Source organism: Balaenoptera borealis (assembly GCF_965194805.1).
Source record: "Balaenoptera borealis genome assembly, chromosome: 1".
NCBI lineage: Eukaryota > Metazoa > Chordata > Mammalia > Artiodactyla > Balaenopteridae > Balaenoptera > Balaenoptera borealis.
In genome coordinates, this window is record NC_138860.1 from 110,304,118 (window position 1) to 111,457,550 (window position 1,153,433).

Consider the following 1,153,433-nt stretch of genomic DNA (forward strand, 5'->3'; position numbering starts at 1 on the left):
TTTTCCTGCTAATATTTAGGAAGAGGAAGGAAGAATTGTACACATTGCTTTGCAAACAAATGTGCTAATTGTCACCCTGCAGTGTAAGATCCTGGAGGACAGAAACTGTATTTTGTTCACTCTGTACTCCACACAAAGCTCCTGGTTCATTGGAGATGCCCAATAATTTTTTTTATAAATACAAGTAAATCCTATGTCCCCAAGAATAAATTTATAAATACATTCGTCTTCAAACTCGGAGCTTTGGGACATGTATAGGATAAAACCTAAGAATTAAGAAAAAAGTTTCTGAAAGAAATGGGTCTTGAGATAAAAAGTGAAACAACATTCATTGGATGCACAGATCAGAATAGGTTAGCTATGAATGAGCAGACTTTTTCAAGTTTTCTGTTTGCCAGGGGTTTCTTCCAAGAGCACATATAGAGAAGAGTAGAGGAGGATGAGGGGGTGGGAGTGATGGGGAGGGTGAGCAGTCTCATTTTCACACTGGAATATACAAAGCAGGAAGTGAAAAGGGTACCAGAATTGATGGACAGCAGAGGCTGTCCCCAGACATCACGATATCCCTATCCTTTGGATTTAACCATCATGTTTTGTAGAATCATATTTCCCCCCTAAATGATTTCCTCTAACTCCTCCATATATGTTAAATCCTCTAGCAATGTGGCATTCAAGAGGTTAAGTAGCCTTGGTTCCTCCCACGAGGGTATCCTGGCATTGCTCAGCTAATGTTCTACATTCTGCTAATGCGAATGACAACTGCAGAATTTCCCAATGCCCAAGAAGGAAAAGAATATCATCAAACATTCCAACATCTCCCAATTCTCCCTCCCGGCTCACTGTCTATATCCCTGTATAAATGGCCTCATTTTTAACAGAAGTATGACAAATACAACAATAGCATCATTTTACAGCAGCACTAAAGCACATTTTTAAAATGCATTTCATTTCAAAGCCACTCTAATTTAAGCCTTTTGGAGTCTTTATTCTCCTTCTTTCCAGAAGCAGCCTCTGTTTCTGAACGCCATCGGGAGAGCTGAGGAATGTGGATAGCATCTGCCAGGGACGAGATCCTGCCTCCCAAGTCTTTAGTGATTCATAGGTTGTAAATGTACTTGATTGTGCTCTGTGCATTTACACCAGGAATTCATAAATGGGCATTTGCAACTTTCAAATGGTTAGCAGTTAATATCACCCCATTTCTAATACAGTCACAAATGCCAACAGCACATTCTCTACCATATCAATTCTGTTAGGCACAATTCAGATTTCTTTTCTTAATGCTTCGTTTTATCTAGAATACAAGAAGTAAACACCGTTTTCCCTACTTTTACTGTTCCCAAAATCAGTTTTAAATAAATCCTTCAGTTACAAATGCATATTTTAAGACTATTTAAAATTACCCTGAAACACTTCTCATCTAATGGATATATTTACTTTGCACAGCATTCAGCTTTATATCAATTTTGTATGTGATGTGGTCAAGCTGACAGCTCTGAGCAAAATGCTACACAGGAGTTGCTTACAATTGTCCCTATGACCAAATATCTACTACTCACAGCCTCAAGTATCATAAGGATTATAGCTCTAACTGCCAGTTTCTGTTTTTAAAATATCTCAGGGCAGAAGGACAAGCTGACCTAATCAGGAGGTCATTTGAATAGACTTTACAGTGCAAGGCACAGCTTATGCCTGGTTGACATTCTAACCCAGAGAATTTTTTTCATCTGTGATTAATGGACTTGACATCCATTTTCCCACTGCTTTTGCTAAACATGTAGTTCAGGATTTATCGTTAAATACCACTGAGCTCATAGGAAACTAGACTCTCATGTCTGTGAAAATATTTTGCCAGAGGCCAGAGGTTCTCCAAAGAGTTTGGATTATACTTAGAAGTATAAAATGGTTCATGGTCTTGGTCCATTGGATATCACAATTTCTCCAATGTGAGATGCCTTTTGAATGGATAATGGATTGCATGAGTTAGTAACATGATACACCCACAGTTAGGTGATGAGATTTTAAATTAATCTTGAGTAGCAGAACAAGGAGGAAATAAGATGGAGGAAGAAGATATCCCTCTAGTTTCATAAATGGTTGACTTTTCTGTTTGCTCGGCTTCTACATGGCATCCCATAGTCAAAAATGATAACAGTGTGAAAACCCGAAGCATCCTTCTATCATTTCGCTGATTTAAATGATCTAGAATTTTGTTAGTATAGACATGAGACATACCCTCCTAGTTAATCTGCCACTATCAGAACATAATGTTAGACCCTTAAAAGGTTCCCTACTCCTTTTAATTATTAAACAGTCTTCTGGTGCACAGGCTAAGAGCATCTGTCATTCATTTCTCTAAAGAGGACATATGATACAGCAACCAAGCCTTCATGGTTAAACTATCTGGGTGTGAAATCCTGCTCTATGTGACCTAAGGCAAGTTATTGTACCTAATCTCAGATTCCCACATGTAAAACTGGGATAATGATAATACTTTATCCATAGGGTTGTTGAAAATATTAAAAAGAACAATGAATGAAAGGGTCTAATACCTCTCAAGATATTAGCTAATATTTGTTATTAGCTAATAATAACAAATATTAGCTATTATTTTTAGCAGGTAAGTGAAATAGTTAATCGCTTTTTAAAAGTGAGAAACATATTTCTGTTCACAAGCCACATGAACTAAATATGATTTACCAAATCTGTCCCCTAATATAAACAACAAATGACTGTGTGACATGCATATAAAAACAAATTCCCAGTGAGTTGAGAAAAATGGCAATCTTCACAACCTTGGTAAGAGGAAAGTGACAATTTCAACAGTTTTTGCTCATTTGCTATATTGTATAATTGGAGTCGATGTCCTGGGTGAAGCCTAAATACTGGTTCACAGTGACAGCAAGGAAGAACAATGGAACAATCCATGAAGCTGAGTTCAGGTGATCATTTTATTATGAAAGGAAATCAACTGTTACTAAATTAAACCACCATGTGTGAGTTACAGGTGTCACCACATGAATGTGTTGACTGACTGGGGCTCTGCTGTGAAATGAAACATGCAAAATTTAAGCATACTTTTGGAACAATATACACATTTTCATTTACTTGTGAATTTTAATGCTTTTGTGAAAGCATAACATCTTACTTCGAGCATGTAAATGATTAGTTTCAAAATGAGACATGTATACGCAATGTGGGTTCATTCATCGTTCATCATTCCTGCCTGCTGCAAACATTAGTCCTGTGACCAGGTTCTGGCTGCAGCATCCATAACATGCACACCACATCTGTCCTTCCCTCGTCTCCTGTCCTGGGCTAAGAGAGTCCAGAATGGGCATGTTAGCAATTCCTAATGGAGGCTCTAATTCCTACTTAGAAGCAAACAGTAAGAAATTAAATCAATTCAATCTAAAAACATACAGTGGCAATGCCATTTCACTTGGGATGCTGTTTAAACAGTTAACTCTGAGTGAACTCTTCCTGTTCTTTGATTGGGAAGCGTTTCAGACCTTAATTACTGTGTTCTGTGAGTCTGTGACAGACCGTCCCTTTTTCACAGGCTGCTTGCCAGGATAAAGCAGCCTTTTTTTTTTTTTCTTTTAAGAAGACTACACTTAATTAGAGCTAGAGTAATTAACTCTTTGTGGGTTTGATCTCGTTTCACCATTAAATTTTGATTCTGGCTGGAATCCTCTGCTTCTATTGTCTTTATAGAAATTCTTAAAATGTAAACAACTTGGAGCAAAATGTATCACAGGTAAAAGTTTAAGATTTTTTTTTGAGTGTAGTAAACAAAATTGTAAAATTTTTAAAAAGCAAATGGGAACAATTCCACAGCAGTAATAGAAACAGAGAAGAGGTCAGAGTGGAGCACAAGCATTCCCTGACAGCCTCGTGACCAGAGGCAATTCATCCGCCTTCCCCAAGTTTGTTTCTCCATGTATACAAAGAAATTGGTAACACCTAACTCACAGGATTGCTGTGACTGTGCCTGGCATATATCAGGCGCTCAATAATTGTGAACCAATTTTTCCTGTCCTCCCCATGTTCAATAATAAAACAGAGCACTCTGCATTTTAATTCTTTGACTCTACTGTAGTACACAGTAGAATGGCTGTCATTCTGACGAGCTTTCAAACCAGAAGCACCCCACCGCCATCCTGTTCCTCAGAGAGTGTCCTTTTGGGTGACACTGTCTGTTCATAGATCTAAGAAGAAGAGATGACAGACCTGACTTAAAACAGGGAAGTCTGGGATATGAAAGGTTATACTGAATGATAGAGAATGCTGGGAGTTGCAGAGGAAAAGAATTTCACTCTTCATTAGTGATACCCAAATAAAAATTGATCACATTAGGCTCACCATGACAAAGAATAATTCAATCAGTAGCATCTTTTAAGATAAAATGTAAAGTTCTTTCTAAAAAGTAATTTAGAAAAAGGTGAGAAAAATTTATCTAACTAAAGATGGCTCTATTGCTGTCTCTATTATTTTTAGAAAAATAACTTTATGGATTTTGTAAAAAAAAATGATGCATGTTCATTATAAGAAAAGGAAAAGTCAAGCAATAAGGAAAAGAACAATGAAAAAGTGGAACACAATTATCAGAAGCCTACCACCCCCAAAAGCCATGGTTAACAACTAGAGATCACTGTTTCAGGCATTTCTTTCCTCATACATAGAGTAAATTTGATTACACTTGAATTAACTGAATAAGAAGTCAAAAAAAATCTCACAAGCTAATTAAAAGCATTATGAAAAATGCTGGAAGGTCAGAGTTACTATATATAATAAACTAAATGTTTTAATTTTAGGTAGAATCTATTTATTGATTCCCTGCTATAACAAAGCATGAAATTGACATACTTAGACTTTCTCCCCCTTCTGATTATTTTATTTGTATACTGTTAAGGTTTATATCATTTATATTTCATTAACTGTGTCAGATTTCAAATTTTATTTATATATTTAGATGGATTAGATGCTCATCACTCATATTTTTATTGTATTTTCAACATTTCAATTTTTTTTATTTTGATTTATGTCTAGGTGGGCTGGATTATGCCATCCAGTTAAATTTAGATTATTTGTTTTGTAAATTCTGTATTCCTAAAGTTCTTGAACACAGACATGTTTGCTTGTTAGGTTTCAGGGACAACTTGCCTATGTGAAAATTACTGGGGTACATATTCCCCAAGAATGCAACAGATACTGTTTTCTAGGATTGAGGCATAGGGAGGAATCTAATATCATCGACCTGATATTTCCCCTTGGTACATGCTTTGAGTTTTGTCTTGATGTCCATTTATTTTTTTAAAACATTCAGGTTCAGTAACTTCACTAGGATATATACTGGTATTGATTACCCTAATAATGTTTTCCTGGTATATGAGACCAGTTGACATGCTGATCTAAATCTTTATATTACGAAGAATTTTAAAATTTTATTTCTGTATAATTATTTCTGGAATCAAAATTAATGCTGTAATCACATGTGAGGCCAAGAGAATGTGAGACAGTGCACAAGGGGTGCCCGATATACCATGCAAATGCTAGCCAAAGAAAGCTAACATAGTGAAGCTAACACCAGCCAAAGTAGGTTTAAAGTAAGAAGGATTATTAAGGATAAAGAGGGACATGTTACATGTTAAAAAAGGTCAACCCCCAAGGAAAATAATATAATTCTATAGTTGTACGTATTTAATAACATAGTCTCAAAAAGCCAAACAAAATCTAACAGAATGAAAAGACATAGGTAGATCCATAATCAGGGTACATTTTAACAAAACTCTTTCAATATTTGATTGAACAAGTAGATATTAACATATCATAGAGACACAGAAGATTTGAACAACATGACTAACAAATTAAACCTATTTGACATACATAGAACACTGCTCACAATAACTAAAAAATGAACATCTTCTTAATGCAAAATGAACATTTTCCAAAATTGACAATATGCTTGGCTATAAAGCACATCTCAACACATCTCAAAGGACTGAAATCAAAGAGAATATATACCCTGACTACAGTGGAATTAATCTAGAAATAAGAAAAATATAACTAGAAAATTCTCAAATACTTGGAAATTAAGCAACGTACTTCTAAATGACCCATGGGTGAAAGAAGAAGTTAGAAAGGAAATTAGAGAATATTTTTAACTGAGTGAGACAAATACATCAAAATGTGTGATTTGTAGCCCAAGCAGTGCTTAGACAGATATGTTAGTGTTAAAATGCATATATATCAGAGAATAAATAAAGGCTAAAATACTATGTGATTAAGTATTGCTTTTCAAAAACCAGCAAGTTAAATGCAGAGAAATTAGAAGAAAGGAAATATTAAAGACAAGAACAAGAAAAATAATGAAATCAGAAAATTCACACATAATAGAGTAAATCAACAAAGTGAAATTTTTATCCTCTAAAAAAAGTTAAAATTAATAAATTTCTAGCAAGATGCATCAAGATAAAAAAGAGAGACAGAAGGCAAACACTACCAAATTCAGGGTTGAAAAGGGGGCATCACTACAGATAATACGAAAATTTTAAAAAGAAAATATTATAAGCAAACTTATGCAAATAAATTTGAAAATTTAGAAGAGATTTTTCTTGAAAAGTCAAAATAAGAAAAAATAGAAAATTTGAACAATCTTATATCTACTAAGAAAATTAAATTCTTTATTAAAGAAATCTTATCAGAAAGAAAACTCCAGGCCCATATGGCTTCACTGGTAAATTCCACCATTTAATAAACAAATAACAGTAATCTATATCTGCTTTAGGAGAGAATGAAAAAAGAGGGACCACATCTCAAAGTGATTTTAATTTGGTCAGCAAAACCTTGTTACCAAAACTGACAAGGACCTTGCAAGAAAGGAAAATTATGTGAACTTCTATTAAGAACATAGATGCAAAATTGTAAACGAACTCAACAAAACACTCATATCCATAATATATCAGTAACCTCTACAAATCAAAAATACAGACCCAACAGAAATATGGGCAAAGGACTGGAAGGCACATGTATCAATTTCCTACTGCAGTTGTAACAAATTACCACAAAGTTAGTGGATAAAAACAATATAAATTTATTATCTATAGTTTAGAAGTGGAGATGGGTCTTACTGTGCTACAATCAAGGTATTAGCAGGGCTGCACCCTTTCTGGAGGTTCTAGGACAAAATCTGTTTCCTTACCTTTTCCAGCTTCTAAAGGCTGCCAGCATTCCTTGGCCCATGGTCCCATTCTTCCATCTTCAAAGCCAGCAACACTGAGCGAGTCTTTCTCACACTGCCATCTCTGGTTCTCTCTTCCAATTCCCTCTTCCACTCTTAAGGACTCTTGTGATTACACCGGGTTTACCTAGGTAATCTAGGATAATCTCCTTGTTTTAAGGTCAGCTGATTAGCAACCTTAATTCTATCTGCTGCTTTAATTCTCCTTTGCCATGTAACCTAACATATTCACAGGTTCTAGGAATTAGGACATAGATATCTTTGGAGAGACATTTTTCTACCTACTATAAAACACATCACAAAAGAGGATGTAGAAGTAGCCAATAAAAATATGAAAAAAATATACAACCTCATTGATCACTAGGGAAATGTAAACTAAGATCACAGAGATATACCACTATACCCCTCCAGAATGGTTAACATTAAAAAGTCTGGTAAGATTGTAGAACAATCGGAATTCTCATATACTGCTGGTGAGATTTTTTAATTAGTGCAACTGTTACTGCACTCAGGTCCAGCTACTCACCACATGACGGGCCGATAAGTCAAGTGACAAGGTGCTGAGGCAAGGAAAGCCAGCTGACCAAGAAGATGGTGGACTAGTGTCCTTAAAAACCATCTTAACATCTCAGGTCAGGCAAAGGGCTTTCTTAAAGGCAGTGTAAGGGAGGGGGCTACAGGGGGCATGAGAAGCTTGTGCACAGTTCTCAGATTGGTGGGCATCAAGGTGAAGTGTCGAGCATCACTAATCTTCTGGTTTCAACCGCTCTGGGATCTACATGCTTGCAGTCAGTTTTCATCTAGTGGGGGTCTGTTTCCTATAAAAACAACTTAGGAACGTGTGTCAGAGCTTTATCTATATCTTTCAGGGAACTGGGAGTTAGGTGACTCTGCAACATGGCTGGTTAATAGTCTAAATTGTTACCAGTCCCCTGGCCCAACAGCCATTCTTTGTTCCTACATCTTCATGTTTCCTAATCATCAACCCTTGAGCCAATCTTTTGAGACTCAGGGGAGACCTGGGAGACTAAAGCAGAAGCCTTTTACTTCAAAGGACAGGGACACAGGGGCTTGTATGTGGTTTCACAACCACTATGGAAAACTAGCAGTATCTACTCAAGCGTAAAATTTTAATATTCTAACACCCAGCAATTTCATCACTAGGTCTATAGCCATGAGAAGTGTATACATACATGCATCAAATGATGTATACACAAATATTCAAAGCAGCAGTAATTTTAACAGCCACAAACTAGAAAATACTGAAATGCCTACGTAAAGTGGAATGAATAAGAAATAAATTGTGGCATATTCATACAATGGAGCATTACACAGCCTTAAAGATGGATGACCTTCTACTACATGGAACAATATGCATGAATCTCATAAACATAATGTTGAGTGAATGAAGCCAGACACAAAAAGGTACATATTATAGGATGCTATTGCCATTTATATAAAGTTCAAAAGCAGACAAGACTAATTTCTTATAATAGAAATCAGAATAGTGGTTACCTTCGGGCATAGCACACTTGAGAGACAGCAAGAATAAGGCTTTTGGGAGTACTCATTATGGCCTATTTTGTGAAAATATACTTCTAGTTTTTACAATTTTCTGTTTATGTTATATTTCAATTAAAATTTCAATTAAGCTATTGAAATAGTATATGTACTTTGTGTCACAAAATTTGGGACCTTATTTAGCTTTCACGAATATATGAAAACACTCCCGGTTAAGGCAGGCTACAGTATGAAAACAAACCTCACAGTAGACAAATGCTTCCTGTCAGAAGAGCCAAATACCAAAAGGCAAGAGGTTAAAATAAATTAAAATTTATCCATTCTTGAATCAAATGAAAATGTTACAGACCTCAGAGACTAGTCTTTCTTATATTTAGACTTTTTAAGTGACCTAAAAGTAGCCTTTTGAAAATAGTTAAGTAACATTATATTCATCCTTTTAAAATGAGAGTTTTTGCCTTTTTATGAGAAATTGGCATTTTCATCATCAAGAAGGCACACAACCTCCTTGACACAGTGATTCTCCAACAAAAACATTTCAATTTTCTTTTTTTTAAATAATGTGCGTACCAAAAGCCCAGCCATGATCTGAAGACAGAAAAAGAACAGCAGCAATGTGTGCCCACAGGGGAAAAAGAGAATGGAAATTTCAAACTGTAAAACCAGGAATCTAAAGCATTTTAATGAGAATCCCCATAGTAACATGACTAAACCCATTTCCTGTTTGGGTTTTGGTTTTTATCTGTTTTTACAGCATCACACATGGATATAGATAACAATAATAGTAAATAATATTTCTTTTTATATGGTGCTTTATGTTTGTAAAGAACTTCCATATTCACAGGCTCTACTGGAAAATCAGGGTCATTTGAATGAGATCCACCATGGTTCAAATCCCAGTTAGGCCCTGTAGAAGTTATCTAACTTTGGACAAGTTTCTTAGTTGAGCTTCAGCTATCTCACGTGTACAGGGGAGTAAGAACTACCTGAAGTTTAAGTGAGGACAACAGGTAATGTATGTAAGTCCCTGGCTCACGGTATAACAGAGATAATGTGAAGTCTGTGGTACATAGTAGGCACTTGATAAATGGTAGCACTTGCTATGATTGTCTCATTTGACTTTTTTTTTTTTAATTTTATTTATTTATTTTATTTATTTTATTTTTGGCTGCATTGGGTCTTTGTTGCTGCGCGCGGGCTTTTCTCTAGTTGCGGCGAGCGGGGGCTACTCTTCGCTGCAGTGCGTGGGCTTCTCATTGCAGAGCCCGGGCTCTAAGCGCGCGGGCCTCAGCAGTTGTGGCTTGCGGGCTCTAGAGTGCAGGCTCAGCAGCTATGGCGCACGGGCTTAGTCGCTCCGCGGCACATGGGATCCTCCTGGACCAGGGCTCGAACCCGTGTTCCCTGCATTGGCAGGCAGATTCCCAACCACTGCGCCACCATGGAAGCCCTCATTTGACTTTTATGACAACCTATGAAGGTGGAGACTGTGAGTGTTTGTTTACCTACCAAAATACCTACCCCATATTAGGCATTCAGCAAGAGTAATGAATTTATAAGTGAACAAAGAAAAGAAAGGAAGGAAGAATCCATTGTCCTAATTTTGTATGAGAAAATCAAGGCTCAGGTTTATCTGCCGTCCCACTGCTACTAATTAGAAAAGTTGGGTTGCAAACCCAGTTTTTCTTACCACAAGCCCAATGTTCATTCCTCTCTTCCAGCAGTGCTCATAACAATATTTACTTGCCTTGCTCTGGATGTTGGCATTTTATCTTCATTTTGTATGTGTGATTTGTTCTAAGTTAAGGAGTGTCTGGACTCGGCTCAGGAAGAAATTCAGTAAACAAGTTTCATGCTTATGCTGATAGCATGTGATATTTTAAATATCCCTAAACCATGATAAAATGTGGAAGCACTGAATTTATATAGTACGTATGTTTAATACAAAATAAAAATATCACCACAGAAAGCACTGAGCAAATAAATCCTCCCTGGGTTTTTTTCTTGAATCTATTGCCTTCGAAAATTAAACATAGCCAGATAAATGTCTTTCCTAAAGGCATTATAGTAATTCCAAAGTAGCATGTTAGGTCATTTAACTAAGGTTTAGAGAGCATCTTAAACCAGTTCACATCTGGGCCGTCTACGCCCCTTGCCTTTACTGATAGAAATGTGTTTATTGCGGCCAGCATGCTGGGAAAATTACGTGCATGTCCATAGAATCATAAAATGGCATTTTAAAATGTCAATATGTTATCCAATATAGTATGTGCAGAATGGAAACGATCCAGAAGCACTGGGAAGCAAATGAGCTTTTGAGTGGGGAGAACTTTAAAAAGCAAGAATGAGGACAGGCAGAAAAAGAAAACTCTGGAAATAAAGCCAGTGAGATTAAGGACAGGGGCATCAGGACAGAACCCAGACTCAGGAAGCCACTGCCCTTCTCCAGGCACCGAGGTTTGAAGGCCCCAGCCCAAGGAGCCCCATGCAGACTGCACGTCCCCAGGCTGCCTACAGGCAGGAACAGAGCTAAATGCTTGTCCCCCTACTCTAACTGGAGCAAAAGTGGACTGAGAAGCCTAGTAGGGGAGAAGACATTTCAATAGAGATAGGAATTGCACAGTGAAGATTCCACAACAGTACAGTGCCCTGAAGAGCACCGAACTAGGAGATGTCGGTTCCACAGAGGGCCTCAGAGCAGAGGATTTGGCGCCAGTCATAGCACTTCCTGTGGATTTGCCATTACTAGCAATATTATTGTTGATGTCTTTTGTTCACAATTATATTTTAAATGATTATTGCTAGGATATATAGGAAATCCACTGATTTCTTTATACTTATATCCAGTAATTTTACTGAATACTCTTAAGTGTTTCTTCCCAGTGCTCTTAGGATGTATCCAAACTCCTTAACGTGGTTTCAAAACTTTTACAGGCATTCCTCAAAAATATTGCAGGCTCAGTTCCAGACCACCTCAACAAAGCAAATATCCCAATTAAGCGAGTCACATAAAGTTTTGGTTTCCCAGTGCATGTAAAAGTTATGTTTACACTATAGTGTAGTCTACTAAGTGTGCAACAGCATTATGTCTAAAAAAAACAATGTACATATCTTAATTTAAAAATACTGTATTGCTAAAACTGCTAAGCATCATCTGACAATTCAGGGTTGCCACAAACCTTCACTTTGTAAAAAACTAAATAAATGAAATACAGTATTTGTGAAGCACAATAAAACAAGGTATGCCTGTATTCTTTTGCCATACAGAAATGTTTTCATGTCTTCAGATGAGGCACGTTCTTTCTTGCTTCTCGCTCTTTGCATGTCCTCTTTCCTATGCTTAGAATACTGCTACCTCTATCTTTTTTCCTAATTCCTAATAATGCTTTAGGTTTTACGTTAAATGTCATTTCTTCTGGAACATCTTTCTTATGTCCCCAGCCACCACCATCACCACTATCTCCAGAGACAAAATCTGAGTAAGTGCCTCTATTGAGTGTTTGTGTGGCAACCAAGTGTTAGCATAGCTGCCCTATCATAGGACTTCTCACGCTTTATTGAAACTGCTTTTTCCTTTTTCTCTCTGGATAGACTATAGGGTTCTTTATTTGTAGAAGACATGTCTTTCTTTACGTTTTGTGCCAAGCACCTAGCTTATGGGTCCCCTAGGATTAGCTAAAAACTGTGTTTAATGGATGAATAAATGAATGAATGAGTTAAATCTAAATTTCTCAATATGACTTATAAGGACCTGAATCCTGCTTACCTCTGTCATCTCTTATCTTGCCACTTAACACATAACCATCTACCCACCAGCCATTCTGAATTTATTTCAGATCCTTAAAAACACCATGCCTTCCTTGTCCACAGGAATCTATGTATGCTATTCTCTTGCCTAGAATACTCTCCCCAAATACTCCTCCCGAACAACTCCTACTCATCCTTGAAGGCTCAATTTAGTTGGCTTTTTTCCCCCCTGATCTTTCCCCTTTGCATCCTTTGCATCCCACCTAGGTTGGGTACTCCTCCAAGGTACTTCCCCAGGACTCTCACTTCCTCTATAATGACAATTCGAATTTTTCTGGAGTTTTCTGGTCACTAATTAGTATCTTCTTCTAAACTATAAGCTCCCAGGGGCATGGACAATATCTAATCCAGTGTATCATTTTATCCTGGCACATAATGAACACAATAGCTGTTGAACGCCTGAACAAACTAAATAGTTAAATTTTCTTTAAAAATGTAAACAAAATGTGCAGGTATTGTTCAGGCATTGCCTTCCTATCTCTTCCCACTAGGGAACTACTCAATCTGTAAGGAAAATGTGGATGCTCTGATTCTGTCTGGATCCTTTTTCTTTCATCATTTTTTAAAATCATCCACAGATTCTCTTCTGCATCCTACATTACCAAAAATTGAAATTCCTGTTTTCTTTCATCTGAGCTTTTATTTCAACTATAAGGATTTCTCAGCCCCTCCGTTAGCAACTGCTCTAAGTTTACACTTGAAGTGTCAAGTGTTTGATAACTGTATCTCTATAGCTTTTGCACATCCTGTTCCTACCAGCTATTGTTCAGACCCACACAAGTGTTGAAACATGAGAACTCCTCTTCTTCTATCTTCAGAATGACCATTGCCTTTTTAACGACACATGGATTTTGCCCATTTTCACTGAGCCACACCCCTCTGTTGAGTCTATCTGGTCTGTGTCTCAGAGGAATGAATACACCTGCTAGTCAGTGGACACTTCAGTTCCCATATTGCTGGAATGAAGAGAGCATTATTTAGACTGAGCATAATACTTGGTGTCTCACAGTTTTAAGCATCATACCTTGGCTACAGCCACCTGGGCTTAAACTATTTAATTATTTCATGCCCATAATGGATGGATTACATTGCACCTTTACAAAAGAAGGAGTGAGGAAGGAGTAATGAGTGCAAGTCAGCCACCATTCTGGAGATGCTATCCAAGATGCAAGATGATGAAAGGCCAGCTACCTCACCTCTGATGCCAAAACGATCATATATCTTCATGCATCAAACAACATCTACACTGATTCCCATTGTCTCAGTCATTTGTTCTTGTATTTTCTTAAATAAATTCACCACCTTTGTCATGCTCTGCTCTGAATTACAGCAAACCATATTTCCCAGACTCCTTGGATAATGTCAGGGACCAAGTCTTCTCTGTGACTCCAGAAAAGCTAGGTGCTACTAGAGAGTTCTTTTTTCTACTGTGGTTCCATCACCCACCAGACAGCCCAGCTTCTAGATTCTGATAGCACCAACTTCTCTCGTTATTCCAGCACCAGGAACAGTAGTGTCTTCATGTTCTTATTACCATCTGGGATGCTGTATCATCCCCTATGTGGCTTTTGGACCCTTCCATCACCTGTGGAAGCAATTTTCAATATTAAATTCTCTCTGTTGAAACACCTAGAGAGAATGATTTTTCCCTGACTGGACCCTAACTGACACATCCACAAAAAATCCAAAATGTTTAACCAATAAATCTTTTAGAGTAAATAATATTTTAAACACCTTAAGTCTTTGGTGAAAAGTAACTATGAATCATTGATGATATTTATCTTCTACCTCCTCCCAACCTGTAGTATGTATTTGGAGTTTCATTTCTGTACATTTTTTTCAGTTAAAAATGAGAAAGAAAAGTAGTTCTAGTTCATATTTTTTCTTAATTCCACTAAAAATTGAAAGCTTACAATGGAAGTTACAGGATTAATGGGAAGGCAAATTTGAGGGTAAACTGGAAAGCCCAGCCTTAAGACTCTATTACTTCTTTCATCAGAGACAGTAAAACATTATTTCAAGTAGAAAGTGATTAGACATTGTCCAAATGGTCCTGAGCAATTTTCAGATACCTTGGATTCAGCCAATTATTTTCCCCAAAAAAACTTTTCTGAATAGTTAAGACTTCAGATGATTTAAAGAAAATGCTGTATACCTCAAACTTTTATGTTAAAAAATTAATCTAAATATATATAAATATTGAATCATTATGTTGTACACCTGAACTAATATAATGTTGTATGTCAATTATATACCAATTTAAAAATTTAATCTCTTCTGTAGAGAACTTGAGATTTTAAGTTCCTTAACAAATTTTAAAGCATCATCATTTAAAAGGAAGTTACATTCCCTAGTACTAAAAACACAAAGAAAACTGCTGATGACATTAAGCCTACAGCCCCATAGCTTACAGTCTAAAGTACTGTACCAGAGTACTAAAATTAGCAAAACGTTGTTCTTAAAACTTCAGCAATGCCACCACTCTTTTTTTTCACATCAAATACAAACACTCAAAAGTCATCAAAGGTAGAGTCATCTTGAAGCCCATATAAGAGGACCATTATTGGAAGCTCCCTCAAACACTGTCAGAGCAAAGCTAATGCATAGGAATTCACAATGCATGCAAGCATTGGAAATTATTCAGTCACTCTCAAACTTTCTCTCTCAACCTTCCTAGAGTAACCACTCACTTTGCCAGGGGCTTTCTGGGCTGTGGGGCTAAATGACCACACCCTTCTTGGAGACTTCCTCTCTGAAAGTCCTCACTAGCCCTCTAACAGAAGAGGGAATCCTAGGGATAGAACTGAAGAAGTCAGGGGGCCATGGGGACAAAGTGGAAGTAAGACATCCCAGATTCCCTAGTCCTCTGTTCTCCAGTGCCTTCTAGAACAGCCAAGACAAGAGGGATACAAAATATGATTCTAAAAGGAGCATTACTCCTGGTTTCCCCACTCTGGAAGCAGGTTCTAGTCTGCACTTGAGTCTACCAACTTCGTATATTTACCTTGAAAACGATCAGGAAGTGTTTCTTTTAATTCCAGCATTTTTTATTAAAAGAATTTTAGGTGAGAATTACCAAACTTTTAATATGGTTTATTAAATAATAGAAATCTACATTGTACAGAAATTCCCTTTATTATATCACAGAAAGATAATGATCCAGCCTTGTTTTCAGTGCCTCCAGTGATGTGGAGCTCACTCACCCCCAAGGCAGCCCATTTCCTTGCTAGACAGAGTTAATATCTGAAAACACTTTCTTAGGCTGAACTGAATTCTCTACCTTATTTTTAACAGTTGCCATTTATATAGCCATCATGTTTGCCAGTGATCATTACTTCATACAACACTTCTAACTAAATGTCACAAAAAACCTACAAGGTAGACATTATCCCACTTTCTAGTTGAGGAAAATAAAGCTCAGAAAGTTTAATTTACCTGCCTAAGATCACAGCAAAACTAGCATTTGCACTCACTGTGGCTTTCCCTAGTATGCCATACCGCTTTCCACAACAAAGAAATTAAATTATTGGAAATCAAAACATTAACAATTAAATAAAGTGTCATCATTCAAAGTGTCATACCTTTGGGATATTTACATATGTCCTCTCTCCAAACAGCTGCAACAGCTGCTGTTAGGCAACAGAACAATGATATATATATATTTTTGTCTCCCAGTTTGGAAGAAATAGACAAGTGCCTGGGTATTAAAATCTGTCCGAATGAAAGTATACATGAATATGAACGAATCCACCATGTGTCCCTCTTCTCATCTATGTACGAACATGCACACACACACACACACACACACACAAAACACATGAATCAGGAAGACCTGATTTGTCATCCCCATATAAATGACTGAGATTTCTCCCACACACTTCCCATGGGACAGAGCCAGAGTAAACTCCAATAAGGGTGATAGGTGGGAGAAGATGGAAAAGAGGGGAAAGTGAGAGAAAGAACTGCAAATGTGTGCTTGAGTTTGCTTTTATATACCAGTACTACTGCCAAATGAGTAGGCAGCCTCCAAAAAGCCAAAAGACTGCCCCACCCCACAAAGTCACAAGGCCTGGGGCAGAATGTAAGGCTGAGTAAGGCCAGATCCTTGCCCCCAAGGAAGTCATGAGCTAGTGGGAATATACCAATAAATAATTCCACTAACAGTGAGCACACTACAGTTAATATCTTTAATCTCTGTTAACCACAGCAGAGTGGTTAGAAGCAAGGAGGTTGGGTGTGACCATTGGCTCTACCAGTGGAGCTGTCTAGTCCTGCGTGGAAGAATACTGCTGACCCTACTCTGTTAAAAATCTGTGGTTCCTAGGCCAGATCCACTGATACTAAATGTGGTTAGTGAGTCTGAATGGAACTTAATAAGATCACCAAGTGGGTGATTTCTAATCTATATGACTATCATTTTCATATTATTATTTTTAGCAAAATCATGAAATGTATCACAGTCTTTCTCAATCTTCAAACCCATGTAACTTCCAGAAGTTCAGCACTCACCTGAAACCCACGGTATAAAGGTCAAAGACCTACTATCTCAAGTGCCGAGTCTAGGGTGGCCAACTGTCTCTCTTTGCCTGGGACTGAGGGGTTTCCCAGGATGTGGGAACTTCAGTGCTGAAACTGGAAGTCTTGGGCAAAACAAAACAGCTGGTCAACCTATCCAGGCCATTTCTTGATTGAGAAGCAGACTCCTTCTGTGTGCACTGATCCGCACCTCCCACTCGATAGGTTTATGAAAGAGGACCAGGCGACCCACTCAGGTACACTAAGAAATAAACCAGCTGATCAAATAGGGGGGAAATGGAAGAGGAGGGTAATATCAGTGCAAGGGGACACGTCGGAGGGAACATTCACTGCCAGTGCCCTCCCACACACAGAAGAGAGAGCCCTGTCATGGGACCTTATTGATGTGGTGACATTCCCTTAGCTTCAACATACAGAAGCAATACATTTTTACAAAGCTTCAACCTTCTTCTCTAAAATTAAAATACAATAATAAATTACTGAAAAAGTTAAGCATATATATCATTTTAGAGCTCTGTTTTGTGTCCAGAGAACACTGCAAAGGCAAATTAAATAACTGTCAAAAATGAATATATACATATTCATTCCTTCAGCAAAATGTCTACTGAGGGCCTACTGCACACCGGGCTCTGCAAGGGGCTCTGGGGACCCACAGAGATGTGAAGGACTCCGTTCTTTTCTGTTAGGCATCTTATTTAAATCCTCCACTGTGTTCATAGTATCCACTTCCTAATTTGGGGCTATTCTAGCTTATATAGACTTGTTCTCCAGGGCTTGGGCCTTGCACAGAAAACATTCAGTAATTCAATTCCCTCTTTTACCATTGTTCCCTTAAGAAGAAACCAAGGCGGATGAATTTTTAACAGGTTCAGCTTATATTTTCTTCCTTGGGAGCCTATTTCTGTCCACCATCATAGTGTAGCATCAGGTAGCACAGACACATTAAAGACAAATGAAGGTAGAAACCCCAGCAGGAGAAAAATTATTGTTTTAGCCATTACCTACCACTTCTTGTCTTGAAATCCGTACTGAAACCATTTTCCCCCTCCTAATTCATTATCATTACCTTAGTTCTAAAGTCTTTATGGCTCTATCCTGCACCTGGAGTAGCACCCACCCTCTCATAATTCATACCAGAAAACACAAGAGGACCCAACCCCGCTGATCAAAATAACACATTCCTATCTGTTATCTGACATAGCCCTCTCTTCTGCTAAACTCAAACACCACTCCATTGTTTTAGCGGATGATGCCTGACAGGGGAGATGACTGATTCAAGCGACAGACAGGGTTTCAATAGACAGAGAACTCTGTTTAAGCTCGGGCCTGTCTGCTCCAGTAAATCTCCAGTTTTATCAGATGGGTGCCACTGGCTCATTTCGCCTAGATCAGTGGCAGTCCATCTTTCTACAGCCCCTTGTCAGGGATGGGCTTCAGGTGCCTCGGCATGCCAGGTCTGATATGAGTCAAACCCAGTGCGAACAAGGATTAACCTATAAGATTGCCTGAGACTCCCTTTAAATGTATTCCAGGCAGAGACCAGAGAAACTATAAACTCGATTAAACAAGGTAAACTTTCCTGCATTCCTGGGCAGCGTGCATCTCATTTGCATTCCTTCAGCAGTGTGAATAAACATAACCATTGACCTGGGCAGCTCGAGCTGAGAGAGCCTGCAGCCCGCACCGTGCAGCGAGAGGAGAAATATTTGAATGTCGTCCTGGCAAAACTGGACAGCCTGTCAGAAACATGAAAACGGCTTTTGAAATCTACATGTCTGTGTGAAGGTATAAAATATTCATACCTCAGATTAAAATATTTTATTGAATATTGATTTATGATTAATTTTTAAATAGATTCATATTTCATGAGGCACTCACAATGAACTTACCAATTGGGCCTCAGTGAGTGAAACCAATAACACAAATCGTTAAGGAAGCAACCAAGAAAGCAACTCTCAACGTCTGGGGAGAGACAAAAAGAATGAAAATCTGCCTTTATGATGAAATAAACAAGAGAGGTATATAGCGACAAAAAAGATACCTCCTCGCCCTGCTTGCTTTGATACAGCCTTTTCTTTTCAATGTATGCCAGTGGGGCATCCCCCTATCAATTTTTTTAAGAAAAATATCTATGTTTGCCCTCATGTTTGAAAACCTCACTGAAGTGACTTTTTTTTTCAAAATTGCAATTAATTCTCCCATTCCAAGAGGAAACTGTAATAGTAATAGCTACCAAAAAGTGAAGCTTCCTTAAGAGTTCCTCTCTCCAGTACTGGGCAAAGCCTTTTAGAAAAGTGCTGACAGCTGAAAACAAAAGACATTGATTTCTGTGCTCAATTAGCATCTTCAGACACAAAACAATGGCGGGTAAGATGAGGGCTCCCAAGTGCTTTCGAACATGTTCTATTTCAATCTAAGTCCAGAAAATTAACTTTTCACCCCTCAGCTCTCCTATCATGCTTTCCATAATCATACCTGTATTTTTGTCTGAAAACTCCTATCCCATCATTTCATTGAGTTCCCTTTTGGAAAGAAACTGTCTTCTAATTTATACAAGATAATTTTACAGCCTAAGCAACAGGCCCGTTTCATCTTTATTCATTCTTCTTTTTTTTTTATATCTCATTCATGTTTTCCTTTTCTTATTTAACCATGCTAAATTGGGCCACCCTTGCTCTGTTTATTACAGTCAGTCCTTTTTTTGCACAAAACACCAGTATGTAAAGTTACAGGACAAAATAAGGATATTCTTCACTTTGTGATGAAGAGTTTTAATGTGAGCAAGAAGATTTTAAAAGCCATGGGAAATCTGTAGGAGATGCTAGACTGGGCAGAATAGCCACATGGGGCTAAGATGATGCCCAGGGTCTCCTAATTAGATAAAGCCATTGTTTAGATTCAGACAATACCTGTTTACAGTTCAATAAACAACTTGTCACAGTTGCTTGCTCAAAGCAGACCTAGATGTCAATGCAAACAGTTAGTACAGAGGTAGTGAAATAAATTGGTCTCCTGAGTAAATAAATTGAGCAGCAATGTGAAACTGCCTCATCAGTACCAAGGAAGATAATCATTTATAAAGGTTTAAAATGGTGTTTCATAAGTATTGACATTTAGAGAAATGTCTTTCCCTGTCTAAATGACTACCTCCACCTTTTCCTATTTTCACCAGCCACTAAAAATGAAAAATAATAAAACAAAAAGAGAGAATAAAGTATTTCTGGAGTTATTTCCTCAAAGTTTTATAATGTGTCACATATAATATTTAACAAATATCCAAAAGATGCCTCGTCTTGAAGATAAATTACGGATAAGTATGGCACCTGCCTTCAAGGATTTGCCATTCTGTCATCATAGAATGGAACCAGACAAAAAGATACGACAATAGAAAGGTCATTTGGCCAAACACCCAGATTTTGTTTTTGTTGTTGTTTCTTGATGAGTGACTGAATGGGAAAGGGAAAACCAATGAAAGAACAGAGCTGAGGTGTGTGCTTAGAAACTGTAGTCAGGGAGATGAAGCAAGGAGGCAGGAAGGAGAAATGAGGTGACACCGTTTGGTGACTTCTTTTATGGGGATAATGACTGCACATAGTGGCATTCCCTTTCCCACAGATCTTTGAAAGAAAGTGTCTGTGCTAGGAGATGTAACTAAACAGCTGAATGCAAGGTTTTTGCAACAAATTGCTATGCATATACATAGAGAAATCAGAGACCCTGTCAGAGACCCCCATGCACATGTAAACACCAAGAAACAGAGCTGCAAATTCCAATTCTTTAGGTGTTGTAAGAAGAGAAGGCATCAACATTTGCTCGCTGCCATCTTTAAGCTCCAGATATAATATACAGTGTACGCCAGCCCATTATAGGGCCAGAAGGGAATAATCCAAAGGCATTCAATCAGCATTACCTGGTGGGGGGGAGAGGGGGAGAAGGTGGGAAAGCTAAAGTTCTATATGTTTAATAGAGAGCAGAAGTCTTATTCTCACTACATTCTTTCATTCTTTCCTCCTTTTTTTTAACCTGACCTTTATGCACCCCCCCACAGAGCCTAAGGAAATGAGCTTTTGCCCTGAAAATGGTAGAGGGGACATCCCCTATTAGACTAATTTAACCATCGCAGCACTTACTTTCTAAGAATCCGCTTTACCTGCCTGTTATTGAAAGCATACTGAATTCTGCCACATTGAATAACATCTATTTCCCCTAAATACGGAATTTTGAAAAGTTGCACTTGGAGTCTGCAGCAACAGAAGGCTTTTTTTTTTTGAACCTAGAAAATAAAACTAGAGTGCAGTCAATACTATTATAAACCCCAATGATCCTTTCCTGAGATGAATATTTAACATCTACCCTTGTAACTTACACTCCCTGTATTCCTACCTCTTTACAACCACACCTGCATTTTCAACTGGAGTTCACAAACTGACTGTAAGATTTCTTTCACTGGCATTTATGTTGTGGTCACAGGCCTGAGAGCACATAATGCCAGGATTACTGCTGACCTGCCCTTTGTGGAAATCTGAGCTCAGTGGTGTCTTTATAAAATGTTAGTTTTCAAGGCTACTCTAGACAAAATTGGCAGTGGATGTAGTTTTTCACCTCTATTCCCAGCTTCCATGTTCTGAGACAAAATCTCATTTACTCCATACTTCTCTGGAGGGCCCAGTGCTCTTAGTCTTCTCCCCTTTTAAAGCCTCTTCTTGGGAAGGCTCAGCAATGCAGAGAGAAAAGAGAGGGAATTAGGATGAAGAAGCCCAGGTTCAAGTGCCATCTCTTCATGGCTGTGTAACCTGCTCAAGCCACTTCACCTCATCAGCTTGCATTGCTCATGTGTAAAATAGGGATAATAAAATCACCTGCTTCCCAGAGAGGGGAAATTACAGCTAGAAAACAAACAGATTAAAGGCCAATCAGATGCTATTTCCATAAATGATTATTCATTCACTCAAAAATTTAACTGAACATCTACTGTTTGATGCTGGGTACAGTGATGGAGACTATGATGTTTCTGTCCTTAGAGACAGTCTAATAGAGAGTGTCATGGAAAAAACAGTATTAATAGCATTTGATTAGCACCGAAATAGAGGTATTAATCGAGTGCTATGGGGCCACAGATATGGAAGCAATCAAATATTTTGGAGGCAAGTCATGGAAACTGTTATTATTAAAGTATATATATATATATATATATATATATATATATATATGTAATTTTATATACATTATATATGTTACATATAAAATAGGCAAATTTCAAGCCTTACCTCTTAGCAAGGGAGAATAGATTTCAACTCTGCTAAACAGAGTTCTAATGCTTCCATTTTAGGTTTTAACCAGCAATGAGGGGAAGTGGAAAAGGACCATCAGGCCCCGATCAGCTCCTGTCCAGTGCCTCCAAGTCAGATGTAAATGGTCACTTCAGTTAAGGCAGATTCTCCCTGCTTTTAACTATGGAACTAATGGTTAGAACCATCTTAAGTCATTTTACACCATTCTCCTTCAGCTACATTTTTGGGATCTTGATTCAAATATGTTAACTGAAAAACAAGCCACTTCAGATGATGAACCCATTTATGGTTTAGAGGTTGTGGAGTCCTGCAGGGAAGGTATTTACACAGACTCTTCCTCAGCTTACCCTCATATGCTTGTGATCCCCAAACTCATCTCATCTACAAACACCTTCTGAGTGAGTTTACCACTTCCTACTGGTGGGTGCTATGTATGGATCTCTAGCCAGAGCACACAATCAACTCCAAAACCAGACTTACCTCCAAGACTAAGAACCTGCTCTCGTCCTGAGTTTCTTGTCTCCAAGAAGACACCACTACTTACTCCTTTAACTCAAGCAAGAAAGCAGGAATTCCTTCTTTACTCTTCCCTTTATCTTATCTCTCTCTGTCTCCCAGCTCCACTGACCAAGCCTTGTCAATTCCATGAACTTAACATTTTTTATACCTATGGCCTTCTCTCCTTCTTTCTTTGATTGCCAGAGTTCAGCCAGCATCATCCTTTATATCAAATCAGAAATACCCCCTAACTCCCTGTCTCTAATCTCACTTCCTGTAATTCATTCTCCAAATGCTACCAAAGTAATAGTGACCTTTAAAAGCCAAGAAAGATCATGTAACCCTCCTTCTTAAAATCCTTCAAAGGCTCTCCACAGTTTACAGAACAAAAAGCAAAATTCTTAAAGTGACATAGAAGACCCTAAATTATCTGTGTCTTGACTTCAAAAATTTTATAACTCCCTGACTCTTCCATGCTCTTTCATAACACCTTGCATTTGCTCTTACTGAATCCCTTTGCCTGCAAAGCCTGCCTCCCACCCCCAACCTCCTGTCCTAACAAACACCTACTTTTGCCAAGACTCATTCCAGACACCCCCTTCTCTAGGAATTCTTTGTTTATCTTACCAGAACTCTGAGGTAGAATTAACCACCTCTTCCTTTGTGCCCTCCGCCTGCACCTTGACCAGATATCTAAAACATGTCTCCCTTCTCCTGGAAGGAAAGCTTCCCAATGACAAGGTCCATACCAACTTATTTTGTATATCCAGAACCTAGCACAGTACTTAGCACAGGTTTGGCACTCAATCAATGTTGAGTGAATAAATTAACAAAATATGCAACCCATTACAGGAAAAGGAGTTTCACATATCACATATGCCTGGAAAAGCGGCTGGCGTATAGTAAGCACTCAATAAAAATTTCTTGAATGAATGAATGAACAAGTAAATGAATGAATCATTTTATACTTTGCCAGTGAACCGGAAATCTGGTCACAGTTTTCCAAGTAATCCTTCTCCATATATTATTTTCTGTAACGTAACGATGCCCATTATGCCACTGTCAAATTCTGACACCGATTGGATATGGCCTTGCTGGCTAATTATTTCATTACTGATAGCTCCTTGGGGGCTTCCTTCTTAGTGTCAACCTTCTCAGATATACTCCTAAGAACTCAAAACTAAAAACTGCTTTGTTTTTCCACTCAACTGCTGAACAACAAATAAACCAAGCCAGGGAAAATTCTACTAACCCAGGGAGAAAACATAAACACAAATTTTATTCCTACTATGTTTAGATCTCTGAGATTTACATAAAAATTCAGGGTTAACCTTGTGAGTATACAGAATAGACACTTTGTAGAGGTGAGATGAACTGTCAAATATTTCCTACTACTGGCACACTAAAATGCTGAGATTTCTATCACAAAATGATAACCTTTGGCTTCTCAGTCTTCAAGAGAATCCTTTTAAAATTCAGATAGTCCTAGGTAGAAGCAGTGTTGGTATCTAGCCTATAAGCACAGTCAATAAGGCCAGGGTGGTTGTTTATGGCTGGCAACAATTTTGATGATTCAGTGCTAGTCTATTACCAAATGTTAAATGTATAGCTTAGTACTGAAGCCCAGAAGGAACCTCAGCCTGAGTCTCTTTCCTAGATTTAGGAATGGAAGTACTTTATAAATCATCCAGTACTCCCTACATTACATTTAAGAGATTTATTTTTTCATGCATATATTCATACATTCATTCATTCAACCAACATTTGCTGAAGGCCTACTCTGTGCCAAGCACTCCTCTAGGAACTCAGGACACAAGAATGAACAAAACAGACAAAAACCCAAGCCTTCATATGGCTTACATTATACTAGGGAGAGACAGATGATCAACAATACGTAAGTAAAATGTATTTTTTACTTGGCTGCTTGGGTTAGCCCAATGGTGATTATTGTTATGAATAAAGATAAAACAGGGAAGAGAGATAGAACATGCCAGGCAGTAAGTCGAGGTGGCTTCAATTTTAAATTCAATTATCAGGGAAGTTCTCACTGAGAAGGTGGCATTTGAGAGAAGACTTGAAAGAGGGGAAGGAGCAAACAATGCAAATATCTGAGCAAGAAGGCTATTGTAGGCAGAGGGAAAAGCTAATCCAAAAATCATGAGGGGGCTTCCCTGGTGGCGCAGTGGTTGAGAATCTGCCTGCTAATGCAAGGGACACGGGTTCGAGCCCTGGTCTGGGAAGATCCCACATGCCGCAGAGCAACTAGGCCCGTGAGCCACAACTGCTGAGCCTGCGCGTCTGGAGCCTGTGCTCCGCAACAAGAGAGGCCACGATAGTGAGAGGCCCGCGCACTGCGATGAAGAGTGGCCCCCGCTTGCCGCAACTAGAGAAAGCCCTAGCACAGAAACGAAGACCCGACATAGCAATCAATCAATCAATCAATCAATCAATAAATAAATCTTAAAAAAAAAAATCATGAGGGAGGAATTTGTATGATTTGCTAAAAGAAAAACTAAAAGACGAGAGCGTGGAGGGGACAAAGGGAAAAGAAGTAGAAGATGAGGTTCAGAGGATGAGTGAGGGGCCTAATCATCAAAGATCCTTTGTAAATATTTTAGACTTAGGTTTTTGCTCTGAGTGAGGTGGGAAGCATTTGGAGGGTTTTGAGCAGAAGAACCGCATGCTCCAACTTTCATTCTTAAAGGATCATGCTGTGATGAGACAGAAGTGGGGCAAGGATAGAAGCAGATAAATCAGGTGGGAGGTTATTCCTTTGATCAAGGTGAGAGATGACAGTGGTGTGGACTAGGATGGCAGTGGCAGTAGATGGTGAGAAGTGGGCAGATTCTGACAGTAGAGCCAATGAGATTTGCTAAGAGATTAATGGAGAAGAATAAGGGAAAGAAAAGGACAAGAATAACTCTGAGGGGTTTTGGCCTGAGCAACTAGAAGGATGGTGTTTTCATCAACTGAAATGAAAAGACTGAGGAAACTAAAAGCTTGGGGGAGTTGGGCAAGTTGTAATAATCAGAAGCTTAGTTTGGGGCATATTACGTGTGAAGTATAACTTAGACATCCAAAGAGATGGATGATGGAGAAAATGGACACACAGAGAAGTTGTGAATTATATCATGTCATCCAATCACAAAGGCACCATCAGAGCAGGACACAAGATAGCACCTGGGTGAGAAGAAAAGGAGATCCCTAAAAGGAAAAGCAAGACAGAGACAAAGATAGGTTCAGCCCTCCTCACTGTTTGGCCAGGAAGTGGGCAGCCAAGCCAGATAAAACCTCATCAACTAGAAGAGGAACTGGAAAATATTATCCAATTGATAGTTTCTAATGTTCATTTTTCCATTAAATTCTTAATTGTATCTACTAAATTTGTTTTAGCATTAAGCATCCCTTAAAGGGTGTGCAATGAGAATGTAAACAGAGAATGGGTGTGGGCTAAAATGGCAGAAATCTATTTGAGCTGCTCTACCCACACGGGCTGCAGACACTCCCTGGATACCAAATACCAGAGCAACTTAGAGCTCCTGGTGACAGGTCCCAGAGTTTAGATTGGCAACAAAACCTGGCCAAGAATTGCAAAGCAGCTGGGATTGGATGAGTGCTTGGCAGAGGGAGTGGGAAGAATTTGACCACTGGGTTCCTTGTTCAAAGACTACCTGGGAAAGGGGAAGGCTCCAGACTACTCATGAAATGACAATATTCTTTGGCAGAGACTCAAAAGAGTGCCCAATTCACAGCCTTCTCCAAAGCTGCAAACCTTCAGGAGGTCATTTGGTCCAGCTCTGGCCAGAGCAAGCCTTACAGAACAACTATAAACTGGGGCACAGTTAATCAGATTTTCCAAAACAACATGGCAGAGGAGAAGGAAGAGAGAGTGAACCATTACTGGTTGGCCTGACAGAGACTTCCAGGTATCCAACCTCTGTACAGCCTCCATGTCCACATAGCCAACTGGTCACTGGGGGTCTAAAATCGATGCTGACCCCAAATTACTTCAACTTTCCAAGGCTTCATCCCATTAAAATCCATCTATCATAAATCTGCTTATCTTGAGTACTTTTCAAATACAGAGTATCCAATTCATACTAAGCACCAGCCACTTACCATGTAGAGGTAACAGGGATCTGGACCAGATATGATGGCCTTCACAGTTCAACAAAAAGAATTAACCAGTAGGATTTGAGAAGTAGTACCTGCAAGAAAAACACAAACCAAAATCAAGCTGTGCCAGTTAGTTACCTATGTTTCTCAGTGCCAAATAACCCATCCATACTCTGCTTCTTTGCACTCTATTTTGAATATTCTCTTGCCAGGTGGACCCTTGTTTAGTTTCTGTCAGTGAAAGAGACTGGTATGAAACTGAAAGACAGGAGAAGGGAAGAACGAACTCTCTTTCTGTTTATGGTTCCTGTAAGTTTTCCTCCAGCAGCATAAAACAGCCAACATACCAACAATGCCACACCCCCTCAAAGTCACAACCACCAGCTGGCTGTGCCCCTTCAGTGACGGAGTACCAGAGATACCACGCACTTCTCAGAGAGCACCAGCCTCATTGCATCTCTCCCTCAGGAAGCTGAACAGTGGCCAAGTGGTAGCCTCCTTAGAGATCCACACAACAGCCACAGGATATCCATCACTCAGAGTCAGTGAGCTGGCCACACAGACCAGTACACTTTTGTTCCTTCAGCCCCAAGAGTAGCAGCAGCTTTCTACAGTACTAATATTGGACTTACCGTGGTATTCCCTTTCTGTTCTTTCAGTCTTCTAATGCCAGTGTATGATGGTTTTAAAATATGTCACAGATTCTTCAACATTGTTCTCTCCAAAAGGTGGACCCTAATTCGTCTTCCCTTGATTGTGGGCTGGACTTAGTGACTTGCTTCAGATGAATAGAATATGACAGAAATGATGGTGTGTGGTTAGGTCATGAAAGGTATCATGGCCTCCTCCTGCTCTCTCTCTCTTAGGTCACTCTCTCTGAGGGAAGCCAACTGCTATGTCATGAGGACCCTCAAGCAGCCTTGAGGGGAGGTCCATGCAATGAGGAACTGAGGCCTTTTGCCAACTGCCAGTGAGAAGTTGAGGCCTCCTGCAAGTAGTTATGAAAGTAAGCCATCTTGGAAGCAGATCCTCCACCCCCAGCCGAGCCTTCAGATAACTAACATCGCATTCGACCGTTTGACTAAAACCTCACGAGAGACCCTAAGCTGCTCCTGGATTCCTGAAGCTCAGAAACTGTGTGAGATAATAAATGCTCATTGCTTCAAGCCATTGAATTTTGAGGTAACTGGTTATGCCACAACAGGTAACTAATACACCAAGTAACCAATTCCTTATATTAATGCCCTCCTTTTGAAATATCTATCATGGTTTATTTCTGGACCTTGATTGATAGAGTACTTGGTAACATAAGTGGACTCCAGAAACTGACCCTCAAAGATAGAATTCTGTAATTGAGTTACTTACTGCTTTAACTTTGAACAAAGTGATAATCTGCTTGCCAATGGCAAATGGGAGACTGGTAATCTGTATCAGGCAGTAGTATCAAGAAGACAAATTATTACCTGTGGCTGCTTAGGATGAATTTTCTACTGAAGGCAAGGCTTTGAGTGACAAAACTGCTCAGGAATTTGACAGTTACATTAATAATTGTAACTTTAAGAGCTAGGAATGAGCTTTCTCTGACATCAAGTCATAGAGGACCAGATATTGTCTTTGGTGGCCATAAAAGAACCTCATTTCTTGGAGTCATGAGGCAGATATAACTAATCAAAATATAACTTCATGAGTTGCAGAATTACAACGTAAGATGAATTAGAGACAAAGTTTTTATGTGAAAGTTTAGGAATTCTTTGGAAGGAATGGATGCCTGACATTTGGAAGGAAGAAATTTTGTTCAACTTAGACAGGTTAAGTATTTTTAATCTAATATCCCTGAGCCTCTCTTGCCAGCAGAAGCCATTTCCCACATTTTGAGGAGGGTAGCTTTATCATACTTGAAGACTCTATGATAACCTCCTCTATGGCTGATGCCTTCAAAAAGGATATCTGTTCTCCTCATCACCTCTCACTGCCTCAAGACTAGAGTCAGCTCTCACACAGTCACAGAGTCTTCTCCAGGAAGGCAAGTGCCAAGTCTTGTTTGGGAGAAGAGAGTTCATATTCTAAATGAAGAGCAAGATTTTGCAAATACACATTGGTAGAAACTTGGAGAATCAATAGGGGAATAGATTCTACGGTTATTAACCCATGACGATGAAATATAATGTTGGATCAAATCAAATATATTATGATGGTTTAACTTAACAGAGAATTAAGTAAATGTGAGGGCTTCCAATAGTTTGCTTGAATGATTACTGAAATATGAACTCCAAGGTGACCTAATTCAATCAGGATGAGATGCCAGAACCTATCTGGCATAAAATAAAAGAAAGGACTGAAAGGCTTAGAAAGATAGGAACACTGGAGTGAACGGAATACCCACAATACTATGTTCCTTGAGAGAGTCCAGAGAATACTCCCTTCACTAAAGCACTGAGAAAGGCATTAATGAGGGACCACCATCCTCCTGGAAGAGCTCTGAGTGGCTGTCTTTTGCATGCTAGGGATGACAGTGAGAAATGCCACCACTGAAAAGGGCTTCCTGATTTTAAAGTGAATAGTGGAATCCTGGAACATTAGGAGCCAAGTAGTATCACTTAACCACCAAAGATAAGGTAGGCATAATTACCATAAAAAGCAATCCTGTCTGACCTGTAGGTATCTTCAGTAGTGGCTGATTGATCACAGTGTTTCAATAAAACAAATAGGACACCACTAAATAATTATATATGTAATATAATTATAATCAGAAAAATTCTAGGTCAACTGAGCAGGAATCTGACCTGGATCACCACAATGATGAAGTACATCTTCTCACCCAGTGCAAGTTCATAGGCTCAGAGTTCTTGGACCCTTTGCAGAAGGTTCACTCAACACTGCCATAACTATATTCCGGAATACTCTTCTAAGCCTTCCACAAGGATGCTCATATACGGTGATCACACTCTGGGAAAAGAAAAGCATTCAGGCCTATCTCGAGTTTACTAGTTTCTAGCTCTGTTGATGCTAACCCATAATGCCACTGTGGCCCCCTAGTCAATGTGGGGAGATTATGGAGGTCAAGTGATAAAAATGAAGTTTTGGACCTCCAATTACATCCCCACATCCTGGATACATAATTGGAAAAGTCATTCTTGTGAGGCAAACTCACAAAATCGCCATATGAGCTCTCTTACCTGCAAAGGTAGAGCTATTATGGTATACTGGTGAGGTAGCAGCATCTGAAACTTCCTCTGCCAACAAAGTAGTAAACCGCAACTAATCCCTGATGGAATTACAGAGATCATTGCTTTCATCACAAATTTGAAAGATGAAAAGATAATTATTCTTATAACATTCCAATGTGATTCTCTCTGTTTAGCCTATATAGAAGGCAGATGGATCATGGGTTATTGTAAAGTTATTGATGATTCTAATTTCAGCAGCTACTCCTCATGTAGTATCTTTAAAGGGGCAAATCAGTACAACCTCTGTATCCTGGTATGTAGCTATTAACCCAGCAAATGCCTTTTTATCTATAACAAATTGCAAGTCCCACCACAATCAATTTGTTCTCACCTACCAGGGACAGCAGTGTATCTTCACCTTCTTGCTTCAACTCTTCCATTGTCTGACATAACCTAGCACACAGAGAACTTGATCACCCTGACATTTCACAGAATATCAATTCACAGAACTACATTGATGGCATCAAGTTTATTGGGCATTATGAACAGGAACTGGCAGAAGCTTTAAATGCCTTAGCAACATGTATTCCAGAAAGTGGGAAATAAGCCCCACAAATTTTCAGGGACCTGCAACTTCAATGAGTCTTTTAGATATCCAGTCTGCCTGTTGATACCATTGACCAAGCCAATCCATAAAGCAGAAGGCCTGAAATAGAAGATCCCGAGTGATTTCAACTATTCAAGGCTTCATCCCATTAAAATCCATGTATCACAAATCTGCATATCTTGGGTACCCTCTATATACAGTAACCAGTTCCTTCCAAGTATCAAACATTTGCTGAGATACGGTAGCTCAAGAACCTTGATTGAGCATGATTTGCCCTCGTGTTGCAATTTATGGGATTAAGGACGGTGATTTGGATGGTAGGTTGAGGGGCGGGGCTTTTCACCATCCATGGGAGTCAACAGTACAGTGAGGTCCTGCTACAACCACTATTTCCTCCCACTCTCTCACTACAGATTAATCCCCACACTCTCTCCTCCTGAACCTGGACTCAGTCTCAGAATCCTTCCAAACACAGTGTACCAAATAACCTCCACCAATCCACTGTGAGAAATAAAACTATCTCTCAAAATAGAGTGAATCCAGGTATAAGGCCATCGGATGAAAATCACAAAAACTGACTGAGAGGAAGAGGGAGCAAAGTGAAGGGTGAGAAGTGAAAACTCAATATATCTGAATAAAAAAGAGAAGATCCACAGTATCTCGAGTTATCAGGAAGAAAACTATCACAGATACCTATTAGCTCTGACAGTGAATGCAAAAAGTTCCTTCCGAAGAAAGTTTATTTGCTTAATGTTACACTACCTCTGGTATAGAAGAACCACGTTCTGAAGTTACATGGGAGCTATGCTTCAGTCTGCCCACTGCTGCAGGTACAAAGTGGCTGTCTACAAGCATCCACTCCAAGACAGAGTACAGTCAGGGGTGCACAGGCATCTAAGGACAAACACTGGAAATCTCTCTACTATTTTGCAAAAATTGAGAATAGTATTAATATCTACTACTTCACAGAGGCATAGTAAGTTTCTTTATTAAGAAATCAGCTTGCAAGCAAGTTAAGCAAGACCCTGAGAGCAAAGTAATGAATAAATGGAACAGTATTATTAGGACAGATTATTAGACTCTTTTGTTAAAGATCCCTGGAATTGAGAAAGTTGTAGTCCACGGGTTTTTTGCTCATCATATCTCCAAAAGGAGCCAGCAGCAAACATTTTACATTAGAGAATCTCAATAAATGTCTGGTGAATTAAATTGGAGTTGGCAAAATATCAATTCTAAAATTTTATTTTTTCTGTTTTGCTTTTTAAATTTGTAGATATTTCAATTAATTTAAACAAGACATTACAGCTTTTCATTTCCCAAAATCCTTTCTTCGATCAAAGCCAAGGAATAGACTGATTGATTAATTAAATTCTAATTCATGTCAGAAACAACACATCTTTTAGAAGTGAAAACTAAGTAAGCAACGCCAATGATGATAAGGATGTAAAGCAACAGGAACTCTCATACATTGCTGGTGGAAATATAAAATGATACAGTAACTTTGGAAGAAAGTTTGGTGGTTTCCTAGAAAACTAAACATTTTCTTATCATATCGTCCAGCAATCACCTTTCTTGGTGTTTACCCAAAGGAATTGAAAATTTATGTTCACACAAAAAACTACACAGGATATTTATAGCAACTTTGTACATAACTGCCAAAACTTGGAAGCAACCAAAACATCCTTCAGGAAGTGAATGGATAAATAAACTGTGGTACATCCAAATAATGGAACAGTATTCAGCTTTAAAAAGAAATGAGCTATCAAGCCATGAAAAGACATGAAGGAAACTTAAGTGCATGTTACTAAGTGAAAGAAGTCAACCTGAAAAGACTACATGTTGTAGGATTCCACCTATATGACATTCTGGAAAAGGCAAAACTATGGAGACAATAAAAAAGGTCAGTATTTGCAGAGGGGAGGGGAAGGGATGAATAAATGGAGTACAGAGGAATTTTAGGGCACTGAAAATATTATGAAATTGTAATGATGGATATATGTCATTATACATATGTCCACACTCATAGAATGTACACCAAGAGTGAATATGGAATTTGAGTAATTATGATGTGTAAATATGGAATTTGAGTAATTATGGTGTGTCAATGTACATTCTTCCTTGGTAAAAAGAAAAAAAAATGTATGTTCTGGTGAGTGATGCTGATAATAGCGGAAGATATGCATGTGTGGAGATAGAGGGTATGTGGGAAATCTCCCTACCTCGCTCTCGATTTTGTTGTAAACCTAAAACTGCTCCCTCCAAAATAAAGTCTTTAAAAATAAATATAGAAAAAGTAAATAAGCACTGTCCTGAGCTAATATAGCTTGAATTGTTTTCATTTGGGCTAGGTCTGGAACCCCTAAGGAATGGTAGGCAAACATTACATTAGACTACATATATTTCTACATTCATATAGGCAGAGGAAGATCAATGGATTCATTGACTCAATCACTCCATCCCAGTCACACTGGCATCCTTATGTTCCTTCATACACCAAACACGTTCCTACCTAAGATTTTTACACTTACTGTTTCCTCAGCCTCGAACATTCTTTCCCCAGGTAACCACATGGCTTGCTCTCTTATTCCTTTAAATCTTTAAGTCGCTTTCTCATTGAAGCCCTTCCTGGTCATCCTATTTAAAAGTTCAACCACCTTTCTTGCTTTATTTGTTTTGCCTCAGTACATGTTGCTATCTAACATATCACGTGCATTGCCTTTTTATTCCATTGCATATCTGCTGGACCATCAACTGCATGAGGAACAGAATATTTTTTTCATTACTATATCTTCAGCCTTTAGAGTGGTGTCTGGCACATAACAGATCAATAAATATCTGCTCAATGAATAAATGGACGTGCAGACATGTTAGAAAAAAAATGACATGAAGAGTGGCAGGGAGAAGTGGTATATAGCCTTCAAATCTTCTCTTTTTTCCTAAACCCAGCTAACCTTGTACCTGAGTGAAATACACTCTACTTTATAATTTTATTCCCAAAATACCAAGCTGTATTGGGAAAAGACAGATAGCACTGATAAATTATGAATGCCCTAGGAAATTTCAAAAATTCTATTCCCTGAATTGTTCATAATACATTATACTTTGACATTTATAAAAATGAAAAACAAATAGAAATTAATCTCATCTTTAAAATATGAATCTTATAAACGTTATTGGATTATATTTATATCACACATTTTAAAAGTTCATATAATATTTAGCTTTAAAATCCATTACTACTTCACAATTTAGAAGTTTTGTATCAATAGATATTTTTAATAGTCATTAATATTTCTGCAACCAGTACATTTGCTAATACAATAATACTCTTTTTAGTCTTTGCCTGCGCTATAAAAAAATTTTAATACCCAATTTTTAACCTTTCTTCAAGGGCTACTTTCTGAAAGTAGGCTACATACTCCAGGAAATGGAAACAAGCTGTTGGGAGGGTAGGATTAGAGAAGCTGGAGGATATTTAAGCAATTTAAATGATCAAAAATATATGATTCCAGGAAACATAGCTGCTGAACCAAAAGTTTTACCTGCAAGCCCACTGGCTACATGCCTATTAAGAGGCCCTTATGGACAAAGGTCCTGAGAAGAGATTGAGATTAAATTGCCGCAAAGAAGTCCACTTATGTGCCCCAGTTGGAGTGGATTCTTGGAAAAGAGGATGGTGAAAGGACTATTTTAAGATTTCAGACTTAGGGTTTGAGGAGAGAATGGGGAGGGGGACACAGAAAGCAGTAACTGAAAGGAACATACCCCAAGCAAACCAAGGTGCAAACATTCTCTCCTGATGATGTGTGGATTACAGTCATGAATGAAATTTCCACTTTAGCCGTTTTCAAGGATACATCAAATCAACTTCTGTGGCTCATGATAAAGCACAGATAATTCAGATCAAGTTAAAAGAAGACTATACTCATTGTTTGCTAATTACTCCACACTGAAGCAAATAAAATAATATTCTTTCCCTTTCAACCCACATAGTTCTTCATTGTTTTAAAACAGATCATAGAATCTATATCGAAACTGAAGATATGGGAAATGTCTTATATAAAATTTTGAGGACCTAATACTTACATTTTACCTAAACTGCTGAGTTCCTTTTCTCCTTCAGATTTGAAGTTCTTGCTTTACATATGGCTACTTAGCATATAATATATTCTATTTATTAAATTGTTCTTGTCTGTCAACCCCCCAAAAAACATAGGCTCAAAAAGGTCAGGGATGGAAGGGCAAAATGGGTGAAGAAGATCAAAATGTACAAATTTCCAGCTATAAAATAAATAAGTCATGGGGATGTAATGTACAGTATGATGACTATAGTCACTAATAGTCTATTGCATATTTGAAAGTCGCTAAGAGAGTAGATTTTAACAGTACTCATCACAAAAAAAAAGAAAAAGTTTTTTTGAATTTTATTTTATTTATACAGCAGGTTCTTATTAGTTATCAATTTTATACATATTAGTGTATATATGTCAATCCCAATCTCCCAATTCATCCCACCACTATCAACGCCTCCCCCCCCCACCGCTTTCCCCCCTTGGTGGCCGTACGTTTGTTCTCTACATCTGTATCTCTATTTCTGCCTTGCAAACTCGTTCATCTGTACCATTGATTCCACATATATGCGTTATTATAAGATATTTTTTCTCTTTCTGACTTCCTTCACTCTGTATGACAATCTCCAGGTCCATCCACATCTCAACAAATGACCCAATTTGGTTCCTTTTTATGGCTGAGTAATATTCCATTGTATATATGTACCACTTCTTCTTTATCCATTTGTCTGTCAATGGGCATTTAGGTTGCTTCCATGACCTGGCTATTGTAAATAGTGTTGCAATGAACATTGTGGTGCATGTGTCTTTTCGAATTATGGTTTTCTCAGAGTATATGCCCAGTAGTGGGATTGCTGGGTCATATGGTAGTTCTATTTTTAGTTTTTTGAGGAACCTCCATACTGTTCTCCATAGTGGCTGCATCAATTTACATTCCCACCAACAGTGCAAGAGGGTTCCCTTTTCTCCTCACCCTCTCCAGCATCTGTTGTTTGTAGATTTTCTGATGATGCCCATTCTAACCAGTGTGAGGTGATACCTCATTGTAGTTTTGATTTCCATTCCTCTAATAATTAGTATGTTGAGCAGCTTTTCATGTGCCTCTTAGTCAGCTGTATGTCTTCTTTGGAGAAATGTCTATTTAGGTCTTCTTCTCCATTTGTTTATTTTTGTTTTTATTTCCATTACTCTAGGAGGTGGGTCAAAAAAGATCTTGCTGTGGTTTATGTCAAAGAGTGTTCTTCCTATGTTTTCCTCTGAGAGTTTTATAGTGTCTCACCTTACATTTAGGTCTTTAATCCATTTTGAGTATATTTTTGTGTATGGTGTTAGGAGGTGTTGTAATTTCATTCTTTACATATAGCTGTCCAGTTTTCCCAGCACCACTTATTGAAAAAACTGTCTTTTCTCCATTGTATATCCTTGCCTCCTTTGTCAAAGATTAGTTGACTATAGGTGCGTGGGTTTATCTCTGGGCTTTCTATCCTGTTCCATTGATCTATATTTCTGTTTTTGTGCCAGAATCATATTGTCTTGATTACTGTAGCTTTGTAGTATAGTCTGAAGTCAGGGAGTCTGATTGCTCCAGCTCTGTTGTTGGTGTTTTTTTGTTGTTTTTTTATTTATTTATTTATTTTTGGCTGTGTTGGGTCTTCGTTTCTGTGCAAGGGCTTTCTCTAGTTGAGGCAAGTGGGGGCCACTCTTCATCGCGGTGCATGGGCCTCTCACTATTGTGGCCTCTCTTGTTGCAGAGCACAGGCTCCAGACGCACAGGCTCAGTAGTTGTGGCTCACGGGCCCAGCTGCTCCGTGGCATGTGGGATCTTCCCAGACCAGGGCTCGAACCCATGTCCCCTGCATTAGTAGGCAGAGTCTCAACCACTGTGCCACCAGGGAAGCCCTCCAGCTCTGTTTTTTTCCCTCAAGACTGCTTTGGCTATTCAGGGTCTTTTGTGTCTCCATACAAATTTTAAGACTTTTTGTTCTAGTTCTGTAAAAAATGCCATTGGTAATTTGATAGGGATTGGATTGAATCTGTAGATTGCTTTGGGTAGTATAGTCATTTTCACAATATTGATTCTTCCAATCCAAGAATATGGTATATCTCTCCATCTGTTTCTGTCATCTTTGATTTCTTTCATCAGTGTCTTATAGTCTTCTGCATACAGGTCTTTTGTCTCCTTAGGTAGGTTTATTCCTAGGTATTTTATTCTTTCTGTTGCAATGGTGAATGGGATTGTTTCCTTCATTTCTCTTTCTGATCATTCATTGTTAGTGTATAGGAATGCAAGAGATTACTGTGCATTAATTTTGTATCCTGCGACTTTACCAGATTCATTGGTTAGCTCTAGCAGTTTTCTGGTGGCATCTTTAGGATACTCTATGTACAGTATCATGTCATCTGCAAACAGTGACAGTTTTACTTCTTCTTTTCCAATTTGGACTCCTTTTATTTCTTTTTCTACTCTGATTGCCGTGGCTGGGTCTTCCAAAACTATGTTGAATAACAGTTGCGAGAGTGGACATCCTTGTCTTGTTCCTGATCTTAGAGGAAATGCTTTCAGTTTTTCACCATTGAGAATGCTGTTGGCTGTGGCTTTGTCGTACATGGCCTTTGTTATGTTGAGGTAGGTTCCCTCTATGCCCACTTTCTGCAGAGTTTTTATCATAAATCGGTGTTGAATTTTGTCAAAAGCTTTTTCTGCATGTATTGAGATGATCATATGGTTTTCATTCTTCAATTTGTTAATATGGTGTTAACACATTGATTGATTTGCGTATATTGAAGAATCCTTGCATTCCTGGCATAAATCCCACTTAATCATGGTATATGATCCTTTTAATGTGTTGTTGGATTCTGTTTGCTAGTATTTTGTTGAGCATTTTTGCATCTATATTCATCAGTGATATTGGTCTGTAATTTTCTTTGTTTGAAGTATCTTTGTCTGGTGTTGGTATCAGAATGATGGTGGCCTCATAGAATGAGTTTGCGAGTGTTCTTTCCTCTGCAATTTTTTGGAAGTTTGAGAAGGATGGGTGTTAGCTCTTCTCTAAATGTTTGATAGAATTCACCTGTGAAGCCATCTGGTCCTGGACTTTTGTTTGTTGGAAGATTTTTCATCACAGTTTCAATTTCATTACTTGTGATTGGTCTGTTCATATTTTCTATTTCTTCCTGGTTCAGTCTTGGAAGGATATACCTTTCTAAGAATTTGTCCATTTCTTCCAGGTTGTCCATTGTATTGGCATAGAGTTGCTTGTAGTAGTCTCTTATGATGCCTTGTATTTCTGCGGTGTCCATTGTAACTTCTCCTTTTTCATTCTTAACTTTCTTGATTTGAGTCCTCTCTTTCTTTTTCTTGATGAATCTGGCTAAAGGTTTATCAATTATGTTTATCTTCTCAAAGAACCAGCTTTTAGTTTTATGGATCTTTGCTATTGTTTTGTTTCTATTTCATTTATTTCTGCTCTGATCTTTATGATTTCTTTCCTTCTACTAACTTTGGGTTTTGTTTGTTCTTTCTTTCGCTCCTTTAGGTGTAAGGTTAGATTGTTTATTTGAGATATTTCTTGTTTCTTGAGGTAGGATTGTATTTACTATAAACTTCCCTCTTAGAGCTGTTTTTGCTGCCTCCCATAGGTTTTGGATTATCGTGTTTTCATTGTCATTTGTCTCTACGTATTTTTTGATTTCCTCTTTGATTTCTTCAATGATCTCTCGGTTATTTAGTAATGTATTATTTGGCCCACATGTGTTTGTGTTTTTTACGTTTTTTTCCCCTGTAATTTATTTCTAATCTCATAGCGTTGTGGTCAGAAAAGATGCTTGATATGATTTCAGTTTTTTTAAGTTTACTAAGGCTTGATTTGTGACCCAACATGTGATCTCTCTTGGAGAATGTTCCGTGTGCACTTGAGAAGAAAGTGTAACCTGCTGTTTTTGGATGGAATGTCCTATAAATATCAATTAAATCTATCTGGTCTATTGTGTCATTTAAAGCTTCTGTTTCCTTATTTATTTTCATTTTGGATGATCTGTCCATTGGTGTAAGTGAGGTGTTAAAGTCCCCCACTATTATTGTGTTACTGTCAATTTCCTCTTTTATAGCTGTTAGCAGTTGCCTTATGTATTGAGGTGCTCCTATGTTGGGTGCATATATATTTATAATTGTTATATCTTCTTCTTGAATTGATCCCTTGATCATTATGTAATGTCCTTACTTGTCTCTTGTAATATTCTTTATTTTAAAGCCTATTTTATCTGATATGAATATTGCTACTCCAGTTTTCTTTTGATTTCTATTTGCATGGAATAACTTTTTCTGTCCCCTCACTTTCAGTCTGTGTGTGTCCCTAGTTCTGAAATGGGTCTCTTGTAGACAGCATATAGATGGGTCTTGTTTTTGTATCCATTCAGCAAGCCTGTGTCTTTTGGTTGGAGCATTTAATCCATTCACATTTAAGGTAATTATCGATATGTATGTTCCTATTACCATTTTCTTCATTGTTTTGGTTTGTTTTTGTAGGTCCTTTTCTTCTCTTGTGTTTCCCACTTAGAGAAATTCCTTTAGCATTTGTTGTAGAGCTGGTTTGATGGTGCTGAATTCTCTTAGCTTTTGTTTGTGTGTAAAGCTTTTGATTTCTCCATCGAATCTAAATGAGATCCTTGCCGGGTAATCTTGGTTGTAGGTTCTTCCCTTTCATCACTTTAAATATATTGTGCCACTCGATTCTGGCTTGTAGAGTTTCTGCTGAGAAATCAGCTGTTAACTTTATGGGAGCTCCCTTGTATGTTATTTGTCATTTTTCCCTTTTTGCTTTTAATAATTTTTCTTTGTCTTTAATTTTTGTCAATTTGATTACTATGTGTCTCGGCGTGTTTCTCCTTGGGTTTATTCTGCCTGGGACTCTCTGCACTTCCTGGACTTGGGTGGCTATTTCCTTTCCCATGTTAGGGACGTTTTTGACTATAATCACTTCAAATATTTTCTCAAGTCCTTTCTCTCTCTCTTCTCCTTCTGGGACCCCTATAATGCGAATGTTGGTGCATTTAATGTTGTCTCAGAGGTCTCTTAGGCTGTCTTCCTTCTTTCATTCTTTTCTCTGTATTCTGTTCCATGGCAGTGAATTCCATCATTCTGTCTTCCAGGTCACTTACCTGTTCTTCTGCCTCAATTATTCTGCTACTGATTGCTTCTAGTGTATTTTTAATTTCATTTATCGTATTGTTCATCTCTGTTTGTTTGTTCTTTAATTCTTCTAGGTGTTTGTTATTTAATTCTTCTAGGTCTTTGTTAAACATTTCTTGCATCTTCTCAATCTTTGCCTCAATCCTTTTTCCAAGGTCCTGGATCATCTTCACTATCATTATTCTGAATTCTTTTTCTGGAAGGTTGCCTATCTCCACTTCATTTAGTTGTTTTTCTGGGGTTTTATCTTATTCCTTCATCTGGTACATAGTCCTCTGCCTTTTCATTTTGTCTGTCTTTCTGTGAATGTGGTTTTCGTTCCACAGGCTGCAGGATTGTAGTTCTTCTTGCTTCTGCTATCTGCCCTCTGGTGGATGAGGTTATCTAAGAGGCTTGTGCAAGTTTCCTGATGGGAGGGACTGGTGGTGGGTAGGGCTGGGTGTCGCTCTGGTGGTCAGAGCTCAGTAAAACTTTAATCCACTTGTCTGCTGATGGGTGGGGCTGAGTTCCCTCCCTATTGGTTGTTTGGCCTGAGGTGACCCAGCACTGGAGGATACAGGCTCTTTGGTGGGGCTAATGGGGGACTCCAGGAGGGCTCATGCCAAGGAGTACGTCCCAGAACTTCTGCTGCCAGTGTCCTTGTCCCTGTGGTGAGCCACAGCCACCGCTTGCCTCTGCAGAAGACCCTCCAACACCAGTAGGTAGGTCTGGTTCAGTTTCCTATGGGGTCACTGCTCCCTCCCCCTGGGTCCTGATGTGCACACTACTTTGTGTGTGCCCTCCACGAGTGGAGTCTCAGTTTCCCCCAGTCCTGTCGAAGTCCTGCAATCAAATCCCACTAGCCTTCAAAGTCTGATCTCTGGGAATTCCTCCTCCCGTTGCCTGACCCCCAGGTTGGAAAGCTTGACGTAGGGCTCAGAACCTCCATTCCATTGGGTGGACTTCTGTGGTATAATTGTTCTCCAGTTTGTGAGTCACCCACCCAGCAGTTATGGGATTTGATTTTATTGTGATTGCACCCCTCCTACCATCTCATTGCAGCTTCTCCTTTGTCTTTGGATGTGGGGAATCTTTTTTGGTGAGTTCCAGTGTCTTCCTGTAGATGACTGTTCAGCAGTTAGTTGTGATTCCAGTGCTCTTGCAAGAGGGAGTGAGCTGAAAAAAATTTTTTAACTGTGTATGGTGACAATTGATTTATTGTGGTCATCATTTTGTAACGCACACAAATGTCAAATATTATTTTGTACCCTTGAAACTAGTATAATGTTATATGGCAATTATACCTCAATTAAAAAAGTAAAATATTTTAAAGGTCAGAGATTTTTGTTTTTATTGTTATTTTATTCACTTATGTATCCTCAGCACCTATAGCAGTGCCTGGCACATGGAAGGCACTCAAAAAATATTTATGGAATGAATAAGTAAATAACTGATGCTGTTAAAGTAGGCACCTACATGTGTAGATACACCTAGAAAGACAATTCCATTATCTTTATATATCTACATAAAACCAAGCATTATAAAATTTTTCTTAAATGCTTAATCTAGACTCTTCTGAGCTTATATAAAAAGGGATCCTAGCTTTGAGGAGCTTATAAGTCTGTTAGGGAGAAAACACTCTACCATGAAATAATTAGAAAATAAAGAAATATAAAACAAACCATGAAACTGTTACTTAGACCATCTACACAAATTTCACAGCAAGAACAACAGCAAAGTGATCTTTACAGAAATCTTCAAGGTGAAAATGATTTGAATCAGGCCCTAAAGAACAAGTATAACTTCAGGATGGAGGAATAAAAGCAAAGGGCATATGCAAGTTTCAAAATCATGACTCATGGTAAGATACAATAAAAATATAAGCTTGAAGGCATCCAAGGATTCACACTAGAGAAATTAAGGGACACCAAATTTTGACACATTCTGACTGTCAGGTTGAGAATTCATGAATTCACTGTTTCATCAGAAAATATTTATGTAGTGTTTACCATGTGGTAGAGGCTCTGCCAGGTTCTGGGGATCATAATGTGAACAAAATAAAGTCCCTGCCCTCAAGAAACTTACATTCTGGTGGGACAGATAAGAAACAAGTGAACAAATAAGACCATTTGGAGAATTACAAGTGTTTTGAGAGACATAAATCATGTCAACCCTGGGAAAATTTAATATTGAACATGGTAGTCAGAGAAGGCCATTTGAGGAGTCCTTCATGAGCATGAGAAAGGAACAATTAATAGACAATAGATTTCAATTAATTCCTGCATATGACTATGTAATGAGTATGGAGAAGTGATCATTGAGAAAAAGGGGCCAAGAAAGGCACATCACAGAATGTGCACAGAGGAGGTTACAGGTGGACAAAGGGCTGCCCTGCCCTGAAGAGGTCTAGAGAGGCCTAACACACAGACATGAAGAAGGTCAAGTATAAAACGTGGATAAAAACCATGGGGATTAACTGAAATATGGGAGACAGTATAATCAATTCTAACAACCCCAAATAAAAATAATGGATAAAAATTTTCTAAACTTGTTGAAAACTGTAAATCCACAGATCCAAGAAGCTCAACAAAAGCAGTGCAGAAGAAACATGAAGAAAACCACACAAGGACACATCATAATCAAGTTGCTGAAAATTAGTGTTAAAGAGAAAGTCATAAGAGCAGCCAGAGGAAAAAAAGATACATCTTGTACAATGAAGCAAAGATAAATAACAGCTCACTTCTCACCAGGAATTCTGCAAGCTAAAAGATAGTGGAAAGTTCTTTCATGGTACTAAAAAGAGAAAAAACAAACAAACAAAACCGAAAACCTGTCAACCTAAATTCTCTACTCAGTCAATTATCTTCCAAAAATAATGGCAAAATAAATACTTTTTCAGACAAATGTAAGCAAAAAAATTTATCATCTTAGATGAAATGGGTAAAAGGCCCAATATACCAAATTCCCCCAAGAAAAAGTAGATTATCTGAATAGCTTTATATGCATTTTAAAGTGTTATACTTAAAACCCTTCCCACAAAGACATATCAGGGCCCAGATGTCTTCCCTGGTGAATTCTACCAATTATTTGTGGAAGAAATAATCAGTCTACACAAACTCTTCTAGAAAAATAGAAAAGAATACTACCCAATTCATTTTATGATAAAGCCAGTATTACCCCAATACCAAAACCAGAAAAACACATTTTAAGAAGACTGCAGAACAATATATCTCATGTACGTAGATACAAAAATCCTTAACATAATTTTAACAAATTAAATTTAGCAATATATGAAAAGATAATACACCATAACCAAGAGGGTTTCATTCCAAGAATGCAAGATTGTTTTAATGTTCAAAAATTCAGTTAAAGTAATTTACTATACTAACCAACCAAAAAAGAATAACAACATAATCATCTCAATAAATGCAACAAAAGCATCTGACAAAATCCTACACACATTTATGATAAAGATTCTCAGCATTCTACAAAGAGAAGGGAACTCCTGCCCTCCTGCATCTATTTAAAAAAAAAAAAACCTACAGGTAGCATTATGCTTAATGGTGAAAGATTAAATTACTTCCCCTCATAATCAGGAATAAGAGAAGTATGTCCATTCTCAATAATTATAGTCTTATAAGTACTATTATACTTATATTGCACTCAAGGCTCTAGATACTAGTGTATTAAAGCAAGAAAAAGTGAGAACATTTTGAAAAAAAAAACAAACTGCAATTTTATGCAAATGACATGATAATCCCCATAGAAAGTCCTAAGGAAATAGAATGAAAGGGATGAATTTAGTAAGTTCTCAGGGTATAAAATTAATATACAATTAATTGCATTTATATATTCTAGCATAAAATAATTTGAAATTTAAATTTTAAGAAACACCATCATTTACAGTAGCTTTAAAAATATGATGTATTTGGGGATACATTAAAAAATACATATAAGAGATGTTCACTGAAAACTATAAAACTTTGCTGAGATAAATTAAAATAACTTAAATTAATAGAGAGTGATACCATATTTATGGATCAGAAAACTCAATATCATTAAGATGTCAATTCTCCCCAAATTGATCTACAGATTCAAAACAATAACAATCAAAATTCCAGTTGGCTTTTTGTGGAAATTGACAAGCTTTTTCTAAAACTTAGGTGAAAATCCAAGGACTTAGAACTGCCAAACAAATTTTGAAAAGAAGAACAAAGTTGCAGGAATCACACTACCTCACTTCAACATTTAATTTAAAACCACAATAATCAAAAGAGGATAGTAGTGGTAGAGACAGACATACAGACTGAAGAAACCAAATAGAGTGCCCAGAAATAGACCTACACATATATGGTCAACTGATTTTTGAGAAAGGTGATAAAGTAACTCAATGGGGAAAGGGCTGTCTTCTTAACAAATTATCTGCTAAAACAATTTGGTATCTATTTGAAAGAAAAATAAATAAATAAACCTTGACGTATACTTCACATCATATAAGAAAAATTTAACTAGAAATGGGTCATAGACCTTAGTGTAAAAATTAAAACTATAAAATTTCTAAATGACAAACTTAAGAAAAAAAATTTATAACCATGAGTTAGGGGGCACAATTCTTACAAAGGACCAAAAAAGCATGCACCATAAGAAAGAATTGATATATGGCACTTCATCAAAATGAAAAACATTTGGCCTTCAAAAGGCACCGTCAAGAAAGTAAAAAGTCAAGTCATGCAGTAGGAGAAAATATTTGTAAAACATATATCTGATAAACAACTTTTAACCAGAATATGTAAAGAACTCTTACAACTCAATAACAAAAAGAGACACAACCTCACTTAAAAAAAAAAAAAAAAAAGAGTGAAAGATTTGAAAGGACATTTCCACAAAGAAGACATTGAATGGCAAATAAGCACATAAAAAAAATAGTCAATATAATTAGGCACCAGGAAAATGTAATGTAAAATAATAATGAGTAACAATACACATCCATTAAATGTGACAGTATCAAATGTTGGTAAGAGTAAGAATCCTCTGGAATTCTCATATATTGATGGTGAAAATGTAAAGTGTTATTACAATTTTTATTTTTAAAAAGTGGTTTGGCAATTTCTTATAAAGTTAAACACTTATCCAAATTTTCAGAAATTATCACTCCTAGGTATTTACCCCCCAAAACTGAAAACATATGTTCACACAAAGACCCAAATGTGAATGTTGTTAACGGCTTTATTTATAAGAGCTCAAAACTGGAAACAACCCTAACGTCTATCACCTGATGAATGGATAAACAAATTTTGGTGCATCCATTCAAGTAATACTGCTCTTCGATGAACGACCAAAAAAAACTAACGATATTTGCAATAAAATTGATGAATCGCAAAAGAATTGGGGTGGCCAAAAAGTTCGTTCGGGTATTTTTGTAACATGAAAACCCGAATGAATTTTTTGGCCAACCCAATATTATGCTAAGTGTAATAAGCCAGGCACAGAAGACTATGTACTATATTGTTCCATCTACATGAAATTCTAGAAAAAACAAAACTATCATGACAAAAATTTGAACAGTGATTGCATGGGTGGATGGGGGGGGGACTGACTATGAAGAGGAACAAGGAAGCTTTTGGAAGGATGGAAATGTGACCAATAGTGTGACTGCAGTGATGTTTACACAACTGTATACATTTGTCAACTTATATTGTACACTTGTAATTGGTGAATTTTATCTTATGGAGATTATACCTCAAAAAACACAAAAAATATAATTTGTATATCTTCTGTACAACACTATGGACCCCTTAATTACCGGGACTATGAATCACTAATGCCTGTCACAGTCCCCAAAACATAATAGAAATTTAATAAATGAAGAAATAAGTGAATGAAAAAAATGAGCAATTGGTACAGAACTCAATATCCTATTAAAAAAGAAACATAAAGGAATGCTTTACAGACCTTCTGTTTGCCTTAAATCCTGAAAATACTTCTATACTAGAGTTATTGAGATTCTTGGAAGACATTTGGGACTTCTTGGTACCAGGCTTGCTTTCCTGTCTTTAGCAGTTAATTTTTTTTTTTTTTTAAATTTATATATTTATGGCTGTGTTGGGTCTTCGTTTCTGTGCGAGGGCTTCCTCTAGTTGCGGCAAGCGGGGGCCCCTCTTCATCGCGGTGCGCAGGCCTCTCATTATCGTGGCCTCTCTTGTTGCGGAGCACAGGCTCCAGACGCGCAGGCTCAGTAGTTGTGGCTCACGGGCCTAGTTGCTCCGCGGCATGTGGGATCTTCCCAGACCAGGGCTCGAACCCGTGTCCCCTGCACTGGCAGGCAGACTCTCAACCACTGCACCACCAGGGAAGCCCGCTTTCCTGTCTTTAGAAGTGCTCCCTGGTAGCAGGCTTCTTTCTTAGCTTTGGCTTCTGTCCAGTAAAAATTCCTAGCAAGATTTTACACACCTAGAGTATATTGATATCTTTATTACTGCTCTAAACTCCTAAAATTTTATTTTATTTATTGGTCAGTTTTCAAATGACACTCTCCAAGAACTTGTTTCATTGTGTTTCTTTGGCAACTTTAGATAGTTGTTTGGATGACCGGGAATAAAGTTTGATCCCAAGGTGAATCACTTCATATATAATTCAATCTTTAATAATCACAAATAGAGCCCTTTAGCTACTTTCTCCTCAAAAAACTAATTTTACTTGTCAACAAAGTCTGGGTCAGCAACATAGATTGAGAATGCAGACTTTACTTTGTTTTTTATTTCAAAAAAAAAGAAAACTTTTAAGGTTATTTCTTCACCAGAACAGTATATATATTGTCAAATATAAATCAGAGTTCCAAGTAAGCATCTTGCTTTGATCTACTACACTCCACCTTCCGAGAGTGAGACACATCACATGAGGCACTGGGGCTCACCCAGCCATTTACACCACAGCAATTATTAATGAAGAACTAAGCTGCTAGTAGAAGAACAAGCATTAGCAGTCATCATATCTACATCCATGCTTACTGTCTCCCCACAGGCTGTGGCTGAGTACGATCCATCTCAAAACTGTGGGGAAATAAGGCTGTGATTCCTCGGGTTACCCCTTGGTGGATGAATCACTACCATGCTGAAGTGTCAGTTATATGATAAATTATATTGACAGAAATATTGGGGATTAGAAAAGTGCTCTTTTATTTAAAAGAGTAGAAAGTCTGACACAGATGTAGAAGGCCCACTCTGGTATAAACTCTTACAATAGTTGTCACAAACAATGCTTTGTGGACCCCCAGAGACTTAAAATGTTCTACCAAATGCCTGAGATCTTGGATTTACACCGGAAAACATGCATATAGATACAGTGCAGTATGATACACTCAGATGTAAATATTAGGAGGTAGTGATACTGGCTCAGCAAAAACATATATATAATAGAATGGTTATGAAAGACAGAAGATAAAGAGAAGGAAATCTCCCAGAATATTAAGCAAAAAGACAAAATGGGAAAATATGACAAAAAATAAGTCAAGAAATATGGACAAGCCCAGAAAATCCAAGAACTATTTAAAAGCAGTTACAAAAAGAGAAAACCAAAGCAATAAATAAATAGGGAGGAGAAAGGTATTGAAATAAGATAAGACAATTTCCCTGAGCCTAAGCGCGCGCACGCACACACGCACACACATACACACCCACACACACTTAAGTTTTCATACAGAAAAAGCCATCTGAGTGCCAGGCACAAAGAGTAAAGATGCACACTTAGAAATACTCTGATAAAGTTTCAGAACTTCAAACACAAAGAGAAAATCTAAAACTTGTGAATTTGGGAGGGGGGCAGGTTTCTTTACATACAAACTCTGAATGCTTTAAAAGAATGTCACAATTCCTCTGAGATTCCTAGGGAAAATTATTTTGAACCTATATTTCTATAACCAGTTAATTATCAATCAACTGTAAGGACAAAATCAAGACATTTTATGACATGCAGAAAATTAAAAAGCTTGCCTCCCACATATACTCTTTAAAAAAAATTACTTGCATATGTATTTCTGTAAAAATATGCCACGATGAAAGCATATGTCTCTTCTGTCAATAACCAAAAAAAAAGGAGAACAGTTAGGAACTCAGAAAAGGAAACAAAATGCTTTATCAAAAAGTCATTCAAGTATGAATAAAATTATAATGTAGCATGATTTTGAGTTATTGCCTAAGTCTAAGAAAAGAGATGCCACTTTTCCCTGATATTTGGAACATTTGCCATTAAATGTCACATGTTTAATGACATAGGATTACATTTTCCTCTTTCAGAGTAAAATCAAACTACTTAGCTCTTCAGTGAATAACATGTATCTAATAATAAAATTGTGAATACTGTTTGAGGGTAATTATCTTCTCAAATCGACTTATATACAGCACATAGAAAAATTAATTATAGTTATAGGCCAGAGGGTAAATGTTTTAAAATCTTAATAGTATACAAGTAATACAGAAGTCCAGAGATCAGAATTGTGAAACAGAGTCAGCTGGGGCCTGGCAATGACATTTATTTAATTAAGTTCCACCCTCCCCGGCAATGAATAAGGACAGTCTAGAGTAGATCCAAGACACCAGGGAGCCCTATCAATGGGCATTTGAACATATAACAATGTCATTACAGAATAATTTACTACACCTGTAATGCTTCCATCCACTCCCAAGACCTTCCATGACCTCACTCCCTTTTCCTTTTTCTCATAGTCTCTAGTAAACAGTAGAAAATAATTTGTGATTCCTAGATTTCATGGCAGTCTCCCATTATACAACCAAGTCCATATTTAGCTTCCATAACGATGCATCTCAAATATATTATGAGCTTCATTTTCACACAAAACGAAAGTACACTCTTGACTCTAATGAACAGGATTGCTTTTTAAGTTCATTTGTACATTAGTTATTGTGACTCTAGAATTCATAACAGATAAACCTTGTAATCTTGTGGGCCTAACACATAGATTTATTTTTTGTCCAGCAGGGAGTGACAGCATAGACAGTTTGGCTTCATTCAGGGACCTAAACGAACAGAGGCTCTGCTGTATTCAATACATGACTTTCAGACAGCTTCAGGTGTAGACACCCAGCCAGCAAATAGTATAAGAGAGAGAATAAAGGGTTGTATGGCCATTTCATGGGACAGAATTAAAAAGCGGGATTCATCACTTCTGTCTACATTCCATTGGCCAGGACATAGTCATATGTCCACACCTGCTTGCAAGGGATTCTGGAAAATACAATCTAGCTAACTGTCAAGGAGGGTGGGGGACGTTAGTCTGGTAAACAGCTAGCCAGTCTGCCACAATTAGAGTGCTATTTAAAGTTTTAAGGACAGAAATCTGAAATGCTTGCAGTGTGGTTAACCATTGGCTCAGCCCTGTCTCTTCATTTAGTTCGCAAGTAGCTCTAGAACAGGAAACACAGATTAAACATCTTTGCTTTCTTAGCACCTTCACTTGCACAAGAGGTTTTGAGAAAATCTTGAAGGAATTAATTTACTTAATTATGTTCTAGTAGCAAAGGCAAATTAATGCAGAGTGAAAAATAACCTCCTTCCTCAATGAAAAGATCAAGCCAAGTATTTGTGAACCAATTATATTTTTATTAAAATAACTACAATACAATGAGCCCATAATTGGTTATTCCAAAAAGAGCTGAGTTTGTGAATTTCAATATTTGTTTTATTATTGAATGCAAAAGCAATGGTAAAGACTGAATGCAAAATATAAGCATTCTCTCATTTTTCTTAAGAGAACAAAAACATGCAGGAAATGTTTAATGATACAATGAATTGGTAATGTCCTAATTTGCTACAAAAGAAGAAGCATTTATCAGGTGATGTTTACACGTGTATGCTGCAACAAACCATTAAAGTAATAGACCCAAATCCCATAAATCAACCAAATAAACCCTCAACTATAGCAACTGTTATAAGGGTACGTCAATCTCTAATTCACAGAGTTCAGTGAATGAATGAAAGAGGGACAGTAAATGATAGAGGTCAAACTTCAAATATAGGGATAAGAAATTCTGTAAAACAAGGGGCATAGTTTGTGACTCAGCAAACAAATGGGGATTGGAGTAGAACTGGAGAGAGAGATGCAAAAGAGATCCCAAAAGACATTCATCATTTTCCGCAGTTTAATTATGAGCCATTATCATATCTGTTAAAAATAACCAAAGAAGAGCATGAGAAAAAGTTTGATTATGTGAAGAAGTATGTGAGTACAAAAAATTATGTTTGATAGATCTGTAAAACAAATACCCTTTATCCAACTGAGATTATTTAAACATGAATATCATGAAGCAGATATCAATAGTATGGGTCAAGGAGTGGGCTGTTTAAAACTGAGATTGTGGAACTTTGCTATCAGAGTAGATCTCAAGTGTTCTCACCACACATACACACACACACACACACACACAAGGTAACTATGTGAGGTGATGGATGTATTAACTTGATTGTAGTAATCTTTTCACAATGTATACTTATATCAAAACATCACGGTACGATTTAAATATATACAACTTCTATTTGTCAACTGTACCTCAGAAAAGCTGGGGGGAAATCTGTAGTGGCAGAGGGTCACAGTTACTTGTAAAGATAAGGTCTAGGATGTGATCACAGAGTGAGTGGCTGAGAGGACAGTTAGGACCGGATAATCGGGGGAGAACAGACCAGGAACTAAGAGGCCAGTTGACTGAAGGCTTACATATGCAAATAAATCATTTGCCAAGAAGGATGACAGGAGTGGTGCTGAGAGACTGACAGGGAGTCAGGAGCTAAAACTTGCAAAACGCAGGGACCCAGAGCTCAGTAGATAACCACAACATGGGGAGGCAGGGTGTGGGTAGCAGAATGCAATGACATGAGATGCAAAGCTTGGTTTTCTTTTTATGGAGGGGTCAGAATGGTTTGTAAACAGCAATGAAAATACAAGGAGGTAGGAAAGGTGTGTGAGAGAAACAGACACCAAATAATAGAGCTGCAAGTGAAGCAGTCTCTTCAGGGAAAAGCCAGGAATATACAGCAGACTTCGCTAATGATGGTCTATTGTGTTTCCTCCATGTGAAGAGCCTTCCATGCGTTGGCCCAATGCCTTCACTAAATGGTGCCTCACGATGCTTTCCTTGACTGATCGGTGCACTCAAAAGTGCTAGAAGACAGAAAAACCAGTTTGAGGCTCCTGTTCTCATGAGCTTCATACTCTGAGGAAGAGAAGCCATGGAAAATTTGAAGCCTGAACATCCAGCCTTGTAAGCCAAGAGAAAGACCACTGCACTTCAGAGGCCAATTGTAACACACCACTTCTTAATTTCATTTGCTTTTGTTTTATATTTGGGAAGTGCTTAGCTTGTTAAAATGGAAGTTTGGGGTTCCAGTAGTGCTTAGGCCATCCAGTAATGAAAGCTGAATAGATCAGCACACTGGCTGTACTGCTAGGCCAAGGGTTGAAATCTTAAGGCAGATTTCATTAGGATTTCAGAATGACACTCACATTCTTACATTTGAAATGTGCTATAGTCGGAATGGTTATAAAGGAAACCTCACTGGATTTGGGGATATGAAAGGGGACAGGAAGAAAATTCCTCAACCCATTATTTTCTTTTACCCCAGAAACCCCATGAAACAATTTGTCATAATTTTTAGTACTTTATACCTATACATAACAAATGTGGTTTATAAGAACATTTTTAGAAAATTATCCTCAAGAGAAATTCAGGCATACCTTGGGGTATGGGGTCTTCGATAAACAGAGACCCATGTACATTTATTTAGAATTAATACTTTCAGGCTTTATGGCCACATCCAAGAGTTAGAATTGAATTTTGAATTTTAACCCAGTATAAATACACATTAACAAAGGCATATACTACACACATGAAATAAACTTTTCATGAAAAAATATTTGTTCTTGAACATCAAATGCACTCTCATGTTTCTATTCTATTTCCTATTTTAAATGCTGATCATGATTTAAACTAATTTTATGACCTACTAACTGATCACAAATGACAGTTTGAAAAACACTGATTTTTGAGTGGCAAAATAGGAATTGTTTTATTCTTTTTTTTCCTATCAAAGGTAGAATGTTTATTTCTTCGGTCTCTGAAATAGAACAAATACCACTATCTTTAAAAAAAATCAAACACAAATAACCAGCATAAGAAGAAAATTGTACAATAATCATAACAGCTGACATTTAATGAATTCTGGGCATAGAGCTAAATTCTTTGCATTCATTATCTTTTTAAATCATCACAGCAACCCTGTGAGGTAGCTACTTTTTCCAAGGTATAATCTCTGTTTTACAAATGATGGAATTGAGGGTTTTAACTCTACAATACACTATATTGCCCACACTACCCTGTTTCTCTCATCAAAATTCACTGGCTACTAATAGACACAAGAGGGAACAAGACACAACAGACACCTTTGGGTATTTCTATTCACACTATGGTTATCCTCCCACATGAAGCACAATTAAAAGGCTATACAATATATATCACTTTTCCCATGTTCATTATCTTTACAACTCAACTTCTTAAGGTTGTACAGCTTGAACTTCAGAAAACTCACAAACAGCTTTCAGGATTCTGATGCTTTTCTCTGTTTCTATTTTCTATTCTCTGGTATCAGATGGCTTCCATCTCCTCAAAATGCTGCTGTTAGTTATCTAATTTAACATTGTTAGTGGCAGCCAGAGAAACTCTGAGATATAGCCATTTCATCAATTATCTCCAGCTGGAAGGATTTAGTGCTTTTTAAATAGGGCCACAATATCAAGTTCATCTACACTATTAGTGAGGTCTTTATCACTGCCAAGTTCAGAAAGTGCTAAAGCACTTTAAATGATTTTTGCCTTTGTATTTTGGGTGCAGTTCATTTTCTTGCCTTTTCAGAACTTGGGTTTCATCTCCAAGAGAACCGCCATTCAAAATCAAGTCAAGGCAGAATGGTGGAATAGCTTAGGTCAAGCAAAGAGTTAACCAGCATTTACTGATTCCTCCTATGTTCAAAGCTCTGTACTAGAATCTATACAAACCTCCAAATGGAATAGATGCCTTACATGATCATTAGTGCTGTCCATCAAAGACCTCCACTCTTTGCAAGTGTACAATAACGTTGCATTTCTCCACCCCTTAGAATCAGGTGTGGTAAAATGACTTGCTTCACAGATGAGCAGTGTCACTTCCAGGTAAAGTTTTAAGAGCCAGTGTGTAAATTTTCTGTGATCTCTTTCCCTCTGCTATGCTGATCAGCAACAATCCAAATAGTAGATGCTTTATCAGCTTGGGTCCCAAATTAAAACAAAGTTGAAAAAAGTCCAAAATGACCCACAACGGATATATGGAATGAATGATTTTTTTTAAAGAAGTCTTTTGCGGAAGTAGTTCAGAGCTGCTAGATCAAAAGTCATGCCTCCAGTATTGTTAATCTGCAGATCTCAGCACCAGTTAACTTGAGGTCTTCAGATAGCCTGTTGGCACCAGCCATCACATTTGCATTTCATCATTTCATCCAGTAGAAGAAGCATATCCATTCCCTTTTTTTAAAAAAGCTATTGAGATGTAATTCACATACCTTACAATTCACCCATTTAAAGTGTACAACTCAATTTTTTTTAGTATATTCACAGGATTGTGCAGTCATCACAATTTGATTTTAGAACATTTTTATCTCTAAAAGAAACCCCATTAATAGTCTTTCTCCACCCTCAGTTCTAGACAGCCACAAGTCTACATTCTTTCTATAGGTTTATTTATTTGGACATTTCATGTAAATGGAATCATACAATATGTGGTCTTTTGTGACCAGCTTTTTTCACAACATAATGTTTTCAAGGTTCACCCATGTCGTTTTTATTGCTGAATAATAGTCCATTGTATGAATATTCCTAACATCCTAAATAGCCATTAGTTGATGGACATTCGGGTTGTTTCCACTTTTTAGCTATTAAAAATAGTGCTGCTATGAAAAAAAAAAAAAAAAAAAAAAGAAGTCTTTTGCTTTAAGCCACTGAATTTTGGGAATTGCATCTTGACTTACACAGCTTTGTCTGAGCCTTGGCAAACTTAAAGTCACTGAGGAGATTTTAAAACACCTTTAAAAACACACCAAGAGGAAGAGGTTCAAGATGAAGGCATAGGAAGATCCTAAGCTCACCTCCTCCCCCCGATGCGCAGTAGCTACAACTACGTATAGAACAATTCTCTCTGAAAAGGACATGAAGACCAGCAAAACAGCTCTTCCTCAACAAATGACAAAGAAAAAAAGCCACGTCGAGATGGGTAGGAGGAACAGAGACGTGGTCTTGCCAGGACCCTCACCCACAGTGTTGTGACCCACAAGCAAGAGGGACATCACAGACACAGAGCTCCTCCCTGAGGAGCAAGGGGTCTGAGTGCCACATCAGGCCCTTGGGATCTGCACCAGAAAGACAAGCTCCCAAAACATCTGACTTTGAAAACCAGTGGAGCTTACATCCAGGAGAACCAAAGGGCTATAGGAAACTGAGATTCTACTCTCAAAGGGCTCCTGCACATACTCATTTGCTCTGAGTCCCAGCATAGAAGCAGCAGTTTGAAAAGAGCCTGGGCCATTTGTGAAGGAGATTAATCTTGGGGCATATACCAGAGGGACAGAGGCCTGTTGGAATGCTCTCTAGGGATGGAGGCGCTGGTGAGCACCATTTTCTTTTCTTCTTCTTCTGCTTTCCTAGCCTAGAGTTTGTGTGCACCATTTTTGGCACTCCCTATCTGCCTCACTGAAGCCACTTGCCCCACCCTGGCATTCTCCTGAAGCCCCTAACCGAGCAGGCTGGCTCCAAGTGGCACTCATTCACAGTGACCCTCGGCCTGGCATTCATCCACCATGGCTCCTATGTCACTGGTCGCAGTGGGAGGGCTCACCCTGACCTAGCTCTTATCCACCCCACAGTTCCTGCCTTGCCAGACCCAGAGGGTGCACTCACTCCACACAGAACACCTGGCACTGGTGGCCAGGGGGGCTTATATTTCTGGGCCCCATAGTACTTAAACAATCAAAGATACAGTTCTTGGCAGACTATCATCTCCAGGGCACTGCACAGACAGCAGACTGAGACACACCCTCTCCCAATGACCACTCCTTCACGACTGGGATAGAAAGCTGTTTTGCCTAGTACAAAGAAGAAAACACAGAGAGTCAAGCAAAATGAGGAAACAGAGAGAAATATGTTCCAAATGAGAGGACAAAATAAGACCCCAGGAAGAAAAGCCTTAATGAAACAGAGATAAGTAATATACCTGATAAAGAGTTCAAAGTAATGGCCATAAAGACGCTCACCAACCTTGGGAAAAGAATAGGTGAACACAGAGAGAACTTCAACAAAGGGAAGTACCAAAGGGAAGTCACAGAAGTGAAGAATACAGTAACTGAATTGAAAACTATACTAGAGGGGTTCAACAGCAGACTAGATGAAGCATAAGAATCAGTGACCTGGAAGCCAGGGCAGTGGAACTCACACAAACACAGCAACAAAAAGAAAAAAGAAGTTAAAAAAGTAAAAAATAGCTTAAGGAATGTATGGAAAAACATCAAGTGGAATGTATTTGCATTAAAAGGGGTCCCAGAAGGAGAAGAGAGAGAGAAAAGGACAGAAAACTTATTTGAAGAAATAATGGCTGAAAAGTTCCCTAACCTGAATCCAGGAGGCACAGAGAGTTCCAAATAAGATGAACCCAAAGAGATCCACACCAAGATACATTACAGTCAAAGTGTTAAGAGTTAAAGGAAACGAGAGAATCTAAAAAGCAGCAAGAGAAAAACAACTTGTTACATATAAGGGAACCCCCATAAGACCATCCACGGATTTTTTTTCAGCAGAAACTTTGCAGGCCACAAAGGAGTGGCATGATATATTCAAAGTGCCAAAAAGCAAAAAACTTCCAACCAAGAACACTTTACCTGGCAAAGCTCTCATTCAGAATTGAAGGAGAGATAAAGAGTTTTCAAGACAAGCAAAAATTAAGGAACTTCACCACCACTAAACTGGACCTACAGGAAATGTTGAAGGGATTTCTCTAAGCTTAAAAAGGGGCACTAATTAGTAACAAGAAAACAAAAGAAAGGAAAAATCTCAATGGTAAAGGTAAATATATAGTAAAGGTAGCAGACTAATCAATCACAAAGCTAATATGAAGGTTAAAAGATAAAAGTAGTAAAAACAATTAAAACTACAACAATTAGTAAAGGGATACACCAAATACAAAGATATAAAATGATGTCAAAGATAAACAATGTGGGAAGGGGGAGTAATAATGTGGATTTTTAGAATGTGTTCAAACTTAACTTGCTATCAACTTAAAATAGACTGGTATATACATAGACTGATATACGTGAGCCTCATGGTAACCACAAAGCAAAAACCCATAGTATCAAAAGAAACACAAAATATAACTAGAATAGAATCTAAACATAACACTAAAGAAAGTCATCAAACCACACAGGGAGAGAGCAAGAAAAGAAGAAAGGAACACAGAGTAACAATAAAATAGCCAGAAAACAATTAGCAAAATGACAGTAAGTACATACCTATCTATAATTACTTTAAATGTAAATGGACTAAATTCTCCAATCAAAAAACTTAGTTGCTGAATGGATTAAAAAAAATAAGACTTATCTATTTGCTGCCTACAAGAGACCCACCTCAGATCTAAAGATATACACAGACTAAAAGTGAAGGAATGGAAGAAGATGTTTTATGTAAATGGAAACCAAAAGGAAGTTGGAGTAGTATCAGATAAAATAAACCTTAAAACAAAGACTATAATAAATGACATAGATCAGCATTACATGATGAAGGGGTCAATTTAACGAGGAGCTATAACATTTATAAATATGCATGTACCCAACATAGGAGCACCTAAATATATAAAGCAAATATTAACAGACCTAAAGGGGAAATAAACAGGAATGAGATAATAATAGGGGACTTTAATACCCCACTTACATCAATGGACAGATCATCCAGAAAGAAAATCAAAAAGGAAATACATCTGCCTTAAATAATACATTAGATCAGATACACTTAATAGATACATACAAAACATTCCATCCAAATGCAGCAGAATACACTGCAAAAGCACTTATAAGAGGGAAGTTCATAGCAATACAGGCTTACTTCAAGAAACAAGAATGCAACGAAGAGCAGTGCCCACTCACTGCAACTAGAGAAAGCCTAAGCACAGCATCTAAGACCCATCACAGCCAAAAATAAATAAATAAAATTTTAAAAGTAATAATAATAATAATCAATGGTGAAAAGCTGAAAGCTTTTCTTCTAAGATCAGAAAAAAAGACAAATGATGTCCACCTTCACTACTTTTATTCAGCACAGTATTGGGGTTCCTAGCCACAGCAATAAGGCAAGAAAAAGAAATAAAAGGCATTCAAATCAGAAAAGGAGAAGTAAAACTGTCACTGTTTGCAGATGACATACTATTTTTAGAAAACCCTAAAGTTTCCACCAACAAAAATCTTAGAACTAAAAAATACATTCAGTAAAGCTCTGTGATGCAAAATCAACATACAAAAATCTTTGATGTTTCTACACACTAATAAGGAACTATCAGAAAACAGATATTAAGAAAACAATCCCATTTACAATGCATCAAAAAGAACAAAATACCTAGGAATAAATTTAACCAAGAAGGTGAAAGACGTGTACACTGAAAACTATAAGACATTGATGAAAGGAACTGAAGAAGACACAAATAAATGGAAAGATTTTCCATGCTCATAGATTGGAAGAATTAACATTGTTAAAATGTTCATAGTACAAAAAGCAATCTACAGATTCAATGCAATTCCTATCAAAATGCCAATAGCACATTTCACAGAACTAGAACAAATAATTTTAAAATTTGTATGGAACCACAAAAGACCCTGAATAGCCAAAGCAATCTTGAGAAAGAGGAGCAAAGCTGGAGGCGTCACAATCCCTGATTTCAAACTATACTACAAAGCTATAGTACTCAAAACAGTATGGTATTGGTATAAAAAGAGACATACAGATTAATGGAATAGAATAGAGAGCCCAGAAATAAACCCACACATATATGGACATGTAATTTATGACCAATGTACCAAGAACATACACTGGGGAAAGGCCTCTCCAATAAATGTTCTTGGGAAAACTGGACAGCTGTATGCAAAAGAATGAAACTAGAACACTATCTTACATCATAATTAACTGGAAATGTATTAAAGACTTAAATACAAAATCTGAAACCATAAAAGTCCTAGATGAAAACATAGACAGTAACCTTTTTACATTGGTCTCAGTGATGTTTTTTTCCAATCTGGCTCCAAAGGTAAGGGAAACAAAAGCAAAAATAAACAAATGGGACTATATTAAACTAAAAAGCTTCTGCACAGTGAAGAATACCATCAACAAAACAAAAGGAAACCTACTGAATGGGATAAGATATTTGCAAATCATATATATGATAAGGTGTTAATATCCAAAAATATGTAAAAAACCTACACAATTCAACAACAACAAAAATAGGCAGATGATCTGAATAGACATTTTTCCAAAGAAGACATACAAATAGCCAACAGACACATGAAAAAAGCACTAATTATCAAGGAAATGAAAATCAAAATCACAGTGAGATATCACCTCATACCTGTTAGAATGGTTATTATCAAAAAAACAAGAAAATATAAGTGTTAGGGAGGATGTGGATAAAAGGGAACCTTCATACACTGTTGGTAAGAATGTAAATTGGTGCAGCCACTATGGAAAACAGTATAGAGAGTCCTCAAAAAATTAAGAATAAAGCTGCCATTGATCTAGCTATTCCACTTCTGGGTATTTATGCCAAGAAAATGAAAACACTAATTTGAAAAGACACATGCATACCTATGTTTATTGCAGCATTATTTATAATAGCCCAAATATGGAAACAAACTAAGTTGTCCATCAATTGATGAATGGATAAAGAAGACCTGAGATATATATGGAAATGGAATACTATGCAGCCATAAAAAAAGAAACAAATCTTGCCATTTGCAACAACATGAATGGATCTTGAGGGTATTATGCTGAGTGAAATAAGTCAGAAAAATAAAGAAACACTGCTTTCTTCACTTATTTGTGGTATCTAAAACACAAACGAACAAACAAAACAAACTCATAATTACAGAGAACAGTCTGGTGGTAATTAGAGGAGAAGGGGGTTAGGGAGATGGCAAATGGATGAGAGGGATCAACTGTATGGTGATGGATGGTAGCTAGACTCATGGTGGTGATCCCTTTGTAGTACATACAAATATTGATTTATAATGTAGAATACCTGAAATTTATATAATGTTATATACCAATCTTACCTCATTTTTTTACAAAGAACCAAAAAAAGTAAAGAAGTACTAAGTATAAATGGAAAATCTTAATTTTGTAAACAGAAGACAAAAGAGCAAGGAAATCACTAAATAAATGCATAACCATAATAGAGGTCAAATACTGGCAGGAATTTCAACTTGGGCTGTGCAGGAGGCATGGGGAATGGGAGAGGTGGGTAAAATGATGTGTGTAAAGGTGTAGGAGAGAAAATGAACAAGTCACGTGAGCAAAGCCACGTTTGATTTGTTGTTGGAGTAAAGAATTAAGAACTGAGATGCTCAAGACGGGGAAGAAAAGACAATGGGAAGGGACCTATGAAGACCAAAGGAATGTAGGCACTGATATTAATTCACTAGTTTTTCACTCATTCATTCATGTGTTCAGTAAATATTATGAGCTAGGTACTCTAGTTGCCAAAGATAAATGAGTTATGATCACTTGGAAACCAAAGATAAATGAGTTATGATCACTAATCTTAGATCTCATTGTTTTTTAGTGTTCACATAAACACCCCAATACATTATAGTTTTTAACAGATGTTTATGCTACCAGGAATGCAAAACCAGGAAGGAGTTAATCTGCATGTAGAGAAGGGTATAAATGAGGAGAAGATGAAGGGATCTGGCAAGACTTTAAAACAAAACATGACTTCTGATCAGATTCTTCAAGGATTTTGTTTTTTTTTAACCACACAGGCAAAGGAAGGAAAGACATTTCAGTCAAGGAGAAGAATATTGATTCACTATTCATTGGTTCAACATCTGCTTTGTGTAGGCGTTTTCGTAAAGTACTCTGTGTTTGTCTCACTACAAGCCTAATAAGTGTATATTTATCAAGTATGTGCTAGCTACCAGGCACTATGCTAGACTTGGATTATACAATAGACAAGATATCCCCCCTTACCTCACTTTATAGCTGGGGAAACATGAGAGGTTTAATTAAACAAGTAATTACAGTCAATTATGATCAGTGTTCTAATAGGGGAAAGCAGGCTGCTATGTCAGAACATAGAGAGGGCACCTAATATAACCAAGGGATGAGAAGGAATCCTGCCCAGAGGAATTTACATTTAGTTGAGATCTAAAAGCTAAATAAGAGTTAGCCAAGTGAAGAGGAAAGGGAGAATGATTCCAGGGAGAAGGTCTAACGTGTACAAAGACTTGGAAGTAAGAGAATATATGATGTTAAAGAAAAGGGAAAAAGTTCAGTATGGCTAAAGCATAGAAGGGAGAAGGTCAGAAGGAAAGTAGAGGAACATGCAGCTGGGGAAAAGGCAGGAGCCAATTTCAGTTTAGTTTTTATCCTAAAATCTGTGGAGAGCCTTTGAAATGCTTTTAAAAGGAGGGCCTGACAAACTGTACATTCTAGAAGATAGATCATGTGACAAACAGAAGGATGGAAAAGAAGTAGGCTCCGAGACAGGGAGATGAGGTCAGAAACTCTTATAGGAATCCAGGAGAAAGACAATGGTAGTTTACTAGGTTCATAACAGTAGAGATAGAAAGTCTTGGGCATATATAAGAAACATCTAGGGTAATGATGTAATCTGGTTTGGGGCTGTGTATGAAAAACGAAGAGTTGAAGATTCCGGTGAGGTTTTTGGTTTCCAGTTCCGGCAAATGGACAAAGAGCAGTGCCCTTCTGTGACAGAGGGGACACAGGCTTTGCAAAATCATTGTGAATTAAAAAGAATCACATAGGTAGGGAACCAGACTCACTTAGCATAGTAAGAAATGGAGCTTTACCTGGAGCTCTGATATTTGGTTTAACTTGAGACTGCACAGGCCTTTCAATATCAATGCGAAAGCAGCAGATTGAAAGTCAGAATCTGCCACATTCTGAGCAGGGCTTGAAATGATCTTGATCTCATATAGAAAGATAACCCTGGAGACAGTGTGAATGGAGGACTGAAAGAGAAAATGGCCAAAAATGAAGTAGGAGATTCTTCAATTGTGCAGGCAAGCAATAATAAGGTCATAAACTAAGCCTGCCATGGCGGGAATCCAGAGGAAGGAACAAAGAGATTTAGAGGAAAGAATTAATAGATTTTGATGATAATTACATATGAGGGGGTAAGGGAAAGAGAGGTGCTGAAGACCAACAGATATTCTCGTTTGGGAGACTATAGGAGTAACAATTCTATTGATGGAGGTCTCGATGCTCTTTGAGAAGGGGAGGAGTTCTAGAGAAAAAAAATAACAGGTTGGGTTAGGACATGTTAAGTCTGACATACCCGTGGGACACAGAAAGCACTCAAAAATGTTTTTGTAATCATAAGATATGTCTGGAGTTTAAGAGGGAGGTGGGGAATGGGAGACATGGTCCTGAGAGTCATCAGCATCTATTTCAGCCAAGGGAATGGATGGTAATTGCCCAGGGAAGTCTGACACCTAGGGTGTTGTGGGTGGAGGTAAATGATTGAAATGGCAGCCACTCTAGCCTCTGAAGCTGGAGACCCTCTGAAAGACAAAAAGATTTCATGACGCTTGACATGTGTCTATGTGTTAGAAGAACTGAAAACTGACAAGCTGGTGAAAGGGAGACCAATTCGAAAACTCTAAGAGCAGACCAGCCCCAATATACGGTCAATTTCAACTCCATCATAAATAACACTTAATGAGGACATAAATGATGATAGGTCTTTGACCATGATGAATAATAAATATGTCAATTTTTGGTTTCTTTCTTCACACAATTATTTTTCCCATAAGTTGGACTGTTTTTTATTGAATAAAAAATACTAGATAAAAAGTGACTGTTCAGTCACTAGTAGAGTCAAGAATAACAGTAACTATTATTAGTTGGGCAAATGGGCCAGAAAGAATAGAAAAAGAACTTATAGTAAATTTGGCTGTTTGACTACTCAACTGAGAACCTGTCATAGGTCATCAATTTAAGGGTGCCTGCAGCAGTGTTCAGCTCCAAACAAGGTCAGTAAAAAATGGCAAGTGCACAGGCAAAGAGGCTCCACCTATTCATGCATAATACTCATTCCATAGGTATTTGGCTAGCATGTGTATGACATGATGACATGTCAGTGCATACGAAGTGTCACTGTAAAATACTAGTTTTGAATTTAAACAGGCATCTCATTAAAATGAAAAATATACTGTAAACTTTCTAAAGAACATAAGCCTCTGTCTGATTTCTCATATCTTAGGAAAAGCCATAAACATAAAGATATTTGTCTATATCCATGGCCAGGTATCCAAATAAGTACGGTATAATGGAGTGAGTCATTTCCCTGTAAGCAATGATTTTAAATATACTGTAATTACCATACTGCCCATGTCACAAGGAGAAAACGAAACATCTGAGTAACATTACTGTACCTTACAAACTGTCAAACGTTCATCAATAATTTCATCGCACACTGGTAATGACCATTTAGCACTTTTACTATTACAGACCTGCCAGCTTGATCTGAACAGAAGAGAAAACTTAGTAAGCTTAAGTGGTGGGTTCATAACTAGCTTTATCCCTAAAATCCAGGCAAAACCCAGAAGCCTATATTTTAATTGGGTTGTTAATGTATTTGAAAACAATATTTCTAATGAGATTATTTTTTCCAAACTCAGAAATAATGAGAGGGAAAAAAACAGTTATATTTCAAAATATATTACTACTTAGTATTGGGGGGTTAGAAAACAATTACCTATTTAGTGTAAGTCAACTTAACATTCTCCTAAAACTAAGATTTTCTTCAGTGAAAAAGTACTTGGAGGAAATGGCAGAAGGAGCTGGATTAACTAACTAGAATAGAATAAATGGTTATTTTAATTTGTTAGGGCTGCCATAACAAAATGCCACAAACAAGGGGCTTAAATGACAAATTTATTGTCTCATGGTTAATGGAGGCTAATAATCCAAAATCAAGGTGCCAGCAGGGTTGGTTCCTTCTGAGGCCTATAAGGGAAGGATCTGCTCCAGGCACCTCTCCTTGGTTTGTAGATGCATCTCTCCCTATGTTTCTTCACATCATCTTCCCTCTATGAATGTATCTGTGTCCAAATTTCCTCTTTTTATAAAGACACCAGTCATACTGAATTAAGGCCCACCCTAATGACTCATGTTAACTTGATTACCTCTATAAAGACCTATCTCCAAAAAAGGTCATATATTAAGGTACTGGAGGTCAGGACTCCAACATTTTTTGGGGGGTAGAAACAATGCAATCCTTAACAATGGTTAAATAATGCTTTTTGGGAGAGTAAATGAATGGCTTTAAGTCCATCCATTTACCTATTATTTGCTGTCAGCTATCCCCAGGTAATAAGATAAAACAGAGACAAATTAGAGATACATTACCAGAGAGCTCAGTTGCTGAGAGAAGCAGATTGGTATGCCAGTCCAGTTCCTTCTGTACAAAAATATTAACAGGAAATTTTTTGTAGACCCACCCCATTACTGCCTCAGTAAAGCTGACTAGGAAAAATATCATCTACATGCTTAGCCATCCTATATCACTTATGACCATTACAATCACCAAATTTTTAAGTTCTAGTAATATGGAACCATTGAATTCTACATTTAAATTTCTCTATCAATGACATTCTTAGGCACTCTAAGAAAGTACCACCTCTAGAAAAATATCTTCCTCTCTAAAGCTGAACAACAGACTGATACTCCAACGCATCAAATTAAGATGAATTTGGCTTTGCATCTGAGAAATTCTAAAGAGACTTGGACTCTTTCACCCACTGACCTAGGCTCACAAAGAGGTTTATTCTGAGGAAAGACAATAACCTTACTACAATGTTGCCATCACAGAGGCCTGATTGCTATTTCCTGCTCCACTGCATCTTCCTGACAAACACAGAAAATGAACTCTCTTCCAAAGAAATAACTCAGTACATGTAAAAAGATGTCCATTTGAGAATTATTTCTAGTAGCAGAACTTTAAAGGCAACTCAATATCAATCAGTAGCTCAATATCAGTCATTATTACATTATATTGACTCTATGAAGGATTATTCAATTATCAAAAGTAGTGAACATAAAAATTATATAGTAGTCTGACCACCTGATACTACAGTGAAACACACAGGTGGCAGTTCCATTCATGCCCACAGAGTTTTCAATCAACTTTTGAGTGTCCTTAAGGAGACAACCAGGGATCACCAGATGACAGAAAATTTTCTAACATAAAATGCATAGCTCACAAAAAGAGGGAGAAAAAACTACTTGAAGGAAAGAGACTCTGGAAGAAGAAAACCTCAAATAAAAGCTATCATTTATATCCTTAGTGAGATATGGAAAGATAATAGCAACCACAAAATACGAATAAATATTACTGTAAAAATTTAAAGGAAAAAATGCATTCGAAGATCTTGAAATTAAATTTTAAGGTCAAAGAAACAACAAACTCAATAGAATAGTTGGAAAAATAAGAAAATCTCCAAAAAGTAAAGCAAAAAGACAGAGGTGGGGAAAAAATGAGAAAACATTAAGAAAGTTAGAGGTTAGTTCAGGAGGTCCAACATCAGATAATAAGAGTTCCAGATAGAGATGACAGATAAAATGAGGGAGAAATATTATTTAAAAAATCAGAAAAATATCCCAGATTTGAAGGGTAGGAGTTTCACAAATTGAAAGAGTTTGTCCAATGCCCACCACAATAAAGAAAATGGATTTACAGTACAGCACATTATTATGAAATTTTGGAACACTAGAGACAAAAAGAAAGACCTAAAAGTTCCAGAGAGAAAAAAAATCAAGTTACGTGCAAAATATCAGGAATCAGAATGGCATTAAATTTTTCAAAAACAATAGAAGCTGAAATATAATGGAGCAATAACTTCAAATTTCAGAAGATGACTTCCAACCTAGAATTCTATATCTAGCTAAAGTAGCCATAAATATGGGGGTCAACTCTAAAGATCTTTTCAGGCATGCAAGATATCTCTGATTTGGGTTCCCTCCTAAACAATCCCTGAGATGAGGGTTTTAGTGCAAACAGTTTATTTGCAGGTGATCCCAGGGAGCACTAGCAGGGGAATGGAGAATTCAGACAAGGAAGAGAGGGGAGCAAAAAAAGCATATTTTATTGAATAGATCCCCTCTATGAACAACCGGGACTCAACCCTCCTGAGAAACAGCAGGAGACAGGTAGAACAGGCATCTTAACCATCCTTGCCAAGGGGTGAAAAAGCTGATCCATCATTGCCCGAGAGCCTCTCCTGTGTATGAACAAAGAGAAACCCTTAGATGGAGAGCCAGAAGTGCTTATAGTCATATCCAGCAACAGATATGGAATTTTGAATATCAAAACAATCTGGAGAGGGCACCAACAATATCCGCTAAAGGTTGCAAAACACTTACTATCTCATGAAGTTATAGAAGGAGGTGCTTTTGTCAAAATGATGCAGTACACCAGAAAAGGGAAAGGGCATTGCATGTAGGAAACAGAAGATGCAACTCAGGAGAAGGGTGAAGGGTTCTGCTTGGGATGATGGTAAATGGAAATCAAGATGAGAACTAGACAGCAAGCAGCTGAGAGTTGAGATCAGTAAACTCCAGGACAGATGTCCCCAAGGACATGAAATTGATATAATATCTGATGTGTTTCATCAGAGGAGATTAAGAAAATTTAGGGAAACATTAAAGGTAAATAAGGGATAAGTACATAGAAAACTAAGAAAACAAAATAGCAAGATAATTATTAACCTAAGTGAAAAGCAAAAAGTTATGCAAGAAAAAAATAATTATAGCATATTACATGAATGAGGTACTGTTCTACATTTTTTTCTCTTGACAACTTCTCATATCTGTATTGACCACATTTTGTACAGCCATATATCCTTCATAAGAATGCATTGCAATTCATGTAACACACCCTAATGATCATTATTTCAGTTATCTCTGTTTTCTCTATTACAAATAATGTTGGAATGAACATCTTTTAACTTTTCTATAGGATAATTGAAATTTTCTGTATGATATATTACTAAGGCGAAATTTCTGGGTCAAACGGTATACACATTTAAAGTTTTGATGGTGTTTTTTGCCAAATTCTTCTCCAAAAATTTCTTTTCAATTTATACTCCCACCAACAGTGCACAGTCCTTTTTTCCATATCTTCTCTTACAGTAGATATTATCAATCTTTTTGTGTTTTTTTCCTTTTTGACAATTAAAATTAAAAGAATAAGAGAGGGGAATTTGTCTTTTTTTCTTAATTTTACCCATGTATTATTTTAATTTTGTTTCAATGCACTATTTTTAAATTAACACAAATATGCTAACACAATTGATTCATTTAATTGAATCTTCAGACTATACAGGCAAATTTTTCAAAATAGTGTTCTAAAGACAGGAGTTGTCCTTAATGCTGAATTATTTTACTCTGTAAAAATTCACAGTCTATTCTGTAATCTATAAGACAGCTGCCAAATAGCCAATATAGTTATCAAGAGATTATCTTTGATATTTTAAAGGATCCATATATCTTACACTGTTCATTAATCTCTAAGTACCCAACGTTGTAAATCCCAGATCCGTCAACCAAGAAGGGTGTGGATGTAATAAGGAAAAGAGAAAGATATAATTCACCTTTCTCAAATGAAATATAGGACTATTAATGAAAATTAGTGACAGTAAACGGGGAATCATATTAAATTGTGTAGATTGATGATCATTCCTTAATCTGTTCAGCCTCTTAGTTCTGTACTAAAGATTCTGTCATCCACAGGTGTAGACCCAGCTTAAGGCATAGGATTTTATACACTGTCTCCTAAATTTCTAAGAATCGCCACTCAACTTTCTCTGGTATTAAAAACCTGTATAATTAAAACAGGTAGCTATTTGTTTGAATTGGGCATTTTTCTGAAAGGACGTGAAGCTAATTATTTTGTCCTAGGTGTACAAAGATGGATCTAGTGTTTTATCACTTTCACAAAACCATGGACCATCCTCCACCAAAAAAACCAAAAACCTTAACAGAGTAACTTAATAGCAGAATGTCATTAAACTTTAGTCTTTTTAAATAACTATTGGCTATCAAACTAAGTAATTTAAGCAAAAATAAATCACATGTATTCGGCCATTTTTTTTCCAAATTAACTATTTCAAATTTTAAAATCTCAAAAATCCTAACAGAGACTCTGAATTCATGAGCATTCCAATTGTGACTTTAGAATAGTTGTGGTTCTAATCATTGTTTTGAAATGTGTTCTGCTGATAACCTCTTCAACAAGATTCAAAATATAATCTGGCACTGTTTGCATTTGGTATATGTAGGGAATAAAGGAGCAGAGCAACTTCTCTGCCCATGCAGTAAACCTTGCATCATTTCATTATTAAAGGGATGCTGTTGAATAAAAATGCATGGACACAGAAGACAGAGGCATGGGAAGAATATAAACTGGAAACCTGGATACTGCAAAGAATCACAAAGCACATGAGGGTCGGGAAGTGCTTTCCCATTCTCAATGGCCAGACCTGTATCGGAATATTCATTCCATCCTGGACTCCACAGGAACATAGAGATGTTGGAGAAAGCTAGGAGATGAGCCCTCACAATGATTAAGGGGTTGGACTAAGAAAGAAATGAACAGATTGCTAAACTTGGAAAAGGTGGGAGCTCTATTTAAAAATGGCTTCCATGTAATGGGACCAATTAATAGACAAAAATAGAAACTCGGCTGCTTTTCATTCCCACTGTGAGCAGAATAAGAGAAAACAGGTGGAACTAAAAATGAGGGTTAAGGCTGCCAACAGTTTAGCAAGTCAGGAGCAGCAGTGTGTATAGCAACCAGTTATGATATTTCATTCCACACAATCTGTAAAGTAGGGCAATGATGGAGGTAAATGTGTCATCACCACCAGAAGCTAAAACAATGAGTGTTTGGAAGGAGGGAGGAAATATTCCTCAAGTCACCAAGCCTAAATCCCCATTCCAGACCATCACAATAACTTAAGTGGCAATCCTAATGGATAAATTAAAATAGGCCTGGGGCTAAGCTACCTGGGTTTGGCTTTTCCATACTAGCTTTGTGTCCTTAGACAAGGTGCTTTATCTATCTGTTCTTCCATTTCCTTATCTGTAAAAAGGGGGAATTCATCGTGTTTACCTTATGGAATTGTTGAGAAGATTGATGGGTTTAATGGTGGGGTGGGGGAGAGGAGAATACTCTTGTATTTGTTACTATTACTAATCCTCAATCAGAAGGCATGCAAGTTGGAGGAATATATTTTGGGTGAGGATTAATTGATTTAGCTTCACATTCTAATATTCATAACTCTCTCTTCACCAGCATTGGCAGGAAGTATGCTAATTGTAGATATTTATTTTGCTGATGATGACTGAGGCAGACACCATGAGACTCTCAGGTATGAATCATGCAAAATACATTCACATATATCGAATACTTAGAATTTAGTTGTCTAATTCTTTACGACTGGTGACCTTTGTTTATTTTATACAATAATTCTTTATTTATAAGATATTATATTAACTAGGACATTAATTTCTAGTCATAATATATAATAAAGATCACTTAATACATAATATATATCATTTAATCAAAGGCTGACTACAGACCCAGAGTAGTTAGGCCTGGCCCTCGGCCAACTACCCTGTATATTCCCCTTTGCTGCTTTGTGACTGATGCCAAAGCAGTTTCTTCTTTCAGTAGAGAAAATACCTACCCACAATTTTGACCAGGTTGCCTAATGCAAAAATCGGTTAAGGAAAACAACACCCAATGTAAAAGGGCTTTATTGATTTGGGGAAACTAACTCTTTTGATGTATTTATTAAAAAACTATGGATAGGCATGGCTTAGGAAAAAAAAAAAAAAAACCTCCAGCAATTTTGTGACACACCTCTAAAAGACCGTAACCTAATGCAAAATGGTAGGACTGTGTTGGGTAATTAAAACTACTTTAAGACTCTTGATATTTAGGTCATTAAGAACAGAAAAATAATGTAACCTACATTCCTTTTGTCTGTCAGTTTGCTGTGTGATTATGTCCATTGTTCAATCCAGATTTAAAGTAAATAAATCCTATTCTATTGCACACCTACTCTGCACACAGAAATGGCGTATTCATACCTTTATGGTAATGACTTAAAAACTGTTCTGCTCACATGCACAAAGACACAAACACTTTTTCCTTTTCACAATTATATGAAAAAATAAGTTTAAGAGAAGTGTCTTATGATTAGGCAAAAATGTTACATAATTCGAAGTAATTTCGGTAGACTGAAGATCTGAATGAGAGCTAATGAATCCAGCATCTTTATTTTTAAGCAAAAACAGTCCTTGGCTTCTGTTAGTTAACCAAAGTGGTGGAGATGAGCCATACCAGTAACAGACAACCCCTCCTGGATGAAGAGAACTGAGCCCAGATCTGTCCCTGAATACCACACAGCAATAGAGAAACCTGGGTGGTGCTCTATCTATTTACACACCTAAATTATGTAACTCTGAAGATAAGCATTTTAAATATATTTATAGAGATGAACATAACTTTCAATAATACTTTCACCCAACTCTCTCAGTCCAGTGAGACTGAGATTTATTTCTACATTTAGAAATACTCCTTCAGAGAGTTTAACATATACTTTTCTTTAATGTAGTAAATGATATCGTGAATCAGGCCAAGAGACAAAAGTTGATGGAAAATATTTTCAACACATATGACGGACAAAAGATTAGTATCCTTGATATACTCAGAGCTTCTATACATATGATAAGTAACATAATAAAAAAATTGGCAAATGATGTAAAGTGATATTTAATATAAGAATAAACATGTATAACCAATAATAAAGTCATGAAAGATACTCAATCTCACTAGCTGTCACTGAAATGCAAACTGAAACAATGAGATGCCATTTTTCAAACATCAGATCAATAAAAAAAAATTGTGTTATAATAACCAGTGCAGGTGACAATACAGAAAACCTAACACTCTCAAGAACTGCTGATGAGACCAACTATGATCAATTATAACATACTTTTTGGAAAGTACTCCAGCAATATTTACTGAAAATTTTAAAGTACAAATCTGCAACCCAGCAAAGCACTTTGGGAAATCTGTGCTTGGAGTGGGTATTTGTCATCTCAAGTTCCTGGTATTCATTCCCTTTTGTCAATAACTTCACCCCAATTATCCTGTGGATAACCACACTTTCTTCATTTTCAATCCATGTTTTTTGGTAAGGCTAGTAGCCTCACACTCAGGTCCAGAGGGGAGCATGTGGCCTATGCGCGGCCATAGAATACTGGCTCCTGACCACAGTGACTGGTTCAGGGATGAGCCACCGGGCCAATGAAAGTCCTACCAAGGATTTCTAATAAAACTACTGGGGGAAAAAAAAACTCTCTTAGCCCCATTGAATGAGATTTAAGACTGGAACTGATGACAGCTATTTTGTCAGTACAAGAGGAAAGACTGCCTGAGAAGTAAGCTTACAGAAAAGAAAGCTGCAACAAGAACCAGTGGGAGACAGAAACCTGAAGACATCATTTCAGTCCCTGGATCTAACAGCACCTGAAGCCCATAGTCATCTGGACTTTTCAACTACCTAAGCCTCTTGAGCTGAATTGATATTGAGTATCCTTTCTATGGAATATTATGCAACTTTGTAAAAACAAGGCAATAGAGCTACACATATTAAAAAAAGTTGGCAAATGTTTTCTTTATAGAGCTAGATAGTAAATATTTTTGGCTCTGCTGACAAAAGGGGTCTGTCACAACTACTTAGCTCTGCCTTTGGAGTGCAAGATAATCACAGACAATGCACTTAGCATGGCCAGATTTGGCCTGTGAACCATAGCTTGCCTACCCTTAGCCTAGGAGAATGTCCATGATAAATCATTACAAGAAAAATGATGTCATTTTAATCAAAGAATTTATTTAAAGAACAACCTGTATATAAGTATATATTAAAAGTATGGTGAAAATAATGGAATAATATATATCAATCTGTTATCTCTGATTACCTCAGGTGGGGTAGGAGGCGTGGTTTCAGAGGATTTGAGAGAGATTTAAATTTGAATCCTTTTCTTTCTACGTCTCTATATTATTTGACTTGTTAAAATGAGAATACATTACTTTTTTTATTTAAAAACATCTAATGACATCAAAGAAGAAGGAAGGTATCAAACAGCTTTAAAGAAATGTAGTCCCTAAATATTAACAATCAATTTAGCATCATAATTAGGCTAGAATTAGGGAAACTCCTGAATATCCAACCTGCCAGCACCTTTTAACACAGGGCACCCAGTCTCAGTTTAACAGGCCCATTTTATAGATAAGGCCTGAAGAGGTAGTGTGCCTTGCTGAAGTCACAGAGCTAATTAGCGGCAGAGCCTCATCTAGAAATGAAGCCTTCCAACTACCAGCCGGATTCTTCTTTCTTCCCATATTACAGGTCCATAGATGCTGTTACCCTTTCTCATCTGACGTTAATGCATAGAAAATAGATGCCTCTCTGAATATAACATCATGAATATGTTGCTAGCATCCAGCTCCAAGCAGCTCTGCCTTCAAAGATTTCTGCACCACAGTCAGGATTTCTCTTCTGTAAATTGTTAGCACTATTTTTAGGAGCCCTTTTCTCTGGCAGATTCAGGCGCTCTCGCATTTGAGCCTGTCATCTCTTCAGTGTGTATTTAGTAGTTTCAGCGCTCTGCTCACTGTTTGCATATCATGACACCCGGGCAGAGTTCAGCAATACAGAGCGTCTTATCCATTTCCTCTTAATCCATTTTAAATTCATCCTGAGCCCATCAGAGCAGAAGATGGAATGAGAGTTTTATAATTACCTTTTGCAAACAGAACATTAAATTATTATACAGTGGAATCCTCTAGTTTCTTGGACATAAGATGGCCTTCTCTTGCTAGTGAATGAATGTGCCTGTCTCTATAAGTACACATATGTACTTTGGAAATCAACCCTGTTAGCTTGAAGTTATTGATCAATTTGGGTAGATTACTGTAATAGATTCTTAAAGTGCTTTAAGATTAAGAGATGTGCTTGGCTTTCTTCTGTCAGGTATCTCAAAGGAAAACCATGAGACGAGACACACAATGAAAAACAGCAGGTAATACCATATGAGACTCCTTATTAAAAACATAAAGTGCCTTTCACTCCTGCTTTTATTAAGTCTACTTTTCAAGCTAAATGGGGGTTAGGTGAGGCGATTATAACACAAGTCACATCTGACTATTTCATTATCCATGTCCTACAGCAAGATAGCCCCCAGAATACCTTTGAAAGCTCCAGAGTGATGGCAGCAGGTTGAATATAATGAACAATGTTACAAATGCGGACATGAGAAGGCAGGACTGGTGGGGATGGAATCTCCTATAAATTGCGAGGCTGTAATTACTGAACACTGGCTAGGTCTCAGGTGACTTTGAACACTGGAAACCATCTTTAGCAGATTATATTTTTCTCAGCTAGTTAAAATGAAGCTAGTCAGAAGGACTGAAATTTATAAGGCATAATAGTGTATGTCTTACCAAGCAAAGGTATGGTCGGCTTTTATTACTCTAATTTTTGTCTAGTTTCTAAGACCATTCCACTGGGCATCGTGCAACTGAATTAAAATTGGATTGAGAAATATTTTTATATTCTTCTATCCTAGGGTTAAATTGCTATAAGTTTTATTTTCAAAGAAGTGAGCAGTCTAATTTTTGGTAGAGGGGACTACAGCTTTATGAGTCAGCACTTTTTCTAAATATCTTATTTGAAAAGATCACTAAATTAAAGATGGAAGGAAGGGAAATGCATGAAGAGAGAGGCAAGGAATGAGTGGGAAAGGGGAAAAAGTAGAAATGATAGTTACGATGAAACGTTGTGATGGAAACCGGCCTAATCAGATCCATTTCCTTGATTCACCTTATCCATTTAACCCAAAACAACAAGAAAAATGAACGCTGCTGACAATGCCCACTTTAATCTATTTTGATCCCTAGTCCAAATTTTAGAAGGCAGGGGAGTTAGTACAGAGTTATTAATGAGCTTGAATTAACTCTGTTAGCTGGCCTCATGCATGGATAAACCAGAATCCAGGTGAGCATAAACCTGTTTTCTTGCCCTGGATCTTACCTGGATAAAATTCAATTCATTTCAATTCAGAGAACACAGCTCAGGCAAGACCACACCCAGCAGGACAAACGCAGGCCTGCTGTAAATCACAAAACAGCCTCTACCCTTATTGCCCATCCTTTGGTAATATGGGAATCTGCTTAAAGAGAACACCATAGCATGGAGAGCAATGTCACAAAAAGCACAACCTAAGGGGGACGTGTGGAAGAGGGTGCTGTTACCAGGGAGTTAGTCCCAGGCCACCAAGCCGTCACTGGTCCCTGTGAGCAGCATGGAAAGGCAAATCACCATCTCCATTCATTGCCTTTGCTTTGGCATCCCCTGATGCTTTCATCTCAATTTCTCCTCCCACCTTCTGTTCCCTCAGTCACTGCCCCTGGCCCAGAGCCTGAGGTCCCAGGCATGGGCCCAGCTGACCACAGCCCAGTGGTGCATCCCCACTTCTGTTAGCTGCTAAGGTGACAGTGCCCAGCCACACACTGACGCAAAGAAGCAGTAGGCAAGTGAGCATAGGCGTGCCAGCTGCTGGGGGTTCTCCCTCATGTGGTCTTACAAATGGTGTCAGTGTCCAGGTGACTTCTCCCCATCCCAGAGGTGCTCTGTGACAGTCCCCACACAGGCTTACGCCTTCCTGCATCTCTACCGGTGGCAGCAGGTTCTCTGGCTGAGGAGCAAACTTAGTCTGGGCTCAGAGCAGGCCATGAGGTTCAGGAGTGACCCTCAAGATGGGGGGTAGGAGTCAGAGGATAACCACACCAGTTTCCTCAGCCCTCAGAGCTCTAAAGGATGCTCTGCAGTCTCTCATGGGGTCCCCAGTGGGGGCCCACAGCAATGACATTCTCAGCTTTTCTGTCTTGCCTCATAATGTCCTAGGATCACTTCCTAAATAAACTACTTAACTTGAACCGCTGTCTCCAGGTCTGCTTTAAATGGAACACCATCGAAGAGCCTTGGCATTGCAGCTACATCCCACCCAAACTAGAGCTGCTCCTGACCCCAAAGAACCATCTCTGATCTCCCAAGGAAGCAAAAGATGCCCTTTGTTGATCAAATTGCTACTTCTACCAGGACAAAGCCAATTGTTCCACCAGACCGGATACGGGGGAAACCGCAGCCAGCTGGGGCAGAGTCGGCTCCTCCAAATTATCCTCTTAAGAGAGTGGTGCCTTTGGGCCCTTGCGCTAGTGCTGGCATTTCACTCCTGAGTGATGTAATCCAAAATTCACTGCACTCAGAGGGGAACAATAGATGCTGTTGAGTGACTTACAGTGTGCTGCCCTAGATTTCACTGCATTGTGAAATTTGGAAAAAGATTCGCTTTAAGCCTGAATATAAGATATGAATAATGTAACTGCACTTTACCACAATACTGTTACTGTACCACCGTAACAATCAAAAAAATAGAACCCAGTGCACCTTGCCACCCCCAGTGGCCTCCAGCAATCCAGTTTCCCATTCAGGTCCTTGTTTCTTTATTAGTAAAGTCCAAATGTAATGTTTTGCAGAATAAACATGCTATATGTGCTGAATTGAATAGATGGCCATGGGTCTTTCTCTGACTATGGTGTGTGGTGAAATGGTCTATGGTGATAGACGCTGGTGGGATGTTTCTGGGTCCTGTCCATGAGGCTGAACCACTGGCTAGAAGTTCTGCCTGCAGGAAACATAAGAGTCCAAGGGGATGTGTGACAGGAGCAGAAGCACTGGGGTGAGCAGCCATAGGCTGAGATGCACAACTGGGTTAGAGGAGTCAGCTCAGGAACTAGACCCAGGCCAGTGCAAAGACCCTCTCCCCTTGGGATCTGAGCAGGCTTAAGGGAGGGCTGCACTACCTGTTAATCAGGCTAAGAGGGGAGGGGCCCTCTTGCCAGCTTCATCTTCTCTGTTTCAGTAAGAAGAAAGATCCCCCGCCCCCTGCCGTATCACAAACCCCTGATGGAATGAAGGATCAAACACTGGATTAAGGAATTAGCAGAACCACTACCATTCTGAGGCTGCCATTACTGAGGATCCCTGCGAATCTGGGAAGTGGGCCAGTTTCATCCTCAGCTTCCTCAACTACTCTTCTTTAAGGCCCCCTCCTCAAGCCTTGGCATACTCAGTGCCCCTCTACCTCATCCCTACCCCCAAGCTCCTGGATCAGGATCACAGAATTTCAGAGTTACTCACTGAGCAGCTACTAAGCTCTGTGTCAATAAGAATACACAGTCCCTGACTTCATAGAAATTCTGTCTACGGGGAAGACAACATTAATCAAAGGCTCACACTAATAAATGCTACATGGCATGCGTGGAAGAGGTTGTGAAGAGTCTGCTGTCGTAAGAAGTACAATGAGGAAACTGCTTAACAGAAAAGTCAGAGAGAACTGAGCAGGTGATGGCTGAACCGAATTCTCAAAGAAAATTAGGTATTAAGAAGTGAAGGAGGACTTCCCTGGTGGCACAGTGGTTAAGAATGGGTCTGCCAATGCAGGGGACATGGGTTCAAGCCCTGGTCTGGGAAGATCCCATATGCCTCGGAGCAACTAAGGCCGCGTGCCACAACTACTGAAGCCCATGCGCCTAGAGCCCGTGCTCCGGAACAAGAGAAGCCACAGCAATGAGAAGCCCGCGCACCACAATGAAGAGTAGCCCCCGCTCGCTGCAACTACAGAAAGCCCACACTCAGCAACGAAGACCCAATGCAGCCAAACAATAACTAAATAAATGAATAAAAATTAAAAAAAAAAAAAAAAGAAGTGAAGGGCCAGGAGCAGGATGTGGCATGGGGATGAAGAAGAGCATTCCAGGCAGAGGTAACTGCATGTGCAAAGGTCCTGAGGCTAAAGCAGTGGGAAGTCACTGAAGTGTTAAGAAGTGGCCAGAGGAGAGAGTTGGGTGGAGAAAGAACCTACTCAGACTTGTGTTAATAAGACTACATTGGCTGATGTATGAAAAATGCCTGGAAAGAGCAAGCAGGGATGCACACAAAGCAATGGGCAGGCTACTGCAGTGGCCTGGAAGAGGGGTTAGTGGCATGATGTAGGGGAGTGGCAATAGGGTTAGAGCCAAAAAAAAACATTTTTGAGATAAGTTAAGGAGGTAAATAATTGGGACTTGGTGATGGATCAGAAATGAGGACTGAAAAAGAGGCAGTAGAAAGGGTTCAGGCTTGCATAACTGGGTGGATGGTGGGGCCACCCACTGGAACAGAGAACTAGAGAAGATCAAGTTTGAAGGGGAAATTCATGAGTTTGATGTGGATATGATGAGTCTGAGGTGCCTTCTGGACATCTAAGTAGAGATGACAACTTGACAGTGAACTAATGAATCTGGAAATCATCTACTACAAGTCTTCTGAATGTAAGAGTCTCTTCTACTACACTCCCTGTGGATGATTGCCTAACCTCATCTTGTACACTCATTCCCATAAGGCATCTCAGTCCAGTGCTAGATGGTTCTTACAGAAGGAGAGCATTTTTTATGCTACTTCCAAATCTACAAATCCCACTCTTGCCCTGATTCCACCCTTCTCAGACACCCAAAGTAAAAACAGCCTAGCTTCTCTTCCATAGGATATGTAAAGGTGGTTAGCATGGATCTCCTCCCCTAGGCAAAGTCTTACGGCCTGTAGATGTTCTCTGTTCTTTCATGTTTATCCTGCCCCATAATTTCTGACCCTCCACCATCTTAGCTGCTATTCTCTGACTGGATTCCATTTGGTTGACCTGTTTCATAAATGTTCTGTCCCTTCCCCCCCTGACTTTGCTCCCCAGTAAGTCTGTCCCCCTAAGGCTCTGTTCTTGACAGTCATGATTTCAGCACAAGTCTAAGAGGGCACAACTATACACAAAGGCCCAGATGTTACCTTTTTTTCCAGATGAATCACAAATATCCACAAAGAATTTGTTATAATCATCTGTAAGGAATCCTAGGGACAGGATCCCCTAAATTTTCCAAACAGCCATTAGAATGTACCTGCTCAGTTGAGTCCCTTGAATTAGAGGTTCTAATTCTTTGAGGAGCCTTGAACTCCTTTGAGAATCTGATGAAAGCTGTGCACCCACCCACAAAACGCATGTATGCACATCCATAAAGAATTCCACGTGAGATGCGGGGGTTCAGTGTTCTTCTGAAGTCTGTCGCTGGAGCCAGGCTTAGAGTCCCATATTTCCATTTAAGTTCCTCCTACAGCATCCTCTCCCCCAACCCACTAGCATATTTACTCCATTTCTCTCAAGCTAAGGCTCCAGGCACAAAACTAAATCCATGACTATCATACAATTGGAACTCAGAGAGACAATTGCATTAGCTCTAAGAAAACATTCTGCCTTGTTGAGCACGGTGTCACTGAAGCCCAAATCTTCTTCATGGAAAATACTAAGCAAAATCAGCTTTTTGTTTCTCACCATGCAACAAGAACCCACATATCTAAAATATCTTGCTACATTAAGTGACCTTCCCCCAGCACCTTCAAAGTGTTTGAATTTCCTTGAGAACTTTTCAAAGTTCTAGTTGGAATAGAGGAGGTTTTAATTACTGAGAATTGGGTAAACATGCCTTCAGAAAAAGCTGTCTCTCTGGATAGAATCATTCAACTGGAATGAAAGCTTATTAAGACTGTGGCTACAGCTCCATTTCTTTTACGGCATGAAAAAACCAGCTGATTTCAATCTCCAGTGCCTCAATCAGATAGTCAAATAAGTTAAGTGACAAAGGAGGTTGAAAACATCTTGGAACTCTGTGAAGCATGTGTGCTAAGCATGATTACATAATGTTTCAGCAACCTACATTCACAGTTGCTTATTCACTCAGGCTGGAGGAGATTGAGAAGCTATGATTAGGGGTAATGCCTTGTCTTTTTTGTTGTTGGTTTTTACAGAACATTGTACAAGCACATGTGTATGTGCATGTTCTCTTTTTTTAACATTTATTGAAGGTCTACTGTGGGCAATGTGAGGTACTCAAAGATGAATTAGATGTCATTAATGATAATCTTTTATATTCTGGTTGGGGAGATAAGACTCAAATGCAGTACAATTGTTTCAAATCAAATGCTATAGGTATTCAGAAAAGGAGAAGAGTTCTTTCACAGAAGATTTACCTTGTTTGAAAATTAGATATTCTTGGGACTTCCCTGGTGGTCCAGTGGTAAAGAATCTGCCTTCCAATGCAGGGGACGCTGGTTCAATCCCTGGTCAGGGAACTAAGATCCCACCAAGCTGCGGGGCAACTAAGCCCGGGCACCACAACTACTGAGTTCGCATGCCTCAATGAGAGAACCCACGTGCCACAAACTACAGAGCCCACGCTCCCTGGAGCCTGCGCGCCACAACTAGAGAGAGAAAAAACCCTCATGCCACAACTAGAGAGAAGCCCACATGCCACAACGAAGAAAATAAAGAAAGAAAAAAGAAATTTAGATATTCTTTCATCTGTGATTAGCAAATGAATTGCCCCAATTCCTTTTTTTTTAATCAATCAAAAGCCTCGGGAGGGAGGGGAGGAGGAACAAAACAAAAAATTTAGTAAAATACCATCTGTATGTCCTAATGAAGTTGATATCCCTCAGCTAAATAAATAAACCAAAAATGAAAATAAGTAGTATCTACATATTTAGTAGTCACCTACAGGCATGAGCTGAAATTATATGGGAACTAAAATCTAGAACTACTCATGTTAATAGAGGGCACAGTTTTTGCCGAATTCATTCCTAACGATATTTCACTGAAAATAACAAAATTGCAGCAAAACCCCACACCAACAGGCCCCGCAATAAATATACGGTGTAATTGACTCCTTCCCTCCACCCAACCCTGTTCTCAGATCTGGTGGGCTACAGTTCTTCTATGAGGAGGGAAGGAATGGAGTGGAATGAGAAGGGGAACGTGGTTTCCTGGAAGTGGCAGGCAGCCTCTTCCTGGGAGGTAGGGAGGAGGTGAGTGGTTCCCTGGATCCCCAGGGTTCTCCTGGCTCAGTCTTCCCAGATGAGGCCAATGAAATGGGCACAAGTTAACCAGGGGATTTCCTGGAATTGCTGCTGCTGTCAGAGAACTCATAGCCTTTCATAGGACGCTGGATCACAGCCAGTGATACAGCTTAAGTCAGAGAGGACAACCATCACTAGGTGGCATCACGCTGCAACTGGGATGCAGACAGATTTGGATCCCTCAGCTAAATCCCACAAACTCTGTGGCAGCTAGATGAACAAGCTCTCCACCCTCACTTTATTCAGCTCATGATATCTTGAAACTTCACTCTATAGAACTGGATATTTTGGACCCCACTTAGGTTTGGGCAGGGTTTTACTTGGTGAAATATCTTCTAGGTCATCATTTTTATCCAAAAACAAATTTATGAAAAGGTCAGCTATAGCTTGTAGGAATGATGAACAACTCAAACAGAAACTGAAATCTGCAATATTTTATGAAGGAGATTTGGAGGCAAGAAACAATATTGAATAAGAAGCGTACAAATATGAAAGTTTCATTTTATTCAGGTTTTTAAACCATATCTAGGCACTTCAAAAGTCTGCCATTATAAGCTCTAAAACATTCAAAAGCAACCATTATCTAAAAACACAGCTTAAGAAATGAAAACATTAAAATCATGGGGCAAATTTTAATTCTGTAAAACCAAGATCCCAGATATCCTAAAGAGATTGTGCCCAGGGGATACATACACACACACACACACATACACACACACACACACACACCCTCAAGCCAGATTTCATGTGATCATGAAGTGTAGTTTCCTAATCTTTGAAATTTCAAGGTGTATATTTTACCTTAGTGGTAGAATTAGTTAATTCAATAACTATTTAGGTAGCACCAACCAAACCATTTAAACATTGTAACCAGAAATTTTTATATAAAGATTTTAAAAATTGAATGAAAACAAAAGATCATCATCCATGTCGATCCTACTTTGCCTACTGACTGCACTGCAGTTTATCTACAGATTTGCTTCTCCTTCTCACCCCTGTTCCCCCAACACACACAACAGCAACGCAGCTTAGTGCTATAGGCAAAGCAACAAAGTAATAGCTCAGAGCAGGTAAGAAATGTGATTAGAGTTATTTATAAAGTATTACCCCTGGTTTATTTTTTAAGAAACCTCTTTTCATAGAGCACAGACTTGTGGTTGCCAAGGGGAAAAGAGGGAGGGAGAGGGATGGATTGGGAGTTTGGGATTAGTAGATGCAAACTATTATACGTAGAATGGATAAACAACAAGGTCCTACTGTATAGCACGGGGAACTATATTCAATATCCTATGATAAACCATGATGGAAAAGAATATGAAAAAGAATATATATATATATTATATATATATACCTGAATCACTTTGCTGTATGGCAGAAATTAACACAACATTGGAAATCAACTATACTTCAATTAAAAAAAACCTCTCCTGTTATCAAACAATGAGGCATCAGAGGTATAAAGAAGGGTTCTGCTAGCATACCATGAAGGATTCTGTTAATGTACTGATGAGAACTTTGACATAGCTAACGAAGACATCAACATTTGAAGGAATAGAAACATTTCTTATTAGTGCTTAAGATGAGCATTTTTGGTGACTGAAAAACTTGAACCTCCTCACTAGCTTCCGTGGCTCTTGTGGCTACATCACTCAGTCAGGAGCACTGCAAGAACTACGTGGCCAGCCTTTTTGCACCATCTGGTACACTGCAGTTCTGAGAAAGGGGAGTTAATTGGCTATATCTGAGCAGTCACAAGATTTATAGGTTTGATTATCCAAAAGAGATGCTTTTACCCTGATATATATGGCATTTTCATTGTGGTATTAATAATAATAAAAGCATGCCAAATGAATGAAAAAGCATCATTATAAAAGAGATTTGTGTGTGCAGTGAAACAGTATGGGTGGCTTGTGGTTCCCACAATGAAGATGTAACTATTTTCATATACAAGTTATTAGCTCAAGTTGTTCTTTATTATACCATAACTCTGCTCCTATAGCAACATAGTCGTAGAAGAAAAATAGTTATGCCTGGGTGTGACATGCCAGATGTTTTTAAAGCAAAGGTGGCAGTTTAATTCTAAGCCAGTTTAAATGGTTAGATAAAAGCAGTCCCAGAAAAGAAAAAAAAAAATTTCTTCTAGACCAGCACTATCCAATAGAAATACATGCAAGCACATATCTAATTTTAAATTTTCTGGTAGCCACATTTTTCAAAAGTAAAAAGAAACAAGGGAGCTTGATTTTAATAGTATGTCTTAACCCAATGTATCTAAAATATTGTTTGAATGCGAAATTAGTATAAGAATTTATTAATGATATATTTTATATTCTTTTTTCCTATTAAGTTTTCTAAATCTGATGTGTATTTTACACTTACAGCACATCTCAGTTCAGACTAGCTGAATTCCAAGTGCTCCATAGCCACATATAGCTAGTTGCTACCATAATGAACAGCACAGTTCTAGACTTTTCCCTTGCTTACATTTAGGACTATAGTTAATCCCTTCCATGCATTTTATAAAAATATTCAGAGAAGATGACTCTGGCAAGGCTCTCCACAATTCGTTAATCACTCGGAAATATCTGCGTGTGTCCTCTTCACAGAGGGCAGCTGAGTACTTTCATTCAATCAAGACGATCACAGTTCTAAGTTCAACCCAGAAAACATATTTTCAAAAAAACTTTAAAAATCCTGGAGTCCAGTAACTATGCCTTGGTTACTTTGTCTATCTATAGGAAGGAGGAAAACCCAGAGATCAGAGGAGGCAAAGCTCTACGTGGCGTGTTCCACATCCTCACCTAGCTGTGGGAGGGAGAAGCATGTTGCATGCAGTTGTAGTGAAAATTAAAGGGAATAATGTGTGAAACGCATCAGGGCCCTCAAATGTTGGCCTAGTCGGGAATTACCAAAGGAAGAGAAGGCTCTGTCCCTGCCCTCAAGCTCTAGATCTAACTGGATCCAGGATAACAGGACAGAAACCATGACACTGGAAGAACCTAAACAGAGCCCAAGGAAGCGGAAGGCTGGGTTAAGCCATAGAATGTTTCTAGGTGTGGATATATGTGGTGTTGTCTGCCACTAACCCCTAACTCCTAATCTGCCCATGGAACACTTACTTGTGGATGAACTTAAATGGGTTTTTGTTCATGTGTTTGTTTTCAAGTAAGCATCAGCCTTGAATGAGCAAATCATAAAAGAGCAACTTGCAGCCTGAGATGGAAAGGAGAAGAGGTCTGGAAGAGGGAAGAACTGTCCCATTTTTTTTTGACTAGGAGATGGTACTAAGTTCACCAAATGCTTGGGTGTGTTTTTTCTTTGTGCTTTACCTGAAAGACATCTCTTACTCCCTGTCTACTACCTGTTGCCAGCATATAGAACTCAGGCCTGGGGAAATGGCCCAGCTTTGCATGCCCTGAAGACCTCTCTGCTGGTGAGGCAACGCAGAATAAAGGGAATTCATAAATTCTGCATGTTTGCCAATGTGAATGGTACAAATTCAGCTGAGTTAATAATAAAAGGCTATGAGAGAGATGAGTCAGATAGGGCTGGAAAGAAGAATTGGGATAAGGCTCATGCCCTGTTGAGTCATAACATTATTTCTCCCAGCTACCTGTGTTCTGGAGTTAGCTCACAACCAAGACCTTTTATGCTCTCCCCATGAGACGGAGCTCATGGAAGAAATAATTCAACCAATTCCAACTAGAAACACAGCAAGTGGGGTGCTATCAGTGTCTTCGTCAGTTCAGACTGCTATAACAGAAGTATCATAGACTGGGTGGCTCAAAGAACAGACATTTATTTCTCACTGTTCTGGAAGCAGGAAATCCTAGATCAAGTCACCAGTAGATTCAGTGTCTGGTGAGAGCTTGCTTCTTCTTTGCAGCCAACTTCTCACTGTGTCCTCATGGCAGAAAGAGGGCTAGAGAGTTCTCTTGGTTCTCTTTTATGAGGGCACTAATCCCATTTATGGAGACTCCACCCTCATGACCTAATTACCTCCCAAAGGCCCCACCTCTTAACACCATCACATTGGGGGTTTGGATTTCAACATATGAATTTTGGGAGGACACAAATGTTCAGTCCATAATAATCAGTAATCCCCAAGGATATAAGCTCCCTGAAGACAGAGCTTTTGTTTGTCTTGATAACCAGTGCCTAGGCTTAAAAGACACTTTAAAGGTGCTTAATAGTAAGTGCTTAAATATTAATTGAATAAAGGAAGAAAGGGAGACCAACAACTGTGGGTTTGGAGTATCAAGGCTGGCTAACATTGTAATGTCCCCAGAGGCAAGACAAAGGACAAATCAAAACCTACCAAGGCCAAAGCCAAGGCCAAGAATGAGAGCAGATGGGAGAGAGGTCCATGTAGGCACTACAGAAAGAAATGCAGACTAGAAGAAATTTGGGAGCTATCATTCCCAGCTTTTAAATACAAGTAAATTCATCTCATTTGTGGATCAATTTTTTTCCACTTTTCCTCTATTGATTTATCACTTTTGTTAAGAATCTACCCTGAAATCTAATCACCTTACTTTCAGAAAGCTAATCTTAAATTCAGCCCAGAGGTCATTTTTAGTTACTCTTAATCATACTATCTTCTAACAAGCTAAATAAGTTCTCTCCATCTTTGTTGTTTATGGTGTTCAAATATTTGTAGACCATTATGACATCTCCCACTAGTTGCTGCTGAGTGAGGCTTTAAGGATTAGACACATTTAGATCCTTTAAACCTGGAAAATGCCTCAAATCAATGCTCCCATTACTCTAACCATTTCTGACGCTCTTCTTGAGAGTGTCTTCAGGGTCACTGTACATCTCTACACCACTAAATCTGCAGCTCAATTTGATGTTCCAAAGTCATATAATGACATAGTTTTCTTGGATCATCTGCATCAAAATACCCCAAGGGTAATTATTTAAAATCAGATTCTTGGATCATACAACCAAACCTAATGAATCAGAATTTCTGGGAGGTGGGTCCAGAAATTCAAAATGTTAACAAGACACAGATTTTTTTGTACACACTGAACCTTGAGAGTCATCTACAAAAAGTCATTACTGAGAAATCCTTAACATAAAATATGAATACCTTTCCTATATAGGTGCCTGGTATTTGTGACCATCCCACAAGTTAAGGCAATAGGGAGAAAGCAGAAAGGATCTCAGACATTCAAGACAGGAGACAAGCAGCTTTGGCTATATTACTTGTAGTATTTTTCTCCATTACAACTTTCAGCTACTCTTTTGTTTATTTCAAGTTTGTGGAATTGGATTAATCATATTCTGGCTTTTTTATGACATACTTTCATCATTGGTTCCTGTGGCTCTTATTTATTTGTTTGTTTGCTTGTTAGCTTGCTTATTTAAAATATAATAAACACCAGTGATCCCACAGCCTAACATAGAAATTAGAACATTTACAATAACTTACATCCTCTTGTGTGATCTTTTATCTCTTGTCTCTCTGTCCCAGCTCTCCTTACTATCATAGTCTACAAGTGCAAATTCAGGGGCTGGCAGGGTTTATGCTGGGATAATTTATAAGGTTCTTTCTTCCCACTGAAAAAACTTTTTTGAAAAAGAAAAATGAAGCACATAAATTACTGAATTTGGATAGAACATAGAGGCTTTAAAGGGAGAGGAAGCCTGAAAAATAGTCTAAAGTCAGATTATTCAAGAACTTATGCTATACTAATGAATTTGGACTGTCATTTTAATAGTGTGAAGTCACTGTGTATTTTATTGTTCTTCAGGAAGATTCACTAATCAGTAGTACATAGGCGTGGAAATGAAGAGAAACAATAAGCAGGAACAATGGCTAATAAGCTGTGTATTCAATAAATGAGCATTAAGTGTCTACTGTGTGCCAGGTGCAGCGCTAGGCTCCAGGGAAACAAAGATGGTTTCTGCCCTCAAAGATCTCACAGTCAATTGGAGAGACAAATAAATTCACCCAAGTGCCTTAGATGAAATGAGAGAAATCTATACAATGGAGAAGTGAGACCCGAAGGATGGAGATTCAATTCCATTAGAGAAATGAGGAATATCAGGAAAAGTTTTCACAGAGAAGGTTATATTGGAGCTGAGTCTTGAAAGATGATTTTGAAAGAACTCTAAATAACACAAAAACTTGAGTCTCAGAAATAGGATTGGAAAAGGACTAGTGTCAGTGCCTTTTAATCCAAATTCTACCTAATGTTCACTTGGTTTCTAGAACTTCACTATTATACGTGTAAGCATGTTGAAGCCAGGAGTCACGTGATTCAGTCTCAACAGTGCACAGTCAATGAACCACTGTTCAGCAACCAGAGTATGTTCAAAATCACTCAACCTCTTTGGACTGCATGTGAAGAGGAAATATAATCCACAGTTATATGTTTTTTTAAAACTTTAATTTCTTCTCCCATTTATTTTCCTCATACTTTGGAGCACTTTTCATGCCACTCTCCTAGAAACTCCCTAAAAATATATCCTCCTCCACACCTAGTCTGAGCACTCTGGTTGTTCTACCCTTCACACTATCATTCTCATTTTGCATCACAAACCCAAAAATTCTGTCCTGGTAATAGCAGAACACTCCTCAGGCAGCAAGAAAGGTAAAGAAACTGCAGACAAAGCCAAAACTCTTTTTTTGCAGATTAGGGGATGGGAAAGGCTGAGAATACTCTTAGACTATTTAAGGAAAGATAGTTATTAGGCCACTGACAGTTCATTATTATCTTAGTGTTAGGCATAACTACATATTTAAGGATATGATTATTGTTTCTTCTCCTAAGAACCTGAGTTTATCACTCACTACAAAGAAGGGCTGGATTGTAAAGTGACCCTTGTTTTCTTAGCTTCCAAAGCCATTTTCTGCTCAACACCCATTTTACCTGGAATACCCTTTTATCCTTACAAGTCAAGCAACCAGACTCCCTTTCATCAAAGGCAACCTAAAAACCCATTCTCTCCACATTCTAAGTGAATAACTGGCATGTACAGATGCTGAATTCTTTCCTTTGCTCTTATTGTTTCCATTAATTTCAAGACATCAAACCTTCCTTTTCATGACATCTCCTCCATTGACTCAAATGTAAATTATCCTAATTTTGTTGTTGCAATTTTGAGAAATACCACCTTGATCGCTGGCAGTAAAAAAAAAAAAACCTTTTCTTCTTTCTTTTTTTTTAAAAGTCATTCCAAACTTAATACCATATGTAGCTTAGCCCCTAATATATAAGATTGCCTGTTTTCAAAATACAAAGGTAGAATTATTAAATTTTCTTTTTTTTTTTTTAATTGTTCCATTTCCTTGTCAGCAGTTAACATCATCAGCTTTTTGGTATTTGTTTTATTTTTCTGCCATTCTAATGGGTATGAAGTAGTATCTCATCATTTTAATTTGCATTTCCCTGTTGACTAATGATGCGAAGCATCTTTTCATTTGTTCCTTGGTCAAACATCTTCGTTTGTGATTTGTTCATTTAAGTCTTTTGGTCTTTTTTTTTTTTTAATTTTTGAATTTTATTTTATTTATTTTTTTATACAGCAGGTTCTTATTAGTCATCAATTTTATACACATCAGTGTATACATGTCAATCCCAATCACCCAATTCAGCCCAATTCAACTTAAGTTTCAAGTATAAGTCGAACCAATTATCTTGAATGAATTATAATTTAATCATTGGCATCAGTCTCTCTCTTCTGAATAGGCTGAAGATGCTCACTTCACTTCTGCATGTGTTCTAGAGACAGACTTCAGTTCTGTATGTGTTCTAGACGTGTACATCATTTCTGCATGCACTTTAGATTCTTTTTTTCTTAAAGACCTCTTTATTTTATTTTACTTTATTTTTTGGTCGTGCCATGCAGCATGTGGGATCTTTGTTCACTGACCATGGATCAAACCCGTGCCCTCTGCATTGGGAGCACAGAGTCTTAACCAGTGGACCGCCAGGGAAGTCTCATGTACTATAGATTCTTATTGTTACAAATTACATATTTATATATTTTGTGCCCATTAACATAGATTTATAATTAATATATTATGCATTTGTCTTTTAAATCATATAGGAAACCAAAAAAAAAAAAATTAACAAACCAAAAATGCAATAATACTGGCTTTTACATTTACCTATGTCATTACCCTTACCAAAGTTCTTTATTTCTTTGTATGGCTTCAAATCACTGTCCTTTCATATCAGCTTGAAGGACTCCTTTTAGCATTTCTTATAGGGAAGGTCCACTAGCAATGAAATCTTTCAGCTTTTGTTTATTACGGAACATCTTAATTTCTTTTTTCATTTTTGAAGTATAGTTTTGACACATATAGAATTCTTGGTTGGCATAATTTTTGCTACCAGCACTTTAAACATGTCACCCACTGCTTTCTGCCCTCCATACTTTCTTATGTGAAGACAGCTGTTAATCTTATTAAGGATCAGGTGTATGTAACGAATTGCTTTTATCTTGCTCTCTCAGGATTGTCCCTTTGTGTTTAGCTTTTGATAGTTTAGTAATAGATGTCTCAGCATGGATCTCTTTGGAGTTTATCCTACTTGAAGTTTGTTGAGCTTCTTGGATGTGGAGATTCATGTCTTTCATCTAATTGAGGGAATTTTCAGCCATTATTTCTTCAAATGTTACTTCTTCCCCTTTCTCTCTCTCTTCTCCTTCTGTAATTCCCATAATGTGTATGTTGAAATACTTGATGAAGTCCCACAAATCCTTAGGATGTGTTCCTTTTTCTTCATTCTTTTTTCTCTTTCTGCTCCTCAGACTGTTTAATTTCAATTGTCCTATCCTCAAGTTTGCTGTTCTTTCTTCCACCTACTCAAATCTGCTGTTGAATCCCTCTAAGTGAATTTTTCATTCAACTGTACTTTTCAGCTCCAGAGTTTCTATTTGGTTCTTTTTTTTTTTTTTTTTGATGTCAATGTTTTATTGATATTCTTTATTTGTTCATACATTGTCCTCCCCATTTTTTTTTTGGTGTTGTTGCTGTTGTTGTTTTTTAGTTCTTTATCCATAGTTTCATTTAGATCTTTGATTTAAAGTCTTTGTCTAATAAATCCAATGTCTGATCTGGCTCAAGGATGTTTTCTGTCAATTTGTTTCCTGTGAATAAGTCATACTTTCCTGTGTGTTTGCATATCTTGTAATTTTTGTTAAAATTTTCAGTGACGTTTTGAACATTATAATGTGATAACTCTGGAAATCAGATTCTCTCCTTCTCCAGGGTTTGCTGTTATTGTTTATTGAGGGTTTCAGTCATCCATTGTAAAGCGATTTTTCTAAACTATTTTGGCAAAGACTGTATTTTTTGTCATGTGCTATCCCTCAAGTCTGTTTTGTTCTCAGCAGAGAGTCAGTGATCTGACAGAGATTTCCTTAATGCTGAAATTTAGCAATTTCTTTTTCATTAAGCTCTCTCCCAGTTGTTGCAAGTTTTTTATTAGATTCTAGAGTTCTAGAAAACATGATTCTGTCAGCTTTTACCAGCTTAATGGCTGCTTCAGTGGAGGGACCAATTCTTAGAGCTCCCTACTTCACCATTTCTGTGACATCACTCATGCACCTCACTTCTGTATATGCTCTAGATGCACACATCACTTCTGAATGTGCTCTAAACACATGCTTCTATGTGCCTACTTAGATTTGAATTTGTCTCCTATCATGGAATCTCACAAGGGGCTATAAGTAAGAAGACTGACTTTTCTTAGCTTGCTTATCACTCATTCTGTGGAAAAGAGCAATTCCTTTTATATCTACATATGTTTTTTTCCTTTCCATTTGTTTCTCAGAATAGGCCTTAACAATTGCTCTTTACCAATTTTCCTCTAGACCTACGGACTAAAATTTGTAATGTAGGCCAAAAAGCAATATGATTCCTTTTTGTTCCAGTCTTTCAGTAATTCCCTATAAGGAATAATGATTTATTTAATGCTTGTAAACCCCTCTGAAGTATGAGGATATTACATATTACTGGGAAGAGGCAAGAGCCGTATGTTAAAAGTTAATTGGAGGAAACCACTTGCAGATTGTAATAATGAAACATCCCAAGTTCCAAGGGCACTGGGGACTTCAAGTAAACAAGCCCTCATTAATTTGGCTAATTAGTCACTTGCTGTATTTGCTGGTTTATAAGCGGCACCCTCTTAAGCAGAAAATTGAGCTGTAAAGTGCTAAGAGCCATATGTGTGGTAAAGATGGCATCAGTATCCTACATCTAGGATTTCAAAGCACATCTCATACATTCAAAAATGTATTTAGGAAATGTGCGTATTTCAGACTTATCCACATAATCTGAATGGACAGAGGGAAGACAAGAAAACATGTCCTATTCTAATAGATGGCAGAAAAGAGGAAAGGTTAGAAAGAAACTGATGGAAATCACTGTTAAATTTTTTTCCATAAAGGAGGCCAACGGGCTCTTTTAGACTAGACCTCACACACATGGGTAGTACCTTGTGACTGGTCAATATAGAGGAAAGTTTGATCCCTGTGACTGGCAGAGGCACAACCCCATATACTCCAACTACTGGAAATCTTGTCTCATAATGAGAGGGAGGAAATTAGATATCTCACATAAACTGTGGCAAACCTAGTGAACTATTCTGCCACCCAAACAGAGCCTCAGTTTATTGAGTTGAATGCTTGTGTCTACCAGATGCAGTGTCTTGCTTTCTCTGACTGAGCTAAAAGATATTGGGAAAGTCTTACTTTCCATTTCCTGTTTATAACAACTTACAATAACACCTTCCCTTCCCTGGTTTCCTGATTAGCAGCTGGAGACTCTCTGGTTCCAATAACATTACATTTATAAGCCAGCTCCCAGGCTGAGTCAGACCTACATTTGGCTAATACAATCCATCATGTATTCAATCTTATTCGTTTCAATCACTGAAAAATTTTCTTGATCTTGTCCTTAAACTCTAGTGATCTATTAATTCAAATTCAATTTTAAAAAGTACTAAACACATACTATATACAAAAGCACTAACACAGAGAGTACAAAGATGAATAAGATTTTTCCTGTCTTAAAGGGTTTAAAATTTGCGTCTGCAATGACTGTCATCTGCAGGACAAAGAGCGTGTTACTGGTAGTAGAATACAATGGCTAACTTCCTGTCATCTAGGAAACTGAAATAGCTTCCAAATTCCAGACTCACTTAGAAATCCATGATTCCAAATGCATTCATTTAAATGACTCTCATGTAGCACTTGCACTTTTCACCACTGAGTCTGTCCCAGAACGGCTCTCTACTTGCTTTCCAAACACAGTCCAGGTGGACCAGGGCGGCAGGGAAACTGTAGGAATAAACAGGGCTTATTTAGTTGGTGCAAAGAGCAAATGTAAATATCCTTATTAGCAGGCAAAGAGCTAGAATATATTTTTGAGTGTTGTTAATGAGTGGAAGAAGCAAGCTGCTTTTATCATGCAGTGGTGCAAATTAGATATTTATGGGTTTCCTGTGGTGTTCAAGGTGTTGCTCCTTTCCAGTATTTTAGGAAGAAAAGCTTTGTGTTCTAAGAATAGCTTCATTGATGATTCTCCCTTGGGCACAAAGCTATTCTGATCTGGACTAGTAAATTTTATCTGAAGAGCCTGAAACTCTGAGGGAGTCTGAAGTGTACCCTTAGGCTTTGGGGGGTTTTAGTGTTTTTCTTTAACAGCTTTATAGAGATGTGATTCACATACCATACATTTCAAGTGTACAATCCAGTGGTTTGGGGGTATATTTACAGATATGTACAACCATCTCCACATTCAATTTTAGAATATTTTTATCACCTTGCAAAGAAACCCTGTACCCTTTAACTATCACTCCTGTATCTTCTTATTCCCCCAACCTCTAAACCACCACTAATCTACTTTCTGTCTCTATAGATTTCCTTGTTCTAGAAATTTAATATGAATAGAATCCTATAACATGTGGTCCTTTGACTGCCTTATTTCATTTAGCATAACGTTTTTAAGGTTCATCCATGTCATAGCATGTATCAGTACTTCATTTTATGGCCAAATAAAATTCCATTGTATGAATATACCATATTTTGTTTATTCATTTGTCAGTTGATGGACATATGGGTTGTTTCTACCTTTTGGTATTATGAATAATATCACTATAAACATTCGTGTATAAGTTTTCGTGTGGACATATGCTTTAATTTCTCTTGGATATATACATAGGAATAGAATTGCTGGGACATACAGTAACTCTATGTTTAATCATTTGAGGAACTGCCAGACTGTTTTCTAAGGTGGCTGAATCATTTAACATTCCCATTTACAGTCCCAGAAGTGTACAAGGATTTTGATTTCTCCACATCCTTGTCAACACTTGTTATTATTTGACTTCTTATTCTAGTCATTCTACGTACTGTATGAAGGGGTATCTCATGATTTTGATTGGCATTTCTCTGACGACTAATAATGCTAAGCATCTTTTCCTTTGTTTTTTTTGGCTATTTGTATGTTTTCCTTGGAGAAATGTCTATTCAGATCCTTTGCCTATTTTTTAATTGGGTTATTTGCCTTTTTATTATTGAGTTGTAAGAGTTCTTTATATATTACGGTTATAAATCCCTTATTGGATATATGATTTGTCAACATTTTTTCCCATCCTGTGGGTTGTCTTTTCACTTTCTTGATGGTGTCCTAACATTTTTTGTGGTAATGAAGTTTTGGAGAACCTTTGTAGCAGGGTGTGGCTTTGCAGCATGACCCCAGCAGCATGGGTCAGCTTTTGACATTGCCTAACTCCTTCACCTCCTTCTCTGACATGACCACCTCTGAACCCTCCCACTCATCTCCATACCCCTTCTCTCTTCTTGCCCATTCAGTTCGAGTCATACTCTCCTTCTTTCTATCATTTAGACACATCTAACTTTTTCCTACATTTGAATCCTGACATTCAGATATCAATTCAAATGTCCTTTCCTCAAAGAGTCCCCCCACTACTACCGATCTGTATCACCCCTATCTAGTCATTATCATATCCCCTATTTAATTTTCCTCATAACACATGTCTTGGTCGTTTATTTACTTGTGTAAATACTAAACTATTCCACCAGAATATAAGCTCTATTAGTGTAGGAACTTATCTGTTTTGTTCATTGCTGTATCCTAAGTTCCTAGAATAGTGTCTGCCATATAGCAAGTGCTCAATAAATATTTGTTGAATGAATGAATGAATGAATCCTCTGGCCCAGACATTGTGCTAGGGACTAGGGGTAAAAAAGTAAGTGAGACAAATCCCCAAACAGGGGCAGTGTTTCTATAGAAATAAGTCTTGTAGTCAGTGTGTTTGGGGGAGGTATATCAGGGGTCCCCAACCCACAGGCCATGGACCGGTACCAGTCCAAGGCCTGTTAGGAACCAGGCCACACAGCAGGAGGTGAGTGGCAGGCGAGCAAGCGAAGCTTCATCTGCTGCTCCCCATGGCTCGCGTTGCCACCTGAACCATCCCCCAACCCCCCGCCGTCCGTGGAAAACTTGTCTTCCACGAAACTGGTCCCTGGTGCCAAAAAGGTTGGGGAGCACTGCCCTAGAGCATTCTTCTTGCAGCCTTTCTGATGCTTCTCTCTGCCCATACTGCTCACCTCCTCTGCCATCTGCAGAGGAGTGAATATATTCACTCCTTGCTTCAGAGTTTGTATCAGAAGTTGACAGTCTTGCTTATGCATGATCAAACCATGTACAGTTGTGCAGAGCCTGCACTGCCAAGGAGCACCCAGTTTGGCAGCAGCAAGGCAGAGGGAGAAGAGTAGGGGCTGAAATCCAGCCTATTCTCTGCTAGCCATACCAGGAGGAGGAGGTGTCTTTTTGTAATCTGTCCACCCAGAGGTAGTGACATTTGGCAATTCATAGTATATAAGCTAGCAACAGCTCTCTTTCCAAATAACAAGTGAAGATTCAGTCTTTGTCAATTAATTTCTACAGAAGACTGAGCCCCTCCAAAACCCTGGATAAAGGAGCCAGCTCCAGGATGCTGGCTTTGCCTCTCTCTAACCTCAGTGTGTTTGGCCCAGGGCCCAGGGTCTCTGCGTGATGTGTGCTCTCTCCTCCTAATCAGTGTTCACCATCCTGAAAGAGGAAGCATTTTTAAAAGCTTTTGGTGATTCACTTCTTGATTAGGGTCTGAAATGAGAACTAGTCATTCTCCAGAATAACACTTCTTCTGTTTCAGGAGTCACTCACCCCAGTGGTAGAGACTCAGGTTGATGGCAGTTAACTTATGTAATGCTCAATATCCTGTGGGTTACACATGCATGACAGCTGAAATCCAGCATCTAGTGAGAAAGGCCACTTGATCTATGATTTCTGCCCCTATTTCCCTTTCTCAGAAATGTTTATGGTACATTTCACAATACTGGGGTGAGGAGTAAAATAACTATAAAATATTGGACTGAATACCAAAGAGGAATGAAACCACTTGCAATATTTTTTCAATATTCCTCTAAGACCTTAATGAAATTTTAAGTTTAAAGGAGCCCCACACAATTTAAATACATATGATGTTCTATAAGAAAATTGTCATAGAAGCCCAAACCTCCATTATCATTAAAATAAATATGTTGTCATTAAAAGAAGTGGGCTTCTTTTAAATGCACTAAAATGTAAAAATATTACTTCAAACTTAAGTCCAACACACCACAAAAGGAGAAGAAAGCTGTTGAAAGGATTAATAATGAGAAATGACAGAACTGTATCTCTCTTTGTGTTTTCCCCTTTCTCCTTAAAAGCAGATACTATAACAAATAAAAGTTTAATAAGTAAAAAATACATTTTAAATGAAAAACCATGATTAACTTATTAAGAACCATTAAGTATATAATTACAAGGATTCTATTACATTAAGATACCAATTTCTTTAAAGCCAGAAATAATACCTCCTGAAACTTTAATTATTTAAATGAGAAGAGAAAGAGGCATGTTATCTTCCCTGACAAAGATTAAAATCAATTTAATTGCTTCTCTGCTGCCTTGACATGATTCTTGCTGTGAGTCAAGCAACCAAAAAGGGAAATTAATACCGCAGCTGTTAATCAAGTGATACCCGTGCACTGCATTTGATTACATCAGGGAGAGAACTGTTGCTGCTTGGCTGACTTCTGTGTCCACAACCACTCTGTGTTGTTGTTGGAACTGGGTGAGCTAAGAGAGGTGCCGAGGCTGGACTTAATTTTTAGAGCCTGTGATAGCGCGAGGTGAGGTACTGCCTTGGGAAATTGCAGGTTGCTGCGTTTGAGCTTGAGTAAAGGCAGTTCTATCAAGACAGAGGTCTGTTCCAAATTAAATTCACCCTTTGGTGCCTGATTCTACTGTCCACAGTGTGAAGTACAAAGAAACACAAGGGCATCGTCAGGGCTGGAGAACATGAAAGAATATGAGAATGTGGCTAAGATGGATGCTTTTTTGCCCGTAGAGCAGAACAATATATTTTTCAAGGTAGGCAGTAGCAGTTTCTAGAGGTCAAACACCAACTTTCTCACCCGAATTAGAACGTGCATTTGAAAGCAAGGTACAGTGGCAAGCAAGGTGCACCTCAAGGCCCCGTATCTTCTGATTTAAAAGCAGGGCTTTTGTTAAACACCAGCACTGGGTGAACATCCAGTGGCATCCACACTTGGCAAACTAATGTATCTGATTGTAAGAAAATGGTATTGTGAAATATTGATGAGTCTGGAAATACAGACCAGTACCCAACCTCATCATGTCTTATCAGCCCTTGTTAACTTTACAGATGACGAGAGACATGGGAGTAACTGAGGTTGTCAAAACTAATGGATCTCAGGCACTTTGCACCCACAGAGTTCAGATTCATCAAGGGCCCTTTTTTCAGGAACTTTAACCCTCCCCTGCCTGTTTGCCTTCTCTTGTCAGAGACAGAGGAGAATAATATAACAAGTCTCAAGCATATACATTCCAGACGAAAACATTCTTCTGAGAACCTTATATTTTCCCTAGATAGGAGAAAACCTCCAGGTAAGAATTGAGAAATTCGGTTCATAAGAAAAGTTTTGTAGTTGGGCTTTTTAACATTCCTACCAGTGATGTGAAAGGATCATGGGGGAAAGCTCCCAGCCAGACGAGTTGGAGGAAAAGCTTATATTTAGCAGGATACACAGAAAGGCAAAAAACAAAAACAGAAACAAAAAAAATCATACTGCCCTCAAAAGATAACTCAACATTTTTTTTTTACATTTCAAAAAAATAATCACTGGCTCAAGTCAGCCCATGGGATAAGTTAAGATGCCCATCAGCTCTTATTTTATCTGAGCCCAGTTCACCTGTCCTCAGGATCTATAGATGACTTTGTCTGGCTCTTTTTCATCAAATACAACCCATCCTACTATATTGGATCACCTTGCTGTTAGCCTGGCACTGTCCCTCCCCATTTCAATTTGACCAAATTGAAACAGATGCCCAGAGGCCGTGGAGATCAAGACTGGTATAACAAAATTTGGAGCCAGTTTCCAAGCTTAAATCAATATTTAACGGTAAGCCTGCTTTTATTTATTTATTTTTTGGCAGGCTTTTACTGGCAAATATCACTTTAAACTGAAAGCCAGAAGGCTTACTTATAAAGGATGCTGTTCAGGCTATATTTTGAAAAACAATAACTCATTTGACAAGACAACCTGGTGGTTTAAGGCGTTGCACTCCCCCAGAATCAGGCAAAAAGGAGAGTGCTATTGTTTTCTATATCCTTCAAGGATGTATTTAATTACCTCATCTTCAAGCATGCAGAGACAATACAAATAAAGGAGAGGGAGAGGGAGACGGGGTGTGAGAGCCATTCAGTGTCTCAGTCTAACCAAGCAGAAGCCCCAGGCCCACCCACGGACATCAGAGGCACAACAGTCCAAGCCGGTGCAGGAGCGGGAGCCGTGGAAAGAGTGCAGTGGAAAACATTTACCAAGGTGGGGAAGATCACCCACAGAACTTATACAAATGGACCTCTGGTTAGCATGAGGACTAGTATGGGTGCTCTTCGATAGCAACCTCTATTTCACCTCACTGCTCTCCAACATGTGTGGCAAATATCTTGATGAGTCCACAAAAACGATAACTAGTGAAGAAGTAACGTTAGGTCAGAAACGTAAGCCCACTGGTCTTGCTGAGCCTAGCAAGCCTGGACCAGAAATTTTATTTTATTTCTTTAGTGTAATTTTTAGAATGAATTGGAGATGCCGAAATTCTCTTTTCACCTTACCTACTTTGAACAGCGATAAAACAAAATAAAAACAGATGATCCACATAAGTTATTATGAAAGATTTTTAAAAATCAATGCACACACAAGGTATAAAAAATGAATCCACGCCCAACTTAGCAAGCACCATTCCGCAGCTAATAATTATTTACTAATCTCAAGGAATCTATTTCAAAGTGTAAGGTCAAAAATTAGCAAGCAATAGCTTATGTTCTACACATGCAGACTCTACAAGCCTATGTTGTAATGCTGCCATTTACTTCAAGAGTATTTTGAGATTTTCTAAAGAAGGAAGTTGTCATCCACTTGGAATTAGTGTGTGGGTTTCGGGGAGAGACTATAATACAGCTCACCAAGAAACAGGAGGGACTCAAAGCAATCACGTAAGGGAGAAAAGAAACCAGTCCCCATGTGGGCACCAAGCCTGTTTCTCCCCTGCCTGCCAGAACATTAACTCAGGAATGGTAGTCTTTCTATATGTTGTTATGTTGTTTTATAAGTGCAGACCAGCCTCCAGGTACAGTTCTCTTTCTTCTGGAAGGTAAAAAAAATCCCCCAAATCTTCTCCCTGATGAAACACCCCTACCCCCAGCCACCCAGGCCTTCCAAGAGACTTAACACTTGCCTTTTGCTTCTCCTCCAGCTTCTGGGCAAAACGACTTCCCCAGGATCTCTTCCAGACATTCCTACAGGTTCTCACGCCCACCTCTGCGAGCAAGCCGAGGGAGGGGGGACCCCCATCTACACCGACACAAACACAGTTGTAGGGCTTTCATTTTATTCTGTCGACTTCCCTTTGCAGCGTGTCTGTCTCTCCCATGTCTGCCAGCCGCAGCAGGAGATTAAAAGAACAGAGGCGGTAGGAGCTCTTGTGAGAACCACGGGAATTTGGCAGAACCTTTGCAGGAATCATATGGCAGCAACTTTGCAGTTATACGAAACACTTCTAAGGGAGAAGATATTATTCCCAAGGAATTTTCCTCATCCTTTTCAAATGGATTGAACACTCCTGCTAACGGATGGCAATAATATTTTCTGGAGAGACTGTAAGAATACAGATTATATCTGACCATATGTATTTAGTAGGAACGGGTCATCATTATACTCCATAATATATTTCACTCATCCCAAAACAGGGAAAGACAATATGTGGTATTTCTGATATTCCTTCACTATTAAAACCTGCTTATAGCACATTTTACTCATGTGTGTAATGAAGGGACTGAACAAGATAAATGGTTTTCAATTTTTTAACTTTATAGCAGACTCCTTTTTTCAATGAAAATCTTATTCAGAACTTCAGAACATAAAAAAGATAATGACAGAGCAGATCTGGTTGAAGCAAGTGTGGAAGGTCTGGGCCCACTTTCTCAGCCTCCTCACTTTTTCTTTTCTTTTTTTTTTTTCTCCTTTGTTTTTTGAATGGGTCTTCCCCAGACTATTACTCTTTGTTAATTTTAAACAGGTAGAACAAGGAAAGACACCCAACCCCTCCAGTTCTACCAGAGCCAAATGTGCTTCACTTTCTGGTTAAGAAACACAAGCCATGAGTTACACTGCCTTCAGTGGGTCTGTGACTGCAACCAGCCCCGCAGTCCACATGGATTTCACATGGATTTCCAGGGGCAGGACCCAGCTAACAACCAAGACCAGCACACCTAGAGGAGGTCCCAGGACACTGCCTCTGGACCGCGCACCCATGGAGTCTGTTGTGAATGAGACGCAGCCAAGGAGAGATGCGAGACCGATTGAAGAAGGGCATCACAACCCCCAAACCACTCCTGATTTAAAGCTTCAAGAATGCTCTGGTGAGAGTGGATCGGAACTTTCACACCACAGAGATACCTGTATGTGGTTTGAATTTTTTTAACATTAAACTCAAGTTCACTTTTGATCTAATATGTATGGTTTATTTCCTAGGTCATCTTGACTTCCTCCCCCCTCAACTTTTTAGGAACTTATAAAGTCTTAAGCCAAAGAACTCCTCGGATATTTTAATGGCAATGCTCGTGAACCAAGGGAAGCCAGCCTAACTCTTGGCTAGCTGGAGGCATGATGGCGGTGCCCTACTAAGAAAGAATATTAAAGTACCCTTTAAGTGTGGTCACTAAAGATACATGTTGTTAGTATCATTCATTAAGATTGTGTTCTAGAACAAGAGGCAGTACTAATATGTTCACTTTCTCTGGACGTAAGTTATTATGTGTTTAAGAAATAAGCATTCTTAACATACTAGGAAGAAATGCAGAGGTAGCATTTGACAGAAAACATGTAAGACTTGTTCCAGTTCTCTATGACTATTGTTAGAGTTTTGGAATAGTATTTGTTTCCCTTTCAAGGTGTCCTTCCATGGAAGGATCTTGATGTAGTTTTAGAAGCCATCACTTTTTCCTGGATGAATGACCTTGAGTATTTCACTTAGCCTTTCAGAGCTCCTCATCTGGGATGATGATGATGACGGTGATATCTACAACCAGTCTAAACCTACTTCACCAGAGTAGGAAAGGGCTGGTACTCGATTACTAGTCAAGGAGCCTATTTCTAGCATCAAGGTACTGAGACTGGTGGGATCAGTGTCAGACTAAGACATATTGGTGACCTAGCAAGCTAACAATTTGGTGGTCCTTAATCAGGTGTTTTTTTGTTTTGTTTTGTTTTAATATCTGCATTATCCATAGCAGATGTTGAGGGCTAAGATGAGAAAGAGCAGCTTGGGCTACTGGCCACCACATTTTATCTCCTCTGCTTTTTCTTGTCCTTTTAGCTCTTGCCAACTATTGCTACCCAAGAATTTACCTTGGGTGTCTTATCACCCTCCCCTCCAAAGCAGCTTATCTGTGTTTTTCTCGTAATTTATACAGTACTCTACCTGAGAGGAGTTCTAGAAATATCATTTTTCTCCATCATATTTCCAAGGATAGTTTCAACCCCACAGGTATTTGAGTATTCTGAATTATGGACATTCTAGGAAATGACCCGGCTAGCCTCCCAATTCAAGCTGAGTCTGGGTAGGGTTTCCTCTCTGACAACTTCACAGCTGAGCTGACCTTCCAATTTAATTTGGTTCTGAGTGGGCTGTCCTACCAGATCAGCCAAATAACATCAGAGTGAATGACAACCAAAGTCTTTGGTGCTGTGGGTCCAGCTGGGACAAACAATAGCAGTTAACAAATCAAAAAGACAAAAACAGGGTGAAAGTGAAAGAGGATATCCTTTGGAGTTGGGACTAGGGAATTGGAACCAAGCAGAAGTAGGTCAGGAATGAAGGAGTCATTCCTGCTCCCTGAGTCTTGGACAATCTCAGTAGATGACTTTGCAGTGCCCTGATACCTACCAGGGACAACAAGTTGTGTCACTTGGTTAGGGTGACTCAACCATGGTTGAGGTTGAGGAAGACACGCTCCAGACTTATGAGAACTAAGTAAGATAAGGCATTGTAAAGCCTCTTGTAATTAGTAAGCCACTACTATGTAATTAGTAAGCAAATGCTGTGATTACTATCTCTACTATGCTAATTACCAATGTCTCTCAAACACAATTTGCTCAATATTCTTAGTCATCTCAGAGAATATAATTAACTCTAGAGAAAGACATTAATAAGGATCATGAGATTTGGATTCAGATAGAGTTGAGTTCAAATTCCAACTCCATCACTCATCAGCTGTATGAGCTTAATCAACTCACTTAAACCTGAGCCTCAATTTTCTATTCTTCAAAATGGGGAAAATAATAATAGCTTGAAGGGATATTAGGGAATTGAAGGCAGCATTCATAAAGGGTCTGGCCCATGGTAAGTAGTCAATAAATGGCATTTGTTATTATTTTTTTTATTTATTAAGTTGAACTGTCAGGCTGGGGCTCTTTGAAAGAAAGGACTTCCTAGGAATCACTTTTTCCTCTTCTAAAAGGAAGACAATTCCTCAGGGCACTCCAGCCAGAGGAGGAGGCCCTCAATTTAAACCCTATTAACACATGCATTTTAAAATATTCACATGACCGCAAGAAAGCTCCAGGGTCACCACAAAGTAGCTTCCGTTTACTCTTTCGGCATGTGGGGTAGGATGGGTGGGTAGAAAAGGGGGAGGAGGCTCAAATGTTCAGAGAATTCAATTAATGGATATTTTTAGTTGAAGAAAAACTTTTCTATTGACTTGAGTTTTTGGATTTTAAAGTTCTAAATTGACTATCAGTGTCTCCAAAGATTAGAGAAGAATCTTTGAACTTCCCAGATTGTGTGAAAAATTGTAGGAGTATTTCACATTTCCGTGGAATGGGGGAAAAAAAAAAAAAATCTCAGCAAAGACTCACTCCTGAGAGACTGACTGAAACATGCTGAAAAGTCTGGTTGAAATCAACAGATCTGAGGCAGTCCAGAGTCACAGACAGCTTCCTGGAGAAGCGCTAGGACAGCAGGTTTTAAGTCGCTTTTCTCCTGGATGGAAGCGGTGTGCTCTGGGGAGAGGCTGAAGTATACGTGAGCCAAAGCCTTGGAAAATTCACATACGAGCTCGCACCTCAACAGGTCTTGAGCACACACAGATCCAGCCTCCAGGAAGGGTGAGACTGGAAAGGTTGGTGCAGAGCACACAGCACCTATGCTGGTGGGTGTGGTTTCCTGTTGCGCACGCCCACCCCAGTCCTCTGCGCCCTCTGCCCCAGCTGTTGTCAGCTGCCTTCCCACCCTCTCACTACTGATTCCACACCTCTCCATTCGGTGTCTGTGAGCCGCACAGCTGCATGCCTCCCCTCATGCTCCTCTCTCAGAAAGAATAAACATTTGAAAAAAATTATGTATGATTTCCCTGCCCCAGGCGGCCCTGTGTGCTTCATCTGCAATAACTTGAAAAACACGATTCTCAAAGATTTCACTTCTTGAGAGAAGAGAGCACATTGTGATAAAGAAGGTAACTGAGGTCTCCCAGGAGCACCTCATCATGTTCCTAGCACACGGGAAACTGAGTTTACTATTCAATCCTCTACTTGCAGCAGAGAACAGATGTCTCCCCAGCCCCCTCTGCTAAAAACCTAGAGCGCCGTATCCCAGGAACAGATTAAAGTAGTAGCTGGAAGCACACCCAAGCTGAGGATTTACAGATGTTCAATAAAACCTGCAAACAGCCCACCAAAATCCCTGAACAGAGCTGGAAAGGGCACACATCCAGCTCAGTTGGAAATGGGTCCACAGTGAGGGAAAGAAACAAGAATCATAGCTGTTCCAGAGATGCATGTCACAAAGGATGCTGAGGAGCTCAAGTGCATCTTTCAAGAATAGCAACTTTTCAAACCATCACAGTCTGTTTTCGAACTTCAGAATTCTCACTTCGCCATTAAAAATGTTCAGTTTAGTCAGAGGGTATAACAGATATCTCCCTGCCAAGAAATGGTAAGATGCACAGGCTGAGCTGGGCTTGATGTGAGGCCGAGAACACAAATACCCTGAGAAGCCGCTGAATAGCTGACTGGAGGGCTTGGCACCAAACAGGCATCCACATCTTATCCTTCTCTTGATTGCCCTATTTGTACACATTTGTAAAAAGCATTGCTTACCCCGCCCTTTATTCCCCAAATACGGCAGATGGCTCCAGTGCAATATTTCAAATCAGATGTTAGGCAGAGACCAAGCTGGAGCCCAGAGCATCTGGGTTTTCAAGACGCAGAACACGGAACATGTGAGAGGACCCAGAGAGACAGAGGGGAGAGACTGTTCAGGGTATTTACCAGGCCATTTTTAGCCAGAAGGAAAATAACCCCCAAAATCGTGTGATTTTTCTTTCTTTAACCTTAGCGGGAAGAAAAGGCTCACAGTGCACAGTAAATGGATTAGCTTATTTCAGGAGGTAGAAATTTTAGGTAAATTCCTTTCTTCAATACATACACATACACATACACACACACACAATGCTATCACAATTTTTCTATCTAAATTTTTTAAGTACAATATTGAAAAGAGATATAAATGAGGATTAAAACACAAAAAAAGGTAATTCACCTCCATGCAATATTCATGTTTTTCAAAAACCTAAGTGGGTTGGGTTCATAATACACAAAAGATATAATTCCATGTTTCTGAAAATTATACATTGTATTTTTAAAGGATCATCAGGTACAGAGTAAGTTAAATTGTGAGGCAAACACAAGCTGCAGAAATTACTTGTTTTGCCAATACCTGAAAAAACATTGAGGAACTGGAGTGAATTCAAGGTGTTCAGTTGGATATTCATCAGCCTTGTCATGTGGCCAGCTTGTTAGTAACAATAACTACTATGAGATCTTAGCAAACTATCTAATCTTTTCCACGGCTCCCATTTGCTCTTTTATAAAATGAGGGGGTTGGACCACATTAGCTCCAAGACTCCATCTTGTCACTAATATTCTACAGGTATATGAAATTCCACCTAATTAAATACTACATGTAAAGTCCTTAATACAATGTCTTGCACATAAGTGCTAAGTGATGGTTATTATGATTAATAACAATATAAACTTCTCATATCCATCACTGTTGTTCTGTCAATTATCCTTTGAACACTGGCTGCTTTAACTTAAGGAAAAAGTAACACTGCATAGCTCAGACCTAGAACGTGACCCCAATCGGGTCCATGGAGAAACAGGGAAAGCAGGTGCTCACATCCTTACCTTACTTTTAAAAAGTTCAGTGAGTGACTCATTTTTCTACCATCTTCTGGTAGCATTTTCTGATTTCATCAGGGGTTTCTCTTAGGGATTATTTGGAAAAGGGCCCCTAAACATTTACTTCTTCCCATTTCTGAAAACTTTTTCTAATCTACCTAAAGATACATTCTTCTTGGCCCTTAAAGTTTTTTAAAAAAATAATATACATTTGTTTTTTCCACATTCTGAGAGGCAATGGCTTGTTGAAAAGGTCTAGAAATAAACCAATGGAAATTATAACATAAAGCTTGAACACATAGAGCTACCTCCTGCTTCTCTTTCTGTATTTCCCTTAGTGAATTGTATCCATTTCACCGAGTGTCTGTGCAAGTCAGAAAACTGAGAATTACCCTAGACTTCTCTTTTCCAACTTCTGCCTTCTCCTTCCTTCTTTCCTCCCTCATACTTTATTCAATAGTTATGCAGTGCCTGCCCATTATACATATTTGATGAATATTTGTTGAGTCAATACCGTTAATAACTAAAAGTCATACAGTGTTTACTTTGTGACAGGTACTCTTCTGAACACATATGTATTCACTCATGTGGTTTTTGCAACAACTCCAGCACCTCCATTTAACAGATGAGGAAACTGAGTCAGAGAGAGATTAAGTGGTTTGCTCAGAGTCACGTGGCTAGTAAATGGCTGGACTGCTTCTCAAATCCAATCAGTTTAGCTTCAGAGTCCATGTGTTTACCCCTATTCTTTACTGTCCCTCTCTATCATGAGACATTTAGATTTGATCCTGCCTGCCGAGTCAAGGCATATTCAGTCCAAGTTGAATTAAATAGGCAGTATATTGCTTGTGCTTAGCTGTTGTTTTTCCTTAGTTGGTTCTACAGATAATATTTTTTAAATTTGTCTCACCTTCCCAATTGACTAGGCGTGTCCTGAAGCTCTAGAGTGACACAGACACCACTCTAGAGATGTAGAAAGTAACTCCCTGGTCCCTCTCTGGCAGCCCAAAGGCAGCCAGTTTCTTGCATGCACACAAATCAGCAGGACAGGGAGTAGCAGGAGAGAAGACTCAACGGGTAAACTGAGAGCATCGTGAGAAGGGGAAGGAATACAGACTTGATTCAGTAATGACTGTGAAGAATTGCAAGTCCGTAAGCGGGGTGTGAGGCAATCCATGCTGTGTTTTAGGAAGGCCAATTTGGCAGGGACAGAGTGGTGCAGGGCAGGCTGGAAGCAGGGGTATCAATTTGTCAACTCATCCTCCAGCCAGCTCTGCTGAGCCATGGTGAGGGCTTCAAGCTGAGCAGTGGGAATGGGAATGTTGAGATTGAGTTGAGAGACATTTTAGAGGTAGAACTGGCCTCTGTGCCTAGTTAGATGAAGACAGTGAGGGAGAGAGGAGACTAAGGCATCCTCAGAGACCAGGAGAATGGTAATATCACTGGATTATAATGGTGAACAAGAAAGACATGGGCCTTGCCTTCCTGCAGCTTGTAGTCTAGTAGAGACACACGATAATTAAGTAAGCTAGTTAAACATGTCAAGTTCTACAAAAGAAACCAATAGATAGAATATGAGGTAGAGAGGAAGAAAGGAGATCTACAGAGAGGTAGGAAAATGAGCAGTGAAGTCTTGTGGTACAGAAACCAAGGAAGCAGCAAATCTCAATAAGGGACAGTAAACAATACCAGACACTAGGATGTTATGTGATTTAGTATCAGATGGCCATTCATGGCTTTGGAGAGCAGAATCTGTAGAGTGATGAAATTGTGGTTTATCGGTTCAAGAGTGACTGAGGCATGAGGAAGCAGTGAAAGTCAACCCACGCCACCCTTTGTGAAAGTTTGGCAGTGAAGGAGAGAAATAGGAGGTTAGCATGAAAAGGGAGCAGGTTGGAGAGGACTTTTCTAAGATAAGGGAAAGTGTAACTTCTTTGTGGACCAAGGGAGAGGTTAAAGATTCAGAAAAGGAAGGGCACAGTTGCAGGAGAAAGCCCAGAGGAAGGAGAAGGGAGATTTAACAGCAGAGATGCAGGAGTGAGCCTTGGAAGAAAGAAGTAAGACTGCTTCATCCAGAAGAGAGTGTACGTCATTTGGGGTTAGAAAAGTAAGATAACCAGGTGCCCTTTTCTAAATGTTGAATGAGGTCAGGAAGCAGCTTATGAAATGTTTCCCCATCCAGGTAGGCTGCATCTGAGAGGCACCACCACCATTTTACAAGGAGAGAGCTGTATACTAGGAGAGGATCCTGAAACAGTCTGTTATATTACAAATTCAATACACAAACTGTATTTGCAAAGTCACACCAGCATTTATCTCAAGAAATCAATAAAAAGTATTAAGTGGCTCTGATTTTCCTTTTACCATCAGAAACTGGAAAAATCTAGTAAGCTGTTGGATAGACATCACTTAAATCAATTACCTACAAAGAATTGAATTTATTTTCAAGTACAACAAAATAGGAAAATCATTTCAATTGCCTCTTTTTTTTTTTTTTTTCAATATCCTCTTTTAAATGGATGTGTTTCCACAGTGGGCAATGAAGAAGCAAAAAGGAAAAAAAAAAAAAAAAGAGGCAATAATGTTTACTGAGTACCTACTAGGTGCCAAGTGTCTTGGATTAGGTATAAGATGCCTTTCCTCACTTAATACTAATACCCTATCAGGTAGACATTGTCACCTTTTTATAGATGAAACCGAGACTCAAACAAGTTAAACAGCTGTTCTCCTGAATGTTCATCCCTTGATATAACTACCGTACAATGTTTATGTCTGGAGGCTGGCTTGGCACCAACCTCTAGAGCACTGTGTTTGGCACTCCTGCCACCATGGTAGCCCTGGGCACTAAACAATCCCATTCTCAGGATTTACAATCAGAGAGGCCTTGGTAACTCATCATTTCATCATAATATTTGGAGCAGACATGGTCTCAGATGCCTTTCTGGCCCACAGTCCTCTCTCTGATAATTGCCCGGCCCTTAGCCTCTGCTAAAGGGGCAGGCCCAGGTGGTTTTACGTGACCCTTCTGCCTTTTGATCACAGCTAGTGGATGTCCCAGGGTGGCACATCTCATCCAATGTCAAGGGCAGGCCAGCTATTCTCTATCAAGAATCCAACTAAGACACCGAGAATGCATCACTTTGTGATAGGCTCGGGAACTAAGAACCACATAGGTTTGAGCTTGGAGTTGGTGCCAAACCAAAGAGATGAGTAAGTTGTAGTTTGGGCCATGAGAGCAGAATGCATGAACAGAGAGAAGGAGCTGGTCTGAGAAGAAGAAAATGGAACAGAAACACAGAGAATCAGGAGTAAGAAACCACATGGCCCTGGCAAAAGAGAGATTGTCTCCATTCCTGACTCCTGTCTCTTTGAGGCCCACCTGTACTTAATCTCGGGCCCTCTTTGCCCGTGACATTGTCTAATGTAGCCTTATAATAAACCCTAATTTTTGAGAGGCTGTGTGCTGCTTGCAAATAAAGTTGTTGACTAAAAAATCACTCATTTAAGACAAAACATGGCATTCACAATGTATTAGCATTCACTAACATTTAGTGATGTACATTCCATGTGTTGTGCACTCATTTACTCATTTGATCTATACCACAAGGTATTAATTCTATTCTCATTTTACAGGTAAAGGAATAGTGATGCAGAAAAATTAACTCCACTGTAAATTCATTCCCTAGGACAAGTGGGACGCTACTCCCACGCCCGAATAAACCCTGTGTTTCAACTCAGAGTTAACTCAGGTCTTAAATCTACGAGGGTTTTCTAACCAGCTTAATTGGTAGGATGGGAGTAATTCATTTCTTTTTTCAACTGTAGAAACAAGTTGAAAATAGCTACTGAAAACAAAATTTATTCCTGAACCAAAAATTAAAACTTAATAATGTGCAAGCAAATTGCATTGAGCTTTTATCACATTTTGCCCTTGCTGAACATTTTTGGCTTCAGCAGCTGCTCAATGAAATGTAAGCGTCACTACAGTGAATAAATAAGCAACTATTGCTATGATACAGCTGCCCCTTATAACAGCATTAGGGTAAAGGCTTTAGTGGAACTGCAGGCCGGAAGAGAGCTGCATTCTTGCTGAATACAGATGGGATTTCATACATTTTATAGCAACTCCCTGAGATTCCAGTGTATGTAGAAGGGCAAATGAGCTTCAGAGTGGACATCTACTATTTGGCCTGCCCAGCAGACTTTCTTCTTCTGGGAATTCTTCCAAACCTAACTCTACTCTAACTATGTGATTCCCATGGGAGAATTGCCATCTTTCTCCTTGACCCTGCTTACCTGGCCACAGCTAATAGTTCTAAGCCAGACCAACCAGAGCCTTCCCTCGGGATTTTGCACACTGGAACCAAGAAAGGGAATAAGAGTCTAGGACTGGAAGATTTAAAATGCAAAACTCAGGAGCTATCAGCAAGCCATGTTTTCTACCACTTCTACCACACAGAGGAAGGAAGCCTGCAGAGAAAGAATGAAGACAACACTCAGAGACAAAAGAAGAATTCTAACAGCCTTGAAACCTTGGTTACAGAAGCTCCTGGGCTCAGCTGTATCACTGTCCTCCCCACATTGCCTTGCTCAGTCCTTTCTTAGATTACATAGGTCATTAAACTCCCCTGTTGTCTAAGTTGGCTTGATTTAAGTTTCTGTCACTTTATATGAGTCCTAGTACAGTCTTGTCATTTATTCTCAATTTCTTGGCCATCTGTAAGGGAGGACCACTTTCTCTTTTACACAGAAATGTGAATAGCCACCATATGTTTCTTTTCTTCCCATTGTCTTTCCTCTGACCAACATTCCCCTACTATCTGGATTGGCCTCCCAATTCCATGATTTTTGCAAGTGTCTTAGAATCAGAAAAACACTACAGAACCTCAGGAGTGCCATTTACAAATGTGAATCACATTCCCTGGAGTTGTGCAATACATGGTCATATTCAGCAGCCCTGCTGATAACCATCAAGGAATTTTTCATGTGAAGAGAGCACGACTGGCTTGTTCACTTAGCAATGTTAGCATTCAGTTTCTGGAGTGCAAAATAGCGGGTGTGGTCTCCAGAAAAACCAGGGTACTGTATAAGAACAGAAAGTTATGTTCCGTGACCATAGACTCACCAGCATGGTAGCATGGGTCAGCCATCTCAAGTGTGGGGTGCCAGCAGCAAAACAGTGCTGTCAAGGCCTATGGGAGGATGAAGGGCATTGAAGGCTAGACACAGTCATAGCAGAGAGGGTTTAATGTGTCATTCAGGTTCTCATTCCCGGGGTCAGCAATAGAGATGAGAAGAGAATCTTAGTTTTCACTCTATGATTCTGCTTATTAGCAGTAGTCTATTCAACCTTCCGGTCATATCCCAAAACTGGGGGCCCTCGAGTCACACTGGACATACCACCCCAGCAGGTCTGTCAGGTTGGAAGGGAGATGGACACCAGAACTTCCACTACCACTGGTATCTTATGAAGAAGTCTTTTATATTTTGCAAGCCTCAGATTACATCTCAATAAAACAACATTGTGGATGTCCATCATGCCAGGGGTCATGGCCGGGCCTTCCCAGGAAGGGCTTGGAAGAGGCTGCTACTACAGCCCTTGCCTCTGTTGGAACTTGCTCAGGAATCAGGGTAGAATAATGTGGAAGTGATGAATAGACTAAACTTTATGAAGCAGAAGAAAGAGGGGCAGGGCCAGAGTTCTACATACAAGGTGCCCCACAAAGAAGAATGCACATTCTCTTTCTAAAGGATTTTTTTAAAGGAAAGTCTTCTTTCTATTGTCAGTGCCCCATTCTAGGTCAGTTCAGTGGTTCTCACATTCAGAGAGTAAAAAATCTCTACAGCCTCGTTGTTCAAGGTGTGGCCACACACAGTTGCTTACTGCCACCTGAGAGCTGATTAGAAATGCAGAATCTCACCTCCACTCCAACCCCATTGAATCAGCATCTGCATTGATCTGAATTGCAACATGATGCCCGCATGATACACATGCGCATCACAGTTTAAAAGCAGACTTGGGATATTTGTTTAAAATGCAGATTCCCAGGCATCGCCTCTAAAGATTCTGATTCTGCAGGTCTAAGGATGAGGCAGAAATCTACACTTCTACCAAGTATATCTGGTGATTTTTCTTCTGGAGTTTCCTGGATTACACTTTCCAAAACCTGGTTTAGTTGATGCCCTCAAACGCAAAATTTCCCTAACACTGGTTAAAGCAACAACTTATTCTTTCAGCATCTTTGAAGGAGTAAGAGAAGGAAACATAGAAAACGATAGTTTCATCCTTTTATGGGAAGCTGATGGTCAGGGAAAAACTGTCAACTTCTAATTCTGCCTCTCCACCATGGAATATGTTCTCCTTCTGAGCTAGAACAAGCAGCAGAAAGAGCAGGAGGGAAGACCAAAAAATAGGGAGCCAGATATATGGGAAAAATGGTACAGAAAAGGGACAATGAAGTGGAGAACACATGGGAGGCAGAAGGGAAGCAAAACAGATCATTGCCACAAGCTCCATGTTATGACTGTCATTAAGAATTATAATTCAAGTAATATGAAATAAGCAGGAACTGTTAGAAGGAACCTTAAAAACCTCCTGGGAGACTTAAAAGAAAATCTGAATAAATAAAAAGTATACATTATTCTTGGATAGAAAGAGAATATTATAAACATATCAGTTCTCCTTAAATTAATATAGAAAAATGTTTTCCAAGTTCAAAAAATGATACATAAGCTCATCTACAAAAATAAACATGTGAGAACAGTTGGAGGAAAACTGGGGGAGCTATAGCTTTTTCAGATATGAAAATATATTATAAAGCTATACTAATTAGAAACTTTCCCACTGACACTTGTATAATCAGACCCTAATAAACATAGATGCTTGGTATATTATAAGGTAAATAATAGATAATGAACTTAATAGTATATTTATCAAACAAACTGAATAAATATTGTAAAAAGTATTTAATAGTGTTGAACCAGTTGAAAAGTCATTTGCAAAAATAAGTTGCTGCTTATACAAAAATAAATTGTAGATGGAGCAAAAATTCAAATATATAAATATGAAAGTCCAAAGGTACTAAAACAGTACTTAGGTGGATGGGAAAAGTAATTCTAAACATGAAATAAAACCCAATAGCCATGAAGGGATTGCTAAATTTGAATATGTAAAACCTAAAAAATTCTTTTTGACAAAAGTCAAAATAAAAAAAAAAATTTTTTTTTTTTTTGGCGGTGTCATGCGGCTCGTGGGATCTTAGTTCCTCAACCAGGGATTGAACCCAGGCCCTCTGCAGTAAGTGTGCAGAGTCCTAACCACTGGATCCCCAGGGAATTCCCCAAAATACAAATTTTAAAACTGGGAAAAAATTTGCAATACATATAACAGACTAATAATATGAAAAAGAGAATAATTCAACAGCAAAATAGGGGAAAGAATAAGCCAGCAATTTATATTAAAAGAGACATAAATGGCCAGTAAATATTTATATGAAAAGATATTCAATATCACTCATAATTAATAAGTGCAAATTTTAAAGTGGGATACCATATTTTACAGATTAGTAATGGTTTTAATAGTTTCATAATACTTAATCTTGAATCTCATGCATTGCTGGCAAGATAACAAATTAGTACAAACTTTTGGGGGGCCAACTTGGCAATATTCATCCAAGTTAGAAATGTTATATATACTCTTTGACCAATGATTTCCACCTACAGGGATTTATTTTACAAAATATTTGGATACCTGAGTAAAGGTATCTGTAGAAGAATATTTGTAATAGTAAAAAAGTGAAGACAATCTTCGATAGTGAATTAGGTAAGTGCATTACAGCACATCTATACCATAGACTCTTATGCAACCTGAGAAAGAACGAGGTGGATCTACATGTATTTCTATAGAAGGATGACTAAGAAATACTAAATGGTAAGGGACTGCGCATTTCAGAGCAAGTTAGATAGTATAATCCTTAATTAAAAGCAAGACATCTGAAAATAGACAGCCCCATTTTGCAACCAGGTCTCCTAGTAATGACCTCCATGACTTTAAATCAAATACTTAAACTCTCTGTGCCTTGCTTTAAAATGGGAATAATAACAGTATGTACTGCATAGGGTTGCTGTGAAGACTACATGGAATAGTCATGTAAAGTGTTTAGCACAGCACTTGACACATAGTTAGCACTGTACACAAGAAACCATTCACGTGGTGATGTCTGGGAAGTGGGGCTGGGCGTGGAGCATGCATGGGGCTTTGATTTTATACTTTTCTATATTGTGTTATTTTCTTCAATCAAACATATCACTGCTTTTCAATAAAAAATTCTCAATTTAAATTTCAAATTAGAGAATCATATCAGAAATTGATTTTAAAAGACTATATCATGAGTACTTCAATATCTGTCATATTCTCAAATTAAATTCCCTTCAAAATAAATGTCTACCTTCTTTCCTCAAATAATAAAACTAAACAGCAGCTCTCTAGCATCCGTAAATCTCACACTAGCCATGCAGACAGGAGGGCTGCATTTGCTTGGTGAAGAATAACAGTGGTGAGTGGCCAGGCTTTAGTTGACTTATTTGTTGTTATAATAAACCATGATTCATTCATTCCCCAAAGTATATAAGACAGACTGACCTTGGCAGCATTCTTTAGGAGTGAGAAGTCTATAAGCCAAATATCTAATCATCAGAATCAAAATCTGATTTCTGGATCATCAGAAAAATCGGCCTCTTCTGCTGCCAAATGATCCTCCTGCTGACCACATCTTCAGTCAATCAGAATATAATCCTATCATGGGCAGTGAGCGAGCATGAGGATTGCATTTTGTTTCATAGCTGGTCTAAACATGATTACTGCTTTCATCACACAGCCATATCATCAAGTCAATAAGGATTTTCTATACTGACTTTTCATGTTGCACAGACTGTATAGAGGAACTTGGATAATTCAAATTTGCTACACAAACCCCAGCTCTGCAGAGAATAGATTAGTACCTGTTCACCTTGGCTTGTCCAAGATAAACCATGGTATCACTCAACAGTCCATTAGTACATTTCTCTTATGCCAAATATATGAAAAACTCATCAACCCTAGTTCCACTTAAAAATAGACTTTTAAGACACTTCTATTACTCAAGTCATGGATGCTGTGAAAAATCACATTATCACATTTCCTTCTTTGCACATCCCTACATTTTTTTAAATCATATGACAGTCTTCCCTTTCAAAGCCTAGAGTTACTGGACACAGTAACTACTAGTGAAATAGGGTTTTATGGACAGAAACCAGCAACATTCAACTGCTAAAATATTCTTCCAGCCTCAAACTTAAGTTCAGTCCCAAAAGGACATGGAATCATATCTTTCCACTCAGGGCTGCATGGCCCCAAAGCTGGCTACAAAGAGATGATCCAATATTGCAGGAAAATATTTCCTTGAAAAGTCTTGTAGCTTGTCATGAGAGGTAGGAAACATCTTAAGGATTTCTAGAAAGAGGAGAAGAGGCATATGTCATAGTTATTTTTATAAAATAGGTAACTACTTATACAAGAGAAAAAACATCTGGAAAAGGAAAATAAATAGATCAGGAGCCAGCTCAATAACTTTTCTCCTACCACCAATATCTCCCTCCCTCCAAGAAACATATAAATTTCACCAGAAAGAATGCAACTCTTCCATACTGAATAACGAATCGAGGGGTGGTCTGGCCCTAAACGTTTAAGGAGCCCTTAGAAGGCTCCTGCTGGGTCCCTGTACTGCAGAAGCCAGGCAAGAATCCACAAAGAATATGTGGCTCCAGCGTAACTCTTTCTATTTGGGGGGCCAAAAGAAATGATTTGAAGGTGGAAGAAGAGAAATAGGGAGATAAGTTAAATTGCTGCAGTATTGCATAAAAAAGTAAGGATGCCATTGTGAGAGCACCATAATGCAGACACCTGGGGCAGGAGCAAGAGTGCCTCTTGCTATGACTGTCAACTGCACCGTCTCTGTCCTTGGGAAGTGTGTGTGTGTGTGTGTGTGTGTGCGTGTGTGCGCACGCGCATGCACGCATATGTGTGCGTCTGTCTGCCTGCATGTTTCAACAGTTTAAATTTTGAGAAAAATAAAGAAGTATGTTTACATCTCACACCTATGGGACAACCTCATAGGTGACCAGACTTGGTGTTCAGGCCGACTCTAGATTATCTACACAGGCTCAGAATTCTGTGGGTATGGAGCTAGGAGTACGGGCTGAGGGGGTCTGTTAGTCCAGACAGAGGAACTCATATTTAAAAACTCAGCATGGGGACTAAGATCTACCTCTGTGAACAGAAGATTCATAGAGAGTCACATGGTGGAGGTTTAGAAGAAAGACACACTCTTGCTGAAAGGGCTCACTTAGAAGGGAGAACAGAATTAACAAGTAGGGCATCTGCAAGGGGATTCCCTTTTAAAGTTTACCTCCTCAGATGGGTTTGCCATGGAATATGGGGAAAGTCCTATTTAGAGCACAGTTTAAACATCCCCCCACCCGAAAATTCCTTTTAGTTAATAATATACCGAATGTACAACCCTGTGGAATGGTACTGTGGGAACAAGAGATGAACCAGCAAAGAAAGTGTGATTGGCCACATTCTTCGCTGGCTTCGTGGAGGGAGCTGCATCCCAGGCAGGTATCGTGGAGAGAGACCCTGAGCGGGAATTGCAGGCAGGGCAGCTCAGGGCGGGTATGGGGCCTGGGAGGGAAGGGGGGAGCGCATGATGATGGGGTGGACAATTTGGGAGCAGGTGGGAAACAACCCCTCTTCTTTCCTATGTCTTCAGAAGAAGGGAAACTTATAGGAGAAGGAAAAGTGGACACTTGAGTAATCCAACCCCCTGCTCATATTTGAAACATAAAACTTTACTTGCCATCTACTTTGGCCCCTCAGGCCAGGGTGGCTATTCCTTTGGTATATAGTTCTCGGGTAAGAAGCCAAATATTTAAGCCCACTGCTTCCCAGGGAGAAAAGCTGTGCTCGGGCCTCCAGCGTTGGCCACTGCGTGGAGGAGCCCACCCAGGGGAGAGCAGCAAGGCGGCCTGAGGAAGCTTTGCTCTCCAAATGCACCTTCCGTTGTATCCAGGCAGGAAGAAGGCCGGTAACTTACGGCTTTCCCTTCTACAGTATGTTTGTGCGTGTGAGGGCTTTTCTTCCGTGGTTTAGTCCTCTCCTGTTAAGAACGTAACGGACTCAGGCCAGGGGCTTTTGAGGGTGGCTGTGCTGACCCTGTGGTTGTCGCTAATGTACACACACCTCATTATTTGCCAGTGGTGCAGTGACCACTGCTGCGACTCACAAGTCCCTGATACCTAGGAGTGGGCCCACCTCCCACAAAAATATAGTAACAATGGAAAAGTAACCATTCACAGAGCCTATCAGCAACATGTGAATAACCTGGAAGCTGAGCAAACTGAGACTTCTATATATTAGTATTATTCTTTTTTCTACAAAGGATTCATACTTACGTTCTGACATCTTGAAGATTCATTCTCAGCTTCCCTGTTTCAAATCAAACCCTGCCACATCCTACCTAGAGCCTTACACTCAGCCTTCAGGGCCTGTGCGTCCTCGTGGGTCCCCTGTAGTGCCAAGTGCTCTGGTGGCATTCAGCGAAAAACATCACAGCCTTAACAGTGGTGCCTTAACAGTGGCTAGGTTTTAATTTCATTCCTTTGGACTTTAACCTGCCCTCTAATTAGGCAATGAACAGAAGAAGATCTAATTACTTTTCCAATATTCCTTCATGTGGCATTCTTGATTATTGCCATGTCACATGTGAAAAACTCACAGAAGCTCCCTGAATGTGGAAAACAATCATCCCTTTCTAAACAAAAGCTGAAGTACTGCCCTTAATCAAAGAGCAGAAGGGTTTTTGTTTTTGTTTTATCTTTTTTTTTTTTTCATTATTAGAATGGGCTATGTAGGTCTCAACCCTACCATGAGATTAGTCAAGTTTAGGCTACTCAAGGAGCCAAAGGCATTTGAAACGTGCTACGGTTGGTCTCAGTCTTGTAACAATTCTCTTTTGTTTTACAAGACAGACATACGACCTTTCCTGAATTCAGCCAGGAACAAGTGGGTAAATGGATTACTTGATTGACTGGGTATGACACTGCTGTTGAGAAATGTACTTTAAACATATTTGGCAAGTTGAAAGTGTTGTGGCCCATTAGGATACTATTATGTTAATTTGGGCTGCCACCTGCATAGGGAAGTAGTTCTGCTATAATGGTGCATTGTAAAGAACTGCCTGAGTCCTTCGAGTGGAAATGGGCTTATCATGATGAGGCCAGCTAGATGATGTGGAACCAGAAACAACATAATGCGCTATGCTACTTACTCATTTCCCATGACCGCCTTTATGAGGAAGGCAAGAAAAGAGACCAGGGCCCCCTCCTGTTGCTTGATTGACTACCACTGGCCTTATGGATATGGACAAATGAGAGAAACAAGGAAATCAATAGCCTAGGTCTAAGCTCTTACTCTCTGCCTCACCAGTTAAGTCTCCCCTACTCAAACTCACCACTGTGACCACAACCATTGGAATGAAAACTAAGGTCCTTGTGCTTCTTTGCATCAGATTTCTGGAACAGATTTCATAAGGAGCCAAAGAAACAGTAACAATTACAATACTATGGAAGGCAAACACTATTAGCCCCAACCAGAAATTTTAATGGCAACTAGGGGAGCAAAACAACAAAAAGAACAAAATTTCTCACCAAATGTTTACAGACATTTCACAGCCCCAAGACTTCATTTGTATTAAATGATTTAATGTATTGGATTTACTTTCAGAGTGTCAGATATGAAATACCATGCATTTGAAGTCTGTGATGCTCCAACAAACAGAGACTGTAGCAAGAGGTTTTTCTTGTGCAGAACAGGAAAAATGCTGAGCGAGAGATGCTATACTACCTGGCGATTCAAAGATCCTTCCCCTTCTCTTTTCCTGAGATGCAAGGTGACTCTTCTGCTTTTGAGGAGGTCAAAACACAGAAAGGAAACAAGTCCAGAGGAAGGATTATCTTGGATACAGACTCTTTTCCTGGGATACTAGATAATCCAAAGTGCAAGCTGGTGCAAGACAGCTAAACATTAGTCCCTCTCCTCTTTGTGTCTGTAAATGTAGCTCCATGTTAGTGGCATGAAAGAATTAAACCACAAAATCCCAGCAAGACAAAGTGCAGACAATTTACAACGCAGATACTGCAGTGAGGCAGAGATCTCTGATAGTCTTACCTAAGAAGCAATTACAAATAAAAAAGCTTCTCGGTGGTGGAGAATTTCTTCAGGAGGCACTCAGGAAGTTTTTCACCAAAAAGCAGAGAGATCTATAAGACCTCTTCTTTCACCATGGCATTGATGGCTGAAGCAGGCCTATTTGCAAAACTAGGGGAAAGCACATTTCCAGAATTCACAAGGATCTGTGCAATGAGAACAAATAGATAGAGCTAAAAATACATGGTTGATGAGGTCTCTGTCTCTTTGAGGTCCTTTACCAGAGGACAGCTTAGTGAGCGCAAAGACTATTGGTTTCAAAGCCAGGTGAATAAGAATTCAAAATGGGGTTCCACCATTTACTATCTACAGGATTTGGGGCAAGGTTTTTAACTTCTGCGAATCTCTGCTTCCTCAGTTCAATAAAGAGGATAGTAGCACCTGCACCCCAGAATTATTAGGAGCCAGTGCATAACAGATGCTCAACAGTTATCTTGTCCCTGATCCTTTTTTGCACAATTATAGACTAAAAATAGGAATAGCAAAATTTCCCATTTTCTATAGAAGCCAGTTCACGATAAAAATCAAGAAGAGAGAACGTAACGTCGTTGAAAAGACAACGTCTTGGGAAGCGAAACACCTGAATTCAACTCCCGGCTCTGTCCATTTCTACCTCTGTGACTCTGCTCTTCCCTCTCTCTGGGCCTCCAATTTCTCATCTGAAAACAGATCTTATTTGACTAGTTAATCGCTACAGTTTCTTCCAATTTTGAAATTCTTTGGTTTCACTAATGGTTGTTATTGTTGGTAACGTCTAAGTCACTGAAGAGATCGTTATTTAAAGTCCAACACTTTTGTATTAGAAGCAGCAATATGTAATAGCAACATGTGAGGGCTCTAAAGTGGTACTGCTTTGGGTTTCAGTTCCAGATTTGCCACTGACTGCTTCAGAGACCTGGGAAATTTAACCTCTCTGTTTCCTTGTCTGCAAAATGGGGAAAGTAACAGTTAGTACATCACACACTGGTTGTAAAGATTTAGAGAGTCAGTCCATGGAAAGTGCTGAACAGTTATCTGACACAGAGTAAGCACTCAATAAATGACAGCTGCTCTCTTTATTGTTGTTATTATTGCATTATTATTGTTATTATTATCTATTAAGGGGAGCTGCAATAAGCACTAAATACAGTGGTTTTACCCACCATGGATTTAAAATGTCATGGTTGAGTCTTAGCATGAATAAATTTGCAATTATCTTTTTATGTGCTCTGGTGCATTCAGTCTGCACTTGCTTCACTATAAACACCCAGAGCAATGACTGCCCGTACTTCTGTAGCCCAACAGGCAGATCCAGGAAGTGGCTCTGAGTGCAACAGAGATCTCTATATACAGAGAAGACCAAGTGCAGAAAAATGTACCGAAGTACCGCCATAATTTGTGAAAAGGTCAGGCAGTTATGTAAGCATTTTGCTGAGACCTGAGAAAACCAAGCAAAGGAATATACAAATGAAAAAGACATATGATTTCAAAGCAAGGGACACTTTGAAAACTTTTTAAAGAATCACTTTCTGAATACTATGACAATTGAGAAAAATATGCATCAGCATTTATAGTAGGGCAATATTATTTCCCAAACTGATGATTGATTGAAAGCAGATTTTTATGCCAACTAACCTAATTTAGATTAGTAGCAGATGCCTACTAGAGGTTTTATTTACTTTTAAAATACACTTAATGGCATTTTAATTGCTTACTCTGTGAAACTTTGACCTCACCAACCATCATCAGCCACAGAACAATTCAGTAAGGTGAACACCAGGGATTACTACTGCATTGGACACAGTCTCTGCCCTCAAGGGACTTACAGTCTAATGTATGAGCAATTATAACCTGGCCCACGATGTAGTCAAGAGCTACCCTGTGTGATTCAGACATTAAGAAATCAATAAGAGCTTGACTAGATAGAAAGGATAGCATTCTTTGTGAATGTGCTTCAAGTGCTTACACATTGACAATGTTTTTCCCTTTAGTTTCACCTAAACTTGCCCTCTAATTCTACTTTTATTTGGCTCAGCTAATTCTCCCAGCCTTAGCTGGCTCAACGTCCACATATAAAGGCAGTTTGCTACTGATTCAGAGAAATCCCTTCAACTCTCTCACACATTTTCATTGACTTTTATCACTCTGTATTTTATTTTCTTAATTTTAATTATTTAGAATATTATCTTTTAAAATAATTTCCTAATGTAACCTTTCCCTATCTCCTGATAAAATATTCTTGAAGTTAACAGAGGAAATCCAAACAGAAACTCAAGAATATCTAGAAAATAACTATAATGAAAACACAGGACATGAGATCCTATGGAAAATAGGCAAAACAAAACTCAGAGGGAAAATAGTAGCCTCTATACTTCTCTGAAGAGAGAGAGAGAGAGAGAGAAGTGTTAAAATTGGGCATCCACCTTAAAAAATACAATATAAGCCTTTAAAAAAAAGCAGAACAATGGAATTAATAAGAAGGAAAATGAATGAATTAGAAAATGAATGAATTAGAAAAAAGAATAAAGCTTAAAAATAAATTTTAAAACTGGTTAAAAACACCAAAAAATAGAAAATAAAGAAAACAGAGTAAAAGCACATAAACATACAAAATAAGAAAAAAGGGAAAATATCTCAGATTCAAAGACAATTTGAAGAATCATAAAAGACTCTTTTTTCTAATTTCACATAATGGATAATTTTCTAGGAAAAAATAACCTACAAAGGCTTACCAACAGAGTACTCCTGAAGGCCTGAAAAAAATTAGAAAGGTGTTTCATTTTTCTCCCACTATCTTCTACCCTCAAGCTCAGAAATGGATGGTCTGTATCAACATGAAAGCTAAGCCATGGATTTTCTAAGCATGGGTGCTCCTATAGCATGCCAAGTGGCCAGAGCAGTATCTCTCTTTCTATATCCATGTGGAGTCTACAACTCCAAACAAACAATGTATTAAGTCTAAGGTACTGAAAAGGGGAAAAAGGTAGCAGTGGTTCACTGCATTCTACTGAGCAAAGCCCTTTAGGTGGTGTAGGAACAAACAAATGAAGAATAACCCTGGCAAAAGTACGTGTTTAGATTTTTGTTTTTACACATTCCGTCATTTCAGAGTATAAGAAAACCAGGAAGATCAGGTACAAAAGGATTCCATCCTTAGCTCTGCAGTGACACATTATTCACAGGATCAAGGAGTTAGAGTACATGAAATTTCCCACTTCCCAAAAATCTGAGAAGTTGCCATCAGCACTTAGAAGAAGATCGAAGTGGGCCAAGGATACTCCAACATTGTACTGACAAACATCAGATATGCATGTCAACCTCAGAAAGCCTCTGAGCTCAACATCCATAGATCCTACACTAGGATCAGGGCTGAGATGAAGGAGATCAATTGAAGTTCTGCTTCCTAAGCAAGAGAACCCAGAGCAGAGACTGCACTTACCTCTAGAAACTCTAAATGCTAAAATGTTCCAAATATTCATATCTCTCCTCATTATAGCCCCCTAAATTTTATTTACTGATTACTGAAATAAAAAAAAGTCACTAGTAATTTTTATTTGTGTCTGGAAAGATGCCACTCCTACTTCTGTCACATGTTTCACCAGGTTAAGTAACTATATTTGTTCCACTTCAGGACGTGGGTCCTAAACTCCAACTAGTTTCACCCTGCTATACTCATACTCCAGGTGATCTCTGTGACATATTAATAAAGTGTAGCATCAGATTCGCCCAAAGCTAGATGGCCCTTTAATGCATTTCTATCTCCAGTACACAAGCAAAAAGCAGCTTCTGGTGTCAAGCCTTCTCAAAATATATGGAAGCCGCAGGTAAGCTTCAAACAATGCAGACCTATTGTGCTGAATACTTTCCATTTGCCCTGCCAGGTTACCTCTCTGCCATTCTTCACCCTAGTCTCTGTCCTGGGAGCTGGTCTATGTACACCATATCAACTGGTTCCCATGCTCTCTGGCTTTCACCTGGGTTGAGCCAATGTGGAGCACTTGTAAAGATGGAAGGGAGCAGAGTGGTGACTCTTTCCCTACAAGGTCACTGACAAAACTTCCCTGCCTTGATAACTTTGGGTCTCAGCATGGTGACAGCTCAGTTGCCACCAAGACACTGAGTTACTGCACCATTTCTTATGGTTTCCTTATACCCACATCGTTGTAAACAGTTCTTTCGTAAGTAAACCTCCTCTAAATATTTTATACTGAGGGTGCCCTCTGTTTCCCATGAAGATGGACATATACACAGTCTTGATTAGGGAACTTCTAAAACCATACTCAAGACAAATTTCATCCATCAAAATGCAAGTTATCACCTGCCTGGCCAAGGAAGAATGTAGGCAGAGTGTGTTTACTCCTAGATCAAAACAGATCTTCTCTAAAGAAACTGAACAGAAGGGAAGAGCAAATTTTACAGCATGTTCTCTGGTGTCCCTGAGAAAAGACCTTATTCTGGCATTTGGGAGCCCACAGCCTGTGAGCTGCTTCCCCCACCTCATCATAAAGTAAATACATACTGACAAGCTCTGCCCTGCCTCACCCACCCCACACAAAGCTCCCCTTAAAATTCCCAGAGAAGAGACCTCAAGGAAACACTCCTACCTCTACAATGGAGAAGAAATCCACCCCAATAGCCAATCCTACTTTCTTAGATACAAAGAAATAACCATTGATGACCAGCAACACGAGGAAAACGAGAAGTATGAAGGCAAAATTTTTAAATTTACATTAAAAAAGTCAGAGAAAAGATAATTTTTTAATGTCTAATCAATGTAAATAGAAAGAGTAAAACGTCTACCACGTTCATAAAACAAAATCAGGGTGCTGTGAGAAAGTAATAATTAGTGAAAATTACAAATTAAGATATTAGAAATTTTAAATTATTCTTGAAAATAAAATTCATAGAAGAAAACTAGAAAATTAAGTCAAAGAAATTTTCTAAAATTGAAGCAAATGAATTAAAGACATGAAAAAAATTTCAGAAGGTATCAGCATGGAATTAATAAGTGTTCCATAAAGAGAAAACCAAAAACTAAAAGGGAGGAAATTACTAAAGAAATAATACAAGAAAATTCCCCAGTGCTAAAGAAAGTCATGTGTCTTCAGATTAAAAGTACAAACAAAATGCCTCGTGTGATGAATTAAAAAAAAAAAAACAAAAACACCCATACCTAAACACATCATTGTGAAATGTCAAAACCCCAATAAAACAGGAAACCCAAAAGACCAACAAATATATAAAGAGCTATTTTTTAAATCAGTAAACAGAGACATTCAAGTTAAGACGTCAAGGAGATATCATTTTATATCTATTAGACTGGCAAAAATTATAAAGTTAGTAAGAGCATAGATTGATGCAGACATTCTGGAGAACAATCTTGCAATCAAAATGATTATATACATGACTCAGCAATTTCACCTCTGCATCTTAATCCCAGAGTAATTCTCACAGGTCCTTAGGAGTATGAATGAGAAGGCTGATTTCATGTTTTCTGTAGAGGGGGAACTGGAGGCAATCTGGGTGTCTATCACTGAGAGAGGTTATGTTAAATGTGGCAGAGGTACACCATGGAATACCATACAGCAGCTAGAAGCAGTGGATTTGACGTGCACATAGCAACATGGATGGATCTAACAAATAGAATGCCTAGTAGGAGGAAAAAAAAGTAAGAAACAAAATGAAACATATAATTATGTCAGGAAGGATCCTTCCAAGAAAGCAGAACTTATTCCAGGTAGTTAAATAGAGGGAATTTAATAGGGAAAATTAATTTAAAACGTTAGAAGAGCTGAAAGAGAAAACAGGGGAACATAATGCAATGCAGAAATCAACAACTGTTGCAGTACTTCTTAACATTTTTTCCTTATCATTCCTCTGAGAAGACTTTTTAGATATATTTTTCCTAATCATCCCCCTATGATACACTGTATATCTGTTTATGCACTGTGTGTATATCTGTGCTTTCTACATTAAAGGTAAGACTCCCTTCCCCCAAGAACCATTTTAGCTCCCTTGGGGGCAATATTTCCTCCATTGAAATGCATGTGCTAGAGGAATAAAGAGGAAAGGTGTTAAGGGGATGTTAACTTGGAGCCTAGAAGCCAGGGTCACCTGGTTGGTGTTGGAAGCACAGTGGTAGCCACTGTCAAAGTCACCACCAGAGGCAAAGGCTGGAGTGGGCAGAATACACTGACTTTTCCCTTCCTCCTTTCCTATGCCTCCCACCAATTTCACACCAACGTCTCCCATTGGCCAAACCTAACCAAAAGCCAGGCAAGTTGGGGAAAGGCACTCTGCAGGGATAATCCCCTTGCGTATGATATAGAACAGAGCAAGAAAAATTCAAGGGATGGATCTGAGAGGAAATAGGCAAATAACCAACACAGTAATACAATGCTATTTACTTAAATGAAAAAAAAATTGTATGCAAACAAAAGAATACACATATTGCAAGAACATATACATGCAAAAAGATGCACATTAAGCACATTAAAATGATTGCCTGTGTGAGGAAAGGGACTAGAATGGGAATAGAGAATAAAGATTAAAGGGATTTGAAAAACAAGAGAAAGGTTACATTTGGGGGAATTTTCTTAAGGAGATACTCCAACAAAACAAGGATATAAACAAAAAAAGAGGATGACATAGGAACCATAAAATAGTGGTACAACCTAGGAGAGCAATAATGAGGGATTCCAGGACAACAACTATGCAGCAAACTTAAGAAAAGACGAGTCCAGATTACAGTAGGAGAACAGAGAGTTGTAGAAGGAAGGATTCCAGAAAAATTAAAATGAGCCCTCAATAGGACTGAAGGCAACATTAAGAATTTTAAAAAGAAATTGAAGCTATCTTAAAAGAAAGTAGTGCAAGAACAACAGAAAGTCAATGGAAATCCAGGAAAACAACAAAAAAGTACACATGGAAGTGAGGCTCCAAATATAAAGTAAAATGCATCACATTTCAAGTAATTAGTGGAATGGAAGAAGGGGGGGATACATTTGCCTTTGATCTTAGTGCTAAGAATAGTCCGCATTGAGTGGCTTAGACTTGTAACACAGAGATCAAAGTGTTATCCTAGCACACTGTGACCTAACATTGACTAATACTGACTAGTGCTGACTTGTACTCATAGTACAAGATGTAAACCTTAAACACCTTGACAAATTAAACATAAAAGGACAGCAGCTAACAAAGACAGATGGAGGAAAGCTGGGAGGAAAGTTGGAAGAAAATATAAGGGAAAGGTATCCAGTCTATAAAGTGGTAAGACAAGAGATACTATCAAATTTGACTGAACAAGAGCCAGAGATATAAGTATGCTATTAAAAGTTATGACAGTAATTAATAAAGTAATAAAGTAATTAAGAAGAAATAAAATAATCACAGCATTGAGAATAACCAAACTCTGAGAGCAGAAGAGAAGGAGTGAAGGACAAAAAGCAAATTAAATCATTATCTTTTACCTCTACGTATTACCTAAGAGTGATCAAACAAGAAATATTGATAAAAGCTGAACATCTTGTCTGGAATATGAAGAAAACCACATGAAAGAGAAAGAAGAGAGGAGGAGGAGGAGGAAGAGCTTGCCTGTGGAGAGTGAGACCTCATCTGGGTGGGCAGGAGTAGAATTGCAGACTTGTTTTCATAATAAAATTATCAATTACAGTTTACATGTTACCATGTGCACTTAACAGTTTCACAAAACAAATAAGAATTTTTAAAATATTCAGTGAAATTCAGCTTTGCTCAATAAACTTTTACTGAGAGTCTACTCCTGACAATGAAGAATAAGTTTCCTGTTGCAGCAAAAGGCCCAAACTCTATCTTGGTATAAAAGGTTCTGCATGAGCTGACCTGGAAGAACCTACCCCACATTATCTCTCTTCTCAGGGCCTCTTCTCCAGCCAAAGTACTTGCAAGTTTCCAAAGCCAAGAAGGAAACTTGTAGGTTTCCTTCCTGCTTTCCTTTGTCCATGTTGCTCCCTCTGCTTTAAATGGCCTCCTGCCCATGTCTTCTTGGCCACTCTAAGATCCCAGCTAGTGTTTCCTCCCCTCTGAAGCCTTCACACTGCAGGGAGGGATGATCCCACTCCTCCAGCCCATCTGCTATAGGACTTACCACACAGCCTATCACAATTTACTTTAACCTTTTCTAAACGTTGAGCTTTTATTCATCTTTGCATCCACAGCAGCAATTATAGTGCTTGACACATAAGAGATGCTCAATAAATGCTTATTTAGTGACCACTTTCATAAATGAATGAATGAAAACACTGAAATATTTTAGATGTGGTAGTTCTATGATTATATTGATTTTGTATTACATGTCTATTACTATGCATGAATACTCCCCAAATAAAAATCTCATGGTATATATTTATTTAGCATATTCATGTTTATTTATAGCCGTCCTCTTTCTGAAAGAAGGATTTGTAAGAAGTCAAACTATAAAAATAATCTTTATATCGTGCTCATTTTAAATCAATTTAACATTTAATCAATTCAAGCATTTATCCATTTAGCTGGATGATTTCAGATTAATATCTTCCTTATCAAGAAAACCCCTCATTTCCAGGTTTTGACTTGTTTCAGAAGATTTTTTTTTTAGTTTGAAGTAATGAAGTCTCCTTTTTGCTAATTCTTTTAGGACAAAGGTCTAAATGGGGGCCAGGACATTGGAAAGCTCCATCTGCCCTCTGGCTGGGCCAGGAAGGGACACCTTCTTTTCTGGGCTCTAATTCTCTCTCTGAGTGGCACATCTTTTTAACAGCACTGAACAGCTGGAATGCTGGCTTCAGGAGGGGGATGGGGAACAGATGTCATTCATTGACTCTGGGTAATGAGATTTCATATTCCGTTGAAATCCTGAATAGGACAGGAGAGGCCTCATTAGTGGTTTCACGAATGAACAGGTGTAGAGGTCCCATGCGCACAGCAAGCTGAGAGAGGCCATTTCAGTTCCATGTGTGGATGTATCTACGAAATTGGAGAGAGGGAAAAAGTGCTCTACCACAACTGCCACCTCAGGAAAACTGCAGCTTTTAGGAGCCAGAACAATATTAATTCTGACCACTGGTACAGATCTCATCCAGGGGCCAGAAAAATGGCTGAAGGCAGGAGATGGGTGATATTCAGAACTAATGATACCATACAAAGGAGGTCACGTCCTTATTTCTTTAGTTCCATATGGCATGTCATAAAATTTCAGTGCTCTATAGCCAACAACATAATAACCCTCTTAAGGCCACCAGTCAAAAAATGGGACTGCAGGGTAGAATGAAATCCTGTCTCCAAAACTAATGGCAGAAACCTCTTTAGAAGACAGGTTACATTGGAAGCAGTGTGTGAATAAAATGTTCCAGAGGATAGATAAGCTTGGCTAGCAATTTGGCAGCCGTCTCCTGGACGAGTGCCCTTCACTGGAGGTAACAATCAAAAAACCGACCCCGCTGCCTGTTTGCTGAAAGACATCCACACCTTCCAAGATCCAGGTGATTCAGAGGTTGCATCCCAGCTAGGACTGCTACCTGGTACCTAAGACATTGACATAGAGCTCAGCATGTTTAAATGGGGAATATACTTACCTGAGGAGTCTTCTGAGGCCTTCAAAATGTGACAGGTATTTAAGACCTTCCTACCTTAATTCCCCAGGTCTTTCTAAGTAGCCCCACACCATGGAATAGCTTCCACATCTCAGAATCCCCTGGTTAATTCTTCCTCAATCAACTTCATTAAATTCAACTCCATAGTAATCTCAGTTGTTTAGAATAACTTAAGGGCAGGACACTGCAACTATAATATGTATATTTAAAAAAACATTTTGTTACGTTTCCCATTGGCTAAGACTTGGCAGTCTTGCTCTATAAACAAAGACTGGATTCTCCAACCTTTTAAACAGGGGGTCATATATTTACGATGAAACCACCACATACCAGTCACCGGGCTAGGCACTTGATATCCATCCTCACGTCAACATTACAAAGTGCTGAGGATCTGAAAGGTGAAGTCATGTGATCAAGGTCACAGGCTAGTGTGTGGTTAAGGCACAGTGGAAATGCCAGTCTCCGGCACCAAAGCCCAGGCTCTTTTCATGGCATGCTGCTGCCTCTTACAGTCACAGGGAAGCAGCTCAAAAAATGTTGAATCAAGGCCAAATACTGTCAAGTAATGCTCTCATTGGACCTGTCTTAATAAATAACTGGGAACCATTTATAATAATTAGCACATTGTAGCCATTTAAGTGCTTGATGCTAAAGTAGATTGGGAAATATTGGAAAACGATTCACTGCCTTAACTAGACTAAGTATGTCCTCCATAAACTGATTTTCACTCTTCAGTACTACCTTTTACCTGAAGTAGTATAGAAGGTAAGTTTCAATCGAACCCACGTTCACATGATCTCAAAATCTGTATTTCTGAAGTAGTAAATGTGCCTTTTATTGGGTATTACTTTCTATTTATTAATGTATCATTATTCAGGAAATAAATTCTCCAGTCAGTTGATATATGTGGTCTGATTTCCTAACTAGACTTGGGATTCTGAGAGCCTGGTCTATGCACTTTTGCTTTAGTACCTACTTACCCTCCCCACACCCACTACTGACCCAGGCTACATGGAGCCCTGAACAAACCAGGTTCTCTCAACATACTGTCAACTAAATATGAGCCCTGTTTGGAGTTAGTATATTACAAGAGCAAGCAAAAATATAAGCTATTGAAACAAATGTATTGTGCATGTGTGGGGACACAGGGAACATGGGGATTCTTTGTACATTCTGCTCAGTGTTTTCTGTGAACAGCTCTAAAAAATAAAGTTTACATATATACACATATATATATAACCTTATTATACTAAAAGAATATACAGAGAAATCAAGGGAGTCTGCCCCCATATCATTTACAGACAATTTCTGAGCAGAGTGTTTCCAACTCATTGCCCCCCATCCATGCTAGGGGGAGCCAGAGCCTTAGCCCCATTGGAGGAACCAGTTTATGCATCATAAGGCAAGTGTATACGGACTGGACGTCAGGAGGAGCAGCCATCTTTGAGGATCCTGTCGTAAACTCTGCCCTGTGGGGCTTTCCATTGTTTAATGTACTTAAACCATGCAACCCGAGGGGTTGGTCTATGCAGAGATAAACAGGCCATTCTGTTCAAAGATGGTCATGAATGGTGGGGTGAGTGAGGCAGGTAAGAGTTCAAGCTCTACAGGATACAGAGAAACATGCACAATCTAGTATATATAAATGATACAGTTTGTGTTTTTAAAAATGAGGTAATATATACTCATATTTATCCATATGTGCATTTAAAAATGCCAAGTGATTATAAAGAAACTAGTAAGAGGGCTTAACCAGTTTGGAGGGGTTGGGAGTGGCAAATGAGGTGGGGACGGAAAGATCTTTACATTTAGGTTTTTGAGTCAGTGAACGTAGTACTAACCATTTAAAAGTTTCTATACACTCAATACACAAAATACCTCAAGGCCTGGATTCAATCTATCCAGAGTCTTATCCCCACTTAAAAACTGTGTGACTGTGAACAATCATTTAACTTCTCCACGTCACTTAGTCTCTAAAATGAAGATAATATATACCTTACATAGAGTCACCTTGAAGATTTAATTATATAATCCCTGTAACACACATAGCACATAGTAAGTACTCAATAAATGTTAGTTATTAACATTATCATTGTTATTGATAGTTAGTATTTAAGAAACTTACTGCACATCACAGACTTCAGGAAAACTGATACATCAGAGAACTTCCTTTCATACTCAGTTATTGATATATCCTTCGAGTAACCTTCCACTATTAAGTCAATAAGTGAGTGTTTACTCTTGTCTCCAAAACTTAACCAGAGGGACAGAAAAGTCCCTTCACAAAAGTCATAATATTATCCATTCTAGTAGGAGTGTTAATAATACAAATTTCTTAAATATCTATAGAATTTCCAAGATCTCATCTTACACCCATGAAAAACATCTATTTCATTTTTATTTTCCTTAGATAAAAATTGGTAAATAATGACAAAGGGAACGAAACAAAACGTGTGGTTTTTGAAAGGTAGGGGAAACCTGTCAGATCTTACCAAGAGAGAATTGAAGCAATAGAAAATCTATCTCTGAATTAGTTAGATTATAGGGGACTTTATCTGAAATAAAAGGTTTGTTCACAAGAACAACTAAGCAAACAACAACAACAACAAACTGATATGGAAGAGGATAAGCAAAACTGGCTAAGTCCGTGAAATCCCATAAGGAAATTAAACATAACATATAAGATTAAGTGCTCAATATACTATTCAGTAGTTAGGTTTCTTCATTATTTTTGTAAAGCTTCCATATAGCATTCTTTATTTATTTAAGAACATGTAATATGTATTTAAATGCCCCCAAGTCAGTCATATTTTGTGAAAACAAAAAGTAGATTCCCAATCATGTCATCTTGGCATGGAGTTGTCCAGTCTACGTGACTGAGGCAACCAAACCTTCTGGCTAGCAGTCCTTCCACATTTTCTCAGCTGGTCAGGCCAGACCAACATGAGGCAAATTTCCTAGGAAACAATTTCAAAACCTCAGTAATGAATGCTCCCAATGCCATTTCCCCTCAACACACTCTAGAAAAATGGGATCAGCTCTACCTTACAATCTGACATACAGTAGAAATAAAAGAAGAAAAGAAATGGATGATCTGGTTAGCCAAATAATAGCAGATGGATGATTCGATTTTGCACAATAGAGTATATTCTGGAAAACCTTTCTGGAGTGATCTAGTTTGTCTCACCTAACTCAGCAAGCCACTAAAAATAAATAAGGCATGTACATACAAATAAGTGAATGAATTAAATCATTTTATGAGTCAGAACAATGGTGGTTATATTTAGGTTTTATTTTACTAAATATCACAAGAAAATTTTCAATCCATGACAACAATAAATACGTATCCACTGTTTTATTACAGACATTGGAGCTACAAGAGGTCAGTCCAAGGAACCATTAGGAAGATTTTCACCTGCTCTCAGTTCCCTGGAGGCACACTTTGGGAACAATCTTTGACTGGCTGTTTTCCAATTCGTTTATAAGATTAGTCTTATTATTTGATGGCAATTTTTTCTAACCACCTGATTGGCACTCTAATAATCTTTTTTTAGAACAATCAAATTTTGTAATTTTTTTAATATAAAATGATTTAATTCCAGAGGTTCTGATTAAGTTATACAGAATCCTAATTAACTAGTAATCAAATTGTACAACAGGTGATGTTGAAGTTACAATATGAAATATTAGTAACACTTGGTAATAATAGCCCCTCTCTAAGGACTTAGAAGCCTTGTTGGGATTGCTTAAAGGTCTTAAAGGGAAGGGTCTTAAAGGTTTCAGGACTAACTAAAAAGAAACTGAGGCACTAGTCTGGGTAAAGGATGTGGCAAATAAGGCTAAAGTTGAATATTATTTGCTTAAGTATAGGTAGAAATTTTATAGGGGGAAAAAAATGTGAAGCTAAGAAATGAGACTGTTCATTCCTCCTGGGCTTGTCCTCACCTCCATGCTTGCCTAAAACACTGAAAAGTAAAACACTTCATTCACAGTCAGAAGTTAAAATAATTTGAGGTCATGCCTCATTCTCTCTGTAAATCCAATTCAATTCAGGTCAGCTAAATGCATTGAATACCATGTAATTGCAAGGCACTGAAAAAATAGTATAAATAAATAACTAAGTAGGTGACCTTTGGGCACTGATTCATTCAAAAACTGTCCAAGGGCCCACTTCCCAGTCCTCTCTCTTCCATAGCCCCCTCCTAGGCTCTATTTCATTAAGACCTTGCTGTGACACAGCTAACATCACCCATACCTCACTGTTCAGATTTATGCTCTCGCTAGGCTTAAAATGAAGGTTAAACTTTTTTAAAGGTTGGTGGAAATTTATGATGAAATATCTAGTTTCTCAGCACAGGAAAAATGTTGTAATTCATCGAAATCCTTACAAATCAAATGAAGTCATCACAAATGACCCTGATCTTCCTCAGATGCTGCCACATTAGCAGTAACTAGCACATAATTTTTGATAAATCTAATCTCACAGCTAATCTTTCACCAGAACTGTAACCAGTGAAAATCATCCTGTGTTCTTACAATAATGGTCAGAATTAAACCTAACTCTGGTGGCACCCTAGGCACACTTTATACAGTATGAAGACATCTGCCCTCCCACACTGACAGAACTCAACACTACAGTGTCTCAACTTTTCACTCTCTGGGATTAAGGGAGAGTTTTCTACAGCATTCCTACTTTTAAGGAGCCTGCAATGCCCTTCCAAAGTCTGCTCAAATTTGACCTCACTTATGAAACCACACTGTGGGTGACAGCTGCACTCCTCGGTGGCAGTTCAACTCCTGTCATCAAAAAGAAAAAAAAAAAATCCCACACATCTCTTCTTCCAAAGAGTAAACAAATAATACACCAAATGATCCTTTAACCTTATACTCATGGTAGAAAACACAGGAAAAAAATAAAATCTCAAACTCAGAGACCCACAGCTGTAAACCTCCTTGCAACTCTCATCGGTGCAAAATGACAAATGGTGAAGAACTCAGAAACGAGCAGCACTTCACAGGAGCATATTGATTTTCAATAAAGCCATTTACACCTTTTTGCTTGGACTACAAGTAGCACGCTGCTTTCCCAAAGCCTCTGCCACTGAATTAAAAAGTGTGGACAGTGTCCTCACTCACTACACAGAGGTGTCTTTGGAAATACTCTTGATGAGAAGAACGTTCCAACCTTGATCGCAGAGGAAAAAGGAAACAAAAATGAGCAAAATGACATTTGATATTTTTCCCTGACTGGCTTAATTACTTGGAAAAGAAAGAAACACAGTCCTGCAGAACAAAAAGGCATTTGGTTGAAATATAGCATAGCTCATATTGGCTTTGCACTGGTGAGCCTTCCAACAGACAGAACACAGGAAATTAAGAAGAGACTGCCTTGGGAAAGTATTTTACATCCTAGGTGAATGGTGATTTTTTTTATTGCAGTCCTCCACAGTAACACTTTAGTGTCCATTGAAAAATGAGAGATTTTTTTATGAGGAAATTAAACTGAAGACAGAGCTAATATGATTCACTCTGTTGCTGACCTTCCTTCTGTCTTACTACAGTTTTAATGCCACAAGCCATTGACCCTCCAATATGAAAAAAAAAACAAAACCATAATGACTGGGAAGGAGGAAAATATGATAATTTAAAGGTAGAAGGAAGAAAGAAGAAACTTTCTGTGACATGATATTGATCTGATGGTGGTTGACCACTAGTACCCACTTTGGCCCTCTTTTTGCGTGAGTCAGTACTTTAGTTGGAGGAACTGACACCAAGATGGGCCAGGGTTATTATAAGCCAATCATGACAAAGCCATCCCCCTTGACAATGATTGGTTTACAAACCAGGGCCAGTCCATCAACTGACAGAAGGATAAATAAAATGTGACATATCCATAACTCTGGAATATTATTCAGCAATAAAAGTATGGAGTACTGATACATGCTACAACATAGAAGAAACCTGAAAACATCCTAGTGAAGAAGGCAGTCACAAAGGACCACATATTGTATGATTCCGTTTATATGAAATGTCCAGAATAGGTAAATCTATAGAGACAAAAAGTAGATTAGTGGCTTCTTAGGGCTGAGGGTAATGTAGGACTTGGGGGGTAATGGATAATGGGTGGGGAGCTTTTGGCAGGTAATGAAAATGTTCTAAAAGTGATTGTGGTAATGGATTCATAGCTCTGTAAATATACTAAAAGCCAGTGAATTGTACACTTCAAGTGTGAATTGTATGGTATATGAATTTCATTTCAGTAAAGCTGTTTTTAAAAAAAAGGCTAAAGCCAAGAGTCCCATGAAATCCTCCTGGCCACTTTCATTCATTTATTCAATCAATAAATATGTATTAGAGGACTTCTAAGTCAAGTACTGTTCTAGACACAAAACAGACAAAATCTCTGCACCAAGATTATGAACAATAAGCAAACAAAGGAAAAGCTAAGAAAAATAGATGGCTATTGAGATGACGGTAAGTGAACTAAAGAGAAACAAAGCTGCAAAGTTGGGGTTGGGATTTTAGACAAAACGGTCAGGAAGGCCTTACTAAGAAGATGCATTTGAACAAAGGCCAGAGCGAATTATTAGTTTAGACATGGACATGTGACCCAGTTTGGTCCAATCTGATGAAAAGGAAAGAGCCTTTTGTTAAATCACTGGGGGAGAGGGACTTTCTTTCTCTTTCTCTCTCTTTCACACACACACACACACACACACACACACACACCCCAGAAGTGAAAGACAAAGTATGTAGCCCCAAAACTACCAGCTACAACCACAAGGAGCTCCTGTCCCAGTGTGAAGCCAGCACAGGACTACAGAGCAGAGACATAGAAAGAACCTGGATTTTTATCACATCATCAATTACTAACACTGAAACTTTTCCCCTACCTCTCCATGTCCAAGTGTGTGACCCAATAAATTTTATTATTGTTTGGATCACACTAAATGTAGCATATCTTCAACAAGAAAACTACCAAGATTCCCTTTGAAGATATTTCTCACTCTTTTGCTAACGGCCCCTTATGGAAAAATTGCTGTCGGACTGCACACAAGCATTGGCGGCAAGGCGGGAGCAGAGCACTGTTGGTGAACTCCCCACATCCACTAAACACCAGCGACTATGAGGGAAGAGAGCAGTCACAGGAGAAAAACGTACACAGTGTTTGAACATGCACAACGCCTCTCCTCTTTTATTCATTTAGTAAATCAAAAATTATTATCTTCCCTTGCAAAGCACTTCACTAAATGCCAGGATACAGCAGTTTAAACCCTCAGGAAAGGTGGAGCCCAGAAGAGACAGACAAGCAAGTAAGCAAATAATTAAATAAAATAACTACTACCTGTCTCGCAAGTGGCATGAAGGAAAGAAATTGGGAGGTGAGAAACAGAATAGGAAGGAAAACTACTGGAGGTGCCATAGCAGCTCTGTCAGCATCCCCACTCCCCAGGGATTCCTGTCCCCATGAGACAAGATGAACATTATCCAAGTGGGAAAAATGAGAGGGAGATGCAGTGTTTCAACAATATACCTCCAGGCTCTTTTTAAGAATATATCACAGAGAATCAAATTCTCCTTTTCAGAATGTTTTAAGTTAGTTCTAGGCCTGCTGAAGAGACAAATATCCCATCGCAAAAGCCGGCCAATTTTTGACAAGATACCTTGCCAAATGTTAGGGACCAGGTAGGAATAACACAGGGTGGGAGGCTGGCTTAAGACAATAAGGAGGATGGAGACTGTGCAGTTCACTTAAAGACATAAAAATTCAAATAATTTAAAAATGCTCTGTGGGCCAAATAAAATATGTCTGTGACTCAATTGCCTCAGGAGACTCTTTTACCTCCTCTTCTGAGTTCAATTCAACACCTGAGGGCATGTTATACCTTTGGAAGACATTAAAAATAATAAAAAAGATGCAGAGCAATACCAATGAAAATATTGTGAGAATAAGTCAGAAGAGTAAAGTTTTTGCCAGAAGTTGTGAAGGAAAAAATAATAATAATTCCATTTTCCTTTATTAAAAAATATTACTTCAACGGAGAATGATGGGGTGGGACAATAGAGACAAAAAGGACCAGGTGTCATAATTGAGACAGGGGCCCCAGCAGGGGTGGTAATAGTGATGCTTTGCAATGTCTAAGTTCATTCTTAAGGAGAAAGAGCCCAGCAGGTGGCAACGGGCAGTTACTCATGCTCACTCATCCCCCGTGGAGTACACTGGCCTCCATATTATCTCCCCTGCTGTTCAACATTTAGGAGACAGAGGCTGAGAACATCCTGGCCTGGACAGAGAAGGCAGAACTACTTCTCAGGAGCTACATGCCCATTTTAAATTTTTACTGTGCTATCAATGTCAGCATTCTTTTTTACCATTTCAATGAAAAATGTTGGAGTTTTAAGCACAAGAGAAGAATGACACAGGACGATGGGGTGCAAGATAGGAAATATCTGATGGTAGATTTAATTCACGCAAGGCACCCTTAGCTCATATTGTTTGATGAACTCTAAACCAATAATTAAATAGTCATGGATTGTTAAAGCTACTAATGACTTAAACAGCCCAGTTGACTCTTTTGGGGCTCTTTCTGAGTTTGCCTTTCAGAGGAGCCACCTAAGGCTCAAATTGTAGCAGTAGGAGTCCAGGGACCCTAAGAACAGAGACCAAAGTTGTTAACCAGGACTATAATTTTACATGTCACATTAGCAACTATTTCTATGAACCTCCTATTCTTTGCCCCTGCAAAATCCAGGAAAAAGCTCTAGGAAAAAGAACTAGGGAGAGAGTAAGGAAAGGAAGAGAATATGATAACCCAAAAATACTGTATGATCTGTGCCATAAGCAATTAGTAATGTTGTGAAGAATATAAAACTAAGATGCATGAAATTCTTAAAGGTAAACAACAATAAATAATTAAGTGCCTCAACCTTATTAGAATATCATAACCCGTCTCCTCTTCTTCCCTTTACCACATGTATCAAAAATAAACAGGTTCTTTCATGAGCTGAAGCGAAATTCCAGTCACCTCAGTTCTGAAGCTGGGTGTCGATGATTCAGGATTACTAGTGCCCCAACCCCTAAAAGAAATAAGTGCAAATGTTCACTGGAAGAGGATAATATCAGCCTGGGACTTAATTGTTTTTATATTTGTTCTGAACAATGTTCAACACTCAGTCAAAAAACACTGAGAGACATAAGGAGACCAGACAAAATTAACAAAAACCAAGAATGACAGTCAAGAGGAAGAGACATACAGGGGCTATCTGATATAGAGTTATCAGACAAAGACTTTAGTTTTGCTTAGTATGTTTCAAGAGATAAAATACAAGTTTGAGAATTTTAGCAGAGAACTGGGACCTATAAAAAAAGAACAAAATGGAAATTCTATACCTGAAAAAAACAGTAACCAAAAGTAGGAACTCAATACATGAGCCAAAAATAGCTGAAAAGAAGAACAGTGACCAGGAAGATGGATCAGAAGAAAATACTTAGGATGAAACACAGAGAAAAATAAGAAGGAAAATAGAACAAAACAAAAATAATTGCCAACCTAGAATTCTAGACTTATCGAAATAAAGATATTTTCAGATGAATTAAAAATAGGAAAAATCATCAACAGCAGGTCCCATGAATGTAAATATTAAAGGCAATTCTCCACACTGAAGGGAAATGATCCCTAATGGATGGGAAGAGATGCAGGAATTAGTGAAAAGCAATGAAAATGGTAAATATGTGGGTAAATCTAAATGCATAAACTAATAACCTAATAATAATAATGTTTATGAGTTTTGGTATATATAAAATTAAAATATACAGCATTAATGGCATATAAATCGGGATAGTATTAATATTTATGTAATTAGTTTTCTAAGGCAGTACTTCACAAATTTTAATGTGCATATGAAACACCCAAGGATCTTGTTAAAATGCAGATTCTGTAAGTCACATAGCCTGATAGTCTGCATTTACAACAAACTCCTAGGTAGTGCCAGTGATGCTAGTCCTTGGGCCACACTTTCAATAGCAAGATTCTAAGAATCTTGTACTTTGGGGGGAAAAGCAAAAGTGCTAAGACATAGTAGAATTTGATGAGTCAGTGATGTTGCAGTCTCTAGGACAACCAGTAAAAGAATAAGAAAAGAGTGAATTAATTTTATTATTAAGTGAGTAGAGGGGAAAATAGAATACTAAAAATAATAAATCCAAAAGAAGATAAAAAAGGAAAAATATATATAGAACAGGAAGACAAAAAATTTTTAATTATTGATTTAAATTCAGTATATTAGACATTACATCATATGTTAAGGAACTAAATGTTCCAATTAAAGCACAAAGGTGGTCAGGCTAAATTTTTTTTTAAGTATATGCTGTTTATAAGAGGTATGTAAAACACTCAATATAATTAACCAGGTAAACATAATAAAGGAGAAAATCATAAGATTAGTTGATAAATGCAGAAAAAATATTTGATAAAATTCAACACCCATTCACAATTTTTTAAAAAAAGCTCTTAGACAAACTAGGACTAGAACTCTTCCCTAATCTTATAAAAGCACACACTGAAAATATAGCAAGTGTGACATATAAATATTAAATGTTGAAAACTTTCCCTCTGATAATAAGGAATAAGACATGAAAACCTCTAACATTACTTCTATTCAATATTGATTGGGGGCCTAGACAGTACCTTAAGGTAAGAAAAAGAAACAAAATATACCAAGATTGGAAAGAAAAAAAAAATTCTCATTGTTTTGCAGATGATACGATTTTTTGTGTTAAAAACCAGAATGTATAAATAATTAGAATTAATGAATGTATCAGGTTTTCTGGATAAAGTTCAATATTTTAACATCAATTTTATTTACATGTATTAGTCACAAATAGCTTGAAAATGGCATATTAAAAAGATACCATTTATAATACCATCAAAATATAATCAATATGAATAACAAAAGATCTGCAAAACTACTACACAGAAAACTATAAAACATTACTGAGAAAAATTAAAGAAAACCTAAACAAATGGGGCTTCCCTGGTGGCACAGTGGTTAAGAATCCGCCTGCCAATGCAGGGGACACGGGTTCGAGCCCTGGTCCGGGAAGAGCCCACATGCCGTGGAGCAACTAAGCCCGTGCACCACAACTACTGAAGCCCACGCATCTAGAGCCCGTGCTCCACAACAAGACCGCAATGAGAAGCCCGCGCACCAGAACAAAGTGTAGTCCCCACTCGCCACAACTAAAGAAAGCCCGCGCGAAGCAATGAAGACCCAACACAGCCAAAAACAAATAAATAAATAAATTTATTTAAAAAAACACAAAAAACCTAAACAAATGGAACCATTTATCACATTAATGAATTAGAAAGCCCAACACTGTGAAGATAATTCTCCTCAAACTTATATATGGATTTAATGCAAATTCAGTCAAATTCCCAAAAGATATATTTTGTGGAAGTCGACAAGAGAATTCCAACTTTTATTTGGAAATGCAATGGATGAAGATTAGCAAAGATATAGTAGAAGAAGAAAAAAAGTACGAGTACTTGCTCTCCCAGATACCAAGACTTATTCTTAAGGCTACACTAACACAGTGTGGTATTAGTGCAAAAATAGAAAAACAAACAAAAGAACAGCATAGAGATTCCAGAAACATAACCACACATACAGGATCACCTAATTTACAATCAAGTTTGGCACTGCCGCACAGTAGGATAGGTATGATTTTTTTCATAAATGACACTGAGTCAACTAGATATCCACTTTAAAAAATCTTAACCCTGGGGCTTCCCTGGTGGCGCAGTGGTTGAGAATCTGCCTGCTAATGCAGGGGACACGGGTTCGAGCCCTGGTCTGGGAAGATTCCACATGCCACGGAGCAGCTGGGCCCGTGAGCCACAACTACTGAGCCTGCGCGTCTGGAGCCTGTGCCCCGCAACGGGAGGGGCCGCGATAGTGAAAGGCCCGCGCACCGCGATGAAGAGCGGTCCCCGCACTGAGATGAAGAGTGGCCCCCACTTGCCGTAACTAGAGAAAGCCCTCGCACGAACCGAAGACCCAACACAGCGAAAAATAAATAAATAAATAAATAAAGTAGCTATTAAAAAAAAAAAAAAATCTTAACCCTTATTTTATACCATACACACACAAAATAATTCTAAATTTATCACAGATTTAAGTTTGAAACGGCAAAATAATAAACCTTCTAGAAGTAAAAAATAAAGAATTATCACCATGAGCTTCAGGTAAGATAAACATTCTTTAAGCAGGATACAAAAGGCATTAACCATTTTTTTTAAAAGTTAATAAATTTGACATTAAAATTAAGAACTCTATCAAAGTACACAATCACAAAAGTGAATAGGCAAGTAACAAATAAGAAAAGATTTTTGCAACACATGTACCCAATAAAAGGTTTATATTCACAGTAATTAAAGAGACCCTACAAATCATTTTTTTTAATAAGACAGACAACATCAAAGAGATTAACCCCTATGTTTTCTTCTAGGAGTTCTATTGTTTCAGGTCTTACACTCAAGTCTTTATTCCATCTTAAGTTGATTTCTGTGTATAGTGTAAGAATGTGGTCCAGTTTTATTCTTTTGCATGTGACTGTCCATTCTTCCCAACATTATTTATTGAAGAGACTATACTATCCATTCCCCATTGTACCTTCTTGGCTCCTTGATCATAAATTAATTGACCATATAGGTGTGGGTTTATTTCTGGCTCTCTATTCTCTTCCCTTGATCTATGTGTCTGTCTGTTTTTATATCAGTGCCATACTGTTTTGATTACTACAACTTTCTTCTACCGTTTGAAATCAGGAAATGTGATGCCTCCAGCTTCATTCTTCTTTCTCAAATTGATTTAGCTATTTAGCTACCCAGGGTATTTTGTGGTTGTATACAGATTTTAGGATTGCTTGTTCTATTTCTGTGAAAAATGTTATTGGAATTTTGATAGGGATTGCATTGAATCTGCAGATTGCTTTGAGTAGTATGGGCATTTTAACAATATTAATTCTTCCAATCCATGAGCACAAAATATCTTTCCATTTATTTCTGTCTTCAGTTTCTTTCATCAATGTCTTATAGTACAGCATACAGGTCTTTCACCTCCTTGGTTAAATTTACTTCTAGGTATTTTATTTTTTAACCCAATTGTATATGGGATTGTTTTCTTAATTTCTCTTTCTGATCATTTGTTACCAGTGTATAGAAATGCAACTGATTTTTGCATATTGATTTTATATCCTGAAACTTTACTGAATTTGTTTATTAGTTTTAATGGTTTTTTGGTGGAGTCTTTAGGGTTTTCTATATCATGTCATCTGTAAATGGAGACAGTTTTACTTCTTTCTTTCAATTTGAATACCTCCTATTTCTTTTTCTTACCTAATTGCTCTGACTAGGACTTCCAATACTATGGTGAATGTGGTATGGTGAGAGTGGGCATCCTTGTCTAATTTCTTATCTTAAAGGAAAAGCTTTCAATTTTTCACTGTTGAGTATGATGTTAACTGTGGGTTTGTCATATATGGCCTTTATTATGTTGATGCATGTTCCCTCTATACCCATTTTGTTGAGAGTTTTTAATCATAAAGGATGTTGAATTTTGTCCAATGCTTTTTCTGCATCTACTGAGATGATCAGGTGATTTTTATCCTTCATTTTGTTAAGGTAGTGTATCACATTGGTTGATTTGAGAATGTTGAACCATCTTTGCATCCCTGGAATAAATACCTTTTGATCATGTTGTATTATTCTTTTAATGTATTGTTGAATTCAGTTTGCTAATAAGGATTTTTGCACCTATATTTATCAGGAATATTGGTCTATAGTTTTCTTGTAGTGTTTTTGTCTGGTTTTGATATCAGGGTAATGCTGGCCTTATAAAACGAGTTTGGAAGTGTTCCCTCCTCTTGTACTTTTCCGAAGAGTTTGAGAAGTGTTTATATTAATTCTTCTTTAAATATCTGGTAGAATTCACCAGTGAAGCCATCTGATCCTGGACTTTATTTTGTTGGGGTGTTTTTGATTACTGATTCAATCTCCTTACTAGTAATTGGTCTATTCAGATTTTCTAGTTCTTCATGATTCTGTCTTGGCAGGTTACATGTTTCTAGGAACTTATTTCTTCTAGGTTGTCCAATTTGTTTGTGTATAATTGTTCATAGTAATCTCTTACGATCCCTTGTATTTCTGTGGTATTCATTTCTGATTTAATTTGTTTGAGTTATTTCCATCAGTTATTTCTAGAAGTTGCTAGTTATTCTATAAAACACAACTGCCCCTTCTAGGAACCACTTGAGGTAGTAGTCTTGGTAATTTACTCAAGAGTACAAGCCTGTTTCCCAGATTATTTCATGTAAAAATCCCTAAACAAGAGATTTAACAGAGGAGATGACAGAGGACTTTTTGGGAATGCCCTAAGTTACATACACAGCTATGTGAACAGAAATGTTATGTGAGACTCAGTGAGGCAATATATGCAAATGTGCTTTGAAAAGTGTAGCCTACTGCATTAAATATAAGAATTTGTTAATTAAAATAACCTAGAAATCGACTGATAGAAATATTAATAAGACAAGAAGCTGGATACTGTTTCTCAAATAACATTCAACTTATAGTTAGCAAGTCAATATGCTATAGCACAGCATGATTTAGGAAAAATTAAATTTAAGGTATTCTGCTTAATACAAGTGAAAGGTTCATATTACTCACCCCTGTTTGCCCTAGGCCCCAGGACCACCTCTCTGCTAATGACTGGGCAGTGACTCAGAGAAAGAAAACGGAAATAGGAGCCTTCTGGGGTACTGAAACACATCTGAGACTGTCCCAAGAACAAGCAATCAAGACCTTAGGAGCCTTCTGGGGTACTGAAACACATCTGAGACTGTCCCAAGAACAAGCAATCAAGACCTAAGTCCATCAACAACTCCACACAAAGGTTAGAGAACCACCCTGCCTCCTTGGATCACTAGTTTATATCTCTTTCCTCTAGGTCTATCCTTGATAAATCCGTTGGTATACAAAGATTTGGAGACTAAAGGGAACTATAAGATTCATAGACATCTAATTCACCTGAATATATTTAATTGAAAGAAAGAAAGAAAGAATAATACCACTTTCACAAAAACAAATCTTCTATCTCCACAATCCATGGCATTTGTCATGGCTTGCTGCATTGATTTAAATAATAGCACTCATAACAATGAAGCAGTGTCCACATGTAGATTACTGTGGAAGTTAGGTATCTGGCTTTTAGTTTTATCTATCTTGAGATAAATAACGTAATTGTTCAGTGCTTCAGTTTACCCCACCCCACTGCGAAAGAAGTTACTTTGTTTATCCTCTATATCCCTCACAGTAAAGACCACTGTTGACCAAAACCTTTAACTATGGAGGAAAACAACACATTTATTCAAAACGGTATTGACCCATCTATAGCATACGCAGCATTGAATGCTAAAAGAACCAGCCCATGAGAACAGTCTGTGATAACCACATGTGACATCTGTTTCTCCCACCAATTGCCAAGGTCAATTCTCTCACACTGGCCAACTAGGTAGGCGCCCCTTTCATCTCCTAAATTCCTAGAGCTATAAGCTAGAACCAAGAAGACTTTAACCAAAGAAGCATGAGTGCCTCTCCACTAAATATTTGAGAGTAGCTTCATTTTCCTTGTCCAAGAGAAGAAAGTCAATAATATACAAATACTGTGTTACAAATATATACTAACTCACACTAAAGTGAATTAAAATAAAGTAAAAAAAGGGTCAAACAGATTTCTTCCATTTTTACTGAAAATAAATTTAGATTCACTCCCTGACTCTATCCAAGACTCTTACCTCTTACTCTTCATCTTCTCTCAAAATGGAAAAATTTGTCAAAAGAGAAAAATTAATTGCAAAAGTTCCATTCCAAAACATTCTTTTTGTTCTCAGGGCTGATTTTCTAAGACACACCAAGGGAGGGACTCAAACAGTATTTGGTGAATTAACTGAATCCTATCCCTCTACTGGAAGCAATGATGAGGCAGGGTAGAACTGGCAAAAAGAAAGAAAATAGTGTTTGCTAAATGGCGATCTACACAATGACATTAAGTACCAACATAAGCAAAAGTACCAACATTAAACAGTTATATATGCTATTTCTAGATCTGAGAGAAGCGTCAACTGGCCAACTCACGAGCTAATAACACTATTTATTGAACACTTAACTCTGTGCCATTTACATATACTATCTCACTTAGTACCTAGGTAGATACTAATATTATTATTCCCATTTTGCCATGAGAAAACTGTGCGGTTGACCCTTGAACAACAGGTTTTGACTGCATGGGTCCACTTATACGCAGATATTTTTTAATAGTAAATACTGCAGTACTACACAATCCATGGCTGGTTGGATCCAAGGATGTGGAGGAACTGCAGATATGGAGGGCTGACTATAAATTATACTGCAATTAACCCCCGTATTGTTCAAGGGTCAACTGTGTTAGTTATCTATTAATGCATAACAAATTATCCCCAAAACTTAGCAACTTACAACAGCAAACATATTATTTCACACAGTGTCTGAGGGTCAGAAATCCAAGAGCAGCTTAGCTAGGTAGTTATAATCTGGGATCTTGTGATGTTGCAGTCGAGATGTTGACTGCGGCTGCAGTCAGGTGAAGATTTGACTGGGGCTGGAGGATCTGCTACCAAGCTCACTCACGTGGCTCTTGGCAGGAGGCCTCAGGTCTTTGCCACGTGGGTCTCCCTGTAAGCTTTCCTGGATTCCCCCAGAATAAGTGATCTAAAAGTATGAGGACCACCAAGATGGAAGTCTCCAGTATTCTATAACCTAACCTCAGAAGTGACATACCATCATTTCTTCATATTTTATTGGTCACACAAGCCAACTGGTAAATATAAAAGGTGATGACACAAGGGTGTCAATACCAGAAGGTGGGGATCATTGGGGGCACTCTTGGAAGCTGGCTGCCACAAAAATTGATGCACAAAGAGTAAAGTTAGCACTGGAGAAATGAAGATTTATACCCAGATTTTTATTATTTGGAGCCCTAGTCCTTTAGAATGACTAAGCTATTATGGAGCCAATATGGAGAAAAACATATAGACTTAGTGGACCACCCTTCTTGTTTGAAAGCCTACACCAGAAAGTTTCTGCTCCTTCTGACTCCATCATGTCTGGAACACTTATGAGGACACTGGTGTACTTTAGTGCAGGACACTCAGCCTGTTTGATTATTCTTCTTCCTTCTACCATTGTCAAGGAATTCTGTCCAAATCCAAGTCTTTGTCCAAAAACAAAGATGTGGGGTGGAGCACAGGATAAAACTCAGAGGTTGAACTCACTTTGCAGATTTAAACAGTAAAACAGAATATTGTTTTCTTAAGGTTTCTTGCAATTCCCCCCCTTAAAAACAAATTCACATGCTCACTTCAGCTAAACACAAAGGGAAGAAATAAGTTTTCAGTGACTTTTTAAAAGATTAGTAGCCATATTTCTTTAACAGACATTCATTTCCTGGATTAGACACTAAGGAATTTATGTTATCATTCTATTTTATTTATTCTATGCATCTGTGGATTATAGAGTAGATTGTGTTAAGTATAACACTTTGAAAGGACCCTTCAGAGAAAGAACTAAATGAGTTTTCCCATTTATTCTTAATATTCCCCTTACTGAATGCAGACAGCAACAGGAAAATTCAAAGCTATTATTTTTAATGTCAAATGCCTTACTAGTCCAATAAAAGAGGGAAAGATATTAAACTTTTTATACACCAAGAACCAGATAGCACATATCTTCAAGAAACACATCTTAATCAAATTGAACATAGGAAATTAAAAAGAGGATGGATGAGTGAAGGTATCCATCCTCATTTAATTAAAAAAAAAAAAAAGCACTGGCAATCGTTATGAACAAGAGAGCATGTATTTTTCCCCTTTGTTCCTTTCAAAGGAAAAGTGTGGATTAATTTTGGTTCAGAAGGTCCTGAAAGGAACACCTGAGAAATTGCTGTACTCATAGTCCTCAGATGTAAAGGAAATACCCCTTCTTTGAGGCAAGCCCATCTTACATTGGGAAGAAACACCAATAAGGAGAAGGAGATGTGACTTGAAACCCACCTCTGTAGCCTTGTCCAAGGGGATAAAATGCCTTCCTGATGACCTGACAGAGTGGCTATAAACTTCAGATGAGATGGCTCATTTAAAGCTACTGAGAAACAAAAAGCTCTGTACAAGTAGCAGGTAGGAAATGTAGTAGTGTATTTGTTCAAGTTATCTACATAAAATACTCCAAAACTAAGCTTTAAATGAATTCATCCAAGCCAGCATACCCCAAGGAAGATCTAGGACGGCAAGTGTTTGGGGAGCACTCACTATCAGCAAGGCACTGTGCATTCGTATATTTAATCTTCACAAACCTGAATGCTACGTTTAGTCCCACCAACAGGTTCCAAAAAGTTAAGCAACTTCCCCAAGATCACACAGCTCTACAGAGCCAGCATCTAAGTTTGAACACAAGTACGTCTGGTTCCCAGCCACGGTGTTAGCCTGTACCATGCTGCCTACATAAGTCTACAGGAGCTTTGTTCTCAAGACCTAAGAATTACTCTGCTCATCTTCAGAGCATGCAGCACAAAAGAAGCCTCACTGTGCTAACACATACACAAACACACATACCACACCCTCACACACATGCAGAGATTTGACATTATATTCTTCAAGTCAGAAATACTCTTCGACACAAAATGTAGTTTAATCATTACACAGCTAAGCCAGGTTTGAAAATATATGGAGACATACATCCTTTTTTCACATCACACTTGAGCAATCAGGAAAGAAGAATTCAAATTAAAATGGTACTGGTTTGACATGTGTTCAAGCTGCTATAATAAGAATACCACAAACTGGGTGGCTTATAAACAACAGACATTTATTTCTCACAGTTCTGGAGGCTGGGAAGTCCAAGATCAAGGCACTAGCAGATTCAGTGTCTGGTGAGAGCCCACTTCCTGGTTCATAGACAGCCAGCCATCTTCTCCCTGGGTCCTCACATGGCAGAGAGGGTGAGGGAGCTCTGAGATCTCTTTCCTAAGAATGGGTCTTGCCTAGAGACCAGCTTTAGCCTGGTCCCACATGGAGCTCAGGCCCACTCACTGCACCACAGCACTAGAGGTCCCCCTTGGGGCAAGGGGGTGATCAGTCACTCCGGTTTGCCTGGGATTGAGGGGTTCCAACGACACAGGACATTCATCACTAAAACTGGGACAGTCCTAAGCAAACCAGGATTTTGATCACTTAATAAGACAATCGGTTTTGGCCCCAACCTGGGGATGAGGGATAGACTTCATAGTAAGTCAGAGACCACTTCTCTTGAGAGGGGAAAGCTGTAAGCATAAGAAGCCAACATTCTCACAAGTGGGGAATGAGCTCACCAGAGGGCAAAGGGGATCTAGGCAGGACACCTAAGCACCACTATAGACCCCAACTGACATGGTTTCCTCCAATTCCACATCCTGGCTGTTGAATGTGAATATTCATCCACTATGTTTACAGCTCAAAAGTTATAGCCAGTTTCCTCATTAAACTAAAAGATTAAATTATCATCAATAATTCATCTCTGTTCTTTTTGTTGTTGCTGTTAATTACCTATTTTCATTCCCTTTGTATAAGACAGAAAGAAGAGGGACTGTAAAGAGTGGAAGTTAAATTTGATGTTTTGCAATATCTCTAAGTTTCTAGGTAACCTAAACTCTCCAAACAAAATCTCAGACAACATGTGTCAGCCCCACAAGCAGTGGCTTTTTAGCCAGTGGGAGACGCAGGCTTTGGGGTCAGTGGAGGTGGACTCCAATTCTTTTGCTTAGTCTTTCCAAGCCATAGTTTCTTCTTCTGAAAATGGGGCACAAATCCTGACCTCACAGGATAGTTGAGAGCTTTAATCACAAAGTAAATGTTCCACAAGTGGTGGCTTTTACTGATAACTGTTGAACACAAACTGAAAGCTTGATTTCTAAACCAATCATCATTGTAAAGTACATGAGAGACTTTCACTAATTAAAATCTAGGTGGTGGCCAGAACAGAGTTCCCCATCTGCAAAAAATGTGGACATTCCTATTTGTCCTAGAGTGCACTTGAACAGCCACTCAAAAACATTTATATCTTGGACTTTTATGAAATGATTCTAAAATATTAACTAGAGTAATTACTTTAGAGACAGTCAAAGGTCATTAAAAATTTTTTTAAACTAAAGCAAATGCTGAATTATGTGACTTTATTGTTCGCACGTGTTTGTATACGTGGGTGAGGCTATTTAAATAAAGCTACAGTATATAATTCAATTCGGGAGCAGGAATGAGGGGGCTAAAATTATTCCAGCTGCATCTCAACCAGGCTTTTTTACACCATGAACATGGTTCAGTAACTGCACTTACACACAAATGGGTTTATCCTTGTAATTCAAATAATTGCCTTAATATTTTCAGCACCAACCATGTATGAAAGCTCTGTGTAAAAGCTGTAGAAAATTCCCAGGGGGAAGGAAAGTATCTATAGATTGGCATATGAAACTGTATACCCTCCCCACTTTCTTCGCCTTGTATAAAAGGGAAAAAAATAGATATGCTAAACAATACCCATTTCATGGTTTACTAGAATAAAACAAGATCGTTATGTCAAAACCTTTGGTAAACTATAAAGGCTCTTATAAATGAAGGTTTTACTATCCTAAGTATTATGAAATTCAATACCATTACACACACACACACACACACAGTTGCAGCCAAATGTGCAAACCATAGGAGTGGGAGGGGGAGGCTGGTTCTTCTCAGCTTTCTGACAAGAAGGCAAATTTTCTTCCCTAAAATAAATTTAGTTTGAGATAGAACTGAAAATATTTGGCAAATGCAAATATCCACTAGTAACTAGAAGTGAATTATAAACAATACCTTCTCAGGGTTATAAGCATTAATGGGGTTAAGTGGAATTTCACACTTGAGGAATTTCATATGCTCAGTCCTGACCCAACTTCAGAAAATATGTGGCTTTACTGTAAAATACCCTAGAGACTCCAGAGACACGCTGTTAGTTTGTGGGCAACAAGCAGCAGAATTTAAATCAGAACGGAAAATTAAACACATGGCACTCTCCCCTGGCCTTCTGTTTCTCTCTGGGTGGGAAAGGATCTCACATGACTCCTCCTTCCTCCTAACTCTCACTTCTAGCAAGTCGCCAGCCTGATCCAACCTCAGAGCATTTCCTCTGACCACTCCCTCCTCTCTACCCAATGCCACTGCCTCATGGCTCAACACCTGGACATTCCACTGCCCTCCTTCCTTCCAGACTCAGGTCCTGGAGAATTTCCCCAGCTACAGTCTTTTCCTAAATCAACTCATCTTCTTGTCTGTCACCAGTTCAATCCTCTTAAAACAGAGGTTCCAAAGAATAAGGGGTCCACCAAACACTCCTGGAAAATCAGAAGTTCAATGGTCAAATCATTGTGAGAAGTGCCACTTATCACATCTCCTTCCTGGAGGATCACTTCAGAAAATTAAAGGTCCTGAGAAGACTTACAGTAAAGATCCCTACTAAATTTTATTTTCTCCAGGTTCTTCAAACTGAATAATTATAGCTATAGGTAAGTACTATTATTATTGCCATTTTACAGATGAGGAAACTGAGGCCATGCAAGGTTAGATAACCCACGAAGGTCACACAGTTATTGAATGGTAGAGCTGAGGTTCAAACCAGTGAGGCTGACTCCAAATTTAAACACTTTTGATATCCTACAGAACTATAAATTGAGAAACACTCTCTTGAAGTTTATATTATCTTAGGCTTCTGATCAAAGATGTCCACCAAGTCTCTCTACATACCATTTATATTCTTTGACTAGAGAGCCTTGCTACTCAGAGGAAGGAAAGAAAAGAGGGCTATTTTCCAGGTATTTTAGGCAATCAGGAATGAGTTCTATTTTCCATCAAACTCCTTGAAACTGTACTGTCAGACAACAAAAACTGTTAGCTAACTTTGTTTGGTATCATCTGTCCACATGTAATGATACAAACAGGCAAGACTTTAGTGAGGTCAAGATCTTCAGATATCTCCTGATTCTATGAGTAAGAATATTATTATTCAACCATCTCTTGACTCCCATCTTAATGTTAATTAGGAAGAAAAGCAGCACCAGATGGTGATGGTCAAAATTGCAGTCTTATTCTTTTTGAATGCATGGTAAATGGGATTGTTTCCTTTATTTCTCTTTCTGATATTTCTGATAGTTTGTTGTTAGTGTATAGAAATGTAACAGATTTCTGTGTACTACATGTGTATCCTGCAACTTTACTGAATTCATTGATGAGCTCTAGTAGTTTTCTGGTAGCATCTTTAGGATTTTCTATGTATAGTATCATGTCATCTGCAAACAGTGACAGTTTTACTTCTTTTCCAATTTGGATTCTTTTTGTTTCTTTTTCTTCTCTGATTGCCAAGGCTAGGACTTCCAAAACTATGTTGAATAAAAGTGACAAGAGTGGATGTCCTTGTCTTGTTCCTGATCTTAGAGGAAATGCTTTCAGCTTTTCACCATTGAAAACGATGTTTGCTGTGGGTTTGTCATAGATGGTCTTTATTATGTTGAGGTATGTTCCCTCTATGCTCACACTTTCTGGAGAGTTTTTATCATAAATCGATGTTGAATTTTATCAAAAGCTTTTTCTGCATCTATTGAGATGATCATATGGTTTTTATTCTTCAGTTTGTTAATGTGTTGTATCACATTGATTTGTGGATATTGAAGAATCCTTGCAACCCTGGGATAAAGCCCATTTTATCAAGGTGTATGATCCTTTTAATGCATTGTTGGATTCAGTTTGCTAGTATTTTGCTGAGGATTTTTGAATCTATGTTCATCAGTGATACTGGCCTCTAATTTTCTTTTTTTGTGATATCTTTGTCTGGTTTTGGTATCAGAGTGAGGGTGGCCTCATAGAATGAGTTCAGAACTATCCCTTCCCCTACAATTTTTTTGGAATTAAATTTTAAATTACTAAAAATATATTTAGAGAATATGTTACAAGTGTGTACATACATACATACACAACACAAAAACATTTGCTAAGATAAAACAATATTACTAAGTCTGTATAAAACATTCTATTTTTTTCTTTGCAATGTGAATTCAGTCTTCCATTCCAGCGAAAAGAGACGTCTCATCTTTGTATGATTTACCTTTCATTTCAGCCCAGCTCACTTTGAGGGGCCTTGGGGCCAACCCACAGTCACTTGATAGATGGCACTGGGGACTACAGCAAGGATACAGAGCAACAAATAACCCACAGACCTCATTCTATCCTTCCTTCCCCAGTCTCCCTAAGAGCTGCAATTGGAGGTTGAACCCATGACCAATACTGACATCCACCCTATGGTGAGGTGTAAGTAAACGGAGAAACCCCAAAAAGCAACCTCAGCAGTAGAGAGAGGAGGTCAGTCAAAGGCTTATCCATTCATCAGAAACAGAAATCTTGATGAGCCAGCTGGTCAAGTTTGCCAAATTGAAATGTACCCTCCTCTCGCTGAGAACACATCTTGCTGAATGTTCTCTTTCCAGATTTTTTGCCTAAGGTCAGTGCCATAAATGTATCTTAAAACCTTTGAAGAGTATTTACTGGTTAATTAAAGATAGGTACAGCCACTTTTCTGCTATGGTTTAATGATGTTGTCATGGTCACTTACTGCTAAAGTTCTGACACGCCAAGGGCCACATGTTATTTGGGTATGTCTACCTTTCCATATCTAGCAGAAAAGTACTAGTCTCAAAGGTAAAACAGGGTCTGTTAATTTCTTCATCTGCAAAATGGGATAATTCAGTACAACCACATTATTTCAAATGGAACTGTGAAATATTTCCCCAAAATACAGTTTTGATATGGTTCAAAATGTAGTCTCATAAACTAGATTAACAAAAAATTGGTAAGTACAGGCCTTTTAGGGACTAACTTTAATGAATAATTAAGCGTGACTGTCAACAAGCAGTATATAGCAATTATTTGAATGTCAACAGATAGTTCCTACCTGAAAGCAATTTCTTATCCTGAAAGCAATTTCTTATTTTAAGTAGGCTAAACATTCCCTTTGGATTTTGGTATACGTGATCACTTTTCTCTCCTAACAAAGTGTTCTACCAAGTGGGCTGCCCAGTCAACCTAAGTGGACACATCTACAAGCAGGAATGAAGGGATAGGGTTGGTACCACCTGCCACCAATGGCTTCACTCTGCTCCTGTCTCCCACCCACTGACGCAATCACCTCCCCCAACCACCTTCTTCAGCGAGCAAATGTGTTTGCCTCATTACACAGAAACTTTCTTAAGGGTGATTTTCCATCACTTAATTAGTAAAAAAGGGAATCCATTTGTATCACAAAGCAGAAGCTCCTGTACCTGATCACAGGTTAGCGCTGAAAGGCTATTCCTAAACCTATTTATTCATAAACACAAAGAAAACACTCTACTGCCCTTTGTTGTAATGCCCACATGTGACCACTAAAGTTGTCTGGCTGGAAAAGCTGGAACATCTTTCTTCTGAGACAAATTTTGATCTCATTTCTCTGAAAATTCCTAAAATTCTCTATAAGTTATAAGTAGAGGAGTTTCTGAACTCAAAGTCCTGTTTTATTAAATTTTCTTGCTTCCAATATTTTGGCAGATAGGACTTTCCATTATTTCCACATGCGTGTTCTAACAAGTGGTCTCTCCTAACGGCTACTCATTCTCTGTTGCATTTGATGCTTTGCCTCTGCTCTGTCTACATCCTCTGCCTTTAGGCTGATCATCCCCTTCGGGCCCACAAAGTGCCAGAAAACAGGATCTGAAGAACCAAAGAGTAACATGTCCTGAGGAATGCTTTATACATTTAAGAAGCAAGGTGTGCTGACTCTGTTCCAGGGGAACGTCTGAGTTTTTCATGTTGTTGTTTTGTTTTCTGTAGAGCTTCAGGTTAAGTGTATGACAAACAGACGAATATCTCACAGATATTCTGCATTTATTTTAGAATTAAATTGAGCATTTTGCTAGAAAATAACATCTGTCCTTTAGATATAATGATACTTAAAACAGTAGCCATTATTTGTGAGTGCTTACTATTTACCAGGCACTGCGCCAAGTGCTTTTCTGACACATTGTATTTAATCCTCAAAACTACCACATAAGATAGGTATTATAATTCCCACTTTCAGATTAAAAAAATTGAGACTTAAAGAAATGAAGTAACTTGCCAAGATGACAAGTGTAAGTGATAAAATTAAAACCAGATCTGTCTGACTCCATCATATATGCTCTCTTTTTTTTAATTTTTTTTATTGAAATGGAGTTGATTTACAATGTTGTGTTAGTTTCAGGTGTACAGCAAAGTGATTCAGATATACATACATATATATCTATTTTTTGATTCTTTTCCTTTATAGGTTATTACAAAATATTGAGTATAGGTCCCTGTGGTATACAGTAGGTCTCTGTTGTTTATCTCTTTTATATATAGTAGTATATATATGCTAACATGTACCCATCATACATGCTCTTAATGAATATACTATACTCTCTCAGGGCCTTTGGAAGGTTTTTGTTGATCAACAAATGTATTATTTACCTTCTACTGTGTGCTACTGCAATAGTCTACGAACAAATCTTGTTGGCTCTAAACTCTTCCCTCTCTAGTCCCTTATCCATCCAGCCATCAAAACAGTGTCTCCCAAGGAGTGATTCCAAAACCACCTGCATCTGAATCACCTGGATGCCGGTTAAGACTACTGCTCCCAGACCCATCTCAGAGAAACTGATCTGAATCACTTGCAACACTCCAGTTGACCTTCAGAACCACTATGTCAATACAGTATCTGTTCACAGTCTTCAAATGGTTTCCCCAAACTGTAATAATACTGCTTGTGGTAGGCTAAATAATGACCTCCCAAAGATGTCCACATACTAATCTCTGAAATCTGTGAATATGTAACTTTATAAGGCAAAAGGGACTCTGCAGATATGATTAAGTTAGGGATCTTAATGGGGAGATTACTATCTGGAATTATCCAGGTGGGCCCAATGTAATCACAAAAGTCATTATAAGTGAGAAGTAGAAGGGTCAGAGTCAGAGAAAGTAAGTAACAACAGAATGATGGGGGTGGGGGGCACAGAGCACAAGCCAAGGAAGGCAGGTGTCCTCTAGATGCTGGAAAAGGCAAGGAAACAGATTCCTCACCAGAGCCTCCAGAAGAAACACAAACCTGCAGATCCATTTTAGACTTTTTACCTTCAGACTGTAAGAGAATACATTTGTGGCTTTAAGCCACTACATTTGTGGTAATTCGTTACAGCAACAAAGGAAGCAATACAGTGTTCAAAGTCCTCCGTAGGTCCTCCATGAGCCAACTCCTACTTAGCTCACCCCTTCATCCTTCTCATCACTCCACCTTGAACTTATGCTCCAGTAATGCTGAACCACATCCAATGCTCCAAATATGTCAAGCCCCTTAATACCACACTTGCACATTTTCTTCCCCCAAACTTGTCAGCTTGAGGAACACCAATTTATTCCTAGAAAGAAGCCCATGTGATGTCACTCCTTAATAGCTATAGATGAAACAAATCATTTTCTCCTCTGCAGTGGAACTTGGAAAAAAACACTATATATCTATACACATACATACACACACTGCTGTTTGCCTTATATTCTGCTATAAATATCTGAATCCAACAACTACAACCCATTCATCTTTATATCCCCAGGCCCATTCACAGTGCCCGGTCCAGGGTAAATGCCCCATGAAAGTTAGTTGAATTGAACTAAACCATAGTATTTGCCTGGAAAGTTATAGATATACTCCCAAACGCTGCCTTTAACAAAAGCATTTAAGAAAGTCCTGTTTTATAACCTCCCTCAGATCCTATATCACTGCTCTTTTCCCACATATCCTCAGTGGTAACAAATTCCTATCCTTTTTAAAGGTTTGGATTTGGGAGGTAAAAAACACATACTATACAAAGATACCTACTAACCAAGGAGGATAATCAAGCTGTAAAGTATTATTTTAGATCAAAATGAATCAGACCTATCAAACGCACATGGCTCATAAACTAGTTCTGATGACTCTGTGGGCACACAAGTTCTGGTATTTTAGTTTTTTAAAGCCTATGAAGAATTTATGATTATATTATCAAAGTATACTGTTCCCCTAAAATATCCAAAAACATGACTCTTATACAAAATAAAATGAACCCATGTGAAAGAATGTATTGTGCTCATAAATTAACAAAGAAAACAGTAAGATGGTAAACTAACTTAAAGAGCACCAGTAGAAATTTTATAAAGAAATGATAAAGAATATTAAAATAAGATTGTTAAATTAGATACAAACTGGTTGAGTCCTATAAGGCACTAAATCAAAACTTTTGGGTTACCTTACCTGCTGAACAAAAATAATTTCCATCAAAACTAGATACAAATGTATGAGTCAACATATAACTTCACATGGTTCAAGCCCTTAATTAATAGTAGATAATGTAGGGGCTTCCCTGGTGGTGCAGTGGTTAAGAATCCGCCTGCCAATGCAGGGGACACGGGTTCAAGCCCTGGTCCGGGAAGTCCCACATGCCGCAGAGCAACTGAGCCCATGCACCACAACTACTGAGCCTGTGCTCTAGAGCCCATGAGCCACAACTACTGAGCCCGCGTGCCACAACAACTGAAGCCCACGTGCTTAGAGCCCGTGCTCCGCAACAAGAGAAGCCACTGCAATGAGAAGCCCATGCACCACAACGAAGAGTAGCCCCCACTCGCCACAACTAGAGAAAGCCCGTGCACAGCAATGAAGACCCAACGCAACCAAAAATAAAATAAATAAATTTTTAAAAAATAGTAGTGTATAAAATTAATAAACAGAAACCTCAATTAAACTGAGTCAGGAGACCAGAAGGGGAGCTCTCATACCCTGCGACAATAGCAGAGCCCAGCAGGAAGAAGAAAGACTCTTCTTTTTTCCTTGCAAGGATTCAGCCAATGAAAAGCCATGGACTCTGTTTACTGTAGCCCTCCCAACTTCCTTTTCCCCTCTATAAGAGAGTTCTCTTTCCCTTGCAGTGGGGGACTTGCACATGGCTTGCCATGATTGCAGACTCTGAATTGCAATTCTCTGCTGATCCCAAAGAAACCCATTTTTGCTGGAGAAATATCTGGCAGTCTATCTGTTTCAGGCCCTCAATAATAAATCAATGAATGATACATTATCTCAGAAAAGTAAATAAACCTAGAATGGATATGTAATTGTCCTCTTAAGTCTAATTTACAGATTTTCAATAATTTTTCTTAATATTAAAAAAAATTACAAAGATGGCATCTAACTGGTACCACAAAACTTCAAGGGAAATATAGATCACTAGGGAAATTTGGAACTGGACCCTGAAAGAGGAAAAGGAGAAGCAGACACCAGTAGACTTTAAGTTTTATTTTCTAATACATTAGGACCAAATTTCTCTCCAAACACATGACTCTAATATTTTTCATAAAAAAAAAATTAAAAGAGATTTAGAAATTCACTTTACTTTTGCAGAACATGCCTATTTTGAAAATTAACGTGTGATTGTACAATAGTTCCTGTTCCCGTACTGTGAATCCAGAATTTTCTTCTGCGTTCAGTCCAGCTCCCTTGGGTCTTCATCACCTGTACTATCCCCTATATACCTCCCACCCTTTTCTCCCCACACTGCCCCTGTACTTCAACCGCACCAAACAACTTTTCACTGTCCACGCATGACATGGCCTCTCTTTACCATTGTGCAAGTTAGTGTGTGTGTGTGTGTGTGTGTGTGTGTGTGTGTGTGCGCACGCACGCACATGTGCACAGGGTCTGGCTATGAGAAACTCTAGAAGAAATGCTACTTGAACAGTAGAGAAGTGATCAAGTAGACTGCAACACTGAAATGAAGCTCCAGGGAAGTGAAGATAGAAGAAACAAAAGAATGATTGAAATGAGGTGTAGGAGGAAGTAAAATACTGGAGGGTAATAACTCAAATAGATGTATAGGATGTAAATAATGATAATCGTCAGGCTGTTATCCACACGGAGGAACTCAGAGTAGGAAAACAGGGTTGCTCAGCAGTGAACTTGTATGCTCGCCTCATACTCTACATGCTCTTTGTTCTATCTCTAATCTTCTGCGATCTATCTCTAACTTTGTTAATTATGATAAGATAGTCTTCTATTTGGTTGCCTTTTCAGTAACCACAAAATCACAGGGATAGCCTTTTGACGGTATTTGCTTATAGCTTTTGAAAAACTATATGAGTGTGGACAACTATTCATTGCCCTCTTATGGATTCATTCAAATTAGATTCATTAAGTATGAACTCTGAGGAAATAATGTTAATTGTGTTTATAATTAACTATGTAAATAAATAAAGTGCATTAATATTTTATTAAGGACTATTACGATCTGCTAAACTGGTAGAAACTATACTTCATTTAGCTTAGAATATTACAGTTTTCTGCATTCATGTTTGCTGTCTCTCCCACTCAGTTATAATCTAGTTATATAAGTTTGAGGATAACAAAATTTCTTATTTTTGTATTCCCACTGTGGACTTCAATGTCTGAGGACATAGTAGGAACATGCAGGAATTGACAGTTGAAGGAATGCTACAAAAATGGGGTAAGTAGGAGATTCTAGGAGAGCCACACCTATATATTATAGAGTCAATATAAATATTGATAGGAACATGTTAATTAAGGGCACTAGAACATGCCACTCCAAAATATGCCACTTTGGTATATGAATTATTTTGAGTTAAAGGCAACTGAGAACCAGCAAATGTAGGTAAAGCTGTTTAGCTTCCCCTAACTGCCTAAAAATAAAGTATAAATTTCCTTTTTTGTAAACAAAATTTACATTTATAAAGAAAACTTCCATTTGTAAAATGTCTAGGAAGAGAGCTATTGCTGGAGATAATTCTTATCACCTGAGAGACTCTTTTCTGCATAAAAAGGTAAACCCTTATTTACCATATACTTCCTCCTCTCACCTTTCCTTAACTCACTTCGCCTGCCCAGAAGCCCAAAACTCACTTCTTTGTTTAGCCTAAGATGGTATATAAACATCAATCATCTGGTCACCTCCTGGAGCCATATTTGTCTTTGTGAATTCCTGTGCATATGTATGTAATTAAAACTGGTTTCCTCTTGTGAATCTGTCTTTCATCAGTTTGATTCGTGAGCCCCAGCCACTGAACCTAGGAATAGAGAGGGGAAAACTATTTCTTCCCCTACACTGTAGCTGGGAAAGAGTAGGGGATAAGAGAAGAGGAAGCAAAGTTGGAACAGGAAAAGGAAAATTTATATCAGTACAAGTCAAGAGTAATAGCATATAATACAATGTCACAATGATGATGAGTAAGAGAACTGACAAAAACAAAAATTACGTAGAAGTACCAAAGAATACAAGGAAATTTCCTAATCGAAGTCCAAATACCTAGAAGGAAAATGAAACATTCGATTTTCCACATATGTATTAAGCATATCCTATATCCTAAAAGAAATTTGCTGGATGCTGAAGGTGAAAAAAGAATTAGCATTGTTGAGCACCCACATGCTAGAATTTATTTGGGTTATCTCTTATTTGATATTTCATTTAAAGATAAACAAGACCCTGTCTCTGGATTTAAGAACTCAACAGCTAGTGTAAGAAACAGACCTGGTCACAGATAGAAGGTAGAAACAGTTAAGTGTAGCATAGGGAGCACAAGAAGAAAAGAAATCAATTGCAACTTGAAAGTTAGGAAAAGATTTCATGGAAGAGAGTACATTTGAGCAGAAATTGAAGATAGAACAAGTGCAGTGGCCATTTGCCCAAACAAAGAGCCAGCAACACAGATATGAGTTAACACAAACCTGAGGATACAGGAGACCAGGAGAAGTGCACAGAACCTCAGCAGAGGAGGGGCCTCAGCTGCCTTCCCAGTTCTACTGTGCTCAGAGCCAGTTCTGGAAGAATCTGCACTGGAGTCTTGGGGGTAACCATAAACTACAGGCTGAGGGATGGACAGGGAAGGGGAGAAAAAATTGCCACCCCAAAATGTGTCTCTTTGGCACGAGGACTCATTTAGGTTGATTATTTTAAAGCCCAAAAGACTCAGGAAAAATCTCTGTGACCTTCACCCTAACTACCTAAAGAATGTTGATAGAGGATCTATTCCGGGAAGGGAGTCATCAGCATAGATAAATATAGTGCGAACTAAGCATAGACAGGAAGAAACCTAGCAAAGTCTGTTTGTTAAAATTCCACTATGTGTCCCATTGTCTCTGCATGACCCAGCAAACATTTGTTTAACAAACGTTTACTCTTCCATCTCCATGTCAATCGCCTTCTTCCTTTTTGAAGTCCCAAGCCACTACCCCAACACCATCTTTTGTCTTTAGCTGAAGATGGTAGTTAAGGTGAGGGTTTCAGCCATTTTGGGTGAGTTACTCAGTTTTCCTGGGTCTCTCCCATGTATGCATGTTTTTAAACTTCTTTTGTGTGAATTTCTCCTGTTAATCTGTCTCACGCCAATTTAATTCTTAGACCAGCCAGAAGAACCTTAGTAGGGTAGAGGAAAATTTCTTCCTCCCTGACAACAGTAAATGATGTTCTTTGATTTTCAAAATTTTTTGGAAAATAGAACTGCTTTAAAAACATATTCAAAATCCCAACACATAGAAGAGACAAAAGTGGAGTGGCTCTGAGAGAAGCAGAACAATAGTGCAGGCAATCTTCAATCTCTTCCCATTTTCTCCACCTCCCACCAACTTGGCTCAGCAAAAAAAAAAACAAAACCTCTGAAGCCTTTTCATACTTTTTTTTTCCTACTTCCATAACAGATTTTAACAAAGTAAAGCAAGACTGTATATCATCTCAAATTTTGTTTGCCAGGTCTATGATCTCTCATGAAAACGTGTCAGAAGTTGTCAATCACTTTGGAAGTGAAAAGTTCAACCAGATAACATATTGCTGGGTTCTTTTTCTTTTTCCTTTTTTTTTTTTTTAATTCATTGGAATGCTCTAAAAGTCATTCTTCTATTTCACAGGCATCTGTGATGGAGCAAAAGTAGTGAGTTCTGTCAAGTTCACATGAAACGGAAATTCACAGAAGTCAACACTTCCAACCAATGCAAATGATCTTGATGGAGAAATTGACAAGATTTACTGAGGGCTGCATCCTGACGTCTACTCTCATCAAGCCATAGAAGCCTGAAGCCTGAAGCCCTGCTGTCTGTCATTAAACTAATTGGGAAACTTGGGAAGGGGTACAGGGGCAAGAGCAGGAGCAGAAGTAAGAAAAAAAAAGTAAGACAGGATAAAAGATCAATTTTAAAGTCATTACTTCTTAACAAGGAACACAGCTATTACTCTGAACCCCAAATCACAGATGTGATAGTCAAAAAGACAAAAGAATAGCAGGGTAAATTGTTGAAACAAATCTCTCTGTAGTCGATAGTAAAAATCTCATTGCAATTCAACAGATAAATGGCAATTAAGTAGTTTCTGTTAAATGTTTATTGTTCACCTTTTATGTGGGTGGCCTTTTAAGTGATTTTCTTTTTAAAGGAAAGGGAAAGTTTGTTCTCTTCAGCATTTGAACTAAACATGATGCAAATGCATGCAACCATCAATTTTAAAATAATAATCATCTTGATTTTCTAAGCGGATAAACCAACTGCTATACACCACTTCCTTTTCAGGCTATTGTTTGCTTGGCTTATCACAGTTAACTATCGCACTGTGACTCTGCATGAAGACGGTAATGTAATTAAATCCTATTAACACATCAGGAATAAAGCCCTTTAATGGGCACACAAGACTTTGAGAGGCGGCTCATTCCTGAGCAGATTTAATATCCTTAAATTAAGCAAGTGTGAATGGGAAGATGAATCTTATTAAAAACTTAAATCTGATTATATTTGAAAATTATTGGTTTCTTAATGTAATAAATTATCCAATACAGACTAGAACAAATAATATGTCCTAGCTTCACATAACTCCACTCTACAACAAGTGACAAAAGAAATTATGTGTGACGGTGGGGCAAAAAGAAAGGTCTTTTTATAAAAGTCATTTTGCATAATGAAATACCTAAATCATTTTAATAAACATTTGGGGGGAAAAACGTGCAAATGACACAGTTGGAGAGGGAATCATTTACCCTATTCAGAAAGGGAATGTGGAAATAGTGATGCTAATGTTTTTTTTTAAATTGCCATTCTGGCCAATTTGTTGTAAATTCTGAAAAGAAAAGCTGCGGCTTATGTTGTTGGTAGCGAATTCCTTCTCCAGAAGGCGAGTGCAAATGCAAGCCATCTGCCAGACATTCTGCTGAGAAAGCTGGAGTCTCCAACAATGGGGCAACAGGCTCTGCATACTAACACACACTCTCACTCCGCAGGCAGAAAAGTTTGCATTTTCCCCAAAGGTATACTTTGCGTTGCCTCCTTTCCCATCATCATGGGGACCACCAGGCACCCACCCGCTCTCCCCCAATCCAACTGGCACCAGTCAGGCTTCCACATGATTAGTCTGATGATGTGCGCAAGGAGAACCCCCCAGAGAAGCGTTTTCTGTTGAAACTGAAGCAGGAACGCAAGAACTGTTAAATTATTTAACCAGACAAATGCTTCACAGTGTGCGTTTCTTAACTTAATCCTATTTTAGCAAAACCTGGCGTTGCCCATTGCACTACACATTGGAACACTGTGTGGGTTTTATCCTTTTATAACTGGACCCTTTGGGAGGGCTGCGGAACACTGTCCTCGGCTCATCTGAAAGCTGCCGTCTCACCAGCAGATGGGTGTACTCAACAGAACGCACCGGGCAGGCAGGCACTGTGGGAGCCATCATGTTGGAAACCAGGGTCTGCTCCCATACTTGCAAGTAATTCTTCCCGCTCCACTGGAATGCTCAGTTATTTGGTAAGTGTGCCCAAATGGCTCATTCAACAACATGATGAAACATTTTAAATATTGTTTGGTATGCGGTGATGGGGCAGAGGGAGAGGTGCTCTCCAGTGAAAAGCCATCATAGGAACTCCAACTTCACTTCACCCCGGATCTGGCCCCTGCCAGCTTTCATATCCAATCTCTTCTTGCTGATTACCATGTTCCCTCGGGCCTCTTGCTGGAGGTTCCTCAGACTTGCCAGACTGTATCTTATTTTCCTGCCTGTGTACAGCTGCTATCACTACCTAGAAAGCCTTCTCCAAAACTCCTCTGCTCACACATCATCTCGGCAGGGGTCTCCTGTATGCTCCAGAGTCAGACTTCCCGGGTTCAAATCCCAGCTTCCTCACCTACTAGTTGTGTGACTGTGGATAAGTTGCTTAACTTCTCCAGGCCTCAGTTGATTCATTTGTAAGATGAGCATAGTAATAATATAACCTACACCAAAGACTAACTAGGATAAGACTATGCTTTTAACATAGTATGTAGGATAACATGTGTTCAACAGATGTTAATTACGATTATCATCTCTTTTGTAGAACCTCAAGGCTCTTGTTTGCCACTCCCTCTCTCTCACCGTCTAATATTATTCTTTTTTTGTATGACCATGTGCTTCTGCACAGGTACATGCTTATGCTGTTGCATTCATCACACACTTTAACTAGGTGCTTGTATCTGCCTTTTCTACTAGACTATAAGTTCCTTAAGAACTTGTTCTTATCTTTGTATGTACAAGGCTTAATATCGTACCAGGCACATAATAATTGCTTAATAAATATTTATTAACTAAATACAAGAATTAATGAATAAATGAGTTTAGTAAGAGCTGGATTAAGCATATAATCAAAGATAGGGAGGAGGTAAATGTTTCCCACCATAACTAGAGCAAGATGGCTAGAGAAGGCTAGAAAAAGGACTTTCAGGTGTTGAGGAACTAGAACTTTTAGTACATTGCTGGGAGAAGGTAAATTGCCTCAATTTATACTCAAATTAATACTCAATTTAGCAGTATCTAATAAAGCTAAATATATGCCTACCCTATGGGCCAGCAATGCCACTATTTAATATGTAACCATCAGAAATGAATGAATATATTCACAAAAAGACATGTAGAATGCTGTTCACAGCAACTTGATTCACAGTAGCCTCAAATTTGAAATAACACAAATACCCATCAGCAGGGGAATGGATTAAAAATGTCTATGGCACATTTATACAATGAAATAAATACTATTCTCAAATTTAAAAAAAAGGAATAGTGATATAGGCAACAATAAGAATGAATCCCCAAAATATTATGTTGAGCAAAAAAAGCCAGACATATGAAAGTATGCATTACATGATTCCATTTATATGAAGTTCAAGAACAAAGGTAATCCATGGCAGCAAAAGTCAGAATAGTGGTTACCTCAAGGGGGAGCTTTCTGGGTGACGGATATGTTCTACATCTTGATCTGAATGGTGGTTACACAGGTACACACATTTGTAAAAATTAATTGAGCAATACACGTCAGGTTTGTGCACTTTAGTATGTATAAATTATACCTGCAAAAAAATTGCAGTAATTGGTACAACCTTTCTGGAGTGCTGTCTGGCAATGTATGTCAAAAGCATCCCAAAACCACTGACTCAGAAATCACACTTCTAGGAATTTATCCAAATAATTAAACAAATGCACAAAGATACTTGTATGAGGATATCTATCAACTTAATAATTATAATAGCATAACTTAGAATAATATAAGCATTTAATGGTACGAAAAATCACACAAAAGTTTAATGACATATATACATGGGAGAGACCCAGGAAAACTCAGTAACTCACCCAAAAGGCTGAAACCCTCACCTTAACTACCATCTTCAGCTAAAGACAAAAGAGGAAGTTGGGAGTTATTGTTTGGAAGTTCAAAGGGGAGGAAGGCAATTAACATAGAGATGGAAAAGCAAATGTTTGCAGGGGCCATGCAGAGACTATGGGACACAGGAGTTTTAACAGACAGACTTTGCTAGGTTCTTCCCTGTCTACACATCTAGTTCACACAGTTACCTATGGTGATGGCTCCTTTCTGGAACAGGCGTTCTATCTACACTCTTTAGCAGCTAGGGGGAAGGTCAAAGTTTCTTCCTGAGTCTTTTGAGTCTTGAATTGTTTTCAGCTCAAAACAATCAGTATACCAAAGAGACATTTTGGAGTGGCAAATTTTGTTCCCCTACAAAACAGTAGGCAGACATTAAAAAAGAAGATGTAGGTCTACAATTACTGCCTACAAAATACTAGGCAGACATTAAAAAAGAAGATGTAGGTCTACAATTACTGTCGAGCGAGGATAACCACAAAATATTATTCAGTGAAAAAAAGCAGATTACAGAGTAATATTTTGGTATGATCTTACTTTGGTAACACACACACACATATATATGTATATATGTATGTATATATTTGCCCAGGAAAACATAGTATACACAAGAAAGTGTATACAAGAAACTCCAAGTATACACAACAAAGTAACACAGTGGTTCTTTCTGGATGGGATTTCAAATAATTTGTTGTTTTGTTTTTGTCTCTTGCTTTTTCATTTTTTTTCTTTTTTATTTTACTATGGCCATTTGCCAGTTGTGAAATGTAAATAAACACATATATACATGATAGCTGGATACATACAAATGTGTGTGTGCAGACATCCATTCAGTAGAAATGAGTCAATGAGACCTAAGGCCATATATGATAAAAGAAGACTGCATTCTCTTTAAATACAAAGTTCCCCTTCATAAGGAAAAGAGACTACAGGTCCCCCCTCTGTAAGACAAAAGTTAAGTCCTGCTTGCCTGACAAAAACAGGAACAATCCTTGATAGACATCATTTTAAAAGACTTGCTATTCTGAAAAGGCTCAAATAGGAGACTGTCTCTATCTGGGCCCGCTTAGGTACCATGTTTAAGTACCCCATGACCTGCTAGAATCCAAAAAGAAGAGTATCCACTTAGACCCCTAAATTTTACTCAGATAATCAGTCAGATCTCCCCAATTCAAGAATGCGGTTTTTATATACATACTAAAGAACTTTTTTTAATTGATATAGTTGATTTAACAGTATTATGTTAGTTTCAGGTGTACAGCAAAGTGATTCAGTTATATACTTATATATATATTCTTTTTCTATACTTTTTCATAGGTTGTTACAAGATACTGAATATAGCTCCTGTGCTGTACAGTAAATCTTTATTGTTCATCTATTTTATATATGGTAATATGTACCTGTTAATCCCAGACTCCTTATTTATCCCTCCCCCACTCCCTTCCCTTTCAGTAACCATGTTTGTTTTCAATATCTGTGAGTTTGTTTCTGTTTTGTAAATAAGCTCATTTGTACTATTGTTTTATATTCCTCATATAAGGGATATCATATAATATTTGTCTTTCTCTGTCTGACTTCACTTAGTATGATAATCTCTAGGTCCATCCATGTTTCTGCAAGTGACATTTTTTCATTCTTTCTTTTATGGCTGAGTAATATTCCATTTTATATATATATATATATATATATATATATACACACACACACACCTACATACCTACATACTACATCTTCTTTATCCATTCGTCAATGTACACCTAGGTTGTTTCCATGTTTTGGCTATTGTGAATAGTGCTGCTATGAACACTAGGGTGCATGTATCTTTTTGAATTAGAGTTTTCATCTTTTCCAGATATATGCCCAGGAGTGGGATTGGTGGCTCATGTGGTAACTCTATTTTTAGTTTTTTAAGGAACCTCCATACTGTTCTCCATAGTGGCTGCACCAATTTACATTCCCACCAAGTGTAGGAGGGTTCCCTTTTCTTCACACTCTCTAAATCATTTATTATTTGTAGACTATTTAATTATGGCCATTCTGATCAGTGTGAGGTGATACTTCATTGTACTTTTGATTTGCATTTCTCTAATAATTAGCGATGTGGAGCATCTTTTCATGTGTCTGTTGGCCATCTGCATATCTTCTTTGGAGAAATGTCTATTTAGGTCTTCTGCCCATTTTTTGATAGGGTTTGTTTGTTTTTATTTTTATATTGAGCTGTATGAGCTGTTTGTATATTTTAGAAATTAAGCCCTTGTCAGTCACATCGCTTGCAAGTATTTTCTCCCAGTGTGTAGGTTGTCTTTTCATTTTGTTTACAGTTTCCTTTGCTGTGCAAAAACTTCTAAGTTTGATTAGGCCCCATTTGTTTATTTCTGCTTTCATTTCTTTTGCCTTGGGAGATTAATCTAAGAAAATATTGCTACAATTTATGTCAGAGAATGTTTTGCCTATGTTCTCTTCTAGGAGTTTTATGGTGTCAGGTCTTATTTAAGTCTTTAAGCCATTTTGAGTTTATTTTTGTGTACGGTGTGAGGGTGTGTTCTAATTTCATTGATTTACATGTGGCTGTCCAGCTTTCCCAACACGACTTGCTGAAGAGACTGTCTTTTCTTCATTGTAAATTCTTGCCTCGTTTGTTAAAGATTAACTGACAGTAGGTGTGTGGATTTACTTCTGGGCTCTCTATTCTGTTCTATTGATCCATATGTCTATTTTTGTGCTAATAGCTATTGTTTTGGTGGTAAGTTAGGCTGTTTATTTGGGATTTTTCCTGTTTTTTGAGGAAGGCCTGAATTGCTATGAACTTTCCTCTTAGAACTGCTTTTGCTGCATCCCATAGATTTTGTATGGTTGTGCTATTGTCATATGTCTTGAGGATTTTTTAATTTCCTCTTTGATTTCATCACTGACCCACTGGTTTTTAGTAGCATGTTGTTTAGTCTTCATGAAATCATTTTTTCTCATTTCTCTTTCTGTGGTTGATTTGTAGTTTCATGCCGTGTGGTCAGAAAAGAGGCTTGAAATGATTTCTATCCTCTTAGATTTTTTGAGGCTTGTTTTGTATCCTTGTATGTGGCCTATCCTAGAGAACATTCTGTGTGCACTTGAAAAAAACGTGTATTCTGGGTTTGGGTTTTTTTTTTCGACGTAGTGCCCTGTAGATATCAATTGTCTAACTGTTATATTGTGTCATTTAGGATCTCTGTTGCCTTATTGATTTTCTGCCTGAAAGATCTGTCCATTGATGTCACTGGGGTGTTAAAGTCTTCTACTATTATTGTATTCCCATCAATTTCTCCCTTTATGCCTGTTAGTATTTGCTTTATGTATTTAGGTGCTCCTATATCGGGTGCATATATTAACAAGTTGATATCTTCTTCTTGTATTGATCCTTTTATCATTATACAGTGTCCTTCTTTATCTTTCTGTATGGCTTTTGTTTTGAAGTCTATTTTGTCTGATATGAGTATTGCTACCCCCACTTTCTTGTCATTTCCATTTGCATGAAATATCTTTTTCCATCCCCTCACTTTCAAACTGTAAGTGTTTTTCACCCTAAAGTGGGTCTCCTTTAGGCAGCATATTGTAGGTTCTTGTTTTATTATCCAATCTCCCAGTCTATGTCTTTTGATTACAGCATTTAGTCCACTGACATTAAAGTAATTATCTACAAGTATGTACTTATTGCCTTTTGAAATCTATTTTCCAGTTGATTCTGTATTTCTTCTTTGTTCCTTTCTTTTCTTTTTCCTTTTGTGGTTTGATGGTTTTCTTTTGTATTATGCTTGAGTTCCTTTCTTTCTGGTTTTATGAATCTATTGTATGTTTTTGATTTGTGGTTACCCTGATTTTCAAGTATGTTAACCCATAACTATATCTACTTCCTTTACACTGGTAGTCATATAAGCTCAAACACATTCTAAAAGATCTACAATTTCTTAGTCCTCTTCCCCACATTTTGTGATTTTTTTTTCAATTGTTGGCATATTACTTCTTTTTTAGAAATTGTAAATGAGAAATTATTTCAACACCTGAAGACCAAGATACAACAGAAGACTCTATAGGCTCAAGATTTTGAGACATCCTAGAAAGAGTTTTCTGTAAAGTATATCCTTTCTGTGGCATGGCAACATCATTCTTCTTTAAGAAGGTTACTGGACAGACATCATTTCTGCCATCACCTATGTAAACAATTTGTGTATAATTCACTCCTCGTTGTAACTGTTTACCTACAAATTCTACCAAAACTACATTTTTGCAATGACTTTGGGGGCACCTAGTGCAAGAATGAGCATGATAATTTTCCACAGTGAGATGACCATTGCTATAAAAAGCTGCTGGATTTGTAAAGACTTTATCAAGCATGTCATGAAAATTGGTAGCTTCTAAAACCTAATCTATGAAGACTGAATTTGAATCTGAAATAATGATCCAGTCAAATTTATCCTTGTACTTTCTTATAAAGTTTAAAAGTTCCACCACCCCTGGAGTGAAAGGCATTGATATCATTGTTCTTTTCATTTCATCTTCTCTTACACCTTCATCTCCCAAATACTTAAAGACTCTGCCCATAAATTCTGTCCACAATCCTTTTTCATAAGAATCTTGTAGTTCAATAGGAAGCTTTTTCTCTGGAGCACATTGTACAATCCAGGTGTCACTATTATCATCTATGATTATACTGCCAAGTCAAAAACCAACAAAATTTTCATGGCTCCAGAAACAGATTTGGGTTACCCCAATTTAGTATTTCCAAGACAATTAATCTTACTTCAGCATGGAGCTTCAGTTTAACAGTCATGACTATCTTCAGTTTTAAACACCAGCCAGTTCCTAACCAACATTACTCCTACTCTATACGCAGGGGGAAAAGTTTTCTGGTTCCAAGCAAATGAATGGAGACTTCTTAACTCCAGCATTATTACAGTGGATCATCTGATAGAAAACCTGCTGGGTACATCCCGGAACCAGAGGCAGGGACCTGGTCGGTTGTCGTTCCCAGGGAGGCGCACGTTGGATACTGACGGGAGCACCAGGCTGGACCCGGCCGGGTCCCCAGGGCTCGTCACTGACCCAGGCCAGAGATCCGCAGCCGTTCTGGCCTCGGTGCCGCTCCCAAGGACTCTGTCCTCCGGCTTCCTCCAGGTGCCTGCAGGTGAGGGCCACCCCACTCACATGCTGGGCCACATTTTGTGATTTTGATATCCAATTTTACATCTTCATGTTTATCCTTTTGCTGTTCATTGTAGTTATAATCACTTTCACAGAATTTTTTTGATTATTTTTTAACCTGTGTACTGACCTATTTAGTGATCTTCGATCCTTTTATATATTTGCCTTTCCTATTGTAATTTTCCCTTTCCTATAGATTCTTGCATCTTTTCTATTTAGAGAAGACCTTCCAATATTTCTTTTAGGGTAGGTCTAGCATTGCTGTATTCCTTTAGTTTTCACTTGTCTGAGACATTCTTTCTCTCTCCTTCTATTCTAAATGATAATCTTGCTGGGTAGAGTACTCCAGGTTGCAGGTTTTTCCCTTTCAGAACTTTGAATATATCTTGCCACTCCCTTCCGGCCTGCAAAGTTTCTGTAAAGAAATCAACTGATAACCTAAAGGAGATACCCTTGTAACTGACTCATTGTTTTTCTCTTGCTGCCTTTAGAATCCTCTCTTTATCTTCAACTTTTGCCATTTTAATTATGATATGTCTTGGAGTAGGTCCGTTTAGGTTCATCTTGTTTGGGACCCTCTATGCTTCCTATACTTGAATATCTGTTTCCTTCTTTAGGTTTGGGAAGTTTTCAGCCATAATTTCTTCAAATACATTTTTGATCCCCATTTCTCTTTCTTCTCCTTCTGGGATTCCATTATGTGTAGATTGGCACACTTTATATTATCCCATAGATCTTGTATGTTGCTTTCATTTTTTTTTTATTTGTCTTTCTGTCTGCTGGTCTGATTGGGTGATTTCCATTATTCTATCTTCCAGATCATTTATTTGTTCTTCTGCATTATTCAGTTTGATATTTATGGTCTTTAGCTTGATTTTCATCTCAGCAGTTGAGTTGTTGAATTTTGACTGGCTTCTCTTTATAGTTTCTAGTTCCTTGTTACAGTAATCTGCATTTCTATCAATAGTCTTTCTTGATTCCTTCAGCATTTTTATTACCTCCTTTTTAAACTTGGGGTCTTGTAGACTGGAGAGGTCTGCTTCATTGTTTGTTCTTCACAGGACTTCTCTTGTTCTTTTAATTGGGAGTAGTTATTCTGCTTTTTTCATTTTACTTATATTTCTTTGACTCTATGAATTTAGGAGAAAGTTATAAACTGTGGTCTTAAAGGGCTGTTTTTATATGGTAGTGTCCCTGTGTAGCCTGCATGAGTCCAATATTTTTGGTGTGAGGACTGTTTTTGGTATGGATGCCTGCCACATCTTTCCTCAGGGTGTGCTGGCTGTTATCGCCTTGATAGGGGGTGGGATTGGTGTTGTGGTGACCACAGCCTGCACTAGATGTTGGGCGGGGCCTCCTCTTTGCTCCGTGGTTGTCTCAGCCCTGTCAGGGGCAGCGTCTGCTCCCCAATTGTTGGAGTAGAAGCCACCAGATCTGGTTCTAAGCTGTGTTATGAGGTAGCTGGGACTGGAGCTTACCCGCTGGGAAAGAAGCAACTGCATGTTCTTCCCCAGGAGCTGTCCACTGGGACATGTGACTCTGTGATGTTGTCTGCCACCTGGTGTGCACGCCCACAAAGTTTGCTGCTGCTTGTGCCTGGACCCACCTCTGCTATGGGAGCATCAATAATCAGCTCAGGCATTCCTCAGGCAAGCATGCACACTCATAAAGCTACAGACACGAAGACCTGCCACAGCCATGCCCCCACACTCACTGTGGGAGCACTAGTAATCAGCTCAGATTTCAGCCCACCTCTGCATGTGCATCCACAAAGTTCGCAAGACCTGCGGCAGCCATATCCACGCCCCGGTGTGAGCACACTGATGATGTGGCTATGGTGGACCCACACCCCTCCCTTCTCATGTTGACAATGGGGATCCTATGGAGGACCCACACTCAGTCCTGCATGCACTCCCAGTTACAGCCCGGGCCACAATCCAGGCACTTCGGACTGTCTCCATGCAGCCAAACTGAGTCCTCTCCCTAGGCCTGTCCACTGAAGCCCAAGTGTCAGCACTTAGTTGCTGCACACACCAGCAGGCACACATCTCAGGCTGGGAAGTGTGGCAACATGGCCGGGGACAGATGTGCTGGTCTCACGGAGATCTTTCTTGCAACTTCGGTTGTATGAGATCTTCTGCAAGCTTTCAGTATGTATTCTGTGAGAATTGTTCCACATGTAGATGTATTTTTGATATATCTGTGGGAGGAGGTGAGCAGCTCCATATCCCTCTACTCCACCATCTTGATCTCTCCCTCAAGATTTTTTTTAACATCAGATTTTAGAAAACAAGAAAAAGTTGGAGAGAGGGAATATAGAGATAGACACAGACAGATAGGGATAGAGACAGAGAGGAGACAGAGATAGAGATGTCCATTTCTAGTCATTGCCAGTGAGAAGTAGTCTCATTTCTCACATTTTCATGTGATCATGCTTTGTACTGATTTATTTCTTTTTCTTTCTCTTTGAGTTTAGGTTGATTCTCAATGGTTGGATATAGAGTCACTAAGATTCTTTCTACATTTTTCTCAGTGTGTAATTATTACAACTCGAGGACTTGGAATCTGTCCAAGATTCCAACCCATTTAAGCAGCCTTGCCCCATCTACATGCCCCACACTATACACCAATCTCTTCTACTCTCTTTTCAGACCTAGATGTCCTGATCCAAAGCACAGATTATATTTTTTATATAATTATTTTCCATTTCGGAAAAAAGAAACCCTGAAACTTACAGAAGAATTGAAAATACAAAGAACCTTTTCTTTGAATGATTTTAGAGTAAGTTGCTGACCTGATGCTCTTTCACCCCAGAAAACTTTTATACATGTTTCCTACCAACACGTTCTCTCACATAACCATAATCAGGACATTAACATTGATACATTACTACTATCTAATCCTCAGAACCCCCTTCAAGTTCCACCAGTTGTCCCAATAATGTCCTTTAGATCAGAAAGATACAGTTCAGAATCATACATGGCATTTAGTTTTCATGTCTCACCTATCTCCTTCAGTCTGGAATAGCTATTCAGTCTTTCTTTCACACTTATGACCTCAACATTTGTGACGATCACAGGCCAGTTATTTAGCAAATGTCCCTCCATTTGGTTTTTTCTGTTGCTTTTCATGAAGCAGGTTATGCATCTTTCACAGGAATATCGCAGAAGTGATGTTGTGTTCTTCTCATTGCATCTTATCAGGTAGAACACAATTTTGATTTGTCTCATTAATGATGTTTACTTTGATTACTTGATTGAGTTGGTATCTGCTAAGATTCTCCACTGAAGTTACTCTTTCTCCCTTTGTAATTAATAAATTGCTAAATACACTGATATTGAAAAGCAGTCAAAGGAAGAAAAAAAAGGAAAGAGATTAATCAGTAGTAAGTAGGTGAATTAGAACAGTACCCTGAAATCCAAAGCAAAAGATATTTTGAAACTAAGAATACAATCAATCATGTGAAATGTTACAAAATAAAAGACCTAAAGAATAGCTACTGCGTTTTGCAACTATAAGATCAGTAGTAACAATGGCCAGCCAGTTTCAGTAGAGTGGATGTAGTAGCTTGAGGAGTGAGAGGGAGCAGATCAAGAGGACATGGGGTAGGGTGACCTTAGTCTCTAGCCCAAGTCAAGAGGAAAGATGAGGATGGATGGAGTTAGAACAAAGAAACTATGGGAGTTTATACTTGATGGCTTCTATTTTCTCCATGAAGATGTGTCAACTGTTGATGGAAATAGGGCAGGGATGAGGTAGAGGTTTTGGAAAGATAATCAAGGTGTCAAAAGCCAACCATGGAGGCTGATAGAGGGAGCTTCCTAGGAAACTAGGCTGCACGTTTGCTCTAAAAAGAACTTTTAATTTTGGTCATTCGCCTTAGGTCTCCAAGCCCTCTAAGCAAAGTTTCCCAATTGGAATTTTATTGCCTATTGCTGAATTCTCAGCATTCTATATCTTGAACCTCAGATGAAAAGATGGAGGAAAGAAATGAATTACAACCACAGCCACTGGGAAGATGGTGAGGAGAGAATCATGTAAGAGGTAATTTACTTTAAATAGGCCCTCTAGTATTAAACCAACTTCTAGCTTTAGGAAGCACCATGTTAGCCGCATCTCCACTGATCACAGATGCTTTAGGGCCTTACTGACTTCTCTGGTTATTCTTGCCCCTTTGTCACTGTCCAAACTCACCTCAGGCCAGAGCTGACCTCAGACAGATAGCTGAACCAGGAGTTTGCACTCTCTTCAAGTTCCCATGTGCTGTACATCTCTGGGCGCTGATTTCTCAGCTGTTGATCTTACCCCCGTTGTGCAAGAAGGAACTGTGCCCCTGGAGACTCTATAGTGTTTCCTGTATTCAACTTTAAATATCTCTTCTTTTTGGTTGAATCATAATCTGATGTCAACACATAATGAAAAGCTATAAACTATTGGTAGCCAGAGAAAATCCTCACAAACTTTAAATCCACTAACATTTCTTCCTCCCACCCTACTTCCGTATTTACATACAACATACATAACTGCATACATACATACATACATATGTGCGTGTATGCATGTTGCATCATTTCTCCCAGAACTGGTAATGGATTTGTGCTGTTTCTGTCATACTGAACAATCTGATTACCAACCTTGTATATTTGTAAGCAGTTAACTAACCAGGAATTAGAGCAGGATTAACTAGTGTAATTAATAATTAATATATTATATAGTCTTAAACTAGCTACTCCTGTGCTCTAAACATCTGAGTTTCTGGCCATAGTATCTGAGCACATTCAGCCCTATTAAGGCCAAATTCCCTTGTGGTCTTCAAGTGGTGTCTGAAAATGCTTATTAAACCTTGTCCTGATAGAAATATTTCTATATTCAGTGTCATGATGGGAACTTCTTGGTACATATTTGCATACATTGGACACCTTTGGCCACCCATAGATTCTGGGACATGGCTATCACTCCCAGCAACACTGGACATTGTGTGAGCCAAAGATCCTTTATTTGTGGCAGAAACCAAAAACCTCTACAGGACAACAACAGGCCAGAAAATGAGCTTTGGAACATAGCAATTTATACATATATCATCAGAGCAGGCCACAGACATAATCTATGGGAACCTTCAGGTCTCCAGCCTTTAATAAGACAAGCAACAAGTCAAGTTTTACATGAGAAATATTCAGTTTTAAAATGTTGATAGGAGACGCTATTCTGAATACTGAGCACCCCACAGAAATACTATGTGCAGAGGTACCCACAGTTTGCCAGCCAGCAGGGCTCTGTCTGAAAGTTTTCTCTTAGCTGTGTAGCACTCTGGGAATTAAAGTCCATTGGCCATAAAACTTGCTCCTGTCACAGGCAACCGCAACTGTCACTAATTAGTTATGGTTTGTAGCTTCCAGACACAAGTATCCAAATACACAATCAGCCCAGTTTCCCCATCTGGTTCTGGAAAATGCAATACTATGACCTTCTATGGTGATAAGAGAAGGCAATCGCACATACATACACACGCACAAACACACACACACACACTTCCTTTGAAGGAGGAAGACACATTTTTCCACATCAGTAAAATCTACTGAAGACTTTACTCCAGTTTTATGACAATCAAACCCTAAGAAAATATTAGCTAAAGCAGAAATTTCAGAAGAATAGAGAAAAGCTACTATTCTCATTATAAACACCAGTACATTCTAGCTTTGGCCATCTCAGTGAGTCTAGATCATGATGTCATATAGAGGAGTCATTTAGAGAAATTTAAAGAAAGAGAGAATATCTGCTCCCAATATGTATTTCTTAACCACACTTATCTCCTCCAAGACCACACCCCTACACTTCTCATATACCCCATTTCACCTTCTTACATTCACTGCCCTACACAGAGCTATCACTGGGAGCTAGTATACTGGCATGGTTCCCCAGGTCCTGCATTTTGGAAGGATTCATAGCCACAACAGAAAGAGGTAGAAATGAAGAACTAGTGTCTGGTGGCTAAGATCTCAGCATGCAAAAATAACCCCTCTATGTCCTTCAACCTTATGAAGACCTATTCCTGGACCCTCTGGCACCTACCAAATGCTTTCCTTGATCCTCTTGTACTTGTTGATCAAGAATGACCTTTGTGGGACTTCCCTGGGTGGCACAGTGGTTAAGAATCTGCCTGCCAATGCAGGGGACATGGATTCAATCCCTGGTCCGGGAAGATCCCACATGACGCAGAGCAACTAAGCCCATGTGCCGCAACTACTGAGCCTGCGCTCTAGAGCCCGCAAGCCACAACTACTGAGCCTGCGTGCCACAACTACTGAAGCCCGTGCATCTAGAGCCCACACTCCCCAACAAGAGAAGCCACCACAATGAGAATTCCGTGCACCACAACAAAGAGTAGCCCCCACTCGCCGTAACTAAAGAAAGCCCGCGCGCAGCAACAAAGACCCAAAGCAGCCAAAAATAAATAAATAAATTTTAAAAAGAAAGAAAGAAAGGAGGGAGGGAAGGAGGAAAGGTAGGAAGGAAGGAGGAAAGAAGAAAGAAAGAAAAAGGAAGGAAGGAAGGAAGGAAGGAAGGAAGGAAGGAAGGAAGGAAGGAAGAAAAAGAAAGAAAGAATGATCTTTGTGTTTATTTTAACCAAATTTTATCTGCATGAAAATATGAGGGTAATGGGAACAAATTTTGCTTTGTCCCAGGCTCCACACCTCCTAAACATGCACATCCTTCTCTTCCCTGTGTCCTTCCAACCTCCCCTTTGTAGCACTGACAGCTGGGCTCTCTCAAACGTGCCTCCAACACAGTACCTTCTTCCACATTTTTGTTCTATTCAGGCTCTCAAAAGATTGGATGATACCACTCACACTGGGAAGGGCAACCTGCTTTACTGAGTCCACCAAGCCAAATGCTAATCTCATCTGGAACACCCGCACAGACATACCTAGAAATAATGTTCCATCAGATCTCTGAGCATCCCCTGATCCAGTCAAGTCAACACATAAAACTAGCTATCATATCATACAATGAAATACTACTCAGCAACAAAATAAACTATTGATACACTCAAAAACATGAATGGATCAAAATTATTTTGCTGAATGAAAGAAGCCAGACAAAAAGAGTATGTATTGTATAATTCTATTTATATAGAACTGTAGAAAATGCAAAGTATTCTATAGTGACAGAGAGCACAGCAATAGTTGCTGAGAGATGGTGGGGATGGGGGAGTGAGAGAGATGAATAAGTTCTAGGAATATAATGTGACTATAGGTAGCAATACTGTATTGTATATTTGAAGTTGCTAAAATTTTTTAAGTTCTCACCAAAGAAAATATTATACTCAAGTGATGGATATGTTAACTAACCTCATTGTGGTAATCATTTCACAATATATGTATATATGTATATCAAAGCATCACATTGTGTATCTTAAACTTGCACAGCGTTATATGTCAATTATATCTCCATAAAGCTGGGGAAAAAAGTATTGAGAGACAATAACTGTCAATTTAGAAGATTTCTATCCAGCTAAATTATTATTAAAAATGAAGGTCAAGGGAATTCCCTGGCACGCCAGTGGTTCAGACTTGGTGCTTCCACTGCAGGGGGCACGGATGCGATCCCTGGTCGGGGAACTAAGATCCCGCATGCTGTGCAGCGCGGTCAGAAAAAAAAAAAGAAAAATGAAGATCAAATAAAATGTTTTAGACTAAGATTAAGAAAAAGATTTTGGTGAAAGAACGACTAAAGTGTGTCCTTCAATAGAAGGAAATCAAACTCGAGGGAAATGAATGTGTTGCAAGAAACAATGGTGAGCAAAGAAACTGGCAAATGCATCAGTAATTCTAAATAAGCGTTGATTGAAATAGAGTAAAAATTCAAAACAATGACTAATATTGGACTGTTTACAAATGATAGAATTAAAATACTAGGTAACAATAACATGGAAACTAGGAAGGCAAAGGCCATTAGTACACCATTCTAAATTCCATATACTATTCAGGAGGATCACAAGATGTTGATTAATTTTAGACGTTGTTAAGTTAAGCATATTAAAATTTAAAGACAACTACCAAAGGAATAAGCAGGCAGAAGCAAAGTCAGTTTTGCACAGAAGCAAAACAAAGAAAGCGTTTGCTAAAAAGGTTAAATAGTTATTATCTGTATTTCACATAGCATACCTATATGCTCTTAATATAATGTTATATCTATTATTGAGCTTCATAACTACAAGAATTCTCTCCAGAAACAGAACCACTAGAACATGTAACGGATTCCACAGTCTTAAGACTAAATCCATTAGAGGCAATGAGGCAGTATAAGTGCAAAATTAGGAGCTGGACCTCCTGAGTATAAATTCCAGCTCTGTCATTGATTAACTGAATGATCTTGAGCCAGTTAGTTAATCTCTGATTGTCTCAGTTGCCTTACCTATAATGCTATTATACTTTAAGTGTTGCAATCAATTATTGATCTATTTCATAAGTGAAGTGCTCAATAAGGTATCTGGTACATAGTAAGCATTCAATAAATGGTGGTTTCTATTATTTCTGCATCTCTGTCTTTCTCAGAATATGTTGATAACTTATGAAAACAAGCCTGGATCAGCTGGTGAGTGGTTAAGTGTTGGCTTGCCCAAGACCGATCCCCCGCTTATTCTGGCCTCCTAGAAGAAATCTAGCTCCTGCCATTCCATGGATGCTAGCTATGGCCTACTGTTTAAGACAATCAGTCCTGGTCAACCCCAACCTTGGACCCCACACACAATATGCCAAGGGAAAGGCTGGCATCAAAGAAGCAGATGTGGTGAATCCTTCCCCTAGTTTGCCCTGGTATATAGATCCAACTGCAAGATGTGGAACTCGTCTTCCTGACTCCACAGGGAGAGCCTGGCTCTCCCTCCACTACTAACACTGAGCTGGCAAGATAAGGTTGGAGCCAGGGTTCTGCCATGTCATAGTACTATTGTATCCACACCACTGACTTTGTCAAAGGAGGGGCCAGTGCTTCCCTGTCCAAGCAGTTTTTAAGGCTGGCCCTGCTGGATCTCGATGTGCCACCCTGGAATGCAATGGACAGTGGCGGACCTGCACAGAACTGCTGCTCCAGCTCGGAAAGTTTTCCCCAGTAACACTGCTCCAGCAAGCTTTTTGTGCATACTGCTTGGCCATCTGTCCTTGTCTACATGACAATCAGCTAATCAGACGTAAGATACAGCAACAGGTATTGAACTTCAGTTGACCCTTGAACAACACGGGTTTGTACAGCATAGGTCCACTTGTACACGGATTTTTTTCAATAGTAAATATTACGATCTGTTGGGTGAATCCTAGGATGGAGAAGCGTGTATACAGAGGAAACACAGACACGGAAGGCCCACTATAAATTATACTAGGATTTTTGACTGTTCAGAGGGTCGGTGTCCCTAACCCCCACGTTGTTCGAGGCCCAACTGTACATGGATCCTATTCTACTGGCTCTACCTGACCTCTCCTTACACACTCCTGATCCACAGCCCTTGTGATCTCTTCAGGGATCAGCCCTGATGTCTTCTTTGTTCTACCTTCTCTTAAGCATGAAGTCTTTAACCACTTTTCCCTCATCTATTCTGCAGCTGCCTAGTCTATCCTACATCTACTGCTTCCTTTCCCTGGCCAATTTCACTGGGTAACTTTACACCACAATTGAGATTAAGGTCTCATTTAGTATTGAGCAACGAAACTGTGCTCCTGCTTTCTTGTTGGGGAGATTAGGATGCAGTGGTCAAGGTGGGTAAAGAGACTGAAGTCCCTAGAAGGACTTCCTAACAACGCTGACCTTGGATTGGTTACTGTGTGATCCTTACACAGCTGTTTAATAGGTAAAGCATCATGGAAAGCAGGGAAAGATCTATCAACTTCAACCTGCCAGTCTCTAAGTACCCACTATGTCTAGATGGTAAACTAATTACTGAGAGATCAATAAATACAAAGTGGTAATTGGAAACAATGAAATGGGAAATTGTTAGAAATGCAAGACTCATGTCTGCAACAACCTGTATGATTTAAATAACAGGCTAATCAACCTTTTTTTTAAAACCTTGGATGGCAAAGATTTATTTTTTTAATCAAGAGATCAAATGTATATAGCAGATTGGGGCCTTTTTCTAATGCAGATCAAAGAAATATCAGCAATCATTGCACAGATGTGGGTTTCACTCCTCTGCTTTCCACCTCCATCTTTCATTCATTCAACAAATACGTGTCAGGCACTAGACTGAGTTACTCATATACAGGGTGGAAACTCTGGGATACTGTTTGAATCTCTGTGTGCTTCCATATAAGAAACAGCAAACAATATCTGTATCACTGCAAGAGAACCTTGGTCTGGAAATAGTGACTTCAGAGAAGGATTCAGCATAAGGCATGTCTAAGGGGGTTTCATTAGTGAGGTAGCAGAAGATGCCAAGGTGCAGTGGTCTCAGCCTGAGGCCGCTCAGGGCTGTGGACCCAAAGGCAGAGTTACAGCAGGGCTCTGCTACAGAACTGCCTGGAAGGTCACCTCTCTTCCCACTCGAACCTGAGGGCAAAGAAACCTAGTGGCTATTTCTTCAACTTAAACAAACCTTTGACCTGAAGGCGAGGGGGGCTCTCTTCACGCCCAAACAAAATCTGTCTGTCAGCTTTCAGGGAAACAAATACAAAAACCAAACATGCTTTTAAAAATCAACTAACTCATATCCCGAGAAAGATCTCACCTTGATTCCTTTGAGGTCTCATCTATTTAACTCCCCGACCCACTCTATGCTCCTTATTAATTATCAAAACTTACTTATGCACTAGCTATTTAGATAGTCTGCTAAGTTCTTATGGAAACAAGCAAACGCATTTTTTTTAATTTGCCAAAATCTGTTGTTCCCTTTCCCTCAGAAGCATGGAGAGTAAGTTCTTGTGGTTTCTTAGATGGATGACAGATTTTGATCTAATTAATCCAGAGCCCTGTGTGTAGAAATGACTGTAAAGCAAACATGTCTATTAACAAAAAGCAGTGATTACTGGTTGGCACTGGGCCAGTAACTCTACATAAGCAATGAATGGATGCCTACAACTGTCTCTCTGCCATATGGGTTCTGCTGTAGCAATGAATTTGATCCAATGCAAGGTTAAGAGATGTCAAATTTAACTGGGGTTTAATTGATACTGGTAAGCGGTTCTAAATAAAGAAACAGTGTGTGCACTATCAGAAACAGGCAAGATGGCAGGTTCTAGCCTCCCAGTTTGCTGGCAACTCAGTTACAGCCAGACATTCAAATTACTTTTCAAACTCAACTTTTTCAAATGTAACTTTTTTTTGGAAGTTGGGTTAATGGTTTATTAGCAGTTTACTGAAGCAGAACACTCTATCATTAATCAGGCTGTGGTTACTTCTCTCTTCACCACCAAGTTATTGAGTATACAAACCATGTAGAAAACTCAAATTCAACATGTCCAACATGAGCTCATTATCTTCCCTAAACTCACTCTTGCATCTGCATTTCCTGTTCAGATAATGGCCCCTCTGATTACCAAAGTGAAAGATCTCAAAGTCATCTTGACTCCTCCAACTTTCTCATCCCCAACATCCAATAAGCCACCGAGTTCCATCAATTCAACTTCTAAGTGGCTCTCACATGTATTTACTTCTCTCCCACAGCCAGCTGCTAAGCCCTCCTCGTCCCTCACCTGCTTTACAACAGCCTCCCAGCTAGAATGCCTGCCTCTTTCCTCCCAACTGCTGGACACCTTCCTGCTAAAAACCCCCTGATAGCTTGTTTTCTGTATCTCCCAAGACAGAATTCAGACTTTGCTCCAGCCACACTTATCCTTCCCCAGGCACATGCATGCATCTTTGTCTGCACTGTTCCCTCTGCTTAAAATACCCTCACCTTCTGCCCTAAATTTTTACCTGAAAATTAAGAGGGAAAAGCTCAAATCTTACTTTTCTGAGCTTTTCCCATCCTCAAGCAGAACTCATCTCCTCTTTCTCTGCTCCCACAGATCTTTGTTCATAACTTTATTATAGCACTGAACTGATGCATTAGAGCTGTGTTTATGTCTATCTGTCCACCTCAGTTATGAGTCCCTATGATTCCTACCCATCTCAGTTATGGAAAATCATGCCATTTATCTTGATACAGGCGTAACACAGTGTTGGGCCTGACTCTCTGGGGAGAGTGAAGAACACACAGAAGAGCATATTCAAGCCACGTGGATAGTCTTACTGAACCCACATTAACAACAACAGTACCCATCATCTCACCCATAGTGTGACAGGAGATAGCTCTTCTGCCGCAGATGGACTCAAGTTCAACTAGGTGTGTCTCTTACCAATTAGCAATGACAACAACGAATGTTTATTGAACACTACATTTTGCAAAACACTTTACAATCATTGTTTCATTTATTATTCAGAATAGTCCTATAGGGTAAGGATTTTTCTCTGCTTTTTTTCTCTTGGATTTGGCACTTATTGAATAAACCATAAATTGTCAATGAATGAATAACAAACTCACTATATTATTACACTGATTTTCTGATAAAGTAACCGAGAAGTAGAGAAGTTAAATAACTTATCCAGCTTTATAGAATGAATTATGTCCCTCTAAAATCCATATATTGAAGCCCTAACATCCACTATGACTGAATTTGGAGATAGGGCTTTTAATAGGTTAATTAAGGTAAATGACATCATAAGAGTCCTGTAGGATTGGTGGCCTTAAAAGAAGAGGAAGAGAGAGATCTCTCCCCCTCTCTCTCCATGCACATGTACAAGGAAGGGCCATGTGAGGACATAGCAATAAGGCAGCTGTCTACAAGCCAGGAGGAGGATCCTCACCAAAACCCAACCATTGTTGGCACCCTGATCTCAGATTTCCATCCTCCAGAATGGTGAGAAAATAAATTTCTGCTGCTTAAGCCATCCAGTTCATGGTATTTTGTTATGAAAGTTCAAACTGACTAACATATCAAGTTACTTAGGGCAATTAGAACATGGAAGAATCAAGATCTGAACCTAGATTAACAGATCCAGAACCTTTCCTCGGCTGCCTTGTAGTACTTACCAAACTATGTGTTGTGATCCTTTAGTGGGTCCTGAATTCAATCTAATGGTTCACAATCAGCATTTTTTTAGGAAATTGAATGGGCAAGTATAGACTAGAATAGAACTGAATAGAGACTACCAGAGTATATCACATGTAGAAAGGATGCTTTATTTTATAAAGCATTTGTTCCAAGAGAGTGTGGGGAAGTGTGCAGGGGTATAAGAACTGCAATGTAAAACATAATTCTTACTGTGAGTTATAGTCAAAAACATTTTTAAAAACATTGTGGGTTTCTTCTACTCTGCCTCACAAATAGCTCATTCATCCTACCTCTAGTCAGTCCTTTTCTGATGTAAGTAAAGGCCAGCACCACAGGTGAACCCCAATATTCATTTTCTTTATACAGTTTCTTAGTCACAGCTCATCCCAGCATGACACGGTTTGTCACTTAAGCTCTACAAATCACGTATGTGTGCGGCCCTACTCATTTTGTGCCATGATTTTTCCTTACAACAGAGCATGGAAGTGGGACCACAAGCTTGACTGTTCATCCTTACTCCCTGTTTCCTATGACCCTTACCTCACTCATCTCAGGGATAATCCATTATACGCACACACTAAATGTACATAAAATAAATTCAATTAATTGCTCCAATCAAGTATGTGATATCCACTGGAGAGTTTTCATGGTAGGCATCAGTGACCCACCTGTGAAAGCCAGGAGATTACTGGCAGGAAATTCAGTCCCTAAAAAGTCCAGACTCAGTTACAGGGACATAAAGCAGGCACTAGCTCTGTTTCTGGAAAATTTGGGTCTTCAAGCCTAGAATCACACCATCAATGGATTTTTTTTAATGCTGAGACAGTGTAAACATTCATAATTTTCTTTCTGGCTCTCTCTTGATTTCGGCATGGTAGTCAGGCCCCTTCACTGTAATGGGAGGAGGGTCTGGGATGTTCACCCTAGTGGGACAGGCTTGGTAGTGCAGGTTATAGTCAACTCAGGGACCATATCTGAGTATGGGCCAAATGGGTAGCTATCACCACAAAATGATCTGTGTGGATCCTGAGCATCGAGGCCAGACATGCTCCAGAAGGACAGGTATAGCATGTGCAGTCCATTGGTCAGCACCATGCACTGCTCTAAAGTGCACCTGTCTGACTGTGGAATAGCAGGAAGCCCTGTGTTCTGGGGTCGGCCCCAGCACGCTTGGCTTATTGCCTCTCCAATGTGCAGCTGACTCCATAAAGGGAGCCTCACACTGCGAGTATGTGTCCCAGTGGCAGAGGCCAAGCAGTTCTCCACCAAGGAGTCCCCTCTACCAATTTCTGGAGATAGTGCTTCTTCCTCTGGGTGGATATGGATGGGTCCCTCATGTGGGGGTGGGGAGTAGAAAAGGTGGGTTCAGCTCTCCCCCGACCCCTTGTTTCAGCAGCATCCTTTTCCAAGTTCCTATACCTTCTATGACCCAGCTCAGAACCTAACACAGGTTGGAGTTAGGGAAGAGAGCCTCTGGTCTATCTTATTATAATGTAAAATGCATTTGTTGCTTTTTTTTCTGACTGCCCAGCATCTACTCCATCATAATTTAGTAACAGATCCCAATTTCTGACAATCTACTCTCCTCTTGTGGTATATTATGTCTATTAACCAAGCAGCCCCATCATCCCCAGCCAAGGGGACAGACATGGGACCCTAACTGGCCAATCAGATACTTCCTTCCTAGAATTTGAATTGTGAGAATAACAGTGAAACAGTTAAAATTCCATTATTACTGAGGTAGCCCTTCATTCTGATAAGGCAGTTGGGTAGTTGTTTCTATCCAGAAATACTGGAGCTGCATGTTTCCTGTCTGATCCAAACCTGGTTCTCTGATCTCATGCGCAACTTGCACATCTTTCTATAAATATTTCTTTTGCTTCAATTAGCTAGCATCAGTTTCTATTGCTTATAACCAAAAATTCCTAACAGTTTCATGTACTAAGGACAAAGATTAGGCTTGGGGTTTGGGGGTTGGGAGATGGAGGGTGGGGAGAGTAATAAACCTACAAGTGGCAGAGAACCAAGCCCAATCAAGAGACTAGGAGCCAAGACTCCATAGGATTTATTTCTAAATCCTTACATACCTTAGTACCTGCTTTATACATAGGTGTACTCAAAACATACCTATTGAATTGCATTGTAGATAACATTTACAATAAAGTGGGTATAGCTAGGAGAGAGGGATACATGGTGGTGAACCTTTATTGTGAATAGTATAAATTTTGAAGGAAAGAAATTGCTCTCAAAAAAAGTTACCGTTACCGCCTAGCCTCTCTCACTCTCCTTCTATCTCTCTCCTACTCACATTCCCCCCACTTTCAACCACAAATAAAAATTTCAAAGCCTCATCTTGGCCCTCTCATTTGTTAGGGCAGAAAATGCAGTGTCTGTTACACCATGGAGTAAAGCATTGAAGCAATGTAAAATAAAACCAATGTAAAATAAAGACTTTTCAAAGAATTCCTAAATTCTGATCCTTTCTGATATTCCCCTGACTCCAGTTAATAAAAATAGCTACAGTTAATAAAACATTCTATCCACTCCTTTTCAACGCTGCCTATTATTCTCGAATGCTCAAAAGCCCCAGGCTCCCAGCCAGGTCAAAAGGTTTCACAAAACATCCACGAATTATTTCGAAGCAGTGAGACTCCCACAGCATGTCTCCCCGGAAGCTGTAAGGCAAGAAAATCCATCCTCTCTTTCTGATCGAAAGTCAGAATTCACTGGAGGAGATATAAAGAAACCACCAGATAAAGGTTTATTCTCATTTTTCACCTTCAACCTGTAATCCCGGGTGTGCTCCTCACCTAAGTATAGGAGCATTCTCTACCAGGAGAAGAACCCCAACATACCTTCTATGACAAGGTATTTTCAGCTTCTTTTTATAACAACTACAAATTTGGTTTAAAAAAAAAAACAACAACAATTCCATTCTCCAGTATGCTGGAGAGCACTAGTAGTTTTCTCTCCCAAGCACTGAAGGGAGAAAATGCTCCCACCTTAGCCCTTTCGTCTATTCTCTTTCAATCAGACTTTAGCAGGTTCAAGTTGAGCCTGCTGAATAGGAGCCTCTGTTCACTCCCCTGTCAAACCAAACCTGTGTGTACAACCCTTTGGCTTTGCTGGATGCTGTCATAATAGTGTGGTCCCTACAATCAACACAGCATGTACAGCGTGAGCCAGCCACCTTTGATTCCTTATCCAAAACCCTGCTTCTTCAGGTGTGGATTGTGACTTTAGAGTGAGACCCCCTAAACCCCAAACTCCTGGAGCTGCTCATTTATATAATTCCACCCTTGTTTGGTCCCAACCCTTATTTGGTCAGCATTACATTCCCTGCTGACATTGCCAACAGCAAAAAGGCTTTGAAAGTCAAAAGGTAATAGGTTCCAGGGAAGGCCAACAGGGACATGCAAATAACTCTGCTTTAATATTCACATTTTTTAAATCAAATCAAACTTTTTGGTAAACAGACTCTACACTCTCCCAATAATTCAAAACCCTAAATTACTAGTTTATCTCCTCCTTTTACTAGGCTGCCTTCAACAAGTGTGTGATAGTTTTGTCAGAATCAAGTGTCCAGAATCTATTTGCTTTGTGGATTCTTCAAATTATTCTTCATCCTGGTCTGGAGAATCTCAAAAGTTGGAGGAGATAGTGGGGTATTTTTTTTTGCTTTGTTTCTACTGCATAATCCTAGTATATGACAATAAAAAAACAATTTTAAGCCAATTGCATATTATAAGTACCACTTCCTGAGCCCATAACATTTCACATTCATTCATTAAGAGACGTTCCTTGAGCACCTATTTTCTGCCAGGCTTTGTACTAGGCACAACACAGGAAACAGTAAAGTGGATGATGGATTTTTACATTTTAGCACTTTGAATGTGCCACTGGCCATCTTCACCTTGTGAAACAATCTCCTTAATTAGCATAAAGTCTTTTTTGTAGAGATTGCTTTGCTGTCCTATTTCTAGGTAAAATTAGAACTTCCGTTAGAGCCTGCATTTCCACTTAGGCTTCTATCAGACTTGGGCTTTTAAAAATTATGATATTTTATTGCAGCAAATTGAGTCCTCAGGCCAGATCCTTCTACAGCAATTACAATTACAACAAAAAGTCTATTACAACAGAAAATATTCCAAAGTCCTGTTGATGGCATATAGAGGGAGTGCTCAGTTGACTTCTAAATGTCTTCCCACTGGCAGTGACTAGGAGCCACATTAGCTGGTGGATCTCTGTGGCAGATTCTGTCGCTATTGTCCCCTCTCCTCACCATTGCAATGTGCAGGGTTCTCTTCCTGGAGAGATTTTTACTGTAACTAACATCCTCTATAACCCCTGTCCAATTTCTTCTTCAGGGTGATCTAAGACATCAGGGAGCTAAAAATTAACCAAAAATAAAGGAGGAAAATAGTTCTCAACTCTTCAAATACAGCCTAGTCTCCTTCACTGGGTGATCAGAATGCTGCTAAGTCAGGCCCTAACCCAACTTTCCCATCTCATCTTCCTTAATGGAGAATTCTGGTCAACTGCTCAGCTCAGTACCATCCAAAAGGGCCCTATGCTTTCTCATCATGAGTCCTTCGCTCAAAACATCCTCACCACATAGAATATCCTTCAAAATTCTAACTATTCTTTAATACTTAATTCAAAAACCACCCCCTTAAAAAAGCCCTCCCTTAACTTCCCCAGACTGACATCATCATACTCACCTTTTCACAAATTACAGTAATTACACAGCTGAAAGACATTGAGGGTCTGAGTTAGAACAATGGTAGCAGGAATGCACAAAAGAGAATAGATTCAAAATCCATAATGGTGATCAAATGATCAGGGCTAGATGGCTGATGGTGGATGTAATTATGGCTGCTTCTTGCCAGAAATCTGTTTGGGAATGAGGCTGAGGCCATGGACAGAACCTGAAGCTTTTTCCTTACAATTCCTACTAAGGTACAATATTTAGAATCTGAGGCAGAAATGACAACTGTTCTGACCTAATGGGAAAATTCTCAAGATTTTGTATTTTCCCAAAGGAAGTAGGAAGTAAAGAAACATCTTCATAGCACAGAGATCTGCTGCTGTCTCTAATTACAATAATCTCTCATTCTGAAATTACTTTTTTTCCTCCTCACTGGTTCTTTTATCACAGACACCCAATTTGAAATCAAAGATAACTGACGTCACCTCTGCCTTTTTCATTACTTGAAGTATGGGAAAGGGAGGATATACCTTTCATGGCCCTTGAGCCATACACGTGCATGTCTCAGTCTGTCTTGACTGAAATAAATTTGCTACAATCACTGTTTTTACAATATGCTAAAGATATATTACCAAAATAAGCTTGCTCCTCCACAGAGAAAGTGAGCCGAAGGCATTGTATTCCATCTTTACGGTGAAATGCAGATTTCTCATTGAAAGACTAATCTTCAGTTTCAAAAGACTGAACAAAATGGTGCTTAAGAAGAATTATAGTTGGTTAAATATAAGCTGCTAAAAACATCAAGGACGAGAATATTCTTTAAGTATCCAAGCGTATTCATCTGCTTATGATTTAAACAAAATTTTTTCCAGCAGATCTTGTCCCAGTATTTTCTTCTGAGATCAGCAAACAAAAATCAGTTAAGTATGCTGACCCAGAGCCTTCTTTACCTAAATGGCCTTATTTCTCCATAACTGTATCTATAAGAGATTGCTTCATAGTGGCAAGATTGGCCCCTCCCTTGGCCTTGACATCTCACTAGCAGAATTGAAGGGCCACTGGTAAAAACTCCCCTCCCCTGGCCTGGACCCACTTACAGCAGAACTGAAGGGAGTCCTGGTGTGACATTCATGCTCACATTCACTCAACATCTCCTCTCAGACCATTGCTCACGGACAGAGACCAGTTTAAAGAGACTCTGCTTAAAACTAATTATCCATCCCTTCCTTAGAATACTTAGGGACCAATTTCAATGCCTTTCATCCCTGTCACCTACCCAGCCTCATATAGTTTTCTCTATCCCCCAATCTATCCCATCTCCTTTCCCTTCACCACCCTCCAAACCCTTTCCCTGGGTCCTCTGGAACTCATGGTCTGTCAAGAGTAAAAACAGCTTCTACTCAACTTCTCTGAATATACTAAGTTCTCAATCCAACTGAAATCTCAAGTAGATCTTCAAGGCACTGCTTCTGCTGCAGCTCTCCCAAGTGGTGGATGTTTGTTCTCTGATACCATTTGTCCTGAAGGAGGTGGTCAGTCTCTTCATTTCTCATTGCCACTTCCAGACCAGTATTCTGATTCTGCCCTACAAACTTCAGCTATACCACCCATACTTCTCCTTGCAATGATCTACTTTCCTCTCTGCCAACTACTCTCATTAAATGAAAGGATTTGTCTCTTACTCACTGTCTTTCTCTCCACTTCTATTTCCATAATAATTTTTGGTGGATTCAATGGCCACACAGATCTGTCGGATCCTTGATCTTTTCACCTGCCATTGACATTATCCTGTACCCCACCTCAGCTACTTGCTTCCATAATCAAACCCTCTCTCTTTTCATCACCAATAATTTCACTCCTTCAAATTTTCAGTTTCAAGTATTCCTCTAATTATAAACCATGATCTTTTCAGCTTTTCTTTTACCTCAACTCCAACAATGCTTTGGCTCCCCCAGAATATCCAAATCATTGGTCTTACCACTCTTGTACTGCCTGTCCATCAGATTCTCACTTCCCCCCTTCCCCAGCTTAAATTCCACTTCTAAAATCACTCCCTCATATACACTCTCAACTCTCCTGCTCATCTCTCCCACCATGTACTCAGCTGATAAAACTGCAGTCCTGGTTAAATTCAGCTACTCTGTGCCTACACCCAAACCAAGACTAAATGCTAGAGAAAAACACTCAATCCTTCTGACTAATCCCATTTTAAAATCATGACCACAAACTTCAGCTACGTCCTCAACAGTAACCAGGAATTCCAACATATTGTCCTGGCCAATTCATCCTCCTGCCCTCTAAGACAAGTATATCTCACACACTCTTTGCTCAGAACTCCAACATTTCCAATACATTCCTCTCTCAAGTGATAACATCATTTCTTATTTTATAAATTAAAAAGGAACAGGCAGAAGAGAACTTTCTCATCCTGCAACCAAATCTGGCATCCTATCTGCTGCTGTGCCCACACTTTGGTTGTCCTCCTATCATGGTGACCGAGCTGTGTGTCCTTTCTGAGGCCACCCCCTCCTCTTAGGAGGTTGACCAATCTCCCCTTGCCTGCTCAAGGACTTTGGCACAGCAACAATCTCGTCTCCTGAATAAGCATTTTGAGTTTACTACCAGATCACACGTATCAGCGAACAAAATTGTAATATTCTCCTTTTGAAAAAAAAAAGCCTTCCGTTGACCCTGCATCTTCCTCCTCTTCCTGTTAACTCTCCTCTCCACTTCTTGGCTCCCATTCACAACAAAACTATTCAAGTGTCCATGCTCTCTGTATCCAATTTCTCACTCCCATTCTTTCTTGAACCCCTTCCATTCAGGTTAAGTCCCCTGAATGTTAAGCATCTTACTAAAACTGCTCCTTTCAGGGTCTCTAAAGACCTTCTGAATTGCCAAATTTAAGTCTTTTCTTAGTCATCATCTAATTTGGCTTTTCAGCATCATTTAATAACTTCTCTCTCCCTCTTTCTTGGAACACTTTGTTTTCTTGGACTTGGAATATCAGATGTTTCTGGTTTTCTTCTTACCTCACAGTTACTTCCAATCTCATTTACTGGATTCTTCACTCCATCCAAGACTCAGTCCTCAGACCTCTTCTCTCTCAACTCTCATATCTTAATCCTTCCATTGTTTTTGATACTGCCTATGTGTTGATGGCCCCAAATTCATATCTCTGTCCCTTAACTTCTCCCATAAACTTCATATACGTATATCCAACTCCCTACATGACATTTCCACTTGGATGTCCAACAGGAATCTCTGCAGATATACTGCAAAACAATCAAAGATTGTTGGGTCACAGGGTAGTTCTATTTTTACTTTTTTAAGGAAGCTCCGTACTGTTCTCCATAGCAGCTGTACCAATTTACAGTCCCACCAGCAGTGTAGGAGGGTTCCTTTTTCTCCACACCCTCTCCAGCATTTATTGTTTGTAGATTTTTTGATGATGGCCATTCTGACTGGTGTGAGGTGATACCTTGATTTGCATTTCTCTAATAATTAATGGTGTTGAGCATCTTTTCATGTGCGTTTTGGCCATCTGTATGTCTTCTTTGGAACAATGTCTGTTTAGATCTTCGGCCCATTTTTTTGATTGGATTATTTGTTTTTTTGGAAATTGAGCTGCATGAGCTGTCTGTATATTTTGGAGATTAATCCCTTGTCAGTTGCTTCGTTTGCAAAGATTTTCTCACATTCTGAGGGTTATCTTTTTGTTTTGTTTATGGTTTCCTTTGCTGTGCAAAAGCTTTTAATTAGATCCCATTTATTTTTGTTTTTATTTTCATTACTCTAGGAGGTGGATCAAAAAAGATCTTGCTGCAATTTATGTCAGAGTGTTCTGCCTATGTTTCCTCTAAGAGTTTTATAGTGTCCCAGCAATCCCATTCCTGGGCATATACCCAGAGAAAACCATAATTCGAAAAGATACATGCACCCCAATGTTCACTGCAGCACTATGTACAATAGCCAGGACATGGAAGCAACCTAAATGTCCATCAACAGAGAAATGGATAAAGAAGATGTGGTACATATATACAATGGAATATTACTCAGCCATAAAAAAGAACAAAACAATGCCATCTGCAGCAACATGGATGGACCTAGAGATTGCCATACTGAGTGAAGTAAGTCAGACACAGAAAGACAAATATCATATTATACCGCTCATATGTGGAATCTAAAAAAAAAAGGCAGGGGATACAAATGAACTTATTTACAAAACAGAAGTAGAGTCACAGATGCAGAAAACAAACTTATGGTTACCAGGGGATAAGTGGGGAGAAGGGATAAATTGGGAGATTGGGATTGACAAATACACACTACTAAAATAGATAACTAATAGGATCCTTAACAGGATCCTGCTGTATAGCACAGGGAACTCTACTCAATACTCTGTAATGGCCTATATGTGAAAAGAATCTTAAACAAAAAGAGTGGATAAAAGTATATGTAAAACTGAATCACTTTGCTGTACACCTGAAACTAACACAACATTGTAAATCAACTACTCCAATAAAAATTAAAAAAAAAAAAAATCAAAGAATCCCCTGCCATCAATGACCAATAACCATGAGAAGGTGGTTAACTTCACTAGTAATCAGGTTGTGGCAAACACAAAGCACAATGCATTTTTCCTATCACATCATTATTACCAGTTGGTTGTGCTGCTATGAATATTCATGTGCATGTCATCAGTGCACGTGCACACACACTTCTATTGGGAACTGTGGGGTCATAGGGCCCGCAGAAGTTCACCTTGAGAAAATGCCAAACATTTCCAAAGCCTTTATATATTCTCAGCAGTGTTTACAATTCCCTATTTTTAACATCCTTGTCACCACTACCAGTCATATTAATTTTCATCATTTTGCTGTGTGTTTAGTGTTATGATGTCATGTTTTTGATTTGCATTTTCTTGATTAGTGATGAGGTTGAAAACTTTTACCATTATTGGTCATGCAAACTAAACTATAATATTTAGGGATGCAAGCTTAGCTAAGTAGTTAAATTATAAAGAAAACCAATGAAAGGATTACCATAAAAAATTACCATAAAAATTGAGGGAAATGGAAGATAAAATACTAGGAGACATGCAGAAGGTAAGGGGCTTTCTGAATGCTGGCAATACTGTCTTTTTGCTCTGCGCAGTAGTTTACACAATGTTCACTCTGTGATAAGACATTGGGCTATAAAGTCTTGTTTTGTATACTTCTCTATATTTATTTTATCTTATAGTAAACATTTCAAATGGAAGGTTAAGTAAACAAAATGAGTATTATCTGAATACCAAGTGCTAGGCTGTATGACAAATACCGGGAATTCAAAGATTAATGAGGAAGGTTCTTTGCCTCAGGTTACTGTGAATCACACAATGAATTGGTGGCGGCATGAGTTGTTCCTGGAGTACTGAGAACCTGTGAAAGATGCCAAGGAGAGGGGGGGACTTGTGATGGGCCTTGAAATGTAAGTGGGACTGAATAAGCAAAGAAAAGGAAGAGGCACCGTGGACACCTTTTGATTTGTAACTAGGGCCACCTCCCAGTCAATGCACACACTGACACTCAGATGCCCACAGTCACACACACACACTCTCTGTATTAGTTGCCTAGGGCTGCCATAACAGAGTACCACAGATGGGGTGGTATTGTCTCACAGTTCTGGAAGCTAGAACTCTGAAATCAAGGTGTCACAGGGTTGTTTCTTTCTGAGGTCTGTGAGGGAAGGATCTGCTCTAGGCCTCCTTAGTTTGTAGATGGCCAGCTTCTTCCTGTGTCTCTTCACATGGTCTCCCTTATATGAGTGTGTCTGTCAAAATTTTCCCTTTTGATAAGGACACCAGTCATATTCGATGGGGGTCTACCCTGATGACCTCATTTTAACTTGATTACCTCTGTAAAGACCCTATCTCCAAATAAGGTCATATTCTGAGGTACTGGGAGTTAGGACTTCAAAATATGAATTTGAGGGGGGACACGATTCCACCCGTAACACTCACATGTACACACTTACAAATTCATACATACATGTACTCCCATGCATATACACAATCACACATACACACACACATTCACACACAGACTCACTACACATACTCTCACCCACATCCATATATATACACAAACACTCCCACACACTCACACTCATACACACACTCACATATTCTTGAAATACACTTAGATACTTGCACCCTTGCACATCCAGATTACCTTTCTTACACACGTCTCACATTTGTAGGGGATCTGTCCTTTCTCCCACTCTGCCTCCCAAGGACCCTGTCACCTTAGGCAGGAATGTGACCTGAGCCAAGGAAAGCAGAGCCTTCACCGAGGATGAGTCAAACTGGAACTAAGGAAAGATCCCCTTACTCTCCGGTGGCAAATTTGGGAAGATGCATACCAGGCCACTGTGAGAAACCCTGTCCCAGGTCACCTGTGGGAAAAGCCTGACTGCCTGAGGAAAATGAAGGAGACCCACATGACAGAAGAAGAAAGTGAGCCTCAGTGACCCTCACTCCCAGGTTCCAGCCACCCATGGGGTCAGCTGCACCCTGACTGGCTCACAGTTCAGTAGTCCCCTTTCCTGACCACATTAGGTGGGTTGGTTTTCTGTCACTTGTAATTTATAGAAGTCAGATTCCTTAAAAGGGTTTTTTCTAAAGGAAGCCTAGGAGGCCTGAAAGATACTGTGATGACAGAAGTTACTGACCAAGAGGGAACTTGTCACCATGCCTGGGTTTTCTTTTCTTTTTGTTCCTTCTTCTTTTAATTGAAGTATAGTTGATGTACATTATTGGCTTCAGATGAACACCACAGTGATTCAACATTGAAATACATTACGAAATAACGGATCACCAAGATAAGTCTAGAAACCATCTGTCGCCACGCAAAGCTTTGTTCCATTTTATTATTCCAGTGCCTGTAACCGCACTGCTTTCTTTCAGCACTTCACCAATCTTGTTTCCCCGTGAAAACTTTGCAGTCCTCCCGTCCCCTTAACACGGAAGGTCTCTATTTGCATGCCAATCTCTTCAAAAGCATATAATGCCCACCCTATGAAAAGTAGTTTACCATCATTTTATCCCCTAACTCAGAACTTTGATTGTTTTTCTCATAGCACATTATCACAATTTAGAATGATTTTATTTGTGTGCGTTTACTTAGGTTTATCTCTCTTTCCTACTAGCCTATAAGGCCTGTAGGACAAAAACTGGTTGTCTATTGTTCCCCATTTTATCCCTGGAACCCAGCACCTTGGATCAGTGTGGTGATCCAAGAAGATCAGTGGAAGAGAAGAGAGAGAAAGGAGGGAGAAGGATGGATTCTCCATTCCTGCATTAACTTGCCAGCTGTGCCCCCAAATCCAGGCCTTCTGCTAAGACTGTTTTCAGTTGGCAATTTCACCGTTGCTACCTATGCCTCTTGCTCACTGAAGGCTGTGCTGCGTCCAGCTCCTCCATGACTCTTCCCCTTAGTCTCCCAGGCTGCTCCCCAGGAACGGCCCTGCTGTGTGACCTGCTTGCTTTAAGGGCATGGTGGCTGGGCCCTTAGTCTTAGCACAGTCACAGGTGGGTCGCTTACCAGGCATTACCTTGTTCTGGTTTGGGCCAAGGAGAAAACAGGCTGAAAACTTTCAAGCTACTGAACAAGTTTTAATCACCCCACCCCTCCATTTTTGCGATTTCTTAACCCTTAAGGCCACAGGCAATGATGGATTTGAGACAGAGCAGTGAAGAGCAATATCTTGCTCATTCAATATCTTGCACGTGAAACATGCACAGTGACCAGTAACAGCCTGGACAGCCTCTTTGGGGCTGAGGACAGAGGACTGCTTTAACGTCCCTATTCACAAAATCCTGCTGGGGGAGATGGGGGCTGTTTTTCAAAGTAACACATGTGGGAAAATTACTGTGGTTTGTTAACATTCCAGAGTCTTCGATACCAAAGCTCTCATTTACCACAAGGAGTCCTCCAGGGGGAAAAAATAGTTGGCTGTGGTGTTTCTAACGCACCTGCAAACCACATTCCCTCCTCCCTTTCCTTTCAGATACTCAATCTCTGGAAAACCAAACTGGCAAGTTACCGGCAATTCAGTACCATGCAGTATCGCGTGTCAGAAATTAGTATGGAATGTTACACTCACTTTGCCCGTAACTTTTTATAGCCTTTAAATTGCCATCTCTCTAACTACACTTCTTCAAACAATATTGCCATTTGAGTGGTATCAATCAGACAGGGTTGCCCTTTGATGTCAAAATTCTCAGAGTCAGCCCATGTGAATAAATTCTGATTACTTCTGTATTCCAAAGAGAAAATGTATTTTTTTTAGATCATGGTCATGAGCTGTGAGTGGCATTTAATAAAAGATAATATTGACTTCTCATTTGTAGGTGTCTGGTGCTAAAATTAGTGTATTTTGCTAACAGAACCAGCCCAAGCCTAGCTCCTTCTTAGCCGTGGCCTTAACACTCTATTGTTTTGCCTAATTCCTAATTCTAAGCAACTCTCATGACCTAGTTTGTTTTGCTGATTAAAAAAATGCACCGGTTTAAACTTCACATTTCAGGTCTGATCGTTGTGGGACAAAGTGGCTCATAAATCTTCGCTAGGCTACTAGTAACTAGGGAGAAGTCGCTTTCTTCAGTAAACATCCCCTGCTTCTCAGTAATAGGGTGCCTTCCATCACCCAGAGGTTTTTTCCTTTTAATTGAGTGTTTGTTGAAGCATGACTCTGAGATAGGAGGCCTATTCAGGAATAGAAATTGCAACCCAAAGTGCCCATTACTTACCTGAGACAGGGCCTGAGACCAACTGTGCTTTCCAGAGCCTGGACACCCTGGCAGGTGGATTCAGACTGCGGGGCTGGCTGGCGACATTGCCGAAAATCATGGGGATACAGGAGGATGAGGGGAGCCTAGGTCTGGCTAATCTCTCCACCCCGCTGGAAAAGCTGAGGGGAAAAAATAATGCAGCCACTCTGTCTTTGCTCTCTACCTTAAAAAAAAAAAAGAAAAAAAATTCAACTTCTCTGCACACCAGAACAACACATCTGTGGTTTTCTAACCCATTTTTCCTCTCTAGGAGTCAGGAGTCCATTTTCAAAGCTTCCCATGCTTGTTGAAAAGAGAACTAATAGTTTTTTGAATCTCCATTTTGAGCCTGGCATTATATTAGCTGCTTTCAGTATATCGTCTTAATTCTTTCAACAGGGCAATTTGCTTGATCCACATGTTATGAACAACTATGAGAAGGACCTTTACTCTGTCTTAGCTCTCCTTGTCCTGACCTCCTGGGCCCCATTTTTCCTAGCCCACAGCTCTTCTTACACATCAACATGGATGAGGTTTTACTTTGAATTGTTCATCCTTCCAGGAATGACAGATGTCGGATTAAACTGCAAAATCCCTCAACTTTATATTCACTGCCTTCACCTCCAATCAATAACCGCGTTCTGGTGCTTCTCAGCAGGAGGACTCCTCATTACCGCCCTCCTCAGCAATGCTCTCCTCCCGGCCCCTCAGAGCTTACACTGTTTTGCACATACACTTCTCACCCCTGATGTGAAGCAGTATAGTGTCTTCAAATGTGATTTATTTGAATTCTAGCAGAAACATCTGAGGTGCATCTGGGTGGTCCCCTGTCCAGAGCTGAATCTTGCCAGTGCTATAGAAATGGGTTATTACTGATCCCTAGAATAGTTAACAGCTTGTCTCTTGGCTGGGATGATTTACGATGACCTCTCTGTGGTATCCAGCATGTTGTGAGCCCTCTGCCTTCAGACAAAATGGCTCCAATGTCACAAATCTCTGCCCACACAAATACTTGAAGGTTGTTCTTCCCTCTATGCTCCAACACAGCAAAACCTCTGCTTTGATCCGTGTCCTCACTGCCCTATCCCTATGCCCACCCCTTCTCTGTCACTGGGCTCCTGAAAGTCCCTGTCCTTCTCACTATCACCTATACACTCTTCAATAACAGCTAAAAACCCTCCTGAGAAGGGCATGGCTGCTGAGCTAGGTTTTCAGAGGATGGGAACACCCGGTGCACCACCCTCAGGAGAAACATGGGTCCAGGAAGGAAACGTGCCTGTCGACATCCTGATCAGGAAGTGTTTCTCGATATGAAGCAGACCCCAACTCTAAGAAGCTCTAGTGAAAAGGAAGCTTATTATTAGTATTTAAGGGAATAGTACAGAAACCAATTTCGGGCAGTAATGCCAGAAACTAGTGCCACACTAACTCTCATCTCCAACCCAAATATCTGCCCCATTCTCCTCTCTCGTAATCAGCTCCCTCTGCCTGCTGTTTTATGCCTATTCTCATAATTTTGACAATATGAGCCCATGGGTTGGGCTACCTGGAAGAATTAGCCTTAATTTCACAGGGCTTAAATCTTCAACACCTCACTGTATTGTCAAACTGTATATAGAAAAGTAATCTGATTGGTTCCGCTTGGGTCAGGTGATCACCCCTGGTCCAATCAGCTGTGGCTGGTGCATTCCACTATGGGTGTGGCTACTGAAGTCTACTTCTGCAGCAGCAACTAAGGGTGGAAGGCACCTCCAAACAGAGGAAGTAGGCAAATCAATTGTGCCTAGAACGGGAAACTCTCAGTAGCTCAGTATTCTGGAAGCTTAAAGAACAAGGAAGAGAATGCTGCAAAAGAAGTCTGGTTTCTTGCTGGCTAATTAGTATTCCTAGACATGGCTCTATAAATTGTTGTCTGGTGTTAAATCATTTTAAAATATTTTTATACTTTCAACCTTTTTAAAATTTTACTAAAATTTCCCCCCATTATTTAAAAACATTATCAACTGATTGGTGTCTCAGGTGGGGGGAAAGAAAGAAATACTCCAATCAAGCCTTTCTTCTCAAGCATTTCCCAATGACTCTATCAGGACCTCTCTCCCTACTCAAGGTAGTTATTTTTGTCAGTATTCTCTACACCAAATGTCTAACAATTTCATGTAGTCTTTTTCTACTTATCTGTACCATGGAGTCTGCCATAGGTTTACAAATTGTGTACTTAATTCCCAAACTAGTTTGCAAGCTTTTAAATGTCAAAACCTGCTGTTTTTATTTTCTTGCTTCTGTATTTCCTTGACTGTCATATTAGGTATTTAAATAGTTATCAGAGATTGATTTTTTGGGCATCTATTACAATGGACTTCAACATTTTATTACAATTCAGTAAATAACCTCCGATGACATGTATTATCTACTACTCTTTTAGTTACAAATTGTAGAAATCAGCTCAAACTAGCTTAAGCAAAAAATGAGAATTTCTTGGAAAGATGTTAGAGAATGTCGCATCTAAAACATGGAAAGGGCAGAGATATAAGATGGGTAAAAGGTCAAGAGAACTCAGAGACTCAGAGTCTTTCTCTCCATCTCCCCCTCTCCCCTCTCTCCTTCTCCCCCTCTCTCTGACTTTCTCAGTCTTGGTTTTCTCTCACCTTTACTCCCGACGGTTCCTGAGTTTAACATCTACATCTTCTACTGCTGGAGCAGACCTGAGTGACTTTCTTGGTTTGAGTTTTAAAATGCAGGGATAGGACACTAGTTGGCTCAGTTTGAGTCAGGTGGCCACCCTTGAATCAGTAAAGTGTATCTGGGGATCTGGATGAGCTGTGGGCTTTAAGAACATGGCTTTGCCTACATGGACGGAGGAGAACAGCAGGTCCCAAAATAAAAGGTGTTTAAGTTAGGGTAACACTAACTACTGGAAATTGATAAGCCCCTAAACCTCTGTGGTTTAACATGATAAAAGTTTATTTCTCACTCATACACAGTTCTGGTCAGATGACCACAGGGCGCCCAGGAGGAACAGGGAGCATGTTTCAGTGGACGTATACAGTCTCTATCACAAGAGGCATAATGTTTCCTAGGGAAGGGGATGGAGGAAAGGGCATTCTTGGTCTCCCAAACAAGAGGTGTTCATTACACTGGACATGATAACGTCAGTCCATAACACAATTGTCAGGGAATAATTATCTATGAAAAAATCTACAAACAGGCAAAAAAGATATAGATACACAAAACTGAACATGAAATTATGAAAAAACTCAAGGAAAACAGGAAAAATGGGGGTTTCAAGAAAATGTTACAAACATTCACATGGACCATCCTGAGAAATGTTCTTGTTTGATGATCTATGATGTTACAGAGTTACAAAGTAGCAGGTTGTTTTCCTCCTCCACTGTTCCAGAAAATGATAAAATCACTTTATTTGTATACATATTCACTCCAGAAATCTTAATTGGTGCCAGAGGTTGTAATGAACTAACACAGTAAGAGGCTGGAATCAAGACCTTTTCTTCTTCCAATTCTTTGATCCCAGGCTTAATTATGATTCCTCTTAGGATCTTATTTGCCAAAAAGAGACTGCAGCTGGTTCCAGCCCAGACCTCATCATTTCAATTAAGCAGCCTCTTTGAACAAAACATACCACAACCTTTATCAGTCTCTCTTAGTTACCTCCAGGTCAAAGGGCTGACTCTCACCTGCAGGTTTCTATGATGCCTCTGTGCCTTGCTCCCCTTCATCTTCCTCTTCCCCTCCTGCTGATGGAAGACCAACCAGCTCTACCATTTCACTGTGTTACTGATGAGAATCCATTCCATACCCCATCCAGCCAGTGCCGCTGGTTGCTTTTTTTTTTTTTTTTTTTTTTATTTATTTATTTGTGGCTGTGCTGGTCTTCGTTTCTGTGTGAGGGCTTTCTCTAGTTGCAGCAAGTGGGGGCCACTCTTCATCGCAGTGCGCGGGCCTCTCACTATCGCGGCCTCTCTTGTTGCGGAGCACAGGCTCCAGACGCGCAGGCTCAGTAATTGTGGGTCATGGGCCTAGTTGGTCCGCGGCATGTGGGATCTTCCCAGACCAGGGCTCGAACCCGTGTCCCCTGCATTGGCAGGCAGACTCTCAACCACTGCGCCACCAGGGAAGCCCCCCACTGGTTGCTTTTTATCACCTTTTTTTCTTATACCCTACATCAAAGTAATTGTTGGGCCAGTCCTTGGAGAGGGTGGTAAGAGAGTCAGAACAATCACAGAGGAAGCAAAAAACTGCAGGAGAGAAAGAAAATCTACCCATGTACAATGACAACTCCAAGGAAGCTTTCAAGACTGATGAATGGGTACAAACATGTGTAATTTAGGGAGAATCCCAAGTTAAACCTTTAAACTCACAAAAGCATCCCAAATCACTGCCTCTAAGTCACAGTTCATCATCAGGACTCTTAGAACTTGAGCCCAAGCTGAAACAGGGCACAGCAAGCAAGCATCACACAGCATTCCTCCTATAATCATCTACATTCCCAAAATGCCTTTATGAAAGTATCTGCCAGATATATCATCCACTTGCCTCTCCGTGACTGGAAACACTGAAGCACAGTAAAAGGTGGAGCGAACCACCCTCCACGTGACAGAGTAGCAGAGAGAGTCCGGGGAATAAAACTCAGGATTACATCCCTGGTGTCTGCCTTACCATGCAGCCATTCTGCTGCACATGTTTTTCATAATGTACCTCAGGGCGTTGAATTATTGCTGGGTTTTGCTTTTTTAGGTGGATAGGGAAAACTCAAGTGGAGAACACTAGTAAAATGCAAGAAGTTAAAGCATTATTGGTATAACAAATAGAGAATGTTTTGTTCCAGTTGAAAGAGCTCCAATATTTCATCCCAAAGTCATCTTCTGGGAAAACCGAAATGTAAGGAGTCTGACACACACTGAATAAGATTCAGTAGACACATTTCCAGGGTATGCACAGAGCTTGTGTTTTGCTGATTTTATACTTCCTCTTTAACCACAGGTCTACCTGGTTAAGTATCTACAGTGACTCATTTGAGCAAACTTTCAGGACAATGTAGTCAATAGAACACAACATTTCCATTATATATTAGTTTCTCTTTTCAGATGCTTGTAATCATAGTCAGCTTTCTCCTTTAAAATTAAATTATGCAAAAACAGTTTCAAAGGTATTTTTCCCCATGAGAAAAAAGACTGAAAGAAAAAATACCCAGATGTTAATAATGATTCCTAGATGAAGGTATTATTATGTGTGATTTTTTTTCTACTTCTGTTTTCTATTCTCTCTGAAATCTCTGCCATGAGTTCAGATTACTTTTTTAATCAGAAATGAAAAATTAAGTTAAAACCGAGGCAGGAAATAGACAGTTCTATGTGTGTCTGTGTCACCTCTAGACGGCAGGTCAAAGCCCTGGAGTGGCAGGTGGGAAGCAGCATCCTGAGGCTGCAGCAAAGAAGCGGTGTGGTGAAATGGCCAACCTGAGCACCTACCTGGGTTTAAACCCAGGACAGCTCCGCACTGGTTATTTGACCTTGAACTGGATGCTTCATGCCTCAGTGCTTCAGATTTCTCATTTCTCACCTTTAAATTGCGGCAAATGATCCTAATACCTACTCAGAGTTGAATGAGTTGTAAGGACTAAGTGAAGTAAAATTTTAAAAATTGAGATCAATGTCTGGTACATGTTAATAACTTACTAAACACGAGGTACTGCATCAGCCAAGATCCAATTAGAAACAAGAAACTACTCTAGGTATTTCAACTGAAGGACATATAATACAGGGAATTGATTACATGGAAGATGATAGAAAAGATGAGGAGTCAGAGAGGGACAGAGAGGCAATTCAGAGATAAGCCACAAGAAGCTGCTACCACCTCTAATTTGAAGGGAAGAGACAGGACAACATGGCAGAAGGTAGAACCACGGTGGGTGTGCTGAGTGGGAACCCGAGCCACGGAGGAGACCCAGCTGCCACCAGAGAAGCTGCCCAAAGCAGAAAGGGGAAAAATACTGGCTTCTCTCTCTCCCTGCCCTCCAGTCTTCTGCTTGTGTCTCCCATTGGCCAAACCTCTTCTCAAGCTAAAAGACACAGGAGCCTGGAAAATGTAGGTCAGGGTTTGGAAGGGCAGGAAATGAAGTTGACGGTAAATGGGCAAAAGATTAGCATAGTCATTATCCTTATTTCCCAAGAAATAGCTCTTTAAAAGAGCTTCATATTTGCTTAAAACCATGTTAGGTGGTATTCCATATTATCACCTTTTTTAGCTTCCTCCCAAGCAAATTGTGGGAATATACCAGCCCAAGGATCAGGTGCAGTGACTATCCCCAAACAAAGAATGTCATCTTCCATCCCCACACCAAGATTCAAGCCTCTTACTCCCTTGAAGTGTCGCAAAGTACAATGACTCTCTCCTGGAAGGGTATTCATAACAAGTTGCTAATTTCTCCATGTGGCCTTCAAGGCACGCATAACACGGATATTCTTATGCATACTAAGACCACCTGTATTTCCGTTTCTATATCTGGGTAATGGAATGCTATTACCTACCATACCCTGAAGCCCAAATTTTGCTAAGGTACATTACAAACTGTGAAGCACTTCACACAAATGACTTGTCATTACCTTTTGATTCCTGCTTTTTTGCCACTCCACGCCACTCCTCTTACCAAGGACGACTTGGTCATTCTGACGTGTTGAAAGACATCATGAACGTGTCCAAAAAAAGCAGACACCAAGTAGAATAGCTTCTGCTAAATTTCCATGTGGTCCCAAACTAAATCATCCTTAAGGCATGCTGAAATAGAAAATAAATTTGATCACATATTAGAGTTCTCAGCCAGGCCCGACCACACAAACGCAGTCATATTGGGAGTCAAATTCTAAAATATGACAACTGATGTGTCTAAAAGCATGCTTTTGTTATTTTAGAAGCATATGTAAGCACATTTTAAAACCCAAGGTATTGAGCAAACAAAAAATCTAGTCAACCCTAAAACAGAATCACAAAACCGTTTCCCCTTATGGAATATCTGCTCTGTGGTAGGCACAGTACAAGACATCATCTCATTTTGCCCTCACAGCATCCTGCAAGATGAGTGTTATCACCCCCATTTTACGGATAGGAAAATTGAGGTTCAGCAATCCAAAGTATCTTTCTCAAGGCCAAGCAGCCAGTTAACAGCAGAGCTAAAAACCGGATCAGTAGTAAAGCACTGACGTTCTTTCCACCAAGCCCACACTAACCCTAATTCTACATGGTAGAATGTGTACGTCTTCAGAGATCTGTGTTTTTCCCTTCATCCTCCTTTGGCTACTCCAGACACCACTGTAACCCTAGCAGCTCCACTCCCCACTATGTGGCCCACACCCAGAAAGAGCTCCAAGTGGGCTCCCCTGACTATAGGAACCACCATGGCCTGACCATGCACCCCTCAGATCTCTGCTGACAAGGTGCATGCCTGAGCGACAGCCCCGATAGCCACTCTCTGAACTTCCTCACCACGTTCACACAGAGGCCACACTCCCTACCGCCTACTCCCCCATACAAGGATGGACCACAGCAGGGACACTAAGACGGGGCCACTCCTGGAAAACAGGGGACTGACAGGCACCCTTGGCTCCTTATCAACCTAAAACTCTTCCACCCAACTTTCCTTCCTTCTTTCTCTCATTCACTCGGGTCAGACCTGCATCGTGATCTCACAGGTCTCCCAGCTCCCTCCTTGTGTTCTCTCACAGGCGTTTCTTCTAATAAATCTCTAGTTTGTCTAATCCAGCCTGGCATACGCTTCTCAGAGGACCCAGCCTAGACAGCATCCTAGCTCTTGTTCTTTCTCTCACCTTACACCTCCCGAGCTCATGTTGCAGACCTCAGGGTCCCAGTACCGAACTTTACCATCAATGCACATAACCAATCAACTTATTCCACCCGCACTCCTACTCCCAGGCCCAAAACAGGGGTGGGACTAAATGCTTCCCCCATTTGCAACACCCCCACTGCAAGCATCAATTCAACCCCCCTGTGCTGCCTGAAAGGCCCCTCTCATCAGGGAATAAAAAGAAAGTTATAAATCTACTGCCTCTAAGGTGTAAATATTAACAGCTTAATATGCTATCTCTCCAGGCAGTCTGCATTTTAAAGAGGCCAAATCGAGAGGGCAATCACTTAACCCAAAGAAATGAACAAATCTACAGATATTTCTTGAGTATCCAAGTCAGAGAGCTCGAGAGAAGCTGGATTCAAATTTAAAGATTATAGCTCTTGGGTGGAATTTGAATAGTCTGCCCCTTGGGTGGGAGATCTTATTCTCATCAGAGCAACTTCCCCTGCTCCACAACACTTTGAAGGCAATCCTGGCTAAAACCTTCTCTCCCCCAAACATTACATTCTTTTTCAAAGGGTGACCAGACATGCTCTTGTTCATGCAGGGGATAGAGGGGTTTCAGTTCAGCCTGAAGCCACCCAAACTCCAGCAGGTTGGTGGGAGTATCTGGATAATTCTCTACCCTGTCTTCCCTGGCTTCCTTCAAGTTACAGTCTTTTAGGTACAACAAGCCGGAGAACTCTCATGTGGCATATTCTATCACAGAGGGTACTCCATCCTGGGTCTTACAAAGCACTGGCCAGTCCCCTCCCTGAGCCCCTTGGGCAAGTTGTTTCCTTTACCTGGGGCTTGCTCCCCTATACATAAGAAAATAAGCAACAGCACGATGGGGATACTCCTTTATCTTCCTAAACACTGAGAGGGGAGAATAAGTTAATACCTTCAGAATACTTTGATACATGACAGTAAATAATTTCCGATTGTTGGCTGGAAGATGTCATGGATGTTCGATATTAAAACAAAATAACAACTTCAAAGCACTTAATAGACAGAGTAATTATGGAGTCATTCAAATGAATGCGCTCAGTGTGAAACCCCCAAGTCAAGCATATTACACACATGCAGATTTCTTTTTTCACTCAAAAAAAGAAAAACCCTCACACATACACACACATGCACACACACATACAAAAGTAACAAGAAGATTAACCGTGTAATGCAAAGTTAATGCATCATTACTTTCCTACATTTTAAACACAAAAGTCTAGAAATGTGCAATTACTGTAAATCAAGGTCTTTGGTTCCATGCTAGCTAGCACAGTCTGGCAGACAGTGCCCCCCAAGTTAATAATCTGAAGGTCCACTTCCACTTTGGTCATCAACTTAGCAAGTGACACTAACAAAGGCATTTAGGTGTAACTCCATTTTCATCTATTAAAGCAAAACAATGCATTCAAATAATTTCAAGTTCCCCCATAGTTTCACAGGAAGGTTGCAAATATTCATGAGAGGTAACTCAAAACTCTTCCTCACCCTCAGAACAAAAATCCCACTGCAATCCCCACACCAGAGGGATTCCATGTCCCCTGAGATAACTCACCCACCTGAGTCAGACTGCTGAAGAACCAGTTAAATATTGGTTTAACTCTTGGTTGACTAGAAAAGGACATCCCAACCAAGAAAGAAGGAACTAAGCCAAGAAAGGGCTAAGTCTGGTGACTATGTCCCTCCTGGGTGATGGGACCCAGGGGCTGCTGTAGCCTGGGCTGCTCACAAGGGTCTTCAACAGTTTTTTGTTTGTTTGTTTTTGTTTTTGTTTTGGCCGGGCTGCACGGCATGTGGGATCTTAGTGCCCCAATCGAACCCTCGGCCCTACAGTGGAATTAACTATAGTTCTCTCCGAAGAGCTATGCCAAGGATCCAGCAAACTGCTTCTTCAGTTTTCAGAGCATCAGAATAGAGAATTCCTGTCCCCAACCACAGAGTCCCATGTCCCTTCCCAGAGCCATGGGGCTATATCAGCTGATTCTCTGAGTTTGCTCCAAGAAAATAACTTCTGGGAGATAGTAATAACTGTTCTGCAAGAAGAGGCAAGGGAAAGAGGCCCTGTGATTAAAATATGTTAGGAAATTTTTTATTAAACAAAATTAAGGGAGGAATATTTTGTTTGTTTTTTTTTTTCACTGCAACACTTTTCAGGGCCTAGATTATACTGTCATAGTGACTCTCCAGTGTTGTATAATATGCAGGATTTCCAGAACTTATTTGATATTAATTATGAGAATTTCTGAGAAATTCTTTACTGTAGTGGTCTCCAAACTTCCAAGTACTGTGGACTCTTAATCTGAACATGGATATGATAAAAGCTTCAAAGGACAGTTGTGAGAACTAAAAAAAATAATCCACAGCAGCACATTGAACAGTACCTGACACATGGTCAACACTCAGTAAATGTTGGCTATTGTCCATGTCCAAAAAATAGAGTTTTACCACAAATTTAATGTAATACCTTATAGTTATGTTTATCACTCTTGTACTCCCATCGACCTAGGAAAATGTCATAAAATGCCAGAATAAACAGGGTTCATCTTCTTTGAAGTATCAATTTTGCTTTAAGATTTTGGAATCAAAAAATGAAGTAGTTTAACTTAAAAGTAAATTTAAATATATGTATTTTAAAGAAATTATTTCGGGGGCTTCCCTGACGGTCCAGCGGTTAAGACTCCACACTTCCACTGCAGGGGGCACGGGTTCAATCCCTGGCTGGGGAACGAAGATCCCACATGCTGCACAGCCAAAAAAAAAAGAAAAAAGAAAATATTTCAGAATAAAATGCAAACTCTTGTGAAATTCAGAAAACACAAACATTCAAAATATTTCCTGCCTGCAGGAGGCAGCTTTGAGCAAAGCCCCAGGGCCCTTGAGCCATCCTTCCCCTTCCTCTGACATGAGGGGTCCTTTGACAGAACCTCTGAGAGGCACAGCTCAGGACTGAGCCCTACGCATAAACTAAGCAAGGAGAAAAGAACATGTGCTATCAAATATGATTCAGGATTCAAATATATTTTAATATCTTATTCTTTTCATACTCTGAGAAACCATCTGATAATGTGATTGTTTTGTAAAAGAATAAAACTCTTCAGATAATATAAGCTATTGCACTAAAGCTATTATAGCTATTGCACAGATTTAGTAAGCAAAAGACTTGCTAGCATGAACTAGGTTCAACCCAAACCACTGTACAACTTAATTCAACACAATATTCCTCTGTTTAAAGTGCGTGTAATTGCCAATTTATGTAGTCACCAAGACCAAAGATTTGCTAAATAGAGTTCTGCAAACAAACATAGTACGGAAAGCTTTATCCCCAAGTACCATACACCAAGAATGAATGAAACTAATCACTAATCAATCATGTATCTAATTCATTCCAAGAGCTTCTTTCAACTGTACAATTATTCAGTGAGTAAAATCAAATCCACTTCTGTTACTATTTCTCTAGATTTTATCACTATGAAGTTTTAAAAAATCCTTACAAACTCAAAAGAATGTGTAAAATGAAATTGACATTATCTTAAACAGTATTAGATCGTTATTCCCTCCTCTTTTATAAAGATTTCCTTTATGGAGAGTTATTCTTAAATATCACCGATTTTTCTGAAACTTTCCCCAAGTGCTCTTTTCTACTTAAAGAAGTCTTTACTTAATGGATGAACAATATATAGCACTGCCCTCTGGGGGTGTGTTTCAGTTAAAGACATTGTACTGTAAAAATTCATTCTGCAACCTTTTCTCAAGGTGAGATTTTTAAGATGCACATTGCTACATAGAGATAGATCTATTTCCACTGACCAAAAGAAAACGTTCATGATAGAGGTTGTTTCTGGGAAGCTGGGAAGAGGACTAAGATAGGGCGTGGCAGACAAAAGGCATGTGAGCTTTGTTTGTAGTGGTTTATTTATTGCACTAAGTACTGAAGTAAATCTGACAAAATGGCAACAGTTGTTCATTGTGGATGGTGATTTCCTTGTGCTTTTCTGCAATTTTTAAATTTCTCAAATTTAAGTAAATATATTAAAGATTTTAAAATATATTCTTCTTTTCTTACCTAATAAAGACAAATTTTCCCCTTTTTATAAGAAAATCTGGGTTTACAAGATGGCAGAGCCCTTGATTCAGCTCCCTCCTTCCCTCCTTTCCTTCAACAACTATTTTTTGAGTCTGCTCTATGGTTGGCACTGTCCTACGTGCTGGCAAATACAGGAGTGAAAAGGTGGAGATCCATCCTCAGTTTACACTCCAGAGTGGGTAGACTGACAATGAACAAATTAAATAAGTAATTACCTGGTATATGAAAAGGTGATAAATACTACTATAGAAAGTAATAGAGACAGAGCGCTAGGGGTGGGGGTGGTCAAGAAGACATCACTGCAAAGGTAACATCTGAGAGGCTGAGAAAGAGAAGGTGTGAGCCATGTGGTTACCTACGAATAAAAACATTCCAGGCAGAAGGGAAAGCACATGCAAAGGCCCTGAGGTGGGAGTGGGCACGGAGTGCTCAAAAAAACAGCAAGGAGTCCAGTGTGGCTGGAGTGGAATAAGCAAGGGGTGTGTAGCAGGAAATGATGTCAGATGCGTAATATGAGGGATGGGGCAGGTGGCTAGAGGGAAGCCCAACTGCATAGGAAATTCAATGCAAATTTGAGCAGTAAAGTCCACTCGAACCTCTACGTCAGTGCTACTCAACACGTAGCCAGCAGACCAGCAGTGTCAGCATCACCTGGAGCTTGTCAGAAATACACAGTCTTAGATGTCACCCCACACCTACTGAGTCATAACGTCTGAGGGTATCTGAACTCTTAATGCGATTCTCATTCATGCTACAGTTTGAGAAACACTCTTTGTAATAAATAGAAGAACCCGTCAGGGACTTCCCTGGTGGTCCAGTGATTAAGAATCTGCCTTCCAATGCAAGGGACATGGGTTTTATCCCTGGTCGGGAAATTAAGATCCCACACGTTGCGGGGCAACCAAGCCCGCACGCCACAACTAGAAAGCCACACACTCTGGAGCCCGCATGCCACAACTAGAGAACTTGCGCACTGCAACTACTGAGCCCACGCACTCTGGAGCCCACGCGCTGCAACTAGAGAAGCCCACACGCCGCAACGAAGCGAAGACCCAGCGCAGCCAAAAAAATTTTTTAATTAAAAATTTTTTTAAATAAAAAAAAAGAACCCATCAATCTTAGCTTGAAAACTCCTGAGCTAAAAATTCAGTTCTGTTCCTTACGAATAGTCTAACATTAAACTAATTGCACAATCTGTCCAGTCCTCAGCTTTTCTCGTCTGTAAAGCAGATAAATTCATGTCTGTCACCTTTTTAACAAGAGACTTCCTTTTGAAATGTTTTAAATCAAATTTGATGGTAAATGTTAAAGAAATGTGGTGACTGTGAATCTCTTGACAAATGTGAGTTTTTGGTATCATGAACCTGAGCCTCCAAGTCCTTCCACCCTCAGGGGTCTGCTCTTTTCCTTGGGACCCCCCAGTGAGGTTGGGTAAGTTAAGACTTGCACATGAAAGGCTTACAGTGAGTCTGGTCTGGTTTTGTTAAACCTGGCACGGAACCTCAGCACTTGAGACTGCAGCTGGTGTGGTGCTGTAACAAAATATATGGTACCTGTCCTCACTTTGGCAGGCAAGACCCTCTCATCCAAGCATTTCAGACTAGGATAATGGGACAACAGAGATGCTGTGGGATACTTAGCCCAGAACATTCCATCACTCTTTCTACCCCAAAGTATTTGCTAGGTTTTATGCAAACAACATTCGTTTGCTGCGACTTGGTATAGGTTGTGGGGAGGACATTGAATTTGGAGTCAAAAGAGAAGGGCTCAAGCCCCCAGGTTTACAACTTATAAGCTAGGTGACCCAGAGAGCTCACATCACCATGCCAGCCTGCCTTCCCTGTCTGCCCCCCAAGTTGGTGGGAGGTTAAGCAAGATGATGTACATGAAAGCTCTCTGAAAAAAATAAACCAGCATAAAAGAGAATAGGACATTGCTATCATATCCAGTCCCTCAGTCAGTCAGTCAATAAACATTCAACAAATATGTACAAAGTCCACAACATACCTGGCTCTCTGCTAGGCCCTGGGGCACAGCAATGAATGACAGACTAAAATCACACCCCATGTGGCACTTATATTCTAGTATGAGAAGAGCGAAAACAAAGGGCAACATAAACAAAAATATAGTTTTTCAAACGGTGATAAGCACATTAAAGAAAAATAAAGAAGAAAAAGGGGAAGAGGAAATGTTGCGGGGGAAGGGGTTACGAAGTCAGAAACCGTGGTCTCCTCACTGAGAAGGCAAATTTGACCAAAGACCTGAGGGGATGGAGTCCACTTTGGAAAAAAAGCACGTTCAGACCTATTCTAGACTTACTTGGTCTTTATACATCTGTGATTCATTCAGAATACTTGCAGAGTTTTCCTTATTTGTTAATATCTCTTTTTCTTCCTGTATCATTTGTAGTTAGCTATTATCTGTGCCATGAGTAACTCACACAAAGGCACAAACTCAAGCCAGGTGAACAGTTTATTTGAGAACTTATTTGTTTACTGAGGTGTCTGGGACAGTGCCTGATTGTTAAGTGAACCCCTCTTTGCAAACCCCAGAAACCAGCAACTTTCCCTCAGTGTAAGAATGGGAGCCACATACTCTATAGATCAGAGACAAACTCCATGTCTGCCTTGTTTTTATTGTTAATATGATTGTTTTCATTCTATAATTAGCTCCCAATTTGCTGAACACCTATTATAGATTTAGTATTTTGCACTCATAACAAGAAGAGGAACAATTATTGTTTTATAAAAGAACTTACTATAGCACTTTTACACAGTAGGGGAGGGACAGAATTTATGTCGGGATAGATAGATTCCTAAGTGCATTTTTAGATTCAACAAAGGTGGACTCCAGAACCTAGTGTGAAATGGAAGTGTTAAATGCACAACATAATCAATTAAGAGAATGTTTCTGTTTCTAGTGGCAGATGTGCAGACTGGGGTACGGGGACCAGGAAACATGAGGATCTGAGAGAAGATGGAAGAGACTGTGGGAGTGAATGATCTGAGGGGCTGCCAGAGTTGAAGAAGCAAGACAGCAAATGAGAATCCCCTGGGGCCAGAATGGGCAGGGAATTTAAGAACAGTAAAAATAAATATTTCATTTTAAATGTTTTTTAATTCCATGTTATAGCTCTTCTCCATTGTCTGAGTCTGCAGTAAAAGCAACCTTCTGATATTGCCTTTAAAGACTGAAAAATGAGGGGCTACATCTGCAACAGCATCTATGGAAAACAAGATGGCAAACAAGGTCTTAGCAGAAACCAGAGTTGAAAGCAAGAGACAACCAGGCAAATGAGAGTCCCCTCCACCACACCCTCAGAGAATCCTTGGAAATTTGAGAAAGGTATGGGTCTTGCATCAATCCAAGGGATTGTAGCTCAAGTTGTTTTACATTTACCTTAAAGTTGAGGTAGGTCTCAGATTATTGGAGGGGGTAGCGACCAGACTGTCTCATTGCACAACTCCAGGGGCCACCATTCACATAACCATATCTATGAGATGGCAGCCTTGTTGGGAACACTCAAGTTACACATACATCACCTCATTTAATCTTCAAAACACTCCTGGAAGAAAGGTATTATTATCCCTGCCTTTCAGATGAGGAAACCGAGACTCTGAGAGACAGTCATTTGTCCAAGTTATCATGAGTATAGGTGAAATCAATATTGAGATTCAGTTCATCCCAACCACAGAATCCATTCTAATTCCATACATCATCTAGTTCCATGAAGTGGTGAATGGAAGCAGGTCCTCCACACACAGTGCTTTGTTGCCACTTTAGAACTACACTCCTCCACCTAAAGCAAGAACCTACAGAAACTCAAATGGACCCAAAAAATCCACTAATTTTGAATCATAGCACCCCAGTTAATACAAACTTATGCAAACCTGTACACATCACGTCCGAAAAAAAAAGGGCAAAGGTAATAGGCAGAAGTGTAGAGAGTTAATAAGTGAAGGGAAATCATGGCATATGGAACACCCCACTTGCTTCTGCCTTATTTCCAAATCTAAACATCATTCCACTTTAAATATATAGTGCAGTTTCCTAAGGCAACTCCAAAGAATCAAGTGTGCTCTCCTGTTTCTCTTTCCCCTAAGAAAGCCGCAAATGCAGTTCATTTTAAACATCACCAAGGTTTTAGACTGACTGTAGCCAATCAACTCTCAGCACCAAAGGAGTTCTGAAAGCAAGTCAAGTCTTATTTCCCTGGAGCTTTTCCACCTTCTCCATTATCTTCTCACCAATAACATCCCTGATATCTTCCATTTCACCTCACAGTCAGTGCGTCTGGCTCTGTACACCACGAAACCAAGCCTTCTCTGCATTTCCATTTCTTGTTTATATCTTCATTTTCATCCAGTCTTTAGACCCTCTCTATGTGACTCAACCTTCAATCAGACAAACTTTGCTCTGCTTCTTTGATGCTGTGAGTCTAGTGAAAATCAAGTGGCTACAGACAAGGGTTCTATTGTCTGTCACTCTAGCTAACCAGCAAAGAATTTAGGCTTGTGACAAATTGATTCCTTAGAATAAATGACATCATGCCATGTTGCAGAGCACTCACTCTAATGGACTCCATGACCCTGGTTCCAGGGAAGCTTGTCCAGACTTTAGTCATGATCTGGGAGATTTTATCAAGGAAAGACAGGAGGCACTATTAGTGATAACTGAAAAGGGGCAACCTTTTTTCCAGGCTGGTTCTCAGTTATTCCTAGCCCCCCGAAATGAAAGTACCAGATCTTACAGTAACTCTGATGCCTTCTGTTTGGTGGGAGAAATCTGTTCCGAGAGTTTGTTTCCCCAGTTAATATCTGCAACATAAAAAAATGGAAGGAAGTGGGAAGAAGAGCAAAAGGATGTTTTTCTTTTCTTTCACACAGCTGTTGTTGACAACCTAGGTTTTCCTCTGCTGTAATAATCCAAGCTGTGAAGCTCCTCCCACACTATGGGGACATTTCTGCAGGGGCTCTCACCTTGACCACCCGCACAGATCTTTCCTATTTTAGTTCAAGTTGACAGAGACGTCATTATATCCCTTTTCTAACTATTCTCCACTAGAGCCGGCTAGTGAAAACTACAAGAAGCACTTTGGAGGCTGAGAGTGTCCCTGTCTCCGCAATTTACTGGCCCTCTATTCTGTGGCGTGCAGTGAGCCTGGAGCTAGTCAGAACTCGGTGCTGGGTACATCTGTTAGAAACCAAACTGCTCAAGGCAAAAAGGAAATGTATTGGTTTGTGTCAGTGAAAAGCCTGGGGTAGCTCTGGACTGGCAAGGCTGGATTCAGGTGCTTACCTCTCTCTACCCCCATCTCCCCACTGCATGGCAAGAAGGCTGCCAGCAGCTCCATGTCCATTTCTGTTATCTCATAAGACCTACTGGAAAGAGAGTCTCTTCCCAAAAATTTCAAAGAAAATCTTAGGACTGTATTTCATTGCCATGACCTGAGGGGGTAAAATGTCTAGACCATGTGCCCACCCAGGAGCTGACAGTGAGGTTATAGACTGAACCACATAAACTGTGAATCATGGAGAAATGCTCCGAAATGAAATCAAGTTGTTGTTACCAGAAAAAGAGTGAGCAGGTACTGGACATACAAAGACAATAAACCACTACAGGGAGATGAATGAAGGTGAACAATCAACCCACCAACAAGCATTTGCTCATTTCCAGCTGACCCTAGAAGTTGTCAAGAGCCCCATACTCAGGGTTTTGGACGATGCGCAGAACCAGACGGTAACGAGGGGAAGGGAACAACGTTAGAAGAGAAAGAACATTCTTTGTTGAGGAGCACAATCACCTTTCGGGTAGGCCCGAAGCCTACCACCTTTCCTAGAAAACCAACTGGAATGACTACTCTCCCTCTTCCAGCCACCTTGCTCATCCTGAGACTGCAGAACACAGCTTTTTTATTGCTACTTTCTTTTCCCTTCCAAGTTGTCCTTGACGATTATCTAACATTCTTTTAAAGTAAATCCCCTCTTTATTGATGGCGGGTCAATCAACAAGACCACAGGCAAGTTCAGCTATACCAATAACTAACAGAATTTTAAAGTCAGAACTATAGAATAAACACCTGAAACCAGTCATGTCAAAACAAAGTCAGCAGCACCAGAGCAAAGATCAAAAATCAACTGATAATCCAGATTCCTCACTGTATAAAATTGAAGGAGGCAGAAACAAACACTGCAATTTGCCCCAGATGTTACATCTCCTTAAAGATGACTTTAGGTCCCACACACTCGGTGGGGGATGGCTCCCATGTCCACAACTGTATTGGATAAAAAAGAACCGAAAGATATGGTTCCAATCATATACGTGTTGAATGGTTATTAAGAGATCCAAAACCTAAATTGATAGAAAAATAGAGTTGACAATTATGGTGACTATTCTAGGAACCTTAGGCAGTCGATGAAGGAAGAGTTATTTTAGGGATCCTCAAAGTGATCCAGGAAGGTCTGTCACACAATACGGGATGAGTGTCAGTGTCATTAGTTACATCTGATAGGATTCTTTCATTATAAGCTATTGAAATTTGCTCTGGCTTGCTTAACCAGAAAGAGATTTATAGAAAAGCAGCTCACAGAATTGAAAGAGTAGCTAAAAAATGGATGCAGAAGGGGCAAGAATAAAGGTTGCTCCAGGGATCAAGGCAGCAGCAGCAAATTGATAGCCTGACAGGGCACAGCTTGGGTGAATCATCTCCAGCTGCTTTTCAATCCAGGTGCTCTTCTGCTCAAGTTTAGTGTCTCAAGAGAAAAACTGATTGGCCCTGATTGGGTCACATGTCACTACCCGGCTACAGGGGGGTGGTAGTATGGCGGGGGGAGGGGTGGAAGACCTCCAGATTAGCTTTCCCACCAAGGCTGCACCCAATGTGGAAAAGATAATTCCAGAATGCCATCAGAGAACTATTAGCTGAAGAAAAGGGCAGTGGTGCTCAGCAGAAAAAGAGAGAGAAAAGGAAGGTAGAGAGGGAAGGAAGGAAGGAGGGAAGAAGGGAGGGAGGGAGGGAGAGGATGGGAGGGGGGGAAAAGCCCTGCAGCATATGTAGTCCTTTATTCCTACCCCATAACCTCTGTAACACAGAGATAATCATACTACCTCTGTTTACTTTTTCCACCTCTGTAACACAGAGATAATCATACTACCAACCTCCCAAAGTACTGCAGAATTAAACGAGATAATATCTTGTATGTAGTAAGAATTCCATAAATTTCAGCTTCTTTTTAATTGTTGCTATTATCATTATCGCTATTCATTAATCACATGAAGTTCAATTCACAAGTGAGCAACGCCTTGGAGGAGGAAGGGGACTTTGGGGAGGCAAGTGGAAGGGAGGCATTCCGGAGAGTGTGGAAAATCAGGAGGGTGGTGATCTGGCTGCAGGGAAGGGGCGGCCAGGGGACCAAAATCCTTTGCCCTTCAGGGTTCTCTGATGGCTGCTGTTGAACACAGCTGCCTCCACATGAACCCTCCAGGTGATCTTAGGGAACTCCAGAGCCATCAGGCTGTGGATGATGAAAACACTAACTGAATCAGCTTTTGTCTAGAATGGCTACCATCACATCACAGTCAACAGCATGGGCTTGGAAGTCAAACCTCAGCTTGAACCCCAGCTCCAGCTCTAAATGGCTGTGTGTCCTTGGGGAAATTACCAAATCTCTTTAAACTGTAGTTTCCTCAGTAGTCAAATGTAAAAACAAGAGCACCTTTCCCATGGGTTATCGTGAGAATTCAATGAGATAATGCAGATGTTGTATTAGCCAAATGATTAGTATTATTAATAGACTATCTGTTGTTATGAAGAAGGTAGGAAACCCCAACCAACCCTTAGAATGGAGCATGGATAGAAGAATAACAGACATATCTAACACCCAAGTCTGGGGACTCCAAGTTCTGCTGAATTTGCTATGCTTTCGTTTGCCCTGGCATATTCTTATTCTTTAGTTTAATCTGCCTTTGGGTGAGTTCAACACACATATATTACCTTCTATAAGGCGCACGCGGCCCTGGGCACTGGGGATACAAGGATGAGCACCACACACTCCTTGCTCTCAGGTAGCTCGTGGTCTTTCAGGGTGGCATACAAATGAAAAATTATAAAGGCATGCTAAATATTCAGACAGGGGCCAAGGGAAGTCCAGTGGAGGGGCAAAAATTGGGTCCAAGCAGACAATTTGAGAAGTTCTACCACAGGAAATGACCCCTGAGCTGAGTCTCAAAGAAGGAATAAAAGTTGGCCAGGTACCAAAGTTGGGAAAGGATGTTCCAGGCAGGAGAAGCAAAGGCCCAGGCACAGAGGAGTGACACTGCATGGGGTCTGGGGAATCACAAGCAGTTAAGCATCGTGTCAAGTGCAAAGCACCACATATGGAGGCAGGAGAGATGGGACACTTTCATGTCCTTCCTGAAGATACTTGTATGCCACAAAGCCCTGTGTGATTTGCTCCCACTCATCCCCCGGCTCTCGGCTCTCGTCACTTCCCCTCTACTCTGCACACTGGCACGGTGACCTGCTTTGTGGTCTTTGAACACAGCACACATATCCCCACTCATGGCCTCTGCCTTTGCAGTTAGCTCTTTCTTCCCACAAAATTTCCGTGTCTGGCTCCTTCTTATTAAGGTCCAAGTTCAAATACCATCTCCTGAGAGAGACCTTCTCTAACCACCCGACCTACTCTTTCTGTTTCCCACCAGTCACTAAAGTACCTGATCCTGGTTCTTTATACTTTCTTATTCCTATTTAAAACCTTTTTTTTTTTTTTTTTTGCTTGTTTGATGATGTCTGACCTCTTCCATATCACTAGAATGAAGGTTCCATGAGATACTTTACCTATTTTAGCTATAACTCTAACACTTAAATCAGAATCTAGTACATTGGAAGCATTTGAAAAATATTTGTTGTGCCTGATAAGTGCCAAGCCAAGGAACATCGAGTAGAGGGTAAGAACTCAGACTCCAGGATCGAAATGCTTGGATTTAAATCCCTCTCTACCACCGGCAGCTGGGGGACCTTAGACAGGTCACTTAGCCTCTCTATACTTTAGTTTCCCTTCAATAAAATGGAGATCATTATTGCATCTACTTCATAGGAGTGTCATGAGGACCATGTAAAGTGCTTAGCACAGTACCTGAAATATAGTAAATGCTCACTATATTTTAGGTATTCATCCTATATGGAAAGTCACTTAAGGAACTATTATCAAGAAGAAATAGAAAAACATCTGCTTTTCTGAGGTAATTGCTAAATTCTCTGTTTGTATGGACTTAACTTACTTAAAATAATCAAACAATCAATTATCCAAGATAAACGGTGGATCAATGGAAAGAGACATATAATGCAGAGTGTCCCCAAAATGGAAACCTTCAGGAATGCCAAGGCATGTAAGGAACATAAGTTGACAGGATGCTGTCGAACTATGAACATGCAGTAGTTATTCATAAGGTCTGAAGCTGAGTTTTCAGCAAGGATTTTAACACAGTTGTGAATGCTTAGCCCAGGTGAAGGTCCCAGATGACTGACACCCCATCCCAGATACACTCGATGAATAGGTGCACATTTCATCACCATATCTTCTCTGCACTGCCCACTAACATGCTTTCTCTTGGAATTCCCTGGTGGCGCAGTGGTTAAGAATCCGCCTGCCAATGCAGGGGACACGGGTTTGATCCCTGGTCCGGGAAGATCTCACATGCCACAGAGCAACTAAGCCCATGCGCCACAACTACTGAACCCTCATGCCACAACTACTGAAGCCCAGGCACCTAAAGCCCGTGTTCTGCAATGAAGACAAGCCACCGCAATGAGAAGGCCGCACACCGCAACGAAGAGTAGCCCCCACTCGCTGCAACTAGAGGAAGCCCATGCGCAGCAACGAAGACCCAACGCAGCCAAAAATTAATTAATTAATTAATTAATAAAGAAAAAAAAAAAAAAACATGCTTTCTCTCAGCTATGCCAGCACAAGTTTCCCAGGTCTGTCACACTTGGCTTCTGCCTAAGTCTGCTCGGAATGATGACAATCAAGGTTCCACACTGCCCAGCAATCCCTTCCACACAGCCGAGCTAAAGGAAACCCCCAGCAGAGTAGGGGTGTTATCAGAGTCAAACCAGCCCTCGATTTGCTCTGTTCTTAGATGTCAATTACTCACAACCCAGAGTCAATTTTGACCGGGGGGAAGGAGAGATATTTCAGGTAAGAATGCTAAAATAAATATACCCACTAAGGAAGCAAGCTGTCATTCTAGGAACTGTGTTCCCATGCTGGTACATAAGCGACACAGACTGTCGACTAGCCAGTCTATTCTACACACAAACATATGCATGTACACAATAGCAGTGAGTTTCTGATGGGCATTTCTCAGCGAGCAAGTGTATTACTGAAAAAATAGAGATTTGGGTTGAGATGAAATGGGAAAGGGGGAGGCATCCCCATGAGCCTGCTATGTTTTCATCACTAGTATCAGCTGCTCTGTTCCATCCTAAAGGGGAACTACTCTCTTCCCCATCATCATGTCATTTTTATTATGCCAACAAATGATAAGGCAAAAACCCATCACCACAAACCAGCCTGTGAAAAACCAATTAACAACATGAAGTTGAAAATGAAGAAGAAAGTCTTGCATTTCCTTTCACCTGTAGGGGAAAAACTGATGAAACCCAAGGCAAGCCCCCATCACCATTCAGCAGGCCATCTTACTTTAAAATATAGAGCACACAGACTGAACAGGAAGATTTCTGCTATGCGTGGCAATTGTTCCATTTTCTGTATTTCATAACCTGCCATTTTGAAGCCATGCTTGGTACACATGCTTGTAAAATGGTCATATCAGATAAAAGCAGAGGGATGCTAAACTATTGGAAAATAAATCAAATTCTCAGCAAGCAGTTATATCCATCATGTTGCAGCAAGCACACATATAGTTTAAGCTCTGCGCACACGGTCTATCCATTGTAATGATTTGGGGTCAGGATCCTGCCACATGCATTTAGCATTCACTAAGAAGTAAGCCCAAGAGTGCAGCAGGGAAGAGTGCAAAGTTGTAACTCGTGGTCCTGGAAGTTGCCCTCAATGCATTTCTTTGAGTACAGCCATTGTTTCTAAGTACAAGGCAGAGAAGAATTAACACATGCATAGAACCTGACCGTTTACAAGGTGCTTACAGGAGCATTATCTCACTTGATCCTTAAAGGAACCTCAGGAGATAAATGGAGAAAAGCATTCCTGTGTTACAGCAGCAAAAGGACATTTGGAAACATCTGTAAAATGTTGAGAAAAAGTCTGAACACCCATCCACATCCACTCCCTTTCAAAATTAGAGTGGAGTTGTGGGAGGGATGTGTTTCAGCAACATCTTGCCCTAAATCCAACATATTTGCATTTGACCACAATAAATATTCCCTGTCTTTGACTTTTTTTTCTTTTAATACAAATAGGCTAGTTTATTAAATTAATTAAGCTAGTTTATTAGATGATTGCACAAGACTCTGTGATGCACCAAACATGAAAATTATTCAGAGAGAGGAACCAAAGCTTGTAAATACCATGAAACCAAAGAACAGTATCCAATTATGAGGTCTTAAAAAATATTTCATAATGTTCTAATGTAAAAAATAAAGAAATTGAAAATCCTTGGGTATTACTTAGGAAAAAAAACCACATAAAGGAAAAAAAACCACATAAAGCTTCAAATTCCAAATCTGAATATCACAGTAAAGCCACATTTACTCACAATGCTACACAATAACAGCCTTAACCTGCTCAATACTGTGCTCTCCCAGACATGAACATCCAATAACCAGCCTCCAGTTCTCTCAAAACTCCACGCCCTCCCACGACGAGCTCTTCTTGACTCTTTCCCTCCCCCGTAGCTTGGACTCCAAATTTGATATCTAAATCATTGTCTCTCTCCTGCCTTCAACTTCATAGTACACTTGTCCTTCCCTTTTACCATATGATGAAAACTCAACCGTGGAGCCAGGCTACAATCCATATTTTTCACCTGTGAAAAAGATCACAGAAATCCGTAAATTGGCCCCTGTATTAGTCTTCTCATGCTGCTGTAACAAAACAGCACAGATTGAGTGGCTTACACAACAGACATTTATTTCTCACAGATCTGGAAGCTGGGAAGTCCAAGGTCAAGGTGCTGGACAATTCAGTTTCAGGTGAGGGTCCTCTTCCTGGTTTTCAGATAGCTCCCTTCTCACTTTGTCCTCACATGGAGTAGACAGCTCTGGAGTCGCTTCATCTTCTTATAATGGCACTAATCCCATCATGAGGGCCCCAGCCTCATGACCTCATCTAAATCTAATTATCTCCAAAAGGTCCCATCTCTAAATACCATCACATTGGAGGTTGGGGCTTCAACATACGAATTTGGAGGGGGGTGCACAATTGAGTCCATAGCAGCCCCATTTCTAACATTTGATGTATATCCTCAGCAGTGCTCAACAGCAATTCTTTCACTCAGTCTTGTCATACCCCCTATCTTAAACTTATATATAAAGCCAAAGAATTGCCCTGGTAATAGCTGAGATCATATATATAAGAATAATGTTACCATACACCTGTATAAAAGAATAGAAAGACAAAATCTGATGTATTAAAGAACCCATATAACAAACCCTTTTAATGATCCTGAACACCCCTTCAAGTGTTCCCCTAAAGTTTTAAAAATTCTCTGCTAATTAAAATTGTTTTTCCCAACATCTAGCAATTAATATATTATAAATAAATATTGGTTTCTTTTTCAGTCTTCACATATTTAGTCTTATTTGCTATTTTAGCAATTTTTTTTCTCTTTACTTTTCAATATAAATACACAACATTTCAGGTGCATTATGGATGAAAAGAGTTGTGTGGGAAACTAACCATTTCATAATATGTCTTTGGGAAAAGTGCTTTATGAGTTCCAAATAAGCAATTTTTTTGAAAAATAAACTTACAGGGAAGAAATTGCCTGTAAGTTGGGGACTATCCTGTAAAAGACATCACATTTACCAACATAATATTTAAGATTTGAGGCAATATAATTAAATTTAGAAATTTTTACAAAGGGAGAGAGAGAGATACACAAGGGTCAGATGACAGCAAGTACCAATGTATAATTATTGGATTCTACATGAAAGTGGAAAACTTCATAGTAATGCCAGGGTTTCCAAATAGGAATTGAATAACTCTATCCAACTTCTTAGAAAAGTTGACACTCATTCAAAACAACTTTTTAAAAAATATATTCTAGGAACCAACTATTTCTGTAACATTTAGAACCAAGGACAACCAACCAAAAGGAAAGATACAAGAAAGCACCACAGAGATATAGAGATGACTTTCCCCTAAAGAGAAGATGTGTTCTGCTCAAAAACCGCCAGTTCTTAATCTGAAACGATAAGGCAATTCCAAGGACTCCTGCAGTCCTAGAGCAGACCTTCCCCTGCCCAGAGCTAGCCAAGATATGTCACGAACCACCTGTCACACTAGAAAACTAAAGGACACATCAGGTCCTGCTGAAGAGGATGTTCAAATAAATCTATTACTGTTTATTACCCTACTCCTTCCAACCCCACTTTCAAGTTCTTAAAAACTACTAGCATATCTAAAGACATCTTTGGAGGAAGTGTCCAGCCCTGATCAACAAATGATACATGATCGCTACTCACCATGCTTTCTATTCCTGCAAATTTCAACTCCAACATCTAGAGAGAAGCAGAACCAGGGTATGGGCACGACGAACTGAATCTTTCCAGGATCCTGACGAATTATCATAACCCATTTTGAAATCATCTTTCCCAAAAGCCTCATAAATAAATCAAACAAGGTCACTGAACTGGGAAGAAAACAAATCAAAAGAAAAAGCCTGTGATGCAGGACAAGCAGGAGACGCCCAAACCCTTTCAGTTACTCCATCATTTGTAAGCCCTTGCCCCACTGGACTAGCTGCATTGCCACCTTCCTGGAGCTTTTGATCCATTACTCAAGACGGTGAGAATCACTTATCACTGCCCTTTTAAAAAACGACATCAGGGGCTTCCCTGGTGGCGCAGTGGTTGAGAATCTGCCTGCCAATGCAGGGCACACGGGTTCGAGCCCTGGTCTGGGAAGGTCCCACATGCCGCGGAGCAACTAGGCCCGTGAGCCACAACTACTGAGCCTGCGCGTCTGGAGCCTGTGCTCCACAACAAGAGAGGCCGCGATAGTGAGAGGCCCGTGCACCGCGATGAAGAGTGGCCCCCACTTGCCGCAACTAGAGAAAGCCCTCGCACAGAAACGAAGACCCAACACAGCCAAAAATTAATTAATTAAAAAAAAAAAAAAACCGACATCAGGGGGTGGTCATGGTAATAACAATAAGAAGTTCATCTATATAGCCACTTTAGTCCAACGAGCTCCAGGATCATACTACAAGTCACTGGATTTTAGAGTTTGGGGATTATTGATTTTATCCCTTTGTGTGGGGGGGGGGGGTTGTTTTTTACAAAAACTGTGGGGCATTTTTAATGTTATGCTGAGCAAAGCATTAACTCCTGCCCTCTCAGCCCCAATACACCATAATTATACTGTGACACGACAACTGCCAAGCGTTCTCAGACTGTTACTTCAAGCCGCACACCCTGTGGCACGGGGGAAGGAGGAAGAGGGAGTTCCCCAGGTGGATCTCAGAAGGGCCTGCTTCTGGAGCCCGGAGAGGACGCCCCGGCCCAAAGCCCACGCCCCTGGGACAACCCCCCTCCACACCCCTCCGGCCCGCAAGCCTCCCTCCACCCACCCGCTCACCCGGCTGGGCCGCCACCCACCGCCCCCTCCGAGCCAATCCGCTCCCTTAGGAGCCCGGTGCCGCCCGCGTACCCGGGCCCGCCGCTTCCACCGCCAGCCATGCCCGTACCCAGGAGCCTCCGCGCGACCGATTCTCCAGCCCGCAGCGCCCCCTGGGAGCGGAAGTCCAGAAGTGCGATCCGGCGGTGCCCCGCCACAAGGTGCCCGCCAGGGGGCGCGCGTCTGCGCCCGCCGCCCGCCTGCCCTGACGCTCCTGCAGCGCCGGCTTTGTGGAGGGGGGTTTGTTTGTTTTTAATTCAGTGTGAAGCATTACGCCTACAGACTTAAAAATATGCCATATAAATTATGTTACAACTTAAAGTAAATATATGTACCGGAAGGAAGAATCCGTTCTCAAAGAAACAAGTGCCTGAAACTTAGGAGGGACTGAATAAATACATTTCAAATGAATGAATGAAGTGTTATTTAGAGAGCGTTAATTAGCGCCAAACCCAATGATGTGCCCATGCGCATTATCGCATCAGTTTGGAGTCGTTCTTACTTTATGAATGAGAAAAGAGTTACTTGCCCAAGGACGCAAAGCTGATAGTGACACTGGAACTCAGGAAGACACTGGATGTGGTTGCGAAGTCAACCGACTGGTGTCTAGACTGGTGTCTGGGAAGCTAGGTTCTAGCCCTGGCCATGCCACTAAAGTTCAATGACCTTGACTACGATTCTTAATTCTTTTGGTCCTTGGTTTCCTCGTATAAGGTTCCCTTCTCTAAAATCCTACAATTCTACAAATGCATGTCATCCCGCACCTGCATTTCAATTAAACATTCTTTCAAACAAGTGGCTGGATGAAAATCTCCCAGATGTGATGTAAAACCACACAGTTCTAACGTGCAGCACTCTCGTATTAGTCATGCCTTGAGTGCACTACCTCGATCTTCTAATCCATGCAAGTGCTTAATTTGTTGTATGTAATTTGTTCCCTTTCAAGTTAATATCCCTGTATTATAAAAATCAATAAACACACATTGAAAATAATTACAAAGATATAAATCTCTTACTTTGCAAAAATACGTGGTAATGCATGCATTTTTGTACCCAGCAACATTTACTATGTGTTAAAATGATGTTCTATGCAATCTTAGGCAGAAGAAAATGTTTCCTAGGGAAATTTCAAACATCTACACAAGAAAAGAGAATACACATAATCAACATAACGATCTCAAGAATGGAATCAACAGAAATAAAATTGCCTCTTTTGGTTCTTCTGGGAGAATAGCTAGTTAAAGATAAAAATCAATGCTAGCAAGAGGGGTTGTTTTGTTAGCAAGGATCAACTTATTGCTGTTCAGTGGGTGCATTTGTTTATGGTTTTGCTACTAAAACATTGCAGGATCAATGAAGTTGCCCTAGATTTCTTACCCTGTACAGCTACTAGTACCAGCCCCATGTGGGCTGATGAGGTAGACAGCATGGAAACGCAGGCCCTCATGGCAGGAACTTGTTTCCTGGGCTCTGACCACTGCTTCCAAGGAGACCTTAAGACCAGAGTTCAGTGGATTCAGGCATTAGGATTCAGGCATTTTCCAAAGTGTGCTTTATGAGATACTCATTCAGGTCAATTAAATTTTAGAAATATTGCATCTTTATCCCCTTTTTGAAGAGTCACAAGGCATATTAGCATATTAAAGTCTCTAAGAAGTCTTTTGTAAAGATATATGCTTAAACTGGTTTAAGTCATAATCTCCAGATTTATTTGCCCAGAGGACCCTCCCCATATCTATTAACACCTCACAAAGCATTCTAGGGAACACACTCTCTTTAGCCATTTCTAGGGCTACTGATTCTCTGACATGAAGGTTAAACAAGAGAGAGGGAAGAGGGACTCCATTCATGGATCACCTGCTGTGGGCCTAGCTTTGCTCTCTGTGCTTTCATGTACAATTTCATTTAATCTTCATAACAATCCTGTGAAATAATATCTTGTTATCCTCATCTAACAGATAAGGGAACTGAAAAATATATGTAAAATTGACTGAGAAAGAAGCTCACAAATAAGTGAAAAAAATCAGATTATAAATATATATATTTATAAATATATGCATATATTTATATATATAGTCTAGAATAAAGATTGTTAACTAGCAGGCTATAGGTTTTTTTAATTTAAAAAAAAAGCTTTAGTTGTCAGTATTTAAAACCCAGGAGATTTCAAATTAAAGAAAAAAAAAACAAAAACCAGAAGCTTTAGCAATGAGAGGCCACTTCCTTTGGGTAATGTCCTACTGAGGCTAAGTAGCAGCTGCCCCCTTATTAAGGCCTGCAATCTCGACTTCCCCAGATCTCAGCTGGCTGGCTTGACTCACCTATGTGAGCTGTCTGGTTCGTACAAACATTCAGGTGCGTGATGTCTGGTCTAAAAAGGCATACCGAAATGCTCTTTTTTAAAAAGTACTGTGAATGGTCCTAGGTTACAACCAGTCAGAACAGTTCCTGCCCTCTCAGAGCTCATACTGTAGCAGGAAAGACAAACAATTATATAAGAAATTTCATAACTGCTTAGAAAGTACTAAGTTGGAAATATTAAAATGAGAAAACAAAGGGATACCTTGGGCGTTCAGGATAGGAGCACACAAGGGAAGTGATTTTTAAGCAGAGAACTGAAAGATTAATAGAAGATGTCCAGGAAAACCGAAAGGGTAAAGTGTATTATAGGCAGACTCCATCAATAAATATTTATTGAGCAACCACTACAAGCTTATAATCATTTGGGAAGACAAGACAACAGGCCATCAGTAAGAGCACACGCGATGTTGACTGGTATCAGGGTTAATCATGTGAACTGGGTACTGAGGCAAGGCGGTGCTCTTCCATAACAAAGTCACTCAGACCGGCAAGAAGAAGGCTGAGAAACAATATAATATGATAATAAGAGCAGACTGCTCCCAAACGCACTACAAATTCTGTTCCCATCATGCACAGGATCCCCGTGTCCAAGCCTCACACCCATAGGGAGCTTGCGTAGAAAGAATGTTCCAGGTGAGGCTGTGGTGGGGAGGTCACAGGGCCATGGGGACAGATAGGCCAGGGAGCTTTGATACATCAGTGAATGATGTATCCGTTCCACCACAGCTCCTGAAAAGTTAGAGCCTCTGATCTTTCAGTTATGCCAGGTCTTATCTTCCCAACCAAAAACATAAAAATAAATACAAATATATATATATAGAGAGAGAGCCTATATAAAAATATAAATTAATTTTAGATTAATATTCAATCCAATTATTTTCAATCTCATTATTCAATTACAAAATAGGAAATTAGGTAGGAATTAGTATCCCACTTTACAGAAGAGGCAACAGACCTGGTGATTACACATCTTACTGAATGTTACATAGCAGTAGTAGGTGGAGGAGCCAGAACTAAACGTAGGCATTCCAACCCCAAAGCTCACACCCTAAGTTACGGTTCTGCAAACTGTAGGTTAAGACCCATTATTGAATCATAACATCCAATTAGTGGCTTATAATAATTACTTTTAAGTGAAATAAGATTAAATAGAATAAACGATCATCCTTCACCTACAGTAACACTAAATATTATTTCATGAGGTTTTCCTAATTTATGTGTCTACTGGGTCCCAGTGTAAAGTTATTTCTTACTATATATCATGGATGAAGAGTTTTAAAGCCATTGTTCTGAGATCTTATAAAGGTATATAAAAAAGCAAATCACATTTAGTTTTACATCCAGTAACTCACCCTTTTTTAAACAATAAAATTACCCCAAATCAGTGCTGTCCTGAAAATTTAGTGTTTTTATGATCACTATGTAGAGGAGAAGGCAAGAGATAAAGTTTTAGGAATTATATCAGTTAGAATAGCAGGCGATGGTGTGGTAACAAACACCTAGCCTAAAATCACAAAGGTTTATTTCTCAAAACCGTGCAAGTTCAGGTGTTCTGTGTCATACTCACTAGGGCCCCTGGCTCTGCCTGGAAAAGTACTTTCACAATCACTATGACACTGAGGAGGGAACATGGAACATATTTTATTGTCTCTTAAGCTGCCACATTGAAGTTACACATGTCATTTCCCATGTTTCATTAGCAAAGCAAACCGTGTGGTCACATCTAACTTCAAAAATGCAGCAAGGACAATCCTATGATGTGGCTGGGAAGCAGAATCCAAAGTATTGGTTGAACAGCACTAATGACGGCCATAGGAATCACAGTCATGAAGACAATAGTTAAAGCCAAGAAGATGGATGAGGTCTTATTCTATTCTCAATGAGGAAAAAATGCCAAGACACCTTTTAATATTGGGCTGGCCAAAAAGTTCGTTCGGGTTTCCTGTACAATGTTAACCAAAAACCCAAATGAACTTTTTGGCCAACCCAATAATATGGTCCCTATACTCACATTTCCAAACATCCTATTAGTAGCTTAAACTCAAAATGTCCCAAATCAAACTCATTACCCTCCCTACAACATGAGTTCCTTTTACTACATCCTTCATTTTGATTAATATCATCCCCATTCACTCAGTTGCCCAAGTGAGTCACCTTGGAGTCATCTTCAACTCCTTCCCGGCCTTCATTGACCTAGCCAATGAATCACAGCCCCACCTCCAATAAATATCTCACAAATCCATCCTTACTTCACTATTCCCATACTCACTGCATTGGTGACAATCCACATCATCTCAACCAAGGCTAGCTATCCTAAGTAAGACTATATTTCTTTCATATAATTGTCAAATTTGGAAATCTATCTTTTTAAAATTAACTGTTCTTGTGCCATATAAAGTTTCTACAATTTTTTTTTCTGTTTCTTATTGGAATTTTTCAAATATCTTTTCTTGAAAATGCCTCCTATAGTGGAAAAACCCAGGTATAGGTATGATTAAAGAAGAAGAAAACATTTAGAGAATCCTTAAGAGAAGTAAAACAGGAAAAGAGGAGCCAGAAGAGTCAGGCATACGTATATGGCTACTCTATCTTTTAAAGTTCTTCTTTCTGCCTCTAACTTGGAGGGTTTATAGTTTTATATTAATGAGAGAGGCTGATTCCTTGTAGAGAATCTTCTACTGTTCCAGGAGTTGAGACTATAAGACAATAAAATCTCCAAAGAAGAAAATGACAAAAAAAGAATAGAAAAGTGAAGATTTAAATAGACATTGCTCAAAAAAAAAAAAAAAAAAAGACTAGTCCACATTAATAAGCAAAATTTCTACCTGATACTTTTGGTAAGGTTCCAAACTTTGCCCTCCACACCCCAAATAAAAACTCCACCCTTTTATCAAGATATATTTTGAAATAATAATAATATTAGCTAACATTTATTTCATTCTTATCATGGGTCAAAACCCTTGCTAATTATTAACACCAACTTAATGAGGTAGGTGTTACTATGCTCATGGATGAAAAAAATGAGATCAGAGCAGTTAAGCGATTTGCTGGGTCACATTTACTTCACTATCTAAGTGTTCTTATCCACTATAGTGTAATGACTAAGTTAGCAATTTATTATCATATGTAAAAGCTACTAACAACTTCGGAATTTTGCTGGCTTCAAAAATACTATAAAATCAAAAAGAAGGTACAGAGGGTTTTTTCCTCTTTTGTCAGCCATCGAGATGAGAATCAAGTAGAAGTTACAGAATTTGTGTGCTTTCCTACTATCTCTCAAATAACATTAAATAGTATCAGCGATAATGCACATCTTTACCATTTTCCTGTCTCTAAAAGGAATGCCTGTACTGTTTGCCATTCAATTTAATTCGGCTTTTCCACTGAGCCTGATATATCTAATCATGTTAAGGAAATATTCATCTATTCCTATTGAGTACAGAGATATCAATAACTGCTTTTTTAGACTATAATTTGGATCCTTTAACACTGTGGCATATTAAAAACACGTCCATAAATTCTTCTACTCCCTTTCCCTAAAGAAGTGAGGTCTCTGCCTCCTTCTAGGATCAGGGTGGATAGCAGAAATGATACTGCGACTCCAAGGCTAGCTCATAATAGGCCAGGTAGCTCTCTCCTTGCTCCCTGGGAACATCTGCCCTTGGATTGCCATTGTAAGAAGTCTGATGATCCTGAAACCACCATGCTGTGAGGAAGCCCAGGCAGCATGGAGAAATCATACATAAGGGCTCTGGTTAACAGTCCAGCTGAACCCAGCCTTCAGTCATTCCATTCCATGCACCAGCCATGTGAATGAAGAATCTTCCAAATGGTTCTCATCCTCAGCCATTTAGATGAGGTCCCAGATAGTTTGAAGCAGAGACAAGCCACTTCTGCTACGCTCTGTCTAAATTCTCACAGAATCTGAGAATTTGATAAAATGGTTATTTTATATCACTGTTTGGTACAGTTAGTTATGAAGCAATAGATAACCAGAACAAATGTAAATACCTTTCTTTGTCTCATTTTACACTTTCTGTCCTGAATTCATCTTTGTCTGATATTTAGATTGTAACCCTTAATTTCTTTTGTTTGAATTTGCTTCTTTTGCTTATCATGTTATTTTCAACCTTTCTGAATCATTTTATTTTGTCTCTTTTAAATACAGCAGAGTGTTAGGTTTTTCTTTATACTCCAATCTAAAAATCTTTCTCAGTTGATAGTTGAGCCAAACTCATTTATAATTTTAATATGACAGATATGTTGGATTTCAGTTCAGTTGTATTATTTTATATTATTTTTTATTTTCTCTGTTTAAGTTTAGTGTAGTTTTTCACCATGTGGTCAACTTTGAGAGAGAGAAAGAAAGATGGTGTGTGTTTATGTGTGCGTAGTTATTCTGCTCTTCAGAAAAGTTTGTTTTTATTCCATGAGTTACATCTATAATTATAACTTTATAAAATACTCTCAGTCTTCTGTTTTTAAATAGTAGCTATTAGTTTCTTCCTCCTTCTCTCTCACCTCTTCTTCCTCCTCTTCATACCACTCTTTCTCTCTCTCTCCTCTGCCATCCAGTGGTATATTATTATCTTTCTAATTTTTATCTCTGTAGTGCTAAATAAGCATTTCACTTTTATTACTTCATTTGGCAGCTTTATATGAAATCGTTTGTCAGTCACGACCAATGAGGATTCAGCAAACTTATTCCACCTCTTACCTTCTTTGCCCCCTTCTTTTCTGCACTGTAGTTAGTTGTGTCACTCCTGCATAGTCATGCATATAATACTTGCATTCTGTTCTCTCATCCTAATTTCCACAATTGTCTTAGTCTTGGCTCCATTGTAATTTTTAAAATTTTTTTTATTACAAATAATTTTTATTGTGCTTGCACTGTTCCATATTTTTCAAATTCACTGCAAGAATGAGTAATGAAAAAGTGAAACAATGAAGACCTATGTGGGAACTTCATTCATTTATTGGTAATAGTGAGGAACTTCTTTGCTAATTTAATAATAAATTTCAAATACTGGAAGAATATTTCCTCCATTTATTTGTGCTATTCATGATGTAAGGGCTACAGACATGATACAGTTTTAAATTTAATCTGCTTTATTAACATTTTCTTCAGCACATTCTTAAATCTGTACAGTTATCAAAATAATAAACCACACCCTGATTTGTAGACTTTGCTGATGTCCTTGGTGAAAATATTCCCATTGGTTTTCAAGCTACTACCGCAATAATACCAAACTTGTAATTAGGAAAAGGTACACACGTATAGATACGATAGACGTAAATAACCTTCAGGGTATAGATAATAGTGAATTGCAGTCAAATTCTTATAAAATGATGAGTTTTGAGTACTTACCATCATATTTAATTTGAAGTGCATATACTCAATGTTGAATAATAGCTAACAATTACAAAAAAAAAAAATAACTGACTCTCACAACTTGGTACGAGCTAGCTCCAGCACACTATTATCCAGGAGAAAAAAAATATATAAGCATAGGAGACAGAAATTAGGCAAATTTTGCAACTAGTCTGCACTTTAGTTTCCTTGGTTATATGAATGTTGTGAAAACCAGAGATATTCAAACAATTAGTATATATACATATGGTAGAAGATAACCTAAGTACATTAATCTATCACCAACTCTGAACTCTGCTCATATAAAATTCAAACACACATAAATATAATGTATGTTTGTGTGTATATACGTATACACACAGACCTTTATACATATACAGGTAAGTATGTATGTTTAAATACATTTAAACTCACTACCACAAAAGAATGAAGTAGGACCCTTACATTGTACCACATACAAAAATTAACTCAAAATGAATCAAGACCTAAATGTAAAAGCTAAAACTATAAAACTCTTAAAAGGAAACATAGGGGACAAGCTTAGCAACACTGGGTTTGGCAATAATTTATTGTATTGGATACAACAGATAAATTGGACTATATCAAAATTTAAAACAATGCATCAAAGACATAATAATGTAAAAAGACAACCACTGGAATAAGAGAAAATATTTGCACATCACATATATGATAAGGAGTTGATATCCAGATATATAGAGAACTCCTAAACAACAACAACTAAATAACTAAACGACAACAAAAGCTCAATTTTAAAATGGGCAGGGAATTTAGATAGACATTCTCCAAAAAGACATACAGATGGTCAGTTTTCAAGATACACATGAAAAGATGCTCAACATTACTAATCACTAAGGAAATGCAAATCAAAACCACATGAGATACCACCTCACACACATTAGGATGGCTACTATCAAAAAACAGAAAATAGCAAGTGCTGGTGAGAATGCAGAGAATTTGGAACCCTTGTTGCACTGTTGGTGGGAATGTAAAATGGTGAAGCCACTGTGGAAAACAGTGTGGCTGGTCCCCCCAAAATTAAAAAGATAACTACCACATGATCCAGCAATTGCTCTTCTGGGTATATCCCCAAAGAATTGAAAGCCACATCTCTTAGAGATATTTGTATATCCACGTTCATAGCAGCTTTATTCACAATAGCCAAAAGGTGGACGTAACCCAAATGCTCATCAATGGATGAATGGGTAAACAAAATGTGGCATACACATACAATGAAATACAGACATACCTCGGAGACGTTGCAGGTTCGGTTCTAGACCACTGCAATGAAATGAATATCATCACAGTAAGCGAGGCACAAGAAATTTTTGTTTCCCAGTGTATATAAAGTTATGTTTACACCATAATGTAATCTACGAAGTATGCAATAACATACGTCTAAAAAATAATGTACTTACCTTAATTTAAAAATACTTTATTGCTAAAAAATGCCAAAACAATTATAATAAGTAATATCAAAAATCACTGATCACAGATCACCATAACAAATATAATAATAATGATGAAAAGTCACACAAAGACATGAAGCGAGCAAATGCTGTTGGGAAAATGGCTCCCATAGGCTCGCTCAGCGCACGGTTGCCACAAACCTTCAACCTGTAAGAAATGCAGTATCTGCGAAGCAGAATAAGACAAGGTATGCCTTTATTATTCAGACTTAAAAAGGAAGGAAATTCTGACACATACTATGACATGGATGAACCTTTGCACAGGTGCAGTCTATGGTCCACGCCTGCGCTATGCTAGGCCAGCTCGTTTTTTTTTGTTCCCCGCCCTTAATCAGGCACCTTGTTGCTGCACGGGGTTCTTCCCCTGGACGTGAAAGCCCTAGGCAAGGAGTATGTGAAGGATGAATTTAGGAGACATAAGACCTTTGGTTCTGACAAGACTCAGTGTTTCTTGCAGGAAAAGGAGGTATATGCCACAGTGCTATGGCAACAAGCTAAAGAAAACACAAAATTCAACTGAAAAAGCATGTTTTGGAACCATCCTCCCAGAAGAAAAACATAATGACTTTGGTGCTGAACAAATTGGACAGTTGCAGGAGCTGATGCAAGAAGCCACTAAACCCAATAGCCAATTTAGTATCACTGACTCTATGAAACCAAAAATTTAGTCTATTACAATAAAGCTTAACAAAGCATTTAAAGTTCAAAAAAATTACTATGCTCAGTGAAATAAGCCAGTCACAAAAAGACAAATACTGTACAATTCCACTTAAACAGGATACCTAGAATAGTCAAATTCATACAAAGTAGAACGGTAGTTGCCAAGGGATGAGGGAAAAAGAAATGGGGAGCTGTTTAATGGGTATAGAGTTTTAGTTCTGCAAGATGAAAAGAGTTTGAGATTGGTTGTACAACGATGTGAACACACTTAACACTAGTGAACTGTACACTTAAAAAATTGGTTAAGATTGTACATTTTATGTTATGTGTATTTTACTGCAATTAAAAATAAAAGTTTTGAAAATAGAGGAAAAAAACATGTATATGAAAAGGATCTCAAAGACATATCAACTGCAATGTATAACCCCTATTTGGAGCTCAATTTGAACAAATCAACTATTTTTAAAATTTATTTTAAAAAATCTATGAGATAATCACAAAATATGAACACTAGATATTTGATGGCATTAAAGAATTACTGTCATTTATTTTTTGGTGTGATAATGGTACTGGGGTTGTATTTTTTAAATATTCCTTACATCTCTTTTGTTTTAGAGATACTACTAAAATTTTTATGGATGAAATGACATAATGGATTATTTCCCAATTGGAGGATAGGGAGAAAATGATTAGGGGTATAGATGAGACAAGATTGGCCACGATAACTGTTGAAGCTGGGTAGTGGGTACATGAGAGTTCATTATACTATTCTCTCTACTTTTGTTTACTTTGAAATTTTTCCTAATAAAAAACTTCAGTTTCAGAAAGAAAAAAAATAGTTCACTGCCAGTACTTTTTCCCCAGACATGCCAGCCATCGCGTGATTGGCAGAACTTCTCCCATGAGTAGTTTATTCAATAAAGGCTCGTGGCAACAGTCATCCCTGAGATTTTCCGCACGCTGTTGAGGTGGATATAACATCCTTGCTTCACACTTTCTTTCCCTGAGAATCTGAGAGGTACTGCCCCTCCGGCTCCTGGTGTTGAATGTGGCTGTGGATATGAGTATGAAGTCAGCCTGATATTTTTCCCTCTCTAAGTCATTGTACTTCAGCCTTTTACTGCCGGAAGTATTCTTCCTTCATTTTTAGAGTTCAGTCTCACCAGGATATTTCTGGTGAGATTTCTGGTCATGATGAGCTGGGTCAATATTCCCTGATACACACAGTTTTTTCAGTTTGTAGAGTCACATTTTATTATCAGTGAGTTTCCCTGAATTGCATCTTTAAATGTTTGGGTTTTCTTTCATTCTTTATGTTTTTCTCCTAGAAGTCAATTGTATGTATCCAGGATGTCCTTTTCTTGTCTTTTATGTCCATTATTTCCATCACTGTTTTTATTGTGGCTCTTTTCCTCACGTTTCTTCCAATTGTGTCTTCATTCTGTGATTATTCCCTGCATTTCAGCTCATCTTTTATATTTTCCATTTACCCCCCCACTTCTCCTGTGTTCTTCAATTTTTTCTTTGTGGTCTTCATTCATCAAGGTAATTGCTTCGTCGAGTATACTTTTATTTTAATTCATAGCAAATTGTCAGGATGAGATTTTCATCTGCTTGGGAGTGTTCTCCATCTGCTGGGTAGCTTTGCTTCTCCTTCCCACATTTTTTTCCAATAGGATCTTTCTATCAATGCCTTCTTTTTTCAACTTGTCATCATTAGATGAGTTGCACTTTCCCAAACCAGCTATTTTCAAGTAGTTCTCTGCCTGGGGAGTGGCCAGGGTGGCCTTCCAGGCTGTATTCTCCTCTGCTGCCCCACGAATTCGATTGTTCCCTGCAAATATAGCTCATCTTCGGATTCTTGGTTCAGCTGGTTACTGTACTTCTTGGCGCCAAACCAGGAAAGGCACAGTCCTGCACCAGCCCTGCTAACCTGAATTCCTAGGCAACTGTGTTCACTTTAGCACTTCAAGTGCACCCTTCCCCTTCAGGATGGTATTTTCACGGGCACTTGCTGTGATCTACCATCCCTGACTCTTTGCACTCTCTGTGCTACTTCTTTTTGTTTCCTCCTCTGCAGCTGCTACACAGGTTCAGCTTCTCTTGGCAGTTCTTACAGGTGTTACAGAGTCTGTGGTTTATATTTGTCTGCTGGTTTTTCTGAAAATGGCAGAGATTCTTCCTTTTCTTTTTTTCCTTTTGTATGATCCCTAGGACATGAAGAGGGCAAATGCTGTCATGCACAGCCTCATGCAGATCAGAAGTCTGACGACATTATTAGGGAGACACTCTTGAGAAGCTTTATGCCTCCCATTTTATCGTGGTTGACTTTGGTTTTGTTACTCTGATTTTAATGAATTTACCCTCTATAAAAACAGTTCGCTTTCTTCTCATTCAGTGTGTGTATAAAATGTGCTTAGTTTTATACACACACTGAGGCTTTCTGAGCAAGAGTAAACCATCTCATCTGGGAAAGCATAAAAATAATGTAAAGGGAATGATAAGCCCAGTTGCAACAGAATTCTTCCACTCAGTCAATCCTGAAATGGAAGCAGGATTATTGCAAACCAATTTATGATGCCTTACCAGCTGCTGAACTGGATCCCACTTTAACTCTGCAAGATGACAGAATGAACTTATTTTCTTTCATGTAATGAAACCAGGATCTTTCATGGTCAGTCAGAGTGAGGAAGCATCTGGATTCATTGACTGCAACAGACCTTAATAGTGTGTAACTCGCTGGGGGAAAATTGTGTGTATCGTATTGTCATTTTGCATCTGTTACTCTGATTAGGATCATTGTAATACATTCAGATTCATTAATGATGGCTACTTTGGATCCCTAAATATTTAATGGAATCATAGGTGTCTCCCTCAGCAACAAACTGCTGGCACTGTGTATTAGGCAGTACTGTGAGCTCTGAATAAAAAGCTCTGACACAGCTCCATCTGTTTTTGCCAGGCACCTCCTCTTGCACCAGCTTTCTTAGCCAAGCCCGGAAAAATAGGCAGAGCCAAGAGTAGAAACCAAAGCAGACTCCATGCATCGCGATGGTTTTAAATGCAAGATGCCAGGCTCCAACTCATCTAGTGAATCAGAATCCCTGGATGGTGGTACCTGGGAATTAGCATTTTGATAGGCATCCCAATGTTTCCTATGTGCCCTAAAGACCGAGAAGCTCTGGATGGAGACCTCTTGCCCAGAAAAAAGTCAGCAAGATGGGAAAATATTATATTGTGAAGCCTAGTCCACTAGAACTCTATCACTTTGTGTGTGGATTTTCCTTACCTCACATGCCCAATATGGTTCCAAGGCTTGAAGGAAAGAATTTCTCCTACTTCTAAATTAAAAAACAAATCTCATCCTCCTCCACGTAATTTTGCTGATTTTGTTGCTCTGCCCAGTTCAGAGTACACTCTGAGGATGCGCAGTTGACCACATGTGAAGCAAAAATGTTAATATTCTGAGATTTTTCTGAGAGCCAATCTAAAGGAATAAAAAAGAAATGCCAATTTATTAGGCTATGATTAAAAACACACACACAATTAACCGTGGAAGTGCTTGTTTCCCGATATCCCGAGGACAATGATTCTTGGTAGATTTTTCAATTTATCTGCATTTCATCAAAGTAGAAGACTATACAAATAAATGGCAGTGGCATATCCTGAGGCATTGCAGAGGTCATGAAGAGATCTATAATCCACACAAATTGCAAACATTAATAAAGATAATGCCCTAGTCAGGAACTGTGGAGTTAATGTATATTTGTAAATGTCTCAAGACTAAATGGAAAGAGGAGGTAGGGAGGGAAACATGAAAGTAGATAATGAAGGTGGGGGGAGGGGACCAGGAGAAAATACCAAGGAACTCTGACGCAATTTACATCCCAGAAACCATTCTGCTGCAGTGGAGGGAAGCCAGCCTGGCCTGGCTTTCTCCCAGGCTGCACCTCAGGACGTCCTCCAGAAAGTTTCCACAGATGAGCTCAGTAGCCCTACCCATGGTTACCACTAGAAAATCAAACAATTAGCAGCATATCAAAGTAATCACAGGGAGCCAGAAGATTCTTGCAAACTCCAGATGTCTAAATTACTGCTCAAAATGTCATGGGCACACCGGGCTAATACATGGCAGACAAGAGGCATCACTTGCAAATGGAAACGGGTATTGAGAGAAGAGCAAATTTTAGCAAAGTGTTACTAAAGTAGCGCAAAAGTAGCCACCATGTGCCAGGCCTTATTGTCAAGCATTTATTTATTTAAATTTAATCCTCACTGCAAACTTTCCAGATGACACTCATTTTACTGATGAGGAAACTAAATATGTAATAAGGACACTCATCTAGGGAGTAGTGGAGCCAGGCAGGATACGAACCATACACATCTAACTCCAAAGTCCATGCTTTAAACCACAATCCTACTATGGAAGATGCTGGATCCCTTTAGTGGTATAGGCTTGAAAGCTGCCATTCTGGTAAGATACACAGGAGGAAGAGTCTGCATCTGTGAATCTACACTCAATTTGGCTAAATGAGAGACGCTGCGAGATCTAAGGAAACTAACATGGCTTTGGACATGCCAACACAGTTGACTTTCTGGATGAGGGATGAGATCAGAAGTCAAGAATTCCTGGGACTTCCATGGTGGTGCAGTGGTTAAGAATCCGCCTGTCAATGCAGGGGACATGTGTTCGAGCCCTGGTCTGAGAAGATTCCACATGCCGCAGAGCAACTAAGTCCATGTACCACAACTACTGAAGCCTGCGTGCTTAGAGCCCATGCTCCTCAACAAAAGAAGCCACCGCAATGAGAAGCCTGCGCACTGCAACGAAGAGTAGCCCCCGCTCGCTGCAACTAGAGAAAGCCCGTGCGCAGCAACAAGACCCAACGCAGCCAATAAATTAAAAAAAAATAAATTTATTAAAAAAAGAATTCCTGGTTCCATCAGACTTATACGTAGACAATGGATATTCATTCAATTAATTATTTAATTTTGACTTTGTCAATCTGTATTCCCAGTGTTAAATGCAGTACTGCCTGGCATATGGTAAGTGCCCAGTAAATGCCTGATGAATGAGTAAATAAATATATGAACTGGTGAATGGATGAATCAATGTTCAAAGAACTACGCATCCCCATATTCACCTGTAGAAAATCATTGCACACAGACCAGCAAACCAACCCCACCATCATCAATCCTTTTTGCCAGACATTGGTCCCCAAGCTTCTGTACAAGTAAAGAGGGTATAGTCATAGTCACAGCTGCTTATGTAACAGACTGTGGCAAGAGCAGTAAATAAATGAGGCTCAGGCCATGAGCATTCCCAGGCTGATGACTCACCCAGCACCAGGGTTTCTGTCCAGGGCCATTATTTTTTAGCATTTCTTTGCACTGCCCTTTTACTACATGAATCAATCTGAACTTCTAATCATTTGCTCTTTGACCTAAAGTATATGGATTTACAGCACACTTTTCAGGGCTATGGGATCTTTGTCTTGGATTTTCCATTGTTTAAAGTTTAATCTTAACTAATTGGAGCTAATTTGAGATCAACAAAACCTTCCAATCTCTATCCAGGGGCCAGGAAAGTATTAAAAAAAATCCATACAATTTTCCAGCTGAGTTGAAGTTCATTTCATGGGCAAGCATAGGAAGGACCCACGTTTAATAAACAGATTCTTTCTATTTATTGCAGCTCTCAATCGACAGATGCCTTCATGATGGAAAAAACAAAAAGGACAAGAAGTTACACCTCCTAGGTTTGAAACATGTTTTCACCACTATTAGATGTGTGAACTTGAGTAAATCACTGTCACACTGGATCTGTTTGTCCCATTGAAAAATGAAGTGTTGAACTCTCTGCTAGATCTATAAACACACACATGACATTTATTATAGTCCATCTTATTCCATAAGTTCACCTTGTTTATCATTGAGGTTGTGAGTTACTTGAGGATGTGTCATAAACTTTCTTCTTTCATCTCTTCCATTGCTTCCAGACACTGTTAAACACAAAAAGCTAATCAGCAGTCAACTGGATTGAAGTAAATCAAGGTTCCCCACATTTGCCTTCCAAAAACTATCAACATGAAAACCTTTCCAAATTTATGTAAAGAAACACTTCAATAATCAAAACAACATGCTGTATTTGGTGTTTTTTCCTTCTCTTTTATTTCTCACATATGTGTGCTCCCTTGTGTGTGTGTATGTGTGTGTGTGTATTTAAAATAATCCATGCTTCTTTCACTCTTGATTAAAAATTGTAATGGTTTTGTACATGATTTCCCCAAGTGAAATTTTTACTGAAAATGGAAAATACTCAATTTCTGTTTTCACTAAGTGGTTTAAAACACATGACAATTAACAAATGAGTCACAGGCAGCCTCTTCCTGTAACTAATGCACTGCAAGCTGGATTCATCAATTACAGCTAGGATAGAATATCCACTTTACCAAACACCCAGGTTTCCTAGACTTTGTGCCTTTTTTGTTTGTTTGCATTTCTCTTTTCTTTCTACCTGTTTTATTCATCAATTGTCTCCAGCAAATTATAGCAAAGGTGTCTCCCTTCTCTATTGCCACTCTGCGATCTATACTTAACTGCAGAGTAACAGCAATAGAAGCCATAACTAACAGCCCCAGCCTTCTAAATCTGCAAGCTTGGGAAGAATCTCGTATCAGGGCATTACGTGCTAGATTTAATGTGGATGTTGTAGTCTGAAGCGAAAATTATTTGTACAGCTGGAATATAACATTTGCATAAGTTACAATTAAAAGAGAAAATATAATTACAAATTTTCAACTTAATTTGAATGGTTTTTAAAATACTCATTTAGCATAGGCAACAGCTTGCAGGGAAACAGAACACGCTCTCGGAGTTGCATCCCTTTGTCTGAGCATCAGTAGTGAACTCATTTTGAATGGTTTGCTTTAACCCCTGAATCCCAACACTAACCAGCATTGAGAATCTAAGGTACAAGGCACTGTTTGTTTTGAATAGGATTACAACATACACAGCAATTCATAAATATTTGCATCTTTTAATTGTTTCTAAAAATGAAGTGGCAAGTGACATCCAACAGTAATGTTATTTCTCCCATGGAGCGAATGAGCAGTGGAATTTTAACTAGTTTCATTCCCTTTCAGCTCTCAGATCTGAGATCTTTGGTCACATCTCCTGTATAATGTTTTCCTCATATCACAGTCTCTTTAATGGCTCCAGCTTCTGATTTTTTTTTCCCTCCTTAATTACATGTCTTTTTCTTGTAGCGACTTCATGCTGAAGGCATGTCATTCTTCTCAGACACAGGCTCGGCTAGGTGTCCATGCACCAAGTCCATTTGTTCATTTGTTTTCAGGATTTCTTTTCTAAGAAACAAAGGAATCCTTTTATTATCCTCAAACATGAGAATCAAAATTTTCATAAAATATTTTGTACAGCATGTTTACTTGAAACCCTGCTTCCCAAAAGTCGTGATAAATGTGATTATTATGTAACATGCATTGTGTGGCATCAATGAGTTTTGAAAAAGAGACAAAAAAGAGAAAATTATTCCATTCAATCTTTCTCAGAAAAAAAAAATGGATCGAAAAAGACACATAAATGGAAAAAATTGCTATTATTTTGAATTACACAATTAACTATGCCTTTCTATTTTCCTGATCCTTCTTTTCACGGCTATCTCCAAATAATGAGACATCAGAACATACTCTTGGAAAAAAAATGAATTATAAAAACTGATCCTTTGTTCTATTTGCCCTGGAATCTGAAAAGGAAATTCTATGGGAAACAGAAAAATATAAAGTAATAATATAACCTTATTTCACCTTTTTCCTGAGAAACCACAAAGGTGGTCATTTGATTGAGAGTGTTATTACGTAGCATCATTTTTTTAAATCACAGAAACCCTGTTTATTTATGGAATAAAAATACAGGACAATGAGGGCAGCACCACACCACCTTCAGGAAAATGCACTGCTGCTTAGAATGACTCGCTGAAACTAACAAGGAAACTACCTAAGTGATGGCCCTGTGGATAGTCATCTTTTGTGCAACAAGCCTACAATAACTTCATCATTCAAAACTGGGATATAAATTGAATACATATATATGATAAATACATATACATTTTATTTTTATTGAAAAACTTCCAAGATTTTAATAAGCTTTATCCTGGGGCCTATAGGCACCTGTCAACCTCCTGGCCCACCAGCGTTCTCATTTCTTTTCTCTTTGATGCACTGTGGATAACTGTATCAGACCCTAAGTTTACATTCAGAGTCATAAGCCAGAAGCAGACCATTGCCTAGAATAAATAGTATTTCCCAAACGGTGGAACATTTTTACCACTGGTGAGATAATTTTAGTTTCCATATTCCAAATATTTTCATTGCTATCTATTTATTTTAAAAAATATAATATTACATCAAACTTGTGATCTCACCAATTTTATTACTTAGAATTATATTGAGGAAAAATATCACAGATGGTATATGCAGGCATAGCAAAGTCATGAAAGAGGTACAGAAATGACTAAAGTTTAGGAAACAGTATCCTAAAAAAATCACTTCTCTATATTAACATATCCTCACAGTAGCGGTGTGAGATTTTTTTTTTTTAATGTTTATTGGAGTATAGTTGCTCTACAATGTTGTGTTAGTTTCTGCTGTACAGCAAAGTGAATCAGTTACACATATACATATGTATAGCTCTTTTTTAGATTTCCTTCCCATTTAGGTCACCACAGAGCACTGAGTAGAGTTCCCTGCGCTATACAATACGTTCTCATTAGTTATCTACTTTATACATAGTAATGTACATATGTCAATCCCAATCTCCCAGTTCATCCCACTCCCCTTCCCCCCTTGGTATCCATAAGTTTGTTCTCTACATCTGTGACTCTATTTCAGCTTTGCAAATAAGTTCATCTGTACCATTTTTCTAGATTCCACATATAAGCAATATTATACGATATTTGTTTTTCTCTTTCTGACTTACTTCACCCTGCATGACAGTCTCTAGGTCTATCCATGTCTCTGCAAATGGCACTATTTCATTCCTTTTTATGGCTGAGTAATATTCCATTGTATATATGTACCACATCTTCTTTTTCCATTCATCTGTTGATGGACATTTAGGTTGCTTCTATGTCCTGGCTATTGTAAATAGTGCTGCAATGAACACTGGGGTGCATGTATCTTTTTGAATTATGGTTTTCTCTGGGTATATATGCCCAGGAGTGGGATTGCTGGGTCATATGGTAGTTCTATTTTTAGTTTTTTGAGGAACCTCCATACTGTTCTCCATAGTGGCTGTATCAATTTACATTCCCACCAACAGTGCAAGAGGGTTCCCTTTTCTCCACACCCTCTCCAGCATTTATTGTTTGTAGATTTTTTGATGATTGCCATTCTGACTGGTGTGAGGTAATACCTCATTGTAGTTAATATAGGTAAAACATTTAGACAGGTGTCTAACACTTAGTAAGTACTATACAAATGTTTCCTATTATATGATCACTGTAGATCGGAACAAGTGTGACTGGAAATCATGAATAATTTAGTTCCTTCAATTATGAAGTTATTTTAAATGTCAATATTACTTTAATGCCTTAGATATCTTACCAACTAAACAGGATAGTAACTAAAGAGGTTCAAAAACTGGTAGGGATGATATAAACAAAGATCAAAATAAACATGAAATAATATATTATCATCTGTCTCATTCCTTATATTGGTGTTTAAACATATTTTAGGTATTGAAGTAAAAATCTTAAGAAACAAGTTTTTCTACTCTTTGCGACTACAGTTGTTAACCGTTTGCCGTAGAGAATAACACTCCTTGGCTCATATTTTCAGTTACAGAACCACTAAACCTTTGAACTGGAAAGACCTTTAAGATGAAAGGCCAATCCTATCATGGCTTACATAAGTAAACAGGTGGATTTGTAATGGGCTTTTAGGGTCTTAATGAGCAACTCTGTGGAGGATGGGAATTGTAAGCAGTGAGAACAACTGGTTCAAAAGTACTAAAGCAGGGGCTCATGACTTAGTCTAGGTGTCCAAGGTATGTAGTAGAAACCAGTATTAGGAAATAACACTGGAAAATGCTTTTTAATCATCCAACCTTTAAGGTCAGTAATTTCTGAAGTCGGTACAAGTAACCTGACCTGTAACTTTGAAGTGAGACAGATCTAGGTATGACTCCCCATTTGTTATATAAGCAAAGTTTTTGAGCCTCAGATTATGCAACAGGGTTATTATAGTGATTAAGTCATTGTACATAGAACTCATAGCTGAGATGCCTGGCTGATTGAAAATATACTCAAATGTTTGTCTTTCTGACCCCTGTCATCACATGAATAAAAATCTGGAAAAAAAAAAATCACCTCTCCATCAGGGACTGAGTTCTTAATTTTTTAAGAAAAAAAAAGAATTTCTCAAAAAAATTTTTGGAAGGACATTAAAACCCCAAGGAAGAGCGAATTATTTTTAACTTTTACTCTTCTCCTTGATTTATGGAACACATTTCTCAAAAAGAGTAAAAACACCCCAGCACAGTGGCTTTCCTTGAATGCAGAGAGTAAATTCAGAACAGGCACTCTCAGGAAAATATGGGAATTTTCCCGAAGGGACCTCACCACAAACCAAGACCTGACGGGATAAAGAAGAGCCTATGCCGAGCTGCGGACATGGTGCGGGTTGCTCCTCGAGGCTCAGGCCACATCAGGGCAGGAACGCAGTGATGCTCACCATCAGGTAAGGGCTGCCCCAGAAAGAGACCCTGAACGGAGCTCCCAGAGGTGGAGGCAAACACTGGAGACGCGGAGCCCCCCTTCCCTCCCCAGCTCTGGCCGCTCCACATCTCTTGCTCTCCCCTCCCTTCCCCCCGCACCTTCCCTGCCCTTCTTTCTTCCTCTTCTCTCTTTCACCAACTGAACTAACTATAACAGCATGGAAATCTGTTTTTTCATTACTGAATGTCTTTATATACACCTTTTTGTTTTCTCTTGAGTTTTAAATGTGTGTGATTTCAAAGTTTTATATTTCCAGTTCCCCAAAAAGGCTAGAATCAGCCTTAAAAAAATAGCCCTAGGTTGGTTTTCACTTGTATGTGGTTCTAAGATAGATAGTTTGTATGATTCAGTGCCCACTCCCACCACCAAGATTGAAAGTAGAGCGATAATCAGAGCTGAAGCAAAGGGACCAATTTTCCCCTCTTGGTAGGAAGAGTAATACATGTAACATAAGAATAACTAATGGAGTGGAAGAACCATTGTGTTTTGTTGCTCTTTGTAGTATCCTGAAGAAGTCATGCCATTTTGAACAGTAATCAAGGGAAGTCTAGTGTAATTCACTATTAAGAGAAAATAGATCATGCTTTAAAAATGTTTCTTTATACCCTTTTTCATGTAAACTCTACCTCCTAGAGCAAATGTCAGAATGAATAAGTGGGATAGAGCAGGGGTTTTCACACTAAATTCCTCAGAGCCCTGCAGCGGCTGGGGTGCAGGGTGAGGAGCCGAGGGGGAAGGGGAGGAGTATTATGTGGAAAGTTCTCCAGGCTCCTCCACCCCCTTCACCTACAGCAACTCTGCTGTTACCTGTTTTATATATGGGAATCATTGAAGATTTCACCTAAAAAAAACATAAAAAGGATTCCACTGTTCTTAAAATTTGGAAAGTCATGGGAATAAAAAAATTCATGTGCCTGCATTGACCCTGGGAAAATGGAAAAGGGTATAAAGATGGTGAATGCTTCTTCAGACTAACAGTTTCTTTTTAATTCTTCAAAAGACTCATTAAGTTATATCCTGCTCTTCTGTGACCTTGGAAAGTACTCCCTACTCCTCCTACGTCCTACTCCTTGCGGTGGGGAGGGAGTCACAAAGATCAGATTGATTGGGTTACTCTCCCTCTACGGTTTTATGTAAATTTGTCAAATAACTAAGATCTCTGTCCTGACAAGAGCCAGGCAAGTCTAAACACTTCTTAAGACAGAGCTGACAAAATTCAAAAGTAGTTTGGGTAAAAGAGACTCATTAATTTCAAACGGGCGTTTGACTCCCAAAGGGAAGACATACATCATCAGTCGGAGCACTGTGATGTCACAGAGGAACTTCATTAGTCTGCCAATTAGAAAGGAGTCATGAGAGTTAAGTAAAATGAAATGTAAATAACTGCTTAATTAGGTGTCCATGAAAACTGGAGAGTCTCCAAAGTTGTTAGATAAGACCATGCTTGGCTGGCAGCTTCTTAGACTGAGGGTTAGTGCTGTCATAACCTTCCATAACAGCTGGAAGGTGGCTGGGAGACTCCACATAGGTCCCCAGAAGACAGGTTGACCTGGATGAAGCATTCAAGACAATTAGGTGTAACTTCGTCCACATGGTTGGGGTCCTCTAGAGCAGTAGTTCCAGAACTTCTTGGGGCCACTCCAGTAGAACAAAATATTTAGGAATCACCTCTACTTCTGCTGAGGCAAGGGGTGGGAGCAGGCATAGAGAGAGAAAACTTTATCAGGAGTGAGGAAACTGGACAGCTACATATACAACAATGAGATTAGAACATTCCCTCACACCATATACCAAAATAAACTCAGAGTGGATTAAAGACCTAAATGTAAGACCTGAAACCATAAAAGTAGAAGAGAACATAGGCAGAACACTCTTTGACATAAATCGCAGCAATATTTTTTGGATCTGTCTCCAAAGGCAAAAGAAATAAAAGCAAAAATAAACACATGGAATTTAATTAAACTTTAAAGCTTTTGCACAGCAAAAGAAACCATCACTGAAACAAAAAGGCAACCTACAGAATGAGAGAAAACACTATGACCTACAAGGTCATATATATAAACATCTCATACAACCCAATATCAAAAAAACCCGAATAACCCAATCAAAAAATGGGCAGAAGACCTGAACAGATGTTTTTCCAAAGAAGACATACAGATAGCTAAGAAGCACATGAAAAGATGCTCAACATCGTTAATTACTAAAGAAATGCAAACCAAAACAATGAAATACCTCCTCACACCTGTCAGAGTGGCTATCATCCAAAAGTCTGCAAATAACAAATGTTGAAGAGGATGTGGAGAAAATGGACCCTTCCTATACTGTTGGTGGGAATGTAAATTGGCCCAGCCACTATGAAAAACAGTATGGAGGTTCCCCAAAAAACTAAAAATAGATCTCCATATGACCTAGCAATTCCACTTCTAGGGATATATCCCAAGAAAAACCCCACTAATTCAAAAAGATACATGCACCCCAATGTTCATAGCAGCACTATTTACAATAGCCAAGACATGGAAGCAACCCAAGTGTAATATATATATATGTAAAATGGGATGTTACTCAGCTATAAGAAGGAATGAAATTCTGCCATTTGCAGCAATGTGGATGGACCTAGAGAATATTATGCTTATTGTAAAATGTCAGACTGAGAAAAACGAATACTGTATGATATCACTTATATGTGGAATCTAAAAAATAATACAAATGAATGTATATACAACACAGAAACAGGCTCACAGATGTATAAAACAAGCTACTGGTTACTGAAGGGGGAGGGGCAAATTAGGTGTATGGGATTAAGAGATACAAACTACTATGTATAAAATAGATACGCAACAAAGATACATTGTATAGCAGAGGGAATTATAGCCATTATCTTGTAATAACTTTCAATAGAGTATCTGTAAAAATACTGGATCACTATGCTATATATCTGAAACTAATATTGTAAATCAACTATACTTCAATTTCAAAAAAAGGAATGAGGAAAATGAAACATTTTAATATAGGGCATTGTAAGTATTTAGTTCATATTAGAACCATGAAGACAGAGTCCTGTCCCCATCAATATTATAAGAAGTTAGTCAGCAAAATACCCAGAGGCTAAGCAGACATCAAGTAGACTTTGAACCACAGGTTGAAAATCTCCACTTGACAGGAATATTAGAATGCTCTTTGCTGTCTAGCACTCACACGTTCAAGCTGCTGCTAGTTCCCCCAACACTTTCACCCCTACCCTTGCCTACAAAAAACATCCAAATTCCTTAACACGCATCAAGGCCCTTCAAGATCCAACCCATTCTCCTTTCCCAGCCTTACCTCTCACCACAACTTAGCCTGTTCCCTGTCTTACAGGCCAGTCTGTACTGGCCCTCTGGTTTAGGCATGTCCTTTTTTCCAAAATCTCTGAATGGCAAAATCATATTCATCTTTCAGAATCCAGTTCAAATTTCACCTCCTTCCCTGAAGAATTCATGACTCCTCCTATGTGTTACAGACACTGTTCAAGCATCTACTTTAGCATCTTGCTTGGGGAAGGATGTGGGCAAAGCAGTTCTCCCCTGAGTCTGAGGTCAGACATATCTGCACAGATCTAGAAAACCAACGGTGTGCATCCAGGAATCTCTGCACACAGGGCACTGAGGGGGTAGCTGATTGGGTAACAAGCCCCACGATGACAGGGGAAGGGAGATTTGGAGTACCATGTGGTATTGGTCTCTTGCATTTGTCCCCAGTCTAACCCCATGGACACATGTCCAGATGTTTATAGACTGTTGATTAAGAGCATGAATTCTAACGTTCAGTGCCTGGATTCAAATCTCAGTTCTGTCACTTACTAGTTGCCTCGAACGAGTTAGTTAACCTCTCCAGCCTCAGTGAAGATGATAATAACAGAGTTCCTACCTCATGTGTCTATCATAGGGATTATACAAGTAAGTGTATATAAAGCTCCCCAGCAGTACCTGTCACACAATAAAGCATCATATAACAAGCGTCAGCTATTATACTTAGGAAGAGAGATGGCAATTAAGTAAAAAATGGAAATGCTGTAAGGCCTTGGGGCACATGCAGCACTAATTCAGAACCTCTGGGTTGAGAGAAAACAAAAAGAGGGTGTTCTTCCCAGCTCCACCATGGACCAGAGGCAGTGTGGTGGCATCTAGTGGGACTAGAAGCAACTGTGGCCCCAGCAGAAGGCTTGGGTGCTTGACTGAGGCAGCAGCACTCAGAGAGGTCCATCCTCTGCAGAGACGGCAGCAGGGCCAGGCAGGAGCGATGGCTGTCGCCGTGTGGTCGCTGTGGTACCCAGAAGTGGTGTTGCAAGACATCCAAGGTGTCTAGAGGGTGCAGAGCAATGCAGTAGATGTGGCAGAGGAGCCTGACTGAAGTGAGGACATCCAGTGGACACGGTAACAGTGTCAGCACAGGCAGTGATGACAGCATAAGAGGAGTCATATTCAGTGGACGCCTCGGGCTGATGTCTGTGGAACACATTCCCTGAGGTTGACCAGGAATATGGGGGCGGAGGGGTGATTTGCCAGGGTGCAGAGACCCTCTAGGAGTCCAATGTGATGAGTCAAATTGTCATTGGCATGACCACTTTTCTTCGGAAGGGGAATACCGAGATAACATGAAAAGCACAAGCTTTGGTTTCAGACAGGCTTTTGCTCCATTCAACTGAAGATGTTTACTGAGCACCTATTTGTGCCTCAGGCTCTGCTCTCGTTGGTGGAAATACCACAGTGAGCAAGGCCAAAAAACTCCTCCTCACACAGAGCCTACCTTATAGAGGGAATGCAGACAATAAACAAGTAAGAAATCAAGTTAATGAGATCTTTCCTGTTTGAGAGCTGTGAAGGCAGTGAAACAGGTGATCTGGCGTACAGGTGGGGTAGAGGGAGCTCCTTAAATATGGCAGTCAAGTAAAACCTCTCATTCAGAGTGAGGGCTGATGGCAGTTCAGGGCAGATATGGAGACAGAGAGTGGGACCCTAAGGTTTGGAGACTTGGCATATTGGAGAAAGAAGAAGTAGCAGAGTAAGTCCCAAACGGGGGTCAGCGAACTCTGGTCTGTGGGCCAAATCCAGCCTGCTGCCTGTTTATATAAATAAAGTTTTATCGGAACATTTGTTCATCTATTATCTGCAGCTGTGTTCGTGCTGTAATAGCAGAGCTGAGTAGTTACAACACAAACTGTATGGCCTGAAAAACCTATAATATTTACTACCTGGCCCTTTCCAGAAACAGTGTGCTGATCACCGGTCTACAGCCTAGCCAATGAGCTTGAGTGAGAGCAGTGGGAACTGAAGTTTAAGGGGTGCTGAGGGGCAGCAAACTGTAGGACACCATAAACCATGGCAAAGAACTCGGGTTATATTCGACGTGTAATGGAAAGCCATTATCCAAGCAAGGGAGACATGCGATCTGATTTATATTCTCCACTCTGGGAGCTGTGTGCAGATGGACCGTAGGGTTGACGTGGCAGCAGGGAAACCAACTAGACAGATGCCGTAGAGCCCAGGGAGACAGGAAGGTGCCGTGGCTGAGGATGGCAGCGGTGCAGATGGGGACGAGTAGTCAAGATGTATTATCTCAGGTATAACAGGTTCAAGGATCCCAACTCAGCTGTATAACCTTAGGCAAGTTACTACTCAAATTCTTTAAGCCTCAGTTCCTTGTGAGTAAAACCCTCAGAGCGCTATTGTGTGGATTAAATTACAAAATGCACCCGAGGTGCCTGTCAGAAAATGTGTTCAATAAATGTTGGCTGTTATTGTTGCTGTTGTTGGTTGTTGTTGACAGGTGAGGCCCACGGAGAAGTAGGTCACAGCACATAACCCCACTGGGTCAGTGGTGCCCTTCTCTCTCTGACCAGATTGGCGCATTCCCTGGAGACAGGGAAGTATTTATTCATCTTTACACCCCCAAAACTGTGCCTGGCACACGGTAGATGTTTAATAAATTTGTATTGATTTAACTATTAAGGTTTTTTTGAAGAAAGGAAGGGTATTATTTATTCTGCTATTTTTCACCAGAAGTGTTCTGTTTTTAGGATTGATATGGAACATTTTTATGACACATTATTCTGAAGATACAGAGGTAGTTGTATCTAAGGAGAGCTAGTACCCTGCATCCTGTCTGTTGCAAAGGAAAACTCAGATGCTGCTCCCCAGGAAACCTCTAACCTGATAAAATATGTCAGTGATTGCAATTATATATTAAATCTAGACTAAAAAGTCACCACGCACAAGAAATTCAATCATGTCAGATGCTTCTACATATAAAAAAATCTCTGGATTGTTTGAAAGTGTTAAGTTGTTTTTAGACATTTATTTCAAACTAGTTGGACATTCTGATCCCTTGTCCTGCCATGCTGAAGGGTACCCTATTTTTTATTATTACCTTGTTTCTTTTATTGATTCACTATTCTACCTATAATTGAGATTTCAGAATTTTTTGCAACTTTCTTATTCTTCGACACTAACACTTAACAAGACTGGAAACCTCCCCTTCATAAAGGAGTTCAATTTTCTCATCATAAAATGATCAATACTGTCTAAACAATTATTTCAAATGAAATTAAATATGACATGCAAATTTTCAAATGAAATATGACATCCATAAATAGGTACATATTTTGTAACATTTTTGTTTTTTTAAAAGAGATTAAATACCATAATGGTTTTGCAATACAAAATTATAAAACCCTAAATGGCCCAACTCAAACAAAATGTTACATTACCTGTTGTATTCACAGTAGCTACATGTGTCTTTAATATGCACTTGTTGCTATATCTAAAAAATTAACCAGAATTTCATTAAAATTAAAATAAGACTAGATGAGAAAATATCTCAGTGGTGGTCACCAAATCATAGCAGTACTCTGCAAACTTATCAATTTAGCTGACAAACTCTAAAAGTATGGGAAACTGAAAATAACAAAAATATTTAAAATAACAGGACAGGAAAGAAGAGAATCCCTTGTAATGGTAAAGAAAAGGTAGAAACCCCTGAAACATCAGAGAGCAGCCATGAGGAGGGAGATTTTTTTTTTTTTTGCAACACGAAGCCTGGCATCTCACAAATAACGTATGTTCCATATTATGTGGAGTTGCTATGGTAACAACCTTTATTTTCTGAAACAGTACACAGATGTGTACAACATACTAACTTGCTGGTTATAAATTACAGCTTTTCCCATAGTTCAGTAACTTAGGAATTCTACATTTTCGAAATCTCCGAAGTTCTGTTGTTATTAAATTTCTTTTATGAGATAATTTTCCTTGTACTTTCAAAATGAGAGTGTTCCCAAACAGGCCAAGAGAACGGAGGCATGAGAAAACGGGGCATATCAGAAAGTAGCAGCAGACTGAGTACAATTTTCTACAAAGAGTCTGGATGAAACCCACTGAAAGGAGGAGAAAATTATTTGAATTAATTAGGCGTCATGTACAACAGCAATGAGAAATAAGTCACTAGCAAAATGATGCTACAAATAAAGTTATGAACTGATTCCTTATTACAAGGTGCCATATTTGCAGTTTTAAAATAAATGAAGATTATTTCTTAGAAATGTAACAAGCATTAATATAATTTTACAAGCTACAATGGTGTGGGAAGTGAATTCACCTGGTTACTTGACTTCAAATGAAGTTTTCTGAATCTCGAAAAGGCCTGAGTCTGGGAGTAATTTTATACTGCTATATTTAACAAGGAATTAGCATCCCTTTGTCAGGTTACAAAACAAAAGACATACTGACTGGAATTTTTTCTCTTTAAATTTTAACCTTAATCAACAAGTATTTATCAAGTGCCTTCCACGGGCAAGGAGCTGACTGTCCATATTAGGTGCGTACAGGTATACACCTAAACAGAAATCATAGAAAAACTGAGTTCTGTAGATGATTTTTTTCTACTCTGAGAGCTTATGTAATGTTTTCTATATGCTGGATCTATTTTCTTTGAATAGACCGTTCACTTTGCAGATTCTTAAACCTTATCAAAAAGAGTCATCTCTGCAGCATTTATCAGGCTAAAGTTTATTACCTGAGAAACACATTTGAAAACAAGGTTATATGTTTAGCGTTTACAGTTAAAAATCCATCTATCTAAAACAAGAAAAATATTTCTAATTATAAGAAAAGATGTAAGCACCCTTATATAAAAGGTAACAAAGCACCCCTAATTTAGAAAGTCCAGAAATTACTCTGCTAAAGGATTTTCCTAACAAACATAAAACACTTGGAAATGCTATTTCAAGTCACGATAGCATTACGTTCAATGCAAAATTGTCTTATAGCAGCAAAGACAGAATGAGAAACAACTGAACACCGTGCAGATAAGAACAAATCATTTTGAAAAGCTTGCACCATTAAGTGGTTGTTAAAATTTTTTCTAACGCTTTCCACACACGCTCTTTTCTGTATCTTCCCAAGATATATTAAAAACAGGACCATGACTAATCCATTCCAATTCTTACGTTATCAGAGAGAGTTAAGTTGTCACCTAATGGGGCCTCAGAGGCTAGAACTCGGAACCAGTAGAAAAAGAGTACTTCATTGCTAGTTGCATTTTAAAAGTATTACTTAAATTACATTTAAGTCATCTGATAACTGTGAACTTTCTTCTCTCTTATATTTATATGGCATATTTATTGAATTGCACAGTATGCTTTTACAATAAAGTGCTTTTTACGTTGCCGTCTTTGTTCATCCAAAATAAAATTGACAGTTATCCTTTTATAAGCTATTCCGAGAACATTTTCTCTTCTTTGAAGCTGATTGATGCACTACTTTAAATGTTCCTACAAATATCTTTTCAATTCAAGTTTTTGCATAATGTAATAAGAAGATAAAAGAATTCCATACTTCAACAAGAGACATTACAATGCAAGTAGAGACATTATCAAGAGCATTAACATGCTCCTAATAGCAATAAAACCTTTTAACTGTCTGATGTAGAACATGCTCCCACCAAACCACCACATATTATGGTAATTGGCTCCAATTTCTGACTCTTACATTGTAAAGTTACAAAGAGTTAGGTAGAACTAAAAAACAAATCTAGAATACTCATTTTGTTAGCATTCCCATTATCAAATGTTTGCTTTCTACCTCGAAAGAGGACTGGTCTGGTCTGTTGCATGGCTCTTCCCTGCCCTATCATATTTTTGCATCCTGTCTCATTTTATTCCTACTGACTGATATGAATATATATTTTTTCCCAAATAACCCTTTTCTAACTCCAAAACATCAACAGTAACACAAATAGCATTTTCCTCAGAATTTCAGTGTAACAAATGTGTCCTCCGTGCATGCCTGTGTCACATCTCATTCACTTTATGTGTTCTCTCGTCACAGGAGATACAATGGGGGAAAACATTCCATGAGGACGCTTTGATTTTTCTTTACAACACACTACTAAATTACATGAGTAGCCTTTCCATCCTGGCTGAAAATATAATTTCAAACTAAAGTTGAGCCCAGATTCTGTTAAATTAAATAGCAAAGAAAAAATAGTTCTTGGCTTTATTCCTCTTAGATGGGGAGCAGGGCAATGGGGAATTGACACAAGTTGGTCCTTAGTGATTAACCTGCAGTTTATGGTTGTGTTTCCAGGTGAAGTGCCCATCATGCAGGAATCTTCTCGGAGGCTGTTGAGAGCAGCCTGTCTGCCTTGAGAAGTGCAGATCTATCAGGATCCAGAATCGGGCTCTGAAAAAGCTGTCATTTCATGTCTCTAAAACAGCCTCTGATTTAATGTACAAGATGTCAAGAAGTAAAGGACAATAAAATAAAAGCCAAAAAGGAGAACTATTTCAATTAAGAAGCATTTCTATAACAATTCTTGGACATCAAGTAAAATAAAAGCTGTCAGAATCAATCTGTGTTTAAAGGTTGATTTTTGTGGTGCTTAAATGCAACTTGCAAGGCAGGAAAAAAATACAGATTATTAACAGAACAATTGAACCTTAAAAATTCCTTTCTCACTAGATAGATATTTGGTTATTAAATGTTCCTAATGGATCTAGGAAAAGCATTTATCTGGTAGATGCTGGGATTTGGAGAGAGAAGGCAAGAAACACATCCAAATACATAAAAAAAAAAGTCACAAATGTAAGCTCCAGTCCTATAAGGAGTTTCATGCATTTCCAAGAATTTAACATTTTGATTGCCAATAATTAAAAGCCTTATATAAGACTCTAGGAATTTACCTTTTATTGCCATGATTTCCAATGGTGTTTGAATGTCCTTTCCAGAGAAAGATAAATATTTCTTCAAGAACTGCCCTATCACCCCAGTAATCAAATATCTTAAAGGTGAATTGAGAAAAAAAAATGTTATGAAATTTGAGGTAACCTTTAATCTGAGTATAATAATATTAAATAAAGATATACATATCACCAAAAATAAATAAAAATTTTCCCAACATGACTTCTTATTATGGAAGACATAACTTTCATTTCCATTTGTTTAAAAAATATGCTGTTTAAGAAACATGCATCATAACTTAATCTTACTCCTATCCTTAGAATTTTTATGATGGTATGCTTTTTATTCCACATTTTCTATTAAGAGGAATGTTGGACAAGGAAAGAAGAGATTTATTCACTTGCTGTCCCCATCTGATTTGTATATTTCAGGGATATGCCCTTTCAATGGTCTATTTCTGGTTCCTTTATATAAAAAAGAAATTAAGTTTCTCTGACGGGAATACTTTAAAGAAGAAAATTCACTCCTCATCATCAAACTGAGAAGTTTTCTTAAAGTAAGTCTTCCACACGCAATAAGAGAAACAGCCTAAGTACTGCCTCCAATCAAAAGAAGAAAAATTACAAAATCAGCTCACTCGTGATTTCCTTAATATACTTAAAAGAGATAAAATCCCACTGATGCCTCTAAAAATAAAAATGAAGGAAAGGGCAACTTTATTGATTCCCTACAAACCAATGTACATGTAGCTTATTGATAACACTAAACCTTTAGTGATTTTTCAACTGAAAGTCTACCTCTGAATGAAGGTTTAAATCATCATATTAATATAGTAGGGGGAAATTATCATGGGACACACTGGAAATTAATTAAAAACCCTGCACTCAGTTTGTTTGTGAGAGAAGATAAATATCACTCATGGGAAAAGATGCCTGACAACCGCCATAGTTTTCAGATCCAAAATTAGACCCTGACAGCTATGTCTTTGTATGACTCTCCTTGGGGTATCATATGCAGAGATTTAGAATATGAAGATTTCTGAGAGAAGTATTTATTACTGACACTTCCGAAACATTCCATGTGTGGCATCAGCAAAGCATGCTCCACCTCAGACAGAAATGTCAGGTTTTCTTCCAAGATTTTTTTTTTTTTCCTATTCCTCTTCCCCCATTCCCATCCCTCCCTCCCCATCCACTACCACCCCCCTTCTCCTCCAAAATATGGGTTTTTTTTAGAAGTTCAACAGCAGCCCCTGGTGGAGCTCAGCAGTTGTTTCAGCCTGAGCATGGTTGTTAAAGAAACTCCATCCATTCTGTCAATAAAAAGAAAAGTATATCCATGTGTATATTACCACATCTGCATGCTGTTCCCACGGGTCAGAGATCAGAAAAGACCCTGAATGTACAAATGCTGTGTTTTATGATGGTAATTTAGGCCAATTTCAGTAGCTGGAGTTTTGAAAAATATATATATGTCACAAACAATAAACATCTGTCTCAAATGTCACATTCATTTTATGCAAGAAGACCAATAATTAACTGCTCGTGAATAATGCTTACCACAGAGTGCGTGCGTGAAACGAAGAGGCTCCACACACACAAGCCGGCGATCACCATTTTGTTTGGCTCCTGTTGTGACCGATTCAGCCTTGTCACTTAGCAAAATGAGCTATACAAAGTGACAATTGTATGCAAAGGAAGGAGTTCTCTTGGTAGGAGCTCATAAAGCCACTGTCTGGCCCCATCAAAATGCAAGCTGGACTTAACAAGAAAGCCCAGAAAATGCCCTTCAGAGAGACCATGATACTCCTTTTCCTGCTTAGTTGGCAGTCACAGATTATCACTTGGGGGCCAAGGGGAGCCAAGTGGCTCCTTGCATAGGCAGGGTAAGTCTTTGCTTCACAAAGGTGCCTGGTAGAGGGGCTCAAATCCGGCTCCCCTTCCTGTGGGGCCCTCTGCCTAGAACACAGTCACCTTTTCTTAGCGCAAAGGCATGGCTCTGTTGCTAAAGCCCTGTGCCTTTGGGGCTGCATCACTGCAGAGAGGTTGCTTTTTCCTAATTCACACAAAGATGCCTTAACGGCTCCAGGTGGCCCTGGTGCTAGGCAAGCAGAGGGAAAACAATATCCTGAAAAAGTTTGCATTCCTGGCTGAGATTCTCAAGTGTGCCAGTGCTGGGGGACCTGGTGAGCATTCATCCTTCATGAGGCTCATGTTAGGACAAAGGAACAATTGGAAATTAACTCAAAAGACCCAAAAGTTTACTTGAGTAAATTTAGCAAACATCTGTCACTTATGTATTTTGACTTTTCTTAAATGATGCAGTTTATTAAAAGGAAAAGCAAATACTATTATTAAAGCTTAAAATAGCTCTATGATAAATACTGGAATAGATAAATATGAATTTATATGAAAAAGTGGTTTTTAAATATTGAAAGTATTGTACTTCACAGTAGCCTGTCACTTGTCCCTGAGGTCACTTGGATCTCTTGGCTGATCTCAGGTGAAACTGAATGAGTAAGCTAATGTGTTAAGACCATAGATCATCCCATGTAGGTCACTTAATGACTACCTAATGGACTCCAAGCACTGTATTTGACACTGGGGAATAAGAGGTATAAGAAGAAATAATACTTGGTCTCCAATGAGTTACAATCTAGTGAAGGACATAGATCTACCTGGATAATTTTAATATATTGTGGTAGCAGCATGCAGAGTCCTAAAAGACACAGTGGGGCACTTAGCTGGCTTTCTATAGGAGTCACCCTTGCATGAAATCTTACCGAAATATTAGAAATTAGCTATAGAAAAGAGTGTTAGAGGACAATGTTGGAGGAGAACCACTGACCCAAGGGTGAAAGTGTAAAACTCCGAGGTGTATTCAAAGAACTACGGGCAGCTTAGTATTGCCAGAGCATAAAGTACAAGGTGGTGAATGACAGAGTAGAGGCTGGAGAGGAGGGTAAGGACAGCCATGGAGAGCCTTGTCTGCCCTCCTAAGGAGATTGGAATGGTCCTATAGGCCACGGGGAACAATGAAAAGACTTATTTAAGGACTGACATAGCTGGGGGAAGAATGAGACTGGTCAGGGATTTGTTGTGATTGTCCAAGAGAAAGAGGATAAGGACCTGAATCCTGGTGGTAGAAATGGAGTTGAAGAAGAAAGGGTCAGAAATAGTCAGAGGCACCAACAGAGAGCAATTAGTGACTTATTGGATATGGGCAGTGAGGGGGAGGCCTTGCATCACTCCCAGGGTTCAGATGTAGGAGACAACGTAGACTGAGGCCACCAAGTGAGTTACAGACACCGGGGCCAGGATAGGTTTGAGGGTCGAAGATGACACGCTAAAGAAGTACTTCTCAAAATATATCCTCTAATACCCTCCACTAGCCTCCAGACACTATTTGTAACACTGATTATTAACACCACCCACAAATGTCCCAGCTGGAGAGGACAGGTCGTTAAGCCCAATCGCTTTCAAACTGTGTGTGGTGGGGGTCTTGGTGGGATGGGGGGCAGAGCAGGCAGGCCTCCAGGCTGCCTTCCCTGATTCAACCCAAGAGGGTCTGCTTTTACCTACTGTGTATATTAGAATTCTTCAGAAGACGTAATTTGAAAAAAGAAAACCACAGGTTGAAAACCACAGACAACCTCTTCCTTTTACAGAGAGGAAAATGAAACCCATGGAGGTGAAATAACTTGTCTACAGACACACGTCTGTAGCAGAGGCTGAGCTAATCTATGACACTTGGTTCCAGTCCACATGTTCTCTACACTGCGGTTTCCTACACGAGTATTTGTCTACTTTTTGCTGTGCTTTACAGAGTTAGCATCACAAACCTTGTCCCCAGCACGCAGTTATCAGTTTCTTCAGTTTTATTCTGTCAGTAAATATTTATTGACCATCTTCCGCATGCCAAGACTTCTTTTACTGAGATCACCTGTGCAGTTTTATTTGGATCCCTAGTTATAGCTTTTGATTCTTTAGTAGAGTTCGAATGGTGTCCCCAATTGGTATTCAACTGTGACTGGATGTCTTATGACCCAAGAAGTAGATAGGTATACTAGGGTTTATTTTAGTCCCAAGTAAACAGTATTATCAGAGGCATGAGTTTCCTAATTTACCGGAGGTTATAGCTAATTTACATTTTTAATCCAATATTTAAAAATCCACTTTTTAAAATCCATGAAGCTCCTGAAGTACGGTAAGGTGCTAGTCATAATTTTTAAAGAATTAGTTTTCAGATGTACACTAATTTTTCCATACACATTCCAGTGCTCACTGGAAATAATGATGCAAAAAACTCACTGATATATGAAATAATTACAGGATAGATTGCTTTCAAAAAGTGAGAATTCAAGCCAATAAACTCAATAACCCCTCCTCCCTGTCATACTAACTCGGGACCAATAGGGTAATCCGTAAAATAAAGAAAAGAAAATCTTTGTTTTACCTAGAGGAATAAATAAATAGAGGCAAATGTTAGCTGAGGGGTTACAGCAGCCTACTGTTCCCTTTCTCAAAGATCATCCCATCTTAAAAATTTTGTCCCAGGCCTCCTAGAAGAGAGCAGTGGGCGGGCCCCTTTGTCAAGTGTGTGAGTACAAGTGGGGAACAGGAACCAGCTGTGGAACGCCCTCCCGCTCAAGGGCTGCCAGAGATGAGATGTACACAGGCCTTTCCAGAAACATTATGTAAGATCCTGGAGGCAGAAAGGAAACCATTGCTCTGTCTCTCCTGTTGGGGAATCTATTCTTCACTTTATTAAACTCCTTAAAATAAGGGAACAGGGAATCAGTCTTTCTGCAACTGCCCCTTTATACTTCACCACCTCACCCAAATCAATCTCTCATTTTCTTTCTCTACTCCTTCCATTTGCAGATAATTTTAAAATCGGAAACTCTGTATACACCAACATACACAAAACCCAGTTAGTGGAGGTGGGTTGCAAGCAAGAGAAAAGGGGAAAGAAAGGAGAAAATCCAAGATTATAGCTCAAAAAGATTTCAAGGCTCACCTGTTACAACCCCATTTCTTTCCAAGTGAAAAATCCAAGTCAAGTGACTTGTCTAAGATTATGCCACGTCACTGTTCCCATATAGTGGTATTACTGGGTATAGGACAAACAAAAAAGTTTTAAGGATCAAACAAAAGCCTAATTGGCTCTACAGGCACCTATTTATACCAGCCTCTTTCATGTTGTAAAGTATGCTAGTGGGTGTACACACTGAATCCAGACAGAGCAAACATTTGGTTATCGCTTATCCCCTTTGACCTCCCACTTCTCATTTGCACAAGTAAATTCAGAGTTAATGGTCTTCTGAGATAATCGTGTTTATTGTATTTTGGTCTAGTGTCCTAAAACGTCTCCCTTCATAGCAATTGCTTTCATTCACTCAACAAAAGTATTGGAAGCTCACTGTGCACCAGCCCTAGAGAGTACTAAGAAAGAGCATTCTTTTGCTCTCTTGCTTATCTGCTTACCACTTTGTCACTGTGCAGTCATGATGCAGGAACCATATTTCTTTCTCAAATCCAATAAATTCGCCTATCAGCTTTTTCATACAAAGAGGTTTAAATATCCCTTTAAGCCCATCCTCTCTGGTAAATTAACAATACTGGTTTAGTACCCCTCTATGTTCCTCTATGTTTGGGTGTTCTAGCTTCTTTCTGGGAATTCCTCTGACTGCCCTCTGGACTGGCCCTGTCTGAATGGCATGACATTGAGTTCCAAATTAATGGAATTCTACATAGCACACGAAGGCTCACTGGGAACATTTAACAAAATGAAGTGTCTTGATGAGCTCTTCAGATTCCTCAGAGTCCAATGACTGAAGATGTTCTGGAATGGAGAACTGAATGTGGCTTAGAAACACAAGGTAGATGCTAATATGACTATGAAAATTAGCATAGGCCCACATACCCAGGACTGAAAGAGATTAAGCTGGGCCTAAAATATAGCTGGTCACTTTATGAGAAAGCAAACTGTTGAATAAAAAATGGAAAATGTGAACGAGCTTTAAAAGGTAATATTTCCAGTGGTTAAGATATGGCTCATCTAAATAGTCAATAAGTAATAGCTGTTATTACTATTTCTCTTCTGAACATTTCAACTTACTGCTTATTAGTGTGATTAAAAATATTATACAATGCCTCTAATAAGTCTGTAAAAATTTGCTTTAATTACCATGTTAGATATAATTTTACTTTTAGAAATAATAATGAATTTTATGTTAAAAAAATTTTTTTAAATCTATTCTTGCCTCCCCTGCTTCTCAGACCTTATATTAAATTTAGTTAGGATAGGATCAAAAACCAAAGCAAACATCCTGTTAGCTAGTCGCATTCTACTGACACTAGGAAAGTCCTACTGTTATGAGACGTCAACTACAAGTCGATCAGCCTAAAGATTGCGTGAAACAATCCATCTTTTTCAAAATCATCAGAATGCTCTGGAATACCTGAGAAGTATTCCTCTAAGAAATATAAATCAGTAGATTTAATCACACATTCAATGAACATTAATTTTGCACAAAATATCATGCATGTTGCTCTGAGAGAAGTTAGGAAGTACCATGCGGGTCCCTGTCCTCATGGAGCTTGCTGTCATAAAGAGTTCACTTCTTTAGAAGGTTTTGATTACACACTTCTTCCAGACTATTCTGAATAAAGATGAGGAGAGCCAATTTTTTTTTTTTCTAAACTGTAAGAAACCTTTGGTTGAATCACTGTCTTGTACCGCAGCTTAAAGAATATATTTTCCTTCGTGCATTTTGATATTTGAGAATAATGAATTCAAAAATTATTGGGAAAAGTAGGTCTGTAATTGACCACCTAGGGAAACTATGCAAAATCCCTTCAAAATTCCCACCAGGAGCAGAAGAGAAGTGGATTCAGATACAGCACTCTGAAACCTTCCCAAGCTTTCTCCACTGGAATTCTAATTAGTAAGACCCCTTTAAGCAGTTTTAAAGTTGCTTAATTTAAATATAGGAAGTGTTTCCTTGGGCTCTATAATAACTTTGGCAGAGCTGATCCTATTTCCTGAGATTAAACAGAAGAAGATTCTTTCCTCAGGAAATTGAACCACACACAATAAGATCATTCATTAGAATGTTCATATAAATTCAAAATATGCCACAGGAAGAGTGTCTTCTTCATAAAAAGTAACACCCTAGAAATGCTAAGGAGAGCCATGACTGGTTTTTAGTCTTGAGTTTTGGCCTTTGTGTGTACAAGTTCTCCAGGAAGAATTACTGAGGTGATAACTCATTTTGACAATGAAATCAAGTGCAGGATAACTAAAAAAAATGAAATCCTTTTTCCTAAATAAAAAATATCTTTCAGTATTATTTGCTTCCTCAAAGTTTTGCTTCTATTCATGAAATAAAGCTGTACCTTCTGTAACCTAATTTACTCCACTTTGTACCACTTAAGACTTAGCAAAAGGAAAATCTCAGAAACTTTGTACCAAAACCTGCTACTCAAAAGTCCGACTGGTAAGGGGACTGGGGAGGCTATGCTTCTAAAACTTTTTTATTGTCCAAGAGCACAAAGGGGAACACTCTTCAGTTTCTTGCCACCCTTCTGTAAATTTACGTCACCTCACTAAATTTGAGAGCTAACTAGTGTTCTGACAGTGTTGTTGAGACTTGTGTGTCAGACTTAGAAATGTTATTGTGGAGGCTTACTTGGATGGTGAGATTTGAGAAGCCTATTTCCCTGCTAAACACATGTATTATAGAGTGATGGATAACAGAGATTCAAAGGATTGCAATGAGAGATCAAGGAGTTCACCTGTAACATCTATCGCATTGACAGCCGACTTTATTGAAGTTTCACCATATTAACTGCCTCTCTGGACTGGCTTAGCCGGCTAGGTGATTATCAATTTATCGCCAGTCAAAACACAGATTGCTTCAGGTACAGTGTCTGTGGCATAATCATGTACCTTGAATCCGATCAAACTGGAATGATCCTACTAGGACGATTCTTGTAAGAGTGAGGACGAAACATCAGTTAGGAACTTCTCTGATGAAATTGTGTCTAGTTTGTGGTTTGATAGAACATTTTTCCTAGATCCTAGATCAAGAATGCACCACTCCAAAAGGAAATGAAGTCAAAGCCTGAGAGGTAGAATGGGGAGAATATTAGAGGAATATTATATATATATATATCCCTCTTCCTGAGCTTTGCTGACTCTAACCACCCCTGAAGTCCACTCCAGAGAAGACAGTAAGTAAAAAACTGACCAGTTCCTGAAATAGACTTGCACCTTGAAACTTCACATAGCACTGTGGGAATTGACTGAATTACATGTAGGAAATGATCTGAGCTAACCATAGACCATCACTGAGATGCTAACATTACCTCTTTGACTCTGTTTTCAATATAGCAAGAGCTTTTAATTCTACCCTATTTCCTGATCCTATCCTCTAACAAGGTCTAATCTTCCTCCACATATTGAGTTCTACCAGTAGCCACTCCAATTAATATTTGTTAAATGCAGTAACAGAAGGAGATGATTTTGGCCTTAGGCAAAAATTAATACCTACACTAGCAAACACTTAATGGACACTTTCTATGTGTTGGGTACTAGTTTAAGTACTTTTTATATATTAACTCATTTAATCTTCTTAACTATGCCATGAGGAAAGTATTATTATTTTCCCTGGGCTATCAATGAGAAAATTGATGAACAGAAATATTATAAAACTTGCCCAAGATTATCCAGCCTGCAAGTTGAACCCAGGCAGATGACTCTAGAACCTTAAAAATTCTGAAACCCAGACTTTTCAGTCATATACTGATTGGACTGAGTTGTTCTGTTCCTATTCTAGCTGCCTACCATTTTATAAAATGTATTTTTCTCTAGAGAAAAATAGCATCATCCAGAGTCTCTACAATTTTGCATGCAAAATGTCTGGCATTCAATAAAAAAATTACCAGATATACCAAGAAATCAGATCAAAAAAAAGAAAGAAAGAAAGTAAAAATAGGCCATAGATGATCCAGAAACATGGATTAAAATGTTTTTTAAAAATAGATGAGGGCTTCCCTGGTGGCGCAGTGGTTGAGAATCTGCCTGCTAATGCAGGGGACACAGGTTCGAGCCCTGGTCTGGGAAGATCCCACATGCCGCGGAGCAACTAGGCCCGTGAGCCACAACTACTGAGCCTGCGTGTCTGGAGCCTGTGCTCCGCAACAAGAGAGGCTACGATAGTGAGAGGCTCGCGCACCGCGATGAAGAGTGGCCCCCACTTGCCGCAGCTAGAGGAAGCCCTCGCACAGAAACGAAGACCCAACACAGCCAAATAAATAAATAAATAAATAATAATTAAAAAAAAAATAGATGAAAAGATACCCTTACCAGAGAAACAGAATCCATAAGAAGAGAATCAAGTGGAAATTCTAAAACTGAAAAATACAGTAATTAAAACTAAGAGCTCAACAGATGAGCTTACTAGCAGATTAAACACAAATAAGAACAGAATTAGTACTGTAAGATACTAAATACTAGTATTCTCTGTCGGCAGAGAATATTCAGACCAAAGGACCAAAAAAAAAAAAATGGAAATATAGAAAAAAGTGAGAGACACATGGGAGATGGCAAAGTTCTAAGTGTAACTGGAGCTCCAGAAGTACAGAAATAGATTAGAGGAGAAATGGAGGCAAAAGCATTGTTCGAATAGGTAATGTCTGAGAAATTTGCAAAACAGATGAACAATATCAAATCCCAAGAAGGATACAGACATTACTAGTCTCATCATAGTAAAACTGCCAAATGACAAAGACAAAGAATAAGCCATAAGAACAGCCAGACAAAAAAGCATAGTACCTTCAAAGAAACTACAACAATGATAACTAAGTTCTCAACAGAAACCATAGAAGCCAGAAGAAAACAGAATGATATCTTGAAGTGCTGGAAGAAATTACTGATGACTGAGAAGTCTATACACAGTGAAAATATCCTTCAAACATAAAGGCATCAAAAGAAGTTTGTTGTCAGCAGATCCATATTAAAAGAAATGCTGAAGGAGTTTAGACAAGAGGAAAATGATCCCAGATGGAAAGACAGAAATTCAGGAAAGAATGAAGAGCAACAGGAGTTAAATATATAAATGACAATAATAACATGTGGTGAAGTTTACATACATATAAAATTAAAATAAATGTATGACAGCAGTAAATCGAACAGCAGAAAGGGATAAATGGATTTAATGTGTTCTTAAATCCTAGCATTGTCTGGGAAGTGGTAAAACTATTAATTTACATTAGACTTTATTAGGTTAAGGTTGTTGTTATATCCAGTAAATATAATTCCAAATATATCAGTAATTATATTAAATGTACATGGACTAAATACTTCGACTGAAAGACAAAGTTTGTCCAACTAGATGAAAAAATAAAAATTTAATTATATGTTGCCTAAATAAGGACATCTTAAATATAAGGATACAGAAAGGTTGACAGTAAAAGAATGGAGATATATCATGTAAATACCATGATTAAACATAAAAAAGGACATTTAAAACTGATGCTTAAAAGTTAATCTACTAGATATGGAAATGAAAACTGGTAAAACTAAACAATAATTTAGGGATGCTTACATTAATGAAAAAGTTTTTAAAAGCAAGGGCGAGTAACAAAAAATTCAGGATAGAAGTATGAGAGTGGACTAGGTAGCAACACAAATGAGGAGATTAAGGGGCTTCTGTATCTTTAAGTTGTTCTTTTTTTTATTATTATTGTTGAAGCTGAGTAATAGTATGGGCTTTATTATACTATTTTCTATACTTTTGTAGATGTTTGAAATTAAAAATAATTTTTTAAAAATAATTCAATTACAAAATAAATGACACAAGGAAAGATATATTGTTAAAACATGGCAACATGGACAAAAACAAAGCTTTAAAATATATAAAGCAAAATGGATAAAAATGCAAGGAGAAATTGACAAATTCATAATCAGGAGAACATTTTACAATTTATCAGCAATCGAAGGTCAAGTAGGACAGAAATAGTAAAGATATTGATGATCTAATTATACAATTAGCAAGCTAAACACTTATTCACACTCACACACATTCACATGTATTTGCACCTGACAGGCTACATATTCTTTTCAAACACTTGAACATCCCCCAAATTGGTCACATATTAGGTTACTCTATATGCTCAATTATTGTTTTTTGTTGACTTTTTTACAATTAGAACATATTTACGTGACACCTGTATTCAATACAATCAAAAATATGTTTAAAAAAATGAAAAGAAGCATTTATATTTTACTCAGTTGTGGCAGGCCTTTTAAACATATTATCTTGTTTCACCTCACACAAAACAATGAGGCTGGTATGAAAGCAGGAGGGAGGTTCAGCCACTGGCCTCAGGCCACTGAGATGATGAGTGGCGGTCAGGACTTGCACTCAGTTCTGCTGGATGCTAGAGCCTGGTCATGTGCCTTACTGCACTGCCTCACACAATGCCAATTCGTATTTTCAGCATGCCACGGAATAACTCCGGGTTATCGGAGATGATCCAGCCAATATGAATGACCGGTTCTTGCTGAATGACCGCCTCCCTCTCATCATGGGTATTACACTTGTAATAGATGATGTTCTTAATCACTCTTGGAGACAAAGGATTAGAGATAACCTCTTCTTCATGTCCAAAGGCACCCAGAGTTACCTGTTGGCCCTGCACTAAAGCATTAGTAATGGATGGGGCCAGGCTGTCCACTAGTTTACTTAAAAGGCTTGCTGTATGGCGCACCACCGACCGACATTTTTTGCTGCCAGCTCTTCTGTAGACTCTCTCAATGTGATCAGAAACAATACCTTCCTTTGTGATAAAGTTGGGTCCTTCTCTTTTGAGCAGTATACCCAGCAGGATGGCTTGGCTAGCCAGACAACTACAGTCATTCAGTTTTTGAAGAATTTCATGGGTGGGTTTGTTTTTCCATTTAGTAGTGGTAACATCTGGCTGCTGTTCTTGTTCAGGAGCATTGGAGGAGCTGCTTTGTCGTTTGACTTTTGAATGTTTGGGAACTTCTAGTTCCTCAAAACTCTTAAATTCTGGAAGCTCTTCTGTGTCATTGATTCGTAAGAAGTCAAGTTGTTCTACCACAGCTCCAGATATTAGTGTCTGTAGACGATCAACGTGAACTTTGACTCCTCCGACCACTCCTTTCTTAAAAGCTGCCAGCATATCTAATACGGGATTGAATTGGCTACCTCTTATACTGTCTTCCTGGATGAGAATAAGGAAAAGTGCATGTCCATGCATTTTCCAGTATTGTTTAATAAACTGTACTGCATTCTTTATGTCATCTATCAGCAGTAAAACATCTTGAGACATTTAGAAATCACTTAGGTCAAAGATGATAGGGTAACAAACCACAGTCTTTCTTAGAATGCAATAAATCTTTGATGTATGGAGGCAGCCAATGGGCCTATCTAGCCTTCCACAGAGTCCTAATTTTTCATTGATCCCAAGATGGAAATAAGCTTTCACAAGCTCCTGCTGGGCCCAGATCTGAATGGGTTCTACCTGTTGAGGAGTTAGAGTCTGAATACCATATGTGTTGAAGAAAATTTGAAGGCATTGGCTTTCTGCTATAAGCGTTATATAAACAACCAAATCATTTTCCAGTGGGCCCTGATTGGAAAACCTTATGCTCACATTACATTGATTCTGTAGTGGGACATAACACTGAACAGGATCAATGTCTTTAGGACTAATTAATTCATCAGCCAGGAGTTTTGCAATGACATAAAGGGCTTGTCCCCAAAGTAATAGTTTTCCATCACAGCCATAGTTGCTAGGAAATCACTTCTAACTACCAGGGTTTCTTTTTTCATATTCTACAAAATCAGCTGGAACATAGTAGTACTTTGGTATGACAGGATAACCTTCTGTGGTCTGATGAATACTGGAGTCAGAAGATCCTGATATTCTTTTACTTGCTTGGGATTGCCTCTAAAAACACCATCAATCATCATGCAAAGGAAAAATATGGGAAATTCACATTCAATGCCATCAAACAGCTTAATTTCAGCTGGTCTACAGTAGCATCTATTAGGATCTTCCAAAGATGTTCTATACCCATCTCTCAAGAAACGCTTAAATCCATATTTTCCTTTTAATTTTCTAACCACTTTATCGAGTGTCTGGCTAAACAGAACTTCATCATCCAAGGCAAATATAGGATAACTGATGCAGGGGAGCAGGGCAACATCTGTGTTATGAGATCTTGATTCTCTGGGTAACGGTGAGCACAAAGTTTGCTAGTTGCGATTGTGGGCATCGAGATCCACAAATATAACCGACCAAGAACAGCCCTGGTTGCCAAAGAGGTTGAATCCATTAATTGCTTCTACAGCTGCTTTTGCTAAGCCAACAGAGCTCGAATGCAACTCTGTGCTGCCATTATTATATTTGCTTCCTCTTTCCCAGACACCAAAGTCAGGCACACAGTAAACTCTTTCCACACAAAATACAAGGTTCTGAATAAAAGAGACCTCATCAGTGTTATAGATAATCTGGAGTCCTGAGGAAATCATTTCCACAAGGTAAAGGAGATAGAGTGACACTGCATTTAGCTGAAGATGACCATAATCCTCATAGGAGAGAATCTCATCCCTGTATGTACATTGAAAACAGAGTGAAGACATGTTGTCGGGCATGGATCCTGCTTAAACTGCTGGACCTTATAGGCCTGACGCATATAGCAGTAGACAATTCCCCTCATACATTTTATAGCTGAGTGCTTCAGCTCATGGGTCCTTCCCTTGTCATCATCAATGCACCTGTATACAAGGGCCAAAGCCCAGGGCACAGCAGTGCAGTATAGACTGTCATGGATCTTGGCCTTCTGATCATCACCACATGTTTTTGTGCGAAAGAGACCTGCGGTTAGACTTCGATACAGCAGCAGTGTTGACTTGACAATTCTATAATAGTGATCCAATTTATCCCACAGTTTCATTATCAGGTCTTGGAAGATTAATGCTTTTAAGAGGTTCATAAACTGAGCCACACCTTAAGAAAGCTGGTGGAGAAGAGACAACTGTATCAGGTGAGCTGGCCATTTCAAACTGTTGACTCTAATCATAAGCATCGCAGGCTAAACTATAGCAATTTGTCCGGGCTCTTCACTCCAAGCCCTTCCAGCTCACTTTGGCCATGCAACCTGCCATTGCACTCGGGCCAATGCCTTGGCCTCCCCGGGGCCGCCTGTCAGCTCCTCCCGGCCGGCTGCTATTATTCTTTAAACTGTACACATATGTGATACATTATCTCTCTTTTGCGTATATGCTTTATTTTATAATAAAATCACTTTTTAAATAGTAAAAAAAACAAGCCTCTTAGGTAGCCTCATCCACCAGAGGGCAGACAGCAGAAGCAAGAAGAACTACAATCATCCAGCCTGTGGAACAAAAACCACATTCACAGAAAGATAGACAAGATGAAAAGGTAGAGGGCTATGTAGCAGATAAAGGAACGAGATAAAACCCAAGAAAAACAACTAAATGAAGTGGACATAGGCAAACTTCCAGAAAAAGAATTCAGAATAATGATAGTGAAGATGATACAGGCCCTTGGAAAAAGAATGGAGGCAAAGATCGAGAAGATGCAAGAAACATTTAACAAAGACCTAGAAGAATTAAAGAACAAACAAACATAGATGAACAATAAAATAACTGAAATGAAAACTACACTAGAAGGAATAAATAGCAGAATAACTGAGGCAGAAGAATGGATAAGTGACCTGGAAGACAGAATGGTGGAATTCACTGCTGCGGAACAGACTAAAGAAAAAAGAATGAAAAGAAATGAAGACAGCCTAAGAGACCTCTGGGACAACATTAAACGCAACAACATTCTCATTATAGGGGTCCAGAAGGAGAAGAGAGAGAGAAAGGACCCGAGAAAATATTTGAACAGACTATAGTAGAAAACTTCCCTAACATGGGAAAGGAAATAGCCACCCAAGTCCAGGAAGCACAGTGAATCCCACACAGGATAAACCCAAGGAGAAACACACCGAGACACATAGTAATCAAATTGGCAACAATTAAAGACAAAGAAAAGTTATTGAAAGCAGCAAGGGAAAAACAACAAATAACATACAAGGGAACTCCCATAAGGTTAACAGCTGATTTCTCAGCAGAAACTCTACAAGCCAGAAGGGAGTGGCATGATATACGTAAAGTGATGAAAGGTAAGAACCTACAAACAAGATTACTCTACCCAGCAAGGATCTCGTTCAGATTCAATGGAGAAATGAAAAGCTTTACAGACAAGCAAAAGCTAAGAGAATTCAGCACCACCAAACCAGCTCTACAGCAAATGCTAAAGGAACTTCGCTGAGTGGGAAACACAAAAGAAGAAAAGGACCTACAAAAACAAACCCAAAACAATTAAGAAAATGGTCATAGGAACATACATATCGATAATTACCTTAAACAGGAATGGATTAAATGCTCCAACCAAAAGACACAGGCTTGCTGAATGGATACAAAAACAAGACCAATATATACGCTGTCTACAAAAGACCAACTTCAGACCTAGGGACACATACAGACTGAAAGTGAGGGGTTGGAAAAACATATTCCATGCAAATGGAAATCAAAAGAAAGCTGGAGTAGCAATACTCATATCAGATAAAATAGACATTAAAATAAAGAATGCTACAAGAGACAAGGAAGGACACTACATAATGACCAAGGGATCAATCCAAGAAGAAGATATAACAATTATAAATATATATGCACCCAACATAGGAGCATCTCAATACATAAGGCAACTGCTAACAGCTATAAAAGAGGAAATCGACAGTAACACAATAACAGTGGGGGACTTTAACACCTCACTTACAGCAATGGACAGATCATCCAAAATGAAAATAAAGAAAGAAACAGAAGCTTTAAATGACACAATAGACCAGAGATTTAACTGATATTTATAGGACATTCCATCCAAAAACAGCAGATTACACTTTTGTCTCAAGTGCGCACGGAACATTCTCCAGGATAGATCACATCTTGGGTCACAAATCGAGCCTCAGTAAATTTAAGAAAATTGAAATCGTATCAAGCATCTTTTCTGACCATGACGCTATGAGATTACAAATGAATTACAGGGAAAAAAACGTAAAAAACACAAACACATGGAGGCTAAACAATACGTTACTAAATAACCAAGAGATCACTGAAGAAATCAAAGAGGAAATCAAAAAATACCTAGAGACAAATGACAATGAAAACACGACGATCCAAAACCTATGGGATGCAGCAAAAGCAGTTCTAAGAGGGAAGTTTATAGCTATACAAGCCTACCTCAAGAAACAAGAAAAATCTCAAATAAACAATCTAACCTTACACCTAAAGGAACTAGAGAAAGAAGAACAAACAAAACTCAAAGTTAGCAGAAGGAAAGAAATCATAAAGATCAGAGCAGAAATAAATGAAATAGGAACAAAGAAAACAATAGCAAAGATCAATAAAACTAAAAGCTGGTTCTCTGAGAAGATAAACATAATTGATAAACCATTAGCCAGACTCATCAAGAAAAAGAGGGAGAGGACTCAAATCAATAAAATTAGAAATGAAAAAGGAGAAGTTACAACAGACACCACAGAAATACAAAGCATTCTAAGAGACTACTACAAGCAACTCTATGCCAACAAAATGGACAACCTGGAAGAAATGGACTAATTCTTAGAACGGTATAACCTTCCAAGACTGAACCAGGAAGAAATAGAAAATATGAACAGACCAATCACAAGTAATGAAATTGAAACCTGTGATTAAAAATCTTCCAACAAACAAAAGTCCAGGACCAGATGGCTTCACAGGTGAATTCTATCAAACATTTAGAGAAGAGCTAACCCCCATCCTTCTCAAACTCTTCCAAAAAATTGCAGAGGAAGGAACACTCCCAAGCTCATTCTATGAGGCCACCATCACCCTGATACCAAAACCAGACAAAGATACTACAAAAAAAGAAAATTACAGACCAATATCACTGATGAATATAGATGCAAAAATCCTCAACAAAATACTAGCAAACAGAATCCAACAACACATTAAAAGGATCATACACCATGATCAAGTGAGATTTATCCCAGAGATGCAAGGATTCTTCAATATACGCAAATCAATCAATGTGATACACCATATTAACAAATTGAAGAATAAAAACCATATGATCATCTCAATAGATGCAGAAAAAGCTTTTGACAAAATTCAACACCCATTTATGATAAAAACTCTCCAGAAAGTGGGCATAGGGGAACCTACCTCAACATAATAAAGGCCATGTACAACAAACCCACAGCAAACATTATTCTCAATGGTGAAAAACTGAAAGCATTTCCTCTAAGATCAGGAACAAGACAAGGATGTCCACTCTCACCACTATTATTCAACATAGTTTTGGAAGTCCTAGCCACAGCAATCAGAGAAGAAAAAGAAATAAAAGGACTCCAAATTGGAAAAGAAGAAGTAAAAGTGTCACTGTTTGCAGATGACATGATACTATACATAGAGAATCCTAAAGATGCCACCAGAAAACTACTAGAGCTAATCAATGAGTTTGGTAAAGTTGCAGGATACAAAATTAAAGCACAGAAATCTCTTGCATTCCTATACAGTAATGATGAAAAATCTGAAAGAGAAATTAAGGACACACTCCCATTTACCACTGCAACAAAAAGAATAAAATACCTAGGAATAAACCTACCTAGGGAGACAAAAGACCTGTATGCAGAAAACGATAAGACACTGATGAAAGAAATTAAAGATGATACCAACAGATGGAGAGATATACCATGTTCTTGGATTGGAAGAATCAATATTGTGAAAACGACTATACTACCCAAAGCAATCTACAGATTCAACGCAATCCCTATCAAATTACCAATGGCATTTTTTACAGAACTAGAACAAAGCATCTTAAAATTTGTATGGAGACACAAAAGACCCCGAATAGCCAAAGCAGTCTTGTGGGAAAAAAACGGAGCTGAAGGAATCAGACTCCCTGACTTCAGACTATACTACAAAGCTACAGTAATCAAGACAATATGGCACTGGCACAAAAACAGAAACATAGATCAACGGAACAAGATAGAAAGTCCAGAGATAAACCCACGCACCTATGGTCAACTAACCTATGACAAAGGAGGCAAGGATATACAATGGAGAAAAGACAGTCTCTTCAATAAGTGGTGCTGGGAAAACTGGACAGCTACATGTAAAAGAATGAAATTAGAACACTCCCTATCACCATATACAAAAATAAACTCAAAATGGATTAGAGACCTAAATGTAGGACCAGACACTATAAAACTGTTAGAGGAAAACATAGGAAGAACACTCTTTGACATAAATCACAGAAAGATCTTTTTTGATCCACCTCCTAGAGTAATGGAAATAAAAACAAAAATAAACAAATGGGAACAAATGAAACTTCAAAGCTTTTGCACAGCAAAGGAAACCATAAACAAGATGAAAAGACAACCCTCAGAATGGGAGAAAATATTTGCAAATGAATCAATGGACAAAGGATTAATCTCCAAAATATATAAACAGCTCATGCAGCTCAATATGAAAAAAACAAACAACCCAATCTAAAAATGGGCAGAAGACCTAAATAGACATTTCTAGAAAGAAGACATACAGATGGCCCAGAAGCACATGAAAAGCTGCTCAACATCACTAATTATTAGAGAAATGCAAATCAAAACTACAATGAGGTATCACCTCACACCAGTTAGAATGGGCATCATCAGAAAATCTACAAACAACAAATGCTGGAGAGGGTGTGGAGAAAAGGGGACCCTCTTGCACTGTTGGTGGGAATGTAAATTGATACAGCCACTATGGAGAACAGTATGGAGGTTCCTTAAAGAACTAAAAATAGAATTACCATATGACCCAGCAACCCCACTACTGGGCATATACCCAGAGAAAACCATAATTCAAAAAGACACATGCACCCCAATGTTCATTGCAGCACTATTTACAATAGCCAGGTCATGGAAGCAACCTAAATGCCCATTGACAGACGAATGGATAAAGAAGATGTGGTACATATATACAATGGAATATTACTCAGCCATAAAAAGGAACGAAATTGGGTCATTTGTTGAGACATGGATGCATCTAGAGACTGTCATACAGAGTGAAGTAAGTCAGAAAGAGAAAAACAAATATCGTATATTAACGCATGTATGTGGAATCTAGAAAAATGGTACAGATGAACCGGTTTGCAGGGCAGAAGTTGAGACACAGATGTAGAGAACAAACGTATGGACACCAAGGGGGGAAAGCGGCAGGGGGTGGGGGTGGTGGTGTGATGAATTGGGCGATTGGGATTGACATGTATACACTGATGTGTATAAAATGGATGACTAATAAGAACCTGCTGTGTAACAAAATAAAATGAAATTCAAAAATTACAAAAAAATAGTAAAAAAAATTTAATTTACCAGAAAGATATGACTATTTTAAATTCATATTCTCTCATTAAGTAAAGCAAAAATTGACCTAACTAAAAGCACAGTAAGTCCAAGATGATAGTAGGAGACTTTAATAAACTTTTCTCAATTACTCACTGAATAATCATACTAAATGATATATTAATAAACTTCCCTTAATTGACATATATATAATTCTGCCACTAATGTATTAAAGGGACATAAGACATTTACCAAAACTGACTATATGCTGGGCCATAAAACAAGTCCCCAAGTTCCCCAAAATTTCAAAATATTGAAACCATTAATGTATTCTCTGACCCCAGTGTAATTAAGCTAGAAATCAGTAACGAAATAACTAGAACATCCACCAAATATTTGGAAACTGGTTAAAGAAGAAATCAAAATGGAAATTAGAAAATATTTTGAACTAAATAATAATGAAAATATGACCTATCAAAACTTGTGAATACAGGTTCAGCGGTGCTTAGTGGGAAAACTCAATGACAGTGGTTACACTGAGAATGAGGGGAAATGACTGAGAAGCAGAATAGGAGGGGCCTCTTGGGGGCTGGTAATGTTCTAGGTCTTACTGGAAAAGGTGACTACTTGAGTCTTGTCCCTCTGTGAAAAATTCACTAAGCTGTACATTTATGATTTGGGCATTTTTCTACATGCCTGTTATATTGTAAAAAAATTTTACTTAAAAAATAAACAGAAATTATTCCTGGCTCCTCTTTTTCTCACACCTCACATCTAGATCATCAGCATTTCCTGTTGGCTTGAATTCAAAATTAATACAAAATCTGGCCATATCTCACTACCTCCCAGCTGCTAATCTTGTGTAAACCAACAGCATCTCTTTCTTGATTTATTTCAGAGTTTTATATCAGTCTTCCTGCTTCTGCCCTTGCTCCCTATAGTCTATCGTCAATTCAGTCACCACAGTGAACTGTTCAAGCTGAATCAGATCATGTTACTACTCCACAAAATTGTCCAACTGCCTTCTCATTTCATTCACAATAAAAGCCAAATAATTGTCATGACCTTCATCTCTGAATGATCTGGACTACCATCCCCTTACTCCACCTTCTACCCACCCCCACCCTACCCCTGATTCACTCTACTCCAGTCTTAACTGCCTCTTTACTCTTCACAGAACACACCAGGGACATTCCTGCCCCATGACATTTGCACTCGCTGTGTCCTCTGCCTGGATGTTTCTCCCCCTAGATTCACACAGCTCATTCACTCAGGTCTCTGCATAAAAATCACCTTTGTCCCTGACCATTATCATTGCAATTCCCTCCACCAACAACTTCCAATTCCTCTTCACCAAACATGTATCCAGTGTCAACATGAACAGGTACTGGTCTAGTGCCCAGGACAAATTAGTAAACAAAATAGGCAATGATTCCTGCCTTCATGGGACTTACATTCTAGCAGGAGGAGACAATAACAGATTGAATGAGGAGTGTAAGAGAAAGAGGAAGAATGACTTCCAGGGTTTTGATCCAAACAACTAGAAGAACGGAGTTGCCATCTGCTAGGATAAGAGAGACTGAACATACAGCAAGTTCAAAGAGGAAAAAAAAAATCAGTTCCGCATTAGGCATGTTACATCCCCTTTTCTGCTTAATTTTCCTCCATAGCTCTTATCAACATTGACATCCTATACATTTTACATATTTACTTGTTTATTATCTATGTTCACCCACTGGACTGTAACCTCCAAGAGGGCAAAGACTTGTTTATTTTGTTCACCGCTATATCGCAGGTATCTAGAATAAATTTATCTGTTCCATAAGCATTTATGGAGTGCCTTCTAGATGACTGGAACTGTGCTAGGCTAGACCCTATATGTTTTCTACCTGTAAGGAGCTTAGAGTATAATGGGATATATAGACAAATAAACAGTCTGCATACAATAACTCTAGGAATCCAGGACACCATGGGAATGTGCAGGAGGGGTATCACTCATAGACTCTGAAGGGGAATTCGAGAAGCTTCCTGAAAGAAGTGATATTGTAATATTGTAACCAAGAGTCAAGTTATCTACTTGAAAAGGAGAAGAGCATTTCAGGAAGATGGAACAGCATGAGTCAAGCTTGGAGGCCAGAGGGACCATGGACTACCCAGGAAGTTGCAAATTCACCTGGTATCTTAGCTGTACCCTAGAGAACATATCTGCGTAAGATGGGAATTGAAAGAGTTATGTCACCAAAAAACACACTTGGCTGAGCAATAACTCCACCAGAGATCCCAGCCAAGGCCAGCAAACACAGGCACCTGCAGCCAGCAGCAAGAGCAGCGATGGCCACCATCTTCCCCACCCACCAGACAGCTGGGGTGGTGGCAACAGCAGAGGGTTCTGAGATTCACTACCCACCAATAGCACTTGGTCAGGCTTGACCATCAAGACCAAGGGCAAAATGGAGGCCAGTTCCTCTACAGTTCATCCTTGAAGGTAGTGTCTGTGTTCCCAGTTCGCCTGCAGGCAGAAACAGGAAGACGGGACAAAGACTGATTTCATAAAAACAGGTAAACACTCCTGAGGAGTTTGAGGAGGGAAGAAACTGCATAGAAAAGACTGGAATTTCTGTTCGCGGAATGGGAGGCTGGTGTCATGTGTAACTTTGTTTGAACCCACAGAACACAGGGAGAGTCTGGTGACATTCAAGTTCTACGAGAGCGTGCATTCTCTACAGGGGTGATCTCACCCCCAGGGAGGTGAAATTGGTTCTTGGGGTGAAAATATCTTAGATATTATAATGGTTTGTTGCCCTCCAAAGGCTGCAATACATAAACAGATGTGTAGTCTATCTATGGTACTAAAAGTACACCAGAGGATGGGGAGTGGGCACGGGGAAGACCCAGGAGAGTTTTTAAAGTGTCTAAAAAGGCTACTTAGGAAGGTTGGAATTTTTTTTTTTTTTAAGGATAAGAACTGAACTAGAACGAAGCTCTACTTGAGAGATGGAGACCAGGAAGGTTTAAAAGATGTGTTCTTCTGAAATACAAAAGAGTAGGGGGCAGGGATAGAAAGGAGCAAAAAGGAAAGCATTCTGGGTGGTGGAAACAGCATACGCACAGGCTTCGAGTAAAAGGAAAAGGTGAGCTACACAAAATGCAATAGAGTGGCCGAGTAAGATAAGGTCCAGGCAGGCTTTATTGGATTTAGCAATTAGGAGGTCACTGATCATTTAACCTCTTTGCACTTCAGTTTCAATACTTGTTAAATTAAATTGAAAAATAATCTCCAAGGCAACTTACCGCTCTAAAGACTCTCTCACCTGGGCTGGGTCTGTTTACACACAGAGACACACATAAAACATATCCATACACTTCTACATACTCCCAACACACATGTTAATCTATTTCTATAATCTAATTTTCCTGTCTCTCTGCAGCTATATTCGCCTTTGGAGATTAACAGTTCTCTTTGTTTAATTATAACAATCCTTTTAAAAATCAGCTACAAGAGTGTACAGTTCCCTGATAAGCTGAGCTACTGGACAATAAACTGGTCAATATCAGTTCCTATAAACATTCCTAATGCCTTGTAAATACCTTTTATAATGCAATAAACTCTTTAGAATGTGGATACCAGATTTTATTTCATGTAAAAAAAAAAAGATGTTAAAACCCAGATTCATTCAAATGGGCAAAAAGTTATCTCCTTTTGAACTATCATTCGTTCATTAGACAGTTACTAAGTGCCTACTGTGTGTCAAACAGTACCACATGTGCTTGGGAAATTATCAGTGAATAAGACAAACAGTTCACAGTTTCCAGGAGTCTAGGGTAGAAAAGCAGGGGAGTAACTGAGAAGTTGATAATGTTAGCACACCTCAGTCACTGCTAGCATCTGGCCATGTGGGTAACATGTTTGAACCTTAGACCTATTCCTGACAACAGAGTCTGAGGAATAGAAGAAGGATCGACTTACCAGGGGGAAAGATGGCAGCACAGACACAGTCACTCAAAAAGGGGGGTTTTCTTAACCGTCTGGGGGCCATAGACCCCTTCTCAGAATCATGTGTAAAATAAGATTATAAATGAAACCAATTATATTAAAATACAGTTATCAATTTTAAAATTTGTGATATAGTAATATATGTGTGCTTCTTTACTAACACAGTAAATAACCAGATGGAGTGGCTGTCGTAATAATGACTGGTTAACTCTGAAGCAGTGAGGAGCATAAATGACGTGTTGAGGTACTTACAACCTTATAACGTGTTATGAAAATACCTGTGGTTTCTATGGATGACAAAGTCACAGCTACTATTAATAATACTGTGGTCTGTTGCCTATGTTCATAATTGAACAGAATGTTAAATCTCAGTAGAGGTTAATGAAAGTACAGAATTTTTTTACTATCTAAATTCACAGACTCCCCTGAAGCCCATCCAGAAACGCCTTGCAGACTGCAGCCCCCTGTTCTGGAACGTAAAGCTAAATCAGGATTTCTGCTTTCAATCACATGGCTCCACAGTCACTTCTAGAGCTACAGCTCCATCACTGGGATTTCCCAAAGAAGTAGCTCGTCCATTATTTGGAGCACACTGCCATCCCATGGCTCCTCCTGAAGAGTTTAGCGTTAATAACATCCACAACAAAGCAGTCTTTTAGGGCATTAGACCAAACCTGCAAATTAATGCACTGGCTCATCACAATTCATTAATCAAACTCAGACTGGATTTAACAACAGATTATTAAAGATCAAAATTATACCCACAGAAAAAAAAAGGCAGCTCCCAGAGGGTCAAATGTAATGTGAATGGTTTTGCATAAAACCATAAACCTGCTATTAAATTAAAAACAGGAAAAATTATGTCCACTGCTTATCTTCAGTCATTCTTTTTTTTTAAAGGAATGTTACGCTAATTTATTTCTTTGCTGTTCCTGGTTACACGGTAAAAGACTAAAAGGTTAAAATGCAATGGTTCTTTTGATGTTTGGTTGAGCAGCTTACACTAACATCTACTGACTGAGGTAAAGAAATTAATGAAATTACTCCCATAATTCATTACTAATGGAACACTGTCAATGCTTTCAACTGACGGTTCACACAAATCCGCCTCAGACACCGAGACACCTCATGGTGACTGACAGTAGGGATCCCTTCTCCTGATAATGCTCCGCAAAGCAGAACTCAGCTGCCTTGTCCTACAATTTCCTGATCCCTCACCTCTGTGCTCTTGCTTTTCATGAGCAGGTCCGTTCTCTCTGTGAACAAAAGCAGGAAGGGGGAAACAAGGATTTGAATTTTTCTCTCTCTTCAGGGAATTTAGGCAGACCTGCTGGGGATTCCCAAAGACATAAACATTCAGAATGCTCTAATTTGGCAGATCACAGTGCTACAACCAACTGTGCAATGAATTTTTTTTAAAGGTTAATATTTTAGAGCAGCAAACATAGATGAGAGCATAACAATAATAAGAAGGATGGGGAAAATTCATTTAAAGAACTGTATGATTTTGTGACATCTTTTCTCGTTCCCCATTAGGACTGAACCATTAGTTCTTTCTGTTTTTGCAGAAACAGAAGCAAAAATTACTAGCACACATGCTGATTAAGGTAGGTAAGTAACATTTCTGCAAATACAAAATGTTTTATTCAATGTAGGTACCCGTTTGATATTTATAGGGTGTTTTGGTCTTAGTAGTGTCTATTTTAAACTGTAAATTCCTAAAGGGAAGGGACTACGTCTTTGTTGTATATCTGAAGATAGTTAATAACTTCTCTTTGAAGTTATACCAAGATGGTATAGAATGATGTTATGGGTGAGACAAAATATACCAAATGATCATATATGTATAATACATTATTATATGCATATATAAAAGTCCAAAAGAGTCAACATATTCAAAACACTTTATAAATACAGGGAGTGTCTAACGCAGCGACTCAAGTGTGGATTTTGCTTGTGTTGTTGTAGTTAGTTACGTCCTAAGCAGCAAGTACACGGTCCAATTTTGTCATCCCCCTCTCTCAATCCCTGGCAATCTTTTCTGCCAGCTCAAGATCACAATTCATCTTAACACAGCATTACAAACGGCCTCCATCAATCACTCAGTGATCACTTAAAATGAAATCTATTCCCTCTACCCAGGTACAGTACCTGGCACATAGTAAGTACTCTGTAAGTATTTGCTGAAATGAAAAAATGAAACTCCCTCTCCTCTTTCCAAATGAAAACATACTATGTTAGGACTGTTTTTCCAGAATCAATTTAACCACCACTAATTCCCACAAAGTGTTATCATAGAGATTAACTACAAATAAGTGCCTTATAAAAATATTTTTTATTTTTGCAGTGAGCCTCCAATGTCATGCAGATGCTTATTACTCTCTCACGTGGGAAAATGGATACACCTGCAGAGAAAGCGATATTTATTTGAAAACACAATTGTAAAACCCATATCATAGAAACTAGGGACATTGTAGGCCACCAAGATTAACAAAAATGGAGCAGAGTTTAACTTCTGAGTGGAAGCACTTTGGGCAGAAGAGTTCTGCTGAGATACCATACTTCTCTAAGGTGAAATAAGTGGGAAAATTGTAATAATAACTACAGTGTAGAAAGCCTGTGCTCTGGAACAGGCATCTGTTTTGTGGGTGGCATGAAACAACAATCCCATCATGTAGACATTAGCATCACCACTTTACTGAGCAGGAAATTCAAAGCGCTTCAGCAGCTCACCTGAGGTCACGCCAGGGAGTCGCTGAGCCAACGCGAAAAATCATGTCTGACTCCAAAGCCCCTGGGACATGACTATGCTCTGTGCTGCCGCTCTTCTCTCAGACCCTTTCCCTTGTGTGCCCTCCACTAGCACTGCCTCAAACCTAAAAATTAATCATTGAAGAAAAGATCTGAGTCCCACACATATCCTTGTACCAATTCTCCTTAGACAGGCCACAAAATATAAGTGGCAGAATAGCAAAGAAGTTAACAGTGTAGGCCATGGCATTAATGGCTTAGATTAGCTTCCCTGTTCTATACCCTCCTTGCACGGGCAATTTTCTTACCTTCTTTGTGCCTTGGTTTTCTTCTAAATAAAATGGAAGTGGTAATAATGCCAATATTGTGAGGTTATAGTGATAATTAAATGAGTTAATACATGTGAAGTGTTTGGTGCCTGGCACACATAAAGTGCTGAATAAAGTTGGCTGTTATTTTTAGTTCTTTTGGCCGTAATGCAATGGACATTTGGACATTGCATATCCACAGTTCAGCAAGTGAGTTGACCAGCTTTCAAACACCAGGTTTTATTGAGCATCTAATACATTGCAACCTAAACAACAAAACAGCCTGAAAGTCGTTCTCATCCAAGACATTAGGCTGTAAATTCTTTGACATAATGGACAATTTGGCAAGCCCTCCCTAAGTCCCTGTGGTATAACTCTGTGCTCCATCCCACACAGATGAGCAAGTGGTAGTGAAAACAGAATAAGAGGGAATAGTTGTCATAAATTTTGTCTATAAAATCACTAAAGCTTTCAAATTAATCTATTCTTTTAACATTGAGGAAATAGGGACCTCATACTTAACCTTGCAACCCAGATCACCCAGGCAGTAATTACAATTTTGAGATTTGAACCCACAACAGATGTCTGCTATTTCTATAGCTTTAACCTGCCCTTCTAATAAAAGAAGAATTCAAACATCCTCTTTCATTGCTATTATTTCTTAGATACAACTCGTTTTAACACATTATAACTATTTGACTCTTTTAGCCGATTATATAATAATAATAAAAAATATTGATAGCATAGAAATATCTAAATTTTGAGAATAGCTTGAAACGCCACCTTCCATATGGGCTCCAATACGATAAAACTAAGTACCCAAGTATTTTATAGTTTTTATTAGAACTGATGCAATGCTGAATTAAAAATCATGAGTCGTTCAGTGCCCACACCCACATAACCTGAATTAGTCCTTTGAAACATGATATTCATTGAATGAATGTTGAATAAACACTTGCATTCCCTGCCAAGGGGAAACTTTAAAATTACTACAAGCTAGAGGAACCCATGAACTCTGTAGATACTGCTGGCGATCACTCTCTTGGTTCTTTCCTCTTGGTTGGAAAAAGCAAGGGGACTTAGTTTATGGAAGAAGATAATAAGGATACACAGCAATCTAACGTAAACTGAATAAAGTATACATTCATTCTTTTCTGAGGAGCCCAGCTCTTCATATCCTAAGTCACCCACAGGTGAAAATGTCTAAGTGACACTCTGACCACAAGTCAAAAATCCATATGACCACAGGTGAACTGGGCTTGTTGAGCCTTATCCTAAGCTATATTTCATAAAAATACTCTCTCTGGATCAATAAAATGCAAATGCTAAAATTATCTTGTAGTACCATCAAAATAAAAAGAAACTTGAGAATTAAGTTGTCATTCTTCATTAAAATGAGCTTTTTAATTTCTTTACTCTAAATAACTAAAGTAGATATTAATACTATAAACACTTAACTGACTAAAGAAAGATTCTACCCACAGCCCCAGTTAGAGAACACTTAATTTATATATGAGGCAGCTTATAAGTATTTAGCAGTGTGGCTGGGGTTAGCTCTTTGGTCTACTTTTTAAATGATTAAATACTCTCCATCCAAGTGAATAGATGACTTTGGAGTTGCATTTTGCATGCTAAAACCTTCTTTAAACACATAAGCCTTGCTCAAGATTTAAGAGGAAAAAAAAATCTTAGTGACAGTACATTCATTATGTCTTTATTAAAGATGGACTTTTCCATAGGGTTATGTGCAGCTGAAAATGAGGCTCAGTTTAATAATAAAGCAAGCTTTCCTAGTACTACAAAAATTATACAATTTTAATGTTTGATGTGTTCCTTAATTATAGAAAACTCTGCAAAGAATAACATCCTTGAAATTTACTATGCAAATGCTCTTAATTTATAACAAATTGCTCCTTAAAACACAAGTATTAAATCTCTATTAGATTTGTTGAAGTAATGTACTAATATGCATCACTAAGATCTTAAATTTCTAAGTAGCAATGCTGTTTGTTAGATGCAAATAAGGATTTCGTTAATTAAAATACACTATCCCCAGCCTCTCAGCAGATTTCGCTCAGTCTTTATATAGGACAGGTTCATTATCTACCTCAAGTTAATAGAAGTATGACCTACTGTGGTTATTTCCTTTAAAATTTAATTTTAATTACTATTTTGTTAATGGAAATAAAGCACTAAAGAATTGTGAAGATGATCCAAAAGCAATTTTGAAAACTTAATTAAAATAACTCTTGAAATCTTCAAAAGGAATTTAGCACTTAGATGGTTTGATAACTGATGGCCTTACAAATATAGCATTAGATAACCAACTCTATAAAAAAAAAAATCTTTGGATGAAGCATACTTTACAACTGTAGTGCTTCCTTAGTCTGCATCTTGAACTAATGGTCCAACTAAATAGGTATAAACGTAAAACTTGTAATTCAAAATTTTAACATTAGGCAAGGGTTCTTAACAAAGAAATGAAATGAATAACCATTACACGATGCCTTCACAATACATAAACCTTAAATGCATTCAGAGTTTTTGCATAAAACCATCATGGTTTAATCCAGATAATTGCAGATGTGTTCAGTTTGTCTTTTGGTCCTTTGGGACCTGAATATAAAATTAAAAGGCTGGTAAGATGTTGTATAAAATTCAGTAGCAGAGTTTTATTAGGCGGCTTCCTCTCCAATCTAAATTTCAAAGGTTTACACATATATTATTGATCTTATCTGTGAAAATATTGGTTCAGTGAGTAGCCTTTAAACATAACACAATCCATAGATTTTATTGAGATTCACTACTTCTCATGAAAAAGATAAGAATATGAGATGCAGAGTATAACAAAGAGCAAGCTCCAGGCAAGAAACACAGCCTTTGTGATGTTCAAAATATATTTAGCAGCTCTTATATTACAAACCTTGCAATGTTATGGTTCATAATGCAATGTGCATTTTTGTACCAGACTACTTGACTACTTCCAGTAAGTAAAATCCCTGAATTCATTAGCAGTAATGACTTTTTTTCCTTATAGATCTATTTAACGGAAAAGGCATTTTGCCAGACACCACCCCCTACCCTGTCAAAACAAAAAACAAAAAACAAAAAAACAAAAACCAGTATGCCATTCCATTAGCATAAAATCATGGATCTATTCTCTTAAACACTGGAATTCCAACTTCATAAATTAAATAAATTTTATTAAAAATGAAAAATAAACGTATGACTAAAATGATGGGAGAGCAATTAAGTTGAAGTACCACTGAATTTCTCTAATTCTGTATTAACCTGGAAATGTGATTTAGATTCACACCCCCAAAATTTGACCTTACTGATCTAACAAAAGAAATTCTGTAAAAATAGGAGAGTCCATCTTTTGGTTTTGTTTCTTTTTTTTTTTTTAATTCACCACACAGGAATTGCCAATTTATAAGTGAGTTATTTTCTAAGGCTTTATTTACATGTCAGTTTTTTTAAAACTAAGGATGACTATTACCCTAAAAGCAATAAATAGGGATTAGGTTTATCCTAAAAAAATCTATAAAAGCTTAATTTAGCCTTATAGCATAGCTGAAAGACTTAACAATGAAATATAGCAGGAAGCAAAACTGTTTCAATGCTAGTAATTAAAGAAAATGGAAAGTTAAATTGAATAAAAGATAGTTTATTATTCTTAAATGCTCTGATAATAACAGATTTAATTCGAAGAGAAAGCAAATGTAGATGAGACATCTATCAGAATTCTGAAGGCGACTTCTGAGCTTTTTCAAGGTCTTTGGAGGTTGTTGTCATCAATTCTGTCTCAGAGCTTAATTTCATGTGAACACGTAACAACACGTATTACTTGGGCAGTTAAGATAAGTTTAATAACGAGTGACTTTCCCTTCTCTTGTTGCAGGTATTCTTTAATATTAACTTGATTTTCATCAACAACAGTAAGAGTAATTTTTAATTAATAATCAGAATGGAAAAAGAGCAATGATGGAGAAAGATTTTTCTGGAGATAACTAAACATGCATTGGAAGAAAGGAAAGGAGGGAGTAAGGAACAATGAAAAAGTATTGGAGAGAAGGGGTAGGGGGCCAATAAAGAAGCATGGACATTGTAAGAAAATAGTAACTTGAGGTCTGTTGGTTCTTGGAATTTTTTATTTGTTTGGTTGTTTGTGTATATGTGTATGTGTGTATAAAACACATACCCAGAGAAGAAAGACAGGGAGAGAGAACAGTATGATTTCCTGATATCCGTCCTTCCATTTAAGTTAGCTTTTAAAATCTCAATTGTTTCTTTTGAGAGCAAAACATGCCAAAGTGGAGGATGAGTCATATGATCCCTTAAATACAAAATATAGTGGCTTACGTATCTACACTAATAAGCACTGAGCCTTAGAATAATTCAGAATTTTTACATAAAACCACAGCGGTTTAACTATATTGTTACAAAATTTTTTGTTTGTGTTTTGGCTCTCCAGGACCTGTGCAAATTATTGAGCTGATAATGAACTGCATAACATTCAGTACCAGAGCTAATATTAAGCAAGAACCAAAAACAAAAAGACGCAGAGCCCTTAACACACTCACATGCACTGGGACTCTCTAAGAGCGTACAATGCTTCCCGCATGAGTCTGAACTTTCCTCAAGGGGTATCCGTCAGTGTTAGAGTTCTGTGAAACACACTCTGGGTTAGAGTCAGGAATCAGACAAAGATTCGCACCACCGCCACTATTGTTCAATAGTGATTTGGAGGACCTAGCCAATGTAGTAAAACAGGGTAAAGAAATGAGGCATAAATCAGAAAGGAAGATATGGCATTATTATTCTTTGCAAATGATATTGGAAAATCCAAGAGAATCAGCTAAAATCTGTTAAAACAAAAGAGTTCAGAGGAATGGCAAAATACGAAAGCAATAATTTTCACTTATACTAACAACAATCAGTTGGAAAATATAATAGAAAAAATATTCCACTCAAAATAAGAATTTAAAAGGGAGGGGGGAGATCACCCAAAAGAAAAATGGGCAAAGAATGTTAACAAGCAATTAAGAGAAATATGCAAATAGCCAATTAACATGTGAACAGATGTTCAAACTCAATAATAATCAAAAATATATAAATTAAAACAAGATACCATTTTCCCCTTATGAGGACTGAAATGATTAAAAACATGGGTAATACCCTATCTTGACATGAAATGTGGAAGGAAGAGCCACTCTTATACAAGTAGTATTACCCAGAATCCACACAGGAAATAAACAGCACGCTCAAATTAGGAAATTTGAAGAGCATTTAATAAAAGGATTATTCATAAGGGTGTGGGCAGGGTGGAGGGAACCCAAAAGGGATAAGGCAGTCCCCAAGGCTGGAGCAACAAAGTTGAGCAGAGAGGCTCACCTACCAGAACTCTGACCTTGGGTCTAGGGAGGCAGCCATCCCTCAGCAACCCCACAGGGAGGACCAGGAGAAGCAGTACCTCAGCTGAATTCTCCTTCCCTCTCACCTCCTGCCAGGGCCCCACCCTGCAACACTTCCATCAGTCGACCCAACCCTACCAAAAGCCAGAAGCCAAGGGACCCGTACTCCCAGGTCAGCCTCCCAGAGCACACAACAAGGGAGAGAAAGGTAGACTGTGCACTCGAAGGGGCAACAGAAGATATCTAGCATATAAGTGTTCAGAGAAATATAAATTAGTGAAGCCAAACTGGATGATAACTTGACAGCACATATCACACATTTAAATACTCACACATACAACAAAGGAAGCAAGAATCTACAATGAAGAAAAGACAGTCTCTTCAATAAGTGGTGCTGGGAAAACTGGACAGCTATATGTAAAAGAATGAAATTAGAACATTCTCTAACACCATATACAAAAATAAATTCGTAGTGGATTAAAGACCTAAACGTAAGACTGGAAACCATAAAACTGCCAGAGGAAAACATAGAACACTCTTTGACATAAATCATAGCAATATTTTTTTTGGATCTGTCTCCCAAAGCAAAGGAAATAAAAGCAAAAATAAACAAATTGGACCTAATTAAACTTAAAAGCTTTTGCACAGCAAAGGAAAACATCGACAAAACCAACAGACAACCTACTGAATGGGAGAAAATATTTGCAAATAATATGACCGATAAGGGGTTAATATCCAAAATACATAAACAGCTCGTACAACTTAACATCAAAAAAAAAAAAACCTGATTAAAAAATGGGCAGAAGACCTAAATAGACATTTGTCCCAAGAGGACATGCAGATGACCAACAGGCACATAAAAAGACTCAACATTGCTAATCACCAGGGAAATACAAATCAAAACCACAATGAGATATCACCTTACACCTCTCAGAATAGCTATCATCAAAAAGAACACAAATAACAAATTTTGGTGAGGATGTGGAGAAAAGGGAATCCTCGTACTCTTGGTGGGAATGTAAATTGGTGCAGCCACTGTGGAAAACCAGTATGGAGGTTTCTCAAAAAACTAAAAATGGAACCACCACATGACCCAGCAATTCTACTCCTGGGGATATATCCGAAAAAAACAAAAACACTAATGCACCCCAATGTTCATAGTAGCTTTATTTACAATTGCCAAGATAGGGAAGCAACCTAAGTGTTTATCCAACAGATGAATGGATAACGAATATGTGGTATATATATACAATGGAATATTACTCAGCCATTACAAAGAATGAAATTTTGCCATTTGCAACAACATGGATGGACTTGAAGGGTATTATGCTAAGTGAAATAAGTCAGACAGAGAAAGGCAAACACTGTACAGTATCACTTATATGTGGAATCTAAAAAATACAACAAACTAGTGAATATAACAAAAAAGAAACAGACTCACAGACAGAGAGAACAAAACTAGTGGTTACCAGTGGGGGGTGAGGGGGAGCAAGATAGGGGTAGGGGATTAAGAGGTACAAACTGTTACATATAAAATAAGCTACATGGATATATTGTACAACACAGGGAATATACCTAATATTTTATAATACCTAAAAATGAGGTAAAACCTTTAAAAATTGTGATTCACTATATTGTACACCTGTAACATATAATATTGTACATTCACCACACTTCATTTAAAAAATATATATATATATAAATATTCACATATACTATAATATTGGTTTAGTCGTTTAAAAAAGAAAAGAAGTTGGTAAGAAAAATTCAAACTATTAGCTGTGTTTCTCTATGAGGAGGATTGGGAAGAAAGCTCAGGGCTCCAGGGTCAGCCAGGTCTGGGTTTGTATCCCATTGACTTGCTCAGTCAGTGTTCTTTTGACTGCAAAAAACAGAGAGAAAATCAAACTGACCTGAGAAAAAAGTTTTGGTAAAGACTCACACCACCAAACCATGAGGAAGCCTTCAGAAACACCTGGATCCAGAGAATGGAACGTCATCAGGTTCTTTCTTTCTCTTCCCGCCACCTACTGACTGTCCCCTCCCAGAGTCTACCAGCTCTGCTCCTTATAGTTGGTTTCATTCTCTCAGGCCCTCTGTTCCCACAAGTTCAATCCATGGCCACTGGCAATACTAAAAATATATTCTCCAAGCTTCATGGCCAGAGAGAAAAGAGCTTCCTGGTGCTTCAATTGAAACTGTCTCAGGAAATGGCACTGGTCAGACAAGCCTGGATCACATGGCCAACCAAGAATGAATCATCAGGGCTTCCCTGGTGGCGCAGTGGTTGAGAATCCGCCTGCCAATGCAGGGGACACGGGTTTGAGCCCTGGTCCGGGAAGATCCCACATGCCACGGAGCAGCTAAGCCTGTGCGCCACAACTACTGAGCCTGCGCTCTAGAGCCCGTGAGCCACAACTACTGAGCAAGCATTCCGCAACTACTGAAGCCCACACGCCTAGAGCCCATGCTCCACAACGAGGGAAGCCACTGCAATGAGAAGCCCATGCACCGCAATGAAGAGTAGCCCCCACTCCCCGCAACTAGAGAAAGCCCGCGCGCAGCAACGAAGACCCAATGCAGCCAAGAATAAATAAATTAAATAAATAAATTAAAAAAAAAAAAAGAATGAATCATATGGCAAGCCAGGGCAACAGGGCGTGACGACTGGCCCTGTCTGGCACAAATGTCCACTCTGTGGCCAAAGGACAGAAGCATTCTGTTTGGCCCTCACCACAACTACAGGTATCAGATAGAGGAAACACGATCTCCCCAAAAGAGAAATATTCTTCTGGACAATAAAAAGGTAAGTAAACACTACATATATAGTAACCTTGGACAAATTACTTAACATCTCTGAACCTCAGTTTCCTCATATGTATGGATAAAATGAAGGAGGTGATGGTACCTATATCATAGGTTTGTTGTGGGATTAACATTGTGGGTTAATTTTATTCTTATTACTTTATCATTCTCTTTATCTTTGTATTTCCATATTATTTTATTTTTTAAAAGAACATGTAGTACTTTTATTTACGAATAAGAAAGCTATTTCCATTTTGAGAAGAGAGTTCAACAATATAATTAAGGAAAAGCCAACAGGCAAGTTAATCATTAATTATTTAAAATTTGCCTAAGTTTTATATCTACCATTTACAATGTAACTGTCATTAACAGTTACCACATTGTGTGTTTTACATTATCAAGTTTAATTCTCACAATCACTCCATGAAGTAGGTACAATTCCCATTTTAGTGACCAAACTGAAACTCAAAGAAGTAACTTACCCAAGTGTTGGGCTGTACCCCACAGGCCTACAAGGCTTGTACTTGCCCAGCTTCAAGATGGAAGAAAGAATGGGGAGTCAGCGACAGAGACATCAGTGGTTTAAAGGATGGGGGAGCTTACACGTCTGAAGCAAGGTCCTGGAGTGACACCCCATTGTGTGCTGCAGACTGTTGTCAGGATATGGTGGCAGTCTTCAGGGAAGGGGAGGTTACCAGTTATAGGGGGAATTGATGTCAGGTTGGCTCATCAGTTACCAGGGAAACCAGCAGAGGGGCACGCCCCTCACCCCAACTTTGATAAGAACAATCACTCACTGGGGCCTGGGGCAAGTACTCAGGAAGGTCAGTCAGGTGCATAGGGTGTAGGCGCAGCAGGCACTGTTCAGGCAGGGGACGTACAGAAAGCAAGAGGACTGCCATCTTGAGTGGCCTGACCATACACCAAGGACACAGACCAGTAATTAACAGAGCTGCTGTGTAAACTCAGGATTGTCTAAAGGGGTCTGCAAACTACAACCTGTGGGCCAAATCCCACGTGCCACCTGTTTTTCTATGGCCCATGAACTGAGAATGGCTTTTCCACTTTTTAACTGTCGAAACAAATGAAATAAATACTTTGTGACATATGAAAATTAAATGAACTTCAAATTTCAGTGTCCGTAAGTAATGTTTTGATGGAACACAGTCATACCCATTTGTTTTCATCTCTCTATGGCTGCTCTAGTGCTGCAGTAGCAGAAGGAAGTAGCTGGGACAGAGATCACGTGGCCCACAAAGCCTAAAATATTTACTATCTGGTCCTTTATAGAAAAAGCGTGCCAACCCTGGTCGAAATCCAAAATCCACTGTCTTTCAAGTACATCTCACTGCCTCTCCTTGATAGTGCCTAAAAATTATCTGTTGGATGCTGTCATTAGGAATCTCTGGTGGCCCAAACAAGAGAATTTCAGCGCAAGAAAACAGAAGAGCATGAGCAATTCATCTTGGGGGGAATGCAGAGAGATAAAGGAGGCAAAAAAGTGTCTGCAGCCATACCACCCTAAATGCGCCAGTTCTCAAAAGCTAAGCAAGGGGGGCCTCCCTGGTGGCGCAGTGGTTAAGAATCTGCCTGCCAATGCAGGGGACACAGGTTCGATCCCTGGTCCGGGAAGATCCCACACACCACGGAGCAACTAAGCGCATGCGACACAACTACTGAGCCCGCGTGCTGCAACTACCGAAGCCCGCATGCCTAGAGCTCATGCTCCACAACAAGAGAAGCCACCACAATGAGAAGCCTGCACACCACAATGAAGAGTAGCCCCCGCTCGCTGCAAGTAGAGGAAGCCCGTATGCAGGAACAAAGACCCAATGCAGCAATAAATAAATAAGGAACAAAGACCCAATGCAGCCATAAATTAATTAATTAATTAGTTAATTAATTAATTAAAATTAAAAAAAAAAACTAAGCAAGGTCGGGGCCTGTTAGTACTTGGATGGGAGATAAAAACTGCACCAAATGATGACATCTGCTCAGGACAGAGTAGGGGAAGGAAACAAGGTTATCGGTTCCCACATGGAGTGACCATCCACTGACAGCACGCTGTCAAGATCAATGCCTGAACTAAATATCACATATTATTCACAACACCTAGTGGGGTAGGAAACTTTTTATAATAAAAAATTTAGACGTAAACCCTGCACTATTATAAATTTACACCACACAAAAGCAACAAAAATAAAAGGGGTGGGGGTAAGAAGTGATCTATTAAAATTCTTATAATCAAAACTAAAAAACTTTGAATCAGTTTGTAAATATCAGAAGATAGTCTGCTTTTCACTATACATAAAAAATATGGACTTCCAGATTCAAAGCGATCCTAGGGGGTTTTCTAATATATTCCCTGCTTCATTATACCAGTGCTACATTTACACCATCCTTGGAAAATAATTATCTACTATATTCTCAAAAATCTCTTAAGGCTGTACAACCACATGTGTTCACACAATCTTTTCTCATAACCTTTATACATAAGCGATGTTTCTGATATAATCAAAACATCACCATTGAGAATAATTTTTAATCAGAGCGATGGGATAGTAAATCCATGACTTTCTTTTACTTCTTCACTGATCTACCGTGTAGCTTAGATATATATGACTCTTACCCAGGCTCTAAGTTCTTTACTTATGAATCTAAGCTAATATGGAGTATTTAAAGACTTAGGCTTACAAATTTTATGAATTCCCTTACAGTTTCTGACAATAGCTGTCAAGTAAGTACAAGGCATTCTCATCATGGTATCACTAGACTCTATTTCTCAAGGTTAAAAATCTGAGTTCCCCTAAAAGAACTAAGGAGCCACTGAGCCACCAGAGAAGGAGGACTAGACTGAAGACACAATGAGAGGGCTGACCACCACTTGTTAGCTGCATGATCTTAAGCAAATTACTTAATCTCTTAGCCTCCACTTTCTTTACTGTTGAGTGGTTGTGTGTATTAATGTCTTTTAAAGCCCTCTGTACACTACTAAGTGCTGTAAGAAATGTGAGTTTGTATTATTGTCCTAAATAATTGTCCCTAGGATCTCAAAGACTACTGATTTAGAAACACAGTACATTTCATACATAGAGCCAGATCATTTTTAAGCTTCTGAGGACGGCTTAGGGTTAAGAAAGCATAGCATATATTCCATGAGCAGCATTACAGGTAGGAATTAAATAGGAAAAGGTTGATGGTTTGAGAGAAATAGAGAACATTTGGTTCTAACTCACTCATATTTTCTTTGTCTCATTGGGCTTCATAAAGCTACAGTGACGTCTTGATTGGAGATTGCATATTACCTGGCAGGTTAACCTTTCTCTTCTACAGGATTTGGGTTCAAAAGATGATGACAAAACCACCATGTGTCTAAAAACTGATCTTTTCAGTTCTACTGTGTAAGCAGGTTGAGACTGCTGTGCCTGTTAATTAACCCCTGAATCCCCTCAAGGTAATTGAAGCATAAATTTAAGATTTATACGGTAGATAAAGAATCCAGAGCATGCTTCTCCGACCCTTTGCCCCTTCCTATCTCAGTGTGACAAAAAGCAGATTCCACAGCCTGAGCCCAGATCCACTGAGAGGAGTGAGGTGTGCACTTTGAAATAAAATAAAGCATAACACTTCACACAATATTGTCAAATGTATATTTTATAAATGTCTGGTCTTACAGAATTTTCCTGTTCTCCTTATGTATACTTTTGTGTAGAGAAAGGATAAACAGATCCCGTTGTCTTTTCTCATTTTGTTAAACGTTGTAGTATTAGGCCAATTCTAACATATCAACTACTTTAACTTAGAAATTATTTTAGTTACAGACAGTGATCTGTTTGGCTTTGTTCAAAATCAGCTCCAGGATGATCCTTCTTATATTTCCATTAACTATGAAATTAAATAGAGGAGGCAGTTTTTAAAAGACAAATATTACTTTTAGCCTGAAACCCTAAGTGTTGAGTTTTGCCTGCGGTGGGTTTTTTTCAATTAAATTATAAACCATGGGTAATAGAGATTTATAATGGGAGTGCTGATACAATCTTAACTATAGGGAAACCATCCTACGTGCTCTATGCAGTATATGGATGGATTATTTGCATTAAATTATCTTTAGGAAATGCAAACAAAACAAAGAAAAATGTAAAGCTTGTTGCATTATTAGCATAAAATTAAAGTCCTTGAATGCATAATTGTTCCATACCCAAAGCACTGACGGATTTTATTCTTAGAGTTCAAAGACCTCCTGATTAATATGCAAAATGGCCTCATTTCATAAGCAGGGGTTTTTTTTCCCCTCTCAGAAAACAGACAGTTCTTTCCTGGAGAAAAATACTATGAAGTTTAGAAAACACTAACTAATACTGATGTAAAAGCCCACACGTCTGTATAGCCAAAAACAATAACAACTAGGTGCTATTAGAATATTTATATTTCTTCAGTCTGCGAATGACTATAAATTGTATGTTTAACCAAATAATATCTAGCTTAGGAAGATTAAGTTTACAAAATAAAAAGGGAAAACACTGTCTTTCTCTAGAAAGGTTTACCTATTTGTATAGTAACTTTTTAAAACTATTTAAAAGAAAGAAAATCCAATAGAAAGAGAAATTCTGGATCTAGTAGTATAAATTTAAATTATCTGACTCCAAAACTAATTTTACAAAGCAGGCTCCCTCTGATTTACATGGCCCCAGTCACCAAAGACTTGTAACAAGAAAAGAATAATAAAGCTTAAATAAAGTTAAAAAGTATGTCAACAAATAAATGATTCTCCAGAATTCTAATTTTTTCTTATTTTTCTCTAAATAAATATCAGAATACTTTAATCCTTGGAAGTGATTTACTGGGTTATTTTCTTTAATAAATTTCTTTCCAGTGTGGACAGTACAGAACAACTGATTTTTATTCTGAATATTTAAATAATTTTAAATAATTTATGTTCTTTAGAGTATCTGACCCATGTTGCAAATCAAACTATAACCACCACAACACATTGTCAAGTTCGAGAAAATGTAGTAATTTCTCTCGACCAAGAAATGTTTCTTAAAAAGAGATATGAGGTCTTGAAATTCAGTGCAGTCCCAAATGTGTCTCATTCATTTGAACAATGGCACGTCAGTCTATGCAACTCAACCTCCAGCTGTTAACACCAGGTTCACTACCTGATTAGGAGTAATACTCTCTTAATATGCAGTATTCATATGGCAAGTACTGATTAAGAATCTAGTATGTGCCAGGGAGTGTGTTGGGCTTCCCAGCATTACCATTATCCCATTTGGGCCTCATATTTATATTTCACATTCATATTCACCAACTATAACCTGATACAGCTAGTTTTGAGATTATTCTATCTAGCAGTGTGTTAAATTCTTAGTCAGAATGTTCAGAGTATAAACTCATGCCAAACACACTAGGTAAAAAGTTACTCTTTTCAAAAACTCTTCTAGAGTTAGTGAAGAAAGAAGGATAAACAATTCATCAATGTCTTTTTCAAGTCCTTAACATGTAATTGATACTCAATAAGCAACTGAGAATAAATGGTTAGATGACAATGTTAAACCATATTCCCATTCTACTCAAAATTCATAAAATTCAGAAATGTTTAAAAGTATACTTTGAAATGGAAGGAATACAGATTACATATTTAAAACTCTACTTTGAATGTGAAAATGGTTTTACTTATTAAGTTGTCTTGTCAATAGGAGACTCTGCTATTGCCTCATTAAAAAGTATGTACAGACATTTATTATATGATAAAATGTCATTACATTTATCATATGAGTCAACAAAAAGCATGTTCCAAAAATGACTAGATGATTTAAAAATCGTTCAACTCAGAAAGGGCCCAGTACTCCAACATAATGGCTGAGATTAAAACTGTTTTTATATTTTTGCCACAAGGAAAAAACATCAGCCTTTTTGCTCACTCTACTAATTTTGCTAACCTAAATGTTGAAATCAGCATTGTTACTGGCAAGAAAAAAAAACATACATTCATTATTTTTTATATTTTTAAAGTTTTTTAATAGAATATAACAAAGTATTTCATTTATAAAGTACTTTACAGTCTACCAAGTGTTTTCATACAAGCCACCTTCTTTTAAGGGATTTAAAAGAGGCTTCCCTGAGAAATTACTACCCACAGATCACTACCTGTGACAGTTCTATTGTATTTCTAGCTGGTTAAACCACATCTGTAATATAGAATTCAATTGTAGGTGCCACATTTTCAGAGGGACCTTGACCAATTAGAGTGTAATGAAAAGCAAATGTCCAGGGGCATCCCTCGTGGCTCAGTGGTTAAGAATCCACCTGCCAATGCAGGGGAGACGGGTTCGAGCCCTGGTCTTGGAAGATCCCACATACCGCGGAGCAACTAATCCCGTGCACCACAACTACTGAGCCTGCGCTCTAGAGCCCGCGAGCCACAACTACTGAGCCCTCACACCACAACTACTGAAACCCATGCACCTAGAGCCTGTGCTCCACAACAAGGGAAGCCACCGTAATGAGAAACCCGCACACCGCAACGAAGAGTGGCCCCCACTCGCTGCAACTAGAGAAAGCCCGCGCGCAGCAACGAAGACCCAACGCGGTCAAAAATAAATAAAATAAATAAATTTTTTTAGAAAAAGCAAATGTCCAGGTGAATAGGAGAAGCTATAATTTTTGATAAATTATTCAAGCAACTTGGGAAGTGAAGAATAAGGAAAGGCATAATATCAGCTTTCAAATATTCAAAGGGCTGTCATGGAGAGATGAGTATACTAATTCTGTGTTGCTCCAGAGGCTAGAATTAGGATAAAAAGCTGGAAGTAAAGGAAGGCAGATTCTGACTGAATGCAAGAAAGAACTTTGAATCTGCTTGTGCTGTCCAATAACAATAACACCTGCCTCATGAGGGCAGTACAAATCTCTGGAGGTTTTCAAGCAGAAGTGGATGTCTGTCAGAGTTATAATTTTTAAAAATTACTGTACCAGGTGGAGAATTAGGCTAAAAATCTCTAAGTTTCTTTCTAAATCTCAGATTCTAATTTTCTAGATAAAATGAAATACATAAACACAGTACAAAATGAGATTTTTATTGTATGCTCATTTCTCTAACAGCTAAATATCTTCAATTACATTTTTAAAAATAAATATAAGATTCTATGATACACAGAATGCTTACTTCTAACCAAAAAGAGTCACTTGGTCTTTAAAACATCCAATGTATGAAACAAGAAATATAACAAGTTTCAGGCAACAGGCCCTGTATGTCCTATTCACACATAAATTAATGCAATCATAAGAAAATATCTTTTATTTGTGAGGAAGCCATATAAAATTGACTATGAGTAAGTGTAAACTTAAGTATAGTTTTACGAATCAAGAATAAAGGAAATTCTCTCTCCTCTCTAACATGCCAGACAGAATGGAGCAGATGTTTTCCTAGGAGACTGTAACGATTGGACAACAATTGTTCACTTGGCTCCCTGAGTCCTCCTTGATCATATATAAGACTATAAAGAGCTAATACAATTCTCTTTCAAAGTAGATTTATAGACCTAGGTCCTAGTCCCAGTTTTGCTACCAGATACATGGCCTTGGGTAAGTAACTTACTTCAGTATCACACTTTAAAAAAAAAAAAAAAAAGCAGTTGGATTAAAATCATTTTAGTTCTTTCTGGTTCTAAGGCCTATTACTTCTACATATATGATACCCGACTTATGCAGTCAAGCACTGTCGACCTTCAGGAACAAACTATAAACCTAAAAACAATGTTTAAAGCCTGTAATTGTGAGTACCAATGGAAATAACATAAAGGAAAAAGAGATAAAGTTTAAGAGGACACATTGTGATCAGTTGGCATACTGATGGCAAGAAAATGCTCTCTCACTGGGTGATGATGGCTATAAAAGCTAAGCCCTGTTACCCTAAAGTCATAAAATTTGGAAGAAGTGTCAAGAAAGGGAGAGAAGAGACCACAAAGGAGAAAAAAAGGGAAGAGAGGAAAGAAATCAATAAGCAGCCAATCTCTTCAATGGCAGGACTTCAAAAAAGCATCAGAAATGGTGAGCAAGAAAAAGAGAGAGAGAGAAGAGAAACAGAGCAGAGAGAGCAAAAAGAAAGGAACAAACACTTGCTGGAGCATGAAACAACAGGGTTCCCTTAGTAGAGCTGGAAGCTGAGGCTCATTCCCCTCCACAGACCAGGAGAGGGCTTCCTTCCACCACAGCAGAGCGAAGTCGTGGTGTTGGTGACAACACTGACACACTGAGCTTATGTGTATGTGTTCAATCCGCTCTGCTTATCAGATGAGTGTACAACAACTTTAAAATGTTTTCATCTCTAGAATGTTTCCAAAAGAGTCTTGTTGATTAAGGAACTGACCTTTGGATTGTGAGGAACCTCATTCATCCAAAGTTAACCGAGATGCTCCCTGGTACGTGAAGTGAATTTATGGATATATATACGTGGATGATTTATAAATAGATATAAATAACTTCATACTTGAGGGCTTAGCACAAAGCCCTAGCCATAAAGAACTCAAATACATTTTGCCCTTCTCTCTATCCTCTTTCTACCTGGATTTCTTGGGAATTCACATTTGTGTGGGCTGACGATGTAAATCCAGCAATGGGCTTAATGAAAACCATGAAGTGCACATAAATTAAACTCACAGCAGATTTCTCCATTTTTTTCCCTGTGTGTTATTTTCATAGGAATCTGTGTTTTCAGGAGAACTCTAAGCAAAAAGCTTAAAGTCATTCTAGGTCTACTGGCTATCTTAGCACCATGCAGATTTCCAATAATTATTAGTAATAATTCTGGGAAACAGAAAGATTATAATAATAAAAATAAAAGAATGCCAAATTAGCTTGTACTTAATTAGAAACACTGGAACATAAACTAAGAATGTGATAAGTTGCTATTTCCTTACAAAGAGTCAAAGGAATATTTATCTATAGGATATGATGTGAGATGGTATTTAGAAATACTAACTTACATGTCTTCTCCCCTGGCATTTTCTTGTATCCTTTCCTCAGCCCAAACAATTAGAGTGTCCCACTTTCTCTGCAATAGAGAATGGTTGTTGAAGCTGGACACAGGTAAACAAAATAATTCAATTCTTAGACAACATGTTTTGAAAGCTTACTTTGAATTAAGAAAATCTAGAATTCTAAGAGCTCCAAGCAAAAGTTTAAGCCTTAAATAATAGATTTTGAATCATTCATAATCAGTCACATTTTAGCTTCTATTATTTATACTAGGTATAAAACTTCATATCCATCAGGACAGGATTTGATGACATATGATAGAAAACTTCAAACGTGGCTTAAAGCCACAAAGGTATATTCTTTCACATAAAACACGTTCAGAAGGTAGCTCCTATGCTCTGCTCCACCTTCACCCTCAAGCTCACCTCATAACCCAAGATTGCCTTTGGAGTTTCAGCCATTCTGTCCACGTTCCAGGCGGTAGAAGGGAGGAAAAGGCAGCAGCTCCCAGTGAGTCAACGCCTTCAAGAAGCCCTTCTGGAAACCACATACGGTACCTCCATTTACCCAGAATTTAGTCTTATGGTCATACCGAGCTTCAAGGAAAGCTGCAAAATATAGTTTTTATTCTAGATAGCAATGTACCCAGGTAAGAAATTACTTGGAAAATTACTAACAAAAAACTACTAAGAAAGCAAGCTAGAATGGAAATTAGGTAAACGCTTAGTGATCTCTACCACCACTAGCTTTTCTCTCTCTGGAGGACATAATATTCTCTCGGCTAGGGGTTAAAGGGGCTTTAGAGGAGATGTTTTGAGTGAGAGAGAGAGAGAGAGAGAGAGCAGAGCCTAGAGATAAAGGAACCAACCTGAAAGGACCAAGTGGGCAAAAGCAAAAGTGGCGTTCAGAGACCCCCCAGAGTGAGCCCAGGAACAGACCAGTGAGCCCCAGGGAACAATGTGGGAGCACAGTCGGTGCTTTCTCACTATCCAGGTTCCATGAAAGTGAGCACCAAACTCGTGAGTGCAGAGGAGCTGTGTTAGTCATCCTGCCCACTGGTTTCTGGCAAGAGCTTCCCAAGAGCTCAATGGCCTATTAATGCACCAAAAAAAAATGTGCTCCTCTAGGCTCTGAGACTTGCCATGGTCTGGGTGAGCAATCTCCCTTACAATGCCTCAGGACATCCAGAGGACCAATGAAGCAGAAATTATGCTATTTAGCATCAAGATGGGTCCTGTCATCATAGTTTTTTTCATTTTGTTTTGTTTTGTTTGAGTTTTTTAATATATATTCCTATGTACACAAACCAGTCTTTCCAGAATCCAGAGGGGGAGTTGAAATTCCTCCAGTAACACCATTTGTATTCATTTCGCATAACTGAATATTTACTGAGCTTCCAATAAGCAAGGTTCTAGCCTCAAAAACCTTTTATCTAGTAGTGGGGACAATAAAAGTACTTTTAAAACTATAACATAAAGTACAGTATATACTAAGAAAAAGGAAGGGAGGAGGAGGAGAGGAAAAGAAAAGAACTAACCTCAATTAAGTTCCTATTATGTATCTCACACTGTGCTAGGTGCATTTGTACATTATTTAATCCAGTGACAAGTCTAAGAGGTAAGAAAGTGGAATTATTCTCACTTTACATATGGGACAACTGAAGCTTGCTACAAGAATTTAGACCAGAGAACAACTACTGATCCCAGAATGGGGATCAGAGGAAAAAGTTCTGGAAACAGAAAAAAATGTCAACAGATAGTTGACAGAAAAACGGACAAGAGGAAAGGACATTTCAGCGAGAAGGATGAACCTGAGTATATGCAGAAAAAAAAAAAAAAAAAAAAAGAGTTATTTATCCACTTTAGCTAGGGCAAAAGGATATATAGAGGATGAGTGGAAGATAAATCTAGAAACAATGGATTGTAATCAAATTGAGAAGGCATTTGAAAATAGCAGAGTGAAGAGTCTGCAACTAATCCAGTAGGAAATAGGATATGGTTATTTGAGGAAGATGTATCTAGTTCAGGTCTACCAATCCTTATCAACAATTCCAAAGTCCAAAAGTTCTAAAACTCAAAAATATGTGGTTTTTTAATAATGTATTTGGAGACAAAAGCCAATCTGATATGAACACATTAGGTATTAAAGTTTACCATGAACAATGAGAGACCATTTATTTATTTATACCAATTATACCATTTATTTATACCAATTATATCATTATTTATATTACTTAATGTGAGTATTCATACATTTCACTGAAGAAATAACAGTGTTTGATTACAGGATGCTGCCCCAGTCTCCATTAGGGGGATTTTATAATATACAGTATTTTCTCCATATTACCTTTCTAAAACTCCAAGAATTAACAAGAAAAGTCTGTATTCTAAAATATATTTAAAATAAATTAATTAATTAAAATAAAATACATCTGACCCCAATTGTTTAATATTAGATATTAGGAACTGTAGCTATGTATAAGATGGGACGGGGGGAACAGAGGTGAGAAGACTAGTTTGGACACTTCCAATAGTCCTGGCTAGGAAAAACAAGTAAAGTATGGTGGCCGTGAGAATGGAAAAGATGGGTGGAATGTAAGAATCACTGAGAATTAGATTTGGCAGCTAATTGGATGCAAGGGAGTGAGGAAGTAATCAAAGGAAAATCCTGGGAGCCTAGTGATAGTTTCAATATCAACAACAACGAAAATGGGATCGTTAATGAGTTTGCTCTAATCATATTGGATTTAAGGCGTTGGCAGAACATCTAAGTTGTCATCTAAGTTGTGATGTTACGCACAGTTAGAAATGAGTGTTTTAGAGTTCAGGAGAGAGATCAGTACCTGAGGTGTAAATCTGAGACTCAGCCACATAGAGGGGATAATGGAAATGGATGAAATTCCCAAGAAACATAGAAGTGAAAAAACACATGCACAGAATTTTGGGAAATCACTAGCACTTTACTACATAGTTCTCTTTAGTTGCACGAAAGGTCTACTGCTGCAGATTAGCAGAGGATAATCATCTCTTAATGAGGGAGAAGCAGCATTGTCAGACATATCAGAAATACACCAGGTTCATATAGGAAGGAGCACAATTCCAGAATTCCCTCCTAATAACACTTCAGGGTATCTGTTGCCAACAAAAAACTGAGCAAACATCATTTTGAGATGTCCCAAAGCAGATGAGTTCACTTTTTTCTAAAATCAATATATGTCATTGAGTCTACATTTTTTTATACTCCCAGGCTGGTAGAAATGTAGCTTTCTGTGGAGTGTATTATTGTGGCCAGTCCTGTCTCAAGAGGGTCATTCAAGCCAAGGTAAACTACAACTTGCCGAGTTGTTAACTTATGTGAAAATGGTGTCTTTCTTACCAATGCTGCTACAGATTCATATCACTATTTAATGTTTTGTAGCAGTGAAAACATGGTAGGAATATACTGCAATGAGTTAAGCAGATACGAATGGAAAGCCACATTCCTCACCTCTAAAAGCAAAGCTACAGATGGGATAGTTCTCCAGGGGTGTGATGGCTAATTTTATGTGTCAGCTTGGCTGGACCACATTGCCCAGAGATGTGGTCAGACGTTATTCTGGATGTTTCTGTGAGGGTGTTTTGAGGTGAGATTTACATTTAAATTTGTGGACTTTATGGTAGATTGCCCTCCATAACGTGGGTGGACCTCATGTAATCAGTTGAAAACATGAATTGAACAAAAGACTGACCTCCCCTGACCAAGAGTGCATTCTTCCAGCCTCGGCCTCCAGACTTGAACTGCAGCATTGACTCTTTCCTGGGTCTCCTGTCTGACAACTCTGGGACTTTAACTACAACATGGGCTCTTCCTGAGCCTGCTGGCCCACTGCAAATTTTGGATTTGCCAATCTCCATAATTGCTTGAGCCACTTCCTTAAAATAAATAAATATATATCCTATTGGTTCTGTTTCTCTGGAGAATCCTGACTAATACAAGAGGGATAGAAGGAATGAAGCTACATAACATCAGGTAATCTGAAGAAACTGGAGAAATTAAAATCTGTGATCCCGGTTGTTTGGAAAAAAGCAATCTAGTCAAAAACCAAACGGTGAAAAGCAAACTGATTGGGGCATTAGATTAGTTAAAATGGCAAATTGATCAAAAATAAAGATGCCACTCCCCAACTTTTTTATTTCTTGAAAATTTTTATACATCACTGGCAGTTTTACAACCTTTAGACATTTTTGTCTTTTTCACAAGATGAGGGATATGCTATTTTTTTAATTTTAAATTCATTTTCCTGACCAATCAAATTCAGACTTTTGTGCATCAAGTGACAAATGAGTCAGCTATCCTATGACAATTCCAAGATTTCAACAGCATCTTTTTATATAGCTGGATTTGTACAATTATTTAAATGTTACATTTTCCCTTTTGTTTAAAAATAAATGGAAAACAGCAAATTAAAGGGCCAAAAATAATGCTAGCAAGCAAAGGTCTCATAAAGTTAGCACAATTGTGACAAGATGGAGATCATTTGGCATGCAAAGAAAGGTGGACGTACAGCTTGTGTCATACAATCGTTAATCTTTACTCAACTGCATGTTAATTATGAGACAAAGAACAAGATTAAGAATATGTAAGAAATGCCACAAATATATGATCAAATATTGTTTGATAGACAAAGGTAATTAGGAATTTTATAATATTTTTAGCTTTCCAGGACTGGAATGCCCCTTACAACATGTATGTCTATTATTCAACTTTTCACATATGACCCCCTCACATATTTTAAGAACATAGATATGTTGACAGGATAGTGCTTCTCAAACTTCAATGTGCATACAAATCACCTTGGGGTCTTGTTAAATTGTAGATTCTAGTTCCGTGGGTCTGGGGTAGTGCATGAGATTGTGTCCATGAACCACACCATGAGTGGCATGGTTACAGGAGACTCACACTCAAAGGTGCATACAAACATTGCAAAAATTACTCCGTCCATGGTTCACCAAAATTACCACTAGATGAAAAACCAGTAACTGATATTACTCAATCGAAACAATTGATTTTAAACCAATTTTTTTAACCAATCCGCTTTTGGAAAAATTATTTTAAATTATTTCATTTGCTGCCAAAACTTCCATTTGTTAACTTGTTGTTGGCTCGTAGCTTGCCCCCATACATGGAGGGCAAGGAGAGACCCAAGAAAGAGGCAGATCACTCCAGATTGGTAGGTTGTGGTTTTAATAAGCAAGTGAACTTACAGACGAGGCTTGTGTTGGATGGCCATAATATGAGTAGATCTCTGCAACCCACCAGAATCTTAAAAGTTTATATAGAGGCCTTAACTGGGTTCAGTCACATATTCAGTCCAGGCGCTCTCAACCACACCTTACTGTCTCAAGGCTGCATCCTTGAATGGCTCCTAGTGTAGGAACGGTGGGCAGAATATATATTCCAAGGACAGGGGAGGGGTGAGGAGCCTCTGATTGCCCAGGTCCAGCTCTTGGGTCAACCGGCAGTTCATATCCTCTCAATGACCTCCTCCAACACTAGTTGAATTCATTTTTTTTAAATCCTCTTTTCCAATAGACCTATAATGGCAGCAAAGAAGAGGCAAGGAAATATAATGACTTTTTCTAATATAGCTCTCAAATAGGCTCCTTCCTCAGACTTCCTTAATTCACAAGTCAATGGTACCATCATTCACCCAGCTACTAAGGACAAAAACCTAAATATTGTCTTCCATTTCTTTCTCATTCATCTTCTACATCCAATCTGGCATCAAATATACTCAGCTCTACCTCCAAAAATGTATCTAATATCTGACCACTTTTCTCCAATGCCATCACAACCGAGCCACCATCATCCCTCAGCTAGACCACTGCAACAGGTTCCTAACTGGCCTTCTTTCTTCCATTATTGCTCTCCTATTACTCATTTGCTCTGCAACAGCCAGATGATCTTATTAAAGTGTAAATTAGATATCACACCTGTTTCCAGTGCAATGAACTCCCACTGCAGTTAGCAAAGCAAAAATAGGCTTATACTGGGTTTTAAGACTCAACAGGATCAGGCTCCTGTATCTGTCTCTCTCCAAACTTATCACTGTGCATGTAGATTGTAGATGTCACCCCATACATCATTCTTTCCCATACAGGTCACTCTTGTTTTTGACTATTTCAAACAGGCCATGCTCCTTCAGGTCTCAGCTCTTTCACACTTATTGTTCCTACTGCCTGGAATTCCTGCTGCCTCCTTTTCCTGTGGTTGGTCCCTTTCATTCAGCTATTGGTTCCAATGGCATGCCCTTACAGAAGACTTCCCTAACCACTCTGCTTGAAATAGCCTACCTTCTTCACGTAACTTACAATTTTGTCTGAACCAAACTTTAGGATTAGAGAAATTGATATTAATTACAAAGATTTAAGAATTACCCTCAGTATTTTTCTTATTTACCAAAAATATAATAACTGGCATTTTTTAAGCCAAGCCTACTTTTATAGGGGAAGAAATACAGAAATATGCATTAAAGTAACTTATAGCTTAGTGAATTATTATAGGGACTTCCCTGGTGGCGCAGTGGTTAAGAATCCACCTGCCAATGCAGGGGACACGGGTTCAAGCCCTGGTCCAGGAAGATCCCACGTGCCGCGGAACAACTAGGCCCGTGAGCCACAACTGCTGAAGCCCACACGCCTGGAGCCCGCGCTCCACAACAAGAGAAGCCACCGCAGTGAGAAGCCCACACACTGCAGCGAAGAGTAGCCCCTGCTCGCCACAACTAGAGAAAGGCGACGCACAGCAACGAAGACCCAATGCAGCCAAAAATAAATAAATAAATATATTAAAGAAATAAAAATAAAAAATAATGAATTATTATAAAAGAAGCATCTGAGAAACAGCACCCTGGTCAGGAAGTAGAACATAGCCATTCCCTACCCACCCCCCAGAAAAAACCCTCTTTCCAACCACAACCCCATCCTTTCACCCTATAGGTGACTGCCATCCTGACTTTTATTATACCAACTTCTTTTCTTGTCTTTTAGTTTCAGAACTTGAATATGCATCCATAATTTAATATCATTTTGCTTGCTTTTGAACTTTTACCATCATAGGGTATCTTTTGTGTTTACTTCATTTGTTCAATATTGCTTTTTAAAGATGAATCCATGTTGGCTATAGTTCACTCATTTAGTTTGCTGTGCAGTATTTCATTGCATGAATATACCACAATTTACTTGTCCATTCTATGTTGATGGGTGTTTGGGTTGCTTCCTTTGGGCTATTAAAAATAATACTGTTATGAACATTCTTGTACAGGTAACCTCACACATACATGCACACATCTATAAGGTATATGCCTAGAAGCAGAAATACCGGGTTAGGGCTTCCCTGGTGGCGCAGTGGTTGAGAATCTGCCTGCCAATGCAGGGGACACGGTCGAGCCCTGGTCTGGGAGGATCCCACATGCCGCGGAGCGACTAGGCTCGTGAGCCACAATTGCTGAGCCTGCGCGTCTGGAGCCTGTGCTCTGCAACAGGAGAGGCCACGATGGTGAGAGGCTCGCGCACCGCAATGAAGAGTGGCCCCCACTTGCCGCAATTAGAGAAAGCCCTCACACAGAAACGAAGACCCAACACAGCCATAAATAAATAAATAAATAAATAAATTAAAAAAAAAAAAAGAAATACCGGGTTATAAGGTATGGAATCGTCAGTTTTTCTAGATTATGCCAAACTGCTTGTTCAAAGCATTTGGGTCGATTTATATTCCTACCAATGGTGTATCAATGTTGCCATTACTCTACTTCTTTGTCAACTCTTGCTATTGTCCATCTTTTAAATTTTAGGTATTCTAGTGGGTGGCTAGAGGTGTCATTGTGGTTTTAATTTGCATTTCTCCTGATTACTAATGAGGTATTATTTCATCCATGAAATCATGAAGTTGCACATGTACAAATGAAGTGATATGTACAAGATCAGGCTCAAGCCGGTCCTGAAGGCACAAGTAAGCTGCATGATCAAGTGGCTCAAATGCCTATAGCGACTACTCCTGCACTGCTGCTTCCTCCTCAGTCCACACCTATGCTGTCATGGGGATACCCATAACTTATTTACTGAGGAAGAAAGAACTCAGGCCTGGTATAGGGATGGTTCTTCACAATGTGCTTTGGCAATTATCACTGCAATCTAGAGCATCTCTGAAAGGTAGTGAAGAGAAATTTTCTCAGGGGGCAGAACTTTGAGCAGTACTTCTGGTTGTCTACTTATCTAGGTAAAGAGATGTCCACAGGTGTAGATCTACAGTATTTCATGGGCAGTGGCTAATGGGATGGCCAGGTAGTCAGGGACTTTGAAAGAATAAGATCAGAAGCCTGATGACAAGGAAATCTGGGGCAGGAGTATGTGAATGGACCTCTCAGGATGAGCACAAAATGTGAGGATATTCGTGTCCCATGTGATGTTCATAGGGCAACCACTGCAGTGAATGTGTTCCTTGCTCAAATGGACAGGCTGACTCATCCTCTGGATGTCAGTCATCCTCTTTCCGTAGCGTCCCAGTGCTTGCTCAGCGGGCTCATGTACAAAGTAACTGTGGCAGCAGGGACAGAGGTTATACATGGACTCAGCAACATGAAATTCTTCTCACCAATACTGATCTTACTATTGTCACTGCTGAGTGCCTAACCTTCTAAGAACAGAGACCAATCCTGAGCCACCAGTAGGGCCTCACCTCCTGGGAGACACCAGCCACCTGGTGCAAGCAGAGACCCTTTTGGCTGGTGGCTAATTAATTACATTGGATCCCTTCTCTAGTGGAAGGGTCAGCAATTGTTCTCATGAAAATATTAATTCTGGATATGAATCCTAAGTCTCTTCCTATAAGACTACCAACCATAATCTTACAGACATGGTTATCTCTCACAACATAAATTCTAAATGAGAAATTCATTTCACAACAAAAGAAATGTAGCAATGGGCCCATAGCTATGAAATTCATAGGTCTTTCCATGTACCAAATCACCCAGAAGTGGCTGGCTTGATAGAGTAATATAATGACCTACTAAGACTTTGAACCAGTGACCAATATATGATGTTATTTCTCCCACTGCCAGAATACATGGGTCCAGGAATCGTGGAATAAAAATAGGATGGATTTCTCTCAGTATTATGTTTAATAACCCACTCACAGAATTTTTTATTACCATCCCTATAAAGGGGCTATGCTGATTTGGTGGTCTTAGTTCCCATGGAAAAAGAATGTTTCTACCAGGGCACACAAAATGGTTCAAGTGAATTTGAAGTTGAGATTGACACCTGAATATATTAGGGTCCCTATGACACTAAACCAACAAGCAACAAAAGAGGTTCCTATAATGGCTGGGGTGGTTGATCCACATTATTACAGGGAAATTGACCTACTGCTACACAATGGGGTCAACAAGAACTACGTCAGGAGCCCAGGGGTTCTCTGGGTTGCCTCTTAATATTCTCTTATTCAAGAGTGAAAGTTAATAAACCACCAACTCCTAAGGACTCAGACCTTCCAGAATGAAGATTCACCCACCCTACTAGGTAAAGAGGTGGCCAGGAGCAAAGAAAAATGGAGTAGAGGGAGAAGTTATAAATATCAACTACAGCTTCATGACCAGTTATAGAAACAAGTACTTAAGCAAATCTACTTCATCGTTTGTTCTGTATATTTTTGTATATATTAACTACTTTTTCCTTCCCCCACCCCCTATCAAGTTATATAAGAAATGTTGGTCGTAGTGCACTTGACAGTTTAATCGAGGTGGGATTGTGACTGAACCAGAATAAGTAACACCGTTAAGGATAATAGTAACTGATGGAACTTTACTTTTCCCCTTTTGGGGGAGAGGTGAGAGTTTCTTCCTTTGTACAAAAGATAGTAAAATCTGCATAGACTGAAGCATAAACTGTTGCTGTTGTACAGAAATTTAAATATGGGTAGAAGGGTATGCGTGGCTGCTTAATAGCTAGAAGGGAAGGTTGTGCTCGTTACTCGCCATAGGCACTCAGCTCCCTCTCCCTCACTTACACACCCACCCTCCTATATTCTGCTCTGTTCTCCTGGGGCTGGGACATGCAAACTACATTTCCCGACTTCTCTGCCAACTGGACTCCTGTTAGGTTTGGTCAATAGGAGGCACCACTGGGAAGTCAGAGGCAGCACAGGTTCTAGCACCGTGGTAGTTGTTGGCAGTGGCTGCCCTGGCAGCAGGGGTGGAGTGACTGTGAACGCCAACAGGCCACAGATAGTACCTATCAGCAACCTTAGCTCTGGTCCAGGCAGTACCACTTGAGCAGATCTAGGATCAATTACAACAGTCTCCAATAGTGCAGCGGCGGGTCCAGGCTCCTAGCAGTTTCTGAACTCTGAGAATATCACCCTCCCATAGAACAGCCTAACTACATTTACCAGTTCTCCAGGAAAAAATCATCAACACCCTAGAATGACATAAAACGAACCAAAAATCCCCTCTGATTAACAGAATGATCAACAGGTAGGTCTAATTTAATTACAAGGGTGTCTGAAAATGAGACAATCAGACTGTACTGCCACAGTCACAGAGCAGCGCTGTCAAGAAGCACTACTGGGCGTGCCACAGCGTCTCCTTATTTCTCTCTCCCATCAGTTATAATTCATAATGACATCACTGTACCTCAGATCACAGTGAGGGAGATTTGCCTGGCCTTTCTTCCATCACTTGGCCCCTTATTTTAGAAGCACAGGTGGCTTCAGGAACACAAATATCCTTTCTCAAACATAAATGCTTGTCTATACTTTTGGTACAGAGTTTAACACAAGCTTTTATTTTGTGGCTTCTCTCCTTAGGTCATAATAAATATATTCTGAGATTATCAGACTTTAACAAATTTCATCAGAAATAAAAAATACTATCTCCATATGATTTCTTCCCTCTGGTAAGCCAAGTTCATTTTGTGTAAAACACTTCTTCCCTTGTAAGTTTTAACTTAAATTGAAGAATTTTATTTTAATTTGACTCTCCAGTCCTATCACTAGTAAGTATCATGCAATTCTGGGACCCCAAAGAAAGCAATTGTAAATCAAGTTCTATAGAACTTCTTTAGTTTGTATTTAAACTAACCATTTATCCAATTCCACAAAGAAATCAGTGTTATATTTTTCTTAATATTCAACTTAAAACATTAGACAGAATAAGCTGAATGGGGGAAAAATCATTATCAAATGCTAAAAGTGTAAACATGAAGGAAGTAAACATGAAAACAAATCTCTATTTAAAAATTCATTTAATTACAAGAAAATCAGCCAGAAAATTGCACAGTTCCAAACAAATCCTCTGTATAAACACAAGGGTTCACTCACCATCATCTTTTTGTATTTATCTCTCAAATAACATTCCATCTACTGAACCCAGCCTATACTGGCAAAATTAGAACACATGGATATTTTTACTGTTTAATATTCCATAAACAGAATTGGCTTTTGTCCTGAAGTTATGATGGTGTCTGTCATTTTGCTTCAGAGAAAACTCTAAAATTGTTCCCTTATGAGTATTTCAATTAGCCACTCTCAAAATCCAACACAAAAAACAAAAACAAAACAAAACAAAAAACGCTGTTGTTTCACTAAAAGATACCTGTCTTCCACTTCATTTTACCAGCCTAAGTACAAGTTCGGAGAAAAGCTTCTTAAGTCCTGCAGTTTCAAATTCCTTTTGTAACTCATCCAACGATGAATACTCTTTGACTTCAAATGCCAGAAACCTGCATTATACAAGAGAAACTCATGAATATGCCTAAATTTGTCAGAGTATAATTATCGATTCAGTTGCTTTTCCATCTGCAATAGTACTAAATTATACCTTTTGTGTTCTGTCTGTACTTTTGTTTCAAACAGTACACTAATCATTTTCTCTTTGCATTTCTTTCCACTTGAGTCCACATCTACTTTGCAGGTTTTCTGAAGAATCAGGTACTCCTAAATGATAAATCAGTACGTTAAATACATATCTTACTCTGAATCTCAAAGTCCTAGTTTGAAAGGAGCTATAAACCTATAGGCTTATTTCCACGCTTACAGAGTACTCGCTTTCTGATTCAAGCAGTAAGAGAGTTACACAGTGTTTTCACATACTTTGAAGCATAACATTCTGGTGAATGCTGGAGTAAAGAAGGGTCTAATCGAACTACCTAGGCTTAAATCTAGACTAGATCTGATTCTGGGGTTAGTTATCTAGATCCTCTGTGCCTCAGTAACCTATTCCATAAAATGGTACTCATAACACCTACCTTATGGGGAAGTTGTGATGATTAAATGAGTTCATACATATAAAGCACTTAGAGGAGTGCTTGGCACAACAGTGCTTAATATAGTACCAGCTACTGTCATTATTATCACTTCCTCAAGGTTGGAATGAAGTTAACAGGCACATAGTACCGAACATTCCAAATTGATGGCATCTATAAATATGTACCTGTAATTCTCAATCCTGATACACAATCTTATAAAAATTTAAGGGATATTTACATTAAATGGCATTTTAGGAATAGCTAATAAAAACGAAAGAACTCCTTAAAAAGTACTCTACATTACCAGAGGTCAAGCCATATGATTAAATACATAAATTAACTGATGGATCCAATCTGAGAAACAACATCTGCAAAACAGCTACACTTAGCCTAATATGCCCGAGCTGGCTTAAAGAAAAATCTGAGTCTTTTGGGGATATATGAGCAAAGAAATTAATTTGTATTCATTTTGTCAGCCAGTATTTTATCCAAAAGGATCAAGTTTTATAGATATACTGTAAATCACCTTAAAATATGTGGTTCCGGGGCTTCCCTGGTGGCGCAGTGGTTAAGAATCTGCCTGCCAATGCAAGGGACACAGGTTCGAGCCCTGGTCCGGGAAGATCCCGCATGCCAAGGAGCAACTAGGCCCATGCGCCACAACTACTGAGCCTGAGCTCTAGAGCCCGTGAGCCACAACTACTGAGCCCACACGCCTAGAGCCCATGCTCCGCAACAAAAGAAGCCACCGCAATGAGAAACCCATGCACCGCAACGAAGAGTAGCCCTCACTCGCCGCAACTAGAGAAAGCCCGCGCACAGCAACAAAGACCCCATGTAGCCAAAAATAAATTAATTAATTAAATAAATTTTTAAAAATATATGTGGTTCCTTGGTCAGACCCCAACCCAAGATCTTTATTAAATCTGAAAATTTGTTGTACCTATACGCTATAACCCAGCACTACTCTGGTCAACTGAAGTTATTAACCAACAAGTTTTGTGATAAGAGCCCATCACAAAAAAGCTAGGTAGTTATCCTACAAATCTTTAAGATGATAGGTTATGCAAGATAAATCTGTTTCAAATAAATTCCACTGTAATTATTCTTGACCCAACCCACCTGAAAGCATAAAACCTATTAAGTGATTTGCAGCTCTTTTAAGATTTAAAATATAATAAGCAGCTTTCTTTGTCCGGTCCCACATAAAGCAGGTTAGATGAGTTTAGAATGAGAACTTGAAAACTCTGAAGGAGATGATGATTTTGAAAGCAGCTGCTGAGACAAGTCAGGTGGAAAGCAAAAGTTAGGGAGGAGGTGACAAGCTGACAGCCCTAATGATCCTACTTCCACTCACACTAAATCCTGGTTAGGAGGGAACAGCTCCTCTTTTCAGGTATAACAGATACCAAGTTCAAGCGTCAGAACATATCTTTAACTTCCAAAAAGTTAAAATTTTTGCAGGCTACCCACAAATATACACCTTGCTGTGCGCCTACCTAAGGAAAGAACTATAAATACGCACAAACTTTTAGTGCAAATTTATAAAATTTAGGCTCAAAGCTGATTACAGAAACAAACACTCATGTACCACAGAGATTTTTTTAATAACCTATCACTTTCATTAAGTGGCATGATTTTTAAAACATAATCTTCTACTTATTCTTCAAGCTTTTCAAGTCTGTAGTTGTAATTAGAAGTTAAAGACAGTCTTTAAAAAGAAAGATCCATTAACATGGTAAGAGTGAAAGCAGAAACATCTTAACGATTAATCTGTCCCATTGTTATCAAACACACTTATAGACACACCATTTTAGCAGAAAATAGCCAAATTCATATTCAACATTAAAACTTTTTGGCACCTTGATGTTGTTTCTGTCTCCCTGCAGTAAAATCAGTATTATTTTACCCATGAACATCAGTCTTCCTGTCAGCCTTAAACCGGAAGCCCACTTCTCCACAGTTTTGACATATTTAGTCTTTGCTCTCATGTGATCTAAATGCAAAAGAGTCATCCACAATCCATCATCCACAGTCGTGCTTGCTGCAGAAGTGCACTTTTCACTGCCACCTCCAGTTTCTGGTCGCTTGAGGATGTGCCTGAGATTCTGTTGAATCCAGAGAACCAGCTCATGAACCATAGGTTCCGACAAAAGGGTCTCTGCTTGCTCCAGTAACTTCTCTTTCACAATCTCACACTCAGCCCTGGTCAGGTGTTCGGAGTTAACCACAATACCAGGCAGACACGACGGGTAATTGACCGGTAAATGGAACACCAATTGTAAGGGTATATCCGCATCCATAAATCCTTCGGCTCTTGTGAGAATTCTGAACACAGTCCCATCTGTCTCTGGAAAGCATCCAAAAATAATGATTAGCTGTACCTAATTCAATTTGAATGGAACACTAACAAGTTAAAATTTTTGTTTCAAGTGTCAATTTATTTTTCATGTGAAAACTAAGTTATTTTATGAAGAGATACATCACACTAAGAAAGCCATGATTTACAGATTCTTACTTTCAGCCATACATATATATTCATAGAATCATGCTCACCAGCGCCCAGGATTTCACTGGCATTTACAATTGCCATTATCCCATTTTTATTAAGGTTACCAGAAAGGTTTCTCATCATATGATTTTTTTCCTCCCCAGACTTAGTTGATAATTCGGAAATTCCTAATAAACTCATATGAACATTCAAAGAAACAGTATTGTGTATTTATAAAATCAGTGATTAGTTTAAAAGTTATACACTAAATCCGGTGAAAGTCATGTTGCAGTGAGTCTGAATCAAACCAAATACTGTATCCCGTGTGGTTGCAGGGGTACAGAGAAAACCATGACTGAGCATACACAGTAAATGCCTGGACCCGCTCTTTCTCACTTCAAATATATTCGTATCAGTGTAACATGAAGGCAGCAGGAGGAACTAAAATTGGGCAGACATCAGTTCCGCTGTCTCTGGCTCCATAAGGAGGAGGGGGAAAGGGGAAAGCGCACACAGGATACGAGATGAAACACTCTGCCCTCTTTCAGATTTGCTCCACTTCACCCCTCTGATGTGTTCCACACCACTTCACCCCACTTTTCAAAAGTTGATAAAACGTCAGGCTGATTCATTCTGCAGGGGGCAGAAGCACACAGATCAGAAGAGCAGAGTAGAACCGAACTGGGTGCTGACGAGGCTCTTTGAAGCTAACTTGCCTCCGTCTACCCTACTTCTTTCTCCACAGCCCTTGTTTCATTCTCCTTCACAAGACAGGCAGTCAGACTGTTCTAATTTTCATACCTGGTTCGCTGCTCAACACCCTCAACAATGGAAACCTGAGTGCATTCCCATTTTAAAGAACCTAACAGAACATTAAAATGGCTCTCTAGCCATCCAATTCCATTTATACAGCAGCTGTTGTTACAGACATGGATTCATACAGGACCAAACACATCCATTACACCAGGTTTTTCTTTAATAGAATCTTCAGTATCAGCTGCAAAGCACTGCCGTTTTAGGACACCACCCCGAAACCCAGGCAGTAACCATTATAAAGATCATATTAGGGCTCCCCTGGTGGCGCAGGGGTTAAGAATCCACCTGCCAATGCAGGGGACACGGGTTCGAGCCCGGGGCCGGGAAGGTCCCACATGCCGTGGAGCAACTAAGCCCGTGCGCCACAACTACTGAGCCTGCGCTCTAGAGCCCGCGAGCCGCAACTACTGAGCCCGTGTGCCACAACTACTGAAGCCTGCGTGCCTAGAGCCCGTGCTCTGCAACAAGAGAAGCCACCGCAATGAGAAACCCGCACACCGCAACGAAGAGCAGCCCCCGCTCACCGCAACTAGAGAAAGCCCGCGCGCAGCAACAAAGATCCAACGCAGCCAAAAATAAATAAAATAAATAAGTTTATTAAAAAAAAAGATCATATTAAAGCGATATAACTTAAATTTGTATTACGTAAGTAAAATATATGCTGCATAAAGGAAGATTTTCCAAACAACTTAGTACATTCCTCTAAAATCCATCGCCAGTTTCTCAAAACCCTTCTTTCTTCTATCCTGTTACTTATCCTTTTCAAAAAATATTTTATTATAAAGTAGGCTCCCTAGATGTCAGTTAGATCACTGCATTTCACTAGATAAAATGGGCATTATAAATAGACCTACAGACATGTGACCACTAGGCTAAATAAACCCTCCAGAAATCATCTAGAGGGTCCACTTTCCCTCTCAAGGAGGAGGCATAACTTTTAAAGCTCTTCATTCATCATTCAACAAACATTCACTGAGTACCTACTAGGCCCAAGGCACTGTACTAGTCTGAAAGAAAACAACGGGTAAGACACAGATCCTGTCCTCTTAAGTCAATCCAGTTTCATAACATGAAAAAGTGGACAGAGCCAAAGTGATCTTCCTCAACTTCTCTTCTACACCTAAAAATGCCTTTACTTATAAACATACATACATATAATTTCTATAAACCTGTATTTTATATATTTTTTATTTCCATGGAGATAACTCTCCACGGGAATGGCATTTTTTAATGTTTTCTGAGCAAAGGGTGTCCCCCTGCTGACAACTTGACTACAGCCCCGTGAAAATGATTTCAGACTTCTGACCTCCAGAACTGTAAGAGAATAAATATGTGTTGTTCTAAGACACCATATTCGTGGTTATTTGTCACAGCAGCCACAAGAAACTAACACAGTACCTGTGCTCACAAAGCAAGCTTTTCCCCGCAAGCAAGACTCCCTTTCTGGTAAAAACCCTGAAACCTAGAGTGTTCTCCAATCTCTGCCATCTAAACAGCCACCTGTTCCTCCCCAGTGCAGTGACCTGACAGAAACAGGCAGTCCAGGGAGAATGTCTTGAAAGGCTACTGAGCTGGCTCTTCAAATCCTTACCAACTTTCATTCTTCTCTCTTAGTGATTTTCTGGCCCTAGTCAGCAAAGAGAAAAGCAATAGGAGAAAATCCTGACTTCTGCCTTAGGAAACTGTGACATTATTAGTTATAAGCTTAGAAGGAAAACTGCTTTAATTTTATCAAGAATTGGAAAGGATTAACAACCTTCCTACTTGGTCTTCTCTTTGACTCCCTCCGTAGCTACACATACACACACAAACACACACAGGAGCTGCAAACTGAAATTACACAAAATGACGCTATCTCTGTAAGAAAATGAAAATCCCAACAACATACCCCATTCTGCTGATATTTAATGCAGGAATAAAATTACGTATTCTTTTAAAAACTCATTTTCTCCCTAAAACTCTAGAAGTATGTATATTACCCTTCCATTTCTCATCTGCCTTGGTTTGTACATGCAATTAAACTGGCTCTTTTTTGCCTCAGAATTTTTCATGTAATCACATGTACTGTCAGTCTGATTTTGGGGGCTTTTTTTCCATTAAAAAAAAGAAAACAAGGTTGTCTCTAACTACTTTAAGTTTATTAACAGCTTAGAAACAGAGTGATTAACAGAAAAATAATGGTGTTCTATATCTAATGCTAACCTCTGGCCTTCCCTGGCACCAAAAAACTCTAGTCATTAAGTTTAACTCACAAACTCATCATTCTCAATAAAAATCTATGCCCTAGAAAATTTATGCCTGCCCTACAAATCTAAAATTTTCATGAGTTCCAAGACTATTTTCATCTATTCTAAAGATCCTACCAAAAGATGCAAGTCTTGCCTCTGGTTGAAGCTTGCATACATATTCCCTAGTTTGGGATTTTTGTTTTTTTTTAATAAGTCATTGTACCTTAAAATAAGTATATCAATTTCATAACTAAAATAGGTTACTTAGTTTCAAACCTTATTCTTCCTTACAAGTACATGAAAGAAATTATGCTCCTAACCACACTCCAAACAACAGAAATTCAAACTAGAGAAACTGAACTGAACCCCAAATTCCATACTGTTATTTTTAAGACTTCACCCTACTTCATAATCACACGCAACAGAAATTCAATAAATGCTGTCCAATAACAGAAGACAGTGGAAAATGTAAACAAAATTTAAGAGGATGAGTTCTTCAAGATTCATTTAGAGCCCATTAAGAAATCATTTAGGGCTTCCCTGGTGGCGCAGTGGTTGGGGGTCTGCCTGCCAATGCAGGGGACACGGGTTCGAGCCCTGGTCTGGGAGGATCCCACATGCCGCGGAGCAACTGGGCCCGTGAGCCACAATTACTGAGCCTGCACGTCTGGAGCCTGTGCTCCGCAACAAGAGAGGCCGCGATAGTGAGAGGCCCGCGCACCGCGATGAAGAGTGGCCCCCGCTTGCCACAACTAGAGAGAGCCCTCGCACAGAAATGAAGACCCAACACAGCCGTAAATAAATAAATAAATAAATAAATAAATAAATAAAGTGGTTAAGATGAAAAATTTAAAAAGAAAATGAAAATTGATCATTGAATTTGATAACATCAAAAAAAAAGAAATCATTTATATACCATATACAAGTAAATTTCCCTATATTTGCTTTTTTTTTTTTCTTTTTTGCAGTTTTTTTTTTCTTTTTTTTTTCTTTTTTGCAGTTTTATACGTCCTCAGGGTAAGACTTTGTTCAGAAAACCACTAAAAAGCCCCCAACACCCTCTCTTACCTCACTGCACAGGATTTTTTTCCTCTCGCTCCCAGGTGGCTCCCCACAAGTATACACCCACCAGTGCTTCTTTTTATGTTACAGCTGGATTTTTATATATGTTTAACGTGGTTACAGAAAAAAAATAAACTAAAAATAAGTGAAGCTAAAAGTGGCAATCCCATCCTTTAGAAGTGAAGTTCAAGGTTGATTTGTTTTTAGAGATGACCTCAGTACTGACAATCAGCAGGAAACAGGGCTGAGCAGATTTAGAGGGGTCAGTGGGTGACAGTCATGATTCATTTTGCAAGACGGCCCAATCCAATCTGAACATTAGCGTTAGCAGAATACAAAAAGTTACTCTGAAGCTACTGTGCGAACATATCATATGATATTGAGTCTTACACACCTCCCATTTTACAACTTTTTTATCTGTAAGATGATTTCCAGAAACACAACTCCACATATAATGAGCAATAACTATGGCACTATAACCTCTGTGGCCTTCAATTACCTCATCAGGAAAATGAAGATTTATAACAATACCAATCTCATCTACCTCATAGGTACCCACACAGGCATGCACACACACTCCCCTTCAGAACTATTCTGAACGTAAGTGGGGTCATCCCCGTTTGTTTGCTCTGGGTGCTCTTCTTGCTCTCTTTTTTCTGGGCAAGTGTCATCCTTGCGCTCCAAGAACTGTTTTCCTGATGCAATGGCCGCATCTCTGTTAAGGAGCATGACGCAATGCAAGAGTCCATGTACTCTGGAGCCTGGTGGTTACTCAACCAGCCTGAGCATCTGTTATCTTCTTTATAAAATAAAGTTAAGAATACCCCTCATCAAGTAAGATGCATTTAAAGTATCAGGTCTGTGGTAGGTGACCCCATTAAACCTGGCACCTTGCCTGACTGCACTGCACAGGGAGAAGCAGAATACCCCGGGTTTGATCTGCCCACAGCACCCCCTAGTGGACAGGAATAGGAGCTTACATAACTTGCACCCGTCAGAGACAGTTACACCTGATGCCTCTTACGAGCTTTCTACCTACAACCATCACAAAGAGGCCACAGTGTATGTAAGTCCCCTGAAATTCTCAGCACAAATTAGTCCAGCTAAAAGAATCCAACTATTCAAACTCTTCAATCTTATGAGCTTCATAGATGACCCTAGAGTTGGCAGCCTGAGCCTTCCTGGGCTATCTCGTACCAGAAGTGCAAGTCTACCCAATGTTAACCTGATTCCAGTGGCAACAAGAAGCAGCTTATTTGAGGGGAAGGCCAGGAAGGAACTGATGGTGTTCAGAATGTTCTGGTGTTCAGAATGTTCTTATATCCTCCAACCCAAGCTGACAGTGACCATGACAGTGGTAGCCAGCAGCCCACTGTATATTTACTGAGGTCTATTACAGAAGTCCTTACTTTACCCTTAATTCCCAGTTGTGAATATCAAACGTCCCAATTTCAATCACTGAATTGTTCTATTCTCCAATGAACCTTTCAGCAACAAAATGTCCTAAGTTGTTACACTGAATTCTTTTATAATTCAATTACTTATTGATGCCAGAACACTGAATTAAATTAATTAGGAGGCATGGCTTGAAAGTCATGCTCAATTTAACAGCAGATAAAGGGTCCACAGTGCTCTTCATATTAAGAAATTGCTCTTTCTTTCTTTCTTTCTATGCTTACTTTTTTGGGTGTTCTCTGACCTGTCAGTAGTGTCATATGCTCAACCACACACTCATGACCCAGACCACCACCACTCCATCCTCTTTCAGGTGTAATGGGAAATCATAGGTTCATTTTCCCAGGATATTCCTAGTTGAACCATAATAAAGGAATTTAAGAAAACTGATGATCTCTTCAAATAGTCTGCCTCAAGCAGAAGGAATTATCAATAAAGAGAGCCATAGAGACAGCAAAGCAAGATGACGAAGAATAACAAATGCTATCCAATCAGAAGAGAGGTGACGAGAAAACACTAAGAGTAAATCCTTTCATATGGATTTTAAAGAGTTGTTTCAGAAAGCTACAAGACAGGCTAGGCACTGAAAAGAAAGCCGCTTCATTACATGAATTGGTTCACAGTGCCCAGAACATAACAGTGCTCAATGAACGTATATACACGGGTGATCAAGAAAGACTAAATGAAAAGGAGACAACTCCTGCTCTGTAGGTGAATAACACACCACATAGATACCAGGAATGGATCCTAACCCTTGATGGCTTTCTCACAACATTCAGAACATTTTAGACTACCTTCTTAAAGGTCAACCAATGTACGGTCAGAAGGACAATTTTAATAGTAGCTGAAACATAAGAGAAGTTTAAATCTTATGCCAAAAAATTCACATAATGTATTTGAAAGCTAAGTGAAAACTGAAAATTATGTGCATCACTGCACTTTTTCATAAACTGAAGTTTTGGTTTTTACTTAATAGAAGCCATAGACAGGTAGAGAATAAGTTTTCACTATCATGAAAATATAGCCAAAAGAACCGTTCTAGACTCTAAACTGCTAGAGGACCTGAGCAGTGTCTTTGAAACCTTGTCAGCGTTTCCGGGGACTCAAAAAATGAGTTGAATGATTAATGCGTCCCCAAGAGCCTGTAACTGGCAACCACCTTTGAGCCGACTAGAAAAAGTAGGAGAAAAGCAATCAAGCTGAGAGTCCTAACTGAGCACTGGTCGAATTCAAAACTTCATTTAACAAGCATTTACTGCATACCTACCACGTCCCTGGCACTGTCCTAGGTTCCTGGAGTTTTGTGATCACAAAACGGACAGGGTCCCTGCCCTCTTGCAACTTGAGACAACCAAATACCCATATAGTTAAACCGTGGTGGGTGCCCTGAAGGACATAATGCATGGTGCTTACAAAGCATGTAGTTCAATTTGGGGAAGCTGGATTTAAACTAGGGGTGTCAGGAGAAACCTCTTTTCAAGGTCAGATCTGACGGGTAAGTACAGGACGGCCAGGGAAAGCGTGAGGGGACGCTTTCCAGGAGGGCGCGGCTGGCTTGTAGCGCTCAGCGAGTTGAGGAGTGAGCCAGGCGAGTTAGAGGGTGCAACGGCAGAGTGGGGGGGTGGTAACATTAGGATGGAGGGGGAAGGGCGAGTGCGGGTGCGACGGGAGAGTGGAGGGTGGGACGCACGAGTGGGTGGAGCGGCGCGGGAAGCAGGAACCGGTCCACGGGCCGCACGAGCCTGAGCATTATGCTCTCCGTTCACTGCAGAGTAGCGAGCAGGGGCGCGATACTATTCACGTTTTGGGGGTCGCCGCACTCTCCCGCCTGCTCCCACACACGCCCAGTCCCGGGGCGTGTCATTCCATCATTCAACTACCCCGGCCCCCAAGCGTGGGCCCGGGGCGGGGAGCCCAGCCTTGGTGGTGGGGAGCAGAGGGCGCCCGGTCCGTCTGGCACGGGGGTAGTCACCTGAGAGACTCAGCACTTCCCACTCGTCGGGCCCGCAGAAAATCGCACCCAGGGCCGAGAGCTCCTCCCGCACCGCCTCCGCCATGGCCGCACCGCTCGGCGGGCTCAACACCTCCCCTTCCGCCGCCGCCGCCGCCGCCGCCGCCGCCGCCGCCGCCGCCGCCGCCGCCGCCGCCGCCGCCGCCGCCGCCGCCGCCGCCGCCGCCGCCGCCGCCGCCGCCCCGAGCAGCGCGGCAGGGCGGCCACCGGGGGGCGCCCCGCGTCTCCGCAGCGCGCGGTGGGCGGGAGGCCCCGAGAAGCCCCGCCCACAAGCTCCCCTTCACTTACTCCAGACGCGAGGCTCCGCACCCTCTCGGGGCGTTTCTGTCCGAGGGGGAAGGCCCCTTGGTGTCTGCCAGAGGCCACCGTGCAGCTCACCCGCTGCTTTCCTGACAGAGGGAGGCCTCCCAGCAAAGCCCGAAATTCTCTAACTTTAGCTCGGGCTTTGAACACTAGCCCTTCCCGCCCAGACTTGGCCTTGAAAGGAACTTGGAGGTTAAGAGGAAAAAACAAGCAGCGAAGTGACCAGAAGAGGTTAGCCCCTGTCTGGCTCAGAATTGAACTAGGTGTTGGGGGTACTGCAGTTAACAAAACAGACGAGATTCTCCGCCCTCCTGGAGGCACTAGCGACCCAGGCGGTCTGGGACACCCGGAAAACGTCCGGGGCAGGAGCAACCCCCAGATGCTGAGCGGCAACTGGAGCTCGGACTCCGGACCAGAACCGGGTTCCTGGGACATCCTTCTCCTAACAACGGTTGCAGAAGGGGAGGGTTGGACCTACCCGCTCTGGCATTCTAAGGATGTGACTGGGGTGGCCCAGAACCTTTGGGGGAACTATGCGCCCAGGTGCTGGGAACAACGACATAACTTCCCATTTGTCTCCCGCCTTCACAGGGGACAGACCTGCTGAAATCGGCCAGGAGAACTCCTGGGCCTTTAGGGGTACCAAAAGTATGAAAATGTAGCAAACGCTGGCTTTTCAGTATTACTTATTTTGTGATATTTGATGCATATAAAGCAATGTGATTATTAAAGTTTAATAATGAAATGATCATCCTTGAACTCAGCACTTAAATTTAAGGTTGTTTGCAGTTCCAATAGGGTAACAGAATTATCAATCCATTCTGTTTCAACTTTGATTTCGTGAACAAGGTTACAGTGATTCTGTGTGATAGTTCTGTCAGTCAGCATGTTTGGCTTGTCCTTTTGTTTTTCAAGTAACAATTTAAAATTTTGCAGCCTCAGATAGTAGCTGGTCTAGCTCATGGAGGTCCCACAATTTTTTGTTTGTATCAGAGATAACATTTTCTGAGATAAATCAGGGAATTTATATGGCTACACAGTGACTCCTGACATTAACCTACAGAAGTCAAGAAAACGGGGCTGATTTGAAGACTGGATTCATATTACCATCATCAGCATCATTCCCACTGTTCCTAAAAAGAGATTTTAAAAAGGAAAAGATACTGGCTTCTGAGAACAGAAAGGAAATCCAACAAGATAAACTGCAGGAGAAATGCTTCTCAGAGGATGCCATGGGATTTCAGTGACCCCAAGCAATTAAGAGCACTGCTGTGTACATAACTGGAAAGACAAAGGTTTATTTAAACGCATAATTGTCTCTGATGTGGGCAATTTTTGTTTAATAATAATAACTCCTTTGAGTTATTTCCAAAATAGCAGTTCAGTAGGTTCATAATTAGCTGCTAAAGAGTTTGGTGAACAAAAGAATAAATTTTTAATTTAAAATATCATTAAATTCTTTTTGATTTTAGCTTGAAGTCCAATGTTAGTATTAAAAGTGGTAGGAAAATATTAATTTAGTTGTTTGACTTATTTACTAAAGATTGACCAAAAACCAAGTAATTCATATCTTATTTTTAATTTCCCAAATTCAATATAAGTGGTATGAGTGAAATAATGTGAACAGTAAGACTACAGCTGTCAGAAATATTAGGAGGCAGTCCCTGAAGCCTGCTGTCAGCAAGGTGATGTAAGAGTACATCTATTTAAAATTTTCTTGTCAGTAGGTTTCTTCTTTGCTCTTCCTTTCTTCATTGATTTCTTAACCTGCTTCTCATACTCCATTTAGTATGTTTAAAAAAAAAAGAAGTCGATATGAATGTCTTTTAAATTGATACTATCCTAAAGCCCTGAAGTCCCATGAATAAGTTCCTACTCTCTGACATTTGGAAGTAATCAACACAGAGAAAGCATAATGTCAGCTTGATATTTCTCACACTATGAAAATATCAGCTACATGTCAAATATCTAAGGCCTACCTTAATGCAATAAGTTTTCTTGTATTCATAAGCTACTGAAAATTCTAAATATCTAAATGTGCTATGACGTCTAGACATGTGGATGAATGTCTGGTTAGAACATTTCTCTTTCTCTCTCTCTCCACTCGCCTGCCCCCAGTAGTGTATGGTTTCCTAGAACAATATTATTTATACATGCAATTTTTCTAAATAGTTGCTTTCCCAAGACCATACAAAGGAGTAGCTTTAAATCTCTCACCTCCAGTTAAAACCACTTGCCCAATAGATAGTTATTTTAACTTTTCTAGGAAAACGTTTCTACTCACTTTATCATGTGCAGTATGTAGACTTAAATACTCAACTCTGTCTGCAATTTTAAATCAAACCTTGTAGAACTCGGAATAAAAATGAGAACACACAATTTTAAGAGTATTAAGAGAGGTTAAGTGTTAGTATCATGTCAAAAAAGCTGAGAATCCTAATTCTGAAGTGAGTGGGGGTGTGATAAGAAAAGTGATCATATTATGACCATGAGGCAAGTAAAAAAATGCCTTCAAGAACCACTAAGAGGGCTTCCCTGGTGGCACAGTGGTTAAGAATCCGCCTCCCAGTTCAGGGGACACGGGTTCGAGCCCTGGTCTGGGAAGATCCCACATGCTGCGGAGCAACTAAGCCCGTGCACCACAACTACTGAGACTGTGCTCTAGAGCCAGTGAGCCACAACTACTGAGCCCGTGCACCACAACTACTGAAGCCCGAGTGCCTAGAGCCCGTGGTCTGCAACAAAAGAAGCCACCACAATGAGAAGCCCGCACACCACAACGAAAAGTAGCCCCCCACTCGCCACAACTAGAGAAAGCCCGCACGCAGCGACGAAGACCCAACACAGCCAAAAATATATAAATAAATAAATTGGGGGGAAAAAAAAACAAACCACTAAGAGTAGGGGACTTCCCTGGTGGTCCAGTGGTTGAGAATCCGCCTTCCAGTGCAGGCGACGTGGGTTTGATCCCTAGTTGAGGAGCTGAGATCCCACATGCCGTGGGGCAACTAAGCCCATGTGCCGCAAGTACTGAGCCTGCGTGCTCTGGAGCCCATGCACCACAGCTAGAAAGAAGCCCCTGCGCCACAACAAAGAGCCCCGCAACGAAAAGATCCCGCATGCCACAACTAAGACCCGACACAGCCAAAAAGAAATAAATAAAAAAGAACCACTAAGAGTAAAGAACAAGAGAGGCATTAAATGCCAACTTGCCAAATGAACCTGAACTCCAATAAGCTGTGTGCTATTGGTTTTGTCTAAAGGCTTTCTGTATTTACTCACTTCATAAGTGTCTGGGCACTCGTTGACTGTTGGTCGGCTCGACAAGCTGTTTTACGATAACAGAGAGGAAAGCAGCAAGCCTTTGCTCTCTTCAGTCTTTGGTCTAGACAAGTAAACCCAACGTGCAGCAATTGCAAGTTCTTTCATCATGCTGAGGCTACAAGAATTTCCACATTCCCTGACTGGTGTGACGCTCACTATCATGGTAGAGGTGAAAGCGAAGGGGTGCTGCGTGACATGTACCTCCTACAACTTCCCAGAGGAGAAATATGTCTGTAATGCTCAGGAGCATAGTAGGTTTCCAGAAGTACAAAAAGTCAGTGGTGTTGATTGGTCATAGTTATTTGTGTTCCATTACCGTGTGCGAGTCACAAATTTATTTTTCACCCGGATAACAAAATAAAAGCAAGTAAAATGTGTAAGAATTTGATACTGACACTGTAATCATACCCTTTTGTGGAAAGATCTGCCTCCACCTTGTCCAAGTAATCTGTACTCCCTCCAAAATATTGGTCACATTCTGCCTGGGAGAAACATGCTTGATTCTCACACATGAGTGATACCAAAACAGTTTCAGCTTGCTTTGTGGGAAAACATCCACATGGCCCAGGTTCACTGACATAAAAGTTCAATGCCTTATCAATGTTATAAAAACAAATCTTCAGTATCATTAGGGATTTAGACTTTGTCTAGAGCCCAATAGTTAATTTTGGTTACTACTGTAAGTGTATTCTTTTTATTCATTGTATTTTGCCAGTGCATATTACTAGTTTAGCGAGTTTTTATTATCTGGGGGGACTGGGGCGGGGGAGGTCCGCGGGGCTGGAGACTGTGAATTTTATAAAAAATCTTTTTCTCCAAACTCGTAAAGGGACTATAAATGAGTAAATGCTGCCATTTTGGCAAAATAGATTCTCAGTGGTTCACAATTAAAAGGGAGTATATCAAAAAATCAAAACTGTGACTGGGAAAATTAGACCTGAATCTCCTTAAAAAAAAAGAGTGGGGGCCCCATAAGCAGAAGATGTATTAGATGCAGAGAGACGGAGGGGAAAAGGGAGAGAGAAAGGTAGAAAAGAAGGAAGGGGGAGGGGCAAAGAGGGGAACTCGGAAGATGAACACTTCAGAAGGTGATGTGAAAAGGATGATTTTTATGAAGTGAAGGAAACCATGAGTTAGGAATTCGACTTTATTTCTAGAAGAAGATTGATTTATCAGCTTTTTACACATAGAGAGACCTGAAACTTTATTCAGTAATAATACAAGGCCTGAGGTTTGCTTCAAAATAACATAGGAAGGGGCTCCCTGGTGGCGCAGTGATTAAGAATCCGCCTGCCAATGCAGGGGACACGGGTTCGAGCCCTGGTCCAGGAAGATCCCACATGCCGCAGAGCAACTAAGCCCATGCGCCACAACTACTGAGCCTGTGCTCCAGAGCCCGCGAGCCACAACTACTGAGCCCACATGCCACAACTACTGAAGCCCACGTGCCTACAGCCTGTGCTCCGCGACAAGAGAAGCCACTGCAATGAGAAGCCCACGCAGCGCAAGGAAGAGTAGCCCCCGCTTGCCCCAACTAGAGAAAGCCTGCATGCAGCAACAAAGACCCAACGCAGCCAAGAATAAATAAATAAAATAAAATAAAATAATAATAACATAGGAAGGGGGAAGAAGCTGGGGAGTGGATGGAGCTGACTTGACCGTAGGTTAATAATTGGTGACGCAGAATTATGGGTACAGGATTTGGCATTTTATTCTCCCTACTTTTGTATATTTTATACTCTCTATAATAAAAGTTAATTTTTAAAATGTTATTGGTAGATAATATATCAAGATACTTGAAATTTGCATAGTACTCAATTAAGGAAAAAAGGACAGAAATAAAAGGGAAAAATAGGAGGGAAGGGAAAAGAAGAAAAGAACTGGAGCTAAGTGGAGAGAACAGAGTTGGTGAAGGACATTAAGAGAGAAGATAACAGGTTCTAAAGTGATATGTTCAACAAATGCATGACTTTAGAATTTGTTCAGGTGAGAAAAGCACAGAACCTAAAACTTCGGTGTCTTTCACAAGATACAAGTGGTTTTCTCTTAGACCTTCAAATAGAGGGAGGCAGGCAGAGCTGCTGGGCTCCTCAGTGTAAGGCTCCAAACTCCTCTTTTTTTTTAAGATTGACTTAATTTTAATTTTTTAAAATTTTTATTGGAGTATAGTTGATTTACAATGTTGTGTTAGTTTGAGGTGTACAGCAAAGTGAATCAGTCATACATATACATATATCCACTATTTTTTTAGATTCTTTTCCCATATAGGCCATTACAGAGTATTGAGTAGAGTTCCCTGTGCTATACAGTAGGTCGTTGTTAGTGATCTATTTTATGTGTAGTAGTGTGTATATGTCAGCCCCAGTCTCCCGACTTATCCCTCCCCCCGCCCATCCCCTGGTAACCATAAGTTTGTTTTCTACATCTGTGACTCTACTTCTGTTTTGTAAATAAGTTCATTTGTCCTAACTCTTCTTTTGCGGCTCTGCTCCTCACAGCTGGGACCCACCTCAGTCATACCATGGTCTGGGGTGGCCACTGGGGTCCCAACCACCAAGTCTACATGTGGTCAGGAGAATGGGGCTCAGGCACACCCTGCTGGCTGAAATTTAGTCCCATGAGTGCTCCCAGCTAAAAGGGGGGCCAGGAAATGTCATTTTTATTCTTGGAGGCCATGTACCCAGCTAAAGGTGGAGGAAGAAATGAAGTATTCTTGTTATTCTTTCTTTCTTATTATGGAGAGAGGGAAAACAGCACCGGGAGACAGCTGGCAGTCCCCACATGAAGTCAAGTGTTGACCAAGAGGTTAAGTGGTCACATACCATAATTCTGTAGAGCTCACCCTTACCCTGTCCCTCGACCCCCACTACCCTTTACTCTTTGTCTCACTGTCCCATTCTATTTTTCCCATAACATTTACCATTACCTGAAATCTTGTTTATTTGCTGACATGCATCTCATGGTTGCCCCAGAGGGAGCAGGGTCGGCCTCCCACCAGTACCACCAAATGGGTTCAGATGTCCAGAGTGACGAGGACACACAGGCCCCAGAAGGGTCTGAGAGGGTATGTTACTCACAAGCTGAGATTTTCTGGGAAGAGCAGGGCCTGAATAAAGGCAGGGGCCAGTGGCTCCGGGGTTCATCTGGTTAAGGACGGGGCCGGGCTGGAGCTCTCCTCGGCACCACAGGGGTTTCTGTGGTCTGAAGGAGACAGGGAGTGCCCAGACTTTCTTGCCCACTTTCCTAGAGGCGGGACAGAGGGGAAAGGTGGGGGGGCTTGAAAGCTGTGGGCAGTCTAACATCAAAAACAGAGCCAGGGGCTTCCCTGGTGGCGCAGTGGTTGAGGGTCTGCCTGCCAATGCAGGGGAGGCGGGTTCGGGCCCTGGTCTGGGAAGATCCCACATGCCGCGGAGCGGCTGGGCCCGTGAGCCACAATTGCTGAGCCTGCACGTCTGGATCCCGTGCTCCGCAACAAGAGAGGCCGCGATAGTGGGAGGCCCGCGCACCGCGATGAAGAGTGGCCCCCACTTGCCGCAACTAGAGAAAGCCCTCGCACAGAAGCGAAGACCCAACACAGCCAAAAATAAATAAAGAAATAAAATTTAAAAAAAACAAAAAATCCCCACAAAGTTTAAAAAAAAAACAAAACAGAGCCAGGCATGTCTACTGTCTATGTCCACTAGCATTCTAACTCCCACGAAGCCAGGGGCCCTATCATTCTTGTTCACCTTGGTATCCTCCACGTCTAAAACAGCACCTGGCAAATCAGGAACGCACTAAACATATGTTTTAATACAAATAAACTCATTGCAAAGTTTATAAACTCTTCATAACAATTACGTATTCAACTGGATCACGCAGTGCCTACTATATGCTAATGACTTCGTGAGGTCTCGGGCATTCAAGGCTAAATAAGACACATCACTGCCCTCCAGGAGCTCCAAATCCATTCTGGGAGACATCAGACTTTCCTGGGGTGGGGTGATGAGTGTCCTGCCAGGTGAACGGAAGGCCATCAGAGGAGGCCCAGGAAAAGCCTGGTTTGGCTATTGTGTTACAGGTTCCCCATCACAGGGCCAGGGGAGGAGGAGGAAAACTGCAGGGAAAGATGGCTGGAGAGAGATCTCCGCTTTCATTCTTAACGAGCATTTATTGAGCGCCTTACTATGTGCTGAGTATTACACTGGGTCCTGGTGAAACTGTGGTTGTAGTGAAGTGAGGGAGACAGGTCTTAAAAGACCACACATTTGGCAATGGGCAGCCTGTTGAAATCATGGAGTAGATGAGATTGCCTGCCCACATGTCAAGAATTTCACAATGAAGGTGATGTTATTTCCCAGCAGTTGGAACAGTGAAGCACTTGTTTACCAGTTTCTAACACACTCTGCATCAGAGCAATATTTGCTTTGTGGTAGTGTCTATGTATTTCCCTGTTGTTTTCATTTATTTGTTTTACTCTGTGTTTAGTGAGGAGAAAAATCAAGCCGAGAAAACAGAAAAAAGTTTCCTTTGTGGCACTATTAGTACTTGGAAGGGTCTCTGTCTCTTGTCTCTGTCTCTCTCCTTTAGAATATAAAAGCTATCTGAGAATAAAACACTGGGCTAGAACACTTTGTCTATTGTTGTTTCAGATAAAATCCTGCTATATTTTTGTGATTCTTAGTGCCCTTTGAAACATTAATTGGCCAGAAATTTCTTCACTGATAGCTTCATTATTTTTAAAAGGAACATTATACTTCTGGAATAAGCATAGCCAGGGTTCCTACTACTGGGATCATATTACCAAGTACTTTGTCCTTAGCTCCTTCTCCTTTTTCATAAGATATTTTCCCACCTCTTTGCCTGGTGAATTCTTATTCATTCTTCATGTCTGAATCCCACCCATCCTTCTGAGTCTGAGTTGAAGACCCCTCCTCTATTTCCCCTCCAACTATCATATTTACACACCTGTCAGGCTGTATTATAGTTGCTCATGCGTCTACGATCCCGATAGAGTATGACTTTCATGAGAGGAGGGGATGTCTCTCTTCCATCTTTGAAAGTATCTCTGACTCTTAGCACCGTGACTGGCATACAAAAGGAACTCAATATTTGTAGAATAAATAAAAAATGAGTGAATGCATGGTCATAGTGTCAAAGTAAATAGACTGTGCTTTGTTTTTCTTGTTACCTCCACTCTGATTCCCACCAGTTTTTTTCACCCTTGAATATGTTGATACACATCAACATCAAGCAAGCAGATTACTACCCATGTCTTTACTTGAACCACATTCAGAGGAATGAAGAAAGCATGAGCATGAATGGGCAAAGGAAAGAGTGGATTACTCCTAACAAAGCCCCACAGTTTCATACAGGGGAGTGAAAAGGGAGACGAAGTATATTGTCACATTTACAGTAACTTTTAATGTGTGAGTAATAGTAGTCCACAGTTACCATTTTGCTTGACTATATTATGAACAAAGAAAAAATGAATTTTAAAGTAATTATTACAGCTAATACACAATACTAAGTCAGGAAGTCATGTGGTAGGTAAATCTATATAGTGTCTATGTCCCAAACTGAAATGGGACACCACATGGTACCTGATCCAGTCTGGCTAGAAATATATCATATTTCCACCTGAATGTGTGACTGGGGTATATATTTTATTTATTATTCAGGTTAATACTCATCATTTTAAAAATAAAAAGGTCACTTGATGACAGGGTATTATATATAACAATGCAACTGTAGTTTAATTAATTCGAAGTTATGAGACTCAGATTTTCCACTGTGTAACTCATGATCACTTAAAAAGATTCTTTTCTTTTCTCATTTCTTTTTCTGATACTTCAATATGTTGTTGACCCATGATTTAAGTTAAAAGATATATTATGTTGAAGGGACAGGGGGATTGATTGGAGAGAGGCCCAGGGAACTCTTTGTCACGATAGAAACATTCTATTTCTTGATTGGGGTGGTAGTTACATGAGTTTATGCCACTTAACCAAACCTTTAAGAACTGTGCATTTTATTTTATGTATAATATATCTCAATTTTTTAAAAAGAGTATTGGGGGGAAAAGAAAGTTTATAATACTTTTATAAGATTTCTTTATTTTTCTGAATTTGACCTGAGTATGCCCTCAACTTGAAAGTTGAAGGGAATTATTCTTGAAATAATTGAAATACTGAAACCTTGCTGCTGCTTGGTTTTTATGTACAACAACAAATCTTGGCAAGAAAAAGCTGCAGGTTTCAAGTATCTTCAAAGGGCACCGACTTGTCTCTCTGTTAGTAGGATGTTAATAAAAATGAAGAAAACCATCCCTTCACTCACAGCAAGTTGTTTTTAGCCTAAAAGCTCAGCCTACCATTGTCTGTTGATGTAAAAAAAAAAATATGACTGATACAAGTACACCTCATTTTATACAAACTAAAGAGCAGTTATTCAAATATTATTAATGCACTAGATGAGCTCACTATTACAAATAATTTTATGATGACTTTTTTGCTAGGTGAGGAATGTGTTAATGACATAGACCATCTACCATTTGTACATCAATTCTTAGATGCACATATTTTTTTACATTTTAACACCTTTGGAATTGAAAAGCTTTATACCATGGATGGCACCTTCTGTTGGCCATTGGCCAGGCAGCAGACAAGATTGATGTGGCTTGCACACGCATTAATTTGGTTGTTTTCCTTGATGACTTGATTTCTGGTGAGATCATGAAAATAGCAGCATCAAAATTTGCAGAATGGCAGAATGGGTATCAGCAACTTGGAAAAAATCCTAGAATTCTAGCATTAGTGGAGCATCTTTTTTTTTTTTTTTTTTTTTTTAAGAAATACTGTCTCACTGATGCTTTTGTTGGAACAAAGGATGACATATGTGGAAAAAACAGACACCAATGCCTCCGAGTTGATATATGATTCACAGTCGACAGACACAGAATGTGAAGTTGTTTTAGGACTACTTTAGTTATTTTGGTTATATCTTACTGTTTATGTGTGCACAAGAGTGATATTTGATAATGTACATCTACATAAGTCTAAAAAAGCTTTTTCAAGAAGTGTAAAATAGAAACTTCAAGTGATAAGAAAGTGAACCATAGTACAATTGGCAGCACATTTTGTTTTGTTTTGCAGTGTTACATAAAATAATGGCCCATCTTACAACTCACGGCATCTTAGAATCTATTAAAGCTGATCTTTGCACTTTTTGCATGCTTGCTTTTCAGCCAAGGGGATGATAGAAGAGCAGGCAAGAAAGACTTGTCATCAAATAATATCTTAAATTTATAATAATAACAATACTTTGTACTGAGTGGCTACTATGGGCAGCTGCTATGCTAAGTGCCTTATGTATATCATTACATGTAATTCTCCCCAAAAAGCCTGAGAGAGAGTTGTTACTGAGCAGACCTTTATCCCTTCTGAGCCATTAAATAACATGTCCAAGTTAAGTTTGCAAAACCGAATCTGAACCTAGTTTTGACTGACCCCTAAAGTTCTTGATCTTTGTATAGTAAATTCCTCCCCTGCCTCTCCCCCCACCCCACCATCACCATAAGTTCCAAGTGAAAGCTTACAGAAGGTGGAGAGAGAGAGAGATGAGAATCTGGGCATCATTCAGTTTCTGTTCAGGTTATTCTTGAAGACAGCTTCATCCTTGATCTGGTGATACAGTTCTTCCTTCAATTATGTGCACAAAATACAATATATGATGACTTTTTTCCCAAAGTGATGCCCTTAAAAAAACACATTAAGGGAATTCCCTGGTGGTCCAATGGTTAGGACTCGGAGCTTTCACTGCCAGGAAAAAAACATACTAATAAGTGGTTTGGAATTGTTAAAAAATATTTGTGTATTCAATCTCAGACAATCAGTACAATTTTACAAATCAAAAACTAAACTATTTAGTCAAAATGTTGACTTGGAAAAACAAAACATGAAATGTGATTGGAAAATTATATTATTAAATATTTCTTCCAAAAGCACTAAGCATTTTTTTCCAGCAAAAGTGGAAGTGATTCAATAAAGTGACTTCAAGTTATATATAATGTATTTGAGGAGATACTCCTCAATATTATTCTTATTTACTGGTGCCATGTAATTCCCTGGAGCAGCTGTTTCCTAACTCAGTTCAACTATGGTTTGGAATTTTTGATAGCTTTCTATGATATCTAACTTGCTTATACTCAAGAAATTATTCAGGGGCATAATTTCTCTCATTTGTTCAGTACTTCGGGTAGCATTTTAATAAAAGAAATCAAGGAAAGAACAAAACTACCTTTACTAAATACTAAATCTACACAGCCTTAAATGTTCACAGCAACAGATGGGGGTCCACAGAACCACACACTGGGAAGGGCTGTACCAACCTGGCTTGCTGACTCAGCCATTGCAAGTACACGTTCTGCAAGAGGAAAGCTGGCATTTCAAATTCCCCACCCCCAGATCTCCAAGCATCACAGCATCTTAATTATTCACATGTAGAGAGGCTCAGATACTGTGCTAGTCCCAACAGTACATAAGTGAATGACTGTGAGGGCCAGGAGGAAGCAGGCTCTCCGTGCAGCTCACAAGCAGCTAGCAGCAGTGATAGTCAAAATGTTAAACACTAATGCACCTTGGGCTCTGACCAATCTAACAAACATTAGGCGTAAAGATCTATACTGGCTGCAGCAGTGCACCCTGGCTGAGTGTCAGCCCCAGGAATTAGTAGCTTGAGTGACTAGTGCAGCTTTATAGGTTACAAATATATTTTGAAATACATTATGTCACTTAATCCTCAAAAATTATGTTATGTAGGCATTACTATCATTCTAACTTATAGGTTAGAAAATTGAGGCTTACAGAAGTTAAGTAATTTGCCATAGCTCACACAACTAGTAAGGGGTAGAGCCTAGATAAACTACCTACGGCTGCTTAACACAACCAGTTTGTTTTATTCTGTGGTTTCTCTTTCATTCTTAGGGCTGATTATAAGGACATGAAACTCACTAACCTTGACTTTTTTTAAACTGTTCTATCTATTGAGAAATTAGAAAATAAAAAGTGACAAAAAATGTTGATTCGGTACTTCAGCTTCATGTTATTCAAATCACTCAGTTATCAGCAGTTCTTATTAAATGACTTTTTTCTTGGCCTATGGAAATGTTAACGACTAGTACAAGAAATACGTGCATAAGACACTTCCAGTGATATTTTTGTGAGTCTCTTCTTCACTGCTCTCATCTTCTGCTACTGTCAGCATGTTAATCTGTATTGAAAAATGTGAACCAAATAGCTCACTTCCTGGATGAAATTTATCCTACAGGTTTAATCTTAGAAAGCAAGGCATGAAGTCATTGAGTCTTTTATAGGAGGATTAAAAATTCACTTACCCTAGAAAGAAAAGGCTGTGGTTCAGAAGACTTCCACATAAACTATGTAGATACTCCACCCTCACAGAGGCGGAGCCTGTCTCCTGATTCCTTGAGTGTAGGCTGTGCATAGTGATTTCCATCCAAAAAGGGCAGAATGGGGGAGGCCGGTGTGCAGGGAGTAACTTTACAGTGGAGAAACCTGACAAATAATATTTCATCCAGGTGATCAAGGTCAACACCAAAAGTGATAAGTCGGGCTTCTCTGGTGGCCCAGTGGTTGAGAATCCGCCTGCCAATGCAGGGGACACGGGTTCGATCCCTGGTCTGGGAAGATCCCACATGCCGCGGAGCAACTAAGCCCATGCGCCACAGCTACTGAGCCTGTGCTCTAGAGCCCATGAGCCACAACTACTGAGCCCGCGTGCCGCAACTGCTGAAGCCCGCACGCCTGGAGCCCATGCTCCACAACGAGAGAAGCCACCGCAGTGAGAAGCCTGCACCACAAAGAAGAGTAGCCCCTGCTCGCTGCAACTAGAGGAAGCCCGCGCACAGCAACAAAGACCCAACACAGCCAAAAATAAATAAATAAAATAAATAAATTTATTTTTTTTAAAAAGTGATAAGTCACATTAATGGTATGTACCTTTGACATGATGTGATTAACATGGCATTCTGCAAGATGGTTTTTCAGAGACTCGCAGATCTTCCCGGTCTGCCAGCTTTCCGAATAAAGTCATACTCCTTGCCTCAACACCTTGTCTCCGATTCAATGGCCTGTCATGCAGCGAGCAGAGGGGGCTTGGACTCGGTAACAAATTTGGCTTAGCCAGCCAGGAGCCTTGCTGCTCATGGCTAACCGGCCCCGGTCAGGGAATACTGGGGCAAGGCCCTAGCAGCTGGCAGGACCATTTGTCCTGAGGATCTTCCCTTCAAAGTTCCCTGAAGCGGCACTGGCTACCCCAGAGCTTGGCAGTTGAAGCAAGGAACCGACAAACTTCAGTCTGTGGCTATGAGTCGATGGACTCGATTTGATTCTGGAGGGTAAGTCGAACTGGCGTGCATGCCGGGAACACATTCCCCCCACAATCTGGGCTTTTCCTTTACGGGCCAAGCCAATCTGGTTGGGGTACCCTGTTGGAGGGGGGAATTGGTGGACTCTACCTGATCCTGGGAACTGGTTCGCTGGGAACTAGTTCGTTGGTTTTGTAGGGTAAGTCTACCCGATCTGGGAACTAGTTCATTGGTTTTGTCTTAGTTTTGTGTGCATCGAGGCTAGAATTTGTTTGTGCCTTTTGTGTTGCAATTTGTCTGCGTCTTTTGTGTCTTGGTGTTATCAGACTTTTAAAGGTGGAAAATACTCCATCTACCCCTAAGGAGAGGCCTTTGGGGAATATATTAGATTAATGGGCAAAACATAGCTGTGAGCCTATAACTAAGAAAGACATGATATACTATTGTAATAAGATGTGGACCCAATATATGTTAGGATCAGAAGAACGATGGCCCCTGAATGGCTCACTCAATTATTATACAATCTCGCAGTTAGAAATGTTCTGCAAAAGAGATAAGATTCCATATGTAGGAGCATTTATGCTATTGCATCAGGAGGAAAAGGAGTCAGAGGGCTGCCACCTTATGGTGCAGTGGTCTGAAAGGAAACACAAAGGGAAACCTGTTCTAGGAGGGAAGAGAAAAAAAAAAATGAGAGTGGGGACATGTTATTTCAAAACTTAACCCCCCAACCCAGCCTGTTCATCTCCCCAGTGTCCGAGCAGGCTGCCCAGGCAGCTGTTCCAACTGCCCCCGCCCCCTCCCCCCACGTGCCGCCAACAGATTCACCGCCTCCTGTTTCCCCTACCCGTGGGGATCAAATACAAGTTTCTATGGTAACCCCCAGGGCACAGGGACGTGGTTTAGTATCACCATCTAAGACCCAACAGGGCACCCAGTTTGGACCGGGGCCAGTTCTGCAGCAGGGCAATTTCCCGTACCCCGATACCCTGTAAAAGACCAGGGGACTCCCTTGGACTTGAAGCGTCCGATTCTGATTTCCCCACAGGAACCCCAGGTAACATTGACAGTGGGGAACAAGGTGATTGATTTTCTAATAAATACAGGTGATCTTAAGAGGCTTATAAATATTAAACAAAGGGGAAACAAAGTCATCCTAGGAGAAACTTGCCTATATCTTTGAGATACAAATGTCCTAACTGGTCTTCTCAAAAAACGCTTATCTCTGCCATCTTTTTAAAATGCAAATTTTGAAAAAGAGAGTACTAAATAAAAAGTAATTTAGAACTTGACTTGTTTTCCATAAATATTAGTAGAAAGGGTTTAACCATCTAGACAAGTGAGCTTAATTTTTTCCATCTGCCAGAAACCCAACTTTAATCCAACCTCTTTTGTAAACTGATGGGGTTTACACTGCTGTACCTGACTCGGGCTGAAATTTTGAAATGAGAACTATGATGTCTCTCTGTTTGTGTGTTTGTGTATTTGTCTTTGGGTAACATTGCTGAGGTTAGTCTGTAAATGAGCTCTATTTAATTGGCTTAAAGAAAAGTGCTTACAAACCAAACAATTCTAAATATGAGAGAAATTAAGCTAAATGAGTTTCAGGTTCATGTGAACTGGGAAATATTTAGTATTAAATTAATGCCTGGTATTAAGTTTAAGTTTGTTGATCTAATTAATATAGACATGTCTTTAGAGCCATCAACATTAAGTATAGTACTTTCACTGCACCTAGGTTTAATAGAAGTTAAATGAAATCTTGTTACATCTGTTGCAAATTTGTCAGCAAGAAAAATAACTTGATATGATGAAATTTTAAAGTAAATATAAATAAGAGATTTTAAGTAAACTATAAGAATAATTGTGTTCTAAAAATCATCTAAAATAGGTTCTCCAGATCTTGGTAACTATTACTTGCCTCTTGGTTGTCACTAGAAATCAAGGTTTTCAAGAGTCGGGCATTCTAATTTAAATATATATTTAAAGCTACTGAAAATAATAAAACATTTCAGTATGGTAGAATGTGTGTTTTCAGTTAAGAATGTATGAGGAATGGAGTTACATTTTGCTGAGAAAGTTTTGTACATGATCAGGATTAACTAAATTTAGATTGATGTTAACTAAGTAAATGGATTTTTTTTTTTTAGGCAAGCTAATACAAGACTGGAATTTGATCTCTCTCTCTGTGTTAGAAATGCTTCTTTTGATAACAGATTATATAAGTTTCTGTGCCCTTAAGTGATCCATATTTGTTTTCTTTTAATCGTTTTGTGACTTTGGTTAAATGAATAAGTACTCTTTCACAGTGACCTACGATCCTGTTGTATTTTAAAACCTTTTTGATATCTTTAACAAAATTCCCAAATATCAAAATCTGACTAAAGCTTTTTAGCCTCCATCTGACTCCGGTATACTTTGAAAGAACATCTCTGAGACATCTCAGAGAGAGATGTCAAACTAAGTTTATTTGGTATGTCAAATTACTTCAGAAACATTGTCAAGTGACTGGAGATGAACCTTAGATTACAGAGTATGGATAAATGTCATTTATATAGATATTCCAAATTTTATATGGAATCCCTAACATCTGATATGTCCTGAGATGTTATCAATCATAATACTAGTTATTCTAAAATGTTATATCCAAGATTGCATTGTACTCAAATATTTAACCATGCTATTTTAAGTTTTTTGTCCTGATGCTTTTACAAAATGAAGATTTTCCAAGAAGACTGATAAATAGGAACTTTTTAACAAATATAAGTTTCTGATAGCCTTTAGATAATATAACTGGACTGGGTAACAAATGACAAAACTAATGGGAAACCTGATTATTTCATCCAGATCAACGGGAATTAATTACGTGGGAATGAATGAACTGGTAAACATGATTTATAATTTTATGACTTTGGGAAATATTCTGGCTTTAATCTTTGTTTTTTGGAAAAATATCAACTGTTGTAGGTCACAGCATAAGAGAAAAGAAAGTATGCCTTTGTAAACAAAGAGGAAATATTTATCTTTTTCTCTCTACCTGACCCTGCCAGAATTTGTTTTCTCCAGCTGGCTCTCCTGTGGACTTCATACTATGTTAATCATTGTTTTAATTAGTTCTTTATTTCCAAGTTGTTTGTGCTTTGTATCTCCCTGCTGCACTATGTCTTTGTCAATGTTACTAGCTGCATTACTTATATCCTATTTTATGAGTGTTGTCTCTTGCAGTACCAAGTGTGTAACCAGGCCTCCAACAAAACTTCTATGGCTAAATATCTTAAGGAAATAGATCACTTTTATAACATAATTGTAATAATGTGATTCTAGGTATGGGAAGAAGCAACAAGGGAAAATGTCTCCTGGATCATAATTAGACAGAGGATCCAGAGAATCTTTAATTATCAATAGGGCCTAATCCGAAAATTAGCACTTGGAGTGGCATATCAAGAATTTTCGCCTGACCTGGGATGAGCCTCCCAGCACCGTGGGACAAAATTTGATCATGAAATGTCTGCCAAATATTGGTCAAATTCCTGACCAAGAGGAGAGGATCAGTCATCAGCGATTGCAGCCCTCCAACCTGAGCCGGTGAACCCTGAGGAAACTCAGGAAGGAGAAGAATACCTGCCATCTAGCAGCCATCAGTCTGCAGCCACTACCTATGGTGAGCCCTGAGGAAACTCAGGATATGAAAATCCAGGATACAGGCCCCAGATAGCTGTGGTGCATATCAAAGAAATGATTTCAGTGAGCCCAGACTCTTGCATCTTCCCATACATAGAAAAACGCTAAATTCTTTAACTTGAGATGAGGCCTCCTGGGCTTGAAGACTTCAAAATTCCTGATAACTCTCAACTTTTAGGTTATAAATATTTTTAAGTCTACAGGCGTAAAGTAGACACTTCCAAAGGGTAAAAAAAGACGAATCTCAACATTTGGAACACCGACGCCGATGGCGGACACTCTCAGAAAGATCCATCTGACGGAGCAGTTAGAACATTGTCACCCCTTTTTCCACAAGATTGTGGAATGGACATTGACAGAGGGGAATTGTAACAGGAAAGAGCTAAATCAGACTCCATGTTCGATCTGTTTCTTTGACTTTAACCTTTGCTTTTCGTTGCTTTTGTTATTTTAATCATACATAATTGCCTGCCTCAGGGAACCCTGGCCCTCTGCCTGAATGTTGAAGTGCCTTTGTTCAGCTCACAGGAAGAGGATCTGACCCCGCCCACCTGTGGATGGCTGCTAGAAAGAAGAAATTAACACATCCCTTCCCCGAGGCTGGCCATTCCAGGGGATATTTGCAAAACTTCTGGCCTTTTTACTTCACTTCGGTGTCTCCTCCCCCATCTCTGTGCTATAAAAGAAACTGGCATCCAAACGCTGATAAGATGGTTTTTCAGAGGCACCAGTCTGCCATCTTCCCGAATACAGTCGTATTACTTGCCTAAAAAAAAAAAAAAAAAGGCATTCTGGGGTCTTCCCCCCCAAAACTCACAACCCCAGTCTAATCATGAAAAGCATTAGACAAATCCCAGTTGAGGGGCATTCTACAAAAAAATACCCTGACCAGGGGCTTCCCTGGTGGCGCAGTGGTTAAGAATCCGCCTGCCAATGCAGGGGACACATTGAATCCAGGGTTCAAGCCCTGGTCCGGGAAGATCTCACATGCCGCGGAGCAAATGAGCCCGCGTGCCACAACTACTGAGCTTGTGTGCCTAGAGCCTGTGCTCCGCAACAAGAGAAGCCACCACAATGAGAAGCCCTCACACCGCAACAAAGAGTAGCCCCGCTCGCCACAACTAGAGAAAGCCCGAGCGCAGCAACGAAGACCCAATGGAGCCAAAAAAATAATAATAATAATAAACAAAATAAATATTAAAAAAAAAAAAAATACCCTTACCAGTACTGCTCAAAATGGTTGAGGTCATCCAAATCTAGGGAAGTCTGAGAAATTGTCAAAGCCAAGAGAAGCCTAAGGAGACATGATGACTAAATGTTATGTATCTTGGATGGGAGCCTGTAACAAAAAAAACAAAATCAGGTAGACGCTAAGGAAATCTGAATATTGTAGGAACTTTAGTTAATAATAATGTACGAACACTGGTTCATTAATTGTAACAAATATACCAATACTAACGAAAGATGTTAATAATAGGGAAAATCGTGTGAGGTACATGGAAAACTTCTGTACTATCTTTGCAATCTTTTTTTATCAATCTGAAATTGTTCTAAAGAATGAAGCTTATTTTAAGAAAATAACTCATTTATCATTTTGACATTTCAATAGGTGATCGCACTATACCAGGCCTTCAGTTAATACGAAATTCCTAAAGAAGCAGATAAAATGAGGCTGGAATTCCTCGGAGCTACGCTTGCTGGTTCTCAGGAAGCCCACCTCCTACATCACCACCACCTCTACTTTATCCTTCTCACTTTGGTTTCACAGCCAAGGTTCTTGTAAGAAGAGCGTAGACTTACTGCCTCTACTCCACCTTTCATTCACTCTTCAAACCACTGCAGTCATGTGACTAGCCAGCAATAACTCCAAGTCGAAATCCAGTGGATCCTTCTCAGTCTTCACTTATTTAATCTGATAAAGATTGAAAGTATTGATCACTCACTTCTTTAAAATTCCCAGTTTCCTTGCCACAGTCTCTCCTGTTCTCTTAACTTTCCTTCTCCTTGGCTAAAAAAGCTGCCTATCCACCCTCCACTATTTTTTTTTTTAACATCATTATTGGACTATAATTGCTTTATGATGGTGTGTTAGTTTCTGCTGTACAACAAAGTGAATCAGCTATACATATACATATATCCCCATATCCCCTCCCTCTTGCATCTCCCTCCCATCCTCCCTATCCCACTCCTCTAGGTGGTCACAACGCACCAAGCTGATCTCTTTTTAAATCTGATAGAACCTGAGCTTCTTGGTCTGGAGAAGGGTCATTTAGTTGTGCAGATATAGGGCAAGTAGACATGCATGACTTACTTTTTTGTCTTAGCAAAAACTGTCTCTCCCATTGGTGTGCAGAGCTAGACACTGGGGAGGAGGCGACTCAGTCCCTACAAGGAACTCAAGGCCTGCTTGAGGAAAAGACATCAGAGCCCCAGACTCCAGACTCCATGGTTCAAAGTCAGGAAAGCCTGTTAAGGATCCATCAAGGAGTCCTGAGTAAAGTCTGCTAGGGGAGAAGTGACCAAGGATTCCAAGAGCTGAATGTACCAGGAAAATAAGATACATCAGCACAAAGACCCCAGAATTCATGGGGGTGGAAGGTGGGTACATTGTTTTCAGCACACAGTGGCAGAATTACCTCCCCAACCATCCTGCCATTGCTGTTGCACGTTGGGGGAAAATTGCTGCACGTAAGTGTGAATTAAGGGTAGCTGTGACCCTAATACCCACCGCTGTGGTCTGCACAGTCACCTAACAGGCCAGCAAGGGCATCCCAACACCATCCATCAAACTGCAGGATTAGTCTTCAATGGTAATACCCTGTGGACTCAAGAAACAAAGGCAATGGGCTTACCAGACTCCAGTGCTCTCTCCACCTGACGCTTGGAAGAGGACTGACCAACAAAGCTCCCGATCCTTGGGCTGAATCAGTACCTGCCCATTAATGGACATTTTTTTTTTTTAATAAATTTATTTATTTATTTGTTTTTGGCTGCGTTGGGTCTTCGTTGCTGCGCGCAGGCTTTCTCTGGTTGCAGTGAGCAGGGGGCTACTTCTTCGTTGCAGTGCGCGGGCTTCTCATTGCAGTGGCTTCTCTTGTTGCGGAGCACGGGCTCTAGGTGCGCGAGCTTCAGTAGTTGTGGCACATGGGCTCAGTAGTTGTGGCTCGCGGACTCTAGAGTGCAGGCTCAGTAGTTGCGGCGCACGGGCTTAGTTGCTCCGTGGCATGTGGGATCTTCCCAGACCGGGGCTTGAACTCGTGTTCCCTGCATTGGCAGGTGGATTCTTAACCACTGTGCCACCAGGGAAGTCCTAATGGACATTTTTGAGGAAGGAAATTATGAAAGCTTGCTAATACGGACTCAGTCAATTTGTTAAACAAAAGATGTGATCATATTTGTACCCTAAATTTCTGAAGGTCACACCAGCCACACAAGTTCTGCTCACTCTACCTAACCCTTAAATATTGCTATTTTTGAAGATTTTGTACTCCACCTGGATAATTCCATCCAGTCTGTATCTTTATTACCTCCTTTATCCAATGTCTCCCATATCTATATCTAGAAAAAAGGATTCTGAGCTATTACCTCCAAATGCCTTCTTAACTTCATCTGGGTGTTCCATAGGACTGCAAATGCAGCCTGTCCAAAAATGATTGTATTTCCCCAAAGTGCACCACACACGCACAAAAAACTTATTCCCCTACCCTTACTAGTGGCATTACCCCAAACAGAAATATGGGAGTCCTCTTAGTTGCCCCCTTTCCATCACCTCCCACATCTAATCTCTCCTCTTCTTACCACCTTCTCTTGTTTGCCACCTTCTTTGCACTAATCCAGACCCTCACTGCTTCTTGCCTGGACTTTGCAATTGCCTCCTGATGTCTTACACTTCCCCAAGCATGCTAATTCCTCAATTTGAAACATGCTTCCCATTTTCCCACTCCTTGCATCTGTCTTTTCCAACTCATAACTGGTTTCTCCAGAAGGCTTCCTTCACTTCCCAAGTAGGGATTAGCGGCCTGTCTTGTGAGGTGCCCTGTCACAGTGCTCATCAGTACCCGGTTCTTGTTTATCATCCTTGGGCAACTGTGGGCTCCTGAGGGAGGGGCTATCTCATTCACCATGGCAGCCCCAAAGTCCAGCACAGTGCCTAGCACTCAGTAGGTATCTAATCATAATTTGATGAATAAATAAATGAATAAACATTAACTTTTGCTCCTGCCTTTTAGTCTTCCACCACAGTCCATCCTCCACATGTGATTCTAAAATGTCATGTTACTCTACAGCTTAAAACTCATCACTTATTTTCCTATTGTTCAAAGTAGTGTATCTCAAACGGTGTTCCATGTTACACTGCTCTGAGAAAAAAAGCAAGGCTAATGATATTTTTCTTCTAAAATTTACTGAGAAAAAGAAAAGCAGCCCTCAACCTCCAGGAGCTGGCCTGGTACTATCAGCTATGCCTTAAGGCTCTACTGTTGAACACAAACAGTTTCATAGACCGTCAGCAAGAGACAAGGCTGCTCTTTGACTGTGATGGGTCAGGACAAAAACAAGGCCACTCCATAATCATGTCTGCACAGAGACATAACACGAACAGTGTCCAAACCACAAAAATGGCCAAACATCCTCCTATCCTGGCTGATATGAGTGACTGCTGCTTCTTTACCCATTACAGGCTAGCCTCCAACTAGTCTTCTCTCCTTTGAGTTAAGATTTATTAATCATACCCAATCATAGAATTACCTGTTTTCTGAGAACATTTAATGCTAAGCAAAGCCCCACTTCCTCAAACTCTCCTGAAATCACTTAACCCGAACCCCAGTCCTACAATAAACCCTTTCTAACACCATCTTACTGAGATGCACAGTTCCCCATGGTGTACATTCTTCCTTTCTGCCATGAGTAATAAACCCATCTTCCTTGTTCAACCACAAGTATGTTCCTGGTGGTCTTTGGCTGGAGGGCATTGGCAATATTTTGTCCTATATCTAAGTAAAATACTAAACGTATTTATATTATTGCTTATGTGCTTATGTGACTCTAAGAATGACAAGAAGTTACGAACACCTGATGTTTGACCTGTCCATTGGTATAGATACAGCATTTACCAACTAATTAAGCATTGCTTTATGTTGTCTATTATCATGTCTTATCATTTCACTGTTTTTTTTTTTTATATTAACAGCATATCTTGGAGATATTGTCAGTTCAGTTCCAGACCATCATAATAAAATAAATATTGGAATAAAGCAAGTCACACAAATTTTTTTCATTTCTCAATGCATATAAGAGTTATGTTTATACCATGCTGTAGTCTATTAAGTGTGCAATAGCATTATGTCTAAAAAATGTACATATCTTAATTTAAAAATACTTTATTGCTAAAAAATGCTAACCATCATTTGAGCCTTCAGTGAGTCATAATCTTTTTGCAATAGGAACATCAAAGATCACTGATCACAGATCACCATAACAAATATAATAACGAGGAAAAAGTTTGAAATACTGTGAGAATTACCAAAATGGGACACAGAGACACAAAGTGAGCAAATGCTGTTGGAAATATGGTACCAATAGAAAATTGCTTGACACAGGGTTTCCAGAAACCTTCAATTTGTAAAAAACGCAATATCTGCAAGTGCAAAAAAAGTGAAGCACGATAATACAAGATGTGCCGGTATTTAATTTTATTACATATTAAACATTTAAACTAAACAATGGAGCTTCCTGAATCCATCCAAACAGAAGGAAGTTTTTAGCCTGTTTGTCTAAAGGAGAGTTCTAAATAGGTGTCTGATCAGATACAGCTCAAATACCGGCTCCCTCCCTCATGAAGCACGAGCTATGGGTGACACAGCACACAGTGCAGGATGAACACGGCACTTCAAGTAGTGAGACGATCCAGATGCAGAACTAATCCTGTGGAAGCAGGAGCCTGTAGTCCCTTTCAGAGTGTTTGTACTAGTGTTAGGTCAACTATCCCTTTGTCTTATTCTCCCGTCTCTATAAACAGACAACGCCTACAAAATATTCTCTACTAATGACAACATTCTTGTGCAGGTGGATTTTTTGTGGAAATGGAAAAGGACCAAGTTTCGTCTCTGGGCTCATTCCATAAATTGTGGGAAAGTCTTCGGGTTTTCAGAGGCTAGAGAATTAAGCATGTGTTTTGATCTAATTTTGTCTAGATCTTGAGAGGAGGAAGAAGCTCCTTGATGCCATCTGGGCTGTATACATAATCTGAAAAATAAGCTAAAACTTTTTGAACTATAGTGGAGAATGGAAATGGCTGTAACTAGACTATGAACTCTTTGAGGATTGGCTGTTCTCTCCAATCCTTGGTACTCAAATTGTGGTCCAAGGTGCAACAGCATTGGCATCGCCTAGAAGCTTATTAGAAGCACAGATTCTAATCAACCCCAGGACCAACCCAGGATCAACCCCAGACCTACTGAATGAAAATCTGCATTTGAATAAAATCCTTGATGTTTTGTATGCAAATTGAGAAGAACCTGAGTCAGGTACTATACCTCACTCACTGTTGAAGGGGAGAAAGGATAGAAGGAAGGAAAGCAATCTTATTTCGAAAGCTCTTACACTAGATTATCGATGAGTATTTTAGGACTTTAACAATGAGGAGAAGATAGGAAAATATTTTTTAAATTAAAATATATAAATTTTATGCAGTCCATGATATGTTCCTCTATTCATTTGTTTGTCTCCTTTGTTCTCTAATATCTCACATCATTGTCACAAATTTCGCCCAACTAATTTTTTAATGTAAGTACTAGTATAGATAAAGTAGTACATGAAATCATCTTTTTTATTACTTAACTAATTTGACATAAAAATGTTGCCAGCTTTGAATTAAAATTAAGGGTATCGATATTTTTTCTTTTTTAGCTACCCAGATAGCATTGTGGTTTTTATATATTATTTTCTTTTGACTTATGTTTTTAAGGTGATGTGGTTGTTGCCCTTGTTGTTGTTAGTATTCTCCACCAGAACTGAGCACCAACTTTCATTCATTTCTTTCTTTTTTTGGTAGGAAGTTAGTTACCAAAAATAAACTGTATTAAGTCAATATTCAACTTTAGGATTTGGGCTCCCTTAAAATTGTGACATAAAATTATAAGCACCCTCCAAATTTTCTTTCAGCTTTAGGTAAAATTAATGTTGGAGGTCACAATGGCATTTCATAATGAACCTTGTGCAGAAATAGTCTTGTTGCTATAAGTACTTCGAGAATTCCAAACACTGGCTCTCCTCCTCCTTAGCAAAGATAAGAGAATGTTGGAAGCACTCACACTGCAGCAACCTCAAGAACAGAATAAACAAGGAGCACTAGCCTGGAGGGGTAAAGACTTACTTAAATTTAATTGCAGTTCTCCTCAATGTTTGCTGAAGAGCAAGAAGTTCCCCCAAGATATTCAACTGTTAACTACAAAATTTTGATTCTTACAGGCAATCAAAAATTATGTCAGGACCGCACATCTTAGAAATCATATTTGTTATAGGAAATTATCTTTTTCCGTGGCATCTAAAGGATATCTATTATTTAAATGCTTATTATTTAAACCATTTAATTTACAGATGGTTTAGTATTTAAATTTAAATTGTTCACCATTCTTTAAATGAACTCAAGAGCCTTGTACAAATTCTTCCCCCATGATATTTAGCATGAAGGGTCATTTAGTCAGACTCTAGGCTTAGCATTCCATCAGCAGCCTGCTCAAAATAAGGGGTCCCCAGAGTAGATAAAATTCCAAGCACACCAGAAAGCCTCGTTCTTCCACAGAATCATAATTAGGCAATTGTTATTTATCATTAACTTATTAAAGACTTTCCTTCCAGCCTACTTACCAATAATTAAATAATATTTTTAAACACCAGCTTGGAAATAAAGTGTTCTGGGGGAAGTTGGGGAGAGAGTTTAATAAGTGCAGCACAAAGCAAGTGTTTCAAATGTTTTAGGACAAATCTTAAATCTAATATTCTAAAGCCAGGGAGGGTTGTTGGCTTTGTTTTTGGGCAATGAATCCAAGAAGGGCCCAGAGGCGGGGTTTGCTCATTATTTTCTCTCTAAAGGCTCTTAGTCTTTATATCAAGCTAAACAACCATTGGGGCCATAACCCCAATGTTAAAACAACCATTGGGGCCACACATTCATTTAGTTTTATCTTAAGTAATCTTTTCATTGATGTGCAGCATACAGAAGTTTGTACAAATCATATGAGGTTTCACAAAGTGAACTCATTCATGTAACCAGCACTGAGATCAAGGAACAGAACATTGCCAGCATCCCAGGAGCCTCCATCCTGCCCTGCCTCGTCATTATCCTCACCCTTCTCCAGTGTAACTGTTTTTTTTTTAATTTCACTCATCCTTTAATACTTTTGCACCTTACCATGTTAACCATTTGTCTTGTCAATATTTTGGGATATTTGTTTTGGATACAATGATTACAATTGTCATGTTTTTGAAATCTATTTTTGAAACTATTGCTGTAAGTCTGAATTATATAATTTTCACAGAGGTGTTAGAGTTTCAGTAACAGATTGGGATCAATATAACTTTTAACATCACAGATTACTTTTGCCTGTTTTTGAACTTTATGTAAACGGAATCATATGGTATTCACTATTTGTATTGAACTTCTTTTGCTCAAAAATAGCATGAGTTCATGTAATTCATCCATATTTGCTTGTAATTGTAGCTCATACATTCGCATTGCTGTGTAATATTCCATTATGGGAATATATAACAGTTGGTTTCCCATTCTATTATTGATGACATTTGGGTTGTTTCCAGTTTGAGGCTATTATGAATTGTGCTGCTACATTGTAGTTTTGAATCGAAAGTTATATAATCAGTTTGAATAAGGAAATGTTTGACAATACTTTTTTTTTCATCATTATTTTCCTTTAAAAAAATGAGGTTATTGGATTAGATAGAGCAGAGATGAAACTTAGAGTCTAATAATCTATAATCATATAATCTTTTTTTTTTAACATCTTTATCTGCATTTGAATAAAAGAACCTGAGTCAGGTACTATACCTCAGTATAGTATTTTATTTTATTGGAGTATAATTGCTTTACAATGGTGTGTTAGTTTCTGCTTTATAACAAAGTGAATCAGTTATACATATACATATGTTCCCATATCTCTTCCCTCTTGCATCTCCCTCCCTCCCACCCTCCCTATCCCACCCCACTAGGTGGTCACAAAACACAGAGCTGATCTCCCTGTGCTATGCAGTTGCTTCCCACTAGCTATCTATTTTACGTTTGGTAGTGTATATATGTCCATGCCACTCTCTCACTTTGTCACATCTTACCCTTCCCCCTCCCCATATCCTCAAGTCCATTCTCTAGTAGGTCTGTGTCTTTATTCCCGTCTTGCCACTAGGTTCTTCATGACCTTTTTTTTTTTTTTCCTTAGATTCCATATATATGTGTTAGCATACTGTATTTGTTTTTCTCTTTCTGACTTACTTCACTCTGTATGACAGACTCTAACTCCATCCACCTCACTACAAATAACTCCATTCGGTTTCTTTTTATGGCTGAGTAATATTCCATTGTATATATGTGCCACATCTTCTTTATCCATTCATCCGATGATGGACACTTAGATTGCTTCCATGTCCTGGCTATTGTAAATAGAGCTGCAATGAACATTTTGGTACATGACTCTTTTTGAATTATGGTTTTCTCAGGGTATATGCCCAGTAGTGGGATTGCTGGGTGGTATTGTAGTTCTATTTTTAGTTTTTTAAGGAACCTCCATACTGTTCTCCATAGTGGCTGTATCAATTTACATTCCCACCAACAGCGCCAGAGGGTTTCCTTTTCTCCACACCCTCTCCAGCATTTATTGTTTCTAGATTTCTTGATGATGGCCATTCTGACCGGTGTGAGATGATATCTCATTGTAGTTTTGATTTGCATTTCTCTAATGATTAATGATGTTGAGCATTCTTTCATGTGTTTGTTGGCAATCTGTATATCTTCTTTGGAGAAATGTCTATTTAGGTCTTCTGCCCATTTTTGGATTGGGTTATTTGTTTTTTTGTTATTGAGCTGCATGAGCTGCTTGTAAATTTTGGAGATTAATCCTTTGTCAGTTGCTTCATTTGCAAATATTTTCTCCCATATTATTATTTCTCTAATAATCTATAATCATATAATCTTAATAAACTTTCTTTGTATAAAAAGTAGTCTCTACATAGCCAATTTAGCAACTTTATTAGTTTCTATTGATGCTGTAACAAATTACCACAAATTTAGTGGCTTAAAGCAACACAATTTGTTCTCTTATAGTTCTGGAGGTCAGAGTCTAGAATGGGTCTTAAAGAGCTAAAATCAAAGCTTTGGCAGGCCTGCCTTCCTTCTGGAGGCTCTAGGGGGTCCGTTTCCTGCCTTTTCCAGCCTCTAGAGGCTGCCCATATTCCTCATCTCCTGGCCTCCAGCCTGTGAGGCCCATCACTGCCAGCTGCATCTCTTGTCCCTTCTCCTCTGATTCTCATGCCTCTCTCTTTCCCTCCATTATAAGGACTTCTGTGATTACATTGGGTCCACCTGGATAATCAAGATCCTTAATCACATCTGCAAAGTCCCTTTTGCCATGTAAGGTAACACATTCACAGATTCCAGGGATTAGGACATGGACATCTTTGGGGGACCATTAGTCATCCTACCACACAAACCCTCTGAAATTATGTTCAGCTTCCATTTCCCAGTACACTTTTCCCCTGGCCACTTCACTGAAGTAAAGCAGACACTCAATATCCTTGTACCCTGTGATCTCAATTCGAAGACGTTTATAGCGTCAGCTCCTGGAAGGTAGAGATTGAACAGCTTTGTTACCTTTTCCCCACCACCTGAATAATCTCTGATACTCCGTGGGCACTCAGTGACTTGGTTGAATGAATGCACGAAGTATCCCCTACATCCTCACGTCTTCTCCCTGCTAGGTAAGGAGCAGCCACGTGACACTGAAGGACTTGCAGCTGCGGTTTTATACACTACTCTGATCTTTGCCAAAACACGTAAGATCTCTCCGTGCCTCTGTTTCCTCAGCTAATAAAGGAAGTGGCTGGCACAGGTAATATCTAGAGTATCTGGCCAACATTTATGTTCATTTTAAGTGGAAACAACGTTTAGGATATTCTGTAATGTGAAAAGGTCAGAATTTAAAATTTTATCAATGATATGATTTAAATTGACTATAAAATTATGCACCATACTAATATAAAAGTTAATAATAGGGGAAACGGTTTGGCGTATATGGGCACTCTGTACTATCTTCATAATTTTAAAGTAAATTTTAAATTGCTCTAAAACAAAAAATTTCTTTTCAAAAAGTTGCTTGGCAATGAGATCAGATTATAAACACCTTGAGGGCAGAGGCCTTGTTCGCCCTCATATTTGTTTACATAAAGCCTAGGACAATGCTTCACAGACGGTTGAGTCTGAGAGAAAATATTTTTGTGGATTTCAGATTACCACAAACACAGTATCTGACAGTCTTATCAGAACTGTGAAATACGCTTTGTTGTATGAAAGCCCAGCTGGGCTTGATGTAATCACGTGTCATAGAGGAATGGAGTCTTGGAGGTGGCTGAGAAGCATGTAGCTTTTTAAAATATATTTATTTATTTATTTATTTTTGGCTGCGTTGGTCTTCGTTGCTGCGCGCGGGCTTTCTCTAGTTGCTGTGCGTGGGCTTCTCATTGCAGTGGTTTCTATTCTTGCAGAGCACAGGCTCTAGGGCGCCTGGGCTTCAGTAGTTGTGGCACGTGGGCTCAGTAGTTGTGGCATGCAGGCTCTAGAGCGCAGGCTCAGTAGTTGTGGCGCATGGACTTAGTTGCTCCTTGGCATGTGGGATCTTCCCAGACCAGGGCTCGAACCTGTGTCCCCTGCATTGGCAGGCGGGTTCTTAACCACTGCACCACCAGGGAAGTCCCAAGCATGTAGTTTTTTAAGGGATGCATCAGATGGGAAGTGAAGGAGGCCAGAAAGAGCACAGGTAATTCAGACAAGCATATTTAATTATTCTATAATTGAAAAATTTGGAAGTCTGTGTAGCCAGGATTCTCAGTGGGGACAAAGATGGATGTTGGAGAGTGTGTGAAGTAGTCGGCCCTTCATATCCACAGGTGCCACATCTGTGGATCCAACCAACTGCAGCCTGAAAATATATAGAAAAAAGGATTCTAGAAAGTCCCCAAAAGCAAAACCTTAATTTGCCCGTGGGCCAGCAACTATTTACATAGCATTTACATTGTATTAGGTATTATGAGTAATAGATGATTTAAAGTATATGGGAAGGTGTCTGTAGGTTATATGCAAATACTATGCCATTTTATATAAGGGACTTGAGTATCCTCAGATTTTGGTATCTGAAGCGGGTCCTGGAACCAGTACCCTGAGGATACGGAAGGATGAGTATAGATGTGCAAATATCGGCACATATCCAAAACTGGTTATAAATTATGATGTGATCATTATATGGATTTTTAAAGTTTGAGAAAACATTGGACTGAATATTGGGTTCCTCATTAAAATGATTTTATTACAAAAGTAAGGCTACTCATTAAACATCAATGATCATAAATTTATCTGCCTCCAAAACCACTGATTATCTCTAAACTGCTTATATAATTCCAATCCTAAACAATTACCTTTATGAAAGCTTAGACAATGACCAAAAAAATACGCATGGAAGATATTACGTTAAGGAAACATTAAAAAATTAACCGTGGTCATTTTTTTGTGGGTAGACCATGGATCACATTTCTTTCATTTTTAGTTTAGTAAGCAGATTTTATTTCTATGATAAAAATAAAATTAACACTTAAAAAGTGTTTTTAATTTTAAGAGTTTACATAAAAAGATTGTTTTATTGTTGCCTTGTAATTTGAGCAATTAATATTACAGATCTCTATGCACATGAACATTTATGATCAGTTTTTTGAAGTGTTTAAGTGAAGATTCTCGATTTCCCCTCTACTCCTCAAACATGTTCCTTCCTTGGTCTTCCCCATCTTATGATACAGGACCACCATTCTCCCGTTTGTTCAAGCCAAAATCATAGAAAATCATCATTTATCAGGCTTTTCCCCTTACTTTCCCTCAAGTCCATCAACGACCACTGTCAACTCTGCTTCTAAAATACACCCTGAGGGCTTCCCTGGTGGCACAGTGGTTAAGAATCCACCTGCCAACGCAGGAGACACAGGTTCGAGACCTGGTCTGGGAGGATACCACATGCCACAGAGCAACTAAGCCCATGTGCCACAGCTACTGAGCCTGCTCTCTAGAGACCGCAAGCCACAACTACTGAGCCCACGTGCCACAACTACTGAAGCCCGCACGCCTAGAGCCCGTGCTCTGCAACAAGAGAAGCCACTGCTATGAGAAGCCTGCGCACCACAACGAAGAGTAGTCCCCGCTCAGCACACCTAGAGAAAGCCTGCGTGTAGCACCAAAGACCCAATGCAGCCAAAAATAAAAATAAATAAATTAAAAAAATAAAAATAAATAATAAAATACACCCTGAATATGTTCACTTCTCTCCTTCTCTACTGTCAGCACTTTAGTCTGAACCAGCATTTTGCAAACTGTGAGGTGCAACCCACTGGTGAGTTATGAAATCAGTTTAATAGGTAACAACCAGTATTTCTTCTTTTACAGTGAATTCGAATAGAAAATCTCAGGGTGCATCACTCATGGTAAGAGTATTGTCTCATGAAATTTTTGTTTATGAATATGTGTTTATGTAATGAGTTACCATAAAAAATATGTTTCTTCTTGTGGACTCTGGTAAAAAAATGTTTGAAAGCCTTCATAAGCCCCCATCATTTCTCACCTGGATTGCTTAAAACCTGGAATGTTTATTCTAAGCATGATGAGAAGCCAACCATTTCACAATGGCCTAAAGGCCCAGTGTGGTCTGGTGCCTGCTTACCTCTCACCACGTCTTATCTCTCTCCTCCTCCTCACTAACAGTGCTCCAGTCACATTGGCTGCCTTTTCATTGAACACACCAAAGTATCCCCACCTCAGGGAATTTGCACCGGCTGTTTTCCTCTGCCTAGAATACTCTTCACAATACTTGCAGATTCTGCCTGGTCTTAGTGCAAGGGTCACCTCCACAGAGTGGACTTTCTAAAATGCCCCCAATCTCCTCTGTCTTTTATTTCTTTCTTAGCACTTTTGACTACCTGAAATTACCTTGTATATTTATTTCTTTTCTTCAGACTTGTTTACTGCCATTTTCCAACTGCTAGAATGTAAGTTCCAAGGGAGCAGAGACTTCCTTGCCTGCCTCATTCACTGATGTATCTCCAGAGCCTGAAATAAATCCTGGTACATAGTAAGTGCTGGTGAAATGTTTTTTGATTGTGTGAATCACTATGTGTGAAACACTATGCTAGATCTGGGATCAAAGAGGGAAGGCACGCCCTACAGAGTCGCTTGACATACCATATGCTTTCCTGTTCCTTACCTCTCTATTCCCATCCAGCTCTCTGTGGGCAAGGCCCCCAGGAGTGTTGTTCACTGTCTATTTCCTCTGCCTTGCATGGTGCCTGGTACCTATAGAATAAATGTTTTTTAAGTGAATGACCGAGATCGTGAATTTGTGGCAGCTCCAATTACACAGGATTGAATGATTTTCCAGCAGGTCTCTGAAGCATTGGTTAAGCACTGAAAATGTACATATTTGGTTAGATCCAGGATAAGGATATTTAAGAGTTGAAACTAATGATTGGAGAGTCATGAAAGGGATAGACAATGGAGTGTAAACATCTTCCTTCTGGCTTCGCATTTTTAATAAAAACCTTAGATCCCTTTCTAAAAAGAATGGTCCCAGGTTATAAAAGCTTTCCTTTTAGTCTTTCTGTTTGTTTGTTTTGTTTTTTTATACTGCAGGTTCTTATTAGGCTTCAATTTTATACACATCAGTGTATACATGTCAATCCCAATCGCCCAATTCAGCACACCACCATCCCCACCCCACCGCAGTTTTCCCCCCTTGGTGTCCATATGTCCATTCTCTACATCTGTGTCTCAACTTCTGCCCTGCAAACTGGCTCATCTGTACCATTTTTCTAGGTTCCACATACATGCATTAATATACGATATTTGTTTTTCTCTTTCTGACTTACTTCACTCTGTATGACAGTCTCTAGATCCATCCACGTCTCAACAAATGACTCAATTTTGTTCCTTTTTATGGCTGAGTAATATTCCATTGTATATATGTACCACATCTTCTTTGTCCATTCGTCTGTTGATGGGCATTTAGGTTGCTTCCATGACCTGGCTATTGTAAATAGCGCCGCAATGAACATTCGGGTGCATGTGTCTTTTTGAATTACGGTTTTCTCTGGGTATATGCCCAGTAGTGGGATTGCTGGGTCATATGGTAATTCTATTTTTAGTTTTTTAAGGAACCTCCATATTGTTCTCCATAGTGGCTGTATCAATTTACATTCCCACCAACAGTGGAAGAGGGTTCCCTTTTCTCCACACCCTCTCCAGCATTTGTTGTTTGTAGATTTTCTGATGATGCCCATTCTAACAGGAGTGAGGTGATACCTCATTGTAGTTTTGATTTGCATTTCTCTAATAATTAGTGATATTGAGCATCTTTTCATGTGCTTCATGGCCATCTGTATGTCTTCTTTGGAGAAATGTCTATTTAGGTCTTCTGCCCATTTTTGGATTGGGGTGTTTGTTTCTTTAATATTGAGCTGAATGAGCTGTTTATATATTTTGGAGATTAATCCTTTGTCCGTTGATTCATTTGCAAATATTTTCTCCCATTCTGAGGGTTGTCTTTTCGTCTTGTTTATGGTTTCCTTTGCTGTGCAAAAGCTCTGAAGTTTCATTAGGTCCCACTTGTTTATTTTTGGTTTTATTTCCATTACTCTAGGAGGTGGATCAAAAAAGATCTTGCTGTGATTTATGTCAAAGAGTGTTCTTCCTATGTTTTCCTCTAAGAGTTTTATAGTGTCCAGTCTTATATTTAGGTCTCTAATCCATTTTGAGTTTATTTTTGTGTATGGTGTTAGGGAGTATTCTAATTTCATTCTTTTACATGTAGCTGTCCAGTTTTCCCAGCACCACTTATTGAAGAGACTGTCTTTTCTCCATTGTATATCTTTGCCTCCTTTGTCATAGATTAGTTGACCATAGGTGTGTGGGTTAATCTTTGGGCTTTCTATCTTGTTCCATTGATCTATGTTTCTGTTTTTGTGCCAGTACCATATTGTCTTGATTACTGTAGCTTTGTAGTATAGTCTGAAGTCAGGGAGTCTGATTCCTCCAGCTCCATTTTTTTGCCTCAAGACTGCTTTGGCTATTCGGGGTCTTTTGTGTCCCCATACAAATTTTAAGATGATTTGTTCTAGCTCTGTAAAAAAAGGCCATTGGTAATTTGATAGGGATTGCAATGAATCTGTAGATTGCTTTGGGTAGTATAGTCATTTTCACAATGTTGATTCTTCCAATCCAAGAACATGGTATATCTCTCCAACTGTTGGTATCATCTTTAATTTCTTTCATCAGTGTCTTATAGTTTTCTGCATACAGGTCTTTTGTCTCCCTAGGTAGGTTTATTCCTAGGTATTTTATTCTTTTTGTTGCAATGGTAAATGGGAGTGTTTCCCTAATTTCTCTTTCAGATTTTTCATCATTAGTGTATAGGAATGCAAGAGATTTCTGTGCATTCATTTTGTATCCTGCAACTTTACCATATTCATTAATTAGCTCTAGCAGTTTTCTGGTGGCAGTTTTAGGATTCTCTATGTATAGTATCATGTCATCTGCAAACAGTGACAGTTTTACTTCTTCTTTTCCAATTTGTATTCCTTTTATTTCTTTTTCTTCTCTGATTGCCGTGGATAGGACTTCCAGAACTATGTTGAATAATAGTGGTGAGAGTGGACATCCTTGTCTCGTTCCTGATCTTAGAGGAAATGCTTTCAGTTTTTCACCATTGAGAATGATGTTTGCTGTGGGTTTGTCATATATGGCCTTTATTATGTTGAGGTAGGTTCCCTCTATGCCCACTTTCTGGAGAGTTTTTATCAGAAATGGGTGTTGAATTTTGTCGAAAGCTTTTTCTGCATCTATTGAGATGATCATATGGTTTTTATTCTTCAATTTGTTAATATGGTGTATCACATTGATTGATTTGCGTATATTGAAGAATCCTTGCATCCCTGGGATAAATCCCACTTGATCGTGGTGTATGATCCTTTTAATGTGTTGTTGGATTCTGTTTGCTAGTATTTTGTTGAGGATTTTTGCATCTATATTCATCAGTGATATTGGTCTGTAATTTTCTTTTTTTGTAGTGTCTTTGTCTGGTTTTGGTATCAGGGTGATGGTGGCCTCATAGAATGAGTTTGGGAGTGTTCCTTCCTCTGCAATCTTTTGGAAGAGTTTGAGAAGGATGGGGGTTAACTCTTCTCTAAATGTTTGATAGAATTCACCTGTGAAGCCATCTGGTCCTGGACTTTTGTTTGTTGGAAGATTTTTCATCACAGTTTCAATTTCATTACTTGTGATTGGTCTGTTCATATTTTCTGTTTCTTCCTGATTCAGTCTTGGAAGGTTATACCTTTCTAAGAATTTGTCCATTTCTTCCAGGTTGTCCATTTTATTGGCATAAAGTTGCTTGTAGTAGTCTCTTAGGATGCTTTGTATTTCTGCGGTGTCTGTTGTAACTTCTCCTTTTTCATTTCTGATTTTATTGATTTGAGTCCTCTCCCTCTTTTTCTTGATGAGTCTGGCTAATGGCTTATCAATTTTGTTTATCTTCTCAAAGAACCAACTTTTAGTTTTATTGATCTTTGCTATTGTTTTCTTTGTTTCTGTTTCATTTATTTCTGCTCTGATCTTTATGATTTCTTTCCTTCTGCTAACTTTGGGTTTTGTTTGTTCTTCTTTCTCTAGTTTCTTTAGGTGTAAGGTTAGATTGTTTACTTGAGATTTTTCTTGTTTCTTTAGGTAGGCTTGTATAGCTATAAACTTCCCTCTTAGAACTGCTTTTGCTGCATCCCATAGGTTTTGGGTCGTCGTGTTTTCATTGTCATTTGTCTCTAGGTATTTTTTGATTTCCTCTTTGATTTCTTCAGTGATCTCTTGGTTATTTAGTAACATACTGTTTAGCCTCCATGTGTTTGTCTTTTTTACGTTTTTTTCCCTGTAATTCATTTCTAATCTCATAGCGTTGTGGTCAGAAAAGATGCTTGATATGATTTCAATTTTCTTAAATTTACTGAGGCTTGATTTGTGACCCAAGATGTGATCTATCCTGGAGAATGTTCCGTGCGCACTTGAGAAGAACGTGTAATCTGCTGTTTTTGGATGGAATGTCCTATATATATCAATTAAATCTATCTGGTCTATTGTGTCATTTAAAGCTTCTGTTTCCTTATTTATTTTCATTTTGGATGATCTGTCCATTGGTGTAAGTGAGGTGTTAAAGTCCCCCACTATTATTGTGTTACTGTCGATTTCCTCTTTTGTAGCTGTTAGCAGTTGCCTTATGTATTGAGGTGCTCCTATGTTGGGTGCATATATATTTATAATTGTTATATCTTCTTCTTGGATTGATCCCTTGATCATTATGTAGTGTCCTTCCTTGTCTCTTGTAGCATTCTTTATTTTAAAGTCTATTTTATCTGATATGAGTATAGCTACTCCAGCTTTCTTTTGATTTCCATTTGCATGGAATATCTTTTTCCATCCCCTCACTTTCAGTCTGTATGTGTCCCTAGGTCTAAAGTGGGTCTCTTGTAGACAGCATATATATGGGTCTTGTTTTTGTATCCATTCAGCCAGTCTATGTCTTTTGGTTGGGGCATTTAATCCATTCACGTTTAAGGTAATTATCGATATGTATGTTCCTATGACCATTTTCTTAATTGTTTTGGGTTTGTTTTTGTAGGTCCTTTTCTTCTCTTGTGTTTCCCACTTAGAGAAGTTCCTTTAGCATTTGTTGTAGAGCTGGTTTGGTGGTGCTGAATTCTCTTAGCTTTTGCTTGTCTGTAAAGCTTTTGATTTCTCCATCAAATCTAAATGAGATCCTTGCCGGGTAGAGTAATCTTGGTTGTAGGTTCTTCCCTTTCATCACTTTAAGTATATCATGCCACTCCCTTCTGGCTTGCAGAGTTTCTGCTGAGAAATCAGCTGTTAACCTTATGGGAGTTCCCTTGTATGTTATTTGTCGTTTTTCCCTTGCTGCTTTCAATAATTTTTCTTTGTCTTTAATTTTTGCCACTTTGATTACTATGTGTCTCGGCGTGTTTCTCCTTGGGTTTATTCTGTATGGGATTCTCTGTGCTTCCTGGACTTGGGTGGCTATTTCCTTTCCCATGTTAGGGAAGTTTTCGACTATAATCTCTTCAAATATTTTCTCTGGTCCTTTCTCTCTCTCTTCTCCTTCTGGGACCCCTATAATGCAAATGTTGTTGCGTTTAATGTTGTCCCAGAGGTCTCTTAGGCTGTCTTCATTTCTTTTCATTCTTTTTTCTTTAGTCTGTTCCGCAGCAGTGAATTCCACCATTCTGTCTTCCAGGTCACTTATCCGTTCTTCTGCCTCAGTTATTCTGCTATTGATTCCTTCTAGTGTAGTTTTCATTTCAGTTATTGTATTGGTCATCTCTGTTTGTTTGTTCTTTAATTCTTCTAGGTCTTTGTTAATCATTTCTTGCATCTTCTCAATCTTTGCCTCCATTCTGATTCCGAGGTCCTGGATCATCTTCACTATCATTATTCTGAATTCTTTTTCTGGAAGGTTGCCTATCTCCCCTTCATTTAGTTGTTTTTCTGGGGTTTTTTCTTGTTCCTTCATCTGGTACATAGCCCTCTGCCTTTTCATCTTCTCTATCTTTCTGTAACTGTGGTTTTTGGTCCACAGGCTGCAGGATTGTAGTTTTTCTTGCTTCTCTCCTTTTAGTCATTTTTAAAGAAAAAAACTAACATAATGTCACATCCATTTTCTCTTCCATTCTTTAGAATATAAATTCTAATTAGTGTTTACAATTAGCTCATTACAATGCTAAGAATCATTCACATTTTCCCCTAGAGCAATGCAGAGCTACTTCTTACAGTACTTTTCTTCATGATACAGTGCCTTAGAGAGTCCATCTACTGATTGAAAAATCTGGAGTGGATCTTTACTATAGATAATTCCATCACCGGTCAGATAAGACCAATCAAGTTGCAGGAAACAAGTATACTACCCAACCAAGTCACAGACAACAAACACTGTCAGCATAATTCCCCCACCCCAGTTCACCCTGGCCTCTGCACAAAGTCCACCAAACAACTCCAGCAGCCCACACTTAGGGTCACTAAGAACACAGAAATCTTACGGAAAGTCTGATTACACAATACTGAGTCAATCAAGGTAATTGACCCATTAATGGTAACTGGCTTCTCAAAATAAATGGATTCAGGTTTTCAGATTTTTTGTTTTGGAGAGAAAGAAATAACTAGTTACATTTTCATCAGTCATCTATTTTCCTTTCTGATATTTCATTGTGGGAAACAAAGAAAATGGGTTCCATATCTGGATACCACGATCAAGATGTTTACATCTTCCAAAGGTTAACACTAGGAAAAGCATTTTAAAAATTGGCTTCAAATATAGTGGGAAAGAACATCATTAAAACTTTATCTCTTTCCCCTAAAAATGTTGAAGCACTCAGCAAATATTATACTCAGCCTTTTTGGCTAGCTTCATTGATGGCAAGTGATACCATCTCCTCTTGCAAGTGAGGAAGGTAGAATCATAAACAAGGGGCCTCACTCAAGGGCATACAGTCACAATCAAAAGTAGAATCTAAGCCGGCTCCCAAAAACTTACACAACTTAAACCAATATACTAGAATTGCAGTTTGCCGGGTCTGCCATACCCTGGGCTAAACCCTAACCCTGATTCTAATTACCTTTATCATAGAACGATGGAATTCGAAAGAAAAGGGGCCTTCAATTCCCAATTCAACTCCTCACTTTACAGATGAAAAAACAAATGCCAGCAAGGTGAAAGCACTTGGCTAAGATGGCTGGTGGTCGGTGGTAGCTCCAGAACTGGGATTCAGTTTTCCAGGCTCCCAGATGAAGTCCTTCCTCCGCGTTACTCAAAAACATCAGAGTCTGTGCAGAAGGCTGAAGAGGGCTGAGCTCCCACAACTTGCCCAATCAGTGGAGGTGGGTGAACTAATTTTGACCTTTAGGCTGAGAGAAAACATAACAGCTTGGCTGTGGCTCAGAGGCTTACTCAGGATAGGAAGTTCTGAGATCCAGACTGAGGCAAGAATGGGTTTCTTCACCCCGGTTGTTCCAGGAACCCACTTTGCAATCTAGCCAGTGCTTAATAAATATTAAAATGATTCGATGAGCTTATTCCTCTCAGTTCTACCTGAATGCATTTGTCTGTTTTGTTTTTTGTTGGTAAAAAAAGAACCAATACTCTTAATATGTGTCTTGAGGATGAGTAGGCGACAGATGCGTGAGCCGAAAGAGGCACAGCAAGTGCAAAGGCTTGTGGCTGGACGAGCAGGTGCTGGTCATGGTACCCAGCTGGTGGGGCTTGAGTAGGTGGAGTCGGGTAAAATCCCTGAAATCCTGAAAGATGGTTTAAGGAATTTAGACTTGTGAGTAGAGGAGGGCTGTGACACAAACTGAAGCTGTGTTTTTAAATGTGTTGGTCAGTAGCAGGGGTGATGGATGAGCAGGGAGAGCGTGGAGTGGCAGAGACCAATCAGGAGACTACGGCAGTCGGAGAGGGAACCCCTTGGCGATTCATGAACTAAGACTGGAGACCTAGCACAATCACTGCAGCCTCCCTGCCCCTGCTCCAGGACACACCAGCTTCTGCTACACCCTTGGAACTTTTGCCCCTCCTCTCACCATCCAAAGACCAGCTCACCTGAGGAGTCAATCCCATTGCAAGGCTGCGCCCTTTCCAGGGACCTGCAGCCAGACTCCATAGAAGGGCCTTGTTCTTTGGGCCTCTTACCATCATCTCTAGACCTTTCCCAAACTCTGAATGGCACTGGGCAGACACCATGGGGAGTAATGATTCATGAGGACGGAGTGGAGAGCCTGAATCGGTGACCACTCAGGAACCTGGAACACAGACACGAGGGGTCAAGGCAAGACTGTGGGTCCAAAATGAGAAAAGCAATTGAAACCACACAGTAACAGTGAGGCACTTTGAGAGACGTTTTCTTTCTCCCAGATTGAATTCTTCACGTTGCCGTTACGTGACATCCACCACAGGCTCCATTCTGCCCTTCCACTACCATACCTTCTCTTTCCTCATTCATGGCAAAAGACCTTACTTCCCCCTTTTCCGTCTCATCCACGACGTCCCCTAAGAGCTGCCTACTCTCCAACCTCCCGCTCAGTCCATGGCTCCCCACATTCTGATGTCACAACCACTAGCATCTGTCACCTTTCAGTTCCACAGACTCATTCGTGAGTCACATTGAGTTTTTCTAATCTCTTCGGCTCTCCCTCTGCAATATTTATCAGATCTGGCCCATCTATTTTTTCTTCCTTGTCTTGGGCACACATCTGGCTTAACTAACCACTTTGTAGTTGCTTGGCCGGTTTCTCCATCACTAACCTATCTCTGTCCTCCCATTCACTGGACACTGAGAATCTCTCTCAAATGTTATTTCAATCACATGACCAAGCTTACAGCTACTTCTGCTCCTTCCTAGTTGTTTTGTTCAAATTGAAGCTCTTACAAATATGACGTGAGTTGGAAGAAACATCAGAGATACTGCAAATGTTTTTACAGGTAAACTAAGATTCACAGAGATTAAGATACATCTTCTTGGTTCCCTTAGGCTCTCAGGCATCTCGTTCTTTCCAAATTGCTCTTTTCCAATTTACAATTCAAACAAAATCCTACCCTCTTGTGCTGTATCCATTCATGCCTCCTTTCTGTCCACAGCACAGTAGACTTTAGAAACTGCTCATGATCTTCTAAAACCTCTCATGATGAGGCTACCTGACAACACAAATCATTCCAGGAAGCTGAATTGTTGGGCATAGTTTGGCTTTTGGTAACTACAACAGCTCAGGACGTGGAGTTTCCTGCAGGCTCAGGCAGCCCACTAGGACCACTGCTCCACGGGGGCCACCTCCTCATTCCTGCGTCCACAGCAAGGCATCTGATTGTCCGCAGTGGGTGAAACACTGATAAGATATGCTCTCTTGTATGCGTGCACACACACACACACACACACACACACACACACACACACACACACACAAATACCCCTACATATAAACACATACATATAGAGAGGCATCTAAAATGAATAATGTACATATTTTATCTTAATATAGAAAAGACATTAAAATTCTTATACCATGTATAGGAATTTCACTATATTCATTTTTCTAGATAAGTTCATGTCACCCAATGCAGTGGACACATACATAGCATTTTCTTACTTTATTCTTCCCATTCTCTGAAGTCCTTTCTCCTTCCTTTCCTGTGTCATTCTTTCCAATTTTTCATCTATCCTTGAACTTTATCCTCAGCAGAAATGCAGCCCACCATTGCTATGACTTTTCCTTTCTCCCTACAAGTCACCTTCTTTGAAAGTTCTGCTTAGGTAATTTCTGGAGTGGTATAACCAAAGATTTGGGGAAAATAATAAAACTGGATGTGGCAGTAAAATTTAGCTGGGGGTAGATGAAAAGAGGAAGGGGCTGTTTAGCCAGGGCGGGGAGGACCTAGGAGCACTGTGCCAGAAGCAACAATGGGCTCATTGGGCAGAAGGGGGTACACAGGCCGTAGATGAAGAGCCTAATTTTATGGGAGCATCCAGGAACATCTGTCAGATGATCAGTTACTCACATGAGCAAAAGTTGCAAATCTGCCATCATCGCTTATTTTGTTTATGTTTAAGGACAATCAAAAGGGAGGGAAAGCAGTATGCAGGCTTTGATGAAGACTGGAAAATAGGAGAATAAAGGATGATTCATCTTTGAGACAGCCTGAGGTAGGGGAGAGAGCGCCCATTTACACTCGCTTAGAGGACTTCTGAATCCTTGGAATTTTACCTGTGACCTGCCTCCACTGACAGCTGTGACTGCTATTTTAATTTTGAAATTCAGCTGTTCCTTTGCCAGTCCTGACACAACAACACTTTAGGCATGTTCTGAAGCATGACTCATGCTATCTAAAGGCCAAACCACTTCACTATTCTATTCAATTAGCGCTCTGCTTCCTGATCTACTGGATAGTCTCAGACCAAGATGCAATGTTAAGACCACAGGCAATTTGGGAAGGTAGGAATTCCAGCCAAGACATTTGGGAAAAACACTAAAGACCACATGAGAGGCCTAAGGGACAAAGGGAAGGAGATTAAAAACATAATTGCCGGGCTTCCCTGGTGGCGCAGTGGTTGAGAATCTGCCTGCCAATGCAGGGGACACGGGTTCGAGCCCTGGTCTGGGAAGATCCCACATGCCGCGGAGCAGCTAGGCCCGTGAGCCACAACTACTGAGCCTGCGCGTCTGGAGCCTGTGCTCCGCAACAAGAGAGGCCGCGATAGTGAGAGGCCCGCGCACCGCGATGAAGAGTGGCCCCCACTTGCCGCAACTAGAGAAAGCCCTCGCACAGAAACGAAGACCCAACACAGCCATAAATAAATAAATAAATAAATAAAAATTAAAAAAAAAAAAAAAAAACATAATTGCCAAAGTTTTACTCAACCTAAACGAGCCTATTGATTAGATAGCACTATTCCTTCCCTTAATAAGCAGGACTAAAATGTTTGCTGCGCCTTCTGATTTGCTACAAGGCTGGGGCCTCGGGGAGAAAAGGAAGGAAAGAAAGGAGGGAAGGGGGTAAACAAGCTCCACAAGCATCATGAAGAGTGAATATTAACGTAAGGATTCAGATGCTAGGAGAGATGATTGGATGTGAGAAAAGTAATTTTTATCACCCATTAATTATTATTCAAGCGTACACCTTGTAGACTCAAACTTTTGCACTAAATAATTGTGATTTTATTTTTTTCACAAAATACAAAGCTTTGCACCACATTATAGTAGTGTTCTAACACAAGAAAATCCCAGTGTTTTCATGGGGGGGGGGTTTGGAGCGATTTATATATAGGATATTGATTTTATACATTCTTAAAATAATAAAATTGTCATGACAAAGTAATGCCAACCTTGTATAACATGCAGATTATTGCTTAGAACTTGCATATACTTTAAAATGGCACACATACAAAGTATACAAACATTTCAAATTTTTAAGGGAAATACCTGAAGATGTCTACTAATCCCTCCAAAGCACAACCAGAAACAAAACAAGAATACTAAGTTGCTATTTTAATATCTGATAAATCCGAATAACACTGATTTGTAAATTACCAAGTCTTACATTCTGTAAATAAAAGTTCTTCAGCCTTATGGAAATACATTAGAAGGTGTGTTCTCAAAGTTAATAAATGTATTTTGAAAGACTTCTAAAATCTTTGACAATTAAATATTAATGTGATATATTCTCAGAGAAAAATTGTGTATCACTATAGCTGTCACATTTACTTCAGTTTTCAAGTAACTTTTTCAAATTAAATCTATGTCTAAAAGTTATTATTACAAAATCAAAAAATTACCCCAAAATCTCATAACTCATCCCAGTTACAAGTTAGTAAGAGTATTATCTATGCAAAAATTCCTTGAGTAAAAAGTAGACATAATCATATTAGAAGCAAACCAAGCAAGAAACAGAAAAATATATAGCATATTTTATTTACAGTTATATTTTTATGCTTCATTAACCAAGAAGTAGCAAAAACCTTAATGCACACTTAATTACAGAAAGAATTACATAAAGATATAAAGGAAAAAACATACAGATAATAATTAACGAGTTTTCAGCCAGAGGTATTTATATCTTTGAGATTTAGAAATTTATTTTTTTATTTTTATTTTTTTGGTCTTAAATATCAGGCCTGATTTCAAAACTGTCTACTGCTTAGAGGGAATCAGTGTAAACATTTTCAATGCAAACAAACCAATCTTTAGCTTCACTGCCACCCAAAATATCTTCCAAAGAAAGGTATGACCTTATCGAAGCTAACAGAGATAGTTAAGAGGTCTGGGCTAAAAAGGGACAGGGCTCAAATCCTTGGGTGTTGTACTTTGGAAAACACTCTGAGTAATCCAGTGGCTGTAAGCTTGTTTTTAAAAGAAACAGGACCATAGCTAAGTTTGCTTGATTAAAGGGCAGGACTCAGTAACGCCGCCACAGACCAGCACACCCTCCTCATAACACAGGGCCACCTCGGTTCCTCCTCTGCCTGTCATGGGGTCTGAGGAAGAACATTTAGATAATCTACATGCTTGCAATGAATCCCCAGCTGAAACATGTTATAAAGCTCTTATTGCTAAGCCAGTTTAAGAAAGAGACTACGGATGTTTCTCAATAAAACCATAACATTATAAGCTTTGCTTGGTGTTGTAAATAAGTATTATTCAATGTTAAGTGGCTTCCTATAGCCTCTTAATAAATTATGGTTAGTCTGTTCACTACTGAAACTTACTGCAATGTTTTTTGGGTGTTTTTTTCAATGAAAGAACATACTTGTGAACTTTTAAATTTGCCACAATAGACTGGGAAGCTTACAGGTATGGGGAGGTCTCAAAAGTTGACATAGAAGGGTGTTAGTATAAAGGAGGGAGGTGCTGATGAAGTCTTTAGGGTATTAGGAGGAAGAGATGGAAGGCTCAAAGGATTCAGAGAGAAAACTTCTGGATTGAAGGAGGAGCATCATGGCTTTTAAGGGCAAATCAGTCATGCTGTCTCCTCCTCCAACCCCAGGTCCTGCTGGCTTTTCCTTGTTCTCACACATCACACGTGTTTTTCATGTCAGAATTCACTTTCAGTAGGTTTAGTGTGTCTATTGTCGACGAGCTGTGGTTAAGGCTGGGAAGGTGTGTGTGTGCCCCAGGCCTCTCAGCACAGGAGGGGTCTTGCTGCTGTGCTGGTTTGTACCTGTTGAGACATACTGTACCACACTTCTGATAAAATTATACCAGTTTGCTTCTTATGGAATCCAAAACACATAAATACATAGTCTTCTATGGAGTATAATTGATGATGTCAACAATGACATGGACTTTTCAATTTCATCCAACAGATTAAACCACTTAAAGCCAATTCAAATGTATATTTACATATTTGGAGTGAAGAGTAACCTAGAAACTGAAACTTGTTCAAACACTTATTTTAATAGTGTCTTTTGGAACGTGTTTATTTTCCTTAAAAATGAAGCAGAACAAACATGAATATTACAACACATTTTTCCCCTGTATATCTCCATGAGAAGAATATTTCTAAATACATGATAACAACTGGTGTAACCAACAGTAAAGGGAAGAACCATTCTCCAAATGCCCAATGCACCTCAGAGAAAGCATACAATTTAAAAACTGATACTTTTAGCAAAATTTTGATTTGAGTCAAATAGGTTATTAAAATTTAGAAAAGAATTTGATTCAAACACCTATAAACTAGGTAGTTTCTAAAACTAGTCCTGTACAACAGTACTGGGTCATCCACAGTATATCAGTCACTCTTAGGAATGGTGAAGACATTATTATTTCTCTTAACATAGGGCTAATCCATGAAATACCAAAACGAACAGTTGGAATAAAAATTACATTTCAACTTACTATGATGTATCAAGACAATTTAAGCAGGAGTTCATTTCTTTGCATTCAGATATAACTCCACATTGTTTTAAATAAATGCAAATAATATTCATTAAAAAGATTTTAGGCACAAGAATGCAGATTCTATAAACTCAAGCTCATAATTTCTAAATTCTCCCAAATAAAATATCTAATGCAGAGTCTATGATCTTGCATGTTATTTAGTTTATTTTCATTCATTTTCAAAATTTTGTAAGAATTTTTATTTTCTAGAGTTCTACACGTTCAGAGAACATCTTTATAGTTACAGGTTGTCACTAATCTTTTTCTACAAAAATAGAGTTGCTTAAAAATTTATACCAATTTGCTTTCATTTTCTATAAATATTTTAACAGTTGTTAAATATCAGAATGCCTAATAGAATCATTTAAACTAATCCATGTAGTCAAAATATTTAATACGTAAAATGTCTAGCAAAAGTTTGTCATTTAATAAATGAAAAATTCATCATTTAATAAATGAAATGTTCTGTCTTTAACTACTTGTATCTTACGTAGGTGGATACAATCACAGAACAGCAAAGTATAGCTCCTGTAAAGATCTGACTTCAAGTAGCATGGCAGCTTGCAGTGTCTTTTTCATTTCATGTCTGTTTTATGAGGAAATGCATAGAATCTACTTTTGGATATTGAATCTGGATATTAAATTAACTATCATGCAGCCAGCATAAAATAAGAATTGCTGACTAAGGGAATAACAAACTTTAGTTCAACACATTGATATTTTAATTACACTTACATAGTGAGGGGCTATACTGCAGAAAGGTGCTGTTGGTGAAAGTAAAAATGAAGTTTTAAGCATGAAATAACTATAAAAATTGAAATTGCTATATGGAAACTCACTAATATATAGCTGTATATTGTCTTCCTTTTGATGGTGGGTTTAAAATCTGTGTTCAGAAGCTACAGAAATATCCAAAGTCAAAAACATTTATTTCAAGCTTTGTTTCTTCCTAAAGGAATGAATTTCCAAAATAGTTTTCTAATATAAATGTTTTCCTTTTAAAAAGCCATTTTTCTTGCAAAAGAGCAAGAAAAGAACAAGATAAAACCACGTGCTTTCCTACCACTGCTAAACAACCAATACATGTTTAAGTGCCTATGTGTAGAAGGCACTAAATTTAGTAACAAATTATCAATGTAATATTAGCAGATTTAAAAACAAATACCTATATTTTATATTACTTTAATTAAGTCTTTCAAAAATAAGTGTACCTGGTATAAGCTGATCAATTTCAATTTTTCATTTAGTTACTGACTGAGATCTCAAATACTTTCTTCAAATGTTCTACAATGTATCAGGTCCTATCTGCACTGGACAGCCAAGTCAATCAAATCACATCAAATCAAAAGTCCTGAAATATCCAGCTAGCCTCCCTTCATCATCATAACATGGACAATAAGAGTGAGTCACACATTCTCCTTCAAACTGAGAAACTGAATGAATTAGATCTTTTGGTTTGGGTTCAACTAAATTCAAGTATTTAACGCTGATTAATTTTTTTCCTTAGGTAAGAATGATCATTAAAGTACTTGAGAAAAATAAATAAAGGCAATAATAGCTAACTATATAATTCTATATTTGGGTTGTAAGGACCAAAGCAAACACAAACATACCCACACACACAAACAGAAAAAAATAAGTCACCAGTCATTTATCCCCAGATAAAGCAATAATATTGATAATCAGAATGCTTGGATTAAATTATCTATCATTTTCCTATCCTTTAGGAAAGACAGAAATTCAAAGCACTCAAAGTGCTGGTTAAGCAAAAGCATGGGTGTAAATTGTGAGTAAAATATGAATACTGATTTTTTTTTGTAGTTTTGGTCTCATCAAGAAGAGGCTTACCTTAGGAGCATGATAAATACATATTGCATAAGATTTTGGTGCTAATGATGTTGGGTTCTGAACTCAGGGGAGGTTTTGCAAATAGAAATAACATATTTTTCATAGAAAAAGTGCAAGGGACGCAGATAGAGACAGCAGTGTTAAAGCTTTTTTCTTAATGATTCCTCCTATTAGCCCAAATAGTCATCTAGAACATGCATGTTTAGAAGGAAGAATTCATCTCTTAAGGAGCTCTATTAGATCGGTCTTAAGCTTTACTACAAAAGAAAAAAGCTATAATTTGATAAAACGTTAAAAATAATAAAGTGATGTCAGAAAAATCTGAAAATGCAAGAAATATTTTCCATAACTTAACTAATTAAAGGTTCCCAAAATAAGCAAAATACTTCATTATTAGTAGATGACAGCATATCTAAATGAAAAAGACATCATTTCTAATAGCCTAAGAAAAAGAACATTTCAACAATTTGGAAATTAAACACTACACAGGTATTGACAGCCATAGTAAGAAATGAGTGCAATACAACAAATGTGGAGACCTATCTACAGATTTAAAAGCAGTTCCCATTCTTTCAGCAAAATCGGTGACATAAAACCAAGTGCACCAAATTAGCATAGTCATATTTTCACAGAGAAAAATACCAATGCCGGTTAACAGATTTCTAAGAAGATTCACCACCATATTTATACATTTTTATTTAAACCTTTAAGATTTTATCCATGCTTATAATGCAGAAGAATATCAGAAAATAAATCTTCAGATAAAAACTAAATTTTAGTTTCTCTTTTCTAACGGTTAGAAAAAAAAGGACATTGAAACCGAGAATAACAAGTATAATTAATAAAGAAGCACAAGAACATGCCAAGAATTCAACCTATCAGAAGATATAATGTGGGTAGTAATGAAGTATGCTTATCAATAGCCCACTTTTAGTCAAGTTTTCCATTCTGAAGGCTCTTTTTGGCTTTCTCTTGTCTTATGAGAGAGATGACTTTGATGCACCCCTTTGAAATTTTGATCATCCACATGACATTCATTACATCCAAAACAACACAAGTAGAGATCCAGGAACATTGAATTAAAAATCCAAGCCTCAGGTAGGCTTCCGTTCCTAACACAGAGTAGATGTAGCCATAAAAAGGAGGTATTGAGGCAATCCGCACTATGAAGAACACCACAGTCATGAGTATTCCATTGATGACATTAGCCTTGGAAAACTTAGGATACTTCAGAGCCTCAAAGAACCACCTGGGAAAAAAATTAAAGAAACATCACACTTATTCTGCACCTCTGAGGATTAACAATTTCTAGTTTTTCATTTTTAAAATTCAGAACACCCCCCTAAGATTTATATGGCAAGACAAAGGACCTAGAATGGTCAACATAATACTGAAAAAGAATAAAGTTGATAGATTCACTTTCAAGACCTACTATAAAGCTACAATAATCAAGACAGCACGGCATTGGTAAAAGAACAGACAGACAGACCAATGGAACAGAACAGAGAGCCCATAGACAGACCCACACAAATATACTCAACTTACTTTTGATAATGGTGTAAAGGTAATTCAATGGAGAAAAAACACTCTTTTTAACAAACAGTGCTGGAACAATTAGACATCCATATGCAGAAAAATAAACCTAGGCAGAGACCTCACATCTTACACAAAAATTAACTTGAAATGGAGCACAGACTTAAAAGTAAAATGCAAAACTGTAAAACTTCTAGAAAAAAAACAGGAAAAAATCTGCATGATCTTGGGTTTGATGATAGTATTTTAGATATAATACCAAAAGCATGATCCATAGAAGAAAATATAAGTTGGACTTCGCTAAAATTAAAAACTTGCTCTGTGAAAGGCACTGTCAAAAGAAAATGAAAAGACATCCAAACACTGGGAGAGATTGTTTACTGAATACATATATGATAAAGTACTTATATCCAAAATATATAAAGAACTCTTAAAGCTCAGCAATAAAGAAACAACCTAATTAAAACATGGGCAAAAAATCTTAAACACCTCATCAGAGAAGATAAACAAAAGGAAAAGAAGCATATAAAAAGATATTAAAAATCATTTGTCATTAGAAAAATGTAAATTAAAACAATGATATACTTCTACATATCTATTAGAATGACTACAATCTGAAAATCTGACAATACCAATTGCTGGCAAAGATGTGGAACAATAGGAACACTCATTCATTGTTGGTGGGAATGCAAAATGGTAAAGCCACTTCAAAAGACAGCATTGCAGTTATAATGCTAAACATATTCATAGCACACAATCCAAAATCACACTTCTAGGTATTTTTTCAATTGATTTAAAAATATATGTCCACACAAAAACTTGCATGCAAGTGTTTACACTAGCCATATTCATAATTGCCCAAAACTGGAAGCAACCAAAATGTTATAGGTTGCTTCATAATGTTATTCACAATGTAGTATGTGAATGGATAAGCAAATTGTGGTATGTACATACAATAAAATACTATTGAGCGATAAAAAAGAACAAACTGTCAGCTCATGTAACACCATGGGTGAATCTTAAATGCATATTGATAAATCAAAGAAGCCAATGTGAAAAATGCTACCTACTGTATGATTCCATTTACGTGACATTCTGGAAAAAGCAAAACTATAAAGACAAAAAAACAGATCAGCGGTTGCCAGAGGTTCAGGGAGAGCAGGAGAGGGTAGAATAGGTGAAACACAGGCAATATTTTAGGGTAGTGAAACAATTTTGTATGATACTGTAGTGGGGGGTATATGACATTATGCATTTGTCAAAACCCACAGAACAACATGAAGAGTGTATGCAAATTTTAAAAAAATCAATAGGAGGTTGGGGCATGCCAGGCAGAATGTAGCCTGTGACAAAAGACTCTAATTGCATTCCAAATACATGACATAACCTCACTGGAGGGAGTGGGGTAAAAATAGGTGACCTAAGTAACTTTGAAAATGAATTAAGACTGTAAGACTAAAGACAAAAGAAACTGTACATAGGCACTTTGCTCTAGCTGGTAAAATTGTTATCTCATGGGGGAAGAGGTTAACAATTCTGAAACCATTATACATGTATACTGGGATTTAACAAATAAGTAAGTTTGTCTGATGGTGAAGTGGGGACCAGACTTCTCATTGTGGGAGTGGAAAGTTACAGATAATTGAGTGCAAAAGACTAGATTGATCCATATGATACTGGACTAGAGTTGGAAACGTCAGTATAAACTCATGCTTAGTTTAATACATATATACAGATGGATATATATAGAAATAATTATAGATATGTGTGTATACACAGGTTAGTACATTTTCAAGTTGTCAGCTGGGAGGGCATAGAAACAATGATGCTCCAGTAGCAATGAGCACACCCAGGGCCCATATTTTGGTTCCTAATACCATTGTTCAATAAAAGAAAACAAGACTCCTTGAGAAATGGCTGATTCTAGCACTGGGACAGAGAATACACAATATAAATCTAGAGTATTTTTTTAGTGTCAGAAAGTAAAGAAGTGCTCCAAAAAAGATGATGAAGTTATGTCAAAGGGACACAGAAGACAACTGAAAGAGCTCCCAATGGCAAAAGTTGTAACAATTTGAACAAAATAAGTAATGTAGTATTGGATTCAAAGTATAAAATAAATATCCATGAAGCCATGGTAATACAAATGAATGAATGAGTGAATGAATAGGGGAGAAAAGGTAAATATCCTGTACAGAATAATTGCAAATAAGTTATGTAGATATTGCATCCTCAAAGAGGTGAAGCATAACTTCCCACTCTTCAAGGGGGGACTTCGTTACAAAGAGTTCAGTATAGAAGGCAGGTGGGGTGGAAACAGTAACTTTAAAATTGAGAACTCTTACAAACCCTACCTCAGCCAGGTGAACAAGGTAAACAATAACAGTGATAATCTATGTTTATGCATGTAGTCCTGATATAACGTGATGAGAATGGCAATTTACTTCTGTGGTCTTCCTCCAAAAACCCCATAACCTCAGTCTAATCATGAGAAAAACATCAGACAAACCCAAATTGAGAAATATTCTACAAAACACCTGACCAGGACTCCTCAAAACTGACAAGGTCATCAAAAACAACGAAAGTCTGAGAAACTATCACAACCAGGAATCTGAGACATGACAACTAAATCCAGTGTAGTATCCTGGATGGGATCCTGGGGCAGAAAAAGGACATTAGGTAAAAACTAAGGAAATCTGAAAATACTATGGCCTTTAGTTAATAATAATGTATCAATATTTGTTCATTAATTATGACAAATGTACCATACAAATGTAAATATTAACAATAGGAGAAGCTGAGTGTGGGGTATATGGGAACCCTTTGAATCATCCTTGAAACTTTTCTAGAAGTCTAAAATTATTCTTAAGTAAAAAGCTTATTTTTAAAAAATTTAGTGAGTATTTGCTGTATTCTACTTTTTCCTCCTTAAAAAAAACTATCTTGCCTAATGTTACCTCATTATATTTTAGAGGTTAAGTTGTAAATGTAGTAAAATGTATCCATGTATCTTAATATTCAATTTGACAGAATTAGTCATGACTAAGCTAGAAACTGCTCAACTTCAGAAACTAAAAATTAACTGTTAAAAAAACCTTAAAATATTTTACTGAGATATTAAAATATCAAACAGAAATAATTTGTAGGATAAGAGGGGTATTACAATTTATAAGTATATGTAGGGTGAAAAGAGAAGGGCTAAATTATTCAACGCAGTTAAAAACAAACTATTTAGAGAGCAATGCTCAAATTAATAAAATAATATCACAAATAGGAAAAATGTCACTGAAGCAGTAAAGTCAACATCTTTTGCTCTATCCAGATCTCCTATCCTCCAGACTTCTCTCCTCCAAAGATTTCCCCTCTGATCCTCAGCCATTCCTTTCTTTGACTACATGGTGGCCTTGGGTTTAATCAGAAATTCTATACCTCAAATAACCCATCCCCTTCTAAGCACAGCTCGTAGTACCCCATATTTCTCTTTACCCAATTCCATCTATATCTCTTTTTTGACCTCCACTCCCAAATCCCTCACTACCAGCCTTTGATTCACTTCCTTTCCTACCTATCTGAACTCAGTTACCTTCAGAACACACATCGGCACCTTCAGAACACACATCGGCACCCTCAGTTCTCTTGCCCCTTCATCCATCACACTCACCCTGCCTATCCCCAGCTTCTCATCAGGCCAGCTTTCCTTAGGTAGAGTATAGAGGGAAGGTGGGTAATGTATTCTGCAGTCAGAAGGCCCAGGTTCAAACCTGCTTCTGCCACTTAGCTGCTGTGTGGTCTTACCTCTCTGTTATTGACCTCTATGTCTCAGTTTGATCCCTACAAAATGGGGATAATGATAGCACCTCCCTTATACCATGAAGCTGTTCTGACACACAAGAACTCTCCTGTACTAGGAGCTCAATCAATAGCTATTATTACTCACCAATATTGATATTAACATAAATAGCACAAATGTAACTTAAAGACCTCTGAATTTCAAATGAATTCTCAAATTTGCTTGGCATTCCTTTCACTTAACTCCACATTCTCCATAGAATTGCTCCCTAACCTCTGTCTCACCAATCAAGTCACTTCCCTTCCTTATTCACTTCTACTTCTCAATCCCATCAGGAACTGGCCTCTTCTACTACTAAGGTATTTGAGTCCATCAACCACAAATTCCTCAAACTCTGACCCCAAGGCCTCAAATCTTCTTTTCAAGCACCTTTTTCTCTATATTCAGATGAAGAGGTTTCTCTTGCCCTCTCCAAGGCCAATTGCTTCTGTACCCATGCTCTGTGACTTTAGGCCATCAATGATCCCCTTTCCCTTGCTCCATCCAGTTCCCCATGCATAGATTGATTCTTTCTTCTCTCTTACCAACATGCCCGATTCTTTCCAATCCAAAAAAATCTCTCCTGTTTTTCTTCCCTACTAAACTCTTAAAAAGAGAAGTCAACAGTGTATTCACAGACATTCTGGCTATACTTCACAACCCAGTACAATATGATTGCATTCCCCTACAAAAGAAATTGGTCACCAGTGGCATCCCCATAACCAAGATAGTGGATTCATCTCAGCCTTCATCCCAGGTGACCTTTCTATAGCATATAACACTGCCAACCATCATACTTCCTTTCTCCTCTCCTGATTTCCATGATACTATTTTCTCTTGATTCCCTACCTACACTTTTTCAGTCTCCATTTCCTCTGCCTGTCCCTTAAATATTTGTGCTTCCCAGGCACACTCCCTTCCATATGCCCTACCAAGGCCATTTTATACATTCTCATGGGCTTAAAGGAGTTCAGAACAAGCTTCCCAAAATGTGCCACTTTGGCATGCAGAATATTTTGAGCTGAAAGCAACTAAGACCCAGCAGACTCAAGAAAAACTCCTACCTCTCCCTGAATTACCTGAAAGAATTTAGATAGGTGTCCTGGCCCACAAAGAGAGCTATTACCAAGAGATAACTTTTTATCTGAATGATCTATCTGTATGGCAGGACAAACTTCTAATTACCAAACATCTGCTCTTCTTATCGTCCTGTGAATCACCCTCCTCTGTGGGCCCCTATCCCACTCCTTAGCTCAAGATGGCTTATAAGCCTCTATTGCCCAGCTTGTCCTTGGGTCTCATTTTCCTGTGGGACCCCCACATATATGTAATTAAATCTGTTGTTCTTCTGTTAATCTGCCTTATGTCAAACTGATTATTAGACCCACCAAAGAACCTACATGGGTAGAGGAAAAATTCTTCCTCCTCAAAGGCTCAAACACCCTGACAGAAATCTCTGGTTTCAAGTCCTCTCTTAAGTTCTACTTGTAGTTCTATATTTCTGATTTATTGCTGAGCATCCTCACCTGACAAATCACCAATTCTCAAATATGCCTAAAACCCAACATGCATAAAAACAATACCCCACTCTTTGCCTAACATCCCTTTCCTCCATGACCACCACCACAGAAAACTCCAAATATGAATCAGTGGGATCACCATTGCCTTAGTCATCCAAGTCAGAAACCTGGAGTCACCCTAGATTGTTCCTAGTCTGGAACCAAGCCCGATCCATTTTATCTCCTAATATTCTTCCTAATCCTTCCCCGACTCATTCCATTCCACCTTCTGCCATTATAATTTTTGGTCCTCGGTGTCTCTTACCTAGATGACTGCAATAACCCAACTGGTCTCCCTTAACTCTACATTTCTAGCCTTTTCTCTTCGATGCCACAAGTCCTACATTATATTTAGCCTAGACTACTTCCTGTTCCCTGGCACTTTATGCATTTTCCAAATTTTTTGTTGTCTGGAAAGGTGATTATCTAAAAATCTAGACTTTAAGAACTTGTGCTTTGGCTTTACTGTACAATCACTGCATTTATCTTCGGCCAATTTTTCCATGTGACTGGTGCCTGATCTTTAAGCCAGTCTCTTTCAAAGGAAAGAACTCACATATTAATTCAAGTTGAAATAATATTTATATAATTGTCCTTATCTTTCTCTCTCATGTCAGAAGGACCACTTATTTTATTGGAATCTACCTCTTCTTACCTAATGAGAACACCCCTTCATTCCAACAAATAAAGGCTAACAGTTTGGGAATATATGTATTGATGCCGAGAGGGAGAGGAGCAGGAGGAAGCAAGAAGACATGCATGTGGGATGGAAGGAGAGAGGGAAAACACTGTCTTTCACCACCATCCACAGTTATTACTTAGATGGGTAAAGAAGAAAAGACACCGAGGACCAAAAATTATAATGACAGCAGGTGGAGTGGAATGAGTCGGGGAAGGATTAGGAAGAATATTAGGAGATAAAATGGATCGGGCTTGGTTCCAGACTAGGAACAGTCTAGGGTGACTCCAGGTTTCTGACTTGGATGACTAAGTCAATGGTGATCCCAATGATTCATACTGGAAGCTTTCTCTGGTGGTGGTCATGGAGGAAAGGGAGGTTAGGCAAAGAGTAGGGTATTGGTTTTATGCATGTTGGGTTTTAGGCATATTTGATTGTATGTGTGTGTAATCCTCCCCAACCCCATAGAGAAAACTCTGTCTTTGGTCATTTAGCACTTCTTCCTCCTCCTGTTCTTCTAAAGGGACTTGGAGCTTTTGATTAAGTTCCCTGGGAGTTAATTGTGCAGAGTGCGGTACTAAGCACATGCAGTGTAAAAACAAGGCATTAGCAGGTATAATTCACATTTGGAAAGAGGAGAGAGGGGTACTTTCAGGTAGAGAAAGAAAGAAAAAAAGAGTATGGGAGCAAAGGATCCATCCCCCTATATGGTACCGGTTTGGTGACTTTTAGGAGTTGAGAGTCAGAAGTGTGAGCTTTGGGAAAGCTACAGGGTCCAGGAGATACTGTGAGTTCAAGAGGAATGAAGAGACTTTTAAGAAGTGTTGCTGTAACAAACTGGACCTTTGTCGACATCCTTGGAAAAACTCCAATAAGGATTTACATGTTGTACTGTTGCTGGGACTCTACATGGAGACTGGGTCGTGAGCTGACCCCTGGGTTTTATCTTGGTTGCAAATGTAATTCTTTCAGGCATGTGAACACTGTATTTAATAAATAAATATTAACTCTGGAAATTTAGGAGTTCAAAAACTCAATTTTAGAAAAGTTGTCCTCCATCCCAATATTATTCTGGCTCCCCTTCTACTTCTAAACTTTTCCTTTATTGTATCTACTCTTCCTTCTCTTATTTCTCAATTCTAGACATTCAACTTTACCTTTTAAACACCATCTTTTCTCATGGCTTCAGATGTAACCTCTATCTGATCATTTCAAAATCCCTCTCTACCTCTTACTACATTTCCACTCAGATGCTCTGTTTGTCCTCTAACGCAGCATCTCCAAAGCAAACTCATCAGCTTCCCGCCTACTCTTCCTAATCCTCATCTTTTTTCATTCTTCTAAGTCCAATGTAGAAAATATCTTAAACTTGTCTTTTTTTCTCTACCTCTAATTTCTTATTACCAATTTCACTTTTTCTTCCCTCAAAAATCTTTATTCCATCATATCTACTCTATCGTGACAGCCTAATTTGGGCTCCTATTTATTTCCTGGACTAATGAAATTACACCAGTCATTCACACAACTAAGAGCTGTATGCTAACCTTCTAACCCAAGCTTTTGCCTTCCATCTTACAATCTATCCCACAAATACCAAAAACTAGAATTACTCAGTGCTATTTTCAGAATGTCTTTCTCCACTAGAATACATTCTCACTGTCCACTGGTCAAGTTCAATCAGCTTCTCCTGGCACTCAACACCCTCTCTATCCACTATCCTCCTAAGACATACTCTTTGATCCTACAAGTCTATGCAGTTTCTCTTTCACATGGCATGTTTATTCCACTTTTCAAAACCTTATGTTCACGCCTTTCTCCCTTCTCCTTTTCCCATCCACTTCTTAAAAAAATCCTAAAACATTTAAGAATGTGTCTCAATTTCTCTTTGAAGCCTTGCATAACAAACATCAATCAATAATAGGTCTCAAAATGTGATTCATGGGCCCCTGAGACTTTTGGGGGAGTCTACAAGGGAAAACTATTTTCATAATGATACTAAAATATTATCTGCCTTTCTCATTGTGCTGACTTCTATTCTGATGGTGTAAAGTACTGATGGATAAGACCATTGGCATCTTAGCACAAATCATAGCAGTGGTACAAAATGGTACTAGTCACCATTGTAATCTATGCCACATATTTGCAGTTAAAAACAAACAAAAAAAGAGGGGTTGAGTGGAGAAGTTTCACTTAAGAATGTCCTGGATGAAGCAGTAAGAATGATTAATTATATTAAATCATGTCTTTTGAGTACATGTCTTTTTAATATTCTGTGATAAAATGGGAAGTATGCACAAAGCACAGTTGTCTGGAAGAAAAACTCTTGGATAGCCTCCGAAGAGTTAAAAACTTTTCTAATGAGGTCAGTAATGGGTTTTTAAAAAAATATTATCTAATAAATGTATCAGCATTTATCATAAGACCTACATAACTCAGTGAACCAATATTTTCCAAATGACCAAGGCATGATGACACAAAATTATGTATGAGTAAAAGATTCAAAGTACAAGACAGACTAATGGATTTGAATATAACAGTGTATCAAAAGTCCACTGATATGGTTTCAGATTCCACATTTAACTAATCTTTAAGAAATTACCTCTTGGTATATTTTGGTGTAGTATTAAAGCAGGATATCAACAATTATTTGAAAAGGCTACTAAAATACTCCTTTCCCTACTACACTGTTAACCCTGAGAGTTAGATTTTTTTATATGCTTCAACCAAAATAACATTTCACAACAGACTGAAAACAGAAACAAACTTGAGAATCCAGCTGAATTCTATCATGCTAGGCATTAAAAAAATTTGCAAAAAATGTACAGCACTGTTCCCACGAAAAATTTTTCATTTTGGCAATGTAATTTATTTTTCACAAAAATTACATTAACATGAAATATTATTGTTAATATTAAATGACCTAATAAATATTTTTAAATGTTTCAGTTTTAATTTCCAATCTGGTAAATATCCATAGATATCAGCCTATAGGAAGTAAGAGTTCATTGAGGTCCTCAATAATTTATGAGATCAACAAGCCTAAGAATGGTTGTTTTAAACCATTAATAACAGCACTTTTCTTCTTGCCCTTTTTCACACAATGTCTTATTTTACTAGCTCATTATTTTGTATTATTAAGTCTTATTTTCTCAAACATAGACATGACACCAGACACTCTAGTGAAGCTCCCTGAGGCAGGGACTGGAACATTTAGGTACTGGGAAGGTATTCAATAAATACTGAAGGAACATATTAAGGAGCATAGGTACAAGTTTTTATAAGGTATTTAACCTTAACAGTAATTCAAAAGTATGTCCTCATAACAGTTAAGGGCATTTAGGCAAAAAAGAAGTTACCACCATTAAATTACTTTGTACAAAAAGAAACCTGAGGCACGGGTATAACTCAGCAGCTGAAAATTAACTGAAGCCCAGGTGTCTAACCTTTGTACCCCACCACATGCATCCCATGTGTCTTCTTAAATTATACAAAGCTCTAAAATAGAGAGAACATAAAAATATCACAAACTAGAGAAAACAAACTATGGAAAACTCTAACAGTACTAAAGTAGCTGGGCTAAATTTTGTCATAATCTCCTTGCTGTTCCATTATACCATTTCTTGCTCATATTCCAACCCCAATTCTCAATTTCTTAATTTACAAAAGACTCGAGGCTTTTAAATAAAGGTATAGCATAGCTTTTTACTACAAAATTAAAGAATAAGTTAAACTCTCTAATATTATGATTTTTCAAAAAGAGCTTCAAACAGAAACAAATTAAAGTCCTTTAAGTGTCAAGGTTAATTTTCTCCTGCTTCAAAATCTCAAATCTGAATCATCTTCAAGAGACAGACATTGCTAAAGCTTAACTGATCACCTCTTGGGACTCATTCATTCAAAAGCAATTAAATTGCTACTATGTGCCAGACAATGTGTGGATGCTGAACCATGCAAAGTTCAACAAAGTTTGGCTCTTGACCTAATGAAACGCAGAGATAAATAAGAAACAGGAAAAAGAGAAAGAGAACTTTACAATAATTTAATTTATTAATCATAATGGTATAACTGTGTGTCACTATTATGGAAGCACGGGTGAGAGACACCCAGCCCAGCCTGGAAGAGAGGGGGTTTCGTGATGGAAATGACCCTTGGGCTGAGTCATGAAGGATGAGCAAGGAGCCAGGAGGCCTTTCTAGCACAGGGACAAGTTGGGGTGAGAGGAGATTTTTGAGGAGAAATATGGCAGAAAGAGAGAAGATAGCTTTACTTGGAGAGCTTTCTGCATCACATTACAGAGCCCATATTTTATACTGGAAGCAGCAGGTGCCACTGAGAGGATCTAACCAGGAGGCTACGTGTTCATTTTTGTGTTTTAGGGAGATCGCCGTGGAAGATAATAATACAGGAGAGGATGAAAGGGGAATAGGACTGGAGGCAGGCGGACTGCCTAGAGCAGGGATCAGCAAACTTCTTCCATAAAGAGCCAGAGAGTAACACAAAGTAAGGGGTTTTGGAAGCTCTACCGTCTCTGTGGCAACTAATCCACTCTGTTATTGTGTGAAAGCAGTCGTGGTAAACAAATATGCATGGCTGTGCCCCAATAAAGCTTTATTTGTAGAAACAGGCAGCAGGTTTGGCCTTCAAGCCTTGGTTTGCCGACCCCAGTCTAGAATAGTTCTTTTCTGTCCAAAAGAACTTTCTGCAATAATGAAATGGTCTATAGATGTTCTACCCAATTCGGTAGACACATGGGACTAGGAAGCACTGGATATGTTACAAGTTAGACTGAGGAATTAAATTTTTAATTTTATTTAATTTTAATTAAATTAAATGTAAATAGTCACATGTGGCTTGTGGCTACTCTACTGGACAGTACAAGGTTAGAGGCTGGTTCAGGAGCCCAGGCAAGAGATGATGAACTAGGGCACTGACAGCAGAGATGGCAAGGAAGTGGCCAAGGCAAGAAATGTTTAGGAGGTGATTCGTAGGACCTGGGATGGACCAAACACAGGTGAGGGAGAAACAAAGATGATTCCCACATGTTGAGCAGAGATAACCAAGAGAATGGCCAGGCCACATGCTGAACAGGAGCATATAAGAGAATACAGAGGGAAATATGTTGCTTTCTATTTTAGACATGTTGATTCTGATGTGCCACCTGGGAGGAGAAAACACTTGACTATAATACAAAGAAGTAGGTAATATTAAATATGCTCTTTTTATAGAGAAAGCAACTGTAGTACAGGAATGTTACATAAGCCAAGGTCAGAGCAAGTAAGCGGCAAGGTTAAATTGCAGCTTGAGCTTATATGATTCTAAAATTCATGCATAGTCCATTATACCACATTGAGCAAATGGGTAATAGCTGAAACCTTGAAAGCACAACTCACTCAGGGAGAAGCACAGAGAAGATCGGTGGGCCCAGAAGAGAGCCCTGGGGAACACCAGCATTTAAGGAACTGTCTCCGACAAAGAAGGCTGAGAGAGGATGGTCAGAGAACTACAAGAACCAGGTGAGTGCAGGGTCACGAAGCAAGGGGAGTTATGGCATTACAAGAAGGAGGTGGCCAATAGCATCAAGTCCACAGAGAGATACAGTAAGATAGGCACCGAAGAGAGTTCACTGGATTTTGCATCTGGAAGTCAATGGTACCTCTAATGAAATCGTTCCAGCAAAATGACAGAAGAGGAAACCTAATTTTGATGAGTTAAAGAACAAAAAAGATACTACAAAGTAGATAAAGCAAACATAAACTATGCACTTCCAGTGCTGAGTAAATTTTAGCATATTGAATATACACTACATTTAGCACTTACTGCATATGTACTGAATGACAAGCACTACACCAGGTGCTTTACACACATATGTAAACATATAACAAAACATATAACCACATAGAATCTTCACAATAAACTGTGAGGCCTATAGGTATCATTATCCCTGTTTTATAGGTAAGAAAACTGAGGCTCAGGAAGATTAAATAATCCTCCACTCACACACAATGAATGGTAAGTGGGGAAGCTTGAATTTAAATCCAGGTCTTCTGCCTTCAAAGAACACGCTCTTTGCTCTCTATACTTCCACATCATCGGAGTCTTTAAAAATTGCAGAAGAACTCTTATTTTAAAAATTTTAGGGCTTCCCTGGTGGCGCAGTGGTTGAGAATCTGCCTGCCGATGCAGGGGACATGGTTTCGAGCCCTGGTCTGGGAGGATCCCACATGCCGTGGAGCAACTAAGCCCGTGCGCCACAACTACTGAGCCTGCGCATCTGGAGCCTGTGCTCCACAACAAGAGAGGCTGCGACAGTGAGAGGCCTGCGCACCGCGATGAAGAGTGGCCCCCGCTTGCCGCAACTAGAGAAAGCCCTCGCACAGAAACTAAGAACCAACACAGCCAAAAATAAATAAATAAATAAATAATTAATTAAAAAAAATTTTTAAATGGCCAAGCCTAAGGAACTTAGTATCTTCTTGAAGAAATAAAATTATAACATATGAAACACTGGCAAACAATATAAAACAGTACATAAGTACCTGGGAAAGCAGCAGATCTGCAATCTAATCTCTCCTGTTTGGAGGTGGAAGGACCATCCCTTCCACCTTTGGCAAGAAAAAAGGGTGATGAGGCTAATTGCTTGGTAAGCATACTAATGGTATTTGTAGTAGGAGAGTCTTCATCCATGGAATGCTTTTAGGATATACCTAGTCTAGTATTGCTTATGATAAATGAACCTAGAATGTATGGATTTATGGGGTCTGACCCCTGCCCCAGGAAAGTTATATGAGATATGTAACTATCTGAGTATTAAATGGAGATGGCTTCATAACCAAGAGAGTTCCTTCCATGTCAGCAATACGAACTATACATATCACTTAGAGACCTCATAGGCAACCTCATTCCAGAATATGCCCAGTGCAAAAAAGACCTAGGGAGCCATGCTGATGGTCCTGAACATCTCCTTGCTTTGCCAGTATCTCGTGATTACTTGTATTCTTGAGATTATTAGTAAGGATTGATACAGGGTAAGCTCCCTAACTCACATGAGTCTGATTTGACTCCCAATTCTCTGGGTTATCTCTGTACTAAGTTACAAAAGGCTACATGTAATTGTGGGAGCCTTCCTTGGGTTTGGGATTTTGACCTAAGACTTGAAAGATAGGTAAATTTTTCGAAGATGGAGGGAAAATAGAGGATGGGAATAAAGGAAGAAAAGTGAGAAAAATCCACAGGTGCGTGAGACAGTAAGGGTGCAAAACTAACTCTAATGAGTGGTAAGAAATAAGGCTGGAGACATGGCGCACATCACAGAGAGCTTCGAAAGTTCAGAGAAGAATCTAAAGAGGATGCAGTGTTTAGTAAGAAAGTAAGGTACTGAAAGTGGAACACAAGAAAGATGACTTTGGTAGCACTGTGAGGAAAGGACTGAAGAGTGGGTGAATGAGAAATTAGAATTAGGAAGTCAGTTGGAAAGCTATCGCAGTAATCAACCATGGAGATCCCGAAGGCCCTAAACTGGGACCATGGATGTGGAATGAAAGGAGCAGCTAAACATTTCACAGAAAAAATGTCAGCAGACCCCTGTTAAATGACAAGATAAGGGTAATAAAAGATAATAATAAACCCATTGTCAAAAATGAGCAACTACCTCCCTCCAGGAGGTGGAGCTTAATTTCTCTCCCGCCACCCCCTTTGAGAGTGGGCTATACTTCAGTCCTTGCTTTCAAAGAAGAGAGTAAAGAAAAGGAAAAACTTCACAGTGGAGAAACCTGGCAAACACCACCTCAACCACATGATGAAAGTTCACATCCCCAGTGATGTCACATGGATATCATGTAGCCCCTGATATGTGATGAGAAGGGCACTTCACCTCTATAGGATTCCTTCCAAAAACCTATAACCTCCGTCCAGTCATGAGAAAAACAGGCAAATCCAGACTGGAAGACATTCTACTGAATAACTGGACAGTATCCCTTAACACTGTCAGGGTCATGAAAAACAAGGAAAGACTAAGAATCTGTTACAGACGAGGGGAGACTGGGGAGGCGTGACAACTAAATGCAATATGGCAGCCTAGACTGAATCGAAGAACAAAAAGAAGATATTAATGGAAAAACTCCTGAAATCCAACAAAGTCTGAAGTTCACTTAATAGTAAAGTATCGATGCTGGTTTCTTAGTTTTGACAAATGTTCCATGATAATGTAAGATATTAATAGGGGAAACTAGGTGAAGGGTATATGGGAGTTTCTGTGCTATCTTTGTAACTTTTCTGTAAATCTAAAATGAAAAGATTATTTTAAAAGAGGGACTAAGATAATGTTGGTGTCAGAATTTGGGAACAGGAGGAAGTTGGTGTCAGGAATATTAACTGGACCCAAGATAAATCCAGGAAAACAAAGTATCATCATACCACAAAGAGAGCTGGGTTCAAGAGCCAGGACCACCACCTTCTAGCTTGGGAATCTTGGATAAGTGTCCCTAACCTTTCCAAGGCTCAGTTTCCTCATTTGTACAATGGTGATCATTTATATCACATACTCTCATTTTTAAATTTAGGATCTTGGGGAAAAATTTCCCCAAACCAAACAGCCCAAGTTTAAAATAATTAATGATATCAGTAACCTACCGCTGATTCACAAAAGGGCTGGAAAGTTCTGCAAGCAGGCGAAAATTCCCAATGTATCCCAGCACTCCATCCCTCTGGGTGATAAAACATAAAACATAATGTCAGGGAAAACATTCTTATCAAAATTTCCAAACATCAAAGAAACATTCAATAGCTTCTCAGCATAAAATAATGATCAATATAAACACAAACCAAGTCTGCTAAACGGATTTTCTTCTCCGTGAAAACTTAGAAATGTCATTAGAATTCTACAGCATTTTTTAAAGACAACATATTGTACACTTATGTTCACTTCTGTATACCATATTCACTTAGAAAAACAGATTTCAAGCAGTTATCTCATGCTAAACTAATGAATTCTGCACATAGCCATTAGTAACAGCATTCTCAAATTACCGTAGAAATAATGATCAAAGTAGTGTGAATTTAGGAAGTTTGAGAAATTTTATAGCAATTAAATATCAAATAGGAATGTAGTTTATATCCATTAGGAGCACCTTAAAAATCTCAAGAGTGTACTTCATTTCCTAAGTAACAATATATAAGCCTGTGAGCAGATACACATTTGTCAAACATAACAACACATGTTAAGCCATATCTGTCATATTTGACCTGAAAAATAAATTTGTCAATCAGAAGATCCTATAGCTAAAACACACACTTTGGGGACCTTTCTGAATTTAGAAACATAATGCCTAGTACTTTCCACTAATTTAATAACCGGAAAAGTATAGTAGAGTTAATAAGCATTAGAAAGAAAACTGAAAGTATGCATTCCAAAAATTTTATGTAATTTTAAGTGTTACTAGGTAAATGGAGTCATTCTAGCACTTCCAATTAAATCAATTATGATTACACACCAAAAGAAATAGTCCCACCTGCCCTCAAAACATTAGATATACCGGAACTTCAGAAATACTTTTCCTACTGTTTATACCACACTGCCTTCCAAATGGGAAAAATATAAAGCAATAATGAAAAAAATAATAATGAATGGACTTTTTATTTGAAGATTCTCAGTTCTTCTCTATGTAAATTATTTTAGGGATTAAAAACTGAGAGCTGGACTGCAAGAGTTAGCTTTCCAAAATGACTCTAAAACTTTTTATAATCTCAAACTCACTGTCCTTAGTGAAACTGAAATGGGTGATGAGGAAGAAGAGGAGGACAGCAGAGAGACAAAGACAGTGGCCAACACGAGCACTGTGCACAGAGGTGGCGGGAGGGGAGGACGCTCAACATTTTAGAGTCAACCAGACACAGACACAGCAGTCCAAAACCACACGACAATACACGGGAAATAACTACGCGCATGTGTTATTACTTTACCACGGAAATACGTGTAAATTTGAAATTATATATTATTCTGTACTATTTACTTTTCTGTTACAATAAATGCGTTTATTTAAACAACAGGACCAGTTAATGGTGGCAATTAGTAGTTAACAGTGGGACTAAACAAATAAAATTGTGGAAAAATATAATATTTTTATAATGTTTCTTTCTGGCCTTTTATTTTTCTTTGTTAGACATTTAAACGTAGTAGGTTATATTATTTTTTTTTTATTATGTCTTTAAGAAGCATAAATGTAAGACTTTTAAAAAGGAGAATGTAAATACAATAGGACTAAACAGTTATTACCTATATTTAATAAAAAAATAATAATGATATCTTTCTATCCATGACACAGTAGGATATTTTTACTCCTTATTTCCTTTTCCAATAATACTTTTCTGAAATGCCTGAGGCCTTTAGGATATCCTTATTTTTTTGCAGAAGTAAAATAACTACAGTTAAATGTAAAATTCACTTTGACTTGTAACTCTGCTCTTAGAGGCCCACATTACTATTATCAGTCCAGTATGATGATCTCAAGCTAAATATTTTCTCAACAAAGGTGTTTAAGCATAAAATACATAAAATTTTACTTACTAGCAATAGCAGGCTTTTAGAGTTATAAGAATTACGTTTCCAGCTCTCTAAGGATATCTATCCACTTTGTATCTACAGGCTTGTTCTGGTAGATCAGCTGTTTGTAAGGTCATTTGTATGTATAAATTCATCATATATGCCATCTATTTCTAAAATATCTATCATTTTAAGACACTCTAGAGTACCCTAGATGGATTCCAATAAGTTACAATTTTAGTTTAAAAAAAAAGTACTATTTAATGTAGCTACTCGTTTCTGGTAACATTTTTGAGTTTGTTTTTTTTTATTTTTTTTATTTTATTTTTTTGGCTGTATTGGGTCTTCATTGCTGCACGCGGGCTTTCTCTAGCTGCGGTGAGCTGGGGCTACGCTTCGTTGCGGCGCGTGGGCTTCTCGTTGCAGTGGCTTCTCTTGTCGTGGAGCACGGGCTCTAGGCATGCAGGCTTCAGTAGAACTCAAAAATGGGGGCTTCCTTGGTGGCACAGCGGTTAAGAATCCTCCTGCCAATGCAGGAGACACGAGTTTGAGCCCTGGTCCGGGAAGATCTCACATGTTGTGGAGCAACTAAGTCCGTGCACCACAACTACTGAGCCTGTGCTCTAGAGCCCGTGAGCCACAACTATTGAAGCCCGCGCGCCTAGAGCCCGTGCTCAGCAACAAAAGAAGCCACCACAATGAGAAGACCAAGCGCAGCAACGAAGACCCAATGCAGCCAAAAGTAAATAAATAAATAGATTTTTAAAAAATTTAAAAAGAGGGCTTCCCTGGTGGCGCAGTGGTTGAGAATCTTCCTGCCAATGCAGGGGACACGGGTTCGAGCCCTGGTCTGGGAAGATCCCACATGCCGCGGAGCAACTGGGCCCGTGAGTCACAACTACTGAGCCTGCGCGTCTGGAGCCTGTACTCCGCAACAAGAGAGGCCACGACAGTGAGAGGCCCGCGCACCGCGATGAAGAGTGGCCCCCGCTCGCCACAACCGGGGAAGGCCCTCGCACAGAAACGAGGACCCAACACAGCCAAAAATAAATAAATAAATAAATAAATAAATTTAAGAACAGTTTAAAAAAAATTATAAAAGACAAAATGCATACTAATGGCAAACAGGAAAAATACTAAAACAGAAAAGGCACTCTAAAAAAAATTAAGTTAAAAAGTGAAATTGAACCAGGTAATTTTTCTTACTATAGCTATAAAGAAGATTAAATAAGTTTGAACAAGTCCTAAAAGGACCTATTCCTTCTTTCCTAGATAGAAGCCTCCACCTCTAGTCACTGATGCCTGATCCTTGGATGACTACATAGGACTAAGGGCCACGCCTGAAATGATGATGATGAACGGATGATAAGAAAGACAGATCACCATCACAATTAGTAAGGACTAAATGTAGGTTCACTACTGCTATTTTATTATAAAAGATGAATCATATTAATAATCACTCCTCCAAAAGTAGTTAATGTTACTTTCTAATTGCTGCAGAAAAAAATCCAGGTTGAAAAGGAAAATAAATACTTCTAAAAGAAGACTCACCTGTTTTATTTACCCAATAAGTTATATCAAACTTTGACCTCACTTTGCACAACTATACTGCACCCAACCCAAACTTAATTCTTCACCACAAATTTATGCTCATGACCATCACAGCATGGTAGAGTTAAAATGGCCTCTGAAGATTGCCTATTTCAATTACCCACAGAGTTTTTAAATCCCTTCTATAAAAGCTCTTCCAGGTTGCCCCCCAGCGTGCACAGCTCCATGGTGAGGAGAGTAGCATCTCCTAAAGCAGCTTTCCAAAAGTTCCAGAGCTATACTGTACCCTCTTTGACGTCCACCTGCCAGTCCTACTCTTGATCCTGGCTATCCAAAATCTTTTGTTCATATGATAACCCTTCAAATATTTAATGACTGTCCAAGTACATGTCTATCTTCTTTCCAGATACCATTTCCAATTTGCTCAGAAAATTCTGGCCCACCCTCCTCAAAGTTTCTGAGCCCTATGAATTGCCAGTATTCATAAAACAAAAACAAACAGATCCAACAACAAAAACCAACCAATCTCTTGATGAAAAGAACCATTTACACATAATAATCCCTACACGTTAACCACTTAAATCACATACGCACATACATCTTTTTGAGGGGACAGGGTAACTTTTCTAAAGAGAATTTTAGTAGAACATGTCACTACCCTTAAAAATGTACATACCATTTGCCCAGAAATCCCACAAAATTAGTCTTTGAAAATAATTATGTATAGGCACAAATATGAAAACATAAGAATGTTTCCTCAAGTTATATACAATAGTGAAACTTAGAACAAACACATAACAATAGGGAATTGATTAAATACGATTATATATCCATATGCCATCAACAGAGATAACGATACAACCAAATGGCCTGAAAATAAAAGCATTTTCAGAACTTGCTGAAGACTTAGAGAGTGAACCTCCTTTACGCTCTTTCTTAGACAATTATTTGAGGATATGTTGCAGCACGAATCAATAAACCAAGACAGATATGGGATGCAGGAAACAGTGACCCCAAAATAGGGGAGTAAAGGCAGGAAGCCTGGGACATCAAGTAGCAGACCTAGAGAGCAGGAGAATGGAGAGCTCCAGGGGCAGGTATCTGGGGAAAGACGACTGCAGAGATGGGATGCTATCCTCCAAGATATGGAACAACTCAAATATAAGACAAAGGCATATGTTACAAGAAAAAAGGGAAGGCAATTAGAAACTTGAAGCAAAAATTAGACAGGAAATGTAATCCTGGTTGTGCAGTGAACTATTTTAATACAGTCATAATAAACACTTTATTTTCTCTGTGTAGGATCAACTGGATATAAAGGAAAACAATGATTATAGAATAAAAGGCAAATATTTTCAAATCTTGGTGATACAAGAGTACAAGTACAAATGACAGAAACTGGGAAGCACAGTGGGAGTGACAGAAGTGGATGGAGGGCTTCCCTGGTGGCGCAGTGGTTGAGAATCTGCCTGCTAATTCAGGGGACACGGGTTCGAGCCCTGGTCTGGGAAGATCCCACATGTCGCGGAGCAACTAGGCCCGTGAGCCACAATTACTGAGCCTGCGCGTCTGGAGCCTGTGCTCCGCAACAAGAGAGGCCGCGATAGTGAGAGGCCCGCACACCGTGATGAAGAGTGGCCCCCGCTTGCCACAACTAGAGAAAGCCCTTGCACAGAAACGAAGACCCAACACAACCATAAATGAATAAATAAATAAATAAAAAATAAAAATGTCAACCTTTTAAAAAAAAAAGTGGATGGAAGGACAGAAGCACAAACATCTTCACCTTAAAGGATCAAGAGGCGCCACAAAACAGAAATAAAAGTGTTTATAGTTTCCAAAGGAACGGAGAGAGAAACTCAAATTACTTTAACTACATGGGAAAAAAGAAGGGAAGGGAAATAGAGGGGTGAGTGTTAAATTCTTACCCATCATGGCAAGAAGATAATGGACGGTGTCTAACATTGACAAATCAAGAGGTGGCTGACAGTCACCTAAGTGACCACCATCAATTCCTTCCCTTCCTCATATCAAGAGGTGGAGTCTTACTTTCCTCCCCTTGAATCTGGTCTGCCTCAGTGACTCACTTGAACAGCAGAATGCAGTGGAAGTGAAGTTCTGGGTCTTCTGAAGCTAGGTCATAAGAAGCCATGCAACTTCCTCCTGGGTCCGTTGGATCACTCACTCTTGAGATGCTCTCTCTCTGAACACCATAGCCAGGCTGTGACAAGCTCAAGCCACATGGAGGGGCCACATACAGGAGCTCTAGGCAACGAGCCTGCTGATGTCCGAGCAGGGAGCCAGCATCAACTACCAGCTACTTAAATGAGCCCCTTCAACCCAGTTGACCATTTAGATGATCCAGTCCCAACAGCTACCTAACAGCACCCACATGACACCTCATGCAAGGACCACCAAGCTTTCTTCCTTCTTCATTTCTTTTTTTTTTTTTTTTTCAATATAATTAGGATCTCACAAGTCAATCGGTTTCACTGGCCAAAGTCAGTGTTCTAACTGATGATCAAAATGTCACATTTTTAGCCAAAGTGAGAGCCATCATGTTGGTTCCTGTGTCTTTTCGACAAGACCCTATTAGTCTTTGATAGGTTCCTTGCTTTCTGACACAAGATTACCAGTTATTTTGTTGTATGCAATACTTCAATATGTAAAACAAATTTAAAATTTTTGGTTTCGATCCCATTTTTGTAATATATATTCATACCCAGAATGTTATTTTTTTTACTTATGTGTATACACAAATAGGATACACTCCTAAATGTAAATTGTAATTAAGTAAATATAAATAGTTATCTCTGGGTTGTGGGATTGGGACATTGTTTTTTCTTTTTTGCTTCTCAATATATTCTAATCTTCAAATAACAGTGAATGACCTAATTAGTTTTTTCAAATACCTTCTGCTTGTACATTACTTATCATAGCTTTTTAACTTACAATGTTGCTGTAAGGGGCCTTAACCACTGTTTTTCAAATGTATTCTTTTGTGGTTTTCTTTCTACCCTTCTGAAGTTCTCCTTTGCCTCTTTTACAGGACCAACCTCCTTCTGGTCCCTGACCCTGATCACCCTCCCCCCACAAGGCACACCTTATTTCTAATGGCACATGGGCCCTTTTCCCCTGGAATAACCATGTATCACCACAAACCTCACAACATCTACAAGCATATTCCTGCCCAAACTCTTTCTCCCATTTCCTTCAGGGTCTCACATTTCTCTAGTGCCCTCGGTCACTTTGCTCTCTTCTTTACTTTCCTTCTCTGAAATCCAAAATTAGTCACCATGACCTATTGACTACAAAATGGCTTTTAGTTTAGTTTCTTCCTCACTAATAAAACCACCAAAGCTAAGTTCTTCATAATCTATCATCTACATTATTCCAATAACCTCCTCAAAGAGATCCTCTCCCACACAGCTTTCTTTTTCCTATGTTATCACCACCAGATTTATTTTTCTAATATGCCAACTGCATCAAGTTATCTTTTGGCTAAAGGTTCTACAACAATTCTGTGAAAAGTACAACGCAAGGCTGATGAGTTAGAATGTTCACTCCATCAGGCAGCCCCATCTGACTCATCCAAACGTACAACCACCGCTGAGCCCACGTGAATCCCGTAGGTTGACAACTCAAGTCCTTCCTACCACCCATGAAGATCTGACCTCTTCTCCTCATGTTTTCCAACCTAGAAAGCCTTCCCTACTTTTTTCGGCTGATCTAAACATGCTTTTATCTTTTTTTTTTTTGGAAGACTGACTAAGTCTCATTTACCTCAAAAGCTCTCTCGGAAAATTTTAAAGAAACATAAATATATATGTATATATGTATATATATATATATATATATATATATATATATATATATATATATATACACACATATATATATAGGAAAATTCCTGCACAATTTATATAAACCGCAAGAATATACATAAGTATCGTCAGTAGTTATCTCTGGAGACTCAGACCTAGAAAACGTTATACTTACTAAGCCCTGTATGTCTACAAACTCAGAATTTTTTTATAAACATCCATATTCAGACAAAAAAAATAATGGAAATTAACACATTCATCTTTCCATTTCCTAAATTGCTATAGCATTACAGAGTTGTCACTGGGTGATGTGTTACTTGAATTTTTAAAGATAGTTTCCCATAGTTAAATCTCGGAACCTGCGGGACTGAATTAGGGAGCTATCATATTCTTATTCCTTACCTCTCCCCACCACCACCTCCTCAGTTCAAAACCACTGCGAGCCAGTGAACTATGCGTCAGTAGCCTGGCTTCCATAGTCTCTGATCCCACACATCAATGACTCTCGACCTGTTTAATCCAGTTCGCCCATGAGAGTCAGCATCACGTGTGGCACAGGCTTCCACAGGCACAGGTGGCCATTAGATAAGATTCAGGTTATGTATAATTCCTTGTTACCTTATCCTCACCCCACCAACAAAACCTACTAAAATCCAAGTGAGATAGACACTAGTAAGAGGACAGGTTTAATTCAGCTCTAATAAATTATAAATTTTGATACTTTACTGTTAGTAAATTATGGCAAAACTCACAACTGACTCTGGTCAATGTGGTGTTTCCACTTCTGCCATCTATCTTTAAGGAGCTTTGCCTATAGTAAAATTCATACTGGCCATGGCCTCTGCATGACTCTATGAGGGAAAACAAAATAAGATTTGTCTGATCCCTTCCAGAGCTTAAAAGAAAATTTTCCTTTCAGCCAGTGATTATGAAAATCTGGATTTTCTTATCACGGGACAGTTAATTTTCTAACAGCCAAGAGTGGCTAGGGTCAGGAATTTAGAAGGTGAGGGAGAAAGATAAATAAAATTATTATGCACCTACTACTGCTAGCATGATACTAAATACCGTGCCACTATCAATGGCTTGGAGTGGGATGGGCACACTTTCCCACCACTAGGGCTATGTAATTGGTGTGAGGTAAGTTATGGGCACTGGGGTTTATATAAAAATGTGACTATGTTCTACTGTAGCAATTATGAGGTACTTTTTCTAGGCTATTTAGACTGACCCATAATCTTAGGACATTTCCATGGGAAACCCTTTCAGAGCACCATTAATCTAGAAATGAGATTTAGGAACAAAATCCACCCTATATTTAATTACTCTTTGCCTAACTTTAATCATTCAAGGTTTTTGATGATTTACTTATAAGACAGAGTTGAAGGTTTGAGCTAACACACAGGACCGGACTGGATTGCCCAATCTGGCTCATGTGAAACAGTGATCTTACCTAGAATTAAGCTTTACTAACTACTACAAGGATAGAGGCCATCAGATAATTCAGAGGAAGTAGAGAGAGGTCTGGGACGTGAAGGGCAGTTGGCAAGCCAGGTCCTTCCTGTGTTGAACAAGCAGCACTGGCCCAGAAGATGTGAAGGCTCTACTAGGTGAGGTTCACCAAGTTCCTCACACGCAGTGAGAGTTTATCTTATAAAACATCTCCATTTTATACCTCCAAAAAACTGTACAGACTACATGACATTCTCCAAAGAGCCAGGCCTCACAGAGCCTGGGTTCTCTTTACTATAGGGAATCCTTAGCCAGGAACAGGCTAAGAGCATTCCAGAGTTAAGACCTCTTTCTCCTAACAAATGTCGGTACATACCCTATTTACCCAAAGGTCCTGTCGACAAGCAGATTAGACCTGGGTCACTTGCCTTCTTTTCTTCCCCTCCCTTTCTCCCAAGGAAGTGAATGGATCTGCAGACCAGCTGCTTTCACCCCTTCCTCCCTGGGTGACTTAAGAACTTGGTGACAAAACGTAGCTTATTCTTACTTGCCCATTGCCTAGCTCTCCAGTATTAGAACTAAATCCAATAATTTCATCAAAACAGTTGAATCACAGAATCTCAGACTTAGAATAGAACTTTAAAGACAATTTAGTATAAGCTCCGACCTAAAGCTTCTACTTATTATATCTATTTTTATATCTATCTGATTGAAGATATCTTATGGTTAAAGAACCACTTTAAAAGGCTATTGTTATAATCTTCTATTCACTGGGAATGTCCCTTTTGTAAAACAGCAGTCTCCCCTACCTCTCTTTACCATCCCCATTGGTCCTAATTCCAATGTCTGAATTAAATCAGAGTAAGTCTACTTCCTCTCCCACTTAACAGTCCTCTCACATTTGCAAGGACATTTCAAAGCCATGTAGTTGTCCTACAACTTATCTCTTCTAAGCTGAACTCTCTGGGTCCTTCAGTTGTTTATCCCAGGACAATAGCCACCTAATCTAATCTCCCCTCTACAGTTATCTGGCAGCTCGCCCCTGAACATATGCAATTTTAGAGACTCCAGATGCTGTGGGTATGGTCTAACTAGGAAACTGTAATTTGTTTGAACTGGATACCGTACCTCCCCTAATAGAGTAAACATTTAAAAACAGCTTTCTTTTTTAGCAGATGAGACATGCTATCGGTACAACTACAATTGTGGTTATCTGCCACTTCCCAGTCATTCCCCTCTTTTTATACATTGTCAAGTCCAAGTGCAAAACTTGACATTCATCACTATTCAGTTCCATCTATTTGTTTCAGCTTATTATTCCAGCCTGAAACTTTAAAAAATGTAATACAACATCCAACATATTATTAGTTCCTCTTCGTAACCTTGCTTCAGTCAATTGATAAGCCTGCATATTTTAAACTTTATTTTATTGTGGTAAAACATACATAACACAAAATTTACCCTTTTAACCACTTTTAAGTGTACAGCTCAGTGGCATTAAGTACATTCATGTTGTTGTGCTGCTATCACCTATCCACCTCCAGAACTTCTTTATATTCCCAACTGAAACTCTTACCCATAAACAGTAACTTCCCGACACCCCCTTCATCCAGCCCCTATCTTATTTTCTGTCTCTAGGAATTTGACTACTTTAGTTACCTCATGTAAGAAGAATCATATGATAAGATTTCTTTTTAAAAAACCTAATTAAGAACAAAATATCGATGAGGGTGGACAGGGCAATCCTCTTTGTTGACATCTATTTTATCATCACACATCAAGTCCAATACATGAACTGTTTTCTTTCCTGGTTATTAAAGGGAAATAGGTTTCAAAACATCAAGCCAGCTTAGAGAAAGAAAGGGACACAGCTCTGCTAAGGTAATCCCACTATGCAGATCTGAGGAGATGCTCTGTGCCCACAAAAGAGCATGAAGCAGTAAACACAGAACCAGGAAGAAAGAGAAGAATTCCTCCTGACCGAAACTGAGGAAGGCCTTAGAGGAGGTTTGTTATGTTCGTGAAATATGGGAAATGCTCACATCAGGTATTCTATATTAAAAATGAAATACTGAAACAAATTCCAAAACCAAAAGCACACATACATACATGGAATATGTATGTATCTTTACATATACACACACATATAGAACACATATTTTATGAATAAAAAACTGAGCACTGAATATTTTTACCATGGCTAATCCCTCAGTTAGTAGTAAAAGTAATAAACTAACTGTATCATAGTGCTTTTATATAGATTTGTATAAGTGAGCTATAGAAATACTAATAAAACAATTTCTAAGACTTACTTCTGCTAGTCTATCACTCATTACTGTATAAGAAAGCTGTCAATCTTTTATTTCAGTAGGAAAAAAAGTCATCTAACATATTGTACAACTTTAAAAAATATTTTTATTTGATTTAAATACTTAAGATGTCTTATTATATATAAATTTAGTGGGAAATAGAAATCACAAAGACCTTACTAGTGAATCTTGCTTTAGTGAGCTATATTAAGTACCTATTTTTAATACCTACCTAGTCTACAGAAGTGTTAATTTTTGAAATTTTGTTATCTTAAAATGTTGCTGTAACAGCCACTATATAGTTACCTAAAATTTTTCTTTAAGGCTATCTTAATGGGAGAAAAAGAGGAAATACATTATTTAAGTGTAACAGAACATGCAACACTATTTAACTCACCTTAAAACAGTAGTTTTTCTTTTTTAACACTGTTAATGATAAAATGTTAGTGAGTCATGGCATTTGTTTCACAGTATTGTGGAAATTTTTGTTTAGACTAAACATAAGACCAGTATTTTTCTACTTCTTGTCTCCTGACGTAATTTACAACTTTACCTTATCTTACATAACGAATCTCATTTTTCAGTGCCACTTCATACACAATTGTTTGCAAAATGTTTTTAAAACATAGATAACTGGGGTAAAATATTAAAAAATCAAAAATCTTCACCTTCAAAGTATCACACCTAATACTAATACCCTTAAATAAATGTAACAAGAGGCATTTGAAACCAAATTTTCTTCTTAAATTGCAGCAGAATGGTTTAATGATTAGATCCTAGGGTAATGGAAAGATGCAGAAGAGTTGGCCAAGTACGCAGAGACTCAGTGATTTTCTTGTCAAGTTTAAAAGTTTTCCAAATATACTATAACTCAGTATCTAAAGATGTGGTTTGATTGGGGAGAGGAGGTGATTCACAAGGAATACAGGAGAAAACTAACGTTATCCAAGAAGTCAGAAAGGGAGAACAAAAGAGGATGGTTTATCCCTAAACACAGGACATTAAAGCCTAAATGTGTCACTTCCTTTATGATAAGAGATTAACCTGTCATATTTTCCCTGATAATGAGTATCCTGCCCAAGGGATGAAAGCTGAATATCAAGAAAAAAGCTGTAGGATTTTTACCTTTCTATATAGGCAGAAGAGAAGATTTCTTAAGCTCTAAATTATTCCATGAGATAATTTTAAAACTCCAGTAAATACATTAGAGAGAGGATCAAGACATTATATAACCTATTTACAACCTACAATACCCTAAGTTCAAAAGACTCTTACTTTAAAAAAAAAAAAAAAAAAAAAGACTCTTACTTTTGTTATGCCAGATAAGGTAAAGTTGTTATTTACATTCAACTATTCAGTAGGGCGTATATTTAAAACCTACAGGTAATTAGCCTCTATTCTTCACTTTAAGTTTTAATTAGTTCCAGTTAGAAAATCTTTTAAGAAAAAAAGCTTACTACAAACAGCTTAAATAGTTGCAGAAGTATCAAGTTGAAGTGCTTTCCAAATGCCAGTTCTCATTGCATAAGGGATAAGAATTTCATAAAAGTTTATACAAAATAATAATAGTAGTAGTACTTGCTGTTGGTATTTTGTTAGCCTTACTTAAAATGCACAAAGTAACCTGGGAATTCATTGCATGGGAAAAAATTTTCTTATATTCAAATAGTAAATGTAAGATCTATAAATGACATAGGATCTCTACATCTATAAATATTTATTTCATCAATTTTGTTTCTATTTTGTTTCCCTATGAATAGATTCACTTTAATTAGATAATTTTCTTTCATACCATTCATTTATTTCATACAATAGAAAACAGGAAGACATATCAAAAAAGCAACCATCTCTTGAAAAAATTGCAATTGATTTTCTTATCAACTTTACTAAATAAGGCAGCAGTTAATTTCTTTTTTAAAAATCCAGCATTCACTTCACTAACATTTTATAAAGGCATAAAAGTCCAAAGAGAAAACAGTATTCCTCCCACATAATGAAATATTCAACTTGCCAATCCATGTACAGCAGCCATTTGCCAAGCCTGTGACTTCAGTGGCCGAGAGAGAACAGCAGTTCATACTAGTCACATTTACAAATGCATGTAAATGACCTGTTATCTTTCACCAGCTTATATTCTTTTCATAGCACAATGATTATTTGTGACTCATGTTTAGAGACCATACTTCTAACCTGCAGCAGGATATTAAACTCACACGAGTACCCACACACATTCTTCCCTGAGTCAACCAATATTTTGTTAGTCAGTTTCCACATCTTTTTAGCAAAAGTGTTCAAGAAACAAAGTGCATGTATTGCAACTATCTAAGACCTGTAAAAGGTAGAAGTCTATATGTTATAACTACCTATAATGTATTAAAATCTAAAAAGGAAGACAAGGAAATAAACAGTAGGAAATGCCAGTAAGAACAGCCTATTGCTTCAGAAGAATAAAGTGATTATGGATACTGGGATCCTATAAATACCTACTTATTTATAACATTAAAACCAGCATAGTTTTTAAAACATTAATTATTTAGACTTATAACTTTAAATGGGTGATATAAAGAGATGCTTTGATGTATCTTATTCTTGCAGAAATAATGTAATCTGATGTCTTATTCACCAGCTATCCTTGTGTGGGGCAATATAAAGAAAAATAGAAGAATATTATTAATACACATTTGTATGAGTTTTTAAAAGCCCTCAAAATCGTCGCAAATGTCCAGTAATATACAGATTTTAGTAATACCAAATAAGAAAAAAAAAAGCCAGTGGTTACATTTATGTTTTAAAACAGGAAAAACATGGAATGGTATACCACATGTATTACATAAAATTTATACTATTCGAGTTTACATACGTCTATTATTTCCCAGTATCTATCTTGGGTTTGGTAGTATATCTAGGTTGAAAAATAATTGATTGAGGAGAAACCTAACAAAGATGCAAGGGATATAAAATTGCTAATTTACAAATGTATAATGTAGAAAAATAATGTTAGAAATAAAAGTTAATATGCACTAGTGTCCCAGATTTGCTGGTTCCTCTATTAGCTCAGTCTGGAAGTTCTGATGAAGCCTCTGAACAAGACTCCCCCCCCCCTCCCCCTCCACTCCTGCTCTAGCATACTTAAGTGTAACTATGCATGTATGTGGAACTGTACATAAAATTAAACAGAAAAGAAATACTTCAGCGGTTATACAGGAATCTATACCTAGCTCCGGCTGTTAAAACATACATGCATCTAGAAAGACAGACAAATATCAGTACCCACATGATCCTAAAGGTTTTGAGTGAACATTCAGGAAATTGGGGTCATCTGACTTTCTCAAAGTGTGTGAATCCAAATAGACACACTAACACAAACGCGTAAGTAAAGCTATTATTTTTGTTAATACACAGGATAACATCACAAGAGTGATTCCTGAATGCATTTGGGGTTGATCTTTATAAATTAAGAATTGTATGTTTAGATTTATCTTCACCCTTGAGTCGTTACTCCCAATCTTGTCTGCTTGTCAGACCACTGTAAATCCTGGCACTCACCAGTACAAAGTAGTATGCATACAGCGCTGTACAATGGTGAATTATAAAATACTTGTCACCAATCACTTTCCAATACCAAATGAGAATCAACAAATCTGCAACAAGGAAAAATAAGATATTACACAGGAAGAAAGCTTCATTGTTTTTCAAGTGTATTTAACTTTCTCCTGACATCACATCACGGTCCACTCTGAGCCCACAGCACTCGTCTCGCACATCAGGAGTTCAACTACCCCTTTTACCACGAAGTATGTGCTTCCGGATAACTGTCTCCCCTACACTACTGGGACTTCTCTGGGAAGAGGACCAAGTGCGGGCATCCAGCACAGTGCCAGGCGTATAGCTATGCAATGTAATGTATTTGTTGAAAGTATAAACGAATAACTTGTTACAAGGGTTAAATAAAATGAAAATATTATAGAATAAAAATAATTTTAAAATAAGGCTAAATTACTGATTTTTGTCACTATAATAACTCAAACGGATAAGACGATCTCAGAAAAGGTATAAAATGACCAACTCATTTACAACACAAATTCAGCAAAAAAATTTAAAAGTTAACAAAGAATGTGGTTAAATATTAATTCAAAATAGCAAAAAAAAAACCACCCCAAAACACGAAGAACTATAACTATTAAAAAGATATCTTAAAAAAGAGCTCAAGGCATCCATTTTTCTTTACATTCTAAATCAATACCACAATTCAGAAAATTGTTTCATTTAATAAAACAGAAACATCTCGAACTGTGAACACAAGTATTTTCTTTACCAAATGGTTAAACATGAAATTTAAACCTGGAAACAAATGGCTCTCATGGATGGAAACCAGAGGATGATTCAGGTTTTGTGAGTTTGGAGCTTATAGCATGAGGAGCTTCTTTTATAAAAAATAAAAATTACTAATACAAAACTAGATGTGAATATATATAAAGGTAAAAGATATCATCAAATTATAAATTTTAAGGAGAGGAAAAAATACCACAAATGTGGAAATCAAGAAAATTTAAAACTATTAGTAATTACCTGCCTGATATGCTTCTCTAGATACATTTTTCCTATATTTGGCTGTATATTCTTTGGTCACCAATTTATATGATAATGATCTTATAATATTTTCTATAGAGAGAATAAAAGAATTCACCTTTCATTCAGCTTGGTTTAGAAAGTTTGTTTCCGTTCATAACTTATTTTTAAGTGTTTTGAATTATTACCTTATTTGAGAAAATTTTTACCAAGTTTCTTTTGTACAAGATTTCCTGGGTAGTAACTACTCTCTGAATTGACAATACTCATTAACCAGTGTATGAGGCATATTATAAATTTTGTGTTAACCTTGTCAATGACAGCATTTTGTGCCAAAGAGCAAATCTTTTCCCAATGTGTCCACAAGATTCTCTCTTCTTTTAACTGGGCCGTTGAATAATCCAATAGCCTATTCATTATTTCTATCCCAAATGTATATTTTCCTCTTAATAAATTACTGTGTTTTGGTTTAATCTAATTTTTTTTTTTACAATTCACTTCTTGATGGCAGTAGAAAATTTTCTACTGAGTCCATCACTCATCTTTATCACTTTTGTTTCATAGTCCATTATTTTTACTTGGATTTTCTTTCAGCTGTTTATTAAATTTGAAAATTACAAAATAGGGTTCCCTGCATAAATGTCCAAATCAGGGATTTCTTATTTCTCTCTTGTTTTATTAAGACAGTCCAAAATGTCTTTTCAAAGAGCAGTTTAAATGGCAAATTCTCAACTTAACTTCCCCTCTGTCTCGTTGTGTAAAAGGTTATTCCAACCTCATCCAACATGAGAGAAAATATGACAGAGGGAAATGTGAAGTAGAAAGAGTCCATGATCTTAACTGATTATGACTAAAATACCTTACTTTTGCAAATCTTACCAAAACAATACAAAACCATGACCATGGGAGCACATTTCAAGGGCCCTTGCAAGTGAGGACCCTGAGGCTTAAACTTCCTTAGCGTCATGGTAATTGCACCTGAGCGACTCTTTAGTCCAAAAAGGAACCATCACTAGTGAAAAAAAAAACATCCAGGCCTAACTGAGGCCCCACTCTGCAGCTCTGATCTTTGAGAACCAGAGAGCCAACATGAAAAATGTTTCATGTTCTACCATTAGAGCAGATATTTTTTTCCCTCAGTATGGATCCTAAAAGTTGCTTCTTAAGTAAATAAACCAAAAGCATAGACTATGTATGTATTCTTTGCGTAATTCCATAAGTAGTCTAAAAAGAAACAGACAGTGAACAACATATCACATACCAGAAATGAGGTAGCCTGAAGCAATAGCAATATTCATTTTCACAAGAGATGGATCACCCCTATAAATATTAAAAAACAGGTTCCTTTTTTTAGCACATGGTTATAGATGACAGCTACTTTTTTTTCTATTGAGATTTAAATATAATTTAAATGTTTTCTATAGGCGCTCAAATGGTAACTTGTCATTTGCACAAGGTATTGTGTTAGCTATAATGCTTCTAACTGAATAATCATAATTGTTTATACTTATTAGCCCAAAGTTTTATGAAAATAATATTACCAAAAGACAACATTTTATAAGTGTGTCCTCATATGATTTGTTTGTGAAAGGACTCAAATGGAATTCCAGATGCTGGTTGTTGTTGTTTTGATTCCTTATTCTGAATCAGAGACTCAAATAGCCTCAAGAAATCATCTAGCCTGCCCCTGATTCAGAGGCACTATACTGTTATCCTCACTTTACTGAGGATTGGAGAGATTTGCCTATTATCACACATTAGAAAATGATCGGAACAGAACAATTTAATCCTGCTGTTTCGACCCTTACACATATCAAGATCCTACACTTTTGCCCTGTTCATGCTCTTAGCTCCAAGAAACAAATGCAAATTATCAGTCCTTTATCTGACTTTTAATGTGAACTACTGGTAAAATGAACATAAAATAAAACTGACAACAGGTAAACTACAAGTGGAAATATTTAGTAGAAGTCATATCTTCTTTACAAATTTTGATCTGTAAATATGATCCAGGAAAATTGGACCTGGAATAAATTATGGTATCTAAGAAAATGTTAAAATATCAAAAAGTATAATAGGTAAAAATTTGATAAGGATAAATTGGTCAACGAATCAAATCTTTGTTATAAAATTTACTTCCCAAAACAACTGGTTCTGTTGACAATCGTGTGGGTAAAATAAAAATATGGAAAAAAAAGTAGCAATTGTTTAGGTAGAGCACATTAAAACCTGGTCAAGGAATGAAATTCACTAAATTAATTCACTTTGAAAAATATCTTCTCAGTGAAAATGTATGAATACTGGTATAACTCTGACCAGCATAATTCCATATTTGTGAATAAAAACCAACATCATTGCAGTCAAATAGAGATGGTCAAAAGACCTGGTCAAATTGCCCCACATCCCTCAGAACCCACGTCTATCACATCCCTATGCAGTGCTTTTTCAAAACACTACCAATCCCTCAAACTAAACTGAACTAAGTCTTCTCATATAATGCCAGGAAGTACAGTTTGTAAAACTTCTGCCATTGGAATGACATTTAAATTCTTCAGAAAGAATCATCTTACAAATTATCGTGTTATGGCTAAACATAATTATTATTCGTGCTTCAAATCATCTCATGTGGTACTAAATTCCTCTCACATGGACATCTATAATTCTCATTTTCCTATCTTTGATATCAAATGATGGGTCAAATATAAATTTAAAGACTAAGTCTATCCTATCTATCTGACTACCCTATCTCAATAATAACTCATTTTTGCTCAGTGCAGTGTTTACAATAACTTGATTTCACTCACTAACATGGTATAAACGTTTACATAATCATCATATTCTCCCTGTTTTGGATAATAATTGCTATACTAATGCAAAATGGCCCTCATTATTTGTATTAAATCTAAAATAAATCATTCTAATGCACCTTGCTGAAATATGTCTGAACACAAGCATTTTAACAAACAATACACCATCAATATGTTTTCTGTTTTAAAGTAAAGAGACGTTCTTATTAATAATTAAAATCAAAACATAAATCAAATTGACTATATTGGAAAGAAACAGCTTACCACAGTGGATCAGCAATAGTAGCCTCATCAAACAAGAAAATGTACAAGCCAATAACCCCAACCACCAAAGAATGACACGTAGACACTACCCTGCAATGAGATGAAAGAGACACAAAGATTTTAGAATCTGTGCAATAAATTTTAACTAATTCTGGCAAGACATTTAACACTCTGAAGAAGTTAAATCTGGAAGCATTTAAATATAGGATTGGAGTACATCTGAGAATATAATACAAAATTGCTATTTAGAAATCCAAGGGCCACAACTTTACTTTGGAATCAATAACAAGAAAGATGCCCAGGTCTACAATTTCCTGCTAGACAACTGATGAATCACTTATTGATCAAAGGGTCTAAAGCAGAAGCATATCTGATGAACCAGTTGACAGAGTTCTGTGCAAACACATGGCATTTGGTAAGCACACTACCCTGCACCCCGCTCCATCCCCAGCAGCTTCATTGCGGGATTAGTTCCTGCTCCAATCAGTTAGGAATGACTTCCAAATCTACTAGCCTTAACGAACTCCATATCCATGGATCAGAATTGGAATGGATCATGAAATGAAAATGTATTCCCTTGGAAATTTCAGTTTTAATACACACATTATTGTACTTGATTCTTGTAACAAATCTGTGAGAAAGCTAAGGTGGCTATTATTAGTGTCTCATCATTATTATGAAATCACTTCTAAATAGAAAAATGGAGGACCATGAATTTATTCAGAAAAAATCTGTTTTTAAAAGAAATGCCCAAGTGAAAACAAAATGTTCACATGATCCACGTGGCATTTTCTTTATAGAAGGAATAACTTTTAGTTGGAAAACATCAGTTTCTATGAACATATCTTGCTAAAAATTTAATGACTTAACCAATATGCAAGTTCTATGATACCCTACTTAAAGAACTGTATACAGGATACTATATGCTTACTCACATAATGAAAAAGTTTATGAGTAATGAAGTTTCTCTTCTCTTCATTAGAATAAAGGATGAGAGGAATAGCAAAGTTTTCCCTTTAGAAATTAATTGGTATGCAATGAATCTCTCTACAATATGACCCAAATCTTTAAAAGTAAGTGAAATATATCAACCAATACAAAGTTTGATATTAAAAAATCTCATTGTAACTTGAAAAATCAATATACTTGATCTAATATATGATGTGGTCCTAAGTAAACATATAAAATTAAATCAAATCATATTTTAAATGCTCAAAGAGTCTCACTAATTTAAAGGCACTGAGTCCTTTGTAATACCAAAATACATTTTGAAGTGTGATAATTAACCCAATTAACCTGGTTTACAAGTCTGGAATTTTCAAGCCAAGCACACCTGTGTTCCATTTGAACATAGCAAGATAAAAATGTAAGTTCCTTGATCTCAAATAAAACATGCCATCTAAATAATCAGACAACCAGCTTTCTGTTGCCATTCAAAAATTCTATTAAAGGAAAAAGCATAACCTTTTACTAACCTGTTAGCTTAGTAACCTTCTATCAAAAAGTTTCCTTTTGGAAAAAATCTGAATTTTTGTTCCTGATACTCAGGCCTCAAATTCCCTACTCTGTTGAGATGTTATATGGTAAAAGGGGAGAATTACAAGCCCTCAGCTGATGGAAATGGCATATAATACATGAGAGAAAAGTTACATGTTACTTGGATCAAATAGCTCCCACTATAATGAACAGGAGAAACAAACACCCTGTGCTTACATGCTATTCTGTATTAAAAGTCTATATGTTCAGAAACTTCTGTTAGTAAAAATTTCATATTTCATTCTTTAAAATCAGATTCCTGGCAAAGCAAAATGTAGATTCCTCAGGGTCTTAAAAAAAACACCAAGATAAAATATTTCAATTTTGTTTAAAGAAGGTTAAAAAGGAATGTTTGTGGGTTTCTTTTTTTTTAAGGAAGTAATGACAATTTTAGAATAGCACTTTAAAATTACTGATGTAATCACTCGCAAGTACTATGAGTATTACCAACAGAAATTACATAGCTCAATCAGACAAAAGAGTTATATTTTGAAGAAGCAGATTTAAAAATTAGGAATATTTCTGCACAATAGGACTTTCCATGCCATAGGAAAGCAAGTGGAAATAATAAATTTATTTAATTATATAATATTAATAACATCTATAAGTATGTATGTTTGCAGAAAAAGTAACAATTAAGTATAAGATTTTCTAACGTATAATTAATTCAACTGTTACTCTCAGGTGTGAATTTTCTGGAGAGCTTTTCTGCCTTCTGTCCTTTTACTACTAGATGATTTGGGCCACTCATCGTTCAGAGACTCTTTCCTGATTACCAGGGAGAATTATGTGGGTTGCGTTGATCTGTCTGTTTTAAGACTGGAATCTGGATTTCAAGACATATATGTGTAGTCAAAAAGCAGCCAACTGTTTTTCCTTCTTTGCATTCTCCACCTCAGAGTTTAAGTCCCATGTAAACCAAGCTGGAGTGGGAAACAGGAGTAAATTTGAGAGAGACTAGCATAGCATAATAGTATTTGAATAGCGTAATGAATCATATAATCCCAGACTTCTCTTTCAAATGGGAACTCAGTTTCCCAAATGGTGATTCCATGTCTCATAGAATGGCAGTGATAATAAGACTGAATAATGCAAAGTATTTCTCAATTGCATCATTTCATTTCATTTCATTTTTACCTTTGCTTCAATCTATCTGTACCCTCCCTGTTTCTTTGGCTTGCAGCTCGCCAAGATTCAAATGCCTTTACCTACCTTCACCATGTTGAAATGGAAATGAAAATAGTTCAAAATTTAGTCACAGAAAATGTATGTCCCCCTCCATATCCCTTTCCTTCTCTTTCCCAACTATTCTATCTTCATGTTAGAAATGGTTTTACAAAATAATGGTTAGTGTCTTTTGTATCCCACATTTGAACAATACTTTTGTGCTATTCTTTAGACAAAAGAATCATACCTCTTATTTTTCAAAAATATGTGGAGAAATAATTCTCACTTTTGGGGAGAAGAGCTATAACATGTATGAACCAGACAAATCAGTGTAAGGTGCAGAAGAAAACAACTAGTCTTCTTCACAGTCTGAGTTATAAAAGTGAATGCCTGTAAAACAATTTGGCTCAAACAGATAGGGCATTTCAGGTCACATGTGACCATTCTCAAATAAACAGACTTTGGCAGAAGTTTTTAATTCTAAAAGGAAATTTCAATGAAAAAATAATTATAGGAATTTTGGAGATCTGCTGAGTTCATTTTATAGTTAGCATTAACTTCAACAATAAACAGTATCCCATAGCTGCTCTAATTCACTGAGGTTTGCAAATGCACAGAGGTGTTTGGGCATCTGAAATGCTCTAAAGCAAGTGAAGCAGTCACCAGAGTCCGTCCGTCTGTGTTTGAAACCTTGTGAGAGATTAATGAGTTGCACATACACAAAAAATTCGCAAACCAACTAATTAAAACTCTGGCAGGTTTCTATATCCTTAGATGCCTTATTCGTTTTCCATTTACTTTTTTGTTTAAAAGACCTAAAAAGCAATTTTTACTTTAGAATTACATAACAAAAGAACAGTTTCTGGAGGGCTATGAATTAAAATGAAAAGTTCATTAAAAGAGAGACAGATGTGCTAACCGTGCACCAGGTTCTTTGGTGTGTAGTGTTTAACTGTCCTAGGTTGGGCTAAGCCAGCCCGATACTATATATAGGCTACTCACAGCCCCAACTAATGTTACTTCTGTTACCATTTCCAAAGAACGTGTGTTTGTTATCATAAATATTTCAGAGGAGAATGCAAAACAGTGCCTTCCACCACAATCTGCCAGAGTCTACTTAACACTTCCCTAGACAGTTAAATAAATTTTCCCTAACATCTTTCAGAATAAGAATTGAAAATTTATTCTTGTATGAGATCTATCTACTTGTCTTTCCTTTTATTCCTAATGTCAAATAAAAAAAATTGACCCAAGATTTTGTTAGATCCTAAATGAAAAAGACTTTTTGGAAATATATTAAATGCGTAATTTTATTTCGTAAGACTAGGTTTTTTTTAATCAGTCATTTACATTTTCGTATGCTTTACCTTGAGTTCCATTCAATCTTCTTTTCGAAGTTGAGATTATTAAAACCTGGAGAAACTTTTGCTGAAAACCAATAACTTACAAAGTGGAAAAGAAGCTGAAAGGTGAAAAAGCTGGTAAAACCAGCGCTGATGACCAATATGGTGTTGGTATCCATATTTCTTCAACCTGTTAAGAGAAATGTTGGCTATAAAATCCTTTAAATTGCTCATAATACACCTAAATTAACTTTTAATTTTAAAAGAGTATGTGGTTGTATTTTTAGTGATTTATTTTAATTTAGCACAAATGTAAGAATACAAGGAAACTATATGAATTTTAAGCCTTTACCAGCTATTTGTCATGTATCTCATATTTGTACTTAAAATAAAAGAGGGGAAGATCTATTATCGTAAAGATTTCAAAAAAAAAAAAAGATTTCAATATTATCAATGTCAGGAGACAAATTTAACATCATGATACTCAAAATTACCTAAGTCTAGAGTTTACCATTAAGAGGGAATTTCAAGTACTATAACTGAAGGTATTCTTTTAGTAATATTTTTAATTAAACTAAGGACAAATCACCTGATTTCTCTATGCCTCAATTTTCTCATGTATAAAATAAAAAAGTTGGTTAGATAATTTCTAAGAAACAATTAAGCCAAAATAAGAATAGAACTAACATTATCTGCTATAGCAAAACAAAAACCAATCATATAAGAAAAAAATAATTGTACAGTGTGACAAACATTTAAAGTTTAGAAGAATAATACCATCTTGGAAAATAATCATACCACTGTTACTGCTTAAATTAGTATTTAACTTTTAAAAAAATGTTTTGCAATCACACATATCCTTGAACCAAAAATCCTCCATGGCTTTTTATCTCTAAAAGAAAACATTTTTATAAAAGAGTTCCAAGTTTTAAGGATAGGGTTAGCGCAAAGAATGGTAGTATGCATATATACACATTCAAAGTATGTTTTCTATCTCATTGAGCTAAACTTTATCTGGCTCCTAAAAATCTTAGGAACATTCAGACCAAAAAAAAAAAAAAAAAAAAAAAAAGACACTAAAGCATTTGCTCATATCCAGCAAATACAGCATTTCTACGTCTCCATCTTTGATAGAGCTGACCCTCAAATGAAAAGGAAATGAATCAATACATATTTCCAGCTGTCTAATGTGAAGAAATAAAGTCACCTACTGAAGCCAATTCACTAGAGAAAAACCACATCATTGACTGCACTAGCAATAACCCCACTTCATTCCCTTCCAACCAGGATATCATAATAAGAATCAGTCTCCCACAGGGCCTCTTCTGACAGAATTCATGTGTCTGTAATGAATTCTTTCCTCATTCTTTTTTTCTGGTGTGTGTGCACAGTAAAAATATTGATATCACAATTCTTCTCTGTGAGATTCCATTAACTTTACTGCTCATTTAATTGTTTTTAATTCAACATGTGTTTATTGGGCATTACAAAATTTAACTTTAACCTATCTTGGTCTTTTAACCTAGGTTTAATATTAACAAAATAATACATAAAAGTAAGTTTTATACATAAATTAAACATCATTGTAATTTGCTAAGTGAGATGTAAAAAGGAAAATGTTTTTCTAAGATTAAGCAAATAAGGATCTGCATGCCAGGTGGGCAGACAAACAAAGACAATGAAACCAGTAACCAGTAGTGAGTGGAGAATCTAATCTTAAATGTGAGGATGATTTGTCCTGAAGGGTTCTGTGTGTTCCCTGGAGGTTATGGAGGGTGGCTAGGCAAGAGCAGCTTATTTACCTCAGTTAAAATTCAGTGTATACAATGAGTATTTATTTCATGAATGTTTGCTAAATGTTATGTTATAAAACATAGTAGGTATCATGCAACATTATCCATTTTATGAATTGTTAATTTAAGCAATACATTAAAAAAATCAAACAATTCACTATTAAATTCCTCATTCCTAAAAAAATTTAGTTTTTATTAAGTCTTTGTTATACTGGGTATCATATTTTCAACGGACTTTCAGTTAACTAGAGTTTGGGGGGTACATGTTGAGAATCTCCCTTTGCAAAAATGTTCCATTTAAAACTAAAAAGCTCCACATAGTCAAGTTATGGCTTCCATTAAAGGCTCAACAGACAGAAGCTAATTAAATTGCTCTACTCTCAGCTTTGCTTCTTATTAAACAGCTGCTTGCTTCATCAGTCATGCCAAGTCAGGGACTAATCTAAGGAATTAAAAAAAAAATTTCCCAGAAAACCAAAGCTTCCGGTAGGAAGCAACTGCCCCTGTTCATTCACTGAATCAGGCAAGAAAATGGTGAAAATGGATAAAACCAAATAGTGCTCATTACTGACACAGATTAAGGGCCTTTTAGAGTTTAGTGATTATTAAGTAGAGGAATACACAGTAAAAGTAGAAAAGTATTAGACTTGGTTCATACACCTCTACATATGGCTAGTAGCTGGCAGAAGGCTTGGATACTATCCTAGAACACAGCAGCCAGAACAGAAGTGGGAAATATTTCTGTGCCAATTTACAAGGGGAGTGTCTAGACATGAAATTTAATTAGCCCATCCTGATTCACAGGAATTATGGACACCAAAGAAACTCTTCCAGAGGCTTCCTGAATACAAAGGATGTTTGTACTTTTCCCCACAAGATGGTTTCCATAAACTTTAACTCAAGTTGGTTTCTTGGTAGAGAAAACCATGAAAAGGTTTGAAGGATGCCTCTCAACCACCAGCTTGTGAGGGCCCTTCTCCAGGAGGACTCCCAGAAGCAGGACCACTGGAAACAGCCCGGCCAGGCTGATGCAGTCTTTACTTTAGCCAACAGTTCACCCAATACCTGTCATGAGTCTGCCACATACCAGGCACTGTGCTGGGACTCAGAATACAAAATGGGAGACATGAAGCAAGAAACTGATCGCCCCCACATCAAGTGGTAAATTCATGGTGCTAAGGGGGGCACTCCCTGCTTTCCTGGGAATAAATACCCAGCAGAGAAGACATATAAACAGTGAGGAGATATCCGAAGGTACTCCAGCTAAACCAAGAGAACACCTTCTCATCTATTAAAATCCCAACAAGATGCTTTAAGGCTGAAACCCCTAAAGATTCAGTTCCACCAGGTGACTCTAGAACTACCAACCTGGGAATACAACCTTTACTCTCATTTCCCCATGTTCATTATCTCTTGTAGCACAAGGGGTTCCTTAGGGAGTGTGTTGGAACCACCAACGTCACCTCCAATCATCAATACACATACACAACCTTCACGTTCTGATACAACTTCCAGGGAAGAACCACTGGTGTACCGATTAGCAGTAAAAATCCTTAAATACAGGGGGAAAAGGTCTTACGTGGCTGTCTTTAAGGGCAGCAAGGAAGGGGGAGCTAGGAAGAATGCCCTACACATGCTTAGCAGTCCTTTTCCCATCCCTTTCCTTTTTCCCACATTGACTCCAAATATTCATTGCTCTCAAATCTCCAGTTCTCCCTGTCTTACAATAGATGAGGTTTCTTCCCATTTCACCAAAAAATGGAGGCCATCGAGCATAAACTCCTGATGATGGCAATGTTTACTACCTCCCCTCGCCCCAATCCAGAATTTTTCTCTGCACATTGTAGGCTCTGCTGGGGTGTATGCCCCACACATTCAACATGGTTTACATTGTGTGCAACCAAACCCCACCATCTCCCAATGTACCAGTCCTGGACGGTCAGCTACCCTCTGGATGGCTCCATAAGGGCATCCTGGAGGCCCACACGCTCTACATGACCCAAGCTGAACTTAACCTCAAACCAGTCCTCCCCCCAGGGTTCCATATCTCAGAGGCTGACACTCTCACCCGCAAACACCTCTTCACCTTTAATCTAGCACAGCTCAGTCATCCTGGTCTCCTTCCTATTTCCTACTCACGTAATTAACTGACTGCCAAATCCTTGTAGATTGAAGAATACCAAATGAAGAACAACTTGATTCCAGGAAAGTTCTGAAAGTTTCTCATGAGATCCTTATTAATAACACAAAGAAATGTGGCTGGATAACAAAATTAGGTAAATCTGGAGTTAGCTGAAAAACTAGAACCAGCATTTAGATCAATGATCTGAAAGAGACTTGAGAAATATCTCCTGCGATATCTCATAAGGTTCTCGCTTTTTGGTCTCTTTCAGTAATATTTTTACAAATATTTATATGTTTACTCAATCTGCATATAACACAGAGCTGGGAAAGATAGCTAATATAATCAGTTAACAGAATCAGGTTTCAAAATGATCTTCAGAAGCTGAAATAATGAATCCCAATCAGAAAGATAAAAACCTGAATAAATTTTTAAAAGGTAATACCCAAGTATAGGACTTAGCATAATAGCTATATAACACACACGTGCGCACACACACACACACGTAATATTAGCATTTTAATTTACACAAACCAACAAGAAATAATAATGTAATGAAGATACTAATAACAAAAAACAAACCTCAGAACCACTTACAATCAGAGAGTATAGATCAAGACACGTATCAGTCCCATTTTACTCTGAATTAATCACATGTCAGAGTACCTTTACAGCAGTGTAACTAAGATGGTGATTTTTAGAAACCATATCATATCATGAAGAGTTGAAGGGCTGAGTAATGTCAGCTTGGGAACAAGATTACTTAGAGAGGACTGAAGGGCATTCTTCGGACATCTGAAGAACTGTCATGTGGAAAAGTGAAAGAGGGAACTTACTCTGCACCACTCTAAATGGCCCAAATGGGCAAAAATTACAGAAAGGGAAGAGCTCAGCTTAATTTAAGGAAGACTCTTCTAACAATTTAGAAGTGTCCAAGCATCTGTCATGGAAGTGGTAAAATGACCACAAGGAGGGTTGGTCTGCAAAGGGGTTGGGCGCTAGTCTAACCTTTAGAGCACTTGCAAAGTAAGATTCTGGGATTCTAGGACTGAACTTAATTGTGGCATCTAAAAAGATAATTTTGTATTAAATACTACATTAGCTTTTCAACAGTCTCTCACTTATGTTTTACAAAATCAAAATTACGCGTGTAAGAAAATATTAAGTACTAAGTACGTATGACATGTTGGGAAGTACACAGGCTCTGTTACAGTCTTGAATTTGAACCTCAGTTCCACCACTTGTTCGCTGTGTGACCTGGGGCAAGTAACTTGCCTTGCCTTACCTGCACCTTGGTTTCTTCATCTGGAAAATGGAGATAACAACAGTACTAATCTGACATGGGGAATAAACCACAGAACGCTGGGCACTTAGAACAGTACTTGGCGTGTGGTGCACACTCAGGACTTCTGTTTCTGCTTCCACCGTCGACCACCTCCAGCAGCATGCAAGACATGCAATTTCTGGGCCTGTCATCACTCCAGCCCAGGGAAACAAGACCATTCTCTGGCCACAAGGCCCTATGCCTCTAACTCATCCCCTTTACATTAGTCAACAGTCAAAATGTAGGCAGCCCCACTGCAGAGATCTAGCCTCCATCATTGGACTATCCCTGTCATGCTCCAACGTTCCTTCCCAGCCACCTGACCCAGCCCATCACCCCACTCCCCTACCTCCCAAATGCTTCCACTGGTCCCCTGGGACTGGGCTCCACACCCAGAAAACAGTGCTCTATGCTTGGCGTCCCCTCGGCCTGCTCTGAAGACACCCCTCTTCTTCTGCAACCTCTCAACTAGTGGCTGCCTAGGCCCTCATCCTTCAGCATCAGGAGTGGCCCTACAGCCTCTTTGCTCCTCGTGGTTCCCTTCAGGGCTTACTCCTCCCTTCCCTCACCTCCTATAAACACTCAGGGTGTTTTGGTCCTGCTATTCAGTTATACCACCTTCTCCCTCTTCTCAATGATATCATATTCCAACCTCCTGAACATTTCCTCCCATTCAAAGACTTTGGTCCTGGTTCACTTACGGTCCTCAAGCCCTGCCATCATCCTGAATGACTTCCTATATATGTAGAAGGCCCAGGTTTCCTTAACAACTCAGTCCCTTAATATTCATCTGGAATGGTACCCCTTCCATGCCACCTCAACCGTTCATGGACCTTTACTGTCCCTTACCCATCATTTTTCTGCCTCCAAAATAACATTTCTAGAATTCTCCTTGTTGACCTTTCCTTCAAGTGTGCTCAGTATTACAACATTCTCAAGTTACATTGGCCTCTCAGCTTTTCCTCAATTCAGTAGCCCTTTTCTCTTTTTACTTCCCTCTTTAATCAGCTTAGATCCTAGAGCACATCGTTTCAATAACAGTCTTTCTAACACCCCACATCCCCATTACACTGCCAAGAGCCGGTGAAACTCCAACCGAGGATATGCCCAACAATTTACTCAGTGACAAGGCAAGCACAGTCGGAGCACTGTTGGAAAAAGTCATATACCAAAGTTTATACCAGTCATATACTGGTGAGTGTGAAATTACAGAGGGATCAAACAGCTCTCAACTCTGCCCTGCACTCCTAACACATTGCCCTCGCCAACCAATCCTTTCACGTTCCACAATTAAATTTCCAAGTTGCCCCTACTCTTTTCAAACCTCCAACCATCCACCCCCACTCTCAACAGATAACCCCCATCCTACTTCACAAAAAATAGAAGCCAACATATGAAAAGTCTCAATATCATACTATCAACCATTTAAACTACCCACCTGTCCTCCCATCTCAAGACAACCTAACCTGTGCACTTTGGAGCCATCCTCTCTGGCCTTCTTGGGAAACTTTTCTTCCCCATTATCCTTTATTCTCTCCTCAGCTAGACCTTTCTATTGGCTTTTAAACAGGCTCAAGTTCCCAGTAAAAACAAGAATCAACAGACCCACCACCTCTTCTTCAATTTTATATCTCTTTTCCAGTATAGCCTCTTGCCCTCTCTCCCTCCCCCCGCCTTTAAGGACAAAGTTCTAGAACAGTTTTTCTATATTGTCATTATTTCTCAGGTCTCTCACTCTTCAGCCCACTCCATTCCTGTCCCCACCCTCGTCGCTCCCCTGAAATAGCTATTGCTAAGGTCAGCAATGACTTCTATGTGTGGCCTTCGTGTCACCTGACATCTCAGCAACATTAGACGCCACTGACCACTTTCTCCTTGAAACACTTTCTTCCCTGTGTTTCCATGACACCCCACTTCTTCTTCTGCCCAGACACTGAGTAACAGAATTCCCTAAGCCTCAGTCCCAGACTCTCTTCTACTTGTTTCCTGTATGATTTCACCTATACCTGTGGCTTCGGTTACCACTTATATGCAGAAAAATCTCAAGTTTTAATCTCCATCTCAGGTCTCCTCTCTGAGCTCCTGACATGTATGGCCAACTGCCTAGCTGTCAGCACCCCACAGCGTTTCAAACGCATTTCAAACCAAGCTCATGGCCTAATCTCTAAACTTGGTCCTCTTGTAGGTTCTTCATTTCTGTGAATGGTACCACTGTACATCCCCCATTTGACAGCCAGAAACCTAGGAGCCATCCCTGATAACTTGCTTTCTGCACCCTCCTACTAAGCCACCATATCCTGCCCCTTCTCAAATAGCTTTCAAAAACATCCATCTTTCTCAAGCTGCTACCACCACTTTTCTGAACTGTCTCCAAGCTGGTCTCCTTAGTGTGGAGAACAGACGGGAGGACTCCAAGGGAATCAGCTCTAAAAGCTGTCTCTGGTCATGTCACCTCCTCACCTACCCCCAACTTAAACCTTCACTGGTTGCCCAGTCCTCTGATGAGGGCCCTGCTCTCCCCAGCCTCAAGTGGCATTTGCCCTCGCTTGCTGCACGCCAGCTAATGTGGCCTTCTTTCTGTCCCTTAAAGATGCCATGTTGCCTCCCTCTACAAGGCCTCTGCTATCCATGCTATGGTTTAAGCTATCCCCCGACTCCCACCCCGCCCCTCCATCCCCCACTGTAACGCTCATGCCCCCTCAGCTCTCAGGTCAATCATCACTTCCTCAGGGAAGCCCTCTGGGAGAAATCCACCCCCCCACCCCCGTCTGCTCACATGGCATCATGTCCCTCTCCTTTACAGCTGCAATTTAAATGAACATCTCCTTCCCCCAGTGGAATGTGAGCCCCATGAGGGTGGGAAACACAAACATTTCCCCCCCACCATGGTGTCCCCATACCTAACACGGTGCCTGCCACACAGCATGTGCTCAGTAAATGTCTAGGAAATATAATAATGAGAACAACAGACATTCGTATTCTTACATGTGCTTTCCATTCTGCTAGTACCTGATCAGTCACAGGTCCCTCATTTTACCAGTATAATCAGAACACTGGAAAGAAAAATTTTCTAAATTGACAACCCTAGTAGTATAGTATGAACACATATTCACTGCAAAAGGATTCTCACCTCCAAATATCCAAAAGCTGAGAGTACCAATGTTATAAATGAAATAATATTGAGTGTGTGCCTTAGTCCGTTTGTGCTGCTGTAACACAATACCACAGACTGAGTGGCTTATAAACATCATAAATTTGTTGCCCACCGTTCTGGAGGCTGGAAGTTCGAGATCAGGGTACCAGCATGGTTGGGTGAGGGCCCTTTTCCAGGTCACAGACTTCACATGGCCAAAAGGGCAAGGAAGCTCTGTGGCATCTCTTTTACAAGAGCACTGATCCCATTCATGGGGACACCACCCTCATGATCTAATCACCCACAAAGGCCCCACCTACCAGTACCACCACTTCGAGGGTTAGGATTTCAACACATGAATTTTGGTGGGGGGGTCACAAACATTCAGACCACAGCAGTAGGATATTTGGATTGTCTATGCCAAACTCCTTACAACGTGTGCTATATGTTCAAAGGCTTCATGTGTATATTTAACTGTAATTTGCACTGTATTTTCATACTCATCAATTACAGAAGTACTTATTTATTGAACTTATCTACCATGTCAGTAGCCCTAACACGTAAAAGTTTTTAAAAAGTCTCTATTAGCAAACTGTAAATCATTTGTAAATGAACACATGACTACAGAAAATGAGATATTTACTAGACCAAACAAACAAAAACCCTACCAGAAAAATACCTGCTCCCCACTCATTCTGGTTTTATTTGCATTTTCATACGGGTGGTACATTGCAATCATCTTTCTCAATGCTCACGAAATGTCAATAATTAACCGGAGACGTTAAAACCCCTTAGTAAAGAATAACTCATCATACTACCCACTTTGGACTTTTCATTCATGTAAAAATTTAAGCATCTAATCAAATGTGTACAAAGTTTTCAGCTAACTGCAGTCACCGTTTTTATTTTTCATTGTTGTTGTTAATTCTGCGTTGAGAGCTATATGAAAAAAAGCTAGGAGAATTCCACCTCTTTTTCTTTTCTGAGCATCAAGTTCAAGAACCATTAGCATTAGAGTGGAAGTCTAAAGGAAGCCAGCCGCATAAATGTCAACCTAATTTCTATAAATCCTCCAATATTCATGGTGCTGCTTTTTAAACTGAAGCAAATGGAAAGAAATGAAGTCTAAACCAGGAAAGGCTAAGGAACCCTACATTAAGATAATTAAGTTACACTCCCTCTCTCGGTGATATGATATTACTTAAGATTCAACAAGGAATTGCTCATTACTACAGAAAAGATTTCTCCATGGTTCTTCCCTGTCAGTTAAGATCCTAAACTCTGAATAAGGGTGTCCTTTATATTTTTCCCATACTTTCAACCCTTTCTCTTCCAAGAGCATATAACAGAATTCAAGTTAAACTGTTTGATTCTGCCTGTTACAGACCTTGGCGATGGATACTCCCTTGAAACAATTTTTTTGGATTATCGATTGTTTGATGAAAACAAAGAATGAAACATTTAAGGTTAAATAGTCATTTCTAACTGGCCTTTATTCTCCCCACAATTCTACGTAGTAATTACAATCACAGTGTGTTAGGACAGGAAGGCGTGAACTCTGTTCCCCAAACGGGCTGTAAGAGTCATCCACCCCCAGCAAGAAACACCCTCACTCAGGGGCTCTGGGGTGGCCCCATCTTGTACCACAACTCAGAGAAGTGTTTTGACAGTTAGTTCATATTGCTACCTATCTCCTTATACAAGATTTCCCTTCTGTCTCTCATAATCCTGTCCCTTTACATCCTATGCTAAATGCCTTCTAGGAATCTCTGATCTCTCTAATTCAGTGGTTTTAAAATGTTCATATCCCAAAGCTTCCCCCAACCCCTCCCGCATCACACAATATTTTCTCAGTATATGTTCTGCTTATTCCTACCAGTCAAGAAGATTCTGTAGTCTCCTTTCTATAGTTTGTTTTCTGGGCAGGGGGTGGGGGGATAAGGTTTCTTGACATATGTTTTTCACATAGCCCAGAGTCCCCACCAAGAGGTTCTGACAAAACAAGGGTGAGGGGTTATCCCATCTCCTTAAACCCTCCCTGAGAATTCCTGCTCTTTCAAGAAATAATGTTTTGCCTTAATTGCCTACGACACTTGATCAATTCTCCCTCCTATTATAGGTATTTTTAATTAGAATCTTAACAAAACTTTTATTCTTATTCTCCTAGCTTATGTTTACTGATACTTTTTACATGTTCTAGCTATTAACTTAAAAATAAATCAAATGAAATCTAATATAGTTAATCTGTCATGGCAACTTTTTTGTTGTTCTTATTTAAAATTTTTTATTTCATTTTACACTGACTCCTGGCTTGGAATTTGTTTTTATAATGCCTAACAAGAAGTGGGGCTGTAATGAAAAAAGCCCTTCTTTCCCAGCTCCCAACCCGCTGAAGAATTCCCCCCTTAGGAAATTCAAGAGTTCATTTTCGGACTTCCCTGGTGGAGCAGTGGTTAAGAATCCACCTGCCAACGCACGGGACACGGGTTCAAGCCCTGGTCTGGAAAGGTCCCACATGCCACGGAGCAACTAAGCCCGTGCACCACAACTACTGAGCCTGCGTTCTAGAGCCCGCGAGCCACAACTACTGAGCCTGCGTGCCACAAGTACTGAAGTCCTGGAGCCCGTGCTCCGCAACAAGAGAAGCCACCGCAATGAGAAACCCGCGCACCGCAACGAAGAGTAGCCCCCGCTCTCCGCAACTAGAGAAAGCCCACGCGCAGCAACGAAGACTCAAGGCAGGCAAAAAAAAAAAAAAAAAGTTCATTTTCTAGGGTCTTAAGGCTCAAAGCGCAGACGGCACATTTTATTTACTTGGTAAATGTTGCTTCTTAGCATCTTACTCCACTCAAAACTTTCATAAAGAAGTCTTTGTTTTTTAAACCTATGAGCTCCAACCACAGCCACTGGATTTGGGATAAACCAGAATGCCTTAAGCCAGAAGACAATGGCAATTAGAAGGTCACACTAGTACAGTATCTGACACAAATAAAAAGTAAGGTGCTGGAAGTTTATATAATTTGAGAGCCCATCTTTAAGGAACTCAACATTTCAAATACAACACACTCCCTGAGCCTTAGACGGGGTCCGTGTGAGTGAGGGGCTCTGAAGCTGAAGTAGGGACCGGGCGACCCCACATCACCTGGGGGACTCGGGAAGAGGCAAGAGGTTCTGCATTCACCCTCTACCAGCTTCTGATGTACTTATTTCCATATTTCTGCTCTTCCTTTCCTGGAGGGATCACAGAAGGAGCCTCTCGGCTGGGGACATCTCTTGGCTTTCTGCCAACACTATGAAATCAAGGAAAAGCTGGACAGAGCAAGAGTTTTGCAACTATGTTTTTTTTTAATTATAAAATTAAAATAACACAATTTATAATAGTGCAACTACGTTTTGTTCTTTTTTTTTTTTTTTTTTTAAAGGAATCACTGGAACACCTGCCAAGCAACCTAGGAAGTCAGAACCTAAGGAGACAGGGAGGTCTTCTCACCTCCAACTTGTCGATCTGATTACCCCTGAGAAAGTCCTCAGGATGCAAGGAAGTGACTGAGGCAGGGCTCTGCCTGCCTGCCCCCTATTTCTCTCTTTTGCTTGCTCCCCACAGGAAACAGGAGACTGTATTAAATGGGTTAGAGGGGCTGAAGAACAATTGAGCAAATTTCTCCCACCTGTTGAGTTCTTAAGCCAAATTCCATTTGGCCAGAGAGAGCAAGCTAGAATCCAGTCCTAGTCCCAGCATTCATGGAGTGGTCTTGGGCAAGAAGAATATGACCTCTTGACCTGCAAGTTCTACAAAATGGAGATAAGAACGCCAATGGTGCAAGACGGTTATGTGGCTTAAATGAGACAAGTTAAATACACCTAGCACAGTGCCTGGCACATCCAGCCACTTGTGGTAGATCATTTAATGACCATACATTCCTTTGCACTGTGACACTGCCATCCTACCATCCATAGCAAAAGACCTTGCAGCAACTGCCTTTCACCCTCTAGGAGCATTGCCCTGAAACTGCCGTGTAAGGAAACCTGTCTAGCCTACTGTAGGATGAGAGGTCACATGGAGAACTGAGGCAGCCCAGCTGACAGGCAACATTCAATACCAACTGCCAGCCATGGTGGCAAGCCATCCTGGACCTTCCAGCCCCGCTGACCCTCCAACTGAATGCAGACACATGAGCGAGTGAGTCTATAACCAGCAGAGTAACTGCCCAGCCACCCACAGAATCATGAGAAATTGTTTTAAGCCACTAGATGTTGGGGTGGTTTGTCGTTCAGCGATAGATCCAAACACCACTCAATAAAGGATATCGTTTATTATTACCATCCTTTCCTAACACGGAAATGTTACACCTATCTCTCCGACGGCACCAAGTCACACAGGGATAGGGTATTCTGTATCTTAAGCAATATGATCATTTCCGCCTCCTTTTAACCTTTGGCCTAGGGGCCCTGAAGCTTGTCTACACCTATGATCCAAATGGGAAATTTGGTGGCTTAAATGAGAAGACAGCCAAGGAGTTACTAAATTCTCTAAGTGGACTTTTATCCTGTTACCTAAGAGCAACTTAAAACCCTACCCGGGGTACTTTGAGAGTGGTTTCTCTTCTGACCTCCTCCCATAAGACTGCTATACCAAGAAACCAATAAACAATAACTGCTATAAAGACTGCTATACCAATAAACCAATAAAATACCAATAAACATGGTACTTATCTGACTCTGTATCTGGTTTGACACTATCAGGTAGCCAAAAAATCTAAATGCAGTGACATGTTTCTTTGAACCATTTCACAGGCCAGAGAGGTGATGATGCACAAATCTGATGTGGCTTCAGGTGACCTCAAGTTTAACATTTATTACCAACGTCATGTTTAAATACAGGGTTAAGTCCTGTCAAATACCTAAGCTTGGCCCATAGACTTGGTAAGAAAGAACTGTTCTGGGGCAATGTTCCTGAGGCCAGACTTAAGTGAATGAGGTTATAGAAGCTCAGATCCAGGTGGCTCAGGAAAGTTGAACTTTCCCCAGCTTTACAAAACAGGGTCAAGCTGCCCCAGCCTGTAGACCCCCTAATCCCAGAAATACTCATTCTATAACCTATTAACAATTTTAAGCCTGGTGATACTCTCAAGGCTTCTTGGAATGATGGCTCTGACCTTTCTAACTTGTGGAGCTATCAACGTGAAGATTACCATCCTTCCTACATGGATCAAGTGCAGAGTTGTGCTCTTTTTTATTTTAAAGGAAAACCTTTTGTTCCATCTTTGTTATGGTTCAAATACATTAATGCCATCAAAAAGCATCTTCACTTCTTGCTTTTTAAGTTGCAAGCCTAGTATTCTTGGGCCAATGGGTTCTACTCACAGAAATTCCACTAAAATTATATATTCTCTACTACCTTGTAGAAAAAAATTATCCAGGAACAATATCACATTGCTGTTTTCACTGGTCATGCATCCTCTTAAAGCTATTTCTGGATTAAACCCATGAAGTTACACCTCATCCTAATGACCCTTCACTGCTCCGTGCCAAGGCGTGACACCTCTGGCCAGAACTGAGGAACATGATATGAAATGCATCATAAAGCAAGGTCACTAGGTTTTACTGTACTACAATACCAGGAATGTGGTTGAGAAGGCTGGCCACTGCAAATGCAGCATTTTCTTGATGCAAATCCAAAGGAGAAATTTGTTTCACCTCCTAGAATCAGGACTAGATGGGCTCCTCCAATTTGGTTTCTCTTCTGGACACCTTGAAGCTTGTTCTGGATTGTTTGCCTCTTTTCTTTGGCTGCTGGAAAGCTGACAGCCAGAACTTCCAGGAAGAAGAGAACAGTACTTCAAAGTACACTCGTCCTCATACCCCATCTTATTTTCCTTTGACTTATTTTTCTTTTTTATCCTAAGTTTATTTTACCTTGTCATACTGTATGCATCTTTGCAAGCCTTCCCTAATCTTTTTTGGAACAAGGTGGGGTATAAATAAAAGTAAAGATACTATAGTCAGTGTGTATGCCTAATCCCCCTACTCTAGAGAGAGCTCTTGTAAGCAAGGGCTGTGCATTGCCCCACTTTAAAACCCCTATAGTGTCTAGTGCTGTGCTTTTACTGCTAAAAAAATATTTAGGGGAACTGAATGGCAGAATATGTACATTTTGATAGCACTATGTTACCTGAACTATGAAATACACAGTATACTAATGATTTTATCTTTTATCCTCAAAACAAGTTCACATGAGTGTGAAAGGATGCACGTACAAGAGTGTTTACTATAGCATTAGTTATCAGAAGCAACCTTAAGGTGCAGTGCTAGGGAAATGTTTAAATATATTGGTACAGACACACTATCCCAAGTTACACAGACATCAAAATGAACAAGAGGATACAGAAGAAATGTCCATCACATACTACCAAGTAGGAAAAAAAGTAGGCTGCGAAACGATAAATTTGTCATAAGTACACAGCTTGGCACGTTCTGGCATTTGTACAGAAAGAAGGTCTGAAGAGCTATACCCCCCCCCCCCCCCGCAAACTGCTAACTGGTTGAGGCTGGGGGTGAAGCCAGGGGAGGTGGGGGAAGGGGAAGAAGTGAACTTTCATTCTCTTTAACACTGATTGTCTGTAATGTTTCTTATAATGTGCAAGTGTCACTTTTGTAATTTAAAAATAAAAAACACTGAAGGAAACATTTAGAGACTTGAGGCTATAATGCATTCTCAAATCCTCAAAATGCCTAATGTCTTAAGGGTTTGTTCCGAGAGACTCAACTGGGATACTCCAAACATGCTGCCTTTGCTCCAAGCAGCCAGGCCTCCCCTTCCCGCAAGTTGGCCTTCCTCCCTATAGACTTTATCTTGCCCTGGATTTCTGCACAAAGCATGTAGGAAATTGATGTGTTCAGTAACACTCATACAGGTTGTTAAAATATGAAAAGGCAAAGAATCTTTCTCCATCGGAACATAGCTATAGAATTTATAAGTCCTTTAAACAGGATATAACAAATGATAAAGCATTTAAATTCATAATTGGCTCAATATTTTTACATGTATTAGAGCAAAACATGTTGATTGAGAAAGACTAGTTTGGGGAATTATGTCCCTAAAATGAAACACTTTGTAAAGGGGGGTTTTTCATTTGTTCTAAATTTTTTATCAAATGAAAATTCCTCCTTCCTCCTCTTCCACTAAATAAATATGTGCCAAACAAAGAGAAGTTTTCTGTGCCTTCAAAATATACTTTTTAAAGGTTTTTTTAAGCCTATTTGAAGAAAACTTAACTTGACCAAGATAGTTTCTCCATGTCCCCAAAATTTTAAAGTTAAATCAAAACCGATGTATAAATCTACCAACCAATGTACCAGTTTTTTCTAAGGCGGCCATGGCACAGTGGACACCAACACAGCCCAGGCCAGGATCCAACGTGGGCTCCAAGCCTGGGCTCCGTGGGAACAGTCAGGTGGAGACTATACGTCTGGAGCTCAGAGATGATGTCAGAGAAACCAGGATTGAAAGCATCAGATAAATAGCAGATAGCGGAGGAGCGGCGAAGTCAGACACTGAAAATATGTCAACTAAGAAAATCAGACAAGGCAGGGATGGGTCAAAGGAAGGATCCAACTAGGTCAGAATGCGGGTGATAAAAGCAAGCAGTAACCAAGCAACCCGGGTGACCTCTGATAACTGTGTACGTTTTCCTCCCGGCTTTGTTGTATTTGTTCACTGGTGAGGGTGTTAGGTATTGGAGTCAGAGGTTAATTATTATAAAAAGGAAATCAAAGGCCTACAGATAGACTCTGCCCTTGATTAACATCCAGGGCACAGCTAGTGGAATTAGCTCAAGGATGCTGGATGCTGTCTCACCTATTTCTCCAAGAAGCCTTTTTGGCAATCCCAAAGACTATGAATGCTGACTCCAGTTTGACTGTAGATCTTGAAATAGATGTCGAAGGAAGTCTTGATAAACCCTTTTATAAACTGTAATGAGAATACTTTTCCAATTCACTGTGAGGCAAGCAGCCAACTTCCTAAGGAGTTTGATCAGCAAATGGGGTTTTGAAACAACACATCCATCCGCTTCTTCTGCAAGAACTTCTCAAAGCTGGAAGGGGAGATGTGTGCTGCCTATACCCAGCCACTCTGCACTGTGACGCCCTTTGCTCCCTACCCAGCTGATCCAAGTGGCCTAAATCCATCAGCCAATTTGTTCTGGATCCATTTGTCTTCTTATTTAACCTACAGAGAAAAATCTACTGCTCTAAAGATACTACTTTCAAATTCAAGTTTACTCCTTCCACGCCTCCTTTTCCCTCAGAACCAACTGTTTTGCTTTGCAGTGGACAGAACTGGTAGGAAGTTCTATTTTTGCACCTGCCCGTCCAGCTGCCTTTCACTAACGTGAGTCCTTCACCCTCCAGACACCAGATGAGCTCCCACACTCCCCCCTGTCCCCACCGACAGGGGTCCAGAGATCTCCCAACCACTCTAAGCGCCCCCCACTTCCTCCAGCGTCTCCAACCCCAAGACCCAGCCTGCTCCACGGCAACCTGTTTTTCCATCCATCAGACACATGGTTTCCAAATAGTGGACTGTGACCCATGAATAGCTGATGAGTTTTTCAGAACACAGAATAGAAACAGAAATAGAGTAGAAATGGAAATGAAAATAGAAACAGTACACAGTAAAGGTACATATTGTTTCATGAAACCTGTTTCAGATACACATATACTTACCTGTGCCCTGAGTCAATGTGAAAATTGTACTGTGTTGCAATCCAGAAATGCCTGAAACAAGTCTGTGTCCATCTAGCCAGACTTCCCCCTCGCTACTGGGCCCGCTGCGCAGCGACTCCTTTCCCCATGCCGGCTCAAGCTCTGAATAGACTGCCAGCTGTCTTCTTCATCGGCTGTTTGCACAAACCTTGGCCTTTTAGAGTGACTCACAAGCTCCTTCTCATGTAGCCACAGGACTGCCTTCTCCTTGAACAGACCAATGTTCTGAGCAAACACACACATCCCTTTTTTTTTTTTTCCCACACACATCCCTTTGCTATCCTTAGCCCTCTTTTCAGGATCTGCTCACAGCACCTCCAACTGTCTCACTATGAATAACAAACCCAGAGCAGCAGGACTCCATTTCTTTGTACGCTACCTTTCATCTCCAAGAGAAAAAACATCACCAAAGTCACTCTTGAAATACCTTAGATTTTCTTACAAAATTAACTTCACTTTCCTGATGTAATGCGTTCCCTGATGTAATACATCCAGTGCCTGATACCAACGTCAGGTGAATGTAGCTCATCCCTAAAGTCTGTCTGCCATCCTTGAGAACAGATGGCTACTCCACCTCCATGTTGCTATCTTCTTCCTCTCACAAGGCAAATGGAAGGAGAGAAGGCACAACGAGGTGATTGTAGGAGCATGGGGGCATCCTTTCGTCTCTCAAGGACAAGGGCGAAAGCTGTCCAGCACGGCTCCGCCCCCGGTCCTGCCCTCCCGTGTCCAATCGCCCACAATTCTCACCCAGACAATTCATGCATTATCTTCCTCTAGAGAAAAACTCGTTTTCTGTATCTTCCTGTAGACCTTTCAGTTTACTTTTCTCAGTCAAACTGAGTATCCCACTTTTTAATCTTCCAAGAGGTAACAAAGCTAGATGAGTCCTTAATCTGCAGGATGTGGGACATTTGTTCGACAAGAAAGGGAGTAGGGGAGACAATGAGGTCTGAAGGTCTCTTATGAAGCAAACTGCTCAGTTTCCTCTCTTACACGGAAGGCCAGCTTTGAGGGAGGAACATAAACGTGGGGCATCGGTTAGAGCACCAAGGGAGAGAGTGAACAGGTCTGAGAACTGCAGGAAAGCTGTGCTAGGCTCTGGAAGGGCGAGAAACACTCTCAAAGGGAAAGGGAAAAAGGGCAAGTCACATCTAGGGCACATTCCAGAATTCTCCTCACAGCCCCACCACTCCCTCTCTGGGACCTGGCCCTTTTCCCATTTCCCAGTCAGGAATCCAGGGCTCCTTTACCACCTCTCTGGTCACCTGGTTATTGGGAGGACAGGCCCTCCAGCCCCACCCAAGTCGCCTCTTCCTCCTTCCCCACTCCTAGCTGGGAAAGGTCTTAACCAATCTAGCACTGAGTTAAATTTCTGATGGCTCCCTGCTCCGGAGGCCTCTGTTTACCTTGCTAATCAAACGAATCTCTCCCGACGGAGATTTCAGAAAATGAAGGAAAAGACAGGCCAACTCTTGCATCCATACTCTAGGGTCTATGTAGAAGGCTTCCTTCTTTGGAATTTACTATAAAGTTTCAGTCCCTTGACCACTGCCATTCCTAGGCACCTCGAAGTATACAGCTTGCGTTGCAAAAAGCCATTCTTCTTTCCAACAAGGTAAAGAAGGATTAGAGTGAAAGGAACAGGAACAGAAAGCTAATAGTGTAAAAAATCATGACTGACTGAGCAGCTGGGTGTGAGGCATCCACCCTAGATAGGTAAAACTCACGCAAGGTCACACAGTAAGGATTCAAACTCTGGAGGGAGGTAATGTGACAAAAGGGAGCTGCAGGGGTAGGGGAAAAAAGGCATCCTCAAAATATATTATCCTCAGGATCACCTAATGGCACAGGAAGGAGGATGGCAAATAAACTAAAATCCATGGTTCCTCAAGCCAATCTTTCAAATTTTCTAGTGTTGCCGGAGCCCACTTTTCTAATTCAGTTTCACCCATACAATTTAAGGACAAGATAAACAAGGGAAAAATTCTCTGCTTCACACATAGCACACTTAAAAGGGGACTGGCATTAATTCTACCGTATTACCTTAACTGGCTACACAAAGATGAAACTGCATTCCAAACTATACCCTGTGCTCACACAGCAGTATCTCACTTAAAATACACAATCTAAGATCCATTTTTCTCAACTCTGTTTATGAATGGGTAAAGATTTTACTAAAGTGACAGGTTTTTTTCCTACTTCACACATCAACTCCTAACATCCACACAGACTCTTCCAACTTGACCCCAAATTGGAATCAGATTCATTTAAACATTATCAAAGATCACTCTTTAACAATTATTTTATAATTTCATACAAAAATGTGCACCACATTCACACTCAGATGTGTACAACTAAGAAAATACTGGCCAGCAACAGTGAACCTTTAATGAACTTAGACAACTCAATGCGCTTTCACGGAGGGCGATAGGAAAACGCTAGCATTACGGATCCCATGTCATGGCTGGGTAAACCGAGGTACTTAGTTCCATAAACTTGCTCGGGTATACAGTGGTAGAGATGGAAACAGAAACCAATTTCTCCCTCTGACTCTGTGCCCAGTCCCTCTCCCACTAGACTCTTCAGCACTCGGTAGCTAAAAATGGGACCCACTTGAGAACTGCAAGCGTAAATAAAAGCTTCTTGTTTTATTTAGTAGTGGGGAGGTGGGAGAGGGGGAGACTTACCCACCTGATGCACCTGATCCTGTACCGGCCTCTAACAAGAAAGCTTTTCCTGGATGCCCAAAGCACCCATCCCTTTGAGCTGAGACCTGGGAGGCAGCCCCAGCAGCCCGAATCACGCAGCCCGGGAAACGCGAGTGGAACGCTGGGCGTCCGGGCAGCGCGGGGGCCGCGGGCCTCGGAACACCATCTGCGCCCAGAGCTGCGCCGGAGCCCGCCGGGCTAGGAGGATGCTGAGCCGGCAGCACACACCTGCTGGAGCCCTCCCCGGAGCCCCGGGCCGCCTCCCGCGCCGGGGACGCCCACCCAGCCTACGGGCGCCGGAGCCCTCGGCCGCGCTAGGCCGGGGGCGGGAAGCCGCGGCGCCCCTGCCAGCGGGCTGCGCTCGGCGGCGCGGGAGAGCCACGGGGCAAAGCGAGCCCGCCCTCCTCCCGAGCCCTCTCCAAACGGCGTCACCTGTGCCGGGTCCCGGGGCGACTCGCGCGCGGGCAGCGGTGCGCCGGGCCGGGAGAGGGCGGCGAGTGGTTACAGTCGCCTGGTCATCCGGCCCGGCCCGAGGGCTGGCGCCGGCCAGAACCGCCCCGCGAGATGCTCTTTGGGAGTCAGGGGAGCCGCAGGCTCCGAGCCGCAGGGAGGAACAGCCGCGGAGGCTACTGCTACCGCCGCGGCCGCCGCGCCCGCCTGGACTGCGGGCTCGGGTTACCGCAGAGCGGCTCCTTAAAGGGGCCGCGGCGCTCGGGCTCAGGCTCCCGCTCCGGCTCCAGGAGGCTCCGACCCCAGGCCAAAGTGGGCGGGGCCCGGGGCCCCGAGGCCGGCAGTAGGGCAGACCTTTGGGTGCTGGAACTTGGGTCCCGGAAAGGGCTCAAAACCGGGAACACCCGAGGCGGGTTGCTGTGGGATCCTGGAAGAGCACACCTCGCCAGGGACAGAGCGTAAGGTTCCTCGGCTTTCCAAAGCAAGTAACAAAACTAGCAAGTGGGACAATGGTCTGAGTCCACTTCCGCAGCGGTCAGTACCTGGGCTAGCCACGTAACCAAAATTCTTTTCAGATTATGAGTTTACATTTTTCCTTAGATGCCTAAATTCTGGTTAATGAAGCGCATGGTTTAATTATCAGAAAGGAGGTGAAAGGGCAATTGCTGATTTTTCCTGCCACGTCTCTCAGCCAAAGTCCCTCGCAGTTTTTGGTTTGGGGCTGCAGATGCGTTCCAAACTGGGTAGGGGGCGTGTGTGGAAGAGGCAAGTTCTTTTGGAGCCGCCTCCTCCGGAATCCCTGAAAAACACCACCTACACGCGGAGCCCCTCTGCTGTCAGGGTGGGGAAGTAGGATTTGGAATTTTTTGGGTGCTGGCTGAGAATTCCAAGTTGCCCAGTGCATAAAGTTTGCCGTTAAATAGTAGCTCTTCTCACCTGTTAAATACGGCCTCAAAAACTTCCAGGTCTCCTGGATCAAAAAGATAGAATTGTTTTGAATAAAACAAAATAATGAAGAAATACATTTAGGCTGTTATAATTTGCAAAAAAAAAAAAATCACAAATACTTTTTTTAGAAAGAACCTCACTGAGGTTCAATTTCTTCATCTCTATAATGGGGATAATAATTCACAGACATCTCTGAAGTGTCTTGGCAAATGGACTTCAGACTGACTTAGAAAAGACAAAACCCATTCCAAGCTACAGTGACAGAAACCTGCCCTGTAGTCAAGCAGGGAGGAAGATCTTGCAGGCCCCCAAGTGCACGTTCCCCTTTTTCTCCCCAAGACTCTCAGGACATACCAGGGTACCAATGCCCTTTGACAACAACCTGTCCCATCACAGTCGCTTCACAGTGTGCATAGTCCTTGACAACTTTGGTTTGCCCCATACCTGTCTATGCACTCACACAGGTATTTCATAACTATCCACGGACAGGATGGTTGTAGGTGCACATCAGTGGGATCAGCCCTGCAAGTACAGATTACACACATTATCTCAGGAATCTGCATCAAGACTACCTCTTCCAGGGGCTTCCCTGGTGGCGAGGTGGTTAGGAATCCACCTGCCAATGCAGGGGACACGGGTTCGATCCCTGGTCAGGGAAGATCCCACATGCCACGGGGAGCAACTAAGCCCGTGCGCCACAACTACTGAGCCCGCGTGCTGCAACTACTGGAACCCACGTGCCTAGAACCCGAGCTCCAAAACAAGAGAAGCCACCACAATGAGAAGCCCGTGCACCACAAGGAAGAGTAGTCCCCCCTCGCCGCAACTAGAGAAAGCCCGCCCACAGCAACAAAGACCCAGTGCAGCCAAAAATAAAAAAATAATAATAATAAAATAAAATTAATAAATTTATTTTTTAAAAAAAGATTACCTCCACAGACTCTGTCCTGTGCTTGTCTGCAGTGGCTGATAGTTGCTCTGTTCTTTCCTGATAAACACACCACGGTTATCTTTTATATGCATATTCTCTAACACCCACAGCAGTAGCCAAGACCAAGTAAACCCACAGGAATCCAGCATACTCTTATCCCACCATACTCCTTCATGTTAGGCCTCTACAAATGCATCCTCAAATCTGCAGGATTGTTATAGGATTATAGAGAGTGTGTAAGTGAACACATCAAGGACAAGACCTGATATATGAAAGGAATTCAGTAAATATTAGTTGAATTTTGAAGCTTTTAAACTAATTAAAACTCAATGACCTTAGGAGGTAGAAGAATACATCAACTGCACATTTTTCCTCAAATTTTTAATGCAGCTTAATTTCTTCAAAAATACCCATTTCATTTTCACATTTACATCTTTAATTACTATTCTTAACTTTGTTTTACCAATACTGTTTTTCCAAGGACAGTTCCCACAAATTCTGTATTTACTACCTCAGTTTTTCTGCATTTTGAATATGTCTCAAAGCTGGATTGTACTTTTTATATTTTTGTTCATTGAAATAGTTCAAAGAAACAGTTCAGAGAAATGAAATTTTCCATACTTAAAAAGAGAAATAAATTACTAAAATTCTTTTGAGGCAAATTTTCCTGATAAATGTCTGTTTCCAAAAATTCCTAAACTTCTAATTAGAGCCAATTATTTGGAAAACTGAGACCAAAAGCTGTTCCTTCCTGAAATTACAAGATAATTAAAGCAAAAGTATTTTGGGGAAACTGCCTCAGTTCTCCATTCTGCTCTGTTAGTGAAGCTATAACCAAAATGGCACCAAACATTTTGATAGAAAAGTTGATTTAGTCAGAAATGAATAGCCCCGGGCACAACTTTTCCCTTAATTGGTAGTTTTAGTGTATTAAGAATTTTTTTTGTAAGGTTTTTTTAATAATTAAAAGTACTTTCATTTGTTTTTCAGAATTTTTCAAGGAGAAACTATTTCAGGATATTAAGAGTGGTTATCTCTGGGTGGGTGAGATTCTATGTCATTTGTGTTCTTTTGGTTCTCTTATTTTATGAGACTTTCTTCCCATAATATATATGTCTTACTTTTGTCTGCATTTTTATTTTTAATGAAAGTAATACAGTTAAGTGAAAATTCAAGTGGTTCTTAAAGGCTTTTAACAAAAAATACCCATGAGTCCCATCAGTCCCCTGACCAACTTCTCCCCCACCTAGCTTCACCCCAGTTCCCCACAACCCTGCTAGGTGTTCTTCATTTCCTAAATGATAAACTTATACCAATGTTTCTTGATTTTCAGGTTTAGACATTATTTATTGACTTCTTGTCATGGTATTTGAGGATTTAGCTCTTTTATACACACTACCACCCACTTTGCCCTCACCCTTCCTTCTGACATAGCCACATCCCAACTCTTGTTCAAGTCAGCAATTAGGGTTTATATCATCTTGACAATACAAATATAGGGTGTTGCTGAACCAAGTAAGCTACCATGATAACGCTTTTCTTGAAAATCTCCTGTTCTTTCTGGAGTTAAAAATTTCTTTGTTTTTTCACTTTTAAAAAAATGTACCTAACCTGAATTTTATCCAGATGCTTCAACGTAACTATCAAATGCCCATCAATAATATCTTCTAATGCCTAAACACATGATTTTTCGTTTATTCTCTTACTTTGTTAAAGCACAGACCCCAGTAGCTTACTCAGAAGGGGTGCATAGAAGATAAATTTTTAGAGGGCTTGACTGTCTGAAAATGTCTTTATTCTATTCTCATCCTTGATTGATAATTTGGATAAATTGAAGATCATTTTCCCTCAGCATTTTAAAAGCATTGTTCCACTGTCTTTTACTTCCAGCGTTGCCACTGCAATGTCTAATACCTTTCTAGTTCCCATTCCTCTGTATCTGACCTATTTTTCCTTCTAGAATCTTCCCATTATCTCTAGTAGTCTAAACGTTCACAATGATGTACCTTAGAATGGTTCTTTTTTCATTGATTGTGCTGGATACTCAGGGGTTCTTTTGATCTTATCTGCAATTATTTTCTTTTATTATTTCATTGCTAATTTCCTCCCTCCCATTTTCTCTGTTCTCTCTTTGTGAGCTCTTGTTACTAGGATGTTGGGACTTCAATATTATTCTCTAGATTTATTGTCCTTTTATCTGATTGATCATCTCTGCATCTTTCTTTTCTACTGTCTAAGACAGAGGTTCTAAATTGGGGGGAGGGAGAGTTGATTCTCCCCACCCCAGCCATTTGGCAATGTCTAGTGATATTTTTGGTGGTCACCACAGGAAAAAGGGGCATGCACTGGCATCTAGTGAGTAAAGGCCAGGGAGGCTGCTAAGCGTGTTACAATGCACAGGACAGCCTCCCACGACAAAGAATTTCCAGCCCCAAATGTCAGTCACGCCAAGATTGAGAAATTCTGGACCAGGAGAATTACTTAACTTTATCTTCCAACTTTCTAAAGTTTCTATTTCAAACATATTTTTCTTTCCTATTCTCTCATTAGCTCTTTTGTTATGGGAACTCTCCATCAAAAAATAAACTCCTTTCTCCAGAAAAGAAATTTCATACTTCACAGAAAGATTGTGTTGGTAGTGGTACAGTCAGGGTGGAGTGCATGAGTGCAGGCTGGCTGTATGAGGTGGGGAAGAGAACCAGTGGTCCAAGAGCTTTGTAAACAACTTTGGTCAATCCCCCTTCTTCAGGTTTATTCCTCAACCCTGCCTTCCACCATACACTGCACCTCCAAATGCTAAGTCTCCTCCAAGCACTTAGGTTAGCCCCCCTCCCACTTTGCCAAGTCAATTACAGTCGGCCTGCCATTTCTGTGGATGTGGAACCTGGTCATAGGGAGGGCAGACTGTACTTCACCATTTTATGTACGGAACTTGAGCATCCATGGATAGTGATATCCAAAGGAGGTCCTGGAACCAATCCCCCAAAGATACCGAGGTATGACTGCATCTCTACTCCATCCAACTTCTGGCTTCCAAAATTTACTGAGATCTCCCATCTGCAGTGTACTTTTCTCCAGTCCTCTTCTTTCTTGTGGCTTATATCTTGTAAACCCCTTCGTACACTATCATTTTAGTGCTACTCTGCAAAGAATAAGTGATTAAAAAAATTAAGTAACAGAAAGGGACCCAAAACAGAGGAAGGGGAAGAACATGAATCTATTTTTCTTAAATTTCTAACTTATTTTTTTAATTGTGCCAAAATATTTTCATAAATTAAAAAATTTTTTTTACAAATTAAATAGATGTTAACAATCACTAGTTTACGTATATGTTTATAACTTTTAGATCAGTTTGTTGAATATCCTTCCAGATACTTTTCCATGCATACTTGCATATACTTTAAGATTTTTTAAATAACAAAATGAATTAAAACAGTACATATTATTGTGTAATTGCTCAGACTATTCCATTCAATGGGTGCACCATAATGTATTTAACCGATCTCTTACTGTTAGACATTTATAGACCTTACTGTTGGATCAAATTTTTAGTTTTCCCGATACAGTAAAGTAGTAATGTCTGACTAGAAATTAATTCTAAGATTCAAAGCCAGTTTCAAGATTAATGGGGAAACACTGGAGGATTCCTGCTCAGATCAAGAGGAAGACAAGGCGGATGGCCACTCTCCCACTGTTAATACAGTGGTACTGGAAGTATCAGTCAAGGGTACTAGTGAAAGAGAAAAAGTAAAGACAATAACCATTGGGAAAAAAGATTATAAAGTTGTTAATATTTGTAGATTATGATTATATACTTGGAAAACCCAAGAAAATCAACTGAAAAAATATATAAACAATAGAAAATTAAGTATGGGAGCAGGATATAAAATTAATTTGTGGAAATCTGATATATATAGATATATATGTATACATATAACTGTGTACATGTGTGTATATATACATGTATAAATACACATATATATTTGTATACACACACACACACACACAATACCCCCTTACAAAATAAAAGGAAGAAAAGCTTCCACTTACAACTGCAGCAAAAAATATAAAGTGCCTAGGAATAGATTTAACAATACAAATAACAATATAAATATGAAAAACTTATATGAGAAAACCTTTAAAACACTCCTACAGGACCCAAAGTAGACTTGAACAATGAAAAGATAGACCATGCTGTTAAATAGGAAAAGTCAATGTATGTCAATTCTCCCTAAATTTTAATTTGTAAATTTATTGCAATGTCAATGAAAATACTATTTTCTGGAACAGGACAAGCTGATTCTAAAGATCATATGGAAAAATAAACAAGCAAGAATCACAGAAAAACTCTTTTGAAAAGGAAGAATAGCTTCCTATGTATTAAAAAATACTACAGAACCTCAATAATGAAATACTTTTGGATAAGCCATAGGAATAGAGAGACTAATGGAATTGAATAAAAAGTCCAGAAATAGACCCAAATTAGGAACATCTCAAACCAATGGTATAAAACGGACTTTTTAATAAATGGATAACATCTGGAAAAAATTAATTTAAATCTATATCTCATATTGTATACTAGGATAAATTCCAAATGGGTCAAATATTTGAATATATACTGTGAACACGCACAAATGTACTCTAAGAAAATATAGGTGAATTCTCTTCTTAACTTGGAATGGGAAGGCCTTTCTAACTGTGACTCAAAATCTAGAAGCCATAAAATATAAATAAATGTAACTAATTAAAAATCAAAAACTACTACAAGGCAAAAACTAATAACAATAACATAAGCAAAGTTGAAACACAAATTACAAACTAGGGAAAAAAATATCTGGTACTCAAATCACAGAAAAAGGGCTAACCTCCTTAATGTATAAGAAGCTTCTATAAATCAAGAAGAAAAAAATTCTGCCACTCAAAAAGAAAAAAGAAAGAAGACCTTAACAGACAAGTGACAAAAAAAGAAATATAAAAATGACCCTTACACATTATAAATGGCCCTCATTCATAAAGATAAGCAAATTAAAACTAACCAACCTCATCTTATACACAGATTGTTATTTTACTTTCTCACTATTCTCTGACTTTGGAGCATTCACTTCTCACTACATTCGCTTCAGATTGGATCTACCCATTATCATTTTGAGAAAAAATGGGAAATTTATGAAGCTATGTCTTTCTTTAAGTTCTATAGCACATTTTGTTAACAAGGCACATAGACCTTAACTGTATAATATTAGAGTGTTACTGTTTATCAACATATTAAAATTCATGCTTGCTGTTTTGAAATATGAAGAACCCATATATCATTATGATAAAAATCAGAACAAGTATGTTCCCTATCTTCATCTTATGAACAAATTAAAAAAAATAAAGTTGATAGTTAAATTATTCATAACTATAGTTAAATACAATTTTAAAATTTAGAAATATTCCTTAGTATAAACATCTCCTACCCTAGCCCCATCCTCTGCCAAATATATTCAGTTCCAAAAGAATCAAATTTTTGTAGTGATATAATTCAACTACTTCAATAGTCATGTGTTCATATGCACTGGTCACATGAACTATCTTAAAAGTAACTAAAAAGAAAAAACAAGGGCTTCCCTGGTGGCACAGTGGTTGAGAATCTGCCTGCCAATGCAGGGGACACGGGTTCAAGCCCTGGTCCGGGAAGATCCCACATGCCGCGGAGCAACTGGGCCCGTGAGCCACAATTACTGAGCCTGTGCGTCTGGAGCCTGTGCTCTGCAACAAGAGAGGCCGCGACAGTGAGAGGGCTGTGCACTGCAATGAAGAGTGGCCCCCGCTTGCCGCAACTAGAGAAAGCCCTCGCACAGAAACGAAGACCCAACACAGCCATAAATAAATTAAAAAAAAAAAACAAGAGCAATTTCCATGACAGTATTGTCTTAATATACAAACATATTATCTCCCTTATATGTCCCAATCAAACTGATCTCCTAACGTCATCATGACTATAATTCATGTGATAGTATTACTGTAATCAACCCACGATTTAAATCCTGTTCATCACTAACTGAAGTTCCTGTTTTAGGCACTCTGTATGAGAAGTTAGAAGCATCAAGAATGAGAGTTATGGGGGATTGGTTCAAGATGGTGGAGAAGAAGGACGTGCTCTCACTCCCTCTTGCAAGAGCACCGGAATCACAACTAACTGCTGAAAAATCATCGACAGGAAGACACTGGAACTCACCAAAAAAGATATGCCACATCCAAAGACAAACGAGAAGCCACAGTGAGATGGTAGGAGGGGCGCAATCACAATAAAATCAAATCCCATAACTGCTGGGTGGGCGACTCACAAACTGGAGAACACTTATACAACAGAAGTACACCACTGGAGTGAAGGTTCTGAGCCCCACGTCAGGCTTCCCAACCTGGGGGTCCGGCAATGGGAGGAGGAATTCCTAGAGAATCAGACTTTGAAAGCTAGCAGGATTTGACTGCAGGACTTCAACAGGACTGGGGGAAACAGAGACTCCACTCTTGGAGGGCATACATAAAGTGGTGTGTGCATCGGGACCCAGGGGAAGGAGCAGTGACCCCATAGGAGACTGAACCAGACCTACCTGCTAGTGATGGAGGCTCTCCTGCAGAGGCGGGGGGTGGCTGTGTCTCACCGTGAGGACAAGGACACTGGCAGCAGAAGTTCTGGGAAGTACTCCTTGGCGTGAGCCCTCCCAGAGTCCGCCATTAGCCCCACCAAAGAGCCCGGGTAGGCTCCAGTGTTGGGTCGCCTCAGGCCAAACAACGAACAGGGAGGGAACCCAGCCCCACCCATCAGCAGAAAAGTGGATTCAAGTTTTACTGAGCTCTACCCACCAGAGCAACAGCCAGCTCTACCCACCACCAGTTCCTCCCATCAGGAAATTTGCACAAACCTCTTAGATAGCTTCATCCAGCAGAGGGCAGACAGCAGAAGCAAGAAGAACTACAATCCTGCAGCCTATGGGACAAAAACCACATTCAGAAAAAGAAAGAAAAGATGAAAAGGCAGAGGGCTATGTACCAGATGAAGGAACAAGAAAAAACCCCAGAAAAACAGCTAAATGAAATGGAGATAGGCAGCATTCCAGAAAAAGAATTCAGAATAATGATAGTGAAGATGATCCAGGACCTTGGAAAAAGAATGGAGGCAAAGATCGAGAAGATGCAAGAAATGTTTAACAAAGACCTAGAAGAATTAAAGAACAAACAAACATAGATGAACAATAAAATAACTGAAATGAAAACTACACTAGAAGGAATCAAAAGCAGAATAACTGAGGCAGACGAACGGATAAGTGACCTGGAAGACAGAATGGTGGAATTCACTGCTGCGGAACAGAATAAAGAAAAAAGAATGAAAAGAAATGAAGACAGTCTAAGAGACCTCTGGGACAACATTAAACGCAACAACATTCACATTATAGGGATCCCAGAAGGAGAAGAGAGAGAGAAAGGACCAGAGAAAATATTTGAAAAGATTATAGTCTAAAACTTCCGTAACATAAGAAAGGAAATAGCTACCCAAGTCCAGGAAGCACAGAGAGTCCCATACAGGATAAACCCAAGGAGAAACACGCTGAGACACATAGTAATCAAATTGGCAAAAATTAAAGACAAAGATAAATTATTGAAAGCAGCAAGGGAAAAACGACAAATAACATACAAGGGAACTCCCATAAGGTTAACAGCTGATTTTTCAGCAGAAACTCTACAAGCCAGAAGGGAGTGGCATGATATATTTAAAGTGATGAAAGGGAACAACCTACAACCAAGATTACTCTACCCGGCAAGGATCTCATTCAGATTTGATGGAGAAATCAAAAGCTTTACAGACAAGCAAAAGCTAAGAGAATTCAGCACCACCAAACCAGCTCTACAACAAATGCTAAAGGAACTTCTCTAAGTGGGAAACACAAGAGAAGAAAAGGACCTACAAAAACAAACCCAAAACAATTAAGAAAATGGTAATAAGAACATACATATTGATAATTACCTTAAACGTGAATGGATTAAATGCTCCAACCAAAAGACACAGGCTCACTGAGTGGATACAAAAACAAGACCCATATATATGCTATCTACAAGAGACCCACTTTAGACCTAGGGACACATACAGACTGAAAGTGAGGGGATGGAAAAAGATATTCCATGCAAATGGAAGTCAAAAGAAAGCTGGAGTAGCAATACTCATATCAGATAAAATAGACTTTAAAATAAAGAATGTTACAAGAGACAAGGAAGGACACTACATAATGATCAAGGGATCAATCCAAGAAGAAGATATAACAATTATAAATATATATGCACTCAACATAGGAGCACCTCAATACATAGTCAACTGCTAACACCTATAAGAGACAAAAACGACAGTAACACAATAATAGTGGGAGACTTTAACACCTCACTTACACCAATGGACAGATCATCCAAAATGAAAATTAATAAGGAAACAGAAGCTTTAAATGACACAATAGACCAGATAGATTTAATTGATATTTATAGAACATTCCATCCAAAAACAGCAGATTATACTTTCTTCTCAAGTGCACATGGAACATTCTCCAGGATAGATCACATCTTGGGTCACAAATCAAGCCTCAGTAAATATAAGAAAATTGAAAGAATATCAAGCATCTTTTCTGACCACAATGTTATGAGATTAGAAATCAATTACAGGGAAAAAAACGTAAAAAACACAAACACATGGAGGCTAAACAATACGTTACTAAATAACCAAGAGATCACTGAAGAAATCAAAGAGAAAATCTAAAAGTACCTAGAGACAAATGACAATGGAAACACGACGATCCAAAACCTATGGGATGCAGCAAAAGCAGTTCTAAGAGGGAAGTTTATAGCAATACAATCCTACCTCAAGAAACAACAAACATCTCAAATAAACAACCTAACCTTACACCTAAAGGAACTAGAGAAAGAACAAACAAAACCCAAAGTTAGGAGAAGGAAAGAAATCATAAAGATCGGAGCATAACTAAATGAAATAGAAACCAAGAAGATAATAGCAATGATCAATAAAACTAAAATCTGGTTCTTTGAGAAGATAAACAAAATTGATAAACCATTAGCCAGACTCATCAAGAAAAAGCAGGAGAGGACTCAAATCAATAAACAGAAACACAAAGCATCCTAAGAGACTACTACAAGCAGCTCTATGCCAATAAAATGGACAACCTGGAAGAAATGGACAAATTCTTAGAAAGGTATAACCTTCCAAGAACGAACCAGGAAGAAATAGAAAATATGAACAGACCAATCACAAGTAATGAAATTGAAACTGTGATGAAAAATCTTCCAACAAACAAAAGCCCAGGACCAGATGGCTTCACAGGTGAAGTCTATCAAACATTTAGAGAAGAGCTAACACCCATCCTTCTCAAACTCCTCCAAAAAATTGCAGAGGAAGGAACACTCCCAAACTCATTCTATGAGACCACCATCACCCTGATACCAAAACCAGACAAAGATACTACAGAAAAAGAAAATTACAGTCCAATATCACTGATGAATATAAATGCAAAAATGCTCAAGAAAATACTAGCAAACTGAATCCAACAACACATTAAAAGGATCATACACCATGATCAAGTGGGATTTATCCCAGGGATGCAAGGATTCTTCAGTATACACAAATCAATCAATGTGATACACCATGTTAACAAATTTAGAAGAAAAACCATATTATCATCTCAATAGGTGCAGAAAAAGCTTTTGACAAAATTCAACACCCATTTATGATAAAAACTCTTCAGAAAGTGGGCATAGAGGGAACCTACCTCAACATAATAAAGGACATATACAACAAACCCACAGCAAACATCATTCTCAATGGTGAAAAACTGAAAGCATTTCCTCTAAGATCAGGAACAAAACAAGGATGTCCACTCTCACCACTATTATTCAACATAGTTTTGGAAGTCCTAGCCATGGCAATCACAGAAGAAAAAGAAATAAAAGGAATCCAAATTGGAAAAGAAGAAGTAAAACTGTCACTGTTTGCAGATGACATGATAGTATACATAGAGAATCCTGAAGATGCCACCAGAAAACTACTAGAGTGAATCAATGAATTTGGTAAAGTTGCAGGATACAAAATTAATGCACAGAAATCTCTTGCATTCTTATATACTAGTGATGAAAAATCTGAAAGAGAAATTAAGGAAACACTCCTGTTTACCATTGCAACAAAAAGAATAAACTACCTAGGAATAAACCTACCTAGGGAGACAAAAGACCTGCATGCAGAAAACTAAAAGACACTGCTGAAAGAAATTAAAGATGATACAAACAGATGTAGAGTTATACCATATTCTTGGATTGGAAGAATCAATACTGTGAAAATGACTATACTACCCAAAGCAATCTACAGATTCAATGCAATCCCTAACAAATTACCAATGGCATTTTTTACAGAACTAGAACAAAAAATCTTAAAATTTGTATGGAGACACAAAAGACCCCGAATATCCAAAGCAAAGTCTTAAGGGGAAAAAATGGAGCTGGAGGAATCAGACTCCTTGACTTCAGACTATACTTCAGACTATACTACAAAGCTACAGGAATCAAGACAATATGGTACTGGCACAAAACAGAAATATAGATCAATGGAACAGGATAGAAAGCCCAGAGATAAACTCACGCACCTATGGTCAACTAATCTATGACAAAGGAGGCAAGGATATACAGTGGAGAAAACACAGTCTCTTCAATAAGTGGTGCTGGGAAAACTGGACAGCTACATGTAAAAGAATGAAATTAGAACACTCCCTAACACCATACACAAAAATAAACTCAAAATGGATTAGAGACCTAAATGTAAGACCAGACACTATAAAACTCTTAGAGGAAAACATGGGAAGAACACTCTTCGACATAAATCACAGCAAGATCTTTTTTGATCTACCTCCTAGAGTAATGGAAATAAAAACTAAAATAAACAAATGGGACCTAATGAAACTTCAAAGCTTTTGCAAAGCAAAGGAAAATACAAACAAGATGAAAAGACAACCCTCAGAATGGGAGAAAATATTTGCAAACGAATCAATGGACACAGGATTAATCTCCAAAATATATAAACAGCTCATGCAGCTCAATATTAAAAAAACAAACAACCCCATCCAAAAATGGGCAGAAGACCTAAATAGACATTTCTCCAAAGAAGACATACAGATGGCCAAGAAGCACATGAAAAGCTGCTCAACATCACTAATTATTAGAGAATGCAAATCAAAACTGCAATGAGATATCACCTCACACCAGTTAGAATGGGCATCATCGGAAAATCTACAAACAATAAATGCTGGAGAGGGTGTGGAGAAAAGGGAACCCTCTTGCACTGTTGGTGGGAATGTAAATTGATACAGCCACTATGGAGAACAGTATGGAGGTTCCTTAAAAAGCTAAAAATAGAATTACCATATGACCCAGCAACCCCACTACTGGGCATATACCCAGAGAAAACCATAATTCAAAAAGACACATGCACCCCAATGTTCATTGCAGCACTATTTACAATAGCCAGGTCATGGAAGCAACCTAAATGCCCATCGACAGACAAATGGATAAAGAAGTTGTGGTACATATATAGAATGGAATATTACTCAGCCATAAAAAGGAATGAAATTGGGTCATTTGTTGAGATGTGGCTGGATCTAGAGACTGTCATACAGAGTGAAGTAAGTCAGAAAGAGGAAAACAAATATCGTATATTAAGGCATGTATGTGGAACCTAGAAAAATGGTACAGATGAACCAGTTTGCAGGGCAGAAATTGAGACATAGATATAGAGAACAAACGTATGGACACCACGGGGGGAAAGTGGCCGGGGGTGGGGGTGGTGGTGTGATGAATTGGGAAATTGGGATTGACATGTATACACTGATGTGTATAAAATTGATGACTGATAAGAACTTGCTGTATAAAAAAATAAATAAAATAAAATTCAAAAATTCAAAAAAAAATAAGATGTTGGGGAAAAAAAAAGATGACAATCAGAACTCTAAAGAAAATTTAAAAAAAAATAGAAAACTACTAGAGCTAATCAATGAATTTGGTAAAGTTGCAGGATACAAAATTAATAGACAGAAATCTCTTGCATTTCTATACACTAACAACGAAAGATCAGAAAGAGAAATCAAGGAAACAATCCCATTTACCACTGCATCAAAAGAATAAAATACCTAGGAATAAACCTACCTGAGGAGACAAAAGACCTGTGCTCTGAAAACTATAAAATGCTGATGAGAGAAATCGAAGATGAGACAAACAGATGGAAAGATATACCATGTTTTTGGAATGGAAGAATGAATATTGTCAAAATGACTGTACTACCCAAGGCAATCTACAGATTCAGTACAATCCCTAACAAATTACCAATGGCATTTTTCATAGAACTAGAAGAAAAAAATTTTTAATTTGTATGGAAACACAAAAGACCCCGAATAGCCAAAGCAATCCTGAGAAAGAAAAATGGAGCTGGAAGAATCAGGCTCCCTGATTTCAGACTATACCTCAAAGCAACAGTAATTAAAACAGTATGGTACTGGCACAAAAAGAGAAATATAGATCAATGGAACAGGATAGCAAGCTCAGAAATAAACCCACGCACCTATGATCAATTAACCTATGACAAAGGAAGAGAGAATATACAACAGAGAAAAGACAGTCTCTTTAATAAGTGGTGCTGGGAAAACTAGACAGCTACATGTAAAAGAATGAAATTAGAACATTCTCTAACACCATACACAAAAATAAACTCAAAATGGATTAAAGACCTAAAGGTAAGACTGGATACTCTAAAACTCTTAGAGGAAAACATAGAAAGAACACTTATTTAGTTGAAAAACAACAGATTATCACCACTGATATCTAGGTCATGATTTCTTGATTTCATGGAATCATGGAATGGATTTTCATGGAATGGATTTTCATGGAATGAATTTTCATGATTTCATGATTTCAGGAATGTTGTCTTACTCAGGTTACTACAGTAGTCTCCCTGGGATTAGCAAACATTTTCTTAAAGAACCAGATCATAAATATTTCAGGCTTTCTGGGCCACATGGTCAGTTACTCAGCTCTGCACTTAAGGCCTGGAAGCAGCAGTAGACAATATGTAAATGAATGGATATGGCTGTGTTCCAATAAAACGTTTTTACAAACTCAGGTAGTGGACTCTCTGTCCTGCTCCTTCTGTTCTCCATATTATAATCAGGGTATTCTTTCTAAATGTCACTCCTCTGCTTAAACACTTGAATGGCTTCCCATTGCCCTTAGTCCAGATTCCTTAGAAGAGTAGATTTTACCCCATTAGCCTCCTCTCCAGCAATTTCTAGCTCCTAACTCAATTTTTCAGCACAATTGAACTACTTTGAATTCCCCCCAAGTTCCTGGTTCTCTTCCATGAATTTGCATATGCTGTTCTTTTACTTGGAATATTCTTCTCTCCCTGCAGCCACACTCACCATGTCTCCCCCACACACCAGGTTAGTTGATGTCTACTCATCTGTTTTTCAAGTTTCACATTAAATGTAACTTCCTCCAGGAAGCTTTCCCTGATCCCTAAATTCTCACACAGTGCTGAGATTACTAGTTTAATCGTCTGAATCTCCTGTTAGTCCGAGGCTCTGTGAGGACAGGAAATTGGTCTGCCACTCATCGTTGCACTCCAAGGTACTTTATAAATAATTGCTGAATAAATGGGTTCTTGACTGTTGAGGAAGGAAAAGACAAGAACCAACCTAAAAATGGAGAGAACCCTCAAAGGCTAATTGGTGGAGAATATGCTAAGATTTGTTTGAACTGTTCCCTCTAATCCAAAATCTGCTCCTAGAGCATTTTCTGCTTTGCCATTATAGTTTGCAGAAAGGTTTAGGAAACATGTAATATGTCTTCCAGACTTTCTGATGTGGCAACCAAAGTCTTGAATGGTTTCACTTCTGCCTTGATCTCCAAACTTAATCTCTTCACCCTCTCTTTGGCTCCTAATCTCTTACCTCATATCCTGCTTACAGTCTTGTATATAGTGTCACTTTATATTTGGTAATTCTCCTCTCAAAGTGATCTTGGCTTGCCTTTCTGACCAATACTCACATTTCAGATATCATGCGGTGGGCGTATTCTATATGCCAGGCTCACAGGACGTCTATAAGCCAGGCCTAAGGGATGTAATCATTTAGTCCTTATTCAAGCCTCACAATAATGTTATAAGAGATTTCCTTTCCTTGGTCCCACTTTATAGTTGATGAAATTAAGACTTAAAGAGGTTAAGTAACTTGCCAAAGAAACAGAATAAATGGCAGAGCTGAGATGTGAGGGAAGAAAGTCCGACGCCAGAAATCACGTTTCTAACCTCATACTACTTTATAGTTTCTCTCAGACCATGTCTGTTATTTTTTGTTGTTGTTGTTGTTGTTCTTTTTACCTCTCTGAATTCCTGTACAACCCCAGAAGTCTTCTGCAGTCCTCCTGCAGGTTTCATCCTGAATCTCACGGGTAGTATGTTAAATCCAAGGTGATCATAATAACTAACATTTATTGAGTACAGTCACTGTGTTCAGTGCTGTTCGTGTTACTCATTCAACTTTCACAGACCCTCATAAAAAAACACAAGGTTAGCTCTGTTTTGCAGATAAGGAAATAGAGGCACAAAAGGGTAAAATAATGTGTCCAAGGTCACACAATTAGAATGGGGGGACCTAGAATTTAAACCACAGTAGTCTGACTCCACAACACTTACTTCTGGGTAAGGAGAGAACACATAGGGAAGCAGATAGCGTAAAGAATTCTTCAAGCCTCATAGGATGAGGTTGAAAGTGTGGGCGAGTTTAATTGATTCAGGCTGTAATTATCCAGTATAAGAGATTATAAGGATGACTTAATTATTTATTGCTGCCCAAACAATCATCAAAGTTCATGGCTTAAAACAACAATTGTTTATTAGCTGACGGTTATGTGGGTTGACAATTTGGGATGAACTTGGTTGAGACGTTCTTCTGTTGGTTTTGCCTGGGCTCACTCACGTGCTGACAGTCAGCTGTGGCAGCTTGGCAAGGGCTTGATGCTCCAAAATGGTTTCTCTAGCAATCAAGGCCAGCTGCATGTGCATGCAACTTGTGCTTGGTTCACTGTTCTGCTATTGCTGTCTTAAAATTCTTAATAATTATGAAACAAGGGGCCCTATTGGGCCTTGCACATTATGTTGCCAGTCATGTTAGTGGTTGGTGCTGGATGTCAGCTGGGCACCTTTCTCCACATAGCTTCTCATCCCCAAAGAGACTAGCCCAGGTTTCTTCACATTAATGACAGAAGCTTTCCAAGAGAGTGAGAGCAAAGCCTGCAAGGCCTCTTGAGGTCTAGGCTCATAATTCCCACGTCATTACTTCTGCTGTATTTTATTGATCAAAGCAAGTCACAAGGCAAGCCCAGACACAAGGTGGTGGAGACCTAGAGTCCACTTCTTGATGAGAAGAACAAAAAGTCACAATGCAAAGGGGCGTGTGTAGAGGGATGGGATGAGTTTGTGACCATTTATTGCAATCTATCACAGAGGAGGTACATGTTTAAGGAGAAATGAAATCATTTCAGTCTTGGACATGTGGCGATTAAGGTTTCTCCTGTGATAAATCTATGCAGAGGTGTTCAGTATTTGGATAATATAGGTCTAGAATATAAAAGAGAATCCTGGTGGGACATACAAAATTGAAAGTTGTCATTATGCAGGTGATAGGTTTCTGAATATACAAATCATAACACCCAGGAAGACTGCATTAGTTCAGGTAAAGGTAAACAAAGAGATTCAGTCAATCCCTCAGACCACCCAGATATCTAAGTGCACTCTTCTTCCCATACATCTCAACCTCCCTCTCTAACAGAGACCATCTGTGGGCCTATTCATTTCCATAGCCAGCTCAAGGTCTACTACCTCCAGGGAAAGTACAGCTTTCTCTGTCTTGTCCAGATGTGGCAACATATAGTCCAATGACATATAAACCAAAAAATAGTTACTTGATCCCTACTTTCAACCCAATATGCAATGGTGGATCAGGAATAGAATAAAAACTTCCATTTGAAAAAGGAAAGAATGGGAAACATATAGCAAGCAGTAATCCTTAATAGTTTTCTTTCCAGACAGAAATTTTTGCCCTGACCATGGAAGAAGTTCCCTGATGAACCCTTCTGGATGCCTTTTGTTATGCCTGAAGACCCCTGGGTTCACCCTCTGGGAGGTTCTTCCTTGTCCATCATTCACCAGGTTCAAGATTGAAGAGGATGTTGGAGACTATGCTGGCCTGGAGACTGTCTGAGGACACAAACAATGAATGGCTTTTGCAGGTCAGATTTATGGTTTCTTTAGTAATGCAATTTCCTCAAAAACTTAATAGGCTTTTGTACTATTCATCTCTAGTCTATGTGCCAGAAATGGTACCAAAGTTCTTTTCTGGATCTGGCTCTTAAACTAGCTTATTCTGTAGTTTCTATGCTCTACCCATTCCTCTTTTCATTGTTTTAATGGTGGCTAATTTGACGTAATCTTACAAAATAAGTGAGGGTAACATCCTCAATCTGATCTTTGCTGGAAGGCTATATTTCTTTCTTTGTCTGAGGAATCTTAATGGGAGCGCTTTAAGAAAGTCTCTGAAAAACAGTCTTTTACCTCCTGTTTGGGCTACAGAAATAGTTGGATTTTCCAACCCTGTGAGGCCCCAATTTTCTATACACTTTATTTCCTTCCATTTCTGCTTGCAAACCCCTCATTTCTTATGTGAGCTCATTTCTTTCCAAAAAATCTTGCTAAGTTCAGTGAGGAGCAACCATCACACTTTTATATTCTGGTTCTCCCCAAATGCTTCCCCTAAAATTCAGCCATAGAAGGAACATGGTCAGCCTTCCAAGTTGAGTAGGAGAAATGTCTACAATATTTTGCAATGGTATTACAAGGATCATCAGTTTTCCAGCCTGCAAGATCTGTTTCCTCACTGCCAATTGTCTGACTGTTAAGGTAATGCTATATGTTTTAAGATTCTATTAGAAGTTCCCTATTTCCAGGTATCAATTTTTGTATTAGAGTAAATGCTATATTGCTGTAATAAAGAGACCCCAGAAATCAGTGACATAAAGAAAATGGAAGTTTCTTTCCTGTTCACATCATAGTTGGGCCTAGACTGACAGGGCACTCTGTTCTATGAGGTCATTCAGGACCCAGATTCCTTCTATCTTGTTGTTCCATCCTCTCCTACCATGTCTTCCTCATCTTCATGGCTGCAGCCGGTCACAGACATGTCTATGAAGGAGACAGAAAGCAGTCCAAGGCAAGCCATCTTCTCTTAAAAGGGTAAGGCAAAAGTTGTACCCATCACTTCTAGCTATATTCCACTGGCAAGAACTTAACCACAAAATCATACCTAGGGCTTCCCTGGTGGCGCAGTGGTTGACAATCTGCCTGCCAATGCGGGGGACACGGGTTCGAGCCCTGGTCTGGGAAGATCCCACATGCCGCAGAGCAGATGGGCCCGTGAGCCACGGCTACTGAGCCTGCGCGTCTGGAGCCTGTGCTCCGCAACAAGAGAGGCCGCAGTAGTGAGAGGCCCGTGCACCGCGATGAAGAGTGGCCCCCGCTTGCCGCAACTGGACAAAGCCCTCGCACAGAAACGAAGACACAACACAGCCAAAAATAAATAAATAAATAAATAATTATTTAAAAAAAAAAAAAATCATACCTAGCTGCAAAAGAGGATAAGGAATGTAATCTCCAGTTGAGTGACCATATGACCAGAAAAAGAATGGGGCTTCCCTGGTGGCGCAGTGGTTGAGAATCTGCCTGCTAATGCAGGGGACACGGGTTCGAGCCCTGGTCTGGTAAGATCCCACATGCCACAGAGCAACTGGGCCCATGAGCCACAACTACTGAGCCTGCGCGTCTGGAGCTTGTGCTCCGCAACAAGAGAGGCCGCGATAGTGAGAGGCCTGCGCACCGCAATGAAGAGTGGCCCCTGCTCACCGCAACTAGAGAAAGCCCTCGCACAGAAACGAAGACCCAACACAGGTAAAAATAAATAAATAAATAAATAAATTTAAAAAAAAAAAAGAAGAGAATGGATTTTATTATGACAACAATTGACCTGGGAGAAAAGATAGCCAAGGTTAAGAAACCTCAGAAATAAAAAGCCAAAGTGGGGGAGGGAGGGATAAATAAGCATTTTGTTTCTTAGAAAGACAATGATAGTCTGAAAAAGGAAGGAAGGAAAGGAAGGAAGGAAGGAAGGGAGGAAGGCAAAATCTAGTTGGTGGGTACCCGAGTTTCCATTTTATTATTTCCAGTTCTTTTCTGAATATATTTTTTAAATAAAAAGTTTTCTTAAAATTTATTTTAAGGGAATTAGACAGAGAAAAAAAGACCCTGGAAGAATATGAAGGTAGAACAATTGTGATATGAGGAGAATAAGAAGAAAATGGAGTAATGAAAGTCAACGGGAGAAAAATTTCAATTGCCTGAGAGAGAAGACAAGGAAAAACTAGAAAAGGAAATGTTCTTTGGATTTGAAAATCTAGCAGTTACTAGTGAATAATTATGGCAGAAGCTAGATTTCAGTGAATTAAGGAGTGAAAATGAACAAAGAAAAACATGACAGCAAGCATGGACTAGTCTTTAAGAACACTGACTTTTTAGGAAAGAAGAGATAAGATGGCAACTAGTTATAACTAGTTCCACTGGCATGTGGATGAGAACCACCTTCCGGGAGTTGGGGTATTGGCTCCTAGAGACTAGGGTGGTCCACAGTTCTAGCTGCCCAGCATATACATAATGTGCGTTGTGAACAAGTACTAATTCAACCAAGCTCTCAGACACTCAGAAACTCTTTGGGTCAGTATATTATAGAGGTAACCAGTATGCACAGGACAGTGTTATTCTAGGGCCAGGCCTGTGTCAGTCCATACCTGACTTCTGTAGCGCTGGGAGGGCCATGCTTCGTCCGTATGCTGAGAGGAGCCTACGTATGCTTGGAGTTCACCGAAAACAGGCTGCCTGGCCACACGTTCAGGATGACTGCCTCTCAGCACCAGAAAAATAACTTTGCTCTGTGCACGCCAGAAGGCTTCAGTTCCACGAAATAGCCCAATTGCTTAAAAATAGACTGGGAGTGGAAAAACACTCTGGCAAAGGGATAAAAGGTGTGGTTAAAGTCTGGAGTGCCATTTTAATGTGGTTGGGCTGTGCCTGACTGGTAGTTTAAAGGAGTTATGCTGAGCCAGGCTGATTGAGGGAGGGTTTTATTGATTGTGCTTTTATTTTTTAATGGGAGAGACTTGAGCGTTATAGGTCAAGGGCAAAGATACAATGAGAGTCAGTAGTTAAAGATTCAGGAGAGAAGGCATAATTGGTGGAGGAAACTGATCATAAAGTTTTTGTTTAGTTCATAGCATCTTTTCAGAAAGGGAAATTTAGAGATTCTTTTAAATTTCTAAGTTAAGACACAGTTATTCCACAGTTCCCTAGGTAAACATTAATAAAGTATTACAAAGTGTTAAGACTTTCTCAGGTTCATTTAAGTTATCTTTTAACTTATTCCAAAACAAATATAACCAGCAAAGATCCCACTGGAGCACTGGTGTGGAGAAGGGAATCTTAAGTTTGGGAAATAGCTAAGTAATTTGAAATTTCTATCCAAAAACGGTTTTCCAGTAAATTGTCAAGCCTGTTTGTAACAAATTCAGAAGGGATTCACAATGAATAGGGCACCTAATATAGATGAAAGATGAACAGTATATTAAATAAATCATGGAGACGCAGAGAAGAAACCAGGTTAAAGGGCACAGCAAGAGCTACATATCCGCTGTTGTAAAGTATATTCATATAATATTTACACAAAATTTCCGAGAGAAAATAACACTAAGCTTTAGGTGGCACATCTGTAAATTTCATTCTTCTTATCCCCTTCTTCTTAATGTAACATATTTTCTGCATTAATTACCTTCCCTAAGTAACATCACTATATTCCCTGAAGCCACTAGCTGGCCGCAGTACATCCATAGGAAGTCAAATCAGAGCACCAGCAGTGTAGACTTAGCATGGTTAAGGCCTTAATTTCCTCACCTACAAAATGGGGATAATAATAGTACTTAAGTTCATAGGACGGTTGTGAGAGGTAGTTGAGAAACTATATAAAAGCCTACTAAATGGTAGACTGCATGTTTGATTATGTATATAAATTTCTTTTTTTTTTCATATACAGTTAAGGAATAATGTATAGTCAGATAAGAGTGAAGACATAATTTGTGTGTTTCTATCAAGGACAAAAAGCTCTATGGAAGCAGAAAAGAACTTGAGAAAAACAGAGAAAAAAGGGCAGATGTACGATGAAGAAAAGACGGACTTATGGAGGTGTTGGGCAGAGGCTTTGGCGGGGAGGGAGGGTTGGGATGAGGAGAAAATTAATTCAACAGATTTCAAAGACAAGCATTGTTATGTGCAGAAATAGAATTGTTTATTTATAAGTCTAAAACTGAAAATATGGTAACTTTGAAAATTAAAGAAGCTACTTTTATTGTGTTTGTCATTAGTAAATGGTATAAGTTGGTATGATACCGTGATAGTTTGGGAATGTAGTTTTAAATAAGATTTTAATGTCTTGTTAAATTTGGAACTGATAAGGCGTTTTGGGTGCACAAGGCTAGGGCAAGGGATTTATAAACATATCTGGAAAGGTTTATCTGAGATAAATGGACAAAAAGTGAAAGAACAAAATTAGCATGTCTAGTAATTTCACTGTAAATTCATCTTAAACAAGGCTTGAATCAAGATATATATATATTTATATGTATATGTATATATTTATATAAACTATATGGAGGGAGAGAAAGAGAGAGAGGCATACATATGTTTATCTATCTATCTACCTATCTATCTAATCTAGTATCCTTTTTTAATGTACTTGGAGAAAAAGCTAGAAAACAGAAGAGCAGTTCTTGACTGGCATGTGAAAAAGCCACTTTTCAAAATCCTCTTTCTCCTATTTAGTTCTAATTTTATAAATGAAAAGTTGGGCATAGTAAACGATACTATATTTCTATCTTTCTTTCTTTAATATATAGCACAAAAGCTGGTGTAAATATACAATAAATACATTTAATGATACTGTAAGGAGCTTTTCTGAATCCTGACTACAAAGTCCTAGCTTTGTGACTCAGAGCAAATGATGTGATCTCTCTGTCATTTGCAAAATGGGGATCATCATAATGCCTACCACATGGGGGTGTTGTGAGCATTAGATAAGTTAAATCATGTTCTCAGGGCTTAGCATATAGTAAGCACACAGTAAAATGCCAGTTAAGGATTATATAATGGCCTTCAAGGGTTAGCATTCAAGGAGTCCTAGGAAGTGGCTTCATCCAGGAAAAGGTCGTGACTTAAATATATATAAAGTATATCTGACAAGGAAAAAAAAGTCTTGGCTATAATTCAGATATTTGGGTTCTACTGGCACAATTTCTGTCACCCATCCTACCCAACCTTCCAGAAGATCTTTAATGTTAAAGCATACAACCATCAGTCCTGGTGGCCACAGTTCTGTCTCTGGCCCAGACTAAGAACTCCCTTCCAGCTTTATCCTACCTTATCATGGGCAAACATGATGCTGATCAAAGTCGGTCTCCCTGGCTCTTGCAGAAAAGCTTCATTTTTCTTTACCACCCTCATTAGGACTGAAGATTGTTGAACTCTGGTGGGAACAGCTTAGCTGCCAGCCTTCCTAGCAGCCCACCCTCCCAGGCAGCCCATGAGAGCGTGAGAAGGTGACTTTTCTTTAGGAGGCTCTGGTAAGAGGCACACAGTTCATATAGCCAGGATCACTGTTAAATCACTGCTTGGGTGTTAACTGTCAACTGCCTTACCACTGTCCCTGCCCCGACCCCGGGTGCAGCACATAACAGGTAATAGTAGAACTGAACTGAGAGCCTGCCCTCACCCCTATTTACTTCAATCCCCAGAAGCCTCCCAGATGAGCCAGTATCATCCTGATTCTTGTCTCTGTAGTTACTTGTAAATACCCAAATCTGGTCCAACTCGCATGCCTCACCACCTTTCAAACACTTTCAGTGCACCTCTGGACCTCCTGATCTGTATCTGCAAACTTCCTCTATATCTTCAACTTCTTTCTGAATGTCTTCTCCACTTTGCTGCATAAGCTGAACCCTTGCTCTCCCACATTTCCTCAATATGTTTCTCAAATAGTGGCCATTTGATTCTCACACCCACACGGGAGGTGGGGAAAGTACCCCTCTTGACCCCTATCACTGCTTCCAAACCATCTGTAGCTTTCTCCTTCTTTCCAAAACTCCAGCTCCTTTGAAGTTCTGGTCATGCAGTTGTACCACCCTGTATCAGCATCCCCAACAGGATACAGATGGCACACGTGCATTAGGTTAATTTGAGGATGATCTAATAAAGGGACTGCAGCTGACCCTTGAACAACTCAGGGGTTAGAGATGCCAACCTTCTGTGCAATGGAAAATCCTAGCATCATTTATAGTCGGCCCTCCATATCCATGGTTCCTCCATATCTGTGGTTCCAGCCACAGTTCCTGCATCCACAGATTCAACCAACCACAGATCATGTAGTCCTGAAGTATTTACTATTGAAAAAACTTCACATATAAGCGGATGCCCAGAGTTCAACCTTGTGCGATTCAAGGGTCAACTGTATTTACAAAGGTGTGAATGAGGTAGGGAAGGCACAAGGGATCGTACAGTGACTCAGGGTTACTAACAATGGAACTGTTACCACCCCTAGCCTGAGGGAACAAGGAAAGGGCGCTCTGGGACCCAGAAGGAGAGAGATGTGTAGAGAAGGCCACATTGAAGAGCAGAAATCTTCAGTTCAGGGGCACAGCCTCTCTCCATCCAATTTGCTGAGGATCCCCCCTGGCCAAACCCAACCAGAACCAGAGAGCAAGGAAACCTGTTGATTTAATCCAGGTTTGAGTTCCCATGGCACTGAGTGGGGTGGAGAAACGTGGATCTGGAAGGACAAATGGAACATATCTAGCTTATAATCAATGCTCTTTTTGGTTGCTGTCATCTTTCAACCTCTTACTCTTTGAAGACTTGAGTTCCGAGCTCATTTGCTTCCTCTCTACCCCTTAGTGACCCCCAATGATCTTTTTCATCCATTCCTATTGTCATACCCTAAATACTACCACCAGCAATAAGACAATATTTCCTTCAAGCATCCCACTCTCTGATCACCACCTCTTATATCTATAGTTCACTGACTCTAGTTTTTCATTGCAATGTTTCAACTTTCTTTAGGCCTCCAGTCCACTGGCCTTATACTCTTCCACGATTCATCCACTGTCCCACCTCCACTCCCCTGTCTTCACTTTCCACTATGTCAAGAGGAAATTCCATGGACCTCACTCCCTTGAAAAGAAACTTCTCTCTTATGTAGTCACCTGTCAAAAATCTAACTGTGGTTAAAGCCAACTGTCTGCCTTTTCCAGTGGGGGGAAAAGACATAAAATCACGCCCACTGGTTTCTCTCTATATTTGTTATCACAAGCTACAGATGGGCATCTCAATCTGCCCAGAAATCCTAGGCTGATCCTGGTGAGTATGCCAATTACTCTTCAAGGTGATTATTTCATACCTTCTTTCTTCTTGAGCTTCTCATACTCTTCTGCACCCCCAGTCTCCACACCCTTATCTATTCACCGCCAATTCTACAAACCTCCCAGGACCTGCATCCATATCCCTGCCCTCCATTCTGTTACTGTGGAATAAGGGTCCCTCCTGTCAAAGCCCAACTGCTCCCCTTGTGCTCAAGATTCCAACCCTTTTCATTTTTAAGATAAATGTGTTCCTGTCCTCACTCCTTTTCTCACCTAAATCAATTTTCCTTTATTGGATCATTTTTAACATCAAATAAATATGTCAGTTAACTCCCATCTTAAAAAAACATTCCCTTGATTACAAATTCTCTCATATTTCCCATCCAATTTTTCCATTCCCCTCCAAAGAAAAACTTGAAATGACTGTCTACAGACACTGCTTCTCTTCATCTCCCATTCTCTCCTCTGCCCATTTCTATCTGCCTTCCACAACCACCCTTCCATGGAAATGCTGCTCCTGTTTAGATCCCCAGTGACTAATTTGTTCCCAAGTCACCTAATGCCACCTATCAGCACCATATGACATAGCTAACTGCACTCCCATTCTTGAATCATTTTCCTCCTGTGGTTTTTGTGGACACCATTATCTCCTGATTCTCCTCCTGTCTTCCTGGCTTCTTCTTCTCCACCTTCTTTGCTGGCCCAGTCTTCTTGACTAGACCTCTAAATATTAATGATCCCAGACTCTTCTCTATCCTAAGCTATCGAATACATTAGCCATTGGCTAATGCCAATGTATTTAAATTTAAAATAATTTAAATGAAATAAAATTAAAATTCAGTCCCTCCATAGCACTAGCCACATTTCAAGTGCTCAGCAGGCCATGTGTCTAGTGGACAACGTGGACACAAAACATTTCCATCATTGCAGAAACTTCTGTCGGACAGGACTGACCTAAATTCCCTCCCCAGGTGATCTCACCCAGTCCCATGGCTTTAAATACCATCTACATGCTGAATTCTAAATTTATACCCCTAGCTCTAACCCACACTTCAGATTTATACATAAACTGCCTATTTGACACAACTACTTGGATGTTTAACAGGCTATTCAAACTAACAACCAAAACAGAACACTTCATTTTCATCATCTCCTCCCCTTTCTCCGCTCACAAAAACTTGCTTCTCTTCCTGTCTGTCTAGTGTGAGCAAATGACACTATCCAGCAAGTTTTGAAGCCAAAAATCTAAGAGCCACTTTGATTCCCAATATCTAATCCATCAACGAGTCTTACTGACTCTATCCATAAAATATATCTCAAATCTACCCTCTTCTACCTCCCACTGTCATCTTCCTCGTCTGTTTTTGTCTGGACTACTACTGTCATACAAGATCCCCTGCACCTAAATCTAGCACGTAGCAGGTGCTCATTAAATATGCTGACTAAATTAACAAGTACAATTCCATTCAATAGTGCAAAATAATCTTAATTTTAAAAATATTCATGAATAGTATTTGTCACAGAAACTTTAGAAAATAGGTTTAAGAAGATAATAAAAATCACTTCCCAGGCAGACTTTACTTATGGTTGATTATGGCTCAATACTATTATTCAGTTTATCAATTATTAATACATTTTCATGCTTTTCACACAGTATAATTTACCTCTGTGCAACTGTTAACTGCATTGTCAATGCAACTTACCTTCCCAAGAGAAATTTTAGTTGCTTCGTCCTGTTCAGTCCTGCCTTTTCTGATTAATCCAGTACATATTATTCACCTCTTAATTATATTCCATGCCTGTCACAGCCCAGGACTCAGCTCACCCAGGAATTTGTGGGTGAATAAAACACTCCTGATTTATTGTGTTCAGGAGTTCCCAACTTTGTTCCTGTCTCCACCTGCCACCCAGCTCCTCCCTGCAGTCCTCAACTTCCTTGTCAGGAACACTGAACGGTTTGACCCTAGACTTAATTCAAAATAATCAACCAATAACTCCAAACAACGTCTGCTATTCCACCCTCTTTGATTCTCTGCATTTACTGGCAGCCACTAAAATGCTTGATCACTCCCCATTCATTCCATCTACAACTAAGTGTGATCAAACTGATATTTCGTACAGACACAGGTAATGACAGTAGTGAGGGGATGGGTACTAGGGAATGCAGGGGTGTCATTTGGGGCCTAGAGACTAACATTATTAATAAGCCAAACATCCGCATTGCCTGTGTCAGTTTACAACACCAGCTCAGACGCATTACCTTCGCAGCAATCCAAACACTGTTATTTGCCTACCCAGCAATGATCTTTCCTCCACCCTCCTCCAACATCCTCCTCTCCAAGAGAAGGTCCGTTTTGTTCAGTACCCACCCTCCACCAAACTGCCAGATACCACAGGTGAGTTGTATGCCATCCTCCATCCTACCTCAGCCAGATTTGTGGTCTCATTCCTTTTATGAAGGGGCAAGTGATATTAATTTGGCCAAAAGGAGTGAAAGTCTGCTGTGGGAGGTTCTGGAAAAGGTTTCCTCACTTTTAAAAAAAAGACCCAAGGACAAGATAACCTCTTGAAATCTGGAGACTGCCCTGCCTGGATGTAAATTTCTGAGACAACTAATGTCTTCTTTTAAAAGCATGATGGCAGAGAGTCTTAGGCTGAAGCCATTGCTGGGAATGGCAGAGTGGGTAGATGAAATAAAACTATATCTTTTGTAATATTCTTAAGTTGTTTTTCATACTGCGCCAGAGGCCCTACCTCTGGACTTCCAACTACGTATTTGTAAGCCCAGGGGATTCTGATTCCACCAAAATTTGAGAAGCATTGACTTCTAAGCCCACAATTATAAAATTTCTCCACCACTTACTAACACCATGCAGGATCTTAGTTCCACGACCAGGGATGGAACCTGTGCCCCCTGCAGTGGAAGCGCAGAGTCCTAACCATTGGACTGCCAGGGAATTCCCCACTAGCTAACCTTAGGCAAATTATTTAACTTTTATAGAATCCTTTTCTTTATCTGTAAAGAGGGGAATAATATTCACCTTATGACCTTATTGTGAGGATATAGGGTTAAGAGGATTTGATAGAATACAGGAAGTATGTGAGGTCCATTAGCCAGAAAATGATGCTACAAAGTACCTAAATGTCTCCCAAACTTGCCTGCTTATAGAAATAGACACATTGATTAGAGGAGCTGACCTCAGTCCTCTCCCCTGGAGATTCTGATTCAGGAGCTCCCTATTGTACTCTGAGAGGCTGCATTTTTTTTTTTTTTTAAATAAATTTACTTATTTTATTTTTGGCTGCGTTGGGTCTTCGTTGCTGCATGCGGGCTTTCTTTAGTTGTGGCTAGCAGGGGCTACTCTTCATTGCAGTGCGCAGGCTTCTCATTGCAGTGGCTTCTCTTGTTGCGGAGCACGGGCTCTAGGCGCCCGGGCTTCAGTAGTTGTGGCACGTGGGCTCAGTAGTTGTGGCTCGCGGGCTTAGTTGCTCCATGGCATGTGGGATCTTACCGGACCAGGGCTCAAACCCATGTCCCCTGCATTGGCAGGCGGATTCTTAACCACTGCGCCACCAGGGAAGCCCAAGGCTGCATTTTTAAAAACACATTCTAAGATCTAAGCAAGTTTGAAAATCAAGGAAGTTTGAATTTGGCAAAGGAATACACGGCGTAAACTCCTATGCAGCAGCAGTTAGGGTTTCCAGTTTCTAAATCTACATCTGCCACTATTTCACTTGAGCAAGCTGTTTCACCTTTCTGGACTTGTTTACTCATCTGTATACTTGTCCTATCTAACCTACAGGTCCATTGGGGACTGAAGGCAAATTACACTTGGGGTGAAGGGGCTTCTCTAATCTCAGCCTTTTTATATTGCTACAATGTGGATTAAGTAAACATAAAAATAAGCAAAATTGGGATTGGGGGAGGTGTTGCCTTTGTGGTAAAATTAACTGAATAGGACGATTCTTTCTCTATCTCACTACCTTGAACCACTGAACTTCCACTGCTCTCAGGAACATGCCGTAACTTGAGGTGATCACCCTCAGCTAGCTACTCTGGTCACACTGAGATCTGTGAAAAAGACTAGAAAAATTAAAAATATGAGTGCTGGGAAAGAGGAGATTTGGATGAGAACCCGAAATTCGATTTTTTGTACCAAGGTACCTTTCACTGGCAAGCACTTTCAGTAGCTGTGCATGTGCAACAGAAACATTTCCCTTGGCACGTATGCCACTGGCCTCAGGTGGAATTCACAAAGTTAGTTAATTTGGAACACCTGCTAACTTGGGAGGTCCTTTTTAGGGCGCCCAGCTGGCCTCACCTCCTCACGAACCGAAACCAAACTGCTCCACCGCTTTAATCCGCGAATTTCAGTTTACGCATGGGCGGTACGTGCGCAGAATCCCGCCGGGCACCCAGCGGAGTGGTCTGAGGCCAGGCTTCCGCCTCTGGCCCTGAACTCCTCCCACCGCCAACAAGCCCCGCCCACCAAGAGGCCCACACCACGAGTTTGGGTCTCCGCAGCGCCCGTAGTTTTGAACTTTCACCGCTCCTGCGGCCGGCGCCGGGGGATAGCACGCATGCGTCTTGTCTTCGAATGGGTGGCACCCTTATCCTCGCGGCGGCGGCAGGAACCGTGGCCGTGCTGCTGGCAGTGCGGCTATGGGTAGTGCTGCGTCCCCGCGCCGCTGTGCCCCGGCGGTCTCTCAGCCTCTTGGTGGTGGCTGGGTCCGGTGAGTATCCGGGCGGTGACTGGCGGGCTCGGGTCGGGTACTACAAACCCCAGAGTCCACCGCGGCGCTGTTCGCAGGGCCCCTAGCACTTTGTGCAGCGTTGCATGCTGAGATTTGTAGTTTCTCTGTGGGACTGGAGCGGGTCAGCCCAGGCTGGGCACAATGCTGGTCTGTTGTTGATGTGGCCCAGGCCGCATTTTTAATGACAGATGAGTTACTTACACTTGTCTGTAATTAAGCGTCTCTGTAGCGTATATTTTTCTAACAAATTGTTAGTGAACAGAGAGGACACAGAAGCCCGTGATGGTAACATGCAATTTGCCTGAATAAAAACTGCTGTTTTGCATTATTAATCTAGGCATTTGGGATTTAATTTAGGAATCACGAATACTACATGATAAGCGAGACAAAGCGAATTGTCACATTTATAAATATACATATACAAAATCCACGAGGATAGAAACAATTACCTACTAACGGGAGAACAATACACACTTCAAGATATTGTGCCGGGGGATGAACAACAACCTGTGCAATCAGGTAATACAATCCGAACGGAGTCGGCCAGCTCTGTAGGCGTACCGCTTTAAATGGACAGCTCTGACAGAGCGATACATATACATGCTGTGTACATTCAGAAATGCCAGGAGATTGCATCCAGATAGCATAATATTATAAGTATTAGCAAATGGCCTAAACTTATGTCCACGTGTAATTCATTACTTTATTCACCTAATGTATTTTGAGCCATAGGGGAGGTCAGGCACTAAGCTAAGTCCTGGAAATAACAAAACTGACGAATACGACTTGCCGTGGAGTGCTGACTATGTCCCAAGCAGTGTGAAAGCTGTGAGGACACAGCAGTGAATGAAATGGAGAATATAGAAAAACTAACAGAAAACGAAAAGCAGAATGGGTACTTGCCACAATAAGTGCTATAACCTGGGAAGTAAAAACTGTTATGGAAGTTCACGCTGGGCGCCACTTTTTCTGAACTTGAGACAGGAAGCTTCCTGGAAGTCGTGATGTCTAAACTGAGACTTGAAAGATGACTAAGAAGTAGCCAGACAAGGGGGAGCTGGGGCGTTGAGGGCTGCGAGGGTGTGAAAAGAAGGCCATAGCACTTGGGATGACCAGAGGTGCAAGGGCACTATGGTACTGAGTTGGATGTGGGGAGGCAAGCCCCATGCAGATCGCGTAAGGGTATTTTAAACCCTGCTCAACAGAGCTGTTGGCACTACTCCACTGCTTCCTACCATGCAGAGGTTAGGACCACGTGCCTCTAAATGAACATAACACCAGAGTTGAATCACATCTCTGCCACTTACTAATTTGGTGATCTTGTGCAAATTAGTTATCCTCACTGAGCCTTCTGTTTCCGCTTTGAAAAATGTGGGTTAGGAAGAGGCGAGGAGAAAGAAAGTTGCATTTTCGTCAGAATTGTCAGGTAAAGCCTCCTGGGGAGATGACAGATACCCAACAGCAAGGAGGCCAGAGTGGCTGGAGTAGACTGAGTAAGGGGGGAAGAAGCAGATGAGGTCCAAGAGGTAACAATAAGGGTCAGCTTACAAAAAGCCTTTTATTCCATATGAGAAGGGGAGCCCTTGGAGGGTTTTGAGCAGAGGTAAATAATTTGATCAACTCTTTTGAAGAAGATCAGTCTAGAGGCTGTGTTGAGAATAGACTCAAGTGGACACTTGAATGGACAAGTGCAGAGGAGGGAACAGACCAGGAAGCTTTGGTCATAATCCACGTGAGAGTGATGTGGTTTGGAGCAGGGTGCTAGCAAAAGAGGTGGTGAGAAGTGATTGGATTCTGGATATACTTTAAGAAAGAACTGAGAAGATTTCATTCCCAAAGGACAAGTCTTAATAAAAAAGTAAAATGCAAGATGAAGCTCATCATTTTAATGACTTTATTCGGTAACAAAGTTAATTTTTCAAAGAATGTATTCAGTGAGGGTTTCCTTTTAAGGAAAAAAAAAAAAAAAAGACTGTTAAAGCAGTTAAAATGAAGTTTTAATTGCAGTGGAAGATGTATATATTCGTATTTATCCTTAATTGTTCCAGCTCTGAAAACAAGTACCTACTTTGGAAACCACCACACTTTTTCAAAGTTAAAAACAAAAATGATAAAATGAGTATAAGATGTGCAAATTACTTGCCCTGCATAAGAAGATGGCTGACAAGTTATAAAGTTAAAGCATGATTCTAATTCCTGTTATACTTACTCTGTGCTGACTTTATTTCTATATCTAATTCCTTCTGGGATCTAGAGAGTAATCTTTCCCTTTCTACTATAAGAAATATATGCATTTGGAGAAAACACATAATTTGTCTGATTCACAACACAGAAACCTTCAGCAACTGTCTTCCCATTTTCCAGCCTACTTTCCTGACCTTACTTCACTCTCCTCTTTCTTCCCAGTGTTCCCACCATGCCTTGATCACCCATCCCAGATCTTACCTTCTCCTGTCTTAATAATCCCACCCCCACCCAGTGGCCTCCCTACTCATATCTGTCCATTAGCTGCACCTTTCAAGTCATTTCAGCCTTTACCAGGGATCTCCCCTATGCTTAGGACATTGTTTTTTCATAACCTTTTGCTTGTTCCCTCCCCCAAACCCCATTTTAATTTTTCTTGCTGTCTTGCGTCACTCTCTGTATATCTGTGTGTCTTGTCCTTTCCCCACCAGACTTCTTGATAACAGGATCTGTGTCTTATACTTCTTTGTACCTTCCTCAGCTAGTACAGTAGCACAACCTACTGCTGGTGCTGATTTTATTTTTATACGTTTATTATCCTCTTCCCCCATATAAAGGTAGTATTTATACAAGGGCATAGATTATCATTTCCAAATACTCCTTCTGTGTTTTGAGAAATACACAAAACATAGTATTAGTATAATGTAGTCAGATGGATATGTCCATTACCGGTTTCTTAATCTCAGGCCTTCCAATATTTTTTTCCAGGTGGTCATACCACTGAGATCCTGAGGCTGCTCGAGAACTTGTCCGATGCTTACTCTCCTAGACATTATATCATTGCTGACACTGATGAAATGAGTGCCCATAAAATAAATTCTTTTGAAGTAAATCGAGCTGATAGAAACCCCAGTGCTGTGGTAAGTGATAATTTCTATGTCTAAGAAAGTTACAAGTTATTTATTGAATTTAATTTTCTCTAGAAACAATCTCATGACCCTTCAGTGCCCTGCTCACACAATGCAGTCAACTGTTTATTGCTGATGAAATATAGTTCTTTTACTACCCAAATATAAAAACTTCTTTAAAATAACTCTTCAAATAAAAATGGTTGCTTGATTTCTTATATTCTCTTCTATTATTTAAATAGAGAAAATTGTTTCTCAGTAATTCCAACTGTGAAAATTGTTTCATTTATACTTACATAAAGCATCCAGTTCACGTGCTTATTGGTTCTTCTTTAAAGTTCTTTATCAATGTATTACGTGTATTGATGATTTATCTATTACTACTTCTTATTCTTCCAATTATATCTGTATCTGCCTTTAAAATTACTTCTCTGCTCCTGGTTGCTCACTCGTTTTAGCATTATAGCAGAATTTGGGGTAAATTGAAAAAAGTGGAACTACTTAATCAGGAAGGAAACTAGAGCTGTTCCTTGTTAGATCGTCTCCATCCATCCCTCTCTCTGGTACCTGCCCGGCCACAGGGCTCCAACAGGTGGTTCAGGAGTGGATAGGCGACCCAGCTCAGGCCACCCAAAGTGTTCCTCCAGGCTTTTTGGACTTGGGGACCCAGAAAATGAAAGTAGTCTTTCTTCAGGGGTTCAGCTCTGTAAAAGAGAAAACTTGGAAGCTGCCAGCTGTCTTGTTTTCACCTGCTGGCTAAAGACAGACTGCAGCTAGAGAAAAGAATGAAGTTCATCCACAGGAAGAACAAGATTGGAAACCAGATGGTGACTCCTGCCTTCACTGACTCCAGAGCTGCTTCCATATGGGCCCTGTCTTGGTGGTTCTTATGTTTCTTGGAAATCAGGATCCACTAATATAACTCATCCTCCACTGACCTTTTTAGTTGGTTAAAGCCTGCTTTAGTTACGTCTTGTTCACTTGTAAACATGATCCCTCAATAACGCACTACTAAATTGTGTTCTTGGAAAATCCACATCAAACAATCTTGGAATGCGCCGATGACTATTCAGCCGTAGCGAAATAAATGGTATGTTTTTTCTTTGTGGGAGATGAGCCAAAATGCTTCATTTCTGTTTCAGGACTCAATACCGTATTAGTTTCCTAGGGCTACTGTAACAAAGTACTACACACAGGGTAGCTTGAAATAAGAGAAATTTATTCTTTAATGGTTCCAGAGGCTAGAAGTCCAAAATTAAGGTGTCAGCAGGGCCGTGTTCTCTCTGGAGGCTCTGGGGTGAATCCTTCCTCACCTCTCCCTAGCTTCTGATGGTGGCCAGCAGTCCTTGGCATTTTCTGGCTTGTGTCAGCATTACTCTCGTCTCTCCCTCCATTGTCACAGGGCCATTCCTGTGTCTGTCTTCACAGGCCCTTCTTATAAGGACACCAGTCATTGGATTTAGGGCCCACCCTATTCCAGTACGACCTCATCTTAACCTGATTACATCTACAAGACCCTATTTCCAAATAAGGTCACTTTCATAGGTTCCAGGTAGACATGACTTTTTGGAGGACACTATTCATCCCTATACAAATACATACACTGGACTATTTCAGGAAAAGCCTCCTGTTTGACATAAAGCAAAACAAACTTTTTCCTTTTAGCAAGTGTGAAAGGAGAAATAGTAGAGACTATTGAGTATGCCAGTAATTGATCCTTTCAGTAACGGGTGAAACAGATAATAGTAGCTTCATTTTACAAATGAGATAAATGAGGCTCAGAGGCAAAAAAAACTCAGCCAAGGCCCTGCCAAATATGTGGGACTTACCTAAATATGTCTTCTCCAAAGCCTGTGCTTTTGCTGTACAGCCCACTCTGCCTCTTTTGTGTATTCTTTTACAATTCAAAACACTCAATGTGAACAGAATGCATTGAGAATTCTTATCCGAGGCATCAGAGACTTAAAATGTCATTTAATCTCTTATCTTAGAGTATATACTGGAATTGGAGAGTTTATAGAAAATGATGGTAATTTTCTCACAAGAATAATGTAAAAAATCTTATAATTTAGCAGTGGCATACACTACTAGAAAAAAATATAATGATCAAAGGATTACAAATTTCTTATTGTTTTTCAGCATACAGAGTGGGTATCTTTGTTTTTACCAATTATTAGTGTGCGTGTTCTTTTCTTCTTTCTGAAATTGCACCCAATTTGGAGGCTCCAGTTTTAATTTAGCATACATATTGAATATTTCCCTCCAGGTCCATCACTGTATGTACCGTTTATTTGCTGAATTTTGTCAGGATTTAGTGAAACATTTAGAAGATTGTTATGTACTGTGGATCATGATGCTTTAGAACCCAGTAAGTTGGGTTTGATGCACTTTACTAAGAAAGCCAAAGATTTCAATTTTATAAGTGCCATTATTTTTTTCTCGTTATCACAGTAACACCACAGTATAGGACTAAGCATCTCTGTTTGACCTCCTTCCTCTGTTGGTTACTTTCTGGCTGGGGCAGTGCAACCCCTGTTAGAGAAAAAACACTATCTCATTCCTGAAATGGTCTGCTCATGCGTGAATCTAAAGCTGGGGAGAGTTTCTGCAGAGATGCAGAAGAGAGCCACTGAGGGCAGTAGAAGGAACATGACTGTTGTCCTTTGTGTCGACCACCCCTATAAGCCACACTAGGCGGACAGGAGGCAGGGCGGAGAGACACCTTCTGACCAAGCCTTATAAAGGGAGGAATACACTTCTCGTCTCTCTGTACACTTCAGCTAAGGGGACTTGTACCCGCAGCGTCCCTGACAGCTATCTTTTGTACCTTCCGTGGAGCTCACCAGACTGGGGAGAGGAAGGGTCTGACTGAAGAAATCAATAACGATCAATACATTTGCTGCAGAGCCCATGTCAGCCAAGAATACTGAACACTCTAGACCTGCAGTGTCTTGTAGAGGAGCCACCAGTACTGGCCCAGCACCATTTATTGAATAGTCCTTTGCCCACCGATCTGCGGTGCTTCCACCGTTAGATCAAGTTTCCATGTATGTATAGGTCTGTATCTGAGCTTTCTACTTTAACTGGTACATTTGTCTATCCTTGAGCTAATGTCAAGCTCTTCTTTTCTTCAGAAGTATCTTTTTTATTTTTTTTCCACATAGGTTTTTAAATTAGCTTTGAAAAGTTCACAAAGAACTCTGTTGGAATTTTGGTTTGAATTGAATTGAATCTGTCCATCAGTTTCAGGAGAACTTACATCTTTTTGATGATATCTTCCTATCTGGAAACATCACCTTTCTCTCCATTACAGTACTTAGATCTCCTTTAATGCTTTTCAGTAACATTTCTAATTTTCTTCATAAGAGTCTGGCATATCTTTTGTTGTGTTTATTTCTAGGTACCTTGTATTCTTTTATTATTGTTGTAAGTGGTATAACTTTTAATGATATTTCCTGTGTTGCAATATATAGAAATACAATTGAGTTTTATAAAGTCATCTTATAAGAACCACCTGGCTACACTCTAATCCTAATTTGTACACTTTTGTGTTATTAATGAAGATAATCTTATCATCTATAAGTAGTAATAATTGTGATTCTTTCTTTGTAATCCTTACATCTTTTAGTTCTTTTTTCTCATTTTGTTATTAGAACTTCCGGAACGGTAATGAATAGGAGCTGTGTAGTGGTCGTCTTTGCATTCTTTCTGCTTTAAAAAATGTGTTGAGTTTTATTTTAAATAATATTTAGTTGTTGATTTTTATCAAATGTCTCTTCTGCATCTGAGATGATCTTATAGTTTTTCCAACTTGTTTTGTTTATATGGACAATTACATAGTTATGAACTAGTCTTGAATTCCTGGAATAAACCCAGTTTGTTCATGGTGCATTGTATTTTAATGCATTGCTGGATTTGATTTGCAAACATATCATTTAGGATTTTTTTGTTTATGTTCATGACGGAGATTGCCCTGTATTTTTCCTTTCTCATGCTGTTCTTTAGTTTTGGTATCAAGGTTACACTAGTCTCATTATGTGAGTTGTAGGGTATACACAACTTTTTGCTCTTTGGGGGAATTTGTATAAGTATGGAATTAATTTTTTTAAGTTTTTTTTCTTACAATATTATTAACTGCAGTCACCATGCTGTATTGCATCCCTATGACTTCTTTATTTTATAACTGCAAGCTTGCACCTTTTGACCCCTTCACCCATTTCCCTCACCCCCAATGCCCCACCTCTGGTAACCACCAAATCTGTTCTCTATATCTGTGAGCTTGGGTTTTTTGTTTTCTGGTTTTTTAGATTCCACATATAAGTAAGATCATATTGTATTTGTCTTTCTCCGTCTGACTTATTTCACTTAGCATAATGCCCTCAAGGTCCATCAAGGTAGTCACAAAGGGCAAGATTTCCTTCTTTTTTAAGGCTGAATAATATTCTGTTGTGTGTGTGTGTATGTATGTATCAATCACATTATATTCAGTATTTATCCATTCATCCATTGGTAGACACTTAGGTTGTTTTCATGTTTTGCCTATTGTAAATAATGCTTCAATGAACTTGGGGTAGTGTATATCTTTTTGAGTTAGTGTTTTCATTTTCTTTGGATAAGCATCCAGAAGTGGAATTGCTGGATTATATAATAGTTCTATTTTTAATTTTTTGAGGAACCTCCATACTGTTTTCCATAGTGACCACACCAACAGTGTACAAGGGTTCCCTTTTCTCCACATCCTTGCCAACACTTGTTATCTCTTGTTCATTTTGTGCATGTGTGTGTGTGTGTGTGTGTACCACATCTTCTTTATCCATTCATCTGTTGATGGACACTTAGGTTGCTTCCATATCTTGGCAATTGTAAATAATGCTGCTATGAACATTGGGGTGCATGTATCTTTTTGACTTAGTGTTTTTGTTTTTTTTCAGATATATACCCAGGAGTGGAATTGCTGGGTCATATAGTAGTTCTATTTTTAGTTTTTTGGGAAACCTCCATACTGTTTTCCACAGTAGCTGCACCAATGTACTTTCCCACCAACAGTGTAGGAGGGTTCTTTTTTCTCCACATCCTCACCAACAAATGTTATTTGTGTTCTTTTTGATGATAGCCATTCTGACAGGTGTGAGGGGATATCTCATTGTGGTTTTGATTTGCATTTCCCTCACAATTAACGATGTTGAGCATCTTTTGATGTGCCTGTTGGCCATCTGATGTCTTCTTTGGAAAAATGTCTATTCAGGCCTTCTGCCCACTTTTTAATCAGGTTGTTGGACTTTTTTTTTTTTGATGTTGAGTTATATGAGCTGTTTATATATTTTAGATATTAACCCCTTGTTAATCATATCATTTGCAAATATTTTCTCCCATTCAGTAGGTTGTCTTTTCATTTTGTTGATGGTTTCTTTCGATGTGCAAAAGCTTTTAAGTTTAATTAGGTTCCATTAGTTTATTTTTGCTTTTGTTTCCATTGCTTTAGGAGACAGATCCAAAAAAATAGTGCTACAATTTATGTTGGAGTCTTCTGCCTATGTTTTCTTCCAGGAGATTTATGGTTTCTGGTCTTACATTTAGGTCTTTAATCCGTTTTGAGTTTGTTTTTTCTACATGGTGTTAGAGAATGGTCTAATTTCATTCTTTTGCATTTAGCTGTCCAGTTTTCCCAGTGCCACTTATTTAAGATACTGTCTTTTCTCCATTGTGTGTTCTTGCCTCCTTTGTCCTAGATTAATTGACCATAAGTGCATGGGTTTATTTCTGGGATCTCTGTTCTGTTCCATGGATCTGTGTGTCTGTTTTTGTGCCAGTACCATACTCTTTTGATTACTGTAGCTTTGTGGTGTAGTCTGAAGTCAGGAAGCATGATTCCTCCAGCTGTGTTCTTTTTTCTCAAGATTGTTTTGGCTATTTGGAGTCTTTTGTGTTTCCATACAAATTTTAAAATTATTTGTTCTAGTTCTGTGAAAAATGCCTTTGGTATTTTGATAGATATTACATTGAACCTGTAGATTGCCTTGGGTAGCATGGTCATTTTAAGATTATTAGTTCTTCCAGTCTATGAACATGGTATATCTTTCCATCTGTTTGTGTCATCTTCAATTTCTTTCATCAGCGTCTTATAATTTTCCAAGTACAGCTCTTTTACCTCCTTAGGTAAATTTATTCCTAGATATTTTATTCTTTGTGATGCAATTGTAAATGAGATTGTTTCCTTAATTTCTCTTTCTGATAGTTCATTGTTAGTGTATAGAAATGCAGCAGATTTTTGTATATTAATTTTGTATCCTGCAGTTTTACCAGGTTAATTGATTAGCTCTAGTAGACTTTTGGTGGTGTCTTTAGGATTTTTTTATGTATCATGTCATCTACAAACAGTGACAGTTTTATGTCTTCCTTTCCAATTTGGATTCCTTTTATTTCTTTTTCTTCTCTGGCTGTGGATAGGATTTCCAATACTATGTTGAATAAAAGTGGTGAGAGTGGGCATTCTTGTTTTGTTCCTAATCTTAAAAGAAATGCTTTCAGCTTTTCACCATTGAGTATGATCTTAGCTGTGGACTTGTCATATATGGCCTTTATTATGTTGAAGTATGTTCTCTCTGTGCCCACTTTCTGGAGAGTTTTTATCGTAAATGGATGTTGAAGTTTATGAAAAGGTTTTTTCTGCATCTGTTGAGTTCATTTTGTTAATGTGATGTATCACATTTATTTATTTGCAGATATTGAAAAATCCTTTCATCCCTGGGATAAATTCCAGTTGATTTTGGGGTATGATCCTTTTAATGTACTGTTGAAGTCGGTTTGCTAGTATTTTGTTGAGGATTTTTGCATCTATGTTCATCAGTGATATTGACCTGTAATTTTCTTTTTTGTAATATCTCTGTCTGGTTTTGGTGTCAAGGTGATGCTGACTTCATAGAATGAGTTTGGATGTGTTCCTTTCTCTGCAGTTTTTTGGAATAGTTTGAGAAGGATAGGTGTTGACTCTTCTCTAAATGTTCAGTGGAATTCACCCGTGAAGCCTTCTGGTCCTGGACTTTTGTTTGTTGGGAGGTATTTTTATTATTGATTCAATTTCATTACTGGTAATTGGTCTGTTCATATTTGTATTTCTTCCTGATTCAGTCTTGAAAGATTATGTATTTTTAGGAATTTGTCCATTTCTTCTAGGTTGTCCATTTTACTGGTATATAGTTGTTCATAGTAGCCTCTTATGATCCTTTGTATTTCTGTGGAGTCAGCTGTAACTTCTTTTTTATTTCTGATTTTATTGATTTGGGCCCACTTTCTTTTTTTCTTAATGAGTCTGGCTAAATGTTTATCAATTTTGTTTATCTTTTCAAAGAACGCCCTCTTAGTTTCATTGATCTTTTCCATTGTCTTTTAGTCTCTATTTCATTTACTTCTGCTCTGATCTTTATGATTTCCTTTTTCTACTAGCTTTGGGTTTTCTTTTTCTTTTTCTAGCTCCCTTAGGTATAAGGTCAGATTTTTTATTTGAGATTTTTCTTGTTTGCTGAGGTAAGCTTGTATTGCTGTAAATGTCCCTCTTAGAACTGTTTTTGCTGCATCCCATAGATTTTGGATCATTGTGTTTTCATTTTCATTTGTCTCCAGGTATTTTTTTATTTCCTCTTTGATTTCTTCAGTGAGCCATTGGTTGTTTCATAGTATAATGTTTAACCTCCATGTGTCTGTGTGTTTTGCAGTTTTTTTCTTGTAGTTGATTTTTAGTCTCATAGCATTGTGGTCAGAAAAGATGCTTGATATGGTTCCAGTTTTCTTAGATTTACCAAGGCTTGTTTTGTAGCGAACCATGTAATACATCCTGGAAAATGTTTCATGTACACTTGAAAAGAATGTGTATTCTGCTGCTCTTGGATGGAATGTTCTATATATAACTATTAAGTCCATTAGGTCTGTTGTGTCATTTGAGGCTAGTGTTTCCTTATTGATCTTCTGTCTGGATGATCTGTTCATTGATGTGAGTGAGGGGTTAAAGTCCCTTACTGTTACTGTTACTGTTGATTTCTCCCTTTGTGTCTGTTAATATTTGCTTTATGTATTTAGGTGCGCCTATGTTGGGTGCAGATGTACTTAAAATTATTATATCTTCTTCTTGGGTCACTCCCTTGATCATTATGTCATGCCCTTCTTTGTCTCTTGTAACAGTCTTTATTTTAAAATCTATTTTGTCTGCTATAAGTATTGCTACCCCAGCTTTCTTTTGATTTTCATTTGCATGGAATACCTTTTTCCATCCCTTCAGTTTCAGTCTGTGTGTGTCTTTAGATCTGAAGTGAGTCTCTTGTAGGCAGCGTATATATGGGTCTTGTTTTTGTATTCATTTAGCCACTCTGTGTCTTTGATTGGAGCATTTAGTCCATTTACATTTAAAGTAATTATTGATATGTATGTTCTTTTTTTTTTTTTAAACATCTTTATTGAAGTATAATTGCTTCACAATGGTGTGTTAGTTTCTGCTTTATAACAAAGTGAATCAGCTACACATATACACACGTTCCCATATCTCCTCCCTCCTGCATCTCCCTCCCTCCCACCCTCCCGATATGTATATTCTTATTGCCATTTTGTTCATTGTTTTGGGGTTCTTTTTGTAGGTCTTTCTTGTTCCTTTCTTCTTTTGTCCTCTTGTGATTTGATGATTATCTTTAGTATTAGTTTTGGATTCTTTTTTCTTTTGTATGTGATATATATGATTATGATTGTGATACGATTGTTTTAAGTTGCTGATCTCTTAATTTCAAATGCATTTTAACAACTCTGCATTTGTACTCTCTTCCCCTCATGATTACTCTTTTTGATATCATATTTTACAAATAATTGTTTTGTGTATCCCTTAGCTGTTTATTGTGGATATAGATGGTTTTACTACTTTTGTCTTTTAACCTTCCTGCTAGCTTTGTGCATAGATAGTTTCCTACCTTTACTGTATGTTTGCTTTTACTGATGTGCTTTTTCCATTCATATTTTCATGTTTCTAGTTGTGACCTTTTCTTTTTTGCCTAGAGAAGTTCCTTTAACATTTCTTGTATAGCTGGTTTGGTGGTGCATTTTAACAATATTAATTTTTCTAATCCATGAGCACAGAATATCTTTCCATTTACTAGTGTCTTCTATAATTTCTTTCATCAGTGTCTTATAGTTTTCAGTGTGCAAGTCTTTCACCTCCTTGGCTAAATTTATTCCTAGGTATTTTATTCTTTTTGATGCAGTTGTAAATGGTATTGTTTTCTTAATTTCTCTTTCTGATAATTTGTTAAAAGTGTGTAGAAATGCAACAGGTTTTGCCTGTTGAATACAACAGGTTTTTGCCTGTTGATTTTGTATCCTCCAACTTTACTGAATGTGTCTGTTAGTTCTAACAGTTTTTTGGTGTAGTGTTTAGGATTTTCTATGTATAATATCATGTCATTTACAAATAGTGACAATTTACTTCTTCCTTTACAATATTAAGTTTTGTATAACTTGTCTATAACACCACCTGGCCCTGATGTGTTCTTTTTGTTATGGTTATAGGACTTTGCAGGATTTCTGTTTCTTTTTAAATCAGTATAACTTAAGATATTTTTCTAGGAACATATTTAATTTTGGTAACCTTGCAAACGTATTGGCATTAATATTTTCATAATATTCTCTTGCTATTTTTTGTAATCTGTGCTGTAGTGTTTGTGTGGTATGTCTTTTTCCATCTCTTTTGACTTTTGTTTGTCATTATGTTTTAAGTATGTCTTTTATAAATGACATAAAGTACAATTTTAAAATTCAAAACTGAGAATCATTGTCTTTTAACAAGCATGTTTGGTACCTGTACATTTATTTTGATTACTAATATATTAGATTTATTTCTACTATTTTATTTGATTCTTTCTGTTTACCATACTTTTCTTCAAATTTTTTTTTCCTTTTCTGTCTTCTTTTTGGATTAATTGAGCTTTCATTGTCCTCCCTTTTCCCCTTCTCCTAGAATGGAAATTATTTTCTTATCTTAGCCATTTTCCGTAAACTGTTAACATGGATATCCACCTTAAAGTCAAAAACTTAATATCTCCAGCCTCCTTCTGAAAAAAAAAAGCTTTTAGAATGTTTTAACTGTGAGGACCTCCTCCCATCGTATTATTTTACTGTTTAGTGTTTTGGTTCTACCTTGTTTTTATTCCACTTAAATTTCTTATTACTATTATTGTTTTAAGCAGTTAGTAATTATTTAAATTTATGTAGTATTTTCTTTCCTTACCCTTACTACTTCTTTCTTTTGGATCCGATGTCTTTTTTCCAGAAATATATATTTTATTAGTTCTTTCATGGAAGGTCTGTAAGTGATTTATTCTTTCCGTGTTTTTTGTTTGCCTGAAAATATGTTTTTGTTTTGCCCTCCTTTGACTGCATTCTGTGCTTAGAATTCTAGTTTGAATTTTTTCCTTCGTAATTGTGAATTTAACATTTATTCATTTTTTTAAAACAAGTATTTATTGAATTCCCACTGGTGCTAGTGATACAGTAGTGAATAGAATACAAATATCTCTGTCCTTGTGGTGACTATATTCCAATGGGGGGATAATAAGCAAGATATTCCAATGGGGGGATAATAAGCAAGATAATTAAATAAAATGTATAATATGTTAATGATAAATGTTGAGGAGAGGAATAGAGTAGGGAAAGGGAATGGAGAATATTGGGGAGTTGAAGGGAGGTTGCAGTTTTGGGTAGAATGGCTGGGAAAGGTGACATTTGAACAAAGACTTGAAGAAGGTGAGCTGTGAAACAAACTGAGGGAAGAGAATTCTTGAAGCAATAACTGCAACGAAGGGCCCTAAGGTGGGGCTGTGCCTGACATGTTCATAGAATAGCAAGGAGATCAGTGTGGCCAAAGCAAAGTAAGCGAGAGAAAGCTGAGTAGGTTATGAGGCCATGGAAGTCAAAGTGAGGATAATGGGGTCAGATTTTTTAAGACCTTTTGGTCCATTTTTAGTCTTAGATTTTTCCCCCATGAGTGATGTGGGGAACCATTGGGAGGGTTTAGGTAGGGGAATGATAATGATCTGACTTATATTTTAATAGGATCATTTTGGCTGCTGAATAAACTCAAAGGGAGAAGGGCAGAGCAAGGAAAGGAGTTTGGAAGCTATTGCAGTAATTCAGGTGAGAGACCAACATGGCTTGGACCAGGATGGCAACAGTGGATGTGTTGGGAAGTAGTGAGATTCTGGACATATTTTGAAGGAAGAGTTAATAGGATTTCCTGGCAGATAAGGTGTGAGGTGTGGGGGGAAAAATGAGGAGTGAAGAACGACATCCAGGTTTTTGGCCTAAGCTACCAGGAAAATGGAGTTGCCATTAATTTAATGAGGAAGATTATATGAGGGAGCAGGAGGGCTAATGTGGGATGTCTGTAACCATATAAACAAGGATGTTGACTGTGCAGTTGGATATATGAGTCTGAAGTTGAGGAGGGAGGCTGGTCTGGAATATGAATTTTGGAGTCATCTGTGTTTAAATGGTAGTACTTAAAACAAGAAACTGTGAGATCACCCAGGGATTGAATGTAGTTAGGAGATAAAAAACGACTGCGAACTGAGCCCAAAGCACTCTAGCTTTCAGGTATAGGGGAGCTGTTACTGTCATGGAAGTATCAACTGCCAATTTATTGTTCCTCTGTATGCTTCTCCTCCAGAACTGGGGGCGGGGGGGGGGGAGCACCAAACTCCAGCTCTAGATTTCTGGCATCATTGTCTTCCTCCCAAACCTCAGTGTTACAGGCTGTCTGCTGCCTTTTCATTTTCTTCTTGTTTCTGGCAAGTAGGGATTTCCCTTCTTTCCAGTTCAGTAAAATAGTATTTCAATATATATCTTACAGAATTTTAATCCATTTATAGAAGGAGGGTTTGGGTGTTGGTTTAAGTCAGAGTTTTATCATATCCTCTGTTTAGATGCCTATTCTGCACTATTTGTGTAAATAGCACCCCCTATCCACCCAATTTTCCTCACTTTTTTATTTATTTATTTTTTAATTAAAAAAATTTTTTATTCATTTTTGGCTGTGTTGGGTCTTCGTTGCTGCACGCAGACTTTCTCTAGTTGTGGTGAGCGGGCACTACTCTTCGTTTCGGTGCGTGAGCTTCTCATTGCAGTGGCTTCTCTTGTTGCGGAGCACGGGCCCTAGAGTGCGTGGGCTTCAGTAGTTGCAGCACGTGGGCTCAGTAGTTGTGGCTCGCAGGCTCTAGAACGAAGGCTCAGTGGTTGTGGCACACAGGCTTAGTTGCTCCGTGGCATGTGGGATCTTCCTGGACCAGGTATTGAACCCGTGTCTCCTGCATTAGCAGGCAGATTCTTAACCACTGCACCACCAGGGAAGTCCCGCCTCACTTTTTAAAATCTGGTGTAACTGTACCAACTGCAGTTTCCTAGCTGTAGATAATATTCCTGTGGTTAAAGGCCTTGACCATCTCTTTATAGTTAGATTTTTTCAGACCTCTTAAGTAAACCCAGAAACTCTGTACTACTTTAAAGCATTATCAGTAATTGTACTCTGTGCCTGGGCAAGGTATCTCATCCATATCTCTCAGAGCACTTTAGGAATAAAAGTACATCAGTTCCCACTTGGTTCTGTTAGGAAGCCAAAACCCACATTTTCAGCACAAGCCTGCTCTTCCAAAAACATAAAGAAGACCTTCCCAGAAGTCAGAAGATACAAATGACCCATTGTTAATCACTTGGAGTTGCCCAAGTAGCATAGGAATTTTCTATTGTTTGGTTAATAACTTATTCTGATATGGAATTAGTTAATTTCTAAGTGTTTTTGCTAGTTTGTAGAAAAATATTTAAATGTTCATATTTGTCTATTTGTGCTAGATGTAAATATACAGCAGATTTTAAAGCTAAATATTAAATTAATGTAATCTTATTAATTGAATGGTAGAGATGACCTACTTTTGTAGCAGAAACTTCATTCACATTCCTCCTAATTCCTATGATTCGGTGTATTCTTTTAATTATCTTTAAAATCTTTAGGTACATAATTCATCTTATTTGTAGTTACACAAGAGTGAAGAGAAATAGTTATTCCTGGTGCACTTTCTAACTCTCTATAGTCTATGTATCTCTAAGTAGTTTAACTAGCTTTTTAAGAGAAACAGGCATCTCTAGGGAGAAACATCTCAATCCCACTCAAATAAAGCAAGTGAGATTAGAAAGGTGAGGGGCAGAAAGCTAAGCGAAACAAAAAACAAGCAAATGTTTAGCTGTGAAATTACCTATATGAAAAAAATATCTTGAGATGCCGTCTAAAGAAAATGTAATTTCCCCTGGGATTAGCTCTAAAGTAAAGAGTAGCTAAAGTAATATCTTTCAGAAAAATTGGACAGTAACCTTTCCAAATAGAACCAATTACCAGAGCTATATTAAATGACAGTAAGTGAAAAATCTCACCAGAGCTTTCTTCCTGGAAAGCAGTAGTCCGCTTGTTGGCCTGTGTTTCAGCAGGGACGTCCGCCCCTTCGACACACAGGGGGAAATGAGGCTCAGGGCATTGCACTGTAGATTCTGGTTCATCCTTTATTTGCTTCTCAGTCTGCACCTCATTTGTTAACCACCTCGCTTGACAACCCTTACTCCTGGTGACTTCTGTTAGAGCATGAGTTGGCACCTTCAGATCATATCACTAAGGAAAAGAGTTCAGTGACATTCGAGTAAAACATTTTTAAAATGCACATAAAAATTAGAGTGGAATTTTTTTCATATATAAAACAATAGAAGTTGCTGAAAACTGATTTGAAGGGTTAAAAGTTAGAGCCAACATTCTTTACTTTTAGGTCACTTAACTAGAATTCTCACTCCTCTATAATTAAGCTTATAATGTTTCACAAAGAAAGATTATTTATTTATTTAGTCAAAAAATATTAAATGAGTACCAATTCTGTACAGACACTACGTTTATGTGGATATTTCAGCAAATCTTTATTGAATATGCCCGAGAATATCTGCCTCAGGACTGTAAGTGGTTATTTTTGTTTCGTTACTCTTTTCTTTCCAAAATTTGTTTATTTGTTTCTTAACTGAAAAACTGTAGACAGCAAAGAAGCATATATAAAGTAAAAAATGGGAGTATCCTATAACCACTCCAACCCACTCTGTGGAGGGAAACACTGTACCAGCTTGAGTCATACCCTGCTGGTATCACTTTTTTTCTCCTGCTGTATATACATGGACTTATAACAAAATATTATGAAATTACTTGTACATATATACACATAACTACATAAACAGCACTGAGGGAACAGAGTATGGCTAATTTATAAATTGCACCCTATATATTGCTTTCAGCTTTTTTGCATTTAACTTTATACCTTCATAGTTTTCCATGTTGGTCCTTGTAGGTCTACCTTGTACTTTTTAATGATTGGATAGTAGACTGTAGTATTGATGTACCTTTTCCCTATTGCTGTTTTCAGTTTTTCACTGAATACTGCAGTAAACATTTTTGTACTTATGTTATATACAGTCTGCAAGTATTCTTATAACTTTCCAAGTTTTCTACAAATGTGGGTGTGACTTTGATTGGAAGAAAAATTAAAAACGAAAAGACTAAGTTAAGTACCTTGCTGACATGAAAGGGCATGTCACCCCATTGGCACTATAGCATTCTGGTAGTATGTTGATTGAATTCCTGTTTTGAGGTAAATGCAATAAACATGAAAAAGTATCATGTGGAGTAGAGCCTAGTGTAATAGATATCCCAAACTTTTGTTGTTATGGTCATTAAATAAAACCTTCCATGTGCTCTATCCATATTTTTCAGTAATTTGCTCGGGCCAGCAATACTGAATGCATGTTATATGCAAAGCCTACATGTGCTGCAGTTGCTTTGGACTCTAGTCTTCTTGTTGGCATCACATTCATATTCATGGCTACCCACATTTATCATCCTAAAACACTGCATTGCGCGAATAACCTGTTATTCTAACATTTTAAATGATTTCCTTAATATGAAAAAGTGTGTTTGGAGCCAAAAGCCAATCTCCATTAGAGGCATTCTTTCTCCCTAGAATCAGAACCAAAACAAGAATACCTGGCATTAGTCATCGATTTCTTGATTCGACCATCCACCTAAGATGAAATAAGAGGTATAAATATTGAAAAAGAAGAAATAAAGTCATATATTCTATAAAGTATATCTTGAAACAAAAAATTCAACTTAAAGACTATCAAATAAGAGAAGTTCAGGAAGGTGTCATGTGAACTGAATATGCAAAGATTAGTAATGTTCTTATATGCCAGTAACTATAAGAAAAGATCATGAGAAAAGATCCCTTAAATATTAAACACTGGGAGAGAGGGCAGACAGCAGAAGCAGGAAGAACTACAATCCTGCAGCCTGTTGAACAAACACCACATTCACAGAAAGATAGACAAGATGAAAAGGCAGAGGGCTATGTACCAGATGAAGGAACAAGATAAAACCCCAGAAAAACAACTAGATGAAATGGAGATAGGCAATCTTCCAGAAAAAGAATTCAGAATAATGATAGTGAAGATGATCCAGGACCTTGGAAAAAGAATGGAGGCAAAGATCGAGAAGATGCAAGAAATGTTTAACAAAGACCTAGAAGAATTAAAGAACAAACAAACAGGGATGAACAATACAATAACTGAAATGAAAACTACACTAGAAGGAATCAGTAGCAGAATAACTGAGGCAGAAGAACGGATAAGTGACCTGGAAGACAGAATGGTGGAATTCACTGCTGTGGAACAGAATAAAGAAAAAAGAATGAAAAGAAATGAAGACAGCCTAAGAGACCTCTGGGACAACATTAAATGCAACAACATTTACATTATAGGGATCCCAGAAGGAGAAGAGAGAGAGAAAGGGCCCGAGAAAATATTTGAAGAGATTATAGTCAAAAACTTCCCTAACATGGGAAAGGAAATAGCCACCCAGGTCCAGGAAATGCAGAGAGTCCCATACAGGATAAACCCAAGGAGAAACATGCCAAGACACATAGTAATCAAATTGGCAAAAATTAAAGACAAAGAAAATTATTGAAAGCAGCAAGAGAAGAACGACAAATAACATACAAGGGAACTCCCATAAGGTTAACAGCTGATTTCTCAGCAGAAACTCTACAAACCAGAAGGGAGTGGCATGATATACTTAAAGTGATGAAAGGGAAGAACCTACAACCAAGATTCCTCTACCCGGCAAGGATCTCATTCAGATTCAATGGAGAAATCAAAAGCTTTACAGACAAGCAAAAGCTAAGAAAATTCAGCACCACCAAACCAGCTCTACAACATAGCCTGAAGGAACTTCTCTAAGTGGGAAACACAAGAGAAGAAAAGGACCTACAAAAACAAACCCAAAACAAGGAAATGATAATAGGAACATACATATTGATAATTACCTTAAACGTGAATGGATTAAATGCTCCAACCAAAAGACACAGGCTCACTGAATGAATACAAAAACAAGACCCATATATATGCTGTCTGCAAGAGACCCACTTCAGACCTAGGGACACATACAGACTGAAAGTGAGGGGATGGAAAAAGATATTCCATGCAAATGGAAATCAAAGGAAAGCTGGAGTAGCAATACTCATATCAGATAAAATAGACTTTAAAATAAAGAATGTTACAAGAGACAAGGAAGGACACTACATAATGATCAAGGGATCAATCCAAGAAGAAGATATAACAATTATATATGCACCCAACATAGGAGCACCTCAATACATAAGGCAACTGCTAACAGCTATAAAAGAGGAAATCGACAGTAACACAATAATAGTGGGGGACTTTAACACCTCACTTACACCAATGGACAGATCATCCAAAATGAAAATTAATATGGAAACAGAAGCTTTAAGTGACACAATAGACCAGATAGATTTAATTGATATTTATATGACAGTCCATCCAAAATCAGCAAATTACACTTTCTTCTCAAGTGCGCACAGCACATTCTCCAGGATAGATCACATCTTGGGTCACAAATCAAGCCTCAGTAAATTTAAGAAAATTGAAATCATATCAAGCATCTTTTCTGACCACAACGCTATGAGATTAGAAATGAATTACAGGGAAAAACACGGAAAAAACACAAACACATGGAGGCCAAACAATACGTTACTAAATAACCAAGAGATCACTGAAGAAATCAAAGAGGAAATTTAAAAATACCTAGAGACAAATGACAATGAAAACACGATGATCCAAGACCTATGGGATGCAGCAAAAGCAGTTCTAAGAGGGAAGTTTATAGCTATACAAGCCTACCTCAAGAAACAAGAAAAATCTCAAATAAACAATCTCACCTTACACCTAAAGGAACAGGAGAAAGAAAACAAACAAAACCCAAAGTTAGCAGAAGGAAAGAAATCATAAAGATCAGAGCAGAAATAAATGAAATAGAAACAAAGAAAACAATAGAAAAGGTCAATAAAACTAAAATCTGGTTTTTTGAGAAGATAAACACAATTGATAAACCATTAGCCAGACTCATCAAGAAAAAGAAGGAGAGGACTCAAATCAATAAAATTAGAAATGAAAAAGGAGAAGTTACAACAGACACCGCAGAAATACAAAGCATCCTAAGAGACTACTACAAGCAACTTTATGCCAATAAAATGGACAACCTGGAAGAAATGGACACATTTTTAGAAAGGTATAACCTTCCAAGACTGAACCAGGAAGAAATAGAAAATATGAATAGACCAATCACAAGTAATGAAATTGAAACTGTGATGAAAAATCTTCCAACAAACAAAAGTCCAGGACCAGATGTCTTCACAGGTGAATTCTATCAAACATTTAGAGAAGAGCTAACACCCATCCTTCTTAAACTCTTCCAAAAAACTGCAGAGGAAGGAAAACTCCCAAACTCATTCTATGAGGCCACCATCACCCTGATACCAAAACCATACAAAGATACTACAAAAAAAGAAAATTACAGACCAATATCACTGATGAATATAGATGCAAAAATCCTCAACAAAATACTAGCAAACAGAATCCAACAACAAATTAGAAGAATCATACACCATCATCAAGTGGGATGCATGCCAGAGATGCAGAGATTCTTCAGTATATGCAAATCAATCAATGTGATACACCATATTAACAAATTGAAGAATAAAAACCATATGATCATCTCAATAGATGCAGAAGAAGCTTTCGACAAAATTCAACATCCATTTATGATAAAAACTCTTCAGAAAGTGGGCATAGAGGGAACCTACTTCAACATAATAAAGGCCATGTATGACAAACCCACAGCAAACATCATTCTCAATGGTGAAAAACTGAAAGCATCTCCTCTAAGATCAGGAACAAGACAAGGATGTCCACTCTCACCACTATTATTCAACATAGTTCTGGAAGTCCTAGCCACGGCAATCAGAGAAGAAAAAGAAATAAAAGGAATCCAAATTGGAGAAGAAGAAGTAAAACTGTCACTGTTTGCAGATGACATGATACTATATCTAGAGAATCCTAAAGATGCCATCAGAAAACTACTAGAGCTAATCAATGAATTTGGTAAAGTTACAGGATACAAAATTAATGCAGAGAAATCTCTTGCATTCCTATACACTAATGTTGAAAAATCTGAAAGAGAAATGAAGGTAACACTCCCATTTACCACTGCAACAAAAAGAATAAACTACCTAGGAGTAAACCTACCTAGGGAGACAAAAGACCTGTATGCAGAAAACTAAGACACTGCTGATAGAAATTAAAGATGATACCAACAGATGTAGAGTTATACCATGTTCTTGGATTGGAAGAATCAGTATTGTGAAAATGACTATACTACTGAAAGCAATCTACAGATTCAATGCAATCCCTAACAAATTACCAATGGCATTTTTTACAGAACTAGAACAAAAAATCTTAAAATTTGTATGGAGACACAAAAGACCCTGAATAGCCAAAGCAGTCTTGAGGGAAAAAAATGGAGCTGGAGGAATCAGGCTCCCTGACTTCAGACTATACTACAAAGTTACAGTAAACAAGACAGTATGGTACTGGCACAAAAACAGAAATATAGATCAATGGAACAGGATAGAAAGCTCAGAGATAAACCCATGCACATATGGTCAACTAATCTATGACAAAGGAGACAAGGATATACAGTGGAGAAAAGACAGTCTCTTCAATAAGCCATGCTGAGAAAGCTGGACAGCTACATATAAAAGAATGAAATTAGAACACTCCCTAACACCATACACAAAAATAAACTGAAAACGGATTTGAGACCTAAATGTAAGACCGGGCACTATAAAGCTCTTAGAGGAAAACATAGGAAGAACACTCTTTGACATAAATCACAGCAAGATCTTTTTTGATCCACCTCCTAGAGTAATGGAAATAAAAACAAAAATAAACAAATGGGACCTAATGAAACTTCAAAGCTTTTGCACGGCAAAGGAAACCATAAACAAGATGAAAAGGCAACCCTCAGAATGGGAGAAAGTATTTGCAAATGAATCATCGGACAAAGGATTAACCTCCAAATATATAAACAGCTCATGAAGCTCAATAGGAAAAAAACAAACAACCCAATCCAAAAATGGGCAGAAGACCTAAATAGACATTTCTCCAAAGAAGACATACAGATGGCCAAGAAGCACATGAAAAGCTGCTCAACATCAGTAATTATTAGAGAAATGCAAATCAAAACTACAGTGAGGTTCACCTCACACCAGTTAGAATGGGCATCCTCAGAAAATCTACAAACAACAAATGCTGGAGAGGGTGTGGAGAAAAGGGAACCCTCTTGCACTGTTGGTGGGAATGTAAATTGATACAGCCACTATGGAGAACAGTATGGAGGTTCCGTAAAGAACTAAAAATAGAATTACCATATGATCCAGCAATCCCACTACTGGGTATATACCCTGAGAAAACCATAATTCAGAAAGACACATGCACCCCAATGTTCATTGCAGCACTATTTACAATAGCCAGGTCATGGAAGCAACCTGAATGCCCATCGACAGACGAATGGCTAAAGAAGATTTGGTACATATATAGAATGGAATATTAGTCAGCCATAAAAAGGAACGAAATTGGGTCATTTGTAGTGAGATGGATGGACCTAGAGACTGTCAGTAAGAGTGAAGTAAGTCAGAAAGAGAAAAACAAATATCATATATTAACGCATATATGTGGAACCTAGAAAAATGGTACAGATGAACCAGTTTGCAGGGCAGAAATTGAGACACAGATATAGAGAACAAACGTATGGACACTAACAGGGGAAAGCAGTGGGTGTGGGGGTGGTGGTGTGATGAATTGGGAGATTGGGATTGACATGTATACACTGATGTGTATAAAATGGGTGACTAATAAGAAGAAAAGAATACGCTGGGAAAGGATCTTGAATAAAAGGAAATGAGCAGTATGGGCTCAGTAGTGAAATCTTATTGAGAGACATTAAATATGATGTGAGTAAATACAGAAACCTGTTTATGATGTATAAAAACTTAGCTAGATTTTCAAGTTTCCCCAAATCTATGATGAGGTATCAGTCAGAATTCTGGGGGATTTTTTAACTTTGTTTTTTTGTTCAACATGTAATATTTGCTTTTCATTTGCCAGGCATTTTTATAGGCAGTGGGATACACCAGTGAACAAAACAGATGAAAAAAATTCCTGCTATCATGAAACTTACTCTACTTGAGCTGGATCAGAAAGACAGCAGGGCTAGACATAGTGAATAAGAAAACCACTCAGCTCTTTAGAAAGCTATCAGGATGAAAATGTAAGACATAATTTAGGAATTTCAATTATTTAAAGCACAGTAACTCATTTAGGTTTCTATTCACTCTCTGTTTACTCCATCCCTTCAGTCACATTCTGTTCATAGAAACAAATTTACCCCAAGTTCTTCATCATCAATTTGGCTATTTTTAGTCTGCTGCAAGAATTAACAAATGAAATAATTTAATTCTCTAAAAAGAATACATTTTTAGGTAAACATTTTTGCTATATCAGCAAATATTTTGGATTTCAGAATATAATTTGGACTCATTAGACACTTTCTGTGTTTTCCAAGAATACTAATAAAAGCATGTCTGCAAGAATGCCTGAAAGAAAAAAAAAAAAGGAAGGCTGTATCAGTGCTGTGGGAGGATTGCACAGGGATGGGGCGGGATTGGGAATTCTGATGAAGAGGAAAAATTTGCACTTCTGACGAGGGGCTTCAAGAAGATGGGGACACCTGGAGGAGAGCATTGCAGGCAGAGGGTGTGGTCTGGAAAAGCTGAAGGGTGGGGCATTCCTGGGTGTTGGTGGAATGGTTGAGGGTCAGAGTGAGCGTAGGGAGAGACACCAGAGAGGAGATGGGAGGGTAGGGCGGGGCCAGATGGCGTAGGGCCTTGTAGGCCAATGTGAGGACTTCGCCTCTTGCTCTGAGGAAAACAGGGAGCTGTTGGAAGGTTTTGCTCAGAGCAGCGGCCTGACTGCTGTTTTAAACAGATCACTCTGGTTGCCGTGTCGCAAATAGACTGTAGGGTTCGAGGGTGAAACCAAGGAGACCAGTTTGGAGCTGGTTGAAGCAATCCAAACAAGAGGTAGTGTAGCTTACACCACTAGGGATAAGGAATAGGGGGAAATGGTTGGATTCTGGATTTTTTTTCGGAAGTAGAGTTAACAGAATTTCCTGACAGATTGGATACGAGATGCGAAGAAAAGAGAGAAATCGAGCAGAACTCTGGAGTTGCCATCCCTGACCCTGGGAAATCTGTCAGTGGAGCATCCGAGTCTCCAAGTGTCTTTACAAATAATATTTCATACCATCCAAGCGAATCAACAGCCTCCGCATTGGCTGGAGGAACCTGGATGCAACCTGGGATTCAAAGGGTCTGCCCAGGCCCTCCCTTTGCTAGTTTAAAACCATTTCCTAAGTCCTGTGTACTTGTACTCTCTCTCCCTTTTTTCTCTCCCCTCCCTTGCTCTCCCTCTCTTCCCATCTTCCAACCCCAAAAGGTCCTTCAAGCTCCAGAAACATCCTAGAAAATCCTTCCAGGTGTTGAAGGACTTCTGTTATTGGACTCTCCTCTGCTGCCTCCTCAGCCCATGTCGCTGTCATTCCCTCGTGCTGCCACCAGGTGGCAGTGCACTGCTAAGCATTGCACCGTTGGGCCCTGCATTACTTCTCAGTAGAGAGCGGGGAGGGCTGAACTTTAGAATGGGCTGATGTATCACAGACTAATCTGGCTTGGGGAAGATGAGGAGAAATTGTCTCCAATTCTTTTTTTAGAAACATCATATATCCTTGCTAGGGGTGATTTTCCTTTCTTGAGTTTGAAAAGGCTCTATATGGCTTTCTAGCAGTCTTTCCATGTAGAGAGTGTTTTTATTTAAAGACTTTATTCATCAAACACCTTGCTGAGGTTGTAGTCCTGGTGTATTTGTTTTATATGCTCTTCTTTGTTCGAGACAGGTAGAACAGCTCCCTAGAAGCCTTCCCAAAAGTAAAATCCTTCTTGAAAATCAAAAGTCGATATTGATTGAGTAGTTTCTGTATGCAGAATTTGGACTATGTTTTATGAAGAAGGAAGGAAAGGAAGTGCCCTTTGTCTGAAGTTTTTTGTTGCAATTGGAGAGGCAAAAGCATGAATACTGGAAACCTTAGGAATTAATTAATAAAAGTGTTACTGGGCAGTGCTAGTGACTAAAAAATAATAAAGGCACCAGGTACCTCTGGAGCCTGGAGTGCACGGTGGGGCTCAAAAGAAGCCTTTTGGTTGAAGGCTGCCTATAGACCAAGTTAGGTTCCCAACCCCTCTGCCCTACGCCGATAGAAAACCCAAGATTTACCCACTGGAAAAGTTGAATAAAGAGGTTTTGGCTTTAGGAACAACAAGCCAAATTATGAATGGGATAAGACATTGCCCTGAAAACCCAGGGTTTAAGGAATGTAAATAACTACCCTGTCCCCTCAACACACACCACTTAGGTCTCCTTTCCAATCAGTTCATGTATTTCCCCCAGGTAGGAGGTGAAAGATTAGCTTTGAAGAAAATGCTTTGCTCAGAAGAGAACTATAGATTCCAACACTTGGGATTTCCCCCAATGAAGTGGTCAAGTCCTGACTATTTTTATCCTCTACTTGACAAGTTCTACCCAGCACACAGAGCTTCTGTCTTCCTTTTAGTGCCTCATTCTTTAATAGGAACCAGGGTTTCTCAGACTCGGTACTGTTGACTTTTTGGGCCAGATAAATCTCATTGGAAAGCTGTCCTCTGCACTGTGGGATGTTTAGCCGCATCCCTGGCCTCTACCACTAGAGGCCAGTAGCACCCATCCCTTTCCCACCCCTCACTCCCAAAAATGTGACGGGTGACCAAAAATGTCTCCCGTCCTTGCCAAATGTCCCTGGGGGGAGAAATCTCCCCCTCTTTCTTGAGAACTACTGGTTTGAACCGGCATCCACAGACTACCAGCCATTGGAGGAGAGTCCCATTCATAAGAGAAAGCAAAACAGGGAAAGGAACTTTGAGAAAAGGAATGTGGGGGGCTGGGGGATGGGTATTAAAGGAAAGCAATATCCTCAGAGAAATGAGAGGACATTGTGTCTTAAAAAAAAAAAATGAGATCTATTCTTTTTAAATCCTCACAGAATAAGAAAGACCTTTGGCTATTAAAATTGTAACTGTAGGAATAAAAATAAATTGGAAGATCATATTCAAGAGCTCTGTTGTAAATCAGAACAAAAAAATAAATACAATAGAGGAAAGGTAAGAAAATTAAGTAATTAAACTGGATGTCGGCAGTGTACTATCTAAAAAGAACAAGGACATGGGAAAACTTTTTTTAAAACAAGTGACCCAAGCAGAATTCCCGGCACTGGAAGGCCATAACCTTCAAACTAAAGGACTATCCCCAGCCTCGTTAAACTGTAGTCACAATAAGATATATCATCATACTATTTCAGAACTAGTGATAAAGAGAAAAATTCCAAAAACATCCAGAAAGAAAAAGGAAAGGAGTCACATTGGGGGTTCTAATGACATTCAGAATGACAGTGGAGAAATGTCCTCAAACTGTTTCCCCATATACCCTTTCACAGAGGATGTGCTCCACCAAAACAAGGGAAACCCAAGAAGGAGGAAGACTCCAGTCCCAGAATCTGGGCGCCAGCCCAAGAGAGCAGCAAGGGGATTTCTCAGGATGGCCGTGAAGGGAGTCCCAGTGTGAAGACAGCCATGTTCAGCAGGCCTAGAGAGAGAAGAGAAAATGCTGCTTTGAATGCAGAGGAGGGAGAGCTGTCTGGGCTGGAGAGTTCCAAAAGGGTGGGGGATATGAAGAGCGAACATGGGAAAAAGTGCAGGAAGGTGGAAAGTGCAGGACTTGCTCAGACAAATGGAGGGAGTGTTTGACAAGAACATGACAGGAGATTGGGAAAGCAGTTGGTTAAATTACAAGACGAGAAATTATTTCAATTGTAGAAGCCTGAGACCATCTTAGAATGTTTTCAGTTGCAGAAAGGATTTAAGTGATCTGATTATTTTTTAAGGTTGTACAAAGAGGGTATAGGGATCATTTTGAGTTATGAATAACGGTTCATTTTTGGGTTTGTTTGAACATTTTCTGTGTTTTCTAAGTTATAATTAGAAAACAATGCAAGTTTTTGTTTGTTTTTTTGAAGAAACAAAGCTGAGAAGAGATAAAAGCCCCAGTGGAAGTAATAATTTTCTAAATAACCCACATATTATCAGCACTAATATTTTGGGACTAGTATAATTGTATTTTGGAAGCATATGAGTTTTTCTTTTAGTTTAATAAATAGGGATCTTTTGGTTTCATCTTTTAGCCCATACGTATGTATGATTCAGTGACAGTTTCGTGATTGCAGGGTTTATCTATCAGTACTTCTGAAATTAGCATGACGTGCTTCCATTTAACAACACCTGCTATTTTCCACCAGGTGGGCTGCTGACTTCACACAGTGAACTAAGACTGTGTTTAACTGCTGAGACTTCTAAATCTAATGCTAATGCATTTGGTGTCTCTCTTTCATAATTCCCAAGCAATTCTAAAAGAAATAAGTTTGTGAACTATGTAATTGCAGTTGTGGGGTTTTGTTTCAGTTTCTAAATTGTGTATTACAACTTATAGTTTAACATTTTTGCCTTTTTAGAGTGCGACTAATGTATATATGCACTTTTCCTCTTTATAATGGACCTTAACTATATTCAGATATAGGTAAAAGTAAAAAAAAAATCTCTAATTTGGAAGATGATCATTCTAGATGCGTGAAAAATAGAAAGTATTTGAAATTTATTGCACACAGAGATCCTGTGATGTGACTGTTTCAGTGAATAAATGATGATTTTGAGATAGATGTTATATATGGTTCTAAAGTATTTTAAGTAGCTTAATCCCTTAAATTCCTTCCCAAATCTTAGTTTTCCCATCCTCCATCTCTACAACAAAGGCATGTTAGGTTAAACTTTCTTTGAATCAGATTCTGAATTGATGGTATTGAAATAACTGTGAATAATGTCTTGCAGTTATTTCAGCTTTAAGGTAATTTGACCATTTTCCCTGTGCCAGTGAAATTTGTATGGGATTCTCACAACATGCAGAGCTAGTAACATTTTACAATACGGTGCTATTGTTTCTCTTTTAAAGCTAATTAAAGACATTCTAATAACCAGTGTTTGAATTTAAACATTTCCATAAATAGCATATTTTTAAAATGCATACTTATATTATGGGCCCAAACATACAATAATTTCTTTTTTGTTGTTGTCACAAAATCAGGATGTGTCCTGTTTCCTTTTATCCTTCCTTTTGCACAAATGGAGATTTTTTGGGTCCCTTTTAGCCTTTAAGCTCCAGGAAATAATTCTGGAGCCAGTAGTTGCAATCCCGCCAGGGACAGCATAATTCTGAGCGCTACAAGTAGTGAGGATGACACGTGTTGGTTTTAGTCAGGATTGACCAATGAGCTGAGCACTAGAGGGAAGCAAAAGTGGAAGAGCGGGTGCAGAGGGTGTTCACTTGTCCTTCAAGGACGTGAAGGATGCTCGAGTCATGGTAGAGGGTGAAGTGCCATGAAGTGACCTACGATGAAGGAACCATGGGTTCCAGGCTGGGTCCTGCTGATAACCAGCTCTGTCACCTTGGGCGAGTTAGCCTCTCTGGACCTCAAGTCTCTCACTGGGAAACAAGGAGGCCTGGCTGAGATCAGGCATCCTCATCTAGCGTCCTTGACCCCACAACTGGCTGTCAAGTCTGACTTGTCAAAGACAAGCGAGGCTGCTGCTCCAGGCCAGGCCGCCCTGGGACCTGTCGGCGCCTGCCTGGAATCTCGGTTTCCCAGCACTGCCTTTTCTGAGATTCCCGGTTGTCTTGCTCTGTCTGCCCACCTGCCAAGTGAATTCATTGGCCAAGTTCCCAGTACAAACCCCTGTCTATCCCATTTCAACCTGACAATTACCTGTACATATTCTCTAACACGGATATATTTTGTACTTAGAAGAGTGTTTTACTGACTCACAAAATTATGCTCAAAACCGAACCACAGTGAATAACGATATGCTCTCAGTCTGTTTCCCCTTTTACCGTTCACGCCCCTAAAAACCTGAGAGTCACCCCAAGCTCCCCAGCCTCCTTAAATCCCTGCTCCCCTCCCCACTGTTTGCCCTCTCCAGTCCTTCAGCTTAGTGTTGTAAGTATCCTTGAGGCCAGCAGTCCCCAACCTTTCTGGCACCGGGGACCAGTTTCGTGGAAGACACTTTTTCCGCAGGGGGCGGGTGGGGGCAGATGGCTCAGGCGGTAATGCGAGCGATGGGGGGCGGCCCGCTCACCTCCTGCTGTGCGGCCCGGTTCCTAAGAGGCCACAGACCAGCACCGGTCCGTGGCCCGGGGGTTGGGGACCCCTGCTTCAGGCCTTCAGCGTCATTCTCCTGGCGTCTTTCAGTGATCTCTCAAATGATTTTCCTCCTCTGGTTGAGCTGCCACCCTTCTGTCCATTCTCTTCGTCACTGCCGGAGTGGTATTTCTTGAAAGCAGATCTGATTACAGTACTCTCCTTTTTTAGCATCCTTCAGTAACTCCTCTTTGCGTTTAGATTTGAGTACATACACTTTAGCATGGCTTTGAAGGCCCTGCCTCTCCAGCTCCATTTTCTGCTGCTCTGTCCTCTTTACATGCCAAAATATAGTTCCCCAGATATTCCATGCCATTTCATGTCTCTCTGCTGTGAACACGCCGGAAGAAACTTCTTTCCTCCTCTGCTACACCTGGTAAATCTCATATTCTTCCAAGTTGGGTAAAGTATCTCTTCTATAAAGCCTGACTGGGTTTATCAAAGTATAATTCATCATTTCTTACTTGGTGCTAACGTTATATTTAATAATGATGTCTCGTCGTATCAGTCTCTCTGATTGCAATTATTAGTTGTCCTGTGTTGTCCCACAAGACTGCAGTGAGTTCTTTATAAACGTCTTATTTACCCTTGTGCTCCTAGCCCAGTTCCTGTCACCTGGTAGGTGCTCTTGGGAGTATATCTGTGCTCACAATGAAGAATACAGTTCTAATAGCCAGCGCTGTAAACACTTGTTGCATCTATGATTTTAATATCTTTTCCTTTTTAAGAAGAGGAAAGCAGTCTTTAAATTCATACCATTTTTAGGGACTTCCCTGGTGGTCCAGGGGTTAAGACTCCATGCTCCCAATTGCAGGGGGCCTGGGTTCAATCCCTGGTCCGGGAACTAGATCCCACGTGCCGCAACTGAAGATCCTGCGCGTGGCAATCCCGTGTGCCACAACTAAGACCCGGTGCAGCCAGATAAGTAAAGAGCCCGCGTGCCGCAACTAAAGATCCTGCACGTGGCAATCCCGTGTGCCACAACTAAGACCCGGTGCAGCCAGATAAGTAAATAATATTTTAAAAATAAATAAATAAATTCATACCATTGTAAAGCTAAAAGGAAGGGTATTTCAACTGCAAGTGACAAAAAAGTAAACTCAAAACTGGCTTGAACAATAAAGAGCATTTTTAAAAAAATTTTTTTTTTGTTTTTTGTTTTTTAAGTATTTGTTTATTTACTTATTTATGGCTGTGTTGGGTCTTCGTTTCTATGCGAGGGCTTTCTCTAGTTGTGGCAAGTGGGGGCCACTCTTCATCGCGGTGCGCGGGCCTCTCACTATTGCGGCCTCTCTTGTTGCGGAGCACAGGCTCCAGACGCGCAGGCTCAGTAATTGTGGCTCACGGGCCCAGCTGCTCCGCGGCATGTGGGATCTTCCCAGACCAGGGCTCGAACCCGTGTCCCCTGCATTGGCAGGCAGATTCTCAACCACTGCGCCACCAGGGAAGCCCCAAGAGCATTTTTTGACTTAACGAAATGGGAAAAATTCAGTGTTGTTTCTGGCAAGACTTGGTCCAGCTGCCCAGGGAGGCCACCAAGGATAGTGGTGTGTCTGCTCTATCCTCTGCAGCGTCCTCCCGTCAGACTCCCCAGTGCTGCCTCCAGCAGCTCCAGGCTCTTCCCTCAGGGCAGCAGAAAGCATTAGCGCCTCCTGGCTTCATATCTTTGCATTAAAGGTCTAAGGAAGAAGAAGCTCTCTTACAGCATGTAGGAGAGGGAGAGGTGAAGCTTCTTTTTCCCAGAAGTCCCGGCAAATGTCTCCTGCCTGATGGTCTCCAACTGGGTTATATTCCCATCTTTCAGCTAATCATCGTAGCCAGAGATGAGTGTTGTTCCATGCTGCTTAAGCCACTCCAGGCCTACTCTCGGAGCTACAGGTTAGGGGTTAAGGAGACAGGGGCTGAAATCCCACCAAAGCCATCTGGCTGAGAATGTGAACAAGAGTGAGTTACCCAAAGGAAAAATTGGATTATTTCTGGCAAAAGAAAGGGGCAATAAAAGGCTGGAAAGAGGAATACTAATATTCATTAGGAAGGACTTTAGAAATCTTTTGCGCCAGACTCCCCTAAGTGTTTCAAGAACAAACTTCTTTTTTATTTCCCTGAAACCTGAGACCTCTAGGCAAGGAAGAGCTTCTCGAGGTAAAGTGAGGAGTGGCCCCAAGTCATGAGGCAGGCCTGGAACAGCGGTCTTTAAATTCATACCATTTTAAAGGTAAAAGGAAGCCTGTCTCTGACAAGACAGGCTTGAGAACCAGTTGTGGGATCATGATGGCTAGTTGAGGATCTCTGATCTCAGCCAGGCCTCCTTGCTTCACAGTGAGAGACTTGAGGTCCAGAGAGGCTAACTCGCCCAAGGTGACAGAGCTGGTTATCTGAGCAGGACCCAGCCTGGAACCCACGGCTCATTCATCCCAAGACACTTCATGGTACCTTGTCATCACCTACGTTGAAGTGAGCAGCTACCAAGTTCTTGAAGGACATGCATATAAAAACTTTTTTTGGGTGGTAAATTATGGTCATCTTGATTTCAGAATGATTGGGTGAATCATCCAACGTGCTTTTACTATATATTGTACTCTTCATTATTTTAAAAAAAGCAGTTATGAAGGAAAACTGAAACCATTTTTGGTTGAATGAAATTTTACCATTTTCATTTTGTCTTGTTTCCAAGATTCTGCAATAGCATGGCATTCACTAAATAATAAATGTATTGTACGTTTCAGTGTGTGGTAACAGCAGAGAATGACTTCATAGACCACTTGACCTGCTCTGTTGTGGTTTATGATGCCATTTGGATTCCTTGGTGGAATTATTTCCATCTAAATCACTATAAACTTCTATTTAGTTTGTCACAAATCTAAAGCCAGATATGTTTGTGGTTTTCAGCAGTGATGTAATTCTGAAAGATACTGTGAAAGTTACAAGTTGTCATATACTATTAGCATTTAACTCAGTGTTTCACATAATTCCAGACAGACTAGAAGCCTGAAAAAAATCCATTTCTCCACGTTATTTGTTTTTACTCTTAGGCAGTCTACCTTTGCTGTCTGTCTTGCCACTGTGGGTTTGGTTATGCATCAATCAAGTACGTGTGGGGAACACTGGGAGGCTCTGTGGGCATACACAGTAATGAAGGACATGGTCCCTGCCACTTCTTAATTAGGAAGCTTGTATAGATAGATGGAAAGGATGTTTCATTAACTACATGGTGGAGAGACAATAAGAGAGAAAGAGTCTTTCTTCTCTTTTATATGACTGCCAATTGTGTGAAACAGACTGGATCACGTTGCAAGATACGCACATACTGCAGGGTATACACATTGACTTGCACAAAAAGCAAGGACTCAACTAAAGCATACTTTCCCAGTCGACTGCCAGGTAGGAGCAACAGCAAAACAGCAGAACTTGCCAGAAGGGACTTAAGGGCCTAAGGTTCAACAGAAAAGTCTGAAGATTTCTAAGCCACTGTATTTTTTTTTTTTCTGATTTTTTTTCCCCAGAGAGGCTCGCGGGCAGAGGAGGGAGTCATTGGTGACAGTGGTAGGTGGGGGAGTGGTGCCAAACCTACAGCACAGAGCAGAGCACAAAGCACAGAGAGGTGGGAGGAGGCCAGCGGCCCAATTCCCATAGAGCAGGTAGAGACACAGCACACTCAGGGGGTCGAAGGCTGTAGATATATAGGGCTGGTGAGTTACAAAACAGAGAAGGGAAAGGAAATGGGTCAGGATGGGTGGTTGGCTATCACAGAAACCACAGGCGGCCGGGAGCACAGCTCCAGAGGAAGCCAGTTCAGCTCACTGTGTGTTGGAGGGGGCAGGCTTCTCAGCAGGGAGGCACAGGGACCGAGAACGGCCTTCATGAAGGCGAGTCAGCAGCCTATTTCAGGACACGTGGAAGGCCTGGGTTCAGGTCCCGGCTCTACCACTTGCTGGCTCTGTCCCCGTGGGAAGGTTCAGATGCCTCACCTGTGAAGTGGGAAGGTTCGATTAATTGGTCTCTTACATTCCTGAGATGTTATGAGATAAGGAGTTAGCATCTTCCCCAGCATAGACCACAGACTGAACTTCTAGAAACTGTAATGACAGTCATTTATCTATTCAGCGAGTAGTGATGAGCACCCATGACATGTGAAACACCATTCTGCGCGTCAGGATCACAGCAGGCAGCGAGATGAAGTCCTTTCCTCTCACGGAGCTCACGTTCTGGGGAGAGAGGCAGACAGCAATCAGACAAACTATAAATGAGCAAGTTAATTTGAGTTACCAATAAATTGCTGTGAAGATGGTAAAATAAGACAGTGCGGTGGAGGGCAACCATGTTTTGGGGGTAGGGGATGGTGGGGGAGAGCTGCATCCTCTCTGAGGAGATGATGTTCAAGCGAGACCTGACTTGCAGGAAGGAGCTTCCTATGAGACAGTCTGGGAGCAGGGCAGACAGCTCAGAATGAGCAGAAAAGGCCCTCAGGAAGGAATGAGTCTGACACATTCAAACAGCAGAAAGAAGACCCGTGTGGTTGGAGGGAGCGAGCAGGGAGCGGCTAGAGACATAAGCCAGCGCCAGACTACATGGGACCTTGGAGGCAGTTGTAAGAAACCTGGATCTTATCCCAAGTGCAGTGGTGAGCCTTTGGAGGGTTTTAAGCGGGAGAAAGAAAGATCTGCTGTACATTATAAAAAGATCACTCTGGAGATTCTGTAAAGAATAAAATGAAGGGGAGCAAGAGGAGAAGCAGAGACGACTTGAGAGGCAATTGTAATAGTTACAGTGAGAGGTGGTGATGGCTTGGACCATGAGAGTAGCGGAGATGTTGGGAATAGGTGGGCAGGTAGGAATGTGTGTAGAGGTTTTGGAAGAAGGAAACATGGGGGCAGTTTTTATAGACATACTGTTTTTATTAGTCTGTACCTCTGCCTTGAGGAAACTGCTCCTGACCCTCTTTTATGTCCTATTAATGGGATGCAGGGCACAAAGGATGCTTCATCCATCATTCTACCCCCTGACCCCTATCACCAGACCCAACATTTGGTTTCAGAGTGGCCCCCACCAACCCTCGTCCCTGCCAGTCCCAACATAGCTCTTCGTGATCTTCACATCTATTCAGGAAACCTGTTTATGATAGGTTCTACTGTTCATTTGTCGATTTCTGGCTTGGGAACACAGGAATAGCATGTTTTGGTGGCAAATATGATAGTTCAGTTTTGAGTTGTTACAGAAAAGCCTAGTGAATAGAGGAATACCAAAACGAGTATGCATTTCTTGCCCCAGTAGAATGGATTATTGAGGGCCAGTTTAGCAGCCCACAGTATTTCTAAAAGGAAGAGCTTTCCCTGGGTCTCTATAAGAATCCAGGAAAAGACTGACCCTGCTTGGGTCATGTGGCCACTCTGAAACTAAATGTTGGGTCTGGAGATGGGGCTCAGGGGGTAAAATGATGGATGAAGTATCCTTTGTGTCCTGCATCCCATTAATAGCACATAGAAGAGGATCAGGGACAGTTTCCTCAAGGCAGAGGTACAGACTAATAAAAACAGTATGTCTATAAAGGTGCCTTCACTTGGTTTTCTCTAGATGCCACCACCCCTAGGAATGCCTGGTCATAGCCGAGCCTGAATTGTAGCTCTCTGAAACTCTCTCCCATTCCTTTGTCTTCAAAGGAACTTTAATGAAGACCAAAATACAGGCATTCTATTGATAATTTTTCCTCATTGACTTCTTTATATATTTGATTATCTTCTAAAACTATATAAAGTAATAAAAACTCTCCTAAGATTTTGTCATGGCCTGGCTCTCAGTATTTCTTCTAGGTGATACAGGACATCAGAACCCTAGCACCAACTTCTGTGTATCAGGCATAGCTATTCTGAGGGCTCTGTCCCTATCAATATGGCCCCAGGTTTCCATCCACTTGACTGCACCCCTGCATAGCAGGTTTAATACAGAGCCAGTGGGCATAGAATTTTTCAAGAAGTTTTAGGTGTATAGTGGAAGGCTCTGCTCGCTTTAACCTAGCAGACTGCCTTTCCCTCTGTGCTCAGACCTCAAAGCCTCAGGACACTCTTCTCTCATGGACTTATTTTCTGGGGAGAGGACCCACAAGGGCTGAGAAGTTCCTTGAGGCCCTCTAGGCTGTGTATCTAGGACACATTGATGGGGAGGGGGCGTTTGTCTTTGGTTCCTTCTCATTTCCCCTTAGGGTTTGGTGCCTCCTGACTCTGGCTGTTTATAAACTCTCAGTACCCTGCTTTGCTCCAGCATTTTCCCTCTTGCCCCAGGAATTCCATCCATTCAGTTCAACCCATTTATTGAGTGGACCTTACAAATAAGGCCCCAGGTTAAGCACTGTGAAATTACCTCCTTTGTGTCCTTTCTGCATTTCCAGTCTAAGAACATCTCAGCTAGGTGACAGGAAGATTGAGTTATTTTATATTAATATGCAAAAACATATTGAATCATTTATTCAATAAATATGTATTGCACACCAACTGTAAACCAAATACTCTTACAAGCACTGAGATTGCAATGATTAAAGTTCCTAGTGTCCTCAGGTAAGTTATATTCTCGTGGAGGTATCAGTAAATAAACATATAATAAGCCAGTAGAGGAAATAGAGTAATTTTAAAACAAAAAGCAAGCCTGGTGATGGAGGAGAGAGGAGTGTGCGTACAGGTGGGAGGAGCAGGGTTATTTAGAAAGGTCAGTCGGGAAAGGTGCCTCTGAGAACTGATCTGGTCGGGGAATGGATGGGAAGAGACTTGGATTTGGAGAGAAATCTCTTTTTTGGTAGGATTACCAGTTCCCTGAACTTATTATCAAAACATCATAATGTGGCGAAGACTTAGATGGGGTTTGGAGGTATAGGCCTCTCTAGCGTAGAGCCATAAGCCAGAGAGGGGTACCATATGGACCCTCCCCCCGTCCCCGGTCTCCTGCCAGTCAGGGTCATGGTTCTGACCCCTTGCCTGGCTCGATCCTCACCGCCCCCATTTCCCCACGTTGGTCACCAACTCTCTGTTTTCCTGTTTATCTCACTGGTAGGACTTCCAGCTTGGCTTTCTTCCCAGCTACCACTTAGACTCTTGTCCCTGATGGTAATGTAGATTCTTGCATCACATTGCCTTGGGCTATTCTGAGTAAATTTCCTTCCCTATCACTAGGAAGAACCTACTCATTGCCCACCCTGTGGGTAACCATATACTTTATCATTTAAATTGGCATACTTCTGAGAGCAGAAGGGAGTACTATTAATAATTATGCCAGAACTACAGGTATAAACTGGGACCATCCTGTGCAAACTGAGTGGTGGGTCACTGTATGCATGAGGTCATTGGCTCAGTTAGCTCCAGCCCACAAGTGGAACCAAGACTCCCCTCCCCAGCCTAGCATCTGATCTGAAGGCTGAGGTTGGGCTCCTTCCATGGTGCAGCCAGAAGTCAGAAGACAGGTCATCACTCTTCAGTCACTACCTTGTTTGCTCACCCTCAGGCCTGTTTTTCTAGTCTCCATCTAGGAGGACCCTCAGGTTGCACCCCAGAACATGCCTCCACTAGTTTCCGTCCTTCTGGGAATGGACTGGAGACTTCCAGAACCCATTTTCTCTGCTTCCACAGGCTGCTCCCCGGGACGAGATGTAGAATTTTCTTCCATGTCCAAGTCTAAGAGAGCTGTCTCTAGACCCTTGTGTAGGCCCTACAGGCTTTTGTGTTTGGCTCTCTGGAGCTCAGATGGAGTCAGAGGAGCTGGGCTTCCAGAGCCAGAGTCAGACTGACCACCCCTTCCAGCCCCTCAGGACACTAAAAATACCCAAAAATATTGTTCATTGCTTCTTTACATAGCTATAAGCAAAGAAGATGTGGTGTGTATATATATATAATGGAATGCTACTCAGCCATAAAAGAGAATGAAATAATGCCCTTTGCAGCAACATAGGTGGACCTAGAGATTATTATACTAAGTGAAGTAAGTCAGAAAGAGAAAGACAAATACCATATGATATCACTTATATATGGAATCTAAAATATGACACAAATGAACTTATCTACGAAAAAAGACTCACAGATATAGAGAACAGACTTGTGGTTGCCAAGGAGGAGGGGGTAGGGAGAGGGCTGGATTGGGAGTTTGGGATTAGCTGATTCAAACTGTTATATATAGAATGTATAAACAACAAGGTCTTACTATATAGAACAGGGAGCTACATTCAGTATCCTGTGATAAACCATAATGGAAAAGAATATGAAAGAGAATATGTATAACTGAATCACTTTGCTGTACAGCAGAAATTAACACAACATTGTAAATCAACTAAACTTCCATAAAATAAAATTTTTTAAAAGTTATATGCTCACAGCTTTAAAAGATTCAAGGGACATGGTAGACACCCGTGGTTTTTTGAAGAAAATATTACAGATATTAAGATCAGGCCTCAGATTTTTGAAGTAACATTGAAAAAACCTTTATAATGGGACACTATTGGGTTATTTTTAACTATAATAATACTGACATCTTATTGGGTTCAAATGTATTTTGTAGTACAGGTCCACAATCTCTGACCTGAAATCCTAGAAAGCTCGGAAAACTGAGGGAGAAAAAAAAGTTCCAAGTTTGTCACAAGTTTATTTGACAGTAAAACCTGGTTTGAATTGGCATGAGGAGTATAGTCTTTATCCCACTTAGTGTGAATGTTCGTGTTTTGCTATAGAAATGTTAATATGTTTGGTTACTTCTCCAAACTTCAGCGGTGGATATTATGTAATATATGGTATATGTCCTGTATCACCTGTTCGAAACACTTCCGATCCAAAAGGTTTCTGATTAGGCATTTTAGCTCTATAGTGCTGAAACCAAGCAAGGCCTCATGTACCCACAGTGCAGAAAGCCAAACTCTGACAGCCAAGAGTTTGCAGCAAAGTAAGGGTTTATTGCAAGGGGCCAAGCAAGAGTGTGGGAGACAAGCCTCAGATCCATTCCCACTTGGTCTTTTGAGTTAGGGATTTTTTTTTTTTTTAAAGGGATGAACAAAGGCTGGGATTAATTGTCTTGTGACATTTCTTAATCATAGTTTCGGGAGTCGGGATATTCTGGTTTATGAGGCTCAGACCAGGTGGTCCGTGGCTTGGGGGTCCATTAGCTCATCTTGCCCTGGAGAAACAACCTGAGTTTGTACGTTAATGATGATATATATAATAGCAATTTTAGTACATTAACGATGTTGTGGACAACAGCAATTTTAGTCATCTGACTCTGGTGGATAAGTGTTCAGTTAGCACAGGATAGAGGTCAGGGGACAAGAAAGGGAATAAAGATTTGGATAGAGAGATTAATCATAAACTCAGTAAGGAAACTCAGTTTTAAGGGGGCTCAGTTTCAGTACTGTTTTACCCATTACATGTTTTTAAATTAATAATCTCCACAAATTAGGCAAGCACAAACTTCCAACAAGATTCCTTACAAGTTTGCCCCCTTTTGGATACTGCTCCTTGTATGGTCTATAGTTTGGGAACTATTCAGTATTATTTTCTAGTTGAACATTTAGTACCTTAATCCTTTGGAAGAAAAACCATTGATATAATAAATGATTAATAAATAAATAAAAATAGTGAATAACATATTGAGTCCAGATCTTTCTTTCCCCACTGGTGTAGTATGGAAGGAAGAGGGAATATCCATCATATGTGAAACAGAGTGGTCACACGTGCAGCCCGTTTTCGTTTTTACAGGAGCTACACAGATGCCCTCCTGGAGCATAACAGAAGCCTCCACACACAATCTCACACCTTTTTCTAAATTTGAAAAAACTTTGGACCAGTAGTTTTGTGTCTTCCACTAGTTTAGGAAAAGGTTTTTCTGTTCTTTTCTCTGGGAGCATATTGTTCCTCAAGGCCAGAGGTGGGGGGATGGGGAGAGGAATGTATTAGGTATTTAGTCCTTTACTCTCCGACTTGACTTAACGTTTGTGGTAGCCAGGCTGCGAGAAACTCCCAGTGATTCTCACCTTCTGGTGTTCAGTTCCCTGTGTAATCCCTTCCACATCAAATATACAGTTTGTGGCAAACAGGTCCAGATTTTCTTCATGCAAATACTGATATGTGTACCAATGTGTATACAAACACATACAGCTGTGTGATTTGTTAATACACGCTGGATCATATTAAGCATACTGTCCTGCAACTTGTATATTCACTTTAACAACTTATCTGGGCACATCTTCCATATCTGTTCATATAAATCTATGTCATTTGTTCATGTGTCTCCATATATTTTATTGTATGGACTTCTCCAATCCCTGTTGGAGGATATTTGGGCTGTTTCCAATTTCCACAAATACAAACAGTGATAAAAGTAGATAGCATGTGGGTAAATCTGTGGGATGTATTTCTGGTAGCAGTAATGCTGGATCAAAAGTAGACACACTTACAATTCTGATAGATATTCCTAAATTGCCCTCCCAAAAAGTTGTGCTAATGTGTTTGCCCAGGGAATGTAAATGTCTATTTCCCTACATCCTCAAAAATGCTGAGTATCCACAATCTCTGCCAGTTAGGTAGGTGAAAAATGACTCATTGCTTTCTTTTTTGTTTAATTGTTAACGATCTTTTCAAATGTTTATTGGCTGTTTGTGTTTCTTCTGTTTGGAATTGTCTGTCCATCTCCTTTGCCCATCTTGATACTAGGTTACTTATACTGATTTGTAAGGACTCTTTGTATATAAGTATGTTAAGGTCTTTGCCTGAAACATATTTTATAGAAAATTTCCCCTAGCTTATTGTCAACACTGACTTTAACATTTTGAATCATATTCAGGAACTTTTTGTCATAACCCAGTGATGTGTGTTGTATAAAGCACGAAAAAGCCTTTATAACTTAGTTTAAAAATATTTCCAATGAAAATTAAAATTGAGAGAGCATTTCCTGTTTGTACACATGTTAACTGTTACTATGTTTAACTTCAGTATCACTGGCCCAGTTGATTTGCATTTTCACTATTTCCTTCTAGTTTCCCGAATACTATATTCACCGCATTCCCAGAAGCCGGGAGGTCCAGCAGTCCTGGCTGTCCACGGTACTCACCACCTTGTACTCTCTGTGGCTCTCCTTCCCCCTGACTCACCGAGTGAAGCCAGATTTGGTACGTATGAGCATCGGAGGAGAGAGAAGTTCACTCTCCTGTGGATCCTTCATTAGCAACAGGACATATTGTTTTCTTGAACAGCTACCATTCATCAGTGCGCCAGATACTATACCAGACCTTTTACTAATGTGTGCTAAAATTTATTTCAATGCACTTTGCTCAGAGAGGTGGGAAATTTGTCTTCCCTTTCTAGCTATAACCTGAACTCTAAATTTGCCCTTTTCTCCCCTCTGTCTCATGGCAATAAGGACTAACCGAGCACTACCTTTAACCAATTTGTGCTGCTAGCCACCTGTGGTTTCTGAGCCAACGTCATGTGCTTGCTTGTCAGCCAGAGAAGAGCCAGTTTTTTTTATTCCTTTTCAGGACTCTTCTTATTTTGTCAAAACTCTGTTACCAATACCCTGTAATGGCCTGTATGGGAAAAGAATCTAAAAAAGAGTGGATATCTGTGTTTGTATAACTGATGCACTTTGCTGTACACCTGAAACTAACACAACATTGTAAATCAATTATACCCCAATAAAAAAATTTTTTTTTAAGTTAGCAATCTAGTAGGCACAGAAAAACAAAAACAAAAACAAAAAGCTCTGTTACCAGAAAATGATATGCAGTGGGCAGAATGTCATACACACTCAAGTTTTTATAGGAAAGTAATACAGAAAATAGAAATGTGAAAGCTTTAGTGCACTGTATAAAACCTTACCTTCCTTATCTATAAAAGTCTTAAGTTCTCTGTGGTCTTTAGGATGAAGTTCTGTTACTAAATGCTAAATGCACTTCAGTAGGCAATGCAGATCAGCAGATATGTTATCACAGTAGTGTACACAGTACTTAAATAATACTCTCATTCCTGTTTAAGGCAGAATCCATTAATCTGCATAGCCTTAAAGAAACTCTTTATTTGCTTTCCGTATATATGAGTTCTGGCACAGTGGATGTTATTCTCATGAATAATTGAACAAAAATGCATTTAGCTACGATGATTTTGAAAGATCTCTATCAGTTTGGTCATTGCCTTTCACCAGCTGGATTGCAATTCAGGTCCCTCCCTTGGATGAGAATTTTAAAATCTGAATTGTCTACGTGAGTACTTTAGATTGTTTTTAAAAGCTGTAATTTACGAACAGTGAAATGCCTAGATCTTAAGTATATAGTTTGACCACATCTCTGTCAAGATATAGAACATTTCCATCACCCCACCTGCCCCTTCCCAAGCAGCCACTTTCTGGTGATTTCTATCACCATAGATTAATTTCGCTTATATTTATTTTTAAATTTTTGACAAAATAAGTTTATCTCACAGTCTCCAACCACATTTTAAGAGTGTGGAACTCAGATGTTTTCCTAAAAGATCATTACTACTCTTAAAGATTTAATTATTTCTGAAACTTAAGAGACAAAATGGAAGGAAGAAAAAAGGTCTTCACATTTTAAGCTGGAAATGTTGGGTTTACATTTGCTAAATCACTGGGGGCATGACTACTGTCAATGGCAGCAGCCAGGTTGAATGTGGTGACTCTAGGACTCTAAGGTGTGAAGGTGAGAAGGAAGTAGTGCCATGATGGCTGATGTCTGCTGTGGACATGGAGGAGCTCTGGTGACTGCCCGGCCTAAGTATTTTGATACCCTTGTAGTAGAAAGAGTAACTGATGGGGCATTAGGACACTTGGTCCCAGGCTCACTTTGGCTTTTATTTTATTTTAGTTCCCTTCTGGGCATCATTCTCTACCTTAAAACAAAAGGATTGGACTGGATGTGCTCTCATTTTCCTTCAAACTTAGTCTAAAATTTTATGAGTGCCATAAATTTGCCTATAAAGAGTGGAAGGGAAAAAAAAGGCTATTATGTTTCTAAAGGAATAAAAAGGGAAAAGGGGGGAAATGTGAAATACTTATTTCTGTTTTAAACCGAGTTTTCAAAATTATTTCAAACCTGAACATTATCCAGTCAGTTACTTTGATGTGGCTGGCTTCACAAAATGAACTCCCACTTAATGAAATTCCCTTATACACACACACAAAGTTAATGGTTAAGAAAAACATGCAGATCTCTCCTGTATTCATCCTTGGCTTTCTTTTTTTAAAACCGTAAATGGCACTAATTTTATTTTATTTTTCTTTTTGAATATTTTTGCCTTTTTTAAATTGAAGTATAGTTGATTTATAGTGTTGTGTTAGTTTCGGGTATACAGCAAAGTGATTCAGTTATACATATATATACATATATATATTCTTTTTCAGATTCTTTTCCATTATAGGTTATTACAAGATATTGAATATAGTTCCCTGTGCTATATACAGTAGGACCTTGTTGTTTATCTATTTTATATATAGTAGTTTGTATCTGTTAACCCCAAACTAATTTATCCTTTCCCCCCTCCCTTCCCCTTTGGTAACCGTAAGATTGTTTTCTATGTCTGTGAGTCTGTTTCTATTTTGTAAATAAGTTCATTTGTATCATTTTTTTAGATTCCAGAAATAAGTGATATCATATGGTATTTGTCTTTCTCTGTCTGACTTACTTCACTTAGTATGTGATAATCTCTAGTGCTATTCATGATGCTGCAAATGGCATTATTTCATTCTTTTTTATGGCTGAGCAATATTCTGTTGTATATATATGCCACATCTTCTTTATCCATTCATCTGTTGATGGACACTTACATTGCTTCCATGTCTTGGCTATCATACATAGCGCTGCTATGGACATTGGGGTGCATGTATCTTTTCAAATTAAAGTTTTCGTCTTTTCTGGATATATGCCCAGGAGTGGAATTGCTGGCTCATATGGCAACTCTATTTTTAGTTTTTTAAGGAACCTCCATACTGTTTTCCCACCAACAGTGTAGGAGGGTTCCCTTTTCTCTACGCCCTCTCCAGCATTTATAATTTGTAGACTTTTTGATATTGGCCATTCTGACTGGTGTGTGTTTTGATTTGCATCTCTCTAGTAATTAGCAGTGTTGAGCATCTTTTCATGTACCTGTTGGCCATCTGTATGTCTTCCTTGGAGGATTGTCTCTTTAGAGCTGCCCATTTTTTTTGACTGGGTTGTTTGTTTTTTTGTATATGAGCTGTTTGTATATTTTCGAAATTAAGCCCTTGTCGATTGTTTGTGAATATTTTCTCCCAGTATGTAGATTGTCTTTTTGTTTTGTTTATGGTTTCCTTTGCTGTGCAAAAGCTTATAAGTTTGATTGAGTCCCATTTGTTTATTTTTGCTTTTATTTCTATTGCCTTGGGAGACTGACCTAAGAAAACATTGCTACAATTTATGTCAGAGTATGTTTTCCCTATGTTATTTTCTAGGAGCTTTATGGTATCATGTCTTATAGTTAAGTCTTTAAGCCATTTTGAGTTTATTTTGTGTATGGTATGAGGGTGTTAGGGTGTTCTAACTTCATTGATTTACCTGCGGCTGTCCAGCTTTCCCAATACCACTTGCTGTAGAGACTGTCTTTTCTCCATTGTATGTTCTTGACTCCTTTGTCAAAAATTAATTGACCACAGGTGCCTGGGTTTATTTCTGGGGGCTGTATTCTGTTCCATTGATCCATATGTCTGTTTTTGTGCATCCTTAGCTTTCTTATGATTTTCATCAAAATTTCTTCTTTACTTCTTAAAAAAAAAAAAGAAACCGCCATTTTTAGAAACTATAGTAGCATCAGACTTTAAATTACTTGAGTTGTCTGAACAACCAGGTGACTTTCTGCTTCTCTTTAACTGTATGCACCTGGGCCAGTAAGTCTGCTCTCCATTCAACTGTCTCTGTGCCTCACTTTGTCATCTATAAAATATAAATAAAGTCACTTTCCTTGTTGTTTCAGAGCAAATGCTGAATAATAGAACATTTCAATGTTTTTTAAATGGAAATTCCATCCAGTATGTACTAGCTAACATTTATTGAGCACACTTACATGTACCAGACCTGGTCCTAAGTACTGGCATTCATGCTGTATGAGGTGGGTAGTACTGTTATGCACATTTAATGGAGGAGGGAAATGAGGCTTTGTGAGACAGGAAGTTACTTGCCCAGAGTGTATGCATAATCAGTAAATAACAGAGCTAGGTCTAGCATCCAGGTCTTTCTGATTCCAAAGCCCAAGGCCTTAACCACTGGACTGTATACCACCATTTCTGGCTCACCATGGAAGATGTGTTCATTCATTCAGGCCAATTAAGAATCAGTTAATAAATTACTTTTAAAATAAATTACACTAAACATCACTCCCTCTAAATAAGAATGTAAAATTTAAATAGATCCCAACAGATCAAATTAAGTATCTGCTTTAGTAGATTTAACAAAGCCTGATCTAATTGAATAATAATAATAGTATATATTTCAAAATTAAGTGTCATGTATATTTGTCAAAATAGAATATTTTTAAAATTCAAAATGGATAATTAAAATAAGAGGAACAGTATTATTAAAAAAGTATTATTACAGAATTTTGCAAATGAGATTGACTTAGAAAATTAATCAAATTCGTATTTACCAGTTTCCTGTTATAGAAAATCATATATAAAACCATTGTGAGTATATGTAATGTTTTATATCTTAATTTAACTTTTTGAATGAGATAGTAATCCAAAACATCAGGTTGTTTTGAGGAAAAAATGTGTAAATCTGCTTGTTGAGTGTATATTGAAAGTCATGCTTGTTTCATCCAAGCCAATTATTAGACAAAAAGCATCTTAGAGGAAAGTTATAAACTCTGTTTTGGAGGCCTGAATCTAATCCTTAGTAATTGGAGTGGATGGTTTTTTCTTTTACAAGGGCATTAAATACTTTTTAGGTGGTTCTGGTGTTTCACATATCATATTTTTCAAGAAATATGGCTTTGCCAGGCATCCTGTGGATAAGAGTCATAAGTTCATAAGATTGTTCTTGAGTTTAAAAGGATATTGGGACAGAACATAGATCATTGGTTTTCAGCCTCCAGGGGTGGGGGAGGGACTGACCACAAAAAGACTTGAAAGAACTGTTTTGGGTGAGAAGCCGTTCTGTATCTTGATTGTAGTGGTGATGGTGGTGATGGTGGTCATTACTTAATTGTATGCGTTTGTCTGCGTTTGTCGTAACTCAGACCTGTACACTAAAAAGGGTAACTTTTACTCTGTGTAAATTATATCTTAACAAATATGAGTTTTAAAATGTGAATCATGGCCAAAAGCATCAAAACCTTTGGCTCCCAGTAGCTTCATGTATGGCATATTCCTATCTTTGAGTAAAAGTGATTTGGTGGGTCATTGCTTGCTCCTCTCGGCACCTCACCTCTCCAGTGTTTTTAAGACCCTCTCTAAGTGGCACAAATACCAGAATCGAGTTACAGCATTTGTCTAAAATTTCTAACATAAAATTCAGCACCTTTGCTGAATTAAAAATCTGGGTCAGGGAGCATCAGTAGCAGCCAAAAATGACATCGTTTATCAAAGGAACTGAGATTTCTCGTCATTTCAATCGCTTACTATTTTATGTTTGTAACCTTGGAAGCAGTAAATAGAGTTGGTCATGTTTGGAATGCTATATTATATGTTTGATTTTAGGTGAGTCTATCATCCTCAAAGTGCTAGTTACTGAAAGTCTATATTAAGTGCCTAACATGTACTACTTTTCCACTTGTATATCCAATAGGCATCTGAAAGTTTCTTGGTTCAAGATAGTAGGTATTTCCTACTCTTCCCCATCTTGGTAAACTTGCTCAAGTCAGATCCTCAGGAGACATCTTTGATTCCTCTCTGCCACACCTACTTCCCCTGTTCAATAGCAAGGCCTGCCAACCGTGTCTTCTCAATTTATCGTGATTTCTGTCTGTTTCTGTCCATCTTTCTGCCCCACGCCGTCCAGCGCCACCCCACCCCCACTGCATAGCCTCTTCATTTGTCTGCCTATGGAAGGAAGTTCATGACCCCCTGCAATTGCTTCACCACTTAACAACCAATGTGATTTCTTTTATAACGTACATCAGATTCTGTTACTCCACACTTAAAATCGTCCAGCGGTTTTCTGTGCTCTTAGAACAAAGTCCAAATTTCTCAGTGTAGCCTGTACGCGCTAGCCCAACCTGCTTCTCTGACCTCTTCTCCTCCTCTCTTCCCCTAGTTTACTGTGTGCCAGCCAGACCTGCCTGTTTGTTTGTTTTTTTTCCAACAAACCCAGCTGATTCCTGTCTCAGAGCCTTTGTACTTGCCATTCCCTGTGCATGGGGCTCTTCACCCCTGCTGTAAACGTGACTGGCTCCTTTTTGTTCTCTGAGCTCAAATGTTACCTCCTCACAAAGGCCTATCCTGATACTAGCCCTTCCTCCAGCTCATGTCCTCATCCCTCTGTCAGACTGCCCTGCTTTATTTTCTTCATAGTACTAATCCCAATAAAAAGCTATCTTTTTTATGTACGTGTTTGTCATTCCATAAGAAACTGCAACTGCCTTGTTCGTTATACTGACGCAACAGTGCCTGGCACTTGGTAGCCCCTCAGTACGTATCTTTGATGAACGGTCCAGTCACTGTGCATGGGTGAGCTGTGGGCCCTTCCCTCAAAGAGCCTACACTCTAGTGGGGGAGACAAATGGGAAAGTAATTATAATGTAGTGTGCCAAGTGCCTTATGGTGGTAAGTGAAAATTGCTGTGGGAGTATCACAAGAAGAGCTCAGTGGTTCATTCATTCACAGATACTTGTCAAGGACCCTACTCTGTGACAGGATTTATACTGTGTGTGAAGAGTATAAAAGTAAGTAAACACAGTGGACAGCAGTCTTGCCCACAGCTGGGTGGTTGCAGTGTGATAGGTCCTCTTTGGGGAGCTGGATAAGGCTTGAGAGTGGAGATAACATTAAGCAAAGATGGATAAGAGTTAATCAGTCAGAGAATAGGAAAAGGTCATTTTAAGAAGAGTGAAAGATTAATAAGTCAGTTGAGTGAGTGTCACATAATGTATATAAGGTTGAAATCTTTAGACTGTACTTTTATTAGTTAGCATTTTACATATAATATTTTCTTGCTATTAGAAATTAGTGGGATCTGGAACTTAAGACCTGAATGCAGTAGCAAGGTAGTCATTTTTATAAGGTTAAATATGGATACTGTTAAGATGGCGTTTTGGGCTTTTCCTCTATAAACCCCATAAAGAGACTTCTTTTCATTTAAATCCAGTAGAAGTTAAAGGAAATGGACACTTAAACGTTTTACTGATTTATCGTTTTCATTCATGTGACCGGAACACCTAAAAGTTGTATTTTTAAAAATTTTTAGAAAAATAACATTTAGTGAACTCTCCCTATGTGTCAGGCACTATTCTAAGTACTTCACATATATTAACTCATTTAATTCTCCTAACAGTCCTCTGACACAGTACTCTTTACCGCCATTCTATAGATGAGGAGCTCAGAATCCAGAGAGGTCTAAGTAACCAAGGTCACAGAGCTAGTCAGAGTAGCGTAATTCTAGTTCTCTTTAGAAATGTATCAGATTTGCCAGAATTAGATAACTCACTCAATTAAAAACTTAACTAGTAGTTTTTTTTGTTTTTAGTGTCTGTATTGCAGCAGGCACTGAAAGGGATGCATAAAATATAGCTGTGTCCTCAAGAAGCTTAAATTTAGTTAGCTTCAAGAAAAGTGGACTAAAGAAACAACAGGTAGGCATGAAATAGAGAGTAATTCTGTTGGTGGAAAAAAACTATTTAAATCAGAAATAGTTTTTCCATCTCTTCAGCCTACAGCTTATTTTGGTGCTTGAGATTCTTTTAAAAAGCATTTGAACACAATTTTTTTTAGCATTTTTTATTTTGAAATAATTATAGATTCCAAGGAGTTGAAGAAATAGCACACAGCATTCCATGTACCCTTCACCCAGCTTCCACTGGTGGTGGTCTTATATAACTATAGTGCAATATCAAAATCAGAAAATTGATATTAGTACAATACTGTCAACTAGACTACAAAGCTTATTCAGTTTTCACTGTATTTCATATGTGTTCACGTGTGGTTGTGTGTGTGTATAGTTCTATGCTGTTTATCCATGTATCAAGATACATAACTGTTCCATCACTGCAAAGGAACTCCCCTGTGCTATCCCCAGTCCCTGTTCCATGGTAGCCACTAATCTGTTTTCCATCACTATAGTTTGTCATTTCAAGAATGTTCTATAAATGGAATCACACACTATGGAACATTCTGAGATTGACTTTTTTCACTGAGCATAATGCCCTTGAGATCCCTTCAGTTTTTTACATGTATCAATAATTCCTTTTTATTGCTAAATAGGATTTCATTGTATGGATGTATTACAGTTTGTTTAACCATTCATACATTGAGGGACATTTGAATTGTTTTCATTTTTTTGCTGCTATGAATAAAGCTACTGTGAACATACGTGTACAGGTTTTTGTATAGACATAAGTTTTTATTTATCTGGGTAAATGCCCAAGAATAAGATTGCTGGGTCTGATAGAAAGTTCAAGTTGACTTTTATAAGAAACTGCCAAACTATGTTCCATAGTGGCGATACCATTTTTACATCTCACCAGCAATGTCTGAGAGATCTAGTTTCTCTGCATTCTCTCTAGCATGTGGTATTATCAGTATTTTTTACGTGTGTAGTGATATACCATTGTGTTTTTAATTTGTATTTCCCTAATGGTTAATGAGGTTGAACATCTTGTCATGTACTTATTTGTCGTTAATATCTCTTCTTCACTGAAATGGCTGTTCATGTCTTTTGCCCATTTTCTAATTGCTTTGTTTTACTTTTGAGTTTTGAGAGTTCTTTGTATATTTTAGATGTAACACTTTTGTCTAATATGTGGTTTACAAATATTTTCTCTCAGTTCATAGCTTGTCTTTTCATCTTCCTAACAGGGTCTTTCACAGAACAAAGATTTTTACTTTTGATGAGGTCTAATTATCAAATTTTTCTTTCATGAATCGTACTTTTGTTGTCACGTCTAACAACTCTTCATCTAGTCCTAGATCCCAAAGATTTCCTCATGTTTTCCCGTAATAGTTTTATAGTTTTATGTTTTACATTTAAATGTATGAGTCATTTTGAATCAATTTGTATATCAGGTGTGAGGTTTAGATGAAGGCTTATTTTGCCTATGGATGCCCAGCACAGTGTGTTAAAAACAAATAAACAAACCTTTCCTTCCTCCACTGAATTGCTTTTCCCCTTTGTTAAAAATCAGTTGGAATTTTTTTTTAAAAAGAAGTTATTAGTTGGGTGTATTTGTGTTTATCTATTCCTGGAATCTCTGTTGCATTCATCTCTGAGTCTTTTCCTCTGCTAATAGCACATTGCTGTGATTGCTATAGCTGTATATAGTAAATCTTAACTTCTGGTAGAGTGATTTCTCCCACTTTATTTTTCTTTTTCAAAATTGTCTTAGGTATTCTAGTTCCTTTGCCTTTCCATAAAAATTTTAGAATAAGCTTGTCTATGTATACAACAGAATTCTGCTGGGATTTTGATAGGACTTACATTATATGTATAAATCAGTTTTGGTGAAATTGACATCTTTACTATATTGAGTCTTCCAATCCGTGGACATGGTATGCCTCTCCATTTATTTAGATCTTCTTTTATTTTGTTTATCCGAGTTTTGTAATTTTCAGCATCAAGATCATGTACATGTTTTTTAAATTAATATCTTGGTATTTCACTTTTTTGGAATAATTATAAGTTATAAATGGTATTGTGTTTTTAATTTTGGTTTCTACATGTTTGTTGCTAGTATATCAAAATACAGTTGAGCTTTGTTTATCTCATATCCTGAGATCTTGCTTTTTTAAACAGATTTTCTGGGATTTTCTAGACAATCATATCTCCTGCAAATAGAAAAAATTTTATTTCTTCTCTTCCAACCAGTATATAATTTGTTTCCTTTTCTTACCTTATTGCACTGGCTAGGACTTCTAGTATTATGTTTAATATGAATGATGAGAGCAGACAATTTTGTCTCTTTTCCAATTTTAGGGAAAAAGCTTTCATTCTTTTACCATTAAGTATGATGTCAACTGTAGGTTTTTTATAGATGCTCTTTGTCAAATTGAAGAATTTTCCCTTCTCTATTAGTCAGGGTTCTCCAGGAAAACTGAACCAGAATCAATAGGATAGGATTTTACTCAGCCTTTTTGTTCTATTCAAGTGTTCGGTTGATTGGATGAGGATCGTCCACATTAGGGAGGACAATGTGCTTTACTCAGTCTACTGATTCAAATGTTAATCTTACCCCAAAATACCCTCACAGACATATGTTTCACCAAATGTCTGGGCACCCCATGGTCCAGTCAAGTTGACACATAAAATTAACCATCACAACCTCTATTCCTAATTTACTGAGAATGTTTTTATTAATGACAATAGAAAAATTAATGTATTAATGACAAAATGAATTGTGTTACAAGTTTTTTTTGCATTGATTGATACAATCATAATTTTTTGTTAGCTGTTGATACAGTACATTACATTGAGTGATTTTCAAATATTGAAACAGGCTTGCATTCCCTGAATAAATCCCACCTGATCATGTTGTATAAAAATTTTTTTATATAGATGGATTTCATTTGCTAATAATTTGTGCGAATTTTTGTGATGATATTCATGAGGGATATTTGTCTTTGGCTTTTCGTTTGGTACTATTTTTGTCTGATTTTGGTATTGAAATTAAACTGGCCTTATAAAATGACTCACCCTCTTTGTTTTCTGGAAGAGACTGTTAAGAATTTATGTTAATGCTTTTTTAAATGTTTGGTAAAATTCTCCAGTGAAACCATCTAGTCCTGGAGATTTCTTTTTCAGAAGTGTTTAGCTACAGATTACATTTCTTTAATAGACATAAGATTATTCAGATTCTCTGTCTCATATTGGGTGAATTTTAGTAGTTTGTGGTTTTCAAGGAATTATTCCATTTCATCTAAATTGTCAAGTTTATGTGCACAGAATTGTAATGTTCCCAATTGTCCTCTTTTACAGCTTTAGGATCTGTGGTTATAGCCTTGGTTTCATTCTTGATATTGGCAAGTTCTGTTTTCTCTCTTTTTATATTTGTCAGTCTTCCTAGAGACTTATCAATTTTATTGATGTTTTCAAAGAGTCAGCTTTTTGTTTCATTTATTTTCTCTTATCTTTACTATTTCCTTTCTTGTGGTTGTTTTGGGTTCATTTTGCCCTTCTTTTTCTAGTTTCTTAAGGTAGGGGCTTAGATTATTGATTGAAGACCTTTCCTCTTTTCTAATGTAAGCATTTAGTGTTATAACTTTCTCTTTCATCACTGCTATAGCATCATCCTACAAATGTAGGTATGTTATATTTTCATTTGGTTCTAAGTATTTTTTACGTCCTTTGATACTTCTTCTTTGACCCATGGATTATTTAGAGTGCTTTAATTTCTAAGTATTTGGAGATTTTTTTCCTATTATCTTTTGTTATTGATTTCTAGTTTGATTCCATTATGGTCAGAGAACATACTCTTTTTTTTATATATGTCAAGGTAATGTTTTATAATCCAGGACACAGTCTATCTTGGTGAATATATTATCCATGGGTGCTTAAAAAGAATGTGTATTCTGCTGTGTGGTGTGTTCTGTAATTGCCCATTAGATCCTGTTGCTGAATGATGTTACTGAGCCCTTATATATCTTTGCTGATTTTCCATCTAATAGGTCTACAGATAACTGTGAGAGACATGGAACATTTCGTTAGCCCTTCTAAAACCATGTCTAAATGGTCTCATTGATCTTGGCCCTTCATAATTTGTTCTATGCCCTTTTTCCCCTAGTGTAATGTACACATTGATCCCACAGTCATATGAATTTTAAGTAGTCCTTGTAGTTCACTGTTTTGTCTCTCGAAACCCAAATATTTCTTCTCTATTGTGTCTTTTTAGTTTCTCCTAAAAGTAGGAGTCTTTGAATCATTCTTTGAATAAGTGGGCTGATCTCACGCTCTCTTGAAAATATACTCCTGAGAAGAAATTTGTTTGTTTCAAGGTGAGGAAGAGAACGTTGAATTTGTTAGGTTGCTGATCATTAAAGTAAGAGGAATGCTTATGTTGAGGGGGAAAGATCTGTAAAGTTCTTGAGGGTAAAGGCCATGTATTTGTGTGTTTCCCATGGTCCCTTCCTAGAAAAGTGCCTTCCACATATTTGTGGAATGACTTAAAAATAAATGAATGAATACTGAATGATGTGAGTCATCCCCAAAACAAAGACACCCGCTCCCTAAACTGGTATTCTTCTCAGGCTTTATTAAGAGTCTGAAAAACCAGAAGGGTTTCCCAAGTCTGAAGTGTTTGATTACTGGCTTCCTTCCAACCTGGCTGTTGTTAAATGAAATACTCAAAGAAAGAACTCTGCATGTAAAAATGAAACCTAATTTAATTTTTAATCAAGTAAAAAAATAAATTTCAGATTCTACATGTATAACAAACTGGAAAGAAATGGACCATTTCATCCTAATACTCTGCCTTTTTGCCTGAAGCTGAAGCTGATTTAATTCACTATGACAAATTTAGATGTATTTATTACATGTACACTCGTGCTTTGCGTGAAAGAAAGCCATTGTTTTACTTAGTCATTTTTTCCCATGTTCTATATCCAGTTTGAGCTGTGAAATGCCTAAGTTCATAGCAGTAGCAAGTTGATGACATGGATAATGGGTTATTGTCCATAAATGGGATTCTATGATTTTTTCTTTTAATTATGTATTTTCTGTGGTGAGCCACAACTGGGTGGAACTGGGATTACCACTGTTTGCATAGTATATAAAAATTTTATTGCCCTTTTGATTGACATGTGTTTCACACATTAAGAAGAGTCAATTAACTTCTTGTTGATATGCCAGAACCCTTACAGGAACTTTGTTTTTCCCCTTAATTGCTGTTGGTTTGATTCTCTTTATGTAATGACCTTCATCTGGTATTATATATTTTGGTGATCAAAACCTTTATAGCATGTTCAAAGGAAACTTAGCTAGACAAAGAAAAGGTCAGCTGGCCCAAGATGCCGATCTATAAATGGAGTTAAGTGAGAATAAGATTTTTCAAGCCAAGTCAAATAAGAAACAATTAGATCGCAATCATCTACTGCTTCTTGTTTTCCAAGATTAATGAAATCATACTTGGGAGCCATTTGTTTAAGTTTGTTCAGTTCCTGTTCCTCTGTTGACCAGTCCTCTGGAACACATTAAAATAATACCAGTATTACTTTTTCCCAGTTTGTATTTCCCCTCCTTACATGCACTGTAAATTTAGCAGCTTTCATAAAGATACAGAAGAACCAGCTCTGTGGTGTACGTTCATTTAGCAAGTCTGATGAAGGTCAGGGTCCACTGTGAGGAGTGATTTTATGTGAAAATCCTCCCACATATCTGCTTTCTTATGACTGACAAACTGCATTTCCCAGCTGCATGGTGAAATTGCCGGCTGTGCCACTGACACATTGGCTGGGTGACAACCTGTAGCTACTTCCATCCACAAATGAGGTATTTAATTTAAATGTTATGGTTTCTGTTTCACATTTTGAATGACCTTAGAACAAAATCTGTGTCAAAATTAGGCTGTATATTTTCAGTTAGAGATGGCTTTGAATTATTTTTCTTTTTCTCCACTTTGGGGGATTCTCCGAAGCTTGAAAATGATTTTTGTTTCTTTTCTGAGTTGATCCTTTTTCCACTTGGCAAACATTAGGTTTTTCCTCTCTGCAGAAGCCAGTGTGGCTTTGCCTACCGTTTTTCTCTTGTTTCGCTTTGCCTGCATCACTCTCTGAGTTGTCACTGTTTCAGCCCATTACAGGCACATATGAGATCTGGGCCTGGTGGGGCCTCTTCCTTTCAAGGTGAAAGCTAGTGTGTTTTCCTAAGAATAACAACGTGGCTACAGTGAAAACAGAAATAAAAGTTGAAGGAAAAGACATTCAGTTGTGAAAGGATAAGAATAAGGGAAGCAAGCATGATGGAAACAAAGCTGTTTTCCAAGAAAGGACTGATAGGTAATCAGAGACCATGAACTCAGAGAGACCTGGCCTTGTGCAAAAAGGTGATGGAGGCACCAGTGGCTAAGTGAGACCAGAGGGTGGGATCAAGAGAAAGGAAATCTTTGAAATGATCTTCAATTTTTTTTTTCTTTTTTTTTTTTTTTTTTAAAGTATAGTGTCTGGACTGGGTCCTATCTGTAGACATTCAGATTTAATTGCTGCGGGGTGTGGCTCAGTCATCGGTACGTTGTTTTTTTTTTGTTTTTATTTATTTATTTATTTATTTATTTATTTATTTATTTATTTATTTATTTATTTATTTATTTTTGGCTGTGTTGGGTCTTCGTTTCTGTGCCAGGGCTTTCTCTAGTTGTGGCAAGTGGGGGCCACTCTTCATCGCGGTGCGCGGGCCTCTCACTATCGCGGCCTCTCTTGTTGCGGAGCACAGGCTCCAGACGCGCAGGCTCAGTAGTTGTGGCTCATGGGCCCAGTTGCTCTGCGGCATGTGGGATCTTCCCAGACCAGGGCTCGAACCCGTGTCCCCTGCATTGGCAGGCAGATTCTCAACCACTGCACCACCAGGGAAGCCCGATCTTCAATTTTAATAACGATTCCTAGAAGCGGCCAGTTTCACAGCCTCACAGTGCTTATTTTAAAGTTTCATGTGAATCAGCATAGCTCTATTTTTATAGTATCTGAAAATCACTAAAGTGCTGTTTTTGTTTAGAATTTTAAAAATCTCCCTTTGGTCCAAGGGAAAAAAGAAAAGAAAGGAGCACAATCAGAACACCAATAACTGAGTATGGAATGTGAGAGCTTAGGAAGGGCTGCTGCAGTCCAAGTCCAGTGGAGTCATTAAAGATTTGGAGATGTCTGGAACTCGAGTTGGTGTGGAAGAAGTAGCTTGGGGATTTTTTTTTGTTTTGTTTTTGTTTGTTTACTATTTTTATTTAAAATTAACATATCAAGATTATGTTAATTTTACAAAGAGATTGATAATTTTTAAATCTAGTCTCTGAAATATTTTATAAAGTCAGCTGTAAGACACATCCTAGACAAATCCAAGACACTACTAGCTTTCAAATATGAAGATAAACTCATCAAGGCCTTCAATAATTAAATAATCATTAAATGATGAATAATTATTAAATAATTTACGTAAGCAAAATAATTAGACTGAGGCATCAGACATTTTAAAAGCAATCTAAAAAGCAGAGGAACAGTGGAGCAATATATTTTTCAAAACTCAATGAGAGAAAGTGTAAACCAGTGATTTTATATTCAGCTAAAGTGTCCTTCAAAGACCAAGGCAATGAAAAAACAATATTCAACACATAAAAACTTAAGGAATTCTGCATTCATCAGCCTTTCCTAAGGAAACGACTAATGAATGACATCAACCAACCAAAAGATGATTGGGAAAACTTCAGCAAAAAGACAGATGGTCAACATTTTAAATTCTATAAATGTACACGTAAGAATAAAACAAAGGTGGAATGAAGGTGATATGCTAATGCACAAAGGTTATGTATTGTGATAAATTTGAAATAATGCAACTGAAATATGAGAGAGAAAGAAAAGGAAAGAGAGAAATGAAAAAGCTTATTGTTGTACGGGCAGTAGATGGACATTAAAAGATACTGAAAATAACTGATAAACCTGACAGTAAAGAATAAAATAATAAAACAGAAGCCTAAACCAGATTTAAAAAACAATATAAAGAAAGAAAATTGCAGAGAAATATAACTCATAAATGTCAATTCAAAATCACTAAATAAAATATTTGCATACAGAATCCAACACCACATTAAAGAAAATAATACACCATAATCAAGTGGAGTGTATTGCAGGAATATGAGGTTGTTTTAATGTTAGTTAATCCATTAACATCATATGCCATATTAATAAGTGTAGGGAAAAAAGGTCATATAGCCATATTAACAGATACTTAACAAGTCTGACAAATTTCAACACCCATTATGATCAAAATAGTCAAGAAAATTGGACATGAGTAACATGAGAAATACTTAACATGATAATATACAATAATATTTTATATATGTGTATATATATATATATAAGAAGAAATGCAGGCAGTTTCTTATTTAATTGGAAAACACTAGAGGCATTTGCTTGGGGAGTTTTTGAAATTTGAGTGCAGACTGTGAACTCCTTGAGGAAAGGTAAGATGTGTTACTCATCTTGGCAATCCTAGCACCTATTAAAGTGCTCAGGGGCATGTAGGACTTCAATAAATATTGAAGGAGAGAAGTTGGGTAGGAGGAATATAGGAAGGAAAGAGAGAAGCTATTAAAACTTAGTGATGACTGCTTAGCACTTTTAAGGGGGTGGAAAAAATAGAATAGGGGAAAAAGCATTGCATAACTGCTCCTTGGCTAACCTTTGCACCGACTGAATTAATCCCTGGAATTCATCTAAGGATTTTCTTGATAGCACTTTTCTGAAGCGTTAAATATTGTCTTTGTGGAAGCAATCAGAAGGAAATGGCAAAAATTTCTCTTTCATCTCAAGCAGAATACAGTTGCTTTACTTTTTTTATTGAGATGAAATTCACACAACATAAAATTAACCATTTTAAAGTGTACAGTTCAGTAGCATTTAGTACATTCACAATGTTGGACACCACCTGTATTAGATTCCAAAACATTTTCATCAACAGTTGCTTTACTTTAATGCCTGAGTATCATGAAACCACTTAGAGTTTTTTACTTTATTTGAAAAAGAAGATTGAAACCTAGTCAGTGTTTTCTAACGGCCTCTGGAGACTAAATGCCATCTTCTTCATAGTCTGTCTTTTAAATTTCTCATTTCCCTCCCCACGAATCACTGGGTAAAACTTACCTTTTTAGGCTGGCATTTCCTCTTTGGTAGTTTGTTTTTTGGTGATTTCTTTTTCTCCTGGCCTCCTGGTATAATTCTTACTTTTTGTAGCATGAATACAGCGAAGCCCCCTGGTCATGGATTTCTTTTTCTAGTGCTAAACATATTGGAAATTCAGTCAGCTCCAGAAAGCTTACCACTTCTCTACAGGAGCATGAGATTTGAGATTCCACTTACACCAGGACAGCATTCTATAGGAGATGCAAGTCAGGTGCTTCTCATCTTCCATGGACCCTTGCCACAGGATAAAAAGGGCAGACTCTGATTTTCTCTAAGACACATGGACAAATAATTATAAAAATATTCTTCAAAAGGACCTTATAATCAGGGATGAAGAAACTGTGATTACTCTAGATTTACTAAAGGAAGGAATAAACACCTTACAAATTTCAAACATTGTTGCAGCTTACAGAAAAAGATATTTTAGCATTATTGTTCAGAGGAATGAAAATGGTCCAATTAGAAACAGGTTAGAGAGCTTGAGAGCTCTCTTAAAAATCGCAAAACATTCCCTGCTGATAAGACCTTTGAATTACAGAAAGAACATGTCATGACTGATCATTCCTTTTAAGAAATGTGAACAGCAGATTTATAAGTTTCATATGTATATGATGTCAAAATTTCCATATTCTGCCGTAAAGAATGAAATCTGCAGTGGGATCAGCTGTAGAATTGCAAAGGGCAGCAAATTCCATTTGTTAGCAGAATACCGTCTTGCATTCTTGGTCTTCCTGAAATCATACTTAAGCCATTTATACAAATCTTTGACAAAGCAATTTTTAAAAAATGTTTATAGCTGGCAGTTTGTGAAAACAGGTTTGCGCTTATGGGCTAAATAATTACTTTTCTCTAAAGACAGGTGTGTCATGCTCAAGTCAGTTGTGTCCACATCTTCAAAGCTCCAGATGCTATTTTTCAAAAGATTTGCTTACACAATACAGTATTTTGTAGATAAGTCTCATTAGTGGAGGCAGTGCCCAGAGCTCAGGGGACTTAGTCTGTTGCTGTTTTATTATTCCCAAGCCAACTTTCCTGTTTCAGCTTTTCAAGGAGCCATGATTCATCTCTGTGAAGTCACACAGGGAGAAAAAAAATCCCTCCCTGCTCAATAGGAATGGAGAACAGAATTGGGGTGGGGTCGAGGCTGGGAGTGGGTGGAAGTATGGATTTCCCTCCCCTCTGTGGGAACTAGGTGAGGCTTGTGTGTGGCAAACTTCCAGTCTTCAGGTCACGAAGAAGAGTTCCTCATTTTTGTTATATAGGTTTCATCAAGAATTCATTCTGAGTATTTGCTTTACATTTTTTTCTGAAAATTTCCACATTATCGTTTTCTCTGGCTTGCATCCACTATACCTTGATCGTGGTAGAGGAGGAAATATGCCATACTGGGAATCAGGATGTTTTTGGTTTTACTCTCAGCTTTGTGAATAATTAGGCATGTGACTCGAAGCTAATCACTTAGCCTGTCTGAGCTTAGCCTCTCCTCCAATCAAATGGGAATAATAGGAAGGCACGGTAGGCAGAGCACAGATGTCAGATCCACTTGCTTTTGAACAGGCCACTCCCTCTGCCGGGAAGGTGATTGATTCCCGACCATTCAAAACCACTAACTCCTGCTCACCTCGTGTCTGAATGACTGACGTTCGTTGGAGCTCCTGCACCTCATAGTATCTGAGATACAGTGGATGCCCAAAACATATTTTTTAAATTATGATGATGACTTAGCTCTGAGAGTATTTCTGGGGTTCCTCATAGTTTATTTAAGGAACACCTATCACCCATACGCAGGCATTCGAAAGCTTGCCTATCCTTCTACTGTCCCGCCCTATACAGCAGCCTTCTCTTTTCTGTCTCTTTTCATACTTTGACCTTTCTTTCTCTTTCTTCCTCTTTCTCACTCACACCTCTGCCCTCCCATTGGGATTCATGTTGATGGCCTTGGGGTTTGGCCCATTATCTTCCACTTTTCTCCAGCTGCCTTGATCAACTTCTACTGCAGAAATTCTTCTTCCCTTAGGTCTCTTAGGAGATAGAACTTTTTTTTTTCTTTCTTTCTTTTGGCTGTGCTGTGCAGCATGTGGGATCTTAGTTCCCTGACCAGGGATCGAACCCATGCCCCCTGCATTGGGAGCATGGAGTCCTAACCACTGGACCACCAGGGAAGTCCTGGATAGAACTAAATTTTAAGTTTTCATAAGTCTCCCAGTTTTTTGTCCCTGAATTAGCACACTCACCTTTGTTTTAAGGACTCTCTTACTACTGACTATAGGAAACAGATGGGTATTGACAAAAATTGTAAGCATTATCAGAGTTAGATGTGTGAGAGCTTATGCATTACTGATAGACTTTGTTCAAATAAAATGGCTAAGGTCTTTCTCAATGCCTTTTCTTTGTCTACTTCAGTGAGCCCTTTTTAAAATATTTAAGACTAGGCCTCCTGCATTCTCTTTTTTTATCAGCTAATTCTGAAGCAAATTGATGATCTTTGATCACATGTAGATACAAACATGTTTTTGTCTGATTCACATAGCTGGTCGGCATTGGTACCACATGGTTGTTTCAGGTATTTCATGTGGCACAAAAATCCATATTTCTGACTCTTTTTGAAAAATTGGAAGGGCAGGTGACTGCAGGGCAGGTATCACCTAGAGCTGAGTAGTGACTGCTCTGTCTGGGGTTCATGCTCTCTTACGTCTGGTTGTTTCATTTATATAGGTTCCCTGAGCGGACTATGTTTGTGTTCAGCTTTCATGCCTTTCCCAGCAACAAAAATGGGTGGTAGCAGTGCGAAAGGGTGGTTTGTAGGCCTCATACACATGGGGGGCTAAATGCAGGCTATGCACATGAAGGCGGTGGGCTCACTGTGCACAGTAACAAGACAAACCTGCCACCCCTGAACCCTTACTCCTTAAAGTCCTGGAGCTGCCACTGCTCTTGTGGCAGAACTATTTATTAGATTATTTATATCCTGGCGGATTTCCATGCGTGTCTCATATTCCCCCTCCTCTTTTTATTAGAACAGTCATATGAAGTCATTCCCTGGTGGGGAATCCACTTGTACTCTTAGAATCATAAACTTACACAGATAATACCTTAGCAATCATTTAATCCCACATCCTCTTTATAAACTTTAGATAATAAAGCCAAGAGGGGACATGCCTTGTCTCGAGTCTTAGAACTAATAGCAAAGCATGGATGAAAAACCCCGTTCTTCTCACTCCCAGCTCCAGGCTCAGCTCTAGACCACGCTACAAATGAAACATAGATTTCTTTCCTCTCTAAGAGCAACCAAGTGTATACTCTATACATGAAACAAAGGAAATGGGCTTGGGCAGCATGTATAGTAAGGTTCAGAATCTAGGTCTGCCATTCTACTATTTGGGCAAGCTTAAGTGAGCTATTTGATCTCCATAAACTTCCTTTTCCTCATCTGTAGAAGAGACCATGAAACCTACTTCGTAGTCTTATGTGAATATAACTAGTATGTACACAAGGGGCCTCCATGGTAGGTTCCTAGGTCCTCCTCACCCCTTTATCACCAGGTTCAATATTCTCTTCCAAAAATTGAGAGGCTAACAAGGAGTTAATAAATATTTTTAAACTTAAGCCAAGGAATGTCTGCACAGTGCCCAGTTTGGATGATGTGGTATGTCTAACTGTTTTCATGTTGATTTTCATGCCACAGTGAGCCCCTTCAGGCATGAAAACAACCAAGGATTATTTGCTTCTCTGTTCTTTCCTTCTGGGCCCTCTTGTGTTTTCATCACATACTCCAGCCTTTCTAAAAACAGTCTGTCAGGTTCTCTCTCCTGCTGGGCCACCGTTCAACGACATCCTTCTGAATCTGCCCCTCTCAAGGAGGAGCTTGTCGGCATGGGCCTGATTCTCAGTTACACAATTCATATCCTCAATTTCTGGAAGCTTCTTCTGAGCTGTGTCTTGGACTATCAGTCCATCCAGATCTTTCCCGCCTGTGAACTCCTCGGACTAACATTTCACTGTCACTGGTCATCTCACTTCCATTCATTTTCTCCTTCCCCAACTTACATTGTGAGCACTTTAAGGGCCAAAAACAGTCTTCTGGCTGTATTATTATCCGCCAGGGAGCTTAGCAATGTGTGGGTGCTTAGGGAGGTCTTTGATTAATAACTGGATTGTAAGGAACTGGAAGACACCATGACAAATATTAGCAGCTCCTGATCCCAGCTCTCCCCAGAGCGCTGCACTGTCTTCCTTCTCTGCCAGTTAAATATCTCCTCCTCGGCTATCACCCTCTTTTCCTTCTTAGGTCCCACTCAGAGGTGAATGACTTTCAGGGGACCCTTGAACTGCCTCCTGGATCACCTTTATTGCTGTGCCTCTCTCCCTCCCCACTAGCCAGGTGTGCCCCATCCTCTTAGTTATCAAAGAGCATGGGAACTTGGACCTCCCCTCTTCTACGAGCGCCGTGGCAAGTCTAAAACTGTGCAAAGCTCTCTTCAGATTGAAAAGGATTGGGAAGCATAACCAAGCCTGAGGAACTCGGGTCTTCCTCTGCTGTCATTCTGCCAAAATACCCACTTGATTCTTAAGGAAAATGTTATTCGTTGAATTACTTTTTATTTTTTAAGAGGACCTGAAACTATCAATGCAGAATTGCTTTCTGACGCCACTTCTGAGGATCATAAAACCTAGATATCAGAGCAAGATTTTTTTACTGGTTATAATCTGAATCTCTGTCCTTTGAAGTCATTCATTCCTGAATTTGTTATTTTTTTTTAATTTATTAATTTATTATTTATTTTTATTTTTGACTGTGTGGGTCTTCGTTTCTGTGTGAGGGCTCTCTCTAGTTGCCGTGAGCGGAGGCCACTCTTCATCGCGGTGCGCGGGCCTCTCACCATCGCGGCCTGTCTTGTTGCGGAGCACAGGCTCCTGACGCGCAGGCTCAGTAGTTGTGGCTCACGGGCCTAGTTGCTCCGTGGCATGTGGGATCTTCCCAGACCAGGGCTCGAACCCGTGTCCCCTGCATTGGCAGGCAGATTCTCAACCACTGCGCCACCAGGGAAGCCCCCCTGAATTTGTTATTTTCTTATAAACTTGTTATTATTTACAAATAAAAAATTATCTGTAAATAAATTTACAAATAATTGTAATTTATCTATAAATAATTGTAAATAAATAAATTATTTACATTGGTGTTATTATTTTACATTGAATAACTGCTGTGAGCTGACACCTGAGCTGGGCACCGTGGAAGACAGAGGTGACCATGAGAAATGGGTGGCATTCATGCTCAGAAGAGTATATAATTTAGGAAGCAGGCACTGCCCCAAGTCCAGGAGTAGGAAGGAGGGATCATGTGAACTGGGAACTGAACTGACCGCCTCAAGGTTCAAGACAGAAACACCAGTGTGATTATTTGGAGGTGTTTTAAATCCCAGGCCCTCTTTTGGTGGTGAGAGCACGTTAATGAGCCATTATCCCGTCATTCACAAACTACACAGTGAAGAATATGGCATAAGGCTTCAGGATGTCTGACAGAATAGTTCCAGAAGGCGGGTGCAGCAAATGTACTTCAAAGAGCCCAGAACAAATAGCCCTTTAGGTCAGTTTTTAAATCAATAGCAGATCGGGCACTACAAGAGGAAGCCTGTTTCCCAGCCAAACAGTGAACAATGCTAAAAGCCCCCCACCCCTCCGCTCCCACAGTCTCTGGGGAGTAATTAGAACTTGTTCAGTAATCAGCCAATTTGGATTTCTGAGAATGATTCTAAACACAAAATGATAAAAGTTGGGTAAAGTAAACTAAACTGTTGTTTCATAATCGAGTTTCATAATTTAATTAGAGAATCATAAAGTTAGAAATGCTGGAGGGTTTTTTGTTTTGTTTTTGTTATTTTTAAGGAAAAGTAATTTAAAGGCAATACTATTAAAATAAAAATAACTCAATTCTAAAAATATATGCTGAAGCGTTTTATCTTACTGGGGACCAGAAAACAGTAAAATATCCAAGTTGGAGTCTAGTCCTCATTAGACCAATAAATTAGTTTTGGAACTCTGAAGTCGTTTTTTGATTTCTTTTGTCTACAGAGCCAGTGCAGGTTTGGTGGATTGTTTAATTGTTGGCAAAACGCTGTAAACATCCAGGTTCTGGTTGCTGTATTTTTATTATAAAGCACAGGAAACTTCCATCAGAAGCAGTAGAGGGTTAGGATAAATTGTAAATTAACAATAGTTTTTGGTCAAGTTCAAATATGGCCTGTTACTTGTCCTGCATTGGAAAAATGAGACAATTCTATGATTACAAATATATGGCAACTAATATCTTTGCTGAGAGGGAAAGATTCTCCTGGATTATTTTTTGTTTTATTTTGTCATTTAATCAACAGCGCAGACACAGAGTTGGACAATATCTTACCAAATTATACTTTTTCCTATGATGCCACTTTTGATCTTTAAGGTTCCTTCCAGCTTTGAGTCTTTGATTCACTGATTCTAATTTGATATACTAGGAAATTCCACCAAAGCAGGGCTGCCTGGAACAGGCCCTGTTGGCCCTGGAGTATAGATGTTCTCAAGGGGAAACGCAGTGTATGATGATGTAGTGTGTGACTGACCTGCAGAGGATTGCCTGATTAGAGGTACCTCAGAACTTGCCCTAACGCTGTCAGCATAGCCTTGGTGACCACCAAATCTGGCATTTGTATTTTTTTAGTAACAAATGTGGAGAACTCATTATTACTTAATGAGCAGCAAAATCTTACTGGGCTCTACTATAATAACTTGGTAGCTTTCTCTAATAAGACAAAGCAACTGGAAAATAGTTCATATAAGTTTAATTCCAACTATACTTCTCACCAAGTTGGATGGTATAGTATTTCCCTAAACTAGAGATTTTGGATTACCATGACATTCACCAAAAGATCCAAACCATGTTTACATGGAAGTTCATATGATGAAATAATAATTAAAATTCACTTTTTTAAAAAACTTTTTATTTTGTATTGGAGTATAGCCAATTAACAATGTTGTGATAGTTTCAGGTGCACAGCAAAGGGACTCAGCCGTACATATACATGTATCCATCCCCCCCCCCCCAAACTTTTTATCACTTTTACTCATTAGAAGTGAAGACTAAAACGATGATCAAATTTAGTTTTTGAATTTCAATAATAAGGAATAATAAAGAGTCTTAATCCTGTTTTATATGGAAGTAATTGGAATCTTTAGGTTTCTAGGCTAATTTAGATGCACCCACCATTCCTCATTCTTTTCTTTTCTTTTTTTTGAATTTTTGAATTTTATTTTATTTATTTTTTTATATGCCTTGTTCTTTTCTGAGTTGGCTTTCTGATCATAGTGTGGCCAGAGAAGCACACAGTATTCTAAGTATATGATAAGAACGATTCCTCTGACTTTATTCAATTTCTTTGTTTATATAATGAGGAACGTTGCTTGTTTATATTTCTGCTAGGCCCTGTTGGAATTTTCTCTTCCAAATTTGTAGAACTTTTCACTAAATATGGAATGATATGGTGATATTTTTTTCCCTTCCAGTTAATAAGAACTTTCTTTTCTTTGTAGAACTTAGGAATGGCAAAAAGAACTAACTCATTCTTGTGGTATTTTCTAAATCCATAATACACAAATGAGTAGTCACATGGCTGATAGAAATATCAGTATACTGTAGCTTGTTGTTTCTTTCTCTCACTTTTTTTTTTTAAAGTAGATTTTATTTTTTAGAGCAGTTTTAGGTTTACAGCAAAATTCAGCAGAAGGCACAGAGATTTCCCATGTACCCTGTGCCCCTACAGATGCATAGCCCCACCCCGTCATCACCGTCCCTCGCCAGAGTGGTACATTTGTTACAATTGATGAACCTACATTGACACCTCATTATCACCCAAAGTCCTGATATTTATATTATTGTTCACTTTTGGTGTTACACATTATATATTTTACAAATATATAATGACATATATCTGCCATTATATTATCATGCAGAGTAGTTTCTGCCTTAAACATACTCTGTGCTTTGCTTATTCATTCCTCACAGCCCCAACTCCTGACAATCACTGAATTTTTTTTTTTTTTTACTATCTTTATAGTTTTGCTTTTTCCAGAATGTCCTATAGTTGCAGTCATACAGTATGTAGCCTTTTCAGATTGACTTCTTTCAGGTGGTAATATGCAGTTAAGGTTCTTCCATGTCTTTCCATGGCTTGATAACTCATTTCTTTTTAGTGCTGAATAATATTCCATTGTCTGGTTGTACCACAGTTTAGTTATCCATTCACCTGCTGAAGGATATCTTGGTTGCTTTCAAGTTTTGGCAGTTGTGAATAAAGCTGTTATAAACATCTGTGTGCAGGTTTTTGCATATACATAAGTTTTTAATCCCTTGGGTAAATTCCAAGAAGCACAATTACTGGGTCATATGATACGAGTATGTTTAATTATCTGAGAAACTGCCAAACTGCCTTCCAAAGCGGCTGTACCATTTTGCATTCCCACCAACAATGAATGAGAGTCCCTGTTGCTCCATATCTTCATCAGCATTTGATGTTGTCAGCGTTCTGGATTTTGGCCATTTTTATGGCTTTGTACTGGTCTCTCGTTGTTTTAATTTGCATTTCTCTAATGACATATGATGTGGAGCATCTTTTCACATGCTTATTTGCTATCTGTATGTCTTCTTTGATGAAGTGTCTGTAAAGATCTTTGGCCCGTTTCTTAGTTGGTTTATTCATTTTCTCATTGTTGAGTTTTAAAAGTTCTTTGTATATTTTGGATAACAGTCCTTTTGGTTTTTTTTTTGGATAACAGTCCTTTATCAGATATACCTTTTGCAAATATTTTTTCCCAGTCTGTGGCTTGTCTTCATTTTCTTGATAATGTCTTTTAAAGAATAGAAGTTTTTTATTTTAATGAAGTCCAACTTTTCAATTGTTTCTTTCATGGATTGTGCCTTTGGTATTATATCTAAAAAGTCATTGCCAAACCAAAGGTTATATAGATTTTCTGTGTTATCTTCTAGGAATTTCATGGTTTTGCATTTTACGTTTATGTCTATGATCCATTTTGAGTTAGTTTTTGTGAAGGGTGTAAGATCTATGTCTAGATTCTCTCCTTTTTTTTTTTTTTTGCATGTAGATGTCCAGTTGTTCCAACATCATTTGTTGAAAAGACTATCTTTGTTCCATTGTGTTGCCTTCACTCTGTTGTCAAATATCAGTATTTATGTGGCTCTATTTCTGGCTCTCTATTCTGTTCTTTTGACATACTTGTCTATTCTTTCACCAATACCACACTGTCTTGATACTATAGCTTTATTGTAAGTACAAAGTCAGTACGTACTTACTGAAGTCAGGTAGTGTCAGTCCACTAACTTTATTCTTCTTCAATATTATGTTGTCTGTTCTGTGTCTTTTGCCTCTCCATATAAACTTTAAAATTAGTTTATTGATATCCACAAAATATTGATAATTTGTTGGGAATTTGACTAAGATTGTATTGAACCTATAGATCAAATTGGGAAGAACTGACATCTTGATAATACTGAGTCTTCCTATCCATGAACATGGAATATCTATTTCATTCTTCTTTGATTCTGTTTTTCAGAGTTTTATAGTTTTCCTCATATAGATCTTATACATATTTTGTTAGATTTATATCTAAGTACTTCATTGTTTGGGGTGCTATTGTAAATGGTTATGTGTTTTTAATTTAAAATTCCAATTGTTCAATAGAAAAGTGATTGGCTTTTGTGTATCAACCTTATATCCTATAACCTTCCTATAATCACTTATTAGTTCTAGGAATTTTTTGGTCAGTTCTTTCAGATCATGCTATCTGCCAACAAAGACAGTTTTATTTCTTCCTTCCCAATTAGTACACCTTTTATTTCCTTTTCTTATCCCATTACATTAGCTAGGACGTTATAGTATAATGTTGAAAAGGAGTGATGAAAGGGGACATCCCTGCCTTGTTCCTGATCTTAGTGGAAAATCTCCTAGTTTCTCACCATTAAGTATAATGTTAGCTGTAGGTTTTTTGTAGATATTTTTTATCAAATTGAGGAAGTTCCCCCTCTATTCCTAGTTTACTAAGAGTTTTTTTTAAATCATGAATGGATTTGGATTTTATCAAATGCTTCTTTTCTCCATCCATTAATATGATCATGTGATTTTTCTTCTTTAGCCTGTTGTTGTGATAGATTACATGAACTGATTTTCAAATGTCGAACCAGACTTGCATACATGGAATAAATCCCACTTGATTGTGGTGTATAATTATTTTCAAACATTGTGGATTCAATTTGCTAATATTTTGTTGAGAATTTTTGCATCTGTGTTCGTGAGAGATATTGGTCTGTAGTTTTCTTGTAAAGTCTTTGTCTGGTTTTGGAACTAGGGAAATTCTGGCCTCGTGGAATGAGTTAGGGAGTAGTCCCTCCAGTTCTATCCTCTGAAAGAGATTGTAGAGAAATGGTATAATTTCTTTAAAATATGGAATCCTTTTTATTTTGCAATCATTTTAAACTTACACAAAAGTTGCAAAAATAGTAGAGAATTCCTGTATATCATTCATCCAGCTTTCACTGGAATTAATATCTTACATAACTATAGTACAGTTATCAAGACCAAGATATTAACAGTGGTATAATAACTATTAACTAAATTACAGCCTTTATTTGGATTTCGTGAGTTTTTCCGTCATCATACTTTTTCTGTTCGAGATCCAATCCGAGATTCCAATCCTGGTTACTTACGAGGTCTCCATCGTCTCTTCTAATCTCTGACATTTCTCCAGTCTTTCCTAGTCTTTCATAACCTTTACACTTTAGAAGCAAACTGATCAATTATTTTGCATACAGAGACTACAGTTGTATGATTATATAGTGGGATTCATTCTTTCTTTATTTCTGAATGAAAGTTTGAGTTTTCTAAAGAAGACTATATTTCGTGTTTGTGAATATCCTGGTGTTTACATTTTAGCAAGTTGCAATTATTGTCACATATTACCTTCATGGGGATCTATAGTTATTTGGAAATTCCTCCTTCACTACAAGGAAATGATGTATCCTCTGTTCTATTTACTACAGCAGCCTTTCTGTCTCCAGTAATGATATTTGAAGTATCAGGTGAGGAATAACTTTCTTATTGCATAATATAGTTCCTAAATTAATAATTTTTTTAATTTTATAAGTTATCTTTAAAACCCTTATGTAGGTTCCTCAGAAAGTTAAACATAGAATTACCATATGATCCACCAATTTCACTCCTAGGTTTACCCAAAATGATTGAAATCAGGGACTCAAACAGATACTTGTACACCAGTGCTCATAGCACACTAGCCAAAAGGGGAAAACAACCCTAGTGTCCATCAACAGATGAATAGATAACACAATGTGGTATATACATACAATGGAATATTATTCAGCCATAAAAAGGAATGAAATTCTGGTACATGCTACAACATCTATACTTGAAAACATTATGCTAAATGAAATAAGCCAGACCAAAAAAAAAAGACAAATATTGTTTAATTCCAGTTATATGATGTACCTAGAATAGGCAAATTCATAAAGAGTAGAATAGAGATTACCAGGGCCTGGGAGGAGGGGATAGTGGGGAGTTATTATTTATTGGGTACAGAGTTTCTGTTTGGTATGATGAAAAGGTTCTAGAGATGGTTAGTTGCGATGGTCGCACACATTATAAATGTTCTTAATGATGCTGAATTGTACACTTAAAAATGGTTAAAAGGGTAAATTTTGTTATGTGTATTTTACCACAATTTTTAAAAAGCCTTATCCAACTATTGCTCTCTTTCCCACCCCCCACTTATTGGATCATTTTAATCCAATATATATTTTTTCCATATTTCACAGATTATTTTTTTTCTGAGAAACCTTAAATAACATTATCATGGTAAAGCTGACATTATAAAAACTGTATTTCATCCGTCATTAGAAGTTTGAAAAAGTTTCATCTCAAATTTATTTGAATGTGAATAAGATAAATTATGACACTAGTATTTGATTAGTTATGAAGATCAATAATATTAGAAGCATAAGCTTAGAGATTCATTTTATCCTGTTGTCTTGGGTTTTGTGATTGACATTCACATAAAGTTTAGCCTCTGAATGATCTACCTGCAAAATGTACCACTCACATTCATCAAACCTCCTGACATTTTGCCTCGGATTCTCCAGAAGTGAGAAGGAGTGCAGATACCTGCTTGAATTGTAGGGAATCTAGGGGCTAGGGACATGCAGATTAATAAGCTCCAGACTCGTAACACCGTTTGCTAGCTTGTTCAGTCTCATGATTGGCAGCACGATCAAGAAGCAGTTCTCAAAAGGAGAGAATACTGGGCAAAACAAAGATAGATATCTGCCATACCAGCTCATTTCATTAATTCATTCAACAAATATCTGTCGAGCAGCTGTTATATGCTAAACACTGTTCCAAGGGCTTGGGGTACATTAACTAACAAAACAGACAAATAACCCAGCTCTCACATAGTTTACCTTTGAGCTGGTCTTTTCAGCAGCAAAAGTGTATCGGGACTTGGGCAGCCAGCAGATGTGACATAAAGTGCTTAAACTTCTGAGGCTAACCTGTCCCCTATTTGTTGGTCAGTTAGTTGAAGTCTCTGCATTCCGGGTGGATAGCAAGCTGGCATTTATGTCAGAGTGATGTTCTTCTGCAGAGTTCTGCTGTAGCTTCCAAAGATTCAGACCAGTGGACAGTGTCACTGTGGTTCAAGAGCCCTTAGCATCTAGAATGAAGAGATGAGCTGGTGCTGTTTCAGTCCGAGGGGACAGAATGTTGGTAAGAGCCAGTCAGGTTATTGCAAGCTTTCAGTCTCAGACCAAAATGGCATGAAGAATCAGGAGCCTAGATGGAATTACGCATGGTGGGGCTCAAGCTGACGTTCACTAGACACACAGGAGTGCAGGGGCTTTCCACACACACCAGGTCCATGCTTAATGCAGAAATACTAATTCCAGTTTACAGGCCAAGCCCCTGGAAAGGGTGACGTGACACCCTTGCCAATCTTGGCTAGATTGACTTGGGACGTTGGCAGACAAGAAATGACTATAGGATGGTGGTAAACAGATGCTATTGGCAATAAAAATAATTTTTAGTGTTTATTAGCCAAACCCACATTTTCATTGTATCCTCAAAACAAAAACAAACGAGGAAGAAAAAAAAGCTCTTTGAGATCAGACCTCTATTTGCGACCATTAAAAATTCAGATTTAACTTGTTTAAACAAAAAAGGAAAAATTTTCAACACTGGCAATACAATGATGATTAAGACAGATCTCCCCTGTTCCCTCCCCCATCCTGATCTCACTGTGTGGAGCAGTAACATTTTCCCCTTTTGGGGGGATATTAGGAAATACAGTTATACATTTCAGAGCTGGAAACCACATTCAGTTCTAGGCACCACACTTTTAAAGGGCCACTGACAAATTGGAGCATGTTCAGAGGAAAATGACCCAGATAGTAAGGGAACATGAAACCAAGTTATATGAGAAACAGTTGGAGGAAGCAGGGAGATTTAGCCGAAAGAAGAGAAGATTAACCAGAGAGTATTACAGAGACCACAGTTTTCAGATTCTGGCAGAGATGCTGCATGGGCTAGGAATTCATCATGCTCTGCCCACTGGGGCCTCCCAGAACGAGGGCCATTGTGGGGGAGATACAGGAAGAACATCGAAAAGAACTTGATAAAAATCAACGCCATGGCAGAAAGAATGGACATCATTGGAGGCAGATACCAAGCCCCATATCTTTGGAATTCTTCTAACAGAGGATGTCAGTCAGCACCTGCTCACATCATACTTACTCCATGGGCCTTCCCAGACCCTACATGGCCAATTATATCTCTTCCCCTTGTTCTTCCTTTGTACTTTTACCTCTCTGAGGTGCTGCCATGGTTTTCCTTGTACTTTAGTTCCGTTTATATATGTCTCTCTCACTAGTGATTCTCAACCCTTTCAAACTAATGTATTCTTTTTATAACAAATATAACACACCCTTCCCTATCCTGAAATGAAATTCATAGTTAATATAACCCACCTATGCAGCACATAATTCCAAAAATACAATATAATGCCCTAGTTGCAATCAAAGGTAGAAAGAAAAAGAAAGTAATTTGTAATCAAATTACATGTTTTACAGTATCTCCAGGTATGACCACACCAGGAGACACTGTGAAGTAGATAGATTTGGAATGTGGGAGTAGCACGATTAGGACAGCTACAGTGCAGACTGGTGGAGGCACATTGCATCGGTAACTTTTCAAAAACTATGAGTAGGTTTGCTGCCCATGATGTAATATTCTTTTTCTTTTTCTCTTTAATTTTTTTCAATTTATAAGTTATTTTATTTTAAAATATGTAACATAAAGTATGTCATTTTCATCATTTTTAAGTGTACAGTTCTATGGCATTAAGTACATTCACATTGTTGTGTAACTGTCACCATCTTCCATCTCCAGAACTTTTTCATCTCCCCCAACTCCTGATGTAATTTTCTTAAGTAGTGAACACTCTTGGTAAAAGTCCAAACAAAACAAAGTACAACAGTCTTCCTTCAGTTTCCATGGTAGTTCTATTCGGAAAAATTCGGTGTATATATAAAACAGGCAAAAATATTTTTGTTTTTCTTTGTAAAACAGAATTAGGTTCTAAGCTCAGATAATTGTAAATGGATTATCACCCATATGGATGACCAGTGAGATACAGGATAGTGCTTTGTTGTATGAAACAGACTAAATATTGCAGAATATCTGTATCGCTGGCACCTGTCCACTAAGTGCAAGTAGCACCCCTCAGTCACTGTAACAACCAGAAATGATCTTGTTAGTTCCCTAATATATTACCACCACTGAGAGCCAGACTATACAGTACATGAACTCTGAAAAGGCAAGACCCAGTTTTGTTCTCTTTTAACTTCCTTAGTACTTGGTACAAGAGGCTCTCAGTGTTTATTAAAGTAGAGAGTGTAGTAGAGAGGATGCCCAGATATCCCTCAAGTATCTGTAACTCAGCTTTTCTAAAACTAAACAAGGTACCATCTTCCTCTTCTCTAACCCCGCTCCTCAATCTGTCTTACTTCCTTTATTCTCAGTCTTTACAGTAGTCTTAAAAAGCTAGAAACTATGGATTCATCTCCCTCACTGTGCACATCTAGTGGGTCACAGGCCATCACTTCTGCTGTCCAAACAACGGCATCCTCTGTTTCCCCTGCTCCAACCTTCCTTTATATCTTCATCCAGACTATTATAATATCCTTGTTTGCTGGCCTCCATGGTCACCCCCCTTCAAATATACCGTGAATGCTGAACATTCCATCGACATGCCAAGCCCTCCATGTTTGGGTAGTGTAGCTCCCTATGCCTAGGGTAACTGTTACCTTTTTCACCTTGAAAAACTCCTCCTCATACATCAAGACCCAGCTTAAATGTCTCCTCCTTGGGTCCCAGACCTGAGACAGAATTACTCACTCTGTGTCTCTGTTCATATCTTTGTTGTGTCATATTCTTGCGTTAATCTTTATTTGTTCACGTGCCTGTGGTTTCTGCCAGACTGAGAGTTCCTTGAATAGAAGTTAATTGCTCAGGCTTTGGAGTCAGTGGCTAGAGTTTGAATCCTACATGACTTGGTGATCCTATGGTCTTGGGCGAAGTCCTTAACCTCTGGAAGCCCCAGTTTTCTTATCTGTAAAATGGGGATAATATAATGCTTATAAAGTGTTTAGAACAAAGCTTGAAATGTTAATCATTTTCATTGGCTTTGTATCTGTCCAGCACCTCACAAGAAGCAAAATAGAGAAGGTGCTTACCAGCTTTTTTGAATGAAGGAAGGATGGACTGCTGATATTGTCAGATTTGGAGATTTTATTGTTTAATCGTGTTCAAATGGATGTTATATTTGGCACTTATAGCCAATTTTATCATGCATAAATTTATCCATGGAAAATATTCTTAAAAGAGAAAGGGGATCTGTTTTCTGCTCTGACTTTTTATAGGTGCATTAAAAAGCATTCATTCTGAAACAGTAATGTAAAAACGCTTGGGCTTGTAAAGTCCATGCCCAGTGTGGAAAATTATGTGCCTAGAAACTCCTGTTTTCTGGATTTTGACTTGTATTTTCCAAAACATGAAGTGTGGGGATTGTCACTTTTCTCTTATTCATCTGAACAGGTGAAGACCAGCAAGCACCTCTGGCAGTGTTGAGCCAAACTCTGTGACTGTCCTACACTTGTCTCATCTTCAGTACAAAATATATATTCTTATTCAGCTTATGACTCAGTTGTTTGCTTTAAAAACTCTTAAGTGCTGTTTGCAGTGTAAAACCAAATCCTAAATTTTAAAAACTTCCATAGCGAATACTCTGCTAAATGTTTTAAAGCCTGACATTTAATCTCCATGAACTGGAGCTCTCTGATTTCACTGTTTGCAGCTAGTAAATGTCACTCTAAACATTGTTGCTTTCACTCACACTTAAGCACTTTCATCTGCAGTGGGTGCAGTGTGTCAGAGAATTCTTTGTGCGCTGCTCTAGTGAGGGGAAAAAAAGACGAAGTCCGGCCTTTAAACGGACTGAAAAAAACTGCTTGGAAGGCAGCGATGACCCTGTTTTTTCTATGGTGTTTGTGAACACACAATCCTGAGTTCTACCAGATTCTCTTAAAAAGCAACCATATTAGCTCAGTCAGAACAGGGTCCCCGCTGAGGTCATACGTGGTTGCCCGCCAAGCAGCTCCTCCCTCTTTTGTGACTGGAGGGGGATCGGTGGGGAAAAGGGGTAGAAGATGCGGTCATTCCTTTAATTTCACTTTTGTCTGCAGGAGGAATCTTGTCATCCTCTGGCTCCCCAAACTATTTTCAACCTGAGTGTTTTATTTCTTAGTTCCTGAAGGCTGCTGGCACACAGGACAGCCCTCACTTTTCATCATCTTGACATGAAATGGAAAATCAGTTTGTGGCTGTTTTCATAGCTAGTGATTTACTCTTGTTCTTTTATCTGCCTCCGCTTTATGCTCTTTGTTTGGACATACTTTTATTTCCTGTCTCTATGGCCTTCTGTTCTCCTGGGATTTTTCTGTTCATTCTTCCTTCCCCTGCCTCCTTCCCATCCTCCATTCCCCGAAATCCCTCTGGGCCTCATTCTCCCCTTGGTCCCCAGGCCCTTGCCCTGCCCCTTTTGTGCACATCCTGCTTCATGCTTGGCTGCCTGCCTTTCTCCTCCCTGGTCTGTTACATGCACTGCTGGTGCCACCTGCACTGCTTCTGTCATCCTCCAGGTCCCTCTTCATGTATCTGAGGGCTCAGTCAGTACAGCGGACGACAGGCAGACAGGCTGAACTCGGCCCTAGTCACTGCTGTAGGCAAACAGATTATCAGCTAAGTCCTTAGGCAGACGTGTGTTTTTGAGGTAGTTAATGCCTACACCAGCCTTTGTTTCCAGTTTCCTGGCAGCCATGCTGAAGCGTGAATTGAAGCCTGGAAATAGAACACTCTACAAGAAGCACGGAAGCGGGAATTTTGGAAAACCATGGGCTCTTTCTGTCAGACATAGATTCAAGTCTCTGTGGTTTATTAGCTTTGCGGCCTTGGACAAATTCATTCATTCATTTAACAAATATTTATTGAGTGCCTATTATGTGCCTGTAATTTGGCTTTTAGGGAGCCAATTAATAGCCCTCTGTCTTCCCCTCTTATGGTCCCAACCAACTGAGAAATAAGACAGTAGAAATCCAAATATTAGCTTTATCAACTGATGAAAGCCAGATTGGAGGATGTGGCTAATATATGCAGCCACCAGGGGTTTCCGTCTCTGCTGAACTGGGCCACAGGCCCGCCTCTCTACTTAGCACACAAGCCAGGTATAGAGGATAGATGTTGAAGACAGACAAGCTGAAAAGAAGAGAGTGAAAAAGCCCAGGGGGCCTGGCTGAGCTGTTCTCCTAACCTCATCACTGATGGGTAGGCCACCCCTCCCCCCAGGGAAGGGCTGAGTGAGAAGACTGAGCAGAAACTTCACTCCTCCTTCCTGGGACCTGGAAACTCCCTTCCCTCCAGGGAAACAGGAAGGTTGAGTATTTGCCCTTAAAACTCTAAGTGGTATATATTTAACCAGCGATTACCATAGGAGGCAAAATAAATATTGCCAGTCTATCTCCTCACCTATAAAATATGAATAATCTTACGCATCTCTTACTGTGGCTGTGGAGATTAAAATGAAATGAGAGACTGTTCACAAAGAATTTGAGTACCTGTTAGCTGTCATGCTTCGACCAGGACCAGCCTAAAGTAGAATTAGTCATTCAGTGGCTTGATATGTCTTTGTTGCCCTCTTATCTTCTCTTTTTGGACCCCAGTTTGGTCATTTTTCCCCTCCTCACTACTGCTTAAAAAAAAAAAAAAAAAAAAAGTGGGAAGGAATACTGGTCCTAAAGCTTTTGATTTCCAGTAAGCACACCGGCCATATCTTTCTTTTCTAACCCTGGCATATGTGTTACACAACTCATTAATTTGGGCAAAGAAAGCATTTGGGATAATTAAGTCTACTTCAGAACTACAAAACTAGTTGTTCCTGAAGGGTCACCAAAGTACAATACATGGCTACAAACAGGTATATTATTACATGAGAAATGTATGTCTTGATTCCTCACATTTATTATTATTATTATATTAACTTAAACGATATTCATGAGTTTCTCTAATACCATAGAAATACTTCAGGTGAGCCTTGAAACCACAATGATGAAGGAAAACAGTACAGATAGTGAGTTTTAGGGAAGAACTTTTAATTCAGGGTATTTGGACTTTATTTTGAGGGCAGCAGGAAGCCACTGATGATAAATGCTACCGGGGTCAGATTTGTATTTTAGGAGAAAGCCATGTAGCAGCACTACGAGAGTGAAACGGAGGAGAGGGCGGGGCATGCAAAGCAGGGAGGAGGTGAACCAGGTGAGAGGGGAGTGGCCCCCACCAAGTAGTGGAGATCAACAGCCGCGCCCAGATTTAAGAGGCTTTAGGAGTAGAATTGGCAGGGTTTGGGTGAGAAGGGGGAAAGAGAGAAATGTATCTGGTAAGAGGGCTGTTTTCTAAAGTTAAAATAATAAGAATTTAAATGGCAGTGCTGCCAGAGGCCCTTCCCCAGCAGGATTAGAGGGTTAACAATGGGAATCCAGCCTGAGAGAGTCAGAGCCAAAAGAGAGATGAACTTGGCCAGTAAGAGGGGCTGGACCAGTCCCCCAGGAGAGAGCGGAGAAGGAGCCCTCTGGCAGGTTAAAGCTGCAGGGTATGGCATAACAGAGATTTGCCTTCCACTAACGGGAAAGAGAGAGGAGGAAAAAGGAAGGCAGAAAAAGAAATAAGCCAATGTGTTGGGGGCTTTGGGGGGCCACTGTCAAGAATGCCATGATGTTGCAGATTCTCCTGCCTCGTGCATAATTATGTCAACCATTCACATAATAAGGCACATGAAGCCTTATTTCAGTTTCTCCAAAGAACAGGTCTAACAAAAGTACTTAGGTGGATACTAAGCTAGATGTTTTTTGGATTGTAAACTATATTTTCTTTGGGTTTTTTTTCATTGCATTCTTTTATTGTGTGGGATGGAGAGAATTCAATCCCTGGGACAGGCTCTCTCCTTGTAGTCTGTTTTTATAGGATGTTATAGAACTATTCAGTTTTAAAACAAGGATCTGAAAACAGTAAACAAGAAAAGATCAGTGAATACTTTTGCAAGGTGGAAGGGGAAGGAAAGGAGAACGACTTTATGGCTTTAGAACAGTCCATGATGTTCTTCTCTCACCCTTTTATATCCGTAGATTGTATTAATTGGACATAGCACTCTGTGCCCCTCTTAACAGAGCAGTATTGGGCATATCCATGGTGAACATATATTTTAGTTTTGTAAGTGATTACATAAAGCAATGGAAAACTATTTTCTCTGTTTAAAGACTAAAGCTTTTCCCGCCATCTCCTAGTTTTTAAAGACTCAGTATTGGAGCGGGGAATTTTTAACTAATGACATACTATAAAAGGGTTTTGTTCAATATTTGTAGAGGCAGTGTTTAAAACCATTGTTTTTTCTGAGGTATTTTGTTATGTCAAACTGACCAAAACTAGAGAGACCCAGCAGTGAATCAGCAATTTCTGCCAGCTCCCCTAAGACTTTTGTTGTGTGCCCGTTTTGTGCAAAGTGCTTGACAGGGGCTGAATGCAGTGCCACAGTGCCAGATTGTGGGCTCCCTGATGGCTTACTCAGCTTCCCAGGCCCAAGTGCTGAGAAAAATGCCAAGCATCATTATAATACCTGTTGACCATAAATAGATAGACTGCCAGTTACTTCTCCAGCAAAAATGAGTTTACTTGGGATCAGTAAAGAATTGCAATCTGAGGGTCTGCAACCATGGTCAATTATGCGCAGATCCCTGCTGCCAGGCCACAAGGAGAGGGGAACTCTTTTAAAGAAGGGAAAAGGAAGCTGGAAGGGCGATAGTAAACAAAGAGTCCATCGGAAGAGTTCGAAGAATAGTGGCTTTTCATTGGCTGAGTTGTGAGCTTATTTATTTATTTATTTACACTTACTTATTGCGGTTTGCGGGCTTCTCATTGCAGTGGCTTCTCTTGTGGAGCATGGGCTCTAGGCGTGCGGGCTTCAGTAGTTGTGGCTCATGGGCTCTAGAGCGCAGGCTCAGCAGTTGTGGCGCACGGGCTTAGTTGCTCCGTGGCATGTGGGATCTTCCCGGACCAAGCTCGAACCTGTGTCTCCTGCACTGGCAGGCGGATTCCCAACCGCTGCGCCACCAGGGAAGTCCCGGGACATAACTATTGAATTCATGAATAAATTTCCTAACAGGGTCATACAGATGAGACCACCCAGAATGATGGGTTAGTGGTAGTTATTAGAATTACAACATGGATTTTAAACATCCTTGATTATAATTAACATCAAATTTAAAGTTAGCATCTATAGCATGTGTGAGTGTCTGGCTCCAGTTCCCCTCCAGAATTCCCATGGCCAACATTTCCCCGGACCAGAGGGAGCCTAGTCTTGTTTCCGCACCCAGCTCTCTGTTTCAAAGACTCAAACCGCAGTGGGCCGGGCGGGGGAGGCTGAATGGGGTTAGACAGCCAGTGGGGGTAGGAGTCCTGAGCAACAGTGAACGAGTGGCATTAAGGGCTGCATGGCGCTTACTCTCCCTGGAAACGCTCTGTCACAGTCAGGAAGTGTGATTTAATCTTGGTGAAGATAATTCCATTTTATACCCTGAATGGACTGTCCCTCTAACAGAATTTCATTTTCAGTCTTGTCCTGGGAAGCCCTACCAATAATAATTTGGTGTACATTATTTGCCCTGTTAGCTGAACTGTACAAAATAGGAGGTTGATTCATCTGCCATCCCACCTCCTTTTCCCTTAAAAGGCTCTTAAAAGAGGACCTGAGAACCTGCTGCCCCAACAGAAGATGCTTGGACTGTGGCCCAGCAGTGCCCTCGGCAGGATTTGTGGGAGGAGAGAAGACAGCAGTTCAGTCAAAAGAGCCACTGTTGATCTTGAAAGAACATCAGCCATACAGATGACACAAGGTTTCTGTTCCCCTTCAACTCTAAGACCCCTCTTTTGGTCTTTGTTGTGAAGCAGCCTTAGGCAGAGAGACTAAGAAAAATAATAGCAGCAAATATGCATAAGGGACTTGCTGAGTTCTAAGTGCTTGGCAAACTCTGTTTCACTTAATCCTCACTATAATGCTATGTGGAAAGCACTACTTGAATCCTCATTTTACAGATGAGGAAACTGAGGCACAGAGAGGTGAAATAACTAGCCCAAGGTCACACAGATAGGAAGCAGTGGAGCCAGGATTCACTCCCCAGTGGTCTGGCTCCAGGGTCCATCCTCTCATCACTGCCCTTTCTCTGGACTGTCAATGACTCAGATACCCCATCTTGTTTACCATAAGATAGAAACTTGTTTCAAGAAACAGAGTGGGGGGGCTCCACATTTGAATGAGAAAACCTGCAGGTTTGGTATTCTCTCCATAGTGGTTAAGAATCTCTTCTTAACAAAATTTGGCTTTTGGTCAAATCAGGTGATTTTCCCAGATCACCTGCTGGATTAAAACCTGTTGCCCTGCCCTTAAGATGACTCTGGTAGAGGGCTCACTCTGGTGCTACTGACAGACTGAGCCCCACCACCGAGGCCCTGCTTGTCCAACCCTCCCCTCCCCAAAGACCCAGACTGTGATGCAGAGAAGCGTGAGCAAACCATTCTGCACGTCTGCAGAGGGTGCTCCTTCAGCACCAGTGCGATGGGGCACCTTGACAGCTAGGGTGACTTTGAGTGGCAGAGGATATGCCGCCTTGCCACCTCTCTACTAATGTCCCTTTCTGCCCTCCCTCAGGTGCCTTCCTTCCCTGTAACCTGTCCTTATTCTCGCAATGTTGTCAACTAATCATTTTTAAAGAATTAACAGATAATTAAGGCGCGAACTTCTAGTCTGTAAGATAGGACTCCTGCCAGGGATGCTGGCTCTCTACGAGGTGATCTCTAAATCTAGACAACAGAGGGAAGGAGGGGCGTCCTGGCGGAGCTCCTCAATTCCTGGCAGTTCTCACTGCTATTAGGAACCTCAGGCTCACTGGAAAGCTCTTCCAGATGAGTTCAGCTGGGCTGCTTGTCCCCAAAGTGGTTTTGAGCAGGATGAGATGAGAGAGAGAATGGCCTTTGATGGCTTACCAGTCCCCACGTTTCCTCCGCCACTGCTCTCTCCCTCAGCACACACAGACCCCTTTGCAGGAATGTAGACGAGGCGCCACTTATGAAGAGTGCCAGCCCCCTTCCTGTAGTGGTGGGCAGAGGTTTCCAAGTGCTAATTTGTACCAGAAACACCTGGCAGTTTGTTTAAAATGCATATTCCTGGGCCCCAGACCCAGAGATTCTGATTTGGAAAGAATCTGCATTTTTATTTATTTATTTACTTATTTATTTTTTAATTGAAGTATAGTTGATTCATAGTGTTGTGCCCATCTCTGCGCTACAACAAAGTGACTTAGTTTTACACATATATACCTTCCTTTTTTAAATATTCTTTTCCATTATGGTTTATCCCAGGAGATTGGATATAGTTCCCTATGCTATACAGCAGGACCTTGTTGTTTATCGATTCTAAATGTAATAGTTTGCAACTACCGATCCCAGATTCCCAGTCCATCCCCCTCCCTCCCCCAAGAATCTGCATTTTTGACAAGTATCCCTGGGTGAATGGGACTTGAAGGCCTGCAAAATACTAACATGGAGTCACTTTTCTACTTGCTGCTTTAAAGGGGTCCTCTCTGAATAGAACTGGGACAGACCTACCACTTCTCTCAGTTCCTATCAATGCTCCTGTCTTCTAAGAGTATAATAAGAGAGAGTCGTTAGTACAGCCAAACACACCTTGAAGGCAATAAAAACCTCCAGGAGACACCCTGATTTTGACAAGCAGTGTCATTCTACTTCTGCAAGTTACCAATGGAGTCAGGTGCACCAATGCTAAGATCTTGATAAATGTGTGGTGGACGATGAAAGGGAAACACCTTTTGAATGCCTTAATGCACAGAGTGAAGCACATGTTCTATGGAGAGCCCTGCCCGTTCATTCTAGGTGTGGAATCCAAGCTCGGCTCCAGAGTACCATTTTCTTTAACCACAACGAGGTCCAGCTCCTTAATACATCTCACTCTGTTGAATTCTATCTTCTTGCCTCCATTTCATTGTCTGTCTTTCAGCATCTATGTCTACCTCTCTTTTCTACACACACAACGAGAAACTCACAAACAAGTGTTTTTATGTATCCTTTTGATTTAGAATTAAGGAATTAGATACTCCTATAAAAAATTTGTAAGCCTTTTTTAATACTGCAGACATAATCTATACATAAAGAAATTATCTAAGGAAAACTGCTGACTAGTTTTCAGTTCAGCAAGATAGCAATTTTATTCATAGGTAGATGTAAAAAATGTAAAAATTAGGAATGTAAAAATTAGGGAAGGATCATGAATAAAATATCACTTATCTGCCTAAGAGAGGGCCTTGACAGAAGTCAGGAGTTACATAACTGCTTTGAATTCAAGCCAGTTCTTCCTGTTTAGAAAGGATACTCCCTGTTCTTTTGAAAATGTTAACCATTTGCCCCCATTTTATCTGCTGAAAAGCTTTCATAATCCATCTTAGTCCAATGGCATGTTATAGTCTGCCACTAATTTCTTTATTAAAGCTATAAAATATTAATAACAATTGCCAGAATTTTGCCTTCAGTTAAACTCCCTGTGTCACATCTGCCCTGGAGCCTACCTTGCCTTCAGCCCACTTCCAACTAATGCTTGTCCTGACTGGTGGGTGCAGGACCAGGGTGGGGGACAGGAGAGCCCCAGGCTTGTTTTCTAAAGCTGGTTTGAGTCTCAGCTGTGTGATCGTTCATACGTCACTTGATTGCTCTGGTCTTGAGTCTTCTTGTCTAAAAAATGAGGATAAAGACATCCATCTCAAAGGGCCGTGGTAAGGTTTAAGAAGGCTAATTACGCAGAATGCCACACTTACGCTCTGGGCCTGGCAAGTAGTATGTGCCCTGTGAATGTCAAGGTCTCTCCCTTCCTTCTCAAGCTAAAGGGCAAGGATTGAACTAAGTGACTCCTGAGACTGCATCTAGCGTTAGCAATCAGGGCTTCTGCGAGAGCTGCTGAGTATATGGTGTGGGGAAAACAAAAGGAAAAAATACTGGATTACTAGGATTCAAAGACCTCCGTGAAAACATTTCAGAGTGTTGAAAATACAATGAAAACACAAAAAGACCAAGAAGTCAGGAAGTCGTCACCTTGACCATTTGGCCCAGAGAACAGGAAAACTAAAAGATTCAGTTTCCTCAACTGAAAGTAGAATCAGCCAGGAAGGTTAGGAAAACAATGTTTGGCTGGCCTGACGTTGATCTTTAACGATGATGCAAAGTAGGTACAGCTTAACCATTCAGAGAAAAAAAAATTCTTTTAAGTTTTAATTTTATCTATATATCTTTTATGATGGATCATCAGGTCCAGGAAATAAAATGTCACCCCAGTTTGGGCACTGACAACCTCTGAGCTCTTTTGCCTACTCTGCACTTACAGTTGGAGGAGCCATAAACATACATGGAGTGGCCAAACCGTGTGGAGCCCTGGGTCTTGTAGGATCTTGCTAACATGCATTCAGACTACAGGTGGGCATCCCAGGGTTGGTGGAGGGGACACTGGACACACTGCTGTCTGTATGTCTCCCACCTACGTAACTTCCACCCCTGTAACTCAGCCCAAACCCAACAAATCAGGATGGTCGCAGAAGGTTGGGAAGTCTAGTTTCCCCATACAAGGGCAAAATAGCCGACCCTTGTTTTGAAATGAACAAGATCAGGCTTACTCACCAGGTCATCAGGTTTGTTTACCGGATTATGGCCACAGACTTTCATGGCCATTTGGCTGAGAAGGACACTACAGTGACTCCCCAGATCCAGAGCAGGGGAGCTCAAGAATCCTTCAGTCATTCACCATGTGTGGAAAAAGAGAAAACACCGCTCCTGGTAATCAGGCTCCTTCCATCATTTTTTTACATAAGCGTCACGTGGAGTGGATCAGGCAGAGCAAAAAATATGACTTGAAGATAAAGAGGCTAAAATGGATGGTTGGGTTAGTCTTATAAGGTACCCTCTGAAGGGTAGGATAGATCATGCCGGGTCAGTGCCATGTCTGTGACAGAGTGAGGGACAAGCCTTCTGCCACATAGTACTCTTAAGAATTTGAAAAATGCCACAAGCATTCTACTTTACTTTTGGATGGATTATAATAATAGCTGGGACTTCCCTGGTGGCGCAGTGGTTAAGAATCCACCTGCCAGTGCAGGGGACATGGGTTCGATCCCTGGTCTGGGAAGATCCCACATGCTGCGGAGCAACTAGGCCTGCGAGCCACAACTACTGAGCCCACGTGCTAAAACTACTGAAACCCGCGTGCCTAGAGCCCGTGCTCTAGCAACAAGAGAAGCCACCGCAATGAGAAGCCCACGCACCGCAACGAAGACCCAACGCAGCCAAAAATAAAGAAATAATTTAAAATACATATATACATCATCATCATCATCATAATAATAATAATAGCTACCATTTATTGAATTTTTACCATGGGCCAAGCACTATGTTAAATGCTTTACATGTGTTATCTTATTTGATCTCCACAGCAATACTAAAAAGTAGATATGCTGTCTTCCCTGTGTTTATATTTGTTTCTGGTTGGATTACCATTCCCCACCCCTGACATTCTCTACCTTACCATTGCTAATTCCCAAGAAGGAGAATACATTAGAACGTACTGTCCACCTCCCCTGAAGGACCATCAGGACCAGTCTCATCTTGCCCTTATATATATGTCTCTGTTTACCTTATTCACCACAAGAAGTTCAAGCCCCTGAGAGAGAGTGTTACCTGGACCTAACAGCTCTGTTAAATTATAATCTGTCTCAAGCCCACACCCCTCCCCAACCTCCTAAACCCTTTTTGCTGGCCCAGACTTATGGTCGGTTCACAAAATCTACATCATCTTCTCTCCTCCGTCTTGCTCTAGTTGCTGTCTGATTTACCCAGAATACCATACCACTTCATCAGTTACTGGCTTACAGGTCACCTCCTCCCAGATCTTCTTTGACCTCCATATCTCCCTGTTCCCTTATCCTGCTTTATATTATGTAAACGTATACCTATTATTTTTTGTCTTCCCACTGGAATGTAAACTTTGTGAGGGCAGGGACCTTTGTTCACTGGTAGATCCCTAATACCCAGAAAGTATCTGGCATATTATCTTTGCTCAGTACCTATTTCTTGAACAAATGAATCCATGAATGAGAAAACTGAGACATAGAATGGACTGCTCACATTGCTGTTAAGCAGACCGCCCAGATCTGTGTGATTGCAAAGCCCTGGCCCATAAGCACCATGTTGCTCGGCTCCTTGATGGATTATGTGAATGCAGCAGGAGCAAGAATATTCTGGCTGACTGGGAGTAATCAGTGTTGGGGTGTTGGTATAAGGAACTTATCAATTGGGCAAGATCATACAGGGCCAAAGTTTACTGTTCTTTATTTGATTACATTATATGATTATGTGATTTAAAAGAAAAATATATATTTGGTTATTCAGATGACCAAAATATATTTTTTGTATATATTTGGTCTTCATCCACAGTTCCTGACTCACAGCTCCTAAAACCCTTGGAATTTCCTACGTGATGAGAGCAATAAAGGTGCCTGTTAAGTTAATGAGGTGACTTTTGGAAAGGACCCAAGAATGGGGGCTGGTTGCCAGTGGAGCCAACTGTGTCATTAAAGGGTTGGAACTTCAGTCCCACCTGCAGCCTCTACCTCTGGGGAGGGGAGAGGGTCTGGAGGTTGACTCAGTCACCAATGGCCAATAGTTTAATCAACCATGACTATGTAATGAAGCCACCGTAAAAACCCAAGAGGACGGTGTTGGGAGAGCTTCCAGTTTGGTGAACGAACATGTGGAGACTTAGGGAGAATGGCACACTCTGAGAGGGCATGGAAACTCCACACCCTTGCCCCATACCTTACCCTATGCATCTCTTTATCTGGCTGTTGGTTTGTATTTTTTAATATCCTTGGTAATAAATCAGTAAGCTAGTGAGTAAATGGGCTTTCCTGAGTTCTGTGAGCCATTCTAGCGTATTAATTGATCTCAAGGAGTGGGTCGTGGGAACCTCTGATTTCTAGCCAGAAGTACAGGTAGCAGCCAGGGCTTGTGACAGGCATCTGAAGGGGGAGGGCAGTCTTTGGGACTGAGCCATTAACCTGTGGAATCTGATTCTATATCCAGGTAGGTAGTGTCAGAATTGAGTTAAATTGTAGGACAACCAGCTGGCGTCCAGAGCATTGTTTGTTGTGAGGCAGCCTACGCGCGTGCGCACGCGTACACACATTAGAATTGGGTCCAGTTGTTATCAAATGAAATGCAAGTAACTGATATTCGAGGAGCCAGCAATAAATTCAGCGTCTTTACAACATAAGCCATTAGCCTAGATACAATTTATAACTTACCTTTTTGATATGATTTAAAAGAAGATGAAAGCGATGCCTGGGTAAAGAGAAGTAAGGAAGGGGCTAGGTGGACCGTGACATGTTCAAGCGGTGAAGCAGCTGATGCCTGTGGAGCGACATGGAAGGAAGGAGTGGTATACTTGGAAAAGCAGACCTCCAAATGCTATATACACAGTGATGACAGCTCCGAAAATTCTGTGTGTTAGCAATAGAATTGTAAGAGACCTTGAAGTTCATAAATAGTTGGTGATTCCAGTGTTTAGGGCTTTATTTGGTTATTTCATGTTGGTCTTGATATTTAGATGTTCCTGTTGAACTGTTACTACTCAGACGATTAAATACACATAAAAAAGAAGAAATACAGTGTACCGTAATGTGAGCCAAGCGAACACGTCATCCCATCTGCTCTGCGTCCTGTTCCTTCCTGCTGTCCACCTCCTCTGAGCGCTGACATTCAGTGCTGCCTTTCTTCAGGCTGCACCCCCAGCCTTCCTGTCCTCTGACGATATCCTCTACATGTTATAGACCACCTGCCCTCCAACTGCGTTTTCTTCCTCACTCTCTTGATTACTCACAGATGCTTCTCCAGTTTTCTACGGCTTTTATCCCACTGCTCTTGCCCTCCTCCTCTCTTGGATGAGGACTTTCGAGTATCCTTTCCCTACGCCAAAACACTCACCCTGGGTGCTTTCTGCTGCTTGGTCCTCATCCTTGTTTCACTCTGCCTCTTCCTGTGCTCACCGTGCAGCGCTCTGAGCCCTGCTTGAGGAAATCCTGCGACGGTTCTGACGTGACCTGTTCCTTCTCTAACTCTGCATCTGCTGCTCTCAAAGCCTTTGTTGTTTTCCATACCAGTCAGGTTCTTGGTAACGAACCATAAAAATCCACTCTGGCTGACTGAAACAGAAAAAGAATTTAGGGAAAGATTATTGAGAGCTCTCAGAGTTACTGGGAAAGCTAACGAAATAGGATTAGTAAACATGGAGGGACAAGGTGGGAGCTGAGCAGCTAGAACCACAGCCAAAATTCCATGGCCTCAGAGCTGGTTTGGGGGAACACTGCTGCCACCACTGCTGGATAGTGAGCAGTGTAGCTGGCCCCACTGGTACTGGATGCCAGACTCTTCCAGTGGCACCTTTGCCACCAGAACAGATTCTCCTCTGGCCTTGCTTCTCTGCACCACCAGCTCCTGATCACACCTAGGCAGAAACATCTGGCCAAGTCACGGCCCATCCACTAGCTGCAGAGGGAACACAGAAAGGAGTATCTCACTTGTGAGATGGGCTCTGCCTGCTGTCACAACTCATACAGTGGGAAGTCACTCAGTTTCCAGACAGGAACAAAAAAAAAAACAAAAGGCCACATGGCCCATCCCCAATTCAGGACAGTTGTTTTATTAAACTTTCTACAACTTCCTTAAGTCCTTGAAGCTGTTTCTTCTAACTTCTCACTCAGCAAGAACTCTGGAACATAGTTCAATGCAAAAGTAAAACCTTAGGGGTCACAGATTTATATACAAAAATGTTCATAACAGCATGATTTAGAATAGCAAAAAAAAGGAGTCAGCCTGGATTTCCAACAATGAAGGAATAGTTAGATGAATTATGAGATATCCATAGGATTAAATATATGCAGTCATTAAAAATCATGAATTTAAAAAATTTTCCACAACACACAAAAATATAACTAAACAAAACTTCAAAAAAAAACTACAATATTTATATATAAGCTCTCAGATTATATATATGCATACATGAACATATTTTATAGTGAAATATAAATGTGTATATGAAGATAATACACCAAAATGTTAACAGATTGATGAAATTAGAAGGATCATTATCTTCTTTTTGCTTTTCCTCACTTTTCACATTGAGCTGGAAAGTTATAAATATTGAAAGAAAAATCTGTTGAGGGCAAACTTCCTGTGCCACCGTTTTTATCCTTTGTCATGTTCTCAGAAGGTACAATTTTTCCCAAACCAATCTCAAACTAAATACTCTGAATTCTTACTCTTTTCTCCTGGTGTTGAAAGAACTCACTTTTTTTCTATATAATCAGTTCCTCCCTCACCACCAGTTCGTTCCCGCAGTCTTTATGTTCACGTATAGATCATTCGTTCCATTCTGTAAGCCTTTCCCCAGCCCTGCTTAGCTCACCCAGCTCCTATCTGAGCTTTCCCTCCCTCATGCTCATCTTCCCCTCCCCGTATTTTAGCTCAGTGATTCACGGAAGTAGGCATCTCTGGGGTTTCCATTACGCTTCTCTTACCCAAATCTGAAGATTTTGTCTCTGTCGGCTAAGGCAAGTGACTTTGTGGTTTTCTTATTTTCTAAAATAAGAAGGATGCATTTTTGGGCTTCCCTGGTGGCGCAGTGGTCAAGAATCCGCCTGCCAAAGCAGGGGGCATGGGTTCGAGCCCTGGTCCAGGAAGATCCCACATGCTGCAGAGCAGCTAAGCCCGTGTGCCACAACTACTAAGCCAGTGCTCTAGAGCCCACGAGCCACAACTACTGAGCCCGTGTGCCACAATGACTGAAGCTTGCACGCCTAGAGCCTGTGCTCTGCAACAAGAGAAGCTACTGCAATGAGAAGCCCGCGCACCACAATGAAGCATAGCCCCTGCTCGCCACAACTAGAGAAAGCCCGCACGCAGCAACGAAGACCCAACACAGCCAAAATAAGTAAATAAATAAAATTTTTAAAAAGAAGAGGGGGGACCTTCAAAATAGCAGAGGAATAAGATGAGGAGATCACCTTCCTCCCCATAAATACATCAGAAATACATCTAAATGTGGAACAAATCCTACAGAACACCTAGTGAACGCTGGCAGAAGACCTCAGACTTCCCAAAAGGCAAGAAAATCCCCACGTACCTGGGTAGGGCAAAAGAAAAAAGAAAAAATAGAGACAAAAGAATAGGGACGGGACCTGCGCCTCTGAGAGGGAGCTGTGAAGGAGGAAAGGTTTCCACACACTAGGAAGCCCCTTCACTGGTGGAGACGGGGGGTGTTGGAGGGGGGGAGAAGCTTCAGAGCCACGGAGGAGAGCTCATCAACAGGGGTGCGGAGGGCAAAGCGGAGAGATTCCCGTACAGAGGATCGGTGCTGATCAACACTCACCAGCCCGAGAGGCTTGTCTGCTCACCTGCCGGGGCAGGCGTGGACTAGGAGCTGAGGCTCGGGCTTCGGAGGTCAGATCCCAGGGAGAGGACTGGGGTTGGTGGCGTGAACACAGCCTGAAGGGGGCTAGTGCGCTACAGCTAGCCAGGAGGGAGTCCGGGAAAAAGTCTGGACCTGCCTAAGAGGCAAGAGACCAGTGTTTCAGGCCGCGCGAGGACAGGGGATTCAGAGCACCTCCTAAACAAACTCCAAAGATGGGCGTGAGCCGCGGCTCTCAGCACGGACACCAGAGATGGGCATGAGATGCTAATGCTGCTGCTGCAGCCACCAAGAATCCTGTGTGCAAGCACAGGTCACTATCCACAACCCCCTGCCCCCCACCCCCGCCAGGATCCTGTGCAGCCTGCCACTGCCAGGGTCCCGTGATTCAGGGACAACTTCCCCGGGAGGACACACAGCACGCCTCAGCCTGTTGCAACATCATGCTGACCTCTGCTGCCGCAGGCTTGCCCCGCATTCCAATTATAACTACCATACCCCTCCCTCCCCCCAGCGTGAGTGAGCCAGAGCACCCTAATCAGCCGCTCCTTTAACCCCGTCCTGTTTGGATGGGAACAGAAGCCTGAGGGCAACCTACATGCAGAGGTGGGGCCAAAACCAAAGCTGAACCCCAGGAGCTGTGCAAACAAAGAAGAGAAAGGAGAATCTGTCCGTGTAGCCTCAGGAGCAGTGGATTAAATCCCCACAATCAACTTGAGGTACCCTGCATCTGTGGAATACCTGAATAGACAATGAAGCAACCCAAAATTGAGGCGGTGGACTTTGGGAGCAACTATAGACTTGGGGTTTGCTGTCTGCAACTGACTTGTTTCTGACTTTTATGTTTATCTTAGTATAGTTTTTAGCACTTGTTATCATTGGTGGATTTGTTTATGGGTTTGGTTTCTCTCTTCTTTTTTTTTAAATGTTTTTTACCTTTTTCATTTTAATAATTTTTTTATCTTTTTATTTTAATTATTTTATTAAAAAAATTTTTTTTTCTTTCTTTTCTTCTCCCTTTTCTTCTGAGCCGTGTGGCTGAGAGGGTCTTGGTGCTCCAGCCTGTTGTCAGGCCTGAGCCTCTGAGGTGGGAGAGCTGAGTTCAGGACATTAGACCACCAGAGACTTCCCGGCCCCATGTAATATCAATCGGCGAGAGCCCTCCTAGAGATCTCTGTCTCAATGCTCAGACCCAGCTGCACTCAACAACAAGCAAGCTCCAGTGCTGGACACCCCATGCCAAACAACTAGCAAGACAGGAACACAACCCCACCCATTAGCAGAGAGGCTGCCTAAAATCATACTAAGGTCACAGACACCCCAAAACACACCACTGGACGCAGCCCTGCCCACCAGAAAGACAAGATCTAGCCCCACGCACCAGAACACAGGCACCAGTCCCCTCCACCCGGAAGCCTACACAAGCCACTGAACCAACCTTACCCACTTGGGGCAGACACCAAAAACAATGGGAACTACAGACCTGCAGCCTGCGAAAAGGAGACCCCAAACACAGTAAGTTAGGCAAAATGGGAAGACAGAGAAATATGTAGTAGATGAAGGAGCAAGGTAAAAACCCACCAGACCAAACAAATGAAGAGGAAGTAGACAGTCTACCTGAAAAACAATTCAGAGGAATGAAAGTAAAGATATCCAAAATCTTGGAAACAGAATGGAGAAAATACAAGAAACGTTTAACGAGGACCTAGAAGAACTAAAGAGTAAACAAACAATGATGAGCAACACAATAAATGAAATTTAAAATTCTCTAGAAGGAATCAATACCAGAATAACTGAAACAGAAGAACGGGTAAGTGACTTGGAAGAGAAAACAATGTAAATAACTACTGCAGAGCAGAATAAAGAAAAAGGAATGAAAAGAATTGAGGACAGGCTCAGAGACCTCTGAGACAACATTAAACACACCAACATTCGCATTATAGGGGTCCCAGAAGGAGAAGAGAGAGAGAAAGGACCCGAGAAAATATTGGAAGAGATTATAGTTGAAAACTTCCCTAACATAGGAAAGGAAATAGCCACCCAAGTCCAGGAAGCACAGAGAGTACCATACAGGATACACCCAAGGAGAAACATGCGGAGACACACAGTAATCAAATTGGCAAAAATTAAAGACGAAGAAAAATTATTGAAACAGCAAGAGAAAAGTGACAAATAACATACAAGGGAACTCCCATAAGGTTAACAGCTGATTTCTCAGCAGAAACTCTACAAGCCAGAAGGGAGTGGCATGACATATTTAAAGTGATGAAAGGGAGGAACCTACAACCAAGGTTACTCTACCCGGCAAGGATCTCATTCAGATTTGATGGAGAAATGAAAAGCTTTACAGACAAGCAAAAGCTAAGAGAATTCAGCACCACCAAAACAGCTCTATAACAAAGGCTGAAGGAACTTCTCTAAGTGGGAAGCATAAGAGACGAAAAGGACCTACAAAAACAAATGCAAAACAATTAAGAAAATGGTAATAGGAACATACATATCGATAATTACCTTAAACGTGAATGGATTAAATGCTCCAACGAAAAGACACAGGCTCACTGAAAGGATACAAAAACAAGACCCATATATATGCTGTCTACAAGAGACCTACTTCAGACCTAGGGACACATACAGACTGAAAGTGAGGAGATGGAAAAGGATATTCCATGCAAATGGAAATCAAAAGAAAGCTGGAGTAGCAATACTCATATCAGATAAAATAGACTTTAAAATAAAGAATGTTACAAGAGACAAGGACACTACATAATGATCAAGGGATCAATCCAAGAAGAAGATATAACAATTGTAAATATTTATGCACCCAACATAGGAGCACCTCAATACATAAGGCAAATGCTAACAGCCATAAAAGGGGAAATCGACAGTAACACAATCATAGTACGGGACTTTAACACCCCACTTTCACCAATGGACAGATCATCCAAAATGAAAATAAATAAGAAACACAAGCTTTAAATGACACATTAAACAAGATATACTTAATTGATATTTATAGGACATTCTATCCAAAAACAACAGAATACACTTTCTTCTCAAGTGCTCATGAATCATTCTCCAGGATAGATCACAATCAAGCCTTGGTAAATTTAAGAACATTTAAATCGTATCAAGTATCTTTTCCGACCACAACACTATGAGACTAGATATCAATTACAGGAAAAAAAAAACTGTAAAAAATACAAACACATGGAGGCTAAACAGTATGCTACTAAATAACCAAGAGATCACTGAAGAAATCAAAGAGGAAATAAAAAAATACCTAGAAACAAATGACAGTGAAAACACAACAACCCAAAACCTATGGGATGCAGCAAAAGCAGTTTTAAGAGGCAAGTTTATAGCAGTAGAGTCCTACCTCAAGAAACAAGAAAAATCTCAAACAACCTAGCCTTACACCTAAAGAAGTTAGAGAAAGAACAAAAAAACGCCAAAGTTAGCAGAAGGAAAGAAATCATAAAGATCAGATCAGAAATAAAATAAAAAGGAATGAAGGAATAGCAAAGATCAATAAAACTAAAAGCTGGTTCTTTGAGAAGATAAACAAAATTGATACACCACTAGCCAGAGTCATCAAGAAAAAAGGGAGAAGACTCAAATCAACAGAATTAGAAATGAAAAAGGAGAAATAACAACTGACCCTGCAGAAATACAACAAATCATGAGGGAGTACTACAAGCCACTATATGCCAATAAAATGGACACCCTGGAAGAAATGGACAAATCCTTAGAAAAGCACAACTTTCCAAGCCTGAACCAGGGAGAAATAGAAAATATAAAGAGACCAATCACAAGCACTGAAATTGAAACTGTGATTAACAATCTTCCAACAAACAAAAGTCCAGGACCAGATGGCTTCACAGGTGAATTCTGTGAAACATTTAGAGAAGCGCTAACACCTATCCTTCTCAAATCTTCAAAAATATAGCAGAGGGAGGAATACTCCCAAACTCATTCTATGAGACCACCATCTCCCTGATACCAAAACCAGACAAAGATGTCACAAAAAAAGAAAACTACAGGCCAATATCACTGATGAACATAGATGCAAAATTCCTCAACAAAATACTAGCAAACAGAATCCAACAGCACATTAAAAGGAGCATACACCATGATCAAGTGGGGTTTATCCCAGGAATGCAAGGATTCTTCAATATATGCAAATCAATCAATGTGATACACCATATTAACAAATTGAAGGATAAAAACCATATGATCATCTCAATAGATGCAGAAAAAGCTTTCAATAAAATTCAACACCCATTTATGATAAAAACTCTCCAGAAAGTAGTCATAGAGGGAACTTACCCCAACATAATAAAGGCTATATATGACAAACCCACAGCCAACATCATTCTCAATGGTGAAAAACTGAAACCATTTTATCTAAGATCAGGAACAAGACAAGGTTGCCCACTCTCACTGCTGTTATCCAACATAGGTTTGGAAGTTTTATCCACAGCAGTCAGAGAAGTAAAAGAAATAAAAGGAATCCAAATCAGAAAAGAAGAAGTAAAACTGTCACTGTTTGCAGATGACATGATACTATACACAGAGAATCCTAAAGATGCTACCAGAAGACTACTAGAGCTAATCAATGAATTTGGTAGAGTAGCAGGATACAAAACTAATGCACAGAAATCTCTTGCATTCCTATACATTTTTGATGAAGAATCTGAAAGACAAATTAAGGAAGCACTCTCATTGACCACTGCAACAAAAAGAATAAAATACCTAGGAATAAACCTACCTAAGGAGACAAAAGACCTGTAAGCAGAAAACTATAAGACACTGATGAAAGAAATTAAAGATGATACAAACAGATGGAGAGATATACCATGTTCTTGAATTGGAAGAATCAACATTGTGTAAATGACTATACTACCCAAAGCAATCTACAAGTTCAGTGCAATCCCTATCAAACTACCAATGGCATTTTTTACAGAACTAGAACAAAAAATTTCACAGTTTGTATGGAAACACAAAAGACCCCAAATGGCCAAAGCAATCTTGAGAAAGAAAAACGGGGCTGGAGGAATCACACTTCCTGACTTCAGATTGTACTACAGTAATCAAGACAGTATGGTACTGGCACAAAAACAGAAATATAGATTAATGGAACAGGATAGAAAGCCCAGAGATAAACTCACGCACATATGGTCACCTTATATTTGATAAAGGAGGCAAAAATATACACTGGAGACAAGACAGCCTCTTCAATAAGTGGTGCTGGAAAAACTGGACAGCTACATGTAAAAGAATGAAATTAGAACACTCCCTAACACCATACACAAAAATAAACTCAAAATGGATTATAGACCTAAATGTAAGGCCAGACACTATAAAACTCTTAGAGGAAAACATAGGAAGAACACTCTTTGTCATAAATCACAGCAAGATCCTTTTTGACTCATCTCCTAGAGAAATGGAAATAAAAGCAAAAATAAACAAATGGGACCTAATGAAACTTAAAAGCTTTTGCACAGCAAAGGAAAACATGAACAAGAAGAAAAGACAACCCTTAGAATGGGGGAAAATATTTGCAAACAAAGCAACTGACAAAGGATTAATCTCCAAAATATACAAGCAGCTCATGCAGCTCAATATCAAAAAAACAAACAACCCAATCCAAAAATGGGCAGAAGATCTAAATAGACATTTCTTCAAAGAAGATATACAGATTGCCAATGAACACATGAAAGGATGCTCAACATCACTAATCATTAGAGAAATGCAAATCAAAACTACAATGATCTATCAGCTCACACTGGTGAGAATGACCATCATCAAAAAATCTACAAGCAATAAATGCTGGAGAGGGTGTGGAGAAAAGGGAAGCCTCTTGCACTGTTGGTGGGAATGTAAATTGGTACAGCCACTATGGAGAACAGTATGGAGGTTCCTTAAAAAACTAAAAATAGAACTACCATATGACCCAGCAATCCCACTACTGGGCATATACCCTGAGAAAACCATAATTCAAAAAGAGTCATGTACCACAATGTTCATTGCAGCACTATTTACAATAGCCAGGACATGGAAGCAACCTAGGTGTCCATTGACAGATGAATGGATAAAGAAGATGTGGCACATATATACAGTGGAATATTACTCAGCCATAAAGGGAAACGAAATTGAGTTATTTGTAGTGAGGTGGATGTACCTAGAGTCTGTCATACAGAGTGAAGTAAGTCAGAAAGAGGAAAACAAATACCGTATGCTAACACATATGTATGGAATCTTGAAAAAAAAAAAAAAAGGTTCTGATGAACCTAGGGGCAGGACAGGAACGACACAGACATAGAGAATGGACGTGAGGACATGGGGAGGGGGAAGGGTAAGCTGGGATGAAGTGAGCGAGTAGCATTGACATATATACACTACCAAATGTAAAATAGATAGCTAGTAGGAAGCAGCTACATAGTACAGGGAGATCAGCTCGGTGCTTTGTGACCAGCCAGAGGGGTGGGCTAGGGAGGGTGGGAGGGAGATGCAAAAGGGATGGGATATGGGGATATATGTATACGTATAGCTGTTTCACTTTGTTATACAGCAGAAACTAACACAACATTGTAAAGCAATTGCACTCCAATAAAGATGTTAAAAAAATAAATTAGTAAATAAAGGGTATCAATAAAATACAAACAAAGAAAAAAAAGAAGGGTGCATTATTAAGCACCTTACCTGTAAGGCTTCTTTTTAAGCCTTACAACCGAGCTCTTCTTCCTGTGTCTCCTGACTAGTCCTACATCTCAGTGTTTACTCCCTTCCTCATCTCCCCTTTTACCTGTCTACATAGTGGAACCAATATCCTATATATGGAAGTGTTGGTTTTGACAGAACCTGTGACCTCCATAGAGACTGTCTTCCCAAGCCAGCTCAGCTTTGACAATGGGCTCTAGTTCTCCAGCTTCTTCCATGGCCCTGGAAGCTCAGTAAAACCTTGCCTGCAGCTGTGTTCCTCAGTTCGTTAGCTCTCTCCAGCCTCCTCCTCCACCAGCAAGAGGCTGGTGTCCAAAAGTCTGGTTTTCAGGCCAGTGCCTCAGAGTTGGACTCCGCTTTTCTGTCCAGTCTCTTTAGATTACAGACTAGTTGGACTCTCCATCTGGCTTTCAATCTCACCTTCATATGCTTGGATCACCCTCAACTTTATGGTCTCTGACTTTCAAACCAACCCAGGACCCCAAAGGTCTTGGCCCGTATTCTGTGTATGGGGTTCCTACTAAGCTAAGAGTTACGTTCAGACTACCCTAGTTAAATATGTCTTTTCATGCATGCCGATGTCATGTCTCAGTCAACAGGACTTGACCTGTGGTGACCCAAATCTACAGAACAACAATCCTCTTGTAACTTTTCTTGATCCTTGATCTGGCTCATCTATCCTCATGACTTCATGTTTATTTTAGCCCTGACCTCCTTCAGTTTTCTAGACACATAATTTATATTATCTTTAGTACATCTCTTGGATTTCCTGCTCTCAGAGAAGTTTATTGATTTGTTAATTCATCCAACAGGCACGTATGAACACCTACCGGTTGGCACTGCAGACAGTCGGAGCTTAGTCAGGGAGTTAGACAAAATAAAGGGCTGTGTCAGTTAGGATGCTTTTTATTGCTAATGACAGAAGTCCTGATTCAAACTGGCTTAAGCAAAAATGGAATATATTCCCTCACATACCTGGCAAGTCTAGGGGTAGATCTGGTTTCCTCAGGCACAGCTGGATTCATGGATCTTAAATGCTATCTTTGGGACCTGGCCTGTCTTCATCTCTCAGCTCTGCTCTCTTCTGCTTTGCGATGGCTTCATTCTCAAGCTCTCCACATGGTGGCAAGATAGATGTTAACATTGCCAGGCCCACATTCTCCTAGGTGCCAGTACAACAGAAAAGGTACTGCTCTCTCAGTAGCCCCAACAAATGTCCCACTACGTCTTGTGGTTTCTCACTGGATTATATGCTCTTCCCTGAACAGATGACTTTGGCCAGGGAAATTTGATGATCTAACTGGTCAGACTGGAGTCATATGTCCTCTCCTTATAGTTGAGTGTGGAGTCAACTCTATTCAAACATTTAAGTTGAGAGCAAGGGATACAGTGGTTCCCCTGAGGAAAAGGCGATGGATCTGAGATAGTAAAAAATTTTTAAGTTGCCAGTCACAGCCATTATGTTCATGATAAATGTGTATGATAGAGCTTACAAACAGGCTCAAGTCTGGCAAAGCGAACGTTTGACTTCATATATGATAGGCAAAGGATTCCCTCCTCCCTTATCCTTCAATCCTTTTCCTTCCTTCCTTTCAGCAGAATTTAGTGAGTGCCTATTTTGTTCCAGGTGCAAAACATAGATTGTCCTAGAAATTGACCCTGCTCATAAGGAGCTTACAAAGTAATGAGGTAGAGAGTTAGTAAGAGCAGTGTACCCACGTTTACTGAGAACTTATGTTTTAAGAAATAGAAATATGAAGAGTATTTCTGTGTTTTTTATAAAATTAAAAAGACAACTTAACCATTATATTGTTTAAAGTCTTTACCCAGGCTATCTCAGTAAATTCTAGTTTGTTTAGTGCTTGGAATAAGTCTCTCTGGTATGCTCCATGAAATAATAGAAACTCCATAATCCCCAATTTTTAAATTTTTGCCCAGGCTACTGTAAAACTCAGAGTTAAAACCTGTGCTTAATTAAAAGAAGCTTTCCTTTGCCTAAGTTTTCCTTAAGATTTTTTTTTTTTTTATACTTGGTTTAGGGTTTTGTGATTTTATTGTTTCTGGGACTTTTGTAGTAAGGTACCTCAAAATAGAGATACAACAGAGATAAACAAAATACCTTTAATTTCCACTTTTACCTTTTGCCTCTGATCTATGGCAGGTTATTAAAGCATCTCCCACCAGTGCCCAGTCACTTCCGCTCCTGTATCCAGACATCTCTATTAATGTATTCACAGCTTGTGTATAGCGGGCCGACCAGACTCTGAAAGGAACACATGTGGATATGTACATTTTTTTTAAAGGCAACAAACATGAAAATATTTTTGTGACATTCAAGATCCAACATGCGACCTTTATATTATTTTGTTCTGTACTATGGAAAAAAAAAATTGAGAAAAGCAACACAGATAATCCAAGGATTAGGGAATACATGAACACAGTGGTTCTCAACTGGAGAGTTGGCAATGCCTGGAGACATTCTTGATCTTCCTGGCTACCGGAATCTTGTGGGTAGAGGCCGGGGATGCTGCTGAACATTCTACGATGCATAGGACTGGCCCCATGAGGAAAAATAATCTGGTCCAACATGTCAATAGTGCCATTATTAGAGAAACCTTGCATTAATAGGATTTTTAGAATTCTAAACCCTGAAAGGATTCAGAACAATCTTGTAACTTAGGCTTCAGACAAAACTAGAAACAAATGAGACTCAAAGAATTATCAAATCCTGGAGCTAACGGAAAGGTCATCTAGTCTGGACTAGACATGTGATCAGGCAGCTGGCCCAATCTCTCTGGGCCTCAGGTTCCTATTCTGCAAAAAGGGATATGAAAGCTTGCCTCAAATGATTGCTCTGAGGATTAACTGAAAGAATACATGTGAAATGTTCAGTGAAGTACCTGACCACGATGTGTTGTTAATAAATAGTGGTAGTGAGAGCTGAGGTGGTAATTACGATTACCATCGTCCAAGGTCACAGAGCTAGTACACAGCTTGTTTAACCCCGTTCTCCTGACTCCCTGTCCCATTTTTTCTTTCTTTTATGCTCCATTGAGGGTCTATGAAGAAAGGTTATAGGGGCAACTCAGTGGGGATTAAAGAGCGCTGGCCTGGAGAGCAGCTTAGTAACTGGTACTTCAGGAGAAAGTCTGAACAAAAGTTCTTCATAAAAGACAGGCAGGGGGTTTAACTCATAGGTGGGAGCTAAGGAAGACTAAAAAGGATTGGTTCCTACCTGAAACAGGCTACTCTCTCTGATCCCAAAGCTCTGTGAATGGTGTTCCAGGTGGTCCTGCCTCCAGGAAGGGTGGGGCTTAGTTCACATGACCTTTACCGAACCGTTATATCCCTCACCTTGTCTCACAGCCCCAACAGACATCTGTTGGGGAAGGTCCCTGCAATGCTGGGATGGTTAGACAGTATTTCTGGGGACCCTTTCATCTCTAAGATTCTCTGATGTCTGATAAGTTTTGTGGGCCTTGTGCTGGAGCGATCATGTGACATTGTAGGTAATACCCAGTAGGCGTGTGTAGACGACCACAGATCTCCTGTTTTATGATTTGTGGGGTAAAAAATGCTTTATTAGATTGTACTAATTCAGTCAGCATGAGCATATGATAGAGATGTTGTGCAAAATGCTTTTTCTCCTCTGAAAATAATAGTAAATTATCTTACCAACAATTCTGTGTAATAGCTTTCCCCTCATTTTCTTAAAAAACTTATAAAAATTCTTTGCAGTTACTCTATGAGTTAAATTTTTATTTCTCTTATTAGGTTCACCAACTAAATTGTTTTTAATCAGTGGCTTTCTATAAAAATTCGCCGAAGTCAAAAGCATTAAAACTCTGGATCACAAGTGTGGATTAAATTCTCTTGAGGGAAAATCTCATTCATTTAGTAACCTTCTCTCGAATATCCCATGTGTTGGATTGAACTCCTACAGTGATTCTACCTCCAACAAAAATATTCTACATAATTAGTCATTTAAAGACATTTTCTCTTGTATCTTACCATGTCAGTCCTCCAACTATTAATTAGATTACTTTAAAAAAGCAACACGAACAAGTCAGTATATGAGAAAACTGTGAATCACAGCTGATTTTATCTGTTTTCCATATGTTTGTGTGACATTAAAGATCCACAAAGCGGTCGACACGCACCCATCCCGTGGGTGCTGGCTGAGCACCAGGCACTGTGTGCACACGTCCTGTAGCACAGGACAGGCCTCCCAGGTGCAGAGAAGTGAACCGCTCTGTCCCAACTCACACAGTTGGTAAGCAGGAGAGCCGACAACACAGCCCCACCTGGCTTCTAACTGCGCGAGTTTGCTACAGACCGGATCTTAACAAGGAATCGCTCAAGACTTAGAATAATAAAAAAATCCTCCCTAATATTGGACTGTTTTTAGTTTAAAATTAGAGCAGTATTCTGTGTTTTTATTTGACCTTCAACTTTTTTTTTTTTTTCCAAGGTGTTATGTAACGGACCAGGAACATGTGTTCCTATCTGTATATCTGCCCTTCTCCTTGGGATACTAGGAATAAAGAAAGTGATCATTGTCTACGTTGAAAGCATCTGCCGAGTGGAACATTTATCCCTGTCCGGAAAGATTCTGTTTCACCTCTCCGATTACTTCATTGTTCAGTGGCCGACTCTTAAGGAGAAATATCCCAAATCTGTCTACCTTGGGCGAATTGTTTGATGAATGACAACTTACTTCTTTAGAATTTTGCAGTCAACAATATTTACTATAAATGGGGAACAAAAAACTGCATGTTTATTGTAAAAGCTTTTGAGAATCCTGAGAATTATTGGTGGTCAAGAGTAAAGAAATGTATAAGTAACCCAGTGAGGAAACTGAGGTTGCTTTTATAAAACAAACATTAATAAACCATTAAGTGTTTATGCCTCTGTGCTCCAAATTTCTGTTCTATATAAAGGTGTTTACCACTACCTGCAAGTTATCTTCTGACTTGTTTTACTAATATTTTACTAATATTTTCTAGAACTAAATATAGAATTTGTATGATTAGCCACATTTCCTGTTCTACAGCTTTTTTTTTTTTTTTTTACAGTATTCTGCATTATAGAAAGAAAAAGAAAAATATTTCTTAGTTTTTGTTCAGACACAACAGGCTTTATTTCCTGTATGGAAGCAGAGAAGTCCCTAGTGAATCCTTTCAGCATAAAGGAAGCAGTTATATTAAATTGGCTTCATGACAATTTGCACTCCACAGGCTTCCAGAACTGAGCGCATAAACCAGTATCTGTTTTTATTCTTTGGTTTTGCTTTGTGAGTAGTTGGCCTCACTCCAGGATATCTTTTAAAATCTTTTGTTTGTTAAAATAAATTAGAAGGTGACTACTGTCATACAAGTAAAAACATGGTTCTGTTTATCAGGGCCAAACTCTCAAAACATTTTTTTTAATGTTATAGTAAATTCACGATTTTGTGGCTATAGCTATCTCTGGCATTTTAAGATGTGTAGGCTCAGGAGAGTATATATTTACTTAGCATTTACTTAAGTGCTTGTTGTATGCCAGGTGTTCTTCTAAGCACTTTTCAAATATTAACTCATTTAACTCTAATAACAACTCAATGAGGTAGGGACTGTTATTACCCCCATTTTACAGATGACTTTCCAAGCTCATATGACTAGTAAGTGCCAAGTGCCAAATCGAGAATTCGAGCCCAAGCTTAAGAGCAGAGCCAGTTTCATGGGCATGTGGCCTCTGCGACCACATAGGGACCCATAGTTAGGAGGGCCCGACACTTGGTTTAATACTCTGCTGTCTCTCTCTTGAATTTCTTAGCATATTTTGAACAAGAGGCTCACATTGTATTTTGCACTGGACCTTGCCGATTATTTAGCTGGCCCTGCTTGAGAATCTGTGCTCCTAAAGAGCCGTGTCAACTACAACAGAAGTACAACACCTAATGCAGGGCCTGGCCCAGCAGCTCTGCAATAAACAGGAATTCCATTCCCCTCCCTGCTATTTTAACAAGGCAACAAACAATGAGAAGACCTCTTGTGATGTTTAAGTTTTTTTTTTTCCTCTTAAATCTGTCTTATAAGTATGATATAATTGTAATAAAGAAATGGTAAGAAATTAACAAAGAAATTGACTTTTGGTGAAAAGAGGCTTGATCACCCAAGATGACATAAAATTAAAATGCTGAGGCTACCCTAGCCTTTCTTGTTCTTTTAGAAATTCTCCTTCTCTGAATAAAGTAAAGTAGGCGCATCTGTCAGGACATTTTCCCAGGTTTTTGGCTGGAGAAACGCATGGCAGAAGACTCTCAGAATAGTGAAAGCACTTTGCCGTCTGGGTTCGGTGGCCAGCGGGGCGGCCAAGCGCTAGTTCACTGTGCTTTGACTTTAAATCTCAGATCTCAGGCACTGGCTCTGTGTCACCTGACGTAAAGGTCTGAAATATCAGGTAGCATATTTGTGTGGTTCCACCAGGAGTGGAGATGAAGTAAGCCTCTACTTTTCTAGGGAGAAAGTGATTTTTTTTTTTTTTTTTTTTTTTTTTTTTAGAGACAGCAGCACGTACCTTTTATGCATCTTTGAAAAGTTTTTCTCTGTCACTGTTCCTGAGTGGCACTAGGTGAATAGTTGATGAGTGGACTTTGTTCAGTGCAGTTAATGCCTGTCTGTGCTCCAGGGCAGCTGTCCCAGGGCCCCCGCAACTAAGCCTGCTGCATTGGCTCCTGTCGGGCCAGAGCTTACAATGCTTAGGCCATGGAGAATTGTAGAAAAGAAGCCATGATTTTTTTCCAGAAACGTATGTCCCAGATGTTTTGCAGAGCCTTAACTTAGACAGTGGTTAGCCTGGAATGTCAGAGAAAGAATCTGTGTGTGTTATATCACTAAAAGTTCAGAAATATCTTCCTGGGTTCGGGCTGCTATGCACACGTTTCAGAGCCCGGCTGAGGCACGTGGGATCATGCCTTCTTGCTCAGTTCCAGATTATTTGGTAAACAAATGCCTATTCCCCTGTGTCTTATTGTTATGGCTAATTCAAGTCCTCAGGGTCACACTAGCAAAGGGAGCTGGTTTGAGATTGCAGTAGGGACTGTATCCCTGCTGTGCATTTCTGAGGCATGAAGAAAGCTAGTGCTCTAGTCTCAACTGAAACTGAAGAAGTCAGTAGCTAACTTGTCCTTTCCAATTTCTCTTGAGGCACTCTGGAATGCAGCTCTTACTGGAAGAGACTATTCATGAAAAATTAGTTGCATCAGTCTTTAAATGAGAGGCAGGGAAACCACACATCCTGCCCACACCTACTTCCCTGGAAGATTTTATCTACAGTTTAGCTGTCCTAAAGGGTCTCAGCAGCTTGCCAGGTCAAACCCTAAATGTTTCAGAAGGGACATCCAAAAGTCATCACAGGAAGCTTTCGCCTGGAACGAAGAGTGCTATGAAACCATGCCAACAAGAGGAATGTTGTACACTTTTAAACTGAATAGCAAGAGGTCCTTGCTAGAAGGGAGATGACCCAAGCTTCCCCGTATAAAAGCAACTGGAAACACACTGTTTAATTGCCTTTACCAAGATAGGTTAACGTTGGGAAATGTACCACCTCTTACTGTGCAGCTCCCTGCATTGAATCTGTGCTTCATATCTCCTAAAAAGCCCCATCTCACCAAAAAGAGTTTGATAGCAATGTATGAAGCTTCTTTTATCCACAGTAATGCCATCGTGAATATTAAAGAAGGTCGTCCTCCATACAGCTCGGTGTTGGGGACCTTGTGTAGTTTCTTCCCCATGATTTCAGCTTTGGCAAACGATGAGCAGACATCCAGATTTCGTCATCTGCCATGAGCTTGCTTCTGTAAGCCCCAGCACCCCAGGACTCTAAAATCAAGTGGTCTGTGTTCTTGTTCCCACTCACTTTAAACGTGGATTTGACATGCCTTCTCCTTTTCCCTTCAAAGTAGTCACCTGACTCCAGGCTCTGCCATCTCGCTCAAACAACAAACTTTGGAATAATTTTTGTTTTTTTACTCTTTCTTTAATCCACATATAATTGGTTGCCTTTCTTTTTTTTTTTAATATCCCCAGAATTTTCCCTTATCTTTTCATCCTCTTCTCTCCTTGTCATCTGATTTCACCCATTGATTCTGCATTTGAACTAGTTCATATCCAACCTTCCTTTTTAGTCCCATGGTCACAACTAAGCTAACTCTTTAACATAAATTCCTTGCTTTGTTAGCACATTTTTTTGAGGAACTGAGGCATAAAGAGATTAAGTAACTTATCTAAGATTTTACAACTAGAAAGTAGCAGAGCTGGCATTTGAACCAAGGTACTGTAGCTCCAACCAGACTTACTCGAACAGTTATGTTAGGTTTAAAATTTTAAAAGTGCTAGAAAGGAAATCAACAGGGTGCTGTGAAGGGAATACAGTGCTGACTGCTCTGGAGAGGGATATCAGGAAAGGCCTCTCTAAGAAAGAGACATTTCAGCTGAGATTTGAGGCAGAGTGCCTGAAATATTTGTCCTCTTCCCACTTCCCCTCCCAACTTACATTTCACCTCTCCCGTAAAACATCCCCTGTTCCCCCATAGCCTGGTTTCAGTAGCTTCTTCTCTACACACTTCTGTGTCCTAGCCGCCCACACCTAAGGTTAGCACGGATTATGTACCATCATATTACAGTACCTTGTACTTACATAAACACCTGTGAAGGGAAGACACGGATGCTATTGCTAATTAATTCTTTATGTTTGCCTTACTTCAGGGACTGTACCTCATGCTGCTTTTGTGCCTTGCTCCACTCTTGGTCACACCTACCACAGCTCAGGACAGAATGTAGCCATTAAGTAAGTACATAAATTCTTATACCTTCAGACTTTGTCTAGGCCTACTTAGTTCCATTTCATCTGGACCAGTGGTTCTCAAGCTTTTTGGTCTCAAGACCTCATTAAAAATTATTGAAAGACCCCAATGAACTTTAGTTTATGGGGGTTATATTTGTCAATATTTACCACATTAGAAATTAAACCAGAAATTTTTTAAACATAGGAATAGACGGGGACACATTCTGTTAACCATGAGAGCAATGACATCATCACACGTCCTGTAGCATCTAGAAAACTATAAAATAATGAGAAGGAAAATGACCGATAACACCTCAGTATGCCTTAATCACATGACAATAGTTTTGACCTCATGGAGCCCTGAAAAGACCTTGAGGGCCCCCAGGGGTCCCTGGGCCACATTTTGAGAAGTGCTGTTCTTTATGTATAATGACACACCAATGAGTTCATCTCCTCTAGCAGCCTTTAGTCAGTCTGTGCTCTGTGTACTAGTTTTCTATTGCTGTGTAACAAAGTGCGGCAAACTTAGTGGCTTAAAGTAACAGTCATTATCTCACAGCTCCGTAGGTTAGAAACCCATTCAGGGCTTAACTAGTTCTCTTCTCAGGGTCTCACAGGCTGTAATCAAGGTGACAGCCAGGACTGGGTTCTGATCTGGAACTCTAGATCTTCCAAACTTGTTCAGGGTGTTGCTGGCTGAATTCAGTTCCTTGCAGCTGTAGGGCTCATGGTGACCTGTTTCTTAATGGCCAGCAGGAGAGTCTCTACTGCAGCTTGTCTCTTTTAAGGACTCAGGTGACTGGGGTCAGGCACACCTACGGTAATTTCCCTTTTAATTAAATCAGTGTCAACTGACTAGGAACCATAATAACATTCTCAAAATCCCTTTGCCATATTAATATAACACAATCAGGAGAGCAATAGCCCATGATATTCATAGGTCCCATTTCTCCTTCAGGATAGGGGATCGTACGGGGTGTGGGCATCATGGTTAGAATACTGGAGGCCAGCTTCGAATTTGGCCAGCTACAGTGTACCTGGTATTTTTTGTTTTGTTTTGAAAAAAAAAGTTTTTTTTTAACTTTCACTTAGACCACCAGACTCCTTCATTAGTATCCAAGTTCTCTAACTTTTTTTTAGTATGGGAAATTCATGTCTTCCAAACCTCGTCCCTTTTCTAGCAAGTTATTCTGTGCCTCACTTTGTTTACTTGTCAAATAGGCATAATAATGGTACCTAGTTTTAGAGTTGTGAACACCAAACTAGATGATACATGTACTGCCTTTAGCACAGAGCCTAACACATAGTAAGCCCTCAGTTATCTTATGTCTCCAGGCAACCAAGGTGGCTTCCTTGGTATGTAGTGGCCTAAAGGAAGGCTCTCCTTAAACTAAGCCCAGCAACCACTTCCCACCCTCTAGGATGGCCTTTATCAAACAAAGCAGAAAATACCATATGTTGCCAAGAATGTGGAGAAATTGAAACCCTTATACATTGCTGGTGGGAATGTAGAATGGTTCAGCAGCTGTGGAAAACAGTCCAGCAGTTCCTCAAAGAATTAAGGTTACCATGGGACCCAGCAGTTCCACTCCTAGGTATATACCCCAGAGAATTGAAAACATGTTCACACAAATCCTGTACCCAAACATTCATTCCAGCATTATTCATATTAGTCAAAAGGTGGGAACAACCCAGATGTCCACCAAACTAACAGATGGATTAACAAACTTGATATATCTGTGCAATGAAATATTATTCAGTCACAAAAAGGATGTGACTAATTCATGACATGCTACAGCATAGATGAATGAACCTTGAAAACATGCTAAGGGAAATAAGCCAATCATAAAAACCCACATATTGTATGATTCCATTTATATGAACTGTCCAGAATAGGCAAATCCTTTGAGAGAAAGTAGATTCACTGTTGCCAGGTGCTGTGGGAGAGGGCAATGAGGGTGACTTTAAATGGATGTGAGATTTTCTAAGTGAGATGTTCTAGAATTCGATAGTGGTGATGGTTGTACAACTATGAATATACTAAAACCCACTGAGTTGCACACTTTAAAAGGGTGTACCTTATGGCATGTGAATTATTTCTCAATGAAAAGAACTATCATCGGTAGTCAGGGAATCTGTCCTCAGATATTTGCGGGTGTGTATACAGATGAAGAAAGACAAACCAAAAACTAAGCACAGCAGCCAGGAAGCTGCTACAGGGAGTGTTTTTGTTTACTGTGATTCCATCTCTGCCCACGACCAGAGACCGAACAAAGACTGAAGGTGCTGGGGACAAAGCGTGGCCACTGGGAAAGAGCTGAGTAAGAACTGGGTGAAAAGAGCCAGTGGGGGGCCTGGAGGGAGAAGATGGCCTTGGCACGCAGTAACTCCCTCTCCCACCTCCTCCCTAAAGGGCCTCAACCCAGACCACGGAGGTGAACTGTATTTTCCAAAGTTGGCCAGCCACATGCTCTGAATATGACCTGGCCGCTTCCTCACGCAGAAGTGGAGTCTGTTTGCTCTCCCTTGGAATTTAAACCGGCCACCAGAATGCAGCGAGAGTGGGAAGTGACATTCTAACTCAGACATTCCCCGGGGGATGCCCTCACAGAACGCAGTCACCAGGCTGTGAGAAGCACAAGCCCCACGGAGAGGCCAGGTGTAGGTGTTCAAGGTCACGGTCACAGCTGAGCACAGGCTTTGCGTCATCTCAGTCCAGGTGCTAGACGTGTGAGGGGAGGAGCCTCCAGATGATTCCAGCCCCGCCATTTGAGTCACTCCCAGCCTTTCTAATCCTCCCAGCTGAGGCTCAAACACCATGGAGCAGAGAAAAGCCCTCCCTTCTGTGCCCAGTGAATTTCTGACCCACAGCGTCCATGAGCAGAATTAAATGCTTGCTGTTTTCTGCCGCTAAGTTTTCGGGGAGTTCATTTCAAAGCAGTAGGTAATTAGAACAATAACTTTTCAGAAGGAGCCAGTCCCTCTAAAGTTTGGTTACTTTGGCTTAATATTAGGAGAGGAGATGATTTCTCCCTCCAAGGCAAAAGGAAGAAAATGTATTTCTACACCATGGATAGGAAAAGGCTTTTTTTTTTTCTTTTCTCCTTGCTCCTTGGCCTGCATGTAGCAGTGAAATAGAAACCAATGGATTCTTTTAAATCTTTTAACCATATGCAGATGAATAAGCAAATGCTTGGACTTGATTCCTAATCTCTTTTCCTTCCCTGTATAACTGATATTTTTTTCCACTCTAATAAACTTTAGCATTTAAACAGAAGTCATGTGTCACATGTATGATGATTAGCGGCAAGAATGTAGACAAAGAGATAGCTGCGGAGCATGAAGCCTTAATTAATAGCCAAGCCATTCAACTGAAAATAAGAACAGTGTTTCTGGCAGAGAAATGTGAACTTGGCATCCTTTTTCTTCCCTCAGTCTTTTTAGGATAATTATTTAAAATTCAATGATTATAAAGAGAACTTTTCAAAGTTTTCAGTTGAGCTCCAGTGATTGAAGTACAGTAATCTTTCAATGACATTGCGTAGGGCCACCCTCCCCATCCCTGGGTCCTCCTGTGAACTGCCAAACCCCAGAATTTGCAAACTGAGACTAGTGCAGAAATCAAACAGAAGAAAAGGCGACAGCAGCAGGAGGGATGGAGTCTGCAATGACAGTCTTCTCTTTCAAAAAAAGGGGAAAGAAGTTTCATTCTTCGAAGAAAGGAGAAAGAAAACAAGACTTTTATGGAAATACCATATACAGAGTTGGCAGAAATTCAGCAAGGAATAAAAAGTATCCAAAATGTTGCCTTGTTCAGTTCCAGCCTGGCAGCCAAATGATAGAGGCTCCATTTTCAAGCTGATTTGCTCTGAATTCTCTGGACCTATGACCATGCAAGGCCTCTAGAAGGGCCTAAGCTTTGGTCCGTTGATTCCCCAGCTGAACAAACTAAAGTCTAAAGCAGCCAGATGGAGAAAGAGCTTAAAATTCATCAAAATCTTATAGAAAACAAAGTGTTTATGGATGAAATGATAAAAAGTCTGAGATTTGATTCAAACTTCATTGCCAGGGTGGGGAAGGAAGGCAGTTTTACAGATGAAACAGGATTAGCCATAGGTGCTCTCCCTGGAAGCGGGGCGGGGGGGCGGACAGTGGGTACACTGGGCATCATTATACCCAAACTTCATCATATTATATTATTCCCTTTACTTTTGTATGTATTTGAGCATTTCCATAATTAAAAGTTTCAAAAATATAAATCATGTTAGCAATCTTCAACTGCTAAAAAGTCAAAGAATGTATTGATTACAGGTAAAATGAAACAAACTAGGTTTTAAAATGAGAACAAGGAAGGAAATTTACAAATTACTTTTGTTCATATTTAACTCATGAGAAGAAATTCAGTCAGTCTGCAAATCTGATTTCTGAACCAGAATACGTTTTCCTGACTTAGAATATTCAGTCCTGGAGCTTTCACTACACTGCTCTCGAGTACAGAATGTCACCTTCTTCTTTATCCATGTAAGGGCTGTGCGTCTCATTGTTCAGTAAATATTTGAGGTGTTCCCACCTCAACTTGATGAGACCTTCACAGGAGGCTCCCGGCACTGGCTCCCACTGAAGGTGTCCCCTTTCTCCAAGGACACACTCCCTGCTCCTATTCAGAAGACGGCCATAGCACAGGTCACCTCTGTGGACTGGGAATATTAAAGTCAGTGCTGACCCTAAAGTCTTCGTGCTGCTGAGGAGATTGCATTATGGAGCAGAGGAAAGGCAGCTGCATGGTAAGAGCCCTGGGTCAGGTTGTGGCTTTGCCACTAGGCATGTGTTTAATCACGGTTCATTGTAATATGTCTGTGTTTCCTCACCACGTATGTAACATGAAGGATTTGGACGAGATCATCTTTGAGATCCCTTCCAACAGCACTGCCACCACAACAATAGTAACAGTAGCTTGCATGGTTTATCGCATGCTAGCAACAATGCCAGGTGCTGCGATAAGCACAGTGCGTGCAGTGGCTCATTTAATCCGCAGACCCAGGCAATGGAGTTCCCACACTTTAGAGACCCCTCCACTAGCCACTCCTTCCTTATGGGGCCAGAAGGGTGCGACCACCCGAGCCCACACTCCCTTTCTGCACCAAGGTCTGGCTGCCAAGGACCCCAGAATCCCCTGCCTCAGTGGCCCAGGCCTGCTTCTAGGACTTGCGGGGTCCTCTTCCTCAGGTGTGCCCTCCCAGGTTGGTTTACGGTGGGGAAGAGTAAGGAAGGCTTTTAGGCCCTGCAGGCTGGGGGGCAGGACACAATGCACAAAACTCCTCAGTGGAACCAGGTAGAAAGAGAAGGACAATGGCGGGGGGGGGGGTGGTGGAATTATTTAAGCTCTTGGCTGGGGTCCTGTAAATGTTAGGGGTGGGAATAATAAGATTAGTATTATTATTACCATCGATTTTTACAGAGGATGAAACTGAGACGCAGAAAGCTCGAGTGATTGCCTGAGGTCACACAGCTGGTTAGTGGTAGAGCCTGGGCTCAGAGTGTTGTCCTTGTGATTCCAGGCGCTCTTGCCTTTCATGCTGCCACCCAGCGAAATCTGCAGACCCCGCAGATCCCCGAGGGCCCCATGAGATACAGGGAAGGTCCTGAAAAGCTGTCTTCCACCAGTTGAGCTGCTTTTCTACCCCCAACTACATTATTGGTGCCAACTGAGAATGTGGCAGACAGTAGTGTTGGCCAAGCCTCATCCAGAAAAAATTACCATGGGAAGTTGATTCAACAGAAAAATATTTGATGTAAGAGTATGACAGTTAATCCTAGGATTTCACTTTTTGTTCTGAACTTCTGACCCACAGCTGCTAGACCAACCACGGAATATCAAGAAGGTACCTTAACTAGATTTTAACCCTGTTAAACAAGTGTTTGGCCAATCAAATAAGTAGGCCTTTGTTGATTTCCTTTAAACTCTAAAACCAGGAAATGACTTCTAATATGTTAAGACCCCCACTTTCCCTCCAAGGACATCCTGAGGCACAGAAATAAAATCTAACCAAACATGCTTTCAATGACTATTCATCATGAAACATCCAGCAAATTATAGGTAATTTGAAAAAGCAAATTTCTGAACAAAGCTATAAAAATATTCTTGCAGTATTTTTAGAAGGCATAATTTGATGTATTTATCACCAAGTACTCAATTTAGCTATGTGTTAGATATTAAGCGCAAATATCTAAACTTAGTCTTAATAATAGTAACTAACGGTATTGAGTGCTTGTTATGTGCCAGGCACAATCCTTCATCTTTTGCACGAATTCACTCACTCGATCCTCACACAGCCACATGTAGTAGTTAATATTATTATGTCTTCACAGATGAGTAAACCAAGGTACAGAAAGGATGGTAAGCTTAGAACTGAGATTATACACAAAGTGGTTTATCAAAGTAGTATTTATAATAGAAGAAAATTGGAAACAATCTAAATTGGAAAACATTTAGTGAATTATGATATGTCCATAGGGAACAGACTTGTGGTTGCCAAGGGGACGGGGGGAGAGAGAAGGATGGACTTGGAGTTTGAGGTTGGTAGATGCAAACTATTACATTTAGAATGGATAAACAACAAGGTCCTACTGTATAGCACAGGGAACTATATTGACTATGCTGTGATAAACCATAATGGAAAAGAATATTTAAAAAGAAAGTATACATGTGTATAACTGAGTCATTTTGCTGTGCAGCAGAGATTGGCACAGCATTGTAAATCAGCTATACTTCATTAAAAAAATAAATTTAAAAAAGTATGATATGTCCAGATAATGGACTATTTGTGCAGTCATTAAAAATCATATTCTTGAAGAATATTTAATGGTGTAAAAAAATGCTTAAAATGCTATATTAAGTAAATTTTTTAAAATGATGCAAATAAGTGTATATTGCGAGCACAGTTTGAAAATCTACGTAAATATACACAAAGTTTAAAAAGGGATAAAAACATATAAAAGGTTTAAAATGGCTCTCTCTGAGTTAAGGAATTATGTATGAAGTTTATTCTATAAGTTTTAAAAATCTATATTGATTACGTATTACATAATGAAAGAAAATAAGATTTTAAAAAATGACAATTCCTGTGAACCATTAGTTTAGGGAGTAGAAAAAAAGGAAACATAATGTCTTCTAAGAAATATTATACAGCAATATAACAATAATAATAGAAATAACTACTTAATAAACATGTGTCTAGGGAATTCCCTAGTGGTCCAGTGGTTAGGACTCTGCACTTTCACTGCCAAGGACCCGGGTCCAGTCCCTGTTAGGGGAACTAAGGTCACACAAGCCTCGCAGCTTGGCCCTCCCTGCCCAGAAAAAAAACCACAGTAAACATGTGTCTAATACTTACCGTTTTACATGCAGCTTTCACATCATCTCACCTGATCCCTGCAAAGACACTGAGAGGAAAGTAGTCTCGGCTTCCATTTTTCAAATGATGAAAATAAAGCTCAGAGAGGTTATGACTTTTCCAAGGCTCCACAGAGGGTACATGGTCAAGCCAGGTCTGAAATCTTTGGACACTCAGTCACAGTGCTGCATCTGTGAACAGAGGTCCGGTTTGTGGGCAGAGCCAGAAATAGGTTGTACTGACCATGTTCTAACTTCTTCACAGTGAGGTTGAATAAGTATGACAGCAGATGAAGAGAGCCTCACACCAGTTCATGCGAAGGCCCGTGAGGTAGGAATCGGGAGATCTGAGTTCTGGTCTTGCCATTAATTAGGTCTGTGGGCAAATCCTTTGACCTCTCTGGACCCCTATTCATCTAGATCAGCGGTCCCCAACCTTTTTGGTGCCAGGGACCGGTTTCCTGGAAGATAATTTTTCCATGGACCAGGGTGGGTGGGTGGAGGGATGGTTTCGGGATGATTCAAGCGCATTACATTTAATGTGCACTTTATTTCTATTATTATTACATTGTAGTATATAATGAAATAATTATACAACTCACCGTAATGCAGAGTGGGAGCCCTGAGCTTGTTTTCCTGCAACTAGATGGTCCCATGTGGGGGTGATGGGAGACAGTGACACCCGAAGTGTGTTGCTTCTGTCCGTTCTACTCTGTAATCTTGTTTTGGTTGCTGTCACTGCAGAAAACTCTGCTTCACAAAGATAGGATGTTGGAAATGGAAGCACGCTTTTCAGTGTTTTTGTGGCAATCTCAGGATATCCCACCTTGACTTTAATCCAGAACGTATGGGGATTTGAAGTTGTCTCAAACATACTTTTAAGGCCACCGTCATTTGCGATCTCAAGCAGTTGATCCTCTTCTAGCACGGACAAAGTCGATTCACCCGGCTTATTCACAAATGGGTCGTGGATCCATTCCTTCCCAGTTCGGGGTTCTTTTGTGGTTGGGAAGTAATGCTCAGACTCTTTTGAAAGCTGAGATAGGTGATCATGCACCAGCTGGGAGAAAGAAGGCCTTGGTTCAGTCTCTTTCAAAATCTCTGCTAATGTTTGAAAGATGTCAAAAATCCCAGTGTTCACTCGTCGCCCCCATAATTCCAGTTTGGCTTTGAATGCAGCCACTTTATCCCCCTACTTGAACACAGTTGTCGTTCTCCTTTGAAGTGACAGATTGAGTTCGTTGAGCAGGCTGAATATGTCACACAAGTAAGCAAGTTTGTGACCCATTGTGTGTCACTGAAATGTGCTGCCAGTGGTGACTTTTTCTAAAAGAAATTTCTGCAGCAGCTCTCGAAACTAAAAAACTCTGGCCAGTGATCTACGTTTAGAAAGTCATCTCACTTCTGTGTATAAGAGAAAACGTGTGTGCTCCGCGTCCATCTCCTCACAGAGCTGCGTGAACAGACGTGAATTAAAAGCATGTGCTTTAATGTGGTTGATAATTTTTGTTTTTTGTTTTTTGTTTTTAATTTATTTTTTATTTATTTATTTATGGCTGTGTTGGGTCTTCGTTTCTGTGTGAGGGCTTTCTCTAGTTGCAGCAAGTGGGGGCCACTCTTCATCGCGGTGCACGGGCCTCTCACTATCGCGGCCTCTCTTGTTGAGGAGCACAGGCTCCAGACGCGCAGGCTCAGTAATTGTGGCTCACGGGCCTAGTTGCTCCGCGGCATGTGGGATCTTCCCGGACCAGGGCTCGAACCCGTGTCCCCTGCATTGGCAGGCAGATTCTCAACCACTGCGCCACCAGGGAAGCCCCGATAATTTTAATCACATCCTGTAAAACGTTGTTAAGTTCAGGTGACATTTTTCGGCTAGCCAGCATTTCCCCATGGACGACACAGTGCGTAGACTCACATTCAGAAGCCACCTCTTCGACCCGAATAGTGAAACCAGAAAGCCGTCCAGTCGTGGCAGCTGCTCTGTCCGTGCATATACCGACACAAAATGACCAGTTCAGTTTTCCTGATATGTAATCATTCAAAGACTTGAATAGTTCTGCAACTGTGGTGTTGGTTGGCAACAAAAATGCACATAACATATCCTCATGCGCATCTTCCTGAAAAATATATCGAACAAAAACAATCATTGTTGCCTTGCTGTCAACATCGGTAGACTTCCTCTCTAACAGTTGTGCCTCAATATCCTCTGCCATTGCATCAGTTCATCTAGTTATGGTGCTAGCCAAAAGAGGAACACATACCACCTTTTGAACTGCAGCCTCTCCTAAAAGTTCACGACAAACATCCTTAGGAGCAGGCAGGATCCACTCTTCACCAATAGTGAAGGACTTCTTAGCTTTAGCAATTCAGTTAGCCGCTAAGAATGATGCTCTCATTCCTGTAATGGCTGCTTCCTGGAAGGCGCTGTCACGTGGAACCTCTTAGCCTCAGCATCCTGAACTGATGATAGTTAAACAAAAACCGCTTTCTTTGGAACCTTCAGCCTTTAAGAACCAGTCACCTCAAGATCTCAACATCATGATCTCAGTTTCAACACAATTGTTCCTAGTCCTCTTTTCATTGCTTCTGGTGCTGCCTGTTGTTGAAGCAGTAGAAGCCGGAGATGCAATCGCTCTCTTGTTAGGTGTGGTTCTCAGCATTACAGGCATTTGTGCTTGTTTGGGGGTATATGCACGAAAGAGAAATGGACAGATGTGACTTTGAAGGGCCTCCTGAATCAAACCTTGCCCTGAAAACCTTTGTGCTATTGAGGTTCAGAACTGAGTTTTGGTGTCTGAAAGTTCTCAAGAAACAGTAAATAGGGTAGCTTCATAGTCTTGGTTATTTCCCTATAAATAGGAACAAACTGATATATTATGTTAAATGGAAAACAAAACGTTTTTTTCACAACAAATAATGCACTGAAAAATGCCATCTGTAATTTGCATTTGCTAGTTAGAAAGAAGGTCAAAGAAGTGAGATGGCTGAACTTTGCATAAGTAATATTTCATAGTTTCAGAATTCTCAATAGGAAGAAGAAAACTCTTGCCCAGAATCCTAGGAAATTGCCACTGTTTAGTTATAATCACTGTCTCCTGCATCATTGAGGAGTCTTTTCTCCATATTTTTAATGCATTTTTGTTTTGTTATCTCCCAAGTTAATATTGTACCTAGATATTAAATACAGTTGGTCAAAAATTAAAACTTATCTCTTTGTGGGGGAAAAAGTTTAGAAAATGTATTCGATGTATCTAATGTTGAAATGGAGAAAAGATTTAATGTAAAAAAATACTTTATATTGACATTGAAATGGAGAAGAGATTTAATGTTTAACAAAAACAAAAAAATCTTTATATTAACTGCTAACATCTCCATGGTGAGTAGTACTATGTTAAATATAAACCCATTATGGAAAAAAAAAAAAAAAGAATGATACTCTCAGTGCAGACACATTTGATGATGTGGGGACCTTCAATAATTGCTTACCTTCTTCGTGTTCACATTTTTTTCTTTTGAAAAACTCCAAAGGCTTGTCTTTTAATGCAGGGTGCTTGGTCTCCATGTGGCAAAGCAGTTTTGAAGATTTCATGGCTTCGTTGGACAGCCAGTCATCACATATTATACAAAGCGAGCTTGGAGAGTGTGAATCACCTGTTGCAATGAACCCGTAATTTAAGTAAGACTCTTGGTATTTTCTTTTAAATGCAGCTTTCTTTCTGTTGGCAGTGTTAGAGTCTTCTGCTCTCATCATTGGGTCTTTCCCCCTTTTCAAAGAAGCTCTCCAGCAACATTTGTTTTTTACTCATTTTGGCTAGGGTTAGCCTGTGGGCTTACCAAAACTGACTGAGACAAGTGCGCAGTGCAGGAAAGAGGGGCGGACGGAAGTGGTATATAAAATAATGGGCGGGCCATGTGCGGACTGAAATAAGTGTCGGATTCTGACTTAAAGCCTGCCACCAGATGCAGCTGTACAATTGAAGTACATCAACTCACTTGCCACTATAAAGCCTGCCACCAGATGCACTTAATTGTCACTTGCCACTCACTGATAGGGTTTTGATACGAGTCTGCAAGCAGTTGATTTATTATGGTCTATGTGTAGTCAAACCTCTCTGCTAATGATAATCTGTATCTGCAGCTGCTCCCCAGTGCTAGCATCACCGCCTCAGCTCCCCCTCAGATCATCAGGCATTAGATCCTCATAGGGAGCGCGCAACCTACATCCATCACATGCCCGTGCTTCCTCCAGTAGTGGTCCGTAGCCCAGGGGTTGGGGACCCCTGATCTAGATACAACACAAATGTAATAGAACTTCCTGGGCCCAGGGACTGTCTTGGAGGTCAGTGACTGCCTTGTCACCTGCCAAAATACCCTAAGTATGATTCCAAAGGCTTTGAATGACAATGTTGATTTCTCCTGAAGATGAGGGGGAGGAGGGTTGCATCACACATCACCAGCAAAACATCCTTACAGTTTCCTTTAAATACTTCTTTTTCCTGCCAAATCTCTTCCTCTACCAGCCTCCCAAATTCTCTTTTTCTGTTTCCTTTTCCCTTTAAAACACACACACACACACACACACACACACACACACCTTTTTGCCCCTTTCTTTCTCGAGCCATACTCTTCAAGATTTCTCCCTATTCCAAGTGCCTACTACTTGCCAGGACTATTCCTGGTGCTGGAGGATATGGCAGCAGACTTTATTGATACATTCTATCCCTTTAGTAGATGGAGTAATCTAACCTGGTCTCAGCATCTTAAATTTGCATCCAGCCAAAGGCAGCTGGTGGGGGACTAGGGAATATTTAATTACTAATAATTTATTTTAATGTTAACATATAAAATGAGAAGTAAGCACTTGCTCTCAAAGGACTCCAAGCTCAGTTTTTATTTAAAAGAATTCTATGATTCAATGAAATTAAATTCATAATAGTGTCTGATAATTTTAACAAGCATGTTTTAGGTACTCACGGTGCCCCTAGCACTTAGCACTTACATTGAACCCTCACAACCATGAACAATAGGTACTATTATTATTCCCCTTTCCTTGATGAAGAAACTGAGGGACATTCGTTGACTTACCTGAAGTCAGTGGGCAGCAGCTTGAGGATTCAGAGCCAGACGTGCCTGACTTGAGATGCTGTGCTTTTAGCCTCTGTGCTTACTGCACCATCTTGCCCCTTCTCATCTTCTCCTACCCAAAGTGTGGCATCGTTGAGAATATTGATGGGCATTAGAACCTATATACCTGTTCCATTTTTGCCATGTTTTCTGTCCTAGTCCATTCGAGCGGCTATGAAACATATCATAGACTGGGTGGCTTATAAACAACATACACTTACTTCTCACATTCCAGGAGGCTAGGAAGTCCAAAATCAAGGTACCTGAAGATTTGGTGTCTGGTGTGAGCTATTTCCTGGTTCATAGGCGTCCGTGTTCTGGACATAACCTCACGTAGTGGAAGGGACAAGAGAGCTCTCTGGGGTCTCTTTTATTAGGGCACTCATCCCATTCACAGGGCTCCAGCCTCATGACCTAGTCACCTCTCAAAGGCCTTTTTTGGATGGAAAAAGCTTATTCAGGATACTGGTTATGGAAGTAATTTGTCTGCTTCTCAACATGCTTCCAAGTCATGGGCTTAATAAAGCTACTCCAGGCCCCTACAGTGGAGTCTCTTTTGTCTTTCTCTTTGGTTTTCTCTTTATGTACCCATGTTTCAAATTATTACTACAACTTCCCATATGTTACAATTTTTTTTTTGAACGCAGTCTTCTTAGAAGACTGCCTCTCTGGAGATCAATGAGAACCCCTGGAGGAATTCATAAAGAACCAAGATAGGTTTTTATTTCTGTCCTAAAAACAATGGGGTAAGTGGCAACACGTCTTTGGTGGGCTGCCAACACATTCTTCTTATCAACATAGGCTAGAGTGATCTGGTTTGGGCAACAGGAGTCACTGAATTCTTACAAGCATCAGGGATATTTGTGGAGGTTCTAACTTGATGTTAATCAAGACAATTCCTATTCAGTGTCAGGGTTTTTATGGATTTGTTGCTGCTTCTATTGTCTAACAGTATCTTAGAGGTGAATGTCCACACAAAGTATCAAAGTGTCACCATGTGAGTCCTGGCTTACAGAGGACACTGAATGTGTAGATTTAAGGCAACATGTGTTAAAAGGTGTATTCAAGTTTTGAGAAAGAAACAAGTTAGTACAATGGAAAGATTTCCTTACTTTTCCCTCTACTGTTCCAGAGAGGGGGTACAATGGTCTAAAACCCAGATTTGTCTAACCAAACCTGTAAACATTATTTTTTTCATAAGTTTACTGGATAATAAATGGGAATTGATCTACACCATACACAAATTATGCATTAAATATTTTGGAAAACTAAGGATTTAGCTTACCACTATTACCTATGTAATATATCTGATAATCATACATCCAATATTTTTTTAATATTTATTTTATTCATTTTATTTATTTATTAGGTTGCGGCAGGTGGGCTCCTTAGTTGTGGTATACGAACTCTTAGTTGCGGCATGCTTGTGGGATCTAGTTCCCTGACCAGGGATCAAACCTGAGACCCCTGCATTGGGAGCGTGGAGTACTAACCACTGTGCCACCAGGGAAGTCCCATACATACAATATTTTTCAATAATTTTTTCTTCAATGACTAAGCCAGGGATCTTTAAACCGGGGTCCATGGAAATGTTTGCAAATTTTGAGATTTATCTATGCATTCTCTGGAAAGAGAGGCCATAGCTTTCTTTAGATTTTCTGTAATGCTTCTGTTACCCCCCAGAAAAAGGCAACAAAACTTATACTTAAGATTTTGAGGCTTTTTAAGGACTTATTTATTTATTTTAAAATATTTTCTTCAATTTGAGGCTTGAAATTTAATGGAAAAACAAACAACCTATCTCCTTTCCCTCTGTGCCTATTCAATCATCCCACTCCTCTGAAAATGAATGGTGTGTGTGTGTGTGTGTAAAGCCTTCTCTGAAGGCAGCAGGATGCAAGAAAGAAGACAGAAAAAAAGAAGAGTAATGGAAATTTTTTTAAAGAAAATAATTTTTTTCCAGAAATCTGCCTTGAATTTTAAAATTTCTCTCCAGAGTCTTTTGGCTATTGTTATCGTTATTTAGTAGTCACTGTGAATTCTTTTGTGGATGACTGTAAGTTACTAGATTTCTATTTTAGCTAAAGGAGCCGACACAGCAAATTTATGTTCTGTTATAAATTAAGTGATGTGATGACATATGCTTAGTGGTTAGGCCGACATGCAAAATAAATCAGATATAATCATTTGAATATAAGTTTGAGATATAAAATAAACCATTTTGGGGTCAAAACAAAAGACCGTAGGAGTAACAGTTTGCCAAAGCACAAATATGCTAATTCTGCTTGCAGTCAGCAAAAGAAAAATTATTTCAATTGGATATTTTATTTGTCTTCTTCTGTGAGTACCATACAGGGAAGTTAATAGCTCAGATGTGGAAACATGGAATTTAGAGATGGAAGGTTTATAAGTGGACACCTTCACTTTTCTTTTTTTTTAAACAGGTGAGGACATAGGACCAAAGACACTCCAAAACACAAAGCCAGCCAGTCACAAAGTCCTGTGTTCTAACTCCTAGGCCTACTTTCCACTGCATCTCATCCAAAGAACTAAAGTGAGAACAATTGACTTAGCATACAATGCCATTAAAGAATATGCAGTAAAAACACAATTACATATCTGGAACTCAGATAGGAACTATGGTAGTGAAAGCTAAGAAGATACTCCTGCCTATCACTGAATAACTGATAACAAGAACACAGCAAAGGGCTAAGCGTGAACTTTGTCATTCTGGTTCTCAGGCCAGAAACCAATTTCTAAAACTGACTTCATTAAAATCAGTTTCTTCATTTAAAGTTATACTGTGGAGGAGAGAAAATTAGGGAAGTGAAGGACAGTCACTTTTTAGAGTATAGCTTTCTGTGTATTTGAATTTTCTCCCTGATCAGGTAATTATCTGTTACTTGCATAATTTAAGTACAAAAAAAAAAAAAGAAAAAAGAATTCTCTACCCTGAGGTTTTGCTTCCCAGTGGTTTTCTACGGCTCACACTGGGATATCCCAGAGGGAAGGCATCATTCGTTTTGTCTAGTGAGTCTCACCTCCCTCACAGGGTGTAAGTGTCTGAGCCAGAGCCTGGCTAGTGGTTGCTGTGTGCACGATGTATCAGGCACTCGGCTGGCACCCTGCACACCTCAGCGCATTTACTCTTCCGGGCAACCTTGTAAGAGAGCTGCTACTATCCCTCTTTTCTATGCGAGGAAACTGAACTCAAAGAGGTTGGGAAACTTGCCTAAAGTCCCACAGCTCATAGGCAGCAGAACTGAGATTCAAACCTACATAGGTGTGATTCCAAAACTCACTCGAAACACTCTTGGGTGGGATTACACTTTATTCGCCTTTGTTTTCCCGACAGGTGCTAGGACATTTGCTCGACAAATAGTAGGGACTCGATAAATGCTGTCAAAAAGAATGAACAGGGAATACCCTGGTGGTCCAGTGGTTAGTACTCCACACTTCCATCGCAGGGGGCACGGGTTTGATCCCTGGTAGGGGAAATAAGATCCCACAAGCTCCGTGGTGTAGCCAAAAAAACAAAACAAACAAAAAAACCCGAAAAGAATGAACAAATGATAGATTTAAGCATAAGAACTTTAAAAAATGTTATTGTCTACATTTCAGTTATGTTTTGTTCACGTTTTGGGGGGTAAAAACCACCTAAAACTTAGCAACGCAGTAATCGATCAAGTTTCTTTGTCATCTGACAGGCACTCTAGCAGAGTGGGGTTGGCTTTTTTTTCCCCCTTTGGTCCCGCTAATCAATCAATCAATTAATCAATCAATTAATTAATTAATTTTTGGCTTGATGGGTTTTTTTTATTGAAGTATAGTTGATTTACAATGTTGTGTTAGTTTCACATGTACAGCAAAGCGATTCAGTTATACATACATGCATATATATGTATATATATTCTTTTTCAGATTACTTTCCATTCTAGGTTATTACAAGATATTGAATCTAGTTCCCTGTAGCAGAGTGGTTTAATGCTGAGGCCTGGGGCCAGGCTGCCTGAATTCACCTCATGTCTCTGCCTTTTCCCCCAACCCTGGTCAAGTTACAGAGCTTCTCTGTGCCTCATTTGTTTCATTTGTAAGGTGGGGATTATAGTTGTGATTTCTTCAGAGGGTTGTTTTGAAGATGAAGTGAGGTAATAGATGTAAAGCACATTGCAGCACAGTAAACACTCAATGAAAAGTTTTACTAACTCAAATTCATTTCTTCGTGGCCCTTGTAAAACCCGTGCTACCCTTTTGCAGTCAGGCATTTTCACAAAGTGCTCTGTACCACAGACCCAGGGTTATCTCTGGGTTCTTCTCCCGGAGGTTCCTGAGTGTGGACTGTGTTGACATCCCATTATTAGTATCTCCTGCTGCCTGGGCTGCAGTCAAAGTTTTTCAAGCGGCCTTGGATACCCCCGGGGTTTGCTGCACCTCAGTGCACCTCGGAGCGTGATACAGGAACTGAAATGGCAGAAACCGAAAGCAAAATTTTAAAATTCAGCCAAGAAACGGTTGGCTGTTTTTACCTTTGCTGTGTATTTTTTAAAAAGTGGGGCGGGGGAGTTACATGGAAAATCTATAAAACCTGTAAAGTCTTGCATGTTGTATTTCAAGGTTATTTTGGTTTAATTTTCTAAATATCAGGACAGAGTTTTCGCTCCTTTCATTCAGCAGGCATCTGTTGAGTGCTTACTGTGGTGTGCCCTGATTCCCCATATACATCTGGTGGCCATCCACCCTGGATTTTCTAGAACAATCCCAATTTTAAATGTCTTTGGCATCTTTTCATGGAATTAAATTAACAAGGCAGGGGGGGAAAAAAGCCTTTGTCGGACCCTCTGGCCAGAGTTTTGTTTCGTATTTTCTTTCAGCTGGGTTTTTGCTTGCCCCAAGCTTAGGAGCTGTCTAGAAACAAAGTCTCCACAAAGCCTGCAGGGCTGCTTGTGTCAGGGGACGAGGTACCAGCCTGTATCCTCTGTTTCCCCTTTGGAGAAAGAGACTTAAATATGAAAGGTTTTCATCTGTAATTCTGGTTGTTCCTTTGGGGCTGGCAATACTGGAAACTAACTTTGTATATTTCATATTATTGTAATGTTTGCTTTTTTCCCTTTTACAGTGAGATGTATCACTGTGATAAGTAGAAAAGTAATTTTTTTGAACTATTGACTTATTGCCACAAGGAAAATGGACGTTCTCTTTCTAAGCAGCCCAGTAGTAAAGAGCTGTGCACTCCAGGAAGCCAAAAGCTATATACTCTGTGGGGACAGGGACCCTCTGCTGTTCCTGCCTTTGTATTCCCACAGAGCAAAACTCGATAAATATCTGCAAAGGAATAACAAAGCCCTCTTTAGTGTACCTTGAAACATCTTTACTTTCCCAAATAGGATGACCAAACATCGCAGCTCACCTTAAACATGCCAAAAATTATGTATTATACACGTATGTATATAAAGTCTGGATTTACACACAGACTGTTGTTTACTTGATGAAAGGATTCCCCAGATCCTATAGATAGCAAATCTCAGCAGGTTTAAAGTGTAATTTGATTTACTTCATTTTTCCTATGAGATAGCGGAGTAGATTAAAAGAACTTTGGTAAAACGGAAGGCCCGACATTTGAATCCTGCTTCTACCTCTGACCTGTTGTATGTCCTTGGGCAAGTTTTTGTTGACTTTACCTCTCTGTGCCTCAGTTATCTCTTCCGTAAAAATGAAAATGCTTGGAAATGTTAAAGGTACCCATTAAAGCACCTGGTGCCCTGCCAGGAGCATAGATATAAACGGTAGCTGCTATTATTGTTGTTGTTTTATTAAAGCTTTTCAGAACGTCCAGTGCATGCACTGAAGTATAATTACAGGGATAACCAGGAGTCCTGAAACAGATCGCGGAGGCTCATGCTTAACTGATTTGAAAAAGTAAAGCCTTTCATGCTTAATCCCAGGTGAGTAATATAAATGCTCAGACTCACAGCATTTCATGCTGGGCGTTGTAAGAGTACAGAAGCTTCCTTCACTTCCTTGTTTATGTGGGGGGGAGGGGGGGAATCCCACCCTCCTCCAGGCCCTCCCGGCTGCCCTGCCCTTTTGAGGCTCAGCAGGGTTGAGGGCGGGGCTGGGCAGGGGGGCAGCACGTAAATTCAGGAGCAAGGACTGGTAAGCTGAGATGTTGGAATTGCAGCCTAGCCAGGGGAATTATTAAAGGTTCAATTCAACAAAAATACCTAAACTTCAGTATAAACTTTCCAGTCTGATAAATAAACCAAGAGCTGCACCATATGGGGAGGTAGGAAGTCTCCTCCCAATGGCCCCCTCCTCCCTGAGGCATGAGAGATGCTGGACGGGCTGACAGGCCTGCACACTGAAGGCCTGGGTATCCCTGCCACAGTGCCAAACAAGGAGGATCTGCTCCAGGTTCATGGTTACAAGACCCACTGAGCTTCAAGAAGTAATGACAGGAAAATAAAAGGAAGAAGAGGGGAGGGAGGCAACAGACGGGTGGCTTCTTGCTCCAGCATCTGGTCTCCAGCAGTCAGGTTGTACGGGCACCAACCAAGCTGAGTCTGTGGGGTGGCCTTCCCTGTGGTCTGGGAGTGCAGTAGCTCTGGTTCTTTGCTAACACCCTTTGCAAGTCAGCAAGTGAACAGACTGTCTCCTCATGCCACACCTGCCATGATGTCCTTCTAGAATCGAGGAGGGGCCATTGGGAAGTGGATAAGGGGCCACGGGCTGCTGGGCACTCCCACCCAGACCCCACAAAAGAACGGGTCTCCATGTCCCCTCTTGTCCATGTCGTGAGTGTGTAATTTTTTTTTAATTAATTAATTAATTTATTTATTTATTTATTTATGGCTGTGTTGGGTCTTCGTTTCTGTGCGAGGGCTTTCTCTAGTTGTGGCAAGTGGGGGTCTCTCTTCATCGCGGTGCGCGGGCCTCTCACCATCGCGGCCTCTCTTGTTGCGGAGCACAGGCTCCAGACGCGCAGGCTCAGTAACTGTGGCTCACGGGCCCAGCCGCTCCGCAGCATGTGGGATCCTCCCAGACCAGGGCTCGAACCCGTGTCCCCTGCATTGGCAGGCAGATTCTCAACCACTGCGCCACCAGGGAAGCCCGTGAGTGTGTAATTTCATTACAGTTCAAAGACCAGAGAGATAGAATGGCCTTCAAGGGAGGAGACCCAGAAAACAGCCCCCTTCTTCCAGAACACATGGTTAAAATAGAATAGCCTTATCCTTTACATGTATACACACACACACAAAGTTACCGTACATGGAGGTTATATAGTAAGAGTTTATTGAGATGTGTGAGACTACAACTTATACTTCTTTGAATCCTTTATAATTCCTCATACAGTGCTATATCCATAGTAGATGCTCAATCAATATTTGTTAAATAAATGAATACTTGCCTGTTGAAATAAGGAGCTCTGGGTTGATTAGGATGGGTTTCAGGCAGAAGGTAGTAAGTTACCTAGATCATTATGTGGCATTGACCAGAATGTTGGGTATAGTAAACTTTTCAATGTTATTGTCAGAGCTACACAACCTGTAGTGTTGTGTAAACATTAAGAAACAATACCAATTCCCTTCCAGCTCTTTCTTATAAGATGTAATGGGGGGCAGGGAGACATTTAGCTTTTGAGTGATCTTTTTTTGCTGTTGAAGGCAAGGAAGTTATTTCCTGAGATACGGATGTACAGCAATCCTCTTTTCAGTCCTGTTTTTCTCCTCTCCTTACAAGCTTCATAATAAGAACCATGTCATGAAATCCGCAATGGTGAACAACAAGGGTCGGGTGATCTCACTTGAAAAACCACTCATCACAAGAATAACACATTACTTAGTTCTGATGAAGATGGACATGTAGGGCAGGCTCCTTGGTGATAATCTTCACTGTGCCTGATTCTAAGAAGAGAGACAAATTGTTTATTAAAACTCAGGTGACTGTGTCTTTTCTGATGCAGACATGATGGATTATGGTGTAATGATTATAGTGTACTCTCCAGTGCTTTCGCAAATAATTTATTATGCCTTTGTAGAAAGTTTGATGTTTTCAGCATATTTTGAAAATAACGCGTCTTCCTCTACCAGAGCAGGAACAGCCTCTGAGTGAAGGCAGGGGCATGAGAAATATGCCATTTCTGCATGGGTGGCTCGCTATTCTCAGCACATCTTGGTGTAAGTTAAGGCAATACTGGCTGCTTGTGATGGTTAATTTTATGTGTCAACTTCGCTGGGCCCTGGTGTCCAGATACGGGGCCAAATATTCTGGGTGTTTCTGCGAGGGCATTTTTGGATGAGATTAACATTTAAATTGGTTGCTTCCATGTAAAGCAGATTGCCCTCTGTGATATGGACGAGCCTCATCTAATCAGTTGAAGCCCTGACTAGCACAAAGATCTGACCTTTCCCAAGCAAGAGTGAACCCCTGAGCATATGGTCTTTGGACTTGAACTGCAGCATTGGCTCTTCCTAGGTCTCAGCCTGCTGGCCCACCCAGCAGATTTTGAACTTGCCATCTACCACAATCACGTGAGCCAGCTCCTTAAAATAAATCTCTCTGTAAATAGATAGATACACACATCCTACTGATTCTGTTTTTCTGGAGAACCCTGATGAATACACTGCTGTAGCAAACAATCCTGCACATTCCAGTGACTGAACACAGTAGAATTGAAGTCTTGCTCAGTCAGGGAGCTGCCCAATGCCAGGGCTCCTTGTCAGGGGCCAGTTTTCCACTATGTGGTGATTCAGAGACCCAGGCTTCTTTCATCCTATGAGCCACTTTCCTCCAGGCTTGAGTCCTCTATGTCCAGCCAGCAGAAAGGAAAGTGAGAGTAGAGAAGGCACATCTTCTTGACCATCTTGGCCAGATGAGACATACATCACTTCCACTCATTTTCCACTGCTGGACATTAGTCACATGACTCCATCAAGAAGGATGATGAGGTTGAGAAATGTGGTCCTTGACCAGGAAGCTACTTCCTGACAACAACTCTCTACTATAGAAAAGGAAGCAAGAATTTGGTAGCTACCACAGTCATCTTCATGAATGCTCACTTTCTTATATGTATTTTTAAGAAGATTTACTCCACCTCAACTCTAATTCCTTTTGTGTTTTCTCTGGTGAATTTGTTTCCTTCTGTGATGACACAGAGCCTCTTGTGTCAATTTCCTGAGTGATGGACCTCACATCATTAGACTTTTCACAGATTTAAAATCTCACAAGGATAGCAAGGTTAAATAACAACAGAAAGCAGAACATATTATTACATGTGCAATGAGCAGGACAGAAGGTAAATACAGTGGGTGTTCAGAGGAAGGAAAGACTCTTGGGCTGTTATGTTCAGAGAGAGCATTTATGGAAGATGTGTACTTGAACTGAGACATTAAGTATGAGTGGGATTTCTTTTTTTTTTTTTTGGCTGCGATGGGTCTTTGTTGCTGTGCACAGGCTTTCTCTAGTTGCGGCGAGCAGGGGCTACTCTTTGTTGTGGTGCGCCGGCTTCTCATTGCGGTGGCTTCTCTTGTTGCGGAGCAGGGGATCCAGGGGTGCGGGCTTCAGTAGTTGTGGCTCGGGGGCTCTAGTTGAGGCACGCGAGCTCAGTAGTTGTGGTGCACAGGCTTAGTTGCTCCGCAACATGTGGGAATCTTCCCAGACCAGGGATTGAACCCATGTCCCCTGCACTGGCAGGCGGATTCTTAACCACTGCGCCACCAGGGAAGTCCCGAATGGGTAGAGGGAATGGGGAGGACATTCCAAAGAGGATGAATAGGAGGCTTGAGTAAGAAAACAGAGACAGAAATGAGAAAGTAATTTTTTGGGGAATAGTCAGAAAAACAATTTGACTAGAGAGAACACCAGGGAGAATATTGACTTTTTTTAAAAAGGCAAATTAAATCTGGATTGTGTTTGAATTGAATCAAAGTAGTATATAAATAATGGAGATCCTTAGAATATTTTTGCATAAAAAAAATATTTTAGAAAAACAATGTAGTGAAAAGTGTGCAGGATGGTATGGAGGGGAGTGCACGGAAGTAACAGACCAGAATCTTCATGACCCCTGATTGTACAATCTGTGGTTGTCTTTATATTAGTCAGAACATTTTTAGTTGCATGTGAAAGAAGTGCAACTTAAAGTGGCTTAAGCAAAAAGAGGATTTCTTGGTTTGTGTAAAAGAGAAATCTTGGCTACATCTGTTTTAAGCATGACTGGAATCCAGGAGCAAAAAGTGTACCATTAGAGTTCAGTCTTTCCATCCCTCATGAGCAACATGGCATTGGCAGCTCCAGCCTCATGTCCTCACAGCTTGGCGAGCCCAGCAGAAAGAGACAATCTTCCTAGACAGTGCCTGTGGGCCATCCCGGGGCAGATGCTTCTCGTCCAGGTTTGTGACATATGTGCATCCCTGAACCAGTACTATGGCCAGAGTGGGGGACTGCTCTGGCCAGTGCTGGACCTTGTGCCCCCAGAGTGGGAAGATATGTGTATTTGGGGGAGGATGTAGACAGGCTAACCAGTCCCATCTGAAACATGCAAATGGGTCTACCAGGAGAAAGCTTCTGTTATCAAAAGGAGAAAAGAGGGGTGCACTTCACTACCACCTCTAATTTTTTGCATTAGGTTTTTCCTTTTCCTAAATATGTTTTAAGTTCCAACTTATACAAACATTTAAGTGCTTCTACATTGGCTGGATTCTGTTTTACTAGTATCTTCCATCTCATCTCTCTATATCACCTATGCTAGTACTGAGCATATAGTAAATACTCAACTCTCTCTGAATTCTACTCCAGAAATTCTACACTCATCCTTCTATTTACCCTCCCCATCCTTACCCTATGACCGATGCCCTCACATTTCTTCCCTGGCCTCCTGCGACAAACTCCCTACTGGACTTTCTACCTCTAATCTCTGGCCTTTCTAATTCATTATGTACAGTCTACCGGAGTTATCTTCCTAAATTGCTGGTCAGATTGTGATAGATCTTGACATAGGACAAATTCCATAATCCTTAGTATGGTCATGTGGTTGCTTGTTTAATGCCCACAAATTCCTCCCGTCTCAGTATGTATGCTCCTTTGCAATGTGACTTTGCTGCTTCTCCCGCTGAGAAGTGGAGTCCATTTTTCTGCCTCCTTGAATCTGGGTTGGCCTTGGGATTTGGGTTGACAAATAAAATGCAGAAGATGTGACATGAAAGTTCTGAAATTTAGGCCTAAACTGCATCGTAGCTGCTGCTTGTTTGGAGCGTTGCCCTGAGACTCCGATACGAGGGAGCCAATCTAGCCTAATGGAGAATGAGAAGCCAGGTGGGGAAGAGCTGAGGCTCTCTGGCCAACAACCAGCCCCCGACACCAACTGCCAGACTTGTGAGTGAGGCCACTTGGACCTCCCAGCTGGCTCATTCTCTAGCTCTCTGCAGGCGGTGTAACGAGCCCAGGAGAAACAGAAGAGGATTTCCCAGCCAAACCATAGAATTATGAGAAATAGTAAATCGTTGTTGTTTTAGGCCACTAAGTTTGTGGGCATTGTGGTAGGCAGCAGTGGATAACTGAAATAGGTGGAATCACTAGAATTTGTTGGAAGGTGAGGAATAAAATGACTAGAATGACTCCCATTAATTGAGGTTTAAAGAAATAGATAATGAATGTAGATGAGGGTGTAATGAGCATTGGGAGCCTTTGGGATATTCCAGTGTGTCCAGATGTCCAGCCGGTAGGTGAATACATGGGTCTGGGGCTGCCTGGATTGAATCATCCTTTTCAGTAATTGAGATTGGATTAAGTCACCAAGGAGCACCCAACGAGTGAGGGGAGGCAGAAGCCAAAGTTCAGAAGAGACAACCTTGGGGAACACGAACTTTTAAGATTGGGCAGAGGAAAGAAAGCCAGAAGAGGAGATGGAATTTTTTAACACAGTGAAAAAGGGGTAGAATATGTTTATGTACTTTGCTTTTATTCTTCCTTTTTTTCTGGCTGATCACTGAGGAAAAGAAGAAAAGCAGTAGAAGAAATCAAGACTCTACCTGGGATGGTAATGGAAGGGTATCCCAAGGACCTAATCAGTCATTCTCAGGATGCAAACTACCCCTAGAAACATAGCAGGTCAGTGGTGAGACGTTCCCCATCACATTCCAGGGTACGGGGGAGATGCTCAGCAAAGTGGCATGGCAAACCCTGAGAAAAAACTATTAAACAACCTTGCTGCCTGTGTTTCTCTTTCACCCAAACAGAGATCTGAGGAAAACCCAAACAAATGCAGAGAAATATGGACAAACTAGCCACTTGTCAACATCAGAAGAGGCAGAGATGTGTGCAGAGGCAGCCACAGGTGGACAGAAATCAAAATCTACAGAACATAGACAACACAGGGAGGAAGAGACAAAGATACATGAACGTAGCAAAGGGGCATGTTTCTTGAACTGTGCGACCTCTTCCTCAAGTTCGTATCTCTCTCAGATACAACATCAGTGTCGCTTTATGGATAACGTCCTGTGGGAAACTCAATTATTCCCTTTATATTTCAGGATATGTAAGTATACACTTACATATTTATGCCAGAGTCACAAACTCCCCGTCCAAAACCCACCATAACAGTTTAAATTAACAGAGCTGCTGATACTCTTTACAATATGGAGGGTATGTGTGGATGTGTGTGCTTAGTAATCACGTCACATCCCTCAAACAAACTCAGCTATCTTGGATTTAGTCCCCTCATTTTGCAGTTTTTTTGACATTTTTGATAATAAGACTGCAGCACTGTTTGCAACTCTCTACCTCTTAACCAAAGACTCAATTTCAGAAGCACATGCTGAGCACCCACTCTCTGAGGTTCTGCAGGGCCCACACAGATGTAGGTAGTAGTGCCCTGATAAACCAGCACTCCAGAAAAGATGCCCTGATTTATAGCATTTGCCAATTTTTGTAGTTGAAACACTCCCACTGTGGCTGATTTCACCAAAGGTTTTACAACTAGCTCACAAAAATCCTGACTATTTAGCTGTCCTGGGACAAACATTTAAGAATGAGTTGCAGGACTTCCCTGGCAGTCCAGTGGTTAAGACTCCACACTTGCTTCCACTGCAGAGGGCACGGGTTCAATCCCTGGTCAGGGAACTAAGATCCCGCATGCCACGTGGTACAACCAAAAAAAAAAAAACAAAAACAAAAAGAATGAGTTGCCACATGGAGGAAATCTGTGGTACCCCAGATGACAACCAGTACCAGCCATCAGCTATGTGTGTGAAACCTTGTTGATCCTTCCAGCCCAGCTGACTCTGCAGCCAAGGTGAACCCAGGTGAGACCAGCACAAGAACCTCCCAGCCAAACCAAAGAAGCATGAGAAATTATGCGTTATTGTTTTAAGCCACTAAGTTTTGAGATGCTTTGTTATACAGCAATAGCTACCTAATACACATAAAGTACAGATTGCATGGGAAGGGTCAGTCTATAGAGAAGCAAGAGCCTTTTTTTAGCCTTCCCATCCCTTTTTTTTCATCCTCAGCCCTATTCACAAGTTACCTGGGAAGTTTCAATCTCTTTCTTTGCTACACCAATACTTCCTGGACACCTAGTGCTGAACATAAGCATTGGCAGCTCCAATGCTCTAGCCCCTTTGAATAAGCCGCCAGTCCAATTTTTAATCAGAGTAGGGGCTGCACAAAGCAAAGATTCATATTTACAAACAGTCGTCTTAGGAAAATGTGTTTTACTGAAAATCAGGGCTGATAGTTCCATGAAGTGAGGGGAATTGTAACCCCCATGAGCAAGGCCACCCAAAGGCAGACGGAACGTTTAATAACACCCTCCTCCTCTGTTTTATTGTCTCCTCTGGATACTGACATTTCTTATCTGTCCCGCCATCAGTAATGGACTTTGACCAACTGTAACTGATGTGTTAAACATTGACTTGGTACAGTAGCGAGGATCCAGGATCCATTTCTTCCAGGACATTCCATTCCCATAGTGAGTATTTTGGGGGACAGGGTGCCGCTGTTTCTGCACACTTCTGCATAATGGGCTCCTCTAAGGGATTTTCTCCTACTAAAGATTTCCAAAGACAAGGTCTGTCACTTTGGCCTGTGTACTATCATCATGTGTGAAACACTGGTGACTCCAAAGTGTCAGGAACCAGGATGGTGAAAAAGCATCACCTCAAAAATGTAGTTTTCTAAAGAAAAGCAAGAAAATGACGATCACAAAAGTCAAGATAGGGTTTCCTCCCAGGAGAAGGGAGTGGGTTGAAGATCAGGGAGGGACACAGAGAGAAGGCTTCAGGTAATGCTCCATTTCTTACCTGAGTGCTTGTGTCACATGGCATTTGCTTCATAGCAATTTTTTAAAGTATTCACGTAATTTTTTTTACTGAAGTATAATTGATTTACAATATTGTGTTAATTTCAGGTGGATAGCAAAGTGATTCAGTTTATATATATATATGTATTTTTTTTCAGATTCTTTTCCATTGTAGGTTATTACAAGATATTGAATATAATTCCTTGTGCTATAGAGTAGGATCTTGTTTATCTATTTTATATATAGTAGTGTGTATCTGTTAATCCCAAACTCCTAATTTATCCCTCCCCCTCTTCCCCTTTGTTTGGTTTTCTTTTTTTTTAATTTTTAAAATTTTATTTATTTTTTATACAGCAGGTTCTTATTAGTTATCTGTTTTATACATATTAGTGTATATATGTCAATCCCAATCTCCCAATTCATCCCATCACCACCCCCGCCCCACTTTCCCCCCTTGGTGTCCATATATTTGTTCTCTACATCTGTGTTTCTATTTCTGCCTTGCAAACCTGTTCATCTGTACCATTTTTCTAGATTCCACATATATGCGTTAATATACAATATTTGTTTTTCTCTTTTTGACTTACTTCACTCTGTATGACAGTCTCTAGGTCTCTACAAATGACCCAATTTCGTTCCTTTTTATGGCTGAGTAATATTCCATTGTATATATGTACTACATCTTCTTTATCCATTCGTCTGTCGATGGGCATTTAGGTTGCTTCCATGACCTGGCTATTGTAAATAGTGCTACAATGAACATTGGGGTGCATGTGTCTTTTTGAATTATGGTTTTCTCTGGGTATATACCCAGTAGTGGGATTGCTGGGTCATATGGTAGTTCTATTTTTAGTTTTTTAAGGAACCTCCATACTGTTCTCCATAGTGGCTGTACCAATTTACATTCCCACCAACAGTGCGAGAGGCTTCCCTTTTCTCCACACCCTCTCCAGCATTTATTGTTTGTAGATTTTTTGATGATGGCCATTCTGACTGGTATGAGGTGATACCTCATTGTAGTTTTGACTTGCATTTCTCTAATGATTAGTGATGTTGAGCATCCTTTCATGTGTTTGTTGGCCATCTGTATATCTTCTTTGGAGAAAAGTCTAGTTAGGTCTTCTGCCCATTTTTGGATTGGTTTGTTTGTTTTTTTGATATTGAGTTGCATGAGCTGCTTGTATATTTTGGAAATTCATCCTTTGTCAGTTGCTTCGTTTGCAAATATTTTCTCCCATTCTGAGGGTTGCCTTTTCGTCTTGTTTATGGTTTCCTTTGCTGTGCAAAAGCTTTTAAGTTTCATTAGGTCCCATTTGTTTATTTTTGTTTTTATTTCCATTTCTCCGGGAGGTTGGTCAAAAAGTATCTTGCTGTGATTTATGTCACAGAGTGTTCTGCCTATGTTTTCCTCTAAGATTTCTATAGTGTCTGGCCTTACGTTTAGGTCTTTAATCCATTTTGAGTTTATTTTTGTGTTTGGTGTTAGGGAGTGTTCTAATTTCATTCTTTTACATGTAACTGTCCAGTTTTCCCAGCACCACTTACTGAAGAGGCTGTCTTTTCTCCAGTGTATAATCTTGCCCCCTTTATCAAAGATAACGTGACCATATGTGCGTGGGTTTATCTCTGGAATTTCTGTCCTTTTCCATTGATCTATATTTCTGTTTTTGTGCCAGTACCATACTGTCTTGATTACTGTAGTATTTTTAGTTAAGGAACCTCCATACTGTTCTCCATAGTGGCTGTATCAATTTACATTTCCACCAACAGTGCAAGAGAGTTTCCTTTTCTCCACACCCTCTCCAGGATTTGTTGTTTGTAGATTTTCTGATGATGTTCATTCTAACCAGTGTGAGGTGATACCACATTGTAGTTTTGATTTGCGTTTCTCTAATAATTAGTCATGTTGAGCAGCTTTTCATGTGCCTCTTGGCCATCTGTATGTCTTCTTTGGAGAGATGTCTATTTAGGTCTTCTGTCTATTTTTTGATTGGGTTGTTTGTTTTTTTAATATTGAGCTGCATGAGCTGCTTATATATTTGGGAGATTAACCCTTTGTCCGTTGATTCATTTGCAAATATTTTCTCCCATTCTGAGGTTGTCTTTTCATCTTGTTTATAGTTTACTTTGCTGTGCAAAAGCTTTTAAGTTTCATTAGGTCCCATTTGTTTATTTTTGTTTTTATTTCCATTTCTCCAGGAGGTGGGTCAAAAAGTATCTTGCTGTGATTTATGTCACAGAGTGTTCTTCCTATGTCTTCCTCTAAGAGTTTTATAGTGTCTGGCCTTACGTTTAGGTCTTTAATCCATTTTGAGTTTATTTTTGTGTATGGTGTTAGGGAGTGTTCTAATTTCATTCTTTTATATGTAGCTGTCCAGTTTTCCCAGCACCACTTACTGAAGAGACTGTCTTTTCTCCATTGTATATCCTTGCCTCCTTTGTCATAGATTAGTGCGTGGGCTTATCTCTGGGCTTTCTATCTTGTTCCATTGATCTATGTTTCTGTTTTTGTGCCAGTACCATATTGTCTTGATTCCTGTAGCTTTGTAGTATAGTCTGAAGTCAAGCAGTCTGATTCCTCCAGCTCCGTTTTTTTCCCTCAAAACTGCTTTGGATATTTGGGGTCTTTTGTGTCTCCATACAAATTGTAAGATTTTTTGTTCTAGTTCTGTAAAAAATGCCATTGGTAATTTGATAGGGATTGCATTGAATCTGTAGATTGCTTTGGGTAGTGTAGTCATTTTGATATTATTGATTCTTCCAATCCAAGAACATGCTTTATCTCTCCATCTGTTTGTGTCATCTTTGGTTCTTTCATCAGCGTCTTATAGTTTTCTGAGTACAAGGCTTTTACCTCCTTAGGTAGGTTTATTCCTAGGTATTTTATTCTTTTTGTTGCAACGGTGAATGCGATTGTTTCCTTAGTTTCCTTAATTTCTTTTTCTGATCTTCCATTGTTAGTGTATAGGAATGCAAGAGATTTCTGTACATTAATTTTGTATCCTGCAACCTTACTACATTCATTGATTAGCTCTAGTAGTTTTCTGGTGGCATCTTTAGGATTCTCTATGTATAGTATCATGTCATCTGCAAACAGTGACAGTTTTACATCTTCTTTTCCAATTTGTATTCCTTTTATTTCTTTTTCTTTTCTGATTGCCGTGGCTAGGACTTCCAAAACTATGTTGAATAATAGTGGTGAGAGTGGACACCCTTGTCTTGTTCCTTACCTTAGAGGAAATGCTTTCAGTTTTTCACCATTGAGAATGATATTTGCTGTGGGTTTGTCGTATATGTGACCTTTTTTATGTTGAGGTAGGTTCCCTCTATGCCCACTTTCTGGAGAGTTTTTATCATAAATGATTGTTGAATTTTGTCGAAAGCTTTTTCTGCATCTACTGAGATGATCATATGGTTTTTATTCTTCAGTTTGTTAATATGGTGTATCACATTGATTGATTTGCATATATTGAAGAATCCTTGCATCCCTGGGATAAATCCCACTTGATCCTGGTGTATGATCCTTTTAATGTGTTGTTCGATTCTGTTTGCTAGTATTTTGTTGAGGACTTTTGCATCTATATTCATCAGTGATATTGGTCTGTAATTTTCTTTTTTTGTAGTATCTCTGTCTGGTTTTGGTATCAGGGTGATGGTGGCCTCGTAGAATGAGTTTGGGAGTGTTCCATGCTCTACAATTTTTTGGAGGAGTTTGAGAAGGATAGGTGTTAGCTCTTGTCTAAGTGTTTGATAGAATTCACCTGTGAAACCATCTGGTCCTGGACTTTTGTTTGTTGGAAGATTTTTAATCACAGTTTCAGTTTCATTACTTGTAATTGGTCTGTTCATATTTTCTATTTCTCCCTGGTTCAGTCTTGGAAGGATATACCTTTCTAAGAATTTGTCCATTTCTTCCAGGTTGTCCATTTTATTGGCATAGAGCTGCTTGTAGTAGTCTCTCGTGATGCTTTTTATTTCTGTGGTGTCCGTTGTAACTTCTCCTTTTTCATTTCTAATTTTATTGATTTGAGTCCTCTCCTGCTTTTTCTTGATGAGTCTGGCTAAAGGTTTATCAATTTTGTTTATCTTCTCAAATAACCAGGTTTAAGTTTTATTGATCTTTGCTATTGTTTTCTTTGTTTCTATTTCATTTATTTCTGCTCTGATCTTTATGATTTCTTTCCTTCTACTACCTTTGGGTTTTGTTTGTTCTTCTTTCTTTGTCTAGTTCCTTTAGGTGTAAGATCAGTTTGTTTATTTGAGATTTTTCTTGTTTCTTGAGGTAGGATTGTGCTGCTCTAAACTTCCGTCTTAGAACTGCTTTTGCTGCGTCCCATAGGTTTTCGATCGTCGTGTTTTCGTTGTCATTTGTCTCTAGGTATTTTTTGATTTCCTCTTTGATTTCTTCAGTGATCTCTTGGTTATTTAGTAATGTATTGTTTAGACTCCATGTCTTTGTGTTTTTTACTTTTTTTTCCCTGTAATTGATTTCTAATCTCATAGCATTGTGGTTGGAAAAGATGCTTGGCATGATTTCAATTTTCTTAAATTTACCAAGGCTTGATTTGTGACCCAAGATGTGATCTCTCTTGGAGAATGTTCTTTGTGCACTTGAGAAGAAAGTGTGATCTGCTTTTTTTGGATGGAATGTCCTATAAATAACAGTTAAATCTCTCTGGTCTGTTGTGTCATTTAAAGCTTGTGTTTCCTTATTAATTTTCTGTCTGGATGATCTGTCCATTGGTGTAAGTAAGGTGTTAAAGTCCCCCACTATTACTGTGTTACTGTTGATTTCCTCTTTTAGAGCTGTTAGCAGTTGCCTTATGTATTGAAGTGCTCCTATATTGGGTGCATATATATTTATAATTGTTATATCTTCTTCTTGGATTGATCCCTTGATCATTATTTAGTGTCCTTCCTTGTCTCTTGTGACATTCTTTATTTTAAAGTCTATTTTATCTGATATGAGTATAGCTACTCCAGCTTTCTTTTGATTTCCATTTGCATGGAATATCTTTTTCCATCCCCTCACTTTCAGTCTGTATATGTCCCTAGGTCAGAAGTGGGTCTCTTATAGACAGCATATTTATGGGTCTTGTTTTTGTATCCTTTCAGCAAGCCTGTGTCTTTTGGTTGGAGCATTTAATCCATTCACATTTAAGATAATTATCGATATGTATGATCCTGTTACCATTTTCTTAATTGTTATGGGTTTGTCTTTGTAGGTCCTTTTCTTCTCTTGTGTTTCCCACTTAGAGAAGTTCCTTTAGCATTTGTTGTAGAGCCGGTTTGGTGGTGCTAAATTGTCTTAGCTTTGGCTTGTCTGTAAAGCTTTTGATTTCTCCATCGAATCTGAATGAGATCCTTGCCAGGTAGAGTAATCTTGGTTGTAGGTTCTTCCTTTTCATCGCTTTAAATATATCGTGCCACTCCCTTCTGGCTTGTAGAGTTTCTGATGAGAAATCAGCTGTTAACCTTATGGGAGTTGCCTTATATGTTATTTGTCATTTTCCCTTGTTGCTTTCAATAATTTATCTTTGTCTTTAATTTTTGATAGTTTCATTAATATGTGTCTCGGTGTGTTTCTCCTTGGGTTTATCCTGTATGGGACTCTCTGCGCTTCCTGGACTTGGGTGGCCATTTCCTTTCCCATGTTAGGGAAGTTTTCAACTATAATCTCTTCAAATATTTTCTCGTGTCCTTTCTCTCTCTCTTCTCCTTCTGGGACCCCTGTAATGTGAATGTTGTTGCATTTAATGTTGTCCCAGAGGTCTCTTAGGCTGTCTTCATTTCTTTTCATTCTTTTTTCTTTATTCTGTTCTGCAGCAGTGAATTCCACCATTCTGTCTTCCAGGTCAATTATCCATTCTTCTGCATTAGTTATTCTGCTATTGGTTCCTTCTAGTATATTTTTCATTTCAGTTATTGTATTGTTCATCTCTGTTTGTTTGTTCTTTAATTCTTCCAGGTGTTTGTTCTTTAATTCTTCTAGGTCTTTGTTAAACATTTCTTGCATCTTCTCCATCTTTACCTCCATTCTTTTTCTGAGGTCCTGGATCATCTTCACTATCATTATTCTGAATTCTTTTTCTGGAAGGTTGCCCATCTCCACTTCATTTAGTTGTTTTTCTGGGGTTTTATCTTGTTCCTTCATCTGGTACATAGTCTCTGCCTTTTCATTTTGTCTGTCTTTCTGTGAATGTGGTTTTCATTCCACAGGCTGCAGAATTGTAGTTCTTCTTGCTTCTGCTGTCTGCCCTCTGGTCTTGTTTGTTTTCTATGTCTGTGAGTCTGTTTCTGTTTTGTAAATAAGTTCATTTGTATCATTTTTTTAGATTCCACATATAAATGATATCATGTGATATCTGTCTTTCTCTGTCTGAGTTACTTCACTTAGTATGATCATCTCTAGGTCCATCCATATTGCTGCAAATGACATTATTTTATTCTTTTTTATGGCTGAGTAATATTTCATTTCATTCATATATATATATATATATATATATATATATATATATATATATACCACATCTTCTTTATTCATTCATCTGTTGATGGACGGTTAGGTTGTTTCCATGTCTCAGCTGTTACAAATAGTGCTGCTGTGAGCATTGGGGTGCATGTATCTTTTCAAATTAGAGTTTTCATCTTTTCCACATATATGCCCAAGAGTGGGATTGCTGGGTCATATGGCAATTCTGTTTTTAGTTTTTTAAGGAACCTCCATACTGTTCTCCATAGCGGCTGCACTAATTCACATTCCCACCAACAGTGTAGGAGGGTTCCCTTTTCTCCACACCCTCTCCAGCATTTATTATTTGTAGATGTTTGATGATGGCCATTTTGACTAGTGGGAGGTGATACCTCATTGTAGTTTTGATTTGCATTTCTCTGATAATTAGTGACATTGAGCATCTTTTCATGAACCTGTTGGCCATCTGTATGTCTTCTTTGCAGAAACATCTATTTAGGTCCTCCTCCCATTTTTTGACTGTGTTGTTTGTTGTTTTGATATTGAGCCATATGAGCTGTTTGTATATTTTGGAAATTAATCCCTGTCAGTTGCATCGTTTGCAAATATTTTCTCGCATTCTGCACGTAATTTTTATACTTTTGTGAATGTAGGTTTTATTTCACCATAAAAAAAATAATTTAAGAATAGTGCCTTCTGCATTCTGATTTCTTATCATGTCACCTGGGAGCTTGTTAGAAATGAAGAATCTGGACCCCACCTCAGACTTACTAGACCTACTGATCCCCAGTGGATTGTCTGCACGTTAAAGATTGAGAAGCACTGTCTAAGCTTAAAAGACTATAAATCACTAGTCCCAAGGTATTGGGAAAGTCACCTTATCCTTGAGTCTTAGTTTCTCATCAGCAAAATGGGCATAATAATACAGATGTGGCCTCCCTTCCAGGCTGCTGTGAGGAGGATGTGAAATGATGATGTGAAAGTACTTTGAAGAAACAGTAAAGCACCATCTAAAAATTAGGTATTTTTATCACCTTGGGGTAGAGCCCTGAAACAATCGATTACAGAGAAGGAAACAATGATCATTTCCTCAGTTTCATACTTTCTGGAATCTTTTCAACTCTAATTTCCTGGCAGCCTCACGCTTCTTGGTTCTGCTTCTTCAAACTTGCTTTCCTCCCTGCCCTAGGACCCAGATGCAGGGTCCTCCAGGCCCTTTGCAACCTCTCTAGGACAGCTGGCCTGTTTCAAAAGGCACTTGGGTTCCCAACGTAACTTTCTCACAAATCAAATTGTGCTGTATAACAACAGTGTTCTGGCCTCACCTGGGCGGAAGCTGAGCTCCAGAGGAATCTGTGAACAGTGGATAGGCAGGCCTCCAAAACACTTTCCATTGCTCATGGCTCTTGTTTTTTAGGGAAAAAAAGCAGAAATCCTGTGCTCTACACGCTGGAAAAACTCAAAAAGTGATGATAAATATGTGCATTATTTCACAAGATTTAAGTCTTCTAAACTTTGAAAAATACACAGCAATTCACAAAAGGTCCAAATGGACAGGTAAGGAAAGTACTTATGTGTGTGGCTGGCCCAGCTTTCTTGCCTTGGGCTCCTTCTGCTGAGTTTCAAGAATCAACATGATGTTATTTTTAAGGATGAATTTCATAAACACTAGATGTTCAGTTGTTAAGGTTAATCATTTGTTCATTTAAGTATGTCTTTAAAGGCCGGCCCACACCAGGTTCTGTTCTTGGTTGTCCTTGTGATCTACTAGCACAACATGGAGAGATATAGATGTGTGTGTGTGTGTGTATATGTGTATAGGTTTTTCAATGACCACATTAAAAGGAAGAAAGAGAAGATATAAAAGGGGTACAGTGAAATTTTTAAGAACTCCCCCCAGAGCACATGTTCTAGAGTCAGACCTTCCTGGCCAATCCTAGTACTACCAGTTTTTAGTTGTAAGACTGGGCAAGTTACTTAACTGCACTGGATATAAATGTTTTCATCTGTACAATGGGGACAAAAACATGACCTGCTTTTTAGGTTTACTGTAAAAATTAAATGACTTAAACCATGTGCCTAGTATGTGATAAGGACTCCATAAATGTTAATTACATAATGATCAAAGAGAGGAACTAGACATCAACTTAGGGGAAAAAACTTCAAACTTATTAATGTCATTATCATGCTTATTGATGTTCTTCTGATGACATTTGTGCAGAAAAGAGTTAACATAGCAGGCTCTTTTATTTTCAGACAAATTATGCTCAGAGACTGAGAATGTGTTTGCCAATAATTTATTTAACATAGGTTCACTGTGGGAATTATAATAATTTCACAAGCCAATAGCATACAGGATAAGTCTCTTAATAAGCCAGTAAAAAAATAACATAGTCCAAACCAATGATGGATTAATTACAGTATTGTTCCAGGTAAGGGGGAGTTGAAAGGAATAAAGTCCAAATTTAGCTGAGGTGTGCCTTTGCACGAGCTGGTTCAGAATAGTCAGCTTAGCCAACCAAGAGCTGACTTCCAGCTGCTAGAGAAGCGGAAGTCCCTTGTTGCTAGGGATGAAAGCATTGGTGTTGGCGGGCAAGATGCTCCCCTTCACGAGGCTGCTGCACAGTTTTCACCACTGCTGGCAAAGAGTCACCTTGCTGAGGCAGGGGCTAGTGCCCCAAGGTCTTCAGAGAGCTATTTAGATCAGCAAAGTGTAGCCTTGCCCAGACCGAATGGTCTTGGTAAGTCCTCACCAACTCTTGGTGTTTAAGGCTGAAATGTCCCCTAGCCAGAGTGGCTCCTCACGTGTTCTTATCCATAGGCCCCCAGCAGTGCCTGCCAACAGCTGAGCTACTGAGCGCTTAGAGACAATAGATGTTTATGACATCAGGACACAGCTTCCTCAATGTAAACAACTTCACTCTTGGATCAAAACAACTTCAGTCTTAGATCAAAAAAAAAAAAGTGGGTTTGAAATCATGTGAAACCAATACACAGGCCTAAACTGCTATACAAGGAGAGGTCTGCTTGCAAGGTTGGCCCTTGGCTGGTGTCTGGGAACATAGATTTTAAGAAGGTTCCCACCCTTAACTGATAAGACCGGCTCGCTGTGTCCAAACTGTTTATACACACAGCGTGGTTTATGCTCAACCCCCGCTTTCCTTCTGAGAGTCTGGAATTTGGGCTTGTGCCAGGCAGAGGCTGCCTGCGTGCACAATCAAAAACCTTGGGCACTGAGTCTCCAAGGAGATCTGGTTGGCGTCTCTCTCACATGCAGAATTCTTTGCTTAATCAAAGAACCAAGTGTGTCCTTTGGGACTCCACTGGGAGAGGACCCATAGATGCTTGTGCCTGGCTTTCCCCAGACTTCACCTACCTGCTCTTCCCTTTGCTGACTGTGCTTCGTGTTCTTTCACTGTAATAAATCAGAGCCATGAGTAGGACGGGCTGCTGAGTCCTGTGAGTCCCTCTCATGAATCATCAAACTTGGGAGTGGTCTTAGAGACCTCCGGATACAGTGCTAAACTAGTTGCCTCTGAAGGGAAGATATTTTTTTTGGAAAATACTGGTACCAGAGCATTATCTAACTATCTAACTTAACGTCAATAAATGAACATATCATTTTCATAAAAAGACTCAGAAACGTAGGACTTGAAAACATGTTCTTGAAAGAGTAAAGGACAAAAATGCTGCCAAGCAGCATTCTGTCCTCAATAACCCCTCTGTAAAATTGTAAAGATATTAGGAATCTTTCAGCGCTGTGAAAGTTAACTGCAATGTGTAGAGGAAGGCAGGACATGGCAGTGCTGTAATTGATAATTTTTAAATCATGACACTTTAAAAGTCCCCCTGCTCCTTTCACACAACTTACCCCCTAATGGACTTGATTTCATTGTCAGTATAAATTAATTTTGATATTCACTCACAAGTCCTGTGTTTTAAGAGATAAATGTAAACGTATCGTGTTATAGATATTTCTAGACTAACTGCTTCAGCATCAGTTTTGAAATGTATTCATTCAATAAGAATTGATTGAATACCTTCTATGTGCCAGGCAGACATGTAAAGTTCTTTAGTTTAACTTCAGTCCTGCTGTTTTCATTATGATACCACGGAATGCAGCCTACTGGCCCTGGTTAGGCAAGCCTCTCAAAACCCCTTGCTTTATTTTCTCTTGAAGATGATCATCAAACCATGTATTTGGGTATGTTGTTGTGCTGGGCTTTGTATCAAATGAGTTAGTCAGGAGTATTGTTTTCCATCCTTTTGATGACAGCAGCTTTCCCATTAAAAAAGCAAATCCTTCATTTAAAAAAAAAAATTTAATAGCATGGTGCTCTTTCCAGCTGGTTAAATTTAGAACACTGAAAAAAAAGTTTCATAAAAGACTCTTCTCCAAGACTGGGCTGGAGTATTTTCAATTTGAGGGTGAGCTGGATCAGTCTGTATTTAACTCACATATCTACAATCGTTTGTCCGTTCACACGAGGGGGCCAAGCCTTCCTGGTCCTCCCAGTTTGCATAACGGTGGGTGAACACTGCTGTTGCATTATTGCCGCTGACGACGGCACCTCCCTCTGAGTGGTGACAGATTTCAGGGAAAGGCCTGTGCCAAAGCTGTTAGTATTTTCCACTTCAAGCCTCAAATTGAAACATTCCCGATCCCCTCTGGAGGCCCACCCTTTCTGTTCTTTGAAGTAATTTGGAAGCCTACAGTCTGTAACTGGCAAAAATGATGGAGACAGACAGTCAATACATCCAGTTGCGAAAGGAAGCAATACATTAAGTCAAATCAATGTTTGTCTACTGAGCACGGGAGCTGTGGAAACGCTGAGTCAGGAGTAAGAAAGTAAAATGTTGCATTCATGGAGCATATAATCAGGTTGACTGTCTAAGACAAGGCTTTTTGGTGTCAGAGAACAGAAGACACCCTTGGGCTGGCTTATGCAAAACCAAGCCTTTATTGTAAGTGAGAGAAAGAAAGCTGCTGGGTCTCACTAAGAGCCTGAAACCGAGGACTGAGTGCCAACAGGAACCAGTGTGGCTCTCCTTGTAGGTCTCAAGTCTCTCGCTGCCTCTTTTTCTCTGAGTTTCTATTTCGTGGTAACTCCATGCTGACCAGCTGTGTGAGCTTGAAACCAGCTGCTTGTTGTACCTGCGGGATCACTCCTCCCCTTCCATGGGAATAGCGTTTTAGCTGGACACAAAGCTACCAGCCAAAGGCTATGCTTCCACGCCTCCCTTGCCGCTAATTGCAGTTGCTGACCAGGCTCTGGCCAAGTGCGATACAGACAGGAGTGACGTACGTGTACAACTTCCAGGTTATGCTCTTACATAGAAAGGCTTGAGCTCCTCTCCTCATTTTCCCTCGTCACTGCCTAGGTGTGGCTGAAGATGGCAGAGCTGAAGCTATGTCTTCGACCTGGAGATGGAAACTGCCAGGAGAAAGTGGCAGAGACACGAGGTAGAAGGAGCCTGGGTGTCCAACTCCGTGGAGTCATCAGGTTAGCCTTGGACAGCCTAGGTTCAGACACTTTTAGGAAAGAGAAACATGCTTCTATCTTGTTTAAGCTGGTGTTATTTTGGTCTTTATGAAAGAAGCTGGAGCCTGGAACCTAACGAATAAACCTGCCTTCTCTGCTTTTCTACGTATAAAATGGAAAATGACCACCTCATATCTTCTAAATTTATAAGACCTAAGTTGAAATGACCAACCAGGGATCAAACACCCAAGCAAGAGAATTGATTGCCGCATCTTGGTTTTCTAGTCAGCTAAACTGAGAGGGGAGAGTTGAAGGATACAAGCCTAGCTGCTGGGCTCACCCCATGGGTGGGACGGATTTCAGGGGTCCTCAGAGACACCCATCTACTTTATTGACCCAGGCTTCTGTACTGAGACTAACCATTCCTAGAGGCATATAGGTATTGTTTTAGAAATAAATAATGTGTAATATGTAAACGTAAAGCATACGCATTAAGTGGATTAGTGAGTGAGAAGGAAAGCTCAGAAATTGGAAAGGGAACCAACATCTCTCTCCCAATTAATGAGGTCTCCTGTGGACCCGTCCTCCCACATGGATCTTCCAAAGCTGCTGGTTCTGCCAAGGAGGAGGAAGATCCCAAGTAGAGAAGAAAGACTCTTCAGTGAAGGGTATTCCAGGAGCTGTGTTCTCCTGCTAGACCCTCAAACCAGACAGAGTAACTGTGAGGTGTGTTTGGTAGGCAGGTGAGAGCTTGGGATGAAAGGAAAGGATGCCAGAGTGGAGAGCAGCACTTTGGGTATATGGGGGTGTCGCCCCCGGGGAATGAGATACCAGTAAGGAAGATTGAGGCAGGGGGTTCTTTGTGTTCATCATCTTCTCTCTTCCCCTATTCTCCCTCGCAGCCAGCCGCCAGCAGGCAGCAGCAGGGCATAATAGTTAAGGGAACGGACTCTGGAGCCCCCCTGAGTAAGCTGGCAGGTCACCCTCTCTGGGCCACAGTTTCTTCACTTTCATCTGTAGAAGGAATACAGTAGCACCCACCTCACAGCATTATATGAGGACTAAGGGAGGTAATAATATGGGGAAAGTGCTCAGAACAGTGCCTGGCACAAAGTAAGTGCTATGGATGTTAGCTGTCATTATTAAGCCTGTAACGATCATTATTATTCTTTCATTAAGCAAATGCTTATTAAGCCCCTGCTTAGCGCTGAGAGCAAGAGACCCAGCTGAGTTAAGTAACTCACCCAAAGTTTCACAACTAAGAATTATTGATGCTGGCTTTGGACCAAGTGGGTCTGACTCCAGAAAAATGGACTCTGAGGGGAATTCTTATCAGTTTCGCCCCACATGTTGCCTTTCTTCTTTCTTTTTCTCTCTCTCTCTCTCTTTTTAAAATATTTATTTATTTGGCTGCACCAGGTCTTTAGTTGTGGTATGCGGGATCTTCGTTGCAGTGTGCGGGATCTTTAGTTGCTACATGCGGGATCTAGTTCCCTGACCAGGGATCGAACCAAGGCCCGCCCTGCATTGGGAGTGTGGAGTCTTAACCACTGGACCACCAGGGAAGTCCCTTTTTTTTCTTTCTTTTAATATGGTCATCAAAGATGTAGAAGAATTAATCTCTAAATTAAAGGAGCACACAGTCTAGTGAAAAGAGAGGCTAGACAATTATGATATGCAGTAATTTCTATGACAGAGGTTAAAAACTAAAAGTCATAGGAGCCCAGAGGAGGTACTTAACCGGATTAGGGGAGCCAGGGAGGCTTCCTGAAGAAAATGACTAGTGAGCTTAGTGAGAGAGAGAGCAGGTAAAGCAGAAGCTGACATGGAAAAAGGCTTTCTGGACACAGCTGTTTTACTAAATAACTAAAAGCAAGTCATTGCCTAGAACAAAGAATGTGAAGGTGAAATGTATGAGGCTCAGAGAGTGTCCCCCTCCCACCCCAGTAGTTATCAGTGAGACATTCCACATGAGGAGGGCTTTGTAAACTCAAAGACGTGTGCATTCATCCTGGAAGCATAGGTGAGTCCCACAAGAGTAGGACAAGACTGGGTGTGCTGCTATCTTGAGGCATGTGTGTTTTTGGTTAAATCAAAGATATAAAAACAAACATCTTGACTTTTCATGAATCAGTTCAAATAGTAAAACCCAAGCAGGGAAAGCCATGACTTGGAAGGCATGTACTGTGTCTTGCTCACTGCTGTCTCTCTAGGGTCTAAAACAGAACCTGGCACACAGTAACCACCCAACAGATATTTGTTGAGTGAATAAATGAACTGGATGAAAAGATGTGTGCATTTTAAGAGCACCGTTTGCCAACCTTCACTTATCCTTTGTGGATTGATGCTGATTAGAACAGTATTTTTGGCTTACATCTGAAGGAGCTGATAAGTTATATATTAATCACTCTTCTGGATGGTTATATAAATAACTCAGTAGTCTTCAGGAGGTAACACTGCATTTTTAAATTGAGGTGTTTGCATTATAATTGACTATACTGCAATTTTAACTCATAAATAAGAAGTGGACACCTGCTTTGCACTCAGAACTCAACTAGGGATAAAACATGACCCCATCCCATGGATGTAAGATGTAATAGAAAGATGGGGATAACATGTGAAGAAGATCAGAATGTGCCCTCCCCCCAATATGTTGCTTTGGCATGAGGATTATTTTGAAGTGAAGGCAATTAAGAAACACCAGACACAGGAGGAACCTGCTGCCTTCCACTTTTCTGACTAAAATCAGGACATAAATTTCCCTGTGTGAAGGTGTCACCGCCCCTTCCCTCTCCTATACTAGGAAGAGACCCTTAATCACAAGAGACTCTTATCACTGGAGTTTGCATAGCAAACCTTACTAAAATAACCCTTATCTGCATTCATTTCCCCTATATATTTACCTTCCCCCAGTTTTATGCCACTAGAAGCCAGAACCTCTTTACTTTTGTCATGTTACTCTTCCATATACATGGCCCTATGTTAAAATGATATATAAGCTCTCAAGCCTAACCACTTCTTTGGGTTTTCACTTCTTTTCTGTGAAGCTCCCATGTGTGTGCATAGTAAATCTTTTCTCCTGTTAATGTCTTTTGCCAGTTTAATTTGCAGTCATCACTGACCAAACCTAAGAGGGTAGAGGAAAAGTTTTTTCCTCCCCTACACTTGCATTAAAGAAGGGTGATCGAAAGAATGCTCACCATCACTAATCATTAGAGAAATGCAAATCAAAACTACAGTGAGGTATCACCTCACACCAGTCAGAATGGCCATCATCAAAAAATCTACAAACAATAAATGCTGGAGAGGGTGTGGAGAAAAGGGAAGCCTCTTGCACTGTTGGTGGGAATGTAAATTGATACAGCCACTATGGAGAACAGTATGGAGGTTCCTTAAAAAACAAAAAATAGAACTACCATACTACCCAGCAATCCCACTACTGGGCATATAGCCTGAGAAAACCATAATTCAAAGAGTCATGTACCACAACGTTCATTGCAGCTCTATTTACAATAGCCAGGACATGGAAGCAACCAAGTGTCCATTGACAGATGAATGGATAAAGAAGATGTGGCACATATATACAATGGAATATTACTCGGCCATAAAAAGAAACGAAATGGAGTTATTTGTAGTGAGGTGGATGGACCTAGAGTCTGTCATACAGAGTGAAGTAAGTCAGAAAGAGAAAAATAACATATGCCAACACATATATATGGAATAAAAAAAAAAAAAAAGGTTCTGAAGAACCTAGGGGCAGGACAGGAATAAAGATGCAGACGTAGAGAATGGACTTGAGGACACGGGGAGGGGGAAGGGTAGGCTGGGACGAAGTGAGAGAGTGGCATGGACTTATATATACTACCAAATGTAAAATAGATAGCTAGTGGGAAGCAGCCGCATAGCACAGGGAGATCAGCTCGGTGCTTTGTGACCGCCTAGAGGGATGGGATAGGGAGGGTGGGAGGGAGAAGCAAGAGGGAGGAGATATGGGGATATATGTATATGTATAGCTGATTCACTATGTTATAAAGCAGAAACTAACACACCATTGTAAAGCAATTATACTCCAATAAAGATGTTAAAAAAGAAAAGGGTGATCATTATCAACGCTAATTGTGTGATACTGACTAATGGTGGTTTAACTCATATATGCAAAGATAAGAGTATGTGAATAAATGTAGTGTAAGATAAATAACTGAGGGGTAGTTTTTAATGAAGTAAGTCCAATTTCACCTTGGGAACATATGCTTAAAAATAATAGTATATGATCATTTAAATCTCATGAAACCATAGGAGGAAAAATATCCTTTTTTTCTTGTATAACTTCTGGCAGGACAGTAGTAAAACCAAATAACTCAAAGGCAAATTGCAACAGCTGAAATTGATTTTTGTTTTTGGATTTGGAATACAAGAATGCATTGTTTTATTGCACTTCATTTATTGTGCTTTGAAGATCCTGCATTTTATATAAATTGATGGTTGGTGGCAGCCCTGCATCGAGTAAGTCTATGGCACCATGTTTCCAACAGCATTTGCTCACTTCATGTATCTGTGTCCCATTTGGGTAATTCTCCCAATATTTCAAACTATTTCGTTATTATATTTATGATGGTGATTCTTGATGTTACTACTGTAACTGTATAACATAAGACACCCATGTAAGGTGGTGAACTTAACAGATAAATGTTGTATGTGTTCTGACAGCTCCACTGACCAGCCACTCTCCATCACTCTCCCTTTCCTTGGGCCTCCCTATTCCCTGAAACACAACAATATTGAAATTAGGCCAATTAATAACCCTGCAATGGCCTCTAAGTGTTCAAGTGAAAGGAAGAGCCTCACATCTTTCTTAAAGATGTGAGACTTTAAATCAAAAGCTGGAAATAATTAAGCTTAGTGAGGAAGGCATGTTGAAAACAGAGAACGGCTGAAAACTAGGCCTCTTGTGCCAGTTAGGCAAGTTGTGAAGGCAAAGGAAAAGTTCTTGAAGAAAATTAAAAGTGCTACTCCAGTGAACACACAAATGATAAGAAAGCGAAGCAGCCTTACTGCTAATACATAGAAAGTTTTAGTGGTCTGGATAGAAGATCAGACCACCCATGACGCTCCCTTAAGCCAAAGACTAATCCAGAGCAGACCTTAACTCTCTTCAGTTCTGTGAAGGCTGAGAGAGGTGAGAAGCTGCAGAAGAAAAGCTTAAAGCTAGCAGAGGTTTAAGGAAAGAAGCCATATCCAATAACTTAAAAGTACAAGATGAACCAGCAAGTGCTGACGTCGAAGCTGCGGCAAGTTATCCAGAAGATCTAGCTAAGATCATTAATGAGGTACTACACTAAACAACAGATTTTCAATGCCTGGCTTCAAAGCTTCAAAGGCAGGCTGACTCTGTTAGGGGCTAATGCAGCTGGTGACTTTAAGTTGAAACCAGTGCTCATTTACCAATCCAAAAATCCTAGGGCCCTTAAGAATTAGGCTAAATCTACTCTGCCTGTGCTCTATAAATGGAACAACAAAGCCTGGATGATAGCACATCTGTTTACAACATGGTTTACTGAATATTTTAAGCCCACTGTTGAGAGCTACTGCCCAGAAAAAAAGATTACTTTCGAAATGTTACTGCTCATTGACAATGCACCTGGTCACCAAGAGCTCTGATGGAGATGTAAAATGAGATTAACGTTGTTTTCAAGCCTGCTAACACAGCATTCAATCTGCAGCCCACAGATCAAGGAGTAATTTCAACTTTCAAGTCTTATTATTTAAGAAATACATTTCATAAGTCCATAGCTGCCATCGATAGGGATTCCTCTGCTGGATCTGGGCAAAGTAAATTGAACACCTTCTGGAGAGGATTCACCATTCTAGATGCCATCAAGACCATTGTGATTCACGGGAAGAGGTGAAAATATCAACACTCACAGGAATTTGGGAGAAGTTGATTCCAACCCTCATGGATGCCTTTGAGAGGTTCAAGACTTCAGTGGAGGAAGTAACTGCAGTTGTGGTGGGAATAGCAAGAGAACTAGAATTAGAAGTAGAGCCTGAAGATGTGACTGAATTGATGTAATCTCAAGATAAAACTTGAATGGATAAGGAGTTGCTTCTTATGGATGAGCAAAGACATTAATTTTTTGAGATGGAATCTACTCCTGGTGAAGATGCTGTGAAGATTGTTGAAATGACAGCAAAAGATTTAGAACATCATGTAAACTGAGTTGATAAAGCAGCAGCAGGGTTTGAGAGGACTGACTCCAACTTTAAAAGTTCTACTGTGGGAAAAATGCTGTTAAACAGCACTGCCTGCTACAGAGAAACCGTTCGTGAAAGGAAGACTCCATCTGTGTGGCGAGCTTCATTGCTTTATGTTAAGGAACTGTCACAGCCACTTCAGTGTTCAGCAATCACCACCCTGATCAGTCAGCAGCCATCAACATCGAGACAGCATCCTCTACCAGCAAAAAGATTACGGTTCGCTGAAGGCTCAGATGATGGTCAGCATTTTTCAGCAATAAACAATTTTTAAATTAAGGTGTATACAATGTGTTTTTAGACATAATGCTGTCGCCCACTTCATAGACTACAGTGCAGTGTAAACGTGACTTTTATATGCGCTGGGAAACCAAAAGAATTGTGTGACTTGCTTTATTGCAACATTTGGTTTATTGTGGTGGTCTGGAACTGAACCCGCAATATCTTTGAGGTATGCCTGTAATGCCTGTAAATCATACCTATACCTGCTTCAAGCTGAAAGTAAAGAGTGCTTCCATCACTTTACAAAGCAGTTTCTTTGAAAACTTTTTGAAACAAAGACTGGGTGAGGTCAAAATATTTTTTAAATCTGTGATCATGATCCAAGCATTTTAAAATGCAAAACTGGAGAAAGAAATGGAAACTAGTAGAGTAGCCAATTCTAAACACACAAAAAAGAGTGGAAAAATGTTTTCCTGTTATGTTGACTACATTCTCCCCTAAGTAGTAAGGATTTTACTTGAACAAGCATTATAATGTAATAGGTGGTTATTTATCTAGAATGGCTGGGAAATGGGCCCACCTACTTAAAAATTTCATTTTTTGGATGAGGTATCAGATAACTCACTCAAGAATTTCTATTTTTAAGTCACCTCAATAGTTCACTTCTCTGGGCTTATTTTAATCTTTCTTTAATTCAGAAAACAAGCACAAAAGAATTTTTCAGGACCTCAGATCACCACTGTTACTTTTTTAAGTCCAAATTCCTCACAGCCTTCAATACCTTGCTTGATCTGGCCTCTGCCTACCTCTCCCACGTCATCCTTCTCCCTCTTGCTCCAGACCTCCAGCCACTTCTCTGTGTTTCTTGAATCCTCCAGCTCATCTCGCCATTCAGATCTCCACTTAAATATCACCTGCTCCCTGACCACCCTCTCTGAAGCTGCACACAGACTCTCTAGCACAATATCGATTTGCTGTCTTCATGACTACAAGAAATCATCTTCCCTATTGTATTTGCTTGATGAAGGTCTGTGTCCCACCCCCAGGAGATTGAAAGCTCCTAAAGAAGGATTTTTTTTTTTTTTTTGAGCAGGTTTTGGGGTGATTTTTATTTTATAAATTTCTAAAAATTTTACTTAAAAATTTTTTTTTTCTATTCATTTTCAAATTCTTTTTCCATTGGGACTTCCCTGGCTGCCCAGTGGTTAAGACATCACGCTTCCAATGCAGGGGGCACGGGTTTGATTCCTGACTGGGGAACTAAGATCCCGCAGGCCGCACGGCACGGCCTAAATACATAAATACATAAATAAAAAGAAGGATCTTGACTGTCTCATTTACCATTGTATTTCCTGGGCCTAGAAGAGCCCCCAGTACAGGATGGGCACTCAACAAATAGCTAATGAAAGGAGTGAAGGAAGAGTTGATCAAATGGCATGCCTTCAAAAATGCATTCTATAAAATACATTCTGTTATCAGCTTATTTTTCATTCATTTATTAGATATTTATTGAATAGCTACTGTGTATAAAGTGTGGGAGATACAATGTTGAACAGATTGGTTCCTGCCCTCCTGGAGTTTATAATGTAATGAGAAGTAAAAGAAAAACCAGTTAGTTTAGTTTACTATATTAATGTTTTTAATACTATTGAACAAAATGCCTCTTTTCCAAATGTCTTCATTGCCAAAGGTAAACATGTTTATTTCAAGAAACAGGTGCTAAGCAACTTTCTGTGGAAATACTCTCCGTTGTTAGAATAGCTGTGTGCTGAAATTTAGACCATTGAGAAAATGATTCCTGCTTCCTCAAAGACTGAAAAGGAATTGCATTTCAATAGGGAGCTCTGGTCTTTGCATTTCTGAGTGAACAAGTTTACGGAGGAATTAAACTGCATTAGTATTTTGATACCATCTTAAATTATCTAAGCTTTCCGATAAGCAACAAAGATTGGAATGTGAGTCATTTTGCACTTCACAGTGGTTGCTTAGCTGCGATTCTTGATGTTAACTCTACTCATTGCAAACAGAAGCTTTTAACTACATCCTTATCAAAATCAAGAACACAATTATTGTAAAGAAGCTCAAAAGAAGCAACTGTATTTGATGAAGGTGAAAAGCAATGAGACTCCGAAACTTTATGATCCTCTTTCCCTTTGAGAATCAACGAAAGCAGTAGGATCCTCTCCCAGAAAAATGTCCCTGAGCACATGCACAAAAATCACTTGCATAACAGTCTTGCGAAGGTTATGAATCCCTGATTGGGACCTCACCGCTCTTCCTAAACTCTTTCCCCAGACTGCCAAGTTCTGGCACCTGTTGAAGGATTGGTTTGATTTTGAACACCAAACCTCAACAGCAATTTCTTTGATCCTGAATGCCAATAGATAAAATGACCGGGATTTAGCAGTGGCTTCAAGCAGGAATAAGGCAAGAATAAAGGCCAAAGGAGAGAGAAGGGCAGAGGAGACACGGGGAGAAAATGAATGAGGAGTGAATGAATATGGGAGTGAAGAGAGGAAGGAGAGAGAGAAAGGGAGACCGAGGCAGGAGGTGGCGGATAGGGAGAGGGGGGCAGCCCTCCCCTCCGGACCTCCAGAGGAAGCACTTACTCCCTCAGCTCCTGGCTGGCCCCTGTGGTCCATGGCCAGTCAATCTGTCCAGCTCTCCCGGGCCCCTTCCATTTTAAGCCAAGGGATTCTTTGCTCTGCTTCTGTCAGCCCACCTGCCTTCTTTTTTTTTAAATTAATTAATTTATTTATTTTTGGCTACGTTGGGTCTGCATTGCTGCGCATAGGTTTTCTCTAGTTGCGAGGAGCAGGGGCTACTCTTCGTTGCAGTCCGCGGGCTTCTCATCGCGGTGGCTTGTCTTTGTTGCCGAGCACGGGCACGTGGGCCGTGTGGCTCACGGGCTTAGCTGCTCCGCGGCATGTGGGATCTTCCCGGACCAGGGCTCGAACCCGTGTCCCCTGCATTGGCAGGCGGATTCTTAACCACTGCACCACCAGAGAAGTCCCCCACCTGCCTTCTTGTTAAGGACCGCTACACTTCTTTGCTTCTTCCCACGAGAGATGGGTTTTCTACTCCTGCTGCCTCCGTTTCTTTACCAACCCTTCCCTGTCTTACCCAGTTATTTGATTTCTACCGTGGTCTTGGGGCTTCTCATCAAGAAGAACCATAGTGAAAAATAAAATGTTTTTTCTTGTCTTCACTTATTTTATATATTGTTACTCACCTTTGCCCTCAAAACTCTCTTCTACCTTGTTTTCTGGGTTCATTTTAGTGACTTTTTTGCACTTCTTTGTTGTTTCACTTGCTCCATCTCTTTTTTCCCCTCCAAATCTGAGCAATCCCAGAGTTTAGCTCTCACTTTTCTGTTTTCTTTACACTCCCTCCCTGAGGAAACTATGGATTATAATGATGTAGTGTAGTGTGGTAAGAAAAACATGGGGTTCAGAAGCAGAAGAAAACCCTAAATTCTGGTTCTAATATCACTGCTGTGCAACCTTGAACAAGTCACTAACCTCTCTGAGCCTCTGCTTCTTCCATTTGAAAAAAACTGAGGACAATAATATATCTCTAAAATTCTTGTCGTGAGGATTCAATGGGATAAGATTTGTAAGAAAATGCTTGTCGTAGTCTTTCACTGAGTAAGCATCTTGACCATCGAGTATATGCCAGCCTCAATATAAGATGCTGCAATCAACAATACACAGTTTTCTGCCCTAAATCTACTCACAGTCTAGGAAGATGGTTGGCATGTAAACAAGTAAATTAAATACACTGTGTCAGGAGCAACAATAGGAATATTTACAAAATATTTAGAAAGGACACACAGGAAAGGGAATAAATCTACAGGAGGTTTGTGATACAAGGAACGCTTCTGGGGAAAGGTGATATTTGAGTTGGATTTTGAAGGATAGATGTTAAACAATAGAAGCAGAAAAAAATCAGGTTATGTAGAGGCACCTAACCGTGAAACAGCATGGACTATTCAGGCTGGAAAAGTATGGAGAGGCCAGATAATACTGTGGTGATGATAATGGTGATAACACCCAATTATTGAGTGACTGCTCTGTGCCAGGCACTGCCATATAGTTAAGCACTTGCACACATGATTTCTTGAAATCCTCATTACAACAGCTCTGTGAGTGGAAGAGCTTGGGGCTTGGCCCTGTGGCCAAATGAAGAGCCACTAGACTTTTAAGTAGGGTGGATACTATGATCATAGTGTATTTAGAAAAGTGATTAAGGCATTAGGGATTTTTTAATCATGGTGAAGTACACATAACATACATTTTATTCATTTTTAAGTATACTGTTCAGTAGCATTAAGTATATACACATTGTTGTGCTACCATCACACCATTCATCCACAGAACTCTTCATCTTGTAAAACTGAAACTCTGTACCCATTAAACAAGAACTCATTTCTCCCTCCCCGCAGCCCGTGGCAACCACCATCCTACTTTCTGCCTCTGTGAATTTGACTACTCTAGGTACCTGATATAAGTGGAATCATACGGTATTTTTCCTTTAGTGACTGACTTATTTCATTTAGCATAATGTCCTCAAGGTTTGTCCATGTTGTAGCATGTGTCAGAATTTCTTTTTATTTTTTTTAAGCTGAATGATATTCTATTGTATGTATGTATCACATTTTGCTTTTCCATTCATCCATCAATAGACACTTGGGTTGCTTTCACCTCTTAACTATTGTGAATAATGCTGCTGTGAACTTGGGTGTACAAATATCTCTTCAAGGTCCTGCTTTCAAGTCTTCTGGGTATATACACAGAAGTGGAATTGCTGGATCATATAGTAATATTCTATTATTATCATTTTTTTAATTTTTATTTTTTTGGCCGTGCTGCACGGCTTGCGGGATCTTAGTTCCCCCACCAGGGATTGAACCCGGGCCCTTGGCAGTGAGAGCATGGAGTCCTAACCACTGGACCGCCAGGGAATTCCTAGTAATATTCTTTTTTTTTTTTTTTTTGAGGAAATCCATGCTGAAAGGCATCAGGTTTGAAGATAAATCTGGGAGAGGAAGCCTGTGGGCAGGATGCCATTCCCTGACTAGAGATGGTAAGAACCTCAACTTCAGGCTATTGGGAATGAAGAGAAGGGAATGTAGGTAAGCAATTGACAAGATCTTGGTGCCTAACTGGCGGTAAGAGAAGGGGATTCTGGATGACTCCCTTACAGGGTATCTCCAGACTTTTTGTCTGAAGTGTATGTAAGTTTAGGGACCCCCTTTGGGAAAAAGAATTTTTAAAATGAATTAAAAAATTAAGTGCAAGGTTCTGAAAGGGGTCCATGGAAGTGAGGGGGCCCTTCTAATGTACACCTGAGGAAGAAGAGCACGTGCAGATGACATGGGCATCATTTTATTTGGCCTGCCAACATCCTTTTCCTCTGGGGTTATGCGTCTCCCCTTTCTCAGCTCCTGTGGTGATGGAGGAGCTGCCTACTCACCTTCCATACCATCTCAGGCCCACACCTGCCAGTCAGGGCTTTTCTCCCTGTGGCTAAGAGATTGCTGTGGAGAGGGGTAGGTGACCCAAAGCACGTCAGTGAGACTCAGTTCTGGGACTTTTGTTGGAACTGTTGGGAAATGGTTCATTTTTCTATTATGCCTTTTTTTTTTCTTTTCTTTGTGGCTACTGAGAGGTTAGGATGTAAGCCTGAACCTTCTGGTGGTAAATCTGACACCAAAAGGGAAGAGTCAGTGGAAGAGAAGAGGTATATGGAGATACACTGGCTTGTGATACACTTTGATTGAGCCCCTGGGTCCAGTCATGCCTAAAGTTAGAACGACTTCAGCCATTTCTGTCAGATGAACCAATTCAGCCCATTTTTTGTCTATGTCACTTTGAGTTAGTTTTCTGTCTGCTCTAACCAAAATATGCAGCTTCTGTATCTGTTCACCAAAAAGAACAATGGTGGGCCCTGCTTGGATCACGTGCCTCCTTGGACCCAGTAACCGTGCCTCAGGGGGATAGGGCAAACCCTTTGACAAGTCGGCCACGTGAAAGCCTCTGGTGGGGAAGGAGGTGGCTCTGAGATTGAGAGACTGACAGTATCCCATGAAGTGAGTGGTGGGTACTTCCCAGGTGAAGCCAGAAATTTTTAAAAAGGAGTAGATGCGCCTTACAAGGGTGATTTTAGATTCTTGAGGGATCTAGGAAGTTGGTTCTTCAGAAATCATACTAAAGCAAGCCCAGTTTCAAATCCTAATTTTGCTCTCTATTAACCATCTGCTTTTGGCCAGGTTGTGTATCTTTTCTTACTGAGTCAGTTTCTGAGTGTAAAATGGGTATAGATAATATTTACCATTTTAGGATTGTTGTGAGGGATGCCTATAAATGAAGTGACCATTTTATTTATCATCTAAACAGGGACACTTTTGAGAACAAAAAGGAACACTGTCAAGGAGCCTTATCAGGACTGCCTGAGACAAAAAATATTAGCAGTACCCCCTTTCACTCTCAAAAGTATCCCTATTTGGGTGATAAATTGTATGATCTCGCTGCCCATGATGCACCTCTAATATTGTTTAGCACATAGTAGCTGCTTAAAAGTTGCTTAGCCTCCTCTGAGCCTTCTAATAGAACTGTTTCCTTCTTATTATACTTCTTTGTAATTCTCTGGCATTGTGTATTTACAGGGGATATTCTCCAAAACATTTTTTACTATTGTCCTGGTGGGAAGGTACATGACAATATGATCTACAGATTTGTATCTGTGAAAGCACTTTCTTAAAGCTCCCCACCAACTGCTTTTAATTAATGGGTATTTGGAAAGGTAGCAGTGACCTCTTTAAGAGCATTTATTTCAATTCAAAGTGTTCTGCATATTAAAGACGGCTCCAGTTAAAATACTTGAGATTGCTGGGACATATCCTGGTAGCTATTTTGTAATGTGAAATTTTACTTAAACTCTAACATTTGCTGACACATTTGATTGTTAGACTTTGGTCAGGATTTTCTAAATCTGTCCTGGCAATGATAAGTTAAAGATGTACACTATAATAGGAAAACACAAAAAATGGAGAAAAGATTGAACAAATACTCCATGAAAAAACAAGCACACGAAAAGATGCCTAACATCATTACTTATTTGAAAAATTGAAATTTAAACCACAATGAGATACCACCTCACATCTATTAGAGTGGCTAAACTTAAAAACATTGACCTTAATAAGTGTTGGCGAGGATGTAGAGAAGCTAGAACTCTCATACACTGCTGGTGGGAATGTAAAATAGTACAATTATTTTGGGAAAAGTTGGCAATTTCTTAAAAAGTTAAATGTAAAACTTTCATATGATCCAGCCATTCCACTCATAGGTATTTATCCAAGAAAAATGAAAGCATATATCCATAAAAAGACCTGTACATGAATGTTCATACAGCTTTATTTGCAATAGCTAAAAATGGGAAACAACACAAATGTTCATCAACAAGGGGATGGGGGTATATATATATATTTTATATATATATATATATATATACATATATATATATATATATATACACATATATATATACATATATATATAGTGATATATCCTTACAATGGAATACTACTCAGTAATAAAAAGGTATGAACTACTGATATATGCTACAGTGTCAATGAATTTCAAAATAATTTTGCTGAAAGAAGCCATTTGAAATGGACACACTGTATGGTCCCATTTATATAAAATCCTAGGAAACACAAACTGATATGTAGGGACAGAAAATGTATCCGTGGTTGCTTGACCAGGTTGGGTAGCAAGGAGGAGAAAAAGGGAGGGATTAAAAAAGACCCATTTTTAAGTATGTAGTGGCATTAAGTACATTTTCATTGTTTTGCGACTATCACCACTATCCATCTCCAAAAATTTTTATCATCCCAAACTAAACCTTTGTACCCATTAAACAATAACTCCCGTTACACAAAACTCACATTTCTGTCAAGTTTTCATGACAAAGTTGAATATGATTCTTGTACATTCTACAAGGAATGACCTTGAAGCAGATTAAAGTGATTTTGACCCTGTGTTCTCCGTCACCACTGTGGTGAGACAGGCTTACATCATAGCAGGAATGGAATGTGATAGAACTGTGATTTGTACCTCAGATCTGGCCACCATTTCCCACACTCTTTACTCCCAAAGAAAAGTGGGTGAGGTCTTGTCCATGACACTTGGCCACTATCACACTACTGGAAAAACAGCCCAAATGGCTTGCCTCACTAATCCTAGGTCAACTGTGTCTTATTTGTGTGGGAAGACTGACCTACTTATCATTCCTACCTCCTGACTAAATTAGCAAATCACATATAAATCATTCACCTTCCTCCCTATTAGCCTCCTTCATCTTCTCCCCTCCACCCCCAGTCATTCAAAAGTCCTTGAAAAGCTAATAGCAGTCTTGTGCATTTTCTTTTAAAGTCGACTTATTCATTTCTGTTCCAGGATGGCTCAAATACGGTAAAATATTTGGCTCCTCTTCTCAAGCAGGTTGCCACACCTGGTTCCATGGTCTGTTCTGGCACAGTAGTTGGTGTTTGCTAAACAAAACTCTTCTACTAGGGTCTCAGGAATGGAAACATGTCCTAAGTGTGCAGGAGAAAGTGATGGCAGGAGGCACAGCTTTGGAAGCTGGCAGACCTGGGCCAGGATACTTAGGTCTCTGAGTTTCAGCTTCCTCACCTCTACAACAGATATGATGTCTACCTACCGGTTGTTTGGGGGTAGTAAATGACAAAGTGTTTGGAAGGCATCTAGAACAGTGCCAGGCGCTCAGGCGAGTGACGAAAGTTCTGTTCCCTTCCTCCTCTCTATCAAATTACTTTGAGATCAGAGGGAAAGAAAAGTGGTGGGTTGGAAGCGGGACCACTAAAGAATGGAGGCCACTTCTGGCCTAAAGGATACAAGGATATTTATCTCTATACAAAGATCTGGTTCAAAGAAGCCTACAGATTAAAAAAAAAAAAAAAAAAAAGAACAGCCACCTGGGTTTTTGGATTAGCTGAACCCCGGATAAAGATGCTTGTAAAAAGGAGCTTGTGCGAATCCAGAAAAGGACTTGAAATGCCCAGGCTCTGCCATGGCACATTCCCCATTTTTTTCCGCACGGCACACACAGAGTGAACTCGAATTTGGCCCAAAGCCTTGACTGTTCCCATGGCGGCAGCAGGGGAGAGGTCAGACCAACAGGCGTGGGAAGCTGCTAGGTATGGGAGGAAGAAGCAGGTGTCGGAGGACGGGCCCCCTTTCTCAGGCAGAGGGGCCCCAAGGCTGCTCCTGGTGCTTCCCGCAGCGGGTGGAAGGGTCCTGCCCGCCACCTGCGCCCGCTGGGCCTGGAGGCGGGGAGGAGGCAGAAGGAGGCGGCGGGTCGGCGGCGGGCCAGCCGTGGTGGGTTTCTCTCCCCTCCGCCGGCCCCCGAGCGAATGCCTGGAAGTTGACGCGAACTCCGGGCCGCTGGGAAGCCCCCGGGCGCGGGGGTAGGGCTGGCTCCCATCGCGGGGCTGGCCTCCGCCTGCGCTGCCCTGTCGGCCGGGCCGGGAGGAGGGGCAGCCTCACCGCGGGCCTGTATGGCGTGAGGGCGGGGACGGGGTCCAGGGACCCGCGCGGGGAGGGAGCGCCGCGCCCGCCGCCCTTCAATTGGCCGCGCCGCCCCCTCGCGGGAGAGGCGGGAGGAGGAGGCCCTCCATTGGTCGGGCTAGTCGGCCAATCCCTGAAGGTCCGGAGGAGGCAGTGGGGGGCAGTTCGTGCGGGACTCCGGAGCCGACCGGGAGGCTCTGCGGGATCTCGTCCGAGTGAGTAGCCGAGGCACCGCCCGCGTCCCGCCGCCGAGTCCGGGCGATTCCTGCGCCGTCCAGGGGAGCGAACTCCGAGCATCTTGTGGTGCGGCCACTCCTCGGGGCCAGAGCGGGGAAGCCGAGTGCGAGAAACCCCCGGACCAGAGCTCAGCCTCTTCCCGCCGACCGAATCATCATGACCCACTTCAACAAGGGCCCTTCCTATGGGCTCTCGGCCGAAGTCAAGAACAAGGTACGCCTGGGCAAGGGTGGGGCAGGACCCCGGGGCCAGAGGTGGGATGCAGGGCACCGCCCAGGGGACCCTGGGACGGGGGTGGCGTGGGCCGCGCTTCGCCCAGTTCGCCTTGTCTATGGTGGGCTTCGCGGAGAGGAGATGTCGGGGCGGCGCGAGAGTCGCCGCGCGTCCCCGACCTGTCCCCGGCTCCAAGCGCCGGCTCCCGGGCTCTCTTCTGGCTTTGTTCCAGCGCCGCGGGCCGGGACTGGCGGCGGGCGGTGGGTTCCCGGGCTCCTGGAATCCCGCAGCGCCTGCCTTCGGCTCCAGGAGCGGGTCTGAGGCTGCAGGACGCACCCTTCCGGGAAGGGGGCGCTCCTGCGTGGTCGTTCGCCCTTAGGTGGGGTCAGTCCGCGCGGCTGGGGACCCAGCGAGCAGCCTCCGCCACCCGCTCCGGCCCGGGCTCCTGGCCAACCCTGAACCTTTTCTTACTCCAAACCCCAGGCCGAATTCAAGTGTGTGAGTAAAGTTAGGCGGTTACGTGGCCAAACTGGGTCCCCCATTGTTCCTCGCCTTTTCCCGGATGGGAGACCGCTGAGCATCCCACGCACGGACCTCTGGGACCACCGGAAGAACGGGAGCCGTCCAGAACCCTTCACGGTTGTCGAATACCGGTGCCAGTTGCTGCTGCTTCTGCGGGAAGCGGAGACAAAGCCTGAGTGCGCCGTTTTGGGAATATCTGCTGTAGACTTGAGATTTATTTTTATAAAACACTGAGAAGTTTGTAGTACGTTAGACTTCAACGATATCAAGGAAATCTTCGTGGGTTGCTTTTGTTAGGGTTTATTTGCTGAGGCGGGCTGTAGTTTGGAGTGATTGGGCTTTGGTAACCTCGGTTCTGCCACTTTGCCCAGCATAAGAATGCGTTGGGTTTATCTTTAGTACTTTCGGTCTGGGAAAGAGATGAGAGGCGTCCCCCTCCCCAAATCCTCTCCTTCCTTCCTCCCTCCCTGCATTCCAAGCCCATGACATCAGGGGTTTCTTGGGGGAGAGAGCAGCCAATCGGCGCGGAACTGCGCACAGAACGCTCATTGTCTCCTTTCTGCTGTTCTGGCCAAAGCGCCACAAAGGAGGGCTGCTGTGGTTTAATTCTCATTAACCTCCCGGGAGCCGAAGCATGTCAGGATTGCCACCGCACCGTCCTACCGCTTGTAGAATTCACTGGCATTGTCAGAGTTGTAACATCCCAGCGTTGGGGGTGTACGCGCTGTGGAGTGAATTATGTAGAGTCCATGAAGCGCACCATTGTCACACCCCAAGGGAGAATTGTGGCTCTTCTCACCCCGTTATATAGTCTCCAGATCATATTGTAATTCAGTTGTTAATAAGTTCTAAACAATCTCTGAAGCAAGGAGTTTATTTTAGTCTATGTATCCAGAATTGAAATTTAGATCTTTTACCTTGTCAAGTCTGTTGCCCATTTTAGAAAACGATTTTCTGAACATTTTTGTAAAGAACAGAAAAGTGAGTGGTTTGTGTATGATTGATTACAAACCCCACCAATTGAAAACTTGCAGAATATTGTTCCGTTCTTTACAAGGTTTGCAAGCGGAGCTTTAGGAATCCTGTCAGAGGACTCAGCATGTCCAAACTGCTGGATGTGATACCCTGGCCTGGCTTGTGCACATTAATTTTAATTCGCCCTTGTGATTCTTGGCTGGCAACAGTTGAGTCTCTACCTTTTGCATTGTAAATGAGGTACTGATAACTTTGGCAGTCCTTCTAGAGACTTTTCTTGGACGTTAATATCCATGTTAATTTCTTTTGGCTGACTAATGAAGCAACTTCTGCCCTTTGCCTACTTATCATTGAGCAGACTGAAGGAAATGCGTGGACTGAGGCTAGATCATTGTAATTATTATACGTTTTTAAAAATAGTAAACCTCAGCTTCCAGAACCTTTGGAAAGTTAAACTTTAGGTTTATGTAACTGTGAGTTTATCCCTTTAAGCATCAAACCATCCTTAATAACCCCTTTCATTTATATGGCCCTTTCATACAGTATTCTTTCATAGGAAGTCTTTCTATATATATATATAAATTTATTTATTTAGTTTTGGCTGCATTGGGTCTTCGTTGCTGCGCGCGCTTTCTCTAGTTGTGGCGAGCGGGGGCTGCTACTCTTCGTTGCGGTGCGCGGGCTTCTCATTGCGGTGGCTTCTCTTGTTGCGGGCACAACTCTAGGCTCGCCGTCTTCAGTAGTTGCGGCTTGCGGACTCTAGAGCACAGGCTCAGTAGCTGAGGCGCACCGGCTTAGTTGCTCCGCGGCATGTGGGATCTTCCCCGACCAGGGCTCGAACCCGTGTCCTCGAATTTGGCAGGCGGATTCTCAACCACTGCGCCACCAGTGAAGCCCCATAGGAAGTCTTTTGATCTCAGCAGTAGAGCAGCCCTCTGAGGTGGGTAGGATTCCTGGGATTATCCAACATCATTTACAGATCAGGATGCTGAAGCTCAGAAAGATGGGATTTGCTCAAGATCACAGAAAAATGTTGGAATATTCTAAGAATTTTAACTCTAAGAGTGATATCTTAGTTTAGTGAGGTACTTAGGGATGTTCTGCTAGATGTCACTATTGTCCACCCTCCTCCCCGCTATTTTTGCTGTTCACCTGTCAGTTCCTGGCATCATGATTATTCATTTAATGCTGTTTTAATCTCTTCTGGGCTTGGAAATCAAATATCCATGTTTGCTAGTCCTTTGTATGAGATACTGCATTTCAATTGAGGGCTCAGAACCACCTGATTGAATGGGTCTATGGAACATGATCTTTGTCGTTGCTTGGTTTGCACACCTTTTGATTTCTTCCTGCTTTTTCTTTATGTATTGCATAACTGATATGTTGCTTAAATATTAATTTTTTTTCTTAAAATCTCATTAACAAAGTGGGGGGAGATAGTGTGGAATGGACCTTGGAGTGATGCAGATGTGGGTTCTAATCCCCCTTCTGCCACTTACTGCCTTGAATGATGTTGGGCAAATTATTTGGTATTTCTGTCCTAGTTTCCTAATCAGTAAAATGGGGGAAGTGATAGTTACCACCTCTAAACTCTGCATTGTTGAGATGTGTCTGGCTTGCAGTAAGTACTCAATGACTATGTTGTGGCTATTGGTTCTTAGTAATAGAAAACTAGTATTGGTATTATATTTCTTAGACTTGTATGTCACTGCCTCTTTAAGTATTCCATTTCTATTAAAAAAGCCTTTGGTCTTTTTATATTTGAATTGAGGAAGTATTTGATCTTAGATAGTTTTAATTAGTAAACTTTCAGGGAAAAGTCAGTAAATTTAAGATACTTGTTTGATAAGATAATAATACCTGGTAGAACATACAAACTTACTTTTTTTTAATAGGCAAGAAGATGTTTGAAAACAGCCTTAAAAAAGTAGAATCCTTCAGTCTGTGATATAATCAGTATGTCTCTAATGACAAGAAAAGGATCATAAGTTGCAATCTACCAAGACTATAATGGAGTAGAAGGTCCGGAATATAGAAACTGGTGTAGATAGTTCAGTGAGGGATGGAAACACTCGTAAAGTAGTAAGGTCTTACATGTATCATACAGGTTACGCCAGGCCCTTGACTGCATCTTGGGGACCAAAGGTAAATACCTCTGTGCCTTATAAGCCATGGAAACATGACAGGTCCCAAAAGGAAGCACAGCATTTCCTGACACTTGGCTCTGAGCAAGATGTTGGAGTCGGGTACTTTCTTGTAGAGCTGAGGATGCACTGAAGCATGCCCTCACCAGTCTTTAGAGCACGTGGTGCCGGGAGAGCACGTGGTGCCGGGAGAGCACGTGGTGCCGGGAGAGCACGTGGTGCCGGGAGCTTTCTTACGGGTCTCAGGGAACGTGGAGGAAATTAGTTGCGGGGCGGGAGTGGGTGGAGCTGAAATGATCTTACCTGGGCATGTTTCTTGGGAGGAGTCTAACTGAGATACTAAGAAGAATGGAATTGGAATGCACATTCTAACAGTTTCTGCTCCCAGGGAGTGTCTGATTTGAGCAAAGTAGCTTCTCGCAGAATCTTGGTTTCAAAATGGTATCCCTCAACAGATAAAAACCATTTTGCAAGGCTTATTACTAAAATTGTAAGTCATTGAAGAGTAAGTTAAACAATCATACAGTAATAATTAAATAGGACCAAATGTCCCATGAGGCCATGCCGGCCTACCAGCCCAGTGCCACTTGGACAACCGGTTTGCTCTGCGGATCAGAGTAACCCCAGGGTGTCTGTGGACTCCTGTTGTAAACTGTGTCCGAAGGTGGTCTGCCTTGTTTTCTGCTAGAGGAACAGAATCATGGTAAAAATGTATTGATGGGTTTAGCTTTAGCTTTTTTTTTTTTTAACTTTACAGTCCAGAAATAGGTTTTTTAAGATTTTTTTTTCATGTGGACCATTTTTATAGTCTTTATTGAATTTGTTACAACGTTGCTTTTTTAAAAATTAAGTAATTTCTTTTTGGCTGCGTTGGGTCTTCTCTAGTTGTGGCGAGCGGCGGCGGGGGGTGAGTGCTACTCTTCATTGTGGTGCGCAGGCTTCTCATTGCAGTGGCTTCTCTTGTTGTGGAGCACCAGCTCTAGGCGTGCAGGCTCAGTAGTTGTGGCTCGCGGGCTGTAGAGCACAGGCTCAGTAGTTGTGGTGCATGGGCTTAGTTGCTCTGCGGCATGTGGGATCTTCTCAGACCAGGGCTTGAACCTGTGTCGCCTGCATTGGCAGGAGGATTCTTAACCACTGCGCCACCAGGGAAGTCCCTGCTTCTGTTTTAGTTTTCGTTTTTTGGCTGCAAGGCATTTGGTATCTTAGTTCCCTGACCAGGGATCGAACCCGCACCTCCTGCATTGGAAGGTGAAGGAAGTCTTAACCACTGGACTGCCAGGGAAGTCCCCAGAAATAGGTTTTTAATTCAGAACTTTTTGTTTATTGTTTCTTTCCACCAGCGATAAGATCTCCATCTTATTCACTGATGAGATATATCAAGATCTATATTTTAGAATATAACCTGGCACATAGTAGATGCCCAATAAATATTTGCTGATTTCATTAATTTACCCATCAGGAATAGATTTTACCATCTCTAGAAACTGGAAAGTAACCATGTTTGAAAAGTCTGTGTAAAGGAATTCTGTGGTGCAAGTGTGATGTTTTTGAAGGACGTGGTGATTTTTATAGTTTGCTTTTCTTGAGCAATGTCTTTTATTAGTTAATATTACACTGAAAACTTATCAGTAAGATAATTCCTTCTTTGTTGCTGAAGTTCTTTCTTAGACTCCCAGATTAGGGAGGAACAGTAGAGGCCCCTTCTGATGTGCCATTGTGGTTTGCCTGCTTTTTTGGTTTGTTTTCCTGTCTTGACCAAAACAGTTAAAGAAATAGACAGTTTGCTGAATTGAGAAGAGGTACCATGCTACCTCTTTAAAAATACTCAGACTTATTTACTCTGGAATAGTAATGGGGATCATTATCAAGCTCGCTATCTTGTGATCTACAGCTTTTTACACTCTTTCCTTTGTCTGCCTCTGTTCTTTAAGATTCCAAAAATAAGCTTGACAATGAAGACCTTGCTGCTACCATCATCAAGCAGAGGCATATCCTCTATTTCCCTATGCCTTTTCCCCTTCCAGGTGGAATCATGAGGTTAGTGAGTGTCTTCTTTTCACTTAACAGTATATCGGGAACCACAGTTAATATTATCTGTTACATTAAAAAAAATTTAAAAAAAGAAGAAGAAGCAGCACAATTGGATGGTTTTGGTTTTTCAGCCAATTATGACCATTATATCTAAGAGAGAGAGGAAATGTTTATTTCTCATCTCAATATGACTAGGTGGTGGAAAGGAGCTTGTTCTTAGAATTTTCCGCAAGTTTCATTTTCTTCTAGGCATTAGCCTTCTATAGCATATACCACTTGCATTGGCTTTCCTTAACTCTGAACTCGTAGCCATGGTGGGCTCTTAGCTATTATTCATATGTACTTGTGCTCAAGTTTTTGTTAAGGGTTTTTTGAGCCTGGGGTTGATCCACACTGTTTGTGGGGCCTGAAGCTTATATAGTTTAGGGTTTATCATTACAAAAAGTACAAAAGAATTTTGCACATTTTATGAAAACATGACCATGGGAATCTTTGTGAACTTGAAGATGTCGGGTAGGTCCCCTCTAGGTTCCTCTCAGTGAGAAAGTAGAACCTGGTGGCCTTGGAGACTGACTGGGTTGTAATCTTGGTTCTGCCTCTTACCCTGTGACTTTGGGCAAATAACCTGTCTGTGTCTCATCTGTAAAATGAGGATATGCTAGTACCTACCTCTATAGGGTTTTGGGGAGAAATAAGCAAGATAGACAATCCACGTAACGTGTTTCAAATAATGCCTAGAACCAAAAGTACACGTTATGTAAATGTTAGCAATTGTTCCATTTTGCTCTGCTGGGTAGGTTCGGTCCCTGATTTATCTTCTAGATTTTGAGATTATCGCCAGGACTTGGACATTCAGGCACGAATGTGTTTGTATCTGAATGAGGCTTCTGGCAAATAGGGGACCACAGAGCCAAGCAGTACCTCTCGATTTCGCTTCTGTGTCAGGACTGTGATCTGCCCCCAGAGTCCTGGTCCAGGCCTCCTCCCCCGGCAGCCTGTGATGCACTACTGCAGTGGAATCCCGGGGTCTCTCTCCCTGTTCTCACTCTGTCCACATTGCCCACAGGGCCACGGACTTCTGTGTAGAGCTAGAGGCCTTGTTTTCTGGGCGTGCCATTACTTGGGTTTTTCTTCCTAAGAAGTCGATTTCTGTTAGACAAGACACATCTTTCATTTCTTGGTTCAGACAGGGCTCGTATTCCTCCACAGTGGACTGATAAACATATTTACCCTGTAGTGTTGTCACTGCGAGGCCTTCACTTTTAAATGGTCTTTGGAAGGGTCTACCTAGACCTGTGTGAAGCAAGTCCATGAGTAGAGAAGCCTAATTCCTAGCTTTCCCCCGGGTGGTAGGGGAGGGGACCTCTTCAACATCTTCCTTCCTCCCAGGACCAGGAAGCTTCAGGGTGTGAGCCCGGGCACTGTTGGGCGGGCACATCTGCTGTGGGAAGGCCAGGAATTAGGGATGTGAGTGCAGAGAAAAGAGAAGGCCCTCTGGGCTGGGAAGGACTCTTCTGGGCAAGTCATAAGCTAGGCATTTATGGCCCTTTTCCTCTCTTCCCCCACACATTTTCTAGGGGATCCTAGCTGCTGAGTGGTGGCTAGGCATGCTGGCTGGCTATGATATCACTGTTGTTTCTTCTCTCCCCTTCTCAAATGTTTGCACACTAATCTTTCTTTATTATCTCAAGCCTCTCTGCCTGCTTAGCGCTGCAGAAGGCTCTACAAATGGATAGAGAGAGTGCTTTATCATTGCAGTTTTCCCTCCTTCCTTTCGTTTCACGTGGGAGGAAATAGAGAAAATAATCAATACCATGTGTAGTGAGTCTCTCATAATTCAAACATGTGATTCTACTTTGGATGCAAAAATAGCAACAGCATTCATACTTCTAATCGAGTATAGAAATTATACTTATATTTAATAGCATATTTTGAGCTTGTTGGAGTCCTTAGCCCTTAGCAGCTGAGCTGGAACCTTAGGGCTGCTCTTCAGAGTCCGCACACAGCCAGATCTCTCCCCCTGAACGGACATGCATTTGTCTCTTCTTTTCCCTTTCTTCAGAGGCCTGGATGTTGAATAAACCCCCATCCCCCAACCTCACCTCGGCCACACACACAAACACAGGCGTGGGCTTTGCCAGCCAGGCTTTCGTTCCTAAATTTCTTCCTCTCTGGGCTTCGTTTTTCCATTTTCTTTTTCTCCTTTCAGTGACAACTCTGCTATTGACATCCTCTTCTGCAGTCGGTCTTACAGCATTTTCTAAAACATGCATGCGGTAGGAAGCTAGTTTTTATAGGGGCCAGGGGAAGAATTAAAGTCTGAGGCATCTCTGCCAAATCTCTTACTGTGAACTTTTGAACCATGCTGGCAACGCCCTTTGAGACTACAGATTCCGGGGCTGGTTTGAATCAAAGCCGCAGCAAGTTCACGGTGTATCGATCTGCTACAGCGATGGTGGTGGTGGTTACTTTTGGTTGCACTCTCATTTCTCCATGAGTTGGAAGGACTTTATGTTAAGCCACAGTGTCTAAGCCACCACCCTGTTCCTGGTTCTTGGTCCTCTGTCTGCAAGTGGCGTAGTTGCCCGTGCTATGTTCTCTGTGTATAGCTTAGAGTTCCTATCTCAGTTTGGTTAGAGGGGTGGGAGAGGGAGAACGTCCAGTGGTGGAAAAGCCTTAGACTTTGGAGCCAGACCTGGGTCTGAATCCCTGCTGAGCCCATGACCACGGACAAGTCATCTCTGCATGAAGATGATGCATCTACCTTGGGATGCCACCTTCCTTGCCTATGAGAACCTCTTATCTTTTTGGATCCTTATTTTGTGAATGAAATATTTGTCAAGAAGAATGCAAACTGTACCAAAATATAAAAGTAAAGAAGTGAAAGTATCCTGCATCCCTTAGCCCCACCCAACTGCTTGTACAGCTTTAAATATCATTTTAACATTTTAGAAAGTGAATTATAGTTTATTGTGTGGATTTCCGCTATGCATTTATTCATTACTTCCCTACTGGTGGATATTGCCTTAAAAAGTACTTGTGTGGAAAAGTGTGTAAGTTTTGACCTAACATTTAAATGTGTTTATAGGTATTACCAACTTGCTGTCTAAACAGTTGTATAGTTCCCACCAATGGTTCAGAAGAGAAGGAAGATCTCCTCTTGATGTTAAGAACAAATAAAATTATCAAAGCAGCCTTGTCAAAGTTCAAGTCACTTGCTTTAGTTCTTTATTTTCAAGTCTTGAGTCAGTGACATTTGTAACCCCTACGCCATCTGTCACCCCCACCAGACTCAAGTGGGAGTTGGCAATGAGATGAGGCCAAAGAATGGGGCGAGGGCATCTCTTATAAATTATGTGATGAGATAATTTTTTAAATAGAAAGCTCAGACAGCATCAAAATGATCTCTTATCAAAATAGCTATCAAATAGTAGTATCAAGTAAGTGGTTTTTATGGTATATTGGATTTGAAAGAGGAAATCTTTCTAGTATCTGGACAGAAGTGGCCAGCAAAGTGTAGATAGAAGGTTAGGGGTGGACATTTATTGAGTTCTTAAGATTTATGTAAATTAAGTCATTGATTCTTCTCAGCACCTTCTGATGGAAGCGCTATTAATGATCTCTGATTTACTGCTGAGGAAACTGAGGCATGGTGGAGATGGAATTCTAAACAGAGCATTCACTTTCCAGAGACCACGCCCCTAACCATTTTAATTTGAGGCCAAAACTCGGGGAATCGGCATCTTTCAGGGGAGGAGGAGAAGGCAGACCAGAGAGGGAAGCTCCAGGTCCTTTAACAAGAAGCCAGCGGGAAGAGAGACGGGAGGGGGCCGCAGGAGTGCTGCAGAGAGGCCAGGAAGAGGAAACAGGCCACTGGACTTGGCCACAGAGAGATCACTGGTGACCTTTTAAGAGATCGTTTTCAGTAGAGCAAATTTCCGGTGGGGGTTAGGAAGGAGTACTAAGTGAGGAAATGGAGAGGTTTGTCTTGAAATAAAAGAGAAACAGGACAGTGTTTGAGGCTGGCAGCAGGTTCAAAGATGCGCTTGTTTCAGACAAGATAGGGGGTAGTCTGTGCCCACTGATGGACCAAATAAAGGAAGGGCTCAGTACACATGGTGGGTGGGAGCAAAGCAGCAAAGAAGCTTCTTCGCCATGAAGAGCTGGGAAAGGAAAAGGAAAAGGACCAGGAAAACAGAACTGAGGTGGATAAGACGTCCCCTTTTCTGTTGCAAGTGCTGTGTTCCTCTTCTCATGGAACCACTGATGTATGATGGCGTATGCAGCCAGGAGGAAGAGGAGAGGGTCCAGGCCAAGGCCTGCTCGTGGAATACACTGTTGATTCAGTTGCTTCTCTCCGCTGAGTCCTGCTGGGGCCCCTTTGCAGCCTGGGTACTGCTCTCTCCTCAGTCCCTCGGCCCTTGACCTGGAAAGGATGCGAAGCTGGGCTTATTTTGTTCTTTGTGCTTGGGTGTCCCCTAGCAAGCCTTCATGACACAATGTCCAGGGGACCTCGGTGTTGCGGTGCAGCACTCTGATGGAGGGTGCGGTGCTTCCAGAGGATCTCACTTCCTCCCCGCGTTTCTGTGCTCTCAGATGACATTACAGTCAGGTAAAATGTGGAGTTAGTTTTTACTGTTGAGACGTGGAGAGTGCCATGGACCTCACTGAAATTTCACACCCTCTAGTTTTCATTGGGGAGAAAACGGCAGTGATACCTAGCACAGTTAATACCTCTGTAAGATTCCCGTGAAATCTCTCTAACCAGCATCTATCCTACATTTAAAAGGAGGTGTTTCAACTCTGTTCTTCGCTGGTTGGATAAAGCCATCTCTCCAGTGGGCAGACTCAGCTGTAGTAAGCAGAAGAGGATCCCGAAGAGGAGCTCCAGATGTACTGAAAGCTGACTGAGATGCTGGGATCTGTTCCTCCTTGGCCTCCTTTCCACCCTCGTCTCATCAGTAGTTCAGTCAGGGGGCAAGGTGTGTTTTGACTCTGTTCTGGGGTAGGCAGCTGGGAGCACTTGGATGAATGTGGTCAGTGGTCTGGGAGCGGAAAGGGTTTCCCAGTTCCAGAGAGACGAGTTTACGGCTGACACTTGGGACAGTGGGGGTGGATTTCATGCCTTCTTCCTCAGGTCATAATGGACTCCGAGACTCATCCTATGAAGCAGACTTGCCAAGTAATTGATGAGGAATGAATAGACATTCCCTACAAAAAAGTAGCTACAAAAAAGCTACTGCCATGATATGCCTTGTAATTATGGAAAAAGAAAGGAAGATTTTTCAGTGCTATTCACATGCCCAACTCAGATTATTTAGGAGGCATCTAGAGTCCTGCTGAGGAGACAAGTGTTGAAAACCTGGATAGCAGCAAAAAATCTGGATACCTGCAAATACTGTGATGAGTGAGGTGTAGACCCTTAAATATTCTAGAGGTGAGGCAAAGCAAACAAAAACTTGAAGAGCATCTCTGTTTTCCTTTATCTCTGGGGGCTTTTGTTAAGATCCCCTTTCAGCAAGATCTCTACAGTGACATAAAATTCAAGACCCAGCCGGCCTGCTTCCCGAGTGAGAGGATGTCCTCCAGCAAGCTTTCTCATGGGTCTCCTTCCCACCGTTGCTGCATTGGCGCACGTGCTCTCTCCACTCCTGCGTGCCTCTCTGGTTGGCTCCCTAGGATTTCTGCGTTTTTATCCGTGGTCTGCCCTATGTGTGGCATTCAGAATTTCTGTATGACTTCCAGCTAAATAGTTAGATGGTACTAAGCTGTTTCTCCTGCCCCCAAAGTCCCTTCTAGGCCATATGTAGCCATTCCTGGCTGACCAGTCTCTCACGATAGGCTGTGTATGATTCTCCTAATCTTTTCTCCACCCAGTTTGCTCCTTCTCAATACTGATGCCAGTTTGTAAATGTCCCCTTTTAGAGTGTGGCCCACAGAATTGACTACCAGGGTCAGTGGGATTATTAACTAGCTCCTTTGTTTGACTACAAAGCACTAACTCATTCTGTTTTGATCAATGTCATCACCTGGTGAGGTGGTTCGAAGGAGGATTCCAGTCCTTGCTTTGGCAAGTTGATTTCTGAGTCTAGAGGTGACTAATTGCCTAAGATTTTATAGTTCACATACTCCTCGCACACCTGTTTCACTTAAATAATCCCTTCCTTGATTACCTCATGAGGCTGTTTCCATCGAACAAATAAGATGAGCAGTAGTATTTTATAAATAATTGTAGACCTGTGCAGACCAAGATAGCGTTAGCTTTTTTAGGCTCACTGAGTAAGCATTACTAGTTAGTTCTAGAACTTTGGACAGGATTTTACATGTATCTTGAAGAATTTGTTTATTAAGCTAGGATCTTTCTGAATCTGAATTTTGTTTCTTTTTAACTATTCCCAATTTATTTTTTATTAGTTTATTAAGTATGCCCAATAGTTTCAAATTGTTAGCTACCAGAACAGAAGAGCACAGATGTAAATCTAAGCCTCCGGGTACACATCCCTGGGAGCTCCTCCTCCCTTGACGTAGATCAGCACAGTGGGCATGGTTGTTCCTTCTGACCAGGCCCTACTTCTAGGGTTACGAAACTGGACTTCAGGAGTGCCATAGACATAAGGGGCTTTTATCAGAAAGTAAAACAGATATGTCCCTAGTGATCCATCTAAGATGAGATCTAGGCGATGTGACGCCCATAAAAAGCAAGCATTCAAATGCAGATGCCTTTCCGTAACAAGAGAGGTCTTTAGATCTGTGGCATTTCCCTAGTCTGGTAATACTATCGGTAAATAAAAAATCATTTACTGAGTACCCACTATGGGTCAGGCATGGGCTCTAGGGGTAGAAAGATGAATGAAGCCTGTTTTGACCTCAAGAAGACATAGGCAGGTGTTCTTGGATATGCCTCGCATACCTACCCTGGCTCCTGGTGATGACCGCCCTGCCCCTCCGAGTGCACACCCTCTCTCTGTAGTCCACTCGAGCGTGACAGCCGGGTTCTTCAGCCTGTAATGGAGACACCCTTGACTTCGGGTGGGAGTGGGCAGGAGTGGGCCCATCTCTAGGTTCCTGTTACTACTGTCTGCCAAGATTTCTCACATGGTGAGCTATTCAGTGTGCACATCTTTATTAATCATTATTTCTGAGTCTAGATTTTTCTGGGAATCCAGCCTCTGTGATTACTTCCTCACTGTTTAAGTTTCAACTTTCAAAATCCACCTTTAACTATGTATGTTCTAAGCTTTGTAGTCTGATGGTCATTTTCTAGATAGAGAAGACAAAGTCGACCTTCTATCGTTTCTGCATTTTTCCTACCATTTGTTAGTTATAGTATTCGCTTTAGGCACTGGACCAACTCCTCTTAAGTTATTTTAACATCTTTCATTTCTTGTCAGTTTCACAGTATTCATACGTTGAGTCATAGTATCTTTGTATTTATTTGACTATACATGTTTGGAGGGAAAAATTTGTGCTGGTGCCATATGCTGATACCTTGATCTGAAGATCTGGCTGTACCTCTCAGAGAAGGGCCAAAATTTAAAATGCCCTTAGACGTCACTCTGGTTTACCCCAGGCAGATGTGATTTTCCCTAGTTTTGGAATATATAGTAATTTCCTCTCAAATATTTAGTAAGTTCATGCCATAGAATGAGTCTCAGATTCTATAGTGAACTTGAAGAAGGCACGCAATCTACCTTGACATCAATGTAAAGTGATTTTCTCTAGAATTCCTACTCACTACTCCCCATAAAATACAAACCCACTTTTAATTTTTTAAATTAAAAAATTTTTTTTCCAGTTTAAAGTAAAAATATATATTAAAAATACAATTGCTCTCTGATCCCATTCTTTCTTCCTGTAGAAATTGCTGTCTTACATTTGGTATTTATCATTCCCACAGGATCTGATTTTAATCCAGTGTTTAAAGTTGATGATAGTAGACTGAACATTTGTACTAGCTACTTCTTTTTTATTTTCTTTAATTTTATACTTTTTATTTTTATTATTATTTATTTAAAAAGTTAAAAAAATTTATACAATATTTAAAGGTTCCTTTCCGTTTACAGTTTTTACAAAATATTGGCTGTATTCCCCATGTTGTACAATACATCCTTGAGCCTGTCTTACACCCAGTAGTTTGTACCTCCCACCCCCCAACCCCTAAATTGCCCCCCCCCATAACTACTAGTTCTCTTATGTCTGTGAATCTGCTTCCTTTTTGACAAACTCACTTAAAAAAAAAATAGTTACTTCATCCCTTTCACCAGCAGTAAGTAATCTGGAAGAGAATGAGAATTTGCAAACACAGGCAGGAAGGAGAGTGGAGATGTGTGGTGACGGGAATGGATGGTGGGGACGGGCAGTATCTGAGGTGAGCCTGTCTGTGGTGGAATGCTCTTTTTGAATTGTAGACGGTAAAGGGAACAGGTTGCAGTGGGGTTTGGTTCATACCAGTTCCGTACTCAAGCTGATATAAATGGCAAGTGTTAATTCTGAGGTGTGTCAGGCACTGAGATGGGCTTCCTCCTCACAATGGCCCTGGAAGGAAGGAGACAAATTGCAAGAAATGAGGTCACCAGGGTTAAGTTACTTACTTATGTCACTCTGGAACTGGGAACACAGTTTTTGGAAGTTTTTGAAGTTTGACTTCACAGCATGTGATCTTTGGTCTGTTGTATCCCCAGCGTGAATACTTAAAAATTTGCAAAGGTATTTTACATGTTTGGAGGATCTGTTGGGGGAAGGGTTTAAGGTAGGTCAACCCTGTTAAAGCCTGTTCATTCTCTTGCATGAGATATCAACAAGGACAAGTCATAAAGCAAAGGAAGGGAAGCGGCATCTTGATGTTGCAGATGGAAATTTACTGTTCGTTTCTTGTCTGAGTCTGTGGTGGTCCCAGTCTTTCTGGTCTCCCCTTTTTTTAAATACCCTACTTTATTCTTTTTTTGACGAATGTCTTAACACACCTTATTTAATATTTGTCTCTTTCCACTAGAATGTCAGCTTTTTTTTTTTTTATAAATTTATTTATTTATTTATTTTTGGCTGTGTTGGGTCTTCGTTTCTGTGCGAGGGCTTTCTCTAGTTGCAGCAAGCGGGGGCCACTCTTCATCGCGGTGCGCGGGCCTCTTACTATCGCGGCCTCTCTTGTTGCGGAGCACAGGCTCCAGACGCGCAGGCTCAGTAGTTGTGGCTCACGGGCCTAGTTGCTCCGCGGCATGTGGGATCTTCCCAGACCAGGGCTCGAACCCGTGTCCCCTGCATTAGCAGGCAGATTCTCAACCACTGTGCCACTGGGGAAGCCCTAGAATGTCAGCTTTTAGGACAGAGACTTTGCCTTTGAACCATGCCTGTTACAAAGTGGCCATTTGAATGAAGGACAAAAGGAAGGAGTGATGCAGAAAGAAGTGGAAGGAAGAATCCAAGACACACAAGGATCACTTGAAAGAAAGGGAAGCTGACACTGAATATGATTTTACTTAGAGAGTTTGGGGTAATGCTGGATTATTCTGGTGGCTCAAAATGGCATCTAGTGAGAGTTCAGGCACGACTGATATTTGGAGGACACTCTTATAACCACCAGAGACAGTAACCTGTCTGTCTGCTTCAGGTTTTAACGACTGATGGGATAAAAAATGTACTGTGGGAAGGAATATAGAGGAAAGACATGTCTTAATTCTTTAGCAGATTCTACAATATCCTGGGTATAAGCCGGCTGTCAGACAGTTCTCGTACATATATGATCATCACTCTGCCTCATGCAGGTACAGCCCCATCTTTCTACTAAATTGCGTCTTGACCAAATGCTCAAGTGTGGAACAGCACTGTTCGGGTCAGTTTGTGGAGATGTTTTAGAAGCTCGGTTTCCCTCATTACTCAGTATCCCCTCTTAGGGATTCTGCGAGGGAAACTTCTCAGACCTCAGTGCCAGGAAGGGCTGGGCAATTCTTAACAGCCAGAAGGAGCGGGCTTTTATCTGATCTAGTGTCTCCCTTTACTGCTAGGAAGTTTGGGCCCTCAGGGCTTGTGTTGTTGAAGGGGATCTTTTTCTAGTGCTGTTCTGTACACGATTCACTATAAGACATGTGCATGTGGTCTGGAAGAAGACTTGGCAGACAGGACAGGAGCTTACTTCTGGGGAGGTGGGAAAGGGAGTAGGATTTGGAGGAGGGGTGAAGAGAGACCTGTACTTTTTCACTCTGTCTAGTGTTTCTCAACTTTGTTTTCCACATCTCTTTCCCAAAGAGTCTTTTTAGACGTTTTTCCTAATTGCCTCCCGACCTCCACCAAATTTAAAACAAAGGAACAGAGTTTGTTGGGGAGGGTCACAAATTATTGTAATATCTAAGGTGGTTTTCACTCCCTTGGGAGGCGGTATCACCCCCCCCCCCCCCCCACTGAGAACGCGTGCTCTACATACTTATACCTGTTTAATTTTTTTAAAACAAGTGCTGTGGGACTTCCCTGGTGGCACAGTGGTTGAGAGTCCACCTGCCAATGCAGGGGACACGGGTTCGAGCCCTGGTCCAGGAAGACCCCACATGTCACAGAGCAACTAAGCCCGTGCGCCACAACTACTGAAGCCCACGCGCCACAACTACTGAAGCCCGCGCGCCTAGAGCCTGTGCTCCGCAACAAGAGAAGCCACTGCAATGAGAAGCCCGCGCGCCGCAACAAAGAGCCCCTGCTCACCGCAACTAGAGAAAGCCCACGCACAGCAACGAAGACCCAACGCAGCCAAAAATAAATAAAATAAATAAATTTATTTTAAAAAAAAGAGGTCCTCAACAGGTGGCCTAAAAAAAATAAATAAAAATAAACAAGTGCTATTTTAGAAATCCAGAAGAAAGGCCTTTGTACTGGAGGGTGACTCCAGACTGGTGCTCTTAGCTGCTCTGAGGAGAAGCAGGGACAGCAGAGGCCGCAGCCACTCTGGGCACGGGCCCTGGGCTCAGAAGCACTGGATGGCAGGAGGATGGTCAGTCCCATCAGATGCCCTAGAGGCTTTTTTCTCCGTCTTCATTTCTTTGCTTTTTGATTGTATTTGGGGTGGGTGGGGGGGGCGTTTGGTGAGCTTTAGCGAGAAGCCTCTAGCAGGTGTTCTCAGCGACCGTACAAAAGTCATTTGCAAATGTGTCTTGATGTGAGAAGAGTTGGGAGGCCCCGCTGCAGAGAATTCGTGGGTGTTTAGGCAAGGAGGCAGGGCCGTGTGAGGAACAAGGGGCTGCTGTGGACTTGAACGCACCAGGCAGAAATTCTGAAATCCGCTTAGGAAGGTCAAATAAAATAAATCTTAAAGAATAGTAAAGAAGTGAATGTTTATAAACAACTTGGAGGAATGATTTTTAAACAGACTGGAGTGAAATTTCCATGAGGTATTAATGAGATAAGATTAAGTAATTTTTGAAGCTAACTTTCTTGTTCTGAGAAGGAAATACCAGCATTAACTTCCTGCCTGATGTTCAGTAATTAAGGCTTTTTTTTTTTTTTTTTTTTTTTTTTTTTTGGCTGTGTCGGGTCTTCGTTTCTGTGCGAGGGCTTTCTCTAGTTGTGGTAAGCGGGGGCCACTCTTCATCGCGGTGCGCGGGCCTCTCACTATCTCGGCTTCTCTTGTTGCGGAGCACAGGCTCCAGACGCGCAGGCTCAGTAGTTGTGGCTCACGGGCCCAGCTGCTCCGCAGCATGTGGGATCTTCCCAGACCAGGGCTCGAACCCGTGTCCCCTGCATTAGCAGGCAGACTCTCAACCACTGCGCCACCAGGGAAGCCCCTAAGGCTTTTTAGATGAAAATAGTAAATAAAGTTTATTGGCCAAAGCTTACATTTATTTTTAATTGCTCTCAGTACCTTGATTTTAAAAGATGTGTATAACAAACTATTTAAAAATAACCTGTGTAGTTAAAGAATATAATTATATTAGCTTGGGTTGTATTCTAGTATACTTTTAAAGGAAACTTATGATTTCTGTATCCTGTGGAGCAGAGCTGCAGGCCAGAAGCTAAGAGACAACTTGAAATAGACTTTTTCCCTAGATGATTTTGAAGAATTTTTTTCTTTTTTAATTTTGAACTTAAAAAAAAAAAAGGACACATTCCTAAATCTTGCATTCTATTTAGCTGACGTGACTTCAGAAAGCTCATTTATTAGCAGTATTTGGGTAGAAGAATCCTTGCTGCTCCTTCACTTAAAGGAAAACTCTAAGTCAAAACCAATAGTTATATGATGTGGAAGCATACCTAGTTTTCATTTTTAGTTTATCACCTGGGCTCTTGGCTTTGCATGTACATGCTTAAGAATTTTTTCTGTGCATGTGCTATTACATTAAGTCTCAGAGACTGAGTCAGTGAGCCACCCAGAGCCCCACATGTAACTAGTCAGAGTCAGGGTTTGAACCTGGGTTCATCTGAGTCCAGTCCTTGATTTTTCTTTCATCATTCCCTTGATTAGAACAGTGAACAGAGGAGATGAAAATTCTCCCTGGCGTTCCTACTCGGATATTTCATGTTAGATCTGTAATCACTCTGTGGTTTGGGGCACGGCACTGAACCTGTCAGAAACATTTTGAACAAAGGAAACATAAATAGGCTTTTATGTTTTTTTGGTTGAATAAAAATGGGTCTCGTTTGGTTGAGAATTACCACCCCCACTAACCACCACCCCCCAGGAAAGACAAAACTCCTCCAACATAACTTCCAACTCTACATTTGAAAAAATGAAGAGAAAGAATTTCTTTACAATTTTTGCTGATTGACCAAGTTATTTAACACACAGCTTAGAATGGGAGGAGACCTAGTGCCCTTATGCAGCCAGCCTTCCTGTCGTACAGACAGGAACTGGTTCAGAAGTGAGACGAATGAACCGGTGTCCCAAGATGGGGGGAGCCAGGCTCTAGCCAAGGCAGAGCCCCTCCTACCCTAGCATATTGTGTTTCTTTAGATTTATTGAAATGCATCTCCTAGTAGAGAGTGCTTTGCTTTTGAAAAAAATTCAACTCACTCTTAGATATTGCTTTTCATAGCTGATGCTTAAGGAGTACTACTTCCTACTTTTCTTGCTTACCTGTGCCTTTCTGTTTCCCCCTACCCCCAAATTCATATAGAGAGAATTTCTTTTTCTAGCCACCTAGAACAAGACTCCAGTGTGAAAAATATAGCCGTCTTAAAATTTTTCTAATCTATTATTTATCCGTTTTCTAAAGGTGCCGTGTGTAAGTGGATGTGTTTGATGTGTTGAGGAGGTACATTATCCAGGACTGTTGTCTGGGGCGTAACAGGAACGATGGCTCCCTCCTGCGCACCAGAGGCTGCGTGTCCCTGTGGCAGAAGCTTCGCGCGTTACTACCTCCTCCTTCCCTGTCCACACAGCCAGATGCCAGTGTACCTGTACCTCAGACTGGCAGGAAGTCAGAATAGATGTGCGATTTTCAGGGGTTGGGGGTCCCGGGAGCAGGAAATTAACACATTAACATTTGCCTGAGCTCTCTCATAAACTAACCTCCAAGCCAAAACTTGATCCAGGAAACACTGCACAGTGTTAGTTATCTTAACATGAAAATATAAACGCATTGAATTTCCATTTGTGATGCTGGTTAACTAAATCTACAGCTTAAATAAATTATCCATTATTCTTCAAAGGTGTAGACCCATTTCTCTAACTTGGAAAGCAGTGCACACGGTGAGGACTTGCTGTCTCCTTAAATGACACAGCACTTAGTGAAGTCATTTGCCCTCTGGTGAAGCAGAGGCCCCTCCTCCACACTTGGTGGGGGGCAGGGGGAAGGTTTCCTCTGTGACTGGGGTAGACTGGAACTTGGAGGGCCTCTCCATGACGAAAATGTCCTCATGCCATCTCATTTCTTTCGGTAATTAAACCTAATCGTGTGTTACAGAGGCAAACATTTCTACTGATTATTTCCATTTCCAGCAACGCTGCAGCTGACTCCTAAGCTCACCGTCATTACCATCCCCCTGGGCATTGCCTGTGTGTTGGTGGCACTTTCACCTGTGCTAATGAGAAGAAAAATGACACATAATCTTTCCTTCTTCCCAGGTGTGTTCTTCTCCCTAATAACTCTGATTGATAAGGACTGACCCTGGGACAAGGAATAGCATAAGAACTTGAGCATGTGATCTTTAACAGTACTTACGTTGTATTATTATTTTTTTAATTGAGGTTTATGGTCTTATTATGAAGGGATCTTTCAAAACATGTGTTTAGCAGGTATTTTTAGCATGTATGATAGTAAAGCATCTGTGTTGGTAATGTTGCCTTTATCGTAGAATTCTGTAAGTAAAGAGTTAACAACTTTTAACTTTATTAAATGTTTGGGTGTTAGATGCAATGCTGGGTAGGTACTAAGGGTCCAAAAGTGAATCAAATGCTTTTCCTTCCTGTGAGGAGTCTAATACGATACAGACTATACATAAGCAGAATTTCAGTATTCTAGTGTAAGTACAATGATTATTACAAGGAAAGCACGCGCGCGTGTGTGTGTGTGTGTGTGTGTGTGTGTGCGTGTGTGTGTAGGGTGCAGTGTGTATTTGGCTGAATAGAAGGCATAGAAACACCAGAGCTTTCCGGGCAACAAAACTATTAGACTGGTAGGTATCGCAACACTGTGTAAAATAGTTGGATGTATCAGAATCCTGCCGGTCTCACTCCCTCTCACTCTGTTTTGGAATGTGGTAACTGATGACTTAATCTTTAACATTTCCTGTGGCTGGTGCCATATTGTAATACACTATTAGCCCCTGTCACTTCCTGTGTGTCACGAATGGGAATCTGTTTTATCTTGATCCATATTTTCTCCCCCTCAGTCCCAGCTTCCCGCCATGTGTTGTTCAAAATTTGTATGACACCTCCTTAAGCAAAAACTTTTATTAGTTACTCAAGCTGTAATGGTTAGGTTCGCCAGTGAACTCCAATGAGTGTAATTTACTGCAGGTCACAGGTTTGGTCTTAATGGATAATTAAAGCAGAAGAAGGCAGCAGTTTTGGGTGCTTTAGTGAAACTTCTAAAGTTAGTTAACTTGTGTTTCAGATTGCTTCCAAGTATGATCATCAGGCAGAAGAAGATCTTCGCAATTGGATAGAAGAGGTGACCGGCATGAGCATTGGCACCAACTTTCAGCTGGGCCTAAAAGATGGCATAATCCTCTGCGAGTAAGTTTTGGTCCTGATGTGGCCCCTCTTCCAGTCCTTTCCACAGGCCTCTGTCTTGCCCACCTTGCCAATCCAGGGTGTCAAACCTTGATATTCTGCACATGTTTTTAATGCTTTCCTTTACGGATGTCAGAAGAACCAACTTTACATTCCAGTCCTTGTTTGTTGTTCCAATAAATATGGTATCACTTATGCTTTTCTTTTCAGACTCATAAACAAGCTACAGCCAGGCTCAGTGAAGAAGGTCAACGAGTCCTCATTAAACTGGCCTCAGGTAACAGCCAAACCAGCAACCCCCGATTCCAGTCGGTTACTCTTTATGCAGTGAGAACTTGATAACAATTTTAAAATAGACATTTTAGCAGAAATTTGTGCACATGACTATATTGTTTTTTACAGTGTTATTTTTAATGTTTCCGTAATTACTTACAATTAGTTCTGTGACTATTAGATGTTTAGCTTAGAAGTTTTCCTATTACGTATTTAGTCTGTATACTCTCAGAGAGGATTTGACACAGCTTACACAGAGAAATACAACCTATGGTCTAGGTCCTAGAACATAGGATAAATGAAGGAAAAAGCAAGGAATTTAACATAACAACTAAGGGTTGACTGTAGAGCACTGTATTAAGCATAGTCTTAGTTCATGAATGTGTATGATAAAGTAAAATTGGATATTTTGTCTTGAGCATATGCTTTGAGTTATGAGGATAAACACTTAGTAACCACACATTTTTTTAATTAAAATTTAAACATAATAAATTGTGCATTAATTTAATTTTGTACCTTTTGACAAAGAAAATTCCAGCCCTGGATAGGTCAGACACAGTATTCTTTAAAACATGTAAGCAAGATCTTGACTTTAAAGAACTGAAAAAACTTGACTGCTTAAAAATATTAAAAAGATCATTATGTGACCAACTATGAAAATACTCTTCCTTTTCCAGAGAGAGCTACGCTTACCACGTATCTGGTTGAGAATCCTTGCCAAGTAGCTTTCTGCCTGGCATCATGTACCTAGTCATAAAGCCTTAGAATTCTTAGATAATATGAATGTCAGTATTTAGCTCCAAAAGTTGTATGCTTTTTTTTCTTTATAGTTGGAGAATATTGGCAACTTTATCAAAGCTATTCAGGCTTATGGTATGAAGCCACATGACATATTTGAAGCAAATGATCTTTTTGAGAATGGAAACATGACCCAGGTTCAGACTACGCTGGTGGCCCTAGCAGGTCTGGTACGTATACGTCTTTAATGACTGGTTAAAAAATCCCCCACTAGGTTGGTGATTAATTGCATCTTTGCTCTCATAGGAGTTCAGACTAGGCAGGGAGGAGGCTGTCTCTTCCGTAATTATTAGCTTTGTGGAAAGGCTGCCGACATCAGCTGCCTAGTACTGGATAGCTTAATCAGAATACTCACATTTCAGAGGGCTGGGGTGTTTTTGAATGGCTTTGGATGTGTTTTTACCCCTAGCTTGGGTCTTAACAAATGAAACCTTCATCTATGGACAGTACCATTTCTTTGTTGTTCCTTCTGTAAAACTCTGTTGGCAGAATCACTAGTTAGTGTGCATATTTCTGTCTAGGCTAAAACAAAAGGATTCCATACAACCATTGACATTGGAGTTAAGTACGCAGAAAAACAAACAAGACGTTTTGATGAAGGAAAATTAAAAGCTGGCCAAAGTGTAATTGGTTTGCAGGTAAGTAATGTGGTATTGCATATCAGTTACTTATTCAATGTCATTAATTCTTACCATGCAAAGCGTCTCTCATAAGTAAGGAACAGATAGATATACTATAGTGTATATTTTGGGATGGACCTGTGGTGTGTACAATTTATGTCCATTTAAAGCCCATGAGACGATGATGGTTTTAGAAGAAACCTCAGGCGTGCCATCTGACTTAGTAATTGTTTCTCCAGGAAATGATTTTTTTCCCTAATTACATTGTCCTATTTTTTAAAGAAAATATACTTTATAAATTCCTAAATGTTATTGACCAAATGAAGCAATTTTAGAAAACCTCAATAGCAAAGTCATTTTTTTACCCTAGTAAAGCATGATTTATTAGTCCTGCGGAATACTTTGTTCAGGTATTTTTTTCCCTTCATGTTGTTCCCCTGCAGAGTGTCACAAAAACACCACTGCTAAATGGCTAATATGCTAAGAAGGGCTTTACTGTCTGATACCTGCTGGATACGGTGCCTCACTGTGGACTGACTCTACATGAGTTGGATTTATTTATTTATTTCAGCTTTATCAGGGTATAATTGACATATGGATTTATTTTTATACAGTACAAAATCATGTCAGTGGCGAGAAACTGGAAACCTGAATTTCCAGACAGTAATCAGTTGTTTAAATTGTGAGAGCTCCATAAAAGGAACTAGTAATGAAGAAAATGATATACAAGAGTTCAAAGATTAAGGAAAACAAATCAGGTCATAAAATATTGGGTTGGCTACAAAGTTTGGGGTTTTTCAGAAGATGTTACGAAAAACCCAAATGAACTTCTTGGCCAACCCAATACTATAGAGTCAGTGTGATCCCAATTTTATTTTTTAAATGAACATGCATATTTTTGTATGTATATGTATGTGTATCTGGATATGTACACAGAAACAAGCTAAAAATCTAGATGGTTATACACAAATCTTTACAATGAATGTCTAAATGGTAGGATTTCAGTGATTTTTTTCCCCTCCCTTCCTTTTTGCTTATATGTGTTTTTTTTTATCTTCTCCAGTGACAGGTTTGAGTTGTAGTAATAAAGTTTTCCTTTAATAAATCTTGTTTTTTAAGGAAAAAAGACCAGCAGTAGAAATGTGTCCCCAACCAGTAGAACAAGGTGTACTGGTTGGTCCTGAAGCCATGTTATTCTCAGTGGGGAATAAAAGTTAATTATTATTCCTCTGAATATTGCTAAGTTCAGATTCTTCATTCTGCCCCTCTCTGACTCTGTCTAGTGACATGAGAATTAGAGGAATAAAATGTGGTTCTTTTCCCATTAAAATGTTGGTGATTTTAATGAAACTTAATCCCTTGCTAAGCTGCCAGAGAAGACACCTGGCATTTACTGTCACATTTTATGCAAAATATGTTTGGAGTAGAAAAGTATGTTGTTTAGCCAAAGATTGCTCTGTCCCTTTAAACGGCTGAAGCAGGTACCCATAAATTTGGTTATTTGTGCTAAAGAGGGTAGGGGAAAGAGTTGGAGAGGAAATTATTCATAATTCTGCCACTGTAATAACTTTTTGTGTGTCTGTCCTTCTCTTTCTATGTGCATGTTTGTATCTGATGAATTATGTTGTGAGGCTTTATATCCAGTGGAGTTTTTGAAATTTTTCTTTTTAAAGTGAGCACCTTGAAATTTATTTGTAAAAGCATAGATTTTGTATCTAGTTGACTGCAACCTCAGCATTGGAAGGGACTTGTCAATTGCATCCCTTCTAAGAAATCTTTTCAGTAGAACAAAGTTTTGTTTGTGTCATATATATTGTTGACTTCTGATAATTAGTGATTTTATTTTTAACTTAAAAGATGGGAACCAACAAATGTGCCAGCCAAGCAGGTATGACAGCCTATGGGACTAGGAGGCATCTTTATGATCCCAAAATGCAAACTGACAAACCTTTTGATCAGACCACGATTAGTCTGCAGATGGGCACCAACAAAGGAGCCAGCCAGGTAAGCAATACCTTTTTGTACTTGTTTCAAAGAGTACAAAAGGGCTATTTAAATTCACACTTACCTTATTCTTATTAACTGAGTCCAAAGCGGTTATTTTTTGTACGATATATATATATTCCTTCGGGAAAGTAAGATTTGCTGAGAAAGCAAAAGAATCAAAGGGCCTTTTCTGTAGCCACACAAGTATGGTGTGGCCCATGGCTTTTATTGGCAGTTAGAACAGCTGGCCTTTCTACCTAACCAGAAGAAAAAGATACGTTTATTACAGTATTCTTGCTCCAAATCCAAGTGAATTGCTCATTCTAACGCTTCTTTTATTTTTAAAGAAGCCCTCAACTAATTTGGTGGGTAAAATTATCTGGTGTTTTACAAAGAACTCTAGCTAGCATCATGGTAAATGTGTGAATCTAAGGAGATGGAAATACAGCATGGTGAGAATGCTAGTATTCTACCACCACACAAGATGGAAGTATTTCCTGTGAAGAATATATAGGTCACCAGCACCTCGCAAGGCGGTGTGCACATAACCATATCAGAGCGGGACATGTCTTACATCCAACAAGAGTGGGGATAAAGTTTGAAAAAGCTTTTCGTCGTGACCTCATGAGGTGTGGTGTTGTTACCCTTTATGGAATATGTCCTGCCACATGGGGCACTGTCTCAGAGCTGCCACTCAGGTTTGCTTTTTTATCGATTAAATCTGAAAGCATGTGCTTGGCGTAAGTGGAGAAATGAGGTGAGTTACAGTACTCTGAAAAGGAGGGGAGTAGTTGTTCTGAAATAGCTGGCTCTTTGGTGTCTCAGAGCCTTCTGAAAGACTCAAGTCCTTAAGGACTGCTCAGCATAATTTTTGTTGAATGTATTACAGACTTTTGAAATTGGTAACCTGGATAGCGTGTATGGTCATAATAGGCATTCAGATGTAGCTTTCAGGTATGCCAGCATTATGCTTTGTTTTTATATTCGTTATGTCCAATCTTCTTATTCCAAAGTAGGTAGTATTGTCTCCATTTTGCATATGAGAAACCTAAAACTAAAAGTAAGTTAACTTGTTTGAGGCCACATAGCAGTTTTATAGCAGAGCAAGGATTTGAAGGAAGGGCTGACCTTAGCTCGAAAAGCCAGTGACTATTGCTTTGTAAGACAGTCAGCATCAGGATATTTTGGTGAGCTAGCTTTACCCCTGAACCGAATGGAAGTTATTAGTGTTCACATTCGATGGGAATTTCATAATTTATAAAATGCAAAAAACAAGAATAGATTTTACCTGCTGTTTTAACTTTTATACTATGTTTTAATACCAGGCGGGGATGTTAGCACCGGGTACCCGAAGAGACATCTACGATCAGAAGCTAACATTACAACCCGTGGACAACTCGACAATTTCTCTACAGATGGGTACCAACAAAGTCGCTTCCCAGAAAGGAATGAGTGTGTACGGGCTTGGGCGGCAAGTATATGACCCCAAATACTGTGCTGCGCCCACAGAACCTGTCATTCACAATGGAAGCCAAGGAACCGGAACAAATGGGTCGGAAATCAGTGATAGTGATTATCAGGCAGAATACCCAGATGAATATCATGGCGAGTACCAAGATGACTACCCCAGAGATTACCAATATGGAGACCAAGGCATTGATTATTAGATTCACAGAGGAGCTCAGTATTTAGCCCGTTGTTTTTATCCAGTGAGAACCAAGCTAGCCTTGAGTAATTTTTATCTTGTCTTCCTAAAACACTATTATGCTTATTGTACCTAAAGGAAATACTGCCTTACATACATTCCTTTTTCCTTTTTCTGCCTCTTCCCTAAATAGTTGCCTTTTAGTGCTGTAACAGTTAAATCCTACAGCATAACCAATAACTCGCGTATGAAGTAAAAAGGAATACTGTGAAAGGGGAGTACTCTTGTACAGTCAATTCTTTTATTAAAGATCTATGCATTTTTACAATCCTCTACTTAAATTGGTATTTTCAAACAATAGGAAGCTTTTTTTTTTACAGTTTAGTATCTGGTTTCTACATGGAAGACTAAACTCATGCTTATAGCTAAATGTGGTCTTTGCCAACTAAATTTAAGATGCAGCATTTTAGAAATTTATATATCAATGTTTCTACAGTATTGTTTGCTAATTTTTAAATAAAGTCCTGATCAGTGTGCATTTGTGATTATATGTGTACTCATTCTTACCTAAGCCGACAAGATCTTTTCCGAGTGGTGTTTTGAAAGGAGCGTGTACAAAGCTGGCCTGCAGACATCGAGGTCTGGGGGGTGCGTTTGCTCTTCCTGTTTGTGCCAATGTATCGATGTAGAGTTGCTCTGTTTTCTTCCACTGTATTTATTGCTGCATTTCTCAGCATAAACTTATCCCATTGTATTTTTTATAAATAAATATTTTTTTTGAACATTCCTGTGAGCCACAGGCTGATTATTTTCTGGCTAACTTCCAGATGGGTAGAGTCAGATTTTTTTTTTAAGTATTCTTTCCCAGGTACTGTTATAAGATACTTGAACATTTCTTTACTGAATCTGTACACCAGTGCACTGAGTGCTTGAGAAGGAGGCTTAGAAAAACGAAGGGACCTGCCCATTGCACACAGGAAATGCCAGCCAGGATTCAAACTATCATCTGACCTTTGCTTATTCCATTGTGACTCATCTGCCTCCAGTTCATTCTAAATCCAACTTGGAATAATCTTAAAATCATCTTGGGGAACATTGGTGGGGATGGGGTGGGGGGATTTTATATTCATATTCTAGCGTGAATAAATATTAAGAAACATACTGGATCAGGAATAGGACATGCTGTTTGATAATGAACTAGGATTTATAGTAGGAAGTGTTAGCAAAACCTAACCTTCAGTTATGACCTAGAGGAGGTCAAACAGCTAAGTGTTGTAATGATAAAAAATTCAGTCGCTAACACACTTTTTGACATTTTCTCAGCCAAGTGATTTCCTCTGATAGCACTGGTTCTATTAGGCCTTGGGGGTGAAATGTGCCTGCTTGTTTTTTGCTGAGGCCGATAATGAGGACATAGGGGTGTTTGATGAACCCACAAAAGCGCAGTTGACTTGCTCATCGTGCTGCAGTGACTAAGGTTAATGCCTCGGAGAAACTGCCCTGTTGTAAATCCTTTTCCTAAAGGAGACTGTCAGAGCTCAACTAATAGTCTTGTTTAAGAAAAAAGTTGTAATTTGCATTTGTTAAAGGAGACCGAGCTAGCATGCTGTTTCCTGCCCTCCAGGAAGAGGGGTTTAGGGAAACCTTATATCGCACTGCTTGCCCTGCCAAATAAGCCAGATTGGGCGTCCTGTTAGGAGAGTTAGTAATTCAGTTTACCTGTTATCTAGTTGAAACGAGGCTGCCAATCAACACGTTAGATGTTCCTATTTGTTTAAAGCTTTAAAAAGGAAAAGCCGCCAGTGCACGCCCACCGTGGCCCTTTCCTCTGACCCACCACTGAATCTAAATCTGGGAATGGGGTCCAGGCAGAAGGACTTTAAACCTTCCTCCGGGCAATCTCAGGTGGGGCTGTGGTTGAAAACCGCTTCTGCAGAACATTTGCTAATTTGTAAGACGTAGCCTTGTACTTTTAACAAAATTTAACTTTTCACACCTGGTTAATCTTCTGCCCGTTCTATACCACGCCCATCAGGTGGTAGTTCCTTTTACACTTTCGGTTTTAATTGTCCCTAAATCTAAGAATTGTACTTTGAAAAGCTGTAACATATTTAGCACGTTTCCAGGAGTGGAAGGGTAGGGAAAAGTCCTCTGTACTAGGGCAACATTCCAGAGAGTTTTGCTAAGGTTTATTGGTTGTGAGTGAGGAATTGTCCTTTAAATTGGTTTTTACATAATGTGCTTTTTAATTGACCACATAAACATGTTGTTAAAAGGTTTTTCAGTCCCAGTTGGTACAAAAAAGGTTGTATACTTTTATGGTCCTAGTATTGTAATGTGGTCAAATAGTGGGGACAAAAACAGGAAGAATAGGGTCCACATCGGGCCCTATCGTTTATTCTGCGCATGGCTCTTAGGAGAAGGAAACTTTTTCCAGGTACAAATACCTGATGGGCGCTTATCTTACAAAGGCCGGAGTTCTGTTCCCTCTTCATTCGTTAATGAGTTCTTGTCTCTCTGTGCCCTTGTATTGTTTAAGTTGTTGATCCTTTTTATAAAACTCTGAAAAACAAAAGAATGAGTTAGACCAGTGTTCTGTATCTGCACAGATTGGCAGTCATTTACTTAGCCATATCATTTCGGGGAATTTAATCCTTAAAGTTTTCCCTGTTGAACTAAAATATCTTGGGGGGGGGTAGATTTCAAAGTAGGTTTTTAATCAGAAAAGTGTAAATTGGAGAAAGAAGACCTAGTTAGCTTCCTACCACCATCAGAAATATTTTCTTTGGAGTACATACCAAATATGTCAAAGTGCTACTGTATTTTTATGTTTTATTTGGAGAAGAATGAGGATACACTTAATTATAAAACTGTAGAAGCGCTTGTTAAACTTCAGTGCCTGGCCGGACTAAGGAGTGCTTTGCATGCTCTGTTTAAAAGCAAAAGGGCCTAGGTTTTAGGGTAACAGAATGAAAGAAAATTGTTAAAATGTCACTTGACCCAGACAACAGAAAGAGATGAGAGACTTCATTCAGCTGTTAAAATATGCCTGTCTACACAGGATAAGGCAAATCAGCAACAACTGTGTTGCAAAAGCTGTTGGAAACAGCTGCCTGCTATTTCCAGATAGCAGTATGGGGGCTCTAATGAGGGTGTGGCATTCCTCAACATTGTGTGCTGTGGTTAATAAAGGGCCTCAGAATCGCAGATCTGTCATACTGGCGCTGAAGGTGATTGGTCTACACTGGAGTGGGTGTTCCCTAAAATACAACGGGTATGACATGATGCTTGGGGATGCAAAAATGCCTTAGAAAAAGATCAACTGTGAAATCTCCAGACCATCCAAAAGGCCAGACCAAGCCATTAGCACCAAAGGGGACTTGCACTGCTACTCCATCCAGACCCTCCTACCCTGGGTCATTTGCTTAGTGATAATTGCTCAGCTTCACTTCTTTCCAGGGAGAAGGTTTCAATAAGGGAGGTGGGATCAATCTCAGAAAATACAGCCCAAATCTCTCAGGACATTTGGGTCATGTGGCCCTCCGGAAGAGAAAATAAGCTGGGAACCAAGGCTCCTTTATGTGTGAGTCTTCAACGCTTTTGAGATTGTGAGGATGGAGTCTAAAACAGGAAATGAGATGTTTACTTACCAAAAACTCTTGGTCCATAAAGTAGGGCTTTTCTGATGATCCATCATTTGTTTCCAGATCAACAGCAAAACACAGGAAAAGTGCATCCAGCACAGTTTCAAACACAGATAAAAAACTATGGGCTACTAAGTAGGCAAAAAAAGCAACCAATAGCAGTGGGATTGCCCACACCTGAAGCACACGGTTGTAGTTAAATGCCATCAGTCCTCCAAAAACTGTGAAACACACCACTAGCACCTGTCCAGAACAAGAGTTTGTTGAAAATGTTTATAAGTTGGTTGGTTAGGATATTTTAGAAAAGACATTTGTCAGGTATAAGCAATAGTTTCCATGTATGTGCATGTGTGGGAGTGTATGTGCCTTACTGTAAACAGTGCTCGTCAATAAAAAATTTTTTTTATAAATGCTATTTTTAAAAACAACAGCACAACAATCCAGTGAGTGGATATACTGTAGTTCAATATGTGAGTACTTTTACCCTGGGGATTAAAGTGGATGGGCTTTCCAATGCTGGTGTAGGGAGATAATAGGATAATAGGCTTTTGCTACATGTAATTATTATATTTCCAGGAATATGATTACAGGCCATGATGTACCTAACTGTTTAACAGACAAATTGGAGCCCCTCTGGAGCCCGCACTGCACTTGGATATCCATAAAGATGGACGCGAATGTCTGCATGCCACTTCATTCAAAAAAAAAAAAAAAATCAGCAATTATGCGTTCCTTTTGGGAAATATAGGAAAATGAATTACTGCCTAAAATAAAATACAAGTCTGTTATAGAAGAGTAGCTCCCGCTCGCCGCAACTAGAGAAAGCCCGCACGCAGCAAGGAAGACCCAACGCAGCCAAAAATAAATAAATAAATGTATAAAAAAAGAAAAAATGAAACCTCCTTCCAAAAATTTTTGTAAGTAGTTATTACAAAATATATCATCCACAATCCTACCAAGCTAACGTAAACAATGCCACTTAGATAGAACTACAACTTAGATTATTAGGCTGTTTTGAAAGGCGCAATCAGTTTGTTCTTCTAGAGCTACTGTCCCATGAAAAGTCTCTGGGGCCCAGCTGTGCCTTAAAATATATGTGCAATTAACACACACCTGTGAAGTCCATGCATGTTCTAACTTGTTACTGACAGCTAACCATGATAGTAACGCACCAGAGATATACGCCAAATGCCACAGAAACACAAAATGCTAAACGAGGAGCCAAGAGTCCCCATATTTGGCATTGGCACAACTGGAGACTGATACCTTGTTCATTTTAGGGCACCATGAATGTCCCCGGCATTCGTGTCCTATGTGGAGGACTGGTTGGAAGAAGCAAGGATGTCTAGCTTAGAAGAGGGAAGATGTGGAGGGAGGGTCGGGACGTCTGCGGTCAAGAATTTGAAGGGCAGTCAACTGGAAATAGGATCAAACAGGTGTGTGGAATTAAGCCCAGTGGGTGACACGGAAAGAGACACGCTAGCACAGTATAAAGAACCTTCAACTTGAGGCATGGCCAAGTAGGGGCTGGAGCACCGCTTTCATCACTCTTTTAGGGATTCTTCCCTGTAACCCAGAAAGGGGATGTGTTATCTTTAGTTCACAGATAGGAAAAATGAGGTTTTCACAAGACCACATACAACTCCTTGGAAAAAGATGACAGCAGAAATGTAACTGGCTCCATTTGGGGCATTAACCATTCTATCTTTATATTTATGGATTCAGTGCTCTTAAAATCATCAGGTTTCAATACTATTTCCATATATTTTTATGACAAACAACCCCTATAAAACATTCATTTTCTGAGGTTAGTAGCATTTTCATTTTAGATATGAGAAAGCAGGATTCAGAATGGTAGAAAGAAATCATAGCTAAGAGTAAGACTAGGATTCGAATCCTGGCTCTACCTATCGTGGGATCCTGGACAAGTTATCAAACCTGAGTTTCCTCATCTGCGAAACAGGGTTGCTTCACAGGATTGAGGATTAAATGAGAGGATGAGACACAGCATCTACCACAGGGTAAGCACTCAGGACACAGTAGTTGTCCTTCACGGTCTTGTTGTATGGCTTAATTTTTGGATCCCAAGTTCCTTTATTATTTTAGTGAAGACATCTCACCTTTCCTAGAAAAATTGCGAAGTCTCCAAAGCAGTTAACAGATGTAAAATGACTTGAATTCTTGGATAAGAGTTTGAGTGCATCTTTTGCTGATGTACAAAAATCTGTCCCATTGATGGCAGTTGTAGTGTATACATTCTGAAACAAAAGACAATAGTTAAAAAGATGATGAGTCTTACTGTTGTAAAGACAATATAATGCCGATGCAGAATATTTGCAAAATAGAGAAAAATAGTTACTATTAACCCACTATCTCTACTCATAACAGGTCATTTCATTTTCAAAGTCCCTTCCAGTCTCTGGAATATATACACATATATTTTCATATAATTGTAATAAATGGAAAAGATAAGTATTTCTGGTCAGTATGGTGGATTGAGCATCACCATTACAAACATATGGAAATGATGCGTAAAGCATAACTATCTTAATGCACAGCAGAGTTTGAGGGGAGGAAAAGAAGTTTAGGTGCTAGAAACAAAGCAGACCCTAGCTAATGGTGAGCGCTGAACCCAAATACTTAATGGGCAGGGAATCAGTAAAGGTTAGGAGTGAGGGGCTGGGGATTTAACACCTTGGGGCTAAGAAACAACGCTCAGGCCCATGCCAGGAAACTGAGCTGTCTGCGTAAATACAGAATTTATATTCAAACTCAATCAGCCATTCCAGGAAAGTGGTAAAGAAATGCAACATCTGCCTAGGACCACTGAAATTACTAGAGTCTGGCCATAGGCAGAGCAAAACCACATCCCCCCAGGCCAGGGAATTGTGGAGGCCCACAGACAACCATCCTTGAAGAAGATGAAGAAGCCTTCACGGGAAAAATGTACAGGTGACTCAAGGAAATGAACAGCATGTCAAACAAAAGAATCTGCACCTTGAGAACCATCTGAAATAAAGCATTCAAGGAAGTATGTTTAAGATGTTATGGAGATAACAGAAGAGTGACCATAAAGAATGAACAGCACGGTATAAAAAATGAAGAGGCAGTGTAGAAAACAAACAGAATAGAAATTCTAGAAATGAAAAGATATACAATTTAAATGGTTCAGTGTCATTGTTATATATCTGACTTATTTTCCTTTATACAGAAAATAAGCATTTTCATGTTGCTCCATGGCTTTTATAATTTTAATTTTTAATAAATACACATTTTATCAGGGGTGTGTGTGTGTGTAGCTAGGGCATATTTAGACTATTTCAAATATTTTGCTATTATAAATAACTATGCAATGAACATCTTAATTTCCTGATTTTGGATAATTTCTTAAGGATAAATTTCCAGAAATGAGATTATTAAGTCAAAGAGGACAAGTGGATATATGTGTTCATATAAGAAGATTTCTTTGGTCATTTTTCCAAAATACCTTTTCCTTATAACTATACGATAATTTCAAAACCATGAATTTCTTACATTTCCCTTGAAATCTTTAAAATGCTACTTGCACTGCAGTTTACAATTTATAACTTCCCTGGGAAAATACACTGGAATGCTACCTGCTTGGGTTTTGCCTTGCCTTTTGGCTTAAAGGATGAAAGTTTTTTTATCTCATGATATAAAACTAATCCTTTCATACACCCATTCAAAAACATTGTAAAGAAACTAATTTGGAGTCTACTGCAGTAATTTAGCCCCAGTGATGCAGGTCTTAAGCAAGCTGAGTTACAGAGGAGAAGGAGACTAAGGCCATGGAATTAACTGACCCTCTCTTGGTAACCCCCTCTTCCCCAGGGCCAACTAGAGAGGAATATTTGGTTCTTAAAGATGAAAGGCTGGGTATTCACCTCCCCACACAGGGCACCCTGCTTGCCTCAGAGGGGATATTCTCAGTCAGATGTCAGATGAGGTTCCTGCAGAAATGCCTTAATGGTATTCCACAAGAACTTTTGATTTCTGACTTATGTAGAATGCATGTGAAATTGCTTTTAATATCCCAAACTGGCTGTTGGTGGACTTAAGTCTTGAGTGGGGATGTGGAAACTCATTGCTCATTATTTGATCAAGCATCTTTGATCATCTAAGGTTCTCAGAGCCCTGACTACCAGCTCATCATCCTGAAGACACATGTGCAGGGTGGGTAGGTACAGACTGGAAACCAAGGTCAAAGGCATTGCCCCAGGTGCTCTGGAAAATCAGGGAACTTTTTTTTTTTCATTCTAACTTTATGGACATGACACTAGCAACTTTAATTAGAACAAAAGGCTATTTAAAAGCATGGTGGTTAAGGTAAGCACAGGCCCTGTAGCCAGTCTCTGGGTTCCAATCCTAGTTCTTTTTTTTTTTTTTTTTAATTTTATTGATTGATTGATTGATTTTTGGCTGCGTTGGGTCTTTGTTGCTGTGCGCAGGCTTTCTCTAGTTGTGGTGAGCGGGGGCTCTTCGTTGTGGTGTGTGGGCTTCTTATTGTTGTGGCTTCTCTTGTTGTGGAGCATGGGCTCTAGGTGCGTGGGCTTCAGTAGTTGCAGCACGTGGGCTCAGTAGTTGTGGCTCGCAGGCTCTAAAGCGCAGGCTAAGTATTTGTGGCGCATGGGCTTAGTTGCTCCACGGCATGTGGGATCTTCCCGGACCAGGGCTCGAACCCATGTCCTGTGCATTGGCAGGCGGATTCTTTTTTTTTTTTTTAGAAATTCACGTTCTTTTATTTATTTATTTATTTATTTATGACTGTGTTGGGTCTTCGTTTCTGTGCGAGGGCTTTCTCTAGTTGTGGCAAGTGGGGACCACTCTTCATCGCGGTGCGCGGGCCTCTCACCATCGCGACCTCTCTTGTTGCGGAGCACAAGGCTCCAGACGCGCAGGCTCAGTAATTGTGGCTCACGGGCCCAGTTGCTCCGCGGCATGTGGGATCTTCCCAGACCAGGGCTCGAACCCGTGTCCCCTGCATTGGCAGGCGGATTCTCAACCACTGCGCCACCAGGGAAGCCCGGCAGGCGGATTCTTAACCACTGCGCCACCAGGGAAGTTCCTCATATCCTAGTTCTTACTACCGACTGGCTGTCGGTCTTGGGCAAATGATTTAACCCCTCTCAGACTTCAATGTCCTGATCTGTAAAGTGAGTTATAGCACCTACTGCAAAGGGATGTTGGGAGGATTAAAGAACACATTCCCTATAAAGCATTTAGCAAAGCGCAGGCACATAGAAAGCATGTAATAAAGGGTGGCTATTTTCCTCCAGACCTCACCGACGATGAACTCATTTACAACTGGGAAACACAGAGGCCATTCTTTAAGCGCGGAGGAGGTGCGGAAAGGACCCGTGGTTTCTTCATCTGTAGACTTTAATCCCTCACACTCTCAGGGACCCAGGAGGGGCAGGACCTGCTTCCCAGACCACGTCCCAGGCCCCCACGTGGTCTTGCTCCACGGCAACACCACACGCCGCTCAGCCTCTTTCTTTGCATTCGGGCTCTGCCCCCAGCCCCCCACGGCCCCACTTCTGCCCTCTGAACTGAGGTTCTTGGTGTTCTTCCTGATTCAGGCTGGGAATAGAGTTTCTGCGGGACTTCCTTTACCTACAGATCATAACCTCGTAGTCAGTTTAGCACAACTGCTCATAAGCAATAAAAATAGATTTTGCTCCCTGGCTAAAATGATTAAAGGTAAAATAGTACTTTCTCATGCATGTGTTGACTCCACAGATCTTGGGGGCCCATAACCATTTATCTTTTCTTTAATGTATCATGCCCAGTGAAAGATGGCATTAAAACCACTCTGACAGGGAAATTATATATACGCCTTCCTGCAGCTACTACACCACTAGTATTTTACCACAGGTTCAACCCTGATTGCCACAGAGAGACCTAGAATTAATGTCTGAATGAAGAACTGGAGGAGGGAAGAATTGCTCATGACACAGGATATGGATTGAGAATTTCTGCAGTTTCAGCATTAGCTAATTTATACTTATTCTGAGGAGAAGTGCTTCCTTGCCAGGCAGCTGGAAGATGGACTGCAGTAAATGTTCAGTGTTGTAAGTCCTGGCTCAGAGCATTTGCATTTGCCTGGCATGACAGAACGCTAAGGCGATCTGCAGACCCTAACAATATGTGGAAAGGATAGATATAAGGAACAGGGAACACGTTTTGTTGGTTGTGAAGGTTAATCAGGAGATCCTGAAGCAAGGAAAAAGGAGGTAGCGGTACCAGGCTTTTATTACTAGACAAAATTCAGTGTACTTGTTTCTTTAGCATCACCAAACAAGTGGACACATCTGTGCCTGAGACTGAACCCGTGAAAACACAAAATCGATACAAGGAAGGATTCCCCGCTCGACAATGGAAGCACCTCAACACTAGGTCGCATTCTCGTTCCTTTGCCTGGGACTGAGGACTCCCTGCACGTACAGGTGGCTTTGCTTTCAGATTCGCATGGACTGTCCACCAAGGTCTGTCACAAGCTGCAGGGGAGGGTGGGTGGAGGTCTTGTATGGCTGGGAGGATTCGTGAACGATGAACTACAACTCAAGCTCAGGTGAGAGAGCAACATGGAGTGGAAGCCTGGCCTGGCGTGAGGGAGAGGAGAGAGCATGGGGGAGGGGAGGGGGTAGAAGACGTCACAGAAGTGGCATCAGGCTGGGCCCCTGCAGAGAACGTGGGGTGGATGGGGCCACGGCAGCAGCAGAAGGCAGTGAACTGAGACTCAGGGGTCAAGCAGAGAATTGTGGTGGGACTCCTCCAGACCCGGATCTCGGCGGGGCTGAAACGCCATGCTGTGGAGCAAGGGACATGACAGGAGGGTTCAGCCTGTGCTTCTGGAAGCTCTCCCAGGCTGCCCTGGGAAGGTTCAGGGCAGATCTCTCATTACCGTCTAACGCTGAGCTACAAAGCCCTGCACCTCCCAAAGCTCATTTTCACCAAAGCCCTTGGGGAGCCCCCCAGGCACGTCCACTGCACCTCCTGGGCTCTGCTTGAGCTGCACATAAATGCCCTGTGACCACTCAGACATTGAGCACGTTGGCGTCATTAGCGGTCATGAGCCAGGGGCCAGGCCCAAAGCAAATGAGCCCTTCTGTGGGGAGAAAATAAGAGTACTAGGAATTGTGGGGCTTCCCTGGTGGCGCAGTGGTTGAGAATCCGCCTGCCAATGCAGGGGACGCAGGTTCGAGCCCTGGTCCGGGAAGATCCCACATGCCGCGGAGCAACTAAGCCCGTGCACCACAACTACTAAGCCTGCGCTCTAGAGCCCGCGAGCCACAACTACTGAGCCCGCGTGCCGAGAGCCCATGCTCCGCGACAAGAGAAGCCACCGCAACGAGAAGCCCGCACACTGCAACGAAGAGTAGCCCCCGCTCGCCACCAACTAGAGAAAGCCCGCGCACAGCAACAAAGACCCAACACAGCCAAAAATAAAATAATAAATTAAAAAAAAAAGAGTACTAGGAATTGTAACTCTTTCCAGGTGCTCTGCTCCCTTCCACCCCACTTCAAGAGATGCCTTAGTGATATGTCCCCAATGGCTTGCCACAGACCTGGCAGTAGCTTCCTAATTTGTCCCTGTGGCCTTTTTTTCTCTTTCGCTATCAGTAGGCAGGTGTGCAACTTCTGTGTGTAAATAAATAATAATAGTAACTAATAATGGCAAGAATCACGGAGTGCATACTATGTGCCAGGCCCTATTCTATATTCCCCTGAATGCATTTAATCCTCTTAACAACCACAACTGGACGATGAAGTAGTTGCAGAGACTAGAATGCAGAGAGGTTGGGTAGCACACCCCCGGTACACGCATGCGACAGAAGTTGCATCACTTACAAGAAATGGACCTCTGACTCATTCAGGCCCATCAGGAAAACATTTACTTTGAGCTGTACTCTGTGCTTTTCCTTCCAAAAGGTTCAAAATAATAAAGTGGTGCTCTTAGGAGATGTGTCATTAAAAAGAGCCAAGGATGTGGCAGGACGGTTTAGTAGAAAGAGGCTGGGTTCCAATCACGTTGCCTCCAAAGACTGGCTGAATGGCTTCCACTAAGTAATGTCACTTCGCACTTACACGAGCCCTCAGGTTCTAGCTAAAGATGCTTCATGTTTGTGCAGTACTTCAAAGTGCCCTAGGCACCCTCCTGCTATTATCTTACTTGATCTGCTTCTCACCACGACTCACTGAAATCATCACCATGGGTATATTATTCCCATTTTACAGGAAATTCTAATTTTTGAAGAGAAATGAAAGAGATTTAAGTGTACTTTTAGGTAACAGAAAAGTCGGATTACCTCTTTACTTTGAGAGTTGTCCAAGAATGTTAATTGCAGCTTTTACACAGAAAGAACATTTTTCCTCCTTAACTCAAGCCGGAAGCCAGCCCAGCCCACGTTGTGTCCTTCATCAGCGAAGGGCAGCCATTCGTCCTCCCACGAAACTGAAGCGGGCCCTTCTTTTGGTGGCAGAACTGTGAACCCGAGCTTCTGTTGACTCTTCAAAAAGGTAAACAGAGTTTCCCTCCGTACAGGAGGAAAGGCATTTTCCAAAAGCCATGCCGTGAATAGCCAGCTTTATTTCTGGAATGCCTTCCTAACAAAATTCTGATATTTATTAACTCAAAATAAAACAAGAACTACAAAAACAAACCTGAGAAACTGGATGATGAATAAATAACACTGGTATTCATACTTTCCTCAGAACCAAAAGTAATACAGTGAAATCTGAGCCCAGAGTGATCCCTGTACATCCAAGGGTCTTTTCTGGTAAAACCTGCAGGAACCATCACAAGCTAGTTTCATCTCAGCCCTGTTTTTATCACAAACACATGCTGAGGGAGGTGGGGCACAACCTCCAGACCTGGCGTTCGCTGCTTGGATCAGCCCAAGAGTTCACCGCTCACCAGCTGCAAAAGTCCGTTGAGACGGCGGGTGGGGGAACCTGCCGGCCCCTCGGGGTTGGGACCAGGTCGGGTGGAGGCACTGTAAAGCCGGGCGCTCGGCAGTGCTGTCCTGTTTGCTCCTTTTAAATGTATTTCCTTTTGGCTTATTTTTTAGAATAATGGCTTTATCAGTTTCATGCTCATCATTAAAGAAAATCAAGCAACGTAGAGACAAAGAAGAAAGCAAGAAAATCGCTCTGATCCCACCCCTCAGAAATAACCACTGCTCACATCACATGGACCTCACCCCAATGTTTCCCTGCAAAGATACACAGAAGGGAGACAGACAGAGGGAGGAAGTATGGGCAGGCAAGCAACAGTTATAAAAATGGAAACAAAAAGTACGGTTTAAGTAAAAGCACGAATGTGAATTTGACTTCAGCAAAAGAAACTGAAACTGAAGGAATATTTGAATGTCAGACAAATGTATCTTCACACACAAGACCTAGGTTTCTAAAGAAAACTTTCTAAAATTATTATGAAAAACATTAAGAGGTTAGAGTGCTTTCTTTTTTTTTTTTTAACACTGTGGCTTAAGTTTCAGCAGCATGGATGGTGAAAGATGAGTTAGTTGTCTCACGCTTTCTCCCACGTCCCGAATTTAGTGCGTTTCGTTACTATTCTGACTTTGTCAGGGTTTTGAACATTTACAGCCTCTTCTGTGGTGACGGCTTTAGTTACTTAATGGAGTGTACCCAGCACAGCCGCTGTGCCCGCCGCCTTACATTCTGCTCTGTGCCAGCTGCTCTGACACTCTCCTGCAGGACGTGGTGGCGGGGGTGGGATTCCTTGGCCAAGACGCCCTCCCAGTGAGGCTCACGCTCATTGAATGGATACAGGAAGATGCTTTGGCAAATCAAGAATGGCCTCCAAATAATACTTCTTCATGCAAAGCCAAAGGATTAAAAGGCTACCCCAGACGTCACCCAGGAAAACCCTCTCGTTTTACTGATGAGGAAACAGAAGTCTCAACAGGCTAAGTGACCAGACAGAGGTGACCAAGATGGACGTGAATCAGATATTCACAGCCATGCCCCTTCCTCCCCAAAGAAGGGAGGGTTAGAGATCTGTGGGTCCCCAAAATCCAGAAAAAGCCAAGGAGGCCCCTGCATCTTGCTGAACTTGGCCATCATTGATGTGCTAGCAGAGCTCCACCCTCCCAGTGAAAAGCCACCGGGACAAGGACGTGATGCTTAGTGATGAGCAGATCTGGATACAGGGCTGCGCAGCGAGTGCCGCCTGCCTCCCCGCAGGCCCACAGAGGGCTCTCCCTGCGTTCACCTCATGTGACCTGGGTATAATCAGCGGAGGAAATGAGAGAGGCGAAGGGAGGCCTGGGCTTCCATGAGGTAAAATTAAAGTTGCAGCCTGTGAAATAGGAAATGCAGGGGATGGAAAATGCTCGGACTGTATTTTGATCTTAGGCTTTATTAGAAAGAAGACTAAATGGATGGGCTGTCCCCTGTGAGTGAAGACCATTGGTTTCCTCTCCTCCTTACTCTTACCCTTGACAAGGAACTGCAGGCAGCACAATGAAGCCATTAAGGCTACAGACCTGGAGTCATATGGATCCCCACAGAGCAGCTAGCATTCTAGATAAGCTCTTCAGCCTCTGGGCCTCAGCTTCCTCATTTGGACAATGGGGGTAATACCCACTTAACACACAGAGTCCTTGAGAGGACAAACTTAGACCGCATATGTAAAATGTGTACCAGGGTGCCTGGCAGACCCTCAAAACTCAATAAATGGCTATGTTATTTACAGACCTGAGAAGGTTGGTTCTTTAGTTAAGAGGAATGCCAAATATCTCTGATTTGAAGCTCAGCCCGAGGAAACGGCAAGAGGGAGATGGAGGGCAGAAATGGGACTGTTTACATGTTTTCGTATGTTGCACATCTGGGGGAATAACTTTTGAAGTCAGGTGTGTGTCCCTCCATGAACACACTGTTGATGGGTGTGGGGCTGGCGAAGCAATAGCCGACCTGTTAGGCTGCATGAGAAAGGCCTGCTGACAGAGAGCCTGGTAGTCGATTGAAAGGTCGCAGGCTGCTGGGAGTAATTACTGCTCTGTGCATGGCTTGGCCCAGCATGCAATGAAAACTCTTTTAAGAAAAATGCATTTATTTAAAGACACTGGCTGTAATAACAGAACTCTTCTTTCTGAAGCTCCAAAGACTATCGGCCCTTCCATTCTGGCCTTCTCTAACCACTGGCACTTCTGCTTGGAAAGCAGCTTTTCTTGCAGTCAGTCTTAGGTGTTGTTAGGGCAGCTCCAACAAGAAAGGGCAGCTCTTTGAGCTTGTATTTCCTTTTTCTTTATTGTCTCCCTGCTACTCTTAGCAGATGCTCCAGGCTCTGTGAAGGCAGCACGAACCAGGGCTGGGCTGAGAAAGTAGGGGCTCGTCCTTCCATCCACAGACGCGTATGGAGGGTGTGCCTCTACTAAGCTCGGGGCTGGGCACAGGGCACTGAGCCAGGCCGACAGGCTTGTGTTCTTGGATCTCAGGAAGTTTTTGTTGCCGCCTTGATGGAGGCAAGACGTGGGCATGGCCAGCAGGCCCAGAGGGCCCTTCTCACCCCCACTGATATTCAGCCTCATGAAGTCATCTGGCCTCAGCTGTCTCACTGCTTGGATGAATGCAAGTCTAGCAAATGCTTCTCTCTGCCTCACCCCTATGCCAGCTGAGGCCTTCTATAAACGGCAAAAGGAGGGGGAAGATGAAACCACTTGAAGAACATCAAAGACTGGATCCAATTGCCGAAACTTTTAGGAACTTTCTAGTCCTGCCTAGATAAGAATGCTGAGCCAAAATTCTCTTAGTCTCTTCCTCTCCTATTTTTCACAGACCTTGTTTCTGAAATGTCTATAGAGATGAGACTCTAAATGGAAGGAGGACTGTCCAGCTATCCCCAGTGTGTGTGTGATGGTTCACTTTGCTATCCTGACTTCTGTTTCGCTTCCCGCATGTATTTCCTCCTTTCTTGCCTCTCTGCCCACCTCATTCCCGCAGGACTTGGGGGCCCTGTGCTCATTCCCCCAGGTGAGGGGAGGGAACTGGCGGGGGGCAGGAGAAGACACCCAGTCTGCAATTCTTACTGGCTTTTGATTTCCAAAATTTTAAGCTCTTCAGGCCCTTCCTACCAGTGGAGAAGGTGAACGAAGGGGGTTCCCAACATGACCCGAGTCTGGGAGCAACAGGTGGGTGTGCAGGTCTTCCTCCACCCCGGGATTAGAAAATGAGACTCCCCTGCACTGGGGAAAGAAGGGAGGGTTAGAGATCTGTGGGTCCTGACCAGGCGTCCAGCTCTCCTTTTTTTAAAGCAGAGCACAGAAAAGTAGCAAGACTCTAAAGGGGAGTGCCCACTCCTAGGGTCTGAGTTTGCCAGGAGTGAGGGGCTTCCAGAGACATGGGGGGCTTTCATTGCTAAAACCAGAACAGTCCCAGACAAAGCAGGAGGGTTGGTTACCCTACCACTAGCACATCTAGGCAGACAGGGCCATAGGTGGCCTTCCAAAAGACTCCTGCTTCCCAAGCAGAGCTTGAAGGAGCCATGAAGATGGGAAGATGGATGTCTCTAGGGCAACCTGTGTGTACTAATGCCTGGGGCTACCTGGCACCTCATATAACCCATGGGCGGATAGCCCAAGAATAATGGATTAAACTTTCTGCCAGTCCAGTGGAATGGGAGTTAACAGACAGAAATTAGGTTGAGAGACATGATACAGTATTTCTTGCACATCTGAGATTGTGGATGAGGTTCACATCTGTGTGGAAGTCAGTCAGAGATGAGACTCAGGCAGTGGCGGCACAGAGCACTGTCAGACTCTAGCTTTTAGCAGAACATGGAATCAGTAGCCGCTGCATCAAAGTGGCTTTTATTCCCTTGACCACTGTGACTCGCACCGCCTTCCTTTTTTTAAAAATCTTTTTATGAATGCATTCTCTAGTCTCTGGCCAACAATCACTACCTTCTCCCAACAAGTCTAATGTCTAAGACAAAGACAATTGGGGAATGACAGCTGAGGACAGTATTCACAGTCAGTGTCTTGCTTAGAAGGGTATGGAAGGGGATGAAGCATGGGCTTCAGGGGTGGCCACTCTGACAATGACTCTGTTCCAGAAGCAGATGCAGATAAAGAGAAATGACATGAAGAAACCTGCTCTCCATCACGAGGAAGATTAGATTTGGGGTAGGAGCTATTTAATGGTTTAATTTCATTTCCCACACTAAATGAATTTGGGAAATGTCAAAACTAATCTACAATCTTTCCATTTCTTAAGCACTTAGGGTAATGTTGAGAACTTGGATTACCAAAGTTCTATCTTCCATTTGAACCATGCCCCCACCCGGCCCCCACCCTGGCTGCCGTCACAGATGATGGGCCAGCATCGGTGGTAAGCATGGTGCCCACAGCGGACACTAGGCTGCGGACAAGAAGAACACAGGGGGAGCCAATGGGCAGCTGCCTCAGCCCCACGTGGAACACTGTCCATCAGAGCACAGTGTTTTCATGGGCCACCTTCTTCCTTACTTCTGGGGAAACTGAATTTTGCTGACTCCAAAGATAGTTTTCATAGATCAAAGTTAAAAACACAGGCAATCTCCCTCAGCATATTTACAGCATACCTAGAGCATGTCATGACAGGAAGGGAAGGACAAAGAACATTAGGGTTTGCTTTATGTCCTGCATGGAGCTCAGACTTATGAAAGGAGTCTTACAGATAAGCAAATGGCGATTCCTTGGATCAGATGACCTTTTGAACCAGTGTTGTTGGAAACAGTCCCAGTCATCCTCCCTAGGCAGTGACACAACTACCCTTGAAAATGGGAGTGAAGAGGAAGAAAATGAATGCTAGATGCAGAAAAGAGGGGGCCAAACCGATGTGCTATGCAGGGGATGTTTCCTTAACCTCGGGCCACAGTCATTTTCTGGTTATGGGTTTGGATTTGAGTACTGGCTTTCCCTCACCATCATCCTTTGTGAGGGGAAACTTAGTCATTAAGTTCCTTGGACTGCAAGGACCAGAAGGGCTGCTCTTAGCAATTCAACTCCCCCCAGCAAGTCATGAGTGCAGTGATTCTGGCTGAGGGTAGTGGGGAAGGAAAGGTGTTTTTGGAGAAGTTCACTGTGGATGCTGATATACCCCTGGCTGAATAATAACCCCAGGAACCCAGCACTGCTCTAAGTGCACAGGACAGAATCAGAGCTTGTACACTTAGCGGGTTGATAATGATAATGACTCCCATTTATTCAGCACATACCTCTACATGCTAGGCACAAAACTAAGAGCTTTGCAAACATTATCTCTTTAATTATTTATAATAATCTTGGGAGACAGGCATTGTTATACCCAATTTGTCTGGTGCATGGTAGACTTCCAGTATGTGGTGAATAACTAAGCCTCTCCTTCCCCTCACAGAAGAAACTAACATTTATGGAGCACGTACTAAGAGCCAGACACCACACCATGTTTATGTGTATTAGTTTAATTAACCCTCTCAGCTGCCTATGAGGTAGGTGTTAAGAACTTTGTTTTATATATGGGGAAACCAAGGCTAAGTAAGAGAGGTGAAGTGACCTGTCCAATGCCACACACTAAGTGGAGAAGCTATGATCCAAACCCCGACCTGTCTGCCTTCTTCCCATTCCATCACACTGCTGGGAAATGAACAGATGGTCCAGGTCCAGAGAGGGAGGAGGGGGAGGAAGGAGGAGCTCTCATAAGAGGTGGACAAATATCTTCCAGAAGAAGGGGAGCGCTAAGGTGTAAGGAGAAGGGAGGATGCTTGGCGAAGGAAGCTGGAGGATTGGTACCATTAATAAGAGGTGAGATCCCATCCTTCCCAGATCCCAGTGTTCCCCACCCTCTGCCCTGTGAGCAGAGCCCTGACTTCCATGTTGCCCAAGGGAGTGGGGTGATCTACGTATAGTTCTGTTTATGAGGTGAGCCGGGGCAGCTCCCATCGACATTCTGTGTGCTGTGACATACTTGTTTGTCCCCAGTGTCTCAGTGAAGCTCGGGAGGGTGGGGGGAGAGAAGATGCAAGGTAGAGAAGAGGAGAATCAGAAAGAGCCCTGCCCACTGTGTAAGCCTGGTTGAAGCACTCAAGCCCTGTGGACCCCAGATTCTGCTGTAATGAGGGGCAGGGTTTCCATGATCTCTTAAGTTCTGGGGTCTGAGTTCCTCCCTGGGGAAGGGGTGCCCTGGTGGACTGGTAAAGACCTGGTTTTAAATCCTGGTGGAGGTAACCCTGTGTTTGTATTTCCATGGCCATTCGTTCCCAGAGGAGGTGGTTGACTTGAGGGACTTGAGGGACTTAAGGGTGAGTTTGGAGGGAAGAGCAGAGCACAGGCTGTCGCAGCCCTCAGTCACTCTCTTTGGGATCTACCTAGCACTGAGGACACACCTTCTCAGCTTATCAGCTGAGTTCACAGGGGAGACCCCAGGGGCAGGTCTACATTGTTGGCTGGGCCTGGGACAGGGCGAGGTGGTCTCTCCATTTCAAGGGTGAAACTTTAATAAGCTGCTCCTACAATGTATTTTCCAACCCAGCCATTAGGTACTCAAGGTGATATTGTTAATCTTCATCTGCTGCCTCTTGGGTCTCTCAGTTGTTCAGAACTTTATGAGGAAGAGGGATGACTTATTATGTCTCCCAAACCTTAACACTCAACTCTGTTACTTTCCTCCCGTCTAACCTGGAGCAGGTTGCTACTTAACCTCTCTGAACCTAAGTGTCATCATTTATTACACAAAAAAAAAAGGGTAATAATTGTACCTTTCTCACAGGATTATTTGTGAGGATGAAGGGAGTTAATACATGTAAAGCAGTTAGCATGGTGCTTGTTGCACAGAAATGCCCAATAAGTGGTAGGAATTCTTGTCTTGAGGAGCTGCACACCTTGGAGAGAGCCTAACAGTTGCCTCCCGAGAGGTTTTCTGATTAGCTGAGGGCCCCTTGCAAAACTCAGCCTCCCTTCCCTATAGTGAGGCAATCATTCACTCAACAAACATTAACTGTTTCTCTGAGAAGGTAGAAGAATTTCAAGTCAGAAAGGACAGATGGCAGCTGCACACTGGGCCTTTCTCCAGAAGGAGGAGAGGCTGCTGAGGCCCATTTAGGGCTAGAGGGCTTTAGGGCCACACCCTCTTGAGCCCCAAGCCTTGCAACACACCCACAGCAGGTGGGAGCCGGGCTCCAGAGAGGCTGCTCTCCAGGAAGCCACATAAAGCCTCAGCGCTACGCCCAGCAGGTTCTGAGCCACGCACCAAGAAACATGAGGATACAGTTGGTTTTCTCCCAGACAGCCTGGGGTCTCTGACAAATAGGCATCTCAATTCCTTTCTATCTAAAGTCAGGACAGTAGCATTTGCCACAAGGCAGCTGGGCTGTGAGGATTACCATCATCTAGAAATGGACTTTAATGTAAACTATCATATTGACACACATGCGAGTTTCTTCTACAGCATGCACACACGGAGGCATCTCTCCGGGGCTCTCAGCATCAGCTGGCTGCCCCAGAATAGCTCTAAGCCAGTCGGTGGGGGCAGGAGAATTCAGAACCACTGCTGTCATGGAAAGAACAGCTGTCTGCATGCTCTGTGATGAGGCAATGTCAACTACCCCAAGAACTGTGTCCTCTTAAGAACCTTTACATCATTTTCATAATCGAGTTCGAGAAATTGCACAGTATTCATTAGTTTTCTTTTCTGAGCTGCACACATTTTTCTGGGGAGAGGAGAGGAGTTCCTGGAGGTCTGCCAGCTGGCTGACGATGAACCAGAATCAGACATGGAAAAGTTACCCAGTGCCTTTGCTCCTGAGGGACTGTGAGAGAGAGAAGCATTGAAATCGAGCTAACTGCAAGGGAAGTGGAGGCGGGAGAGAAGGCTTTGGGATATTACAGAGTCCGGTCAGCCACAAAGGCTTCGAAGACAGAGACCGACTTTACGTGCCCTGAGAAACAAGCACTGGCAGGCAGTGTGGGCGGGGGTGTAGGGGTGGGCTATGAAGCAGGGAGGGTAGAGATGTGTATATTTTCCTAGTAGCAGCAAGTTTTTCTCTGCACTGGACTCGACAAGATTATCTGGAGCCTTTCTGACCAGTATATTTGTTAGTTAGGAAGCCAGGAAGCTATGGGCATTTCAAATCAAATGCCAAGAGGCAATAATCTATGCACTTCTTGGTATCTCATATCTAGACGGACGCCACAGTAAAGCAGGCTGGCAGCTTGATGGGCTGCATGAAGGCAGATCTGACCAGGAGATACAGCAGAGATCCACTGGGCACCCAGCTACCCTGCATAATGGCCCACAGCAGAAATGGGAGGTGAAAGCTGCTGGACATTACTCTCCACTGTTGAGAATGACCGAGGTGACTGGCATTTTACCAGCATCTCATCACCAGTTCAATGTATTTATTGCTGTCACTACAGCAGCAGTGTTGGGAGAATCATTGGAAGGGGATGCAGATAGCGGTCCACTCACATGCTCAGTCCACTCAACAAAGATTCTGGAGGCCTGAGATCCGGGCAACGTAAAGCATCATTAATCTTTGTGATCCCAGGGTAAGTCCTCACCATGGATAAGAAAACCAACATAAAAAAAAAAGATCCTGCCATTCAGGACACAGTGGGAGGACACACAGTTCGCATTTTCCATCCTGCCCCACATCCCGCACAAAGCGGATCACGGATATGATGCGGCAACATGGTACCCGCGTGCCCCAGCTCTCGGCCGGCACCACGGCAAGGCTGAGCACGCCCCACGAGGACCTCAGGTCATTTAAGCTGATCCTCTTCTGCAGAAGTTCAGTAAGGTGGAGGGATTCACCCAAGTTCCACAAAGACGGCAGAAGCCAGCTGCTGCCACACCTGACTAGGGGTTGCCTTTACCTAAGAGCTCCTCCCAGGAGACGGAATGGAAATCGTCGTTCTCAAACTTGTTTGACCTCAGCCCACAGCTCACTTCCTATACCCATTCCCACTTCTGCTGGAAGAACAAAGAATTGAAAAGGAATGCAATGCTCACCATGATAAAAATACAACACATTAAACAAGAGCCAAATACTCACCAGAAGTAAAGTGGTAAACAAGGCAAGTATAACTGCAGTTGAACAACACAGCCAATCCAAGGCGACTCTGGTGGCACTCATAGCAAAGGGTTCCTTCCCCAGTCTGCAAAATCCCAGCTCTGCCTGGGCTCATTCACAAGCATTGCAGGATCACCAGGCATTGCCTTGGCAGTCAAAGACATCTTAACAGAATTATGAATTTGAGTCCTCAGGAAACTAAGTAAAACATCAATGTTGGTTCATAAATGACACATTTCAGTAAGCTTTAAGTAACACCCTATGCACTTTATTGATTGGTAAAAAGCCTTTAGTTGTATGCGAAAATGAAAATCCATGAATTGAAGAAGAATGAATGTGCCTGTAAGAATTGAAGAAAGAACACTCTGGAATATTCAATCAGTTTGGAATCATCAGGAAGAGTCCTGTGGCCCACCAGTGGGTTTCACACCTAGAGGGACACTGACCTAAAGCCACCGTCAGCTCTGGGACAGACATCTGTGTCCTCCGTGGACAGAACATGCACTCAGGGAGACATTTCACGAGGAACCGTGTGTGGACCGTAAGAATAAGGGGCAGGCCGTTCCTGCCGAAGGGTTAGCCTCGAGTCCCATGAGGGGACTTCTCAGTCGGGCTCCTGGAAAGTGCTGGGAGGGAGGGGGAGGCTGCAGGATCTCCTCGTCTGAAAATCTCTGAGAACACCCAGGCCAGCTGGCCTCCCAGAAGCTTTGACACTGACTTGCCTGAGGGGAGGAGGTGGGCTCAGACCACCCTGACTAGCCTTTTCTGCATGATACAGCCTTCAACGCCTTCACAGTCCCCACACCTTTCCTGTCCTCCTCTACAAAAGTCTGTCTGAAGCCAGCCTTGCTCAACAGCCAGCAACTGACTTGTCTGGACTCTGGCTTGGGCAGGCGCTCAAGCGATCCACCCCAGACAGCGGTTGTGACTCCCTCTCTGACTGTTTCAAAATGCACAGTAAGTATGGGCTTGGGTCCCAGAGGCAAGACAGATATGGATTCAAACCCTAGTTATGCCACTAACTAACTATGCGTCCTCTCTAAGCCTCGGTTTCCTCATCTATAAATTGGAGATAACTATCTCAGGGGGCTGCAGTTCAAACTCAAAACTGATCCAATGCAGGGAAAGTGCTGAGCACACAACTAGCCATACAGTGAGTGCCAGGAGGCCACGGCTACTGTTGTCGCTATCAGCTGGTGACCTCCGGTGGTGCTCTATGCTCACGCCTGACAAATCCAACCTCTTCTGTGCAAGCTCTCCTAATCATCAGGTCAAAGTACCTCCCCATACCAAGACTCCCCTTTCCTGAACTTCGCAGTTCTCATTCCAGCACATATTGTTCTTTAAGCATCTCATGCAAGTGCCTCATGATCTTCCTCATTCCCCACACCAGCTTGTCAGCTCCTGGAAGGCCTGGCTTGCTTTATATTGACTCTGTTTCACCACAGTCCCCTCCCCCATTACACCTGGTTCAAATGGCTTGAATACAGCATAAACAAATAGATGTTGGATAAATAAATGTGTGAGGTGTACACACATAATATTTTCAGCTATCTACACGTTTGACATCATGATGTAGAGAGACAAGTAATGAAAAATGATGAGATGTGGGATGTCATCCCCCACCCCGCAAGTGAATTACCGTGTAGCCTTAGGCTGGGTGTCGACAAATGTGGCAACTGCCACCAGCCTCCCTCCCAGGACCGGTGAAGACGGATTAGGCTTTTAAGCAGCAATGCTGAAACACAGCCGGCTACTTGATCTTAAGTAAAGAAGAGCATCTGGGTTCTGTTGGTAACAAATGGATCTCATTCTCTTCTAGCATTTCCCAGCTCCTTCTGCACAAAACTAGCAAAATAAAAAATAAGCCTCAACTCTTATAAATCTGATTTCCAGAGAAAATCTTTTCCTAGCAACTCATTCCCGTGCCAGGAAATTTTTCAAGAGGCTAATCTAAATTCCTTCTCTCACTTTGAGCTCACTTTCCTTTGTCTACTGCCAAATGAGATCAACAATAGCTTTGACTACCATTATACAACAATTATCTTTATTCTTACAAATCGTTATTTCACTCTGCTTTCCAGTAGTTGATTTAGACTAGAGGTGACCTTTCCCTCCCCGCCAATATTCACGTCACTTCTTTCTTTCTTCTCCATTCTTCCTTCTCTTCTTTCTCAATCTCCTAACCCTTAGGCCTCCCAGTGGTGCCCACATCAGCTGGCAGTGCCTAGTCCTGTAGGAGTCACCCCACGTTAAAGCTGCTCCGACAGCTGGTTTAGGCCCAGGCCTAGTGCACGGGCACCATGAACAGAATCCAGAAGACCTATCCCTGTTTGCAACACTGATTCACTGCGAGCTGGATCCTCGAGGCTAGCTGAGCCTTTCTGTGATTCAGGGACAATCATTCCCACTGTAAATCTGTCATAAGGATTCCTCCCCTTTATAATGGTAATTATAGTGTGATTAATACTAACACTACTTAGGATCTTGGAAACATTTTGAACTCCCCAAAGAAAAGGTACTGGGCTAATATAAGGTGCTGAAACTTCAGAATGCAGCAAATACATCACTTAGGATAAGAGGGCAGAGAAAACAAACATGAACATGGTATGAGACAGTGGCTTTCAAACATGTTCAAGCAGCAGAGCCTGTCTTCAAATGAAACCTTCAGTGGAATCTCACTCCTAAACCAGATAAAAGTGGGGCTGCTCTGGTTGCAAGGCAGGGGTGGGTGGTGCTGGTGGTGCTGGTGGTGGTGGTGGTGCTGGTGATGGTGCTGGTGGTAGTGGTGGTACTGGTGGTGGTGGTTGTAGTGGTGGTGCTGGTGCTGGTTGTGCTGGTGGTGGTGGTGATGATGGTGGTGGTGGTGGTGGTGGTGCTGGTGATGGTGCTGGTGGTGGTGGTGGTGGTGGTGCTGGTGATGGTGCTGGTGATGGTGCTGGTGGTGGTGGTGGTGCTGGTGGTGGTGGTGATGATGGTGGTGGTGCTGGTGATGGTGCTGGTGACGGTGCTGGTGGTGGTGGTGGTGCTGGTGGTGATGATGGTGGTGGTGCTGGTGGTGGTGCTGGTGATGGTGCTGGTGGTGGTGGTGGTGCTGGTGATGGTGGTGATGATGGTGGTGGTGCTGGTGGTGGTGCTGGTGGTGGTGGTGGTGCTGGTGATGGTGGTGGTGATGGTGGTGGTGGTGCTGGTGGTGGTGCTGGTGGTGGTGCTGGTGATGGTGCTGGTGGTGGTGCTGGTGCTGGTGCTGGTGGTGGTGGTGCTGGTGATGGTGCTGGTGGTGGTGGTGGTGCTGGTGATGGTGCTGGTGGTAGTGGTGGTACTGGTGGTGGTGGTTGTAGTGGTGGTACTGGTGGTGGTGGTACTGGTGGTGGTGGTGGTGCTGGTGCTGGTGGTGCTGGTGGTGGTGGTGATGATGGTGTTGGTGGTGGTGCTGGTGGTGCTGGTGGTGGTGGTGGTGCTGGTGGTGATGGTGCTGGTGATGGTGTTGCTGGTGGTGCTGGTGCTGGTGGTGGTGGTGGTGCTGGTGCTGGTGATGGTGATGGTGATGGTGGTGGTGGTGGTGCTGGTGCTGGTGGTGGTGGTATGGGCCCAGAACCCACCTTTCCTCCTCCTCACCCATTTCTTTCCCCTCCTGAAGTGGTGGTCCCTGCAGCACCCACAGGGAGCCCCTAGGCTTCCATGGGGCAGTGAACGAGGGACATGGAAAGAAACTGAATTTATATAATACAATGAGGGCACTGCAACTCAACCTTCAGTTCTTAAAGGGCCATGCGGCCAACATATTAGTATATCAATGGTCCCACTGCTTTTGTCTTTCTCGTCTGTCTGTATGTTTCTTAGCTTGATTTTCATGTACGTATATTTTATCACAGTACTTTTTTGTAATGCATCTCAAAATCTTTGTGGAATAAGTTGGTATCTGGATATGTGCACAGAGTTCTAGGAGAGAGAGGCTGGCATATTACACTGTGACAAGACACTCATAGAGTTTGGCCTGACTTTGCTACAGGACCCACCATTCTGAAGGTGCTGTGGTATTTTACTGTGTTTTATACATGCTGGCTTGAAGTGATCCAAGCGAAAACTAAATACACTCTAAAATGTATTCCAAGATTCTTAAGAAGAGCCTTAAATATAGGGTTTTACTGCAAGACGACTACAATCTCCCCTGAACAATGAAAGATATTCTTAATGCCACTTACAAGACATTAAACACAGATGGCCTAATTAGTCCCTTTGCTTCTACTGGTATATTTATTAGGAAGAGGGGCAATAATAAGAAGTACTTTTCTAAGTGAGACAAAGTATAAAACAGCTTGCTGACTTATAAAAATAATGCTTTGTGTAAATTTTACTAAGAGTTATTAAAATTTCCTAAATTATCTACAGAAAAATAAAACATATATTTAAATTTCCATCAGTTTGAAAGACTCAGGAGAAAAAAAATCTGAAATTCAAACAATCACAGTATGCAATTTTTCTGATTTTCAAAGGAGTATTTATAGCTTGAAAGGGAAAGGCTGGCAAAATATATAAAAATTAGGGAGGCAATTTTTTTCCTATTTCAGGAAAATTATAGTTCTTGGAGAAGACATTGAAAATTAGCTCTCAGTTGATATACACGCCTTGCGTTAGTTTCTAAAGCCCCCTCCTCTTTTTATTTCTGAAAAGAGAGACACATTTCTTTCAGATTTTGAAGAATGGCATTAGTGACCTAAAGTTCTAAGGTAAAGGTCTGCAAACTACAGCTGAGGAGCCAGATCCATCAGACACAGAGTGCTTCCTTCTGGCCAGAGCTAAGAATAATTTTCACATTTTAAAAATAGCTGGAGGGCTTCCCTGGTGGCACAGTGGTTGAGAGTCTGCCTGCCAATGCAGGGGACACGGGTTCGAGCCCTGGTCTGGGAAGATCCCACATGCTGCAGAGCAACGGGGCCCGTGAGCCACAACTACTGAGCCTGCGCGTCTGGAGCCTGTGCTCCGCAACAAGAGAGGCCGCGATGGTGAGAGGCCCGCGCACCGCGATGAAGAGTGGCCCCCACTTGCCGCAACTAGAGAAAGCCCTCGCCCAGAAACGAAGACCCAACACAGCCATAAATAAATAAATAAATAAAATTAAAAAAAAAAAGAAATAGTTACTTTAAAAAAAAAATAGCTGGAAAAATTCAAAAGAAGAAGAATATTTCTTGACACATGAAAAATACAAAATTCAGATTTCAGTGCCCACAGGTAAAGTTTTACTGGAACACAGTCGGGCCCATCCAGTTACATCTTGCCTATGGCTGTTTCTTGCTGCCGCAGCAGAGCTGAGTAGTCGTGACCCAAACTGAATGACCCAAAAGCTGAAAACTTTTACACAATCTGGCCTTTACAGAAAAATTGGCCAACCCCTGACCTAAGAGATGATGCCCACTGGCAGGCCCCTCCCTGTGTCCCTGGGGCACGTGGCAGGAGACATACCTGGTTGAAATGGCACAGGCATTTGTCAAGACACCGGAAGCAGCAGTAGCAGCAACGGGACACACAACTCGACCAGGCACCGTGCTGCTGGGGTCAGGTTAAGAATGAAAGGATCAGTGTCAGAAACAACACAGGAAAGAGGTAAGCAGGCAGTTTCTGTGAACATACCGTGTTCCTACTTGGAGATCCACGTACCTGGGGAAGCACTGCAGCAGTTCTCACTCGGTACAGAAGTTCTTCTATTCTGTATATGCTACTCCTACTACTAATTATTATCATTACTACTACTGATGAGCAAGGTTTCTCTCCTGTGGGCTTACCTGTTAGGACTGCTGTTGACTTCAGCAGAAAGGGAAATGGGTTAGTCCATATTTACTAGCAAAGGTGAACTAGACCTCCTGGTTCTAGTAAAAAAAAAAAAGAATCTCTCTTCCCTCTTCACCTTCCCCTAAGTGTCTTCAATTATAAACTCTGCTTTTTCAAACCAAAGTCTGTATTCACGAAAAATTCACATCCTTGAGACAATAAAACTAATGCACTGTAGATACTAGTTACGTATCCACATAAAAAAAGAGTCAGGTTTAATTTTTTTGGAAATACATCCTATAGTGAGATTTTCAGGGCTAAATTTTTAGGGATAAATTAGTCCTTCGAAATATAACTTGAACTTGTGTATAACTCAGGAATGAATAATTTAACGAAACTTGTTGGGGGAAGGGGTGATTGAATGTGCCCAGACCCAGGGTGGAGGATTCCTGAAAACAATACTGAAACAGTTCTCTTTGAGGACCCCAGGAATAACTCAGCCTTATATGGACATTTTCTTGTCCCAATGTTAATTCAATTGGATGAAATTTGACCTGGATACTTTTCAGCCTGGCTATGGTTGTAAATAAGCCACTTAATGTAAGAAGGGTCTCACAGTGGCCGTGTGAAATGTTTAAATTGTAGGTACAGTATGGGGCTGTAAGGCTGCTGAGGAAGACCATTTTTTTTAACCTAAGAAAGGACACATTTCTCCAACAGTGACACCACTAAAAGGGAGTTTGGCCCCTTAGTCCTTATGGGATCTGGCGAGTGATAGATAACCTTTTAGACTTCTGCCAGAGAGGATGACCCACTAACTTCTCTTTCAGATTTATGGAGGCTGTTTCCCCAAAGAATTTCAGGTGTCTAGCTCTAGGGGAGATAGCTAGTCCCCTACTGCTCATTAATTTGTGAGTATCTATTACTAATGCATACATATACCTATAATACCTAAATATGAATATATTTAATATATATAAACTATATGAATATATTTAAAGTAAAAAAGCTGCTCTGTTCTTCAAGAAATCCTTCTCCCAAGTTTCCTAAGATTGAAGGATCAATTTCAAAATGCAAGAGCCGGAGTAGCTTGATTTGTCCTGGATGTGCAAATGCTTCTTCAAGTCACAGACACGTAGCTAAGCAGTACTTCAGCAGAAATACAAGAAAATACTCTCTGATCAGGGGCAACGGCTTAGCATGCATTTCAAGATGAGGAAGCTAGATAATTTTATGCGAAATTCAATCAATTGTTCCTAATTAATATACTAATCTTAAATCTTGATTACAGACTTAAATATCAACAATTCAGATTTCTGCTTAAAAGAGCAAACAAAAACAATTCTAAAGTATAATTATGAACCCACATGTAAAACTTCCCCAATTAACTAAGAGCACATACGTATAGCCAAAAGGTTGGACTCAGGCACGTTTGAGACACTCTGACCAAGTCACCAACACTGAGGTGGGGATGGGGTGGAGATTAACATTGTGTGAGAACAGAAAAGTTGGGGAAAATCCAACCTTCCCTTGTTTGGCAGGCCAGAAATACCATGAGAACAGCTGTTTTCCTGGTGTTTTGGTTTCCACTGCCATTCATAACCAAATGTGCATGGAAATAAAAACCAGGGAGGAGAAAAACCCCCTGGCACAAAAGCCCCACAGTTTTCTGTCTTTTGAGCTGAGATTGAGGTCAGCTTGCCCATTTCTAACTATCAAGCACATGCGTGTGCACACACACACACACACACACACACACACACCCCAGCAACTTCCCAGGTCACCCTCCAGGAAACACAAAAGGTGGGGAATATTTTAGCATTAAAACAGAAACAAACAAACATTATTCTTATCTTATAGTGTACTTTTCTTTCTTTAAAAAATAAAGCATGATAAATGTCCGTTAAAAACTTGCTTAAATTGCATCTTAAGAATTCCTCCCATTTGTTCAGCATTTAAATAAGAAGGAAAACCAGCAAACTCAGAGCTATGCCCTCTCCACCCCACCTCTGCCACCACATTGGAGAAAATCCAACAAACAAAGCTATGAACAAAACAGGGACAGGGACAAAAAGATTTCTGGGGGTGGGGGGATGGGACCTGAAGAACACTGGAGCTTTCTGAACGGCCACTGGCACAGGTCACATTCCTGTCCCGGGACCCAGTGTAGTTTTCCAGCGATTAACTTTTCTGTAACCCAAACACGGAGTGCACTCTGTTTCAGGGTGCTGCCTTACCTTCTCTTTCAGAGTGTTATAGATGTACATGAGGACGGCTCTTGGAATCCTCACCACAGTGATTAAAAATGACCCTTTGACAACTGTTCCCTGATGGTAGCAGAAAAGAATGGAGAGAGATGAAAGGATCGGGCGATCAGGAGGGTCATTTTTATTTCTGGGAACAGGAGAAAAAAAGACAGCACTTAAAAAACACTATTTAGAAAGAAACGAGAAACTTCTCTCTGGTTCAAATCATCCGTGGTACTAACAATTTAGAAAGCAGGGACGCCATCCGCATTTGGCAAAATTTTTACACTACTTGGTAGCTAAGGTTAAATGATTTCTTGGACGAAGTTAATTCCTTTTGGTGGTGCTCAATGTTACAAACATGGAACAGAAAATTAAAAAAAAATACTGATGAGTTAAATAAGTTTTCCTCTTTACCACGCCTACCACCTCCACCAATCCATTAAATTGCGTATTGATCCCATTTTCATTTTCAGAAGTTTAATTATATAATAATCCCCAACGTTTAAATTACACACATGCATCTGTAAATATTGCCAGTATTAGCTCGGTGATTAAAATCACCACCAAATCACATGACCAGGATTGGCAGCCAGAGAGGAACCAGCTTACAGCGAAGGGAGGAAACGTTCTGGCTTTCACACAGCTCCAAGCGCCTGAAACCCAGCTGATTTCTACTCTGCTCTGAAAAGGTCACTTCACTGTGAATCATTTACGGGACTTGTCATGACACAGCTCTCAAGAATGCAAAAGTCAGTTTCACAGGCAGGAAAAAAAGTGAAAAAGAACAGAATGGGCATATCCCCTACCCAAACCTGAAAGATAAAACAAAGGAGGGAGGGCTGATGCAACCCCTCCCCCGACCCTCTGATGCCAGTTCTAGAAAATGAGGCCCTGTCCGAAAAGCTACTTCACTGATTCCAAGTGAAGCTTGCTTTCTTCATAATGGATTATTCTACAACTTGCTCTGGTTGCTAATAAGTCACTATGAATTAAGGTTTTGACAAGAATCTAGGTTTTGAGGGAGGAAAAGGAAATCGGCCAGAAATGTTTCAAGGGTTGGCAACAGCCGTATTTTGCTGTTACTTAAATCATCCAGGAAGGAATAGAGAATATGAAGGTAATATTGGGAGCAGAATAACTGCAATCCAGTTGTGCCACAAAAAGGGCGATGTGTGTTTCAAGTCAATATTGTTGAAAATAGGAAATACCAGGGAAGCTATTGCTGATATGAATTCATTTAGCTCTGATAAACTAGAAAAGTAGCACAGCCAGGAAAATGGGACACATTTGTTTTTCCCTTTCCTCATTCTCTTTTTTTAAAAGGAAGAATGTTTACTTTCCCATTTAGGAGATTTATGCGCCTTAGAACATATTATGGTGCTCAAGAGGGGATGCGGGGAGAAGAGGGCAGCACCTGCTTTCCATCTGGTAGGGAAACAGAGGATTCACAGGCCACTGTGAACAGGGCCTTGGGGGCTGGTCCTCCAGGTACTGAAGTGTGGGGTTAGGCACCCGCTTTCCGAGGTCTTGCTGGGATGGGATTAACCATTTCAGGCAGAGGAGTGTCTGCATTGTCCGCACTGCCCTCATCCATGTTGCACCCCAGTGACGGCTCCAGCCGCTCCAGGGCTTGGCTGGAAGAAGATGTAGACATTCCAGAAGCTGAGTTACCACATGAGAGAGAAAACCTGAAAAGAAGGCCAGCTCACAGACCAGGCCAGCTTGTGGAGCCAGGAGTCACTCAATACCCGCCCTGAGGACTAAACGCCACCCCACAGGGAAAGGTCAATCAGCGGAGGGTCTTGGAGTCCCCACTTTCTCTCCCTAGACCTTCTTTCCATGTTCAAAGGTAACAGCATCTTACCATCATCCCTCCTCCGCTATGCATGTGGCTGGGGCCTTCATCTCTGTTACCTTCACAACCAGCCAAAACTGCCTTCAGGAAGAGGCTCTGATTACACCTGGTGAAGCTTAAACTGAGACTTGACCGTATTTTGAGAATTGGCGTTCGGGACTGCAGTGCAGCGAGGGGTGTATTGGGCGGCTCAGTGACGGGCTTGTGAGGATGCTAGGTCCTCCCGTCAGGCCTGCGCCTCTGTCTCTAGGGAGTACTGCGTGCTGAGCATCTTCTACTGGGTTCTGTGGGTGGCGGCGGTAGGAAGACCCCGGGCAGTGTGAGAGAGCAGGAGGTTCGAGGATGCGCCCCACACACCTAGCTCCCCTACTTTTAAACTTGCGGCTGCTGAGTGCTAAAGGTGCCTGGCCCTGTGCAGTTGAGCCAGGGCCCCAGGACACTGCGTCAGCTCAAGTCACTGGGCAAAGCATTTAATGGTTCCATTCATCCAAGTCTGTAGCGCCTCTGAGTCACGGTACGTAAGTGCTGTGTTGCAACTACTATTTGCTTGGACAGTAGAGCATAAGTCGAATCCCGCAACTTCGGGGTCCTAGAGGCACGTTTTAGCTCCGGTTAGATCCAGCCTAGCGCTCACTGAGAACTCTTCAACAGTATGGAAAACGCATTTTGTGCTACGGCTCCTGGACAAGGACCGGGCTTGCACAGGATGGATGGCCTCCAATGTCAATCTGGTCCTGAGCAAAGGAGCATGGTGTGTCCCCGCAGAGACCTTGCCCTTTCCTGATACTTCTTTCAGCAAAACTACTGCAAGATGGGATGGTGATGACTGTGGGGAAGCTGTGAGATTCACCTTTCCAGTCCCAAAGAAAATGGAAGCTCTTTGCTATGAAGAACAGGTCCTCGGCAGCTCTTGTCAGGGTTAGGAAACTCATCTGTCTCCTACCTAAATTCCTTAGGCTCCGCTGTGATTCCACTTCGTCACTTCCTCCTCAGCAAATCCAAAGCAGCTGGAAGCCATCTTTTGTACAGTGGCAAAGGATGAAGTCATGCCTCGTGCGTCCCTTCTCCAAACGGAGCGGTGCTGGTTCCTTCCCATCACACCTCAGCCACATCTTTATGGCTCTCAGTTGACCCCTCTTCAAGCAAATGGTTGTAAAAGGGAAATTACACAGGTTGCCCATGTCCTGGTACTTGATGGTCTTTGTATGAACTCTTCAGCCCTCTTACTGCTTAAATGAATGACAGAGATGAATGCACTCTGGCTATATTTAATTCTCACCCTGCGTGCAGGCTAGAACATGAGATCAAAGAATTGTGAGCCCTGAGATAAGGAAAAACCTTGAGGTTTCAAAATTAGCACACAGTCAAAAAGAATGCAGAACTCTTTAATAAATGAAATAGTAGTGCTAAAAATAAATCAGCATGCATTTTAGTTTGAATTAGTTTGTTTATTTTAATCAAATATATGAAATATCTTAAAACGTCAAATAGTACTGCTAGGCGTAACAGGAAAAACAACAGTTTTCTTTCCCCACCACTAATTTTCTCTCCCTGGAGGTAATATTTTAGCTGTTTCTTCTGGAACTCACCCTCACACTTCTAAATTACTTGTTCTTACTGCTATTTCTTGATTTTGTTTTCAGCCTCAGAGACTGTCAACCAACTTCCCACCATGGAAGATGCAGGTTTCGTTCTCCTACACAGCCTAAACTCCCCAACACACTCATTTTCCCACTCCTCTTCTTCTCAACATAATTACACTGAAGTTTTTAATGTTTTTTTCCCAGTTTTATTGAGATATAATTGACATATAACATTATGTAAGTCCAAGGTGCACAATGTGTTGATTTGATCCACTTATGTATTGAAAAATGATTACCACCATAGCGTTAGCTAACACCTCCATCACCTCATATAATTAACCATTTCTTTTTTGTGATGTGAACATTTAAGATCTACTCTTTTAGCAACTTTCAAGTATATAATACAGTCTTATTAAGCTAATCACCATGCTGTACATTAGATCCCCAGAACTTATTCATCTTCTATCTAGAAGTTTATACCCTTTAACCAGTTATCTCCCCTTTCCCCTACCCCCAGCCCCTGGTAACCACCATTCTACTCTGTTTCTGTGAGTTCAGCTTTTTTAGATTCCACATATAAGTGATATCATCCAGTAACTGTTTTTCTGTGAATTATATCACTTAGCATAATGCCCTCAAGGTCCATCCATGTTGCTGCAAATGGCAGGATTTTCTTCCTTCTCATGGCTGAATAATATTCCATTATATATATCACATCTTCTTTATCCATCCACCTTTCGATGGACACTTAGGTTGTTCCCAAACCTTGGCTACTGTGAAAAGTGCTGCAGTGAACATGGGAGTGAAGATATTTCTTCAAGATAATTTTTTTATTTCCTTTGGATATACACCCAAGAAGTGGGATTGCTGGATTGTATAGTAGTTCTGATTTTAATTTCTTGAGGAACCTCCATACTGTTATACTGTTTCCATAATTGCTGTACCAATTTACATGCCCACCAACAGTGCACAAGGGCTCCCTCTTTTCTACATCCTTGCCAACAGTTATCTCTTGTATTTTTGATGATAGCCATTCTAACAGGTATAAGGTGATATCTCATTGTGGTTTTGATTTGCATTCCCTGATGATTAGTGATGTTGAGCACATTTTCATGTACCTGTTGGTTATTTGTATGTCTTCTTTGGAAAAGAAGTTCAGTTCCTCTGCCCATTTTTTAACTGGATTTTTTTTTTTTACTATTGAGTTGTGTGAGTTCTTTATATATTTTGTTTTTTAACAGCTTATCAGACATACAATTTGCAAATATTTTCTCCCATTCCATAGGTTGCCCTTTCATTTTGTTGACTGGTTCTTTTACTGTGTAGAGATTTTTAGTTTGATGTAGTCTCACTAATTTTTGCTGTTGTCGCTTGTGCTTTTGGTGTCATATTCAAAAAATCATTTCTAAGACTGATGTCAAGGAGCTTTTCCCTTATGTTTTCTTCTAGGAGTTTTATGGTTTTAGTTCTTATGTTTTAAGTCTTTAAACCATTTTGAATTAACTTCTGTGAACAGTGTAATACAGGGGTTTAATTTTATTCTTCTTCATGGGGTTATCCAGTTTTTCCAGAAACATTTATTGAAGATATTATCTTTTCCCCTTTCTGGGATCTCAGTTCTCTTCTATTGATCTATGGGTCTATTTTTATGCCAGTACCATACTGTTCATATAGTACCATACAATACTATAGCTTTGTTGTATAGTTTGAAATCAGGAAGTATGATGCCTCCAGTTGTGTTCTTCTTTCTCAGGATGGTTTTGGCTATTTGGGATCTTTTGTGATTCCACACAAATTTTAGGATTTTTTTTTCTATTTCTGTGGAAAATATAATTGAAATTTTGATAGGGAATGTATTAAATCTATAGATGGCTTTGGGTAATATGGATATTTTAACAATATTAATTCTTCTGATCCATGAACGCAGGATATATTTCCATTTGTTTGTGTCTTTCTTTCATCAGAGCCTTGTACTTTTCAGTAAACAGATCTTTCACCTCCTTAGTTAAATTTATTCCTAAATATTTTATTGTTTTTGATGCTATTGTGAATGGGATTGTTTTCTTTATTTCTTTTTCAGATATTTTGTTGTTAGAGTATAGAAATGCACCCATTTTCTGTATGCTGATCTTGTATCCTGAAACTTTACTGAATTCATTGATTTAAGTCTAACAGTTTTCTGATGAAGTCTTTAGGATTTTCTATATATAAGATCATATCATCTGCAAACAAAGGTAATTTTACTTCTTCTTTTCTGATTTAGATGCATTTTTTCCCCCCTTTTTCTTGCCTGATTGCTCTGGCTAGGTCTTCCTGTACTATGTTGAATAGAAATGGTAAGAGTGGGCACTCTTGTCTTGTTTCTGATCTTAGAGAAAAAACTTTCAATCTTTCACCACTATGTTTTAGTTAATGTTTAGGGTTTACATTATCAGTACATATATAAAATAAAATCAGTACATAAAAAAAAAAAATACAACCAATCCAAACAGTGTATTCTGATTATATTTCCTTTTCTGTACAACTTTTGGTTTTTCCTTAAGTTAATAATGTTTCACATTTTTTATTTGCTTGGTTTTCCATGGACTTCATCAAATGCTTCACCAAAGTATAAATTTTTTCTCCACATATTCAAACAACACATCTTATATTCTCAGTTTCCTTTTTATTTTTTCTTGGAGACATCCCTCCTGGAGCCCACTGCTCTCCAGCTCCTCCTTGGACTGGTTGTGCTCTATACCTGCTGACTAGCTACCCTCCTGGGGATTCCCTTCTTTTCTTTACTGTGTTGGAGCCCATTTCCTGAAACTCATGCTTTCCTCCCTGGCTTACTCATTAGTTTCAGTGGAGAAAGGATGTGGGGAGGAAATCTTTTGGGATGTTGTATGCCTGAACAGGACTTTATCCTCCTTTACTCTTGACTGATAGTATGAGTAGGTCTAGAATTCTAGGTTGGAAATAATCTTTCCTTAGAATTTTGACAGCCTTGTCCTACTGTCTCCCTGCTTCAGAGTTGCTGTTGAACATCAGATCTCATTCTATTTTTTTTTAAATTAATTAATTAATTAATTAATTAATTTATGGCTGTGTTGGGTCGTTTCTGTGCGAGGGCTTTCTCTAGTTGTGGCAAGCGGGGGCCACTCTTCATCGCGGTGCGCGGGCTTCTCACTATCGCTGCCTCTCTTGTTGCGCAGCACAGGCTCCTGACGCGCAGGCTCAGTAATTGTGGCTCACGGGCCCAGCTGCTCCGCGGCATGTGGGATCTTCCCAGACCAGGGCTCGAACCTGTGTCCCCTGCATTGGCAGGCAGATTCTCGACCACTGCGCCACCAGGGAAGCCCCAGATCTCATTCTAGTTTTTTTTTTTAATTTAATTTTACTTTTTATTGAAGTACTGTTGATTTACAATATTAGTTTCAGGTGTACAACACAGTGATTCAATATTTTTAAAAATTATACTCCATTAAGGTTATTATAAAATATTGGCTGTATTCCCTGTGTTGTACAATATATCTTGTAACTTATTTATTTTATACATAGTAGTGTGTACCTCTTAATTCCCTATCCCTACCTTGACCCTCTCCACTTCCCTCTCCCAAATGGAAACCACTAGTTTGTTCTCTAAATCTGTAGGTCTGTTTCTGTTTTGTTATAGTCATTCATTTGTTTTATTTTTTAGATTCCACATGTAAGTAATAACATATAGTATTTGTCTTTCTCTAATTTATTTCACTAAGTATAATCCCCTCCAGGTCCACCCATGTTGTTTCAAAATAGCAAAATCTCATTCTTTTTTATGGCTAATATTCCATTGTATAAATATACCACATCTTCTTTATCCATTCATCTACTGATGGACACTTAGGTAGCTTCAATATCTTGGCTGTTGTAAATAATGCTGCCTGAACACTGGGGTGCATATTTCTTTTTGAATCAGTGCTTTCATTTTCTTTGGATGTATACCCAGCAGTGGAATTGTGGGATCATATGGTAGTTCTATTTTTAGTTTTTTAAGGAACCTCCATACTGTTCTCCATAGTGGCTGCACCAATTTACATTCCCACCAACAGTGTACTTGGGTTCCCTTTTCTCCATGTCCTTGCCAACACCGGATATTTGTGGTCCTTTTGACAACAGCCATTCTGACAGGTGTGAGGTGATCTCTCATGGTCTTGATTTACATTTCTCTGATGATTAGCAATGTTGAGCATCTTTTCATGTGCCTGTTGGCCATCTGTATGTCTTCTTTGGAAGAATATCTATTCAGGTCTTCTGCCCATTTTTAAATTGGGTTCTTTATTTTTTTGATATTGAGTTGTATGACTTCTTTATATATTTTGGATATTAACTCCTTATTGGTCATATCATTTACAAATATCTCTCCCATTCAGTAGGTTGTCTTTTCATTTTGCTGATGGTTTCCTTTGTTGTGCAAAAGCTTTTAAGTTTAATTTGTTTATTTTTGGTTTTGTTTCCTTTGCTTGAGGCGATGGATCCAAAAAATATTACTATGGCTTATGTCAAAGAGTGTTCTGCCTGTTTTCTTCTGCGAGTTTTATGGTTTCCAGTCTTCCATTTAGGTCTGTAATCCTTTTTAGTTTATTTTGGTATACAGTATGCAAAAATGTTCTAATTTCATTCTTTTATATGTAGCTGTCCATTTCCTGGCATCGCTTATTAAAGAGACTTTCTTTTCCCCATTGTATATTTTTGCCTCCTTTGTCATAAATTAATTGAACATAAGTGCATGAGTTTATTTCTGGGCTCTCTATTCTGTTCCGTTGATCTATGTGTCTGTTTTTATGCCACTGTAGCTTTGTAGTTTTGATTACTGTAGCTTTGTAGTACAGTCTGAAGTCAGGGAGTGTGAAACCTCCAGTTTTGTTCTTTTCTTCAAGATTGCTCTGGCTATTTGGGGTCTTCTGTGGTTCCATATAAATTTTAGGATTATTTGTTTTATGTCTGTGAAAAATGTCATGGGTATTTTGATCAGGATTGCATTAAATCCATAGATTGCTTTGGGTAGTATGGACATTTTTGCAATATTAATTCTTTCAATCCATGAACACAGGATATCTTTTCATTTATTTGTTTCATTTTCAATTTCCTTCATCAAAGTTTTATAGTTTTCAGTATATAGGTCTTTTACCCATTCTAGCTCTTGATATTTTGCCTGTGATCTGTTTTTCTCTGTAAAGCTTCTGGGATCTTCTCTTTACTCATGTCTTCCAGCTCTGGGAAATTTTGATAATTTCTTCCCTTCTTTTTTCTTTGTTCTCTATTGCTGGAACTCATATTAGTCGGATGTTGGGTGTCCTAAATTAGCCTCTGATTTTTTATCCTTTTTCTCCCATTTTGCATCTCTTTATCTTTTTGTTCTACCTTCTGAAAGAGTTCTTCAACTTTATATTTTAATCCCTCAATAGAAAAATATCACTTTGCAATCATATTTTTAACTACAAAGAGGTCTTTCTTGTTCTCTCAATATTCTTTTTTTTTTTATTCTTATTTTATGGAAGCAACATTTCTTGGTTCTTTCTGAGGATACTATAGTTGTCGTTGTTGTAGTTTTCTTCTGCTGCCTGCATTGTCCCTATTTTCCCTAAGTTCTTTCTGTTTGTTTGTTTTGTTCATTTTGATCTTTTTCTTTCACTAGAGGCTTCTTCTAATGTTTAACAATCATTGGTTATCAGTTCACATTTAAGAGTGAGGCACTGAAAAGTGAATTAGAGGTTCTATATGAGGGTGACTGCTGACCGGTGAGTTTCACGACCTGGTTCAGAGTCAGGGAAACAGGCCATTTCATTGGGGGACCCCCACATGGCACCATCTGTAGGTCCTTTCTTTGGGTTAGACAATTTCTCCAAAGAAGAATCTGATAATCTCCTGCCAAGGAAATATCAACCTGGCTGTCAACATCCTGGAGGCTAAGCTGTGGAGTGTGGGTTGGTAGTAGGTAGAATACTATTCAATATTTAGACTTTCACTTGCTCCCCCTTCTTTCAGTGCAGAGCCTTGCCCCAGCCTCAGCTGTACCAGATGCCCCACATCCAGACACTCTCTGATGACTTCTCCAGAGAGCAAAGCTCCCGTCTTGTCTTCTGCCGGTGTGAAGGAGGGGCCCTGGGGCCCAACTGCTCCTTAGGAAGACCTTTAACTAATCTTTGGAAGCACATTTTACATTGAGCCTCTCTAGGTTTTTGTGGCTCAAACCAGCCTCCTCTCCCACGGAATGCACAGAGATAGGGAGATAGTCACTTCACTGGAAGTTAAATAAAAAGCTCTCAATGAAAATGCTTTGATTTTGTGGTACTAAAATAGCACAGAATCACTGCTGTCAGAGATATATGACTTGCTGGCCAATTTGGTTAGAATAATCTCTGCTCCTCTACTCAGGAGTAAGCAGCACACACCACCCCCTCCAACGGCTCAAAGGTTCTCAATGCCAAGGGCTACAGCCCTTTGTGCATCCTATGGGCTCTCTAATGATGGAGGCTCCCAACAGCACCTCTGTAATAAAACCCACAGTACTCCTTATCATCAGGAGGTAATTGCTCAATGGCATGAATCATCCCTGGTTGACTTTCTTACCCCCACGAACCCTCATGTTTTTCTGCTCATTTAGGCTGAGAGATTAGAGGAGGATCAGCCCCATAGGAGTAAACTTCCTGTTCTGAGTCCAACCCTGTCATTCTACTGGCCGTGTTCTTCTTGCCTGTGGCTTTATCTTTGCCTCATGGAGAGTAGCACACACAAAAAAGGTAAAGGGTTGAGATGTGTATGTGTATGTATGTGTGTGTGTGTGTGTGTGTGTGTGTCCTCAATTATTTTGATGAGGTAAAGGAGGATAAACACTCAAATAAGTATCATAGCGAACAGAGAAGCAAGTAATTAATTCACTAGCACTTAACTATCTGAACATGAATTATATTTTATAGTCATGTACAATTCCCTTAGGGTTTAAAATTGTTTTCCAAGAAAACATTCTCCTCATTTTGCAGAGGATGAAATGAAGCTCGCAGAATTTACTGAAGTGTGCTCCAAATAGATCAGTAATGTTTTTAAAGTTTGAAGTCAGTAAGAATGGATATTTACAGGAGAAGTCAACCCTTTCTTTTGGATATCTTTCAATTCTAAGCTGTACAAATACTTCCCTGTTGGTCTTCCTTCTGGGTTTTCTAGCTTAAAGTAAAAGAGGTTGGAAATGTGACAGATTTAAGATATAACATTTCTTTTTACTACCAAATGAACATCCTGCCTAATTTTGAGCTTGGTCTTTTACTCTTGCCAATCCCTTTTGAGAGGTCATGTCAAAATTCCAAAATATCTTTTGAGATACACAACATGAAGCACATAGACAAATCAATAGGAATAACATGCTAGACCTACCTGTTGAAATAACATGTAACCACTGCCCCAGCTATAGTCATTTGCTGGCATGCAAGGATGAATTCACTAGTCCAGATGAGGCCAATTAAATGGTACCACCACATATACCGAATGCCTGAAAGAGGCTTATATTCCACTTGGCCGCCTTCGATGACCTGTGCAGCTCCTAAAGTTTAAAACACAAACATGCTTTATACCTATGTTTTCCTAAGTATGGAAGAAGGTTCAACAGGCCATGCTTCCTCATACCTGGGCTTTGGCATTACACAAAACACAGATGCCAAAGTAAAGTTTGAAATACCCACCATAATATAAGATCTTCATAGAAAAACTAAAAATTGAGAACACACATTTAACTTATGAATAATATTAACAGGGATAATTATGATGACTGATTGGTAGGCAATTTGCAAGGCACTTGACCTATACTCTAATACTCACCCCGCTTTACAGATATGAAAACTGAGGTTTGGAAGAGTCAAGTGACTTTTGCAAACTCTCATTGCTCATGACTAGTGGAGGGAGAATATAAACCTGGACACACTGGACTCTAAACCCATGGTTTTTCTACCACAACACTTAGTGATGCAAACAAAACTTATGTTGATGAAAGCACACAAAGCCATTAGGACTCTGTTATAGAACCTCACTTCACCAAAAGTTTAGACTTAATAAAAGAGACAAGGATCTTCATTTTTTCAAAGGGATTCATTTCAGATTTCATTTCAAGAGCAAACTCTTCTAGGACATTTAAAATATCTACTGGGCCTCAGTGTTAACCTTCTAGGTTCAAATCTCAGCTTCACCCCTTTTTGGGTAGCCTGGGGCAAGTTATTTGGCCTCTTGGAGTTTTAGTATCCTTATCTGTAATACCCATATGCTGGTGGTAGTTCAAGAGAGAGTAGAGTGGGATTACCTGGTCAGTGTTGGCCCAAAGAAATATCGTTACATAAGTGATAACGATTTTTATTATTACTATTAAATTTCAGGAGCACAACACTGTATTAAACTGAGGCCAGTGAGGTAACCCCAGCAATGCTCTGCCATTCACTGGTTATACCCTGCTTTATTTGCTCTCATCTAAAGAAGCCTTTGAATTAGCTCTGCAATTCAATTCAATTCCATTTGGATCTAGTAAAACCAAATCCCAGCTCTGCAACTGCATTTGATTTCTAGATGTCCTCTGCTGTGTATTTTAAATAAACTACTGTAAGAAAGAAGATGGCACTTTGGTCTTTGGCAAAACCTACAACTTGAAGAACATTTAAAGATAGTTTCATATTTCCTTTCACAGCTATAAATTGCTTTTATGTTCATAATTCATGTGTCTTTAGACATTCACAATAGGGTCTGTGCAAACGAAGTGAGAGAAGATAATCATGCTGTAGAGCAAACTAATTCCACAGACTAAGGCTGGTCTTAGTAACTCACGCTCTGTGTTCTGCTGAACAAGAGTCACATTGTGAGAAATAGCGGAGCAGCTTGGTTTACAGAGAGAAGTTAATATCTTATTGAACACTGGGCTCATTCTGGCTTGGAGGCAATCTCTGGTTCAGGTAAGGCACTGATAAATGCTTATGCTTTTCCAAAATGGGTGTGTTTCAGAAAAGCATTCCCAATCCCAAAGGAGGTGACCCCTCACAACTAACAAGCAAGTGTAGGTAGATCAGGTGAGTGGAGACTTGGAGAGCCACTCCTGGAATAGCAGAAGTGATGGGGCCAGTCAACATGCACACTGATGCCCCCACAAGGTCACCAGTGACGGGGACAGACTACAGTTTGCAAGAACAGGTCTACAACATCACACATGGTTTGGGGGTGGATGACGTTTCCAAAGAACAGGAGGGATGACTTCCTTGACAGACAAAAGGCAAGTAAGTACAAAGGCCCTGGGTGCTAAGGGGGGATCGTCTCTCCTTGGGGCTGCCCTGTGCTGCCAGTGGCACATTCACATACATCCCAGCTTGGCACACTGATGGCAACAGTCAGCAAGTAGAGAATGGCTAAAGGGACAAATCATGATCCACGCAGGGCTTCACGCCCTTGGCATTCCACACAGAAGCAGAATTCATAAATTATTCTTGACTGGCTACTTGTTTTTGAACATCTTTACTGAAGCCATCATCTATTTATTTTTCTGGTTCCATTATACCAAACTATTTAAAGGTTTTCTTTTAGGGGAGGGTTTTTCAACCTCTCAACATAGCAACTGGCATTTGCGGTCAGATAATTCTTTGTTAGGGGCGGGAGGGATGGAGGCCTGTCCTGTGCATTGTAGGATGTTTAGCAGCTTCCTTGGCCTCTACCCATTAGATGCCAGGAGCTTCTTCCCTCCCCTCCTCCAGTTATGACAACCCGAAATGTCTCCAAACATTGCCAAATGCCATGTGGGGGACAGAACTGATGCTTGAGAACCACTGCTTTAAGCAAACATTCTCTGAAGAATCAGGCGCTCTGGCTTCAGGAAGAAGCTTAGGGTGGGGCAGGCGTGTTTATGCGCACAGGACTGCCCTCTCCTGGATGGCTGGGTCGGTGCAGGCAAGAGCCTCTCATCAAAATACCAGTTGCTTGGTTACTAAGGGCCATTACAATATAGCTACCGCTAAGTGTAGCTAACGGGCCTGGGAACTGGATCCCAAGATAAGATTGATCTAGGGGGATGGTGGTGGAAAGGACACTGAACTGGAAGAGGGCTTGGTTCCAATCTCAGCTTTGACGTTTGTGATAAGCAACCTGGGCCTCGGTTCTCTTATTGTAAAGATGAAGAGGGAAGACAAGATGAACTCCAGGGCAGTAGTTATACAGTTTGAGAGTCATGCAGGCTGAGATTCACATCTCTGCTCTGTCTCCTAATGGCTGACCAACCTCAGGCAAGTTATGAGGTTGTGGGACCTTTTAAAATCTCTGTTTCATCATCTGTAATCTGAGGACACTCATACCACACTAATACCACTCCCTTGTTGATTCCATCTAGTCTCACGGCTCTAAAAGCCATACACATAGCTGTTACGAGGATTAAACAGGTAGGTGCTTAGAACAGTGAGTACAATATAAGGTTAGCTATAGTTGAGGTATAAGTAGATATGATTCCAGGTCTGAAATGAGCAAATATTTATTTAGCATATACTGCATGCTAGAATTTTGCTGGACATTAGCCATTAGGGGAAAAAATGAAAAAGGCAAACACAAAAATCAGAAAGAAGATATCATCAGAGTGAATACCACATTTGCTACTTTAGTTTATTCATCTCCCCTTCTTCTGGACTGTTTATAATTCCTCCTCCAACCTCTAAGAGTTTTTTCCCATCCTCATGCTCAGACAGTGGCCTCACTTCCGGTTTCTCTAAGAAAACTGAAGCAATCGGAAAATCTCTGCTAGCACCTACCCCCATCTCTACCCCTTATCAGCATGTGTCCATAATCGGACCCCCTTAATATGATAAACTGTCTGTGATCCTAAGGCCAATCCCTGCACTAGATCCCCTTTCTCACCTACTTGAAGATATCACTCCAGAAATTTTCCCTCTCTTTCTTGCTTCATCAGAATATTCCTCTCTACTGAATCATTTTTAATCACCTCACATCTCTAAAAAAAAAAAACCCTACTTTTTGACTCCCTTTCCTCCTCCAGCGTCCTTCCTATTTCTCTGTTCCTATTTACAGCCGAACTTCTAAGACCGTCTCATATTCTTTCCAATTCTTTTTTCTCCGCCTTTCTCTTAAACTGCTCTAATCGTGATCCATTCCCCCACACTTCTCTGAAACTGTTTTGTTTCACTTCCATGTTGCTAACTTCAATGGTCAATCCTTAGTTCTTATCTGACTTATCAGCAGCACTTGACACATTGAACCCTTCACCCCAATTCCAGGACAGCACATTTTTCTCCTCCTGCCCACTGGCTGCTCCCTTTCAGTTTCCTTTCCTGATTCTTCCTCATCTCCAAGACCTCTTAACATTGACATGCCCCAACGCACAGTCCTTGAATTTCTTTTCTATCTACCCTCATTCAAATCTCATGGTTTTAAATACTATTCATGTGTTCCCCAATTCCCAAATGAGATCTCTAGCTGGCCCTCTCCAGAAACTTCATACTCAAACAGTTAACTCCCTACGTGACATCTCCATCCAGCTGTCTAAAAGGCATCTCAATCAACACAACTAAAAAAGAACTTCTGCTCTTCCCCAAAAATGCTCCAAAGTCTTGTCCCATCTCAGTTGATGGCCATCCCATCTTCCAGTTGCTCAAGCTAAAAAACCTCAGTTTTATCCCCAACTCCTCTTTCTTTCACACCCTTCACCTAATATCAGGAAATCCTTCAGAATCTGATATGTCACACCATGTCCACCATTACAACCCTGTTCTAAGGCACCATCACCTCCTCCCTGGAGCACTGCCATGAAAATGTAAGTCAGATCATGCCACTATGCTGCTTAAAATGCTGTAATGACTTCCCATTTTAGAAACAAAGTTCCTATAATGGCCTACAACGCCCCAGGATCTGAGCCTGTGCTTTCTCTGACACTCACCTGAACCATTCTCTCCCTCGATCAGGCCACTCTCACTGAATGGGCCTCCTTGCTGTGTCCCCAGCACCTCTCCCTCTTGCTGTTCCCTTTGCCTAGAACATTTTCCCTTCCTTTGCATAGTCTCATGGCTCTGCCTTCACCTCCTTCAAATGTTTGCTCACAAATTATCTTCTCAACAAGGCCCTCCCCAATCACTAAATTCAAAATTGGACCCCCCTCCTTAAGCATTTCCTATTACTCTTCTCTGCTTTATTTTTCTCCTTACCACTTATCAACTTTTAATATACTATAAAATTCACTTACTCATTTAATGCCAATCTCCCTCTAGCTTCCAAACTAGAAGGAGAGCTGTATCTCCAGCATCTGTAACAGGGTCTGATATAATAAATGTTCAATAAATATTTGTTGAATGAATGATTGTATGAATGAATGAATCAACCTTCCTCAAGTAATACATCCTATCATAGAGATTCGAGACAACTTTCTAGAAGTCTTCCTAGAGATCATCATTATAGCCTGGAGGAAATGCATCATGCAGCTAGCTGTAAGTCTGGGTATTACAAGCAAGCTTTAAAGCATTTTGAAAGACTGAGGTGATATTGATATCATATTAATGAGGTGATATGGATATCAATATTAATGATCAATGTAAATGGCAGTTTCTCAAGGGAGGCAGTCCAGTTGGTTGGGATAATTTCCCAAAGGATGCAGGCCCGACTTAAAAGGGTTCTATATTCTGGCACATTCTGTACACTTGGCCTCTTCCAGCAAACTGGCTCAGTGTCCTGCTGACACCCATCCTGCCTGTGCCCCCTGCTGGCTCAGCTTCTGCTCTGACAGCACGAGGATTAGGGCAAAAGAGAAGAAAATCTCATTGACAGCGCACCTGTGGTTCACCTCGTTCTTTCTGTGTATACATCTCATTGAACACAACATTGATGTGAATTCACTTACTGACTCAGCACACACTTACTGAACTCACTCAAGGGCTGTGCACTGACCATAGAGACAGAAAGAAAAAGACACAGCCCAGGCCCTCCAGATGTTCATTCTCTTGAGGGAAGACAACACACAAGTCATTATCTTGCATTATTGTTTTTTATAGGCCTTATCACTACCTGACATAATCTATTTACTTATTTATGCTCTCTTTCCCCACTCACTAGTACCTTTATTTGGTTCACTGCTGTATCTCAGTACCCAAGCCACATAGCAGGCATTTGATGAATATCTGTTAAAAGAATGAAGAATATAAAAAATGCAGGGAAAAATGAAGAAGAAATATCTAAGTATGCCTGGGCAATTTATAGGAGATTTCCCAAGAAATATATTACTCAAAACAAATCTTGAATAATGACTAGTTTTCCATGAAGTTTGGGGGAAAAAGTTGGGGTGAAAGTTAGGAGGAGGAGCAGATTCTAGACAAAGACCACAGCAGGTGCAAAGGCACCTAGATGTTCATGGAGATTGTTTTCCCTCACACTTCCCCACAGGGACCATAAATTTCTGAAAAGCAGGAGCTGTTTTAAATTTCTCCTGAGCAATCTCCCTTCCCCCTGTTCCTAGGACAGGACTGGGCCACTAGGAAACTTTTGTGAAATAACTTCAATTATCTTCTAGATCTCTGATAACTTAAAAAAAGGACAATTTTCTTTTAGACTGTGTTCTCAAATATGCCATGCAGAGCAGAGAATAAACCACAAAGCTGAAGCTAGTACTAGACATTCTCTAGTTGACATTAGTTCCTAATATAAGGAACACATACTGTCTCTTATTTGCAGAGCAAAGCTCTGGTCCCATTTCAGCCTCCTAACATCCTTATGAGGAAGCCTGGGGAAAGCACCAGTTTCCCACTGTATAAAAGGAAAACAGGAAGCCCAGAGGATTAACATACAAGGAAGGCCAGAGCCATCCTGGATCCCAGGTCCCTGGATGGGAGACCCTCTGTCCAACCTTGCTGCCTCCTTTCCAAGCATGGTCCTTTGCCTTTAAGCACGCTGAGCACATCCCTGCGATGACCTCTTCTAACTGCAGTACCAGTGGGAGAGAAAGCCCCCCCTTCCCCAAATGGGCCTCTTTCTTCTACTGTTCTGACTCTGGGGCATCCCAACCACCTTAGGGTAACTGGGGGTCATCAGATCAACTGGGCTCTTTCCAACCTGCCAACTGCACCTACTGGATTCCCAAGGTTATTTCCGTTTTCCTGTAACTATTATTTTCACTGGATTTAGTAGTCACTGTCACATTGCTGGTGGCAGACAAGTCCCAGCTGACTAGTTGCTGTCATTACTGAGGGCCTCGTTATGCTCCACTGAAACAATCCTCAAACAAGCCAGAGTCTGTCAACTAGTCAAGAGACTGATTAACAGTCACTAGAGAAAGAGCTCATCAAAAAAATGGCAAAAAATGATCAACCTAAAGTTCACTTTTTCTGCATTTTCTTTTCTTTTTTACACATTAAAATATTAACTCATTCAATCATCTGACACAATAAAAGTCTTACAGTATTTACCCACTGAGGACACCCCACAGCACTGGGAACATTGGGTTGAGACTGAAGAGAGAGCCTGAGGGTTCTGGGACTTCCTGAGGGACATGAAATGAGACAGTCAGGTGCTGTGCAGGCATCTCTCACCACCCGGATCACCTGGGCATCTGCTGAAGATCAAAACAAGCAGCAGATGACCTGCCCAGGCCCAGAGCCCATCGTCCTGGCACTGCATGAAAAGGCCTTTGAAGTCAAAGGGAGTTCTGTGCACCTGGGTCGCCCCACAGGTGAGTGGAAAGGAGAGGCAGGTGGCCTAAGGGGACAGCGGATCTGGTTTCTATGACGCTCAGCCCCGGGGAAGGGGGGAAGGCAGTCACTCTGTGAGACACCCTCTCTTGTGAAGCTGAACATCAACCTGCCCACAGACCCCTACGGTAGGTCCTGGGCACCCGGTTTCCTTTTCTGCCCTTCAACTCCTCTCCCTTGTGCTCATTTTGCTCCTTCCACAGATAGAGAAGGGCTGGGCTTTTATATGTGACCCTCTGATGTGCTGCCTTCGGCCCTACAGAGCAGCCCACTATCTCCCTGCCCCTCCTCTCGGTCCTGGGCTGAGGCTGTGTAATGTCCCCAGGCCCTGGGCCCAGCTGGGGCCGAAGTGGGGGAACTGAAGGAGAGCCCTGCTAGCAGCTCACCCCGAGTTGGCCTTGGGGCGTGTTCCTCTCCGACTGCATCCCCAACTCTCAGGACCAGCTCTCGCCTTGTCCCCTGTGAGCAGGTTCTCTCCTGTGCTTGGACATGACCCCACTAAATCCCCTTTGCCTCTTTCCGTACTTTCCGATCTTCTGGTAATTTCCAGCCCATCCTCTGAGAAGCCTTCCCTGACTCGCAGAGGGGGTTGGAGCTCCACTGTGCCGCTCCATAGCTCCCTAAGTTTCTCTTCTTGCGATGTTCATCAGCCTTTGCCATCCTCACCGTGGGGAGAGGCCACCACTCTTCCCCAGTGCCTTGCCAGGGCCTCGTCCCCCCAGCGCTCACCTAATGTCTGTGCATTAAAGAACGAAAGAACGTGTCCTGCTCCAAATCATTGAGGGTTTAACCACAGAGACAATTCCCTTCACCCAGACTGACAGCCCATAAGGACAGCGGGGCGGGCAGCTGTGCCCTGGAGGCTGGAGTAGGAAGGTCCCTCCCTGGTCCTGAGCTGTACTTCCCGAGGCCTCACCTCTCCTCTGCGGTTCTTCAGGGCGAGGGCCCAGCGCCACAGTCCACCACCAGAGCGTCAAGCCCTGCCACCTCCTGCCACACCTCACTCCCAGCCTGATCTGGCTTTAGCCTCTGGCCCTGTCATGTTGCCCTCTGGCCGCAGGTCCCAAACACCACATTACAGGCCTGCATTCACCAGCCAGCTGCTGTGGTCACAATACTGCTTCAACTTGAACAGACAAACCTGAGGAGGTCTAATTTGATCTCCTAGCTTTGTATCCCAGACACAAGGGACATGCGAGGTCGTGGAAAGAGCACAGGTTCTGTTCTAGATCTCTGGCGTCAGTAAGAGCCATCACACTTTCTAGCTGGACCTTCAGCAAATTGCTTTCTCAGAACCTCAGTTTTCTTGCCTGTAACTTGAACATAACAACACAGGCATCGAAAGGGGGTTGCGACACTTAAAGGAGAGAACATAAGAAAGCACCTAGTGCCGAGCTTAGAATTTGGGAAATTTTCAACAAATGCTTGCTTTCCTGCAGGCACCGAGGCCATTGCTTCCCTTTCCGCCAGGACTAAGACCACGTCAAGGAAATGAGCTGGAAGATGCTTGTTCAGTGTTGCCCTAGTTAAGACTTCCAACTGCCCTGCAATTCACAGAACCTCTCATTTTTAGGTTGTGCATGGCTGCCACCAACGAAATGACATTTCCTGTCCCCCCTTGCACATAGGAGTTGCCATGTAACTGGGATTTGGCCAATGGCTGTAGGTGGAAGTGTTGTCATGACATCCCTGCTACCTTCCTCACAGCTCGAATAAGACAGGGTGGTTGGAACTCGAGTGTCTATTTCAGCTATGAGGTGGAAGCAAGTGGTAGGCTGTGCAGCAAGAAAAAAGGCGCGTGGGTCTGTGACCTCTGGCAGCCCATGCTGGCATGGGGTCTCCTCCTGTGGGCTTCATTTACATGAGAGAGAAATTACCTGTCATCTTGTTTAAGCCACTGTTCTGAGGTTTCCGTCACTCTCACACTAACCTCATCCTGATTGATTACTGTCCTGTGCCTGTTTGAACAAGGTTCCCTGCTGGATAATTATCGGAAGTGCACTGCAGGCCTTCAGCAAGCTTCCAGAGATCCCCGACAGAAGAGGCTGCCCCTTGAGCATCTCTAAGCTGGAAACATGGGCTTCCAAGGGCTTGAACCTCCAGAGAGCTGGCTGCCCATCTTGGAGTAATCTCCACGGGTTCACTTTACTCCAGAAGAGAGGTAAGAGAACCTAGTTTACTAAGAATCTACTACATGTAGTTATTCCTACATATACAACTGGAGCCTACAGGGAACAGAATAAACTTGATAAACCATTAAGAAATTATGTTAGCCTTGTTGCTTTGACATCTGCTGTGGTTCTTATCTGCCTGGTGATAGTCTCCGAAAGCAACTTACTCTTTTGTACTCACATCAGAGTGTGAGTTTGGGCCTTAACTAAATCAAATCGAGGAGTGAGTGAGAGAAGATCTAGAGCAGTATCACTCAAATGGGGCCATAGACTAGTGGCCTGGGCTCACCCTGTATGTGATTAGTCCACAGTGAGATAAGGAGCTTGTGCCAGAAGGAAGGTCAGCTGCATCACTAGGCCTATCGTCTTGTTCTGCTGACATTTTTTTTTTTTTCACAGCAAGACTTTCTTGACGGAGGAAGTGATGGAGGGATATACATTCTGGCATAAGCTCCTTATCCGGTGTCAGACAACCCTTTGAATAGCACTGTTCTAGAATGTGGTTGCTCTCTTACAGGCATCCAAAAAAATATAACCCTACCACAAACCGAGTGAATCAGAGTCTCTGAGGATGGGGCCCAGGCATCTGTATTTTAGTAAAGCACCATAGCAGATTCTGAGGAATATCTCTGGTGGAAAACCACTGTATAGATATGACAGCAGAATGGAGGACAGTACTGTCTTCCCAGGAGCAAAGCAATGTGAACATCTGTGCACACTTGCTTTAAACTTAAGCTCATTCTTCTGAGCACAGCATTTTAACAGGGTCTTTCCTGGGTTCTTTTTTTCACATACTGATACAAAAGAGGAAAAAGAATTTCCTGCTTTTTCTCCCATGACAGAGCCCCAAGCACCGTCACTGTTGCCATCAGATGCCTTTAGCTGCATGGGAAATTTGGTCCTTACAAAAACAGGCCAATGGTTCCAGAACGGTGAGGCCTTCTGTGCATGACCCCAGGGTGATGGACCCCACTCCCACTGCCCTTACCTGCAGTTCCCAGGCTCAGGAGTACAGCCATCCAGGTGACCCAGAAGAAAATGAGGATAGCAAACGTCCACAGTGGCTGGAACAGCAGGAAAGGAGAGTTGCTGATGGCTTTATTTGTGACTCGGAGAAGTTCAACTGTCAATTTTATTCTCTTTCTGAGGACAAAAATCAAGACGAGCAGAACTGCCTGGTGAGAAAGGGGTTAAATTATTCAAAATAATGAAGAACTGAGAAGAGCTGAAAACAAACCCTAATATTTTCCTGACATCTCGGCAAACAACTCTTTTAAGATAGTTACTCCCTACTTTTATTATAATAGAATAGACATATTCTCAAATACTAACTGAGCATCTACTATGTGCTGATACTTATGCTAGATCCTGCTGCTACAACAGTGGACAAGACACAGCCCCTGCTCTGAAGGAGCTTGCAATCTGGTCAGAGAATGAGAGAAAACGAGAATAAGGTCCTCTGGGGTCGGGGAACTGTCTATTTCTTTTTCCCTCCACAGCACCCAAGATGCTCAGAGAATGCTGAAGGACTGCAGAAGGTCAAGCGGACACAAGTATGAGGGAAGAGGACAGTGATCGTGCCTCAAAGCAACCTTCTGTGCCTCCTCCTCTGCTGTCTTTGGCCTCCCTGTATATAAATATCGTATGAAAGAAACAAACCTCCCTCTACCCTCACACCGCGGTCCAGCCACCGTCATCTCTTATCTCCTTCACAGGCGAGCTTCTTCAAGTACTGGTCCACACCAGCCATCTGCACGTCCATACCTGCACCCATCCTTCAGCTGCCTGTAAACCTCCAGACCCCAAGACTCTCCTGAAACTGCTCTCCCCAAGGTCACCTCATCTGACCTCCTGAATGTCAAATCCCACGGAAACATTCCAGATCTTGCTTGACCTCAGCATGGCGTGTGAATCTCTTGTTCCCTCCTCTTTTCCTAAAACTTTCTCCTTTGACTTCTGTGACTGCTCTTTCCTCTGGCTCTCCTTCTACTTCTTCAGTTCCTATTTCTTGGGATCCTTTGGGTGGTCTCTCCTACTCCTCTGTGGTTTTAGAATCCTTCTTAGATGCTGATAACCTTTAAATAAAAATCTCCAGGGTCCAGTGGTTAGAACTCGACGCTTCCACTGCAGGGGGCACGGGTTCGATCCCTGGTTGGGGAACTAAGATCCTGCGGCCAATTAAAAAAAAAATCTCCAGCCTCACCTTTCTCTAGGTGCTGGATGAGTAAGCACTTCAGTTACTGACCAGGCCTTGGGTGTCCTACAGGGTGTCAAACTCAACTTGTCCAGAACCGAATTCATTATCTTCATACAAAAACTTATTTCCCCTGTATTCCCTACTCCAGTGGCCCTAATTTTCCTGGACTCTCCAAGAAAAAATCAGGTTCCTCTCTTGCGTGCTTCCATTTTATCCCATACTTACCCTACTGTAGCACTCAACATACTCTACTGTAGATGTTTATTGTCTGCATTTCACATTACATCAAGCTCCTTGAGGGCAGGGCCGTCTGTTATTGTCAAGGACTGGCACAGTCCCAGCACACAGCACAATCTCAATCACCTCGGACTCAGTTTCCCGATAGAGCTCTCAATCTATCCTCTCCTCTCTATTCCCACGTTGATGCCACAGCTCAAGTCTCAACGTCTCTCATCCAGACCCCGGTAGCCTCCGCACTACCTTCTGCTTTTAATCCCCTTAGCCCCCTACCCCTGCCTCAATCCCTCCTCCGACCCAAGCTAAAGGGATCTTTGTAAAAGGTAGAGTCAAGGATATCATCTCCCTGCTCAAAATCCTTCAACATCTCCCCAAAGCTCCTGGATAAATATCGAAATCATCATCACTGTAAATCAGGATCTTCCTGGCATGGTCCCTTCCTGCCGAGGGAACTTCCTGCAGGTTCCTTTCTTGTCTATGTGACCCCTCACATGCTACTCCCTTGGCCTAGATGCCCTTCCTCTTCCAGCTGGGCTTGGGCATTGCTGCCCTCAGGGACCTCATAATCAAGTGGAGGAAAGTCAGAGGGCAGTGGGATAAACTCTGCAAAACTGCTCCCGGGGCTGGGAGCAGGGCCTCCTGCCATAGCTGTGGGGACTGGCCTGAGGAGCCAGGGAAGATGCCCGGAGGAGACAGTAGGAATTTCCATCTCTGTGTCCTCAATGCCTAGCACAATCAACAAGGGAGAGGGACATTTTTTGTTACTGTCGTTTTTTAAACGTTTAAAATTTACGTTACGTTACGTTAAAACGTTTAAAATTTTAAAAAATTTTAATGAGGCAAAATGATACAATCTTTAGGCAAATAAACTTGGCTTCTAGCTCCTGAGTGGAATGGTAAAATGTGTGTGTTTCAATGCGTGTGTTTTTCAATTATATAATATATACATATATATGTATAAAATGCTCCCCTCACGTTCAAAGTACACCAGGATACTGACCACAAGTGATGAGTTAACTCTAACCCGTCACTTCCCCAGTCTCAAGGGAGATCAGCATTACCCACTGGGGATGGTGCCAGGGGTGCGGGCTGGGCGGGGTGGACAGCAGAGCTGACTCACCGCAGGGGTCAAGCCTCAACGTCACCCTTCTGGGCTCTAAGCTGCAAACTGCTGCACCTCAGCCTGTGCCCCTAGGCTGACACACTGAGGCGAGCATTCGATGCCGTTCATCCCATTGTCTGCATCGCTGCTAGTGGTTTTATTGAAACCACTGAAATAATATTCCTAGGCAGCCCCCCTCATAGGCCGCCCTCTCTCCCCGTGTTCCACGTCATGGCGTTGCTAGCCCTGTAATTCACATCATCGTGGGGCGTGTGTTATCTCTGTGCTTTGTCCTGCCAGGTGCATTGCTTAGTACAGGGCCCTGGGCATAACAGGCGCTCAGTAAATGGTGATGGTGACAGAGAAGCTAGGGCTCTTATGAGAACAAGCGTGCCAGCACCCAGGCCTTGGTAGAGACTGAGCAGCAGTGACACACGTGTTAAATGAACGGTGTGCGAGCCGTGGGGCGCTTCCTCGCTCTGCTCTCACAGCCTACCCCTTCCCTAGCCTGACCCTCGGTGAAAAGCATTCCCCCGACCCTGGCATCTGGCGGCCATTAATGGTTCAGTGTGTGAAGACAAAGGGAGCCCTGTGGAGGGCTGGGGGTGGGGGAAGGGGGAGAAGCAAGCTCTCCCAGCTCCCAGCCCTGCTCCTCCCTGCCCCTAGTGCCCAAGAGCCCAGTACGCCGCCTGGGGTGCAGGGGGGCCTTTCTTCTCCAGCCTCCTGCACACGCCCTGGCTCAGCTACGGGCCTGGTCCCAGGACGAACCAGGAGCTTTGCTTTATCGGATACTTGCTCACTGAGATGCAGTTCTCGTGACAAACATAAACCTGACACCTCACTAGAAAGGAGAAAACGGCAAGCCTGTGCCAAACGTGAGAACCGAAGGATTCCCTTAGAGGAGAGAGCTGAGCTGGTGAGAGAATCTGCCCTTGCTGAAAGATTTAATGGGCGTGTGGAAACCCCGGCGGCCAGGCCTCCATGAAACGGTTAGCAAGCCACACACTAAAGGATGCCCGTGGGCCACCTGAAATCAGTTGCCGACCCTCTCCGGGGCCCTGTGATTCCAGAACTGCTATCAGCACCAGGGGAGGGACCAGAATGATTTTCAGTTGCCAACCACCCTCCCCCAACAACCAGTATCTCCAGGCTCAATGTTCTCTGTTTGCCGGCTCTCAACTAGGGAATTCACCAAGGAGGCGGCGGTTCTCTCAAACCAACTTAGCCTAGCAGCCGCACGTCTGGAAACAAAGGGCTCTCTGTGTTCAAGGGCAGTGCGAGCTGTCACAGCCTTGAGAGCGGAGCATCCACTGGCTAGAGCGGTGGCGACTCTCCGCAAACCAGGAAATGGGAACTGTTGTATGTCTGGCTCCCTCTGCACGCTGCAGCGTCCACCCTGTAGCCGCCTGCGGGTGAAAGCGGCTCTACTGTGTGCAAGGGCAATGAGTCAGCAAGGGGACGAACCAACCTCTGAGATGGCGGAAGTGACCTGCAACGAAGTCAGAGCGTTTACGCATCTTTTTGAAGGCTGCAATGCGTTCCTACGTAGGTATCGCAAATAAAACACAAAGGCACTAGACACGTATGTACGCTCACTACACTAACATGTATACACATTCTGCAGTGAAAGAAAAACAAGTGCTCGTTGTTCTTGGTTAAAATCTAATTATTTGGGTTTCAGAGTTCTGGCCGGCTACGTGATCTACTGCTGGAAGGGTGCTTCTTACCGTGATAACTGTAGACACAACAGCAAACCCCAGCAAACACTTCATATTCTCCCTTTCTGTGTCCAATTCTGTGCTGAGGTCATTAGTATAGTCATAATACAGCCACCATAAGACACCACAGACAACTGCAAAGCAAAACACCAGCAGAACTCAGCGCGCATGCCATGAGCTAACCACCGGCCCCTCCCTTCACACCAGGCAGCCCTGCTCAGGCAGTGGGTCCCAAATCCCTGGGGCTTTGCAGGCAATGACCGGCCCTCTGAAGCAGCTGGATGGGGCCAGCTGAGAACCTGCCAGACCTGGGGTGACTGCCTGTCTCTGGGAGACGCAGGGAGGTGACTCCGGAACACAGATGTGTCCTGTCAGCCTAGCCCATGGGTGGGGCTGGGTGTGAGCAGGGAGGAAACTACACCAACGGGGATGGTGAGAGGAACAATATTAGAGTCTAAAGTCTAAAATTTCCAAATGAGCTCTGCGGGTGACAACTCCAGGGGCAGCCTGGATATTGGCTTGGCACCTACAAAACTGGGTGGGTGCCCCGACATTGCAAATGCTCTGCATTTAGGTACTAAGTGCCACCTGCACCGCATCCACAGTGACGACAGGGAGGTCACAGTCGTCTTTACTAGCCGTAGGTGGGGAAGGCACCCTCACAAGCCACAGTGCGTGTCCTCCAGCGCCTGCACGCTGGGCACCTGTGATCTGCAGAACTGATTGTTTAGGGGATGAAACACCTACGGTCATGCCAATTATGTATTTATTTATTTGGTCATGCTAATTATTAAAAATTAAAATATCCTGTACTAGTTCGGAAACAGCTGCTGCCTTGAGCTCCCTGCATGCCTCTGCCCCTCGGACCTTCTTCCCCGACAACTTTTGGATGGATCCAGGATCCAGCACTGAAAAGGAAAACAGTGGGCACCGGGCAGGGTCTCCGGGACCCTGCCCCAGCTCAGGGCCTGCGTCTCTTCAGATTGGCCGGAGCCTCTGCATGACAGTGTGGGTACCCACATGTCAATGGGAGATGTGAAAATTCAGAAGACATCCTTTAAAGCAACGGTCCCCAACCTTTTCAGCACCAGGGACCGGTTTCGTGGAAGACACTTTTTCCACACACAGGGTGGAGGGTGGGGGGATGGTTCAGGCCGTAATGCGAGCGACGGGGTGGGGGATGGAGAGCGGCAGATGAAGCTTCGCTCAATCGCCCGCCGCTCACCGCCTGCTGTGTAGCCCAGGTCCTAACAGGCCTCGGACCGGGGGTTGGGGACCTCTGCTTTAAAGGGCTTCCAACAGGTACTGGAACTGACTTTTAATGGTGTGGAAACCAGTACCACTCACCTGGCCGGCTCATCTGAGAGGCGGCACAGTGCAGAAGAGACAGAAGGCTGGGCAGGAACTTTGCTGTTTTCTGTGAGACAGAAGCAATCCTGTGGCCCTCCCTGTCCTCTCTGGGCCCGAGTCTCCTCTATGTAACATGAGGGAGTTGGACGAGAGACTCTCTAAGACCCCATGTAGCTCAGAAATGCCAGCTTTTAAGTTCTACACTTCACGGAAAGGCTTTTCATTTAATCAAGAAGAAATCAATCAAGTGGAAATACTTACACAGCAATCCCAAAACAATCAGTGCAATGAAAATGTGAACCAGAAGGGTGGTGATGAATCGGAAGGTGATCGTCATGGCCAAAGACAAGGCTAGAAAATTAAGCAAAACATATAAATTCTAACCACCACCAAGGCCTGAGGGGGATGATGATGGGGCTGGAATGCCTAAACCTTCCAAAGGAGTGAGGGCTGAGGACTGCCTGCAGTCTCTAAATATCCTGGACATCTACCAAACAAAAGAACAAGACACACCCTGGCCGCTCTCTGAAGCATACACAAGTTAGGTCTGTGACAGTGCCACTTCCTGAAAGTGCTAGCATTCTTTCTGAATTTTAAAAAATTTCTTTTAAAGCAGGTATTATTCCCAAATACCCTAAACTTTCTTTTTTTTTCTTTTAAGTCCAAATGAACCATCTAAAATTTTTTATCAAACTTAACCCTTTTGATTTCATAACTTATCTAAAGTTCCAATTTTGTGTTCTCAGATACTCTCATTAAGTATGAAAGATGAATGCCTTTAAAAATGAAAAATTTATGATTATAAGATGTATGTATAAAAATCTGCACATCAGTTTCCAATTTGGGGGTTTTTAAGCCTATGAATTTATTCTCAGTACTTCAGTGAATTTATAAATACTACATTACTTTTTTTTTCTAAACAAGAATTCAAGATTACATATAGATATCTGGGTGTAGTGGTTAAGAACATGGGTTTAGAATCAGATAGGTCTGGGCTGAGTCTCAGCTCTGCACCTCTGCTTGGCCAAACCTCAGACCTCTCTAAGCCTCAGCTTCCTCTCCTACAAACGGTGATAGGGTTCTGATGAGGTTTAATGTGTTAACAGCAAGCACGATGTCTGGCACATCTGGGTCATAAGAAGTCTGGAAGTTACATAATGGTGGCTAGTTAAGCATCCCCAAGCATTCAGGAATTAGTAACCTTTGGGTAATGAAATTATGGAAAACTCAATTTGTAAACTGGCAAAATTATGTTAATGGCTGATCAAAGAGTTTCTTTCAACCTCCCAAGGTTGGGAGGCAGCTGCTGTAAATAACGGGGTAAATAAGAGGCCACTACTATTGCCTACAGCAGCAGACAGCACTAATTCGTTCAAAGAGAAGGCCGACTCTTAAGGGGCTCATCGAGCTGAAACAGCAAATGGGAAGTCAACGGTCACGAGTGGCTGGGGGGCTGCTTCCAGAAAGGCTGGAAAAGGCATGATCTGGCTCAAGACCTTGACCCTCCTACAACCCAGTAGGCCTGCTCCTAGGAGGAGCTGGATACATCAGGCCAATGCCCTCTGATGTTATTTAACATGATGCGCACACCGCCTTCCCTTGCTCGCCAAGCAGCCTTGTGATCGGGCTTGCCTAGGGGAAGAGGGCACACGGACCAGAGGACATGCGTTCCTGGTACTTATCGTGGCCAGTTCACAAAGTGGCAATCTGCTCTGCACATCCATCCTTATTCAGAGCTGAGGAGCAGGCCCTGGAACGTGGTCACTCTCTAAGGCAGCCCCACCTAGTGAGGCCTCTGGGCAGAGAGCCAGCTGGCCTTTCCCCAGTCTTACTGCCCCCTCCTCCACTGGAACCTGAAACACTGAAAATAACTACAAAGAAGATATATGAAGTGAAGTTTTATATTGAAGTCAAGAGGCTAATTTCCATTGTACAACATACATAAGTGCTAGAAACTTTGGTATAAATAGTCACTGAAATAAAATTAATTGAAAATTACCGAAGGCGAGGATACAGAGACCGAGGATTGTGTCTCTTCCTGACATTATTCCACTTAGAATTCGATGGAGGGCGTCAACATCATTGATCAAAACAGACGCAAACAGGGAATAACACTCAGGCGTTTGAGGGATGCATCGATTAAACAAGGGAAAAGACTTGCTAAAAATAAAAGAATAAGTGGCAAAGATGTTTACTTAATTACTTATCTTAAAAAAAGATGTTTATTTAAAATTCTCAGCAACCAAAATGTATAAGATCCACAGTAATAAAAAGAAGTTTAACATCTTGTTTGCAGTCTACACCTTAGAAAGCCAGGCATCTGTGCTGCCACAGTGTTCAGCTGATGCCTGGATGGGAAACTGATTATGGAGGCCCATAGACACCAGAAACCTAATGTTGGGGAGTGACATTTCTGACTCTGATGTCTTGGCCCTTCCTGGATAACAAACTACCAACTCCAACACAAGAATCACATTTCTTTTAGGAACTGTTAGCGATAAGGACTGGCTCAATCAGAAGCTGTACTAATGAAACCACCAGCTTTATTTCTATCCTCTTTAAGAAGACGTAAAAGCCTTGAGAGTTTTGCTACAAACAGAGTGAGTGCTTAATAAATGAGTGATAAATGTATGAATGAAGCTGTGGTTGATAACTGCCTTGGGTAGATGAGAAAGCTGACCTCTTTTGGGGCCCTTCCTGAAATGGAAAAATGCCCAGGAATGTTCATCCTAATGAATCTTAATGAGGCCACGCGTACCTTCATAACATCCTGCTCTTCTTTCCTTCTGTGGGCCCCAAACAGTGGAAATAATCCTGACCCAAGAAGTGCCAAATTATCTGACAAGTTGCTAAAACATTAGGCAGTCACCAACATCGCATTGCCGTGAAGGCAAAATGGCTTCTGAAACCCCAGTGAAGCTCAACACAGAACATACGGAAGGATCTTTCTCAGGAGTCACAACAGTATATAAGAGTTCCCGAGTCACTGAATGGTGATTTAAGAGTAATACAACCAAGTCGTTGTTTTTTTTTTAAATTAAAAATTTTGCAAGTGTGATACATTCACACAGCTCAGATTCCAAATGGTACAATAGGATAAACTGTGAGAAACTGCACTTTCTTCTCCTTGAGCCACGGAAGTACATTTCCTCACAGGCGACCGTTGTTTTGGTTTCTTGTATATCATTCTAGAGACATTTTTAGCATACACGAACATAATAGGACATTTAAATAGGAGTCTGCTGCTGAGGCTCAAGGATAATAAAAATTATATCCCCAAATGAGATGCCAGACCCCACCAAGCAGGGCTTGTCAAAAGAGAGGTAGGAGAAAACTGGTTATTCTCTTAAATCCTTCACCCACACTGAATATAAGAGTGTTGGAAGTTGGAGATTAGAAGAGCATTTTATAAAATAAACTTTTAATTTTGGAATAACTTTAGTGTTACTGAAAAATTGCAAACATGGTACACAGAGTTCCCATGTACCTTCACTCACCTCCACCTAATGTTAACATCCGACATAACCACAGTACGTTGGTGAAAATTAAGAAATCAACATTGGTGCTACACTATTAACTAAACCACAGTCTTTATTTGGAAGTCACCATTTTCCACCAATTCCTTTTTCTGTTCCGGGATACCACACTGCATTTATTTGTTGTGTCTCTCTTGGTCTGTGACAGTTTCTTAGTTTTTCCCTATTTCTCATAACCTTGACACTTTTGAAGATTCATGGTCAGGTATCTTATAAAATGTCCTTCAAGCTATAGAATGACCCTCACATTTTCTCATGATTAGGCTGCAGTTATGGGTTTATAGGAAGAAAACCACAGAGGCAAAGAGCTATTCTCAGAGGATCACATCAGGGGACACAACAGCAACATGACACCACTGCTGAAGTTGCCCAAAATCACTTGGTTAAGGTGGTTGGTAACTGCCAGTTTTCTCCACTGGAATGTGACTATTTTTCTCTTTCTACACTGTGTTCTTTAGAAGTGATTCACTAAATCCAACCTGCTCTCAAGAAGAGGGAAATTAAGTTCCACCTCCTGGAGGAGGAATATCTACACACATTATCTGAGATCCTCTGTAAAGATTTATCCCCTTTCTCCCATTTATTTATTTACTTAATCAGTCATTTATTTATATAAGTATGGACTCATGGATATTTACTTTATCATCAACCCTAGTACGTTGCTTCAAAATTGCTAAATAGTGCCCCGTGAGAAACAAATTTACCAACTAGAGCGCAGTGTTTATGTACAGTATTTTAAATTTTTTGGTGTTTTTTTTTTTTTTTTTTTGGTTTAGCTTACAGTATGTAGTCACAGGGTTATTTCCCAACATTACTTAGGCCAGCTCCTTTTCTCTCTACCCCCTTCAGTTAGGTTATGTCATACATTTATAATAAGTGAAATTCATTTGCTGTAGTCTACATTTTATCCTGAGATCTCCTGATACCTTGGTTGATTGTATTTTTTATTTGGATACAGTTGACTGTGTACAGGTGTTGGCAAGTGCATAGACTCATGTACAAGAGCAATTCTAAAGAGATGGTTTTGTTCTTGTTTTGAGAGAGAGAACTGCCATGTGAATATATCGCTGTCCCTTAGGGTGAGGGATACTACTCCTAAATCAGATGAGAAGTGTTTCCTGGAAAATTCAGAGGCTCTACAGACCTTAACCCATGGGTTAAGGTCTGAGTCCTGAGAACGGGGTGGGGCTGGTGTCCAGAACAGCCACATGGACGACTGTGGGGACCTTAGCGGAAAGAAGCTGTGGGTAGCTGCTCAGTGCCTCGGGAAAGGGGAAGGCCCGACCAGAGGAATGGGGAAATGATCAGCCAGAGCAGAGATGCACTCGACCATGTAAGGGGCACTGCTGGTGAGAAAGCCCATTGGTGGAACTTTCCAAATAACCCGAAAAGTGCTTCATGGAGAAAGCTGTCTGGAACACCTCCCAAGCCCAGAAGACTCATCCTAGAATCAGTACTAGTCAAGTAAAAATGCTCCTGGCTCCTTCTGTCTTCTCTTCACTTTTGGTGTGCCAGTCCCAAGAGTCAGAAGCCCGTTTTAGCAAGCTGGGAAAGGAAGGGGTGAGTAAGCAGGAGAGGAGAGAGAAGCAGAGGATTGTACCTCCCCTGACCCAAGCCGTCCCCCTGCTCCTGACCCAACCTGGCGGAGGGAGAAGCTTCAACTTCCGGTCAAGTTTGAAGTCTGTCACACTGCGCTGAACATTTTAATTCCTGAATTGAAAGTGTCTTTTACCACTTAAAGTGACTGAGTCCTTACTACCTAAAAGTAACCAGAGAAGTCTTGGGAACTGTGTTTTCATTCAGGGGCAGAGAAAAAACTAGTCTGGCTGAATAAATTTAAAGAGACAGAGAAACAAAACTAGAGTAGCTTTCTAACTACATCCTATAGGTTATGTTTGATGTAATGATTATACAAGCAAATATACACACACACGTGTATACATACTTATATGTATATAAACACATAAGTCACACTTATGACATTTCCTTTTTATGGAAAAGGTGGTATACTGCATACTGCTTTATAGTTTGCTTTTTTTTAAACTTAATACATCTTGTAGCTCTGCTCATATTAGAATATAAGAGATTCCTCTTATTTTTACTGAGGTAAAATTTACATATAGTGAAATGTACAGATCTTAAACATACAGTTAGTGGCTTTTGACAAATACATATGTCAGTGTAACCACCAGCCCTTTCAAGGTGCAGAACAGCTTTTTTACCCCAGAAAGTTCCCTCATGCCCCCTTCCAATCAATCTTCATGCCTTTACAGGCACTATTAATCTGATTTCTATAACTAAACATTAGTTTTGACTCTTGTCTAATCCCATTTAAATGGAATCACATAGTATGCACTCTTCTGTGTCCAGCTTCTTACACTCAGCTGTCACGTGTATCAGCAGATCATTCCTTTAACTGCTGAGTACTATTTCACTGTATGAATATACTACCACTTGTTTGTCTAGTTTCCTGTTGATTGCCATTTGAGTTGTTTACAGTTTTTAGCTATTAAAAATAAAGCTGCTATCAAGGACCTACTGTATAGCACAGGGAACTATGTTCAATATCTTGTAATAACCTATAATGGAAAAGAAATCTGAAAAATAATATATATATACATACATATATATGTGTATATAACTGAACCACTTTGCTGTACACCTGAAACACTGTAAATCAACTTCAGTAAAGTAACTGTAAATTTAACTTCAGTTAAAAAAAGATGCATCATCATCATAATTTTTAAAAAGCTGCTAGCAACATTCGTATATGTCTTTTTACGGACATACATTTTCATTTCTCCAAGTAACTACCTAAAAGTGGAATTGTTGGGTCATATGGAAAGTGTATGCTTAGCTTTATAAGAAGCACCAAACTTTTTCCAAAGTGGCTGCAGCATTTATATCCCACCAGCAATGGCTGAGACTTCTAGCTGTTCCACCTCCTCACCAGCACTTGATATGGTTCACCTTTCAAATGGGAGCCCTTCTAGTAAGCCTGTGGTGATATCTCATGGTATTTTCAATTTGCATTTTCCTGATGGCTAACAATGTTAAGCATCTTTTCATGTACCTACTGGCTCTTTGTTTATCTTCTTTTGAAAAGTGTCTGTTCAAGTCTTTTGCCTGGTTTTATCGGGTTGTTTGACTTTTTGTTATTGATTTACAGTAGGGCTCAGCCAAATTCAGCCCACCATCTGTTTTTGTACATGAAGCTTTATTGGAGCACAGCACAATCCATTTCTTTATGTATTTTCTACGGCTGCCCTTGCCCTACACTGGCAGAGTGAAGTACTAGTGGCTACTGAGATGATAATGCGCACAAAGCCTCAAATATCTACGACATGGCCCTTTAAAGAAGAAGACTGCAGATGCTGATTTAAAGAAATTCTTTATATACATATTCTGGATTTAAGCATTTGTCATATATACATACTGTGAATATTTTCTCCAAGACTGTTGCTTCTTTTTTTTTTTTTTTGCATTTTCTTAATGGTATCTTTAGATGAAGAGAAGTTTTTAATTTTGATGAAGTCCAACGTATCATTTTTTTTCTTTTATGTATAGTGCTTTGTGTGCCCTCTCAAATTTTTGCCTTCTTCAAGGCGGCAAAGATATTCTTCTATTTTTCTTCTAGAAGCTTTATAGCTTTAGCTTCTTAGGTTTAGGTCTAGGATCTATCTAAAACTAGTTTTTGTATGTGGTATAAGGTAAGAGTCCTCAATCAAAATGACCAAGTCATTTTCCCCCGTGTCTTTCCACTTATTTTAGCACCATTTGTTGAAAAGGCTTCTTCTCCCCATGAAATTGCCTTGCCACTTTCATTAAAAATCAATTGGCCATGTATATGTTACTCTATTTCTGGCCTCTCTATTCTGATCCACTTATCTGTCTATCCTCATTCCAATACCACACTGTCTTAATCACTGTAATTTTATAATAACTTTTGAAATCAGGTGTTATGAGCTCTCTAACTTGGCTCTTCTTCAAGTTTTTTTTTGTGTGTGTGTGTGAACCTATGTCTTTAGCATTTTCTATATTTTTTAGAATAAACTTGTCAATTTCTACAAAAATTATATTGGGGCACTGTGTTGAATCTATAGAACAATTTAGGGAGAAGAGACATCCTAACAATATTAAAACTTCCAATTCATGAATTAGGTATATTTCTCTACTTATTTAGGTGTTCTTTAATTTCTCTCAGCAATGTCTTATCAAAGTTTTCAGTTGAGGGCTTACATGTCTTCTGTTAAATATATTCCTAGTTATTCTATACTTTTTTGATAGTTCTGAAGATGGACTTCAAAATTATTTCCTAATTGTTTGCTGCTAATACGTAGAAATGTAACTTGACTTTGTAGTTTGCAGATTTGCTAAATTCACTAAGTAATTATTTTGTAGATTTCTTTGGATTTTCTATGTAAACAATTAGGTCATCTATTAATAAAGATGGTTTTGCCTCTTCCAATCTATTTTTTTCCCTTACTTTATTGCAATTCCTAGGACCTCTATTACACTGGTGAGTAGAAGTGGTAAGAGCATATATCCTTGCCTTGTTTCTAATTTTAGGTGGAAAGCATTTTATAGTTCACCATTATGTATAATATTAACTATAGATTTCTCATAGATGCCCTTTATCAGACTGAGAAAGTTCTCAGCTATTCCCAGCTTGCTAGTCTCTTATTAAAAAAAAAAAGAGCTAAATAGTGTTACATTAAGTGATATACCATTATTTATTTAAGCAGCCCTCTATTGAAAGCCATTTAGATTGCTTTAATTATTTTGCTATTATAAATGCTGCAGTGAATAACCTTATACAAATGTCATTTCACACTGGTACAGGTATACCTGAAGATTAAATTCCTAGAAGTAGAAATGCTTGATTAAAAAGCGATGAATGTAGGGAGGGGGATCAAGATGGCGGGGCAGGAGAATGTGGAGCTCACCTCCCCGCACAAACACATCAAAAATATATCTACATGTGGAGCAATTCTCATGGAGAACTAACCGGAAACCAGCAGAAGAACTCCTATACCACCAAGGCTGCAAGAAAGATTTCTACATAACCAGTTAGGACAAAAAAGGCACTGGGTTGGGACCTGTGACCCTGAGAAGCAAGCAGGTCAAGCCACAATCTGGGCATCCGAGTCCTGGGCTCCTGTGTGGAGAAGACAAGCCCCCTTTCCTGCTGGAAAATCTGCTGTGACAGACAGAAGGGCTAGAGAAGCCTAGACTCTGCTTGCAAGGAGTGTGTGACTGCTGTCTTGCTGACAATCAGGGTGGAGAGAGCCATGCACGGGCGGCTGCTGCCTCGTCGCACTTCTTAACCAGAAGGGGCAAACACCCTGTCTCTGCTCACTCCACACCACAGCCTGCTGAGAGATCAGGGCAAAGATTCAGTTTAGCTATGCAGAACCAGACCAGGTCACCTGGGGTGTGATCCAGGTGAAGCCACAGAGGCCATTGCGCATGGATGGGGCGAGTGGAGCCATAGTGGCCACTGTCAGGGTGAGCACAGGGAGGTGCCACAAGAGCACACAGAGGCTAAGGGCTGAATCTCGGGCAGACAGGCCCTGGGAACTCATCTAGCTCCACAGAGACAGCCCAGAGGGCCTGGAATGCGGTCCGGGTGGGGCGGTGATGGCCACTGTCAGTGCATTCAGGAGTAGCAGATTATCTCCCAGTGAGAGCGCCCCAGCTAAGTCCACTTCACACCACAGCTTAGCCCTAGACCTGGGGCAGACAGGTCCTGGTAGAAAACTGGCACCGAAGCAGCATAGATGGCAGGCGGGAGCACAGCCACCTAAACTCCTGCAACCACAACATCCTGACCTGCAGCCCCAGCCCACTCCACACCACAGCCTTGCACTAGATCTGGGATGAACACAACAGAGAAAGGGATGCGATCTTGGGCTGCTTCTAAGCAGAGCCATGGGGGCCCACAGGTCCTCTGTGACTGCACGGGCCTCACTTGCTTTAGTATTCACCTCCCTAGGGGTGGGGCACGCACTCAAGGGCAATAGAGCCTGACTGAACCTGACCTTCAGGGCTTCTAATCCAACAACTGGGGAGCAGACCCTGCCCCTGACAGGGTGACAACAGCCACAGAGCAGAAGGGAAGCCCCACCTCATATCCTGCACAGGGTCTAGAAACTACAACACAAACTACACCTCCTATCAAGGGGATAATGGCCAGCAAACTCTGAGGAAAGACCTGGATGGCAGCCATACCCAAACCAGCAACTTGCACCAAAGACATTGGACAAGCACAGTCTACACAGAGATGCTCCCAAATAAAAACACCCCTTCAAGACCACAGTAGATAATTGTGTCTCCTAAATTTATAAAAACAGAAAGTTAAATAAAATGAAAAGGCAAAGGAACTACTCCCAACTAAATGAAAAATAAAAATCCCCTGAAAGAACAAACAATGAAACAGACCTCTCCAATCCACTATACCCCAAGTTAAAAAAGTTGGCAATAAAAATGATAACTGAATTAAGAAAGATTATTGATAGAAATGCAGATCACTGTAACAAGGAGCTAGAAACTATAAAGATGAACCAATCAAAAAGAGACAATTCAACTGCCAAGATAAAAACCAATCTAGAAGCAATTAATAGCAGAATAAATGACACAGAAGAATGAATAAGTGACTGGAAGATAGAATAATGGAAATCACCAATCAGAACAGCAGATAGAAAGACAAATGAAAACAAATGAAAGCAACATACGAGATCTATGGGATAATATAAAATGTGCCAACCTACACATAATAGGCATTCCAGAAGGAGAAGGTAGGGGGGATTGAAACTGTATTTGAAGAAATTATGGCTGAAAACTTCCCAAACCTTAAGAACGAATCATATATCCAGATGCAGGAAGCACAGAGGGTCCCAAACAATATGAACCCAAACAGACCCACACCAAGACATATCATAATTAAGATGGCAAAAGTTAAAGAGAGGATTCTAAAGGCAGCAAGAGAAAAACAAAGAGTCAGTTACAAGGGAACCCCCATAAGGCTATCAGCTGATTTCTCTGCAGAAACTTTGCAGGACCTGAAGGGAGTGGCAAGATATATTCAAAGTCTTGAAAGGGGAAAACCTAGGATGCTCCACCCAGCATGATTATTATTTAGAATAGAAGGAGAGACAAAGATTTCCCAGACAGGCAAAAACAAAAATCATTCAGCAATACTAAACCTACCCTAAAAGAAACATTGAAGGGTCTTCTCTAAATAGAAAAGCCGCAAGAATTTATAGGAAAGGGAAAATCATAATAGAAAAGGCAAATATATAAAAGGGTTAAAGATTACTTAAATAAGCCAGTACATAGATTAAAAAACTGTAAAAGCAATTGTAATTACAATAAATAGTAAAAGGATAAGCATGAAGATGTAAAATATGACATCAAAAGCACAAAATGTGAGGGCGGGGGAGTATAAAAATGTAGATCTTTTAGAATGTGTTTGACCTTGAATGACTATTAGTTTAAAGCAAGTAAATAGATATAGCTGTGGGTCAACATGCTTGAACTTCATGGTAACTACAGATCAAAAACAGAATAGATTCACAAAAAACAAAAAAGAAAGGAACTCAAGCATACTACAAAAGAAAGTCATCAAATCACAAAAGGAAAAACAAAAAGAAGAAATGAATGAAGAAGAACTACAGAACAACTGGAAAACAAGGATTAAAGTGGCAATAAATACATACCTATCAATTATTACTTTAAATGTCAATGGACCAAATGCTCCACTCAAAAGACATAGCACTGATTGAATAAAAGAAATAAGAAACTACAATATGCTGCCTGCAAGAGACTCACTTCAGGGCAAAAGACACTCACAGACTAAAAATGAGGGTCTAGAAAAATATATTTGATGTAAATAGAAACAAGAAGAAAGCAGGGGTAGCAATACTCATATCAGACAAAATAGGCTTTAAAACAAAGGCCATAAAGAAAGACAAAGAAGGACATTAAATAATGATAAAGGGTTCAATACAAGAAGAGGATATTACACTCTTTAATATTATGTACCCAGTATGGGACCTCCTAAATACATAAAGCAAATACTAACAAGCATAAAGGGAGAAATGGACAAGAATACAATAATAGTAGGAGACTTTAACACCCCACTGACATCAATGGACAGATCATCCAGACAGAAAATCAATAAGGCAACAGAGGTCCTAAATGACACAATAAACCAGTTGTAACTAACTGATATCTACAGGACACTACATCCAAAAAAACCATAATACACGTTCTTTTCAAGCGCACATGGAATGTTCTCCAGGGTACACCACATACTAGGTCACAAAACAAGCCTCAACAAATTTAAGAGGATAGAAATTATTTCAAGCATCTTTTCTGACCACAAGAGTATGAAACTAGAAATCCACCACAGAAAGAAAAAGAGGAAAATACTAAACATCCTACTAAAAAAAAAACCAAAAAAACAAACAAAAAAAAAATGGGCCATGATGAAATCAAAGAAGAAATTGGAAAATACCTTGAGACAAATGAAAATGAAAATATAACCTTACAAAATCTATGGGATGCAGTAAAAGCAGTTCTAACAGGGAAGTTCACAGTGATACAGGCCTTCTTCAAGAAACAAGAAAAATCTCAAATAAACGACCTAACCGGTCACCCAAAGAATTAGAAAAAGAACAAACAAAACCCAAAGTCAGCAGAAGGAAGGAAACAATAAAGATCAGAGAGGAAATACATAAAATAGAGATAAAAAAATTGAAAAGATCAATAAAACCAAGAGCTAGTTTTTTTAAAAGATAAACAAAATCAACAAACCTCTAGCCAGGCTCACCAACAGGAAAAGAGAGAGGATCCAAATAAACAAAACAAGAAACGAAAGAGAAGAAATAACTTATACCACAGAAATATTAAAACATTAGAAAATACTATGAACAGTTATATGCCAACAAATTGGACAACCTAGAAGAAATGGTAAAGTTTCTAGAAACGTACAGCCTGCCAAGGCTGAGTCAAGAAGAAACAGATAATTTGAACAGACATTACTAGAAGTGAAATAGAATGTGTAATTAAAAAAAAAAAAAAAAAAAAACTCCCTACAAACAAAAGTCTAGGACCAGACAGCTTCACTGGGGAATCTTAACAAACATGTAAAGATGAACTTATATCCATCCTTCTCAAACAATTCTAAAAAGTTGAAGAGAGAGGAACACTCACAAATTCATTCTATGAGGCTACCATCACGCTGATGCCAAAACCAGACAAAGACACTACCAAAAAAGAAAATTACAGGCCAATTTCTTTGATGAATATAGATGCAAAAATCTCAACAAAATATTAGCAAACCAAATCCATCTATACATAAAAAAGATCATACACCATGATCAAGTCGGATTAATTGCACGGTTGCAAGAAAGGTTCAACATATACAAATCGATCAATGTGATTCACCACATTAACAAAAGACAAAAACCACATAATCATTTCAATAGATGCAAAAAAATTTGACAAAATTCAACATTCATTCATGATAAAAACACTCACCAAAGTGGGTATAAAGGGGACATATCTCAATATAATAAAAGCCATTTATGACAAATCCATAGCCAACACAATACTCAACAGTGAAAAACAAACGCCTTCCCACTAAATTCAGGAAAAAGACAAGGATGCCCGCTTTCACCACTTCTATTCCACATAGTATTGGAAGTCTTAGTCACAGCAATCAGACAAGAAAAAGAAATAAATGGTATCCAATTGGAAGGGAAGAGGTAAAACTGTCACTATTTGCAGATGACATGATAATCTATGTAGAGAACCCTAAAGTTTCCACACAAAAACTACTAGAACTAATAAATGAATTCAGCAAGGTAGTAGGATACAAAATTAGTATACAGAAATCTGTTGTATTTCTTTACACTAATAACAAAATATCAAAAATTTAAAAAAAGTCCCATTTAAAATCTCATTAAAAAAAAAAACACATAGGAATAAAATTAACCAAAGAGGTGAAAGACTATATGCTGAAAACTATAAAACATTGAAAAAGAAACTGAAGAAGATTCAAAGAAATGGAAAGACACCCCATGCTCTTGGATTGGGAGAAGTAATATTGTTAAAATGGCCATATTACCCAAGGCAACCTACAGACTTAATGCAATCCCTATCAAAATACCCATGACATTTTTCACAGAACTAGAACAAATAATCCTAAAATGTATATGGAACCACAAAAGACCCCATATTGCCAAAGCAATACTGAGAAAAAAGAACAAAGCTAGAGGCACAACCCTTCCAGACTTCAGACAATGCTACAAAGCTACGGTAATCAAAACAGCATGGTACTGGCACAAAAGCAGACATATAGATCAATGGAACAGGATACAGAGCCCAGAAATAAACCCACACACTTATGGTCAATTAATCTATGACAAAGGATGCAAGAACATGCAATGGAGAAAAGACAGTCTCTTCAATAAGTGGTGCTGGGAAAAGTGGAGTTACTTGTAAAAGAATAAAATTAGAACACTCTCTAACACCATATACAAAAATAAACTCAAAATGGATTAAAAACCTAAATGTAAGACCAGATACGAAAAAACTCCCAGAGGAAAACATAGACAGAACACTCTTTGACATAAATTGTAGCAATATTTTTTTGCATATGTCTCCTAGAGCAAAGGAAACAAAAGCAAAAATAAACAAATGGGACCTAATTAAACTTAAATGCTTTTGCACAGGAAAGGAAACCATCAACAAAATGAAAAGACAACCTATGGATTCGGAGAAAATATTTGCAAATGATGAGACTGACAAGGGGTCAATATCCAAAATATACCAATATCTCATATAACTCAATACTGAAAAGATAAACAATTTGATTAAAAAATGGGCAAAGAACTCAACAGACATTTTTCCAATGAGGAAATGCAGATGGCCAACAAGCACATGAAAAGATGCTCAACATCGCTAATTATTAGAGAAATGCAAATCAAAACCACAGTGAGGTATCACCTCGCACCAGTTGGAAGTGCCGTCATCAAAAGTCTACAAATAATAAATGCTGGAAAGGGTGTGGAGAAAAGAGAACACTTGTACACTGTTGGTGGGAATGTAAATTGGTGTAGCCACTAGGGAAAACAGTATGGAGGTTCCTTTAAAAAACTAGAATTAGAGCTACCATATGATCCAGCAATCCCACTCCTGTGTATATACCAGAAAAAATGAAAACTCTAATTCAAAAAGGTACATGCACACCAGTGTACATAGCAGCACTACTTATAATAACCAGGACAGGGAAGCAACCTAAAATCTCCATCAACAGATGAATGGATAAAGAAGATATGGTATATACCTACAATGGAATATTACTCAGCCATAAAGAAGAATGAAATACTGCCATTTGCAGCAACATGGAGGGACCTAGAAAATATTATACTTAGTGAAGTAAGCCAAAGACAAATACTATATGATATCACTTATAATGTGGAATCTAAAAAGTATTATAATACAGATGAATCTATATACAAAACAGAAACAGACTCATAGACATAGAAAACAAACTTGAGGTTACCAAAGGGGAGAGAAAGGGAGTATAGGATTAACAGATACAAGCTACTATACATAAAATAGATAAGCAACAAAGATTTACTGTATAGCACAGGGAATTATATTTAATATCTTATAACAACATATAATCAATATAATCAGAAAAAAATAACTGAATCACTACACTGTACACCCGAAACTAACACAATATTGTTTTTTTTAAGAGTTCTTTAAAAATTAATTAATTAATTAATTAATTTTTGGCTGCATCGGGTCTTCATTGCTGCATGTGGGCTTTCTCTAGTTGCAGTGAGCGGGGGCTACTCCTCGTTGCGGTGTGCGGGCTTCTCATTGTGGTGGCTTCTCTTGTTGTGGAGCATGGGCTCTAGGCTAGCGGGCTTCATTAGTTGTGGTCCGCAGGCTCTGGAGCACAGGCTCAGTTGTTGTGGCGCATGGGCTTAGTTGCTCCGCGGCACGTGGGATCTTCCCAGGCCAGGGCTCGAACCCGTGTCCCCTGCATTGGCAGGTGGATTCTTAACTACTCTGCCAACAGGGAAGTCCCCTAACACAATATTGTAAATCAACCATACTTCAATAAAAAATTAATGAATGTATGTACCTTCATGACTGATGAATATTGATGAATTACCCTCCTTAGGATCCTGCCTCAGCATTGTATGGAAGTGCCTATTTCCCTACACTCTTGCCAAGGGTGTTTTTTTAATATGTTGCCAGTCTATGGGGTGAAAACATTAGAGTCTTAAATGGAATTTCCCCTATCGTGAGGGAAGTTCATTCTTTTTTAGTATCTTTAAAAAATATTGTGCTTTTTCTCTGCAGCATCTATTCATATTCTTGTTTCATTTTTATATTGAGATATTGGTCTTTTAAAAGTTGACTAGTAAGACCTTTCATAAATTAGAGATTAATCTTTTTTATGTGAATAACAACTTATTTGCCTGTTAATTTTGCTTCTAGTGTTTTGTCATGCAGAAATACTTGTTTTTAATGTAGTCAATGAATTTTTAATTTTATGTCTCCTGAGTTTTAAGTCATGGTTAGAAGCCTTCCTTACTTCCAGGCTATAAGGGAATTCTCCCATGCCTTCTAGTACTTCCTGGTTTCACTTTATAAGTTAAAATCTTTAATCCATTTGGAATTTATCCATATAAGCCACGAGGTATAGATCCAGCTCTTCCCTCTGGATGCCTACCCAGCTGTCCCAACCTACATGTTGAATAGTCCATCTTTTTGTCACTGATTTGAGATGCCATTTTTTTTTTATCATTTACTAAATTCTTGTAGAATTTGGGTCTATTCTTGGATTATATAATATCTTTCACTGATCTTTCTACATATGAACTAGTACCCAGCATTTTAATTATTAAGCATTGTTTTAAAAACTGGAAGGGCTGGTTTTCCTTCATTGTTTTTCTTTTTGAGATTTTTCTTGGCCATTTAAGAAACTTTTTTCCTTGCAAACTTACATCAGCTTATCTAGCTACTGAAAAACTCCTGCTATTATTTTTATTTTAATCATGATAAACCTATAGCTCAACTTAGGCAGAAATAACATCTTAATAACGTAGGGAGAAGTAACATTTTTATAATGCTGAGTCATACTGTCAAGAACAATTTCTGTCTTCTGATTTGTTCAAGCTTTCTTTGTAGCTCAGGAATATATGAAAAGTTTTCTTCCTGTGGCTCTTGTACATTTCTTGTTAAATTTATTTCTAGGCACTTTTGTGTTTTTGTAGGTGCTTTTTCTTGCTGTGGTAAAAAGTCTTTTCAAAAAATATATGAATGCTACAGATTTCAGTATATTTATCTTGTTCCCTGCCACCAAAGTTTTCTTGTCATTTATAGCTTTTCAGTTAATTTTCTTACCACCTACAGAGTAATAATTTTACCTCCTGCTTTCCAACTTCTAAACCTCTATTTTCTTTTTCTTTGCTTTTACTAAACAGTAAAATGGTCTTAATACCATTTGGTCTTAATACCAAAGAATCTGAATTGTTTTGAAAGAAAATGTTTTCTGAACTTTCATTTAGTGTTTCTGAAAAATAAGTTCAGATATATAGATTCAATGTCATTTTATTTTTCCCCAAACATAATTCTCCCTAAGACCTTAATTTTGTCAACATAGTTTGTTAAACATGGTGCTTTTTAGGCATTTAACTTCCCTGTACTGGTAAAGAATGACCCATCTTACCCCGGAGAGTGATGGAGAGAGGCATGTAAAGTGTGGGTCACCCCTGGTGACCAGCTAGCTGGTAGGTGGTTGACCAGGTAGCTGCCTAGGGAGTACCTCATTAGCTGGGGCAGGGGATGCATCTATTGGCCACAAACTGCGGTTTCTTCCCCACTTCTGCTTTTCCTCTCCCCACCAGCAAAGCCACTCAGATGTGCTGGAAGTAATTTGGAGAGCTGACTGTATATTTAGGTGACTCTCTGTATGGAATTTATTCAAGCAAACAATGCAGTGACATGCACAGGCACCAATGTGAGAGGCTAGAAACAGAATTTACTGGAAGGAAAAGCCCAAGCCTTTTACATTTTAAATATATGGGGGACTCAAAATACAATATTACACAGAACACCAAAAGGAAAAAGATATGCTTGCTTGTTATCTTCTGCAGTATTTTTTCACTGCTCTTAGAAGCTCATTCCTAGGTATACAAATCTTCTTGATATTCAGTCATTGCTCTAAAAGGGTATGTTATACCTCACATGACCAACCCAGAAAGAAGAAACAATTGGCTTAGTCAAAAAGAGGTATTTAGAAAATGTGCTTTGGCCGTATAGCCACACTTCTCATGTTTTCAAGCTTTTCACTCTTGGCACTGCTCTTCCATGATAAATATGATAATTTCCATCTTAAAACAACCACTTGCTTGTGTAGGAAAAGGAAATGGAGCCCTCGAGCCTATTTCTATCTCCCTAACTCCATCCAAGAAAAGCCAGTCAATCAGCAGTTTTGTCTTCACTTTAAAAGTTAGTGTTGGAAAGGTCTGCATTTAAGGGGTGAAAGGAGTAGGATCGGCTTGAGTGGTAGAAAAGATGGTGCCCCGAGGACACAGGGTACAGGACCATCCTCCCCGCCCCCCCCCCGCCCCAAGCTTGGTGTGGGCCTAAGGAGGCCATTTGCCAGGCAGAATAAAACCAACGAAGTCCTGACTGTTTGTTTTGGGTTATAGGAACAAATATGGACGCTGTTTGGGTTTGAATGCCAGCTCTTCCACTTGTGCAACCTTAACCTACCTCTGCATCAGCTTTCTCAGCTGTAAAATAGGGTTGAAACAATATCTACAACACAGAGGTTTTATGAGGTCCAAGTAAATTAATACATGTAAAGAGCTTAGAAAAGTACCGGGCAAGTATCAGAGTTCAATAGATGTTTGCTGTTATCATCAATATCAAGATATAAGCTTCCCATGGAATTACAGTTACCATCGCATTTACAGTAAGAGGAGAGTTTATCCAACTCTGGTTAAATTACAGCCTTAAAAATTCTATTCTCTTTCAATTCCTTCTGCAGGTCCAGTTACAAATAGTGTTCTTTAAAAAATCCTTCTCAAAAGACAAACACTGCACTACATTACTTATATGTGGAATCTAAAATAGTTAATCTCACAGAAGCAGAGAACAGAATGGTAGTCACCACAGGAGAGGGAGGGAAAAGGGGAGATGTTGGTCAAAGGGTACAAAGTTAAAGAAAACTTCTCTCCACCTGTTAAATAATTTTCTTTCAAGTTACTACAACATTTTTGGTTTTTTTCCCCTGGATTTAGTTATGTTTCACTGAGACATGTTTATGACATCTAACAAAAATCAGAATTAAAAAAATAAGATATTATAGAAAAATGATATGGTATTCTCCTCTGGAAATAATTCTCCCCTCTTTCAATTACTTATAACACAAAGTATTTATTTTAGAAAAGAAGGGCACAAGGATGGTTAACTATATTCTTCCTCCTATTCTGTTAAAATCTGATTTTTTAGCACCTGCTATCTCAGCATTTTTCAAGCTGCATTTGCAACCTGTTAGAAGATTATGAAATAGATCACTTTTAAAAAAAGTGAAATAGAATAGAAACTATTAGTGTGAATCATATGCAGTAAGGGGAATTCTTGTTTTGTATTCTTGTATGTATGAAGGTATGTATACTGGGGTTGTGATGTAATACATGTCTTACTGTGAATCCCAGTCACGAGTTTGATGAACACTATCGTAGGGGGTTGGCATGATGCCTTGGTTCTACTTAAATTGTCATTATCTTGAAGGGATTTTGCACAGAGGTCTTACTCACTGTAAACATATGTACAATTTTCAAAAGAATGGTAATGCAAAATAAACCCAAGTCCTCCTTCAGTACATCTCAGCATCCTGATGGTGGCAATGATTATTAATTGCATTTTTCCCCTTAGTCTTCTCAATGGCTCACACGTGAGCCATTTACCATGGCAGTGCAACTACTGCTTCACCGTTACAACTTTAATTACAGGGGACCTCCTCTGTGCCAAGTACTGCCCTAGTTGATAGGGATGGATAAGATGCTGAAAGCAGTTCACTGAGTGGTGTTCTTGAGAAGGACCTGTTTTCTATTCTCATTGAGAAGAAAGGTGTGGACCCATTTGGCCTTGCCCACCAAGGCCTGTTTCTTAGGGAGAAATCTAGAGCTAAAAAAAACTAACAATGTCTGGTTGCAATAAAAAAGCAAAAGTAAATGATTTCTACTTTATAATAAATAGCTGGAGTAGAAAAAACACACCAACTACTTTATAAAATCATTCATTTGGTAATAATTCATATAGTACTTTTTGCTAGCTCCAGGGTTGTCATCTGAAGACTACGTGTATTTTTACTGTTTGTTGAGTTTTCTCCTTATTTAGCCTGGTTTCTAATCCATAGTCCTAAGCCAATATGTATATTGCAAATAGCCCCTCCTTGTTTATCCCTGGCCTTCTGTACACTGTAAGCTCCCTGCAGGCAGGGGCTCTACCGGATAACTCCTTTGCGCTGCTTTCTGTGATACCCAGAAGAGTAACAGCCTCCCACCAAGTACCCAATAACTTTTGTTAATGGATAAGGAAAACGTATGGAAGCTTTTACCTTGGAGGAACTGGTAGCCTGGGGCACAGCGAGTCTGCATTTGGATTCTGGGTGTAGTTGAAGGAATTCAAACTATAAACACACAGGAAGGACCCTGGAAGCAGAAGACACACAGACTGTACCACCTTCCTACATTGTGCTTATCTTTCTAGGGGAGCCAGTAAGGAAACCATAGTCATTTTACCAAACTGGGAAAAAAAAAACCAGAATAAATCATTCAGGTTTAGAAAACAGGTCTCTGGGTGACCTAAGACAAAAAGAATCAGCATCAAAACTGAGACTGAGCTAGGTCCTCTCTTTTTCTCTCTCCAAAATGCCAAATTCGAAACTGAAAGTTATATGATTGGTACTAAAACGATAGGAAGAGGAGTTATTATATAGCCTTCATATTTTTAACCCAGCCTTGCAAACAGTTTTTAAAACTCTGGCACCCCATTTCACAGGCAGATGAAATTTGCAGTGGGTTGTCTCGAATTTCTTTTTACTTTCCTTTGCTTATTTAATGCTTAAAATATAAATCTGAAAAGCAGGCTCAGAGCAAGTTACACAAATGCTTTTGGAACAGCTTAACGGCTATCCCACTGGTCAGTGAAACTATCCATGGCCCAAACATCTTAATGAAAGAACATACCTGTCGGCAATTCAACCCAAAGCCTGTGGGTGCCTCTCTAGGACTGGATGTGCCAAGTGCACAGAGCTCTCTGACCTCCATCTGACCTTGCCTTTGGGCCCTAAATGTCTGCGTCTCCTCCCGCTCTCTAGAGCAGACCAGTCCCTGGCAGTGAGCAGAGAACAGCTAGGGTTTCAGATGAATTCCAGATAAACCTGAATGAAATTGAACAGCTCAGGAGAAAATGTTTATGGCCCTTTCTACACAAGGAGAGGCACCCACAGGAAGGACAATTTCCAGTTGTGCAGAGAAAGCCAGGGCAGGGCAAGTTATCTAGGTCTGCACAAGTTACCCTGCTGTGGTCCCCAGCCTCAGAAGGAAGAGTGACCCCATCCCTCGGTACCTACCACTAGTGTTTGCAAAGAGCTGGACCTCTTCCAGGGTATTAAGCTGCTCTTCAGGACAGCTGGACACACAGAGAATGGGGGAACTGAACCTCACATCCTTGACTTCCAGGTTGCAGGAATTCATAAAAAACACGTGTCTAGGAGACAAATGAAACAGGAGAAGAATGTTGTAGAGCATTTCCTGTCACTGAGTTTGATTGTGGGACTTAAAAATATCCACACGCTATCAAATGTGGGAATAATTAAGGCAAACTTTCATCATCAAATACTTCCACATAATTTAACATGTATTATGCCTACCTGGGTTCATCTATGGAGTTGTGCAGCTTGGGAATCATATTCAAATGTTAACAAAACTTCCCTTTGCCAGATTCAGCATTTTCTGGGATGTTGATAACACTAGGGAGGAAGTCACTGAGGAAGGGAAAGGACTGATTAAACTGTCCCTGGTTTGCTAGGTGAGGCCAGTGCATGAACTACTCATGAAGTCCACAGAAAGCATATTTGTACCCAAGAGTGTTCAACTATACCTCAGAGAATAGCTGCACCCAGGGAAGTGAGAAGTGGAGAGGAGGAGGCCGAGGCTGTGAATTAAAGGCTTGCCCCTCCCCCTGCCTCCCAGTTTGAGACAGGAAACTCATGAGACCCTTCCTGCTGCAGCTGCCCAGCCACTGGGCACAAGAACAAAACTGGTTGTTGACATTAACAGGGTCACATGCTGGTTGGCAGTGGCAGCTCTCAGGCCCATGCCCTACACTTATCCGGGTTGCTGAGATCACAGGAATGTCAGACCAAGAGCCCTGTAGGCAGTCCTCCAGGGGAGGGACCGGAGAAGGGGTGCCAGAAGCTTCTTTTTCCTCCAATTGGGGTTGGGAGAAAGGTGGGTGGTGTAACAGGAGATGGGGGAACAGATTTCCTAGGTGTATGATAAATACGTACTTTATTCTACTTATTAATTTTTAAAAATTGTAGTAAAATACACATAAAATTTTACCATCTTAAAGCTTTTATGTGTGCAGCGGCGTTAAGAACATTCACATAGCTGTGCAGCAATCACTACCACCCAGAACTCTTCATCTTGCAAAACTGAAACTCTGTACCCATTTAATAATAATTCATCACTCCCAAACCCTGGCAACCACCATTCTACTTTCTGTCTCTATGAATGTGATTACTCTCGATATCTCATATAAGTGGAATCATAAAATATCTTTTTGTGACTGGCTTATTTCACTTAGCATAATATCCTCAAGATTCATCTATGTTGTAACATGTGTCATAATTGCTTTCCTTTATAAGGCTGAACAATATCCCAGTATATATATATATACACATTTTGTTTATTTATTCATCTGCTGATGGACACTTGGTTGCTTCTACCTTTTGGCTATTGAGAATAATAAAATATGTATTTTTCATTTCAAAGCGGATGACTGTTTCCCAGCATTGCATTATGAATACAATGTCTAAACAGGAGCACAGGTGCATCTGGGGAGCCCCTTCCTCTCCTGTCTTCTTTGTGAGTGACACCCACAAGTGCAGGGGGAAATGCCCCTCAGGCAGTCCATGTTCAGCAATGCAAAGCCGCCTCCTCAAGAGCAAATTCAGGGGTAGAGGAGGCCTGGTCGGAGATTTGTGTTTGGTGATTCCAAACTTATACTCAGGACCTATCTAGACCTTTAAGATTTCTTTCCTAGGAGCTGCTTTTGATTATCAAGTCTTGTAATTATCACAAAGCTGTATCCATCTTAGAAAATCATGGCCAGGGATTTCTCTCCCCTCAGGGGATTCCTGTCTCTTCTCTCCCCTTTTGGTTTCTGTGTTGGAGTCGGTGGGAGAAAAGTGAGACACCAAAGCTGAGAGTGCCATAGCTGAGAGTGTAGGCTGGGGAGGGAGTGGGACACAGGTCCGCAGCATTCCCAGGTGGGATTCAGGTATTTCCACATAGAAACAATACTGTGGATGGTGTATAATTAGTAACATGATTCTGATACATTATGGATAATAATAGTGACAACTAACATTTATTAAGCCTTAGCTCATGCAGTGTCTCAGTGGATCCTTAAAACAATCTTGTGAGGTGGGTCTAATAACCACTTTAAAAAGATGAAAACTCAGCTCAGAGAGGTTAAGTACTCTGCCCAATTTCAATTCAGGACTGGCTGATTCTAAAACCTGTGTCCTTACTACCACACACATGCCTCCCTCTCATGAGTTGGGCGGACAGAGTTTTGAGTGGGAAAACAGTTTCCAGGCTCAAACGACTAATTTATACAAAGTTTTGAAATCTAGCCCCTCTGCAGGTTGGGGACTTACTTGAAAACTTACTTTTTTAGGGTCATGTCCTGCCCCGAAAGAGGGGCCCCTTCTACTGGGGAGTTCTTCTTGCCACACACGTTGCCAAAGCTGTCGTAGCCAAAGAGGAGTCTTCCTGTGGCCCCAGCCGTCACTGAGTAGCCCATGATGAACACCTGGCAAAACCCAAGTAGCCGCCATGAGAGCCTGGCCAAGGGCTGGAAACCGGTCCCCCACATCCTTGGATGTTGGTATAAAATGGAACCGAGTGGAAACGAATCTCCCCAGCATCACTGCCCTTTCCTCCTTCATCAGTAATACCAGCAAATCAGAGCAGGTAGCGCACTGCTCCTCTAGTACGCGCTTTAACAGGTTAGGGAGGGAGGACATTCTAAAACACTGAAGCAGATTCCTCTCTATTTTCTCACCAGTTTGTGCTTCTCACCTTCTTCTCCAAGAGTCTGTCATTTTTTTCTTCTTGGCCTAAGTTCACCAGGATAATTCAATTTTTTTCCACTTGAGGTTCTTGTTTTATCTAAGGTCATAAGCAAGGCTATGCTGTCTTCCCTGAGGTTCTAGCCATCCGTCCAACCCTTACTTCCTTCCACCTCCCTCTCCTCCCACTCCCCTCCCCAACTTTTCTTTTTGTCTTGTATTTAGGGGATTCTAACCCTCTGTCCATAACAAGTGAGAAAATGGTGTTTTGGAGTAAGTCCTTAAAAATACACAAGATAAAGAATCTCAGGAATTCTGCTGGACAAGAACATCATGCAATCTATAGTCACTTTTGAATGTGGAATGATGAATGTGGAATATTTAAAATATTCAGCTCAAACGACTGTTCCCTTAATATGCATTGACGGGCCCTCTACTCGGATTGAGTCTGTATCTTCCCATAACATAAGCTTAGTGTTGTAAGTTTCTCAATCTACAATGCATAGAATACCATTTAATACTTGGAATATATAGCACTGGTACCATATGTTCCAAAGGTACGTTGTCCCATAGTCAAATATGTTTCAGATACTCTACATTCCTTACTAATTTAGGAATCAAAATAACAGTCTTAAAGTGCCCAGTGTGTGCTAGAGACTCTGTTGCTGAGGGACATAGAAACAAACACAACCGAACCCCTGCCCCCCGAGGAACTCGGCTTAGAAGACAGGCAGGGCTCAGGGCTTATAAACAGCTGACCTCCTGGGGAAGGAGGCTCTCTGCCCCTCCTACTCCGCCAGCACCTCCTTCCTCAGTCTTGAGGTCAAACTCCAGGACGAGTGGGTCACCCTTGCCGGTGGACAGACCCCTTACCCTTTACTCTGAGACTGTGGCTCTGGGTGTGACCATGGGCCCATGTGGCTGACGTGATAGGCTGACCCAGCCCCCGGGTGCTCCCCTCCTGCCCTTCCTTCTGGAGTGTGGTCAGATCCTGATTGGTTTTGGACTTAGAGGGAGGAAAGGAGTCCTGGGCTTCTGCCCGGCTCACCAGAGATCTAATAATGAAGTGATATTTCCCATTTATCAGCATTCTTTATGTTAATGTCCCCCTTGGGAAGCTTGTGGGGAGGAGTGGAAGGTTTTTTTTGGGGGGGGGTTTCTGGGGGGAACAGATTTGGGTAATCCTGAGTCCCTGTCATACTACTACTACTTTAAACCATCAAAATTTTTTTCCAATTTCAAACACACAATTGCAATTCCAAACAGTAGGCGTTTATAGCAGTTATGGTGGGGTTATCAAGGAGGTCACCGTCAACTGTACTGCGGGAGATCTGGAAAAAGGAGTCTTGAAAGATGAGTAAGAAAAGGCAAGGTGGGAGAGGACACTGGAGAGGTAGTAGAGGCAGAGATGGTCCAGGATTTGAGCCGTTCTGTTCTGTGTCTTACGCACATATAAAGAAAGGCTGGCACTCTTTCTGTTTATAATAGACTGTCCCTGCTCATAATTCTGGCCCCTCACCCCAAACCTCCTTTGTCTAGCCCTGACTCAGGGCAGCACCATCAATAATCCCATCCCACATGTGCCTTGTCACTGGTCAGGATGTCACAGGAAAGACCAGAAAGCCGAACAGCAGAGAGGCAGAAAAAACACTCCTTACTATCTCAGCTGTGATTAAAAAAATGTTGCAAAGATACTAAAAGCTAGTCACCTAAGGAAGAACTATCATTATTCAAATTTAATATAGTAAAGAGAATGTGGGCATTTCAGATTTATTTTGCAAAGGACATATAAATTTAAAGCAGTTTCTAGCTCTGTACCACCTCTCAGATGGTTCTTAATTCTTCAGGCTGTGATGGGCCATCTACAAATCCTTTCCCCAGAAAGCCGTTGGTTGAAGGTTTGGTAGTGCTGCACTAGGTCTGAATTGTAGAGGGGCTAGGGAAGATCATTAACAGCCCAAGTTCAAAGCTGCCAGGTACTGGCAGAACAGCTGCTCCCTGCATTTATACAATAGCAGATCCAGAGAGAAATACCAGCATCTGTGGGCAAGTTTAGGCGGAGGTGTTGTAGGTACAGTTTCTCGCAGCTCCTAGAGAAGGAGCTCCAAGGGTCATAATAGAGGCAACACAGGACATTCAATTATGCCTTTAAGGCCCAACCTTCCATTGTGCCTGTTACCCATCTGCCTGTGAGAAACCAGTCGGTAAGTCAACAACTGAATAAATGCCTTTCTTACTTGGAAAGAAGAACAAATATATTTTAGGGTTTATTCAAATTTGTTTTCTTTCAACAGAGGTAATTATGTGATAGCTATTGTCGAGCTTTATAGATTGATCATTTACCATGCAGCAAAGAGCATGGCTCAGTCTGGAATGGATGATTTCATGAACATAATCTTTGAAGAAGTTGAGTGAGCTTTTTTCTCCTGTTACCTACAACTCTAACGTAAGTACAAAGGCTACAAGATTCAGCTTCCAAGAGACCCTCCCAGGACAAAAATGGCACAGCATGATGAGGTCTACCATCAATCAGACACACCTGGAAACCAGAGTAGGAAGGGGGAATCCCACTACCTATCAAACTAGAGGGTTTATAGCAAAGGCTTGTTTACCTATTAGCTGCTAAACACAACATACGGAGAGGGCGTTACACTCAGCTAAAGTTAGAAGAATTTATTGATATTTCTAGGCTTACACTGGATTTCCCTTTGTTAGAGGAACATTTTATCAATATTTGGGGGGCTGAGATGAGACGGTAAAAGAACTCCCCCTCAGTGAGCTGGGATAATAAGAGAACACACACTGGCCTATTGAATAACAATCCCACTGCAAACGGTGGTTCTCAGAGTCTCGGATTAGAACGTGACTCACGGCAATAAGCCAGCCTCTCCAATTTACCGAGCCTAGGAGGTTGAGACACCTGACAGGAATTTCCGAGAACAGCTGTTTACCCTGCGGTACTGGCAGATAGATCGCTCCCTGAAGCACAAACTTCAACCTCGTACCACCCGGAGCCTTCTCCCCAGGAAAGGCCCTGGGGACGCGATTTACATTTGGGGCACAGCTATCTCGGGACACACACACATACTCTGGTCTCTTCCCTGCCAGGCGCTCACACTTACCAAACCAGCCCAAAAGAGAAAGAACAGGAACAACCAGGCCTTATCTGTGCATTTCCTATAAATCTGAGGTCGCCACTGTCTTTGCCTGGGGGTTCTCTCCGTGGAAACCTTCCAGAAAAAGAAAGAAGACTATTGAGGAAAAGAGGATAATCATATAAGTCCCAACCTGGAAAATGAGTCGAAACTTACTTGAAGACTGCTCAGAATAACCCATTCCTTTTTTGTTTGTTTGTTTTAAAAACGTGGCCGCCTGAAGCTCTCATGGAGCCTTTGAAACACCTGTCCTGTGCAGAGCGGATGTTAAGGTCCCAGTCGCCGAGTCCTTACCTGGAGGTGCCCCTAGAGGCGGCCCCAAGTTGGTGCTGGGCGGCCAGCCTCTCCCGCGCCTCCGCCCCAGGAGTGGGGTCCGAGGTCCTCCCCGCCAGGTGCCCCCAGGACGCGGCGGCGCCCGGGGGAGGCGGGGGCGGTGGGTATTGATCCGAGGGGATCCGGGGAGGCGGAAGCGTCCGGGAGGGCAGGTGCTTGGAGGGGCCCGAGCCTTCCCCCGCGGTCCCTCCCCCGGGGCCAGGCGCAGGCCTTACCAGGTGCTCGGCGCGGAGGCACTGCATCCTGCGCTCCGCCCCAGGGGCCGCGCACTGGGAGCCCACGCAGAGCCCGCGGCGGGCCGGCCCGGGGCCCGGCAGTCAAGCGGGGGGAAGGGGCGCAGCGCCGCCCCGCGGCCGCCTTCGAGCGCCACGGACTTCGCCCCGGGCGCTGCCCCGAGGGGCCCCCGGCCGCCGCGAGCACCCCGGCCGCCCGCCTCACCCTCCGCGCGGTGCGGCGCCCGGGAGGCCCGTGTAGCCCGCTGAAGCGCGACGTCCGCGCTGGCCCCGCCACGACCCTGGGCGCGTCCTCTCCGGGGCCTAGTGAGCGGGCGGCCACCGCAGTGAGCAGGAAGCCGAGAAAGTCTCAACAAACCCTTCCAGAGGGCGGGCCAGGGTGGGGTGCTGAATTAATCTACATAGCTAACAGGTGAGTGCCCTTACCCTGCCCCTGATTCTGTTTTAACTGCTTTAAGGCATTATTAAACGATCAAAAAGGCAGAAACTACCGTTATCCCCAGTCTACAGATTAGGGAAACTGAGGCACGCACAGCAGCCATGTGACTTGCTCGGGGACACACAGCGAGAAAACTGTAGAGCTAGGAGTTGAACCCCGCCACGACACTCGAGGAGTTGTCGAGGTGTTTCTCTTTCTATCAGGATGGCGGCCAGGGGCTGCTGGCTCCCTCCCATAACGCGTGACCTGGAGAAACTAAAGCAGCTGGAGGAACCACGGGTTCCAGGAAGTAAAACGAGAATAAAAAGCCTGGGGAGTCTGAGGGCTGCCGTAATCTGTGAACATGTGGGCAGTGGGTGGCGGGAGGAGAGGCCAAAAAGTTAGGTGGGATGAAGGAATTTCAGGTTCTGTTCTCACCTCTCTGTCCCAATAATGGGATAATTGTCGGGCTGTTCACAATTGAAATGATAGCCACTGCAGAAGCCACTGGTGGAGGAGTCCTTCGGGTAATAGCTGACCGGCGCAAAAGTGCTACTGGGGTGAGACATTAAAACAACTGAAAATGGGCCCCCTACCCCCTTTCACTCTCTACTCCTCCCCATCCACACCCCCAGGGCTGCTAGGTTACTGTTTCTTTTCAGCACTGCTTCTCCCTGAGGGGAGAAACCTGGCTGAGGAATGATCTGGTGTCGTGTCAGAGAGTGGGATGGACAGACGGTGGTTCTCTGGTGCCTGAGACTTCAGTTCTGGGCTCATCACCGCCCTCCCACCCCTAACTCACTGGGCCTTCTGGATGCATATTTATCAGAGTAGCTGAAACTCCAAGCAAACATGAATTCACAGGCCAAATAACTAGACCTGTGAGGAGTACAACTACTATAAAACAACCACAACTGAACAATGCATACCATCTGAAACTGAATTATTAGAACTGATGGACCAAGATTTTTAAATAAGCATGACAAATCTATTCAAGAAGGTGAGGAATGACAATAGCAATATGAATCAGGAAAAAAAATCACAAAACTAAAATGAATAGAAACATTAAACATGAAAAATATGATAACTGGAATGAATATTCATTGATGCTATTTATTAATAACATGGGATAAATAGTAGAATAGATGCAGCTGAAGAGGAATCAGTGCTTGGAAAGAGTAGTTTCAGCAGCTCTCCAGAAGCAACAGGAAAAGGTTAAAACAAATAAGGCAGCCTATTTTACAATTTTCTAATTAATATCAAGAATAGAACTAGAACAGAAAGGGAATGATATAAAAATGGAGAGGAGAAAATATTTGAAGACACTGTGGAGATGAATTTCAAGGTTGAAAGAAAGACATAAACCTCAGATTGAAAGGGCAAGTCTCAAGCCAAATATCTTTGTTTTAGGAATTTCTTAAAAATCCATTCATTGGAGCAATAGACTGACTACCCAACTAATTCTCATCAGAATTACAGCTTCTCCTCAACCATAGATCAGTCAACTGGGTGATTTCATGACTGTGCCCTTCAAGGCTCACTTCAAACCTGCCCCTTGCTGTGCCCACCAATCCTCAACTGTTGAATGGCAAACTTACCCAATCTAATCAGCCTCCTTGCATTGAAAGACCCATCTTATACCAGACCCTAAAAATCTTATAAATATCCTGTTCTTGAAATACATCAAATATATTTATGTTCATGAATTTACAGTAATACGAAATAAAAATAAAGCTGCATTGACTGCCCTTAGAAGGTTCTAGGGGACAAACTTATTATTTCAAAAACTGGTAAATAAAGGGAAAGAATCAAGCACATATTCTGTCTCTTCTACCTGAACCATACATCAGGGTAATCACATAACTGATAAAGGAGACTTCTCTTTATAGAAGTATTCTGGCTTCTAAGTGCAGAAGGAATGATAGAATTTAGGACCTCACAGTTTTCCAAACATCACAAAACAATGTTTGGAAGGCTGACAATCAGACATCAGCCTCCTCTCAGTGAAGAACACACTGTCACCTGTGAAAGAATTGTGCCAGAAAAGTTCACATGAATCTGACTATCAATTTATAAGAAATATAGGGAATAGAGAAAACAAGTCAAATGACACCACAGGGATGCCATCAGCAAAACCAAGAATGGGACCATCTTCAGACACACGACCTACGGTTTTAACATCAACAACAAAAACAACAGTAGCAGGAGCAGCAAAAAGATTATAAGAAAAAAAACAGGGAGGGGAAACCTGTAAATTAAAAGAGACTTGGGGGATATTTTAACTAATGACGATGTATGGCCATTGTTTAGATCCAGATTAAACCAACTGGAAAAATAAAAGGAAAGAAGACCATTCAGAGGACCATCTAGGAAAGGTGAATCCTGATTGGATATTTGATAACTTTAAGTAACTTCTATTAAGGAATTTGGGGATCTGATGATGTCATTGGGGTCAGGTTTAAAAAGGAAAGTCCTTATCTCTTAGATGTACATACTGAAACTTTTACAAGATGATACAATATCTGGGATTTGCTTTTAAAAATCCAGGGCAAAGGGCCATGGGTGGAGGTGTGGGGGAAACAAGATGGACCATCAACTGATACTTGCTGAAGTTGGGGGCACTATACATGGGGGTCCATTAAATTATTTTTTCTACTTTTATATGTTACACACACACACACACACACAGAAAACAATGATGCGTGCCACCTCCTATTCTCCACATAGGAAGCTTCTAACACTGTAGGCATGTACCTGTTATTGAACATACTTGCCTTCTCTCCTTTTTAACTCCCTATTCCCTCAACCTGAGCCCATCCATTCCTCAGGAGCAACACTCCCTGCTGGGCCTTAGGATGGTTGTGTCTGGCTATTAGCATAGCCAAGGTGCCAGCTCTCATGGTTTCCCTCCCCCTCAGTCTCCTCTCCGACCCCATCTGGGCCCCCAGTGTTTCTGTAGCACTTTGGTCGTAACATTTTCTCCTCTTCTACGTGAATCTCTTCATCCCCTCCCCCACGCCGCCTCTTTTGCCAATCTATCCCTAGGTTTCTCATGATTCTCGCACTTGTCTTTCCTGATGTTCTAATCCAAGGCTTTGGCACCCTCCTTAACTTCTAGCCAAAGATCCTGGACCCTTGCTCCTGTCCCAGTGCAGCCAGGGATGCAACTAGAACCACTCAAGTTGCCTGCTTTGCTTTCAGGTGTCTGACCATTACCCTTTGGGTCAGGTACTCCAGGTGTAGATTAAGGCTTAAGCTAAGCTTCAGCCGGTGTGTCTTATTGATGCTGTGCTTTGGGGCCAGCACCTGGGAAAGGTCTGGTTTCCCGGCCTTCATTCCACATTTCTCAAGCTTCCTTCCCTTCCTCACCAGCTCCTGTGGCTGAGTTCTCAGCATGCTTTGAACCATAGCCTGACACCCCGTGGTTAAAATACTGTGATGTTGGACTGTGTGTGATAAAGCAATTTCCCTTCCAGGAATTTCAGCTCACCTTAGAGAGGCAATTAGTAGAAGCTCCAGAGGGGCCAGGACCATCAACGCAGGCCTGCGGGATCTTTCATCATTCTTGCCTTTCCTGTCAGTTGTGAAGACTCATCCCTCAGATTGGAAGCCAGAAGTAAGATGGATACAAGGGGTCTTGGGTCTGAACTTTGGTCTTTGTAGTTGGTCCAGGAATGGTTCAAGATGCACTTGACAGATAAGGGGGCTGCAAGGGGCCATTTGGCTATGAGATAAAGAAGGGGGTGGGAGAAGGGAGCCAAGAAAGGTATGTGTGCAAAGGAGTCTCAGCCCTTTGGAGCTGGGTTGAGGTAATTTCAGGATGAAAGAGTTGGAGGCTCAGAAAAGTCTTTCTTTTCTCCTTTAAATCTTTGGACAGAAATCTGGTCTCTGGGACCTTGATTCTTTTTAGCCCATCTCTGTTCAGCAAGGATTGACTAAGCATTTACTTTGTACCAGGACTTGGCCAACCCTAGGGGCACAAACACCAAGCAGGAAGATTTGGCCCTTCAGGGTCACGCTTACTTGGGGGTTGGTGATGAGATATGAGACATGTGATGAGGGTTCTTCCTGGGAAAGGCTGCCTGAGTGGAGGGGCAAAGGATGAGTAAGAGATGGCGGGGCACAGAAAGGTGGGGGGGCATTCCAGGCAGCGGACACAGCAGGGATAGAGGCCTGGCTGCGTGGGACCACACAGAGAACCCCAAGCAGTGTAGCGTGATTGGAGGAGGGGCGTGAGCGAGGGAAGGAGGGTGGGGTGAGCCTAACGGCAGAGAGCGTCAGGCCCGGCCTGCCACACCAAGGAGCTGCTTGTCCTTCTGTGCTTGTATCTTTCCCATTCACCCTCACTTTGTAGGACAGCTTTTAGAGAGTGCTGCCCTGCCCTGGTTGTGCTCAGAGGACTGGAAGGAGGGGGGCTTGTGTTCTCCTTGTACCTCAGCAGAGCCGGGAGCAAGAGGGACAATCTTGGGGCTGGGCTTGGTGAGGGCAGCAAGAGCTAAGTGAGAAAGCTCTCGTGGGGAAGTGAGACAGTACAGCCTCCAGGCTCGCAACGAAATGTGGTCCTTGGAACACAGCTGTCCTCAAGCCCGAGGGGCTTTCAGTTTGGTTACTTTTTTTAATTACAGAAAGTTATATATATTAAATTACATTGTTTTAATGTATTCTTTTTTTTTAAGATAACTGCAATTTTATTTATTTATTTATTTATTTATTTATTTATTTATTTATGGCTGTGTTGGGTCTTCGTTTCTGTGCAAGGGCTTTCTCTAGTTGTGGCAAGCGGGGGCCACTCTTCATCGCGGTGCGCGGGCCTCTCACTATCGCGGCCTCTCTTGTTGCGGAGCACAGGCTCCAGACGCGCAGGCTCAGTAGTTGTGGCTCACGGGCCTAGTTGCTCCGCGGCATGTGGGATCTTCCCAGACCAGGGCTCGAACCCGCGTCCCCTGCATTGGCAGGCAGACTCTCAACCACTGCGCCACCAGGGAAGCCCCTACTGTATTCTTTTGTATGTTTCAAGTGTTGCATAATAAAATTGTATGTAACACATATATGTTACATATTTCACATGTGCGAGTTCTAAGGCATGTTAACGTGAACGCTCAGAGTTCACCAGCCAATCTCAGAGCTAGAATATTACTATGATGTTCCTCCTTGAACACACCCCTGCCAAACCTTCAATCTCAAAGGTAACCAATGTTCTGAATTTTGTTTATCAATCTCTTGCTTGAGCCTACTTATCTCACATTATCCTGTTCCTTATTATAATTTAGTTTGCTTTTCAGGGGATGTTATAAAAATGGTGTTATACGGTATAGAGCTATTTGGAACTTTTTCACTCATAATTGGGTTTGTTTTTCATGCTTGGTTTTAAAATTGAGGCTGGTTCTTCATAGACTTAATCAATTTAAGCACAGACTTTCTGACTGTAATGTGGAAGAGCAGGACAATCAGATTCCCGAGTTCTCAAATTCTGTTGGAGATAAAATGCTTGTGCTGCTAGGGGCTGACTGCTTGGTCTCATTTGTTGGCTTTCCTTTGTCCCACCACTTTCACTTAGTCTGATTGTAATGTTATTTGTATAGTAATCAGATCTCTTACCTCCCAGGTTTCTCTGTTTGTGCGGTGCAGAGCCATCCTATGAATGACTTTGAGACACTTCCTGCTTCCCCTCATCAAGCGTTTGTACCTGTCTCTAGGACACCTCTTGCCAAAGCCTTTTATGTCCATGCAGGTCTTCAGAAACCATTTCCTTCTTTCTGTGTCTTATAATGGATACTGAGAGTTCTAACGGCAAAGCCATAGGAAAGCCTTCAGAATGGTTCTTTGATGGGGCTGGAGACTGAGTGGAAGGAAGTTTATGACCTGATTCCTCTTGCGTGTTCTGAGGAACATTAGGCCTTGTATTACTTTCCCAGGGCTGTTGCAATTAATTACCACACATTTGGTAGCTTAAAACAACAAATTTATTTTCTCCCAGTTCTGGAGCCTAGAAGCCTGAAATCAAGGTGCCAGCAGGACCATACTCACTCCGAAGGCTCTAGAAGGCGAGGACCCTTCCTTTCAGATTCTAGTGGCTTTAGTGTCCCTTGGCTTGTGGCTGTGTCTCTCCAATCTCTGCCTCTCTTCCCGTGGCCTTCTTTTCTGGGTCGCCATGTGTCTTTTTTCTGTCTTTTGTAAGAACACCCATCATTGGATTCAGGGCCCACCCTAGTCAATTCAGAATGACCTTATCTCAAGATTCTTACCTTAATTATCTTCATTCCAAGTAAAGTCACATTCTGAGGTTCCAGGTAGATGTGTCTTTATTTTGGGAGGAGGGGGTGACATTATTTATCCACTACAGACCTGCAGATGCTGCTTGAAGGAGATGTCCCGTGGTTGGATACGTTTTGGAAGTATTCTCTACACCCCTCTCGGAGCATCACGCTGTGCACCAGTGTATCAGAGACTGGACCACAGTGTGTGTGTGTGTGTGTGTGTGTGTGTGTGTGTGTTTGTTAACAACTATAACACTGCTTTGGGAAGTGCTGTTAGGGACTATACATTTTTGGAGGACATGGCAAACTTAACTTGTGTTGAAATATTCAGGGTCTTTGAATGGATGGAATTATTTTCAAGCACCTGGAAAGCCCTCCTTCCCCATACCTACCTACCTGATCAATGCTCCCTCACATTTCTTAGACAAGAAAGCCTTTTAGCTTACACTGAAGGAAAACTTCAAATACAAATGGCCCTGGAGAGGGCATCTGAGCAATATCTCCTTACTAATGCGAATGACTAACATCAGAGCATTTCTTATCCAAGGTCTTGGTAGAGGGAGGAAGAGACCCGAACCTCAAAGCCACCAGGGCTTCTGAAGTCCCAGGGGTGGCAGGACAGGAGCCCAGAACTCAAACTTCAGCTTCCTTTTAACCCGTTCAGGGCCAGTGATTTTTATGCACAATTCAATACATTTTATGGCTATAAGTCCTCATCTGTTTAACCTGAAATATAAGACTACCTTTGCATTTTGACAGCAATACCCGATTCATTAAGATACTGTCTATTTTTGCTTCTTGCCAAATATCTGATATAAATATCAGAATTGTTAATCGATACAAGCATAAACTTCTAGAAGGCAGATTGAATTTTGTTTTATAAAATTGTATTGTATATGATTACCTGTGACACTTCTGTCTTCTCATTCAACGGGTAACCTGTGCCTTTGCATTAAATGGGCCACACTGTGTTGTTGGTTGGAAAAATCCACCAACACAAATGTGCTCTGATTTTTAAGTTCTTACATGCAACTCTTTTGAGAGAGACATTTGCCTGTTTCTTCTGAATTTTATCAATCTAAAAATCTTATCTTTTTCTCTTCTGGGCTGGGGAAAGAGGAACAGGAAAGGAGAGAGAGAAGGGAGTGGGAGAGTGGTGGTGTGAGGGGAGAAGCAGTGGATGGAGAATGTGGAAGCTCTGTTACCAGTTGTAGGATTTTAGGCAAGTGCTCTTTCCCTCTGGGCCTCTTTGTAAAATGAGAGAGGAGGGCCACGTTCTGTCTCCTTCCAGCTCTGAAATTCTGTGATTTAAAATTACACGGTAGAGGTATGGAAAGTAAGAACCCAAAGTAAATATAAGGAAGCAAATGACAAAGATGAGCAGAAATAAGTGAAGTAGAAATGAAAATATCATAGAGATGGTCAATAAAAACAAAAACTTATTCTTTTTTTTTTTTAAATTAATTTATTTATTTTTGGCTGTGTTGGGTCTTCGTTTCTGTGCGAAGGCTTTCTCTAGTTGCGGCAAGCGGGGGCCACTCTTCATCGCGGTGCACGGGCCTCTCATTATTGCGGCCTTTCTTGTTGCGGAGCACAAGCTCCAGACGTGCAGGCTCAGTAATTGTGGCTCACGGGCCCAGTTGCTCCGTGGCATGTGGGATCTTCCCAGACCAGGGCTCGAACCCGTGTCCCCTGCATTGGCAGGCAGATTCTCAACCGCTGCGCCACCAGGGAAGCCCAAAAACTTATTCTTTTTTTGATAGGTGAAGAAATTTTATTTTATTTTTATTTTTAAAAATATTTATTTAATTAATTTATTTATTTTGGCTGTACCAGGTCTTCGTTGTAGCATACGGGATCTTTTAATTGTGACATGTGTGCTTCTTAGTTGTGGCATGTGGACTTCTTAGTTACAGCACACGGACTTTTAGTTGCGGCATGCGAACTCTTAGTTGTGGCATGTGGTATCTAGTTCCCTGACCAGGGACTGAACACGGGCCCCCTACATTGGGAGTGTGGAGTCTTACCCACTGGACCACCAGGGAAGTCCCAAAAGCTTATTCTTTGAAAAGACTGAAAAAAGAAAAAAAGGCAAGTCTGTGTCAGATGGATCATAACTAAAATAGTTTGGAGATAAAATATGCAAAATACCCGGTGCGTAATAAGAGATAAGATACTAATGACACGATGATTGGTGATGTGACACCTCCTCCCTATGTTGCTTTCCTTTTTTCTTCCCTACTCCTTGGTTTTCCTCCTTTAAAAATTTATATTTATTCTTAATTTCACCTTTATTCCATAGCCACATATTATATCTGATACTGGCACTCACTCTGTTAGAAACTTGGGGTAATAACGAGATTATAACCTCAAAGCCCTGGTATTGAGGGCTGATGCCGTTGCCACTTTCTTACAACAGGTGGCACTGTAAGCCAGTGGCTGCGTAGTCAAACCAGCCTTAAGTTGTAGCATGTTTTTTTTTCCCCACTAATTCTAAGATCTCTTCCCCGTCTTCCTTCCTTCCTTCCTCCCTCCCTTCCTTTCACATTTCCAAAACTGTGATGCATCTTTCACTCAACATATGGATTTACTGTAGAGTTTTATGCCCCCTGAAAGCTGTTATCAAAACGATGTTGCCTCTCATTAAATCTTAATATTGTCTTAGAATGGAAGACATTCAATATGTTATGAACTTATGAATCTGAAATGAATTGATTACCTGTACAGAATGTTCAAAATCACTGAACACAAGTTATTACTGAAGAATTGAAAGTGGTGCATTATTTAGTTATCTAGGAATCACTTTTGCTTTGGGGTTGGACAGACTCAGTAGTTTGAAATGCAGCTTGGACACTTGCTGTGTGATCTTGGACAAATTTCTTATCCTCTATAAGCCTGTTTCCTCATCTTTAAAATGGAGATAACAATGGCTAATTTGGAAAATTGTTATTCTATGCCTACCGTATATCTTGGCTCAAGACAGTTTCAATAACCTCTAGCTAGTGTTACGTAATTTTTACAAGCTGAGGTTAACAATGAAATGTGAAACAGACCTCTGTTAATTTATCAATATAACAAATAGGGAGAGTGCACCTGTGCTATTCTATGAATTAGCTAATTGACTTGGGGACTGTGGATATTGGGCCCTTGTTTGGCACTCAACCCAGATGGCATTTCTTTATCATCTCCAATGGTTCCCAGAACAGAATCTCCTGGGATGTTTGTTAAACAAGTGGTGGGTTCCTGGGCCCACCCAGACCTACTAAATTAAAAATCTCTGGAGGTGGGGCACAGAATGTGTCTTTAAAATGAGTTCTCCATATTGTTTGTAGGGAATAAAAATGTGATAACTCTGACCTAGAGTATGATTTCCTACAGACTAGTGTTGGGATCATATTAACTTGGCTTAATTTCTGTAGTACTTGAATGATATGTGATTTTAATTTGTTTACTGGGTATCGGAAAAACAAAACTAAAGGACAACTCTGGTTCCTTCTGTTCTGTTTCCCCGCATGTCACTCATCTTTCACAAGTCAATTGCGGCTGAATGGGTCTTGAACTTGCAACTAGAAGGTAAATAAATTCTGGAGATTTAATGCACAGCATAGTGATTATAGCCAACAATAATGTATTATATATTTCAAAGTTGCTAAGGGACTAGATCTTAAATGTTCTTATCACCAAAAAGAAATAATTTTATGACTCGATAGAGGTGTTAGCTAATGTAATCATACTGCAATATATAAAAGTATCAAATCAGCATGTTGTACACCTTAACTTACACTGTGTTATATGTCAATTATTTCTCAATAAAAACCTACAACCTATGTTAAAAAAATGAATGGGTCTGCCATGACAGTGATGAGGTGTCATCTCTATTGTGTGAAATAGTCAGAAAAGGATAATTCTAGATTGGTGAGTGACAGTTCTAGATAACTGAAGTTTAACCTTTTTAAATGTCTACACTATTTTAACATTTTTGATGGAAATTATTTGACAAATACGTGTTGATGGCTTCCTAGGTCCCAGGCTCAGGTTCTCTTTTTCAGTACGCTGAACACAAGGAATAGAACACACAGTGTGTGGAGCTGGGAGACCCAGCTGGGCGAGCTCTCCACACACAGCAAGGTTCCCGAGAAGAGGGCCATCAGTCCCCTCAGTCAGGACCTGTCTGGACGGGCGTTCTTCCCGCTGCCCTTCACACAGTTGTCGTCAGACTTTCAAGTCTCCCATGACATTTATGATGCCCCTCAAAATATCAAGTTGCCTGTTTCTTCCTCCTCAAACGTTCCTTCTTTCCTTCCTTCCTTGCTTCCTTCTTTCCTTCTTACTTTCTTTCCTTCCTTCTTTCCTCCCTCCCTCCCCCCTCCCTTCCTCCTCCCTTCCTTTCCTTTTTTCTTCCTTCCTTCCTTTCTTTCTTTCTTTCTTCCTTCCTTCCTTCCTTCCTTCCTTCCTTCCTTCCTTCCTTCCTTTCTTTCTTTCTTTCTTTCTTTCTTTCTTTCTTTCTTTCTTTCTTTCTTTCTTTCTCTCTCTCTCTCTCCTTCCTTCCTTCCTCCCTCCCTCCCTTCCTTCCTTCCTTTTGTTTTGCTGGGTCTTAGTTGTGGCAGGCAGGCTCCTTAGTTGTGGCTCATGGGCTCCTTATTTGTGGCATGTGAACTCTTAGTTGTGGCATGCATTCAAATGTTTTCATTGAAGGCAACTTAAGGTGCCAAAACCCGTGAATATACAGCTATCTATATATCTACAAACGTGTATATACACATACATACATATGTATGTGTATTTGGGTGGAAGGTCCAGCACACTCTCGCTTCTGCACACTTGATCTACTTCTTGATCTACTTCTCTAGGTCAAAGAGGTTTTCTAGGATACAAGTAACATGACAGGAGACAAGGTCACAGTGAAGTGAGCCACACACAGTGTTGGATGTCAGTGTGGGATGAGGCAGCAGAGGGCTCCTGGCTGAGAGCATTTGCAGATGCAAGTCAACACTCACTGCCAGTGAGCACAGCTGTCATTGTCACAGAGCTTAGGACAGTGCTCAGAGCATGGGAGAATATAGATTGCCATCTACTGTATGGGTTGGCATCTCTATTTACTTTGATAGCTTACTATTTCAGAGACAAATGGCATTATAATGAAACAGAGTAGTATGGCTGCTTCAAATGGGGGCATGTGTGTCTCAACTTTCTTAATGACAGAGGGTCATTATTAGGCACATAAATATTGTACTGTGAGATCATCTTGGGACTTACTGTGAGTAACTTGTGTGGCTGGTGGTGGGCAGGTGCATTTGCCCCCCACTGAGTGGCTCAGCCCTCTCAGTGCTGTGACCATCTCCACGTCCCAGGGTCTTCTTGTCACTGTGTGAGCCTCTTGCCCCTCCTGGCACCTTTCTGCTCTCTGATGCCCTCTTCCATCTTCTCTCTTCTCTTTCCTTTCCTCTCTCATTCTGAATTTTATTATCTTAGATGCTTTGTTTTTAGAGCCTTTTCTAACCAATGAGAATGTGTCCTGCATTGCTAACTAAGACTGTTAAATAAATTTGTCCTTGCCCCAAACCAAAGCCATTTTGCTGTATGTTTTTGAATAGCATACAAAGACTATAGAATCAGGCCTCACATATATGTAGCCTCCAGAGGCCAGTTTTACAGTGCATTTTATTATACTTGCTTTCATCTGTTTATCTCTAGTTCTTAGATTTTTAGCTGGCTCTTGTTCTTGTATTCAAGGCTTTTCTGGGTGCTTCTGGGTCAGTGGTTGTTCTAGACAGTTAAGGGTGCCAAAGGCCAGAGTGCAGGTCATGACTCCATTGACCAGTAAAGCAGTTCAGACAAAGTGTTTCTCAGATTGAAATCGATGGGCTTCAGGGAGCCTGTAAGAGCACTCCAGTAGGTGTCAGGCTCTCACACTGTTCTAGGTTTTTTTTTTTTTTTACTATCAAAATGCAAAAGTGACCTGGATAAGCACATATGGGGCCCATCTCCCAAATGCGTGTGGTCACTACCTGGCACCCCACAGCCAGCCCCCTGGGGTGCGGCCTGGACAAGGGTGAGGCGAGTGAGGCACCCAGGGGGTCTAGGAGCCCATGCCTCCTGAAATGTTGCACCATGGGCACTGCACCTGCCTCACTCTTGTCCTGTCTATCTCTGGGAACTTCCAAATGTCCTCACTCCAAATACTCAGAATTCCACCCTGAGGATGGAGCCAAATAACTTTAAAAAGAATATATGCCTCTCATGTTCTAAGTGGTTATTAACCGATAAAACGAACAGCTTAGAGAATGCTACCCTTCTAGTTACAGCTCGGGCCTCTTAGGCGGCACTTTGTTAGCTTATTGTTTAAGTAAATGAGAACTGATCCAGGATTCCTCATCTGCAGTAAATAAAAGTCCTATTGTGTTATATTTGGATGTACGCAAGGAAATAGGAGGATACAGAGTGAAACTGAAGTGGGCCAGAAGAAAGGGGACCAAATGTGACAAACAGAAATAAAAGCACCAGTTTTACTAAGCAATGCAAAGGAGGCTGGAAGAAAGACAAGGCCCCCGCATGTTGAGAAAAGGAACCATCGTGAAAGTGAGACTGTTTTCAAAATTAATTCAGAGGCTTGATGCAATTTCAAACTGAATCCAATAAGATTATTTGTGAGGGAGAAGTCTTGGCAAATTTAAAGTCTCAAAATTTATCTAAATGTATATTCAGACAAGATCACATCAAATTCTAAAGACGAGGAGGAGGCTGAGACTGCACCACTAAGGGAGCACTGGTGTCATCAGAGGGTAGCACAGAAATAGTAATGGGATGGAAGGCTACAGTTCTGGGAGCAGAATCGATGGCCTAATGATGGTACATGTTATATGTACGTGAATTCAACATGTGTTACAAAGAGAAAGACTAAATAAATCATAATAAATAAAATTAATCCTTGTTGGAACAAGGCTGCACATAAATAAACAAATATATGAAATAAACAAATAAATAATAGTCATAAATAAAGAGAAGGAATCAGTATAAGTTCTCATCTCACACCATGGCCCCAAATACATTCTTTTTTTTTTTTAATTAATTAATTAATTTATTTATTTATTTATTTTTGGCTGTGTTGGGTCTTCGTTTCTGTGCGAGGGCTTTCTCTAGTTGCGGTGAGCGGGGGCCACTCTTCATCGCGGTGCGTGGGCCTTTCACTGTCGCGGCCTCTCTTGTTGCGGGGCACAGGCTCCAGAAGCGCAGGCTCAGTAGTCGTGGCTCACGGGCCCACTTGCTCCGCGGCATGTGGGATCCTCCCAGACCAGGGCTCGAACCCGTGTCCCCTGCATTGGCAGGCAGATTCTCAACCACTGCGCCACCAGGAAAGCCCCTCAAATACATTCTTGATGAATTCAAGTTAAACAGATAGTACATCACAGAACAACTTCATGGATGTAAGTTTTAATATTTGTCAAACTTCTAGAAGATGAAAGACTGAGTTTCCAAGTGGTAGAAAGAAAATCATAATGGAAAATACTTGAGTACAGAACATAATGTAAAATTTCTGAATTCAGGACTTCCCTGGTGGTTCAGTGGTTAAGAATCCACCTGCCAATGCAGGGGACATGGGTTCGATCCCTGGTCCGGGAAGATCCCACAGGCCACGGAGCAACTAAGCCCGTGCGCCACAACTACTGAGCCTGAGCTCTAGAGCCCACGAGCCACACTATTGAGCCCACCTGCCACAACTACTGAAGCCCTCATGCCTAGAGCCCGTGCTTCGTAACAAGAGAAGCCACCGCAATGAGAAGCCCGCGCACCGCAACGAAGAGTAGCCCCCGCTTGCCACAACTAGAGAAAGCCCGTGCACAGCAACAAAGATCCAACTCAGCCATAAATAAATAAATAAATATTGGCTAACATTGTAAAAAAAAATTTCTGAATTCAAAATTAAATAAGAGATTGTCATATTTGCTGCAAAGAGTTTCTAAAAACCTTGGTATACTTATTCTAAGGTATGATCATAAAGACTCTAGAGAAAAATGGGCAAATGAAAGAATTGGCCAATTCACAGCAGAAGACACACAAGCACAGGAATAAACACACATGGAAAAATGCCAACTCCTGATATTAAAATGAAACTGCAGGTATAGAACATTCATTGATGTAAACATTTTAAATACATGCATTTAAAAATAAAATGATCCATTGCTGGAGAGAGGGTGATCTAACAGGTATGCTCACACTTAGAAGAAATTGGTTTGTGTTCATCTTTTTTTTTTTTAACATCTTTATTGGAGTATAATTGCTTTACAATGGTGTGTTAGTTTCTGCTTTTTAACAAAGTGAATCAGTTATACATATACATATATCCCCATATCTCCTCCCTCTTGCGTCTCCCTCCCACCCTCCTTATCCCACTCCTCTAGGTCAGCACCGAGCTGATCTCCCTGTGCTATGCGGCTGCTTCCCACTAGCTATCTATTTTATATTTGGTAGTGTATATATGTTCATGCCACTCTCTCACTTTCTCGCAGCTTACCCTTCCCCCTCCCCATATCCTCAAGTCCATTCTCTAGTAGGTCTGCGTCTTTATTCCCTCTTGCCCCTAGGTTCTTCATGACCATTTTTTTTGTTTGTTTTTTAGATTCCATATATATGTGTTAGCATACGGCATTTGTTTTTCTCTTTCTGACTTATTTCACTCTGTATGACAGTCTCTAGGTCCATCCACCTCACTACAAATAACTCAATTTTGTTTCTTTTTATGGCTGAGTAATATTCCAATGTATATATGTGCCACATCTTCTTTATCCATTCATCTGTTGAGGGACACTTAGGTTGCTTCCATGTCCTGGCTATTGTAAATAGAGCTGCAATGAACATTGTGGTACATGACTCTTTTTGAATTATCATTTTCTCAGGGTATATGCCCAGTAGTGGGATTGCTGGGTCGTATGGTAGTTCTATTTTTAGTTTTTTAAGGAACGTCCATACTGTTCTCCATAGTGGCTGTATCAATTTACATTCCCACCAACAGTGCAAGAGGGTTTCCTTTTCTCCACACCCTCTCCAGCATTTATTGTTTGTAGACTTTTTGGTGATGGCCATTCTGACCGGAGTGAGATGATATCTCATTGTAGTCTTGATTTGCATTTCTCTAATGCTTAATGATGTTGAGCTTTTGTTCATGTGTTTGTTGGCAATCTGTATATCTTCTTTGGAGAAATGTCTATTTAGGTCTTCTGCACATTTTTGGATTGGGTTGTTTGTTTTTTTGATATTGAGCTGCATGAGCTGCTTGTAAATTTTGAAGATTAATCCTTTGTCAGTTGCTTCATTTGCAAATATTTTCTCCCATTCTGAGGGCTGTCTTTTCACCTTGTTTATGGTTTCCTTTGCTGTGCAAAAGCTTTTAAGTTTCATTAGGCCCCATTTGTTTATTTTTGTTTTTATTTCCATTTCTCTAGGAGGTGGGTCAAAAAGGATCTTGCTGTGATTTATGTCATGGAGTGTTTTGCCTATGTTTTCCCCTAAGAGTTTAATAGTGTCTGGCCTTACATTTAGGTCTTTAATCCATTTTGAGTTTATTTTTGTGTATGGTGTTAGGGAGTGTTCTAATTTCATTCTTTTACATGTAGCTGTCCAGTTTTCCCAGCACCACTTATTGAAGAGGCTGTCTTTTCTCCATTGTAAATTCGTACCTCCTTTATCAAAGATAAGGTGACCATATGTGCGTGGGTTTATCTCTGGCCTTTCTATCCTGTTCCATTGATCTATATTTCTGTTTTTGTGCCAGTACCATACTGTCTTGATTACTGTAGCTTTGCAGTATAGTCTGAAGTCAGGGAGCCTGATTCCTCCAGCTCCGTTTTTTTTCTCAAGATTGCTTTGGCTATTCAGAGTCTTTGTGTTTCCATACAAATTGTGAAATATTTTGTTCAAGTTCTGTGAAAAATGCCAGTGGTAGTTTGATAGGGATTGCATTGAATCTGTAGATTGCTTTGGGTAGTATAGTCATTTTCACAATGTTGATTCTTCCAATCCAAGAACATGGTATATCTCTCCATCTGTGTGTATCATCTTTAATTTCTTTCATCAGTGTCTTATAATTTTCTGCATACAGGCCTTTTGTCTCCTTAGGTAGGTTTATTCCTAGGTATTTTATTCTTTTTGTTGCAGTGGTAAATGGGAGTGTTTTCTTAATTTCACTTTCAGATTTTTCATCATTAGTGTATAGGAATGCAAGAGATTTCTGTGCATTAATTTTGTATCCTGCTACTTTACCAAATTTGTTTATTAGCTCTAGTAGTTTTCTGGTAGCATCTTTAGGATTCTCTATGTATAGTATCGTGTCATCTGCAAACAGTGACAGCTTTACTTCTTCTTTTCTGATTAGGATTCCTTTTATTTCTTTTTCTTCTCTGATTGCTGTGGCTAAAACTTCCAAAACTATGTTGAATAATAGTGGTGAGAGTGGGCAACCTTGTCTTGTTCCTGATCTTAGTGGAAATGGTTTCAGTTTTTCACCATCGAGGACAATGTTGGCTGTGGGTTTGTCATATACGGCCTTTATTATGTTGTGGTAAGTTCCCTCTATGCCTACTTTCTGGAGGGTTTTTAACATAAATGGGTGTTGAATTTTGTTGAAAGCTTACTCTGCATCTATTGAGATGATCATATGGTTTTTCTCCTTCAGTTTGTAATATGGTTTATCACATTGATTGATTTGCATATACTGAAGAATCCTTGCATTCCTGGGATAAACCCCACTTGATCATGGTGTATGATCCTTTTAATGTGCTGTTGGATTCTGTTTGCGAGTATTTTATTGAGGATTTTTGCATCTATGTTCATCAGTGATATTGGCCTGTAGTTTTCTTTCTTTGTGACATCTTCGTTTGGTTTTGGTCTCAGGGTGATGGTGGCCTCATAGAATGAGTTTGGGAGTGTTCTTCCCGCTGCTATATTTTGGAAGAGTTTGAGAAGGATAGGTGTTAGCTCTTCTCTAAATGTTTGATAGAATTCGCCTGTGAAGCCATCTGGTCCTGGGCTTTTGTTTGTTGGAAGATTTTTAATCACAGTTTCAATTTCAGTGCTTGTGATTGGTCTGTTCATATTTTCTCATTCTTCCTGGTTCAGTCTTGGAAGGCTGTGCATTTCTAAGAATTTGTCCATTTCTTCCAGGTTGTCCATTTTATTGGCATATAGTTGCTTGTAGTAATCTCTCATGATCCTTTGTATTTCTTCACTGTCAGTTGTTACTTCTCCTTTTTCATTTCTAATTATATTGATTTGAGTCTTCTCCCTTTTTTTCTTGGTGAGTCTGGCTAATGGTTTGTCAATTTTGTTTATTTTCTCAAAGAACCAGCTTTTAGTTTTATTGATCTTTGCTATCGTTTTCTTCATTTCTTTTTCATTTATTTCTGATCTGATCTTTACGATTTCTTTCCTTCTGCTAACTTTGGGGTTTTTTTGTTCTTCTTTCTCTAATTGCTTTGGGTGTAAGGTTAGGTTGTTTATTTGAGATGTTTCTTGTTTCTTAAGGTAGGAATATATTGCTATAAACTTCCCTCTTAGAACTGCTTTTGCTGCATCCCATAGGTTTTGGGCCATCGTGTTTTCATTGTCATTTGTTTCTAGGTATTCTTTGATTTCCTCTTTGATTTCTTCAGTGATGTTTTGGTTATTTATTAGTTATTGTTTAGCCTCCATGCGTTTGTATTTTTTACAGTTTTCTTTTCCTGTAATTGATATCTAGTCTCTTAGCATTGTGGTCAGAAAAGATACTTGATATACTTTCAATTTTCTTAAATTTACCAAGGCTTGATTTGTGACCCAAGATATGATCTATCCTGGAGAATGTTTCATGAGCACTTAAGAAGAAAGTGTATTCTGTTGTTTTTGGATGGCATGTCCTATAAATATCAATGAAGTCCATCTTGTTTAATGTATCATTTAAAGCTTGTGTTTCCTTATTTATTTTCATTTTGGATGATCTGTCCGTTGGTGAAAGTGGATTGTTAAAGTCCCCTACTATGACTGTGTTACTGTCGATTTCCCCTTTTATGGCTGTTAGTATTTGCCTTATGTATTGAGGTGCTCCTATGTTGGGTGCATAAATATTTACAATTGTTATATCTTCTTCTTGGATTGATCCCTTGATCATTATGTAGTGTCCTTCTTTGTCTCTTGTAATAGTCTTTGTTTTAAACTTTATTTTGTCTGATATGAGAATTGCTACTCCAGCTTTCTTTTGATTTCCATTTGCATGGAATATCTTTTTCCATCCCCTCACTTTCAGTCTGTATGTGTCCCTAGGTCTGAAGTGGGTCTCTTGTAGACAGCATATATACAGGTCTTATTTTTGTATCCATTCAGCCAGTCTGTGTCTTTTGGTTGGAGCATTTAATCCATTCACGTTTAAGGTAATTATCGATATGTATGTTCCTATTACCATTTTCTTAATTGTTTTGGGTTTGTTATTGTAGGTCTTTTCTTTCTCTTGTGTTTCCTGCCTAGAGAAGTTCATTTAGCATTTGTTGTACAGCTGGTTTGGTGGTGCTGAATTCTCTTAGCTTTTGCTTGTCTGTAAAGGTTTTAATTTCTCCTTCAAATCTGAATGAGATATTTGCTGGGTAGAGTAATCTTGGTTGTAGGTTTTTTCCCTTCATCACTTTAAATATGTCCTGCCACTCCCTTCTGACTTGCAGAATTTCTGCTGAAAGATCAGCTGTTAACCTTATGGGGATTCCCTTGTGTGTTATTTGTTGTTTTTCCCTTGCTGCTTTTAATATTTGTTCTTTGTATTTAATTTTTGATAGTTTCATTAATATGTGTCTTGGTGTGTTTCTCCTTGGATTTATCCTGTATGGGACTCTCTGTGCTTCCTGGACTTAACTATTTCCTTTCCCATATTAGGGAAGTTTTCAACTATAATCTCTTCAAATATTTTCTCAGTCCCTTTCTTTTTCTCTTCTTCTTCTGGGACCCCTGTAATTCAAATGTTGGTACGTTTAATGTTGTCCCAGAGGTCTCTGAGACTGTCCTCAATTATTTTCATTCTTTTTTCTTTATTCTGCTCTGCAGTCATTATTTCCATTATTTTATCTTCCAGGTCACTTATCCGTTCTTCTCCCTCAGTTATTCTGCTACTGATCCCTTCTAGAGAATTTTTAATTTCATTTATTGTGTTGTTCATCACTGTTTGTTTGCTCTTTAGTTCTTCTAGGTCCTTGTTAAACGTTTCTTGTATTTTCTCCCTTCTATTTCCAAGATTTTGGATCATCTTTACTATCATTATTCTGAATTCTTTTTCAGGTAGACTGCCTATTTCCTCTTCCTTTGTTATGTCTGGTGGGTTTTTACCTTGCTCCTTCATCTGCTGTGTGTTTCTCTGTCTTCTCATTTTGCTTAACTTACTGTGTTTGGGGTCTCCTTTCGCAGGCTGCAGGTTCGTAGTTCCCGTTGTTTTTGGTGTGTGTCCCCAGTGGCTAAGGTTGGTTCACTGGGTTGTGTAGGCTTCCTGGTGGAGGGGACTAGTGCCTGTGTTCCGGTGGATGAGGCTGGATCTTGTCTTTCTGGTGGGCAGGTCCACGTCTGGTGGTGTGTTTTGGGGTGTCTGTGGCCTTATTATGATTTTAGGCAGCCTCTCTGCTAATGGGTGGGGTTGTGTTCCTGTCTTGCTAGTTGTTTGGCATAAGGTGTCCAGCACTGTAGCTTGCTGGTCATTGACTGGAGCTGGGTCTTGGCGTTGAGATGGAGATCTCTGGGAGATTTTCGCCATTTGAATTTATGTGGAGCTGGGAGGTCTCTTGTGGACCAGTGTCCTGAACTTGGGTCTCCCACCTCAGAGGCACAGCCCTGACGCCTGGCTGGAGCACCGAGAGCCTGTCATCCACACGGCTCAGAATAAAAGGGAGAAAAAAGAAAGAAAGAAAGAAAGAAAAGATAAAATAAAATAAAATAAAGTTATTAAAATAAAAGATAAAAAATAATTATTAAAAAAAAGTAATAAAAAGAAAGAAGAGAGCAACCAAACCAAAAAACAAATCCAGCAATGATAACAAGCGCTAAAAACTATACTAAAAAAAAAAAAATTGGACAGACAGAACCCTAGTGTAAATGGTAAAAGCAAAGCTATACAGACAAAATCACACACAGAAGCATACACATACACACTCACAAAAAGAAAAAAAGGGAAAAATATATATATATCGTTGTTCCCAAAGTCCACCTCCTCAATTTGGGATGATTCGTTGTCTATTCAGGTATTCCACAGATGCAGGTACATCAAGTTGATTGTGGAGCTTTAATCCGCTGCTCCTGAGGCTGCTGGGAGAAATTTCCCTTTCTCTTCTTTGTTCGCACAGCTCCCGGCTTCAGCTTTGGATTCGGCCCCGCCTCTGTGTGTAAGTTGCCTGAGGGTGTCTGTTCTTGGCTCAGACAGGACTGGGTTACAGGAGCAGCTGCTTTGGGGGCTCTGGCTCACTCAGGCCGGGGGGAGGGAGGGGTACGGATGCGGGGCGAGCCTGCAGCGGCAGAGGCTGGCGTTACATTGCACCAGCCTGAGGCGCGCCGTGTGTTCTCCTGGGGAAATTGTCCCTGGATCACGGGAGCCTGGCAGTGGCGGGCTGCACAGGCTCCCGGGAGGGGAGGTGTGGAGAGTGACCTGTGCTTGCACACAGCCTTCTGGTGGTGGCAGCAGCAGCCTTAACGTCCCATGCCTGTCTCTGGGGTCCGCACTGATAGCTGCGGCTCGTGCCCGTCTCTCCTTTAAGCGGCGCTCTTAATTCCCTCTCCTCGCGCACCAGGAAATAAAGAGGGAAGAAAAAGTCTCTTGCCTCTTCGGCAGCTGCAGACTTTTTCCCGGACTCCCTCCCGGCTAGCCGTGGTGCGCTAACCCCTTCAGGCTGTGTTCACGCAGCCAACCCCAGTCCTCTCCCTGGGATCCAACCGAAGCCCGAGCCTCAGCTCCCAGCCCCGCCCACCCCGGCGGGTGAGCAGACAAGCCTCTGGGGCTGGTGAGTGCTGGTCGGCACCGCTCCTCTGTGCGGGAATCTCTCCGCTTTGCCCTCCGCACCCCTGTTGCTGCACTCTCCTCCGTGGCCCCGAAGCTTCCCCCCTCCGCCACCTGCAGTCTCCGCCCTCGAAGGGGCTTCCTAGTGTGTGGAAACCTTTCCTCCTTCACAGCTCCCTCCCACTGGTGCAGGTCCCGTCCCTATTCTTTTGTCTCTGTTATTTCTTTTGCCCTACCCAGGTACGTGGGGAGTTTCTTGCCTTTTGGGAGGTCTGAGGTCCTCTGCCAGAGTTCAGTAGGTGTTCTGTAGGGGATGTTCCACATGTAGATGTATTTCTGATGTATTTGTGGGGAGGAAGGTGATCTCCACGTCTTACTCTTCTGCCATCTTGAAGCTCTGTGTTTATCTTTTGAACACTATGAATCTTCTAATGTCTCCTGTCTCCCTGTCTGCATAGGCCACTGGAAAGCAGACTTTTATTTTGGCTCACACCTAATGAAGATACCTCTGTGAAGCCCCAAATGAAGTACAGCATAAGAACTCAAATTCTGGAGTTTGAATAACTACTCTGTGCCTTACTGGTTTTGTAAAATTGGGCAAGTTACTAACATTCCAGGCCTCAGTTTTCTTATCTGTAGAATGGGCATATTAATACCTCCCTCTTTGCTGTGGGAATTAAATGGGATTATATATGATGGACTTAATACAGTGCCTGATACACAATAAGTATTCAATAAATGCTGGTTGTTACTTTTCTTATTTTCACCCTTCACCTTAACTCTCCCACTTTTAAAAAATATTTGTTTAGCTGTGTTTGCTTTTGTAAATTGCTTCAAATCCTTTTTGGAACAAGGCTGCATGTAAATTAGTAATCTGTATTGCCAGTGCCTTCTTTAAGAATTGTATAAACTTATTCTGCCACCTCCAGTATAGGAGAGTAATTAGACACCAAGTGAGTTGCAATTTGTCAGCATCTATCCTAAGACTTAAAATACTCATTAACTTTGACACAGTAATTTCATTTTTTGACTCCACAAGTGAAAAAATCTGCAACACTTTTATATACATAAAAAGCTCATTCACAAAATTCTTTCATAGTTTTATCTATAATAGCTAAAACTTGAAAATAATCTGAATGCCCTTTAAAAGAGAAATGGTTAATATTTACTCAAGCAAACTTTATGCAGTCCTTGTTTTTGAAAACTATGTGATAGCATGGTAAATGCCTATGATATAAAACCAAGGGGAAAAAGCAGTTTACTTAATTGGGTCTGTAACATGACTACAGCAACATATGAAAATTTATAAAGAAAAAGACCAGAAGGAAATATACTAACATGTTAATAAGGGAGTTTGAGTGGAGAAACAATGGATGCTTCTTAAATCCTTTTTCCCGGACTTCCCTGGTGGCTCAGTGGTTAAGAATCCGCATACCAATGCTGGGGACACGGGTTCAAGCCCTGGTCTGGGAAGATCCCACATGCCGCGGAGCAACTAAGCCTGTGTGCCACAACTACTGAGCCTGTGCTCTGGAGCCCACGAGCCACAATTACTGAGCCCACATGCTGCAACTACTGAAGCCCGTGCACCTAGAGCCCATGCTCCGCAACAAGAGAAACCACTGCAATGAGAAGCCCGTGCACCGCCATGAAGAGTAGCCCCTGCTCACCACATCTAGAGAAAGTCCGCATACAGCAACGAAGACCCAACACAGCCAAAAATAAAATATAAATAAATAAATTTATTTTTTTTAATCATTTTTTCCATGTGTTTCTGTAATTCCCGGCTTTCTCTCATAATGAATTTCCCCACCTACACACAATGCCATATGAGGTCCCTGTTCATAACTCTTGGATCAACGCAAAGGACAGCTCAGTTTGAACTGTTTTCTTTGGACATGATGTCATCTTTATTTCATTAAAAATGCAATTGCCTAAGGTATGCTATTGGATCAGGGGAGCAGCTTTGGGGGCTGTATAAGGGGGTAATTTAGTGTAGATTCCTGTCAGTGGCCTTGCTTGGACTGATAAAATGAGAGAAAGCAGAACACCTTTAGAGAAGGGAGTGAGGAAGCAGATATTTTGTACCAGTCACAGACGTTACAGAAATTCCAAAATCAGGAAAATGGAATTCCAGAGCAGAATTCTTTGCCTGATTAGACAAAGAAATCGCTCAAACCTTATCTTTTTAAGAAGTAAGAAAAATCCAATTGAAACATGTTGTTACTGTCATTTCTGTTTTAGTAATAATTATTTTTTAGCCGAAAGTCATCAAATTAAAGACATTTTAGAATCCGAAGATACAATTATATACTTTTAATTTTTATGCAGTGTATTGTCTTTTCTGGTTATAAATTTTAAATATATAAAATGTGTAAATTAACGAATGAAGTTCATTAGTAATCTCAGCACCCGGAGAATCACCACTGTTAGTTAGGATGTACAATGTGAGATTTCTTATTCTCTCTCTGGTACAGCTAGAGCTAACATTTCTTGAGTGATTAGCAAGTGCTTGGCTCTGCTTGGAGACTTCTACATGTATTAACTAAGTTCAGTCTTAGAGAATGAGAATTATCTAATTATCTACAATAATTACTTTGCATTGGTGAAGTTCAGTTTCTTATCGAAGACCATGCAGCTGGGATGTGGCGGAGCCAGGATGTGGAACAGGCATCCCAACTCTGAGTCTGTGCACTTAACCTCTCTCTCCATAGCTTCAATATCTTTGTAAGTACATGTTTACCACAGTGGGGTTATACTGCACCTAACCTTGTAACCTGCTTTTTCTTTTTAATGTATCTGAACATCATTCCAAATCAGTAGAGATAAATCTACATCAGTATTTTTAATAGCTGCATTGTATTTTATTGCATGGGCGTCTCATAATGTATTTAACCATAATCCATATGGTTGGATATTTAAAATTTTTTCCTATTGTAAACAGCAAAGGAATGCACATTCCCACATGCAAGTGTGCACTTAAGAGAGTATTTTATTAGGATAAATTCTTAGATAAGAAATTTCTGGGTCAAAGTGAAGATTTTCAAGGTTTTAAATAACTGTTGCCAAAAGGCCTTCAAGAATGTTGTGTCCATTTACATTTCCCCCTGACAAGACAGGAGAGTATATTTTTCTCTACATTCTAGAGTGTTTTTTGAACTTTTGCACCTTGACTTACTGTAAGACATGCATTTTATATAGTGATTCAGTACACACACATTAAATAAACACACATTTCTATTTTCTTCACTAGATGCAATGACCTCTTTTTCTCTCCTCTCCTTTCCTTTTCAAAATTCTCTTAAATGCCAGATATGATTCACTAAGGTAATTACATGATCCACGAATGAGTAGTAACTCACAGTTTGAAAAAACACTATTCAATGCTTGGATATTAACATTCTTTTTAGTATTTGCCTATCTGATAATCTGAGATAATGGCATGCTATTGTTTCTATCTTGACTTCTTCAATTACTCGAGGCTAAACATTTTGGAAAATCATGTTTTTGAAGAGAGTAATCTATAATTCATTGTTTCTCAACTTCCAGTGCATATTAGAACTAAAAAAAAAATCACATTCTTGAATTAATTGCTGGACCAAGTAATCTCTAGAGATTGGGCTCAGGTATCAAAATTTGTGGCCAAGGCTGAGAATAAATGCTGTAGATGGTTATAGTAAATTAGAGATTTGTGTGATGGCATTGTTCACGACATAACTAGATTGTCACTTTATAAAACTGCATTTGGGTTGATATTCCTTTGAATTTGATATTTATTTCAAAATTTACCCCGCAGGCATTTAAACAAATAAATATGATTAACTTTCTAAAATGTTTTGTTCAGTTGTAAGAGTTCTATTAAGCACATGTCATTTCCAAGGGTCACTCTTTATTTAAGTCCCCTATATTTTTTTCAAGCCTACTGTGTGCAAAGCATAGCCCCAGATGTGTGGAGTTAGAAGGTGAGCTGGCAGCTCACCATGTAATAGGTACCCTAACCTAGGCATGCAAGTAACTATAATGCCAGGGAGAGAGTGGTAATTTCATGATCATAGGGATTTAGAAATAATACCATTAAAAACCTATGTTTCTAATATCCTCATAGTATAGCTCATTTATGACAATGATGTTATTTACACCAAAAGCAACAGGAAAATTCAGAATCTCTTTTAGCCAGATTCAAATAGAGTATGATTGCCCTTTAAACATTACGTATTTTAAAAATATCATAGTCATCTGAAGGTATGATTTCACTCCATCTTAAGTATGGAGTTAAAGAAAGGGTTCTAATTTTGGCTTATGAGCTGTTAGCTGCACAAATCACAGTTATGCTTGTTTAAGTCTAATTTAGTGGTGAATTATGACAAGGAAGCTCATGCAAGATGGTTTAGATTCTCATGAATAAAATCATGTTGTGGGAGAACCATGGTGCTATTTAGTATTTCAGAGTTCCATCAGAGAGTTCCAGTTGCCTACTGGACAGTCCACCTAGATGGTCCTCTGGAACCCCAAATTTAATGTATCTCCCCAAAAGAGTTCTTAGCTCCTTCTTGCCTCTTCCCCAAACCCATCTTCCCTCCTCCAACTGTGGCACAGTGGACAATCGTGTGCTTTGCAGTAGGACAGAGGTTACTTTACATTTCTCATGCTGTCTCCTCGGTTAGAGAAGGGGAAACCAGGCTGGGGTGTTGTGGGTGGTCTGTGGGCCTCAGTGCTGGCTGCAGGCCTGACTACTGAGATTCCAGCTCTGAAAGCCCAAAAAGGCCAGCCTGGGACAGCTTCCCCCCACCCTTCCCCCTCCCGCTTCCAGCTTTTGCTTCTCTGTTGTACATGGAGGGAGCTTCAGGAGAGGAGGGATGTTCACAGGAGGCTCTCAGAGGGCCACCAGGACCAGCCTCTGGTCACAGGACTGTCCTGGAGAAGCGAAGCCAGCAGAGTAGCACGTCTACACTGGGTGTCACTCTGAGGGCTGGCACAGGTGAGAGATACAGACGAATTCCAAATGTGTTCCACAAATTGGCGAACGGCAGGTGACTAAGAGGAGCTGGGGGGTTGAAGTTGAGAGGGGTCATTCATGCCCTCTCATGGCATTGGTCTTTAGTCTGCTATTGGTCATACTTGGCAATTCCCGTCTCCAGGTTCCTCTATTACTGCTCCCTTAGAAGTGTGCTGTGGTAGAAAAAGCTTTGTCCTTGAGCAAGGTACTTAACCTTTCTATGCCTCAGTTAAATCATCTATAAAAACTGGATGAATGACAACTCTTTAGAAGGAGCCAGCTCTGATGGTTAGGATCAGACCCCCTCCACACATGCAGCTGATCTCAGATGATCAAATGGAGTGTCCAGTAAGGGAGCTGGGGTGCGCTGGGTGGGTTGTGAGTTCACCTGTGGTCCTTGCCATCTTCCCCTGCAGTGTAAAATGATCACCCTTCGGTACAGCACAGCCTTGGCGGAGAGGTAGCAGAACCGTTATAGATCCAGTCAGATGATGGATCAGCTCTTCAGTTTTTACCTGCTCTTCACCTGTTTCTGGAGAGCAGACTACTAGTCACCTAGGAAAAGAACAGGAAGTCTAACAGTCTTCGAGGCTCAGATTATTGGAGTGTGGATTTTCCCCTTGTTAGCCGTGGTCACTAGAGGTCAGTGATCAAGTCATCAAACCCAGACATCAGGTTTTCAGAGCTGGAAAATGGAAAACAGGGGACAGCTACATCCTGTTGGGTCACATCCTGTTCATGAAGGCAGGAAGTGAGGCAGCAGACCAAGATGGTTAGAAAAACATGACGCTTACGAGGCGTTTGCACGCTACGTGTGTGTATTGATATGTAAATTTTTTTAAGACACTGCAAATCAAAGTCCATATATCATGATTTTGGAAGACCTCAAGCTTCTTGTGAAATAATACTGGCTAAAAGCCAACTTTTTATTATATGACTGTACTCAATCTGTAGCCATACCCATCTAAGAAGTAGAAGAATATCCTATTTGCCGTCTGGAAACTGGTCACAAGGGCACTGAGTGTTTCCTCTAGGAATAGGAATGTAATGTTGGGAATTTCTCAGTGGCAGTCCTAGTGAGTATGAGATTGTGGATCATGTCCAGAAATAGAAATGTTGTTGCCTCTCTCAAAGGGAAGGATGGATTTTCCCAGTTGTGAGAAGCCCATAGTCATTGCGTGAGAGGCATCTGGCTCATGCGGAATTGCTGGTGCATGGCGCTCCTCGCTCAAAATACAGCTTGTCATTCCTTCACTCAGCTACCTCAGCTGACAGAAGAGCTTCCTGGACGCAGGAATGTCAGAAGTCCCTTCTGCTTCTTTCTTTTTACCTTCACTGCTCCTATTCATCTTTTCTTTCTTGTCCCCTTTTCTGACATGTGTTTCAGTCAGGATAATGATCACACAATGGTTCCATGCTGCTTTGCATGGGGGTGGGATTAAGCAGAAAGCAATTGCCGTCTCTCGGGTTTTATGTTGATAATTAGCGTCCTTCAGGAAGTGAGAGACCTCTTCCAGCTCTGGGCTATCCAGTAGCTCAGGACTGCAGTGTGTCTAAGATAAATCAAGCATTCAAGATGGTGGTGCTCAAACTTTTGGGCTGCTGGTCCCAAGAATCTGCCTTTAAGATTTAAAAACCATGTGCTTTGCAATTAGTACTCAATGGTTTGCTGAATTTCTTCTTGAATTTCCTTTACTCTATGGTAAGTAATTGTGCTAGGAATGGGCCACAATTTCTAGGAAATTATCTCTTAAGAATATCCATGCATCATGGAACTAGATGCGAGGGAACGTTCCAGGTAGGTAAGACTGCTAAAGGCTTCACCTATCACCTAGTGATTTCAGATTTTAGTATTTAGAGAAAGAGAAAGAAAGCAAAAGAAAAGAATGATATTGACTACTAAGATCTATGCATGGGTAGTGTAGGTTTTAGTATAAAAATTTTCAATAATGGAAATCCAACAAAAATATTGCATATAATTTTAGCCCAAAGTAAAATTGTGTTTTTATTTGTCCATGTGCTCTTCTAGTTCTTGTGATATGTAATTTTTAACCTGTTTATGTATCATCATAAGTATTTTATGTCTTCACCTAAATTCATGTATAAGAGATGTTCTTTAAAAAAGAAATGACATTTAGGCCCACTTTTGGTGCTCATGGACAGAGCAACAGAAGTAAGTTACAGACCACAGTAAGTTGTGGATTTCCTTTTGGCTTTGCCCATGGGGACTTCATCGTTTTCGTATTTCAGCTTGACCTATGAAAAATGGGAGTGGGTGACTAGTCACCTTACAAACATATTGAGTGGAAAAATAACTGGTGCGTGATTTCAGTTTCACCAAGATGGAAAGATGTGGTATCAAATGCTGCAGTACTTAAAGGACCTCAGAATTGGGCAGGTCACCAGGCCTGTTATTGTCCTTTCACTTCTTTCTTTTCATTTTATTTCTTACTGTTCCAGCCACTCCTTCCTCAAAATCTCGTGTAAATCTAAGAGTGAGGCTCCTACTTGATAATCCCTGGGTGCTAGCTTTGTGACAGGAAAGGTGCTGAGGTCTTTGTTCACATACCTCATTTAATCCTACTCTCTGGTAAAGGAGGTACCGTTATCCCCACTTTACAGATGAGGAGGCTGAGATACTACTGATTAATTATCTTGCTCAAGATCAGTTGGTAAATGATGGAGCTACTGTTCCCACAGAGATCTGGCAATTACGTAGATGTTTCTAAGAACAGATTAGGCTCTTTTGCAACACTGCACTGCCTCAATGCAGAGCCTGGGACAGAAATGACAGAAAAAGAAGGCATGTTTTAGAGTCTGCTGCTAATTCTTTGAATGATACGATCTCTCTTTAATTTCTTTCATTTTTGCAGCTTGGACTTACCGTCACCACCTTCTACAAGCTGGGGACATTCATTAACACACGTAATTGTTTAGAGAGTATCGTTTTATGTAATAGGAAGAGGTATTTCAGAAATGTAAACTGGAGGAAAAGAAAAAAATATTGGGTTTCCGGATATGTCGGTTCTTTTTTTTTTTTTTTCCTCTTTTGTAAACTGGTTGATTCCATTCAGAATGTAATGTTAACCTCCTGGAGGATAAAAATAACTTCTTTTGTAATTTTACTTCATACAGCAACAACATATTGTGCTTTTTCATGGAAAGATCTATTTTGAAAAAGAATGCAAGGCACCCTCAGCCCCATGAGTAATAACTGGCAAGATGATGCTTATGGCAGATAATCACTCTAAGTCCTTTTTTGGAAGGCTTATGAATTGTTTTTTACACAAATTGCGCATGTTATTTTGTGATATGTGAAACCTCATTTAATAATAATAAAAAAAACCCCAAAGGATATATGTATATGGTTTGGGGAATTCCTTTTACTTCCCGTACAGTGACTCACAGTTTAGATGTACTGAGTTGGGTAGAGGAAGCATCTCTCTATCGCTGTCTCATAAAAATACAAGCTGTGAACCAGGAACAGAAACTGCAGACCTCTGCATGCTCCTCTGTCCTCCCATAGGCAGGAGGTGGCATCTGGAGATAGTATTTGAGATCTAGCAAATGAAGCAACTGGGGGACCATAAATAGGATGATCCTGGGAAGAAGGAAGGAACAGTTTTCTTTCTGATACTTAAATTCATGACCTTTACTTTTTATTTTTGGTATAAGTCTCCCCAGATTCAGAAGTCCAGTCACCTAATCAAACACAGCCACACAACCAGAACTGATTCATTATCCTGAAGTTTACAAATGGCTAAACAAAACAGAAAATGGATGACTAGAATACGGATTTCCAAACTTTGAGAGTCACTAGAATTACACAGATGAACCCAAGGGAAATTTTAGGGATGATTCCTGAGGAGGTGGCTGGTCTCCTTCACCTCTGAGATTATATCATTCTATAACCACGCTGCTAGGTCTGATAAGTTTCTTCTAGGAGACAAATTTTCAGCTTCCCAGAATCTCAGAGAGATTTGACCAAAATAATCTTCTGAATAAAAACTCAATGACATACACTTCCTTTTCTTGGGAAGCAGTGCTGACAGTAGCTGGGAAGAGCTGGTGACCTCTAAAGGAAAAACACGTTTAAAGATACAACTATCATTATTCCCATTGGAGAAATGTTTATAAATAGAGCCATGGGTTTTCTGCTACTGCATTTGGGCAACTTTCCTCAGAATTGTGGGTGTATTTTGCTCAGAATTTCATTGCACAAACTGGTAGGTATAGTTTGTTTCAGTTTTTAGCCAGCTGAATTTTTTGGAGTGATAATTTCATCAATACTTCAATTAAGTTGAAATTTATAGATTTAGAAGGAGATTCTAAACATGATTTGATTGGGGTTTTATGTTTTGTGAACATTTTTTAAATCTTTTAAGTCACTCACAGAACTTTCCAAGTATAAAAGATTTGCAAAGTGTGGCCAAAGGAGCCAGGGAGGTTTACCTAGCATTTCCAAGATCTCAGAACTCAGATCCTGGGTGGCACTGAGTCTGGAAGGCTTATATTTAGAACAAGCTCCAGATAGGGGCTTCCCAATAATTTCATCTCTATGTTAACGGGAGGAAGAGTCAATACAATTAGAAAGTGGAAGTCTTCTTATTGGTTTTTCAGTCTTTAAAATGCAGTAATCTTGGCTTCAAGTAATCATTGCTATAGATTTGGAAGAAAGATGTTACATAAGGGGATGGAAACTTACCTGGACCTTATGATTACTGTGGATTCTTGTGTTCTGACCCGATGACTGAGCCCTTCCCAAGGGGAATAATTGCAAAGTAGCAAAAGCTTTGACGGAGAAGGAATCAAAGGCATGTAACAGAAGCTTTTGCATTTTCAAAATAAATTACAGGATGATGAAGGCAGGTGACCATCTTTTGTCCAAACTGATTCTCATAGTAAAAAGGATGATATCTTCTTGGGGAAAACTAAAACTGATGAAATAGGTATGAATTTAAATCTGCAAACTCAATACCAGAATTAGTCCAGTTTTCAAAAACAACTTTATTGAAGTGTAACTTACAGTTCATCCACTGTAACTGTGTGGTTTGATGAATTTTAGTAAATTTATGTAGATTTGCCACCATCACTACAATTCAGTTTTAGAATACTTCCATCATCCCCCAAAATTCCTTTTTGTCTATTTGCAGTCAATCCCCACTCCCAGCCTCCGCCCCAGGCAACCAGTAATCTGCTTCCTGTCTCCATAGTTTTGCCTTTTCTAGGAATTTCATGTAAATAGAATTGTGCAGTACGCAATCTTTGGTGTCTGGCGTCATTCACTTACATGATGTTTCGAGTTTCATCCATGTTGTTGCGTGTGTCAGCAGTTTGTTCCTTTCCATTGCTGAGCAGTATGCCAGTGTATGGACAAACCACAGTATGTTTACTCATTCACTATTTGATGGACATTTAGGTTGTTTCCAGTTTAGGGTTATTGCTGATAATGTTGCTGTGATTATTTGCTTACAAGTTTTTGTGTGGACATATGTTTTCGTTTCTCATAGATAGATAATTAAGAGTGGAATTGCTTGGTCATGTGGGAAGTGTATGTTTAACCTTTTGAGAAACTGAAAATGTTTTCCAAATTTGCTGTACCATTTTATTTTCCTACCAACACTATATGACTTGATATAATGAGTCTTTTTCATTATAGTTATCCTAGTGGGTTAAGTATCTTATTGTGGTATTAATTTGCATTTCCCTAATGAAATTTTGAGAATCTTTTCATGTGTATATTAGCCATGTGTATATCTTTTTTTGGTAAAGTATCTGTTCAAATTATTTGTCTGTTTTCTATTAGGTTGTTTGTCTTATTGTTGAATTGTAAGAGTTCTTTATATGTTCTGCATACAAGTCCTTTATCAGATATATGACTTGCAGTTATTTTCTCCCAATTGGTGACTTGCCTTTTAATTTTCTTAATGGTTTCTTTTTAAGGGTAAAAGCTTTCAACTTGATGAGGTCTGGTTGACATTTTTTTTCTTTTATGGATCATGCTTTTGGTATCACATCTAATAAATGTTTGCCTAACCCAAGGTCACAAAGATTTTCTCCTATGTTTTCTTCCAGAAATTGTATAGATTTAGAATTTATATTTACATCTGTGATCCAATGTGAGCTATGTATGGTGTGTATGGTGGGAGGCAAAGGTCTAAGTTCTTTTTTTTTTTTTTGGCATATGGATATCCAGTTGTTCCATCCATTTTTTTAAAAGACTATCTTTTCCCCTATTGAATTGCCTTGGCACTTTTGTCAAAATCAATTGACCGTAAATATGAAGGTTTATTTCTGGACTCTCTACTCTGCTCCACTGACTATATGTTGTTCCTTACCCCAGCAGCACACTTGATTACTGTACCTTTATGTAAGTTTTGTATAAGTCCTCCAGTGTTGTTCTTCTTGTGCAGCTTTTTGTTGTTGTTGAAGTATAGTTGATTTACAATGATTCAGGTGTACAGAAAACTGAAAACATATATATATATGCAATATATATATTCTTTTCCATTATATGTTATTACAAGATATTGAATATGGTTCCCTGTGCTATACAGTAGGTCCTTGTTGTTTATCTATATTATATATAGTAGTGTGTGTCAATCCCAAATTCCCAATTTATCCCTCCCCCCTCTTTCCCCTTTGGTAACCATAAGTTTGTTTTCTCTGTCTGTGAATCTATTTCTCTTTTGTAAATAAGTTCATTTGTATCATTTTTTTAGATTCCACATATGAGTGATATCATATGATATTTGACTTTGTCTGACTTACTTACTGCACTTAGTATGGTAATCTCTATGTCCATCCATGTTGCTGCAAATGGCATTATTTCATTCTTTTTTATGGTGGAGTAATATTCCATTGTGCATATATACCACATCTTCTTTATCCATTCATCTGTCGATGGACATTTAGGTTGCTTCCATGTCTTGGTCATTGTAAATAGTGCTGCAATGAACATTGGGGTGCGTGTATCTTTTCAAATTAGTTTTCATCTTTTCCAGATATATGCCCAGGATTGAGACTGTTGGATCATATGGTAACTCTATTTTTAGTTTTTTAAGGGACTTTCATACTGTTCTGCATAGTGGCTGCACCAATTTACATTCCCACCAACAGTGTAGGAGGGTTCCCTTTTCTCCACACCTTCTCCAGCATTTATTATTAAACATTTTGATGATGGCCATTCTGACTGATGCAAGGTGGTACCTCATTGGAGTTTTTTTTTTTTTTTAATCAGTCATCAATTTTATACACATCACTTTATACATGTCAATCCCAATCGCCCAATTCAGCACACCACCACCCCCACCCCACCGCAGTTTTCCCCCCTTGGTGTCCATATGTCTGTTCTCTACATCTGTGTCTCAACTTCTGCCCTGCAACCCGGTTCATCTGTACCATTTTTCTAGGTTTCACATACATGCGTTAATATACGATATTTGTTTTTCTCTTTCTGACTTACTTCACTCTGTATGACAGTCTCTAGGTCCATCCACGTCTCTACAAGTGACCCAATTTTGTTCCTTTTTATGGCTGAGTAATATCCCATTGTATATATGTACCACAACTTCTTTATCCATTCGTCTGTTGGTGGGCATTTAGGTTGCTTCCATGACCTGGCTATTGTAAATAGTGCTGCAATGAACATTCGGGTGCATGTGTGTCTTTTTTTTTTTTTTATTAATTAATTTATTTATTTTTATTTTTATTTTATGACTGTGTTGGGTCTTCGTTTCTGTGAGACGGCTTTCTCTAGTTGCGGCAAGTGGGGGCCACTCTTCATCACAGTGCGCGGGCCTCTCATTATCACGGCCTCTCTTGTTGCAGAGCACAGGCTACAGAGGCGCAGGCTCAGCAATTGTGGCTCACGGGCCCAGCTGCTCCATGGCATGTGGGATCTTCCCAGACCAGGACTCGAACCCGTGTCCCCTGCATTGGCAGGCAGATTCTTAACCACTGTGCCACCAGGGAAGCCCGCATGTGTCTTTTTGAATTACGGTTTTCTCTGGGTATATGCCCAGTAGTGGGATTGCTGGGTCATATGGTAATTCTATTTTTAGTTTTTTAAGGAACCTCCATATTGTTCTCCATAGTGGCTGTATCAATTTATATTCCCACCAACAGTGCAAGAGGGTTCCCTTTTCTCCACACCCTCTCCAGCATTTGTTGTTTGTACATTTTCTGATGATGCCCATTCTAACTGGTGTGAGGTGATACCTCATTGCAGTTTTGATTTGCATTTCTCTAATAATTAGTGATGTTGAGCATCTTTCATGTGTTTTGTGGCCATCTGTATGTCTTCTTTGGAGAAATGTCTAGGTCTTCTGCCCATTTTTGGATTGGGGTGTTTGTTTCTTTAATATTGAGCTGAATGAGCTGTTTATATATTTTGGAGATTAATCCTTTGTCCGTTGATTCGTTGGCAAATATTTTCTCCCATTCTGAGGGTTGTCTTTTCGTCTTGTTTACGGTTTCCTTTGCTGTGCAAAAGCTTTGAAGTTTCATTAGGTTTTGTTTATTTTTGTTTTTATTTCCATTACTCTAGGAGGTGGATCAAAAAAGATCTTGCTGTGATTTATGTCAAAGAGTGTTCTTCCTATGTTTTCCTCTAAGAGTTTTGTAGTGTCCAGTCTTACATTTAGGTCTCTAATCCATTTTGAGTTTATTTTTGTGTATGGTGTTAGGGAGTATTCTAATTTCATTCTTTTACACGTAGCTGTCCAGTTTTCCCAGCACCACTTATTGAAGAGACTGTCTTTTCTCCATTGTATATCTTTGCCTCCTTTGTCATAGATTAGTTGACCATATGTGTGTGGGTTTATCTCTGGGCTTTCTATCTTGTTCCATTGATCTGTGTTTCTGTTTCTGTGCCAGTACCATATTGTCTTGATTACTGTAGCTTTGTAGTATAGTCTGAAGTCAGGGAGTCTGATTCCTCCAGCTCCGTTTTTTTCCCTCAAGACTGCTTTGGCTTTTCGGGGTCTTTTGTGTCTCCATACAAATTTTAAGATGATTTGTTCTAGTTCCGTAAAAAATGCCATTGGTAATTTGATAGGGATTGCATTGAATCTGTAGATTGCTTTGGATAGTATAGTCATTTTCACAATGTTGATTCTTCCAATCTAAGAACATGGTATATCTCTCCATCTGTTGGTATCATCTTTAATTTCTTTCATCAGTGTCTTATAGTTTTCTGCATACAGGTCTTTTGTCTCCCTAGGTAGGTTTATTCCTAGGTATTTTATTCTTTTTGTTGCAGTGGTAAATGGGAGTGTTTCCATAATTTCTCTTTCAGATTTTTCATCATTAGTGTATAGGAAGGCAAGAGATTTCTGTGCATTCATTTTGTATCCTGCAACTTTACGAAATTCATTGATTAGCTCTAGCAGTTTTCTGGTGGCAGTTTTAGGATTCTCTATGAATAGTATCATGTCATCTGCAAACAGTGACAGTTTTACTTCTTCTTTTCCAATTTGTATTCCTTTTATTTCTTTTTCTTCTCTGATTGCCGTGGCTAGGACTTCCAGAACTATGTTGAATAATAGTGGTGAGAGTGGACATCCTTGTCTCATTCCTGATCTTAGAGGAAATGCTTTCAGTTTTTCACCATTGAGAATGATGTTTGCTGTGGGTTTGTCATATATGGCCTTTATTATGTTGAGGTAGGTTCCCTCTATGCCCACTTTCTGGAGAGTTTTTATCATAAATGGGTGTTGGATTTTGTCAAAAGCTTTTTCTGCATCTATTGAGATGATCATATGGTTTTTATTCTTCAATTTGTTAATATGGTGTATCACATTGATTGATTTGCGTATATTGAAGAATCCTTGCATCCCTGGGATAAATCCCACTTGATCGTGGTGTATGATCCTTTTAATGTGTTGTTGGATTCTGTTTGCTAGTATTTTGTTGAGGATTTTTGCATCTATATTCATCAGTGATATTGGTCTGTAATTTTCTTTTTTTGTAGTGTCTTTGTCTGGTTTTGGTATCAGGGTGATGGTGGCCTCATAGAATGAGTTTGGGAGTGTTCCTTCCTCTGCACTTTTTTGGAAGAGTTTGAGAAGGATAGGTGCTAGCTCTTCTCTAAATGTTTGATAGAATTCACCTGTGAACCCATCTGGTCCTGGACTTTTGTTTGTTGGAAGATTTTTCATCACAGTTTCAATTTCATTACTTGTGATTGGTCTGTTCATATTTTCTGTTTCTTCCTGGTTCAGTCTTGGAAGGTTATACCTTTCTAAGAATTTGTCCATTTCTTCCAGGTTGTCCATTTTATTGGCATAGAGTTGCTTGTAGTAGTCTCTTAGGATGCTTTGTATTTCTGTGGTGTCTGTTGTAACTTCTCCTTTTTCATTTCTGATTTTATTGATTTGAGTCCTCTCCCTCTTTTTCTTGATGAGTCTGGCTAATGGCTTATCAATTTTGTTTATCTTCTCAAAGAACTAGCTTTTAGTTTTACGACCCAAACATGACGACCCAAAACCTATGGGATGCAGCAAAAGCAGTTCTAAGAGGGAAGTTTATAGCTATACAAGCCTACCTAAAGAAACAAGAAAAATCTCAAGTAAACAATCTAACCTTACACCTAAAGAAACTAGAGAGAGAAGAACAAACAAAACCCAAAGTTAGCAGAAGGAAAGAAATCATAAAGATCAGAGTGGAAATAAATGAAATAGAAACAAAGCAAACAATAGCAAAGATCAATAAAACTCATTGGATTTGCATTTCTCTAATAATTCTTATGCAGTTTTTTGTTGTCTTAAGTCCTTTGAATTTTCATATAAATTTTATAAAATTTAGAATCAGCTTGTCAATTACTGCAGAACAAGATCTTTTATCCTGTGACTTTACCAAATTTGCTTATTAGGTCTAGTACATTTTTTGTAGATTTTATAAAATTTTCTTGTCTACGAGATTATATCATCTGCACATAAAGACAATTTTGCTTCTTCCTTTTAATCTGTATGGCCTTAATTTTTTTCAGCTGCCTATTGTGGTGGCTAGAATGTCCAGTACAATGTTGAATAGAAATGGTCAGAACTGACATCCTTGCCTTATTCCCAGTCTTAAGGGGAAAGCATTCAGTCTTTCACCATTAAATATGATGTTAACAAAGGTTTTTCATAGATACTCTTTATCAGGTGGAGAAAGTTCACTTTTATTTCTGGTTTGTTGAGTTTTTAAGATATCATGAATAAATATCAAAATTTGCCAAATATTTTTCTGCATCTGTTAAGATAATCATGTGGGTTTGTCTTTTATGCTTTTGATATGGTGTGTTATATTTATTGATTTTTGGATCTTAGGCCAACGTTGTACTCCTGAGGTAAATCCCATTTGGTCATGGTGATTTTTTTTAATGTTGCTAGATTTAGTTTGCTATTTTTTGTTAAGGGTTTTGCATCTATATTCTGAGGGATATTGATTTATAGTTTCCTTTTCATGTGATTTCTTTGTCTGGCTTTACTATCAGGCTAATACTGAGCTACTAAAATGAGTTTGAGAGTGTTCCCTCATCTTCTATTTTCTGAAAGAACTTGTGTAGGATTGGTATTGTTTTTTCATTCAATGTTTCATAGAAGTCAACATCAAGACCTAGGCTCTTCTTTGTGGGAATATTTTAAATTATTAATTCAATGTTCTTTGTTGATGTAGGTCTACTCAGATTTTCCATATTTTTTTCTCGAGTCAATTTTGATAATGTGTGTGTGTGTGTGTTTTAGGAGTTTGTCCATTTCATCTAGATTGTCTATTTTGTTGGAATAAGTTGTTCATAATAATCCTTTAAACTTCTATAGGGTAGTCCTGCTTGAATTGGGTTGTTATAGTTTTCCATTGACTTTCATCACAAGGGCATGACACTGCTAAGAGATGCCATAAGGAATCTCCTGTATTCCAGAAATATTCTTCCTCACTTCCATTGTGTAGTAGCAGTCCAAATTCCCATTGGTAAGCAGGATTAATCACCCTCACCATCTGTGGACATATAGAATACCTTATCTACCTTTCTTTGTCTGTTGATTCAGAGTTATGAGGAGACCAAAGTGGCTGGGTCACAGTCTTAACTTCCAGTGCAGTGGAATCCTTGCTGTGTCTCCTGGTAAATGAATTTTCTACCTTGGAACCAAGACCTCTAGACCAGGAGAGAATTAGGTTGCGGGGTCAGGAAGCAACAATTTTGCTGGTGGATCACTAGGAGTAATAGTAAATGGTGCCACTCTTATTTCCACTTTCTCAGTGCTGGACCTTGAGTCCTGGTTATGGGAGAAATAGCACCTTGTATCAGATGCTGATTCAGAGCATACACAGCCTTCTGGAAAACCTTGCCCCAGCCACCTAGCTGGTGCTGTAATTGAGTCTTTAAAAGGCTGAGCCAACAACTTCAAGATGGTGCGGAACATTGTTAGACCGGTTAATTCCATGAGCATGGGTCCATTTCTGCATTTCATTTGCTGGTTAGAAACAATGCTGTGTGGAATACCATGGTGGTGGATAAGGTATTCTGTAAGCCCGCAGATGGTAGTTTGGGCAGAAGCACTGTGGGCAGGGACTGCAAATCCCACTCTAGAGTGTCTATTTCAGTAAGAACAAAGTGCTATCCCTTCCATAATGGAGTGGGTCCAATGTAATCAACCTGCCATCAGGTAGCTGGCTGATCACCTGGGGAATAGTACCATATCTGGGACTCTGCGTTGGTCTCTGCTGCTGGCAGATTGGGCACTCAACAGTGGCTGTAGCCAGATTGTTGCCCTTGGTGAATAGAAGTCCTTGTTGCTCAGCCCATATATAACCTCCATCCCTGCCACCGTGACCACTTTGTTCATGAGCCTATTGGCTGGGGAAGGAGTCTGACTGGTATCCACAAAATAGGTCATCCTATCCATTTGATTATTAAAAGCTTCTTCCACTGAGGTTACCCTTGGTGAGCATTAACATGGAACATAAATATCTTCTTTTTCACAGTGTCTTGCAAGGCAACTGCCTCAGGGGAGGTCGTTATAGTTTCCTTGGGCAATGCAGGACTAATATGCTCAGATGGGGGTGGAAGGGATGCTTCTACTGGCAAAGAAGACTCATGTGAGTCCCCATTTCACTTGACTAGGAGGAAATTACAACCCTATTATTTTGAGGAATCAGCTTTGTCCCAGGGTTTGGTGCATTAAGGCATTAGGGAGGCCCCTCCAGTTCTGGGTCCTCTCTAGTTACCACCTGTTTGTCCATCCTCTGTTTTCCCCTCAGGGCCAAGCCTGGGCTGCAGGAATCTTTGGTGAGTCTGTAACCACTTAGCAATTCCTCTCTGAAGTCTCATCATCTCCTTTCCAGTTCCAGGAATCTCTATTTCCTACCTTACTGCTCCTCAAAGACGCTCTTCCTGCCCCGACCTCTAGAAGAATAGAGACTTCAATTGCTCTAGGATTGATGTCTGCTTTCTGCTCTGCCGTAATCCCCTTTCAAGAAATTACAAAGCTTGGCTTCCTGCCTGAAACGAGGGTAGGGGAAAATACAGGGATCAGGAACACAGTTTACACTTTATTATATTACCCCGTGATGGGGGTGAGATACCAAAGTTGCTGAAGATGGAGGGAGAGACTTCCTGACTTCTCTCTTCCTAGAGAACTTAATTTCTTTTTCTGCATAAGGCATGATAGACCTGACGCTGTTCCTCCCTTTACATCCTCCACCCCTAGCCTTGGAGGGTTATGTTTGAGAAGTTTGTTAGTGTTCAGTCTGTGTGACTAGTTTGTGGTGATAAATCTTACGTTTGAATTGTGGGGACGGCCAGCATCCAAAGTAAATAGTGCTTGTTGTGGTAGGGCTGCTTGGGCGGTCTGCTGGCTGCACTTCGGCTGCTTGACTGGATCCTCGCAGTCACTGCTGATGGTGGATTCCCCAAGGCTCTGCTGCAAGGGTGGCTCAGGTCTCTGCAGAGCCTTCTGGCTCCTCATCTCCCTCAGCTAGGACCTGAGCAACTCTGCCCTTCCCATGGGGGATCAGGCCTCCTCTCCCCACATCAGGGTGACGGCAAAAAGAGGGCCAGGGTTCTGTACATCCCTTCCTTTGGAATTGCCCTCCCAGCCCAGCACCACAGGCTGTGTTTCCTGGGCAGCAGAAGGCAGAAGAAGATGGTTCTCTGCAGTGCACTAGACAAGAGGAAGGCCTCGGCTGTCGTGCATGCAGCTGCCCAAACTCACCTTGCTCATTCATTCCTCCATACCTTTGCTTTTGACCTGTCCTCTGCCTGGAGTGTCTTACCTTACTCTCTCCTTTTCTCCTGGTGAAATTCCTACTTATTCTTTAAAGCTCAGTGAGAACACCATCTCTTCTGAGAAGCCACCACTTCTCTCCCCTAACACTTGGTTCCCACAGCTTTTTGTTCCTAGCTCTGTCATAACACTTACCATATTGGATTATGGTGAGTTATTTACCTGCCCAGGTGCAAGAACTTTTTTAAAAAAATTCTTTATTCTTAGGGTCTAGGTTGATGCCTGATGCACATCAACGATGATGATGATTAGGATAATAATAACAGCTATTATTCATTATATGCTTAGCAGTTGCAAGGCACAGTGCTAAGAGCTCCACACACATTATATCATTTATGCCCATCACACTTCTAAGGGTAGCTATTGATGTTATCCTAGTTTGGGGTGAATTTTTAGAAATTCCTTAGATGGAGAGGGAGAAGAAAATTTCAGTTTAAAAGAAGGAGCAAAAGTGGGGAAGCATGGCCTGTTGAGGGCAGGAAAATGGTCCTGGAAGGGGATACAAAAGAGAAAAATGAGGCTTGAAAGGTGAGCTGGTACCATATTATAGACGCTTTTGGATGCCCCCAAGGCATTGTACTTTCTTGATAGGCAATAGGGAGCCGTCAAGGAGGGGCCAATGTGATCTGAGCCAGAGGCTAGAAACTGGTGGCAAGCTGTGGCAATGACCTAGGTGAGGCCCAAGTGTTTATCACACATCTCCTGGGGGCCATGCTTGGGGCTGGATTCCAGAGCCCAGGCCTGACAGGTACTTACAATCAGGCGAGAAGGCAATGCAGAGTTGTAGGCACCAAATTTGGTTAGCACACAAGGAAGGAGCGTGGGGGGGGGGGCCCTGCAGCTGGGGAGGGTAGGGGCAGGGTAGGCATCAGGAAAGATTTCAGTGGAGATGATGCTTGATCTGAGACTCTATTTACCTGGTCAAGAAGGTGGGGAGGAGGAGAGGAGAGGGAGAGGGAGGCACCAGCAAGAAGAAAGCACTGAGGAATCAACAGCACGACCAGTTAGTGGGAATTTCTGGGTTTTGTTCATTCATTATTTTGTTTTATAAAACTTCTTTTCTTAAGAATTCTTAAGTAATGCTTGTTTATTGTAGAAAATGTGTCAAATATAGAAAAACAAAAAGAATAAAGCTATAATCCCACTACCTTGAGAAAAATATTTAAAAATTAGGTATATATTCTGCCATTTTTATGTGAGTGTGTGTAAGTGTTTGAATAAAAATAAATGTGCATTTATGTGTGTGTGTATATATATATATATATATATATACACACATACATATATTAATGTATCAATAAGTAACAAAATGTAAGTGTACATGCTTATACCTCTCCATCTTATGTCTATACTGTATATATCAAATATCCTGCTTCACCAACCTTAGGTATAAAATAAGATTACATTTCTTTAATGTACAAACTTGACAGGCAGACTAGTTTTCCTCTGGGATTCTCAAGTAGTTTCTGGGAATATTCAAAAAACCCTTACATATTCCTCAACCTGTCTTAATAGTACTGCTCCCCATCTTCCCCCGGACATATGTCTAAGACTTAAATAGGAAAAAGATGTATTGGTAGACTATTCATTCCAACTAACCCTAGAATGAAAACACTTCCTGGGCCAGGAACCATGTCTTTCTTGTCAATTGCTATACCCCCAGTGCTTAAATAACACCCACCACATGATAGATGTTCAGTAAATATGCTGAATAAATAAATGAATTCAAACATCTACTTGTTCATACAATGAACATTTATTGAACATTTTTGATGTGATGAGTTCTGTGCTTGGGAATAAAACTTTCATCTATGATGGATATAACTTAAAGATAAGCAGCTTTTAAAAACAAACTAGGCTTCCATGGGAGGCAGTGGGCTTCCTAGCATAGGAGGTATTCAAGCAGACTACTGACCAAGGTTGTAGAAGGAATTCCTGCTTTGGGAGGAAGGTTGGACTAAATGACCACTAATGACCCTTTCAAATGTAAAACTCTATGATTGAATAAATTTTAGGTAATAATTTCTAACTTATGAGTCATAACAACCAAATAGGTGACAGAAGGTCTCCAAAGGAGATATATTTACAAATGAAAAGCAAATGTTCTGATGGGATCTAAATATTTGTTGATAATAAATGAGATTTCTTGAGAAGATAACACGATGTTGCTCTTGATTAGAGATAGATCATTTTAAAATAATGGAATTAGAGAAGTATTGTATTTCAGAATGTGTTTAAACATTTGTTCTTTAATCCATTTACCATATTCAAAACCCATATTTACAAACAAAATAGCCAAGAACTGAATAAGACAACTAAAACAAGCTTTGGATGAATCTTTTTTGAGAAAGCCTAAAGGTCTGGACTTTGTTCATTGTTTGGGAAATCTGACTTCAACACTTTAAGACAAAAATTTCAATATGTTGGTCTTAAAGACGTGGGATTCAAAATTCTTTCATTTATTCCTTCATTCAAGAAATACATAGCTGGAAAAAAAAAGACATAGTAAACATCCACTAAAACACTACAGACTGAGCAATATGAATAATTCCAAAAGGAAAATGAGATAATCTATGATATATTTTAACAGGCTTTTAAAACATTTATTTTATTACAAAGTCATAATCATCCATTAAATAAAATTTTTTAAAAAACTGGTAAGAGTAAAAAGATCACCCATAATCATATTATTTAATAAATAACTACTGTTATTATGTTTTTATTTCTTTTGAGTGTTCTTACACATGTAATTTTTATATAATTATAATATCGCTGTAGAAGTTATTTTGAACTTTAATCTTTGGATAGGTTGGTGGAAATTTCTTAGTTTGTTGGAACTTAAACCTAATTCCCTAGAGCTTTAATTTATGTGCCTTGGCTTTCCTTTGTGGACCTTAAATATAAATCTTTTGAATTAAAAAAAAATTATAACATAGGTTTGTGTTTAAACAACATTAAAGTGGATTTAAAAAAACGAGAATTAAAAAAACAAAAGCGAAACTAGAATTTTATAAATTTAATGGCCAGATTGTAAAATTCGATTACAGATTAGTAGCTGGATACCTAAATGGTCAGAACTGACAGTTGTTGCCATCAGCCTTAATAGCACACATAGTGTCAACCATAAATTATTTGGCCACTGTTTGTTTAATGGCAATCTCCTTTGTTAGACTCTAGGCTCTGTGAGGCCAGGGCTACGTCTGTCTAGTGCACAGCAGTATCCCTAGTGCTTGCTTATTGCCTGGTGCAGGCTTGGTTCTTAGTAAAATTTGAATAAGTCAATGAGTGGTTCATTTACTGGGAGGTTTGGGGGTGGCCATGCATCCATCCATCCATTCATTCATCCATCATCAGATACCTTATGGAGAACCTGCCATGCACCAGACACTTTGCTGAGCACCACAGACACAGGTTTGAGCAGATGTAGCCCACCCACCCTGGGAGGAGGAGCTTGCCACCTGGTGGAAAAGGAGTAAAGTCCTTCACCATGGGCCCTCAAACACCTCTTCCATGGATCTCTTGCCTGATGGTCTACTACGGAAGCTATTCCTTTGTATCAAGGCACTGTTCCTTTAAATCACAAATATGCTGGGAGATGGGCTTGTCAGTCATTCACAATTCAGGGCTTTTGAGAACTAGTTTCTCAAATTTTGGAGGGGAGAGGGAGAAGGCAGGTCATACAGCCATGGAAGGAGCATTCAGGGAATCATTTTCTCCCTTCTCTGTAGCAGGAGGCCCCAGGCCGTGGGGAGGCAGCAATGTAACAGCAAACATGCTCAATTGGCTGAGTCCATCACCACCTGTGAGGTGACAGGCAGCTCAGGTGCCTTACCTGCCTAAAGGCGATGCAGATCAAATGGGGCTGCGGGTATGTTGGGGCCCTGGGAGTCACACCGGCCATGCTCTCCCCCCATCAGGGAGGAGGCCAGCCTCTCAGACCTGCTGCTCTGCAGACGCCTCTCCTGTGCAGCTTCTTCTCTAGAGGAAGCCCTTCTGGCCTCCTGCACCAATGCCACAGGAACACTAGCTGGATCTCCTTTTCCCTCCATCTTGTGGGCAGAGGCTGGAGCTGAGCTCCCAGCCACCCCAGGTAGGAAGGAGGCTGTGCTGGAGAAAAGTCAGACCTGGGGGGAGAGGCAGAGCTTGAACCAAACTCTACTTTATTGCCACACAGTCCCAGCCACCAGGGCAGCCCTCCTGGCCCCCTGCAGCTCCTGGCCCTGGGGCACTGAGCCTCCTGAGAGGCGGCCCACAGAGGCCTGCCATGCTCTGTCCTGTCCAGCAGGACCTCATTTCAGTCACATGTGCATGAGGACAAGGCAACTCCTCCCTCCTTCCCTGACTCACATGGAGATGATTGTGCAGGGCTGCAGTCAGGGTGGAGGTGGGCAGGGGCTGGAGTGGAGGCCTCACTTTGCCTCTCCCTCAGCTCCGGAGGATTCCCAGGTTCTAGCTCATTCTCTGTGTAGTTCTCACGCTGTCTCCTCTCCTCATGAGGTGGACCCGAGAGGAGGAGAAATGCTCAAATAAACACAAGGCCAATGGCTCCCTCAGCTGGTCTCAGACGGGAAGCTCTGTCTCTCAGACCTCAGAGAAGGCTTGGGGAAGGGAGGAAAGGTGGCCTTCCTACGCTGCATTCCTGAGGGAAGCATGCATAGCGTCCACGTGGTTTTACCTGTTCGCAGTGCCATAGTTTAAAAAAGTTACAGTATAAAAATTAGAGTTGGCATGGTTGAGGAAATGAGTTCTGCTTGTTGAGTATAAATCTGAACGCAAGGAAATAACTGCTCATTTCTGTAAAAGATTTTATTCAAGTATTAATTTCACCCTGTATTTTAAAAAGACAAGTGCTTGAACGTTGATTTTTCACATTCAGATGTGAAGCAGGTAGTAAAGGTGCTATTATTTCTATTTCTGACAGGTGGGGAAACTGGGGCTGCAGAGAAGCCATAGGACCTTCCCTGTGGGAGAATCTTGAGTCTGTGCCCTGAGCTGGTTCTTGACGACTATGGTCACACGAGCCAAGTCTGAACATCGCAGAATCCTGACACACAGTGAGTTCTTAATAAATGCCAGCCAATCAGAGCCCCCCCCCTTTACATAACTTCTCTGGTGTCCTATGCTTTTCCTCTTAGCATGCCATGCACCAGGCAGTTGACCCTTGAACTACATGGTTTGAACTGCGCAGGTCCACTTATACACGGATCTTTTTCAGTAGTAAATACTATAGTACTATACCATCTGCGGTTGGTTGAATCCGAGGATGTGGAACGGTGGATAAGAAGGAATCATGTATATGGAGGGCTGACTATAAGTTATACACAGATTTTTGGCTTCGTGGTGGGTCAGCGCCCCTAACCCCTGTGTTGTTCATGGGTTCAATGTATATACTTATTTGTTCAACGTCAATCCTTCCACACCCATTTCTTTTTTTTTTTGGAGTATAGTTTTTTCAGTTTCAGGTGTATAGCAAAGTGAATCAGTTATACATACACATATATCCACTCTTTTTTAGATTCTTTTCCCACGTAGGCCACTACACAGTGTTGAGTAGAGTTCCCTGTGATATACAGTAGGTCCTTATTAGTTATCTATTATATGTATAGTAGTGTGTACATGTCAATCCCAATCTCCCAATTTATCCCTCTTCCACCCTCCATTTCTTTTTTCCTTTTTTTTCTTTTTTAGATTTTCTTTTTTTAAAAAAAATTAATTAATTAATTAATTTATGGCTGTGTTGGGTCTTCGTTTCTGTGTGAGGGCTTTCTCTAGTTGCGGCAAGTGGGGGCCACTCTTCATTGCGGTGCACGGGCCTCTCACTATCGCGGCCTCTCTTGTTGCGGAGCACAGGCTCCAGACGCACAGGCTCAGTAATTGTGGCTCACGGGCCCAGTTGCTCCGCGGCATGTGGGATCTTCCCAGACCAGGGCTCGAACCCGTGTCCCCTGCATTGGCAGTCAGACTCTCAACCACTGCGCCACCAGGGAAGCCCCCTAGATTTTCTTTTTTGATGTGGACCATTTTTAAAGTCTATATTGAATTTGTGACAATATTGCTTCTGTTTTATGTTTTGGTTTTTTGGCCCAGAAGCATGTGGGATCTTAGCTCCCCGACCAGGGATTGAACCCACACTCCCTGCATTGGAAGGTGAAGTCTTAACCACTGGACCACCAGGGAAGTCCCATCCCACCCTCCATTTCTTGATGACAGATACCAAATCTGTTTTGTTCAACACCTGTGTGCTAGCAAATTGCCTGGCACAGTGGAGGCCCTCGCCAAATAGGTTCTAAAGTAAGGAATGAAAAACAGTCTTTCTCATAGCAATTCTGCACAGTTGTGACACTTGGCCACTTTTTGCCTCAACTGCCAATTAATTAAATGGGAGTAATATATCCTTTCTCAAAGATCAGTTGCCCTTCTAAAAGTTGGGAAATGCTGATGCTTGGGAAATGCTGCTGTCCCCATGGAGGTTCCAGGCTGGTGTGCTGGATAGCACGCTCCCAGAGGCTCCACAATGCCACAGCCAATTTCTTCTCTTTCCCCACCCATGTATTAATTGGAAGGAGATGTTATCTTTCACAAGACCCAATAAAATTCTTAATTTATACCCCAAACAGAAGTTGGGACATTGCTATGTTATGAAGGAAAATCAGATCAGAAACTATCTCAAGGAACCCCTGAAGTAGAGGCCCTTTGAAGGCCACCATTGGTCTTGGATCATTTGTCTAAAATCTTCCGTTGTGCTCTCTTTTCCATGCCCCAGGCCAGGCACTGGAAGTCCACTCAGAAGCTACCCAGCGTGCAGACACTGAGGCGTGTGGTAATGAGGACACCGTGTGTGTGTGTGTGTGTATGTGTGTGTGTGTGTGTGTGTATGTGTGTGGGGGTGTGTGTGTGTATGTCCTGGAAGCAGACCAGGTGCTCAGGGAGAGGCCTAAGGATCTCTAGTAAGTCTTGAAGGACAAATGCAAATTAGGAAGCAAAAGAAGATGTTCAAGGTCAGGGGTCCCCAACTCCCGGGCCACGGACCAGTACCAGTCCGTGGCCTGTTAGGAACAGGGCTGCACAGCAGGAGGTGAACGATGGGCAGGCGAGCGAGCAAAGCTTCATCTGTATTTACAGCCGCTCCCCATGGCTCACATTACCGCCTGAGCTCCGCCTCCTGTCAGATCAGCAGCGGCATTAGATTCTCATAGGAGCGTGAACCCTACTGTGAACTGCGCCTGTGCGGGATCTAGGTTGCGCGCTCCTTATGGGAATCTAATGCCTGATGATCTGAGGGGGAGCTGAGGTGGTGATGGTAGTGCTGGGGAGTGGCTGCAAGTACAGATTATCATTAGCAGAGAGGTTTGACTGCACAGAAACCATAATAAATCAATGCGCTTGAATCATCCCGAAACCATCTCCCCCCACCCCATCGGTGGAAAAATTGTCTTCCACGAAACTGGTCCCTGGTGCCAAAAAGGTTGGGGGCCACTGTTCTAGGTGAAGAGGACAGGATGATGAAAGCCACAAAGGTGTGAGAACTCCCAGCAAGTCTGGAATCCATCTCTGCATGTTTTCTTAGGGTGTGTATATGGCTTAGTGGTTACTGTTTGTTCCAGGTGACAATGCTTTCTCACCTTGGAGTGTCTGCAAGAGTGGTTACCCAGTGTGATTCTGAGAAACCACACTCCTGGCCAGCTGATGCCAGTGGGGGGATGAGAAGGCACCCCATTTCCAGCTACTTCCTTAAAAGGGATCCCAAAAGAGCACTGTATTGCTATATTTATGATTCAGTTTTTGGAAATGGAAAGACCTCTTGCCAAATCCCTGTCAACAGAGGTGGGAACTAGGATGGGGTGCCCAGGGCCTGGGAGAGGTGAGTGGGCTAAACCTTGGGGTTTCCCAGAATTTCAGAATTAGAAGGGGCTGAAATGGGTAGGTTGGCTGGCCTCCCCTGGACGCTGATGTCTGAGACTTCTGTGGAAAAGTCCAGTGGGTTGCACGCTTGCCCTCTGGCTGGCTTGTGAAGGAACATGACCTTAACCAGTTTGGGCCAGTTTACCTTTAGGGTGGACCACTGGGCAGTAGGCCTGGGAGAGGCACACCCTCAGATCAGCCTGTTCCTCAGCACAGGAGGTTGCTTTGTTTCCCTCAAGGCTCGTCTGCTTATGTTGACACTGATTCTTCTTGTAAAGTGATTCATGGGCAGGGTTTTACTCACAGGTGAAAAAACCATAAGGCATGGATCTCCATGAGATCATTTTGCTCCCACCTGGGAGGTAAAGCCTTCTTTCTAACTCAGGCTAATACAGGGTTTTGTACCACCATCGTCACCATAAACTAATGAGTAGCCCATTTTCTTATTGAGGCTCCTACAAGTTACCACATTTCCGGGGTGTCCAACTCTCACCAGCAGCTCAGGTTTCTGTCCCAGTGAACTAATGTTCTCATCAGTAGTTACCTCTGATAAGCTGAGGAAAGTGGAGAGTTTAAGGACTGAAAACTAATTGGGGAAAGTGGTCACTTAAACTTCCTACCCGATCAATGATCCCTTTGCTCTAGTCTAGCCTTCTCAGGATTTGGGGTGCAGTGAGAAGTGGATCTGCTATTTATCTCACATATATTCATGTCTCTGGGCTCCTCCTTCACTGGAACCACAGACTGGAAGGGACCTTCGGGATGATTTAGCCCACCCTGCATTGTGCATTGAGCTCAAAGGCCCAGAGACGTTATGCCTGAGAGCACACAGTTATTAGTGAAGGGATGGACCCAGAACCCAGGCTTTTTGACATCCAGCTCGGTGCTCAGTCCACCAGCCCACGCTGCCTCCATGCTCATGTTCAGCGCTGGGTATTTTATTACCTTCTTTCCCCCAACCCTTCGTGGCTTTGTAACCAGAGCACGGTGGTCTTTATGCAGATGATACTTAGGAAAAGTGTAGCCTAACTTTTGATTTGCTGGGGGTTGTCATGTCAGCTTGCAGGAAATGCACTAGAAGTGTGTGGGGAAACACTGCATCCGCCATGACTTCCACGTTCGCTTTTCAAGGAATGGGGCAGTGATATCATTCATTCTTGAACAGAAAAAACAAACCAAGCTTGTTTTCAGGCTCTAGCACAGCACTTCACACAGAGGCCGGAATTCCCCTGCTGGCCATCATGCTGAGTACAGGGCATCACCAGTACTGTAAAGTCTCTGGATCTTTTGGGCTTAAATGGAAAAGCATCATCTCTAAGGTGGGGAAGAAAGTACAGGCTTTGTAGTTTCACATAAGAAAAATCCAAGTAATATCCCTTGGAATATTAGCTACCACTGTGGCCTGCTTTCTATGTGTCAGTTATGGTGCTCCTATTAACTCATTCAGTGCTCAGCCCTAAGTGGTGAGATTATATTATTCCCAATTTTATGAATGAGAAGAGTGAGACTCAGTGGCTTGTCCAAAGTCATAAGGTAGAGTGTTGCAGAACGTGGAGTCAAGTTGGCTGACTGTAAGCCCTCCAATCCAGAAATGTCTGAAGACATGGCAGGAGGGCTCCCAGGGATAAAGGCCACTGAGCTGCCATCTCCTGCCAGATGCTGGGCTTCTGTTCTCCACGCTCAGACTCCTAACGGGAACAGCAGAACACTTGTTCACGTTCTCACCTCCACATCCTATCCCCATAGAAGGGTGAAAAAGAAGCAGAGGAGATCCAGCCACCTCCACTTGCCCTCTCAATGTTTGTCACCATGAGCTGCAGCAATGAGGATGGACTGGACTCTGGTGTGATGGGCTGGCACATGGCCTCAAGTTTCTGGTGCTGGGGTTTGGAACACAGCTGCACTTGCTCCGGGGAGGAAGAGGCATGCTGTTTACCAGCACCAAGTCTCTGAACTCATTCTAGTGACCTTTGAGAATTCACTCTCTATGGGAATAAAAGTTGTGGAGAAGGAATTTTTTTATCCTCTACACACGTCTAGGTCGAATTATTATTGCCAAATAAAACAAGTATAATTTTCCCCTCCCATAATCTTAAACAGACATACTCTAGAAACATTTTGTCCATGTCTTCAGAAGATTGCTTTGCTTTTTCTGGTGTCAGGTCAACAGAAAAATGTGACACCCTAGTCGTGAAAGCCTGGGCCAGTTTTTGAGCGATATCTGTATAACTGGTGGATTTTATTTTGTTATTACTTTTTGTTTGCCCTTCATCATACACTCCTCAATAGAACTAAAGACACTCTCTGTTCTAAGGAAGCTCATGATCTAATGATGCCTTTGGGAAGTCACTGGTTTTTATTGTGGCTATTTTGCAAATCAAAAAAACCAAAAAAGGTCAATGCAAGTTGTAAACCTATTAAGAAGGAAACGGAGAAGCTACAAAGTGTCACAGAGATTTGTTATTCTTGGAGTTTGTTTTTCTCTCTGTAAGGAAATGGGTTGGTTTTGTTTTTAAAACCAATTGCAAAAAAAACCCCATTAAACATGGTGGGAGGATATACCCATAGGACCACTTTATAAGGAGCAATGAGCACTTGAAAATTATCAATATTCCTTTAAATTTAGGAACACTTTGAGTGCTCTGAGTGAATAAATGAGAGGGAGTAAAGAGCTGGGTAAATATGTAAGCTCCATTCTGCAGTTAGTTTTCTAGAGGGATGCTGAGTTATATAAGGAAGTGAGCAAAGCTTAGAGAGCTAGAGTCCAGATGATTCCACCCAGAAGGTTCTCCCAGCGCAGTGGGGAAGAAGAAGAATGCCATTTCCTTCTTACTATCTGGACTGGCTCGAAATCCCCTGGTCTGGTGGTTCCACTGGTGTGAGGAGCGTCGCCACCCCTCCCTGCTCTTCCCCTTCCCCACCCTTGCCCCTTCATAATTCCCAAGGAACCTGAAGCCCTCAAGCCAGTCAAGCTCACTGAGACTCAGTGTATCTCCCAGGATCTTCTCTGACACATGGAAGAAGAAGGAATATTTCTTAGTTCGATGATTTGCTTCTAGTTTATTTAAGGGTCAACAGCCAAAGGTGAAAAAGGGATGTAAAGACGAGATCTAGGTGAGGCAGTGACGACGGCGGCGGCGAGAGGATGAACAACAAGTTCGACGCGTTGAAAGATGACGACAGTGGGGACCAGGATCAGAATGAAGAAAACAGCACACGGAAAGATGGTGAGAAGGAAAAAACGGAACGAGACAAGAGTCAGAGCAGCAGCAAGAGGAAGGCTGTTGTCCCTGGGCCAGCAGAGCACCCCCTGCAGTATAACTACACTTTCTGGTACTCCAGGAGAACCCCTGGCCGTCCCACCAGCTCACAGAGCTACGAACAGAATATCAAACAGATTGGCATCTTTGCCTCTGTGGAGCAGTTCTGGAGGTTTTACAGCCGCATGGTACATCCCGGGGACCTGACAGGCCACAGTGACTTCCATCTCTTCAAAGAAGGAATTAAACCCATGTGGAAGGATGATGCAAATAAAAATGGTGGCAAGTGGATTATTCAGCTGCGGAAGGGCTTGGCATCCCGTTGTTGGGAGACTCTCATCCTGGCCATGTTGGGGGAACAGTTCACGGTTGGGGAGGAGATCTGTGGGGCTGTGGTCTCTGTCCGGTTTTGGGAGGACATTATTTCAATATGGAATAAGACTGCCAGTGACCAAGCCACCACAGCCCGCATCCGGGATATGCTTCGGCGAGTGCTTAACCTACCTCCCAACACCATTATGGAATACAAAACCCACACCGACAGCATCAAGGACAATTCAAGCTTTCGAAATACAAAAATCACATTGTGAAAGTACACAAGCTGGCAATAATCCTTTTCTGTATGCGTGTGTTTGCCCGAAACGGATGGGAGGTCTCCGGCTGGCCCTTCCATCTGCTCACGGAGGGGACGTCCCTGAGCCTCGTGCTGCCCTTTTGCACTCATTCCTGGAGGACGGATTCCACTAGACACCCTCCAGCATCGCTGACCTTATAAAGCGGAAAAAATGGAAAGCGTGACTTTGTAATAGACAAACTTTTTTTTTAATGGGGTTCTGTGGGGGGAGTTCAGCCTTTCCTTTTGCTGTGTGCTGTCCAGATGCCTCCCAGGCACCCTGTCGTGCTCTCCTGTGCTGTACGAAGGGCGTCGTGACCACGTGTACAAGCCAGAGCTGTCGACTGAGTGTGATCAGTATTATGAATATCTGTGCATCCAGGAAAAGCTTTTTGTTGGAGAGTCCCGGAATAGCTATAAATGCTGTCTTCTAGATCTGCCATTAAATTATTGGGACATTTTGTTTTAAAAAAAAAAAAGACTAGATCTAAACATTGTTAAGGTAGAAAACTGGTACTTTGAGAGTCGGCATTTCTGCATTCAAGGGTAGAAATGGAAATTTACCTTTGGGGCACCCTAGTCATTTTTGAAGAAACGGCTAGGTGGCCCTTCCTCTATTATGCTGGCCGGTATAGCAGCAGGTGACCTTGTTTTCCCATTTTGGAATATCTAGGGGGTGCATTTTGTTCATTGTTGTATCTGTAGCACCAAGAGCTGTGCCTGGTGCAAAACAGATAAATATCTGTAGGAATGAATGAATGTTTGATCAGTGGAGGTAATTCTCTTAGGCTGCCAAGATGTGAGGGCTGGGAAGCATGTCTGAGAACCCTGCATGGGAGCTTGACATGCACTTTTTAAGAAGTTATATAATTAATAGCGACTGGAAAGAGTTGAAATAGCATGCTTGGCACCACAGTTACTGTAGGCACTTATGGCTTGACCTGAGGCCTTTGCACAGTCTGTCACACTGTCTCCATTGAAAATGCATCTGAGTCCCAAGAATTGGCTTATAAGTGACCTTGGGAAATACAAACCAATCTTAGTTGAAACCTGCCTGAAACTCTGGTGCAGCTGTGGCTGTTTAGCAATATGTCCACAAATAAGGCATTGCTGGGAAACCCAATGGCCTTTATTCTTGTGGTTTGTTCCTAGCAGGAAGCGTTGGTGTAGTATCAGGAATGTAGACTTGGACTTTGTAGACCACTTTGCAGCTGTGACATTTTCCTAAGTGTCCCAAGAAGACCAGAGGATCTTAAATGGGCCAGGGAGAGGTCCTTCCAGGTATGTTAATATCTCAGATGCTCTGGCTGAGCAGAGTGTGACTCAGAAACATCCCAGTGGCCACCACCAGTCACGAGTTTCAGTAAGATGCAGATGAACCAGAGAAAATCAGGGTAACATCACAGAAGATCATAAGGTTTGACATGAGGCTGGTTGATCAGCTCTGAGAGATGGCTGGGCTATCACACACAGCAAATAGCATTATTGCATAATGATGCAGGTTTGAAGGGATATTCTCCTTGTAGGCTCATTCAGGCACCCCGACTTGTTCTCCTGGAGGCTGGGGTTTGTGAGAAGCAGGCAGTCTCAGCTGACATCTGTGCTGAGGCCACAGATATCCAGGCAGAAGCCTGGCACCTTGTTCTTCTGCATGAGGGCCCTGGGGCCTCAGGGGAAGGTGGAGAGTCTAAGGCCTTCTGGCCATAAGACTGTGCCACCCTGCTGATGGAGGGGCTGATATCAGCTCGGAGAGAATTCCAGACTGACTGCTCAGATGTACTTCCTGGAACATGAAGAAGGGGCTAGCAGGTCTTGGCAGGGCATAAGGACAGTGTTGTAATATACTAAGCAAGAGAGAGGTTTTTAAGTAGTAGGAGAGGTTATGCAATCTCTACCAGGATGTGGGGAATCAAGGTAGGGTGAGGGACAGCACTGACCTCTTCAATAAAGGCAGTATCAGTGGTCACTGTGTCCCCTATCAGGGGCTCCTCTGCTAGTGACCAGTTGCAGTGACACTTGTAGCCTCTTGTGTGGGGAGGGAGAAAGCCATGAAGGGCATTAACCAGCCTGAGCAGAAAGATGACACTGGGTTAGCTTCATTTTCAGGTTGGCTCTGCTCAAGCGGTGACAAAGATAAGCACTGGTAATGCCACGTTCATATCCCGCCAGCTTGTTACCAAAGTGGGAAGAATTTTTCTCTTTCCCAGGAGGACCAGTGACAGTTCCAAGGCTGGTGATGCTCGCTGGCTCAGCATGAGTCAGGTATTATGACTGTGACCTTGATCAGCTAGGCCTGGGGCAGGTAACTACTCTCAAGCCCTTGGCCGGAGACTGGGGGAGAAGTGGTTCTCCAAGAAAAACTGAGTTCCCTTCATCTAAGAAAAGGGCATGAGTGCTGAGCAGCAAAAAAGTCACATTTCCACACTTTCTGACTTGAAATGAATGTGTGACTGGGTGTAAGTCAAAGCCAGAATTTCAATGAAGAACCAGTCACCTAAGGTCTTCATGTAGCTGCAGTGTTCCTAGAAAGTGAAGGGGTTTCCCTGACCTGCTCTAGAATGTTTCTTAAGAAGTAAAGTATGCTCAAGCACTTAGCACTGGAAAATAATCACGTGACTAACAAACAAACGGACTGGAAACTGGGGGAAGGGCAGGCAGGAACCTAAGAGAGAAGGGTCATATCCTTTCAACAAATAGGCAGCATTACTTAGAATAAAGGAGGAAATGAGGCAAGAATTGAAATAATGAAGTGGTTATTTTTTTTGGCCAAAAAAAATGGTGCAACATCTGTGTTAATATTTAGCCTAAAGAAAACCCCAGTAATTTCCGTTATTGTGATATTATTAGATGACAGCGACATTTTTTATTCTTCCTTATCATTTTCTAAGTTATGAGTTAATCTAATCTGGCACTCAGGTTCTTCTCCATCAGGTAAAGTCCCTCTCATTCTTCAGTGGTCCCTCTTCAAAGGTACCATTCGTGTACCTTCTTTCCAGATTCACGTAGGGGGAGATCCTTTTTCTCTCTTTCTTGTCAGCTTTTCTGCTTTTGTACCTACTGCTAAGATAGCACTTATCATGTTGCACTGTGGTTTTTCATTTGTTCAAAAAGTTCTTTCGGGCAAGACAGACTTGAGGTACATCATTTGACTTCTCTGAAAGTCAAAGGGGAGTAACAGTTCCTTCCACAGAGAGGTGCTGTGAGAATTCAATTAAAGAAGCTGATGCATGAAAAGCACATAGCATGATATCTGGCACATGGTGAGAGCCCAGTAAATATTAGTGCATTTTAGTATTTATTCTCATTGAAATAATAGTAATTATTATTGATATGTATTTTACCAGATGATGAGTTCCTAGAGGACAGTGGCTGTTCTGAGGTCATAGTAGATACTCTATATATGTGGAAAGAAAAAAAGACAGGGAAAGGAGGGGAGGATAGGGGAAGAGAGGGAGAGATGGAGGGGAAAGAGGGAGGAAATAATAATGGGAACAACTAAGAAGGGAGCACTGCCAGGTTTGTCCAGAAGTAATAGCCAATGTAGCTAGAACTAGCCTATCCAGCAAAGAAGGATCTAGATAACGTTTGTTTTATAGATGAGGAAATGTAGGGGCCAAGAAAAGTTAAGGAGCAGGTCTAAGACCACGAAGTGGGGCTGGAATACAGGCTGTCTCCCGGGGTTACTCCTCACAGCCCCTGCTGTTGCCGGATCAGCTTTTTGTCCTCTCCATTTTCCTTAGCAATGCCAAGGCATCCACATGGCTTGATAAACCTCAGCTGACCTCTGCCACTGGGAGAATAGGACATTTCCTGTCCACCCCCAGATGGAGACCGAGGAAAACGTAGGTATTTGGTGGGAATTTTTCAATGTCTCCTCCTGTGAAAACCAGAAGACAGCCATTAAGGTGTAACATGGTCCTGGCCTTAATGTGGTTGGCTCCAAGGGATCAAATCCTACCCGCACCCGTAATGAGCCTCACTGACTCTGATTGCAAGTGATGAGGCAGTTAAAGAAACACAGCGTTATGTCCTTGAATATAGGTTTGGACTGAACTGCCTACAAGGATTACTGCCTTGCTTGGGAAATGGGCTTGCATTTAGCTGATATAAGAGCCTAGACAGGGTATCTGCAGCTCCTTCTAGAGGGAGTATCAGAAAAGAAACCCATTCCTGTGTTTGGGTGGATCTGGTTCCTTAGAAGTGAGTGAAAACTAATATAGAGACTTGCAGGGGATGCCTAAGAGGGGATGTAGGAATGAACTTGAGAAAAAAGAGCCACACTGGGTGTTGTAAGGTCTGAAATATATTTTAAAATATTTCCTCACAGGCAGTGTGCTCTCGTGCATGTAGTTTACATTATACTCTAGGTACAATCATTTGTCCTAATCGGGAATTCACACCCTAAGGTGGCAAGCCAGCATTCTAATTAGGAGGCCTGTATTCCAGAAGCAGCTACTATAAGAGCTTCCATGATCTTTATCTCTGATCAATAGCAGTTGCTTTACCAGTTGGCATAGAAATAGGTTTCCATTGATGAAAGCAGTGGCTTTTTAATTGGCATAATGGATACTACCAGTGGGGTTTCAATAGCGAGATTGCTAGTTGTAAAGATATGTGGATTGTCTAAAATATTTTAGAATAGCCCTTGCTTGAAAAGAGTATAAAAAACCAGACAGTTCGGTAGCTCTTGGTGAGCTTCCTGTGTCCAAATTTGAATTTAGAAGATTCTGGTTGCTCGATAATTATTGTAAGATTAATTGAATTCTGCTCCTAGAATATTGTCACATTTTCTGACATGATGATGTGATGTCAGGAGCTATAGCAGCTTCGCCTTAACTATGAAGGACGAAAGCCAACATGTTGAATGTTATTAGTTATGTAATGCTCCCTAACAAATTACCCCGAAATTTAGTGGCTTAAAACAACAACAATCATTTATTACTTTCCAGTGGTTTCTGTGAGCCAGGAATTTGGGAGAGGTCCTGGCTTTGGTGTTTCTCATGAGGTTGCAATTAATGTTGGCTAGAGCTGTAATTATCCAAAGACTTGCCTGGGGCTGGAGGACCCACTTCCAAGATGCCTCACTCATATGGCTGGGATAGTGCTGTCTGCTGGAGGGGAGGCTCAGTTCCTCCCCATGTCAACTTCTCCGTGTGGCCTGAGCTTCCTCACAACATGGTTCCCAGACAAGCATCCTGAAAGAGAGAGTGCCAAGGGGAAGCTGAATCCTTTCTGTGACCTAGCCTCATATAGCATCACTTCTGCCTTACTCTTTGGATTGGGATGGTCACAATCCCCTGCCTAGATCTGGAGAAATATATAGGTGTGGCCATCTTTGTGAAATAAAATCTGCTGCACTGTCTTAGTCTACTTTGGCTACCATAACAAATACCATAGGCTGGGTGACTTAAACAACAAATATTTATTTCTTCCAGTTCTGGAGGCTAGAAGTCCAAGATCAGGGTGCTACCACGGTCAGGTCCTTGGTGAGGGCCCTATTCCTGGTTATGCCCTCAAATGGTCTTTCCTTGGTAGGTGCACAAAGAGAGAAAGATCCCATGTCTCCCCCTCTTTTTATAAGGGCATTAATCCCATCACGAGAGCCCCACATTGGAGGTTATGGTTTCAACTTATGAATCTTAGGGGAACACAAACATTCAGTCCATAACATACATTAAAGATAATGTAAAGAGGAAAGATAGAAAAAACCTAGGTCCTTGATACCATAATTGTGCTGCTGAAATAATAAACCTTAGAAACATTTCTGAATGTCTTGTTTCATAAGATAGTACATTTTCTTTATAGATTTATTCTATTATTGTAGCTGAAACTATATTACTTGGTATAAAAGCCAGAGCAAAAGAAATGGGTTCAGATTCTCCCAAAGCTGCTTAGATGATATGACTTCAACCAAAGCATTTAATCCCATTCATTTATTCAACAGATGTTTATCAATGGCCTTCAATGTGCCAACCAGGTACCAGGTACTGTTTAAGACACTAGGGATGCAATATAGTGAGTAAATAGAAATCCCTGTCACCGTGGAGCTAACAGTCTCCTCTGTGTTCTGTGGGTCTCTGTGTGTGAGGGCGGTGGTGGAATGTGGTGGCAAGTGAGAAACCAGATGAATAATTAAACTGATGTGAGTGGCGAGGAGTACGATGGAGAAAAATAAAGCAGGGAAGGAGGATAGAGTGGCGGGGGAAGTCCTCCCCCAAAAAGTGACATTTGAGTAAAGACTTGAAGGAGGTGAGGAAGTGAAGCATGTGCAAAGGCCCGTGTGGGAACAGACATGTGTGTGTGAGGAGCATGAAGGAGCCAGTGGGACCCGGGGACTGAGGACCATAGGAAAGGAGGACAGAAAGGTTATGGAGGGGGCAGCAAATTGTATAGTGATATGGGAAGCCACCTGAGCTTTTGATTAGAGAGTTAATATGATCCGACTTACACTTTAACAGGATCACTTTAGCTGCTGTGTCGAGGATTAGATTGAAGAGGGGCAAGCGTGGAAGCAGGATGACTAGTTGGGAAGCTATTAAAATAACTCATATGAGGAACGATGGTGAAAATTTGATAGCAATGGAGGTGGTAAGAAGAGGTCAGATTCTGGACATGTTTTGTTAGAATTTTTTGGCAGATTGGAATTGGGCTACAAGAGACAGAGAGGTGGCAAGGGTGACTCCAAGGTTTTGGGACTGGGCAGTGCGAAGAACAGTGTTTTAGGTTTCTATTGCTGCATAACAAGCCAATCTTAGCGTAATAAACAATAGCAACATTAATTTTGCTCCCAAATCTGCAATTTGAGCTGGGCTCTGAGGCAACAGTTTGTCTCTGCTCACTTGAGTCAGCTGAGGCAGCTTGAAGTTGGGGGCTGAAATCATCTGAAAGTTTGCTTGCTCACATGTGCAGTGATTGATGCTGATTGTGAGCTGAGGTTGGGTCACCCCTGTGTGGCCTTTCCATGTGGCTGCTTGGCTTCCTCACAACATAGTGGCTGGGTTGCAAAGGTCCAAGGGTGAGTGGCCCCAAAAAGAGAGCAAGCCAGGTAGAAGCTGTATCAACTTTTATGACCTCGCCATGGAAGTCTGTGTCACTTCTGCCATATTTATTGCATCAAGACGGTTACAGAGGGCTTCCCTGGTGGCGCAGTGGTTGAGAATCTGCCTGCTAATGCAGGGGACACGGGTTCGAGCCCTGGTCTGGGAAGATCCCACATGCCGCGGAGCAACTGGGCCCGTGAGCCACAACTACTGAACCTGCGCGTCTGGAGCCTGTGCTCCGCAACAAGAGAGGCCACGATAGTGAGAGGCCCGCGCACTGCGTTGAAGAGTGGCCCCCGCTTGCCACAACTAGAGAAAGCCCTCACACAGAAACGAAGACCCAACACAGCCATAAATAAATTAAAAAAAAAAAAAAAAAAAAAGATGGTTACAGAGTTCTGCCAAGAGTCAGACAGAGGGAAATAGACTTCCTCTCTTGATGGGGGAGTAGGAAGAGCACGCAGGAGTAGATATCTTGTCGCAGGATTTGGTTTTGGAAAATAAATTTCGCCACGGATGGAGTGGCCATTTATTTGACATAAAGAAAACTATAGAAGTAGCAGGTTGGGGTGGTTTGAGATCAGGAGCTGGTATCAGGAGTTTGAGATAATTTTGTTTGACATGCCCCTTGGACTTTCAAATGGAGAAGTCAGGCAGGTAGGTGGATCTGTGAATTTAGAGGTCAGGGGTTGTCACCAATGTATAGTTAATATTTAAAATCAGAAAGCCAGATAATGTGACCAAAGAAGTGAGTGTAGACAGAAAAGAATGTGATCCAAGAATCGAGTTCTAGGACACCTGACATTTAGCAGTGAAGGAAAAGTGGGGCAAATGAGACTGATAGGGATAGGCCAGGGATGTAGTGTGGCGTCCTGGAAGCCAGGTGAGAAAAGTGCTGAAGGAGGGGGCAATGAACCAGATTTTTCAGTTTTGAAGATTGTGATTCCGTGATGGGAAACACCTGAAAAGGTGTTTGTATTCCTAACTCAGGCTGTTAGTCTCCATCAATCCAAATTTTTCTCTCTTCTGCTGGATCAGAAGCTTCTGGAGGGCAGAGATGTTAGCTTTGGTCATCTCTGGACCCTCTAAGTTCCTATCATGATGTTCTCCACACAATAGATACCTAATAAGTGAGGGTGAACAGACATTAGCAACAAAGGGATACTATATAAGTTAAATTCCCTTAAAAGGGCAGTTATAAGCTTGAGGAATTAGTCGATTCTCATTATTTGTGGTAGTTATGTTCTATAAAGTTGTTGTGAACATCAAATTAGTGAATACTGAACCATCACTCCTGGTAGAAATACAGGGTTAGATTCCTGCGAGCCTCTGATCACAAGTTTCGTCATCCAAGCAATATATAACCATCTATTATGTGTTTCTGTTTAAAGACACCTTATTTATGATATACTGCTGATTCATTAACATTAAGCTCATGGTCAACAACAGCACTATACCTCATGCCTGAACGAAGCTTATCTAACACATATTTTCTCCATCACAGCCTGTCTTCTGATTAGGAACACTAGACAGCACTTCAGCACGTGCTTGGGAGTCACCTTAAACAATGGAATCACCAAAAAAAGGCACGAAAACGTGAAAAAACGCTTCTTAGACTGTGAAAACAAGGCTTGTTTACAGTAAGAGAGCGTAGAGCAGCCCCCTGTTCTGTCCCCCTCTCCTTGCTCAGACCTTAGCTAGAGATACGTGCATTGGGTGACTCAGCTTTTCTTCTCCTCTGCGCGTGTCTGCTAATGACCGCGGAAGGACAGAGCGTATTCATTTTGCGATTACAAATAAATTTTAGCGAGTACGCAAATTTGAGAATACGGAATCTGAACGATGAGCATAACTGTATCTAACTTGCCTTAAACTGAATGTAAAGGGCCAAAGAAGAAGGGTTTTATAGCTTTTTCTCTGTACATCCATTTGGAAGGGGCCATAACTTCAGTATTTTTTTTTTAATTTCAAGATGTCATCAGTACTTTGGGGCTTAACACCTTGCACAAATAACTGAAATTATAGCTTACTGTGATCTCATTAGTTTGAAATCAGATTTTATTGCTTTGAAAACGGCTTACCATTTCTGAGTCTATCCTCTTTGGTTAGCATGTTTTTCCTATAGTCCCATAAATCAGATGGTCTGAGCAGGTTTTTCTATTTGGACACTGAGGTCATTGAACAGAACATAAGTTGGGGTACCCCTTTACCACTCTTGGGGAAGATAGACTTCTGCAGTGTGTTTCAGGGTCTAATTTTGCTCTGGGCCATAGCTGAGTCCACCTAGAATCCCACCACAGTACAAAGGTGTTCATACAGGCTCTCAATATTGTGTCAGTGGCAATTTACAGAAATTTCCTGGAAGATTTAAAAGCCCATAAATGGGCCAGGTAGGTGGAAGTTGGGAAAAGCACAAACTAAATAATAGTATTTATGGAGATTGAGCCAAAGCAGCACTAGATCACCGAGGAGAGGTGACCACGTCCCTCCTGAAGATGCTATGAAAGAAAACTTCTTCCCATGAAGGAAAACAGACCACATTTGGCTGTAAGGGAGAAAAACATCTTGATCTTTTGGTTTTAATAAGCAATTTCCTAAATAGCTAAATTAAGTTAAATTTAAGAAGAAACTGAAAAATAAAATGAACAGAAATGTGAACCCCAATGTCCTTTAAAAACGCCTTTATAATTTTCCAAGGAACAGTTTTTGGTTTCGTTAAGGAAAAGCAAATTTGTCAATTTTTCTGGCAGCCTCAAACTATTTGGTTTCTAATTCCTAAAGGAGTCATTTAGCTCATTGAAGAGTAAACCCATCTCCCCCAACAAACACCCACTGCCTGCTTGGAGCTTGGGAATCCCTCTGAGCAGGCTCAAGGGCACCCCCAAGGGCATGGCTCTGTGTCCAGTCCCTGCTGGACACTGCTGCATAGCAAGTCCAAGACAAGCCAAGGGGCTCCAGGAGAGAGGGCAGCACCAATCTTGCCATTAGGGTGGTCAGCTTTCCTCTGCCTCTTCTCTTTCCCTAAAATATTAAGTCTTCCTGCCAAGATAATGTCCTGGCTTGTGCAGATGCAAGAAACAGGGCAGAAGGCCACTCCACTTTGTTTTGCCAGGAAGTTAACCTTGGACTCTCAAAGGAGCACTTAGAATTCTGTGGAAGCAACACCCTCCAAATACAGCAACCCCACCATTCTGGAGGCCAGATTGCTGTTGACCTCAGCTTTCCCAGCCACAAAATATTGGGAAAAGGTCTTTGAGGAAACGGTGGTCACAAAGCCTATCCACTTTTCTCAGGCCAGTGGACCAGGCAGATTAAGGAGGAGGCCCCAGGAGTGGTACGGACATTGCCTAGGATACTGGTTTTGAAGGAGTACTAAAACCCAAGTGGAATAAACTAGAAATGTGATGTCAGTTAACTCAGGCTTTCACTTACAGCTTTTCAGTGGAAGTAAGAGGTTCCTTGTTGCAAAGAAGGGTCTTCTCAATGAAGCATTCCGTTTTGTGATGACTCCATGCAGGCAGAGGGGCACAACTGCAGGCCGGCCTCAGCCTCCCCCTGCTTGTGTCCACAGGTCAAGACTGGAGTCACATTTCCGTCAGCTGACCTGTGAAGCTAAATAATGCGTGGCTCCTAAGATGCTGTTTCCTGGAAATGAAGGTTTTAAAAAAACCTTTTATTGCCTAAACGATAAGCTCTTTAACATACCTCATAAACAGTCTAGCTTAGAAAATTGCCCACAATAAGTGTAAGTAGCCATTCTCCTGTTTTGAATGTGAAGAAAGAAGTATATGATTTTTATTCATGGAATTTTCTAGCCTTCACTGTGTTGAACAAAATCCGCTTTCAAGGAGAGTGACATTATTACTGTCTTGGGAGCCCCTGTGTCTGTCTGGCCCTACTGGTTTGACTTGCTTGGTTAATGGTTCTTTCCCTGTCCTCAGCGGCTAGGGATGGACCACTGACAGCGGAACATCTGGTCTCCAAGAGCCAAGTGTTATGGTGAGTGTTTTCTTGCTCTCAAGTGAGGGTGACCAACTATTGTGGTTTTTCCCGGATGAAGGGTTTTCAGTGCTAAAACCAGGATAGCCCCAGACAAGTCAGTCACATTATTTCTGGCCAACTTGTGCCGAGGGAAGCAGCAGAGTAAGGGTTTGCCATGTACGGGCTCTGGAGCCGACCACCTGGATTAGGGCCTGTCTCCATCATTTCACTCACCATGTAACCGTGGGTAAGTGACTTAACCTCCCTGCTCTTCAGTTTTTCACACCTAAAAATAACATCTACCTCTTAGGGCTGTTGTGAAGCCAAAGTAAGATAATGTATGCAGAGTGCCTCTCAGTGTGCTGTGCACGTAGGAAGTGCTCATAAATGGTAGCTGCTGCTGTTGTTGTATGTATTATTATCTGCTGGTATAACGGTAGTAGTTGGTTGGGCAATCCTGTGGGAAAAGTAGGAACTGATAGATCTGGTGTCAACCCAGAGCCAGCCAGAAGTGATCAAATAACATTCATGAAAGCTTAAGAAGGGGGGAAAGTGGGATTATGTTCTTCCTTTCGGAAACTGTTTATCAAAATGAATTTTAATGTGAAAAGTTTGGGTGTCTATAGGGACAAATTTCCACGATCTGGAAAATCCAGGCAGATAGATTTTTTGGATAAGGGAGGCACAACTCTGTGTGCAGACTCAAAGCTCTGCAGGCCTGTTCAGTGCCCTCAGTGAGGAAGGGAGGGAGCCTGTTGTTCTTCAGCCCCTCTGGGGCACAGTATTAGGCTGCAGACCCTTGGCATGTGTTATGGAAAACCTGAGCTGGGGCTCCAGACACATGTGTTTTAGATCAGTATTAATAGCGTCTGCTTCTGAAGCTCTTATTTCCTGTAAGCAAATTTTTGCTGAGTCATTTGAGCTCATGCATCTTCTGGGACAGTGGTCACATGACCAGACGAAACTTGTGGGCCCACTGCTTGCCTGTGGGCACATATTTTTGCAAACTTGATCGACTAATATTCCTTCACAGATCACACACTGCATGCCCTCCCTGCGTTGACTTAGGGGCCTAGAGTTTACTGGAAGGGGTAGGGTCCAGCTTTGTCCACAAAGAGATTGCTTTCTAGCAGGGAGGACAGGTCCATATTCAAGGACTACAAGTTGAATCTTAAAGAGTTTTCTAAACTATAAACAGAAGTATAAACCGTGTGACCGTTAAGCACAGAGTAATACCTTCTGACTGGGGAGAATCGCAAAGGAAGGCACATTGAGTTAGGCTTTGGAAGAAAAAATAGAATAAGTAGGACTTTGAAAAGCTGAGAAAGGGAAAGAAAGTTTGGGCAGAGGGCGTGAGGAAGCTGTAAAATGTATACAGGTTCAGGGCATCATGTCAGGCAATTGGCATGCTTTATTGGACCATAGGAAGCCCAAAGGCAGTTTCATGGGAGATCAGTTGGGCCAGCTAGTGGAAGATGTGGACTGGATGTGAGACTACAGAGTTTGTGCTTTCTTTCATATGCAAGGAGGAAGGGAAGGCAGTCAAGAAAAAGAGCGGTATGATCATGGCTAGGTCTTAGAAAAAGGAATTGGTCAAGGAGGGAGTCTGTCGGCAGTTCTATGCAGGATGCAGGAAGACAGGAGAGAGCAGAGGTATTAGCTACAAAATGCAGGTCAGAGTTGTTGAGGCCCTGAACTTTGGAAGTGCCAGAGAGAATGGAAGGGAGGGAAGAAAAGAGACTAAGGAAACACTTGGGAGGTGGAAAGAGAAGATTTATCTACATTTATCTACCTCCAACTCCAGTGTGGGAATTGGGCAGGGTGGGAACAACTGGGAATGGAAGAGGGAATTGGATAACAATCTGGATGACAGGTGGTGACGATGAGGGAAATGGGGTTGTTTAGCTCAGAAAGAAGGTTGACCAGCACCTTAATGAGAATGTGAAAGAGACCAATGAAAACTGTTCCCTGATCTCTTCAGAAAATGGGTCAAGTTAAGGTCTGAAGAATGTGGAGGAGAGGTAAGAAAGAATTTTCAAGTGGGGACCCAACAGCAGGAGACGTTTTACTGTGAGCTCCAATCTTTGCGTCACTGCCTGGAGATGGGGAGATGGGCCTCCTTCCATCCCCCTTACTAAAAACCCAGCTCAGTCCCTCCTTGGTCAGTTGTTTCCTCCTAACCCAGAAAAGTCAGCATCACTGTTGTACAAAGCAATGGACATGGATTCACCACTGGAAATAGCTGTGCTAAATTCCTTTGTTAATTTAAAATAAGCATACTGAATGTAGCAGGAATAAGTGGGTTTGGGTTGTAGAACTATCAAGGACAAATCTCTAGAGGTGGCTGGTAACAGAATGCCACTTAAAACAGCTTTGCCAGAAAAAAGGGTGTGTTGGTAGGTTATGGGGGCATCTCGGGTCACCCAAGGCAGAAAGTGACTGAGACTTACTGAGTCCTGAGAGCCCTGCTTTGTTCCCTGCTTCTGCCTCTCTCTCTATCAGCTGCCTTTTGTCTCTGCAGGCTGACCTTGACTGTTTCAGCCACCGCATAGCACCGGAATGGTCTGTGCTCAGTGCAGGGTGTCAGAGACAGTCAGATCTTGTCTTTCTATCCCAGTTCCAACTGCCTGTGGTCTCTGGCCCAGCCTGATGAACAAAGTCCTACAGCACAAGCCTAGCTGCTGAAAAGTGTGCATTGCTGTGGACAGGGTGACAGTTCTCAGGGAAGGGGTCACGGGCTAGACAGTCACCTCCTAACATCTCTTTAAAAATCATGACAGGATAAAACCTCAAATCTTCTCTGCGTATGTGGCAGAATATTTGAAATGCAGAGACCAGGAATATATTAACCAACATAAAGAACATCTAACATAAAATTATTTAGAAAAGTCACCATTCAGAGTTATAGAATCATATGATGCAAATAAATTATCTATTAAGGTGACAAAGAAAACATTGACCAGCCTTTGGCATTCTTGAAACTCACAAGGGGTCAACCAGTCATCACTGTTCTGTGAACACGCAGGAACCATCACTTCCGAACCTCCTTCAAGCTTCAAGTTTATGGCAGCTTTGTTTTGATTATGTCACTTCCCTTCTCAGAAATCATACGTATTTGTGTTGCAAGTCACCATAAAACTTTTTAGAAAGAATTTCAAGGCCCGTACCATCACATCTCATTACGCTCTAGTCCCTCCTATTTGCTTCAATTCTGTTTGCTTACCTCCTATTGTATCCAATCTCAGTGGTTTCAAATCCATGTCGTATATTAGATTCCTGTGTCTCACCCCTGAAGATTCTGATTCTGGGTCTTGGGAATGTGTATATTTTTCAAAAGGTTTTTAAAAAATATATAATTGGCATACAATAAACTATATATATTTACAGTATACAATTTGACAAGTTTTAACATATGTATATGCCTGTGAAACTACCACCAAAATCAAGACAATGAACGTATCCATCGTGCCCCAAATTTTCTTCATGCCCCTTTGTCACCTCTCCCTCCTGCCCTGCCCTTCCTGCTTCTCTGTCCCCCAGGAAACGACCAATCTGCTCTCAGTTACTATAGATTAGTTGTATTTCTAAGAATTTAATACAAATTCCAGCTCTTTCTTGTCTAGCTTCTTTTACTTTCTTTTTATAATGATTTTGAGATTCATCATGCTGTTGCTTTTATCAATAGTTCATTCCTTTTTATTGCTGAGTAGTACTTAGTTGTGTGGATATATCACAATATGTTTATGCATTCACCTGCTGATGGATTTGGATTGTTCCCAGGTTTTGGCTATTACGAATAAAACTGCTGTGTATGTTTGTGCACAAGTCTCTTATTGGGCATATACTTTCATTTATCTTGGGTAAACATCTAGGAAGAGAATGACTGGAGAATGTGGTAGTTATACATTTAACTTTATAAGAAACTTCCAAACTAGTGTACAAAGTGGTTGTACCATTTTACATTTCACCAGCAGTATATGAGAGTTCTAGCTCTTCTACATTCTTGCCAACATTTGATCAGTCCTTTTAACCGTAAACATGCTAGTAGGTTTATAGTGATATCTCATTGTGGTTTTACTTTGCATTTCCCTAATGACTAATTATGTTGAATGTCTTTTCATATGTTTGTCATCTGTGTTGTTGTGGGTTTTTTTTTGGTGAAGTTCCTGTTAAAATCTTTTGCTGATTTTTAAAAATTGTGTTGTCTTCCTTTAATTGAGTTTTGAGAATTCCTTATATAGTGTAGATACAAGTCCTTTATCAGATATGTGATTGGCAAATATTTTCTTCCAGCCTGTGACTTATCTTTTTATTTTCTTAACAGTGTCTTTTGAAGAGCTCCTAATTTTGTCTTTTAAGAGTTCTAAGTTTTAAGTTTCGATTATTTGTTTTTTCTTTCATGGATCACACTTTTGATGTTATAAGAAACTTCTGCCCAACCAAAGGTCACAAAGGTGTTCTCCCCTAATTTTTTTTCTAGAAGTTTTACAGTTTCAGGTTTTACATTTAGGCTTATGATCCACTTTAAGTTAATTCTGGTTAGTTGTAAAAGTTATGTATTGAAGTTCAGTTTTTTTTGTGTGTATGTATAACCAATTTGTTCTGGCACCATTTGTAGAAAAGACTATCTTTTCTCCATGAATTGTCTTTATGTTACACTTTTGTTGAAAATCAACTGACCATTATATGTGAGTCCATTTCTGAACTTTCTGTACTGCTCCATTGATCGAGTTGTCTATCTTTACACCAATACCACACTGTCTTGGATACTGCAGCTTTGTAATGTCTTAAAGTCAGGTAGTGTAAGTTCTCCAACTTTGATTTTCTTCTTCAGAGTTGAGCTGTTTTAGTTTATTTAGGTCTGTCACGGGCTGAGTGTTTAGAGGATTATTTCCCCAACAAAATTCATATGTTGAAATCCTAACCCCAAGTATCTCAGAATATGAGTGTATTTGGAAATAGGGCCTTTAAAGAAGTGATTAAGGTAAAATGAGGTCATATAGGTTGGCCCTAATCCACTATGACTGATGTCCTTATAAGAAGAGAAGAACACAGGTATAAATAGAGGGAAGACCCTGTGAACACATAGGGTTCACAGAAGAGCAACAGAAGAAACAACCCTGCCTCCAGAACTGTGAAAAAATAAATTTCTCTTATTTAAGCCACCTAGTCTGTGGTATTTATTATGGCAGCCCTAGCAAACTAATATAAGGACCATCACATTTCCACATGGATTTTTAAATCAGTCTGTGATTTTCTAAAAAGTGCCTGCCGAGATTTGGATTAGGACTGCATTGAATCTATAGATAAATTTGAGGAAGATTAATGAATTAACAACATTGAGTCTTCCAATCTATGAACACAGTTTATCTCTCTTTATTTAGATCTTCTTTAATTTTTATAAGCAGTGTTTTATAGTTTTCTTTGTGTGCCTTACCCAGCTTTTGTCAGATCTATCTCAAAGTGTTTAACATTTTTAATGTTATTATAAATAATATTGATTTTCATTTTAATACCTAATTCTTCATTGTGCATAAACAGATTTTTAAATGTTTTGTTTCTTAATCAAACTTTTCATTTTGAGGTAGTTGTAGGTTCACTTGCAGTTGTAAGAAATAATACAGAGAAACCCAGTGTATCCTTTATCCAGTTTCTCCCAATGGTAACATCTGTAGTACAATATCACAGTCAGGATATTGACCTCAATACAGTCAAGATATAGAATCATTCCATCACCATTCCGTCACCGTAAGGATCTCTCTGTTGCCCTTTTATAGCCACACCTACCTCCTGCCTCACAACTCAACTCTGATCCCTGGCAACCACTAATTTGTTCTTCATTTCTATAGTTTTCTCATTTCAAGAATGTCATATGTATGGAATCACACAGTATATAATCTTTGAGATTGGCTTTTTTTCACACAGTATAGTTTCTTGGAGATTTATACAAGCTGAGTATATCAATAGTTCATTCTGTTTCATTACTAAGTAGTATTCTACCCTATGGATACACCATAGTTTGTTTAACCATTCACTCTGTTGTTTCTTTTTATCCTTTTTGTTTCAGTTTTATTGAGGTAAAGTTGACAAATAAAATTGTAAGCTATTTAAAGTGTACATTGTAATGATTTGCTATATGTATGCATTGTGAAAGGATTCCTGCATTAAGCTAATTAACACATCCATCACCTCACATATTTATCTTTTTATATTTATCTTTTTTTTGTTGTTGGCGTTGGTGAGAACATTTAAGTTCTAAGCAAATTTCAATTATACAGTACAGTGTTATCAACTATAGTCACCATGTTATACATTAGATCCTCAGACATCGTTTATCTTATTACTGAGAAGTTATTGAGTTGATCATAGTTTTTCTTTTGGAGTCTGTTAATATGAAGAATTACACTAATTAGTATTCAGATAGTAAACCATCCTGCATTCCTGAGGTAAACTCCATTTGGTCATAGTAGATTTTTTTCCAATATATTCTAGGTTTTGACTTGTTAAATACTTGTTACTAATTTTTGCATCTATGACTATGAGGGTTATTGATCTGTAGTTTTCTTTTAAAATCTGTTTAGTTTTTAGATCAAAGTAGTGGTGGCCTAATAGAATGAGTTGGGAAGATTTCCCTCTTTAATTTTCTGGAAGAGTTTGTGTAGAATTGGTATTATTTCTTCCGTAAATATTTGGTAGAATTTCCAGTAAAACCATCTCTTCCTGAAGGGTTTTGTTTTTGTTTTTGTTTTGTTTTGTTTTTTATGGCAAGATTTTTGAGTATAAATTTTATTTCTTTAATAGATATAGCAGTTATCTATATTTTCTTGAGTGAGATTTAGTAGTGTGTGTCTTTCAAAGTATTTGTCTATTTCATATATGTTGTTGAATTTATTGGCATAATGTTCATATGCTCTTAGTTTTTAAAATATCTATAGAATCTGTAGCTATACTGTTCTCTCATTTGTGATATTGACAATTTGTGTCTTCTTTTATCCTTATCAGTCTGGCTAGAGTTTTTTCAATTTTATTGATCTTCTCAATGAACCAGCTTTGGGTTTCAGTGGTTTTTTTCCCATCGTTTTTCTTTTTGTTCCATTAATTTAAAAATATTATTAACTAAAGTCTATACTTTATTGAAATTTCTTTAGTTTTTACCGGTCTGATCTGCATGATAGCAGACCCAGGTGTTCAGACAGTCAAACATCTGCCACTTGGAACAGGCAGGAACATATTCTGTGTGACTGCAGAGGATCACCTCACAACCATTAGCTAAAGTTAGGGAGGCGCTTAGACTCAGTGTTAGCAAAACTGCCACTCCAGCCTGAACTGTCCAAAGATAAAGTGGCCTTCCTTGAAAGATGAGTGTCCTACCATGGGGGCTAGTCAAGCTCTGGCTTAGGGCGCACTTGATGGGAATGTTTTGGAGGAAATTCAGATGCCGACTGGTGGGAGTGGGATGAGACAACCTTACAATTCCATTCCAGCTGGAGAGCATGTGATTTCGTGAACTCCGCTGCCCCTGATTCCCAGTGCGCTGGCATTTCCTGTCTGCAGCTGGGAGGCTGGCTGGGCTGCCCGGCCACCTGCTGCCCAGGGCTCCTCGTAGGAGGTGTGTCAGAGAAGCTGGCAGCTGATTGCTACCCAGACAGGCAGCATGCCCTGGGGCCTGCTGTAGGATCTTAGACTCTGGACATAAGCCACTGCTCCAAGCCAAGTACTGACACCACTCCTCCCCAAATCCCCACCCTGCGGGCTTCTTCTTTCTATGACCCTGGAGTCACTGTGGCTGGAGTCTTGCAAGGCTGGAACAGGACAGCAGGACAGGCTGTTTTGTAAGTGGTTCTTAGTCTGTCCAAGTTTGTACTTCCTTTAAAAGACCTTTCAGTTGTGTTTTTCCTCCCCTTCTCGTTGACTTGAAAATAGCAAATTATATTTTGCTGAGAGCGGGAAAAAAAAATCCCTCACCTGGAGGATTTCTTTTCAACTCACCTCTTAGTGCAGCTCATTGCTCTGAGTGCGTTTCTAGGCTGGCCCAGCACTGGATCTACCAATGAGAGCACTCACAGCACTTCAGAAAGAAGATTTGGAACTTGTGGCCTTGATTTGAAATCTACCCTGTCTCTGCTTCTGTTGTTTTTCAGACCAGAAGGTGAGAGATTCTTGTGGTGTGGGGGGTGTGTGTGTGTGTACAGTCAAGGGCAAGGGCACATCTATTATTTTGCTCGGTGGTGAAATAGAATGTCAACTGTAACGATAAAAAGGGGCTTGTAGACTAGCAGACTCCTGCCTTGCCATGTTGAATGAACTCAAATCCAAATACCTTAATGTGCTATGAAATATACCCATGGTGATCTAGCTCCCAACTTTCTCCCTGCTTCCTCTCCTGCTCACGCTCCTGTCCCTTCCTCAATAATCTGCCAAGTTGCTTGAAATTCTTGCCTTTAACAATGCTACTTACATGTCTCCAGAAATTCTGGTTAAAAGGAGCGAGTACCATGGGATGGATATCTCACTAACCTATTAGTACCCATCTTAGCAGGGATGGCTTGATCACATAGGCTAGCTGAGAACCTAGATTCTAGGGTAGAGATAGAATGGGATCTAAGACAAGCAAATTTTGATGGAGAAGGAAGGAGAAGCAAAGGACCTGATGGGGCAGAGTCTAGGGAAGGAGACAGGGCAGAGAGGGGCCATGTAGGGCAGATGTAAGAATCAAATGAGAGTGTGAACATGATGACTAATGTGTGCATTTTCTGCCTTACCATATACAAGAGTATTAATGGGACGAGGACTTGGACTAGCTTCCCAGTCTCCTGAGAGCAACATCTCGAAGACTTCTCCCACCTGGGGCTGCTGCTTAGGGCTGCTTCCTACTGATAAAGCAGGGAAACCACAGAAGTAAAACCTGCTGGCCCCAGGTGCAGCCTGTGCTCATTTCCAGGCCTCCCTCAGAGGCTTTGGAGTGGCAGGAAGTGCGCTGGGCTTGGAGTCAAAAGACTTGGCTGCAGGCCCATCAATACCATGTACCCACTGAGAGATCTTGGGCCAACCTCAGTTTCCTCATTTGTCAGACTGTTACCAAATTAAGTCTTACGGACCCTACTCAGGCCCTAGCCTGGCCAAGGCTCTCTGCCTTGGTGAGGGAGCCTTCTTTTTCCTTTTGGGTTCGAGCAGCCGAATAACGACCTAAGCTGAGATCAACACAGCACAAACTTCATTCAGTGGCCAAAGAATGGAGAAGCGGGACCTAAGTTCACAGATCAACTTCTCACCCATGTGGTGAGAGGGATTTAATTTTACAGAATAAAGACAGGGAGGAGGAGTGAGGCTAATGATGGGGAGGCATATGCATTAGTCTACCAGGGAAGGGACAGGGCTTTTTCCCAGGAAGCAGGGTGCCACCCCCTTTTATTCTTTTCTTAATGTCTGGTCTTGGCCACCGGTAGGTGTGTCATTTAATATGCTAATGTAGTAAATCAGTGTGTAATAAGACTCAGGGTCTGTTGGCGGTCAGATTGGTCACCATCTTGGTCCCAGCTGGTTCCATCTGTTTTCTTTTTGTTTGTTTGTTTTGTAGCTTCCTTTTTAAAAAATCTCTGGACCCTTTAACTTAAAGACTTATGTTAGCTCCTGCTAAAGGTGGGGCTTGGTGGGTTTTGAACAAAACCTGGAGCAGCTGTGGCGAAAAAATGACATCAGGCTTCTGCATCCACCCCCTGGGTGACCTCACATACTCCTGTTATAGCAGCTACTGCTAATATGCCAATATCTCCCAAATCCAGATCTCCAAGCCAGACCCCTCCTCTGAATTCATGAGGCCTGAATCCAAACTTCCCTGAACGTCTCTATTTGGGATTCACAGGCCCCTGGAGTTTAGCATCAATCTATCTGCTCACCTTTCCTTCCAGACCTGCTCCCCCTCCTAGTCACACTTAGGTGAATGACAATGTCGCCCACCAATAGGCCCCCAGAGAAAGCTGGATGTTTGCCTTAGCTTCTCCCAGACCTCCCACATTCATGCAGTCACAAGTCCTGTATAGTCCTCTTAAATCTCTCTTTTTTTAACATCTTTATTGGCGTATAATTGCTTTACAATGTTGTGTTAGTTTCTTCTGTATAACAAAGTGAATCAGCTATGTGTATATATCCCCATATCCCCTCCCTCTTGCGTCTCCCTCTCACCCTCCCTATCCCATACCCTTAAATATCTCTTGAATCCATCCCTCCTCCCCAGCCCCACTGCCACTGCCCTGAGTTGAAATCTCAGCGTCTATCTCTCCCAGACCATGTCAGTATCCTCCTGCCTCACCCTCAGTCTGGCCACTGCCCAATTACTTTTTCTAAACTGCAAATCTCATCATGTGCCTCTTTTACTTCACACCCTTAGTGATTACCTATTTATTCCCCTTACGGTAAAAATCCAAACTCCTTAACATGTCCCAAAATATAGTCCCTTGTGATCTGGCCCCTGAGTTCCTCTCTTGATTCCTTCCCTGCCCACCTTCCCTACCCCATTTTACATTCTCTCTCAAACTACATTCAACTACTCAGAGTGCCACAAATGGGCCAGACTTGCTCTTTTATAACTTGAAGGTCCTGCTCCCTTGCCTGGCATTCCTTTGGCCCCCTTCTTTTCCTGCCCAACCCCTATCCGCTCCCCCCCAATCAGGAGTGAGATCCATATTCTCCCTCAGGAAGCCTCCCTGGTCCACCTGAGTTAGAATGCACTGTCTTGAGGCACCTCCTCCCAGACAGCTAGCATACTGAGTGGTGCTGCCTATTTCCCCCAGGGGTCTGTGAGCTCCTCTTGTGTGGACAGTATGCCTCAGCCACCCCAGTCTCCCCAGTGCCTGGCATGGTGCCGAACCCTCCGTCAGTGCTTGTTGAATGAATGAGTGACTGAATCTCCGTCACCTCACAGAGTATCTGTGAGAATTAAATGATGACATGTGAAAAGACTTTGCAAACTGTAAATGTGTTTGTTAGGGATATTCTGGAGAGTCAAAAGATTTAGGGAGGAAATGAACAAGCTAGATAGGTCCCCTGGACAGTGAACAAAGAAAGATGTTGAGCTGCGGTGTCCCAGGGAGTCAGGAGAATGCGAGGACAGCCCTGAATACAACACATGACCTGGGACTACTCGAGAAGGGAAATGACATCTTGAGGAATCACTCTAGGTCACGTATGCTCGGGGGGATCATTCTTGTACAGCTCTGGTCTGTTCATGTAGCACAGTCATTCCGTTACATGCTTGGGCGGTGAGCAAATATATTTATAGCTTGAAACCAGAGCTTCCTTGTGTTTATATGATGGAACACGCAGACTTTTAGAACAACAAACTCATGGTCCTCATTAAAGATGTAGATTAGATTTTGATGACATTTTGGCAGAGGTCCTGGGAATGTCCATATTCTCCTTGTCAGTGATGCCTTTCTTGGTGTGTGTGTGTGTGTGTGTGTGTGTGTGTGTGTGTGTGTGTGTGATAGAGGGGTGGGGGGGATGATAGCAAATGGGAAAGAAAGTACTGCTATTTTTTGTGGGTGCTGCACAAGACTCACTCTACTCTCTCCCACCTGCACTCCCCTCCCCTCAGAGCAGAGGTCTAAAGCTAGACTGAAGTGGGGTCTCCTATTTCCCCGTAATAGTGAATACAGATCTCAGGCTCTCACACTCCATGGGCTAGAGAGAGAGTGTCAGAGGGACAGAAATAGAGAGAAGGGGCCAGGAGAACCCAGTGTGCAGTCAGGGTGGGGATGGAGGTGTCTGGTCGTGGACATGTGGGTGTTTGTTGATTAATGGATGAACGAGGCCCTGTCACCTCATAGGGACATTGTAAAAACTACACCCTTGATGACCTGGGTAGTGCCAGCATATTGGCAATGGCATTTGCCTTGAGGAAGACTAAGAAGGATGTGGGTAAAAGGAGGGGCTCCACGTATCTGAGAAGGCAGACGGATAGATCAATAGTTAATTAATTAACCATAGGTGTTTATTCAATACGGTTGTGGATTAAATTGTGGTCCTCGCCCAAATTTGTATGTTAAATAACCCCCAATGTGACTGTATTTGGAGATAGGAGCTTATAAGGAAATAATTAAGGTTAAAAGAGGTCATAAAGGTGGGACCTTAATCAGATAGGACTGGTATTCTTTTTTTTTTTAAATAAATTTATTTATTTGTTTATTTATTTTTGGTTGCGTTGGGTCTTCGTTGCTGCGTGCGGGCTTTTTCTGGTTGTGGCGAGCGGGGGGCTACTCTTCATTGCAGTGCGCGGGCTTCTCATTGTGGTGGCTTCTCTTGTTGCAGAGCACGGGCTCTAGGCGCACAGGCTTCAGTAGTTGTGGCTCGTGGGCTTTGTTGCTCCACGGCATGTGGGATCTTCCCGGACCAGAGCTCGAACCTGTGTCTCCTGCATTCGCAGGCGGATTCTTAGCCACTGCGCCACCAGGGAAGCCCAGGACTGGTATTCTTATAAGAAAAGGAAGAGACACGAGAGATTTCTTTTTCTCCACATATACACACAGAGAAAAGGTCGTATGAAGACACACGAAGAAGTTCTGCAAGCCAGGAAGAGAGCCCTCACCAAAAACAAATCGTGCTAGCACCTTCATTTTAGATTTCGAACCTCCAGAACTGGGACAAATAAATGTCTGCTGTTAAGCCGCCCAGCCTGTGTGTTCTGTTATGCCAGCCCCAGCAGACAAACAAATATCCATTGTGTGCAGAGTCCTTTGCCTTTGGGGCTTGCAAAAGAGGATCCCTTGCAGGGACCCATGGTTTCATAGGGATTTTCCTGTTTGAGTCCTATTCTTTGAGTCTCGTTAGGTAGCATTTCTTTCTGTGACACTATGGTTTAAGATACAATTGTGGCTCTCTAGAATTTTTGAGAGAAGGCACCCTTCATCCTTCATTAAAAGCCACTCCCTCCTCTTCCTCTTTCTCCCTCCTAAATTCAGAAGTTCGTGTACCTCTGCAGTAAATGGGAGAAGAGTCATTCTCAAACTCTTGCTGCACAGGCTTTCTGCCATAAATAGACTCACATCCCCAGTGGCCCCTGCCAGGCTGGGGGTGGGGGAACATGAGCTCTGAATTCCCCAGATCTTCCCAGTTTGCTGTATGAATGTACTAAAACTCCTTGTCTTACTTAAAATAAAACTCCTAAGAGGCACATATATGACTTCAAGTTTTTCTCAGCATCATTGTGACTTTTCAAGGATTAATTTTCAGGAAGGGTTTGATGCATGCCCCCAAGTAAAATACTTTGTTCAATGAGTGCTCAAGTTATTGAAATAAGCTGCCATGAGTATGGTTCTGAGCTGCAGGGGATGGAGAGAGTTCAGCTTATAGAAGCCTAGGTGAGAGCCTCTGGACTGCTGACAGAGTGGGCACTGGTACCTGCCAGTGTGTCCACCAGCTGCCACTCACAGAACCTTCCATCTCACATTTATGTCCTGCTGGGAAGTGGCTGCCAGCCCGCCATGTTCCAGAGGATTGTTCTGGGCAAACAGAGGTGGCTCCAACCACAGGTCTCATGTGGGTCAACTCTGAGAGCAGAGAAATTGTGAGGGTCACAATTCAAGTAGGTGGCAGGGTGGAACCTGACTCAAGGAGAGAATACACAGTGTGGTGCAGCCTTTCCTCTTCGCCCTCAATTTCTCAATGAAGTGAGGAAGGAGGAGCAGGAGGGAAAGTTGGAGAAAGAAGACTATCAAGATTTTTAAACTGACAGTTCTATTGTTGTGGATTAATAATTCATAAAGAGTTATGAGTGGGACTTCCCTGGCAGTCCAGTGGTTAAGACTTTGCCTTCCAAGGCACGGGGTGTGGGTTCAGTCCCTGGATGGGGTGCTAAGATCCCATATGCCTCGGGGCCAAAAAACCAAAACATAAAATAAAAAGAAGCAATATTGTAACAAATTCAATGAAGACTTTAAAAATGGTCCGCATCAAAAAAAAAATTTTTTTTTAAAGAATTATGAGTTAGTACTCACAGGATTGAGAGTTCACAAGTGGCATGTCTTTGCAACCTAAAATGGTCTGTGCAAGGAGCTGAAGTAAAACTTCTGCTGGACTTGAATGATGTCTAGAACCATTCATCGTAAAAACAGGCTGTCCACAAGAGAAGTTTAAATGGCCAATCAAATATGAGAGATACTTAACCTCACTAAAAGTTACAGAAGGACAGGTTAAAGATGATACATGCTTTTTTGCCTCCAAGACAAAATTTTAAACGTTTAACAGTACTGCTTTGGGTTCCCAGTTCAGAGGGTGAAGTGGACCCACATGTTTCCTTCCCTCCTGCACAGAGGCCTATTGAAATGGCAGTAGAGATGTGTAAAAGGGAATACATCCATAGTGGTACAGAGTACAGTAGGTGGGAACATCAGCAGAGTTTTTGATAATTTTCTGGAAGATAGAAAGCAAATGAGGTTGAATTGTCAAATAACCCAGAAACGGGGGAAGCAGTATCTGAGGTGTGGGAGAATGCTGCAATGGAGAGAGAGCCGATTTCTGGGAAGGGGAGCCATCTTCCTGGGGGCTCTGGAAGATGTGCAAAGCTCTGAGCTGACAGAAAGGGAAAGTAGAGGTGGAAAGCAGGCTGGCACTCAGGTTGACTATTTGCACGATGATCTGTGGAGCAGCTGAGCCAGTTGCCCACCCTCACTCCCACCACCTCCCCACCACAGATGCAGAGCAGCTGCAACATGTATTGGTTGCCTTCAGAGATGAGTCTGCTCTTCAGGGAAATTCAACAGTTTGTCTGGGGAGGTCTAGGGCTCCTTGAGTGAGGGTTGGCCCTCCAGGGTGAGGTTTTCCTTGTTTTGGCCCCAAGAAGGGGGCATACAGGGTGTGGGGAGCATCCCATCAGCCTGATTTCTACCCCGTTACCTAAAGTGAGCAGTGAAAGTCCATGTGCTCCACTTATTGACATATACTCATGAATGTGAATGGATAAGCAAGGACAGCCAGGGTCCTTGAAAATTAATCATTTCAACAGAAGGGCTGGAAGGAAAGTTGAGGAAATATTCTAGAATATAGACTAGAAGGAGAGAGATGGAAAATATGAGGGGAAAATTAAAAGACATGGAGGATCAATTCAGGAAGTCCAACATCTTTCTGGCAGGAATTCCAGAAAGAACAGAGAACACAAGGGAGAAAAATTATCAAAGGAAAGGCAAGAGTTTTCAAATTGGAAGGAGCCACTGGAGATTGAGCCAAAAAAAAAAAAAAAAAAAATTTAAGGACCCATATACATTGTGTTAAAACTTAGGACATGCAATATAAAGAGCAGATTCTTAGTGATTCCAGGGAGTAAAGATGGGGTAACATAAAAGAATAAGAACTAACATGGCCTTGGCCTTCTTGTCAGTAATTTTGGGTGCCAGAAGAGTAACCTAGTAGAGCAATGCCTTCATAGTGTCAAGGGAATGTGATTTTCTGTCTAGAGTTATCAACCTAACCAAACTCTTCACCAAGCATTGGGACAAATAAAGAGCTTTTTTAGAACCACACTACTCAAATCTTCAGTTAATAATATTTATACAATTATAATAATACAAAAACTGATAATTGATTTTCAATTTTCAGAATTAATTTTGTTTATAGACAAAACAAAGACAAATGTTTATCTGCTCTCTTAGTCCATTCAGGATGCTATAACAAAATACCAGAGGCTGAGTACCTTATAAACAACAGAAATTTATTTTTCACAGTTCTGGAGGCTGGAAGTCCAAGATCATGGTGCCAGCATGGTTGGGTGCTCTTGAAGGCCCTTTTCTGGGTTGCAGACTGCCGACTTCCTCACATGGTAGAAGGGGCAAGCAAGCTCGCAGGAGCCTCTTTTATAAGGGCACTATTCTCTTCATGAGGGCTCCACCTCCTAAAGGCCCCACCTCCTAATACCATCACATTGGGAATTAGGATTTCAGCATATGCGTTTGAGCAGACACAAACATTCAGACCACAGCACTGAAAGATTACTTGTGTGTACACTCCAATAAGATGAAAGAGGAATACAACAAAGAGGAAGTCATGGGATTAAAACATATTAGAAATAAATAAGTGTGTAATTAAAATGAAAAAACATGGCAGCAACTGTGGGGCATACCTGGAAGACAATGAGGCAATGTTAAACCATTCAAAAATGATATGTTTAAGAAATTGGATGATCATCATATGGTAATGAGCATATATATTTCTACTGTCAATTAGTTAAAAAAGAAAAGCAAATAGAAACCCCAGGAAAAACAAAAATCAGAGGGAAACTCTTAATCCAAATAAGAAGCAACCTAAATTAAGGCATAGTTGTGAGAAACTGATTAGGTTAAGGAAAGAGTATTCATTTGATTTTGACTTTTGAACATTCTCTTGAGTGGTTTAGGATTATTTTCTTCCTTACTTGATTCTTCAGTAAATAATTTTTATATATTTACAGAATTATAAAAGCTGCCTATTGATCTTCAATTTTTAGAATAAATTTTTAGACAAAGTATGAAAGGCTTAATTTTGGTTTCAGAATAGAATATAACTATTGCAAACCCAATAAATGTAAAAAGGAATGGAGCAGTGATGGCAGAAGACAGGAGGTGAAGGATGTGGGGAGAAAGGGTGGGGGAAAGAGTAGAGGGACTGTTTCTTCAGTTGCATAGTGACAAATCAAGGGGAACACTGTCTAAAATTATGAAGGTGAGAAGAGACAGTGAGAGGATAAGTTAGCACAAATCTCTGTTCAGGAGTCAGTAAATACTGTAGAGAGTTGATACATCAAGAAACTGAGGCATAAGCATATTATTTAGTATTTTGTGGCGACTACCAGAATAACTAAAATCAGAACTGGCTAAAGTTGGTTAGCATAGGGAGTGGAACAGTGTAAGGAGGGGGAGAAGGAGATTTTTCACAGTGCTATATACTATTTAAATGTAATTTTCATCATGTGTCAGTATTACTTTAAAATTGGAAATAATAATACTATTACCAAGTGTTGAAATTGGTGAAGAAAATAGACCCTCTTATACTCTGCAAGAGTGAGAACGAATTGGTCCAAACTTTTGAAAGAGCAATTTTGTAATATTAAAAAGAACCAGACTCTCCCTCAAGTAATAATATTGTGTAATAAGTCTCCAATCCACAAGGATGCTGTTGAGTGGCAGCTGGCAAACCAAGAGGAGGCAGAAGGATACACAGAGGTTCTCCTTCATTGAACACGAGTGTGAACAGGTACACACACATGCTCACGTCCTGCCACGTCTCACATATTGACTCACTAAGATGGAAACATCAGCCGCCCAGGTTCTTAGAGTTCTCCCGTCTCCAGCTTTAATTCTTTACAGTGATCCTCACATGGAAGGCTGTCTCTCGAGGTTTCTCCATCCTCACATGACTCATCTTGGTTTACTGTTGTGGAAGCGACTAACTTGGGAGCTGGGACTTGTCCCTTCTGGCAGAGCCTGAGGCTAACCACAGTGTTCTAAAGCCCATGGACACTGGCCAGCCACTTGGAGGCATGCCCTTGAGTCTGCCTGGCCTCTCCTTGTGGTTGCTCAGAAGAGGCTCTGTTTGTGTTCCAGATGCGGTCAGCCTATTAGAGAGGCAGTCCCTGTGGCCTGACATGCTCACTCTCCCCGTGTCATCACGGATGTTATGGGAAAGAGAACACCGTTGCCTTTGGACAGCCTTGGCAATGGCCGTCCAACTTGAGTAGGGAAGCCAGGTTCTTCCCGTGATTTGGTGATGAGGCTCCTGGGAAATACCTATGGTCAAACTACATTTTTGTAGAGCATAAGAGTTAACACATAATTACTCACAGAAACCCTTAATCTCTGTTTTTGATGAGGAAACTGATGCTCAGCAATGATAAGGCAATTGTCCATGATGATTCCACTAGAAAGTAGTAAAGAGTATAGATTAAGATCCAGATCTGATTCCTAATCTTTATTTTTTCATACTACTCTGTGAGATGTGTTTAGGACTTCTTAGTGTGATACTTGTTGGGATTAGACAAGAAGCTCTTTACTCTGCTTCAGAGTTTTGTAGAAATCCCTATACTGAATAGTGATATCCAACATCTCACTTTGTTGGGCTTTGGATTGGATCCTAAGTTCTCTACTTAATGACTGTGTGCCTTTGGTCATGTTCACACGACATCTCTGAGTTTTAGTTTCCTAATCTGTGAGATGGGGATAGTTGTCTCCAAGAAAACCTCACCAGGTTGTTGTGAGGTTTAAATGACATAATGTACATCAGGCACTAAGTAGGAGCTCAAAGCAGTGGTGTTGATGGTGGTTATCAATGTGTAGAGAATTATTTTGAGACATACTGGATGCAATAAACAGCGTTTCAAAATTTCCTCTTCAGATGAGTTCCTAATTAGCTACTCTCCTGTCTTCTAAGATGTAACTCATCTTCACAAATTAACTTTAAAACTAGCTGGTTATACTACTTTGTAAAGATAATTTTGAGTTAGCAAACTCTCTTGCCAAAAACAACTGTAAAAGTGTTGTTATGTCCCAGATACTGAGCATCCAACACAGGCATAATGCAATCAGATGACAGAGTCTCATTCTTTTTTGTCCACAAGAATGTGGTTTCTCAAGGAGGAATGAAAACTGTGTGCATGGTACGCAGGGTCATTTTCAATTCATGAGACAGCATCCTTCCTGTGTGGGAGAGAGGCATTTGTTAAGTGAGTGCCAGCATCACAGGTGATCAGAGCATTGGTACTTGGTAAATTCATGCTTATCAGGTTTATAGGCAAACACGTGGAGACTATTAATAACAGCTTTTACACTTTGGGGAAAATGAATGTCAGATAAAACCATAGGCTGTGCTCTTCAAAGGAGGGTAGACAGGAGATGGGGAGGAAAGCAAGCATCTTGTCTGCAATGAGAGGACTGTGACACTGGCCCCAGCCATCAAGGGGATGGAAAAGTTACGTCATTGCCTGTGAATTGGGGTAAGTCCACAAAGACACCAAATGCAGAGGAAGGGAGGGAGGTGAGGAGCAAAGGTACATGTGTAAAAAGGAAGATAGGTGTAGATCACTTAGGAGAGACTTGTTCTTTGTGGTAATATAAAGTGTCCACACCCAAATGTATACATGCTATAGACCTAGGGTCCCTCGAGTGCAGTGAAGCTCACAGAGGGGCCTTGATTATGTGTCTGCTTGGGGGAACTCTGACAAGTCAGGCCATCACAGGCCCTAGGGGTAAGAAGCCTACTTGCTTCTTAGAAGAAATGGTGATGGAATTGTAGGATTGGTCTTCAAAGTCTTGGTGTAAGGGATAGATATTAAGGCTGTACCAACCCCGAGTATGGAAGAAGAATAAGGGAGAAAGAGGGAATTTCTCTGGCAAGCTTGGAAATTCTCTCTGACTAATCGAATGTGTTGAAGGACATGAGTACCTTCAAATCGAAGTCAGTGAAAAATGCTTTGAGTAGGACTCAGACTGGTCTTATTTTGCAGCACTTAGGAGACCTGAGTTCATACATTTCAAATATTGAGAAAGTTAATACTTAAAGATGCAAGAGAAAAAAAGCATGAGTCAAAACTTCAGAGCAGTAGAAGGGATGGGGGCAATGTTGCCCCCTATCTCCTTTCCAGGGGACACTTGACTTTTTTGGGTGTTACCTTGGTGGGGCGGAGGGTGATACTGGCATCTGGTGGGTTGAGGGGAGCTGCAGTGCTGCTAAATACCCTACAATGCACAGGACAGCTCCCAACCCCCAACAAAGAATTATTTGGCCCGAAATGTCAATAGTGCAGAGGTTGAGAAACCCTGGGTTAGCGTTATCATCCTTTATACCAAATGTATCAACCATTAAACAACGTAGCTCACTGAATAAAAACAAAACAAAACGAAACAAAAAACACCACATGTGAGAACAGAGGCTTATGCTAGAGACAGAATAAGTCATGTGATTAATAAAGTCACTGTAAATGAGAAATCTTAGCTTTTCCTCACCAATCCCTTACCCTAAGCTTTTCAAATATGAAGTAAGACTAATTTAATAGAACCATATTTTTAAAAGCTGTACAAATTTTATAATGGCACTGTTATAACTTTTAGACATATGTATTATTATTCTTTATAGTTTATAAATCATATGAATTGCCTTATTTAATGTTTATAATTTGGTATAACTATCCCAATTTTATAGACTTCCAGAGGTTACATTTTAGTTTTTTTGGACATCTGCTATGTGTCAGGCACTGTACTAGGTATTGTGGTTGTTACCCAGACAGATAAAAGCTTAGTCTGGAGAAGTTCAGAATCTCCTAGGGAGCACACAGAAGTGATACATATAATAACAGAAGTATAAACATAGCCATGGGAGAATGCGGGAGGGAACTGAAGTCATCTGCCAGAGGTTACAAAACTAGTAATTGGCAGATCTGGGGCTTGTCTTAAGGCCTCCTGAGTCTCAAGCAAGTCCTCTGCCTTGGCATAAAAATATAACCCCCTTAGCTTTTCCAGAGATGTAAAATCAAACCTGAAGAAAATCACTCAAACACATCCATAAATTACGGAGTTGGCAGAAGTATAGAAACACGGTTGAAAAGTCAAGAGTAGGATATTAAAAGGCAAGATAAGACCTTGCAGGACAGAAAAACAAAGAGGCTACTGGCTTCAAACCCACCCGTGCGTGGGCTGTTCTTGAGGTTTGTAATTATTTTAGGACCCACGCCCCCGGGGAGGAGTCTGACTTTGAGTTGGAGGAGCAGGAAACAGAAATCACTTGCGGTTGGGCTAGGAAGTCCCCTCACACGTCGCCAAGTACCCCTTCCTCCCCGGGAAGCTGGGGTGAGGAGTTCTCCATCTAGGGAGAAGGCTTAGGTGAGTGGGAGGAGCGGCCTGACGACGCCGGTAAATAGCGGTAAATAGCGGGGAAGGCACAGTAAGCTGCTGGCTCTACAGGCTTGCCTCCCACTGGTCAGCTCTGTCCCGACTCGCTTCCTCCCCCAAACCCGGAGGGAAATATGAAGCCACAGTTTACCCACAGTTATTCATCCCAATGACAAACAAGAAGCTGATTGCAATGAAACATCATTTCACAGCTGTTTGCTTCCGCTTCTACTTACGGGGAGACGTACCTTGTGCCACCGGGCCTTGCTTAGCCGGCGCTGAGCCCTGCGCAGTCAGCCTGCACTGCTCCCGTGGAGGAGGGCGGCCCGGCACCTCCAGAGGCGGAAGCCGAGGGACTAAGTCATTCCCTTTGTCCTTTCAGGCGGAGACGGTGTAATGGCACCCGTGCCAGTGACACAAAGTACTCTGTCCACTCAGGCAAAGGCTTTGTCCCCAGGGGAAGGAGCAAGAGGTAAACGTGAAATCTGATTTGCCTGTGTCATGTGGAACCACAAAATCTTGAAGCCATGGGCTCTCCTGCCTCCCCCTCCACTTCCTTGTCCCTGAGGCTGAGTTACCGCCTGGTTATTCTGCCTGGCGCTCCACCATGAACACAGTTGATTGGACCAGAGCGAACACCTGACCTGGCTGGGCCAATCACAACCTTTCCTGGGAATTTGGAAATGGGCCTCAGAGACACGGAACAAGTCCCACTACTATAGGTTATTCACCTTTGCTCTGTGTTGAAATTGCCCAGGTAATTCTGAAAGCGTGCACACACACACACACACACACACACACACACACACCCCTGGTCTGTCTGTAGTACAGCCTGCTCTGCAGACCCTCCTAGTGCAGCTAGGCACAAGTGCACAGAGAAGCAGACACACAGAGGATGAGGTGGACCTTCAGAGAGAAACTGGAGTGAGAAACCCTCGCTCTAAGAAAGAGTAGACAGTGATCTTGACCCATGATAGTTTTCTATTTCTGGATTCCAAGCCCCCTCAGGCCTGGTTGTAGCTCTTGCCCTTGAATCCCCCTTTTAAAATGTTTCTTCTGAAGCTACTTCGAGTAGCTTCTATTACGTACAACAAAATGAAACTTCACCAAGACTTTCTCACAACCCAGCCAACACTGGTCACTGCAACCTGCTTATTTTACCTCAGAAACCTCTCTTACATCTCATCCTTGTGGCCTTTTCAGTGGGGTTCTCATCCTTACCCTTCCTGAGTGGGCTTCCTGGCCTCTTCTCTCTCATCCAGCCTCCACATAAAACAGATCTGACCCACTCACCCCCAAACTTAGAGTCCTTCACTGGTTCCTCATTGCCTATTAAAAATAACAAAATAGTTCTGTATAAATTGATCTGTAAACATACCTCCTATGTTACTAACTGGGGGAAAAATGCAGGTCAATACGTATAGGATCTTTTAAAACGTGATTTAAATTTGTATACATAAAAATACCTGCATAAATTTAGGAAAAAGGGAGGACATTTATTAAACTATTAGCAGAGGTTTCCTTGGTATGGTGATTTTGGATGGGCAAAGAGAACATTTCCATTGTGTCGTACTTTCCATAACATAATAAAGGATCAGGAGTATAGGTAATTTTTAGTTTTAATTTTTAATTTTAATTTTTAATTTTTTCTCTTTTCCTCCAATATTTTTTTAAAACTTTCCAAGGTCCTTCACATTCTGCCCCCACCTACTTCCCAGTATCCCTCCCACTACTCTGTGTCCAGCTATTCTAAGCTTTTCATTCTTGCCCAAACTTAGGATCCCCTTTCATGTAACTGTGGCATTGCCTGTTCTGTGCCTTCTTCCTGAAATGCTTGTACTTCATTCTTCATCTGAAGTGCTTCTACTTTTTCTTTTGACCCAGCTCAAATATCACCTCCTCTGAGAAGGCTTCTTAGACTGATCCATCTCTATCCCACGTCAGAGTTAGTTGTTCTGTCCCGGTGACCCTTTGGTCCCTGCTTCTCTGTCTGCTATAACACCACCAAACTGTGTTATGATTGATGAGGTTGCATGATTGTCTCCCCAGTTTGAGGTGTGCTCCTTGAAGGTGAAGGTTGAGACTTATTCGTCTCTCTCTTCTGCATGTAGCACAGAGCTGGACTAGTAATGGCTGCACAGAAAAATCTTGGTTGGTTGACTAAATGAATGAGTGAATGAATGAATGGGTGAACAGGCTCTGCCACACAAGGTAGAGCCATGATGCAGTTGCAGCCTTCCCTACCTCTACCAGATAAAACTGACCAACTAGAACTCATCAGAGTCCTGTTCATGAGCCAGTCTCAAGCACAGAGCTGTTGCTTTTCACCAGCCAGCCGGCTCAGTTACCAAGCTGGGATGGTAATCGTTAACATGACACTTTAAACATCATAAGATCAGTAGGAAACGTGTTTCTAGTGGTTAGTGACTAAGAATAAAATCATGAGGCTATGACTATTCTGAAAACTAAGTGATGGACCAGAGCTGATTTCTGTGTAAGTACTCACTACTCCCTCTCTCCCAACATGTAAAAAGAATTCTTTAATTGTACACTCCTGACTTCTCCCCCACTTCCAAAGAGGAAGGATCCTTGTTGCTGGGAGAGAAGCTAAGTCAAGCTATATAACTCAGTCCTGGGGGAGGAGGAGAATAGAGGTGGAGGCAGAGAGTAGAGGAGTTTTCTTCAGGGATAGGAGGAGAGCCTCTCAGAGCAACTCTGAGCAAAGGAGATGGAAACGAAAATGTAGTAAATGTTTATGAGTTCCTATCTTTGTCTAGCTTCCATAATGACTTGCATGAGGGATGAGCAAAGAAATTCCTTTTAATCTATTTTGGCTATTGTCCTGTGCTTCTGAAATGTGACACTGTCCCAAGGCCCACACACAAGAGTTCAAGTTTTGTAAAAGGTATACCTATAAGTGGAGGAGAAGGGACTGCAAAAAGATCAAGCGTGTCTTTCACTCAGGGCTTTGCTAGCTCCACAGCTAGCTCTGCCAGAGAGAACACAGCCAGGGCAAGCAGAGGCAACAGAAGTCCCAGAGCTGGTAGTTTTGGCTGTGTTTGTCTCCAGGAGGAGACGTCCTGGATAGTGAGGCACTGCATCATGGGGGAAGAGGGGAGGGCGACCCAAACAAGACACTGTCCTCACCATTCCCTGGGGCCCTTAATCCAGGGATGTTCAGGAGTCCGTGGGGATGACTGGAGGGAAAATCTGAAGGGAAACTCAGTCTGGAGCCAGGTTACAGCTTGATGTGGGTACCCTGGGGCAGCCTGAAACTAGACAGGCTTCCACCCCGACCAAGGATGCCCCAGGAGCTGCCAGACCACCACTGGGTCGTGGAGCTCACTACTGGCAGGTGGTGGCTCTGGGGCAGCCAGGGTTTCTAATACAGTAAGTACCCCACATACGAACGAGTTCCATGCCTAGAACGTATTCCTAAGTCCAATTTGTTCGTAAGTCCAGCAAAGTTAGCCTAGGTACCCAGCTAACACAATCGGCTACGTGGTACTGTACTACAATAGGTTTATAATACTTTTCACACAAATAATACATAAAAAACAAACACACATAAAAAATAAAGAAAACATTTTTAATCTTACAGTACAGTACCTTGAAAAGTACAGTAGTACGGTACAACAGCTGGCATACAGGGGCTGGCTGGCATTGAGTGAACAGGCAATAAGAGTTACTGACTGGAGGAGGGAGAGGAGGTGGGAGATGGTAGAGCTGAAGGATCATCAGCAATAGGAGACCGAGGGCAAGCTGTATTTCACTCACGCCTGACATTGATGGCACAGGTTCTGGTTCCTTGCTGGATCAATTCTATCTACCCTCTTGAAAAAATGATCCAGTGATGTCTGGGTAGTAGCTCTTTTTTTCTTGTCATAGATGACAGTAAAGTGCACAAAAGCACAACCCCTTGTGGAGGATGCATGCACGTGACAATGTACGCCAGACACGTGAACTAGCTTACCTGATTCGACATGCAAACGCATGTTCGCATCTTTGAAAGTTCGCAACTTGAATGTTCGCATGTGGGGGACTTACTGTATCTCAACAATAGTTTACTCAAAGAGAAACCACTGGAGACTGCCCTCAGCCCACACACCAGCCGGCTCCATTATGGCGACCACAGCCCCAGCATCGTGATTAGTGGTGATGAACCAGGTTATGACCTAGATTTATTTTGTATACCTAATCATTATGCTGAGGATTTGGAAAAGGTATTTATTCCTCATGGACTAATTATAGACAGGACCGAAGGGCTAGCTCAAGATGTGATGAAGGAGATGGGAGGCCGTCACATCGTGGCCCTCTGTGTGCTCAAGGAGGGCTATAAATTCTTTGCTGACCTGCTGGATTACATCAAAGCACTGAACAGAAATAGTGATAGATCTATACTTATGACTGTAGATTTTATCAGACTGAAAAGCTACTGTAATGACCAGTCAACAGGTGACATAAAAATAATTGGTGGAGATGATCTCTCAACTTTAACTGGAAAGAATGTCTTGATTGTTGAAGATACAATTGACACTGACAAAACAATGCAAACCTTGCTTTCCTTGGTCAAGCAGCATAATCCAAAGATGGTCAAGGTTGCAAGCTTGCTGGTGAAAATGACCCCTCAAAGTGTTGGATATAGACCAGACTTTGTTGGATTTGAAATTCCAGACAAGTTTGTTGTAGGATATGCCCTTGACTATAATAAATACTTCAGGGATTTGAATCATGTTTGTGTCATTAGCGAAACTGGAAAAGCAAAATACAAAGCCTAAGATAAGAGTTAAGTTGAATTTGGAAACATCTGGAGTCCCATTGAAATCACCGGGAAAATTATCAAATGTTCTAGTTCTGTGGCCAGCTGCTTAGTAGAGCTTATTGCACGTATCTTCTAAGAATTTTATCTGTTTTATATTTTAGAAATGTCAGTTGCTGCATTCCCAAACTCTTTATTTGTACTATGAGCCTACAGACTATCAGTTCCCTTTGGGTGGATTGTTGTTTGACTTGTGAATGAAAAATCTCTTAAACCACACCACTATTGAATGAAAATATTGAAATTGTATCTATAAGAAGCATTTAAAGAAAAGAATATATTAGTTTTTTAATTGGTATTTTAATTTTTATATATTCGGGAAAGAACAGAAATGATTGAATATTGTTAATTATACCACTGTGTGTTTAGAAAAGTAAGAAGCAGTCAGTTTCATATCAGTGACAGTATTTAGAGGTAACGTTATGTCAGATAAACCATATATCCTGGAATTATTTTAGTAGGTTTCAGCAGTATTAACTATTTTCCCGCTTGTTCAGATTATTTCTGGTGAATCTTTGTCAATAGTTCCTTTTAAATACAGGTCAATAATTTCCAAAAACCTACCACTTTTTGAAGTCTTCAGTGTAAAAATCCTTAAAATAAAGGCTGTCTCTTTAAAAGAAAAAAAAAAAGAAAAAAAGAGGGAAACCTCTGGGATATACTCAGAATCTCCCCCAAAGTGGCTGCAGATCCTAAGATCAGAAGGGGAAGATCCTGGGTCAAGGCAAACATTAAAGAGACAGTAACACATATGGGTTACTTAGCTGTGGGGAAAGGAGCTCTTGATCATAGCAGCCCCTGTGGTCCAGGCTTATTACTGAAAAGCTGAGCTTGGGCTAGGGAATAGCAAAGGTAAAGCAAAGTGGCTTGTTTGAAGGGAGGCATCTTGGATGGGAAGCAGTGGGGTGCGTTTGACTACAAAAGCCAGAAGGTCTGGGGTTGAGGCCTTGCCCACTGCTGACATAAATAACATTGGCCTCTCAGTTTTCACATGTGAAAAATAATATCTCCAGCATTTTGTACATGAGAGTGTTTGGCACATAGTGTGCATTCATTCATTTATTCATTCTATAAAAACATTAGGCACTTGCTATGTGCCAGGCAGCAGGCTAGGCACTGGGGACACCGGTGAGCAGGTAGACGTGGCCCCTGTCTTCATGGGGCTTACGTTCTACTGGAGGAATCAGAATGTTGGTTGAGTCTGGATCCCTCACTGCTTACCCCTTCCTGGGACCTCTTTCCTGTGGAATGGGCTTCAGCCAGTACTTTTATTTTATTTTATTTTTTAACATCTTTATTGGAGTATAATTGCTTTACAATGGTGTGTTAGTTGCTGCTGTATAACAAAGTGAATCAGCTATACATATACATATATCCCCATATACCCTCCCTCTTGTGTCTCCCTCCCACCCTCCCTATCCCACCCCTCTAGGTGGTCACAAAGCACCCAGCTGATTTCCCTGTGCTATGCAGCTGCTTCCCACTAGCTAGCTATTTTACATTTGGTAGTGTATATATGTCCATGCCACTCTCTCACTTCGTCCCAGCTTACCCTTCCCCCTCCCTGTGTCCTCAAGTCCATTCTCTACATCTGCATCTTTATTCCTGTCCTGCCCCTAGGTTCTTCAGAACCTTTTTTTTTTTTTTTTAGATTCCATATATATGTGTTAGCATACGGTATTTGTTTTTCTCTTTCTGACTTAGTTCACTCTGTATGACAGACTCTAGGTCCATCCACCTCACTACAAATAACTCAATGTCATTTCTTATCATGTCAGCCAGTACTTTTAGAAAGTGTTAGCTGGTAAGGGAAGACTCAGAACACCAAATTTTAGGACAGATAGGGAAGTAGAATTGGTCTGGCCATAACCATTTTCTCCAGAATAAGGGACTTGTGGAGAAGCTGAAGAGGCCCCACAATAAAGCCAGGAGATGATTACAGCCTCCCTCCAGGCCTTTCCAGGAAAATCATCCAGGCCTACAACAACAGCAAAGATAATCACAACCGGCATTTTAACAGTTCTTCTGACATCAGCAGGATACTCAACAGGTCATTTCTACAGACCCACTAGAAAGTCAGAAAAGAGGACCATAGGAGAAAAATGAAAAGAACTATGATGATCAATTGTAAAGGTAAAAACACTATAGTGGTGATTTAATTAAGGCTATCTATTTATCCATCTACATACCAGTTCTTTCCCCTCTCTACAGAGAACTGTTTAAAATACAATATATTTCTGTCGTGGTGGGAATATTTTAAGTAAGACATAGGAATGGACTTCCTGACTCTAAGAATTGTTAGGTGCCAACCAAGTAGAGGATTACAGAATGAAATCAGCTTTCTTACATTTAAGAGAACAAACTTGTAGATAAAGTAACCAAAATTGGCCCCTATGAATGCTTGTTATCTGATTCTATCCTTCAAGGCCCGGTCTCAATGATTATTGTCTCTCGTATGTAAGCAAGACTTGACACCCGCAGGCTGGAGGAGGTTCAGTCCCACTTGAAGGCTCTGCTCTCGAGTCTCCCTTTGGGCCTCCAGCCCATCTTCCATCTTCCCCATCAGCTCATTGCCCAAGAGGCTGACCTTCAGGAGCTGTGAGTACTGCTTGCCCTGGGCTTGACTTGGGTTCAGCCAGTGGGAAGCACTGGCAGGGCGTCCTCCAAATAAGCTGGAGAAAATCGAGGTGGAGTATCTCTTCAACCCCTGTCCTGATGGTTTGACACCTGCTAGGTTCCTTCATTGAGGCTATAGCTCCCGTTGGGTGGCCTTTCCTCCAGCTACAGTTCTCACCGGGTTCAGGGACATGCTCCCCCATCACACCTTCATGCCTATAGGTGGTAACAGACTGTTGCCAACACTGGACTTCCCTCAACCCTGCTCAGACCTTTGTAAAGAGTCCTTTAACAAACCCTCCCTTAGTCAGCCCTTTGAGTGTATGTGCCGTCTGTCTCCAGCTGGAATTCTGACTCATACACTCTCTGAATTGGACTTGAGGAATTTCTGAAATTTCATTCAACATTTATTTTAACAAAAGTGTTTTGAGCAACTACTTTATACAAATGATAAATACTGAAAGACTTAATAATATCTAAATATTTTTGAGTGTCTGGTATGTGCCAGCTAATGGACTAAGCAATTTGTATAATTTAATCATCACGATAATCTTGTGATGATGTGTTTTTAAACCTCTTTTCAGGTATGGAAACCAGTGTTCGTTATAAATAAGTACCTTGACTGAGGCTACATCACCAGTAAGAGGAGGAGGCAGGATTCATACCCAGATGGGTTTCATTTTTAAACTTATACTTTAAACTTCTTCTTTTTATGGTCTCTTATATACAGTGATAATTATGATAGGGTATTCAGGGAAAAAACAGAGGAGGACCTCATGTACTAATTGCATACAGAAAACTAGGCTCTTTTTTCAAACTTGAAGACAAGTAGGAGGGCAAACCTACACAGACAGCTAACTGGCTGAAATGTTTATCAGATGAACTAGGGGTGGGAAAAGAAGATTATGGAGGGGTGAGTATTATGTGCAGTGACAGGCAGTGATATGTTTAGCAGGTGGACTCCATCCTCCCCCAAAGCCCGATTTACAGTGTTTGCCAGTCTCTGTGGCATAAATGCTCCCACGATGGCCAATGTCACGCTACCAATATGGCATCACTGAATGGCACGTGGGGAAGAGTGTGCAAAATTGGCTCTTGAGAACGGGTACAGGCCTGCTGCTGTGCACCACTGTATGTATGTGCAAGGGCAGGGAGTCAGGAAACAGCACGTGTGTTTGGGGTACTCTAGGTTGGTAAGATCTGCTAGACCACAAGGAACAAGTGGCAGGGGAAGGTGGAATGAGAACAGGGATGAGACAGGAGAAGTGGTAGAAAAGACCATGAGAGAGGGCTTTGGCTGGAGCTGCACTGTCCAGTTTGGTACTCACAGGTTGCTACAGAGTGCTTGAAATGTGTCTGGTCCAAATTGGGGTGTGCTGTAAGTGTAAATTACACACTGGATTTCAAAGACTTAGTACATATATATATTATATATAATTAATAGATATATGAATATATGTAATTAATATATTTGTGTTGATTACATATTAAAATGATAATATTTGGATATATTGGGTTAATCACATATTTACAATTAATTTCATCTGTTTTCTTTTTTACTTTTAAAAATGCAGCTATTAGAGAAAGCCAAACTACACGTGTAGCTCGCAATACATTTCTTTTAGACAGCTTTGAGCCAGAGAATTTGGACTTTATTCAACAGGCAACAGAGAGTCTTAGAAAAGTTTTAAACAGATATGGTCTGCTTCCATAATGGTCCATCTGGTGCCGTGTAGAGTTTGCTGAACCCAGGCCGGAGGAGGGAAACTTGAGAGAGTCCAGGCCAGAGGGACGCGGCACTGAATGAGGCAGAGGACGTGGGGATGAAGGAGGAGAGAGCAGACTGGATGGGACAGGGTGACCGATTGCATGTGAGAGGTGGGCAGAGGGAGGAATCAAAGGTGATGCCCAGGTTTCTGGCTGGACCACTGTCCAGTTGGAGTGATATTACCAGAGATGGAAGTGTAGGAGGAATGAAGATATCTTGGGGGAAGATAATGTGTTCAATTTCAGACCTGATGAGTCTGAGGTGCTAGGGAACTTTCAGGTGTCCAGCAGGCAAGTGGGTACAGGGGTCTGGAATCCTGTTGGCACCATCTACAAAATGTATCCCGAATCAACCGTCTCCTACCACCGCTACTGCCACCTCCTAATCCAACCACTATAATATCCTGTCTGGATTATCACTGCAGCCTTCTAGCTAGTTTTTTTGCTGATACATTTGCCTTGCTTTTTCTCAAGTCTCAATCAACAGGCAGAATAACCTCGTTAAAAGCACATCAGAACATGGCATGCCTCCCCTCACAGTCTTCCAGTGAATTCCACGGTACTCACTCCACTCTGTACAATGGCCTAAGGTCCTATGCGACCTGGCCCTGCTACTCTGAGCTCCACTGCCCTCTCCCTCAGTGACTCTGCTTTAACCACACTGAGCTCCTTGCTGTTTCTGGGACTCACCAGGAATCCTCCTTGCCTCAGGGCCTTTGCACCTGGTACTCTTCCCTTGGATTTCTGAGGAGCTATCTCCCTCACCTCCTTCAGGTCTTTACTCAACTACCCCTTCTCTGTGAAGACTTCCTGCCCACTCCATCTAAAATGACACCCCACTCTTTCCTTCCTTTCTTTATTTTTTTCACCAGCTCTTACCACTATTAATCATACTGTAAATGTTACTTATTTATCATATTTAATGTCTGTATCCCTCATTTGAATGTAAACTCTGTAAGGCAGAAATTTTCTCTGTTTTATCTGCTGCATCCCTGAACCTGGAATGGTTGCTGGTGCATAGTAAAAACTGAAATATTTGTTAAATGAAAGAATAAACTGCAGAAGATCAACGGGCTGAGTATATAAGGCCTAGGAATAAACAAGCCCTTGGAATCCCAGCTCTGACACTAGTCATTGTGACCTTGGACTGGTTATTTACCATCTCTAAGCCTTAATTTTCTCATCTATGAAATGGAGAGATTAATAGTACCTCCCACAAAAGATTTTTGTGAGGATGCATCCAGTCAAGAAATATTTATGGACCCCCTCCCATGTGCCAGGAGCTGTGTTTAAATGGGGATTAGGTGAGAGAATTTATAGAAGAGTTTGACATTGTGTCTGCCATATTGCAAACCAGCCGTAAAGCCTTTACTGAGTATTAGCAGAGGAAAGAGTGTTAAGCAGTCAGGAGACAGGGCTGTGTGAGAGCCGCTGAGCTGGGAGTGAGTGTACTGACCCAGAGGGAGTGAGCAGAGTGCGGGGTGAGGGGAGGGGGCTCTGCTGACCTTGCCGATTTCTCAGGGATGAACCCCGTGAGGGGGAGCCAGGAAGCAAGGTGGACTTTGAAGGATGATTAGGGAGTAGAAGGGGAATTCTGGTGTCATCATCAGCATACCAGTGCCAGAATGCAGAAGAATTGCAGACACAGACTCTCTCCAAAGCCACAGGTCATTACTCCCAGGAGGAATGACACCGTGGGCGCCCCCCTGCGAGGATCGAGGGGCCATGAGAAGAACACTGTAACTTGGCAGGGTCCCACATACTTCAGACCGGATTAGGGTGGGACTCCTGAGTCCTGTGCCTCACTACTTGAAAATCCCATGAAAGAGCTGGAGCCTCGTTCTGGGCAGCAGTGGACAATGGCTCTTTGTCACCAGCCAGTGAAGAGTAAGTGAGAAGAGTGATGGAAGCAGAGGTCTGAGGGGTGCTGTGCCCATGGGGGGTCTCAGATGGTGTGGAGAAGAGGGTCAAGGCCTGGGAGGTCACAGTCAGGCAGGATGAGCGCGTGGAGAACTGAGGGCCCTGCCCTTTCCCTCCGGACCCACCATGGCTCTGGCCCTTTCTGCCTTGGGCTGTGCCTTGCTCTGGCCTTCCTGGTGGATTATTCTGGAAGACTTCCCAGGAAGTTTGGAGGTCCCTCAGGTCCAGGCCCCAGGGATGAGGGAGCCCAGGATAGCGGTTATTCCAATGATGTGAGCCCCTCAGGCACTCCGGCTTCTTCGGTGCCCAGGAGGCACTGTGGTGCCACAGAGCCGACAACATGAAGCCGGGGACCCCACTGCACTGTGGGGTGGAACAGGCTGAGAAGTCAAACCCTGAGGTGTAGCCTCTCGCCTTCCACCCACGTTAAGCAGAAACCACAACTTCAAGGCTTAGTGCGCTCCTCCCTCCAGCCCTCAGTAGTATATGTTGTGTGAGAGACACCTGAAGCTCAACAAGCAATTACAAAGTGAATCCTATGTAACCACCACCTAGGACATGAGGGGACCACTGCCATCTCCCCTTCATCCCTTTCTGATTTCTATCCCTTGCCTCCCCCTGAAGGTAATTACTATGCTGACTTCTGGAACAATCATTCCCATGTTTTTTGTGTGTGTGTTTGTTTGTTTGTTTGTTTTACAAGGCAGCATAGTGCAGTGGTAAGAACATGGATTCTGGAGGCAGAAGGTGTTCATTCACTTCTTGGTTCCTCTACTCACTCGCTGCGTATCCTTGGGCAGAATACTTTATCTCTCTGTGCCCACTGTCTTCATCTGTGACGTAAGGATCATGAGAGAATGCAAGCTGATGAGGTTGTTTAAAACATTAAATATGAGTTAATATATGTGTAGTGCTTGGAACAGTGCCTTGGGTAGTATGGGTGCTCTTTGTAGTACTGTCACCTAAATATACATGCCTTAGCAGATATATGGTCTAGTTTGCTAGTTTTTGAACTCTGTGCTAACGAATCATACTCTAAAACCAACCAACAAATAAACAACCAAACAGATAGGTACAAAGCCTATATGATGACGGCAGCCATGATGATTGAAGGGGAAAAGGATGTGCCAGTGGCTGAAGTTCTGGACATAGGAGGAGCCCGTCGTGATGGGCTGGGACGTGAGGACAAGAGCACACAGGGTTGGCATAAACAGATCATGGCGGTTAACACTCAGCAGAGAGGTGTAACTGGGAGTGTTACTGAGTCTAAGCTTATACTGTTTGTTGCAAGACAGGCCAGTAAATCAAGTTGTTGGGACAAGGAGTAGTGACTTTATTCGGAAAGCCAGCAGACCGAGAAGATGGTGGACTCATGTCCCAAAGAACCATCTTACCCAAGTTAGAATTCAGGCTTCTTTTATACTAAAAGGGGAGGGGGTGTGGTTGGTTGCTGCAGACTTCTTGGTGTGGAAATCCTTTGTTCTTGCAGCTGCCCATGTAGGTCATGTCACAATATTCCTGTAAACCTCCAGCAAGACAAATGTTATTCTCTGTTCTGCAACTTTTCATCTCTATATGAATGGAAAAGTGTTACACCTTTAAAGGTCAGAGCCTTGAGAATGGGCCATCCTGTATATTTCAGGCTACAGGCAACATGTTCTCCTTGTAGCAAAAGCAATAGAATACAGAGGTTAAAGTAAAAGAAACAGATCAATATGGAGTCAGATCTGTTCTTCCCTATTACAAGAGAACACAGCATGGGTCCAAGGAGTAGGAGGGGCTCTGGGGAGTGAGGCAATCTGTCTCTCCTCTCCCACCACCCGGCGCCCAGCGTGGTTCTTGTGGACCTCATGCTGCTTCCTTCACGGTGCAGTGCAGACTCCGTCTCCATTCTGCCTCTGGTTGCGTGACTTCACACTTCCACTCCCGGCTGTGGGGCCTGGCTGTAGGTCACTGCCCTGACAATAGATGCTTCAGTTTCAGTGCAGCCTGGACAGTGTCCAGAGCCTCGTGGGCCTCTGTCTCCAGAGGGAACAGCCCTGTGCTTGGGGAACAAGAAGCCCAGCTCCCAACTGCACTGTGGGTAGAGTTAGATTGAAAATGTCGTTATTCAGCAAACTTGTACTAAATACTTAGAAGTCCCAAATACTTCACTGAACTGAGATGGTTTTCTTTGCTTTCCCTGGATCTGCCCACTCAGTCTTCATACCAGCCCTGAGCTCTCCTGCTGTCTCTGTTTTATAGAAGAGGAGACAGAGGCGGGTAACTCGCTCCCGCTCACATGGCTAATAAGTGCAGGAGGCCTGGCCAGGGCCGTGCTCTTGAGCAGTCACTGCCCTGCTTCACCTCACTTCCTTGCTCAGTAGTCCTGGTTCTGCTCCGCTGGCTATGTGGGCACACTGCTGAACCTCTGTGGGTTTCAGTTTCCCTGCTTATGAGGAGCAGGCCTATGGGCCCCAGTGTTCCCATTCCCTGATTCACTGCCCTTCATGGAGGCCTCCCGCAGATGCCGGCCAGCCCTGGGCACCTGGGGACTCCACGAGAAGTAATATCATGGCCTCTGGCCTCCTCAGGGAACTTACGTTTGGGGACACAACTGATGATACAAGATGGTGAATAATTAACTTTCCAACGTGTGATTCAGACCAGGGTATAAGTAAGGGCTCTGGGAGGCAGCTGAACAAGTCTTGCCTAGTGGAAAAATGGATCATCTTAAAGGAAGAGCAAATCCTCCTTAGCCACTGCTAAAAATTACTTCTCTGTTAGGCAAGGGCCAGAAACACTTGCCTGGCGGACAAGTCATTACCGTCTGGCTCCCAGTCGGCCCTGCCTGCCACCCCCCCCCGCCCCTGGCCGGGAGCCCTGTGCAGCTGGTGGACGTGCCTCATTTCACAAAAGCATCAACACTTAGAGGGTGTGTTTTTTCTTCCTCCACATAACATGCTTCCTTATGTTGAAATATTTCTCCACAGGGCTATGCATGGGCTGAAGAGGATGTATGGTGAGCAGGCAGAGCCCCAGAAATAGAGGGCTAGTTGGGATTGTGCAAAAGTCAGTGAATGAACCTGGTGACAGAGACACCACACACCCTGAGGCTGGTTACTTCAACCGTAAAGAACTAGTTGTGAGAAACACAGTTTGACTGGGTTGGGGCCATGACACCGGGGAATGGAAGCCCTGGAGACCATATTTTTAAATGTTGAGCTTGGGCTGAAGAACGAATCTTAGGTTTGTGTTGACTCATACTGTGGCATCTCAGAGCCTGTGGAGAGGCGGCACCTATCCCAGGATTCTTGTCTCCCACTGTGTCTCTTCCTCTGTTGGTTTTCTTCCCTACGGTTCTGTTCAAGCTCTGCTGCTCATTCTACTACTGCAAGGGATAATACCTTTCCAAGATTTCAGTGTTTAGCAGTGGGCTGATGGCTCACAACTTTACTTTTTAATTTTAAAATTTTATATTTTGATTGACGTATAGTTGATTTATAATGTTGTGTTTCAGGTGTATAGCACAGTATGTATATATGTATTATATATTCTTTTTCAGATTCTTTTCCCTTATAGGTTATTATAAAATATTGAGTAGAGCTCCCTGTGCTATACAGTAGGTCCTTGTTAGTTATCTATTTTGTATACGGTAGTGTGTATCTGTTAATCCCAGCCTTAGAGTTCCAGCTGGGATCTGGCCGTAGACTCTGGACTCGCGAACGCGGCTGCCTCCTGGGTGTCGTCATTCAGAGTCCCGCAGGTGCCTCTTCTCAACTAAACTCCTCCCAAACTTGCTTCTCCCCATCTGCCTTCTAACTCAGTGAATGGCACCATCGCTCACCCTCACCATCCTCCATGTGCAAAGAGTCGCCAGTTCCCTCCATGTCTTTCCACTCCATGCGTGAACCTCAGTTCAGGCCCTGCATCTCCGTCCTATAGCAGCTCTCTCAGGGGTCCCCCTGCCTTCCAGTTTGCTCCCCTTGAACCCACCCTACACACAGCAGCTAAAGTGCTTCCACAGCACAAATAGGAGGTGTAACTCCCCTCCTTAAAGCTCCTCGAAGCCTGCCAGTTGCTTTGGGGATTCAGCCTAAACTCATTCAGTGTAAAGCGCCATTCCCGAGTTGGGCTTGGTGTATCACTCCAGTGATCTGAGGCTTGGCTCTCACGGGAACCTCCCTCCAGGCCCGTGCGTTCTCTGACAGGAATAGGAGATGGACGAGGTGAAGTTGTTAAATGGAAATTACCATCTCTCTCAACACCCGCACTCTACAATGTTTCTGAATTCAGAACATCCCAGCAGAGTCCAAGATGCTGTTTCTAAAGATAGTACATCAGAGTAACCTGCTTACAAATCAATAAGAAAATAACCTATAGGGGAAAAGAATATGAAAAAGAATACACACACACACACACACACACACACACACACACACACATATATATATATGTATAACTGAATCACTTTGCTGTATACCTGAAACTAACACAACATTGTAAATCAAATATACTTCAATTAAAAAAATGCTTTGCTGAAACCAAGAAAAAAAAAAAAAAAGGAAAGAAAAATACAAATAGCCTAAGACAATGACAGAAGATAACCAGGATAACCAGGGAAGAAAGCTGGAGCCTTTACTGCTCTTCCAGACCAGAGCCTGTTGGGCCCTCAGTGAACCTTGCCTGTAACTCTCTTATGACATTTCATACTATGTGGCATCTATTTATTTATTTATCACTTGGTTTATCTCTTACTTTAAAAAATCAACAACCCGAGTTCAGGGAAGATGCATCTGTCTGCATCTTCTATGTACCTTCTGTGCAGTGCATATCTTCTATGCATAGGGCAGAGGAGGATCTCGGTATATGAATGGCCAATTATTAAATCACAATATTATGTCTTTCCCCATTAGCCAGGAATATTTATTTCATTAAAATAGCTTTCTAAAAATATCTCCCCATATTACAAAGGATTATGTTCCTAATGAGTATTTTGCACTTATGAATCAATAATAAAAAGACAAATTCCCTAAGAGAAAAGTTGACCAAAGATGATAGACAATTTAGAAAAGAATTTACAAAAGAAACAATACCAATGGCCATGAAACATGTGGCAGAGGCGTAATCTCCATGTACAAAATGAAAGCTACTGTTTGCAGGAGGTGGGGAAAACAGCGACTTGCACTGTTGGCAGGAGTGTAAATTTGTAGAACCCTTCCTAAGGGCAATTAAGCAATAATAATTCAAAATTTAGAATTTACATGATCTTTGACCCAACAATCCCAGGACTCTGTCCTCTAGGAATAATCAGATAAGGGTACCAAGTTTATGTGAAAGAACAGTAATTGCAACATTAATAATAGAATAGTTAAAAATGCAAATAAGTCAAGCTTTTATCATAATGATATGGTTAAATAAATCATGGTACAGCCATATAATGGAATATTATGCACTTGTTAGAAGAGAAGCAAATCCCTAGATATGTGTTTCTACAAGGAAAAATGCGCGCAATATATCAAGTGAAAGAGGCAGGTTATAAAGCATTTTATCCATCTACCCATCCACCCATCCTTTCATTCTTTCATTCAGCAAGAAAATAGTAAAAGAGTAGTATTAAGCCATTAACAGTAATTATCACTGGATCAAGTTAGACTTTTTAGTGACTTCCACTCTCTATTTCATATTTTGAAGATTTTACAATGAGCAGTGTGGTATATTATTCTTGAAACAGCAAAAACCATAGGTAATGCCAGTTAGGGGGAAAGTTTTTCTTCTTGTTGATTGAAAGAGCAATATGAGAGATTTATCTCTGCTGGCATTTGGGGAACACGTTGCCATATGGGATAATTTTTCATCATGAGGCATCTTGGCTTGGTGGATTAGCCCCTGGTGGCAGAGCCTTGCATCATGTGGAATTTGTCCTGTGTTTTTGACCCCAGCTTTCACTAACTCCTAAGAAACACAGGATAACATTTTCACAGTCCATTCCTGCACCAGTAAAGGGGAACAAATTACATTTAATTTCCAACTATCAGTGGTTAAGAATTGTGTGGGTATATGAAATCAGCAAATAATAAACATTTTATCCATTCGTATTCTCTCTTCTACCTATACTCTCAACCATCATTTTATTTTATTTACTCATTACCAAGACAAAGTGAACTGATTTCTGGTTTTTATTTTGCTCTTCCCCATGTGCTCTTGGCCTGACTTTGTCTTAGAGAACCCTTGCCGGTTCCTATTGATCACTAATTTCTTTTCTACCTAATCACAAAAGGTTAACTAATACAAGTTTACACTTTCCCTTGGCATTGATGACATGCTCATGTAACAATGGCTCCTGGAACGTCATCCTTTTTCCTTCTTAGGAAACTGTAAGTGCTTTGCCCTTTGGTCCACCATGTTGATGTCTTTATGTTGATTGGACCTGGTAAACTGAAAGTGGCATCTCTGGATGCCCTGGGAGGATACATGTGTTCTAGAATGTTGGAAATAAAACCTACAGAGATTCCAGGGGCCAGCCATACTGGTAAAGTTTTTAGGCTCCAGTGTTCTGGACTATGCTGAACATTCTCTCCAAGGTAAAGGACCAGTGAATGCATCTGCACCCCTTACAACCAAGAAAGAAGCACAGCTCTTCGGAAGTCTTTCAGGTGCTGAAGGCAATATGTATTGCACTTGGGACAACTGCTCCATCCCATTTATCAGAGGACTCATGTTGCTGGCAATTTTGATTGGGTCTCAGAGCAAGAGGGGGCTCTGCAGCAGGTCCAGGCTGTAGTATAAGCTGTCCTGCCACTTGGGCCATGTGAACTGGAAAATCCCATAGTGCTGGAGGAATCTTGTGATAAATGAGAGCACCACGTGGTGTCTCTGATGAGTTGCATTGGGGGAGTTGCAGTGCAGATCTCTAGGCTCTGGAGCAAGGACATGCTATCTGTTGCAAGAAATTATGCACTTTTTGAATGGAAGCTCTTGGCAGGCTACTGAACCTGGGAAGAGACTGAGCATCTTGCCAGAAGTCGTCAAATACATGTGCATCCAGAGCTACCTATCATGGACTGAAGGCTGTCATTCCCACCGAGTCATAAGGCTGGAGAAGCCCAGCATAATTCATCTTAAAGTGATCATGGTGCAGCTAGGAGCGGGCCTGGGCAGGTCCAGAGGGCATGAGCACACTAACTGACCAAGGTGAACAGTCTCACATATCACCTGCTTATGTTGCATTGATGCCTCTCTCTAAGCTCATGCCGATGGCCAGGGGTTTCCTATGACCAGTTGGCAAAGGAAGAAAAGAAAATCCAGGCCTAACTCATGGAGGGGTTGACTGGGTCTGTTGGTGTGAGCTGAAAACAGACTGTTCTGCATTACAGCTCCACTCAGGGAACTCTGAAAAGAATAGGAGGGCAGGAGAAAATCCTCCCCATGGGCAGAGCTGCAGGCACTGTACTAGTCTTCCAGTTTGTGAAGAGAGAGAAATGGCTTTAGCTAAGACTATGCTGTGAGTCCTGAGCTGTGGCAAGTGGTTTGGCTGGTGGGTCAGGGGTTTGGATGGAGCAAGATTGGAAGATTGGGGATGAGGTGATGATATGGGAGAAGAGCATACAGAGGGGGCCCAAAGTGTAGGGATTGTTACATCATCTATGAATGCCCACCAGAGAGAATCTACTACAGAATCAGGGACTCAACAATCAGCTGGACAGGATGACGTGACCTGCTCTCAGCCTTCCCAGTGCCAGCACAATGGGCCCGTGAAATGGAATCACCATGGTTACAGAAATGAGAACAACGTATATACCCATCACGGCAGAGCAGATGACACTGATCTTCATGAGGAGGTAGGGTTGCTGCTGCATCATGGGGACAGGAAGGAATAGGTCTGGAAATTAGAGGATTTATTGGGACCATATCTTGGTGCCCAGTTTTAGCTGTAGATGGGCAATTATTGCAACTACAAACTGATAAGAGCAAGGGTTCAGACTCTTCAGGGATAAAAGTCTGTCTATTTCAGCAAACAAGCCACCTAGACCAGTAGAAGTGCTGGTGGAGAGTGCGGGGAATTTAGAAAGAATGGTGGAAGAAGGAGATGATGAATATCAGTTCCAACCTAGCGACCAACTGCAGTGGTGAGTGGGGGGCTGCTTTTCTTCTAATGGTCCCACACAAGCCACTCTCTTTGGAAGACTGCCACCTGCTAACTACACTGCTTTGCCCAGAGGTGCAGAGCCCAGAGGTGCCTGGGAGTTTCCATTTCCTCAGGGACCCCCTTAGCCAGGGGCTGACAGAGTTTGTGAGCATGAAGTCTAGCTCCTTGCCTCGATGGGGACAAACTCACAAGTCTTTCCCTTGTGAGACTCCGCCTGAAATCTCACAACCTTGGGTCCTTCCCTTTCCATGGCCTGCTTCCCTCACTCTCCTATCAGTTTCTTCCAGGGCCGGTCTTACTAAACCACCTGCCCTTAGAATCTTCCTCTCAGAGTCTGCTCTGGGTAATCTCCCACTACTTAACAGGGAGATTAACAGCGGGGGTAATAATAGGTCACATTCACTGGGCATTTACCATGCGCAGGGCACTGTGGTGAGAGCTCTTACATTACCAGGTCCACTGAATCCTCCAGAACTCCCCGCTCCCGACCCCAGGTGCTGAATAAACTCTCAGCAGCAGAGCTTAGGGCTTTAAGGCACAGGCCCAGGAGCCCAACTATCTGGGGTCAAATTCTTGTTCTGCCAATGACTGGCTGTGTGACCTTGGGCAGGTTACTTTCCTCATCTGGAAAATGGGGATAATAATAGGGTCTACTTCACAGGCTGTTTATGAAAATTCGGTGAGTTAATGTAAAGCATTGGAATGCTTTGTAGATGTTTGTTAAATGGACAGATACTTCACAAGGGGCAAGTAAGACTTAGAAAGATTAATTAACTTGCTCAAGTTCACCCAGCTAAAGTGGCAAAGTCAAGATCTGTATGATTTCAAAATCCAGTCTCTTAACTACGACTGTATGCCACCTCTGGTCAGGACTACTGCTCCTTCGTTCCCCTTAGTATATTTCAAAAGGCCCACTTTTCTCTGAGACCACCCATCGCTGGCTGGTCTTTGCTGGGAGACAACAGGAGGAGCCTGGGTCTCCCTGTGGCCGCCCTTGTGGTGAGGCTCTCTATCACTGTGGATATTGTCTTGTCTTGGAGGTGCTGCTGTGTGTTAATTCTCAAGGGGATCTCTCCACAGACCTTCATTTTCTTTATTTCTTTGCCACACCCCTGTTCCCCACGCCTCCCAAAAAAGTAGAGAGAGACTTTCCTTCACTACTGAAGTGATAGCTTATGAGAACCTTTTTTTTTTTAAATTAATTTATTTTATTTTATTTATTTATGGCTGTGTTGGGTCTTCATTGCTGCGCGCGGGCTTTCTCTAGTTGCGGCGAGTGGGGGCTACTCTTCGTTGTGGTGCGTGGGCTTCTCATTGCCGTGGCTTCTCTTGTTGCAGAGCACGGGCTCTAGGCACGCAGGCCTTAGTAGTTGTGGTTTGTTGGCTCAGTAGTTGTGGCTCGCGGCCTCTAGAGCGCAGGCTCTGTAGTTGTGGCGCACGGGCTTAGTTGCTCCACGGCATGTGGGGTCTTCCCGGACCAGGGCTTGAACTCATGTCCCCTGCATTGGCAGGCGGATTCTTAACTACTGTGCCACCAGGGAAGTCCGAACCTTTTTTTTCTTTTAAACTCAGAAATCCTTTTCTCCATTGCCAAGGTAAATGAGATAATAATTTAAAACATATGGAAACATGTAAGGGGGGAGGGAAGTGAGAAAACTCTCACTTGCCACCCATGTGGCTTTCTGAGGCTGCTTCACTCACCCAGGCCTTGGCTCACTGGGGCTGTCATCGGCCTCCTCTTGGACTTCGGGATGACACACCTGGCAGGCTTGGTGAATGTCCTTATAAGGCAACTGCGGTGCCGCCACCGTGGCTTCCCTGGCCTGCATTTCACTAGGGCGATGAAGCAATGTCCCTGAACTGGGGAGGGCGGGGACAGCTTGCTTTTAATTCTCTAATAGCCCCACTCAGGCGGCTCTACTTCCTCTTCTGATGGTTTGAATGTGAGAAATCCAACTACAGGAGAACCTTAAGAAGGAGGCCATTTATTTCCATGCTATTCACTGAGCAAAATGTATTAGGCAGCTGCTATATGCCATGCTCTAATCTCATGGGGTCACATGAGGATTATTTACAGGAAAGGGGAGTGATCCAGATGTGGTGCTGAGCTTCAAGGCTGCCCGGGATCCAACATTAGTTTCACTGTTTTTTATTTTTGTGAGGCCCTCCAGGTCCACGCAGGTCCCAGGACTTGGGAAGGGAGGTAACTCCTTTTGTTAGAAAGGAGAAGGGACATCGAATATTTAATGTCATAGGTACCAAGCCCAGTGTTTTACATCCATCACCTCATTTAATTCTCAAGGTGATCTGTGAAGTAGGTATTTGGGTTTATAGTGGAATTTCCCTGAAATGTCTCCTCTGATCTATCTGGCTGCTCTCTACATCCTAGAGTCAGCCAGGATGAGGCCCCTTGGGTTATTTACATTTTAACCTCAAAGGGTGTTTTCTGTTTTTCAGCCTTAATACTTACGGCTCAGATCAGTCCCAAAGGTTTCCTCCCAGCTCAGATACCCAAATCAGCTGCTCCTGCCAATGGCAAGTGCTCGACTCCAGGCTGCCCAAGCCACCAGGGGCCCAGGAGGCCTGGCCGACCTGCAACTCCACCTCCCCACCGTAGCCCATCATGAGGGGAGGTGGGGAGGCCCCAGACCTTCTACGACTTCGTCTCTGGGCTCCCGGTTCACACCCCATGCCGTCCCCTTCAGTTGGTCTGCTCGGGATCCAGCTTCTGTGCTGGGTAAAAGACCAACATCATGTTGATGCTGGGGGTTTCCCGGGGTTTCACCTTCTTTGGAGAACAGGTGCTGCAGACATAAGCGTCTTTATGACCCAGGCTAGATTAATTGCCCCTGCGATGCGTTCTCTCCCATATCCTCTTTCACAGCTCTTAGCACACGTTTTTCTCTTGAACAGCCGGGAGAAAATTGCACTGAAAATTTGGAAGCATATCTAGATGGCTTCTCTGGGCATGAAATATCAACCCCCCTCCCCTCTGCCAGTTTCCTCCTCCGTCACCTTCCTCCGTCCTTGCCTTGCTGCCTCCTCTCTGGCCACACTGGTCTCTTGCTGCTCCTTAAACATCCAAGGCTAGGGTTGCCAGATAAAATACAGGTTTTCCAGTTACATTTCAGTCTCAGATAAAAAGCAAATGATTTTTTAGTATAAGTATGTCCCAAGTTAAATTACTTCTTGTTTATCTGAAATTTAAATTTAACAGAGTGTCCAACTTTTGCTTTCTTTCTCTTTTCTTTTTTTGCTAAATCTGGTGACAATGCCAAGCTCATTCCCGTCACTGGGGATGTTTGTCAGTCACATGACTCCCCCCTCACTGGACTCTGGCCTTGGCCCAGATGCCTTGTCTTCAGGGAGGCCTCCCCTCGTCCCCACATCTCAAAACATGGCTCCATCCCGACCTTCCACCTCCCCTTGCCTTATTTCCCCCTCAGCAGCACCTGCCTGACTTGCCCTCACATGTGTTTTCTGTCCATCTCTCCACAAGCACGATCACGTCATTAAGTCAGGGATTCACATCAGTTTTGTTCACTGCCATGTGCCCAGTGTCTAGAACAGGGCCTGGAACAAAACAGTCACCCCAGACCATCTGTTGAATGAATGGATTATTCTGCATGATCAGGAGAGAGAATTTTGATTTTTCCCAGTCAGCCCAAGAAAGAGAAGGTAGGAGAAGAAGGCCCTGAGATAAGAGGAGGAAGAGTGGGGAGAGGGGAGGGGAGGAGAAAGAGACAGACAGAGTGAGACAGAGAGGCAGAGACAGACAGACAGAATGAATTGAGAGAAGAGACAGGATGCAGTCTGAGACTGCTCTCATCTGTGGGTGACTTCAGAAGTGTGGGAGCCCACGCAGCTGCTAGAAGACATTTGCACGGAGGGGCCATACAATGCATATGATGTAGACTTTAAGAACACAGGCTTTGCCACAGACTCAAACTTTGAGTCTGGGCTCCACCACTTAACACTTGTAAGGCTTTAAGCACAGAATGCATCTCTAGGCCTCAGTTTCCCTATCTGTTAAATGGTAATAACAATATTACCCAGTCACGGAGCAGTTGGGAGGCGTAAATGAGATACATGTGTCAAGCACATAGCACCAGGTCTGACCCCTGGCAAGTGCGGAAGAGAAGACAGCTGCAAATGCTCCTGCCATCACGGCCATGCTTCTCCTGATCATGAAATTACCATCCCCCCTCACCCCATGATTGCCTCTTCAATTTTTACTGACTCTCAGTTGATGACCATTTTTCAAAAAGAAACAGTGGTTTTGTTTTTGTTCTTTTTTGGTAACCACCGTGGCCCATTAGGGATTAGAGAATAGCTGGCAGGTGTGCTCTGGGTGCTGAGAGGCCAGTGTCGCTCTTCTGCCTGTGGAGTGACTCACCCCTCATGCAGCCCCAGGGATAAGTCTCTGCACTCAGGTGGCTTGGGGGTTTTGGGAAATAGTTGCCACCAGTGTTAAACCCGGAGTGTCAGAGGCCCCTGTCGCTGAGCACACAGGACAGGGCACAGCCTGTCCGGTCTCGACGTGTGCTGGCTCTGTGACCCCCCGCACCCCTTAACTACTCAGCCTCACGTTCTTCCTGTGGAAAACAGGATGGTTTCCTGGTCTGTCTTTCTTCCAGGTTTAGATGACCACGAAGTGAAAGAGGCTATGACAAAAGCTTTGGCAACCCTAAGCTGCTATATAAAGCCCGGATCGTGTCATCAGCATTGTCTGCAGGGGGAGGGGGTCCTGACTAGCTGACTGGGGATCACGGGCTCCGTGGACATCTTGGTGTCACCCACTCCCTGTACCTCATAGACACACGCCCTTTTCCCGGCGCCAGGATCAAATACCACTCAGTGATGTGTCCTCGGGGCGGGGGTGAAAATGACACAAGGCCTTCATTCCTGGGTGCTTCACCACTGCACCCCCCGCAGTCAGGCCAGTGGGTGTCTGCCAGATGTGCGAAGGCAGGAAATTAGCGCCAGCTCTGAATAAATATCTTTGCACTTTGCTCTATTGGTAACTGGCTGTACTTTTGTAGGAGTGGACACGCTCCTGAAAGTTCCCCGGTTCCCAGCCCCGATGAGACACACACGCTCCAGCCCCTCCCCATCCTAGCCTCACCGTTTCTGGGGAACACTCATTCTTAGGTGGCAGCACTGTCCAGGGCCAGACGATGCCTCCTGCAGCAGACAGGCAGGCTCAGGATGTACTGGTGCCCATGACCTCAGCTTGTGGGCCCGGGCCCTGGCCCAGCCCATAAAGCCAAGTCACCTCTGAGAAGCAACCTTCTCTCATTTGGCCAGAGCCAGCCCCCAACTACAGCAGGCAGGGTCCTTGCCTCAGGCTCTGCAACTTAATGCATTTATAAGACAAATATTAACCAAGTGACTACTATGTACTATGTACTAGGTGCTACGAACTCACCAATGAACAAAACCAATATTGAATTTCCCTTCCTTCGTGGAGCTTCCATTCTAGTGTGGGGAGGGTAGGGGAGACAGAAGAAGTAAATAACTAGATTCTGAAGTGTGTAAACAGATGACAAATGACGTAGAAAATTGGCAGGGTAAAGAGGGTAAGGGTGAGTGCAGGGGGAAGGGAACAGCAGGTTCCACAGGGAGGTCCACAGAGAATGTACCACCTGAGTCAACACCAAGGAGGTGAGCACCTGGGAGGGGAGCTGGGAAACATTCCACGAAGGGGGAACAGCCAGTGCAAAGGCCCTGATGCCTTGGCCACCGCCTGGTGTGTTCAAGGAATCAGGAGACCAGTGCCTAGAACCCAGTGAGTGGGGTAAGTAGTGATTGGGGAAACTAGCAGTGGCCAGGTGTGGAGAGCAATCCTGGCAGGTGGCAGCAGGAGAAAAGTGGTTCAAAATCAGCTGGTGGCAAGGGCTGGCTCTGGTTTAGGGGTCCTTGAAGTCTTCATAATGTGGGAATGCCTTCTATAAGGAAAAATATGAGATTACAAATATGAAATTAAGCACAGGGTTTTGGAAATGCAAGCGAGGGCCCCTGAAGCTTAGGTTCCTTAACTCCCTGATGGTGGAGCTGTGGACCCGAGGCCTGTGCTTGGGATGGCTCCGGAGGGCCCCACTCACCCCAAGGCAGCACCCTCCTCCCTCTCTCCCTTCCCTACGGCATTGCCCTTCTGTGACTTCTTTCCTGGTCCAAGCTTCCTGTGACATCCATCTCAACCAGTGTTTGCACAGATAGCAATGGGGACAGAGAGAGGACCTGAGGGACCTCTGTGTCCCCAGCCTAGCCACATGGGTCAGAGTCCAGCCAACAGGGATGACAGTGACAGTGAGGGTGGCAGGGATGTCCCCCTAGGAGGGGAAGGACAGGAATCATGTCTCCGCAGAGGACATTTCTCTGATTTTGTGGTTCTGTCCGCATCCAGGAAAAGAAACCAGGAGGGCAAGCGCACACTCAATATGAAAGGAGGCTGGGGTCCTCCCCCAGGCCCCCCACTGTGACCCTTCAGGGCGTAGCTGCACGGGGCTGGGTCCCAGAAGATGAGCTGGGGGACTCTCTTAAGCTGGCTGGTGAGCGCCACACACGGAGGCCCAGGCTTTGCTTTGGAAACCATGAAGGGGTTGGGGACAGGACTGGAGCAGGCGGGGAGAGAGAAGAAAGGAATTATTCAGAGTCCAGTTATGAATTATTGGCTGTGGGGAAAGAAACCAAGATGTTCGGGGGAGTAGTCATTATGTTCCTCTACGTGATGTGGCTTCTGAGGGGCCTGGTTAAATGCGAACTATGCCCTCCCTCCCTCCCTCCCTCCCTTCCTTCCTTCCTTCCTTCCTCCCTCCCTCCCTCTCTTTTTTCTCTCTTTCATTCATTGATGAGAAAAGATCCCATTTAAAAGTAGCTGGTGTATGTAGACCCTTCCCAATTTAAAAAAAAATCATAATAATTTTTCTTTAAAGTGTCAATTGCTATCTTTGTCTAGGTAGAGACATTTAAGCAAGTTTGGATATGATATGGAAATTTTGATTAATTTGTTTGAATGGGACTCTTGTTGTAATACAATCCTTTGTCTTTTGGAATAAATCAACCAAGAAGCATTTATAGCACAGCAGCTATATATGCAGTTTTATTTTAGGGCCTCCTTATTCAAGGAGGTTGAATCCAAAATCCTACTCCTGGAGGTGATTTTGGTCTGGCTGTGAAGTCAGTGCTTATGCCTGTGGGGAGACGGGTCGATGGCGCCATGGCATTGCTTCTCAGGCCTTACACTTGACTATTTCTCTTCTTATTCAATGTGTTTTCCCTGGACTGTCGCACCCGCACCCGAGACATCACCACCCTCTGTCAAGCTTTCAATGCCAAATCAGTCTCCAGCCTGACTTTCTGCTACCTCCCAGGTGGTTTTCCAGGATGCAGAGGACCGCAGGCTCACTCCCTGAAACCCCCAATCCATCCGGCCTTTGGGGCGGCCAGCCTGAAACACACTCATCTGACCACAGCCCTGGTCTAGCCAGGAGCCTCCACTGGTCGCTGTTATCCACAACAGAGGCCCAAGCATCTGGAAATGTAACTTGTTTTTCAAGTAAAATATTGCATTGAACACCAGTAGAAGAAAGATGGGAAGTTATTTTATTGGTAGACATGTACTTTACAGGCATATGTTTATAACATTTGCTTGCTCTAAAGCCAGCCGCTCTGAATGATGAGGCTATTTTCAAAAGCATAAACATTTGACACTTATGGTCATGGATGCACTTGCAGTTTTTATTTTTTAATTCGTTAATTATTTTAGTATAGATGATTTACAATGTTAGTTTAGTTTCAGGTGTACAGCAAAGTGATTCATATATATATATATATGGTCTTTTTCAGATTCTTTTCCATTATAGGTTATTACAAGGTATTGAATATAGTTCCCTATGCTATACAGTAGGTCCTTGTTTTATCTGTAGTAGTGTGTATCTGTTAATCCCAAACTCCTAATTTATCCCTCCCCCGCCCTTTTCCCCTTTGGTAACCATAAGTTTGTTTTCTGTGTCTGTGAGTCTATTTCTGTTTTGTAAATAAGTTCATTTGTATCATTCTTTTAGATTCCATCTGTAAGTGATATCATATACTTTGTCTTTCTCTGTCTGACTTACTTCATTTAGTATGATAATCTCCAGGTCCATCCATGTTGCTGCAAGTGGCATTATTTCATTCTTTTTTATGGCTGACTAATATTCCATTGTATATATGTACCACATCTTTATCCATTCACCTGTCAATGGACATTTAGGTTGCTTCCATGTCTTGGCTATTATAAATAGTGCTGCAATGAACATTGGGGTGCATGTATCTTTTCAAGTTAGAGTTTTCATCTTTTCTGGATATATGCCCAGGAGTAGGATTGCTGGATCATATGGCAACTCTATTTCTAGTTTTTTAAGGAACCTCCATACTGGTCTCCATAGTGGCTGCACCACTTTACATTCCCACCAACAGTGTAGGAGGGTTCCTTTCTCTCCACACCCTCTCCAACATTTATTATTTGTAGACTTTTTGATTATGGTGCACTTGCAGTTTTAGATCAGCCTCAGCCTCCAATTTATTCCTGTATTTGTTTCTGTTGCCCAGTGTTGAGAAAGTTTGGCTCAAGATATAAGTAATAAAACTAGAAACATCTTCACGTTTTATTTTTACACATCTTGCCTTGCCATCTCGGGATGCTCTTAATTAAACAAATCCAAGATCTTGAATGCAGAGTAGGAGAAAATGTTGAGTCTAATATTGAATCATTAACAATATCTAACTGCTTTCATTGTTTATGTTAAATGTAAAATTCACATCACAAGTAGCTCAAATTTAAGATAGGTGCTCATGCAGTATTATCCTGACTGCACAGCTAACCATTATGCAGTGGGGAGTGAATGTGATCACCTAGGTTTTGTCAGCCGGCATTTGGCTATTCAGTTTACCATGGTCCTGTGTCTGTACAAATTGATGCAAGAGGGCATACACAGACCTGGATTTTAAGAAATCACCCGTACAGAGCTACAGTCTTTCTAATCGTGACACCTTTATTAAATATTCAAAATCATGAACCAAATCAGAAGAAAAGATCAGTTCTCACTGTATCAAGAGCATTTGCCCGGCGACATGAATTAGTGCATTTGTGGTCTCTAATATGTTAGCATTTGATATAAAGCACATGTGACTATGTTGATATAAAATTACAGTTGATTTTTTAATGATTTAAAGTACATATTTTGGGTAGCTTTTTAAAAAAAATAGAAAAATCCATGGACAGAATCCAAAAGCCAAAAGGTAAAAGAAGGATATTTAGTGACAAATAAGTCTTCCTCCACCTCATCCTCAACCAGTATCGTTCTCCCCAGTATTTTTCTTCACTGTTACCAGTTTCTTTGAATCCTACCAGAGACATTCTCTGTGTGTGTGGGAGTGTGTCTTAATTTGTGCTACCCTAGAGACAGACCTTGACACAAGGATTTAAATGAAGCTATTTATCTGGGAAGAGCTCCCAGGAAACTCCTGCAGGGGCTGGGGGCATGAGAATGGGGAGGGAAGGCAGCCAATAAAGGGAAGATCATCGAGTAAATTCCACCATGAACAAACAGAGCGTAATGCCACCGGGGAACTCTGGGAGCCAGCATTGGACACGTGGCCCAGTATTATTTCTCCTGTGGGGAAATGAGGCTGGTAATTTATAACCAACGGCATTGTTTGAGGGCTGTGGGGTGTGGGCAACCAGCCATGCGGCCAGGCACAGTGGACCCTGGTGGTCAGAGAAAACTCTCAATCAAAGAAATGCAAGAGCTGGCCCTTTAGAGTGTGCAGGTGTGCCCTGAAATGTTAAGGAGCAGGAGATATGGGCAGGGCACCAACAGCATCTGCTACAACATTCTCCTAAAAACATTTTGAATGAAATTTGAACCAAACATTTGCAGCAACCGTGGCCTAGCCCCGCGATTGCCAGGCTTCCACAGAGCCCAGTCTGAAGGCCATTGGCATTCGTGGGAGCAGCAAATGAAGCTTTCCAGGGTCTGGCTCCTGTCAACTACTTCTGGTTCCTTTCCCTCCTTAATCACAGTCAAGTTGTCACCCAGTGGTACAAGTGATTTGTGCTGGCGGGCCCCTGCACATCCGGTGGAGCACACCTCCCTGCCTTTCCTCATGATGCTGTCTTGGCCTGGGAGCACCCTTTCCCTTCCTCTTAGCTGCCTAATGCTACTTGTTCTCAAGATTCGGGTGAGTAGAAAGAATAAACTTTCCATTTGGTGTAGTAGAGGGCTCACCGAGGTGTTTAGCCCAGAGCCTGACAGAGACTATGCTCTCAGGAGTGATTATCTGCCCATGTCCCCCGCTGTCTTATGCCTTGGGGAACCTTCCCTGCCACCCCTGGGCTAGATTGGGATTCCACTCTGCTCAGTGTCCTAGCACCCTGGGCTCACCTATTGGAATGATCTGTTTGCCTGTCTGTCTCCCCCAACTGTACCAGGAACTTCTTCAGGGCAGGAAGCAGGCTTTGCTCACCTCTGAATCCCCGTTGCAGGCAGTATGGCTCAGTAAATGCTTTTGAACAGAATTCAACAGAGGGCACTGCACAGTGCCCCTTCTTTGCAGTATTTGTAGGAATCCTGAGGGAGCAATTGCTGCAGACAAGGCGGCCCTTGAATGTGTGTTAGGTGGCCTTGAATAAGACACATGCCTGTAAAGGAGGTTGCTGCCTCCTTCCTGGGGAGAGACCTGTAGACCTGCTCCTTAATTTGGCATGCAAGATTGTTTCTGCTCTTTTCATTTTTGTATTTGTTTAATGGATAGTCAGTCCCTCAGTCCATAAATATTTTCTGAGTCCCTACTATTCTGGGCACTATTCTAGGGGATGGAGATATAGGGGTGCACATGACAGAAGGAGGTCCCACCTCAAAGAACTTCCCTCCCTTGGAAGGTGTAGAATAGTACAGAATGGAATATTCATTCGGACTAGCCTGTTGTCACTGGCGGGATATGAAGAATCTGGAACAAGTGGGGCTCATCAGGGCCTGGCTGATGGAAACCTCAGGCAGTTGTAAGTAAAGGCACGGGGGCAGACATCCCAGTAGGAGGAGGGAACCAAAGGAGGTCAAGGACAGCCGTCATTTAGAAACATATTGAATGCATCTGTGGTCAGCATACTGGAAGTCACAAAGAGATAGAAGCCTCAGTCCGTCCCTGTGAAGATCTGCTGTCTACAGTGGGAGAGGAAAGTCACAGTTATCCTGAGGATTATCAACCAGTAAGGACCATCCAGTCAACCATTTTTAAAGACTTTTTATTTGAAAATAATTATAGACTCAAAGAAAGTTGCAAAAAATAGTACAGTGAGGTTGTGTGTACCGTCACCCAATTTCCCCCAGTGGCAATACTTACATAACTACAGGACAATATCACAGCCAGGAAACTGACATTAGTAAAAGGCACAGATCTTGTTCAGATTTCCTTTGTTTTACATATGAGTCTACAAAATCGTTTCACATGTGTAAATTCACATAACAACCATCACAGTCAAGACACAGAACAGTTCTGTCACCACAAAGATATCCCTGGTGCTACACCTTTATAGTCACCACCCCCCGCCCCCCAACCCCTGCCTAGTGTTGAGTTTTGAAAGTTCTTGATGTTCTAGACATGAGCCCTTTGCCACGTGTGCGGTTTGCAAATATTTTGTACTTGTCTATAGCATGTCTTTTCATCCTCTTTACAGGGTCTTCTGCAGAAAAAAAGATTTTAATTTTGATGAAGTACAACCTAAGTTTTTCTTTTATGGACTGTGCTTGTAGTGTCACATTTAAGAACTCTTCATTTTTCCCTAGGTTTGAAGGTTTTCTATTTTCTTCTAAAAGTTTTATAATTTTACATTTAAATCTATGATCATTTTCCAGTTAATTTTGTATAAGGTGTGAGGTTTGGTTCGAAGTTCTTTTTTTTTCTTTTGCCTATAAATATTGAATTGTTCCAGCGTTTTCTGTTTTAAAAAAACTATCCTTTCTCCATTGAGTATCTTTTGCTCCTTTGTCAAAAATCAGTTGGCTGACCTGGGCCTGCCTGATGGTGTCCCCATGCCTGACATGTACTCCTGGCAACCAGTTGCTGTAGAACTGAAATCTCTGCTAGGCAAGGATGTTTTGTTCTTGAAGGACTGCGTGGGCCCAGAAGTGGAGAAAGCTTGTGCTGACACAGCTGCTGGGTCTGTCATCCTGCTGGAGAACCTTCGCTTTCATGTGGAGGAAGAAAGGAAGGGAAAAGATGCTTCTGGGAACAAGGTTAAAGCTGAGCCAGCCAAAATAGAAGCCTTCCAAGCTTCGCTTTCCAAGCTAGGGGATGTCTATGTCAATGATGCTTTTGGCACTGCTCACCGAGCCCACAGCTCCATGGTGGAAGTAAATCTGCCAGAGAAGGCTGGAGGGTTTTTGATGAAGAAGGAGCTGAACTACTTTGCCAAGGCCTTGGAGAGCCCAGAGCGACCCTTCCTGGCCATCTAAAGTTGGGTGGAGCTAAAGTTGCAGACAAGATCCAGCTGATCAATAATATGCTGGACAAAGTCAGTGAGATGATTATTGGTGGTGGAATGGCCTTTACCTTCCTTAATGTGCTCAACAACATGGAGATTGACACTTCTCTGTTTGATGAAGAGAGATCCAAGATCATCGAAGACCTGATATCCAAAGCTGAGAAGAATGGTGTGAAGGTTACCTTGCCTGTTGACTTTGTCACTGCTGATAAGTTTGATGAGAATGCCAAGACTGGCCAAGCCACTGTGCCCTCTGGCATACCTGCTGGCTGGATGGGCTTGGACTGCGGTCCTGAGAGCAGCAAAAAGTATGCTGAGGCTGTTGGTCGGGCTAAGCAGATCATATGGAATGGACCTGTGGGCGTATTTGAATGGGAAACTTTTGCCCGAAGAACCAAAGCCCTCATGGATGAGGTGGTGAAAGCCACTTCCAGGGGCTGCATCACCATCATAGGTGGGGGAGACAGTGCTTCTTGCTGTGCCAAATGGAACACGGAGGATAAAGTCAGCCACGTGAGCACTGGGGGTGGTGCCAGTTTAGAGCTCCTGGAAGGTAAAGTCCTTCCTGGGGTGGTGGATGCTCTCAGCAATGTTTAGTACTTTCCTGCCTTTTGGTTCCTGTGCATAGCCCCTAAGTCAACTTAGCGCTTCCTGCATCTCCACTTGGCATTAGCTAATATCTTCCCCCATGTCAAGATTTGGCTAGTGGCCAAGAGATATAGCGCCAGGAACCCTTAAACAGTTGTACGGCATCTCAGCTCACCTTTACTGCACCCTGGATTTGCCTACATTCTTCAAGTTCCCATTTGAATTTCTTAGAGACTAAACCATTGTGCATTCCAGAGTGCGTATATTTATATTATGCCTGTTAAAAGAAAGTGAGCTGTGTTAGCTTAGTTCTCTTTATGAAGTAGCTTATTCTGATTAGCTTTGTCATTGTTTCACCACTCAACATGGAAACAAAATGAAATGCCAATTGTTGGTAAGGAGGGAGATGAAGTTGGTGATCTATTAAATAAATAATAAAAATATCCATTGGGAAAAAAAATCAGTTGGCTGTACTGGTGTGGATTTATCTCTGGCTTATCTATTTTGTTTTATTGGTCTGGGTATTTATTCCTCCATAATACACATTGTCTTGATTACTGTAGTTATATAGTAAATCTTAAAATTGGGTAGAGTGATTCCTTCCTCTTTATTCTTCTTTTCTAAAATTGTTTCAGCTATTCTAATTCCTTTGCCTTTCCACATATATTTATAATAATCTTGTCAAAACCTACACAAATTTTGCTGGGGTTTTGACAGAAATTGTGTTAAACCTATAGATCAATTTGGGGAGAATTGACATCTTTACTGGGTTGGGTCTTCGAAGCTGTGAACACAGTATGTTTTTCCATTTATTTACATCTTCCTTAATTTCTTTCATCAGCATTTTGTAGTCTTCAGCAAACAAGTTCTGTACATCTTTTGTTATAATTATGCCTATATATTTTATTTAGAGGGATAGTATAAACAGTATTATGTTTTTAATTTTGGCTTCCACATGGTCATTGACAGTATATAGAAATACTATTGATTTTTGAATGTTGACCTTGTATCCTGCGACCTAGCTTAGCTTTTAGTGCTAGATGGGTTTTGTTTGTTTGCTTGCTTCATTTTTGTTTTGAGCTTTTTAAAAAAGATTCTTTGGGATTTTCTGCATAAGCCATATGTCATCTGAAAATAAGGATAGTTTTATTTGTTCCTCTCCAATATGTATGCCATCATGGTGGATTATCAACTGTGAGAATCATCCAGGCAAAAAATGTATTTAATTCCAAATATTCTGTTTTCTTACTCTTTTCTAGATTATTTCCCCTTGTCTACCGTGTGTTCAGGGAACACAGACTCACTCTTACATTAGATCAAGCAACTATTATTAGGAAAAATATCTGGAAATAATAAGATAACACATCGTAGAGCCAAAGAGGAAGGACTGGGGGACTTTTCACATCCTGCCTCCTCCCTGAGCAAAGGTCATCGAAAGATGACTCTGGGTACTGTGTGTTCCCTTGGGTCAGGGCCATCTGGGCCTCAGCAAGCCTTCTCGATGCTCCCCCAGGGAAAAGCAACCCTTCTTCCAGGACTGGCCCAGGTTGGGACCCCCTGAAGTCAGACTGGGATCAGCGACTGACGACGGGGTTGGAGGGGAGGTGGAGGGAGTCCTTGGGAAGGTTGAGGAGGGCTTCCCCTCACCTTGATCCAGATGGGTTTTCAGCAGGTGTGTGGGAGACATCACTGTCCTTTGCTTTGAGCTGAGACACAGCTTCTACAGGTCCCGTGGGATGTGGGTTTAGGTGTTATTGAAGAGAAGAAAAACAAGACAGTGTTCTTCCCACTGGTGATGAACCTGGGCCATGCAAGGGGGACTGTGTCCTTGACACCAGGAAACTGAAGCCAGGGCTCGATGTGCGGACCCCAGAATCGTACATGATGTATAAGCAATGCTGTGTGAGCAAAACGATCCTGTACAATGAAAGTTCTGCTTACCCAGATTGCTTAAAGTTTTTTAATCCCAGTGCTATTTACTTTCCTGATAAAGTGTTGGGCAATTCATAGCTAAAATATACTGAAACATTATACCATGTGCAATGCTTAATCCACACATTTGTTAAAGGTGGGTATGTTTAAAGAGGCTGAAACAAAGGGAATGCAGTTCCCTGATACATGCTTAGCTGTGGAGAGATTTATTTAATCTAGAATAGTAAGATATTTTTATCCACTTTCTGGAAACAAAGAGATTTTTTTAAAAAATAAGTTTATTTTATTCAGTTATTTTTGGCTGTGTTGGGTCTTTGCTGCTGTGCACGGGCTTTCTCTAGTTGCAGCGAGCAGAGGCTACTCTTTGTTGCAGTGCGTGGGCTTCTCATTGCGGGGGCTTCTCTTGTTGTGGGAGCATGGGCTCTAGGCGCGCGGGCTTCAGTAGTTGTGGCTCGTGAGCTCTAGAGCACAGGCTCAGTAGTTGTAGGCACACGGGCTTAGTTGCTCCTTGGCATGTGGGATCTTCCCGGACCAGGGCTCGAACCCGTGTCCCCTGCATTGGCAGGTGAATTCTCAACCACTGTGCCACCAGGGAAGCCCAAGAGATGATTTTTTTAAAAGTTAAGTCTATCTTGAAAATGGTAAAATGGAAAAAAATTTAAAGGCAAATTTAGTTAATGGGGGTAGTAACTTCTTATTGTTTCCGTGTTCTATACCACACCATACATGAATTAATAAGCTCTTACAGCCTTGCACCTATGAGGCTGGCAAGTCCCTTGACCTGCTGGATGAGTCTGCAAGCTGGAAGCCCAGGAGAGCTGGGGGTTTAGCTTCAGTCCAAGTCCAAAAGCCTGAGAACCAGGAGAGCTGATGGTGTAGCTTGTGTCCAAAGGCTGGCAGGCTCAAGACCCTGCAAGAGCCGATGTTTCAGTTCAAGTCTGAAGGCAGGAAAAAAACTGGTGTCCTATTCTGAAAGCATTCAGGCAGGAAAGGTTTCTCTCCTACTCAGAGGAGGATCGGCCTTCTTGTTCTATTCAGAGCTTCAACTGATAGGATGGGCCCACAAGCACGAAAGAGGGCAATCTGCTTTACTTGGTTTATACCCTCACAGAAACACCAAAAATAATGTCTGACCAAATATCTGGGCACTGCGTGGCCCAATCAAGCTGACATAAAATTAATCATCATGGAAACATAGGCACGGACCAGTGAAAGACTATTTCAAAAGAGTGTGAAGTTCTGGAGCAGACTTCTGATTACCTTCTCAAAGAGGACCAGGTTTTCTTATCTGCCAGTTGAGAAAATGTTCCTTACTCCCTTGTAAAACCCGAATGCTTTCTTAAAATTACAATAATGAATGTCATTCACTGTGTACCTACTCTGTGCTGTTTGCTTAGCAAACATCTCACTTAATCCTCTCACTAACCCTGCTCTCTACTAAGCTTATTCTCAAAGGAGGGGATGTTAGTGGCATCCACATATGAGAAAACCAAGGCTCAAAGAACTGTACACTCATCAGTGTTTACTGTACCTGGAACACAGTAGGTGTTCAATAAATATGTGTTGAATGATATTAAATAAGCCTCTTGTTAAAGGCCGTACCGCTAGAAATGGTAAAGTTAAATTTCAAAACCAGATCATTTGACCCCAAAGTCAACGCGCTTTAGGGAAAACTAGTGAACACAGGCAGGGTAGAAAATATGTTACTTGGAGTTTAGGCTGTCGGACCACTGGCATTTCATCTGACTCCTACATGAAGTAGGCTGACACGACAGAGCCTGAAAAAATTCCAGTAATTCCAACAAAGCTCGTCAGCCTCTGGTACAGGTCCTTGAAAATGACCTTGAGCAATTAAACCACACACATGGGCAGACATTAGCTCTAGTTCTGGTTGATTCAGAAACTCAACAGCCCTATTCCTGGCATGATTTTGAGCATAATTTTCTCCCTGTTGTTAATTCATCCTTAGAATGCTTTGGTCATAGCTGGAAAGACAGGGTCAATATATGTTTCAAAACTGTCTGGTCTCTCTTTGATGAACAGTGTTCAGTTGGTGGGGGGTGAAGGTGAGGGAGGAGAGCTGGTTATTAATTTCACAGCAGTTATGGTGTTCAGCCTCAGTGAGATGTTTATCAAGGGGCTAAGATTCTTCCCAGTAACTTATTAGCTATATTTGGAAGCATGTTAAGTCTTGGAGGCCACAGGGCGCTGTTTGATGTTTTTCGCAGTGATTCATGACACAGAAGGTATCTTAATCACTCCCCCGAGGTTCTTCTCAACTTTCAACCCAAGGGCAACTTTACTCCAGGAACACTGGCCTTGAGCATTCCTTACTGTCTCCCTGTCCTGCTCGCTTCCCAGGCTACGGGAAATCTGTTTTTCATCTTCAAAGAAAAAGTGTAGATTAATTTTAAAGGAGAAGTTTGCTATTTCATCTGAACTTGCCAAAGACTTGATAAGATCTCAAAAAGGACAATGTGGTTCTTTCAATTATTTCAGACATTTGGTGATGAACAGTCAGAAGGGAGGAAAGTTGGGAGTCGTTTAAGAAAGAAGATTCATCCAGGCAGAGACCCGTGAAAACGCCCTATTGTCTAAAACCGAAATGAGTCATGTTGTGCAAGAACAGTTAGTGGTTGTTCCTGGGAGGGACATGTTGACCTCCAACCTAAACCTGGAACTGGAGCCAGAGCCTTCGGTTTGGGCCGTATCTCTCTAGGATATCATGTCTGCTGCAGTGTTCCAACTTCAAATCACATCTGGAATGTGGTCTTGCCTTTTCTCACCATGGCTGTTACTACCACCCTCATCTGCACTCCCATCATCTCTCCCCTGGTGTTGCCACAAAAGCCCGCTTCCTGGCCTCCCTGCAGGCCATTTTCCACGCAGCAGCCTGGATCATCTGTTACAACCCAAGTCACATATGCATCTACTCTGCTCAAAAGCTTCCTGTGTCTCCCCACGTTACTAAGAGTAGAAGCCACAGTCCTTCCATGCCCTCTGTGATCCGGCCATGCGATCTGGCCTCTCCCTTCCCTCGCTGACCTCCTCTCCTACCTAAAGATAGGACCCAAAGCAAGGGCTCAGACTTCACTTTCAGGTCTTAGGTTGGAGGTCAAGGCTTCACCTCAACACGTCCCTTCCAGAAACAACCTCTGCATTTCTTGCACCTACCTCCCTTGCCCTCTGATCTCATCCTGTTTTAGGCATGGGCCCGTTTCCCATGGACAGCCTTGCTGTCCCCATTGCTCGCTCTGCTCCAGCCACATTGGTGTCATTGCTCTTTCTCAAACACACCAGGCTCTCTCTGCCTCAGGGCATTTACACTTGCTGTTCTCTCTGCCTGGAATGCTTTTCCCCCAAATAATTACATGACATGCCTCCTCATTTCCTTTAGGACTCTGTTCCCATGTTTCCTTCTTCTCTGACTGTGTTATTTACAATTGCAACTCCTTCTGCCTACCATCCCTCCACCCTGGTGCTCCCTCTCTTTTATCTTTCTCATTAGCACTTGTCATGACCTAACATACTATATATTTTATTTATTATATTTTGCCAATCCATGGGGCAGGGATATTTTGGTCTTTTTTTTTTTTTTTAATAAATTTATTTATTTATTTATTTATTTTTGGCTGTGTTGGTTCTTCATTTCTGTGCAAGGGCTTTCTCCAGTTGTGGTGAGCGGGGGCCACTCTTCATCGCAGTGCGCTGGCCTCTCACTGTCACGGCCTCTCCCGTTGCGGAGCATAGGCTCCAGACGCGCAGGCTCAGTAGTTGTGGCTCACGGGCCTAGCCGCTCCGTGGCATGTGGGATCCTCCCGGACCGGGTCACGAACCTGTGTCCCCTGCATTGGCAGGCGGATTCCTAACCACTGCGCCACCAGGGAAGCACCTTTTGGTCTATTTTGTTTATTGTTATATCCTCAGTGCTCAGAAGCATACCTAGCACATCATAAATACACATTACATATTTGTTGAGTGTAGAAACGAAAAAATGAAGCATTAAATGAAAAACTAAACTCTGCCCAGTCTTGAGCTACATGAGCATGGTGTGGAGAACAAGCTGCTTACTCTAAAGAAACGCATGATCCGTTTGGGAAGACAGTGCTGGGAGCACTGGCCATTCAGGTAGTTTTGCCATGAGACACAGAGACTCACTCAAAAATATTCTCAGGGGACTTCCCTGGTGGCGCAGCGGTTAAGAATCTGCCTGCCAATGCAGGGGACACGGGTTCGAGCCCTGGTCCGGGAGGATCCCACATGCTGTGGAGCAACAAAGCCCGTGAGCCACAACTACTGAGCCTGTGCTCTGGAGCCCGCGAGCCACAACTACTGAAGCCCGCGCTCCACAACAAGAGAAGCCACCGCTATGAGAAGCCCGCACACTGCTACTAGGAGTAGCCCCTGCTCGCCGCTACTAGAGAAAGCCTGTGCGCAGCAACGAAGACCCAACGCAGCCAAAAAATAAATAAATAAATAAAATTAATAATTAAAAAAACATACTCTCAGAAATTGGGGTTGATTTTAAGGACACCTGTGGACTAAAATAGGTCCAAGAACCAGTAAGCCATCAGGAGCCAAGGGCAGCACTGGGAACCCCCTCCTTTTCTTTTCTCCCATGGTTTCCCTCTCCTACAGAGCCTCTGGCCCATCTCGGAGGCCCTGGTTTGTTCTCCTCACCTGCCAGGCTGCCCATCCCATTCCCCACTCTCTTGTCCAGATCCCACGAGGGCTGCTCTGCCTGATGTTCACTGTGCCCCTGTTGGGCAGGGCCTCACACCTCGTGGGTCACAGGACCCACCCAAGAGTGAGCTGCCCTTGACCAGGGACCTACTCTTACAGCCTCACTCTACTTTGCTGAGCAGGGACCCGGGTTCAGGTCAGTCAGCCAAGCTCAGGACAGGAATAATACAAGACGGTTTAGAATTCTTTGAAATTTATATGGATTACTTGTAATTATAGAAAAACTGAAAGTGTAGATAAGAAAAAATAGATTAAAATCCTAACTATTAAATCCTACTAAACTACTAAATCTACTATTAACATAACTACTAAATCCTACTATTAACATCTTGGTATACCCTTTTCCTGGCATACATAATATGCTCGTTGTTTTTATAAACACTTTAATACACTGTATCTACTATGTATCTACTATGCATATTATTTTATATTTTTGTTTTTATCACATATTAATCGTATTTCATGAACATCATTCCATGTCATATCCAGAGATACATTGGTATTTAATTATTGAATAATGTTTCATTCTATAGGCATATTATAATTTAGTCAACCAATTCCCTGTCCTTGGATACTTAGGCCATACCTAGATTTTGCTATTATAAGAAAATGCTGAAGGGTAATTTTTTGGTATAAGTCCATGATTTACTTTCTTAGAATGAATTCCTAGAAGCAGAATTTCTGGGTTAAATGGCATAAATATTTTAAAAATAATAATAGCTGACATTTATTGAACACTTGCTATATACCAATTACTTTACATGTCACAGTCACAACATGCATATGAAGTAGACACCCTTATTGTACCATCCTGCAGATGAGGACACGTTCACAGAGACGTGAAATAACTTCCCTAAGATCCCACAGCAGGTAAGTGGCAGAACCAGGATTTGAATGCAGGAACTCTAGCATAGAGCCCTTAACTTCTAAATGGTACTGCCTCCCTGGAAGAATAGGACCTTTCTGTAGAAGGAGACGCCCTATTAGTGCCTTGAAGGAAGGGTAGCCGGCTATAAGCAGAGCTTTAACCCAGCAGGCCACATGCTACCAGTAGACAGACAGGCCACCTGCCACTGGTGGACCCATTCATTTATTTAACAAATGACATCAGGAGGACTCCAATGAACAATAATGTCCCCCTTAGCAACATGCAGCTAAGATGTTTCATTTTTGACCCTTTCAAGGTAGAGTTGGCTTGCTGCCCTCTTAAGCCCAGCCAATAGCCCCTTGGTTGAGAAAATGTTGCCTTTACTCATGAAGGGACTGGCAATTGGGCTGGCGAGATCACTCATCTGTCTTAATAACTTGCGTTTCTGGAAAATTACCTGTACCTAAATATTATAGAAACCCACTCTAAAAATTGTAACATAAAGTCGATAAGTCCAACTTCAGGGTGATAGAAGGGACAAGAACGGGCAAAAGGGGGCTGTAAGTGACTCTCAAAGAGCGGGCTGGAGTGGGAGGCCAAGTGGCTGTCAGGCGGCTCTCTGGTGGTTGAGTCACAGGTGAGCAGGTGTGTGCCTGGGCTGGGATAACAAGTCTAGACTTCATGAAATAACAGTCCTCCAGCCATCGGTGGCAGCAGGACTAGGTGGGACCCAGAAAGGCAAACATATCTTTTCACCTGGAGATAGTTTATGATGATGTGGAAACTTCACCTGAAAACTCTTGGCTTCCTCATAGGTACAGGGACCATATGTTCTCAACTAAGAATTGGTACAGTCATCTGAAACATAGTCATCTAATGAGTCAGAGCTTGTAGAAGGCCATTCCCAGGGAACACAGGAAAGTATACAGCACAGCTAGAGAACACCCGATTGCTTGACTTGAGAATTCTACCCCCTCCATCTTTTTAACTCCATACTTTTAAGATACTTACACAGATAAAATACATACATCTTTTAGGTCCATACTTTAAGATATTTATACAGATAAAAATACAACATTATGTCACATATGCAAGCATGTACTGAAAGGGCATCCACTAGGTTTGCCTTTGTCTGTTTTCCCCCCAGTCTCCTAGAACAGAGCTCCCCATATCTGTGTGGAGAATGAGGACCAGGCGGCAGCATCACTGAAAAAACATCCTGCCCTGAGTTTATTGACTTGCCCATCACCTTCCATCCTACCAGGGTCTTTAAACCTGCTGCACTTTCTCAGGCTAGATGTCTGCAGTGGGCACTGTTAGGTCCCCCCATGGGCATGGTACCCACCCTCCCTCCTAAATGAACCCCAGTTCCATTCGGTGTCCCCTCCTTAGTGAGGCACTTGTGCTTCCAGGGGGGCTGGGACCATCCCCCTCTTCCAGAGGCTGGGTCTTGATGAAGTTAAGCCACTTCGAATGACCCTGTTCCTCTTACTAGGGATAGTTTAAGCCTGAACATGTGATACAATTCCAACCAATAAGAAATGAGAGGAGTCTGCTGAAGGGATTTGAGAAGATTAGCTCCTTAAAAGAGAGACAGGGATATTTCTTTTATGTGACATTTTTGTGTTTCTAAGTGACACTTATAGCAGTGGCTGCCATTTTATAACCACAAGTTGATAACCTAAGGATAAGCCAGTGGATTTGCACTAAGGATGGTAAAGCAGAAACGTGGAGAGAAGCTGGGTTCTTGATGATGTCACTAACTTGGAGGCCATCCTATTGCAGGGCTTTTTGTTATGTAAAATAAGAAATTTTCCTTGTTGTGTAAGAGCCAAAAACATTCCAATACAATCCCCCAATGTTTTCATACCCAAAGAGTTTCTGACCATCATTAGGTGATGTTGGAAGCATCCAGCATCTCCTCTCCACCTCCCTCTCTCCCAGCAAAAATATCCTAAAAGGCATCTTGGCTATGAATACAAATGAAGCAGAATTTCACCACGTCCTGTTGGAGGTAGAAAGAGGTGGAGCCGATTGATACCAAATTTAGTTCTGAGAATTGTTGCCAGAACTCTATAACCGGAATTCTCAAAATCAGGATTCTGAGCCCTAGATTTGAAACATTGGTGGTAAGCCTTCAAGAATTATAATTTTTGGCACACCAAATGTTTCCAGATGTCTATTTATCTTTTATCTTCTTTTTTAAATTAAAATTTTTTTCATTCATTTACTTATTTTGGCAAAATATGAGGTCTCATTTCACGAAGATTTTGGCTACAAACTAGTGTCATTTCTTACTCCCAAATGCCCCACCTGTCCCTAATTCCTTCCAGGAACTTGCTGAGTTCTTACAAATTCATGATTTCCTGACAGCTGGTTGTCTTCTCTTCCCCAGGGTGAAGAGTTAGAAATCTCTGAGTCCTTAATATAGAAGTCTGGCAAAGAAGAAAAATCATTGGCTTAGGTTTCTGGGTATGAAATCATGAAGATAATGAATCACGTAAATGAAATCTGTTTCCTAAGAGGTTATCAACCGTTCAGTTAACTTCCACCATTTATTGAAAGCCTATAATATATAGGCTCTGGGGATTCAAAGACGTTTAAAGCATATCGTCTGACTTTAAAGAGTTGAAGGCCTAGTGGAAGTGTTCTAACCCTTCACAAAGAGGAGGAGAGAAGAGTGAGTTGTTTGTTTGGAAATCATGAATTTGTAGGTACTCAGCAAGTGCTACTTAGGAATTAGGGAATTAGAGATAGTTTAGATTAAGAACACCAGTTTTTAGCCAAAATGTTCATGAAATGGAACCTCGGATTTTTCACACACACACCCCCTCAATTTTAAAGTAGAGTGAGTAGGGTTAGGGTCTGGGAAGGCGTGGACTAATAAACACATCATTTTAGCACATACGCGCTAAATGCTAAAATGGGATCTTGTGCAGCATATAGGAGCACTGGGCCCAACCTGGTATGTGAGAAAACTTCTAGAAGACAGTACCTGGGCTACACTTTGGAGAAAGAGTTATCCAAGTAAAGAAAGGCGGGCATTAAGTAAGAAAGTAGAGGGAACAGTGATGGCAGTCACAGAGAAGTGAAACAATTTAGCATGTGAGACAGCTAAGTGCAACTTTGTGCCCAGGACAGAAAGAGGCTTTGGGGGCTGGGCAGGACCCAGAGGGCCAGGCCAGGCCTTAGACCCACCGCTGTGTACAACACCTTGGATGTGCACCCAGCCCCTTAATTTATTATTCTCCTTAATCCTGCTGCCTCCCTGGGGCTTAAAACAGGTAGAGCCTTCTCACATTGCTTTAGGAGGAAAATAGGGGTGATTCCAGGAAGGATTAGTCCTCAGGCTGCCCTCACCAAAGTAGGGAGTCAGGCCGAAGAGAGGGAGTTCTGTCTAACTGGCAGTGGCTCCCCTTCCCTGGACACATCTAAGTGAATGGGATGACTGCCAAATGGAGCAGCTCCCGCTCCCCCACCCCGGCCCAATCCACAGGCAGGACCCAGAAGAGTCCAGGGAGTGTTTAGGAATGAGGACTGCCAGGTCCCTCTCCAGTCAGAGAATGGGAACTGGCATTTTCAAAGCTCCCCATGTGATGTGGATGTCCAGCCAGGTCTCAAAACCATTCTTGAAGCAACATTTCTTACACTGTGTCCCAGGGACTTCCCTGGTGGTCCAGTGGTTAAGACTTCACCTTCCAATGCAAGGGGTGAGAGTTTGATCCCTGGTCAGGGAGCCAAGATCCCACATGCCTCAGGGCCAAAAAAACAAAACATAAAATAGAAGCAATGTTGTAACAACTCAGTAAAGACTTTAAAAATGGTCCACATCAAAAAATCTTAAAAAACAACAACAACAAAAAACCTGTGTTCCATTGTTCTGGGAGCTACTGGGTCAAACACATTTAAACAGTTGTCTTAATTACAGGACCTCTCAGTTTTCTTTATCTGCTACTACACTGTAAGACTCCCCAAGAGAAAGTGGGGCAAGGGAAGGAAGAAATGTATTGTATTATATTTTCTAAACGTATTTGACCATATGGTGTTTCTCTCTCTCTCTCTCTCCCTCTCCCTCTCTCTCTCTTTTGGCGGAGTATTTCTTAAGACTGGACTCCATGCAGCACTTATTTTGAGGAAAGCTGCTCTAGAAGCTCAGGAAAATGGTGTGTGATGGTTAATTTTATGTGTCACCTTGACTGGGCCACAGGGTACCTAGATACTGGCCAAACATTCTTCTTGGTGTTTCTGTGAAGGCATTTTGGGTGAGCTTAACATTTAAATCAGTAAATGAGTAAAGCAGATTGCCCTCCCTAATGTGGGTGGACCCTATCCAATCAGTTGAAGGCCTGAATAGCTGACCCTCCTCCAGGCAAGAGAAAATTCTTTCCTGTCTGACTGCCTTCAGACTGGGATATTAATTTTTTTTTCCTGCCTTTAGACTTGAACTGAAACATTGGCTCTTCCTGGGTCTTGAGGCTGCCAGTCTTTGGACTGGAATTACACCATCACCGGGATATTAATTTTTTTTTCCTGCCTTTAGACTTGAACTGAAACATTGGCTCTTCCTGGGTCTTGAGGCTGCCAGCCTTTGGACTGGAATTATACCATCACCTCTCCTGAGTCTCCAGACTGCTGATTCATCCTGCAGATCTTGGGACTTGTCAGACAAGCCTCCATAATCTCAGGAGCTAATTCCTTATAAATAAATGTCTTTCTATCTACCTTTTGTAGGAGACCATACTAGGCTACCCCAGAACATGCTCTTGGCATAGAGATTATTTTGAGGAATAGTAAACACAGGAGAAGCTATAAAAAACAGACTAGAATTTACTCTTCGGTAAGGGAAATTTACATTTATTTTGAAAACATCTCAGTTTATGAGGGTGTTTCCTTCTCTGTACCTGAAAGAAAAGGAGGACTGAATTATCAGAGACATCAATGGAGAAGACATCGATTCAAATCTGTATAACAAACTTTGCTTTTTTTTATCACACTTTTCCTGATCTCCCCCATAATTGGCCTCCCCACACCCTTGTTTCTTTGATTTAGCTGAAGATGGTATTTAAGCCTGAATTCTAAGATACTTCTTTGAGAGTTTCTGGGTGTCTCCCATGTATACATGAGATATACATGTTAATAAACTTCTGTCTTTCTCTTGTTCATCTGTTTTGTTACAGGGACCCCAGCTGAGAATTTTGAAGGGTAGAAGGAAAAGAATTCTTTTTCCGCCCCTACTCTATCATCTATCTGTCTCTCTCTCCATCCATCCATCCATCCATCCATCCATCCATCCATCCATCCATCCATCCATCCATCCTATTGGTTCTGGTACTCTGGAGAACCCTGACTGATCCTGGTGACCTCCATCACTCACTGCAGGAGTGGGGCGAAGGCAAGGCACGCTGCCTCCCACCAGCTGGCCAGAGAGTGCCATGTACCAGGAGCCCTCATGGTGACAGGCAGCAGCCTTGATGCATGAAACCTACCTGGTGAGTACTTCCTTCCAGAGCCAAGGCTTTCTCTAGGCACCTGGGAAGGGATGACCACCTTCTCCCCAGGACGCTGCTTCTTACTCAGGAGGTAGTTACAAGGCCTGGCTGGTACACTGTGATGTGTGGGCTCCAAAGGGAGGGATTGGATTCTTTATGGAGTTCTAGAATTGACCAAAGGACCCTCCCTTCCCCCAACCCCTTCCTGCTTACTCAGGTGCTTCACAGGGACAAAAGTGGGTCCATAGAGCAGTCACAGGACACCTCACGGGGGCACAGTGCTGTTGCTCGAATAAGCTGAAGGCCCAAATGTGTCGAAAAGGAAGCAAACTAGAGCTGCTTCCCTCACAGGAACCTGCCTGCTCTGGAAGATGGTGCTCAAGCTCTGGAAAGGCGGCAGCTAAGCGAGACCCTTGTTTCGTTACCTCACACGGTGAGTGTCATCTAATGCAGAAGTTACTGCGGGTCACACTGTGGGGCTGCCAGTGATGACGGGCTAAATCCTGCCAGGACCCCTTTCCTGTGTGGCGGCTGGCCTGAGAGAGCAGTGCAGTGTGCTCCAGAGCTGGGCAGAGCTGGGAACTGAGTGAGGATCAGATCCCTCACTGGGGTTCAGAAGTGTGTCGCACAGCAGCCTGCCAGCCAGCTGGGAATGGGACACACCCAGCTTACCACTGAAGCTGAGATGGAGGTTTGAGCCTGGAAGACTTAACTTCAGGAGAAGGAAGGAAAGATTGTGGAAAGAATGAAAAGAGGGAAGGAGAAGAGAAAAAAGAGAATTAAAAAAAAATCTCCTGCACTTGCTCTGGGCTGGGTGCACACATTTTCTCATCAACGCTCACCGCAGCTGCAGGAGGAGAGTGCTGTTATTACTCCCAGGACATGCAGACATAAATGGGAAGTACACTGGGTCGCCCAGCGAGGGTTCTAACTCCCACCTACCTGGCTGCAGGGTCTGGGTGCTGCGTGGGAAGGAAGAAGGTGAGATGGAGGGGACAGAGGACAGATGTTGGCAGCAAGATGTACAGAGAGACCAGCTCCTGGCTGCTCGGCACGGAGGATGGTTCCTGGGTTCACAGGGCTGGAAACGAGAGCAACGAGGGGATGGAGTGTCAGGTCCCCCAGGGTGAAAGAGGGCACTTCTTTAGCATCTAGGGTGAGGGCTCCAGACAACCATCTAATGTTTTCTCTGGATTCTTCTCCCTGGAAACATGTGCTTTGTAAGTTGCACTCTTTCTTTTGATGTCTGTCTTCTCTCTGTTTATTGACCTGTTTTCTTGGAGCTGCTAAGAAGGGCCGTGGCCTGTGGCCTCTTTTCCTCTGGGTGGAACCAGGAATTGGGAACAATGGGAGCAAGACGGGAGGGGCCTGTAAGGCCTGCGGGTGGCCAGGAGAATGCTCAGGGCCTCGTGGGAATCTGGCCCACCCACGGCGCCCTTCCATCAGTGGAGCTTTCCCTATTAACCGCGGACCCAGAGGCGTGTCAGCAGACCCACGTCCTCTGCAATTTCCGTGGGCCCAAATGTTTCTCCTGAGGCCCGTGTCTTTGCCAGAATGGGCAAAGGATCCTGTGGCCGGAGGGATAATCGGAGATGTGTGGGCAGGGCAGATGTCCACATCTGACAAGAGCAGCAGTTTAAGCAGCCTGGAGAAAATTTCAGTCAGGCAAGGAGACTTCTGTATCAATCTCCCGCTGTTCCTTGGCCATAACTTCATGCTGGATATTGCTCAACAGTCCCACCAGTCACACGGAGCCCCATCCCAAAACCATGTGGAAACGAAATCTTATCTTCACCCTGCTGCCTGGGAAGCCTGCTTTCGGCCTCCGGGCCGGGTTCTTCCCGCTTTCTCGGGGGGTTAAGGAGGCTGCCATGGCCGTCAGGCTGACCTGCAGCCTCTCCCCGCTCTCTCCTCTGCTGAGTGTTTAGCACCTGGACCTGCATCTGGTCTTGCTGTTTTCCAAGGACGTGCACAGGCCTGAGAGGAAACGGTCAGCCTGGAGGGAAATCAGGTGGGCGAAAGTGAAAATGAATCTCCTTTACGTTCCTCTTGGGTTTCCGTTCATGGTATTACTGAAACCAGGGTCAAGAGGTTGCCTAGTTCATAACCCGGGACAGATCCACTCCAGAGGACTGCATGGGCCGGCAGGGCGGCCGCGTGAGCACTGCCCTGATGGCCGCGTGGGCGGAGCCACACTTTCCCGCAGCAGCGAAGCAGGTGGCCGCCTGCCTTCTGTGCAGGGGGGTCCCCCCCAGGCTGGGTCCTTGTACTTGCTCGAAGCCGGCTGATAACCAACCCCTGAACCTTTGTGTGCGTGTTTTAACAGCGTTATTGAGATATAATTCATCTACCATACAATTCACTCTTTAAAGTGTACAATTCAGTGGCTTTTAGTATATTCACTGGGCTGTGCAGCTATCACCACTCTCTAATTCCGAACATTTTCATCATCCCCAAAAGCAATCCCACACGCCTTAGCCATCACCCCCTCTAATCTTCCCCATCCCCCTAGACCTAGGCAACCACTAATCTGCTTCCCATCTCTATAGACTTGTTGATCCTGAACATTTCATGTACATGGAAATCATGCAGTATGTGTTTTTTCAGGCTGGCTTCTTTCACTTAGCATACTAGTTTTCAGGTTCATCCATGTTGTAGCATGTAAAAGTGCTTCACTGGTTTTTATGGTGAAAAACATTCCATCGTGTGGATGTACCACGTTAATTTAGCCATTCATCATGGACATTTGGGTTCTTTCCACCTTTGAGCTATTGTGAATAATCTGCTATGAACATTCATGGACAAGTTTTTGTGTGGACATGTGTTTTCTGTTCTCTTGGGTATATACTTTAGGAGTGGAATTGCTAGGTCACATGGCAAACTCTGTTTAGTCTTTTGAGGAACTGCCAGACTGTTTCCCAAGTCACAATTTCAACGTTACCATTTTGCATTCTTTCCAGCAATTTGTGAGGGTTTTAATTTCTCTACAACCTCAACAGCCATTGTTTATTGTCTTTTTCTGGGTGTGAAGTGCTATTTCATTGTGGCTTTGACTTGCATTTCTTTGATAGCTTGACCTTTTGTTTTTGAGAGATTAAATCTGTTTTAGAACTTTAAACATTTTGTCTTTCAACCCAGTCTCATGCTCTTGGCTCCCAGAGGAGTGGAAACTTTTCTCTGAGCCATGATAGCATCAACTCCTTGACCACCCTGAAAAACTGGGGGTTCTTTCTGTCATTTTTTGAGATTCCTCACCACTAACCCCTTGTCAATTGCTCTTCTTCGAACTTTCCACATCTCTCTTTAAAAAAGCCTGGATTCTTCAACAAGTTAATAGCAGAAAGAAAAAAAAAATGTGAGGGAATATTGTTCTAAATTTAAAAACACATGAGACATAACAACCAAATGTAATGTGGGTGTTGTTTTTGTATCATGATTTAAACAAACTGACAGTAAAAAGACATTTGGGGGGCATTCTGAGAAAACTGGGTATGTACAAAGGATCAGATGACAGCAAAGAATTGTTGCTAATTATGTTAGGCATGATGATTGTGTTGTGGTTAGACAAGAAAATGTTCACATTTTAAAGAGATAACTACTAAAGTAGGGATAAAATGACACAATAGCTAAAATTTTCTTTAAGATATATCAGAAAGGAAAAAAAAGAAATAGATGAAGCATGGATAGCAAAATTTGGATGATGGAATATGGAAATTTACTTTTCTCTCTACTTTTATACATGCTTGAAATTTTTTATGATAATAGTGATAAAAACAATGGAGACACCCTAAGAACTGAATGTTAACTGTAAAATGAAAAACTTGATCAAATATTTGGGTCCCAGACTGAACACTGTTCACCTATGTTTGGTTGAAATCTTATTAGGTCTGATACGTGAAAAGTAACTGATCTTAGTGTATCTTATGTATTGTATTTTAACTTACAACTTACAATATTAGCCAATGTTTTGATATTGGGTAAAGGCTTTTTTTTTCTTTTTGAGTATGGGGTCTGTTGAGTGGCATTTGTGTTGTTTCTCTTACATAGATTCCAGCCATAGTGTCTCATCTACAATTTTTCATTCTGCTTTCTTCAAGGTGGAACAAGAAGATATAGACGCTACAGAGCAATCTGAGTGCTGAATCTTTCTATATATTTATTGTTTTCACCAAACACCAAAACTTTTTCCGCAAGCCAAAACTGACTGCAAATATCTTTAGGAATTTAACTTAGTTTACTCCTTATAAGCTAAACGCTTTGGCTTTTATATAACCAACAGCTGTCTGTTTTGCACTTGTATTTAATTGATGTTTATAGCATCTGAGTAAATCGCCTCACCGCAATTACAAGGACTGCTACCATAAACAGACTGGGAGACAAGCGCAGCTGAGATTCTCGGTGAGCCCAGAGCTCAGCTGGTGGCAGCAAAGGGCATGGTGCAGGCTCTGAGTGTGGGGCGTCCACCAGCACGTTTTGTAGGAAGGTGGAAAGCGTGGTTAATGTAGTGGGCTAGGAGGAGGTCAGTTACAAAAGCTGCTCCTCTATTTGGGAAAATTTGAATTAGCTGACTGAATTTTTCCTCTTACATCAAATTCTTTGAGTGATGGGTACCTGGCCAACAAGCGTGCTGAGTCTGGGGAAGGTCGATGTGGTGCCCGCAGACTGTAGTTCATTCCACACACGGGCACGTGGCTGGGGCCAGAAGCAGCACGCAAGGGAAGGGAGCTGGCACGTGAGGTGAGGAGGGTGAGCTTTTCCATCAAGTAGCGTCGGAGGTTGCCCTTTCCTCTCCCGAGATTAAATTTGTTCACCTGGTTCCCACAACAACTTATGCTAAGAATGGGGGCCAGTGACTAAAATTCAAGCCTCTGGGCTCAGTCGCAGCCTCCTCCTCCTCAAAATTCAGCTCACCCAGGGGTGAGGCTGGGAGTAGCTGAGTATTTGTTTCTCACTGCCAGGTGGCTTGGCGGCCAGATCCCTGCAGAACATGATATGCTCTTTGCGGGAGCAAGAGAGAGAATAATTATGAATCATAGAACATCAGAGTTGGAAGGGGCTCACTCCAACCATCCCATTTTACAGATGAGATTACACTCTAGATAGAGGGTATGGCTCATTATCAACTTGACCGACGTGCTGACCATGTGCAGCTAATAAAAATATGCTAATGACATATTAATTCCAAACTTCTGCCCCCAGTTCTCTGAGCTCAGAGGGACACTATATTGCTGGATGTTAATAAAGGAGCAAAGTGGCCATTGAAGTGCTGACAAGGTGGCTCCAGCATGTAAAAGAGACTCATTGTTGAGTGAGAAAAGATCTTCAGTGACCTTGTAGCCCAAAGCTTTTACTTTGTGGTTGAGGATGTCCAAGCTCTGAGCAGGTAGTGAACGGATTAGCTGAAGAATGAACTAGGAGAAGGCAATAAATTTTAAAATCCTGGAAATTCTTCAGTTGAAATAGGTACTACCTGGGCTGCTAAGAGCCCCATGTTGTCTGAGTTAACTTTATCTCATGCATCTCTATCTCCAGCGTCTGGCACAGCACACAGTACGTTCTTGATAAATGTCTTTTAACTGAATTATGAAGCTTATCATTTAAGGCAACACAGCGTAAGGCACAATGGATATTCCATACAGAGATTAAAATGTAGTCAAGACCACAGTTGGTTGAAGGGGTAGGAAATTCTTCCTGGAGGAGGTAGCATTGAGGTGGACCTTGAAAAATGGGTGGAATTTTGAGGGGTGGGTTATACGGGTAGGAAGTAGGAAGAGAATGTTGTCCGCAGTGGGGACAGCATGTTAAGGATGCAGAGGGCAGGGTGCCTGGGGTTCGGGAAGCGTCTGGACATCCAGTTACACCCAGTTGGCTGCAGTGCAGCGCTGGAACAGGGGAGTAGGGCTGGTGGGCTCGCCACCAAGGGCCCAGAACTTTGTCCTTAACTCATCACGAGGCTCTGGAGAAGCTTACGATTTTGAGGGTTGGGAAGGACATACAAGACCCATCATTAGGAAAGAGACCCTGCAAGAAGCCAACAGGTCACAGACAGGAATTTCCCCACTGCATCCAAATGCTCTGGCTCTACAAAAAGGTCAGAAAAACACTGGTGACTGTCTTCTTTGGGAAATACTTTCAGACCATTTAAGCCATCAGGAAGATAAGCATCCTTATGATGGTTCTGGTGATCCAGGCCCATTCTGGCTCAGGAAGCACAAGGACTCACAAAGATCAGCTACGCCGGAGGAAAATATTTGCTAAACAGTCTCAGTTCTTCATAAAAGTTCAGGATGAGTTCAAATTTGGGGCTGAGGCTGGAGCCAACGCGGATTTTATCAGCACCTGTTTGCTCCGAGACTTTAGAAGAAAGGTTGTTTGTATTAGTACTGTTGATGCCGATGGAGGAACCAGTAATGACCATTTATTGAATGTCTCCTCTTAGGCACTTATGTACATTTTCCCTCATCTTTTTGGCAATTTTGGAAGGTGCATAGCTTTAGGGGTGTGTGGTAGCTATCGATGTTGTCTTTCTAGCAAGCTTTTCTATCACCCTCCTTTTGGTGGCCACGTGACGGAGGACAGGCCAATCTTGAACCAAGGAGTGGGCATAGGACCCAACCTGCACCAATCACAGACCTCTCCTGAGACTGATACCCTGATGTTGGGGAGAGAAGCACTTCCTGCTGGGTTAAGCTGAGGCTGAGGCTGAGGTGACCACTGCGACAACTGCACTGCAGTCTGGCGTCTACCTCTGCCCGGTCCTGTTTCCTTTACTCCCTTACAGGTGTGGGACCTGAGCACTCACCTCAAACACCTTCTTGCTTGTTTATCTATTTCTCAGAGTGGTCTCCTAGGGAACAGACCAAAGAGGAAGAGGAGGCGGATGATAGTGGTGGTGGCGAGGTGCTGATGTCCGTCTTTACAGAGGATTTTTCTTCTATTCCATAGTATAATTAAAAATAAAAATACAAGCATTCAGGAAGACTTCAGAGTCCATCTGAAATCTTTATGCGAGGAAGGCTTAAACCTACAAACTTTCCATCAGCTGCCAAGAGAGCTAGGATAGTTTGGAGGTGGTTTTGCCTAAAGGCTGAGGAATGACCCAGGTGGCCTTTCAAAGATGCTTCTGACTTAGAGTTTCTGTCAATTATGTTTTACATACCTAAGAGCTGCTTCGAATGGATGATTTCAGAAAAGTTTGCAGTTTGCATGGGTTGAGATTCAATGCTCTTTTTGCTGAGTGGGCATGGGTGACGAGTGCCTCAATACACAGCGGGTGATGCAGCCATTGGCCAGCCCGTGAACTCCAGTCACCCTCACCGCTCCATCTCTGACATGATGGCTGTTCTCGGGTCTACAGTGGGCAAATCTGAAGCAAGCATTCCAAGATCTAAGCTACCAGTAACCCTCTCCAGAACAGGGCAGAGACCGTCCCAGCAAAGCTCTGTGGTCAGGGGCTGGGGCTGCCTCACATCCTCCAAGGGGCCGAGTGGGGCCTGAAATCAGCCTGTGCTCTGCTTGCTGAGCTGTGTGCCAGCAGCCGCTGCGCCCACCTGGAGGACAGGCTTCCTTTCTCCAGTCTTCACACGGGCACCACACTGACTAGTTTCTCCTGCCGGGAACACACCTTCCCTCCTTTGTAATCATTTTCCCATGTGAATTTAAAAGGAGCCTAGGGCCCCAGCATGAATGATTGTCAGGACCTGGGACACACCTGTAATGGGTGGGTTTGTTCACAGTTCACGAGGCATAAAGATTTAATTTGTTTTCACATTAAATAGGCTGATTAGATATGACAACTCAATTTCTCATTGTCCTCTCAGTGACGAAAAGGATTTGGAGCACTTTTGATTCATGCAGAAAGTTCATGGAGTTTACCTGTAGACTTAGCTCACAATCAGACAAAGAGATTAGAGCTGGGCATGTAGAGTTTATTGAAAAGTTTAGAGTGAGACCAAAGAAAAGTAAATATAATTTTTCTTTGTTTCTTTTCTTATGCCCATGCCAAAATATACAGAGTAGTCAACATCTTGAGAACTTTGCGTGGAGGTAACTTCCTCCCTGTACTGCAAGTACCTGAAGGTGAAGGTGGGGTTCTGCCAGAGGCACGCTGCAACCCAGGCCTCATGGCTGGGGCCTCTGGGTCACTCAGAAGGGGCACATAGACTCCATGTAAGGGACAGGGCTGGCCACTTCTGGTAAGTTACATCCGCTTCAGTGACACATAGACTGAGGGGCCTGAGGCTGGTGGGAGCATTTAGCACGTTTGTGCCCCAGACCCTCATCCTGAGTAGGACAGGACGAGCCTCTCTGGACATACTAGAGAAATGAGAAAAGAACTTGGCCTTGAGCTGTTCTCCAGATCCATGTGATTGAATAATATTAATAAACAAATACATAAAACTAATATCACAAATGAACAAGCTAGCCTGAATGACAGGCCCGGGGGTATCACTTGCTTGGTGCAATTTGAGCAGCTCCGCCTTTGAGTTTGACATTGCTTTTCTTGAGGAACTTCTTTCTAATGGGAACGGAATGTAGTAGGTCACTATACCTTAGCAAGAGTGAGTTTGTCATCTGGAACCAAGGGAACAAGAAGAGAGGTCTGGAAGTTGTATGAGGGTTGGAATGATTGTTACCAAACGCAAGTTCGTGTACCTGACACACAGTGAGGCCAAACAAACCAAAACGTTGAAGTTCGGAGCAGAGGAAGGTTTATTGCAGGGCCATGCAAGGAGAATGGGTTACTTATGCTTAAAAAACTCCAAACTCCTCAAAGGGTTTTCACAAAGCATTTTTTTTTTCTGTTTTTTGGCCATGCAGCATGCGGGATCTTAGTTCCCCAAGCAGGGATCGAACCCGTGCTCCCTGCAATGGAAGCACGGTGTGTTAACCACTGGACCACCAGGGAAGTACCCCACAAAGCATTTTTAAAGGTCAGGTGATGGAGAGATGTCCCAGGGTATGTGATCAGTTCGAGCACAATTTTCTGATTGGTTGACGGTGATCAATCCTTAGGCGCCAGAAAGTCTGGGGGCTATGTGCTCATGATCATCGAGTAGTTAATTTCTTCCATTTGGTGGTGGTTTCTAGCATCTGAAAAACTCAGGAAATATGCATGAAATTCTATCTGGGTACTTCAGAGAGGAGCTACAGCTGAGGATCTGGGGAGGGGTCTGTCCCGGGAAGGCCTCATATGGTCCTGCTGGGTTACATGATGGTGGGGGAACAGGAAGTGAAGGGGGGGAGAGGGCTTGATGGGTAAGTTTGTCCCCCTCCTGCAAGCTCACCTTTTTCATGAACTTGTTTTGGGTTAAAAGGGCAGGCTATGTTCAGTCTTAGCCTCTGTTTTGCAGCAGTGAGTTGGGAGAGGTGGATTTCCTTGTTTCTGTACAACAGTGCCTCAGACTTCTCAACATAAACAACAAATCCCACAGCCTGAGTCAGGCTTGGGCCGTGGGACCCCACTAGGATCAGGGAACAGCAGACTTACTAGAAACCGAGCCTCCCTGAGCAAATCTATTTTGAATTCCAAAGTTAGCAGGAAGCATCTAAGAAAATAAATGCAGCAGAAATAACTGTTAGCAGAGCACAGCTGCTCTATTTGTTCTGTGGGATTAGATACCTACAGAAAGCCCTCCTCTTGCAAACAGTAGGATTTGGAGAAAAGAAGCAACAAGACATCCAGAGAGTGTATAGCTCCGGATTATCTGAGTTCCTTGTGTTCCAAAATGTTTTTCTGCACAAAAGATCCTAAATCACATGGCAGTCCACCCATGATGCACTTACCCACCCATCTCTCTACCCATCCATTCACCTGCCCCCCCATCCAGTCATCCATCCATCCATCCACCAAATGCTTCTTGATACCCATTACATGTGTCAGGCCAAGGACAGTCAGCCACATATACCCATCTACTCACTTGGTGGGCAGGAAGTAGGTCGTTCTTTTCTTTGGTAAAGGAAATAGCTGGCAGACATACTAAGGCCCAGTAAGATGCAGTATAGCATAGACATAAAGAGCATAGGCTCTGGAGTTAGCTGTGTTTTAGTCATGATTCTGTCACTTTCTAGCCACGTAGGAAAGTTACCTAACCTCTCCTCAAGTGCCTCAGTTTCCACTTCTGTCAAGCGAGAGGATAATAATAGTTCCTACCCTATAGGTGAGACAATGAACGAAACGTGCTTAGCATGGTGCCTGGCACGTACAATGTGCCCAGTGCAACTTAGCTAGTGATACGCAAAGTAGGAACCTGAATAGAACCACAGTGAAATCTGCAGAGTCTAAAGAGGTAGTGAGAAAGGGGAGTTTCCCAAAAGGCAGAAAAATGTGTCAGAGGCCAAAACCAGGCTCTGCAGACACTTTACAAACACCCCAGCCACTGGGCATGTAGAGATGAAGTTGATGGTGGAGGAGGTGGGGGCAGGGGGGAGTTAAAACCTAGGGTTTTTTCACTATGTTTGTCTTCATGTTCCCAGAGGCTTAGCAACAATTCAAGCCAACAGTTCTGTCAAAAAGGGTTCCAGTGGGAAAAGCCAGGGAATGGGGAATGTGCCCAGAAGAGTAGAGGGGGCAGATCAGAAGACCTAGGAGGCAGAAATCTTGTAGGATCCTAAAAAGGGCAAATTGACAGCTAGGGGAGCCTGCAAAGGCTTCGAGAGTCAAGGCACATCAGAGCCGTTGAGCGTGCGGGGTCCTGGCTCTTTTCTATTAAACATTCCCCAGGGAAGCCGTGCTAAAGAGGAGAAATTGGAGGAGAGACAAAGCCCAGGTCTAAGGCCGAGGGTTCTATGGCCGTGACCACAGCAACTTCTATTTTATAATCCCACCTGAATGTCTGGAGAAAGAAGAGACCCTGTTTAAGAATCACACTTCGGGGTGATACAGAGAAGCCAGATACTGTCTCTGGCGGAGGAGAGAGGTAAACACCCTAAAGAAGTCCCACGGTCTTCTTTTGACCAGCTGGTCTCTGGAAAACGGGAGTTAGGATTGGAACGGGGGAGGATGCCGTGATTAGTAGGAAAAGCCTCCCTCTGATTCTGGGACCTGCAATTAAACTTCTCTGGGACTCTTTCTGTGTGTCTTGAAGGTAGAGGGTAGGTGTCTGGACACCCCTGCAGATGGCAGGGAGGCCCACCATCTGACTGCCTCCATCTCAGGGGGACAAGATTGATGCAAAAGCCTGAGGAAGACTGGAGACCCAGGGCAAAGGAAAAAGGATTACTGTACTGAAGAATTCTGCCTGCTGGTGGTGGAACTGCTCTGGGAGAGAGCCAGGCTGCAGGGGGAGGTGCTAGTTATCTGCAGGCTTACACAGTACAGAGTGTACTGCTTGAGGGGCAGACACTCCTCAGATTCCAGCAGGGCTGCCCTGAAGATGCTGGGACAAACTGGTTGAGTTTGTCCAGTATGTGCCACGTGCACAACACCCAAAGAATCCCACCTTATCCTTTAAGATCATCAAGGTTGGCTCAAATACCCATTCCAAGACCGGTGGAAAGTACAAGTCACCCCCAAAGATATCTGCAAATTCTAAGGAGGCTTGTTCATGGGCAGCCTTGGCTCTGAGTTCCTGCTTCCCCTGAATTAGTTCCATGTCTGACTCTGCTCCCTGTTCTGTAGCTGCTGTCCTGGTTTTACATCACAGTGACCCTGTGGAACGCAGCCCTTTCCCTTGGTTTCCCCTAAGAAAGCTGCTCCTACCAACCTGTGTGAAAGCTTGTGAAACAGACTCTCCTGAAGGCACAAGGAAGCTACGGAGGGGATTACATCCGAGCAGAACAACCGACTTCAGATCCTGAAGCAGACTTCCTTGTTTGTAAGGGTTTGTTGGCCTCTCGATAATGTGGCTTGTCATCTTCCTTCTCCCTCCACAACTAGTGGAGACCAAGATGCTGATGTCAAAGGTGTGTTGGAAGAGTTTGATCAAAAGTACTGCATTGTGAGTCGGTCAAAGCAATATTTCTACATTATAACCCTGTTGTGATTTTTTAATATATGATTTAAACTATTAGCCTCTTAATTGCTCTTTATAAATTAATACATATCATGTGATTTTAAGTATGTATATGTAATTAAAACAACGCATGAACTGTTATACACAGACGTGTCTATTTCATTTATATCCTGACACATTTTTGTATTCTCATCAACCAAATCTTATCTTAAATGCTCACTGGGTAAATAAGGATGCTCTAATATTCAGAGTTACCTCACCCTCAGCACTCACCCAGTGTTTTGTGTCCACTACTTCACTCTCCTTGAAGTGATAGCTATATCTTCTTTTTTTTTTAACATCTCTATTGGAGTATAACTGCTTTACTATGGTGTATTAGTTTCTGCTTTCTAACAAAGTGAATCAGCTATATATATACATATAACCCCATATCTCAGCCCTCTTGCTTCTCCCTCCCACCCTCCCTATCCCACCCCTCTAGATGGACACAAAGCACCGAGCTGATCTCCCTGTGCTATGTGGCTGCTTCCCACTAGCTATCTGTTTTACATTTGGTAGTGTACATATGTCCATGCCACTCTCTCACTTCGTCCCAGCTTACCCTTCCCCCTCCCCACGTCCTCAAGTCCATTCTCTACATACGTCTGCGTCTTTATTCCTGTCCTGCCCCTAGGTTCTTCAGAACCTTTTTTTTTTTTTTTTTAGATTCCATATATATGTGTTAGCATACGGTATTTGTGTTTCTCTTTCTGACTTACTTCACTCTGTATGACAGAATCTAGGTCCATCCACCTCACTACAAATAACTCAATTTCATTTCTTTTTATGGCTGAGTAATATTCCATTGTATATATGTGCCATATCTTCTTTATCCATTCATCTGTCGATGGACACTTAGATTGCTTCCATGTCCTGGCTATTGTAAATAGAGCTGCAATGAACATTGTGGTACATGACTCTTTTTGAATTATGGTTTTCTCAGGGTATATGCTCAGTAGTGGGATTGCTGGGTCATATGGGAGTTCTATTTTTAGTTTTTTAAGACCCTCCATGCTGTTCTCCATGGTGGCTGTATCAATTTACATTCCCACCAACAATGCAAGAGGGTTCCCTTTTCTCCACACCCTCTCCAGCATTTATTGTTTGTAGATTTTTTGATGATGGCCATTCTGACCGGTGTGAGGTGATACCTCATTGTAGTTTTGATTTGCATTTCTCTAGTGATTAGTGATGTTGAGCATCTTTTCATGTGTTTGTTGGCAATCTGTATATCTTCTTTGGGGAAATGTCTATTTAGGTCTTCTGCCCATTTTTGGATTGGGTTGTTTGTTTTTTTAATATTGGTTAGCTATATCTTAACACACACCGTCCAGCCCAACATACAGTCTGTCCTGAGTCAAAGGTTGCTGAGTTGTTGCTGTCATTTTAGAGATAAGAAATAGCAACTCCAAAGGGTTAGGAGACTGGGCCAAAGCACACAGCTATTAATGAGCAGAGTTGGCTGGACTAGAACAGTTCCCTAATGTTCCAGCCAGGGCACAAGCCACTCTACCAGACAAGGAAACGTTTCCTCCTACTCCTTTGGCAACAGGGCCCCATCATGAGGCAGAGATTCTACAAAGCTTTGGACTGGAAGCCACAGAGCTGGAGATATCAGGAGACGTGTTTTTCTTGGATGTGGCCATTGCCCAGGCCGCACATAATTATGGCCTTTTGATAATTTGTTATCAATCATGATAGCTGGGAAGCAGAATTGGCAACATTTGATTACATGGTTTAGAAATTCCCACTTTTTTTTCATTTCAGACATTATCTCTTTTATTCTCACATTCTTTTCAATGCGTGATAGTAGCACTACACACGGCCAACAATACGCTTGTATAAAGAACACTTCCCCGGAACTCCCCACTTTTCAGAGAGGACAAGCTTAGTGGAAAATTTGCAGAGGTATGGTAATGTACGAAATGCTAGGAAAAGGGCTTTGACACAACACGCGTTGCAACCAGGCTGCTAATGCTGCAAGTTGCTGTGTTTTGATTGCTAACAGTAAATTTGGTTATGGTATGAAGAAGGTTGTCTTAAAAACAAATCACAATTTATTGAGATTTTGGAGATATGGTCTCACAAGTTGAAAAAATGTGGTCTCCAAATATAATTTTAAGAAAAACACTTTAAAGGAATGTTAACATTCCCCTAAAGAGGAAATGTATGGAATGTGTGTGTGCGCGTGCGCCTGCGCGCGCATGTACATGTGTTTAAGTCTTCGTGACTTCTGAACAAGTGGACAAGTCAAGCTCTCAAAGGCAGAACTGTCTCTGGGTAGAATCGTACTGTTGCCATAGGTTGCGTCCTGTCTTGCTGCCTTCCCACCAATCGATTGATCAAAAAGTCCTTGTTGATATCCCACCTCTCCCCCTTTTCCTTCCGTCCCTCTCTGGGGCCCAGCTAGCTCTCAGAGTTGTCCCCCATGAAACACTGTCCTAGGGAGGCAGCTGGGGAAGGCCTGTCTCTATTAAGTGATTAGATCACAGACTATGAGGGTGAGAAGAAACCTCAGCGGATCCTCTGGGGCAAGGCTTCATTGTACACATGGAAAAAGGCTTAAGGACCAAAGGCCTCAGTCTTCAGTGGGGATATCAGGGCAGACTTTGAGAATGCTGTTTGGTGGGGGGGGGGGGTCCCTCAGTGCTTTCCCAGAACCCATGAGAGCAACCCCACATGGACAGCCCTGATGGAGGGGATCATCCTTGAGATCCCAGAACCAATCTACTCTTTGCCTTGTCTCTCTCCCCCAACCCCCTGCCCCCAAATCCACCTCTCTGAATAGGCCTTGAGGGGCCTACCTCCGAATACGGCTATGCAGGATGACCCTTCCAGATTCAGACTGCTGGCAGGGGTGGGTGAATACATCCTCTTGAGAGGATTGCTTGGGCTTAAATCATCATTGTCAAGAAGAAACATTTACCACAAGTCCTTTAATTGACAGTCTTTAACTTACGACAAATTTACTGTTTTAGAAAAACCAAGATCCAAAAAGGCAGTTGTTAGTTCTCAACTTGATTTATAAAATTTGTTGGCATAGGTGTCATTCCCTTCTTCCCTGACTTATAGACATAATTCATCACCTACGCCCTACAAAGGAGTCTCATCGTTCCAAAGATAGTCCAGATCTATAAAGGGCCCTCAAGATGGGACCTTGTTTACCTCTCTGGCCTCATACTGTACCTCTGGCCCTTTCTCTGCATCCAGTCATCTTGTCTTCTTCCTGGGGGAAGCTTTTTCTGATTCCCCATTTCCGGTCAGGACCCCCAACCCCGACCCAGGTATGCCCTGTCTTAGCAACTTTTCAATCTTTGCAGAATTGGAGGTAAGCAAGTAATTGTGTAACTAGTTGGTTATTGACTCCACATTCCTGAATGCCAGCTCCCAGAGGGCAGGGACATCTCTTTCTTATCCCCCAAGACCTTAGGACTGTGCTTGGATATATAATGGGTATGAAACATTTGTTTGAATGAATAATAGGGGTGGGGGGTCAGAATGTCTGGGCAGCCCCACTAAATATGGGATGAATTTGGCCCAGCTGATTAACTCTGGGAGCCAGAGAGACACAGCCTGGGTGCGTGGGGAGGGCAGCCAGAGGCTAGGGAGAAGGAGGCCCAGCCTGGGAGCATCTCACACAAAGGCCTGCACCACCCTGCTGGCCTGGCTCTTCCAGTCAAGCAGAAACAGCACCCAGGGATTTGACTTAGGTTCCTTGTTTTTCTGAGCGAAACAGGACGGGAATGAAAAGCAACACAACATTCAAGTATTCCTTGAAGGTCTGAGAAATCCTCACGAGGAACAGGACAAGTTGGAGTGACCAAACTCCTTCACACTTCAAAGCCCAGAGGGCCCTGGTCTTCCGTGGGCATTAGATGTTTATGGCTCCCATTGAAAGAACTCCGTGGGCTCTGGAGTCTGAAAGATTTGGGTTCAAATCTCCCTGTTTCCACGTGCTAGCTGTGTGAACTCAGGCGAGTGACGTAACCTCTCCTCCAGCTTCAACATCCTTTTTTTTTGGTAAAATGGCATGATTCCTGGATTACTATAGGAACTAACAGATCATAAATGAAGCATCTGACATAGAGGAGACATTGTAAGTGAAGAATAGCTAAAATTATGATGGTTTGATTACTCTGTTAGCTCCTGGAGGAATGCGGACTTTGAGCTATGCAGATTTTGACCCTTCTTTTACTAGGGGTTAAATAATAACCCACTGTGAGGCAGGTGTTTATATAGCTGTTAGGAGGTTTGTTTCTCAATTAGTAAAAAAAATTCTTTTTTCTTTAAACAACTCATTAGCCCCATTAAATCCAAGTGCAGCGCTGACTCAGAAGCTTTATAGTTAGGATTATCTCTAGCAATTAGTACCCTCTTGGCTTGGTGAGAAGAGAGACCGCCTGTTCTGCTGTCCCGGAAATGCTGCGCTCAGGTGTGGAGCCCCATCGCCAGGTAACATGGGGAGGAACACACGCGGAGGCCTGCATTCTTGAGCGTTGAGCTGGGCTCTTTGTTTGTTTGCTCCTTATAAGGAGCGGGTTATCATCAGTCCCGCAGAGAGGTCACCGCTATTTTTTTTTCTCTCTCAACTCTAGGGGCTGAAATCAGCTTTTTTCCTCGGAGGGGTGGGGCGGTGATTAAACAGGGTAAACATGCCAGCGCCTCAGCTATCCAACTATGGGATGTTGATAGACCCTGTAGCCTTGTTGGGTTTTTTGGGGATTTTTTTTTTGCCTGATCCTAGGGACTCTAAAAAGGCATACTCCTTCCCCTAAAGGCAAGTCAGCCTGCAGAGCCTGTTTTGCAGCCAGGGCCCAGACACCAACGCTGGCCGGCCGGAGGGGCAGGAGTGTGCTTTTACTCTCCCACTGCTGTCCGTTCCTTTCTTCCCTTTCCCTTCACGGTAGCCCTTGAGCCTTGATGCTGGAGCAGGCGGCTGCTGGGAGGAACAGGGGATCCAGAAAGTGCCAGATGACGTTTTTCCTCCTCTCAGAAGGATCACAGGGGCAAGAACGTAAGGTGGCCCCCCTGGGATTGCCGAAGCTCGAGGCTCACCTCCTCTCTGAAGCCCTCCGTCCTGCCGACCCCTCCTCTGTCCTCGGGACGCCCACCGCACCACCTCGCTCCCAGTGCACAGTCTGACTCTCGCTTGCCACGGTCTTTTGAGTGGACTGTGCTGCTTTCCTGGTCACGCTGGTCTTGCCTCCCCACCAAGACCGCAAGTTCCTCACAGGCAGGTGTACTGCTTCCACTTCATCTGTGACCCTGCATTAGTGCTGGGCTGTGTTCAACGGCTGCTCAGTGAAAGCTGGTTGATGGCTTGATGGAAAGCGGATTAGGTGACACGCTCCGGAAGGTCTGGATCATCACCTTTCTATGCTTCGTTGAGAATGATCCCAAGGTTGCTGAGGGCTGGCTGGTTATCTGCAGGCATCTAGGATTCCTCCACCCCTAGCTGCCCCTGGAGCTGACCAGGCCCAGCAGTTCCACTCTCCCTTCCTCGTGCAGGTGTCCGTTTTTAAAATCCGCTCTCCAGACGCTCCTTCAGTCCCGTGTGAGTGAGCCCCACTGTGTGCTCAGATATCAGTGCAAAGGAAGCAGAGCTACTGACCTGCCCCGGGAGCCTTCTGTTTAGTTCAGGAGTCAAAAGACACACTGGGCGGTACCTCCATGGGTCCCCCCAACATTTGCCTTTCTTCCATCCCTCAGGATGTTTTTAAAGCTTTTATCATCTATCCAATTTCCTGTTGTTCCTTTCCACAGCCTGGGAAGATGGACCAACTTCTCAATGTCCTCTTTGTGGTTCCCTGACATCCTTCATGGGCCTCCTTGTCTTTTTATGGGTTTTATTGTTAATCACCATAGGAGCAAATAAGAATAACAGGCATGGGAAAGTTACAAAGGTCCCCAAATCTTTACTTTTAACTCCTGCTTATGGAAGGTAAATTTGGTGCAACTTTTCTGGACAGAAAATTGGCAATATTGCCTTTAAAAGTTCGTGTACCACCAAATATAAAAATAAACTCCAAATGGATTAAAGACTTAAATGTAAGACGTGAAACCATAAAACTCCTAGAAGAAAACATAGGCAGTAAGCTCTTTGACATTTGTCTTAGTCATGTTTTTTTGGATATGTTTCCTCAGGCAAGGGAAACAGAAAGCAAAAATAAACAAATGGGACTAGATCAAACTAAAAAGCATTTGCACAGCAAAGGAAACTATCAACAAAATGGAAAGGCAGCCTACTGAATGGGAGAAGATATTTGCAAATGATATATCTGATAAGGGGTTAATGTTCAAAATATGCGAAAAACTCATACAACTCAACATCAAAAACACAAACAACCCAATTAACAAGTGGGCAGAGGACCTGAACAGACATTTTTCCAAAGAAGAGTACAGATGGCCGACAGACACATGGAAAGATTCTCAACATTGCTAATCGTCAGGGAAATGCAAAAACCACAAGGCAATATCACCTCACACCTGTTTGAATGGCTATCATCAAAGAGACAAGAGATAACAAGTGTTGGTAAGGATGTGCAGGAAGGGGAACCCTCACACACTTTTGGTGGGAATGTAAATTGGTGCAGCCACTATGGAAAACAGTAAGGAGGCCCCTAAAAAAAAGTGTGCCTCTCAATTCCCACTTCCTGCCTCCTTCAGGCTAAGCCCACCCTGGGTCTAGAGGGACACTGCCTCCCTGAAAGCTCACCGCTCACAGGAGGCCAAGTGCTGCTTTTTTGGGCAAATAAATATGAATTGTGGACGTGCACATGCCCCAGCCTAATACTGCAAAGCCCCCATCTCCATCTCCTGTGGCCCCTCCTCCCAGTCAGCCCCTCTCCGGTCTTTCCCCACGTGATGTACAGGTCACAAGGGCATGAATTCCTGTATCCTTTCTCCATCTATGGTCAGGTCCTTTGGCTTTGCAAGCTGTGAACTGACAAATTGCTGGGGAGACTCTCTTCCCCACCACTCGTACTGTGCAGGGGAGGGGGTGGAGTAGCTCGGAGGCTCCTTGGTGCCCCCTCTAGTTGACCCTTGACTAGTTGTTTAAGAAGAAAGTGCAGAAGACCTGCAAGGGCACTGCTGCACTGCTGTCAGAAGAGCTGGATCAGAATCCCAGCTTTGCATGTGCCTGCAGGTAACACACCTAGCCTCTCTGACGATGGCTGTGAAGGTCGTAGGAGCTGGTACAGGAAAGTGCATTGTAAACTGTTAAGCTCTAAGTAAATGCCAGGTGTTATTACCCAGAAAGGGACAAGAGTCAAAGAACAAGACTAGAATAGCCGTGGGATTCTTATCTGCTTTATTCACTGCTGCATCCCCATAACTGAGAACGGTGCCTGACGCACAGCTGGCACTCAGTAAAAGTTTTTAAATGAATGCACTATCTATGGGTCCTTGATGGTTTCTCCATTCTCTCTTTTAACCTGTGACATTTCAGACTTATCTCCCAAGAAATCACGTCCTGTATGAAAGTGGGAAAAGGCAATGGAAGGGGATGGTTTGTTTCTTGCTGTGTGAATTTGGACCAGTTCTTCATCATTCTGGGCCTCAGTTTCCACATCTAGCAAGTGGGAATAATAACATGATCCACAATCTTCATCCCTGGGGTAGTGCAAACAACTAATGGGAATACCTAGGTTTAAAGGCTCTCCTGTGTATGTGGTGCCCTTTTTTTTTTTTTTTTTTTTTTTTTTTTAATGTGGTGCTTTTTAAAAGTTACCTTGTTGGATTACAGCAGCCCAGACAGGGACACTTAAAGGACCCATGTAGACCCTCACCTAGACAAATCAGTCTCGAAGATGAAGAAAATATTTTATTTATTAGATGCTGCCTGTACTAAAATGAGTTGAGTTGTCTGCGTGGGCAGAAATTTGTTTGGTTAGAAATTGAATTCCTGATCTGTGTCCAGTCTTCCCTAATGAGCCATATAAGGAAAGGGAAATACTCCCACACAGGATCAGTTCACAAAGTCTTGAGAAATCAATAACTCTCTGGATTTATCTAGCAAAAATGCCCACTCCTGACTCAGCCTGCTCAAGTCAGGAGCTTTTCGGAAATGCAGCGAGCTCCCTAAACAGATATGAGAGCTCTTATTTCATCACCGGAACACGTTTTCTGAAAGGCGGTGCTGAGCCCCAGCACATAGACCAGCTTGGACACAATCCTCAGGGTCCAAGGCTGCTTGCAGAGATGGCCTCCTTATTATGCATATCAGATTTTCCCAGCAACCCTCCTCCCTCCTCCTCTCACAACGCCCCGTGCCTGCTTGCTGGCTGGGCCTGAAGTCTGTCTGACGAAGACAAAGTTTTTCACTGATGGTTGGAGAGGGAGCCTAAATGAACATACATACCCCAGGATACAGCTTACATTACTACCAAGCTGTCACCTGTCAGTACCTGGAGGAGAGCAAAGGGCCCAGAAAGGGAAACTTAGGGATAAGAACAAGGTTGACCTACTTTAGAATTCGGTCAAGCATCAGCTCTGGACCACAGTAACTGAGGCCCCTTTTTGCCCGTGTCCTCCCCCATCCATGCAGAGCACCTTCCATCATTGTCTGCTTCTTGAGCCCAGAGAGACTCGAAGAAGGTCTTCAAGAAAACACATACCCTAATTTGCCTTTTGTCCCTGAAGCCATGGACATAAGGTTCACGGTATGCTATGCTGAATAGGGCCATGAATTATGTAGGCACATGGAATTTTGGACAAACCACTTAACCCCTCCAGGCCTCAGTTTCTTCATCTGTAAAATGAGTGGTTAAACTGGAAATCTTCCAAGTTCTTTTCTAGTGCCAAAAGACTGCTAAACTCTTTGGATTCAGTAGAACATCGGGGATTCTGTATGTTGCCCTCTTGAGTGAAGATATACTTGGGGCATACCCGATACAGTCCTTTGAGGCTCTTCCTGCCTACAGTTGATTATGCGTGAGTCCTAGAGAGCGTCAGAACTATCTGGGTTCTTGGTCTTTGCTGCCTCCTAGCTGTGTGTGACCTTGGAAAACCTTTGCACCTCTGCTTCTTTATTGCTAGAAGAAAGAGAAAGCTCCTGCTTGGCCAGGTCAGTGGGAAGTAAGAATTGATGTAGCGAAGGAGCTGTTGGCTCCCTTCCTTCCTTCTTGCTGATGGAGTCATACTGGGCTGGATGTGTTCAGAGGAGGTAAGCTCAAGAACTGTTCCACAGATGTATCGGTTAGGCTTATTGGCTAAGCTGCTGTAACAAAGAGACCCCAAAATACAGTGGCCCAAATGTGTTCAAATTTAACTTCTCTCTTATTAACAGCGGTCATAAGCTAGAAGTAGGAGGCTAGTGAGCAGCTCTGCTCTGTGAAACCTTAATTTTCCACATCCTGCTCTTCTTTAAGACCAGCTCAGAGCCCACCTTTCTTGGAGGCCCCAGATCCCTCTTGTCCACAGGGATCACACACGGTCAGTTCTCCTCAGTGGACACTGCACACACTGCTTTGCAGGGCTGGATAACTCTGCAGGTGAGAAAGCTGTGGCTCCCCCACCAGATTGGGAGCCCCTTGAGGTCAAGGGTCATGTCTTCTTGACATTTCTTCCCATGGTGTTGGCACATGGTAGGCTCTCCAGGAGGGTTTGCCCCGAGTGAATGCATTACCGGAAACTTCAGCCAGCCACAATCATGAAAGCTGAGGTGTTTGCTTAGTCATCACCGCTACATATTTTTCAGCTTAATTACCATGCAGTTTCTTCATATCTTCCAATAAATGAAAGAAAAAATGTGTATTGGGGGTGTGTGAAAATTAACTCTCATAAAAATCCTTGACTCACCGCAAAAATTCAAGAAATGTGCTTCTTACACATGGACACAGAAATGTGGATTCTCCTGTCATGTGCAAGTTAAGAGCCTTGGGTGCAAGAGCTGACTGGGGTGCCCAGTGGAGCGAATATTTCTATTCTGCGTTAAGTTTATAGAATCAGATTTCGTAGTGGAAAAACTTGTTGCAGTGGTTAGTTGTGGTAACTGCCCCTATTTAACTAGTTTATGGCTAATCCCAATCTCAAAGAGCAGTGTAATTCACTCATCTACCATGGTGTTGATTTTACAATTTGTGCATTGAAGGGAAAACCACACTGCTCAAGTGAACTGGTCAATGGGAGGCCTGCTGAGATATTTCATAGTGGGTATGGGTTGGCAAGGGAGGATATATTTTGTTTCACCTGCTTTAAAAATTTTCAGACTAACATTCTCTGTGGCTGTTCTCTGTGTTAGATCAAACTTCAAGTTCTTTCTTCCCGAGCATCTTGGTCCTGCCCACTGCTGCTCCTTTAGTCTATTTCTGCAGTGAGTGAGATGTTATGTGCCCTTTTCTGGCACTGGAACCTTCATAAACGTGGCAAACCTTCCTCTGCTTTGGCTGCTGGCTAAAACCTATGGCTCTACACATAAGCAGCCTCATAAACAGGGATGCCTCATACGGTTTTGCAGGCTGTACACTACATGACTCCAAGGAGTGCCATTTACATGGACCACAGTGGAACCTCCAAAGCTGTATTGGTACAGCCTCCGCAATATTCCAGGAAAGCCCCATCTCATAGATTACCTGCAAATTTCTCTATATGCCAAAAGCACTCTTCTAGATACCACCCTGAATAAAACAGACAAAACTTCCTACCCCCAGGAAGCTTACATTCCAGTGAGGGGAATACATGATAAACAAATTACATACGTGCACATATGTAATGTTATATCTGCATTACATATATGTAATATTATATTAGATGGTGATAAAGAAGTAGAAAATAAATCAGGGAAGGGGAAGAGAGTGGGAGGAGGTGAATGTTAAATAGAGTAGAGATCTGGGAAGGATTTTCTGAGAAGATGCCACTTGAGCAAAGCCTGAGGAGGCAAGGGAGTGTGCTGTGTGGATCCCTGGGGGAAGAACATTCCACACGGAAGGAACACCAAGTGCAAAATCCCTGAGGCAGGAGTGTGCCTGGCATATTGAAGAAACAGCAAGAAGGCTGGTGTGGCTGGAGTGGGGCCAGTGAGTGGGGTAGTGGCATGGTCAGACAGATCTGGAAGCAGGACCATGTTGGGCTTTGGAAGGCTGTGATGTACTTGAACCTTACACTGCATCAGATGAGAAGCCATTCGAGGGATTTGAGCAGAGAGACAAAAGTTTAAAAAAAGTCACTCTAACTAATGAGTTGAGATCAGACAAAGGAGACAAGAGTAGAAGCAGGAGACCAATTAGGAGACAATTACAAGGATTCAGAGGTGATGGTGCCTTGAGCCAGCTTGGTAGTAGGAGCAGGTGAGAAAGGGTCGTATTCTGGATATATTTTGTAGGTAGAGCTAGTAGGACTTGTTGACAGATGCAATGAGAGTATGAAAGAAAGGGAGGAGTTAAGGGTGACTCTGAAGTTGTTGGAAGGCTGGAGCTGTCTTGAGCTCCGTGTCCTCCCAGGTAGTAGAATATGGGGCAGTAGATTTGGACATGCCAGGATTGAGGGGCTGGTTAGACACCAAGTGAGGATGAGCTGAGCGAGCTTGAGATCTGGCTGGATGTAAACAATCTGACGGTGTTTGGAGCCAGGACACTGGAGGAGATGCCCACTGGGGTGAATGCAGGTAGAGCAGGGGCACCCAAGGACAGAGCCCTGGGGCACTGCAAAGCTGAGTTCACCAAAGCATCCCACCCTCCTTTTTTAAACCTAATTTCCTAGGCCGTATTTAACAAATCTTGTTATTTTCAGTTCTATAAACCTCCTTATATTCTTCTTAGAACAAGTCAAATACATTGAAACCAGTGCTGTAGTAGTGACATCACATCATCCATTTAAGAAATCCTTATTGAGAGCCCGTTATGTGTGGGCTTTAGGAGCTGGGGATAACCAGCCAGCCTCTGGCCCCGAGAAGCTTCTGTCACTGTTGAGGAAAATGACACAACTTGACATGTAAGTAAACACACCAGATAAATTCAAATTGCAGCAGGGGCTGTGAAGAAACTAGAACGGATAAAGGAAGAGAGGGTAATTCAGGACAGGAACGGTGGTTTCACTGAGGACATGTTCTTTGAACTGAAGCCAACTGAAACTGATGAGAAGGAGGCACTCAATGTTCGGAGGAGGAAGGAGAGTTCAAGGCCGAGGGAGCAGCCAGTGCCAAGGCCTGAGATGGGAACGAGCTAGGCTGCGTCGGGATGACAGAAAGTAGAGAGCTGGTGTGGCGGGAATGCAGTGAAAGGGGGAGCCGTGCAGGGGACAAGGTTAGAGAGGTGGGCAAGGGGCTGGGCGGTCCAGGTTGAGTCTTGCTGGCTTGGCAAGAACATTGGGTTTTATTTCCCAGCAGGGGAGCGGTGGTGGGCTGTGGTTTATCCTGACTACTGAGTGTAGCACAGCCTGTAGAGGAGCAGGGAGACTGGCATGGCCAGGGGCGGGGCGGAGGGCGGTGTCACAGGGAAAGAGGACAGAAATGGTACCAGTGGGGGAGGGGCTCTGGTGTCGTTTGAAGGCCTGGCTGACGGATGGCATGAAGGGGGAGGAAAGTCAAGGATGACTCCTAGGTTTTGGCTTGAGCAACTGAATGGATGTGGGCACTGGTTACGAGATGGGGCAAACTGGAAGAGGGCCAGGTTGGGGGGAGAAATGAAGAGTTCCACTCTGACTCTGACTATAAGATGACGTTAAATTTGAGATGCCTGTTAGCCACTCTGCAATTCTGCAAGTTGTCTACAAAGGAAGTCACACATTCATTCAATTAATATTTGTTGAATGAGTGAGTGGACGCCAACCCTTTTTGGATGAGGGAGGCCAGGATGGGAGTGAGTGATCATGCTAACGTAATGCCATAGGAAGCAGTGTCACCGATGTCATTGTGACCAGTCATCTGGGAACGACGATCTCTCTTTAGAGGTGAAGGATCTATGTCAGAGACAGTCTGCAGGACCAATGTGCCCACCCCAGGGGCAGATCCAGACCCTGTACCTGTGCTTTTTCCACTATGCCACACCGCAGGCCCCCGAGAGAGCTGCCACAGAACGTCCCACATGATGTGGAAACAACCATGGCCCTTGGGCACATGGTGGGTAACTCTGGCCAGCCAGAAGCTGCGGACCCAGTTCCAGCCTGAAGTGGTCAGGGCCATCAGTAGGCAGCCCAAAGCTGGCCAGGGCTTCCAAACAGGCCTCACCCAGCTCTGTGACAAGAGCAATGACACCCTCAGGCAAGGCTCCTCTCCTTGTCTCTGAGTCAGAAACACCGTGGGGGAAGGTTGGCTCAGGCTTCGGGAATGGGATCCAGGCCAGGTTTCTTCTGCAGGAGCCAGGCCTCTTCTCTGGGCAGTTGGCTTCACTGGAGTTAATTAATGAGGGGGCAGGAGGGGTGGGCATGGCCCCTTGTCCAAGGCTATAGCCTCTCATGTCCCTGTTTCCAAATTTACAATCTCACAACCCAGTTTGGCATTCCCTTTAAGAAAATGTATTTTTGTGAATGTTCACGTCAAAGGTAGAAATATAGGTACTTACTTTGCAGATGAAAGTGATGTATTAAATAATAACTGTAACAGTGAGTCTCAAATTTAAGCATAACAATCAGTGGGGAGAAGAGGTGGTATCTTAGTTCACTTGGGCTACAATAACAAAATACCACATATCTGGTAGCTTATAAACACCATAAATTTATTTCTCACGGTTCTGGAGGCTGGGAAGGGAAGTCCAAGATCAAGGTGTCAGCATGGTCATGTTCTGTTGAGAGATCTCTTCCTGGTTCATAGCTGGTACCTTCTCTCTGTCTTCACATGGTAGAAGGGGCTAGGGATCCCTCTGGAACCTCTTTTATAAGGGCACTAATCCCCGTCATGAGGCTCCACCCTCATGACCTAAGCACCTCCCAAAGGCCCCACCTCCTAATACCATCACATCTGGGGGTTAGGATTTCAACATATGAATTTGGGGGGACACAAACATTCTAACCATAGCAGACAGTATTGTGAAGTGATTATGAGCTTGAAATCTGAAGCCAGACTGCCTGCATTTGACTCCAGACTCTATTACTTACTAGTTATGTGCCTTTGGGAAAGTTTCTTCATCTCTTTGTACCTCAGTTTATTCATCTGTAAGATGGGGATAATAAGAGTACCCAATCATAGATTGTACTGAGGAATAAATGAGTTAATTAATGTAAAGTACTTGGAATAGTGCCTGCACATAATATTCTATAGGTAAAAGCTATTATTAATAATAGTATTGTCTTTATAGCTAGATGACTTGTTAAAAATGCCAAGTCCAGAGTCATACACATAAAGTTTCTGTTTCAGTGAGCCCCACTGAATTTTTGTGAATTTTTCACAAGCACTACAAGAGATTTTTGATGCAACGGGAACAACTTGACACTCTAAGAAACCCTGGACTCTAAGGAAAAAATGGGCATCCAGGAACAGGGCAAGGTGTGATGTACTACAGAGAGAAAAATGGGAGTAAAGAATAATGTACTCTTCCCTGATTCATAATTTCATACTCTCAGTGTGCTGTGTTTAGAAAAGAATCCACTGAGCTCTTGCAATGGACACAAAGAGAGTAATTTAACAGTACTATTGATTTTTCCCTATTACTTTCTTTTGATATATCTCCCACCACTAGATTATTTAATTGAGATATAATTCACACACCATAAAATACAATATTTTAAAGTGTGCAATTCAGCGTTGTTTAGTATATTGGCAAAGTTGTGCAATCATCTCCACTACCTAATTCACATACCATAAAATTCAACATTTTAAAGTGTGCAATTCAGTGTTGTTTAGTATACTGGCAAGGTTGTGCAATTGTCTCCACTACCTAATTCCAGAATATTTTCATCACTATCCACCGAGAAAGAAAAATATACCCATTAGCAGTCATTCCCCAGTCTCTTCTCCTCCCAGCCCCTGGCAACCACTAATCTCCTTTCTGTTCCTATGGATTTGCCTCTTCTGGACATTTCATGTAGATGGAATCTCACAATATATGGCCTTTTGTGATAGGCTTCTTTCATTTAGCCTGCTTTCAAGGTTCATCCATTTTGTAGCATGTATCAATAGTTTTGGTTTTTTTTTTTCTTAGCTAAGTAACATTCTATTGTATGGGTATATCACATTGAGTTTATCCGTTCATCAGTCTATAGGCATATAGGTTGTTTCACTTTTTTGGCTATTATGAATCATGCTGCAATGAAATTTGTGTACACATATTTGTGTAGACTGATGCTTTCATTTCTCTCGAGTATATAACTAGGAGTAGAGTTGCCTGGTCCATATGGTAACTCAATGTCAAATTTTTTTAAGAACTGTTTTCCAAAGCAACTTCACCATTTTACACTCCCACTAGCAATGTGTGAGAGTTTCAATTTCTCCACATCCTCACCAACACTTTTCTGTATAAAGTCTCTTTTATTTTAGCCATCCTAGTGTGTGTGAAGTGGTATCTCATTGTGGTGTTGATTTGTATTTTCCTAATGATGTTCAGCATCTTTTCATCTGTCACTTTCTGGTCCTGCCAGGTTTTGGGTCCCCAGGCTGGGGATACCAGGACATGATGGTATTTACAACAGTGTTGTTGACTCCTTCCTATCAAGCCTAAAGAGGTGCATATTTTATCAGAGTATGAGCAAAATCTAGGCTCTTTCTGCAACAGATGTGGTTTTTGCCTGAGAGCATAGCAAGGGAAATTAACAGCAAAAAAAGTTTTAAAATGATTGATATTTCACAAACTGAGTAGCTAAAGAAAATAAACTAACATAAATAAGGTATAGGAGAAACTCTATTGGAAGAAATTTTATTATTTAAATACTTTCTAGAAAGATATTTACTTGCAGTGAAATCCACTGACCTGCCTTACCCTCCTGTACATCATGAGTGGCACCACTGTCCCTGTGGACAAAGAATATCGCCTGCCATTTCAGTAAACAAGGGATGTTGCGGCCATAAAGCCATCAGTCACTGCAGCTGACCCGATAGTGCATTCTGAGGGGAATTTAGGATGGAGAAAAACTGGATACTGGCCCTAGTTAAGATGCATATGGAAGGAATAATTTCAATGAGCCCAGACTTTTGTATCTTCTCATACACAGAAAAGCACTAAAATCATTAACTTGAGATGTCTGGGTTTTTTTGTGATTAGCAGTAATCTTTTGATGTTTGACTACACAGGGATTTTGTTTGTTTGTTTGTTTTTGTTTCTAGCAAAAACTCCTATATATCCTGGCTCCTCCCTTACCTCTTTGGAACAGTCCCTCAGGGCTATCTGAGAGGCTGCCATCCCGGGCTATAGTTCTCAGTAATGCCCCAGATAAAACATAATTGTCAACTTTTAGGTTGGACATTTTTTTTCAGTTGACACCCCGGACATCCAGTGATCCTGTAATATAAAAAGATAAACAGGCATTTTCTTGGAACTAGGAGTTAAACTTCCTTCAGAGAGATCTCATGACGACTAACCCACCCACAGGATGTTTCCTGACTGCTGAGGGGTTTATACAGAGTCCTCAGTTTCTCAATCATAAGAATTTCAAAGTGTTCCCAGTCTGCAATTTGGGGATTAGAAGGCTAAATTCCTGGGGGCCCGGAAAGGGGAGTATATCACTAAGAATCTCTAAGCCTAAACTTGATGGGAAATGGATTCGATTTTCACTTATAGTGCAAACCAGGAATTCCCTAAAAATGAGATTGCAAATCCAGTGGGAATCCTACCGAGGATATTCTGGGAGGTTCCAGAACCTTTGTCGTTGCTTGGGAAATTCGATTCTAAACTTAAATGTCCCCTCTCCAGGCACATTCTGTCATCCTGTGAGTGTCTTGATGCACCACTCTGCTTTTTAGAGCTTATAGTAGTAGAAATCTCAAACCAAGGCAGATTTTTAAAAAAAGAAGTTTGCAGTTGTTTACACAGAATTCTGTTCTCTGAGGGAGTTGTGTCAAAACCTTAGTGTTAGAACATCTTTGCCACTCTGGAAAGCAGCTAACTGGAGAGACAATAAGAGAAGAAAAGAGGGCCAGTGACAGCTGCTGTAGGCGGCATTTGTGTATTTTATAAAAGGTCCAGCCTTTACCACTTAGTGGCTTTGTGGTTTGGGAAAATTACTTTCTATGAACCTCCATGTCTTCCTCTGAGAAACCAAGATAAGCCTACTTACCTCAAAAGGGTGATTTGAGACATATATAAACAATGAAGAGAGCACTTGCATTGTTTTGTTTTGTTTTGTTTTTCTCCTCAAACTTCTCCCAGACCGCAACCCCAAACCCAGGGAATAATTCCAGGCATTCAGAAGGTATCCTATAAAAATTTTCTTAGATGAAACAAATCCAGTTTTCTGGTTGAATAAAATATTGAATAGATGAGTGCATTTGGTCATTTAACAAATATTTATTGGGTGCCTCTTATGTTCCAGAGACTGTTCTAGGTACTGAAGAGATAGCTGTGAACAAAACAGACAAAAATCCATGCCCTCATGGAGCTTCCATGCTAGAAAGGAGAGAGAGACTCTAATTAATAAATCATGAAAACGAAATGGATGTTAACTAGAGGTGAGTGTTATAGACAAAAATAAACCAGGGAAGGAGAATGCAGAGTGGTAGGAGTGAGGTGAGGCTAGAGATGGGTCAGGCTATTCTCTCTCTTTTTTTTTTTTAGATACTTAAAAGTTATTGAAGTATAGCATACACATAGAAAAGTCATGAGTGTACAATTCAGTGAGTTATTGCAAAGTGAAAATACAAGTGTGCCCAACATTTACAATATAACCAGAACCTCAGAAGGCTTCCTTAAGATACTTCCCAATCACTCCTCCTTCCCTCTTCCCTAAAGGTCAGTACTATTCTGATCTCTAATAAAATAGATTAGCTTTGCCTGTCTTTAAACTCTATACAGTGGAATCATCAGAGGGTCGGGGTATTCTTGAGGGCTCCACTTTACAGTTCCAAAGGCTGGATTCTTTGGGGGTGAGTTAGCCTTCCAGGGCTCATTACTAAAGAGGAGTCATCTTCCAGCTCAGTGGTCACTCTGGCCCCAGGCGCCCAGCAGACAGGCTCAGGATCGAAAGCTAGGCAGCAGTTTTGAGGATGAGCACTGACCAGATGGGCAGATGGAAGGAGACCCTGGGGCAGTGCTCATTGCCCCAGGGAATTAGATCACACTGGGAAAGATCCTCCACCTTGGCTCTGTCTAAAATGCCCTGCGCTGTGTTTCCTTAAACAGCACTGGACGGACACCAGTTTCTCACACTTCAAAGCCCTTCCCTGTTTGCATTGCACAAGTGACACATTCCTGTCCAAAATCATCCAGACAAACAGCTGCTAATTTCCTAGCAACACTGCCCTAGCCATTCTTGTATGGAATGGAATTAATCCTGGCATAGAAATAGAAGTTTATATTTCAAAAAAAAACCTTTCAAAATTCCTTCTCCCTGTCTGCCCTACTCCATCCCCAGGGACCATCTTGGACCAAGCTCAGCAAGGAGCTCCCTCAGCAACTTGAAAGCCCTGACTGTGTGACAGCTTTGTGGGGAGGACTCACATAAATACCAGTATTCACAACACTTGCTTTTGTGTAGGGCCACCATGGGCTGTTTCTTGACTTCATGGAATCCTCAGTTTCTCCCTTATGACAAGTTTAGTAGGAAGTCTGAGCAAGCCTACAGAAAATGATTTAGAATCACATAATGTCAGGGTAAAAAGGCCTCACCCAGCTGTCTGGTGGAGGACGGAAAGTAGGTTGTATCCTGCACTTGTTCCAATGCTTGGTGTTGGCTGCCTGTAGCATGTCTGTGAAGGAGTCTCAGGCAGCTGGGTGGGAAAGGAAGTGATGGGTGATCGATTAGCAATGTCTGTCATGGATGAGATGCAGTAAAGGAGCATCATGCCTCTTGGGGATTTACCATGCCTGATCTAGGGCCAACTTCTCATTTTACAAATGGGGGAACTGAAATTCAGAGAGTTGAGGTGCCCCCATCAAGACGGTACCCCAGTGAGAAGAAGAACTGGACTCCGAATCCAGCCCTTTAGCTTTCCATCTATTTTTTTCAACACCAGCTCTTTTGCTTTCTTTCATAAGGTCTGAAGAGGGCTGGTTTAGTGAGGCAAGGAGAGACCAGGGAGCTGGCTGGCTCTATCTAATGCCTGACACATGGCTCACGGGAATCAGCTGCTCTGGTGGTCCCTGCCTGGTTCCTGCTCCCTTTCCCCCCTCCCAGCAGGACTGCATGCCTCAAGCTATTGTGGACCCAGAAGGAAGAATGAGGGGTCCTCCCCATGCAGAAATCTACAGTGATGCCCACGGGCCTGAATTCCTGATCCAGAGCCTGAAGTTATTCCCTTCTCCCTGTAATTACAACATATTGCCCTCATCATTCTTACCATCCCAGTTTGGGTGGGCTCAAACTTGTAATGGTATGCACAGAAATGTTTTTGTTTTTCGCTCAGAGTAATATTGACATAAATTGCATTTACTTCTATTTTAAAACTTAGCCTTGCTGGCTAAGAATAACTGATTTATTTGGTGAGAAAAGACATTTGTATGTGGATGTCACTAGAAGGGAAAAGGGACCAGAGAGGATTTTTTGTTGTTGTTTGTTTTCATTTTAACTTATCAAGAGAAAAGCTTTCTTTTAAAAATAAAATAAAATAATCCCTGGCTCAACTGATAATATTTGCCTTTTCTTTTGGCCCAGGACCTGGTCTTACGCCAAGCTCCATGCTGGTAGTCACCTCCTCCTGAAATGCTCTGCTTTCTCGCCTGGCAAATGTTGTTCTCCCCTTTTGTGTCTAAAGTTCTCCTTTGCCTAGGGGTAAGAAGAAAAACATTTATTTAGTTCAACAAACACTTACTGAGCACCTTCCACGTGTCAGGTACTGTACTCGGCACTCAGGACTCAAAAATGAAGGCACTAAGCCCCCTGCCCTTGGGAAATTTAACTGGAACTTGGAATGAGACAGAGAAACACAATGCTGAGCCTTGTGCCCTGTTATCTCATTTCATCTTCAACCTAAATCTGCTCTTCTGGTGGTCATGGGCTGTGTCTCTTGTTCTCCACTCTGTCCTCAGCACCAAGCACAGAGCCTGGCACATGGTGCTGGGAAAGACTATAACTCACTGAATAATTGTCCTTAAAACCACCCTAAAATGCAGGCATTTTTTCCCCTTTTACAGAGAAAGAACTGAAGTTGACAGAGACTAAGTAACCCCTCCTAATGTCTCCTAGGAGTGATGACTTTGGTCATTTGTTTCCTAACTCTTGGCTTTTTCCTCCCTTATAGCACCCCACACTACTTCACTTTTCTAGACCCAGTTTTCTCATCTGTAAATTCAGAGGAGCAGACTGGATGATTCTATGATCCCTCCAAGCTCTAAATTTCATAGCCAATGTCCAAAGCTGGTACTAGAATGCATATACTCATTTTCTCTGAGAGGGTTTTTATGTGTTGTTGTTTTTAACATGCATTTCTTTTGCCCTTATTATACCACCAGCTCTTGGATCTTAATATTTCATTTTATAACCTATTTGTAGCACCCTCAGATCTGTTTGATGCTCAAAGACTTCTCATTTTTTAAAGTTCATGACTCCCTATAAACCTGCCTTACCTATGCTAAGGAAACCATACACACTTCACTTCCCAGCACCAGATATTTTTTTCCCCTGTTTTGTCTCAAAAACAGCAGCAAGCTTTGAGTGCTCTGTAGCAGGCTTCAAAGAATCTCATGCCTTAGGATGAAGAAAATATTTATTGAAAATGATGATTCTTGATTTTGAAGGGAAAAACACAGACTTTAAAATTTTGTGGGATCATAAAAAATCCATTGCATTTTTATACACTAACAATGAAAACTCAAAAATGAAATTAAGAAACAATTCTAGTTATAATAGCATCAAAAAGAATAAAATACTTAGGAACAAGTTAGCAAAAGAAGTACAAGACTGAAAATTTTAAAACATTGTTAAAGAAAATTGAAGATCTAAATACACGGAAAGACATCCCATGTTTGTGAGCTAGATTAATATCGTTAAGATGGTCACACTTCCCAAATTGATTTACAGATCCAACACAATCCCTAGCAACATCCCACCTGGCTTTTTTTACAGAAATTGATGAACATACTAAAACTCATATGGAAATGCAAGGGACCCAGGATACCCAAAACAATCTTGAAAAAGAAGGGCAAAGTTAGAAGACATACTTTGTGATTTCAAAACTGCAAAGCTACAGTAATCAAGACAGTGTAGTACTAGAATAAGGATAGACATATAGATTCGTGGAATAGAATTGAAAGTATAGAAATAAACTCTTACATTTACAGCCAATTGATTTTGACAAGAATGTCAAGACAAGTCAATAGGAGAAAGAATAGTCTTTTTTTTTTAATTTTTTAATTTTATTTTATTTATTTTTTTATACAGCAGGTCCTTGTTAGTCATCAATATTATACACATCAGTGTATACATTTCAATCCCAATCGCCCAATTCATCACACCACCCCCACCCCACCGCCGCTTTCCCCCCTTGGTGTCCATATGTTTGTTCTCTACATCTGTGTCTCAATTTCTGCCCTGCAAACTGGTTCATCTGTACCATTTTTCTAGGTTCCACATATATGCCTTAATATAAGCTATTTCTTTTTCTCTTTCTGACTTACTTCACTCTGTATGACAGTCTCTAGATCCATCCACGTCTCTACAAATGACCCAATTTTGTTCCTTTTTATGGCTGAGTAATATTCCATTGTATATACATGCCACAACTTCTTTATCCATCCGTCTGTCGATGGGCATTTAGGTTGCTTCCATGACCTGGCTATTGTAAATAGTGCTGCAATGAACATTGGAGTGCATGTGTCTTTTTGACTTATGGTTTTCTCTGGGTATATGCCCAGTAGTGGGATTGCTGGATCATATGGTAATTCTATTTTTAGTTTTTTAAGGACCCTCCATACTGTTCTCCATAGTGGCTGTATCAATTTACATTCCCACCAACAGTGCAAGAGGGTTCCCTTTTCTCCACACCCTCTCCAGCATTTGTTGTTTGTAGATTTTCTGATGACACCCATTCTAATTGGTGTGAGGTGATACCTCATTGTAGTTTTGATTTGCATTTCTATAATACTTAGTGATGTTGAGCAGCTTTTCATGTGCTTCTTGGCCATCTGTATGTCTTTGGAGAAATGTCTATTTAGGTCTTCTGCCCATTTTTGGATTGAGTTGTTTGTTTTTTTAATATTGAGCTGCATGAGCTGTTTATATATTTTGGAGATTAATCCTTTGTCTGTTGATTCGTTTGCAAATATTTTCTCCCATTCTGAGGGTTGTCTTTTCGTCTTGTTTGTGGTTTCCTTTGCTGTGCAAAAGCTTTGAAGTTTCATTAGGTCCCATTTCTTTATTTTTGTTTTTATTTCCATTACTCTAGGAGGTGGATCAAAAAAAGATCTTGCTGTGATTTATGTCAAAGAGTGTTCTTCCTCTGTTTTCCTCTAAGAGTTTTATAGTGTCCAGTCTTACATTTAGATCTCTAATCCATTTTGAGTTTATTTTTGTACATGGTGTTAGGGAGTGTTCTAATTTCATTCTTTTACATGTAGTTGTCCAGTTTTCCCAGCATCACTTATTGAAGAGACTGTCTTTTCTCCATTGTATATCCTTGCCTCCTTTGTCATAGATTAGTTGACCATAGGTGCGTGGGTTTATCTCTGGGCTTTCTGTCTTGTTCCATTGATCTATGTTTCTCTTTTCGTGCCAGTACCATATTGTCTTGATTACTGTAGCTTTGTAGCATAGTCTGAAGTCAGGGAGTTTGATTCCTCCAGCTCCATTTTTTTCTCTCAAGACTGCTTTGGCTATTCAGGGTCTTTTGTGTCTCCATACAAATTTTAAGATTTTTTGTTCTAGTTCCATAAAAAACACCATTGGTAATTTGATAGGGATTGCATTGAATCTGCAGATTGCTTTGGGTAGTATAGTCATTTTCACAATATTGATTCTTCCAATCTAAGAACATGGTATATCTCTCCATCTGTTTGTATCATCTTTAATTTCTTTCATCAGTGTCTTATAGTTTTCTGCATACAGATCTTTTGTCTCCTTAGGTAGGTTTATTCCTAGGTATTTTATTCTTCTTGTTGCAATGGTAAATGGGAGTGTTAAAGAATAGTCTTTTAACAAATGGTACTGGGACAAGTGGATATCCACATGCAAGAGAATGAAATTGGACTCCTAGCTCATACCATGTACAAAAATTAACTCAAAATGACCAAAAACCTAAATATAAGAACTAACATTATAAAACTCTTAGAAGAAAACATAGGTGTAAATTTTCATGACCCTGGATTGGGTAATGGTTTCTTGTATGTGACACCAATAGCACAAGCAACCAAAGGCAAAAAATCGACAAGACGGACTTCATCAAAATTAAAAACTTTTATGCTTCAAAGATACTATGAAGAAAGTAAAAAGACAAGCCAAAGAATGGCAGAAAATATTTGCAAATCATATAACTGATAAGCGTCTAATATCCAGAACATAAAAACCACAATTTAAAAATAGGCCAAGGATTTGAATAGACATGTCTCATAAGAAGATACATAAATGTTCAATAAGCACATGAAAAGATGTTCAACATCATTAGTCATTAGGGAAATATAATCAAAACTATAATAAGATGCCACTTCATGCACATTAGGGTGACAATAATAAAAAAGACAATAACAGGAATAATGAGGACAAGGGAGATTGGAACCCTCCTTCATTGATGGTGGGAATGTAAAATAGTGCAGTTCCTTTGAAAAACAGTTTAGCAGTTCCTCAGAAAGTTCAACACAGAGTTACCATATGACCCAGCAATTCCACTCCTAGGTGTATATATATGAAAATATTTGACCACACAAACTCTTACAGAGGAATGTTCAGAGCAGTATTTTAACCAGAAAGTGGAAATAGCCCAAATTTCAATCAACCAATGAATGGATAAACAAAATATGGTATATCCATGCAATGGAATACTATTTGGCAATAAAAAAGGTGAAATACTGATTCATGCTACAACATAGATGAACCTTGAAAACATTATGCCAAGTGAAAGAAGCCAGTCACAAAAGAGCACATACTGTATGATTTTGTTTATACATACTGTACAGAATACAGTCATAAAAGAGCACATATTATATGATTTCATTTATACATACTGTACAGAATAGACAAATCCACAGAAACAGAAAAGAGAATAGTGTTTGCCAGGGGCTGGGGAAGTGAGGAATAGGGGTGACTGGTAATGGGTACACGTTTTTGCGGGGGAGTGGTGAAGAAAAGATTCTGGAAATGAATCGTGGTAATAGTTGTACAACTTTGTGAATACACTAAAAACTACTGAATTTTACACTTTAAAGGGGTGAATATTATAAAATATAAATTATATTTCAATAAAGCTGTTTAAATTTTATGGGACCAAAGAAATTCAGTAGGGAAATGAGAGGCTAACGGAGAAGCCCAGGCTAGCCCCCATTCTTAGCACCCAGGAGGCTCCCACCACCACTGTGGCAACAGTCACAGCCACGGAAATAAATCTGCATGGATCCTTAAAGGTTGTCTTGTCTACTTAGCTAATGATTCTTCAACCGCCTCTATAATATTCCCACCAGGTGATCATCTAGCCTATGCTTGACTAGGCTCTTTTTCTTCCTCTCCAAGCATTTGTTGAATACCTACTATGTGCCCAGCTCTGAGCTAAGCACTGTGAATATACTTTGCAATGTTGTCTCTTTAATGTAATGAACATTTATTTGAATATTGTAATGTGTAAGACATTTTACTGGTTTATATTCCATTGTGTTTGTTGATACCTGTTTTAGTTTGGATTCTCCCAGAAGAAGACCCTGAGGCAAAGACTCAAGTGGAAATGGTTTATTTGGGAAGTAGAGGTAACACTCAAAGGGAAGTGGGAAAGAGATCCAGGGAAGGAAAGGAAGCCAAGTAGTCAGCTACCACAGTGAGCCACTAAAGCTTAGTCCTGGCGGGAAACTCTGAGACAAGGTGTAAAACACATGCCTGAAAATGTATTCCACCCAAGGGCCAGGGAGCTGGGATATTTATGCGCTAAATTCAGAGGCCCTGGTTGAGCGCTCACGCTGGAGATGTGTTACTTCTTCACATCCCTGGCTGCTGAAGGAAGCACGGATTATGCAGCCTTCCCCAGATCTAAATTGGGAGTGGGGAGAACCCTCAGGCACAAATGCAGATTCTAGCAATTGGTGTTTGTCAGGACCTGTGGTCCCGGGGATCCAGGTGGGACACTGACAGCATCAGCTACAATACCTTCCTCCTTCCACACCCTGGGGATGGTGTACAGGAATACACAAAACGCCATGAATTAGGTAAATGTGAAGAGAAAAAAAGATGTAAAGGAAAAGAAGCCTTTCTGGTAAGGGCACGAATATCCTAGTAGACTCAGAAAACAGGTGCTATTTCTCAGCGTATCCTTTGTTAAACTCTGGCTCTCCAAAAATACAGCCAAAACTACCTTTTGAAAAGGCAAAACTGAGTTGCCTGCTTATCACAAACTTGACAGAGTCTCAGTAGCATCTCAAAGGTGAGAAGTTTGGTGGGTCTGAGGTCTAGTGTAAAGCAAGTCTTTCCGTGCAGAAGCCTGATTAGAACTAAGGATCACAATGTAATAAAGACTAGCGAACACGGAAAGGCGAGGGTTTTGAGGTGAGAGTTCCGGAGTCTTGTTGTTGAAAAGTCATGTGTTTGTTTAATGGTTTTGAGGGGGAAGTTCCTGAGGTGAGCAGGGTGATTTGCAACTTTAATGCTCCTGAGTGAGTGTTTTGTGGGATGGAAATTCCCTGCTAATGTTGCAGTAAACTGTGTGGGCCGAAATGGTTTCTGTTCACACCCTCAGTGTGAGCGTATGATTGTCACACAGTAAAACATGATGTACTGAAAGTAGCTCTCTAGGAAGTCAGCCACATGCAGCCCAGGTGCCCGTGATTCTTACTGAATAGGGAAAAAATGTGCACAGGCTCCATCTTCGAGGAGGAGCAGGGTTAGAGGGGAAGTCTTGGCGTGCAGGGGTGTGACAGCTTCTGTGGCTGTCACCAGCCATGTGGCCCTGGAGCCCCGACTTGGGCCCAACGGGCAGGCTGAGAGCCGGGAGTCCCTGTAGAGACGTTTCCTAAGTGACTCGTCTGCTGGAAAAGTACCCCTGCAGCGGATCCTGCCTGCCTGGCTGCCAGGTTGGGCAGCTGTCTCACTGTCGCCAGAAAGGAAGTCACAGCAAGTCTGGCCTCCTGCTCGGCGCCCCCTCCCAGCCCCTGCTTCTCCCTGACTCACACTGCCGTTGTGGCTGCTGTCCTATTCTCTGTGGAGGGCGTCCCTGGGGGTGGCCAGAGCTCTGGGCAGGATGCTCTCTGTTACCCTAGCCTGGCGGGATCGCCGAAACCTCAGGGCTGCTCCACCACTTCTCTCCAGGGCCACTAATGCCAACGCGTGATGCAGGACACTGTGCAGCCTCCAGCGTGCTTGTGCCACTGGCCTCATCAGGGGCTCGCTGCGCCCCTAGCAGGCAGGCGGGCAGGATCATGCTGTTCTCCCTCCTGACAGAAGAAGGAACTGAGGCTCAAGGTCAAGTCAGTGAAAGAACTAGGCTAGCAACCGGGTCTTCTGACCTAGTGCAGAGATCTTTCTGGGGTGGGAAACGTTCTCGTATACTCATCCCTAAAACAGTTGTGACAAAATCGTCATGTAGGGCTATGGTTCCACATCCAAATGAGAGAAACGGGTCTCTCTAATTGGAAACACAGTTGCATTTGGCTGCTATCCACACAGCCTTGCTATTCAAACATTTACAAATACAGGTGATTATTTTTTCCAGGGTGATAGTAATAATGCTCATTACAGAAAATGTACTTAGAGAGTGGATTTCTGTGCTTCAGGAGGAAAACGTTTGGTCCATTTTTGGGAGAAGATGACCTCATCTTAAATGAATGAATGCTCCTGGGGGAGGGCTGGGTCATGGTCCCGATGGTTTTGTGTTTCTAACGGAGGACTGGGCCCTTCTTACTCTCCAGGAGAGTAAATAAGTCCATATGTTCCTAAGGACTTAACAGACCATCGTGTCCTTTCCAACAAGCTGCTAAGGCTTATTGCGCAAGAAAAGAAAAAGAACGAGAACTTTTGTGTAAAAGAGCTGGGGATGGTGGGCAGTGCTCCAGGGGGAAGGGGAGCACTAGGGGACGGCTCAGCGGCCAGACTCCGTAGATGAGGGTGGTCTGAAGCTGGGCTCGTGTCCTCGAAGTGCCCGACGACAGGACAGGGGAGAGAGCACTAGAGGGAAAGTTCTGATGTCCAGGGGCTGCGCTGGACCAGAAAGGTCAACCTAAGCTGCTGGGCCCATTAGTAAGAGTGGGAAGGGCCCCCTGACCTTAGAGTGCCTGACTGATAGATGGACGTGGGAGGGAGTGAAGCTTTACAGAAGCCTGCCCTTCACACCTCCCCCAGCCCAGGACACCTGTAAGGCCCGGGAACCTGGTCCTGGCTTGGGGTGGATTCCCATTTCTGTATTTGGAGGCCAGACAAGAATGGCTAGTGGAGCCTGAGCAGGGAGGGGAGGGGAACAGACACCGGTGTTGAAACATATGGAAAGTTGTAAGGATTTCGCACCCTTCCCCATCCCAGCAGGCGGAGTTAACAGTGCTGGGCTCTGGGGAGCCGTCCACCCTCAGCCCTCCCTGAAGATCAGGAGGAGTTGGCTCCAACTCTTTCTCCAACACTGGCTGTAGCACCTGTGCAAAGGCAGGTTTTAGCCAGAACATTCCACCCTAAGAGAAAGGTGACCCTCAGCACTCAGGAGTGCCGGTGACAGCGCCCTTCACCACCTTTCTTCTTCCCTAAGTCAGCAGCGTCTTGCAGCTCCTGAAACTGGTGAAGGCTGCCTGGGATTTTGCAATCCAGAACCTTGCAACAGAAGATGCTTATCAGTGGAAAGGGTAAGTCCAGGTGTCAGTAGAGCAGCAAGTGCAGCAAGGGGTGCCGAGCCCCTTACCTCCGGGGTGCGGGCAGGGCGCGTGTTCCTGCTGTTGCCCCTGCTTGGGGTCTCAGTGGGATGGAACGGCTTTGGTGTGACCCTCCAGACATGATGAAAGTCCAGCCATCTCTTGGCTACTGCCTCTCTGGTTCACAGAACCCCTGTGAGGCAGGTGATGGAATGTGATTGAATTTGGCTTGTGTATTGCGAGGATCACATGCATTTTTGTTTAATTAAATTGAATTCAATAATGTGTAAGCTACATGTGGGAGGGGAATAATGGCCACCAAAGTTGTCCACGTCCTGATCCCCAGACCTGTGACTGTGTTAGGTTGCATGGCAAAGGGGAATCAAGATTACAGATGAAATTACTATGGTTGCTAACCAAATGCCTTTAAGGTCAGGAGATAATCCTGGATTATCCAGGTGAGCCCCATATGCTAACAAGGTCCTCAAAAGTGGAGGAGGGAGGCAAGAGAGGAGGTTGAAGTGGTGCGTTGTGAGAACTCAGTGTACCCCTGCCGAAACCTTGATTCTAGCCCAAGGAGACCCGTGTTGGACCTCTTACCTACAGAACTGTAAGATGATAAAGTTGTGTTGTATGAGCCTCTAAGTCTGTGGTAATTTGTTACAGCAGCCATAGGAAACTAATACACTGTGTAGTAACAAATCTTCAAGAAATAGCTCTCCAGGCATTGAGGAATGTTTCAGAGTTTTCAGATCTCTGCCTCAAACAAGGAAACCACTCTTGCTCCATTTTCTAGCTTTCTCAAGATCTTGTGTTTCAAGAGGAAAGTGTGTTCTTAAAGTTCCTAGAATTCATGGCTGCAAAAACAGTTTGAGGCATCTCAACTAAGTGGGGAGCAAGTGTAAGAAGGTATTCTTTTCCCCAGTCACCACCTCTGCCCATCCTGTACTGATGTCTTAAGGAGATTCCATAACTCACTGGTCACACTCAGTGTCCAGCCCAGTCAGAGTCAGAACTCCAATCTCAGATCCAATTTAAATCTCCCCTTTCCCGTCTCAATGGGAAAGTCAGGCTTCAGCTCAGGACTTGAAGTAGGATGGTGTGTGTAGTCTGCCCTCTCTTTCTTCACCTTCCCTTTCAGGGTCAATTTGCTCTAGGTTGGGGCGGGGTGGGGGGGTGGACAGGGAAGAAGAGGGGGGAGAATCAGGGCGATGTAACATGACTGGTCATCTAACTGTTCTGGGAAGGTGGTGTTAGTCTTGTCTTGGCTCGGTCGGGGTGCATATGATACTGGAAATTTGGGCTGGTGTGCTGGTCTCCACATAAATGGGGGCAAGGTTTTCTCTGGGCCTTGTTCAGTCACACCCCTGAACTGAGGCCCCCTTAGGGCAGGTGTATCTCCTTTTGGCCATCACTGGTCTGTGCCTTTACCCTCCTCTCTGAGTGGGTAGTGCCTCACTTGGCCTGTTGGCTCATTGACTCATTGCCAAGCAACTACCAGACAGCCCCCTCCCACCTCTACCCAAGTTGATCCTGCAGACCTCTGCCTTCGGAAACCTCCAGCTTTTGGTCTCCACACTCCAGGCACACGTGTTGCGCCTCCCAAGAACTTTCCCAGTCTCACCACATTCTGTCCCACTCACATGGCCCCCTCGGTCTTCCAGCACATCCAACTCTCCACGAAGCTTTGGGGAGGAAGTAACCTCTCCCTGTGAACACTGCACTGGTGAAAACTTGTCCTTTCTGTCTTCCCTCCCCTGGTTCCCTGCTTATGTTGCAGGGGCGAGCCAGGTGAAGGTTCGGGAAGCCAGCAGGGCCAGTTCTGAAGCCTCTTATGAAGCCTGAGTGAGTGGTCTGGCCCCTCCTTAGAATGAGGTCCCTACAGCTCCTGTTGCCAAACGCAACATGGGCCTCCTTTTTCGTTCAACTTTCCACTCCAGCTGCTTTTCAGAACTCTCATCTTTTGGCGATGCCTTTTCTAGAAGTCTTCTTGGTCAGTTTTAACAACCACTCTAACTAGTAAGATAGAGGACTTGAAATAAAGTTCTCTGTGAGCAAGCTCTATAAGAATTAGGTTTCAGGTGTATAAAGATGGAAAAAGTCCAGCCCTATCCAAGTAGAAATAGGAAAGGACTGAAGAGTTTTTCTAAATACAATAAAATGACAGCTGGTGGAGAAAAGCCAAACCTTTGAGCTCTAGGCACTTCCCAGGACACAGCCATTACCTTCTCTGGGCTTCCAGCTGCTAAGGAACTGGCTTTGAGAGAGGAACCACACTGGGGCTTCTGCCTGTGCCTCACCAGTTAGCACTGTCAGTGTAGATGAAACCACATTAACAGGAACGTGTGCCCACTCGTACCTGCCTCTTACCCGCCCGTACAGGGCTCTCTCCCGGCACCCACCTCCCAGTCCCAGGTGTCTCTGTGTCCCCAGATGATCCCCTACCTGTGGAGACCCCTGGATAGAGCAGTTACTGTGCTGGGCGCCCAACCACAGAGTGAGCGCTCGGTCAGAAAGGAAAATGTGCTTTCCCTTGCCTCTACTCTCTCCTGATTAAACAGTTCATCTGTGATGCATTTGAAAACTGAGAGAGCTGACAAGCTGCCTCGGGGGGCTTCAGTCTGCTCTAGTGTGAGGACGAAGGGGGTTTACACTGGACAGTTCTCTCTGCTGCACGCAGAACCTGGGGGAAGAGGGGAGGGAGTGGCTGCCAGCTCCTCCTGGGTCCCCCCGCCACCTGACAGCCCCCGGCCGTGCCGCCGAGCGGCATCACAACCTCCACCAACTGGAGGGCTGCTGACCGTGTGCCCAGATGTTTAGACAAACACACACTCAGCCTCCTTCCCCAGCCCTCCCTTCCCGCCAGAGTTTGGGCTGACTTCCCCCGGTTCTGATGAACAGCTCGTAAGTAGTAACAAACTCCTTGGCTCCCGGAATCCAGGCAGCGTCACTTCCAACGTGAATCTGGGCCAAGTCTCGGCCCCAGCGCGGTCTCAGGGTTTTCTAGCCCCTGTCGAGCCTGGGTGGCGTGGGATGAGCAGAAAGGCTCATCACCGTGCCCAGGAAGCTGGCTCGTTACAGCCTCTCACAGACCCGTTTCTAAGTCACAGCAACTTCCACCTGCCAGATAGGCGTGAACACAGACCCCTCCCTGACGCTCGGAATATGGAGCAGGTTCCAGAAGGCCCAAGATCGGACCCTGGTCTCAGAGAACACTTACGTGAGGATGGAAAGCAGGAACCACAAGACATTCCTACCCAGCCTCTGCCCGTTACACTGGAAGATGGTGTGAGACAGGACACTGAGCCTGTCCTCAGGCTGTGAAGGACCCATGCGTAAGTTTAATTCAAACCTGTTTTCCTGAGCCCTTCTGTGTTTTCATACGGAAACTTCGTCCCCCCGACTCCCTACCCCCCGGTGGAGGTGAGAGGCCCACACCCATGGGGCCGCATTCCTCTCCCGGGCTTGGGCTGGGTATTCATTTCACCTTTCCCACGCGCCTGCTGGCTTTCCTCTTGGCGTGCAGCGCTGCTCCAGGCCCCGGCCTGTGGGAACGAGGCAGATGCTGTGAGACCTTGCCCAGCTCCACTCCCACTCCCCCTTCCGCTGGCCTACACATTCTGGGACTCCGCCTGAGGGATTTCTCTGTCTGAGGAAACTTGCTGGCCTACAGGCTGGGCAGACTTGCCGGAGGTCGGTTCTCTCCACCGCTGACAGAGGGAATTGGCCAACTCGTCCCCCAGCTTGCTCACCCAGGCTGGGGGGTCAAGGCCAGGCAAGGTCTACACCATCTCCTAGAGGTCCCCAGTGGAAATGGGAGCATCTGTCTACACAGTAACCTGCCCATCCCATGCACTTTGAATCTGCTTCCTTCTCTCATCAGCCACTTAAATCCACGGTGGGTAGGAAGTGTTAGAAAGAGGGACCATCAGAGAAAAAGTGCCTCCTTTAGGACCTCATCAAGCCCAAATCCAAGAGGAGAGCACACCTTGGTGAGTACTTTATTCGAGCAGTGGGCTCTTATCCTGTTTTTGGTTAATAATTACATCCGCCTCAGCAGCTTCAGGGTTGCCTGTCGTTTGAGGCCATCAAGGATACAAACTGTGACACAGTCTTCCTTCTTCCTAAGGTGCCTGGTACAGGCGCAGCACTTAGTAGGTTCTCAGTAAATGCTAAACTCAGCAGAGCTCACTCCAGGGAAGCTTGGAAGGGGCTCTCCAAAGACACCTGGGCGAGAGAGTGGCTCTTGGACTTTCTGTCCCTCTAAAGCCGCCAATGAACAATAGTTTAAGCATCCTGACATCCCATTTTTCTGTATTACTGGAGCAGTCAACATGCAGGCTCGTGAGTAGATGTAGGGCTCCTTGTGTGAGGACTGTGGGGTCATCTTCAGGAGAAAGAAGCTTGGAGCCTGGCCTCCTTCCAGGGCAGAAGGCCAAGCCCTGAACTGAATATTGCCCTGTCCCCAGAACTGTGACCAGGACGTCCAGGGCTCCTTTATGTGCTGCTTCTGCAAGGCTCACTCTGGACACTGCTCCCACGATGTAATAATATTTGGTCATAGCATTTATTTATTACACATAATTTATTGTTACATAGGGGACTGGGAGCATGTTGAAAAATCCTGGTTAGATCTGAGCTTGGGAATAAGCTTTTCTATAACCCTACTGAAAAATTCCCTAACAAGTCAAAGAAGGAAAAAGAAGAAGAAGAGAAAAAAGCCCCTGGCACTTGCAATGAAGACCAGATCATCAAGTCATATTTGTCACCCACAGGTATTAGATAGTTGGTCCCCAGGGACTCCCAGTTACTGCCTTAAGATCTCAGTGTCTGTATACGTTGCCGGGTTAGTAAACTTCGGAGGAATTGATGAACCACTGTGTCTGGGCTTTTCACTTCCTTGACCTGAGTCCTGCCAGGCAAGCTCACCTAACCTTCCTGAAAAATGTGGAGAAATACAGAGGGCATGCAGGCCTGGGTGTGCCATTGCTGGGACCCAGCCTGCCCCCAGATTCTCTGGCTGCAGAGTGGCCTGGCCAACTCACACAGGTAGTGCCCTTGTATTCTTGGAAAAAGAAGCATCAAAGTAAAAGGGGAGGGGGAGGGAAGGCTAGACAGGAATTTTTCCAGGCCCTTCTGCTTAGGAATGAAAAGTTTGCTGGGAAACGGTTCTGGTGGCTTTAAATGTTACAGATGATATACTCCAGAGGGGACACAGTCCCCACGGGACGTGGCCCCCGGGAAGTATTTAATATCACCGGCTATTGTGTTTTTCTACAACAAAACTCTACATCCCTTGAGAACAGAAGCTAATTTTCACAGGTCTTTGTTATCTCCCACAGGGCCTTTCATACATGTGCCCAAGAATGTGTTGCTCTACTTTGATCTCCTATTGTGTAAGAAGATTTCCTCCGGGAAAGAACAATCAGTGAATTCATGAAACTTGGCACGGATTTTGATCTCAATTTATAGATGGGAACACCTATAAAATGAAGACGGTTGGGCCAGTCTGTGAGGCCAGTCCTAGCTCAAAATCCTGGCATCCTCTAAGATGTGGAAGAGTGAGGTCAGAGGGAGGCGGCCGGCTGCTGGCAGCGCTGGGCAGCTGGGCGCTGGGGCCCAGGGCTCTTCAGAGACCATGTCAGAATTCCCGTTTTGCCATCACCAGGATGTACACCCAGAGGCACATCCCACAGTACTGCCCCTGGGTGTGTAGGCAAATATTGATTTAAATCATTTAATGAGTTAGTATTTGATGAGAACCTTCTACAGACAGTGAGCTGAGGGGCAGTGTCATGAGGGGTACAAAAGGTGACTACATCAGGACCCTTGCCCTCAAGGAGGTCGGGGCCCTGTCTGCAGCAGGCTGTGGGGCCCTGCACACAGAGCCACCTCCTTATTTCCTCATCTGTGAAACAAGCGAAATGAAACCAATTTTGCTTGTTATGAGAATTAGAGATAATATAGGTAAAGCTTGTTGGACTACTTCTAGGATTGGATTGTTATTAAGAAATAGGTATTATAGGTCAAGTTCCCAGCACAGTGCCTAGCACTTGGTAGGTGTTAAATAACTGGTAATGTAAGGGAGCAGAATTTGCCGCCCCCAAATAGGTCTCTTTGGTTTAAGGATTATTTTAGGCTGGTTATTTTTTTTTTTTTAATTAATTTATTTATTTATTTATGGCTGTGTTGGGTCTTTGTTTCTGTGCGAGGGCTTTCTCTAGTTGCGGCAAGCGGGGGCCACTCTTCATCGCGGTGCGCGGGCCTCTCACTATCGCGGCCTCTCTTGTTGCGGAGCACAGGCTCCAGACGCGCAGGCTCAGTAGTTGTGGCTCACGGGCTTAGTTGCTCCGCGGCATGTGGGATCCTCCCAGACCAGGGCTCGAACCCATGTCCCCTGCATTGGCAGGCAGATTCTCAACCACTGCGCCACCAGGGAAGCCCCAGGCTGGTTATTTTTATTTTTAAATTTTTTCTTTTCTTTAATATCGAAGTATAGTTGATTTACAATGTTGTGTTAGTTTCAGGTGTACAGCAAAACAATTCATATATAATATATATTCATATTCTTTTTCAGATTCTTTTCCCTTATAGGTTATTACAAAATATTGAGTAGAGTTCCCTGTGCTATACAGTAGGTCCTTGTTGGTTATCTATTTTATATATAGTAGTGTGTATATGTCAACCCCAAACTCCTAATTTATCCCTCTCCCCACCCTTTCGCCTTTGGTATAGGCTGGTTATTTTTGAAAAACAACAGACACAGGAGTAGCTCTGAAAACCAAGCAGAAGTACGCCTTGTGAAAGACGCTTACGTGTATGAGGGAAATCTGTATTTGTAAGGGTGTCTCCCTTGTTGTATCAGGAAGAGGGGGATGACTCAATCTCTAGAAACTCTTATCAGTGGAGAAGGCAAGGGCTTCAATCTGCATAATAAGCTTACTCTTATTACTGTGCTTTTCCTGATACCCTCTCATAACTCCCCCCTCCTTTCACATCTTCTTTTGTCTTCAGCTGAAGATGGTATTTAAGATGAGGGTTTCCACCATTTCAGGGAGTTAGTTTTCCTGGGTCTCTCCCATGGATACAGGAGGTATACATGCTATTAATCTTTTGTTTGTTTTTTCTCCTATTAATGTGTCTCATGGCAATTTAATAATTAGACCAGCCGAAGAACGCAGAAGGGAAGAAGGCAACGTTTTTCCTCCCCTACAGTAATTACTGTAGTTGCTGTTAATATACTCTCATCATTATTATCAGCATGGGCCAGCATTAGTAATGCTTTCAGAAGAGAGGAGACCTGAGAGGGACCCAAAGGAGGGGAGGGGCTCAGTGAATAGCCGGTGAGTTTCCACCCAAGAGCTCTTTGCCTCTCTAACACGCAGTCTATGTACATCACATCCCCACCTGTGTCCCTAAGAAGCTACTCATATGCTTGTCATTCATTCTCCAGAACCCTTAGACTCACCCTTCCACAAGGCTTTCTAACAGGAAATACAACTGTCAGCAGATGTTTTTAAAAGTTAAAACCAAGTTCTGTGCTCATGCATTTCTTCAGGCATTAACCGTAAACCCGCACTGCCTCATGAGCAGATCCCCACCTGCTCTCTGAAAGAGGCAAACCCTGGTCTCTCTGATGATCCAGAGGTGGCTTTGTTATCCGCAGTTCAATCAGGGGGGCTTTGGAGGCTCTGCCCTTAAGTGGGGCCGAGGCAGGCTAGGGCCACTCCACTGCCCCCAGAGGAATGTAAGAAATCCCCTTGATCCCTAAAGAATCTGGATTAACAAGCCTTCTTGGTGGGCAAGGAAATCTGCTACAAATTCTAGCATCTAAATTCAAAGGCTTTCAAATTCTTGCTTCTTAAAGCTATTCCATTAATTAATTCCATACACATCACATTTTTTTTTCTCTCTTTTCCTGTGCTCCTATTTTTCTCTGAAATCATAACTGTATTTGGGGGGTTAATAAACAAGTAATTGTAGAAAAGCTTTTTACTTCTTTGACCTCTCCTCTCTCCCTCCCTTTCTCTCTCCCACAAAAGCTTTACAGGCAGACCTCCTTTTACCGTACTTTGCTTTTTTGCACTTTACAGATCTTGTGTTTTTTACAAATTGAAGGTTTGTGGCAACCCTGCACCGAGCAAGTTTCTGGGAGCCATTTTTCCAATAGCATTTGTTCACTTCCTATCTCTGTGTTACATTCTGGTAATTCAGTATTTCAAACTTTTTCCTTATTACTATATTTGTTATGGTGACCTGTGATCAGTGGTCTTTGATGTTACAATTGTGAATGTTTAAAATGCCCGTATAAGATGATGAACTTAACCCATAAATGCGGTGTGTGTTCCCACTGTTCCACTGACCTGCCACTCTCCATCCCTCTCCCTCCCTCGCCTCGGGCCTCCCTTATTCCTTGAGACACAACAGTATTGAGTTTAGGTCAATTAATAACCTACCATGGTCTCTAAATGTTCAAGTGAAAGGAAGAGTCGCCTGTCTCTCACTTCCGATCAAAAGAGAGAAATGATTCAGCTTAGTGAGGAAGGCATGTCCAAGGAAGACTGGCCAAAATCTAGGCCTCTTGCACCAAACACTTAGTCAAGTTGTGAAGGCAAAGGAAAACTTCTTGAAGGAAATTAAAAGTGCTACTGCAGTGAACACATGAATAATAAGAAAGTGAAACAGCCTTATTGCTGATACGGAGATAGTGTTAGTGGTCTGGATAGAAGGTCAAACCAGTCACAACGTTCCCTCGAGCCAAAGCCTAATGCAGAGCAAGGCCCTAACTCTCTTCTGTTCTGTGCAAGCTGAGAGAGGTGAGGAAGCTGAGGAAGGAAAAGTGTGAACTTGCACGTGGCACTTAGCCTTTCTGGGCCCCACTTTCTTCATCTGTGAGATGAGGTTAATCACACTACTTAACACCCCGTTCCTGTGAGTGTTAAAGTGTGTGCAAAGCCCGCGTGGTGCCTGGCACAGTTCAGAGAGTCAATAAATATTAGAAATAGTTATTCCTTCTCTCTCCCCTGCCTCCTGGACTCATGGTGCTGCTTTATTGCTGCTGAAATTTTAATAGCTTAAGATATCTTAATATTGAAATGTGGAACCTGGGAAATACTATATTTTTATAGAGACAGAAGTAAATCGAGTTAATCTTTTTTCACATGGCTATTTACACATTTTCTAAATATCCTGATTGATGGGGAAGGGAGATCTGGAAAAGGAATTGGAGACTTTGCCCTAATCAACCTGGGCCTTGAGCTTTGGTTCCAGATGCTGTTATGACTCTCTGAGTGCTCAGGCCAGGGAGCAGACGTGGTTTTACAAAATTATCTTCCCAAGGTGCAAAGACCGCAGCTTTGGAGACGACCTGTGAGTCAGCAACAGGAGTGAACTGTGAGTAGAGAGACCATCACTGATAAGGAAGGGATGACTCAATGAACTAGTCTTCGATTAGGTATGACGATCTGAACGAAATACCACTTAGGTGAGTATTTTGTGCCAAGTTGTTGGGGAGAGGGGACAGAAGTCATTAAGACTATGAAGTGGGATGAGACTTCCCTGGTGGTCCAGTGATTAAGACTCTGTGCTTCCAATGCAGGGGGTGTGGTTCGATCCCTGGTTGGGGAACTAGGATCCTACATGCTGCATGGCCAAAAAAAAAAAAAAAAAAAAGGCTATGAAGTGGGAGCTTTCTTCCTGAGGGAACTCAAGAGGCGCTCCAGCAGACACCCACGCGCCCCTTTCTGCCAAACCCCTTCAGCCCTCAGTTCCTTTTTTGCTCCAAGAATCATCCTCTTGGGGAAACATTTACTCACTTTACTCATTACAGACACTCTCCTTTTTTTCTTCCCCAAACCACACTTATAAATGCCAGGGCTCAGGAAAAGAGTCTCTCCCTTCTCTGCTTCCCCAGAGTTAACAGAACTACAAGGACCCACCTTAGGAGACCACATGAATCCCACAGGCATTTCCCAGAAAGATTCTGGCCCATCCTATTTATAAAAGAGTCACAAAAGGAATCCCATGTTGCGTGCAGAATGAACAGGTTTCATGCTGGATGGATCACCATCTGCTTGGGGTGTCCACACCGGGCACAAATGAACCCCCTTATTTCCCTCCGAGCCCCAGCTGGTCTGGGTGTTTTCCGTCTCAGCTGTCGGCACCCTGCTTGGATCAAGGCTTAGTGTCTACTTGATCGTTTCCAAAATGCCAACTTGACCAATTCCAAGTGAATCTTTAACTTTCAAGGAGCCCTCGACCAAATGCACGTCCAAAGTTAGACCTGTAGCCATCCAGCAGATCCACAGACATGGTTGGCTCAGCCCTCCTTCTGCAGCTGGAGCGCTCTCCCTGGGCCCTGCATCCTCCCCAATAAACATCCAGGCGGAAGGTAGGGATTGAAGGAATAAGAGGGACCTGCCAGGCCCAAGGCCCATGGAAGAGACAGGGAAAGCAAGAGGAAGGGAGAGATTAGGAAAGAGATCCCAAAAAGAGAAAGAGGAGGGAGGGGGGAGATGGAGACTGGATCAGAGGACACAGAAAGACACAGAGAAGGGGGGAGAAAGACAAAGGAGAGAGAGAAAGTCAGAGGAGCCAGGGGAGCATGGCAGACAGCTCGGGAGGGCTGGGGGTTGCCATGCCATAACTTGTCCTAATTCTTGAGCGCCTACTGTGTGCCAGGATCTGTTGTAGACCCTTGAGGATACAGTGGTCAAGAAGACAAGCTCTTTCCTCAAGGAGTTTATATTCCCGTGGATGACTGATGACAAATAAATTAGTATATAATAAAAGTTGTTAAAGAAAAATAAAGCAGGTGATGGTCTACTCTCAAATAGAAGCTAGTTTCACTCAGAATCTTCTGACTCCTAGTCTAGTGCTATCGTGTTAATGTGAAAGACAAAATGCCCCAGACAATGAAGGAAATGCTTTTATTCAGGTTATTGCAGTGGGGAGAATGTTCATTAAGGAGGAATGTCTCAAAGAAAAGGAAGGGGCCTGTGGTTTCATACAGGCAGGTAAACAAGGGAGTCATCCTGAGCCTTACAGGAGCCTTGAGGGAGGATGGAGATGGGTCTTGTCTTAAAATATTTGAGGGTGGTGATCCTTTGAGGTTTAGCCTCTGGAACACAAAAGATGGGGGATTTTGAAAAGCCAAAGGGTAGGGGGTTTCTTAAGCATTGCTGTGTTCCGGAAGCACAGGGCTCAGGTAAAATTCAACTAATATCTAATCACTAATTAGATCACTGTCAATAATATCATCCTACCTCCATTATTCTAAAAACTAAATGTGATCGCTTCTCTGTGCTTATTACCTGCCCTTTAACTTTGGAGTTCCTTCAAGCATCACACAGGCCCTTTGTGACCTGATTCTTCCCTGCTCCCAATTAGCTGAAGTGGGAAAGCACAGGGAAAGGCACACAGGAGAGGATCTTCTGGGCCAGGCTCGCCCATCACCTCCGCACATCTGCCACTGGCCAGAACTCAGTCATGTGGCCACACCTACCTTCAAGGGTGGCTGGGAAGTATAATCCAGCTGTGGGCCCAGAAAGAAGGAGAAAATGGATGTCAGTGGTCACAGCTAGCTCGCTTTGTCACGTGTACTTTTCAGGCTGTTTTCTCTCTCTCTAGGAACATCCCTCCTTCCTGGCCCTTCTCTGATTATATGGCACCTGTGCACCCTCCCAGAGTCATGTAAACATGCTGTCCTTTAGGAATTCTTTCTTGACCACCAGCGTGGGTCAGGTACCCACCACATGCCTCTGTAGCACCCAAGGATCTGTTACAATACCAATCACGGTGATCTATAACTATTTATTTTCTCATCAGTCTCCTTACACTAGACCTCGAAGTCCCTGGCATTAGAGACTGCCTTTTGTCTCCCCGCCCTTGATGCCTGGCACTGCCGGGCACTGGATCGGTGATGCATAACATCTGTCAAACACATGAATGGACCCTGGTTTGCTTCTAAACTGCCAGGATAATTTCAACTGAAAAAAGACCAGAGGGTCGCCTCATAACCCCAATGGCAGGTTTCATTTGAGATCTGGGCCTGGATCAGTTCTCACAGTGGGGTCCCCCAAGAAGACACTAAGCATTGTTGATGTTAGGGGTGCAAAGAGAGCTCAGATGCCTTATTTTGAGTTCAGCCCACTAACCATCTTTCACTGCCCAATTAGCCCTTAGAGAGAAAAGAGAACTGTGGCCTCCGCTTCCTGGCAGGTGAGGACAGATGTATCGGGCGCCCATTGTGTGAGTTGGGCGAGGACTGTAGCTGGCTTGGAAGGAAGACAATGAGCTGGAATGGCCCCTGTTTGCATGGTATCTGAGTAGTCAAGTAAACAGTTACACAGTGACACACGGGCACAGCTTCAGCGATCCCCACACCGTTCCCCGCCAGTTTGAGTCAAGACCAAAGACAGTAAAATCTTATTAACACAGGAGAGAAAGGCTGAGTCATTTCCATAATGACTGGCTCACGGCAGGAATCATTACCAAGCCTGAGGATGAGAAAATGGCCTCTTTTCATGTCGGGTTATTGGCTGGAGTCTCATCTTCACAACTTCTGAAGAAGGAATTATATGGCTCACACATTCAAGAACCAAAAAAAAATGGGAAGATTACCTCATGGCACATGAGTAACCAGACCACAGAAGTGACTGGGACCTAAGGCCTGAGGGGGCAGAGCAGCTGCCCACAGCTACTTAGGGCTCCTACTCCACGGCCACTGAGTTCTCTCCTGTGAAGTCCTAGGTTTGTGCATTGGTTAAGCAGGAACATTGAGCAGCCCAAGTGATAATGATGATGATTATAGCTTACATTTATTAAAACTTAAAATGTACTAGGCACTAAGCTGGGGGATTTACACATGCTATCTCATTTCATCTTTGCAATCACTCTATAAAATATATACTACATACCCTTATCATTTTAGGTGGGAAACATACTGTGGGGAGGATGCTGAAAAACTCAGCTCCAGACACCCTGACCTTTGTTTTCCTAAGATCATGTCTAGTTGTTTCCCACCTCTGGGCCTTTGCACGTGCTGTTTCTTCTGTCTCTGCCACATACTTTGCCCAGATCCTCCCCTGGGTTTACTCCTTACCTCATTCAGGCCTCTGCTCAAATGCCACCTTCTCCAGAGAGGTTTCCCTAATTTTTCCACATAAAATCGTCCCCGACTCCCACCTGCTGTTCTCTATCTCATTACCCTCCTTTGTCTTTCTTCATAGCATTTAACAGTAATCGAAATGATACCATAGATTTATGAGTCTCCAGAGCCTTGAAGAGAGCCTGGCACATAGTAGGAGCTCAATAAATATAGGTTGGGTAAATGAATAAACAAAGTCCCTGGAGAGCAGGACCACCTCAGCACCTGCCCAGGGCACACAGTTCTCAATAAGAACCAACAAAAGGAGAAGGAAGAAGGAGGGGAGCAGAAAAGTCCTATTCGGATTCCAATTTAACTGTTTATTTAGTTTTTCTTGTGCATCAAACTTAGTGACCCACAGTATCTCATTCAATTCTCATATTCTGTGAAGTAGGTAATTTTAGTGAGAAAGGGGAAATATAAGAATAGTGGGCAGAAACACATTTGCATCAATTCCTTGGTAAACTCTTTATCTATAACAGGAAATAGCGTGTTATTAAAAAAAAACAGATTCCCAATTGCTTATCTTTATGTAGCCCAAACCACAGAATTTTGTGTTTATTTTTTTATGATTCAGCTTCATGAAACTTGCAGGCTATTTAATTTATTGTGTTTACTTTTACTATTACTTCAAGATAAAAGATTTGTTTCTAACATCTACCCTTCCCTCAACTCAGCTTTTAGAATTTCTTCCATGGTTTACGTGTATGGATTCAATTCTCTGGATGCCTGTGAGTTTCCTCCATAAATTGTTTTGTCAACTTTTATGGAGAAGGAGCCTGAGTTTTTCTAAAGATGTGTCCAAACTAAAATATCATTTTATAATAGCATTACAACAGCATTTCAATCACTTGATCATTTTAATCACATATTGGAACAGTGACCTGACAAAATCTTGCAGGGTCCTAATCTGAAATCCCAGGAGCCCCTGACACCACCCCCCGACAAAAAATCCTCCCTGCTTATTAAAAGAAAGCATTCTTCAGTGGGTTGGGCCTCTCCTTGCCTCCTCGCCTAGCAAGGCACAGGTTGATTGGTTGGTCTGTGGTTAAACCTGAACTTATGCAATGAGGATGTGGCTACTGTTGCAGGGTTCTGCAAAGTTAGGGAATCTGATGAGGTCTGGGCTTTGAGCCGGGTCCCAGTTTATGTAACAAGCCCCAATCTGACAGCTCCCTAGGCCAAATGGCCAGCTGGTGACCCTGACTGGTCTCTCCATCCCTCCTTCTGTGTACCAGGAGGAGCCCATAAATCCGGGGGGTGGGGTTAGGATTAGGGTCAGAGGTCACCCTATTACACCTCAGATCCACTTAGTGCTGAAGCAGTCCATGGGCTGCTTTTCAGAGGTGCCGGGAGCTCTTAAAGGGATAGTAATGCTGAAATAATAACACATCCCTGACCAGAGGCACTTAACCCCTGAAAAATGTCAAGGAGAATGGAAATGGTAAACCAGTGTCACTTCAGAGAGATACCTTGGGTGCTCATTCCCCTCTTTGTGACCTGATGAAGAGAAAAGAAATGTGCATACGCTGTTGAGCCCCAATTCTCACCTACTACATGAAGCTTCACAGGAGGAAATTTTGGGGAGACCCCTTCCCCTTCGAACCCTCCTGCTATGTCTACCAGAGTTATCCCTTCCTGTAAACAACTCCTCTCCACATTATCCAAAACGTACTTCTGATTAAATATTTGTCTAGGGCGGGAGTTGAGCCTGAGCAGGTGTTTTTTAGTTAAATGAGCTAACATGACGGCCCTGCAGCATGCGGGATCTTAGCTCCCTGACTAGGGATCGAACCCTCGGCCCTGCGGTGAAAACACAGAGTCTTAACCACTGGACCACCAGGGAAGTCCCGCATGACATAGCATCTTATGGCTTATGACATGGGTCAATCCTTAACCCTAGGTATTCTTACTACCATTTTTTTAAGTGGGAAAACCAAGGCGCATAGGAGTTAATAACTTGTCCGAGAACATATATCAAGATGAAGATTGCAATTTGAATTCCAATCACTTTCGACATCATATTACAAGCAAGCAGGAATAATGAAAGCAAGCCTAAGCAAACCCGGCTTTCTCGGGGTGGAGACCCCTACTGCCAATGCTAGACAGGGTGCCACACTTCAGAGTTTACAAAGCATCCTCAGGCTCTTGTCCAGACAATGACACAGGGGCGTTACTGGATCACAGCCTCCAGCCCACTGAAGGCAGGGGTAAACGCCAACACACTCTGGTAGCCTAGAGGGCAAATTCAGAATGCCCCCGTAATTGGTTTTCATAATGACGCTCTTAAGTCAGCAGCGCAAATGGGACCCAATTTCCATTGCACTCTTATTTCAGAAAGCAGTGAGTACACAAGGGATTGGGGAGAATCTTCCATCAAAAATGTTTAACACAAGCGTTGAGTTTCTCAAAGGATAGGACTTAAATACTTCAATACTTGATTTCTCTGAAATGCCTCATCCCCTGATGGTCCCAGATAAATGAGGTGTTACCATATGTACCTACTAATGTTCCAAACCTAAGTTCCAGCACAATAATTTTTTTAAAAAATCTATTCAAAGTTGCCACTAAACAACGAAAAAATTTACAAACTTCCCACAAGCCTAAAGTATTTTATTCTATTAAAACAAAAATAAAGTCTTCTTTTTCCCAGTAAGCCTCCAAAATTCTCAAATTGTTGGCAATGAATTACATATTGATGTGACTTACTGCTTTCGTATGGTCAGTGCAACATTTTACTCTTTTTCATGCCCATGCACCATATTTTCAGTGAGTGCCAAAGAAATAAACATATTTTCTGGAGTAAATATGTTTAAAATAAAATATGTTCCCAATTCTTAGGGCCGTGAGAGAGAGGAGAAGTCCACAGACCAGCACCCAGTTCCCCACAGCTGGCGGCCAGCCCGCAGGGGCCCGCTGGGGAAGGAGACAGGTTTGGCATCTTATCAGATTCAGAGTTCTGATTGCTCTCCTGGACCGACATGCTCGTTGCTGAATCAAGTCAATACTTACTGCCTAAAATGACTCTCAGATTGTCCCTTACCTAAAAATAAGCAACACATTCTTGGGGCCTGCTGGACTACTCCTTCAGGGACAGGGAAGGATTACCAATAGCAAACAGACCATAAAGAATGCTGAGAGACTACAAATAAAGATGCATTTTGATTACTTTATGAGTCTGCTGTGCATCACACACGCGACTCCTGTTGGTATGTTGCTGCTCACACAAACACAGCTGCCCTGCAGCAAATCAGAGGCGTGTCCTCCCTCAGGAACGCCTCAGGTGTCACATGAGAGGGAGCCACTTTGAGCTTGAGATGTCATAAGTAATGTGCCTGGCTGATCAGGGGAGGAGGCCGATCCCCGTGACTCTCTGTCGATTTTTCCTTTGGGCCAGTTCCTTCTAACCCACAAGGAGGCCCAGCAAGGATCCTCTACAGCTGGTTGAGGCTGGGCCCAGGCTGTTCAGAGGTAGACCTGGGGCAACAGTACTGAAGCCTGGATATAATATTCCTGAGGTCATGAAGGGTTATGACTTGAGACCCATGGAGCTTCAAAGCGCCCACTGGGGTGCCTCCTGTCGAGCTTACGAGAGCTTTTCCCCTTGGAGGACTGCTCATTCCTCCTTACTCTGTCGGGGTAATGGAGCTGGGAACCCCTGCATCTGAGCCGCCTTCAAGGAAAGATCCCAGAAAGGAATCACTGTTCTTCCCAAGTTCCTCGCCTTGATTGCTAACTCTGCCCCAATTCTCCCGGCCATTCTTCCATCTGGACCAGCACTATGGCTGCCACCACGGGCCCCCCCCCCCCACGGGGACTTACCTGGCCAGGTGTGAGCAACACATTCCTCACACCTGAAACAGGGTGTTTTTAAAAATTACAAAGATTAAAATAAATAGAAATCAACTAAGAGCAAAGTATCTACAAATGGAGAGTGCTACCGAGCACAGGGTTTTTCTGGAATAACCAGCATCTAGACATACATTGTCTGGGCTGCTGACACCGATTCTGGTCCTGGCTTCTTCCCTTACTTCAATAGCCCCTGAGAGACCACATCCCAAAGCCCAGTTTTCAGTCCAGAAAGATTATAGATAGAGTTTGGGGGAAGAAGAAGGAGTCCAGTCAAGTCCCAGTTTGAACAATAGATTTGCTTGAGGGGAATAACAGAAATGCAGAAATAGGAGACACCAACGGAGATGTCCCATCCACAGGCAACCAGTCTCTCAATTCCTCTCATCTCACAATGGCTTTTATGTGACGTTCATTCATTCCACAAACATCTCCTAAGCACCTACTGTATGCCAGGGCCTGGGTTAGGCACTGTTGGTGGAAATAAATAAGGTTCAGCTCCTGCCTTTGAGAAGCTCAGATCTAAAGGGAAAGTCACTGTAATCTCTGGATTATTTTACCAGCTTTCTATCTAGTTTTCCTACTTCTCAACTTTTCCCCTTCAGTACATTCTCAGAATAGTAATCAGGGGGATCTCATTAAAACTTAGTCACATCTTGTTATGTATTTGCTACCATGTCTTTCCATCTCACTTACAATTAAACCCAGCTTCTTTATAATGGCCTAACAGCTGAATATAATCTGACCTCCCTATTGCCTCTCATCCATTACAGCTGCCCAGGCTGCTCCTGCCTCAGGATCTTTGCCCTTACACTTTCTTCTTCCTTGAATTATCCTTTCCCACATAATCCCCTGGATCATTCTGCTACATACTTCAGATATGCCCTTAAATGCTATCTTTTCAGGGAGGTCTTCCCTAAATCACTGCTATGGACTGAATGGTGTCCCCTCCAAAATCATATGTTGAAGCCCTAAATGCTTATGTGACTACATTGGAGGTAGGGCCTTTAAGGAGGTGATTAAGGTTAAGTGAGATCATAAGAGTAGAGCCCTGATTTGACAGAACTGGTGCCCTTATAAGTAGAGGTGGAGACATCAGAGCTCTCTCGCCACCATGTGAGGGCACAGAAAGAAGGCAGCCATCTGCAAGCCAGGAAGAGAGCCCTCACCAAAACCTGACTGTGCTGGTACCCCGACCTCAGACTTCTGGCTCCAGAACTGTGAGAAAATGCATTTCTGTTGTTAAGCCACCCAGTCTCTGGTGTTTTGTTATGGCAGCCTGAGCTAATTAATATACTCTCCTACCCTACTTAAAATTTTAATTTCTGTATCACCTCCTAACTTTGCTCCTTTATTTGTAGCATTTATCATAGTCTAATATACTACCTATTTTGTTTATTGTTTGTCTTCCAGCACCATATAATATGAATGAGAACATAAAAGTTTTTTTAAAAAAAAGAGCAAGATAGTCATGTACAGGGAAAGTCTAAGGGAGAATGTGGCAGTTGTCCCCCACCCCAGCCCCAGGGAAGCAGACTCTGAGATGGAGCTGAGCACGGAGGGTGCCCTCGGAAGCAACATCTGTGAAAGGGCAGAGGAGGAGGAAGGATGAGCAGAGGGAGAGGTTCAGCTGCAATGTAGGCCTGATGACAGTGTCAGTGACCCACAGGGAGCTCTAGAAAGGCCCTTCAGAGTTAGGCTGAGATCACTTCACACTCTGCACTGATCAACCACTGGCTGCGGGCCGCCAGAAAGGGGCATGACTTGGGCAGCTGGGGCAAGCCCTGGGGAGCTGGACTGCTGATGGCTGTCTGCCGACAGCACTTCCAGCAGCCGGGGCAACAAGCCCAGCGATTAGGGGGATCAGGGTGGTGTATTGCAGTGCCCAGCACAGCACCCAGAGGGCTCTGAGAGCAGGGAGGGGAGGAAGAGACTGCCCGGAAGAATCGTGAAGGCTTCACTGAGGAGAGTCCCAGCTGATGAGACGCGCTTTCAGGCAGGTCCCAGCTGATGAGATGCGCTTTCAGGCAGGTCCCAGCTGATGAGATGCGCTTTCAGGCAGGTCCCAGATGATGAGACGCGCTTTCAGGCAGGTCCCAGATGATGAGACGCGCTTTCAGGCAGACAAAGAGGGGCGTAAATTTGAGCTACATGCACATGGGTTATTGTTGCATGGTGGACTGGGGAGGGGGTGTTGAGGGGAGGTGAGAGGTTAATTGTCTCCTCACCCACCATGAAGACCTGACGTCATCCCCTCTGTGTGAAGCGGGGGGAGCCTCAGCTTGTTCCATGAACACTAGATGAGCAAAACTATGTGGGTAAACAGTAAACTCCTGTGGCCAGAAAGAAATCAAATCATGATCGGCTGGTGAGTAACTCAACAGGATTTTTCAATCTGCAAGTATTTCGTCTGTTAATAAACAACAGTACCTGTGTAGTGGCTGCCGCACTTCCTGCCCCACGGTGCTGCCAAAGTCCAGCAGTTGCAATGGACGCCGAGGAATGGGCCCTGCACCCCTGACTGAGCAGCTCGTTCTCTGTGTGATCTTAGCTCGGTCACTTCACCTCTTGGGGTCCATCATCTGTAAAGCAGAGCTAACACCCTCTTCCCAGGGTTCGGTGGCTTAGAGGCAATACCGTATCTAAAGCTGTGCTGTATGCGGTGGCCCCCTGGTACTGCTCTGCTGCCCTGGACAGCTCACGAGGGCTGCAGCAAGTGCCCCCAGCATGCTTTGAGGCCACCGCTGATCTTGGCCGCTCTGTCACCAAGACACCATTAGGGCCAGAGCAAGCCCGAGGACATCGTTACATAAGCGGTCTGCTCAGACAAGGCCGGGACTGGTAATGAGCAGAGACGGGGAAATGAGCAGCCTTGGTCTCTCTCCTCTTGAGGGCCCTGGGCTGGGGTTAGGGATGGTTGCTTAGCGACAGCCCTAATTCATCCAGGGGACCGTGGAGCCAAGGCCCCCAGTTCCCACCAGGGAAGGAGTGCTGAATGCCTCAGTGCCAGTCAGAGCTCTCATTTGTGAGGATTTATTTGGACACTTTTTCCTGAAGGGGGTTTTATTCTGAGGTAAACTAGGGACATTCCTCTGATGGGAATTACCACTGGGATGAAAGAAGAGCTATGAGAGATGGTGGGGGGGGGGGGGAGAGGGTGGGAGCTGCAACTTGGGGCTCCTGCCCACCCTATTCATGGAGCAAATTATTCCGGAACAGAGGCAGGATGACCAAAGAGAAGCTGCACAAATGGGCCTTTGTTTCATACTTGGCAGGGAGAGTGCAGGAGTCCTTTTTCTCTTTTTTTAAAAAAATTAATTTATTAATTAACTTATTTTTGGCTGCATTGGGTCTTTGTTGCTGCATGTGGGCTTTCTCTAGTTGCAGCGATCGGGGTCTACTCTTCATTGCAGTGCTCGGGCTTTTCATTGCGGTGGCTTCTTTTGCTGTGGAGCACGGGCCCTAGGCATGTGGGCTTCAGTGGTTGCAGCACGTGGGCTTCAGTAGTTGTGGCTCACAGGCTTAGTTGCTCCGCGGCATGTGGGATCTTCCCGGACCAGGGCTCGAACCCATGTCTCCTGAATTGGCAGGTGGATTCTTAACCACTTCGCCACCAGGGAAGTCCCCTTTTTCTCTTTTTAAGTCTTCCTAAGTCCCAGCCATTGTGCTGCCCCCGGACGCGACCGGCTCCTGAACCCCTCAGAAGTGGGGTTGAAGGAGATGAGTCAGATTGCCTGCAGGCACCTGCCCTGGTTTGTGAGTCAGGAATTTCTGGACTGTTCCCATTGAGCTGCCTCCCAGAGCTGTCCTGTCCCATCCACTCTGGGGAGGGAACACACCGTTTAGTCCTGCAGTTGCTTTTGCAGGTTGAAAGCACTAAGCAGTAAGGCCATAACAGTCTGATTTTCCATAAGATTAAAAGAAATGAGCTGCAGCGTTTAAAGAAAACATGATTTCCTCGGTCAGTTGCTTAAATGCTTTTCAAGGAGGAAAGCAATGAAAGAAGCAGAGCTAATCAGAGCAGCCTGGCTTGTTTTAAATTCATCTCACAATGCAAGTTTACAACTAGAGGACTCTTAAGGGCAACTAACTGAATAAATCAACTTTCAGTGAACTTCTAAGTGGATAAAAAAAAACCATAAAGCATTCAATTGCACAGTAAAACCCCGCCTTGAAGCTAGAAGTATGCCTAGCCCACTGGGACATGTCCTGGTAGCACGGGTCCTGGCAGCCCTGCCCTCAGCAGGTACGGTGCTCTGCTCTCCCTGCTCAGGGTGGAATTTATACCCATTCAGCTGGGACTGTCCCTGATGGATATCAGTCTGATCTGTAGGCACCAGGTGAGCTGAAACTGCCCTAAAGTTCACAGCTGCTACCTGAGCCTTTTTCATTTTTTTTAAATAATGTCCAACAGCCTGATATACAAAATCAAAGACTAGTCTGTGTCATGGAGCGATGAGCCTTTTCTAGTTTCCTTCTCCTGTAGTCTAGAAATCCAAAATGCCTTCTTGAGGAATTTCCTCCTCTCCTTTCTTAAAAATCCCAAGGAAAAAAAAAATCGTCTGGGGTTCAGGATGGTGGAGTGGAAGGACATGCTCTCACTCCCTCTTGCGAGAGCACCAGAATCACAACTAACTGCTGAACAATCATCGACAGGAAGACACTGGAACTCACCAAAAAGATACCCCACATCCAAAGACAAAGGAGAAGCCACAATGAGATGGTAGGAGGGTTGCAATCACAATAAAATCAAATCCCATAACTGCTGGGTGGGTGACTCACAAACTGGAGAACACTTATACCATAGAAGTCCACCCACTGGAATGAAGATTCTGAGCCCCACGTCAGGATTCCCAAGCTGGGGGTCTGGCAACGGGAGGAGGAATTCATAGAGAATCAGACTTGAAGACTAGCGGGATTTGACTGCAGGACTTCAACAGGACTGGGGGAAACAGAGACTCCACTCTTGGAGGGCACACACAAAGCAGTGTGTGCATCGGGACCCAGGGGAAGGAGCACTGACCCCATAGGAGACTGAACCAGACCTACCTGCTAGTGTTGGAGGGTCTCCTGCAGAGGTGGGGGGTGGCTGTGGCTCACCCTGGGGACAAGGACACTGGCAGCAGAAGTTCTGGGAGGTACTCCTGGGCATGAGCCCTCCTGGAGTCTGCCATTAGCCCCACCAAAGAGCTGGGTAGGCTCCAGTGTTGGGTTGCCTACGGCCAAACAACCAACAGGGAGGGAACCCAGCCACACCCATCAGCAGACAAGTGGATTAAAGTTTTACTGAGCTCTGCCCACCAGAGCAACAGCCAGCTCTACCCACCACCAGTCCCTCCCATCAGGAAACTTGCACAAGCCTCTTAGATAGCCTCATCCACCAGAGGGCAAACAGCAGAAGCAAGAAGAACTACAATCCTGCAGCCTGTGGGGGAAAAAAACACATTCACAGAAAGATAGACAAGAGGAAAAGGCAGAGGGCTCTGTACCAGATGAAGGAACAAGATAAAACCCCAGAAAAACAACTAAATGAAATGGAGATAGGCAACATTCCAGAAAAAGAATTCAGAATAATGATAGTGAAGATGATCCAGGACCTCGGGAAAACGAATGGAGGCAAAGATCGAGAAGATGCAAGAAATGTTTAACAAAGACCTAGAAGAATTAAAGAACAAACAAACAGAGAGGAACAATACAATGACTGAAATGAAAAATACACTAGAAGGAATCAACAGCAGAATAACTGAGGCAGAAGGACGGGTAAGTGACCTGGAAGACAGAATTGTGGAATTCACTGCCGTGGAACAGAATAAAGAAAAAAGAATGAAAAGAAATGAAGACAGCCTAAGAGACTTCTGGGACAACATTAGACGCAACAACACTCGCATTATGCGGGTCCCAAAAGGAGAAGAGACCAGAGAAAATATTTGAAGAGATTATAGTCGAAAACTTCCCTAACATGGGAAGGGAAATAACCACCCAAGTACAGGAAGTGCAGAGAGTCCCAGGCAGGATAAACCCAAGGAGAAACATGCTGAGATACATAGTAATAAAATTGACAAAAATTAAAGACAAAGAAAAATTATTGAAAGCAACAAGGGGAAAACGACAAACAACATACAAGGAAACTCCCATAAGGTTAACAGCTGATTTCTCAGCAGAAACTCTATAAGCCAGAAGGAAGTGGCATGGTATATATAAAGTGATGAAAGGGAAGAAACTACAACCAAGATTACTCTACCCGACAAGGATCTCATTCAGATTCAGTGGAGAAACCAAAAGCTTTACAGACAAGCAAAAGCTAAGAGAATTGAGCACCACCAAACCAACTCTACAACAGATGCTAAAGGAACTTCTCTAAGTGGGAAACACAAGAGAAGTAAAGGACCTACAAAAACGACCCCATAACAGTTAAGAAAATGGTAATAGGAACATACATATCAATAATTATCTTAAACGTGAACGGATTAAATGCTCCAACCAAAAGACACAGGATCTCTGAATGGCTACAAAAACAAGACCCATAAATATGCTGTCTACAAGAGACCCACTTCAGACCTAGGGACACATACAGACTGAAAGTGAGGGGATGGAAAAAGATATTCCATGCAAATAGAAATCAAAAGAAAGCTGGAGTAGCAATACTCATATCAGATAAAATAGACTTTAAAATAATGTTACAAGAGACAAGGCAGGACACAACATAATAATCAAGGGATCAATCCAAGAAGAAGATATAACAATTATAAATATATATGCACCCAACACAGGAGCACCTCAATACATAAGGCAACTGATAACAGCTATAAAAAATGAAATCAACAGTAACACAATAATAGAGGGGGATTTTAACACCTCACTTACACCAATGGACAGATCATTCAAAGAGAAAATTAATAAGGAAACACAAGCTTTAAATGACACAATAGACCAGATAGATTTAATTGATATTTATAGGACATTCCATTCAAAAACAGCAGATTACACTTCTCAAGTGCACATGGAACATTCTCCAGGATAGATCACATCTTGGGTCACAAGTCAAGCCTCAGTAATTTTAAGAAAATTGAAATCATATCAAGCATCTTTTCTGACCACAACGCTATGAGATTAGAAATCAATTACAGGGAAAAAAAACTTAAAACTACAAACACATGGAGGCTAAACAATACGTTACTAAATAACCAAGAGATCACTGAAGAAATCAAAGAGGAAATCAAAAAATACCTAGAGACAAATGACAATGAAAACACGATGATCCAAATCTTATGGGATGCAGCAAAAGCAGTTCTAAGAGGGAAGTTTATAGCAATACAAGCCTACCTCAAGAAACAAGAAACATCTCAAATAAACAATCTAACATTACACCTAAAGGAACTAGAGTAAGAAGAACAAACAAAACCCAAAGTTAGCAGAAGGAAAGAAATCATAAAGGTCAGAGCAGAAATAAATGAAATAGAAACAAAGAAAACAATAGCAAAGATCAATAAATCTAAAAGCTGGTTCTTTGAGAAGGTAAGCAAAATTGATAAACCATTAGCCAGACTCATCAAGAAAAAGAGGGAGAGGACTCAAAACAATAAAATTAGAAATGAAAAAGGAGAAGTTACAACAGACACTGCAGAAATACAAAGCATCCTGAGAGACTACTATAAGCAACTCTATGCCAATAAAATGGACAACCTGGAAGAAATGGACAAATTCTTAGAAAGGTATAACCTTCCAAGACTGAACCAAGAAGAAGTAGAAAATATGAACAGACCAATCACAAGTAATGAAATTGAAACTGTGACGAAAAATCTTCCAACAAACAAAAGTCCAGGACCAGATGGCTTCACAGGTGAATTCTATCAAACATTTAGAGAAGAGCTAACACCCATCCTTCTCAAACTCTTCCAAAAAATTGAAGAGGAAGGAATACTCCCAAACTCATTCTCTGAGGCCACCATCACCCTGATACCAAAACCAGACAAAGATACTACAAAAAAAGAAAATTACAGACTAATATCCCTCATGAATATAGATGCAAAAATCCTCAACAAAATACTAGCAAACAGAATCCAACAACACATTAAAAGGATCATACACCATGAACAAGTGGGATTTATCCCAGGAATGCAAGGATTCTTCAATATACACAGATCAATCAATGTGATACACCATATTAACAAACTGAAGAATGAAAACCATATGATCATCTCAATAGGTGCAGAGAAAGCTTTTGACAAAATTCAACACCCATTTATGATAAAAACCCTCCAGAAAGTGGGCATAGAGGGAACCTACCTCAACATAATAAAGGCCATATATGACAAACCCACAGCCAACATCATTCTCAACAGTGAAAAACTGAAAGCACTTCCTCTAAGATCAGGAATAAGACAGGGATGTCCACGCTCGCCACTATTATTCAACATAGTGGCTGAAGTCCTAGCCACGACAATCAGAGAAAAAAAAGAAATAAAAGGAATACAAATTGGAAAAGAAGAAGTAAAACTGTCACTGTTTGCAGACGACATGATACTATACATAGAGAATCCTAAAGATGCCACCTGAAAACTACTAGAGCTAATCAATTAATTTGGTAAAGTTGCAGGATACAAAATTAATGCACAGAAATCTCTTGCATTCCTATACACTAATGATGAAAAATCTGAAAGAGAAATTAAGGAAACACTCTCATTTACCATTGCAACAAAAAGAATAAAATACCTAGGAATAAATCTACCTAGGGAGACAAAAGACCTATATGCAGAAAACTATAAGACACTGATGAAAGAAATTAAAGATGATACAAACAGATGGAGAGATATACCATGCTCTGGGATTGGAAGAATCAATATTGTGAAAATGACTGTACTACCCAAAGCAATCTACAGATTCAATGCAATCCCTATCAAATTACCAATGGAATTTTTTACAGAACTAGAACAAAAAATCTTAAAATTTGTATGGAGACACAAAAGACCCCGAATAGCCAAAGCAGTCTTGAGGGAAAAAAACGGAGCTGGAGGAATCAGACTTCCTGACTTCAGACTTTACTACAAAGCTACAGTGATCAAGACAATATGGTACTGGCACAAAAACAGAAATATAGATCATTGGAACAGGATAGAACTCCCAGAAATAACCCCACGCATATATGGTCAACTAATCTATGACAAAGGAGGCAACAATATACAATAGAGAAAAGACAGTCTCTTCAATAAGTGGTGCTGGGAAAACTGGACAGCTACATGTAAAAGAATGAAATTAGAACACTCCCTAACACCATACACAAAAATAAACTCAAAATGGATTAAAGACCTAAATGTAAGACAAGACACTATAAAACTCTTAGAGGAAAACATAGGAAGAACACTCTTTGACATAAATCACAGCAAGAACTTTTTTGATCCACCTCCTAGAGTAGTGGAAATAAAAACAAAAATAAAGAAATGGGACCTAATGAAACTTAAAAGCTTTTGCAAAGCAAAGGAAACTACGAACAAGATGAAAAAACAACCCTCAGAATGGGAGAAAATATTTGCAAACGAATCAATGGACACAGGATTAATCTCCAAAATATATAAACAGCTCATGCAGCTCAATTTAAAAAAAAAGAAAAAAACACAATCCAAAGATGGGCAGAAGACCTAAATAGACATTTCTCCAAAGAAGACATACAGATGGCCAAGAAGCACATGAAAAGCTGCTCAACATCACTAATTATTAGAGAAATGCAAATCAAAACTACAATGAGTTATCACCTCACACCAATTAGAATGGGCGTCATCAGGAAATCTACAAACAACAAATGCTGCAGAGGGTGTGGAGAAAAGAGAACCCTCTTGCACTATTGGTGGGAATGTAAATTGATACAGCCACTATGGAGAACAGTATGGAGGTTCCTTAAAAAACTAAAAGTGGAATTACCATATGACCCAGCAATCCCCCTACTGGGCATATACCCAGAGAAAACCATAATTCAAAAAGACACATGCACCCCAATGTTCATTGCAGCACTATTTACAATAGCCACGTCATGGAAGCAACCTAAATGCCCATCGACAGATGAATGGTTAGAGAAGATGTGGTACATATATACAATGGAATATTACTCAGCCATAAAAAGGAACAGAATTGGGTCATTTGTTGAGATGTGGTTGGATCTAGAGACTGTCATACAGAGTGAAGTAAGTCAGAAAGAGAAAAACAAATATCGTATATTAACGCATATATGAGGAACCTAGAAAAATGGTACAGATGAACTGGTTTGCAGGGCAGAATTTGAGACACAGATGTAGAGAACAAAAGTATGGACACCAAGGGGGGAAAGTGGCAGGGGATGCGGGTGGTGGTGTGATGAATTGGGTGATTGGGATTGACACGTATACACTGATGTGTATAAAATGGATGACTAATAGGAATCTACTGTATAAAAATATAAATAAAATTAAACTTTAAAAAAATCATGGGATGCAACAACCTCTATGCCCCTCAGTTGTTTCTCAACCGGAAGGAGAACCCTGTGTACAAACTCCTAAGGGAACCGGAGATGAGGGGAGTGAAGTATCATTATTCAGTCCCGTAATTTAGAGATGAATTAGTCTGAGGCCTGGAAAGTTTGTACGGTCACTGATGAGTTAGCAAACCTTATTAGCACTGAGAATCCATTACAAGAATAATGTGAGACCTTCCTCCTCACCCCATCCCCAACCCCATGCCAATCACTGGAAAGAAGGAAGGGTGGAGGAGGGAGTCGGGCATCTGCTCTGACTCTTCCAGTTTGGAGTTCAAGAAATAGATATTTATCCAGGTCAAATCAAAAGAAGAGAGGTTTATTATACGAAGTGCACAGTAACCTTGGAAAAGAAACAGAATATTCAGGGAATGTTCTCAGCTACTCTTCTTCTGCTCTTCTACCTTTTACCATGTTTTTTCCCTCTGTTCAGTCTTATTTTTGCCTCCTGACTCTTGCTTTGGGTTTTACCTCACCCCCCCACCACCTTAACTTTGGATTCCAAGACCATGGACCCTGAGTGGTCCAAGCTTCATCTGCTTCTGAATGTGCCCCTTCTGGGTTCCACTCCTGGTGCTAACTTATCCTCTCGATATTTTTAGTTGAAACTTCTGGGTGAGCCCATCATCTTGAACTAGGTCACATCAGAGTTTGCTGGACAGACTATACATGACCCTGAGTCAACAGCCTGTCCTGGGCCATTTCCTGTGGCTGGAGGAGAGCGTTGGGGAGGGGCAAGAGAAAGAGAATCCTGTGTATCAGGTATGGCTAAGGTGGACCCTTTAGCAGAAGCCCCCAGTTGTCTAGTGTTTAATGTGAACAACTCCTTGGCTCTGGCTGAATAAGACAGCACCAGCTTTTGGCAGTCTGTATTGGATTGTAGGCAAGCATCCTAAGAAATTATTTCATTTGCATGAAATCTGTTTCACATCCAAGGGTACAGACATGGACAAACTGAAATGCTTTCAGTGTTCAGTGAATTGACCATCTTTGGGAAGGACCAAATCTAAGTGAGGCGCTAGTTTGGGCAGTTGCACAGAAGTAAAAGGCTTAGAGTGTCTCAGCTTTTGACGTATGAGTCCTGGTCCTGCTGGAAGGAACTTTCTAGCTCTACTTTGGATCCAAGGAACTTTGGAGAAATAAGAAGACCTCTGGGCCAGGGTCAAGGGAGAGAAACTGTCACAGCTAAGGGTCCAGCCAAAGGAGAGCACCATGTGCTGTGCCAGACAGCCGGGGTTCTCCCCACCCTGCCCCTCCCCTCATTCCCACATGCCACACACCCTCGTCAGATGACTTCATCCATTCTTAAAGGTAGGTCTGACCATTACAGTTTGTTCTTTTAGAAAAATCACGTTTGGGGGCTTTAAGTCCTAGCCTCCTTGTAGGAGTTACGCTCTCACGCTCCTCAGCCAGATCCCCACAAGGAAAGGAGAAAAACCCTTGTGCTTCATAAAAGAGAAAAACCTCCTGTGTTTCTCCTCTCAACACTCTGCTGTCAATACTTCACTTCTGACACTCAGAGCACTTCCCTTCTGGTCACTTCCCTTCCCCTGGTGTGTGCGTTTTTCCCCACACCAAGAAATTCTCAGACACCAGCTGGGTGTCCTACAGTTTACTCGGTTCTGACACTCTCTACCTGGAGATAGCGTCAGATCCCACAGGTTAAGGACTCAGTCCCCCACTTCAAATACCGATCGCAAGTCCGGACTGTTACCTGTGCTTGTGAACAATAGGCTATAAACCAGAGGTTCCCATGACCCCCTCCTCGGGTTCACTTAATTTGTTAGAGTGGCTCAGAGAACTCAGGAAAACAGTTTACTTACTGTTTACCCATTTATTAGAAAAGGATATTATAAAGGGTACAGATGAATATCCAGATGGAAGAGGTGCATAGAGCAAGGTATGTGGGAAAGGGGCGCAGAGCTTCCATGCCTTCTCTGGGTGCCCCACTCTCCCAGCACCTCCGTGCGTTCACCCCAGAAGCTCTCTGTGCCCCCATACGTTTGGGATTTTTATGGAAGCTTCATCACATAAGCATGACTGATAACTAACTCTATTTCCAGTCTCTCTCCCTTCTCTGGAGAATGAAGGGGTGGAGCTGAAAATTCCAAGCTTCTAACACATGGCTTGGTCTTTCTGGTCACCAGCCCCCATCCAGGAGCCCACCAAGAGTCACCTCATTAGAACAAAGATGCTCCTATCACCCAGGAAATTACAAGGGATTTAGGAGCTCCGTGTCAGGAACTGGGGTCAAAGGCCAAATATTAGATCAAAAGATGTTCCTAATGCTTTTCTCACTGAGGAAATTAAAAAGGTTTTAGGAGCTCTGTGCCAGGAACCCAGGACAGAAACCAATCTATATTTTTTCTATTATCTCACACTGTGCTTCTGACCACTGGCTGTAGATTGGAGGTTCCCATGGCCCCCTCTTTGGGTTCAATCATTTGCTAGAGCTGCTCACAAAACTCAGGAAAACAATTTACTTACTATATTAACAATGTATTATAAAAGGATACAACTCCAGAACAACCAGATGGAAGAGATGTATAGGACAAGTTGTGTGTGGGAAGGGGCCACGGAACTTCCATGCCCTCTCCAGGTGCACCACCCTCCCAGCACCTCCAGGCGTCCACAACAGGAAGTTCTCCAAACTACACCCTCTTGGGTTTTTAATGGAGGCTTCATTCCAAGGCACAATTGTTTAAATTATTAGCCACTGGCAATTAATTAACCTCCAGCCCCTTTCCCCTCCCTGGAAGTGGGAGGGGAGGAACTGAAAATTCCAACCCTCTAATAGTGTGGTTGGTTCTCTTAGCAACCAGCTCACATCTTGTGTTTATCTAGGGGCTTTCTGAAATTCGTCCCATTAACATAAACTCAGACGTGGTTGAAAGTAGTTTGTTATGAATAACAAAAGATATCAATTTCATGTTTTTACTCTGAAGCTATTTCAGGAACTGAGGACAAAAATCAAATAACAAAAGACACCAGCACTTCCCTGGTGGCACAGTGGTTAAGAATCTGCCTGCCAATGCAAGGGACACAGGTTCGAGCCCTGGCCCAGGAAGATCCCATATACCGCAGAGCAACTAAGCCCGTGTGCCGCAACTACTGAACATGCACTCTAGAGCCCATGAGCCACAACTCCTGAAGCCCGCGCGCCTAGAGCCCGTGCTCTGCAACAAGAGAAGCCACCGCAATGAGAAGCCCACACACCTCAACATAGAGTAACCCCCGCTCGCCACAACTAGAGAAAGCCTGCGTGCAGCAATGAAGACCCAACACAGCCAAAATAAATAAATAAATAAATTTATTAAAGGAAAAAAAAAAAGCTGTAAATCATTAGCACTCCAAAAACTACAAACACCTGATCGTGTTTGCCAGAGAAGCCATCATGGAAAATTTTGAAAAGTCTTAAAGGGCTTTCTCTCCACATAAATTGTAAATGCAGAAAGGGCGAAAGCATAAGTGGGGGAGGACTGAATGCAGAAAGAATTTGGCCGGTGAACTGAGATTCACTTTCCATATATCCTATTTTTAAAAAAGAGCTTGCTTCTTAATTAAATGAAATGTATAGAAAGGGTGCATATTATTAGTGTACAGGTTGACGACTTTTTACAAAGAACATGGCTGTGTAACTGGCACTCAGAACAAAGAAAACCAGATTATCACCAACTGCCCAGAAGACCCACTTAGACTTCTTTCCCAAAGGGCAATCCCAAACTGATTATTTTGCCTGTTTTTATGTTTTCTGTAAAAGGAAGCACATAGAGTTCCCCCTTTAGTATCTGTCTGCCTTCACTCACCCTCATGTTTGAGAGTCACCGTATTGATGCACCAGTGAGGGCTGTTCCTTCCAACCCCTGTAATGCACTCTTCACTGTGGGGAACATGCCCCAGATAATTCATTCTATTACTGATGGGTGTTTGGGCCATATAGTGTGAACCAATGGTTATTGTTTGGTTTGGGAAAGTTTTTAAAAATTAATCATGTATTTGAGAGAGACTAGTCAAGCTTTTTTTTTTTTTAAGATAGTCATTTTTAATTTATTTAACTTTTGGCTGCATTAGGTCTTTTTTTTTTTTTTTTAAAGAGTAACCTTTTTTTTAAAAATTTATTTATTTTTGGCTGTGTTGGGTCTTCATTTCTGTGCAAGGACTTTCTCCAGTTGCGGCGAGCGGGGGCCACTCTTCATCGCGGTGCGCGGGCCTCTCATTGTCGCGGCCTCTCCCGTTGCGGAGCACAGGCTCCAGACGCTCAGGCTCAGTAGTTGTGGCTCACGGGCCTAGCCGCTCCGCGGCATGTGGGGTCCTCCCGGACCAGGGCTCAAACCCACGTCCCCTGCATTGGCAGGTGGATTCTTAACCACTGCACCACCAGGGAAGTCCCAAGTCAAGATTTTTATGCCAACGTAGACAAAGAAAATGGAGGGGCCACTTCACTTGCTTAGATCTCTAGCTTTGTTCTGTTCTGCTTACCCCCTCCAACCGCCAGACCCAGGAGAAAAAAGTGAGTCATGCTTCTGAGAACATAACTGTTACAAGGAGGATGAGATTTGGAATCCCAGAAAATGAGGGGAGACCTTGGGTCTGTAGGAGTGGACATAGTAAGTTGCACATGTGTGTAAACTTCAGAGAAGCCCTCTGGTCACTGGAAAATCCTCTGCAAACATCTCAGAGCAGCTGGAATGCTTCACTCCACCCCAGGTTATTGTAACTTCAGTCTCCAGTGTGTCAACAAGTGAGGATATACTGCCACCTCCACCCTGTCGCTCCAAAACTCTCAAGAGAAAGTGAGATCATGAGATGCGTATTTGATTCAACAAGCAATGAGGCTTAATGAGACAGATTTACCTTTCTATTTTCAATATAACTATGGCCAAAACCTTCCCTAGCATACAGCTCATATCTTTCTCCCTTCTTCAAGAACACAGCAGTCACCCTGCTGGAGATCTCTTTTGGGAACTCGCTGTTCTCTGCTCATCACGTTTCCAGTAACTTGAGGTCAAGCTAGCTTATTTCCACACAGCTTCTGTCTATCTGGGCACAACGGTTTAATATATTCCTAAATACTTTAGTGAGGAAACTCTTAAAATTTTACTCTCTGATCATCAGTACGTAAATTCAAAGTGCCTTTGGGATCTAAAGAAAACAAGAGCGCTCGCTTGAAGGAGGGAGACTGGGAAAATACAAGGAAGTGTAGTGTTTAGATTCACTGGAAAGACTTTTAAAATATTTATATTAGTATCAAGAACTTATTTATGTTTCATTTCTTGGCAAGGCTTTGAAGAAATTATATGTATATCCTCAAAGATTTTAAGCATTATTTCACAAAGAATATGTTACTGTTTATAAACACAAATGTATGAGATGACTTCTGAAAGAATTAAGGCTTTTAATTGTATTTTTTCTTTTTCCTGCCTCTCTTTACTGCATACACCTTTTATACTTGTTTTTTTCCAAACTTTGTAAGCACTCCAGTGATGCATTGGTGGTTTCTAAAAGGACATCTGGAAGACAAATTAATGACTTCTCAGGTTGAGCAGGTACCTATTCCGTGGTTCAGGAGCTTCAGTCTCCTGATAAAGTCCATGGAGGGGCTTAAAGGACAAAAATAAGATGATAACTTTTTTTTCCCAGTTTTACTGAGAAATCATTGACATACATCACTGTATAAGTTTAAGGCATCCAGCATGACAGTTAGATTCACATATATTGTGAAATGATTACCACAATAGATTCTGCTAACAGTATCTTCTCATGTAGATACAATAAAAAGAAAAGAAAGAAGAAAAGAAAAAAAGGAAAAAAAAGTTTCTCCTTGTGATGAGAACTCTTAGAATTTACTCTCCTAACTTTCCTATATATCATACAGCAGTGTTAGCTATAGTCATCATGTTGTACATTACATCCCTAGTACTTAGTTATTTTGTAACTAGAGTTTGCACCTTGCCACCACCTTCTTCCAATTCCCCCTCCCTCCACCCTCTGCCTCTGGTAACCACAAGAGTCTGATCTCTTTTTCCATGGTTCTATGAGTTTGAGATCACATAGTACTTGACTTTCTCTGTCTGACTTACTGCACTTAGCATAATGCCCTCAAGGTCTATCCATGTTGCTGCAGATGGTAGGATTTCCTAATTTTTTTATGGCTGAATAATATTCCATTGTGTATATATACGTGCCACTACTTCTTTATCCCTTCATTCATCAATGGACACTTAGGTTGTTTGATGATAAGATTTAGAATAGTTATAATATTGAAAAGAATTCTAAAAATATAACAATAATTTATAATGTGCTGTGTGGACCCTGAAAACATAAAAGAAATAGAGAGTTCTCCTTCCTGCCCATGACTGTCAGTTCTTTAAGCCAACATCTTCTGTGCTTTTAACTTTTTGTGCCAGTCACTGTGTACTTTAATGCGTTTTCAAAATTAATCTTCACAATGACTCTATGAGGTAGATAATAGTATCTTCCCTATTTTACAGATGAGGAAACTGGGCTTAGAGAGGTTAGCACCTTGCAGAAGTTACGAGGTCATGAGTGACAGAGCTGGAACTTGAATCCCACCCTGGCCTGCAGCTTGAGCCTCCACCTCTGCTATGTCCACTGCCCTTGTACAAGTAAACTGCCCATGAAGACTGACATCGAGGCCAAATTAGACTGAACACAGAGGCACCACCATGCCCGGGAAAGTCAGAAACTTAAATTGCTAACTCCGAAGGTGAGGACAGCTTCCACTGAATTTATTGAAAATAATGAAATCTAGTTCTCTAACAACTTAGGGGACAATGTCAGTATTAAAATTTGGTTGTTGTTTTGTCTCTCTTTTTTAAGCAGGTGACATGAAGGGAATTCCATTTGGAAAACAAGGACTATTATGTCCATTGAATGTCTACTTTGTGCTGCTAGGTGCTAGGAATAGAGAAGTTAACAAAACTGGTTCCAACATCAAAACATATAAACATGGACTATTGCATCTGTGACACTGGGCAAATGATTGTTTTGCCTCTTAAGACTGCATTTACTATGAATACCTAGTCAATCTCCTTAGAAAATAATTCACAATGGACCCCTCTTTGTTTAAACTGCTAAAGTGAGTTCTTTCCTACCATTTGTGAGGTATTCATGAATAACACTATCAAATGACAGTATAAGAATGCAAATATTTTATTCCTTTAAAGGTTTATTTGCAAGTTTTCTGAGTGAACTATAGGATTAATTTTCTCCTGCAAAGTTTTCCCATATTTATGTAACTCTCTCCTCCCATCTTGCCAGGTAGAGAAGCCTTGAGGTAAAATCAAGATCAAAAATAGACTTTTCCTTAGGCAGGATCCACACTCCACTCCCAGTGAAACAGAATTCTAGAAGGTGAGAGCCAAAGTAGTAGAACTAACCATGTAGAACAGCTGATCCCATTTTTTCTTTAGAAAATGGAATTACTGATACTCTGAGAAGCTAAGTGGCTTGCCTATGGTCAGAAAGAAATAACTAATAAATCCAAGACTTAAACCCAGGCCATCTTTTTTTCTACAACCCTATAGTTCATGTCAAGTTCAATCCTATGGTCAGAAAAGCCCCTGGTGTGAGCTCTGACCCATCACTTTGCACAGTACTGGGAACAGGCAGATTCTTAGTGAAAGTTGGTTGAGTAAATACAGGTGGGGGGACTCCCAGCTTCTGGTCTAATCTCAGCTGCCTCCCCATTAGCCCTCTCCTGTGCTGCATCTCCCCTACCTTCTTGGACTAAATTACTCAACAATGTTAATACCATCTTGCCTGAGCAGCCATAGCAAGGACAGCAACCACAGAGATACACATATCACCTGGGCAGAGGTGGAGACCACTCAGAGCTATTTAACCAGCTCATTTACAAGGATATATTGACCCCTGGACATGCCACACAGATGCTGAAGCAAGAATGTTTCAGTAGTAGGGGTTGGTGGCAAATCCAGGGCATAGAGTATAGAGAGAAGTGAAAGAGAATCAGACCAAAGCACCCAAGAATGCAAAAGCTGGAGAAAATTGGTGACAACTGACTTGGTCACACAGCTGGTTGGTACCAGAGTGGGGATCTGAGCTCTGGCATTAAGATTAGTCTGGCAGCTTCACATGCTGCTGCTCTCCTAATAGACCAGAAGCCGTAGTGCCTAGTTTGTGAAGTGCTTACCGAGGGGTAAAGGATGGTACAGAAGTATAAAGGGCAAGGGACAAAAGAAGATGCATGTAATCAGTGAAAATGTTTATGGAGTGTTGGACCCTTGTTGTGGACTAAACTGTGTCCCTCTCAAATTCATATGTTGAAGCCCTAATCCTCAATGTGACTGTATTTGTAGACAAGGCCTTTAGGGAGATAATTAAGGTTAAATGAGGTCATCATTATGGGGCTCTAATCCAACAGGAACGGTGTCCTTATAAGAAGAGGAAGACACAACTGGAGCACGTGTGCACAAAGGAAAGGCCATGTGAGGACACAGCAAGAAGGTGGCCATCTGTAAGCCAAGGAGAGAGGCCTCAGGAGAAACCAGACCTGCTGGCACCTTGGTCTTAGACTTCAAACTTCCAGAGCTGTGAGAAAACAGACTTCTGTTGTTTAAGCCACCTAGTCTGTGGCAGTTTGTTATGGCAGCCCGAGCAAACTAATACAGCAAAGATGAACAACAGTGAGGGACTTCTGTGGACAAATTCTATCTCAGTCTCCTTCTGCTCCAGGCTTGCCTAGGCCCATGGAGGAGCTGGGAAACTGACACATGCAACTGAACCTTAACCAGGTATTTTCAAGTTAATCAGATCCATGCTGAAACAAACAAGTAAAAAGACATAAGTAATGATTCATCAGTAGAAAGCCATGAACAATTTACATTTTTTCTGTGGCTTATCTGTTTGTACATACTTTAATTGTCTTGTCTCCTTGGTGGTTTTACAAGAACAAATATTTGTCTCAGAAAACTCATTTCTTGAAAACTTAGAACAAATCTGAACTATTTGGGGCTTTAGATCATCAATGTTTAGAAAATAATAGTTTATGTCAAGAAAAGGATGGATTCCATTGGAAGAATCTGTAGGAGATGTCAGCAAAAATGGCAGAGAAAAGACCTCTGTAATAATCTTTTCTATAAAAGCAATGAGAACACTGGCAAAAAATTGTCAGAATCAACTTTTTTCAGAACTCTGGAAATTAATCAAAGACTTGTGGCAATCTGAGAAGAGTTTATTCAAGAAAAAGGCTGAATCTCAGAAAGAGCAGCAAGCTTTGTGACATTTTAACTTGCTCTGTTTCCCCTCCCCAACTTGACGGTAGCCTTAATAATCAACAGCCCACAAGCACAGTGGCAACCACTGGAGGGGGCAGAATGGGGCTGGAACTCCTTCAAAGCCCTATTCCCAGAGAACTGTTGTTATTTGATCTATCTGGAGGTTCTTGGAAGACCCCACTCACAAAGCTGTCTTTATTTAAATTGACTTGGAGCTTATTCATTATGAAAAGCCTTTCCCCAGAGGCATTAGTTGAAAACATTATAGCTGTCTAAGGTGGCAAATAACATTTGGGTCAGACAGTAGACTAACCAAAAAGCCTAAAAGAAAAATCTGGGGAATGAGATGTTTGAAAAGCTTTGGCATGTTCCTGGGAACCTAGAATGCTACATGCATGCCCAGGGCTGTGCACATGCTCAGAAAAGACCCAAGAAGACCCAGGCTGACCTTGAGGCTCTGCATAAGCAGGAAGTGAAAGCTAAGACAGAGTTGGAATCTTCCTGTTTGAATGTTGAAGGTGTGCCCCAGAGACTCACACAGAGCTCTTCAGCAAAGACTGTGAGACATACCAGTCCAAAGAATTTAATCACGTTTCTGTTCAATCATTAACTGACCATGAAATTAAATGACCAGAAACTTTAGTAGCCACACAAGACAAAGTATACAGAATTAAACTACAGAATTATTTCAGAAAAGTCACTAAACAAATCAGCAACAACAATAAATGCTGAGAGGGGAGAGAATGATTTCTAGTTACCACATTATATTTTTTAATGTCCAATTTTCAACATAAAAATTATGAAACATGCAAAGAAACAAGAAAAGATGGCCATACTTAGGGGGAAAAAAAACAGTCAATAGAAACTGTCCCTGAGGAAGCCCAGATGCTAGACTTACTGGACAAAGGCTTTAAATGGGCTATTTTAAATATGTTCAAAAAACTAAAACATAACTATATAATACATATAAAAGACAGTATAACTGTGTTTTTTGTTTTTAACTATTTTTTCCTATTTGACATAAAAGACAACTGCATAAAACAATAACTATAAATTTGTGCCTACAAGCATACCATGTATAAAGATGTGATTTGTATGATAATAACAGCAAAGGAGGTGGAAGAGAATGGAGCTATATAGGAGCAAATTTTTGTATACTTTTAATATTAAGTTGTTATTCAAACTAGATTGTTATAAGTTAAGATGATAATTGTAACCCCCAAGTCAACCATTAAGAGAATAACTTTTGAAAAATCTGTGGTACGGATGATTAAATCCAGCAAAGCCTCACTAGTATATACAAAACAGTGGTTAAATCGGTATGAATTAGTGAAATCACTAAAGAAAGGAAATTCTTCATTGAGGACATCATTTTATTAATTTCTCAATACACAGTAACTAGAAGAGCATACAAGGTATTCTTTCATTCACTTTAAATTGAGAGTCTTTTATGTGTCAGGCACCGTTTGATGCTGCAAAATAGAGGCTTAGCTGAATCTGTCTTAATGAAGGGCTTCTTCATGGACCCATAACTTCTAGCAATATGTCTATTTCTTTTCTTTTAATTTCCTAATGACTCGGGTCTCCCTTGATAGTCTCTCTCATTAACCATCTTCAGATCTAATCTAATCTATTTATTCACTCAGCAAATATGTGTTGAGCTCCTGCTATGTGCCATCCATTGGCGATACAGTGGTGAACAAGGCATATGGAGTTCTTGCCCTACGGGCCTCAGGGAACTTGCATGTACTGTCATGTTGTGCAGTATATATAATGTAACGGCAGCGGGTGAATGTGCTAGGAAGAAAGACAAAACCCGGGTATAGTGAGGGGGTGTTTTTAGATAAGGTGATCAGGAAAGAAGGTGACATATGAACAGAGACCTTAATGCAAAGATCTGGAGAAGGAGAGTTTTAGGAAGAGGGAACGACTGCAAAATCTGAGGCGGGAATGAGCTATGCCTGTGAGGATTAGGAAGGAGGCAGGTGTGAGTGGAGTCTCTTCTTTTGACATGTGTCTTGGATTCAACCTGCCCTCTGCACCTTCTACCACAACCCAGTCCTTAGCTGAAGCACTCACATCTAAGTCACCCTGAAAATCTTTTCACTGTTCTTGCCCCAAGTCTGCGTCCCTACACAATTCATCCTAAACTCCACTACCAGAAAATTTTCCAGAACACTTTCCTCTTGTCACCTCACAGTCAAGGAGCTCCAGTGACCTCCTACTGCAGCCGAGCCCTCAGCTCCTCCACAGCATTTACTGGTTTACAACTATGTGCTGGACACTTTTCTAGGCACCGTGGCTACACCAATGCACCATGAAGACCAGCTTCTTGCTCTCATAGGGCTTAACGTTCCCGAAGGATAAGGCAGACACTAGACAAATAGCAAGATAATTTCGGATGTGAGTAAGTGCCAAGAAGAAAACAGAGAAATGGTGATAGAGGGGGTGACCTGAGGAGGTCTGAGGTGGTCTGGAAAATCTGGGGCTGGGGTCAGTTCCAAGAGTGGGAAGATCAGGTGCCGAGGCCCTAACATGGGGCTCTGCAGGGGCTGACCTCCATGCCACCTCCTTGGGGAAGTCTCCCCAGCATACCAGGGAAACGAGCCACCTCTCCTCTGAGTGACTAAAGCAGCGTCCAGTCTTCTGTCCAGTGCTTCTCAGATGGACAAGTTTGTCTCCCTTCTGCAGACCACAAGTCCATCGAGCACAAGAACCCTACCTAATTCTTACCAGGCCACATGGAGTACTGTGAGTCACTGATGACCACCTGGGGAACTGAACTGAATCAAGCCCGGTGTCCTAATCTGGCAGGTGGAGTCACGGAGTGTCGAGGTCTAATCCAACATTAACTCACATTCCCAGATCTTGTTAGGCCAGTATCCTGTCTGCTCCTGCCCTCTCTGGGTAAAACCTGGCAAAGTTTACAAATTTTAACAAATCAATATTACGGGAATATAAATTTCTGGAACACAATTTATTGTTTGCCTAGTTAGATAATTCTCTCAAGAATGAACATGCTTTACCTGCTGGATTGATTTAGTCAACTCTTTCAAAAATCGTTTAAACTTTTGAAATTGATATTGACAACAGTGACTTGTGGAAAATGCTTTATCTTGACTTAGTAGTTTTGTTTAAAGATGTTTACTGAAAGACTATCACTGATCTATTCATTGAATTAATATTATTAATAATATTTTTAAGCACTTCTATGTGTTAGGTATGGTACCTATTCCTGGGTATACAAGGGTGAATAAAATATACACATTCTGTTGCCCTTATAGAGTTTACAATCTTGTCAGGAACACAGGTTAGGAAACAAGAAAAGAGACAAATAAATGTATAATTACGGCTTGTGATGCATACCATTAAAGAAACAAACAGCATACAGGACAGAGAATAACAGGGAGAATTTTGCATAGTGTGGTCAGGGAGCACCTTACCTTTAATTGTTGACTCAGCTGTGCAGAAAAAGGGATGGATCTCACAGCTTTTATTAAATTCTAAATAATTTTCTTAATTCTGACAGGTAGTTTCCAATGTCCTGTGGCCATTATACTTTTATACATTCTTTTTAAAAAGATGCTTTAGCTTTGCCCTACAACTAATCACCACTCACTGCGTGTTTATAGTATGTTATCATTGTAAAGTATGAATACTCACCAAGGAGACGATGCTCTGTTCTTCATGTCCCTGAAGCATATTCTTTACCATTCATTTAAGCTGCATAGAGTGACAGTGTGTTTCCTAATGACATCCATCCCTCTGAGTAGTTCTAAGCATGCAGACTGCTGTGGGCTCACGGTGGTCAAACTCCACAGCCATACAGAAGAAGCCCTTTAGGTCACACAGTTCACCTGGTTAGAATATGGTGTCTGTGGAACATCTGGGGGACATTCAGGTTGGAGCTCGGTGACCACGTCAGTCCCATGGCCACAGGCTTCATTCCATCCTTGACCAGTGACTTCGCAGCCCTGTGCTATGGGTCCTGTGGGGACCACAGGATAGTGCAGATTAATTAGAGCAGATACTTCCTGACCTCATGGAGTTAATACAGGAGGGTGCTTATGAGTCCAATTAAATGGTTCCTTCTGAAGCAGCTCCCCTGATCTTCTCAGGAGGAGGAAAAGGAAACACAGGAGCATGAGAAGCACGAAGCAGCCATGGATAGCTGTGTCTGTGCACGCCCAGCCCAGACAGAAATTATTGTGAATTCCAGCAACCAAAGAACAAATGTGGCGCATCCCTCCCTGCATTCCTGAAGGGAATGTGGAAATACTAAGAAAGAGAAGGACACTCAGATAGTCACAGAACAGGGCTTCTTTGACAAGATTACTGAGCTGGTTTTAAGCAATTTGAGGTGCTATGAACAGGAGCCACCAGCGAAGAAATACGTCTAGGGTTGTTGGACGACTATCAATTTGTGGTTCATCAAATAAAAACAAAGTGTTTCTAATCCAGGTCTGTAACAGGCGAGGAATGACAAGAAGAGCAATCAGGGAGTTGGGCAGAGACCCCTGCGTGGTGCTGAGTGACCCAGCTGTGCGGCCATTGCATTTCTCTTCAAATGGGTTCCCAGTTGGGGGAAACACTCACTTGGTTCTAAGACTAAACTCAAATAAGGACCTTAGATATAAATCTATCATTGGTATGAGAGCCTATAATTCCCATAAGCATTTCTCACCAAGGTTGGATTCTTCCCTTTATTCATTCACCAAAATTAGTTGAGCACCTACTATGTGCCAGGTACTATTGTTGCTTTGTCTTCAGTGCCTCCTAAGGTAACAAAGGCAGTCTCTGCCCTCACAGAGCTCACATTCTAGTGGGGTGGGGCGGGGGAGACAGAAAATAGACTAATAAGCAAGTGCTATGAAAAGCAATAAAGCAGGTAATAAGGGGGTGAGGGTGCAGGGTGATAAGAAGGGGGCCTTCAGAGAAACCCTTTTTAAGGGCTATTATACAGAGAGGTCAAGAAAGGCCCTTCTGATAAGTGACATTTGTATAGAAATTACAGGGTAAACCCTGGGAAGATGTAGGGGAGAGGATTCCTGGCAGAACAGGAGAAGAAAGCACGAAGTCCCTGGGGCAAGGCGTGTTCTTGGCGCAGTCAAGGAACAGCAAGAAAGCCGTGTGGCTGAGCAAAGGAGGGAGAGAATGGTAGGAAATGTGATCCGAGATGTAGGCAGGGGCCGGATCATGGGCGGCCACGAAAAGCCTGGGATGGGAGCCGTGGAAAGGTTTTGAGCAGAGAAGTGATGGTATCTAATTCAGATTTTAAAGGGGTCACTCTGGCTGTGTGTGCAAAACAGAGAGGAAGCAGGAATAGCCCAGGGAGGAGACAAAGGTGGTAGATCATTAGCACGTTATTAACATGAGATTCCCCATCGATACCAGGAAGCCCAGGTCAAGGTGAGTTAAGAATGAGTTCCTTGAGTCACATTTCAAAACTGTAGAATTTCAGTGAATCAGAAAGTCAGTGGGATGCAATAGTCTTATATAGTAGCCACTAGCCACATGTGTATACTGACAACTTGAAATACAGCTAGTCTGAATTGAGATGTTCTATGAGTATAAATCACACTGAGTTTCAAAAACCTGGTACCAAAAAAAAAAAGAAAAGAAAAAAGAAAAACCCCAAAACCAGAATGTGAAACATCTCATTAAAAAATTTTATACTATACTAATTACATATTGAAATGATAATGTTTTGAATATACTGAGTTAAATAAAACATACTCTTTTCTTTTTCTCTCCTCAGAATCTTTATTATATAATAGCATGCATGCCACATGTTAGCCTTTTATTAGATATTGTATTGTTATAGGGCCCAGTACCCTGTTAGCCACAGACTGTAAATGCTTGATCTTGGATTGAAAGGAAGGTCATGAGTGCCAAGCTGCTGGCAAGTTGCTCTCAGAATTATCAAGTTCATCTTAATATGGTCGTTCATAGACCTGCAACATGTAGACAAGTTGTGATAAAAAGAATAATGGGCTTCTCTTCTCAAATGAGATAATTTAGCAAAGTAATGACAAAGGAAAGTAATCTCACTTATATTAGGACCACATTTTCCAAATAAAGTCAAAGGCTTTGGTTACAGGCTCTTCCTTTTTTCCCCTGCTACCTCTGGCCCCAAGGCCTGCAAATCACTTTCCTTGTGACAGAGTTCAGTCCTGAATATCCCCTATTGTTGATGGATGTAAACATGACTTGCCTTAGGGCTCATGGAATCCAGATATTAGGACTAAAGTTTATCTCCTCAACTGGGAGGAAGCAAGTCCTCCCCAGACTTGGAAAAATCTACTCTGGAAATTAACTTCACCTATTTCTTTTTACTTTTTAAAATGGAGCTACTAGAAATTTTAAAATTAAAATTTGTGGCTCACATTATATTTCTATTGGACATCACTGCTGTTAGAAACTGAATTATACAAAGAAATCCTTTGTGATTTAAGACTTGAACACTTTTTTAAAATGTGTTGTCCATTTTCTGGTTTTATGCAAAGTTATGCAAAGTATAGCTAATGTAACTGGATTTACTTTAATTAATGGGGTGAGTGTGTCAGTGATTCTGCATCACCAAAGCTTTGTTCTAAACACCTCTCAGTGGCCCCGTTGTCCGGAAGATGGTAAAATGGCCCTTCCACACTGGCTTTGCCCTTGGAGGGGAGACTGGCCTGGGGTCCTCAGCTTCACAGGTTCAGAACACAAACTTGATAGGTTTTCTGGCTGAGATCCTAGGGACACATTTCTCAAGAGTTGATATGACAACAGTGACTTTCCAGAAGGACAGGCTTTTCTGGGCCATTCTATCTGGCTTCTTGCTAATTTATCTTTTCACCTCCCAAAGGTATCTGTGTCATGGGTTGGGCCCCAGAGCCAGGTGGGGCAATGCAAGCCACAGTGTGGATCCACTGCACCGGGGCCAAGGGGTTCTAAAGACGAATGGCTTTACACAAGCGAGGCTGTGGCATGGGAATGGGGTGGGCAGACCTCGCAGAGACGGCCACTAATGTGAGCTCACCTCAGGCTGCATCTCTCCCAATCCTACCATGACTTTCCAACATCTCATTTCCCAGGAGTGATCAAGCTCTAGAGGAACAAGTCAAACTGTTCAGCTTCTCTAGAGGTGGCCACACACACTCAGAAAACAACTTACCGATTTATAGGAAGAAACAAATCGTCAGGAATCAGAATATTTGGGTCAGAGAATCACTTAGCTCTGCTCTCTGTGGGAGAGAGTGCTCAGGAGAGCAAATCCATCAGTATTTGGAGGTTGCTTAGTAGGCAAAGACTATGAATAGGGGAGATAGAAGGGTGTCCCGAACATTTGGAAAAGGAAGAAATGGGTACCCTCTGAAAGGTTAAACCGCAAAGCCAAATCACCCAGTGGGTCAGAGAAGTGCCATTTCTATTGCTTAGCTTGGAGTGAATATTCTAGAAATATTTGTGGTCTGCATGCATGTCCAGTCTAAGAGTTAGTGAGACAGAATGAGTCCCAGGGCAGAGCAAGGTTTGACTGAAGTATTAACATACTTCATGGAGGAATGAGTTAATCACCCACAGAAGCACAGAAATAGGGGGAGTTTCAGAAACAAACTTTGGCTGTGCCCATTGGTACCATCCCAAGAGAACAGAGGGTGAACTTACTGGAGGTGGACTGAAGGTCAATGAGGACATAGAGTCCCCAGCCGTGGAGGAGGACCCATCCAGCTGTCAGAGCCCGGACCATCCAACACCTGAGTCCTAGAACTATGTTCCCAGGTTCTGAATCCAGGATCACTAAGCTGATAATTTCACATCCTGTGCAGCTTTTCACTGGGGGAGACCATGCTGGTGAGCTCACTTTGATCATCTAGTCTGCCCAAGAGTTCTACTTTTCTATCCCGGTAAGTTAATTGGATTTATGGTTGGAGATAGCAGCATTTTGAAGCATAGAATTCATTCACATAATGAAGCACTTAAATGAATTGTGTCTCCAAGTCCACAAGACTTACTCAAGCGACAGATTCAGTAGGTCCAGCTACTGCAGCCTTCCTACTGAGATTCCTGTGTGTTACTGAATTCCACTGCCTTCCAATATAGTCTTCAGCAGCGAGTACAAAGAATCACGTTCCAGTCTGGCTAGATGACCAACTTGGAATCTGAGAGTCCAATCAGCTGACCACAGCCTCACACTTTGGACAGTTGTGTGGACCATAGGTGTAGAGAAGAGAAAGACACTAAGCTGAATGTTTACTTACCCAAAGACGGCTCTTGGATGTTTTTTTAAATGTAAGTCTCTATTATCAGCATTTTGATGTACAAAAATATAAAACCAGCATTGTGGTTTATTCACACATGCTGTATGATCAGGCCACTCAGGATGGCTGTTCTCTTGTTCTCTGTACATCCTCTGCTCGACCAGTGCCTGCTTCACTTATGCCCCACTCACGTGACTGACCTTCCTGCATACTGACCCCCGGCCCCAGCTACTGATTGTTTTTGTAATCAGTATTTCATATAACTTTAAAAAACTTATTATTTCTAAATTTATTTTATCTTTATTGAAGTATAGTTGATTTACAGTGTTGGGTTAGCTTCAGGTGTACAGCATGTTCTAGCTTTAGATCAGAATTCTCCACTATGCTTATCAAATGGGTGGTGAGAGGCGTGCCCCTCTGCTGGTTTCCCTGGTAACCGATGAGCCAATCGGTCATCAATTCCCCCTATAACTGGTAACCATCCCTTCCCCGAAGGCTGCCTCCCAGTCTGCCGCACACGATGGGGTGTTGCTCCAGGACCTTGCTTTCAGACGTGTAAGCTCCCCCATCCTTTAAACCACTGATGTCTCTGTCACTGATCCTGGGCTCTTTCTTCGGTCTTGAAGCTGGGCAAGTACAAACCTTGTAGGCCTGTGAGGTGCAGCCCAACATGTGCGTTCCAGAAATATTTATTGAACATCTGCTATGTTTCAAGCCCTGTTTTAAGTGCTGGGACATATGTTAGTGGAAAAAACACACAGAGATATCTATTCTCAAGGAAGTTACAGTCCAAAAGTGTGCGTAGGAAAGAGATGATTGTCTTTTAAGATGTCTCTTAATAAATGTAAGTTTTAAAAATTATGTAGTATTTTGGAAAGAGATAAGTGTTAGTTTAAATTTTTAAATGACAACAGAGTAGGGTAAGGAGAATCAAGGTCCTTGACGGACAGATTGCAGAACTAAAAAGGCTGGATTGAGTGCTGTCCGGCTTATTTCCATTTTGAGCCCAGGCCCAATGAGAGTGAACAGGTGACCACATATGTTCTTTAAGGCTAATTTGCAAAACCTGAAGACCAGGGAAGAAAGCTGAAAAGAGAAGCTAAGTATATTAATCACATCTATTCTAAATAAGGGCAATTTCCCATGGGCCCTCATTGTATTCTCATTAGGAGCTGCTTTGGGACCAGTCCCCACATACATGCTGCTTGTTGAACTACTGTTACAGAGTCAGAAGTACTTTATCCATTATTTATCCATTTGCATTCTGGCAGACCAGCAACTCCTCACACCTTTCGCCCACACTTTCCCACCCTCCCTTCTCAAAGGATAAGAAGGGGAAAGGCTCATTTCAGCTGTTGAAAAAGTCCCTTGACCACCTCCCATGGCTAAAGCCCCTCTTTGATGAGGGTTGAAGTTCTGTGCCTCTTAATCTCAGAACATCTCAGTCCTTATATCTGTGGTAGCTCATTGATAAAGCTGTGCTCCAGATTCTTTCCTAACCATGCTTTTCAAATCTATGCAAATCAGCACTTAATCGTGTGGTTTGAGATGAAGGATTCCTCTTCTCCCACATTTCCCATTCATCTTCGTGGGTTTGCTTTTTAGAAGATCATAATGTGAGCTGACTGGCTTACATTTTCCCTTTTAAGAAGTAAAAGCAATGGCTAAAAACATTGAAGAGTTATTAAATAAAATTAAGTGAATGCTATAGCTTGCCCAATCCCCCAAACAGCAGAAATCAGTTCCTTTCGAGGGAACTCAAAACAAAAGCATAACCCTGACATGATGCTTTAGAGTTTGGTTCAAGCTTGATCAAACATATACTACCTCTCATAGTGGAAAACACCTGTCTAGTCCCTCAAGGTCAGACACTCAGGACCTGTATTCCTGTCAACACCATCCAATATTTATCAGACCTGAGCTCAGAGCTATGCAAAGTTAAACATTCCTGATCACTTCATTTTTATATCTTACTTGCAAAGACTAAGCAATCAAATGTGTTTAATAAACAGGCAAGATGAATAAATACAGAAAAGAAATAAACTAAGGAGGCTGACATTTTAGTAGAAACAGTTATTGTATTCCTTGAAAGGTCTTAGGTTCTGGGTCACCACTGAGCATATCAGGAAATAGATGGGAGCAGGCTTTGGGTTCTCAACAGACCTTACAAAACATGAGTTACCTCATATGCTGTGTTGCTGGGAAAGGAGAAGAGGCAGCTCTCAGTAGACAAGACTTGTAAATGCTGGCTGAGGCCTTAAGGCAGGTCTTTTCTCTGAGGTAACCACCTAATGTAAAGCCTAGTGTAGAACTTTCTTCTCTCCACTTGACATTAGAAAAAAATGAGGTTTAAAGAAGTTAAGTAATTTTCTCAAACTTACACAGCTCGGGAGATGCAAAGCTGTGATTCAAACCCAGTTGTATCTGTTGCCAAAGGCTATGCTCTTCCCAATAAGCCTCATCAGCCCAAACTTGCAGCCCTGAGTCATCTTCCAGGTCCCTTGAGATATGTACCCTGAACCTAGCTCTGGGTGCACACAGGTGGTGCTACTATATCCTGGGGGCAGGACTGCCTCGCTGGGTCCATGGAGGAGGGGAAGCCGACAGTGGGCACACCAGCCAAAGTGGGGACGGGGGCGTGGTGAGAAATACCCCAGCTTCTCCCTTCTTCTTGCCCTCTGATCTTCTACCAATTCCTCCCAACGACTGAATTTAGCAGCTAGAAGGCAAGGGAGCCTGGGAAATATACTTCCCTACCTTAAAGGGCTGCACAGAGAAGGACCAATCTTGAATCTAAGCGCAAATATGCACTGTGCAAAAATCAACAACGTGGTGGTAAATAAGCTGCAAATATGGCAAGGGGCGGGTTGGGATGGGGAAAGGAGAGGCTGAAAGTTCCACTGTAGCCACTGATTAAAGAGGAGTAGGTGGCACACAAAGACTTTCTTCTTCTCATCCCTAGCCAAAGTGATTATCAAATACTTTAAAGCATTTTTAGGAAAGTGAGGAAGAGAGTCATAATGGGCTAAAATCCAGGAAGCATAAGCTCCAAGGAAGTATTGAAGAACAATGCATGCTTGGTTTGCAAAATAGAAGATTTAGAAGCAGAACAGAACTAAATTCTTGTGGATACAACTCATTATAATAAAGCTGGTCTAGAAGGATGGAGACTAAAAGCAGCCGCTGACTGAGGAGGAGTTCCCAAATCAGGACAGAGTCAGCCCTGGCTCCACAGAGGGTGGAAAGATATACGTCAGGACCCCAATGTGTCTCGCTCCAGGATTGCAGAGGGCACTTCCCCGGCTGCCATTATGCAAGGCCTTCCCATCTTTCGGGTGAGTAACCATCATTTAGTCATTCATTCCACAGAAATTTATTGAACCCCTGCAATGTACCAGGCACTATCCTAAGCACCGCAGAGAAAAAAGCAGACAAATAATAGAAGCGCCCCAACCCTCAATGGGAGCCAGATCAATATAGTCCGCCCCATCGGGAGGAGAGGGAGGGAGGGGTGTTCCGGGCAGGGTGTGATCAGAGAGGACCCTCCATCCCTACTTCCTGGGTTACTCCTAGTCCTGGTAGACACATTTATGGCAGTTAAACATGCAACAGGGACACATCTGTGTCATTAATAGAGATACTACTATAAAGAACAATATTTCCTCCTGGGTTCTAGTTTATTCAGTTTAATTCAACAGACGTTTATTGTGTGCCAATTCTACGTCTAGAACTGGAGCTACAGAGACAAACATTTTCTTCCAAAAGCATCGCTCCTGCCCTCAGCAGAGTAGGAATGGCAAATCCATGCCGTTTCAATCCAGAAATTGCTGCCAGAGACCTGAGTCCTCTGCAGGTTCATGCAGAGGGTGCGAAGTGATTTCCCCACCAGCTCAGAATGGTGGTGATACTGGTCAGTGCAACGTGAAGCTGACCTGTGCCGGCTCTGCAGCCCTCCAGTCACTACGTCTGAGGGCTGATTTTCAAGAAGAGAAAGCCTTTTTGACTTTGCCTCATAAAAAGAAGTTCAGCGCTCTCTTCGGCAGCACATACAGTAAAATAAGAGAGATACAGAGAAGATTAGCATGGCCACTATGTAAGAATAACGTGCAAATTCAAACAAAGCGTTTCATAGTTTTGTAAATAGGTGGAGCACAGAGGATTTTTAGGGCAGTGAAATACTCTGTATGATACCATAATAATGGATACATGGCATTATACACTTGTCCAATCCCATAGAATGTACACCATCAGGAGAGCACCATAATGTAAAGTATGGACTCTGGGTGATAATGCCACTGTGGCTTCATCTACTGTAACAAATGTCCACTCTGGTGGGGCATGTTGATCACAGTGGAAGCTGGGAGTGGGGGCTTATGGGAAATCTCTGTACCTTCTGCTCAATTTTGCTGTGAACCTAAAACTGCTCTTTAAAAAAAGTCTTAATTAAAAAAAAAAAAAGGACTAAAAACAAACAAAAAAAGAAGGTCAGGCAGCTGAGTAAACTCCCTGGAACAGCCAGCCAGACAGAGACAGACAGGCTCCTGAACTGCTCTGCAGGGGCCTGAGGAAGTTGGAACAGTTGCACGGTGGGGGAGGAGGGGAGCCTCCTAGGCCAGCTCTGTCTCCCCATCTGGCAGGGGCAGGGAGTGCAGACCAGTGTATTGTAGTCTCATTCTCTCCTCTTACACTAATGCTTTGCAAAAAGCACCTAAGTAATTTAACTTAGTCCAATCTTATCATTTACTTTTTGATTTATTAATAATTAAGGGAAAATATATCTGAACAAATTTCTTTTTTTTTTTTTTTAGAATGTGCACACATTATCTATATTCTCTGCATTCCTGGTTTTCAAATCACTGGTACATTTTATTTTATTTTAATAAATTTATTTATTCATTTATTTATTTATTTACCTCCGGCCACGCTGGGTCTTCGCCATGGTGTGCGGGTCTCCCACGGCAGCGGCCTCCCCCATTGCGGAGCATGGGCTCCAGGCGCATGGGCCCCAGCAGCCGTGGCTCGCGGGCTCCAGAGCACAGGCTCAGTAGTTGTGGTGCACAGGGCCCAGCTGCTCCGCAGCGTGTGGGATCTTCCCGGACCAGGGCTCGAACCCATGTCCCCTGCATTGGCAGGCGGATTCTTAACCACTGCACCACCAGGGAAGTCACTAAGCAAATTTCTTACATTGTAACTCTTTTTTTTTTACACATTTATAAATCTTTTTTTTTTTTTTAACATGTTCCTCTGTAGTTTTGATTTGCATTTCTCTAATGATTAGTGATGTTGAGCATCCTTTCATGTGTTTGTTGGCCATCTGTATATTTTCTTTGGAGAAATGTCTGTTTAGGTCTTCTGCCCATTTTTGGATTGGGTTGTTTGTTCTTTTGATACTGAGCTGCATGAGCTGCTTGTATATTTTGGAGATTAATCCTTTGTCAGTTGCTTCGTTTGCAAATATTTTCTCCCATTCTGAGGATTGTCTTTTCGTCTTGTTTATGGTTTCCTTTGCTATGCAAAAGCTTTTAAGTTTCATTAGGTCCCATTTGTTTATCTTTGTTTTTATTTCCATTACTCAAGGAGGTGGGTCAAAAAGGATCTTGCTGTGATTTATGTCAAAGAGTGTTCTTCCTATGTTTTCCTCTACGAGTTTTATCGTTTCTGGCCTTACATTTAGGTTTAATCCATTTTGAGTTTATTTTTGTGTATGGTGTTAGGAAGTGTTCTAATTTCATGCTTTTACATGTAGCTGTCCAGTTTTCCCAGCACAACTTATTGAAGAGGCTGTCTTTTCTCCATTGTATATTCTTGTCTCCTTTATCAAAGATAAGGTGGCCATATGTGCATGGGTTTCTCTCTGGGCTTTCTATCCTGTTCCACTGATCTATATTTCTGCTTTTGTGCCAGTACCATACTGTCTTGTTTACTGTAACTTTGTAGTATAGTCTGAAGTCAGGGAACCTGATTCCTCCAGCTACGTTTTTCTTTCTCAAGATTGCTTTGGCTGTTAGAGGTCTTTTGTGTTTCCATACAAATCATGAAATTTTTTGTTCTAGTTCTGTGAAAAATGCCAGTGGTAGTTTGATAGGGATTGCATTGAATCTGTAGATTGCTTTGGGTAGTAGAGTCATTTTCACAATGTTGATTCTTCCAATCCAAGAGCATGGTATATCTCTCCACCTGTTTGTATCATCTTTAATTTCTTTCATCAGTGTCTCATAGTTTTCTGCATACAGGTCTTTTGTCTCCTTAGGTAGGTTTATTCCTAGGTATTTTATTCTTTTTGTTGCAATGGTAAATGAGAGTGTTTCCTTAATTTCTCTTTCAGATTTTTCATCATTAGTGTGTAGGAATGCAGGAGATTTCTGTGCATTAATTTTGTATCCTGCTACTCTACCAAATTCATTGATTAGCTCTAGTAGTCTTCTGGTAGCATCTTTAGGTTTCTCTGTGTATAATATGTCATCTGCAAACAGTGACAGTTTTACTTCTTCTTTTCCAATTTGGATTCCTTTTATTTCTTTTTCTTCTCTGATTGCTGTGGCGAAAAGTTCCAAAACTATGTTGAATAATAGCAGTGAAAGCGGGCAACTTTGTCTTGTTCCTGATCTTAGTGGAAATGGTTTCAGTTTTTCACCATTGAGGATGATGTTGGCTGTGGGTTTGTCATATATGGCCTTTATTATGTTGAGGTAGGTTCCCTCTATGCCTACTTTCTAGAGAGTTTTTATCATAAATGGGTGTTGAATTTTGTCAAAAGATTTTTCTGCATCTATTGAGATTATCATATGGTTTTTAATCCTTCAGTTTGTTAGTATGGTGTATCACATTGATTGATTTGCGTATATATATATTTTTTTAAACATCTTTATTGAAGTATAATTGCCTTACAATGGTGTGTTAGCTCCTGCTTTATAACAAAGTTAATCAGTTATACATATACAATATGTTCCCATATCTCTTCCCTCTTGCATCTCCCTCCCTCCCACCCTCCCCATCCCACCCCTCTAGGTGGTCACAAAGCACCGAGCTGATCTCCCTGTGCTATGCGGCTGCTTCCCACTAGCTATCTATTTCACATTTGGTAGTGTATATATGTCCATGACACTCTCTCACCCTGTCACATCTCACCCCACCCCCTCCCCATATCCTCAAGTCCATTCTCTAGTAGGTCTGTGTCTTTATTCCCGTCTTGCCACTAGGTTCTTCATGGCTTTTTTTCCCCTTAGATTCCGTATATATGTGTTAGCATACTGTATTTGTTTTTCTCTTTCTGACTTACTTCACTCTGTATGACAGACTCTAATTCCATCCACCTCATTACAAATACCTCCATTTCATTTCTTTTTATGGCTGAGTAATATTCCATTGTATATATGTGCCACATCTTCTTTATCCATTCATCTGTCGATGGACATTTAGGTTGCTTCCATGTCCTGGCTATTGTAAATAGAGCTGCAATGAACATTTTGGTACATGACTCTTTTTGAACTATGGTTTTCTCAGGGTATATGCCCAATAGTGGGATTGCTGGATCATATGGTAGTTCTATTTGTAGTTTTTTAAAGAACCTCCATACTGTTCTCCATAGTGGCTGTATCAATTTACATTCCCACCAACAGTGCAAGAGAGTTCCCTTTCCTCCACAGCCTCTCCAGCATTTATTGTTTCTAGATTTTTTGATGATGGCCATTCTGACTTGTGTGAGATGATATCTCATTGTAGTTTTGATTTGCATTTCTCTAATGATTAATGATGTTGAGCATTCTTTCATGTGTCTGTAGGCCATCTGTATATCTTCTTTGGAGAAATGTCTATTTAGGTCTTCTGCCCATTTTTGGATTGGGTTGTTCGTTCTTTTGATATTGAGCTGCATGAGCTGCTTGTATATTTTGGAGATTAATCCTTTGTCAGTTGCTTCATTTGCAAATATTTTCTCCCATTCTGAGGGTTGTCTTTTGGTCTTGTTTATGGTTTCCTTTGCTGTGCAAAAGCTTTTAAGTTTCATTAGGTCCCATTTGTTTATTTGTGTTCTTATTTCCATTTCTCTGGGAGCTGGGTCAAAAAGAATCTTGCTGTGATGTATGTCATAGAGTGTTCTGCCTATGTTTTCCTCTAAGAGTTTGATAGTGTCTGGTCTTACACTTAGGTCTTTAATCCATTTTGAGTTTATTTTTGTGCATGGTGTCAGGGAGTGTTCTAATTTCATACTTTTACATGTATCTGTCCAATTTTCCCAGCACCACTTATTGAAGAGGCTGTCTTTTCTCCACTGTATATGCTTGCCTCCTTTATCAAAGATAAGGTGACCATATGTGCATGGGTTTATCTCTGGGCTTTCTATCCTGTTCCATTGATCAATATTTCTGTTTTTGTGCCAGTACCAAACTGTCTTGATTACTGTAGCTTTGTAATATAGTCTGAAGTCAGGGAGCCTGATTCCCCCAGCTCCATTTTTCGTTCTCAAGATTGCTTTGGCTATTCGGGGTCTTTTGTGTTTCCATACAAATTGTGAAATTTTTTGTTCTAGTTCTGTGAAAAATGCCAGTGGTAGTTTGATAGGGATTGCATTGAATCTGTAGATTGCTTTGGGTAGTATAGTCATTTTCACAATGTTGATTCTTCCAATCCAGGAACATGGTATATCTTTCCATCTATTTGTATCATCTTTAATTTCTTTCATCAGTGTCTTATAATTTTCTGCATACAGGTCTTTTGTCTCCTTAGGTAGGTTTACTCCTAGATATTTTATTCTTTTTGTTGCAATGGTAAACGGGAGTGTTTTCTTAATTTCACTTTCAGATTTTTCATCATTAGTGTATAGAAATGCAAGAGATTTCTGTGCATTAATTTTGTATCCTGCTACTTTACCAAATTCATTGATTAGCTCTAGGAGTTTTCTGGTAGCATCTTTAGGATTCTCTATGTATAGTATCATGTCATCTGCAAACAGTGACAGCTTTACTTCTTCTTTTCCGATTTGGATTCCTTTTATTTCTTTGTCTTCTCTGATTGCTGTGGCTAACACTTCCAAAACTATGTTGAATAATAGTGGTGAGAGTGGGCAACCTTGTCTTGTTCCTGATCTTAGTGGAAATGGTTTCAGTTTTTCACCATTGAGGATGATGTTGGCTGTGGGTTTGTCATATATGGCCTTTATTATGTTGAGGTAGGTTCCCTCTATGCCTACTTTCTAGAGAGTTTTTATCATAAATGGGTGTTGAATTTTGTCAAAAGATTTTTCTGCATCTATTGAGATTATCATATGGTTTTTAATCCTTCAGTTTGTTAGTATGGTGTATCACATTGATTGATTTGCGTATATTGAAGAATCCTTGCATTCCTGGGATAAACCCCACTTGATCATGTTGTATCATCCTTTTAATGTGCTGTTGGATTCTTTTTGCTAGTATTTTGTTGAGGATTTTTGCATCTATGTTCATCAATGATATTGGCCTGAAGTTTTCTTTTTTTGTGACATCTTTGTCTGGTTTTGGTATCAGGGTGATGGTAGCCTCGTAGAATGAGTTTGGGAGTGTTCCTCCCTCTGCTATATTTTGGAAGAGTTTGAGAAGGGTAGGTGTTAGCTCTTCTCTAAATGTTTGATAGAATTTGCCTGTGAAGCCATCTGGTCCTGGGCTTGTTTCTTGGAAGATTTTTAATCACAGTTTCAATTTCAGTGCTTGTGATTGGTCTCTTTATATTTTCTATTTCTTCCTGGTTCAGTCTTGGAAAGTTGTGCTTTTCTAAGGATTTGTCCATTTCTTCCAGGTTGTCCATTTTATTGGCATATAGTTGCTTGTAGTAATCTCTCATGATCCTTTGTACTTCTGCAGTGTCAGTTTTTACTTCTCCTTTTTCATTTCTAATTCTGTTGATTTGAGTCTTCTCCTTTTTTTTCTTGATGAGGTTGATTAATGGTTTATCAATTTTGTTTATCTTCTCAAAGAACCAGCTTTTAGTTTTATTGATCTTTACATTGTTTCCTTCATTTCCTTTTCATTTATTTCTGATCTGATCTTTATGATTTCTTTCCTTCTGCTAACTTTGGGGGGTTTTTTGTTCTTCTTTCTCCAATTGATTTTGGTGTAAGCTTAGGTTGTTTATCTGAGATTTTTCTTGTTTCTTGAGGTAGGATTGTATTGCTATAAACTTCCCGCTTAGAAAGAGGGAAGTTTTTGCTGCATCCCATAGGTTTTGGGTTGTCGTGTTTTCATTGTCATTTGTCTCTAGTTTTTTTAAAATTTCCTCTTTGATTTCTTCAGTGATCTCTTGGTTATTTTGTAGTGTATTGTTCAACCTCCACGTGTTTGTATTTTTTACAGTTTTTTTTTTCCTGTAATTGATATCTAATCTCATAGCATTGTGGTTGGAAAAGATACTTGATACAATTTCAATTTTCTTAAATTTACCAAGGCTTGATTTGTGACACAAGATATGATCTATCCTAGAGAATGTTCCATGAGCACTTGAGAAGAAAGTGTATTCTGTTGTTTTTGGATGGAATGTCCTATAAATATCAATTAAGTCCATCTTGTTTAATGTGTCATTTAAAGCTTGTGTTTCCTTATTAATTTTCTGTTTGGATGATCTGTCCATTGGTGTAAGTGAGGTGTTAAACTCCCCCTCTATTATTGTGTTACTGTTGATTTCCTTTTTTATATCTGTTATCAGTTGCCTTATGTATTGAGGTGCTCCTGTGTTGGGTGCATATATATTTATAATTGTTATATCTTCTTCTTGGATTGATCTCTTGATCATTATGTAGTGTCCTTCCTTGTCTCTTGGAATATTCTTTATTTTAAAGTCTATTTTATCTGATATGAGTATTGCTACTCCAGCTTTCTTTTGATTTCTATTTGCATGGAATATCTTTTTCCATCCACTCACTTTCAGTCTGCATGTATCCCTAGGTCTGAACCACTTCAGTGGGTCTCTTGTAGACAGCATATTTATGGGTCTTGTTTTTGTATCCATTCAGCGAGCCTGTGTCTTTTGGTTGGAGCACTTAATCCATTCATGTTTAAGATAATTATCGATATGTATGTTCCTGTTACCATTTTCTTAATTGTTATGGGGTTGTTTTTGTAGGTCCTTTTCTTCTCTTGTGTTTCCCACTTAGAGAAGTTCCTTTAGCATTTGTTGTAGAGTTGCTTTGGTGGTGCTGAATTCCCTTAGCTTTTGCTTGTCTGTAAAGCTTTTGATTTCTCCATTGAATCTGAATGAGATCCTTGCTGGGTAGAGTAATCTTGGTTGTAGGTTCTTCCCTTTCATCACTTGAAATATGTCCTGCCACTCCCTTCTGGCTTGCAGAGTTTCTGCTGAAAGATCAGCTGTTAACCTTATGGGGGTTCCCTTGTATGTTATTTGTTGCTTTTCCCTTGCTGCTTTCGATATTTTTTCTTTGTATTTAATTTTTGATAGTTTGATTAATATGTGTCTTGGCATGTTTCTCCTTGGATTTATCCTGTATGGGACTCTCTGCACTTCCTGGACTTGACTGACTCTTTCCTTCCCATGTTAGGGAAGATTTCAACTATCATCTCTTCAAATATTTTCTCAGACCCTTTTTTTTCTCTTCTTCTTCTGGGACCCCTATAATTCAAATGTTGGTGCATTTAATGTTGTCCCAGAAGACTCTGAGACTGTCCTCTATTCTTTTCATTCTTTTTTCTTTATTCTGCTCTGTGGTTGTTATTTCCACTATTTTATCTTTCATGTCACTTATCCGTTCTTCTGCCTCAGTTATTCTGCTATTGATTCCCTCTAGAGTATTTTTAATTTCATTTATTGTGTTGTTCATCATTGTTTGTTAGCTCTTTAGTTCTTCTAGGTCCTTGTTAAATGTTTCTTGTATTTTCTCCATTCTATTTCCAAGATTTTGGATCATCTTTACTATCATTACTGTGAATTCTTTTTCAGGTAGACTGCCTATATCCTCTTCATTTCTTTGGTGTGGTGCATTTTTACCTTGCTCCTTTATCTGCTGCATATTTCTCTGTCTTCTCATTTTGTTTAACTTACTGTGTTTGGGGTACCCTTTTTGCAGGCTGCAGTTTCGTAGTTCCCACTTTTTTTGGTGTCTGCCCCCAGTGGGTGAGGTTGGTTCAGGGGCTTGTGTAGGCTTCTTGGTGGAGGGGACTGGTGCCTGTGTTCTGGTGGGTGGGGCTGGATCTTGTCTTTCTGGTGGGCAAGGCTGCGTCTGGTGGTGTGTTTTGGGGTGTCTGTGAATTTAGTATGATTTTAGGCAGCCTCTCTGCTAATGAGTGGGGCTGTGTTCCTGTCTTGTTAGTCGTTTGGCATAGGGCATCCAGCACTGGAGCTTGCTGACAGTTGTGTGGAGTTAGGTCTTAGTGTTGATACAGAGATCTCTGGAAGAGCTCTCATCGATTGATATTACATGGGGCTGGAGGGTCTCTGGTGGTCCAATGCCTTGAAGCCGGCTCTCCCACCTCAGAGGCTCAGGCCTGACACCAGGCCAGAGCACCAAGACCCTGTCAACCACACGGCTGCTAGTGCTGGAGGGTCTTCTGCAGAGATGGGGAGTGGCTGTGGTCCACCGCAGGGACAAGGACACTGGCAGCAGAAATTCTGGGAAGTACTCTTTGGCGTGAGCCCTCCCACAGTCTGCCATTAACCCCCCTGAGTTGTCATTTTAATATACCTTAATTTAAGGAAGCCAAGTGAGATTAAAAAGATAAAATAGCTCTCCACCCAGAACTGACCACTCCTCTCTCGAGCACCTGCAGCACTTTTTGTTCTGTCTTCGTCTAGGACAGCGTCTTCTGCGTTATAGCACATATTTTTGCCTTCACCTCCCTAGGTCCCCTTGACGGCAGGGGGAATATCTTGGTCTTCCTGGTGTCCCTGCAGTACCTTGCCCTGAGCTGGCGCATAGTGGGTGCTTAGGGTAGGGTGCTAGCAGGCTGGATCATGGTCAAATATACATGCTCTGGATTCAAATGACCTGCTTTGAGCCCCCAGCTCTGATGCATCCCTGTGTGTGATCTTGAGCAAGTTTCCTTAGCCTTGCTAAAGGCTAAGGTGGAGGAATTACAGTACCTGCTTCTTAGGATTTTCATGAGAAGTAAATTAGATAATCCCAGTGCATGGTAAGCACTCAAAACATCCTGTGACTAAATCATGATGACCTAGACAGAAAAGTTTATCAATGCTGGTAAAACCATTAGTACTTCCTTGTGAAACGTTCAGGCAAAGGGAAACCTACTCATTTTAGACCGGTGTTTAGTACCGATGGGAGTGTTAGGAGGTGGGTATGAGGAAAAACTCCATTACGTGTCCAGTATTATCAAGAAGGCTTTAAGGAATTGAGGTTTCAGGAGCTCTTAGTTGAAGGGAGCTTGCCCCGGAGAGTCTTATAGGTAAGTGGGAGGATCCCAGAAAATTGCTCTGTGCCTCGCTCTCTGAGCTCCCCCTCTCAAGTTCTCTCCTCCCCAAAGCCCTTCCCAGAACAGCACACCGCTGCTGAACTTGGAAAGGGATGGACACCGAGAAGCAGGTTCAGAGCCTGTCATGTAGTCATCTGCCTCCCAGCCTTGCCCTAGGGCAGCGCCCACCCTGTCTCCTATGTGTAATGTGCCCCACAGGTGTACCTGATTACGTTATTCTGCCCTGGGAGCTGTGTGCTCATTGTGTACCGACTGCATGGCTGGATCTCAGTAATAATGGACATTGCTAAGCCTGCAATAACCAGAATCAATGCATTTGCCAATGCGGAAATAAAATAAGCAGACCCACAAGCAAATGGCCCGTAATATCTGAGTTAATTCTAGTGACAAAGAAATGGTGAGTCTGGGTGCTTTGAACCAAGTCAGTTTAGAAGGTATATTCACAGAAACTATGAACTGTAATCTTAGAAGATAAATATTAAAAACTTTAAAAAGTAATTTGAAAAGAGTAATATTTGATACAACTAGTATATATCAGCCATGAATATAAGCTCTGGCCCACATTTCCAAGTCTCTAAGAAAACAACAAATGGACTATGAGGTTTGGACCACTGTTCCATTGTGCCCATTTTACAGGTAGGAAAACTAAAACCCTGAGAAATCAAATGGCTTACATACCTGCATACAGGCACACACAACACATAAATTTCTCTCTCCTGGGGGAAGGAGTGCATGCCGCTTTTCCATGACCACTTTTGATTTTAAGACTCAACCATTTCACGAGGCCTCAAAATCCAGTGTGCTTTGCTCTAGGATTAACTGTGCTATTTGAACTAAAGGCTTAACTTGTTCTTAATCTTCTTTTTGAAATGCTGACTTAGAGAATCAGAGCCCTGCCCAACAGGTCCCAGGCACAGATGAAGCAAACAGCCAGCATGCACACTTTAGCAATAGATAGCGCCTGGGTCGGAGATCTGGGGACCAGTTTGTCATGGCGCCTGTGTCAGAGCCAGCATACCAGGGTTAGAGATCAAGGCAGAGACAGTGATAGTGGAGGTTATCTGAGGAGGCACCAGATACGATCAGGAAAGAGCCTCGTGGCCACAGCCAAGACTTCAGTGACTGCAGCAGCCCTCTTGGGTAATTCAGAGTGGGTTGACTTCTCCATGACGGAGAACCACAGAGATGGTGCCTTTCACACGCCTGCTGTTATTGTTATCCATCACTGATGAGGCTGTGGTAACCATCCCTGCCCCACTGGGTTAACGAGCAGCTGGGAATCAGAATCTATGAGTATTGCCCGGCAGAACCGGAGTAATATTTCCAGTCATAACATGACCTGTCTGCCCTATGTAGACAGAGGTAAAGTGACTTTCTCAGGCATGGGGACAAGGCTCTCCTTTCCCTCTCTCAGGGTATTTGGGGGCAGCTGGTGAGAGCTTGTCGTTCATGGCCATACAGTCAGCTCCCAGATCCTCTCCATTATGACAAGAAAATTCTCTCCATCTGACCCCACAGCTCCCTGACGTCACATACACTATCTCACTCAACTCCTGCTGCCCCCGTGGGGTTTTTCTCTCCTGGCTGCCCTTAATGATGATTGGAACATTATTGCCACGTGATAATCATGTTTCTGATGGGAGAGAGGGAGAGGGCCCAAGGTGATTTTTCCTAGCATCAGCCCAGTCATGGGTTCTCAGGCACCATCAACATTTTTCTAAGCAGCTTTAAAGGTGATGCAGAAATGACCACATAGGCAGGGCACAAGACTAGTGACGGTTTAATAAGCAAGGCCCAGACACCCAGGTGCTGGTGCCACCTGACCTGCTCCCAGAGGCAGGCTCAGAGATTGGCATGAGGCAACCTAGCCTGGGTTTGGGGAAGTGACGCTCACAGAGGAGTCAGGTCCCTGGTGCAGGCAGCCCCTGTATCCCACAGGGAGGAACTCAGCTGAGAAGCCTCCCTCCTGGACTCTCAGGTAAGGAGCAACCATCCTACACAGACAAGTGGAAATACAAGGGAGTCCAACGAGTTCCCTCTTGAGCCTGGACATTTGCATCATGTGTGAGAAAAGGGATGTGGAAGGCAGATAAGTGGAGGTGATTACGGTTTAAACGAACTCATCAGCTCCATTATGCCATGGCAAGAAGGAGGTCAGAAGGGCCCTCCTGACCCAAACTCTAGTTTATTCATCATAATCATGACCCATGTTTCTTAATGAGTAACAGAAATGCCGAGGGACATTTATTTCATGCTGTCAAGGCAAAAAGAAGCCATTTTCAAGTAGGATCTCATTTTATTCTGCTCTAGAGAGGGGAAAAAATCTGAATGTGGAAAAACATTAAGGACTAAATGAGGTGGAAACAAAGCAAAAGAAGGAGCCCCTTATTCTTGAATAAGACCAGGTTTTGGCTTAGCTTTCTTTTGGAAATTCCCTTATTTTCGAAGCCTGGAACTTCAGAGAGGGCCAGCTTCACAACGTAGGAAACACTGAGGAAAAAGAGAAAGGGACTTGAATCCAAGCATTGGTTTCCACGGAGCTTTCATGGGACATGTGTATGCTTTAGTGCTGTCCTCGGGGAGAGTAGCATGTGTGGTGGTTAGGGAGTCGCACCCCAGAGCTCAACTGCCTGCTTTCAAATCCCAGCTCTGCCTCTTCTCAGCTGTGTAAACTTGGGCAAACTCCTTAACCTCTCTGGCCTTTGGGCTAACTCATGTTATAAAATTCTATCTACCTCTCACAGGGTTGTCATGAGGATTAAATCAGCTAATACCTAGAGGATGCTAGAATGATATTTTCCGGCCATTTTCACCAGTTGCGAATAATAGATTGCTGAATATTTCCAAATGATCATTTGCTTCTCCACTGGCATCATGACATCAGCTAAGAAGAAATAAAAGGCTATTTATAGAGGGAACAAAGTTAGTTTGCAGATTTCCTGGATTCTCAGAAAGTGACATCATGTCAGAGCTATGTCTAGTGTGTTGTCCATTCATCTAGCAAATATTTGATGGGTCCTGGCCTTCCGTGGAGGACCAAGGCAGACATGTTCCCACCTGTGTGGTGCTTAGACCAGGAGAGAACAGAATATCATCATAATAACCTCAATACAGGGCAATGAAGGTGGCAAGAGGGTAAGTACAGGATTCTGGCTGCTGACCAAGTGGAAGACTGTGTCTTTAACAGCCCCAGCCCCCCAGGTGCCCAGCACAGGCCAGACACATAGTAGGTGCTCAATAAACATTCAAGGAACTAATGCATACAGTACTTATTGTGCGGGACTGCGTGTCTCGTGTTGCCCTTTATCTCCCACCCTTCAGAGCAGGAACACATCTGCTTCATTTTTGCGACCCCAGCACCTAACGTCACATCTAACACATAGGGTAGGGGGCAATAAATATTTGTTGAATTGATATGAATGACTGATAAGCCTGATGTGTCTCTCCCCCTGTTCAACGGTGGAGGCCTTTCTTGCTTTAACCTGAAGAAGTGAGAAACTTGACAAGATGGGTAGCCAAGTTATTTTTAGGAGCTGAATCTTTTCATACCCATTAAAATTATATATGTAACTGGTTTTCTGCTCACTCTCAGCTGCCACGACCTCCTCTTTCTTATGAAAACTCTCTCTCTTTAGGGTTAGGGTCCCACCTGCCCTCCCCCATCTCTCTGGAAATTTCTCCATTTTTTTCCCTATCATCTCCCTCCTCCAGTTCCCAGCCTCAGTCCTAAGCCCAGCAGTCACCATTGCTGCTGTCGGGCCACTAACGCTATCAACGCCCCCCCCCTCCAAGAGCAGACCCACACCCTGGCCCCAGGAGCCGACACATGTTCCTCTGGTAACGCTGACCGGCCCAAAGAGTGGGCATGAGCCTCAAGCAGGGACAGTCAAAGTCCTTCCCTGGCATGACGGCTGCACCCTGGGGTGATGAAGCTGAGAGGACGTGGCCCTGGGGCTGTTGGCAGCAGCGAGGCCGTACCACGTGGAATCTCCCTGCAGAGACGAGTGGAGGCCAGCTGAAATGGGAGACGGGAGAGAGAGCAGACAAGAATGAGAGAGAGACCCAGTCTCTGGGACTTCCCTGGTCAGGGAACTAGGATCCTGCATGCCGTAGGGGCATGGCCAAAAATAAATAAATAAATATGACCACATACATTAAAAAAAAATAAAAGAGAGAGAGAGAGAGAGTGAGAGAAACCCAGCCTCAGAGGGCTCTGGTTTCTGTAGCCCTTGCACTGGGCTGTGAGCTTCCCAGACGCATATACCCATGCCTTCCCCTTTAACTGAGCTGGGCAGACTGGGGTGCTGCTGTCTGCAGAGGGATTTGCTAACTCTCCTTGGGGGCCTTGTCCACTTTTACAGCTTTGACCAGACCTCTAAGCAAATGGCTCCCGATTTCTATCCCTAACCTCAGTCTCTCCGCAAGCCTGTGTCCTGGTTCCAGCGTTCCGTGCAGGGCACCGTTCCTGGATGCCCACTGCCCCCCGCAACTTCAACGTGTGTAAAGCTCTTCGCTGCTGAGCTGCAGACCCTCTCCTCCATGCTCTACCTTGAACTGTGGTGCCTCATTTCTCTCCCCCAAGGCCTTCCTCCTGTCTCTCCTTCCTGCCGTCACCCACAATCAGGCACTAAGTCCTGCAGCTTCCTCCTTTGCACTGTTTCCTACAGCTGCCCTTCTTTTCTATTCTTTGGCCACCACGTGCGTTAGGGGCTTAGCTTCTTGACGTGGCCCCCTAACTCAATTCTTCTGGCACAGCATGATCAGAGGAATAAGCTTCTTGAGGTTCTCTCTGCTGAATCAAGTCCAGGCTTCTTAGCGGAGCCCAGAAAGCTGCCCGCCAGCCCTCGTCCTAGCTTCTGGCCACACTCCCCACCTACAGTACCCCTGCTCCCCAAGCCCATTGCACTCTGCTCTCTGCTCACACAGGCCTCAGCCCTTGCTCACCCCTCCTCCTCCCTGCCATTCCTCTGCGGTCCAGCTCAGATACTGCTTTCCTCCAGGGAAACTTCTCTCTTCCCCTAGCGAAAAGTGAACTCTCTCCTCAAAGGTCCCAAATACATTTTAAGTCTTTAAACAAAGCTTTATGGCTATGGAGGAACTATTACGTGCCAGGTCCCGGGGACCTGACTTAAGGATAACTCAGTCTCTGCAGGCACTGAGCCCTCAATGGACTAACAAGAGACATGGCGACACATCCCGCTTCACTTATACCACCTCCTCCTGTGGAAGCTTCCAGATTAGTCTCACTCCCCTGATTAGCTTGAAAGACATTTTAGAGAAGGGATCCATAGAATAGTTCCTGGTACATGGCCCTACACATAGGAATTCCTCAATAAATACTAACCTATATAAAGCAGCGTCTTGGTTAACAAATCCATAAAGGATAAGAGATGTAAAACAACACTATTTTTTTAAAATTAATTTTATTGAAGTATAGTTGATTTACAATGTTGTGTTAATTTCTGCTTATACAGCAAAGAAATTCAGTTATACATATATATACACACACACACACTCTTTTTCATATTCTTTTCCATTATGGTTTATCATAGGATATTGAATATAGTTCCCTGTGCTATACAGGAGGACCTTGTTGTTTATCCATTCTAAATATGAGTTTGCATCTGCTAATCCCAAACTCCCAACCCAGCCCTCTCCTACCACCCCCCGCCCTGGCAACCACAAGTCTGTTCTCTATGTCTATGAGCCTGTGTTTCACAGGTAAGTTCATTTGTGTCATATCTTAGATTTCACATATAAGTGATATCAGATGGTATTTGTCTTTCGCTTTCTGACTTACTTCATTTAGCATGATAATCTCTGGGTCCATCCATGTTGCTGCAAATAGCATTATTTCATTCATTTTTTTTTTTTTTAACAAATACTATTCTTAAAATTAAGGTCCAGGCTTAAAACAAATCCTTTCAATTTGGTCATTTTAACAGCTGTGTATAAAGTTTACCAAATTCTGAAAACTACTGCCTTGGTACCACAAGCACCCTCTAGAGTATATGTCCTGTTACTCCCCTGATGACAGGAAATAGGAGTCATTTCATGGTTTGTTTGTAGCTGATTTAGAACTGTGAGTTGCTACAATATAGTAACTTAAAGGGTGATAGTTTAGGACAGCAATTACAACTAGCCAAACATTATAAACATGCTTCCAGTGTGGAAATAACTTGGCTTATTCAGGAATTACTTACAGGCTTGAAAGCTCTGTTTTCAAGAGGAATTGGTGTAATAGGACAGATCATCATTCACTAAAGGCAGCAAGTGATTGGATGAGTGATGGGCTAAAATTTTGGAGCATTTGTGACCTATGCTATTTTATAAAATGTCAGCAAATGAATTATCTAAAAAAGAATGAATCCTCCTATGCAAATGTTTTTAAACTGGTTATATCGTTATTTTTAAAATTTTTCATCTGAGGTGGTTATTTCATTATCTTTTAAAATTATTCATCTGAGGATTTCCACACCTAATTATCTTTTTCTATTAGACTTGCCTTTTAATAGGGTTGTCTTTCTATATTGGAATTCATTTTTTTCCATGTACAAAACTTTGAGAGTTCATCGATACATCCAACCTGATAAAGTATACATACTTCAAGCCCACAGATAATTTTCTGAGTTAAAGACACCTGTTTGATGGACTGACCATGACATACCTAAAGGTTATTTTTCTTTTAATTTGCATGGAACAAAATTTATTAATAAATAACATTGTTAAGATTGTTCATATCCAAACTAAAATGCTGGCGGAAAATCATACAAATCATTACATAGGATGTAATGTATGTACAGAGGAAGGATTCGTTTTGTTTTATATCCAAAGTCTAGCAGAGAACTCAGCATCAGGCAAGATACTCAAGCATTTATTGAATGAATAGATTTCTGTTCATCAAATTAGTGCCTATGTCAGGGTAAGTCCTGGCCACTCAAGACGGCTGGTCTCTTGCTCTCGGTACATCCCCTACTTGACCAGTGCCTGCTTCACTCACATGACTATCCAGTCCTTACTTATAGGGCTTAATTTGTCCCTGGTAACTGATGAGACAACCTGATGTCAATTCCCCCTATAAATGGTAGCCTCCTTCTTCCCCAAGTAGTAAAGACTGCTGCCATTTCCTGCTGTCTGCTGCACATGGTGGGGTGTTGCTCCAGGACACTTTGGGTAAGATTCCCCCATCTATTAAACCATTAATGTCTCTGTCGCTGTCTCCAGGCTCTTCTTCGATCTCCGTCTCCAGGCTGGGCAACTGCAAGGCTTGCAGCCCTGCGGGGTCCAGCCCAACAGTCAGGTATAAGGAGATATAGAAATGGGGAATTAAGGGATGTTTTCATAACATGATACCATATAAAAACTTTTAAATCATATGTGTTATATTACTAAGAACATATGTTAAAGGCTTTAATTTTAAATGACTTTTTCTTACTAAAACAATGTCCACAATTTACATTTATGATTTATTTATTTTGTCAACATTGTATGTAGATAATGTATGATGAATATTTACTGTTCACCAAAATGAAATTTGGCAGGAAGTCTGATAAGCCTTAAGCTTATAAAGATAGTTGTGTGCTGAAAATAATAATCCTGTCTAAGATTTGAACTGGAAGCTTTTTCTCTACAATTATACTTTTCAGAATACTGGTGCTATGGGATAACATTTGGCAAAGTTTCTTGTAAACTATTCTAGACAGCTAGTAGAAGTACTTTGAATGACCAGGACAATAGATTTCATTTTATGGACTCTCAACTATTTAATTTCGGTCTAAATGTTAACTGTTAGACTAGTATATAATTATTTTCACAAAATGCATAATCATGAATGTCAACTTTTCCATGACTAACTATACCCTGCCAGATGTTTTTTAGGTTCTGCTAAGTCACATTTTTTTTCCCCCGGAACTCTGTGTTCCCACACTTATTCCCTCTGGTCTTTTTTCATACTTTGCCTTTTACCTGAATTTTGGGTAAATGGTTTTATTGCTCTTTTTACGATTTCATATAAATATAATAGTTTCATATAAATTACTCTCAATTTCACCTTCTATCATAAAGCTTAACCTCTCCCTTTCCTGGGGAGAGATACATTTTGTGCCATTTATTCTGAAAAGTTATTAAGCCTTTCTAAGCAAGGAAAGCTAGCAACAGCTCATAAGATGACTGAACATCTTCTGAATCACTCTAATGTCGAGTCTCTTAGGAAAAGGCTAACCATTTCCCAAACTTTGACATTTGTTTTCTGCTCTTCAGCCACTTCTCCTGATTAGATTTTCTGGCTGTAGCAAAGGATCATTAATCATTAGACAGCCGGGGCTCACTGTCAAGTGAGACCTTGTAACACATGGTGGATTTGTATTTTCTTACCAAGTTGAGCTCTTACGGAACATTCACTGCCGGCCACTAGCAGAAGAATCTCGATGACAAATTTCATCTCTCGAATGCCAGTGAAAATATCTGGCTGCATGCATGGTTTCAAAGTGTTTATTGATTCAAAATGTATTAAAGCCTACCAGGTGCTTGTAATTGTGTGAGAAATGTGAAGAAGAAAACCCAGTCCTTATTCCCCAAAGGAGCTCTAGTGGGAAAGACAGACGACAAACACACAGTTGAAATCAAGTAAAGTATTCAATGAAGTCAAGTCTGTGAAACAGGTGGGGAGTGCTATAAAAGTACAGAGGAAGCGCTGCAACATTGCCCCAGTCACCTTCAGACTCTTCACCAACAGCGTTTCATCACTGGTTATGCAAAGGCAATGCAACCCTGCTACATGACTCCATGCATGCATGTTTGAAGGACAAACCATCAGAATATTTCTGCGGGAGAACAGTGAGGTCCCCAAACTGCAAATATTTTCTACACCAACTGCAGAGCATTGTTGGGCACCTACGGATGAATAAACTAATTAAAGTGAGCTTGGGTTTACGACCTAATCTTAATTCCATGCATTGGGAGAAGAAAGCATGGTTGTGCAAAGAAATCTCCTGGGGTCAGAAGACCAGATGTGTATTGTGAGATTAGGCAAGCGGGGTTCACTCAGGCCAGCTGAGCACAGGATCGTCATCTGTGAAGGCATGTCTGTGAGGTCCCCCCAGTCATGTGACATTCTAAGATCTAATCATAAGGGGATTGGTCAGGCCCGCCTGATTATCATTATAGTTTAGGACCTTTTCAAACTTCTGAATCTCCAAGGTGTATCATATAGGAGGAAACTTTGGTAACTGCTGAGCTCCACTTTATTGAAGGGGGTTAAAAAAAACTGTTTTAATAATCAATCTGTTTTTGTGCAAAAAATTATCAATAGTGAAATTTTAACTGTGCAGAGCAGCACTAGAAATCATTTGGCCACAGTCTGATCAACCAGGAAAAAAACTTTACTATGAAATGTTATTTACCATAGCCCGTTTTCTTCCTCTTCTTGAAAGTGGTAATTTTTTTTTAGCATTTTTCAAATCTTTTATTTTATTGTTTTTACCTTTGATAATTGACTTTGTGGAGTTTTTTGTATACACAAAAACTTTAATTTTCATATATTCAAATATGCCTTCACATTCTTACATAGCTTTGGGGTTTGCAGTTTTAATTAAAAAGGTATTCCTAACTCCTATATTGTACATGTTTTTTAGATTTGTCTACATTGAACTTTTTTTAATTTATTATTTATTTATTTATTTTTAACATCTTTATTGGAATATAATTGCTTTACAATGGTGTGTTAGTTTCTGCTGTATAACAAAGTGAATCAGCTATACATATACGTTTATCCCCATTTCTCCTCCCTCTTGCATCTCCCTCCCACCCTCCCTATCCCACACCTCTAGGTGGTCACAAAGCACCCAGCTGATCTCCCTGTGCTATGCGGCTGCTTCCCACCAGCTATCTACTTTACATTTGGTAGTGTATAAATGTCCATGCCACTCTCTCACTTTGTCCCAGCTTACCCTTCCCCCTCCCCGTGTCCTCAAGTCCATTCTCTAGTCTGCGTCTTTATTCCTGTCCTGCCCCTAGGTTCTTCAGAACCATTTTTTATTTTTTTTTTAGATTCCATATATATGTGTTAACATACAGTATTTGTTTTTCTCTTTCTGACTTACATCACTCTGTATGACAGTCTCTAGGTCCATCCACCTTACTGCAAATAACTCAATTTCGTTTCTTTTTATGGCTGAGTAATACTCCATTGTATATATGTGCCACATCTTCTTTATCCATTCATCTGTCGATGGACACTCAGGTTGCTTCCATGTCCTGGCTATTGTGCATTTTTCAAATCTTAAAGAATGTCATTCTATATTCACTCAAAAACCTATGCTAACACCCAACAAATTCCTCTCTTTCCTGCCTGATAACTTTAGTGAATATGCAAAATAAATATTCTTCTACTTTGTCAACATTTATGGCACCTTTGGTATCACAATATAATGTTAAACATATTTTTCTTATCAAACTGCTGATCTTGACAATTTAAACAATGCTGATTGTTTAAAGCCCTTTATGATTTCAGACAGTCAGTGGCTCCAAATACAATCAATTACTCTGCAGACAAAGCAACAATTCCTTGGGTCTTGTAAGGCACTTGATTGAAGTGTAACATTTTCTCCCAGCTACCTTCAACTCCAGAGCACAAAGAATCACAACCCATGTGGGGCTAGAGATCTGTTAGGAAAAATGACTCAGGCCAGAGACTGCAAAAAGGAGGATTGCATGGCTTAGTTTTGCAAATATAAATTTTCTTTTAGAGTTGGAGGAGAGCTCAAAGAGGAAACCAGCAAGTGCAGCTTTCAGCCTCCAGGAAGGAAGGACTACAAGAGCTAAACCTGGATGTGCTATTTCAGTTCAAGGAAAGGGGGAAAATTTAATTTTGCAAAGTTTCATTTCTTTTAAAGTAAGTGTAATGCTATGGCTCAGCAGGCTATATGGAAATGTGTATAGAGTGTGCACTAAAATGCAAGGCAAATTTCCCTAGAAAAAAACTGGGAGAGAAGGAGAGAGAAAACAGACTACACTCTCCTAAAAACTCTCCAGTCTGTCTCGGAGGCAACTACAGAGTAAAGAATGATGGCAATACTTTGACAAGACTGCCTACAGAGCCGCTCAGTAGAATAAGAGTTAACATTCTCCTGCCTGACAACTTTACAGCAAAGCCCAGAAGAGGAAGCCAGAAAATTCAGAAAAACCAAAGCTTAAGTTTGACTATATTTTTAAATTTCATTTTTGGTTTCTTTATACTTGAGCAGAACTCAGTCCCGCAAACGTCTTCTTCAACGTCATCTTCAAGGGCGGCAGATGTCACCTTGGAATTCTCCCAGAGGCAAAGTGCCAGATTTGGGACAGTTCTTCCTCGGTCACTAACCCGAGTTGGGCTGGGTTGTGCCTGGACTGACTGACCTTCGGACCCGTAGAAACACCTGCATTGGCACCATCTCGTAGGATGCACCCAGGCTAAGGGCCCGGGGAGGTAGGCGGGCCAGGTATCATTGCCTTCGGGGCGAAAGACGAAATCACAGCTGGGAGAGGGCTCTGCTCCCCGTCACGCTGTTACTTGGCTGCAGATTCCAAGGCTCAGCCCGACGCGGGCAAAGCGCCCGGGAAATGCCCGTTGGGGCCGGAGAGGAGCCCGGAGCCAGTACTTTCTATTAAACTCGGTTAGTACTGCGCTCCCGCCGGCGGGACACTGCATCGCCAAATGGAAGGGAGGGATCCCTCTCCTCCACCTCGAACTCCTTCCAACCGCCACCTTTTCTTTCCCAACAGACCTGCCGCCCACTCAGGCGGGACATCGGGGTCGGTGGCCTGGGGGCCAGAGCTGGGGAGTCAGGGGGTCTGGGTGGCTGGGACCCCGGTTCCCCTCAGCACCTGGAGCCGCCAGTGGCCGAAGGACACTCGCGCTTGGCGGCCGATTGAATCACGGGTGAATCAGCCCCTGCAGGGTTTCGGAGTTTCCTACCGGGAGGAGGCGGGGCCGGGGTGTGGACTCGCCGGGAGCAGCCCAGGGAGGCGGCTGGAGCCTGGCTGGGGGCGGGGAGTCGGGAGGAGGGGCGGGGGCGGGCGCAGGGCCTGCGGAGGCGCGGGCGTGCGTGGGGCTCTTTAAAGCGCGTCGGGCACAGGCTCCCACAGACTCGGGGTTCCTCGCGCCCCTCCTGCTTCATCCCGCAGCCCCGGGCGCCTCCAGTCCAACCTCCGCAGCCTCCCGGCCTCCCCAGCCTCCGGGGCGCAAGGAATCCCCCCGACCTCGCCGTCAGCTCGTGAACATGGCGACCCCCACCGGGCCCCGGGTGCCCTGCTCCGAGGCCGCCGTCGCTCGGGCGCTCCTATTCGGCTGGGTCCTGGTCCGGGTGGCCGGAGCCACAGGTGAGTGGCACCCTCCCCCCACCCCGAGCCCTGGGGCCCGCCATCGGGAGGAGGGAGGACAGTCCTGGCTGGCAGCAGGCTCGCCCTGCCGCCCTGAGGTGCCACCCGCCCGGGACCCGCCGCGCCTTCTGCTAGAGATGCTTGCTCGTGGCGTCCAGCGTTGCCTACGTGCGTTTGGGGCTCTCGCTGTAAGTTTAGGGAAAGAGCTTCCCAGGGAGCCGACACCTTGAAGGTGGTGGGACGTGGCTCCTCACCTGCACGGGTCGGCGTGCAATGTTTGAATGTTATCCTTCATTATATATGCACTTTCCATAATAAAAAGCGGCTCTCGGTCTTATCTTGACCGTCTGTGTTTTAGATTGCGTTAGAGGCAGTCCTTGCAAAATGTCGCTTGGCCTGGAGCAGGCACCACATTGTGCATGCCCTGTAAGCCTGTTCTGTGAGCGGACAGGGCAGAGGCTGATCTGCTGAGAACTGGCCAAGCAGACCTTAACACCAAGGCATCCTAACCGAATACATCCGACGGTGTAACAGGCTTAACGGCTGCATGGATGTCTGTGGAAGTTTCAGTATAGAGACATTTTAGATACAAATGAAAAAAGTCAAGGTTCGGGTTTTTTATTGGATGCAGTCCTAACTCTTCTTACACATGTGGGCTTTGCCCTTTAACGTAATTTATGGAAAACCCTTCCTAGCCGGCTTTCCCTGCTAAGTTGAACCTGCAGTCCTGCCCTTCCCGAGTTGGGCCGTGGACACCCTGGGCCACGGATGGCTCCTGGGCTGTGCTTCCAGGTCATTACCACAGGGCTTCCCCCATGAATAATTTCAAACAAGGATTTCAAGATCCTTGTGTGTTTCCTCATATTACCCGATCAATCTTGCCATGAGGAAATTCTGGGTTTAAGAAAAAATTGCAGATTTTTTCTTATGATAATTCAGTTAAAGCTTTTGTGGTTGGAAATATATTAATGTGAGGTTTATGATGATGTTGGGGAGTGGGAAGATGTTTTATACCATCAGCATGAAATCGTGTGCTGAGAAGTTCATGTAAACATTAATAGCTGTTTCTCTGTTGTTTAAAGGCACTACAGATGTAGTAGTAGCATATAATTTAACTTGGAAGTCAACTAATTTCAAGACCATTTTGGAGTGGGAACCCAAACCCATCAATCATGTCTACACTGTTCAGATAAGGTAAGCTAGGTACCAAAAAAGAAAAATAAGATTTTTGCTGTTTCCACTTTTCCTGTGCTGAATATAAATGTCTTTAAAGCTGATTGATGGATGAGATTATTTAACAGATAACAAAGAAGAGGGCATTCATCGTAATTTGTTGGCCAGAGCCATACTCTATCAAGCCTGCAACATTTCCAGACCTTAAACTGATAGAACATTTTAATTGTTTTAGGAGATGATGGGGAAATTTGTAAGTGGAGTATAAGCTGTGGATAGGAGAACCTTCTTGAGCAAGCCACGGTGGCACTGATCGCTGATAATTCATTTCATCTAAGTACACAGCTCTTTTCCCGTGCTGTCTAGACTGCTAGCGGGATTTAACATGTTAGAGAAGAGGTGGGGAGGAGTTCAGATGTATACATTGCCCTTAAACAGTGTTTGATTCAATAATCTTTGGATTCATGATTCAAAATTTGGTTGCATACATGATCTTGGAGGGGATCAAATTCATGACTCACTGAGCAGGAACAGAATACTCCTCTGTCTGCACCCTGAGCTGTCAGGGCTGCTCTGCTCATCTGTCCCCATCCCTGATTGGCAGCTGTCCCCAAGAGCCCCTAATTCAGCATATTCAATCTCAATGTCCTCTTTTTGATGGTTGTCACCATATTCTTAGCAAGTTTTTGGTTTCTGAAATGTTCTAGGAGGCTTGGTAGAGCTCTTATTAAGTAGAGGAGAGCAGCTGTGGAAATTAACACTGCTTGTAAAAGGCACAAAAGTATCGCTGGCTAAAATTAAAGGTGCTTTGCTATTTTGTTTAGCTTGTGTCAAGCCTTTTGTAGCATTTGGAATGCAGCTCCTAAGTATGGAGTGGGGCTTTTAGGTGTTTTTTTGTTTTTGTTTTTTTCCAAAATCAACTTCACGACAACCATTGCCAAGGCAACACGGAAGAGAATTTGTGTGTGCATGCATGCTTGTATAGATACATAGAAAGATTTAAAGGAATTTCATAACTCGTGGTAATAATTACGATTATGGTCAAACTTGTCAAATCAGATTCTACTGGTTGAGAGTTAGTAATTCCACTGATACAGAGCTGAAGTTTACCTGAGTAGACGCTTTCCTTCTGGGTAGTGAAAATAAGATTTTAGGAGGAATGCTTACCTCCGAAATATATTAAGTTTGGTGAACACGAGGAAACATATTTCTGATTTACCAGCTTTTTAAACATAAGACTTTGTCAACTCAAAGTTCTTGGACTTTGCAAGGCTGTTGTTATTTAAGTGGACGCAGTCCCCTGTGCAAACATCCTAGTGCAGAGCTGCCTCTTGGGGGCGCCCGCGGACCCGGGCTGGGGGTGGTTCCCGCCGCACCGGTCTCCACACCTGTGCTGGAGGACGTGTGAGCAGTCCCTCGCCCCTGCCGGAGACTCGCACTCTTCGGCGACCAGCCCACGGGTAAATGGGATTCCTGGGTGAAGGGACCGTAGCAATCATTTTATAGAAGAGGAAACTGGCCCTGGGAAGGTGAGGGACTTATTCATGACTGCGCTGATGGGGCTCGCCCAGCAGGGTCGGGTACCACGGTCTACCCAGCGTCGCGCACCACCACCTCCTCAATGGGTCTCCCCGGGTCTGATGTGGGGCATCAAAGCCGGGAGGAGGAAAGAAAGTCATTCCCACTGGTCTCCTCAGTGCGCCTTCCTCCCTCCCGGTTTCCTTCCCTAGAGAAAGCATCGTGACCTGCAGCTCCTTCTGACCCACCCACCTCACCATCAGCCTCTCCTCAAACACAGGGCGCCGCTGCTGTGTCTGAAGCCCCTCCTTGGAGCGCCAACTGCCTTTTTCCCCTTTGGAAACAGTGTTCACCGGTGGTTGCAAAGTGTTACTGGCTCAAGCCTTAGCACCGACCCATCCCTTGTAGTATTGATTCCATGAAACGTTCTGAATTCTAAAACGGAACTTCCCAAGCTTGTAGAAAACAACTGGCTCCTTAATTGGTGAGTCTGGATTCTGTTGGGATTTTTTAGAAGTTCAGGCGGAACTTTTATTATTTCCAAATCAGGAGATTTTGCAATACCCGGAGGAAACTCGGAGGCGTTTATATTGTTCATGCTGATAATAGCATTCAGAGGAACTGAACTGCAGAATTGCCCCTTCCTAACCTGTTCACAGCAGTTTATGGCTTTATTACTTTTGGTGATTTAGTTGCTTGTGCTAAATTTTGTCAGAGGACTGTGGTTGCTACTGTGAGCTGGGAGGAACCAAATGCTCTCTGTCAGACGGAGTGTAGCCACAGCACCCAGCAGTGTTGCTCTGTTATCTGAACCATTTGTTTGCCGTAGCAGTGGAGAAGAATCATCAGGTTCCCCGTTCACTTTTTAAAATAGAAATGATGTAATTTAAAAAAATGCATTCTGGTCATTCTGGAATTAAGACTGCATCTCTACTTTTAATCACAGAAAATTAGAGAAATCTAAGAGTATGCAAACTGATATTTCTGTATCAATCTTTGTTTGTGAATTTAAGGACCCAGAATGTGTTTACTCGCACCCTCTTAGCCCGATTACTTAGTTCAGACTTTAAAAAAAATACTTATTTATGGTTCTCATGCCTAGATTTAGACAACTGAATCCATATGGCAGCTTGTTTTCCCCCGGGTTCAACCTGGAAATGTAAATCATCTAATACCCAGCAAGGCCTGGCCATGTGCAAGCCCTAAAGCCCCACTGCGTGATGGGGGAGCACAAGGGTGTGGAGCCCTGGTACCACCCTCATGTTAAGTGCTTTAATGAGATGTCAGTGCTGGGGGATGGGGAAGGGAAAGATAAGTTCTGAGCAAGGAGATCTGGAGATTCCTGCAGAAGGTGGGATTGGAATGTGGCCTTGAATGAAGGGTAGGGAACGCTGGTGGTTGATGATGGGGAAGAGCAGGGTAGCTGTCAACTTATGTGGGACAGATGTGTGTGGATCCAGCTGCAGTGACATTTGTCTAGGAATTGTTTTGGTTCTGTAGAATAATTTCATTTTTAGAAGCTCTTTATATCATTTCAGGATACTTTCATTTTTGGCAGTTCTTTAAATCATCTCCTCTTCAATGACATCTTACAAAAGAAAGCTCTGTCTTTCGTCAGATCTGTCTCTTAGTCTCAGACTTTGACAGATAACCACCTGTATTGTTGCTCTGTAGTTTTTGACAGCACATCTTGTGAAAGTGAAGGAGGCATGTAGTATAATGAGAGGAACAGACCCAGCTCAGCTCTCACTGCATAAGCTGTGAGACCGTGTACAAGTTACCTAGCAGCTCTGTGCTTCAGGGTCCTCATATGTGAGAAAGATCCAATACCTTCTTGGAAGGATTATACCAAATGAAGTAACATGGTTGAGGGTCCAGTACAGTGCCTGGCTTATAGTAGTTTCAATAGCTGTTAAATAACCACACCAAGAATGGTCACAATAGAATGTAACAGGATAGACTATATTACATAGAATATAGAATGTGGTAAACAGAATATAATATAATAAGTAGACTGTAATAAATAATTGGGTCTTGATGGAAAATTGCCCTTTCTCCCACATAGTCACGACAGATCATCTACATTTTAAGAAAGATATTTAACAAAACGGTTCAGAGCACAGATCCAGTAGTCAAATTGCTGTCTGGCTCAAAATCCAGCTGTGTGACTTGGAGCTGCTCACCCAGTCTCCCTTTGCCTCCATTGCCTTATCAGTAAGAACAATTACAGAGCCACCCACAGGTTGCTGTGAGGATTCAAACTCATCTAAAGTGCTCAGTGTACCAAACGCCTACCTCGGGATTGCTTGTGGAAGCGGCTACTGGAACACAGCACCCCAGCCAGAAAACAGTTTGTCTTGTTGGATGCAAATCATAATGTTCCATTTCTCTTCCTTCAGCCCTAGATTAGGAAATTGGAAAAACAAATGCTTCTACACAACAGACACAGAGTGTGACGTCACTGATGAGATCGTGAAAAACGTGAAAGAGACATACTTGGCGCGGGTCTTTTCCTACCCATTGGATGCCATCAGTTCTACAGGGGAGCCTCCGTTTACCAACTCCCCGGAGTTCACACCTTACCTAGAGAGTAAGTAGCTCGGTTTGTAGTAACCGTTCATTCTTGTTTTCAAAAACTTCTGAATATTCTTGTGAGCTTGTGACCCTTAGGAGCCATGACATAAAAAAATATTTATCCATAAACACATCTTCTTTCTCAGAAACTGGTAAGTGCCACAGGCCTCTTCGCTCATTCCGGATGTGGCAGGAGGTTCACGGAACGTGAACTTTGGAGTTGATAACAATGTCATCAAGTAGGTTTCTCCACCAGTCTGTCCCCAGACCCTACCAGTAACTGGCTGGATGAGGGGCAGGGAGTAGGAAATTCACCAAGCCTGGGGTTCCAGTATTTTCTCATATATATTCCAGTATTTCCCCATATATATTTAGGAGATTTTATATATCTCACTTCTGAATTTTCAGAAGTCCCATCAGACCAGAAGTCCCAGTTTAGGGTTTTTCACAGATGGTCACAAATCCATGGGGAGAGTTCCATTTCCCTCCAATCTCATAATTGGGCTTGCTGCCCTTTTTAATCGCTTGACCATGATTTGAGTCCTGTGATGTGCTGGCACTTGCCCGGCCAGCTCCCATCCTGCTTCCTTCATGCTGGTCTTGAAAACGCAGAATGCTTTTCTCCCCAGACTTTGGCCCAGTAAACTGACTTGAGCGTCTACTAAGGGAGAGCAGAGGATTCCTGCCAAGTAGGAGACGTAAATTTTTTGACACGGCTATGGTTCTGAACTAGGTATTTTAAATAAACACATGTAGCACATTGAGAAGAGTGAAATCAGCTGCTCTAGCAAGAAGACTTGGAATGAAAGTGTTGTGTTATTGGTGCTTTTATATTTACCCTTCTGACACCCAGAGGGGAGTTTCTCAAAGCAGGGAGGGAGAGAAGGGGCCAGAGGGACAGGCAGCCACATTTCCCCTTAGCACCTACTTTGAGGGTGGAAATAGGGCCAGCCTCACCCCAGGTGAATCTGGCTGCCTGCCCTGAGCCCCTGTGTGCCAGAGCCCGTCTTCAAACTCCCCTAGTGCTTCTACCTGTGTGCCTCTCCCGGCACTTAGCTAGAGTAGCAACCCTACCCACAGCCGCCTGGAGTAACTGCAGGGTCATTGACATTTATTCTCCCTCCACTGGCAGCATCCTCATGATTCCTTTTTATAGTTCTTGAGTTTTTTGTCAGCCGCTTCAAATCCTTTCTCGGTGCAAGAGGGAAAATAGTTTATGTTTTTGCGTGTGCTCACACACACACATACTTGCATATAATTCCTGTTAATTTATTGGGATTTGTTTTACTGTCCTTCAACCAAAGCACATGAGATAACTGAGCCATCAAAGAGACCTGGTGGTTAAAACTGGTTCCTTGAGGGACCAAGGACATTTCTTGGGCTTTCGCACAGCCTCTAATTTATTGTATCTAAGATACGGAATCTTATGCAGCTGTTTGGTTAACCACATGTGGCTGTTGAGCACTTGAGATATGGCTAATGCCCTAAGTGTAAAATACACGCTGGATTTTGAGAAAGATCTCCAAAAGTTTTTATATTGATTAAATGTTAAAATGATAATATTCTAGGGCTTCCCTGGTGGTGCAGTGGTTGAGAATCTGCCTGCCAATGCAGGGGACACGGGTTCGAGCCCTGGTCTGGGAAGATCCCGCATGCCGCGGAGCAACTGGGCCCGTGAGCCACAACTACTGAGCCTGCGCGTCTGGAGCCTGTGCTCCACAACAAGAGAGGCCGCGATAGTGAGAGGCCCGCGCACCGCGATGAAGAGTGGCCCCCGCTTGCCGCAACTAGAGAAAGCCCTCGCACAGAAACGAAGACCCAACACAGCCAAAAATAAAAATAAATAAATAAATTAAAAAAAAAATGATAATATTCTAGCCATATGGGGTTAAAAGAAATACATTATTAAAATTAACTTCACCTGTTCCTTTTTACGTTTTCTAACGTGACTCCAAGGAAATTTAAGGTGACATCTGTGGCTCCCATTACATTTCCGCTGGACAGCACTGCTGTAGAACATCTCGGGGTTCAGCTCTGGGGCTAGGGAGTTGGTTCTATGAGCTGTTTCAGGAAGGATGACTAAGTTGTTATTAACCGTGATTAATGGGATTCTACTTTGTCTAGAATTCTTTGGTTCCAACAAAGCCCATTTTCTGTGTTTTAGCAAACCTTGGACAGCCAACAATACGGAGTTTTGAACAAGTTGGGACAAAACTGAATGTGACCGTACAAGATGCACGTACCTTAGTCAGAGTGAGCGGCACATTCCTAAGCCTCCGCGATGTTTTTGGCAAGGACTTGAATTATATACTTTATTATTGGAGAGCTTCGAGTACAGGAAAGGTGAGCCTTCTTTTGTTTTTATGACTCGTTTCAAATTGTAGATCCTTGATTTTACAGCCTACTTCTTTTCCAACTCAAATATCAGAGGGGGTGGTTGAGAGGGCAGGGTGGTGGAGTGGGAGGGGCCGCTGTCCTGGTTTTACCTGTGACTTCCAGCTGCCTTGGTCAGGGCCTCCTCGGATATGCAGGTTCCTCAGCCAAGGGGCTGGACCGGTCATCTCCAAGGTTCCCACCAGCTCCCGCATTTCTTCCTCTACAGAGGATCCCAGAGACAAGAGTTGTTTTCCATTCAACAATTAATACTTCATTCCTATTTTCCTTTACTGCAGATATCTTCTTTTTTTTAAAATAATTAATTAATTAATTAATTAATTTTTGGCTGTGTTGGGTCTTCGTTTCTGTGCGAGGGCTTTCTCTAGTTGCGGCAAGCGGGGGCCGCTCTTCATCGCGGTGCGTGGGCCTCTCACTATCGCGGCCTCTCTTGTTGCGGAGCACAGGCTCCAGACGCGCAAGCTCAGTAGTTGTGGCTCACGGGCCCAGTTGCTCCGCGGCATGTGGGATCTTCCCAGACCAGGGCTCGAACCCGTGTCCCCTGCATTGGCAGGCACAATCTCAACCACTGCGCCACCGGGGAAGACCCAGATATCTTCTAAAGGGGCTAAAAACTGGGTTGGATGTGCCCAAACTGGATATCTTCATCCTTGGGAAAAAAACATCCTTAGCACTTATCGGGGGAACTTGATGAGCCAACTCACTTCCAATCCTTTATGTCAGATGTGTCCATGTAGGCTTTAACTACCACAGTGACTTAGTAAAGGGGACAGAATTCACTCTGAGCCCAGATGAATAAAGGACTCTATCTTTTAACAGAAAAAGGCCACGACGAACACTAATGAGTTTTTGATTGATGTGGATGAAGGAGAAAACTACTGTTTCAATGTTCAAGCAGTGATTCCATCACGAAGAGCTAACCAGAAGAGTCCAGAAAGTCCCATCGAGTGCACTAGCCAAGAGAAAGTTCTGTCCACGGGTGAGTGGCTCTAACCCTGATCCATCTGGGAGGGAGGGGTGCCTTCCAGGACCAGGATGTACTTTCTTCAGGGGAAAACTGCCTTGGTTTTTTGTGGTTTGGGGGTTACTCATAATTTTAGGCATTTAGAGATGTTTCTATGTTGTTCCCTTGTATTAGCAAGTGTTTTTTTGAGCATGTACCATGCACTAAGCTCTCTGCTGAGCCCTGGGCCCACGGTACATGTTTAGGATTTAGCATCAAATGCAGATTTCTCTGAGCATTTCTTCATACTTAAATTCTGATTTGGGGGGCTTGGGGGGAGCTTCTGGACCGGGTGCAGCAGCACCTGATGCACATTTATGAGCACCTACTTGGGCTGTTGCCACAAAGGTTGTAACCACGAAGGGAAGGGATTGAGTCTATCAGGTATACCATATGCATGTGTGTGTGCCTGGCCAGCACGTGTATGTGTACATATGTGCCACACCAGGGCCCCGACGCCAAGTGAGGAGTGGATCTTATCTGGAGATGCCGTGGAGGCTCAGACACGTGCATGAGGATGAGAGCCCAGGAATCTCCCACCAGGCTTGAGCGGGGTAGTGCTCTGAGTACTTTTGGGAACAAAAAAGTCAAAGGATAGCAATAATGACCTAGTGCCTTGTTAAGATGTAGTTTAAGCCTGTTAAAAACACTTTTAAAAATCCCCTCCCGTTTATTGACACTGACAAGGAAAGGGCTCTCTTTCCCTCTGGTCCTGCACCGTCTGGGCCCTCATACCCACAGCCCTCAGGTCCATCCTCCTAAAGCCAGCTTGAGTTCCGCTGCTCTCTGACTTCGTGCACACCTAGATCGCTGCTTCCCCTGCCTCTTCTCTATCTGCTGAATTGTGTCCTTTGAGAATCGTTTCAAATGCCACCTCCACCAGGAAGCCTTCGTATTGCCCCAACCAGTTATCATGTCTTCTTTACTTGAATCTTGGTAGTGCTCTGTATCTCTCTTTGCACTGATAGTTCAGCTTCTATAATCGTTGCCACCAAACTCAGCATCATTTTTAGCCACTTGTTTCTAACAGCCGTTCTTGCTTCCATCTTCATGTATCTTTCTAGACTGTGAGCATTATCCAGTTTATTAAATCGTTTTCACCATTGTCAATTGCCCGCAAACATCTAGGGTTTGACAGATTCTTTCCTAATCGAAATGTGTTGTGGTGGAAAGAGTGCAGGAAAGAAATTTCAAGTTACGCAAAAGCAGGATGGTGTAATTTGGGGTTATGCCTTCAGTTCTGCCCACTGGTAAATGGGATTCAAGCTCTCTCTCTGAGTTGACTTGGTACCTTTTATTTTTCAGAAATGTTCTTCATCGTTGTAGCAGTGATGCTTGTGGTCATCATCTTCATCATCGTCCTGTCTGTGTCTCTGTGTAAGTGCAGGAAGGCGAGAGCAGGGCGAAGTGGGAAGGAGAGCTTGCCCCTCAATGTTGCATGAAGGATTCTGCTTTTGGATCTGCCAACTCTGCAGAGCTCGTGTTGCACTGTGACCAAGAACATTTAAGGCAGTAGAATACATGGAAACACAAATGAGTGTTTTGGAGCTCAGAGACCCTTGGGCTCAAAGAAAGCTCTTATCTGACCTGTTCTCACGATTGGCATTCTGGTTTCAACATCAGCATTAGACACTATGGAACGTAATGAGCGGTACAACCAATTTCAAGTTTTTTAAATTTCTATTTTAACGCTACAGCATCTTTTGCACATATCATGCTCTAGACTGTCTATTTTCTACACTCAAGTTGAAGCCAGATCATCTAAGGAAAAACAAATGAACAAATGCCCTAAAAAATCCTGGGTGGATTTTTGGAGAACTTTTGAGAGGCCGACTTCAAACCATGTGGGAGAGTAAAATGGAAACTGGGTGGACTTTCTAACATATGTCTGTCCTTTTGTAATATGGTGTTTAGGGGGTTTTCTTTGAGTACTTTTGGAGGTTCGAAACAATTAGCAAACAAACATTTATATGAATGTGTTAAAAGCAGAAGACTTGTATTTGGGGCACATTCATAACATGCATTACCGTTTAGCACTTTGACTTAAATGCTGTTGATGAAACACTTGACAGATAGATAGATAGCTGTATTTTTATAAGACTACTGTACCAACAAATTACACAGAGTTTAAGATTTAAGGTACTTCACACTTCATGATCAACATTGTACATATTTATATAATTTGAAAAAAGGTTTTATATATGGGGATTTTCTATTTATAGAGGTAATATTGTTCTATTTGTATATATTGAGATAATTTATTTAATATACTTTTATATAAATAAAGGTAACTGGGAATTGTGACTATTTATTATATCTTATTTATCTTAGTTATTATTTATGGTTTGGCCTTTGTATTAGTTGGCTCTGCTGCAGTAACAAATGACCCTGAAATTCTCAGTGGCTTATGACAATGGTATCTTTACATTACACTTACAGTTTGGTGGCTGTGGATTGACTACAGCTCTTCTTAATGTCTTCTCATTCTAGGACCAAAACCAAAGGTGAAGCCCCTATTTGGATCAGGGCAGAGGGAAAAGCAAAAAACTAGTAGAACAGGCAGCCATATATTCAAGGTTTAAGCCTCCTCCTAAAACTTCCACTCCAGAGTGGCTCAGTGTCACTTCTGGTCACATGCCACTGGCCTAAGCAAGACATATGACCAAGCCTGATAACACTCTGCCTGCCGGGAGGCACCACGAGTCACACACAGCAATGGGCAGGGATGTATGGTTTCCAGGGAAGGGAGGGTCTTATACCATCTACTGCAGGCTTAGCGGGAGAGAGATCTTCCCATGGGCATTAGTTTGAGTTGCAGATGAGGGTTGGAGAGGAGAACACAAGAAAAACTCTTCGGATTATTGAAAGAAAATTGGATAAAAGGACAATGTAAGATAGGGAGAGAGAGAAGTGGAGTTTCTAGAGTTATTAGAAGCAAACTAGGTTGAGAGCTCTTTGTGGGCAGGACGGGGTCACCGTCTGCTGCTCCTTGAGGGTGACCGTGCCAGGGGGCTCTTAGACATGGCTGAGCCTAACTGACTTCACTTCCTCCGTCTAGAATGTAGAGATAGTGAGTTCTCCATTCAAGTGCAAATAAAATCTAGCAGAACAGTCTTGATCTCACAACCGCACTGAAAGAGAATCCTCTAAGTAGAGATGAAAATGAGGCTCCTGGCACCTGGTTGAGCCCAGCCGCGTCTGCCTCCTGTTGGGGATGGCTGGGCCAGCGCGGCCTGGGGAAAGCTTCCAGAGGCCACCCCCGCCTGGACGTGGTCCCGCCTAGGAGACACTGAGCAAGCACTGAAAGCCAAGCCTCAGCTCACTGTCCAGCTGTTCATGAATTAAGTGCATTTTGTTCCTTTGCTCCAAAGAACTCAAAGCATTGTCAATAAAAAACTAAACATGAAATGTGAGGTATAACACCATATTCTTAGAGAGAATGGGGCCAAACAAACCTTTCACGTCCTCAGAAAGATGGCGACCTGAAAAAAATATATATATTTTGGAGAAATTAAGGGAAACAGACCAGTGGGTTGGTTTATTGGCTGGTTCTGATGGGTTGTTTGCCAATCTGTGTCAATGCTGGAGTGGCATTCAAGCCAGAGAAAGAGGGCGTGCATTTGCAGCAGAGTCAACAAAAGAGAGGTTGGCATGGGAGCATGTCCCGAAAGAAGTATGCTTCGGCTGTTATCTTGAATTCCTGCTCACATGGGGCTGTCCGGGACAAAGAGCTTAGTGCATGGGGGTAGAACAAGCTCCCAGAGAGTGTATCTGACTGGGTGGTTCCATCAGGCTGCTCTCCCTGCCAGGAATAAGTACAGCATTATGCAATTCCATGGCCTCATAATCTAAGGAACTTGAATGGTCCCACTAAAGAAAGTACTGGCAGAGTGAAAGCAGGTCTGGGTAGGAATGAGGTGTCTGGCTGTTCACAGGGAAGGAATTCACTACAGATCCAGACGAGGCTGCACTGCAATGATCGGGAAGCTTCAATATCGCAGATTTTAACCAGGACTCAGGTTTCCAGCCCCGCCCTTATCGCTGAGACTAAAGAGCTGCTGCTCAAATCAACATCGTAATTAGCACTGGAGCAGAAAACCATACTCTGAATTGTTGGCTGGTATCCAGAAACTACTGCCCTCCAGTGGGCCAAATTATACTTCATTATTTATCCTGGTCCTTAAAAGTATCCCATAAAGCTAAATTGTTAGTAAACTAAACGTTCATGCTTTGAAGACAGACTTTTACCATCTTAAATTATTAACCAAGTTTGACTTACATGTAAGAGACTAATACTTGTGAAATCCAAAGACATTTTACCTTAGTTACAGCTGAGAGCCAATAACCTAAGGACCTGTCTCAAATAAACAAAGGAACAATTCTATCAAATAGTAAATAAACTCATTACCAAATGCAGTTTTGACCTGTTCTAAGACATGTGTATTCAGCATGTGTTATTTTTCTTCAGTGGTTGCCTGAGAAGCTTTGTGATGGTTACAAGGTGACTTTCATTCATACCACACGCTTATAGTGGACTCCAGTTCTTCTTTCCCACAGCCCTGCTTTTCAACTGCAGACAGAGGTGATTCTGGCTTTGCCATTCAGCAAATTCCTTCCTCATGGCTGCAGAAACTGGTTTAGGGGTAGGCACATGCCCTAACTTGGTCTAGGAAGGGTGAATCTCAGCGCTCTTTGTGGGAACGTTGGGATGCTCTCTTTCTTGATGAACATAATGAAGAAACATGTAGCCCCAAAGTTAGCTTAATCTGATGGTTCTCAAAGTGTGGTCCTGCATCTCAGGTGATGGAATAAGAATTAGTATCACCTGAGAGCTTGTTAGAAATTCAAATTCATAACCCTGACCTCAGACTTACTGAATTAGAAATCTGTATTTTAACAAGAAGCCCTTCAAGTGATTCTAATGCCCAGTAAAGTTTCAGAACCACTGGCTTAATCTATAATTTACTGCAATGAGAGACTACGAGTAGCTCTAGACACAAATGGGGCATTCCTAGCCCTGGGAGAGGTCAGAAAGCAGCTCGCTGTGAAGCCAAAATCAAATTAAGAATACATAAAGCATAGACAAGATCCTCTGTCTGTAGCTGCACTGGAAGGTCTGTCATATATGGGTCTGTTAGGACTTTTTCTGTTGCAACGTATCGAAACTCTTTCAAGAGGACTTAAGCAAAATTGGGGAGCCTGTTTTCTCTTTTGTCAAATGAACTAATTGGTTGAAAGCTCTTCAATCTCTTTTAGCCTAAATGCCATGATTATGTATTCATTAGATAGAGCATGAATAATTAACAACTGAAAGACAACACTTTCTCTGGGAGAAATGAAAATACTTCAAAACAATCCAGGAATTCTGTAACAGAAATTGCAATTCATCTTGAAATACAAAATTTAATAAACATTTAAAACAGGGTTCTAAAAAAGCTTTAAGAAAAAAGTTTTTGACATAATCTTAATCCAGCCTGATTTTCAAAAATCACTGGAAAACTATGCTCCATCTGCAAAGAAACTTGTCTTCTCTAAGCATATATCAGGCCAGAGAATAAGAAACATTCAGAGGGGCAGGAAAATGCTTTTCCTTTGCATAACTGCATTTAGGATGGAAGTGTCCTTTAATGACCGAGATTGTGGTGCCATCTTCAGTTCCTGAGGAGGATCGCAACTTAACCAGAATTCACAAACTGGATTGTAAAAGCAAAGGAATAGTAAATAAAACCCAAAACACCTGTAAATGATTAAGAATGAAGGAACATGGTGGGATGGGTGGCCAGAATCATTGAACCAGAGAACCTTCTCCAAGTTGCTGCAACTCTACCTGTGATGGTCTCTTTAGTCCACAGCTAGAGCTCCACCCCAGATCCTGCTACTTAAAGTGTAGTCTCGGGACAATGTTTGAGCATCATTTGAGAGGTAGTTAGAGAAGGAAATTCTCAGACCCCACCCCCGACCTACTGAACCAGAATCTGCAGTTTCCAGGTGATTTATATGCACCTTGAGGTCTGAGAAGCTCTGTGCTCTGTGCTTTCCCCAATCATTTAACCCACTCTTCTGATTTCACAAAGGCAGGGTAGGGGAAGTGAGGTGGAGAAAGGGAAGAGACACCTCACCAATGGATAGAACTGCACAGCCTTGACGAGAAGTTGCCATTTATTAAATTTAAGTTTTAGCAAGTTATTAATCCATGCCAAAAGTACAAGCAGAGCCATGATCATATTGCAAATACTACACATTTCACTAGGACAATACTTTGAGGACCTCTGCTTTAATCCACAGCTTTCTAAAGACCAAAAGCTTTCCTGCCTCAATTTCACTGATTCTACCTACCCATCCTTCAAGACTGGAAAATAATTCCTGGATCTCACCCAGGAGCTTTCCTCTCCCATATTCCCAGTGTACTCTTCCTACCTCCTTACTGCATTCTCACAATTCTTTCTTACCACCCTTAGTATTGTACAGATCTTTACCTGTCATGGCCCCCTTTCTAGATGGTAATTTTTCTGGCAAGAACCATGCTTATGCATTTGAATTCATTCATTTATTCTAATATTAAGCACCTACTATGTGCCAGGCATTTTGGATTTGATAAAATACAACAGGTATAATCTCAGCTCTTGTGGAGCTCATGTATTTGCAGGTAAAATGTCAAACAAGTAATGATAATAGAACATAAACATTATGATAGGGGAAGTATAGGGTGCTTTGGGGAACTTGCGGGGCCATCTAACTTGGACTTGGAAGGGCTACCTAAAACCTCAGCTGAAGGACACGGTTAACCAGGCAGATGGGGGAAAGGGAGAGGAGAAAGTGTGAGAAGTGTTCCAGGAAGAGGGAAGGCTTGATCACAAAACAATATCTTGGACATAGGATAATGCCAAAAATAAATATGTGTTTGACAAAGTTTGGAGTTTTGTATTGCCTCAAGCATCCCAAAGTCAAAGCCATTTGGAAAAATATCTTTGGCTAAATAGTTTGGCCAATTAATTTATGTTTAAAATTTAAATTTCTAATGGATATGTGTATATGTATAACTAATTCACTCTGCCGTATAGCAGAAACTAACACAACATTGTAAAGCAGGCTAGGATCATTAGCTAAAAGCCCGCCTGTGACAACCTCAAATCCTCACACATCGACTGCTTTAAATATTGTCCCAAGCCATAATTTTACCCAATTAGAGCCAACCTACTTTACATACCCCATGAAATTGTATTGAACATCTGCTGACCATAGATAAGACAATCCTACAGCTGTAAGACCCCAAACCACTGCTCGTCCTTCAGAGCAATTGCTGCTGAGGGACATCACCTAGACACATGAGCCCCTCTCTGACTTCCCTGTTGCCCCTGGGAGTCCCCTTGTCTTATTCCGCTTATAGGTGGTGGTCTCATGCCACCATCTCTGGAACTAATTTTTTCCTAAGTTCTGTCAGTTTTCACGTGTTGAAGGACTTCCTCTCTCATGCAATCCTGTCCAACTGCCATCCAAATAAAGCTTATGTGTTTAAAGTTTAAAGTTTATCTTGTCTCCTCCTTGATCAACACCCAAGCCCCTGACTTACCACAAGAAGTTACAAAGTTTGCAGGTTCAAGGGGTGGGATTATAAATCTCACTTCTCTTTGGAGGATGTTCATACCACACTGTAAAGAGCATGTGGGATGGGACCATCCTTGGAAAATACAATCTGTCACAAAGATCAATTTACAAAAATTAACAAGTAGAAAATAAAATATACTATACTAGAATCAACAAACATCAAATGCCTAGCAATAAAGCTAATGAAAATGTGCAAGACCTCTACACAGAAAACAACAAAATATTACTGACAGAAATTCAAGAAGTCTTAAATAAATAGAGGGATCTATCACGTTCGGTGAATTCTGCACTTGCTGGGTACACGTTAATTAGGTGAAGTTGGTTAACTGTGTTCAATATTTATGTGGGGTTTTTTCCCCCCCACTATTGGTGGATCAACCTTTTATCATCATGAAATATCTTTTTTAATTTTTAGGAATGCTCATTGTCTTAAACGTCTACTTTGGGTTCTGGGACAAGATGATAGAGTAGAAGGACTTGAGCTCACCTCCTCTCATGAAAACACCAAAACCACTACTATCTGCTGAACAACCATCAACAAAAAAGACTGGAACCTACCAAAAAAAGATATTCTATGTCCAAAGACAAAGAAGAAGCCACGGCAAGACAGTAGGAGGGCATATTTGTGATATAATCAAATCCCGTACCTGCTGGGTGGGTGACCCACAAACTGGAAAATAATTGTATCACAGAGGTTCTCCCACAGGAGTGAGAGTTCTGAGCCCCATGTCCAGCTCCCCAGCCTGGGGATCTGACATAGGGAGGAGGAGCCCCCAGAGCATTTGGCTTTGAAGGCCAGCGGGGCTTGATGGCAGGAACTCCATAGGACTGGGGAAAACAAAAACTCCACTCTTGGAGGGTGCACACAAGGTCTCATGTACACTGGGACCCAGGGAAAAAGCAGTGACTTCATAGGAGCCTGGGGCAGACCTACCTGCTGGTCTTGGAGAGTCTCTTAGGGAGGCGGGGGGTGGCTGTGGCCCACTGTGGGGACAAGGACACCGGTGGCAGAGGTACTGGGGGTTACTCATTGGCATAAGGTCTCCTGGAGGCTGCCATTCGGACACCAAGACCTGGCCCCACCCAACAGCCTGTAGACTCCAGTGTTGTGACACCTCAGGCCAAACAACCAACAGGTGGCAACACAGCCCCACCCATCAGCAGACAGGCTGCCTAAAGTCTTCCTGAGCCCACAGCTGCCTCTAAACACAACCCTTGACGTAGCCCTGCCCACCAGAGGGTCAAGACCCAGCTCCACCCACCAGTGGGCAGACACCAGAAGCTAGAGGACCTACAACCTTGCAGCCTGTGGAAGAGAGACCACAAACACAGAAAGTTACACAAAATGAGATGGCAGAGGAATATGTTGAAGGAATAAGATAAAACCCCAGAAGAATAACTAAGTGAAGTGGAGACAGGCAATCTACTCAAAAAAAGAATTCAGAGTAATGATAGTAAAGATGACACAAGATCTCAGAAAAAGAATGGAGGTACAGACCAGGAAGATACAAGAAATGTTTAACAAAGAGCTAGATGCTATAAAGAACAAACAGAGTTGAACAATACAATAACTGGAATGAAAAATACACTAAAAGGAATCAATAGCAGAATGAGGCAGAAGAACAGATAAGTGACCTGGAAGACAGAATGGTGGAAATCACTGCCATGGAATAGAATAAAGAAAAAAGAATGAAAAGAAATGAGGACAGTTTAAGAGACTTCTGGGACATTAAACGCACCAACAGTCACATTATAGGGGTTCCAGAAGGAGAAGAGAGAGAGAAAGGGCCTGAGAAAACATCTGAAGAGATAATAGCTGAAAACTTCCCTAACATGGGAAAAGAAAGTCACCCAAGTCCAGGAAGTGCGGAGTCCCATACGGGATAAACCTAAGGAGGAACATGCTGAGACACATAGTAATCAAACTGATAAAAAATTAAAGGCACAGAGAAAATATTAAAAGCAACAAGGGAAAAGCAACAAGTAACATACAAGGGAATCCCCATAAGGTTGTCAGCTGAATCCCCGTAAGGTTGTCAGCTGATTTTTCAACAGAAATTCTGCAGGCCAGAAGGAAGTGGTACAATATAAAGTGATGAAAGAGAAAAACCTACAATCAAGAATACTCTACCCAGCAAGGCTCTCTCTCATTCAGATTTGACAGAGAAATCAAAAGCTTTACAGACAAGCAAAAGAAAAGAGAAGTCAGCACCACCAAACCAGCTTTACAACAAATGCTAAAAGAACTTCTCTAAATGGAAAAGAAAAGGCCACAGCTAGAAACAGAAAATTATGAATAGGAAAGCTCACCAGTAAAGGCAAACATATAGTAAAGATAGGAATCATCCACACACAAATATATCAAAACCAGCAATCGTGAGGAGAGTACAAATGTAGGATATTGGAAATGCATTTGAAATTAAGAGACCAGCAACTTAAAACAATCTTGTGTGTGTGTGTGTGTGTGTGTGTGTGTGTGTGTGTGTGTATATATGTGTGTGTGTGTATATATATATATATATATATATGGACTGCTGTATCAAAACCTCACGGTAACTGCAAACCAAAATTCTACAATAGATATACACACAAAAAAGAAAAAGCAACCCAAACACAACACTAAAAATGGTCATCAAATCACAAGAGAACAAAAGAGGAAGAGAAGAAAAAAGACCTACAAAAACAAATTCAAAACAATTAACAACATGACAATAAGAACATACATATCGATAATTACCTTAAATGTAAACGGATTAAATACTCCAACCAAAAGACAGACTGGCTGAATGGATACAAAAACAAGACCCATATATATGTCATCTACAAGGACCCACTTCAGATCAAGGGACACATACAGACTGAAAGTGAGGGGATGGAAAAAGGTATTCCATGCAATTGGAAATCAAAAGAAAGCTGGAGTAGCAACACTCATATCAGACAAAATAGACTTTAAAATAAAGACTGTTATAAGAGACAAAGAAGGACACTACATAATGATCAAGGGATCAATCCAAGAAGAAGATATAACAACTGTAAATATGTATGCACCCAACAAAGGAGCACATTAATACATAAGGCAAATGTTAACAGCCATAAAAGGAGAAATCAACAGAAACACAATAGTAGTGGGGGATTTTAACATCCCACTTACATCAATGGACAGACTGTCCAGACAGAAAATCAATAAGGAAACACAGGCCTTAAATGACACATTAGACCAGATGGACTTAACTGATATTTATAGAGCATTCCACACGAAAGCAGCAGAATACACTTTCTTCTCAAGTGCACATGGAACATTCTCCAAAATAGATCACATGCTGGGCCACAAAGCAAGCCTTCGTAAATTTAAGAAAACTGAAATCATATCAAGCATCTTTTCCAACCACAACACTATGAGATTAGAAATCAACTTCGAGCTCTCGTGAAGGAAGATCCCACATGCCACGGAGCAACCACGCCCATGCACCACAACTACTGAAGCCTGCGTGCCTAGAGCCCGTGCTCCACAACAAAGAGAAGCCACTGCAATGAGAAGCATGCGCACCGCAACAAAGAGTAGCCCCCACCTGCCACAACTACAGAAAGCCCATGCACAGCAACAAAGACCCAACGCAGCCAAAAATAAAATAAAATAAATTAAAAAAAAAAAAGAGAAATCAACTACAAGAAGAAAACTGTAAAGAACACAAACATGTGGAGGCTAAACCATATGCTACTAAATAACCAATGGATCACTGAAGAAATCAGAGGAAATCCAAAAAATACCTAGAGACAAATGAAAATGAAAATATGATGATCCAAAACCTATGGGACGCAGCAAAAGCAGTTCTAAGAGGGAAGTATTCAATATATAGCAATACAAGCGTATCTCAGGAAACAAGAAAAATCTCAAACAACCTAGCCTTACACCTGCAACAACTAGAGAAAGAAGAACAAACAAAACCCAAAGTTAGTAGAAGGAAAGAAATCATAAAGATCAGAGCAGAAATAAATGAATTAGAGATGAAGAAAACAACAGAAAAGATAAATGAAACTAAAAGCTGGTTCTTTGAAAAGACAAACAAAATTGATAAACATTTAGCCAGACACATCAAGAAAAAAAGGGAGAGGGTTCAAACCACTAAAATTAGAAATGAAAAAGGAGAAGTTACAACTGACACCACAGAAATACAAAGGATCATAAGAGACTACTACAAGCAACTATATGCCAATAAAATGGACAACCTAGAAGAAATGGACAAATTCTTAGAAAGGTACAATCTCCCAAGACTGAACCATAAAGAAACAGAAAATATGAACAGACCAAGCACAAGTACTGAAATTGAAACTGTGATTTAAAAACTCCCAACAAACAAAAGTCCAGGACCAGATAGTTTCACAGGCAAATACTATCAAACATTTAGAGAAAGTTAACACCTACCCTTCTGAAACTATTCCAAAAAATTGCAGAGGAAGGAACACTCCCAAACTCATTCTATGAGGCCCCCATTACCCTGAAAACAAAACCAGACAAAGATATGACAAAAAAAGAAAATTACAGCCAATATCGTTAATGAACATAGACACAAAAATTCTCAACAAAATACTAGCAAACTGAATCCAACAATACATTAAAAGGATCATATACCAGAATCAAGTGGGATTTATTCCAGGGATACAAGGACTTTTCAATATCTGCAAATCAATCAATGTGATAACACCACATTAACAAATTGAAGAATAAAAACCATATGATCATCTCAATACATGCAGAAAAAGCTTTTGACAAAATTCAACACCCACTTATGATAAAAACTCCCCAGAAAGTGGGCATAGAACCTACCTCAACATAATAAAGGCCATCTATGACAAACCCACAGCTAACATCATACCCAATGGTAAAACGCTGAAACCATTTCCTCTAAGATCAGGAACAGGACACATTTATTCAACATAGTTTTAGAAGTCCTAGCCATGACAATCAGAGAAGAAAAAGAAATAAAAGGAATACAAACTGAAAAAGAAGTAAAACTGTCACTGTTTGTAGATGACATAATACTATACATAGAGAATCCTTAAGATGCTACTAGAAAACTACTAGAGCTCATCAATGAATTATCGTAAAGTTGCAGGATACAAAACAAATACACAGAAATCTGTTGCACTTCTATACACTAACAATGAAAGATCAGAAACAGAAATGAAGGAAACACTCCCATTTACCATCACATTAAAAAGAATAAAATACCTAAAAATAAACCTACCTAAGAATGCAAAGGACCTGTACTCTGAAGGGAGTACACAAAGGGTATCCAATTACATATGCAGTGCACAAACAGGCAACCTAATTTATAAGTCAGGATAAAGTGGCTTTTATGGGCTAACGATTGGAAGAAGACATGAAGGAGGCCAGGAGGCGTGACAACGTCCTACTTCTTGATCTGGGGGGTGGTAATGCACATGAACACTTTCTAAAAATTCAATGCGCCTAAGATTTGTGGGCCTTTCTGCTTATGTATTATATTGCAATAAAGTGTTATATGCGGTGGCTGTGGCTGGAATACAGGCAGCAGGGGATGCCTAGAACTGACAAAGTAAGAAGTAGCTATATAATACACTGCTTAAAAATAAAACCACCACGAAACAGTTACAGGTTAAAAATGGTTGCCCCACTGAACAGCAGAAACGACCTCAGCATTGTAAAGTGATTATACTCCAATTAAAAAAAAAAAAAAGAGAGAGAGAGAGAGATTGCCCCTAGGGTGTGGGGAGGGACTGTTATTTATGAATTTCTGGTACTAGATTTTTTTAAGTGGCATGCATACGGTTATAGGTCAGAGCATTTCAACTCTTCACAAAAGAAAAATTACTGACAGAGGTAAAAATGTAAACAGCTTCCTACAACTAACAATGCTAAAGTCCCATCTGATAGGAGAAAACTCACTCTGCTTTTGGGCAAACTATGGTTTTCAACACCAAATTTAAAAGTTAAAAAATTATATAAGGAAATGATAGATGCTATAATATCACCACAGTTTTAAGCCAAATGCTAATCATTAAGTGGGGGAGGGGAAAGAGGTGAAGGGTGGTAGGATTTGTCATCCCAAAATATGCCACTTTGGCATAAGGACTAGTTTGAGCTACAGGCACTTAAAACAGCAGGTGGAGGAAGGGCACTCTGAGTCTCCCCTTTTTCTTCCTAAAAACAGGAGATAAAACCCCCATATGGAATATGCCCTCACTACACCAGAAGGAAAATAACACTCTTATCAAGGACAGGATGTTGAGGCTGAGAGAATTCTATACAAACCTTATTAAAATAATTCTTACCTTCCTTTAGCCTCTCCACAGTTACTTTTCCACAATTGCTTGTTTGTTCAGCTTTGTAGACTCAGGTTTTGCCACTTCTTTGGGGCTTTATTTCCTCACGAGGGCTCCCGTGTCACATAAAACTTATATTAAATAAATGTGTATGTTTTTGTCCTGTAATCTGTCTTATGTCAATTTAATTCTTAGGCCCAGCCAAAAACCCTAAGAGGGTAGAAGTAAACTTTTGCTTCCCCTATAGAGGCAAACCCCAGATACATTTATTCTATTAGTGCAGAGCATACCACCCTAGGTGTCTGCATCCCTATTTTCTCATAGAAAAAGTAGAAGCTTGGTATGATACACTTGATACGCTTGATATGCAGTGTGTTGCTCGTGGATGAAAGTCCTTATCTTCAGTTTATTCTTCAGATTAAACTGCCATTTCCCAGTTCAGTCTATGGACAATACTAACAGGAATTATGTGGGAAAAGATGTTCCATGGTCAATCACGTTCTGGAAACACTGGATTCCTTTACTGCAAGCCTTCCTAGAACCAACAAGTTAATGTATACTGCGATTCTCCAGGAAAGGGATCTTTCTTTATATCTCATATGGTGAGGCACTTTAACATTTGTTAAATTAAAAACGGAAGAAAAAATAAAGAAAAAAAAACAAAAACAAATTTTTTTGATTGCAAGAATTCATTACAGAGAAATAAGGAGGCAGCTAGGAAAATACTTCTATTAGTAGGCTTAGGGTAACCTAGAAATCTGAAAATCTGAAACTTCCCCCATGCCATAAAATGTTTCCCAGGACTGATACTATCTTTTAAGGTCTCCTGTCTATTTGGTAGCATTTGTGAAGTACACTGAAGGTTTTTTCCTGGCTTTTCTAAAGAAGAAATTCATTCCATTAAAACCACATTTGACAAAAATTTTTTAAAAAGAGATACTGGATGCTAAAAGGGCTTTCTGAATGTTTATTTTTGTATTTTTCAAGTCAAGATTGTATAACTCTGTATGAACTACCTAGGATTTATATACCAGAATAAAAAGAACAAGCAAAGGTTGTATAGGATATCTGATTCTTTTTTAATCTGAACAGAAAATAAGTAAGTATACAAGTTTGCTAAAGAGAAGTGGTAAAAATTGAATGTTACGTATTCTGGAATCAGTACATCAAGTTTTAACTTTGGTAGTCAGTGATTCTTATAGTTAATTCTGCAAAAAAAAATCCAAACCAGTTATGCAGAAACAAGAATATAAAAAGCCCCTTTCTGAATCCCAGTTTGATAAAATTGATTTCATATCTAGCTTATTGATAATACTCAATTTCAGTTCTCCCTGTGCAAATAATACACATAGTCATTAATGGTGGTCTGTTGAGATGAATTTGATTTCTCTTAGGATACAGTTCAACATAATGACCCAAATATAAAAAAGTTATTAAAGAGTCACAGAGATAAACCAGTGACTTAGGAAACATAATTCACTCATGTGCATAATTTTATAACGTATTTTTTAAACATAAAATCACAGTCAAAGACAGTGATAACATTGCATACTCAGTGCTTTACTTCATGTAGTACATTCCTATGGATCATCTGGAGTTTAACACCATGTAACCACCGCACTTCTAATGAATGGGCTCCTAACATACACAAATCCATCCAATTCTTTAAAAATTCTAAAAATCTTATAAGACCTTGAGCTTGACATGTAAGGACTTTGTGTTTTCATATCCCAATTATTGAGAAGATTAAGTGTGAAACACAGTAACCATCCCCTGTAAGCAAGACTGCACATATACTTTTGTTGCATCACCACAAAGAACCCTCAAAACAACTCAATAATGAAGATTGCGAGGGGCACATTTATTATTTAGCCAAAGAAAATCCAAATGGCTTTCCTGGATTCAAATGTACCCCAAGACATAAGCAAGGAATGAGTATAACTGTGGCAGCTAAAGACATCTGCCACAGGGTAATAAAGGCCATTATGCCAAGATGTACATTTTGATAATACACTATGATTTGTTTCCCACTATCATGGGGGGCACAAGAAAATGAAACTCAAGACTATCTTGTTAGAACGGGACAAGTGATGACCCTAGTTTTAAATAGGGTTCTTCATTGAAGGAAAAGATAGAGCCATAAAAGTCAAAGTAGCTGACTTCAAATGGTTTACATCCCAGGATGAATCAGGTTACACTGATTTAAGCCCAATTTAATTTAGGCAGGTTTTTAACCACAAGAATAAGGACATTCTTAGTACATATTAATAATTAAACCAACATATACACAATTAGCAATATCCTATATAATATTAAATGTTTCAACAACTTATTCGCGATTATTTTATATCTAGTTAATTTGTTGTTTTGTTTAAAAAAACAAGCTCAACTTTATTTTACAATGTACTTTGTATTTCTAATTGTATTGTGTAATTATTTCATTGAAGCTGGTTCAATACAGTTCTCTGGATTCTAAGAGCCAAACTCAACTGTATCTTCTGTTATCTGTTTGAATTCATAATTGCCTCTGCCATCCATATGCAGGTAGTACTATGGGAAAGAAGGGGGAAAAAAATCAATAACTGAGAATCTCCTTTTTGTCAGGAATTTATGTAGAGGTTATTATACAAGAAAATGATTGAAAATAATTATTTTAAGCCACTAAAATCTTCAAAAGTTTATACTCAGAAATGCATACCATTTTCCAAGGACAGACTAAAAGAAGATGTCCACTCTTTTTAAAAGGAGCCACAATATACATCTGCTTGTAGTGGATATAGTACTTTCCATTAAGAGAACTAAAACACCAGACTTCCTTATTATTTTAAAGGAACCAAATCTGTAAGCATCCCACAAATTAGAATGCTTCTACCACTCCACAACCAAGGATCTGATCTACAGAGGTGCAAGTGCACTAAGTGCAAGTCTGTCGTATAGGACAGCTTCTAAAATACTTAGTTTAGCTGGTTTCCCAGATCAGCTCAGAACCTCTAACTTAAGGTTTTTTGTTCATTTGTTCTTTGACTTAGCAGAGGAGGATGAGAACTACAGAGTGAGCCCAAATATCTCATCCTATGAAGATGCTTAGGACAGTTACAAAGCCTTCCATTTTATTTAGTGGTTTTTTGTTTACAGAAAAGACCTTTGCTTTTCCATTTTCTATACTGTTATTTTTAAGCTATTCTGGACTCTTTAACATTGCAGTTCTTTGTGTTACCCCTCCTTCACATGATCACTGGCCTGATGGTTATTTTGGTAACTGTCTACACCTCCAGGAGAAGAGGAGAGGGGAAACCCAAGTCCTTTCACTGTCCCATGGCTGTAATGTTTATGAACTTCTGAGAAAACACAAAGGCTTGGGTATATTTTAAACTGCTTTGATTTCTAGTTATTTAGTTTTTCATTCAATTCATGAAAATGGGCAAATTATGTCATTAAGATAATAAAACTATCTTTAAAAGTCAACAGCTATATAGAACTTCATCACGGTTTATTAAGAACTTTCATACAGGCTACCTCTTTGATCCTCACGGTAATCTATGAGACAGTTAGGCAAGGATCAATACTTTATTATACAAAGGAAGCAATTAATGCCAGAAACAGTGATGCCTGAACCCAGGTTGTCTGACTTCAAATCCCGTGCTCTTCATTTAACCATTTATACACTATCATCTAAACCGTAAGGTTCTTGAGTGTAAGGACAGTACTCTGTATCCCTCATGACACTTAGCCCAGTATCTGGTTAAAAAGATAATCAATCAGGTATGTATTTTATGGGACAAAACACCCTTACCATGTTCCAATTTTTCTCAAACCTTTTCTGTATCATTTAGGAAGGAAAAAAAGGAAAGAAGAGAAGAAGGAAGGAAAGAGGGAAGGGAGAAAGAAAGAAAGGATGGAAGGAAGGAAGGGGGGGAGAGAAGAAGGAAGGAAGGGAGGGAGGGAGGGAGGGAGGGAGGAAGGGAAAAGAAAAGAAAACAGAAAAGAAAAGAAAAAAGAGAAAAGGAACTAAGCTGGGTTTATTTTTAGGGTTTGATTATTTTACATTAAGAGTTGACAAGAACTCCCATACTGAGAATGGCACTATGGCACTGCTGGAGCACCTGTACCCATGTAAACCTCACTGTAATATCTTTGTAAATTATAGTGACCACCTAATGAATTCTATTTATTACAGTGTGAGGACAAACATAGCTGACATTATACAGTTTCCTCCTTGTAGTCCTGGTCTCTACTAAAACTGTCCCTAAACTCTTTGCTATCTGATCCTTCTTAAGACTTTCTCCTTCTGTCAATACAGAATGGTAAGAAAAAGTTTATTTGGCCATAGTTATGATAAGATTATGCACATTTTAATCAGTTATTATACAACAGTCATTTATAAAACTGGAGAACCACTAACTGGTTCTCTAATATCTATCATATATAACTAGGGACTGTTTACATATATTGTAGCTTTCAAAATTAACAACTACAATAATATTTATGAAAATCCTGTTTTATAAAAATGAGTTAGAGTCACCTTTTTCCCTTAAGTTATATATTTATAAGGGAATATACACCAAGAAATCTAAAACCATAATCATCTGAATTCATATATGAAAATAAACTCTCACTATACCATTCAGTATAAGAAATACAAACCTCATGGTGTTTCCAAAGAGACTTTCTATGTGACACAGTGAAGAGGGTAATGCCAACCTAATATAAGGAAAATGATTAAGGTTTATATCAATAACAGAGTCACAAATTAAACTAGTCTATATAATTTAAGCTGTTAAGATGACTGTCTTCAGTAGCTATAGTTAAAAATCAATGCCAAAGAGAAAAAACTATAACTGATGCCAAATGTTTAAGGTAATGCAAAGTACAGGCCATTGACCACATAATAAAAACTAACAAGTATCAACAGAGTCTTTAAGAAAAAAAACTAAACTAATAGGTACTAGCTTAATTAAGTGTATTATTTTGTTTTGGGCAGAAAATATATATCCTAGCACATTTTATATTTTATTGTGAAAAAATATATGAAAAGAGTATAAAGGTGGTAAAAGTAGCAAAAAGTCAAAAATAGGAAAATTAAATCAATATAGTACTGCCTACAGTAAATTTGTTTTTCAAATACAGGGTCATAATCTTTTATTGGAAACCCTTATTTTGGAATGTCTTAGAATTCAGATTTTGGAAAACCCCCAGAGGGTTCAGAGGCAGAATTCTGAAATCAAACACATCAGTGTTTCTGCAACAACACATATGGACATGAACATTCAGTGAGATAAATAAGAGCTTAAAAATCTTCTGTTAGCTCAGGCCAGGTCTGGCTACCCAGTGAGCTTGCTACAAAATAATGAAAAATCTTTTGGTTTTACAAGCTTACTGGATTTCAGACTGTGAATTAGGATTTATGGATTGTTCTTCAAATTTTCAAAGCAACACTAAGAGATACAGCTAGTTGCTCTGGATCAGTGATTCTCAACCAGGGAGTGGAGGCAGGGGATTTTGTCCCATAGGGGACATTTGGCAAGGTCTTTTTTGATTGTTGCAACTGAGAGTGCTACAGAAGTCTAATGAGTAGAGGTCAGAAATGCTGCCAAACATCCTACAAAGCAGAGGACAGCCTCCCACAACTGAGTCATCCAACCCACAATGTCAATAGTGCTGAGATTGAGAAACCTTGCTCTAGATCAGTGTTTCTCAAAATGGACCTCTCGAGGCTGAGATACATGCTAGGGTAGCCAGGAAATCTCCACCATGAGTTCCAATTTTTATATTCATTTTGATAATTAAAAAGAATTTTGAGTAAGTATATTCTTCTTATCACTTCTATCATGAGATTTAAGTGCCCAAGTTTGTGTTTACACTTCTGTTGGCACCAAGTGGTGATTTAAAGTGGTATCATTTAAAACTTTTAATGTATCATAAGTTTGGCTGCCATGGGAAAGGTTCTCAAACAGGTTAGGAACTGCATGACAAGTATATGGTCAGTTATTAATAAAACATATATTTCGATGGTGTAACACATCTTATTTTTGAAAGCTCACTTCAGATATTATTTCTCTTACAATTCTAAAATAACTGGATTAGATCTCAACTTAATGAAGGCATTCTTTATAATAGAATTACTTCAGTCAAAATACGTAAGCAAAATTCAAAATATAAGATCTGGACCTCCTATTATTTTTGGACCTCAGACTAAACCTAAACCAGTGGTTTAGTTTCAGCAAAACAGTATCATAGGTCTCTCTAATGCTGCAATTTTGAAACTGTGTTTTAAAGTTTTATCTGTACTTAATTTATAAGTTTATATTGGTTTTGTAGCTTCTGTAAATGAGTTTTAAGTTTAAGTTCATACTTCATTTCATGCTTATCCATATTCAAGTGCCATTATAGTAATATAATTTATCAACTGGGGGCTCCATAAGAATTTTTTTCTTTTAAGTGGAATCTATACGTAGGAGAATTGCATCCTTTGTGGGGACTTGCAGCCTACAGCTAGATATAAGAGGAAACTGCATGGACAAAATTACCAGCAAAGAGCCTCTAAATCACTAATCAAGTAGAGACTACATGGTTTTATGTGTAAGAGATTCCACAAACACCTCTAATGCCTATAAAATCTGAAAATATGTATGGACAAATGGATAAAAAATTATAAATGACTAAAACTGATTAAGAACAGAAAACCATTAAAGAAATAAAATCAGTAGCTATAAAATCTTCCTAAAAGATGAATGTAGCAAATTTATTCCTTCATCATTAGGCCACTTCTTCTCAGACTTTAATGTGCATTTGAATCATCCGGGGGTTTTGTTAAAACGCAGGCTCTGATTTAGCAGTAGGGCTTGAGACCACATTTCTAACACGCTCCGAGGCAATGCCGCTGCTGCTGAGCTGTGACCACACTCTGAGCAGCAGGAACTGATACCGTATACACGCATCATGACTTTTTATATTTATTGTGAACTCCCAAAGAACAGTTGCAACATGGTAAAAGACTCCTGTACTTCATTTGCTTACACTGAAACTCTAAAACAGTTACATTATGCTGCTCTTGTTCTCAAAATCCAACGAAAGTATAGATGATGGTGACAACTCCTCACAGGAAAAAAAAAAAAAACAAAAAAACTGAGGCGACTGAATAATTACTTAAAGAATGGAACCAATGTAGAAAGCCTCAGAAAAGGCTACTAAAAGAAGCCTTGGTAAGATACTGGCCAGGCCAGAGAAAAAAATGGATAAATTAAAAGTTGCCAAATAATTACTGTCGAATTTTTTTAATTAAAGTTTTTTTTTATTTTTTGAATTTTCTTTATAAAGAAACAAATGATATTTAGGTAAAGTTGATGGAACAAATTAAGAAAATATCAGTTTATTAACTCTGAGTATAGAGAATGAGTTAAAAGGAAAAGAAATTTAAACATTTATTTTATATCTAATACACGGCTAAAAAGAATTATATTCAGAATTCATTGATAATTTCTTTTTACTCATATCTATTAATTATCAGTTTAAAATATTAAAGCAAGATATCATCCTATGATAGTAATTTTGTCACTTTACAACTTGGAATCTTCTTTTTGGGTAGATATTTGGTTGGACACAGAGTAAACTGAAAGGGGGGACTGAGAATTTATCACACTTACCTTTCGACAATGACTGTAAATGTAGTCTTCCACATCCACACTAACTGCACTTGTGCATTCATCCAAAATGGCAAACTGAGGCTTATGATAAAATAATCTTGCCATCTGAAGCATAAAAAGAAATATTCTGTATAATCATTTAGAGAGCTAAAATTAATACGGGAAAATAGATTTACTTTAAATACTCATTTACAGTCTTCTAAAGCAAAGATGAAAATTATTCTAACTCAAAAAATCTACTTCTCAGAAACAAAAACAATATAAAGAAACCTGATTGCTTTTATTGTCTTCCCGAACAAAGGGGAAAATGTAACACATGGGAAATATTGTTAAGAGTAAAGCAAAAACTTTTAAGACTGATGGGAGATGAAGTTGAGTTTTAAACTAGTATTAAAGAAAGTTCTCTAAAACAGGTTAGAGGGTACACATTTTGATGAAATCCTAGAATTCAGACTATAGATGACTCATACAAAAACTGACTATTTTTAAACATTTTGTTGCTTAAGTAATGTCAATTAATATTATGTTGCCAATTAATATTCCCACCAACAATGTTTGAGTGCACCTGTTGTATATATCCCTGCGGTCAGTTTTGGGCATGCTCATTTTTAAAAGGCTGTGCTAATTTTATAAGTGAAAATTAACATCAAGGTTATTATAGCTTACATCTCTTTGATTAGCAATAATGCTGAACATTTTGCTGTTTATTTTCCATATGTATCTTATTTTCTGGGAATTATTTATTCTGATCCTTTGTCCAACAGATATTCCAAATTGTCATCTGCTCCTAACAATGATCTCCATGTTGCATGACCAATGGACACTTTCTATCCTTGCCCAATTTATCTTCTCTGCAACATTCAACGCAGGTGACCATTCCCTCCTTCTTGAGAAAGTGAGAGTGAAACCATGGATTTAAGTTTCTTTCCATTTCTTATGCTGTTTTCTCAGTTTCTTTTCCAGCATTTTCTCTTTCACTTGACCATTAAGTGTTGGGGTCCCTGAGGGTTAATTCCTAGGTCCTCTCCTCTTTTTCCTATGTTGTTTCTCTCTGAGTAATCTCATCAAATCTCATGATTTCAAATATTATTTACATTTGTAAACTCCCAATATATCTCCCTCACCCATACTTCCCTTCTAATTTCCAAACTGATACACAAAAATTCCTATTTGATCTTTCTATTTGGATATCTTACAGGACTCGCAGACTTTAAAAATCTAAAACTCAACGGATTTTCTAGATTTTTCCCTTAAATCCATTCATCCATTTCCCCCACCCCATCTTGAACATTTCAGAAATGAAACTGTCAAACAGCTGCTCAAGCTAGAAAGCTGTGAGTCCTCCTTGATCTTTCCCTTCTCCTCCTCCCTTCCCCTCCCCCCCATTTTTAGTCCATTCAAGTCAGTCCTGTGGACCCTACTCACTTTCCCCCAGCTCACAATCATGTCCTTAGCCCAGAGCATAATCCTCTCCTGCCTGGATGACCACAAATAGCCTCCTGTTTCCTCTTTTGCACCTCTTTAACCCATTCTCCATGTAACCAGAGAGGATCTTCCAAAAACGTAACAGAGAATTTCATTCTTCTGCTTAAAACCCTTCAATAACTTCCCATTTCACTTAGAATAAAATTCAAACTCCTTACCATGGTCTACAAGGCCCCGCACAACCTTATTACTACTCACTCTCTAACTTCAACATTCCAGCCACCATCTCCTCTCAACTACCAGGACACAATGTGTCACAGGTCTTACAGGCTTAGCACATGTCGCTTTCCTTATGTCTCAAACGCCTTACTCTGCTCCTTGCATCTTTCAAATTTCTGCTTAATGTCACCTTCTCAAACCTACCCTGATCCCTTTCCCCAATCCAAGTGGGTCCCTTCTGTAACATCTCTGCAGCTCTTCACATACTGTAAATTGTATGTTGTCTGTTTCTTTGTCTACCCCTTAGGCTATAATATTCACAAAAGCCGAGACTCTGTTTTAATCACTACTGTACACCTGTAAAGTATAGGAAACATTCAAATATTTGATAAATGAATGACTAAAACATAAAAACAGCTTTCTTGGGGTTTATATCTTATTTATAAGAGGTGTGAGGAAGGGGAAGCAGCAAGGACAGACCATCAAGAAGTTCAGCTGTGCAGAGAATGAAAGGTATAGACTACATGGGACCTTTGGTTAAGGCAGAGTTTGCTTTTTAGATCACAGAGACCTGAAAATATCTTTCTATAAAAGGACTAGAAGAGATTAAATATGGGGGGGGTGTCGGGGGGGTGCATAACTGAAGGAAAGGGATGTGATAAAGTTGGAGGAGGGAGGGTCCAAAAACACAGACGGAGACATTTAGCCTTTCTCAAGAGGAAGGATGACATATCCTCCACAAACAGTGGGAGCAGGGAGGTCAGGACAGCCCAGTGCAAAGTTACTAAGAGGAGTGATGATTTGAAGGCATTCCACAAATGCCCCTCCTCTGTGTTCCCATGCAATGCTTTGCATACCTTCGTCACCACACTTAGCACATTATATGGAAATTTTCTCATCATGTTTCTTTCTCTCTCCCACTATGCAGTCAGCTACTTGGTTTCTCAGTCAAGGAGATTTTGGAATATACGAACTCTGCAGTCATACTGCTGACTGAGCATGACAGGCCACTCCCACCCCCCACCAGCTTTAACATTTCCTAGATATCTTTGCCTGGCAAGCCACTTAACTGTTCTACATTCTGTTTCCTCTGTGAAATGGGACACTCACAGCTCTCATCTCACAGGACTATGGCGAGAATGAAATGAGATAACCTGTGTAAAGTGCTTGGCATACTGCCTATCGCCTATTTAGCACTCAGTAAAAATTAGCAGTCATGTAACTGAAATAACAGCATCTCTTTTTTCTTTAAGAAGTAGGAGGAGAGTTATTCTGCTCAGAGTGGTGGAATAGGTAATGGGGTAGAAAGCCTGAGACTGGTAGTTTTCAAATGATTATCTTGAAAAATGAGACAGAGGGACAAAAATCAGTAATAGGATTGCCAAGCCATGCTGTGAAGCCCTGTAAGACCGGAAACCATGGAAGTGCAGTGCCACCAATCCATCTTATTCTCTGATTTTTTTTCCAGTGGTGCTCAGAAGCCAATGTACAGAAATGTCAAGGCAAACAATTGCTCTTGGATTGGTGTTTAAATAATATGAGAAAACAAAAAGTGGGAAAGGAAGTTAAGGGGAAAGGATCATTTGTTCATTCCTTTAAGAAATATCTCCTGTGTACCTCCTATGTGCCAGGCCCTGGATTGTTAAGTCTGTGCTGGACAGGAAAGAAGGTAGTCAGAAGGGAATTGATCAATTATAGAGAAGGAATGGGTCAATATTAGAGAGATCTCAGTGAGTTTGAAGAACGGGGACAGTTGCCAATTAGGTAAAAGAAAAAGAATTCATTTCAAAAATGGATTTAAAAAAACACTAAAAATCTTATGACAGTGGTATGTCTGGTAAGGTGGTTTGGGCCTTTCTTTACACTTTTATAAATATTCCAACTTTTCTATCATATATACTTTCTCATAATTCAATATAAAAAAACCATCACTAAAGAGGAAGAGCAAGAACAAAAGAGTAGAAAAGAAAACTACGGGTCAGAGAAATAAGACAGCCCAATTTATGATACTAGGTGGAGCAACCCTGGCTGATGTTTGGACCAGGGTTGGACTAGCTGATGGCTGGACCCAAATGGGTGCAACGGGGGAAAAAGGCATGTCACTTGAGACTTCAAGGCACAGTGAGAGAAGAGAACTGGTCAGACAGTTCATCTGCACATTGAAGGCCATATACTGTAATGTACTGGTGAAGAGCAAGAGTTCTGGGGTCAGACCCACCTGCACGTGGATCTCAGTTCTGCCATGCAGCAGCTGTCTGGTATCAGTAAGCTGCTTAAGTTCTCCAAGTCTTTCCCTCATCTGTACCTTACTTCACAGGGCTCTTGGGAGAATTAAACAGGACCTGCCATTCCAAACCAATCTTTCCCTCATCAATATTCTAGGGCATTTTCTTTGTAACTATCACTGAAGACTGCCTGCCTGGTATCACAATTAAATGAGCATATCTGGCTCTCCTAACTAGATTATAAAGGCAGCCACCTAGCTAAGTGCCTTTCATAGAATAGATTCTTAGCTAATCCTAAACTCTGTGGCAAGCATACCATAATTAATTTTTTTGCTGTTAAAATAATGGAATAATATTTCCCCCTATATTTATGTTGATATTTTTCAAGGGACTTTTAGAAATGTGTTCACCAGATCTCCCTTTATTCAGTAGTTTTATTCCATTCCCTCAAATTCAAATCCTGATTCTCCTTACCTAAGAGTTCCTTTGGTTCATCTGTTTTATACCAACCTTCACTCTTATAGATTCATTGTTTTGGTTAAACCTTTCAAAGTCTGTTCTTCCTAAAAATTATAATTTTTATAATTTATAAATTATAGGTTTTTATAATTTATAAAAATTATGTCTTCTCTTCCCATCAACTTTTTACTTTGAAAATTTTAATCCTACCAAAAAAATGAAAGAACAATAAAATGAATACACATTCTCCACCCAACTTCAGCAATGTTGATATTTATTGCATTAGCCTTTTCTAACTCCCTCCAAACCCTTCTAAAGTAGCAAAACAATATGCTCTCTTTTAAACTTCACATTCAATTCTCCAAATGTTGGCCTATACAGAACACACCCTGTCAAGGGCTTGGCCATGCAACCGTGTTACAGGTGAGCTCTCCCCATTTCCCAGCTCTATCGTGGTTCATCTGGCTTTACAGGGTTCCTTCCCCCACTCCCTATTCTTCCAAAATAAACTCTCACTCCTCTAGGCACACCCTTAAATTTCTTATCTTCTAATAAAAACTACCCTCTGTGTAACATTTATACCACACATATACAATTCCTTAGTTTAAGCAGATTTATTTTTCTTTCTGAGTCTCCATTGTGTCCACTTGTGAATCTTGCCTTATCCTTCCATTTTCTTTGAAGTCATAGTATAGGAATTTAAATTAGTTTTCCTGAATTGCAGTTATTTCTATAGGCATCTTCTAAACTGATTTCAGAAATGCCCAATCACTTTAAATTCTCACGCCTTCAGCCCAATTTCCACTTTGAGTATGGCTGGTATCTCTCTTCTCTTTTGTTTATGATTCATTCATCACTCTAGATTAATCTCACTAGCCAGACAAATCACAATATTAAGTTGATATTAAGTTCATATAGAATGGGTATGATCTGGAGAAGAACAACATGCAAAACAATCAGGGAATAGGAGGTAACCAAAAGGTAGAATATAACCTGAAGATAAACAGTAAGCAATTCTGAAACAGGTCCATTCTTCTGCTATCTTCCCTTGGCTACAGTTTTCTCTAATTTCCACAAGGTTATAACACTCCCTCCCCAAAAACTTCCTCTGGATCTGCTCAAACTATGGTATGTCTAGTTAGAAAATGACTCCCTAAAAGTTATCCCCCTTGGGACTTCCCTGGTGGCGCAGTGGTTAAGAATCCACCTGCCAATGCAGGGGACACGGGTTCGATCCCTGGTCTGGGAAGATTCCCACATGCCACAGAGCAACTAAGCCCGTGCGCCACAACTACTGAAGCCCACGCGCCTAGAGCCCATGCTCCACAATAAGAGAAGCCAACTCAATGAGAAGCCTGCGCACCACAACAAAGAGCACTCTAGCCCCTGCTCGCCGCAACTAGAGAAAGCCCACGTGCAGCAATGAAGACCCAACGCAGCCAAAAATTAATTAATTAATTAATTAATTAATTACAAAAAATAAAATAAAAGTTATCCCCCTTTACAGAGTACTCAAAGAATCACTCTTAATATGTCACATTTTGTAGTCATGTTTGATTGGGATAACTTTAGTTGATCATAAAATAATTCCTTTCAAATGTTTCTTTATATTAGGAAAATTTTAAAATTCTAAATAACTTTAGGTAGTAGATACTGAGCCCTGAAACAAGGATAAATATAATGATAAAGGGAAAGGACAAGAAGAGAATAAAGAATAAAATGATAATAAAATTAACATCTCTAATACCTTCAGCTACTTTAGAGAGAATAGGCTAAGATAGAGAGGCGTCTATAGGGAAAAAATACTGAAAGGGATCTCATAACCCAACCAGGACCTATGTGCCACAAAGTTCCCCCAACTTTTAGAAAAACGGATTAACAGTATATAATTGGATGTGCATCTTTTCCTTGCATAGGAATATTTTTGAATTTTTCAGAATTCCAAATTTACATGCAAGCTATACTTCTATTATCATATAAACTAAGCCACACTATAATAATTGCTAAATAAAAAGATTAAAACAAAACTGTATGCCCTGATTATCAAAATGCTGGATTCTAAGAGTGACTTTATGCAACCAGCTGCATTGCTCTGCAGTGTTTTCAGAGCACACTTACCGCCATTCTTTGCTTTTCTCCACCACTGAGTACATCCATCCAATCCTGAACACTGTCCCAGCCTCCTTCACGTTCAAGGATATGACCCAACTGGACATTGTCTAAGTATTCCTTCAGTACCTTTCAGCAAAATGATTAAAGATGAACTCATGCTTAATATAAACCAACATTCTCTATCTTGCTTTATTTTTTAAACTAGAATCACTATAATACTATTGCCAACATCACTAAAAAAGGCACATTTCACAAAAGAATGTGGCACAAAGGTAAACCTAAACTCTTTACTTCCTATTTATATTAATTTTGACAAAATATATCTAGCAGCATAAAGAGAATACTACTATTGTACATAATTAAAGGACAAGGGCAATGAGAAAACAAACAATAGTGTAAAGACAAGGTTAAACATTCAACAAGTCATATTTAAGCAACATGGTTAACATCTTACCTCAACCTGGAAAGTTATAATTAATGATTAGGCTGTAGAAGCCTTTACAAAAGGTTAGGATAAACTACTTGAAATCTAAAATACTTAACTGATTAAGATAAAGACTCTGAAGTGGAGTGTTTTCAGTAAGTCTAGGATATAAACATTTCCTTACGAGATCAGAAATCCCCTTCTTTTTCTGATCTTCTCTTCCATCTGGATATATCACTTGGTCTCGAAGTGTTCCAAGGGTCATATAAGGTCTCTGATAGTAACACAGCAAAAATCATTAGAAGTGGTTTTTTAAAAAATAAGTTAAAAGATCTTGAAATCAAAGATGATAAAATAACTCAAACACGGTCTTACCTGGGGAACGTAAAATAACTTTCCTCTCTCGGGTTTAGTTAGACGTCCTCCAAAAAGAGGCCATAACTATAAAAGCAAAGGAGGAGGGGGAAGAAGAGCTGTAAATTTCACAATGTGGTAGATTATATGGCAAAATAAGACTACAAAGCCTTAAGGCCAATTTCTACTTACTTCACCAAGAACACGGAAAAGTGAACTCTTTCCACAGCCATTTGGACCACAAATTAGAACGTTGGCCCCAGACCGAACCTGAAAGGAAATGAGTCTATGAATTAATTAAATAGAATATACACTCAATGAACATTTCCGTAGAGTCAAATAGTTCTTTGCTAATGATAAGCTTTCTATTATGTCTATAAATGTGATATTAGGTAGAAGCAGTGGAGGGTATGGATGAAGAGACCTTTTATTTTTGTTTACTTTCAATTTTTACTCAGTCACTTTTTTTCCCACTTAAATATCACTATTGATTGATATCAACTTAATCTCAATCAGAACACAAAGATCTAAAGCTTGAATTCTTGAAAACAGTAATTATGTATGTAAACAGTCTTTTTTTAAAAAATAGAATTGTACTATATATACTGCTCTACAACTTGTTATTATTTAACAATATATCGGGTGCTGAATAGACTCATCCTGCCTAGTTGGGGAGGTCAGTAAAGAATTATAATGTTTATTTTGCTGTGCTTTTGAGGTTTTTAAAAGCAATGTACTTTTAAAAAAAATCTAGTTATATATTGCTTACAAGAAATATACCATAATAAAATGGCTCAGGAAAGGTATATATAAAGACTTGTACAAAATATATGAACAGATGTAAACAAAATGAATTTCATGGAAGGGATCAAGCTGGTGGAGTAGAAGGATGTGCTCTCACTCCCTCTTGCAAGAGAACCAGAATCACAACTAGCTGCTGGACAACCATCGACAGGAAGACACTGGAACTCACCAAAAAAGATACCCCACATCCAAAGACAAAGGTGGAGCTGCAATGTGACGGTAGGAAGGGAACAATCACAATAAAATCAAATCCCATAACCACTGGGAGAACACAAACTGGAGAACAATTATACCACAGAAGTCCACCCTCTGGAGTGAAGGTTCTGAGCCCCACGTCAGGCTTCCCAACCTAGGGGTCCGGCAACAGGAGGAGGAATTCCCAGAGAATCAGTCTTTGAAGGCTAGCAGGATTTGACTGCAGGACTTCAACAGGATTGGGGGAAACAGAGACTCCACTCTTGGAGGGCACAAAGTAGTATGCGCATCAGGACCCAGGCGGAAGGAGCAGTGACCTCATAGGAGACTGAACCAGACCTACCTGCTAGTATTGGAGGGTCTCCTGCAGAGGCAGGGGGTGGCTATGGCTCACCGTGGGGGCAAGGACACTGGCAGCAGAAGTTCTGGGAAGTACTCCTTGGTGTGAGCCCTCCCAGAGTCACCATTAGCCCCACCAAAGAGCTGGGCAGGCTCCAGCATTGGGTCGCCTCAGGCCAAACAACCAACAGGGAGGGAACCCAGCCCCACACATCAGCAGACAAGTGGATTAAAGTTTTACTGAGCTCTGCCCACCAGAGTAACACCCAGCTCTACCTACCACCAGTCCCTCCCAACAGGAAGCTCATCCACCAGAGGGCAGACAGCAGAAACAAGAAAAACTAGAGTCCTGCAGCCTGTGGAACGAAAACCACATTCACAGAAAGATAGACAAACTGAAAAGGCAGAATACTATGTACCAGATGAAGGAACAAGATAAAACCCCAGAAAAACAACTAAATGAAGTGAAGATAGGCAACCTTCGAGAAAAAGAATTCAGAATAGTGATAGCGAAGATGATCCAGGACCTCGGAAAAAGAATGGAGGAGCCAAAGATCGAGAAGATGCAAGAAATGTTTAACAAAGACATAGAAGAATTAAAGAACAAACACCTAGAAGATTTAAGAACAAACAAACAGAGATGAACAACACAATAACTGAAATGAAACGTACACTAGAAGGAATCAATAGCAGAGTAACTGAGGCAGCAGAACAGATAAGTGACCTGAAAGAAATGGTGGAATTCACTGCTGGGGAACAGAATATGGAAGAAAGAATGATGGAATTCACTGCTGTGGAACAGAATAAAGAATGAAAAGAAATGAAGACAGACTGAGAGACCTCTGGGACAACATTAAACGCATGAACATTCACTTTACAGGGGTCCCCAGAAGAAGAAGAGACAGAGAAAGGACCCAAGAAAATATTTGAAGAGATTAGAGTCGAAAACTTCCTTAACATGGGAAAGAAAATAGCCACCCAAGTCCAGGAAGTGCAGAGAGTCCCACGCAGGATAAACCCAAGGAGAAACACGCCAAGACACATAGTAATCAAATTGGCAAAAATTAAAGACAAAGAAAAATTATTAAAAGCAACAAGGGAAAAATGATAAATACAAGGGAACTCCCATAAGGTTATCAGCTCATTTCTCAGCAGAAACTCTACAAGCCAGAAGGGAGTAGCATGATATATCTAAAGTACAACTAAGATTACTTTCCTGGCAAGGATCTCATTCAATGGAGAAATCAAAAGCCTTTACAGACAAGCAAAAGCTAAGAAAATTCAGCACCACCAAACCAGCTCTACAACAAATGCTAAAGGAACTTCTCCAGGTGGGAAACACAGAGAAAAAAAGGACATACAAAAACAAACCCAAGGGACTTCCCTGGTGGTGCAGTGGTTAAGAATCCACCTGCCAATGCAGGAGACATGGGTTTGAGCCCTGGTCCGGGAAGATCCCACATGCCACAGAGCAACTAAGCCCGTGCGCCACAACTACTGAGCCTGCACTCTGGAGCCCGTGAGCCACAACTACTGAGCCCACGTGCCACAACTACTGAAGCCCGCGCACCTAGAGCCCGTGCTCCGCAACAAGAGGAGCCACCACAACGAGAAGCCCGCACACTGCAACAAAGACCCAACGCAGCCCAAAATAAATAAATAAATATAATTTTTTGAAAAAAGAAAAACAGCAAACCCAAAACAATTAAGAAAATGGTAATAGGAACATACATATTGATAATTACCTTAAATGTGAATGGATTAAATGCTCCAACCAAAAGACACAGGATTGCTGAATGGATACAAAAACAAGACCCATAAATAGGCTGTCTATAAGAGACCCACTTCAGACCTAGGGACACATGCAGAACGAAAGTGAGGAGATGGAAGAAGATATTCCATGCAAATGGAAATCAAAAGAAAGCTGGAGTAGCAACACTCATATCAGATAAAATAGACTTTAAAATAAAGAATGTTACAAGAGACAAAAAGGACACTACATAATGATCAAGGGATCAATCCAAGAAGAAGATATAACAATTATAAATATTTATGCACCAACATAGGAGCACCTCAATACATAAGGCAAATGCTAACAGCTATAAAAGAGGAAATTGATGGTAACACAATAATAGAGGGGGACTTTAACACCTCACTTACACCAATGGACACATAATCCAGACAGAAAATTAACAAGGAAGGACAAGATTCAAATGACACAACAGACCAGATAGATTTAATTGATATTTATAGGACATTCCATCCGAAAACAGCAGATTACACTTTCTTCTCAAGTGCACATGGAACATTCTCCAGGATAGATCACACCATGGGTCACAAATCAAACCTTGGTAAGTTTAAGAACACTGAAATCATATCAAGCATCTTTTTCGACCACAACGCTATGAGATTAGAAATCAATTACAGGGAAAAAACCATAAAATCCAAACATGGAGGCTAAACAATACATTACTAAATAACCAAGAGATCACTGAGGAAATCAAAACATACCTAGAGACAAATGACAACGAAAACACAATGACCCAAAACCTATGGGATGCAGCAAAAGCAGTTCTAAGAGGGAAGATTAGAGCAACACAATCCTACCTCAAGAAACAAGAAAAATCTCAAATAAGCAATCTAAGCTTACACCTAAAGGAACTAGAGAAAGAAGAACAAACAAAACCCAAAGATAGTAGAAGGAAAGAAACCATAAAGATCAGAGCAGAACTAAATGCAATGCAAACAAAGAAAACAATAGCAAAGATCAATAAAACTAAAAGCTGGTTCTCTGAGAAGATAAACAAGATCGATAAAGCTTTAGCCAGACTCATCAAGAAAAAGAGGGAGAGGACTCAAATCAATAAAATCAGAAATAAAAAAGAAGTTACAATGGACACCACAGAAATACAAAGCATCCTAAGAGACTACTACAAGCAACTCTATGCCAATAAAATGGACAACCTGGAAGAAGTGGACACATTTAGAAAAGCACAACCTTCCGAGACTGAACCAGGAAGAAATGGAAAATATAAACAGACCAATCACAAGCACTGAAATTGAAACTGTGATTAAAAATCTTCCAACAAACAAAAATCCAGGACCAAATGGCTTCACAGGTGAATTCTATCAAACATTTAGAGGAGAGCTAACATCTATCCTTCTCAAACTCTTCCAAAATATAGCAGAGGGAGGAGCACTCCCAAACTCATTCTACAAGGCCACCATCACCCTGATACCCAAACCAGACAAAGATACTACAATAAAAGAAAATTACAGACTGATGAATATAGATGCAAAAATCCTCAACAAAATACTAGCAAAGAGAATCCAACAACACATTAAAAGGATCATACACCATGATCAAGTGGGATTTATCCCAGGGATGCAAGGATTCTTCAATATATGCCAATCAATGTGATATACCATATTAAGAAATTGAAGAAAAAAACCATATGATCATCTCAATAGATGAAGAAAAAGCTTTTGACAAAATTCAACACCCATTTCTGATAAAAACTCTCCAGAAAGTGGGCATAGAGGGAACCTACCTTAACATAACAAAGGCCATATATGACAAACCCACAGCAAACATCGTTCTCAATGGTGAAAAACTGAAAGCATTTCCTCTAAGATCAGGAAAAGACAAGGATGTCCACTCTCACCACTTTTATTCAACATAGTTTTGGAAGTCCTAGCCACAGCAATCAGAGAAGAAAAAGAAATAAAAGGAATACAAATTGGAAAAGAAGTAAAACTGTCACTGTTAGCAGATGACATGATACTATACATAGATAATCCTAAAGATGCCACCAGAAAACTACTAGAGCTAATCAACAAATTTGGTAAAGTTGCAGGATACAAAATTAACGCACAGAAATCTCTTGCATTCCTATACACTAACAATGAAAGATCAGAAAGAGAAATTAAGGAAAATCTCATTTACCATTGCAATGAAAAGAATAATATACCTAGGAATAAACCTACCTAAGGAGGTAAAAGACCTGTACTCAGAAAACTGTAAGACACTGATGAAAGAAATCAAAGATGACAGAAACAGATGGAGAAAAATACCATGTTCTTAGATTGGAAGAATCAATACTGTGAAAATGACTATACTACCCAAAGCAATCTACAGATTCAATGCAATCCCTACCAAATTACCAATGGCATTTTTCACAGAACTAGAACAAAAAATCTTAAAATTTGTATGGAGACACAAAAGACCCCGAACAGCCAAAGTAATCTTGAGGGAAAAAAACGGAGCTGGAGGAATCACACTCCCTGACTTCAGACTATACCACAAAGCTACAGTAATCAAGACGATATGGTATTGGCACAGAAACAGAATATAGATCAGTGGAACAGGATAGAAAGTCCAGAGATAAACCCACACACCTATGTTCAACTAATCTATGACAAAGGAGGCAAGGATATATAATAGAGAAAAGACAGCCTCTTCAATAAGTGATGCTGGGAAAACTGGGCAGCTACAAGTAAAAGAATGAAATTAGAACACTCCCTAACACCATAAACAAAAAATAAACTCAAAATGGATTAAAGACTTAAATGTAAGACCAGACACTATAAAACTGTTAGAGGAAAACACAGGAAGAAGACTCTTTGACATAAATCACAGGAAGATCTTTTTTTTATCCACCTCCTAGGGTAATGGAAATAAAAACAAAAATAAACAAATGGGACCTAATGAAACTTCAAAGATTTTGCACAGCGAAGGAAACTATAAAGACAAAAAGACAACCCTCAGAATGGGAGACAATATTTGCAAACGAAACAATGGAAAAAGGATTAATCTCCAAAATATATAAACAGCTCATGCAGCTCAGTATTAAAAGAAACAAATAACCCAATCCAAAAATGGGCAGAAGACCTAAATAGACATTTCTCCAAAGAAGACATACAGATGCCCAAGAGGCACATGAAAAGCTGCTCAACATCAGTAATTTTTAGAGAAATGCAAATGAAAACTACAATGAGGTATCACCTCACACCGGTTAGAATGGGCATCATCAGAAAATCTACAAACAACAAATGCTGGAGAGGGTGTGGAGAAAAGGGAACCTTCTCGCACTGTTGGTGGGAATGTAAATTGATACAGACACTATAGAGAACAGCATGGAGGGTCCTTAAGAAATTAAAAATAGAATTACCATATGACCCAGCAATCCCGCTACTGGGCAGATAGCCAGGGAAAACCATAATTCAAAAAGACACATGCACCCCAATGCTCATTGCAGCACTATTTACAATAGCCAGGTCATGGAAGCAACCTAAATGCCCATGAACAGACAAATGGATACAGAAGATGTGGTACATATGTACAATGGAATATTACTCAGCCAGAAAAAGAAACGAAATTCGGTCATTTGTAGAGACATGGATGGACCTGGAGACTGTCATAGAGAGTGAAGTAAGTCAGAAAGAGAAAAGCAAGTATCATATATTAACACATATATGTGGAATCCAGAAAAATGGTGCAGATGAACTGGTTTGCACAGCAGAAATAAAGACACAGATGTAGAGAACAAACGTATGGCACCAAGTGGGGGGGGAGTGGAGGTGGGGGTCAAGGGTGGGAGGCAGAGTGGTGGTGGTATGAATTGGGAGATTGGGATTGACATGTATACACTAATATGTATAAAATAGATAACTAATAAGAACCTGCTATATAAAAATGAAAGAAAATTTAAAATAAATAAAACAAACAACATATCACAGATGTTCTTTCAGGTCAGTATATTCAGATTCTCCGCATTCCTCTCTTAATGCCTGCAGTGTATTCCATAGCAAGGATGTATCATAACTTATTTAAATACTCTCCTTTTGTTAAATATTTAGGTCATCTGCATTTTGCTTGCTCTTTTAATAATACTGCAATGAAGCTCTGAGAGAGCAAATTGATGCACTAGTGAGAAATACTTCTACAGATCAGATTCTTAGAAATTATGTGTTGTATCAAAGTACATATGTATTATTAAGTATTTATAAGTGCCACCAAATTGCTCTGCAACAACGTAAAGTTGAATGAAAAATGTCAAGAGTGGTTGATTTCTAAGCTTATGGTCTTATCTGAGTTAATCAACCTGGTGATGAATCAAAAAACCTGAGTCATAATTGTAGCTCACACAGCAACGTATCACAGCAGGAAAAGACATCAGAGATATGAGTTAGCCTGGCTGCGGAACCTGCCTTTTTTAAACTGTTGAGCCTTAGGTTCCTATTTTTTAATTCAATGAATATGTATTGAATACTCAGTGTCTGGCTCTGTTAGAGGCAATGCAGCTAAATTAGTGAGTAAAAGAGACCAAAGAAACCCAAAGAACAAAAAAAACACAACAAAATCCTTACCCTTACCAGTATACATTCTAGTGGGAGAGATATACAATAAGGAACATGCATAATAAATAAGTAAATTAAACAGCATGTTAGAAAATAAGTGCTACAGGGAAAAAATAGATAAAGGTAAAAAAAACTGGTGGGGGGGGGGTTGCATTTTTAAGGTGGTCAGGCCAGGCCTCACTGAAAATGACAACTGGGCAAAACTGTGAAAGAAAGAGTAAACTAGAAGTTTATCTGGAGGGACTGTTCCAGTCCCAACCCTACCCACAAAAAGGAGCTACAAAGGCTGAAGCAGGAATGTACCTGCCCTATTCAAAAACCGTAAAGGATTCTGCAGAAAAAGAATGAGCAGGAGGAAAGAGTAGCAGGAAATGAGCTCAGAGAGGTAAGAGGTGGTGGTAGGGTAACGGCAGGTAAACCCTATAGGGTGCTGTAAGCCACTGAAAGAACTTTTTCTGATGGAATGCAGAGCCTTCTGCATTATTCACAACAGTCGAAAGTGGAAGCAACCCAAGTGGATAAATGAATAAACAAAATGTGGCATATACATACAATGGAATATTATTATTCAGCCTTAAAAGGAATGAAATTCTGGTACATGCCACAACATGAATGAACCTGAAGACATGATGCTAAGTGAGATATGCCAGACACAAACGGACAAATATTATGATTCCATTCACATGAGGTATCCAGAATAGGCAAATTCAGTAAGACAGAAAGTAGAACAGAGGTAACCAGGGACTAAGGGGTGGGGAGAAATGAGTTACTGTTTAATGGGTACAGTTTCTCTTTGCTGTGATGAAGAAGTTCTGAAGATAGTGGTGATGGTTGCACAACACACTAAATGTACTTAACGCCACTGAATTGTATACTTCAAAATAGTTAAAATGGTAAATTTTATGTTGTGTATTAGAGAATGAGCTATTCTGAATGACTTTTCCAGATATTTGTCTTTTTTTCTGAGAAATTATTTTAAAGAGTTATTTTGATGGACTTCTTCTAAATACATATTTCTTTTTCCTATAAAATTGAAAATAGTGAATATTCCTAGTAATACATTATATATAATCATTGTACTCTACTATAAAAGTGTTTCCCCTAGGAGCACCTTAAAGTTCAGAAAACGATTAATTAAATGGTTCCCTATCACTCTGATTTATTTAGGTAATGTCAGCCATATGTACTGTTTTCTGCACCTAACTGCTTATTGTGGTTTTCACTGATATCCAATACCCCTCCACATTATTTGGTGCAACATGCCAGGAAACCTAAAAACCAAGTTTGTAATGATGTGTATAAATAATAACTAGAGTTACTGAAATCCTTAGGTACTCTTCTATGCACAAATGTCTTAGACTCAGCATTAACTTTTCTTTACTCCATGGCTTTTGATAATGTTGGACAAAACTTCCAATTATGACATCAGCCATGGTAAGCCAATGGTAATTTTTCCAAATTAAAGATTTGTAAAAACATGTATTTTTTTTTCTGGGTTGAATTAAGACTAAACGCCAAGGGTAACTTTCACTGAAAACCAGTTATTAAGTTCTTAATAACACTCTATTTTTAAATTTTTTTAATATAAATTTATTTTATTTATTTATTTTTGGCGGCGTTGGGTCTTCGTCGCTGTGCACGGACTTTCTTTGGTTGTGGTGAGCGGGGGCTACTCTTTGTTGCGGTGCACGGGCTTCTCATTGTGGTGGCTTCTCTTGTTGCAGAGCATGGGCTCTAGGCAAAGGATTCAGTAGCTGTGGCGCACAGGCTTAGTTGCTCTGCGGCATGTGGGATCTTCCCGGACCAGGGCTGGAACCAGTGTCCCCTGCATTGGCAGGCGGATTCTTAACCACTGCGCCACCAGGGAAGTCCCAATAACACTCTATTATTGAGGATCCTGGATTGCTTTACTGGGGCAACGAATGCTTTGAACCACCATATCTTTACCAATAAAAATATTCCCCCAGAAATATCACTTCTTGATAAATCCTACTTCCTATGAATTCACTATAATAAAACATCAAAATATTCTACACATAAATATGATTTAAATAAAAGAGAGATTACATGAAAAGTATGCTGTTTACGAAGATTTACTTAGGCTTCTTTAAACATTAAAATATGCTTGCTTACTGAAAAGGTAAAAATTTTAGTAAGCTACAAAGTACTATTTTAATGCCCACATTATAACCTACAAGTAGTTATTTCTTAGGGTTTCTCCAGTCTATATAAATATGCCATGCTGAGGGAGTTTATAAAGGAATAAGATATAAAATCTCCTGTCTCAAAGAAGCTTATATTATTTGGTTATTAGGTAACCCAAAAGGCAAACTGATCATAAAGTAGGACACATTTATTTGTGATGGCCAAGTCTCAATTTTATCAGGCCTCTTTGCAGGAGAAAAGAATCTTTATTTTCAAGTAAGCCAGATGGATAGAGAACAATCATATGTTACAAAGAAGTGATGGATGTTTGTTGAATTAAAAAACAAAACAAAACAAAACTATGTTAAAAAAATGATAGACAAAATAAATGAGAAAAAGCCAAGTCTAACTTAGAATACCCTAAGTCAGAAAGAGACAGAAGAGGAATTTGTAACAGTGGACCAAAAGTACAGAAGTCAAAGAAACAGCTCCAAGTGGAGGAGAAAACAATACAAGAATCACAGAACAGACAACAGTGATATAGAACATGGTCACAGAGTAAAAAAACTTAAACAAGCAGGGGTGTAACTGATAACTAAAATAAGACTTTCCAAAATAAGAGCAAAAAAGTTAGGTCCTTTCTGAGACTAAAAAAGTGAAGTTATCAGGACTGGCCAGAAGTATACTAAAATTCAAACATAAAGGCTTTAAAGGGAAGGGCGGCTTTGGACTAAAATGAAAGGGACAGCATTAGTGTGGTAACCTTATGACAAAGTGAGCATATCACAGACCATAATCATGATCTATTTATTCCATGTGGCTGTACATACAGATCCCAAATCTCTCCTCACTAGGCTCAAGCCATGTGTGCATCTGTATTGTTGGCGTATTCTATGTCTGTGTAAAGGCAGAAGTGAGGGAAAGTAGGAGAAAGGGCTAAGAGGATTCTTCAATGGAGAAATCTCATGGCCCTTTTTACTCTTGGGTAGTGACAATAAAGGGGCTACTGGAAATCTATCAAAGATGGAGTGTTGAGCTCTGTTTTATTCCTGAAATCAAGCCCTGTAGGTGGCCATCTACTTTGCCAAGGGAGCAAAGCAGCACCTGGAGCTAAATGAGAAAACACTTCTGTAATACTTGTGCCATTAAATATTTACCAACTATATTCACATTTTCTGTACTTCCCTTTTTGTTTCCTGGCTTTAAAATAAACATTACAATATATAATACTCATTGTTGAGTAAGTCCAAAGTACTTTGCATAACTAACACTTTTCATTTTTACAGTTCCTTAAAAAGAAAGTGGAGACGTACATAATACATACACATGACTAAGAGGAGAAAAACTGAAGACTTACCTATAATTATAACACTTTGAAAACAAATCCAATAATTATACTCCTTATTTTATAAACTATCAGACAACATTCCTTCAATAACAGCAGTTGAAAAGAATCTCCACATACAACACAAATTACAGAAAACCATAAACATAAGCATGTAGAGAATTCTAGAGTTGTGCTGTCCAATTCAACAGCCACTAGTCACATGGCTATTTAAGGTCAAATTCATTAAAATTAAGTAAAATCTAAAATTCAGTTCAACTGTACTAGCCATATTTCAAGAATACAATATCCACATGTGGCTACTATACTGGGCAATGCAGATATAGAACATTTCCATCATGGCAGAAAGTTCTATTGGACAGTGTTATTCTAGAGTAATGGTACCTGGAACTGGAGAGACAGCCCACATGATAGACATCTGTTACTAATCTTCAAGATTTTCAGATGTGAACTATTCGTAAAGTCACAATAGACACATAACCTAAATAGTAACCCTTAGGTCTGCAAGAGTCTTATAAAATCATACAATAACAATAATTCTCATCTTTTGCTTTTTCTTTTTAATTTGGCCTGCCATATTCCCATTTGGTTAACAGACTATATTGATCAGCATCACAATTCACTTGGCTCGAGATGCTATGTGTCTTGGGTGAGTGGCAATCTGCAGTGCTATTGTGCTGCTCTTCCACTGTTTTCATCAGTAATATGAAAGTCTATGTTTTGTTTTTATAGGTACAGATCCTCCTATACCATCAAAATACTACCAAATGGTAAATTATTTTAATTTAAAGAGACTAATGTTATATTTGCATGTTTAAATATTCATCTTACATCGGAGATTCCAATTATCTATATCTTCTATGGCTTTCTTCAGATGGACTTTATTTGCAAAAGATTTTTGATAGTAGTATTTGAAACTTTAAAGTCCTGTCAAATAAGAAAAATAAATTTCTATTTCAAAGACTTACTTTTTATTTTCTTCTTCCAGTTTTATTGAGATATCATTGACATGCAACACTGTCTAAGTTTAAGGTGTGCAGCATAATGATTTGGCTTCCAAACACCATGAAATGATTATCACAGTAAGTTTAGTGAACATCCACCACCTCATACAGATACAAAATTAAAGAAATAGAAAAAAAATTTGTGTGTGTGATGAGAACTCCTAGGGTTTACTCTCTTAACAACTTTCCTATATAACATACAGCAGTGTTTTTATATTGATCATGTTGTACATTACATCCCTGGTACATATTTATCTTATAACTGGAAATTTACAGTACTTTATGACTACCTTAATCGAAGGCAGTCCTCCTTTATAAAGGCTTACTTTTTAAAGCAATTTTATGGGTTCAGAAACTAAGTGAACCCTTAAAATTATGTTAAATATTCAGACAACAGTTCTTCATTTCATGTTTTGAAGATGATTTAAGCTTTTATATAACCATGTAAAAACTTACTTCAAAATTAAGGTCTCGAATCAAGATATCTCCATTTGGCGTTGCTAAAGGAACATGATCAAATCTATAGAGGAAATTAATAAAAAGAGAATAATTTTACATTAAACACTAAGCAGATGTAGCTGAAAGAGAAAGGCTACCGTGTAGTTTAACAGACGTTTATGGTGCTAAAGAACCCTTTTCTGTACGTACTTTATAATGTTATCTGCATTGATGATTTCTCCAACACCAGGTATCAAGGGAATGCCTTGTGCTCCTTCAATACATTAAATGGGAAAATCAGTATTAAAGCATCATGTCATGTCAGCAAAAACTTATAATATGTGACCTAGTGCATTCATATTTACCTTTTTCCTGTTGTGAGACCATGGTGCGTTCATATTTGCCCTGATTTAAATCCTTTAGTACTTGCATTAATTCTGTAATCCGAGCAGTAAAGCTGAAAAAAAAAGAAGTCATAATCAAAACTCCAAAGGCTATCATATCTTTAATTTTTATTATTTATTTGAATATAATTGACATATAACATTAAGTTCATATTTTTTACTTTATACAAATCTAACTGAAGTTTCTAAACTTATCATTTAGTTTAAATGAGATAATTTAAAAGACATCTCATCAACATAAAGTATTAGTGACAGTACACGTTTTATTATTATGCTTCAACAGGAGAGCAGGAACATGCAGCTAAGAAAAGAGGTCTCATAGGATCCCACCTCAACAGATACTTCATTAACAGGCAAATCAAGAAGGTTCTCTGCCACTAGAATTTTAAGGAATTTTCTAGTAAATACTATAAAAGGAGTAATGCTAGTGCATTCTTTAGGTCCAGGAAGCGTGGACCCTGAGTTCCTGCTGGAGTGAGTTATAAAGCCTTGGATAAACTTGGCTTTTCTCTCTGAGGACGTCATTTATTTTAAGTATGCCAAGTGCACACTACTTCCCTGCAAACATGGAAGAATTTGGAGGATTCCTCTCTTTCTTCCTCTGAAGAGGGAAAAAGATGAAGTGTTCTTAATATTAGAGAGAAATCACTGTGGTGATAGAAAGCAAAACTAATGACAAGAAGTTGAGGAGTAGAAGAATGATATGATGGTCGAAGAGAAAGCACTCTAACCAGAGAAGCAGACAGAATCATTCTGTGAATAACAAGCAGAAACTTCCTAAAGGAACAGAAGCATCCCATATGCTAGGAACTGTAAAGGCATGAGAAAGTTATTAACAAGTAGGAAGAATGTCAGCATTCTCAACGGAGAGACTCCTCATAGTAGTTTGTAACTTCTTCTATCTTGCCATGAAGACCTTAACTGCCAAAGGAGTAGAGAAGAAGGAACAGAGGAAATAGGCAGACTAATCACAGGCCTGGGAAAGATCCAAAGACATCTAATTTCTTCAGATGACCTGAAACTTACGGTGCTTTTTTTTACATTATAGTTTTTTTGACACCATACCAAGCCCTTTATATTAGACCTTGAAATTTTGAAATATTTAACTCCATTTGATGGTCTAAGAACAATTTTACTAGACACCCTGACCATATTTACAACTGGACCTACAGCTACCATAAGGTAACTTTTCATTTTTTTTTCATTAAAATCAACCTCATCCTTGTTTATCTTTTGCTGAGTTGCCAGGTATCAAAGACCTAAGGAAAAAGAAAGTATGGTAGGGGACAAAAAAGTTCAAACGAGAAAATTCTATTCACTAACTTAATTTTCTGTGAATCAAGGAAAGACTGCCACAATTCGACATTTCCCAGCTTACTGAATACCAGTGTCCACAGAACAGACAGCTTGAGAACAACTAACCTAGTTTAAGGCTCCAAACAGCTATCTTAAGGAAACATGAAAAGTTCCCTATCAAAGAAAAATCTTCCTAATTTTCTATCAAAACCAGCTTGCAAGAGCAAGAAATACGGGGCTTCACTGCCCCTTATCTCAACCTCAACTGGGCACAATCATTAAGGATAACATATTTAAAAAAAATTATTCTCTGCAATTGCTCATTATTACTAATCTTACTTACCCAGCCAATCTTGTCATTTCACGGCCAGCCAAAACTATTCGACCCAGAGCTTGAGACATTCGCAAAAGCATTCTTCCACTTTGGTAGTAATCCTGAGATAGAAATAAATATTAGTTTTCACTTATATTTCTAAGATTAAAACTAGCTTTTCTTTATTGTTATATTGAAAATTTCAATTGAGTATGACTACTACTACCACTTTACCTCCAGAAGTTCTGAATGTGAGCTTTTGAGATGTCGAGGATGAGACAAGTCTAGGAAAGGACGACTGACAACTACGTAACCAACCACAGTGGCAAAATCTGAAACAAAACAGTTAAGACTTAAAAACATCAACAATACTTCACTTTTCTCACAAATTCCATTCTGCTATCTCTTTTAAAGCATACTTACATTTGGCAATTATGCTATCAATGAAGCCCATAGAAAACCGAAACAAAATGAAATTATGTAGGTGCTCCACCTGGCAGAAAGCAAAAACAAAAAATACATATACTTTCTGTATATTAAAAAAATGAATCTACCATGAGGACAAAAGAAACTAAATAATTTTTGTATTCAACAAATATTAACTGAGTGCCTGTGATCTCTGATTACATTATACATCACATTTCATTGAGCACAATGCTGATCACAGAACAGGTGCCAAACAAATACTTCATGAAACCATTTTTATGCAAACAGAACGGAAACTACTTAAAGAATATTAATGTGGTGTCCCTTGCATGTAACAGTACCATGATACTGTATTCATAATATTGTCAGATACATACATGTTAAAATTGATCAATAATCAAAACAAAAAGAACAGAAAGATGAGCTAATTTAGGTGAAACACCAGCTGTCTGGAAATAGCACTCAATGCTTTGCCTTAGTTGGAAACCTCTGGCCTGTGCTTTCTCTAAGAATTATATTACACTCAATTTGAACCAAGCGCTAATGATGGTGCACAGCCCGAGTCTGTAGCTTTAATCTCAGCATGCATTATCTCAAAATTACAAGTCTAAAAAAGTATTTTATTCTGCATTTTTAATGTTCTTGACTTTTCCATCTATCATATTACTCAAGGCCCTGCATGATCCGGCACTGGTCTCTATCTTAAACCTCATCTGCTTCTACTTTGCTCTTTCTCACTGAGCTCCAGAAATACTGGTTCCTCAAACATGCTTCTGCCTTAAGGCTTTCCTCCTGCTGTTCCCTCTGCCAGGATTACTGTCTTCCTAGATATTTATATCCTGTGACTAACTCCCTTACTTCATATGGGTTTCTGATAAAATGTCACCTCTTCAAGAAAGACCTTCTTGCCATCCCCTACCTAAAATAGCTAGGCAACAGCCCCCATCATACTCTACCACTTTATTCCATTTTATTTTTGGTCACAAAATTCACTACAACCTGAAATCATATATTGTAAAATATTCAGTTGTTTACTTGTTTATTGTCTCCCCCACTAAAACATGGATTTCCTGAGTACAGGGTAGCTTGCTCTTAATATCTTCTGTAAAAGAACAATGGCTGGAACATGTATTCAATGAATGACAGATGTTACATACTGAGCTCAATGCTGGAGATACAACAATGAATAAAGCAGACAAGGTCCCTGAGCTCATGGAATTCACATACTAATGAAAGAGACAAACTAGTAAACAAACAAGATAATTATAAATCGCAATGTATGCTTTTAAGGAAACAGATCATTAAAATGGGAAAATAACTGGTGGAGGCCATCAGAGAAGACAAGGCCTCAAAAAGGTGTTAACTTCTGGGCTGAAATCTAAAGGATAAGCATGGGCGAGCCATGTGAAGAGCGAACTAGTTAACAGCAGTCCCCTAGAAAATTACCTTAAATGCATTTTATCAGTGAATACTATCAAAGTTCAGTCATGTTAAATATAAAAAAGGCAAAAATTCAATTTCTGAAATAATTTCAAATAACTTCTTTAACCTTTAAAAATCACCTCAAATATATATTTAATTTCAAAAACTTCCACTAAAATGTAAGCTCCTTAAAGGGAGGATGTGGCCCATCACACATACCACTGTTATCACACTAATCACCTGGACAAGCACAGACACCTAGATGGTGCTCCGTATCTTTTGAATGAATAATCAATAAAATTAATTAAATTCAAATTTTCCAAGCGGCAAGTAAATAAAAACCAAGGTATAGTTTTCATAAGAAACAACGTTTATATTCTAAATCAAGGGTCAGCAAACTATGGCCCACAGTCCAAATCCAGCCTGTCACTTATTTTTGTAAATAAAGTTTTATTAGAACAGAGCCACATCCATTCATTTACATATAGAATATGGCTACTCTTGAGTGGCAGAGTTGAACAGCTGCACCAGAGACCATATGGCCTGAAAAGCCTAAACTATACATGTATTATCTTGCCCATTACAGAAAATGTTTGCTGAACTGTGCTCACAGTATTTCCACGAATGCTACAGGAACAAATTCTTTCTGTAATAATCACTAAATTTATCACTAAATAAGACTCCTAAGTAACCGCTTTAAAAGTACAGACAATTATTTTAATAAAACCTACCCATTTTTATAGTTGGGCAGCTTAATACATTGATTTGATAGTTTTTAGGAAAAAACACAGTATAAAAATTCTTCATAATTAGTTATTTAAAAAATAAATATTTTAAAGATTAAAAGTATATGTATGTATCTTGGCAAAGGCCCCCAATTTCTTTTCCATAAACACATGAGCCTCCAACATGTTATCTTACCAGTTTTCGGAAGACTGAGTAGATTGTCTGCTTTTCTCTTTTATTTCCATTGTAAAAGGCAATTTCTTCACTATTAAAGAAAATAATTTAGCAATTAATTTTAATGTTACCTAAGCCTGAAAAATAACTGAAATACCGTATTTAATGACTGAATATTTGTATATAACTGGACATTTTGTGACTATGAGCTTATTGGGTACATCTCAAGCCACTATCTGTACCTAGCTCAACTGATCAGAGCACAGGAATACAAACCTGACTGGATCACAGACTGCACTACCGACATATGTTGCATATGCCACATATAGCCTGGCTGGAAAAGATGTGCTGGGTTAATTCTCAGAAATGTGAATAAAGAAATAAGAAATATAATAAGAAATAAGAATTAAGAAGGAAATTGCCATGACATATAGGAAGGCAGGACTAGGACAGCCATTACTACAAACTGAGTACAGATCTAACCAGAAGGGAGAGGAGAAAACAACAGTTAGAAAAAAAATAAGGTAGTGATGCCATGACATACAGCCTTTAAAAGACAAAAGCAAACTAAGTCCTGCCCGCCTCACAGTGCCAGCTCCCAGGAGGCCTAGCTGAACAGTTGTTCTTATTCTTGGAACCCCAGCATAGCCTCACAACTCCTCTTTCTTTGAGCTGATTTGAATGGGTACAGAGGGGCCACAAGGATCTTAACTAGGAAAAAAGGGTCATTTTATGGATGAAGAAAGGTTAAATATAGTTAACTAAATTTGCAGAAGTCATGGAGCTGGCAAGTCAAATAGCTGAAATTATAACTCGTATCTGACACTGAAGTCTAGTTTTCCACTCTATTCAGTATAATGTAAACTCTCCCAGCAAAGTACCTCTTACAGCAGAGGAAAGTAAAGATTTACATAGGCATCTAGAAGGCACAGTTAAAACAGCCCTTAATAAACACCCAATATTTCTTTAAAGTCTCTTTTTTCCCTTAAAAATTTATGTGAGTTTTATATTCTAGTCCAAAATGTACCTGTATTTTTTTCCATCATAAAAACAAGGTAGCCCCTACCTCAACCCATTCAAGTAAAATTAACTTTCCATAAAGTTGCTTCGTGTTTGACCTGCCTTTCACAATTTCCTTTACACAATAATACAGGGCCCCAGGGTATCAGAATCCCAGTTTAACACAATTCTATACCTATAATTTCTTTTCTTACTTCCTTTTACCTCCTCTGCACATTTAAGTCAGTGGAGAAAGATGAGGTGATAATTCTACTTCTCCTGAACGTTTTAACCTAAACCTAAAACCTGAAAGAACAGAACATCCCAGAATACTGACAACTGCCTATCCAACATCTATTCTCTTCCATGTCCTTCTTCCTAAGAGAACCCCAATTTTCTTAAAGTTCTCTATCCTTTTCTATGCATCCAAATGGTTGAGGAACGGCCTCAACCCCACCCACAGGGGAAGAGTTCCCAACGGTCTAAGCCAATCACTTTGCTGTAATCGCTTTAGTGATAATTCTGGCCAATGAGATGTGAAAGAAAGTCTGTTGTGGGGCTTCTGGCAAAGTTTCCTTGCTCTCTCAGAGAGACAGCAGAAATGGCCTGTTTTTGCTTCTGGACTTTTTGCAGGGGAGGAGGGCTGGTGAGATCTAAAACTGCTTTTGCCATCTTGTGATCACAAAAAGAACTAGCCAGAGGAAAAGGGTAACATACAGAGGAGGACAGAGCCAAGAGAAGACCCAGACACCCCAATCATGCTGCGCCTGGAACTGCTCTATCTTTAAGAGTTTTTATGTGAAGTAGTAAATGTCTTTATTGTTGGAGCCATCTGAGTCAGGGTTTTCTGTTTCTTGCAATGGAAAGCATCCTAGCTGATACCATCTTTCATTCACTTGGCAGATCACCTCTCTACTCAACCTTCTATTCTTCTGTCTCCCTACAGCACAAAAACCCTATTTAGAACTGGTACTATTTTAGCAATCCAAGGAAATAAAGGAAGAGGGAACTGTTAAAAGAATAATTTCCTAAATAATTCTGTAATGCCAACAGGGTAGTAAATGAATATTAGGACCCTCAAAATGACTTAAGGTTGACAGATCATCAATATGCGAGAAAATGTATTGAGCACTTGCTACATATTAAAAACAGTGCTGGAAACTTTATATATATTTCATATTTAATCCTCATGACAACCCTATATTATCTACCTAGCATAAACAAGAAAAGTGAGGCTATAAATAACTTGCCAAAAGTCATATATAACTGATAAGTGGAGAAGGTAGATTTTGAAACTAGTCAGGCTGGCTCCAACACCCAATACTTCTTCCTTCTTTGGATTTTTAAACTGTCTGGAAAATAGGTAGAGACACATGCAGTGAGACTGAATTAACTTTGAGTATTCCAAATATAGTATCAAACAAAAAATATTTGTGGATAAATTGAGACAAAATCTTCTTTGAAGAAGTAAATTTGAATTTAAATTGTTTTTTGACTTTACTTAAAGTGCAATTAACAGAAAATTAGTCAATAGAAGACATGAAGAGGTTAAATCAGGGATACTAAACAGTTAACAAGAAAAAGGGTTAGAAACGTAGAGGATTACTACTTTATAAAACCGATATCCTTCATAATGTATATTTTCAAAAGAAGTAAATACACACAGACATAATTTCAGTAACAGTGTTACTAGACTTTTTGGAGTCAGCTTACAGGACTTCAATATCCATACAAAGGAATTTTTAGTACAGCCAAATACATTTAATACATTTGTACACACCTGTTTGTGATGAGCCGAGAATTAACGTATCTATACTCTCCTTCAAGCTTTTGCTCAGTTATTGTCATCTTACCAATGGGTCTTCTAATTCGAGTTAGGAATAGCCCAGAAACAAGCAAGTAGGCCATCATGCTTGCTGGGCCCTGTTATTATCGGGAGAGAAAGATATACAAAGGTCAAGGATATAATAAATTCACTGAATGCAACACACACAATTTATTATAATTAACTCCAGTTACTTTGAGAGAAATTACTCTTTTGACTACTTTTTTCCCTTAATTGTTTCTTTTCTGAGAAATTACACACTGGGTCTTCTTTGTTTTTACTACTCATCTACTCCTCCTCCCACCACTCTTTCCCCAGCTCTCCCAAATTTGCTCACGTAAAAACTCCTAATTGCAGTCCTCACTCTTTCTTTTACAGCACCTAAAACTCTTCTGATGGAACTCTTCTGGATACTCTCTTAATTCCACAATAACTCGAAAACCTCTTTTTCGCCTTCTCTTTGAATGTTAATACTCCCTGAGGTTTCCTTTTTCACTCCCTTCTCCTCCCAAATTTATACCTCTAATCCCATCACTCTTAAGAATCCAAGATGTTACTTCCAAATACTTACTGTACATCTGAAGCTTACTACTCTGTAGAACCTCAGGCTCAATTCCCCCAAATGAGCTCAATCTGCCTTTCCCTTCTCCTGCATCTTGCTTCTAGCTGCCGTACTTTCTAATGTGGTAAAGTATCTCATCACACATTGACCCTTCTAAGAGAGAAGCTTCAAGCTTGCCTTTCCAAGCTCATCGAAGGTACTTCCCTCATTCCCATATATATCCTATGTTCTGCCATACTGAAATAACTGTTTCCTGAACATGCCATTCAGTGAAGTTGTTCTTATGCCTGGCAAGCCTGACATGTCTAATGGAGGCCTACTCATCATCCTCAAAGCAGCGCAAATATCACCTCCAATTCTTCTGGACAATCAATACATTTCCACACTTCCATTACTGGGCTTATCACTCTGCATTACAATTGTTTGAATATCTACCCTTTCACCAGACCATAATCCCTCTTCAGTAGGAACTGTGTCTTACTCATCTTTTTATTCAGACAGTGTGTATGGAATATAGTGTATATTATTTTTAAATTCAATATGATTGATTCAATGCATTTCAACAATTATTAGAAGTATGGGCAAAAGAGATAACTAAAACATAGTTTCTACCTAAGAAATACAAAATCAGAAAATAAGAACACATGGAGATATATTTAAATATAAATATAATACTTAAGTATTATAAACATGTAATAAGTACCATCAAAATATTACAATATACCGATAAGAGGCATTAAGCCTATTCACTTGTTTACAGTAAAAACACGTTTTAAGAATGATTAAACCTGGCTTATGGGATATCAAAAGGTTAGGAAGATAGACAAGAAAATTAAAATAAAAAACTGCTTTCCCCAATGTTTTGGAACAAAAATCACTACATAAATTATTTATTAATCAACTACAGAAAGTATATACATACACATGTACATATATACATAAAACAACCACACTATTATATGATTGTTATAAATATATAACAATAATACTACATATTAAATGACTAAAGTTAGACTTCAACGAGAATACTCAGAACATAAAGGTCATTCTTACTAACACAAATGTCAGAGAGACACCTAATAAGGCTCATGGGATAGTCAACCATTTATATTATTATAAAATATTCTTGAAACTGTTATGGCCACTCTAAAAGTATTTAAACATCCAAATTTCACAGTAAAATAGCTGTCTCCAAATTTCTTTTTAGATATTACTTTGCAATAATAAATACATGTATGTTCAATGTTTAAGCACTTCTGGTTATTAAAGCCACAAAAATTTTCCAAGTGTCTGACTTAAGGAAAATTAAAAAGCTAAATTAGAAAACTTTAAAAATCTCTAGTACGGTATTATTTTATAACCAGACTTTATTAGGTATACTTGTAAAAAATACATTCTTTGAGATACATAAAAATTCTTACAAACCATCCAGCTATTCACAGCACAGTACTGTAGCCATTTAAAAGACAGAATAAAAGTAAACTTACCTGAGCTCCTATTGCACTCGTTAACTTGAAGATATACAAAACTATGTCTAAAAATGGCTGTAAAATAAACATCAGAAGGTTCAGAATTAAAAAGAACTAGATTGCCTAGACTGATAGCTAATAAACATGTTAAATACAAAATGCTATTTGACATTTAACACATAATTGTCAACATGCAGAGTTCCCACTATGTATAATGTACTGTAACAGTATGCAGCTCAATGAATACATAAAAGACACAGTTCTTACTCTCAAGAAACTCAAAATGGAGACAGCCTGACCAATGTCTACTGACCATCAACTGGAAAAGTATTTACCACTTTCCATCAACTAAGGTAGCTCTACTGTGATAATTAACCATTACTTACTTAGCAATTTCTCAATGTAGTATAAAGACACTGAATAAAATGACCTGAGCTTTAACCCCAAATCTACTAACAGCTTTTCTGGTTTCTATATATCTTCACCTGAAAAATGAGAGACTCTTTCTGCTCTTAACGTTGTCTGATTTTATCACAACATCTATATGTTGAAATATGGTGAGTGAGCTTATGAATCTAATTTTCTGACCTAAAACTCAAGCTCCTAGAACTAATACATTAATGTACTGCTCCTCACACAGAGACAACTCAACTGACATACCAAAAGTTGTACATATTTTGAACTGTTTTTCAAGAAACCCAAACTGTGTTCATTTACTTTAAGTCCAAAGCCACCCCTTTCTACTATGTTAGGATAGGTGGCTTGGTTTATTAATTGGCTTGTACTAAGATGAACCTTTTCTTTCCTATGAATTATCAAGAAGTTAGATATATTTAGACATATACTTAGATATATAAAATTCAAGCACACTTAAGTTACTGACAAAAATAATGACTCAATTTAAGTCAGAGTTCAAACAATGAGATATTTTATAAAGTAAATATACTATAGTATATAGCACCACTATAATCAATTAATTTGATAATATTTTTCTTTACTGCAGCTGTGACAAGTCCTGAGCTATGGACTTACTCAAGTGCCAAGATGTAATAAAGAATACACAACAATGTCTACAGAATTACATGAAAAATATCATATACAGCACCTCCCCCTTACACACACACAGAGAACAAACTAAAATGTGGTGATGGGCGGAGGGAAAAAAGCAGCTGAATTACTGAACAATTTGCAGCTGTCTGAGTTTCTAGAGTTTGGATCAGTAAAGACTTAAAGAGAGCTAAATAAAGAACAAAGTTTGGCATGAAGTGAAAAGGTATCCTAGCAGTGGGCCTATCAAGAGGGGTGAAGTTCTTATGGATACATATCACTTTTCTTAGAACTGCCTATCCTCCTTCCATCCACATGGTTGAAATGGGAGCATTCCTATTCTTACAATGTGACCCAGCTCCTTGTAGTATATAGTTTTTTGTCTCAAGACTGGATATTTGGATCAATTGTGGTCAGAGGCAAGATACTACAAATGGTCCAGTTTAAGACAAGCTCCGACCACAAACCAAGAGCAGTCATGTGGATTGGATGGGAAATGGGGCATCTAAGATGAAGGGTGGCGGGGGAAATGCTGGGCAGACAGTCTTATAGATGCCCTCTACATGTGCTAGCCAACGCAGTAGGTAATGGCAAAGAAAATGGCTTAATGAGAAGACCACAGCAAAAACTGTAAGGGTGGTGAGATAAGAAGAGGAAGTAAGAGCTGACAGGAAAAAAACTAGTTAAGGTCAGAGTCAAAAGCTTTGGCAATATTCTGGAAAGGGGGGAAAAACAGTAATTAGAAAAAACTGAAATGTACTAATATCTTGTGAAAATTTTTTGACTATTACTTAAATGATCTATTAGAGATACTGAAGCAGAGAATTGGGCAGGAATATGTTCTAGCCTAGGGTTATGAATGTGGGATTAAAAATAAATTGACCATGAATTTCTAACAACTGCCAGAAATAAGTACACAGGTCAAGAGATAAAAATCCAAGTTTCTGTTGTTTTACTGAAATCAGCCTGCAAAGTTCTTATAAAATCTTTATAAGACACTAAATTCTCAGTTCTTAGCCAAAGCACCTCACACCAATAATATAAAAAATTAAGTAACCGTAGTTAAAACTATTATAAACAACTCTATAATTTTCTTATAAAAGCATTAAATACTTATATGCTGCTGTTATGTGCATCAAATCAATTCCATATAAATTTGCTTAGATTCAAAAATAAGCAAATTAACAACAATAAAAATAGAAAAACTTACCTTACTAAGATTTGAATACAGATCAACTACACTGTTACAAAACTTTTCTACATCTTGTGTAAGCAGCTGGTCTGGATTAGCTATTCTGTTGTCCAGATTTCCCATTTTATAATATGTGAAAGTTCTAAAATAACAATAAGAAGATGACTTTAAAACAAATGATTTTAAAAACAAAAAAATTCACATTATACTATGTAGTGCAAATTCATAGAAACAGAAAAATCTGGAGCTGGAAGAGGCCCTAAAGATTGTCTTAATTTATTTTAGAGATGCAGATGCAAGTCTGGTGAAGGATCACTGGCCAATTAATGGAAGAGCCAGGATTAGATTCCAAATAGCTGATGTCTTTCCCTATATGCTTCTGGGTCTAAGAGCAATCCTCTTGAAAAACATATCAAATAAAAAAGAAAAACTTCTACATCTCAGTATCATAAGTATTATTGTTTAAGTATTTTTAATATAAAAATAGGTTATCACTTACTGGAGATACTCCTCATAGAGGTACTTAGTTAGTCTTACTCGGAAGCACAGTTTGAGCTCATTTAACCCAAACTTCAAGAAGTTATTAACCAGAGAAATCTAAAACAAACAAACACATATTATTGGTTTTGCTTCATTTCTACTTACTAAATTATAATTTATTTCCCTATCATTGATTTTGTCTCCAAATCCTATAGATTTTTTATAACTGATAGTACAAATTGATATAATTCAGTTCTGTTTTACTTAACATTTCCAAAGACACAAAGTGAACATGCTAAATCAAATGCAATTAGCTATATTACCCTTTACTTGGAAATTAATTTTAGAATATATTAATATTATTAATTATGAGAAGCACCTTGTTACCTTTTTTTTGTGGGGGGGGGAGATATAAACAAGCCAAAGAGCAAATCTGTCACCTTTCTATCCAGTGTAAAGAACTTACTTTAGGAGTACTGACATTTATGCTTAGTATATCTTCTCTTTCCTGCTACCAGCACTACAACCCTAGACAACGGAACTCTATACCCACTGTATTTGCATTTGTTAAAAAAATTACTACAAGTTTTATACCAACTAATGCCATCTTCTAGATTATTTCTGGAGTCAACTGTACTACTCTTTTCCACCATTATATTAAAATTAATTCTTCCATAGTTCTGAGGTCACATTTATATAAAAATTTTCTCAAGAAAACACTGGTCTTCTTCTGAATCTCCATCTTTGATTGACATCAATGCTGCTTTTCTCAATTTTCTATTTTAAAAGGTCTTCCATGTATGTCTATCCTCAAGCTTTATTAAATCTGACATATGTTCTAATTAATTAAGTTGTATAATCAAGCTCCTCCCTTTTACTCCCACACATACAATACTAAAATTCTTATCATGCCGATAAAATAGAATAAAGATAAGACTCAAGCTAAGAAAATTACTTATGATTTGGACCACTTACATTTATTTTTAGTAAATTTGGACAATAAATTCCAATTAAATTACATTACATTACATTAGTGGTTCGAGTTACTGTAACAGTTTATGGCCTACAGCAATGATTCTCACCCAGGATTTCTGTCCTCAGCTCACTGCCCCACAACCTCACCTTAGCCCCCCACAGGCCACTTGGCAATGTTTGGAGACACTGAAGACATTTTTTTTGTTGTCACAACTTGGGTAGGGGTACTACTTCCATCTAGTTGGATGTTACTAAATATTTGAGAAACCCTGGCCTAATGGTCAAAGAAAAAATCATCTACACTTGTATACACCTACATATGTATGCAAAGAGACTGATCCAAACATAATTCCTTTAAATTTTTCTATCTAGTGTAAAGGTTTGCGCACTGAAAAACTCCACTATAAGTTACAAAACTAAACTTGAAAAAACTTAGTATATAAATCTTCAAAGAACTTAATAAGTAAAAATCCTATAAGATTTCAGGAAGATGCAATTTTTTTCCCTATGTAAAAATTTTTAAAGAATTAACACTTACGAGAGGCATGGCAGCGATGAAGTTGAATAAGTACTTCTTGAAATCTTTTCTGCTACGACCAATGATACCACTGCAAACCACCACATGCAATGCATTAGTTGCAAAAGAAGCAATATTTAACACTAAGAAAACCTCTCTAAATTCTAAAACTATTTTTGGAAATTTTCATTGAATCAACTGAATCAATAAGAACAAAGATGCTAAAAACATTTTCTTACAAGAACATTAACTTTCGAAATTTTGTCATTTTAAACAGCTTGCTTGGAAATCACTCTACAAACGGCAAAATTAAATAAGAATGATAGCTAGTTCTTTCCTTCGTAAAAATGGTAATTAAACAGCAGGCTTATACTTAAGCAGTCACAAAAGGGGTTTTATATGATGAAACAATTAACAACTTTATAGACCCAGGAATGGATTACTGTGGATAAAACAAAGTACTATTTCTTTGTTTGCTTTTAAATATTTTAACATCCTGTCATTTGTATAACTAATGGCAAGGAGACAGACTAATGACAGATGAGCAAATTCTTACTATAAAGGGCCAAGAGCAACCATTTTAAGCTTTGTGGGCCATAAGGTCTCTGTTGCAACTACTCAATTCTGCTATTGTAAAGCTAAAACAGCTAAGAATGAGATTGACTGTGGTCCTAAGAAAATTTTACCAAAAAAGATGCAGTGGGATTTCAATGAAACCAGATCTTTTATCTAGTTTTAATCTATTTTAAATATTTATCTGTTTTTAAAATATCCACTAAGAACTTATTTAAAGGGTTCCACTACTTTTTTAAAAAGCTAGAAAGCCATTATATCATTTTAAGTAAAGGATCTCTGACTACCAAATGTCTGTGGTCTAGTGCAAAGATAATGTTACTATTCCCAGAAGTAAATTAACCATATTTTGAAAAACAATACACTAAATGATTCAAACCTAGCTCTACACAAAAAAATGACTGGTATACATACTGATAAATAATTTGCTTTTTATGAGGGAGTAGATGAATAATGCCAAGTAATATGAACTGATCTTTTAGAGCAAAAAAGTTCCATGGTCAAATAAATTTGGGAAAACCTGAGTTAATGCTAACAAATGTCTTTACCAAAGGCCCTCTCAAAGCTCTAATGTATAATATGCATTGTAAAACTCTCTGAGAGGGCTTTGTAGCACTAGCATTTCCTCCATCATAGCTAAGATTCCAAAGAACATACTTTGGGAAATGTTACTCTAGACCAATAGAAAAATTAATAGTCCAATTTTGACATAGCTGCTAAAAAGTGTAAAAAAAAAATTTTTTTAAAGCTGAACTAGAAAAAAGTTAAAATAGAGCCACATAAAAATGTTGTTTACAGCAATAAGAATATTAGAGACGAAAAGCAATTAAGTACAAAAGTTTAGAGGTTTAAATTAAAATTATTTGAACCAAACTTTACATAAAACCGAAGTGCTTTAGTGCTGCCCAAGCTGAGAAACACACAAGATTATCAAACTTTGGTAAAGCACATGCCATCATTCAGCAATGGTTTACCACTGGAGTAGCAGCTACAAATTTAAAAAATGGTTTCTTGAATAAAGCTTTATTTCTGCTTATTATTCCACTGCAAAAGAAAAATAATCATCAATAAAGTAATTTTAGAGTAGTCCCAATCATAGTTACTTCTAAAACATACAGGAATCTTAAGATAGTTTGGTAACTTTAAAATGCTACTTATAGCCAAGTGGTTAAAAATAAAATATATATTTATGATTACATACAGCAATATAGGGGAACAAACTTTGCCACCCCAAAATGTGTTTCTTTGGCATAAGGATTACTTTAGGCTGATTATTTTTAAGAAACAGAAGCCTCAGGAAGTCTTTCTTTTTGCCTCCCCCTTAGCTGCCTAAAGAATTTAGATAAAAGGGCCTGCTCCCAGAATAGAGCTATGACCAGAGATATCTGCAAAGCATATGGGCTAAAAGTGTGTGCGGGGAAAGTAGGCAGGACCTAGAGATCAGAGTCCACGCTGTGTTCCAGAGTCTCCACATGGCCCAGCAAACATTTGTTTACCAAACATTTGCTTTTCCATCTTCATGTGAATTGCCTTCCTCCCCTGTGAAGTCCCAAACCCCTACCCCCAACATCCTCTTTTGTCTTTAACTGAAGATGGTATTCAAGATGAGGGCTTCGGCTATTCTGGCGAGTTACTAAGTTCTCCTGGGTCTCTCCCATGTACACATGTTATTAAACTTTTGTTTGATTTTCTCCTGTTAATCTGTCTCATGCCCATTTAATTCTTAGACCAGCCAGAAGAACCTAGAAGGGCAGAGGGGAATTCCTTCCTCCCCAGCAGCAGCAACAAGATATGAAATATTACCTTCCATATCATAGAATTGCCAGTTTCTACCTTAAAGAAGGGGTCTGCCCTATTAAAATCTGCCCCATTCCAAAGTCATTAGTCACTGCTAACAAGTAAGCCTAAAAGATGTCAAGGATATTAAAATTAAGTACATTAAGGACCATAAAAAGTCTCTTTGTGACTCTATTTTAGCAGAAGAACATAAATCTAAACATACTTTGCAAGAGGCAAAATGGAAAAGACAAATAAAGTTTACAATGTAGCTTTAGTAGCAAGTTAGAGAAATGTGTTAATTTTTCAAATAAAACTGTTCTATATTATGAATTCACAATATTTTAAAACTTTTAATTTGACCAAATATCAAAAGATCTCATGCACAGCAGAAGCTCAAAAATTTTTATTCAGGAGAAAATAAACCATTAACTTTTGTTTTTGTTTTTTTTGGGGGGGAGCAGAGAAAGGCTTATTGCAGGGCCAAGCAAGGAGAACAGGTGGCTCGTGCCCAGAAAAACCCCAAACTCAACAATTAATTTTATTTATTTATTTATTTAGGCCACACTGTGCAGTATGTGGGATCTTCCCCGACCAGGGATCGAACTCATGCCCCCCACAGTGGAAGTGCACAGTCTTAACCACTGGACTGTCAAGAAAGTCCTCAACAATTAATTTTTAAATGACTGCTTCAGGGACTTCCCTGGTAGTGCAGTGGTTGAGAATCCGCCTGCCAATGCAGGGGACACGGGTTCGATCCCTGGTCCAGGAAGATGCCACATGCCGCGGAGCAGCTAAGTTCATGTGCCACAACTACTGAGCCTGTGCTCTAGAGCCTGCGAGCTATAACTATTGAGCCCACGCGCCGCAACTACTTAAGTCCGTGCACTCTAGGGCCTGCGTGCTGCAACTACTGAGCCCACTTGCTGCAACTACTGAAGCCCACACACCTAGAGCCTGTGCTCCACAACAAGAGAAACCACCGCAATGAGAAGCCCACGCACCACAACAAAGAGTAGCCCCTGCTTGCCACAACTAGAGAAAGCCCACGCGCAGCAACAAAGACCTAATGCAGCCAATAAACAAACAAACAAACAAATAAATAAAATGACTGCTTCGGAATAGTGAATTTGGGTTAAGAGTATAAGGAAGCTCCTTGTACTATTCTTGCAGCTTTTCTGCAAGTTTAAATTATGTCAAAATAATATGTTTCTTAAAAACTCCTAAAATTTTTGTTTTTTTATTTTTTTCTACATCTCATAACTAAATTTTAAAGCTGAGTACCCAACAAGTTGATTACTCTAGTAGAATTATAAGTTGGCTCATGCTACATAATAACTTTCCTCTTATCCATCATTACCAATTAAATTAATGCACCACATACTGTCAGTGATGCATTTTCTCTAGAGCATTCAGTCTTTGAGAAAATTAAAATAAGCACCTATTTAATTAAAGTTGGAAATCCCTAGTTTAGAAAATTAAATATTATTCTTTTAGGTTACAAAAACATGAAATCACAAAATCTGACTAAAAGAGGAAAAACTTTTAAAAATAATCTTCTATACTCTACCATGATTGTACAGGGTTCTTTATATGTATCATGTGACTGACTGTACACAGATATCTAATATGATGATATTCACAGTGGATGTAACCTGTTATTTTTGTCACAGGTAATTAATAACACTACAGTTGGGGACCCTGTATTTTTATTAACAGATATGGCATTTAAATAGTAAGTAAAGCCATCAAAGGAAAAAAATATAAAATTCTATAATCATGTAAAAGGACATAAATGTCTTCTCTATATTAATTATACAAATGACTCAAATTACTTGTGCACAAAGCTCATAGAAAGAGAACTTAACAAAACTGATCCTGCTAAAGTTGATGTGCTAGCAGCAATGAACAAACAGTTCAATTACACTCACGCTTAACTTCTTAGAATTCGTTAGAGGATTCCTCACTGGGGCACAAACACACAAAACTGACCAGACTCCCCCTACAAATTCCCTTCAGGGAAACGAGACAATCAACAATCCCACAACTTGGCTTCTAGCAAGTTAAATATGAATACACAGCCAAGAGTGACTGCTTAAGGAAAGCTCTAAACTGAATGACAAAGATCAGAACAACAAAGGACACTGAAAGTCACAGACCTGAAAGAATGACTGCTACAAAAATGAACATTCATACGAAAAGATAGCTCCTGGAAATAAAATTAAAACAAATAAAAATTCACTGGATGATAAAGTTAAAAGAAATCTCCTAGAATATAATATAAAATGTCAGAGATGTAAACAGTAGAGAAATTATAGTCAGAAGATCAGTCCAGGAAGTCCAACACTCAACTAAGATTCCAGAAAAAGTACAGAAAAAACTGGAGAGGAAGAACTTTTTTAAAAACACAAGAAAATTTCATTCTTCAGAATGAAGAATGAGTTTCTAGATTGAAAAGAGCCCACCTAGTGCCTAGCACAAACACAAGGAATGAAAAAAAAATTCACACCAACATTCAGTGAAATTCCCGTAACACCAGCAATACAACATCAACAATAAAGAAATAATAAAAGCTTCCAAAGCAGGTAAAAGAAGATCTGCTGCTAAGGGCGGGCAATCAGCACAGGAATGGGACTCAACACCAAATGTGGAAGCTAGATCAGTAGTTTTTAACCTTGGCTGGGATCAAGGTTAGGATCACCTGGGATGCTTCAAAAAGTAATGATTGATTGAATCAGAATCTCTAGGGGTGGGCCCAGGCATTACTAGGTCTCAAAATTCCCCAGATGATTCTAATTATACTGCAGCCAAGGTTGAGAACCACAGAGCCCTATAGAAGACAACAGGGTGATGCTTTCCAAATTCTGAAAAAAAGTGATTTCCAATTTAGAATGAATAAATACAGCTAAATTATCAATCAAGTGTGATAGTAGAAGACTTTATCAGACCCACAAGGTCTCAAAATTTTACTTCCCTTGTAACCTCTTCTCAGAAAAAGACTGCATCTGCCAAAATGAGAAAGTAAACTGAGGAAGAGGAAGACAAAAGATCCAGAAAATAGGAGTTATTTAATGCAGGAAAGAAAGATGAAAAAAATTCCTAAGATCATGATGAAAGTAAATTCAAACATGACTGCTATTTAGTGAAGTTAAAGCACAATCAATCCTGATGAGAGCCGGAGGACAGAAAACTAACAAGAGGTATGGGGTGGGGTGGTAATAGATAAAAATCAGTAAGTTATCTAGGGTGTTTGACACATTACAATACTGAGATTTTATAGTGTTGTCAATAAGCTTGAGCTGAATTAGTAAGAAGTAGGCAAAAAATTAATGTACACAAAAACTTGCAATTTATAAATGCCAGGAAAAGAAGTTGTATATAAAAGAAACTACCAAAGAAGAGCATTTGGCTCAGCTGTAAACAAAAGTCAAAATCATGTAAACAATAAATTCTGATTTAACAAAAAACTGTGATATAACATTAAGAGAATGAGCACAGACATGGGTAGGAGTGTAAAAGAGCTAATTCTCATCTTCCAAAAGAGAAATAAATACACGCATAGTCTCTAAGACTGAAAAATCTAGAGACAGTAACATAAGTGTGTTACAATGAAATGCAGAGACAAAATAAGAGATGAAACAGTAAAAAGAACAGAAGACAACTGGCTCCAGGAATGACAGTTACGGGTGGGAGGAATGGGGCACAGAACTAATGTTTTTGTGATTAAGTCCTGTAAGGCTATTTGATATTAAACTATATTCATGTTTTACTTTTTAAGCTTTTCATATATTACTTTGATTAAAATAAAAAGGCATGGGACTGACCAAAGGATTCAGGGAGACCTGAATTGAATATTGACGTCTATACCATTTACACATATTCAGAGGCACGTGGTCAGGGCTTTAATCCTATGCAGATAACCTTCTTTGTTCTTCCAGAGAGATGAGTCAGAAAACACCTGCATAAAGCATTCTGCCTCTCCTACAAATCCTCTAAGCCACACACAAATCAAAGATGTCAGAAAAGAACTTTCAAAATTTGGGAGCATTTAAAAATTTTAAGTACTGTCATTCAAACAGTTACGTTATATTAAGTACTTTAAGAAATTTTCTGATAAAATACTGCATGCCAGGAAACAAAATTCCAAGAAAAAATTTTTTACTGACATTCAAATTGGTATCGTGAGGAATAAATCCTTTATTAACAGATAAATGTTAATATCCCAACTGTTTTTTTGTAAATTCCAAATCGTCAATTGCAGTGATTAATATAATATGTACAAAGACTATAATGAAAAAATATATAAAGCACTAACTTCAGAAACTGAAGAAAATGTCTAAGAATTTTTTTTCTGTTTAATAAACATTCTCAATGTGATTCCCTGAAATGCTTTGATATTTTCCTCAAATTATCTCATTAATTTCAGACATCCAGCTTGGTGACTTTTTAAGTTCCCACTACAGCATTTATTATACTGCATATTAATTTTCTTTCTTTCTTTCTGTTTTTTGGCCGTGCCCCGGAGGCATGCAATATCTTAGTTCCCCAACCAGGGATCGGACCTGTGCCCGCTACAGTGGAAGAGTGGAGTCTTAACCACTGGACCACCAGGGAAGTCCCATAATTTTCTGTTTACTTGTCTCTGACCCTCTATAAACGGCCAGCTCTGCAGGGCTTGGTACAGGGTCTCTCCTGTTCACTCATGGGTACATCTCTATCACTGCCTGTGGCACAAGGGAGACAATAAATATCTAATAAGTAAATGAACAAAAAAGACATAATTTGACTGAAGTATTTATACCTAACTTAGAATCTATTTCTTGCCTAAAATAATACTTAAATATGACACAAATTAGTGTTTCATACATACAGGAGAAAGATGAAAAGTACCTTTCAATGAGTGTCCCGTTCTGAATCATCCAAACATCACAGTATGTTCGAGACACCAGCATAACAGCAATAAGTATCAAGTAACCTGTCTAAAATAAACCAGGTATAGTTAATTAAATGCATTTTAGAAAGTTAAAAGAAACATTACTTTGGTAAAGATTTTTGGTTTCTAAATTCAAAGCTTTATTCTAGCTTTAATGTAGTTGGCTGACATTCTACCTACAGGTTATTTTTAAATATAATTTTGAAAGAAGTTTAAAATATAATGTAAATGGAAAAGGCCTTATAGATCATTTAATCTAACTTTTTCATCCAGATTCAAAAGTGAATCCCAGGCAGGTCAAATGACTTGCCTTCATATAATTAGTCAATGACAGAAACCAGCAGTATAACTAGACTACCTAAATCACAGTGTATTGTGATTGTCCTATGTTTTTAATATACAACTCTAATAAAGAAAAATGACAACTACCAATATACAGTTAAGAACAAATACTGAAGCCTAAAATTTTGCTTAAATAGAATAAATTTGGTTCAGTTTGTTAGAAAAATCTCTAACAGTACCCCTGCCCTTGCAGGGCTTTCAATTTAGTTATTAAGGCAAGATTTACACATAAAATGTAAAAAAACAGACCAGTGTAGGTAAGTATATTTACATCACTTCATGTGATAAGTGGCAGGATTGAAAGGTCTGAGGTAGCAAAAAAGGCTTATGACATTAGAAATACATTAAATAAACCAAGTAAAACAGAGGAGAAAATGAGGATTACGAGTAAAAAAAAAAGATGAAAGATTTAATGGAAAATAAAAAATAGATTAAAACCATATGAATTATGGTATTGCATATCCAGCAGAGCTTATAAAACTACTGCAAGCTTTTAGGCAGAACAAAATATTAAAAAGTGTTGTGTACAGAGCATTACTTAAGCAATGCTGGGCAAGATGGATCATCCTGCGGGAGAGGCTGAGTGGCTGGCTAGGAGTCAATTGTCTTTGTGTGGGATGAAAACCTACCCTCCAGCCTCCAACTGCAACACACACCCATTCAAAGGTGACCTTAAACTTCTAAATGGGGAAAATATAACAGCAGCATAGAAGCTAAAGTCATAGAAGAGGGTGTGTGGTAGGGGGAATGTTTGTTGGATAAGGTGTTTGATTTCAGAGTTATGGAATTGAGAGGCAAATGCATCTATGACTTTTGTAATTTTTGCAAAACAAATCTTGTTTTTTAAAAAAGGTGAAGGTGGGCTTCCCTGGTGGCGCAGTGGTTGAGAGTCTGCCTGCCAATGCGGGGGACACGGGTTCGAGCCCTGGTCTGGGAAGATCCCACATGCCGCGGAGCATCTGGGCCCGTGCGCCACAATTGCTGAGCCTGCGCGTCTGGAGCCTGTGCTCCGCAACAGGAGATGCCACGACAGTGAGAGGCCTGCGCACCGCGATGAAGAGTGGCCCCACTCGCCGCAACTAGAGGGGGCCCTTGCGCAGAAACGAAGACCCAACACAGCCAAAAATAAATAATAAATAAATAAATTTATAAAAAAAAAAAAAAAAAGGTGAAGGTACTGAAAATACATCCCTTAAGTGAAAGACAAGGCAGGGAGTCATAAACACGGAAGTAATAAATGAATCCATAAGAAAGAAGACAATGTCAAAGAAAGTCTACACGACTGAGTTGTGACAGCTGCTCCCCCAACGTTTGCCAGAGTTGTCCAGGAAGGAAAATACCATCTTCCTACCCTGTCCCACCATCTCGAAGTTAGGTATTAAACTGACAACAAAAGAACCTACTGATTTTAATAAATCCTATCTGTAGATGACACTTTAACGGTAATGCTAACTTTTAATTCAGACCTTAAGTACAGCCTCAATCCTAAATTAATCATTTGAGGAATAAAGGTGACATTAGACAAAGATAGTTTATTTTTTCCTTTATTTTATATACTTTGCTTAATTTTTTTCTTTAAATAAATATCAAGTTTACTTGTCTCATTTAGCAAAGTCTGCCGAACTTTGATTACTGACAGTCCTGAAATGCCTTTTTATGCAAAGGCTGTCCTCAGAATCACCATAATTCCATTACTGGGTTTGTAGAATATGTCAGAAACTAAAGATAGGCCTGATTTAGGCAGTCCCTCACCTTATGATACAGATGAACTTCCATATGTTCATATGTAGTATTTTTATTTATTTCATAAATTGATTAAATTAATCTCTCTATCTCTACCTCCAATTATCTGTGATTTCTACTGGAGTTTCTTTCACTTTCTTGAACCGGGGTTAAGCCCGGATTTTTATATCCCTCAAAGATCGTTCGTAAAATGGCTCTGTGGCATGGATATACCTTGACAGAACTGGAAGGTTGGCCAAGTTAGGCCCATCTACCTTCTTACTAACTCCTAGAGATCTATTCAATGTCTCACATTCATTTCATATTCAGCAAACCTCTGCTAAAAGGTTAAATGAACATTAAGCTGTTAACTGATAAGGGGGGGTAATACAAAAAATCTTTCCAGAGAAGAAGCTTGTATTTTAAATAAAGATTCTTCAAAGTCAGGTAGATTGTAGAATGAGAAAACAATTAATTATATCCAGAGAGTCACGGGACGCCTTCACAAAGAATATAAAGAGCATTAAGCTGTTTTTTAAACATATTTTTGTTGGGGCTGTTGTCACAAACATGGTGTCATGAAAGTATGAGGGAACAAGTCCTCGCTACAAAACAGCAAAGAACCTTCCAAGTAGATGGTATGGAAAGGAAGGGCAAAGTCACGTTGTGATTTACACTATAGGAGAAAAGAAGCCAAGTGTTCTTATTAGGGTTTTAGAAAGAAGACTAGTTAGAAAAGGAGAAGACCAATTAAGAGATTATAATAATCCAAGCAAGTGAGAACAGTAAAAATGGAAAGTAAGGGACTAATCGAAGAGAAACTCAAGGATGCTTGGAAAAAACATTTAAAATATAAGGGACGAAGCAGATTTAAAAAGTGCATTTTCCAATTTTTCTTCAAGAAACACATAGGATCTCTATCTAATTAGAAAAAAACCAAATGTTATTAAATTATTTTTTAGAGTCTCTTAAGGGCAGAGTCAACAAGACATGACGCTGAAGTGAGGGGAAGGAGAGCAAGTCCAGTGTGATGGAGGAATGTGCCTTTTCTTTGAGAATTATAGTGCTTTTGTAATGTCTTATCCTTTTCCTGCTATCAATAGATTACAAGGCTAATGCTTTTTAAAATTTGAACAGTGGGAAACAATTATGTTTGAAGAAGACAAACTTGGCAGAAAAGATTTAAAAAGGAGAGATTCTTTGAAATGAGACTAATTAAAGAACACTGTAATATCTAGGTAAGAATATTTAGAAAGAAAAATTAGCAGATACCAGTGACTGAAAGGATGAGAGGTAGGTATGGGGAGGAGAAAGAGTCAACGGTGATAGTATTTCTAGTTGTACAAAAGGAGAACACTGAGGTAATTAAAGATGGAGAACACAGCATTATTTTATTTTTTAATCATTAAAATACTTAATAAATCATGACAAAGATAATCTCGACAAAAGAGCAAATGAAAGAATAGTAAAACTTTATTCTTACAACCAGTTCACTTTCTGAAAATACTTGAAGAACTCAGGTATCTTAAAAACATATTTAATCAAATATGAAGAAGCAACTCTCAAACATATTCCACATCAATGCTACTTGTTAACATCTCAACGTAATAAAAAGGTCTTTCTAAATTTAATCTCGTTTTCATTATATTATAATAAAGCAACACCATTTAGGTTGACTGTACTGAAGTACTCTAGTATTTCACATAAAATATAATAAAATAGTATTTCATAAACAAGAGAAAATCATTTAAAAACTGGTGCTGAACAACAAGGGTACTTGCATGACAGGCAATGATTCAGACAAAAATTTAGTCTTCATTACCTACAGAGGAGACACTTGACCTGTAGTAGAACAAAGACTTTATAATTCTATTGTTCTGATCTCACATAAGCTTTAAAGTTGAACACTTAACATTATTGTTTCATAAGACTTACCTCTTTACAAAATGTTCTAGGGACCATGATTTTCAGAATTCGTGTGAGCCTTGAAAAAAACACCTTGTCCACCACAGCTCGTTCTTTTTTCCCCTCTTTCTACATTAAAAAAAAAAAAGAAAAAAAGAAAGAAAGCTTTTAAAATAGTTATAACAAATAAGATTAAAGAACCATGTTTCATCTAAGGCAACATAAACAACTATTAAGATGGATACTGCATTTGAAGAACATAGTCCTGTACTGCTCTTCATATTCAAACGTGCTTTCAAGAAACTAAGATGTTACCAAAAACTGAATAAGGAAGTGAGAACTTCCTTTCAGAAGTGAAGCTGCAGAAATATCTGGTAAAAGAACACTGCAAACAGAAGAAACAGCAAATGCCAAATACCAAGGTAAAAGCTCGTTTAACAACAAAATGGCCAATCTGGCTGGAGCTGTGAGCAAGAGAAAGTAGTAGAAGATGAGGTCAGAGGACAGCTAAGAAATGGCCATTATCCATTATCCATATCATTACTGTTTGTTCATCATCCACTTCCTTATTAACAACAGAATTTTTTTAAAATCCTGAACAGGAATTTTCCTGCTATCAATTACAGGAAACTTTTGGATTCCTAGATTTATCATTTAACATTTCTAATATGCACTCTTCCTTACAAATTCAAAGACAGACAAGGTTCCCTCACTCATACAGTTCACATTCTAGCAGGGGAAACCCAGATAAAAATAAACCAATAAATAAATTGTTACAGATAGACTAGGCAGGGTCAAGAGAAAAAGAATGATCCAGAAAAGTATGAGAAGAAAGGTTTCTTTGGGGGAGGGTAGTAAAGCACAGGGAACACCAAGCACAAAACCCAGTTCAAGAATAAAATTGGTATGCACACTGAACAGCAAGATAACAGCGCTGCTAGAGCAGAGGGGACAAAAGGAGAGAAGCTGAAGAGATGGGTATGACCTATAAAAAACAGAGCCCTGAAGCCATAGAAGGATTTAGAGTTTACTGTCAGTGTAGAGGGAAACCACTGACGATAATTAAGAGCAGTAAATCACATTTTATTACCCTCAGATATTTCTTCATTTTCACTGGTACATGAAAATAGAGCTATAAAACCATTTGCAAGGATAAGGAAAGAGTGACATGAACTGGGTATAGTGGATGTTATTTACTTTATTACCCTTGGGCTGTCTGGAAGAACAGGCAGAAGAAACTCCTCGAAATGGGCAAGACTCTCCAGAAGGACCCCATCCCCAATTGAGCTCCTTTCCCCAACTCCTATAATCACAGCTCACTTATGTATTAACTACTATGCTCTTGATAAACAAATACCCATGGTATAGTCAATTCTATTAGTTAGACAAATTTTGCTGTAAATATGCTTTAATTAAATTAATATCTAACTTGATAAACCTTAAGTGAGTCGTTTGTGTACTGAATTAGAATAAGCTACCATGCATATGTCACACACTGTGCTAAGGGCTTTATATATGTAATCCTAATAAACAGACACTGCATATCGTACAGAACTGTAGACAACAGATGAAGGCACTGGGTGTGTAGAGTTAGATCAGAAAGACTAGGACAGAAAGAAATGGATAAGAACCAACCTACCGTGTAACTGCTGGAACAGAGTTCAGGTCTTTCAAACCTTACAAAGGTTGTAAACCCCATCCCACTGAGTCACAGGCCCAGTCTACTTCATTCACAAATGTATGTATTCATTCATTCAATATTTACTTGGCGCAAGGCACTGTTCTAAACCATGGGGACACACCAGTGAACAAAACACAAAATGCCCTACTCACAGTCTATTTCCTCTAGCTAGCCTATTCTCCTCAAGCCAAACCTTACAACTTCAACCTAAACCTCCCCTTTCACCTCCCCAAACTGAGAAAGTATAGGAATAAAAGAATAAAGAGAAAGCAATGTACATCAACTACCTTTAAAGAAAGTTAGACTTCTACTCTCGTTTCCCTCCTGTCACTGCCTTCCTACCTCACTTCATCCCACCTGTAGTCAGTACCTTCTCCATCCCTACTTGAGCCTTAGACAGAATAATTCCAAGGTGAGACGGCCACCTTCTGACTTAAACAGAGGACAACTATTTCCAGCTGTTCTCAAGAAATGATCTAGGGCAAACAAAGAGGAAGGTTTAAAAAAAAGTTACAAGAAAGTAACAATGAAGCACGTCGTACATAATTAGCAGTTTACCTGGTATATAATTCCTCCTCCTCTTTTTCTTCTGTCCCTGTTGCCACTGCTCCTATTTCTTAAGCTGTCTGAAAGCTGACTTTATTATTTTCATTACATTTGAATCCATAAAGGGAACGATATACTTCCTAAAGTCAGGAAACACCAAACACCTGGACTGGAGGGCTGACTCAGGCTGAAGAAATAATCAAGATGCTGTACCATTATTGATACATAATAAAAGTCATACCTGAAACCAATCTAAATGCAAATAGCTACAGAGACAGTACATCTCATAAACACTACTAGCTTCTCCTAAGAATTCATTTTAACCACAATTGACTTTCCCCACCTTTAAACTTCCCAGTAATTTTTAAAAAATATAAAAAACACTTCTATGATATATCTAACATGCAAATCATAGAAAAAAAAAACCCATTAAAGACCATTTAAGAAGCTAAAGTAATAATGCAGTCAGAAAAAAAAAAATGTACCTAACGTTCAGGAGGCAACAAGGTCAAAGGGCAATGAAAAGTTCCTACTGATGTGTCAATCAACTTAGAAAGGTGACATGAACCGGACCTGACCGGAAGAGACATATGTTTGAAATAGCAAATAAAAGGTCATGTGGTGCTGACAAAAGTGTAAGCATTTCTGTATATTGTTAGAGGAAGTATAAATCAACATAACTATTATGTTGCATCTATCAAAATATAAAATGTACACTCATTGCAAAATGTAAAACAACCCAGCAAATTTACTTTTAGAAACTTATCCTAGAGGTATTCCTGAACATATGCTTAAACACATAAATGAAAAAACTTGCACATTGTTTTATAATACTATAAAATTAAAAACCTAAATGTACATCAATTATGAGATACTACATAAATCATGGTAAATTTATGCAATGAAGATTCTACACAACTGTAGAAAAGGAAGCAGCTCATATTCATACAAGAGAATACTATAGAGTGGTTAAATTAACTAGATCTATAGCTATCAACATAGATGGATCTTAAAAAAACATTCTGCTGAAAAAAAAGGAGAATGATACATACAATGATTCAATTTATAAAATTTTTCAATAAGCAAAATAATTCTACCTATATTGTTTATGGAGATATATACACCTCAAAAGTACAAAAATATGCATGGGAATGCTGAAGACCAAACCCAGCACAGTGTTACCTTTGTACTTTTTTAAATTTTAGACCCTGTGTATTACATCAAAATTAAAAGAATAAATATTTTAAAATCAAGTCAACTATCTCTTTATACTATTCTTTATCTAAATTTTTTTCTCCTTAAATCTCATGTCTTATGAAACTTGTCTCCCCTCAACCATCCCACCAAAGATTATAAAAAATTTCAATAAAAAATTCTCTTTTCAATTGCGTCCCCTCATAAGTGACACACATTCACTGTCGTAAAATTAGAAAATTCTGATGAGCAAAGATAAGGAGCCTATAGCTACCACTGAGAGACATCAACTGTTAATATTTGGCACATCTCTTACCAAATTTCATTTCAGCATATGTCTGTGTATGCACTTCCTATAGATTTCACAAATGTGGTATCAGGATGTACACTGCCTTAAACCTTTTTTTTGGCCAACCAGTTGATCTAAACTAAATTTATCTTGCTTATACTATATGAGTAGCAAACAAGTATATATTTTTTTAAATGTACAAAAAAATAGGAAGAATTAAAAAATGAGTGAATGAATTGTGCTGTACTGGATAGTTTCACTGATGTCCTAGAACTTTCAGATATGGTGGTATACAGATAGTAGCTATAACTAAGATAACTAAGGTTTGATTACTCAGGTATAATTTAGATATGAGAGATTATGAAGATGGAAATTTGCCAAATGACTGGAGATAAGCATATCTTGTCCCATTTTTCAAAGATTATGGAAACTGAAGAACAGCAATTTTGATGTCTATCTCCAGGATATTCAGAGAATAGACATTAATATTGAGGGTTTAGGAAGACCTAAGAGATGCTAATCACTAGAAGCCAGCAGAAGTTTACTAGGAAGAAGTCATGTCAAAGCCTTCTAATTTTCTTCTTTGTTAAAGATACTGTGCTAGTATATTAGCTGACATGCACAACATTAAGCTCCATGAGGGTAGGAACTTTTGTTAACTGCTATACACACAGAACCAAGAACAATGCCAGGCATATATGAGGGGCTCAATCAATATTTGTTGACAGGCTGACTTAATAAATGAATTAACAAATTAATCAAGGAATTTGATGTTTCTTATAAAACTATTGTGGCCTTAATGGAGAAATAAAGACCAGATTTTTCTGCAGTTGGATATAGTCACAGCTGAATAAACCATAACCAAAAAAGCAAAGATTAAGAGATGCCACAGAGGAATTTTCTGGTCCTAACCTAGTCAATATTATCAGCAATTGTGAGGAAGATAGAGAAGACAAATTAAGTTTGTAGATAATACCCTCCACTTAACACAGTAGATGTTAGAATTACATTCAGAATTACACTAGGGAGTTCCCTGGTGGCCTAGTGGTTAGGATTCCAGGCTTTCACTGCCATGACCTGGGTTCAATCCCTGGTCAGGGAACTGAGATCCCGCAAGCTGTGCAGTGTGGCCAAAAAGAAAAAGAAAATTACAGTAATAGAATAGACATATTATAGAATAGACTAATAGTATAGACCCTATAGGCTGACATTTACAGGGAAACAACTGAGTTACCATATGACCTAGCAATTCTACTCCTAAGTATATACCCAAGAGAAATGAAAACGTATGTCCACACAAAAACTTGTACATGAATGTTCATAGCAGCATTATTCATAATGACCAAAAGGGGGAAACCACTTAAATTTCCCTCAATTGATGGATAAATAAATGTGGTATATCTAAACAATGAAATACTATTCAGCAATAAAAAAGAATGAAATACTGATACATTCAACAATACATAAGAACTTTGAAAACATCATGTTAAGTGAAAGAAGCCAGTCACAAAAGGCCACATATTACATGATTCTATTTATATGAAATGTCCAAAATAGGCAAATCAATAGAGACAGAAAATAGATCAGTGGTTACCAAGGGCCAGGAGGAGAGGGTAATGAGGAATGACTGCTAATGTGTATGGAATTTCCTTCTGGGGAACTGAAAATTTTCTAAAATTAGATAGCGGTGATGGGTGTACAACTCTGTGAACATACTAAAACCACTGGATTGCACACTTAAATACATGGATTTTATGGTATATGAATTACACCTCAATAAAACTGTTATTAAAAAAAGAAATAAAGAAATCAACTGATGAATACAGACATCTGTCAAAAGAGCTGTTCATCAGAAAGATACCTGAAGGCTTACAATTTATCACAAACTCCACTTAATATAAACAGAAGTAATGGCTAAAGAAGTAAAAGCAACTTTAGGCTGAATTTTAGCAACATGACGTTCGTATCAAGAAATGTAATAGTGCTGATGCGTTCCACGCTAGTCAGACCACGTCTACATTAGACTATATTCTATAGACCACAGACTACATTCTATCCTAAACATAATGTCCAGAGGAACTAACTAGTATAGATCCAAAGGAATGTATACATAATTGAAGAACAATTAGAAACCATGTCACCTGAGAAACACTTGAAGGAATGAGGATTGCTTAGCGGGGGAAAAAGATTCAGAAAATACAACCATCTTCAAACAATATGAGAGTCTATTAAGAGAAAATAGAGTAAACTTGTTCTGTGTTTCTACAAATGACAAAATAGAGGCTTAGAGAGGGAAGAATAATTGCATCACGGACTTGAACTAATACAGTTATGGCTATCTCCTAGGTAGTACTTTCCATCAAAAGAACAGATTCAAGTAAATACAAAAAGTCACCTACCAAGAATTCCTATTTTAGGAAGAATTCCTATAATACGTAGTGGATTAGAGATGATATTTAAGTTCCCTTCTAATTCTTAAATTCCATGATTTTATCCTAATTCAAAAATATATAATGAGACAAATGAAATAAATGCATGAAATCCCAAAGAGTAGACAACATAAATTTTACCTCATTGTTCCGTAATGGTGGTTTTCCATTTTTCTTACTGCGGAGAAAAAGAAAAAAGAGCAAGACAGCTTTATTTGCAAACTGTTCCCATCATAAAATATTATTTTAATATATCAAAAGAATATACCAAATTCTCCAAATGAATTTCTTCTTTTACATTTCATACTGAGATAGAATATATTAAATACAATAGTCCAACTGTATAATCCACAGTCCTCTTACTAAGTATAAATCACAAAAAGTGCTCAATAAATGTTAACTACTACTATAATATATCAGGCATTACATTGTAATTTTTTCATACACACACAAATACACTTATTTTACAAATTCTCCCATGGAGATGCAGAATCTGTTTTTCCATCCTTGAATCAAGGCTTGGCCATGACATTAGTAAACTGACACAAGGAAGGGCTTGAAAAATGTTTGTACGTTGGGCTCACTCTCTTGCTGCTGGGAATCTTTTCCCAACCATGTGAGCAATCCCAGGTTAGCTGCCTAAAGGATGGGAGACCATGTGTCATTTCCACGTTACAAATGAAAAAACTGGCTTGGAGGACTTCACTGGCGGCACAGTGGTTAAGAATCCGCCTGCCAATGCAAGGGACACGGGTTCGAGCCCTGGTCTGGGAAGATCCCACATGCCGCAGAGCAACTAAGCCCGTGCGCCACAACTACTGAGCCTGCACTCTAGAGCCCGTGAGCCACAACTACTGAGCCCGCTCACCACAATTACTGAAGCCCACGTGCCTAGAGCCCGTGCTCTGCAACAAGAGAAGCCACCACAATGAGAAGCCCGTGTACCACAACCAAGAGTAGCCCCTGCTCACCGCAAATAGAGAAAGACCCAACGCAGCCAAAAATAAATAAATAAATAAATTTTTTAAAAAAAGAAAGAAGAAACTGGCTTGGAAAAGTCAGTACCATGCCCAAGGTTCACGCTACTCAAAGTAGTTAATCTAGTACTTGAACGCAGGTCTGACTATTAACCCAGGCTTCCCCCCAAAACAATATAATAACCAGGCTTGGTTTTTTTTTTATACACACTACCATAGCACCCTATGCTTCTATATAACATTAATCACATTTTAAATTTCTTGTTTAACATATATTTCCTCCCAGTATATTAGTTCCATGAGATCAGGAGCTATTGCAGGTTGGCTTCTCCAAAGTAGAGATGAGGTGGTGTTTGAAGTACAAAATGTTTATTAGAGATCAGTATCTGTGAAAGGAAGGCAAAGAAAGAAAGTTTGGGCAGAACTCAAACTGTGATACAGGCCAACAAAATTTCAGCCAACCAAGTGGGAAGCCCTGAATCAAATATTGTCCGTCATAGTACTCTGTGATGGGATGAAATGGTCAGGTCTTTAAATCTCTTTCTAACTCAGCATGCAAATGTATGCTGCTCCAGGGAGATCATGACCTTGGGGGAGGTAGCTCTGCAGGTAAGGCAGACCCTAAGATGTGTGCAGAAGGGTCTACCTGGTAATCCGCACTCCTCATAGCTGGACAATGAGCCCTTCTTTGAAGGGGAATCTGGGTAGCATATCTCCTTGTCTACTACAGGGGTCATATATTACCCAACCCTATATGTTCAATACCTAGTTGAGCCACAGAAATGTGTACAGCAATCAGTGAACATTTTCAGTAATAGGATACCACGTCACTGAATAATGCTAGAAAGGCAAACAACTATTGACACAATTCGGTAGATGCTATCATTTTAAAGTGCTTAGGTTTATTACTGTTTCTAGTTTCAATTATACTGCAGGATTGTTCATCTGTTTTTAAATTTCCATGAGACTGCAAAACTGTTTCACAGAATGACTTTTTATATATATATATATATATATATATATATATATATATATATATATATATATATATATATATATATGCCTTTCAAGCATGCACAGTTAATTATGAGCCCCTTTTATAAATCAGGCTTTCTAAATTCCTCTTTTTAAAGAATTCTTTAATGTTTCCTCAATTTTGAAGATACCAGCTATATATATATACATATAAATTACTTAGGATAAATTAGAGCAGTATACTATATTTATGAGCTAAATCTATTAAAATAAAAGTATTCAACATGTTTGAAATATATTATCAATATGCACACAAAATGGCGAGGTATCTATAACATCTAGAACAATCACTAAATATCAGTTATCTTGTTACATTTCAGGGTATAACCAACTGAAGTTATTTTTAAATCTAATTTTGTGACTATGTGAATGACGACCTTAAACCAGTCTATTATACCAATATCAATGTCATGTTCAGTCAGGAGCTGCTCATCTATCTTCTTCTTACTCCATAAATCAGCACACTTTTCAAAATACGATGGCACTCCTGCATCAATCCTTTTCACTGCCTTGCCCAACATCCAGGCATGGGCAAAGGCAAGGAAAAGAGAATCGCAGTACCAGAATAAGATATACAAAAACAACTTGGTTGCTAGAGTATGAGACAAAGGCACACAGAAAAGATACATTATCAAATGCATGTGGTACTGAAAAGACAGGTAAATTATAAAAGTGACATGGTCAAGAAGCATTCAAACGTCTACTAATTGCTTACTACATGCTAGGCACTATTCTAGATCAGCATTTCTCAAACCTCGTGGTCTCAGGATACCCAAGATCTTTTATATATTTGTGTTACATGGATATTTATCATATGAAACTTCAACCTCATAAATTTTAAAAATACTTATTTACTCATTTAAAGATAACAAACACATTACATATTAAATAAAATTTTTATAAAAATAGCTATATTTTCTCAAACAAAACAATTTAGTAAGAAAAGTGGCATTGTTTATACATTTTGGCAAATCTCCTTAATGTCTGGCTCAACAGACGACAAATGGATTCTCATATCTGAGTCTGTATTCGTTCTATCTACTGCAATATAGATAGGTAGTTGTAAAACAGTAGTATTCTAATAACTGTGGATATTCTTCTGTGATACTATAATGCTGCAATGCAGTCTAATAATTATATCAATGAACTTGTACTCTGATACAATAAAATTCACTGGTCTATATTATATTACACTTTTTAAAAAAATAAATTTATTTTATTTATTTTTGGCTGTGTTGGGTCTTCGTTGCTGTGCACGGGCTTTCTCTAATTGCAATGCGTGGGGGCTACTCTTCGTTCCGGTGTGCGGGCTTCCCATTGTGGTGGCTTCTCTTGTTGCGGAGCACGGGCTCTAGGCACACGGGTTTCAGTAGTTGCAGCATATGGGCTCAGTAGTTGTGGCTCGCGGGCTTAGTTGCTCTGCAGCATGTGGGATCTTCCCAGACCAGGGATCGAACCCGTGTCCCCTGAATTGGCAGGCGGATTCTCAACCACTGTGCCACCAGGGAAGCCTCTATATTACACTTTCAATGGCTCTTTTTTTTTTTTAAAGACACCAATTGTACTTGAACATTTGTTATTATTATTATTTATTTATTTATTTATTTATTTTTGGCTGTGTTGGGTCTTCGTTTCTGTGCGAGGGCTTTCTCTAGTTGTGGCAAGCGGGGGCCACTCTTCATCGCGGTGCGTGGGCCTCTCACTGTCACGGCCTCTCTTGTTGCGGAGCACAGGCTCCAGACGCGCAGGCTCAGTAGTTGTGGCTCACGGGCCCAGTTGCTCCGTGGCATGTGGGATCTTCCCAGACCAGGGCTCGAACCCGTGTCCCCTGCATTGGCAGGCAAATTCTCAACCACCGCGCCACCAGGGAAGCCCAAGTCAGGTTAACATTTGAGAAAACAATGTAATTCATCATATTAACAGTCTAAAAAAGAATAAACATATGATCATATCAATAGATACAGAAAAGGCCTATAAAACCCAACACCTACTCATCCTAAGAACTCTCATCAAACTACAAATAAAAGGAACTTCCTCAATCTGATAAAGGATATCATCAAACACCTACAACTATCATCATACCAATTAACAAAAGACTGAGTCTCTGTAAGATCTGGGACATTGCAAAGATGCCAACACTCACCACTTTTATTCAATATTGTTACTGAAGGACACAGTGCAATAAAGTAAGCAGAACAAACAAAAGGCACATAAAATGAAAACGAAGAAGTAAAACTATCTTTATTGCAGACTCTATAAACACTATATAGAAAAGCCTAAGGAATCTACAAAAAAGCTAAGTGAGTTCAACTAGTTTCCAGAATACATCTATATATAAATACCAATTGTATTTCTACATATGAGTGAAGAACAATTGGAAATTGAAATTTTAAACATACCATTTACAAAAGCATCAAAAATATTAAATACTTAGGGCTAAAATTAAAAAGAAAAAAAAAAGACGTGCAAGACTTGCATGCTGAAAACTACAACAGATTGCAAAGAAATGTTCATAGAAGACTAGATAGAGAGATATATATCATGGTCATGGATAAGAAGACTCAATATTATTGAAGTGTCAATTCTTTCCAAATTGATTTAGAAATTCAATGAAATCCCAATCAAAATCGTACCAGACTTTTCTGTAGAGAGTAACAAGTTGAATCTAAAATCCATATGTAAATGCAAAGGACCTAGATCAATACATTTTTACAAAGAAGAACAAAGTTGGAGGAATTGCACCTGATTTCAAGGCTTATCATAAAGCTATACTAATCAAGAGTTTGATACTGGAGTATAAACAGAGATCAAAGAAACAGAAAAGTCCAAAAAGTAGACCTACACATATATGGTCAACTGATTTAAGACAAAAGTGCCATGGCAACTCAGTGAGGAAAGGATAATCTTTTAACAAATGGTACTGGATCAACTGGACAGACATATGCAAAAAAAAACCAAAAGGAACCTCAGATGTTATTGCACATCATATACAAAAATTAACCTGTAGTGAATCAGAGATCTAAATGTAAGAGCTAAAACTACAAAATTTCTAGAAGAAAACAGAAGATCTCAGTAATCTTGAGTTAAAGATTTGTTAAATAGAACAAACTACACACAGAAAAAAAAAATCAATAAACTAGAATTCATCAAAATTCTAAATGTTTGTTTCTCAAAATATACTACTAAGAAAATTAAGACAAGCCACCAACTGGGAGAAAATATATGCAAAATACATATCCAAGAAAAAACTTGTATTCAGAATACATAACAGACTCTTACAATCAAATAAAGCGGCAATTCATTTAAAGATTTAAACAGACACTTTGCCAAAGAAAATGTATGGATGGAAAATAAACACAGGAAACATGCTCCAAATCATTAGTTCTTAGGGAAATTCAAATTAAAACCACAATGAGAAACCACTACACACATCCACTAGAATGGCTAAGATTAAAAAGACTGATCATAGCAAGTGTTATCAAGGATGTGGAGCAACTGGAATTTTCTTATACTGCTGATGGGAATATAAAATGGTACACTTTGGAAAACAGTTTCTTAAAAAGTTAAACATACACCTACCATACAAGCCAGCCATTCCACTACTAAGTATTTGCTCAAGGAAAATAAAAGCGTATTTCCATACATAAACCTTACACAAAATTCATAGCTGCTTTATTTTTAATAGTCAAAACCTGGAAACATCCAAATGTTCATCAACAAGTGAATGGATTTAAAAAATTGTAGTATTTCCATAAAATGTACTCAACAATTAAAAAAAAAAAACCTACTGATGCACGCAACATGGATGAATCTCAAAATCATTATGCCGACTAAAAGTAGCTGGACAAAAATGTACACAGTGTAGATCCCACTTACATGAAATTCTAGAGCAGTCAAATCTAATCTACAGTTATAGAAAGCAGGTCAGTGGTCGCTTCAGGCTGGTGCAAGGGAGAAGACTGACTACAAAGGGGCATGAGGGATCTCTGGAGTGATGGAAATGTTTGCTATCTTGATTGGAGTGATGGTTTCACAGGTGCTTAAATGTCAAAACTCACTAAGTTGTGTATTTTAAACATAAGCAGTTTATTGTACATCAATAAAGCTTCAATAAAACTATAAAAGAAAAAGATGACCAAAACCTAGGGGAGACTTTTTCCTAAGAACACAATAGAAAAGTACATTTTGTTTGTTCTTTATTGTTGGAGGGGCGAGGGAGAAGGAGATGGAGTTAACTATTCCTTAATAATGCCAACAAAATACGTAAAACTAATAAGCAGAAACTTCCCCCAACAAACTATGAGACTAGGAAAAAGAAATTGACAAAAATTAAGAGAGAAGTTTTCAGATAACTTTCAGACTAAGTAAAAAAAAAAAGAAAACAATTCTGAAAACTTTGATCAGAGTTTAGTTATCCAGAACAATAATTCTGACCTTAAAATTTCTCACTTAGTTCATTTTTCTAGGCCAGTGTTTCCTGGACTTCAGATAATATATGAACCTCTCCTGAAGGAAAAAAAAATTCTTACAGACCCCAGCGTTGACTTAAATTGGTGCTTCCTTAAATATGTATAAGCGGGCTTCCTTGGTGGTGCAGTGGTTAGGAATCCACCTGCCAATGCAGAGGTCACGGGTTCAAGCCCTGGTCCGGGAGGATCCCACATGCTGCAGAGCAGCTAAGCCTGTATGCCACAACTACTGAGCCTGCACTCTAGAGCCTGTGAGCCACAATTGCTGAAGCCCGGGCGCCACAACTACTGAAGCCCATGCACCTAAAGCCCGTGCTCCACAACGGGACAGGCCACCACAATGGGAAACCCACGCACTGCAACAGAGAGTAGCCCCCGCTTGCCTCAACTAGGGGGGGCCCGCGCACAGCGACGAAGACCCAACACAGCCAAAAATAAATAAATAAATTTTAAAAATGTATAAGCATAAAATTAAGTTATTGACCCTTAACATGAGAGTTAGGAGCACTGACCCTCACTGCAGTTGAAAATTCACCTATAACTATACAGTAGGCCCTCTGTATCCGAGGTTCCAGATCCTTGGATTCAACCAACCATGGATCATGTAGTATGGAAGTACATATTTAGTGAAAAAAATCCACACATAAGTGGACCCTCGCAGTTCAGAAACACGTTGTTCAAGGGTCAACTGTATACATTCCTTTTGTTTACAGCTCTTCTACAACCACAAAATAAAATTTATCACTTAAAAACTAGGAAAAATTTTAGAGAGCCTCCCATCAAGCCTCTTAGATAGCCTCAACCACCAGAGGGCAGACAGCAGAAGCAAGAAAAACTACAATCCTGCAGCCTGTGGACCAAAAACCACAGTTACAGAAAGATAGACAAGATGAAAAGGCAGAGGGCTATATACCAGATGAAGGAACAAGAAAAAACCCCAGAAAAACAACTAAATGAAGTGCAGATAGGCAACCTTCCAGAAAAAGAATTCAGAATAATGATAGTGAAGATGATCCAGGACCTCGGAATAAGAATGGAGGCAAAGATTGAGAAGATGCAAGAAATGATTAACAAAGACCTAGAAGAATTAAAGAACAAACAAACAGAGATGACCAATACAATAACTGAAATGAAAACTACACTAGAAGGAATCAATAGCAGAATAACTGAGGCAGAAGAACGGATAAGTGACCTAGAAGACAGAATGGTGGAATTCACTGCTGCGGAACAGAATAAAGAAAAAAGAATGAAAAGAAATGAAGACAGCCTAAGAGACCTCTGGGACAACATGAAACACAACAACATTCGCATTATAGGGGTCCCAGAAGGAGAAGAGAGAGAGAAAGGACCAGAGAAAATATTTGAAGAGATTATAGTCGAAAACTTCCCTAACATGGGAAAGGAAATAGCCACCCAAGTCCAGGAAGCGCAGAGAGTCCCATACAGAATAAACCCAAGGAGAAACACGCCGAGACACATAGTAATCAAAGTGGCAAAAATTAAAGACAAAGAAAAATTATTGAAAGCAGCAAGGGAAAAACGACAAATAACATACAAGGGAACTCCCATAAGGTTAACAGCTGATTTCTCAGCAGAAACTCTGCAAGCCAGAAGGGAGTGGCATGATATACTTAAAGTGATGAAAGGGAAGAACCTACAACCAAGATTACTCTACCCGGCAAGGATCTCATTTAGATTTGATGGAGAAATCAAAAGCTTTACAGAAAAGCAAAAGCTAAGAGAATTCAGCACCACCAAACCAGCTCGACAACAAATGCTAAAGGAACTTCTCTAAGTGGGAAACACAAGAGAAGAAAAGGACCTACAAAAACAAACCCAAAACAATTAAGAAAATGGTCATAGGAACAAACATATCGATAATTACCTTAAACGTGAATGGATTAAATGTCCCAACCAAAAGACATAGACTGGCTGAATGGATACAAAAACAAGACCCATATATATGCTGTCTACAAGAGACCCACTTTAGACCTAGGGACACATACAGACTGAAAGTGAGGGGATGGAAAAAGATATTCCATGCAAATGGAAATCAAAAGAAAGCTGGAGTAGCTATACTCATATCAGATAGAATAGACTTTAAAATAAAGAATGTTACAAGAGACAAGGAAGGACACTACATAATGATCCAGGGATCAATCCAAGAAGAAGATATAACAATTATAAATATATATGCACCCAACATAGGAGCACCTCAATACATAAGGCAACTGCTAACAGCCATAAAAGAGGAAATCGACAGTGACACAATAATAGTGGGGGACTTTAACACCTCACTTACACCAATGGACAGATCATCCAAAATGAAAATAAATAAGGAAACAGAAGCTTTAAATGACACAATAGACCAGATAGATTTAATTGAGATATATAGGTCATTCCATCCAAAAACAGCAGATTACACGTTCTTCTCAAGTGCGCACAGAACACTCTCCAGGATAGCTCACATCTTGGGTCACAAATCAAGCCTCAGTAAATTTAAGAAAATTGAAATCATATCAAGCATCTTTTCTGACCACAACGCTATGAGATTAGAAATGAATTACAGGGAAAAAAACGTAAAAAAGACAAACACATGGAGGCTAAACAATACGTTACTAAATAACCAAGAGATCACTGAAGAAATCAAAGAGGAAATCAAAAAATACCTAGAGAAACATGACAATGAAAACACGACGACCCAAAACCTATGGGATGCAGCAAAAGCGGTTCTAAGAGGGAAGTTTATAGCTATACAAGCCTACCTAAAGAAACAAGAAAAATCTCAAGTAAACAATCTAACCTTACACCTAAAGGAACTAGAGAAAGAAGAACAAACAAAACCCAAAGTTAGCAGAAGGAAAGAAATCATAAAGATCAGAGCAGAAATAAATGAAATAGAAACAAAGAAAACAATAGCAAAGATCAATAAAACTAAAAGTTGGTTCTTTGAGAAGATAAACAAAATTGATAAGTCATTAGCCAGACTCATCAAGAAAAAGAGGGAGAGGACTCAAATCAATAAAATCAGAAATGAAAAAGGAGAAGTTACAACAGACACCGCAGAAATACAAAGCATCCTAAGAGACTACTACAAGGAACTTTATGCCAATAACATGGACAACCTGGAAGAAATGGACAAATTCTTGGAAAGGTATAACCTTCCAAGACTGAATCAGGAAGAAACAGAAAATATGAACAGACCAATCACAAGTAATGAAATTGAAACGGTGATGAAAAATCTTCCAACAAACAAAAGTCCAGGACCAGATGGCTTCACAGGTGAATTCTATCAAACATTTAGAGACGAGCTAACACCCATCCTTCTCAAACTCTTCCAAAGAATTGCAGAGAAAGGAACACTCCCAAACTCATTCTATGAGGCCACCATCACCCTGATACCAAAACCAGACAAAGATACTACAAAAAAAGAAAATTACAGACCAATATCACTGATGAATATAGATGCAAAAATCCTCAACAAAATACTAGCAAACAGAATCCAACAACACATTAAAAGGATCATACACCACGATCAAGTGGGATTTATCCCAGGGATGCAAGGATTCTTCAATATATGCAAATCAATCAAGGTGATACACCATATTAACAAATTTAAGAAGAAAAACCATATGATCATCTCAATAGATGCAGAAAAAGCTTTTGACAAAATTCAACACCCATTCATGATAAAAACTCTCCAGAAAGTGGGCCTAGAGGGAACCTACCTCAACATAATAAAGGCCATATATGACAAACCCACAGCAAACATCATTCTCAATGGTGAAAAACTGAAAGCATTTCCTCTAAGATCAGGAATGAGACAAGGATGTCCACTCTCACCACTATTATTCAACATAGTTCTGGAAGTCCTAGCCACGGCAATCAGAGAAGAAAAAGAAATAAAAGGAATACAAATTGGAAAAGAAGAAGTAAAACTGTCACTGTTTGCGGATGACATGATACTATACATAGAGAATCCTAAAACTGCCACCAGAAAACTGCTAGAGCTAATTAATGAATATGGTAAAGTTGCAGGATACAAAATTAATGCACAGAAATCTCTTGCATTCCTATACACTAATGATGAAAAATCTGAAAGAGAAATTATGGAAACACTCCCATTTACCATTGCAACAAAAAGAATAAAATACCTAGGAATAAACCTACCTAGGGAGACAAAAGACCTGTATGCAGAAAACTATAAGACACTGATGAAAGAAATTAAAGATGATACCAACAGATGGAGAGATATACCATGTTCTTGGATTGGAAGAATCAACATTGTGAAAATGAGTATACTACCCAAAGCAATCTACAGATTCAATGCAATCCCTATCAAATTACCAATGGCATTTTTTACGGAGCTAGAACAAATCATCTTAAAATTTGTATGGAGACACAAAAGACCCCGAATAGCCAAAGCAGTCTTGAGGGAAAAAAATGGAGCTGGAGGAATCAGACTCCCTGACTTCAGACTATACTACAAAGCTACAGTAATCAAGACAATATGGTACTGGCACAAAAACAGAAACATAGATCAATGGAACAAGATAGAAAGCCCAGAGATTAACCCACGCACCTATGGTCAACTAATCTATGACAAAGGAGGCAAAGATATACAATGGAGAAAAGACAGTCTCTTCAATAAGTGGTGCTGGGAAAACTGGACAGCTACATGTAAAAGAATGAAATTAGAATACTCCCTAACACCATACACAAAAATAAACTCAAAATGGATTAGAGACCTAGATATAAGACTGGACACTATAAAACTCTTAGAGGAAAACATAGGAAGAACACTCTTTGACATAAATCACAGCAAGATCTTTTTTGATCCACCTCCTAGAGTAATGGAAATAAAAACAAGAATAAACAAATGGGACCTAATGAAACTTCAAAGCTTTTGCACAGCAAAGGAAACCATAAACAAGACGAGAAGACAACCCTCAGAATGGGAGAAAATATTTGCAAACTAATCAACGGACAAAGGATTAATCTCCAAAATATATAAACAGCTCATTCAGCTCAATATTAAAGAAACAAACACCCCAATCCAAAAATGGGGACCTAAATAGACATTTCTCCAAAGAAGACATACAGACGGCCACGAAGCACATGAAAAGATGCTCAACATCACTAATTATTAGAGAAATGCAAATCAAAACTACAATGAGGTATCACCTCACTCCTGTTAGAATGGGCATCATCAGAAAATCTACAAACAACAAATGCTGGAGAGGGTGTGGAGAAAAGGGAAACCTCTTGCACTGTTGGTGGGAATGTGAATTGATACAGCCACTATGGAGAACAATATGGAGGTTCCTTAAAAAACTAAAAATAGAATTACCATATGACCCAGCAATCCCACTACTGGGCATATACCCAGAGAAAACCGTAATTCAAAAAGACACATGCACCCGAATGTTCATTGCAGCACTATTTACAATAGCCAGGTCATGGAAGCAACCTAAATGCCCATCAACAGACGAATGGATAAAGAAGTTGTGGTACATATATACAATGGAATATTACTCAGCCATAAAAAGGAATGAAATTGAGTCATTTGTTGAGACGTGGATGGATCTAGAGACTGTCATACAGAGTGAAGTAAGTCAGAAAGAGGAAAACAAATATCGTATATTAATGCATGTATGTGGAACCTAGAAAAATGGTACAGATGAGCCAGTTTGCAGGGCAGAAGTTGAGACACAGATGTAGAGAATGGACATATGGACACCAAGGGGGGAAAACTGCGGTGGGGTGGGGATGGTGGTGTGCTGAATTGGGCGATTGGGATTGACATGTATACACTGATGTGTATAAAATTGATGCCTAATAAGAACCTGCAGTATAAAAAAACAAACAAAACAACTAATACTAAACTTTCATTGGGTTATTTGTATGGAAATATGTTAATATAAATGTTTCAGACATTACATGAAATTTCTAAAAATCTTATATTTGTATTTGTATGGAAATATGTATGGAAATATGTTAATATAAATGTTTCAGACATTACATAAAAAAAAAAAACCTAGGAAAAATTTTAAAGCCAATAAAAATGGAATCAACATTCATTTAAAGTGATAGGTGAGATAACATTGCTACAACTAATCACCAGTGCTGGGGTAAAAGAGTAGAAGGAATTATTTATGTGTTATATGTTCCAGTTAATAGCCAAGATTTTTAAATAATCTTCATTATTTTTCTTTTGTAAACAATGAACTGGCTTTAAATCACTGCTTCATGTTGTTGTTGGAATAATCAATTTATTAGTATACCCCAAAACAAAATTCTAAAAATTAAAATACTCAGTGAAAATGTCATAGAACTTACTGCTAATAATACTAGTAATAATAAGTGTTACAAATTGGTATTTATAGAGACAAATGGAGATCCATGCAATATAACTGCTCACAAAAATATAATCTGCATATATATATAAAACATACATATACATACATACATATATACACACATATCCACCCACAATACATATACACACACACACCCACAATGGGCCACATGACCAGTCAGCTCTCCCATTACTTTTCTCTCTTCAAGCTACCATGAAATACCTTATTCAGAGTATACCATGACATCTTATGAGCCTTCACTTGGTGTAAACACATAATCTACATGTCAGCCCTATGTTCTTTTATCAGTTTGTGACAAAGTAATACACTACTCAATTGCTCTACGTCTTTTTCATGATTTCAAACCAAAGCTTCATTTTAAGATTTCAGTTACTTAGAAATTCTATGAAAACACCTTTCACCCGTAATTATCACTGAAAAAGAAAATTTTAATAGCAAAATAATTCAGTATGAATACAAAGGTTGAAGATGATTTTCTCAGTTTTACATTACTACACTTCAGCCTGATGTAGGTTCTAATGCAGCAGATTTGTCTACCATACATGTGGTCTCTTTTGATGATCACTTAAGCAACAATTCAAACACAAAGACGGGCACAGAAATCTGCAATACTATGGTAGTCATTGAGATGATCCAGAATGTGCTTATACTAATTTATTTATAATTTATCACCAAGATGAAAACACAAAGTTAGAAAATTCTCATAGAACTTTAGGACCCTGAAGAATGAATCATTAGATCCATTATCTCTAGGCCCTAGAGATACTACTCTAGAACACCTCGGTCAAAACCATGATATCAGCTATCACCCATTCTCTAATGACTCCCCAAATCTCTAGCTCCCTCATCTTTCCTAAGCTCCTGACTTGAATATCTATTTTTTTAAATAAGGTATCTGTACCTGGATCTATTGAAATCATTTTAAACTCAACATGCATTCTATGTCTGAACTTACCTTTCCACCCCAAATCTACACTTCCACCTTCTCATTCTGAGCTGGGCCCTAACTCAGTGAATGTACCTTCTTCTATCCAATCACCCAAGCCACAAACTTGGGAATTATTCTTAGATAGTCTCCCTTTCTCATACTCTTCCTATCCAATCTCTCTCCGTGCTCTCCTTTTCCTCTATTGCAACGACTTCAGTTCAGGCTATCAAAATTTCTCATGTAAACTAACAATTTTCTCACCTGCTTTCTAAGTAGGTTCCTTATCATTTCTATTGTCCCCCAATTCACTTCCACAGCCATATCAAATATAGCTGTGTGTGTATGTGTTTGTGTGTGTGGGCACACATGCGCACGCACACGACCAAGGTCAATCAGGGCCCAGAAATGATGAAGACCTGAACAAAGGTGGTGGCTATGGAAATGGAAAGATGAAAGAAAATTGCTAGAAATAACAGGGTGAGGGAATAGATAAGAGCTAAGACCTAACTGAATATGGAAATGAGAGGAGAAGAAGAGCAAAGACTTAAAGAACTATGTAAAGATACAGGAGGTATTAGAAACCTTCTGCTCCAAACTTATGCCCTGAAAGGCAAAGATCATTTTTCCTCAGGTCTCACAAACAGTTTGCACCCTAAGCGACCCGAGGACAGTCATTCCATTTACCATAATAAATTATAACAGTAGAAGCATTCAGGGAAATAATAATTGGATTCATTATAAATGTGTTAAATTTCAGGTTTCAATAAGATAACTATATGGAATTGTCCAGAAGATTTTTTTTTTTAAGTTTAGATTTGAAGTTCAAGAGTGGAGATGTTGATTTGAAAGGAATTAACATGACAATACTGTGAATATACAATGATATAACTCCTTTGGGAAACAAAAATATGAAATCTGAAACGTGAGTCTTGCACCTGTTTATTAAGCTACTGTACTAAAAATTTTAGTATGTGCTCTTAAGAAACTTGGTTTAAGTTGTTCCCTGACTGATACTGCTCCCAGGTACTTTAACAAGTAAACTTTCCTCTTAAAATGAAAGTATGTTTACTATAAGCCTCAAAATTATTCCTACAAGTAATTTTAAATAAAATGTCCGGACCATAATCAAAAATAACCAAGCACACAGGAAACTACACCCCATAACCAAGAGCCAGTAGAAATTACAGAAAACAGGAGCAGACTCAAAAAGATTTCAGATGTTGGAATTTCCAAACATACCCTATAAAACAATGCAGACTATATTTAAAGAAATAAATAGATAAAATAAAACAAAGATATCTACCAAGATAAGGAAATAATAAAAGGCTACACAGACTTAAGAAAACCAAATGGAATTCTTAAAAATAAAAATACAGTTAAAATTAAATATTTAATCAATAGGTTTAATAGATTTCACACAGCTGAAGAGAAAATTAATAATCTAGCAGCTAAGTCAGAATTGACTATACAGAGTATAGCAAGGAGAAAACAAAAAGACAGCAAACAAAGAAATAAGAGACACTGGTTACAATAAGACTATCTTAGTTGGTGTCCAGGAAGAATAAAGAAAGAAAACAAGGCATAGGTAATGGCCAAGAATATTCTAAAATGGAAGAAAGACACCAATCCATAAAAACTAAAAGGCCCAGTGAATTCTAAGCAAGACAGATAAAAAATAAATCCACACCTAACCAAATCATAGTGAGCTTCAGAAAACCAAAGACATAAATCCTTAAAAGCCTCTACAGGAGCAAAAAAGAATGATTACCTTCAAAGCAGCAACAGTTACAAACTAACAGTTGACTTCTCAACATTAATAATGGAACCAGAATATGGTGGAATCAAATCTTCAATGTACAAAAAGAAAATTACTGCCAATCTAGAATTAAACATTCAGGAAAAAAGACACTTACATGAATGAAGGCAAATAAAGACATTCCCTGGCAACATGGAGAGGGTTCATCATCAGCAGACTTGTACTAAAGAAACTTAGAAAGGACATATTATGGGGGACAGGAGGGTTGATCTCAGTTGAAAGGTATAGATTGCAAGAAGGAATGGAAAACAAAGAATGTAGTAAATATATAACTAACTCTAAGTAAATATTATATAAAACAATAATAATAATGTCTTACAGTACTAAAAAAAAAAACCACAACAAATGCATCTAAATAAGGAGGAAAAGTTAATGGGGTCACTGCTCTGAAGTCCTTTTACTGCCTGGGAGAATGACGAAGTATTTCTTATTGATTAATGTTTAGACTTGAAAAGGTAAACAGATGGCAAAATTTCTAGGGTAACCAGTAAAACTAAAAAATAAAAATTTTATATAGAGAATAACTTTCAAACAACTAAAAGAGGTAAAAACAAAATGAGGAAAAAAAGAAATCAATACTCTAACCACAAAGCAATTATGCTGGTAATTAACAGCAAAAAGAAAAATACAAGAAAAATTCCCAAATGTTTTGAAATTGTGGTATATTAAACACTGAGACAAATTCCTAAAAAGGAGGAATCTTTTTTCCCACCCTTGAATCTGGGCCAGGCTTGTGACTTGCTCTAGCCAACAGAATGGGTGGAAGCCTTTCTGCTTTCACCCTGGCTTCTTGGAATGTTGACCTGAGACTACCATGTGAGGAAGTGGTATAGCCTACTGAATGATACAGTCACTTAGATGAAAATCAAGGCATCCCAGCCACCAACCAGCACCAACTACCAGATATGAACCTTCCAGTGCAGCCAATCCTCTACTGGGTTCCTCATAAGGGAACCCAAACAAAACAAGCAAAGGAACTACCCAGCCATCCAGAGAAATAAGGGGGGAAAATAACTGTTGGGGTGGTTTGTTATACAACAATAGGTAACTGACATAAATAAAGAGATTCCCTTTCATTTGTGAAAAGTCATGGGTCAAAGAAATTTTTAAAATATTTGAAACGAATGATATACATATCATATGATATGTTTACAACATAAGTGTTTACATCTCAAAAAAACTGTGGCATGCAACTAAACAGTGGTTAGAGAACTTTATAACCTTAAACGAATACATTAGAAAAAACTGAAAATTCATCATCTATGTGAACATTAGAAAAAGAACAAAATTAACTGAAGTATAAAGAATAAAAGAATACAGATAAAAGCAAATAAAAATGAAATAAAAGACACTCAACAGAGGTAAAGCAAAACTGAAAGTCAGATTTTTTAAAAAACTGACACATGTTACAAACTCATGGCAAGATTGATGAAAAAAAAAAGGGCACTATAACCAGTTTTAGAAATTAATCTATAAATTAGATGAAATCCTCATCAAAATCCCAACATGCTGATTCTAAAATTTAAATAGAAATAAAACCAATGTAAGAGTTGATAACTGAGGCACATTTCATATTTTTATAAGATTCACTGCATTCATAAAGTTTCCTCCAAAGCATCTATAAGAGAGCATTAACTACTTATTTACAAGTAGTGAATCATTAGGTTCATAATGACACTTAAGAAGAATTCATTGGTCACCTCCAGGGAATAACAAGAAACTGATATATAATAAAGAAGCAAATATCCATCCTGCCTTTCCTAACTGAACTGTACCACTGGGGAACCAAATAGATGAAGAAAACTTCCTTTTTACAGAAGCATTCCACCTTATAAACGAAGTAGTAACCGAATTCAAATATCACCATTTGGAAGCCCTAATAAACTCATTGTTCTAGGTATCAAGTATCAGTGGCTGCTCAAATCACAAAAAGAAACCACCAGACATTATATATCTCGTGACAGAGAGTACACCACATCAACACCTAGGAAGCATTCTTGCCCAAAAAATAAAAACAAAATCTAAACTTGATCAAGCTTTTAGATCCAACTAGCAATTTACAGGAAATACAGAGAATGAAGAAAAATTATACAACTGGCATAATCCAAATTACAGAATATGTATAGGTGAAGACACCTGGTTGCTTCAACAAATAAACTATAACAAACGGGAAAGAGAAATGGCATGCAGACTCATAGATTAAGAGAGACTCGAACAAAAAATCCCACAAACACATCTGAATTATAGTGCTCAGGAGCGCACCTTTGGGTGATAAAATTATAAAGAAATGCAAAAATGTAATTACTATAGAAGTCAGGATAGTACAGAGAAGGGGCTGTGACTGGGAAGGGGCATGTGGCTTCTGGGTGGATGGCAAAGATATTTCTTGACCTGGGTGGCAGTTACAAAAAAAGTCATTAATTTATATACGTGTTTTATGCACTTTTCTATACTTGCTGCATAATATACAATAAAAATGTTTTAAAAATCTTAAGAGTATTCCACCATGACTATATTTTAAAATTAATATACCACAATAAAATTGTTAATCTAACAATTTACATAACTTTGAATTTAACATAAGACTTTTTCTTAGCCCCTGAATGATTCTTGACTGTTCTTTTGAATCTGAAACCGAGTTCCCTTACTGAGTTTATGATTACTCTCTCTATCCAATTCTTTATTCCCTTTTCTGTCCCCTCTGACCTCAATCCTGTGCTAACTGAACACTAATCAACCAGAGTCAGATGACGAAAACTGCTATTGTCGATAACATCGTTAATGTACTAAAATTGCTATTATATATATCATCATTAACATACAAACCCATGTTGTTTCTCCAGGGCAAGATGAGCTAATGGACCCCCAAGCCACGGACCACCTGGTCTGAACCTCATAAACCAGAACATCCTGACTCCCAAAACTATGATTAAGAAATGTCACAAGATGATGATTAGTCCCAGCTTTCGTTTTTCCCCTTTAAAAAAAAAATCCCTAACTCAAAGACCAAGATGGAGTGGATCTGAGGCTTGTCTCTCACGCTCTTACTTGACGCCATGCAATAAACCCTTACTTTGCTGAAAACACCTGCTGTCAAGAGTTTGGCTTTCTGTCCATGGGCGCATGAGGCCTTGCTTGGTTACAAATCTAAGTATATCTGAAGGATCTGATAAAAATATTTTATTCTGTCTTTTACCCTCCACACGGCTAATTCAAACGTAAGAACTCTTATAATCAGGTACCATTTTTACCTTTCTGATTACTCACCGATAAAATAAAGATAATAAAACAACTATCTCAAAAGACTGTTGTGAGGAATAAATGCAAAGTATTTAGAACCTATAATATGGCAAGTGCTCAATAAATAGTTAATAGTAAGGTTATCAGCTTCATGTCTTCGCAGTCCCTTCTTCTCAAATCATAACTCCACTATCGCCATGCCTTTGCTCATGCTATTTTCTCTACCTAGAATGCCTTTTACGCCTTATCTCTTAAAATCAGGCACAAAAGTGAAACCTCCCCAGGTAACAACCAAAACAATCAAACATTCCCAATTCAGTGCTCCCTCCCACAGAATTATTATTAGACCACAGGTCTAGTCATACTGACTTGTACGACTTTTCTATGTATTTGTATTTCCACAAGACAGGGGTTAGAAATAATGTTCATCAATTTGGTATCTCAATGCCTAGCCTAGTGACATACAAGAAGCATTCAATAGAATGTACTGGATAAACATTGTATTTCCTTCCACATTGAAATTTTCTTCAATGAAGTAAGGGGAAGTAGCTATTTTGTTGAGCCAGTGATAAAATACAGAGAGAAATGTACTCACTCATCAATAGTTAAACTGGAAATTATCTGATACTTACGTTAAAAATGGGATCATTTCATTGATTCTGTCCTACACTTGCCTCCCCCCGTGCCTCCACTGCTTTACTGAACAACACATCTTGGGCATTACTGCAGGGGAAAGCAAATGAATACCACAGTTGAAAACACGTTAAATCTAATTTCCTGATGCAACAAAATTGTATCACAGGTAAACGGAGAATAATATTTTAAATAAAATATACCAGTAGTTTCTTTTTTTAACTAGAAATTTGGTGTGAAATGTCCAGACACAGGATTCTCTCTTTTAATAGTCTGTGAGTTTCTTAACAGCAAAAATCTTGCCTAATTTAATTTTTAATCTTCCCAAGTGCCCAATACAAAACTAAAATGAAATGGGTTCTGTCTTCTCTCACTACAGGATCCATCTAGGAAACAGACCTAATCTCATTCACTACTGTGTGTCCTCAGCACCTAGCACTAAATGTTGAATGAAGGTACAGACTTGTATCATACCACCCAACTCTCGAGAATAGGACCTTTTTTTCATCTCTATAAACCCAGCATCTGACATGTAGCAGGCACGAGATGTTTTGTGAGTTAGTGCGTGACCTTTGGGTCCCTTTCTTTGAGTGGTTCATTGATTCCCACGCCACCCTACTTCCTCCAGTCCTTGTTCTGGAATGAGGAAAAGATCTGATTCTACCTCAACTTAAGTTAACTTAAGTTAACTTCTAAGATATAATGAAGAAAGAATGACAGTAACACTGAATATGGAGTCAGAAGATTGATGTAAATTACCATGAAGCATTTTTATAAGCAAATTAAAAACATGCATAGTAAAAAGGAAATGAAACAATACGCCAATACCATATTAATCAAAGCTAAGATGCGTCGGCTGTAAATTGCATCCTAATTTCAGAGAAGCTGAAATGTAAAAAAGTCCTACTCACTAAAGTAGGATAAATTTATAGGACCACACTTCTTCCTTCTGAGGAGACACTCTGTGTCTTGTTGCTTACTTCATAGGTTTATGAAAGTGTAAATGTTTTAAATAGCGACATTCAGTGACCTATAGACACAGTATGCTGATTAAATAACCAAATTATGATTTACCTAGAGAAGCTGCCTAATTCCACATTGTACATTTATTTTTAATGCCAACAGATAACTATTGGCACTAAATTAATGCCAACAGATAACTTCTTAAGCAGAGAGTAAATCATACAACCCGTGTTTATGTCTATTATTATGGTACCATTATAGTGGTATGTGAGATTGTTATGTCTATTCACAGATATCAAATTAGCTGAATGCTTTGATGAGCTTTATTTTCAATGTTATACTTTATTAATTTAATTGCAATCATTCAGGACTGCTAATTAGCCAAACAACAAATGCATGTTTTTTTTAAAGAAACACCTTTACCACACTCAATAGTTTTATCTAACAAGGCTTCAAACTATCTTAATATGCATAATAGTTCCCAATGGAGAGCACAACCATCAGTTATCCAGACCATTTTATCCTAATGCCTATGGAAGGCTATATTCTTAAAAGAGATGCCTAAAACAAAAGTTATTTCCTCATGAAAAGAATGTTATGATAAAAGCCATATTCTTAAGCAAGGGCCTTATGTCTAATTTTTTGTAGAAATGACTACAAATGTCATTTATAAACAACTCTAACATTCTGTAAAAAAAATCACTCCAAAAAAAATAACAATAGGGAAATTACAGTACCCATTTTGCATAAAATTTAATCTGCCATATATAACTCTAAAGAAAATTATAAAGAGCGCCTATCTTTCTTCTTCATAACTCCAGTTTAGGGAATTCCCTGGGAGTCCAATGGTTAGGACTCCATGCTTCCACTATAGTGGGCATGGGCTCAATCCCTGGTCAGGGAACTAAGATCCTGTAAGCTGCGTGGTGAGGCCAATAAAATAATAATAATAATAATTCCAGTTTATATTTTATTGCAACAGATTAGAAGGTGGTGATATTCATCATCCATGACCGAAAAAGGAAGACCATTCCCCACTGACTCCACAGCAGAAATATCACAGAGGAGGAAGGATTCTGACTGGCCCAGTACGGATCAAATGCCTAGCCCTACCGTCAGAGTGCCAAATATCACCAGAAGGAAAGGTGTGAAAAGGTACCAGGTAAGTTAAAGATGAGAACCAATACAACCCCCAAAAGGTATCATTTAAAAGAAAGGTTATAGTGATATAAATACATTGTTCTATACTTACTCCTGTCCGGTAACTTATTGACAAAATATACAGAAAGAATACCAATTAAATGTGCAGGATCTATTGTATAGCACAGGGAACTCTATTCAATGTCTGAGGTGACCTAAATGGGAAGGAAATCCAAAAAAGAGGGGATAGATGTATATGTATAGCTGATTCGCTTTGCTATACATTAGAAACTAACACAACATTGTAAAGCAACTATACTCCAATAAAAAAATTTTTTTAAATGTGCGTGATGAAAAAAAATTTAGGAGAAAGTGATGTGCCCAAACAAAGATAAGTTGTAAATACCCACACCCAGGTTTAAAAAAAAAAAATCAAACAGCAAGCTAAGAAGGGGAAAGAAAGGGAAAACAACTGTGCAAGCTAAAATATGAGTGAAGAATACTGACTGTCACAAAAATGAATGTAACCTCACCTACTGTAACAAAAGTTTTGGATTTACAAAGCAGGTAACAGCCCACTCCACTCTGTCAGTCAGACCACACTTAGAATAATGAATTCAGTTTCAGACCTCCCTTTAAGGGGTGGAGAAATAGAGTATCATATTCAGGAAGCAACAAATGAAAAAACACAGAGGACTGAAACCATGTCACATAAAAGTAACTTAAATACTTCCCAACTCTGAATGAGTCTATCAATTCTAAAGGTTTCTTTAGGGAGATTTTCGTAGGCATATTTCAGGAAATTTTTATGAAGGCTCAATAGTTACTGAGAACCTAACAATGGGATGTTTTGCTGTCCTTTGGCAAGCACAGGGATAGCTAAAGCTATCTTCTATTTACTGAGCTTTGTTCCAGCTACTGAGTTAGGACATTTTCTCATTTAATCCTCACAACTACTGATTAAGTAAATACTATTATCCCTGTTCGATGAGAAAACTGAGGCTTAAAGAGGTTGAGTAAATTGACCAAGATCACAGATCTAGCAGATGGCTGAATAAAAACCTGAACCCATATCTAACACCAAAGACCATGTTTGATACTATGCTGAGTGCCTCCATAATAAAGACAGGTTTCTGCATATAAAAATATGCATTCTTGGAAATTAAAATAATCCTGAGGCATTATTTTACACCTCTAAAGTAGTTCCGCCTCCAAAAAAATTCAAACATCCCTTAATGATGATTAGAGAATTAAATTAGCACTCATTCATAGTATTCTATGACACAATTATTAAAAAGTAATATGTGGAATTTGTGTAGCTCCAGAATGTTTATGCTTTCCTTTTCCACAAACACTAAAGAAAGCTTATAACCTTCCTTCATTAATCCTAATTCTGGCAATTTATTCCAAGGAAATAATCCAGCAGAGACAGAAATGTTCACTCACAAACACATATAGTATTATCTGTAAAAATTACAGAAGCAATCTACATACCAAATATTTAAGGGTAAAATAAATTATGATATAGTCACACAAAGGAGTATTTATGTATTTCTTTTAAAATATAGTAATGAGGTTCATGTAGAAACACAGGAATGATGTCTATGCTTTAAATGAAAATAGAAAACCATGTATATAACTGTGTAAAAATATATGCATATAAATAATAAAAGGTAATAAAAATAAAACAATATGTGTGTTATGGTGATGACATTATGCATGATTTTTTAATAGATCTTTATTGGAGTATAACTGCTTCACAATACTGTGTTAGTTGTCTGTTGTACACCAAAGTACATGATTTTTAATTTCTTAAAATTGCCTTTAATGTTTCCACTCTATTGTTAACTGTCAAAAGCAGGTTATAAAATAATGATACTATTTTTATAAATTTCTAAGACTTGCTTTACCCATGCATATAGAAGGGGCCCAGCTCCTACAGAGCTCATAATATACTTCAGGAGACAACATTTACATTTGTAGCAAGAAAAAAATTGTTATTTAAAACAAACAGTAACCATAGCTCTAAGAAAAATGGGAGGGAAAACAGTGAGGATGTATGGGGAAAGAGAATTCCAGGCAGGGGAATAGCAACTGCAAAAGCCCTAAACGGAATGCCTGGCCAATGATGCTAATGTGCCCAAAGCTGAGAAGTTTAATTATAATAATTAAACAGTCAGTACCTAGTTACCCACAGCATACCACAGACAGCTGCACAGTTCTGAGAACATGACCTGCATCAGTTGGTTTCTGTATAGAGCTGCTTTTCCTGGCAAATCCTTTAAGGCCTTCTTTACCTATAGCTGCTTAAGCATCTCCTTTTTATTCTGAGGATCCATATGATGAACCCTACAACATCCACTCATGGTTCATCCTAAGGGTCTCATGCAACTCCAGCCCCTCACCTGACACACGCCTGTACTTTGCAGAACGTTCAGTGAGCCTGTGAAACTGAGAAAAGTGAAGCCAGCCCCTTCTAAAGCTTGATTTGAAAGGAGCAGATCTCAAGAAGGAAAGCCGAATTCAGGTATGCAGGAAAGCTGTAGGGAGGTTAGTGGGGAGACAGTACAGGGAGTAGAAGCTAGAGATAGGAAAACATCCAAGGGGTACAGAAAAGACACAGCAACAGGCCACAGGGCTGAGGCTCAGGGGAAAAGAGCCAACAAATTTACAACAGTGGGAATGTACAAGAAACTTGTAAATAAAAGAACTACTCCATTTTAAGATGTTCCCTATGTTGCAATATAATCCCTGCCACTACTCCCAAATTTTCAGTAAAGCTCTACTACAAATACCTGCTTTGTGACTGATGCTTTGGAGGAATCAAGGCAGATACCAAAATGACAGGCTCAAGAGACAACATACAAGTGGGATCTAAAATAGAGCAGAAGCATAGAAGTAAGGCATGACTAAGAGAAACACAAGCTCCCTGAAACTCTCCAAAAATATTTGGTTATTCCTACCATCTATAGATTGGGGCTTTGAAAAAGGACAAAGGACCACCCCATAAGCTGGTGGCCATGGCTACACTCTGATGGCTAACAACTAGATCATACCCAGTCAAACAATTAATAGATGAAAAAAGAAAAGTACCTAAATACATGGTTCATAAGATTAAAAAGGGGTTGTTTAAAATTACTTCATGGAAAAGGTGACCTTGACGTAACCCTTAAAGGGTAAGAGTTGAAGAACAGAGGATACAGGAAGAGATATTCCAGGTATGGCTAATATCATGAATAAGGCTCCAAAGCCAGGAATGAGTGTGGCCTGTTCAGAAAACAGTGCAGAAACTGGCCTATTTGGAACAGAGAGTAGTCACTGGCAGGCAATGGAATAAAAGATTAGCCAGGTAAGGTGAGACCAGATAAAGGAAGGTTCTGAAATCCAGGAAGAGAAATCTGAACTTTGACAAGCATTCATGGGAAGAGAAAGAAAACTGCTTTGTTCTGTTTTTGTTCTTTGTTTGGTTTTTTTAAGATCATAAAATAGTTTGGCAATGTAGACTGGTCTCTTCCCTGCCTTCTAAAACTGGCCCACTGATTTCCTACCCTTCCCTACCCCCAGTTCCTGTTATATAATCTCAGGTACACAACTATCACTTCTCTGAAGATAATGCCTTTACTCATGTTTGTACTAGTACCCCATCTCCAACTGCCTGTCAGACAATTACCCTTAAAAATTCTTCAACTATCCTACATCATTTGTCCACCCTATAAATACTTACTGAATGTCCATCCTATGACATGTGCAAACTAGGAATTTAAAGATGACTCAGTCCATGCCCTCCAGAAACTCACAGTCTGACGCAGGTAGAAGCCAAGAAAATAAACTACCATACAGAGTGGTAACTAGAGTAGGGGAATGCTTAGAGCAGCCTGAGAGCAGAGGACAACAACATCAGTTTGGAGATCAGGAAAAGACAGGAAAGTGCTAACCGAACTGAGTCTTGAAGGTAAATAAACATCAAAGGGTGGGAAGAAGTGGTGGGGATGACAGTGATTACAATAAGACTGCAACAGCTGGGCAGAGCCTGTCCTACTCAGAGTGTGTTAATTCCATATGGCTGGCTGAGTAGAAGCAGCAAAGGACCAGATCATGAACATCATTCACTCATGCTAAGAATTTTGTATTTTAGAACAGCTGAAAGATTTTAATGAAGAAATAACATGATTATATTTGTGTTTGGACTTAAAGAGTACCACCAAGCTTCTTCCTCCCATAAAATGCAACAAAAGTCTGATAAGGGCTGCTACTGACATTCAATTTATCTCCAGTTATTCATTCCTACCCTCTTTCTAGGCTTAGCTCACATCCTTCATAAAACCTTCCCTAACTCTTCCCAAACACATTAATCTCTTCTTTCTCAGAATTTTTAAGGCATGACTGTCTGTACACTGCATTGTCATCATCTCACATTTTTAACTAATTCACACTTAAAGATGTCATATATTTTTATAATGTATGTGTAACACACACACACACCTCTTCATCCCATAGCACCTAGTAATACAACATTCTGAAACAGATACTTCCTTTGAACTGAAATACATGGTCTCCTTTATCCATGAGTAAAAAGATTCCACTATTCCCCATATAAATAATAAACAAAATAAGATGTACGATTAAGCAAAACTAGGGTGAAAAAGGTTAGTATGGTGGTCACATAGAATGAATAAAGAGAACTTTCTGGGGAGATGAAAATGTTCTAATTTATGAAAGGGATGTGTTATACTATTGTATCCATTTATTTTAAAAATGTACAAGATGTGTACAGTTCAATATATATAAATTTTACCTAAAGATCTGTAAAAATAAGGGGTGGGGAGCAAGGAGCTATAAGAAACAAGAATGGTAGAATGTTAATGGTACTTCTTGTGTGAAGTGTATAGGAGGTCCATCATATTATTCTGCTTACTTTGAATATGTGTGAAATTTTCCATAATAAAAAGTATATTTCACCCAGTCAAATCATATATAACTAAAAAATTACTCAGAACATTAAATTACTCATTCTCCCAATGTCTGGAATAAAATGACACTGTAACTTTTAAAGTGATTTTATTATCTTTATTAACTATCTGGTTCTAAGTAATATCTTCTAAGGAATACCTTCTAAGACAAATCTACTGTCAATAGCATAGACAAATAAAGGTCAAGCAGTCACAGGTTCCTTAATTAGGCACTAGATAGCAAAATTAATTAGCCCTGTTACCAAAGCTACCCGAAAAGCCAGTAAAATATAAAGTTAGAATTTTCTGATCTTCAAGCTATGAGGCCAAAGATAGCAACTGAAAGATATCCAAATGATTCTGGAAGTATATTATCTACAAAGATAGATTTGACACCATTCTTAATGGTTTTATAGTAATTCAACCATTTTACCTCAGTAATTTAAACATCATGCTTATCTGCTCATAATTTGCATTCTCCTCCCACAAACTAATGTGTAAAATAAAGATTTTCCTTACTATTGCCAGTGTAAAAGATTAACAACAATCTTTTGTTCAGTAAATTAACTGTTGCATAATTTAATCCCCCAAAAAGTTTACAAAGTTTCTCAAAAAGAGGTTTGTAAAGCGTTTTATATAATAATGAATAAACACTTAAATTATTTAATAAAACTGATTACATTATACCGTCTTGCTATTATTGCTACTATTTCCCATTAGATTATGTTTAAAATTTCCCTCACTCAATAATCTATGGCCTTATTAATCAGTAACTACTTTAGCTGTGACTGGAAGGGACTTGAAGAGAGCTTCTGGGTTGCTGATAGTATTTTTATCTGGGTGCAGATGAGGGTGATGATTACATGGGTGAGTTCTATTTGTGAAAACTCTTCAAGCTCTACACTTATGTGTATTTTTCTACAAGTATGTAATACTCCAATAAAACAAAGTTTTTAATTAAAAAAATCATAAAAGCAAGCCAGAGCTGTTAGGGCTGTCCTCAAATCCCCCTCTCCCATACTAAAACACCTGTTCTATGCACTAAAACACTTCTCTGCAAAAGTGTAATTCCAAGTTATTTTATAGCACTCAGCATTTTCTATTGGTATATTCCCAGATAACAAATAACTTCCATTTGCAACTGGGAGATCAGAAAGCAGATCTAACAGAAAATTTTGTTTATATTTTCCAGAATAAATCATTTTAAAAGCAAACTGAAGAGAAGAAAAGTGAATAGGTACTGTACTGTCCTGACAAAGAAGCAAATCATTTTCAACTTTGTTAAGCAGATTTAGGAAGGAAAAGAAAGACCACTGCTTCAGACTAATAAGATAAAGAAGCCAGGGGAAGGTTAGTAAGAACTTCAAGGGAAGGAAGGCCACTTGTCAGTGTTTTAGTCCAAAATCTACTACTAATAAGATACATTAGGCAAATCAAAACAGAAGGCAACAGTATCTGCCCAAAGAAATGAAGTAAAATGGATGAAAGCACGATGCTAAGATTTAATACGAAATATCCAATAGTAGCAAGAATGCTTTAGCCTTTTCTCATTCATCTGAAGGAAAGTGACTCCCAGCAAATAAAAAATTATGTCTTGTAACGCCACAACAGTAACTCAATTCTCTCTCTTCCTTCTCTAATCTTATAATCTCCCAAAGTTAAATTTAAACATTAAAATTCTCGAGGGAGAAGCAGCGGAATATAATCAAAAGGGATCTGGACCCTTATCTAGAACACACATTCACCTTCCACCTGCGAGTCAGGGAAACGAACCTTGCCCTCCAAATACCTCGGAACCGATTCAGCTTTTCCGATGAAATGCTAGGGCGTTCACTGACCAACTCGAAGGGGACACCACTTTAGAAAGCAACTTTGCCAACTGGACCCAGGACAGTTCACACGAACCATCCTCGCGACTTTCAACACCAACTACTAAGGAATCGTGCCAAACCTCACTCATCCAATGACTTAGACAACAGCCTCCAGTCTGGTGAGTCCAATCCCCATCCTCAAATCACACATACACGTCCACAAAGCAAATCCACGGTCTGTCAGGAGATGAGATGGCAAAACAAGAATACACCCAGAAAGCTGATGCAAAAAGGAGGTGGTGGTGTTGATACAAAAAAAGGGAGGACATCAGGGGCGACGGCCTCGGGGCAGAGGCATGGGTTTGCTAGCCGGCACAGGAAAAAGATTCGCACACCCGGGGGCAGAGTGAGCAGCCGGACAGGCCGGCGGAGCGCAGGGAGCACGGGGGACGCCCGCGCCGCGGGGACACCGGACATCCTGACATTGGAGCCTGGCAGCGGCCGCAGCCGGCCCCCTCTCCGCTTGACCCCGCGGGGCAAAGGGACTCGTCCGCCGGGCGAAGAAGAAGAGAGCGCGGGGAGTTCACGTTCGGGCCCAGGAAGGCGGCGCGGCCACGGGCCTTCTTACCCGTGCAGGCCGAGGGCGCGGCGCCGCTTGTGGAGCAGGCAAAGCAGCAGGAACGCCATCCCCGCCAGCGAGGAGTTTCGCACGGTCAGGTACTTGCTGAAGGCCGCCATGGCACAGCCTGTGCTAGCGAGACGGGGACAGGCACGGGGACGCGGCGACGACTACCGTAGTGCAGGAAGCGCGGGGGAGACTGGGAGGAGAGGAGCGCGCCGGGGGCGGGCGGTGCCGGCAGCGCAGGACCGCCCCCTGGAGCGCGCCGCCGCACCGGCCGCGCGCCGGAGCCCACCACGGACTTTGGCTCGTGGGGAGCGCGCGCGGACGTCACGGAGGCCGGAAAGGTCCCGGGACGCGCTCTGCGCACGCGTGGACCCTCGCAGGGTCTCCGGGAACGCGGGCTTAGAGACAGCCCTGGGCCTCCCTCTGCTGCTCCTGGCTACTGCTGGGTCACCGTGTCGCCCCTGCCTCACCCCTACCCACCACCTCCGCGCGCACACACGCGCAGGCTTTCACAACAACTGGAAAAGCGGGCCTGGCCTGCGCCGGGGGCTTGGTGGGACCTGCCACTCCACCTTCAGGATGGGCCGTTACCACCCTCTTAAAGGAGCCAGGAAGAAGGGGAACGGCCCCGTCACAGAGCATTTACACAAAACTGAGGGCACAGTAATCCTTTAGATGAAAACAGCTGTCGGGAACTCTCCGAGGTGTACGGAAATGTGGAAAGAATGACTACAAATCAAAAACCTTTTGCCAAGCCAGTGTTTTCTAAACCATAGATTATAATCTCTAGGGGATTGTGATATCGGTTTGATAGATGGAAACCACCACTTTTTTTTTAATGAAATCTAGAAGAATAGAACACAATAGAACAATCTCAGTGCATTACATGTAAAGGAGTTGTTTTGAGAAAGTTTTATACCAGTCTTTTGTATCTATGTGTCCCGAGGAGTGATACAAAATGTATTTCTTAATGTGGATCTGATCAAACAAAAAGTTTGAGAAACACTGTTCTTTGCAGAGGGACATTCAGACATAACAAGAGTGCATTGTATTAATGCTGGCCTTACTCTCAGAATCAGAAGGGCATTACAGATTACAGCATTCTTCTGTCAGGCCCTATGATACAGAATTGCTTATCCTTAGCATTTAGACTCGGGTATGTACAGTGACTAGCGAGTCCCTGTCTTTAGTTGAGGAAACGAGAAAAAAGTATGTCAGAAAATAAGTACATAAAACCTTGCATAATACACATATTAAAGTAGCCCACAAAACAGTGGTTTCCTAGGTGTTTTCTCAATATAAATTGGTAGTTGCCTAGTAAAGATTACAAGAGTCACTCAGGAAGACAAGAGGGAAAGTTACTAATTCACTAATAAATTGCATAGTACTGTGAAAGCGTTAGGGACCTTGGGAGAAAGTGACTGTGCCATCTTGGAGTTTGTAGCACTGAAGGAAGGGCATGCAAGGTTAGTCCAAAACATGTCTAAATAAATAGATTATATTTCAAAGAAAAGATATATTTAGGAAGTAGACCATAGTTCAGAGGAGAGATAAGAATGACTCATTGGGCAAGATATTCTAAAAGATACCCTTGTTCAAGGAGCATGAGTGAGTCTTAAAAAATAAAATTAGTTAATAATGAGCTCAAATAATTTTAGTTGTTCATAAAGCCCATCATATAAAGACCACCAGGGACAAACCTGTAACCCAACAAAGTTAGGTTTATTAACTTGCTGCAGCAAAGGAAACCACACAGCAGAGGAAACAGAGGAATTGTGGGTATGTCTCCAAAAAAGGGAAGAAATGGGGATCATTATGGTATCAGGGGAAGGGAAGAGTTTAGGTAGACTCTAAATGAAACAGTACTTAATAAGCTCAGAGCAAATCAGATCTGTATGTAAAGGGGTTAATATCAGACCTGGGTTGAGAAGCAGACTAGTGGTTCTATTTTCTTGAAAGATAAATTTAAGATTAATGTAGAGTATTGTGTCCAAACCCCCGCACTGAAAATTGAAGCCAGTTCTCTAAATCAAAGTGACCTGGAGGATATACAACCCCCAGGCAAGAAAGGAATGTTCTGTTCTCACTAATATGAGTTCCAAACAATGAAGTTTCTGTCAACCTAGGATTTTAGAGACGGTTCCTTAGCACTGTGTCCTTTGATAATTAACCAAAGCAATTTTTCGGATTTATACTTTATAATACTAAATGATTTTTTTAAGTGTGAATTAATTGGGAGATCTTCAGGAGCTCTGATTTTTAAAGAATTTGAACTATTGGGAATAGGGAGGAGAGGGGCATATGGAGCTAGGGAATCTAGAAAGCCTCTTGAAGAGATGTTGTGACAGCCAGCCTCCAACACTGTCCCAGATGATCCTTGCTTCCTGGTATTTATGCCTTTGTGTAATCTCCCTCATGCTAGGACTGGTCTGTGTAACCGAAAGAGTATGGCAAAAGTGATGGTATGTCACTTCTGAAACCAGATCATAAAAGGCAATGTGGTTCCCGCCTTGGTCTCTCAGATTGCTGCTGCTGGGGAAGCCAGCTGCCGCAGAGAACAAATAGCCCTAGGGAAGAACTGAGGACTCCTACCAAGAGCCAGCACCAGGTTCCCAGCCTTGGATGCAGATCTGCCATCCCCAGTCAAGCCTCAGATGACTGCAGCCTCATGAGCCATCCCAAGCCAGAACACTCAACCAAGACGCTCCTAAATTCCTGACTCACACAAACTGTAGGAGATAACAAATGCTGGTCGTTGCTTCAAACTACTAAATTTTGGAGTAATATGTTATGCAGCTGATGTGATTTGGGCCAGGCCTTGAAAAATGGATGGAAGAAAAGGGCTTTAGGAGAAGATATAATAGGAGCAAAGCTACAGAGACAAGAAGGTACAAAGCAGATTCAGGAAGATGATTAACTCTGGTGTGGTTCAAGAAGGGGTGTGAAATGAGAGAAAAGGATGAAATGTTTAATGGAAGATCTAAAACACTAAGTTAACCAGGTGGGATTTTATTCTGCATGTAAGAGGGAGTATTGCAGGTTTGGGGGAAGGATAGTGACCTCAGCTATCATTTAAGGAAGACCATGCTTGTGGCAGTGTGTAGGACAGATTGAAGGAGCGAAACATCAAGTAGAGAAGCCAGTTTGAACACTCTTGAAATAATCTAGGTAAAATGTTGTGGGCATCTGAGAGAGTGCAGCACAGAGCAAACAAGAAGGAAAGGACTTTGTTGATTCAAGTTGGGTGGGGATGGGTGAGATCATTACTTAGTAGGAAGAAAATTTTTTATTAACTCTGAGATTTCCTGGTTGAGTGCCTGAGAGGATAATAATATTTACCAGAGAGCAGGGGCACAGAATGGCACATGCTTGTCAGGAAAGATATTGAGATGCAGATGAATAAATTCCTCACTGGTTCCTCATCACCAAGATAAACCCCAAGATCCTTAGCATCTTACGGAAAGGCAGTTATGATATAAGCTCTGCCTACCTCTCTGAATTCCTAACTTGGCACTCTTCCACTCCAACAGGTATATTCTACCCCTGCCCCAGGACACACTTCTATTCCCCTCTGTGGTTTTCCCTCGAGTATGCTATTCTTTCTACCTGAAATACCAATCCCGTTCTACCCTAACATCCTTTAAGATGAAGCTTTGATGGTCTCTGACCCCAAACTGTTTTCTGACCACTTCCCCCCACTGCCACCCCGACTCCCTGCAAAGTTAATCACTCCCCCCTTTGTACTACTTATGTTCATATGTAATTCTATTAATGTATAGTAGGGTGTCCGGGAGGCAGATCTTAAAACTTTTTTAAAGAGAAACAGCCAGTCATTTCTCTGACAAGGTAAACACCTCTAGTCACAAGGAACAGTTCATCTTTGCTTAGAAAAGAAACACTTGAGAAGCCCTTCTTACTGACACATTTATAGGAGAGTTTGGTACCCATTGGATTGGGGAAAGTATGTAACAGGACATCTGGACGAGACCATTCCTCCAAATAACCCTAGTTAGCCCAAACTGGTAATGCGAAAATTTGCCTAGGATTACCTTCTGGGAAGAAAGACTGAGATGTCAACCTCTTTCCTTTTGAGGTTCCATATTATTAGAACCTTCTGATAGACTGAGATAGTCCTGTCTCATAAGCTCGGGATCCTAAAGAGAAACTCCCAGGGGAAATAGGAAGCCTGGGCTGGTGAACTAGCTCAAAACAGCTTCATGGCCACAAGGAGAACTGGTTCCAGCACAGCACTTGGCTAAGTCATGAAGGCCATCCAAATTCAGCCATCTAGGAATACCTATGTTCTTCGGGAACAGTATCCGAGCGTAGAAAAACTTTGGGAGTCCATGCTTCAGCCACTCTACAAGCTGTGCACCCAGGACAACATGACAGGGGAGCAAGGATGCTGAGGAGAGCCAACTCGCCATGGCAACAGCAGCTAGTACCCAAAGAGTTTTGGCAGTAGTTCCCTCTCTTACCTGGAGACGGACAACTTTTAACGTCTCTGGGCTAAATTACTGCCTGTGGTTTTTGGTGAATTAGGTGAGAAAGGCAGCCTCAAGGGTAAGACACAGGTTTTCCTAATAAGGACCTAAATTGAGCAATTAATTGGAAAAATAAATGATATGAAGTGATATGTGAGTATTACCCCAAACTGATGGAGCAAGTCATACTGATTAAAAGCATTCACACACACAATTGTGCTTTTTGTTTCTTTAGAATAGATATATCCTTAGGCCCTATATACTGTTGGCACACAGCAAACGTTTGTTAACCTGAACAAATATTTTGGAGTGTTAAGAGGAATGCCAAGTGGAAATGCCCAGTAGGTAAGCAGAAAATTAAGATCTAGTTCATAGGAAAAAAGATCAGTACTAAACATTTATTCATATGAAAATATTTGTTAATGACTTACTATGTGCCAGGAACTGAGGCCAGAGGTGAGAAAAACAGAATAGTCCTAACCCAGAACAGTCTAGTAGGTGAACAGATATTAAGCAAATAATCAAATAAATATAAAATTCCAAACATAATAAGAGTTTCAAACACACATTTAGAAAATATATACATGGATTTAGAGGTCTTCCATATACAAAACAGATGAATCCTTGGAACTGAATAAGAGTTATAAAGAAGAATGGGCAGTTGAGAAGTGGAGTGTAATCCTATGAAACACCTACATTTTAAGGATAAAGGAAGGAAAAGGAGCCAGGACAGTGAGAATACTTTAGAAGGTAGTATGGGAATGCAGAGACATGAGAATCAGAGAAGTCAAGATAAAAGAGAGTTCCAGAAGGATATAGGAGCATTAATTCTGATCTGTAAGTATTGGAGATACATTCCTTTGTGAAGCCCTTTCTGGACTCTCTTTTCCTCTCTTTGGTGTCCCCAGTGCACACTGTTCTGATTTCTGTCACAGCTCCTATAATGCTTATTTATTTAAATGGCAGTAACCATTACAAGGGAAGAAACCAAGTCTTATTTTTCTTTAATCCTGTATCATCTCAATAAAAAGAATTGGATCCATACCTCATACTCCAAACAAAATAAAGAGAAAAATTTCCAAATTGATCAAAGAATGAATAAAAAGAAAAAAGAAATTTAAAGAAACTATAAAACTATTGGAAGGAAACATAAAATAATTCTTCATGAAATAATTATCTTATAACCTTGGCATGAGGAAGACCTTTACAAGTATTAAAATCCAGAAACTGTAGAAGAAAATAATTGATGCTTGGCTACTAAAAATAATTTCTTCATGATAAAAAACACAATAAACTGAGCAGAAAGAAAACTGTAGGAAAAAATTGCACTTTATTTCATAGACTAGTGTTCCATTTTCCTAAAAGTACATCAAATCAGTAAGAAAAAGACCATAGCTAAATAGAAAATGGGTAAATAATATGAAATATAGTTCATAGAATAAAAAATTAATATGAAAAGATGCTTTTTGTCACACATGATAAGTGATACAAAATAAAACTACACTAAAATACAATTTTCACCTACCAGATTGGCAAAGATCCCCAATTTTTTAAAACACACTATGAAATTTTTTAATTAATATTTCTGAGGGACAGGTAAATTAGAGCAAATTATAAAATAATTGATCAAAAGCTTTAAAATAGTCACAAATGCACGTACCCTATGACCTAGTAATTCACTTCAGGGAATTGATTCTGTAGATGTACTCTCATATAAGTGAAATGTCATAGATATAATGCATCTTTGTAAAAGAAAGGAATTGGGAATATTCTTTAATTCCTATCAGTGAAAAACTGGTTAAATAAATGTAATGGAATATTGTACATGCATTAAAATAATGAAGCAATTCTGTATGTACTACTATGGAATGATATCAAAATATAATAGTAAGCAGAAAAAAAAAACCAGGAGCAGAATAGTATGTGAAATGTGTTACCATTCATAAAAGGAGTGGAGAGGTGAGCAATATATACTTACTTGCTTATAGATGAATGTAATATCTTTGGAAGGATACTCATGAAGTTGATCATAATGACGAGTTGCAGGAAGGGTAAAATTGTGTTGAAAGGCAGGAGGAAATATTTGCACTGAATAAATTTGTACCTTTTATATTTTTCACCATGTGAATATATCATCTATTACATTTCAGAAAAAACTTTAATGAGGTGAAATTCACATAACATAAAATTAACTATTTTGAAGTCAACAATTCAGTGGCATTTAGTACATTCACAATGTTATACAACTGCTGCCTGTATCTAGATCTAAAATATTTTCATCACCGCAAAAGAAAACCCCATACCCATTAAGCAGTTACTCTCCACTGTCCCCTCCGCTCAGCCTCTGGCAACCACCAATCTTCTTTCTCTATGGATTTATCTATTCTGGATATTTCATATAAATGAAATCCTACAATAAGTGACATTTTGTGTCTGGCTTCCTTTACATAGCATAATGTTTTCCAGGTTCATCCACATTGTAGCCTTCCTTTTTATGACTGAACAATGTTACATTGTATGGATAGACCACATTTTATTTATCCACTCATCAGCTTAGGACATTTGGATTCTTTCTACCTTTGGGCTACTGTGAATAGTGTTGCTATGAACATCCATGTACAAGTATTTTCTTGAGTACCTGTTTTCAATTCCTTTGGGTGTACACCTGGGAGTAAAATTGCTAGACATATAGTAATTCTATGCTTAAATTTTTTGAGGAGCCGCCAAACTGTTTTTCACAGCAACTGAACCATTTTGTGTTTCCACCAGCAATGAATGAGGGTTCCAATTCCTTGACATTCTCACCAACACCTGTTATTGTTTGGTTTTTTGATTATAGCCATCCTAGTGAGTGTGAATACTCATTGTGGTAATGATTTGTATTTTCCTAGTGACTAATGATGGTGAGTACATATTCATGTGCTTGTTGGCCACTTGTTTATCTTCTTTGGAGAAATGTCTGTTCAAGTCCTTTGTCCTTTTTAAAATTGGGTTCTTTGATTGTTGAGTTGTAAGAGTTCTTTATATATTCTGGGTACTAGATCTTTATCAGATATATGATTTGCAAATAGTTTCTCTCATTCTTTAGGTTGTCTTTTCACTTTCTTGGTCATGTCCCTTAATGCACACTAGTTTTTAATTTTGACCAAGTCCAGTTTATCTGTTTTTTCTTTTGTTGCTTATGGTTTTGGTGACATATCTAAGAATCTATTGCCAAATCCAAGGTCATGAAGATTTATCTGTTATATCTTCTTCTAAGTGTTTTATTGTTTTAGCTCTTATATTTAGACCTTTGATCCATTTTTAGTTAATTTTTGCATATGGTATGAAGTTGTCTAATTTTCTTCTTTTTTGTGTGGATATCCAGTTATCCCAGAACTATTTTTGAACGTATTATATTTTTTAAATGAAATTTAAGTATAAAACAAATAGATAAACTTAGTCTTTTCAGGCTTTCCTCCTTTTGGGGGTGTAAAAGTTTTGGGGTCTCATACATCACTAAGGAATTGTAGAGGCCCCTTCATTTATCAGTTCTCTGTCTGTACTAGCTGTGACTGAAGCGTCATTGTCTCAGCCTGCACAGTTCCTTCCATGCCAGGAGATTTTGGATGAGGCTAGGATCTTCCAACCTAGCATTTAGCTGACCTGTTACACTCTGCAGCTAAAGAACCCCTCTCTCCTCCTGTCTCAAGCAAGATCTTTTTATTCTCTTCAAACCCTAGTCTCAGTTAAAGCTTTGACAATCAGAAGTCATAAAGCCATCCTACCAAGCCCAGCTGAAACAATGAAGCATAGAGCTTGCTCCATGAATGGGAAAGGGAAAGGGGAAACGATAGGGAGAAAACATAAACTGATATTATGCTGCTACCCATGTATTGGGAACCTACTTACAAGAAATTTGAAAGCAAATAAGATAGTCCCCACCCTCTTGAAATTAACAATGTAAGGACAAACACAGGCTAAGGAGTTATAAGGCGCCAAGTTTCTGATAACATTTATTTCTGTATTTACTTTTACATTTATATTCACTTCAGTTCTGTGTCTGGTCCACTGTGCCCCACGCTTGCATGCTCAGTTCCAATCATTTTTAAGCAAATCCTGATTCAAATAGTAGTTACAGTACTGATGCCCTATCTGACAGGCTAAATTCTCAGTCATCCACTTGTATATGGGATCCAGCCAACCAGACACAGCTCCTGGGCCTCAGTAAAGCAAAGTTTGATTCATTATTCAGCTGAATGCCACCATCTCTCTTTTAGGACTAATGTGCTGCCCTGACCCCAGCTGGGACTGGACACTATGCTGAGTCTTCTCAGGTCTCCTTCACAGAAATAGAACTTTGCACAATTACATGGCCAGCCTAGGATCCTGCTCCCCAGTCCCTTTATATGACTATTGGCCATTGTCTGATTCCTGGATTCTCTACCACTCTGTGCTATCCACCAGAATGGAAATTTAAAAGGCTGCTAAAATTTGGTGTGTCAGGAAAACCATAATAAAGCCAGAAAGATATGAAATTAAAAAGCTATAAAAAGGCCAATGAAGTCTTTACTATTTTCATTTATATAATTTTTTAAAAACTGAAAATGCATACTGTTTTACCAATATAGTTGACCCTTGAGGAACAGGGATTTGAACTGAGTGGGTCCACTTTCATACAAATTTTTCTCGGTAAATATAGTACCTGTATTTTCATTTTGCAGGTCTTTAAATTAACAAGTTTGGGGTAAAGTTTGTCTTCGATAAGGGGTCACAATATATGGAATCAAAAGAACTAGGGTTTGAGTCCTGATTCTATCCAAACTGTTTCACCTTTCATCTCAGGTGAGTCATTGATCAATTCCTTTGTTTTTGAGGCAGAGAAAGCAGCACTGATTTTCAGCTGGGCAGGGGGGTCAGTGCCCCTAACTCCCACATTGTTCAATGGTCAACTGTATAGCTATATGTTGTAGTGATAAATTGTGAGATAAGAAAAATGTAAATTGGCTTATAATAAAATTGCAGATCTAAATTAATTCATCCTATGTTGTCTCAATTGCCTATTCATAAAATGTTTCAAAGATCTATCAGTGATCTTTAGGGAAAAAGGACTGAAACATAAAACATTTAAAACTATAAGGTGACTTATTTAATGTAAAAATGAGCATAGGCAAAAATGCCTTAGAAGTTTCAAAAAGGAGCAGGATAATATGAATGGAATTAGTATGGTGAAAAGTTCTCTGTTCTCTGAATGTTCCTTTTATAGACTCTTATTCTTACATGATGGTTGTGGTATCATTTCTTATCTCTCTGAGACTATGAATGATAGTTATTTTAAAGTTGTCTTCTCTCTGCACACTCTGTTTTCTCCAAGTTATTATTTCTTTTTTTTTTTAATTTATTTATTTAGTTTATTTTTGGCTGCGTGGGGTCTTCGTTGCTCGTGCAGACTTTTCTCTAGTTGCGGCGAGCAGGGGCTACTCTTCATTGCAGTGAGTGGGCTTCTCATTGCAGTGACTTCTCTTGTTGTGGAGCACAGGCTCTAGGCACGCGGGCTTCAGTAATTGTGGCACGCAGGCACAGTAGTTGTGGCTCGCGGGCTCTAGAGTGCAGGCTCAGTAGTTGTGACGCACGGGCTTAGTTGCTCCGCGGCATGTGGGATCTTCCTGGACCAGGGCTTGAACCCATGTCCCCTGCTTTGGCAGGCGGATTCTTAACAACTGCGCCACCAGGGAAGTCCCCAAGTTGTTATTTCTATCATGCCTTTATCTTCCACATAGGAGATTTTCCTTGGATGTCTAATAATCCTTGATTGTGTGCTCATGATCCTTGATTGTGTGGAACAATTTTTAAAGCCTAAAAATTAGCACTGATTAAAAAGAGAAATACCACCAACATGTAGGTATTTTACTTTATTCAACTGACTTAGTTTACTTTATTTACTTTATGCCTTCGTGTCTATTCCTATATTTACTTGGGTCCTACTTTGTGAAACAGGTTCAAGAAGGTGATTATTTAAATCATAATGATAACTATGAGGGGGAAAGCTATAAAAAGGTAAGCATGAGCAGAAGATTCTAAAGCTACAATGGACCTTTTTTCCTGATGCTAATGCTTTTTTAAAATTGAAGTATAGCTGATTTACAATGTTGTGCTAGTTTCAGGTATATAGCAAGTGATTCAGTTATACATGTATCTATATCTATTCTTTTTCAGATTATTTTCCCTTATAGGTTATTACAGAATATTGAGTAGAGTTCCCTGTGCTATACAGTAGGTCCTTGTTGATTATCTATTTTATATATAGTAGTATGTGTATGTTAATCCCAAACTCCTAATTTATCCCTCCCCCTTCTTTCCCCTTTGGTAACCATAAGTTTGTTTTCTATGTCTGTGGGTCTATTTGTTTTGTATATAAGTTCATTTGTATCACTTTTTTTTAGAGTCCACATATAAATGATATCATATGATATTTGTCTTTCTCTGTCTGTCTTACTTCACCTAGTGTGATAATCTCTAGGTCCATCCATGTTGCTGCAAATGATAAAATTTCATTCTTTTTATGGCTGAGTAATATTCCATTGTGTATATATACCACATCTTCTTTATCCATTCATCTGTCAATGGGCATTTACTTTTTAGAAAACTAAAAGTAGAGCTACCATATGATCCTGCAATCCCACTCCTGGGCATATATCCGGAGAACACCATAATTCAAAAAGCACGCCAATGCTCACTGCATCACTATTTACAATAGCAAGACATGGAAGCAACCTAAATGCCCATCGACAGATAAATGGACCTTTACATCTAGACCCATGGCCTTATTTACAGATGAAGAAACTGAGTTAAGGAGAGGTGAAGTGACTTGGCCAATATTCTGTGACTAATTAGTGACAAAATCAGTATAATCTTCCCTATTCTATTTTTTGTTTCTATATTCTTCCCAGTTCCTTCCTCTGTAATATAGTTACAGGAAGACAGACCCATTCAGAGTAGTGTATAAATGTTGGTACCCACTTGAATTCAAATATTTCTGTTTAAAGTTGTTAACTTGAGGTTTTAATAATCAAAGCAGGATTATTAGCAAATAAATAATGAGATTCATTAAACAAATTAAGAAATTGCCAATTAAATATATCTTTTTAAAGAAAGCTATACATAGGAAAGTTGACTTGATTACCAATCCGTGACCATTAAGAAGGTTTTGATTGTTTTGTTTAAAATTTTTGTTTATTTTCATCTTATGATCTATTTATTCTATTCTCTTGGTCTCAATTAATTGTTTCCTAATATCCCTGATAGCATCTTGGAGCAGCTTTGTTCATAGTTTCATTTGTGCTACAAGAATGAATGGATATTTTTTCATCATGACAAAATATATGAACCTTACTCCTAAAGTCAGCTCCTAAATGAGGAAACTCTAGCAGCATTCTCACTAAAGTCAGGAACAACAGATGCCTGCTATCTCCACTATTATTTAACATTCTCTGGAGTTACTACCCAGTGTAATTAGACTACTGGAAACAATGAGGCAGAAGAAAATAAGAAGTAAATCTATCTATTTGCAGATAAGATGGTGATATACCTGGAAAACCCTAGAATAGGGGTCAGCAAACTATGGACCACAGGTGAAATTCAGCCCCTCATCTGTTTTTTTAAATAAAGTTGTAGTGGAACACAGCTATGTCTACTTATTTGTGACTTGTCTATGGCTGCTTTTGCACTACAACGGCAGGGTTGAGTAGTTGCATCAGAGACCTTTAGACCATCAGGTCTAACATATTTACTCTCTGGTCCTTTACATAAAATGTTTGCTGACTTCTGCCCTAGAGAATCAATGATAAAATTATCTCAAACAATAAAAGAATTACAAAAAGTAACAAGATATAAATTTACCATGCAAGAATCAATAACATTCATATACACAAATAACAACCAGTTAGAAGATATAATGGATGAGAAAACCCCATTTACAATAGCAACAAAAAAGAAAAAATATTTCAGAATAAACCTAGTAATAAATGTTCAAAACCGATATGAAGAAAATTATAAAACATTCCCAAAAGACACAATAGTAGTTTTGAACAAATAGAAGGACATCCCCGTTCTTGGTTAGGATGTTTCAACATCATCAGTATGTGAGTTCTCCCTTAGTAAACACTGCAATTTCAAGAAAAATTCCAACGAGCTTTGTTTGGAAGTAGATAAGTTAATCCCAAAGTTCATATGGGAAAATAAACATGCAAGAATAGCACTTTCTGACAAGAAAGCGTTTAACCCTGTCAGATATTAAAACATACTATAATGCCTCTATAATTAAAAGTGTGGTATTGACACATGAATAGATAGACCAATGGAATAGTATAGAAAATCCAGAAATGGAGCCAACTGCATATAACAGTCTAGCATATGATAAATGTGGTATCTCTCATCCCTGGGCAAATATAATTTTTTTTTAATAAATGGTGTTGAGACAACTGGATAACCATTTGAAAAAAGATAAATTTAAGTCCATTTCTCACACCATACACCAGAATAAACTCCAAATGGATCAGATATCTAAATGTAAAAAATAAATTACACAAGTACTGCAAGAAAACATGGGTGAATTCCTCTATAACACAGATATCAGAAAAGTCTTTCTAACTATAATTAAAAATCCAGATGCAGTAAAAGAAAAAGATTGATAAATATAAGGACTAAAAATTTAAAAACTTTGATATGTCCAAAAAACAGCATAAGCAAAGTCAAAAGGCAGATGATAAACTAGAAGAAAATATTTGCAACCTACATTCCAGTTAATGGGATAATATCCCTAATTTATAAATAACGTATAAAACCTGAAAGAAAAAAAGCCTATAGAAAAATGGGCAAATGACAAAACACAGACAATTTACAAAAAGAGATATAAAAAATGGCCTTTAAACATATTGAAAGATGTTTAATAAGAGAAATTAATGGAAGTAAATTTCTTACCAATAACATTGGCAAGAATTCAAAAGCTTAGCAAGTTACCCTCTAGCAATAATATGAGGAAAACAGACACCCTCATACATCACCATGGGAATGGAAAAAAAAAATGAGGGAAGTTTGGCAATACAAATACAAACACAAAATTATACATGCATTTACCCCTTGCCCAGAAATCCTACTTCTAGGAATTTAAATGCCCAAGGAAGTGGATCCACTTCCAGAAATACAAAAATCCATACGCACAAAATTCTTTCTTGCAGCATTATTTGAAATTGCAAAATAATGGAAACCAGCCAAAGATTCAAGCATAGGACATTGATTGAAGAATCTTTGGTACAGGCACACAAAGAAATTCTATGCAGCTTTAAAAAAAAAAAAAATAGAGAAGATCTCTGTGAATTGAAATGGAGTAATTTTAGGAGGTACGACTAAGTTTAGAAAAAGCAGAAGGGCTTACATAGGATATTATCTTTTATGTACAAAATAAGGGAAAACAAGGATACATACATATTTTTGCTTATCTTTACAAAAAGAAACACTGAAGGAGAAACCAGGTAACAGTGAAAGTGGTGACATACAAGGATAGGAGGAAATAGGGTGGAAGGAATGTGAAGAGAGTATCCCTTCTCTGAGGATACCTTTTTGCATAATTTTGATACTTGAAAGCATGTTTATGTTCTACATATCCAAAAATTAAATTCAACCACTAAGAATGGGGAGAAAATCAAAAACTTAAAGCAAAATAAAACAAATGAATCTAATTGTACTTCAAATGAATACCATAACCACACTGAGGGAAGAAAAAGGAAGGAAAGAGCCAAGGAAAGAAGGAAGCCTGGACACTTATGAACAAATATTTGACTACACACCCTGAGTCTTGGACAGGGTGGGGGCTAGGAAAGAATTACAAGCAAATCCTGAGCTCATTTTAGAGATTTGTTTATTGTAGTAGTACAGGAAAATACTGAAGCTATTTTAGAATATATTACAGGATTGAACAAATGTATTGATGTTCCTGGGAGCTGGAGACCTCACAGAGGAAGAAAGGACATACAAATACGGAATAGAAGAAGACAAGAAAGAACCCTGAGGGCATGGATTGGAACTGGAGATCTCAGGTATGAATTTATGATTTCTAAAACATGCATATGGGGTGTGTGTGCATATATCAGTGCATGTGTGTAAGTATGTAGGTATAGATATTTAATTCTGTCCACTGAAAGGACCAAGAAGCAAAGATACTGGCAGCAATGATCATACCTAGTACTTAGATCTTGGTCTTTAATACCATTCTTCACTAAGACGAACCAGGGCTCCTCAAAGAAATGGCTAATACCAGGGATGGAGCAAAGTAGATGTTAGATGAACCTGAAACATCTAGTTATACCAGAAAATAAGGAAGTGATTTAAAAAATCATGGGGGAAAGAATGTCACAAGAACACAACAGCCATCTTGAAGAGACTTCTCTTGGCCAAATCTGGGATAATTTGTGTGTCAAAATATGTAGAGTAATGAATTGTAAGCCATTGAGAAAATAGAAATTAATGAGTTCGTACCTATAATAAATAAATAAATAATAGTGCAGAGGAAAGAGCTCTTGATTACAGTTGAATGTTGAGGGCCAACTGGTAAATGTGGAAGAGTAAGCAAGTTGGAAAATGATCATTTTGAAACAATCACAGTAAAGATTGTATCAGGTAAGAATCACCAATGATGCTAAATCTAGGAGGAAATTTTCATAAGGAATAGGATATTTTCTTGATTCTAAATTATCTCCCCATAGTCCACCTATGATTTACAACAGAGAGGAAAATAGTAATTTTACAGTGAATAAATTAGACAACATCTTGACAGGGCAATCCAAATTAACATCACCAACGGGGGACAGATGGACAGTTCAGGCCTCTAACTGTGCTACCCTGAGAAAGATATAGCATCTCCCATGCAGTATTCTGGTCTAGACTGCATAATATAAATCTAATTCTGAGGAAACATCAGAACAACCTGAAACGAGGAACGCTTTGTTTTAAAGAGAGGGGGGTAGCAGTTTGTCAAAAATGTAATGTTATAAAGACAAAAAAAGGCTTTAGAAATATTCCAGATTAAAGGAGGCTAAAGAGAGGTGACAGTTAAAAGCAATGGCTGATCCTAAACTGGATTTTTTACTGGGGGAGTAGGGGACTTTGTTAAGGACATTATTGGGTCAATAATTGACAAAATTGGAATACAATTGATAGATTAGAGTATTACACTGATGTTAAAGTCACTGAAATTGGTAACTATACTGTGACTATATTAGAGAATATCCACATTCTAAGGAAGTATAGACTGAACTTTTTAGGAGTAAAAGGCCATAATTTTGGAGCAAAGGACCTTCAAATTGTTCAGGAAACACACACACACACACACACACACACAAATGATAAAGCAAAGTTTAAATAGTTACAATAGATAAATCTGGATAAAGGGTATATGAGTGTTTTGTGCAACTTCAATTTTTGCTACTTTTGGTAAGTTTGAAATTATTTTTTAAAAAGAAGTTTTTTAAAAAGAAAATTTAAAGACATTCAAGAACATCCATAGCAGCCTTATTCATAACATCCTAAAACTGGAAACCCCCGTGTCCATCAACAAGAGAATGAGTAAACAGGCTGTGATATAGCCATACAATGGAACACTACTCAACAACAAAAATGAAGAGCTACTGACAAGTACAGCAACATGGATGAATCTCAGAAACTGAAAGAAGATACATGCACACGCGCCTGTGCACACACGCACACACACACTACTTGATTCAATGAATATGAAGTCCAAGAACAGGCAAAATACTGTAAACGTATCATAGAAGTCAGAAAATGGTTGCATTTGGAAGTGGGGTAAAATCGACCAGAACTTTCCGGGGTGATGAAAGTGTTCTATGTTTTGTTTGGGGTCAGGGTTTCATGCGTATTTACAAATGTCGAAACATCAAACTGAACACTTAAGATCTGTGTCTTTTATGGTCTATAAATTATAACTCCAACTAAATGAATGAATGAATAAACAAACAAACAAGCTAATTATTTTTTAAGGGCAATAACTTAAGGTAAATTCAGGTTCAAAGAGAAGTTAACATCCTTGGAATTTGTTCCAGTGTTAAGACCATTATGTCCTGAGAAAGACCTGGAGTTTCTAAAAATAGCAAAGGGAAATAATTTATCTTAAGAAGACCTAGGGTATCTGAAAAGATGGAAGGGAAATAATTTATCTTAACTATCCCTCAAACAACCTTTAGAATATTTAAGAATGTCCTGTGGGACGTATGGTTAATTTCAAAACATAACTAACCAGTTTGTTAACCCCAAAAGATGCATATATTGCTACACTTGTGAGGATGCCCAGATTTTGCTGCTACGGTTTTTTTTTTTCTCTTACATATAAGGAGTGACATGTCTTCATAGAATTGGGGCCTGTTTGGGCACCATTCTCTGCTGGGAATGTTCTCCTGGTTTGCTCACATTGGGCCCAAACCAGGGCTGCAAGTACGTGTGTTACCTGAGTTCCACCCAGTTCAGGCATCTATCTTTAGCAGTACATGAAGGAGTTCATTTCACTCAAATGATAAAAGGATTAGTTCACAAAAACTAAATTGTGCAATGGAAATAACGCTAGTTTAAATATCTGTGCCATATTTAAAGTACTCACAACCATAATCATAGCATAGCTTTAGAGTTGCAGCAGCGCCTCTCCTCTAGATGCTGGTGTAGGCTTCATCCAAGAGGCACTAGGGTGATGCTCTATTCCAGTCCTGTGGCAGCTCTGCATCTTTGGTCAGACTGGCTCTGAGAGTTCTCTCCTTGACCTCTTTTGTTCCAGAATGCCACACTGGTGCTGTTGGGAGGTCATTTCCTATTATTACAGCTAGGATACAAATTCTGAAGTTTCCCAGTCTCTTCAGTTCATCAAAGTTCAGTTTCAAGGGCACAGATTTTATCAATAGTTCTTTTATTGTTCTAGAATACTGTGCTTCTAATTGCTACTGCTCCAATCTTTGCAAAACAGGGACTTGCATGAGAAAATCCTTGCTGGTGCCTTCTGTCTGTGAGCTGCTCTATGAATCCCTACTAAACCCCTGCTGCGGCCAGAGTGGAAAGGCTTTTTATAGCCCTCCATGGCATAACACGGGAGACAAAAATCATACTCCCCCAACACATGACTGCCCCTTTATCCACAGCTACCGCAGCTGAGGTCGAAACGGTCTACTTACCACCTCATGGGTGTTTTACAAGTTGTCCATTTCACACTCATCTATATTTGGGTTGCAGATTGATCTGAGTACATGCCTTTGAACAAAAACACCAGGAAGTAGAAAGAAAAATGATCCGGTAGTCTTGAGTCTGAGATCCAGCTCAGTTTGTCATAACAAAACTTGTGTGACCTTTATCTCTGATATGTGAAATAAAAGACTCAATACCAGTTAACTCTGAGAGTGGGGCTTGGAACCATTACTAACTACTAGGCCAGATATGGACATACCAATGGAGATAAAAAGAACTACAGAAATAGTCAAACCCTTACATATTCACACATGCAAACAACTGAGGGAGAATTGTTTTCACATTATACCTTTCTCTACCATTAAACAAAAATGTGTGTGAATTTTATAAATTTTAAAAATACAAAAAAAAATTATAAAATAGAAAAATTTTGGACAAGTTGATTCCTAATATTCTTTATTACTTAAAAATGTTTATTATTTTACCAGAAGGTGCTAGAGCAGGGGAAAGAATGTATGAAAAATAAATGACACAACTGCATGGGGATGGGAGAAGAGCTGACCCATCTGAGAGAAGAGTGTTTCTACTGGAAACTGTAAGACTAAAGACAAAAAGAATTGATGAAAACACTGATATATTTTACTTGGTAAATGTGTGTCACGCAAGAGTACAGTTTAGCAATTCCGATACTGCATTACAAGTATACTAGGGTTGAACAAAAGTAAGTAAATTGTAGTTAATGGAAATCATGTTTCTCATTGTTAGAGAAAGTAAATTACAAATAAGTAAGGGAGGGAAGGCTAGAATGAACCCTGTGGAGTTGAATGAGTCAAAGATATCAGCATAAACTCACATAGTTGTAAGATAGATAGATAGATAGAAATGATACAGAAATAAAAAGAGCTTCATTAACCAAACTTGGAGGAATTTGAGCAATAAAATTAATAACAATAGTATTGGATTATAACTCAAAGAATAAAATAAGTATCTATTAATTCATATTGATATAAATAAATAATTGAATAAATAAATGGAGAAGGGAAAACTCTTCCTTACAGAAAAATTCCAAAATTCCAAATAATAAATATAGAAGGAATGAGGGCAATAGAAAAATCGCTATTTGAACACCAGAGTAATAACTACTGTGGGCAATATTCAAGGATGTGTGCTAAAATTAGTGGGTGAAACTTTAAGGAGAAACAGAATAGTTGCACAGCCTCAACGTATCTCCCCCCGAATATTTACTAAATGCTTTAGTGGTTTTAACATATGTCCACAAATTCTTTAATACTCCTCCCTCCAGAAGGGGTCATTTATTTCCCCAGATCTTGAGTGTTGACTGGACTTAGAAAGTCACTTCTAATGACTACAGTATGGAAATGGAAAAAAAATTAGTAATTTTACAGTGTAGAAACCTGGCAGACACCACTGTAACCAAGTGATCACCAGTAAGTTGATTAGTACATGTTGATATCACGTATCCTTGATAAGATGCAATGAGAAGGACACTTCATCTCTGTGGTATTCTAAAAAATCCACAACCCCAGTCGGATCATGAGAAAACATTAGACAAACTCAAATTGAGGGACATTCTGGAAAATATCTGGCCAGTGCTCTTCAAAAGCGTCAAGTTCATGAAACACAAGGAAAGACTGAGAACCCATCAGAGATTAGAGGAGACTAAGGAGATATGATGACTAAATGCAGTGTAGAATTCCACTCAATCCTGGAGCGGAAAAAGCAGAAGTGGGGAAACTGGTGAAATTCAAATGAAGTTTGTGATTTTGTTAATAATGCTGTACCAAATTTGATTTATTAGGCTTTGATAAATAGAATACGCAATGTAATAACATTAGGGGATGCTGGGTGAAACATATGCAAGAATTCTCTATACTATCTTTGTAACTTATCTCTGCACTATGTAACTTATCTTTGTACTATCTTTGTAACATCTGTAAATCTAAATTGTTTCAAAATTAAAGTTCAGAAAAATGTCATGATAAAATGCATTCAGTGCTGATATACAAAATATACGTGTCTAATCAGGAGCCTTACTGTTGAACCCAGAAATCAAGAAAGAAACTAGCATTAAAAAAATCCTAAAAAAATGTTAAATGTAAAGAAATATAGACGACTACACTCTTTTTTCTTGGAATACCAGCCAACAACATCTTGGACTTATCAACAAAGCCTGGGCACATACCTTGCACATCATGTAAGGCTAGAACTCATTATTTTGTCATAAGCTTGCTTTTCATATCTCTAAAAGAACCTCAGGAGATCACTGAGTCCCAGGCTGGGGAACCGTTTCATTCCCATCCAGACGCATAGACCCACAGAAAAACATAAGCATTAGGACAAAACAATTTAATGCCATTTCAGTTGTTAGTTGTGTTTTTTTTTTAGAGATAGAAATGTGTAACATTATATTCATGTGCATCTAAAATTAAGACGAGTTTACATAAAATTGTTCCATAAATGTAGAAGAAAAAAGACCAAACAAACAAACTTCTGTCCACACTAGGAAGAGTGTATGGAGTGAGAAGGAAAGGAGAGAGGAAGGGGGATGAGGAGCAACTGCCTGCTGCCCTAAGATGGGCACCGACTTCATGGCTGAACTTCTCGTGGTGCCCTAGAGAATGAGGTTGGGTGAGGTGTATATGTGAAGCAGCCCCTGAGAGTAGCTGCAGTCGGTGTCCTGGTAAAGAAGAGTGTTAAAGTTCACTATCAAGATTTTGTTGTCTGGTCTGAGGGGTGAAAAGGGAAAGACTGAGTAATTACTAGAGCCTCCACTTATAGGAACATATCTCATTTTATTTATTTTTAGGAAAACTAAAGCTTAGGGACAATAAGGAACTTGCCCAAGGTCACACAGTAACTGGGGAAGCCAGAACTGGAACCTAGGTTTATGTGACCTCAGAGTTTGAGCTCTTAATCAAAACACAAAAGGAGTCAATAGCTGAGCAGACACAGAAACGAAGAACAGAAAGAAAGTCTGGACAGGAATAATGTGAGAGAGTTTAGCATTTGCCTCAAATACCTGAGATTCACTTCTAACGGCTGCTGGATTTTCCAGCTTGCTGGGTTATAACTGGCACAAACAAGGAAATGGCAGTGGACATAGAGACGTAAAAATGCTCCCTTTCTCTCTCTCTCTCCCATACACACTTACACACATTCACACACACACACACACACACACAGAAATCTTAGCCTCACAGAGGAAATGGAATTGGAGCCACCACATGTAACCACACACACACCTACAGAAGCAGTTTTTCTCCTTTTCTAGTGCCAGCCTTCCATCTGGCTCCATCCTGTGAGGGCCTTGAACTTGGCAGAGTCAAAGCTGGTCGGATTGTGACTGGGAACTCTTTCACCAAGACAGAGTGGTATCTGGAAGTGGTTTGCTGCTCTCACACCTGCCAGCAAGATACTGTTTCTAAACTGGCCAAAACATCTTAAAAACTAGAGAAGAACAAAATGGTGTTCAAAGCCTCATGCTCCTCGTGGTCCCCTTCCCCAACCTCTTTGTCTCAGGTGACATCTTGTGTGTCTTCCCCAGAAGGCATCTTGTGCTCAAACTCTACCCCCGTGCCATCTTCCTCTCTCCTCCTCTGTGAAAACCTGACACCTTAAAATCGGACCCTCTGAGCATCCAAATGCAAAAACCCCTAATTCTGTTTCTAAGTTAACTGGAGCAAATAAACAACTAGAAGGAAAGATTAAAATAGCAATTACCCTTGATTTTTCATAATAGACAAATATACTCCAAAACTCCTAGGAGAAAACTTGCTTTCTGTTTCTGTCAGTCTGTTTGTTGAAGGCTTTTGGTAAGTCACCCATTCCTTTCAAAAGGGGGAAACTTTGTTTTAAATAAGTCTACCTTAAGGGACACCCTTAAAAGAAAGGAGACAATGGAAGCTATTTCTTAATTTTTATGCAGAAGCTTCTGAAAGACAAACTGACTCCAAGAAACAGCTCTAAAAGGATCCTTACAGCATACAAAAACAAACACCAAACAAAAAACTTTGACTACCTGGGCAAGTAAACTTAATTTAGTTGTTGGTTTAATTAAAAACAAGCATGTCTTTGGAGTTATCAAATCTGAAAGTAATTGCAGACATACAATTTTAATTCTATCTGGATGTATTGACCAGAGAAGTTCACGTTATCTTTTTTACAAAATTTGTCAGCCAGAAAAATAACTTAAGATGGCTAACTGTTTTAATGTCATATGAAAGTTTTTGTGAATAATCTAAACATAATTGTTGGAAACAAATGATTTAGGTAGAGGAAAATGGAATAAGAGTTTTTGGTATAATAATTATGTTTTGAGGTATATGTGCTTGAAAAGTAAATTCCTGAAACCTTTTTGGTAACTTGAAACTTTGGAGCCTTGCTAAGATTAAATTAAATGATGAGTAGTCTGGATCTCTATATGTGGAAATATCTAGATCATTTCCAAATAAGTTAAAATACTGAAACATTACTAAAAAATAGATTCATCAACTTTTGGCTTTCTTTACAAAGAAACTAAAGATATTTGGGTTTATTGGTAAACATTTTTGGTGCCACATTGGAAAATTTACTGAGGGAAATACACTTTTATATTGGTCCACTCCTGATGACAGATTGTGAAGGATTTTTCTTTACCTATTAAGTAATCTGCTTAGAAAACAAAGATTTGTGTTTTATGAAAATAATTTCTTGCCCTTCATGTGGTATTTTTTTTTGTCTGGGCCTTATGGCTTGTGGGATCTTAGTTCCCCAGCTAGGGATTGAACCCCAACCCTGAGTAGTGAAAGCAGAGTCCTAACCACTGGACTGCCAGGGAATTCCCACCCTTCATGTGGTCTTAATCAGGTGTTGGATTACTAAAGGAAACTGAATCTTCTCAATGTTCAAAGAGCTAAGTTTTGCTACAACTATGTAAACTATTTGTGTTTGCCTTTGAAATCTTTTATTGTTACTTTCGTCAAATAGATAAATTAAGTACCATTTCATAATGATCTATGGTCCTGTTTGGTCAAGTGTCCAAAACTTTTTGATATTTTTGACAAATTTCCCAAAAGCTGGGTTCTAAATGAAGTCTTCTTGTCCTTGAACTAACTTTGGGTTCATACAGAGGGCCAAAAATCTTAAAGAATTAGTCTCTCACCTGGTAAAATGTTAAACTAATAAATATCATGTTATATGCAGAATTACATGGGGAGCTTGTCAAGAAGGAATACTAAAACTTTTTTTTTAAACATCTTCATTGGAGTATAATTGCTTTACATTGTTGTGTTACTTTCTACTGTATAACAAAGTGAATCAGCAATATGTGTACTTATATCCCCATATCCCCTCCCTCTTGCGTCTCCCTCCCACCCTCCCTATCCCACCCCTCTAGGTGGTCACAAAGCACCCAGCTGATTTCCCTGTGCTATGCAGCTGCTTCCCACTAGCTGTCTATTTTACATGAGGTAGTGTATATATGTCCATGCCACTCTCTCACTTCGTCCCAGCTTACACTTCCCCCCTCCCCTTGTCCTTAAGTCCATTCTCTACATCTGCTTCTTTATTCCGGTCCTTCCCCTAGGTTGTTCAGAACCTTTTTTTTTTTTTTTAGATTCCATATATATGTGTTAGCATATGGTATTTGTTTTTCTCTTTCTGACTTACTTCACTCTGTATGACAGTCTCTAGGTCCATCCACCTCACTACAAATAACTCAATTTCGTTTCTTTTTATGGCTGAGTAATATTCCATTGTATATATGTGCCACATCTTCTTTATCCATTCATCTGTCGATGGGCACTTCGGTTGTCTCCATGTCCTGGCTACTGTAAATAGAGCTGCAGTGAACATTGTGGTACATGACTCTTTTTGAATTATGGTTTTCTCAGGGTAAAAGCCCAATAGTGGGATTCCTGGGTCGTATGGTAGTTCTATTTTTAGTATTTTAAGGAACCTCCATACTGTTCTGCATAGTGGCTGCATCAATCTACATTCCCACCAACAGTGCAAGAGGGTTCCATTTTCTCCACATCCTCTTGAGCATTTATTGTTTGTAGATTTTTTGATGATGGCCATTCTGACCAGTGTGAAGTGATACCTCATTGTAGTTTTGATTTGCATTTCTCTAGTGATTAGTGATGTTGAGCATCCTTTCATGTGTTTGTTGGCAATCTGTATATCTTCTTTGGAGAAATGTCTGTTTAGGTCTTCTGCCCATTTTTGGATTGGACTGTTTGTTTTTTTGATATTGAGCTGCATGAGCTGCTTGTAAATCTTGGAGATTAATCCTTTGTCAGTTTCTTCGTTTTCAAATATTATCTCCCATTCTGAGGGTTGTCTTTTGGTCTTGTTTATGGTTTCCTTTGCTGTGCAAAAGCTTTTAAATTTCATTTGATCGCATTTGTTTATTTTTGTTTTTACTTCCATTTCTCTAGGAGGTGGGTCAAAAAGGATCTTTCTGTGATTTATTCCTAGAGTGTTCTACCTAGGTTTTCCTCTAAGAGTTTTATAGTGTCTGGCCTTACATTTAGGTTTTTAATCCACTTTGAGTTTATTTTTGTGTATGGTGTTAGGTAGTGTTCTAATTTCATTCTTTTACATGTAGCTGTCCAGGTTTCCCAGCACCATTTATTGAAGACACTCCCTTTTCTCCTTTGTATATCCTTGCCTCCTTTGTCATAGATTAGTTGACCATATGTGTGTGGGTTTATCTCTGGGCTTTCTATCCTGTTCCATTGATCTGTATTTCTGTTTTTGTGCCAGTACCATACTGTCTTCATTACTGTAGCTTTGTAGTATAGTGTGAAGTCTGGGAGCCTGATTCCTCCAGCTCCGTTTTTCTTTCTCAAGATTGCTTTAGGTCTTCGGGGTCTTTTGTGTTTCCATACAAATTGTGAAATTTTTTGTTCTAGTTCTGTGAAAAATGCCATTGGTAGTTTGATAAGGATTGCATTGAATCTGTAGATTGCTTTGGGTAGTATAGTCATTTTCACAATGTTGATCCTTCCAATCCAAGAACATGGTATATCTCTCCATCTGTTTGTATCGTCTTTAATATCTTTCCTCAGTGTCTTATAGTTTTCTGCATACAGCTCTTTTGTCTCCTTAGGTAGGTTTATTCCTAGGTATTTTAGTCTTTTTGTTGCAGTGGTAAATGGGAGTGTTTCCTTAATTTCTCTTTCAGATTTTTCATCTTTAGTGTATAGGAATGCAAGATATTTCTGTGCATTAATTTTGTATCCTGCTACTTTACCAAATTCATTGATTAGCTCTGGTAGTTTATTGGTAACATCTTTAGGTTTCTCTGTGTATAGTATCATGTCATCTGCAAACAGTGACAGTTTTACTTCTTCTTTTCCGATTTGGATTCCTTTTATTTCTTTTTCTTCTCTGATTGCTGTGGCTAAAACTTCCAAAACTATGTTGACTAACAGTGGTGAGAGTGTGCAATGTTGTCTTGTTCCTGATCTTAGAGGAAATGGTTTCAGTTTTTCACCACTGAGAACAATGTTGGTTGTGGGTATGTCATATATGGCCTTTATTTATGTTGAGGTAAGTTCCCTCTATGTTTACTTTCTGGAGAGTTTTTATCATAAATAGGTGTTGAATTTTGTCAAAAGCTTTTTCTGCATCTATTGAGCTGATCATATGGTTTTTCTCCTTCAGTTTGTTAATATGGTGTATCACATTGATTGATTTGCTTATATTGAAGAATCCTTGCATTTCTGGGATAAACCCCACTTGATCACTGTGTATGATGCTTTTAATGTGCTGTTGGATTCTGTTTGTTAGTATTTTGTTGAGGATTTTTGCATCTATGTTCATCAGTGATACTGGCCTGTAGTTTTCTTTTTTTGTGACATCTTTGTCTGGTTTTGGTATCAGGGTGATGGTGGCCTCAGAGAATGAGTTTGGGAGTGTTCCTCCCTCTGCTATATTTTGTAAGAGTTTGAGAAGGATAAGTGTTAGTTCTTCTGTAAATGTTTGATAGAATTCACCTGTGAAGCCATCTGGTCCTGGGCTTTTGTTTGTTGGAAGATTTTTAATCTCAGTTTCAATTTTAGTGCTTGTGATTGGTCTGTTCATATTTTCTCATTCTTCCTGGTTCAGTCTCAGAAGGTTGTGCTTTTCTAAGAATTTTTCCATTTCTTCCAGGTTGTCCATTTTATTGGCATATAGTGGCTTGTAGTAATCTCTCATGATCCTTTGTATTTCTGCAGTGTCAGTTGTTACTTCTCCTTTTTCATTTCTAATTCTGTTGATTTGAGTCTTCTCCCTTTTTTTCTTGATGAGTCTGGCTAATGGTTTATCAATTTTGCTTATCTTCTCAAAGAACCAGCTTTTAGTTTTATTGATCTTTGCTATTGTTTCCTTCATTTCTTTTTCATTTATTTCTCATCTGATCTTTATGGTTTCTTTCCTTCTGCTAACTTTGGGGTTTTTTGTTCTTCTTTCTCTAATTGCTTTAGGTGTTAGGTTAGGTTGTTTATTTGAGATTTTTCTTGTTTCTTGAGGTAGGATTGTATTGCTATAAACTTCCCTCTTAGAACTGCTTTTGCTGTATCCCATAGGTTTTGGGTTGTAGTGTTTTCATTGTGATATGTTTCTAGGTATTTTTTGATTTCCTCTTTGAGTTCTTCAATGATCTCTTGGTTATATAGTAGTGCATTGTTTAGCCTCCATGTGTTTGTATTTTTTACAGTTTTTTTCCTGTAATTGATATGTAGTCTCATACTGTTGTGGTCGGAAAAGATAATTGATATGATTTCAATTTTCTGAAATTTACCAAGGCTTTGTTTGTGACCCAAGGTATGATCTATCCTGGAGAATGTTCCATGAGCACTTGAGAAGAAAGTGTATTCTGTTGTTTTTGGATGGAATGTCCTGTAAATATCAATTATATCCATCTGTTTAATGTATCATTTAAAGCTTGTGTTTCCTTATTTATTTTCATTTTGCTTGATCTGTCCTTTGGTGAAAGTGGGGTGTTAAAGTCCCCTACTCTTATTGTGTTACTGTCGATTTCCCCTTTTATGGCTGTTAGCATTTGCCTTATGTATTGAGGTGCTCCTATGTAGGGTGCATAAATATTTACAATTGTTATATCTTCCTCTTGGATTGATCCCTTGATCATTATGTAGTGTCCTTCTTTGTCTCTTGTAATAATCTTTACTTTAAAATCTATTTTGTCTGATATGAGTATTGCTACTCCAGCTTTCTTTTGATTTCCATTTGCATGGAATATCTTTTTTTCATCCCCTCACTTTCAGTCTGTATGTGTCCCTAGGTCTGAAGTGGTTCTCTTGTAGACAGCATATAAACGGGCCTTGTTTTTGTATCCATTCAGCCAGTCTATGTCTTTTGGTTGGAACATTTAATCCATTTACATTTAAGGTAATTATTGATATGTATGTTCCTATTACCATTTTCTTAATTGTTTTGTGTTTGTTATTGTAGGTCTTTTCCTTCTCTTGTGTTTCATTCCTAGAGAAGGTCCTTTAGTGTTTGTTGTACAGCTGGTTTGGTGGTGCTGAATTCTCTTAGCTTCTGCTTGTCTGTAAAGGTTTTAATTTCTCTGTTGAGTCTGAATGAGATCCTTGCTGGGTAGAGTAATCTTGGTTGAAGGTTTTTCCCTTTTCTCACTTTAAATATGTCCTGCCACTCCCTTCTGGCTTGCAGAGTTTCTGCTGAAATATCAGCTGTTAACCTTATGGGGATTCCCTTGTATGTTATTTGTTGCTTTTCCCTTGCTGTTTTCAATATTTTTTCTTTGTATTTAATTTTTGATAGTTTGATTAATATGTGTCTTGTCATGTTTCTCCTTGGAATTATCCTGTATGGGACTCTCTGCACTTCCCGGACTTGATTGACTTTTTCCTTTCCCATGATAGGGGAGTTTTCAACTATCATCTCTTCAAATATTTCCCAGACCCTTTCTTTTTCTTTTCTTCTTCGGCAACCCCTATAATTTGAATGTTGGTGCGTTTAATGTTGTCCCAGATGTCTTTGAGACTGTCCTCAGTTCTTTTAATTCTTTTTTCTTTATTCTGCTCTGCAGTAGTTATTTCCACTATTTTTATCTTCCAGGTCACTTATCCATTCTTCTGCCTCAGTTATTCTGCTATTGATTCCTTCTGGAGAATTTTTCATTTCATTTATTGTGTTGTTCATCATTTTTTGTTTGCTCTTTAATTCTTCTAGATCTTTATTAAACGTGTCTTGTATTTTCTCCATTCTATTTCCAAGATTTTGGATCATCTTTACTATCATTACTCTGAATTCTTTTTCAGGTAGACTGCCTATTTCCTCTTCACTTGTTTGGTCTGGTGGGTTTTTACCATGCTCCTTCAACTGCTGAGTATTTCTCTGTCTTCTAATTTTGCTTAACTTACTGTGTTTGGGGTACCCTTTTCGCAGGCTGCAGGTTTGTAGTTCCCGTTGTTTTTGGTGTCTGCCCCCAGTGGGTAAGGTTGGTTCAGTGGCTTGTGTTGGCTTCCTGGTGGAAGGGGCTGGTGCCTGTGTTCTGGTGGGTAGGTCTGGAACTTGTCTTTCTGGTGGGCAAGGCTGCTTTCCGTGGTGTGTTTTGGGGTGTCTGTGAACTTATTAGGATTTTAGGCAGCCTCTCTGCTAATGGGTGGGGTTGTGTTCCTGTCTTGCTAGTTGTTTGGCATGGAGCATCCAGCACTGGACCTTGCTGGTTGTTGAGTGGAGCTGGGTCTTAGCGTTGAGACAGAGATCTCTGGGAGAGCTCTCGCTGATTGGTATTACATGGGGCCAGGAGGTCTCTGGTGGTCCAATGTTCAGAACTTGGCTCTCCCACCTAAGAAGCTCAGGCCTGACACCAGGCCGGAGCACCAGGACCCTGTCAGCCACATGGCTCAGAAAAAAAGGGAGAAAAAAGAAGGAAAGAAAGAGAAAAAATAAAATAAAATAAAATAGTTGTTAAAATTTTAAAATTAAATAAATATATTATTAAAATAAAATAATAAAGAAGCAATAAAAAAAGAAAAAAGAAAAAAAGCAACCAAACCAATAAACAAATCCACCAATGATAACCAGCACTAAAAACTAAACTAAGATAAACATAAACCCAGAAAGAAATTAGATGCAGAAAGCAAACCCCAAGTCTACAGTTGCTCCCAAAGTCTACTGCCTCAATTTTGGGTTGATACGTTGTCTATTCAGGTATTCCACAGATGCAGGTACATCAAGTTGATTGTGGAAATTTAATCCACTGCTCCTGAGGCTGCACAGAGAAATTTCCCTTTCTCTTCTTTGTTCGCACAGCTCCTGGGGTTTGGCTTTGGATTTGGCCCTGCCTCTGCATGTAGGTAGCCCTCTGATATCTGTTGTTTGCCCAGACAGGAGGGGGTTAAAGGAGCGGCTGACTAGGGGGCTGTGGCTCACTCAGGCCAGGGGGAGGGAGGGGTATGGAATGCGGGGCGAGCCTGTGGCGGCAGAGGCCAACATGACGTTGCACCAGCCTGAGGCGCACCGTGTGTTCTCCCGGGGAAGTTGTCCCTGGGTCACGGGACCCTGGCAGTGGCGGGCTGCACAGGCTCCCGGGAGGGGAGGTGTGGGTAGTGACCTGTGCTTGCACACAGGCTTCTTGGTGGCTGCAGCAGCAGTGTTAGCATTTCATGCCCGTCTCTGGTGTCCGTGTTAATAGCATGGCTTGCACCCATCTCTGGAGCTGGTTTAGGCAGTTCTCTGAATCCCTTCTCCTCATGCACCCAGAAACAATCGCCTCTTACCTCTTAGGCAGTTCCAGACTTTTTCCCAGACTCCCTCCCCAGTAGCTGTGGCGCACTAGCTCCCTTCAGGCTGTGTTCACGTAGCCAACCCCAGTCCTCTTCCTGGGATCTGACCTCCGAAGCCCGAACCTCAGCTCCCAGCTCCCACCAGCCCCAGCAAGTGAGCAGACAAGCCTCTCAGGCTGGTGAGTGCTGGTCGGCACTGATCCTCTGTGCGGGAATCTCTCCACTTTGCCCTCTGCACCCCTGATGCTGCGCTCTCCTCCATGGCTCTGAAGCTTCCCTCCACCACCCCGCCCCATCTCCGCCAGTGAAGGGGCTTCCTAGTGCATGGAAACTTTTCCTCCTTCACAGCTCCCTCCTTGAGGTGCAGGTTCCATCCTTATTCTTTTGTCTCTGTTTTTTCTTTTTTGTTTTACCTTACCCAGGTACGTGGGGAGTTTCTTGCCTTTTGGGAAGTTTGAGGTCTTCTGCCAGCATTCAGTAGGTGTTTTGTAGGAGCTGTTCCACATGTAGATGTATTTTTGATGTATTTGTGGGGAGGAAGGTGATCGCCACGTCTTACTCCTCTGCCATCTTGAAGGTCCTCCTAAAACTTTTTACCTTATATTTGTATAGGTACATGTCAATATAAGTGGTCTAAAGTTGTGTGAAATCCCTGAAACTTTAAGTTGTCCTGATATAATCTTACTGGCCATAATTTTAAAATGTATGTCACAGAAATAAGCAGATCCCCTTGTCAATCTCATTATGATGAACTCTCAACATACCTTTAATAATGGGCATCTTCAAGTCTTTTTGAAATAAATAACCATTTACAGAGTTATTTCTTTACTCAGATGCTTTTGCAAATGGGTTTCATCTTCAGAAAAATTCATGGAAAGGATTCTGACAGACATTCTGGAATACAGGTTTTTTTTGATAACTTTAAGATTATAACACTGAACTGGGTAAGAATTTCTAAAACTCCAATAGAAAACTGATTACCTTAATGTTTTATGTTCCAGATGTAAAGGACCCCTCTTTCTCTTCTCCTGTAAGCTATCTATAACTTACAGCAATTTGCTAAACTATATCTTCACAACAAAGGTTGAAACAATTTATTTTTCTCCCTACCTGATCTCTCAAGAGTTCTGAAGCTCTTGTTGAATCTTCTTGTTTTTCATGACAATGTATGTATTTGCATACATTGCAACCTACATACATAAGTTCGATGGGAGGCTGTTCTCCTTGTAATGGGGTTCCCAAAGCACCTAGTTCTACATCTTTTCATCTACAGCTGTTAAGGGGAGACAGACTTCTACACTGTAAATGCCTAAATTGCTTCTACTAAAAACAATCTTGCTCCAGTAGAGCACTCTTTTTGCAACATGCTCCCAGAAGACAAAGACCCCAAACATCCACCCTATAACCTAGAGATTTTGTGTACTGGAAAAGGCACCTCCAAGAGGACTATGTCCAGCATTGCTGGAAGGGCGATTATCAGGTTCCATTAACTAACCCCTATGCCACCAAACTCCAGGGAGTAGACTCTAGATCCACATGTCATACCAAAGGAGACACCAAACCCCAACTGGACCTGCACACTGTATGGCAACCTGAAGATAAAGCTCAGTAGGATCTGAAGCAGATGACATCTGAGGCTGACAGCTTTCCCAACATGTCCGTACCAGGCCTGTATACCTTTCTTTCAATAATCTTGGCTCCCCTCTTTACTCCAAATTCCGTAACTTAAAGCTTATTTCACCCCATTCCAGCTCCAAGCAAAAAATTTAATTACCTAGGTAAGCCCTACCCCGGTGTCACACAGTAGGGAATTGATTCCCTCCTAGCAGGGAAAGGCTTAAGATGGCATCACAATACTGAATTCTTCTGTGGAGGGCACAAATGTTCCTAAAACAATAAGTCCAAATAGCTTTTCTTAAACTGCTTGCAATACAACTAAATTATTGAAAAGAATGTTTTCAGGCAAATTCAGCAAATTCCTCAATCCTGAATGCTTTCAGTTAAAATACAGATTGTGTATAAAAATTGTATACAAATTCTTCCTTAAGCTAGATTTTAAATGACTTCAAGCAAATTACCATATACACGGAATTCTAAATTCACTAAATTTTATTCATAGCTGCTCACTTGTTTACATACATAGACATCCACAATCACATTGCCTTCTCCACGTGGTTGGGAGTTACTATAGATTAGAGGGCTTATTAAGGGGGACTGCTTCTAGAAGTGCTGTCAAGGAAACTTTGACTGTAATTTCAATGAAAAGCACTTTCATTTCCAAGAGTGAAGCACTTCCATTTCCACTTCTACTTACATTACCAAAATGTAAAAAATGTAGTCAAACCCTTCTGCTTACTCAGGGTCTTCACCTTGACTCCCGTATCTGAATAAAATGACTCCACTGCAAGGTATATTTTAGTCCTATCAGTTTGGTGTCCTCTCTTTTGTGGAGTATTTTATAAGCTTGATTATATATATTTAGCTTGCTCTTATGTTAGTATTTTATATTCTTTTTTTAACTTCCCACATGGCACAAACCTTACCAGGAGTATTGGATGTCCATGCCAATGTCCTAGAGAGCCAAACCGACTTCTCACAGATCTACAGTAAATGGGATAGACTGCTTTCTTCCATAGTGGCAACTGGCACCAACCCTCTCTTCACTAGTTCTTGACCTTTGTAGAAGAAAGCAACATTCCCTTGTCTGGAGACACGTGAAAAAAATCATACCTGAGGCAGGTTCTTCTCAAGTTTACACTTATCTTCCTCAAGGTCTGATCTGCTTTCCCTCATTGCCTTCAGACCGATAACTATAGTAAGAGCTCAGCTAGTCCCAGAGCAGAAATACAGTTCTTGTTTTGGGAGGGAGTAGACTACATGCCAAAGAAGTTTCAGGACCTGGTGAGTATGAATATTTCAGGAGAACACATGTATGGGGATCTTGAGGATACTGGATCAGGGATGGTGGTGGCAGGTGGGGATATAAAGCTGCGTGGAGTATAGTTTATTGACACGGGAGCACTCCTCCATGACTTAGAGCTCAATGTTCTGGCAACGACACAAGGAACCCGTCTGACATGCTGCCAAGATGGATCTTTGAAGCTTGTGCACGATAAGAGCCTACTATAAATGAGGTGGAGATGCTGGAACCACCTCGGCAAAGTACTGAGGAAAGAAGCCAAAGATTCAAAGAGGTAAAAATATTAGAATAAACTTATTATGTATGATCAGAAAAACTGGTACTTGACAATGTTCTCTGGGAGAACCGAGAGGACACTTCTTTCACTAAAGCAATGAGGAATACATTGCTAAGGGGCACCAGTTAATTTAAGAAGCTCTGCGATAACTAACCCATTTAGGCTGGCGTTGAGAGAAGAAGGTGTTGCAAGGGAATTGAGATTACTAATATCAAGGAGATGATAGGATTCTGGAATGGCAGAGGCCAATGGCAGCACTTAACTCAGAATAAAGGGGACATAAACCATAATGGGCATCAAGGCTACCTGTAATAAGAATCAATGTGCCTTGACCCTCAGGAATCAGTAGCAATAACTAATAAGTCATGGTATTCCCTGGGGAGAGGGAGATGGAGAGCCAATCATAATGTTATTTGACTTGCAAAAAAAGAAAAAATCAAAAGCTGGTGAACAGGAAAACCTTCACCAGCTTTCACTTCAGAGGAAAAGAGTCCCTTACTCTGTTTCCAAATATGTCATTTCACAGACCCAAAGCCCACTCACTGAAGGAGAGGTGGATCCCCTTGAGGAAAGACAGGGCAATGCTACTGCAAGTACATATGATAAACATTCCCATGATCCTTCCCGAAGGGGATCTAAGGTTTATCAGGGTTAATATATACTGGCAAAAAGGGAACTGCTGAATATAGGGACTATTGTTCTGTGTTCATACTGACTCAAGGGTCTTGAAGTACCTTCATTATCCTCCAGTTGAAAGGGGTCATAGGGAGGCCAGGTTAGAAATGGAGTTCAGTATGTCTCAGATGGGTTCAGTGGATCTATTGGATTTACTCTGTGGTTATTTCTCTGGTTTCTGAGTATGCAGTTGGGATGTATACAGTTAGTAGCTGGGAGAACCCTCACATTGGTTTCCCAACCTGTGAAGAGCCATTATGGCAAGAAACCTGAAACCGTCCCTTCCCTCAGGCAAGTTAGTATGCTAAAATAATAATACACACTGGCAGAATTGTGCACCAGCTACCCAGTGTGGTTGTTAAATCAGTATACATCATGGAATTTGGGGGTTATTTTTTTCCTTCCCTGTTTTACTCTTCCAGACCCTCAATCTTGCTCCTTGGGATTACTTCTCAAATAAACTACCTGCATACAAGACTGATTTGGGGGAGAGTTGGGGTAAGATGATTCCTCAGTGGCCTTGTCTGTGTTATTCCACTTATTTGGGGGAACTATACCTTTACCTTCGGTGGCCACATTATCTGAATGGAAGCTGCCATATTCTTAGGGAACTTTGTTTTCCTGGCCATAGTAGTTTGTCAAGGGAGGGATATGGGACACAAAATGGGCCAAGTAGAGTTCTTCTCCAAATTTTCTCTATCTGGAGTTATTGGAAAAAATAGCCTCAAGCCTGGGCACTACTAGCAGAACAAAGAGTCTGGCCAGACCTGCAAAATCTCCTATCTTCTAAAGCCGCCATGTCTGTTTACACCTCTTTTGGAAGAATGTATTTGATCTCCCCTCCTTTTCCAAAATATTTTGAGTGTGTCTTATTGAGGCATTTAAATTACATCCAGAAATATAGTTCTTGAGCTTCCAATTCCTTGAATACAGGGGAAAGCATAGAAGAAGGTGGAAATCAATGTCGATTGCTAATAGACAGTATCCATATGGGAGATAGTGTATACTTCATAGGATTGGGGATGACTAAATGAGATTATATGCATATGGCTGGTTCAGGGTCGGAATTAAATATATGACAGCAAATTCAACTCAAAAAACAGGAAAAGCTATATTGCCATGGGGAAAGACTATATCTATTATGGCCTATTTCCCTTTAACAATTCTAAAGGGATAAAATAATCAGCCATTTCTATAAACAGGTAACGTAAAAGATGGATCATTTTTTGTGCCATTATATTATTGCTGTAGGTATTACTTAATCTGTGAGATAGACATTATTATCTCCATTTTACAGACGGAGAAACAGGCTTTGAAGAACTATGTATTTTGGTCTCGTTTGTGTGGTAAGTGACAGAAATAGGCCTTGAACCCAGTGTTTTTTAGCTTCAAAATTTATGGTCTTTTCTCTGTACCATGATGAGTTATAACAGAAGTACAAATGGCCTTTGGTGTATAAGTGAATTAATCCGAGTTGGGGGAATCTGGGGACCATTTCGGAGGAAGCAAGACTTATGTCTGGCCTTTTGAATAACCAACAGGTGACTATGGGGAAGGACAATACATTCCAGGTGAGGACAAGCCTAGAGAGAAGAAAGCATAAAGCCTATCTGGAGAGTGATGAGTGGCTTGGGGTTCAGAGTTCAGTAGGGGGGCAAGAAAGCATGTCCCAGATGAAGCTCAGTGAGGTCAGTGACTGGATCTGGTGTTGCTCACCGTTGTGTCCTCAGGGCGCAACAAGCACCTGGCACAGAGTGGACCTAATGAATATTTGTTAAATAAATTGACGATAAGTCTATAAGTGTGGCTGGGGTCAAGAAAGTCTTTGAATACCAGGCTGGGTTTGAACTTTATTCCATGTGTGATAGGAAGTCACGTGAGAACTGCAAAAAGAACAGTCGTATTGCTGAATGTGTGGAAGCATTTTCCTAGGCAGCCATGTGTAGGAGGCTCTGAAGGAGAAGACCACAGGCAGAAAAGCTGCTGGAGAGATCTAGGCATGAAGCCTGAATGAGGGTGGTTGCTCTAAGAGTGAAAAGTATGGAATAAATTCCAAAGATGTTTTGGAGATGGAATCAACAAGATTTCTCAAGAGATTTTTGATTTTGGAGCTAAAAGAAGGAGGAACTTGGAGATTACACAGATTTCAAGGCTTTTGAATTACTGGGAGGATGGTGATTATTCAAGGTAATGAACATAGGAGGAAGGACAGAATAGGGAGAGTCTGGGGGCAAACGATGACTTGTGTTCTGGATAGTTTGGTTTTGAGATGCATATGGAACACAGAGGGAAGATATTCAGCAGGTGGCCAGCAGGTGCTACCCTTAGGGGACAAGTCAGGAATATATATTTGTACATGATTCAGATGGAGGATGCAACTGAATTAATAGAATAAATAATCAAAGAGAAACCCACATCATTAAATAAGGAAATATAGATTGAGTAATACCTGAAATCAAATTCTCGTTCTGTACATAGTACTTTCAAAAGAACATGGTGAGCTATAGTAGGGAAAGTTAAAGTCATTCCACATACTCTTATAAAAATTTGGGGAAGGTTTAGTAAAATACTCCACAAATAAGAGATCTTTTAGTAATAAATTCTTCCTTTAAAATTATTTTTAAATGGAAAACATCTTTAGAAAAGTTTAAGATATATCCAGGATAAATTATTTACAAATTATTTTGCAGATATCCTTTTATGAACATGGATTATCTACAGAAAGTGAATATTGTACACACTTGACAATGTCCACTTGACACCTTCACCCATGCAGATTAAAAGTTGCTATTTTTTCTCCTACAACAATGTTTTATGAATACTTGATCCTGTATTTGAATTTTTTTGTGTGAGTTAAGTACCTTAATGGGTTTTGTTTTGCAAAGGTAAATTCAAAACTGAATTTGTGGAAAGGGTTCAAGAAATAGAATTGTTCTTCAAAAGAGGAGAGTTTGGAGTTCTTCAGGGAACCCAGAAGGGGAGGGGTGGAGTGAGGAGGAGAAATAGGAGGAGCAAGAGAGAGAGACAGCAGGATAATGGTCATAGCCTGGTGCCATATAGGGTGAAGTGGGAGCTCTAAGAACTTGTAGGGACAGAAATCGCTGACTTTGCGTCTTTTTTTGTTGTTGTAGTTCCCCTAGTAAAGCCACCACCACCACTTCAGGTCTCCAACCAACCAATAGTAAATAAATAATATGGACAATGTCAAACCACTCAAGGCCTATTGTTAAATAGAGGCTCAGAGAAATGCAGTGACCCACCCAAGATGACAGTGTTAAGTGGTGTTGTCAGTAGCATGCCCAGGCTGTCTTACCCCAGGACTTGACAGAGACACTGGGGAGGGCATCAGACTTTCCTTAAATTGTGAAATGGAGGTTCAAGCGTATCTTAGTAGGATAAGTTTCACATAGAAAAAAAAGTTTGCAGGTATAGAACCAAAGGCAAATAGTATATCTGAGCACAACTACTGAAAAGAAAATGTTAGCAAATCATTTTTGCTAACTAGTTTTAACTAGTTAGCAAGAACTAGTTAAAATTCTTATAGCAGCTCAAAATGATTATCATAGACTCTCTGAGACACTGAACTCTGAAAATTAAATCGAATAAAAGAAATGTTGCTCATAGAAAACCTTAATTGTTCCAGTGAATTTTTTTAGTGAATTTCTTTAATGTAATGATAAAATACTTGACTGCTTAGAAAATCCAAATAGTTATATTTGTAAACCTCCTAATGACTCTGAAGGATTCAGAAAGTATAAAAAGTTATTATGAGCATCCTATAGCATTATAATTGCCTTTGCTGAATTGATTGTATTCTGATCTGTGATATTGTTATTTATGTACTTGTATTTTCTCTTCCACTAGATTTCAGTTCAGCTTTGCACTCCTTCAAACTGTGTTGTATATAGTAAGTAATGAATAGATGCTGAATTCAGTTGACAGTATTCCCAGTGCTAATCACATGTAACAGAAGAGAATAAAACCTAAGTTATCTTAGTAATTTAACATTTGCTTGAAAAGGGTATGAATGTGTTTTTGAAACTCTTAGAATTTTATTGTTTCTATTATGAAATTAAAATATAATTTAGGATCACCTGAACTATCACACCTTTCTTCTAAGGAGCTCATTGCTCCTCGTGGGCTTCAAGGCCACCATTTAAGTAATAGACAGCCATTGCTGATCCCACAAAGACTTCTACCCACCCCTGGCTCAGAGAGAGATGTTTTGCTTGGAATGGAGAAGCGGCTCCGGCATTGGGGGGTGGAGGGGGGGTGGGGGGGATACAAATACGTATTAAATACGAAGAAGAAAATGATTATAACCTTTGCAAACATTTTGGTGAATCTTCAGATTCTTTTTTCCTGAACTTTTATTTCATAGTTACAGTTATATACTATATGGTCTATTGGTATCTGTGTGTGTGTGTGTGTGTGTGTATTTCCTCACTGTTCAAGACAAGTCCTTAGTGACACAGATAAACATCTCCTGAAGTTGGATTAGGGTGACATTTCTCAAGTTGTAGGTAATGACTGATAGAAGATTCATAACTCAGACAAAGAGGCTTTGAAATGTAAAGTTATTTGGAAGATTAGTTTCAAATATTTTCCATGGGCAGGAAAATAGAATTTGTCCCTGTTTAAGGCAGTAACTGATACATACAGAGTGAGTACCTTTGTACCATCAGGTGCCTGACAGTGAAAGGCATGTTGACAGATGGCAGAGGATGGGTGACAGTGGTTGCCCATCAGGTGGTAAGTACTTTGTGTAAGAGCGTGTTTATAGTTTTCTGGCCCTCTTTTTTCATAACTGCTCCACTTCAAGTGTGGTCTCTTGAACCACAAGAGTGTTTACTACCCTCCCTCCTTCTTTGCTTGCTCTCTCTCTCTGCTTTGTATTCTGTAGTCACATCAGGTGCTGTAAATCAAGGTCTCACATTCCAGTTCACGATTACATTTTAGTTGGTCAAGACTTCTAGACTTCCTGGAATGCCAATTCCAAGAGAATTTCCTTTGTTTGCCAACACTCACCTTGAGGTATGACCACTTGCCCTTCCCCTGGGCTAAGAGAGAATGCCTCAATGCTCACTCTGGAATAAAGCCCCTAAGGTGTTTCAGGGAGGACAAGATTCAATCTGCCCAGAAAAAAACTCAGTTTTCAGGGCTTCATCTTTGTGGCTTCCACTCTGCTTCTTCTCCTGGATGTCCTCAACGTCATCCACAGTGGCCACCATTTTTTTTTTAACCAAGTTCAGTCTCTGAGCAAAGTACCTGGTCTTTACATGTTCACTGCCCTTTAATGCTGGGTGGGCCAATAGCTCTACTGCTCCTGTCTCTCAGTCTACTCCGGACTTTAGAGAGAGACCCAGGCTTTTGGCTCTATCTTTGCCTGCATTGCTTCCCCTAAGGATTCTGAGCAACCACTCACTCCGAAAAGTGGTTGTCTGTATTAAGAGGGAGCTACCTCTGAGTTGAGAAAGCCTCTTCTCTCACTCTGCTTGGCTTTTAGAATCTTCCTGGTATATCTGAGACTGCTGGGCCTGGGGAGCAAAGTAAGTCCCACAAGCCTCCTGAGATGTTATGCTCTTAAGACATTGTCGTTCATTGCAGAAATGCCCACAGTAGTCCAGGGATTGGCATTTGCTTTAACTGAAAGGTCAGTTTCAGAAATTGACTCTCAGAGTGATGAAATTAAGGTAGTAGTAAAGCTTAGGATAAGAAATATTTGTATTAACTGCTAATTATTGGGTTCTCAGGTTGGGCCATGTTCTCACATATGTTATTTCATTTTTATCATCACAGAACATATGGGAAAATAGATATTATTTATCCTATCACAGGTGAGCAGAAGCTGAGAAGACTGATTGACTTTCCAAAGGCACAGAGTTAATAAATGGCAAAACTGAAACTCAAATCTAGGATAGACCAACTCCAAATTCTGGCTCTTAGTCACCATGCTAACAGCCTCCCACAGAGAAAACATTGAGATCCACTCCATTAGCATGAAAGCATGGGTCACATTATTTTAACACAGGTTATTTGGAATCTGCACTAATCAGTCAATGATTCACAGGGTCCAACTATATGCAAGATACATCAGCAAGTACAGTGAAGGACAAGCCAAAGTATGACACGGTCCTTGCTCTGAAGTTGGAGAGATGACATCAAACTGAGTGCAGAATCAAAATGCAAGTGTTAGAGAACATTAGGCAACAATGTAAGAGATACCACAAATAAAACAGAAAATTTACTATGTATCAGACCCTGTTCCTTTAAAAACATTTTTATTGTGGTATAATATACTTTTTTTAACCTTTGTGTGGTATAATATACATAACAAAATTCACCACTTTAACCATTTTTAAGTGTACAGTTCAGTGGCATTACATACATTCACATTGCTGTGCAATTATTACCACTTTCCATCTCCAGAACATTTTCATCAACCCAAATTGAAGCTCTGTATCCAATAAACAATAACTCCCCTTTCTTTCCTCCCTCCAGCCTCTGGTAACTCCTGTTCTACTTTCTGTCTCCATGTATTTTACTATTCTAGGGACCTCATACAATATTTGTCCTTTTGTGTCTGGCTTATTTCACTGAGTGTAATGGCTTAAGGTTGATCCATGTTGTAGCATGCATCAGAATTGCATTCCTTTTTAAGGCTGAATAATAAATATTCCATTATATGTTTCTATGACATTTTTTTTGTCCATTTGTCTGTTGGTGAACATTTGGGTTGTTCCAAGCACTTTTACAAGGGTTAACTTAACCGTTGAGGTTATTAATATTATCCCCATTTTCAGATGAAAAATCTGAAGCTGAGATAGATTAAAGAACTTGCCCAGTAAGTAGCAAATTTGAATCCAGAAGCCTGAGTAAAGAGCCTGAAGTCTTAGCCATTATGCTCTGCTGTCCCTATGTTTTTAAGTGAAAGGTACAGTTAACTTAATTAAGTACATCTAAGGAGGAAATCCCCACAGGTTGGATTGGGAGAGGAGCTCTTCATGGCAGCTGTGGCTCTGGCTCTGAACTATAGGAAGTGAAAGATTGAAATAAACCATGGGCTACAAGAGACAAAGTGTGAAATGTTGGGGACAGGGTTTGCCTTGAGGGGAAGAGTTACGTAAGGACCTGCAGGGTGAGCCATTTTGCACGAGGGAGACCGTGTGCCAAGCAAAACACCTGCTGAAAAAGTAAGGCGAGCAGTGACCCAAGCAGCTCCCCACAGCCTGCTTCGCAGACACAGCCTTGTCAGGACTGCACTTCCTTAAACACAGCCATTGAGTCCAGAGGATTAAAGGGCTTTGAAACCTGAATATACATTTCCCCCAAAACCTGTAGTACATTTAACTTTTTAAATCAAATGACATTTTAAGTGCACTAGAAAGACTGGCTCTTAAATATGTCATGCCTTTTTATTGTAGCGTGGACTACAGACCATTTCCTTACATTATATTTCACGGAGTCATTCATCAACACCGTCTAAAGACAATTCACCTTTTCACTGTTTCACCTCCTCCAGTGATTCTTTCAACTGAGGTCTGGGTAGATGACAGCAGGAGCAGTTAAGAATTGGCCTGGAGCCACCAATGTTTAAATCAGGCTTTGAGACTGAACACCTTGAAAGCAAAATCTTTGGCTTCTTTTATCTCTGTCTCCCTTGGAGCCCAGCACCAAGTAGTCATCCAAAACTTTGAAAATACGGCCTCTTGGACGGAAGGGAACTAAAAGGCAGGGGTGCTTGGGGTGAAAAGTAAACAAGCCCCTGGTCTGGACTCAGCCACTCTGACATTGTGACCACCAGCAAATTACTTAAATGTTCTGGACATCAGTGTTCTTAGTTGAAAAATGGAACTCATCATGCCTGTTATTGAGAATAAAAATATTTTTTTGTTTCTCTTTTCTTTTTCAGCCCATGACTCTTCAGCTTAGATGTCTACCCACTCACTGAGAAACCAGTGCCCCAATCCAAGACAGCTTGCATTGTTTAACTAAACTCACAGCTTCTAGTTCCTAAAGGGAGAACGCTCAGGCAATCACACAAAAAAGAAGGTTAATGACAGACTAATGCTATCCCAAGTCAGAATGGGATAAACTCAACGAAGGCAGACAAAATGCTATGGGATAGGGGAAATGGAAAGTTATTGTTTAATGGGTACAGAGTTTCAGTTTGGGTTAACGAAGAAACTCTAAAGATGGTGTTAGGACACAGGGTGGGCCACCCCAAAACATGCCACAGTGGCATATTGATTATTTTGAATTGAGGTTGCTTGAAAAGCAACCAATTCAAGAAGGAAATTCTGACCCTCCTCTGTCCAGCTAAAAAAAGCAGGAAATAAATCTCTCATATGAAGGGCGTATCCTCTACATCTGGAGGTAGGAGGATACCTGTATCACCAAAGATAGGGAATTTGGAGCCAAGAAACCTGTATTAATAACAAACCTTTTTACTTACTTTAATTTACTACCTCAAGCCCAAACTCTATTTAGATTCTTCACTAATTAAGCACCCAAAACCTAAGTTTCTTTGTCCTGTCAAGTCCTCACAAATTAAAAAAAAATTTTTCTAAAAAGTATAAAAGCTGCCTACTTTGGCCACTTTTTAAGTCCATTTCTATGGGACTTCCATGTGCATAAATTAAAATTTGTTTCTTTTTCTCCTGCTAATCTACCTTTTGTTAATTTTATTATTAGTCCAACCACAATAACTCAAGAGAGGTAGAGGGGGAAATTTCCCCCTCGCCGACAATGGGTAGATGATTGCACAACAATGTGAATGTACTTAATGCCATTGAACCGTACACTTACAAATGGTTAAGATGGTAATTTTTATGTTATGTCTATTTTCCCACAATAAAAAAATGCTTTAGGATGCCTATACAAACTGTATATTTCCTGAATCTTTTGAGATTATAATATGGATTACAAATATAACATTTTGGGTTTTCTAAGCTTTATCAGAGAGAGCTGTTTTATGGGCTGATCGGCAGCTTATGACATGACTCAGCACAAAAAGATGAAATGGGACTCTCTCCTTCCCTCCCCCCTCTCTCTCCCTCTCCCTCTCCCCTCCCATCTCATTGGGAAATAGTGAAATAGGTTTTGAGGACAGCAGAAGTAGATGTTGAAAGGAAGCACACAGAGCAGCCGTGATGTAGTTAACTGTCAGGGCGACAAGGGAGGAAACAAGAGTAGAGAGGCCTTGAGGAGTCAGAACAAGCCCCAGCTATTATCATAAAATGGAAACTGTGAGCAGGCAGGTGCTATAAGGTAGAGGAGAGGTAAACAAGGGACAAAAATAGGCTAGTTTCAAAAACAGCTAGATCCCAAGAGGAGCAGACAGGTGAGGAAGAGCTGAGTGAGGGGAGCAGGAAGCCTTGTAGAGCAGGACCCTGAAAGTCTGCTGCTCTCTCTGTGGTCTTCATGCAACCCAGAAACTCAGGTTTTCTGTGTCCACATAGTTAGGGTATTCATGGGTGTCCATGCACAAACATCCCTGCAGAAACAAACCCACCATACCAGGCATTACTCAGACCTCTTTTATGTTACTTATTCCATTTGTGAGGGGTTCTTCAGTTTGAGGTGTAGAAATGAAACACAAGATAAAGAAATGCAGTAAAAATGAACATTGATTGTGAATGGTAATCTATTGGGAACTTTGCTAAGAATAGGATAATTTACTTTGAAGAAAATATAGCTGAGATGATGTTAGTAAATAAGACCTATAACAATCATCACTGCTACCACATTAATAGCTACTCAATAACAGGTCTAAAGAGGAGTGCTGGAAGGTTGTTGCTAGCAGTAGAGCCTGAGACAAAGGCTTGTGTACCGTTAGTTGATGTAGAAATGTGATACCTAGGAGCACGGAGTGAGGGATGAGAGTAAAAAAGGGAAGAAGAGAAAACCAATACAGGAATGCATTATCCCTATGGGTTGGTTACTCCTAAGGGTGACCAGTTATTTTGAGAATCTTTTGTGAATCATGAAGCGTGCCTCGAAACTATTCACTTGGGACTTCCCTGGTGGTCCAGTGGTAAAGAATCTGTCTTCCAATGCAGTGGACGCGGGTTTGATCCCTGGTCGGGGAACTAAGATCCCACATGCTGTGGGGCAACTAAGCCCTCGCACCACAACTACTGAGTTCGAGAGCCTCAATGAGAGAGCCCGCGTGCTGCAAACTACAGAGCCCACGTGCCCTGGAGCTCGCGTGCCACAACTAGAGAGAGAAAACCCGCATGCGTACCTAGAGAGAAGCCCGCACGCCACAATGAAGAGCCTGCGCTGCAACGAAAGATTCTGCGTGCCTCAATGAAGATCCTGCAACTAAGACCCGGTGCAGCCAAAAAAATAAATAAAATTAATAAATTTTTAAAAAAGCTAAAAAAAAAAAAAACCCTATTCACTCAGGGGAGGGAGAGGGAAGCATTTATCCATAGGTTCTTGGCCTCTTCTGAGCAAAGGTTGCCACTTGGAGAGTTAACAGCCCTTCATGGAACAAGTCCCCAGGGGTATCAGCGTCAGAGAAGCTCTGACAAAGCTGATTTAAGCTTGCAAGGCTTTGATCATGGCAGCACGGCTGTTTATATAAGACGTGTCTGATACAGCCTATCTGCTCCCCTTAGTCCAGGCAGGCCCCCTTGACCACAGTAAACCCAGAGAGATGGGTTTTTCTAAGGGAAGTTAGGGAGAGAGACCTCACTAAGGTAGATACCAAAGGCCTCCAACCCCAGCTATCCAAAACTTTCTTCTGACTTCAATTCAAATTCAATACAAATACTCTATCCATAGTTTAAACTCATTTCCTAAAGAATATTATAGTAAATGAGAAAGCAAAAAAGTCACAAGGATGGCACATTGCACATACACATTTGTATGAAAGACATTTATTGTGTCATTATCATGGATAGGAAAGAAAAACTTGCCCCCCCAAAATGTCTCTTTGGCATGCAGACTTTTTTGAGCTGAAGACAATCAGAAAATAGAAGACTCAGGAAGTCTTTCTTAGTCTTTCTTTTTGCCTCTCCCTTAGCTGCCCAAGGAATTTAAATAAAGGGCTTGTTTTCGGAATAGAGCTATCACCAGAGATATCTGCAAAGAATATGGGCTAAGTGTGTGTGGGGAAACTAGGCAGGACCTAGAGATCAAAGTCCCGCGCTGTGTCCCAGAGTCTCCACATGGCCCAGCAAACATTTGTTTACCAAACATTTGCTTTTCCATCTCCATATGAATTGCTTTCCTCCCCTATGAATCCCCAAACCCCTACCCCCAACATCCTCTTTTGTCTTTAACTGAAGATGGTATTTAAGGTGAGAGTTTAGGCTATTTTGGCAAGTTACTCAGTTTTCCTGGGACTCTCTCTTGTATACATGTTATTAAACTTTTATGTGATTTTCTCCTGTTAATTTGTATTATGTCAATTTAATTCTTAGACTAGCCAGAAGAACCTAAAAGGGTAGAGGAAAATTTCTTCCCAACACATGGAAAGGAAGGAAATCTACCCCTCTGAAAGATGTTCACATCTTTAGGATTATACCTTTTTCAGTGTAAGTGATAATATACTTATGTGGAAGTAGGAGAAGTAGTCTGGGGAAAGTTATATATAACATATGACAATGATACTTCTTTTATTAGTTTTTGATTGTTTAAATAATAAATTTAGAAACTCATTTTTAAGAGCCCTTACTAAGAAACTTGGGGCTGACTCCATTTCAAGATAATATAATAGACACTTCCCTGGTGGCACAGTGGTTAAGAATCTACCTGCCAATGCAGGGGACATGGGTTTGAACCCTGGTCTGGGAAGATCCCACATGCTGCAGAGCAACTAAGCCTGTGCATCACAACTACTGAGCCTGTGCTCTAGAGCTGCGAGCCACAACTACTGAGCCCACGTGCTGCAACTACTGAGCCCGCGTGCTGCAACTACTGAAGCCAACGTGCCTAGAGCCCATGCTCCGCAACAAGAGAAGCCACTGCTATGAGAAGCCCGTGCACTGCAACGAAGAGTAGCCCCCGCTCGCCACAACTAGAGGAAGCCCGTGCACAGCAACAAAGACCCAACACAGCCAAAAAAAAGAAAAAAAGATAATATAATAAATGACATGGCAGAACTTGGAGATTTCTATCACAAGACATTCATTTCAGAGATTTCAGTCAGAAAATAGCAATATTGAGAGGTGTCTGGGAAGTGATGATTTATCCAGTGAAGTAAGCACTTGCCCTTGCCTTTTCAGTGCTTGTCTTTCCCAAGTACCTGGCATAGTCATATCAGCTTATCACTCCATAGAACAAAGTTCATGTCCTTATTTTAACTAAGTCTCTCTTCACAGTCTGTGTATTAAAACAAACACGTGCACAAATGTCAGAGCTACAAAATATGTGAAGCAAAAACTGATAGACCGGCAAAAATAAATAGATAAGTTCACAATTACAGTTGGAGATTTCAACACCCATCTCTCAACAACTGATTGAACAAGTAGACAGGAAACTAGGAAGGATACAGAAGAACTCAACAAGACCATTAACCAGCAAGATCAAACAGACATTTACAAAACACTCCACTTAACAACAGAACACATATTCTTTTCAAATACGTATGGAACATATACCAAGATATATGCTACCTAGAGTGGTAAAGATACTACTACACACTTATTAGAATGGCCCAAATCCAAAAATCTGACAACACCAAATGCTGCTGAGCATGTGGAGTCAAGGGAATTCCTCAGGAAGTTATGCACCTGGGCCTGGAGGCAGGTAGCCTGGATTGAAATCTGGCTCTGCCACTTAAAGAATGTGTGACCTTGACCAAATCATCAACTCTCAGAAACTCAGACTCCCCATCTGTGAATGGAAATAGTAACTATTTTCTCTTTAAGCTGTTGCAGTTTTTAAGCTACACTGAAGTTTCACAAACTTAACACACCCATGTAACCAGCACCTTGACATGAAACGGAACATTTCCCTGACTCCAGACATACTCCTGTGTTCTCTTCCTGTCATTATGTCCCAAAGTACTGACCTTTCTAATGCCTAATGGCACAGATTAGCTTTGCATGCCTTGTACCTCGTGTCAATGGAGTCATGTAACACGTACTATTTTGTATTTGGCATCTTTCCTTAACACTATGTTCAGAGATTCTTCCATTGTATGTAATTATAAATTCTTCACGCACATTATTGTATAGTATTCCACTGTGTGACTATTCCACAGTGTATTTAAAATTCAGTTCTTGATGGGCGTTTAAGATCATAGAGATGTTTTGGGGATTAAGTGGTGTGTACTGAACTTTCACACACTGAACACACCCAAGTAACCAGAAGTCAAGTAACAGAAGTCTTCTTCCTCTTCCCTTCCAGTCACCATGCCCCAAAGGTAACTGCTATTTTTATTTCAAATACTACATAATTTTTTAAAGCAGTGCCTGACTATTATTGTTGTTGTTGAGGTCAGAAGAGATCTGATGTTATTTTTTCTCTTTAGCAACAGCTGTGCCAGAAAATCACTTGTAATCAATGAAAGTAGGCTCCCACTGTAAGAGAGGGTATTAGTGCCTCGAAATCACGTGTGCAAGGATGACACTGGGGCTTTGCTGGAGAGTCCATCACTTTAGACCACTGAGCATGACTTCCTGATTCTGGGAACAGGGCCCATGGGCCTCTAAATGTAGCCCCCTGAAGAGGATTAACCTTTATTTCTGTTGTCCAAGGAAATGGGCATAACCAGATCCTCTGTGACTTTGAGGTTTAAATAGAAAAGCTGGCCAAACAGGGAGATCAGCTCGGTGCTTTGTGACCACCTAGAGGCGTGGGATAGGGAGGGTGGGAGGAGATATGGGGATATATGTATATGTATAGCTGATTCACTTTGTTATAAAGCAGAAACTAACACACCATAGTAAAGCAATTATACTCCAATAAAGATGTTGAAAAAAAAAAGAAAAGCTGGACAAAGTTTAGATCAATGTTTTTCAAACTATAGGTGTTGAACCATTAAGGGATCACAATCAGTGTTTTTTAATAGAATGACAGAGTAGAGAAAGAATGTATCAGTATGGATCATTTATACTAAGGGTAACTTTTGTGAGACTTTTGTTTCAAATTCATCTATATAAGCGTGTGTGAGTGTGTGCTTGTGTGCTCGCATGTATTGGGTTGAGTAAATGTATTTCTCACTGTGGGTTGAGACACCCAATTTATTTTATTTACTTATTTTTCTTTTATTTTAAATTAGTTATCTATTTTATACATATTACTCTATATATGTCAATCCCAATCTCCCAATTCTTCCCACCCCCCACCTCCACTTCCTCCCCTTGGTGTCCATACGTTTGTTCTCTACATCTGTGTCTCCATTTCTGCCTTGCACACTCGTTCATCTGTACCATTTTTCTAGATTCCACATATATGCATTAATACACGATATTTGTTTTTCTCTTTCTGACTTACTTCACTCTGTATGACAGTCTCAAGGTCCATCTACATCTCTACAAATGACCCAACTTCATTCCTTTTTATGGCTGAGTAATATTCCACTGTATATATGTACCACAACTTCTTTATCCATTTGTCTGTCAATGGGCATTTGGGTAGATTCCATGACCTGGCTATTGTAAATAGTGCCGCAATGAACATCGGGGTGCATGTGTCTTTTTGAATTATGGTTTTCTCAGGGTATATGCCCAGGAGTGGGATTGCTGGGTTATGTGGTAATTCTGTTTTTAGTTTTTTAAGGAACCTCCTTACTGTTCTCCACAGTGGCTGTATCAATTTACATTCCCACCAACAGGGCAAGAGGGTTCCCTTTTCTCCATACCCTTTCCAGCATTTGTTGTTTGTGGATTTTCTGATGATGCCCATTCTAATGGGTGTGAGGTGATACCTCATTGTACTTTTGATTTACATTTCTCTAATAATTAGTGATGTTGAGCAGCTTTTCATGTGCCTCTTGGCCATCTGTATGTCTTCTTTGGAGAAATGTCTATTTAGGTCTTTGGCCACTTTTTGATTGGGTTGTTTGTTTGTTTTTTTATTGAGCTGCATGAGCTGTTTATATATTTTGGAGATTAATCTTTTGTCCATTGATTCGTTTGCAAATATTGTCTCCCATTCTGAGGGTTGTCTTTTCATCTTGTTTATGGTTTCCTTTGCTGTGCAAAAGCTTTGAAGTTTCATTAGGGTCCATTTGTTTATTTTTGATTTTATTTCCATTACTGAAGGAGGTGGATCAAAAAAGATCTTGCTTTGGTTTATGTCAAAGAGTGTTCTTCCTATATTTTCCTCTAAGAGTTTTATAGTGTCCAGTCCTACATTTAGGTCTTTAATCCATTTTGAGTTTATTTTTGTGTATGGTGTTAGGGAGTGTTCTAGTTTCATTCTTTTACATGTAGCTGTCCAGTTTTCCCAGAACCACTCATTGAAGAGACTGTCTTTTCTCCATTGTATATCCTTGCCTCCTTTGTCAAAGATTAGTTAACCATAGGTGCATGGGTTTATCTCTGAGCTTTCTATCCTGTTCCATTGATCTATATTTCTGTTGTTGTGCCAGTACCATATTGTCTTGATTACTGTAGCTTTGTAGTATAGTCTGAAGTCAGGGAGTCTGATTCCTCCAGCTCTGTTTTTTTCCCCTCAGTATTGCTTTGGCTGTTTGGGGTCTTTTGTGTCTCCATACAAATTTTAAGATTTTTTGTTCTAGTTCTGTAAAAAATTCCATTGGTAATTTGATAGGGATTGCATTGAATCTGTAGATTGCTTTGTGCAGTGTAGTCATTTTCACAATGTTGATCCTTCCAATCCAAGAACATGGTATATCTCTCCATCTGTTTGTGTCATCTTTAATTTCTTTCATCAGTGTCTTATACTTTTCTGAGTACAGGTCTTTTACTTCCTTAGGTAGGTTGATTCCTAGGTATTTTATTCTTTTTGTTGCAATGGTGAATGGGATTGTTTCCTTAATTTCTCTTTCTGATCTTTCATTGTTAGTGTATAGGAATGCAAGAGATTTCTGTGTGTTAATTTTGTGTCCTGTAACTTTACCAAATTCGTTGATTAGCTCTAGTAGTTTTCTGGTGGCATCTTTAGGATGCTCTATGTATAGTATCATGTCATCTGCAAACAGTGACAGTTTTACTTCTCCTTTTCCAATTTGTATTCCTTTTATTTCTTTTTCTTCTCTGATTGCTGTGGCTAGGACTTCCAAAACTATGTTGAATAAAAGTGGTGAAAGTGGACATCCTTGTCTTGTTCCTGATCTTAGAGGAAATGCTTTCAGTTTTTTACCATTGAGAATGATGTTTGCTGTGGGTTTGTCATATATGGCCTTTATTATGTTAAGGTAGGTTCCCTCTATGCCCACTTTCTGGAGAGTTGGTATCATAAATGGGTGTTGAATTTTCTCGGAAGCTTTTTCTGCGTCTGTTGAGATGATCATATGGTTTTTATTCTTCAATTTGTTAATATGGTGTATCACGTTGATTTGCATTTATTGAAGAATTGTTTCATCCCTGGGAAATCCCACTTGATCATGGTGTATGATCCTCTTAACGTGTTGTTGAATTCTGTTTGCTAGTATTTTGTTGAGGATTTTTGCATCTATGTTCACCAGTCTGTAATTTTCTTTTTTTGTACTATCTTTGTCTGGGGTTGGTATCAGGGTGATGGTAGCCTTGTAGAATGAGTTTGGGAGTGCTCCTCCCTCTGCTATACTTTGGAAGAGTTTGAGAAGGATGCATGTTAGCTCTCCTCTAAGTGTTTGATGGAATTCACCTGTGAAGCCATCTGGTCCTGGACTTTTGTTTGTTGGAAGATTTTTAATCACAGTTTCAATTTCATTACTTGTGATGGGTCTGTTCATATTTTCTATTTCTTCCTGGTTCAGCCTTGGAAGGTTATACCTTTCTGAGAATTTGTCCATTTCTTCCAGGTTGTCCATATTATTGGCATAGAGTTGCTTGTAGTAGTCTCTTAGGATGCTTTGTATTTCTGTGGTGTCTATTGTAACTTCTCCTTTTTAATTTCTAATTTTATTGATTTGAGTCCTCTCCCTCTTTTTCTTGATGAGTCTGGCTCAAGGTTTATCAATCTTAATCTTGTTTATCTTCTCAAAGAACTAGCTTTTTAGTTTTATTGATCTTTGCTATTGTTTTCTTTGTTTCTATTTCATTTATTTCTACTCTGATCTTTATGGTTTCTTTCCTTCTACTAACTTTGTGTTTTGTTTGTTCTTCTTTCTCTATTTCCTTTAGGTGTAAGGTTAGATTGTTTATTTGAGATTTTTCTTGTTTCTTGAGGTAGAATTGTATTGCTATAAACTTCCATCTTAGAACTGCTTTTGCTGCATCCCATAGGTTTTGGATCATTGTGTTTTCATTGTCATTTGTCTCTAGGTATTTTTGATTTCCTCTATGATTTCTTCAGTGATCTCTTGGTTATTTAGTAATGTATTGTTTAGCCTCAATGTATTTGTGTTTTTTACGTTTTTTTTCCCTGTAATTGATTTCTAATCTCATAGCATTGTGGTCGGAAAAGATGCTTGATATGATTTCAATGTTCTTAAATTTACTGAGGCTTGATTTGTGACCCAAGATGTGAAATTTCCTGGAGAATGTTAGTGTGCACTTGAGAAGAATGTGTAATCTGCTGTTTTCGGATGGAATGTCCTATAAATATCAATTACATCTATCTGGTCTATTGTGTCATTTAAAGCTTGTGTTTCCTTATTCATTTTCTGTCTGGGTGATCTGTCCATTGGTGTAAGTGAGGTGTTAATGTCCCCCACTATCATTGTGTTACTGTTGATTTCCTCTTTTATAGCTGTTAGTATTTGTCTAATGTATTGAGGTGCTCCTATGTTGGGTGCATATATATTTATAATTGTTATATCTTCTTCTTGGATTGATGCCTTGATCATTATGGAGTGTGTTTTTTGTCTCTTGTAACATTCTTTGTTTTAAAGTCTATTTTATTTGATAAGAGTGTTGCTACTCCAGCTTTCTTTTGATTTCCATTTGCATGGAATATCTTTTTCCATTTCCTCACTTTCAGTCTGTATGTGTCCCTAGGTCTGAAGGGGGTCTCTTGTAGACAGCATATTTATGGGTCTTGTTTTTGTATCCATTCAGAGATCCTGTGTCTTTTGGTTGGAGCATTTAATCCATTCACATTTAAGGTAATTATCAATATGTATGTTCCTATTACCATTTTCTTAATTGTTTTGGGTTTGTTTTTGTATGTCCTTTTCTTCTCTTGTGTTTCCCACTTAGAGAAGTTCCTGTAGCATCTGTTGTAGAGCTGGTTTGGTGGTGCTGAATTCTCTTAGCTTTTGCTTGTCTGTAATGCTTTTTTTTTTTTTTAATTCAGACAGAAAGTCACAAAAATTATACTCATCCTCATCAGTTCACTCAGACCCATGTAATTAATTTTTTTTTTCATCTTGATCTTTTGTTAGCACTTTTATGAGTTCATCAGTTTTTCCTTAGAGTTCTGAAAATGCTTATTCATTCAGTTCAGCAGTACAGTCAGTTACCAGAAACCTGTACTTGTCAGAGTCTTTTCCATGAATTTCTTGAAGATGAAACCCTTTTATAGGAACATATTTGCAAAAGCATCAGAGTACACCCAGAACTGTCTGTAAATGACAAAAGACTTAAAAATGACCACAGTTAAAGATTTGATGAAAGTTCATAATAATGCAGTTGACAAGAAAATTAGTTATTTCTGAGATATACATTTTAAAGTAATAACTAGGATTATTACTTATAACATTATACCAGAACATATAAGATTTTTAGAAATTTCATGTAATGTCTGAAACATTTATATTAACATATTTCCATACATATTTCCATACAAATACAAATATAAGATTTTTAGAAATTTCATGTAATGTCTGAAACATTTATATTAACATATTTCCATACATATTTCCATACAAATACAAATATAAGATTTTTAGAAATTTCATGTAATGTCTGAAACATTTATATTAACATATTTCCATACAAATAACCCAATGAAAGTTTAGTATTAGTTATTTTGTTTGTTTGTTTGTTTATACTGCAGGTTCTTATTAGGCATCAATTTTATACACATCAGTGTATAAATGTCAATCCCAATCGCCCAATTCAGCACACCTCCATCCCCACCCCACCGCAGTTTTCCCCCCTAGGTGTCCATATGTCCATTCTCTACATCTGTGTCTCAACTTCTGCCCTGCAAACCAGCTCACCTGTACCATTTTTCTAGGTTCCACATACATGCATTAATATACGATATTTGTTTTTCTCTTTCTGACTTACTTCACTCTGTATGACAGTCTCAAGGTCCATCTACATCTCTACAAATGACCCAACTTCATTCCTTTTTATGGCTGAGTAATATTCCACTGTATATATGTACCACAACTTCTTTATCCATTTGTCTGTCAATGGGCATTTGGGTAGATTCCATGACCTGGCTATTGTAAATAGTGCCGCAATGAACATCGGGGTGCATGTGTCTTTTTGAATTATGGTTTTCTCTGGGTATATGCCCAGTAGTGGGATTGCTGGGTCATATGGTAATTCTATTTTTAGTTTTTTAAGGAACCTCCATATTGTTCTCCATAGTGGCTGTATCAATTTACATTCCCACCAACAGTGCAAGAGGGTTCCCTTTTCTCCACACCCTCTCCAGCATTTGTTGTTTGTAGATTTTCTGATGATGCCCATTCTAACAGGAGTGAAGTGATACCTCATTGTAGTTTTGATTTGCATTTCTCTAATAATTAGTGATGTTGAGCATCTTTTCATGTGCTTCGTGGCCGTCTGTATGTCTTCTTTGGAGAAATGTCTATTTAGGTCTTCTGCCCATTTTTGGATTGGGGTGTTTGTTTCTTTAATATTGAGCTGAATGAGCTGTTTATATATTTTGGAGATTAATCCTTTGTCCGTTGTTTCGTTTGCAAATATTTTCTCCCATTCTGAGGGTTGTCTTTTCGTCTTGTTTATGGTTTCCTTTGCTGTGCAAAAGCTTTGAAGTTTCATTAGGTCCCATTTGTTTATTCTTGTTTTTATTTCCATTACCCTAGGAGGTGGATCAAAAAAGATCTTGCTGTGATTTATGTCAAAGAGTGTTCTTCCTATGTTTTCCTCTAAGAGTTTTATAGTGTCCAGTCTTATATCTAGGTCTCTAATCCATTTTGAGTTTATTTTTGTGTATGGTGTTAGGGAGTATTCTAATTTCATTCTTTTACATGTAGCTGTCCAGTTTTCCCAGCACCACTTATTGAAGAGACTGTCTTTTCTCCATTGTATATCTTTGCCTCCTTTGTCATAGATTAGTTGACCATAGGTGCGTGGGTTAATCTCTGGGCTTTCTATCTTGTTCCATTGATCTATGTTTCTGTTTTTGTGTCAGTACCATATTGTCTTGATTACTGTAGCTTTGTAGTATAGTCTGAAGTCAGGGAGTCTGATTCCTCCAGCTCCGCTTTTTTCCTTCAAGACTGCTTTGGCTATTCGGGGTCTTTTGTGTCTCCATACAAATTTTAAGATGATTTGTTCTAGCTCCGTAAAAAATGCCATTGGTAATTTGATAGTGATTGCATTGAATCTGTAGATTGCTTTGGGTAGTATACTCATTTTCACAATGTTGATTCTTCCAATCCAAGAACATGGTATATCTCTCCATCTGTTGGTATCATCTTTAATTTCTTTCATCAGTGTCTTATAGTTTTCTGCATACAGGTCTTTTGTCTCCCTAGGTCGGTTTATTCCTAGGTATTTTATTCTTTTTGTTGCAATGGTAAATGGGAGTGTTTCCATAATTTCTCTTTCAGATTTTTCATCATTAGTGTATAGGAATGCAAGAGATTTCTGTGCATTAATTTTGGATCCTGCAACTTTACCATATCCATTAATTAGCTCTAGTAGTTTTCTGGTGGCAGTTTTAGGATTCTCTATGTATAGTATCATGTCATCCGCAAACAGTGACAGTTTTACTTCTTCTTTTCCAATTTGTATTCCTTTTATTTCTTTTTCTTCTCTGATTGCTGTGGCTAGGACTTCCAGAACTATGTTGAATAATAGTGGTGAGAGTGGACATCCTTGTCTTGTTCCTGATCTTAGAGGAAATGCTTTCAGTTTTTCACCATTGAGAATGATGTTTGCTGTAGGTTTGTCATATATGGCCTTTATTATGTTGAGGTAGGTTCCCTGTATGCCCACTTTCTGGAGAGTTTTTATCAGAAATGGGTGTTGAATTTTGTCAAAAGCTTTTTCTGCATCTATTGAGATGATCATATGGTTTTTATTCTTCAAGTTGTTAATATGGTGTATCACATTGATTGATTTGCGCATATTGAAGAATCCTTGCATCCCTGGGATAAATCCCACTTGATCGTGGTGTATGATCCTTTTAATGTGCTGTTGGATTCTGTTTGCTAGTATTTTGTTGAGGATTTTTGCATCTATATTCATCAGTGATATTGGTCTGTAATTTTCTTTTTTTGTAGTGTCTTTGTCTGGTTTTGGTATCAGGGTGATGGTGGCCTCGTAGAATGAGTTTGGGAGTGTTCCTTCCTCTGCAATTTTTTGGAAGAGCTTGAGAAGGACGGGTGTTAGCTCTTCTCTAAATGTTTCATAGAATTCACCTGTGAAGCCATCTGGTCCTGGACTTTTGTTTGTTGGAAGATTTTTCATCACAGTTTCAATTTCATTACTTGTGATTGGTCTGTTCATATTTTCTGTTTCTTCCTGGTTCAGTCTTGGAAGGTTATACCTTTCTAAAAATTTGTCCATTTCTTCCAGGTTGTCCATTTTATTGGCATAAAGTTGCTTGTAGTAGTCTCTTAGGATGCTTTGTATTTCTGTGGTGTCTGTTGTAACTTCTCCTTTTTCATTTCTGATTTTATTGATTTGAGTCCTCTCTCTCTTTTTCTTGATGAGTCTGGCTAATGGCTTATCAATTTTGTTTATCTTCTCAAAGAACCAACTTTTAGTTTTATTGATCTTTGCTATTGTTTTCTTTGTTTCTATTTCATTTATTTCTGCTCTGATCTTTATGATTTCTTTCCTTCTGCTAACTTTGGGTTTTGTTTGTTCTTCTTTCTCTAGTTTCTTTAGGTGTAAGGTTAGATTGTTTACTTGAGATTTTTCTTGTTTCTTTAGGTAGGCTTGTATAGCTATAAACTTCCCTCTTAGAACTGCTTTCGCTGCATCCCATAGGTTATGGGTCGTCGTGTTTTCATTGTCATTTTTCTCTAGGTATTTTTTGATTTCCTCTTTGATTTCTTCAGTGATCTCTTGGTTATTTAGTAACGTATTGTTTAGCCTCCATGTGTTTGTCTTTTTTACGTTTTTTTCCCTGTAATTCATTTCTAATCTCATAACGTTGTGGTCAGAAAAGATGCTTGATATGATTTCAATTTTCTTAAATTTACTGAGGCTTGATTTGTGACCCAAGATGTGATCTATCCTGGAGAATGTTCCGTGCGCACTTGAGAAGAACGTGTAATCTGCTGTTTTTGGATGGAATGTCCTATATATATCAATTAAATCTATCTGGTCTATTGTGTCATTTAAAGCTTCTGTTTCCTTATTTATTTTCATTTTGGATGATCTGTCCATTGGTGTAAGTGAGTTGTTAAAGTCCCCCACTATGACTGTGTTACTGTCGATTTCCTCTTTTATGGCTGTTAGCAGTTGCCTTATGTATTGAGGTGTTCCTATGTTGGGTGCATATATATTTATAATTGTTATATCTTCTTCTTGGATTGATCCCTGGATCATTATGTAGTGTCCTTCCTTGTCTCTTGTAACATTCTTTATTTTAAAGTCTATTCTATCTGATATGAGTATAGCTACTCCAGCTTTCTTTTGATTTCCATTTGCATGGAATATCTTTTTCCATCCCCTCACTTTCAGTCTGTATGTGTCCCTAGGTCTAAAGTGGGTCTCTTGTAGACAGCATATATATGGGTCTTGTTTTTGTATCCATTCAGCCAGTCTATGTCTTTTGGTTGGGGCATTTAATCCATTCACGTTTAAGGTAATTATTGATATGTATGTTCCTATGACCATTTTCTTAATTGTTTTGAGTTTGTTTTTGTAGGTCCTTTTCTTTTTTTTTTAAATTCTAACTTTACTTCTTTAGTTTTATCTCATCAATCTTTACTTTTTTTTTTAATTAATGAATTAATTTATTTTTTATTTTTGGCTGTGTTGGGTCTTCGTTTCTGTGCAAAGGCTCTCTCCAGTTGCGGTGAGCGGGGACCACTCCCCATCGCAGTGCGCGAGCCTCTCACTGTCGCGGCCTCTCCCGTTGCAGAGCACAGGCTCCAGACGCGCAGGCTCAGTAGGTGTGGCTCACAGGCCCAGCTGCTCCGCGGCATGTGGGATCCTCCCGGACCAGGCACGAACCCGTGTCCCCTGCATTGGCAGGCGGACTCCCAAACTCTGCGCCACCAGGGAAGCCCTGTAGGTCCTTTTCTTCTCTTGTGTTTCCCACTTAGAGAAGTTCCTTTAGCATTTGTTGTAGAGCTGGTTTGGTGGTGCTGAATTCTCTTAGCTTTTGCTTGTCTGTAAAGCTTTTGATTTCTCCATCAAATCTAAATGAGATCCTTGCCGGGTAGAGTAATCTTGGTTGTAGGTTCTTCCCTTTCATCACTTTAAGTATATCATGCCACTCCCTTCTGGCTTGCAGAGTTTCTGCTGAGAAATCAGCTGTTAACCTTATGGGAGTTCCCTTGTATGTTATTTGTCGTTTTTCCCTTGCTGCTTTCAATAATTTTTCTTTGTCTTTAATTTTTGCCACTTTGATTACTATGTGTCTCGGCGTGTTTCTCCTTGGGTTTATCCTGTATGGGACTCTCTGCACTTCCTGGACTTGGGTGGCTATTTCCTTTCCCATGTTAGGGAAGTTTTCGACTATAATCTCTTCAAATATTTTCTCTGGTCCTTTCTCTCTCTCTTCTCCTTCTGGGACCCATATAATGCGAATGTTGTTGCGTTTCATGTTGTCCCAGAGGTCTCTTAGGCTGTCTTCATTTCTTTTCATTCTTTTTTCTTTATTCTGTTCCGCAGCAGTGAATTCCACCATTCTGTCTTCCAGGTCACTTACCCGTTCTTCTGCCTCAGTTATTCTGCTATTGATTCCTTCTAGTGTGGTTTTCATTTCAGTTATTGTATTGGTTATCTCTGTTTGTTTGTTCTTTAATTCTTCTAGGTCTTTGTTAATCATTTCTTGCATCTTCTCAATCTTTGCCTCCATTCTTATTCCGAGGTCCTGGATCATCTTCACTATCATTATTCTGAATTCTTTTTCTGGAAGGTTGCCTATCTCCACTTCATTTAGTTGTTTTTCTGGGGTTTTTTCTTGTTCCTTCATCTGGTACATAGCCCTCTGCCTTTTCATCTTGTCTATCTTTCTGTAACTGTGGTTTTTTGTCCACAGGCTGCAGGGTTGTAGTTTTTCTTGCTTCTGCTGTCTGCCCTCTGGTGGTTGAGGCTATCTAAGAGGCTTGATGGGAGGCTCTGGTGGTGGGTAGAGCTGACTGTTGCTGTGGAGGTCAGAGCTCAGTAAAACTTTAATCCACTTGAGTGTTGATGGGTGGGGCTGGGTTCCCTCCCTGTTGGTTGTTTTGCCTGAGGCAACCCAACACTGGAGCCTACCTGGGCTCTTTGGTGGGGTTAATGGCAGACTCTGGGAGGGCTCACGCCAAGGAGCACTTCCCAGAACCTCCGCTGCCAGTGTCCTTGTCCCCACGGTGAAACAGAGCCACCCCCCGCCTCTGCAGGAGACCCCCCAACACCAGCAGGTAGGTCTGGTTCAGTCTCCCCCAGGGTCACTGCTCCTTCCCCTGGGTCCCAATGCGCACACTACTTTGTGTGTGCCCTCCAAGAGTGGGGTCTCTGTTTCCCCCAGTCCTGTCGAAGTCCTGCAATCAATTCCCACTAGGCTTCAAAGTCTGATTCTCTAGGAATTCCTCCTCCCGTTGCTGGACCCCCAAGTTGGGAAGCCTGACGTGGGGCTCAGAACCTTCACTCCAGTGGGTGGACTTCTGTGGTATAAGTGTTCGCCAGTCTGTGAGTCACCCACCCAGCAGTTATGGGATTTGATTTTACTCTGATTGCGCCCCTCCTACCGTCTCACTGTGGCTTCTCCTGTGTCCTTGGACGTGGGGTATCCTCCTTGGTGAAGTCCAGGGTCTTCCTGTCAATGATTGTCCAGCAGCCAGTTGTGATTCTGGTGCTCTCGCAAGAGGGAGTCTGTAATGCTTTTGATTTCTCCGTTGAATCTGAATGAGATCCTTGCTAGGTTGAGGAATCTTGGTTGTAGGTTCTTTCCTTTCTTCACTTTAAATATATTGTGCCACTCCCTTCTGGTTTGTAAAGTTTCTGCTGAGAAATCAGCTGTTAACCTTATGGGAGTTCCCTTGTATGTTGTCATTTTTCCCTTGTTGCTTTTAATAACTTTTCTTTGTCTTTAATTTTTTTCAGTTTGATTACTATGTGTCTCGGTATGTTTCTCCTTGGGTTTATCCTGTATGGGACTCACTGCACTTCCTGGACTTGGGTGGCTATTTTCTTTCCCATGTTAAGTAAGTTTTCCACTATAATCGCTTCAAGTATTTTCTTGGGTCCGTTTTCTCTCTCTTCTCCTTCTGGGACCCCTATAACGTGAATGTTCGTGCGTTTAATGTTGTCGCAGTGGTCTATTAGGCTGTCTTCATTTCTTTTCATTCTTTTTTTCTTTATTCTGTTCCTCAGCAGTGATTTCCACCATTCTGTTTTCCAGGTCACTTATCCGTTCTTCTGCCTCAGTTATTCTGCTGTTGATTCCTTCTAGGGTATTTTTCATTTCAGTTATTGTATTGTTCATCTCTGTTTGTTTGTTCTTTCATTCTTCTAGTTGTTTGTTCTTTTATTCTTCTAGGTCTTTGTTAAACATTTCTCACATCTTCTCGATCTTTGCCTCCATTCTTTTTCCAAGGTCCTGGATCATCTTCACTATCATTATTCTGAATTCTTTTTCTGGAAGGTTGCCCATCTCCACTTCATTTAGTTGTTTTTCTGGTGTTTTATCTTGTTCCTTCATCTGCTACATAGTCCTCTGCCATTTCATTTTGTCTGTCTTTCTGTGAATATGGTTTTCATGCCACAGGCTGCAGGATTGTAGTTCTTTTTGCTTCTGCTGTCTACCCTTTGGTGGATGAGGCTATCCTGAGACAACCATTTTAGATGGACCCAGAGGAAAACAAGAGATTCAGGGCTGAGACCTGACACAGCTCTTTTAGGGCTAGCTGGGACCCAGAATGTGGCTGTCCACGTAATCTGAATATGTGCTCGCTCTATGTATCTATCATCTATCATCTTCTATCTATCTATCTATCTATCTATCTATCTATCTATCTATCTATCATCTATCTATCTATCATCTATCTATCTATCTATCTATCTATCTATCTATCTATCTTTCTACTTTTCTGCCTGCTGTCTGCCTACTTACTTAACAAAATATAACAGTGAATTGTAAATACTGGCATTATAAGCAAATTTCACTTGTCTATAAAAACAGATGCTCAACACATATTTGTTGGATGAATAAATGAATGACTTTTCTTCTGTGTACTTTCCATTCAATTCTAAACTCCATGAGAACAGAGACCATGTCCGTTTTTGTTTGGTATTGCATTCCTAATGCACAAATGTAGTAGGATCTTAGAAATATTTTTGTTTTCAATGAAGTGTTTTTTTATTCTCTACATTAAACATATGTTGCTTTGTAAAATTGAAATATAGTTGACATACAATATTATATTAGTTTCAGGCGTACTACATATTGATTTGACATTTTCATATATTATGAAATGAACACCTGTAACCATCTGTCCCCACACAAAACTATTACAATATTATTGATCATATTTCTTATGCTGTAAATTACATCCTCATGGCTTATTTTATAACTGGAGGTTTGTACCTCTTAATTGCCTTCACCTATTTCACCCCTCCACCATGGCCCTCCCCTCTGGCAACCACCCGTTTGTTCTCTGTACCTATGAGTCTCTTTTCATTTTGTTAGTTAGTTTGTTTTTTTAGATTCCGCATGTAAGTGAGATTATATGGTATTTGTCTTTCTCTGTGTGACTTATTTCACTTAGCATAATACCCTCTAGATCCATCCATGTTGTTACAAATGGCAAGCTTTCTCTTTTGTGTGGCTGAGTAATATTCCACTGTACATATACCACATCATCTTTATCCATTCATCTATCAGTGGAGTCTTTGGCTGCTTCTATGTCTTGGCTATTGTAAATAATGTTGCTATGAACATTAGAGTGTGTATATCTTCTCAAATTAGTGTCTTTGTTTTCTTTGGGTAAATACCCAGAAGTGAAATTGTTCAATCATACGGTAATTGTATTTCTAATTTTTTGAGGAGCTTCTATACTGTTTTCCACAGTGGCTGCTATGGAATTTACAATCTCACTGACAGTGCATGAGGGTTCCCTTTTCTCCACATCCTCACCAACATTTGTTATTTGTTGTCTTTTTGCAGGTAGTCGTTCTGACAGGTGAGTGGTGGCATCTCACTGTGGTTTTAATTTGCATTTCCCTGGTGATTAGTGATGTTGACATCTTTTCATGTGTCTGTTGTCTGTCTGTATATATTCTTCAGAAAAATGTCTATTCAGGTCCTCGGCTCATATTTTAATCAGGCTGTTTGTTTTTGATGTTGAGTTGACTGAGTTTTTGGTTTATGTTGGAAATTAACCTCTTATTGGATATATCATTTGTAAATATCTTCAGTAGGCTGCCTTTTCATTTTGTTGACAGTTTCCTTTGTGCAAAAGCTTTTTAGTTTGATGTAGTTTCATTTGTTTATTTTTGCCTGAGGGCAGTCAGTACAAGCTGCCCCATTTGTCCACACTGTCAGCTGGGTGGCATTTACCTATCAGAGGAAATGGCTTAGTTAAGAAACCGGGGGTAGGGAAAATATCTGGAGACGTTAACAGATTTTTTTGCGAAAGATACAGGAGCTGGGGATATCCTCTGTTGTTTCTGATTGACTTCTCAGTAAGGTTAGAGGAAATGGTGGTCAAATCATGGTCAGAGGCATCTGGCAGAGGATGACAGATCCAGCAGTCAGTAAAATCTAACGCACATGCAGTGGTTTGGGAGAAACTTACCAGGAGGTTTTCCTTCATGAAGGAATCTCCAGGGGTGATTCTGAAAAACAAAGATCATTCAAATCCATCTCTGCTCTGTGTCTCTTGGGGTCTAAAGTGCTCCCAATCCCAAGTGCTGCTGTTGTCAGCCCTCCATTGCTTCAAAATTAGTGTGTCCAATTGCAGTACTGATAATTTCACCTTTTTTGCAGTTATCCCCTAATCACACCCAGACCTTCCATTCAGAAAAAAAAGGTGCAAGACTTGGACATTTTAATAAAAGTTACAAACCCATTATGGCCCTCGCATTGACCTGTGTGGACCACTGCAGGGGGATTTGGTGATAGTGTGATCAGCCAAGTGGCAATTATCCTTATGATCTAGGACCAAGTCCATCCAACTACAGAATCCAGGTGGCTGAATCAGAATTAAGTTTGAATCTCCTGGGCTCCATTTTGGCTGAGCTGCCATCTGGAGGGTGTACCAACCAGGCTGGCCTGGGATTGCTATTAGGGGAGAGAAAGACATATCATGCCCAGTAGTGGTCAGGAGAAAATCTCAGTTTTTCAAAGTGAGTCTATATCAACTCCCACCCCTTTTGTCCTGATCATTACCCAGAAAGCAGCCAAGAGGAAGTGACCCCTTTCTGAGGATAGCAGCATTCGGTGACCAAACTGCCTTACTAAAGTGCATGGACCAGGAGAATGTGAAGGAAGTAGAATTAGAAATTTTTTGAGTCAATTTTTGAGGAGGTCATTCCAGAGCTAGTTGTCTGTGGATGGTAGGGAGCATGGAAGGTCCATCAAATATCTGTATTCTGTATGTCTTCTTTGGTGTAAAGCAATTATACTCCAATACAGATATTAAAAAATAATTTAATACCACACACACAAAAAATCTGTACTATCAGCAGCCGAGGTGAGGGCAGAGAGGGAAGAGAGGAGGAGGGGTACAGAGGGAAGGAGCCTTCTAGGCCAGTAAGGCCTTTATTTTTAGTTTCAAACGGGGTGGGGACTGTTCATGGCTCCATCAAATGAACTTGCAATGCTTTGGGCTGGTTCAACAATTTAAAGTGGGTAAAGACCCTCATGGTTGATACTGCCTACTTTGGCTTTGGGAGCTCTTTGGCTCAGCAGCCATGGCCACATTCTTTTCTGGCTGGTGTCACTGGATTTACTTTCTTCTGCTGACTTGGGCTTGGCTCATACAGTGGCAATTTTTTTTTTTTTTTTAAAGAGACTACTTCAACCTGAGGTATTTGCTGCCCCATTTAAAAAAAATATCCCTTTGGCTTCATCTAGTTCCAATGTAAATTTTCCAGGGCTGAGAATTGACGGTAAGAATATATGTAGAATTCTTTGTGTCAGTTTCTCATTCTCCAATAGGTTACCTGCATCAGCATTAGAAACCCAATCCCAGGCAGGAAGAACTCAAATGTTAGTTAATGCCTCATCTGTGGATTCCCAAGGGAGTTTCCCCCCAAAGAGCCACAGCTCCATTATAGCAGCCAGGACCAACTGCAAAACACCCTGAGACATTTTGCTCTTATCTGAATGGGTCTAAGGTTGGCATGAGAGACTGTAGGAGTGACTGAGCCATAAAACAGTCCAGCTGTTGCCATCCAGGGTGAATATTAGTACTAATTATCACAGTGGGGGCAGACCTGAAACTGACCACCAGATTGATGAGAAAATCTCCTGCACAGAGGAGAGTTAGCAACACCCCAGGCACTGTTTCACACAGTTGACCTTCAACTTACTTCCTAGTACTAAACCTGCAACACTTCAATTCCTCCTTATAATTGGCAAAACAAAAACAAAAACAAAAACAAAAACATTGGAGAACTATTTAATGCCTGATTGATCATAAAATTTGGTCAACATGTTCACTCCTAATTCCCAGGGACTTCCTCAAAATCAGGTGGCCTATGAGCTTCTCATCCTTCCTCATTCACATCTCTCTCTACATCCCCTTTGGTCACCAAGACTGTCAAGAACTGTGAAGAGTCTGAGATTTTACCATCCTTATAATCTAAGCCAGCCTGCCACAATTTCATGGATGCTGGGAGAACACACAAGACTGGATCATAGAGAAAGCATTTTGCTACTCACAGCACTAGCAGTAACCAGATCTCAGCACTTGTGCCAGTTTTGCAAGCCCCAGCTCCCATGGGCAATTCAAAGAAGGCCAGGTGACACCTATACATGTGGCAGATTGTGTTACAAGAGAGAAACCCTGAGTTTACAGCACTCAGACCACTTATAATGGACAAAAGCAAACATGCACTGTCTCTATCTTCCAAAATTGTTTGTTATACAAACATCCTTAAAAAGATAATCCATAACAACAATAATCAGTCCTTGTGCTTGCAAGATGTACAGAAACATGAAAGATCCATGGAGAATTGCTTCCCAAAAATGAGCTTTAGCAACTACTTCTCTGAGTCACAGCATTCCCCCTAAATCTCTTGTGAGACATAGTCTATTTTCCAACCCTGTTTATCGCAGATTGGTGATGGGATAATAGTAGATGGCATGGAGCCCACAATGGTGATGATTGGGGGAGACATTAATAGATGGAGGCAACAGGCAACACAAGATTTATTAGTTTAAAGGTTTTGGGGTTGCAAATGGCAGAAATCTACTTTGGTTAACGTAAGTAAAAAGGAAATTTATTACAAAATTATGTAATAGCTCAGAGAAATAAAGAAAAAAGTTGAACAATTGGGTCTTTGGGAGGTCAGAAAACAGGGCAAATATAGGGATTTAGATCTAGGAACTAATGGACAGTCTCTGCAGGGTGTTTCTGTGAGGATGACCCAGCTCCAACATTTAAATTCTTGTGTCACACAGCTCAAGATTCAAATTTTCCTGTGAGAGAGTCTGATTGGCCTCTATTGGATCATATACCCATGCCTTGGGCAGGTGAGAGTAGGGATCTTAACAGATAATTTAACCAAGACTGCATTCATCATGAAGGGGGAGTGCCCAAAGAAAAATCAAGACATTTCCCTACTTATAAGATTCATTTTCTCAATGTTCTCCATACTGTGGAGGACACGGTTGCTAGGAATTCTGGGATCACATCTAACATCTCCATTATGAGTGAGGGAAGAGAAAGAATCACAGGGAACAGCTCTGAATGGCCAGGCTGGGTCACTGCTCTGCATGTGGGGCTTGGGTGTGGGGTAGGGCATTAGAACTGGTCCCTATACCAGAACCATACAGAGAAATAAGGAGGGAACAGTTCCCTAAAGAATGGGAGTGTCACCACCAAAAGACAGGAGAAAGAGTGATACTAGGCTGAGGAAAACAACAGATTTCCGTCATGGTCACCAACCCTGCACTATCCTTCCTTCCAGCCTCGAATTTTGTGAGTCCTGATTTGAGCATATCTGTAGGAGAAAGAAAACTAAAGATGTTGCTGGTGACTTTTCACAGGAGGAGCAGCCCAGGCCAGGGTGGATGGGTTCTCCCTTTGGCCAGCATAGGACCATAGCAGGAGGCTGTGGGATCTTGGACATTTCATCACTGGGTGCTTAAGGCCTTTCTGGGGCCACTAGAAGATGGAGTTCATGCCTGAGGAGTCTTCCATTAAATGCCACAAGCTTCTCAACAGAGAGCTGAAGAAAATCTACGAGGTGGACAGGGTCAGGGAGCCAGGTTTGCCATTTGGCGCCTGGGGCCGAAGGCCAGAACAGGCAAGGAGCTTACTGGACTTCCTCTCATCCCAGGCCACTCTGCAAAAAAAAGTTCAGTCTAAAATGTCTAGTTCATAGGACAGGCTGGAGGTGGGAAGTAGGGTGAGGTGTCACAGCAAAACTCTAAAACCAGATCCCAGCCAAGGACCCCTAAAGGCCAGGTACCTGCAGGTAGAGTCTGAAGACATTTCTTGAGACACCAAAGCCAGGGAAGGGAGTCATTTATGGAGTCTGTGAGTGGGAAGGAATAGAAAAAAAAAAGTAATTTTGAACAAATGATAACTTTGTGAACATATAATGAAATTTTTTCTTATGTAAGGATAAGAGCATCAGGTATGTAGGTAAGTGATATAATTCTATATCACATTATATAAAACAAAATTTATTATGTCACATATAATATGGTGTAAAACTTTTATTGGCACACTTCTCCTTGGATCTCCACGCAATTACTAGGGAAGTAATGTAGAAAGTCCCAACAGGAGAATGTCTTTGCTGCTACACAGTGTTCTTAGAGTCTGTCAACATAGACCCCCAGCTGCAGAGCTACCCACGTGGAGCATGGCTCATAGAATAAAATCTGGGAACTAGGGAACTGGAAAATCTGAGATTTTTACAATCATTTGCAGGCCATGGTTCAAGATGTTAAGTTGTCATAAGAAATGCAAAGGATTTGTCTATGGACCTTGATTCATAACCACATGTAGTCAGCATTTGCATCTCAGCCTTGTGTGATTGTGAAACCTCTTTCCTCAGGAGCTTAGCATTTAAACCATGCTGGCATTTAAAACAACTCGACAAACAATCCAAATATTTGTCCACTGGGAAACGGATAAACAAAGTGTGGAACATCCATACAATGAAATACCACTTGGCGATAAAAAGAAACAAACTCATGATTCACACAGCAATATGGATGGATTTCAAAAGCATTATGTTAAATGAAAGAAGCAAGACATAAAAGAACTACATACTTTATGATTACATTTACAGGAAATTTTAGAAAAGGCAAACTTAGAGTGACAAAGAGTAGACAGTGTTTGCCATGAGGGAGGGGGATTTACTCCTAAGGGGCACAAGGAAACTTTTGGGGGTGATGAATATTTTCTATTTTTTGATTAAGATGGTGGTTAAATGACCGTATACCTTTGTCAAAACTCATCAAATTGTATACTTAAAATTGGTGACTTTTTTTTTTACTACGGTAAAATATATAGCATAAAACTTACCATTTTAACCATTAAATGTACAGTTCAGTGACATTATTTATCTTCACAGTGTTGCACAACCATCACAAAAAGTTTTTCTTTACTCCGAAAAGACACTGTCCCCATCAAGCAATAACTGCCCATTCCCTCTTCCCCCAGAGTGACTTTTATTGTACATAAATTATACTTCAATAAAGCTGACTTAAAAAATTAACTGCCTCCATCTAGTCCCCCTGCCTACTCCCTAGCTGAGGTAATTTTTGTAGCTTCATATTGTACACACCCCTGTGATTTCTCTCTGTGCTCCGGCCCTGCGTGCCCAGGCCATGGAGATCATCTTCCTCTCCAGAGTATCCACAAAGCACACAAGTGCATGGCTTCCCCAGGTTATCTGAGGACTTTACTCTTTGGCCCTCATCTCGACAGCAAGACATCTCTTCCCTCTCTCCACCTCTCCACAAATCTTTTTGCTCAGCCCAGCCTACCAGGGTCTAGCTTTGAGCAACACACACACACACACACACACACACACCCCAACAGCTTCTCCCTTCAATAGTGTGACACAACCTGTTAGTATGTCTCCCCCACCCGCAGGTCCCTGACCCCTTTCCCTTAGCAATTTTTTCCTCCTTGATAGTCAGCTAACTCCAACTTGGACTTCACACTTATATCTTAAATAGTATAGAGCTGATTTAAAGGCCACGGGAAGAGAAAGACTTCGTGTTTTCTCCTAAAAAGACAGGAATCTTTTCTATGTCATCCTTCTATAATGACCTCTGTCTAAGCTCACCCTCCCGAGGAGAGGGAGCTTACTGCCCGAAGTGTCCTGTTCTACTGTTGTAGCAAAAACTATTAGACTCTGACTGTTGGTCTTTCTATCCTTTAAAGGGACAGAGTAGAACGTTCCTCTCCCTATCCACTCACCTTCCCCCTCTTCTCCCTAAGCCTTCCTCTCTCCTTTTCCCCAAGCTAAGGGCCAGGGTGGGCTTGGTTAAAAAACGAAATCCCATCTTTTCACAAGAGGCGCTATCAAAGCAGCTGTGGAGTGTCTGCCTAAGGGAGTAGCCATTTAGAGCCCATTTCCTATTCGTGAAGCCCGAGGGGACACAATCTGGTAACGCGAGACTAAGGAAAGAAATGAACACATTCAATCATGGGAAAATGAAGATGGGTGTGCCGCATATTCCAGGTTGGACCACCTCAAAGGAGGCTGGGCTTGGCTGCCCACCCAGACTCCTGGGTGGGGTTGGAGTATTGAACCCCGCCCCCTACAGCTCTGGGGAACTTGCAAAGGCAACAGATCACTCCCGTGGTGTATGCTGCTAGGGCCACGCTCTCCCTTCAATGTGCTGAACAAGATTTGCCGGTGGAGGTAGGGAAAGAATTCTGGGGCAAGACTGACCCTGTGGACAGGTAGCAGGGTTTCTTTGAGAAACAAGGAGAAGAATACATGGAAAAGAGGTTAGAAGAAGATTAGAAGAAAGATGCAAAGATAGGGAGTGATGTTAGAGAACAGGCATGCCCATGAGGCACTCTTTATGAATAACTTGGAAAAATTATTCTCTCTTGGAAAAATCACTTTTAGCCCCCAGTTTTAATCCCCTTTCTCTACCACGTTGTATTATAACTCCCTTCACCTTAATGGAAATCCACCCCCCACTTCTCCTCTCTTGCCCACAAAGCACACACAGTCTGATCATCTGTACTGGCTTGTGTGATGGTATTTTAGAAAATAAAGGGAGTGTATAATAAAGTGTGGCCCGCCTCACACTCACACCTCCACCGGTGCAAGTGGAGGGACCCACTGAGGGGAGGGACTATGCCTAGGAATTCCAGGCAGGGAGCAGCCGTGAGATTCCCTGAGGTCCCCAACAGAGCTGGGAGCAGAGGGAAGCACGTGACCTTGAAGAACAAACAGCTCCTGATAGACAATTCAGGCAGAGCACAAGATAAAACCTTTCCAAATACTTGCGAAAGGAAGTAACTTTTTAAGGAGGGGAAGATGATATTTGGGCCACAGGTGGATCAGGTTGTAGACATTTTACTTTGCCCCAATGTGGGGAAGCAAGTTGCAATGGATTTGTCAAGGTCAAGGCCACATTTTCTAGAGTGGAGCTTTGGGTAAGGATATAAAACTTACACAAAAACTATATTAAGGAAAACTTAGAAGCAACAAGCTGGGATAGATGTTCCACACCAAGTGATAAGCAAAGTGTTATGATCTCAATATAGAGAAAGTACCTCCAATTCAGTGAGAAAAGACAACATAACAAAGAACTGAAAATGATAGCATGCACAAAACAGGATAAAGTGAGGAGTGTTCATTTGTAAGGGACTACTTGTAAAGTTAGGAACAACCAGTGCAGTTATCAGATAACCCTTTCTGTGTGAAAAGTCAGAGGGAAATGTTACAGGAACCCAGACTGAGAGAGGGTCAGGTTAGAAGAGCAATGAACTCTGTTTTGAAGACACAACCTGTCAGAGGCAACCTCCCAGTAGAGGGCCAAGGGAGTAAACACTTTGACTTTATTCCCTTCCCACCTCCAATCTCCTGCCAGCCTCTCCACTGGCTGAACCCAGCAGGGAGCCAAAGGGCACCAGGGCCATGTTGATGAAACCCATGGAGGTCAAATTTCTAGGGTGAGAGCAGAATGGAGAAGGGGAAGAGTGGCAAACAGAAGATATTCATCACTGAAGGAAAGAATATGAAAATGAAATACACAGAGAAAAATATTAAGGGCCTATTGGCCACATGATGTAGGCTCAATCTCACCAGTCATTAAAAGCTCAGATCCTGAAGTCAGACTTCCTGAGACTACCTGGTCTACTACTTTATTATGGAATCTTGATCAGGTCTTGTTTTCATCATTGGGGTAATAAATGGAGTAATAATAGCACCTATATCATGGAGTTACTGTAGGGATGAAATGGAAAAAGGTATGTAAAGCCCTGGGCAGGGGATCAGCATGGGGGAAGCAATCAATACATGATATTGTTTTCCCTTTCAAATTGGTAAATGGTAAAGATCTATAAGACTTGGTATTGGCAAGGTTATGGGGCAAAGGACACACTCAGACGCATTTTATTGGGAGTATGAATTGGTGTACAACATTTTGGGGGGATAATTTGACAGTATTGTACTTCAAAATAGGAGTAAACAATTCCATGTCTAATGATTTATCCTACACAGTTACTTTCAGGAATTCATAAGACTATATATACAAAGATATTCAATGCCATATTGCAAGTGGGAAAAGTTGGAAATAACCTGAATTTATATAAGGGAATTTTATGTACCCATTTGTGCTGGTTATCTATTGCTGTGTAACCAATTATCTTCTGAAACATCAGAAACTTAGCAACTTAAAAGCAGCAAAAATTTATCTTCTCACAGTTTGTGCGGGGCAGGAATCCCTGCATGGCTTAGCTGGGTACCCCTGGCTCAAGGCCCCTCATGAGGTTGCAGTTGTACTATTGATCAAGGCTGTGATCCATCTGAAGGCTCAAAAAGGGAAAGGGGGAGGATAAGACATAGATCAAGATAAGCCTTTTTTATTCCTGCATTGGGCTCCTCATCTGGCTTGGACGGGCATGAGTATCCTCTCTTCCTGTTGGAGTAATAAAACTCACAACAAGGGTTTGGGCTTTAGAGTGGAAGGAACCAGAGGAGGCCTTCTGTCCTGTCTTGATCTTAGCCTCTCCAGGCCAGGCTACTTTAGGTAAGAGCTCTTCTCTTTTGAGAGAAAACACCGGTGGTCTAGAGTTGAAGTCCAAGCTAACTGCAAGATTTTGTTTTTCCTTGCTTTGTTCTCAGTGACTATATTTTCTCTTGGTGTCTTAGAAGAAGGGATTGGCATCTGAAAGAGAATTAAGATATCTTGTATTCCAGCAGGTCTGAGCTAAATCCACGTCTCAATGTGTCACCCCCTTCAAATACATTCGACTACACATGTTATGAAGACATCCATCATGTCCTTCTAAGTCTTCTCATCTTGAGACTAACCACTCCCCATTTCTTACCATTTTCCCTCAGATGAGATAGGTTTTATATCCTTTATCATTAGGTCACTCTCTAAAGTAGTTGTACTCCATAATACTTGATGGGTGAATTCATTCATTTGGTAATAAATATTCTAATTTATCAATGTCCTTCTCAAAACATCATCATGGCATGGTAGTGTTTTAAGGACAGTGCATTAGTTAAGATGCTTTAGATTACACAAAAAAGAAAAATTGACCTCGAGCTGAGTTAAACAATAATGGAATTCATTAGTTCACAAAACAAAGAGTCCAGAAATTGTAAAGATCTGACAGGATTGGAAGGAGAGGTTTACATTGTGGTAGGGGCTCTGGCTCTGCTTGTCTATCATGCTCTCGGCTCAGCTTCGGACCTGGTCCTCAGGCAGGGGGTTCTCCTGTTAACAAAGTACCCGCAGCCATTCCACTCTTATCAAGGCAAGTCATGCCCACGCAGAGAACGGAGAGCTTCCCGTTCCTTAAGCACAAAGCTGAAGGGGCTTTGGCTGGATCAGACCAACTTGGGCCACCTTCCCAGCCCTGACCCAACCACTGTCTGCCCTGTTTGCTTTGTGGAGGTGCCCACTTCTGAGCCAATGACTTGTGGAGGTGCCCACTTCTGAGCCAATGACTGCTGCCAAGAGGAGGGGGCTTCCAAGCCAGTCAAATCCTCCCTTTCCTCAGTACCTAGAGGTAGGAAAATCTCACTCATATCCCATAGCTGGGACATATAGAGCGTGCTAGAGAGAGAGGAAAGGGAACTTGACTCTTCTATCAGGTATTCAGCTTGTGTTTATTCATTCAAGACTGTGTGCCAGATCTTCTTTTAGGCCCTGGCAATACTGCCAAGGACAAAATGGATAAAGTCCCTGCTGTCAGGGAGGGGAGACAGAAAATAAACAAACACATAAATAAGTAGGTAGGGTAAGAACTCTGGAAAATGATGGGGGACTGCTATTCTATAGAGGGTAGTTGGGGAGACCTCTCAGGAAAGGTGACATTGTGGGTGGGGGCCGTGCACTGAGGTGGCTGAGCCGAAGAGGAGCCCCTGCTGCCCTGTGCACACGCCAGGCCCCTCCCGTGGGCCAGCTCCTGCTGCTGTCAGCTCTCTGAGGGGCTGGTCCACCTCAACCATTCTTGAGATATCCCTCCTGTCCCACTGTTTGAAATGACACCTTTTCTTATTCTAAACTCTAAAATATCTCTGGCCTTGGGACTTTCCTGGTGGCGCAGTGGTTAAGAGTCCTCCTGCCAATGCAGGGGACATGGGTTCGAGCCCTGGTCCGGGAAGATCCCACATACCTCAGGGCAACTAAGCCCGTGCGCCACAACTACTGAGCCTGCGCTCTAAAGCCCGCGAGCCACAACTATTGAGCCTGTGTGCCACAACTACTGAGCCCATGTGTCATAACTACTGAAGCCCGCGAGCCTAGAGCCCGTGCTCCACAGCGAGAAGCCACTGCAATGAGAAGCCTGCGCACCACAATGTAGAGTAGCCCCTGCTCGCCGCAACTAGAGAAAGCCCCTGCGCAGCAACGAAGACCCAACACAGTCAAAAATAAATAAATAAGTAAATAAATAAATAACTTACTTTAAAAAGATTGCAGCCTTTTTTAAAAAAAATAAATAAAATAAATAAAATATCTCTGGCCTCATTTCTGTCCCTTTCTGCCCTCCTCCGTCCATCTATCCATTCAGGAGCCAAGGGCCAGGCAAGAATGCACCTGCTGAAGGCAGCCAACTGGGTGGCGGGCGCTGGGGAGAAGTGGGGACTGTGGCAAAGTCATCGGCCTGACAGGCAGCCTCGCCCGGGCTTCAGCTGGCCACTGCTGAGAGGCCCCAGGGCTCCGGAGGATAGAGCCACTCGTTTCCCATCTAGAAATTTGGAATCACGTGTGAAATCTAATTTCTAATCATCAGAGGAGGCCGATTCGATTAGCGTTTTGTTTCTTTTGGTGATCACGTCGTCAGTGGGTGATATGGCCTCCAGTTTGCTTCCTCTGGAGACACAGTGATTCCGAGTTTCTGGAGGGGGGCCCAGACCCTATGCTGGGAGCCACAAAGCAGCATGTGGACTCTCCTCTCCTGGCAGCTGAGGAGTGACCCCAAGGCCCAGCCGCACTCCCGAAGCCCACCCCCAATGAAGGGACCGTCCAAAGGGGGAGCTCCCAGCCCACCCACCCGATTCACTATAGGCGTGCTTCCTTTCTTTGAGACTTATCCAAATTTCTGGAACATTCTACAGCCTGTTAGCCCCAATAACAATAACCCTCCCATCCTGCCTGCCACCCCATCAGGCCCTCTTGCCTTCCCCCCAGCAAGGCTCCCGTGTTCCCTGCACCCGAGCTTTCCAGCCACCAGTTGCCCATTTGAGAAGTGATTTAGAAGAAATAAGGGAGGGAGCACTAAGTAAGCACAGAAAGCCTGAGGTGGGAGAGTGCTTGTCACATCCAAGGAAGCACAAGGAGTGAGGGCCAAACATGCGGGGCCTGGTGGACCACGGCAAAGACTGAGAGTGGGAAGTAGGGAGGAAATGAACCATGTCTTCAAGGCCAGGGGCCTGATTTTTTTTTTTAATATTTATTTATTTTCCTTATTTTTTTTGCCTACGTCAAGTCTTAGTTGCAGCACACGGGATCTTTGTTGAGGCATGTGGGATCTTTTCGTTACGGCACGGTCTGCTCAGGTTTCTCTCTAGTTGTGGCACGTGGGCTTCTCTCTAGTTGTAGCATGCGGGGTTTGTTTTTCTCTCTCTAGTTGTGGCACGTGGGCTCCAGGGCGCCTGGACTCTGTAGTTTGAGGCACGCAGGCTCTCTTTGAGGCGCGCGGGCTTAGTTGCCCCACGGCATGTGGGATCTTGGTTCCCCGACCAGGGATCGAACCTGTGTCCCCTGTGTTGGAAGGTGGATTTCTTTACCACTGGACCACCAGGGAAGTCCCAGGGCCTGATTTTTAAGCTATGGTTGCCAGACCATTGGTTGCTATGTCACTGCCATCTCCACTTGTTCCTCGCTGCAGAGTTCATCTGCCATTAATGTCTGCAAATACTAGACACTTGTTTTCCCCGCCTGCCCTGAAGCTGGGGCGTGAGCAAGTGATCCAAAATCTAAACTGCTTCCCTAAGTTGTAGTTTAGGATTAGGTAGATTGGAAAAGGGAGAGACTACAAGCCAAGGGCCAGTCAGGAGGCTTTTACCCAATTCTAGGACAGAGGTAAGTTGTGTCTGAATATCAATAACGGTCATAGGACAAGAGATGAGGGGTGGACAAGACAGAGATGGAAATGACATGTTCTGGCAATGGGATGTGAACAGAAAGGGAGAGAGAAGTGGGGTGAGAAAGCAGTGGGGGGAAAGTGGCAGAGCCGGGAGCAAGAACAGTAGTGTGGCTAGAGAAACTGACTTCAGTGATGTGGTGGCAGTCCTTCTGACATGGAGTGCATCCACACGTAGGGGAAGGGAAAAGCCTCCCATCTTTGGGGAGGAGTATCTAGAAAGCGAAAATAGAAACTATTCAGACTCATTCACAGATCCGGTCTCTGCGTATGTTATTCATTCTGCCTGGGGGGCTCTTTGCCTAGCAAACTCCTATTCATCCCTCTATACCCAGATTAATTGCTACCTTCTCCAAGAAATCTTCTTGGACTACCTTAAGGCAGAATTATTTCTTTTTCTAGGTTTCTGGAGCCCTTCACTGACACCTGTATCCTATCACTTGCTACATACAATGCATTGTCATTTTTCTGTTTCCTCTTTAGTACTAGATGGCAGGTGGGCTCCTTAAGGGGCAGCTTAATAACTTTGTATCCCTGGCATTTAACACTGTGCCTGAAATATAATCATCAAATGAGTGATGAATGGTTGAATAAAATATCGATGATGGGAAAAAAGGTAGAGGCTAAAAGTGGTAGCAGAAAGGGGTGAAATGTTGAAATATTAAAGTTAGGATATTGAGACATTCATAGAGAATGGTGGAACAGATGAGGTTATCCTTGGAAGCTCTTAGAAGATTCTATATGTGGAAGGAGGAGATCTAAATCTTTGAGCTAATACCAAAACGGAGAAGAATTACGATCATTACCTGAGAATAGCTCAAGAAGAAATGTGCAGAGAAAAACAGACGACATATTAGATTAAGTTGAAAGGTAGAGCCCAAAGAGAATCTGAAGGTCAGGAAATCATGAGAGTGTCTTCTTCAGAATTTCTGGAAACATAACAGTGACATTTTATGAGCCAGTCACACAATGCAATCATGAAAGTCTTACATACTCAAGATTGATATTTCCACAGCATGCAATGTAAGGGGGTTGGTGCATTCTCAGTCTGCAGATGGTATAAACATGATAGATTTGTGGCATTTTTCTGGGGGCCGATCTTGCAGCTGGGCCAGTGGCATTTTTTTCATTGTTTCCATTCTTCTTCCCCTGCCTCAGGACCATTTGGGAAAATTAAAGTTATACCAGCTCTAATGATGCTTTTATTTTCTCCATTTTGTATCAACATTTTCAGAGTGTACTCTATCTCAGTGGCTCTCAGCTCAGGAAGATTTGAGCCTTTCCGCTGCCCTCCTCCCAAAATGGAGACATTTTGACTGTTGCAACTGGCATCTATTGGGTAGAGACCAGGGATGCTGTTAAATATCTTAATGCACAGGAAAGCCCTCAACCACAAAGAATGATCAGGCCCCAAATGTCAACAGTGCTGAAGTTGGGAAGTCCTGTAGTGTCTGTCCTATATGAACAGCACAGATACTATGCCCATTCCTTGGCGGGCCAGCTTTAAAATTTTGTGGTTCTTAATAAATGCAGAAAATGTGGAGCAAGTTCCTTTATTTCCATTTCTGAGGTTAAAACGACACTTTATCAATATAGCTTATACAGCACTTCAAATTTTATCAATCTAAAGTCCATTTCAAAAGGGGAATTCCTCAGGTACTTTTTGGGCTAACACTAACATGTGTTTAGTTTAACAAGTACTTAGGTGACATTGCTAAAGGGCTATAAAAACAGTGAAGATTAAAACAGGATGACAGTAGTCACTGAAATCATGCCCAGAGTCTTAGTAGAGTTAGGGGTAGTAGGAAGTAGGAGTGAGTGGGGGCCGGCACATGCCTGTGTCTCACGTCCCAGGCCTGGCACTTACCAGTCATTGGCCTTTGGCAAAAACAATTAGAAAGCACTCAGTAAGGTTACCAGAACGGTGGGCACTTCTATTTACTGGTCAGAGTGGTGCCAGTGCATGACAATGGCATGAAGATAGTTTACATTTTCTTTGGCAGGCCAGCTTTAAAATTTTGTGCTTCTTAACAAATGTCAAAATGTTGGCGTGATTCCCATTATTTCCATTTTTGAAGTTAAAGCAGGACTTTGTTGGTATATCTCGTATTGCATTTCAAATTGACACAAATTTAAAAGTGTGGCTACACTGTGTTTCTTCAGGGAATCACTGACAGTTATGACAGGAGAGCAAATATCTGCACAATTCCTGGGACAAGAGGCATTATCCCAAAGCTGTTGTTTTCCCAGTTGTGTGATGCGCCACAAGAGGGTGCCAGAGACTTCTTCTGAAAACTTAAGTGGGTTGTTTGGGTTTTGTTTATATTGTAGCCAAAATAGTCACTGGATGGTGCCCAAAGACTTCTTTTGAAAACCTACATGGCCAGTTATTCGTTTGGTGTTTAAATCATGGTAAAAATAATATATGGTTATCATATGTAATTGGACCAATACAGTACATGAGGTCAAGGGCAAACATCTCAATTCAACATAGACCAAATCTGTTTTCTCAATTCTAGATCCTGGTCATAGGAAAAGTCCTGGAGAAAAATTTTCTTTTTCTATTAATCTATTAAAGTTTTAGTGAAAAAAAAATTTTAAATCACACTCCACTGGTGGTGATTTAGCAGCCCCATCGCCTAGAAAGGATGGGGTTCTTAGGATCTGCTATACGAAGCCCCATTTCCCAGCTTTGCTGGATTACTGTGAAGAAAGAGCTGCGTTGGTGACTCCGGTTTCTTTTCCATTGTAAGTTTATACCTGAACAAAGAAGCACTCTAGGAGCACAGTAGCAGGGCTTTTTGGAGTCCTGGGCTTTATTCAAAGTAAACCTCAAAATATGGTTTTAGACAGACATGCAGGGCCTTGGGTTAACAAAACCTCACATCCCCGTCCCTGTCTCCTGCACTGGGGCCAATCCTCTGAGCCTGGGCAGGGTCTGAGGAGCTGCACCTGCAGCAGGAAGTCCCACAGGCTGGTTGGGCCCCAGGAAGTGGGGAAGAGGGACACATTCAAAATAGCACGTGTGCATAACAGCCACAGAGAAAAGGAACTCAAGGTCTTTCAGATGTCCCAATAGGACTATTCGAATAGTGATAGTTCCTTAGAGATTGCTTTTTCAACTTACTTCACTTTCTCCCTTTCATACTTATGTAAAGACTAGGCTTAAGAACAATAATGAAGTAAGAGAGAGCCCTGAAACCTGGAACCAAAGAATCTCAATTTTGTCCAATCAAAAAGGCTGAGAGGGTAGAGTAGAAGAGGGAGGAGCAGCAGCTAATGACTGATGGCCACTCTCTGCTGGCACAGTCTTAGCGCCCACCCAAGGCTGACTCACTGAATCCTCAAAAGAACTCTACCCATTTGACAGATAGGCAAACTGAGACTTTGAGAAGTTACTTTTTCAAGGCCACACAACTGGTAAGAGGTGGAACCAGGAAACAAACCAGAAAGTTAAGAAATGCCAAGTATGTGAAATTTTAATATAGGTGGACAACTAACTCTCCATAACCTTTAGTATTTACTCTGTGGTGGTTGTTCTCAGAGGGGCATATGGAAAGTGGGTTCTTTGCTCTCTTTCTTTGACTGAAGGAGCAACGACCACAGAAGATATGGTTGTGACTTAGGCACTGCCCAGGGGAAGGGATTCAGTCCTCTCTAAGGAGGTCCCAGGATGCTGGGAGGTCTCCAGTTCAGAGTAGAATGAGCCACCTCGATGGACCATGTCCTACCTAGTAAAAACTTCCCTGCTTTCTCCAAGGTGGTAGTTTCCCTCTACTGTTTATCAATATGCTATAAAAAGAAAAGT

General features: G+C 40.4%; 10 protein-coding genes, 5 long non-coding RNA genes and 5 pseudogenes across 57 annotated transcripts; 13 read left to right on the top strand and 7 right to left on the bottom strand.

Moving 5' to 3' along the window:
- Window positions 1-153,297: 153,297 nt before the first annotated feature.
- LOC309626068 (pyridoxal phosphate phosphatase PHOSPHO2 pseudogene) lies at window positions 153,298-168,967 on the bottom strand (annotated as a pseudogene). Its single transcript has one exon. The product of its transcript is annotated as a pyridoxal phosphate phosphatase PHOSPHO2 pseudogene (transcript).
- Window positions 168,968-222,772: 53,805 nt separating this feature from the next.
- On the bottom strand, window positions 222,773-267,613 carry LOC309624925 (phosphorylase b kinase regulatory subunit beta pseudogene; annotated as a pseudogene). Its single transcript, XR_014249682.1, has 3 exons — window positions 260,881-267,613; window positions 251,517-260,574; window positions 222,773-237,872 (listed from the first exon to the last, which is right to left on the bottom strand). The product of XR_014249682.1 is annotated as a phosphorylase b kinase regulatory subunit beta pseudogene (transcript).
- Window positions 222,773-317,659, bottom strand: RWDD3 (RWD domain containing 3). Of its 7 annotated transcripts, none has more exons than XM_082386134.1 (5): window positions 317,538-317,659; window positions 309,376-309,863; window positions 307,087-307,202; window positions 306,862-306,988; window positions 222,773-237,872 (listed from the first exon to the last, which is right to left on the bottom strand). In XM_082386134.1, the coding sequence occupies exons 1-4, from the start codon at window positions 317,620-317,622 to the stop codon at window positions 306,874-306,876; spliced, it is 804 nt and encodes a 267-aa protein (XP_082242260.1). In that variant the 5' UTR covers window positions 317,623-317,659; the 3' UTR covers window positions 222,773-237,872; window positions 306,862-306,873. The 7 variants fall into 7 exon arrangements, with proteins under 7 accessions (XP_082242260.1, XP_082242259.1, XP_082242261.1 ...); XM_082386133.1 differs by lacking the exon at window positions 222,773-237,872 and adding an exon at window positions 271,099-285,330; XM_082386135.1 differs by lacking the exon at window positions 222,773-237,872 and adding an exon at window positions 295,822-295,840.
- Window positions 317,660-360,293: 42,634 nt separating this feature from the next.
- LOC309626008 (TLC domain-containing protein 4-like) lies at window positions 360,294-453,923 on the bottom strand. 15 transcript variants are annotated; one of them, XM_082386213.1, is made up of 13 exons: window positions 444,992-446,481; window positions 432,931-432,995; window positions 429,015-429,164; window positions 426,023-426,079; window positions 425,536-425,613; window positions 425,080-425,113; window positions 415,885-416,005; window positions 403,949-404,034; window positions 399,799-399,888; window positions 397,989-398,047; window positions 395,705-395,799; window positions 381,114-381,187; window positions 360,294-366,134 (listed from the first exon to the last, which is right to left on the bottom strand). In XM_082386213.1, exons 7-13 carry the CDS (start codon window positions 415,909-415,911, stop codon window positions 365,816-365,818), a joined length of 750 nt encoding a protein of 249 aa, XP_082242339.1. In that variant the 5' UTR covers window positions 415,912-416,005; window positions 425,080-425,113; window positions 425,536-425,613; window positions 426,023-426,079; window positions 429,015-429,164; window positions 432,931-432,995; window positions 444,992-446,481; the 3' UTR covers window positions 360,294-365,815. The 15 variants fall into 15 exon arrangements, with proteins under 15 accessions (XP_082242339.1, XP_082242341.1, XP_082242347.1 ...); XM_082386215.1 differs by having other exon boundaries at window positions 403,869-404,034; window positions 444,992-446,426; XM_082386221.1 differs by lacking the exon at window positions 415,885-416,005 and having other exon boundaries at window positions 403,869-404,034; window positions 425,552-425,613; window positions 444,992-446,425.
- A 188-nt stretch (window positions 453,924-454,111) lies between these two features.
- Window positions 454,112-555,331, top strand: ALG14 (ALG14 UDP-N-acetylglucosaminyltransferase subunit). 2 transcript variants are annotated; one of them, XM_082386458.1, is made up of 5 exons: window positions 454,112-454,393; window positions 457,367-457,518; window positions 495,411-495,542; window positions 533,864-534,026; window positions 554,898-555,041. In XM_082386458.1, exons 1-5 carry the CDS (start codon window positions 454,258-454,260, stop codon window positions 554,906-554,908), a joined length of 594 nt encoding a protein of 197 aa, XP_082242584.1. In that variant the 5' UTR covers window positions 454,112-454,257; the 3' UTR covers window positions 554,909-555,041. The 2 variants fall into 2 exon arrangements, with proteins under 2 accessions (XP_082242584.1, XP_082242583.1); XM_082386457.1 differs by lacking the exon at window positions 533,864-534,026 and having other exon boundaries at window positions 454,121-454,393; window positions 554,898-555,331.
- Window positions 555,332-569,036: 13,705 nt separating this feature from the next.
- LOC309626280 (small integral membrane protein 30 pseudogene) lies at window positions 569,037-569,673 on the top strand (annotated as a pseudogene). Its single transcript has one exon. The product of its transcript is annotated as a small integral membrane protein 30 pseudogene (transcript).
- An 18,846-nt stretch (window positions 569,674-588,519) lies between these two features.
- LOC309626499 lies at window positions 588,520-609,556 on the top strand. The gene is made up of 3 exons (XR_014243235.1): window positions 588,520-594,091; window positions 597,917-598,038; window positions 609,491-609,556. It is a non-coding gene; the product is annotated as an uncharacterized lncRNA (long non-coding RNA).
- A 4,688-nt stretch (window positions 609,557-614,244) lies between these two features.
- CNN3 (calponin 3) lies at window positions 614,245-641,465 on the top strand. Its single transcript, XM_082385910.1, has 7 exons — window positions 614,245-614,531; window positions 635,239-635,360; window positions 635,568-635,634; window positions 636,461-636,598; window positions 636,950-637,066; window positions 638,906-639,052; window positions 640,360-641,465. The coding sequence occupies exons 1-7, from the start codon at window positions 614,475-614,477 to the stop codon at window positions 640,699-640,701; spliced, it is 990 nt and encodes a 329-aa protein (XP_082242036.1). The 5' UTR covers window positions 614,245-614,474; the 3' UTR covers window positions 640,702-641,465.
- Window positions 615,039-635,232, top strand: LOC309626402. Its single transcript, XR_014243161.1, has 4 exons — window positions 615,039-616,268; window positions 616,891-616,968; window positions 620,104-631,674; window positions 631,974-635,232. It is a non-coding gene; the product is annotated as an uncharacterized lncRNA (long non-coding RNA).
- Window positions 641,466-642,846: 1,381 nt separating the features above from the next.
- SLC44A3 (solute carrier family 44 member 3) lies at window positions 642,847-725,140 on the bottom strand. Of its 4 annotated transcripts, none has more exons than XM_082384426.1 (15): window positions 724,985-725,140; window positions 724,404-724,511; window positions 720,880-721,022; window positions 718,552-718,688; window positions 717,535-717,628; window positions 699,338-699,498; window positions 697,600-697,689; window positions 695,998-696,122; window positions 691,723-691,909; window positions 681,242-681,407; window positions 670,403-670,559; window positions 667,860-667,943; window positions 646,444-646,581; window positions 644,330-644,566; window positions 642,847-643,241 (listed from the first exon to the last, which is right to left on the bottom strand). In XM_082384426.1, the coding sequence occupies exons 1-15, from the start codon at window positions 725,009-725,011 to the stop codon at window positions 643,143-643,145; spliced, it is 1,953 nt and encodes a 650-aa protein (XP_082240552.1). In that variant the 5' UTR covers window positions 725,012-725,140; the 3' UTR covers window positions 642,847-643,142. The 4 variants fall into 4 exon arrangements, with proteins under 4 accessions (XP_082240552.1, XP_082240551.1, XP_082240553.1 ...); XM_082384425.1 differs by having other exon boundaries at window positions 667,860-667,946; XM_082384427.1 differs by lacking the exon at window positions 724,985-725,140 and adding an exon at window positions 724,731-724,967 and having other exon boundaries at window positions 667,860-667,946.
- A 211-nt stretch (window positions 725,141-725,351) lies between these two features.
- LOC309625619 (phosphoglycerate kinase 1-like) lies at window positions 725,352-847,458 on the top strand. Its single transcript, XM_082385548.1, is given in 8 exon segments — window positions 725,352-725,414; window positions 728,897-729,036; window positions 770,854-770,986; window positions 788,689-788,746; window positions 788,884-788,975; window positions 838,888-839,045; window positions 840,863-841,315; window positions 841,318-847,458. Coding segments are annotated over 6 exon segments (1,434 nt in total). The 5' UTR covers window positions 725,352-725,414; window positions 728,897-729,036; window positions 770,854-770,940; the 3' UTR covers window positions 841,945-847,458.
- On the top strand, window positions 771,022-780,175 carry LOC309625943 (eukaryotic translation initiation factor 4E type 2 pseudogene; annotated as a pseudogene). Its single transcript has one exon. The product of its transcript is annotated as a eukaryotic translation initiation factor 4E type 2 pseudogene (transcript).
- Window positions 809,859-816,224, top strand: LOC309626005 (hypoxanthine-guanine phosphoribosyltransferase pseudogene; annotated as a pseudogene). The gene has a single exon. The product of its transcript is annotated as a hypoxanthine-guanine phosphoribosyltransferase pseudogene (transcript).
- A 932-nt stretch (window positions 847,459-848,390) lies between the features above and the next one.
- On the top strand, window positions 848,391-867,064 carry LOC309626353. Of its 2 annotated transcripts, XR_014243129.1 has the most exons (3): window positions 848,391-853,641; window positions 854,656-854,967; window positions 855,185-867,064. It is a non-coding gene; the product is annotated as an uncharacterized lncRNA (long non-coding RNA). The 2 variants fall into 2 exon arrangements; XR_014243130.1 differs by lacking the exon at window positions 848,391-853,641 and having other exon boundaries at window positions 854,005-854,967.
- A 506-nt stretch (window positions 867,065-867,570) lies between these two features.
- On the top strand, window positions 867,571-886,613 carry LOC309626083 (uncharacterized protein). 5 transcript variants are annotated; one of them, XM_082386405.1, is made up of 4 exons: window positions 867,571-871,412; window positions 871,868-873,492; window positions 878,720-878,891; window positions 886,019-886,613. In XM_082386405.1, exons 2-4 carry the CDS (start codon window positions 873,363-873,365, stop codon window positions 886,389-886,391), a joined length of 675 nt encoding a protein of 224 aa, XP_082242531.1. In that variant the 5' UTR covers window positions 867,571-871,412; window positions 871,868-873,362; the 3' UTR covers window positions 886,392-886,613. The 5 variants fall into 5 exon arrangements, 3 of the variants coding, with proteins under 3 accessions (XP_082242531.1, XP_082242532.1, XP_082242530.1); XM_082386406.1 differs by having other exon boundaries at window positions 871,954-873,492; XM_082386404.1 differs by having other exon boundaries at window positions 867,571-873,492.
- Window positions 881,687-946,770, bottom strand: LOC309626139 (uncharacterized protein). Of its 7 annotated transcripts, none has more exons than XM_082386648.1 (5): window positions 916,983-918,213; window positions 898,425-898,482; window positions 886,638-886,745; window positions 885,650-885,750; window positions 881,687-884,431 (listed from the first exon to the last, which is right to left on the bottom strand). In XM_082386648.1, exons 1-5 carry the CDS (start codon window positions 917,083-917,085, stop codon window positions 884,322-884,324), a joined length of 480 nt encoding a protein of 159 aa, XP_082242774.1. In that variant the 5' UTR covers window positions 917,086-918,213; the 3' UTR covers window positions 881,687-884,321. The 7 variants fall into 7 exon arrangements, 4 of the variants coding, with proteins under 4 accessions (XP_082242774.1, XP_082242773.1, XP_082242776.1 ...); XM_082386647.1 differs by having other exon boundaries at window positions 886,605-886,745; XM_082386650.1 differs by lacking the exon at window positions 881,687-884,431 and having other exon boundaries at window positions 886,648-886,745.
- On the top strand, window positions 898,180-899,811 carry LOC309626447. Its single transcript, XR_014243200.1, has 2 exons — window positions 898,180-898,272; window positions 898,821-899,811. It is a non-coding gene; the product is annotated as an uncharacterized lncRNA (long non-coding RNA).
- On the top strand, window positions 905,072-937,323 carry LOC309626450. Its single transcript, XR_014243201.1, has 2 exons — window positions 905,072-913,153; window positions 928,926-937,323. It is a non-coding gene; the product is annotated as an uncharacterized lncRNA (long non-coding RNA).
- Window positions 946,771-965,412: 18,642 nt separating the features above from the next.
- Window positions 965,413-976,663, top strand: F3 (coagulation factor III, tissue factor). Its single transcript, XM_082386098.1, has 6 exons — window positions 965,413-965,697; window positions 966,780-966,891; window positions 970,788-970,978; window positions 973,127-973,305; window positions 974,176-974,335; window positions 975,665-976,663. Exons 1-6 carry the CDS (start codon window positions 965,598-965,600, stop codon window positions 975,799-975,801), a joined length of 879 nt encoding a protein of 292 aa, XP_082242224.1. The 5' UTR covers window positions 965,413-965,597; the 3' UTR covers window positions 975,802-976,663.
- ABCD3 (ATP binding cassette subfamily D member 3) lies at window positions 976,278-1,076,181 on the bottom strand. 3 transcript variants are annotated; one of them, XM_082384407.1, is made up of 24 exons: window positions 1,075,945-1,076,059; window positions 1,066,453-1,066,543; window positions 1,047,117-1,047,153; window positions 1,040,867-1,040,965; window positions 1,036,825-1,036,913; window positions 1,029,607-1,029,676; window positions 1,028,113-1,028,210; window positions 1,027,632-1,027,755; window positions 1,025,393-1,025,449; window positions 1,023,299-1,023,441; window positions 1,020,541-1,020,610; window positions 1,018,195-1,018,264; window positions 1,018,006-1,018,103; window positions 1,017,802-1,017,893; window positions 1,016,124-1,016,215; window positions 1,015,969-1,016,032; window positions 1,015,777-1,015,840; window positions 1,003,321-1,003,398; window positions 1,003,150-1,003,215; window positions 1,002,959-1,003,048; window positions 1,002,357-1,002,476; window positions 995,911-996,015; window positions 992,912-992,968; window positions 976,278-990,817 (listed from the first exon to the last, which is right to left on the bottom strand). In XM_082384407.1, exons 2-24 carry the CDS (start codon window positions 1,066,467-1,066,469, stop codon window positions 990,740-990,742), a joined length of 1,878 nt encoding a protein of 625 aa, XP_082240533.1. In that variant the 5' UTR covers window positions 1,066,470-1,066,543; window positions 1,075,945-1,076,059; the 3' UTR covers window positions 976,278-990,739. The 3 variants fall into 3 exon arrangements, with proteins under 3 accessions (XP_082240533.1, XP_082240532.1, XP_082240534.1); XM_082384406.1 differs by lacking the exon at window positions 1,066,453-1,066,543 and having other exon boundaries at window positions 1,075,945-1,076,181; XM_082384408.1 differs by lacking the exons at window positions 976,278-990,817; window positions 992,912-992,968; window positions 995,911-996,015; ... (2 more) ...; window positions 1,003,150-1,003,215; window positions 1,066,453-1,066,543 and adding an exon at window positions 1,015,148-1,015,243 and having other exon boundaries at window positions 1,003,324-1,003,398; window positions 1,075,945-1,076,181.
- Between the last annotated feature and the right edge of the window lie 77,252 nt (window positions 1,076,182-1,153,433).

Bases quoted from the DNA above. Each gene is read 5' to 3' on its own strand.
- LOC309626008 (XM_082386211.1), bottom strand. From the start codon at position 404,023: ATGGATACCAACACCATATTGGTCATCAGCGCTGGTTTTACCAGCTTT. The intron at 395,800-397,988 runs GTATGTGATATG...TCCTTGTTGCAG, and splicing joins TTCAGGCTACCTCATTTCTG to ATTTGTTGATTCTCATTTGG. The intron at 366,135-381,113 runs GTAGGTTACTGA...TTTTTTTCCCAG, and splicing joins AGCCCTTTTGTGAATCAGCG to GTGGTTCTTTGAGGCTCTGA.
- ABCD3 (XM_082384406.1), bottom strand. From the start codon at position 1,076,054: ATGGCGGCCTTCAGCAAGTACCTGACCGTGCGAAACTCCTCGCTGGCG. The intron at 1,025,450-1,027,631 runs GTAAGTTTTTCT...TTTATTTTACAG, and splicing joins TGTATTCAAATCTTAGTAAG to CCATTTTTAGACATAGTTTT. The intron at 1,015,841-1,015,968 runs GTACGTACAGAA...TTTCCTCTATAG, and splicing joins AATGCAGATAACATTATAAA to ATTTGATCATGTTCCTTTAG.
- ALG14 (XM_082386457.1), top strand. From the start codon at position 454,258: ATGGGTGGCACCCTTATCCTCGCGGCGGCGGCAGGAACCGTGGCCGTG. The intron at 454,394-457,366 runs GTGAGTATCCGG...ATTTTTTTCCAG, and splicing joins CTTGGTGGTGGCTGGGTCCG to GTGGTCATACCACTGAGATC. The intron at 457,519-495,410 runs GTAAGTGATAAT...ATTTCCTTCTAG, and splicing joins ATAGAAACCCCAGTGCTGTG to TTTCCCGAATACTATATTCA.
- SLC44A3 (XM_082384425.1), bottom strand. From the start codon at position 725,011: ATGCAGTGCCTCCGCGCCGAGCACCTG. The intron at 721,023-724,403 runs GTAAGTGTGAGC...GGGTTTTGCCAG, and splicing joins TTCTCTTTTGGGCTGGTTTG to GTGTTCATCATGGGCTACTC. The intron at 667,947-670,402 runs GTAAGGCAGCAC...ACCTGACCCCAG, and splicing joins ATAACACTCTGAAAGAGAAG to CAGCACGGTGCCTGGTCGAG.
- CNN3 (XM_082385910.1), top strand. From the start codon at position 614,475: ATGACCCACTTCAACAAGGGCCCTTCCTATGGGCTCTCGGCCGAAGTC. The intron at 636,599-636,949 runs GTACGTATACGT...ATTTCTGTCTAG, and splicing joins TGGTGGCCCTAGCAGGTCTG to GCTAAAACAAAAGGATTCCA. The intron at 637,067-638,905 runs GTAAGTAATGTG...TTAACTTAAAAG, and splicing joins AAAGTGTAATTGGTTTGCAG to ATGGGAACCAACAAATGTGC.
- LOC309626139 (XM_082386647.1), bottom strand. From the start codon at position 917,085: ATGCCCAGGAGTACCTCCCAGAACTTCTGCTGCCAGTGTCCTTGTCCC. The intron at 885,751-886,604 runs GTTGAGCCAGGG...TTTCCCACCCAG, and splicing joins AGAAAAGGCAAATATTATCA to CTGCCTGAGACTCCTTCACA. The intron at 884,432-885,649 runs GTGAGGCCTTTT...TCTCCTTTCTAG, and splicing joins GTCCTCCACCAGACAGCTGG to CATGGAAGCTCCATGAGGGC.
- F3 (XM_082386098.1), top strand. From the start codon at position 965,598: ATGGCGACCCCCACCGGGCCCCGGGTGCCCTGCTCCGAGGCCGCCGTC. The intron at 965,698-966,779 runs GTGAGTGGCACC...TGTTGTTTAAAG, and splicing joins CCGGGTGGCCGGAGCCACAG to GCACTACAGATGTAGTAGTA. The intron at 973,306-974,175 runs GTGAGCCTTCTT...ATCTTTTAACAG, and splicing joins GAGCTTCGAGTACAGGAAAG to AAAAAGGCCACGACGAACAC.
- RWDD3 (XM_082386134.1), bottom strand. From the start codon at position 317,622: ATGGCGGAGGCGGTGCGGGAGGAGCTCTCGGCCCTGGGTGCGATTTTC. The intron at 307,203-309,375 runs GTGCCAAAAAGT...TTTATCATTTAG, and splicing joins GAGACAGAAACAACATCAAG to GAGTACCTGATTCTTCAGAA. The intron at 306,989-307,086 runs GTATAATTTAGT...TGTATAATGCAG, and splicing joins GTACAGACAGAACACAAAAG to GTTTCTGGCATTTGAAGTCA.
- LOC309626083 (XM_082386404.1), top strand. From the start codon at position 873,363: ATGGCCGACAGACACATGGAAAGATTCTCAACATTGCTAATCGTCAGG. The intron at 873,493-878,719 runs GTAAGGATGTGC...TATTCTTCTTAG, and splicing joins ACAAGAGATAACAAGTGTTG to AACAAGTCAAATACATTGAA. The intron at 878,892-886,018 runs GTAAGTAAACAC...TTCTTTCATAAG, and splicing joins AAAATGACACAACTTGACAT to GTCTGAAGAGGGCTGGTTTA.